We start from the raw sequence: 1,153,433 nt of genomic DNA, 5'->3' as shown, positions 1-1,153,433 counted from the left end.
TCATATCAGAAAATTTTGTCTATGAAGAGCACACATTCTTTTATAAATAAAGGGTGAGGAGAGTGGATAAGAGGTAAGCAGTTCATTATAACAAGGTCCATTTCTTCCTGAGTATACTTCCTACTATTAAAGACCAAATTAATTCAGGTCCACAACAGAGAAAATAATTTAAAAATTTGTAAATTGTGTTTCATCTTACACTTTAAACTCCAAATGTCTAATCAATGCTATTAAAAGTAGGTTTTTATGAAAAGTTAAGCAAAAAATTAATTTGAAATTTATATTGTTATTTTCCTTGATACAAATGTTTCCTGAATCATAGGAGACTGAGATTGTGTAAGCTTTTCTTCTTCCTCTATCTTTTCTCAGTGCGAACCTTCATTTTAAACAGAATACATGACATATAAGTAATCTAAGCTTTCATTCATAAAGTGGAAAGATGCTGCCACCTACCCTTTCCTATATCCCACTGCCTGCTGCCGCTGCCAAGTTGCTTCTGTCGTGTCTGACTCTGTGCGATCCAATGGACTGCAGCCTACCAGGCTCCCCCGTCCCTGGGATTCTCCAGGCAAGAACCCTGGAGTGGGTTGCCATTTACTTCTCCAATGCATGAAAGTGAAAAGTGAAAGTGAAGTCACTCAGTCGTGTCTGATTCTTAGCGACCCCATGGACTGCAGCCTACCAGGCTCCTCCGTCCATGGGATTTTCCGGGCAACAGTACTAGAGTGGGGTGCCATTGCCTTCTCCCATATCCCACTGCTATCCAGCAAATAAAAACACTGAGGAGCTGAGAATGACCACCACTGACCCAAGCACCTAGAATATGTATTTGTGCTCCAGATTCTACACTTTCTCTGACAACTTGGAATGACAAACTACTGAGATTTCTATGTTCCTGAAACGTAAGTTGCTGTAGTTCTGCTATTTCTTTCATAAACCAAGAGATGTTTAATAAATAGACCCAATTCACTTTATCTATGAGTAACCAAGTCATCAGATGTAGGACTCTGATCTGTGTAGGAGCAAGGGCATACCATGCCAACCTGTCTCCACATCCCTAAATTGGAGAGTTAAGCTATTTATCCATGATCACTTTGCCCTGAGGGTTGTTCACCGACTGCTTTCTTTGCAATGTCCTAAAAATCACCTAGTTACAACAGGATTCTGAGATCATTCGGCTTCCCTCATGGCTCAGATGATAAAGAATCCACCTGCAATTCGAGAGACCTGGGTTCAATCCAGGGTTGGGAAGATCCCCTGGAGAAGGGAATGGCAACCCACTCTGGTATTATTACCTGGAGAATCCCCAAGGACAGAGGAGCCTGGTGGGCTTACAGTCCATTGGGTTGCAAAGAGTCAGACACAACTGAAGTGACTAAGCACAGCACTGAGATCATTAACTTATATCACTAACTCCTAAACTCCCTCTAACAAGTTGTGACATACAGATCATGAAAAATCTCTCTGTGCAGGGGGACTGACGAGAAGCAACTTTGTGGGTCAACCACTGCTTCTAACCTGGATCAAAGCTAAGGTTAATTGGTAAAGTCAAAAACCCTAAAAACATAAGGATTACTATTAAATCTCTAATTTTGTATCATATCTTCAGAAAGGTCTGAATGTGGAAAAAATTATAGGATCAAAAACATTGATTTGAAGACCTGAAATAAGACAATTTCTGAGACAAAACAAATCCTAAGAAGCAGGAATTGAAGAGACATCAGTTTTGACCAAACCTCTATAGCAACGTAGAATTTTAAATGAGATCTGTACTATTAAAATGGCTAAAAAAGAGACCACTCTTACATAATTCGTTTTGTGCAATGATGTCTCTACTATTTGTTTCTCTGAAAATTTTACTTCTGACATTTCTCTACAGTTACCCGTATTCCCTCCATATTCACTTATCTAATCTAGTGCCAAATTTTCCCTTGCTAGTTTATGTCACTCCCAGGAGATGAAATGGAGAACTTGGAAATTTTTACCCCAATCTTCTACTGCAGATTTCAGCAGCAGTTGAGTAAGACCCAGGAAGAAGGAATAAAATATCACTCTTAGCCTGTAAGATACTGAGGGAGTGTCACATTATATCAGGACTGCCCTATCTTCATATCCCTGGAACCTGAAAACCCTCCTAGGCAGTTAACCTTAAAATGTTCTTCTGCATTTCCTTAACATCTTCCTAATTCTTTTCAAACTTCCTTTTATTCATTGCAAAGAAACCTCCCTTAAGCTTTCCTTATTGGAATGCAACATTGATTTAGGGAAAATAAAAGCATCAACTAATTTATAGCAAAGATTTTAGATTTGACTTTTCCCCCAAGAAGCTTTATTAGCCTGTATAACATAACCAAAAGCCTTAAAAGAATCTAAAACCACCTAATCATAAAAGATTTTTGTATTGGCACATTCTGGGAGTCTTGTTTATCCCACAAACAGAGCCATTCATTATGTGCTTTTGTTTCCCAGCATCTCATTAACTCATCTTGCACAGCATATCTAAAATAGTCTCTTCTGCTTTTTCTTTACAACTCAGAATTATCTTTGAAAATAGTTTTCAAATACATCAGGGCTCCACAACATTTCAAGATCAAAGAGAAATATTGAAAATGTAAACACAGTCCCAGGGAGTGCCAGGAGAATATTTTCTATCCTTCACAAGATAAAATATACAACATGCCCCCTGCCTTCAAGAAGCTTATACTACCACCTACCTGAAGAGAAAGGGCACACACAAAGCAAGAGTGAGCAATACAGATAGCATCTACTAAAGCCCAAAGGTTGACAAGGACAGTATACAATGTATATTATAGTGTCGTTGTTGTTATTCAGTCCCTAAGTCATGTCCGACTCTTTGCAACCCCATAAACAGCAGCATGGCGGGCTTCCCTGTCCACTGTCTCCCAGAGTTTGCCCAAACTCATGTCCATTGAATCAGTCATGCCATCCAAACATCTCATCTTCTGTTGACCCCTTCATCTCCAGCTGTCAATCTTTCCCAGCTTCAGGGTCTTTTCCAATGAGTCAGCTCTCAAATCAAGTGGCCAAAGTTATTAACATGTATAATACTATATATTATAGTGTACAATACAAAGTTATTATAGTGCATATTATATAGTATATACTGTATATTATAGTGCATAATATTGGTATTTGGAGATTAGGAAAAATTAAGTATTGAGGTCCAAAAAGCAGGTTTCCAGAAAATAGATGTGCCTCAAGATAGCTAATATGTAGACAGAGTGACTCAAGACACAGAGACCAATGTGTGTTTGTGGAACCCTGAGAGTTTTTTGTTCAGAACCAAGAGTACTCAGGAAAGTCCTGGAATACCTTGAAACAGATAAATGCAAAAATGGAAAGCACAGTGTACCCATTATATTACTGTATAACAAATTATCCTAAAATTTAATGGCTTAAAACAACCATTTTGTTATTCTCATGAATTTGGTGTGTCAAAAATTTAGAAAGAAAAAATTAGGAATGTTGATGTCAATATGTGCTCCATATTGACATTGGCCTCACCTGGGAAGACTTGAAGTCTACAAACTAGGGCCATAAAAAGGCTCATTCACTCTCATTCTTCTAGGCTCGGACGACTTAAAGATGAGGACTGCTGCCAAGGCGCCTGCATGTGGCCTCTCCATATGACTTTGCTTCCTCACAATATGGCAGCCCTGAAGTAGTCAGAGTTCTTACATGGCAGCAGCTCAGGGTTCCAAACAGTGGTATCACAGGAAAGAAGCTGCATAATCTATTGGCCCAATTCTGGAAATCACAGTGTCATTCCCATCATACTCTTTGTCAAAGCAGTCACAAGCCTATACAGATTCAAAGAGTGATATCATAGAACCCACCTCTCAAAAGGTAAAGTGTTAAAGAATTTTGAGGTCATGTTTCAATATCAACAAAAACAGGTTTCCTGAGTATCTTTTCTGACAGCATCTAAAATACTTCACAATTTCACAAATTCCCATTGATATACATGAAAGGAAAAAGAGTGGAAAATAAGTGTCCAAGGCTGGGATTACTGTATGTCTCAGTTCTCCCAGGAATAGTCCCCGTTTACACACATGCCAAAGTAATGATTAATTGCCCCCTTTCACTCTTAAAAGTGCTCAGTTTAATAAGTTACATGATCATCTTTTTTGATATTAAGATCCTATAATTCAAAGACCATGACTATACTTACAAAGTAAAACTCACATCCTTATTTCTCCAAAAAAACTCTTTAAAATATCCAGGTTATTTACATGAATATTCCAAATGCACTTGCTTTTTGAGCAACATGCAAGTTACTTTACCAGTATGTGAGGGTACCAACCAGAAGCTGATAATAAGAATGAGCTCATACCAGGACCATGTAACTCTAAGGCTCTCTGCTATTCCAGGTCCCACAGCAGAGAACAAGACAGAGTATAAACCCAGTTTTGTTTGTTCATGTAAGGAATCAGTACCTTCTATGCTAATACTTGTAAAATTCTAAATTTTGCAGAGTAGCAGCCTCTCCATGCTTCTATAAAGCTTTAAGTGACAAAAATACTAAAAAGATCCATATAACCAAACTGCACATTAATGATTTCAAAGGAAGGTTTTCCTACTTCACTTTAGAAAATGGGCAAGTCAAAGAACAGTTGAATACTTTTTAAGGTACTCTTTTAAAAGACTGAAACTTGTTTATTGTAATTTTAAGCAAGGGGGTTTATTTTCCTAAGTAGAAGACTTTTTTTCTCTTGGACACTATTGAACAAAACAGGCTACCTGCTGACATTAAATTGCAGGTATTTACAATTTCAGTTAGCACTTTCCCATGAATGTAAGGCCATTTTGTTATGGCTTCTAACAGAGTTTGCTATTAGTGAAATCACCATCTTTAACATAAAAACCAACAAAGAAGAAATGTGAAAGAACTTGGTTTACATTAAACTAAGAAAAATGTATTAACTATGGACGTTTAATGTCAGGCCATAAGATTCTTGGCCTTGCCAGCAATGGGGTCTTCTCCCCTGTTTGTGCCTACTCTGGTGTAACAGGAGTTTCCACCAAAATGTCCATTTAGAGATCTTCCACTAAAAGGTTGTCTGTTACTCCTCTAGATTGAATTAACCAGTTTCAGTTCTTCTTGAAAGTTGGAGAGGACTACACGGACCTAACCTGCCTTAATCTAATCTTACTATGCTTATGTGAAGGATCTCATTTTCAATCACTCAGTCACATCCGACTCTTTGCAACCCCACAGACTGTAGCCCACCAGGCCCCTCTGTCCATGGAATTCTCCAGACAAGAATACTGCAGTGTGTTGCCAGGGGATCTTCCCAACCCAGGGATCAAACCACATCTCCTGTGTCTCCTACATTGGCAGGCAAATTCTTTACCAAAAAACAAAACAAAGCCACAAGACTGCTAGCACGTCTCAATCCATAACAATCTCTAGACAAAGCTATTAAGAGTTCAATGCCAGTAAAAGAGCTATTCCAAACTCATCCCTGGTTTAAGTTCCAGGATTTAGTATACTCCAGAGTATAACTCTCACTTCATCTACAAACCTCTTCCAGTTAAGGCTCTGTGTTGCGGGTCTCCAAATCCACCCCCAGGTTCAGTGATTTGTTAGAACTCACAGGACTTACAGGTAAAATTTATTACAGTGAAGGGACACAAAGCAAAATCGGTAAAGGCAAATGGTACATGGGATGAAATCTGTAGGAAAAATCAGACGCAGTTCCCAGGAGGCTCCCTGCATAGTCAGATGGGATTAATTCCTCCAGCACCAAACTGTGTGATATGTGTGAAATGTTGTCTACCAGAGAATCTCATTAGAAACTCAGAGCCCAATGTTTTTACTGAGGGCTCCTGAACACATACCAAAACTCCAGATTCTCAGAATGAAAGCAGGTGTTAAACACAAGCCATATTGCTTGAATAAACATTTTAGGCACAGTAAACCATAAGTTAGGAAATGGTGAAAACATTCTCCAAATCTGAGAACCCAGATGCCAGACAAGGGCTAATTTGAAGCACATCCCTGATAGCTCAGTTGGTAAAGAATCTGCCTGCAATGCAGGAGACCCCGGTTCAATTCCTGGATCGGAAAGATCCCCTGGAGAAGGGATAGGCTACCCACTCCAGTATTCTTGGGTTCCCCTTGTGGCTCAGCTGGTAAAGAATCCACCTGCAATGTGGGAGACCTGGGTTTGAAATCTGGGTTGGGATGATCCCCTGGAGAAGGGAAAGGCTACCCACTCTAGTATTCTGATCTGGAGAATTCCATGGACTGTATAGCCCATAGGGTCTCAAAGAGTTAGAAGCGACTTAGCAGCAGCAGCAGCAAGCAATTTTCATTTTCTAAAGATAGCAGTCCCAGGCGAGTTGTGTTAACTTTTCTATACAGGTTCCCTGGCCACTAAAATCTAGGACCCCTTTCTTGATACCAGGCCCCCTGGAAGATTAAAGCCCCCCAAATTTTTGCAAACTGCCTGCAGCCTTTTCTTAAGACCTTCAGGTGGATTTTTCAGGTTTTGTTTTGCCCCAGCTGGCTGATTATTTGTACAACAGTCAAAACCAGGACAGTCTTGTGCTCCTTCTGATGCCAGTGTTCAATGTACAATGATAGTAGAGAGCCAGCCAAAAGACTCCACCCACATTTGTGACAGTCATGTTTATTACTCCTAGCTCTTCCCCTAGGAGAAGGCAATGGCAACCCACTCCAGTACTCTTGCCTGGAAAATCCCATGGACGGAGGGGCTTGGTAGGCTGCAGTCCATGGGATCGCAAAGAGTCGGAAACGACTGACCGACTTCACTTTCACCTTTCACTTTCACGCATTGGAGAAGGAAATGGCAACCCACTCCAGTGTTCTTGCCTGGAGAATCCCAGGGACAGGGGAGCCTGGTGGGCTGCTGTCTATGGGGGTTGCACAGAGTCAGACATGACTGAAGCGACTTAGCAGCAGCAGCAGCAGCTCTTCCCCAGAGCTGTCCCTCTCACCACTGCCGTCTCTCATTTCTAGTAGTGCTTTCCCTATTAAAATATATGGCAAACCAGACAGGAGGATTTTAAGAATTAAACCATGCCTGGACAGTTCCAATGAGGGAATATTCCAATATATTGGTTTACTTATGCAATTCTCCAATAACACATTTCTAAAACAAAGGGGCTGCTTTGGCACCTATTTCGTGTTACTTAGCAGGCCCTTATGTAATCTCTTCCCCTAGGAGTTCTGTTCAGCCACCTGGAAGGTGAGCAAAGATTGGAACATTTTAATATATTCTACATAGAATTATCCTTCAGGGAATTTCCTAGATGCTCCTAAATTTGAAAGCAAGAAATGAACCTTTTATAGAGCTCTGTGGCCGCAGGAAAGAAACCTTGGACAGAAACTTTTCTGCCCCTCTGGAGCATCATTTGACATTGCAATTTTGTACCAATCTAATATTCAGGCATATCTGCATCAGTGAGACTCAAAATTCCATTCTCCTAATATTAGCTCTTTGCAACACAACATCTCTTATTCCTCCCATTTCCATAAAGCCCAAGTTGCACTTTAGAAACTGTTTCTCCCAAAGATCATTTCTAATTCAATTTAAATTAAGCAAATGTTCACTTGAGCAGCTAAAGCTCTCTTAAGGACACTTAAATTAACGATAATTATTTAAACATTCACATACTAGTATGCAGTTCTCCTGATTTATCCTCCAATCAACATAATTCAAAATTATATCCATGGAGAGACAGCTAAGTTATGTTCTTTATAGGAATAAAAACTATTTATTTTGAGGGTTATTTTAAAGAAAACGAAATGATTGAAGTTCAGTTCAATTCAGTCGCTCAGTCGTGTCCAACTCTTTGCGACCCCATGAACCGCAGCAGGCCAGGCCTCCCTGTCCAACACCAACTTCTGGAGTCCACCCAAACCCATATCCATTGTGTCGGTGATAGCATCCAATCATCTAATCCTCTGTCATCCCCTTCTCCTCCTGCCCTAAATCTTCCCCAGCATCAGGGTCTTTTCAAATGAGTCAGCTCTCTGCATCAAGTGGCCAAAGTATTGTAGTTTCAGCTTCAGCATCAGTCCTTCCAATGAACACCCAGGACTGATCTCCTTCAGAATGGACTGGTTGGATCCCTTGGCAGTCCAAGCGACTCTCAAAAGTCTTCTTCAACACCACAGTTCAAAAGCATCAATTCTTCGGCGCTCAGCTTTCTTCACAGTCCAACTCTCACATCCATACATGACTACTGGAAAAACCATAAGCCTTGATTAGATGGACCTTTGTTGGCAAAGTAATGTCTCTGCTTTTGAATATGCTGTCTAGCTTGGCCATAACCTTCCTTCCAAGGAGTAAGCGTCTTTTAATTTCATGGCTGCAATCACCATCTGCAGTGATTTTGGAGCCCCCAAAAATAAAGTCACCATTTCCACTGTTTCCCCATCTATTTCCCATGAAGTGATGGGGCCAGATGCCATGATCTTAGTTTTCTGAATGTTGAGCTTTAAGCCAACTTTTTCACACTCCTCTTTCACTTTCATCAAGAGGCTTTTTAGTTCCTCTTCACTTTCTGCTGTAAGGGTGGTGTTATCTGCATATCTGAGGTTATTGATATTTCTCCCAGCAATCTTGATTCCAGCCTGTGCTTCTTCCAGCCCAGCGTTTCTCATGATGTACTCTGCATAGAAGTAAAATAAGCAGGGTGACAATATACAGCCTTGATGTACTCCTTTTCCTATTTGGAACCAGTCAGCTGTTCCATGTCCAGTTCTGACTGTTGCTTCCTGACCTGCATACAGTTTTCTCAAGAGGCAGGTGAGGTGGTCTGGTATTCCCATCTCTTTCAGAATTTTCCACAGTTTCTTGTGATCCACACAGTCAAAGGCTTTGGCATAGTCAATAAAGCAGAAATAGATGCTTTTCTGGAACTCTCTTGCTTTTTCAATGATCTAGCAGATGTTGGCAATTTGATCTCTGGTTCCTCTGCCTTTTCTAAAACCAGCTTGAACATCTGGAAGTTCGCAATTCACGTATTGCTGAAGCCTGGCAATACGTGAAATGATTGAAACTGTCTCATAAATTCTTCACCTTCACATCACAGTTACAATGCATTCCACACAGCCTCGGGTAGTTTTAAAACTTTAAATTCTTGAAATTTTGCCATTTGCAGCAACATGGATGGACTTGGAGAGTATTACACTAAGTGAAATAAGTCAAAGACTGTATGACATGATATATGTGGAATTTAAAAATTACAACAAACTAGTGAATAAAACAAAAAGAAGCAGATTCGCAGAAATAAATAACCAATTAATGGTTACCTGAGGGGAGAGCAAAGGTAGGAGGGGCAATACAGGAGTAAGAGAAGAAAAGAGATTATTATCGGCTTATATGAAATCATACGTGTGAAACTTCCAAAAATTGTAAAGCATTATATAATTTAAAGAATCTTTCATTTAATTTTAAAATAAAAAGAGATTTGCCTCAATTTTCCTGTCTCCTATTTTACAATAGCTTTGAAAGATGTTCCCATTGGGAAAATCAGAGGAAGGTATACACAGGATCTCTCTGCATTATTCCTTACAACAGTATATAAATCTACAATTCTCTTAAAGTAAAACATTTAATTTAAAAAATATTAACCTATGAACATAATTTTGGGTTAGAAATCAGCTTTTAACTGAAAGCACGGTCACAAAGCAAGTAAATCTAGAAAGACCATGTAGTCTAGAAAAATGGCTTCAGAATTAGAAAGCTTCCATTCAGTCCCAGAAATCTGGGACTATTACATGCTATTGAAACTCTGTAATCTCTTGGGTACTCAGTTTTCTCATCTTTACAACAGAGATAGTAATGCTTGTTTTGCAGGGTTGTTGTAAGGAATAAATTAGATAATCAGTGTCTGGCACCTTGGTTCACACTCAAGAAATGAGAGCTATTTTGTTAAGAGGTAAGCAATAAAGGAGTAAAACATTGGAGCTTCCCCCAAGAAGACAGAATCTGGGGATATACTGGGAGAGGTCTTGGAAGCTCAAGGCAGCTTGTAGCAAACAGATGCTGGAGAACTGTGGGGGCCAAATCTTTTACAACATCTACCTCTTCACCCCACCCCGGAATGCTCTCCCCAGATGTCTATTTGTCCAGCTTTTTCACTTTATCCAGGTCACTGCTAAAATCAGCCTATGGAGAGAATTAATCTGACTATCCCATATAAAGTAACTTCTTCATTGTTTACAACCTCACTTCATCACAATCTGAAGGTATGTGTTTGTTTGATATCCCTTCTCTTCTTTCTCCTCTTTCTTTTCTCTCCTGTGCTCCAAATAGAATGTAAGCTTCATAAGAGCATAAACATGGATTATTTATTATTATATTCCTAGGATCTAGAACAACACTGTGTATAAAATCCTTGCTTACTGAAGCCTAAATATTTCAGGTAGTTGTTTTTCCAAGTATATGGAAAGAATAAAGAGAGAAGAGAAAAAAATCACATTCATTGCTTTCTAAACAAAATAATTCCACGTTCATCTTCTCCTACTAGTCTCTTATTTCTACACATCATTTCATTCACACATCCAACTTAGCACCTGTTGCGTAAAAGGCACTCAGGACATGAAGTAACTTCATAAACATTGTCAATGTTTAAAGTTCTGTCTTCTAAAATTAGCTTTGGTCCTCAGTAGAATCAAGGAAGCTAATATCTATACCCTGGTTCTCAATAAGGGCAAATGGACAAGTCAAACACTGTAAAAAAACTACAAACAGACCCTACTTTATCTTTGGTATTACTCTATTCATCAAGATGCATTCCACCCTTTATAACTAGAACATAATCATCAAACTAGTCCTTGATTACCTAAACCAGGGCAACATCTCACCCAGGCCCAGGACTTTTCTAAATTCTATGATTCCATGAATTTTAGCATCCTCCAATCACACCAAAAAGGGGGTCATATAGTCATATATCTCCCCTTTTTATAAAATACTATGACTCTCACTGGATATTTTCCACCTAACCTTTTCCAAGGACAGCACAAGTATTCTGGCTGAAAGTAAGTCACCGTATACTCTAAGACAAGAATGCATGAAATTACAAAACCAACTTCAGATTTACTTCCATTCTGGTGATTTGCAACAAACAATCACTTCTCTACTACGAGATAGTAATTTTTAATACTTTTCACTATTACTTTTATACCATAGTCTGTGTTGCAAAAGTCCAAATTTCACATGAAACTTTCAACTCCAGTGAAATACTATACCATCATCTTTGGAAAATCATACATTATTTCATCTCAAATAGCAAAGTATTAGAGAAATAACGTCAAGTTGTAAATTGTCTATAGCCATAGAAACAATTCTCTATGCAATTAACCCTGCCAATACAAATTTTCAATGCTAACTAAAGCTCTTAATCAGACCAGGCAGCTTCCACTAAAACAAAACCCTAAGCTGGTTGAAATGGGAAACAAATATAGACATGTAACAGGGGGGAGATGACTGTGCCCAAACACTTATTTTTAAACATTTCTAAGAAAGCAAAAGCTCATACAAATTTACACAGAAAGGGTGTTTGGACAGTCAGTAAGTTCTTTAATATATACTGCAGATTGAAATTTCGCATGCTAAGGAAACAGGAAATATCAGGGTGGGTGATAGTAGGGGGGGAAGCTATTAGGCTATGCTTTGATTTTAAAATTCATTTCTTATACAACTGTATTCTTGAAAGCAGGAAAAATGGGTTAGTCAGAAGCCCAAAAGAGACAATTAGAGTTCCTGATATCTGAGTTGTTTTACAGAAATATTATATCCCAATAGATTAGACTAGAGATGTTCTACAAGGTACACATGTAGCATAAAGCATCACAAATTACCAAAAGAATGCAGAAGCAGAAGGAGAACCCCTCAGCTAGCTCACCTATAAACCAGAACATTCCATCTCCCTTTGATTGTTTTTTTTTTTAATTTTTTTTAATTTTATTTTATTTTTTAACTTTACAATATTGTATTGGTATTGCCATATATCAAAATGAATCCACCACAGGTATACATGTGCTCCCCATCCTGATTGTTTTCACAGTTAACTTTTAAGAGACTTAGAAGATGAAGAATGAATCTAAATCACTTTCTCCTCTAAGTGAATTAAGTGCCTGATTTATAAATGCTTCTGTGATGCTGCCTTTCTTTTTGTTTACTTAAACATGTCTATATTGTCAGCCTGCTGTATGAACAGGTTGTCTGATGGATATACTGGGAGTTCAGGAACAATCCATATGTTATGACTCCACTTATGAATAGTATTGAATATGCAAGTATAAGAAAAGTGTAAAAGATTACATTAAGTGATGGTATGACAGGCCAAATTGTTGGATTTTTTCCTATGATCTATATTTTTAAACAGTCCACAATAAATATTATTGCTCTTAAAATAAAAGGGTTATTTTAATATCCTAAGACCCTCTGAAAGTGAAGTCACTCGGTCGTGTCCGACTCTTTGCGACCCCATGAACTGTAGCTTACCAGGGTCCTCTGTCCATGGGATTTTCCAGGCAAGAGTACTGGAGTGGGTTGCCATTGCCTTCTCCAGGGGATCTTCCTGACCCAGAGACTGAACCTGGGTCTCCCACCTTGTAGGCAAATGCTTTACCATACGAGCCACCAGGGAAGTATGACTGTGGCTCAGATCATGAACTCCTTATTGCCAAATTCAGACTGAAATTGAAGAGTAGGGAAAACCACTAGACCATTCAGGTATGACCTAAATCAAATCCCTTATGATTATACAGTGGAAGTGAGAAATAGATTTAAGGGACTAGATCTGATAGATAGAGTACCTGATGAACTATGGACAGAGGTTCATGACATTGTATAGGAGACAGGGATCAAGACCATCCCCATGGAAAAGAAATGCAAAAAAGCAAAATGGCTGTCTAGGGAGGCCTTACAAATAGCTGTGAAAAGAAGAGAAGCGAAAAGCAAAGGAGAAAAGGAAAGCTATAAGCATCTGAATGCAGAGTTCCAAAGAATACCAAGGAAAGATAAGAAAGCCTTCTTCAGCGATCAATGCAAAGAAAGAGAGGAAAACAATAGAATGGAAAAGACTAGAGATCTCTTCAAGAAGGGTAGAGATACCAAGGGAACATTTCATGCAAAGATGGGCTTGATAAAGGACAGAAATGGTATGGACCTAACAGAAGCAGAAAATATTAAGAAGAGGTGGCAAGAATACACAGAAGAACTGTACAAAAAAGATCTTCATGACCAAGATTATCACAATGGTGTGATCACTCACATAGAGCCAGACATCCTGGAATGTGAAGTCAAGTGGGCCTTAGGAAGCATCACTACAAACAAAGCTAGTGGAGGTGATGGAATTCCTGTTCAGCTATTTCAAATCCTGAAAGATGATGCTGTGAAAGTGCTGCACTCAATATGCCAGCAAATTTGGAAAACTCAGCAGTGGCCACAGGACTGGAAAAGGTCAGTTTCAATCCAATCTCAAAGAAAGGCAATGCCAAAGAATGCTCAAACTACCACACAATTGCACTCCTGTCACACACTAGTAAAGTAATGCTCAAAATTTTCCAAGCCAGGCTTCAGCAATATGTGAACCGTGAACTTCCAGATGTTCAAGCTGGTTTTAGAAAAGGCAGAGGAACCGAGATCAAATTGCCAACATCTGCTGGATCATGGAAAAAGGAAAAGAGTTCCAGAAAAATATCTATTTCTGCTTTATTGACTATGCCAAAGCCTTTGACTGTGTGGATCACAACAAACTGTGGAAAATTCTGAAAGAGATGGGAATACCAGACCACCTCACCTGCCTCTTGAGAAACCTATACGCAGTTCAGGAAGCAACAGTTAGAACTGGACATGGAACAACAGACTGGTTCCAAATAGGAAAAGGACTACGTCAAGGCTGTAGATTGTCACCCTGCTTATTTAACTTCTATACAGAGTACATTATGAGAAATGCTGGGCTGGATGAAGCACAAGCTGGAATCAAGATTGCTGGGAGAAATATCAATAACCTCAGATATGCAGATGACACCATCCTTATGGCAGAAAATGAAGAGGAACTAAAAAGCCTCTTGATGAAAGTGAAAGAGGAGTGTGAAAAAGTTGGCTTAAAGCTCAACATTCAGAAAACTAAGATCATGGCATCATGGGAAATAGATGGGGAAACAGTGGAAACAGTGTCAGACTTTATTTTGGGGGGCTCCAAAATCACTGCAGATGGTGACTGCACCCATGAAATTAAAAGATGCTTACTCCTTGGAAGGAGAGTTATGACCAGCCTAGACAGCATATTCAAAAGCAGAGACATTACTTTGCCAACAAAGGTCTGTCTAGTCAAGGCTATGGTTTTTCTAGTAGTCATGTATGGATGTGAGAGTTGGACTGTGAAGAAAGCTGAACGCTGAAGAATTGATGCTTTTGAACTGTGGTGTTGGAGAAGTCCCTTGGACTGCAAGAAGATCCAACCAGTCCATTCTAAAGGAGATCAGTCCTGGGTGTTCTTCGGAAGGAATGACGCTAAAGCTGAAACTCCAGTACTTTGGCCACCTCATGCGAAGAGTTGACTCATTGGAAAAGACTCTGATGCTGGGAGGAATTGGGGGCAGGAGGAGAAGGGGATGACAGAGGATGAGATGGCTGGATGGCATCACCAACTCAATGGGTGTGAGTTTGAGTGAACTCCGGGAGTTGGTGATGGACAGGGAGGCCTGGCATGCTGCGATTTATGGGGTTGCAAAGAGTCGGACACAACTGAGCAACTGAACTGATATGAACTGAACTAAGACCCTCTACAAAGTAACTTTTTTAATTTATTATTTTAACTCTTTGACAAGCTATTTTCATTGACACCAAACCCAGTGAATTACTGAACAATATTCCTGGTTAATGTTTGTTGGAATGAGTTGGCTCTCAGTTTTGAGAATAGGGTCTTTTGTTAAGACAAAAGGGTTTGTTTCTATGGAATTCTGAAAATTAAATGACATTAAGATCTTCAGTCTCCCTCTCTTCCTTTAAAAATTGAAATTATTGATATCAACTAATGGTAGCAAGACAGTTTTACCCAAACTAATTGTACATAGAGACAAGCAAAATATAAGCAGTGCCCTTTGAGTTGTTAATTCACCAATGATTTACAGTCCTGTCCACTTAAATGATGACACAAAATAGTACATGGCCCCAATATAGCATCTGTCACATGCTCACAAGTTACCCTTTAAATTCAGATGCTCACTCCCAGTTTTGGGTTTGTTAGGGTTTGTGTTCTGTTCTGCTTGGAGCAGTTTTGGTTTTGGTTTTGGTTGTTTTTCAAGAACTACTTTGCACACACATCATTTATTAATATATTCAATTTTACTATATATATGTATTTTTTACTACTTTTAAGCAAGTTGATGAAATGTAACCTTTTTACAAAGAATTGCTTAACACAATTCATCAGTATTTATTCAGCTCACTAGGATATTTTTCTAAATTGACCCAATGAGGACATAGGAACTTTTGAGTTTCATATTGAGAGAGAGTTAAAGTAATAAGATCGAACTCTAAACTTGACAGGGAGTGGGGGGTGCATTCAATTCCATGTGAGACACATCCATCTACCTTTAATATATCCAAACCCCTTCAAAGACTTCCAGAACTTTGACTCTTCAGAATGGAGACAACCACAAATGCCCAAGCACATGAAAGAGCCTAGCATCAGGACTTCAAAGAAATCTGTCCACATGCCTTTTAGAGTTTTATTTACAATAAGAGAATTGACTCGGGTAATTAAGTTGCATATTTGGGCAAAAGGATATAGAGTTAGTGAGGTAAATGTTAAATTATTTAAATATAACCATACCCTAAAATATGATAAAAATTTCATTAAGTATTTACCAAAGAGCAAAATTGATCTTTATCCAATAAAACCAAAGTCTTGAGAACAATGCAAATATTACAAACTTCTCAATATTAATTACTTCTAACCAGTCATTTATTTTTAAGGGTTTTACATGAGGAAAACTATTTAAAATATTTTTAACATGTATTTACAGATTCAGTTCAGTTCAGTCGCTCAGTCATGTCCAACTCTTTGCAACCCCATGGACTGCAGCACGCCAGGCTTCCCTGTCCATCACCAACTCCTGGAACTTGCTCAAACTCATGTCCATCAAGTCGGTGATGCTATCCAACCATCTCATCCTCTATTGTCCCCTTCTCCTCCTGCCTTCAATCTGTCCCACCATCAGAGTCTTTTCCGGTGAGTCAGTTCTTCTCATCAGGTGGCCAAAGTATTGGAACTTCAGCTTCAGCATCAGTCCTTCCAATGAATATTCCGGACTGATTTCCTTTAGGATTGACTGGTTTGATCTCCTTGCAGTCCAAGGGACTCTCAAGAGTCTTCTCCAACACCACAGTTTAAAAGCATCAATTCTTTGGCACTCAGCTTTCTTTATGCTCCAACTCACATCCATACACGACTACTGGAAAAACCATAGCTTTGACTAGACAGACCTTTGTTGGCAAAGTAATGTCTCTGCTTTTTTAATATGCTGTGTAGGTTGGTGATAGCTTTTCTTTTCCAAGAAGCATGCGTCTTTTAATTTCATGGCTGTAGTCACCATCTGCAGTGATTTTGGAGTCCAAGAAAATAAAATCTCTCACTGCTTCCATTGTTTTCCCATCTATTTGCCATGAAGTAATGGGACTGGATGCCATGATATTAGATTTTTGAATGTGGAGTTGTAAGCCAGCTTTTTCACTCTCCTCTTTCACTTCCATCAATAGGCTCTTTAGTTCCTCTTTGCTCTCTGCCATAAGAGTGGTGTCATCTGCATATCTGAGCTTATTGATATTTCTCCTGGAATTCTTGATTCCTGCTTGTGCTTCATCCAGCCTGGCATTTCACATGAGGTATTCTGAAAATAAGTTAAATAAGCAGGGTGACAGTATACAGCCTTGACGTATTCCTTTCCCAATTTGGAACCAGTCGATTGTTCCATGTCCAGTTCTAATTGTTGCTTCCTGACCTGCATGCAGATTTCTCAGGAAGCAGTAAGGTGGTCTGGTATTCCCATCTCTTGAAGAATTTTCATAGTTTGTTGTGATCCACACAGTCAAAGGCTTTGGCGAAATCAATAAAGCAGAAATAGACGTTTTTCTGGAACCCTCTTGCTTTTTCTATGATCCAGTGGATGTTGGCAATTTGATCTCTGGTTCCTCTGCCTTTTCTAAATTCATCTTGAACATCTGGAAGTTCTCGGCTCACCTGTTGAAGCCTCACTTGGAGAATTTTGAGCATTACTTTGCTAGCGTGTGAGATGAGTGTTCAAACTACCACACAATTTACAGATTGTCTTTTTAAAATATGCAATTTTTAAGCTGAAAAGACACTTCAAAATATTAGCCAAGAGTGGCTATCTCTGAAGGGTGATTTTTTTTCTTAATGGTTTTCTCTAGTTTCCAAGTTCTTTTCATTGAGCATTTATCAAATTTTATAATCAGAATTTATAAGCTTGGGGTGAGGAGTACTCTAAAAAATAAAAGCATATATTCAAAGGTATGTACTTTAATTCTTCCCATTCTCTTACCTGCTTCTTCATCATTAGATCACATTAGCACTTTAATGTTGTTAAATTTAAGAGCATAAACAGAATCTCCAGATTTGTGATTCAAAGATTTATAAATCACAGATTTCCTGCTCACAGGAAAAAAAAGATGCAGAAGAAAAGAATTACATGCAGGTTCATATTATGCCAAAATGTAGAATACTTTCTCATAACTCACATTAAGCCATGCTGAATCTGTTCAGCCTTATGTATTTCAGGCTTGTATTTTTTAGTTACATAAGACATCTTTTACTCTTTAAGAAAAGCAAAAAAAAAAAAAAAATGCAATAAAGCTACTTTTAACAAGGCAATGCTCTGAACTCAATGAAAGCTTTATTATCACACTTAGTATATTATTCTGGAGATCAAAGTTCATTATTATCTCTAAGATGACACCTATCTGTCCCATACTCCTCTTGTTCAATAACTTCCATTTTAAAATTTCTCTGCTTCCAAATCAAAGGAAATATTAAGGTAGCTGATGTGTCTCTGAAGATCTAAGACTCCAAATGCTTTGGTCCTTTAGAAGTGCAACTCGAGAGAAACCACAAAGGACTACAAAGCAGTAAGAAATATTAGCCATGGCCCTTGTATAGAATACAGCCCAAGGAGAGTATTTGGCTTGGAGGACTCAATGATTTATTACTGTTCAACTAACCTTCAATGATAATACTGCAGTGTCTCTGTCTCAGATTTTAGAAACATCTCAGGATGTCAACCATGAGAAAGAGAAAATGAGAGAGAGGGGGGGACTGGCTTAGCATTACTGAGTCTGTCACTGTCAGTAATACTATAAAAGCATAATATAAAGTATTTCCAAGTCCCCTCTGGCTAGTAAGAGAGACCAGGATCTAAGCTCATAAGCTCATAGGTCCTGATTTACTGCCTCAGTTTTCAACACATTGGCTCACTTGCTCATAACAGAATTAAAATCATGATACCTCTTTTATATTTAGAAACAGTCCTTCTATTTCATACTTCCTCATTCAAGAATCAAAAAATAGCTGGAGAAACATGATGTCAGGTATATGACTGCGCAGTAGGAATATACATGTAAGGACTATGGCAGTGATAAATTGTTGATACACGAAACCTTGCTACTGATAGAATCGGAGCTGCCTTTACACCGTTTATTATCTAGGAATGAAAATTCCAACTACTCACTCATGAGAAAGAAGGAAATCCTGCCATTTGTGAAACATTGATGGACCGTGAGTGCACTATGCTAAGTGAAATAAGTCAGACAAATATAGATAAATGCTGCATGATATCACTTATCTGTGTGTGCAATATAAAAAAAAATCAAACTTATAGAAACAGTATAATGGTAGTTACCAGAGACTCAGGAATGAGGAAAAATGGGGAGATGAAAATGGGAAGAGTACAAACTTTCAGTTATATGATAAATAAGTTCTGGGAATCAAATGTATAGCACCATGATTGTATTTAATAATACTGTATCCATACATGACTATTTACCAGTGAGAGCTGGACCATAATGAAGGCTGAGCATTCAAGAATTGATGCTTTGAAACCGTGGTGTTGGAGAAGACGCTTGAGAGTCTCTTGTACTGCAAGGAAATCAAACCAGTCAATCCTAAAGGAAATCAGTCCTGAATATTCATCGGAAGGACTGATGCTGAAGCTGAAGCTCCAATACTTTGGCTTCTTGCTGCGAAGAGCCAGCACATTAGAAAAGACCCTGATGTTGGGAAAGATTAAAGAAAGGAGGAGAAGGGGATGACAGAGGACAAGAAGATTGGATGGCAGCACTGACTCAATGGACATGAGTTTGAGCAAACTCCAGGAGATGGTTAAGGATAGGGAAGCCCGATGTGCTGCAGTCAATGGGGTCACAAAGAGTCAGACATGACTGAGCAACACCACAACAACGAATACTGTATTATATGCTTGAAAGTTGCTAAGAAAGTAGATCTTAAATGTTCTCACCACATAAAAGAAATATAATTATGTGATATGATGGAGGTGTTAACTAACTCTATGGTGATAATCATTGTGCAATATGTAAGTGTATCAAATCAATATATTATATATCTTAAATTTATACAATGTTATATGTGAATTATATTTCAATAAAAACTTGAAATCTCAACCACTGGTGATTAAATCACAACAACTTCTTTAGTAACATATGGTTCATTGTTACTAATAAGACTTAACCATTACTTTCTACTTCTTCACGGGCACTTCGTGTTGTTTAGTTTTTGGACATTACACTAATAATTAAAATCTTCCAGACTCATTGGAGAGAAAGCTAATGAATAGGACATTAGGGATTGATTTTGACTTCTCTATGATAATTCTGTTTAAGTGTATATTACCAAGACAATTGTACTGTATCACTAAACAGTCCTCATTTAGCCACATCTATAACATATTTATAGAGCATATATTATCTGTTCTTGCTCTGGAAATGCAAGATTTAAGAGGATAAGAAGGGGGTTCTGGATTTGGATTCCAGCAGTAAGACAGAATTTGGGATAATACCTTAAAATCTTAAGATTATTATTATAATCTTTTAAACTATTGAGATTTTTTTAATAATCCTATTAAGTCAAGATTTTTTTAATTCTTAAACTGAAAAAAATTCACCCTCAATCAAAACTAAATAAAATTCATTGCCTCATGTCACTGCACATTAAATTCACAGAGAACTTTAAACACACACACACACACACACAAATCACTGCTCTGAATTTAAGATATAAAGTTTTCTCCTGCTAAGTAACCATAAAAATATCAGAAGCAATGTTATCATAAGCAAAAGCTTCCCCAAAAAAGTCATGATTTGTTACCACTTCATAAAAATATTCTCTACATAAACCATGGACCACAGAGGTAATTTATTCCCATCAACACCTTCACTTCTATTCCTCAGAATAGAAAACTACTGCTAAAACTATATGAATGAAAACAAACATTAATTTGCAAAAAGCTGTTTATTACATTCACAGCTGGAAAGCTAATAAATTTTGGAAAGATATTTTCTACTCTAGTCCATCTCAAATGATAGTGTCTGCATCTTCATTTAACAGAAAATATCTTAGAGAAAGAGATTAATCTCTAAATCTCTGCCATTCATCATCAAGGGCAAATTAGGTAACTGCTGGCTTCTTGTTTCACCATTTTAATAATTCATAAGATTCTTCTACAAAGACTGCATCAGTTAAATCTCTGAAAGTGTCTTTACAGCTGAATTTATGTGAGATGGTTTAAATAACTGGCTTTGACTTTTCATAAACTAAGTCATAGCAAATCCAAATGAGTTGAAACATCATTCAACTATTAAGTTCAGCCCTGGAGAAAACTGAGAAAAGAGAGACTTTTGCCTTTGAGGGGGGGTCTTCTTGTTCTTGTCTTTGCCCTTCACTCACTTCCCTACTTTCTTCACTCCAGCCCCCTGATGCCTGAGCCATCATCTGGATGTTCAGTGACTGTACTGTGCTGTGCTTAGTCACTCAGTCATGTCCAACTCTGAGACTCCATGGACTGTAGCCCTTCAGGCTCTTCTGTCCATAGGATTCTCCAGGCAAGAATACTGGAGTGGGTTGCCATGCCCTCCTCCAGGGGATCTTCCCAAACCAGGGATCGAACCCAGGTCTCCCGCGTTGCAGGTGGATTCTTTATCGTCTGAGCCAGGTTAAGTCCTGTTTCCTCTATTCTACTGAGGGTTCTTATTATTAGAAGAGAAACAATTTGAACTGATTCCCCCTGAAATATGACTAGTAGTTTGGTCTGTGTTTACTTTCTCAGGGATATTTGCCTTCTAAGAACAACTAAAATAAAAGAGAACAAATGGTTGTTAATGCTAATATTAATCAATCATTTATTGTGGTAATTCAGGAAATGTAATAAATCAAAATAAAGAATTTCAAGCAGTTCGTGTAACAAAGAAAATATTGTACTGGAAAACTTAAGCAACCCCTCACTCCAACAGGATTGGTCCTGTTCAAGGTTAATAAATAAGTACAGTTAATCACTGCCTCTATTTCTTTAGTATCTCATAAAATTACTCCTTGGAAGAAAAGTTATGACCAACCTAGATAGCATATTGAAAAGCAGAGACAATACTTTGCCAACAAAGGTCTGTCTAGTCAAGGCTATGGTTTTTCCAATGGTCATGTATGGATGTGAGAATTGGACTATAAAGAAAGCTGAGTGCCGAAGAATTGATGCTTTTAAACTGTGGTGTTGGAGAAGACTCTTGAGAGTCCCTTGGACCGCAAGGAGATCCAACCAGTCCATTCTGAAGATCAGCCTTGGGATTTCTTTGGAAGGAATGATGCTAAAGCTGAAACTCCAGTACTTTGGCCACCTCATGGGAAGAGTTGACTCATTAGAAAAGACTCTGATGCTGGGAGGGATTGGGGGCAGGAGGAGAAGGGGACGACAGAGGATGAGATGGCTGGATGGCATCACTGACTCGTCCATCACTGACACGTGATGGACGTGGGTCTGAGTGAACTCCAGGAGTTGGTGATGGACAGGGAGGCTTGGCGTGCTGTGATTCATAGGGTCGCAAAGAGTCGGACACAACTGAGCAATTGAACTGAACTGAACTGAACTGAAATATCTCTGATTATCTACTCACTGGTTGTAAACTATGTCATTCATACATTCAGTGCCCAATTGTCTGTCAAATGCATATTCTGTCCCAGGCACTTGAGTCTAAAGAGTAGTGATAAAAAAAGAAAAGTGGATCTTCCATCATGGATCTTACCTCATACTGGTAAAAAATCATTCAGTATAAAAGTAAACAAGTAAGTAAACAAGATAATTTCATCCTATGAAAGGTCTATGAGGAAATAAATAAGGTGCTCAGGTAGCATGGGCCTGGAAGAAGCTCCTTGAGGGAAAAAAAGTGACCAGCAAAGCTCTCTCTAAAAATCTGACTTTGACCTGAGACCTGAATCAGCCATCCAGGCAAACTGCTGGAGAAAGAGAATTCCAGGCAGAGCAAACAGAATGTGCCAAGGCCCTACCACAGGAAGAGACTTGGCATGTTCCAGCAAGAGAAGGGAAGCCAGCATGTTGGATCTTCACAAGAGGCTGAATGGTATAAGTGGTTGAAAAACAGGCAGAGGTCTGGATTTTCTTCCGGAAAGTCATGGAAATGAGTAACAAGACGGGAGAGCCAATACAATCTGATTTATATTTTAAAAGATCACTCTAGTGGCTCACCTTCCCAAAACTCAAGTGTCTTTCCTCATCTTAGTGGCTGAGACAGCAGGCTCTGGAACTGAATTGTCTGGGGTCAAATCTTGCCTCCACCACTTACATACCAGTGACTTCTGATGAGTTTCATGACCTCTCTGAACCACCACATCCTCATTTTTTAATGTAAAAAATGACAGTACTTATGTCATAAGATTTATACTCAACTAGTATAAAACAGAACTCACTAAAACTGTACCTCTCTCAGTCTTCCTGGTTTCAGTAAACATCTCTGTCACTTACGCAGTTTCTCTGACCAATTCCAGTTCATTACTTTACCCTGCACTCCACATCTAACTTATCAGTCATTTTTAGCTTCAAAAAAGTATAATCTAAATCTTATCACTTGCTATAGACTGAATGTTTATGTCCCTTAAAAATTAACCTGTTGAGTTATATCCCCAATGTGATTGTATTTGGAAACAGGTCCTTTAGAAAGTAATTAGATTATGAAGACAGAGTCCTCATAAATGGGCTTAAAACTTTTATAAAAGAGATTCCGGACAGCTCCCTTATCCTTTTTGTGATGTAAAGACACAGAAAGAAGACAGCCATGTATGAACTGAGAAGCAGGTATCACCAGACACCAAATCTGCTTACGCTGTGATCTTGGACTTCCCAGCCTCCAAAACTGTGAAAGATAAATTGTTGTTGTTTATAAGCCACCCAGTCAATGGTGTTCTGTTACAGCAATGTAAATGGGCCAAGACATTTTCTTACTATTGTCATCGCCAAAACACAGTGCACGCCCCCTTTCCCACTCTCCTAGGCTGCTGCAACTGTCTTCTAACTTAATTCTTTCCTCAACTCTCAACACATACAGTCTATTCTTCTTTTAAAGGAAAAACGTGGATGATGTCACAACCCTATTTATAACTCCCTAGTGGAATTCCATTATATATAAAATAATATTCAGTCTCCTTACCACAATCTATGAGACCCTAATAATCTGATCCCAACACATGTCTCTGACCTGATCTCATACTAGCTTGTTTCTCCTTGGAAACACCCAAAATTCTTCCCTGTCTTGGAGCTCTTTCATTGGCTGCTCCTCATCATCACTCTTTGCCTGGAATGTTCTTCTCCTAATTTTCACTTGGAAGCTTTCTTCTCATTATTCAGTTCTCAACTCAAATGTCATTTCTGCAGACAGTCCTTTCCTGATTATCCACCTAATTCTCATCTCTCTCAATCTCAGCTGTTCTCAAGCTGTTAGATCTTGAGGCCCTTTTGCAGTTTACTAACTATTAAGAACCCCAAAGAGTTTTTGTTTATGCAGATTATATCTAATAATATGTAATTTAAAAATTAAAACAGACATTTTAAGTTACATGCTTATTGGGTCATTTTTTAATAATAACTCATACAGGTCCAAATTAGTAGCACATTTTTTATTTAAAAAACTCAGTTTTCCAAAATAAAAAAAAAAAAATGAAAACAGTGGCATTGTTTTACATTTCATAAAATCTTTTTAATATTTGGCTTAATAAAAGAAGCTAAACTCTCATAATTGCTTCTGTATTCAGTCTGATATAAAATGTTCTTTAAGTTAAACTTTATTAATAAAATCCAGTCTCACATAAACAGTTAGAAAAAGAAGAAATATGCTAATAACTTTTTCAGATAATTATAGATATTTTTTGATACTACCTCAAACTCAAAAAGTGCGAGTTTCTTAAAGGTTAATTGCAGTAAGGAATCTGAAATCACATCAATAAACTTTTGTTACATTAATTTATTCGCCTATATTGCACTTTGAATTTGGTATTGTAACAGGTGTTGGTCATTTTGAAAACAATGGCTCACTTCTTGATTTCAAACTATACTGCAAATCTACAGGAATAAAAGCAGTGTGGTATTGGCATAAAAACAGACACACAGATCAAGAAAACAAAATAGAGATCCCAGAAATAAACCCATGCATATATGGCCAATTACTTTACAACAAAGGAGCCAAGAACATACAATTGGGAAAGGATCAGTTCAATTCAGTTCAGTCGCTCAGTCATGTCTGCCTCTCTGCAGCCCCATGGACTGCAACACACCAGGCTTCCCTACCCATCACCAACTTCCAGAGCTTGCTCAAACTCATGTCCATTGAGTCAATGATGCCATCCTACTATCTTATCCTCTGTCATCTCCTTCTCCTCCTCCTGCCTTCAATTTTTCCCAGCATCAGGGTCTTTTCTAAGGACTTTGCCCTTCAGGTCAGGTGGCCACAGCATTGGAGATTCAGCTTCAACATCAGTCCTTCCAATGAATGTTCAGGATTCATTTCCTTTAGGATTGACTGGTTGGATCTCCTTGCTGTCCAAGGGACTCTCAAGAGTCTTCTCCAAACCACAGTTCAAAAGCATCAATTCTTCAGCTCTCAGCTTTCTTTATAGTCCAACTCTCACATTTGTACCTGACTACTGGAAAAACCATAGCTTTGACTAGATGGACCTTTGCTGGCAAAGTAATGTCTATGCTTTTTAATATTCTGTCTAGGTTTGTCATAGCTTTTCTTCCAAGGTGCAAGTGTCTTTTAACTTCATGGCTGCAATCAGCATCTGCGGTGATTTTGGAGTCCAAGAAAATAAAGTCTGATAGTCTCTTCAATAAACAAAATTGGGAACACTGGACAGCCACATGAAAAATAATTAAACTGGACCCTTATCTTTTACCATAAATAAAAATCAACTCGAAATGAATTAAAGACTTGAACATAAAACCTGAAACCATAAAACTCATAGAAGAAAATATAGATGATAAGTTCTTTAACATTGGTCTTGATGATGATTTTTTGGATTTGACATCAAAAGCAAATATAAACAAATGGGGCTACATCAAACTAAAAAGCTGCTGCACAGCAAAAGAAACTGTCAACAAAATTAAAATGCAGACTACTGAATGGGAGAAAATATTTGCAAATTATATGACAAGGATTTAATATTCAAAATATATAAAAACTCATACAACTCAACATCAAAAAAAGAAAAAGAAAAAATCTAGTTAAAAATGGGCAAAGGATCTGAATAGACATTTTTCCAAAGATGACATACAGATGGCCAGTAGATGAAAGAAAAGACACTCAACATCACTAATCCTCAGGGAAATGTAAATCAAAACCACAGTGAGATATCATCTCACAACTGTTAGAATGGCTATTATCAAAAAGACAGGAAATAACAAGTGCTGATGAGGATGTAGAGAAAATGGAACCCTTGTGCGCTGTTGGTGGGAAATTGGTGTAACCACTTTGAAAACAGTATGGAGGTCACTCAAAAACTTAAAAAACAGAACTGCCATCTGATCCAGCAATTCCAATGTTGGGTATTTATCAGAAGAAAACAAAACACTAACTGAAAAAGATATCTGTGCCCCCATGCTCACTGCAGTATTATTTATAATAGCCAAGACATAGAATCAGTCTAAGTGTCCATCAACAGATAAATGGATAAGGAAAATGTGACATATAGACACAATGGAATATTATTCAGCCATTGAAAAGAAGGAAATCCTGCCATTTTCGACTACATGGACAGATCTTGTGGGCATTATGCTAAGTGAAAAAGGTCAGACAAAGAAAGACAAACACCACATGATCTCATTTATAGGTAGAATTTTTTTAAAACCTACTAGAAAAGTATGATTTGTGCTATAGTACAGCAGTTTCACCCACCACTATTCATGTACCTCCATCACTGAAATTTTCAACAGAATGAAAAATCAAAATTACATCTGAGTATAATAATAAAATAACTTCAGCCTCATAGACCTCCTAAAAGCTCTCAGAGAATCTCCAAGGGTCCACAGACTACACTTTTAGAATCACTATAGAAGACTATAAGAGACTGGAAGCAACCTAGATGTCCATCAGCAGATGAATGGATAAGCAAGCTGTGGTACATATACACAATGGAGTATTACTCAGCCATTAAAAAGAATACATTTGAATCAGTTCTAATGAGGTGGATGAAACTGGAGCCTATTATACAGAGTGAAGTAAGCCAGAAGGAAAAACACCAATACAGTATACTAACGCATATATATGGAATTTAGAAAGATGGTAACAATAACCCTGTGTACGAGACAGCAAAAGAGACACTGATGTATAGAACAGTCTTATGGACTCTGTGGGAGAGGGAGAGGGTGGGAAGATTTGGGAGAATGGCATTGAAACATGTAAAATATCATGTATGAAACGAGATGCCAGTCCAGGTTCGATGCAGGATACTGGATGTTTGGGGCTAGTGCACTGGGACGACCCAGAGGGATGGTATGGGGAGGGAGGAGGGAGGAGGGTTCAGGATGGGGAACACATGTATACCTGTGGTGGATTCATTTTGATATTTGGCAAAACTAATACAATTATGTAAAGTTTAAAAATAAAATAAAATTTAAAAAAAATTAAAATAAAAATAAAACTAATGGGTACATTTAAAAACTAAAAAAAAAAAAAAAGAAGAAGACTATAAGAGACTGGAGACACAATTTGGGGTAGGAGATATTTTATAAAATAAAATCTTGAGACTATTAAGGAAATTTTCAATATAGTCAGCATACAATATGCAGGGATATGGTATCATGATGTCCACAAGTTACTTTCTTGTGGTGTAGGAAAAAAATTTTCTGTATATGTCTGTTTATTTGTGTGTGTGTGTATGAAGAGAAAGAGGGAGAGAAAGAGAGGAAACAAGGAAGGAATGAAGTAAAGGAGTTTAGGACATGCTACCCCAAAATATGTGGCTTTGCCATACTGATTGTTTTGAGCCAAAGACACCTGAAAATGGCAGATGCAAAAGGGCATCTGATCTCCCTTTTATTCCTGAAAGCAACAGATGAAACTCTCATGCAAAGGACACCCTCTCACACCAGGGTGAAAGAAACATTCTTATCATTAGAGACAGGGAATTGAGACTAGGAGAAATGTATACAAATAGACTTTGCTAAAATAATTCTTATTTTCCTTAGTCTCCCATATATTTCAGTTAATACTCCAATATTGCCACTCTTTGTTCAAGTTAATAAATAAACACTTAGGTGTAACCATTTTTTTGATCTCCATTTTCCTGTGAGGATTCCCATGTATGCATAAAATGTTATTAAATAAAATCTGTATTATTTTTCTCCTGCTAACCTGTTTTATATCAGTTTAAATCCTTAAATCAGCCACAAAAATCTAGAAGCGTGAAAAAAAGTTTCTACCTCCCCTACAGGAGAAGAAAGGAAATGAGGGAGATAGGAAAGGAGGACAGATAGGAGAAAGGGAGGGAAGAAAATAATGTACAGGAAATGCTATGATTCACTGTACTATTCTTTCAACTTTTCTGCATCTTTGACATTTTTGTAATAAAAAATTGAGGAAAACAAATCAATTTCTTGGTTAGGTTTTTAGCATTCATTAAACACGGAAAGGTATTATGTTCCTAAAAAAAAATATTGCTCCATGTAGCCTCTATCTTCTATAGAAAAATATAATATCTGCTTGATCATCATAAGTAATTATCATTACTTTTAATACATTTCTACTCGATAAAATATGTGTGCTATGTATTTCAAATTTTAAATTTTTAAAATTTTAAGTAATATGTGTGGTTATATATAGGGATCACAAAGAGTGAATGAGTCCTTTAGGTTGAATTAAAATATCCAGCAACTGCTCTATACATTGATTTAAAAAGTGTTATAAATTAAACAACTTTGATCTTAAAAAAGTATCATAAGATGCATAGAGCTATGATCAATGACTCAAAACAGGCCTCCAGAAATAGTAATGACACTGATATCAAAGTTGCAAGAGAAGTTTGAATAAAATAGTTTTATAAAATTAGGAAAAGGAACATTTTTAATTATTTCAAATTTATGTGTAATTAAATCAATATTTTTAAAACAGAATTTTGAATATTTCACCTGTATCCCTAAAACTTTATATTCTCATATTCTTTCTGAGGTTGCCTATATATGTGTACATAAAGTAAGACTTTATTGGCGAACTCTTGGGATCCATCAATGTAACTGAGTTAGTGTGAGGCTCATGAAAAAGGGATAGTTTAATCAGAGTAAATACATATGATGGAATACTATGCACCCATTAGGAATTATGGATAAATTCATATTTATTGGTATAAACAGCCATACACTGATGAGTGGGGGAAAATGTAGTACCTCATACTTGTATGATAGGGTCTTATTTATGTAAATGTATTACATACATTAACATACAAATACAGAGATATTTGGGAGGATTCATAAATTTGTAACAGTAGTTACTTCCTTTATGATATCAGTAGATTTTTACATTTCTTGTACTTTTCTGTATTACAGTTTTTTCAACCCTCTATCGTTGTATAAAACTGACAAAGATTTTTTAAAAAGAAAATCACATACCTTCAGATATTATACATATCCCTGTGCAACCAAAACGTCTCAGTGACAGCAGAGCATGTCGCTGTTGTTCAGTCGCAAAGTCGTGTGCGATTCTCTGCAACCCATGGACTGCAACACCCCACACTTCCCTGTCCTTGACTATCTTCCCGAGTTTGCTCAAATTCATATCCACTGAGTCAGGGATGCTATTTCATCACCTGATCCTCTGCCACCCTCTTCTCCTTTTGCCTTCAATCTTTCCCAGCGTCAGGGTCTTTCCCAATGAGTCAGCTCTTTGCATCAGGTGGCCAAAGCATTGGAGCTTCAGCTTCAGTGTCAGTCCTTCCAATGAATATTCAGAGTTGATTTACTTTAGGATTGACTGGTTTGATCTCCTTGCAGCCCAAAAGACTCTCAGGAGTCTTCTCCAGCACCACAGTTCAAAGCATCAATTCTTCAGTGCTCAGCCTTCTTTATGGTCCAACTCTCACACCCAGACTACTGGAAAAACCATAGCTTTGATTGTACGAACCTTTGTCAACAAAATGATGTTTCTGCTTTTTAATACACTGTCTCGGTAGCATTGTCATGGCAAATGGTCTTGTGAAACTGAGCCATGCCATCCAGGGATACCCAAGACAGACAGGTCACAGTGCAGAGTTCTGACAAAACGTGGTCCACTGGAGAAGGGAATGGAAAACTACTCCAGTATTTTTGCAATAGGAACCCCATGAACATGAATAGTATGAGAAGGCAGAGCACGACATTATGACAATATAATATCACTCTCTAACCTTAATTTCAGCATCCTTTATATTTGTTTACAACATCAAGGAGAAGAGCTACTTCTGCTGCTGCTAAGTCGTTTAAGTCGTGTCCGACTCTGTGTGACCCCATAGACGGCAGCCCACCAGGCTCCCCCATCCCTGGGATTGTCCAGGCAAGAACACTGGAGTGGGTTGCCATTTCCTTCTCCAATGCATGAAAATGAAAAGTGAAAGTGAAGCAGCTCAGTCATGTCCGACTCTTAGTGACCCCATGGACTGCAGCCTACCAGGCTCCTCCGTCCATGGGATTTGCCAGGCAAGAGTACTGGAGTGGGGTGCCATTGCCTTCTCTGAAGGAGAAAGGAGAAAAAGTAAAATCTCCCAAGTCCTAACAATCGATTGAAGAATCTTTAAATGCATGAGATTTTGATCTAGTGGAGCTCCATGTGAATCTGCTTCTTTATTTCAAACTACTATTAATAAACCTATACTTCTGTGCTCACTCTCTGGTTTGTTTGGCAAAATATTTATTTCAAAGTAGGATAGGAAAGTATCTAATGAGGGAATTTACATGCTATAAAAGCTCCAAAGAGATCACTTCCAAACCCAGTGAGCAAAGGCATTGAAGTGGGTTGTGTTGAGATAGACTGGGAAAGATCAGGAGAATTCTAGGATATGGATACTCCTGATGGATACACACACAAAAACATCCTTCCCGACAGACGAAGAATGAAAAGCAGTCCACATATTCAAATGTATAAAATATTTTTATCTTCTACAATATTTTATTCCAAGTCCCTACACTACAGACTAACAGAAAACACTTAAAGTTAGTTTTACCATTTTCTAAAGTGAATTCCCAAGGCACTGAGGGTTGGTGAGTATACACGATGGTTAACACAGAGCGGTCCAGTCCACACAAGTGGGTTGCCACTGTAACATCCATTATCTCTGATGACATAACTCCTTCAGTTTTTATGGCTCTCTGCTATTTCCATTCCACAACTTCAAGAGAAAAATTTTATGTAATGCTGTAGGATTCTCATCAGCCTAAATGCAACAGGAAGCCACTTCTTAAAGTCTTGAGCCACTCTAATGACACTGGCAGCCAGCAGGCCCCAGGTCATCTTTTTCCTGGGTTCCATGGACCTCTTCCTATCTTAAGGAAAGTTCTCTCTAGTCTGGGGTAGGTTATTGGCCTTGTTCTCTTTCCAATTTCTGGTGAAGTACTTGTTCTATTCCCATAAGTCCTCTTCCAAAAAATATTAACGATTTTGAAACACAAAGTTCAAAGACATTAACAGCACATGACAATTTCTTGTACAGCTACATCCCTTGCCTCAGTAATCCAAGTAAGGAGAGAAGGGGGAAATATGGGAAATGTTTCAAATATTATGCAAGCTATCATATTTTAAAAGACTTTAAGCCAAGTAAAATTAAAGCTCAGCCATAGGTGGCTCAGATGGTAAAGAATCTGCCTGCAATGCAGGAGACCCAGGTTCAATCCCTTGGTCGGGAAGAGCCCCTGGAGAAAGGAATAGTCATTCCAGTATTCTTGCCTGGAGAATTCCATGGACAGAGGAGCCTGGCAGGCTATAGTCCATGAGATTGCAAAGAGTCAGACATGACTGAGCAACTAATACTTCACTTTCATATCAAGAAAACCTTCACCTAAGAGCCTTCTTCTGTGGAGATACTATAGGCAAAGAAAGGATTTTCACAATACTCATCTTTTATCTGAAAGTACACAAAAAGGCAACCTGTTCACATACCGGTCTTGATTGCTATTCTTAGTTATAGGAAAAGTGAGCTCAATAAATAATTGTCACATTCTCTAGGAAAACTCAATAAAGGTTATTTGCTCTAAGAATATTGGCTATATCAGTATTAAATCATTTACTTGTGGTACAGCCAGGAGGTCCTACAATTAGGATTCCCTTACTGAGGTCCCTGAGCAAATTCAGCAACAGGGAAAACACCTGTGTTGAAAGAAGTGTTTTATACAGTGAATGTATCATTAGTGCCACCTCGTGGTAGCACTGAATAAAATCTGAGGTTTGGGTTTCAGTCTATGAAATCTGATAGCAGTTTGGCGAAAAAAAAAAACAAAACTGCAGTTTGGCAACCTGGAAATAGTATTACGTCTATGAACCTATTTCACCATAAGTTTCCTCTGGCATCTTTTACTGCTAAGTCACTTCAGTCGTGTCCGACTCTGTGCGACCCCATAGATGGCAGCCCACCAGGTTCCACCGTCCCTGGGATTCTCCAGGCAAGAGTACTGGAGCGGGTTGCCATTGCCTTCTCCTCTGGCATCTTCTAACTTTGTATAACTTACATTCAATTTCATTACATTCCTGAATTACTAAAATCACTCTGTGTTTTCTTCACTGTTTAAACTTAGAATCTTCACCAACACTAACAATATTACAGATAAAGAAGGTAACAGATTGGGTACATATTCACAAGGCTAGACCCCCGCAGCAAAGTTTCCATGAGGTCTTATCTGTGCCCCCGTCCTTTACCACAAGAACTTGAGGAACTACAGACAATCATCGAAGAATTTTATGGCTGGAAGGACACATCACTTTACTCATGAGGAAACTGAAACCCAAAGAAGGTTTATATGCCCGCTTTGCCAGATTTAAAACTAGAAGCCAAGCTTTTAAATTTCCCCTCCACTTTCCTCTCCATGTCATACCACAGCTAACTTCCCTCAGGAACATTTTCAGCATAGAAAGCAGGCTGGCCTAGCAGAGCGAGAACCGGTTCAGAGAGAATTGTTGTGAGTCTTGGCCCAGGTCCCTAATTTTAGCTTGCAGAATGGGATGCCGTTTAATTTGTAATCAACAAAGCTCACCTCCTAATGAAGTTTTTATCATTAGGCAATGTTTCACACTGCTTTTCAGCCCTGCAGTTACTGGAGCACATACCATTGAAATCATATTTGTTACTGTTGTATTTGTTTTGCATAGAGCTCAGCACCCAGACATGTTCCCACACATATTCTTCTTCCTATCCTGCTCCCAGCAGCCCGGATATATATATTCTATTATGTTATTGTCAAGAGCTTATGATTGCCATCTTAGATGTATTTTTAATAATTATCCGAGCTTCTTGCTTTACAGAAAAAAATTATCCAAACATAATTATTGATTTTAAGCTTGTAGAGAACATAATTACAAATTCTAAGTGGAGAAAGCATCAAAAGAAGAACAAAATTTTGCTAATATCTTTATACTGTGCACACGAGCTCAGGCCAAATCTCAGAAATATCTTAACTATATCTATTTCCTGATGCTTATTGCTCATCCTACACTGACAATCCTCACAGCAAAGGAAAATAATATTTTCATATTTTTTAAACCAACTTCCTGTAAATGTAGGTGACTTTTTAATGTACGAGAACAAAATTGATTCTTGTCATTGTTTCAATTAAAAACCATAAATGAAATGTTTAAAATCCAGTTGTCACTCTGTTCTTTCTCTTAATTTATTTTCAATTTCTAATTCTCTTTTTCTAAAGAGAGGTAAAGTTCATCCAAATTTCTATTTATTTTCTGCATCTAGTCACACATTCAGAAGAATAGACAAAGTTCATAATAAAAATACTAAGTCTAACATTCCAGTCACCTAAACTTTCTGGAAAATAAATGCTTTTCTACGTTCTCTTTAACCGTGAGTACATGGTCTTTCACACCAGGATGAAGGGTGAAATTTTAAAAGTCACAATCTTGACAGCCCTAAAGCTAATGAGAGCAAGAGCATTCATGCTGATGTAAGCTAGTTAGCATGGAACTTTCCTATAGGAAAGAGCCAAGAGTCATTATTAAATCTCAAATGTTATAGCTTGAAACTTAATAGCCTCACCCCAAGCCATTTTTATTTCTTTGCCTAAATACAATTTGCTAGAATTCTCTCTACTGTGAAGAGAAATTGCTGATTATCCAAATGGGATTTAAACCTTCCTTCATTGGTCTAGTAAATATGGTTCCCAAGCTAAGTGCCACTCAACCCTTTAAATGTCTCTGGGTACAATTTCTTTTCACCCAAGGACCCTCAGCATCACCTCTCTAAAGCCTTCACAGCAAAAAATGACGATGATGATAGATTAAGCCATTAATTTGTAACTCTTCTACTACTGAGGTCACATTCAAGAAGGAGAAAATATTTGGCTAAGAAAAATAAAGCAGCTCTCTACATGCCTCTTTTTTGCAGTACATACCATCTGCTCCTAGATTAGGCTAAATAAATGCTATTTTCATGAAGCTCCTCCATGGCCTAAAGTAGTTTTAAAAGTTTCCTACTCTGTGTAACCGAGATGGGTGGAATTGGGGGGAGGTCAGAGAAAGAGAGGATATATGTATGTATACATATAGCTGATTCACTTTGTTGTACAGCAGAAACTAACACAGCATTGTAAAGCAACTATACCCTAATATTTTTAAAGTTACTTTGGCCTTCTTTGCCTCACCATCCCCCTGCTCCCACCACCAACAACAACCTTAAATTCTGAAAGATTCCAACTCGGGCCCTTATGAAAAATAATTTCACATGATGAAATTTACTAAATTTCAACTCCTCTCCAGTTTCCACATGGACAAAAATAACTGCTAGAAGAACCACAAATTTAAAAGTCAATGGTTAGAAATTTCTTAGAAACAAAGGTAAATCATGAAAGGAACTGAAAATGTTTCCATCATTTCCTATCTGTCTCCATAACAAAATGAATAGTTTCTGATTCAGCCGTGAATGGGGAGGAAACTGGGCATGAAATTTCCTGTGCATCTGATTCACCCATAGAGTCAAAACATTGAAAATAACAGAAAACAAGAAGCAAGAAAAAGGACACATATGGTGCCAAATTAAGAATGCTTTTTCCAGTTTCCGTAATAAGTTAACTACGAGGAATATTTTGACACAGAATCAGAACCCAGGTTGAATGCAAAGTAAAAATGTTCAAAAGAAAGATGCTCTAGGCTATATCTAGGACGCCTGTGCTTCACAGGTAGCATATGTTTGTAGTTAATGTAATCTATCCAAGCAGGAGAGCCCTGTTTCTTCAGACAAGTGTCTGTTCTGATGACCCAGGCACTGAGCTAGCAGAGAACATCTTTACTCAAGATAGAAGGAACAAGCTCAGAAAAGACATTCCCCTATGGATAGGAAGGGAAAGAACATGAGGCGGAGAAAAGTTATTACTGAGCCAGTTGCCTCCAACTTGCTGTCTTGGCAGAGGTTTCTCCCCTCTTTTCCTTTCTTTGTTTCTCACTTACCCTCTGGGTTTCCTCACTCTGCTGTCGCTTCAAACTTTTCATATGTCTCTGTAGTGATTTGGCTGTACAATGATTAAGAACAGGCTGAAGTACTGAATATAGCCTCTTCTGAAAAAGGACGCTGCTGGGTAGCAAGTCACACATGTCAGTATGGGACATTTTATCATGACAGCCAATGAGTAACACTGTAAGGTTAACCTACAGACAGACTCCAAGTACCTTGTCACAACTGAAGCATCGCCACTTTTTCAATGTATTCAGGAGATATAGCCAAGTAACAATTCTTCTAACTTTAGAGGCTCATTTGTTTATCAGCTAATCAGTTGCAGCTATAGATCAAATATTTATCAAGCTGGGCTTTGTACTAGGCTCAAGATAATAGAGAAGGCAATGGCACCCCACTCCAGTACTCTTGCCTGGAAAATCCCATGGACGGAGGTGCCTGTTAGGCTGCAGTCCATGGGGTCGTGAAGAGTCAGACATGACTGAGTGACTTTCCTTTCACTCTTCACTTTCATGCGTTGGAGAAGGAAACGGCAACCCACTCCAGTGTTGTTGCCTGGAGAATCCCAGGGACGGGGGAGCCTGGTGGGCTGCCGTCTATGGGGTCACACAGAGTCAGACATGACTGAAGTGACTTAGCAGCAAAATAAAACAGAGGAAAATGCAGGCGTGCATATTACACTTAGAACTTAAGAGTCTAGGGCAAGTACTTTCTGTAGCTACTATGAAGGACTCTCTTCACAGGTCTTCATTAAAGCACAGGCCACTCAGGTGGTCCCTGGGTGAGGAGACGAGTAAGGGCTGAAATCCAGCTTGTATTCTGCTCTCCAAAATTCTGCCCTTTCCAGAGGGAGATACCTTTTAAAAAGTCACACAAAGGCAGCATCAGAAAGCCACAGCCCTGCATTAAAGCAGTTTCCCCTTCCACGGGAGTTACTGTACTTTTCCTTGCCTTAGAGTTTCCCAACATTTTAGAGACTACATTCATTTGTTATACCTCTAGAGTCAAGGTGAATTAATGCAAACAGGACTATTCAACTTACAGAAGAACACAAAAATCTATACACGAGTGGCACAATAACAGTGTAGGTGGTCTAGATCTCTTAGAGGTTTTGATCTAGGCTATTGTTTCTTAGTCATCCCTTTATTTTAAAGTCTCAGTGCAGCTTTTCTCTGCTTTCCAGAGTTCTATACACAGAGTTCACCCAAGAGCTCTTCTTCAACTGACTCACTACATCCCCAGACCTGTAATTAGTAAATATGAAAAAAAAAAAAAAAGTCATGAAAGAAACCAAGTTTGAGTGAATGATTTGCACATAAAGAATTTCTTTCCTACAGCTAACCTGCTGTTAGCTCTGAAGATTATAGGAAATGAAAATCGCATTTTTGTCACTCATCTGCTGCTTCTGTTGCAAAGATAAACCCTTAATTGGCAAGCCTTTAATGTCCAATGGCATTTTAGGTTATGTTCTGATAGAAATAATCTGTCCAAGCTTATAACAAAGCTGTTTTGTAAATCCCAACTAATAATTGACAGAAAGACTTGACAGTGCATATGTTCTTATTTTGGTATTAAAACTTTACACTAGCTTTAGTCCAAACAAATTCTGATTCTGTCACTTGAAAATGTAGTTCTCAGCTTTCCCTTGATTGTAAAAGGTTAGGGGTAAATCTTCTAAAAGGTATCTTTATGCATAGCTCTCTTGTAGCTTACTTATAACGTGGTTCTTCCGTGAATTGTTTCAGATCTGTTTAGCCCATAAAAATATTCTATCCAAAAAAATCCAGAGTATTTTGTATTTTAACCCAAGTTCTGGATTACCTCACATTACCCTGTGATTGAAACACAACTAGGAATTGTGTCTGAACCCAGTTTTTATCTATGATTTAATACCAGTTTCATACAGACAAGCAAGCAGCAGCTAACACAGGATTAAATGATGCCTAATAAACATTAACTTTTCTTTTTTCTTATTGTTTCATCAAATAAATACCTCTGTCATTCTTTCAAATCAACTTTCCCTAACTGCCACAACAGACTTTAAATTATATCATATGGAAATTGCTCTGTCTTTTAAGAAGCACACCAAAAAATGAATCCAAATTATTAGTCTCCCTTTTACAAGGGAGAGATTAGGTCACACTAAATGTATTCCTATTAAGCAGATCACTCGAGGATGAGTTGATAAACCAAATAAACCAAATAAAAACTCTCCTTATAACTGTTCTTCTGCCCCTACCCAAGTTCCAAGCAGCCACAAAGTAGAAAAAAGCCTGGATTCAAATTCCTGGAATACCTGCTTCCTTTTTCTCAGCAGACTAGGTCTCACTGCTCCTTTAAGATTTGCCCTGACACATCTTCCCCAACTTTGTATCTGATCTCAACTCCTCCCCCAACCTGGGTTACCAATGGCTCCATCTTGGCACTTACCACAGATTCATATACATCTGAGTGCTTGTCTTTCTCTCCACTAGAATGTGAGTTCCTTAAGATCAAAGACTGTATTTGAGTTTCCATATTCCTAGTGCCAGCCATGCTGCCTGAAGCATAATACATGCTCAGCAAGTGTTTGTTGAATGTTTAAGAACCAAGAATATAAAAATAGAGCAGTACATTTCTTCCAATGAAAGATTAGCTCAGAACACTTGTTCTATCCACTAACTGCCTGAAAAACTAGATACATCACTACAAAATGTGGGCTTCCCTTCAAAATTTCAATCATTTCAACAACTTCCATAGCTTGGTTATCTCAGTTTCAAGGATGATTATACATGGTGAATTCCTTTAGTTCATTCAACAGTAATACTGATCACATGCCTGCCTGGTCAGTCCAGTTGAAAACAAGGTAGAATGCTACCTACAGTTTTTCTTATGGAAGGAGCAAGCAATAGGAATATTACCAATTTACCATTTATCTGTAAATTTCTCGAATCCTCTAAATCATTTTATTGTCATCTTGGCTTCTAAACTCTTAAAATCCTGAGAACTTTGTGTATGTAATATGCAGGCAAAATTATATCTGCTCCTTAGTCATTCCGTTAATTAAAAGAATATGTTTCACAGATATTGTTTCCTATTTCCTCACATTTAAACACATGTACCCTTCTTACTTCATTAAGCTCTTGAAGGAGTTTGCAATTCAACCTCTGAGCATGAATCTATGTTCATGAAAATAGACACTCGTTATGCCGATGAAAATTGCATTCTGCTACTTCTTTAAAGAAACAGGATAAGCATATTGTCTTTGAATAGGCTGCCTTTGTATAGATTTAAGAAAAACTGGCAACTCTAAGAAGTTGAATCTCAATGAGTCTGTCTTACAAACCCATGCAGTTCTTTGATCTCCAGTTTGAATCACTAAGGTAAGCTGCTCATGAGCTGAAACAGCAGGCATCATCTCTCCATCTGCTGCACAGCACCCCAGAGACACCACTGGCCCAGGAAAAGCAAAAGGCAGGAAGGAAAAGAACATTTTCTCTTTGTTTTTTAACTTAAATGCCTGGAGCAAATCAAGCCCGAGTCTAGCTGCTAAGGGAAAAGACAGAATCCATCAGCATTTCCAAGGGAAGAAGTGGGTCAGTTGCCCAGACACAGGAAGATGCTGTGTGAGAAAGAGAAGGAAAATAAAATGGAGCACAAAGCAATTCTAAATCAGTAGAGTGCTGAAAACTGAAAATAATTAGGAAATCATTAAGGAGACCTCTTTTTAAGGGCTCTCTCTCCCTTGCTTTGCTGTAAAATCATTTTTCCTGACAGTCTCTGTTAGTGGACCAAGAAAATATACCCCAAAACAATGAGAAAACATTATATTCAATTTTATGTGATAGGCACACACTGTTTAATATGTGGTTCTTCAACCAGGTCATCACAGCATGCAAAGTAAAAAGTGAAATCCTAGGTGTCATGTGTCCAAATTAAAAAGAAATCAGTCTGGTGACTCTCTAACAAAGGTTGACAAGCTCTGCAGACTGAAGGCTGTGACCATTAGAACTACATCTGTCCATTATTCCTTCTCTATGTTATTATTCTATTTCTAGCTGGTAGATTTACTCTATCAGCATGAAAGCATCAAACTTTGGATTGACCACAAGATCATTGATTAATACGGTCACAAGAGGAATTCTGTTAAAACTGCAGAATCTTCCTCAAAACGGCACAAGTACTCAGAGCCAAACTTGCTTCCGCGGTAACCAACATACATAGCTTGTTATTTTTAATTACATCGCCTCCATAGTTAGGTCTCTCCTCTGAAACAGTGGATTATTACTCAGCAAATTCTGAACAAGACGGCCATGCACACAGTCCAGCAGGGAGCCAAGAGAGTTCTTGGTGCCTCCCTTATTAGACTTGCTAATCAATTCTCTGTGTAAAATGAAAGCCAAGATATACAATGGGTATTAGGATCTTAATTTTAGGCAAACAGCATTACACCCAACACATCACATCACAAATCCAAATGCACAGGAGCTGAGAACTTTCATCTCAAACCCCATGGACTGTTAACACACTGTACAATTCAGAGTGAATTCTAAATGTTTTGACATGTTGTTGACTGACATCTGAAGGTGTCGATCAACACATCTAATCATTTGCTTGTTTGTTTTTAATTTTAGTTTTATGTAGACTCAGATCAGTGGCTCTCAACAAAGGGTCAGTTTTATCTCCCAGGGGACAGTTGACAATGTCCAGAGACTGTTCTGGTTGGGGTGAGGTGGAAAGTGTGTTACTGGCAACTGGCGGGTAGAGACCAGGGATGTTGCTAAACATCCTGCATGTATAAGACGGTCCCCACCGCAAAGAATTATCTGGTCCAAAGTGTTAATAGTGTCATGATTGAGAAAATCATGGAAAAGAGAAACAAGAGAGAGAAAGTATTTTTTTTATTTTTTAAATAAATTTACCATTTAATGCGTATTTATAGTTTTAGAAGCTAAATAGTACTAGTAAAACTTCTCACGAAATTTAGCAATCTTCTGCACAACTTCTTCCCCTTTTGAGTTTCCTACTCAAAAAAGGAAATTATTATTCATTATCCATCTGGCTACCTTATATTTTTAAAAAATATACTTAAACAAACAGTTATTATTTAAGCAAGATTAAATAGTTACTGACACTTTATTTTGCAATAGAAGGATTTAGCACTCTCTCAACCCTCACTTTTTCATACTTTATTCATCCTTCCCTAGTTTATTCTTTTTTTCTGTTTTCCATTTCTTTTGGAAGGTTTTCCTACCTTTATTTGTAACTTTTTTATTAAACTTCAGTTTCAGCTATTCTACTTTAATTTTCTTGGTCTCTTTTTAAATAGCAACCTGTTTTTGTTTCATAGATAAAATACCTTCTCATACTCCCCTAAGGTTATAACTATATATTTTTTTAATTTTCTTTTGCTCACTGCTTTGTTTCTGTTTCCTCTAAGATCAACTTTTTGCTTGTTATGGTCTTTATTTTTAATACAGGAACATTTACTTAAATATCTGGTGATCTTTTGCTGTTTATATATGTTTTGCAGTGAAACACTAAAAGACATACATGCATGGTAGGTCTTGTCCAGGCATGGAGCACAATCTCCTGACAGTTGGCCATATTGAGGATAGTTCCAGTAGCTGGTATCTGCATTAGTCAGGATTAGCTGTGTCTAAAAATACACCCCAAGTTTCCATGGCTCAACACACTGGAACCACGTGTCCACTGCAGGTCAGGTGGTCTCTAGGGCAGCTGTGTTCCTCATGATAACTCAGCCATCTAGGCTGTTTCCAGGTTGCTGAGCCTTAATGCCAATATACAGTTTCCATGGTCACCACTGAAGAGTAATCCATACCACTTCCCTTCATAGCCCATAGGCCAAAAACAGTCATCTGACTCGTTATAACTGCAAAGGGGTGGGAAACACATAATTATTTCATGAGGAGTCATTCAGCTTCTCCACTGATCTGACTTAGATGCGCAGAGTTTAAAAATTAGTAAAGCATACAGAAATGGGATTTTCAACATTACAAATGTTTAGAACATTCAAAAGGAATATGTCTGTCTTCACTCCCCTAATTCGACAATTCTTTGTTTCTTTAGGGTTGGAATTAGTCAGGAGAGGGGAGAAAGGATATATTCATTTCTGTATCTTTGTTTGTATCTCTATACATGGAATTGCCTTTAGAAATTCAAATCAATACAGAGATGTAATTAATGTGATTGTTACATCAAATGTATCATTAAGCAAAGGGAAAGAACATTTTTACATTTTAAAACATACATTTTTATGTTTCAATTACAATATTTATAAAATTCACTACATTTAGGATGGAAGAATAAACATCTACTACTGTTGTATATTTCTTAACAAATCATCCTAAATTAAGTGTCTGTGATGGCTAACTTAATGTGTGAACTTGAGAAGGCCATGAGGTGCCCAGATATTTGGTTAAACATTATTCTGAGTATGTCTGTGAGAGTGTTTCTCAGTGAGATTAACATTTGAATCTGTAGACTAGATACAGCTGATTGCCCTCCTTAATGTGGGTGGTTAGAATAGAGCAAAAAGGAAGAGTAAAGAAAAATTTGCTCTCTCTGCCTTTGAGTTTAGACATCTATCTTCTCTAGCCTTCAGAATCTGACTTAAGACTAGATTTCCTACCTGTGGCCTCTCTGTGTACCTGAACGCACTTCTTCACAGCCTGGTTCCAAGAGCAAAGATTCCAAGAGAAGGAGACAGAAGTGTGCTGTATTTTTATGACCTCATTTCACAGTCGTCTAGCCTCACATCTACCATACTTTATTGGTCAAAGCCACAAAGGCCAACCCAGCTCCAAAGACATAAGCAAAGGGAAGGACATAGAGGACATAAGCTCTATCTGTTGATAGGAGAGTGACAACATTCTAGGAAAGCATGTGTGATGAGAGATACCATTGCCTAAGATAGACAAACAAGGGTTTACCATTATAGTTCTGCCTAACAACTCATACAAGAACTTTACCAATGAACAGACTTTATTAACATTTACATAGTCTCACCATACCCTGCTGAGTGGAATATCTGAAGGCCTAACCCCCCAAGAATTAAAATTCAGCAATTTAGGGGAAATACAAAGCCAAAACTCAGCCCAAAAAGTGAGTTATAGCATGTAATACACAAAAGATGGTGATGTTATCCATCATCTCACTCTGGCAGTGTCCAAGAGAGGAAGGAAAGGAGGAGACAAATCTGTGTGTATGCCAAGTAGAGATAATGATCCATTTCACCAAAGGAAGATCTGCTTTTTCATTTCCTCCAGTATCTGAAGGTCACCAGGAGAATAAGATGAGGAACAGGATTTCACAAACAGATCTTTGAGTGGAATTTATTTTCCAAATTCATTCATTAACTTTTTAAAATCTGAGTTTCTACACCATAGCCAAAATTTAACAGAAATAAAAGACTTCTACTGTAGTAGTAAGTTAGCAATTCATTGTAGTAAGAACTATGCAGATAAGCATGGGGGATCCTCAGGACAGGTATTAATATTTAGCTGGCAGTTTATAATCCTTGTCTATTATGACTAGGCTGTTTTCTGTTTTGATTGCTTGGTGTCCATACCACAACAAGTAATAAATATTTCCAATAGCATCCCTGGTACTTTTATTACAGATGAAAGGGGCACCTAACTGAGTGACCAGCCTGTTCAAGGAAATGCAAGTAATATACTAGAGCTGTAGCCTAGAATGCAAAGTGGAGAATGCTGATAAGGAGGATGGGGAAATAAACAATGATCAGTTCCTAGGGGTCTTCTATATTATATGGGGGTAAATAAGGAGCTATTCCACAGCTTTTAATCATGAGAACACAAGCCAATCAGATTGGTCTTTTAGAAATACTCTTCTGCCTGCCTGTGAAAAATGGAAAGGCAAATGGCAAGCAGATACTAGCAGGCAATTTTCAGAATCAAGGGAAAAGCAAAGTTAAACATGATGAGGATGAAGGAAACTAGACAAATTTCAGATGTTAAGAAGTGGAATCTAAAGAATTTTGTGATTATTTGATGTGAAGGAGAGACGAATGTGGGGGAGACAGTTTCAAGGATGACCTTTAGATTTCTGATTTGGGGACTAGCATAGCTGCTGCCAGAGGCATAACCCTGATTGACCAATGGCCACCAGCCACTGTGAGGCAGAAAACCAGCAGTGGCAGCTCAGTTCCAGCTGAGACAGCAAAGGATGATGGGACATCAAGAGGATGGTGCTCGCATCCGGCTTGAATGGGAAACAGAAACCATGAAGCTTCGCAGATGGGCAGGATACTATTCCCTCTCCCCCTCCATCTCCTCTGCCACATACACTTCCCAGAACCTGAAGATTCTGTTGTAAGAGGGGCGTGTTGGGTAAAAGACATGGAGGTTTCTTTAGGGGACTTGTGTAGATGAGAACAAAATGTGGAGAGATTGAGCCCAGCTGGAAATAGCACCAAACTCACCAGGAAGAAGAGAATGTAGGTCTTGGGCACTATATCCTCCCCCAAGGAATTTTCTTTGCTAGCCAAGAAAATTGTACTCAGTGGAGCAAGATTTAAAGAGAGGCAATAGGCTAACATGTCCTGACCAGGAAATTACAATTTTTATAACTCCATTCCTTTCAGCAACTGAAATGCCCTCAAATTAAAAATTGTCAGGAATTTCAACCATAATAGTCTTCAGGAAAGAGCTTGCAGAAAAGTATCATTTCCAGTCTTAAGAGAAACATCAATATTGAGGCTCCTGCATGGCAGTTGTTTGTATAGGAATTGTTTGTTCTGGGTCATCTCTCAGTTTCTAGAGTCATCTAAAATGCACCAAGATCATCATGGAATAGCACCCGATATTCTCCCTAATTCTGAAAGTTTCCCTTAAAACTATCTGATTTGCAATTCTTTTTCTTAAATAAGTCTTTGTTATATTCCAGTTCCAAATATCATTATTAATTTCTAAATGATCTTCCCATGAATTCCACCATTTTTAGCAGAGGCCATTCTGAAGCATTGTTTCAGAGTCTCCCCAAAATTTCTGCATAGTTATTCACTGGATAGTTCCTTCCAGTATCACTTCAAATAACCTATAGAGATTGAGTTTAATGTCTTTTTCATAGCTTTTGGGCAAATACTATTACAACTGATCAAAATATCCCTCTTCAGAAACAACTTCAGAGTTTCACGTATCTTGATTAACTAAGATGTGTCTCAATTTTACACAAGAAAGTTTGATATTTCAAAAGCAAGCCACTCTATCTAAGGTATAAATATAAAGTATATCTATGAACATGTCGTTGTTTCATAGAATTGTAAAACCAGCAGTGTCTAGTACCCAACCATTTCTTCTCAACCTCTCCTCTGATTTCAGCTTTTTATGAGGGGTTTCCATGAGTAGCTTGGACTTCACACTGACGGTATGTACAGTACCTCAAACATGTGCTATACATTTTGGCTTTCTGTCCCTGGAAATTCAGTTCAGAAGTTCATGTGTACAGCTCAAAAGTGCAGGGGAGGGGAGCTCCCTGGTGATCCAACGGTTTGGACTCAGTGTTTTCAATGCTGTGGCCAGGTTCAATCCCTGGTTGGCACGCTGCACAGCATAGCCAAAAAACAAACAAACAAAAACTAAAAAACAAAAAAATCCCAAACTCCCAATCCACCCCTCCCCACTGCAAACTATTATATAGAGAATGGATAAACAACTAGATCCTAAGTTCTGCTGTATAGCACAGGGAACTATCTTCAATATCCTGCAATTAACCAAAATGGGAAAGAATATGAAAAAATTGTATATATATGTATAATTGAGTCCCTTTGCCATACAGCAGAAATTAACACAAAATTGTAAATCAAGTATACTTCAATATAATAGTTTTTAAAAAGGAAAGCAAAGGAGGAAGGGGAAACAAAGAAGTGCAGGAAAGGAAGTGCTCCCAAGAGCAACCCGGACCCAGTGGGAGATGAGACTGATGTATAAATGTTCCCACCTCCCTTCTTTTGGCAGACAATTCTTAAAGGTAATCCAAACTAAGACAGCTATCCTCTAGTGAAACCCATTCATTTTAATGCTGAGGAAACATCTTGTAAAAATTACCATATTTAGTTACAACAGAAACTAGATCTCAAATCTCATGGATCTCAGAATGAGGCATTTTATTTTACTGCCTATGGCCCCATTAAATGTTGAATAGTTTGAGACAGTGAATGCTACTTTTTGGTAGAACAGACCTTCAGGGCAGCTGGCATTGAGAAGGGACTGCCATCATTGAGCACTGGTGCAAGCAAGGAAGGCTTCATAGAACAGAGAAATTAAGTTGGGCCTTAAAAAATTGCACAGGCATGTGTGGGACAGTTCAAGAAGAGGAAAAGACGAATGATAAAGTTATAAAGTCATAATGTATGCATTCTGAGCGTATTTTGTAGCTTTAGCCTCACAAATCACATTGAGGTGTAGAGGAAATGTTGAATAGGTAAGATTGTGCCAGATTATAAAACTTTGCAAGGCAAGCAAGGGAATTTAAAGATCAGCTAATAGAATCTTTTAGTTTCACACATGAAATGTTAAGACATCTGCCCACTACACTTAACTAGGAATAGGCAAAGGCAGAGACTGATCCAGAACCCCTGTCTCTACACTTTGAATCCTGCAGCTCTTCCTTCACTCCATCAAAGTTAGCTTGACACATCCCAAAAGCTAAGGATACTTTTTGTTTCCTTTATAATGTGAACTCATGGGATAATCCAAACCCCTAAGCCTAGTTTATTAGATTCTTTGTCAACTGGACACTGTTTATCCTTCTTGCCTTAGCAAACTCACTCAGCCCAAACCCTATATTCCCAAAGTAGTCCTCATGGTCACTTAACACACTCAGAAAAAGTTCCTTCCTCCCTTGAGGTTGTGTCATTCTGTACTGTCATCCTCCTTGCTTGGATTTATTAAACAAACTTCAGCTTATTCACCCTCGTTGACTGAGAACTATGACCAGGGCTCCTAGATTCTTTTTGGTTTCAGGCTTATTGAGATCTTAAACAACCTTAATACCCATGGAGAAAACTTTATAATGCCATGACCTCAGATCTGCATGGCCTCCTGGATTTCAACTATCTTCTGCCCACTTCAACCCCAGCCTGGACCATGTCATCAACCAGAACTCCATAATTCTGAAATCTTAAATGACAAACTCCTATTCTTCCTTCTCTTTCAGTCTTCGTGTACTCATTCATTCATTCAACAACCTACATGTGCCAGGCGTTGAGTGGGACACTGCAGAAACAATATTGTAATAACAGGAAGCTTAGCTTGGTGTTCTATGATGATCTAGAGGGGTGGGATTGGGGGTGGGATGAGAGAGAGGCTCAAGAGAGATGGGATACACACATACACACACACACACACACACACACACACACACACACACACGGCTGATTTACAACACTGTACAGCAGAAACTAACACAACATTGTAAAGTAATCATATTCCTACAAAAAATCTAAATAAGAAAAAGAAGATTGCATTGTGGAATTTAGGTTAGTGAGGAAAGGAAGCAAAACCATGAAGTAGCTATCTACTTTAAACATGGTAGTGTATATATGTCATTGCTACTTTCTCAATTTGTCTCCCCCTCCTTCTCTCCCTGTGTCCACAAGTCCATTCTCTACATCTGCCCCTCTATTCCTGCTCTACAAGTAGGTTCATCAGTACCATCTTTCTAGATTCCATATATATGCATTAATAGACAATATTTTTCTCTTTCTGACTTACTTCACACAGTATGACAGGCTCTAGGTTCATCCACATCACTTCCTCTGACTCAATTTCATTCCTTTTTATGGCTGAACAATACAATCTTTTAACTACTCTCTTTCTGGAGCTTTCAACATACTAGTCCCCTAGTATATTTCTCCCATAGCCACTCTGCAAACTCTAGATTTCAGAAAAACTCAAATATCATCCTTCTCTGATCCTATGATCAGAGGATCCAGAGATCCTCTGATCTCTAGCCATCCTGGGAGGGCTAGAGAAAAGAAAGTGAAAGTGAAAGTCGCTTAGTCGTGTCTGACTCTTTGTGACCCCATAGACTAAACAGTCCATGGAATTCTCCAGGCCAGAACACTGGAGTGGGTAGCTGTTCCCTTCTCCAGGGGATATTCCCAACCCAGGGATCAAACCCAGGTCTCCCACATTGCAGGCAGATTCTTTACCAGCTGAGCCACCAGGGAAGCCCTCTAGAGAAAAACCACATAAATATGCAGAGTGATTGCACTGTACTCTGCCTCTGATCTCTGCTGTGTTCCCATTCATATGACCTTTAAGCTACTCAGATCCTCTCTGGTTCCAACAAGTATTTTGGTAATTCACAGTTTGACTAATGCTGCCATCACATACAGGCCAAATCCTAACAACTCATTGCAAACTTTGTCTTCTATGACCTCTTTGGAGCATTTAGACACTTGGGACTTCTTCCATCTTCTTTAAACTCTCTTTTAATTTTATTTCAATGATACCACTCTCTGGTGGTTCTTTGACTATGTACTTCACCATTCCACCTTAATATTCTCTTGAGTCTTTACTCTGCTGCTGCTGCTTCTGCTGCTAAGTCACTTCAGTCGTGTCTGACTCAGTGTAACCCCATAGATGGCAGCCCACCTGGCTCCTCTGTACCTGGGATTTCCAGGCAAGAATACTGGAGTGGGATGCCATGTCCTACTCTTCTAGCTATTCTTAAAATATTGGTATATTTCACAGTTACATCCTTGACCCTCTTTTCTTCTCCTCTGACATACCACCAGAAAGATTTCATCTACTATTATAACTGAATGACTACAAATCTAGATCTTCAACCAAAGCATTGTCCTGAACTCTATTTCAACAGCTACATTATCTCTGCCTGACTCAATATGTGTGAAACCAAACTTAACTATCCTTATTATTTCTCCTCAATCCAATATCAGCTATTTTCCCTCTCATACCCACTCTCTTTGGATCTGCAATCACCAGCTGCCTGACCAACAAAGACAAATACAAAAATCATTGTATATTTCTCTCTTTCCCTCACTCCCACTTTTAATGATAAACAAACCCTATTTATTTATTGGGGAAATTTAATAAATAGTCTTGTTTAGGCTTCAGAGACAAAGTAGAACAGGCCTCTGACCTTGCTTTTAACCTGCCTGGGCACTGTCCTGACTATGAGTGACTGTCAATGACTGCCTGCTGTGACTGCAAGACTAAGATGGGGGAGAAATCTTGAGATTGTTGGGGCTCCTGGAGGGGGTCTGGCCAACCAAGCCCCAGGCTTAACTACATTCCAAGTTTTACACAACAAAATAAACAACATTAACATGAAACCAGAGCTGTAATTTCATCACAGATTGATGATGACATCAATTTGCAACAATCCTGGGATTATAAATGGAACCAGAGGTGCAATCTTTGAAGTCTCACCCACAGAGCTGACGTGCTGCCTGGGACCCTTTCCCGATTGGGACTCCAGATGTGCTGTGACGCAGGACTTCCCAGGGCTAATTAATTCTGGATATTGGTCAAAACCTAATTTGGTGATGCATTCTCTGCTCTTTCTAGTTCTCTTTTCTTTTAATGTTAGTATGTTGAAAGTAAGCTAGATAATTCTCTAATAAATATCTGTATTATTTATTTATATATAATGAGTGGCTTATTTTGTTAAACCCTTTGAACCTGAGATGAAAGTTAAAACTTTTGGCAAAACATTATTCTACACCCAAAACATTTCTTCTTCTCCATTTCCTCAAAAATGATTATGCCACTCACGCCACATAGCACAACCAAATACACACACACACACACACACACACACACACACACACCCCACACACAAATACAAACCAGGTTTCACCACTTCCCTCCAGAGAAGTTTCCAGCACCTCCTTGATATTCCTAGCAGGGTAGGGACTAAACTCAGCCACCCCCAGTTCACCTCCCTTACCCCGGCTGTTCTTCCTCATGCTTTATGCCGTCAGCCAGGCATAGTAAAGTATCAGGTGCCGGACGTCCTGTACCCCACCACTCAGCCCTTTGTTAAAAGATAATTCCAGAACTGCTCTGCCCTGGCTCTTAATCACTTTCTCAGGGAAGATCCCCTCTGGTTCAACACCTCTCCTACCTATGTTCTCTCGATTGGCTGCGATCCAAAAGTCTACAAATAATAAATGCTGGAGAGGGTGTGGAGAAAAGGGAACCCTCTTACACTGTTGGTGGGAATGCAAACTAGTACAGCCACTATGGAGAACAGTGTGGAGATTCCTTAAAAAACTGGAAATAGAACTGCCTTATGATCCAGCAATCCCACTGCTGGGCATACACACTGAGGAAACCAGAAGGGAAAGAGACACGTGTACCCCAATGTTCATCGCAGCACTGTTTATAATAGCCAGGACATGGAAGCAACCTAGATGTCCATCAGCAGATGAATGGATAAGAAAGCTGTGCTACATATACACAATGGAGTATTACTCAGCCATTAAAAAGAATACATTTGAATCAGTTCTAATGAGGTGGATGAAACTGGAGCCTATTATACAGAGCGAAGTAAGCCAGAAGGAAAAACATAAATACAGTATACTAACGCATATATATGGAATTTAGAAAGATGGTAACAATAACCCGGTGTACGAGACAGCAAAAGAGACACTGATGTATAGAACAGTCTTATGGACTCTGTGGGAGAGGGAGAGGGTGGGAAGATTTGGGAGAATGGCATTGAAACATGTAAAATATCATGTAAGAAACGAGTTGCCAGTCCAGGTTCGATGCACGATACTGGATGCTTGGGGCTAGTGCGCTGGGACGACCCAGAGGGATGGTATGGGGAGGGAGGAGGGAGGAGAATTCGGGATGGGGAGCACATGTATACCTGTGGTGGATTCATTTTGATATTTGGCAAAACTAATACAACTATGTAAATTTTAAAAATAAAATAAAATTAGAAAAAAAAATAAATAAATAAATTTTTTTTAAAATAAAAACAAATAAAAACAAAAAGCCTCCCATACTAGTTATCTACACCAATTATCTATTTATACTATAAAGGCCAATACCTTTATCTTTGTTGGGCTTCCCAGGCAGCACTAGTGGTAAAGAACACGCCTGCCAACGCAGGAGATGTAAGACATGCTGGTTTGATCCCCGGGTTAGAAGATCCCCTGGAGGAGGACATGGAAACCCACTCCAATATTCTTGCCTGGAGAATCCTATGGACAGAAGAGATTGGCGAGCTACAGTCCATAGAGTCTCAAAGAGTCAGACACGACTGAAGCAACTTAGCAATACACCTTAGTCACACAGAATTATTGGATATTGCCTCCAAATTCAGGCTATTTTATATCTCCATAGCTTTTCTCAGTTTGTTTTATTATCTGGAATGTCTATTCCTTCTTTTTCCTACACCCATTTTTTCCCAGGACTCAAAGAGTATAATCTTCTCAGTTAATCTTCCCTGATAGCTTAGTTGGCAAAGAATCCACCTGCAATGCAGGAAACCCTGGTTGGATACCCGTGTCAGGAAGATCCCTGGAAAGGGGATCATCTACCCACACCAGTATTCTTGGGCTTCCCTCATGGCTTAGCTGGTAAAGAATTTGCCTTCAATGTGGGAGACCTGGGTTCCATCCCTGGATTGGGAAGATCCCCTAGAGAAGGGAAAGGCTACCCACTCCAGTATTCTGGCCTGGAGAATTCCATGGACTATATGGAGTCAGACATGACTGAGCAACTTTTACTTCACTTCAATCTTTCCTGAAGCATTCACTGACTACCCACACCACCAAAACTTTATCCTTCTACTGAGTCCAATATATACCCTTAACAAAACACTTACAATACTTATGCTACTGTTTACAATGCCATAGTAGACACTTCGCTTCAGTCGTGTCTGACTCTTGCAACCCCATGGACTGTAGCCTGCCAGGCTCCTCTATCCATGGGATTCCCCAGGCAAGAATACTGGAGTGGGTTGCCATTTCCTTCTCCAGGGGATCTTCCCCACCCAGGGATCAAACCTGGGTCTCCCCCATTGCAGGCAGACTCTTTACCAACTGATCCATCAGGGAAGCTTTTTTGGAATAGATTAAATCAATTCCAGATTAATTTAAATGATGCCACCTACTACAGAAAGAAATTTGATGGTCAGCTATATTTCATTTCAGTCTATAAGGGGAAGTCATATGTAACCCATGGTATCAAGACCTCTTATGAACAAGCTCGTGTTTGGATATATTTGCAGCTCTACCCCATGGTTAAGTTCAAAAAGTAACCAGAGAAGCCTAATTTAACATGAAGTAGAAAAAGCTTGATGGTAAACTCTTTCAATACCTAAAGCTAATTCTTTTTTTCTAGGCTTTTCAAAAATTTTTAATATTTATTGCTTTATTCTCTATTTTTCTCAATGCAAGTGAATTAAGACTATGAATGCTTGTCTTAATTTCCACACATGACTACAATGAAAACTGCAGAAAACAGCAAATTTTAGTTCATGTAATTTAAGGTCTGATTTCTATTTGATGAAGAATCCTTCCCTGAAAACAGCATGGAACCCTAAGATAATGGTTTAAAATATTTATTTATAATTGAGAAGGCAGACAGACTCTTAATCATGGCATGGCTTAATTATAGCAGCATAAGTATAATTAGCGCTGTTGTAATATATTACTAATTTGTAAGATGAATTACCTTCCTTCAGTTTTCAAAATAGAAGAAATTATACATATTATCATATGAATACTTAGTTTAAATTATTTTTCTTCTGTATCTTGTCTACTAAACATCAAAAACTTTACTTCTTTATATATTAATTTAATATCTCGAAGTTGAGAGTAGAAAAGCCAAAAATACCAATCTATTATCCATTTTAATTTGCACTATTCATTGGGCATCAACTTTCATTATCTATTCACCGATTTTTTTGTTTCATATAGTTATTAATATTTGTTATCCTTGTCATTTATATATGAGCAGAAATCAGCATTATGGATTTATGCCTAAGGTAAGGTGAGATGTAATGGGAGGGGCAGAGAAATGCCTTGGAGATTATATTGGGTTCACCAAAAAGTTAGTTCAAGTTTTTCCATAAGATGTTATGGAAAAACTCAATTGGATTTCTTGGCCATCCCAATACAAATTAATGACTGAAAAGGTACTTCAGAGTTACTAATTCTTCAGAAGAAAGTATCATTTGGTATTATTATAATAATGCCTTGCTTTTATTTTTAGGCTTAATGTTTAAAATTTATTTTCAGAGTGGCATAATTTTCTATGCTTTAGAAAAGAGACCATGAAAGCAAAATATCACTATTTTTAATGTCACTTACTGCCATAGTTTTTTCTCTTTATTACTTACTGCCGTAGTTTTTCCTCTTTATTACTTTGCCTTCACTGTAGATTGCATTCCAGTAATAAGCTCTAGGCCTGACATACATTGTTGGAGAAAGAGAGCTATTTTAAATTCCTTTTTTAATATGATATTTAGCCACAAATCTTAAGCATTCTTTTCCTTTTAAAAAAACAGAGCTTGGAGAAGATTTGCCAGTGTTGTACCAGAGAATGGAAAGTCTTTAAAAAATAAGGATTTATTTACAAATAAGGAATTAAAACAATTTTAGGATTATCTATATTCAAGTATATCCAAGCAAAGTGGATCTAAGGAGCTTGAATTTGCCTGAAAATTAACTCAATCTTCCAACTTACTTTCAAACTGTAGGGATGAATCTATAATGGAAGAGTTTATACATTTAAACATTGAGAAATTAAGAATATAAGTATGGGGCTATGAGTTTATTTTCTGAAAACAGAAATGTGATCACCTCATTCTGATGGAGTCTTCATTGCCAGTCTGCCTCACTTCAGAGCTCTGCTCATCAGCTTCAGATCAGCTCTGCAGATAAACCTGATGTACAGGCTCATCACAGATATCTCTCAGATCAGCATTAATGAGATATTTGCCTCTGCTATGAATTCAAGACTCCAATCTCCATGACTCAGTGCAGAAATAATTTACTACATGTAAGGCCCTGGAGAATCAAAGGTTAAAAAAATGATTAAGAATTACCACTTGAAATTAATTACAGAAATTATAAAATTAATAGAGATGAACCCAATTAGTTTCTTTGATTTTTTCCTAGAGTAATATACCATGATCTAGCCTAATTCTTCTGCATATTCTCATGATACAGTAATACCCATTATTAATTGTAAAAAAAAAAGTCATTGCATTTTGAGATACACATATCAATTAAATGTTTTCATTTGAAAATGAAATGTATATTACTATTGGTCTTTTACTTATTCTCCTCCGAGACAATCTCAGGGCTTCTTGACAGTACCACTCTGATCATCAGTTATAACAATGGAAGTTTAGCTTACAAGTGTGAGGGAGAACATCACTTAAAGCTGCCATAGTCATATCACTGACCTTGAGCTGCTCCTAAAAAAAATGAATTGGCTTACTGAGGCAGTCAAGAAGAAAGCAAAAATCATCATTTTCTAAAGGTTTTCTAGGTAGAAATCTTTAGGGACCATCTTTTGTCAGTGTCTAAGTCTTGAATAAATGTCTTAATTCACTATGATTAATGATTTTTAAAACTCTGGGGCACCAAGTTTCTTACACATTGTATTATATGAACCTTGTAAGTGGGGATGTTCTTTGAATGAACACCTTAATCTACACAGAAACCACATCAAAAACTGTAACAGATAATTATGCATTATGTCTCTCTGTTAGTATGAATGACATTTCCAGGTGAGGGCCCTCATTCATTTAAATAGAGACGTCAATTTCTCACCCAAAATATATACCACATTACAAAGAGAATTTTCTTTAACAACAAATGACACTCCATTCTTCCTGTTTCCACAAGTGAAATGACTATGTCCCTCAGAAAGCCTACTAATGATTCATTTTTGTCAAACTCAGATTCAAATCTTATCATTTAAAAACCTCTTTAATTCTTAACTGCTAGTGACTAGAAAATATGAGGTTGAAGAAATGAATATGAATGCATATGGAATGTCAAATTCTGCGTATTCTTAAAGGTAGTAAAGTTCAAGTTCCAACATCCAATGCAAATTATATACAATTTGATGGATTGCTATTATCCAAAGTGGATAGGACAAAGTCTTCTGTCTTTAATCAAAAGTAGGATTAATCACAAACTTTTGCCATGAAACTAGAAGAAAAGCTGTATTAAAATATCAGGATGCTTGGGGCTGGTGCACTGGGATGACCCAGAGGGAGGGTATGGGGAGGGAGGAGGGTTCAGGATGGGGAACACAGGTATATCTGTGGCAGATTCATTTCGATATTTGGCAAAACTAATACAATATTGTAAAGTTTAAAAATAAAATAAAATTAAAAAAAAAAATATCAGTCTTTCTCTGTGGGATGGAGAGAATGAGAACCTAAAACTTTCTTCAGACCTACAGTCTTCCAAGAGATGCCAACAGTGACCACACTATGGTGGATGATTTGGTCTGCGACTTTAGTGTCATTTACTCTCAAAGTCAACTTATTTTAGGTCCACAAGCACTGAGGAAAGCAGACATGCCTCATGCTTCCAGGTTCTCCTTAACTATGTCAGCAATATACAACTCGAACTCTAGGACTGACTGTCCTATGCTTTAAGATAAAGTCATATCAAGCAACCAAAACTAGTCAGGCACCAAAGCATTACCCCACTGACACTACTGCCTTAATAAAGGATTTGTGCCAAAAGCATACACTACCTTTATTTTTGTATTAAATTTTGTTGGAGTATAATTGCCTTACAATGTTATCTAAGTTTCTGCTGTACAGCGAAGTGAATCAATTATACATATACATACATTCATTCTTTTTCAGACTTCCTGCCCATTTAGATCACCAAAGAGCATTAAGTGGAGCTCCCTATGCTATACAGTAGATCCTCATTAGTTATCTATTTTCTATATAGTAAGGTGTATATGTCCAGAGAAGGCAATGGCAACCCACTCCAGTACTCTTGCCTGGAAAATCCCATGGAACAGAGGAGCCTGGTAGGCTGCAGTCCATGGGGTTGCTAAGAGTCAGACACAACTGAGCGACTTCACTTTCACTTTTTACTCTCATGCACTGGAGAAGGAAATGGCAACCCACTCCAGTGTTCTTGCCTGGAGAATCCCAGGGACAGGGAAGCCTGGTGGGCTGCTGTCTATGGGGTCGCACAGAGTCTCAGACACGACTGAAGTTAACTTAGCAGCAGCAGCAGCAGCAGTGTGTATATGTCAGTCCCAATCTCCCAGTTCATCCCACTCTTCCCATCCCTCCTTGGTAACCATAAGTTGTTTTCTACATCTGCAACTCTATTTCTGCTTTGCAAATACGTTCATCTGTACTATTTTTCTAGATTCCACATATAAGCAATATTATACAATATTTATCTTTTTCTTTGACTTACTTCACTCTGTATAACAATCTCTAAGTACATCCATGTCGTTATAAATAGCATAATTTCATTCCTTTTTATGGCTGAGTAATAGTCCATTGTATATATGTACCACATCTTCTTTATCCATTCCCCTGTTGATGGACATTTAGGTTGCTTCCATGTCCTGGCTATTATAAACAGTGCTGCAATGAAGATCGGGGTACATGCATCTTTTCAAGTTATGGTTTTCTCCGGATATATTCCCAGGAGTGAGATTGCTGTGTCATTTGGTAGCTCTACTTTTAGTTTTTTTAAGGAACCTCCATATTGTTCTCCATAGTGGCTGTACCAATTTATATTCCCACCAAGACTATAAGACAGTTTCCCTTTTTCTACATCCTTTCTAGCATTTATTGTTTATAGATTTTTTGATAATGACCATTCTAACAGGTGTGAGGTGATACTTTATTGTAGTTTTGATTAGCATTTCTCTAATAATTAGTGATGTTGAACATCGTTTCATATTTTTTTTTTGGTCAAATGTATGTCTCTTTGGATAAATGTTTATTTAGGTCCTCTGCCCAGTTTCTGATCTATTGTTGTTGTTGTTCAGTCACTAATATGTGTCCAACTCTTCATGACCCCACAGACTGTATCTCCCGGAGTTTGCTCAAACTCATGTCTATTGTTTCAGTGATGCCATCCAACCATCTCATCTTCTATTGCACCCTTCTCCTCAATCTTTCCCAGCATCAAGGTCTTTTCCAGTGAGTCAGCTCTTCACACCAGGTGGACAAAGGATTGGAACTTCAGCTTCAGCACCAGTCCTTCCAATGAATATGCAGGGTTGATTTCTTTTAGGATTGACTGGTTTTATCTCCTTGCTGTCCAAGGGACTCTCAAGAATCTTCTTCAGGACCACAGTTCAAAAGCATCAATTCTTCAGTGCTCAGCCTTCTTTATGGTCCAACTCTCATATCCATACATGACTACTGGAAAAACCATAGCTTTGGTTAGACAAACTTTTGTCAGCAAAGTGATATCTCTGCTTTTTAATACACTATCTGAGTTTGCCATAGCTTTTCTTCTAAGGAGCAAGCATCTTATAATTTCATGGCTACAATCACTGTCCACAGTGATTTTGGAGCCCAAGAAAATAAAATCTGCCACTGTTTCCATTTTTTCCCCATATAGTCACCATGAAGTGATGGGACCAGATGCCATGGTCTTAGTTTTCTGAATGTTGAGTTTTAGGCCAGCTATTTCATAGTCAACAAAAGAGTTCAAAATGCAGTACTTGGGTTCAATCTCAAAAACAACAGAATGGTCTCTATTTGTTTCTGAGGCAAATCATTCTACATCACAGTAACCCAAGTCTATGCCCCAACCACTAATGCCAAAGAAGCTGAAGTCAAATGGTTCTATGAAGACCTACAAGCCCTTCTAGAACTAACATGAAAAAAAGATGTCCTTTTCATCATAGGGCATTGGAATGCGAAAGTAGGAAGTCAAGAGATACCTGGAATAACAGGCAAGTTTGGAGTACAAAATGAAGAAGGGCAGAGGCTAACAGAGTTTTTCCAAGGGAATGCACTGGTCATAGCAAACACATTCTTCCAACAACACAAGTGATGACTCTACACATAGACATCACGAGGTGGTCAATACCAAAATCAAATTGATTATATTCCTTGCAGCTGAAGATGGAGAAGCTCTATACAGTCAGCAAAAACAAGATTGGGAGCTCACTGTGCCTCAGATCATGAGTTCCTTACTACAAAATTCAGACTTACATTGAAGAAAGTAAGGATAACCATTAGGCTATTCAGTTCCGTTCAGTTCAGTCACTCAGTCGTGTCCAACTCTTTGTGACCCCATGAATCAGAGCATGCCAGGCCTCCCTGTCCATCACCAACTCCTGGAACTCTTGTCCATTGAATCAGTAATGCCATCCAGCCATCGTATCCTCTGTTGTCTCCTTCTCCTCCTGCCCCCAATCCCTCCCAGCATCAGAGACTTTTCCAATGAGTCAACTCTTCATGTGAGGTGGCCAAAGTATTGGAGTTTCAGCTTCAGCATCAGTCCTTCCAATGAACACCCAGGACTGATGTCCTTCAGAATGGACTGGTTGGATCTCCTTGCAGTCCAAGGGACTCTCAAGAGTCTTCTCCAACACCACACTTCAAAAGCATCAATTCTTTGGTGCTCAGCTTTCTTTCTAGTCCAACTCTCACATCCATACATGACCACTGGAAAAACCATAGCCTTGACTAGATGGACCTTTGTTGGCAAAGTAATGTCTCTGCTTTCAGGTATGGCCTAAATCAAATCCCTATAATTATACAGTCGAAGTTGAGAATAGATTCAAGGGATTAGATCTGATAAGAATGCCAGGAGAACTATGGATGGAGGTTTGTAACACTGTACAGGAGTGACCAAAACCATCCCAAAGAAAAAGAAGTGCAAAAAGGCAAAATGGTTATCTGAAGAGGCTTTACAAATAGTTTTTGATTAGGTTGGTTTTTTTAATATATTGAGCTGCATGAGCTATTTGTGTATTTTGGAGATTAATTCTTTGGCAGTTGCTTCATATGCAAATACTTTCTCCCATTCTGAGGGCTGTCTTTTCATTTTGTTTATGGTTTCCTTTGCTTGCAAACCTTTTAAATTTAATTAGGTCCCATTTATTTATTTTTGTTTTTATTTTCATTATTCTCAGTGGAGGAATGAAAAATATCTTGCAGTGGTTTATGTCAGAGTGTTCTGCCTATGTTTTCCTCTTAGAGATTAATTATATCTGGTCTTACATTTAGGCATCTAATCTATCTTGAATTTATTTTTGTGTATGGTGTTAGGGAGTGTTCTAATTTCATTCTTTCACATGTAGCTGTTCAGTTTTCCCACCACCACTTGGTTGAAGAAACTGTCTCTTCTTCATTGCATATTCCTGCCTCCTTTGTCATAGTTTATGTGATCATGGGTGTGTGGGGTTTTTTTCTGAGCTTTCTATCCTGTTCCATTGATCTATATTTCTCTTTTTGTGCCAGTACCATACTCTTTTGATGATTGTAGCCTTGTAGTATAGTTTGAAGTCAAGGAGCCTGATTCCTCCAGCTCCATTTTTCTTTCTCAAGATTTTTAGGCTGTTTGGGGCCTTTTATGTTTTCATACAAATTTTTAAACTTTTTGTTTTAGCTCTGTGAAAAATGCCATTGGTAATTTGATCTAATGAATCTGTAGATTGTTTTGGTTAGTGTAGTCATTTTGACAACTCTGATTCTTCCTATCCAGGAACATGGTATATCTCTCCATCTGTTTGTTTCATCTGATTTCTTTCATCAATACCATATAGTTTTCTGAGTACAGGCAGGTCTTTTGCTTCCTTAGGTAGATTTATTCCCAGGTATTTTTTTCTTTTTGATGTGATGGTTAAATGGGATGGTTTCCTTAATCTCTCTTTCTGATCTTTTGTTGTTAGCAAAAGAATACACTAATTTTATTTTTTTAATATAAATTTATGTTTTATTATTATTTATTTATTTTAATTGGAGGCTAATTACTTTACAATATTGTATTGGTTTTGCCATACATCAACATGAATCCGCCATGGGTGTACATATGTTCCCCATTCTGAACCCTCCTCCCAACTCCCTCCCCATACACTAACTTTAGAGAGAAAGGGTTGTGTGCCACTTAGGTCAAAATTGGTATGATGTGTATATCAGATGATCCTGAAGCCTTCAGAAGTTACCAAAATTGAAAAATAGAAACAGGGGATGTTTTAAAGGGAATAAAACCCTCATTCTACCAATCTCCTTCGCTTAACAAACCTAAATAACTCTAGCTAGTGAAACAATTATAATGATAACACAATTTTGATGAGTTGAGTAATTTAAATAGAAATTACCTCTTCCCTGAAGTTTGTGTATTTCATTCTAGATACAGAATGCATCATTTCAATTATTTTTCTTCTTCAAGAGTGAAATAATGAATGTAATTTTATGTGTTTACATGTTTAAGATAGCTTTTAAAATGCCACAAGAGGACTTTATTCATGGAAAGTGAAGTTGTTTCACAGAATACATTGGATGGTCATTAGTTTCTTTTTCCTATATTTTTTTTCTGTGTCAAGCTTACCTGATAATGTAGTTCAGCTCTTGGTAATGCAAAATTTCTTTGATGTCAATATAAAAAAAAGACAGAAATTAATTCACTGGGAAAAGAAATGAATACATAGACATATGATCTTTAGGGTGTTGATGCGGCTGCTGCTGCTAAGTCATTCAGTTGTGTCCAACTCTGTGCGACCCCATGGATGGCAGCCCACAAGGCTTCCCCGTCCCTGGGATTCTCCAGACAAGAACACTGGAGTGGGTTTCCATTTCCTTCTCCAATGCATGAAACTGAAAAGTGAAAGTGACATCTCTCAGTCGTGTCCGACTCTTCGCGACCCCCTGGACTGCAACCTACCAGGCTCCTCCGTCCATGGGATTTTCAAGGCAAGAGTACTGGAGTAGGTTGCCATTGCCTTCTCTGTAAAACAGTACAACTTCCAGTAAAAAAAATCTGCAACATTTCCTTCAGCACAAGGTCTGTGACAGATGAAAAATTTATCCTATTCCTGCTGTTGTTAATGAAAGGAATGAACTATACCTTTGAAATCTTTATAGCTAAACTTCTAATAACAGATTTTCTGTACTGTACATAAAGAGAAAATGTATAGAAGTGGAGCCTTGGGAATAGACAACCTTGAGAAGTTTATTCATTGGATTATCTCTCTCTTTAAGAACATCATTTTGAAGAAAGTAAAGGTCCATGCTAAATAAATGTCTCTCCTTTTGTGTAAAAACCTGTATAGCAAAAATGCTCATGTTAATAAAATAATATAATCCACATACAATACAAGATGTAAAGGACAGTTACTTTAAATATTTTTCTAGCTGGTAAAAGATACAAATGGAGGATTATCGTTCTTGAATTTGTTCAAGAACTAGCTATTGCTGGGTTAAAAAAAAACTCAATGACTTATAACAGTAGTCATTTATTATTATTATAGTTCACATGTCTGTGAGTCTCCTAGAAGTCAGCTCAATTCAGCTAGGCTCACCTACACATCTGCTGTGCAACTGGAGGTTGTCTATGGATTCTGCTCTAGGTTGACATTGTTTGAGGCAAATTAATTAGGGCAACTCTGTTTCAACTCCTCCTCTTGTCTCTCCTCCTCCAAGAACCAGTAAGTGAGTCTGGGCATGTTCTTCTCATGGTGGTGGCAAAATTACTAGAGAACAACTGAAATTCTCAGGCACTTTTCCAATCCCTTGCTTATATCATGATTTCTAGTGTCCCACTGACCAAAGCAAGTAATATGACCAAACACAGATTCAATGGAAAGGGAAATATATTGATATCTGTTGCTTGATGGAAGAAATGATAAACTCAAATGGCAAAGGGTATGGCTAAAAAGGAAAGATAAAGAATGAGAGTCATTAAAGCAACCTACCACATAATTGATAAAAGCCATGAACAATAAATAGGATTAATATGAAATATACAAAGCAAACTAAGAAACATTTAGAAAATTGTGGAAATAACACAAATTTCTTTTTTGCCTGATTATAAAAGCTACACCAAGACTTACAACCTCCAGAGTGTATACTCCTCATTACACTACTTCAGAGAGTAACCAACAACCCCTGGAATGTAAATTCTGATTAAGGGCACCTCTGATGTTAACTAACAGCCCATTAGCTATAAAATAAAATTAACTTAAACATACCATGTACCTCATACTGTTCGTACAGAAATATTTTAAGGTCAATTACAGGCAACACAAGACATAAGGAACAATCTTTAAAATTCAGTCTGGTAAAATAATTATATAATATTCAATAAATCCCTCCTAATGCTGCTTTTTTTTTCCATCTTTCAACACTCATATTCTCGGTTCTTAAGACTAGCTCTTATGTTCTCTCTATGATTCTATTTATTTTGTTCATTTCACAAACCCTTTGAACTGCTGATTATAAGTGCCATTTTCATTTCTTCAGTACCCCCTTGTTTTCTTAAAATCTTGCTTCTACAGTCTGAAACTGATACCTAAGATCCATTTTTAATTCTCAAACAGAAATCTCTCTGCAGCAATTGATATTGCAGATTGCCATTTCTTTTCTATCATTATTTCCTAACCTGCTCTAATGGTTCTTAAACTAGCTCCTCTATTTTTACTTTCCATTCACCTGTTTGCCTATACATTTATACAGACCTTGGCATCTTTGGATCTCTTTGAGTGAGAATTTTTCTCCAAATTCACTTCCATGGAGAGTTCATCTTTCTCCTCAAGGCTTCAACTGTCACCACAATATTGATGACCACTAAATTTGTCTTTCCCACACTGACTGCAATTAAACTTCAATGCCATGTCTCCAAAACATCTTCTTTTCCCTTGAATTCTTACCACCAAATTGCCTACCATCCAATGCTTTGTTGTCCTTTTCAACTGTACCAATTCCCATTGCTCTTTACTGTTTTAAGAGTTTTTTTCCTTCTCTGCCAATGCAGCCATTTGACAAATACTCACTGCATGTCAAGTACGGCTCAAGAAGCTAGAGATACAGCAGTCACAATTAATAAGATCAATTAGATAGACAACTAACTTCTCAGGTTTGAGACTGTCCAATCTACATTTGTTTCAAAGTGCCTTCTCATATGCAGAAAGCTATCCTATTCTAATTCCACACCCCAGTAGCCTTTTAAACTCATTCCCATTTTTCTTTGTATATAATCTGTGCCTTTCATCTGGTCCTTGAGTTGCATGATTTTTATAGCTGATGCACACACATATAGTCCATTTGTATATGTATACATATTTAATGTATATATTATATAACATAAAATGTATAAAGGCATATGGAAAATTTCCCAACTATTTGGTAAGCTCCTTAAGAGGTGATATATTTCTAGCTGATGTTCCTAGCACACAATAAGAACATTAAAATATTTAAGGAATGATTATTGAGAGTATTATAAGAAAGGAAATATCCATTTGTGTATAAATGTAACAGAGGAAAAATGTCAACTTAATTCTCTGTGAAAATAATAATAATAGGCAATCCTTATTAAATACTTATATGTGCCAAGCATCACTGTAAGTGCTTTACATGCACTTAATCCTCAAAAAAATAATCCTATAAGAGAGATACTATTATTATCCCCATGCTTAATATGATAAAACTGAGAAGGAGAAAAGTTAAACAACTCTTCAAGACCAGTAAATGGTAAGGTCAGATTCAAATCCAAACGAATTTAATTCTGAATTCAGTACTTTCATCTACTCTGTTATACTTTCAAGATTTCTACCAAGAAGTCTAAGATTTCTTGGTACCAAGAAGTATCAAGATTTCAAGAAGTCTACCAATTTAGATTTTTGGCATTATCAAATGCTTCTGTCCTGATAACCTTTGTGTGTGTGTGTGTGTGTGTGTGTGTGTGTGTGTTCAGTCGCTTCAGTCATGTCCGACTTTTTGCAACCCTATGGACTGTAGCCTGCCAGGCTCCTCTGTCCACAGGGATTCTCCAGGCAAGAATACTGAGGTGGGTTGCCTTGCCCTCCTCCAGGGGAGCTTCCCAATCCAGGGACTGAACCTAAGTCTCTTATGTCTCCTGCATTGGCAGGCAGGTTCCTTACGTAACACTTGCGCCACCTGGGATAACCTTTGTGTCTGCATACTAATGTCAGGGTGTAAGCTCTGTCAACAGAAGAGAAAATCCCTAATAAGTTCATGAATTTGATGTCTGTTCACATATCAGATTTATATAAGGTGACTTTACAATTTTTCATCCAAACCAACTTTTGGGAGTAGAGGAGTGTTATATTTATTATATACTGATACATAACAAATTATCTACAAATTTAGCAGCTTAAAACAACAAATACTAGTTATCTCGCATACTTTCTCATGGTCATAAATCCAGGAGAGGCTTAGTTGGGTATTTGTGACTCAGGATCTCTCAAGCAATTGCAGTCAAGATATAGACCCAGAATATAGTCACCTACAGGCCTGTCTTTACCAACAACGATCCATCTAGTCAAAGCTTTGGTTTTTCCAGTAGTCAGGTATGGATGTGAGAGTTGGACTATAAAGAAAGCTGAGTACCAAAGAATTGATGCTTTTAAAGTGTGGTGTTGGAGAAGACTCTTGAGAGTCTCTTGGACTGCAAGGAGATCCAACCAGTTCATCCTAAAGGAAATTGGTCTTGAATATTCATTGGAAGGACTGATGTTGCAGCTGAAACTCCAATACTTTGGCCACCTCATGTGAAGAACTGACTCATTGGAAAAGACCTTGATGCTGGGAAAGACTGAAGGTGGGAGGAGAAGGGGGCGACACAGAATGAGATGTTTGAATGGCATCACCGACTCAATGGACATGAGTTTGAGTAAACTCCAGGAGTTGGTGATGGACAGGGAGGCCTGGCATGCTGCAGTCCATAGGGTCGCAAAGAGTTGGACACAACTGAGTGACTGAACTGAGCTGACTGACAGGCGTGTCTTGGGGGGAGGACAGGCTTCCAAAGCTCTAAAAGGCTGTTGGCAGGAAGCTCCAGCTCCTCACATGAGCCTTTCCCTGAAGACTGTTCCTGAGAAGGCACCAGGCTCCCCCAAGGATGAACGATTAGAGAAACGGAGAAGGGAAGCAAGAGAGAAGGAACATACAATCTCTTTCGTCTCAATTCTACTGGTCAGACAGACCAGCTCTAGTGCAATGTAATAGGAGATTACTGAAAGTGTGAATACTTGGAGACAGGGATCATTGGGTACCATCTTAGAGGATGCTAATAACTACAGGTGTTATTAGTAATTAAGCCAGGCCAACAAGCATAAATGAGGATGTGCATGCATGCTCAGTGCCGTCATACTCCTTGCAACCCTGTGGACTGTGGCCCACCAGGCTCCTCTGTCCATGGGATTCACCAGGCAAGGATATTGGAGTGGGTTGCAGGGCCCTCCTCCAGGGGATCTTTCCCAACCAGGGAACAAATCCAGGTCTCCTGTGTCTTCTGCATTGCAGACGGACTCTTTACTGCTGAGCCACTAAGGAAGCCCATAAATGGAAACAGTCCTTGACAAATCAAAGTTTATACTCACCTGAACTTTATGTCTTGATTTACATTAATCATATCAGGAAGCAATTTTCTATCTATAAAATTATTTAGTCATATTATTAAGTCCCTAAAAACCCATGATATAATAACTACCACAACACTGTTCCCACTCTCATCAGATATCTCTAATGATATTGCTGGAAGTCATCAGCAGTCAACAACCAATAGCTTCTCAACCAGCTCTCTTTTCTACTGAAATCTGGATTGTTGCTCCTCTGGGTCCCTCACAATTTCATCAGGCCCTGAAAGATCCATATATGTTCCTTCAACAATCTGATTGATTCATAAATAGTAAAACATTAAAAATAATGGCTCCCCTCCAGAGGCCTTGCAAAACATTAATAATATTGAAAATATTAATTTAGTTAATTAGTAAGAATTTATTAATTTAAATAGGTCTCAGTAAGACTAATCCTGAAATCACAACCATGATATTTTCTATGACAGATCAATCTACTGGGAGAGGAAAGCACTAAAATCAAAACAGAATTTGCTAATAATTATTGGTAATGCCTACCCTGAGCATTTTCGTTCAACAGTTATGTTGGTCATTGTGCTATCTCAATAACTTTCAGTGAACTTGGCCCTGGTGCTTAAGTCAATTCTAAGTCACCTTCTGAGTTTTTAAAACAAGAACTAAAGCAAAGGGAACATAAATATAATAGTAAGTGGCATTGTACTCTTATTCATTAGAACTAAGTTAAGTAAACCAATTTGATCAGAAAAACAATCTTTTCCTTCCAATAACCATTAGAATAAAGGCAACAAAAAATTAAATTTGTGTACCTTAGGATTATTTGGGAGAAGCCCAAATTATTCTTTTTTACCCTGTGCATATTACCTAAGACTATCTGTTCGGAAGTGAGCTCATTAAAGCTGGAGAATGTGGTGGCTATCTCAAATATAGCAATAAATACCATATCAGAGTCACAGCAATAATCTGGGAGTCAAGCTTAAAACCAGACATTTCCATTCATGATTCAGTGCTGCTGATACACTGAAAAGATTGAAAGAGAGAACAAGCAGAGGATGTATCTCCTTCCTCCTAACTGTTTGTTCAACCTCATGACCAGGCAAGTCAGGAAATAACTATGTGAAGAATGAAAACGACTATAAACTTCCCATGAAAGTCAAGCAAGAAACAATGAGCCAGGGGGAATGGAAATAAAGCATTTCAGGAATGTCTATCATGATTCATTACTTACTTTCAGCCGATTTCCAAACCATCTTGACAAGCCCTGTTAGTAAGGCTAGAGGAAAGTAACTGCTTGACCAGGGTACATTAAATTGCTCTCCTTCTTCCTCCTCAGATGTGTTGGGGAAACAAGTGAGTTGCTATTTTCTGACTTTTTTCCCCTGTTGATAATACATCTTCCCATCATTTATAAGCTTAGGTCCTTTTTCTCATTTCAGTTTTAAAACAAACCTCCTGCCAGCTAAAGCTTACTTCGCCTTGCTAGAGGCTGGGTAATTCCTTAGGCAGTAGAGTATCTCATTAGTTACTTGAATGCTGTTTTCCTTAGTGGAGTCCTGTCAACAAACTTTTTTCTTGCTCATCTATTCCCCTCCAGTTCAGGGACCACTATTGATTTACCCTAAGTTAAGTCAATTTACTCTGAAATTTTTCTAGCTGTGATTTGGGCATATTCATTCAGGTGCACAGAACACTCATCATGAATCACATCTACATGTCTTTAATCTTAAACCTTTAAGCATCTGCTAAGATTATTTCTGCTTCTCTCTTGTTTGCAATGCACACACATTATTTAATACAAAAATAAATTGCAAATCTTCTCTTTGTCTAGAAGTGGTCATAGATGAGACATTCCCATGCCAAGAAAATGTTTTGTTTGTTTATAAACTGCATAAAGGAAAAGAGTATTCAATCCTATTTGAAAGAAACTGGTAACTAACCTTGTTCCTTAGACTGTGTTTTCTAATTAAACTAAAAGTGTTACTTTTCTAGACTGTTCTAAATTGCCTAGTTTTTCTGTCAGATTTCCTGGACTTTATAATAATACAGCTTGTTCCTAGACTGAATTTCTGATTACAGGCACAAGTCTGATAAAATTAGCTGCTGCCCATCAAACATAGTCCACATTGCTCCTTACTCCTGGCTATTACCAGCTATATAGAATTGAAACCTGGGCATATAACACAGAAAGGGTGCCTTGTGCTTTTGCATTTCCTTCCCACTTGCACATTACAACTATTAGATTCGTATAATGAATACATAAGGAGTACCTGATATGTGCTATACAATTAAAAAAGAGAGAGAGTCCTTTCTCACTAGGCAAATAAAATTTCAGGAATTTTCAGTTTATTTTCTTTTCAATCTTTGTCCAGTGGTTTTCAAACATTTTTAGTTTGATTACCATTTTTTCATAACTAATATTACTTAATATATGTTGGTGCTTAGTTGCTAAGTCATGTCTGACTCTTTTGTAACCTTATGGTCTATAGCCTGCCAGGCTCCTCTGTCCATGGGATTTTCCAGGCAATAATACTGGAGTGGATAGTCATTTCTTATCCAGAGGATCTTCCCGACCTAGGAATTGAGCCACCAGCTCCTGCATTGGCAGGCAGATCCTTTACCACTAAGCCACCAGGGACGCCTACTTAATATATAACACAGATAAAAACTGAAAAGCTGGTTTAGCAGCTGGCTTAGTGGAGGGCAGCCACCCAAAACCCTAACACTCAGCCTCCAAAGCAGACACTGAAGCACCTTTGAGAATCCTGGAGCCTCATAGAGCACCTTTAAATCCAGGGACATAGCCAATCAATATTTTGGGGGTTACAAAACGTGACTCAAAGGCACTGAAAGACTTGCCCATCATCTGCCAACCAGAGGCACACCCAAAACTATCCATGTCTCCTGATATGCAGGTTCCAGGTTCTTTCCAGGGAACCATAACCACTTCTTGCTTTTAGTAATATAGACAATTTGTCAGAAATATTTCTTCTAAGGCTTGATGAATTCTTAAGATAGGTTTGATTACATTTTAGAAGCAAAAAAGATAAAGCCTTCAGAATTGCTCATCTCTGATATTAAACCTTAAAAGTTGATTTTTTAAAGTCTTATCTCTTCCATAAAGCAGATGGATGAGAAGATATTTCAACAGCCTCTCACAAAGTCAGAGCACTAACTATAGCTCAGAGGAAAGAAAAGATTTATTCACCTTTGAATCACCGCAAGAAATTCCTACTCCTAATACCTCTCCTAGCAAGTAGCAATCCTGTATATCTCCAGGAAAAAACATGAAATGGTAAACACTGTTGCAAGCCCAAGGCTGCCAGCCATCTCAGCTTATTTCTCTTCCATTGTTTTGCCCTTTTGTACCATTGCCCCCGATGCTTCCTCACATCTTCTTTCAATATTTAGAGTGAAGTTATGATGTCACAACCTTTGCCTCCATTTTCCCATGTCATGTGTCCCACTGCTAATAATACATACTCATTATTAAGAATACAGTGGCAGCTACAGCACAGTGATCAGAACAGGAAAAATGCCTCCTCCTACATCACTGCTCATTATTGAGCACTGCTCTGCATATATCTAAACTACTCTTAAAAACTAATTTGGGCTGGCTTCATCTCTAGCTCTTAATCACAATAAAACATTTTTTCTCACTTCATCAATTAGTATATATTCATAGCCAGGAGTCTAACATTAAAAAAAAAAAACAGTTAATTTCAATCCTTTATTTAAAATAAAAACATTAACTGTTCCCATGCTATGCTGGTAAAGCATTAAACCCAAGCTCCCAAGGTACATTGCTTTTATATTACAGGTATTGATATGTGACCCTTACCACTATAGACCAATTAAAAGTGAACTTTTATGGTATCCCAGCATGCAGTCTGCTTTTAAAGATTAAAAAAAAAATGAAGAGTGAAGAATAATGAATTACAAAGGCAGCTGAAACTATCAAAAAGTGCTTAATTTAAAAAGGCACTTCCCATGGTTGTGGTTCAGATGTTGATGCTCATAGCTAAATTAGTTTACAACTCAACTGCATTAAATCCCCTAATTATTCATTTATTACCATGTATACTGTTTAAAGAGGCCAAATACCCTAAAGACAATTGCTTTATTTTTGTTTTTAATATACACTAATTCCTTGAAACTGATGATCAAGTATATCGATAGATTTCTTCAGTAAAGAGCTTAGTTTTATGTTAGATAGCCAATATATTTTGGAAATTTTTCCAATATTCAGAAGTCATGTACCTGTAACACCCTATGATTTATTATCCTCGTTGCACAATTATCTGATGTAAGGAATAGCATGTTGGTTTATCATATTTGTATAAAATAAGTAAAAACATCATTTTATCACAAAAGTGTCTGCTATATTAATGACTTTGCTTTTTAACCACATATTTAATTTTTCATGATTTTGCTTCTCCGACTGGTTTAACCTCATATATGTACAAATTAGGTCTCTCTAAATGTTTTTGATATAGAAAAAGAAGATATGCAATGTCTCACATGAACAATATTAAAATAGACCCAACCTGTGTTATTATGCAAAGTAGCCTTACAATAAAATAAAAAGAACACAGAGGCATCCAAATTCTTTGAAAATACTGCAAGCCTTTTTCACACAAGGATATGTCCTGAGACCTTCATGAATCCCAAATTTGTGAATATACTAAAGCATATTATTCCCTTCATAAAATTCAATGAGGTACAACTGAAAAATTTAGGTGATTACTTCAGCCTCTTAATGATTCCATAAATAAAAGGCTGGACTCATTTGTAAAACTATTAAAATGAGTTCTGCCTCTAAAATAAACTTACCATTACATTACATCATGTCATTACTGTAATAATGTGACACAAAATTAACTGAGTCTCTATAGTCTTATAGCTTAAATTGGGCTTTGCCCAGGCGTGCATAGCCAAGTGCTTGTGTGGGAGCTGAAATCCACCTGCCAGGCTAAGAATCAGAGACACAGCTGCATCAGGCCTGCATCAGCTTAGTGGAAAGGGTTACTTTTTCAAGTTCTTGCAAAGGCTCTATAAATTTCATTGATGATTCTTCTTCTCCTAACTTTGGACAAGCCAAAGGTGAGTAATAAATCACACAGTTAGAGACTAGGTTTTTCTAGTCTACCTGTTAGCACTACTGCTTAAAAGGAAACACCAAGTATCTGGGATCCTAGCCTGAGGGAAGATGTCTGGCTTACTCCTGTACAAGGATTCAGAACACCTGAGGCAGAGAGATGCATGGATTGTTCATCCTTCATGCCCCAAACGAGGATGGGTAAATGAGTCACTCTATATGGTAGCAGGTAACACAACTCACTGCCCTGCGCTGAAGAGGATGACAGAACTAGAACAGTGCCTGGTATATTCTTAGACATGGAATTTCCCAAAAATATAATGTTCAATATAAGCCATTTTATATTTGATCTATTTGAGAAATCACCAGGAGGGAAGCAGTGGGGAGATAGGAGGTCTCAGGTCCCCGAGGGAACTTTGGGGGAGGTATTCAAATAATGAAACTAAAAGAGTTTTCCCCAGGATAGGAAAAGAAGAAAGACTCAGCATTCACGTGCCCAAAACACAAGGTTCTTCTGCAAGCTTTGCCCATGGTACTAGAAAAAAGATAAAGACATGGAAGGCAGAGAACCAGGAGTCCTTTGTCAAGGTTTGGTCATGGAAAGCGCCAGAAGAGCTAGAGAATAACAAGTGTAGAAAACCTGAAATGTAACAAAGCTAGGGACAGACAAACCCTGTGCACTCCTGGCCCAAACCATTTTGACAGCAGGAATGAAAAAGCAATGGCTAACCCCCCGAAGGCAGAACTGTGCCAAATCTCAAGGAGATCAGGGAGGACAAAACAAGAAGCTTCCCGCTTCCCCTCCTATTTCTGCTCGTGGGAGTGGGTGACTGTTATCTCTTTGGTTGTTAAATCACTATTCCAGGAAAAATGATGTCACTCATATCAGAAGGCTAGAGAGAAACTTGAAGCAGATTATTTGAGGACTGATTCCTAGGTTCTGGGTCCAGTCCTTGATGAAGGAGGCCAAGGAGGGAAAGGAAACTTTTCTCACTTTTTTCAAGTAACTGTGCCCTCATACAAATAGGAGAAATGTCTGTAAGCTGTCAGAGATGCAGAGGCCCAAAGAAGCACTGAATAAATGCCAAAAGTTTCAAATGAAAGGAATATAATTAAAGCTAAGAAAAGCTCTATTTTACTGATGCTTTCTTTCTAAGCATAAATAAAGTTTCTAGGTAAATGTTTTTGCATTAAAATGCAGGCACCAAATCTTTTTCCCTGAGTCTCTGAGATTGCACTGAAAACCAATTGGTTTACATGTGTCTACAGGTTCTAAAACTTGCTTCAGTAGGAATATATCTTTCCCTTACCCAAATCAAAAACAAGTTTTTTGAAATTTCTGCTTGGAATAGAGATATGTGGTATATATGGGGCTTGACCAGATGGACTGATTAGGTATTTGTTCTAGGTATATGGCACAGTGAAGATTTCTACATTCAATTATTTCTAGGATGGTTCACTTTCCCATATATACTGAACTACAATGGTCTTGAGCAAATTAAACTAAATTATTGGTAAAAATATGATTGTTTAAATTACTAGCATTTCTATTTAAGGGATAGAGTGTTTTAACTTAGGCCTGAATTACACACAAGAGAAAGAGATAAGAAAGGGTTTGACAGTAGTCTGCCCCAAACTAGGATTAGCAAAATGTTCTTCCGTAAACTAAGACACCTCCACAATCCTTCTTTAATAAAGAGTGATTTGTTAATCCCTCAGTATCCCTCAGTATCGACTGTGACAAAGCCTTTGACTGTGTGGATCACAATAAACTGTGGAAAATTCTGAAAGAGATGGGAATACCAGACCACCTGATCTGCCTCTTGAGAAATTTGTATGCAGGTCAGGAAGCAACAGTTAGAACTGGACATGGAACAACAGATTGGTTCCAAATAGGAAAAGGAGTTCGTCAAGGTTGTATATTGTCACCCTGTTTATTTAACTTGTATGCAGAGTACATCATGAGAAATGCTGGGCTGGAAGAAATACAAGCTGAAATCAAGATTGCAGGGAGAAATATCAATAACCTCAGATATGCAGATGACACCACCCTTATGGCAGAAAGTGAAGAGGAACTGAAAAGCCTCTTGATGAAAGTGAAAGTGGAGAGTGAAAAAGTTGGCTTAAAGCTCAACATTCAGAAAATGAAGATCATGGCATCTGGACCCATCACTTCATGGGAAATAGATGGGGAAACAGTGGAAACAGTGTCAGACTTTATTTTTCTGGGCTCCAAAATCACTACAGATGGTGACTGCAGCCATGAAATTAAAAGACGCTTGCTCCTTGGAAGCAAAGTTATGACCAACCTAGATAGCATATTCAAAAGCAGAGACATTACTTTGCCAACAAAGGTCCATCTAGTCAAGGCTATGGTTTTCCCTGTGGTCATGTATGGATGTGAGAGTTGGACTGTGAAGAAGGCTGAGTGCTGAAGAATTGATGCTTTTGAACTATGGTATTGGAGAAGACTCTTGAGAGTCCCTTGGACTGCAAGGAGATCCAACCAGTCCATTCTGAAGGAGATCAGCCCCGGGATTTCTTTGGAAGGAATGATGCTAAAGCTGAAACTCCAGTACTTTGGCCACCTCATGGGAAGAGTTGACTCATTGGAAAAGACTCTGATGCTGGGAGGGATTGGGGGCAAGAGGAGAAGGGAAAGACAGAGGATGAGATGGCTGGATGGCATCACTGATTCGATGGACGTGAGTCTGAGTGAACTCCGAGAGTTGGTGATGGACAAGGAGGCCTGGCGTGCTTTGATTCATGGGGTCGCAAAGAGTCGGACACGACTGAGTGACTGATCTGATCTGATCTGATTCCTCAGTATCAGTGAGGGATTGGTTTACAGGTCCCCCTTGTGGACACCAAAATCTCTGGACGCTCGAGTCTCTTATATAAAATGATGTAGTACTTGCATATAACCTTCCTACAATCTCCTGTACACTTTATATCATTTCTAGATTACTTATAATACCTAATACAATGTAAATTCTATGTAAATAGTTGTAAATGTAATGTAAATGCTATATAAATAGTTGTCTGCAAGCTGGGAGGGGGATTGCAAATTCAAGTTTGGCTTTTTGAAACTTTCTGAAATTCTTTTTCTTTCCTGAATGTTTTTGATCTGTGGTTGACTCAATCAAAGAGTCAACCAGGTTGGCAGAACTCAGAGATATAGAGAACCAACTGTACAACTGCATACAAAAAATGTTTTCTACTTGGAACTCTTTAGTATGAAAAAGTTTTAATATAAGTTAAGAGTAAAATATGTAATAAAAGTAAAAAAGCAAAACTTTTTACTGCTGAGACTTTTTTACCCTGTGCTCCAAACTTAAAATGGAATAAAACAATAAACACTATAAATACTGTTTGCTTGACTCTTTCATCCTCTAAATATTATTTCCTTTTTTTCACTGAGTCACTATGCAATTATCACAGAATATAATGATGAAGATATGACAGTTTTAGTTAAAATTACATGCATATATGTATACTTTATATTCTGTACCATATGTTTTATAAAGAAAATAAAATAAGTAATGGAGTACAAACAGAAAAAAGGCTGGAAAAGATATTAAAGCAAAACTTGAAGGCCAGTGTTTATCTTATTTTATCTCGTTATTATCTTTTATTCAGTGTTCAGGGACTCTGTGAAACTAGGTGGTGAAAGACAATTCTGCATGGTCTCCTGCTTCTCTTGGGAGCAGCGACACTGACAGCTTTTGCTCTGGACTACCTTTTCAAGGACGCTTATATAGCAAACATGCTGTCCAGTAAAACAGAGGTCTCTGTCTAGGACAAAGTCTGGGCATGTTTGCTTATAGCTCCTTACAAAAGACTGGGGTTTCTAAACTCACACTCCTCAGCTCTGATACAAACCACTGTCTATGCAGCATCCATCTACACCCATCTCCATGTAACCCCTGTGTGATCTGGGAGGTAAGAGAAACTAAGGCAAACATGAAGTTCATGATGACAGCTGTGCTGGGACAATGTCCTTTGTATCTGACTCAGGAAACCTGTGCCTTTTGCTAGCTTTGCTAAAACTGTACAGGCTAACTTGTTAGTTTGCAAACAAGGTAAAACCTTAAAGCCTTCACAGTTCTTGGACACACTGTACTGTGGAGGTTCTCTTGTGCTCTCATCTGGAAAGAAGTTGGCATTTTTTGGTTATTATCATTATTTCAGAAAGCTTAGATTTAAATGATGATGACAAAATGCCCTTGGAACCATTTCCAGGATGCTGGAGCCAAAAGTAAAAAAAAGAAAAGGAAATGGAGATTTCAGACCTTAAAGAGCAATACAGTAATTTAAACTTATGAGTTGAAGACCCAAGTAGTAAAATACTATATATTAAAATTAGCTGACAGAGGAAAAGGCAGTAGTTCATAAGAGGAAAGAAATAAATAATAAGCTCTTAAACTTAGTAAGAGCTGAGATAAATCGGACTCATTTATCTTCAGTTATATATGTGATCTTCTCTTTGAACCTCACCCTTTGTCTCACTGGGCACTAGTTTCTCTCTTTGTGATCTGACATTCTTTCTAAGCTCACAGCCTCACCTCATCTCAGGACTTGGATTGTCAGCAAGAAATTTTAAGATGCCACAGGGTCAACAGACTTTCTTTGCCTCTTTAGTTTATATGTATTTCATTTGTTTTGATATGACCTTGGTTTCTGAACTACCAAAGAAAACAACAGGATGTGATGGCTAAAAAGAGAGATACACAGAGAGAGACAGAGAAAGACAGAATTCATCAAGTCTACAACTCTCATTGTAAAGATAAGGAAAGCAAGAGCTAGAGAAATTATATTATCCAAGCTCATGTTGCTGTATTTGAAACTCATTATGACAATCCAGGAATTTATATCACAGGGCTCTCTGAAATCAGGGAAAGAAAGACATCACTTTGATGTCTTCATTTAACAATATCACTGAAATAGTTTTGCAAATTTTTTTTCTTCTAATATAGTCTTTGGAGTGAAGTTGCTTACATTTGAGCTATGGAAATTCTATTTAAGATCTTTGAGATTTCCAATGTTTTTGAAAGAGTTTTTGTTTATGAAATTATTTCTTTTAATGATGAACACTGCAAAATGGTAAATTTCAGATATCAATAGTTCTTAAACTGTGCTAATTTTAAAAGGTTGAGAAAATTGAGAAACTGTGAGAAATTTTTAAAGGTTGCCACAGAGTTAAGAAGGGACAGTCCTACAAAACAATGTTAGATTATTGTTTGAATCAGCCCCACAATTACTCTCCTATCCCAATTTCACTGAACCTTGACAATTTTAGGTGTTTTCTAGTTCTCTTCTGGTCTATAATTTTCAGTACATCGCAGCATCTCCTAATGATCTTCAAGGTCAATTTATTATCCCACTCACCATCCTACTTCCAAGATCACAAAATAAACCTGTCACACATGCAGTAGTTTGCAGGACCGATACCTTGCACCGATGACCATTAACACTACCGGTCAAATGTCTTCCCTAGCCTCTCTTCCTTCCTTTCTTTTCCTGTCAGTCTTTTGTTTGATGCTTCTGACTACATCTACTAACCATCCAACCTTAGCTCAAAATAAAACCTATCCGATTTTTATTCTGCAGTAATACCTCCACTTTAACTTGTCCAATCAGTCCTCCTGGCTCAAGAACTAGCGCTAGTGAACTAAAACATCCAGACACCAACAGTAATTTAGTTCTTAGTCCTCTTAAGGTCATTTTGGAGACTTGACTCACTTGAAAACAAGTAGGCATCCTCTTACAATATCTTAACTTTCTTAGGCCTTTAGATTCCTCCTTCAAATATTTGTTCTATCCTTACCAGTTATAACATTATTTTCCTCACAGAGAAGATAGAAGCAAAATTAGATTTGTTAATTCTGTCTCTTTTTCATCCATTGGCTTTTCAATCAATCCTTGGGAAAGACATGTCATTTCTTTGTCTTTCCTATACCTTAAGTTTTTAAAAAGCTTTTTTAGCTTCACAAATGTTTTTACAAGACTCAACTTATTTGAAGATACAGTCCTTCAAATTCTATTCTTGAAGGTCTGAGACAGTTTCACATTTATCCTCAGTCATCTGATCTTCTGTCTTTTGTTCCTGGCTTTTAAAATCTGAACTCATTAGAGAATCCTCAGTGTATCAATTCTGTTGATCTCTTTGGGTCCTTCTTCCTCATTTGTAATCATGTGGTAAAAATTGCCTTCTTGATAATATTCTAAACCTTTATTTCGTTTATTTTTCAGGGACTCATGCCATGAAATTTGCCAACTTTTTTCCTGTCAACTTTATAAAGCCTGACTTACTAAAATCTAGGCTGTTTATCATGCCCCAATCTACCTCTCACTGGTTATCATTAACTCTGCAGTCATGAGGTCACAAACAATTGGCTTAGAGAGAGAAAGATCTAGATTATAATCTCATGTTTTATTCATATCATAACTTGACCATGGAGATTGGTTCTATAACTTCTCTGAGCCACAATTTTGTCATCTGTAAAGTATTCAAATATCTACCTCATAAAATTACTGGAAAACTTAGCAAAAAAAAATATATATATATATATTGTGCATATGAAGTGACTACACAGTTGTTTGTTAAATATCCTCCCTTACTCCTCACCAGAAATTTTCTGTTGTTGATCAGAATTAAGTTCTCATTAGTAGATCAATTAATTAGCTAGGTAAGTTATCAGTAAAGGCAGTTTATGTCAGATATTCTTGGCTTATAAGAGGTTCAGAATATTTTTAAGAGCTGAGGATGCTCATCACTTCCATAGGTTGCCTTTATGGATGTTTTTTGTGATTTAATCATAGACACCATCTATCTGGCAATGTGATAGATCAATAGTAAAATTCTACTACAATACTATTTCTCTTCTCTTTTTTCCATGGATTTTGTCATGAGTGTATTTGTAATTGCTTGCAGTAATACTCTTCCCCGTCTTCCTAATATGCTTATTATTTTAACTACATCTTCTGTTACCTGACCAAATATAAGTCCTGAGCTTCAAATCACCAGTGTTTATAATTTATAGCAGGCCCTCCGTATACATTGCTCTTCTGTATCCCCACTTCTCTGTGGATTCAATCAACCACAGATTGTATAGTACTGCAGTATTTATTATTGAAAAAATCACCTTATAAATGCACACACATAGTTCAAACCCATGTTTTTCAAGAGTCAACTATACTTTAATCCATAGGGCATATATACAATTCCTAGTCATAATATGCATATGCAGCTCTTTACCTCCTTGGTCATCTTTTCTCTTCCTATATATTAAGAATAAATATATAAATTAACAGCTAAACTCCTAATTCCTTCTGCTTCTATATGGTTATATATTTTACAATGGCCATATTTTACTTTCATGATCAAGAAAATCTACAAATGTATTTACATTTTAACTCTAAGGACTTTAGAGAAGTAACACCCTTAGAAAAGCAAAAAAGCTTTGCTAGAAATCAAAAACAAAACCCTGTCCAGTTGAAAGTTCATGATTTATCTATGTGCAACTACTCAAAATTCAGTAAAATATCAATGCTGGCAGAAACAGTTGCTGATTCTCTTTTTACATTAATAGACAAAAGAATAAGAATGATCAGTGGTAATATATCTACTATGGATCTCATTATCTCCAATACTCTCTCAACCCCACACAGTAGATACCATTCCTCTCATTTTCAACTGAGGAAACTGAGACTGGGGGACATATAGTGTCTTATGTACTGTTGCTCAACTAGTTCTAGGCAGAGGCTGGATTTGAACCAAGTTTGTCTAATTTATACTCTCTCCAGAATCTCACCATGCCTCTCTGTATTTTGAAATGGAATATAAGATCCTCTCTGACTACTATATACCCATCTTTTATGAGGCTTCCAAGAGAAGAAGTTTCATATTAAAAAAAAAAAAAAAAATCAAACATCAGAATAGTCAAGCGTCTCAAATGCCACACTAGAAGCTAAAGATCAATGGCACAATGCAAAAAATTATTTCCAACAGTACATTTATTACCTCCTAAAATCATTTGATAGAACTACACAGTAGCCAAGCTTTCCCAAAAAAGTGATCTTCCAAGATGGTGGAGTAGAAGGATATGTGCTCATCTTCTCTTAAAAGAACTCCAAAATTACAACTCGCTGCTGAACAACTGTCAACAGGAGAATGTTGGATCCCACCAGAAGAAGATACCCACATTGAAGGGCAAAGGAGAAACCCCAGCAAGATGGTAGGAAGGGCAAAATCACATTTAGAATCAAACCCCATACCCACCAGAGACACTCAGAGGGCTCAAACAAACCATGTATGCACCAGGACCCAGGGATCCCACAGAGACTGAGCCAGAACTGTGTTTGAGTGTCTCCTATGGAGGCAGTGGCAGGGGCTCTGGGTGAAATAGACCTGGGTATGGCATAAGCCCTCTTGGAGGAGGTCACCATTAACCCCACCATAGAGCCGCCAGAACTTACACAGGGCTGGGGAATCAGACTCTTGGAGGACACAAACAAAACCTTGTGTCACCAGGATGCCAAAGAAAGGAGCAGTGACCCCACAAGAGACTGACCCAGACTTGCCCATGAGTGTCCAGGAGTCTCTGGCGGAGCCATGAGTCGGCAGTGGCCTGCTGCAGGGTTGGGGGCTCTGAGTGCAGCAGTGTGGGCAAGGGACCTTTTGAAGGAGATCACCATTATCTTCATTGCCTGGATGATAGTTTGGCCTCAGGTCAAACAACAGGCAGGGAACACAGCCCTGCCCATAAACAGAAAATTGGATTAAAGATTTACTGAGCATGGCCCCACCCATCAGAATAAGACCTAGTTGCCCACTCATTCAGTCTCAGTTTCCATAAGCCTCTCATCCTTCTCCATCAAAGGGCAGACAGAATGAAAACCACAATCACAGAAAACTAACCAATCTGATCATATTGACCACAGCCTTGTCTAACTCAATGAAACTATGAGCCATGCCATGTAGGGCCACCCAAGACCGACAGGTCATGGTGGAGAGTTCTGACAAAACATGGTCCACTGGAGAAGGGAATGGCAAACCCCTTTGGTATTCTTGCCTTGAAAACCCCATGAACAGTATGAAAAGGCAAAAAAATAGGACACTGAAAGATGGATTATCAGGGTGGTAGGTGCCCAATATGCTACTGGAGATCACTGGAGAAAAAACTCCAGAAAGAATGAAGTGACAGAGTCAAAGCAAAACAACACCTGGTTGTGGATGTGACTGATGATGGAAGGAAAGTCCGATGCTATAGAGAACAATATTGCATAGGAACCTGGAATGGTAGGTCCATGAATCAAGGCAAATTAGAAGTGGTCAAACAGGAGATGGCAAGTGTGTACATCGACATTTTAGGAATCAGTGAACTAAAATGTACTGGAATGGGCGAATTTAACTCAGATGACCATTATATCTACTACTGTGGGCAAGAATCCCTTAGAAGAAATGGAGTAGCCATCTTAGTCAACAAAAGAGTCCAAAATACAGTACTTGGATACATCTCAAAAATGACAGAATGATCTCTGTTCATTATCATTCATTATCACAGTAATCCAAGGCTATGCCCCGACCAGTAATGCTGAAGAAGCTGAGGTTGAATGATTCTATGAAGACCTACAAGACCTTCTAGAACTAACACCAAAAAAAAAAAAAATGTCCTTTTCATTATAGGGGACGGGAATGCATAAGTAGGAAGTCAAGAGATACCTGGAGTAACAGGCAAATTTGGCCTTAGAGTACAAAACAAAGCAAGTTAAAAGCTAACAGTCTTTTGCCAAGAGAACACACTGGTCATAGCAAAAAGCCTCTTCCAACAACACAAAAGAAGACTCTACACATGGACATCACCAGACGGTCAATACCAAAATCAGATTGATTATATTCTTTTCAGCCAAAGGTGGAGAAGCTCTATACAGTCAGCAAAAAAAGAGACTGGGAGCTGACTGTGGCTCAAATCATAAACTCCTTATTGCCAAATTCAGACTTAAATTGAAGAAAGTAGGGAAAACCACTAGACCATTCAGATATGACCTAAATCAAATCCCTTATAATTATACAGATGAAGTGACAAATAGATTCAAGGGATTGGATCTGATAGAGTGCCTGAAGAACTATGGATGGAGGTTTATGACACTGTACAGGAGGCCAGTGATTAAGACATCCCCAAGGGGAAAAAAAAACGCAAAAAGCAAAATGGTTGCCCGAGGAGGCCTTACAAATAGCTGAGAAAAGAAAAGACACAAAAGGCAAAGAAGAAAAGGAAAGATATACCCATTTGAATGCAGAGTTCCAAAGAACAGCAAAGAGACATAAGAAAGCCTTCCTCAGTGATCAATGCAAAAAAATAGAGGAAAACAATAGAAGGGGAAAGACTAGAGCTCTCTTCAAGAAAATTAGAGATAACAAGGGAACATTTCATGCAAAGATGGGCACATAAAAGGACGGAAATGGTATGGACCTAACAGAAGCAGAAGATATTAAGAAGAGGTGGCAAGAATACACAGAAGAACTATACAAAAAAGATCTTCATGACCCAGATAACCACGATAGTGTGATTACTCACCTAGAGCCAGACATCCCAGAATAGGAAGTCAAGTGGGCCTTAGGAAGCATCACTACAAACAAAGCTAGTGGAGGTGATGGAATTCCAGTTGAGCTATTTCAAATCCTAAAAGATGATGCTGTGAAAGTGCTGCACTCAATATGTCAGCAAATGTGGAAAACTCAGCAGTGGCCACAGGACTGAAAAGGTCAGTTTTCATTCCAATCCCAAAGAAAGGCAATGCCAAAGAATGCTCAAACTACTGCAAAATTGCACTCATCTCACACTCTAGCAAAGTAATGCTCAAAATTCTCCAAGCCAGGTTTCAACAGTATATGAATTGTGAACTTCCAGATGCTCAAGCTGGATTTAAAAAAGTAAGAGGAATCAGAGATCAAATTGCCAACATCTGTTGAATCATCAAAAAAGCAAAAGAGTTCCAGAAAAACATCTATTTCTCCTTTATTGACTACACCAAAGCCTTTGACTATGTGGATCACAACAAACTGTGGAAAATTCTGAAAGAGATGGGAATACCAGACCACCTGACCTACCTCTTGAGAAATCTGCATGCAGGTCAGAAAGCAACAGTTAGAACTGGACATGGAACAACAGACTGGTTCCAAGTAGGAAAAGGAGTACGTCAAGGCTGTATATTGTCACCCTGCTTATTTATTTAATTTATATGCAGAGTATATCATGAGAAATGCTAGATTGGATGAAGCACAAGCTGGAATCAAGATTGCTGAGAGAAATATCAATAACCTCAGATATGCAGATGAAAACACCCTTATGGCAGAAAGTGAAGAAGAATTAAAGAGCCTCTTGATAAAAGTAAAAGAGGAGAGTGAAAAAGTTGGCTTAAAGCTCAACATTCAGAAAACTAAGATCATGGCATCTGGTCCCATCACTTCATGGGAAATAGATGAGGAAACAGTGGAAACAGTGACAGACTTTATTTTGGGGGGGCTCCAAAATCACTGCAGATGGTGATTGCAGCCATGAAATTAAAAGACACTTGCTCCTTGGAAGAAAAGTTATGACCAACCTAGACAACATATTAAAAAACAGAGACATTACTTTGCCAACAAAGGTCCATCTAGTCAAAGATGTGATTTTTCCAGTAATCATGTATGGATGTGAGAGTTGGACTATAAAGAAAGCTGAGCACCAAAGAATTGATGCTTTTGAACCGTGGTGTTGGAGAAGACTCTTGAGAGTCCCTTAGACTACAAGGAGATCCAACCAGTCCATCCTAAAGGAAATCAGTCCTGAACATTCACTGGAAGGACTGATACTGAAGTTAAAACTCCAATACTTTGGCCACCTGATGCAAAGAACTGACTTATTTGAAAAGACCTTGATACTGGGAAAGAGTGAAGGCAGGAAGAGAAGGGGACAACAGAGGATGTGATGGTTGAATGTCATCACTGACTCCATGGATATGAGTTTGAGTAAGCTCTGGGAGTTGGTGATGGACAGGGAAGCCTGGCGTGCTACAGTCCATGGGGTCACAGTGAGTCAGACACAACAGAGCAACTGAACTGAATGGAACTGAAACTTTCAGATTTGAAGATGGGGTACATTGTTATCCCTTTGTGTGCATCTTCTTAAGAAGATGAAATAGCAGTGTGCTGGTTGGTCTTGTGGATCTCTCTCTTGCTTCAACAGTGTTTGGACAGAACAGACCCAAGGACAGCCCTTTGCTACAGCCTTAGACCACCCTCCAACTTTTTTTCCAGTTGCAACCTTCAGAATCAGCCACTTACATATCCTGGGTTAGGGGGACCAGCCAACACCATTTTTTGAATTTAATTCCTTATAACCAATCGACCATGAGCTCCCAGATTAATCAGAACTATTCCACCAAGATGGGGGCTGCTGTCAACATACATCTGCAGGCTTCCTACACCTACCTCTCTCCAGGCTTCTATTTCCACCTCGATGATAGGGCTCTAGAGTGAAGTGAAGTGAAAGTCATGGACTCAGTCATGTCCAACTCTTTGTGACCCCCATGGACTCCTCTGTCCATGGAATTCTCCAGGGCAGAATATTGGAATAGGTAGCTGTTCTCTTCTCCAGGGGATCTTCCCAACCCAGGGAATGGGTCATTTTTCCAGCAAACTGGCCAAGGAGAGGCCCAAAAGCAAGGAGTGTCTCTTAAAATGCAAAACCAGTGTGGAGGCTACACCCTGTTCTAGGATTTGCAGAAGCTATTTCAAGATGAGTGGATTAAAACTCATGTGCAAAAGCCACCCATCTCATGGAGAAGAACCTGCCCCCGGCCCTTTTGGATCTGGTGCCCTAGGTGCCCAGACTCCCAGCTCTGACTTCCTGGAGAGTGGCTTCCTAGAGCAGCAGGTAAAATTCATCAGGAAGCTACGTGACCACCTGACCAACCTCTACAGGCTAAGCTGGGTGAATATCTTCTCAAAAGTCTCACCCTCAAGCACAACTAGGAGCCTCTGAAGCCCAGTGGCCTTTGAGCAGCCCCTCTGGTGTCAAGGCTTCTGCCTGGAGGCTCTCTTTGCAGGCACTAGGGGGCTTCTCTTTAACCATGCTGGAGCCCTCTCCCAAGCCTTGGACCAAATGGAAACAATAAAGATTTCTGCCAGAAAAAAAAAAAAAAAGAAGAAGAAGAAGAAGAAATAGATGGAATACCTGAAATGTTTGAACATATTTAGAGGGAATAATTTTATAAGCACAAAGAAAACAAAACAAAAAAAGACAATTATTAACCTCAAGGAAAACAAAAGGTTGTGAAATCATGTCTACTGCATGGCTCATCTTTCAAAAGCATGTACAAAGTCATAACAATACCGAATTTTGAACTAATCATAATTACTATAGAGCTCTATGGAGATGATGAGGGAAAAAAGTGCATGAAAGTATATGTACAAACTAGTGAGTCTGTGCTAAGGGTAGGGTATATTTTATTTTTATTTTATTTATTTATTTATTTTTTTGCTGTATGATCATTTTGTTTTTTTAACCATTTATCATTTATTTTTACTTTACAATATTGTATTGGTTTTGCCATACATCAACATGAATCCACCACTGGTATACATGTGTTCCCCATCCTGAACCCCCCTCCCACCTCCCTGCCCGTACTATCCCTCTGGGTCATCCCAGTGCACCAGACCCAAGCATCCTGTATCCTGCATCAAACCTGGACTGGCAATTCGTTTCTTATATGATATTATACATGTTTCAATGCCATTCTCCCAAATTATCCCACCCTCTCCCTCTCCCACAAAGTTCAAAAGACTGTTCTATACATCTGTGTCTCTTTTGCTCTCTCACATACAGGGTTATCGTTACCATCTTTCTAAATTCCATATATATGCGTTAGTATACTGTATTGGTGTTTTTCTTTCTGGCTTACTTCACTCTGTATAACTGGCTTCAGTTTCATCCACCTCATTAGAACTGATTCAAATGCAGTCTTTTTAATGGCTGAGTAATACTCCATTGTGTATATGTAGCACAGCTTTCTTATCCATTCATCTGCTGATGGACATCTAGGTTGCTTCCATGTCCTGGCTATTATAAACAGTGCTGCGATGAACATTGGGGTACATGTGTCTCTTTCAATTCTGGTTTCCTCTGTGTGTATGCCCAGCAGTGGGATTGCTGGATCATAAGGCAGTTCTATTTCCAGTTTTTTAAGGAATCTCCACACTGTTCTCCATAGTGGCTGTACTAGTTTGCATTCCCACCAACATTGTAAGAGGGTTCCCTTTTCTCCACACCCTCTCCAGCATTTATTGCTTGTAGACTTTTGGATCGCAGCCATTCTGACTGGCGTGAAATGGTACCTCATAGTGGTTTTGATTTGCATTTCTCTGATAATGAGTGATGTTGAGCATCTTTTCATCTGTTTGTTAGCCATCTGTATGTCTTCCTTGAAGAAATGTCAATTTAGTTCTTTGGCCCATATTTTGATTGGGTCATTTAATTTTTTTTTATTGAGCTGCAGGAGTTGCTTGTAGGTTTTTTATATTAGTTGTTTGTCAGTTGCTTCATTTGCTATTATTTTCTCCCATTCTGAAGGCTGTCAACTCTCCAGAAAGCAGGAATAGAAGGAACATACCTCAACATAATAAAAGCTATATATGACAAACCCACAGCAAACATTATCCTCAGTGGTGAAAAATGGAAAGCATTTCCCCTAAAGTCAGGAACAAGACAAGGGTGTCCACTCTCACCACTACTATTCAACATAGTTTTGGAAGTTTTGGCCACAGCAATCAGAGCAGAAAAAGAAATAAAAGGAATACAAATTGGAAAAGAAGAAGTAAAACTCTCACTGTTTGCAAATGACATGATCGTCTACATAGAAAACCCTAAAGACTCCACCAGAAAATTACTAGAGCTAATCAGTGAATATAGTAAAGTTGCAGGATATAAAATCAACACACAGAGATCCCTTGCATTCCTATACACTAATAATGAGAAAATAGAAAGAGAAATTAAGGAAGCAATTCCATTCCCCATTGCAACAAAAAGAATAAAATACTTGGGAATATATCTACCTAAAGAAACTAAAGACCTATATATAGAAATTATAAAACACTGGTGAAAGAAATCAAAGAGGACACTAATAGATGGAGAAATATACCATGTTCATGGATCTGAAGAATCAATATAGTGAAAATGAGTATACTACCCAAACAATCTATAGATTCAATGCAATCCCTATCAAGCTACCAACGGTATTTTTCACAGAGCTAGAACAAATAATTTCACAATCTGTATGGAAATACAAAAAACCTCGAATAGCCAAAGCAATCTTGAGAAAGAAGAATGGAACTGGAGGAATCAACCTGCCTGACTTCAGGCTCTACTACAAAGCCACAGTCATCAAGACAGTATGGTACTGGCACAAAGACAGAAATATAGATCAATGGAACAAAATAGAAAGCCCAGAGATAAATCCAGCACCTGTGGACACCTTGTCTTTGACAAAAGAGGCAAGAATATACAATGGAGAAAAGACAATCTCTTTAACAAGTAGTGCTGAGAAAACTGGTCAACCACTTGTAAAAGAATGAAACTAGAACACTTTCTAACACCATACACAAAAATAAACTCAAAATGGATTAAAGATCTAAACATAAGACAAGAAACTATAAAACTCCTAGAGGAGAACACAGGCAAAACACTCTCCGACATAAATCACAGCAGGATCCTCTATGACCCACCTCCCAGAATACTGGAAATAAAAGCAAAAATAAACAAATGGGATCTAATTAAAATTAAAAGCTTCTGCACAACAAAGGAAACTATAAGGGCAAGGTATATTTTAAAGGGCTAAATCCTTCATTTAAATAGCTATCATCTTTCACAAGAGGGTGTAAATAGATGATGCCTAAAACTGAAAAATGAAGTAATAATGTAAGCTTATTCAGATAAAATGATCAAAATAAAATGGTTAAAGTATTTTTTGCCTATGAAAGCAGTTGGAAAATAAAAAGATAGGGGAGTGTGCTCTTTTTTGATGCAAACTTTGATTCACTATTTGACTTTTTTTTTAATACTAGAGGGCTTTTCTTCAATTAATTTACTTATTTTAATGGGAGAATAATTACTTTACAATACTGTGATGGTTTTTACCATACAACAACATGAGTTGGCCATGGGTATACATGTGTCCCCTCATCCTGAACCCACCTCCCTCCCCACACTATGCCTCTGGGTTGTCCCAGAGCACTTTGGTTCCCTGCTTCATGCATCGAACTTGCCCTGGTCATCTATGACCATATGGTGATACACATATTTCAATGCTATGTCTGACTTTTAAACTATGTGATTAAAGACAAAAAAGAAACTAATAGAAAGGGGAAAGAAAAAAAGGAAGAAGGAATAGAGGAAAAGGGAGAAAGAAAGAGAAAGAAAGAAAGAGGCAGTTGCTCTCAAGGTGTCCATGATTTAATGGAAGACATGAAATAGCTCTTGATGAAAGTGAAAGTGGAGAGTGAAAAGGTTGGCTTAAAGCTCAACATTCAGAAAACGAAGATCATGGCATCTGGTCCCATCACTTCATGGGAAATAGATGGAGAAACAGTGGAAACAGTGTCAGACTTTATTTTGGGGGCTCCAAAATCACTGCAGATGGTGACTGCAGCCATGAAATTAAAAGACACTTACTCCTTGGAAGGAAAGTTATGTCAACGTAGACAGCATATTGAAAAACAGAGACATTACTTTGCCAAAAAAAAGTCCGTCTAGTCAAGGCTATGGTTTTTCCAGTGGTCATATATGGATGTGAGAATTGGACTGTGAAGAAAGCTGAACGCCGAAGAATTGATGGTTTTGAACTGTGGTGTTGGAGAAGACTCTTGAGAGTCCCTTGGACTGCAAGGAGATCCAACCAGTCCATTCTAAAGGAGATCAGCCCTGGGTGTTCTTTGGAAGGAATGATGCTAAAGCTGAAACTCCAGTATTTTGGTCACTTTATGCGAAGAGTTGACTCATTGGAAAAGACTGTGATGCTGGGAGGGATTGGGGGCAGGAGGAAAAGGGGACAACAGAAGATGAGATGGCTGGATGGCATCACTGACTTGATGGATGTGAGTCTGAGTGAACTCCGGGAGTTGGTGACGGACAGGGAGGCCTGGCGTGCTGCAATTCATGGGGTCACAAAGAGTCGGACACAACTGAGCGACTGAACTAAACTGAACTAAGAGACTTGCACAAGATGTTTGGAGAGAATGTAAGAAGAGCTAATCATTCTTCTTGTGCAGAAAGAGGTGGTGAGAAACTGCACATTTTAGATCTGTTTTGGTTAGAACCTTAAATGTTTTAATTAGTCAGAGTAGGAGGGGAAAAGATATTCTAAACTAGCCAGGGAAAAATAGCATTAGCAAAGGCATTGAAACATGAAAGTATTTTCAATTCTCAGAAACTCTGTGTCATTACTATGACTAGCCTGTGCTGTAAACCAAAGTCTGTTTCTCTTCTTGAGTATAAGTTCAAAGTGCACAAGAATTATATCTACAAAAAATATTTATTTCATAAATTAATAAATAGCAGGCTTACTTAAATCTACCAGAATTTTATAAAGGCTTTAGAGAACAAAAGATAAACTTTTCCTACACAGCAACAATTTCAGGGGAACAAAAATAGCTTTCCAATGCCATGAATGCAAATTAAATGGACAAGTCGTTCTGAAATAATGTCAATATAAGAACACAAGAAACTACACAAATAAACATAAGATATAATTGAAAGTGAGCTCTGAAATGGTACACTAAAGGTTTTATGCCATCTAAGAAATGCAGCAGAGTTTTACCACACTTTAGGTGACCTACCCTTAATGCTCTCTGATTCTTGTTTTTGTTTTTTAAATATCAGCACCATGCTGAGAAGAGACGCTGAGGAGGTTGATAAAAATACAAAATTTATTCAATAAGTAGTTTCCTCTTCTATTTTCTTCTGAGTATAAAGAAGTGTCATCAACACAAAGCTGTCAGAAGGCCAGATAATCCATCTGTTTTTTTTTTTTTAATTAAACAGACTGCACATTGCTTCATTTGAATTGGACACTCTCTAATCTTTCTAAAGTTTTTCTATCCATAGAACAGCTTATCTATTAAAAGAAATTCATGAATGATAGATACCTCATTTTTCACTTTTTTACCGAAATTAGACATACTGACTTGCCAATATATTTACTTTCTTAACCCATATTCAATCAAGAAAAACAATGAATAATGTTTTAATTTAACTAACTATGGGTATTTAAGTGCTTTTTTTATTTGAGCAGCAAGAACAAAGTTACAAAGTTATTGCTAAATAGCAAAAAATTCCTTTATTTTATTAACAATAAATCAGTCCCACAACAGCTGCCATGCTCATAGAGGAATTAATTACCCTTGTTCATTCATTTGTTTGTTCAACAAAGGTATATATTAATGTCAGGCACTCTACTTAACAACCGAAAAAAGATGAAATAACTTCCCTGCCTTCAAGGAGCTCAAAGTCCAAGAAGAAAGAAAATTAACACAGCTTGACAGGTGCCAGGGCAGATTTCAGTCATGTCAGGTGGAAAAAAAAGAAAGAGCTGTCTTAACAGAGGAGGAAATGGTGGCAATTTAGACTGAGAAAGATGCATGAATCTTTGACAACTAAAAGGCAATAGAAACCAAAAGATGAAAGAAAAGGCTGGAAAACTAGATAAGATTTATGTAAAAAACCTTGTATGTCATGCTGGAATTTGGATTTTACCCTAAACTTGAAGGATCATAAGAAAACCTGTGACCTCAAATTTCTAATTTAGAAAAAAAATACCTTTGCAGTGATATGGAAGATAAAATTGACGGCAGAAGAACTTTCCATACAGTCTAAAAACAGTAGCTCCTAAAACAGTAGAGAGTTTAATATTATCATTAAATACAAAAAGGGGACTATTTCGCATAAGCTCACTATCTACAGAGGTTCAAAATAATCTTCCTTGAAATACAAATAATTTGCCATATAAACTTAATAACCCCAGCTCTCTAAAGATTGAAAACTTAGTCTGAAAATTATCAACAATTAAAATCTAACAAATTTTAATGTGACCAAAAAAACCCTAAAGTTCCCTTTAGCTTGACCCAAAACTTAGATTCCTTCCTGAACTTAGGCCCCTGGCCAAGTTAAATACTCTTAAGAGTACTATAAGATACTTGAATTTTTTTTTCCTCTGCCCCTTTGAGCTATCTTCTCCCAGCCTCTTGCCAGTTTTATAACCCAGGAATGTCTTTCTCAATGATCTGAGAACCACTTGAAATACAATCACTGAGAAAGATAGTACATCTATCTCCTAGACTCTAAGGGAAGGTAGCCTAATTTCAAAAAGTGCCAATTAGTAAACAAAAATGGCCTAATCATAGTGATCAACTTCTACTCAATTGTCCCCCAGGACTTTTCCACTAGTTCACCGTTAAAGCATAAAAAACTCTCCTGTTTTTTCTTTCAATTAAAATGACTCAGTATCTCTCCCAGATTGTTCTGCCGAGAACATTATTCATTTCTTTGTTTTGTTGTTCAGTCACTAAGTCATGTTTAACTCTGCAATCCCATGGACTATAGCAGGCCAGTCTCCTCCGTCCTCCACTATCTCCTGTGCATACATGCTTTGCATGTTAAGTCCCTTCCATCACATCTGACCCTTTGTAACCCCATGGACTATAGCCCTCCAGACTCCTCCATCCATGGAATTTATCAGGCAACAATATTCGAGTGGGTTGCCATTTCCTTCCCCAGGGGATCTTCCTGACCCAGGGATTGAACCCGCATCTCCTACATTGACAGGCAGGTTCTTTACCACTAGTGCCGCCTGGGAAGCCCACTATCTCCCGGAGTTTGCTCAAATTCATGTCCATTGAGTCAGTGATGCTATATAGCCATCTCATCCTCTGTTGCCCCCTTCTCCTTTTGACTTCGATCTTTAGTAGCATCAGGGTTTTTTCCAATGAGTCAGCTTTTCACATGAGATAGCCAAAGTATTGGAGCTTCAGCATCAGTCCTTCCAATGAATTATTCAGGGTTGATTTCCTTTAGGATTGGCTGGTTTGATCTCCTTGCAGTCCAAAGGACTCTCAAAAGCCTTCTTTAGCACTACAATTCAAAAGCATCAACTCTTCAGTACTCAGCCTTCTTTAGGGCCCAACTTTCAAATCTGTACATGACTACTGGAAAAACCATAGCTTTGATTATATGGACCTTGGTTGGCAGTGATGTTTCTGCTTTTTAATATGCTGCCTAGGTTTATCATAGTTTTTCTTTCAAGGAAAAAGTGTCTTTTAATCTCATGGCTGCAGTCACCATCCCCAGTAATTGTGGAGCTCCCCAAAATAAAATCTGTCACTGCTTCTACTTTTTCCCCTTCTATTTGCCATCAAGTGATGGGACTGGATGCTATGATTTTAGTTTTTTGAATATTGAGTTTTAAGCCAACTTTTTCACTTTGTTTACCCTCCCTAAGAACCGTTTAAGGTATCTGTCCTGAAACCTGCTAATTTATGGTCTATCAGCCTTACATTACATGCAGATAGTAATTAACTGGGAATAAAAGAATGAGAAGTGTGACACAAAGTAGCAAAATGAATGCTTCACTAATGGTAACCCAGAACCGTCCCCTTGACCTGCATATTGTAGGGAGGCAGAGAGTTTTTTGCTGTTGTGTTTTAAAAGCTGGAACTGAATCATGCCATATTTCCCATCGCTGCTGAAACCACCCATACAAGACCCACTGGCTATATGCATTGTCACATATCTTAATGTCAGTCCTTTGCTTTACATGACATAAAATAAGCTGGTGGTTTTGTTTTAGTGTGATAGAGATTTGGGGTTTTTTTAATTTATTTTTTTATTGAAGGATAATTGCTTTACAAAATTTTGCTGTTTTCTGTCCAGCCTCAACACGAACCAGCCATAGGTATACATATATCCCCACCTAATGGCAGAAAGTGAAAGGAAACTAAAGAGCCTCTTGATGAAGGTGAAAGATGAAAGTGAAAAAGCTGGCTTAAAACTCAATATTCAAAAAACTAAGATCATGGCATCCAGTCCCAACACTTAATGGCAAATAGAAGGGGGAAAAGTGGAAGCAGTGACAGAGTTTATTTTCTTGGACTCCAAAATCACTGTGGATGGTGACTGCAATCGTGAAATTAACAGATGCTTGCTCCTTGGAAGGAAAATTATAACAAACCTAGACAGTATATTAAAAATGAGAAACATCACTTTGCCAACAAAGGTCCATATAGTCAAAGCTATGGTTTTTTCAGTAGTCATGTATGAATGTGAGAGTTGGACCCTAAAGAAGGCTGAGTACCAAAGAACTGATGCTTTTGAATTGTGGTGCTGGAGAAGACTCTCGAGAGACCCATGGACTGCAAGGACATCAAACCAGTCAATTCTAAAGGAAATCAACCCTGAATATTCTTTGGAAGGACTGATGCTGAAGCTGAAGCTCCAATCCTTTGGCCACCTGATTGGAAGAGCTGATTCATGGAAAAGACCCTGATTCTGGGGAAAATCAAAGGCAAAAGTAGAAGGGGGCAACAATGAGATGGTTAGCATCACCGACTCAATGGACATGAATTTGAGCAAACTCAGGGAGATGGTAAAGGTCAGGGTATCCTGGCTTGCTGCAGTTCACAGAATTGGACACAACTTAGCAACTGAACTGGAGAAGGCAATGGCAACCCACTCCAGTACTCTTGCCTGGAAAATCCCATGGACGGAGGAGCCTGGTAGGCTGCATTTCATGTGGTTGCTAAGAGTCGGACATGACTGAGCAACTTCACTTTCACGTTTCACTTTTATGCATTGGAGAAGGAAATGGCAACCCACTCCAGTGTTCTTGCCTAGAGAATCCCAGGGATGGGGGAGCCTGGTGGGCTGCTGTCTATGGGGTTGCACAGAGTTGGACACGACTGAAGTGACTTAGTAGCAGCAGTAGAGACTAAACAACAAGCCCCTACTAAATTAACAACTCCTTGAGGATAAGGAGCATATACATTGTGCTCTTTATACCATATGTAATGTTAATGAGTAAATATGTGTTGAATGAAGTAATGAATAATTTTGAAAACAATCCGGCCTTCCTTTCAACCCAGGGCACTGATGAGACTCCTGAACTTCCAAAACAGAATGTTAACTATGTCTGTCACCTTCTTATCTGTTTTCATGCTGTGTGGTCCTGCCTTCAATCTTTAATAGAAAGCACATTCAAGACAAAAAGCCCTAGGAGCAAGCAATCTACCTTTTCCTTTACATGCCCTAAACTATAAAAAAAAAAAAATCTAAGAGGAAAACAGTTTCATATTACTATAAAACTGAAAAGAGGACTCAAGTTGAACCTTCAAAAATCTACATATGTGGACCATACTGCATTAGTCCTTCAAGGATTTGCCTGAGGCCACTCATATCTGAAAACTCCAGGAGCACTAGGCACTTAGAATTCCACCGTGTGAAAGGCACACTCCCTCTCTGCACTCTCCTCCCACACACTTTATAGTTTATTTGAATAGCAACCTGTGGAGTTATAGAAAGTGGTGTCCTAGAATCACTCCTATTGAGTTACTCTTTGTGTTAACCCTCTGGCTTTTATGAAAAAGCAGGAAACAAACACAAGAAATTCACTCTTGCATTTTCAGTAAACATATTGTTAAGACTACTGTCCTCTGCAATAAGCAGCATCCTCTACATGAAGTCCCACAAAGAAGTGTGTTTAATTTGGTGTATGCACAAATCCAAAGCTATCAATAATTCATTCAAAGAAAAGCAGTAAACAGAAAACTGTAAATTCTAAAGTACTAATGAGTGCCCACTCACTATGTACCAAAGGAGAAAGAATCTTGCTCTGAATTGAATTTATATCAATAATCCAAAGTAATCTTTGGGTTATAGTAAGTACAGGTGTCTTTGAGGAGTGTCTAACTTCCTTAATGCCAGGGACATGAAATAGATCCCAAATATTTAACTTACTTAGAAAGAAGTACTCTCCCCACCTATACCTCATTGCCTTCTTTCCACTTAGAAATCCAAGTTGGAACTGCAGTAAGCCTGAGGGAAAAAGAGCATACTCTGATCTGCATATTAGAGGAAAAAGAAGTCCTCCAGAACTAAACTAATTCATCAGCACTAGGGACACCATTAGATTTTTTTTTTAAGTTTTTATCTTTCTCCTTTTGTAATTTATTTATTTTTATTTTTGACTATGCTGAGTCCTCATTGCTGTGAGGGCTTTCTCTAGTTGTGGCAAGTGGGGGATATTCTTCGTTGCAGTGTACAGGCTTCTCGTTGCAGTGGCTTCTCATTGTGGAGCACAGGCTCTAGGGCACTGGGGCTACAGCAGTTGTGGTACATAGGCTCAGTGGTTGAAGCTCAAGGGCTCTGTAGTATGGGCTCAGTAGTTTTGGTGCATGGGCTTAGTTGCATGGCACAGCAAAAAAAAAAAAATTAGAATCATCATAATTTGCTAGTTGTAGAGATGATGGAGGTAAGAGAGAGGGAAAGGGGTGATAATGGTGCTGACCTTTCTAAATTCACCAACTGGTGGATAATGGTGCCATGCACAGAGATTAGAAAAATAATGGGCTAGATAGTTGGAAGGAAGATCTTGAACTGTATAGTGGGACATCCCTGGTGACTCAGTGGTAAAAAACCTGCCTGCCAATGCAGTAGATGTGAGTTCTATCCCTCTGTCAGGAAGCTCCCCGGGAGGAGGAAATGGTAACCAACTCCAATATTCTTGCCTGGAGAATCCCATGGACAGAGGAGCATGGCAGGCTACAGTTCATAGGGTCACAGAAGAATGGAACACAACTTAGTGACTAAACAACAACTATAGAATAAACAAATAGAGATAATGTTGTTGTTGGGTTTGAGTTAAAAGAGCACTGTAGCCTGGAAATAAAGGTTTGAGAGTCAGCAACATATAGGTAATTCTTAAAGCTATGACAATGCTGAATAGCAACCCAGAGAATGTGTAGAATGAGAAAAGATGTATCACAAATCTTTGAGGATTATCTAAAAAAAATGATAACAATTGGTTAAAGGAGACAGAGAAGGAGCAAGACAGAGAAACTGGATAAAAAATGAGAGAGTGATGTATCAGAGCAATGGGGAAGAGAGATTTTTCAGAAAGGAGTGAGTGTGACAATGGATCAACAATGTCAAATGTTACTGATAGGTCAAGTAAAAATAAAAAGAACTGAAAAGTGTCCATTGGATTCAGCAACAAGGAAGTCAGGACCTTGACAAGAGTAGTTTTATGAAATGAAAGTATGCTATCTGGCAAGAGACTGAGAAGTGAATGAAAGTATGAGAAGTGAATTCAAGTGAAGGAACAGCAGCAGGAAATGTAGACAAGAGTTTTTCAAGAGTTTCAAATATAAAGAGGAAAAACAGGAGAAAAAAGTCAAGATCAGAAGAAGTTGTACATTACAGAGAGATTTTGTTGGATATGATTGTTTGGGTAGTTTTTTGTTGTTTGTTTAAATTGGGAGAAAATTGAATGTGTTTGAATGCTTATGGAAAGGTATTGTGGCCAACCACCAAGATGATCCAAATAATCCCCGCCTCCTGATATTCATGTAATGTCTTACACATACACACTGAATAGTACAGAATGTGCAAAAAATGGCTTTCTGAAGAGTGTGGAAATAATGGTGTGCAACTCCTGTAACTAAATGAGAAAAAACATGGTGACTTTGCCTTGCTCTCTTGAATCTTTAGCTCTGGAGTAGGCCATATATCATGTTTTGAGGACTCTCAAGCAGCCGTATGCAGAGGTCCATGTGGCAAGGAACACTCATCCTTCTTACAACTAGCAAGGAACTGACACCTCCAGCCAATAGTCATGTATATAAGCCATCTTAGAATAGATTTTCCAGTCCACTAAACTTTCAGATGAGGCCAACATCTTTATTGCAATCACATGAGAGATTCTGAGCCAAAAGTCATAAAGTTTAGCCACTCCCAGATTCCTGACCCACAATAGCGATGTGATATTAACTGTACATAGTGGGATTTCCCTGGTAGTCCAGTGACTAAGACTTCACACTCCCAATGCTGGGGACCTGATCTCACAACTAAGGGACCTGATCCTGCAACTATGAGTTCACAAGCTGCAACTAAAAAGATCCCGCATGCTGCAGTGAAGACCAGGTACAACCAAATAAATAAATAAAAATAAATATTTTTTAAAAAGAAGCCATGTCCTGCTGTGTCGCTGCACATGGTAATGAGTTGCTCTAGGACCTTGCTTCAGACATAGATCAAGCCCTGAGCATTTGGAGAGGAGGCAACTGACTCCAAGACCCTGGACTACCAGAGAACTAACTCTCAGTTCAGTTGAGTCACTCAGTCGTGTCCGACTCTTTGCGACCCCATGAATCACAGCACGCCAGGCCTCCCTGTCCATCACCAACTCCCAGAGTTCACCCAGACTCACGTCCATCGAGTCAGTGATGCCATCCAGCCATCTCATCCTCTGCCGTCCCCTTCTCCTCCTGCCCCCAATCCCTCCCAGCATCAGAGTCTTTTCCAATGAGTCAACTCTTCACATGAGGTGGCCAAAGTGCTGGAGTTTCAGCTTTAGCATCATTCCTTCCAAAGAAATCCCAGGGAGAAGGAAATGGCAACCCACTCCAGTAATCTTGCCTGGAAAACACCATGGACAGAGGAGACTGGTAGGCTACAGTCCGTGGGATCACAAGAGTCAGACACGACTTAGCGACTAAACCATCCACCACTACAAAGTGAATATATGCCTAAAGATAATATGTGAAAAGGATATTTGCCATATACTAGCTAGTTTTTTGGTGGGAGGGTGGGAGTCAAGGAAGACTTGGGGTTATTTTTTCATCAATTTCCATTTTATACTTATTTATAATGGTCATTATTTTTACTAATACTGTAAAACTATGAAAATGAATAAAATACTAAAAGTTTCATATAAAAAAAAAAAAGAAAGAAATCCCAGGGCTGATCTCCTTCAGAATGGACTGGTTGGATCTCCTTGCAGTCCAAGGGACTCTCAAGAGTCTTCTCCAATACCACAGCTCAAAAGCATCAATTCTTCAGCACTCAGCCGTCTTCACAGTCCAACTCTCACATCCATACATGACCACAGGGAAAACCATAGCCTTGACTAGATGGACCTTTGTTGGCAAAGTAATGTCTCTGCTTTTGAATATGCTATCTAGGTTGGTCATAACTTTCCTTCCAAAGAGTAAGCGTCTTTTAATTTCATGGCTGCAGTCACCATCTGCAGTGATTTTGGAGCCCAAAAAAATAAAGTCTGACACTGTTTCCCCATCTATTTCCCATGAAGGGATGGGTCCAGATGCCATGATCTTCATTTTCTGAATGTTGAGCTTTAAGCCAATTTTTTCACTCTCCACTTTCACTTTCATCAAGAGGCTTTTGAGTTCCTCTTCACTTTCTGCCATAAGGGTGGTGTCATCTTCATATCTGAGGTTATTGATATTTCTCCCGTCAATCCTGATTCCAGCTTGTGCTTCTTCCAGTCCAGCATTTCTCATGATGTACTATGCATATAAGTTAAATAAGCAGGGTGACAATATACAGCCTTGACATACTCCTTTTCCTATTTGGAACCAGTCTGTTGTTCCATGTCCAGTTCTAACTGTTGCTTCCTGACCTGCACAAATTTCTCAAGATGCAGATCAGGTGGTCTGGTATTCCCATCTCTTTCAGAATTTTCCAGTTTACTGTAATCCACACAGTCAAAGGCTTTGGCATAGTCAATAAAGCAGAAATAGATGTTTTTCTGGAACTCTCTTGCTTTTTCGATGATCCAGCAAATGTTGGCAATTTGATCTCTGGTTCCTCTGCCTTTTCTAAAACCAGCTTGAACATCAGGAAGTTCACAGTTCACGTACACCCTCTTCCAACAACACAAGAGAAGACTCTATACATGGACATCACCAGATGGTCAACACCAAAATCAGATTGATTATATTCTTTGCAGCCAAAGATGGAGAAGCTCTATACAGCCAGCAAAAACAAGACCAGGAGCTGACTGTGGCTCAGACCATGAACTCCTTATTGCCAAATTCAGACTGAAATTGAAGAAAGTAGGGAAAACAACTAGACCATTCAGGTATGACCTAAATCAAATCCCTTATGATTATACAGTGGAAGTGAGAAATAGATTTAAGGGACTAGATCTGATAGATAGAGTGTCTGATGAACTATGGAATGAGGTTCGTGACATTGTACAGGAGACAGGGATCAAGACCATCCCCATGGAAAAGAAATGCAAAAAAGCAAAATGGCTGTCTGGGTAGGCCTTACAAATAGCTGTGAAAAGAAGAGAAATAGAAAGCAAAGGAGAAAAGGAAAGATATAAGCATCTGAATGCAGAGTTCCAAAGAATAGCAAGAAGAGATAAGAAAGCCTTCTTCAGCGATCAATACAAAGAAATAGAGGAAAACAACAGAATGGGAAAGACTAGAGATCTCTTCAAGAAGGGTAGAGATACCAAGGGAACATTTCATGCAAAGATGGGCATATAAAAGGACAGAAATGGTATGGACCTAACAGAAGCAGAAGATATTAAGAAGAGGTGGCAAGAATACACAGAAGAACTGTACAAAAAAGATCTTCACGACCCAGATAATCACGATGGTGTGATCACTGACCTAGAGCCAGACATCCTGGAATGTGAAGTCAAGTGGGCCTTAGAAAGCATCACTACGAACAAAGCTAATGGAGGTGATGAAATTCCAGTGGAGCTATTTCAAATCCTAAAAGATGATGCTGTGAAAGTGCTGCACTCAATATGCCAGGAAATTTGGAAAACTCAGCAGTGGCCACAGGACTGGAAAAGATCAGTTTTCATTCCAATCCCAAAGAACTAACCCTAGGGAGTATCAAATAGTGAGAAACTCACACAGAGGAAACCACTTGAATACAAGACCCGGCATCACCCAAACACTAGTAGCACCCTGTGCAAGACGCCTCATCTAAACAACAAACAAAACAAAAATACAAACCAAATCATTAGCAGACAGGATTACCACCTCACTCAGCCTTGACCATCAGAGGAAAAACAAACAAACAAAAACTCAGCACAAATCTCACTCTATAGGAAGCTTACACAAACCACTGGACCAACCTTAGAAAAGCAGAAACCATAAGGAAGAAATAATTCAACCTTCTTCAAGGAAAGAATTCAACCTTTTTCAAGGAAAGAATTCAACTTTCCTTGAAGGCTGAGAAAAGGAGACCTCAAACACAATAAGTTTAAAAAAAAAGTAATGAAAAGGCAGAGAAATACTGCACAAATGAAGGAACAAACTAGAAACACAAAAGTCAAAATAAATGAAGAGAAAATAGGCAAATTACCTGAAAAAGAATTCAGGATAATGATAGTAAAGATGATCAAAAACCTTGAAAACAAAATGGAGAAAATTCAAGAATCAATTAACAAAGACCTGGCATGCTGCGATTCATGGGGTCGCAAAGAGTCGGACACGACTGAGCAACTGACCTGAACTGAGAAGAATTAAAGAATAAATGTACATTACCAAAATTAAAAATACTCTAGAAGGAATCAATAGCAGAATATCCGAAGCAGAACGAGTCAATGAGCTGGAAGATAAAATGGTGGAAATAACTTCTGAAGAGCAGAATAAAGTAAAAAGAATGAAAAGAACTGAGGATAGTTTCAGAGACCTCTGGAACAATATCAAATGCACCAACATTCGAATTATAGCAGTCCCAGAAGAAGAAGAGAAAAAGAAAGGGAATGAGAAAATTTGTGAAGAGATTATAGTTGAAAGTTTCCCCAACATGGAAAGGAAATAGTCAATCAAGTCCAAGAGCCACAAAGAGTCCCATACAGGGTAAATCCAAGGAGAAACATGCCAAGACACATACTAATGAAACTAACAAAGACTAAATACAAAGAAAGAATATTAAAAGCAGCAAGGGAGAAGCAACAAGTAACATATGAGGGAAACCCCGTATACTTAACAGCTGATCTTTCAACAGAAACTCTGCAGGCCAGAAGGGAATGGCAGGATATATTTAAAGTACTGAAAGGGAAAAATCTACAACCAAGATTACTCTACCCAGCAAGGATCTCATTCAAAATTGATGGAGAAATAAAAAGCTTTTCAGACAAGCAAAAGTTAAGAGCATTCAGTACCACCAAACCAGCTTTACAACAAATGTTAAAGGGACTTATATAGTCAAGAAATACTAGAGAAGAAAAAAGATCTACAAAGTCAACCCCAAACAATTAAGAAAATGGCAATAGGAACATATATATCAATAATTACTTTAAATGTAAATGGATTAAATGCTCCAACCAAAAGACACAGAGTGGCTGAATGGATACAAAAAATAAATATTAAAAAAAAAAAAGAAAGTTCTAAAAAACTGTATGTTGTTTTAAGCTGGTAAACTGTTACAACAATAGAAAACTAATACAGAACCAATACAGAAGGTTATAGTATTAAACAGGAGCGGCTTAAAATATAAAAGAGGAGAGCATTGATATGCAAGATGTCTGAAGAGGCAGAAGTGTTTCCTAAGGAAATGATCAGCTTCATATAGGAGAAAGGATGCCTCTTTCATGTCACAGGAAGGAAATAAAAGGATGGCTATATAAGATCAAGCTCTTGGTCAGTGACAGGAAATGAGAAAGCATGCCTCTGGTGTTCTCAGTTTTCTCTGATAAGAAAATGAGGTTATCTGTTAAGAGTGATAAAGGCGGTAGAGAAGTTTAAAGTTTGAAAAGGATAAGGAAATTTTATGTAGCTTCTGTGGAGAATAGGAAAGAGGTGACTAGGGAAATATAGAAGGATTTCTCAATAGTACTGAGAGCCCAGTTGATGTCAAAGATCACAAATTATTTCATGTAACCAACCTGTGAATTTTCTCCAAAATAAGGTGAGCTACAGAAGTACCTGTTGGCAAAGTCTCACAAAGTAACTTTGGATCACACTTCAGATTAAGATAAAGTTGCCTGTATTATGGTCTAATCACAGCTTGATGATTAAAAATGGCAGGTGTGATTAAAGAGAAGCATGGTGCTTTACGTCTGAAAGAGATCGGAAAACTGTGTGGCTAAGGAAATTCAGATGAATCCTCCAACCATTACTGTACAGAGATATGGATATTTAAGTTGCTTTTTTAAAAGGTCAATCAATCTGAAGTAGAGAAATTATTAGAAATATCTTCTGAGCATTATTAATGATTTATTATTTCTCACTTTTCCATATAAATACCTTTTCCTTCTCTCCCAGTCTTCTCTATTCCTTTAATATGCAATTATTAATAGAGTCTAAGGGATCTATCTAAAATATAAGCCAAAATTACCTCTCTTTAAGCCTATATGTAATAAACTGTATTCTTCAGAATTGGCCCATCAGATACATTTTACTCCTTGAACACAATATATATATATATAAACTTTATGTAACAAATAATTTGAGAAGTAATAGCTATGTAAATATTTGCTAAATAATTGCTATAATTACAAAGTAAACTTTTTTCCCTAAAATAAATACCCATCATTGGAATTCAAATAGCAGAGTTGTAGTACACAAACCAACTACAATCTAACTAGTTTAGTTTGCCTCTTTATATACATTTTAAAATTCCAAGATAAACCAGGCTTAGAAAGATTTCTACAATCCCACCATGCATTAGCCAAACAATAAACAATGATACCCTAAATATGAATACAGCTCTGTGTTAATCATATTCATTAAAGGGTAAAATATTTCATACAATAAAAGTTTTTAGGCCCCAAAGTCTGAAATGCAATATTTTTCAGCAATGACTATTTTTAAAGAGGCATATTTCTGAAAATCCCTTGGGCTTTATTTCAATAAACAATAACACACACTAATGCAAACAGATACACTGCCAAGTCATTATTCCCATACTTATTAAGGCAAATAGGCAGCACCACAGACTAACCTGAAGCACTATAAATAATGAGACTGTTAAACTGAATCTAATGAATGATTCATGAAACCTAATTCTTCCAGTTTCTTTGGCAGTTCTCTCACAGCCAGCTGAAACAATGCAGAATGATTACAAAGATGTATCATCTGTACTGTTGGAGTATATGCCTTATCTATTAAGCCAGCTCATTTATTTAAAAAACCATCATCATCTCATGGCTATTTTGCATTCTAAGTGCTTGTTTTTGTAGGATAATGTGATGCAAATACAACTTCTGGAGTATAAAAATAAGATTATGTCCAGAGGATATCTGCTTCACATTTGAGACCTGATTTAGGGGTGAAGTGGAGCACCCAGAGTAAAAATGGCACAGACTATGACTCTCTGAGGCATCATATTACACTCCTGGTCCAGCATTTTACCAACATGAAGGAATATAGTATCATCAAAGGGATCCTGGAGTTAAGTGAGCTGAAACACTGGTTCTGTATCTGAATTTGCCATGACCTGACTTGACCTTAGTCATGTAACAAAACTTCAGATGTCTAGAGAGAGTTGGACTATAAGGAAAGCTAAGCCCAGAAGAATAGATGCTTTTGAACTGTGGTGTTGGAGAAGCCTCTTGAGAGTCTCTTAGACTGCAAGGAGATCCAAGCAGTCAATCCTAAAGGAAATCAGTCCTGAATATTCATTGGAAGGACTGATGCTGAAGCTGAACTCCAATACTTTGGCCACCTGATGCAAAAAGCTGACTCATTTGAAAAGACCCTGATGCTGGGAAAGATTGAAGGCAAGATGAGGAGAAGGGGATGACAGAGGACGATATAGTTGGATGGCATCACCAATTCAATGGACACGAGTTTGAGTAAGTTCTGGGACTTGGTGATGGACAGGGAAGTCTGGCGTGCTGCAGTCCATGGGGTCGCAAAGAGTCGGACATGACTGAGCGACTGAACTGAATGGAATCTGGCAAAATCTGAGATTTTATTGGCAACATAGCACACTTCATAACATGGAGATCAAATAGAGTCTAACACAGACACAGAGAGAAGCTTTCATGAAGATCTTCTAACTCCCTACATTAGAATAACTTTATAAAGTTTTTCCCTTATAAAAAGAAAATAACCCCTTCTTTCAATATACACCAACATCCATGTAACACGGAGAGGGGAGGAGGAGGAGAAGAGGGAGTTCTGTCAGGAAAGAAAGCTTATTGCCTTTTCTCCAAGAGGTTTATAAATCTATCTGGCTCAATTGCTTTATCTTATTCTTTTATCTTCAAATGGGCTACAATGAGACCAATGAGACTCCTTGATCCCACAAGAAGTCTCAGAAATCTTAAATGTATAGATAAAGAAGGAAATCAGTCTTTGCCATTCTGACCTTTGCCTTGTTTTCAGAGGAAAACATAACTGATGATAAGAAAATGAGCCCCAAGGTCTCAGCTCACCAGTTGTCAATTAATAAAGGTTTTTTTTTTTTTTTTCAATTTTATTTTATTTTTAAACTTTACATAATTGTATTAGTTTTGCCAAATATCAAAATGAATCCATCACAGGTATACATGTGCTCCCCATCCTGAACCCTCCTCCCTCCTCCCTCCCCACACCATCCCTCTGGGTCCTATTATACAGAGTGAAGTAAGCCAGAAGGAAAAACACCAATACAGTATACTAACGCATATATATGGAATTTAGAAAGATGAAAACAATAACCCTGTGTACGAGACAGCAAAAGTGACGCTGATGTATGGAACAGTATTATGGACTCTGTGGGAGAGGGAGAGGGTGGGAAGATTTGGGAGAATGGCATTGAAACATGTAAAATATCATGTATGAAACGAGATGCCAGTCCAGGTTCAATGCACAATAATAAAGGTTTTTAAAACTGCTTTGCAACTATTGAGTGGATCATGAAAATCATTTTTAAAATTATGTTATAGAACTTCCCCAGGGGTCCAGTGACTTAGAGTCTGCCTGCCAATGCAGGCTGGCTCCCTCCATTTCCTGATTTGGGGAAGATTCCACATGCCATGGGAGAAGGCAATGGCAACCCACGCCAATACTCTTGCCTGGAAAATCCCATGGATGGAGGAGCCTGGTAGGCTGCAGTCCGTGGGGTTGCCAAGAGTCGGACACGACTGAGTGACTTCACTTTCACTTTTCACTTTCATGCATTGGAGAAGGAAATGGCAACCCACTCCAGTGTTCTTGCCTGGAGAATCCCAGGGACAGGGGAGCCTGGTGGGCTGCCGTCTACGGGGTCGCACAGAGTCGGACACGACTGAAGCGACTTAGCAGCAGCAATAGCAGCCACATGTCATGGGGCAACTAAGTCCATGTGCCAGCTAACCTGGTATGCCAACTAAGCCTGTGTGCCTCAACTATGGAACCCCACACACCCTAAAGCCCATGCTCTGCAACAAGAGAAGCCACCACAAATGAGAAGCCTGCACACTACGACTAGAAAGTAGTCCTTGCTCAATGCAACTAGAGAAAACTCACGTGCAGCCAAAAATAAATAAATAAATAAATTTTTAAATAAATAAAATTACATTATGTATTTGTATTTAGGCTTACACATATTGGGTCATGATACAAAATTCTTTCTGTGAATCACAAGTCAAAATATTTGAAAAATACTCTCAGTTAGTAAAGAATACACTTGCAATGCAGGAGACCCTGGTTCAATACCTGGGTCAGGAAGATCCACTGGAGAAGGTATAGGATACCCACCCCAGTATTCTTGGGCTTCCCTTGTGACTCAGCTGGTAAAGAGTCCACCTACAATGCAGGAGACCTGGGTTTGATTCCTGGGTTGGGAAGATCCCCTGGAGAAGGGAAAGGCTACCCACTCCAGTATTCTGGCCTAGAAAACTCCATGGACTTTATAGTCCATGGGGTCACAAAGAGTCAGACACAACTGAGCGATTTTTACTTTCATTATCTAATCTACAACAGGGAATGGGATGAGCAAAGAAAATCCACCATTTGACACCTAGCCATGGTGATAAAAATTTCAGCAAACAAGTAGAGGAGATCATCTGATCTTCCACACCTCTTTATAATATCAGAACACTGTCAATTATTAATATGACAGTTCAAATTGCCTTGTCTCATAGAAGGGTCTGGAGAGAACTCCAGAATTATATGTTGGGTTCCCTCTCCCTCACCATTTCCTAATGTAATGGTTGTCGTTCTCCCAGGTCTGTAAATAAAGGTATGTGTCTATGAGTGTTGAAGACTTTATGAGTGTCTATGTACAAAATATGTAAACTTAGAAGTTATATATTTATGTACAGAACTTGTTGTTGTTTAGTCACTAACTCCTGTCTGACTCTTTGCAACCCCATGAACTGTAGCCCACCAGGCTCCTCTGTCTATGGGATTTCCCAGGTAAGAATACTGGAGTGGGTTGCCATTTCCTTCTCCACGGGCTTTTTCCAACACAGGGATCAAACCCATGTCTCCTACATTGGCAGGTGGATTGTTTACCACTGAGCCACCAGGGAAGCCCCTATGTACAGAATATGTAAGTATAAAATGGTATTTCTTGTTGATATGGGCAATTCTGGATCTGTCCACCATAAAGTTTGTTAAGGAGGTTTTATCTGGTGGAACACATGCAGCTTAGGGATGTGGGGGAAGATAACTTAAAGCAAAAAACTGCAAATTATGATAAGCTGTCTGCAAGCACTAGATAAAAGGCTGGCAGTCACGTGCCCAATAGGACAGCTGACAAGGAACACTGACCAATCAATGTATATGTGAAACAGCTTCCTCATTCATTCCTGTTCTGCTGTTTCTTGCTCACACACCCTAAAAAGGTCAACCCCACTGGTGCCAAACTGCCCTGAATATTAATCCAGGAACAGGTAGAGCAGTTGCCTTCACTGACGTTTCTGCTCATTACTTTACCTTTTGTCTTTTGCTCCTTTTTTAGATGATGTATATTATATACGTTATATGCATATTTGCTTAAATGACAAATTCATAAAATTGATCATTTGCTACATTTTCAGTCTGTATGTATAAAGTTATTCAAACAGCATCTTCATAAAAAAATTCATTTTCTCATCCACACATTTTTCATCTACACAAACTCTAAATCTGAAGGAAATGGAAACACTAAGGGAAGCATACAGAACTTCCCACAGAGAAGAATAAATCGATTTCATTTTAGTCTCACCTTTTTATCCCCAAATACGGTCATTACACTATCCAGAACTGACATAAATAGAAGAAAGAAATGCATGAGAGAGGAGAGGCTGGGTAGAAATACTATTAAATGTCATTTGCATAGATCTTAGCAATTTTGCCAAAGCACTCACATATACATCATAACATTTAATTCAGACTACATTTTGGTACTGTAGACAATATTATTCATCTTTATTTTTCAAATAAGAAATGGAGTCTCAGAAACGTGAAAACGAAGCCAAGACTCAATCACAGTCCATCTGATCTTTCCATCTACATCACTGCTTCTCTACTGCCTCATGATATTTAGAGCTTGTTCAAAACAGATGAAGTCCTTAAAAAATTAAAATTAAAAAATATACATCCTCCCGATCCCTTTTGACTTCACCTATAATTCTACATAATATTACAAAGGCCTCATTAATAGGTCACAGGTCTCTGCTAACCACTAGTTATCATCTTCCATAACCATCCAGATCAGTGGTAATAACTGTCCAGAACAGGGCCAATACTCTACTTTCGCCTGTTCTCCCGTTGCAAATCTGATTTCCATATCTGAACCTAACAATTAACTAGATAGAATACTCAAAATTCAGGATCAAAATCAGGAGACCTTTTCATGTTTACTCTATCTGTAAAATATAAATACAAGGTAACCAAAGAAACCAAATTAGAGTTGTGTTAAGACAATCCTCCTAGTTACATGAGTTTAGTTACTGGGAAAATCATTGTAGATGTGAAAAGAAACAGCTTCCCCAGCAACTCAATTTTGCCCAAACTCCTATACCCAAGAATATGATGGAAAGACATTAAGTTATTGAAAGATCACTTTGATGAACATTACATTTTACTTAAAAAGTTGTTGAACATCTCTAATGTGTGTGCAATCTGTGCCTGTCATACCACCACAAAAATATTGATAGTGGTAGAGCATCAGAGATTCTGTTATCTCGGCTCCTGGCAAATGGACAATAACTGTTCTTTGATATCTTGTCCTGATGCTCCCCCCTTTTTTTTTTTCTCTCACTTTCTTGCTTTCTTCCCTATAATAACAGACTGCATATCTGAAACAAAATAAAAGTTCCTATTTAGGACCACTCAGATCCACACAGTGTCACAAAAAAGAACAACTCTGAATCATCCCTTACCCTGATTTAATAGGTAACATCTCCAAAGGGTTTTTAAATTATGCTCAGTTATCCCATTTGAGGGGCATGGGAGGTTTGTTTGTGCCTTTGTTGTTGCTGTTACTGTTATTATTATTTGATTTGATTTTGTTTGATTGGTTTTATTTATTTTATAATTAGAATTCTATACAATAGAGTTTAGTAATAGAAACAAACTCCCAAGAATGATTTATGAGATTACTTATACACACACAAATATTGCAAATTCATCTTCAAAATAATCAAGATCCAAAAGCAAAAAATATAAAAGCAACATCATGGAGTAAAATGTATTTGTCATTACAGTTCACAAAGTCTTTATTTTTTCTTTCTTACTGTATTGATATTTTTTGCCATATAAGGGATTATTCATCCTGCAATGCTGTGTAGTCTTTAACAAACATAAATACTACTGTTTTAAAACAGTTTTTATTGTGTATTCCAAAAAATATCTTCTATTTTAATCATTTTAAATGAATTAGGAACACAATACTTAACATACCTTGTGGTAAATATTTTTGTCAAGTTAATATTTGAAGCAATACGTAAAGTTGAAATTTTATATATTGGATTTCCTGTTGATTGTGTTCATAACCGACCGGGGTCATTTTGAAGCTCCATATTCACAACCAATTGCTACACTACATTAGGGTTGACTGTGTGTCCACAAACATTTCATGGTAAAATGGCTGAAAATGCCACATAACTGTCTTGATCTATCTCATTATTGTTCATTCAAAATAGCCCAGTAATGTGAAGTAGCCCCAGTAATGCATTACAGAAGCAACAAGGACTTCAACAACTCAGTATCTGCTTCTTACCAATAGTATTCCTCACAAGAAAAACATACATAACTGAGCCACTTTGCTATACACCAGAAACTAACATGACATTGTAAATCAACTATACTTCAATTTAAAAATAGGATAAAAAAATAAAATCCTACAAACAACGTTAAAAAAAAAACAACCACACTGAAACATTACCTCACTGGGCAGAGTCCCCGCACCCTCATGCCCAGGCTGGGGAAACCAGCTTCAGTAGAATGAATGTGGGCCTGGTTTCACCATGGATTATTCTGGAATTATTCCTGGAAGCCAGTGCTGAAGCTTGGGCTGAATCATAGTTCAGCTACAGTTCATGCTTGGGGATCCAATCCGCCAGTCTCAAATCCAGGGCTTGAGGCTTAGAGGGCGGCATCCCAGCATGGGCCGCGCGAGTCGCACCTGGTCCCCTGTGCCCTTGATGCTTCTGGAAGGGCCACTCAGTTTTGAGGGCTGGGGTCCTCACCAGGGAGACTCACACATACTCTCATTCTCAGCCCTTTGACGGGGGCCCATCCTCTCAGTTAGGATTCCAGTTCTGGGCACGGCCAGGGTGGGTGGGGGACACTGCCTTGCCATGTCCAGGGCCTGAAGCAGACTGGGAGGCCTTGAGGTGCTGAGACAAGATGGCATTGAGACTGAGGTCTGGGTTCTGTCCTTGCAAGACTGGCCAGGCCAGCTGATGCCAGAGACCTTTGGTGGCAGGCCTGAGCACTACCGCCCCCCTTCCCGGTTCCACCTCAGATTTTAGAAGTTCAGCTGCCTCAAAGAACATGTTCTTTTTTCTGTATTAAAGTGCCCGCTGGGCTCCAGGCCTTCCCTGGGACGGCTTTCAGTGACACTAGGAGGTCTGCTGGAAACCCTGCCAGAATGCAAGGCCCACGTCAGCCGCGTGCTGGCCTGCTGGCTGGACTCCTGCAGCGTTGCTAGGACCCGGGCGTCGGACCATAGGAAATGACTTGTGGGGAAGCTGAGGGGAACAGGCCGGCTCAGTTCCAGCCCTCAACCTTCTGCGTCTGGATCCCCCGACAGGGGCATCTAGGGATCGACCTGGAGAGTCCCCACCATTTTCTAGTTGAAACTCCCTAGGCCTCAGGATCCTCTTCTGCAAAATGATGACATCACAGCACCCGCCTCCAGGACTGCTGACCACTCCCGACAGCACCCGCTCTGTCCTTCTCACAGGATCTGACCCCAGAAACTGCCTCTGAGAAAAGAGAAGGCCCACCGCCTGGAAATCAGGGAGGTGGGCTCCCTTCCATTTTTGCTTCTGTTAAAACGGATTCTTCCTCTCCTTCTGGTGAAAGTCTCCCCACCCCAACCCCTACCAACATGGCTGCCTTCAGACTGTCACACCCACACAGACCCACCAGCCCCTATTACTCCTCTGTCCCCATACCCAAGGCCCTCAGACCTAGGGTCAATTCAGGGTTGCAAACACGCTATATCTGGCCGTCCTTCTGTGCACATTTCAACTCTATGATGAGAAATTGACCAGTCAGCCACACGTGAAAGAAACCTTATGACAATAATGGCTTAAACTCAGGGCGGTGGGGAGGTAGGGACAGGGGGCCTGGAGGTGTCCACCTTGGCCCACCACCTGGTCAGCAAGAAGGAGGGTCTTGAGCCTCAGGGTCCCTGAGAGGCACCCAGCCATACCTGGGACCCTGATGCAGAGGAAAGCCCTGAAACAGCCAGAGGGGAACATGGGGCTGCCAGGATGGGGAGGGAATAAGCCTTTCTAGTTTTAATAAAATGGCTTATCCATGACTATCTGGGGATAGATATCTTTAACTTAGACGTTTTCTTTATCCCTCATCCTAAAAGAAAGCAGAGTGCAGTGTTCTGAGGCAACCCTACACATACAGGGATCACAAACCAGGAATCCTTTCCTGATGAGAGTGAACTTCTGTACGGTCAGAACCAGAAAAATAACAGTCCCATGGTTAAGACTCCAAGCTTCCACTGCAAGGGGCAAGGTTGGATCCATGGTTAGGGAACTAAGATCCCACATGACCCCTGGCTCAGCAAAAAAAAAAAAAAGGCAGAAGAAGAAAGAAAAGAGAAACTATTACCTCACACCTATTAGGATGGCTAGTCTGGAAAACAGAAAATAGTATTGATGAGAATGTGGAGAAGTTAGAACACATGCATTGTTGGAGGGATTGTAAAATGCAATCATTTCAGAAAACAGTCTGGTAGTCCACTAAAAAATTAAAATAGAACTACCATATGATCCAGCAATCCCACCTCTGGGTATATATCCAAAAGAATTAAAAGCAAGGTCTTGAAAGGATTTTTGCATACTTATATTCATAGCACTATTTACAATAGCCAAGAGGTGGAGTGGACCTACGTGTCTATACAGATGAATGAATAATCAGAATGTGGTACATACATACAACGGAATGCTATGCAGCCTTTAGAAAGGAAAGATTCTCTCACATACTATAACATGGATGAAACTTGAGGCCATTATGCTATGTGAAATAAGCCAGTCATAAAAGGATGGATATAACATAACTTCCCTTATGTGAAGATAAAATGTCTAAATTAGGCAAATTAATGATACAGAAAGTAGAATGATTGTCACCAGAGGCTGAGGGAAAGGAGCAAAGAGGAGTTGTGCTTAATGGGTGTAGAGTTTCAGTTTTGCAAGATGGAAATGTTCTGGGGAACTCTTTCACAACAATGTAAATATACTAAATACTACTGAACTGTACGTTTAAAAATGGTTAAGATGATAAATTTTATGGTACATGTTTTCTATCACAATAAAAATTCTTTAAACCAATCTATGCTGCTCCATCATTTAAAACTTTATTAGATAAATAATGATAATAACAGCACCTAATACAATGTCAGCAGAAATAAAAATTTTCTTTGAATGAGAGCCTAAAAACAATCAAAATCAGGCTTCAGTCTTTGTAAAGTCATTACCTTTACTCCTGGGGTACAGCTATTCAGGGTTCCCTACTGAAAACCTAGAGTTCACTGGGGTCCTTCATCCTTGATGGCCTTGGAACTCTAGTTTTTAATCCTTCAGCCCTGTAAGACTGCCAGAGAGCTTAACAGATCCTCAGGCCAATTGTGCATCAGCAAATGTCCCAGAAGGAAAAGTGGTATTCTGTCAGGCTTGCCTCTCTGTGCTTCTCTTCTCCCCAAGGTCCCTCAAATCTTTGCTGCCTTTAATACCTCACACAGAAATTTGAGATATTTTATTCAGATTTCTAGTTATTTTCAACAGGGACAATGGTGTCAAGCTATTCTGCTATATTTAGAAGTTGAAATCCTCAAAAGTTTTTTTTTTTTTTTTAAGATTGAATACAGGGACCCTCCTTCTCAGTGGTGGTTTGGATTGCAGACTAATATGAACTCAAATGTATAGGATCTGAGCTGGAAAACCCTAGTGAAATTCAATCTTCATCATAAACTATAAGACCTTGGGAAAGCCTCAGATCCTGGGAGGCTTAGAGATGAAGTTCTAGTGTGTGGACAGCACGTGTGCAGGTAGGTTTGATGTGCATTTTTAGCCTCATCTTTGTTTTGTCTCCATCTCTAACCATCTTTCATCTTTTGCACTGTTTTAATATGCTCTTCTGAAACACGGTGTTAGCCGTCAAATTCTTTCCGAAAAAGGCAAATGGTAATCTATTTATCCATTAATTCATTCATAAAAATAAATATGTTTACTCCCTGAACCTGTTTTCTCACCAATAAAATTGGAATAATGATCCCCCTTACTGAGTTTACAAGATTGATGTTCAGATCATGAGATGATATGTATGAAAGTGCTTTGTAAAGCAATGGGCCAGCATAATTTATTTGAACCTGGTTCATGTTGAATATCTTTTCTTCTTTGCCCTCCATATCCTGCACATTAGCATATCTTTCCAATTTAACCTCCTACATTTCTGTCAAATCTGTCCACCTCTATCCTCACCAACACTCCCCTGATCAGGCCACCATCACCTCTCCCTTGAATCATCACAGTTGTTCCTTATTGGTCCTCTCTCTTCCACTTTTGACCCCTCCCTCTAAATAATTTATTCTCTCTATTGAGCCAATGTGGAATTGTTAAAATGCAAATCTGATTGTTATGCCATTCAGTAGCTTTCCAGTGATCTGAGGATAAAATTAAAAATCCTTAACTCAATTCTGCAAGAGGAGCCCTTCCCTTACTTTTTCCCATTATAATCTGTGCTCCAGTTTCATGGCATTCCTTTAATTGCTCACTGCCTTAGGGCCTTTGCACATGCTGTTCTCCCTCCTCCCACTCCTCCCCTTGTTCCATTGCTTAGCTCATTCCTATTTATCCTTCCAGTTTCTGAACTTAAGTATCACTTTTTCAGGAAACTTTCCCTGACCTCCATATCCAGGTCCTAGAACTCAAAACTTCTCCTTTATAGCACTTGTCACAATAGCAAATAAATAAATAATCAGTGGTGTATTCACTTAATACTGTCTGTCTGCCCCTGCTGGAATATAAGCTCCCTGGTGGCAAGAACATGCCCGGCTAATTTATTACTGTATTACCAGTGCCTAAGACAGTTCTGGAATCACAATAGTGCTCAATAAATAAATGTGTCACACATGAATTAGTGAATCCTTCTTGGGTACACACCAGTTGAAGGTTTGTTTTTCTGCCAGAGGATGGGGCGTTGAAAGGTGTGGGTGCAGGAGGAAGCAGGATGGACCTTTATGATCCCTCCTCCCTCCCTCCATCCTCACATTTCCCACTCTCCTTTTCCCAGCTCCACCAAAATACAACAGTATCTGTCTTACCACAAGCTCCTCCAAAAGTGGCCCACCTCCACATGGTGGTCCAGTGGCTAAAACTCCGAGTTCCTAATGCCGGAGGCCTGGGTTTGATCCCTGGCCCGGGAACTAGATCCCACGTGCCATAACTTTAAGAAAAAAAAAAATCCCACATGCTGCAAGGAATATCAAAAATCCCACACGCCATGACTAAGACCCAGTGCAAATAAATTTTAAAAATATTTTTTAAGTGGCCCAACGGAAACACTGCCAGAGAGTGGTATTTGTGAAACTCCATGGGAACTGTATGATGAAGAGAAGATTCTTTTCGCTAGTGCCAGAAGTGGAATCCCAAAAATGGAGCCAGCCCAGGACTCGACTGTTACCCTCCCCAGTAGTGGGCTCACAGTGGTGAAAGGTCTTCCCATCTGCTTTTCTTACTGTTGGAAGTTTTTGTTATTTTTTTGAAATATTAACATATATTTCTGTGGTACAAAGATACTAAAGAGCATAAAGAAAAAAGCCTTCCTTACTCCCAAGCATTGAATTTTCCTATAAAATCAATAACTTTATAGTTATTAGAAGCAATAACTTTTCAGAAATATTCTATGTAAATACAAGCAAAGTCATACCTATTTGCCACACACACACACACACACCCCTTTCTATGAAGGTAGCCTACTGTTCACACTGTTCTATACCTTGCTAATTTCATTTAACAGTGTAGCTTGGAGATTGTTTCATATCAGTTTATGCAGAGCTGCTTCATTCTTTTGCATGCTTGTATAGTATTCTATTAAATTCGTGTCCCATAATCTATCTATCCAGTGCCTTATCTGTGGCCATTTAGGTAGTTTCCAAAATTTTGCTCTTGTAACTTCCAATGCAATGGATACTTCTCTAAATTTCATTTTATACATTTGGTTATTTGCATGATAAAATATCTAGAAGTGGAATGGCTAATTCAAAAGTATAAACATGTAAAGTTTTGGTAGATACTACTTAATTGCCCTCTATAAAGACGCACCAATTTACACTCCTTCCAGCACACTGAGAGAGCAACTGTTTCCCCAAACTGTCACTAACTCAGAGAGTTGTGAAACTATTTTATCTTTGCCAATTTGATAGGTGAAAAAAAATATATCCCAGGGCAGTTTTATTTTGTATTTATATATTTTTTTATTTTTTAACTTTACAATATTGTATTGGTTTTGCCATATATCAACATGAATCTGCCACAGGTATACATGTGTTCACCATCCTGAACCCTCCTCCCTCCTCCCTCCCTGTACCATCCCTCTGGGTACCCCATTGTTCATCGCAGCACTGTTTATAATAGCCAGGACATAGAAGCAACCTAGATGTCCATCAGCAGATGAATGGATAAGAAAGCTGTGGTACATATACACAATGGAGTATTACTCAGCCATTAAAAAGAATACATTTGAATCAGTTCTAATGAGGTGGATGAAAATGGAGCCTATTATACAGAGTGAAGTAAGCCAGAAAGAAAAACATCAATACTGTATTTATATTAAATGAGGCTGGGCATCTTTTCACGTACTTAAGAGACATTTGAACTTCCTTTTCTGTGAATTACCCATTATACCCTACATCTATTTTTCTATTGATTTGTTTTCCTTTTATTGTTTAATTTGCGAGAACCTTTTACATTAAGGAAAGTAACCCTTTGTGATATGAGTTTCAAAGATTTTCCCCAACTTGTTGTATATCTTTTAACTTTGTTTATAAGTTTTCCCATGTAAAAATTGTTATGGAATCAAATTTATCAATCTTTTCTTTTTGGTTTCTGGAGTTTGTGTAATATCTTTAAAGGCCTTCTCCATGCTGACTCAAATATAAGTTTCTTATCTTCTAGTACTTTTAAACCCACTCCAGTGTTCTTGCCTGGAGAACCCCAGGGACGGCGGAGCCTGGTGGTCTGCCGTCTATGGGGTCACACAGAGTCAGACAAGACTGAAGCAACTTAGCAGCAGCAGTACTTTTAGGATTTAATTTTTTACATTTAGACTTTTGATCCATCTGGAATTTTTTTTTCACATGTTACACATGCTTCTTTATTTGTGAGCTCTGCCAGAATGGGATAGTTTGAGCTATTATGAGATAGTTTCTTTAAATTTTTGTGTATAGCTAAGGTTCTCAAGTTCTGCAGAATTATGTGTGAGGAGGAATCTGCTGCCGGCTCTATTGGTTCTCAAAACACACTTGAGAGATGCCAGGCTCACTGAGCATTGCCCCTAAGTTCAGTCACTTTTCCTAATGATTTCTGCCATTAGGACTGAAAGGCAGATAGAAGGTAGTTTTTGTTTATTATTTTTTTAATGAATGGAGGAGAGGTTTGAAAAAAATATCTTTACTTGTCCTCAATTTTCATTTATCATCAAGTTCTAGCTTTCCAAAAAGTTACTGGACCTTGCTGGTTTCATCACCTTGGGAACAACAACAAAAAGCTGCCCCCCACTTTTCTTCTGGTTCACAGAGTGAGCTGCTGGTGGTTGGAGTTGGGGCCACCAGCACTGTGGCTTTCAAAGACTAACCAGATGGGTTCGTAAACAGATTCCCTGGGTGACGGGGGCAGAAGTGAGAGCAGACAATGAAGATGGGGTGTTAGAGCAAAGCTGGAGCATTTCTTGGCGACAGAAACGGAAAACAGGAAAGCAAAACATCTGACCTGGTGTTTAAGGAAGGCTAAAAAATGGGACTACTGGTATCAGACTGTTTGTCTCTCCAGAGGGCCTCAAGAGACACATGTCTAAAGTTCCCATAAGCTCAGATAGATACATCCTCTTGTCTGTCTTCTCCCAACTTTCAAAAACGGCCTGTATTACTCAAGAGAAACCACAAAACTTTGAGCTGGTACTGGGTAGCCCAACTTAAGGTGAGATTTTGCATACAAGATTCAGACACAGGAAATACACTGGTGTAAAAGCCATCAAGAGGGCACTGAAATAATACCATCATTTCCACAGTCTTCACCCTGAGATATGCTATGTCATCTGTGGGCATTCTTCTTCTGATGGTTGGTTTGCAAAATGACTACAGTGCCTTAGCACTGTCAGTGAGCCTCTGTCATGAAATCCCTCCAAATGAAAGAGAAGGGAATCTTGCTGTAAACCTGGAGTCTGTTCCCAGGAGGGAGGAGGAAGAAGAAGCTTCTGGTCCCACTTGTTTTCACGGTTAAACAAAACAGAATATTGGTCTCTTCTCTCATTAGAAGTGGTGTCAAAATTGTCCAAAAGAAAGCACCACTGTCTTACCAAGCACTTTAGTTAACAGATCTTTGGAGCAGCATCTTCACTGTGTATCTTTTAAAGCGTCATTCATCTCTGACAGTTCTGCCAGATTGCCCTGTTAAATTTTAAACTATTGAGTTTTCATAATCCTTTTTTTAAAATAAATTTATTTATTTTAATTGGAGGCTAATTACTTTACAATATTGTATTGGTTTTGCCATACATCAGCATGAATCCACCACGGGTATATACATGTTCCCCAGCCTGAACATCCTCCCACCTCCCTCCCCATCCCATCCCTCTGGCTCATCCCAGTGCACCAGCCCCAAGCATCCTGTATCATGCATCGAACCTGGACTGGCAATTAATTTCATATATGATATTATACATGTTTCAATGCCATACTCCCAAATCATCTCACCCTCACCCTCTCCCACAGAGTCCAAAAGACTGTTCTATACATCTGTGTCTCTTTTGCTGTCTTACATACAGGGTTATCGTTACCATCTTTCTAAATTCCATATATATGTGTTAGTATACTGTATTGGTGTTTTTCTTTCTGGCTTACTTCACTCTGTATAATAGGCTCCAGTTCCATCCACCTCATTAGAACTGATTCAAATGTATTCTTTTTAATGGCTGAGTAATAACTCCGTTGTGTATATGTACCACAGCTTTCTTATCCATGCACCTCCTGATAGAATTGAAGTGTATTGTGCAAAGTCACAAACAAACTTTATTTTGGGAAGCTAATTACCCCCAAACCATTTACTAATGAATTCTTATCTTTCCTACTTAATTGCCACATTTAGTACATATTTAATACATACATTTTGGTCTACCTACTTTTTTAATTACAGTACTGTCATAATATATTTTAATATCTAGGAAGCCTGGCCATACTACATTTCTAATGAGAGATTTTTTTTTTTAGATCATTAAACTTTAGATCTTTTCAGATCATATTTTAGATCTTTTAGAAATTTACTTTTGAACATTAGAATCAGCTTTTTCAGTTTCAGGGGGAAAACTTGCTGGTATTTTTACTGGGAATGCATTAAACTTAAGATAATCTCACTAAATCATCTTGTCTCCTATTATCATTTTTCAGTAGATTCACATTTTCCAGGTAAAAATTATATCTTCAAATAATAAGAAAAATTCCCTTTTCATTTCTCATGAAGAATCTTTTTTGGTAAGAGTGAGAAGCAATAGCTTCTTTTTTTGCATAACGAGATTTTTCATGGGTAATGGTTCAAAATTTGAAAAGTATAAACCAGTAAACAGCAGAAAAATCACATTCCTATATCCATTTCGAAGCTCCCCTCCCAATAGGCAAACAACGGTCCTTGTAGTTTCTTCTATATCCTTCTATAGACATGCCATACATGCTCAGGCCAGTCCAGCTGTGTCTGAGAGAGCTTCTAGTGACGACACAGTCTCAGAAGCCCAGATAAAACCTGGGGCCAAAGAGAACCAAGTAGGAGATCCTCCCCTGTGTCGACAAAACAAGTGGTAATAGGAAAAACAACAGAGTGCCCAACCTTCTCTGATCGAGGGGGCCAGACCCAGCACGCTTGGAAGAGCCACAGTTCTTGCTTCTGCTCTTTGGACATTTATTTTTCACCAACAAATTCTACCCCCTAATTTCTTTCACACAGATGAATCCCAGACACACATGCTCTCTCTCTATTATCAGAAAGGTCCGTGAACATCTAACAACTTAAAGCCCAAGATATGTTTAGGGCCTGAATCTGAAGTTGGATATGGACCTCCTTCCAGAGTCTTCCAGTGTCATCCAGGTAATAACTCTGAGGGTCTCTTGAGGCCCCAGAAGCTAGAGGCTTTTACATTTATCTGGGCTTCTTCAACTGGCAGATTCCCCCTGCAATTCACTTCCCATTCGAGCCTGCCAGATATAACCCTGTCTGGGCCTCCTGGTACAAGAGATAAACGAGAACGGGGAACTCCAGCAGCTGGTCCAGGAGATACCAGAGGGGAGGGAGCAGGAAAGACAAACATGTGGGGAACACAAGGTGGAGTAGAAGGAAATGCCACTCTTTACAGATTCTTAAGCCAACAAAAGCGCCCATCATCATTTCCTGTCTGGAAGACAGATTCAGAGAGGGAGCTCAGAGCAACAGTTTAAGACAGCATTTCCAGTAGCCAAGTGGATAAGAGCGGTCTGTAGCCATGGGACAAGGTGAGCCAAGCCAGCTCTCCACAGGGCTTACTGGGCTCTCAGTAGCTTCTCTATCATGCTTTCATTAAAATAAGCAGGAGGTGATGATGAGCAATGATGGTTGCAGGTGTTAGGGATGCTAATAGTGGTGGAGGTGGTGGTTGTAGGGCTATGTTGGGAGAATAGTAAACGGATAGTGCTGATGATGGAGGAGCAAAAGTGTGCAAGCTGGTCGCTGGTGCTGGTGGTAGGGGAGGTAGTGTTTGTGTGACTCTGGTGGGGAAGGTAGTATTTGGTGCTGGCAGCAGCGGAGATGATAGAGGTGGGTTATGGTGGGAAGTGGTGATGGGTGCAATGGTGGTGTGGTGTTGGGGGTGTGGCTATGGAGTGACAATTGACTGGGTTGTTGGTGATAAATTGGTCATAGTTGTGATGACGGTGGTAAGGTGGTGATGGTGGTTAAACAGATTTATACTCTTATCCCAGCATCATCCTAACATGACTATTTTCACTGGGTTGTGGTCCATCTGGTAGACAACCTGGGAAAGCATGAGGGTGTCATAGCCTCAAAGCTAAGGGGGAGAGAAGGGAGGCAGGAGTCAGGGAAACCAGGGTTTCCCTGGTAGCTCAGCTGAAAAAGAATCCAACTGCAATGCAGGAGACCCGGGTTCAATTCCTGGGTCAGGAAGTTCCCCTGGAGAAGGGATAGGCTACCCACTCCAGTATTAAGGGCTTCCCTGGTGGCTCAGATGGTAAAAGAATCCACCTAAATGCCAGAGACCTGGGTTCAGTCCCTGGGTTGGGAAGATCCCCTGGAGGAGAGCATACCAACCCACTATTTTATTCTTGCCTAGAGAATCCCCATGGACGCCAGTCCACAGGGTCACAAAGAGTCAGACATGACTGAGCGACTTAGTACAGCAGAGCACAGCACAGTCAGGGAATCCAACTAAAAGGGACAGAGGCAGACACCAAGCAGAGAAACAGGCAGAAGCAGAGCATGCAGAAAGCTTAACCTGTGTTAGCATATTTACAAATTCTTGTTATAAAGTGAGAATTGCCTGGGAGAACGTCTTAATACTCACAGGCCCCCTCCTTGTAGGGTTTTTCTGGGCTGCATGGTACTGTGGGTTTTACGAGCCTTTAGATGAAAGCCACACACAATCTCTAGTGAGCTGCTCTCTGCGCCTCACTCTTCTCACTTGTAAAACAAAAGAATTGGACTCAATTAGTGACTTCAAAATTAGCTCTAAAAATGATCATTGTGTTCTTAGACAAAAATGAGTACGGGTGAGCAAAATTCTGGATTTTATTCATTGCTTTTGAATTGGGACCAGAAAAGGAGGTCAACAATGAGAACAAGCATCATTCTTATTAATAGTAGTAACAGGGACTTACTATGTGTCTGACACAGGGCTAAGAATATTATGTACATTACCTCATTTGCTTTTCCCAGCCCTACAAGGAGGATGGTTATTCTGAGAAAGAGGAGACTGAGGATGAGTGGTTAAGCTACTCGCTTGAGACAGCACAGCTAGTAAGTTGAGCCAAGGATTTGAACCCTGCATCTCTGACTTCAGGGTCTCTGCTTTTACTGACATTGTCACATTTACCTAGTCTCCAGGATTTCTTTCTTTCCACAACAGGCCTGGGGATCAAGAGCTGCGACTTCCAGGCAGCGAGAAACAACGCAGAGCACCACACCAATGACATCAGCTCCCAGCGGCTCTTCGTGAGGCGGGGGCAGCCCTTCACCATCAGCTTGCACTTTCAGGCTCCAGTGCACACATTTCTGCGTGCCCTGAAGAAGGTAGCCCTCATTGCACAAACTGGTGAGTGGGACTGACTTCAACTCCATTGGCAGTAGGACTAGGGGGTTCTTTCTCCAGACCCACCTCAGGCAACCAAGGGGCAACTGGCTCGCACTGCACCTGGGCCTCAAGAAATTCTGTGAGGATGAGATAATAGCAAGCAAGTGAAAGTGAAAGTCGCTCATTCGTGTCTAACTCTTTGTGACCCTATGGACTGTAGCCCGCCAGGCTCCTCTGTCCATGGAATTCTCCAGGCCAGAATACTGGAGTGGGTAACCATTCCCTTCTCCAGGGTATCTTCCCAACTCAGGGATCGAAACCAGGTCTCCCATATTGCAAGTAGATTCTTTACCATCTGAGCCACCCAAGAATACTGGAGTGGCTAGCCTATCCCTTCTCCAGTGGATCTTCCCGACCCAGGAATCAAATCGGGGTATCCTGCATTGCAGGCAGATTCTTCACCAGCTGAGCTACCAGGGAAGCCCGATAATATGCATAATAAGTAGCATTTATCATGATTCAGAAGTTGCTTGGCTGCATTAACACTAAGGAGTTTTTCTGCTGCATAGATAATATCAGTTTTGTAGAAAAGCCTGAATGGGATTTAATCTAGGCTAAATATAACACTTAATTTCTACTACTTGCTGAATCTGTACTACATGTCAGATTTTGAGCCAAGGGCTTTACTTGCAATATCTCATTAAGACCTCACATCAGTCCAGTGAAGGAGATAAGACACCCATGTTATACACTATGAGCCTTTTCTAGGTGTTCATGGGTGCTAAAGACCTGTGCTCTCCCCTCACCCTTTTCTGACCCCCACTCCTTGATGGGTGGCTTTCATTCTCCTCCAAATCTAATTTTCACTTACTTCAGTTTTGTGATACTTCCTTTTGTTACTCTGAGTTGTGGCCAAGGGGTCCAAATGACCAACTCATCTCTGTGTGACTGCAGGAAAGCAGCCTTCCAAGGCCAATGGGACCCAAGCCACGTTCTCAGTTTCCAGTCTGGGGGACCGGAAGTGGTGGAGTGCAATGGTGGAGGAGAGAGATGACCAGTCCTGGACTATCTCTGTGACCACACCTGCAGATGCTATCATTGGCCACTACTCACTCCTGCTGCAGATCTCGGGCAGGAAACAATGCCTGGGCCAGTTCACACTGCTCTTTAACCCCTGGAATCGAGGTGAGTTGGACCTGGGTCAGCCTGGGCTGCACAAGATTCAGGGCCTTGGAGCTGGGGCCCCACGGGACAGCTCCCTCTAGAACAGCACAGGTACTTAGCCACTGTGGAAACTGCTCCCTGGATGAACAGCCTCTCAGACCCTGGGTCCTGACTTGGTGTCACCTGATGGAAGAAGCCCAGAGCTTCTCACTGAGAGCAGAGGCTAGTCTAGTCCTGGCTCAGGCTACTTAGTCACAGGAGCTGAGACTCACTGAGGTGACCCTAGAAGAACTCCCCTCTGTGATAGCAGGATAGGGGCCGAGAGCCGGAAAGGACTTCAGGATAAGAGGGGGCCTGCAGGACAGGTTTCTCTGATCCCTCCCTTGGCTTCCATAGTCTGTCTGCATGGTGAATCCAGGTTTTGCGGGACCTGAGTTTTTAATTAATTTGGGGGATCCTCTTTAAGAAAAAGAACATAGAATTTTGAATTGCTTAGGTCCCCCCTGACTTGAAGTGGGGTTCTGTGCTGGTGAGGGACCCAAAGCTTCAGTTTAACTTCACTGTAAATCTTCCTTCTTGCTTCTTTCTATTTGTTAGTTCTGTCCTTACTATAGACTCTCTCTCTCCATCATGACCCATCCAAATACCTGCCTAGAGCAGCAAATTAGCAACCAGTCTCCCTAGCTCAGCAGCCTCTGGATGGACTTTCCTGGGGTCAGGCAGCCTCCTGAGGCCCAGCCGGTGGCCACCTCTGGCAAAGCTCAGCCCTAGCTGTCAGGACTATTTAATCTAGAAAAGTCGTCAGACGTGGTTGACGTGCCCCAAATGAAAACCAAGAGAACATCTCCTCTTCTTTCCCATTCTGAAGACTGAGTCTTCCTTTTTGAATCCGCCACACCCCACCTTAATCCTTTGGGCTGCCTGAACAGTTATTGAGAGGAAAACAGTTTCTTCCTGTTTGCCCATCCTTGCTACCCCCAGACAAGCCTTTTCCTTTCACGAGTTCACTGCCAGCCCAAAGGGGGGCCTCCTTATGAGGCAGGGCTGGGAACAAGGGGAAGTAGAAGAAATCTCCCCTGAAGCGCCTGAATCCCAGGGCTTGATGGCCTTCCTATACAGCACCTGAGTCCCAGTAACTCCCTGTCTCCACTTCACTTGCCCAGCCTGGAGTCCTTGGGTGGCCCCCTCCTTCAGATAGCCCTGTCTGTCCTCAATCCAGGCCCTTCATTCCTGCTCCAAGGGGGTTGGCAGGTGGAACAATGGAGGAGAACTAGTGTCCACTGAGGTGCCTTGCCCCATGTGGGTGAGTGTGGATTCAAGGCCCCTTCAGCTGAGTGAGGGCCCATGGCTGTCCACATACTGCCAGAAAGACCCCCAAGCCATTTCCCTCCAAAACTGAGGCTTTACTGTACCTGCCTCATTGACTGAGCGCACACCCAGAGCTAGGCCCTGACAACCTGAGCATAGATGCAGAAATACAGTTCCAGAACAGGCCTTGGTTCAGAGGGAGCTCACAGTCTTGACTCTATGCCAGGATTCCTGTCTCCATACCTGGCTTGTTGGGACCGGTGAGGGAAGGCCTCTCTATGGGGTGAGGTGTCTGTCTGGCCAGGGGTGAAGTATTGGCACTGCCCATCTGGGAGGTGAGTTAGAGATTTTCAGAGATTTTCTGGGACTCAGTCTCATCTTACCATACTTGAAGATGGGGCCCTTCTGGATTCAAAAGGAAATTTTACGCCCTATAGTGAAAATCAAAGTCCTATTCATAAGCAGGAAGCTTTATAAAGAGGGGAGGGGATGCACCCAAGCTAAGAAGAAGGGTGATACCTATGCTCTGATAATGTACTTCCCAAAGCCTGCAGAGCCCGGGGCCAAACTCCTCGCTTTGAAGCAATTTCCAAAGAGATGATGTCCAGCTGACTTCACAGATAGTACTCAGGATGAAGGGGCAGGGGCCCAGGACTCCTTGGGCACATGATTCTGTGATTTTCTGTCCAAGGTTTTTCAGGGCTTCCTGATATCTAATATCCCAGTGTTCTGTTACCTTGAGTACCCTCATCCTAGTTGGATGGCTTGGAGGATGGTTTGGAAATCCTCTTCTCATTCTAGGCTCCAGGAACCAGTCCAACCAGCCCCTACTTCACCCCCAACAACAGGCAGAGAGAGACACCCGAAAAACAGAGTAGGTCTGCCAGCTGCTCCCAGCTTCCTAGAGTAGGCGATGGCCTCCTTAAAACCCCCACCCACTTCATGACTCCCAGGCAACCCTTCAATGAAGATACTAGGAGAGGCAGCAGGAAGAGCCCATAGGAGTTCTAGACCCCCTTGGACACGCTGGGTGGCTCCCACTGTTCCCTCACACACACAGCCCCATTCTCCCTCCAACCCTACTTGTCTTCCCTTCTGCTCACATCTGTCAACCTGTTTGGTTTTTCTGAAACACTTTTTTTTCTGGTTGAACTTGTGGGAGAGACATAGCAGCCCCCCTGGGAAGCCCCCTGGCCTGTTGCCAAATGCTCTTGGTTCAGGAGCAGGTTTCTTTGGGAACCAGTAGGCCTTTTAAGGTTGGCTTATTCCTGTCTGCTGGCTGGCCATGAAAGCCACTGTGGCTGACCCAGGGACTCTCATCCCCTTCCCCACTCTCACCAGAGAGGAGGCCTGGTCCCAGTATGGGATGAAAAGAGGGGCTTCCTTCACAGTCTCTACCAGGCCTGGAGCTGAAGGGAAGGCCTGCAGCAGAATCTCACCCAGGCAGGGAGGGCAAAGGCCTGGAGATGGACGGCACACCTAGCATCCTACAGTCCCTCATCCCTGCCTGCTTCTCTCCAGAGGATGCTGTGTTCCTGGGGAATGAAGCTCAGCGCAAGGAGTACTTGCTGAACCAAAATGGCCTCATCTTCCTGGGCACGGCTGACTGCATCCAGGCCGAGCCCTGGGACTTTGGCCAGGTACGGGGCCCTCCAGGGAAGGTGGGGAGACAGTGATCACCCCATAATTTTCAGTGCTCAAGTCAAACAGATTGGGCCAATCCAAAGCCTCTGGTCATGAGGCCATTTCTTCATGCAAGTTCAGCCACGTGGTACCTCAGTCCCCTCAGGGCCACACTAGACCATCCTCCTCAACCACCAGAGTTATCTTCCTAAAGACCATGCAGATGAAGCCTCTGTTAAATCCTCACCATCTACAGGATAGAAACCAGATCCCCTGGCTTGACACATAAGACTCTTCACAGCCAGGCCACTGCTTCCCTTTCCCCAAGAGCACCCGCCCCCCTCCAACTCCATGCTTCAGGTCCTGGTCATCCCTCGATTGTGCAGGCTGAATGTTCCCTCTGCCGGGAATACCTTCCCTCACTTACCACCTGGAAAATGCCTGCCCATCTTTTAAGGCCCTCTGAAAGTTTTCCCAGCCCCCAGGGGCAGAGTGACTCTCCACTGTGCTCCCTGGGTTGGCATCTCTTCTAGAGCCCCAGCCACATTGCTGAGATCTGTAGCCTAAGTGGCCGCATGTCTCCCTCACTCCTCACTTCTGCTCCTCCAGAGCAGAAGCTGCCATTTTATCCACCCCCACACAGGGACAGCCCTGTTAGGAGCTGTGGGAGCAAATTACGTGAAAAACTGTAGAAATGAAAGGACTCGACAGAGCCCTGGTGCTCAAAAGCCCACACTATCAGCAGTCAGACAACAGAAGAGACAAAAGGCTGAGGTGCCGGGCCCTGGGGCAGAGGGAAAAGCGAGAACTTCTTCAGGAACACAGCAGGAAGGAGTGGAGCCTGAGTCAAGGAGAAGGACAAGGGGATGGGGTTGACTTGGGGGAGGAGTGGCTGACTGCACACCCTCCATCATGCGTGGCCCTGTGTGGTCCTTACAGCTCGAGGAGGATGTCATCGACCTTGGCTTGAGCTTACTGACCGTGGACAATCAGGTGGAGAAGTGGGGCAACCCCGTGCATGTGGCCCGAGTCTTGGGCGCCTTGGTGAGTGAGGACGGGGTGGGGAGGGGGAGGAGATGAGACAGCAGTCCTCTGCCAGAGCTGCCCCCGTCTAGGGCCCCAGAAGTTTTTTACTCACGAATGGTCCCCTCTTCCCAGAGTGCAGGGGACAGTCCCTGGAGAAGGATCTGAGTGAGGAGGGGCAGACAGTAGCATCCAGCGGGGAGAGAAATGACAGGAAGGTGTCCTCCTTCAGGTCATAAGCCAGCGAGGACTAAAACTGACCTGGGTTTCCTTGAGACCTCCCTCTCCCTGCCTCCTCACCCTCAGCCCTGACAGGGAGCTTAGGTCCCTGGGAAGAAGGGGGTCAGTTCCATCTTACCCATGGGTTGGTGATAAGGCAGTCAAAGGAACTTGTTTTCATTTCTAAATTATTCCAATGAAGGTGGCTTGGTCCTTTCCTGCTACTGCTGCTGCTTAGTCACTTCAGTCGTGTCCGACTCTGTGTGACCCCATGACGGCAGCCCATCAGGCTCCACGGTCCCTGGGATTCTCTAGGCAAGAACACTGAAGTGGGTCGCCATTTCCTTCTCCAATGCATGAAAGTGAAAAGTGAAAGTGAAGTCGCTTAGTCGTGTCCGACTCTTAGCGACCCCATGGACTGCAGCCTACCAGGCTCTTCCATCCATGGGATTTTCCAGGCAAGAGTACTGGAGTGAGGTGCCATTCCTTAAAAAGTTCTCTCACAGGAGTAATGTGCTCTCTATTTCCTCATGTGGCTCAGTCCTTTCCTCTGAGGAGGTGGTGAGGGACAGGGCTAGCCTGCGAGGAGGAGGAAACGTGGGCCTCAAGGTCCCAGGTGCAAACACTCGAAGAATCAGGGCCAGGCAGACCAAGGAACAGTGAAAGCCTCCAGCGAGGGGGAGCCCTCCTGCTGCTCTCGTGTCCTGAGTTTCATTTGCCACTATGGGCTTCCCTGGTGGCTCACACGGACAGAATCCACCTGCAATGCGGGAGACCTGGGTTCAATCCAGGTTTCAACCCCTGGGTCAGGAAGATCCCCTGAAGAAGGGAATGACAACCCACTTCGGTATTCTTGCCTGGAGAATCCCATGGACAAAGGAGCCTAGTGGGCTACAGTCCAGGGGGTCACAAGAATCGGATACGACGGAGCAACTAACACTTTCATGGCTCATGAACCCCCGCTTCTGAAGGACTTGTTAAAAAGGAGAGTTCCCAGACACGATCCCAGTGGATGAGGGTGGGGCCCAGGAACATACAGGTTTAACAAGTTCCAGGTGATTTCCATACAAGTGATCTGTTCACCATGCCTGGAGAGCTGTAATGAGCCCTCGCTACGGGCATGCTAAGTCACTTCAGTCGTGTCCGGCTCTTTGTGACCCTATGGACTGTAGCCCACCAAGCTCCTCTGTCTGTGGGATTCCCCAGGCAAGAATACTGGAGTGGGTTTCCATGCCCTCCTCTAGGGGATCTTCCCCACCCAGGGATTGAACACATGTCTCTTTCATCTCCTGCATTGGCAGGCGGGATCTTTACCACTAGCGCCACCTGAGAAACCCGAGCCCTCCCTACCCACCCCCATAAACATCCACACGTTTCCCCCAAACAGCTGCACATTCTTAAGGAGAAGTCTGTCCTGCCCACTGCGAAGATCCAGACTACAGAGGAAAGGGCCTTGCTGAACAAGCGCCGGGGCAGTGCGCCCATCCTGCGACAGTGGGTCACTGGTCATGGGAGGCCTGTGTACGAGGGTCAGGCCTGGGTGTTGGCAGCTGTTGCTTGCACAGGTACAGAGCAGACTTGCCTGCCACACCCAGGCAAGTCACCTTGGCTACCACACAGAGTGTCTGCCTTGCTTCTTGGGTTGCCCAGTACCCGCTGCCCCATGACATCTCCAAAAGCAGCCACTGCCTCCAACTCCGCAGCATTCCCCCACCTCCACCACACCTGTGATTGCTTCCCATGCACCATCTGGCTAAGATGGCTTTTCCCCAGCCACTCCTCCCAACCAGCTTCTGCTCCTTTTCCCAGATTCAGCAAAGTTGGGCCCATCTGGTGAGCTCTGCTCCCAAACTCCCCAAAGCTCCTCCCTGCCTCTGCCCCAGAAAAGCCAGTCCCAGCGCTCTGTTGAAGCCTCCCGCTGCTGTGTACTCCACCCGCTGTGTAACTTGTCTGCTTCTCATTACTTGGCCTTCATATAGCGTAGGTCGGGCGGGTGTCAATTCCTGTGCCCCTTCTCTTTCCACAATGTCACCGGCATTTAAGACCATGAACGTGCCTAGTGTCCAGAGGAGACACAGAGAATGCTAGCCATAGGCCCCATCCCCGCATCCCAGCCCCCTCTGGTGCCCTGACCCTCTGCCCACTTCCATGCAGTGCTGCGAGGCCTGGGAATCCCTGCCCGAGTTGTTACCACGTTCACCTCAGCCCAGGGCACGGGCGGGGACCTGCTGGTAAACGAGTACTACAATGAGGAGGGGCTTCAGAATGGAGAAGACAACAGAGGCAGAGCCTGGTGAGAAGCCCAAAGAGGGTGGATGAAGTCCTAGACCTGACAGGGCTCCAAACCCGCAGGCTGTCATCCATGGGAACCTCCCAGCCCAAGTAGCCCTGCTTTGAATAGGCCTTCAGGACTCCAAAAGGCAGGATTCTGAAGGTCAGGGTGAATGTGAGATGCACGCCCCTTCCTGGGAGTGTTGGAACCACTCTTACACAGCATCCTCCCATCCACTTAGTCGCAGCTCTGTCATCTCTAGGACTGCTTCAGGACTTTTGCCCCCCACTTGTATTGTTCCCTTTGCTTCAGGATCTTCCAGACTTCCACCGAGTGCTGGATGGCCCGGCCTGATCTGCTTGAGGTTTATGATGGATGGCAGATTCTATACCCAAGTGCTCTTAAAGGAGGTGAAGGTAAAGCCTGGGGTGGGCCTAGGACCACCAGGTTCCCAGAGCTGCAAGAGTACAAGGAGTCCCTTGGAGAGGAAATGGGCAGCAGGTGGTCCATAGCAGGTCTGCAGCCCCTAAAACAGAAGTGGTGGCAGGACTGATAGTGAGCGGTGGGATGCTGGCCCAAGGCCCCCCAGGAACAGAACAGTCACAGAGCCCAGTACATAGGAAGTGTTCAACAAAGGTAACCTCCTCTTGTCATGTCTGTGGTCAAGCTGGCTTAGGAACTCCCATGTACTCTGTAACTCTGAGGTCTTGTCCAAGAGAGCACCTGCCATAGACCATGACCAAAAAGTTATGTCACTAAAAGTGAGCTTCCCCTCAGCTGTGCCCTCTCAGAAACCCTGCCTAGTGCCCACCTCTGACCTTGATTCCAGTGGAGGGGCAATAGGGCATTAGGATGGGAACAGAGGTTTTGCTGCTCTGACCAAAGCCAAGGTCTGGGTATGATTCCTCTCACTCATTGACATTTCTCTCCCTCAGTCCTGGAGGCCTGTGATCTGGTCCCAGTCAGAGCCGTCAAGGAGGGGATAGTGTGGCTGACCCCTGCAGCATCAGACATTTTTGCCTCAATAAATGCCTCATGTGTGGTCTGGAAGTGCGGTGAGGATGGGACACTGGAGTTGACTGACAGCAACACCAAGTATTTTGGCAATAATATCAGCACCAAGAATGTGGACTGTGACTGCCATGAGGACATCACACAGAACTACAAGTATCCTGAAGGTATCAGGCAGTGGGGGGCCTCCTGGGTGGCTCAGAGGTAAAGAATCTGCCCACCAATGCAGGAGATGCCAGTTCTATCCCTGGGTCAGGAAGATCCCTTGGAGTAGGAAATGGCAACACACTCATTTTCTTGCCCAGAAAAATCCCATGGATAGACTGAGTGGCTACAGTCTGTGGGGTTGCAAAGAATTTGATGCTACTGAAGCAATGTAGCATGCACGCACCGGGCAGAGGAGGGCCCCAAACAGCAACAGAGAGGAAGGAACGGGCCAGACACATGCAGGCCAGGGAGACATGCAGTCCGTTCTCCATGGCATGAAACAGGACTTCTCAACCCTCTTTGACTTTACTCACATTTTGGACCAGATATCTTTGCTATCTGGGAGGCTGTGCAACCTGGGACATTCAGAAGCCTTCCTGGTCTCTATCCTCTAGATGCCAGCCCCTCCTCAACCACCACCGCCAGTTGTGACAACCAGAAATGTCTCCTGACATTTCCAGATGTCCCCTGGGGGCAAAATTGTCCCCAGCTGAGAACCACTGCTGTAGAACAGAATACTTAATACCAAGCCCAGGTGATTTCCCTGGTGGTCCAGTGGTTAAGACTCTGCACTTCTACTGCAGGGGGTTAATCCCTGGTTGGGAAGCTAAGATCCCACATGTCACATGTGGCATGGCCAAAGACAAAACAAAAAACAAGCCCAGCTGCCAGGAAATACTCTCTCCTTCCTGCTGTCCTCCAACACTCCCCAACTTCCCTGTGTATTCCCCTCCATATTAGTTATTAGAGCACACTGCTGTGCTGTCCACCCATTTGTCCAAGCAAGAAAGCCTGCCCTGTTCTTGAGCCTCCCATGGTACCCTCACACCCATCTCCTCATCTCCTTCCCCAATGCCTGCAGGTCACCCAGGGCCTCATCATCTCTTTTCTACAGTATGATAGTAGCCTCCTAATTGGACCCCTGCCTCCAGTCTCCCCATCATTATTCCATCTCTAACTTACAGTTTCAAGAATGAGCTTCCCAGGACACAAATATATTTATGTTACAGAATATTCCTGCTCCAGAATATTCCATGGCCTCCATTTCCCTTAGAATAAGTCCAAACTCCTTCACTTAGGAAAATACAAGTTCCTGCAACTTGTACAAAAACTAGCTCTCCCACCATTCAAGGGGCAAAGTCATAGTACTTGAAGAACTTGACCCCTGAGTGACTTGGAAGAGACACACTGTATCTGTGGTGAGTTTGTCTAACACAAACCTTTTTTTTTTAGCTACATGTGGTGCAAGAGTTTTGCAAGGCTCTTGTGGCCTTGGCAAATTTGAGCAGTAGTGGGTCAATGAACCTTAATCCTGAGCTTTTATTAGAAGGGTCTATACCTGCTGGGTAAGAGGCCTGCTTTGTTTATTTCATTCTTCAGGATCTTCTCAAGAAAAAATGGTGCTGGAGAAAGTCCAGAAATACAGAATGAAACACAAGAATGATGGCATCTATCCTCCTTGTTGTGAGACTGATGATCCTCTACATCTCTTTTTGAAAGCACCGAGTTCCCTAGCCCTGGGAAAGAACGTAGAGATCTCTGTGAACTTGTTAAACCCCACTGACCAGGAGAAGGAAGTGCAGCTGGCAATTGGGCTGCAGGCAATGTACTACAATGGCGTCCTTGCTGCCAAGCTCTGGAGGAAGAATTTTGTCCTTATACTCAGTGCCAACTCAGGTAACTATCTGTGATTCCTTCCCAACACTCTACACGCCCAGCTTCCACTCTGAGCAGGCAGCAGCCATACAGCAACCCCTGCAGATTCGATGACATGGTTTCTAGTTCCTGATGTGCCCGCTCCTTCCCTCCCTCCCTCCCTCCCTCCCTCCCCCTCCCTCTCTCTCTCTCTCTCTATCTCTCTCTCTCTCTCATTCAATACATATTTACTGAGCTTCACACAGGAAAAACAAAACCCACAATTCTGATTGTAGTCATTTGAATAAACAGACTATGGAGCAGTGTAAGAAGTGTTTGACGAGGTAAATGCAGTACAATTGTGAATTAGAATCTCTCCCAGGCAGGAGCAGGCTGCCCCCAGGTAAATCAGGCTGCCCTGGGTCTTGAAGGATGAGTAAGGCAGTGTCAGAGAAGTGAGTCATGGGCTTTCCAGGCAGAAGAGACATAGGTCCAGGTTCTTCCTCCTCCTTAAGATTCTTATGTAATTGATCTGGAGCCGGATCCAGGCACTGGAATTTTTTCAGAGCTCCCTGTGTTATTCTAGAGTTGAAATTCCCTGGACTAGAGCAGCTGTTCAGAGAAGGCAGTGGCAACCCACTCCAGTACTCTTGCCCGGAAAATCCCATGGATGGAGGGGCCTGGTGGGCTGCAGTCCATGGGGTTGCTAGGAGTCGGACACGACTGAGCGACTTCACTTTCACTTTTCACTTTCATGCATTGGAGAAGGCAATGGCAACCCACTCCAGTGTTCTTGCCTGGAGAATCCCAGGGACGGGGGAGCCTGGTGAGCTGCTGTCTATGGGGTCGCACAGAGTCGGACACGACTGAAGTGACTTAGCAGCAGCAGCAGCAGAGCAGCTGTTCTCCAACTTTGCTGCACGTAAGAACCACCTGGGGGAAGTTTGATGATCAGCCTGCACCCCAGACCAATTAAGTCAGAAATTTGACCCAAACATCAAAAATATTGTTAAGTCCTTGGGTGACTCCAATGTGCAGGCAAGAGAATCAGTGGAATAGAGCTTGTTTACATGATTGCAGCAACCTCCTGACTGGTCCCCCTGTCTCCAGTCTTTCTACTCTGTTCCCTTTCCAAGAGTGGGAGGAGTGGAGTGGGGGAGTTGCGTGAGAGCCCGACTGGGCCAGATCTTGAAGTGGCTTGTAGATGCAGCTCAAGAGTCTGGGTTTTATTCTCTGGGCAATGGGGAGCTGGTAAAAGGTTTTAACCAGAGGAGTCAATGGGATTAGAAATTCATTTTTGAAAAAGAACTTTTGGTAGAATGGAATGGAAGGGGTCATATTAGAGTCATGTATCTCAACCTTGTCTGTATGTTGAATCACCTGGAGAACTTCAAATATACTGATTCCTAGGTCTCTCGGTCAGAGTCTGTTATAATTGACTTGGGGTGTGGCTTGGCATTGGGAATTTTTAAAGCTTCCCATATGATTCCAAGGTGTATCTAATGTGTATCCAACAACCACAGATTAGAAGTTGGAAGGTTTTGAAAAAATTGAAGGACAAAGTAAACTAGCAGAACTTTTCAAATAAAGTCATATTATAGAAGTGGGCTAGATTGGACTTGTGTATGTGGCTAGACGGTGCTTCCAGTTTGGGTGAGCCTCTAAAGTAGGGCCAATGGGAAAGAACAGGTTTGGGGAGAAAGATGATGCGTTCTGTTTGTTGCATGTTGGGTTTGAAATCCCAGAAGACATCTGAGCTGTGATGGGCAGTAGGCAGCTGGAAACCTAAACCTGGTATTCTAGATAAAGTCCTGGATGGGCGCAGGGGAGAGTGGAGAAGGACTGAGAGAAAATGAGAGGGCGAGGAGGAAACCCAGGCAGCACCAGCATGTAGACACCAGACAGGGAGACAGCAGAGTGAGAGACTAAGTCAAAGAGAAGAAGGGGGAGCCCAGCATGGCCAGCGGAGAGGCTGTGAGAGGTCAAGGCTGGAAAGCCTCTACTGACAGAGAGGTCTGATGGAGAAGCAATAGGTTCTTGGGGCTTAAACTGACTGAGAGCTGAGGAGGTGAGACAAGGTATGCAGTCCTTTCAGGAAGAATGGATGGAAAAAGAAAAGAGGCTGGGTGGCAGACAGGGAAACGTGGGACAGGGAGGTTCTGCTCCCTCTTCTGCTTATATGCTGAAGAAGAATTCATAGGGAGAAAAAGACGAAGCCTCAGGAGAGATGGGTTATAACCGATGGTGCAACCTTTGAGGAAATGAGACACAACTAGAATAATTATAGCTCACATTTATTGAGCACTTATTTTTGGCAAACATGATGCTAAGTGTTCTGTATGCATTATCTCACTTATCCTCATAATGACCTTATGAGGCAGGAACCATTATCATCCCCGCAAAAGATGAGGAGACCAAGACACAGAAAGTTAAATAAATTGCCCACAGTTACACAGCTAAGCAGCAATGAGGCTGGGATGGAACACTGATTTAAAAAGCAGAAGACAGGATCTGGGCACAGAGGGGGCCTCACCCTGGAGGCAGTGGTGAGGAACGAAGGGTGGCTTCATTTTCTCTGCAAACGGGAAAGAACAGAAGCAGGGAAGGGGAGGGGACCAAGCAAGCATATATTCAGCCATGATGGCGTGGCAGGTCTGAGGCCAGCACTTAACAACTGTCTCATGAACCAGAAGCCGTCCCACCTAGGTGGTATTACTAGACAAGGAGATTGAGGCTCCACTTGTAGTTCACAGGGCCCTTTCCAGAGCCCTGTGGAGGTAGTCTACCAAATGTGTTGTGCTCATGATGGTGATGTTGGTCTTGGGTGGGTTTTTTTTGTTTGTTTGTTTTTTGCTGCCCCTGGTCTTAGTTGCAGCATTCGGGCTCTTGGTTGTGGAATGGGGGAACTGTTTTCCTGACTGGGGGTTGAACCTGGACCCCTGCCTTGAGACCACGGAGTCCTAACCACTGGACCACCAGGGAAGTCCTTTTGGGTGGGTTCTTGAGTGAGTTCATTCTGAAATTGCTCTGAGGAATGAGGCATCTTTCTGGCTTCAGTGAGGCCCTGACTCTTGGGAGTCATGTGTGAAACCACTGCTTGTCTCTGGGGCACATGCACTCACTCCCGGGCACTGACTCCACCTGTTACGTGTTTCAGCTAAGAAAATCTCTACCTCCCTGTTCAACTCCAATTTTGAACAAAGCCTGCCAGAGAATAGCTTCCTCAGACTCACTGCCATGGCAACGCACTCCAGCCTTCCCTGCTTTGCCCAGCAAGACATCGCCATTCGCAGACCACACCTTGCCATAGAGGTAGGCACCGGTCCTTCCCCAAATCACTGTTTGCTGCTCTTCAGGTCACTGTTTCACAAAGAACAGAGCCCCTCAAGCTTCAGAGCAGGTGACTGTGCTGAAGAAACTATCAGGAAATGCTGGGTTGAGAGCTCCTTCTCTTGAAAGAGATGATTTCTTATATATGATACTAAGATTTAAATCTTTCCACTTTAAGTAAAGGTTTCTAAAATTGGGAGTCTTCTCAGTTGCTGCTTCCAAACTCACAAAGATAATAATAGCCTATGGTCATTTAGCACTTTATACAATACCAATGTATTTTCACATTTTACTTCTTTTAATAACAACAGCCCTGGGAAGTGAACTCTTCCCATTATTCAGATGAGGAAAGTATCCTGCCTACAAATCATAAAAATGGGCTGTCTTAAGAGGCTTGGGGCTCTTAGTCCAGTCCTCTTTCCACATGTGTACCCAGGCCAAAATGAATGTGACTTGGTCTCTGCCCTGGAAGGGGTTACAGTTGGGCAAGAGTGTCACAACGTGTGGTCTTCTATGTCAGAGCTTTCAGAGGAACAAAGTCACTCTGGCACAAGTGAAGTAAAGAGGCCTATTTCCGGCTGGGGGTTTGGGAAAGCTTCATGGAGGAGGTGGCATTTGTGTCAGGCTTTGAACAATAGGTAAGCTTTCAGTGCAGAGGAGGGAGAAGGCCATTGCAGATGGAAGACTGAGTAGAGAGGCCCAAAGGAAGGGAGCCTGAGGGCTGTGCTGGGGCTGGGAAATTGCCCACAGCAGTTAAGGTATAGTCAGGGGTAGAACAGATGAGCCTGGGATAGATTGGGGTTAGATTGTGAAGGGCTCTGAAGGCCAACCAAAGCTGAATTCTAAGACAATGGGAAACCTTCCAAGGTTTCCAAGTAAAGGAAAGGCAGCATCAGTGTCATCAGTGATGGATCAAGGGTGAGAGAAAATACAGAAGACCAAGTAGAGGGCTAGGGAAGTCAGCAGTTGAGTTTAGGTGAGGATGGTAGAGATGGGAGAATAACCAAGAAAGGGTTCAGGGAGGGTAGCCAGGAAGGGAAGGAGTGACTACAGCTCCATGCTCTTGGGATCCCCCACAGATGCCAGAGACAGCAGAGCAACATCAGACCCTGATAGCCTTGGTCAGCATCCATAACCCCCTCGATGTTCCCTTGGAAGACTGTGTGATCTCCATCTTCGGAAAGGGGCTCATTCATAGAGAGAAGAGCTACAGGTAAGAGACCACAAACTTCTCATCCCACAGAAGTATCTCAACCTGTCAGAAAGGCAGGAACCTGGCCTTCCCTGGTGGCTCAAATGGTAAAGAATGGCAGGAACCCAAGATGACACTCTGTTTGCTGTGTCCATGAAGACAGAGCAGATACCTGCCAGAGCTGAACTAAAAGATCAGAGCCTCTCTCTCCCTGGGGCCACCAACGTTTACAGGGGTACAGGACAGAGGGAGACTCTGTGCCCTTTGGGCACCTCACGCTGCTTGAGGCCCTGGTCATGCAGAGAGGGCCTGGGTATTACTGATGAACACAGGTGAGGGGGTTAGGGAACATCAAAGGGAAGAGCTGCATTCTACCAGTGACAACACAATACAGAATTTTATTTACACATTTCCTTTTACTCCTATTCCCACCACCACTCTTCATATCCTTGTCTTAGTATGTGTAAAATGTGTACTGTTGCTTCATGAGCCTGTATTTTTAAACTATATAAATGCTATGTCTAATTCATTTCACTCAGAACTGTTTTTCACTCATCCACATGTCAAGTCCCTTGTTTCTGCTACAAATTACTCCATCACATATGCCCCTGCTTCCTACCACACCACTCCACAGTGCCTCCAACTCTCAGACACCATAAATACACATATTCCCTTATATACCTGCTTGAAAATTCATGTGTGGGGGGTAAATACACAGGAATGGAGTTGCTGAGACATAGGATAAGACCTGGTTTGACCACATGCTATCAGATTGGTTTGTAGAATGGCTGCAGTTCCGTCCAGCAGTACTTGACAGCTTCTGTATTCCTACCATCCCTCCACTCTTGGCAATACCATTTTCTCTTTTAATCCAGTCTAACAGGAATAAAATAATATCTCATCGTTTTAATTTGCAACTCTTCATGTTTATCAGCCTTTTCCATTTCCTCCTCTGTATAGTTCCTTAACTTGGCCCACTTTTTTTTTTGCTGTTCCTTTTTTCCTTGTTGACCTGTGGGTATATATATACACACATATATTCATACACACAAACCCTGTATAATGTAGGTTATTAGCACCTTGTTGGCTTTAGATGTTGCAAGTATCTTAGTTAATCATTGCTCCTTCTCTCGTGAGGTCCACAGCATCCTCCACTAAACACACACATACAGTTTAGAGTTCACGATGCCTGTTCCAAGCCCGAGGTCCCTGACAGGTTGTGTGGTTGTTGAGCTACCACCTCAAGCCTCAAGAAACTCAGTCACTCTTGGTCATAAGTTGAGAGAAGGACTGCCAGCATTTAACCAGACTTCTGTGGTCGCCCAGATAAACTGTAAGGCAAAGCTTCTCAAAAGAAATCTGCACCATTTGCTCAGTCACCATAACGTCCACAGGTAGACAAGAAAGGTGCCGAGAGGGCTCCAAACACCACCTGCTGGCATCCTGACATCTCAGTACGCCCACTACACCCACTGCAGTTAGCAATGAGGCTTCTAAAACCATAGTTTCACAAGCCTACTATTACCAAGAATGAGACCAGACTGAAGTCACAGGTGATGAAACGACAGATGCAACCTGGAAGCCCTTAGAATAGGATGTTTCTCAACCATACAGCTGCTCACCATGGAGGCTCCTGCCTTCCACCCCCTTCAAACCTCCTCTGTTTTAACAGCTGGGTACTTACATGTTTATTTCTTCAGGGTCCACCTCTGTAAGCAGGTAAGGATCACAGTCACTGGGACCAGCAAAGGAATGCCCCTGAGACAGAACTAGGACTTTTCTTCTATTTCAGAGTGAATTCGGTGCAGCCCAGAAACACTTTGCGCACCCAACTCAAGTTCGTGCCAATGAAGGTGGGATGCCAAAGGCTCACTGTGGAAATGGACTGCAACATGTTCCAGAACCTAACCAACTTCAGAACTGTCATGGTGGTAGCCCCTAAATCTCCAGCTTAAACTTCCAGCTCCAGCATCACTTTCCCCAACCACCTCCTGAATCTACAATCTAAAACCAAGCATGATGGGAAGAGAAACTTTGCTTATCAGATAAACGATTCTCTGCTCAGGTTGAGCACAAGAGGACCAAGAACAAAACTAGATTCCCCACCTCAAAAAAACTTATATTCTCAGAAATCAACAGAAAAAGCACTCATTTCTGTCACCCCAGCTCAAAGCATCTATGAAGACTAGTTGTCTTAAAATACAAACTATTGGGCTCGAGGAATTTTTTTAAAAAGGCTTCATAAAGGTATTCAGATAAGTAAATTAAGTTTTTTTTTAGTTCAGGGATTTTCATAACCATTTACTATTCATTAATACATAATTAATTTATAGGTAAGGAAAATAAGCTAATTAAATCACTCTATACTTCTGATGAAATGGGACAATATTAACTAAAAATATGATTTTTAGACAATCCTAAGATTATATTGATCAATGCCATCCCTGACCATTATCCTTAAAGATCCAAAGATGACTAAAGAAAGTTATAAAATACACAGCATAAGACCTGAGTGGAGAATGATCTTCAATATTCAGCTATGGATAAGTCCTTATTAGAGTATTATGAAAGATTAAACAATTAAGTGTGATGTGTGATGTTAACAACATGAATTTGGTCCAGTAGAGAAACATACAATTATTAAGTATAAAGAAAATAGGACCTACAAAAAAAATTGGACTCCTTTTGTACAAAGTTAATTTTTTTTCATTGTTTCCATTTTGTTGCTTTGATACTCTCGGGTTTTAGTTCCTTTTCTTTGTAATACTTGTTAACAAGTACAGAATGGCACTTTATGAAAGTAAATTAAAACTCTTGACTCAAAGAATTTCAGCCTCAAGTACACAGTTCTCTCAAAAGAATGGATGCTGGACTTGCAGGCTACTATGCTAAGTGAAATAAGTCAGACAGAAAGATAAACACTGTATGATATCACTTACATGTGGAATCTAAAAAATGTAACAAATTAGTGAACATAAAAAAAAGAAGGGGTGGTGGGAATAAAAAAAAGGACAGCTACTGTTGCTGATTGCACCTAAAGAGACCATGGGGATGTCAGATGGGCAGATGTGATGAAGTACATCTATACAAGACAAAGGATGCCCAGTAGAAGTGTGGAGACCTACAGAACACGCATAAGGCCTAGTCAGGTATAGCACTGTATACCCTCCTTTCTAAGATGTTACTTTCCAGGTTGACCTTGCTTTCCAATACGTGATCTTCCAGACTGATGTAAAAATATAATTAACTGGTGATGGTTTTGCAGGATTAACTGAAGAGGCCCTTAATATTATATAAACTCTATAATCTTATACATTCAAGTTTTTTTGATTTATAAAAATTTTGTACTTACATTTGGGGACAGGCAATACACAACAGAAAACAATATAAATATGTATAAGGAAAATAAGTCTGTTCAATATGGTGAACAAACCTAACAACGGAGCTTGTTGACCTAAAAAATGAAACAGCCAGTTATTTTACCAGCAAAAGGGATTTATTTGGGAACAACAAACAACTGCAATTAGTGTCAAGCCAGCTATAGTAAAAGCCACAGCTAAGTCCCACAAACAGAGGGAAAGGGAGGAAGTTGGGAGCAGTTGTTTTGAACAAAATTTCATGGAGGAAAGCGAGAGTTCAGGGTGATGAGGGGTTCTCATTAGCTTAGTAGCTAGGGTCAATTTCCTGTAGGAGATAAAATGTACACCATTCCTATCTATAATTGACAATCCTTCCTGTTATTTACCTAGAGTAACACTGTGTGAGAGCTCCTCCTTCTGGCCTCTCGACTCCATTTTAAATAAGGTTTCACTTTATTAATTTTCCAGCTTCCCAGGTGGCACTAGCAGTAAAGAAACTGCCTGCCAATGCAGGAGATATAAGAGACTCAGGTTTGATCTCTGGGTTGGGAAGATCCCCTGGAAAAGGAAATGGCAAAGCACTCTAGTACTCTTGCCTAGAAAATCACTAAGACAGAGGAGCCTGGCAGACTACAGTCTATGGGGTCGCAGAGTCAGACGTGACTGAGCAACTAACACACTTAATAATTTTCACAAGCTCAGTACCAACAGAACTCTCTTTTGTGTGCTCAGTTGTGAGGCTCCTCTGTCCATGGAATTTTTCAGGCAAGAATACTGGAGTGGGTTGCCATTTCCTTCTCCAGTAGATCTTCCCAACCCAGGGAGTGAACCTCATCTCCTGCATTGCAGGCAGATTCTTTACCACTGAGCCATTGGGGAAGCCCTTCAATACCAATACAGTAATGGAACAAACTGGAATAACATTCAAAAGAACTTGCTGGTAAGAATAATTATATTCAGTAACATGCTAAAGTATATCTTTGACAATGACACATTTTATTGAATAGGGAATAAGGCAGCTTCCCCAGGGATCTCTGAGAGGCAACTCAATAACAAAAACTCATGTAATTGTCTTTTGTATCTAGCACAGAAAAATATATCATACTCATATGGTTTATAAATAATTGCCAGTTTGGCCTAATCACCAAACTTTGGTAATTGTGTCTCTTAGTAAGTATAGATAGGAACTCCCTTCCAATCCAGAAAGCATCCTAGCTCCATTCTAAAAGCAGACATCAGAGCTCGGCTGTGACAGTAAGAAAGAGAAGACAGTTCAAAGGAGCCTGAAAATTCATGATTCAACTTCATTCTGAGTGAGTTCTTTGATTCTGTTCATGCAATGATCAACAGCATTAATAAGTAAAGGAATCCAACTATCTTCTGGCTGTGGGGTCACATGACTTGCTCTGCAAATGCAATGGGAAAAAGAGAAGTTAAATTTATTATACTGTCAAGGAAAAGACCTATCCTCAAAAGGGAGCACAGGGAAAACTACAGTAAAAGACGGCAAGTTTCTCTGCAGCAACTCAGCTGCTCCATAAACAAAGCTGAAAAAAAACACTACAATCACTTTCTACTCTTTGAAATGGGGGTTTGGGAGTTGAGAATGGCTGTACAGGCTTATTCTCAAAAAGCTATTTGGGGATAAGTCTTCATACTCACTTTGTTATTTCGAGTGCCTTCTTTAAAACAGATGCAAGTTTTGCAGACTAGAAAAAAAAAGAAACAAGAGAAGTTACTCACCCTGAGCCCTACCACAAAAAGGGAAGGAGAGGAGACTTCCCTGGAGGTCCAGCGGCTGGGACTCTGAGCTCCCAGTGCAGGGGGCCTGGGTTCAATCCCTGGTCAGGAAGTAGACCCCACAGGCCACAACTAAAAGATCCTGCATGCCACAACAAAGATGGAAGATACTTCGGGGTGCAGCTAAAACTCAGCACAGCCAAACAAATAAAACAAATATTTAGGGGGTAAAAAAGGAAAGGAGGAAAAAAACGGAAAGGAGGAAAAAAGGGGAGGGGGGAGAAGAGCTAAAATATTTTACTTGAATATTAAAATATTTAATACTTTAGCTCTCTTCCCCCACTTTTTTTTCACATTCGCTTTTTAAAAACTGACTTAATAAACATCTTTAGCAATTCATCATGTCAGTTACCCTAGAAACAATTTTAAGGAATGCATGGTACATTGGTTGCTTTCATACATCCTCACGTTATTTTGTCACTGGTATTCTTAAAATTCGTAAGTTTAAAAAAAAAAAAAAAACAGTTGTTTCTGCTATACATATCCTGAACTATCAGCAGAGCTGGGACAAGAAGTCATTTTTTTAAAAGTGAAAGTGAGAAAAAAGGAAGGAGCAAAGTTAAAATATTACAGTATTTTAATACTCAAGTAATACGAAGTCATTAAAAAAAAAACCTTGGAGGAAACAATCAAAAACAAAAATGTTGATTAGGTGGCAGGATCATGGACTCTTTTCTATTTAGCAAAATCTTATTAATACTGCTGCCATAGCATCTTTATAAGCTTTTTTATATTTAAATTTTTTTTAAAGAAAACAAAAAAAGGAAAAATATAACCTAAAATTGTCCTAACTGCTGATAGTTTAGGATATATACAGCAGAAACAACTTGGTTTTTTTTAAAACTTAATATTTTAAGAATGCCAATAACAAGATAACATGAGGATGTATGTATCCTACCAATATACCATTCATTCCTTAAAACTGCTTTTAGGTAACTGACATGGCGTATTACTAAGGATGTCTATTTCTTCAGAAGTCAATTTTTTAAAAGTGAATGTGAAAAAAAAGTTAATGTCCAAAAAGATCCTAATTCTACTCCAAGGTGTTTCCACATTGTGAAGATACATTTGATGACTCTATTAATAATTTCCACAATCTAATTTACCAAATATTATTAGGATTGATACATCTGATGGTAAAATATAAGCTATCTGCAATTGTACTTCTCTTTCCAATAAAATGAGACATAATAACTTAAAGTTTATAAAAAACAAGAGAACAGAACTCTAGCACAGGACCTAGGACTTCAAAGAAAACAATAAAATCAGATTTTTATAAACAGCTTAACCCTTCATGACCACTTATGGTTAGATCACATAATATATCGATATTAGAATAGAGAATAGATATAGAATTAGAATAGATATTAAATATATTCTAATATTTTGTATTATAGAATTCTCTATTCAGTTCAGTTCAGTTCAGTCACTCAGTTGTGTCCAACTCTTTGCTGAGAATACTCTAATAGAGTATTCATCTATTTTGGCCTATACTGGAAATTAGAAACTTGTAATTTCACGTTGAAAGAATCCCAAAGCACTGTACTAATTAAGACTTTCTCTCAAGGCATGGTTTTCTAAGGTCTTTGGGTGCGTGCATGCTAAGTCACTTCAGCTGTGTCTGACTCTTTGCGACCCTACAGACTGTGGCCCACCAGGCTTCTCCATCCATGGGATTCTCCAAGCAACAATATTGGTGTGGGTTGCCATGCCCACCTCCAAAGGATCTTCCTGACCCAGGGATCAGACTATGTCTCAAGTCTCCCACACAGGCAGGTGCATTCTTTACCGCTAGCACCACCAAGGAAGCCCCTCTAAGGTCTTTGGGTTTTTCTTAACAATTACCCGAGTGGTTATGGAAGAGACAGTACTATCAGAGCTCATTGCTGTCAGAATTCAAATTCAATAAATATTTATCAAGCACAAACACATGGTGACTTTACTACCATACTTACATCCAAGTGTAACAGATAAACATATTCCCCACAGTTTAAGGAAATACCAGTGATTACTGAAATTCTACCAATCAGGTCTGCAGCTATTCCCTTAAAGCCAGTACTTACATTGATTCGCACAGTCAAAGAGCACACAGGTGGGTAAATGCTCAGAGCCAAATCATCCACACTAAAGGGAGAAAGAAAAAATAACCATTAACCAAGAAGGAACAAAGCTCAACTAGGTGGTCTCCAGGACACAACTAAGGATGCAACGAGTGAGGAAATAATTCCCAGAAATGCATCAGTTCCTTAAACTGGGCAACCAAGAAATAACCAATTCAACTGGTATTTATGGAACACATACATACCCTGTTTTACTAAGAAGTTGAGGGTGGGGGGAACTCCCTTGACCAGTAGGATGGGACATTATTAATTCATTTGAAAATGTTTGGATCTGAAACCATAAGTTTAATAACTGCTATTGCCAGGCTTCATCCCTGAATGCCATTAAAGTAGGTACCACTTTTAATCAAGCAATCAAGTTAGTGCTGTACCACCAAAAACAGGACAGACTAATACCATGTGCCTCTCCCGTATGATGCAATGAAAAGCATGAAACGCTCAACTTAGTGATATTCTTGCTAAAAACGTTTAACCTGAATATAATTACGAGAAAACAACCACATGAATCCAGATTGCTGGATATTTTACAACGCAACTGACTTGGATTCTTTAAAAATGTCAAGAAAATAAAAAAAAAATTTTTAATGTCAATGACAAAAAAAGCTAAAAAAGGACAGGGACTGTTTTAGTTGCAAGATACCAAAGAGAAGACAACCAAATGCAGTATGACCCCTTGACAGAATCCTGAATTAAAAAAACAAACAAACAAAAAAGCTATAGAAGACGTTTTAGACACAATTTGGGAAATCTGAATATTAGATACTATAATTATATTCAGTATAATCTTTATCATCAGGGAATGGCAAACCACTCCAGTATTCTTGCCTGGAGAATTCCATGGACAGAGGAACCTGGCAGGCTACTGTCCACAGGGTTGCAAGACACAAACACATATTCAATGTAAATTTCTTCAATGTAATACTAAGAGTAAAACTGTTCTTAGGAAATACATGCTGAAATATTCAGAGAAAAACATCACTGATGTCTGCAACTTACTCACGAATGGTTCAGGGATAAAAAGAGCACATCTATTTCAGTTTTTAAAAAGGCACATCTAATTACAGAGAAATAAACCAATACAGAAAAAAAAAGTGAACAACAGGTGAACCTAGACGGAAGCACAGGTACTCACTACAATACTTTTTAACCCTTCCGGCAGGTGTGAAAACTTTCAAAACAAAAAGATGGGGAAAAACCTTCAGGTGACAGCACAAGTTGAGATCAGAATGCTGCTGCTGGCATGTTTTGAGTGGAGGTCACGCTTACCTAGGGCTGATCTCATCAGAAATGTCCACAATGTCATCCAGCTGGGCCACCTGATCCTTCTTCCCGTTCTCTGCCACTGACAACCGGATTTTCTTCAGGCAGGCTTTAGATGCTCTTGCCAGGGCAAGGCATGGGATTATGAGCTCCTGGTCTTCCTCTGACCAATATGAGTCCCGATTGTTTGGACATCCCAATATATCCTCATCAACATGGTTATCAGAGCTGTCCTCCTCAATGTCATTCAAGAGGCCACAATAAGGGTCACATTCTTCCACAGCCTAAGATACAACAGGATATATGTGAATGCCAGGAAAAAAAAAAAAAAGTATTAATACTTTTAGCATCATATCTGAGTTGTCCCCAAACTTCAGCCAGCTATTTCCCTAAATGGCTACAGAGCTGAATCACCTCACACATGCTGTTCTAACTCTCCTAGTACAGCAATGGAACAGAGAGGAATGGTACAAATTAAACCCCCACATGGGGCGGGGGGAGATGGGAGATGGAGGATGGGAGTGAGGGGGGACCCACGTGGTCCACGCTTGACACATCTTCTCTCTTTAAAACCAATCCTCATCTACTAGACACAGAGTGGCCTTCCAATGACCATCAAAGAAAGAGGTCCTCTCACCTGCTCCATCTCCTCATGGGCATCCTTCACAAGATCCACACTCTTTGTCAGCACTGAAAGGGCTGCAGCTTTGTTATCTATGAGTGAAGAATGAGAAGCACTACAGTTAGTGGAGAATCCCAACAATTCTGGAGTCTGCAAAAAGCAACAGTGTTCTCATCTGAAGGGAGTGCCAAGGACAGTGAACAAGGGCAGCAGTTGAATGTAAAATTCTTCTCATATACATCCTCTGGGTGCCCAGACAGGGGGCTAAAAAGCTTTCTGTCATTCACCATAGGAAGAAATACAATAGTCACATGATGTTTCTCAGCATGGTACCCCTGGATGACCACTGCTCTTGGCCTAGCAGGCTCTACCCCATAACCGCTTCAGAGTCCCCAGAATACTGCCCCTGGGGCAGGACCAGAAGAGAAAACCACATCTGTTCAACAGGAGACAGAGCCACAGCCAAAGGGTGTTTGAGTTTAGAAATTACGTGAACTAAAAAGACTGGCAAAAAGAATTAATACCTATATTTTCATGTTGGTGATAAACTAGACCTATTTCACTAAGTTCTTTACGTAAGTAAAAATACATACTACTACAAAACTGGCAGCTAGATGTGAGGTCTGTCAGCTTTGGCCAGCAGAGTCAACATCTACTTTCCACTCTCACCCACCTTTTGGGATCTGAGGTACATGTTGGCAAGCATCCCAGACACTGTTGTAGGAAATCAGGTTCTCAGGGCTGCTGAAAGAAATCAATAAGGATATATCAATAACCTGGGTTCCTGTTTCCTTCAAAGGTCCTTCCTGCTGGGTCATTAATCTCAGTTATCAGTAACTTTGCTGTTAAAATGACTTTTTCCCCCCTCCCAGAAGCAAAGAACCCCATTACCCAATAACTCCAGCTGTGGCATCCCTACCTCTGAGCTGGATTGATGTAAAGTGCTTCCACAAGCTGAGCCATGTCATCCACGATGTCCAGAGTGGCGCTCCGCACCAGCTTTCGCAGGGTGATGCCTATAGCCAGACCCAAAGACTAAGCAGCCTGTCCATCTTTCCAGAAGTCTGGAAAGTCTTCCCAAGAATCTAAGCCCTACAGAATTTGAGGTAATGTGCACCCACATGCTTTAACCAGAGTGCCAACACAAAACCCAGGTCTTATGTGTATCCCCATGTCATTTGCTTGCTCCTCCCACCATTCCTTAGTGGTATTTTCCAAAAGAGATCTGGAACAAAATTGTTCCATGACGGCTTGTATTCATTCATTAAAAAGTAGTTTCTTGGGACTTTCCTGGTGGTCCAGTGGCTAAGACTCTACGCTGCCAATGCAGGGGCCAGGGTTCAGTCTCTGGTCAGGTAACTAGATCCTACATGCCACGACTTAGAGTTCACGTGCTGCAACTAAAGACCCTGCATGCCGTAACAAAGACTGAAGAGCACGCCTGCCGCAACTGAGACCTGGCACAGCCAAATAAATAAAATAATAAATATTTTTTAAAATAGTGATTTCTTGACATTTGTGGATAAAACACTTCAAGTTTAAACCACATGAGTAACCCTGAAGCTCCATGAGACAGGTATTCATTTGTAATTGTAACCTGATAATAATCAAGACACGAAGATACAGGCAGAGCTGGAGGCCACTTGGTAACCTATAAGGGAGCTCAGAAACAGCATGTGATGAGGAGGAGGAGCCTGGGGATGGCACTGATAACCAAGCAGTATCTGTGGTGATTATAATCCATTAGAGATGGATAAGCCAGTGAGAATTAAAAATGTTAAGAGTGGGTAAGGCAGGGGACATGAGAACACAGTATCTGAACTTTAGCACAAAGGCTTACTTATGGAGATCACTTATATAACTACCTTTGACTGCACTTAATGGGAGAAAGTTACATTACATGATCAAATCGAGGAAAAGGTAAAATTCTCAGGACATAAGCTGTCACATTAGTAAAGATCTACCCCATAAACTGAACACGTATGTGTATGGAGTGGCTTACCCTGATCCTTGGGAAACAAATAGTACACCCCAATAATTGCCTTGATGGCAGCATGCACTTGTTCACAGAACCTCTGGGTTTCCTATGAGATGACAAGCCAATTTCAGAAAGAAAAAAAGAAATAGATTAGATCAATGTGGTCAAGCCATCTACAGGGGAAAAGAGCAGACACCTGTACAGCATCATCAAACATTTTCTGAAGTCCTATTATGTATCAGGCCCTGTGCTGTTCTCATCACATACCAGGGAGGAGTTAGCTGGATACCAGATACTGAGCAGAAACTCAGTAAGACAAGAAAAAACTGTAGGAAAAACATCCCTGATACTCTATATCCCAAGATATCTGTGATCAGCTTTGAGATATTCACCATATCTTAGACCAGGAGTTGGCAAACTAGAGCTCAAGGGCGAAATCAGGCTCACTGCCAGTTTTTGCAAATAAAATGTTTCTGGGACACAGCCACACTCATGCATTTACATATTGTCTATAATAGTATTCGCACTACAGAGGCAGAGTGGAGTAGCTGGACTGCAAAGCCTAAAATGTTTACTATTTGTCCCTTTACGGAAAAGTTGTCAGCGCTATCTTAGACCATTAACCAGTTGTCTATCTCTCTGCCTCTGTCTGTCTCTAACAGAATCTCAGTATACCTAAATGAAATCAGCATGTACTCTACAATGCTCAATGTTGACTATTTTCCTTCTAGGTAGTCACTGGCTTTTTCTTATCTTCCTTGTCCTCACTGCTCTGCTAAATTTCAAGCCAGTGCTACGCAAAATGTGATCTACAGATTGGTGCCAGTCCATAAATGATCTGTTACCAGTCTGAGATGGATAGGTACAAAGATTGAGAGTACTTAGAAACTTTTATGCCAATTTGACATTGTTTCAACATCCAAACATATAATTTTTGTAAAAATACCACGAGGACTGGAATTAAAAAAAAAAAAAAAAAAAAAACCCATTCTTTGGCAGAATTAATGTGCTGAGATCCTAAGAAAGCAATTGTGATTCAAATATATATAATTCATATAAAGCTATATTCTAATTTTTCATCTATGAAAAAACCACTGTCCTGAGCATGTACAGAGTAATCAAACTGACCAAAATAAAAGACAAAGATAAAATATTAAAAGCAACAAGGGAAAAGTGACAAATAACATACAAGAGAACTCCCATAAGGTTACCAGCTGATTTCTCAACAGAAACACTTATTACTTGTGTAAAAAGAAGCCATATGCACTTAAGTGTGAATATGCATAGGATATATATGGAATAATACAAAAGGAACCAGAGACAGGAGATATAAACTTTTTAGCACATTTAACTTTGATACCTTTTGAACCTTATACTGTCTACATTATTAAAATTAAGTATAAAAATAATTCAGTACAAAAGAGTATTATGTAGTATAATAGAAAAGGTATCAGATGGAACCTAATTTAAGTCCTAGCTCCACTACTTATCTACCTTAAACTGAGCCTCTGAGCCTGTCTGTTCATCTGTCAGAAAGGGATCATGTATGTGAAAACACTTAGCAAATAGAAAGTACTTTTAAAAATGTCAGAAAGGAAGTAACCAGGATGAACCTCAGAATGAACCAATATTTAGAAGAGCCATCTACCCCATGACAACTACTGCATCTGACAATTTGATTTTCAGAACAATCCTGTGGTGTGAGAACCTTCATCTTACTCGACAGATGAGGAAATTAAATACCCAGATTTGAGTGTAAAAGGTGGAAAGAAAATGAGAGGTTTCCTAAGGAATACTGAGCAGCACAAGAATTCTAGAAAAGTGAAGCCCACCTGTGGAGATGGCAGTGGAAGTCGAGAGAAGGCTACGGTCAGAGTCGTGGCTTCCCTTGACACTGTCACAGCTGCCTCATCTGGTGGGGGGGGGGGGTGACAGAGCAGGTGGTAAGAGCCAATATGTTAGTGCCAAATGGACAAGGCTGCAACGGCTGCACGGACTTTGAAGATAATGCGTTCCCTCTCCACCCATGCCCACTGAGACGTCTCAAAAACACCTCCAAAAACCAGTGTTTTATATTTCAACCTCGAAGGTACCAAGGATAGGTAAGGAAGAGTATCCCCGCAGAGAGGCTGGGGGGGCGGGGGGGGGAGGGGAGGTACGGGGCGGGGGGGGAGCAGGAAGGAAAGGAGTAGGGAAGAGATGAGAGACAGCAGTCACCAATAGGAGAAGCACTCACTGAATCTTCTCCAAAAGGCCTCCCGATCAAACTCCTTGGTGGTTTCCTGGGCTTCGCCGACTAGTGGGTGCGGGGTGTGGGCCGGGCGGCGACAAACGAAAGAGCACAGGTAAGCAGAAAGACCTCCCGGCCCCACCTCCTCCGCTCGGACCCGGCGCCGCGGCCGCCAAGGCCTGGCCCCTTCCCACCCAAGTCCGCCCCTGCGGTCGCCCGTCCCCACTACGTCAGCTCACCCCGCACTCCAGGAAGCAGCTGCCGCAGCTCCCCGGCTAAGTGCCGAAGCTGTTCCAGAGGCGGATCCAGGGTGGCGTCTGGGGCTGCAGATACAGCTGCGCTCTCCATCCCAGTACCGCGTTAGGAGCCAGAGTACTAAGCACCCACTACAGCTTCCGGAGCCGCACTGCTGTCGCAGCTCCTCTTCCAGGCCAAGGTCTCGCTTCCGGCAACAACCTGTCCCGCCCCGGAAACCCAGTCACGCCCCTTCCGCTCTCAAAAGCTCCGCCTCACTCCCGCTCCTAGCGACACAGGCAAGACCCAGACGGAGTTGTTTCCTATTCATCATTCATTTATTGGTATTTGATTAGTTGAAAACACCCCCGACTGAGGAAGCAGAGAGCCCATAATCCTGTTGAAAAAAGGACTAGGAACTAATCAAGGGTAGTCAGGGTCAGGTCCAAGATTGCACGTTCCCTGTCCCTAAAGTGGCCTCCTTACAGGCTGCCAAGTTCCAAACACTGTGCTAGGTACTTTACATGAGGTATCTAAAAAACACTGAGTGGGCCTCAGATACTCCCATATCCGCCAGCCCCTGCTCTGTGGATCTCCTAGATAAAAGCTTTCTCTTCACAAAAGTAAATCAACCCTTTACCTTCTTGGGGAAGGAAGGAATCATGGCATTATATAGAGAATTTTCTGCAGTCCATTCTGCAAGAATCAGTAGTAGGTAATCCCCCCAACTCCCAGGTGTCCAAAGAACAGCAGCTCCCTGAAGTTTGCCCACCAATACTGGCCTTTCGCCTGCTGCTGAGGCAGAGGCCTGGGCTACAGAGGTGGATGAGGAAATACAGACTTCAGGAGCTCAAGTGGCTTTTTAACTGCACTATGAAGGTTCCAAGCTCAGCAGCGTTCAGTGTCCAAACACAACGAATGAGAACAGGTGTCACCAGTGTCAACCAGGTCCGTAAAGGGGAGAATAATAAAGCTAGAGTGCCATATGTCACATGAAGAAAGTAGCAGGAATAAATATGCCAGATGTACAGCAGTAACATAAGTAGGTGAACAGGTATAATTTTCAAGTATTTTCCTTGACGGAGATGAGACCTGAAGCTGTGACCAAAGCACCGCTGCAGCAAAATCCAACACACGTAAACCATCAAGGGGATGTTAAAAAACACCAGCTGGAAAGAACAGAACAGAACCATTAGCTTACTAAGCCCTGGTGGGGTCAGGTCTCACTAACACATTATTGGTGGCTACTAAAAATATGTTGCTTTCTCTCATTAACTGATACTTTATGCTTTAATCACACTTGTGTGGTTAGTTGTTTATTTGCCTGCATCCTTTTGTTCATCTTAAAGGCAAGTGTCATTTCATTTCTGTTGAAGCTCTCAAATGTTTAAGTTTAGAAATGAATATATATGTTTATGTACAAACACACACACACATATATACAGTACTCTTTTTTTTTTTTGGCAGAGAGGGGGGAACTTGGATATCAGTATTTTTTCTTTACTTTGCATTTGTAATTCAAGTAATATAATGAATACTAGAATACAAACTAGAAGATTTAAGATTATAATCCAACCATAACTACAATATGAGTTTTCATTCACCAAATAATTATTGAGCACTCATTATGTGGCAGGCACTGTGCAAGGCTCTAGGCAAGGGACACACTGATGAACAAGTCAGAAAAGATGATTCAGACAGCTTACATTCTAGTACAGAAAAGAGGAAACCCACCCCCCAAAAAAGAGGAGGGGGAAGATAATTACAGATGGTGATAAATTCAATGAAGAAAATAACTGGTTACAGGGCAATGGGAGATGGGCTCTCTGAGGTCTGAAGGACAGAAATGAGTCAGTGGAAGAGCATTCCAGGCAGAAGAACAAATGAAAAGCCCAGAAATGGGCCCATCTCCCGTTACCCTCCTGTTGGCCTGGAACATGATAAGGTAGGTGGAATTTGGGGCAGTCAGCAGGACCCAGATCATGTCACTGATCTGCTTTAAGAGTTTTAAGCTGACAACAGGGAGACAAGAGCAACAACGGGAAGCCAGTTAGGGGGTTACTGCAGTAGCCCAGGCAAGAAATAATTATTGGGGACTTCCCTGGGTCACTGCAAGAATCCACCATGCAGTGCAGGGGATGTGGGTTTGATCCCTGGCTGGGGAACTAAGATCCCATATGCCGTGGAGCAACTAAGCCCGTGCACTGCAACTACTGAGTGCATGTGCTCCAGAGCCCAAGCACCACAACTAGAGAGCCCACGTGCTGCAAGGAAAGACCCCTCAGGATGCAACGAAGATCCTGCGTGCTGCAGTTAAGACCTGACACAGCCAAATAATTTTTTTTTAATAAATATGATTAGGTAAGAATGATGGTAATAGTGACAGAGAAAAGACATGTATAGTGCTACTTGCTGATGAACTAGATAAAAAGTGTGAGGGAAGGGGAAGAACTTAAGATGCATCCTAGATAATTTATTGAAACTGCGAAGAACTTGGGAGAAACAGGTTTGGGGATACAAATGAAAAGTCCTGTTAGAGGTATATTAAGTTGAGATTCCTGTGAGATATCTAAGGAAGATGCGAAATGCCAGTTGTATACACAAGCACCTGAGGTGCAGAGAAGAAGTCTAGATCAGAGATATAATAGATTTATGAGCTATGGGCCTAGATGATACATAAAATCCATTCTTGGTATACTATTTATTAAAATATGACTGTAAACCCACCTTTTGGTAAAGCTCAGATCTTAGTTGGAATAAGGATGCTCCTGTCAAAGCTATAGTTTTTCCAGTAGTCATGTATATGTATGTTAGAGTTGGACCATAAAGAAAGCTGAGCACCAAAGAATTGATGCTTTTGAACTGTGGTGTTGGAGAAGACTCTTGAGAGTCCCTTGGACTGCAAGGAGGTCAAACCAGTCAATCCTAAAAAAATCAGTCCTGGATATTCATTGGAAGGACTGATGTGAAAGCTGAAGCTCCAACACTTTGGCCACCTGATGGCGAAAACTGACTCACTGGAAAAGACCCTGATGCTGGGAAACATTGAAGACAGGAGGAGAAGGGGATGATAGAGGATGAGGTGGTTGGATGGCATCACCGACTTGATGGACATGAGTTTGAGCAAGCTCCAGGGATTGGCGATAGACAGGGAAGCCTGGCGTGCTGCAGTCCATGGGGTTGCAAAGAGAAAGACATGACTGAGGGACTGAACTGAACTGAAGGATGCTCCTGAAAGACAGCCTCCATCTATATAATAGAAAACTTAACTAGACCTGGATCTCATCCCATATGAAATGCTGCTAAACAGAATATTCTGGCTTGTGGTTAGTGTTCACTAGGCAGATCTTCCCTACTTGTCTGTTTCTAACCCTGCAGATCATGCTTTACTGCCCTCTTATGAGGCTGTGAACTCATTTTGAACAATGTTTTTGGATCTCTTATAAAACTTCAGATCATCACCTCAGATTTTGATCCATTAGCCCCATTAGGTAAGAACAATAAATAAATAAATTGTTAGGTAAACAGTTTTCAAACCTGTTTACAGAGATTTGCTACAGGTCTGGGTTTTTTATTTGTGTTTGTTCTAAAGAAATCTCAATCCAAATGTAAACCTAATATATCAGTGTTTTCAGAAACAAATGAACTGCTAAGACAGCTAGAAAGCTTCCACTGGGTAACTCATCCACTTTTCTTGTGTGTCTATTTTTCCTTTCCTCCCTCTGAAATAGTTTCCTTCTTCATTATCATAACCAATTTTGGTTTACCCTGAAGTCTATCATTTATTCTACCATAAGTCTCTTCTTTCACTGTTTGTAGATGAAAAAGCACAGTGAAACAAACAAACAACAAAAACCTCTCTCACCTCTTATAAACCTTCCTGCCAAAAATTTATCTTAGATGCTTACAAGAGTGGTGGAAGAAAGAGCTTGGAAAGCACTATAAAAACAAATAAAATACCAAATACTAAAGACTGCCCTGCCGGTAGGTTAGGACACATGATCTGTGGTATTTAACTTGGGATTTTGGATATAATTCGTAATTGTTATGCAATTAGTCCAGCAAAACCAAGATGGTCTTAAATTGTATTTCTGAATTCTTACCTGGAGAATTCCAACTATAAACGTTAAACTGCCTTGTAGGAAATGTCCATCAACAAAGATTCCAAAGGAAAAGCAGCAGCCCAATTTGCCTTTAGTGATTTCACCAACAAACCATGGGCCTGAAAGAGGCAATGGATAGGAAAGGAATTTACATAACTATGATTCTGATTACACATATTCACAAGATACATTTTAGGACTAATGAAGAAATATGAGACTAGTCATCTATAAGCATTTGCTTGCAAAGCTTTTCTTCTCTGTTAATCTCTGTTGTACAATATCCCAGCTAACCAATTATTTGCTCTTTTGCTCCCTATTTCTCTAGATTATAAAATTGCCTAAGTGCTATATCTGGAATAGATTCCAGAAACAGACTGGAGTACATTCACAAATTTTAGAAGATTCTTAACTTTCCTTTAAGAAGCAAAAAGGTACTCCATAGACACTTAATTTTCCAGATAACTGAAATTTACTCCTTTAAGCAATAAGACTTCAAACACTTTAATCATTCTAAAATGTACTTCTTATCTTTCTTATTAATGAATGTATTTTTATCCTTTTCTTGCTGACCCACAATCCTTACTTTGTACATCAACTACATACTCAGGGTTAACATGTTCATAGCTTAACTCACTTCTTTATTTTTTCATCTGCAATGCCAGAATGACTTTTCTCTACTCCCTATTATTATTTACTGCTCCTTCTCAATGTGCAGGCTTCTGGAACTACTATATTGTCAAGAATGATTAAGGGACAGTCGGATTTCCCTTCTCAAAATATAATACTATCATTTGCTGGTAAGAGTAGAGTTCAACTTTAAAAAGTCATAGGCAATTTTCTCAGATATATATATATTATGTACTCCATTAGATACATCTTAGTTTAAGTGTCAACCTTTACAAATGGAACAGCTTCTCTTCTAATGTTTCCCTTTACAGTCAGGAAGCAAATCACTTGCTTTGGTCCTAGTGGAAAACAAGTGTCTGAAACAGCCTCAACCCATCTCCTAACAAGGAAACCAACCTCCAAAGGGGAATCTGCCATAGTTTGTTATACAAAATTGTAAAGAGTCATATTTTTATTTAACTACTTTCTGTTCTCTGGTGGGAGTAACTAATAACGAAATAAAAGTCCAAAGATGGACTGAAAGTATAAAATATAGACTAAGGATATATTAACTCCTAAATGACTCTTAGTAAGGAACATTCATAAATTCTGACAAAGTAATGAAAGAAATAAAGTGTGGTAAAATAGAGGACAAAGCTTTAACGTGATCAAAGGCTGCTCTGAGGAGATGACATTTAAGCTGAACTTCTATCTTCTATTAAGTTTCTACACAAATACTAATTGTCATGGTCCTCTCAGCACCCTTAAGTTAGCCTGATGTTGATTAAATGTCCTTTAAGTTAGGAAAGGACTGTATTCCCCAAGATCATGCCCCAGGAAATGAAGAAGCCATGTGCCAGTCACTGTGCTCCCCAGAACCTAAATGGCTAATGTTAAAATTCTCAATACATTCTTTGGCAGAATTCTCCACAATGTCAGGTTTCCTAATGACTTACCCAGCACTGTATACAAGGTCAGCAGCAACACAGAATAGTAGGAGATATTTAGTTTGCTCAAGACATGAAGGGAAAATGACGTCAAATTTATAAATCCTGGTGGTCCTAAACAGAATAAATTTGAAAACTCCAGTAAACACATTCAAAGTTCAGGTTCTTTAAAATATTTTCTAGAAGACTTCCAATGGCTATCTACTACATCTTCAGCAAATCATTTGTAATATGGATGACATTACTTTAAATCAGCAGTTGCCAGGAATTCTGGTAAGCCATTTCACTTAGAATTACAGAACGTAGGAAGTTCAAAGCAATGGTGTAGTTGCAAGACACACACACACACAAATATTCTATGCTCAAAAAACGATCAAGTCTTTGTTTTCCATGAGACTTAGTATCCGAACGTACAAACTTCCAAAAGTTATATCAAAGTATGTCAAAGGTCACCCAGTGTTTGGGTGCACTACGGCACTATTTACAATAGCTAAGACATGGAAGTAACCTAAATGTGCGCATGCGTGCATGCTCAGCCATGTCTGACTCTTGGCGACCCCACAGACTGTAGCCCACCAGGCTCTTCCACCCATGGAATTTTCAAGGCAAGAATACCAGACTGGGTTGCCATTTCCTATTCCAACACACTATGTATAAGACAAATAATCAATAAGGATTTACTGTATAGCAGTTTTGGTTTCAAATTTGGGAAAACAGTACATCAAGGCTGTCTACTGTCACCCTGCTTATCTAACTTCTGTGCAAAGTACATCATGCAAAATGCCAAGCTGGAAGAAGCACAAGTTAGAATCAAGATTGCAGGGAGAAATATCAATAATCTCAGATATGCAGATGACACCACATTTATGGCAGAAAGCGAAGAAGAACTAAAGAGCCTCTTAATGAAGGTTAAAGAAGAGAGTGAAAAAGTTAGCTTAAAACAACTAAGATCATGGTCCCTGATCCCATCACTTCATTGCAAATAGATGGGGAAACAATGGAAACAGTGACAAGACTTTATTTTCTTGGACTCCGAAATCACTGTGAATGGTGACCGCAGCCATGAAATTAAAAGACGCTTGCTCCTTGGAAGAAAAGCTATGACCAACCCAGACAGCATATTAAAAAACAGAGACATTACTTTGCCAACCAACGTCTGTAATCAAAGCTATAGTTTTTCCAGTAGTCATGTACGGATGTGAGAGCTGGACAATAAAAACACTGAGCCCCGAAGAACTGATGCCTTCAAACTGTGGTCCTGGAGAAGACTCTTGAGAGTCCCTTGGACAGCAAGCAGATCAAACTAGTCAATCCTGAAGAAAATCAGTCCTGAATATTCATCAGAAGGACTAATGCTGAAGATGAAGCCCCACTACTGGCCACTTGATGTGAAGAGCCGACTCACTGGAAAAGACCCTGATACTGGGAAAGATTGAAGGCAGGAGGAGAAGGGGACAACAGAGGATGAGATGGTTGGATGGCCTCACCGACTCAATGGACCTGAGTTTGAGCAAGCTCCAGGAGTTGGTGATGGAGAGGGAAGCCTGGCATGCTACAATCCATAGGGTCACAGAGTCGGACATGAGTGAGTGACTGAACAACAACAGCTGTATAGCACGAGGAAATCTACTCAATCTTCTGTGATAACCTACATGAGGAAAGAATCTAGAAAGAATGGATACATGCATATGTATAACTGAACCACTTTGCTGTATACCTGAAATACAACATTATCAATCAAATAAATTTTTTAAAAAACTATATATATATATCAAAGGCAAATGTCAAAATTTAATCTTAAGTATAAATATCTAAAGTTAACATGAGTATCTGTCCAAATATTCTCTTCCCATATGTGACGCAGCTCTTAACTCAGTTATCCTCTTACTTCAACTGAAAGGGATCTCTAAAAGATCTCTAAATTAACACCTCTTAAAATACAGTGCCAGAAAGCCAAAGCACCAGGTCTTTATTCTGCAGCCACAGACTAGAGCCTCACAGATGCTCAACCCCAGCCAGCCATTTCACTCATCTGTGGCTGATCATATATCAGTTATCAGAAGACTATGATGGGAAGCTCAGTACACACTGAGCAACACCTGAGGGGAAGCTACTTAAAGGGCCCCAGTGAAAGACAGCCTGATATAAGTAATGGCAGATCTTCCCTAGAAGACCAGCGTGTTCATTTTATACTCATAACACTGTTCAACCCAACAGATAATTACAGACAAAGCCTGACAATGCGTGACCTCTCTCACTTTGTGTGTTGCATACTTACTACTCATTCATCTCTCATTCTAGTCTGGTACTTCTCAAAGTATTGATCTACGTATCCATTCATTATCATTATTTATTTATTTTAAATATATCATTCTTTAGCCTTAGAGGCAGCTATGCTATAAATTTTAAGCAATGATTCTCTACTTTGGCTGTACGTTAGAATAACCTGGGGGAACTTTTAGAAAATACTCATGCCCAAGTCTCACCCTCCAGAGATTCTGATTTAGTTGACCTGGGAAAGAGGGGAGTTGAGGCAGCAACCCAGGGGATTCTACGCAGCAGGACTGAGAAATACTGCTTTGGACAGAGCCGTGCTTCTCAGCCCTACCACACACTAGAATCATCTGAGGAGCTTTAAAAAATACTGATGCTTAGGTCCTACCCACAGACATTCTGTGTAAGCACTGAAAGTACTGTGTAGACACTGTGATTTTAAAAGTTCCCCAGGACATTCTAAGGTGTAGTCAGATTGAGAAGTGTTGTTTACAGAAAAGAATTGACCTGGAGTCAGACTCTTATTAGCTATAAGACACTAGATAACCTACATTAACTCTGCAGTCCTCAGTTTTCTAGTCTTTAAATGGGAAACAATAATACCTACCTCACAGGATTGTTGTAAGATTAAGATAATGTAAGTAAAAATACGTTGTGAATTTTAAATAACTATACAAAAATACTGGTACTCCCACATGAGGCTGAGGCATCCCTCAAATATTTATTTATTTACATTTTGTGCACTAATGCTTTTTGAACTTTTTCACAGAATTTTTAAAAATATATATAAGCAGGAAAACATTCAGTAGGATATGTATACTAGTGAAAGTGGAGAGTGAAAAAGTTGGCTTAAAGCTCAACATTCAGAAAACGAAGATCATGGCATCCGCTCCCATCACTTCATGGGAAACAGATGGGGAACAGTGGAAACAGTGTCAGACTTTATTTTTCTGGGCTCCAAAATCACTGCAGATGGTGACTGCAGCCATGAAATTAAAAGACGCTTACTCCCTGGAAGGAAAGTTATGACCAACCTAGACAGCATATTCAAAAGCAGAGACATTACTTTGCCAACAAAGGTCTGTCTAGTCAAGGCTATGGTTTTCCCTGTGGTCATGTATGGATGTGAGAGTTGGACTGTGAAGAAAGCTGAGCGCTGAAGAATTGATGCTTTTGAACTGTGGTGTTGGAGAAGACTCTTGAGAGTCCCTTGGACTGCAAGGAGATCCAACCAGTCCATTCTGAAAGAGATCAGCCCTGGGATTTCTTTGGAAGGAATGATGCTAAAGCTGAAACTCCAGTACTTTGGCCACCTCATGCGAAGAGTTGACTCATTGGAAAAGACTCTGATGCTGGGAGGGATTGGGGGCAGGAGGAGAAGGGGACGACAGAGGATGAGATGGCTGGATGGCATCACTGATTCGATGGACGTGAGTCTGAGTGAACTCTGGGAGTTGGTGATGGACAGGGAGGCCTGGCGTGCTGCGATTCATGGGGTCGCAAAGAGTTGGACACGACTGAGCGACTGATCTGATCTGATCTGATCTGATGGTTTAATCTTTACCACAGTCCTCCCCTTCCCCACAATCAGTTCCTGGGATTTCATCCAAGCCAGGAAGGAATAAGGAACACTTACTTCAACAAGTGTCAATATTTATTGTCTGAAATACACAAACTCAGTGCTGGGTACTGTAGAAAACAGAAAAGAAGTACTGAACAAGAGCTCCTATATTGAGGAACTCGAGTCTGATTGAGTAGAAAATATACACATTTGAAGTTGTGATGTAAACAAGGTGATTGGCTGGTTAAGTACAGAATTAATCCTTAGGAAGGACTCTTGGGATTCAAAGACACAAAAGTTCATTATGACCTGGAAAGGTTGGAGAAAATGGTACAGAAAAGGGGGTTTGAAGTGAGCACGATAGTTTGAAGGATGCACCTCACAGAGTTCAGGCAAAGACAGTCTGCACTGACATTTAGTCAGGAGATTATGGGATGCATGAAAGTAAGGTCTTCTAAGAGTAAAAGGAACCCATGGTGACTAACCTTTATGCTCTGGATATGCTTGATACCGAAAAATAATGAGAATGATGAGCTGGATCAGCACAATCATCACAAATATGACCCGGGCCTGCAGACAAAGAGAAATTAACATGGAACAGACATATGGATACATCTTCAGTTTTTATAAACAGCCCCATTAACACAAACGGAAATGACATCATTAGGAGAAATGACTATATAAGAAAAATATACAGTCAAAGAGAATTGAAAATCTGATGCGGCAAAGAAGATAATTGTAAGTTGCCTCAGCATTTGTCTTTTAAGATTTGGATACCTGGACCAACATTGAAACTAAATAATTTCATACAGTTACATAAAATCAAATTAAAACAGTCCACTTTCAGTGTACTAGGTTAAGCATAATTTGTACTGTTTTATTTAAAATCTTATAAGAGTGTTACAAACTTACGGTTACAGGGGGAGGGCAGAAGCAGGGAAGGGATAGTTAGGTAGTTTGGGATGGACATGTACATACTGCTATATTTAAAGTGGATAACCAACAAAGACCTACTGTATAGCACAGGGAACTCTGCTCAATATTATGTAACAACCTAAATGGAAAAAGAATTTGAAAAAGAATAGATACATGTAAATGTATAACTGAATCACTTTGCTGTACACCTGAGACTATCACAACACTGTTAATCAACTATATTCCAATATAAAATAAAGTTTTTTTAAAAAGTATAAAAGTGAAAAAAACAAACAAACCCAGTATGCAATACACTACAAGCTGAATAAACAGAGACTGCATTTCTTTATGCTTTCTCCACCAAGAAATCACTCACTTGAAGATTAATTCACAGTAAAGAGACATGTAATCTAGGTTCTTGTTCTCCAAGTACGGGCCCCAGGTCATCTCTGGAATCACCTTGAGCCTCTTAGGAATACAGAATCTCAGGCCCCATTTCAGCTCTACTAATCAGAATCAGGCTCTTATTCACATTTCCAAGTGATTCATAAGTACACCAAAGTTTTCAAAGCCTGATCTAGGTGACTATTAAAAATCCCCAAAAGAAAAATAAATAATTTGTAAAAATGAGATGCAAATGCCCATTAGGCATATTTTTTTTAACATTCAATCACACAAGTAATAAGCGTAAATTAAAATAATAAGGAATGCACATTAAGTCTGTGCGGATATAAGAGGAGATTAAGCTATCTTTGGAAGGTGAAATGAAAGGGGTTTAAATTTTCTTCTCAACATTGTAGTGCATTTTATGTTAATACCCAGGAGAGGGAGATCTGAGGAAACTAGACTGTAAATTGCCAAAGATTCTCTGAAAGACAGTTTGACAGTGTATATTAAAAACTAAAAAATAAAAATATTTATTCATTCAAGAAATACTTATTTGAGGGTCTACTTGTGTTAGGCATACCAAAAAGACATTCTTGCACTCATGGGACTTATCTTTTCATGAGGGAGAACAGACCAAAAACAATGAATATAATAAATAATTTTAAAATCTGTGTAATTATATAAATTATATAATAAATGAAGCATGTAGAATAATGTGTCCATTCTTTGATCCAACAATTCATTTCCAGAAATTTCCAAAAAACTAATAAATGCAGAAACAAGCAATATTTTTGCAGTAGAGGGAAAAATTGGAAACAAATGCTCAACAATAGGGAAATGGTCAAATAAATTAAGGTATGTCTATGACAATATAATGCAGCCAATAAGCATCATGTATAAAACAAATGTGATGTAAGAAAACCATCAAAACAAATTCCTCAGTAGAAAAAATCAAATGGAAAGAGAATGAAAAGTATATTACCATTTTATAGTAAAAACTTATATCCAAATGTAAATAAGAGAAAAATAAACAAATAGTATTATAATGAGAAATACAATGGTTATAATGGTTAGTGTGATAAAGGAATGATGTGGGGTTCATTATACATTACTTCTAAATTTTCCAATTTTTCTATATTAAGCATATATTATTTATGTGGGAAGAAATATTATTTTTGAAATATCCTAATTTAGCACAGTTCCTATAATTCCCTTAGTAATCCTGTTTTATGTCATTACTTAGAACCAGGTTCAGAACAGGTAATACATGTCTGTGTCTCCTCTTCTTTTAATTCAAATCAATTTAAAGTCATTGTATTCTTCTAGACAAACAACTAAACTTTTAATTTGATAAGGTTCTGCTTTCTCATCACATGAGTATATTATTTATGACATCAGACCTACCAAATCTAGTAAAAACATATATAATAGTAAGTTGAATTTACTCACCACAGTACAATGGTCAGTAAGGAGAATAAATGATGCCAGGGGATCAAATCTGAGCTGAATATCCTCTCGAGCTGAAAATATGTGTTGAACACTCTTACTTCTTCCAGCAGAATCCTAGTAATAAGCACAGTAGGGAAGCAACCCTCATGTACAAATACGTACAATGTTCCAAGATTAAGTTTCCAATAATTTTCGTCAGTTATCTCAGAATAAGTGACACCTTTTTTCATTTATTTTTGAGTCTTCCTATGAAAACTTGATTTTTTTTTCAGAGTATCTTCGTACTTTATTTTTTTTTAACTTTAAACTTTTTCTTTTGTACTGGGGTATAGCTGATTAACAATGTTGTGGTAGTTTCAGGTGAACATATGAGCACTTTAAAACTTCTTTTAAACTTTGTAATTCTAGATTTGAATTGGAAATATCAGTGTGTATCACAAAGTAGTCTTTAAAAAAAAAAATCTGTATTTCCCTTTGTTTATTGAAAAGACCTAAAAACAGTAATGAGCTAGCTGGGCTAGTGCCCAGATTTTGGTCTCAAAATAAAATTCCCCACTACAAGAAACCAATGTTCTTTAGAGAAATAGCTGATTCCAATTCTTGAGTAAGAAATGCACAAGGGCTTGGAACATCTTTGTACCAGAAAGAAAGAAAACTTAACAAGGACTATTAGGATTGTATCAGAGGACTTAGTGGCCAACTTAGGCTCCCACTAGCCAAAGATGGGACAATTGAACATCAGAAAGAATAAATGCAATGGAGTGAAACATACCAACCACGTTTTTTTTAACTATGAATTCATAATAATACTGAAAGACTCATTTGGTTATGTTTGGCAGATGGTAGAGAATTCATTATTCTGAAAACAGATTTAGAAAAGGGAAGGTGGAGGATGAATGAAGACTTTATCCTGCCTTTCCTGTATGAACTCTGTATCTGGGTATCAAATAAGTGAGCCAAATTTCTTTTCTATGGGACTCTTCTAATTAATACTCATATAATTAAGAGTGGCAATTTGAATATCACCATTTTATAACTCCAATGAAATAATGTATCTAGTCTCAGACTATCAATAGGTACTAGAATTCCCACAGTGAATGGAGGATAAGCCAGCATTGTGCTGGCACTGGCTTGTCTGACAAGGGCCAATTGCTACATGTTCAGGAACTTTGCACTCCAGTGTTCCTGCCTGGAGAATCCCAGGGATGGGAGAGCCTGGTGGGCTGCCGTCTATGGGGTCGCACAGAGTCGGACACGACTGAAGCAACTTAGCAGCAGCAGCAGGAACTTTGCAGACCAGCTAATGTATCGGTAGCTTAAAACCAGCTACTGGAGGAATATTTATACTATGGAAATTGGTATACATCAACTTCTTCCCTTCAAACATGCCCCAAGTTAGTGGTTAAACATTTACCAGCACACAACTATGTAGGATCAACAATATCTACATACAGTGATCAATTTTAATATTCTTAAAAGAGAGACAACCAGATATTATAGGCTTCTGATAAAAGCATAAAACACCAAAGGAAGTATTCCTGCCAAAAAAACAGAGACTCAAATATGATCAAACCTTAAAATCTAACTACCAGTTATAGAAACTAGAGGGAGTGGAAAATCATACTACATGATACCACATGGATACAAACAGCAAAAATCCAGAATACAGAAACACTACAGGATAAAAGGTCCAGTTTCCAAAGCAAACAAATTGCAAGGGGGAAAAAAGGAGGATGGAAAGGGAACCTATAGATTAAGAAACTGAAAAGACAAATCAGCTAAATGCAGTATTTGAGCCTTGTCTGAATTCTGATTTGAACGAACCAAATGCAATATAAATGACAAAATGGGAAGACTGGAACATTAGCTGAATAGTTTGAAATTAAGGTATAAGTGTTAATTTTTCAGGTGTGATATGGTATTATCATTACTTTTTTTAAATAGTTATCTTTTAGTGATACATACTGTCATACGAATATTTACACAGATGAAATAACATTGTGGTACAGGGAGAAGTGGATAGGGTATAGATGAAACAAGACTGTTCATGAGTTGATAATCTTTAAAGTTGGGCGATTCGTTAAAGTTGGGAATTCATTATAGTATTATCTCTTTCATTTATTTTAAAAATTCCCTATCATGAAAAGCTTTAAAATAGCAAAAAGAATTTGCACTGGTGTTTATCAAACTTTTATTTCTCAAGTGTTCTTACTCTGAATTACGTATTCTTGGGGTTTTTTTAAAGTTCTTATTTTAATGCAGAGATTCTCTTTGAGAGATAGAGATTTCTAGAGTTTACTCTTTAAATTGGCAAAGCAGGCACAATAATCTTACATTCTGGTTCTCAAACTTTAGTGCACATCAGAATCACCTGGAGGGATTGTCAAAGCATAGGGTTAGCTTTCATCTCCAGAATTTCTGATTCATAGGTTTGGGATTGGACCTCTAATGAGTTTCCAGGTGATGTTGATGCTACTACTTCAGGAACCACACTGAGAACTGACTGAAAAGTCTAGTTGGTACTAGGTTGCCTGGAAATGTACAGATATTCAATAAATACATACATAGATAAAATAAATCAGTGTCTTCTCCCATGAAGTTTTCTCTCAGACTCATCTATATGTAAACTGTATTTAAAAGGACAGAATTTTCTCATTGATGAATAAGGCGACTAGGTTCCCTATTTTAGTATTCAGTAGACTAATTTCCTAGAATTATATTCATATAGACAGAAAACAGATCAGTGGTTACCTGAAATGGGGGTGGAAGGAAAGCAGTTGCAAAAGGGCATAAGAAGACTTTTGAGAGAGACAGATGGTATTGATTGTAGTAATGGTTTCAAGGATGTGTAAGAAAGTCAAAACTCACCAAACTGTACTCTTAAGTATATGGGTTTTAAATATAAATTACATCTCAAAAATGTTAGAAATATGAAACATATCAAAATATATGTTATTTCACATTTTTACTAAGGATTCAACTAAGCAGGCAGAAATGTTTTGAGGAATGTGAACTATGGTTTCTTCCTTATAAAACAAGCAATTCAAAGATATGGGAGTTCCACCTTCCTGCAAGGAGCAGGTCTGTGATTGCTCTCACTTCTTCCCCATGACTGTAAAGATAGGGAACAATTTATTCCACGTGTACTTATATCTTCAAGTCGTTTTAAAATAAGCCAACTTCTAATATGAAAGACATTAAGGAGAGCATCCCCTCCTTCCACATGCTATCTGTGAGTTTCTTCTTCCTTCTAAGCAGATGGGTGGCACTGCAGAGAGCCTTCTCCTGTTTCCTCATCTATGAACTGGAGATAAAACTTACATCATGGAAGATTGTTACATGGATTTAGTAAAAAAAAAAAAAAAATTCTAAGTGTCTTAGAAGAAGCTCAGTAAATTGCTCCTTCCTGCTCAAAATCTTTCTCTGTGACACACATATAAAAAAGATGAGAATAATTACATGTGTTTTCCGAAGGATTACTTGGCAATCTTCAAACTAAGACTTAACATTAAAAGATTAGCTTAAAACTGTCATCAAACCATACTGTGGTAAGATTGACGGGCTTTTTTTCCAGAAACTAATTTTTTAGCACAGTCTACCACCTAACATGTTTCACTGTATTGACAAAACTGCTCTATTTTGGTAATGATGATCACTTTCTACTCTGGCAGGTCTGCTGAATTAAATGCCCCACAAGCTGAATCAGAAAAGGGATAGGCAGGCAGTTCACTACATGCACTATCAATGACCACTCCCCAAACAAAAAATGTCTTTGATGCCTTGAAAATTTTCTATCTTAGGCTTTCAAAATAGTAAACACAATTTTCCAATACTTGGAGACAGCAATCAAAGGTGTGGACACATAAATACATGTGACTTATTCTATTATCTTTAGGTATATTGGGGAAATTCTGGCTCAAGTTGGAAGAAAGCAAAAGAATGATTCCCTGGGATTAAAAAAGAGGGGACTGCAGTCGGTAGTCACACACTCATGTTCTCTGCCCAGTTTTCAGTCTAACAGCAGAATTGCTCCTGAGTGTCTATGTTCAGGATATTTTAACCAGTGTATTCAAAATTTTTTACTTAGTTTCATCTTAATCAACTGACTAAAAAAAAAAAAAATCAAAGTTCAATGTGGTTACTAATCATTTACATACCAAGTTGAAAATTACTAACTTACCTGAACGATAACTTCTATGTTATGTGTCTTATTACTGTAGTTTCTTGGGTTCCACTTTAGTATGAAAATAGGACCAGACAAATGACTAGCTTGCCCTAAAGGAACTCCATCAATCTTAACTGCAACTGAAGTAATGGAGGATAAGGAAAAGGCCAAGACTCTAAAATGAAAGCATAAATGCATGGTTTTAGGTATTTGCCATTGTTTCTATAAAGAAGAATAACCCTGTTATAACCTGAAAAGATTTAAGTACAGTAAAGCTTCCATCGGTTGATCTTTAGGTTCCTGAGATGTGGAACCTGTGGATTCAACCAACCATAGATTGAAAATATTCAAAAAAGAAAAATTTCACAAAACTTGCATTTGCCTTGCACCAGCAACTATTTACACAGAAGTTAAATTGTATTAGGTATTATTAAGTAATCTGTTGTTGTTCAGTCACTAAGTTGTAGCCAACTCTTTTGCAACCCCATGGAATATAGCCCGCCAGATCCTCTGTCCATGGGATTTCCCAGGCAAGAATACTAGAGTGGGTTGCCATTTCCTTCTCTGGGGATCTTCCCAACCCAGGGATCGAACACACATCTCCAGCATTGCATGCAGATTCTTTACCACTGAGCCACCGGAAAAGCCTATAGGTAATCTAGGTAAGATTTGAAGTATAGGTTATAGGCAAATACTACACCACATCACATAAGGGACTTGAGCATCTGAAGACTCTGGTATTTGCAGGGGGTCCTAGAACCAATCTCCCAGAGATACCAAAGGGCAACTGTAAAATAGACCATTACACTCTGCAACTGTTCATACGACACGGCTTATATGATCTGAATTCTTTGTAAACGGTGGCTTCTGGAGTTGTATAACTCAGCAAACCTGAAAAGGTGAGAAATTAGAAACTATTCTAAATCTAAATCTGATATGCAGCTCCTATCAAGAAATGTAACCGAAGAGATATATATTCCACTTACCTAGTAATCAAAAGAAATAAAACAGCTTGGTACCCTTTTTTTTCCAGAATAATGAGTAAATATTTTTAAAAGTACAGTATCCAATAATGATAAGAGTTCTGTGAAATTTGCACTCCTATTTCTTGGTAACATTATAAATTAGTACCTGTTTTCAAAAATAATCAGGTTCCTTGTACACTGCTGATGAGAATGTGAAACGACACAGCCAATATGGAAAACAGTATGGCAGTTTCTCAAAAAATTAAACAGAATTACCATATGGTCCAGCAATTCCACTTCTAAATATATACCCAAAAGAACTGAAAGCAGTGACTGGAACACACATATTTATACACATGTTCATAGCATTATTCACAATAGTGAAAAGTTGGAAGCAAAAGTGTCTATCAACAGATGAATAGGCTGGTAGGTTTAGTCGCTCAGTCGTGTCCAACTCTTTTGCAACCCCATGGACTATAGCCCACCAGGCTCCTCTGTCCTTGGGACTCTCCAGGCAAGAATACAGGAGTGGGTTGCTATTTCCTTCTCCAGGGGATCTTCCCAAATCAGGGATCGAACCTGGGTTTCCTGCATTGCTGGCAGACTCTCTGCCAACTGAGCCACCTCAACAGATGAATGGATTAACAAAATATAGTATATACATGCAATGAAATAATATTCAGCCTTAAAAAGGAAGAAGATTCTGGCACATGCTTCAAAACTGGTGAAGACAGAATTCCTTGGTGGCACAGTGGATAAGAATCTGCCTCCCAGTGCAGGGGACATGGGTTCGATCCCTGGTCTGGGAACATTCCTCATGCCTCAGAGCAACTAAGCCTGTACACAACTACTAAGCCTGTGCTCTAGACCTTGCAAGCCATAACTACTGAAGCCTGTGCACCTAGAGCCTGTGCTCCGCAACAAGAGAAGCCACTGTAATGAGAAACCTGCACATCACCAGCTAAAGAGTAGCCCCAGCTCGCTGCAACTAGAGAAACCCTGGGAGCAAAAATACAACCAAAAATAAACAAATAAATCTTTTTTTAAAAATGGGTGAAGACATTACACTAAATGAAAGAAGCCAGTCACAAAGGACAGATATATGATTCTCCTACATGAGGTACCTAAAGTAGTCAAGTCCATAGAGACGAAAAGTAGAATAATGGTTGCTGGGGGCTGGGGGGAGGGATAATAGGGAGTTAATGTTGAATGGGTACAGAGTTACAGTTTTGGAAGTTAAAACAAATGGTGGTGATGGTTGTACAACAATATGAAAGTACTGTACACTAAAAATGGTTAACATGGTAAATTTTATGTATATTTTACCAAAAATTTTTTAAAAGAGTAATGATTTTAGTTGCAAAAAAAATAAAGTAGTTAGAAAACCTTTATCAACAGTCACAAAGGAATTCAAACTATTTCAGCTAGAATCCCATTTCTAGAACTCTATCTAAAGCAATTATTCAAATAAAGGAAGAGTCTATATGCATCAGATGTTCATCCTCAAATTAGAAGAAAATCTAAAAGATCACCAAGAAGATAGGAAAATAGTTATATATACTATGATCCATTCTCTCTGTTGACAGAAAAAAGGTAGGAATTAGAATACACTGTACCCTATGATTATGACTATGTAAATACATGCCTGAAAAAGAATGCCTGAGAAAGAAAACTCATGTTAACAATAGTTCTATTAGGGGGTGGGGGATGGGACAGGAATACACATATAATCCCATTACCTTATTTTCCAAAAGTTATGTCGTGCTATTTTTCAAAATAAAATTTTAAGAAAGTATATTAAAACAAGTGCCCTTATGTTTGCAAAAGGTTATAAGTCTCTTCCAAAAGGAATGGTAATGTTTCATTAAGATTCTATTTAATACTACTCAGCCATAGAAAAGAACAAAATAATGCCATTTTCAGGAACATGGATGCAACTAGAGATTATCATAGTAAGTGAAGCAAGTCAGAAAGAGAAAGACAAATACACTATGATATCACTTATATGTGGAATCTAAAACGTGACACAGATGAACCTACCTGTGAAATAGAATCAGGGACGCAGGGATAGAATGCCAAGCGGGAGGGGAGTGGGAGAGGGTTGGACTGGTATATATAGAAGAGAGAAACTACTGTATAGCACAGAAAACTATATTCAATATCTTGTGATAAACCATAATGGAATAGAAAATGAAAAAGAATGTATATAAATGTATAGCTGAATTACTTTGCTGTACAGGAGTAATTGACACAACATTGTAATTCAACAATACTTCAATAAAAAATAAGTTGAGATGTCGCTGGACGTCCAGTGGTTAAGACTCCATGCTTTCACTGCAAGGGACATAGGTTCAATCCCTGATTGGGGAACCACGATCCCCCATGCTGCACAGCAGAGCCAGAAAAAAATTAAAAAAGAAAAAAGATTCCATTGACATATACTGTCAAATTCATACACCAAATGAATTTTCAATTCCATAAGGTTTATATAGTTTTTGCTTTTTTGAAAGGCTATGTAGCAAAATTTTAAAATATATATATTTCTGATACATGATATAACTTTGTTAAAGCAGGATACAAATGAATAGATACATCATGATTATGGCAATGTAAAAACATGCATGTACAGAAGCTGAAATAAAAGAAACAATAATGGTAGGATTGTGGGTTTCTAAACTTTTTTTCTAATTTCAGCAGCTTAAAAACTATGTATTTTTTAACTGAATGGGAATGAAATAGTAGGCAATGTATATAATGTTTAGATTGTTGATAAAACTAAAGTGGGGCATCTCATAGCTTTCACATGAGAATGCAATCACAATGACTTATCCTCTATCAATAACAAACTAAAAGTAAATTCTGAAAAATTGCTACATACCTGATGTGTGTTGAGTGAAGGAGTCTTTCTAGTGGTTCATGTTTAGCAGAACTATAGAGAAGTGACTTAGGATTAGTGATAAGAACCACAGGCCACTCGCCAAAGATCAAATCTGCAAAGCTAAAGAGGTCATGATCAAAAGCAAAGATCCGGTACCTAGAGATCAGAGAACAATGAGGTAATTTAGTCATTTCATATTTTAAGAGGGACTGAAGGATAAAAAACAGAACAAAGTTAAAAATATAAAATTATACTTTCTGAGATTACTTATTGGAATGCAGAGTAAATAATATCGTTCCTCTTTCTTTCCTTGCGCCTTTCACTGTTACATTTTGTCATACGTGACATTTGTCACAATTGGAATCTGACTGAAACAATGAATTTTCACTGTGTCCTAAAATAATGCCCAGTATATAGCATGTATTCTTAATTTTTAAATAAATGTTTATTGAATTAAATCATTTGATTTCTATACTTTAAGGCTATTTTGAACCTAAAATATTCATCGTAAGCCTAACATCTAACATTCTTCATCCTATCAACAATGCTACATAAAATATTAAAATGAGCACAATTTGAAACCTTTAATTCTTCTTTAAAACATTTCTATAATTTCAAAGAAAATAGCAAAAGTTAAGTGGTTTTGATTTTCTAAATGCACATTGAGGTATAACTATTCATTAAAGAGTAAGCAAAGTTCTGTATTTTCTAACTTTTAAAACTGAGGAGAAAAATGATTAGCTATGGCAGAAACAATAGTGCTCACCAAATATTCCACGTGCTCCCCTGCATTTCCCAGTCTCCCTGGTATTAGGTTGGGACCATGTGACTAGTTCTGGCCAATGGGCTGTGAACAGAAGTGACATGTATCACACTTCTGGTCCAAAGTACTTAAGAGTGGGTATGAGTTCTCCACGCTCTCTTCCCTGCCCTGGAATTGAGGTGTTGAAATAGTCATGTTATAAGATGGAGGAAGTCTGAATTCCAGAGTTACCCTGCGGCTGCAAATTTCCCTGACTCATACTATGAGTCCTATTCCCAGTATGAGTTTACAAAAATGAAAAAAAAACTAAACATCTGTTGGGTTAAGCCACTGATATTTCTAGATTTTTTTGCATACCCAACAAAGTCTAGTCTAATATTACTAACATACTAACAGTTTTTAAAAACCCTTCTAGGGAATTTCCTAGCAGTCCAATGGCTAGGACTCTGCACTTTCTTTTGCTGAGGGCATAGGTTCAGTCCCTGGTTGGGAAACTAAGATCCCACAAGCAGCACAGTGAAGCTGGGGAAAAAAAAAAAACTCTTCTATTGTACTAAGACATAATATTAGGGCAAGACGGCTGGATGGCATCACTGACTCAATGGACATGAATTTGAGCAAGTTCCAGGAGATGGTGAAAGACAGGGAAGCCTGGCGTGCTGCAGTTTATGGGGTCACAAAGAGTCGGATACAACTGAGTGACTGAACAAAACATAATAAAATTTAAATATTTATAACGACAAAAAAGATAAAGGTTAGTTTCTTTCAGTAACATAAACTCTAGATAAAACCCTAGGGTGGAACACAGGAGAGCAGGTGGGAAGAGAAAGAAAGGAAATGGTTTCATTAATTAACATGACTTAACTTGTAACTGTTGCATATATAAGAAATCAAAAAAAAAAAAAAATCAAGAAGTTGAACAAGGTTTAGGAAGGCTACCTGGTAAAAAGTAATTCTAGTCCAGCCCACAGCCTCACCATCATGAACAGGCAGGTCTTAGTTCAAAGTAATTACAGTTGCCAAATAATTAGAGGCTTCAAGCTTAGCTCTTACACAGTTTCTAGAAAAGCCAACTGAAATGAATAAGTACTTTCCAAGATATAAACTTCTTTTTAATTAATGGAAGTATAGTTGACCCTTGAACAATGCAGGGGTTAGGGGCACCAACCCTCAAGCAGTCGAAAATCTGAGTATGACTTCCCAGTCAGACCTCCATAACCTCAGTTCTGCATCCATGGATTCAACTAACCATGGATTGTGAGGTACTGTAGTAAGTACTTTGTGAAAAAAATCTGAGTATACGTGGACCTGCACAGTTCAGACTGTGTTGTTCAAAGGTCAACTGTAGTTAAAAATAGCAAGATAACATTCAGCTTAACAAATATTTACTAAGTATCTAACATCTTCATAGCACTGGGTTTAACAAAGTTAAATAGCAATTGATATAAAACAATGAAATGGTAGTTATCTATACGTATACTTGCACTTAGATATTCTCAAATACATACTGCATTATTCTCAGTAAATATATATTCAACTATACTGTATGCTTGATAAGTTATGTTTTCTCTTCAAAACACTTTAACCCTAGAACTACCATATGATCCAGCACTTTGGATATATATCCTGGGTATATATACAATTTGAAAAGATACATGCACCCCAATGTTCATAGCAGAATTATTTACAACTGCCAAGATATGGAAGCAACCTAAGTGTCCATCAACATAAAAATGGATAAAGATATGGCATATATACAATGGAATAATACTCAGACATAAAAAAGAATGGAATTTTGCCATTTGTAACAATGGACTTGGAGGGTAGTATGCTAAGTGAATAAATTAGACAGAGAAAGACAAATACTATACAAGATCACTTATATGTGTAATCTAAAAACTACAACAAACTAGGGAATATAATGAAAAAGAAACAGACTTACAGATAAAGAGAATAAACTAGTGGTTACCACTGGGGAGAGGGAAGAAAGAAGGAGCAAGATAGAAGCAAGGGGTTAAGAGGTACAAACTATTACATATAAAGTAAGCTACTGGGATATTGTGCAACACAAGGAATATGGCCAATATTTCATAATAATAATTATGACTTTTAAAAACTGTGAATCACTATATTGTATACCTGTAACTTATACAATATTGTACATCAACTATACTACAATTTAAAAAATGCTTAATAATAATAATTTTTAAAAGTTTAACCTTAATAAAAACCAACTGTAATCTATTTGAAGAACTTAAATCACTAATATATTGCAGCAGTAACTAGAAAAGCAAATACAAAATTTAGGGAAAGATATGACATATTTCTAGCCCTAATGTTTCTCAAAGTGTAGTCTCTTGAGCACCTGGTAGACTTTTTTTTAAAAAGTAGTTTCTTGTGTCCTAACCCAGACCAACACAACCAAAATCCCTAGAGTGAGGGCCTGGTATTCTTTATTTTTCATAAGCTCCTCTAAGAGCTTGTGTACACTGCAGTTTGAAAACTGTTTCCTAGAGGATGCATTTGAAACTCCAGTGTAACATAGCAATGGCAAACATAACTGCTGCAACAAGATTTCTGCATAAGGATAAAGACTGCCAGATACATATTTCCCTTCAAAAACAGAGAGATGTCACAAGTTTTTCCTTAACTGGGATCACTCATGGTAGTGATCAGAAAACTATTATTGCTTTAGAAAAACTTACACGTATAAGTTGTATTTTGTGGGGGTAGTTCCCTTACCTTCTGTTATCCTTCCAGTCCCCTAGCTCAAGTTCCAAAGGGCCCTGGAAGTGACGAGTGTGCAAAACAGGCATGAGTCCACCAAGGGTATGAAGATGCCCACACAAATAAGCTGTAGCCGAACTAACCAATAAAAAGCAAATGAAATAAATGAACAAAGATAGCTTGTGATGCCAAGTTAATAAAAATATCTCTTTACAAAAGCAAAATAAGTAGAAAACAGAAAAGACCTAAAAACAATCTTGATTTTGGAAGCCTGTCTCACCTCATTATTGACCGAAGTCCTGGTGATGGAGAAAGGATAGTGGATGTTGTATAGTGTCCAAACCAAATACTGTGGTTGCTCCAACTACTTTCCTTGGCCAGTAACAAAAGCTCCTCCATCTGTTTCTGAAATCAGAGAAAAATAGGAGGAGCTTTAATTAGGGCTCAGGCTGAAATCTAATGTCAATGGATTATACAACTCCCTTGAGGTTTTATAATAAGTATATTATGTCTAAGGCTTAAACTTTACTAAGTTTCTGTATGGGCCGCTCTAAGTTTCAACTGTTTAAATATACATTATAATTCATTTGATCCTAAAAATAAGTCTGCACTAACTAGGACAGGGATTATTCCCACTTGACAAATAAGGAAACAGAAATAAAGAATAATCTTAAATTACATAAATTTCTTTCTTTACTTCTAAATTTAATCTTCTCAGCCCTGTATACCACAGTGTAATAAATAAAGAGGATATCAAAACTAAGCTTATAAAACAAGATGTACATATATCCAAAGGAAGCTTTGTACCAGAATGTTCACAATATTCTACTCATAATAGACAAAAACTAGAAACCATCAAAAAAATTGCAGTATATCCATGTGTGTACAACGGAATACTACTCCGCAGTAAAAAAAGCACACATACAGTAATACAGATGAATCTTAGAGATATATTAAGCAAAAGAAGCCAGACACAAGAGTTCATACTGTATGATTTCATTTACATAAAATTCTAGAACAGCACTAATCTATACTGACAGAAAACCAATCAGTGGTTCCCCAGAACTGCAGGTGAAGATCAACAACACAATAGAATTTTCTATAGTAATGGAATGTTCTCTCTTGATTGTAGTGAGTTACATCAGTACATACACTTGTCAAAATCCTTCAAATACTCAAAATGAGTGCATTTATTCTATATAAATCATCACTCAGAAAGATAGCCTCTGAAATAACTTGTACATATATAAATATACATTAATATTACCTGTGAAGTGCTTATAGCAATGAATTCCTGGGTCCTACCTTCAGGTTTTCTAATTTGGTAAGTCTTGGACAAAGTATGAGAATCTGCATTTTACAAAATAGCTGTTTCTCAGGCAGATTATCAAATTAAACCTTAAAAAACACTATTCTACAGGGTAGGCTTTAAAATAACAAGCTAATCAACTCTAGACTGTCTAAAGACACTCAGTAGTCAACAAAATACACTTTCATTTAATAAAATGGCTAATAAACACAATGCATTTAACAATATTTTGTTCAAGTTTCTTTAAACCCTCATACCACTTTGAATCTTTCGGCATTTAACAATTCACTTTTCATTATAGTTAATTCTACACAGGTCTTAAGCCCCAACAGTAGATTAAATATTCTAAGAGGCCAAGGACTTGATCTTATCACCCTTGCATATGGACACATATGTCTTACATACATGCACATAATCATTAATGAGCTGACATTTGCTGTACCAAGACATGGGCAACCATTGAAGTAAATATGTTTCTTTTAAAGTATCTTTTGTAAGCTTGGTGAAAATTGTTGCTGGGTTGAAACTATATGGAAAGTCATATCTGAGAACCTCTAAGACATAATCTGAGAACCTCTAAAACATAATTAGAGGTTCTCAGATGTGACTTTCCATATAGTTTCAACCCAGCAACAATTTTCACCAAGCTTACAAAAGATACTTTAAAAGAAACATATTTACTTCAATGGTTGCCCTTCTCTTACCAAAAAAAAAAAAAAAACACACAGACCATTAGCTAGAAATGGCAACTGTGGGGATATAGAAATATGCCAATATGCCATATTGTAAACAAAGCTGTATGTCCTGCACCTTGCAAATTGCATGCTCTACTTAGTACCTATTCAATAAATGTTTACTGTTGTTGTTCAGTCATTAAGTCATGTCCAACTCTTTGCAGCCCCATGGACTGCAGCTTGCCAGGCTCCTCTATCATCCACTGTCTTCCAGAGTTTGCTCAAATTCATGTCCATCAAGACACTGTTGCTATATAACCATCTTAACCTCTGCTGCCCCCTTCTCCTCTTGCCTTTAATCCTCTTGCCTTAAATCTTTCTCAGCATCAGCATCTTTTCCAATGAGTTGGCTGTTCATATCAGGTAGCCAAAATACTCAAGTTTCAACTTCTGCATCAGTCCTTCCAATGAATATTCAGGGTTGATTTCCTTCAGGATTGACTGGTTTTATGTCCTTACAATCCAAAGGACTCTCAAGAGTCATCTCCAGCACCACAATTCAAAAGCATCAATTCTTCTGTGCTCAGCCTTCTTTATGATCCAACTCCTACATTTGTACATGACATGACTACTGGAAAAACCATAGCTTTGACTAGATGGACCTTTGTTGGCAAAGAGATGTCTTTGCTTTTTAGTATGCTGTCTAGGTTTGTCATAGTTTTCCTTCCAAGAAACAAGCACCTTTTAATTTCATGATATAAAATGTGAGTTATTCCTTTCCCAGGTTTTGGGACAAGAATAGGGATAGCAATAATAGGGTTGAAGGAGTCAATAATTTCTTCTAGTCATACCCAAAACCACAGTAGAATTTTTCTCAAGCATTTCTAGATAAGAATTTGTTTACCTAGGATAACTTTTAAGTGAGCCACGTGTATCTGAAAAAAATAAAATAGGTTAGTGCAAAGGGCAGTGGGATTTTAACTGTACCTGGTTTAAAATTCCAAAGAAATTAAAAGGTCTCTTAGGCCCTGGATTAAGGCTGGCATCCAAAGAGATGAAAGAATAGTTGCCAAAGGGAGTACTGTGGACATAACGAAAAGAGCCATCCCTCCGTACGGCAGAATACTTCCTAAAAAATAACAAGACAAGAAAGCTTTAGTGCATCATAGGAAAACAAAATGAGTTTAAATTCCTGCCCTACTAGCACACTATATTTTGACTCCCTTTGTAAAGGAAATTTCCATGATCTGACAGAGAAATACACAAAACTAAATATCAGACCCACAATGGATAAATCAATTAAATTTTTTTTTCCTTTTGTCTCCAAAGATGCAAGCAAACATATTCATCAGTAACCAAGCACAAGGTCACCAAGCAAAGCATAAAAGTAGGTGGCTAATGTAAGCAGTCCACTAAACATTTTAAAAGAGATAAATCAGAATCCAAGGAAATGGTACTTATCAGTCATTAAAAATTGTAGTGCGTGTGTGCTAAGTGGCTTCAGTTGTTTCTAACTCTTTGAGACCCAATAGACTTGTAGCCTGCCAGGCTCCTCTCTCCATGGGATTCTCCAGGCAAAGATACTGGAGTGGGTTGCCATTCCCTTCTCCAGGGGATCTTCCCAACCCAGGGATCAAACCCTCATTTCTTACATCTCCTGCATTGGCAGGTGAGTTCTTTACCACTAGCACTACCTGGTAAGCCAAAAAATATTGTAGTGAGGGCCTCCTAAGTACCTAACAGAATTCTTGGTGTAGTGAGATACAAAAGTGTTGAGTTCTTAAAACAGGAGTGAAAAGGCTTAAGTCACAATAAAGCCTTGCAAAGAAGTTACTGAGCCAGGAGGAAAATGTTCAGTCAGAACCAGTAAATCTTTTTTTCAGTTTCTAAAAATATATTGAAAACATACACAGGGTCCACATCCAGTAATGAAAGTCCTCATCACCTTAAATATCAACAGTATTCAGGTGTCCAGTAAGTTGGAGAGTGAAGAGCAAGGAGAAAGGATGGGTAACAGAGTGTACAGGCTTGGCACTCACTGAGTATTTGTTGAATAAATGTGAAAGAAAGTAGAGATTATATTTGGAGCTGCTGCTGCTGCTGCTAAGTTGCTTCAGTCGTGCCCAACTCTGTGCAACCCCATAGACGGCAGCCCACCAGGCTCTTCTGTCTCTGGGATTCTCCAGGCAAGAATACTGGAGTGGGTTGCCATTTCCTTCTCAAATGCATGCATGCATGCTAAGTTGCTTCAGTCATGTCCGACTGTGTGTGACCCTGTGGACAGCAGCCCACCAGGTCCCACTGTCCACGGGATTCTCTAGGCAAGAATATTGGAGTGGGTTGCCATTTACTACTCCAATATTTGCAGCATACCTGTATTATTCAAATGTCAGAACACTATAAGAAAATATCTGAGTGTCTTATATGATATTTTACCTAACAGTACATGTGAAAGAAATACAAATAAACTTCTGAAATTTAATGTGCCATCAGGGAGCTATTTTTAAGGAACAACTATCAAATACATCATAAATATACTGTCATAGATATTACAATTAATAGTCAATTGGTTCTATTACCTCTCTTCCTGATATTTTTAAAATTTCTATTTAAGGGTTTTTTCCTCACTAAAATTTGTATTGATATTTTTCCTGCTTTTTTTTTTTCACATTTATTCTTCAAGATCTTATAATCTCATATGTATTGTTTCCTTTCCTACATTTTTGACATATTAAAATCCAACTATCTAAAATAAAATTCAGGTATTTGAAAGCAGAGGTTAAAATATACAATAGTCTTTGAATTCTGGATTTTGGCATCTCTGAGGCATTCTAGAGATCACAATTTAACCTCAAGATTTTTTTCCTTCCTTTTTTTCCCTTCCTTTCATATGATACTTCCATAAAGCCTGTATCTCTAACTAAATGTCATTTATTAAATCCAGATAAAGTGTAATGGTTAGAAACAAAAATATAAAGGTAAGAAACTTTAAAGTGATTAATAATTTGACTTTTCCCAATTACTAATCAGACCCTAAATCCTGTTAATTCTTTGAAAATGTCTCTTAAGCCCATTCCCATAATCACCATCAAAGATACAAACAGTTAATAAGAAGTGGGAGATTTTCATCTCTGTCCTTCTCTTTTCTCACTTTAACAAAAGAGGACAACCCCCTCTTCCATGTTATGATGACTCTATCTGTTAACCAGTTATCATCCTCAAATTCATGTCACCATCCCCATATCCATGATCCTCGTTCAGACAGGTCCTCTACTCATTTCCAACCTTTTCCTTTTGATGGTTAGATTACTGTAGGATTTTTCTACTTAGTCTATACAACTTCAATCTCTTCCTTTTTATCCCTATCTCTATTTTGTTATGTATCTGCCCTTTATAAAATACTATTTTCCTATGTTGCTAATCTCCTTAGGAACCTATACTGGATTATAAACTATTATTACTTATCACATCTAAATTTCTATGCTTGTCACTTGACACCACCATGAACTGGCTCTACACTCTCTATCCAATGTTGTATCAATCCTCAAAATGAACCTTTATTCTGATGATAACAATTTCTTTACTGCACTCAAAACCTCACTCTAGTTTTTAAAGCTGTTTATACTCATCCTTTTGCCTAAAATATACCCCTCAGAATTTCTTACTCCTCCAAAGGCTACCCATCTTTTAAGACCGGACACAATTTTCACTACTTTTACAAAGTCTTTTCTAACTTGCAACTAGTAGATAAATAGATCTAATGCACAGTGTAGTAATAATAATTTTAAAATACTGTATTATAAACTTCAAAGTTGTTAACAGACCAGATCTTAATTGTTTACGCCACAAAAAAGAAACAATAACAATGTGAAGTGATAGAGATATTAGCTAATCTTATGTGATAATCATATTGCAATATATAAATGAATCACACTAACACATGGCACACCTTAAGCTTACATAATGTTATATGTCAATTATATCTCAATAAAAAACAAAAATGAAAAATAAAGTCTACTATATGTCTACCCCATGCTGACGTCTGCCTTTTCTGATTTCTCATAGTGATAATTAAGTGTAACAAATAATCTAGCATTTCATCAGCCATTCCTTCATGTTCTTTTCTAACCATTTCCTAAACAATTTTCATCTACCTTAGCTAGACTCACTTAGAGAGTATATTTGTTTCTCTCATACTATCCAACTAATGATAGACTCTTAATACTTGCTACTTAACTAAGTAGAACAAAGCTACTGAAACAATGTAGAACAAAGCTACAGGAACAAAAAGTGAAATTACAGCCAAAAGAAGAATTCCAATACACTGAAACTAGAAAATTGGTTTTCTGATTCAAAGATCCTTTCATATTCGTTGCCTTTTTCATATTCATGCACATAAGTTAAAAAAAATATTTGTATGACATATTGGACAAAGCACCCAGAAGTGACCGACTGGGCTCTTCAGCCACCCCAGAGGCTAAGAGAATCAGTAGCTTAGTATTCTTAAAGTCCACAGTACTCTGATTGGCAAGCTCTGATCTAAATGACTTTTGCTGTATATCAACAGCAAAAAAAAAAAGTCTGTATAAAATATTAAAAGTACCATTAGCCAACAAAAAGCATTATACAAAATGAAAAGAATAAAGGGCTGTCTAAGCAAACAAAAATGAATCGCCAAAATAAAAATGATAAACAACTAAAAGGCTCCATTTTTTAATTACCAGAGGTTCGTTTCTCTGTTAAAAAATGTTATCACCCATTAAGTGAATTGACTGTACCCTCTTTGTAACACATACTCTACATTGTTGTCTATCTTCTGTTCATTACAGTACCTGTAATAATTCTCAACACTCTCCAGACTTGGAATGTTGAATGCATCTAATTAAAAAGAAAAGAGCAAACATCATCTATATTAAAAAGAAAAATGCAAACATGTTAATGACTGAAGAAAAATGACAATTCTTTCAATAATACTTTAGATGACAGATGCCAATTAATTAGACTGGCATTTAATTTTAATTTTTAAAACGATAACTTAATAGAATTCAGATTATCTGGAAACTTATTTAAGGCATCTAGTATATTGAAGAAGAATAAGTACTTTGAATTATGCATTACTCAGAATAAATAAATTTGATGTTGTAAGACTGGACCTCTGCTGCTACTATTTTAATCATGTGACTCTGGGAGTCAAGAAGGACTGGATTCATGGCTGATATACGGATCCATGTCAAGGACTTCTAAACAGTAGATGACTTTGATAATAGGGCCAAAGCCCCTCTCTTCTTAAATCTTAAAAAAGACTCAGTAATAAAAAGTTATATAATGGTAAGCAAAAAGGTTAAGGACATCATAGAATACTTATCTGGAAATAGAATTTCATAGAGCTTGATTGCTTGATTGCAATAGCTAAAATTGTTTATCAGTTTTGACTTCCAAGAATCCACTACATTTCTAATAAACTTAAGAGAATAAGCTGTAAATTCAATTTAGGCCAAAAGAAACATTATCACATATATAATCCTCTTGCTTAAGAGAACAACTCTGTTATAGTTAAATCTCTTTTTTCTGCCACATGGCATGGACTACAGGATCTGTTTCCAGACCAGGGATTGAACTAAGTCCACAGAAGTGAAAGCACTGAGTCATAACCATTAGACCACCAAGGAACTCCCTGTTACAGTTAAATCTTAATAAAGATTCATGTATGTATATATACATATGTGTGTGTATACATGCATACACACACATATATATACCATTAGCATTTATGCCTATACAAGTCAAATTAAATGATTATGAACTCTGAAAGACTATCCAAATTATTTAATCACAAAACTCCATTTGATACCTGTTACTTAAAATACGTCAGTAGTTTGGCTTGGAAAACTTTAATATACACAGATTTGCTTTTTATTGCAAAAGAATTTGACCAGTACCCCTAATTAAGATCAGGAAAATAAAGGGAATGTAAACATACCAGAGAAAGTTGTAAGCAAGAACCCTATCTTTAATTATAATTTCTAGCCGATTTGTAAGAACTATAGTTGACACTTGAACAACACAGGTTTGAACTATGTAAATCCACTTACATGAGAATTTTGTTCTATAAATACATATTACAGTACTACAGATCCTCCGTTGGTTGAATCTGCAGATGCAGAGGGCCAACTGCAAAATTATACCCAACTTTTCAACTGCCTTGTAGTTGGTCCCCCTAACTTCCACATTGTTCAAGGGTCAACTGTTCTGTTTTGGTTTTTTTTTGGTAATATTGATTTGTTCATTATTTTTGGCTGTACTGGGTCTTCTTTGTTGTGCACATGGCCTTTCTCTAGTTGCAGTGAGCAAAGGATCAACTGTTTTTATAGAGAGCATTTTCTAATCTAATAGCTGTGTATTTCACCAGATAGAATTTATAAATATACCTTTTGAAAAAATATATAAAGGTATTCATCAGCAATGAATAATAAAATGAAGCAGACAAATGAAATACTTAAATAACCAAAAAGAAAGTCAACCTTTATGAAACAAACAAATTTACCATCAGGACTCTTGGAAAATAGTTCATTTTCTTATTAACGTAAAAATCACAATATAAAAAATTGGGAAGGGGTTATCCATTTCTCTCTATGCATATGTGGATATACTTGTCACTCAAATTTTAAAATATATATAGCAAAATTTAATCTTTGTGACGTACAGTTCTAAAGATATTGACAAGCACATTGTCATGTATCTACCAGTACACTCAAGACACAGAACGGTATCTTCACCCCCCAAAATTATCTCACGATGGCTCTTCATAGTCAGCCTCTTTATCTCCAACCCTTGGCAACCACAATCTGTTCTCTGTCTATAGTTTTGCCTTTTCTTGAATGTCATATAAATGAAATTATATAGTATATAGACTTATGGATTTGGCTTCTTTCACTTAGCAAAATTATATCTTTTTAAGCATCCTCCTCCATAGATTTTGCTATATGCTTTTCTCCCATGTAAAGAAGAAAGAAATCATACCAATTTCCCCCTCAAGGCCTAATAGTGACATCTGAAGTTTTAATATCACATATTACAGTTGTATTTCTTAGTTGTGGTCTTCAGTGTATGTAAACTTATAATGTCCCATTTTATAATTTTATAATTTAAATTGGAGAATCTGGGCTCCTATAAAGATGTAGTCTTAATTATAAGTGGGACTTCACTCTTACCATGATTTCCTTTGATATCGAGCCACTTGGTTTTTTCCATGACTTTTGTCTTCTTTAGAATACTATGGTAAGTTTGCCATTCTACCTCTTGCTGCATGGATCCCAAATTGTCCTTTGTTTTGGCATCTGTCAGGTCTCCTGTAGGTGTACAAAAGAAGGTAATCACAAGGCAAAGTAAAGCTGGACTGGGGTTCAACTTTTTTTTTAATGCACACTGAAGAACAAAGATATTCAAAGTACTCAACATGTTTAAGGATAACCACTATGAATCCACCTGCATCCAAAGCAAGTCATCTAAATTAAGATTCTCAGAAAAAATAAGATTCTTGGGACTTCCCTGGCAGTTCAGTGGTTAAGACTCCGCACTCCCAACGGAGGGGGCACAGGTTCCATCCCTGGTTGGAGACCTAAGATCTCATATGCCACAAAGTGCAGCCTAAAAAAAATAAAACAAGATTCTCAGCATGGATTTTTTGTTTCTTATAGGTCAACAAGTGCCTATATAACCTCCTGTTACATTCGAAATGGGTTGTGAAAACTATACCTTTAAAGAAAGCCGTAAAAATGCATCTTGAAACTCTGATAAATTGAAAACTCTTTAATAATAAATTCCAACACTTTGGGCAGTTGCCTAATATCTATGGCAACCTAATTTTCCAAACCCCAAATCAGGAAATGTGATCTAACAAAGTATTAATTTTACAGCAAGAAAATCTGGAAGGTGTAGTTTGGAAAATGAATAGAAAATTTCTAGGAAATTAAGCAGTTGAAATTGAGATCATCCATAAAATGAGGACTTCATCATATCGTCAGAGATGTTTCTGTAAGGTGGGTAAGAGATGAATTTCCCAAGGGCCAGGATAGAAGCTCCTTTAGCTTCTTCTTCAACACAGTTGGGAGCAAAGGGTTTGGGGTTTGAACACTCCAGGGAACCAAGTCACAGAAGTAGGAAGGGGTGAAAAAAAAGGGCCCGTCAAACAACTGACGGTATAAGAACGATTAATACTGCAAAGAAAATGGAAAAGTTTAATTTAAAAAAGAACAAGAATATAAGGAGAAGGATGAGAACTTTTCATTACTGGTTAAAGGCCTTTCCTTAATTCTCTCTCAAATCTAGAAATACAACAAGACAGATACAGATACAGCAGACAGAACACTAACATGAGAATCACGTGCCTTGCTTCTACCGCTAGGACGAAACCTTGCTATGGCAAGTCATTTAGCCTGGATTTTGACTCAGTTATCCACAGGCAAAGGAAATTACAATATCCCATCTCCTCTGCAGGAGGAGGGCTCACCTGAGGCTGCAGCTAAAGTTTTCCTAACGTCCCTCAGTTAAAAGGTTGCAGTACTGGTTGCATTCTACCATTGGGACCACAGGACAACAGGACAGCACGGCAATCGTCCCTACCTGTTGCTAGGACGAGAGCTGGTTGAATGATGTCAACAGTTTCAGAACAGAACTTCTCTAAGTCTACAGCTCTGCCTGGATCGTGAAACCTGCTCAGGTGAATGTCGGATATCTGCCGAAAGCGGGTATTGAACAGAGATCTGAGTCAGGAAGAGGCGGCACAGACCGAGACGACCCAGGGGCTGTCTCCGGCGGAAGAAAAGGCAAAGACTCAGAGCATTCAAGATCCCCCAGGGGGGACCAAGCACCACCACCACCACCCCTACCACCACCCCTCCCCCAGCGCAGAGATTTGGGCCGGAACAGGTGCGGGTCGCGCCCCAGTGGAAACCGCTGGCGTCTCATACCGCTTGGTGCCCGCTCTGAAACCCCATGCACCCCACCACCACCTCCCCAGCCTGGGCGCCCGCTGCGTCACCTGCAGACCCCAGAAGATGTTGCTGGCTCCGGAACCCGGCGCAGGGTGCGGGCTCCGGGGAGTGCGGGGCTGGGGCAGTGATGAAGACCGGCCGGCCAGGCCGTAGTGTTCCAAGAACACTGCCGCCAAGGCCGCGGCCGCCAGTCCGGCGACCACCCTGACTGCCAGCCCTGAGGCCATTCAGCCCGCCGGAGCGCGGCCCTCGTGTGCGTGGCCGAGGCTGGGACCAAGCGGCGCCTGCAGGGAACTGCTGTGGCTGCACTTCCGGACTCTATGGTCGCGCGGCCTAGGGCGCCGGGATGGTCGGCCGCTACCTGCACCTGCGCCTGGCCGTGCACCTGCCGGCGGGCCGCGCTTTTAGGGTCGGTTTGCAAATGTGATACAGGGGAAGAAAAGGAATCCGAGTCCCTCAGCGCCACTCGCGGCTGCCTAGGCGCGGCAGGGAAGGATCCTAGGTCAGTGAGGCGGGGGCAGGCGTCCCGACTCCGCCTTAGTCAATCACGCTTGACCTAGGTGGTCGATTTCCTCGTAAACTGGAGTTAATAATACCTCCAGAGCGTACTTTGCAGGGTTGTTATGAAAATCAAAGTTGGTATGAGGACGCTTTTTAAATCGCTGTACAAATGTGGCAGGTGGCTTCCTCTGGTCCCTTCTGATTATCAACAACGTCGCTGTAAGTTTTCTATAGATTTCATCCATATACTTTGTGAGAAATTTTTTTTCTTAATCCTGATGTCATGTGCACTTGGTTACATAATGCTCTAAAACAGTGGTGTGCCATTCGTTTAATACATTTAAAAATACTTCTTATGGGCTAGGTATTGTTGCTTAGGCGCCAAGTAGTGTCTGACTCTTTTACAACCCCATGGACTATAGCCCACCAGGCTCCTCTGTCTGTGGGATTTCCTAGGCAGGAATACTGGAGTGGGTTGCCATTTCCTTTTCCAGGGGAACTTCCAAACCCTGGGACTGAACCATCTCCGACAGTGAAGGTGGATTCTTTACTACTGAACCACCAGGGAAATTCCACACGTGGGAGGACCCTGAGGTAAACCAAATATGGACTCAAACCCAGATAAAGCAAGATGATTGGCCAGAGTAAACTGGAAAGAAATGCCCCATGTAAGTGATTCAAACTACCAGGAGGGCATGACTCTCTCTTTGAGACCACTCGTGTGTGTCTATCCACATGTACTCTTTCCCCTCTAAACACGTTACTTGCTTCACAACTTTCCATCTCTTTGTGGAAATTCATTTCTACAAAGCCAACTGGCCAAGGCTTTGTTACTGTCCACTGGTTCTACTGGTCTAGAACCTTCTTCTAGTGGCGAAGATTCAGGGCTCTCACTGCCATACCCTGACTTCAATTCCTGGCTAAGGAACCAAAGTCCTGCTTCAAACCACTGTGGACTGTGGCCACCCAAGTTTAAGGACATAGCAAGAAGTCAGCAGTCTGCAACCTGGAAGACTGTCTTCACCAGAACATGACCAAACTGGCACCCTGATCTTAAATTTTCAGCCCACAAAACAGTGAGAAATAAATTTGTTAGTTAAAAACGACTCAGTCTGTGATACTGTTATAGCAGCCTGAATGGACAAAGACAACAGTGGGGGGTGTGTGTGTGTGTGTGTGTGTGTGTGTGTGTGCACAAAGTCACGTCCAGCTCTTTTTCAACTCCATGGACTGTAGATAGCCAGGCTCCTCCGTGCATTGGATTTTCCAGGCAAGAATACTGGAATGAGTTGCCATTTCCTCCTCCCTAAGATCTTCCCAACCCAGAGATGGAACCTGTGTCTCCTGTGTTTCCTGCATTGCAGGCAAATCCTTTACTGCTGAGTCACTGGAGAAGAGACCAAGACATCGAGGTAGTGCATAATTACAAAGCCCTGACGTAGAAAGAGTGGGACACTGAGATTAGAAAAGAAGGATTGTAAAAATAGAAACTACAGAATTTGACTGATTGTGAAACAAGAAGGAAGTGGGCAGGAACAACCTTTACAAGTACTGACATAGCCCCAAGACATGACATAAACTGATTAGAAACAACTAGGTCCAAGATGTTTTAGGAGATACTAAAATATGCTGTTAAAATGCTGCACTCGATATGCCAGCAAATGTGGAAAACTCAGCAGTGGCCACAGGACTGGAAAAGGTAATTTTCATTCCAATCCCAAAGAAAGGCAATGCCAAAGAATGCTCAAACTACTGCACAATTGCACTCATCTCACACGTCAGCAAAGTAATGCTCAAAATTCTCCAAGCCAAGCTTCAATAGTACTTGAACCATGAACTTCCAAATGCTCAAACTGGATTTACAAAAGGCAGAGGAACCAGAGATAAAATTGCCAACATCCATTGGATCATTGAAAAAGCAAGAGAGTTACAGAAAAACATCCATTTCTGCTTTATTGATTACGCCAAAGCCTTTGACTGTGTGGATCACAACAAACTGTGGGAAATTCTTAAAGAGATGGGAATACCAAACCACCTGACCTGCCTCCTGAGAAATCTGTATGCAGGACAAGAAGCAACTGTCACAACTGGACATGGAACAACAGGTTGGTTCCAAATTGGGAAAAGAGTACGTCAAAGCTGTATATTGTCACCCTGCTTATTTAATGCAGAGTACATCATGAGAAATGCTGGACTGGTTGAAGCACAAGGTGGACTCAAGATTTCCAGGAGAAATAACAATAACTTCAGATATGCAGATGACACCACCTTTATGGCAGAAAGTAAAGAACTAAAGAGCCTCTTGATGAAAGTGAAAGAGGAGAGTAAAAAAGTTGGCTTAAAGCTCAACATTCAGAAAACTAAGATCATGGCATCTGGTCCCATCAGTTCATGGCAAATAGATGGGGAAACAGTGGAAAGAGTGACAGACTTTATTTTTGGGGGCTCCAAAATCACTGCAGATGGTGACTGCAGCCATGAAATTAAAAGACACTTGCTCCTTAGAAGAAAAGCTATGACCAACCTAGACAGCATATTAAAAAACAGAGACATTACTTTGCCAACAAAGGTCCATCTAGTCAAAGCTATGGTTTTTCCAGTAGTCATGTATGCATGTGAGAGTTCAGTTCAGTTCAGTCCAGTTCAGTCACTTAGTCGTGTCCAGCTCTTTGCGACCCCATGGACCGCAGCATGCCAGGTCTCCCTGTCCATCACCAACTCCCAGAGTTTACTCAAACTCATGTCCATTGAGTCGGTGATGCCATCCAACCATCTCCTCCCATCTTCAATCTTTCCCAGCATCAGGGTCTTTTCATGAGAATTGAACTATAAATAAAGCTGAGCACTGAAGAATTGATGCTTTTGAACTGTGGTGTTAGAGAAGACTCTTGAGAATCCCTTGGACTGCAAGGAGATCCAACCAGTCTATCCTAAAGGAAATTAGTCCTGAATATTCATTGGAAGGACTGATGCTGAAGCTGAAACTCCAATACTTTGGCCACCTGATGTGAAGAACTGACTCAAGGAAAAGACGCTGATGCTGGGAAAGATTGAAGGCACGAGGAGAAGGGGACGATAGAGGATGAGATGATTGGATGGCATCACTGACTCAACGGACATGAGTTTGAGTAAACTCTGGGAGTTGGTGATGGAAAGGGAGGCCTGGCCTCCCATATTAATATCCTTACCAGTATTAATCTGTACATTTTTGGTTGGCTCTTTTTTGTGCTTAAAATAAATCATTTTTAACCAATCAGTTTAAAGGTCACAATGTTTAGCTTAACATCTTTATGGCTTCTCCTGATCCTCGTATTAAGTTGCCTCTCTTTTTCACGCCCCCTAGCCATTTTACGGGCTTCCCTGATAGCTCAGTTGGTAAAGAATCCGCCTGCAATGCAGGAGACCCTGGTTCGATTCCTGGGTCAGGAAGATCTGCTGGAGAAAGGATAGGCTGCCCACTCCAATATTCTTGGACTTCTCTTGTGACTCAGCTGGTAAAGAATCCACCTGCAATGCAGGAGACCTGGATTTGATCCCTGGGTTGGAAAGATCCCTTGGAGAAGGGAAAGGCTACCCACTCCAGTATTCTGGCCTGGAGAATTCCATGAACTGCATACTCGGTGCGGTCGCAAAGAGTCAGACATGACTGAGTGACTTTCACTTTCACTTTCACTTTTAGCCATTTTACAATGGACCAGATGTATGGGCTAAAGATTAATGATCACTAGTTGTTTTTCCCTCAGGTATATGGGAAGTTAATTACTGAAGTTAATTACTGCCCTTCCCTAGATCTGAGTACTGATAATTTATCAGACCAAGGACACATTCCAGGAATTTGGGACATAGGGTATAGCTTTAGGTTAATGGAGCAAGATGTTTATTGAAAACAAGAATGAGGTCTCAGAGTCCTACACTGACTACCTAGCAATTGCTACCTATTACTTTGTCTTTCACTGAATTATTTCTGCCATGAGCCATCAAGAAGCTGAGCTTCATTAAGTCCCAAGACCAGGTGTGTGATCTCAGTCATAAGAACGTGGGTTCAAGTCCCAATCTGAGTTGCACAGTTTCAGTTGGATATTTGAAGGAAAAACACAGTTAAAGAAGACAGTTAAAAGTTAGTGCTAAAATTTGGAACTTTAGTGATGAAAAAAAACTAGGGCTATACTGTATGTGTAGAGACATATATGAATAAAGTTTTTGTTTTGTCTAACACTGCACTCAGTGGTAAAGAATCAACCTGCAATGCAGGAGACACAGGAGATGCAGGTTCAATCCCTGTGTCAGGAAGATCCCCTGGAGAAGGAAACAGTAATCCACTCCATTATTATTGCCTGGAGAATCCCATGGACAAAGAAGCCTGGCAGGCTACAGTCCATGGGGTCTCAAAGAGTCAAACACAACTGAGCACAAACATACACAACGTGGACGTCTTAGTCCATTCAAGCTGCTGTAACAGAATATCATAGACTGTGTGACTTTTAACTAACAGAATTTAGGGGATTCCCAAGTGGCGCAGTGGTGAAAATCTGCCTGCCAATGCAGGAGACAGGAGACATGGGTTTGATCCCTAGGTGGGGAAGATCTCCTGGAGTAGGAAATGGCAACCCACTCCAATATTCTTTGCCTGGAAAACCTCATGCACAGGGGAGCCTGGTGGGCTACAGTTCATGGGGTTGCAAAGAGTCAGACATGACTGAGCATCCACAAACTCAACACTGCTCTACTGAAAAACACCTAGATGGGCATCTTTAAAGCAAATTTGGAAGACATGATTCAGATAATCTGATTTAAAATACAGGCAATGTAGCATATAAAAAAATGCATTTGGAGAGGTTTTACAGTCCATAGGGTTGCAAAGAGTCAGACACGACTGGTGATTGAACAACAACAAGAAGACCCCAAGGATATGAAAATCATTTTCGAGAAATGGAATACAACAAGAAGTTATATGATGGATAGGAACAGACATTTTGGACAGAGAAACATGGTTTAAAGTTACAAAGGCCAGCATTTTGAATTTCAGGTACTGAATTACACTGAGTGAAGCTGCTTCACTCAAGGTGTTTAAAGTTAAACAGAGCAGGACCTTATGGGGCTCTCTGGGATACAAAAGCGTTCTGTGTCTGTTTCTTGTTTTAGGAAACAGACTCCATTCGGCCTCCTTGACTTCCCCTAAGTTCCAAGGTCATGGTTCCTCGTGAAGAAATATATACATAACAATACTTTTGAGTTCCTCTTCAGGAACTAAGGCTCCCACCCAGGTGGAGGATGGTAAATTCAGATGGGAGCTCAAGATTCCTGGAATATTGCCCTGTTACTTCCTACAGCCCTCATCCCAAATTTTGCCTATAAGAACTCTTCCCCCCAAACCAACAGGGAGTTCAGGGGTTTTGAGCATGAGTCACCCATTCTCCTTGGTTGACCCTGCAATAATCCTTTCTCTGCTCCGAGTCCCAATATTTAGATTTACTTGGCCTCACTGTGCATCAGTGAATATGAAATGTGTTCAGTAACAAAAGTGAACAGAGTTAGGAGATGGTGGAGCAGAAGGATGTGCACTCATATCCTCCTGCAAGGGCATCAAAATCACAACTAACTGTTGAACTACTATCAACAGGAGGACACTGGAACCCACCAAAAAAAGCTACCCCATCTAGAAAGACAAAGAAGCTGCAACAAGATGTTAGGAGGGGCACAACAACAATAAAATCAAATCCCATACCCACCAAGTGGGTGACCTACAAACTGGATAACAATAATACAGAGAAGTTCTCCCACTGTTATGAAGGTTCTGAAACGAATGTCAGGCTTCCCAGCCTGGGGATCCAACAAAGGGACTAGGAATCCCCAGGGAATCTGACCTTGAAGGCCAGTGGGATTTGATTACAAGACTTCCACGGCACTAGGGGAAAGAGAGAATCCAATCTTGGAAAGCACAAACAAAACCTTGCACCCACCAAAACTCAGGAAAGGAGCAGTGACTCCACAGGAGACTGAACCAAAACTACCTGCTAGTGTTGGAGGGTCTCCTGTGGAGGTTCCAGTCAGCAGGAGTTCACCACAGGGACAAGGGCACTGGCAGCAGCATTCTGGGAAGGTCCCCCTTGGCATAAACCCTCTTGGAGGTCGCCATTAACTCAACCATGGCGACCATGGGGGCTGGGTCACCTCAGGCCAAAAAAACTACCAGGGAAGGAGTGCAGTGCAACCTTAAATAAATCCAGAGATAATTGGATTAAAGCTTTACTGAGCCAGGCCCTGCCCACCATAGCAAGACCCAGTTTTTTTCACCACCAGTCCCTCCCATCAGGAAGCTTACAAACCTCTTAGCCTCCTCCATCAGAGGGCAGACAGAAGAAGCAAAAAGAAACACAGTCCCACAGCAACTAAAACAGAAGCCATAGTACAGAAAGTTAATCAGCATGAAAAAGCAGAAAGTTATGTCCCAGATGAAGGGACAAGATAAAACCCCAGAAGAACAACTAAATGAGGTGGAATATATGCAACGTTCCAGAAAAAGAATTCATAATAAGGATAGTGAAGATGATTCAGGATCTTGGAAAAAGAATGGAGGCAAAGATTGAGAAGATGCAAGAAATGTTTCCCGAAGACCTAAAGAAGTAAAGAACAAACAAACAGAGATGAATAATACACTAGAAGGAATCAACAGCAGAATAACTGAGGCAGAAAAAAGGATAAATGACCTGGAGGACAGAATGGTGGAAATCACTGCTGCAGAACAGAATATGGAAAAAAAGAATGAAAAAAATGAAGACAGCCTAAGAGACCCCTGAGACAACATTAAACACACAAACATTCACATTATAGGGGCCCCAGAAGGAGAAGAGAGAAAGGACCCAAGAAAATATTTGAAGAGATAATAGCTGAAAACTTCCCTAACACGGGGAAGGAAATAGTTGACCAAGTCCAGGAAGCACAGAGAGTCCCAGGCAGGACAAACCCAAGGAGGGACACACTGAGACACATAGAAATCAAACTGATATAAATTAAAGACAGAGATAAAATATTAAAAGCAATAAGGGAAAAATGACAAAAAACATACAAGGAAACTCGCATCAGGCTACCAGCTGATTTCTCAGCAGAAACTCTACAAGCAAGAAGAGAATGGCATGATATATTTAAAGTGATGAAAGGGAAGAAACTACAACCAAGAATACTCTACCCAGCAAGATTCTCCTTCATATTTGATGGAGAAATCAAAAGCTTTCCAGACAAGCAAAAGTTAAGAGAACCCAGCACTACCAAACCAGCTTTACAACAAATGCTAAAGGAACGTCTCTATGCAGGAAACAAGAGAACGAAAAGACCAAACTACAGAAAATAAACCCAAAACAATTAAGAAAACAGTAATAAAATTGTTACCAGGGGGCTTCCCTGGTAGCTCAGATGGTACAGAATCTGCCTGCAATGGAGACCCAGGTTCAGTCACTGGCTGGGGAAGAGAGTCTGGAGAAGGGAATGGCAACCCACTCCAGTATGCTTGCCTAGAGAATTTCCATGGACAGACCATGGGGTCCCAAACAGTCAGACACGACTGAGTGATTACACTTTCACTAGGATCATACATATTGATATTACCTTAAATGTAAATAGATTAAATGCACCCACCAAAAGATATAGACTGACTTAGACTGAACATGTGCACATATGCACTGCCACTTACCACATCACTCTGCTTGACCCCCCCAAATTTTATGTGATTATTTTATATTGTTAGGTTAATTGTGTTCCCATTATGCTTGCAATTGTAATTATCTTTTATTTTTTGTCTATTGATTGTGAAAACTCATAAACATATTTTACTATTGTGATTATGTAACTATTACTCACTTAATACCATTGTATCATGATTGGTCAACAGAAAAATAATAGAATTCTATTATCACCAAAACTACCATTTAATACAAAAACCTGCAATCACTTTTTAAAATCCAGATGCATATCAAAATTATCTTGGAATTTTTTGAAAAATACTAATGCCCAGGTATTGCTTTTTTTTTTTTTCCAGAGCTCCAGATGTTTCTAATGAACAGCCATGTTTAAAAACAACTGGACTATATGAGAATCTTTTACTTTTATCTAGTTTGTCTCACTTTTTCTATTTCATATTCAGTGCTCCCATTTCACTTAGGTTATGTGTTCCAATTTCTCCATTTTGTTTTTCTTTTTGACGTTCTTTCTCAAGCCTTTATCAGTCATAGTAGAAAAGCTTTTGTATACACATATATAATATGTATAGTATATATATTTTAGAAAACTTAAGAATTTTTGCCTAGCTCAAAAATTTATGACATTTTTATTTTACTTGTTTGACTCAGTATGAACAGAATGCTAGATTTCCAATTTTAAAAAACTTGAAAAAAAAAAAAAAACTTGATATGCAACAAATAACAGAGGTTTACTGTATAACATAGGGAACTATAGTCAATATCTTGTAATAACCTATAATGGAAAATAATTTCAAATATATGTGTATATGTAACTGAATCACACACACAAAAAAGAATTCTGCTTTTCAAAATTTAGTAATGTTTATCTTTTTACCAGTTTTTCTAAATGTCCTAGGGACATCTAATAACAACGTATAAGATACAAAATTTTAAATATATTTGTGTTGAATATGATTAATGTAAGTAGAAATCTATTATATTTAAATTATTAATGATATCACTCAAGATGCTCCTATTCTTATTTTTTCTGTACTTGATAAAATATTCTCAGAGAAATGTTAATGTGTCTTACTATGATTTTATATTTTTTCTTTTCCCTTACATTTCTTCTGATTTTTGTCTTATGTAGCTTTGCTTCTTTGTTGTTAGGTGTCTAATGGCTTAGGATGTCTATCTTCTCTGTGAAGTGTACCTTTTATCATTAAAAGTATTCATCTTTGCTTCATTCTTTAAAAATTAATTAATTTTAACAAGTGAAGTTAATTTTAACAAGAAACAGGAATTTATTTATTTAATGATGATAAATGATTCTCCAGAGAGATACTGATTTGACCAGCTAATCGCTACAAATTAGTATAAAAGTTGGTTCTCAGTTCCTGATAGCCAAAGGAGAAAGCTAGATTTCTTGTAATCTCATAAAGTTAGCAAGCAGCAATTCACCATGAAAACAAAATTTCCTAGAACTAAAGTCAAAGGAAAATTTATCACTTGGATATTTCACAATACAATATACATTGTCAACAATACTCATGTTGAACTATATGACTCATAAACATGAGTTGTAAAAATTATCATCAGATCACTATTTCTTAAACTAACCTTATTTTAAAATCTGAAATTGTATTAAGTCATTGTTCTTTGAAGTCATCTTATTACTCAGTAAGATCCATTTGCTTGACACACAGTAAGCCAAACACTGAGACTCTGAGGTTTATGACTAAGAAAGAGTTTGTTCACAAGGCAGCCAGGTGAGGAAATGGAATGGGAGAACAAGTCTCAGATCTCTCTGAGGGGGTGGGGGGGTAGCGATATTATGGGATTAGCAGGGTGGTCTTAAGCATGGGAAAAGGTGGTTGGAGGCAGGGGAAAAGGTGAGGTAATATGTATTCTGTGCAGCTGCATCTGGGTTACATGTTTCTGCATATTGAAAATGGAACTGCTTTGCATGATTGGAAGGTGGAGTTTTCCAGCCCTCTGATATCAAGAGGCTATTTATCGGACACTTACCCACCCTGAGTTTTAAAAGCCAATGGACCTAACCAGTCCAGGGCTAGCTTGCGCCGGGCAAGAGCTAACTCCAAGTTCCTGTAAAACAACTGGGCTATGTGAAGCTAGGAGAGTGTGCAATTAACAAGAAAGAAAGTGACTTTAATCGATGAAGGCCATTTACAAGCAGAGCAGTTTTAACAAACTGTTACCCCATCTGCTGCTGTGTAAGACAAGCTCAACAATTTTTATTGGTTATCCACTTCTGTTAACTCTATTGAAACTGTGCATCTCTGACTGGGACTCAAACCCAGTCTAAACCCAGACTGGGACTTGAACCCATGGTCTTTTAATTAGAATCACTCACCTCGTGTCTGGACTTCCTGAGACTCAGGTTCTTTGATTCTCAGTGCGGAAGGACTTCAGCAAGAAGCAAAGTGATGGCAAGTAGATTTGTTAATATAGGAAGCTTGTAAGGGATTCAAGTGGGTAGGCAAGGGGCTCTATCCAGCGAAAGTGAAAGTGAACTCGCTCAGCCCTGTCCAACTCTTTGCAACCACATAAACTGTAGCCTACCAGGCTCTTCTGCCCATGGGATTTTCCAGGCAAGTGCTACAGTTTTACAACCAAAGGAAAGTAGGGTAGGGGGAAAGACTGCCTTCTTCCTCATTCTTCAGATAGACATCAGGTTTACATCACTAGCTCCTCCTTCATATTGGGCATGAGAGTGTCTGACCCTATGAGGTCAAACTAGGACTATCACCATGCAGATTCAAATCAGGAAAAGGGTGGTAACTTTTTTTCTTTCACCTAATGACCTGAGATCTCTCTCATGCTTTTATTTATGGATTTACAGTTAGTCAAGCCTGCTTCACTCCACAATGTTTCAATACCTTTCTTGAGCTATCATTAACTTACAGTGGTCTCCCAAAGTTCCCTAGGTTTTCTTCTCTACCTATAGACCCCTACTGGGACTTCTACAACTACCTGTATAACTACATTATTCTATTCCTGTCACTGTGGGGCATGGTTTCAATTTCCATAGAGAGTTAAAGTAGTATAATCAAGAGGTTTGTGTTTATAAAGATTTTTTAAATTGTTTTCAAAATTGTGATAAAATACATGTTAACTGCTCAGCCATGTCCAAGTCTTTGTGACCCCATGGACTATAGCCCACCAGGTTCCTCTGTCCATGGAACTTCCCAGGCAAGAATACTGGAGTGGGTAGCCATTCTCTTTTCTATGGGATCTTCCCCACCCTGTGATCGAACCTAGGACTCCTGAACACATTATATATCTGCTGACTGAAAAACTCAAAACAACCTAAGAGCAGTAAGTTTCAGTTTTATTCACAGACATTACTGAGAACCATAGCCCAGGAGACAGCATCTCAGATAGCTCTAAGAAACTGCTGTGAAGAAGCAAGGAAGTAGTCAGTATATATGTGAATGTTTTGCTGTGAAAACCGTGTAGTCAGGCATAAAAAGATCACTGCTAATCACAAAGAACAGATGTTTCAAGGGAGTGATTTTAGTGCTTTTCTACATGTGGGAAGATGCAAGAATCTGGGGTCATTGAAAGCTTTCCTTAGATATGCATCTTAACTATCTGGGTGTCCTTATATCCAAAGCACAGAATGCTTCCTATTTTTCTCCATTTTAAATTCCCTTCAGGGTTGGAAACTGCAGTGGGTTGCAACTTAATCCTTGTCAAACTGGAATGGTTGGTAACATTCCTTGTTTTACACACCTTAACAACATTTAAGGGCTTTCCAGGTGGTGCTAGTGATAAAGAATATGCCTGCCAATGCAGGAGACACAAGAGATACAGGTTCGATCCCTGGGTTGGGAAGATCCCCTGGAGGAAGATCCCCTGAAGTGGCACCCCACTCCAGTATTCCTGCCTAGAAAATTTCATGGGCAGAGGAGCCCGGTAGGCTACAGGCCATGGGACACAAAGAGTAGGACATGACTGAGTGACTGAGCTCACACCTGAACAATGTTTAAGTATACAAATCAGTGGCATTGAATACTTTCACTTTGTTGTACAACCATCACCTCCTTCCTTCTTCAGAACTCGTCAGCATTTCACACTGAAAATGTGTAGCCATTAAACATTAATTCCTCCTTCTTCCCTCCCTACCCCTGAGCCACTAATGGCCACTATCCTACTTTATGTCTTTATGAGTTTGTTAAGAGTTTATCTTCTCTATCTCCACTAATTTTCTTTCATCCCCCTTTTCCTTTCACTTGTCTGCTCACTTCACCTTCTTGTCTGCTCATTTTGCCCTCTTATTTTGTCTTGTGCCCGGAAGGTCATTAGACTCTTCTATAATCCAACTCCACTTGCCTTCAACGCAGGTTGCAAGTCCTTGCTTTCTTCATGCCTCATCTCCACTTCTTTCACTCAATTCTTCTTCTTTTTTCTCCCCCGCAAAGAAACACTATTGTGTTCTCATCTTTTTCATCCTCTATCTTCAGTTGTAGCCTTACTGAAACTATAAAGCAGTTTCGGAAAATTCTCAGTAAAGACAACACATTCATTTAAATCCTGTGCAGCCTTTTTTGAGTCTCCCTGGTTTTTTAAACCACATGATTCACCCCACCTACCAGGTCTTTTAAGTCACTGTCCTTTCTTTTATTACTTTATTCACAGAGTTATTTTCCACGATTGCCTTTCCTTTGTCACAATCTCTTCTCCAGGAGTACCTGTTGGTTTCAGGCTGAAGTCACACTTTTCAGGCAATATAGTCTTGTGGCTAAGAACCTCAGAGAAATCTGTGTTGAAGTAAGCTCTGTCACTTTTTATTGACTAGGCAAATCTAATAACCTCTTTGACCCATTGTTATCTCTAAAATGAGATATCTCAAAACTGTTTTAAAGAGTACTTGAGTCAATACATTTGGGGTTAATGGTTTTCTCATGGGTTAGCAGCCTAAGCCTTTTCAATCATCAGCAACTCAGGTTTGTCATTTCCCACATCTCTCAAAAGCTTAAGCTCCTCTGTATCTGTCCTCTGCCATTCTGCTCCTGAGTGCCTAAGCTGCCTTCTGTTCTGAGATCATCAGCTCCCATTTTTAGAGCTTCATATATGAAGGCCATAAATTATATCCCTGTAAGACATTAATACAGAAATAGCTCATATATAATTCAATTACAATTCCTCCAGCCCAAGATAATACTACCAAATTCATATGCATTCTTAGGGAAGGAATTTACTGCATCAAAATATAGTATTAAAAAAAAAAAAACCTTAAGGTAGATATCTTGGAAGCCTCTTGGATCAATGGAGCATACAGAGCAAGAGCTAAAGAGGAAATGATACAAGAGTTGTACTACCTCTCTGTTACCTGCTAGTTTTTAAACAGATAAACAGATACTTCAGTTCAGTCACTCAGTCGTGTCCGACTCTTTGCGACCCCATGAATTGCAGCACACCAGGCCTCCCTGTCCATCATCCACTCCGGGAGCTCACCCAAACTCACGTCCATCAAGTCGATGATGCCATCCAGCCATCTCATCCTCTGTCATCCCCTTCTCCTCCTGCACCCAATCACTCCCAGCATCAGAGTCTTTTCCAGTGAGTCAACTCTTCGCATCAGGTAGCCAAAGTATTCGAGTTTCAGCTTTAGCATCAGTCCTTCCAAAGAATACCCAGGACTGATCTCCTTTAGAATGGACTGGTTGGATCTCCTTGCAGTCCAAGGGACTCTCAAGAGTCTTTTCCAACACCACAGCTCAAAAGCATCAATTTTTTAGTGCTCAGCTTTCTTCACAGTCCAACTCTCACATCCATAGCCCTGACTAGATGGACCTTTGTTGGCAAAGTAATGTCTCTGCTTTTCAATATGCTATCTAGGTTGGTCATAACTTTCCTTCCAAGGAGTAAGCATCTTTTAATTTCGTAGCTGCAATCACCATCTGCAGTGATTTTGGAGCCCCAAAAAATAAAGTCTGACACTGTTTCCCCAACTATTTCCCATGAAGTGATGGGACCAGATGCCATAATCTTCGTTTTCTGAATGTTGAGCTTTAGGCCAACTTTTTCACTCTCCTCTTTCACTTTCATCAAGAGGCTTTTGAGTTCCTCTTCACTTTCTGCCATAAGGGTGGTGTCATCTGCATATCTGAGGTTATTGATATTTCTCCCGGAAGTCTTGATTCCAGCTTGTGCTTCTTCCAGCCCAGGGTTTCTCATGATATACTCTGCATGAAGTTAAATAAGCAGGGTGACAATATACAGCCTTGACGTACTGCTTTTCCTATTTGGAATCAGTCTGTTGTTCCATGTCCAGTTCTAACTGTTGCTTCCTGGCTTGCATACAGGTTTCTCAAGAGGCAGGTCAGGTGGTCTGGTATTTCCATCTCTTTCAGAATTTTCCACAGTTTATTGTGATCCACACAGTCAAAGGCTTTGGCATAGTCAATAAAGCATAGTCAATAAAGAAACAGATGTTTTTCTGGAACTCTCTTCCTTTTTCCATGATCCACTGCATGTTGGCAATTTGATCTCTGGTTCTTCTGCCTTTTCTAAATCCAGCTTGAACATCTGAAGTTCACGGTTCACATATTGCTGAAGCCTGGCTTGGAGAATTTTGAGCATTACTTTACTAGCTTGTGAGATGAGTGCAATTGTGCGGTAGTTTGAGCATTCTTTGGCACTGCCTTTCTTTGGGATTGGAATGAAAACTGACTTTTTCCAGTCCTGTGGCCACTGCTGAGTTTTCCAAATTTGCTGGCATATTGAGGGCGGCACTTTCACAGCATCATCTTTTAGGATTTGAAATAGCTCACTGGAATTCCATCACCTCCACTAGCTTTGTTCATAGTGATGCTTTCTAAGGCCCACTTGACTTCCCATTCCAGGATGACTGGCTCTAGGTGAATGATCACACCATCATGATTATCTTGGTCATGAAGATCTTTTTTGTACAGTTCTTCTGGGTATTCTTGCCACCTCTTCTTAATATCTTCTGCTTCTGTTAGGTCCATACCATTTCTGTCCTTTATCGAGCCCATCTTTGCATGAAATATTCCCTTATCTCTAATTTTCTTGAAGAGATCTCTAGTCTTTCCCATTCTGTTGTTTTCCTCTATTTCTTTGCATTGATCGCTGAGGAAGGCTTCCTTATTTCTCCTTGCTATTCTTTGGAACTCTGCATTCAGATGCTTAGTTTCTTAATTAATCAACAAATCAAACATTTGTAACAACACGATATATATGTATGGCACTTGATAGTGCCAAAGTCATATATGTTTTCTTATTTAATTCATGCAACTACCTAAACAGGGAAATTTTTTTCAACATAGTTATAGATTAGAAAATTGAGGCTCAGAGACTCCATTAGACTTGCCTAAATCTTTGTAGGTTGGAAGTGGTGAAAGTAAAAAGTGAAAGTGTTAGTCATTCAGTCGTGTCTGACTCGTGACCCTATGGACTATAGCCCACCAGGCTCCTCTGTCCATGGAATTCTCCAGGCAAGAATACTGGAGTGGGTTGCCATCTCCTTCTCCAGGGGATCTCTCTGACCCAGGGACTGAGCCCGGGTCTCCTGTATTGCAGGCAGATTCTTTGCCAACTGAGCCACCAGGGAAGTGGTGAATTCAGGATTCAAATCCCAGGCATTTGGAGTTCCCACAGTCTCCATGTGTCACAGTTTCCCAAGGCCATAGGCTAAACTGAAGAAGGTAAGATTTGTCTTTGGGCGTTTTTAGCTGTCTTTTATCAGTGCTTTCTCACCATTCCTGTGTTGGCAACCACAATGTGCCACCCAGATCCCCCTTCAAGAACAAAGGACTTACTTCCCTCACTGCTAGCAGTGCTGCTGGCTGCAATGCCTCAGCGGGAAGGGAATAATTGCCTCTGCTGAAGAGGCCTGCCTTACTCAAGGGCAACTCCTGTTGCCAGGGTTGCCCACATCTAATGACTGATCAGTGTGAAGATATAAAGGTCTACTCACCCTGGTCCTGACTCTGAAGAATGAGTTCAGCTTCAGAAATCACCAGAGAGTTGGCTGAGGCCTGCATTCAGATTGCATTGCAGGTCAGCTTCTCCCTCAGCCTAATCATGTTTCTTTCCCATTCTTTCTCCATCCTACAGGTGTTGATCTCCCTAATAAACCTGTATACTAATCTCTGCTTCAGAATCAGTGTCTTTTTGAAATCAAACCTCTAACACCATGTACAATTCATAGAACTTGAATTTCAGGCATCTGTTAAACTGAGCCCTACCAAAAGGTAAACTGATAGAAAGTCATCCTTCTCAAAGATAAGTTGCATTTTATGAAGGTCTCAGGCTGAAAACTCTAAGATTCCTAGAAAGAAGCCTTTAATGATGAAATAAATATAATAAGTGCTAGTTTCTAAGCTGGATTTGGAAATTATCGTGGACCACTGCATGTTTTATGAGTTGATTTTTTTTTAATAGAAGGATAATTGCTTTACAGACTTTTATTGTTTTCTGTCAAACCTCAACATGAATCAGCCATAGGTATACATATATCCCCTCCCTTTTGAACCTCCCTCCCACCCCTCTAGGTTGATACAGAGCCCCTGTTTGAGTTTCCTGAGACATAAAGCAAATTCCCATTGGGTATCTATCTTACATATGGTAATGTAAGCTTCCATGTCACCTTCTCCATACATCTCACCCTCTCCTCCCCTCTCCCCATGACTGTAAGTCTATTTTCTGTCTGTTTCTCCGCTGCTGCCCTGCAAATAAACCCTTCAGTACCATTTTTCTAAATTCCATATATATGCATTAGTAAACAATATTTATCTTTCTCTTTCTGACTTACTTCACTCTGTATAATAGGCTTTAGGTTCATCAACCTCATCAGAACTGACTCAAATGTGTTCCTTTTCATGGCTGAGTAATATCCCATTGTGTATATGTACCACAACTTCTTTATCCATTCATCTGTCAATGGATATGAGTTGATTTTTAAGACTGTATTTTAAGAACCATTTATAAATCATAGTAATTTGCATCATGTAGTATTTTCATCTTTTCTGAGATTTTTCTCTAAGTTTTGACCATCCACGATATGGCAGGCACCAATGTGTGCTAATGAATACAAAGCCGAGACAGAATTCCTGTTCTCAAGAATCTCACAGTCTAGCAGGGTCAACAGGTATCTAATAACTGTCACACGGTAAGTGCTGCCACAGAGCCATTTAAAGTGCAATGAAAACAGAGGGAGAATTATGCCTGCTGGAGAATGAATCAGAAAACATCTCAGATGGAGTCCAATATAACCTGATCCCTAAAGAATTAACCAAAATCTCTTTATAGCAAGAGTTGTGGTGATGGAGGTGGGCACTCTAGGACAAGGAACTAACCTATGCAAAACCACAGAAAGCATGAGACTGTATAGTATGTGGGAAACACAGTGCAGATAGTTTAAGATGAGTGGTGCCAGGGAAGCAAGACTAGCAAAACTCATTTCAAGCCAGTTTGAGAAGGGCTTTTAATGTCATGCTTAAGGGTTAGACTTTAGCTTACAGAGCAGTTGCCTAATACACTGAGGTAAGTCACATGATCAGATTTATATTTAAGAATATAAATTTGAGCAAAGAGGAAGTAAGGAGACCAACTAGGAAGGCTGCTCTTCCCTAATCTCAATGAGGAATAGTAAGGGTTTGTATCAGGCAGGAGGAATTATGCAGGTGCTACTATCATTCTATATAAGAAAATGTCCCAGAGAATGAGGTCATTAAAACAGAATCACCCTGCATTGCTGGAGGATTCTTCACCTCTGAGCTAGCAGGGAACAGAAGAAAGGGTAAAGATGATGTGGTACATATATACAATGCAATATTACTCAGCCATTAAAAAGAATAAAATAATGCCATTTGCAGCAACATGGATGGACCTAGAGAGTGTCACACTGAATGAAGTCAGTCATACAGAGGAGAAATATCATATGACATCCCTTGTAACTGGAATCTAAAAAATGATACAAATGAACTTACTCACAAAACAGACTCACAGACTCATAAAATGAACTTACGGGGGAAGGGATAGTTAGGGACTTTGGGAAGGTCATGTACACACTGCTATATTTAAAATGGATAACCAACAAAGACTTATTGTATAGCACATGGAACTCTGCTCAATGTTGTGCCAGCCTGGATGGGAGGGAGGGTTTGGGAGAGAATGGATACGTGTGTATGTATGGCTGAGTCCCTTTGCTATTCACCTGAAACAACTACCACAGCATTGTTAATTGACTATACCCCAATACAAAATGTTTAAAGCTTAAAAAATGCATACATATATAATGGAATCACCTAAAGGTTCCTGATTGCTCATTAAGATCACTTGGGAAAGGTTTAAAAAAATGAACACTCCAGTCTCACTCCTAATTAAATCAAAATCACTAGAATGAAGCCTGGCATTAGGAAGATCCTAATGTGTAACCAATTTTGACTCACTGGAAAAGACCCTGATGCTGGGCAAAATTGAAGGCAGGAGGACAAGGGGACGACAGAGGATGAGATGGTTGGATGGCATCACTGACTCAATGGACATGAGTTTGAGTACGCTCCAGGAGTCCATGGGGTTGCAAAGAGTAGGACAAGACTGAGTGACTGAACTGAACTGAATGTGTAACCAGGGTTGAAAACCTCTAGTACAACCCATAAATGAGAAGTCTAGGGAAAACCATTCTGAGCATGGCTGTCCCAACTATGTCATCCTGGAGAATTCAGAAAGTATCAGTTGTTGCTAACACTTCAAACAGTAAAATGGGACCTGAAAAATGATTGTGTAGCATATTTACTCACAAAAGTTACTGTGAACTGACATTAATTAAAAAAAGAAGTATGTCTCTGTATAAGAATCAAAGAAATTCATAATCCTAAACTAGGCCAAACCACACCTTTGTCTAAATCAGAAAAAGCAATGACAAATCTAAGTTTATATAACTTGTGATTTATTATGCCCTGTAAAATGTCTAATATAAATGCACTAGGATGTTAAATGTGTGCCAGATACCTAATGAAGACATTTCTAACATAGAAAGTGGTAAAAGAGATTGAAATTTCTTTCTTCTGCCCTCTTTCTTTCTTTCCTTCTTCTTGTCTCTTTCTTAAATAGGAGGTAGGAGACTGAAGTGCTCAAAGGCACAATTTTTGAAGCCAGTCAGATCTAGGTTTTTGGCTCTTTGTTTTCTTTTTTGGCTGTGCTGGATCTTCATTGCTTTGCGAGGGCGTTCTCTAGTTGTGGAGAGCAGGGCTACTCTTCATTGCACTATGCGGGCTTCTCTTTGCTGTGGCTTCTCGTTGTGGAGCACAGGCTCTAGGTGTACAGGCTTCAGTTGTGGCTCATGAGCATAGCTGCTTCTCAGTATGTGAAATCTTCCTGGACCAAGGATTGAACCTGTGTCCCCTGCATTGGCAGGCAGATTCTTACCCACTGCACCACCAGGGAAGTCCCCAGACCTAGGTTTTGAATCTACATTTTGTTACTTACTAATTTCAGGTTTGAACAAGTAACCTCCCTTGTTCAAGCTGTAATTTCTTTGATTGTACAATGGTGATAATAGGAACAACATCATAGGATTCTTTTGAGAGTTTGTATATAATTTTTAAATATTTATTTATGTATTTATTTGGCTACATTGGGTCTTAGTTGTAGCATACAGGATCTTTAGTTGCTGTATGCAAACTCTTATTTGTGGCATGTGGGATCTAGTTCCCTGACCAGGGACCGAACCCTGGCCCTTGGCATTGGGAGCACAGAGTCTTAGCCACTGGACCACCAAGGATGTCCCAAGAGTTAAAGTTTAACATGCATCAAAATCTTTAACATAGTAGTTGACATTTCTATGTATATGGCTTGGTTCCTGCACTTAAGGAACTAACAAATTAGAGCTGTAGAGCTGCTAGTTCCTCCAAGAGGAGGCAAAGACCCCACCACAATGGACTAGATCAGGAAAGACATTAGCAAGGGACATTTGTGATCTGGATAGATTGGGTGTCTATATCTACTATCTAGTTAACTAGCTGGGTATTCAGTAATTTTTCTAACTTAAAAAAAAGGTAATTTAAATTTTAAACAAATAATAAACACTTATTGTAAGAAAAATAAGCAAATACACAAAGTAGAAAAGTAAAATTTCCACAATTTTGCAACTCAGGGTAACTGAGATTAATATTTTGGTGATTAGTATTCATTAAATATCTAGGTGCATTTGTCTTACCAAGATAGAATCATACTGTTTTAGCAACTTGGTTTTTCCACACAACAATATGTTGGGCCAATATCATCCCAAGTCAGTAAGAATGCCTCTATGACAGTGGCTCTCAAATTGTGGACTCAAGATCTTTTTATACTCTTAAAATTTAGGTAACTCAAAATTTTTCTATTTATGTTGATCTGTTGACATCTACTGTATTAGAAACTAAAACTGAGTAAAATTTACAAATAACAATTTGTTTAAAATAAACCACCCATCTGTGTTAAAATAAATAACATTTGTAAATGAAAAACAGGTTTTCCAAAACAAACAAAAAGTGTGGCCATGTTTTACATTTTTGCAAATCTTTTTAATAGAAGATAACTGGGTTCTCATATCTGTTTCTTCATTCAATCTACTGTAATATGTTGTTTTTGTTCAAAGATATGAAGACACTCTGGCCTCAAACAGATACATAGTTGGAAAAGGGAGGAGTGTGTTTTCAAATAACTGTAGATATTACTCTTTGAAGCTACACCAGAACTGGTCCAACAGCAAAATCTTAAATATTAATTCAATGTGGAATCTGAAATTTTTGTACTCCATAACATTGAATTCTACTAGTCTCTTTAGCAATTTGAACAGATCTTTTACCCAAGCTGGGTTTCATAACATCCTGTATTTGTCATTTAGAAAATACTGGTTCATTGACTTATACGGATTTTCCAAATCTCAGTACTTTTCATTATACAGTACTATACAATATTATGTTTTAATATCCCACCAAATTCACTAAGACTTTGTCAAATTCACAGCAGCAGACACAAGTTCTCCACAAAATATTCACTTGAAAGCTAGAATTTTATTGCAGACAAAAGTATCTTCCTTTAAGAGAAAGGCTTATTTTTCATATCTGAGAAAATGCCTGCCAAATACCTAAGTCTGAATAACTGTAGATTATCTGTCAGCTGTTTTAAATAGTGTTCCATGATAAACGTGGCTGGTTCAGCTAGCAACTCTATCACAGAAGTGCTTCTCTTCAAGTCAACCATAACACTTTAGATGTAGCAGAAAAGCTTTACATATACTTCTCTGTTCATTATACAGAATATTAGAAGACTATCAGATTGAGATTTAATAAAATTAGTAATTTTTACTGTTGCATCAAGAACATTAAGGGAAACAGGCTCCTCACCCTCCCCACCCCCATCCTTTTTAAGCAAGCGAAAGAAAGGTGGTGAGAAATGACTAGTGACTCCAGTGACTAGTTGCTGTTGGTGTCACTGCCTTTATTTTGTGCTGTGGCCAACAGTTTCACCCACCATTGCTTCTGCAATAGTAATTACAAATATCAACATGTTTTTCTAAAAAAAGGCACATAACTTCTTCACCATTACCACAAAAAGTTTTTACTTCACAAACTTTCCCAATCTTAGGAACCCTCATGGGGTCTGTGGACCACACTTTAAGAACCAACATTCTACAGTATGTTTAAAGGCTGCAGTGTATTACATTGTATGTGTGACCATAGTTTAGCCAGTGTCCTTTATTGAGGGCATCTAAGTTATTTGTAATTTTTCTCCATTGCCAATGACCAGAGAAGGCACTGGCACCCCACTCCAGTACTCTTGCCTGGAAAATCCCATTGGTGGAGGAGCCTGGTAGGCTGCAGTCCATGGGGTCTCAAAGAGTCGGACACAACTGAGAGACTTCACTTTCACTTTTATGCACTGGAGAAGGAAATGGCAACCCACTCCAGTGTTCCTGCCTGGAGAATTCTAGGGATGGGGAGCCTGGTGGCCTGCCACCTATGGGGTCGCATAGAGTCGGACACGACTGAAGAAACTGAGCAGCAGCAGCAGCAGCCAATAATGATGTAGCTAAAACTTCACTTGCATCCTGAATTATTTCTGCAGGTCTAGTCTTAAAAACAGAACTGCCAAGCCAAGGAGTATACATCAAAAAAAAAAAAAAAGAATCCTGAATATTGCCACATTGTTTTCCTGCAGGTTTACCAATTTACACTTGCATTTTACATAACAATATGTAAGTTCTCTTCCACTTATCAACAACAGTGATTATCTTTAAGGAAAAAAAAGGTTACCAAATTTACAGGCAATAAGTGAATTCCATTTTTCTTTAATTTAAATTTATTTACTTACTAGTTAGGTTTTTTTCATATATTTATAAAAATTGATGAGCATTTATGTATGTTGTCCATTTCAAAATTGGAAGCCTTCTTGGGATTGTATCCTTTGGTCTGAGTGTGTAGGAATTTCTATCCAGGTTTTTTTTAACTTTAAAAATTTTTTTTATTTTTATGTGTAAATTTTTCATTTTAATGAAATTGCCTATCTTTTTTGAAAATAGCTACCCAGTCTTTTTGGAGAAGGAAATGGCATTCTTGCCTGGGAAATCCCATGGACAGAGGACCCTGGTGGGCTATGGTCCATGGAGTTCCAAAGAGTTAGACGTGACAGTGATTAAATCCGAGAGGTAAATGGCAACCCACTCCAGTATTCTTGCCTGGAGAATCCTGTGGACAGAGAAGCCTGGTGGGCTGCTGTCCATGGGGTCACACAGAGTAGGACATGACTGAAGCCACTTAGCATGCATGCATGCACACAGTCTTTTTATATTATTTGTCTCTATTTTCTGCCTTGTAGTATTTTCTATATTGTATATTTTCTGGCTTTTCTGTCATGCTTTAAACAGCCTTCTCCATCCCAATACTATAAAATGTATTTACTTCTTACTTTCTTAAAGCAGTTAACACCTCAATTCTTTACTTTTATATACTATTTGAGATAAAGATCTAATTTAATCTTTTCCCAAATAGTTAACTACTATTCATTCTTTCCAGAGCGTTCAGTTCAGTTCAGTCGCTCAGTCGTGTCTGACTCTTTGCGACCCCATGAATCGCAGCACGCCAGGCCTTCCTGTCCATCACCAACTCCCGGAGTTCACCCAGACTCACGTCCATCGAGTCAGTGATGCCATCCAGCCATCTCATCCTCTGTCATCCCCTTCTCCTCCTGCCCCCAATCACTCCCAGCATCAGAGTCTTTTCCAGTGAGTCAACTCTTCCCATGAGGTGGCCAAAGTACTGGAGTTTCAGCTTTAGCATCAGTCCTTCCAAAGAAATTCCAGCGCTGATCTCCTTCAGAATGGACTGGTTAGATCTCCTTGCAGTCCAAGGGACTCTCAAGAGTCTTCTCCAACACCACAGCTCAAAAGCATCAATTCTTCGGTGCTCAGCTTTCTTCACAGTCCAACTCTCCAACACAAATCCAGATCCATACATGATCACTGGAAAAACCACGGCCTTGACTAGACGGACCTTTGGTGACAAAGTAATGTCTCTGCTTTTCAATATGCTATCTAGGTTGGTCATAACTTTCCTTCCAAGGAGTAAGCATCTTTTAATTTCATGGCTGCAATCACCATCTGCAGTGATTTTGGAGCCCCCAAAAATAAAGTCTGACATTGTTTCCACTCTTTCCCCATCTATTTCCCATGAAGTGATGGGAGCGGATGCCATGATCTTCGTTTTCTGAATGTTGAGCTTAAAGCCAACTTTTTCACTCTCCTCTTTCACTTTCATCACGAGGCTTTTTAGTTCCTCTTCACTTTCTGCCATAAGGGTGGTGTCATGTGCATATCTGAGGTTATTGATATTTCTCCTGGCAATCTTGATTCCAGCTTGTGCTTCTTCCAGCCCAGAGTTTCTCATGATGTACTCTGCATGAAGTTAAATAAGCAGGGTGACAATATACAGCCTTGATGTACTCCTTTTCCTATTTGGAACCAGTCTGTTGTTCCATGTCCAGTTCTAACTGTTGCTTCCTGACCTGCATAGTTTTTCTTTTTGTTAAAAAATACATTTTAAAATTACTTAATTTGTCAACAATTTAGTACACTACAGAAGACTCTCCTGTTTCTCAGAATCGTTGATAGTTTGCTCTGTTCCCTTTCAACACTGTTTCTTTCGCATTTAAAATATAGCTACTTAGAAGGCAATGGCAACCCACTCCAGTACTCTTGCCTGGAAAATCCCATGGACTGAGGAGCCTGGTAGGCTGCAGTCCATGGGGTCGCTACGAGTCAGGACACGACTGAGTGACTTCACTTTCACTTTCATGTATTGGACAAGGAAATGGCAGCACATTCCAGTGTTCTTGCCTGGAGAATCCCAGGGACGGGGGAGCCTGGTGGGCTGCCGTCTATGGGGTCGCACAGAGTCGAACACGATTGAAGCGACTTAGCAGCAGCAGCAGCAAAATGTAGCTAAGCGCCAAAACATGGTTTGCCACAACTTCATTGCTTTCCCCTCCCATTTATCTTTACTGTATCACATAGAGCTACTCTGTTCTTTTTAAGAGCTACATGATGTTCCATAATGCGGACATACCACGTTTATTTCGTCTTTCCTCTACCGATGAATGACTACGTTTCCAATTTTTCGTTATTTCTTCCATCTCTCCCAAGAACTGCTGGGGTACAAGCTTTCTTGCGCGCATGTGCAAGTGCCCACAGGTTACATTCCTAAACAGAGCTTAACTTTTGAGTGTTTTGTTTGTTTGTTTGTTTTCATTTTTGAGGGCTCTGGAGAACCAGTGCACGTATTTCGGGAAGCAAAACACACCCACAACATCCCGATCAGGAAGAGACCCATGGCGGGTTCTCACTTAGCTTCTACAGTTTTTTTTTCTTCCTTTCATTACGTTGAGTTTGCTTTTTACCTCGTAGATGCAACAGTTTCCAGCATCGAAACCAGCAATACACCCATTCACTTAGCCACCAAGCCCAGTAACTAAGAAAATAGGGGAAGCCTCTAGCCGCACAAGCCGTGACGCCTGCTTCCGGGAAGCGGACCGGAAGTCGCTCTTTGATTCTGCGTCAAAACCAACTTCAGGGGCCGTCGTAAAAGTGTCGCCCCTTGTCTCTGGGACCGGCCACAGGTTTCCACTCGCCTTTGGCGAGGGGTCTGGAACTGCGGGCGTCAGTTTCCCTCAAGATGGCGGACGAGGAGGCTGGGGACACAGAGAGGATGGAAATCAGCACGGAGTTGCCGCAGACCCCTCAGCAACTGGCGTCTGTAAGTCCCTGAAGGCCAGTTCCTTTTGTAACCTCCCCGCCTCCGACACCCCCGCCCCAGTCCCTTCTTACCGCGCTAACGAGGATGTGGGGCTTCACCCTTTATGGTAGCTTACGGGAATGGGGAGTCGTATGGGTTGATCTGGATGGAAGCCACAGAATAAAAAGTTAGTCATCTCTCAACTTCCTGCCGGGCAGGTCTCTGGAATATAATGACTTTGTAATTTATTAGCGTTGACAAGTTCAAGCATGTCTCTCTCCTGACGTGGAAAGAAATAGTAATGTTATTAGATGATCTGGTATGGGGATTTTGGAGGACGAGCCATTTTCCGATAGACGCAGTGTTAACCGGTCCTGACAATAGGAGTCCAGGACGCAGCACCTAGTGTTGTATTGCATAGCTGCCTGGGTGGGGCCTGATAGTGGCAGGGAATGCTCCCACTGTCAACTCATGTCAAGATACGGTGGGTAGCACATCGTTGTATCTTTAGAACCCAGGCCCAGTCCTCAGTGGAGAAACCCGTCTTCTGCCTTTGTTTTTTAAGGTGAAAAAGAGATGTTCAGACATTTCAGGTCAGAGCGATGCCATTAATTAGTATCGGCATCTACACTTTTCCCTTATATTTTGTGAGGGTGCGGGGGTCGGGGGGGGGGCGGGGGACGAGAAGGCAGAGATAGTAAATTTGAGTCAATAGTCTGACTACAGGGAGAAAGCTGACTAAGGAGGATAAGAGGTAGGGGGCAACACTTGGGAATGCTCTGGATGTCCCCAGGCACCTAGTGGGTAGATAACATAGAAAATACTCAAATATTGGTCACTGCTTGATGTTGCGTTTTATTGATTGGCCTTTATTAGTACATGTAGAAAAGTGTGGGATATGCACTTCTTTCTGATGTGTCTTTGGTTTGCAGTTTTAATAAAAGCACTTTTTAAAGTATTTTACCCCTGCAGACACTTGAGTTTTGTTTTATGAGAGAACAGAGTGAGCTCCAGAAATAAGAGTCCACTTCAGGGACGGAAGAGACTGGCTGGAAGATAAAAATCAGGTGGGGGAGAAGTTGGAATAAGGGTTTGGCCATCAGCTAGGGCAGTGCTTGCAACCATCCTCTAACCCAAGTAGCAGTTCAACCTCATTTCACCCTGTTAAAGGAGGAAGCATATGTTTGGGATGATAAGAAATGAGAAGATACGGAAACTTTAGAAGCAGCTGAAACATCTGATCATAATGTAAACCTGTACATTTTACATCTTCAAAGGAGTGGAGAAACTGTGCTGTGGTCAGAAGTGTTACTGTAGTTTTGTGTTGCTAAAGATGACAAGCATTTATTTAAAGCTTTGATATGTTAATTCCTTGCAGGTGATGCAATAAAACCTCATCAGTCTAGACTGGATTTACTTAGAACAGTAGATAATGGTACAGAAGTCCAGCTGGAATTATATTGCAGACTCGTCAAGATACATTAGATTTCTTTGGGCAAGACTTTGAGTTTTGCAAGATAGTAGGTAGATGACCGGAGAAGGCAATGGCACCCCACTCCAGTACTCTTGCCTGGAAAATCCTGGTGAGCTGCAGTTCATGGGGTCGCTAAGAGTCGGACACGACTGAACAACTTCACCTTCACTTTTCACTTTCATGCATTGGAGAAGGAAATGGCAACCCACTCCAGTGTTCTTGCCTGGAGAATCCCAGGGACGGGGGAGCCTGGTGGGCTGCCGTCTAGGGGGTCGAACAGAGTCGGACACGACTGAAGCGACTTAGCAGCAGCAGCAGCAGCAGCAGGTAGATGACAAGAGAAATGTAGTAGCCTCAGGTTATTCACACTCTAGAGACACTGGTAAGTGTTCAAACTTTAGTACAAGAGAGGGTGAGTGAAGACCTGTGACTGGTAAGCCTCCGGATTACTTTTTTGGCTTGGATCTGTCTGCCTACTCTAGGACACCAGACATCTTCCTACTTTCCTGTTCTTTTTAAAAACACCATCTTCAATTTTATCCTGACTGTGGAGTAAGATACAAGCTTTCCAGTTTACTTATTCTTTTTCATTAAGCAAAACAGGCACAGAGATTCTTTAATATTTAAATAATTTGAATTTAAATCACCATTGGGAGGCAGGGGAAAACAAAAATAATAAATATGGGTTACAAAGGTTTAAGAAATCGTACCAATTCCATTAGAGTCTTGTCCCTGTGTATTATTATGTCCATTTTACTTATATCAAACTTCCTTCTTAGAAAGTTTGTTTTTTGTTATATTGCTATCAACAGGCATGAAGTTTCTCAAGTTTCTGATGTCATACAACATGCAATTAGAATGTTCAGTTCAGTTCAGTCACTCAGTCATGTCCAACTCTGCAACCCCATGGACTGTAGCCCGCCAGACCTCCCTGTCCATCACCAACTCCTGGAGTTTACCCAAACTCATGTCCATTGAGTTGGTGATGCCATACAACCATCTCATCCTCTGTCGTCCCCTTCTCCTCCTGTCCTCAGTCTTTCCCAGCATCAGGGTCTTTTCAAATGAGTCAGCTCTTCATATCAGGTGGCCAAAGTATTGGGAGATTCAACTTCAACATCAGTCCTTCCAGTGAACACCCAGGACTGATCTCCTTTAGGATGGACTGGTTGGATCTCCTTGCAATGTAAGGGACTCTCAAGAGTCTTCTCCAACACCACAGTTCAAAAGCATCAATTCTTCAGCACTCAGCTTTCTTTACAGCCCAATTCTAATATCCGTACATGACTACTGGAAAAACTATAGGCTTGACTAGATGGACCTTTGTTGGCAAAGTAATGTCTCTGTTTTTTAATATACTGTCTAGGTTGGTCATAACTTTCCTTCTAAGGAGCAAATGTCTTTTAGTTTCATGGCTGCAGTCACCATCTGCAGTGATTTTGGAGCCCCCCAAAAATAAAGTCTGACACTGTTTCCACTGTTTCCCCATCTATTTGCCATGAAGTGATAGGACCAGATGCCATGATCTTACTTATCTGAATGTTGAGCTTTAAGCCAACTTTTTCACTCTCTTTCACTTTCATCAAGAGGCTCTTTAGTTCCTCTTCACTTTCTGCCATAAGGGTGGTGTCATCTGCATCTCTGAGGCTGTTGATATTTCTCCCAGCAATCTTGATTCCAGCTTGTGCTTCCTCCAGCCTAGCGTTTCTCATGATGTATTCTGCATGTAAGTTAAATAAGCAGGGTGACAATATACAGCCTTGACGTACTCCTTTCCCAATTTGGAACCAGTCTGTTGTTCCATGTCCAGTTCTAACTGTTGCTTCTTGACCTGCATACAGGTTTCTCAAGATGCAGGTCAGGTGGTCTGGTATTCCCATATCTTTCAGAATTTTCCACGGTTTATTGTGATTCACACAGTCAAAGGCTTTGGCATAGTCAATAAAGCAGAAATAGATGTTTTTCTGGAACTCTCTTGCTTTTTCAGTGATCCAGTGGATGTTGGCAATTTGATCTCTGGTTCCTCTGCCTTTTCTAAAACCAGCTTGAACATCTGGAAGTTCACGGTTCATGTATTGCTGAAGCCTGGCTTGGAGAATTTTGAGCATTACTTTACTAGCTTGTGAGATGAGTGCAATTGTGTGGTAGTTTGAGCATTTTGGGGGATTACCTTTCTTTGGGATTGGAATGAAAACTGACATTTTCCAGTCCTGTGGCCACTGCTGAGTTTTCCAAATTTGCTGGCATATTGAGTGCAACACTTTCACAGCATCATCTTTTAGGATTTGAAATAGCTCACTGGAATTCCATCACCTCCACTAGCTTTGTTTGTAGTGATGCTTCCTGAGGCCTACTTGACTTCCCATTCCAGGATGTCTGGCTCTAAGTGAGTGATCACACCATCTTGATTATCTGGATCGTGAGGATCTTTTTTGTACAGTTCTTGTGTGTATTCTTGCCACCTCTTAATATCTTCTGCTTCTGTTAGGTCCATACCATTTCTGTCCTTTATTGAGCCCATCTTTGCATGAAATGTTCCCTTGGTATCTCTAGTTTTCTTGAAGAGATCTCTAGTGTTTCCCATTCTATTGTTTTCCTCTATTTCTTTGCATTGATCTCTGAGGAAGGCTTTCTTATCTCTCCTTGCTATTTTTTGGAACTCTGCATTCAGATGCTTATATCTTTCCTTTTCTCCTTTGCTTTTCACTTCTCTTCTTTTCACAGCTATTTGTAAGGCCTCCCCAGACAGCCATTTTGGTTTTTTGCATTTCTTTTCCATGGGAATGTTCTTGATCCCTGTCTCCTGAACAGTGTCACGAACCTCAGTCCATAGTTCATCAGGCAGTCTATCAGGTCTAGTCCCTTAAATCTATTTCTCACTTCCACTGTACAATTATAAGGGGTTTGATTTAGGTCATACCTGAATGGTCTAGTGGTTTTCCCTGCTTTCTTCAATTTAAGTCTGAATTTATCAATAAGGAGTTCATGATCTGAGCCACAGTCAGCTCCTGGTCTTGTTTGTGCTGGCTATATAGAGCTTCTCCATCTTTGGCTGCAAAGAATATAATCAGTCTGATTTTGGTGTTGACCATCTGGCGATGTCCATGTGTAGAGTCTTCTCTTGTGTTGTTGGAAGAGGCTGTTTGCTATGACCAGTGCATTCTCTTGGCAAAACTCTATTAGCCTTTGCCCTGCTTCATTTTGTATTCCAAGGCCAAATTTGCCTGTTACCCCAGGTGTTTCTTGATCCCCTACACACGTTCCCCTCGTGTGTAGGGGATCTTTAAAAGATAACATAGTCTTTTGTTGATAGTTGACGCTAAAATGTTGAGAGAGGAAGGAGTGAGAAGTTATATACCATTTTCAGTGTGGAGACATTTTTCCTTAGACATTTGTATCTATTGTTTTAGGCCAGAGCACAGCTTTCTGTAGTAAGAACACAGAGTAAGAAGACAAAGATGAGAACCAAAGTCTATGGAGTCCAGACTTAAGCCCTTTCCCACCAGATCATAGCAGGGCCTAGTGCCTGTTGCTTTTTTTCCATAAGCGTCTCCTAATTTCTGTTGTAGACAGCTAGGGAAAATTCTGATTTTCAGTACCAAATTCTGTAGAGTGATAAAGAAATTCTAAAACCACAAGTCAAGAGTGACAGCTTCAGTCCTTCTAGTAACTTACTATAGATGAGCTGGTGTTTGAGAGTGACTGCTTATGTTTAATAACAGACATTGTCCTGCAAATAAAGAGGTTTTTATTCTCAGCAGTGCATAGAGAGTCTGTCTGGCTAGATGTGTGTATAAATCAGTGACACAGGATAAACCAGTGTAGTATCTGCCCATCCTTTCTTTATGTGTACTGGCTTTGAGGGTTACCTTAGATTTCTTTGAAGGCATTAATCATATGTTGGGCTCTGTGAAACAGTTTTCTCTAAGCTTTTAACTCAGATGGCTTAAAACAGACTATTAAGGCCTCTTTAGTCCCAAATGATTCCTATGAACTCCTATGTGTTCTTCCAAGATAATGTGATTAACATACCTCCTATTGAAGAACCAATAGTTATTTGGTGAGTCTGTTATTTAAAACCATTTGGTATAGTCCTTTTTTTTTTTTTTTTTTAATGTTACACTCTGTAGTAAGCTCACTGCTTATGGAAATACAGTGTACTGAATAAACGTTACTGAAAGACCTCAGAAGAGTTATTGTGCTTCTCTAAGTGCCTACTTGCTATTCAGGAATGACATAGGCCCTAGGCCCTGTCCAGAATGGAGTTTGCTGTTCATCACTTAAATATAATTCTCCTTCAAATAATTTACTTAATGCTGTTCTTCAGAATGAAGTCTCTGACTTATTTGGAGGAGTAGGGCTATAACCACTTAATGTGTCTTTATGGACTGCCTTTTACAAATTCTTTGAACTTTTGGTATAGTTGGATAAGCTAGAAATGACTTTAGACACAGGAGGGAAAATCTGTTAATTTATCTATGTGTGTTTTTATATACACATACTCTGAGAAAGAATTTTAGTTTATTTGAAAATATTAATTCAACACAGTAGAAAGAGAATATGAGATATGTATCCCATAGTGTAGGAAACCAGATTTCATTCATCCAGAGACTTTAAGGAGAGCTTTGAAAATTGGAGCATGAACCTATGGTCAGAGAAAAAAGGGAAGAGAATGGCTTAGGAGGGATGGGATGCTTTCAAAGACTGAATTCTGACAGCATGCCTATATGTAAATTATTTCAACAGGGAAGAAGAGAGAGGGGCCTTATTTGTCACACTTACTGTACATTTGATTCTGGCTAATGGCTTAGTGGTAAAGAATCCTCCTGCAAATGCAGGAGACCTGGGTTTGATCCTTGGATCAGGAAGATCCTCTGGAAAAGGAAATGGGAATCCACTCCAGTATTCTTGTCTGGGAAATCCCATGGACAGAGGAGCCTGGTGGGCTACAGTCCATGGGCTCACAAAAGAATTGGACATGAGTTAGCAACTCAACAACAACAACAAAACAACAATTTTATCAATGCCTTGAAGACATAGTAGACATACCATATTTACAAACAATATAAGGCTTAACAGATATAATAATATTATAGGACACACACACATACAAAATCTCCTTAGGCTAGATTTTGCATTAAAACTAACAAGGTGAGATTTAATTGCCATGAAAATAAAGCCTTATGTCTAGGACTGCGTATTTGTGTGTAGGACTAAATCTCTTGTATGTGACTGGTTTGAGGGTTTTAGTTTTTTGCAAACTCACTAAGTCATAACATGATATGACTGCCAAAACAAAGAAAGCAAGCAAAAAAAAAGAAACCTCTTTAAGCAGCTGAGTGTCCAGGATAAGGGAAATACAGAAGCATATTTTACATGTTCTGTGAAAGAGTAATCAACATGGAGTGTGGTCTGGATACCATGTCTTTATGGATGGCTAAATTTCATTTCTAGGAATGAGCAAGTTTTCTTTGGTTTCTACATTCCTGTTTTTAGCCCTGGAATAAAGAGACTAATGGGAGTTAATATTTATTATCTTCGTTTCTTTGATAGGTTGTTGGGTGAAAGAGTAGAGTAATTTGTATTGGATTATTTCGGGCAGCATAACTTAAAAGTTACAGGAAGGTAGATTTTGGTTTAATTTGGGCTGTAAGAATGGAAGCTAGCTGAGAGGAAGTCTTCAGACAGGCTTCGGGAGCTGATTATCAGATATAGACAATTTCCCTATGGGATAAGTGAGTGAACTAGGGTTTTTGTTGTTTGCTTGTTTTTAAACTTCATAAATCTTTCAGATAGTATTGCAAAAAATTTTAGTGTAACCAAAAATTTCTTGGTTCCTAGAGGTATTCTAGTTACAAATCCAGTACTTGCTATGAACAATTCTGCAAGCTCCAGATTTTGTTATGCCTTTAAATCAGGGGGATTAGGAACAGAATTACAGGCCCTCTGAATACTGTTGATGTCCATCAGTTATCTCAGGAAGCGTAAGTTGTGATTTGAACAAGAGGGAACTAGTATACTTAAAGTAAGTTCCGTTTTCAGACTGATGTTCCCAAATAGGCATCCCAGTCCCTGGGTCAGAGTTGAAAGAATATCTTTAATCTCCATGGGGACAAGGAAAATATTTGGAATGTTTGAGAATTTAAGTGTGTGAGAACTTGTTTTCACAGAACAGTCAATTATGAAAGTCTTCCCTTATCTAAATATTGAAAAAAAATGTTTTTTCCCCTGAATATGAACATTTAAAATTCTTAATCATGTCTCAAATTGGAGAAACTACTAAAAGCAACCAACCAAAGAACAAAATCAAACCTACTCCAGTCACCGGTAATTCCTGAACATGTCACTCAGGAAAGTACATCCTGAATAGTTTTTCTTATCAAGGAAAAAAAGAAAGAAACCTTAGCTGAAAAAAGGTTTTCATAGTTGTGGCAGTCATCTAGGAGAGAATTTTTTGTGAAACAGTATAATTGTACTTTATCTTCTGTAAGAATTTTGTAAACAGTTTTGGAAGGTTTAATGTTACTTGCTTTGTTCTCTCTGGCAAGAAGTCCATAACTTTCAGCAATGACTGAGAACGTGTACTTGAGATAGGCTTGTGGGGATACAAGGATTTGGAAGGAAAGTACCTTCCCACAGAGAGCTAACAGTCTGGTTGAAGGGGCTTGATGTCTGCATTTAAAGATAACTAATGTTATCTAGCCGGAGAAGGCAATGGCACCTCACTCTAGTACTCTTGCCTGGAACATCCCATGGACGGAGGAGCCTGGTAGGCTGAAGTCCATAGGGTCACTGAGTCGGACACGACTGAGCGACTTCACTTTCACTTTTCACTTTCATGCATTGGAGAAGGAAATGGCAACCCACTCCAGTGTTCCTGCCTGGAGAGTCTCGGGGACAGGGGAGCTTGGTGAGCTACCGTCTATGGAGTTGCACAGAGTCCGACACGACTGACGTGACTTAATAAACAAAAACAAAAAAAATGTTATCTAGCAAAGATGTAGGTTCTGAATGTGTACCTCCTTTAGTTAGTGCTGTATTGGACTTATGGGAGAGAGAAATTTCCTTAGGTTGGTTAGTGAAGTATTCATGGAGGTGAGTTTAGAGCTAAATGGACTTTAAGGAAGAGGTGAGGTAGAAGGATAGAGAGCTAGTGGTAAAGTCAGTGGAGAAGGTGTTGAAGGCATCAACACCCAGAGATTCTATCCAAATCAGCCAATTCTATAAAAATAGCATTTTACAGTGTTAGTTCCTCAGACTGAGATGTGTAATGACAGAGATAAAATTTAAGAACATTTAGTGGTATCCATGAATGTTGGGCATTTGTTAGCTAAAGAGGCTTTATTTAGAGGGAAATTTTAAAAAGAAGGCAAAGCTTTATTTTGTTTTACTATTAAAATGAAATTGATCGAGTCTTATGGGTAAATTTAAATGAATTATGTGTTTATATTTGATTAAGTAGAATGAGCACTGAACTCTGAGAGTCAAGATACCTAAGTTCTGTTCCTGACCCTGATAATTAGTATTCAGTCTTGGACAAGCCAGTTTACTTTTTCCTTATAACTCAGTTTCAAACGAAGTAATTGAACCAGAATAGATCCCTGAGGTTTTTGGTGATTCTCAAGCTTCTCATGTTCTTAAAAACATTCTTGAAAACTAGATTAGAAACTAGTTCTGTGCCTTCCATAATTAGATAGGACAGAAAAAGGTTTTTGGTGTATAGTACTGAATATATAGAGAATTTTTAAAAAAATGCTCTTTGAAGAAAAGAATTTCAGGTACGACATAGAATGTTAAATCTTCTAGTTATAGTTATTGTCAGGTATGCAAACATGAGTTGTTTGTTTGTGAGTACCCTATAAAAATTGAAGTTAGAATATTGGAAGGTATAGTTGGTTTTTTTTAAAAAGGTTTTAGTAAAATATTTTTAATTTTATAATTAAAAAATTGCTCCTAAAATATGGAATCGCTGTAAAGATATTATTGTTATTAGGTAAGCAAACATACAAATAAATTCCATGAAAATATGCTAAAATCCCACTGCTCACTACTGTTAACATTTTGGTATATATTCCTACTAAATTTTCCCCATTTTAATATATATAGTATATAACCAAATGAGATTTTATACATGCTACTTTGTAACCTACTTTAATGTACTGTATATCTTTACTGCCTTTCCACTAGGTGGAAATAGACATCTTCAATATCATCTCTCTTTTTCAAACTTCTTATTTTGAACTCATTTTAGACTTTAAGAAAACTTACAAAAATAGCACAGGCAGTTCCATTATATCCCTAACCCCTGCATCCCCTAATGTTAGCATCTCACATAAAATATTACAGTTATTAGGGTTGCTGCTGCTGCGTCACTTCAGTCGTGTCCGACTGTGTGTGACCCCACCAGGCTCCCCTGTCCCTAGGATTCTCCAGGCAAGAACACTGGAGTGGGTTGCCATTTCCTTCTCCAGTTATTAGGGTTAGGAAGTTAATATTTCTACAAACTAAACAACAGTCCTTATTCAAATTTTACCAGTTTTCCTACTAATGTCCTTCTTCTGTTCCAGGATCCTATCAAGGTTCCCACCTTACCTCCCACCTGTTTCATCCAGTATGTAACAGTCTGTCCCAGTATGTAACAGTCCGTCCCAGTATGTAACAGTATGTAACAGTGTCCCAGTTTCTCCATAGTCTCCTTTCAGTTTTTAACAGTGTCTTGATTTTTCCTTATTTTTAATGACCTCAGCAGGAGCACAAGAATATTGAGCAGTTACTTTGTACAATGTTCCCTTTGGAAGGAGGGTATATGTTTTTGGCAAGAATAACATAAAAATGGTACCGCATCCTCAGTATATCATATTAAGGGATTCTTGATATCAGTATTTCTTACTACTGGTGATATTTATCTTAATCACTTTGTTAAGTTGGTATCTGCAAGGTTCCTCTATAGTTACTACCTTTTCCCTTTGTTCTTAATAAGCATCTTAAAGGGAGACACTTTGAGACTTTTTTGCATCATTTTAATGGATGTATCCGGAGAAGGCAATGGCACCCCACTCCAGTACTCCTGCCTGGAAAATCCCATGGACGGAGGAGTCTGGTAGGCTGCAGTCCATGGCGTTGCTGAGGGTCAGACACGACTGAGCAACTTCACTTTCACTTTTCACTTTCATACATTGGAGAAGAAAATGGCAACCCACTCGTCTTCTTGCCTGGAAGATCCCAGGGACCGGGGAGCCTGGTGGGCTGCCGGATATGGGGTCACAGAGTCGGACACGACTGAAGCGACTTAGCAGCAGCAATGGATGTATCTCCTATGGTTGTTTTAGAGTTTTTTTTCCTCCCCTCTTGATTGCATTATTGACACTTGTCAAACAAGGTCAAACAGTGTAACATTGTTTACAGTGAAAAGTGAAAATTCTGAGACCTTTCCTTCAGTTCTTTTCCCCTCAGTTCTCCATATAACCACTGTTAACAATTTGATGTTTCTCTTTCTAGAGACTTATTCTGTGTTTAGGAAACAATGATACATGTATCTATACAGATATATACATATATCTCTACATTGATGTACATGTTGAATTAGGAAACTCAAATGTATAGAAATGTATAAACATCATTTAGAGGTTTGTTTTTGCTTTTACAAAAATGAAATTATATTATTTTAAACTTGCTTTTTTCAGTCTACAGTATTTTATGACCTTCTGACTGCATATAGTACTATGGATGTACCCTTTAATGATAAACATTTAGGTGGCCTTGTTTTTTCACAATTACAAGTCAAATAGTGGACACAATGGAATATATATATATATATATTTTTTTTTACAGTTTTGCCTAGAAAATCCCATGGGCGGAGGAGCCTGGTAGGCTGCAGTCATGGGGTCGCTAGAGTTGGACACGACTGAGCGACTTCACTTTCACTTTTCACTTTCATGCATTGGAGAAGGAAATGGCAACCCACTCCAGTGTTCTTGCCTGGAGAATCCCAGGGACGGGAAGCCTGGTGGTCTGCCGTCTATGGGGTCGCACAGAGTCGGACACAACTGAAGTGACTTAGCAGCAGCAACAGCAGGTCTGATTAAATGATAGATTCCACCATTTCTTTAAACAATTCCCTTATTGATGGACATTCATATTTTTTTCCTGTTATGAATAACTTTGTACATGAAATGTATAGATAGAAAAAACTTTAAAATGATTTTTGATAGATAATACATATGTAAAAAAATTAAATAGTAAAAATGTTTATACAGTGAAAAATAAATAGAGGCCTGTTTTTGCTGTTAACAATGTATTTTGAACCCTTTCAAAGACTGTCTACTCTCATGTAAGCATATACTGATGTATCTCCTTCTCTTCACGTCTTTCTTTATAAATGGTAGCATACAATTTTCACTGTTTTGTACTGTTTGCTTTTTATTTAACCGTATAGCTTGAAGAATATTTTATATTAGTACATTTAAACCTGTGCCCCCTCTCTTTTTTATAATGGCTGCATTGAATTTATGTGCCATGATTTATTCAGCTTTTGTTATGGGACATTTAAGTTGTTTTTAGCCTTTTATTATCATAATAATCCTGCAAATAAAATACTTGTATATATTTCTTTTTACATATTTGAGATTATCTGAGGAACAGATTCCTCGAAGTGGGAATTCCTGAGTCAAAGTTTATATAAATTAAAAATTTTAATAATTATTAAAATTGTCCTTCTGAGAGGACAGGCTAATTTAATTTTTACAATAATACCTAATTTTAATATAGTATGTTTTATATAAAGTTTTATAGAGTTGAACTTATGGAGGCATATTGAGCTTCAGGAGAGCAAACTCAGCCTTATATATAATATATAAGGAACTTTCCTTAGTTCCTTTTATGTATATATATATTATATATAATACGTAAGGAACTTTCCTTAGTTACTTATGATGGAACTTTATGTAAATTCTTTTTTAAAAAAATTTTTTATTGGCGTATAGTTGATTTATAATGTGTTAGTTTCAGGTGTACACAAAGTGAATCAGTTTTATGTGTATATACACACACACACACACGCACATATATCCACTCTTTCTTTAGATTCTTTTCCCATATAGGCCATTACAGAGTATTGAGTAGAGTTCCCTGTGCTATACAGCAGGTTCTTATTTGTTACCTATTTTATGTATATAGTACTGTGCATGTGTCATTTGCAGTCTCTCAATTTATGCCTTTCCCCTGTTAATGATTAATTCTAATTGTATGTCAGCTTATAAAACTCCTTAGACAAGTTTTATGAGTTTATCATAGTTGGATAGATTTCTGATTCCTTTTCTTTGTCCTGAAAATTGTTTTTTACACTTCAAAGGGGTACCTGTTATTTAAGATATAGTGAACAAGTGTGTGTTCACCGTGTCAGAACTCATAATGATTTTATAATGTTATCTAGCCTTTGTTTTTAAAGACTGAAGAGTCCTAGTTTTCCATCCCTATTATTTTTTCTAGGATTTTTTCATTTCCCTTGATAGTTTTCACTTCAGTAACACTACCCAATGGCCTGAACAGTCAGTCATACTTCTTGGGATCAGGGTATTCCTGTGCTAAAAGGGCCAGGACTTTAGCTATGTAGATAGCTGTGGGTGGGTGCTCTATCCTCTGTTGGCAAGTTGGGTTAGTATATGATAAATATACTTCATAGTTGCCTCCTATCTCTGTGTAATTTCATAGAAGCGGTAGCTCAATTTAAGAAGTAGGGACGTGTTCATTTTAATATATATCTGTTCTAAAATTTATCTTTCACAGTTTGATTGTATGAAAATTTGAAAAAATGCACAGTAAGTAGCAGAACTGGATACCAGTTACTCATGTTTATTTTGAGGAACAGAAAGTTTTAATTTTGATTCTGTTTTATCCATTTTTTTTCATGGTTAGCGTTTTTTGTGCCCTGTCCAAGAAATCTTTGCCCTCCCAGACGATGTCAAAGAGTTTTCTTTTATGTTTTTGTCAAGAAATTTTACAGTTTTAGTTATTACCTTTAAATCTGTGATCCATTTCAAATTAATTTTTGTGTATGGTATGAAGTATGGGTTGAAGTTAATTTTTTTCCATTAGGATATCTAATTACTCCTGCACCAATTTTTGAAAATTGCTGTCTTTTTTGAACTATGTTGGTTCCTTTTTTAAAAAATGAATTGACACTCCACTCCAGTATTCTTGGGCTTCCCTTGTGGGTCAGCTGGTAAAGAATCCGCCTGCAGCGTGGGAGACCTGGGTTTGATCCCTGGGTTGGGAATATCCCCTGGAGAAGGGAAAGGCTACCCACTCCAGTATTCTGGCCTGGAGAATTCCATGGACTATGGGGTTGCAAAGAGTCAGACACGCTGAGCAGTTTTCACCTTCATTTTACATACATAATGGATTCATTTTTAAACTGTCTTAGTTCCATTGATAAAAAATATATATATATATATATATATATACACACCAGTGCTAATTCCATACTATTAGTATACCTTTATAGTAAGTCCTAAAATCAGATACTGTTAAGTCTCCTTCTAAGTCCTTTACATTTCCTTTTTCTTTTTTTTTTTTGGCTGCCATGCACAGCTTGTAGGATTTTAGTTCCTCAACAAGGGATTGAACCTGGATCATGACAGTGAAAGTGCCAAGGTCTAACCACTGGACTGTGAGGGGATTCCCTCCATATTCGTTTTAGAATCAATTTGTTAATTTCTACAAGAAAGCTTGCTGGGATTGTGTAGAATTTGTAGTTCAGTTAGGATGTATAAACCTTTTAAAAATATTGAATCTTGTAAACAATGAACATGATGCAACTCTTCATTTTTTAAGATACTTCATACATTTCTCTCAATAATGTTTTATAGTGTTCAATATAAACTAATTGCCAAGTATTTTTTTGATGCTACTGTAAATGCTATTTAAAAATTTCATTTTCCAATTATTTGTTGCTAATATATAGAAATACAGTTGATTTTTATGTATTGATCTTACATCTAATGAGCTTGCTTAGTTCACTTACTATTCTTACTTGTTTTTTTTTTTTTTGCTACACTGGGTATTTGTTGCTGGGCACAGGCTCTCTCTAGTTGCGGCAACGGGGGCTACTCTTCTTGCAGTCTGCGGGCTCCTCATTGTGGTGGCTTCTCTTGTTGTGGAGCATGGGCTCAGTATTCGGGTGCACAGGCTTAGTTGCCCCACAGCATGTGGAATCTTCCCTCGAACCTGTGTCCCCTCCATTGGCAGGTAGATTCTTAACCTCTGTACCACCACAGAAGTCTGTGTGTGTGTGTCTGTTTTAATAGTTGTATATGTTATTTTACTTTTGGCTGTGCTGGATACTTGTTGCCACACGGGCTTTTCTCTAGTTGTGGAGAGAGGGTGGTACCCTCTAGTTGTGATGTGCCAGCGTCTCATCGTGGTGGCTTCTTTTGTGGTTCCTCGGCTCTAGGGCATGGGCTCAGTTGCTCCGCAGCATGTGGGATCTTCCCAGATCGGGGATCAAACTCAGGTCTCCTGCACTGGCAGGCGGATTCTTTACCACTGAGCCACCAGGGAAACTTGTGTGTGTTTTTTAATTGATTTCTCAGAATTTTTTTGTGAAGAGTAATCATATTGTATGTGAATAGAGACAGTTTTATTTCTTCCTTTCCAATCACCATGCCTTTTATTTATTTTTCTTGTTTTATTTCACTAGCTATGACCTCTAGTACTATAGTGAATAGAAGAGAACAGATATCTTTGCCTCATCCTTGATCTTTGGGAGAGAAGTATCTAGTGTATTATTGCAGATATTTGTCTCAATCTGTGGTTCTTTTCATCTTTCAAACCATATTATTTTTTATTCACTATGAAAATTTCCATAAATAACTTTTTATTGTACAGTTCTGTGAGTTTTGAGAGTTGCTAACAGTTGTGTACCCATCACCATAATACAGATGCTACAGAACTGTTCCATTGCCCTCAAAATTTATGTTGCTGCTACTTTGTTGTCAGCCTCTTGCAACCACTGTGCTATCCTCTATCTCTAGTAGTTTTGCCTTTTCTGGAATGTTATATGAATGGAATTATATAGTACATAGCCTTAAAAAAATTTTTTTTAATTTAGAATATTGTTGTTTACCCTCTCTAAGTCATGTCCAGTTCTTTGCAACCCCTTTGACTGCAGCACTCCAGGCCTCCCTGTCCCTCACTATCTTCCAAAGTTTGTCCAAGGTCATATCCATTGAATCAGTGATGCTATCCAACCATATCATTCTTGGCCACCCTCTTCTCCTTTTGCCTTCAATCTTTCCCAGCATCAGTCTTTTCCAGTGAGTTGGCTCTTCACCAAAGTGTTGGCGCTTCACCATCAACATCAGTCCTTTCAATAACTATTCAGGGTTGATTTCCTTTAAGATTGACTGGTTTGATCTTGCTGTCTAAGGGACTCTTCAAGAGTCTTCTCTAACACCACAGTTTGAAAGCATCATTTCTTTGGTACCCATCCTTCCTTATGGTCCAGCTCTGACATTCATGCAAGACTACTGGAAAAATCACAGCTTTGACTGCTGCTGCTGCTGAGTCACTTCAGTCGTGTCCAACTCTGTGTGACCCCATAGACGGAAGCCCACCAGGCTCCCCGTCCCTGGGATTCTCCAGGCAAGAACACTGGAGTGGGTTGCCATTTCCTTCTCCAATGCGTGAAAGTGAAAAGTGAAAAGTGAAGTCGCTCAATCATGTCCGACTCTTAGCGACCCCATGGACTGCAGCCTACCAGGCTCCTCCGTCCATGGGATTTTCCAGGCAAAGAGTACTGGAGTATGCCTTTGGCGGATTCATTTTGATATTTGGCAAAACTAATACAATTATGTAAAGTTTAAAAATAAAATAAAATTTAAAAGTAAAAAAAAAAAAAAAAAAGTACTGGAGTGGGGTGCCATTGCCTTCTCCGCAGCTTTGACTATACAGACCTTTATCAGCAAATATGAAACTAGTATAAATGCCTTATATGGTTCTTATGTAAATATAAAACAAACATGAAATACTAATAAAACCAGAAAGCCAACCCATTTCAAATGAACAGAATTCATTTAATTCAGTTCAGTTCAGTCGCTCAGTCATGTCCGACTCTTTGCAACTCCATGGACTGCAGCACACCAGGGCTCCCTGTCCATCACCAACTCTCAGAGTCTGTTCAAACTCAGGTCCATTGAGTCAGTGATGCCATCCAACCATCTCATCCATCCTCTGTCGTTCCTTTCTCCTCCCGCCTTCAGTCTTTCCCAGCATCAGGATCTTATTCAGATGTGTCAGTTCTTCGAATCAGGTGGCCAAAATATTGGAGTTTCAGCTTCAGCATCAGTCCTTCCAATGAATATTCAGGACTGATTTCCTTTAGCATGGACTGGTTGGATCTTCTTGCTATTCAAGGGACTCTCAAGAGTCTTCTCCAACACCACAGTTCAAAAGCATCAATTCTTTGGTGCTCAGCTTTCTTTATAGTTCAACTCTCACATCCATACATGACTACTGGAAAAACCATAGCTTTGTCTAGACAGACCTTTGTTGGTAAAGTAATGTCTCTGCTTTTTAATATTCTGTCTAGGTTGGTCATAACTTTCCTTCCAAGGAGCAAGTATCTTTTAATTTCATGGCTGCAGTCACCATCTGCAGTGATTTTGGAGCCCCAAAAAATAGTCTGCCATTGTTTCCACTGTTAACCCATCTATTTGCCATGAAGTGATGGGACCGGATGCCATGATCTTAGTTTTCTGAATGTTGAACTTTAAGCCAACTTTTTCACTCTCCTCTTGACTTTCATCAAGAGGCTCTTTAGTTCCTTTTCACTTTCTGCCATAACGGTGGTGTCATCTGCATATCTGAGGCTATTGATATTTCTCCCTTTATTCCAGCTTGTGCTTCATCTAGTCTAGCATTTCTCATGATGTACTCTGCATATAAGTTAAATAAGCAGGGTGACAATATACAGCCTTGACGTACTCCATTCCCAATTTGGAACCAGTCTGTTGTTCCCTGTCCCATTCTAACTGTTGATTCTTGACCTGCATACAGATTTCTCAGGAGGCAGGTCAGGTGGTCTGGTATTCCCATCTCTTGAAGAATTTTCCACAGTTTATTGTGATCCACACAGTCAAAGGCTTTGGCATAGTCAGTAAAGCAGAAGTAGTTGTTTTTCTGGAACTCTTGCTTTTTCGATGAACCAGAGGATGTTGGCAAATTGATCTCTGGTTCGTCTGCCTTTTCTAAATCCATCTTGAACATCTGGAAGTTCACGGTTCATGTACTGTTGAAGCCTGGCTTGGAGAATTTTGAGCATTACTTTGCTGACATGTGTGATGAGTACAATTGTGCAGTAGTTTGAGCATTCTTTGGCATTGCCTTTCTTTGGGATTGGAATGAAAACTGACATTTTCCAGTCCTGTGGCCAGTGCTGAGTTTTCCAAATTTGCTGGCATATTAAGTTCAGCACTTTCACAGCGTCATCTTTTAGGATTTGAAATAGCTCAGCTGGAATTCCATCACCTCCACTTGCTTTGTTCATAGTGGCCCTCTTGACTTCACATTCCAGGATGTCTGTCTCTAGGTGAGTGATCACACATGATCTGGGTTGTGAAGATCTTTTTTGTACAGTTCTCCTGTGTATTCTTGCCACCTCTTCTTCTGCTTCTGTTAGGTCCGTATCATTTCTGTCCTTTATTGTGCCCATCTTTGCATGAAATGTTCCCTTGGTATCTCTAATTTTCTTGAGGAGATCTCTAGTCTTTCCCAGTCTACTGTTTTCCTCTATTTCTTTGCATTAATCACTGAGAAAGGCTTTCTTATCTCTCTTTGCTGTTCTTTGGAACTATGCATTCAAATGGGTTTGTCTTTCCTTTTCTCCTTTGCCTTTTGCTTCTCTTTTCATAGCTATTTGTAAGGCCTCATCAGACAACCATTTTGCTTTTTGCATTTCTTTTTCTTGGTGATGGATGGTCTTGATCACTGCCTCCTGTACAGTGTCACAACCTCCAGCCATAGTTCTTCAGGTACTCCTCTATCAGATCTAATCCCTCGAATCTGTTTGTCACTCCACTGTATAATCGTAAAGGATTTGATTTAGGTCATACCTGAATGGTCTAGTGGTTTTCCCTACTTTCTTCAATTTAAGTCTGAATTTGGCAATAAGGAGTTTATGATCTGAGCCACAGTCAGCTCCCAGTCTTGTTTTTGCTGACTTTATAGAGCTTCTCCATCTTTGGCTGCAAAGAATATAATCAGTATGATTTTGGTGTTGACCATCTGGTGATGTCCATTAACTGTGACTCAATTGCCAATGTTGGTTTGAGAGTAGAGAGTTCTATTTTTCCTGCCTCTATTTAAAATAAAGACTGCTGTTACTTAATAGCATTAAAAATGTTGGGCTGGCTGGGTGGTTTGAGATAATTGCCTCACATTTAAAACCAAATTGCCAATGAGTAATCCATGAATGTCTTTTAACAGGGCATTTCTGGGTACTTACAATGCTCTCTTGCTTGATCGAAGACAAAGGTGGCGTTATTGGAATCTACATATAGTATCTGTTAAAACCACTTATAATAGGAGTCAGGAATTTGGCCCAGAGATGGGCTTTGCTCAGTTCACATATATGCTGTCAATATGAACAAGATCCCAACTACTAAGAGGCAGTAGTACATAATCTTTTTGAATTTGACTTCTTTTGATTTTGCATGTGTTCATCATTCAGTCCTTTTATTGCTGAGCAATAAAGGAGTATGCTAAATATTCTGTGGTTTGGATGTACAAACTGTTTATAATTCGCCAGTTGAAGGACAACTGAGTCATTTCTAGTTTGGGGCAATTATGAATAAAGCTGGTATAACTTTCAAGTATAAGTGTTTTGTGAACATAAGTTTTTATTTCTTGGTTAGATAACTAGGAGTTTGATTGCTGGGTCATAAGGTAAGTATATATTTAACTTTGTGAGAAACTGCTGAACTCCTTTGTAAAGTATGTGTATAGCATTTCGAGTCCCTTTCCTTTCTAAGTTTTCTGCATTTGTGTTGATACTTGGTATTGCCAAATTTTTATTTTATTTTTTCATCTACACTCTGATAGGTTTGTTAGGGATATCTCACTGCCATTTTAATTTGCATTTCTCTAATGATTTAATGATGTTGAGCATGTTTTCCTGTGCAAATAAGCATGGCAAAAAGCCACCTATTACCAGTTTCTTTTGAAAAGCAGAAGGTTTTTTGTGTTTTTTTTTTTTTGCTGATGTTCATTTATCTTTTCTTTTTGTTTTATGGTGAGTGCTTTTTGTGTTCTAGAACTCTGGCACTCATTCATTTTGATCTCTCATTAAATGCTATGGTTCCTTTAAATAATTAAACTATTAGTAAATCCTAAGAGTTCTCATCACAAGGAAAAAATCATTTTTCCCCATTCATTTAATTTTATATCTTTGTGAGATGATGGATATTCACTGAAACTATTGTGGTAATCATTTCATGATGTATGTAAGTCAGATAATTATGTTGTACACCTTAAACTCATTAAGTGCTGTATGTCAATTACATCTCAATAAAACTGGAAGAGAAAAACAAAATAATTGAACTACTGGTATGAGGAATACTTTATCGCTCTAGCCTCTGAATCACCTTCACACACCAGGAGTTGGCCACTTCAGCAGGGAAGAGTAATTCTCATCTGCTATAGCTGCACTTCTTTTTTCTATATGTGGACAACCACTTATTTCCAAGTCCTTCTTTAAAAAAAAAAAATCACCCACTTTCCTTTTGTATTTGCTACTATTTAGTCACTCAGTCCTGTCCATCTCTTTGCGACCCCATGGACTGCAGCATGCCAGGCTTCCCTGTCCTTCACTGTCTTCTGGAGTTTGCTCAGTCTTATGTCCATTGAATCGATGATGTCATCCAACCATTTCATCCTCTGTAGCCCCCCTTCTTTTCCTGCCTCAGTCTTTCCCAGCATCAGGGTCTTTTCCAATGAGTCGGCTCTTCACATCAGGTGGCCAAAGTATCAGAGCCTCAGCATCAGTCTTTCTAATGAATATTCAGGGTTGATTTCCTTTAGGATTGACTAGTTTAATCTCCTTGCTGTCCAGGGGACTCTCAAGAGTCTTCTCCAGCACTACAGCTCCTTTTGTATTGGTGAAGAGTAAAATAGGAATATACTGTAAATCACTTTCTCTGAAACTACAGAATTATGCCATTATCTGTGCCATTACTTGTGCTCCTAGATCTTTAAGAAGGAACTTGTAAGAAAGTTTAATTTTTGTTTTGTTTTTCAGTGCTGGGATCAGCAGATTGATTTTTATACTATTTTCTTGAACTATTTGGCACAAGTGGTGCCTGACATTTATTTTGCTGAAATGGACCCAGATTTGGAAAAGCAGGAGGAGAGCATACAGAGGTCAATATTCACTCCCCTGGAATGGTACTTATTTGGAGAAGATCCAGATATTTGCTTAGAGAAACTGAAGCACAGTGGAGCATTTCAACTTTGTGGGAAGGTTTTCAAAAGTGGAGAGACAACATATTCTTGTAGGTAAGATTTAGAAATGTACAGGATTGGTTGTAATTACAGCTTAATATTCTGTGCCTATTTTATGATGTACCTTTCTTGGTGTATTGCTAGTTGTATTTAATTCTTCTTAATTAACTTCCTTTTATTATGCATTTATGTTTGTTTTTGCTAGTACAGCTTATTTTTGAATATATGACTTACACAATTCTCTCATTTTTCTTCTTGTTCTCTGAAAGTATATAAGTGATTGATTTTTGCCTTGTTTGTAATGTAGTCCATACACCCTTATCTGAAACTCTTGGTGCCACATGTATTTCAGAATTCTGAATACTTCCCCAGTAGAGTTGGGGCAGGATCCTATAATCAAACACAGCATTTCTATAAGAAATCTATGACTGTTCACAGCAAGTGGTATAAATAAAGTCTATAGTCCCTTGTCATTTCAGGTTGTTTTTTTTGCCACCAAGTAACATTTGGTATCAAAGAACCTGTTGGAGCATTTGTAACTTAATTGGATAGAAGAGGTCAGTGGTAGGGAAACTGGAAACGGCTTTAGGTTTTTCGCCTTTTGTGAAAGAACTTAAGCAGCATGGTAACACAGAGAACTTTTTTATTCTCTACTCTTGCCTGAAACTTTTTAACTTTTAGGTTTTAATCGGACTTTTAGGGTTTTTTTTTTTTCTTTTATTAGAAGTTGTTTAGGTTAGGAATGTGAATCTTCAGATTTTATAAATACAGAGAATTACTTTTTGCTTCACTGTAATTCTAGATTTGACTGATTTGTGTATAGTAGCTCAGCTGGTAAAGAATTGCCTGCAATGTGGGAGACCTGGGGTCGATCCCTGGGTTGGGAATATCCCCTGGAAGATGGCATGGCAACCCCCTCCAGTATTCTTGCCTGGAGAATCCCCATGGACAGGGGAGCCTAGCAGTCCATGGGGTCACAAAGAGTCAGACACGGCTGAGTGACTAAGCACACATAGCAGTTGTTTAGAACATACTACATTTCTTTATTCTCTTATTTTCTTAGGGAAAATTCAACTTTTGTATTTTGTATACCATTTTACTATATAGCAGTTTCATTTATCTTGTTAAGTACTTTTAGCTGAAGCCCGGTTGGTTTCAACTAAAGCATAGTAGAAGACATTTGTAGACCTCATTTCTCCAAAAGGGTCCCGGAGGCATTTTTAATTGTCACACTAGGGGGATGGTACTGACATCTAGTGGATAGAGGCCGGGTTGCTGCTTAACCATCCTATGGTACACAGGATAGTCTCCTGTATCACCAGCAAATAATTATTCAGTTTAAAGTGTCAGTACTGCTGAGATTTGGAAATCCTGCTGTGAATAGGTTAGTAGATCATATATATTTTAGAAACTGTTATTAGTCAGTCTTTACTTATTAGCATTTAAAAGTTCAGTTTTAACATTGCCCAATTCTATCGCTTCAACTGTTCTAAATAAATATTTTTAAAATTAATTTTGCACTTTGCACTTGTTTATATTATTGTCAATGTTTCCCTGAAAGTATTAAATAAAATTTTACATTTTAAAAGTTTTTATTAAGGAAAAAAATAAGAAAGATTGAATTTAATTTATTCAATAAATATTCATTGATATTTATCATGGCGTACTGCGATTTATGGGGTCGCAAAGAGTCGGACACAACTGAGTAATTGAACTGAACTGAACTGAGGTACTGCTCTACAAGCTTGGGAGATATTATACAAAGTAAATTAAAATCCTTTCCCTTATGTTGCTTACATTCTAAGGAATTTTTTCTTTAACCAAGCCTCATTTACCAGTGAACAATCAGTGCCTGTAAAATACATTTGTAACTGTAATAGGCTAAGATGATGCAGAGAGTGAAGAAAAACTGATCAATTTTTCAGAAAACTAATTTTGGCATATGTGCTGCCAAATCACGCACCAGAAACTAATTTTGAAGTGGAATTTAATAGTTTGAAACCAGGCGAAAGCTCAAAGTAATGAGGGTAACTTAGGAAACAAAACCAAACATCCCAACATATACATTAAAATATGGCCAGAAAGAGGCCAACATTATTTGGAATTCAATTTTTAAAGTATTTTCATAAACAGTTTGTGTATCATATAGGAAATTGATTCACATTATATCATTGTTATACTTTGAGCATCAATGGGAGTCATCTAAATTTTGGCACCTGATTTTTAATGTTTTTCAGGGACTGTGCAATTGATCCAACATGTGTACTCTGTATGGACTGCTTCCAGAATAGTGTTCATAAAAATCATCGTTACAAGGTATGGAAATAGATGCATAAAATCTCTTGATTGGCAGGAGACTGATGGCCAGCTAGTCCAAATTCCTGATGAGTACTTGAGTTCCTGCTATAACACATCTGATATGTGAACCTTTAGCTCTGATTAAACATATGTGGTGGAGCATCTGCTACCTCAAGAGACAGCCCCTTACAATTTTTTTTTTTTAAGTACATCTCTTTTATACAAAAGATTGTATAAAGCATATTAACAGCTTAAAGAATAACTATAAAGTGAACACCTTTCTAACCACTCCTTAGATCAAGAAATGAGACATTGCTAGTTCTCAGGGGCCTCCTTCTGGATCACCATCCTTCTCTCCCACTTTATGATATAACCTCTCTTCTGTGTTTTGTGATAACAGTTTCCTTCATTTTCCTTTTAGCTTCTCACCCAAATCATATTGAATAGTTGCATCTGGTTTTGAATTCTGTATAGATGGAGTCATTCTGTACATTTCTCTTGTTGAGTAGCTTTCACTCAGCATTGTGTGTATGTATATATGTGTGTGTGTGTGCATATTTATATATGTATATGTTTTGTCCATTTACCTTATAGTGTTTGATAACCCACATTGTTATTCATTGTACTGTATATGGATATGTAGATTGTTTCCAATTTTGGACTATTACTGTATAAAACAATTTTTCTGTGAACATTCTTATTTGTGTATTTTGGTACACATGTATAGGAGTTTGTCCAGGGTGTATATCTGGAATAGAATTGCTGAGTTCTAGAGTATATCTTAAGTCATAGTGGATAATGTCAGACTGTTTTCCAAAGTGGTTATACCAATTTGTAAGTTCTTCAGCAGTATATGGGAGTTCCCATGGCTCCACATTCTTGCAAGATTTGATGTTGCCAACTTTTTAAGTTTTAGCCAATCTGGTAGGTATCGAATAGTATTATATTGTGGTCTTAGTGAGGGTGCCAAGCTTTGGAATTCTGTGGGCCAGTACAATTTCAGAAGACTTTGGGTAAGACACAGGGTTTTCAAATTTTTATTTGGCTAAATAAGTTCAATTTTAACTTTAAAAAGAGCACATGAACAGCAACCAAAAAATCCTTACCATCTCCTATAGTTTTATGAAGAAAAGGAAAATTTAATTCCAAGGAAGTAGGATAATCTCAGGCTAAAAAGCAGGTCTTTAAATTGTATACATGTACCTCTGTGGAAGAGCTCATCACATTCCTTCCTTTTCTGATTTTTTCTGTTGACTGGTAAAGCGTGTCTATTAAATTTGGGAACCTCTTCACTAAGCTATCTTTCAGTATTGAAAGCTTACAGTCTACATTGCACCACAAAGCACTCTTTTGTGAAGCATCCTTAAGTTTATCATCTTTAGGTTTTTGCAAAGCTCTTCCTATAGAAGGTGCATGTACAGCTTACTCAGGAATCTTTGTGTTATTAGGAGGATGGACTATTGTGTAACTAATAAAAAATTATGTTTATAAGCTTTAAAAAATACTGCCCTTCAAAAGTGTGTGTAAAGAACAGAAGACTTTTGTTGGGGGAATAAGTGATAGAATCTCTCTGAAATACCTGTTAGATGTGGTGAAATTTTTAAAGAAAAGCAGGGGAATGACTAATAAATACAATTCAGGTAACAATAACCTCCGTGTCAAATGGAGGATCACACAGGGAACTTGGCAACAGTATTAATATTTTCCTGGGTTAGATGCTGAATCAGTGGTGTTCACTTCATTATTCTGCTTTGTAACTCACCTATATATTGTGTATATTCTTTTTAAATAAAACACAATAAAAGAAAAAAAATTAAACCATTAAAAAAAAAGATTAGAAGAAATAAGAAGGGATATGTTTTGCTGCAGAGAAGGGGAAGAAAAGGATAACGATTGGGATGCAGACCCAAGATCTGATACTGTTTTAAGAAAGCACCAAGAAAAACCTTTAGGCACAGAATAGCGCAGAACAACTTTTGCTGTCCCCAGCACTGTGGAGGGAGTGGAGCTGTTTCACAGAGATGGTGTGGGGTCTCTGTCCAGACCTGCTCTGCCATGTTGAAGATTCATTTCAAATCACGCTAATGGCTGCCTTACGGAGTACTCAGTGTTCCCCAAAGTACATCTTTCATAGCAATCTTAAAGTTCACAGCAGAAGAATTTAAAGTTCCTGTAGAGATCTATGCAGTATTACCTGTGATGGAGTAGGAATAAATCCTGCACTGCTGCAAGTTTTTTTTCTGAAGTATGATTCAGAACTGTGAATTAGGAAGTTCCCTGGTGGTCTACTGGTTAGGATTCAGCGCTTTCACTGCCATGGCCTGGGTTCAGTCCCTGGTTGGGGACCTGAGATCCTGCAAGCCATGAAGCGCACCTCACACCTCCCCCTGCCCCCACAAAAAAAGAACTGCAAATTATTCCTATAGAACGTGTTGGAAGTTCTGCTACTTGGAACATGTGATTACCTTTCAGAATAAATATTGGTATTGTTGTAAAATTGAAATCAGGCATTTAAAATACTGTGAAAACACCAGTAGTTGATGAAATAATGAAAGGTGACTCTCCATCCCTTATTCACACTCTTCACACACTGTGAGGAGGGAAGGCTTCTGCATTGAGGGTGTTATTACCATAGAAGATCATAGTCTTTCATTGCTACCTCACAACACACATAGGTAATTCATTTGGTATAAATAGATTATCCAACTGTGTTTTATAACTCTTTCTGAGAACATCTGGAAAGATAGAATTTACTGAATTTTCCTATTTGTCTTTGAGTTAAAAATTTAAAAGGATTGTGGATCAGACATGGCAGTTTGCTTGATAGTATCTGACTTGCAGACACAAAAATAGTTGGAAAAAAAAGAAAAAGTGAAGTTGGTCAGTCGTGACTCTTGGCGACCCCATGGACTGTAGCTTGCCAGGCTCTTCCATCCATGGGATTTTCCAGGCAAAAATACTGGAGTGGGTTGCCATTTCCTTCTTCAGGTCTCCTGCACTGCAGGCAGACTCTTTACCGTCTGAGCCACCAGGGAAGCCCCCCAAAAATGTGTTCATGTGTTCATATAAATTTTAATTTAATATCAAAGAACCCCATATTGAATTTTTGATCTATCTCTTTTGTGTAAAATTGCTATCCCACACCAAAGACTTTTTGCTATGATCTTGCAGAATCTAAGATGAGAATTGAAAATAAAGTAGAAGCATAAAAACAAACACAAAATTTTTGAGAACAGAGATAAAAATTTGAGCTTGATCTACTGTGTGTAATGTGCCCCTTCTTTGTGACATCCAGCTTTTCAGTAGTTTATCCCTTAAAAATAAAAACTACAGTAAAGGGACTTCCCTGGTGGTACAGTAGATAAGAATCTGGCTGCCAACACAGGTAATGTGGTTTTGATCCCTGGTCCAGGAAGATTCCACATGCTGTGGTGCAGCTGAGCCTACACACTGCAACTACTGAGCCCACATGCTGCAACTACTGAGCCCACATGCTGCAACTACTGAAGCCCGTGCACTTAGAGCCTGTGCTCTGCAGCCACAAGCAACTGCAATGAGAAAGCCCATGCCACACAACTGGAGAGTAGTCCCCGCTTATTACAACATAGAAAGCCTAAGTGCAGCAACAAAGACCCAGCATAACTAAAAATAAATTAATTTAAAAACTACAGTAAGATAAATAAGGTCTGAGAATCTAAGGTATTTAACATGATGACTGTAGCTGATAACACTGTATTTATTATTCTATAATTGAAATTTGTTGAGAGAGTAGACGTAAACATTCTTAGATACATACAAAAAGGTAAATATGAAAAACAGAATATACTGAAGCACATTCTTTAAAAAAAATTTTCAGTAAACTTTGCATTTTTATCCTCAAAATAGACAAAAACACCCAGTATTAAAATTATTACTATTTTTTTCTTTTTTGGCCACTCCATGCAGCATGTGGGATCTTAGCTCTCTGACCAGGGATCAAACCTGTACCCCCTGCACTAGAAGCTGAGTCTTAACCACTGGACCACCACGGAAGTCCTTCAACAGATGTTTGTTGAAATCAAGTGTTAGGATCAAAAGGGCAGATCATAGGAAGTATTAGGATCATAGGCAGGGCTGATATCTAAGATTTAATTATAGAAGTAACAATCAGGGTCTAATTAAGAACTAATTAAGATTAGTTCTATGTAATGAGAATTTATGTATTATCTTCAAAATGCAACAGCATTAAAAAATTATTTACTTAAGCAATGCAATAAAACTTACTTTTTCAAAATTCAAATAATACAGAAAAATACAAATAAAAATTATTGTTGCCTTTCTGTCCCATCATACTTTGTTAAACTAAACACGATTTAGTACACATCCCTACAGATCTTTATTATTTATAAACATATGTATTTATATGTTTAGGAGGTATGTTTGTGTGTGTATGTGTGTGTGTGTGTGTATAAATGGGATCCTACTATGTACTCTGTTTTGCAACTTTTTTTGGCCACACTGTGCAGCTTGCAGTATCTCAGTTCCCTGATCAAGGATTGAACCCAGGCCGTGGCAGTGAAAGCCCAGAATCCTAACCACTAGGCCAACAGGGAATTCCTTGCAACTTGTTTTTAATTTAATGTATCATGGAGATAGTTCTGTGTTGTTACATATAATAATTCTTTTTTTTTTTTTGAGAGATAATCCACATCTTTATTGACAGACAATTCACATTTAAAAAGTATAATTCACATAGTATATTCACAGAGTAGCACAGTCATCACTATAATAAATTTTGGAACATTTTTATCACCCTTAAAAGAAACCTCATAACCGTTTTTACCCCAACTCTTCCTGCAGCCTGAGACAACCATTAATCTATTTTCTGTCACTACAGATTTGCCTATTCTGGACAATTCATATAAATGGTGTCACACAACATGTGGTCCTGTGTAATTGGCTCCTTTCACTTAGCATGATGTTTCATTGATTATCCAGGCTGTAGCATGTATCTGTGTTTATTCCTTTTTATTATCAAATAATATGCCACTGTATGGCTATACCACATTTTATTTATGCGTGCATCAGCTGATGGACATTTGGGTTGTTTCTATTTTGGGGTGATTATGAATAGTGCTATGATGAACATTGTAGCCCCCGAGCAGTCACTGATCTGGTTCCTGTCACTGTAGTTTGGTATTCCCTTTTCTAGAATTTTATGTAATGAAATCATATAGTACATATGCTTTTGTGTCTGGCTTTTTTCACTGAGTGTATTGTTTTTATGATTCACTCATATTACTATACCTGTTATTTAGTCGCTAGTAGCTCACAAACTTTTTTGCTGAATAGCATTCAATTGTGTAGATACATTCCCCAAATTTTAAAGTCTCATGAAATATAATTTACCAATTTTTTACCAAGTTTATGCTTTTTTTTTTAAAACTGGAGCCTATTATACAGAGTGAAGTAAGCCAGAAAGAAAAACACCAATATAGTATACTAACGCATATATATGGAATTTAGAAAGATAGTAATGATAACCCTGTATAAGAGACAGCAAAAGAGACACAGATGTATAGAACAGTCTTTTGGACTCTGTGGGAGAGGGCGAGAGTGGGATGATTTGGGAGAATGGCATTGAAACATGTGTAATATCATATGTGAAACGAATTGCCAGTCCAGGTTCGATGCATGATATAGGATGCTCGGGGCTGGTGCACTGGGATGACCAGAGGGATGGATGGTGGGAGAGGGGTTCAGGATGGGGAACACATGTACACCCGTGGCAGATTCATGTTGATGTATGGCAAAACCAATACAGTATTGTAAAGTAATTAGCCTCCAATTAAAATAAATAAATTTATATTAAAAAAAAGAAAGCTTGACAATTTGATCATTATTTAGAATTGGGCATTCTAAGGCCTGGACAGAGACTGTCATGACCATGAGAACTTTTATTATCTGAGAGTCATGTGTATGCCCAAGATTTATTGGAACAGAGAGGAAAGATTCCCCAATGAATACAATTTAAATGTACATTGTGAATCAGATCCATATAATAACTCTTGCCTTGCTTAATTGCTACATGTATTCCTTTGTGGGAGTATGTTATTATATACTTAAATCATCCCTCTTTTCTAGGTAATTACATTGCTTCCAGTTTTACAGGAATTAACCAATAATGCAACATATACATATACCTTTTTTATACACTAATGTATATATTCAAGAGTGCTTGAGACTAGATTCTTAGAGGTATATTTTCTGGCTTGAAGGGTGTGTGCATAAACTTTGATGGATTTTTCCAGATTTTTTTCTGAATTGCTGTGTCAGTTTACAGTCATTTCGCTATATCTGTCCCGAAGTTTATTTAATCAGTCTTTTTACTTTTTGCCAATCTGTTAGTAGTCAAATTATCTGATTATTTTAATTTGCACTTCTATTACTAGTATTGTGAACATCTTTTCATTTTTTAATTGTATGTTTAATTTCTTCTGTGTAATGCCTATTTCTGTCCTTATTTTTCTGTTACTTTTTTCTTACTGCTGTGTTATATACTTCACAAATATTATCTTAATATGATTGTCTTTAATAATTTTTCATTTTTAAGTTAGATTTTTAAAGATATAATTGATACACAATAAAATCTACCTTTCTAAGTGTACAGTTCCATGAGTTTTCATAGACACATACAGTTTGGTAACCACCACAGTGTGAAAATGTTAGTTGCTCAGTCGTGTCCAACTCTTTGTGGCCCCGTGGATTGTAGCCTGCCAAGCTTCTCTGTCCATGGAATTCTCCAGGAAAGAATACTGGAGTGGGTAGCCATTTCCTTCTCCAGGGGATCTTCCCAGTCCAGGGATCAAAACCAGGTCTTCTGCATTGCAGGCAGATTCTTTACTATCTGAGCCACCAGGAAAGCCTACAATGCTGTTAAAGTATACAGCACTCAGTATGTCAGCAAATTGGAAAACTCAGCAGCAGCCACAGGACTAGAAAAGGTTGGTTTTCATCACAATCCCAAAGAAGGCCGATGCCAAAGAATGTTCAAACTACTGCACAATTGCACTCATTTCACATGCTATCAAGGTAATTCTCAAAATCCCTCAATCTAGGCTTCAACAGTACATGAACCTATAATTTACAGATGTACAATCTGGATTGAGAAAAGGCAATGGAACCAGACAGAGATCAAATTGCCAACATCTGTTGGATCATAGAAAAAGCAAGGGAATACCAGAAAAGCATCTGCTTTATTGACTACGCTAAAACTTTTGACTGCGTGAATCACAACAAACTGGAAAATTCTTAAAGAGATGGGATTACCAGACTACCTTACCTGCCTCCTGAGAAACCTGTATAGAGCTCAAGAAGCAACAGTTTGAACCAGACATGGAACAATTGATTGGTTCAGAATTGGGAAAGGAGTATGTCAAGGCTGTATATTGTCACCCTGCTTATTTAATATATGTAGAGTATGTCATGCAAAATGCCAGGCTGGATAAATCACAAACTGGAATCAAGATTGCAAGGAGAAATATCAGTAACCTCAGATGTGCAGATGATACCACTCTAAATGGCAGAAAGTGAAAAGGAACTAAAGAGCCTCTTGATGAGGGTGAAAGAGAAGAATGAAAAAACTGGCTTAAAGCTTAGCATTCAAAAAACTAAGCATCATGGCATCTGGTCCCATCACTTCATGGCAAATAGATGGGAGAAAAGTGGAAACAGTGTCAGATTTTATTTTCTCGGGCTCCAAAATCACTGTGGACTGTGACTGCAACCATGAAATTAAAAGACACTTGGCTCCTTGGAAGAAAAGCTATGACAAACTTAGACAGTGTATTAAAAAGCAGAGACATCACTTTGCTGACAAAGGTCCAGTCCGTATAGTGAAAGCTATGGTTTTTCCAGTAGTCATGTATGGATGTGAGAGTTGGACTGTAAAGAAGGCTGAGGGCTGAAGAATTGATACTTTTGAACTGTGGTGCTGGAGAAGACTCTTGAGAGTCCCTTGGACAGCAGAAAGGTCAAACCAGCCTATCCTAAAAGAATCCAACCCTGAATATTTGTTGGAAGGAGTGATGCTGAAACTCCAGTACTTTGGCCACCTGATGCAAAGAACCGACCCATTAGAAGAGACCCTGATGCTTGGAAGGACTGAGGGCAGAAGAGGAAGGGGGCAACAGAGGATGAGATGGTTGGAGGGCATCACTGATTCAATGGACATCAACTTGGGTGAACTCTGGGAGATAGTGAAGGATAGGGAAACCTGGCATGCTCACGCAGTCCATGGAGTCGCAGAGTTGGACACGACTTAGCGACTGAACAACAACAACAAACCCCCACAATAAGATATAAAACATTTATATCATTTCAAAACTTCTCTAGTGTCGTTTTGCAGGCAGTCCTCTTGCTCACATACCCCTAGCTCCTGGCGTTCACTGATCTGTTTTCTGTCCCTATAGTTTTGGCCTTTCAGAATGTCTTATAAGTGAAATCATACATAATGCCTTTGAGCGCCTCTCATGTATCAGCAATTTGTTCCTTTTTATTGCCTGGTAGTATGCCATTGTATGGAAATGCCACAATATAGTACCTGTTCATCACTTGATGAATACTGGACTGACTTCTAGCTTTTCAATAAAGCTATTCAAATACAAGTCTATGTATGGACATTTGTTTTCATTTCTCTTGGTAACCTCAGAATGATATTGCTGGATCATAAGTTAAGTGTATGAAATCTATTTTCTGTCTTTTAAACTTGATTTATGCTGTCATTTGCCTTAATGACATTTTAATTAATATGTAGTTATGTTTGCCAGAATTTTTTTTAATGCTTCTGTAGTTTATGTCTTGCTTCCATGGCATTCCCTATACTAAAGTTTATACTTTTACGTTGATTTGAAACTACATTTTTAGTAATTATGGATGAGTTTAGCATTCCTCAGTATATAAAATTGATTTGTATATTCTAATTTCTTTTGTTACCTTCATTCTAGTGGTAACATTTGTAGTAATAATTTTTATAGTGCTTTTAGTTCCTTTTTACTCCCTTACTTAACTTTTCATTGTCTAGTTTGTCAGTTTTAATGGTATCTTTGCTTTCTTCCTATTACTTACTTAGTAGTTGATAATCTAATGCTTTCTCTTTCCTTTCTCCCATTATTTTAGTTGTCTTTCTGATTGTGAGGTTGTATAAAGTTTACATTCTTCTATGCATGTATCTTTCAACACCTTTGATTTGTCCTTTTTTTAAAAAATTTCTTTAGTTTTAATTGAAAGATAATTGCTTAACAGTATTGTGTTGATTTCTCCCGAACATCAACATGATTGATTTGTTCTTAGTTGTTTTTCAGTCGCTAAGTCGTGTCCAACCCTTTTTAACCCCATGGACTGTAGCCTTCCAGGTTCCTCTGTCCATGGGATTTTCCAGGCAAGAATACTGGAGAAGGTTGCCATTCCCTTCTCCAGGGGATCTTCTTGACCCAGGGATTGAACCCATGTCTCATGCATTGCAGGAGGATTCTTTACCACTTAGCCAATGGGGAAGCCCTTTGATTTGTTCTTAGTATTACAATTACATACATAAAATATTTACCAACTATCCTTTCTCTGAAGTTTCTCCAGTCACTGCTTGGTCAGCTGAGGCTCATCCTCTAGGGTTCAGTAAATTATAGTTTGTGGGTCCGATACAGTTCACCATCTATTTTTATATATGGCCTGCAAGCTAAGTTTAGTTTTTATTCTTTTTTTTTTTTTTTTCTTTTGGCCATACCACAAGCCATGTGGGATCTCAGTTCCCCAACCAAGGATCGAATCCATGCCCCCTGAAGTGGAAGTGCAGAGTCTTAACCTCTGGACTGCCAGGGAAGCCCCTAAGGTAGTTTTTATATTGTGAAAAAGAATAAGAAGAATAATCAGTTCTCAGTTCAGTCGCTCAGTTGTGTCCGACTCTGCGACCCCATAGAACAGGCTTCCCTATGCATCACCAACTCCCGGAGCTTGCTTAAGCTCATGTCCATCAAGTTGATGATGCCATCCAACCATCTCATCCTCTGTCGTCCCCTTCTCCTCCTGCCCTTAATCTTTCCCAGCATCAGGGTCTTTTCCAATGAGTCAGTTCTTCACATCAGGTGGCCAGAGTATTGGAGTTTGAGCTTTAGCATCAGTCCTTCCAATGAGTATTCAGGACTGATTTCCTTTAGGATTGACTGGTTTGATCTCCTTGCAGTCCAAGGGACTCTCAATAATATTTCATGATAAATGAAAATTATATGAAATTTAAAATTTTAGTGCCTATGAATTCTTATTGGAACATAGCTATGTTTATTCATTTATTTATTATCTGTGGCTGCTGCTTCACTACAAAAGTAGAACTGAGTAATTCAAAAGAGATTCCATGGCTTGCAAAGCCTAAAATATTTACTGTTTGTTCCTTTATACAGAGAGTTTGTTGATCACTGCTCAGACAGATCCCTCTGGAAGGTCATGTGTATACAGTGTTCCTTTAGTTCTGACACATTCAAAATTGTATTTTTAACGCTTAGCTGTAGATAATATCCTTGGTTTACTGTTTCTTTTCTTGAAAATGCTGCTCTGCTGTTGTCTTGTTTCATGTATTGCTATTGAGAAGTCTGCTACTGCTAAGTTGCTGCTAAGTCGCGTCAGTCGTGTCCGACTCTGTGCAATCCCATAGACAGCAGCCCACCAGGCTCCTCCTTCCCTGGGATTCTCCAGGCAAGAACACTGAAGTGGGTTGCCATTTCCTTCTCCAGTGCATGAAAGTGAAAAGTGAAAGTGAAGTTGCTCAGTCGCATCCGACTCTTCGGGACCCCAGGGACTGTAGCCTACCAGGCACCTCCATCCATGGGATATTCCAGGCATGAGTACTGGAGTGGGTTGCCATTGCCTTCTCCCGTTGAGAAGTCGGGTGCCAGTCTTAATTTTCTTGTGATTATGTTATTTCTTCTTTTTGACCAAAACCTCAGGGCTTTTATCTTTAAAGTCTAATAGTTTTAGGAGTTGATCATACTGAGTTTTTTCTCAGTCACTGAGGGCCCTTTCACTGTGTAGATTAAGGCAGTTTGTTTTCAGAAGTTCTCTTAGATTGTCATCCCTGTTCCATTGTTTTGATTTTTCTTTGGTGACTCGTTAAGCTTATCTACCTTTCTTAGGCCTATCTTCTATTTCAACCATTTTTCCTCTGATTCTGTATTTCTTTGCTTCATCTTACTTTCATTCTCTTATTTCCCTGCTTTGTTTCAATGCTATTTACTTCTGATATATCATTTTCTTCTGTTTTTTTCTCCTGAGTTAATTCAGGTCTCATTTATTTCTTCTTTTTTGTCCATTTCTGTTTTTAATTTTTGTGTTTATGATTAAAGGTGTCTTAATCTGATTAAGGGTTTTTAATGCTTGTTTGAAGATGGGTAAGTTTAGAGCATTATATTTTCTTCCAGCTTCATAATTGAGTTTTGGCTCTTATTTATATTTTGCAGCTTTTTTTTTTTTTTGCAACAGTTTCACATGGATATGGTGTACTTTTTTCTATTTCATTTCATGAATAGTGTTCACAAGTGCTCTCTTCTGTCAATTTTACCCTCTTCTGTGTAATCTCTTTTATAGATGATACTGGTGATGGTGGTGAAGTGAGGGGAGGGTTTGGCATGTCTTGTTTCTCTCTTGTTTCTATAGGATTCTTAAGCTTTCTTTCTTCTTTCTTTCATTTACTGTCACATTCTATAAGGGGTTACCACCTTTTGAAAGGTATTTGATTTTCCTCCAAAAGTAATGCTTCTCAGAGGTGGCCACCTCTGGTCCTGCTCACCTTCAGTCTCTTTCCCTGTGAACCACCAAGTCCCAATCTGTGTTCAGTATTTGTTCCTTGACATTGAGCTTTCTCTTCTGGGATGTGATTTTGTCTGTGCTTGATTTAAGTCCTTTATACCCTTCTGTTCTCTTTAATGGAGTCTTTGCAGCTTCCCTCTCCTATTGTCTGTATCCACATGCTTGAAGTGATAGGCAACAGAAACTCAGAAGTCATTTGAAGGTTGTGGTATTTATTTTTTTGACTCCCAGTAATCCTGCAGACATGGGTCATGTTTGGCTTTACTTGTTCTCCTTGTTAGTTGTATAATTTGGAGGGGGGAGATTTGGGGAAGATTCAAATTCAGGTCATTGTCATCCTTCTCTATCTAAGCTACTATATTTTAGATAATTTTTTTTACAGGTACCCTCAAAGAAAAAAATGTTGTAATAAGTTTTAGTTGCTGTAGGATATTAATGTGGATGAAAATATGCATTTCTTAAGTACTTAAGCTAGTATCATTGTAATGATTTAAAAAGTCTGTTTAATAAAATCTACTCAAGCATTCTGGGTGTCGTATATTTTTCTTTTTCTTTTCTTTTTTTTTTGCACATGACACAATCTGTTTTAAAAACTATTAAACTATTTAAAAACTGAGTATGTTTCAAAAATGTATCAATTTTGAAGGTCCATTTTTGTTGTGATTAAGTATTGAGAATTTGTTTTGTTATCAAAATATTTTTTGATATTTATCTATAATATTAAAGGCAATCAAGGTTAAATAGCAGGAAACATGTATTATTTGAGTTCTCTTTATCATTCTTCTTTGCTTTGTAAAATGTTTTGAAATTAACACACACATTTTTCATTTGTCAGATGCATACTTCTACTGGAGGAGGATTTTGTGACTGTGGGGACACAGAAGCATGGAAAACTGGTCCTTTTTGTATAAGTCATGAACCTGGAAGAGCAGGTACCACAAAAGAGGTAAGAATATTACTATTTTTTAATTGCTATTTTAAGCTTGATGAAATTAAATAGAAATGTTATTTGTATGGGTTAAGCTGAATTCCTTCGAGAATCCTGATTTTATGTTCTAATATTTAAATGTAAGGAGTTGTATTTGATTCTAGAGGGTTTAAAGATTTGATAAATTGATAAAGGTTTGATTCCATATTTCTCTAAAGGAGTGAATTTACACTGAAAAGATGAACTCAGATTACTTGTTTGTTAATCAGTCAATTTGATAAGTAAGAATAAACAATATATTATCCTAAAAGAGTGAATGGAAGTAGTTATTATGAAACAGGAGGATATAATGAATTAGAAAACAATAGAACTAACACATAAATTCCGTAATTGCTATTCTTAAAGGAAAAAAAAAAAAATCAACGAACATATTATCCACTATACCTCCTAATCAAGAAAAAAAACTGTAAGCCCAGATAGCGACAATTAAAAAGGAGAATGGGAAAATGACCATTGAACCACAGATACAGGAGGATTATAAAAGGCTATTTATATGACTCTGTGCAAAGACATTTGAAAATAGATTCCTTTATCCAACAGTATAGTTATAATTTATTCAAAAACAGAAAAAACTTTAACAGTTAATAACCATTGAAGAAATTTAAAAAGTTGTCACAAGAAAGTACTTTCTAAAAAATGCCATGCTCAAATGGGTTCACAAAAGAATCCTTTTTAAAACTTAAGGAATAAATAGTTTTTGTATTCTTTAAACTGTTCCTGATAACTCTATAACACTGAATATCCCTAGGGTCTATATTTTGATCTCTTAAGTACCATTTTCTACTAAAAGAAACCAGGCCTTGTTGTAAAAATACCTGACTCAAGATATGAATTAGGGAATAGGTGAGGTAGGCTGGTGAGGATGGATTTGTGTCAAAAGAACCTAAAACTCAGTTTTAGGATACTTTTGGATACTTTCCTCCTAAGATGGGGAGTAAGGCATATTCTGCTTTGCCACAGTGAGTATCCATTCATTAGTATAATGGACATTCCAGCTGAGGCAGTTAGACAAGAAAAAAATATAAAAAGCACCCAAATTGGAAAGGAAGAAGTAAAGCTGCAGATGATGTGATTTTGTATATAGAAAATCCTAAGGAATCCATTAAAACATTGTTAGAACTAATAAACAAGTTCAGCATGATTGCAGGATATGAGATACAAAAATTACTTGTATTTTATACATTAGTAATGAACAATCCAAAGATAAAATTAAGAAGAAAGAAGTACAAAATTTATTTAATTTCAAAAGATACATGCACCCTTGTTTATGCAGCATTATTTACAGTAGTCAAGATATTGAATCAACCTAAGTGCTCATCAAGTTTACAAAACTAGCCTCTTTCTTCCTACCTCTTGGGGTTCCAGTCTATTTGTGGTTTTCCCGAGTCATATAGCCTCAGAACACTGAATTGAGTCCTGAACTAACCTGGTCTTCTTGGGTTTCTTTGGATTTATAATTAGATTCAAAAAGAAATAGATCATTCAGGCTTGTTATGTCCGCAAATCTGTATACTCAGGAACAGATTCATGATCTGAATGTGGGAACATACTTACAGCTAGCATATAACTAATCAGTTGCCCCCCAAGAGTCCTCTGTGCTTCACCTTTGTTTTGTCTCTGCTTTGGTGAGTGTGAAATCCATACTCTGCCAGGTGTGTGGCATTGTGCCAGCCATAATAGGGATTTACCAAGTGTAATTAGACCTGGTCAATACCGATCAGCCTATAGTCCAGCATTTGGCAATATCTCTAAAAGTATGTTTAAGGGAAATTTCTTTCTAGTTCTGTAGTACATTTCAGGTTTATTATTAAGGTTTTTTAAAAATTGATTTTGATCATCACTCTGTTGTTCCCTCTAATGGACCTTATAATATATATATATATATATATATATATAAAAGCTATACATGATTTATTTAAAAGTTTCTTCTCTACTTACCAGAACTCTTCTGAAGAATTTAGCTTCTGATATAGTATAGAAGTAATAAGTAGATTCTTGTAACTTTTCATTTCAGACTACTTCGATTAAAAATTGAAAGGAAATATTTCTAAAGCTAAAGAAGATAAGAAATAAGAACATAGTGGATTAATGTTGCTCTTAGTACCTTTGGCACTCTTTTTCTCTCTTTCTAGCCAAAGCTTCTGAGTAAAATCTCCAGAGAAAAGGTGACATATTGAAGAGATGGTAGAAAAGAAAATAATAAAGCGTTGGGGAGTAGGAAGAATAGGTGCAGAAGAGTAAATGTGTAGATTAATGTTTTGGTCACCACAGAATAAAATGCAGTTCATTAGTATGGTGTATAGCAGGTAGGTTAAAAAATTGAATATTAAAGCCTTCTACTGAATTTCTATTGGATTTTTATGTGTGTGTGTATGTGTGTGTGTCTTATTAAAGAGCTACTATATTTGTTTTCCTGCTTACTGCTTTGTTTAAACAACTTATTGAGTTATGATTTGCATACTATATTAAAAAACTCACCCATTTCAAGAGTATACTTTAGTACTTTTTTAGCATGTAGTTTATTTTTGTGGCCAAATAATATTCCATTGTATGGATTATGCATCATTTTATTTATCCATTCATCAGTCTATGGAAATCTAGGTTGTTTCCACTTTTTGGCTATTATGAGTAATGCTGCTATGAGCATTTGTGTGCAAATTTTTTGTGTAGATATATGTTTTCATTTTTCTTGGGTAGATATCTCAGGGTGGAACTGGTGGATTATAAGGTCACTATACTTAACATTTTGAGCATCTCTCAGACTTTTCCAAATTGTACCATCTTACATTTCCATCAGCAGTGTATAGGGTTCAGGTTTCTCCGCATTCTGTCCAACACTTGTTACCTGCCTTTTCGATAATAGTCACCTTAGCAGGTATGAAGAGGCATCTCACTATGGTTTTGACTTGCATTTCACTAATGGTTTATGATGCAGAGCAGTTAAATGCTTTTTTTTTTTTAGCTAATTGGTTTGAACAAACCTATTAAGGAAGTGGTATCCTTTAATGAAATGAACATTTTTTTTCCCATGAAAGTCAAAAGACTCGGATGTTAGTATTGCTTTTTATATCCATTTAGAGGCTCTTTGACCTTGAATGGGATCTTTTTAAAAAAAAAATTTTTTTTAATATTTATTTATTTATATTTGGCTGTGCTGGGTCTTTGTCGCTACAAGCAGGTGTTCTCTAGTTGTGGCAAGCAGGGACAACTCTCTAGTTGCAGTGCACGGGATTCTCATTGTGGTGGCTTCTCTTGTTGCTATGTGTGGGCTCTAGAGCACATGGGGTTCCATAGTTGGGCACATGGGTTTAGTTGCCCCAAGACATGTGGAATCTTCCTATACTAAGGATCAAACCCATGTCCCCTGTGTTGGCAGGCAGATCCTTAACCATTGGACTACCCCAGAAGTCCTTAGATGGAATCTTTATCTCTTAAATGCCATAAATTTTCTGCCTTAACAGAGTGGCTGTAAGGATTGGTTGAAATAAATTAAATGAGAAATGTTTTTGTAAACTGTAGGGAAAAACAAAACCCTATAACTCGTTGTTCTCTGATATGATTAGTTTACTCAGGCAGAGAAGAACATTCATAAGGAAGAGTGTCATAAGGGAGGCTTCCATGATTTTGCCTCCTTTCCTTTCTGTCATCAGTAGCACCAACTTGGCCACAAGGAATTCAGCTAAACAGTGTGAACAGCAACCTCTTGGGCTGAAGTTAAATTCATCCTGGAGGATGGTGTAAATGAACTTATTAATATTGTTCTTATAAATTAATAACATCATCATTCTCATCCACTTACTTGTATACAACATTGAGAATATGTTTTTCTATACTTTCTTGCAGAACTTACGCTGTCCATTGAATGAAGAGGTAATTGCCCAAGCCAGGAAAATATTCCCTTCGGTGATAAAATACATTGTAGAAATGACTATATGGGAAGAAGAAAAAGAACTGCCTCCTGAACTCCAGAAAAGGTAGGGGATTTTTTATAAAGGGGGAAGTTTTCATGATGGTTATTTATATTGCAAAATGAGTATTTGAAAAATGTCTTTTGTTTTTATCTAGTGCTTTAACTTAACTATCATTGTGAAAATTTTATATAGAGAATTTTTCCAAAATGTCCATTTATACGAGATGCTCTGCTAAGACGTTATACAGAAGTTAAGGCAAAAGAAGGGCTTAATCAGGAGCTTCTGATTTTTAAGAAAAAACATTTTGGGGGTGTTGTTCTCAGTGATTTACAAGTTCTTAGCAGCCATTCATCCCAGCAAGGAAGTAAATTTCCCAGTTTGATCCTGGCCTGGACCAACTTCCAGGTTCCCTGAGAGGTTCGTGAACTAAGGTGGGGACTTCAGAACAGTGTTTCCCTTGTAGTCCAGATCTTTAGCACTTTTCTTGATCAAAAATTTTGATGGTCAGAATAAGGAGATATATCCCTTTGTCCTATGCGTTGGGATCTAGGATTATTTCACGTGTAGGAATTTAAGAGGTTTTTTGTTTTTGTTTTTAGCTAAAACCCAGCAGTTTCTAACAACTATAAGTCTTTTAGTGACAGCAATATTGGCTGTTAATTTACAAAAGGCAAAAGAGAATTCAAGACCTGATATGAAATACAGTTTGGGCCTTGTGGGAATTTTTCTACCTGTGTAATATTAGGGGTTTCACAAATCTAAATACAGTTTTTTGAGTTTACTGGGTTTATGTGTATTCTTTTAGGAGAAAGACTTAAGAATTTCAATTTTTAAAGACATTGAATGTATCATTTTGACTTTTACGGGACCATAAACTGCTTGGAAAAATAAAGGTCATCAGAAATTATGTCCAAAAAAGTTTTAATTTCAAATACATTATTAGCATCAGTTAAATGCTTTAAGAAATTTTGTGTTGGTAAGCATAATTCTGGCAGTCTGCCTGTCTAAAAAGGGTGGGTTGCTTGAATGTGGTCATGTATGTAGACAGCACTGTACTTCAGATTCACAGATCTGATTTCTAATTCTCATTGTTTCTTGGCTTTGGGACGAAAGAGAAGTCTTTTTGAATCTGTTATTTCCTAAGGTACAAGAGGCTCAAGAAAAGCTGCCTCTTATAGTTATGAGGATCAATTGACTATTTAGTGGAAGATTATTATAATCTGTTTAAAACTGGTAGTGATTTCTGACATTTGTGTAGCTGTAGCCCACAACCATTTTCACATATTTTATAAGGTCCTCACACTCAAATGGAGATATTATACATCTCTTCTTAGAGATGTAAAAGATACCATCATCTCAGCAAGATTAAATGCTTAAGTGATTTGTCTGAGGTTTTGCAGTCAAATGGTAGTGCTGGCACTTAAAATATATACACCTTAAAAAAAAAACTTAAATGTACTATAAAACCAGTACTTCTTAAAATAAATAGAAGGTAGAAACAAAAATAAATGAAAACTAAATGTTAGTGAAATCTTGACTATTTATCATTCCCTGCTTGAAAGTTCTGAGCCTGAGGCTTGTCTCCCTTTGTCAGAGTGGGAGATTAGCAAGAGTTATGAATGGTATTAAAGATATACTGCCACTTAATGAGAATAACATTTTACTTCTGGAAGTAAGAAAAATTGGGGATAAACATGAAAAAATTGATACTTTTATCAGAGTTTTAAAATTTTATGGCACTGTACCACTTAAAATCATCTCCTATACTAGTATTAGAGTGGTACTTTGGAGAAGGAAATGGCAACCCACTCCAGTATTCTTGCCTGGAAAATTCCATGGACAGAGGAGCCTCTTAGGCTGCAATCCATGGGGTTGCAAAGAGTTGGACATGACTTCACTTTCACTTTTCTCATACACAGGAAACTACATGGTGCTACTCATCACAGGGCATTTTTTATTTTAGTCTGGTTTTCATGTTTTCCTTTGCTTATTTGTTGCAGTGTCTGAATATGTATCTTTTTGTTTTAAACAGGGAGAAAAATGATAGATACTACTGTGTCCTTTTCAATGACGAACACCATTCATATGACCATGTCATATACAGTCTACAAAGAGCTCTTGACTGTGAACTTGCAGAGGCCCAGATGCACACCACCGCCATAGACAAAGAGGTTCATGAGTTTCATTTGAATTATTATACTGTCTTCTTCAGCTTCCTGGAAATTGGGTGTTGCCAAGTAGCTCTGTAGCCCTTGCCAAGTGCTTTAGTAGTGTGTTAGGTACAACCATGCTCTTCATTTATTCCTTATAGCCTAAGTAAATTGGTTGAAACTTGGTTTTTCTGTGTGTGTATATTACAGTTTTAGATTTCTATTATTTTCCTTTTTTAGTCTAAATAGAAAGTTACTGAATATATTTGGCAAAGAGCAGTTAAGAATGTCAGCTCAACCTTAGTTCTGTTTCTGTAAATGATTGAATAAATGACTAAATACATGAATCCTGAAAAGTTGGTTAGCTTAACAGTATTTATTAAAACTATTTATAGAATAATGTTGATAACATGGCTCAGCTTTTATTTAACACCCATCCAAAGCAAAATGTGTTCTTCAGACAAGCAGAAGAAATATTAACCTAATCCCTACCCTCAAGAGGAGTGTAACACAGTGGAAGAAGCATCATGACACTAGTTACTGGTATTATGATTCTAGGACTTGAGAAGTCAGTATCCATTAGGCCACACCTCTAACCCACTAGTGGACTACATGTGTATTATGTAACACATGTTGAAGAATTTCAGTTTCACTCATGAAAAGTATCTAAGGCCTATATTAATAATAGTAGTTTATTAAAGCTAATTTATTGTTATCTAATAGAGTACAATAAGTAAATAATGACATTTTTGTGAAACAAGAAATCTGAGTCCCTAAAGTATAGAAATTCCCTACTAGTGGCATTGAAAGTTCTGAAGCTGCATCGGATCAGATCAGATCAGTCGCTCAGTCGTGTCCAAATCTTTGCGACCCCATAAATCGCAGCACTCCAGGCCTCCCTACCCATCACCAACGCCCGGAGTTCACTCAGACTCACGTCCATCAAGTCAGTGATGCCATCCAGCCATCTCATCCTCTGTCGTCCCCTTCTCCTCTTGCCCTCAATCCCTCCCAGCATCAGAGTCTTTTCCAATGAGTCAACTCCTCGCATGAGGTGGCCAGAGTACTGGAGTTTCAGCTTTAGCATCATTCCTTCCAAAGAAATCCCAGGGCTGATCTCCTTCAGAATGGACTGGTTGGATCTCCTTGCAGTCCAAGGGACTCTCAAGAGTCTGTTTATCTTATAGGTGTTATCAATCTTAGGATTTTTAGGTGGTCAAAAATGATTAATAATTAAGAGCTTGTTGGGTCTTTGGGTTTTATATTACTTGTTGATTGGGATTGTCAATCTACTACTTAATTCTCATGTTTGTCTAAAATTAGGGCCGTCGGGCTGTTAAAGCAGGTGCTTTTGCTGCTTGCCAGGAAGCAAAGGAAGATATAAAGGTAATTTTCTGAATTAGGGTCAAAACGAAAATGTTAAGAGGAATGTACAAGAGGAATGTACAAGAGCCCAAGTAAAACAGTTATATTGTTGAAATGGTTTGACATCCTAAGTAAACATAAGTTTGGAGCATTTAAACCCAGAGTTTTGAAAATGTAACAGTTATATGATTTGTTTTTTTTTTGAGGACTAGATAACTTTTAAAACAAAAATTTAAAAACTAGTTTGTTTCTAATATTCTTTTCATTTGTAGAGTCATTCAGAAAATGTCTCTCAACATCCACTTCATGTAGAAGTATTACACTCTGAGGTTATGGCGCATCAGAAATTTGCTTTGCGTCTGGGGTCCTGGATGAATAAAATTATGAGCTACTCAAGTAAGCATATAGCCTGTTTTTCTTATTTTTCATAAAATATTGTCTTTTTAAATAGCCACAGATTTTAAAATGTTGTTGAGTATAAAGTAAAATGTTTGTTTTTTATGCATTTTGATTATTTTCAGTATTGCATTTCAAATGCTATGAATAATGTTTTGTTGGCTCTTGATTCTTTGATGTTGACAGAATTATTCTTGACATCAAGTATGAGAGCATTTACTGTTAGTTTTTTCATATGTTCTTATAGGAAATGTATTTTTGGGAGAAATACTTTAAGAATAAAAACTATGTAACTTCTTTTGTTTGTAGGTGACTTCAGACAGATCTTTTGCCAAGCTTGCCTTAGAGAAGAACCTGGCTCAGAGAATCCCTGTCTCATAAGCAGGTTAATGCTTTGGGATGCAAAGCTTTATAAAGGTAGGTAGATCTTTACTTACACTTCTTGCTTTGAAGCAAAGGAATATTACAGCTGTAGTGGAGTTGTGATCTCTTTTGTTTATTAAATCAATTAACTTGATAAGATATTATATTTTCAGGGTGAGATTAAGCAGTCAATATGTATTCCTCTGTGTTGAAACCCAGGGAGATTGCCTTTTAATTGTAGTGCCTTTTCATTTAGTCAGAACCAGTAAAAAAGAGTATGTATGTATTCATGTAGCAATGCCATTATAAAAGCCATGTTAATTTTCATTTTTAAAATCTAAACGAAGACCCAAAAGTAAAAAGTTAGAGAAAGCCTAAAGGGGATGGAGAAGGGAAGGTACATAGGATAGTTTTTAGTGAGACAGAATGAAAAGAAATGGAGAAAGGTTGGACGAAGTAGGATGAAGTAAAAGGTACAGCAGTGAGACGGGTACAGAAAATAAGGGAAAAGGCATGACATGTATGTATCTTAAATTCTAGCTCTTAAATATTAACGTGATAAGTGCCACTAATATTTGAGTCCTTGAAGTCTATTAGCATGTGAAATATTTTTATAGTGTTCTGCCACTACTAATAGCTAAAATGTTTTCTTTGCTTTGGCAATGCTCCTCCCACTTCTCCCCAAAATGATTTATAGGTGCCCGTAAGATCCTTCACGAGTTGATCTTCAGCAGTTTTTTTATGGAGATGGAATACAAAAAATTCTTTGCTATGGAATTTGTGAAGGTAATTGCTCTTTATAAATAGATGTCAACAAATGAAAATAGAAAACCATTTTGTAAGTGAAATAATGGAAACAAAGGGGATAATTACAGAGCGGGAATTTAATTTTACAGCTTATTTGTTTTTCAAAAAGTTCATCATTTAACTTCACATTTGGTAGTATGAAAACAGTAGTCTAAGAGGAGATAGTTGAAAAATGACCTGTTATTTGCATAGACAAAGCAATAGGAAGTTGTCACAATTATGAGTACATTTATCTTTTCTAATCACTTGTCTGTTAGTTAAAATTGTAACAAGAGCAGTGACTAGTTGAAAGAAGAGCACGGAAAAGGAACAGATATATATACATGCTAAAAGGAGGCAGAAATTTGATGGGTAAGAGTTATACTTAACTATCTGAGGCTAGAATATACAAACATATCTTTTTTAAAAAATTTATTTTAATTGGAGGATTTGCTTTACAATATTGTAGTGGTTTTTGCCATACATTGACATGAATTGGTCACAGGTGTACATGTGTCCCCCATCCCGAAGCCCCCTCCCACCCTCCTCATCCCATCCCTCTGGGTTGTCCCAGTGCACCGGCTTTGAATGCCCTGTTTCATGCATCGAACTTAGACTGGTCATCTGTTTCATGTATGGTAATATACATGTTTCAATACTTTTCTCTCAAATCATCCCATGCTCGCCTTCTCCCACAGAGTCCGAAAGTCTGTGCTTTACATCTCTATCTCTTTTGTTGTCTTGTGTATAGGGTCGTCATTACTGTCTTTCTAAATTCCATATATATGTGTTAATATACTGCATTGGTCTTTTTCTTTCTGACTTCACTCTGTATAATAGACTCCAGTTTCATCCATCTCATTAGAACTGATTCAAATGTGTTCTTTTTAATAACTGAGTAATATTCCATTGTGTATATGTACCACAGCTTTCTTATCCATTCATCTGCCAATGGACATCTAGGTTGCTTCCATGTCCTGGCTATTGTTAACAGTGCTGCGATGAAAATTGGGGTACACATGTCTCTTTCCATTCTGGTTTCCTCAGTGTGTATGCCCAGCAGTGGGATTGCTGGGTCATATGGCAGTTCTATTTCCAGTTTTTTAAGGAATTTCCACACTGTCCTCCATAGTGGCTGTACTAGTTTGCATTCCCACCAACAGTGTAAGAGTGTTCCCTTTTCTCCACACCCTCTCCAGCATTTATTGCTTGTAGACTTTTGGATCACAGCTGTTCTGACCGGCAAGAGATGGTACCTCATTATGATTTTGATTTGCATTTCTCTGATCATGAGTGATGTTGAGCATCTTTTCATGTGTTTGTTAGCCATCTGTATGTCTTCTTTAGAGAAATGTCTGTTTAGTTCTTTGGCCCATTTTTTGATTGGGTCATATATTTTTCTGGAATTGAGCTGCAGGAGTTGCTTGTATATTATTGAGATTCTTTGTCAATTGCTTCATTTCTATTATTTTCTCCCATTCTGAAGGCTGTCTTTTCACCTTGCTTATAGTTTCCTTTGTTGTGCAAAAAAGCTTTTAATTTTAATTAGGTCCCATTTGTTTATTTTTGCTTTTATTTCCATTACTCTGGGAGGTGGGTCATAGAGGATTTTGCCGTGATTTATGTCAGATAGTGTTTTGCCTATGTTTTCCTTTAGGAGTTTTATAGTTTCTGATCTTACATTTAGATCTTTAATTCATTTTGAGTTTATTTTTGTGTATGGTGTTATAAAGTGTTCTAGTTTCATTCTTTTACAGGTGGTTGAGCAGTTTTTCCAGCACCGCTTGTTAAAGAGATTGTCTTTTCTCCATTGTATATTTTTGCCTCCTTTGTAAAAGATAAGGTGTCCACAGGTGCATGGATTTATCTCTGGGCTTTCTATTTTGTTCCGTTGATCTTTATTTCTGTCTTTGTGCCAATACCATACTGTCTTCTTGATGACTATAGCTTTGTAGTATAGTCTGAAGTCAGGCAGGTTGATTCCTCCACTTCTATTCTTCTTTCTCAAGATTGCTTTGGTATTCAAGGCTTTTTGTATTTCCATACAAATTGTGAAATTATTTGTTTTAGTTCTCTGAAAAATATCATTGGTAGCTTGATCGATATTGCATTGAATCTGTAGTTTGCTTTGGGTAGTATACTCATTTTCACTATATTGATTCTTCTGATCCATGAACATGGTATATTTCTCCATCTATTTGTGTCTTCTTTGATTTCTTTCATCAGTGTTTTATAGTTTTCTATATATAGGTATTTTGTTTCTTTAGGTAGATTTATTCCTAAGTATTTTATTCTTTTTTTTTGCTATGGTAAATGGGATTGTTTCCTTAATTTCTCTTTCTCTTTTCTCATTGTTAGTGTATAGGAATGAAAGGGATTTCTGTGTATTAATTTTATATGCTGCAACTATATTCATTGATTAGCTCTAGTAATTTTCTGGTGGTGTCTTCAGAGTTTTCTATGTAGAGAATCATGCCATCTACAAGCAGTGAGAGTTTTACTTCTTTTCCAATTTGGATTCCTTTTATTTCTTTGTCTTCTCTGATTGCTGTGGCTAAAACTTCCAAAACTATGTTGAATAGTAGTGGTGAGAGCGGGCACCCTTGTCTTGTTCCTGATTTTATGGGAAATGCTTGCAGTTTTTCACCATTAAGGATAATGTTTGCTGTGGGTTTATCATATATGGCTTTTATTATGTTGAGGTATATTCCTTCTATGCCTGCTTTCTGGAGAGTTTTTATCATAATGGGTATTGAATTTTGTCAAATGCTTTCTCTGCATCTGTTGAGATAATCATATGGTTTTTATCTTTCAATTTATTAATGTGTTATATAACATTGATTGATTTGCAATATTGAAGAATCCTTGCATCCTTGGCATAAAGCCCACTTGGTCATGATGTATGATCTTTTTAATAGATTGTTGGATTCTGTTTGCTAGAATTTTGTTGAGAATTTTTGCATCTGTGTTTATCATGAGATTGGCGTATAGTTTTCTTTTTTTGTCTCTTTTGTGATCTTTATTTCAAAGTCTATTTTATCTGATATTAGTATTGCTACTCCTGCTTTCTTTTGGTCTACATTCGCATGAAATATCTTTTGCCAGCTCTTCACTTTCAGTCTGTATGTGTCCCTTGGCTTGAGGTGGATCTCTTGTAGACAGCATATATAGGGGTCTTATTTTTGTATCCATCCAGCCAGTCTGTCTGTGGTTGGGGCATTCAACCTATTTACATTTAAGGTAATTATTGATAGGTATGATCCCATTGCCATTTACTTTGTTGTTTTGGGTTTGAGTTTATAAACCTTTTCTGTGTTTCCTTTCTAGAGAAGATCCTATAGCATTTGTTGATGAGCTGGTTTGGTAGTGCTGAATGCTCCCAGCTTTTGCTTGTCTGTAAAGCTTTTGATTTCTCCTTCATATTTGAATGAGATCCTTGCTGGGTATAGTAATCTTGGTTGTAGGTTTTTCTCTTTCAGCACCGTAAGTATGTCCTGCCTTTCCCTCCTGGCCTGAAGAGTTTCTATTGAAGGATCAGCTGTTATCCTTATGGGGATCCCTTTGTATGTTATTTGTTGCTTTTCCCTTGCTGCTTTTGATATTTGCTCTTCATTAGTTTGATTAATATGTGTCTTGGGGTGTTTTTCCTTGGGTTTATTCTGTTTGGGACTCTCTGGGTTTCTTGGACTTGGATGTCTATTTCCTTCCCCATTTTAGGGAAGTTTTCAACTATTATCTCCTCAGGTATTTTCTCATGCCCTGTCTTTTTGTCTTGTTCTTGTGGGACACCTATGATTTGAATGTTCGGGTATTTAACATTGTCCCAGAGGTCTCTGAGGTTGTCCCCATTTCTTTCTATTCTTTTTTCCTCTCTGCTTCATTTATCTCCACCATTCTGTCTTCCACCTCACTTATCCTATCTTCTGCCTCAGTTATTCTACTGTTGGTTTCCTCCAGAGTGTTTTTGATCTCATTTATTGCATTATTCATTTTTATTTTTGCATTATTCATTATTGATTGACTCTTCTTTATTTCTTCTAGGTCCTTGTTAAACATTTCTTGCATCTTCTCAATCCTTGTCTCTAGTCTATTTATCTATAACTCATTTTTGTTTTCAAGATTTTGGATCAGCTGTATTATCATTATTCTGAATCTTTTTCAGGTAGACTCCATATCTCCTCCTCTTTTGTTTGGTTTGGTGAGCATTTATCATGTTCCCTTACCTGCTGAATATTTCTCTGCCTTTTCATTTTGTTTTGATTGCTGTGTTTGGGGTGCTTTTCTGTAGGCTGGAAGTTTGTGTTTCCTCTTTATTGTGGAGCATGCTTCCTGTGGGTGGGTTTGGACTAGTGGCTTGTCAGGGTTTCCTGGTTAGGGGAGCTTGCATCTGTGTTCTGGTGGGTGGACCTGGATCTCTTCTCTCTAGAGCGCAATGAAGTGTCCAGTAGTGAGTTTTGGGGTGTCTGTGAGTTTGGCATGGCTTTGGACAGCTTGTCTTTTAATGTTCAGGGTTGTGTTCCTGCTTTGCTGGAGAATTAGCATGGTATGTCTTGCTCTGGAACTTGTCCCTTGGGTGGACCTTGGTTTCCGTGTAGGTATGGAGGCTTTGAGTGAGCTCTTGTCTATTAATGTTCCCTGGAATCAGGAATTCTCTGATGTTCTCAAGTTTTAGAGCTAAGCCACCTGCCTCTGGTTTTCTGTCCTTCTCTTATAGTAGCCTCAAGATTTCTCCATCCATACAGCACAGATGAGAAAACATCTAGGTTAATGGTGAAGCAATTCTCCACAGCAGGGGTCACCCAGAGAGATTCACAGAGTTACATAGAGAAGAGAGAGGAGGGAGATAGAGGTGACCAGGAGGAGAAGCTGCTGCTAAGTCGCTTCAGTCGTGTCTGACTCTGCGCGACCCCATAGACGGCAGCCCACCAGGCTCCCCCGTCCCTGGGATTCTCCAGGCAAGAACACTGGAGTGGGTTGCCATTTCCTTCTCCAATGCATGCAAGTGAAAAGTGAAAGTGAAGTCGCTCAGTCGTGTCCGACTCTGAGTGACCCCATGGACTGCAGCCCACCAGGCTCCTCCATCCATGGGATTTTCCAGGCAAGAGTACTGGAGTGGGATGCCATTGCCTTCTCTGAGGAGGAGAAGAAGGAGAGTCAAAAGTGGAAAGAGCAGTCTAGCCAGTAATCAGTTCCCTAAGTGCTCTCCATAATCTGGAACACCCAGAGAGATTCACAGAGTTACACAGAGAAGAGAAGAGGGAGGAAGGAGATAGAAGTGACCAGGAGAAGAGGGGCAGTCAAAGGGGAGAGACCAGTCTAGCCAGTAATCAGTTCCCTAGTGTTCTCCACAGCCCAGAATACCCCAAGAGATTCACAGAGTTAAGTCGAGAAAAGAAGGGGGAGGGAGGATTTAGAGATGACCTGGGGGAGGAAAGGGAGAGTCAAAAGGGGAGAGAGAAATCAAGCCAGTAATCACACCCCTGAGTGAAAATGGATCCTGAAGATTAGACTCTTAAAGGTACAAAATTGATAACAAATACCAAAAACGCAGAGATTAAAAGTCTAGAGGTTAGACTTTCAAAAAAACAATATTGAAAATACAAAACAAAATCAATCACAAAAAATTATAAAATATATATATATATATGAAACTTGCTTTAAAAATAGGGTCTTTTTTCCTGCAACATAATAGTAGGTTATAAAAATGAAAATTAAAGGAGTAATAAAGAGGTTAAAGTTTAAAAAAATGAAAAAGTGATAATAGTAAAAATATATCTATGAATTTCTCTCAAGCTGTTGTGGGCAGTGTGGGGTCAGTTCAGTTTCAGATAGTTCTTTGTTCCAGCTTGTACTTGTTCCCACGGTCTATAGGCCCCTCCAGTGCTTAGTCAATGTTAACTACAGGGTTTTAATCTGTTGCACCTGACACTTCCAGAGCTGTTCCCTCTTCTTTATTTTGGCTTCCTCTGTTTGCAAGTCTCTTCAGTGTCTAATTTCTGCCCTGACACAAGGGAGCAAAGGTGGTCACTTATTTAGGCTTACTTGTTCAGTTGTGTTGTGGGGAGCGAGGGACACTGCCAACAAATATTGCTGGCGTGTGTGGGGAGTGCTCGCAGTGTATGGACCACACTGGGTTTGCCCCAGCTCATGGCAGCATGTGCTTCCTGGGTCTACACTGCTCAAGCTCCAGGGTGCTCTGCAGGGGCATTGTCCAAAGCAGGCCCTGCAGTTTTTGCCCTTCCCAGGTCCAAGCAGCTCAGGCAACCAGGTGTTTGACAAATGCACTGTCCCAGGTGGAACATGCGTCTTAATCACCTCCCCAGTCCCAGCCACGTGGTTTCCCAGGTAGGCTGCATGTCTCTTCTGGTGAGCTGATCTCAGGCTGCGACACTCCTGGCAGATGTCAACTGTCCAGGATCCCAGGAAGACATGGTTAGCAACTGGAAGCCTGCTCATAGTTTAGTGGAGGATGCCCATCTCTGGGACCAAGATTGGAGCAGCCCCTTGCCTTCCAACTCTGGCTGTCACACACCTGCTTCTCTGCCTCCAGCAGAGGGGAGAGGCCTGTACACCCCCGGCTAGCTCTCCTTTGGTATTGGCTCAATCCTTTGTTCTGTGAGCAGCACAGGCTGTGCTTTAGAGCCTTTTGCGGTAAAGTTCTCTCTTTTTTTTTTCTTCTCCAACAATCCCACAGTTTGGGTTGCTATCTCACATTAGGTCCCTCAGATTGTCCTCAGGGCATTCAGGCCCAGTCCTTATCCTAAGCACCGATTATGCAGCCTTCACCTCCCTGTCCAGCTCCTGCTGGCTGGTGGCAAACACAAGCGTTTGGGATACTTTTCCACTGGCAGTTGTGTTTAGGTGAGTATTCTGTGGGTTTTTGTTTTTGTTTTTTTCTCCCGGTTATGCTGCCCTCTGAGATCTGAAACTCCCCACAGACCCACCTGTGAGAGGGTTTCCTACTGTTTGGGAAACTTTTCCTCCTTCACAACTCCCTCCCCAGGACCGGTCTCTGTCCCTAACTCTTTTGTCTCTCTTTTTGTCTTTTATGTTTTGTCCTACCTTCTTTCGAGGAGAATGGGCTGCCTTTCTGGGTACCTGGTGTCTTCCGCCAGTATTCAGAAATTGTTTTGTGGAAGTTGCTCAGCATTCAAATGATCTTTTGATGAATTTGTGGGAGGAAAAGTGTCCTATTCCTCCCATCCTATCCCTCCTTCTTAGAACTGCTTCTGTAGCTTTTTAATATTGTTTTGTTGATCTATTGTATATCCCTTACACTGTTATATTTTCTTATGTGTCTCTCAAGTTAAATTAGTTAGAACATGTACTTCTTTAAATCTTTTACTTTGTCTTATACAGAGGTATGCAAGAAATACTTGTTAGTTTATTCTGATTTTGAGTTGCACAAAATTTTTCAAAACTTAGGACAGAGGTAGAATCAGAATGGAATTGAAAGCAGAACATGAAATAATGGTTATCATAGGTAAATGATAATGTGGGATAAGATACTTGCACTTCCTTGATTTTATAATTAGATTGATGAAAGCAGCTAAGATATTTGGTTTCTTGAAAGGTGATGACAACTCAAATTATTAACTCTATTCTTCAAAAACTCTTTAGAGATAGAATAAAGGACCATGTATGTGATCTGAAATGAAGTTTTTTCTTTATACAACAGCAGTTCACCGTCCTTAGGATTACCTGTTAAACTTCGTGTGAATTCTAATGGAATTAAATATTTATGTCAAGGATCTAATACTGTGCTTATATATAATAGCTGCTTGAGGCATGACTGGATGTATTATTGTTTTTGTTCTTGCAAGATAGCAGGGTTGATTTTCATCTGGTATGCATTAGTATGGATAAGAAGTTATGCACAGCCAGCATCCATTCTGTTTAAGGCTGGATTGAATCTGATGATTGATTTTCTGGGTCATATCCGTTTTTAAATGCATTTAATATAGTCCCTTCTTTATTTCATTGGGAAGAAAATCTGCTAAAGATTGCCCCAGATTCTGTTTGGAGAAAGGATATATTGCACCTTTGCAGTCCTCTATGATTTTTACCTCTGTGTGTGTGTGTGTTTTGTTTTTTAAAAATCATTATTTCTTACTATACTAGATTGGATAGCTGAATTCCTATTCGATCTTTTGTTACTTGCTGTTTTACTAAATTTTTGTTGACTGTAGTATCTCCCTTTAATAAAAAGGTATTATAATACTTGCCATCTTATACATAGAAACAAATACAGGAGCTGTTAAAACTGGGATTTTAAAAGTTTTCAGTAGTCATTTATAATTGCTTCTCTACTTATTGTTGTATCTTTCAGTATTACAAGCAGCTCCAGAAAGACTATATCAGTGATGACCATGACAGAAGTATCTCTATAACTGCACTCTCAGTTCAGATGTTTACTGTTCCTACTTTGGTATGTATTAATTAGTCTTGACAATCTTTCTAAGTAATATTTGTTTTATTTTTAAAGAATTTTATTTAATGTTGAATTAAAACAATTTCTGAGTCACTATGTTCTATTCCACTTGGAAAGTTGAATAATTCTTCAGTGGTATCAGCATGTGAATACTTTAATGGTTCCCAAAGACTAGGTAACTCGTGGAGTGGGAGTGGTGGCTCTGAGTTGCTTTGAAAGTCCTCATTTCTGCAGGGGAACACCAGAACTGGTTTCTCGATGTCTAGAGTAACTTAGGAGCAGTGCCTTATTAATACCTTTACTCTTGTTGTTGAGGGTGAGAGGAGAGCCTAAGATACAGCAAAACTGGGGGAGAGTATGACTGTCAGGCATTTGCAGGAGGTGGTGCTGCAAGGCTTGGGAGGAGAGTGAAGGATTCTGCTTCCTTTTTGTACTACTACCATTGCTGTTTCTTATGGACAGTTTGGTTTCTACTTTCTCTTTTCAAAGCCCAGAGAAAAGGATATGAAAGAGAAATTGAATTGTGAGTGAGGGGGAAATGTCAGAATACATAATGTACATGATAGAAGCCTGAAGTATATCTATTTGTTCTACTTTGCTCACTGTATAATTAATAGTGGTAAACATTCATGTCAGTAACATGTGTAATGGGCTTTGGGTGTTCAGACAGGTGTTTTCTAGTTACTGAGAGGTAGGGAACTTTTAGAAAATAATTTCTCAGAAATTGCTATTCTGTGAGAATAAGGACTGTGTTTGATGCTCAGCAAACATTTATTCAAAATGACTTACCAACCAAATGAATAGATAAAATCCATACTATAATGAGTTAATACTAATGACAATATTCTTGACATATTCTACAGGCTCGACATCTTATTGAAGAGCAGAATGTTATCTCTGTCATTACTGAAACTCTCCTGGAAGTTTTGCCTGAGTATTTGGATAGGAACAATAAATTCAACTTCCAGGGTTATAGCCAAGACAAATTGGGAAGAGTATATGCAGTAATTTGTGATCTAAAGTAAGTTGTTCGAGTCAAAAGGTGAGGGTACCTATTAAACACAGTTGGATTTATTCTATCCTATAAATAAACATCTGATCTTTTTGGTTATCTAGTGATGATGAGTACAAAGAACTGTGACTATCATGTCAGTAAATCTCTTAAGTAAAGTCTTTTTATAAAGTTAAAATCAGGTCAATAAAGAAGATACTGAGGAAGGGCCTCTCATAGGAACTAGGGTCTTTTGGGATCATTAAATGAGTCTCCATTGTAGTCACCATGTCTTCCACTCACTTCCACTCATGCATTTTTCTTCTGCCCCTCTTGCGTAGTCTCTTTGTGGTTAGTTTCAAACGATCTTGTTGATGTGAATTTTTTTAATTCCCTTTTTCATACATATGATCAAGTTATAGATATTCATCCAAGGTTTCTTAAGATATTCTCGCTGAAGAGAATGGAGTTTCCTTTTAAACTAAAGTTGAAATCACATGATAGATCATATTTGGGATCATTGAACCTAAAAGGAAATAAATTTCTGTTTTTTTAAAAATAGATGGCGACTACTGTAAGGATTATGCTATATAAAGTATTCAATAAATCATAAACTTCAAAAAATTATTTTAAGAATATATTGACAAAATATGTTTCATTTACTTTGCTGTTTAAAAAAAGAGCTCTGAGATATATATCACACAAAACAAACAAAAAATATACAAAAACTCCAAATGGCAGTACTTAATGTTTAGTGTTAAATTATTCTATTTGTCATTCCTTTGGTCTGCTGTATAGGAAAAATCTCTTTACTGTAGTTCTCATTACTCTGAAGTATTCTTATAACAGAGTTCCTTTTCTATCCAGATAAGTAGTGCATAATCACATCATTATTTTACCATATTTTATTTTATTTTGTGGATCTCTGACTATAATTATTCTCTACAGTAAATAATTTAGAGTTACTTCAACTCTTTGCGACCCATAGACTATAGCCTGCCAGGCCTCTCTGTCCATGGAATTCTCCAGGCAGGAGTACTGGAGTGGGTTGCCGTTCCCTCCTCCAGGCTGCGTCTGCTTGTCTCCTGCATTGCAGGTGGGGCTCTTTTACCATTGTACCACCTGGGAGGCCTACCCCTATGGTAGAACTTTAGGGTCCTTGGTTGGGAAGGTAACTTTAAAGTTTTCCCACTCTTGCAATGCTCACAACTTCTCTTCTACGTCCTTATATAAGTAGACATACCTCTAAAGACAAGGAGAAGGGAAAATTAATGTCTTTTGAGGACTTATTTAATTCACTCTCACAAGGGTCCTGTGTTATTTATTAGTAACCATTGTGTGCTAAGGAACTTTGCTTATTCTACTTCATTTTATTCTTGCAGTGTTCTCATAAGGCAGATGGTATAAGCTTTATTTGTAGATTATAATTATTTGCCTAAGGTCATAAAGCTAGTAAGTGGCCGGATTTGAGCCTAGCACTATTTATCTGTAATACTCATGTTCCTTTCACTACGTCAAGTAGCCTCACAGACTACATAAACAGCAGTAAAGCCTTGTCTGAAACCTGGCCTAAAACACCAATCAGATATTCCCTTCATTTTACAAGTAATTATTGAGCCCCATTTCTCAGTCTCTCATTGTAGAAATTTTGTAGTAATTCTTATTATTTCCCCATAGCCTTATTCATTCACCACTTCTTCTTGAAACCCTTTTAAATCAGAAATAGCCACAAATACTTAATGCCTTTTAGTTGTTTCTTTTCTTCTTTACTCTTTCTTTTCTTCCTGTCTCTTGCATCTTCTTTACTTCCTAGGTCTCCTATAGGAGTCAGGCATAAACTATGTGAAGTCACAAGAAACTAGAAACATAAATTCTTTTCTCTAGATCAGTGCTTCTCAAGTGTTAATGACTGCAGATCATTGTGGGAGCTTGTTAAAAGGCAGACTGAGTAGATCTGACTAGAACCCAAGATTCTGCATTTCTAAAGATTTACTTGATGCTGATACTTCTGGTGTGTGAACCAACCTTTTGAGTAGCACTGTGCTCTAGAAAACAGCCAAACTTTGATGCCATTTATTCATTGTGGTAAAATTTAAACTTTAGCCTTTTTTACTTTTACTTTAAAGGAAAAGTTTAGAATATAATTAACATAAAGTTATTTCTTTGATAAAGTCCAGATGATTGTATTTTAACTTTGAACATATTAATAGATATTTAAAGGGAAAAATTAAACCATAATCCTTATTATCTTTACAAATAAAATTAATTTTTCCTCCATCTTTTTGCCTTGTCTTTTATGTTCTGCATTACTTCCTTTGTGCCCTTTTTTGGGGAGCTTAACTTTGGATTACAGTGTCCAGGATACATATCTGTTTTTTCCCTCTACACTGTGAACTTCAAGGGTTGGGTATCGTATCTGTGTTTCTGTTCCTGATACCTGTTGTGTAATAGGAATTGATTTGGGTTGACTGATTGCAAAATAATTTTTATCAATTATTAATTACTCCTTCCTGAGAAGTTATTTCATGGTAAACCTTCCCATTTCACATGAAACCAGTCATTTTCTTTGCAGCCTAAAGAAGTATTGTTCTTATAAATTGTAGGCCACATTGGGTCTGTTTATCTTTTGAAACAAATGTATTCTGATATGTAAGCCAGGATGACATAGGTGTTTATATCCTCCTTCTGGGATCAGGGCAAAGAATGCCTGGAGGTGGGAAGTCTTATAAATTTCCTGACCCACCAGCAGTAGTTTATCTATGGTACTGAAATCAGATAGCAGGACTGAATGGCTCTGGTAACCAGTACTGGAATATTCACACCAAGTTACAAATCTCTAGTCATACTGAGCAGCAACAATAAAGGTATTGAATCCTCAGGCCAAACTACTATATGTGTTGCAATTTTTCTGTAATTCTTATGACTGCATGCTTTAGGGGTAAAAGTATGTCATTTTAATGAATAAAATTAGTTTTTAACTTACAGAGTATACTGAAACAGTTTGCACAGACAGCAGACATCCTGCACAGGTAGTTTTGACATGTATTTTGAGACTGAGAGGATTTCATCTGGTCCTTCGGGTGAAGAGTATGAATGCTTCTAGAAAATTTGTATTGTGATTGTCCATCTGTGACCGGCTAGTTTCCTTCTAGATTCACTTAATCAGCCTAATTTTTGAGTGGAGAAGTCAGGCTTTAGCTTTGACATCTGCCTCTGGTAGAGCATTCACATTTTGCTGGCATAATTCTCGTGCTGCCTAGAATTGTAAGAAATTTGAATACATAATTTTGATGAATCAACATTGTCTATAGCCCTGAGAACCTTAAAATTATCTCAAAACAGGAAAGTAAAATGTTTCTTTGTCTCTTGAAATACTAGATATATCCTGATCAGCAAGCCCACAGTATGGACAGAAAGATTAAGAATGCAGTTCCTTGAAGGCTTTCGATCTTTTTTGAAGATTCTTACCTGTATGCAGGTATGATAGTTCTTCTGTACATCGGTAAGATAAATTTATTTTAAAAATTTAATCCCAGTTTTTCATGTTTTGTTTTGAGCAAATTACAGTTTTGAGAAAGAATAATTGTAGCAAAGTAAAAGTAAAATTTAAACACTGACTCACTGATCCTGCTTTCATAGACCTTAGTTAACTGCTGCTGTTACTATCAATGTTTATTACTGTATACTATGTGATAACTGTTGTAAATATTTTCACGCATTATTTCTTTTGAACCTCATAGCAATCTTATGAGATAGTTACTATTATTATTCCCATTTTACATACAAGGGAATTATAGCTTAGAAATAATTTGACCAGGATCATACAGCTAGAGAGTGACAGTGAGAGTTTGAATCCATGCATTCTGACTTAGATAACCATGTTTTAAAAAAATTATAAGCATACATGAGTATGAACCTTGATGATTTTATATTTTGCCAGTGGAGGAGCAAAGAAAGAGAGGGCATGTATGTGTGTTAATTACTCTTTTCTTGTAGGGAATGGAAGAAATCAGAAGGCAAGTTGGGCAACACATAGAAGTAGATCCTGACTGGGAGGCTGCCATTGCTATACAGATGCAGTTGAAGAATATTTTACTAATGTTCCAAGAATGGTGTGCTTGTGATGTAAGTAAAGTTTGTTAGGAGGATCAGTGCCTTTTTAAGTGTTCTAATGGTTAATAGCACAGTTTTATGTTGCAACTTCCTTGATGTAAAGTTTTATTACTTCTGATATTTTCTTATATATTTGAATCATCTTATTAAATTTGTAGTTTTTTACACTTAGTTAGAAAATGTGCTCCATGGTATTCCATTTACTGTTGGGAAGAGTGGAGTTGAAAAAATACAACACACACTAATTAATAAATTAAATAAATTTATTTCCTTGGACATGAATATTAATAATATGAAAATTAAGATTAGACTTTTAAATAGTTCAACAATGGAAGTGAGTGGCTATTTATTCAATCAAGAGTCTTGAGTGCATTAAACCATTAAAAATATTACTTTTAAAATATAGTACTAATGTTTTTCCTTAAGCAATAATTTTAGACCATAGCCCTCTTTAAACATAATCCTAATCAAATTACCTTTTGAGAAGATGACCTCATTTATTTCTGCTCTGAGAAAATTAACATTATCTCAGTCAAATTTTTTCATCTTCTCCAGTTTTTCTGTACCACTCACTACAGTCTATTCACTGAGTTTCTGCATATATCTTCACTATTGGTCTCTTTCTATTTACCTCTTTCTTTCTTAAAGTGTTGTCTCTACCTAGGCTCTTGGTCTCAATCTATATTACTTCTTCCTGGAGTTTCCTTCCTCTAGTATTTCCCACTGTTTGATTCATCTGTCTTAAACACCAGGACTGTGCTTAAAAGCAATGAGAATAAAAGACCCCTTGCCACTGCTACCTCATAAACTGTTTTCTGTCTTCCTTTTTTCCTTTTCTGTTGCACCACCAGCAGTTGGTCACAGGTTCAGAGTGGCAGCTACACTCACAGACACAATAGACTTCAATCTAACGCAGTAGCTGTATAGAACATTAAGGACAGGAAATATTGTCCAGTTATCTGTCATAGCACATGTTTTTTGGCTCTCTTCACCTTAGGGGAGGGCATGGTTAATCATTGGAGATGAGGTCAGTATGTGGTGTTCATCTTGACCCCTGCAGATGTCTATATTTACTGAATGTAAATCATCTGAAGTCATCTACATATGCTGTTGCCACTCTTTAGCTTCTAAAACTGCTTTAGAGCCAGGTTTCTGTCCTTACGAATTAATAGGAACTGTATCTTGAAAATATTTCAAAGGATCTATTTAGTAACCAAATTCAGGTCTTTTCCCTCTACCTTAAATACCTGTAGCATTGTGTTCTTTTGAGAACCTTAATCATTTGAAATTCTCTTTCCCTCTGATTTTCACAAGCCTTCTTATCCTAGTATTTCTATTATTGGTTACCCATTTCAATCAATGACTGCCTTTCCCCCCTCAATTCCTTCTGCCTAGTAAACGAGACATTCCCCAATATTTTCTTCTCTTTCTTACAGATCTTTTATTTCTCCCACCTCAATTAAAACTTCATAAAATAACTTTCCCAAGCTATAGTATCACTTGTGTTTGTGTGTTGCACATGACTGCTTAGATCCTACATTTCTATTTCAAACTCAACATATCGTATGATTTGTCATCATTTCATTCTATTTCCAGCTTGCATTTTCTCTTCTTGACTTTCTTGTTCTGTTCATGACACCATGATTCATGCATTCATCCATACAGGAAATCTGAGAGCTACTGTGTTCTGTGTGTTAGATGTTAACAGACCTTTGAGGGAAAAAAATGTTTTGTGTTCAGGTTAAGATTGAAAAATGTTACGTTGAACAAAATCAAACATTTTTTTAAACCACTGAACTTCTCAAACCTTTGATAAATCAATGGGTTAATCAATCATTTCTAAGAGGAATAGTCCCAAAATTTATTTAACTATAGAATTCTTTTTTAAAAATAAAATCCATGTGAGAAATGCTCTTAAAAAGTGACCTTTGACTCATCTCCCTCCCATATTCACCCAGATTTGAGTCTTCCTCCTCCTAATTTTGTTTTATAATCCTATTTCCTGTAAGTTTATTCTTTTTCGCCATGACTGGCCCCACCCTTGCTGAGTCCCTTAATACCTTACACTTAACTTAGTAATAAAATTTTCTGTTGGTTTCCTTGTCTCCTAACATTGCCCCCTCCAATCCATCATCTTCAGTGACACCCACTAATTCTTCTTGAAACAATACGTTGACTACATTATTACACATCAGATACTCTCAAGTCTATTAAATTCACATGGCTGTGCCAAGGCATGTTTCCAGTTTACTGGCTCATTAATTCTATCCATGAGCCCTCTGATTTATCCAAATTTTATTCTTTTCCACTCCCTGAACAGGAGTTGTACTTCCCCTTATTTCTGTTTGTTTATTCTGTATCTCTGCTTATATTGCTACCATCTCTCCAACTTCCCCCCATGCTTAAGCTGCATATTCTTTCAGACCCCACTCAAAAGCTATGTTTACAAATGTGTGTTCCCAATTGTCTGTGAATTTTTTCTTTTTTTGCCCTATTAAAGTTATTAGTTTATACCACTTACATGGCTTACAGTTTTTTACTTTGATTGTGTATGTGTGTCTGTCTGACTATCTTAATGTTTCCTACAGGTTTGCAGATCCTGTTGAGGTAGCTCTAATAACACATAGAACAATTTTGTGCTTGTATTTATTTAATAGTAAGTATTTATTGAATGATATATTAATAATAAAGTAGGTAACTTATCAGTTTATTTGCATTCTTATTTTCCTTTTAGGAAGAACTCTTACTAGTGGCTTATAAAGAATGTCACAAAGCTGTGATGAGGTGCAGTACAGGTTTCAAATCTAGTAGCAAAACAGTAATACAATTGTGTGGTCATACTTTGGAAACTAAGTCCTACAAAGTATCTGAAGATCTTGTAAGCATACATCTGCCACTGTCTAGGACTCTTGCTGGTGAGTGTTTATTTGGTTCTTGCGTGTTTCTATTAGCTTTGTTTTCTGTAGATAGTCATATTAGAATCAGTACTGCTTTTGTGAGCACATACTTAGATCAAATACTGCAGTTAAGAACTGTCACTGTCCTTCAAAGAGCTGTGACCAGACATGTCAGTGTGTTTGTTTACCTGGATCTTTTGTTATCTGGGTCAACTCATGGATCCTCATAGTATACACTTTAGGACCAACTTGGTAGCTTACTGCCTAACCAAGCGTATAGGAAAATCTTGTTGCAGTTTTTTCACCCTCTTCTCTATCTGATTGCACCAGTGATTCTGTCACTATTCCTTTCACCACTGAAAGAAAGAAATCATAGATTTCCTTCAATCATCCTTTGATTTGCTCTTCCATGTAAATTGGCCCTGTCAGTTTTTTTTCTTCTTTTAACAACTTTGTTGAAGTGTATGTATTTATATTTTTGTGGTGAAATATACATAAAATGTACCATTTTAATCATGCTTAATTATATGATTCAGTGGTGTTAAGTATATTCACATTGTTGTACAACCATCACCACCATCCATATCCAAAAATTTTTCATCTTCCCAATCTGAAATTTTGTACCCATTCAACATAGCTTCTCATTCCTTGTTCACTGTCATAGAAATTTTCTGTCTCTATGACTTGACTACTCTAGGTATCTCATATAAGTGAAATCATTCTTGTATCCTTTTATAACAGGCTTATTTCACTTAGCATAATGTTCTCAAAGTTCATCCATGTTGTGATGTGTATAAGATTTCCTTCACCTTTAATGTTGGATAATATTCCATAGTGGGCTTCCCTGGTAGCTTAACTGATAAAGAATCCACCTGCAGTGCAGGAGACCCCAGTTCCTGGGTCAGGAAGATCCCCTGGAGAAGGGATAAGCTACCCACTCCAGTATTCTTGGGCTTCCCTGTGGCTTAACTGGTAAAGAATCCACCTGCAGTGCAGGAGACCTGGGTTCAATCCCTGGGTCAGAAAGATCCCCTTGGAGGAGGGCATGTCAACCCACTCCAGTATTCTTGCCTGGAGAATCCCCATGGACAGAGGAGCCTGGTGGGCTATAGTCCATGGCATCGCAGAGTCGCACATGACTGAGCGACTAAGCACAGCACAATATTCTATAGTTTGCATACCACATTCTGTTTATCTATTCATCCTCCAGTAGATGTTTAGGTTGCTTACAACTTTTGACTATTGTTGAATAATGTTGCCATGAACACAAGTATCCAAATATCCTTTTGAATCCTTGTTTTCAGTTCTGGAATTATACACCCATAGAGTGGTATTGCTGGATCATAAGATAATTCTAGTTTTTAATTTTTTGAAGAGCTACCATACTGTTTTCCATGGCAGCTGCGCCAGTTTACATTCCCAACAACAGTGCACAAGGATTCCAATTTCTTTACATCCTCATCAACATTTGTTATTTTTTCTTTTAAATAACCATCCTAATGAGTGTGAACTGGTATCTCCTGTGGTTTTGATTTGCATTTTCTTAATGATTAGTGATACTGAGCATTGTTTCCTGTGCTTACTGGCCATATGTATTTCTTCTTTGGAGAAATGTCTGATCAAGTCCATTGTCTATTCTGTAATCAGATTTTATTGTTGAGTTATTGGAATTCCTTGTATATTCTGGATATTAACTGCTTATCAGATATATGATTTTCTGATATTTTCTTCCATTCTGTGGGTTGCCTTTTCACTCTGTTGTTCGTGTCCTTTGATGCACAAAAGTTTTTAATTTGGTATAGTCTTAATTTATTTTTCCTTTGATTACCTATGTTTTTGATGTCATAGCCAAGAAATTATTATCAAATCCAATGTTGCAAAGTCATTTCCCTATGTTATATTCTAAGAGTTTTATAGATTTAGCATCTGTATTCAGATTGCTGATATCAGTGTTAGGTAATTTTTGTATGTGGTATAATTGACATGTGATTTTATGTCACTTCTATTTTTACAAAAAGAAATACCTAGATTAGTTTTTATTTCTTTTTATTTTATTGAGATATAGTTGATTTACAATGCTGTGTTAAATTTCTGTTGGACAATAAAATAGTTAAGTTATATATACATATATATATATATATACACACACACACACACATTTGTATATTCTTTTTTCATAATGGTTTATCACAGGATATTTAATACAGTTCCCTGTGCTATACAGTTTTTATTTCTTTTGATACTTGGTTTGTGAGGAAAATAATTTCTTAGGAAGCAGCATAATATTTACATATATATAAATAATACAATGTAGGATCTTAAATATGTTAGTAATACTGTGTTTCAAAATTAGAAATCAAAACTTTGCATTCTGAGGCATCATATCTAAGCTCAATTAATGTATATTTAAATTTCACAAGTTTTCAAACTTGATGAATTAACTGGGAAACAAATCAACTGGGTTTATTGCTTTCTCATCTTTTTCATTTTTTAACTTTTAGGTCTTCATGTGCGTTTGAGCAGGCTGGGTGCTGTTTCAAGACTGCATGAATTTGTGCCTTTTGTAAGTGACTATTAAATTCTGACTTGCTTATATTCTGTTTCTAAATACCTCTTGGTTGAGTGGGAAGAAAAAGATATTTTGAAACCTGCCTGAATAATTCCCAGTTAATAATTTTATGTCTGTGTCCTAGAACATTGAAACCTGAATCATGGTGACTTGGAGTCCTCTAGTTCAAGCCCTTCCATTTTACAGATGAGAAAATGGAGCAATGTATATAGTGCCATAGCATCCAAACCTCTGAGAAATATTGACATTGATCTCACTCTGTTTCAGGAGGATTTTCAGGTAGAGGTACTGGTTGAATATCCTTTGCGTTGTCTGGTATTGGTTGCCCAGGTTGTTGCTGAGATGTGGCGAAGAAATGGGCTCTCTCTCATTAGCCAGGTATGGCAAGGCGTATTATTCATATTATGTGTTCATTTTCTGCTTGCTTTTTCCTTTATTAATTTATATTTTACTTTGTATCCCTGGATTCTGCTCAGTATTTTTGTTTTCCAGCTCTTGTGTAAACTCAAGGAAGTTCTAGTGACCATATGGACATTTTCTTTAATCCTCTTAAGTGGATAGGTCAGGTGAAAGCCGGTAGTACCAGCAGAAACTTTCCCACTAATAGATGTCTTTTCTGAAGATTACCTTACTTGGGAACTGTGAACTTCCTACCACCAGTCTTAATTGAACAGCATTTTACAATTTTTCCCTCTGTTTTAGAGCAAATAAGGAGAAGTGCTTTTCCTGAAAGATGGGGAAATGAATTGTAAAGATACTGCTTAGGAGAAAAATGGCATTGATTGATTGTAGGAATTTGGTTTACTTTTTTTGAAGTGGGTGTTTTAAACTTAGTATGTTTTTCTCTGCTCAGTCATGTCCAACTCTGTGACCCCGTGGACTATAGCCCGCCAGACTCCTCTGTCCATGGAATTTCCCAGGCAAGAATGCTGGAGTGGGTTGCTATTTCCTCCTCCAGGGGATTTTCCGGACCCAGGGACTGAACCTGGGTCTCCTGCATTGCAGGCAGATTCTTTACTGCTAAGCTACGGAGGAAATTCTTGCAATTGAACTTGGTGGGGGAGTCAGTTACTTTGTTACACATTTTGAGAATAATAACTAGTATAGAGCATTTTAAACTCTGAAGTATTTTCGTGCATATTTTCTCACATCATCCTCCCAAATCCCTTAAAATGATTCATAAATTTATAGCTTTTTTTTTTCTGCTACAAAGTAGTTCTTGGGGTTTCTAGTTTAGAAAAAATTTAAAGAATAGTTTTTGCTGAGAATTTTGTTTGAAATAAAATGATTCTCTTAGCTTCTCTTCTACCTTTTATTTTATAGGTGTTTTATTACCAAGATGTTAAATGCAGAGAAGAAATGTACGATAAAGATATCATTATGCTTCAGGTACCTATTTAAATTTGTTCTGATATGTGTCATAACCTTCCTTCCTATATTCTTTGTAATAGGAGAAGATATTATAACATAATAACTTTTTTATAACTTATTATTGTAGTATACTTTTATTTACTTAAGTTTTTCTCACTGTTGAGATGAATATAGAATCATAGAAGCAGAAAGGACTGCTACATTATCTTCTGCAGATTTACCTTATTCTCATAGCCCTATTACTAGAGACAAAATGTTTCTCCATTTAATACATAGAACTATGGGACTTGATTTCTTTCACAGATTGGTGCATCTCTAATGGATCCCAACAAGTTCTTATTACTGGTACTTCAGAGGTATGAACTTGCTGATGCTTTTAACAAGACCATATCCATAAAAGACCAGGTAAGTGATAGAAACTGATATGTAAGTTAATCCAAAGAAAATATTAATGTTAACTATTTTAATCATATATAAGATTATTTATTTACATATGTATATCTCCAAGCACCACACACATACATAAAACATACATGTACTTCTGAATGTACATACATATACTCTTTTTACTCTGTAAAAATTAGAATGTAGTTTGCCCTCCATATACATGGATGCAGAATCCTGACCTACTAGTCAGTATATATAAGGGACTTGAGCATCTGTGGATTTTGGTATCTGCAAGGGTCCTGGAGTAATCCCCTGAGGATACTGAGTGATGACTGTATACAGATTAACAAAAAGGAGAAGAAAATCAAATGAAACTCTGCCTCCTAGAAATGATCACTTTTAAAGTTTTGGTGGTGTTTGTTTTTAAAGGAAAAATTGAATCTTTCATATGTGCTATTTTGCAATTTGCTTCCTGTGCTTAATGAAATATTGTGATACTTTTTTTTCTTGGCATTAAAGAAGTATATAACTGCATCTTTTTTAACATAATTTTTAATGGCTGTGTAATATTGCACTTTATACTTTAGTCTCCTATTGCTGAAGGGGTTTTTTGATTTTTGTTGCTCTTATGAACATCTCTGCACCTCAAGGTTTAAATACTTGCCTACTTATTTTGTTAAAATAAATTCTTAGGGGTAGATTTGCTGGAGAATGCAGCATACCCTTTCTTATGTTTCTTGAATAGATATTGTCAAACTGACTCTCTCTAGCAGTATATACATCTGTAATGGCACTGGTACTTTGTTGATCTAATGTGTGAAAGATGGTGTTTAATTTTTGCAGTTTTTTAGTTATCAGTGAGGTTGACTTTGTTTTCATGATTATTGACTTTTTTTTTCTCCTTTTTGTTAGTGAATTATCTGTTCCTGTCCTTCACCTTTTTCCTGTTTCTATAAAAGTTCCTTATTTAGTAAGGATATTCTTTATTTGTATTTATTACCTTTTTTCAGTTTATAGTTTGTCTCTGGAGTTTTATCACCTCTTCATTGTTTTAATATTTCATACCAGTTTATAAAGTAGCCTTTGTAATTTATGAATTACATTATTTTATTCTTCAAATTAGAAGTCACTTACAAAGGCACAAAGAATAGGATACAAAATACAAAGCTAATTTTGTCATGTTTTTATACTCAGTGAAAATGAGTATCTAATTTACTATAGTATTTAAATAACAGGTGTTTTAGGGAGGTGTACACTCACCATAGCTGTTAGTTACATATTTGTAGCCACTGTCTCACCAACCCTGTTAAGAAGGAAGCCATAGTACAGGGAAGGTTAAAGGTTAAAGAATTCTTTTGCTGACTGAAGGCTTGGTGGATAATAAGGATAATAAAAACAATAATAATATTTAGCAATTGTTATTGAGTTCTTCGGAGAAGGCAGTGGCAACCCACTCCAGTACTCTTGCCTGGAAAATCCCATGGATGGAGGAGCCTGGTAGGCTGCAGTCCATAGGATCGCGAAGAGTCGGACACTACTGAATATCTTCACTTTGACTTTTCACTTTCATGCATTGGAGAAGGAAATGGCAACCCACTCCAGTATTCTCGCCTGGAGAATCCCAGGGAGGGCAGAGCCTGGTGGGCTTTGCCATCCATGGGTTCGCACAGAGTTGGACACGACTGAAGCAACTTAGCAGCAGCAGCAGCAGCATTGAGTTCTTAATTACATGCTAAGTATTGTGACCTTGTAGAGTTTGAAGCCAACAAAAGGGAATTATTCATCTCATAATTCTCTGTTGCTGTGGTCTGAAAGAAAATACTGGATTGGCTGGACTGTCAGTCTGATCCCCCCAAAAATGTGTGTTTTATGGTGGCTTTTGGTTCTTATGTAACTAATTTTTTCTTTTATAATTCTACAGGATTTGGTTAAGCAGTATAATACCTTAATAGAAGAAATGCTTCAAGTCCTCATCTATATAGTGGGTAAGAGTAAAAGATGTTTTGAAACAGAGCATGAGTTACTTTATAGAGAGAACATTAGTAAGAACTCTAAGTTACTTTGTTCTTCTCCCAAATATAGCAGAGAATATTAGAGATTGACATGACTAATGTGATTGATATGTTTAGAAACTCACCTTTAGAAAAACACAGCTATTACATCTTCATTTTTCAATACCTGATTTGTAATTGTTTGGACTTGTTTGTAGAGGTCTGGAAAATAAGTACCCTAGTTAGAAACATAGATGTAAAATAACTATATGCTAAGGGCTAAAAATTTTTTATATATATGTAAAATTTCAGTGTAACATACATCTAAGTAAGATGTATTTTCATCCAGTTCTATTAAATTATTTTGTGCCAATATTGGCCTTACTTCTGCTTTTATATATTCTATATTATAGTCTCTTGATTTTACCAGCTGTGTAAAAGTTCTTAACTTCTTATTCTGGCTCTTGTTTTTTACTTTACTGTTGGAGACACTGCTTTGTATTAATAGTTCCTGGTAAGGATTCTAGCCATTAGCCAAATCTGAAAACATGGGTATATTTTACTTGCTGTTTGTCAGGGGCTAGTTGCTGGACTAGCTGCTTGTCTCAGCAGAAAGTGTGGTAAACCTTCATTGCCACATGAGATGTAAATCTTTCAGGCACCAACTCTTCTGAAATAATTCCAGAGTATTCCGTAGGAAACTTCTGGAAAAAAATGGACAAGTTAAAAATGTGCAAAATATTTTTAAGTTGATGATATACATTACTAGATTACAAAACTTGAGGGGAATTTTTGTGTTTGTTCTTGGAATACTATGAAGAATTTCTGCTACTGCATATTAATACCATATATTAGAGTTGTCAATAGGTTTTGGTATTTTATATTTTCACTATTTTACTATTGCTATTATATTGCTGTTATTTTGTTTACCTAAATTCATTGGATATTTCCTTCGATGTCATTTTATTTTTAGTTAATACTTGCTACATTTCTAAGTTTATTACTTTTAAGAGCCATCATTTTTTAAAAAGTGTATGTATGTGTAAAATCTCTGGTAATATTACAGAGAAAACATCAATAAGTGTAAAAGATTTGGATTAAGAATCATAAGATCTAGTCTTGACCTTGCTATAAACTAACAAGAGCTAGTCTTGACCTTGCTATAAACTATCAAGAGCATGCCATTTACATTTTCAGGGGCTCAGATTCTTGATTTGTAAAATGTAAAAGTAATCTACATGATCTGTAAGATTCTTTCTAGCATGAAACCTACAGAGGGTACTGTTCTAGGGAAAAAATGAAAATTACAATGTATTTAAAGAGTAATGAGTCTGTTGAGAGTGAATTAAACTAACAAAATCTCATTGTTTTGCTGATTTGTAGAATTCAGATCTCTTAGACAAAAAAAAAAAAAAAAATCCTGTCTTTGTACTCTAATTACCCTCTTATAGATAATATCACAAGACTTTGTACACATTTAGTATTGAAATCATTAAGTACTATTGAATGCTGTGGCGTAAGATCAAATATATCAACTCTTCTTGAGGCATTGGGAATTAGATGCTGTTGACACCAGTGACATTCCCATAGTTAAAATTAGCTGTTTTCTGTCTCCATTTGGCAGTTTATTGAGATAAAAAATAGAAATCTGATCATGTGGTCATGCTGGCAATAGCATCCATTTCTGACACACATTACTGTTTTGTCATTTAGCCTATAGAGACATTTTTAAGTATTTTGTCTTTTAGTTTTCACTTTGTTCTTTCTTAAATAACAAGTAGAGACAAACTTGAGAAAGATCTTGAAAGAAAAGCTGTTGTTTCATGATCTTTTGTTGCTGCTGTTCAGTTGCTTAGTTGTGTCTGACTCTGTGACCCCATGGACTACAGCAAGCCAGACTTCCCTGTCCTTCACCATCTCTTGGAGCTTGCTCAAACTCATGTCCGTTGTGTTGGTGATAACATCCAACCATCTTGTCCTCTGTCATCCCCTTCTCCTCCTGCCTTCAATATTTCCCAGCATTAGAGTCTTTTCCAATGAGTGAGTTCTTTGCATCAGGTGGCCAAAGTATTGGAGCTTCAGCTTCAGCCTCAGTCCTTCCAATGAATATTCAAGGTTGGTTTCCTTTAGGATTGATTGGTTGGATCTTGTTGCTGTCCAAGGGACTCTCAAGATCTTCTCCAGCACCACAGTTAGAAAGCACCAATTCTTCAGCACTCAGCCTTCTTTATGGTCCATCTCTCACAGCCATACATGTTTACTAGAAAAACCATAGCTTTGACTATACAGATCTTTGTTGGCAAATTGATATCTTTGCTTTTTAATATGCTGTCTGGGTTTGTTATAGCTTTTCTTCCAAGGAGCAAGCATCTTTTAATTTCATGTTGTCCCATGATGGCCACTACCCTCTTTTCTGTTTTTTTGATTAGTAATACATGCTTATTTAATTGAGGGGCTTTGTTTATAATATTTGAGTGTGTGTGTCTAAGTTAAGACAAGCCCTGTGTTACTCAGATCTCTGTATTTTTCTTCCTCTTTCAGCATATAGACTGTTGTTTAGGTTTAGAAACATGTTCAAATAACTTTTGGTCACTCTCTCATAGATTTGATTTAATGTAGTGTTCTTTATTTACATGGAAAGCAATTAACTCTTACTTTTTCTTTTCATTTTTGTATTAGGAGAGCGTTACGTACCTGGAGTGGGAAATGTGACCAAAGAAGAGGTCACAATGAGAGAAATTACTCACTTGCTTTGTATTGAACCCATGCCACACAGTGCCATTGCCAAAAATTTACCTGAGAATGTAAGTCCAGTTTTATTTTTTTACTCCATTCGCATCAAGATGGGATAGTTTTTTCTTTTTCTCTAATTGGAAACTCTTGAAGTTTTAGGAAAATCTATTTTGATTTTCAGATATAAAACTCTCACCATTAATTTTTTAGTGGTATAAACCTTAATTCTGGGCTTTGGGGCATTAGGAAACATTTTAGGGATATTCTGGCTATTTAGAAAACACCTTAGAGCAATAAACTCTTTAATTTTTTTACTTTAACCTAAATTTTCTCCAGAGGAGGGGATAACTTTGTGAAATACTGAAACTATTTGGGTGGTGTGTTAGTCTGGGTCTTCTGAGAAGCAGATGTCAAGACAAAACATTTAAGTTTTTATTAGGAGTAATGACTGTGAGAGGATTGATGAGGGAGCTGGGAAAGTCTGGGGGAGCCATCAAACTGTAGTGCAAGTCTGATCCCAGATGAAGAAAGAGGGAAGGAAGATTAGGTAGGAATGTCCTGGACTGCTGGGTAGTCTAATCAAGATTTGGTGCCTTCCCACGCCTCCCTGAGTGAGCCTGCATTAGTGTCTCTGTTCCTCTAACTGGAGGTCTGCAGGGTGCATTCTCATAGCCGTCCCAGGTGATCTTTACATTCAGTGTTGTTGATTTTTAAGCAGTAATCCTACAGATTATAAGTCATATTTTAACACATATTTTTAAATTATGCATTAGAACAATGATTCTTATAAGAGGTTAAACTTACCTTTACTATCAAGGCTTTCCAGAGAAGTAGAATAAAAATAAGCCTTGACTCTTGGTCATTTTTCTTCCAAAATATCCATAGTGCTTTTCTAGTTTCACTGTTAACTGATTCTCAAACTTTAACCATATCACCTTCATAATTTCTGCACATCTGTCTACCAAATTACTAGTACATTTTAAAATTAACTTACATTTTCCCTTAGCATCTTTTTAAGCAACAATACAATGAAATAGTAGGTTTGACATTCTAGATTAATTTTTTCTTAATACATGTTAAGATAAATGAATAATTGTTCAAAAATTTAAGGATATATAACTGTGCCACCTAAAAACAATTTCACATACCATCAGTTCAGTTCAGTCACTCAGTCATGTCCAACTCTTTAGGACCCGATGGACTGCAGCATGCCAGGCCTCCCTGTCCATCACCAACTCCCGGAGTTTACCCAAACTCATGTCCATTGAGTCAGTGATGCCATCCAACCATCTCATCCTCTGTCATCCCCTTCTCCTCCCGCCTTCAATCTTTCCCAGCATCAGGGTCTTTTCCAATGAGTCAGTTCTTCGCATCAGGTGGCCAAAGTATTGGAGTTTCAACTTCAACATCAGTCCTTCCAATGAATATCCGGGACTGATTTCCTTTAGGATGGACTGGTTGGATCTCCTTGCAGTCCAAGAGATTCTCAAGAGTCTTTTCCAACACCACAGTTCAAAAGCATCAATTTTTCAGTGCTCAGCTTTCTTCACAGTCCAACTCTCACATCCATACATGACTACTGGAAAAACCATAGCTTTTACTAGATGGACCCTTGTTGGCAAAGTAATGTCTCTGCTTTTGAATATGCTATCTAGGTTGGTCATAAATTTTCTTCCAAGGAGTAAGCGTCTTTTAATTTCATGGCTGCAGTCACCATCTGCAGTGCTTTTGGAGCCAAAAAAAAAAAAATACATACCATATTTAAATAAAATACATACAAAAAATAAATAAATACATACCATAAACACCATAAATAAATACCAAAAAAATACATACCATATTTTGCAAAAAAATAGCAAGCTTTAATGTATACCCTTACTTTCCACCGCTTTCAAGTACTTTTTTAAAGGAAGCTAAATTTCTTAATTTTTTGCAGCACTGTAGGAGCCTATGAGCTTGCTTTAGTATATTGACTAAGTCCTTATCCTGATTTTAAATGACTTCATTTAAAAAAAAAAAAAAGATTCCTTGTTGGGACTTCCTGGTAGTCCAATGGTTAGGACTCTGCCTTTCCACTGGAGGGGTCATGGGTTCAATTCCTGGTTAAGGAACTAAGATCCCACATGTGATGTAGCCTGACCAAAAAGAAAAAGAAAAATTTTTTGTTAAAGTTCAAGCCAATTTAAAAAAAAAAATTACAATTGCAGAAGCCAGTATATATTTGGACATCTACTTGCCTGGAAAATCCCATGGACGGAGGAGCCTGGTAGGCTGCAGTCCATGAGGTCACTAAGAGTTGGACATGACTGAGCGACTTCACTTTCACTTTTCACTTTCATGCATTGGAGAAGGAAATGTCAACCCACTCCAGTGTTCTTGCCTGGAGAATCCCAGGGACAGAGGAGCCTGGTGGGAGGCCGTCCATGGGGTCGCACAGAGTCGGACGCGACTGAAGTGACTTAGCAGCATATATGTGTTTTACCATAGATCCTATTTATTTTGTTACCTTGGTTTTCGGATTAGTTCAGCATGGACATGTGCTTAAATGATTTGGGTGAATAACATACTAGATAAAGAAAATAACAGTTTCTTTGAATTACTGGTTGTATGTGTATACATATATGGTAAATTTAGATTAAATTTCTTCCTTAAGCAATTTACACAGGCATCTTACCTCTGTTAAGAAATCCATCCCTCAAAGCTAATAGGTTTTAGACCTAATTTTTAAATATTGGAAATTGATCTTATTTTGAATTATTTTTAAAATACTCAGAAATGTCTTGAAAGGGTATTTCAGTTCACAGTAAGAGAAAACAAAGTCATTATGTGAAGGTAAAAATAACAAAAATATCGTTTCAACAGGAAAATAATGAAACTGGCTTAGAGAATGTCATAAACAAAGTGGCCACATTTAAGTAAGTACTTAATATTTATGCTTATTCTGAAAGGTAGGTCAATCTTTGTCTTGTAATTTGAATTCTTGTAGAAGTTCTGAAGTTCTTTTCTGAACTCCTGAAAGCAAAATTCAAGTGTAGACAGAAAGGGTGAGGTCTAGGGGTGCACTGAAGGCACTTAGTACCTGTATGCTGAAGAAGGGAGTGTTTTTTGGCAAATCAATGAGAGATATCCACTTTTTATGTTAGGTGACTTAATAAGTAAGCAAACCTTTCTGATAATCTCTTTCCCATCAATTCTAAGCCATGACTTCATTTATTCTATTAAATTTTCATTTTGTATACTTATTTAAAATTTTTCTCTGCTAGGATTAAAATATTTTGCAATTGTTTGATTCTTTGAGATGTGTAAAATGGAAATAAGATTTTAAAAGGTTAATTCTTGAAATTAAAATAATTGATACTAGTAGTGAATTTCTACTTGTTATTGTCATGAACTCATAAATTGCTAGTGTCAAATACCTTTAAAAATAGAATATAGCTTTTTTATGCTCTAATAATATTCAGTAAGATATTTCACTTACTTTGATAGAGAGCAAAAGCTGTTTAATGTGCAGTAATACGCCTTTTAGCTTTAGTGTTTTTCCTTATAGTTCTCTATAGAGGATTCAGTATTTCATTTGAATTTACAATTTCCTAAGGACATGATATCTTAACTACTATTTTAGATTTCGCCTTTGACAATGCAAGCTTTAGTTGAATAGGCAGTCTTAGGCTTCAGAGGCTAAAAACAAAGCCTTAGCGATTAAGTAGAGCATGGGATCAGATCTACATGGTATAAAATAAACTTTTTCATATTTGTTTAAATTTCATAATTATGAGACACATCTGTTACCAGGACTTTGAGCTTACAGTGTTAAATTTTTTAGTTTATTTTCATGAAATGAAATTTGTCATTCAATTTAAGCAAGCTGAATGAGATATGATTGTTTTCTTTCTCTTGATTTTAAGATTAAATTTTAGGTTCTTACTTTGTGTTACTTTATACTTCAAGGGTAGTGCAGTTCACCTCTGTATTTTCTGTCTTTTTAGGAAACCAGGTGTATCAGGCCATGGAGTTTATGAATTGAAGGATGAATCACTGAAAGACTTTAATATGTACTTTTATCATTACTCCAAAACACAGCATAGCAAGGTATGAAAAGTTACCCTCTTCGATAAATAAACCGAAAATGCTTTAGGCTTTCCAGCTCCATAGACAATCCCCTGGTTTTTCTGTAGTTTCATACTGGTTTTCATTATTAGAGGGCATTATCTTACCCAAGAAATTAAAATTGAATCAATAATACTATCTAGTATGTAGTCACTATTCAAATTTTCCTGATTATACCAAAAATATTCTTTATAATTATGTTGGGGTAGGAGGATTCAATCAAAGATCATGTACTTCATTTGCTGTCATGTTTCTATAATCTCCTTTAATTGGGAATACTCTTTTTGCCTTTTTTTGTTTTTCATAACATTCACATTTCTGTCAATGTCAACTAGTATAGGCTAGTTGTCTTTTAGAATACCCAATATTCTGGATATGTCTAATTTTATTCCCATGAGTAGATTCAAGTTAAGCATTTTGGAGCAAGAATACTACATAGGTGACATATTGTATCTCATCAGTAGACGCATAATGTCTGTTTGTCCTATTAAGGATGATGTTAAGTTAGATCACTTTGTTAAGGTGATGAGTGAAGTTAAGTTAGATCATTCAGTTAAGTTTGATGTCTGGCTTTGTTGTTATAAAATGAATGAGTTCCAGTTTTTAGTACAATGCCCTGTATATAATAGACGCTAGGTAAATATTGTTGACTGAAAGAAATGGGGAGCTAAATTAATGATGAGGATTATTACCATCTATTTTGCAGTGACCTTCCCTAGGACGATGATTTTGTTTCTGGAATAAGGTAGCATTTGCATACATATTTCAGTATGTAAAGTATTTTGGTAGGTTTCCTGCCTACTTTAGATTACTCCATTTGTTTCATGCTTGTCAAGTGTTATATTTTAAGATAGGCCTTTTTTTTTTTTAATATATATAGGCTGAACACATGCAGAAGAAAAGGAGAAAACAGGAAAACAAAGATGAAGGTAAAAGTGAGATTCTAAATTGACTGACTTTGTATTCTGATTTTGTAGCAGCAAAGCATATAGTGTTTTGTTTTTGTTGTTTTTTTAAGTGAGCAACTAATGGAATGCAAAGAACCCTTTGTTTCTTGTTGACATATTAAGACATAGCGTACATCAATGGTGATAGAATTTTAAATTTTAACAAATGGAGTTCATTTTGGGCGACTTACATAGTGACTCATATTTCCCATAGTATTAATGTTTTCAGTGCTTTAAAGATAACAAAGATCCTATGTTGTTTTGCATATAGTATATGATTCTGATATTTGAAATTTAACATGTCTGATAACCCAAATAAAATAGTAACTGCTTATCTCTTCTGACATTGATCTCCTCCCCACCTTAGCATTACCACCACCACCACCTCCTGAATTCTGCCCTGCTTTCAGCAAAGCAGTTAACCTTCTCAATTGTGATATCATGATGTACATTCTCAGGACCATATTTGAGCGGGCAGTAGATCCAGATTCTAACTTGTGGACTGAAGGAATGCTCCAGATGGTATGTATACTGAAAATATTTTCTCTCTTTCAGATACTTTCTCTACTTCATAGAGGTCTTCAGGGCCTGGAGAAGTCTACCTTTCTGACCTTCAGTTAGAACCACAGCTAGAGCACCTGAGACCTAAAAGCCATTGAAAACAGCTCAGATGTGGCAGAGATTTCCTTGTGACACAGTCTCAAACTTTCAGGATCCTTACTCTTGGGAATAATTTACATTAAAAAAAATAAATAAAAACAGAGGAAAAATGGAAAAGGCCTATTCCTGCTAATAATAAATGGGCATGTCATTATCGTATCACAGTTTCCTATATTTTTTGTTTCACATGTACTGTTTCATAGAGTTGTTTGAGACTTAGCTCATTAAATGGAAGCAACTATTTTTTTCTCCATAGTGTTATAGATAAGTTACTTAATAATGTCACCTTTGGTAGCTATAATTGGTACTTATTTAGCACCTGCCTAACTGAATTTCCTTGACTGTTACTGATCTAGAGGCTGTAAATGATGTCATACTCTATGTGTGTCTCACATTTTTTCAGTAACAGTGATAAATAAATGCACTAAAACTTTCAACCCATAGAGACATATTTGAAGTCAAAAGTTAAAATTTTTCTTTCTGCCTCCTAGCACCCTGTCTAAAAGGTTTGTGTCTTTTGGAATTAATTCCGCATTAGTGCATATAGGCCTAACACATGCTCAGTAGCTGCATATTCCATTATGGACATCTATGATGCATTTAACTATCTCCTATTAATATGCTTTTAGGTTGTTTTTAGGTATTTGTATAACAAAGAACTGGAGAAGGAAATGGCAACCCACTCTAGTATTCTTGCCTGGAGGATCCCATGGATAAAGGTCCGTGGGGTCACAAGAGTCAGACATGATTAGTGACTAAACCACCACCAACCATAACAAAGAACACTTTCCAGGTGGCTCAGTGGTAAAGAATCTGCCTGCCAGTGCAGGAGATGTGGCTTCAATCCCTGAGGAGGAAATGGCAACCCACTCTAGTATTCTTGCTGAGAAGATTCCATGGACAGAGGAGCCTGGCAGGCTACAGTCCATGGGGTTTCCAAAGAGTTGGAGATGACTTAGCAACTAAACAACAGAATCCTACTCATGAGGGCACACACACACACACACACACATAATAAAGAACACTAAAATGAATGTTGTATTTGTATACTTAAGTAAGTGAATCTATCACACTGATTCCTAGTTCTGGGTCTATACGTTTATATTACTAATAGATATTGTCTACTTGGCTTCCAAAAACATCATACTGGTTTACTTTCCCATTACCAGCGTGATGAGAAATGCCTGCTTCCTAACACTTTTGTCACTCCTGTATTATAATAAGCTCTAAAATTTGCCATTTTAATAGGTGAAAAATAGATAATCTTGTTTGTTTCACTTACATTTCTTTAAGTGAGGTTGAACGTTCTTTTTTTTTTACTGTGCCATGCAGCTTGCCCTGAGCAAGGATCTAACCCAGGCCAAGGCATTGGAAGCCTAGAATCTTAACCACTAGGCCACCAGGGAACTCCCAAGGTTGAACATTTTTCATATGTGTATATATCATTTCTTTCTCTGTGAACTGTTTGTTCTTAAACTTTGCACATTTTTTTACCTGTTAGATTGCTTACTTTTATACCTCTATTTAAAATATACTTACCTGAAGAAGTGCAGTTCTAAAGATCTTGTCCTATTTTCCTCTTTCAGGCATTTCACATTCTAGCATTGGGCTTACTAGAAGAAAAGCAACAGCTTCAAAAATCTCCTGAAGAAGAAGTGACATTTGACTTTTACCATAAGGCCTCAAGTATGTTTTAGTATCATTTTCAGCAGTTTTAGCTAATTGCCAATTTGTAATGGAAAATTTAATTCTAATGGAGTTTTTTTTCCCCCTTATTTATTTTTTTAATCTATTTTTTAATTGGAGGAAAATTGCTTTACAATGTTGTGTTGGTTTCTGCCATACAGCAATGCAAATTAGCCATAATTATACATATATCACCTCCCTCTTTAGTTTCTCTCCCCTCCTCCCATCCCACCGCTCTAGATCATCACAGAGTGCTGGCTGGGCAACTTCTCACCAGCTATCTATTTTACACATGGTGGTGTACATATGTCTGTGCTACTTTCTTCATTTGCCTCACTCTCTCCTTTCCCCACTGTGTCCATGAGTCTGTTCTCTGTCTGCATCTCCTTTCCTTCCCTGAAAATAGACTTGTCAATACCATTTTTATAGATTCCATATATATATATTAATATATGATATTTGTTTTTCTCTTTCTGACTTACTTCATTCTATATAATAGGCTTTAGGTTCATGCACCTCACTAGAACTGACTCAGATGTGTTCTTTTTTTATGGCTGAGTAATATCCCATCTTGGGGCTTCCCTTGTACCTCACTTGGTAAAGAATCTGCCTGCAGTGCAGGAGACCCGGGTTTGATCCCTGGGTTGGGAAGATCCCCTGGAGAAGGAAATGGCAACCCACTCCAGTATCCTTGCCTGGAAAATCTCATGGACAGGGGAGCCTGGTGGGCTGCAGTCCATGGAGTCACAAAGAGTCGGGCACGACTGAGTGACTAACTCATAATATTCCATTTTATATATGTGCCATATCTTCCTTATCCATTCATCTGTCAATGAACATCTAGGTTGCTTATGTGTCCTACGTAAATAGTGCTACTGTGAACATTAGGATACATGTGTCTTTTTCAGTTATGGTTTTCTCAGGGTCTGTGCCCAGTGGTGGGGTTATTGGATCATATGATATTTTATTCCTAGTTTTCATACTGTTCTCCATAGTGGCTCTATCAATTTACATTCCCACCAACAGTGCAAGAGGGTTTCTGATAAAGTTTAGTTAGTCCTTAAGACAAAAAACTCTGAAATTGCTTTAAATCTTTTCCTAGCATCTTTAGTTTTTAAAATTTTCAATAGTGCAAATAATGTTTTTTAATCCTCACAACAATCCTTTTACTGCACAATCTCATCCCCCTTTTGTGGAGGCTGCATACACTGAAGGTTTCTTACTTTCATTCCTTGTCACAGTATTATCAAATATATGCTGCTATATCAACCATAATATTCAGAGTTCCCATCTATGAAAGTTTTGATGTTTCTGAATTTAAAATGATTGCAGAAGTCTGAGTGAATGATAATGTGTTTTGCATCGTTTTCAACCTGAAAGAGCAGGATAGGTTTAGATTGGATTTTTGTTAAATGCTACGTCATTAAGACAGTTTTTTCAGAGCACATTCCAGGAACATTTGATTTATAAAATCAATAAGAGAAAAGCATCTCATTTTCTATTTAAACACTTTTTTTTTTTAGATTCTTGCATACAGCCTAAACCTATTCAGTTTATAGGTATGACTGCTCTCACTTCCATATTTTGGGGCGCTTTGTGTCTCAGTAAGTATTTTTACTAGACAGCGAGCAAAGTAGAGGAAAGGCAAGAGACAGATCTCTAAGGGTACTTTTCACTTCACAGACCCAGTAGAAGATGTACAAGAGAGACCTAAAGTAATTCCAGTTTTTCAAGTTATTTAATTTAGTATTTGGTACTTCGTGTGATTGCAGAGTCTTCCATTGAAAAATTAATGTAGCTAAGGGATTGAGTCCAAACTTTATCAATGTGAATAACATTAACTGTAAATTAAAATTTATATGTAATTATGAAGTACATGTTTATGATGTAGAATTTTTGTGTTTTAAAAAAGGATTGGGAAGTTCAGCCATGAATGCTCAGAATATACAAATGCTTTTGGAAAAACTCAAGGGGATTCCACAGTTAGAAGGCCAAAAGGACATGATTACGTGGATACTCCAGGTAAACTTAAAAATAAACGAATCATATCTGGTTTAAATATTTAAGAATCCTCTGCATGCCTCTAAGATTAAATCATAGTATTTGCTAATTGTAAAATTATTTATTACTGATCTTCATGGTCACTTGTAATTTTTCATGTTAGTAATACTAATTTGCTGCTGCTGCTAAGTCGCTTCAGTCGTGTCCTACTCTGTGAGACCCCATAGACGGAAGCCCACCAGGCTCCCCCGTCCCTGGGATTCTCCAGGCAAGAATACTGGAGTGGGTTGCCATTTCCTTCTCCAAGACATGAAAGTGAAAAGTGAAAGTGAAGCCGCTCAGTCGTGTCCGACTCTTTGCAACCCCATGGACTGCAGCCCACCAGGCTCCTCCATCCATGGGATTTTTCAGGCAAGAGTACTGGAGTGGGTTGCCACTGCCTCCTAGAGTTACACTATTACAATCATTGATCATATATCAAACTATACATTTGATCAGCTGTTTCAAGTCTAGTCATCATTTCCGTTGAAGGTTCAGTCATATACTTGGTAATACAAAAAATAGTAATCTTGTGAAACAAGCAAAATACAAATGGTATAGTTAATAACATTAGTGGAATTAAAAGTAAATATTTTAGCTGTGAACCTCTCATACCAGTTTTTTTTTTAAAGATTGTCAAGACTAGGGAATGGGTCACTTAGAGCAGTAATCTGATTTTTCATGTGGTTCAAATGTGTTACATTAAAGGATTTATCAGGTACAAAAATACAGCGTTCAGTTTGAATTATAGCACAGATATCTCCCTGAGATGCTGTAAGGTGTCAAGGGTCTTGCAGTTGTGTAGCACTGCCTTTCTCATCATAGAGATCTCAGAATTCAATAGGCTAATAGCCCGGTTACTATCATTTAAAGCTTATGAAAGTTGTCAAGGCTTAGATGTGGTCAGTTACATCCTGCAACCCCATTGAAGGCACACACACACACACAAGTTGCTAAATGGTTATACCAGTAGAATACAGATCTTTGACCCATTGGGATCATACCAGTGGTAGATTGGTTGGGGTTACCTGTAATTTGTTAACATGTATGACCTTAAATTCATGGGAATCCCAGGCTACACCTTTGTATCATCCCTGTAGATGTCAAGGCCATAAATTAATGCCACAAATCCACTGAGTTCTATACCAATCACTCTCTCTAAGGGTAATAACAGGCATAGTTCATAAAGCACCCAGCCTTGTCTCATAATTACCAGGTTGATCATTTTTAGTATGATTTAACCGTTCCCGACATAGAGGAGCCTTTAAACTTAAGTGACCATAGCCTGGTGTTAACCATGTTGATCCTCCCCATAATTGTAGGAGTTTTCCTTTTAATAGATGAGAAGTTAATTTTTTTTGAGACTTAGCTCATCACTCCAATTGAGTTTAAATGACCCTAAGAGGAAACTTAAATCTATGGCCAGCTTCTGAGCAGGTATTTTTAATTGACCAGGTGAGAGGATCCCATCTAGAATTATTATGAATAGATAGAACAGGACATTTCCCTATGTTTTAGTGGAGGAGTCTTTTTAATAAATTAAAATTTGTTTTATTAGTAAATATGTATTGTAAAACTGCTATGTGCCATGCTCATTTCTAGGCTCTGAAAAAGACAGATAAGGTGGTTGTTATCATAAAGTATACACTGAGGTACAGACAATAAACAAAAAATACCAGGATAATTCAGTAGATAAGTAGGGGCAACTTTATATGGGTAATCAGAAAGGCTGGCTTTAGGTAGTAACTTGGAACTGAAAGACAGGGAGCCAGTCTTACAGTAATCTGGGAAGGTACTCCAGATTGAGGAGGCAGCAATGCAAAAGCTCTGAGGTGGCCAGGGAGAAGGCTAGTGTGACTGGAACATAATGGGGGAGGTAGAGAAAGGTAAAGTCAGGCAGCAAAGTCAGAGGCGTTGCCAGGGGCCAGGTCATATAGGATCTTAGAGGTCAAGGGTAAATGGATTATAAGGACAAGAATAAAAACAGGAACACCATTAAAAGGACTGCAGTAAACCTGGTGAGAAATGAGCCATGACGTAGGCTAGGGGGCAGATGGCAAGAAGCTGGACTGATTCAGGTATAATGTGGCAGTAGGAACTATAGAACTTGCTGATAGATTTGATGGAAGGAATGAGAGAAATCAAAGATGACTTAACTTGGAGCTTGAACTGTTAAGTGGATGGCAGTACCTTTGAGGAGAAGTTGATGAGGTGTAGAGAGGTCAGGAATGTTACTTTAATGGAAAACCCTCCAAATGGAAACATGAAACCAAGGTTATGAAGTTTCTTCTCACTGTATTTATTAAAATATTTTTATGTTATCAGCTAGATATTATTTTGATAATTAGAATATAGTGTTTTTTGCCACATTTATATCAATTGGAGATCTTTGTACTGCTTTGTAATTCAAGCAGTCTGTTCTTTTGATTACTTAATCAGAAATACTTCTTAAACAAGTGTGATATAATTTGATACGCAACTATAACATAATGTTATTACCAAGATTTTTCTTGAAGCAGATTTCATAATTTAGTATTTTTCTTAAACTTACCAATATGATCATTTTAAAATATAAAACAAAAACAAAAGAAGTGAAGTAGATAACTATTTTATAAATTTCATTCATATGTGGAATATTATGGGGAGGGAGGAGGGTTCAGGATGGGGAACACATGTATACCTGTGGTGGATTCATTTTGATATTTGGCAAAACTAATACAATTATGTAAAGTTTAAAAATAAAATAAAATTTAAAAAATTTTAAAAATAAATAAATAAACGAATAGATCAAAACCAATCACATATATACAGAGACCAGAGTAGTGATTACCAGAAGGAAGGGAGTAAGGGGAGAGTGAAATGGGCAAAGGAAGTCAAACTGTATCATAACGGATGGAAACTAAGCTTTTGATGTGAGCATGCTATAGTGTATGGAGATGTAGAAATACAACATTGTGTATGTGAAACTTGTAGAATGTTATAAGCCAATGATAACCTCAATTAACAAAAAGTGAACTGAACTGTCATTTAGTCCAACATTTATATCCTGTGTAAATGGTGTTATAAATTGGAGATCTGGCCCTGAAAGTTTATTTTTCTATTACATACCAAAGTTCATTGTCAAACTATATGAAAAGCACAAATGTCTGATCTTACAAACATTAGATGATAATCCAAATGATTAAAGTTTTAAGTTCTTTGTGGGAGGTTTCCCACATGAAACTGAGGCTCTTTCAAAATATAAATACTGTAAGTTTTATGGATGTGATATCTTATTTCTGGAATCTTAATATTTATTAATAAAAATGAGATAGCTCTTCCTGGGCACTGACTGTGGAGGTAGCCATCTCCTACTTGGCATTATGGCCACTCTCATAAAGCCCAAGATTGTCAAAAAGAGGACCTGAGGACCAAGAAGTTCATCTGGCACCAGTCAGGGCAATATGTCAAAATTAAATGTAACTGGAGAAAACCAGCATTGACAGTGGGATGCCAGAAGACTCAAGGGCCAGATAATGTTGGGAGCAACAGGAAAACAAAGCACATGCTACCCAGTGGCTTCCGAAAGTTCCTGGTCCATAACATTGAGGAGCTTGAGGTGCCGCTAGTATGCAACAAATCTTACTGTACACCAAATCTTATTGTACAAACAAATCTGTCTCCTCCAAGAAGTGCAAAGCAGTTGTGGAGAGAACAGCCCAGCTGGCCACCCGAGTCACCAGTTCCTGTGCCAGGCTGTGCAGTGAAGACGAGTACACAACACATGTGCATGTTGTGTCAATAAAACCGTAAAACTCAGACATGAAAAGAGCAAGATAGATCTGTATAAGCTACTTGCAAACACCTCTAAAGATAAATGATTCAGTGAAAATGGAAAGTAGGAAACGACATATACTAGTAGGATCAGTTTTTATGAGACTATATATAAAGAAATATATATTCTAATTTTTTTTCCTGCAAAGAAATGCTAATTATCTTTAAATTTAGTTGATTTGGGCGAGAGGGACTGGCATCAGGAAGAAAAGATTTCACTTTCCGTATCATATCTTTGTCTTTATGTCTTTGCACTAGCAATGTTATTTGAAATTAAAAAAAAAAAAAAAATTCCCCTAGAAAACAGAGGTATGCTTATCCTGCAGACTGATTCTGCTGATTTTTGCTATCTTCAAACTTCTTTTTAGCTGAATTGCTACTTATTACGTATTTATATGTATGTGTGTATGCATGTGTGTGGGTGTGAGTGTGTGTGTAAACAGCTTAAGTCAAAAACATTTGGAAACATGACAAAATCAGATGAGTTAATTTTTCTGTTCTGCTCAATTTAACCAAACTTTAACCAGACTTTTTTTTTTTTTTAACATTTCATCTGTTTTTCACAGATGTTTGACACCGTGAAGCGATTAAGAGAAAAATCTTGTTTAATTGTAGCAACTACATCAGGATCAGATTCTATTAAGAATGATGAGGTAATAACATTATAATGACAGAGATATTCATCTCTGTCTTTGAACTTCACTGGCATGAGGGACTGCTTCTGTTACGTTACAAGGAACCTATTTATTGTAAGGTATATAGGAAAAGCAGAGGAAATTGCTTTTCAATGGAGCTCTGTTGAAAAATACCATATTTTATTAATTTTTGAAGTATTTTAATATCAGAAGTTGGAAAGTCTTACAATCCATGCCTTCTTATTATTTAATCAGCAACATTCATAGTGGAACTCAGGATTATGGTGCATCTTAGGTTCAATAAAATGCAATAATATTTAGGTTATGAATTTTTCCATAGTATAATGAATCAGGTTTTGAGGATTCTAGTCTTAAAATTGTTGAAATATTTTTACTTGCGGTTATTAACTATCTTTTCTAAAAGAAAAACACTGGTCTTAAGTTAAAATAAGTAAAAAGACACCAATATATCTCAGTAATGTTAACATTCTCATTCTTAGCAATGGGTCTAGGAGTAACTGTTAGACATCACCAAGTTGATTTTAAATTGATTAAATGTCAGTCATTAAATGGTTGACAGGTGATTCAGAATTACTATTTAACTTTGTTTTTTAATATATCTGCATTGAATATGAAAGGCAGTTTGTTAGATATTTAAGGTACTTGGCCTTTTAATTTAAATTTTTTTTTAATGAGTTAAATTATTGATGTAAACAAAAGAGCAGTTGGTTGTATGATGTGATGAAGCCTGTATGTGGATTTTAAGACATCAGATTGAATCTGAGTTTACTATAGGAAATTTTTCCTAAGTAAACAGTATATGTAGATTTTAACAATGGATTTTACCTAATTTTTGTGGTCTCTCAATACTCAGATTACTCATGATAAAGAAAAAGCAGAACGAAAAAGAAAAGCTGAAGCTGCTAGGCTGCATCGCCAGAAGATCATGGCTCAGATGTCTGCCTTACAGAAAAACTTCATTGAAACTCACAAACTCATGTATGACAGTACGTCAGAAATGTCTGGGAAAGAAGACTCCATTATGGAAGAAGAGAGGTAAAATAAAAGCAAAACCAAAAATTAGCAGTTCAGTTTTTCTTGGAGGAAAAATTACATATTCACTTTTAAATAGTGTCTTTTCAAAATATATTTTAAAGTAAGCACAGTTACACTACTTTTAAGCTAGCAAAGGCACAGTGAAACCTCTTAGTGGATGTAATTTTATGTTGATGCACAGTTAAAGTATGCAGTAAAGTTTGTCAGGAACCTTTACACACAAAAAGATATGAAGATGGAAACAGCAAAGATCAGCTCCTGTTCTCTTGTATGTGAGGGCTTTTTTAGGTGCATTTTTTAGTTCATATATTCCACCTTATTTTATATGAGTTCCAATAAAAATGACTGCTGTTACTATAGAATGGGAAAAAACAAAAACAGCTCTTCACCATGTTAGTTTTTCTTTTTTTCTAAAACAGAAGACAGTACTTAGACTTATAGTCATGGAGAACACACTGGAATATGTGTACATGTGTGTGTGCTCAGTTGTGTCTGACTCTTTACAACCCCATGGACTGTAGCCTGCCAGGCTCCTCTGTCCATGGGATTCTCCAGGCAAGAATACTGGACTGGGTTGCCATTTCCTCCTCCAGGGGATCTTCCCGACCAAGGAATGGAACCCGTGTCTCTTGTATCTTCTGCATGGACAGGCGGATTCTTTACCACTGCACCACCTGGAAAGCACATTGGAATGAGAATCAGTAAACCTCGTTTTCCGACTATATGACAATGGTGTGCTCTTAGGGAAATGAGTTAACTTTCTGAGAGCAGTGCACTGTGGGCTGTTATTTAGATACAGTAAGTAAAGGGAGGAGGCAAAATAATGGTACTTTGAAAGCATTCCAATTTAAAATATTGAAACTACCTTCTATGCTTATTTTTAAAAACAAGCTTTCAATGCTCTTTAAAATGATGTGAGTTTTGGATACTTTTAGGAAATTGTGCTTTTACAATAACAGTAGGAACATTATGCTATACATAATACATCTGTTATCCTGAAGCTGAGCACCCTGGCAAAGAATCACAAAGATTATTGACTCAATATTGTAAAGATTAAAATACATATATATGATGGTAAACTATCCTGGGATGACAACAGTAGTAAAACTAAAAACTAATACAAAATTTAAAGCAAGTAAAAGTCCCAGCCCCCTCAATATTACATATTAACAATATATTATTTGTTAAGTAATGAACAAGGGACTATTGTGTATTTATTTAAATGAGAGGTTTAAGCAGAAATGTACTCAGAATTAATTAGTGGCCCTAATGCTTTCAGAATATTTTTATTGCCTGATTGATTGTACACATAATATATGTATTGTCATTGAGAACAATTCACAGTAACACAGTAAGTTCCCTTTAACCATCCTCTACATTCCTGGTCCATCACCTATAGCCATTGTTATAAATAACTGTTGTTCTAGGTGTCTTTCTACACATTAGTAAACATGTGTATGTGAGTAATAATGAATCTTGTTTTGTGTGTTTTAGTGGCTTTTTAAAATTTTATCATACTTTGTCTGCAGCTTGCTTTTTCACTCTGTCTTTTAAATCTTTTCATGTCAATATTGATAGATCTGGAGTGTAGATTCTGCATCATTCTTCACAACTGCTGCATAGTATTACATATTATAGATATCCAGTATTTATCAGATTTTGGACACAAGGTGTTTTTCCCCTTATTTCCCAATTTTCCCATATTACAATGTGTCAGAACATTTTTATTTGTCCCCTTTTGCAATTCTACAAGTTCCTCTCTAGGGTGGAATCTATTAAATGAAAGGACTGGGTTATAAGTATTTAAAATTTTAGTAGATACTACTGTGCTATGCTATGCTATGCTAAGCTAAGTCGCTTCAGTCATGTCCAACTCTGTGCGACCCCATAGACGGCAGCCCACCAGGCTCCCCCGTCCCTGGGATTCTCCAGGAAGAACACTGGAGTGGGTTGCCATTTCCCTCTCCAGTGCATATTGCCCTCCAAAGTAGTTTGCCCAGTTGTCTACTCCCAGCAGTGTATAAAGAGTTCCTATTTCTTTCATTCTCACCAATACGTAAAATTATCAGCACTTGAAAATATTTGATATAATCAAGATTATAAATTTGTGCTGTTCTGAAGTTCCCTGATTAGTTAGTACTAGGTTGAGCATCTTTTCTTATGATTATTCACTAGCCTGTTACAGTTTGTCTTCCAGTTATCCTTTGCCCATCCATTTTGGGTACTCTACTTTTGTCTTACTGATTTCTAGAAGTCCTTTAAAATTATAGATATTAAAGTTTGTTCCATGTTTCCCATATTTTTCCCTGTTTAAATTAATAATGAAATTTTAGCTATAGCAAATTTTCAGTGTTAATAAAGAGAGATTTGTCAGTTTTTTAGAGTTTTAACTGTTTATATCTTGTTTAAGCAGGCTTTTCCTATCCCAGGATAACAAATATATTTTCTTGAGTACTGAATGAAATCCTGCACTCTTTTCTGCCCTCCCTCAGAGATACTCTGGTTATCTTATAAGAATTTTCACTGTGTTGTTACATACAAATATATGTAGCCATGGAATGTGTCATTCAGCCTTTTGTTTTATTTGCATAAGTGGCGACAGTTTCCCATTTTCATTTACTATTATGTCTTGGGAATCTGTATATGTATGTTCTCACATATAAAACAAGCTCAGTGGCATTTGGGCAGCAGTTCTTTTTCATGATAAATTGCAGGACATTTAGCATCTCTGGCCCTTCATCCATTAAAGTCCAGTAGTGTCCCCTAGGCCTTCAGTAACCAAAAGGTTAACTTCACCCACATGTTGCCAGATGCCTCCTAGAATGTAGGACCACACCTAGCTGAGACCCACTTTTTAAACCTGCATAGTATTCTGTATTACGTAATTTCACTTACATTGATAATGACCATTTCATTTATTTTCAGTTTGTTCGATGACACGTAATATTTCAGGGAGCTTCTTGTGCAGATTGATAGGCATTATTTTGCAGCATGGCCTGTGAAGTCAGATCATATAGGTTAAATCCTAGCCGAATCACTTCCTAGATGAATCATTAAGTAAGTCTCATGCCATCTCTAGGCTTCAGTTTCTTCATCTGAAAAACAGAGATAATAATAGTACCTACCTTATAGAATTGTTGGAAGGAATGAATGAAGTAGCATAACTTTTAAAGTATTTGAAACAGTGCCTCATATTGTAATTTGTGCTTTGTAAATATTTGCTCTTATTTTATTATTATTATTGTACACACTGAGTGTATCTTATGAGTTGCTAAATCATTAAGATGTATGTTTTTAATTTTAATAGCTACCAAAGTAGAATAGAAACTTAAATGCCTAATAAGTGGAAAAGGATAAAACATAGGGCACATAGAGTGAGGGTGCTGTACGGCCATTTAAAAATAATGTTTCTGAAGCAATTTTTATGATACGAAAAAATAACTAAGATATAAGTAAATAAAACAGGACACAGACTCTATATATATAATGTAATCTTAATTATATAAAAAATGTTGTAACTGGAAAGCAGACTGGGAGGAAACACACAGTGGTTATTTCTAGGTTGTGAGAGTATAGTGCTTTTTGTTTTCTTCTTTATACTTTTCTAGACTTTCCAAAATTTCTTAATAAGCATGCATTACTTTTATAATATCAGTAAGTTAAGTATAATTGTAATATACATTCTACTGTGTGATCTGCATTTTTTTTTTCTTTGCAACACAGAATGTATTTTCTAGTAAGCAAATTAACTGATGAAAGTCAGAAAAATTGGGGGGAGGGGCAGATTTTAAGCTAATATTTCTAAGTATGATTTTTATTTTATTATTTTTGTTCTTAAAGTTCTTGCCCTACAGTTACTTAAAATCTACCGGAATCTAAAGACAGGTGACCAAAACATATGTCCTCATTTCTGGTCGTTTCTCTTGGTAGCACCCCAGCAGTCAGTGACTACTCTAGAATTGCTTTGGGTCCTAAACGGGGTCCATCAATTACTGAAAAGGAGGTGCTGACGTGCATCCTCTGCCAAGAAGAACAAGAGGTGAAAATAGAAAATAATGCCATGGTATTATCGGCCTGTGTCCAGAAATCCACCGCGTTAACCCAGCACAGGGGAAAACCCATAGAACTCTCAGGGGGTATGTATTGTTTAATAAATGTCTTTTTGATCGTTTCTTTTCTTTCTTGTATAATTAGAAAAATTACTATCTGAAAGAAGTTTGGGAGTGAGGTTGTATTTAGCCTTATTTGGTCAGATCACAATTTACCCATTTGTAAAATTCTTAAGTTTTTACATACCAAGTTGGCTCCTTTGTCTATTTTTTAAATTTTTGGTTAGCACAGGGCCACATTGCTCATTCTGTCTATCTAATCCTTCCATCTCCATTTCATTTTGCTGAACCATTTGAAAGTAGGAATTCATGGCATTTCATCCCTAAATGTTCGCACGTGCATTTTCTAAAACTAATCTATCCAGTATTCTTTGTCTACCATACTGGGTATAACATTTAAGAAAGTTAATAATTCAGGAATATCTTTTAATATAAAATCCATATTCAAATTTCCCCCAACTGTCCTCAGAAAGTCTTTTTTTTAGCTAGACTTTTTTTTTCATTTAGGATTCAGAATGTTTCATATGTTGTTTTTGTTATGTCTGTGTTAATCTAGAATAGTCACTTGCCTTTCCTTTTTTTTCATGATCATAAGTTTTTTGAAGAATGTAAACTAGTTAGTTGTCCTATACAGTGTTTTACATTGAGGATTTGTCTGATTGTTGCCATGTGACTAGGTTCTTGTTAAACATTTTTTTGGCTGGAGTACTAATTAGGTAATGTGCTGTATTAAATAATTCTTACATTACATTAGGAGTTATCTGCTTTATTTTTTAAATACCTTTGAAATAATAAAAATGATAGAAAAGGCTAATGTTTTTTTTTTTTTAATTAAAAGGATCTTTTGTTATTTCGAAGCCGTTGGAAAATACAAGGAAGCAATCATTTTAGTGTATTACCATATTTATACCACAGTTGTGAAAAAAGGCTAACATTATGAACACTCACTGTGTGCCACTGATTTATACTCACTCATTAAGTGCTTTATGTGTATTCACTCACTTATTCCTCACAACAGCACTATGATCTAGGTATCAATATTTGCTCCATTTACTGATGAAGAAATTGTGCTTGAATCATAGAATATCACTTCAACAACCAAGATAATGCAACTTGAAACCTAATGAAACCAAAATAAGGCAACTTGAAACTTAATGTTAAGATAAAAATGTACATTATGAATAGTGGTTGTCATTAATCCACACTAATCATACCTGAAGTCTAGCTTTATGTTTTCCTCTTTTTACTTAACTATTATGAATATATATCCTGCTACCCTGATATTCTTGAACATTCTTAAGAGAGTTTATGATTAGAATGTTAGAAGTGAAAACCTCTTTTTTGTTTGGTTTCTTTTTATCATTGTGGAACAGATGAATATATACCTTATATTTTGTCTTTTTGTATCAGAAACCATAGACCCACTTTTCATGGATGCAGACTTGGCATATGGAACTTACACAGGGAGCTGTGGTCACGTAATGCATGCAGTGTGCTGGCAGAAGTAAGTTGTCCTTCTGACATTTTCTTGAAAGAAGCTAGGAATATTGAAGTTCTCTAAAGGCCACAAAAAGGCATGTTTTCTCATGTCTTCTTTTCTTCTTAGTTGAATAATTGAAGCAGTTTTAATTATTAATTTTGTTTGCATGATACTCATTATAGTATCACCCTTTGAAATTGGTATGTAAAATTATCAACTTAAAATTTTCACTGTACTTTCTTTCCCAAAGGAATTAGTCTTTCTTGATCAGTATTTGTATAAAAAGTAGTTATCTTTATAAAAATCTGATTCCCCTCAAAACATACAGTGAAAAATACCTCTGAGATAGAATAGGACATGAAATTCTAGTTATATGTCTGGAAGAGATAAAAATGCAGAAGTATTTTTCTTGGGAAATATTTTATATCAGGTTTACCTTTTGGCATCAGATTAAAATACATAATTTTCGTATGATTGCACTTACTACTTCACTTGGTCATTGGAAACAGAGGGACATAGTGTCTGTATTGTATATCTCCATGCTGTTGAGGCATGAGACAGGTTTATCAATATAATTCAGTAAAACTATTTTAAATTTGTTTCTGCCCTGATGTGTCCTCCAGTTTACCCCCAAAAGAATAGGCATGCTATTTCTTCTGTAATTTGTGTATTTTTGCATGTAGATTCTAAAGATGTATGTTGGGGCAAAAATTCCAGATTTTTTCACTTGGATTAGAGCAAAGATACCTGTGTAGTTTCGAATGGACCTGTGTCTTGGAATTTTGCAGGTATTTTGAAGCTGTACAGCTGAGCTCTCAGCAGCGCATACATGTTGATCTTTTCGACTTAGAGAGTGGAGAGTATCTTTGCCCTCTATGCAAGTCTCTGTGCAATACTGTGATCCCCATTATTCCTTTGCAACATCAAAAGATAAGCAGGTATATTTAAATTAATGTTTTGGTTAATTTTCTTTTAAGTTGTCGTTAATGTTTTTCATTGTGACTGTTTTGATTAGATTATGAGTTTTTCTTTCTTTTTTCTTTTAAATTAAAGTAACATACTAATCGATTTTATTACTTGGATTCAACTTTAAAAATATGATAAAAGCCCTAATTTTTTATTTCTAAAAGAACTGGAATGTTTATTTACTTGTGTACATGTTTTGCATCTTTCTTCTAAAAACCATAAAAGCAATAGAACTTTGCTGTCTATCTTAGCGCTCACAGAAGGAAAAAAGTTGCAAAGAATATCTATTCCTTTCTTAGAGTACTTTGCCAGCATTAGAGTTGCTATTTGGAGTTTGGTTACTCTTCAGATCTTTGTATTATTATTTTTATTCTATTTTCTAAAGACCCAAATGCTGTAGTTGTAGAGATATGGACAAAATGTTAACTATAAATGTAAATGAAAACAATATGTTCATCTATGAATAGTTTTTTGGTATTCAGAATAAGTTTTTAAACTTTTATATTCTGACCATCTGTGAATGGAATTTAACAGCAAATAACTATTAGTTTTTTATGACAGCTAGAACATTTAATTGTTTATTTCAATATTCTCACGATTCTACGTGATGATAACAGTACTATTAATATTTATTATTGTTGCTATTAGTTTTTTTTTAACTCAATGAATTTGTAGTAGTGACAGATATTAGTTTTTCTCAAGAAAATTATTTTATTGATAAAACACTTAACGTGAAAGGAGTTAAAGGTGGTAGGCTTGGCAGTTAGGGCCAGTAAGTAGTTCAGTTCAGTTCAGTTCAGTCAGTTCAGTCGCTCAGTCATGTCCGACTCTTTGCGATCCCATGAATTGCAGCACGCCAGACCTCCCTGTCCATCACCAACTCCCGGAGTTCACTCAGACTCACGTCCATCGAGTCAGTAATGCCATCCAGCCATCTCATCCTCTGTCGTCCCCTTCTCCTCCTGCCCCCAATCCCTCCCAGCATCAGAGTCTTTTCCCATGAGTCAACTCTTTGCATGAGGTGGCCAAAGTACTGGAGTTTCAGCTTTAGCATCATTCCTTCAAAGAAATCCCAGGGCTGATCTCCTTCAGAATGGACTGGTTGGATCTCCTTGCAGTCCAAGGGACTTTCAAGAGTCTTCTCCAACACCACAGTTCAAAAGCATCAATTCTTCGGTGCTCAGCTTTTTTCATAGTCCAACTCTCACATCCATACATAACCACTGGAAAAACCATAGCCTTGACTAGATGGACCTTTGTTGGCAAAGTAATGTCTCTGCTTTTCAATATGCTATCTAGGTTGGTCATAACTTTTCTTCCAAGGAGTAAGCGTCTTTTAATTGCTTGGCTGTAATCACCATCTGCAGTGATTTTGGAGCCCCCAAAAATAGTCTGACACTGTTTCCACTGTTTCCTCATCTATTTCCCATGAAGTGATGGGACTGGATGCCATGATCTTCGTTTTCTGAATGTTGAGCTTTAAGCCAACTTTTTCACTCTCCTCTTTCACCTTCATCAAGAGGCTTTTTAGTTCCTCTTCACTTTCTGCCATAATGGTGGTGTCATCTGCATATCTGAGGTTACTGATATTTCTCCGGGCAATCTTGATTCCAGCTTGTGCTTCTTCCAGCCCAGCGTTTCTCATGATGTACTCTGCATAGAAGTTAAGTAAGCAGGGTGACAATATACAGCCTTGACAGTAGTTGCTCTGTCTCTACTATTCCATGTCATTGGAAAACATAATTTTGAATTGTCTTCTACTTAGTATACTAGGACATAGAATGTCATCTTTTATGAAGAAGGTGTCATCAGAAAGATTTATCTTTTATTTGTTGACTACCATGTTGTAAGCATTCTATGCTATATGTTTTTTTTTATTCTTAATATAGTCTAATGAAGTAGGTACTATTATTCCCATTTAAAGATGAGGAATTGGAGACTGTGAGTGGTTTTCACTTGTCCCAAGACAGACCAAGGATTTGAACCTAGACCTGACTCTAAAGCCTCACCTAACTATACACAGGTTGGCTAGTGGTAAAGAACTCACCTGTCAATGCAGGAGACCTGGGTCTGATCCCTAGGTCTGATCCCTGGGTCCGATCCCTGGGTCAGAAAGATCTCCTGGAGAAGGAAATGGCAACCCACTCCAGTATTCTTGTGTGGGAAGTCCCATGAACAAAGAAGTCTGGTGGGCTACAATCCATGGGGTCACAAAGAGTTGGACATGACTTAGTGACTAAACAGCAGCAATAACCACAACCATAAACAAAAATAAATCATAATAAAATAAAGGAACAACTTCTTGTTACTCTCTGCAAGCCTATTTTACACAGTGGTTTCCCAAGAATTATTAACATGTAAATTATTCTCTAAAGAATATTCAGCACTTTCTTTCCTTGATATCTTTAAGAATAGGATGTCTCAGGGCTGCTGCTGCTAAGTCGCTTCAGTCGTGCCCGACTCTGTGCGACCCCATAGATGGCAGCCCACCAGGCTCCCCCATCCCTGGGATTCTCCAGGCAAGAACACTGGAGTGGGCAGTCCTTTCTAACAATTTTAATCTGTAGTAACAGTTTTGTTACTTAGGATCTGAAAAATATAATTATATGTAACATTTTTATTAGGCATTTGAACTTACCTGTATAGTAGGAATGTATTTGCCTCTTTTGTTAGAAAGTCATTGTGAGTATAACCTGAATCCCATGGACAGAGGAGCCTGGCAGGCTATAGTCCATGGGATCACAAGAGTCGGACATGACTTAGCAACTAAACCACCACCAAGATACTAAAGTTAAGGGCATATAAAAACTTTATCAAAGCTAATAATAAGCTAGCATTTTTAAAGAAAATTGATTATAATAAATCAGAGTATACTTTCATTTCTGAAAACTGAAAAAATTCTTAGGTCAAATTTGTACCCAGAGATAAGAATTTTGGCACAGTTCATTGTATATTTTAACTTCACTTAAAACTATCCTTTAAGTAAACAAATTTCTCCTTTTTCTTCTTTTTAATAACACCGTTTCTGGTCTGCCTTTGTTGTTAGTTTGGATCAAGCTCCTGTGCAATGGAATTTGTATTACAGAGAAGAGAAACCAACGATAAACATATAAATATGGAGTATTGAGTACTGAGAAATAGTGTGAAAGACTAAATTAGAATCATAAAGAGCCAGAGGACAGACCAGTGCATGAGGTTCTTTATAGACCAAGTCAGCAGGGAGCTCCTCTCTGAGATAGTAACATTTGTTCTATGTCACCAGTTCTATTCTCTGAGAGAGACACCAGTTCTGTTCTCTGAAAGAAGAGAATTCTAAGCACAGGCAACACTGAGAGCAAAGACCCTGAAGTAGGAACATATCAGCATGATGGAGACATAGCAAGAAGGCAGCAAGTTCAAGGCACAGTAAGAAGGCAGTATGCTTGGGATGGAGCAAGCAAGGAACCAGATCCTAAAAGGTCTTATGAGCCAAGATTGGAAATTAGAACTGTGTTTTATGTGTTTTATGTGGAAAACCATTGGAATGTTTTGGATAGGGAAGTGATATGATATGATTTACATTTTTAAAATCTTCCTGGCTGTTGTTTGATGAATACATAGATAATAAAGAAACACCATCGTGGAAGCAGGAAGAACAGTCTACTGAAGCAGTCCAGGTGAGGAATAACGTAACTTGAATTAGGGTAATCATGAAGGAGATAGAAAGAAGTGACCAATTTGGGATATATTTAGCAAGTAAAACCTAAGACTAGCTGATAGATTAGAATGTGGGGTTTGAGGGACTCATATATATCAGTGATGACACCTAGTTTTTGACTTGAGCAGCTGAAAGGGTGATTTCACTTACTGACATTTATCTATTGCTTCCAGGAAATGGGAGTGAGGGTGTTATCTTATTCTTTGTACTTTAAAATTTCTCCTCCCTCCCAAAACTGCATTTTTAGACATGTGTGTTTCTATGACCTAGGAAGCTAATCTGGAGGAGTTTGACTTTTTCATACAATTATTTATCCACAGAAAGACCCTACAAATTGAGCTTTTCAGTTTGACCTGTGCCAATGGCTTTAATAACTTTCAAATATCAATTTTCAGCGAGAATACAGAACCTCTTGCTCAACTTTTGACCCTGGAACGATGGATACAGACTGTTCTGGCCAGAATAACAGGTTATAATATGAAACATGCTAAAGGTTTGCTTAAAATTATTTTATATTTAGCTGCGTGAGATTTAAGTGTCAGAATCTTTATTTTTTAAAGTACTTTTTGCTCTAAAATATGGTTTGCAAATACAGATTCATTAAATATTAGAAAATAGAGATTTCCTTAGGCCAAGGGGAGGAAGTACAAATCTGAGGAATGTTTAGTATAAGCAGTGAGTTTCCTGGGGGTTTTTGTCCCTTCTTTATTCCCCAGTTTTGACCCCGGCATAGCCTGAGACACAGAACTATGCGGTGGACATGAACAGTAAAAAACCCAGAAGAGATGCCATCTTTCTAGCCAGAGAACTTGAGAAAAAGCTCCTCAGAAGCTGGAGAGTGTAAAGGGAATTCCTGTTGCACGTGTTTTTGTTTTGTTTTTTTCTGTTTTGGCTCTTTCCCAAGGCCATCTCCAGTCATGGAACTGCACTGCCGTGGTGGCCACATAGACATCTAAATTCCCAAGAGAAAATCAGTCTTACTGGCCAAAAGAACTGGGAGAAATGGGACCACTGTGTTCCAAAAACTGCAGGGTGAATCCTCTTTTCTTTTTTTAATTCCCAGTTAGGTGTTTTTGTTTTGTTTTATTTTTTATTTTATTTATTTTTTTTATTTTAATTTATTTTTTTGGTCATACTACTAAGCATGTGGGATCCTAGTTACTTGACCAGAGATCAAACTTGTGCCCCCTGCATTGGAAGTGTGGAGTCTTAGCCATTTCTTTCCCTCACAGCTTCATCCCAAGATTAACTCCAGTCATGTGAATCTGCATGACAGCACAGGGGACTATAAAGCTGAAAGAAATTGATCATTTTGACTAGAGGAAAGGGGAAACAAGGGCCCCTTGCAGCTAGAGAGAATAGGGGTAAATCCCAGAGAGGAGAGTGCTATGAAAAGGAATCTCCTACTTTTGAGACCAACACAGGTCCAGAGCTCACCTCCAGCCTACACAGGTGCAGAACAGGCCCAAAGAAGGGTAAAAACAGCTTTGAGACTGAAACTACATTAAACCACCACTCAAGTCCCAGTCTAAGTTCTGAGTAGTACATGTACTAGCAGACTCAAACAGTTAAACAAAGGCTCTGAAAACTAACATTGGAACCACTCACAGAGTGAAACAAAACTTATGGAACCTAATTGGGTTGGTTGCCTACTAGAACAACAACAAAAAAGGTACATTTTTCCAGAGAATGTTAATGCAGGCCTTTTTTTTAATGGATATTCAAAATATCCAAGACCCTGATGCTGGGAAAGATTGAAGGCAGAAGAAGAGGACAGCAGAGGATGAGATGGTTGGATGGCATCACCAACTTGATGGACATGAGTTTGAGCAGGCTCCTGGTGCTGGTGATGGACAGGGAAGCCTGGCATGCTACATTCCGTGGGGTCGCAAAGAGTTGGACATGACTGAGTTACTGAAATGAACTGAACTGAATCCAAAATTACACAAGGTACAGAGAACCAGGAGGATCTGACCAACTCTCAAGGAAGAAACAATCAATCAAGTTCCAATCCTGAGATGTTTAAATGTTGAACTTTTCAGACAAAAAGTTTAAAGCAGGTTTGTAATCATGAAACATGAATTAAAGATGAAGACTCATGGAAGTGAATGGAAAGACAGAAGTTCTTAGCAGAGGGGAAAAAATATATATGTAGAAAAAGGACCAAATGGAGATAACAGAATTGAAAGAATACTATATGAAAAAAAAAAATTTAACTGCGCTCAGTAGTAGAATGGAGATGGTGAGATAAGAGTCAGTGAATTTGAAATTAGATAAGGGAAATTATGCAATGAAGAATTGACAGCAAAGTGATGGAGAAAAACATATAGCCTTAGGGACATATGGACTCTTCTTTTGTTCCCTTTAACCCAACGTTTTGTGTCATTGAAGTCCTGAAAAGAAAAATGATGGTACTGAAAAAATATTTGAAGAAATTATAACTGGAAACTTTACAAATTGGTAGAAAGACTTAGATTTATAAATTTAAGCTCAGTGAACCTCCAAAAGATAAACTTAAAAGCATACCTAGATAAGTCATACCCAAACTTCTGGAAACCAAAGATGAAGAATCTCAAGAACCACCGGAAGAAAACTAACTCATTGCACTTATGGGAATGACAGTCTTAATTTTGATGAGGTTTAGTATTCACCCAAGGTCTTAGTAATAGTCACTAGCAGAGCTAGGATTCAGACCCAGGCAGCTTGGCTCCAGATCCTGTGCTCTTATTCACTAAAGTACTATGCATTCACTAATTTCTAAATAGAAATATAGAGGGACAGTTACTGATGTGGAAGATATATATGATCTATTAATGAGAAATCAAGATATACAACAGTGCTAGAGTTATTATCCTCTTAAGAAAAAAAAATCTACATGTGTAACATTTATATGGAGAATAGAAAAATATCACCCTCATGCTATCTGATTATCTGGGTGGAAATATTTTGAATGGTTATTTATTGCTTATTAGCATTATCCAAATTTTCTAAAGTGATTGTATGTAATTTACAAAAGCTTTAAAAAGTATGTGTCACACTGAACTCCCATGATTGTTTTTTTCTTTTTCCTTTTAATTTGTAAGGAGAAAACCCAACAATTCCAGTCCTGTTTGATCAAGGAATGGGTGATTCTACTCTTGAGTTCCATTCTATTCTGAGTTATGGAGTTCAGTCTTCGTAAGTATCTAAACAAGAGAAGTTTGTAAATGGTTGTGAAAATAAGAGTGAAGAACAATTCTTCCTTCCTTCCTTCTTGCTTTATTTGTGAAAGTGTTTTGTTTATCCCATTTTTATCTTGTTGCCATCTCCCTAGAGTTTTATTTGTACTGATATTAAGTGATTTGAGATAGAATAATATGTATTTAATATGTGTTAAGACAAACCATGCCTATAATTATTTTTAACCAACAAAAATGCTATTTTTATATATTTCCACCTATAGGAAGAGCAGAATTTAAGAGACTTAAGTTAAAGTCACATCTGACTTGCTCTGTGACTTATGAAAAGTTTCAGGTCACTCCACCCCCACTGCAATTCATATTCTCGTTTGTAAGATTGAGACAGTGGTCTCCTAATTTACCTCATACAGTTATTGAAAAGATATTTATGTGAAGATGCTTTGAAAAATATAATGTATCCAAATCAGATACTATTATTTAATGAATAATATGAGGTTCATTTTTCTAGTTGTGATCCTTGTTTACATTGTATATCCCGTCACTAATGAAAACACTTGTTACAAAGCAAAAGAGACACTGATGTATAGATCAGTCTTATGGACTCTGTGGGAGAGGGAGAGGGTGGGGAGATTTGGGAGAATAGCAATGAAACATGTATAATATCAAGTATGAAACGAGTCGCCAGTCCAGGTACGATACACGATACTGGATGCTTGGGGCTGGTGCACTGGGATGACCCAGAGGGAGAGTATGGGGAGGGAGGAGGGAGGAGGGTTCAGGATGGGGAACACAGGTATACCTGTGGCGGATTCATTTCGATATTTGGCAAAACTAATACAATATTGTAAAGTTTAAAAATAAAATCAAAAAAAAAAACAAAGAAGTTCATGAAACCAGGAATTATCATTGCTAGTACATGGATTATTATATATACACACAGACACATATACACCCCTATCAGCACAAAAGTACTTCTTGGTCCCTTTTCATATACTGAAATATATATCAGATATGTTTCCTCTGATTTTTAATCCTGTCTCTAACCTGTTCTTAATTTGGACCTCGACCCTTTCTGCTGCGATCATTTACTGCATCTTTTACAAGAAATTATCTGGGTCATTACCATTTTGTCAGATACATTTTTCTACCCATAGGAGTTACAGTTCTGCTTTCACCATTTTTTTCTTAATGAATAAACCTTCAAAAGAAGTTAAATTCTTGCTTCAGTACCTAAGTGGACTTCTCAGTAGGTAGCCCCTTTTAATAAATCCTTATTTAAATTTTTATTGTTTTATTTTTAGGTTAAATTATTCTAATAGCATCAAGGAAATGGTCCTTCTCTTTGCCACAACAATTTATAGAATTGGATTGAAAGTGCCTCCTGATGAAACGGATCCTCGAATCCCCATGATGACCTGGAGCACATGTGCTTTTACTATCCAGGCAATTGGTAAAGCCTATAAGAAAACTGGTTTGGAGCTTTTATAGAAACAGAATTAACATTGACTGATCAAAAATTATTCCTTTTTTCCCACCCTAATGGCCTGGAATACTTTGACTCAAGGACTCTTGGTATATCGGTAGATTAGGTGGCATGATGCCATTTAGTTTGAGGATATTTTGTTTTGAACTCTTTTAACTACAAAAATGGGCATACATAACAGAAAACTAAATATACTTGAAATGAACAGCATGAAGCAAGCTGTATTTAAAAGGTGGCAATATAACAATGAAAGATATGAGAAAAAGCAAAGGAAGGGGAATCAACCCAGAAATATCCAGTAATTTTTATTTCTTTTACACTTTGAGAGAAAAAAGAAAAGTAAACCAAACCATCTAAAAAATTACCAGGAGAGAGAAAGGAAGACTGAGGTGGTCAGGAGAAAGAGATTAACAGCAAGAAACCTTCCAAATATGAAGGGAAGCCTACTGTTAGATTCTCTGCCGTGGTGAAAGCTTCTTAGAGAAAAGTGTATCAAATCAACATGTTATACACCTTGCATTTACATGGTCTTATCTCTCATTAAATCTAGGGGAAATGAAGCAGTGAAGAATCACTCAGATTTTTAAAATAATATATTTGCTTATGATAGTCACAAGATAAGAGTACTACATGAAAAACACTTAAGAGTTGTAATTCTTTCAGACTCATTTCCCAGTATTTTTTGGAAGTTGTTTTTAATGGTTCTCCCCCATTTTCCTCATTTAAATAAAGTTTTATAAAATGACACTATCTCATGATTTGAATTAAGTAGCACAAAGCTACTTCTTTCACAGACCCTTTCTGCATGCCAGCATTAGTCTCTGTGAACAGATTTTAGGAGTCATTTCCAAACCTGTCAGATTTCAATTGTGGGTAAAAAAATAAATACACAAGTTTATATTTACTGTCATTAAATAAAAGGAGAAAAGGGGAAAATGAGGTTTAAACAGAATCTGAACAATTTGATATGAAATGTTAAGCATTCTTTTGGAGTCATGATCTATTAAATACCTGCAGATTGCCAGTAAAGGTACCTTTACACTTAACTATTTGGGGAACACAAGCATTAGGAATTGGAGATTTTTATTTAGGTATTGAACATTTTCAGAAGTGACAGTTTTGTCATAGAATGGATGAGAAGTTCATTGGAGAATAGGATTGATTTTTCGTATGTGTTTCTGTAACATAGTCATTGGAAATTATTTGATTAATAGAGTGTTACATTGTTTTCACTACAGGGCTTTTTCCATCCAGTGGATATAAGGCTGTGCTTTATTCCTAGCACATAAACAGCTAACTTATCTCACTCCCCATGGGTGTGGAGAGACATATGCAGGATGTGTTGGCATAGTTATGAAAAACAGTTGAGGAATCAAAACAGAGGGTCTTTTATTGCTGTCCATTCAAAAATGGAAAAGGAAAATAGGAAATAAGCCACCCAGCTTCATAGATGTGTTTGCTGCCAAAGATCAGTGAAAATAAGTGATTAAGTAATAAATACCCTAGCCAACAAGGCAGAATATATTTCTGAGCTCATGGGTTTTTTTGTATTTTCAAAAAATGCGTTGTTCACCTTGTTCCATCCTATAAACCTAATTCTTTTTTAATAGTACTTAACAATAAAGCTATTTACATGTGTTTTATGTATTTTTTTAACAAAATAGGTTGCAACTATATTTTTAAAATTAGTGTTTTTTTTTACAGAGAACGACAAATACTGTATGTTTTCATTCATATGTGCTATCTAAAATATGAAACAAATGAACCAATATAGTGAAACAGACTCACAAAGGACAAACTAGTGGTTACCAGAGGGGAGAGTGGTAGGGTAGGAGCAAAATAGGTGAAGGAAATGAAGAGGTAAAGACTACTAGATGTAACATTATTATAAGGAAATAATATAATACTTACAAGGAAGTATATTTAAAGTTCAAGGAAGTAATATAAAGCACAGGAATATAGTCAGTATTTTATAATAACTTTGTATGGAGTATAATCTGTAAAAGCATCCAATTACTATAAACCTGAAACTAATATAATATTGTAAGTCAACTATACTTCAATTAAAATTGTTTTTTCTTTTTGCATAGAAGAGATGTTAAAAGGAGGATAAATGAAGCAGAATGCTTTGTTTTTCCCAAGTGTTCTTTATAGATTGCTCCAGGGGCTTTATTATTTATAAAAACAATTTGTCCATGGTCTACATTGCCTCTGTAGTGTCCTCTCACTCAAAAATGTGGAAATCTTGGCATAGACTTAAACATGAAATTTTGAAGGGGAAAAGTGCAAAGCACTTTTCTATTTGGTCAAAAATAGAATTAAAGAACATCTGATAGATAGAAACCAAGTATACAATTGTAGCAGTATTCAAAATTTATTGCTTTTCTTTTTTTTGCTCTTTGAGAAAACCTGTTGGGAGATGAAGGAAAACCTTTGTTTGGAGCACTTCAAAATAGACAGGTATGTATACACATGGTGTATTTTTTTAGGGAGTCCTCAGTACATTTACCATTTTAAAAAATCTTTATTCACTTCTTTTTCTGTAAAAGCAGAATTCTGTTTTGGTTTTTTTAAAGCTACTTCAAACTCATAGGAGATGGAAAGGCCAACATTATACACTTTGGAGAGTTTATTCAATCTTGGTGGTTAAATGTAATTCACAGAAACATTTCTGGTGATACTTGGTTACTTTTTATCCCCCTCTCCATTTATTTCCAGATCAGAACCCTAATGTCTCCTATATTTTCCTTCTCACTAATTTTGCATCATCATGTAACATTAAGTATTAATGCTGGCTTAACTCCAGATAAATCTTCATACTGAACTCCAGAATAAAACTAAGCCATAACTCCTTCATGGGCAGATTCTGATTCTATGTAACTGTACTCCTGCCTCAGGCCTAAGCCTTATAACGTTGGGGACCCTGCAAACAGTACTTAAGAAGTATGCTCAGTAGCCCTGTGAAAACAAACTGGGCAACTGAGGATTCCCTGGACCACTCACCTAGCCATTTTCCTCTTATTTTCTGACAGCTGGCCCAGGGGACTTGGAGTCTATGACGTGCTTCTGAGTTCCCATCCTTCCATCTTGGAAGCAGAAGATTTGTTCCCTGAATTCAGTGATTTTCTGCCATCATTTTAGAATTTCTACAAAGACATGTATTTGCACAGGCCTGAACAGAATGATGTAGGCCAGACATTTAAGAGAATGACTCTGAGGGAAATGAGTCCTTAAATGAGACGGAGATGATTGTATCTTTAATACTTCTTTGTCATGGGAAAATCTATTACAGAATTCAGTGAGGTCATAAAACTTTTTAGAAGTATTAAAAATATTGTAACTAAATTTGCAGTCATGTAAAGTATATAGTAAGTTTACACTAGTTCTTACAGAGTAGGATTGGTTTATACAGTGAATGACTTAGGTCTTTCATCTTCACTTATCTTTTTATCTTCCCTTCTCTTACAATCTAGCATAATGGTCTGAAAGCATTAATGCAGTTTGCCATTGCACAAAGGATTACCTGTTCTCAGGTCCTGATACAGAAACATCTGATTCGTCTTCTATCAGGTAGAGTCTTTTCTGAATTATTATGTTATTTGCATGTCTTTTCCAATTGCATTTCTGGCAGTGTATTAGGAAACAACACACTACACTAATGTAAGACACTCATTACCACAACCTTACAAAAGAAAAAAAAAGAAAACAAAATACATGGTTGCCCTCTAATACCTGCAATCTTATTTTTAAAACCAAGTGTTTTCCAAATATTGTCAACTTGTATCCCTTATACCCACCCAAGGGGTTTTTGCACCAACATCCACAATCACTGATATCCTTAGTATTAACTACTAGTCTCTTGAGAAACCTGTATGCAGGTCAGGAAGCAACAGTTAGAACTGGCCATGGAACAACAGACTGGTTCCAAATAGGAAAAGGAGTACGTCGAGGCTGTATATTGTCACCCTGCTTATTTAACTTCTGTGCAGAATACTTCATGAGAAACGCTGGGCTGGAAGAAGCACAAGCTGAAATCAAGATTGCCGGGAGAAATATCAATAACCTTAGATATGCACATGACACCACCCTTATGGCAGAAAGTGAAGAGGAACTAAAAAGCCTCTTGATGAAAGTGAAAGAGGAGAGTGAAAAAGTTGGCTTAAAGCTCAACATTCAGAAAACGAAGATCATGACATCTGGTCCGATCACTTCATGGGAAATAGATGGGGAAACAGTGGAAACAGTGTCAGACTTTATTTTTTGGGGCTCCAAAATCACTGCAGATGGTGATTGCAGCCATGAAATTAAAAGATGCTTACTCCTTGGAAGGAAAGTTATGTCCAACCTAGATAGCATATTCAAAAGCAGAGACATTACTTTGCCAACAAAGGTCCGTCTAGTCAAGGCTATGGTTTTTCCAGTGGTCATGTATGGATGTGAGAGTTGGACTGTGAAGAAAGCTGAGCACCGAAGAATTGATGCTTTTGAACTGTGGTGTTGGAGAAGACTCTTGAAAGTCCCTTGGACTGCAAGGAGATCCAACCAGTCCATCCTAAGGGAGATCAGTCCTGGGATGCTAAAGCTGAAACTCCAGTACTTTGGCCTCCTCATGGGAAGAGTTGACTCATTGGAAAGGACCCTGATGCTGGGAGGGATTGGAGGCAGGAGGAGAAGGGGACGACAGAGGATGAGATGGCTGGATGGCATCACCAACTCGATGGACATGAGTTTGAGTAAACTTCGGGAGTTGGTGATAGACAGGGAGGCCTGGCATGCTGCGATTCATGGGGTCCCAAAGAGTCAGACATGACTGAGCGACTGAACTAAACTGAACTGATCTCAGTATAGCTATAAAAGGGAGCAGTAATGTGGATAGATCATTTAAAAATGTCATTTTTCTGGTGTGTGTCAAAGTCATATAAAAATAATAGAAGTGTTAATTATGGTAATCTCAGACTGTGGGTCCGTGCATGCCTTTTTCTTTGAGAGACAGGCTATAACAGCTGAGTTGGGTTTTTTTTTTTTCTTTTTAGATTCTAATAAGCTAGAAATTAGCTAAGCTCATGTGATGGTCTCACTGTGATAATAAAAAGAAAAATTAGAGGTTATGCATAGTAGAATGATTTGACTTTCATTTTGATTATCTGCATTTCCATTTAGGTATTTGCACCACAGCAGCTCCTTTGCATCTAAAATAGGTCAAGCTTAAAAAACCCTCTTTATGTCTTTTGTTCATATATTAAATATGTCACAGGTAAAGAGGTTTAAGCTTACAGTTCCTCAGTGTGTTTCTACCAAATAAGAGAGCCATTCCCTCTTTTTAAAGTTTAAAAGAATGCATAGTGTTTCTACATAGAAAACAGGCTTTGTTTCCCCAAATGGACCAACTATTTCACCCTGAAAGTCTGTTGAAACAGGTCACCTTCCTCCGTGTTGAGTCTCACAAACTTCTTAGGGAACTTTTCCTGGGCAGCTTTCTGTCATTCTAATGACATGGGTGTTCCATGGCTCCGTTCAAAGCTGTCACCTAAGCTTCATTAGAACTTCCACTGTGCTAACCTTTTATATTTTCAAGTTAATTTCCAGCTATCTCCTGAATTAACCTCATGCTAGTAGTAATCTAACATTAATGCTGTTCTCTACACACTTAATTATTTTTTCCTTTTTTCATTTACTTTTTTTTCTTACTGATCAGTTGCACAGGCCCAGAATTTTGCACATATTACACATGCTTCTAGTTCTTAGGACCTTTTCCTGTTGTCAACAGTTTATCCTATTTGCATAGTAGTATTTTGGTTTTGCTTTTTTAAAATTTTTGTTATCTCTTTTCATTTCAGTTATAATTTGGATACCTTGTTTTACCAACACTTCCAAATAGTCTTCTTGCTTTTACATTCATCACAGATTAATTTGTAATATTAATTTGTAATATTAGGATTTGTAATATTTGTTGATTGTTGTTCAGTCACTAAATCATGTCCAACAATTTGCGACCCCATGGACTGCAATATGCCAGGTTTCCACATGCCTTCACTGTATCCCAGAGGTTGCTCAAATTCATGTCTGTTGAGTTGGGGAATGCTATCTAACCATCTCAATGTTTAAAATACCTCAAAATAAATACCAAGCAAGGAGACTAACATCATCACAGATGGCAGAAACTGAAATAATATTGCATAATGGCATCTGGTCCCATCACTTCATGGGAAATAGATGGGGAAACAGTGGAAACAGTGTCAGACTTTATTTTTGGGGGCTCCAAAATCACTGCAGATGGTGACTGCAGCCATGAAATTAAAAGACGCTTACTCCTTGGAAGGAAAGTTATGTCCAACCTAGATAGCATATTGAAAAGCAGAGACATTACTTTGCCAACAAAGGTCCGTCTAGTCAAGGCTATGGTTTTTCCAGTGGTCGTGTATGGATGCGAGAGTTGTACTGTGAAGAAAGCTGAACCCCGGAGAATTGATGCTTTTGAACTGTGTTTTGAACTGTGGTGTTGGAGAAGACTCTTGAGAGTCCCTTGGACTCCAAGGAGATCCAACCAGTCAATTCTGAAGGAGATCAGCCCTGGGATTTCTTTGGAAGGAATGATGCTAAAGCTGAAACTCCAGTACTTTGGCCTCCTCTTGCGAAGAGTTGACTCATTGGAAAAGACTCTGATACTGGGAGGGATTGGGGGCAAGAGGAGAAGGGGATGACAGAGGATGAGATGGCTGGATGGCATCACTGACTCGATGGATGTGAGTCTGAGTGAACTCCGGAAGTTGGTGATGGACAGGGAGGCCTGGTGTGCTGCAATTCAAGGGGTGGCAAAGAGTCGGACACGACTGAGAGACTGAACTGAACTGAACTGAATGTCTAATTGACAGTAACTGATAAACTTGATGTTCTTTTGCTCTGTAATGTATCTTTTCATGTAAAAGTTCGTCATGTGAAAATTTATTAGCGAGAACATCTTTACTTGCAAGGTGTTAGGGCTGTAAACTGTGTAGAGGTACAAGTGTGGACCCTGCCATTGTAATACTCATGATTGAATTAAAGAAGCAGAACCTCTGTGAAAACTCACACTATAAAATAGACAAATGCTAGATGTATTGTAAAAATATGTGCTTTACGAATTGAGACAGAAAGAGATCACTCTAGGGGCTCTGCTGTTTTTTGCTCTAACAAGGTATATAAAGATACATTGAGAGAAACAGATAGCATTCCTAGCCGGGAGGACAATTTTAACAGAGATTGAGGATGTAGGAAAGCATGTGGTATGTTCAAATAGACAGGTTTGATAGGAATAGTGGCACCTATAGATAGAGAAGCATGAAGTTGTTTTGATAAAAATAGAAGGTCTTAAATGCCCCAATGAGAAGTTTGAACTTTAGGTTATTGGGAATTTTTGAAACATTTTGAACAATATTATTCTAAGGCTAGATATTGTATAGATTGCGTTGGGAAAAGGAAAAATTAGAAGTAAAATATGTATCTGTATGTAGTAGCATACTGGAGGAGGGCATGGCAACCCACTCCAGTATTCTTCCCTTGAGAATCCCACGGACAGAGGAAACTGGCAGGCTACAGTCTAAAGGGTCGCAAAGAGTCAGGCACAACTGAAGCGACTTAACACACACACAAACCCACACACACAGTAGCATCAATTAGGGAGGGAATTGGGATGGGTAGAAACAAGGTTTTGAATTAAAAGAAATAACTAGACTATTGAAAGAAATAGAGAAGTCCACAATAGAGACTGTTTTATTTGAAAGATAATGAATATAGTTTTAACATGTTGATTCTCCAGTAGTAATAGGACATACAGTGTTCATTGCCATGTATGTGCCAGGCATCGTACAATGATCCCTGAACATTGTACAAGGATCTTTGTATATAATCATGTCTTCTAACCACCATTCTTCAACAAAATTATCATTTCCCCAATTTAGAGATGAAGAAGCTGAGGCACAGAGAACTTCTGTGACTTGACCAAGGTCATAAAACCAGTAAAAGGCAGAACTAGTGTTTGAACCCAAGCCTGACCATAAAACCTATGCTTTTCCTACTGTATCACTTAAGTTTCCCTGAGATATTTAATTTAGCGTAAATGAAAGATTTTACCAATGGAGGAAAATATGCATGCCAAAAATGAACTTGATTTCAGAGGATTTTAAAAATAGATATATGTAACATCTGGGAACAAAAAACTTTCACAACTGCCTGTAAGCAAAATTTGATGACACAGTATTCTACTGACTGAAAAGTTAATAAAATCAGGGCAAGGAATTAGGAGTTAAGGAGAAAAGGAAAGATAGAAGCATATGAATGCAGAGTTCCAAAGAATAGCAAGAAGAGATAAGAAAGCCTTCCTCAGCGATCAGTGCAAAGAAATAGAGGAAAACAACAGAATGGGAAAGACTAGAGATCTCTTCAAGAAAACTAGAGATACCAAGGGAACATTTCATGCAAAGATGGGCTCGATAAAGGACAGAAATGGTATGGACCTAACAGAAGCAGAAGACATTAAGAAGAGATGGCAAGAATACACAGAAGAACTGTACAAAAAAGATCTTCACGACCCACATAATCACGATGGTGTGATCACTCACCTAGAGCCAGACGTCCTGGAATGTGAAGTCAAGTGGGCCTTAGAAAGCATCACTACAAACAAAGCTAGTGGAGGTGATGGAATTCCAGTTGAGCTATTTCAAATCTTGAAAGATGATGCTGTGAAAGTGCTACACTCAATATGCCAGCAAATTTGGAAAACTCAGCAGTGACCACAGGACTGGAAAAGGTCAGTTTTCATTCCAATCTCAAAGAAAGGCAGTACCAAAGAATGCTCAAACTACCGCACAATTGCACTCATCTCACATGCTAGTAAAGTAATGCTCAAAATTCTCCAAGCCAGGCTTCAGCAATACGTGAACCATGAACTTCCAGATGTTCGAGCTGATTTTAGAAAAGTCAGAGAAACTAGAGACCAAATTGCCAACATCCGCTGGATCATGGAAAAGGGAAGGGAGTTCCAGAAAAACATCTACTTCTGCTTTATTGACTATGCCAAAGCCTTTGACTGTGTGGATCACAATAAACTGTGGAAAATTCTTCAAGAGATGGGAATACCAGACCACCTGGCCTGCCTCTTGAGAAATTTGTATGCAGATCAGGAAGCAACAGTTAGAACTGGACATGGAACAACAGACTGGTTCCAAATAGGAAAAAGGAGTACATCAAGGCTGTATGTTGTCACCCTGCTTATTTAACTTATATGCAGAGTACATCATGAGAAACACTGGTCTGGAAGAAGCACAAGCTGGAATCAAGATTGCCGGGAGAAATATCAATAACCTCAGATATGCAGATGACACCACCCTTATGGCAGAAAGTGAAGAGGAACTTAAAAAGCCTCTTGATGAAAGTGAAAGAGGAGAGTGAAAAAGTTGGCTTAAAGCTCAACATTCAGAGAACAAAGATCATGGCATCTGGTCCCATCACTTCATGGGAAATACATGGGGAAACAGTGGAAACAGTGTCACACTTTTTGGGCTCCAAAATCACTGCACATGGTGATTGGAGCCATGAAATTAAAAGATGCTTACTCCTTGGAAGAAAAGTTATGACCTACCTAAATAGCGTATTGAAAAGCAGAGACATTACTTTGCCAACAAAGGTCCGTCTAGTCAAGGCTATGGTTTTTCCAGTGGTCATGTATGGATGTGAGAGTTGGACTGTGAAGAAAGCTGAGCGCTGAAGAATTGATGCTTTTGAACTGTGGTGTTGGAGAAGACTCTTGAGAGTCCCTTGGACTGCAAGGAGATCCAACCAGTCCATTCTGAAGGAGATCAGCCCTGGGATTTCTTTGGAAGGAATGATGCTAAAGCTGAAACTAACTCCAGTACTTTGGCCTCCTCACGCGAAGAGTTGACGCACTGGAAAAGACTCTGATGCTGGGAGGGATTGGGGGCAGGAGGAGAAGGGGACGACAGAGGATGAGATGGCTGGATGGCATTACTGACTTGATGGATGTGAGTCTGAGTGAACTCCGGGAGTTGGTGATGGACAGGGAGGCCTGGCATGCTGTGATTCATGGGGTCGCAAAGAATCGGACACGACTGAGTAACTGAACTGAACTGAACTGAAAATATCCTGGGAGCAAAATACTTTAACACTGAGAAAATAAGGTAGGTAGTGTTGGTTGTGTCATGGACATGTTAACTAATGTATTGAAAATATTACTTAAAAAGGACACATAGCTAGTTAATGGCAGAGCCCTGTATTCACTTTAGTTTATTTTATAGAGCCGGTATTAATAGTGTTTATAGTGGTTACTGTAGGCCACACTCAGGTTAAGTACTTTGAATGCACAGGTTAACAAACCTCCCAACAATCCTGTATACACTGGAGGCTTAGAAAAGTCAAATACCTTGCCTGTGACAGATAGTCATAGGAAGTACTGGACCCCATTTCTGTCTGACTCCAAAGCCCATGCTCTTAACTTTTATGCTTTTTGTTTAGAATCTTGGATATGGGGTTAAGAAATTGACCTAGTCTGAAAAGAATCTTCTCTCCTTCATTTTAACCAAATGATAGCTTTATTTAAATATAATTAATTCTCATGGTTATGTATATATAAACACTTATTGTTTTGAATTCTTGATTTCACTTCCTTGTAACTCTTTGCCTGACTTCTGAATTTAGAGACTGATCAAAATCAGAAAGGCAAAATTTTCGAGCTGTCTGTATTTCCTTCCACTCATCAGTTGTCTAGTTTTGTTCAGGAGGATTGTCTCCATCCTCTTTTCACTTACACCAATTTGCATGCTCTCCCTGCTCCCCAACCCCAAATTTGTTCATGTATTTCATGTATCACAGAACATTTAGAAATGTGTAGTTGGAGGTAGGAAGTGGTAGAGAACATTGTTTAAAAGTAATCCTTTTTCATTCAGCGAGTGTAATACTTATCGAATAATTTCTTATTTCAGTTATCCTAACTTATTTACCCTTTCCTCCTATATCTTATTTTTCAACCATTAAATTGCATCCAGAGCTTTTTAGAGCCTTTTCTCAGTTTAGTTTATCTTTAGTTATGGTTCCTGTGTCTTAAAGGTGTGATGGACCAGTTTATCAGTTTCTGTATTATAACCCTTTTAAATTTTTGTTTTAGATGCTAGTATGTTGTATTACATTTAACTGCATTGCTGTATTACTGGCTGAATTACATTAAGGTTTTTTGTTTGTTTGTTTTTTAGTTGTTCTTCCTAACCTGCAATCAGAAGCTACACCTTGCCTTCTATCCATAGATCTATTTCATGTTTTGGTAAGTGTTCAGTAAATTTTCTTTTTAAGTCACTCAAGTTTATAAGTGTTTTCCTCATTCAAATTTATGTTCTTTGTTCAAGATTATAAATACTGATCTTGAAAGTTTAGTCTCTTTTTTCCATTCCCTTTATAAATAGATAAAGATTTGACTGAGACCATCAAAATCACTTTAAAAATAAAACCACATTTACCCTTTACATTGTAATAGATTGTAGTCTAGTTGATTATATTTAGTTAGTGTCTATACAGGCAGACTTTTTCTAATAATATGTTTTCCCCCTTCCCCTTTTTCTCAACTTGTTTACATTATAAGCAGTGAATAATGGTGTGAGCTGTCTTAAAATTGTTAATTATTCGTGATGTGGACCAGGCCATGGGCACATCTAGGTGTTTCCCAAAACACCTATGGTTAGTGACAACTGTTTTGTGAATTTCTTGTACAGTTTTTCCATCTCTCTGACCATTTCATTCCTTCAAGACAAGTTTTCTAGAGAGCCATGGTAAGGTTAGGACCATGGACTTTGTGGATGCAAGGTTAGCCAGTATCCTCTACCCTGTGGTTGTCACCAGTGTCTTTTGAAATTTCTCATGGAAATCTTGAAAGAAATGCTGGAAACTGGACCTTACCCCTGATATAATTATTTGATTGGACTAGGGTGGGGCCTATGTATCAATGTTATTTTAAGAGCTCTCCAAATGGTTGTAATGTTGAATCCCCTAAAACCACAAGGTTGAGACCATTACCTAGAACTAGAATAAGTGGACCCAGCAAAGGGATAAATCTGTTTGATGATGGCTTTTATCCTCTGTTTATGGTATATTATATTCTAAAATATCCTTTTGAATAATTAGGAAAAATATCGTGGTTATTTAAAAACACACATGGTGCAGGATCTTGTATTCTTTACATTTAGTTATGAGATAACTTGTGTTGGTCCTTTTGCTACCCATGTTGATGTCGATTTTCTCTCATAGGTGGGTACTGTGTTAGCATTCCCGTCCTTATACTGGGATGATGCTGTTGATCTGCAGCCTTCACCAGTTAGCTCTTCGTATAACCACCTTTATCTCTTCCATTTGATCACCATGGCACACATGCTTCAGATACTTCTTACCATAGACACAGGTAAAGCTCCCATCAGTTGTTAATTGTAAATAACATTTGCCTGTGATTTACTAGGAAAATTAATTATGCTTGTGGTTAACCATTCTGTATTATGTCTCTTACTGAGTGATCGTTCATTTGTTTCTTTACGGATGCTGTTTAAAAGGAAAGGTAGAACTGTGACAGGAATATTTAGCTAAACCACTTGATTCTCTCCCTTGCAGCTACTCCCTAGGTACACAGGGAAGCCATTTGGATCTGCTTTTTCTGCTTTCTTTTTTTTTTTGTCCAGATTCCTCAAGGTCAAGGTTGGAGATTAGTCTCTCCAATGCTTGTCCCTGCCTAAATACTCTGAGCCTTTTGATAAGCCTGTCTATAAAACATTGTCGATTCCTCCACCTAGAATGATAGTACTTGGTTCATTTTATAGCATTTATCACATGGTGTCTTATTTTATAGTTATATCTTACTGCTGTTCCACTCTTTTTCCTGCTTCTCCTTGCTCCTTCATCCCTACTGTAAGCTTCTCAAATAGGGAACATTCAAATTTCAGAATCTTTCTTCATAAGCTTCAAATGGTTAGCAACTTCTGTTACACCCAGTAAGAACTCAATGAATATTTTTTTGATAAAAATATATATATATCCTTGTTTGAAGATACATGGGTAATATTACCATCATGGAATTGTGATATAGTTGTCCTTTTAGATTCTGCTCTTAATAGAAAGCAAAATTGGGTTTTGAGTATCAGTGGTCAATAATGGCTACTGAAAGTTCAGATAATTTAGAGGACAAATAATTAAAGTGATCTTAGAATAGTATCTAGCAAAATTAAATACACATCTACCTTTTGACCCACGAGTCCCACTTCTAAGAATCTACCCCAAAGTTCTACTGGCAGAAATATGAAAGAATATAAGCACAAGATTATTCATTGTAGCATTATTTGGAATAACAAAAAACTAGGTGATTGGCTGAGTAACCTGTGGTGTACCCATATATTAGAATGATGTGTAGCTATAAAATGGAATAAAATCTACTGAAGAAGTGAGCTCTAGGATATTAAGTGAAAAAAAGTAGGGTACAGAGCAGAAGTTATAGTATAATACCTTTGCGTAAGATATTTTATGTGTATTTATGCATATATATGCTTACATATATTCATATTTGCTCTTTTTAAATAAATGAAATGACAGAAGTATAAATGGAAAACAGAAAAGTTACCTGTGGTACAAAGTAAAGAGTACAAGAATTTATGCAAAGATTCTTGTGAATGTTTTTTTAATGTAGTTGATCTTAGAACTCTAATTATACTTAACAAAAAAAAATCTGAATGGCAAAAATAATTTTTTGACAGTTGAAAACAACAAATGAATCTAAGAAATACATTGAGAAAATAATTGCTTAGTGACTTTAAAAAACAGTATTTCAACTGTACTTTCCTAGTAGGGTATATTCTGATAATGGAGGAACTAAAAAAAAAATCTTAATTTGAACTCAATTAGTAGTATCAGTGGTACTAATATTATTATTTTGAAATTATTTTAGGTAATTTTTAAATCAAGTAAGTGATTGTGTTAATGCCATTGGGAACTGAATTTTCAGTATGAGAAGGAAGACACGCAAAAGTAAATTCTGAAAAATTAAATATAAACCGAATAATCTCCCAGTCAGAGTCCCTACCAGTTGTTCTTTGATTATCAGCAAACTAATTGTAAGTTTATTTAGCGAGGCAGAAGACTCAGAATAGCCAAGTCAGTATTGAAGGAGAAGAACAAAGACAGAGGACTGATATTACCTGACTTTAAGATTTGCTAGAAAGCTGTAGGAATGAAGACAGTGTAGTATTAGTGAAAGAACAGATAAATGAATCAGTGGAACAAAACAGAGCCCAAAATACACCTACATAAATATAATCAACTGATTTTTGACAAAGGAGTGAAGACAAGTGGAGGAAAGACAGTCTTTTCAACAAATGGTGCTAGAACAACCGAATACCCACATGTAAGACACAGACACAGATCTTACACATTTCCCAAAAATTAACTAAAAATGAGTTTTAGACCTACATGTAAAATACAAAACTCTTAGGAGATAACATAGGAGAAAATCTAGGTGATTTTGAGGATACAGTGACTTTTTAGGTACAACACCAAAGGTACAATCCATGAAAGAAATAATTGATAAGCTGGACTTCTTACAATTTAGAACTTTTGCTTTGCAAAAGATTATTATCAAGAGAATTAGAAGATAATCCACAAACTGGTTAAACATATTTGCAAAAGATGCATCTGATAAAGAACTGTGATCCAGAATATACAAAGGACTAAGATTCAATGGTAAGAAAACAAACAGCCTCATTGAAAATGAACAAAAGACTTGAACAGACACCTTGCCAATGAAGATATCCCGATGGCAAATAAGCATATGAAAAGATGTTCAGTATCAGGTGTCATTAGAGAATTACAAATTAAAACAACAACGAGATACCAGTATACATTCATTAGAATGGGAAAAATCCAAAACACTAACAGCGTTTGCATATTGACAAGGATGTGGAACAACAGGACCTCTCATTCTTTGCTGGCAGGAATGAAATCAATGCCACTTTGATACCATTTGGCAGTTTTTTACAAAACTATCATACTCCTACCATGCAGTCCAGCAGTCACACTCCTTGATACCTACCCAAATGAACTGAAAACTTATGTCCACACTAAACCTGCACACAGGTGTGTATAGCAGCTTTATTCATAATTGCCAAAACTTGGAAGCAACCCATATATCCTTGTGAATGGATAAATAAACTGGTACATCCAAACAATGGAATATTCTTCAGTTCTAAAAAGAAATGAGCTATTAAGCGATGAAAGGACATGGAGGAATCTTAAGTGTATACAACTAAGTGAAAGAAGCATATTTGAAATGGCTACATATTGTATGATTCCAACTATATGACATTATGGAAAATGCAAAACTATGAGATGGTAAAATGATCAGTGGGTATTGGCAAGAGTTAGGGGAGACAACGTGAATAGGCAGTGTGCAGAAGGCTTTCAGGGTAATGAAACTATTCTGCTGGATACAATAATAGTGGGTACAACTTATTATACGTTTGTCAAAACCCATAGAATGTACAGGGATTCCCTTGTAGCTCAGTTGGTAAAGAATCTGCCTGCAATGCAGGAGACCAGGGTTCAATTCTTGGGTGGGAAAGATCCTCTGGAAAAGGAAATGGCAACCCACTCCAGTATACTTGCCTGGAGAATCCCTTGGACACAGGAGGCCTGGAGGGTTACAGTCCATGGGGTCACAAGAGTCAGACATGACTTTAAGACTAAACCACCACCATAGAATGTACAATAGCAAGAGTTATCTCTAATGTAAGCTATGGACTTTGAGTGATAATGATGTGTCACTGTAGGCTGTAACAAATGTGCCAGTGGTGCTAATAGTGGGGGAGACTGTAGGTGTTTGGGAACAGTAGGTATATGGGAAATCTGTGCTTTCCACTCAGTTTTGCTGTGAACCTAAAGCTGCTTTAAAAAAATAGTTTATTAATTTTAGAAAGTGTTCTAGTTTCATTCTTTTACATGTGGTTGACCAGTTTTCCCAGCACCACTTGTTAGAGATTGTCTTTAATCCATTGTATATTTTTGCCTCCTTTGTCAAAGATAAGGTGTCCATATGTGCGTGGATTTATCTCTGTGCTTTCTATTTTGTTCCATTGATCTATATTTCTGTCTTTGTGCCAGTACCATACTGTCTTGATGACTATGGCTTTGTAGTAGAGCCTGAAGTCAGGCAGGTTGATTCCTCCAGTTCCATTTTTCTTTCTCAAGATTGCTTTGGCTATTCGAGGTTTTTTGTATTTCCATACAAATTGTGAAATTATTTGTTCTAGCTCTGTGAAGAATACCGTTGGTAGCTTGATAGGGATTGCATTGAATCTATAAATTGCTTTGGGTAGTATACTCATTTTCACTATATTGATTCTTCCAATCCATGAACATGGTATATTTCTCCATCTATTAGTGTCCTCTTTGATTTCTTTCACCAGTGTTTTATAGTTTTCTATATATAGGTCTTTAGTTTCTTTAGGTAGATATATTCCTAAGTATTTTATTCTTTTTGTTGCAATGGTGAATGGAATTGTTTCCTTAATTTCTCTTTCTATTTTCTCATTATTAGTGTATAGGAATGCAAGGGATTTCTGTGTGTTGATTTTATATCCTGCAACTTTACTCTATTCATTGATTAGTGCTAGTAATTTTCAAGATATTGTTACATGAGTGTGTGCATTTGTCAAACTTCATCAAATGGTGCATTTAGTATTTATGTATTTTATTGCATTATAAAATTTACCTCAAATCAAAAAATCATATACAAACACTGAACTCTTTATTTATTAATTTTATTTTGGACTGCGCTGGGTCTTCATTGCTGTGCACAAACATTCTCTAATTGCAGCGAGTGGAGGGCTGCTCTCTAGTGGTGGTGCATGGGCTTCTCATTGCAGTGACTTCTCTTGCTGTGGAGCATGACCTCTAGGTGCTTGGGCTTCAGTAGTTGTGGTGCATGGGCCTAGTTGCCCCACAGCATGTGCGATCTTCCTGCACCAGGGATCGAACCCGTGTCCCCTGCATTGGTAGACAGTCTTAACCACTGGACCACCAGGGAATTCTGAAATTGAGATTTTCACTAATAAATTGAATAGTAAATTCATAGATTTATCTTTCAGAATTTCTTTTTCAGACCTCCCCCTTGCACAGATACAGGAAGAGAGTGAAGAGGCTCGTTCTGCATCTTCTTTCTTGGCAGAAGTTTCTCAGTATACAAGTGGGTGAGTAACAGCCCATTAGTCCAGTCTATTTCAGTATTGTTTTTATAATTACACATCTTTGTTCAGTTGTTTGACAGTATCTCTTGAACCATTTTAATTCCAGTTTTTAAAAATCAGTTAAAGGCTTTTGGAATAACAACAAATAAAAATTACCCATTCATTTGTTTCTGAGATTGAAAACAAGTTTTGACACATCTTTATTCTTATAAACTGTTACAGGAATATAGGCAAAAGATGATAGAATTTTAACAAGATGCAGCAGTTAAACTTTAAATAAATGTAAAAAGTTGAAAATAGGTTGTTCTTTTAAAGCAGTTCATACAGTTAATACACTTAACTACTGAGTTTTTTTTAAGGCTGTTGTGAGTAATATGTGAAATATATTGACAACACAGAGGTTAAAACCAAAAGTGCAATAGAGTGCTCTGCTGAGCGTCATCTGCTGCCAAGTTTCCCTCTTTGTTTTCGTCTTCTTCATCAGTCAACTTTTTTTCAGTTTAAGTACTGAATATATGTGTATTTATCGTTACGTTAATAGACTTTATTTTTTAGAGCTGTTTTAGGTTTATAGAATACAAAGTAACCAAGAGTTTCCATTTCCTCCCTCCCACCACCAGCTTCTCCATTACATCTTTCATTTGTGTGGTACATTTGTTAAGGTGATGAACCAGAATTGATACATTGTTATTAACTATATAGTCCATAGTCTACATTAAGGTTCACTTTATGTTATAAGATTATAGTATCATATAGATTATTAGTTTCACTGCCCTAAAAATCGCCAGTTTTAATACAGAAATCAGGAAAGTATTAAATTTTTTAAGCTAATTTAGCTGCTTTGGTTAGTTACTGATAAATGCATTTGCTCCACATTTCATTACAAGGGTTAGGAAAAAGAATAAAGTTGTTCTTTGCCTTAAGAATCTACCTCATAAAATATGCAAGATTTGTGGTTTGCTCTAAGAAGCTATTAGGAGATTTAAAGACTGAAGCTATAGCTAGTTAAATATTTTGTTTTAATGTTTATCGTTAATGCATAAAAAATTATTTAATGCTGAGGTGTGTTTTTGAAAGGGGATGTATTTACAATCTGGGTGTTCATCTGATTTGTATTCTGCTCTGTTCTGGAATTGTGGCCTCTCAGCTGCATTGGGTGTGGTATTCCTGGCTGGTATTTATGGGTCTCCTTGAAGAATGGCATCATCCCGTATCTTCGCTGTGCTGCATTGTTTTTCCACTATTTACTTGGAGTAACTCCACCTGAAGAACTGTTTACCAGTAAGTAGGAAAATGAAATCACAGAGTAGTAAATAAGAGACTTTTTTGTTACTTTCAACCTCAAGGGTGAGAGCAGGCAAAACCACTTCTTTATTCCTCACACTTTCATCAGTGTTCATTCCAAACATGTGTGCCCCTGCCCTGGTGTGGGTAAAAGGTGAGACCAGAAACCAGATTAGCCTCATAATCTACAAAACCTATTCATGGCTCCTATCTATGTACAACTTTTGTATTTGAGCTTACAAAATGCCTTCATGCAGTATAGGACAGATAAGAAATTACAAAGATTGATTGGCTTTAAAGAAAGAGAACTGTTTGGCTTTATAATATACTGTTTCTTGAAGTTTGAACATTTGATTGTAACTATTATGAAATAAATAAAATGCTGCTGTGAAAGGCCTGTTGTGTTAACCGAGGCCCTGGGTATTTGAGTAACAGAATAATTTCCTTTCTTCTTTACTTGCCTTAAATCTACATCAAGGTAGAGAAGGTTTCCTTGTGGCTTTGTTTGGGTAAAAATCAGAAGGTTTGTATGATTTTGGAAGAGTCATCAAATTTCCTCCGAGATGCTTTCTTTTGTTCTTTTCTCAGGTCAACCTTAACAGGGTTCTTTATCTTGAACTCTGTTCAGTAGGGCTCATTAGATGTAGGTTTGTTCTGATTCTGTACAAATAGGATAGTGCTTTCTTTCCAAGTGATTGTCAGCACAGATCTGTGTTTTCATTCTTTAAAAAGTTATTTATTATCTTGTTGGTGCTGTCGTATGGCAATGGATGAGATAAAGTCCTTTCTTTTGTTGAGAGGAGATGAAATATAAGCCAGTAGATAAATACATGTAGTATAATGTCAAATGGTGGTAAGTGCTACAAAAAAAAATACAGCAAGTCATGAGAATAGAGAATGCTGGGGCAGAGTCATGGAAGACTTCTTTGTGAGGAGACATTGAGCAGAGAGATCAGAAAAGGACATGGTGTTGAACTGGATGGAGAGTTGAAGGAAGAGTATTGTAAGCAGAAGGAACAATAAATGCAAAGCGTTCGCTTGATGTCATCAAAGAGTAGTAGAGATGAGTGACTGAAGCCTAATGAACAGGGGGAGGCAGGTAAGAGATGAAGTCAGATCAGGTAGGGCCTTTTGCCACGATAAGCACTTTTGTATTTTGTATTTTGGGGTGGTTTGATGTTGGAGAAGTCTGATCAGGACAATGACTCAAATCAGATTCAAAAGGATCACTGTGTCTTATTTATCACCCACAGTTTTACAAAGTATACTGTATAGGCAGAGTATAGAAACGAGCATAAACAATGAAGAAACTCTAGACACAGGATGACCAGGTAAGAATAATGTACTTATTAAATATATTTTTGTTTTCTTGTAGATGCTGCAGAAGGAGAATACAATGTACTCTGTAGCTATTTATCTTTACCCACAAATTTGTTCCTGCTTTTCCAGAAATACTGGGATACTGTGAGGCCCCTCCTCCAGAGGTACTGCGGGGATAAAATATCATTATTGGATTATTATACAGTTTGGAAATTTTAAATTTAAAATACTTGCTAAGCTTTTAGATTGATTACCATTGATTGAAGGTGGTGGCAAAAATACACAAGGTTCCTAATTCACACATCCACTCCAGTACCCTTGCCTGGAAAATCTCATGGACAAAGGAGGCTGGTAGGCTACAGTCCATAGGGTCACAAAGAGTCGGATACAACTGAGTGACTTCACTAATGGGCCACCAGGATTTCTGCTTGTTCCACCATGACTGCCAATCATTGTGCTCAAGTTCCCCACAGCTGCTGTCTCATCCCTGCTTTAAATGGGGTGGAGGTGGTGGTGAAGTGAGGATAAGTCATGTTGTCAGCAGCCATACAGTCACAGTTAAGCATCAGAAGAACCCAGAGTGGGGCAACAATAGTAGCGTATCTCATATGGTAGCACATATCTTAGAAAGGTGACTGAGGAGGAAATAAAAGTCACAATGTAATATTACTCAGCCGTAAAAAGGCTGAGTAAAAATAACTAACACCTTTGAGTTAATTCTAATGAAGTGGATGAACCTAGAACCTATTATACAGAGTGAAGTAAGTCAGAAAGAGAAAGATAAATATCATATTCTAACACATATATACAGAATCTAGAAAAATAGTACTGAAGAATCTATTCACAGGGCAGCAGTGGAGAAACAGCATAAAGAATAGACTTATGGACATGAGGAGAGGGGAGAGGGTGAGATGTATGCAAAGAGTAATGTGGAAACTTACATTACCATATGTAAAATAGGTAGCCAACGGGAATTTGCTGTAAGTCTCAGGAAACTTAAACAGGGACTCTATCAACCTAGAGGGGTGGGTTGGGGAGGGAGGTGGGGGGGAGGTTCAGAAGGGAGGGGATATATGTATACCTATGGCTGGTTCATGTTGAGGTTTGACAGAAAACAACAAAATTCTGTAAAGCAATTATCCTTCAATAAAAAAAATTTAATTAATTTTTTAAAGTCATTTGGTAACTCAAAAATATATCCATTTAAATTTCCCATGGGGAAGTGTGCTTTTCTTTTATTCAAGATTTCTTTGTACCCCCATACTTAATTGACCCTTCTGCTTGCTTACTCTCTACCCTTCAAATCTCTAGTCTCCTAACCCTATCTTTCTACCACCATTTTCCATCTTTTTTTTTTTTTTTTTTTTTGAGATATAATTGACATATACCACGGTTTCAATAGTCAGTTCTCATCATGTTACTCTGTTTCCCCCATTAAAGATCCTGACATACATTTCTGACACTTGGGGAGGGTGTTTTTCCCACACATCCAACAAGTAATTCTTCAGCATTAGCTGGGTGTCCTACAATTCAGCTCATTATCTACCTGGAGATAGTGTCAGATCCCACAGGCTGAGGGCTCAGTCCTGAAAACATGACAACATCACATACTTCAGAAAGAACCAGGCTGTCACAAATCCAGGCTGTCTCCTGTGCTGACCAAAAGGTTATATAGCGTGATTAATTTGTAGAGCAGCTCAGAGAACTCAGAGAAACGTTTTCCCTACTAGTGCATCAGTTTTTTATAAAAGGATATAACTCAGGGCCAGCCAGATAGAAGAGATACACAGGGCAAGGTATGGGGAAAAGGGAGCAGAACTTCCACACTCTCTGAGCACACCACTGTCCCCGAATTGACACGTGTTCACCAACCTGGAAACTCTCCAAACGTGGTGAGTTCTCCTAGCTACCAGCCCTCATACTTGTGTTCAGTCTTGGTTTGATAGACATAGGTTTAGCCCAAGTAATTCCATTTGTGGCTTCTCATCTCTGTTTTAACATTATCAGTCACAGTTAGTCTTTTCAGTTTTCTCCTCTTTTCTTTTCTCCTTTTTCTTTAATCTGTGTCTTGTTGCCTGCATGCTCAAGTCAGGATTTGTGTGAATGTCTGCCCATCTCTGGCCACCTTTCTATGTGTTCTCATCTCTTCTTTTGGGTGCTTTTCCGTGTTTCCTCATTTCTCATGAGGTATTCTGATTTCCAGTGTGATAAAAATGAATCAGATGGATCCAAAAAAATCATTACCATCCTTTGTGTTGAGTACAATCACAGTAGGTTATACTAATTTTATTGTTATATTGTTGGAGTTTTAGCCTGCCATTCTAGTTTAATGTTAAAAATTCAAAGTTTGAAATGCACAGTCTGTACCATTCCTGGCTCTGCTGGCCTCAAAGCCTTTCCTCATCGTCTGCTCTGAGAGATGATGAACTGACCTCACTAGGCCATATTACCCGGTCTCCTTTGTCAGTTGGCTTCAGCCTGTGGGAGGCACTGGCAGGATATTGGAAGCCAGGAGGAAGAGAGAAACCTGTGTTTAGGTCACCTCTCCTTGCCTTGTGGGGCATTCCTGACAGTGGCTATAGCTCTTCTCTGGCTCTAGTTCCTGCCAGACAAGTCTACTATAGTTCCAGCATCCACCTGCTGCAGGAGAGGGGGACCCCATCCAGGGCCCAAGAGTGGGCTCTTTTCTAATACTCAGAAGTGAATTGTCTGAGGAGACACACGTGCTGCCAAAGCAAGAGACTTTATTGGGAGGGGGTGCCCAGGTGGAGAACAGCAGGGTAAGAGAACTCAGAAGAACTGCTCTGCCATGTCTCAGGTTTTATGGTAATGGAGTTAGTTTACGGGGTGTCTCTGGCCTATCACTATGACTCAGGGTCCTTCCTGGTGACACCTACATCACTCAGCCAAGATGGATTCCAGCAAGAAGGATTCTGGGAGGTTGGTGGGATGTATGGACTGGCATTTCCTTTTGATTTTCCTGAATTCTTCCGTTTGGTGGTAGCTTGTTAGTTCTGCATTCCTTACCAGGACCTCCTATTATAAGATAACTCATACAGGTGGATAGTATAGTGCGTAGCCAGTGCAGGTGGTTTTGGTCCTGGTTCATCTGATTCACCAGTGACCCTTAGCTCCAACAATACCATTCCAAAAATACTGTTTTGTTCCTCCAGCCTGGCAAGGGTAGTAGCTTCCTGTTATTGGCTGATCTTCTTGTTGCCTTGCTTTTTTGTCTCCTGGTTGGCTTCTCAGCCTTTCTGTCACCTTTATTTCCAATTTCTGGTATTAAATTCCTTCTTCTTAAAATACTGAGCATAGTTTATGTTTTTCTAGTAATAGATAAACCCTTTAAAAAAGAAATTAATAGAAGATTTGACGGAGGATAAATAGGAAGACATTAAAAAAGGGGAGAAAAGAAAAGGAGAAGAAAGAAGAGGCAAGATGTAAGGTAAAAAGAAGTCTAGCAGACAGCACATGGAAAGAAGGGGCCAAGAGGTTTAGCGAGGATGGCTCGATGAATATTGCACTAAAGTTGTGATGACCCATTTGCTTTTCTCTCTGCTTCCCATACAGGTGGTGTACAGACCCTGCCTTACTAAACTGTTTGAAGCAAAAAAGCACTGTAGTCAGGTTGGTTTTACTTCTAAGTCCTTCCGTCAGCTGATGAGTATGCTTTCTAGTCTTTTCATTCTCACTCAGCATACTATTTCTTACATTTCTGTTATGTCTTGCTGAAAATTTGATTCTTCCTACAATTGATTTTTTTCTTGGAGTGACTGTCCTTTCCCTCTTAAATTGTTTGGCACCACCAACTCCTATTTCTTAAGCTAATGCATACCTATTAAAAGGCAAAGGAAGAGATGGTTTCTTGGAGCTACTACTTATTAAAATGAGAGGGTAGTGACAGTATTCATGTAAATTACTTTTTTTTTTCCTTTTGAGAATGAAAATGTAAGTAAAACTATTCCCTTTTCCCCATCTCCTCCTTTCTATATGCTTGGAGACTACTCAACAAAAGTTTTCTTCAGCCCCCCATCTCCTTTAAGTTTTGGCTTAATCAAAATCCATCTCTTCCTCAAGGACTGATTTAAATATTACCCTCTCCCTGAAACCTATGCTAACATATCCTCGCATATCTATAACCCAATTTTAGCGATTTAGAGATTATAGCTCCACCTCCTATGCTCAGAGGCAGTAGTATTCACATCACCAAGAAGGGTTTAAAAGATGAGTACATATTTTAGGACTGTTAGTCTCACACAAGTCATTTTGTGTCTGTTAGACATCTGCTGTTTCCCCAGCATGGTACCAAATTAACATTACTCTTGGAGAGTTAAAAGATATATAACACATACAGGTTTTGGTCATAGGTAGTTTATAGTCTAGTTATATTCATAAACTCAAGAGATAAGATACAGTATAATAATATATGGAATATACTGTTAATGCTAATAGAAAGTTAAAGAGTAAATATTCTTAATGATATAAGTTTAGCTTTAGAGGAGATAATTTTTGCTGCACACAGAAGGAATTACAAAATTTGAATTGATTGGGATTTAAGGAGAGAATTTCCTATTATTCATATTATTTCAGATGACATTTCCTGTTATTCAAATGACCTTTCCCAGGGCATACATGCAAGGCTTTTGTTGTATTAGTATGGTGAGAATGAAAAATAATACTTAAAAACATGTATTAGGTACTAAGTATATTATGTTTTGCTTCAATATCTAATTGAGTTCTCAGCAGCCATTTGAGGTTCCTTGATACTGTTATTCATATTTAACATTTTTTCAATCAGCATGAGTATTTAGTGTTTCTCTCCTCACCCCACCCCCTAACAAAATGTGTTACTAAATTGATAGTCTGCCTTATGACTGAGGGAGCATAATATATTTATTCTCAGTTTACAGACCGGCTAATACAGAATTAGGTTCAGTGGCTTGTCGAGTGTCAGAATCTAGGATTTGTAACTGGGCCAGTTTGATTGCAAAGATTGTGTTCTTAACTGCTACTTTATATTACTTCCTAGACAGTATAGAAATAATAGAACGATTTAGTCTTAGGAAATAGTAGGAGTTGGATTTGGAAAGGAAACATGGCTGCTGAAAGATCTGGAATTCTAGACTGAAAAGTTTGGATAAATCTAGTCAACGGTAGAAATTACTACAGATTGCAAAAATGAATCCCTAAGTTTTTTGTTTTGTTTTTAGCTGTGCCATGTGGCAGGCTCTTAGCACCCTAACCAGGGATTGAACCTGTGCCTCCTGCAGTGGAAGCAGGACCACCAGGGAATTTTTCTCTCATTATTTTTAAAACGTTCATCCTTCTATTACTTGGTCTGTTTTTGACCTAGGCTTATTTACTCACTGCCATTTAAATTATATTTCTAGGTACCCTAGAAAAAGAAATAGTTTGATAGAGCTTCCTGATGACTATAGCTGCCTCCTAAATCAAGCTTCTCATTTCAGGTAAGAAGAATTTTTTTTTTTTTTTTTTTGAGCTTGCATTTAGTACTACCACCACTAGCAAATTTTAATTGATGAAGAAGTCACATAACATACAATTTTGTATAATTCATTGGCATTTCAGTTCAGTTCAGTTCAGTCACTCAGTTATGTCCGACTCTTTGCGACCCCATGAATTGCAGCACGCCAGGCCTCCCTGTCCATCACCAACTCCCGGAGTTCACTCAGACTCAATGTCCATCAAGTCAGTGATGTCATCCAGCCATCTCATCCTCTGTAGTCCCCTTCTCCTCCTGCCCCCAATCCCTCCCAGCATCAGAGTCTTTTCCAATGAGTCAGCTCTTCGCATGAGGTGGCCAAACTACAGGAGTTTCAGCTTTAGCATCAGTCCTTCCAAAGAACACCCAGGACTGATCTCCTTTAGAATGGACTGGTTGGATCTCCTTGCAGTCCAAGGGACTCTCAAGAGTCTTCTCCAACACCACAGTTCAAAAGCATCATTTCTTCGGCACTCAGCTTTCTTCACAGTCCAACTCTCACATCCATACATGACCACTGGAAAAACCATAGCCTTGACTAGACGGACCTTTGTTGGCAACGTAATGTCTCTGCTTTTGAATATACTATCTAGGTTGGTCATAACTTTCCTTCCAAGGAGTAAGCGTCTTTTAATTTCATGGATGCAGTCACCATCTACAGTGATTTTGGAGCCCAAAAAAATAAGTCTGACACTGTTTCCACTGTTTCCCCATCTATCTGCCATGAAGTGATGGGACCAGATGCCATGATCTTTGTTTTCTGAATGTTGAGCTTTAAGCCAACTTTTTCCACTCTCCTCTTTCACTTTCATCAAGAGGCTTTTTAGTTCCTCTTCACTTTCTGCCATAAGGGTGGTGTCATCTGCATATCTGAGGTTATTGATATTTCTCCCGGCAATCTTGATTCCAGCTTGTGCTTCTTCCAGCCCATAATGTACTTTCTCATGATGTAGTCTGCATAGAAGTTAAATAAGCAGGGTGATAATATACAGCCTTGACGTACTCCTTTTCCTATTTGGAACCAGTCTGTTGTTCTACGGCCAGTTCTAGCTGTTGCTTCCTGACCTGCATATAGGTTTCTCAAGAGGCAGGTCAAGTGGTCTGGTATTCCCATCTGTTGAAGAATTTTCCACAGTTTATTGTGATCCACACAGTCAAAAGCTTTGGCATAGTCAATAAAGCAGAAGTAGATGTTTTTCTGAAACTCCCTTCCCTTTTCCATGATCCAGCGTATGTTGGCAATTTGATCTCTGGTTCCTCTGCCTTTTCTAAAATTAGCTTGAACATCTGGAAGTTCATGGTTCATGTATTGCTGAAGCCTGGCTTGGAAAATTTTGAGCATTACTAGCATGTGAGATGAGTGCAATTGTGTGGTAGTTTGAGCATTCTTTGGCATTGCCTTTCTTTGGGATTGGAATGAAAACTGACCTTTTCCAGTCCTGTGGCCGCTGCTGAGTTTTCCAAATTTTCTGGCATATTGAGTACAGCACTTTCACAGCATCATCTTTCAAGATTTGAAATAGCTCAACTGGAATTCCATCACCTCCACTAGCTTTGTTCATAGTGATGCTTTCTAAGGCCCACTTGACTTCCCATTCCAGGATGTCTGGCTCTAGGTGAGTGATCACACTATCGTGATTATCTTGGTCGTGAAGATCTTTTTTGTACAGATCTTCTGTGTATTCTTGCCAGCTCTTTTTAATATCTTCTGCTTCTGTTAGGTCCATACCATTTCTGTTCTTTATCGAGCCCATCTTTGCATGAAATGTTCCCTTGGTATCTCTAATTTTCTTGAAAAGATCTCTAGTCTTTCCCATTCTGTTGTTTTCCTCTATTTCTTTGCATTGATCGCTGAGGAAGGCTTTCTTATCTCTCCTTGCTATTCTTTGGAACTCTGCATTCAGATGCTTATATCTTTCCTTTTCTCCTTTGCTTTTCACGTCTCTTCTTTTCACAGCTATTTGTAAGGCCTACCCAGACAGCCATTTTGCTTTTTTGCATTTCACTTCCATGGGGATGGTCTTGATCCCTGTCTCCTGTACAGTGTCACGAACCTCCATACATAGTTCATCAGGCACTCTGTCTATCAGATCTAGTCCCTTAAATTTTTTCTCACTTCCACTGTATAATCATAAGGAATTTGATTTAGATCATACCTGAACAGTCTAGTGGTTTTCCCCACTTTCTTCAATTTAAGTCTGAATTTGGCAATAAGTTCATGATCTGAGCCACTGTCAGCTCCCAGTCTTGTTTTTGCTGACTGTATAGAGCTTCTCCATCTTTGGCTGCAAAGAATATAATCAGTCTGATTTCGGTGTTGACCATCTGGTGATGTCTCTTGTGTTGCTGGAAGAGGGTGTTTGCTATGACCATTGCGTTCTCTTGGCAAAACTCTATTAGCCTTTGCCCTGCTTCATTCCGTACTCCAAGGCCAAATTTGCCTGTTACCCCAGGTGTTTTTTGACTTCCTACTTTTGCATTCCAGTCCCCTATAATGAAAAGGACATCTTTTTTGGGTGTTAGTTCTAAAAGGTCTTGTAGGTCTTCATAGAACCATTCAACTTCAGCTTCTTCAGCGTTACTGGTTGGGGCATAGACTTGGATTACTGTGATATTGAATGGTTTGCCTTGGAAACGAACAGAGATCATTCTGTCACTTTTGAGATTGCATCTAAGTACTGCATTTTGGACTCTTTTGTTGACCATAATGGCTACTCCATTTCTTCTAAGGGATTCCTGCCCATAGTAGTAGATATAATGGTCATCTGAGTTAAATTCACCCATTCCGGTCCATTTCAGTTCACTGATTCCTAGAAGGTCGACGTTCACTCTTGCCATATCCTGTTTAACCACTTCTAATTTGCCTTGATTCATGGACCTAACATTCCAGGTTCTTATGCAATATTGCTCTTTACATCATTGGACCTTGCTTCTATCACCAGTCACATCTACAACTGGATATTGTTTTGCTTTGGCTCCATCCCTTCATTCTTTCTGGAGTTATTTCTCCACTGATCTCCAGTAGCATATTGGGCACCTACTGACCTGGGGAGTTCCTCTTTCAGTATCCTATCATTTTGCCTTTTCATACTGTTCATGGGGTTCTCAAGGCAAGAATACTGAAGTGGTTTGCCATTCCCTTCTCCAGTGGACCACATTCTGTCAGACCTCTCCACCATGACCTGCCCGTCTTGGGTGGCCCCACACAGCATGGCTTAGTTTCATTGAGTTAGACAAGGCTGTGATCCATGTGATTAGATTGACTAGTTTTCTGTGATTATGGTTTCAGTGTGTCTGCCCTCTGATGCCCTCTCGCAACACCTACCGTCTTACTTGGGTTTCTCTTACCTTGGGTGTGGGGTATCTCTTCAGGGCTGCTCCAGCCAAGCGCAGCCATTGCTCCTTACCTTGGATGAGGGGTATCTCCTCAGCGCTGCCCCTCCTGACCTTGATTGTGGAGTAGCTCCTCTTGGCCCTCCTGCACCCGTGCATTTAGTGCATTGCTAATATTGTACAGTAACTATTTCTCTCTAGTTTCCAAACATTTTTAGCACACCAGAGAAAAACTTTGCATCCACTATGTAATCATTCCCCATCCCGTTCTTTGCTAGTACCCTAGTAACTGATAATCTGCTTTCTATCTCCATGGATTTGCCTATTCCGGATACATTATATAAAAGGAATCATGTAATCTGTGACCTTTTGTGTCTGGATTTTTTCAATTAACATCCCTTTAAGGTTCATCCAAGTTGTAGGATGTATCAGTATTTCATTTCTTTCTTGGCTAAATAATCCATTGTATATATATGCCAAAATTTATTAATCTGTTCATCCATAGATGAGCATTTAGGTTGTTTCCCTCTTTAGACTGTTATGAACAATGCTACTATAAACATTCATGTGCAAGTTTCTGGTTGGACATATATTTTAATTTTTCTAGGGTATATATATATTCCTAGTAAGTGGTATGTTAGAACATTATGGTGATCCTATGTTTAATGTTTTAAGGAACCACTAAACTGTCTTCCACAATGACTGCACCATTTTACACTCCCACCAGAATGTATGAGGGCCCCTGTTTCTCCATATTCTCATCAACACTTGCTATTTTCTGTTTTCTTAACTAAAACCATCCTAGTGGGTGAAAAAAATGGTAGTTCACTGTGGTTTGATACATATTTCCTTAATGACCAGTGATGTGGAACATTTTTGTGTGTTCTTGTTATGTATCTGTATATGTTCTTTGAAGAAATGTGTGTTTAAGTTTTTTGCCTATTTTATAATTGTTTCTTTTGTTGTTGAGTTTTAAGAGTTCTTTTTATTTTCTGAGTATTAAACCCTTACCAGACTTTAATTTGTAGATATTTTCTCCTGTAAGTTGTTTTCATATTCTTTTTTACTTTTTAAAACCACTTTATTGAGATATGATTGATATACAAAAGGCTGTACATATTTAATGTATACAAACTTGGTAAGTTTGGAAATAAATATACACCTGTGAGATTATAATTAGAGCCATAAACTTATCCATCACCTATAAAAGTTTCCATTTGTTTTCATATTCTTCACAATGTCCTTTGATATATAAAAGTCCACTTTATATTTTTTTCTTTTGTTGCTTATACTGTTGATATAAGAATTTGTTGCCAAATCTGAAGTCATGAAGATATATGCCTATGTTTTTTCCAAATAATTTTATAGTTTTAGCTCTTCTATTTTGGCTGTAGATCCATTTTTAATTAATTTTTTTAATAAAGTAGGAGGTACAACTACATTCTTTTTTTCATCTGGTTTCCAGTTGTCCCAGCATCATTTTTTGAGACTGTTGTTGCCCTCTCATTAAATACTCTGGCACCTACTTTAAACATCAGTTGGTCATATTTGATTTTATTTCTGGATTCTCAGTTCTGTTCCATTGGTCTATATGTCTATCCTTACCCTAGTACCACATCATTGTAATTACTGTAGCTTTGAAGTAAGTTTTGAAATTGTAACATAAGAGCTTTCCAAATTTGTTTTTCTTTTTCGTTATTATTTTGACTACTTGGAGGTCATGTGCGATTACATTGGAATTTGAGAACTGACTTTTTCTTTTCTGCAAAAGAGGCAATTGGGATTTTAATTGAGGTTTTTTAATAGAGGTTGAATTAATCTGTAGATCACTTTCTGGAGTGTTCCCTTCTTAACAGTAAGTATTAAGTCTTCTAGTCCATGAGCATGGACGCCTTCCATGCTTATGCCTTCTTTACTTTTATTCAGTGATGTTTTGTAGTTTTCAGAGTACAAGACTTTCCATCCTTGGTTGCATTTATTCCAAGGTATTTTATTGTTTTGAATGTTATTACAAATGACATTATTTTCTTAATTTCCTTTTTGGATTGTTCATTGCTGATGTATTTAAGCACAACTGATATTTGTCTGTTGATCTTGTACCCTGCAACTTTGCTGGGTGTCCATAGGGATAACAACCCAAGTTTAGTTTCAATTAATACCAACTTAATTTCTATAGCATACATTAACTCTCTTTCTTTCTGATTCTTTCTCCCCTCTTTGTGTTGTTGAAATCACAGACTTAACATTTTTATACACTGTGTGCCTGTTAACATAGATTTCTAATGATTGTTTTATGTATTTGCCTTTTAAATCATACAGGAAACAAAAAGGATTTTGTATCAAAAATTACAATAATATTAGCTTTTATGATAGCTTTTTTTACCTTAACCAGTTATCTGTTTTTTACCTTCAAGTTACCTTTTGTGTTCTTTTGCTTTACCATGAAGAAATCTCTTTAGAATTTCTTGTAGGACAGACCTGCTAACAGTGAACTAGTGTGGAAATGTCTTAATTTCTTCCTTATTTTTATTTTTTAATATAAATTTATTTATTTTAATTGGAGGCTAATTACTTTACAATACTGTATTGGTTTTGCCATACATTGACATGAATCCGCCATGGGTGTACATGTGTTCCCCATCCTGAACCCCCTTCCCACCTCTCTCCCCATTCCATCCCTCTGGGTTATCCCAGCGCACCAGCCCCGAGTATCCTGTATCATGCATCGAACCTGGACTGGCGATTCGTTTCACATATGATAATATACGTTTCAATGCCATTCTCCCAAATCACCCACCCTCACCCTCTCCCACAGAGTCCAAAAGACTGTTCTATACATCTGTGTCTCTCTTGCTGTCTCGCATACAGGGTTATCATTACCATCTTTCTAAATTCCATATATATGTGTTAGTATACTGTATTGGTGTTTTTCTTTCTAGCTTATTCATTCTGTATAATAGGCTCCAGTTTCATCCACCTCATTAGAACTGATTCAAATATATTCTTTTTAACAGCTGAGTAATACTCCATTCCAGTCCATTGTAGTCTGCTGATTGCGAGAATGTCGATGTTCACTCTTGCTGTCTCCTGTTTGACCACTTTCAATTTGTCTTAATTCATGGACCTGACATTCCAGGTTCCTATGCAGTATTGCTCTTTACAGCATCAGACCTTGCTTCTGTCACCAGTCACATCTACAACTGGGTATTGTTTTTGTTTTGGCTCCATCCCTTCATTCTTTCTGGAGTTATTTCTCCACTGATCTCTAGCAGCATATTGGGCACCTACCAACCTGGGGAGTTCCTCTTTCGGTATCCTTTCATATGCAGAGTACATCATGAGACACACTGGGCTGGAAGAAGCACAAGCTGGAATCAAGATTGCCGGGAGAAATATCAATAACCTCAGATATGCAGATGACACCACCCTTACGGCAGAAAGTGAAGAGGAACTAAAAAGCCTCTTGATGAAAGTGAAAGAGGAGAGTGAAAAAGTTGGCTTAAAGCTCAACATTCAGAAAACTAAGATCATGGCATCTGGTCCGATCACTTCATGGGAAATAGATGGGGAAACAGTGGCTGACTTTATTTTTCTGGGCTCCAAAATCACTGCAGATGGTGACTGCAGCCAATACACTTACTGCTTGGAAGAAAAGTTATGACCAACCTAGATTGAAAAGCAGAGACATTACTTTGCCAACAAAGATCCGTCTAGTCAAGGCTATGGTTTTTCTAGTGGTCATGTATGGATGTGAGAGTTGGACTGTGAAGAAAGCTGAATGCTGAAGAATTGATGCTTTTGAACTGTGGTGTTGGAGAAGACTGTTGAGAGTCCCTTGGACTGCAAGGAGATCCAACCAGTCCATTCTGAAGGAGATCAGCCCCGGGATTTCTTTGAAAGGAATGATGCTAAAATTGAAATTCCAGTACTTTGAACACCTCATGCGAAGAGTTGCCTCATTGGAAAAGACCCTGATGCTGGGAGGGATTGGGGGCAGGAGGAAAAGGGGATGACAGAGGATGAGATGGCTGGGTGGCATCACTGACTCGATGGATGTGAGTCTGAGTGAACTCCGGGAGTTGGTGATAGACAGGGAGGCCTGGCGTGCTGCGATTCATGGGGTCGCAAAGAGTCGGACACGACTGAGTGACTGAACTGAATACTCCAATGTGTATGTGTACCACAGCTTTCTTATCCATTCATCTGCCAGTGGACATCTAGGTTGTTTCCATGTCCTGGCTGTTATAAACAGTGCAGCGATGAACTTTGGTGTACGTGTGTCTCTTTCAATTCTGGTTTCCTCAGTGTATATGCCCAGCAATGGGATTGCTGGGTCATATGGCAGTTCTATTTCCAGTTTTTTAAGGAATCTCCACCCTGTTCTCCATAGTGGCTGTACTAGTTTGCATTCCTACCAACAGTGTAAGAAGGTTTCCTTTCCTCCACACCCTCTCCAGCATTTATTGCTTGTAGACTTTTGGATAGCAGCCATTCTGACTGGCATGAAGTGGTACCTCATTGTGGTTTTGATTTGCATTTCTCTGATAATGAGTGATGTTGAGCATCTTTTCATGTGTTTGTTAGCCATCTGTATGTCTTCTTTGGAGAAATGTCTTTTTAGTTCTTTGGCCCATTTTTTGATTGGGTCGTTTTTTTCTGGAATTGAGCTGCAGGAATTGCTTGTATATTTTTGAGATTAATTCTTTGTCAGTTGTTTCATTTGCTATTATTTTCTCCCATTCTGAAGGCTGTCTTTTCACCTTGCTTTAGTTTCCTTTGTTGTGCAGGAGCTTTGAATTTTAATTAGGTCCTATTTGTTTATTTTTGCTTTTATTTCCAATATTCTGGGAGATGGGTCATAGAGGATCCTGCTGTGATTTATGTCAGAGAGTGTTTTGCCTATGTTCTCCCCTAGCAGTTTTATAGTTTCTGGTCTTACGTTTAGATCTTTAATCCATTTTGAGTTTATTTTTGTGTACGGTGTTAGAAAGTGTTCTAGTTTCATTCTTTTACAAGTGGTTGACCAGTTTTCCCAGCACCACTTGTTAAAGAGATTGTCTTTAATCCATTGTATATTCTTGCCTCCTTTGTCAAAGATAAGGTGTCCACAGGTGCATGGATTTATCTCTGGGCTTTCTATTTTGTTCCTTGATCTATATTTCTGTCTTTGTGCCAGTACCATACTGTCTTAATGACTGCGGCTTTGTAGTAGAGCCTGAGTCAGGCAGGTTGATTCCTCCAGCACCATTCTTCTTTCTCAAGATTGCTTTGGCTATTCGGGGTTTTTTGTGTTTCCATACAAATTGTGAAATTATTTCTTCTAGTTCTGTGAAAAATACTGTTGGAGCTTGATAGGGATTGCATTGAATCTATAGATTGCTTTGGGTAGTATACTCATTTTCACTATATTGATTCTTCTGATCCACAAACACTGTATATTTCTCCATATATTAGTGTCCTCTTTGATTTCTTTCACCAGTGTTTTATAGTTTTCTATATATAGGTCGTTTGTTTCTTTAAGTAGATATATTCCTAAGTATTTTATTCTTTTTGTTGCATTGGGGATGGAATTGTTTCCTTAATTTCTCTTTCTGTTTTCTCATTATTAGTGTATAGGAATGCAAGGGATTTCTGTGTGTTGATTTTATATCCTGCAACTTTACTATGTTCATTGATTAGCTCTAGTAATATTCTGGTGGAGTCTTTAGGGTTTTCTATGTAGAGCATCATGTCATCTGCAAACAGTGAGAGTTTTATTTCTTTTCCAATTTGGATTCCTTTTCTTTTTCTGCTTTGATTGCTGTGGCCAGAACTTCCAAAACTATGTTGAATAGTAGTGGTGAGAGTGGGCACCCTGTCTTTTTCCTGACTTTAGGGGAAATGCTTTCAATTTTTCACCATTGAGGATAATGTTTGTTGTGGGTTTGTCATATATAGCTTTTATTATGTTGAGGTATGTTCCTGCTATTCCTGCTTTCTGGAGGGTTTTTATCATAAATGGGTGTTTAATTTTGTCAGAGGCTTTCTCTGCGTCTATTGAGATAATCATATGGCTTTTATTTTTCAGTTCGTTAATGTGGTATATTACATTGATTGATTTGTGGATATTGAAGAATCCTTGCATCCCTGGGATAAAGCCCACTTGGTCATGATGTATGATCTTTTTAATGTGTTGTTGGATTCTGTTTGCTAGAATTTTGTTAAGGATTTTTGCATCTGTGTTCATTAGTGATATTGGCCTGTAGTTTTCTTTTTTTTTTTTTTTTTGTGGCATCTTTGTCAGGTTTTGGTATTTGGGTGATGGTGGCCTCATAGAATGAGTTTGGAAGTTTACCTTCCTCTGCAGTTTTCTGGAAGAGTTTGAGTAGGATAGGTGTTAGCTCTTCTCTAAATTTTTGGTAGAATTCAGCTGTGAAGCCATCTGGTCCTGGGCTTTTGTTTGCTGGAAGATGTCTGATTACAGTTTCAATTTCTATGCTTGTGATGGGTCTGTTAAGATTTTCCATTTCTTCCTGGTTCAGTTTTGGAAAGTTGTACTTTTCTAAGAATTTGTCCATTTCTTCCAAGTTGTCCATTTTATTGGCATATAATTGCTGATAGTAGTCCCTTATGATCCTTTGTATTTCTGTGTTGTCTGTTGTGATCTCTCCATTTTCATTTCTAATTTTATTGACTTGATTTTTCTCCCTTTGTTTCTTGATGAGTCTGGCTAATGGTTTGTCAATTTTATTTATCCTCTCAAAGAACCAGCTTTTGGCTTTGTCGATTTTTCCTATGGTCTCTTTTGTTTCTTTTGCATTTATTTCTGCCCTAATTTTTAAGATTTCTTTCCTTCTACTAACCCTGGGGTTCTTCATTTCTTCCTTTTCTAGTTGCTTTAGGTGTAGGGTTAGGTTATTTATTTGACTTTTTTCTTGTTTCTTGAAGTATGCCTGTATTGCTATGAACCTTCCCCTTAGCACTGCTGTTACAGTGTCCCACAGGTTTTGGGTTGTTGTGTTTTCATTTTCATTTGTTTCTATGCATATTTTGATTTCTTCTGTGATTTGTTGATTATTCAGCAGTGTGTTGTTCAGCCTCCATATGTTGGAATTTTTAATAGTTTTTCTCCTGTAATTGAGATCTAATCTTACTGCCTTGTGGTCAGAGAAGATGCTTGGAATTACTTCAATCTTTTTGATTTTACCAAGGCTAGATTTATGTCCCAGGATGTGATCTGTCCTGGAGAAGGTTCCGTGTGTACTTGAGAAAAAGGTGACATTCATTGTTTTGGGGTGAAATGTCCTATAGATATCAATTAGGTCTAAATAGTCTTTTGTATCACACCCCACTCCAGTACTCTTGCCTGGAAAACCCCGTGGACGGAGGAGCCTGGAAGGCTGCAGTCCATGGGGTCGCTGATGGTCGGACATGACTGAGAGACTTCACTTTCACTTTTCACTTTTATGCATTGGAGAAGGAAATGGCAACCCACTCCAGTGTTCTTGCCTGGAGAATCCCAGGGACAGGGGAGCCTGGTGGGCTGCCGTCTATGGGGTCACACAGTCAGACACGACTGAAGCGACTTAGCAGCAGCAGCAGCAGTCTATTGTATCATTTAAAGTTTGTGTTCCTTGTTAATTTTCTGTTTAGTTGATCTATCCATAGGTGTGAGTGGGGTATTAAAGTCTCCCACTATTATTGTGTTATTGTTAATTTCCCCTTTCATACTTGTTAGCATTTGTCTTACATATTGCGGTGCTCCTATGTTGGCGCATATATATTTATAACTGTTATATCTTCTTGGATTGATCCTTTGATCATTATGTAGTGTCCTTCTTTGTCTCTTTTCACAGTCTTTGTTTTAAAGTCTATTTTATCTGATATGAGTATTGCTACTCCTGCTTTCTTTTGGTCTCTCTTTGCATGGAATATCTTTTTCCAGCCCTTCACTTTCGGTCTGTATGTGTCCCTTGTTTGGAGGTGGGTCTCTTGTAGACAACATATATAGGAGCCTTGTTTTTGTATCCATTCAGCCAGTCTTTGTCTTTTGGTTGGCGCATTCAACCCATTTACATTTAAGGTAATTATTGATAAGTATGATCCTGTTGCCATTTACTTTATTGTTTTGGGTTCGAGTTTATACAACATTTTTGTGTCTCTTGTCTAGAGAAGATCCTTTAGCATTTGTTGGAGAGCTGGTTTGGTGGTGCTGAATTCTCTCAGCTTTTGCTTGTTTGTAAAGCTTTTGATTTCTCCTTCATATTTGAATGAGATCCTTGCTGGGTACAGTAATCTGGGCTGTAGGTTATTTTCTTTCATCACTTGAAGTATGTCCTAACATTCCCTCCTGGCCTAGAGTTTCTATTGAAAGATCAGCTGTTATCCTTATGGGAATCCCCTTGTGTGTTATTTGTTGTTTTTCCCTTGCTGCTTTTAATATTTGTTCTTTGTGTTTGATCTTTGTTAATTTGATTAATATGTGTCTTAGAGTGTTTCACCTTGGGTTTATCCTGTCCCACCTTGGGACTCTGGGTTTCTTGGACTTGGGTGATTATTTCCTTCCCCATTTTAGGGTACTTTTCAACTATTATCTCCTCAAGTATTTTCTAATGGTCTTTCTTTTTGTCTTCTTCTTCTGGGACTCCTATGATTCAAATGTTGGGGTGTTTAACATTGCCCCAGGGGTCTCTGAGATTGTCCTCATTTCTTTTAATTCGTTTTTCTTTTTTCCTCTCTGCTTCGTTTATTTCTGCCATTCTATTTTCTACCTTAATTATCCTATCTTCTGCCTCTGTTATTCTACTGTTGGTTCCCTCCAGAGTGTTTTTGATCTCATTTATTGCATTATTCATTATATATTGACTCTTTTTTATTTCTTCTAGGTCCTTGTTAAACCTTTCTTGCATCTTTTCAATCCTTGTCTCCAGGCTATTTATCTGTAACTCCATTTTGTTTTCAAGATTTTAGATCATTTTAACTATCATTATTTGGAATTCTTTATCAGGTAGATTCCCTATCTCTTTCTCTTTTGTTTGGTTTGGTGGGCATTTATCCTGTTCCTTTACCTGCTGGGTATTTCTCTGCCTCTTCATCTTGTTTATATTGCTGTGTTTAGGGTGGCCTTTCTGTATTCTGGCAGTTTGTAGAGTTCTCTTTATTGTGGAGTTTCCTTGCTGTGGGTGGGGTTGGACGGGTGGCTTGTCAAGGTTTCCTGGTTAGGGAAGCTTGTGTCAGTGTTCTGGTGGGTGGAGCTGGATTTCTTCCCTCTGGAGTGCAATGAAGTGTCCAGTAATGAGTTATGAGACGTCAGTGGGTTTGGTGTGACTTTGGGCAGCCTGTATATTGAAGCTCAGGGCTACATTCCTGTGTTGCTGGAGATTTTGCGTGGTATATCTTGCTGTGGAACTTGGCCCTTGGGTGGTGCTTGGTTTCAGTGTAGGTATGGAGGCATTTGATGAGCTCCTGTCAATTAATGTTCCCTGGAGTCAGGAATTCTCTGGTGTTCTCAGGATTTGGACTTAAGCCTCCTGCCTCTGGTTTTTAGTCTTATTCTTACAGTAGCCTCAAGACTTCTCCATCTATATAGCACCAATGATAAAACATCTAGGTTAAAGATGAAAAGTTTCTCCACAGTGAGGGACACCCAGAGAGGTTCACAGAGTTACATGGAGAAGAGAAGAGGGAGGAGGGAGATAGAGGTGACCGGGAGGAGAAGAGGGGGAATCAAAGAGGAGAGAGCAAGTTAGCCAGTAATCACTTCCTTATGTGCTCTCCAGAGTCTGGACCGCTCAGAGATGTTCATGGAGTTATACAGAGAAGAGGGAGGAAGGAGACAGAGGTGGCCAGGGGAAGGAAGGGGGGAATCCAAAAGAGAAAGACAGATCCAGCCATTAATCAGTTCGATAAGTGTTCTCCACCTTCCGAAACACACAAAGAGATTCACAGAGTTGAGTAGAGAAGAGAAGGGGGAGGGAGGAGATAGAGGCAACCTGGTGGAGAAAAAGGAGAGTCCAAAGGAGGAGAGAGCAGTCAAGCCAGTAATCTTGCTCCCAAGTAAAAATGGGTACTGAAGATTGGGTTCTTAAAGGTACAAAATTGATAACAAATACCAAAAAGCAAAGATTAAAAATCTAGAGTAGAGGTTGGAGTCTCAAAAATACAATATTAAAGAAAAAAACAAAGTCACAAAAATTATAAAATATATATATATATATATATGTAGTTTGCTTTAAAAAATAGAGTCTTTTTTTTTGCAAAGTAAAAGTAGGTTATAAAAATGAAAATTAAAGGAGTAATAGAGGACTTAAAATTTTTTTAAGGTTTTTTTTTTCTTTTTAATTTAAAGAACGATAATGGTAAAAATATATCTAGGACTTTCTCTGGTGTTGTTGTGGACAGTGTGGGGTCAGTTCATTTTCAAATAGTTCCTTGATCCGGCTTATACTTCTCAAGATCTATAGGCCCCTCCTATGTAGTTGGTGCTAACTACAGGGTTTTAATCTATTGTACCTGTCACTTCCAAGGAGGTTCCCTCTGTTTTAGCTTCTTCTGTTTGCTGGTCTCCTCAGTGTCTAATTTCCTCCCTGACACAAGGGGGCAGTGGTGGACACTTTTTTAGGCTCACTTGTGCTTGGGGAGTGAGGAACACTGAAAACAAATAACACTGGCATGTGCTCGCAGTGTCCCGGCCACACTGGGTTTGCCCCCGCTCACGGTGTGTGTGCTTTCCCTGTCTACACTGCTTAGGCTCTAGGTTGCTCTGCCAGGAACTGTCTGAGGCCAGCCCTGGGTTGTATGCACTTCCCAGGTCTAAGCCACTCAGGTTCAGGTACTCAGGTACTCCACAAAGGCGCAGAATCAGTTGGGCCTGCGTTTTGTGCCCTTCCCAGGTCCGAGCAGCTCAGGTGACCAGGTGTTCAGTATGCGCAGTCCCTGTGACTTATCACCTTCCCCGTCCCTGCCGCTCCATTTTCTGGGTGTACAACCAGCACATCTTCTCAGGTGTGCCGTGTGTCTCTTCTGGGGAGCTGATCTCTGGCTGCAACCCTCCCAGTGGATGTTTACCATCCAGAATCCCAAGAAGTCTTGGTTAGCAACAAAGCCTGCTTGCAGTTTGGTAGACGATGCCTCTCTGGGGCCACGATTGCCCTCTTCGAGCTCTGGCTGCCCTCGCCTACCTGTCTCTGGTTGGGGGGTGAGCCGGTCCACAGCCAGCTAGCTCTGCTCAGTCCTTTGTTCTGTGAGCAGGCCTGGTGGTGTCTTAGGTTAGGGCTTTTCATGGGATAGCAAACTCTGGTTTGCTATCTCAAGTTAGTTCCCTCAGATTGCCCTCAGGGCATTCATGCCCGGTCCTTACTCTAAGCAATGCAGCCCCGGCTTGCTAGTGGCGGATGAAGGCATCTGTGCTGCTTCTCTGCTGGGAGTTACCATTGGGCACGTAATCTGTGGATTTTAATTATTTATTTATTTTTCCTCCCAGTTATGTTGCCCTCTGAGGTCCCAAGGCTCGCCACAGACTCGCCAGTGAGAGTGTTTCCTGGTGTTTGGAAACTTCTCTCTTTTTTAAGACTGCCTTTCCCAGATGGATCTCCATCCCTGCCTCTTTTGTCTTTCTTTTTATCTTTTATATTTTTTCCTACCTCCTTTTGAAGACAATGGGCTGCTTTTCTGGGTACCTGATGTCCTCTGCCAGCATTCAGAAGTTGTTTTGTGGAATTGACTCATCGTTCAAATGTTCTTTTGATGAATTTGTGGGGGAGAAAGTGGTCTCCCCGTCCTATTCCTCCGCCATCTTAGGACCGCCTCTCTTCCTTATTTTTAAAAGATTGTTTTGCCAGATATCAGATTCTTGATTGATAGTTTTTTAGTTTGACCACATTAAATGTATCATCATACTATTTTCTAGCCTCCATGGTTTCTGATGAGAAACCAGCAGTTGATTTTATTGAGGATCTCTTGTATGGGATAAGTTGCTTCTCTTTGGCTGCTTTCAAACTTCTCTCTTTGTCCTGGCTTTTAACAGTTTGGTTATAATGTGCCTAAGTGTGGATCTCTGAAATTATCCTGCTTGTAATTCAGTTTGATTTTTGGATGTGTAGACTCATATATTTCAACAAATTTGGGAAGTTGTTAGCCATTATTAGTATTATTAGAACTATGCATGGAGGTTCGTGACATGTACAACAGGCAGGGATCAAGACCATCCCCAAGCAACAGAAATGCAAAAAGGCAAAATGGTTGTCTGAGGAGGCCTTACAAATAGCTGTGAAAAGAAGAGAAGCGAAAGGCAAAGGAGAAAAGGAAATACCTTCCCATTTGAATGCAGAGTTCCAAAGAAAAGCAAGGAGAGATAAGAAAGCCTTCCTCAGCGATCAATGCAAAAAAATAGAGGAAAACAATAGAATGGGAAAGACAAGAGATATCTTCAAGAAAATCAGAGATACAAAGGGAACATTTCATGCAAAGATGGGCACAATAAAGGCCAGAAATGGTATGGACCTAACAGAAGCAGAAAATATTAAGAAGAGGTGGCAAGAATACACAGAAGAACTGTACAAAAAAGATATTCACGACCCACATAATCACGATGGTGTGATCACCAACCTACAGCCAGACATCCTGGAATGGGAAGTCAAGTGGGCCTTAGAAAGCATCACTACAAACAAAGCTAGTGGAGGTGATGAAATTCCAGTTGAGCTATTTCAAATCCTAAAAGGTGAGGCTGTGAAAGTGCTACACTCAATATGCCAGCAAATTTGGAAAACTCAGCAGTGGCCACAGGACTGGAAAAGGTCAGTTTTCATTCCAATCCCAAAAAAAGGCAATGCCAAAGAATGCTCAAACTGCCACACAATTGCACTCATCTCACACGATAGTAAAGTAATGCTCAAAATTCTCCAAGCCAGGCTTCAGCAACACGTGAACCATGAACTTCCAGATGTTCAAGCTGGTTTTAGAAAAGCCAGAGAAACCAGAGATCAAATAGCCAACATCCGCTGGATCATGGAAAAAGGAAGAGAGTTCCAGAAAAACATGTATTTCTGCTTTATTGACTATACCAAAGCCTTTGTGTGGATCACAATAAACTGTGGAAAATTCTGAAAGAGATGGGAATACCAGACCACCTGACTTGCCTGTTGAGAAACCTGTATGCAGGTCAGGAAGCAACACTTAGAACTGGACATGGAACAATAGACTGGTACTAAATGGGAAAAGGACTTTATCAAAGCTGTATATTGTCACCCTGCTTATTTAACTTATATGCAGAGTACATCATGCAAAATGCTGGACTGGATGAAGCATAAGCTGGAATCAAGATTGCCAGGAGAAATACCAATAACCTCAGATATGCAGATGACACCATCCTTATGGCAGAAAGTGAAGAAGAAGTAAAGAGCCTCTTGATGAAAGTGAAAGAGGAGAGTGAAAAAGTTGGCTTAAAACTCAACATTCAGAAATCTAAGATCATGGCATCTGGTCCCATCACTTCATGGCAAATAGATGGGGAAACAATGGAAACTATAACAGACTTTATTTGGGGGGGCTTCAAAAACTGCAGGTGGTGACTGCAGCCGTGAAATTAAAAGACGCTTACTCCTTGGACGAAAAGTTATGACCAACCTAGACAGCATATTGAAAAGCAAAGATGTTACTTTGCCAACAAAGGTCCATCTAGTCGAAGCTATGGTTTTTCCAGTGGTCATGTATGGATGTGAGAGTTGGACTATAAAGAAAGCTGAGCACTGAAGAATTGATGCTTTTGTACTGTGGTGTTGGAGAAGACTCTTGAGAATCCCTTGGACTGCAAGGAGATCCAACCAGTCCATCCTAAAGGAAATCAGTTCTGAATATTCATTTGAAGGACTGATGTTGAAGCTGAAACTCCAGTACTTTGGCCACCTGATGCAAAGAACTGACTCATTAGAAAAGACCCTGATGCTGGGAAAGATTGAAGGTGGGAGGAGAAGGGGACAACAGAGGATGAGATGGTTGGATGCATCACTGACTCAGTAGACATGAGTTTGAGTAAATTCCGCGAGTTGGCGATGGACAGGGAGGCCTGGCATGTTGCACTTCATGGGGTCGCAAAGAGTTTGACATGACTGAGTGACCTAACTGAACTGAAAATTTACTAATTCTTCTGCATGCTTCTATATGCTAGTCAACACCTTTGTAAGCTTTTAATTTCTGCTATTGTACTTTTCCATTTGTTTCCTTTTTATAATTTCTTTTACTGATATTTCCTACTCTTTCATATATTTTCCTAATTTCCTTAGTTGTTTTTTTTTTTTAATCAATGGTTTCTTTCAAAGAGCATATTTAGGAGAGTTAAAGTCTTTGTTTTTAGTGTGTTGGGCTTCCTTAGGGATAATTTCTGTCAATCTCTTTTTTTTCCTATGAGTGGGCCATACTTTTCCATTTCTTTGTAAGTTTTGTTGAGAATGGGACATTTTGAGTATTGTGATGTAATAATTATGGAAATTAGAGACCCCTCCATCCTAGGAACTGCCATTGTTGCTTGGTAAAGGCTATAGTTATGTTTGTTTTAGTCTTTTCCAAGCCTTTTTTGCAAAGACTCTACTCATTGTTGTGTGTTCTGGAAGTGGAATCTCTGTTCCATTATCTCTGTGGTCAGCTAGTGACTGACAGAGATTTCCTTAAATGCCTGGATCCAATAAGAAAAAAAAAAAGAGAATGAAAAATATAGACTGTTTTGCCTCTTTAAATCCTCTCTACTATCATCATCACCAAGAAATCTGCTTCAGCCCATGGGAGTTGAAACAATGGCCAGTCCCTGTGCCAGCCCCTCAGTGAACTGCCAGGGAAAATTAAGCTTACAACCCTAATTTTTTGAGGACAAGGTTCTTCTTGTCCACCTTGGCAGCAACAGCAACACACTGCACCATGATTGCAGGCAGCCACCCCCATAGCTACCTGCTGTGGAGCTTGAGGATAAGAATGGTAATCTCTATATAAAATGCCAAAATTCACTGAAAGTTACCAGCCTCTTTTCTGTCAGGCATTCCTTTGGACACTGCAAATGTTTGTCCAGACTCAGTTCCCAAAATAATTGCTTCAGACAGTTCTGATTAGTAGTTGTTCTGGTAGAGGAACCACACTGTTCTCAGCTTCACAAGCAATAACCCTCTTGGAAATATCTTTTATACGTGTGTTTTTAGACACTGTTTTCCATGCATTACACTGTGGTGACCATATTCATCCACTGAAATAACACTGAAGAACTCTTTTTTTTTTTTTCCAAACACAATCTTATATGGAAGCCCAGTATTATATAACAGTAATTATAACCATAAAACAGATAACACTGTGATTCAGATTTAAGTCTGGGTACTGGGAAGAGGAGTACACTCCTTTCTTGGCACCATGTTCCTCCTACCTCAATCAGATTAAACACTATTCTAAAGCAGTGTTTCTCAAACTTCCTTTTATCTTCTTCCCTTTCACTGATCACTTCCAAATCAAAAAAATACTGTCTGATAAAGACTAGTGAGAAGCAGTATAAACAAGTTACATTATAGTCATTGCTAATACCATATGTGAATTACCTGTTACTTCTATAAGAGAAAATCATGAGCTTAAACCCGTATTTCTATATAATAAAATTATGTTCTATAAAGGTAACAGTAATTTTCATTTTGCAATTACCATCTTTAATATGATGCAAGTTATTTGACTAGCATAAGATGAAGAACAGCTGCTGCTGCTAAGTTGCTTCAGTCGTGTCCGACTCTGTGTGACCCCATAGACAGCAGCCCACCAGGCTCCCCTGTCCCTGGGATTCTCCAGGCAAGAACACGGGAGTGGGTTGCCATTTCCTTCTCCAATGCATGAAAGTGAAAAGTGAAAGTGAAGTCACTCAGTTGTGTCCAACTCTTAGTGACTCCATGGACTGCAGCCCACCAGGCTCCTCGTCCATGTGATTTTCCAGGCAAGAGTCCTGGAGTGGGTTTCCATTGCCTTCTCCAAAGAACAGCACACCACCAGTGAAATGTCACTGAATGGAGAAATCAAATTCATATCTACTTTAGCCATTGGTGTCTGAATATTTCATATTGGAATCATAGTGCATCATCTTGAAAATAATGAGCCAAAGTTACTATTGATGCCGTTATGTATCCTTGATGCTCCAGTGGCATTACACACAACACCCATAGCAAATCAGACATGAAACTAGTAGTAACTTACAATTAAAAGGCAAGAATCTCAGTAGCCTGAAAATCAAAGCCTGTTCAAGACTCAGTTGATAATGTACCATTAACAAAGCATCCTTTCCCCAAATTGCAGAAATTCCAAAGCTCAGTTGGGTGTTTTATAATATTCCCAAGCATTGTGCAACAACTAAACTTCTTTGTAAACCTAATCAGGTCTCTCACTAAACATAAATAATTCTCAAATTTAAGGATACCAATTAGTAATTCCAGGTAACTGCCTCTATCTGTAAGGTGACTTATTAGTAGTCTTTAGTTATATGTTAAATAACTTGCTGTCACTTGAAGGAACCAAAGGGAGAGATTGCATTTTAGGGTCATCTTAAGGGCTTGAAGAGCCCTTCTTTGGCCTGCTCTGAGAATCACAGCCCTACAGGATGACTAACGAAATTGTCTTACTTAGTTATACTATTGCTTTGAGTCACAAAGCCAGGGGATATAACTGGCCCAGAAGGAGCTTGGGCAGCCCATTGCTCAGCCTCTACTCCCAGTTAGAATTTACTTCAATATCAGCTTCCTTGCTGCTTGTCTCATGCAGACTAAGGTCAGCCAACTAAAGAAGTGGTTGTATCACTTACCTCTCAGCCCTTGAAAAATTAGCTGGATGATTTCAAAGATTGCATCCAGATCCAAATTCAGTGATTGTCCTAATCTTAGGGCTGCATTGGTACCACAGAGGTCCAGTGAATAGATGTTGGCTTCATTCAAGAGTGTCAGGCAGTTGTCTCTTAGGAAGATCTGAGAAGAATGTTAATCATTAATCCAAGTGAAGATTCTCTTGGGTGATATTAGATATTATTGGTTTCAAGTAAAAATGAAAATAAATATTATGCTGTCTTCCAGTTTTATTTTTACTGCCAGTTTTCATTAAAACTGAATCATTTCTAGGTAGAAGTGTGGCCACTCAGTGACTGTGTCTTAGGCATCATCCCCATTTTACTCTCTAGGATGGAGTTCAGCCATTCTGTGCTAAATGTGAAAGAAAATGCTGGCTTTATCCAAAAAGAGCAACATCCTGGAAGTGAAACTAATCCCCACATCTGTAGGAGACAGGAATGGAATACCTGTGCACAGAGTCCCTCTGCTCCTGTATAGACAATGGTGGTTTTCTTATCTTGCCTAAGACACTGGACTTCAGAGAATAAATTGTAAATACCCTAATGAAAATTTGTGTTGGTGCTCTTTATTCTAACCCAACTGTGGGCATCACTAGATCTCTCCTGGGGTTGCCTTTATTTTTTGCTGTGCAAATTGATGTTTGCTTTATATCCATTATATAGCAGATAAGAATATAAAACGCTCCCTTTCAGAGATAGCAATTATCACTTTAATATAGAGTGATACACCCCTTAGGGGTCATTTATAGCAAAGATCTGGCATACCACTGTGTTAAATGGCCAAATCTCATAGTACTACTTACTTAGTTCAAGCAAGTCAACTTTGTTACTTTTTCCTTCGGAAGACTTGACTGTGTTTCTGGGTCGGAAGGTGCCTCAACTCAAAGACTACAGTCTCCCCTTTTCAAGCCTAAAGATCTTAATACTCCAAAAAAGTGGGGGAAATGTGTTCAAATCCTTACTAAAAATTGTGGTTAAAACAACTGCCACAGTTATATACCTTCAAAGTCATATTGCACCAACATTATGGACACAAACTTGACTGAACCAATCCAGCAGGGGGAAATTGGCTATAAATCAGTCATGTCAAATGAAGACTCAATTCTCTAAATGCATCTCAATCTCAAGGCATATTTAATTGCCAGACTCTATGGGAAATCACCAGAACCCTGCATATTCAAAAATAAAGTTTCTTACTATGGATTAATCAGAAGACTTTTTGTTGTCTTAAGGAGAAATATTAAAAGAAGAATCATCTAATTAAATGTTTCCTTGTCTTTTAGAGCTTGCTTCACTGCAAAGCTGCAAGTGCTGAAAACACTAATACATCTAAAACACTGCTAAATATTATATATTCATTGCTAACTGATTATCTTGCTTTTATTGTTTCTCCATCATATTAAATGGTTTCTTCCCTTTTGAGGTGCCCACGGTCTGCAGATGACGAGCGAAAGCACCCTGTCCTCTGTCTTTTCTGCGGAGCCATACTATGTTCTCAGAACATTTGCTGCCAAGAAATGGTGAATGGGGAAGAGGTGGGAGCTTGCATTTTTCATGCACTTCACTGTGGTGCTGGAGTCTGCATTTTCCTAAAGTAAGTAGGATGCTTCATAATTAACTTAGGGAATTTGAGTCAAGTCTAGAGGCCATTATGGCAGGACAGTATGTTGATAGGATATGATCTGTCAGAAGTTTGAGCATAGACTTGTTATTCACATGCAGTTGAAATAGTTTTAAAAATTAGTAGTTAAAAAATAGGAATCTATTCACATTTTTATTATTTGTGGAAAACCTTAAATATGAAACTTTATATTGATTATTCTGCTATAGTGTAAAACTCAGGTAGAATGAAAGAGTTCAGAGTCTTAAAACTTACATTTTCAAAGGACATGTAATTGTTACTTTATATTGTTCTTTGAACGTTTTAATTTTCTTCACTTTCCTCTGTCAGTCAACCATTGTTTCCCCTGGTATGTTAGCAAATGACTGAGAACAGACGAGTAATCTCTCGTATCTATGAAAGAAGAGTGCAAGTTCCTGAGAGAGAGAGAATTCAAAGTCGATGGCGTGTGCTTTTTCTCTCCATTCTCTCCATGTAATATAGTTTCTGTTTACATAAACCCAAACATCTCGCACACTGGGGAATATGTAATCACTGCTTCTCAGCATCTGTTGGAACAAGGGGAATAAGGGCATGGAAGCCAAGTTCAAACATCTATTTTCTTTTAGGGAATCTACAGCAAGTCACCTACTACCTATTCCAACCGTTTATTTTAATCATTTCTCTGTAGAGAACTTACCCCTACACAAACATTATTTTTTATTTTTCCATTTCTCTGCTCTAAGAGTCCCAGGTATCTTCAAGATTGCAGTGGTTCTTTATAATGTGTACTCTTAGAGGCTGGCTCTAACCAGAAAAGGCATGACACTTCCATAGATGACCTTCTTTCTGGCCCAGGGTTATCAGACTAGGAGATGTGGTTCTGTTCTTTGGTTAAGTTCCCTCCCCCACCTCCAGGTCATAGGTCAGGAAAGAGGGCAGAAACAACCCTAGCCACTATTTTCCAGGGTACCTATGGTTCAAACAGGACCGCCTCCTTCCTCTCTTCAGTATATTTAGCCAGTACTACTGGCTGACCCCATTTCCCTAAATCCATGGATCCTTTCCCATAGCGTCAACAAAAATAGCAATGTTCATTTTCTTTTATTTAGACAAAACACAGTTTAGTCTACTTGTCTATGTTTATATTATCTTTATACTGAATTCCTAACAAGACACCCATGGCCATTTCTAGATTAGCTTGATGCAGTGCCTGTCATTTGCATACATGCACTTCCTAATATTCCTGTCATTTGTTTCGTCCTTCAGAATCAGAGAGTGTAGAGTGGTCCTGGTTGAAGGTAAAGCCAGAGGCTGTGCCTATCCAGCCCCTTATTTAGATGAATATGGAGAAACAGATCCTGGCCTGAAGTAAGTTTTTTTAAATTTTACTCAAATTATTGTACGTGGATGGTAGCAGGTCTTTAAACACAAAAGCTAGTGTTACGTATTGAGAGATATTTTAAATAGCTATAAGTTGAAAATGTTAAATATGATGCTATCCTAAATGTAACTAATAATTTTCAACAACTTTGTGCTTCTCCAAAATTTGAGGGTAGGGTCTTCCCTGGTGGTCCAGTGGCTAAGACTCCCCACTTCCACTACAGGGGACACAGGTTTGATCCCTGCTCGGGGAACTAAGATCCTGTATGCCACATGGAGGCCTCAAAAAAAACACAGAAAACAAATTGGGGGTAATAACTTCTCCAAAATATTTAGACCCAAGTCATCCTAAAATTTGAAACCTCTACTATTTTTAATCAGCCTTTCTTTAGAATTACTTAAAAGGTTTAAGTTGATAAATAAAAGGAAAAAAATCTGTGGTGTCCAGTGAGGGAGCTTGGTTTAAAATGGATATTCATAGTTTCCATTGCCATACTTGAAACTTTTTATTAGTCAGCTATGTCAGCCCCCTTTGCTCCCAAACATTAGCAAAAATACTTAGAATCCTGAAATTTTCTATATCCTTCACGGATGTTAACAACTGGAGTACCACCCATGGGTATGAGGAAAAAAAAGTACATCTAGATAAAGGTTAGATCCCCTTACCGTAAACTATCTCTCTTTGTTTAACTGAAAGTTTGTTCTTTTGAAGTGTATTACTCAATATGAATTGGCTTATTAAATGAGGTTTGGAATTTCTTTGTTCATACAGGAAATTGTTTTTATTGTAACAGCTTTTAACCTGTATAGAGAAGGTCTTTGGATTCAGGAAGAAAAACGCTGGGTGGTGAAAGTAGTTTATGATTGCAGATAGGTCTGAGTTGTTCCAGGAAGGTGTGAAGAAGCAGAATTTTTAAATTAGTTACGTGATATGAAAGAACTCAACCAGATGAGACATGTGAGTGCCTCAAGGCTGAGAATCTCACAGTTTTCCATCATTGGCAATAACCAAACTTCGGTCATTTTGGACTAGTTGTTATACAGTGTTACAAACTGTGTGACTTTAGAATTGGTGTGGAGTACTTTTATTTAAATACTTGCTAATCACCAGCAAGTTTGTTGTGTCAGAAAGACATAACAACCAAATATTTCTGAGGAACAGCATATAATTTGAGGGCTTAGTGTGACACCTCACACCTAATGTCAACCATTATAAGTTCAGAAATCAAAACTGAATAAACTGGATGAGGCCAAAAAGCCATTAAAGACCTACTTAGGCTAGCAACTCAAAATTGAATAGAACTGCGTCAAGTTATAAACCTTTCTGGTGACTTAAATGAGGTCCCATAATGCCCATGGTATGTGAAAGTGAAAGTGTTAGTCACTCAGTAGTGTACAATTCTTTGTGACCCAGTGAACTGTAGCCCGCCAGGCTCCTCTGTCCCTGGAATTTTCTAGGCAAGAATACTGGAGCGGGTAGCCATGCCTTTCTCCAGGGGATATCCTCAACCCAGGGACCAAACCCAGGTCTCCTGCATTGCAGGCAGATTCTTTACCATCTAAACCACCAGGGAAACCCAAATGTATTTGGTCTTTCCTAGCACAATGCATTGGAGAAGGCAGTGGCACCCCACTCCAGTACTCTTTATTGGAAAATCCCATGGATAGAGGAGCCTGGTGGGCTGCAGTCCATGGGGTTGCTAAGAGTTGGACACGACTGAGCAACTTCCCTTTCACTTTTCACTGTCATGCATTGGAGAAGGAAATGGCAACCCACTCCAGTGTTCTTGCCTGGAGAATCCCAGGGACAGGGGAGCCTGGTGGGCTGCGGTCTATGGGGTCACACAGAGTCAGACACGATTGAAGCGACTTAGCAGCAGCAGCAGCAGCACAATGCATACGTGCTCAGTCATATCCAACTCTTTGTGACCCCATGGACTGTAGCTCGCCAGGCTCCTCTGTCCATGGGATTCTCCAGGCAAGACTATTGGACTGGGTTTCCATTTTCTATTCCAGGGGATCTTCCTGACCCAGGGATCAAACCTGAATCTCCTGCATTGCAGGCAGATTCTTTACCACTAGTCACCTGGTATACTTGACCTATTTTTCTGAATCAAGGAGTAGGTGTCTGCTTCATTAGCCAAGTGACTGATCCAGGTCATAGTGATCAGTGTTGAATGGAAAATATACTTTTTAAAACCTTGTCCTGGTGATTCCACCAGTTCCAAGAGTATCTCACACGTTCAGTATAATTTAAACAATAAAGATATTACAATTACTTGATTCAAACTTACATGTTTTGTTATTTTCTCCTAAAGGAGGGGCAACCCCCTTCATTTATCTCGTGAGCGGTATCGGAAACTCCATTTGGTGTGGCAACAGCACTGCATCATAGAAGAGATTGCCAGGAGCCAGGAAACTAATCAGATGTTATTTGGATTCAACTGGCAGTTACTGTGAGCTCCACCTCCACCTGGGAACAATCACGAATAAAGACAGGAATGAAGACTGATTCAAAATTATGGAGACCTTGCTGAAAGCTGGAAGGGTTAGAGGGTCTTTTGCTCCATGTCCAGATTCACATACGTCAATAAAATATTCCTTAATGGAGTATTTCTTTCAATTAGCAAACATGTTTAAAAGGGAAAAAAAAAAAAACAACATAGATTAATCTGGTTTATGTTCCAGAACACTAAAGAATTGCTTCTTCACCCCAAGTGTCTGATTCTGCTAATAGTTCCAGAAAACTCATTTCCCTTCATCATCTGTCCCATTTCACTCCATCCATCTGAAAAGTGAAGTCACATCAAGCAGTTGGCGAGCATTCTTATATATTAACTCTTCTACAATTTGGTTTTTCCCCCAAAATTTGGTTTAGCTAATGGATCACAGACAAGATTTTAATGATATGTGATAGTCTCCCTTGCAGCTAAAGAGGAATTCAGAAACCATGTGGTATACTTCAGTTGAGAAAGTTTTCTAAAAAGTAAACCTTTTATTAATATGTCTCTCTTAAGGAAATGCCCCTCATGTTACACTTACTGTTTCAGCCAAAAATTAAATTTCTCTATGGAGTTTCCATTTCTACGGCAAATTTCTGCTGGTATGGAAATGCTTTCTTTCCTTGAGGTCAAGTTTCTGTAGACCTCAAGAAGAGTTAGGATAGTGTATTCATTATTTATCCCTGATGTGACAAAGCCTGCAATCCTCACCTCTGATGGTGAGGATTAGCTTTGTTGGGTTTTGAAATTATACTTTCATTTTACAAAGGCAAGTTTCTAAAATGAGTTCACTTATCTCTTGATTGTGGCACCACTGTATTTAATTCAGAAACCTATTGCAGTTCTGTTTAAACTATCTATAGAGGGTAAAAAAATTCCCCCAATGAGTGGAGCATTGGATATAAATTAGAACAATCAGATTTAAGCCTGTTCTGTAACCTTCTAATGTCTTTGTAAGACAGATCCTTCATTTGTTATCTGTGTGCAAACTTTTCATAAACTCTGGGTAGATGATGCATACAACCAACCAAAAAAGCCATGTGATCAGTGGTCTGTGTCCTGTTATATATAACATGCTGTGGTTGAGCCATCTTGTTTATAAATAACAGAGCTCTCCTGAATCTGTGCATAGACTTCTTGGCTTTAACTTTTTATATCAAGAACTTGGAATATAAAACAGAAGGCAGAAGAGAAATTGAGATCTTATATTTTAGCTTCTGTTGTCTCTGGGATAAAGTTAGAAGTTTGAAAGATGCATTCAAAGACTATCTTATTTTGCCTTTGGTGACCATGGTCATATGTATTTAGATGTTTTCCTACCTTCTTTTTGCTCAGCAAAAGCAAGCAAGTAAAAATGTATTTGCAAATTGATGATACACATTTGGGGTTAGGTTTTTTGGTATCTTTATGTAGCATAAGAAAGTCTGGATTTTTCAATAAGGGATTGGTATGAACAAGTATCAGAATCACAATCATGATTTTCTACTTGAATAATTATCATTCAGAAAATATCAGGAAATATTAATAGATATAACTCTAGTGAACAATTTATTAACTAGTGGTGGGTGAGGATTAGAAATTTCAATATTCAGTTTGTCAAATTTACCAGTATGATTAAATGATTACATTTCCCTTTATTTCTTATATAATTTGTTGGATGGATTGTCTGGAAAGGTTTGAGCCATTTGCTTGGGAAACAGAAGATGCTCACTTCTGCCCTAATCAGTTGGCCCCAGTTTAGCAAAGATAAATTGCTTTTTCATTTCTAGCCTTTTCCTATCCACTTCATAAATCCTAGAGTTAGGCTCTCAAGCTGCCAGAGGGACTATCCTACAGTGGCCAGTCAGATCTTTACTGCCAAAGAACCCATTTCCTGTTGAGTTCCATTTCCTGAGGTTGACTCAGATTTTTGCACTGTAGATGAACTTATGTTCTCAGTGCTGCCCCCAGCCCAAGGGATTTCTAATTATGTTCAAATATCCTCGTTGTCTGCCTTCATCATTGTAAACAATTTAAAAGCTTATGAACTTTAAAAATGAGCAAAAAGTCACTTTATTTTCTATAGTGTATTATGTGGAGGAACTGGTTCAACAGATTGGCTCCAAGACTGCGTTTTTCTAATGTTTGGTGAGGGGCTGGCAGGAATTTTAATGATGCAGTGAAGAAGAACATATATCTGTATAATTAATTTATTATGTTGGTGTATGGGCTGTGAGGTCACCCTTTAGTGGTCATTTGTCATTTCGTAACAACTATGAATTTTGGTTCACTGTGATGATCATCTATATTTAGTGACTGCAACTTGTTTATACCACTGATTCAAATTCCATCCATGATGAAGTTATACAAATAATGCATATATTGATATCTTTTATTGCAAAATGTAAATTTAAAACTTGTATAATGTTCTGTGCTTTTTGAAATAAAATATCTTATATGTGTATATTTAAAAAGAAAGAAAGGGACTTCTCATGTTTGGGGATTTGGGTTTGAAGTATAAAAAACTATACCTAGAATGGAGCTCTAGCTAAAAGTTATATTTGTCAGCCCCGACAAACTCTTTAAAACACATAGGCATTTTGTGTAATTGTCTCCAAACTTTTTGACCATATACTCTTTATCAGTAAATAATTTTACCTTCTTTGTTTAGGGGCTTTCTCAACACATACTGACAGACATCATCTTCTTTGGAGAGACTGAAAAGTTTGCAGATTCCACTAGCTTCTTTGGCCCCAGGCAGTGAGGCACAGTAACATCAGTGAGTCCAGGAATATCCTTGTCCCTTTTTTCACGATGACCAGATTGAGAACACTCAGATTGGCTTCCACAATGCAACTTCATACAGATTTGTGCTTTCTTTCTCTAGTCCTCCTTGGCCTATAATAGGAATGTCCCTAACTTAGTAGCAGGTGGACTCAGCCATGGGTCAAGACACCCTGCTTCATGGAGAAACCCTGTTTGTCATTCCCACCACTGATTTGGCCCATGTATAACCCTTCCATTCTTCACCCAGAGTGTGAGCAGCAACTTCTGTGGCAACATGCTTCTCATAAGAGGTACGAAGTTTTAATTCATCATCCATTTCAATGAGTTTCTGGCAGCCAGTGGCAGGGAAAGAGATGTTCAGCTTCATTCTGAAGCCGCTGACTACCTCCGAGTCACTAAGACAAAGCTCACCTATTTTTTAAAAAATTGGATGAGCTAACAGAGTCAGATGAACATTAAAGAGATGAACCTAATTTTAAAATGGGCAAAAGATTTGAATAGATTTTTCTCCCCAAAGAAGATGTACATGTAAATTGCCAATAAGTTCATGAAAAAAGGTGCATTAGTCATTCAGTTCAGTCGCTCAGTCATGTCCAACTCTTTGTGACCCAATGAACCGCAGCACGCCAGGCCTCCCTGTCCATCACCAAGTCATTAGGGAAACGCAAATCAAAATCACAATGAAGTATTGCTACATACCCACAAGAATGGCTGTCTTTTAAAGATAAAGACAGATAATGTGTTGGTGAGGATGTGGAGAATTGGGACCAAATACAGGCAGTCCTTACTTTGTACAGTAATGAATTACTGCATATATGGTCATGTAAGCTGGAACCATAGAAAGCAATCTTAGTAATCAATGGGAAAGGTACAGTTGTTCTATGGCCTTAAAATTTTTTGGTCAAAACAAACTCTTAACTGTCAATAGTAAAAGTATTGGGAAATGAAAATAGTAAAAATAATATTTATGTAGTGCAATGTAGTTTATAACATTAGAAACATTGAAAATTAAAGTGTTTTTTTCTAAAACTTACAAGAAAATAACAAGCATGCCTGCCTTCTCTTTGTATAACTTATGATGATACAAAGTGAGCATCTTTTCTAGGCATTGGCAAATTGTCACATTTCTAAGTTTGGATCAGCTTCCAGAGTTTTACCCTGTTGTGTTCCAAAGCCGTGAAATACTTCCAAGAGTTCCTTTAGTGTGAAGATTTTTGGTGTTCCTTCCAGAACATTCGTCATAACCACACATATATATATTAACCACATAACCACATAAAATATATATATTTTGAAGTTTGCCTTCACTAGCTTCTGACACACAATCTCTCAAGTAGCAGTAGTCTCTCAAATTCCATAGTTAACTACTACTTCTATAACTCCAGTATAACTTATAAAACATCTAGATTTGACTCGAATTTCACTTCCAGCATTATCACTTTCGTCTCTTTGCTGCATTTTTATCTTTGTTGGCCATTCCCTGTTTTGGTTGTCCATTTTCTTAAAATTTCAAATGGATTTATTACTGGGAGACAAGGAGACAACACAACTATATGCTTTGCCTTCCATCACTGAGCTGAACAACAGATTTGTAATGTCCAATCACCAGCAAACTCTGAAAGAAGTTACAGAATTGGTCACTGATCATTGACACACATCTGTTATTTAATGATTTGTGGATTGAATAGCCATGTAATTTGTACTTTATGAAATTACTCAGTTATATACCATCATAAGTGAAATTTGAACCGTTTTGTTGAGGACTAATTTTAATAAATTAAAACATGGTAACTGGAAAATCTTGCATGTGGGAACTGTGCAGGCTGAGGATATCTTGTAGTAGAACAGCAACTTTCCTAAAGCAAAACTACAGGATATAAAAGGATGAGTAGACACATTAATAAAGGAGACTTTAACAAACATCTCACGATCCTAGATAAAGTGGACAAAGAATTAAGAAGAATATAGCAGACCTAAACAACATAATCAGCGTGTTGGTTAGGTCCTACAGTAAGCAGATACCGAGATTTGGGAGCAAAAAAGGTTTAAGTTGTTGCACTAAGCCATTCATTCAGTCACAACTGGGCAAGGGAGTACCCAGAAGTGTCCAAGTAGATCATCTAAATTCCACACGTGTTCCTTCTCCTTAACCCAAGAGCTGCCCTACCTTCTGCTCATCCAGGTCAACTGCCCCTGCCAAAATGGCAACTCCTTTACGCACTTGCTAGTTGCATGCAGTCCAAAAGACCACAGCCATAGTTTATAGTTTAGAAGGACCCTTGCTGTGTCCCCTGGCAAGAGTGAAACACTGTTGGGGACCAAGACATCTACCTGTGAAGAGCCCAGAATTGCAAGGACAGAAAGCACAGAATTCTCTAGGGAGTCATTTAAGATGTGAGTTGGAGTGACTGCTTGATTCCCGAATTCTAAGTATTCGTCCTGTTAGAAACACAGCAACATATAAAGGTTTCTGATTCAGTGCGTTCCATGTGTTTTATAAATAATTTGTATCATTTTTAATATCATTAATTTTAATATTTTCCTTTAGATGTATTTGATATTTACTATGTAGGTAATAAACATTTTTTCTTTTCTCGTCCAGTATTTATACTTTATTTCTTCTTTTACTAAATGGATGGGAGAATAGAGTGTGGTTACTTAATAACAAGAGTGAAAATTGATCATAAAAAAGCTTTGTAAGTGATACTCAGGGCAATGAGGAAATCACTAATATTGTTTTCATAGATGAAAAATAATGTGATCAGATTTGCAGTTAGAAAGAGCTCTCTGGCTACCCTGTGGAAAAAACAAGACACTGCGAAGACTGGAAAGAAGACCGGCTAGGAGCCTCAGCTGAAATAATGTAGATATTTCTTCTTCTCCTAAGAAGGAGAGTGGCAGTCAAAATGGAGAATAATTGATTTTTAAAAGATAAAATATGTCTGTCTCCATTTAGTGCAATCAAATGTGATTTTAATAAGCCAATCAATTAAAAAATGCACATATTAAGTCATTTTGAGGATAGACATTTCCTTTAGGGGAAATTCATCTCCAGAACACACTAAAAAGAATTTTATAATAAATGTTATCAAACTGTTAACAAAAATGACTTGAAACAAATGAACCTATCAGGCTCAGTGTAAAATATAAAATGAAAATAATGCAATTCAATGAATGCAAAATCAGTTACTGGAATTTATTTTCCTACAAACAAGCCTCAGTCAGGGGCGGTCACAAGTTGTTTGTGGCAGCTGCTGGAACTAGTTAGCTAAATTGTAATAGTTGATGTGGTCCTCGATAAACAATATAGATGAACTGAAAAAAGTAAATTATCTCTTGTTGTCATTGTCCAGTCACTATGTTGTGTCTGACTCTTTGCAACCCCGTGGACTATAACATGCCAGGCTCCCCTGTCCTTCACTCATCTCCCAGAGTTTGCTCAAATTCATGTCTGTCTAGTTGGTGATGCTGTCTAGCAATCTCACCTTCTGCTGCCCCCTTCACCTTTTGCCTTCGATCTTTCCCAGCATCAGGGTCTTTTCCATCAGTCAGCTCTTCCCATCAGGTGGCTGAAGTATTGGAGTTTCAGCTTCAGCATCAATCCCTCCAATGAATATTCAGGACTGATTTCCTTAGGATTGACCCATTTGATCTTGGATTTCAACAGACTCTCAGTCTTCTTCACCACAATTCAAAAGCATCAATTCTTTGGTGCTCAGCCTTCTCTATGGTCCAACTCTCAAATCCATACATGACTACTGGAAAAATTATAGCTTTGACTAGGTGGACCTTTGTCAGCAAAGTGTTGACTCTGTTTTTTAATATGCTGTCTGAATCTGTCATAGCTTTGCTTCCAAGGAGCAAATGTGTTTTAATTTCATGGCTGCAGTCACCATCTGCAGTGATTTTGGCACCCAGGAAAATAAAATTTGCCTCTGCTTCCACTTTTTCCCCTTCTATTTGCCATGAAGTGATGGGACCAGATACCATGACCTTAGTTTTTTAATGTTGTGTTTTAAGTCAGCTTTTACCTTGATGTACTACCCACTAAATTTCTGGACGTTTCACTTGTCATCTGCAGATTTATTTTGTAGAACATTAAATATCCAAGTAAAACCACAAGAAATATATTTTTAAAGATCATATTTATCATCATCTGATTTCTAAAAATTATATAAATCCCTACCCACTGGATAGTCAGCTTTGATTAATAAGACAAAATAGAAGAGCCTGTTCTATTCCAATACAGCTGGCAGTGGAATACTATGGCCACTAGGGTGCGCTATTAGTATTGCCAGTCAGTTATTCTACTTTAAATCACAGAAAGCCTTTCAGCTTTTGGAGCTGCTAATCGCTGAACTAGATTGAAAATCACTCATTTTCCAGACTGTTGCAGACACAGATCAGGAATCACATCACCTCACCACTTTCTCATTTAAAAATTGTGAGTATCCAATAAAAATCCTCTTGATGAAAGTGAAAGAGGAGAGTGAAAAAGTTGGCTTAAAGCTCGACATTCAGAAAACGAAGATCATGGCATCTGGCCCCATCACTTCATGGGAAATAGATGGGGAAACAGTGGAAACAGTGGCTGACTTTATTTTGGGGGGCTCCAAAATCACTGCAGATGGCGATTGCAGTCATGAAATTAAAAGACGCTTACTCCTTGGAAGGAAAGTTATGACCAACCTAGACAGCATATTCAAAAGCAGAGACATTACTTTGCCAACAAAGGTCCATCTAATCAAGGCTATGGTTTTTCCAGTGGTCATGTATGGATGTGAGAGTTGGACTGTGAAGAAAGCTGAGTGCCAAAGAAATGATGCTTTTGAACTGTGGTGTTGGAGAAGACTCTTGAGAGTCCCTTGGACTGCAAGGAGATCCAACCAGTCCTGGGTGTTCATTGGAAGGACTGATGCTAAAACTGAAACTCCAATACTTTGGCCACCTCATGCGAAGAGTTGACTCATTGGAAAAGACTCTGATGCTGGGAGAGATTAGGGGCAGGGGGAGAAGAGGACAGAGGATGAGATGGCTGGACAGCATGACCAACTCGATGGACATGAGTCTGAGTGAACTCCGGGAGTTGGTGATGGACAGGGAGGCCTGGGGTGCTGCGATTCATGGGGTCGCAAAGAGTCGGACACGACTGAGCGACTGAACTGAACGATGCTTTGTTAATTGATGACTTTGAAACAAAGTGAAAACCTAAAAGACTGAGCAAAAATGTAGAGAATTTACTGTTCTAGTAGGACCCAATTTGTAAAAAGTTAGATTTTAACATTTAGTGGTTTGTTGTTTTGTATTCCATAAAAGTTAGGCATAAATAGGAAGTCGATCAAGAAATAACTATGATTAGAATTACTTTTGTAATTGCAAATTAACTTTTAGTTTCTTTTCTAACTTTACTAATTTCAATCAATGAGTGTCAGTCTTCCCTAATATTATGGTCTATTTTAATGATCACCAAACACCAAACACCAACAGGTTAAAAGACAGTAGACTAATATATCCAAAACTGAGATTACTTTGCCTACCTGTGTCCCCTCCCCTGCCATTTTTTTCTTACTGGTTCCTTTTTCTTTGAAATTTCTTTAATTAGAAATAACCCCTCACAGCAAAATAAAGGATGAAGTTTTCAAAAATGCAAACACTTGAAGAAGTGTATTTAATGTGAATGTATTTCTGTCAAAATGAGCATGCTGCTGAAATTGGCTTAAGGAGGTCAAGCTCTCAGAGGACCCTCCCAGATGTGGCCTGCTGCCTATAGTTTGCTGACTCCTGTTCCAGAGCACCTTTGTAGCCTACATAATATACCTCTAATAGTTATTACGGGGCATTGCAATAGGATTTGCATATTTGCTAATGCACTCTGAAACTCTTAAGGACAAAGACTGTTTATTCATATGTGTTTTTCCAGTGCATAGCAGAGCAGTTGGCATTGATTGGCTTTTAAAATTTTTTGTTTAGTGGATTAAGTAACATTCAAATAGTAACTGGTTAGATTGACGGCGAATTTAGAAAACAGGATTGTTTGCTGGTTTGTGGAAATGCTTGAGCACCAGTCCACTACTAGCTTCACATTTCAAAAGACCATGGAGAGTTTTTAAAAACAGCTTTATTGAGATCCACTGTCAGTGCCTTGGGCCTCTGTATCCTTGGGTGCTGCATATATGGATTCAACCAACCATGGGTTGAAAATTTCAGAAAGTTCCAAAAGCAAAATTGGAATTTTCTGCATGCCATACTACTGTTCAAAGAGTATTTATATTCTGTTAGGTATTATAACTAATCTAGAGATGATTTAAAGTATATGGGAGGGTTATATGCAAGTACTACGCTGTTTGCTTTTCTTCTTCCAGTTGTATTGAAATATAATTGACACACAGCACTATACAAGTTTAAGGTGCACAGCATAATGATTTGGCTTACTTACACCATGAAAGGATTATCACAAGTTTAATGAACACCCGTCATCTCATATAGATACAAAATAGAAAAAAAAAATTTCTTTGTGATGGGTACTCTTAGGATTTACCCCCTTAACAACTTTCATATATAATGCACAGCCTAAAAGACAAGAAAGCAAAAAACATTTTTAAAAAGCAGTGTTAATTATATTTATCATGTTGTACATTACATCTCTAGAACTTATTTATCTTATAAATGGAAGCTTGTATTTTTTGACTGCCTTCATTTTCCCCTCCCCACCATCTTGCTTCTGGTAACCACAAACTGATCTCTATGATTTTGTTTGAAATATAATTTATCTACAACACTGTTAGTTCCTACTATGCCATTTTATATAAAGGACTTGAGTATCCTTGGATTTGGGTATCTGCAAGGAGGACCTACAGGAGGGATCCCCTACAGGAGGAGTGGTGGTCTGGAACCAATTCTCCAGGAATACCAAGAGATGACTGTAATTCACATGCCATACAATCTACTCATTTAAAGTGTACAATTATGAGATTTAAAAAAATTGAAACATAATTCATATATTACTAGTTTCAGGTATACAACATGAGGAGCTTCCCTGATGGCTCAGACAGTAAAGAATCCGCTTGCAATGCAGGAGACCAGGGTTCGATCCTGGGTCAGGAAGATCCCTTGGAGAAGAGAATGGCAACCCACTTCAGTATTCTTGCCTGAAGAATCCCATGGACAGAGGAACCTAGTGTACCTCTGACCACAGGGTTGCAAAGAGTAGGACACAATTAAGCGACTAAGCATGCATACATGCATACAATATGAGATTTATTTTAGAAGAGAGTGGGAAAGCAAAAGGTATGTGGTCTCTTTTCCTTGAAGTGCACACTGGTTCACTGTGGTATTGTACAAACTGTAAATAACTAGACTTATTTCCTGTTCAGATTTAGAGGAAGCTTAACAAGTAGTAAATCAGTGGATATTTAAATATGGGTAGAGGAAGCCACAAATAAAGGTAAAGAATAAAGTATGTTATTTATTCTGTGCAGGAGAAAAGAAGCTGTGTTGAAAGAGGTTTTATGTTCTGTGGGGAACTCAGTATAAATCTGAACTTTGCTCATTATCCTAGAATACACTCTAAGGCTAATCCTAGAATCAGAGTCTCATTGTTTCAGGCTCAGATATCCAGAGCACACATCTCTAGATTTGAGTCGTTCTTCTCTGCCATATTTTTGTCAGTCTTACTATATTAGTTGGGCTTCCCAGGTAGCATTCGTGGTAAAGAACCCACCTGCATGGTGAATTGCCTCCAAAACTTAGTGCTTAAAACAACAGCAAACATTTATTGTATCACATCCTTTCTGTGGTTCTGGATTTTGGGTGTGGCTTAGTTGAGTGGTTCTGGCTGAAGTATCTCACAGTGGGGTAATCAAAAGGCCAGCTAAGCCTGCCGTCATCTGAAGGCTTGGCTGGGTCTGGAGTATCTGTTTCCAAGAACAGTTCACTAAGATGGTTGGCAAATTGGTGCTGATTATTGGTGTAATGCCTGAGTTCCTTGCCAGATAGCGAGCTGCTCCAAGTGGCTGCTTAAGAGTCCTCATATTATAGCACTGGCTTTCCTCTAAGTGAATGATCCAAGAGAGCATAAAGTGGAAGTTGCAAAGTAAGTCAGAAAGAGAAATATAAATACCATATACTGATGCATATATATAGAATCTAGAAAGATGGTACTGATGAATTTATCTTCAGGGCAGTAATGGGGAAACAGACATAGAGCACAGACCTATGGACTCCAGGGGAAAGGAGGGAAGGAGAGAGTGAGATCCATGGAGAGGGTAACAAGGAAACTTACAATTCCACATGTAAAATAGATAGCCAATGGGAACTTGCCATATGCCTCAGGGAACTCAAACAGGGGCTCTGTGACAATCTAGAAGAGTGGGATGGGGCAGGAGAGGGAAGGGAAGTTCAGGATAGAGGGGACATGGGTGTACTTATGGCTGATTCTTGTTGATGTATGACAGAAACCATAAAATTCTATAAAGCAAAATCCTTCAATTAAAAAAATAAAGTGGCAAAAAAAAAAAAAAAAAAAAAGTGGAAGTTGCAAAGTATTTTATGACCTAGACCTGGAATTTACACAATTTCTGAAAAACCCTATTGGTTAAATGAGGCAGCCCAATTCCGCATGGGAGAGACTATACAAAGGTAAAGATACCAGGAGGCATTGATCATTGGGGGCCATCTTAGAGGCTGGCTACCACATTTATTTATTTTGTAATATATATATGAGATACATGTATCTCAAAAGGAGATTCCTGAGTTCTTGTACCAGCTCTTGAATAATATATTACCTTGCCATTTATCCTAACTAAACAAATATCTCTTGGAACATACCAATCATTCTCAAATGGAAAAGACCAAGGAAAAAAAAAGAGGCCTGGGAAGCCATTTTCCTTGGGAATTCCTATACCTGTGGCATTAGCTCTCACTATAATATATACTCTCAGTATAATAATATTCATTGTTATACTTCCTAGTCTGCTACATAGTGCTGGTGCTCAGTCGAGTCTGGCTCCTTGCGACCCCTTGGACTGTAGCCTGCCAGGCTCCTCGGTCCATGGAATTCTCCAAGCAAGAACACTGGAGCAGGTTGCCATTTCCTACTCCAGGGGATCTTCCAGACCCAGAGATCGAACCCACATCTCTTGTGTCTCCTGCACTGGCAGGTTGATTCTTTACCACTGCACCACCTGGGAAGCTCCACTCTGAAATATACTGTTGTCTTATTCTCAAGAAATTTATCATACAGCACTTCCCTTTACACTGCACCTTTTTTTTCCTCTTCAACTCTTTAGATACAGCTGCTGGACTGCTTTCTCACAGACTTCTATTTTTCTTATCCTTCATGGATTTGCAAATGAGAGTTGGTCATAAGATATCAGAAGAATAATCATCGTTCCAACGTTTGGAGAACCCAGCTGTATCTACTAACTCATTCAAAATAAACAATAGTTCTATGAATAAATTCACTAAAACCCTTATCTATGATAGCAGAGATTATATCTGGGTAGCTTGAAGAGGACACACTATATTTGCAAAATGAGTGAAAAATATTCTCTTCAAATGGAGAATAGCTATTTGAAATCCTGCTATCCATAATTTCAATGAATCTGGACTTTGTTTTCCCCTATAAACATCTTTAAAATTAAAGAAAATTATTTACAGAAACACTGATCCTTTCCAATTCAAATTACTTGCCCTGACAATACCCTGAAGTGAACTATATTCTGTGAGACAAAGTAACGGAAAAAGCAACTTGTGGTTTCAATCAGTGGAAAGAAAACAATTTGGCAACTTCTTAAAGTTTGAATAGAACAAGAGAGCTGCATCATCAATTGCCTTTAATGTACATTTTGTCCTGCTTTTTATCCAAGGATCTAGACATGACAGAAGTGCCTGCTGTTTTTCAAAGAATGTCGAGAGGCTATGGCATTTCCTGAACAAGAAACGGATTCAATAATAGTTATGAGACTGAATATAGGATTCATATTTAACCATTTTATATTCTTAATCAACTTTAATCATAAGGTCACTTGAGGAAATAAAAAGATTTAAAGTAAAATGAAGCTAAGAATTCATCACAATCTTTTCAGTCCATGGGATTTCAGACTCCCAGGAATGACTGTGATTATTAAGTAAAAACAGCACTGGACACGGGAGTTTATGAGATTGGAGTTTGGTTCTTCCACTAATTAGTTTTACAGTTCTAGGAAAGCTGTTAACCTCTTTGAGCTTTTTCTTCTGTAGATTGGTGGGTAAGGATGGCAGAGGGGTTTTATCATAAGGTTTCCTCTTTACCAAAGAGCTTGATACACCAAAGACAAATTAGCCCACACAGCCTCCCTCTTCGCTCCGCCCTTCTCGCTTTTCTTTTAAAGTCTTAGTGGGACTCCCGCAGTGTCCCCAAGAAGCCCATACTGGACACCTCACGGGGGGTGCTCATTAAACCCTTCACTGGGGGTGTTTCCCAAAAAGGGAGTGAAATCTTATTCTTCATGAATGTGAAAACCGTAAGGATACGCCGGGCTCCAGGCTGACTCCTTTCTGGCGGTCTCGGTCTCCTTTCTTCCTTACACTTTTAGGCCTGTTCCCAGTACACACCGGTGAATAGCTTCATGTTAGGCTGTTCTGGGGACAGAGCCAATTTGCCAGATCCTGGCACCGAGGTTTCTGAGGAGGTGGCAAGGCAGGGCCTCAAGATTTGGGGCCCTTCGCGACCGAACTCCTCGGCGTGTGTAAATTCGTATCGTGACAAAGCATTTCCGATCTTCCTCCGAAAAAACCAACCCTGGCGTCATAACTCTGTGTCTATAACCAAGATAACTGCTGAGCTAGGACGACGCCACTATGCGCCAACCACCAGTCTCAGAAGCCCTACTTCGCTGCTCGGGACGAGCGGGCAGTTGCGGCTGCCGCTGGAACTACAAGTACCAGAATTCCCGCGCGCACGCGCGCTGCCATTGTGATGCTCCTTTCCCGGTAACTCGCCCTCTCAGGCAAACCTGAAGATAGCGGCAATTCTCCGGTGGGGGGCGGAGACGCTCCTTGCCTGACTCTCCGCCCCTTTCGTGATAGGCAATGGGACCAGCCAACCGACTTGGCGGGCTTGGGACGTGCTCTCCAATCAGCACCTGTGGCGGAGAGGTGGGCGTGCGCACTGGCAGGGCAGGTGGGCTAGGCTGTGCTGGGTTGCGAAGGGGGAGAATAACGTCGGGTCGGGTCAGCGGGCGCTGCAGTAGTCGCCGCAGCGGCGATGGGAGCGGTGGGGACCAGGCGGCGGCGGCGGCGGCAGGAGGAGGAGCAGAGGCTGGCACAAGCACAGCGGCTGGGGGCGGCCAGCAGCAGCAGTAACAGCAGCAGCCGCCGCCGCCGCCAGTAATCGCGGACGGTACCCGAGGGGACTACCCAGCCGGCCGGCCCTCGAAGCCGCGCTCCGGTCCCGCCGCAGTTGGCGGCGGGGGATGGGCAGGCGGCGGCCGTCCCGCCTGCTGAGGGTTGACCGCTGCAGGTCCCGGCTCTGAGCTGGACCCGAGCCCTCCTTCCGAAATCCCTGCGACCGCTGCGGCCCAGGTAGGACACACCCCCCGCGACCCCCCCAGGACGCCGCTGGGGGAGCCCCGCCCTCTCTCGGTCCTGACCCCCTCCTCCGGCCGCACCCCTTGCCCAGTGACGGACCGTGGTGTAGAGGGGAGGGAAACCGGAGACTCCTCGGTCGCTACCCACGCCCTGGGCTTGTGCCAGACTCAGTCACTCCAACTTGGAGACCGTCTGCTTCTCCCCGGTTTCTCCGGAGGGTTGTGTCCCGTATCCCCAGAGGCTTTTGGTGTCTTCACTGAACTTGGAGGGTCACAAAGCTTCGTTCTGTTTCTCTCTCTGTGCGTGACCCACATACCACTTGTATTCATGCTGCTTCGGGTACCAGGACTGAACACAGAGGATTCTCAGGATATACTAAACACTTCTTTCCCACCCCGCTTTCCCAGATCTAATAGAAGGGGGCACGGGACTATAGAATCTGTTTGTTGTGTAGTAACGACCGTGGAAGCCATGACTTTCTGATACTTAGGGTGCCAGGTAGACCTGAGGGATTTGCTCCTCATTTCCTTTGACTAAGATGGTGTTGACATCCTGGAATGTTGCAGGAAGGACAAAAGACTCCACACATACTTACTATCAAATCAGAAGTAAATAATCCAGTGGGATGCCAGGATACTTTATCCACAGTGAACTTAATTTTGTTTTAGTCGTGGCTGCCTTAGAGGTATAAATGACATTGAGTTGTGCTTTGCTTTGAATTAAAGTTGATAGGTGGCGGCAATCTGGTATTACTCTTCTCATCCTTCACTTTAGAAATTGTTCTTTTTTTGAACATTAAAGAGGGCAGTTTTATAATAACCTATGTATTATGTAAAGATGCTTTGGTATTAAGTAACAATTAAGTTTTTAACACATATGTGAGGATCATGATATTATGAATGTGCACCTGCAGACACACGGAGGATCCAACTCAGTGTATTTTGTTACAGTGTTTGGTTCTGATCCATTAATAACAGATTTCTAAATACTGATTTGCTAAGCTAGACCACAAAGATATATTTGCTGTTTTCTTTTGGCTGAATGGAATAGAGTAACGTTCATTTTTCAGGGAAAGGATGATGGGCGATTTATTTTAAAGCTGAATGCTTTTTTTTTTAATAAAGCAGTAATCATGACAGATCTTGAAGAATTCATCTCAACTCTAAAATTTTTTCAGATTAACAAGTGTATGGACTTGGATGATGTTTTGTGCTCTTTTGAAGTTGAAAACATACTGAGAGGAGTGTCTAATTTAGAAGCTTTTGTTTTCCAGGTGATACATTTTTGTCTAGGCACTAAAAGGGATGTTTGAAGCATGGTTATAAAAGAAAGTTTTTCTAGTAACTTTTCCTTTATGTTACAAAATGATTTTTCTTTTTTTAGTTTTAGACACATAAAAGAAATTGAAGTCCCTAGCATCATTAATTTGTAATATTAAGTTGAAATAAATTTGATATTCAGTAGGAGAAGGAAATGGCAACCCACTCCAGTGTTCTTGCCTGGAGAATCCCAGGCACGGGGAAGCCTGGTGGGCTGCCATCTATGGGGTCACACAGAATCAGACACGACTGAAGCGACTTAGCAGCAGCAGCAGGAGGCTAAGGATAGTGTATCTTATACTATAGCTGATACATAATATCGGAAATTCTTTATTGTACTATATATAACTTCAGGTTTTTGTGTCTTTTTTTGACTTCCTTTTAAATACTTATTTTAATGCCTCAGGAAATTTTCATGAGATTAAGGCTCATTTGCTTTAGTGAAGCGAATATAATACAAAAAACTTTTGAGGGTATTTTACGTTAAAAAAAAATGCACCAAAATGTGACAGTGCTAGTTTGTGGTTTTCTCATTGTAAATAAATATTACAGAGTTCAGTATGCTATGACATGGAATTTAACTTTGGTGGTGATGGGGGGAGCAGGCAATACTTTATAAGTTTTGTATCTTAAAGTAATGATGATTTGCTTCAATTCAGGACAGACTGTGAGCTGGAACCACCCAACTAAGATACTATAAGATTCCTAATCCTCATGATAAATGTTTGTTGTCTGAAAAAACAAAAAATAGTATAAAACAAGAGAAAATGTTTGAGCATTACTGAACTAGTGACAGATGAATTGATTAGCAAATGAAAAAGCATTTGAGAACTAATGGACAGTATAGCTTCCTTTCACATTTAAAAAAATCTCTAATAGAAAAATTCTTTTATAGATATGTGGAATTCTTTACAGTTTGAGTGCATGTTACTCAAAATTACTAGAGTCATGTGTTTCTTTCTTTGCTATTTTTGAGGTTTTTGAGAAACATTCAAAATATAGCTGGAACTATATCAGTTTATTTGGTAAGTATTTAATATGGTGGGACATTTTTAATATTTATAGGTTTTGAAATATGAAATTAAACGTTTATACTGTTTTACTTCGTTGTCATTTTGTTGTTGTTGTTATTCAGTATATTGTAAACAATAGTTGTGATGGGGTAGATTTTCCCCCCTCAGGCTTCAGTGAATAGAATCTTTCTATTTAAAAAAACTTTTTTTTTTTCTTTTATAGCTTTTGTGCTGTAAATACTCAGTGCTTTTAGGTTAAATATCATATTTCCATATTTGATAAAAGAGCTTTCAGGTCTATATGAAAAAAGTTTGGAATTTTAGAGCTGAATTTTGAGCATAATTCCAACACATATAACCACTCACAAGTTTCCTCAATATCTTGTGATCCTTGGTTGTAAGTTTAAAATACAGATTGAAATTATATTTTTTATATAACATCAACATCAATTTTGTCAGAAAATTTCTTTTAAACAAGTGATTTTTAAGCAGACTTCTTGGTATATTTTCATTTATGGTATATGACTAAGTTAAGCATAATGATTCTTGTCTGTGTGGTTAATATTTTAAGTGTTCTTAGTATTAATTGAGTCATAATACATGTCAAGTTTTGTTAGCATTTGGATTTTTTCTGTGATTTTTTTTTTTCTTTAACATTTGTATATAAGATCCTTGGTGTTTGGAATGTTGATAGCTGCTTTTTATTGTATTAAGCTATTGAATTTCACTTCAGTTAGAGTAGATCTTCCCAAGGTAAAAAATTAAGTGTTCTTTGAAAAGAACCTCAATATTCTGTAATGTCCTACATGGGAAAAGCTTGTAAAAAGTGGATATATGTATAATTGAGTCACTTGGCTGTACACCTGAAGCTAGGGCAACACTGCACATCAGCTGTGTTGTTTAGTCGCTCAATTATGTCCGACTCTTCGCAACTGCAAGGACTATAGCTTGCCAGGCTTCTTCGTTCATGGGATTTCCCAGGCAATAATACTGGCGTGGATTGCCATTTCCTTCTCCAGGGGCTCTTCCTGATCCCAGGATGGAATCTAACTATATGCCAGTAAAAATTAAAAAAGAAGAAAAAGCACTGGGTTGTTGTAGTGTCTTCTGACAAATGGGAGGTAATAGCTTTGTAGCTCCCTTTGTTAAGCTGTCAAGAAATAACCTAACCATGTTTAAGTATCATTATTATATATTATACATATATACATGTATATATTAGATATTTATTTTAGAGAATTTGCATCTATTGAAAATAAAAATCAGTATTTTTTAATGTTTGTGTTAGAAAACTTATTTGCCATTATGTCTGTTTTTACTGAAATGCTTTTATCATCATTTCTATACTTTAATTTCTTTTTTATCTTTCTGAAGTTCCATGTAATTGCCTTTTTAAAAAAAATGATTTTGCGTTGTTTCTCTGATCTTGTTTGAGCCATGTGATCATCTAAATACTGTATTTTGCTAATATTGGTCTAACGTTTAGTGTTCCATTTATGTTGTGTGTTATGGATTAATTTTGGAAAGCCTTGCCCTCAACTTTTTTCCTTGAATCTGCTAGGTGCCTCATTTTCTAAAATTTCTCAGAAAAAGTTTTATCAGTATTTTTCAGTGACTAATGCAGAGATGAGAGGAGGAAAATAGAGGGGGAAATGAATAACTAAAGAGAAAAATATGAGCCTTGCTTCTCGTGAAATTTGATTTGAAAACATCATCTGGAAGCTAAATTGTATGGTAAGTAGTAAGCTAGATTAGGACTTCATTTCTGCTGGACTTGTCTAGCACTTAAAATATTCAACCCGTCCAAGACCAAAGTCAACCCTGTTTTAACTTCTTTAATTATATAGATGAAGGTGGCACTATTTATTCAGTCACCCAGTTTGAAACATCTCATTAATTTTTTTCTTTTTTTCCCCCTGATTCTACCTGCACAAACCCTCTCCCTTTCATTTCTACTGCTACCACCTTAATTTAGCCTCTCTGATCTTCAGTATCTCTCCTTAGAACTATTGCAGTTCAGTTCAGTCACTCACTTGTGTCCAGCTCTTTGTGACCCATGGACTGCAGCACGCCAGGCTTTCCTGTCCATCACCAGCTCCAGGAGCTCACTCAAACTCATATCCATCGAGTCGGTGATGCCATCCAACCATCTCGTCCTCTGTTGTCCTCTTCTCCTCCCACCTTCAATCTTTCCCAGCATCAGGGTCTTTTCCAATGAGTCAGTTCTTTGCATCAGGTGGCCAAAGTATTGGAGTTTCAGCTTCAGTATCAGTCCTTCCAATGAATATTCAGGACTGATTTCCTTTAGAATGAACTGGTTGGATCTCCTTGCAGTCCAAGGGACTCTCAAGAGTCTTTTCCAACACCACAGTTCAAAAGCATCAATTCTTTGGTGCTCAGCTTTCTTTATGGTCCAACTCTCACATCCATACATGACTACTGGAAAAACCATAGCTTTGACTAGATGGACCTTTGTCAGCAAAGTCACGTCTCTGCTTTTTAATACGCTGTCTAGGTTTGTCATAGGTTTTCTTCCAAGAAGCAAGTGTCTTAATTTCATGGTTGCAGTCACTACCTGCAGTGATTTTGGAGCCCAAGAAAATTAAGTCTTTCACTGTTTCCATTGTTCCCTCATCTGTTTGCCATGAAATGATGGGACTGGATGCCATGATCTTAGATTTCTGAATGTTGAGTTTTAAGCCAGGTTTTTCACTCTCCACTTTCTCTTTCATCAAGAGGCTCTTTACTTCTTCACTTTCTGCCAAAAGGGTGGTCTCTTCTGCATATCTGAGGTTATTGATATTTCTCTCAGCAATATTTAAATATTTGTTAAATATCTCCTATGTTTCTGTGGTAGGGGTTAGAGATTCAGCACGGAACAAGACAGAAATTATCTCACTTTTAGAATTTGCAGTACAGTTGGAAGAGACAATCGTAGAACAAGGAATTACAAGTGTTCCAAGAATCGTGAAGGGAAAATGCAGACTGCCACATAAATGTATTAACTGACAAACCTACAGTCTGGGAAGTGATTCAGGAAAGTCTTCTATTTTATCAACCACAGTTTATTCTGCATAGTCTACCAGTTGCAGAGGTTAGTGGATATTTTATAGCTATGAGCAGTTAAATGATTTAAAATAAATTTTTTAAAATGAAGATATTTAATTCAAATTAAACGTTCATACAACTTCTGAAACAGCTTTGGACAAATCCTTTCCGGACACCAGGACACTTTGAAAACTTTTGCCCTGAAGAGGCCACCCCTTCCCTCCAGTGTGGGTTTCAACGTTGGGTTTTCCCAGGTCTCAATTGCTTAAGTACTGACAGAATTCCTATGTTATGTTTCACACTCTTTGAACATCAGAAGTTAGGAGTAGGCACTTTCAGTAGGAGGGTGTATATGGTTACAAGAAAGAGGTCTTACAGGTAGATTGAGTCTCTCTATAGCCAGAGTCCAGCAGCTTATAGGTAAGTTATTAAATGTACAAGTAACTAGGATATAGGTTGAATATCTTTGTAAGTTTTAAAATATATAAATTTATTTGTAAATCAGAAAAAATATCCCTTATCATATGCTGGCTCCTAATTTTTGGTTTATAAAATAAGGTTAGTATAGCCACAAACTTCAGTGCTTACTAAATGAATGAAACTGTTAATTTTGCATCAAGATGAGATCTGAATCCTTTCTCATCTCTGTGAGAACATGTCATAGGACCTTAGATTAATTAACCTCTCTGCCTCAGTACACACACACATACACACACATATATATATACATATATAGTTTTGCTATTTTTAAAAAGTTAATATACTTTAATTATAATGAAGATCACTACAGAAAAGGTTATTGATTTTTTTTTGCTATTTTTAAAAAGAAGTTAATATACTTTAATTATAATGAAGATCACTACAGAAAAGGTTCTTTATTGATTTTTTTTTTTCTTAGTGGGAGGATCATAGACAATGCATTGTTTGGTTGGTCTGGTTACAATAGATTTTATCCAAGGAATGGTCTTGTTGAGTGTTTTCCTTACAACCTGGTTATGTAAGTTACACTGTACTTTCTATAAGGGAAGAATTAGTTTATGTGTTGTTAGTATCAGTAGCCAGGGAGAGGAGAACTAGGTTGTTGACACTTTTATTCTGTTGTAGGTAATTGTAACCATAACTGACTTGTAAAGCTTCTCTTCACTTTAAATAGATATTTTGCTTTCTTGAATATATGCGCCCAGGGAGAGTCCATATTGCTGGAAGTATAATTTATCTCTTGTGAAAGTTTAGAAGGAACAGTTGAAGTGTGAGTGGTGACTAAATTTTTCTTCTCTTTTGCTATCAGCAAATAGGGTTATTCATCTTCATTTCTTTTTACCAACCCTTTAGAGAGGCTTTTACTAAAACCTACAGCATTAAAAAAAATATCATGGGGTTTATCCTATTCTTGATACTAACTACTGTTGTTTATGTTAGTATTATTAGATATTTTGAAAAGCTTAGCTCGTGTGTAGTCTTTGTATATTTGTGTCTACACTTTAGTTTTATCTTGAAAGCATCCATTTTTTAACTTTAATAATAAGATTTGTTTAGTGTGTTTGATAGTTTCCCTCAAATTTGGAAAAATTTCAGACATTTTTTTCTTCAGGTTTTGTTTTGTTTTGTTTTGTTTTAGCTTGTAATCTCTTTGGGCCAAATAAATGTATCCAGAAATTAAAATATTTACTGAAAGTGGAGAGAAACTTTATATACAATAACATGGTTGCAATAACTCACACCAAAATAAAAGTATAAACAACCTCACTATTCTCTCTTTCAGGGATTCCAGTTATATGTATGTTAGGCTTTTTGATGTTATCCTTTTGTGCATTGATGCCCTGTTTAGTTTCTGTCTTTTTCTATGTATATTTAATTTTGTGTGTTTCATTTTTCTTTACCTTCAGCTTCACTAATCCTTTCTTTCACAGTGGTTAAGCTGGTATTAATCCTATCCAGTGTATTTTATTTTATTTTATTTATCCAGTGTATTTAAAAAAAATCTCAGATGTATACTTTTCATGTCTAGAAGTTCATTTAAAAAAAACTCCCCATTTCTTTCCTCATGCTTAATGCTCTTCTCTATTTTCTTGAATATATTTGTATTAGCTCTTTTAAAGTTCTTGTCCTCCATTTTATCATCTGCACCATTTCTGAGTCTGTTTTTATTGATTGTTATTTCTCCTTGTTTGTATCCCTGGTAATTTCTCTTTGGATGCCAGACATTATGATTTTACACTGTTGTGTGCTGAATTTTTTTTTTTTAATTTTCATAAATGTTATGGGGATTTGTTCTGAGATAGTTATTTGAAAATAGTTAGATGCATTCATGGCCCTGGATGTTTTTAAAGATTTAAAAAAAATTTTTTTCACCCTGTGACTATACAGACTCTTCACAGACCTGTGTGATCATTAAGGATTGTTCTGCCTGCGCCTTTCTAGTTGTTCTTTGCTTTGTTATACACATGCATTCAAAAGTACTCAGCCAAAGTTTCAAGAGGAACCGCCTCTAGATATCAAGAGGCATATCTTTGGACAGCTCTCTTCAGTGTTCTCCCTTGCCTTGGCCTTCTCAAAACTCTTAATTCTGTCTCTTCAACTCAGTGAGACTGCTTAGTTCTGTTTGGGTTCCTCATTCCTATGCTGCAGTCTGAAAACTCTCTCAGACAATAAGCTGGGGGCAATCTTAAGGATGACCTCACTTATTTTCTTTTGTGGATCCTCATTCTGTGCTGCCTATTGTCTAGTGTCTAAAATCCTTCATTTCATATATTTTGTCTATTTTTCCCATTTAAGGTGGGAGGCTGAATCTGGTCTCTGTTAACTGTGGTGGTCAGAAGCTAAAGTGGTCTGGTGGGTATTTGAAATCTCAAACAAAGAGGAATCATATTTCAAAGTTATGCTGTCATTAGAAATCTGTATTATCATTGTGCCCAAACATAGTTTCAGAAATATTTTCCTTATTTCTTTAGACACGTCATAAGCTCTTCTGATGATTAATTCTAGGACTGTTCTCATTGAAATTAAAATTGTGGTAAAAATAATGTTCCTGTTTTTCTATTTAAGAACAGAATCTTACATAAGCTATATATGGCACGTATAGAACCATGCTGTTATCTGTTTAGCTTCCTGCAAATGTAGGAGAATTTTTTGCTTCAGCCTGTCTAGATAATAGTAGTTGTAACTGGACTTCCTTTGCTCTTGCGTTATATCCTCCCCTGCTCTGAAGTCCTCAATGGCTCTTCCTTCTGTGTTTAAGTTGAATGAAGTCCATTTTCTTCCTAGCCTGGTTTTTACAATCCAAACTCAATTTACTTTCAGGCTTATGTGTTCTCTCACTGTAATCAGAACTCTTTTTCATTTAGACTCATGTATGCATTCATTTTCTCCTGTACTTGTATGCTTTGCTCCTTTTCTTTTCTGCTTTTTTGCTTACACCTCAATTAGTTTTTGTCATTAAACAAATCACCCCAAAGCTCAGGGACCAAAATTATAATTCATAAATTATTCTGTGGGTTGGCAGTTTGACTGGGTTCAGCTGAATGGTTCTTTTGGTCTTGTCTGGGCTCATTTGCTCTCGTCTGTGTGAAGCAGTCACCTAGCTTGGGTTTCTTCATTATCTTGCTCCCAAAACCAGCCAAAGAGGGGAAGTCTTGAGCATAAGTGCTTTTTAACCTTCTGGAACATATTTGTTGATGTCCCACTGATCAAAGCAAGTCATAGGGCCAACCCCAGTTTCCAGAATGCTGAAGAAGCTCTACCTTTCAATGGCAGGCGGAGCAAGGTCACATTGTTAAGGCATGTGTATACAGTTATGGGAGAATTTGGGGCTATTTTGCAATCACCAGTGAGTCAGCTTCATTTTAGAAGTCAAAGGAGCACTCTATAGCCTCCCTGGATGACCCCAGTGGGAGGGGGAGCTTCCCTTGGCAGTGGTGCACCATACTGTATGAGGGAAAACACTTTGAAGCCCAGCATGTTTAAGGGATAATGAATGGTTTTTATAAAAGTTAATAGAGAAGGGTTTACTCATCCAGTCATATATTTTAAAGCTGGTTATGGGAGATAGGACTAGTGGAAAACCTGAGACCATTGAAATGCACTACGGCCAAGCACTGACTGGCCGGCAAGATGAGTAAGGGACCATCAGACCCAGGGCCTGGCAGGTCCAGTTAAAGGAGGAGAAAGGATTGATGGGATTGTGGGGAAAGAGGAAAGGTAATGAAGATGCACACAGGTTATATGAGGGTATGGCAAAGTGGAAAAACTGGTATTCAGTTGCTGCTTTCCTGTCCTTTTTTTTTAAATGCTACAACTTTGGTAATATCCTATTTGTAAAGGCCAAGGCTTAATTCTATCATGAATTCATTAATTAAACATTACTGTGCCAATTACTGGAATGGGACTTTTTGTTCAGGAATGCTGTCACTGATTGATATTCACAATTAACTTAAAACTACGGGAATGGATAAATTGGGAGATTGGGACTGACATATACACACTACAATATATAAAATAGGTAACTAACAATGTCCTACTGAATAGCACAGGGAACTCAGTACTCTGTAATGACCTGTATTGGAAAAGAATCTTAAAAAGAGCAGATGTATGTATATTATGGAGAAGGCAATGGCAACCCACTCCAGTACTTTTGCCTGGAAAATCCCATGGATAGAGGAGCCTGGCAGGCTGCAGTTTATGGGGTTGCTGCAAGTCAGATACAATTGAGCGACTTCACTTTCACTTTTCACTTTCATGCATTGGAGAAGGAAATGGCAACCCACTCCAGTGTTCTTGCCTGGAGAATCCCAGGGACGGGGGAGCTTGGTGGGCTGCCGTCTATGGGGTCGCACAGAGTCGGACACAACTGAAGCAACATGCCAGCAACCAGCAAACCACTATAAATTCTATCTAGCTCCTCTCAGAAACCTGGTGTGATTATCTTAGCCCATGTTAATCTCCCCAGTTCCGGCTTATCATATGTGTTGGCCCTTGCAGTTTGATGTTGATTGACTTATATATCAGGAAGCAACAGTTAGAACTGGACATGGAACAACAGACTGGTTCCAAACAGGAAAAGGAGTCCATCAAGGCTGTATATTGTCACCCTGCTTATTTTACTTCTATGCAGAGTACATCATGAGAAACGCTGGGCTGGAAGAAGCACAAGCTGGAATCAAGATTGCCGGGAGAAATATCAATAACCTCAGATATGCAGATGACACCACCCTTATGGCAGAAAGTGAAGAGGAACTCAAAATCCTCTTGATGAAAGTGAAAGAGGAGAGTGAAAAGTTGGCTTAAAACTCAACATTCAGAAAACTAAGATCATGGCATGTGGTCCCATCACTTCATGGGAAATAGATGGGGAAACAGTGAGAGACTTTATTTTGGGGGGCTCCAAAATCACTGCAGATGGTAATTGCAGCCATGAAATTAAAAGATGCTTACTCCTTGGAAGGAAAGTTATGACCAACCTAGATAGCATATTCAAAAGCAGAGACATTACTTTGCCAATAAAGGTCTGTCTAGTCAAGGCTATGGTTTTTCCAGTGGTCATGTATGGATGTAAGAGTTGGACTGTGAAGAAAGCTGAGCGCCCAAGAATTGATGCTTTTGAGCTGTGGTGTTGGAGAAGACTCTTGAGAGTCCCTTGGACTGCAAGGAGATCCAACCAGTCCATTCTGAAGGAGATCAGCCCTGGGATTTCTTTGGAGGGAATGATGCTGAAGCTGAAACTCCAGTACTTTGGCCACCTCATGTGAAGAGTTGACTCATTGGAAAAGACTCTGATGCAGGGAGGGATTGGGGGCAGGAGGAGAAGGGGATGACAGAGGATGAGATGGCTGGATGGCATCACTGACTCGATGGACATGAGTTTGAGTGAGCTCCGGAAGTTGGTGATGGACAGGGAGGCCTTGCGAGCTGCGATTCATGGGGTCGTAAAGAGTCGGACACGACTGAGTGACTGAACTGAACTTATATATTTTGCCTTTTTAATCCAGAAAATTATTAATACTATTAATTTCTGGTTTTATATTGTATTCTACTTCAAAAAATAATTTGGAAATGATTGTTTAACTTCTTCCTTTGATTGTAATCTCACTGAGGGCAAAACTATGCATTTATACTTCTTTGTACTCTTCTATGTGTTTGTAAGAATTATTGAATGACATTCTGTTAAATTGGGCTTCCCAGGTGATGCCGGTGATAAAGAATCCGCCTGCCAATGCAGGAGACATAAGAGATGCAGGTTCGACCCCTGGGTCAGGAAGATTCCTTGGAGGAGGGCATGGCAACCCCTGCCAGTGTTCTTGCCAGTATACCCATAAACAGAGGAGCCTGGCAGGTTACAGCCTATGGGGTCGCACAGAGTTGAACACGACTGAAGCAACTTGGCACATACGATAAATTTAAAAGTCAACTCTTACTTATTTACTTGAGGACTACTTCTTTTCATTCAACTGTCTGGGTGGTAAAAGACATTTCATTCATTCTTCCATTCATTATTTATTCAATAATTATTCTGTGGTAGGTATTATACTAGGTACTGAGATACAAAGATGAGAAGAATTCTGCTCTTGATCTCAAGAAATTTATAGTTTTGTAGGAAGACTTTGTAAAGTGTCTTAGAAGACATGTGATTTTGCAGTTGCTTGTAAGCCTGTTCTTTACTCTGAACCTAGATTTCTGCCTCATGCCCAACTCACAGGTTACCTGACTTTTGACCATTGTACAGATGGGACAGTCTCTTGCTGTCATACTGCTAGATGATTGTTGCCTAATCTACGTTGTGTCTGGCTCTTCCTTCTCTGGTTTATATTACTGTTATCTGTTACTGTTCTTTTTAAGAGTCATTAGTTACTCAGTCGTGTCCAACTCTGTGACCCCATGGACTGTAGCCCGCCAGGCTCCTCCGTCTATAGAACCCAGGCAAGAATACCAGAGTGGTTGCCATTTCCTTCTGCAGGGGATGTCCGGACCCAGGGATTGAACCCAGGTCTCCAGCATTGCAGGCAGACTCTTTACTGTTTGAGCCCCTGGGGAAGCCCTAATCATAGGGTATGTAAAAGTGTGTGTACAGTTTAAAGAGGAAAGCCAAGGGGACAAGAAATAGAACATTGCTAGTATCTCAGAAGCCCTTTCTTTATCTCATCCCTTTTTCTTTTGGTGGTTTAGTCACTATCATGTCCGACTCTCTTGATCTCATGGACTATAAGCCTGCAAGGCTCCTCTGTCCATGGGATTTTCCAGGCAAGAATACTGGAGTGGTTTGCTATTTCCTTCTCTAGTGAATCTTCCCGATCCAGGGATCGAACATGGGTCTCCTGCACTGCAGGCAGATTCTTTACCGACTGAGCTACCAGGGGAGCCCTTTTCTTACTCCAAAGCAATTCGTTCTTAGGCTTTTTATGAAAAATCATTTTCTTGTTTTATTCTTTATAGACTTAACTACCTATATTTGTACCCCTATTTATCATAGTTTAGTTTTGCTTATTTTTGAACTTTATATGGAAGGACTTACATTGTATGTATATTTTTGTATTGCTTGATTTTTTTCAATATCTGCTGTCTTACCTGGTGGCTCAGGGTAAAGAATCTGCCTACCAATGTAGAAGACGTTGGTTTGATCCCTGGGTCAGAAAGACCCCCTAGAGAAGAAAATGGCAACCCACTCCAGTGTTCTTGCCTGGAGAATCCCATGGACAGAGGATTCTGGTGGACTACAGTCCACAGGGTCGCAAAAGAGTCTGTTACACCTTAGCAACTAAACAACAAACAACACTTGAGTTTCTTCATGTAGTTCAGAGTAGCAGTAGTTTCTTCATTTTAGTATATTTTTCAAATAATGGTATTATTTGAAAGATATTCACTTCCTAATCCCTGAAACTTCTGAATATGATACCTTATAGGGGAATGAACTTTATAGGTGTCATTAAATTAAAGCTCTGAGATGGGAAGATTATTCTTCATTATCCACTTGGGCTTATTGTACTCACAAGGGGCCTTCAAAAAGGAGGCATATATATTTTGTCAGAGGGAAATAAAGAGATGTGATGATGGAGGCACAGGTCAGAGAGTTTTGAAGATGCTTGACTAAACCACTCTAGTTTTGAAGATGGTGGATGAGGCCATGAACCTAAGAATGAAGGCAACTTCTTGAGGTTGGAAAGGTCAAGGAAAAGGATTCTCCTCTAGAGACTCTAGAAGGAGCATAGCCTTGCTGACACCTTGAGTTTAGCCCCAGTGGAAGTCTGGACTTCTGATCTCCAGACCTGTAAGACTGTAACTTTATGTTGTTTTGCTGCTGAATTTATGGTGATTTGTTACGTCAGCAGTAGGAAGCTACTACATTTTTTTACTGTATGAGCATAATTTATCCATTCTTCTCTTGCTGGACATTTGGCTTGTTTCCAGGTTTTGGTATTTATGGACAATGTGATTGAAAATTCTTGTACACAGTTCCCGGTACAGGTGAGAAGAGTGTTTTTAGGATGTATACATATGAAAAGGGTTGCTGGGTCACAGTTGGTGCATATTTTCAGCTTTACTTTGTAATAAAGAACCATTTTCCAAAGTACTTTCCTACTAGCAGTATATGAGTCTTTACTTTTTATATTTAAATAAGTTCTTTTTTTATATTCACTATGACAATGCTTTCTTTTTTTAAGTAGGTGTGTACTCAAAATTTGCTTCAAGTCAAAACACATTTGGGAAAGAATATATACTTTTTCCATCCTAGAAATAGTTTTATTTCTTTTTTGGTCAACCAATTTTTGTTAACTCTAAGAGCAAAATGATAACAAATCAAATGCTATAATTTAATTTGAATCATAGTTGTAGAGTAACAATTTCTCTTGTTGACAAAAACATTTTCATATCAATTTGATAAGTAGTAGTTGCATACTAGGTTTAAATTCTAGTCTTCCGTGATTATTTCCTTTCATCAGCATTCAAGCAATTCAGGGACTGTTTTGGACAGCATTATGTTTGTGATTGTGATTATTTCTTCTTCTGTTGGTTAAGAAGCATGCAAACTGATGTATAATAATAAATAATGATTACCATTTATTGGGCATAGTCAGTGTAGCAGGCACTGGGATGAATAAGCACTTTTACATATACCATATATTATGACTTTTAATCCTTAAATAGCCACACTTATTATCCTCTTTTTATAACTGAGGCAATTGAAGAGGCATAGAGAAGTCATGGAGTTTTCATTCCAATACCAAAGAAGGGCAGTGCCAAAGGGTGTTCAAACTACTGCACAATTGCACTCATTTCACATGCTACTAAGGTCATGCTCAGAATCCTCCAAGCTAGGCTTCAACAGCATGTGAACCGAGAACTTCCAGATGTACAAGCTGGATTTAGAAAAGGCAGAGGAACCAGAGATCAAATTGCCAACATCCATTGGATCATAGAAAAAGCAAGAGAATTCCAGAAAAACATCTGCTTCATTGACTACATTAAAGCCTTTAACTGTTTGGATCACAACAAACTGTGGAAAATTCTTCAAGAGATGGGAATACCAGACCACCTTACCTGCCTCCTGTGAAACCTGTATGCAGGTCAAGAAACAGCGGTTAGAACTGAACATGGAACAGTAGACTGGTTCAAAATTGGGAAAGGAGTGTGTATTGTTAAGTTAAGGCTGTATATTGCCACCCTCTTTATTTAACTTATATACAGAGTACATCATGCAAAATGCTGGGCTGGATGAAGCACAAACTGGAATCAAGATTGCTGGGAGAAATATTAATAACCTCCAATATGCAGATGACACCACCCTAATGGCAGAAAGTGAAGAGAAACTAAAGAGCCTCTTGATGAAGGTGAAAGAGGGGAGTAAAAAAGCTGGTTTTAAACTCAACAATCAGAAAACTATAACCATAGCATCCAGTCCCATGGCAAATAAATGGGAAATACTTCATGGCAAGTAACTGGGAAAACAATGGAAACAGTGAAAGACTTTATTATCTTGGGCTCCAAAATCACTGCAGATGGTGACTGCAGCCATGAAATTAAAAGACGCTTGCTCCTTGGAAGAGAAGCTATGACAAACCGAGACAGCATATTAAAAATCAGAGACATTACTTTGTTGATAAAAGTCTGTCTAGTAAAAGCTATGGTTTTTCCCAGTAGTCATGTATGGATGTGAGAGTTGGACCATAAAGAAGGCTGAGTGCCAAAGAATTGATGCTTTGAAACTGTGGTGTTGGAGAGAAGACTCTTGAGAGTCCCTTGGACAACAAGGAAATCGGTCAGTCAGTCTTAAAGGAAATCAACTCTGAATATTTATTGGAAGAACTGATGCTGAAGCCTCAGTACTTTGGCCACCTGATACGAAGAGCCGACCCATTGAAAAAGACCCTGGTGCTGGGAAAAATAGAAGGCAGGAAGAGAAGGGGATGACAGAGGATGAGATGATTGGATGGCATCACCGACTCAATGGACATGAATTTGAGCAAGCTCTGGGATGAAGGGAGGCCTGGTGTGCTGCATCCATGGGGTTGCAAAGAGTCGGACACGACTGAGCGACTGAACAACGACAACAGAGAAGTCAAGTTATGGGTCGTAGGTCACATAGCCAGGATTTGAATCTAGGTAGTCTGGGCTTCCCTGATGGCTCAGTCCGTTAAGAATCTACCTGCAATGCAGGAGACATGGACTGGATCCCTGGGTCAGGAAGATCCACTGGAGGAGGAAATGGCAACCCACTCCAGTATTCTTGCCTGGAAAATTCCTTGGACAGGGGAGCCTGGCAGGCTGCAGTCCATAGGGTCACAAAGAGTTGGACAGGATTGAAGCGATTTAGCACTCACTGAAGCTAAAAGACAATAAAGACACTGCAGTGTTACGTTACTTTCTCAGATAATACTCTTGTAGGGACTTCTCGTCATTAAGTGTGGTTTGATCTGGTTTATGTTTTTGGAATTCTTGTACACTTTTTATCCATCTGCCTATGTGTCCTATCCTTCTGATTTCCATTCTCCTTTTAGTTCTCATTTTTCCTCTCATCTGTTATAACTCTATATGTGACCCTATGTGACTTTTAAATTACATGCAGTTTAATGTCTCTTTTTCAGCTGGCTAAATTACTTGACCAAATATCTATTGATTAACTGCAAACTTCATAATTTTTTATTATGGCAGAGGATTTAGTGACTATAATATGATCTTCATTGTCAAAGAATTTGTAATCTAGGAGATTGTCAATATTTACTTACTAATTTATTGGCTATTTTTCTTCTTAATCTTTTTCTACCAAGTAAATGTTTCAAATGATTTTTCACCACATGGTCTTTTACAAGTTGCATCTCCATTTAGTATGTTCTGTCCATATTTTGATCATCTTTGGGTCTGTTTTGGCAACACCTCCAGATTTAGCATCATTGTCTGAATTCATTAGCATGCTATTTACTTGTTATTTTAAGTCTTTGAGGGTATTGCCAAGAAGGAATTATTTCATTTCTCTCTTGCAGTATCTCATTTTCCCTCACCCAGATTATTTTAAGTCTATTAGTGTTACTTAAAAAATGAATCACAATTACTTGACAGCATCGATGCTGCAGCCAAATTAAATTAATTTTCTCAGATATAATTTGTGGTATGGAATCAGAAAGAACCTGTGGTTTGTGTACAACTTTGAGAAACTCTTGTCTTATAACATTGATATACATTGATATACATAGATAGCATTAATTATTTATGGCTGCATAACAAATTACCTCAAACTTAGTGTTTTAAAACAGCAACATTTATTATTTCAGAATGTCTATGGGTAAGGATTTTGTGTGTTACTCAGCTGGGTATTCTGTTTCAAGATCAACCACAGGCTACGATTAAGGTAGGCTGTAGTCATCTCAAGGCTCACCTGGGGAAGGTTCTATTTCCAGGCTTACTCCAGTAGTTGGCATGATTCCATTCCTTGTGGGTGGTTGGACTGAGGGCTTGCAGGTACCCTTTATAAGTGGAATCATATGTCAGCAGAGGTTGTCCTAGCATATGGGTCTTTCCTTGAGGCAACATGACAGCTTTCCTCATCAGAGTAAGTAGGAAGAGCTAAAGAGAGATAATAAGCGAGGTAGATGGCACTTGGTGACATGAAGATGGGAAGTGCATCCTGTCGCTTCTGCTGCATTCTGTTCATTAGAGGCAGGTTACTGGATTCACCTACACTCAAGAGGAAGGGGTCAATAGCATAAGATAGGGATTATTAGGAGTCATTTTAGAAGCAATATAGTATACCTTGGTAGCTTATAGGATTCTGGGCTTTTCCCTTAGGGCTCAATTTCTAGTTGGAGCAAGTGTATTTTTTAGCTTTATATCAGTGTCTTGAAGGACTCCACCCAGGATACTGGGGGCTTCCCAGGTGGCAGAGTGATGAATCTATCTGCCAATGCAGGAGACGTAAGAGATGAGGGTTCAATTCCTGGATTAGGAAGATCCCTTCAAGTAGGAAATGACAACCCTTTCCATTATTCTTGCCTTAAGAATTCCATGGACAGAGGAGCCTGGAGGGCTACAGTCCATAGGGTCACAACTCCCCATCCAGGCTGCCACATAGCATTGAGCAGAGTTCCATGTACTATACAGTAGGTCCTTGTTGGTTATGCATTTTAAATGTAGCAGTGTGTACATGTCCATCCCAAATGCCTTAGCTGTGCCTTCCCCCAACAACCATAAATTAATTCTCTAAGTTTGTGAGTCTGTTTCTGTTCTGTAAGTAACTTCATTTGTGTCATTTTTTAGATGGCCACGTATAAGGGATGTCATGATATTTATCCTTCCCTGTCTGACTTCACTCAGTATGACAGTCTCTAAGTCCATCCATGTTGCAGCAAATGACATTATTTCATTCTTTTTAATGGCTGAGTAATATTCCACTCATAACATCCCTTTATAATCATACCTTTATCCTACCTCTAACTCTTGGCAACCACTGATCTGTTCTTTGTCGCTCTAGTTTTATTGTTTTGAAAATGTCATATAAATATAATCATACAGTATGTAACTTCTGGAGACTGGCCAGTGATGTCAAACATCTTTTCATGTCCAGTCAATATAACCTCTTTGGTGAAGTGTCTATTTTTGCCTCATTTTAAATTGGGTCATTCGTTTACTTACAGTTGAATTTTAAGTGTTCTGTATGTATTTGGATACAAGCCCTTGGTTGGATATTATGATTTGCACACATTTTCTTCCAGTATATAGCTTGTCTTTTCATTTTCTTAACAATGTCTTTCACAGAGTATAAGTTTTCAATTTTAGTAAAGTTCAATTTATCAGGTTTTTTTCTTTTATGAAATGTGATTTAGGTATCATGTCCAAAACCTTTTGCACAAAGTTTTATTACAAGTTTATTTTTAAATGTTTTGTGTTTTACATTTAGATCTGTGATACATTTTGAGTTAAGTTTTTTATGTAAGGTTTGAGGTTTAAGATTTGAGGTTGTTTTTTCCATACAGCTTACAACTGTTCCAACACTTTGTTGGAAATTCTGTCTTATCTGTGTCGAGTGGCCTTTCCGTCTTTGTCAAATACCGCTTGGCTTAGAATAGGCAAAGCTATAGAGACAGAAAATAGACTAGTGGTTGCCAGGGACCAGGGAAAGGAACGAATAGAGTGACAGCTAATAAGTATGAAGTTTCTTTTTGGGTTGGTGAAAATGTTCTGGAATTGGATAGTGGTGGTGAATATACGACTTTGTGAATATACTACAAACCACTGAATTGTATACTTTAAAATACGGTATGTGGATTATACTTGCATTTTTAAAAAGCTGAAAATTTAATTAAACTATTTGTGTAGATCTGTTTATGCACTCTATTGTATTTCATTTATTTGTAATATGACTATCCCTTTGCCAATAGCACACTGGCTTGATTACTGTAACTATATAGTATTAAGTCTTAAAATCATGTACTGTGATTCCTCCAACTTTATTACTGTTTTTCAAAACTGTTTTAGATACTTTAGTTCCTTTCAGTTCAGTTCAGTCGCTCAGTCATGTCCGACTCTTTGCGACCCCATGAATCGCAGCACGCCAGGCCTCCCTGTCCATCACCAACTCCCAGAGCTCACTCAGACTCTTGTCCAATGAGTCGGTGATGCCATCCAGCCATCTCATCCTCTGTCGTCCTCCTCCTGCCCCTAATCCCTCCCAGCATCAGAGTCTTTTCCAATGAGTCAACTCTTCACATGAGGTGGCCAAAGTACTGGAGTTTCAGCTTTAGCATCATTCCTTCCAAAGAACACCCAGGACTGATCCACCTTTCCACATAAATTTTAGAATCAGCATGTCTATGTAATGGCTTTTCCTTGAATTTCAGTTGGAATATTGTTAAATATGTTGATCAGTTTGAGCAACTTTTTTTTTTTTTTACTGTCCTTTATCAGATTGAGAAAATTCCATTCTACTCCTAGTTTACTAACAGTTTATATCATGTATGACTTGAATTTTGTCAAATGCTTCTCCTGCATTAAATAATAATTATGTTGTTTTTTGTTTTAGACTGTTAATCTGATGAATTTTATAAATTGATTTTTGAATATTAAACAAGTCTTACTTCCCCAGAGTAAACCATGTGGCACTGAAGTATAATGCTTTTTATGTATTTCTGGATTTAATTTACTAATATTTTGTTGAGAATTTTTGTGTCTATGTATATGGACAGGGAGGCCTGGTGTGCTGCGGTTCATGGGGTTGCAAAGAGTCAAACACGACTGAGTAACTGAACTGAACTGATAGATGTTCATGGGGAAGATTGGTTTTTCTTGCATTGTCTTTTATTGTTTTTTTTTTTTTTTAATCATTTTTATAGTTTCTACACTGCTGCTGCTGCTAAGTCGCTTCAGTTGTGTCCGACTCTGTGAGACCCCATAGACAGCAGCCTACCAGGCTCCCCTGTCCCTGGGATTCTCCAGGCAAGAACACTGGAGTGGGTTGCCATTTCCTTCTCCAACGCATGAAAGTGAAAAGTGAAAGTGAAGTCGCTCAGTGGTGTCTGACTCCTAGCGACCCCATGGACTGCAGCCCACCAGGCACCTCTGTCCATGGGATTTTCCAGGCAAGAGTACTGGAGTGGGGTACCATTGCCTTCTCCAGTTTCCACACTAGGCATTACCATTTTCCCCTCCAGCTTTATGACTGTTTTCATATCAGGCTAATGCTGTCTTCATAAAATGAATTGGGGTGTATTTCCTACCCTTGTATTTCTGGAAGAGATTGTATAGATCTTTTTTTAACATTTGATAGAATTTGGCAGTGGAAAAATCTCTGTATTCTTTTGTGGGAAGGTTTTGAATTATGGGTTCAGTTTTTTAACAGGACAATTCAGACTTTTCCTTTCGTCTTGGGTGAATTGTTGGGTTTGCAGCTTTTGAGAAATTGGTCCATTGTTGTCCAGGTTATGTGTGCAGTATTGATCTTTTATACTTTTTCATGTTTGTAGAGTCTATAATGATAAGTCCTGTTACACAAGTTTTTAATGTTTTCATTTTCCCTCCAACCAAGGCTTTAGCTACATCCCACCAAATTTTGTTGTGTTTTAATTTTTATTCATATTTTCTAATTTACCTAAAGACTTTTTCTTTAATCTATAGATTATTTAGAATAGTCTTTGTCAAACTTTTTATTTTATTTTATTTTTTAACTTTACAATATTGTATTGGCTTTGCCATATATCAACATGAATCTGCCACAGGTATATACATGTTCCCCATCCTGAACCCTCCTCCTTCCTCCCTCCCCGTACCATCCCTCTGGGTCGTCCCAGTGCACCAGCCCCAAGCATCCAGTATCGTGCATTGAACCTGGACTGGCGACTCGTTTCATATATGATATTATACATTGTCAAACTTTTTTAAAAAGTCCAAGTAGTAAATATGATAAGACCTGAGTCTACACTCAGTTGTAGTTACTTAAATCTGCTCTAGTAGTACAAAAACAGCCATAGGCAACACATAAATGAATGGGCATGGCATTATTCCTATAAAATTTTACTTACCACAAACAATCACCCAGCTTTGGTATTTTTGTTTAATTTCCAAATGTTTGTAAGAGTTTTCTATTGTCTTGCTGCTATTGGTTTTTAGCTTAATTTCATTAATATTCTGTATGTGATTTTATTTAACTTTGTTAAGGTTTATTTTGTGACCTAGGATATGACACGTCTCTCTTGGTTCCATGTGCACTTGGAAAGAATGTGTATTCTGATTTTGTTGGAGTGTTATATAAATGTACAGTAGTTTCAGTTGGTTGATGGTTACTTTCTGATTTAGTTGTCTTTCATCAAATGAGTGTCTTACAATGCAATTCAATTCTGACACTAACTGCTTGGAGTTAATGACATCATACAGGCTAAGGGGCTCAGTTCCACAAGACTGCCCCTGCTTCAGACTCTAGCTTGAAGTATGTCTTCTAGTCCTGAGTATCCTCAAGGCACTCATACTTTGCCTGGCTGGCAATGAATGTGGTGTATCTTATAGGTTCAATAATTTGCTAGAACAAAACAGAACTCATAAAAGTTCTATACTCAGGATTGTGCCATGTGCTCAGTCATGTCCAACTCTTTGTGGCCCCATGGACTATAGCCCGCCAGGCAGAATATTGGAGTGAGGGTGTTGCTATCCTCCAGAGGATCTTCCCGACCCAGGGATCGAACCCAGTCCCCTGTGTCTCCTGCATTGCAGGCAGATTCTTTACCTGTTGAGCTGTCAGGGAAGCCCCTATACTTAGTATTACCATTTTATTTTTTATTTTTATTTTTTAACTTTACAATATTGTATTGGTTTTGCCATACATCAACATGAATCTGCCACGGGTATACACGTGTTCCCCATCCTGAACCCTCTTCCCTCCCCATACCATCCCTCTGGGTTGTCCCAGCGCACCAGCCCCAAGCATCCAGTATCGTGCATTGAACCTGGACTGGCGACTCGTTTCATATATGATATTATACATGTTTCAATGCCATTCTCCCAAATCATCCCACCTTCTCCCTCTCCCACAGAGTCCAAAAGAATGTTCTATACATCAGTGTCTCTTTTGCTGTCTCATATACAGGGTTATTGTTACCATCTTTCTAAATTCCATATATATGCGTTAGTATACTGTATTGGTGTTTTTCTTTCTGGCTTACTTCACTCTGTATAATAGGCTCCAGTTTCATCCACCTCATTAGAACTGATTCAAATGTATTCTTTTTTATGGCTGAGTAATACTCCATTGTGTATATGTACCACAGCTTTCTTAGCCATTCATCTGCTGATGGACATCTAGGTTGCTTCCATGTCCTGGCTATTATAAACAGTGCTGTGATGAACAGTGGGGTACACGTGTCTCTTTCAATTCTGGTTTCCTCAGTGTGTATGCCCAGCAGTTTTTATTATAAAGAATAAAACTGAACAACCAGATGAACAGGTATATAGGGCCAGTTTGTAAGGATTCTAAGCACAAGAACTTCTGTCCTTGTGGAATCAGGGTACACCACCCTCTCAGTACATCAATATGTTCACCAACCAGGAATCTCCCTGAGCCTTGTTACTCAGTGTTTTTAATATCAAGATTTCATTAGATAGACATGAGAAATGAAATCATTGTCCATGTAATTGAGTTCACATCTCCAGGCCCACTCTCCCTAGAGGTTGGAGATTAGAGATTGGGCCAAACGTTTAAACCCTCTAATCACATGTTTGGTCTATCTGATTCAGGAGTCCCCTCATTAGCATAACAGGCATTCTTGTCATTTAGTAAATGCCAAGCTCTGTGAAGGAGCTGGAGATAAAAGATTTATAGACCAAATATAAAGACCCAATATGTTTTTATTATACCATAGTACTATTGTTCAGTTCTGTTCAAATATCTTGCTGGTATTTTTGTCTATTTCTTTTGAGGCAGGAGTGATGAAGTCTCTAATTATGAGTTTGCCTGTTTCTTCTTTCACCTTGTTCATGTGATTCATGTATTTTGATGCTGTTTTTAGATGTGTGCACATTTATAGTTTCTTTGTAAATTGGCCTTCTGTGATTATGTGATGTCCCTCTTTATCTCTGGGGATTTTCTTTGCTCTGAAGTCTACATTGTCTGATAGTGATACAAACAGTTCTAACTTATGGTTCAATTTGCAATTTTTCAACTTTACGCTGGTGTGAAAGTGATATGGATTGAGTAGAAACCAATCATGATGAATACATTTACAGCCATTCTGTTCCTATAGAGCCATTCTGTTTTTCACTTCCAATAATGCATTCAGAAAATTATGTGAGATATTCAACATTTCATTACAAAATAGACTTGTTAGATTATTTTGCTCGATTATAGGCTAATTTAAGTGTTCTAAGTACGTTTCAGGTAGGTTCGGCCAAGCTTCAATGTTTGGTACATTAGTGTTTTGAATGCATTTTTGGCTTACAGTATTTTCAGCTTAATGATGGGATACCTCATCTGTCATAAATCAAGGAAGATTTATATAGGTTCTCCAGCTTTATGTGTGGTATATCTTTCCCCATTCTTTTGGCTTTTAAATTCATAAATAAGTTTATAATGATACTTATATAATAAAAGCAAAATTCATGAAACTCAAAAGTTCTCAAAGAAACTGAAATATAATAATAATTTAAAAACCAATATAGACTGACAGAGAAGAATTTTAAAGATGTAGCAAACAGTTGAATATCAAATAGACAGCCTTACTTCTAAATTCTATTTTGTTACATTAAATTATATTTGAACAGGAGGTCCCACACTGGAAATTCTGGAAACTGGTGCATTACATTTTTATAAGTGTTTAAAGTTAGTTATGTATTACCATGTTGTACCTACTGCTGCCTTAATATGAAGTCATACTCAATATATTTTGAAGTGAAATAGCCGTAAGTTAATCTATTCTGCCAGGCTACAAAAATGTCACCAAAATTTTGCTGATGCATGCTAATGTGTCAAGATTGAACTGTTTAGAGGGTAAAGAAAACTGGAGCAAAAATGAGCATACCTTAGTTTTTAGCCTAAGTTTTCTGTTATTTTTGAAGTGAGTTTCTTGTAGAAATCATACTCATCTTCATAATCTCTGTCTTTTCAGTTGTGTGTTTAGGCCATTTCTATTTAAGGTAATTACAGGTATATTTGAGTTTAGCTCTAAGCATTTTATTACTTTTGTCTTATGTTTGTGGTCTCTGCTTTTGTTCTCCTGTTTCTCCTTTCTTAGCTTTTTTTGAATTATCTTAACATGTTTTGGCTTTCCACTGTATATTTCATCTCTTTTACTTTTTATTATATCTTTTTTATATAGTTCTTTTTGAATGGTTCTTCTAGGGTTTACAATATACCTACTTAATTTCCACAATCTACTAGAATTATTATATCACCACATCAGGTAGAGTACAGAAGTCTAATCACTGTCATACAGGTCTCTTTACTGTTCTGTCTTTTCATTGTGATTGTCTTGTCCAGTTCAGTCCAGTCGCTCAGTTGTGTCCGACTCTTTGTGAGCCCATGGACCGCAGCACGCCAGGCCTCCCTGTCCATCACCAACTCCCGGAGTCTACCTAATCTCACATCCATTGAGTTGGTGATGCCATCCAACCATCTCATCCTCTGTCGTCCCCTTCTCCTGCATTCAATCTTTCCCAAGATCAGGGTCTTCTCAAATGAGTCAGCTCTTCGCATCAGGTGGCCAAAGTATTGGAGTTTCAGCTTCAACCTCAGTCCTTCCAATGAACACTCAGGATTGACCTCCTTTAGGATGGACTGGTTGGATCTCCTTGCAGTCCAAGGACTCTCAAGAGTCTTCTCCAACACCACAGTTCAAAAGCATCAATTCTTTGGCGCTCAGCTTTCTTTATAGTCCAACTGTCACATCCATACATGACTACTGGAAAAACCATAGCCTTGACTAGACGGACCTTTTTTGGCAAAGTAATGTTTCTGCTTTTTAATATGCTATCGAGGTTGGTCATAACTTTCCTTCCAAAGAGTAAGCGTCTTTTAAATTTCTTGGCTGCAGTCACCACCTGCAGTGATTTTGGAGCCCCCCAAAATAAAGTGAGCCACTGTTTCCACCTTTTCCCCATATATTTGTCATGAAATGATGGGACCAGATGCCATGATCTTAGTTTTCTGAATGTTGAGCTTCAAGCCAACTTTTCACTCTCCTCTTTCACTTTCATCATGAGGCTCTTTAGTTCTTACTCATTTTCTGCCACAAGGGCTGTGTCATCTGCATATCTGTTGCTACTGCTGCAGCTAAGTTGCTTCAGTCGTGTCCAACTCTGTGCAACCCCATAGATGGCAGCCCTCCAGGCTCCCCGTCCCTGGGATTCTCCAGGCAAGAACACTGGAGTGGGTTGCCATTTCCTTCTCCAATGATGCATGAAAGTGAAAAGTGAAAGTGAAAGTGAAGTCGTGTCTGACTCTTAGCGACCCCATGGAGTGCAGCCTACCAGGCTTCTCCATCCATGGGATTCTCCAGGCAAGAGTACTGGAGTGGGTGCCATTGCCTTCTCCTTGCATATCTGAGGTTATTGATATTTCTCCCAGCAATCTCCAGCTTGTGCTTCATCTAGCCCAAGCACATGATGTACTCTGCATATAAGTTAAATAAGCAGGGTGACAGTATACAGCCTTGACATACTCCTTTTCCTATTTGGAACCAGTCTGTTGTTCCATGTCTAGTTCCAGCTGTTGCTTCCTGACCTGCATACAGATTTCTCAAGAGGCAGGTCAAGTGGTCTGGTATTCCCATCTCTTCAAGAATTTTCCAGAGTTTATTGTGATCCACACAGTTAAAGGCTTTGGCATAGTCAATAAAGCAGAAATAGATGTTTTTCTGGAACTCTCTTACTTTTTTAATGATCTAGCAGATGTTGGCAATTTGATCTCTGGTTCCTCTGCCTTTTCTAAAACCAGCTTGAACATCTGAAAGTTCATGGTTCACGTATTGTTGAAGCCTGGCTTGAAGAATTTTGAGCATTACTTTACTAGTGTGTGAGGTGAGTACAATTGTGTGGTGGTTTGAGCATTTTTGGGGATTACCTTTCTTTGGGATTGGAGTGAAAACTGACCTTTTCCAGTCCTGTGGTCACTGCTGAGTTTTCCAAACTTGCTGGCATATTGAGTGCAGCACTTTCACAGCATCATCTTTTAGGATTTGAAATAGCTCCACTGGAATTCCATCACCTCCACTAGCATTGTCTTGTTATATCTGTATACATTGAAAATCGTTTTAGATAGTGTTAGAATTTTAGCTCTTAGTTTTCAAGCATGGTTTTTTTAAATTAAGAGATTAGTCTATTGTATTTACCTAGATTTCTGTTTTTCTTCATTCATTCCTATTAGTCCAGCTTCCCCTCTGTCATATTTTTTTTTTCTCTGAAGAAATTTCTTTGGTGAACCTTTCACAGCAGCTCTGCTGACAATACATAACCTTAATTTTCATTTATCTAAGAGTGTCCTTATCCCTGAAGGATATTTTCTCTGGGCATGAATTCTGGTTGACAGTGCTTTTTTACTTTAAGTAGTTTAAACATGTTTTTCTATTTCTTGTTGACCTCCATGTTTTATTATGAGAAAGTCACAGTCAATTGAATTAGTGTTCCCAGTAAGGAATATGTCATTTTTCTCTGGCTGTTTTTAAAAAACCATTTGTTTATTTATGGCCACGTGGAGGCTTACTTGCCAGTCGGAATCTTTTGCTGCAGCACATGGATTCTGTGGTTGTGGCACGTGGCCTCAGGAGTTGCAGTTGCATGGCCTTGGTTGAGTTGCACAGGCTCAGTAGTTGTGGTGTGCAGGCTTAGTTGCCCTGTGGCAGGTGGAGTATTAGTTCCCCACCCAGGGATCACATCCAGGTTCTCTGTACTGGAAGATGGATTCTTAACCACTGGATCACCAGGGAAATCAAGTTTTTCTTTGTGTTTAATTTTTAGCAGTTTGGTTTTGATGTGTTTGGAAATGGATTATTTTCTATCCTGTGTGCCTATCCTGTTTAATTAAGGTTCTTCAGTCTATTGTTTTATGTCTTTCACAAAACTTTTGAGAGGTCATTTTAGCCATTATTTTAGATTTTTTTTTTCTGCCTTGCAATATACCTATGAAAAGTGAAAGTTAGTCACACAGTTGCGTCTGACTCTGTGATCCCATGGACTGTGGCCTGCCAGGCTCCTCTGTCCATGGACTTCTCCAGGCAGGAGTATTTGAGTGGGCTGCCATTTCTTCCTCCAGGGGACCTTCCTGACCCAGGGATCAAAACTGGGTCTCCTGCGTTGCAGGCAGATTCTTTACCAACTAAGCTACTAGGGAAGCTCTATAATAGGTTTTAAATAACAGAATTGATATCATTTCTAATAGTAGAACTACAAAATGTAGTTTTAAGATTTCTTTGTAATTCTTTTTTTACTTAAGATATATCTGATTAGGAGTTATGCAATCAAAATAAAGCCCCTTGAGTTATTTTCTGTGTGATAATGCCGCATACTTGATATGCAGAGGGTTCTTGGTTTATTTTTAATTTTTAGAGATTGTAGTCCTTTCATTTTTAGTATTTTTTTCTCTTGATTTATCTTTTAATTGTCTTGAACAAAGAAGTCACCACTTAGTGTCTGAACAAAATGCTAAATTTATTGCTCTCATTCAGAGGAGAGCTGTGAAACTTAGAGTTCAGGGATTGGTGAAGTGGGACTGTTTAGGAAGTGGTTGAACTTTTGATAAACAAATGTGGTTATGAAATGTGGTTGTGTTGGTTGACCTTCTGAATTGTGGTTACTAGTTTGAAGCTGTCATTGATAAGACTGGGATGAGTTTAAAGCAGGTTCTGATGATTACTTTTTGCTATTATTGTTCAGTTGCTAAGTCGAGTCCGACTCTTTTACGACCCCATGGACTGCAGCACTCCAGGCTTCCCTGTCCTTCACTATCTCCTGGAATTTGCTCAAACTCATGTCCATTGGGTCAGTGATGCTAGCCAACCATTTCACCCTCTGATGCCCTCTTTTCCTCCTGCCCTCAATCTTTCCCAGCATCAGTGTCTTTTCACTGAGTTGGCTCTTCGCGTCAAGTGACCAGAGTACTTGTTGCTATGGTACTTTCTTGAATTTGGAGTATAGGAATTTTTTTCTCGTATGTAAAACAACAATTTTCATTCCAGAATCTAAACTCTATCACAAAGTACATTCTTTGAAGTCTTAACTTCTATCTGTATCCCCTCCATCATAGTTTCTCCTGGGAAAGGTTGGCAAACAATAACCTGCGGGCCACATTTGGCCACCTATCTCTTTTTGTAAATGAATTTTTGTTGGAACACATACTCTTTTGTTTATGTATTGTCTTTGTCTTCTTTTGTGCTAAAACGGCCAAGCTGAGTAGCTATGACAGGTTATATGGCTTGTAAAAACTGAAATATTTATTATTTGTCCCTTTACTGAAAAAAATTTACTGATCTCTGCTATCATTTTTATCACTTTTTGGATTTTCCTTCCTTTAAAAAAAAATGAAAGCAAATATGCTAATATACTTAACATTTACCCTTTTACATAAAAGGTAGTATACTGTAAACACATCACTGCATCTTATTTTTTTTTCACTTAACAATTTATCCTGAAAGTCACTCTGTGTCAATATATCTGTTATTCCTGGACTAGTTCTCCATTACCTTAGTGAAACATTGTATATTCAACCAATATGGACTGTTAGTTTTCCCCTGTTTTTTTGTAATTACAAATAATGTTATAGTGAAAAGGCTTATGAAGAATTCATTTCACATACTTTCACCATGGTACCTTGGAAATAGGTTCCCTGAAGTGGAATTGCTGGAGTGCATGCTAAATCGCTTCAGTCGTGTGCGATTCTTTGCTACTCTGTGGACTGTAGCCTGCTAGGCTCCCCTGTCCATGGAATTCTCCAGGCAAGAATACTGGAGTGGGTTGCCATGCTCTCCTCCAGTGGATCTTCCCGACCCAGGGATCAAACCTGCATCACTTATGTCCCCTGCATTGGTAGGTGGGTTCTTTACCACAAGCACCACCTGGGAAGCCCTGCTAGATTGGAGTTTAAATGTAAATTATCTTATTATGCTGAATATTACCAGATTCTCCTCTAGGGGGCCCATAGTTTTGTTTTTTTTTTTTTTACTGTGATAAGGAACACACAACAAAATTTACCATCCTCATCATTTTTAAGTATACCATTCAGTTGTGTTAAGTGTATTTATTACTGTTTCAAAATAGATTTCTAAAAGTTCTTTATCTTGCAAAGCTAAAATTCTGTACCTATTGAACAACAGTGCCCCTTTCCCCCCTCTCTCCACTTGCCCATAGTAACCACCATTCTTCTATTTTCATGAGTTTGACTACTCTGGATATCTCATATAAATGGAATTATAAAAGTATTTGTTGTTTGGTCACTAGCTTTATCACTCAGCCATGTTGCAGTATGTGATAGGATTTCTTTTTTAAGACTGAATAGTATTAAATTGTATGTATAGTCCACATTTTCTTTATCCATACATCTGTAGATGGATGTGTGGGCTGCTTCCACCTTATGGCTATTGTGAATAATGCTGCTATGGGCTGGAGTGCACAAATATATTTGTCTGAGTCCTTGCTTTCAATTTTTGGGGTATATACCCTGAAGTGGAATTGCTAAATCATATGGGAATTGACTACTTAATTTTTTAACAACTCCCAAACTATTTTTCATAGTGGCTGCATCATTTTATATCCTCACTCACAGTGTACAAGTGTTCCAATGTCTCCACATCCTTGTCACCACTTGATACTTTCTTTTAATGGTGGCCATTCTAATGGGTATGAGGCAATTTTTCATGTGCTTTTGATTTGTAGTTCTGTACTGACTTGATGGACGTGAGTCTGAGTGAACTCCGGGAGTTGGTGATGGACAGAGAGGCCTGGCATGCTGTGATTCATGGGGTCGCAAAGAGTCGGACACGACTGAGCGACTGAACTGACTGAATGACTAGAGATTTTGAGCATTCTTTTCATGTGCTTTTTAGCTATTTGTATATATTTTTGGAGAAATATTTATTCAGGCCTTTTGCCCGTTTTTAAATTGAATTATTGACTTTCGTTTTGTTGAATTATTCTTTATATATTCTGGGTACTAGCCACATATCAGATATATAGTTTGCAGTTATTTCCGACACTTTCATAGGTTGTCTTTTGGCATATAAAATTTTAAAAATTTTGATGGATTCCAATTTATATATTTTCTTTGCTTTGTTGTGCTTTAGGTGTCATATCTAAGAAATCATTGCTTAATCCAAGGCCAGTGAAAACTTCTGCCAGTGTTTTCTTCCAAGAGTTTTATATAGTTTTAGCTTCTATATTTAGGTCTTTGATCCATTTTGAGTTAACTTTTATGTATGATGTTAGGTAGGGGTACAAATTCATTCTTCTTGCATATGAGTATGTACTTGTCTTAGCTCCATTTGTTAGAACGAACTCTAGATCTTTTTAATCTATGTATCTTTTGTTTTTTACTTTTAATATATAATATGGCAGATATACTGAGAAATAGTATAATGGATTTACATGTACCCATCATACAAAATTTATGAAAATTCTGTTATTTTTATGTCATTTGATCCTCTGTCCCCAATACAACTCCTTTTCCCCTTAGAGTGTTTTAAGGCAAATCTAAGAGCTTTTATCACTTTGCTTCCCTGGTGGCTCAGATGGTAAAGAATCTGCATGCCATGCAGGATCCTGACTGGGGTTTGATCCCTGGGTTGAGAAGAGCCTCTGGAGAAGTGAAATGGGTACCCACTCAAGTATTCTTGCATGGAGAATTCCATGGACACAGAGGAGCCTGTTGGACTACAATCCATGGGGTCACAGAGAGACACTTTCACTTTCAAGACCTTTTATCACTTTTTGCATTGGTAATTTATGTATCTCTTACAGAGAAAGACTTTATAAACATAACTACACTACTGTTATTACACCCTACAAAATTACCAATTGTTGCTCACTCAGTACATGCTTCAGTCAGTTTAGTTCAGTCGCTCAGTCGTGTCCGACTCTTTGCAACCCCATGAATCGCAGCATGCCAGGCCTCCCTGTCCATCACCAACTCCCGGAGTTCACTCAGACTCATGTCCATTGAGTCGGTGATGCCATCTAGTTATCTCATCCTCTGTCGTCCCCTTCTCCTCCTGCCCCCAATCCCTCCCAGCATCAGGGTCTTTTCCAATGAGTCAGCTCTTCGCATGAGGTGGTCCAATTGCTAGTTGCTGCTTTAGGTTGATATATATATCTTATTTCTTATAATGTGCAGTGTAAAGCTTTTATTATTTTCCATGCCATTTGTTTTGGGTCATTTTGTCATTTATATGGGCCATTTTGTTCTTTAGGATCTCCGTCATCATGAATTTAGCTCATTATATCTTCATGTTGTCATTTATCATGTACCTCGATCACCCTTGTTTTTGTAAACTTATAATCAAATCTAAAAGCTTGACTAGATTTAAGGGTTTTTTGTTTGTTTGTTTGTTTCAAGGCAAGAGACTTCATAGGTGATGCATTTGTTGCATCAAGAAGCACTTCTTGTTTCATTGTCCTGGCTTTTAGTGATGTTAAGGATTACCAATGAGTTCAACTTGATCCTTCCATATTAAAGTTCTCCATCCGCTTGTTACATTATGGCTTTAGCAGCCATTGATGGTCATTGTCTAGATTCATTATGTAACCAGGGATTGGAAAATGTTGATTTTCTAAATCTATAAGTTCTCCTGCATTTATTAGCTGTGACTGTTCTCTAAGGAAAAGTAACCCTCCTCATCTTTTTTGTCTCCCCAAAATACTGTTTATACTAGAAAGGCAGGATAAATGTTTGATTCTTTCTGTTTATTTGCCAATTATTAGAATAACGAGTTGTGCCCACGCAATCTTGAAAATTGACCTCTAATATTCTTTTTTCTTATTTGAGTGTCATTGTGAACTCATGGGTGTGTGTGTGTATATATATATATATATATATATATATATGTATGTATTTATATTTTTGATGTTTTTCAATCATTGTATTCTTGTATATGCTCAAATTGTTTCATCTTTGACAAATGAGAATTCCTTCCCTTGTCTCTGATTTCCTTTTGATTTGTTAATACTAGTGTTGTTAACATTTTTGCTTTCTTACTTGATGAGATGCACCAGGTTGAATGTGCATAATTTCCTGTGCCAGACCTGGAATAAGAGATTTCTCCAAAGAGCCCTGATTTCTTTCAGTGGGATATGATGTTTAGAGTTTGCAGTCTGAAGGCAGGGGTTCTTATTGCTGCTGGGTTGTCATTGATTTTAGGTCTTCTCAGATCAATCCTCATGTTAAATCTTCTACTGTAATCTGTCTGATACTTGTTATGTAGTTGATTCCTAGCGGCATTTCTTAGGACCAATATTATTTGGGTTCTGTGTGTTCATAACTACTTCCCTTAGCCTACCTTGAAGGTTACTTTGGCAGGGTAGACCATGCTTGGCTCACATTTCCTTGGATACTTAAATATATTATAAGCTGTTTGTACTGATGTCTGTTCTCAGACTGATTTTTCCCCCTTATGTGTAATTTGGACTTTCTGCACCTGTGTCCAGTGTAATTTTTTTCCCATTTAAAATTCAGTAGTTTAACTAGACTGTATTTTGGCATTGGGTTTAATAAACAGCCATTTTCTGTGGCTCATGTTTATTTCCTGTGGCTCATGTTTATTTCCTATGCATTTCAAGTGCATTATGTAACATTAAAATTTTATTAGCTCTGGTGATGTTAAGCTCTATCTTGCAACTTATTAAACTGTAAGCTATTGTAAATTAGGTATTTTTTTTCTTAGTAAAAGGTTGGACTAAGGGTAGTAGTCTGAGTCAACTGCCATTGGCACCATGCTTGCCCTATAGTCTAGCAATCTCAGTTATTGTAAGTTATATTTGTGTAGTAGTATTCAGTTCAGTTCAGTTCAGTTGCTCAGTCATGTCTGACTCTTTGCAACCCCATGGACTGCAGCATGCCAGGCTTCCCTGTCCATTACCAACCCCTAGGGCTTACTCAAACTCATGTCTATCAAATCAGTGATGTCATCCAACCATCTCATCCTCTTTCGTCCCCTTCTTCTCCCACCCTCAGTCTTTCCCAGCATCAGGGTCTTTTCAGATGAGTCAGTTCTTCGTGTCAGGTGGCTGAAGTATTGGAGTTTCAGCTCCAGCATCAGTCCTTCCAATGAATATTCAGGACTGATTTCCTTTAGGATGGACTGGTTGGATCTCCTTGCAGTCCAAGGGACTCTCAAGAGTCTTCTCCAACACCACAGTTCAAAAGCATCAATTCTTTGAAGCTCAGCTTTCTTTATGGTCCAACTCTCATATCCATACATAACTACTGGAAAAACCATAGCTTTGACTAGACGGACCTTCATCAGCAAAGTAATGTTTCTGCTTTTTAATATGCTATCTAGGTTTATCATAGCTTCTCTTCCAAGGAGCAAACGTCTTTTAATTTAATGGCAGCAGTCACCATCTGCAGTGATTTTGGAGCCCAAGAAAATAAAGTCTTTCACTTTTTCCATTGTTTCCCCATTTATTTGCCATGAAGTGATGGGACCAGATGGCATGATGTTAGTTTTTTGAATGTTGAGTTTTAAGCCAGCTTTTTCACTTTCCTCTTTCACTTTCCTCAAGAGGCTTTTGAGTTCCTCTTCACTTTCTGCCATTAGGGTGATGTCATATGTATATCTGAGGTTACTGATATTTCTCCCTGCAGTCTTGATTCTAGCTTGTGCTTAATCCAGTTGTAATATTAGGTTGCTGCAAAGTATTGTTGTTGTTCAGTTGCTCAGTCATGTCTGACTCTTTGCTATCCCATGGATTGCAGCACCCCAGGCTTCCCTGTCCTTCATTGTCTCTTGGAGTTTGCTCAAATTCATGTCCATTGAGTGATGATGCCATCAAACTACCTTATCCTCTGTCACCCCATTCTCCTCCTGTGCTCAACCTTTCCCAGCATCAGGGTCTTTTCCAGTGAGTCAGCTCTTCACATCAGGTGGCCAGAGTATTGGAGCTTCAGCTTCAACATCAGTCCTTCCAATGAATATTCAGGATGGATTTCCTTTAGGATTGACTGATTGGAACTCCTTGCTGTCTAAGGGACTCTCAACAGTATTAGCATGGTGCAAAAGTAATTGCGGTTTTGCATTGTTGATCTTTGTTATTTGATTTTGAGATGCCTTCTTAAATGTAATTATGCTATACTTCACTTTAATGTGCATTTATTGCATTATGTTTTTTGCTAATAATTTATTCAGTTCAATTCAGTCACTCAGTCCTGTCTGACTCTTTGCAATGCCATGAGCTGCAGCGCGCCAGGCCTCCCTGTCCATCACCAAATCCTGGAGCCCACCCAAACTCATGTCCGTTGAGTCGGTGATACCATCCAACCATCTCAACCTCTGTCTTCCCCTTCTCCTCCTGCCCTCAATCTTTCCCAGCATCAGTGTCTTTTCAAATGAATCAGCTCTTCGCATCAGGTATTGGAGTTTCACCTTCAACGTCAGACCTTCCAATGAACACCCAGGACTGATCTCCTTTAGGATGGACTGGTTGGATCTCCTTGCAGTCCAAGGGACTCTCAAGAGTCTTCTCCAACACCACAGTACAAAAGCATCAATTCTTCGGTGCTCAGCTTTCTTTATAGTCCAACTGTCACATCCATACATGACTACTGGAAAAACCATAGCCTTGACTAGACGGACCTTTGTTGGCAAAGTAATGTTTCTGCTTTTTAATATGCTACCTAGGTTGGTCATAACTTTCCTTTCAAGGAGTAAGCGTCTTTTAATTTCATAGCTGCAATCACCATCTGCAGTGATTTTGGAGCCCCAAAAAATAAAGCCTCTCACTGTTTCCCCATCTATTTGCCATGAAGTGATGGGACCAGATGCCATGATCTTAGTTCTGAATATTGAGCTTTAAGCCAACTTTTTCACTCGCCTGTTTCACTTTCATCAAGAAGCTCTTTAGTTCCTCTTCACTTTCTGCCATAAGGGTGGTATCATCTGTGTATCTGAGCTTATTGATATTTCTCCCAGCAATCTTGATGCCAGCTTGTGCTTCATCCAGCCCAGCATTTCGCATGATGTACTCTGCATGTAAGTTAAATAAGCAGGGTGACAATATACAGCCTTGACGTACTGCTTTTCCTCTTTGGAACCAGTCTGTTGTTCCATGTCCAGTTCCAACTGTTGCTTCCTGACCTGCATACAGATTTCTCAAGAGGCAGGTCAAGTGGTCTGGTATTCCCATCTCTTTCAGGATTTTCCACAGTTTATTTTGATCCACACAGTCAAAGGCTTTGGCATAGTCAATAAAGCAGAAATCGATGTTTTTCTGGAACTCTCTTGCTTTTTCGATGATCCAGTGGATGTTGGCAATTTGATCTCTGGTTCCTCTGCCTTTTCTAAAACCAGCTTGAACATCTGGAAGTTCACGGTTCACGTATTGCTGAAGCCTGGCTTGGAGAATTTTAAGCATTACTTACTAGCGTGTGAGATGAGTGCAATTGTGCGGTAGTTTGAGCATTCTTTGGCATTGCCTTTCTTTGGGATTGGAATGAAAACTGACCTTTTCCAGTCCTGTGGCCACTGCTGAGTTTTCCAAATTTGCTGGCATATTGAGTGCAGCACTTTCACAGCTTCATCTTTCAGGATTTGAAATAGCTCCATTGGAATTCCATCACCTCCACTAGATTTGTTTGTAGTGATGCTTCCTAAGGCCCACTTGACTTCACTTTCCAGGATGTCTGGCTCTTGATGAGTGAGCAGACCATGGTGATTATCTGGGTCTTGGAGATCTTTTTTGTACAGTTCTTGTGTGTATTCTTGCCACCTCTTCTTAATATCTTCTGCTTCTGTTAGGGCCATACCATTTCTGTCCTTTATTGTGCCTATCTTTGCATGAAATATTCCCTTGGTATCTCTGATTTCCTTAGAGATCTCTAGTCTTTCCCATTCTATTGTTTTCCTCTGTTTCTTTGCATTGATGGCTGTGAAAGGCTTTCTTGTCTCTCCTTGCTATTCTTTGGAATTCTGCATTCATATGCTTATATCTTTGCTTTTCTCCTTTGCTTTTCACTTCTCTTCACAGCAATTTGTAAGGCCTCCTCAGACAGCCATTTTGCTTTTTTGCATTTCTTTTTCCTGGGGATGGTCTTGATCCCTGTCTCCTGTACAGTGTCACAAACCTCTGTCCATAGTTCATTCAGCACTCTGTGTTTCAGATCTAGTCCCTTAAATCTATTTCTCACTTCCATTGTATAATCATAAGGGATTTGATTTAGGTCATACCTGAATGGTTTAGTGGTTTTTCCCCACTTTCTTCATTTTAAGAGACTTTAATGATTTATTATTTGGTGTTTATTTTATATTTATTTTAGACTATAGAAATGATGTTAGACAAAATGTGAATTTGAGCTTTTTAAATTTGTGTTCAAAATGAGTCATAGAGCAGGGTAGACAGCTCACAACATCAACAACGAATTTGACCCAGCAACTGCTAATGAATGCACAGTGGTGGTTCAGGAAATTTTGCAAAGGAGACGAGAGCCTTGAAGATGAGGAGCATAGTGGCTGGCCATCGTAAGTTGATGCCAGTAAATTGAGAGCCATCATCAGAACTGATCCTCTTAAAATTATGCAAGAAGTTGCTGCATAACTCAGCATTGACCATTCCATGGTCTGCATTTGAAGCAAATTGGAATGGTGAAAAAGCTCAATGAGTGGGTGTCTCACGTTCGTGAGCTGACTGCAAATCAGAAAAATTGTCGTTTTGCAGTGTCCATGTTCTTTTATTCTACACAACAACATGAACTATTTTCCAATTGGATTGTGATGTGTGATGAATAGTGCATTTTATAGTACAACCAGGGATGACCAGCTTGGTGGTTGGTCCAGGAAACTCCAAAGCACTTCCCAAAGCCAAACTTGCACCAAAGAAAGGTCATGGTCATCGTTTGGTGTCTGCTGCTTGTTTCTGATCCACTACAGCTTTCTGAATTCTGGCGAAACCGTTACATCTGAGAAGTATGTTCAACAAACTGATGCTGCTGCTGCTACTGCTAAGTCACTTCAGTCGTGTCCGACCCTGTGCGACCCCATAGACGGCAGCCCACCAGGCTCCCCCGTCCCTGGGATTCTCCAGGCAAGAACACTGGAGTGGGTTGCCATTTCCTTCTCCAATGCATGAAGGTGATAAGTGAAGTCGCTCAGTCGTGTCCGACTCTGAGCGACCCCATGGACTGCAGTCTACCAGGCTCCTCCATCCATGGGATTTTCCAGGCAAGAGTACTGGAGTGGGGTGCCATCGCCTTCTCCGTCAACAAACTGATGAGACGCACCAAAAACTGCAACACCTACAGCCAGTATTGGTCAACAGAATGGCCCAGTTCTTCTCCACAACGATGCCTGACTGCACATTGCACAATCAACGCTTCAAAAGTTGAACAAATTGGGCTACGAAGGTTTGCCGTATCCACCATCTTCACCTGACCTCTCACCAGTGGCAACCGACTTCAACTTCTTCAAACTTCTAGACAACTTTTTACAGGGAAAATGCTTCCACAGCCACAGGAGGCAGAAAATGCTTTCCAAGAGTTTTGTCTATTCCTGAAGCACAGATTTTTATACTACAGGAATAAACTAACTTATTTCTCATTGACAAAAATGTGTTGATTGTTATGGATCCTATTTTGATTAAGAAAAATGTGTTTGAACCTAGATATAATGATTTAAAATTCATGGTATGAAACTAGAATTACTTTTGTACCAACAAAAAGAGTCTGACATGACTGAGCGACTTCACTTTCAATATAATGCCTCTTTAATGTTTGGTTATCTCACTGGGCTCTGTAATGGAAAGGTAAGTACTTTTTTATATGCACTAAACAGATTTTAGAACCGAGATTTGGCATTTCCCCCTTTCCAGCCAAGCAATCTAATTAATGTATAGGGTTAGTAGTACTTCTGGGTGCTGGAATGTTTGTGTTAATTATTTATTCCTGATATGCTGCTCCTGTTTCTTTTGTTTCAGGTTAAATGGAAACCACCCTTGGGAGCCAGATGCCTGTGTAGCCATTCTACCACATCAGTGAATTGCAATGAGTGGAGGAGGAGAGCAGCCGGATATCCTCAGTGTTGGAATCCTGGTCAAAGAAAGATGGAAAGTAGTAAGTAGACATCAGGAAGAGAGAGGGGTGGGGTAGGGGGAAGGAGGAGGTTTTGATATCTTGATAAAAGTAGCATTTCATTAGGAAATAATACATTTATTGCTTATATGCCTAAGCAGTTACTTTTGTTTCTTTTCCTATGATTAGTTTTTGTTTATACCCTAATTCTTGTTCTTGCGCCTTATAGTAGTAAATTTTCCTAACCTCTAATAGTTACTATTGAGTAAGGTAAATGAAAGTATACTTAGGGAAAGAACAATTGAAAAAACTACAGTGTAATGCCCTTTTTATTTTTTAACATTTTATTAAGGAAAATTGTAAGTATATGTTAAAATAGCATGACTGTTATAAAGAACCTTCAGGTACCCATGCCCCAGCTTAACCAGTTATAGATTGATAGTCAGTCTTGCTTCATCTCTTTAACCTCTTTCCTAAAATATTTTTAAGTTGTTCTTTCTTATTTTTTAAATTATGAAAATATGATAACACATTTACAGGAGACATGGAAAATACAGGACAAAGTTACATATATTCCCAGTATATATTACAGTCATTTGTTTTAAGTAGATAAATTAAGATTTTTAGTTGGAGTTTCAATATCAAACTCTCAGAAATTAATAGGATGACTGTACAGAGAAGTAGAATATAGTATACCTTAAAAGCACTATAAACCAATTTGACACAATAAAGATTTATACAGTTTTCACACAACAGTAGGATACAGATTCTGTTGAAGTTCCCATTGACTATAAACTAGGAAACACTGGAACATACCCAGAGACATAAGATCAGGTGCAGAAATTTCATGGTCTTAAAGGTGTAGAAATCATACAGAATCTGTTCTCTTATTTCTGTGGATTTAGGTTAGCGATCACTATCAAACGATAGTTGAAAATAACCCACATATTTTCAAGTACAGTGTGCATTTACCAAGAGAGCTCTTTAACTTAGCCTTTGAAAGCCTCAATAAAGTTAGAAGACTGAAAAACATAGAAGGTGATTGCAGAGAAGAAAGCATTTAAATGAGAAATTAATATCAAAGATACTTTTAAAAATCCCATGTATTTGGAAATTAAATATCTACTTTTAAATGAGGGGTATATCTAAGAACCCGTAACATGGGAAATTACATATTTGTAATACATATTTGTAATAGAATAAAAATGAAAAAACAATTTACCAGAATCTGTTGCATGCAGCTGAAGCTGCTAAATGCAATTAAATATAATGTGGAGTCTTAAATAAGGTGTCAAAACAAATAATGAACACTAACATAAAATTTTGTGAAGATTTGAACAAAATCTGTACTTTAGTTAATACTGTATCACTTGTTAACTTCCTGTTTTTTTTTAACAGCATAATATTTCTTAATATTCTCAGAATTAGATTAGAAGTTTCAAGCCTCATTCACATTTTTTTTAATCACTAAGATAATAAACTTTCTAGACTTCTAGCAGTAATACTAGATGCCAAAATATATGGAACTATATCTAAATTTTGAGTGAATATAAATTAGAAATCTAGCATTCTATCAGACTGAGTCAGACAAGTAGAATCAAAATGTCATGAATTTTTTAGCTAGGCAAAAATTCATAAGTCTTCTAAAATATGTGTATTATACATATTCTATATAGATATATATGTGTATACAAAAGCTTTTCTACTATACTTTGCTTGAGAAAGAACATCAAAAAAAAATAGAGAGTGATGGAGAAATGGGAAAACATACCAAATGAAATGGGAGCATTGAGTATGAAATAGAAAAAGTGAAACAAACTAGATAAAAATAAAAGATCATCATAGAGTCCAGTTTGTTTTTTTTTTTAATGTTTTTAATGACTGGGACAGATGTAAAACCAAAGCTTCTGGAAGAACCATTTGTTCTTGCCAGTGTTGTGTCTCTCCTCAAACTTGACCTTTGCCTCTCATGGAGCCCTGCGTTTGAGAGCGGATCTCTGAAGACATCCTTGTTGACAACAGTTTTGTCCAAGGGGATATTAGGAGAGTACCTTGTGGGCATGAGGTGACTATAATTATAAACTTTGACAAAAGACTTGATCTTTGACCTCTTGGTGATTTTCTTCTTGCCCATGGAAGCTGTCACTTTGCAGGGATAGTGATCGATTCCAGCCACCAGAGCATGGCTGTAGGGTCAGTCTGAGGTGCCATCATCAATATTCTTCACGATGACTGCTTTGCATCCAGAGTAGCAACAGGCCAGGACCAGCACCACCTTCCCGGGTCTCATGAACTTGCCCATTTAGGCAGCTACCACTTGGGACTACAGCAGAAAGCAAGAAAGGGCACTTCTGCTAACCTTTCACCGCGGGAAGCATGATCTCACTTCCCATTTGTTTTTAAACATTAAAAACAGATCGCTCCCAAAATATTTTGAAGGAAATTTTTTACCTTACTTTTCTCTATGTACATCAGTATATAATCTCTAAAAGATAGACTTCTTTTTAAAATGTAATCATAATATCACATTCAGGAAAGCAATGTCATTAATATCATTAGATATCCTTCCAGCTTTCACATTTTCCTAATTGTTTTGTAAAGTTTTTTTAACAGCTGAATCAAATCCAAGTGAAGTCTGGATATTTCAGTTGTTTGACATCACTTAAGTTTCCTTTAATTTCTAAGTTCCTTTTCATCTTTCTTTTTTTCTTGCAGTTTATTTTTTGAACAAACTAGGTTATTTGCCTGTAGAATTTTCCATAGTTTGGGTTTTTTCCTGTTGTTTCCACGTGGTGTTAACATGATTCTCTGTCTTGTGTATTTTATGTAAGCTGTTGGTTTGTTTCCACGTGGTGTTAACATGATTCTCTGTCTTGTGTATTTTATGTAAGCTGTTGGTTATGTAGAGAGGCTTGATTAGATCTGACTTCAGGTTTGTTTATTGAAGTAGTGGCTTTCCCCACCCCCCCCTTAAGGGTACTGTTAACTTTGGATGGGAGGCATATAATGTCTTATTGCCCATCATTTTGTTAACACTATTGATCATCATTGTCTAGGTCTGTTAATTCAAAGGGATGGCAGATTGGTGATATTCTGTCATTCCTTCATTTATTAGTTGAAGTACATCTATGAAGAGAAATTTTGCATCGTTAACTATTTGATTACCCTGAGATATAGTTTGACTAGGAATACAGGATAAATGCTTGATTCTTTTTTTAATTTACCAGCTTTCAAAGTAATAAATTGGTTCCCTAGCATCTTCTGATGCTAATGAGAATCAAACCCCATACCCACCGGAGATGCTTAGAGGGCGCAAACATACCTTGTGTGCACCAGGACCCAGAGACCCTATAGAGACTGAGGCAGAACTGTGTTAGGGTGTCTCCTGAGGAGGTACGGATCAGCAGTGGACTGCTGCGGGGGCAGAGGCTCTGGGTGCAGTAGACCTGGGTATGGCATTAGCCCTCTTGGAGGAGATCGCCATTAACCCACCATAGAACCACCAGAACTTACACAGGACCAGGGAAACAAACTCTGCGAGGGCACAAACAGAACCATGTGTGCACAAGGGCCCAGGAGAAAGGAGCAACGACCCCACAAGAGACTAACCCAGACTTGCCTGTGAGTGTCTAGAAGTCTCTGGCAGAGGTGTGGGTTGACAGTGGCCAGCTGCAGGGTTAGGGGCACTGAGTGTAGCAGTGCTTGCATTGGACCTTTTGAAGGAGGTCATCATTATCTTCATTAGCTCCACCTTGTTTGGCCTCAGGTCAAATAACAGGGAGAGAACACAGCCCACCCTTCAACAGAAAATTGGATTAAAGACTTACTGAGCATGGCCCCGCCCATCAGAACAAGACCTCAGTCTCTCCCATCAGGAAGCTTCCATAAGCCTCTTATCCTTCTCCATCAGAGGGAAGACAGACTGAAAACCACAGTCACAGAAAACTAACCAATCTGATCACATGGACCACAGCCTTGTCTAATTCAGTGAAACTATGAGCCATGCTGTGTAGGGCCACCCATATGGACGGGTCATGGTGGAGAGTTCTGACAAAATATGGTCCACTGGAGAAGAGAATGGCAAACCACTTCAATATTCTTGCCTTGAGAACCCCAAGAACAGTATGAAAAGGCAAAAAGATGGACACTGAAAGATGAACTCCCTAGGTTGGTAGGTGCCCAATATGCTACTGGACATCAGTGGAAAAATAAGTCCAGTAGAATGAAGAGACAGAGCCAAAGCAAAAACAACACCCAGTTGTGGTTGTGACTGGTGATGGAAGTAAAGTCCGATGCTGTAAAGAGTAATATTGTATAGGAACCTGGAATGTTAGGTCCATGTATCAAGGCAAATTGGAAGTGGTCAAACAGGAGATGGCAAGAGTGAACATCGACATTTTAGGAATCAGTGAACTAAAATGGACTGGAATGGGTGAATTTAACTCAGATGGCCATTATATCTACTACTGCAGGAAGAATGGAGTAGCCATCATAGTTAGCAAAAGAGTCTGATCTTTTGGATGCAGTCTCAAAAACGACAGAATGATCTCTGTTCATTTCCAAGGAAAACCATTCAGTGTCACAGTAATCCAAGTCTATGCCCTGACCAATAATGCTGAGGAAGCTGAAGTTGAACAGTTCTATGAAGACCTACAAGACCCCCTAGAACTAACACCCAAAAAAGATGTCCTTTTCATTATAGGGGACTGGAATGCAACAGTAGGAAGTCAAGAAATACCTGGAGTAATGGGCAAATTTGGCCTTGGAGTACAGAATGAAGCAGGGCAAAAGCTAACAGAGTTTTGCCAAGAGAATGCACTGGTCATAGTAAACACCCTCTTCCAACAACACAAGAGAAGACTCTACACATGGACATCACCAGATGGTCAACATTGAAAACAGATTGATTATATTTTCTGCAGCCAAAGAGAGAGAAGCTCTATACAGTCAGCAAAAACAAGACTGGGAGCTGACTGTGGCTCAGATCATGAACTCCTTATTGCCAAATTCAGACTTAAATTGAAGAAAATAAGGAAAACCACTAAACCATTTAGGTATGACCTAAATCAAATCCCTTACTACATTTGAAGTGACAAGTTGATTCAAGGAATTAGATCTGATAGATAGAGTGCCTGAAGAACTATGGATGGAGGTTGGTGACATTGTACAGGAGGCACTGATCAAGACCATCCCCAAGGAAAAGAAATGCAAAAAGGCAAAATGGTTGTCTGACGAGGCCTTGCAAACAGCTATGAAAAGAAGAAAAGTGAAAGGCATGGGAAAAAAGGAAAGATACACCCATTTGAATCCAGAGTTCCAAAGAATAGCAAGGAGAGATAAGAAAGCCTTCCTCAGTGATCAATGCAAAGAAATAGAGGAAAACAATAGAATGGGAAAGACTAGAGATCTCTTCAAGAAAATTAGAGATACCAAGGGAATATTTCATGCAAAGGTGGGCTCAATAAAGGACAGAAATAGTATAGACCTAACAGAAGCAGAAGATATTAAGAAGAGGTGGCAAGAATACACACAAGAACTATACAAAAAAGATCTTCATGACCCAGATAATCACGATGGTGTGATCACCAGCCTACAGCCAGACATCCTGGAATGGAAAGTCAAGTGGGCCTTAGGAACCATCACTAAGAACAAAGCTAGTGGAGGTGATGGAATTCCAGTTGAGCTATTTCAAATCCTAAAAGATGATGCTTTGAAAGTGCTGCATTCAATATGCCAGCAAATTTGGAAAACTCAGCAGTGGCCACAGGACTGGAAAAGGTCAGCTTTCATTCCAATCCCAAAGAAAGGCAATGCCAAAGAACTCTCAAACTACTTCAAAATTGCACTCAACTCACACGCTAGCTAAGTAATACTCTAAATTCTCCAAGCCAGGCTTCAACAATATGTGAACCATGAACTTCCAGATGTTCAAGCTGGATTTAGAAACGGCAGAGGAACCAGAGATCAAATTGCCAACATCCATTGGATATCCAAAAAACTAGAGAGTTTCAGAAAAACATCTACTGCTTTATTGACTATGCCAAAGCCTTTGACCCTGTGGATCACAACAAACTGTGGAAAATTCTGAAAGAGATGGGAATACCAGACCACCTGAACCTGCCTCTTGAGAAACCTATATGCAGGTCAGGAAGCAATACTTAGAACTGGACATGGAACAACAGACTGGTTCCAAATTGGGAAAGGAATATGTCAAGGCAGTATATTGTCACCCTGCTTATTTAACTTATATGCATAGTACATCATGAGAAATGCTGGGCTGAAAGAAGCAAAGCTTGAATCATGATTGCTGGGAGAAATATCAATAACCTCAGATATGCAGATGACACTACCCTTATGGCAGATAGCGAGGAGCCTCTTGATGAAAGTGAAAGAGGAAAGTGAAAAAGTTGGCTTAAAACTCAACATTCAGAAAACTAAGATCATGGCATCTGGTCCCATCACTTCATGGCAAATAGATGGGGAAACAATGGAAAAAGTGAAAGACTTTATTTTTCTGGGCTCCAAAATCACTGCAGATGGTGACTTCAGACATGAAATTAAAAGACGTTTGCTCCTTGGAAGAAAAGCTATGACAAAACTAGACAATGTATTAAAAAGCAGAGACATGACTTTGCTGACAAAGGTCCATCTAGTCAAAGCTATAGTTTTTCCAGTAGTCATGTATGGATGTGAGAGTTGGACTATAAAGAAAGCTGAGCGCCAAAGAATTGATGCTTTTGAACTGTGGTGTTGGAGAAGACTCTTGAGAGTCCCTTGGACTGCAAGGAGATCCAACCAGCCCATCCTAAAGGAAATCAGTCCTGAATATTCATTGGAAGGACTGGTGTTGAAGCTGAAACTCCAATACTTTGGCCACCTGATGTGAAGAACTGACTCATTTGTAAGACGCTGATGCTGGGAAGGATTGAGGGCTGGAGGAGAACGGGACGACAGAGGATGAGATGGTTGGATGGCATCACCGACTCAATGGACATGAGTTTGAGTAAACTCCGGGAGTTTGTGATGGACAGGGAGGCCTGGTGTGTTGTAGTCCATGGAGTCGCAAAGAGTCAGACACAACTGAGTGACTGAACTGAACTGAGCATCTTCTCAGAGTGACTAATGAAATTTTAAAAATTATGATTAAGAATTCATGGATTTAAGCATATTTCATGTGTTTCAGTCTGTTGTAGTTATCATTGTTATTGATGTTTAAATTGTCTCATTTGACTAAAGGGATTTCCTTCAAGTTGTCTCCTGAGTCTTTTTAACATGATCCTTATAGTCTTTTGATGGCTTCCTTGCCCTGGACTTGGAATCTGCTCTTTTTCTTCCAGTGAAGAAGCATTTTTCTTTTACATATATTTAAATATGTTTTATTGCTACCTGGTCTTTTGTTAACCAAAGTTTTGTTCCACTGGCAAGTTTAGCCAAGTTATTCAATTGTTTCCTTCATCTGTCAAAAGATTGCAAAAAGCAGATTATTCATCTAGAAATAAAAATTTTGTTTTTATGGTACAGTGTTTTACTTATTAGGCAAAGCAATAGACTTTGAAAATTTTCTTGAGTAAACATAGGAAAGAACCTTATCATCATGGCTGGTGCAGGGAGATTCCAGCAGTTGGTAATCTTTATATAAGTCAGGCACGTGTGTTGCTTTGGTGAGAGCTTTGTGTTAAGTGCTGTGGTAAAGGTTGGCAGTTCTCCATTAGACATATCTGCTAAGTCACTTCAGTCGTGTCCAACTCTGTGCGACCCCATAGACGGCAGCCCACCAGGCTCCCCCGTCCCTGGGATTCTCCAGGCAAGAACACTGGAGTGGGTCGCCATTTCCTTCTCCAATGCATGAAAGTGAAAAATGAAAGTGAAGTCGCTCAGTCTTGCCCGACTTAGCAACCCCGTGGACTACAGCCTACCAGGCTCCTCCGTCCATGGGATTTTCCAGGCAAGAGTACTGGAGTGGGGTCCATATCAAAAGGTGACAAATGCAGCTATGCCTGGCATAGTTGCTCTGTCTTGATAATGAGAGCCAATATACATGTGGAGCATGTCTGCCAAATTTGAGTGGCATAGTGGCCTCTTAGTAAAAAAAAAATTACAGGCTCATTGTTTAGGATGGTCTTTTGGTTATCTGTTCTTCATTGAGTTGGCCAAAAGATTCGTTTGGGTTTTTCTGTTACATCTTATGGAAAAACCCAAATAAAGTTTTTGACCAACCCAGTAACAAGCTACATCAAAATTTAGAGGCTTAAAACAATCATTTATTTTGATCACAGTCTTATGGATTAGGAGTTAAAAAGAGTTCTGCCTATATGGTTTGTATTTCTTACCCATGTGGCAACTAGCAAGCTTGAGCATTGGAGGGGCCACCTCCAAATGACTTCTTTGGTGCCTTGGGGTCCTCTAGTTCCCTTAACCCCAAGCTGCTGGCCCATTTTCTATGTTCTGTGTAGCTATTCAGTGCCTCCAAGAGGAGGGTAAATGGTGCTGAGAGAACTGGGCTCTGGTGGCCTGTCCCTCCAACCTCCACACAGACACATCTCAGTCTGGTTCCAGAGGAGATTTCAGTTGGTAAAAAAGATGCTAGGGATTTAAAACATCTTCAAATGATTGCCTTAGAATTAGAACAGATCTGGTGGTTGAGAGTTATATGTGGGAAGTGAAGCTTCAGATACTGTGTCTTTTATGATGTTTCTGATGCTGGCTGTAGACCTAATTTTAAAATTGTTTGTGGCTGAAATAAATTCAGTACTTCTTGTGGACAAATCTGTGGGAAAAAATTTTGACATTATTTCTAAGTATTCATTCTTGGCATATACTCAGTTAACAATATTGAGATCTTTTAGCATAAAATAGAGATAGTCAATTATATATTATTTTGTAAATATAAGAGATGAATCAACTTCTAATTAGAATCTATTAATTGTGTATGTGTTCTTATTTTATTTCCCATGCAGTTGAGGAAGATTGGGGGTGGGGGCTTTGGAGAAATTTACGATGCCTTGGACATGCTCACCAGGGAAAATGTTGCACTGAAGGTGGAATCAGCTCAACAACCAAAGCAAGTTCTGAAAATGGAGGTTGCTGTATTGAAAAAACTACAAGGTAAGCTGCTTTGTATGATATGCCAAACAATTTATTATTGTCTTTGAACCTCAAGTTACATCCTTTATCAGTTGAATATTCTGGTGTCAACTAAGTGTAACCATGCTGAACATTTTTATCTTGGACATTTTATTGCTAGCTAGTAATTGTAGAGATACTGATTGCTTAGAATATTTAGATTTGGGGAATTTCTTTTCATGGTGAGTAAGGATAAGAGGGAGTGAATTACCTGAAACATTCTGCATTAGTAAGTGTTTGCATAATGTTTGTTATGGTAAAATTTACCTTTTTTAAAAAATAACCAAGTATAAACACCTCTGAGTTGTTTCTTCTTGTGTTTTTGGATGTTAAACACGATTTAATCACATTAAGAAAGCTGCCTTCAAATCACACTGAAGGGTGGATAAAAAATAATATTTGTTACATGTTGATTTCATTACCTTCAATTTCATCAAATAACTCCTTTCTGGCCCTGGCCATCATTTTTGAGGTCCGTGTTACTACTTGAGTCCCTATTATTTTACTACAAGGATAAGTAACTTTTTTTCTGACATCATTCTACTGATGTAAAACCCTTAATACATGGCCAGTTTGATTCATCTTTGTATTTTCAGTTTATGACATAATCTGATATTACTGATATTTAAATATTTTTTCTGGATCATAGAGGTGTGATTAGCACACTGAATTATCTTATTAAACTCTAGAGGGTTGATATTGCTATGGGACATTCATTAGTGTCTAAAGGAATTTAGTATTAACATACAGAGCAAAGGAAGTTGCTGTAATTGGTGGAAATAACAAGGACAAAATGCTGTGTAGCTTAAGACCCCCAGATTCACAGCTGTATATTCTCTAGGGTGAATGTGCTATCTTTGTGAATCACTGTTGTTTGGAATTTCAGTAAATTAGTTTCTGTTAAGTTAATGAAATGTGTATTATGTATTCTGGCAGCATCTGTTGTTTTAATCACTGCCCTTTGCCTTAAGCTTTCTCATTGTCCCAAGTTTCTCTACTAAATGACTCATTTTTTTTAGAGTATGATGCTATTACAATTATAGATCTGTTTAATAGTTGTTTTTAGGCCAAACTTAGCTTTCCCAAAACATGGGAAATCAGGAAGACAGTGGATATGATAAGCACCCATTGTAACTACTCGAAAAAATAGAGAAGGAAGAATAGAGAAAAGAATGGTGCTTTCTTTTCCTCACCTTTTCTGCTCTTCCATGTTTATTTTGAGCTGTTTGCATCTCAGTGATACGAACAAACAGGTGCAGCTAGAGCTATCTTATCCTGGCTTGCACAGATCCCAAGTGATCTGTTTTACTCTCAGCCAAGTCCATATTATGTTAATATCAGAAAGTATGTTAATATCAGCTTGGCTTGGTCAGTGCTGCTTCACCTGTCTTTCTCCTACTTGATCCTAAGGAAATGCTTCCAGATGAGGCAGGATACAGCTTTACAGCCCTTTCAGTAAGTTCTCCTGCCTATTTTGGCCATGGTTTACTCAGGATTCTATGCGATAAAGCTTAAAGAACAGTTTAGTACCTTTTAATGGGTGAATTGGAGATCGTTGGATGCTGAGTCTCTCCTTTCCTTCTTATTTCATCTTTCATACTATTACCTAAAATGTTTTTTTTACCTGTTTTTAGTTCTTCAGAACTTTTCACTTTCCAAAATAAATGGGTTTTTTTAATCTTTCGGTCTGTATTTCAATGGGCAGTCCTTGACTTTCTTTTCTTGGCTTTCTAACCATGCCTTCTGGATACTTAAGCCTCATAACTTCTTTTTGTTGAAGGTGCTTTGGAATCTAGACCCTTTGAGAACCTTTTAATGGAGCTGAACTTCTTGTTCCTGCCTGTCTGTTGTCATAATGATTTTCTTACTCAGTGGCCCCAATAAAAAGGCTATATGCGTAAGGAAAAGGTATATAACCAGAGGTTAGCCCTTTATAGGACTGGTTGGTTTAAAATTGTTGTTCAGTTTATAGGATTTATTTCTTTTTAACATAAAATGATATTTTATGATGAATTTAGCCTGAACCCTAAGTTTTGTTCATTTTAATAAAATCAGTCCACCTTTTCAAAATTCTCATTATTTCTTTTCCTGAATTCCTTCCATTCTCCTTTTTCTCTGTCTCTTCCTGTACTTCACAATTCTAGATTTCCTCAGCTCATGCATAATGCTCATTACTAGAATATTCCTTTCTCATTGGCCCTAAAGTGTGAAGGCCTTAGCATTTTGCTGGAAATAATAAAAATATGCCAGACATTGCTTTGTAAGAACTTTCTTGATGATTAATGGTTTTGTGAGTGCACTAATTTATATTTATTGGAACATAGAAAGTCTTAGTCACGTATTCCCTACCAAAAAAAAAAAAAAAGAATGCTATGAGAATATATTAGAGGTAATTTATGTTAAACATTAGGAAAATTTGGGAGAATCTACATTATTGAAAAAGTGAAATAATAACACTGTGGAAACTCTGCAGGTGACCAGTTTTAAGAATGGATTGGAGAGAAAGCCCATGTTCCAGTTTTTCTTTTTTTTTAATTAGTAGACTTTACTTTTTTAGAACTGGTTCAGGTTTACAGGAAAAACTGAGTGGAAGTTCAGAGTCCCCATCCACAGTTTCCTCTGTTATTAACATCTTGCATTAGTGTAGTATATTTGTTACTGTTGGTGAAACAGTATTGATACATTATTGTTAACTAAAGTCCATAATTTACATTAGGGAATTCCTTTATTAATGACATAAACACTGTAGTCTTAAACACCTAAGAAAATTATTTCTCAATACCATATAAAATCTAACAGCCAGTATTTAATTTCTCCTACTGTCTTAAAAATACTCTTTTTACATTGAGTTATTCAAATAAAGATTCACGTGCACGGTAAGCACTTTGCATTTAGTTGACATCTCTCTTAAGTATCTCTTAATATACATCAATTCCCCCTCCTCTTTTTTTTTTTTTAAATTTTGGCGTTGCAGTTTGTTTGTTGAGAAATGAAGTTCTTAGTTTGCTAGAGCAGTCCACATCTGGATTTGGCTGATTGCATCCTTGTGGTGGTAACATGTTCCTCTATCCTCCACATTTCCTGTGAACTTGTACTTAGACCTAGTGGCTCGATGAAATCCATGTTGTTATTGTTGCTGATGGAGTACATTGTCTTCATCCATTGTTTCCATAGGGCTTGTAAAATATTTCTGATTCTTTTATTCCTTCCAAATTTCTGAATTGGAATTATTCTACAGAGTAGAATTTTATTTCATCAGCCGTTTGTTCTCCTGAAATGATAGTTACTACAAGAAGGACAGGATAAAGACCTGATTTTTTTTCCTGTTTATTTACCAATTTTCAAAATAACAAGTTATGCCCTTATGTGAATAGTGAGCTGTTTTTCTGTTTTGAGTATCACTATGAGATCATGGATTTTTCTGTTTTCTTTCAATCCATTGCCAGTTATTATTCTTTTTACGCTAAAATTTCCACTTCTTTTGACTGGTGGAAGCCCTTTTAAATTGGCTGCTTGTCCTCCTGATGTAACTTTAGTGTTCTTTTATGTGACTAGCTTACTGACATAGTACATGTTCCAGGCTTGCCTTGAACTTTCTTTCCCTGCACCAGAGTTGGAATCAGGAACCCTTTTCTCCAAGAAACCTTTATATTGGGAAAAAAATTGAGATCGTGGTGTGGGGACTAGGACACCAATTGCTATTGGACCAACACACTTCTTTCAGTGGGTTTTAACATGATTAGATATTACCTAGTTTATTCTTATATGCACTTTACAATTTGTTTACATTTATTTTAGGCCAAATGTATTTTGTACATTTAAACTTGACATATTATGCTTAGTAGCAGAGTGATAGTAGAAAGTGGCTTTGTATTTTGTGATACTGTACATTTGTAAATGGAGTTGTGGGAGAATAGGATAACATTAACTCTTCTATTTCTGGTTATCATTTTAATAAATTATTTTTTTGGTAAGAAAAAAAATTATTAAGATTCTGGAATAATTTGTTAAAGAGTGTTATAAATACTAGTTGGTAAAGTCATCTTTGAGTGACTAAGGTTTAGATTCTCAAAACCATGATATAGATGTTTAGTTCTTCATTGTTACAAGAGACAGTCAATTGGATCTTCCAGAAAATGGTTTATATTTGGTTTTGAAGTTGTTTTTTTTTTAATCTTTGCATATAGGTAGTGTGATGTGGAAATTCAGAATATTATAAAATGACTAAAATTTATCCTCATATCTTTTCATCAAAGGAAGTCTTCCTAGGATCTTGAGAAGTTTATATTTTGTTTACTTGCTTCCAGTTGAAACAAGTGGTGGTTTAGTTCTAAGTCGTCTCTGACTCTTGTGACCCCATGGACTATAGCCTGCCAGGCTTCTTTGTCCATGGGATTTCCCAGGCAAGAATATTGGAGTGGATTGCCATTTCCTTCTACACACACACACACACACACACACACACACACGCACCAGTAATCCTGTGTCTTCCCTCCATAATGTGTTTAATAAAGTTTGTTGTACTTCCATTTCCTTCTATACACACACACAGACACACACACACACACACACACACACCACTAATCCTTATGTGTCTTACCTCCATGATGTGTTCAATCTAATGAAGTTTGTTGTACTTCCATTTCCTTCTACATACACACACACACACACCACTAATCCTTATGTGTCTTACCTCCACGATGTGTTCAATCTAATGAAGTTTGTTGAACTTAAAACTAGAAAATTGCCCAGCCTTTCTATCCCATTTTAGCTCTTCATGCTGTAAATGATCAATATCATCTTATCTCTTCTGCCTTTTCAAAGCACTAAATTAAGTAAAACTGAGGTTTTTCTCTTTATATATTTACCTTGGATGAGAAAGTAATTAATTTAAAGCTTCTTTAAATATTTAAACATTTTTCTCCTATAGATCTTCTAAAAGCAAGTGAAGATCCTATTGATATCAAATAGAGTAAATACCACTGTTATAACCAAGTAATTTTTTCCTCAGTTGAACTAGGAATTTTTCTTTCCCCATATAAATGCAGGGGAAAACTGTGTTTTCCTTACAGCCCAAAAAGAGATTGTGATTTTTGTTTTGACTTGTGGGAACTTTTTTTTAAACCCTGGAATATTGGTCCTGAATTTTATTTTTGCTTTGGAGACTGCAGAGCACAAGCTGAAAGTTGAGATTAAAGGTTACTACTACAGAAGATCAGCTCTACCTCTTCTGCCTTCCCTGCTTGAAGTCTTTAGCTGCTGCTGTAAAATGTGACTCCTTTCTTCCCCTAGTCATAAGAATATAAGAAATACGTGATTTCTGGAGTAGACCCCCTGATCTGTTCAGTATAGAATGTCTGTGAAAGTTATTCCAAATTTACTTGCCCTCTCTGAGTTTCTGTTCCATCAATTCAGTTCAGTTCAATCGCTCAGTCATGTCCGCCTCTTTGCAACACCATGAACTGCAGCACGCCAGGCCTCCCTGTCGATCACCAACTCCCAGAGTCCACCCAAACCCATGTCCATTGAGTCGGTGATGCCATCTAGCCATCTCATCCTCTGTCCTCCCCTTCTCCTCCTGCCCTCAATCTTTCCCAGCATCAGGGTCTTTTCCAGTGAGTCAGCTCTTTGCATGGGGTGGCCAAAGTATTGGAGTTTCAGCTTCAGCATCAGTCCTTCCAATGAACACCCAGGACTGATCTCCTTTAGGATGGACTGGTTGGATCTCTTTGCAGTCCAAGGGACTCTCAAGAGTCTTCTCCAATACCATAGTTCAAAAGCATCAATTCTTCAGTGCTCAGCTTTCTTCACAGTCCAACTCTTACATCCATACATGACCACTGGAAAAACCATAGCCTTGACTAGACGGACCTTTGTTGGCAAAGTATTGTCTCTGCTTTTTAATATGCTGTTTAGGTTGGTCATAACTTTGCTTCCAAGGAGTAAGTGTCTTTTAATTTCATGGCTGCAGTCACCATCTACAGTGATTTTGAAGCCCAGAAAAATAAAGTCAGCCACCGTTTCCCCATCTGTTTCCCATGAAGTGATGGAACCGGATGCCATGATCTTAGTTTTCTGAATGTTGAGCTTTAAGCCAACTTTTTCACGCGCCTGTTTCACTTTCATCAAGAAGCTGTTTAGTTCCTCTTCACTTTCTGCCATAAGGGTGGTGTCATCTACATATCTGAGGTTATTGATATTTCTCCCGGCAATCTTGATTCCAGCTTGTGCTTCCTCCAGCCCAGTGTTTCTCATGATCTATTCTGCATATAAGTTAAATAAGCAGGGTGACAATATACAGCCTTGATGTACTCCTTTTCCTCTTTGGAACCAGTCTGTTGTTCTGTATCCAGTTCTATCTGTTGCTTCCTGACCTGCATACAGGTTTTCCAAGAGGTAGGTCAGGTGGTCTGGTATTCCCGTCTCTTTCAGAATTTTCCACAGTTTATTTTGATCCACACAGTCAAAGGCTTTGGCATAGTCAATAAAGCAAAAATAGATGTTTTTCTGGAACTCTCTTGCTTTTTCAATGATCCAGAAGATGTTGACAATTTGATCTCTGGTTCCTCTGCCTTTTCTAAAACCAGCTTGAACATTTGGAAGTTCACGGTTCACGTATTGCTGAAGCCTGGCTTGGAGAATTTTGAGCATTACTTTACTAGCGTGTGAGATTAGTGCAATTGTTGGTAGTTTGAGCATTCTTTGGCATTGCCTTTCTTTGGGATTGGGATGAAAACTGACCTTTTCCAGTCCTGTGGCCACTGCTGAGTTTTCCAAATTTGCTGGCATATTGAGTGCAGCACTTTCACAGCATCATCTTTTAGGATTTGAAATAGCTGAACTGGAATTCCATCCCCTCCACTAGTTTTGTTCATAGTGATGCTTCCTAAGACCCACTTGACTTCACATTCCAGGATGTCTGTCTCTAGGTGAGTGATCACACCATCGTGATTATCTGGGTCGTGAAGATTTTTTTTGTACGGTTCTTGTGCGTATTCTTGCCACCTCTTCTTAATATCTTCTGCTTCTGTTAGGTCCCTACCATTTCTGTCCTTTATTGTGCCTATCTTTGCATAAAATATTCCCTTGGTATCTCTAATTTTCTTGAAGAGATCTCTAGTCTTTCAGATTCTATTGTTTTCCTCTCTTTCTTTGCATTGATCGCTGAGGAAGGCTTTCTTATCTCTGCTTGCTATTCTTTGGAACTCTGCATTCAGATGGGTATATCTTTCCTTTTCCCCTTTGCTTTTTGCTTTCCTTCTTCTGTGCCATCAGATATGGGTATGTTGCTGCTGCTGCTGCTACTAAGTCGCTTCAGTCGTGTCTGACTCTGTGCAGCCCCATAGATGGCAGCCCACCAGGCTCCCCCTTCCCTGGGATTCTCCAGGCAAGAACACTGGAGTGGGTTGCCATTTCCTTCTCCAGTGCATGAAAGTGAAAAGTGCAAGTGAAGTCGCTCAGTCGTGTCCAACTCTAAGCGACCCCATGGACTGCAGCCTACCAGGCTCTTCCGTCCATGGGATTTTCCAGGCAAGAGTGCTAGAGTGGGGTGCCATTGCCTTCTCCGATGGGTATGTTAGAAGATCTCAAATAACTTCCTTTGTGAAAGAGCATAGTAGTCAGACTTTGGGACCTAAAGATTAGGGATAACACCTTACCCCTCATTACATCTTTTAATCTTTTAAAAACCTTTCATCTGCCATGTTGTTCATTTTACCTAGTAATTTTTTCCCCTTAAAGTAACTTTTGTTTGCCCTAGTTAAGCTTTATCTTTTCTATCAAGGGATGTTAGGAGATCATTGAGAACTTCAACTGTTCAACCTGTCCATTTAAGTATATCCGAACTTGGACGATTTAGCTTCATCTGGCAGTTTAAGGATTTGTTTATTCATTACTCTATTTGGGTTTAGAAAAATGACATTTAAGAAATAGAGTAGGTCTAGATTATTTAAAGGAGCAGAGATTAATTTCCTTGAAAGAGAATATAATATATATAAATATACATATTTGTATGTGCTTTATATGCACAAAGAAAGTCTGCAATTGTATAGAACTCAAGAAGCCATTGAGCCGTTGGGAATGGCTATGTTTGTGTATTGGAATTAGAGGGACCAGGAGAGGAGAGACTCTTTTCCCTTTATACCCTTCAGTGCTTAAGAAATTGAGAAAAATATGCAAACATTTCTTTTTATAGCAAAAGTATAATTAAATGATAATAATAAATATCTTTAAAATCCATTTTTACTCTTTATCTTTTCTCAAATTTCTAAATGCTTGAAAATACCTGGTAAATTTGTGCAGTATAGCGTAGTGTAATTAAAATCAGCTGTTTTTTGTTGTGACCCTTCTTTATAAATGATTAATAACATCTTATTTGTAGGAAGATCTGTAACTGTGTTTGAGTGCTTACTATATGCTAGGAACAGTGCTACTGAATGGTAGGCTCATACATATCTTAGTTTAATGTCTTATATCTATATCATATTTAACTTTTGCATATGTTCTCCTTCCTTTTTTTTTTAATAACCCTTTTTAAGAGTGTAAATGTTCATGGTAAAAGAATTTAAAATCAAACAGAAGAGTACTGTAAAAAGTAAAAGGTTTTTTCCCTTAGCCCTTTCACTCTCCTCTCTAACCACTTTTACTGGTTTCTTTTGTTTTTTCCTGAAACATTCAATACATATTTAATCTATCCATTTGTCTACATACATGAATATATACATATATATGTTATATAGAATCATAATAAGATATAAATTAATACAATCACATGATTTATGGATATATATGATATGTAATCATTCAATTATATATGATGTGTATCATAACATTTTATGTATGTGTGCATGTCTGTATGTGCATGTGTGTGTATAAAATCTCCCTCCCTACCCATAACCCCCAACCACATGTGGAGTCCTACTGTATATACTGTTCTCCAACTTGATGAGACCCCCCAGCTTAGAGTCAGACAATAAGATTCATTTTCTATACACTTTTATGTTCTGCAGAAGAGTAATCCTTCAAGAAAATCATGTCACTCCCTGTCCATTGCTAAAACACTTCAGGGCCTTCCTTTGCTTTCTTTATACCCACTTTAAATTAACATGGCATACAAAACCTTGAGTTGATATCTGCTTGTTTTTCTGTACTGTTTTCTTGAAACTGTTGGGCTTACACTTAGTGTTGGTCATCCTGAACTGTTTTTCAATTTCCTTAACACTTTATAGCTTCTCAAGTGCACTGGGCTTTCTCTGAGTCATACTTTCAATAAATCTTTTTTTTTTTTTTTTCCTTCTTTTAAAAATTTTATAACAGTCCTAGTATTCACAAAAATCCCTAGGTAAAATAAGATTTAGAGAAGTAAAGCAAAGTATAATTAAGAACTTCACTTTTTTCCTAATAATTGTATAGCCAAAAGTATATATGCTTAAAATAATGTGATCCTGTTAAGTTGCTTGTTCCCTTTTCCTCAGTAAGATTATTACAGGATATATTTACTTTAAAATTTTAATTTCTTATGATCAAATTTAACAAGTAGTTGAGTCAGTCAGTTCTACAAAGTTTGTTATGAGAAGCAGTAGTCCAGGTTCTGGTTCCAGATAAGATGGAGTAAGCACACTTCACCCTGTCTTTCCCACTGAATGCAGCTGTAAGACCTGGACAGAATGCTTGGAGTGGCTATTTGAGGACTCTGAAAAATAAATAGTAGGAGGCAGATTGGGGAAGAAGACCAGAATTCAAAGTACTACTGAACCGTCGGTGAGTTTACCATTTTTTTTCTTCCAGTATGCCCCAGCCTGAACTTAATGTATCCTGAAACTTGGACGTGAGCATTATTAACATGGACAGAAAAAGCACCAGGAGAATCCCATTAGTTCTGACCCAAGGAAGAAGAAAGATGTCTCCTAATACTCAGAATGTGGCAATCCCACATCCTTCTCTTTTTTCTTTTTTTCCCCCTTTTTCTTCATTCTCTTGCACCCCAGGCCTCAAGCAGTCCTGGGCAGTGGCGTCAGTGGGGCAGGCAGGAGCCTGAATCTCGGAAGGATAGGAACCTTCCTCTCAGATTGGAGGAGCTGTGGTCTCAAGAGAGTGGGGCAAGTCCCATTGCTTTTCGTTTCCCTTCTGCTCTTCTGTTGCTTGGCCCTGATGTGGGCATGGTTATGGGAAGTATATGGAAGAATAGGGCTAATGAAGCCCTAGCTTTCTGCAGGAAGCTGAAAAAAGGAAGCCCCAGGAATCCAGAGGATTGCAGGTGAATGAGAAGCTTGGGAAAGTGACCACTTAAAATTGCTCACAGACTCCTGAGCTGACTTCCAAGCTGTGCGTGCTTGAGTGTGATCCTGAATGGCACACTGAGGACCAAATTATGGGATAGACCACTCCCAAGCCCCAAACTGGACACTGCGTGGGACAGTTATGGAATACATTCAGTATGACTTCAAAGGCTTTGCACACTAAACTGAAATTGGAAATGCAGGCTACAGAAGGATGGTCAGAACTTGAAATGTGAACCCAGCTGGGTCAATTACTGGCTAAAATAAAAACACCAGCACTCTTGGTGGGACTTAAATAGGAGCCAGATTCTCAAAAGATTATATTCAAAATGTCCAGAATACAATCTTGGATTACTCAGCTTAAAAAGAACCTGTGAAATCTGCACTCACTTGGGAAAAGGCAGAAAAGAGATACCAGTGCCAGAATCACAGATGTTAAAATTATCTCAGAAAGACTTAAAATCAGATATTATGACCATATTCTAGGAATGAGTGGGAAGATAGAAAGTCTCAGCAAAGAAATAGAAGATGTAAAGAAGAACTAAATGGAAATTTTAGAATTGAGAAATACAGTAATGAAAATGAAAAGCTCACTGAACGGGCTTGATAGCAGAGAGGACATGACATAATAAGTCAGTGAAGTTAAGTAAATAGAAATGATCCAATTTGAAGAACAGAGAAAAAAATAAGTGCCTCAGAAATCCTGAAACTCTCATAAGGTCTAACATTTGTGTTGTCAGAGACCCAGAATGTGAAGATAATGGTTCTGGTATGGCAAAAATATTTGAAGAAATAATGACATACTGATTAGAAAGGAAGAAATAAAACTGTCTCTATTTATGCAGATAGTGTGATTATATATTTATAAAATCCCAAGGAATCCAGAAAAAATAACTGGAATACATGAGTTTAGTAAGTGGTTCAAGGTCAGCCTACACACAAAAAATCATATTTCTGTGTACTGGTAATAAATAATTGAAAATGGAATATTAAAAAATCCATTTATAGTAGCTCTCCCAAAATGAAATACTTAGGTATCAATGTAGCAAAATAACTATGAGAGCTTTATGGTGAAAATGTAAAATCCTTATTTTTAAAACTTCTTTAATTTTTATTTATTTAAAAAATTTATTTATTTTTAATTGAGGATAATTGCTTTATAGTATTGTGTTGGTTTCTGCCAGACATCAACATGAATCAGCTATAGGTATACATATGTCCCCTCCTAATTTATTTTTTAAAAAGAAAATTTAAATAAATAGAAAGACATGTTGTATTCATGAATTGTAAAATTCACTATACTTAAGACATCAATTTTCCTCAAGTTGATTTATAGATTTGAAGCAATAACAATAGCAACAATTGGTTTCTCATGATAGAGAAACCGATTTTAGAATTTTTATAGAAAGACAAAGGACCTAGAATATCTAAAACAATTTTAAAAAAGAAAAATGTTGGAAAAATCAAGCTACATGATTTTAAAACTTAGTTTTTTAAGTTTTAAGACTTAACAAGACTGTGATGAAGGAATAGACATATAGATCACCAAACTAGAATAGATTCCAGAAGTAGACTCATAGAAATATGGCCAATAATGTTTAACAAAGTTGCAAAGTGGAAAAATAATAGCACTTTTGATAAATGGTGTTGGAACAGTGGGACATCCAAATACCAAAATAGTAAACCTTGACCTAAACTACACACATTATACAAAAATGAACTTGAAAAGTACCACACATCCAAATGTGAAATATAAACCTATCCAGTGTTTAGAAGCAAACACAGAAAATCTTTGTGAGCTGGCTGTAAGCAAGAAGTTCTTTTACATGACACCAAAATCATGATTGAAAAGAAGAAGCTGATGAATTGGACTGAGTCAAATTAAGTATTTTGCTTGTGAAGACACTATTAAGAGAATGAAAAGACAGATTATAGACCAGGAGAAAATACTTGCAAATCACATATCTACAAAGGACTTATATTCAGAATATTTAAAAACTTCAAAACTCAACAATAAGAAAAGAATCCAATTAAAAATCTTTAGTGGGCTTTGGGAGAGGATATAGAATGGAAAATCAGCTCAGCAAAAGATGCTTAGAATCATTAGCCATTTTGTTTTTCTTCAGTTGCAAAGTCATGTCTGACTCTTTGTGACCCCATGGACTGCAGCATGCCAGGCTTCCCTGTCCACTATCTCCCTGAGTTTGCTTAAACTTATGTCCATTGAGTTGGTTATGCTATTTAAACATCTCATCCTCTGCCACCCTTGTCTCCTTTTGCCTTCAGTCTTTCCCAGCATCAGGATCTTTTCCCATGAGTGGGCTCTCCTCATGAGGTGACCAAAGTATTGGAGCTTCAGCATCATTCCTTCCAATGAATGTTCAATGTTGATTTCGTGTAGGATTAACTAGTTTGATCTCCTTGCTGTCCAAGGAACTCTTAAGATCTTCTCCAGCACCACAGTTCAAAAGCATGAAGTCTTCGATGATCAGCCTTCTTTATGGTCCAACTCTCACATCCATACATGACTACTGGAAAAACCATAGCTTTGACTATATAGACCTTAGTTGGCAAAGTGATGTCTCTGCTCTTTAATATGTTGTCAAGGTTTGTCATAGCTTTCCTTCCAAGGAGCAAGCATCTTTTGCTGATAGTTCAGTTGGTAAAGAATCTGCCTTCAATGCAGGAGACCCTGGTTCAGTTCCTGAGTCAGGAAGATCCGCTGGAGAAGGGATAGGCTACCCACTCCGGTATTCTTGGGCTTCCCTGTGGCTCAACTGGTAAAGAATCTGCCTGTAATGCAGGAGACCTGGGTTCAATCCCTGGGTTGGGAAGATCCCCTGGAGAAGGGAAAGGCTACCCACTCCAGTATTCTGGCCTAGAGAATTCCCATGAACCACTCCATGGGATGGCAAACAGTTGGACTGTTTGCTGAAACGACTGAGCGCCTTGCACTTTCACACTTTCCTTCCAAGGAGCAAGCGTCTCTTAATTTCCTGGCTGCAGTCACTGTCTGCAGGGATTTTGGAGCCCAAGAAAATGAAATCTGTCTGCTTCCACTTTTTCCCCATCTATTTGCCATTAAGTGATGGGACTGGATGCCATGATCTTAGTTTTCTGAATGTTGAGTTTTAAGCCAGCTTTTTCACTCTCCTCTTTAACCCTCAAGAGGCTCTTTAATTCCTGTTCACTTTCTGCAGTTAGAATGGTATCATCTGCATAACTGAGGTTGTTGATATTTCTCCCAGCAGTCTTGATTCCAGCTTTTGATTCATCCAGCCCAGCACTTTGCATGATGTATTCTGCATATAAGTTAAATAAACAGGGTGACAATATACAGCTTTGTCCTACTCCTTTCCAGTTTTGAAGCAGTCTGTTCCATGTTCGGTTCTAACTGTTGCCTCTTGACCTGCATACAGCTTTCTCAGGAGACAGGTATAGTGGTCTGGTATTCCCACCTTTTTAAGAATTTTCCACAATTTGTTGTATCCACACAGTAAAAGGCTTTCAAGTAGTCAATGAAGTAGATGTTTTTCTGGAATTCCCTTCCTTTCTCTATGATCCAGCAATTGTTGTCAATTTGATCTCTGGTTCTTCTGCCTTTCCTAAGCCCAGCTTGTACATCTGAAAGTTCTCAGTTCACATACTTTTGAAGCCTCGCTTGAAGGATTTTAAGCATAATCTCTTACTAGCATGAGAAATGAGTGCAATTATCCAGTAATTTGAACATTCTTTGGCACGACCCTTCTTTGGGATTGGAATGAAAACTGACCTTTTCCTATCCTGTGGCCACTGTTGAGTTTTTCAAACTTGCTGACGTATTGAGTGCAGCACTTTAACAGCATCATCTTTTAAGATTTGAAATAGCTCAACTGGAATTCTGTCACCTCCACTAGCTTTGTTTGTAGTAATGCTTCCTAAGGTCCATTTGACTTCACACTCCAGGATGTCTGACTCTAGGTGCCTGACCACATCATCGTGGTTATCCAAGTCATTAAGACCTTTTCTGTATAGTTCTTCTATGTATTCTTGCCATATCCTCTTAATCTCTTCTGCCTCTGTTAGGTCCTTACCATTTCTGTCCTTTATCATGTCCATCCTTGCATGAAATGTTCCCTTGATAACTCTAGTTTTCTTGATGAGATCTCTTGTCTTTCCCATTCTATTGTTTTCCTCTATTTCTTCACGCTATTCAGAAGTCCCTCTTATTTCTCCTTGCTCTTCTCTGAAACTCTTCGTTCAGTTGTATATATTCCTTGCTTTTTGCTTCTCTTCTTTCCTCAGCTATTTGAGAAGTCTCCTCTGACAACCCACTTTGCCATCTTGAATTTCTTTTTCTTTGAGATGGTTTTGGTCACTGCTTCCTGTATAGTGTTATGAACCTCTGTCCATAGTTCTTCAGACACTTTTTTTTAACAGATCTGATCCCTTGAATCTATTTGTCACCTCCACTGTATAATCATAAGGGACTTGAATCAGGTCATAGCTGAATGGCTTATTGGTTTTCCTACTTTCCTCAATTTAAGCCTGGATTTTGCAATAAGGAGTTCATGATCTGAGCCACAGTCAGCTCCAGGTCTTGTTTTTGTTGACTCTGTAGAGCTTCATTTTCAGCTGCAAAGAATACAATCAGTCTGATTTGGATATTGACCATCTGTGACGTCCATGTGTAGAGTCATCTCTTGTGCCGTTGGAAAAGATTGTTTGCTATGACCAATGTGTTCTCTTGACAAACCGTTAGCCTTTGCCCTGCATCATTTTGTCCTCCAAGGCCAACTGCTGTGTTTCAGACTCTGTTGGCTATGAGGCCTACTCCATTCCTTCTAAGGGATTCTACCCACAGTAGATATAATGGTCATCTGAATTAAATTCACCCATTCCTGTCCATCTTAGTTCAGTGATTCCCAAAATGTCGATGTTCACTCTTGCCATCTCCTGCTTGACTACATCCAGTTTTCCTTGATTCGTGGACCTAACATTAAAGGTTCCTATGCAGTGTTGCTCTTTACAGCATTGGACTTTACTTTCACCACCAGACATGTCCACAACTGAGTGTCATTTCTGCTTTGGCCCAGATACTTCATTCTTTTTGAAGCTGTTAGTAATTGCTCTCTGCAGTTCTCCAGTAGCATATTAGTCACCTTCCAAGCTGGGCGGCCCATCTTCTGGTGTCATATCTTTTTGCAGTTTCATACTGTTCATGGGGTTCTCGTGGCAAGAATACTGGAGTAAGTTGCTGTTTCCTTCTCCTAGGCATCTTTCCAACCCACGGGTCGAACCCACATCTCCTGCAGTGGCAGGTGGATTCTTTACCACTGAGCCACCTGAGGTAGTGGTCTCCTAATTCTTTATCTTTTCTCTCCTTTTTAAAACATATGTTTGTTTATACATTTTTGTTATACTTTAGTACATTTAAAAAATAAGATGAGGAAATCATGCTCATTTTTTTTTCATTTGAATCATAAAAGCCTGCTAGATTTAAGTTGGCCATTGTGGTAGGATAGTCTTGTTTAAATGATGAAATTCCCTGTGATGGCTATCTGGATTGAAGAGTCTAAAAACTTCTTTTGCCTTTGGCTCCTGATGAGCTACTGAGAACCTAAGGGTTATTAGATGGGCATCCTCATGAACACTGGTAGGAGCTTTATTCCTTAGACTTCTTGTCTCAGTTACTTTTATGTGGGACTTGGCTTAGAAGACACCCTCCTGTCTTTTTGTATCACTGTCAAGTTAACTCAGTCAAGCTGCACACTCTGTGATGCATTCTTATCTAATTTCTTGCTTTCTCTGTAATGCTTATTCTTTGTTTTTATAAGCTATAATTTGTTCTGTACTGCCCATATTGGTCTTATAATACATTTATTGCTTTCAATAAGATTGTAAATTCTTTGAGGATAGGACCTATACCATGTATTTTTCTATCTCCCATTGGTGTGGATATTTCATGAGTTATTATTAGGGTAGATTTGGTTTGGTTTTGGTGAGGAGTGGGTAAATATGAGGAGTAAATGATAGATGGATAAGGAAGCTAATTTTGTTGTATTCTTAGCAGTCTAATTGTCCAGCTTTGCAGAATCCCCTTATTTGCTAATTTGTAACTGACCTGGAGTTTGTTCTGTGAATTCTAGAGCATCCCCATTTAGTGGGTTAGGGATACTTTTAGCTCAGCTTTTCACTTTATTACTAAATGGCTTTTTTATTTAAAAAGAAAAATGATTGATGCCCTTTTTGATAGATTTACTTTCCTCTAGTAGCAAGTCGTGTAAAATTGCTTGCCTTTTGCGACATATTAATATTTAACACTAGGATTCACAGGGAGCCCAGCCTGGTACTCTGTGATGACCTAGAGGGGTGGGATTGGGGGAAGGAAGGGACGCTCAAGAGGGAGATGATATATGTATGATTATGACTGATTTGTGTTGTTGTACAGCAGAAACCAACACAGCATTGTAAAGCAATTTTCCTCCAATTAAAAAAATTTTTAAAAATTTTATTGAGAAGTGGAGAGAAAAGTACAATCTGATGTAGTGAACTGGATGCCATCTACCCTTGAAGATTTCAGATTATTTTTATTGTTAATCCACTGCACCATCTGTGATTTGTTCAGTTTTTGAATTTCCAAAATACATTAGGACTCCAAAGAAATCTAATAACTCAAAAAAAAAATTAACATTAAGATGTAGACCACCACACCACCCCCACCTGCCGAAGTTTTAAGCTCTTGAATTGAAACCAAAAGTAGTAGATGATCATCTGAAATCGTAAAAATAAAGATATTCTTTAGGTAATGTGCATTTCATTAAGCATATAGCATATCTCTTCCTTTAAGAACAAAAAGTATATAGTTACTTCTTCCCTTAGATAAATAGAAATCCTTTCTGTATCACAGTTAAAATCTGTGTTTAACTGGTGAGATCCTACTTTGCCTATAATATCTTTAGATATTACCTGTCTAAATTAAGTTTACTTATGGTCTTTTTTGGCTGGAGATATCACTCATTGTTTCTCTTTTGCACAGAGCTTGGTGACAGACCTCAAGCATTCCCTGTAGGGTTAGAGTAGTCAAAAGCTAGCAGATTAAGAAAAAACCTTAGTGGTGATATTTTCAGTGGCTAGTAAAGATCTGGCTTGTATGTTCAGACTTCCCTTTGTGTTTTAGCAGATTTCTAAGAGAAGACACATAAACAGAAAGTTAAAATTGGTTTGTTGATATATTTCCATCCTGTATTTTCTTGTGGTCAAAAACCTATGGTTCCTAGTGATCAGTGCTGACTTGCTGACTTCTCTTCTTTCTCTAGTTCCATCTGTGTACCAGACTCTATGTATTTATTTCTAGGGAACTCTTATTTTAATTTTCTTGTTTATTTTTTTACCCCTCAGTGCCTGGCTAGGTGACTAACTTGCTAAATATCTGAAAATCTGATCCTGAGTTAATAATTTGTTGATATTACCTCGTATAGGGATATTTAGATTTTAAGAGTTGCATTTGATTTGAGGAGATGAGGTTGAGAGAAATAATGTGAACAAAAAATAAGGTAGAACATTTGTGAGGGAGAATAAAAAAAGAAACAACTTCATCAGAGTGTATAATTTTTGTTAAAGTGAAGGAAATGAGGTTTGGTAAGTAATGTAGAATGAATCTTGAAATCCAGGCTCACCATTTTAATCTAATCTCTTCAGGCATTATTGTTTATGGTTTCTTGAGTAGGCAGATGATAAAAAGTTATTTTAGGGAGATTATCTAATGACTAGTGTGTGGGCAGTGACATTAGGGGACATGTTTGGCCTGGTCCACTGAAGGACAGTCAGATATGACAGAATAGATGGCCTCAGAGAGAGGCACATGCTAGGTGAGCCTGCTCAGTAGAGTCAAGATTTGAGTTTATATATGTTTCCTTCCAAAATTAGTGGTCAAAATTACTAAGCTTTAGTGATTGTAATAGGGAGCATATATTGAGTATTTATTCTGTACCAGGCAGTATATTAAGTATTAGAAATACCTTATTTAGCTGATTCCACTTGTGCAATAGCTCTTTGACATAAGTGCTGTTGTTATTCTTCATGTGGCTTGTTGAGATTAAATAACTAGCTGGCAGGTGAAAAAGCTAATATTTAACTCAAGCAGTCTTGAGCACATGCAGTTTTCTTCCATGCCAAGCTGAAAGATTCAGAGGTGATATATGATGTAGTTATATTTTAGTGGTTTCCTTTGCTGTGCAGAAACATTTTGATTTAATGTAATCTCACTTGTTTATTTTTGCATTTGCCATCTTTGCCCTTTGTTGTTAAGTCCAAAAAGTCATCTCCAAGGCTGATGTCAAGCAACTTACCCCTTGTGATCTGTTCTATGAGTTTTGTGGTTTCAAGTCTTACGGTCAAGTATTTAATCCATTTTGATGGATTGTTGATTTTTGATAGTTGATTTTTGTATATGGTATAAGATTGAGTCTGCTTTTCATTCCTTTGCATATGACTGTCCATCTGACACTCTTTTCCCCTGCAGTTATCTCTTCCATATTGTGAACTTTATCCTCATGTTGGTTTCTTTCACAGTTGAGAGACGATTGCCCATAGCAACTGGAAGGGGCCTATATTCAAATATAATATCTCTTGTAATTATATGAAGGTATTGAGTTTTGCTCTGATTATAACATCCCGGAAAAAGTTATACTTATTAGAGTAATATCATGCATTGATTGTCTCCAGTCTTGAATATCTAGTTTTCTTCCCATCATCAAGTGAAATGAAAGTGCGAGTTGCTCAGTCATGTCCGACTCTTTGTGACCCCATGGACTACACAGTGCATGGAATTCCTGAGGCCAGAATACTGGAATGGGAGCCATTTCCTTCTCCAGGGGATCTTCCCAACCCAGGGATCGAACCCAGGTCTCCCACATTGCAAGTGGATTCTTTACCAGCTGAGCTTGATCTCTATTTCTAGATTATTCTGTTTGGCTTAGAGCAATTAATGTCCCACCTTGCCTGAGTAAATCAAATCCATTGAGACAGGGGAAGATCATTTCCAAAGGGAAATTTGGGTACTGTTAGCAAGGAGGAATGAACACTGAATAGTTAATCAAGAAAATGCTTTATAAATATATTATCTCATTTAACTTTTTTAAGTAGTTCTGTTGAGGAAACCAAGATTTGATCAAAGTCCCATAATTATTAAGTGGCAGAGTTGAAATTTAACTTGAAGCTAATGCTTTTTTTCTTTCCAGCAGTATTGTGTCTCCTTCAAAGAAAAATAATAGGTTGTCCTGCATAATATATGGCATTAATGGCCCTACCTTCTAAGATTCAAAACTGGCTCTACCGATTGCTTAGTTAAAACTTCATCATCACGAGATACCTAAAGTTATGGGGTACATCTTGAACAGTACTTAGAAAGAAATTTATAGCAGTGAACACTTATATCATGAAACCGGAAAGATTTTCAGTAAATAGCCTAACCTTCTACCTTATGACACTAGAAAAAGAAGAGCAAATTAAACCTAAAGCAAGCAGAAGGAAGGAAATAAGAAAGATTACAGTGGAAATTAATAAAAGAGAGACTAGAAAAACAATGGGGAAAATTCTACAAAGTCAGAAATTGGTTCTTTTATTTAAAAAATGAACAAATTGACAAGCCTTTACTAGACAGACAAAGAGGGGGGGAAGCAAAAACACGGAAATTACTAAAATCAGGAGTGGAAGAGGGGACATTTCTACAGACCTTACAGGAATTTTAAAAGAATTATAAGGGAATACTATGAATTACAATGCAACAAATTAAATAATTTACATGAAATGGACAAATTCCTAGAAAAACCTGCACTGCTGAAACTGACTCATGAAGAAATGGAAAATCTGAATAGATTTCCTTCTCAGTCTCCTTCACTAGTTCCTTCTTCTTTCCCTGACGTGCTGGTGTCCTAACTGGTGTCCTTCTCTCAAACTGTCTTCTCTGGGCAGTCAACTCCTACCTCATTGACAATACATAGGTCTATTTGCATGGTTGTGTGTCTGTGCTCAGTTGTGTCTGACTCTGTGCAACCCTATGGACTGTAGTCCACCTGGTGCCTCTGTCCATGGGATTCTCCAGGCAAGAATACTGGAGTGGGTAGCCATTTCTTTCTCCAGGGAATCTTCCCAACCCAGAGATCAAACCTGTGTCTGCTTGTATTGGCAGGCAGATTCTTTACCACTGAGCCACTGGGAGGCCTTACATGGTTGACCTCTGTTAAACTCTACCCCTAAATTTCTAACACAACTTCCATGTTCCATAGATAAATCAGTGCAAAATCCCCAACCAGAAATCATTATCCTCTCTCATACTTTTGTCTTGGTGTATATTAATGCAGTTTACTTTGTCCACTTAACTTAAAAGGCTTCATTCACTTTCTTCTCTTACATAATGTCTATTCTGTCTCTCTCTCTTTTTTTAATTTAAATTTATTTACTTTAATTGGAGGCTAATTACTTTACAATATTGTATTGGTTTTGCCATACATCAACATGAATCCGCCATGGGTGTACACGTGCTCCCCATCCTGAACCCCCCTCCCACCTACCTCCCCGTACCATCCCTCTGGGTCATCCCAGTGCGCCAGCCCCAAGCTTCCTGTATCCTGCATTGAACCTGGACTGGCGACTCGTTTCATATATGATATTATACATGTTCAATGCCATTCTCCCAAATCATCCCCCCCCTCCCTCTCCCACAGAGTCCAGACTGTTTTATACATCTGTGTCTCTTTTACTGTCTGGCATACAGGGTTATTGTTACCATCTTTCTAAATTCCATATATATGCGTTAGTATACTGTATTGGTGTTTTTCTTTCTGGCTTACTTCACTCTGTATAATAGGCTCCAGTTTCATCCACCTCATTAGAACTGATTCAAATGTATTCTTTTTTATGGCTGAGTAATACTCCATTGTGTATATGTACCACAGCTTTCTTAGCCATTCATCTGCTGATGGACATCTAGGTTGCTTCCATGTCCTGGCTATTATAAACAGTGCTGTGATGAACAGTGGGGTACACGTGTCTCTTTCAATTCTGGTTTCCTCAGTGTGTATGCCCAGCAGTGGGATTGCTGGGTCATAAGGCAGTTCTATTTCCAGTTTTTTAAGGAATCTCCACACTGTTCTCCATAGTGGCTGTACTAGTTTGCATTCTCTATTCTGTCTCTTAAAGCTTAATTTGAAATCTTTCCTCTTCTTTAAATTCTCACTCTCAGTGCTTTAATTTGAACCTTCCTTATCTTTTACCTTATCTGATGTAACCTCCTAATATCTCTCTGCCTTCAGCTCTTCCATAAACCAGCATCTAATGGTGAATAGCATTACTTTTCCAAAATACAGGCCAAATTATGTTGCTCTCATGCTTGAAAACCTTTGAACTACCTCTCCCCACCCCCAACTGCCACCCATTATGTGTCAGATCTAAATTCCTTTATGTGGCATACAAGACTTTAGTGTACTTTTCTTATCTCAGCATCCCCCCCACCTCAGCCTCTTATCTAGCCCTCTAGTCTGTTAACTCTATTAATTATTTAAAATCTAATGATTTAGCTCTAGAAAAGCCTCATAAAATTTTTACATCTTCTGTGTATCCACAGTAATTTGTCTGTAATGCAGAGCTCATCATACTAACTAATACATATTGTAATTTTTTGTTTATATATCCAGGCTGTGAATTCCTTGATGGCATGATCTTATTTAATTTATCGTGTATTCCTAGTGCTTGCCTTAGTACTTGGCACATAGTGGATCTCCTTGTCTGTATTTTATCATGGTGGTGGTTTAGTTGCTAGGTCGGTCTGACTCGTGAGACCCCATGGACTGTAGCTCGCCAGGCTACTTTGTCCATGGGGTTTTCCAGGCAAGAATACTGGATTGGGTTGCCATTTCCTTCTCCAGGGGATCTTCCCAACACAGGAATCAAACCCGGGTCTCCTCCATTGCAGGCAGATTCTTTACCAGCTGAGCTATGAGGGAAGCCCATATTTTGTCACAGTCTTTATTTACTGCTTAGTTTTAATATTTATTTACAAGGTGTTACTTGACTTTAAAATCTGTTTCATTTATTCCTGGCATAATGGATAAGAACAAAAACTCTGGGATCAAACTGCTCCATCGTCTTCCAGCTGTGGGGTCTTAGACACAGTAGTTAACCTCACCAAGCCTCCATTTTCAAATTGGAAAAATAGAGACAATAATAATACTTATGCCATTTAAGTTGTGAGGATTCAGTTCAGTTCAGTTCAGTCGCTCAGTTGTGTCCGACTCTTTGCAGCCCCATGAATCGCAGTACACCAGGCCTCCCTGTCCATCACCAACTCCTGGAGTTCACTCAGACTCACGTCCATCAAGTCAGTGATGCCATCCAGCCATCTCATCCTCTGTCATCCCCTTCTCCTCCTGCCCCCAATCCCTCCCAGCATCAGAGTCTTTTCCAATGAGTCAACTCTTTGCATGAGGTGGCCAAAGTACTGGAGTTTCAGCTTCAGCATCATTCCCTCCAAAGAAATCCCAAGGCTGATCTCCTTCAGAATGGACTGGTTGGATCTCCTTGCAGTCCAAGGGACTCTCAAGAGTCTTCTCCAACACCACAGCTCAAAAGCATCAATTCTTCAGCACTCAGCTTTCTTCACAGTCCAACTCTCAAATCCATACATGACCACTGGAAAAACCATAGCCTTGACTAGACGGACCTTTGTTGGCAAAGTAACGTCTCTGCTTTTGAATATGCTATCTAGGTTGGTCATAACTTTCCTTCCAAGGAGTAGGCGTCTTTTAATTTCATGGCTGCAGTCACCATCTGCAGTGATTTTGTGAGGATTAAGTACATATAAAACACTTAATATAATGCCTAGCACAGTATGCTTCATATTGTGCATGCTTTATTATTATTAATATTATTTTTATTATAGTTATTATTTCCATTAGTTTGTTCATTCACAAATATCTTCGCCAGGTACTGTGGGGTAGTAACAGAACAACATAGATAGGACCCCTGTATTCATGGAATGATACTTCAGTTTGTACTAGTTATTATAAAGTTATTTTAAGAACTGCTATAAGTGGTGGTGAAGAGTTACTGTTTCAATTAAATTCTAGTTTCTCCATGCTTCCAAAAATTGGTACATATTTAATGAACTAACTTTAATAAGTAGTTTCATTAATTGCATATATCTAAAATATAAGAGCAGTGGGTACACTATGTTATAAAGTATGATAAGAATTCATTAAGCTCTTACCTAATGCAGTGAAGATGTACTGGGGAATCCTAGAAAATTTGCTGCTGACTTTGTATTTTGGTTACCCAGTAAAGGTCTAGTTTATTTGATTTTTATCTTTTTAAAAGTAGGGTGGTTTTAATATCAAGAGATAAATAGTATTTTGTATTACTTATAAAGATATTTTAGAAACAGCATTCCAAGAGGAGTTAAATTTAGTATGACCTTTTGTTATTAGATGACTTAAATACCTTTGTAATAGAGATACTGCATTTAATTGTTATCTTAATAAGAAGTTGGAGTTTTGAGGAATGGGTAGTAAGAAAATACTTTAAAACGATTGTTTGTTTCTTTGAAGCTGGAAAAGAGTAAGTTGCCAGTTGACAGTCATTTTATCCTTTCACTCTTACTACAGTTTATTAGATGACTTATTTTGCAAATGTATGTAAAGTGATATACATACATCGTACACATTGTGAATTATTGTTTCCATTGTACTTTTTCTTGCTAGTTATGACCCCTTTCAACAGAAGCACAGAGAATGAGAGAACAATGTGATAACCCAGATGCAAAAGAGAAGTGTGGACTCATTAACTAAATTAAACCTGGATTGTGTTTATATTTTAAATTAGTGGACTAATTCTTTTTGAATGTTGGGATATATTCCTCATCTGTCTATTAAAGTCTGTCCTTATGGCTCTTGGTTGTGACTTCCTCACTTTTTGGGAAGCTTCTTCAAAGATTGCCCTCATTGTCTCATGTTCCATTTATTCTTTAACCCATTATGGACTGGCTTCTGCCCCTTCCACTCACCAGTAACTTCCTAATTGTTTATATTACTGAGCACTCCTCAGCCCCTGGCCACTTCTACCTCTGAATTCTATGACCTTTATCTCTCATAGTTTTCTCCTGCCTTTCAGGCTATTACTCTGTTTCCTTCATGGGCTCTTTTATTTCTATTCATGCTTTTCAGATGGTTCATTTTCTAGAATTCCGTTCTTAAGTTTCTTGTCTTCTCATTCTTTATTCTTTCAACTTGGAAATCTTCCATTTATGTTTGTAGTTCCATTTGCCTTCTATGAACCAGTCATTCCCCAGTAAATTTCTGGAGCTCAGTGTTTTGTCTCAGGCTTGAAATTACAATTGTCTGCTGAATTCACCTGGTTGTCCTCAAACTCAACATTCTGATATCCCTTAAAATCTATACAACTTACTATATTCTCTTGTTTCGGTACAACTTTTTATTTAATTGTGCCCATTTCTAGTCAGTAACTACATCTTAGCATCTCTCCAATTTATCCTGTTTCTTTTTTCTATACCTACTGTAATACATTAGATTAAAAAGAGGTTCAAGCCCTGTTCTCTCTAGGGATATTGTAACTGTCCCTAGAATGACCATTCTGCCTCCATAATTGACCTCTCAATAGTCTGTCTTCCTCATTGCTACCATGGCGATGTTCTAAAATGGAATGTTTTAAGTGTTTTTCTTTTTGTTAAAATCTTTTAGATGCTTCTCACACTACTCAGCAGTAGTTTTCAAATACGTGGATGTTTCAAAAACATCCATGGCCTGTCTGCTTTTGGGTCAGAGAACTTTTGAAAGCTCAATCTTGTATCTTTCCCCCATAGATTCTGATTCAGTAAAAAAAGTTTAGGAGTTTTAAAAAAGTTCCCCAGATAATTGTAATAAGCAGCTAGGGTTAGAAAACACTGACCTATATATGTGGTTCACATTCCTTATTATGGAGTCCAGGATCCTCCGGGATCTGGTGCCTGCCTGTTTCTCCAGTATTATCTCATTCTGTTATCCCATCCCTCCTTTCATTCACTGTTCTCCAGCCAGATTCCCTCTTCTGGTCCTGGAAGCCACCAGACCTGATCCTCTTTTAGGACCCTTGTTTGCTGTTCTGAATCAGATGCCGAAGCCTAGTCTCTCTCTCTTCCACCTCTGCTTCGCTCTGGACCCCAGCCACTAGCACCTCCTTGGATTTCACATGTGAAACTCAGGTTGAAAACCACTGAGCAAATCCATATCAAGGGGCCCAGAAAGATGAAGTGATTCACTGAATCTATAATGGTGAATGGCAGGCCATATCTAAAATCCAGAATATATATTCCTAACATAGTTCTTGTTTATAGCTCTTCTTTCTTTTATATGTATCATGTCTGAGCAAGTTGATTTGAAATGACCTCTTAATTGTTTCCTTCCTAAATAAATTATCATTCATTAGTCCCCTCATTTGTTTATTCATTTAGTAAACACTTACTTTACTATATAAAGAGCAGTGTAGGATATGGAGAGAGGTGGGTAGGAATTTTGAATAATACTAGTTGCCTATCGTTAAGATTCTTAAGACAGGTTTTTATATTCAATCATTAAAATACTATACAGAAAAATAAATTATTAATTTCTAAGAAGAGAAACTATAGTATAACCTTTCTACTGTCTTGTATCTTTTTTTCTTTCTTTTTATCCAGGGAAAGACCATGTTTGTAGATTTATTGGTTGTGGGAGGAATGATCGATTCAACTACGTGGTCATGCAGTTGCAGGTAGGTTACTTTGAAAATGTTTCTTAAAATTGACGAGTATCAATTGCAGAATTGATATCATTGATATCATTCTTGGTATAATTCTTGGTATCATTGCAGAATCTTTTATACTATACGGATGGTATATATTTAAACAGACCTGGTGATAACAGATTTTTGCAAAGATGGAAGGGTTGTCTTTATCAACTGTTTTCTCTGATGCACATCTTTGTTGATTGTCATCATTGCCAAATTTTTGATTCCCACATGGATTACCAGATATAATGAGTTTTGCCCTGTTCCTGTCCCTTCCTTCTCCACCATTATGTTAAGAACTCTAGGTTCCCATTTTCACAAATATCAACCTTGACTGTTTGAAAATTTTAAAATGAGATGGAGAGAAATGCTGTTTTTTCTCTTTACTATTAACATAGCTCTGTTTTCCTGTCCTTGAGATGGGGAGTGGAGTTGGGTTGGGTAGCAGATGACAGAAATTCAGAAATGGAGCATTGAAGTAATGACTGCAGCAAAAAGAGGGAAATCAGCCCTTTCTCTCTGACACTGCCTCTGCCTCTGCCCCTGAATGAACACATGCACGTGCACATGCATACACACACGCATGCACACACAGCTCTGAACCTGTACTCACCATCAAAGTGGAAAAGCCATGGTTCACTTTGCTGCCTAACTTAAGAGAACTTAAGAGTTCTCAGGGTTTCCCTTCATCTTTAGCAAAGTTTGTTTTAGGCATTTGGTTCTTTTGTTTATTTTTTCAACCTAACTACTTAGTAGTGATTTCAGAGGCATAGATCCTCGCCTAAATTCTTCCTCTTCTTGTTAGGGCTTCTCTTGTTTCCCTCAGCTATCCTTCAGCATTTGATTTATATCTATAGACATTAATTTCCTACAGACTATTGTCTTGATGTCTCTGAGTCATGTGTTTCACTACTCTTGAGCCAGCATAGTTTTTTTACTTGAAGCAGAATCCCTGTATCTTTTTAGGTCATTAATATGGACCTTGCTGTCTCTCATTTTAGCCTGTAATAATAATATAACTTTTGTATGCTATCTTATAGTTTTTTTCTTCTGAATTTATTATGCATCTTACTTGATTATTATCATTTCCCCTGAAGAGGATAGGGCAGGTTTTACCCCCATTTTGCAAACGAAGAGACTTTAGCTCAAGGAGGCTTGAGGTTTTCCTGGGACTGACTGATTTGATGGGTGTTAGGACTTACTTGATGGACACCTTGGGCCAATATTCTTGGCACAATAAGAGAAAACTCTTTATTTTTGTGTATAGGCTACTACTGACTGGACGATGTGGAGATGCTTTTTAAGTCTGCAGAGTCTCTTTCAGTCCTAGCATATAGTCTTTTTTATTTTATTTACACTCACCTTAATCTCACTTCTGGAAATGAGAAAGCTGCAAGTATGGAAAACTAAGGAGGATGGTGTATATGAGGCAATGATGGCTCTCTGACCTTTGGCAAGCTCCTGTGGACTCATCTAAGAATGCTTTGTTTTGACTTGCATGCTGTTTTGTTTTGTTTTTCCCCATCATAAAAAAATTAACCCACCATTAACCTCTATATGTTTGACTTGATTTGAGATAAAACTAAAGCTGGTATAACTGTTTGAGGGTTCTTTCTCTTGTTTGACATATTAAAGTTGACTGCCAGGGGGTCCCCATATATTTTGATAAAATTTATATGCTCAGACCCAGTTTCTCACCAGCATTTCTAATTTCTTCTAAAAACCCTCCTTGTTCTTAAGCTAACTTTAGTCTTTTGCCTCCTGGTGATTCAGTTATATAATATCTGCCTTTAAATTTTTAAGGAATAATCCCATTTCTCCTGTAGAAATTCTAGCTATTTACCATGAAAATGGGTCTGAAATCTAATAGGGTTCAAGCAGTCACACACGTTTATTTTCTTATATCTACTAGGAAGACCGTGGTCAGGTCTCATTTGCTATCCTGTCACCACTGAGGCTTTATGTGATCATCCTTAGTATAGCCAAAGGATGGTATTTTGTGATAAGCATATCACCTAGGAAAGGGCAAAAAATGTTTTGAATCCTATAACCAGAACAGATATAGATCTAGATTGCCTAACATCAGGGCTGCCATGTATTTTTAAGCTTTTTATTATTGTGGAAAAAATTAAATGAAACTAGAGTTGTATTCTGCCTTTCTTCTCCTTCCTCAGATGATTTAAAAGCAAATTGAAGTCATATTTTATCATAAATATATCAATATATAGTCAAGGATTCTTTTTTTCCCACTAGTAACCATAATACACAATAATATCTTTTCAAGTCAGTCTTCCCATTTTCTTGGTTGTGTCTCTCACTTATTTTTATATTTGTTATACTTGAACCTGGTTCCAGACAAGGTTCACACATTGTATTTGGTGGATATGCATATCTTAAGCCTCTTTTTTTTTTTAAACAAAAATTTTAAAAGATTTATGTATGTATTAATTTATTTATTTTTGGCCGTGCTGGGTCTTTGCTACTGCAGGCAGGCTTTTTCTAATCGCAGCCAGCCAGGGCTACTCCTCCTTGCTGCGCACAGGCTTCTCCTGGCAGTGGCTTCTCTTGTTGCCGAGCACGGGCTCTAGGAGTGTGAGCGTCAGTACTTGCAGCATGTGGGCTCAGTAGTTGTGGCGCACTGGCTTAGTTGCTCTGCGGCATGTGGAATTTTCCCAGACCAGGGATCAAACCTGTGTCCCCTGCAATTGCAGGTGGATTCTTAACCACGAGACCACCAGGCAAGTCCCTATTTTTATTTTTTTTAAATATTTATTTATTTGGCTGTGCCAGGTCTTAGTTGTGGATGATTTGATCATCATTGTGTCGGAGAAGGCAGTGGCACCCCACTCCAGTTCTCTTGCCTGGAAAATCCCATGGACGGAGGAGCCTGGTGGGCTGCAGTCCATGGGGTCACAAAGAGTTGGACACGACTGAGCAGCTTCACTTTCACTTTTCACTTTCATGCATTGGAGAAGGAAATGGCAACCCACTCCAGTGTTCTTGCCTGGAGAATCCCAGGGACCGGGGAGCCTGGTGGGCTGCCATCTCTGGGGTCGCACAGACTTGGACACGACTGAAGTGACTTAGCAGCAGCAGCAGTGGCATGAGGAGTTTTTATGCAGGATCTTAGTTGTGGCACATGGAATCTAGTTCCCTAACCAGGGATACTAGGGATTGAACCTGTGCCCCCTGCATTGGGAGCTTGGAGTCTTAGCCACTGGACTACCAGGAAAGTCCCTCTTAAGCCTCTTTTTAAAAGTTCCCTCTCATTTTTTTTTCTTAAGTTTTTTTGTTGTTGTTGTTTGTATTGTCATTGATTAAAAAAATTATTTGTTATGCAGAAGTTTCCATGCTCTGGATTTTGCTAATTGTCTCCATGTGGTAATACTTAACATATTCTTCTGTCCCCTATATTTTCTATAAATTTGTGATTAGATCAGATTCCAGTTTTATTTTGCTAGAATACTTCAGAGATGGGTTGTGTGCTTCCTATTTATATTATATCAGCAGACAGTGTCTGCTTGTCTCTTTTAGTTGTGCTAAGATTGAATCAGTGAGGTTCTGAGGTCCATCCATTTTAAAGTTCCCATAATTTTTCTCTTGTGTGTGCTGAGTCACTCAGTCATGTCCAACTCTTTGTGACCCCATGAACTATCGCCCCCCAGGCTCCTCAGTCCATAGGGATTCTCCAGGCAAGAATACTGGAGTGGGTTGCCATGCTGGAGTAGGTTGTCATGCCCTCCTCCAGGGGATCGTTCCAACCCAGGGATCGAACCCAGGTCTCCCACATCGCAGGCAACTGATTTTTCTCTTAGGTTTTATCAACCTGTTAGTAATCACTGCCAAAATTCTTTACTTCAGTGGGGTTGCAAATGTATAGTTATAATTTTACAATTCCTCTTTATTACTGGAATTCTTTTAAAAGCATTCCATCAATTATTAGGTTATCCTTAGGTACATTTCACACAGAAAGGCAGGACTAATGTTTGATTCTTTTAATTTCAAGTTTTCAGAAAAATGAATTGGCTCCCAGTAGGGAGCTTTGACAGCATCCTTACTTTCTGACCCTGGAGGAGGAAACGGCAACCCACTCCACTATCATTGCCTGGAAAATGTCGTGGACAGAGGAGCTGGCAGGCTACAGTCCATGGGGTCGCACAGAGTCGGACACAACTGAGCGACTTTAGTTTACTTTCTGATTCCTCCTAATGAGAAATGGTGTTTAGAGACCAGAATCTAGATGCTGTGTGTCCCTCCAATTGGGTTGGTCATTGTTTTAAATTCTTTTCAAGTGGATAGGTTCAGGGTATATAAATTTTTTTACAAGAAAAAATATATCATGGCTCATATTGATATTTCCAGTTTCAAATTTTCTGTGATAGAACTTCTGGCATATAATTTCTTTGATTTTATTATATATTTTCATTTCTTTGCCTAATATATGTAGATGAAATTTAGGTTAAAATTTACATGAGAATTGTCCAGTATATGTGTGTAGGAAGGGAGACATTGTATGTTACATATGGGGAGAGGAGGGGTGGATAACAGATGAAAAAAGATTGGCCATTAATTGATAATTATTAATTCTGAGTGATGGATAGGTATATGAGGGTTCATTATATTACTTTCTTTCCTTTTGAGTATGTTTAAAATTTTTAATAATAAAATCCTCTTGCATAGTTATTGGATCATGTTAAATTTATAGCATTATTTAGGGAGAAATGAGTTTCCTTTTTTATTTAATAATATTCATTCCATATTACTATGAATATAAATTCTTCATATAAATGCTACAGGTGGAACTGCAGCATCATAGCCTGCTCTCAATCAGAATGCTGATTTGTTACCTACTCAATAAGGAGTCTTCTGGGTAGATCAGTACTGTAAAATGGAAAAAGAACACTTTCCAGTTAAACAGACTTAGATTTGAAGAACAACTTTATCTTAACAGGTTAACATTATTTAAACTCTCTGAGCCTTAGTATCCTCATCTGAAATATTGGTGTAGCAACTTTTGTTTAGGGTGCTAAGGACTAAATACAGTCATGAATGTAATACATCTGGCACAGACTAGATAAATTCTTTGCTTTTATCTACTGCTGTGATTGTTTCATACCTTTTTATTTATAATAGTAATTAGCACCTATTGAGTACCTACTGTGTGCCAGACACTACATGGATCTTGTTTAAGCCTTATAAAACAGTATAAGGTAAGTATTATTGGCCCCATTTTATAAGGAAGCTGTGACATAGAAAAGTTAAGTAGTTTGTATAGGAATATATGTTAGGCAATAATGAGGAATTACTGCCCTGTGTATGTGTATCTTTTTTATGTAATCAAGACTACATTTTGTTATGACATCAGTGACAAAGGGAAACATGACGACTCAGGAACATAATATGTTATAGACGTAGAAAAGATAAAGACAAATACTATAAGATATAACTTTTATGTGAAATCTAAAAATTATAACAAACTAGTGAGTAGAACAAAAAAGAAGCAGGTTCACAGTGGGGAGAGGGATAGGAGATTTTTGAAAAGTGTTTTTATGGCATTATATGAAATCATGTGTGTGAAACTTGCAAATTGTGAAATACTATAGATTTTAAAGAGTCCTTCATTTAAAAAAAAAGTTTAAAAAAAGGAAACAACTTTAAAAAAACTTTGGTTATTCTTAAATTTGTCTGTAATGTTTATACATTATCTTAAGAGAATTCTTCTCTTGAGTGAGAGGATCATGATTCAGATAAAATCCTTGCTATTTCAGTCAAAACATCTTTTAATGGTAAACGAATGATTCTTTGCTCTTCTCTCATGCTTTCAGTAGCGTACTTGAAAGCGTTTATTTGGTTTCCACAGGGCCGGAATCTGGCAGATCTACGCCGGAGCCAGTCCCGGGGCACATTCACCATTAGCACTACTCTTCGCTTGGGTAGACAGATTCTGGAGTCTATTGAGAGCATCCATTCTGTGGGATTCTTGCACCGAGACATCAAACCGGTAGGGGGCCTTTTCCTGCCAGAGCTCAGAATGAGTTTGCTTAGTACTCTTGGTCTTAGGATGTGTGTGTGTGTGCTCAGTCACTCAGGGTGTCAGACTCTTTGCAACTCTATGGATTGTAGCCTACCAGGCTCCTCTGTCCATGGAATTTTCCAGGAAAGAATATTGGAACAGGTTGCCATTTCCTATTCCAGAGGATCTTCCCAACCCAGGGATCAAACACACATCTCTTGTGTCTCCTGCACTGGCAGGCAGACTCTTTACCACTGCACCACCTGGGAAGCCCAGTCTTATGATGGGACACAGTAAATTACAAATGTAGGTTTCTATGTTAAATACAAGATAATATTTCAATTTCCGTGGCAGAGATGTAAACTAGAAGTGTATTATAACTTGCCTTTTAATTTTTTAAAAATTGTAATTATAGACTATAACTTATAATCAAGAGCTTTTCTCAAACAATGAAAGTGTTGCTCAGCAGCCAAATTAAAAATAACTAATGTTTGATTTATGTGTTAAAACTGATACTTAGCCTTACACCTAAATTGATAGTCATTTTTGGATTTCTTTTTTCTGATATTGGTTAAAAATACAGATGCATGTTGCTTTTAGATGTTGTGTTCTTTGAACTATTTCTCAAGTGACAAATTATACTTGAAAGAAACCATCAATTATAAAAGAGCTTGCTTTTTCTCCTGAGTGCTACAGTGCCAATATAGTATTTTTTTCTATTCTGTTTTCCTAGAAATTGCGATTTCTGTAACTGTTAAATATGCTTTTATTTTCTCCTTCTTGGTTTTTGTATTACTCACAGGGCAAATAACCCATTTCTGATATACTGTATTTACTATAAATTTATTGTGTTGCTTGTTGCAGTTGAAAATTTTACCCATCTGTTGCTACATGATTTCAAAAATTAAACAGTTTACATGAAAATGACAGCTAAAATTAACATAGTTGAGTCAGACTTAATGTAATATAGATTTTTCCTGCTTTTATTTCCATGTCAAGTTAAATGTCATTATTTGAGAACCATGGTAATTGAAGAGTTTCCAGTTTGATTAGAAAGCTCCCTAACTAGAACAGTATTTTAAAATAAAAGCTAACAGTTCTATAACAATTAGACTTTTGCTTTTATAAATTCCTTTACTTATTATACCCAGTTTTGCAAACTTGTGGTCATTTAATGTCACATTTATCTTTGTTAAGGGAAGAATGGAAAATACATTGTCCTTAAGTCTGTTATGTTTCCTTGAATTATATTTTTATTTTTGCACTTAGTGAAATTCAGCTTCATGATGCTTATAGGAAACTCATTTCAATTTCTGGACTATATATTCTATTTCGTTCACTCCTAGTTCTTCCCATTTTAAAAAGTAAGGGCTGGGTGTTTGTTTAAGTAGTGACTTAGACTAGAATTTCAAGAAACTTATTGGAGTACTGACTCCAATTAAATCAGTGTTGTATTTTATGTAACTTTATAATAGTCACATAAATTTTTTTTGCTCAAGTTCACCTGATCTTAGGCATTAATAGAACCTGCAGCAAAATTATGTGTTAATATCCAATAAACATTGACTAGAGCAGTATAAGTGGGATGTGTATTATATAGAGTTTAAATAGAAGAATTAAAATACAGGAAGGATAAGATATAAGGACTACGTGTAATAACAATAGGTATGTTTTCGTCCTTTATTTTCTAGTCAAACTTTGCCATGGGTCGCTTTCCTAGTACGTGTCGGAAATGTTATATGCTTGATTTTGGCTTGGCTCGACAGTTTACCAATTCCTGTGGTGACGTCAGACCAGTAAGATTTTTCATACTATTATGAAATATTTGAGGATTAACTTATTATAGTATCACTCTTTTTAAAGAAATGCCGATTGTGTATCAGAATGAGTATCATCCAAGAAGTATCATAGAGAGTTTATGATTACGTTACAGATGGTATTCATTAATTTTATTATTGAGTGTTACAGCTTTTAAAAACATGTACAGAGTTAGAGTGTATCTTGTAAGAACACACATTACCCCTTGAGGATCAAGCGTCTTTTTTGCAGTCTGAGCTTCTTTCTACATCATATACTACTTCTGTTTCAGTTACTGTATTTGTCATACGCAGAATTTACATTTAGTTCTGTTTTAAAATTTATCTTTAGTGATATTCCCTGTTTGATATGGCATTGCTGTTATACTTGCCTTTCTTTAATTTATCAAGCTTTCCTTTAGTTCTATTACATATTTATAATACCTACTTTGAAATCTTTTTTATATCCAGCATCTAGTCATTCTCATAAGCAGTTTTTGTTGCCTACTTTTTTTTTTTTACATATATGGGTCACATTTTCCTGTTTCTTTGCATGTCTTGTAATTTTTTGTTGTTGCTGGGAACTGGGCATTTTAGATAATGCTTGCATGCTGCTTCTGCTTAGTTGCTTCAGTTGTGTCTGACTCTTTGCGACCCTATGTACCATAGCCTGCCAGGCTCCTCTGTTCTTAACATTTAGTTCCTTAACATATTCTTTCTTGTGTACAATAAATACAAATGTGTACTCTTATTTTTTCCTTTTTGCTTCAAAAGGTAGCATGATGTACACTTCCCTTTTTTTTTTTTTTACTTTACAGTGTATCTAGGAGATCTTTCCATGTCAGAATATAGAGCAGCTGCAAAGTGTATATCTGTAAGACAAATCTCCAGAAGTGTAATTGCTGGGTCAAAGAGAACGTATGCATTTGCAACTTTAATGGTTAATAGTGAAAGTCACTCAGTCATGTCCCACTCTTTGTGATCTCATGGACGGTAGCCTGTCAGGCTCCTTCATCCATGGAATTCTCCAGGCAAGAATACTGGAGTGGGTTGCCATTTCCTTCTCCAGGGGATCTTCCTGACCCAGGCTTGAACCCAGGTCTCCTGCATTGCAGGCAGATCTTTACCGTCTGAAATAGCTATTGCCAAATTACCATCAATTGAGGAAGTTTCTGGAGATCACCTTTTTCAAGGCTCAGTTATGTGTTTCCTTATTCTTAAGACATCCTTCCTCCATAGGACTTCTCCTTTCTTCTCACCAAGTAGAACTAATTCTTACCACTCCTAGACTTTCATAGCCCATTGTACTTTGCTAATGGTGTTTATTATAATCTACTTTCAATTACAGTTACCTGCATTTATAGCTGCTTCCCCAGTTAGGTTGAATTGTTTTTTCTGCATTATTTAAGGTGGCTGAATTTCTTTGACCTGGTATTATTTCTTGGAGGGATCACATCAAAATCTCCCTAGACAGCTGATCTCTCTTTACCTCTGTCTCAACCTTTCCATGGCAAAAGTAAGGTCAGAGCCAGAACAAAGGACTTGTAAATGGTTTTCTTCTAGAAGGAGAAATCTTCAACCTTAGAGTTACATCAGCCAAATTGAGAATATTAGATATTCCTGTTAGTCATGATGTCTTAGGAAAATATTGAGATCTGTTGACTGTGATTGTCAGTGAATGGCAGCTAAGGAAAAAAAGGGAGCTTAAATAGATTGCAGAAATGTTTGATTCCTGAGACTTGTCACTAAATACAAAAAACATTTTAAAAATAGTTAAATCTTGAAACTAAAAAGGAATAACTGAAGGAGAAAAGATAATTTGATGAAATAAGAAATAAGTAGATAATTAATATGAATAGATTAAACACAGGTTGCAGAAATGAACAAATGGAGGAAGAACACATAGAATGTTTATCTGTGTATAGCACATGACTGAAATGACTCTGGTAACTGAAGATTTTTAAAATAACATTCATTGTAATCTCTTCAGACTACCACATTAGTACATGTTAATTGAGGATAATTTGAAATTACTGAAAAAGAGAGCAAAAAATTCTACTAATGAAAATTATTGGCCATGATCATTTTAAAGTATGTCAGTTTTCCTGTTGAGCTACAGCACCATCCATGAATCTTAAAAGCACTGACTTGATCTTTGTGAAGCAGTAAAGTAGAAACATGGAGAAGGAAATGGCAGCCCACTCTAGCATTCTTGCCTGGAGAATCCCATGGGCAGAGGAGCCTGGTGGGCTACAGTCCATGGAGTTGCACAGAATCGGACATGACTGAAGTGATTTAGCATGAAATAGACTATATGATTTCAAGTCAGAAGACCTTGGTTTATCACCTACTAATTCTGTGTCCTCAAACAAGTTTACTTTTTGGAACTTGTTTCTGTGTCTGTAAAGTGGGCACAAAAAAGACTTTGCCATCACAGGGTTTATATTCCATTGAAAGAAGCAGGGAAAAACCAAATAAGTAAAAATATGAATAAAATTAATTTTAGGTAGCAAAAGATGTTTTGTGAAAAAAAAAAAGCAGAGTAAAAGAACAGAGTGGCATTGCAAGGGCAGATATTATTTTAAATTACGATGATTAAAGAATATTTCTCTGAGGAGGTGACATTCAAGCAGAGGGCTGAATTTGGGATAGAAGAGCCAGCCATTGGAGGCATGTAGAGAGATGGTATTCCAGCTAGAGAGAATGACAAGTACAAAGTCTTGTGCTAGAAACAAACTTTATTGAAGGGGAAACCTCAAGTAAATCCATTTTGGCATGAGGCAAGTGCCAGAATCTTGGAACGTGTTGTAGGCCAAAGAAGTAGAATTTGGACTTTATTCCAAGTTGAGCTCTCTGGGACTTGGATTCACATATTATGTAGAGTTTATTCCCAGTACCTGGCACATAATAAGTGCACTATAACTTGAGTTGATGAATATGTGAATTACACGTACCCGGAGAGGTTCAAGTTGCCACCATCTCTGAATTGAGTTTGAGTGATATACCCAAGACAAAGAGGTTCGTATCTTAGTTTACTTAGACTTTATGTTTTTAATGTACTTATTTATAACCAGAGTCTGAATATTAACGTATATACTGTGATGCTTGGAATGATTCTGGGTACATGAAAGCATTTATTTTTTCTCATGGATAGAGTTTATTTATCATAAATCCTATTTTATTTTAAAATGTAGGTAGAAAAAATGAGATTCATTGATAATTAAAATATGACTCATTAATAGCTATTATATTTTAAATGTATGATTTAGAGATATTCTCCTCTAATTTTTATAATTTCACTTATTAAAAAAAGTTAGAAATTTAAGTCATGTTTTCTTGACTATAATACATCTTTCTCCCTTCTACTTCATGAGCTCAACTGTGCTGGATCTTATGCTATTTAAAGCTCATTTTTTATTCTTTGCTTGGTTTTGTAGCCTCGAGCTGTGGCAGGCTTTCGAGGGACAGTTCGTTATGCATCAATCAATGCTCATCGGAACAGGGTAGGTGTCTGAACTAGAGTCATAGCTGTATGCGCATGCTGATGCTTGAATCAGACTGACTTCTTTACATTAGAGTACAGAGGTGTTAGTAATACTAAGGCATGGTAAGGTGTATAGTGGATATATAATAGATGTGTGCAGCTGCAGAGAAAATAAAATTGAATCTGGCAGAAAATATAATAGCTAATTATATATACATCTATGGGGAATCTTGTGTCCTTAATTAGATATAAGTAAGTATTAATACATTTATTAAAGAATTTTGCATAAATAAGACATCTGTGTTCTATTTCAAGAAGTTATTTGGGAATTCATATTATCAATACATAATGAAATGTAGGTCATCATTTTATCTGTAATATACATCTAATCTGTTATATACTCTCCATCAAACATTTGTTTTTATGAATATCTAAAATATAGAAACTTAAATTTTTCTTTCATCTTGAGTGAGTTGTTCATCTCTTTTTGGGTTAAATTTTAAAAACCTCTCTTTTTTTCTTACTTTTATCCTTTTATTTTGCTCTAATATTTTTTTTCCTCACCCTGAACTTTAGTTATGAGTAGGAAAGGTGAGTACTTTATGGATTCTCAATCCTTGAACTTGTTTGGACAGAGTTGGGAAATTTAACATGTGATTCCTTGATAAAGAGAAATCTCTTGATTTTTGTTGCCTTATTCTTGTGCAGCCAAAACTGCTTTAATTAAAACTTGACTGATGCTAAATGTAATAGGACTAGAATCCTGTGGTTTTATATGCAATGCTTCAGTTACCTTGGTTTCTCAGGATGTAATTATAAATTGAAAATAGTTAAAGTATTTTTTTATCTGTGTGAAATACTCTACTAAGCATTTGTAACTCATTTGATTTGATTCAGTGTGTTTTATTTTTTGGTATTTAGTTAATTATTCTATCTTGAAAAGAAAGTATTCATTCTCCAGATAGATTCTTGCAAAATTTTAGAAGTACTATGCTTTCTAATTAATTCTGTTATATGTTCACATTGGAATCTTTGAAATATGAAATTCATTTTGAGATAAGCATAAACATGTTCAGGGATCATAATATAAGCATTTCCAAAATAACTACTAGAAATAGATTATGTGTGTGTTTTTTTTTAATTTAAAGAGTAGAGATTTCTTCTAAAAGCCTTTCCAGCGTAGAGTGATCTATCAGCTGTTCTGTTAACCTGCTTATTAATGTTGATAGGGAAATTTGATCACATACTGCACTGGTTCTTACCCTTCTTTTCTGGTCCCAACACATCTGAGGAGTAGTATGCTTTATATGGTAGCATAGCTTCACAATACTGATTGTCAGTGTATATGGTGACAGAGGAATACGACTAGTAGAACCTTGAGAGATTGTTGTCTAGTTTAAAAATAATTCCCAGGTAACTCTAATATACTTCTTTCTTCCATGCTCTGTGACCTTGATTTGATCATTTCTAAACTTAATGCACTGCATTTCTATTTTGGGGGTACCTAAATCTTAACTATTTTTGTTTGTTTTTTGTTTTCTTTTAAGTGAAAGCAGGTTTATTTAGAGAATTTGAAACTTAACATGAATAATTTCCAAACAATACAAGGACTTTTCAAAATACTTGAATACTGTTTACTTCATCTCATTGTTTTCCTGCATTTTAATCCTTTGTTAATATTTGTTTTATTGCAATGTGTATGTGCTCCGTCACTCAATCATGGCCGACTCTTTCCAACCACATGGATTGTAGCCCACTAGGCTCCTCTGTACATGAAATTTTCTAGGCAAGATTACTGAAGTGGGTTGTCATTTCTTACTCCAGGGGATCTTCCTGACACAGGGATCAAACCCATGTCTCCTGCTTTGGCAGGAGGATTCTTTACCACTGCACCACCTGGGAAGCCCATTTATCACAATACTTTGAAGAAATTATTTTACTTCTGGTTCTGTGGTTCTTACTGAGATCTTTGTCCATTTAATTCTTGTTGAAAGTGAAAAGTGAAAGTGAAATCACTCAGTTGTGTCCAACTCTTTGGGACCCCATGGACTGGAGCCTATGAGGCTTCTCCATCCATGGAATTTTCCAGGCAAGAATACTGGAGTGGGTTGCCATTTCCTTATCCAGGAGATCTTCCCCACCCGGGGATAGAACCCTGGTCTTCCACATTGTAAGTAGATGCTTTTACCATCTGAGCCACCAGGGAAATTTGCATTTAATCGTCTTTTTTTTTTTCTTGACTACTTTTGGTATCTTCTCTTTGTCTTTGGTGTCCTGTAGAAATGTTCAAATCTGCCTTGGTGTGGATTTCTTTATGTTCATTCTCTTTGAGATTTGTAATGCTTCCTAAGGGCTTCCCTGGTGGCTCAGTGGTAAAGAATTTGCCTACCAATGTAGGAGACGTGGGTTCGATCCCTGAGTCAGGAAGATCCTCTGGAGAAGAAAATGCAACCCACTCCAGTATTCTTGCTGGAGAATCCTGTGGACAGAGGAACCTGGGCTATTTCAAATAATGATCTGGTGGGGTTTTATCTATAAGATTTCAAAGAGACCTAAATTTAGGGGTGCTTTTTTACCTTGAGAGGATTTTCATCTGATATGTCATTACTGCAGAATAGGATCACCCAGAAAACACCATTTCTGGACTTGGTTTCCTGGACCACATAGACAATATAAATTTAAACCCCAAATCTGAGTGAGGGGCAGGCCCGTGGTAACAGATTCTCAGGATGTTGTTTTTTGTTGTTGTTTTTGTTTTAAAAAAACACTATCTCTTTGATAGTGGTCAAATTTTACCAAGAATAAAATTATTGTAGTAATAACATACATACCAAATACTGCATTAAAGATAGCCCCTTGAGGGTCCTAGGTACATGGTGTGGGGAGAGGTGGGGCAGTGTCTCAGTTGCAACTCCTGTCTTGTGTAGGCTTAATGTTTTTACACCTGTCCCCTTCATGACTGATAAAACCCTGGTTGATAAACCTATGACAGATGCCTCCAAACAGCCAAAACGAAAGCTTCAGTCTTAGGTTGCTTTTCATGTTTCCAGCTTTCTTTTCCTTTTGGTTCTGAAGATTTTCTTTGCTGCTGCTTCATCTTTTTTTTATATTGTAGTAAAGAACACATAACATTCAATTTGCCGCCTTAACCATTTTGATATATACAATTAAGTAGTGTTAAGTATATCCACACTATTTTGCACCAGATTTCTACAACTTTTTCATTTTGCAACATTGAAATTCTGTACCCACTTAGCACTGACTCCCCTTCCCCCACTTCTCTGAATTCCTTGGCAACCACCTTCCTTTACTAATTAATTAACTCATTTATTAATTAATGGGTTCTTAAATACATTATTTCCAGTATTTCTGGGTTTTTGGGTGTTCTTTATATCGAAAATTTTTCAGTAAATCTGTTCTACCATGTAGATTGTTTTATAGCTTTACGGATATGTAAATATACCTGCCAGATAGTTTTATGGAAAAATGAAAACACAATGGTTAGGCCTTAGACAATGTAATGAACTCACAGGAGCAGTAATGTAATGTGACTGAATTCTCTTTTGCTTATGAAGGAAATGGGAAGACATGATGACCTTTGGTCCTTGTTCTATATGTTGGTGGAATTTGTGGTTGGTCAGCTCCCTTGGAGAAAAATAAAGGACAAGGTAATTTTGAAAATGGAAGCATCAGTTTTGGTAGTGGAAGGAGTACAAATTTCTCCTGGGTAGGCATTTTTTGTTGAAATTATACTTATGTATAAGAATTAACATTTTCCAACCCTTTCACTATATCCTAATATGTATATTTTTCTTTCTATGAGCTGATATTATAATTTTTTCTATGAAAATGCTAATTTAAGTACAACTGTCATTTCTGATTAAATTTTGAGCTCTCTTAGCTTTATTTTCACTAGTTCTCTTTTTTCTTTTTTAAAGTCAATTAGGTCTTTTAAGTGAAGTAAGTCAGAAAAAGACACATAACCATATGATATCACTTATAGTGTGGAATCTAAAATATGACACAAATGAATATCTACAAAACAGAGAAAACACTGATGGTTGCCAAGAAAAGAAATGTCAGTAGGCTTTTAATTTTTAATTGTCACATTATATTGTTCAATTTTATATACCCTTGAGACTGTTACTGAGAGGCTCTTAATGTGTAGCTTCCAAGAGAAATTGACTTTGGTTCCTTTTCTCTTTATTTCCCAGGAACAAGTGGGCTCTATTAAGGAGAGGTATGACCACAGGCTTATGTTGAAACATCTCCCTCCAGAATTCAGCATCTTTCTGGAGCACATTTCCTCTTTGGATTATTTTACAAAACCAGACTACCAGGTAATCATCTTTGTGAGTTCTGTGGATTAATTCTTTTTTCTCTTTTAGTATTTATTCTTACCAAGCATTGTACCATTGAGGGTGTTGTAAATGAGTTAGGTGGTTCCTAGAATAATACTTTTTAAAAAATAGTACTGTTTTAATACATCATGAGAAATGTGGTTAAATTAACTGATGATGACATTATCCATGTCTGCACATGTGTGTGTTTTCTCCCTTCTGGATGAACATACGTCATTAAGAGTTTTAGATTTGTTTATCATGTAGCATTCTAACTGCTCCTGCTGTGATTCTTTTGGTAGTTTTGAATTGCTGATAGTTCAGATTATGTAAATCCTATATCTAATTTGTTGACCAGAAGGAAATGTCCAGATCAGGAATATATCTGTTGAGGGCTTGAGGGTTACATATCATGTGTTAACATGCTATGGGAGAGTAGTCAGTAAAGATTACTGGCTCCATTTTGTCTGTGGTCAGTGAAACATTTCCTAAGAGCATCAGTTAGTGAGGCCTATTAGGGGTGACTAGGCTTACCATAAATTGCATATCAAACCCCAACCAGCTAAATTTCAGAAGATTCTGTTGCTCTCAAGGGAAACTTGGTCAGAGCTTAATGCAAGATAATCACTACTACTGAAAACATAAATTCAAGGCACACATTGATTAATAATAATATCAGTGTATAAGTTTTATCTACAAAGGACAACACATGGGGTTTACTGCCTGTTAATTTAAGTTTTAAAAAATTACTTATTTTTGGCTGTGCTGAGTCTTTGTTGCTGCATGGGCTTTCTCTTATTGTAGTGAGCAGGGGCTGCTCTCTAGTTGCTGTGCGCAGGCTTCTCATTGCAGTGGTTTCTCTTGTTGCAGAGCGGTGGCTCTAGGGCTCACGAGCTTCAGTAGTTGCAGCACACGGGCTCAAAGGTTTCAGTTCACAGGCTCTAGATCACAGAGTGGTGATAATAGTGGTGGTGTATGGACTTTGTTGCACTGCAGCATGTGGTATCTTCCCTGACCAGGGATTGAACCCATGTCTCCTGCATCGGCACGTGGATTCTTTACTGCTGAGATACCAGAGAAGCCCTAGTGGAAGTTTCATATTCTAAAGTGTTGTCAGTGTCGAAGACTAAAAGACTGTCTACTGCACAGTGAACTTATTTGCATATAATAAATATTTCTTTGTGAAAAATGCAGTTTTTGTATAATATATAAATAGAATATAAAGCAGAGAGGCAACATACAGTCTTGAGTCCTTAGAGATCTTAAGTAGGTGAGCCTGTGTTGTTCTTTTCTATGTGGCTATTTGGGTTATAACATATAGGCTAACAAATGGCAAAACTACATTGTATATGAGTCACTTTGGAATATGTTCTCATATTTATATTTTATATATGGATTTTTTTAAATGTGTAGCGTTCACATTACTTGCAATGAAATAATGAAGTTTTACTTGTAAGACTAGAATCAGGAGGAGCCAGGAATTGTTCCAGCTTTCTCATCTTGGGTGGTAATAATTTTTTTATTGACAGTTTGATGTATTAGTTCCACAGCAAAAAAAGTTTTTAATTACATTCTCTGCTTAGTTATGCCTACATTCCAAAGAAGACTATAATGTTCACCAGCTAAAGTTTGAAACTTAGACCTACAATTTAAATTTACAAAATATTGTTCTCTGGTTTTTCATTTGGACATTCTTTTAGAGGCTTCTCTGTTATTCTGTCGCCTGATAACAATAGAAAATATAGTAATTTCCCTATTTTAGAAAAGAGAGAGCAGACATAACATTTTCATAACATTTTCTGATTCTTCTTTGCTCTTTGATCTTCCGTAAGCAGTGAGTAGGAGCAGAGGGCAGGTAGATGGGAGAAGGATAATTGGGGAAAAGGTGTTGGTGACTAAAAGATGTTCTGATGACTAGTATCAGTGTGATACCAGGTCCAGAAAGATCTGACCTTTGCACTTTCTGATTCCTGCTTTCCTCACAATACCCTGCTGCAGTCTTCATTTTCAGAAAAATTACTCTACTTTGAATGTTCTTGTGAATTAATGGTGTCTAATGGTTAATATTATAATTTGGACTTCATTCCTGAATTTGAGTTTAATTACTGTTCTTTCAAAATTTTAAATTCCTTACTGAACAACCAGTGTAGTTAAAAACAGCAACAAACCTTCTCCAGCAGCAATCCAAAACCATGCCAGTACTTAGTGTGACTGCTTCCCTAGCTATATCAGAGGTCAGATAAACAATATGTCTCCAACTTTGTATGTTCTGAGACAGGACCAAAGGGAATATATTTCATAATCAAGGTGTTAAATGATGTTGTTTTCCAAAGCCACTTTTACTGTGAATGTCTGTGGTTTGTGAATTCTTAAAAATCATACTTTCTTGCCAGAGAATATCATTATCTTAACAAGTTGCATGTTGTCAGCACCCTACCAGTAACCAGTGGTGCTCGCCCTTGTAGCACGTGCAGACCAAGAGAGTTGATGCTGTCTACTGGGAATCTTATGCACGTCTCGGTTTCAATAAAGGCTGACATTCGCTTTTGGAAAGCACTATGGTGTTTGGGGAAATTACATCCAAACTTTACTTAGTACGTCCCTACTGGCTTTTAAATCCTGGAGGTACAGCTATGTCTTACTTTGTTTTTATTATCCCATACTCTCCTGACACTGTGCCTGGCACCTAAATTTTCAACAAATGCTAAGAAAATTGAATCGTACTTTGCCTAATAATCTCCTGCTCAAGAAATGTAAGAAAAATCAGCTCTCATGAATACATAAATCCTGTTTTCTGTCTGTTAAACTGAAGGTGAAGATGTTAAAATTGTAGTTAAATTAGAGTAAATGTATCTTACTATGAGTACGGTCAACCCTTGATATCGGCAGGGGATAGGTTCCAGGCCCTCGGGGATTACTGGTCCTCAACTCCCTCATATAAAACAGCATAATACTTGTATATAACTTTCGCACATCCTGTCATATACTTTAACTCATCTCTAGATTGCTTGTAAAACCTCAGTTCAGTTCAGTTCAGTTGCTCAGTCATGTCCGACTCTTTGCGACCCCATGAATCGCAGCACACCAGGCCTCCCTGTCCATCACCAACTCCCAGAGTTCACTCAAACTCATGTCCATCAAGTTGGTGATGCCATCCAGCCATCTCATCCTCTTTCACCCCCTTCTCCTCCTGTCCCCAGTCCCTCCCAGCATCAAAGTCTTTTCCAATGAGTCAGCTCTTCGCATGAGGTAGCCAAAGTACTGGAGTTTCAGCTTCAGCATCAGTCCTTCCAGTGAACACCCAGGACTGATCTCCTCCAAAATGGACTGGTTGGATCTCCTTGCAGTCCAAGGGACTCTCAAGAGTCTTCTCCAACACCACAGTTCAAAAGCATCAATTCTTCGGCACTCAGCTTTCTTCACAGTCCAACTCTCAAATCCATACATGACCACTGGAAAAACCATAGCCTTGACTAGACGGACCTTTGTTGGCAAAGTAATATCTCTGCTGTTTAATGTTATCTAGGGTGGTCATAACTTTCCTTCCAAGGAGTAAGTGTCATTTAATTTCATGACTGCAATCACCATCTGCAGTAATCTTAGAGCCCCAAAAAATAAAGTCTTCCACTGTTGCCCCATCTATTTCCCATGAAGTGATGGGACCAGATGCCATGATCTTAGTTTTCTGAATGTTGAGCTTTAAGCCAACTTTTTCACTCTCCTCTTTCACTTTCATCAAGAGGCTTTTGAGTTCCTCTTCACTTTCTGCCATAAGGGTGGTGTCATCTGCATATCTGAGGTTATTGGTATTTCTCCCGGCAATCTTGATTCCAGCTTCTTCCAGCCCAGCGTTTCTCATGATGTACTCTGCATAGAAGTTAAATAAGCAGGGTGACAATATACAGACTTGACGTACTCCTTTTCCTATTTGGAACCAGTCTGTTGTTCCATGTCCAGTTCTAACAGTTGCTTCCTGACCTGCATATAGGTTTCTCAAGAGGCAGGTCAGGTGGTCTGGTATTCCCATCTCTTTCAGAATTTTCCACAGTTGATTGTGATCCACACAGTCAGAGGCTTTGGCATAGTCAATAAAGCAGAAATAGATGTTTTTCTGGAACTCTCTTGCTTTTTCGATGAGCCAGCAGATGTTGGCAATTTGATCTCTGGTTCCTCTGCCTTTTCTAAAACCAGCTTGAACATCTGGAAGTTCATGGTTCACATATTGCTGAAGCCTGGCTTGGAGAATTTTGAGCATTCCTTACTAGTGTGTGAGATGAGTGCAATTGTGCGGTAGTTTGAGCATTCTTTGGCATTGCCTTTCTTTGGGATTGGGATGAAAACTGACCTTTTCCAGTCCTGTGGCCACTGCTGAGTTTTCCAAATTTGCTGGCATATTGAGTGTAGCACTTTCACAGCATCATCTTTCAGGATTTGAAAGAGCTCAACTGGAATTCCATCACCTCCACTAGCTTTGTTCGTGTGATGCTAAGGCCCACTTGACTTCCGATTCCAGGATGTCTGGTTCTAGGTGAGTGATCACACCATCGTGATTATCTGCGTCGTGAAGATCTTTTTTGTACAGTTCTTCTGTGTATTCTTGCCACCACTTCTTAATATCTTCTACTTCTGTTAGGTCCATACCATTTCTGTCCTTTATCAAGCCCACCTTTTCATGAAATGTTCCCTTGGTATCTCTAATTTTCTTGAAGAGATCTCTAGTCTTTCCCATTCTGTTGTTTTCCTCTATTTCTTTGCACGCTGAGGAGGGCTTTCTTATCTCTCCTTGCTATTCTTTGGAACTCTGCATTCAGATGCTTATATCTTTCCTTTTCTCCTTTGCCTTTCGCTTCTCTTCTTTTCACAGCTATTTGTAAGGTCTCCCCAGACAGCCATTTTCCTTTTTTGCGTTTCTTTTCCATGGGGATGGTCTTGATCCCTATCTCCTGTACAATGTCACAAACCTCAGTCCATAGTTCATCAGGCACTCTATCTATCAGATCTAGGCCCTTAAATCTATTTCTTGCTTCCACTGTATAATCATAAGGGATTTGATTTAGGTCATACCTGAATGGTCTAGTGGTTTTCCCTACTTTCTTCAATTTTAGTCTGAATTTGGCAATGAGGAGTTCATGATCTGAGCCACAGTCAGTTCCCAGTCTTGTTTTTGCTGGCTGTATAGAGCTTCTCCATCTTTGGCTGCAAAGAATATAATCAGTCTGATTTTGGTGTTGACCATCTGGTGATGTCCATGTGTAGAGTCTTCTCTTGTGTTGTTGGAAGAGGGTGTTTGCTATGACCATTGTGTTCTCTTGGCAAAACTCTATTAGTCTTTGCCCTGCTTCATTCCGTATTCCAAGGCCAAATTTGCCTGTTAACCCCAGGTGTTTCTTGACTTCCTACTTTGGCATTCCAGTCCCCTATAATGAAAAGGACATCTTTTTGGGGTGTTAGTTCTAAAAGGTCTCGTAAGTCTTCATAGAACCGTTCAACTTCAGCTTCTTCAGCATTACTGGTTGGGGCATAGGCTTGGATTACTGTTATAATGAATGGTTTACCTTGGAAACGAACAGAGATAATTCTGTTGTTTTTGAGATTGCATCCAAGTACTGCATTTCGGACTCTCTTGTTGACCATGATGGCTAATCCATTTCTTCTAAGGGATTCTTGCCCACAGTAGTAGATATAATGGTCATCTGAGTTAAATTCACCCATTCCAGTGCAATATAAATGCTTGAAACTAGTTGCTGGTAAATTTAAGTTTTGCTTTTGGGAACTTTCTGGATTTTTTTTAATATATTTAATTTGGTTGGTTAAATCCTCAGATACAGAACTTGTGGATTGTTTTTATTAGCTTTCGAAAGTATAGCAACTATAAGAGACAAGTGCTAGGCCAAGAATCTCCTCTGGTGATAAAATTGTATAGAACCATAAAATCACACAGTTTAGTTCAGTTCAGTCGCTCAGTTGTGTCTGACTCTTTTCAACCCCATGAACCACAGCATGACGGGCCTCCCTGTCCATCACCAACTCCCGGCGTTCACCCAAACCCATGTCCATTGAGTGGGTGATGCCATTCAACCATCTCCTCCTCTGTTGTCCCCTTTTCCTCCTGCCCTCAATCTTTCCCAGCGTCAGGGTCTTTTCAAATGAGTCAGCTCTTCAGGTAAGTACAGCTAAAACTGGTGAAATTCGATAAACTCTCTGGATTGTAACAATGTTATTCTCCTGTTTTAGACATTGTACTCTAGTTATTTAAGATATTACCATTAAGGCAAACTAGGTAAAGGGAAATTCTTTGTACTGTTTTTATGATTTCCTATGAATTTATATTTCAAATTCTAAGTTTTTTTAAAAAGTGCTGGGTGAACTTTTTCAGAAATGTAGATAGTGATAAAAATATTCAGTCTTGCTGTTGCCATCTTATGATTTAAATAAATCCTTTTAAAGTGTTTTGAGAGAGCTATTTCTGAGAGTTGCCTGGGGCAGTTTTATCTATCTTGAATTCCTCCACATCAATGAGCAAATTGAGAAGACTAATGAAACCCATAAATATACACATCATTGGTAAGCCTGAAAGTAAAATGTATCGATGAGCCATTTCATACACTGCCAGAGGATTGCTAACATTAAAAGACATGAGCGAGGAAGCCATCCAGGTGTCCTTAATCTTGATATACTTTCCAGGTTTAGGAACAGGACTATTTATACAGTGCTTCCATCAAAATTCAGCAGGCTTGCCTCTTGCTTTGGGGGACTTAGAGGTGTTTTAGGCTCCCCTGACTCTAATAACAACAGAGTTAAATTTTTAGAAGGTACAGATGGGCTGCTTTTGAAACAAACAAGAGGCTGATCTAGAGAGTAACAAGGGGGAACGTCCCATAAAATAAGGTGTTGGAAGGTTTCTCACTCGTTCTCTCTTAGGCTGCCCACGTGAGCTGAGCCCTAAAAAATGGGACTATAATGGCCACATGGAGAGCAAAAACAGGAGGAAGAAGGTTATAAGCAAGAGGAAGAACATGTGCATATAGAGTGTGGTAAATGAGGGGAGAGAGTAGTTTGAGATGAGGTTGCAAAGGAGGGCAGAAGCCAGGTGATACAGGGCCTTGCCAGTCTTGTTGGGCATTTCAGTTTATTCTGGTGCAACAGGAAGCCCTGCAAGTCTAACAAACAGGAACATGGTGATCCAGTATGTGTTTGAAGAGGATTGCTTTTGTAGTTGTGTGTGTTCAAATGAGGCAGAGAGTTAGAGACTACTTAGGAAGGCATTGAGAGAGACTGAGCTGTACTTTGGAAAGAAATATTTTAAAAATCAGTGTTTTAACACCACAGGTTTTTTTTTGTCTTTGCTCACAAAACAGTGTAGTTAAGTTGGGCCTTTCTCTTGGGCAACTCTAGTGGTACCTTGAACAACCAGGCTCCACCCATATTTTAACTCTGCTATCTTTAATCCATGGCCTTTACAGTCATCAGGAAAGGGAAGAGCAAGTATAGATAATGGTTTGGGGGTTTAAGAACAGACCTGGAAGTGATCTGAGCACTTTGGCTGGTACCCTGTTACCAGAACTACATCACATTGGCTCAGTTCTAATTGCAAGAGAGGCTGGGAGGTGGCGCCTTCCTGGGCAGGAGGCAAGGGAACCATGATGGTCTTGACTTGGGTATAAGCAGTGGAGATAGAAGTGGATGAATTCCTGCTTTCCCTCTTCTAATTATCTCCTTCATTCTCGGTTGTACTTAATGTGTATCAGCTTTATTGGACCCCTCAGTGCAGTCAGATGGGACTCCTGGCCCTTCTTCCAGCTTGTCCTGCCTGGAATGCCTGTGTTTTATAATGCTGCTTGCTTGTCTTATGAAGTTGAAGGCCCGACTCAGATGCAACAGTCTCCTCTGATTGCTTTCAGACAGGAACGATTTCTTATGCTAAACTCTGAGAACAGTACTTTGTTGTGTCGCCTTTCTAGATAAACTCCATTAGAGCCAGGACCTTGCACATTTAGCTCAGTTTTCTCAAGAAATTAGCACAGTGACAGTCATTTAGTGAAAGTTTGCCAAATTGAACAAACTCTGCTTAATCTGATTATTGCTTCTGTTAAATGCAGACACTCTGGAGACAAGACTGCTTTGTTCATTCTTGCATTCCTAGCACCCAGCATCTTAGGCATTCAGCGTATGTCTGAGCCAATGAATGGGTATTTGATGTAACTATAGAATACAATAGAGTCACAGAATACCCATATTTACTAGACTCACTTAAATTCAGCTGCACATTCAGGAGATGGAGCAGTTTAATGGTGTCTGTGATTCTGCCTGTGCTTTGGCTCAGCCAGCCATGCCCTGTCCTGAGGGTGAGGGTGCAGAGCCCTTGTGAATCTGCTGTTGCCTCACGCTGTCACTCATCAACAGCAATCAGGCTGTACTGAGTGTGATTCTTATGTTTAAAAGAAAAGTAGTTTGGGGGTACAGTATAGCCCCTAAATGTAGGTAGCTTCATTCACATTCATCTGAAGAAATAGAAGTCTCTCCCAATGCTGAGGGAAAAACGAGCTATTTTGCATCTAGTACAACTACTGTCCTATACTTTGTGGGCATCTTAAGAAGCTTTCAAGGATAATTTCAATTTTATACTGTTTTTGCCTTGCCTGTTGTATGGTCACACCACTTAACATGGCTCTTCTCTTGCTCTCTGCACATCCCCTGTTCAACCAGTTCTTGCTTCCCACCTATACCCTTCTCACAGGAACATCCTTGCCCCCTGCCCCAGCTAGTGATTGTTCTAGTCCTTAGCCAAGAATGATTCTGCTTCCTTGTTTATTAAAGAGAGCCATCAGCCCTTGTGATGGTTGTAAATCTGAGGGCTCTGAGGGATTTGCCCCAGTTGCTGGTTTCCCTGGTAACTGCTGAACCAATCTGATGTCAGTTTCCCCTGCAAGTGGTAGCCTCCTTCACCCCCTAGGAGCGACGATTGCTGCCGTGGTCTGCCTGCTGTCTGCCAGGCACTGCGAGGTGTTGCTCCAGGACCATTTTGCTGCGGATGTGTAAGATATCCTATCCAGTAAACCACTGATATCTCTGTCACTGTCTCTTGGCTCTCTTCAGTCTTGAGGCATGGCAATTACAGGGTTTGCAGGTTTGCAGAGTACAGCCTGCTGACCGGCTGTAACTCTTACGTGGTAGAAATGACACTGAGTTTAAAAGATCTGTTTCAGCTGGAGCTTTGCTACACACCATTTGTATGGCTTTCCTAAGCCTGTTTTCTTTTTCGCCTGTGAAATGGTGAAAATACCTACCCCACAGTGTTGTTAGGATATAAATGAGATAATTGTGAGACTGTTTTATGAATTGTAAAGCATCATGTTAACCTGAAGAGGTTTTATATGTCCCCCAGGGACACTGCATTTGCTTACAATTATCTTACTTTTCATTCTTGTATTCTACTCAGCATTACTTCTATGTTATTAATATTAATAAGAGAATTTCTTATGCTGCTTTGTCCTGTTAAGGCAAAAAGGAAATGTTGCTTATCTTTTTCATTGGGCATTTTAGGAGACATCTTAAAGCTTAGACATTGCCAGTCTACCTCGTGGGCTGATGAGCACCTGAAAAATGACCTTGGTAACAGGCAGCACAGTGGCTGAGGCTGCCTCATGCTGTGTCAGCTGCCCTGGGGCAGCCAACCAGGGGGCACTCCTGAGTTGTTCTAGTATCTTATAAGTGATGAAAACAGCCTAAAACTCTGCAGCTTCTTCAACTCATTCTCTTTATTTGATCTCTCTTCTTTTTTCGGTTCTTTTCTCCAAAGGATGCAGTTTGTTTTGTTTTGTTTTGTTTTCCTCTACCAATGCTGCTAAAAAATTCCTGGAAGAGAGAAATGTAGAACCTTTCTTTTCCTCTATTGCATCTACTTATCACTGAAGTGAGGCACTTTCTTTTGCTGTAATCTATCTTTGAAACAGCCAAGACAGCATTGCCATTGTGCTCTACTGGTTAAGTGCTTTATTGATCCATTAATTTACCATTTATTAACTGATTATTCAGGAATCAGACTTCTCAGTCCCCAATATCACATTGTAAATAGTTCTTGTTTTTACAGTAATTGGACTTTATCTGCATTTTCTTTGAAAGGGCAAACTGGGGTTTCATGTGGAGGTAAATATGAAAAGCTGTCGATTCACTTGTGCTAAGGATAAGGAGAGGGGACATAATGCTCCCTCAGGTACTATGTCTTTGTCAGATGACTGATCACCATGAAGAATAAGGTATTCCATGTGGCAGGAGCTGCGCCATGCATTTTTGTGGACTACACCTGCTTATGTATACAATTAACTTATTTTAGATAATGCATTTCTGTTCAATTTTTTCTTGTTATTGAAAGCAATACATGTCATAAAAGAAGTTTGGAAATTACAGAAAAGTAGAAAATCAAAATTAATCAGAATCTAATTGCTCAGACGTAGTACTTGATTTTTATGTACTTTGTGTCTTGAATAATTTGCTTTAGAAAAAACATTGTATTGTATATCCCATTAGAATTAGGATTAAGAGAAACAACTACCTCTTATTTGTAAGTGCACCTGAATAGACAGTTGACACAAATAATCAACAATGGTAACCACATAAAAAATAACACTGCACTGTTGTCTATCTAGACCTTGCTCAGGCCCTCCCTCTTCTTTTCTCCACACCCCCCACCCCAGTCTCCTTCCCCCAACCTCCCTCCTGTCCCTACTTCCATTCAAGGAAGATTCAGCTTTCCAGTGATGTTAATGCTTCCAGAGTTTCTCACACTGTTTTACCGATTTCTCCTATTGCAGCAAAGTATAAGCATGTTCTCAAGAGGTCTGGGACCAGTCTTAAAATGTCAGCCATGAGTCCACAACTTCTCTGCATTCTGATTTATCCTAAAGGTTCCTATGAATTTTGCTTTCTAACTTCCTGTGTTCATTGTATTATAAAATATATTAAGTGTCTTACCTCTGAGTAAAATTCTCTAGGAAACTGTGCCACATTTATCAAATGACTTTTAAACTCTCTGGTATATGGGTGCATCCCCTGAGGGTACACATTACCCTAATTTGAGAAACCTGGACTCTGTAGATAAGTTTGTATTTTCTAAGAATATATTATTAAATAAAAGAAGTAAAGGAGTCAGATGTATACTTCTGCTGCTGCTGCTAAGTCGCTTCAGTCGTGTCCGACTCTGTGCGACCCCATAGACGGCAGCCCACTAGGATCCCCCATCCCTGGGATTCTCCAGGCAAGAACACTGGAGTGGGTTGCCATTTCCTTCTCCAATGCATGAAAGTGAAAAGTGAAAGTGAAGTCGCTCAGTCGTGTCCAACTCTTAGCGACCCCATGGACTGCAGCCCACCAGGCTCCTCCGCCCATGGGATTTTCCAGGCAAGAGTACTGGAGTGGGGTGCCATAGCCTTCTCCAGGCAGATGTATACTAGATTCAAGTACTGGAGTGGGGTGCCATTGCCTTCTCCAGGCAGATGTATACTAGATTCCAGTAATTCTCAATGGAGAGATACAGATCATACCTTCCTAGAGGGAAGTGTCAGAATCATCTGGAAGGTTTCTTCAGATTTTGTTCTGCTTCCTTTTCAGTTTGAGAAAAAGGAAACAGGAAAAAGAAACAGGAGCACAATGAGCTCCTGTTCTGATTGGAAAAGTCCTTGACCTGTCCTGTTTATCCCATCCCAATCTGTTGAAGTTTAGCATTTGGAACAACCATAGTCCTGAATTAGAAAATTATTCTGCTGCATTTGAAATGTTTTGCTCTTTAAGGTATCTGCAGAGCTCTAATCATCTGACCATTTGTTCTCAGTAGGGTGCCTTCAGTGCTTCAGCGCTTTTAGCTCTCCTCCTGTTTCCTTTGTTCTGTGCCCTGCATCCTTCCTGCAGGTTTCCAGTATCATCATCATAGTAACGAGCTATTTCTTACTTGAGGCCCAATGGCATAAATGCTACATTTCTAAAACATTCAATACTATAATAAATGTAAGGAATTCCATAATAAAAGGACATCTGGCAATAAAAACTGTTTAGAGCCGTCCCTGTCACCACCCAGTACCAGCACAACACTGAGCAGTAGCAGTCTGAGTACTCACGCAGCAAGGCAGATGCTGACCCCACGACCAGGGACTCCACTTTTCAGGAAAGAAGCGTCTCACTTTGTGGGACCTATGAGAACCTCAGGGTCCAGAGTCAGGAAAGGGGTCCAAAGTCTGCCTCTTTCATTCTTACATGTGTAGGGTTTCAGTCCATTTCCCTTTCATCCTTTGTTTTCTGAAGCCTCTACCTCTGACAATTTGGGAAAAGTCTGAGCTGTAACACAGATAGTTTATGCCAAGAAAAACAGGCCAAAATAAAAATTCCCAGGTTTTATAACTAGGCCTTTCCCAATTCATTTTAACTTTTAGTTTTCTTTTCTACATTTATTATTTTTTTCTTTGAGACTTAGACAAAAAGATCATGTGAATCTGATAGTAAATATTATTACAAATAAAAGTTTATTCTTTAACAGTTTTTAGATACTATTTAAGGGATCTTCACCCACAATTCCAACATGTTTTTTTTCCTCCATACCACCAAGCAATTCTCTGACACCAGCTGAGTTCCTAAAATTCAACTCAGTTCTGACACCATCTACCCAGAGATAAGTAGTATCAATTTCCACAGGTTAATGACTTATTTCCAGGAGACTGCCCTCCACTTCAGAGCAAGTCCTAGCTGTCATGTGTATTTCTGACTGAATGGCTGTAAGTTATGAGGGTCCCATGACTCCCTCCTTGAGTTTGATTAACTTGCTGGAGTGGCTCCCAGGTTGTGGGAAACCAGTTTTCCACTAGATTACCATTTCATTACAAAGGGTATAACTTAAGCAGCCAGATAGAAGAACTGCATATAACAAGGTATGAGGAGAGGGTGTGGAGCTTTCCTGCCCTCTCTAAGGCACCATTCTCTGAGCACCTCCACATACTAACCAACCCAGAAGGTCTCTGAACCCTATACTTTGGGTTTTTATGGAGGTTTCATTACATAGGTATGATTTATTAAATCATTGACCACTGGTCATTTAAAAATTTTTTTTGTTTTTGTTTTTTAACTTTTTAGTTTATTTTGGAGTATAGTTTGATCAACAGTGTGTTGTACAGCAGTGATTCAGTAATACATGTACATGTATCTATTCTTTTTGAAATTCTTTCTCCCTTTAGATTGTTATATACTGTTGAGCAGAGTTCCCTGACCCTTGGTAATTTATTCAACCTCCAGCTGCCTTCCTTCCCCTGGAGGACACAAGTATGGGACTGAAAGTTCCAACCCTCTCATCATATGGTTGATTCCTCTGATGAGCGGCCTCCATCCTTTGGTGCTTTCCGAAAGTCACCTTAGTAACATAAACCCAGTTATGGTAGAAAGGAGCTTGTTATGAATAAGAAGACACCCATTTCCCCTTTATGGCTCTGAAGTGATTTCAGGAACTGAGGACTAGAGATCCAATACTATTACAAAAAGTGCTCCCATTGCTCTTATCTCTCAGAAAATTTCAAGAGTTTGGGGAACTGTGAGTCAGGAACTGTGGACAAAGACCAAATATATATGAGAAATATATTTTGGGTCTTCTAAATGACCAGATATATATTTCATATAAATCACAATATGACACTCTTTGATAGAAGGCATTATGTTCGATACAGTGATGAACAAGATGAGCCATGTACCAGCCTCTTGGAGCCTACAATCTGGGTGAAATCAATTAAATAATCAGAAATAACTGTTAAGTTTATAATTGATAGCATTTGACTGTCTCCTTGTTGAGGTGGTTTCTTTACTTGGTCAACACCACATACCCATTTCTTGCCTCACTGGCCACTCCTTGGTTTCATTTGCTGAGTCCACCTCATCTTTCCATCTAAATGTTGCAATGCCCTTGGCCTTAGCCCTTGCAGCCTACTCTACTTAGATCATATCATCTAGTCTATGGTTTTAAATAATGCCTAGTAATATCAATACACTGATGACTCTCAAATTTGTATCTGTATTCCCTATTCCTCTCTAAACTCCATAAAACTTTAAACATCCCAATCCTCAGATTCACTACTTTCCATCTCATTAAATGGTACCACCATTTATCCGGGAGCTCAGGTCAGAAATACAAATTTTTCTTTATTCTTTCTTTACTTTTACAGCTTTCATCTACTCTGTCAGTAAGTTCTGTTGGCTCTACAAACTATGTCCTAATCCTACCACTTCTTATCACCTCCACTGTTCCCACTCAGGTTCAGTGACAGTGGCCTCCTAACTGGTCATCTGATCCTGGCACCCTCATCCCCCTCCTTATTTATGGCATCTGTTCTCCACTTCTTAGTCAGAGCAATATTTTTGAAGCCTGAAACAGACCCTTGTAAAAACCCTCCAGTGAAGAAGTACTGATTTCAGGTCTGGGGCCGGAAAAGTGCAAGGTGAATCTATGAGGGTAGGATACTAACAGTAAGAGAAGTGATGAGAGTTTAATCCAGTTTTAACTATAAAATTGAAAATGTTGCATACTGTCAAACAGTAAAGGAAGATCTTTATGAAATTTTTCTCAATATTACACCAGACTTTTGGAATTTAAAGACAAAAAGTCAAAGAATGTATAATATAAAGCAATAGCAGATTTTCTTTTTGATAGTTTGTGTGCACATACACATAATTTAAGAATTTTTCAAACCAGCGAAAACATTCTCAGAAAGCACAACAAAGTTTTATATACCTCTTAACCCAGATATACCAACTGTTAACCTTGGTCACTTAAGTTGAAGCATATAAAAATGTTCCAAAAAAAAATGGGTCATTTAGATGATTGAAACTCAATGCACACATACACATATAATACATATTTCCCTTTGCGAAATCATCACAAAGTAGTATGATGCTTCATTATCTTCCTACATAAAATACATTATCCTACATAACTAAAAATCTGTATCTCAGCTGAGAAAAATCAATGCTAATTGAACATCATCATCCTTATGTAGTCCTTATTCACACTCCCCTATTTGTATCATCAGGCTTTTTTAAAAAGTGATACTACCAAACTAATTTAAGAGTCTGGGGTGCTTTTCTTATAGAATAAAGTGACTATGTTTACTGTTGGCTTACTCCAGTTTTTTCCTTTTGTGATTTAGCTTCTTACATCCGTGTTTGACAACAGCATCAAGGCCTTTGGAGTAATTGAAAGTGATCCTTTTGACTGGGAGAAGACTGGAACTGATGGCTCCCTCACCACAACCACTACTTCCGCCACTCCTCAGCTGCACACCCGTTTGACCCCTGCGGCCATTGGGTATGTCCCGAACAGTGTTCAGCAGTGTCTTTTTCCTAGATGCATTCTCGTAGCAGAAATGTCTTTTATTTCATCCAGGTTGCCTTAGATAACCAAATGCAAAGACACAGGGATGCCTTTGGGTTTCCTGGAATTAACATTGCTGTTATACATGACTTTGTTCACCTTTACTTTTCTTAGAAAGTACTTACAGGTTATACCGTGAAATGGCCGCTTAGAGCTTGTGTTGCTTGTTAATGTCAGATGTACAGAAGGTTTTCTTCTAAATGCAAAGGGGCATTTGTTGCATTTACTACTAAAGAATATATGAGATCCTGGAAACAACAGCCACAGTTATTTCTAACTATCTTCTGCTTAAGTTTAGTGGGAACAAAACATGTAGCTATTCCTCTTATGAAACTCATTAATTTTCAGAATGTATTAGAAAGAGGTTAGTATTATTTTTGTTATTTAATGTTTTTTTCTCTACATATGCATTCATACATGTGCTTTTGTTATTTTTTATTTGGAGGAAGTTGTCTCTTTTTCTGACCTCCCCCCTTTTTTTTAAAACCTGTTCTCTAATTGCTTTAAACCGATTTAAAAGAAAGAGCAAATAGGGAAAAACCATACAGTGACCTAATTGGGATTCTCTATCACTAATCCATTGCTTTCCTTTTATATTGAGATGAGATACTAGAGCTTATTGACTCAGAAAAGCTTACATGGACCCATAGAACTGGAGATGATATCCCTAATTAGTCTGTGTGTTAGTTGCTCAATCGTGTCCAACTCTTTGTGACCCCTTGGACTGTAGCCGCCAGGCTCTTCTGTTCATGGAATTTCTCCAGGCAAGAATACTAGAGTGGATTGCCATGCCCTCCTCCAGGGGATCTTCCTGACCCAGGAATTGAACCCGGTCTCCTGCATTGCAGGCAAATTTTTTACCGTCTGAGCCACCAGGGAAGCCCAGTTAATTAGTCTAAGAGTTCTTAAATGTGAGACCCTGACTAGCTACAATAGAACCACCATAGATGTTTGTTTAAAAATACCTATTTGTAGGACTCAGAGCAGACCTACTAAATCAGAACATCTAGGTGTGTGGAACAGAAGTTCATACACATCAGATGTTTCTCATGCTTATCTGGTTTTGGAATCCATCACCCTGTTCCAGCCACTTTACTTTACAAGTAAGAAACTAAATAGCAAAAGATTAAATAAGAAAATGGGACTAAGAGCATTTAAAAGGCAAATGTCCAAAGGTGACCATTAAAACAAAAACGCAAACCTTCTAAAATATATATTTTTTAAAGTACAAAGAGTGCCTATCTTATAGAGAATATAGCAAAATACACATAATTATAAAATACTATAACAGGATTAAGACCAAACTTAGCAGTCATCGAGATAAATATGCATGGGCACATCTATTAAAAGAAAAAGATTTTTAGTTCCGTTTACGTTGCTACGTACAAGAGATACATTAAGAAAAACACATTTCAGAAAGGGATAGACAAAAATAAATCAGGAAAATGGAAATAGAAAATAGCAATCCTGATACCAAACAATGTAGCATTCAAGTAAAAAAAAAAAAACACACACAAAACATTAAACATTACAGAGATGGAGGGGTACTTTTAATGCTAAGTGTCACAATTCACAAATGGGACATAATATTTATTAATATTTAGTCGCCAGCATCATAGCAGAAATCTTTAGACAGCCACAAATACCAGAGATTCAAAGATACAAAGAAACACACTAGTAACTGGAGATTGTAATACTGTTCAATCTGTGTTCACAATTGAGTTCAAGATTGAATTCAGCTGAATGAAGAGTGAGAAACAGAAGACGACAACGCAGGTAGACCTTAGGCATATTTTTCAACTCCTATACCCTGATGATAGAGATAGCACCATCCACTCAAGTGCCCCTGGTATATTCATAAAAATTGATCAGTTATCAGGTCACCAAACAGAGGTAGTTACACAAAGCAGAAATGTTACCTTATCTGATCACACTGTGATAGAAACAGATATTCAGTTCAGTTCAGTCGCTCAGTCGTGTCCGACTCTTTGCGACCCCAGGAATTGCAGCATGCCAGACCCCCCTGTCCATCACCAACTCCCAGAGTTCACTCAGACTCACGTCCATCGAGTCAGTGATGCCATCCAGCCATCTCATCCTCTGCCGTCCCCTTCTCCTCCTGCCCCCAATCCCTCCCAGCATCAGAGTCTTTTCCAATGAGTCAACTCTTCACATGAGGTGGCCAAAGTACTGGAGTTTCAGCTTCAGCATCATTTCCTCCAAAGAAATCCCAGGGCTGATCTCCTTCAGAATGGACTGGTTGGATCTCCTTGCAGTCCAAGGGACTCTCAAGAGTCTTCTCCAACACCACAGTTCAAAAGCATCAATTCTTCAGCGCTCAGCCTTCTTTACAGTCCAACTCTCACATCCATACATGACCACAGGAAAAACCATAGCCTTGACTAGACGGACCTTTGTTGGCAAAGTAATGTCTCTCTGCTTTTGAATATGCTATCTAGGTTGGTCATAACTTTGCTTCCAAGGAGTAAGCGTCTTTTAATTTCATGGCTGCAGTCACCATCTGCAGTGATTTTGGAGCCCAGAAAAATAAAGTCTGACACTGTTTAGACTGTTTCCCCATCTATTTCCCATGAAGTGATGGGACTGGATGCCATGATCTTCGTTTTCTGAATGTTGAGCTTTAAGCCAACTTTTTCACTCTCCTCTTTCACTTTCATCAAGAGGCTTTTGAGTTCCTCTTCACTTTCTGCCATAAGGGTGGTGTCATCTGCATATCTGAGGTTATTGATATTTCTCCCGGCAATACCAGCTTTTGTTTCTTCTAGTCCAGCGTTTCTCATGATGTACTCTGCATAGAAGTTAAATAAGCAGGGTGACAATATACAGCCTTGACGTACTCCTTTTCCTATTTGGAACCAGTCTGTTGTTTCATGTCCAGTTCTAACTGTTGCTTCCTGACCTGCATACAGATTTCTCAAGAGGCAAGTCAGGTGGTCTGGTATTCCCATCTCTCAGAATTTTCCACAGTTTATTGTGATCCACACAGTCAAAGGCTTTGGCATAGTCAATAAAGCAGAAATAGATGTTTTTCTGGAACTCTTTTGCTTTTTCAATGAGCCAGCAGATGTTGGCAATTTGATCTCTGGTTCCTCTGCCTTTTCTAAAACCAGCTTGAACATCTGGAAGTTCATGGTTCACATATTGCTGAAGCCTGGCTTGGAGAATTTTGAGCATTACTTTACTAGCATGTGAGATGAGTGCAGTGAGATGTGCGGTAGTTTGAGCATTCTTTGGCATTGCCTTTCTTTGGGATTGGGATGAAAACTGACCTTTTCCAGTCCTGTGGCCACTGCTGAGTTTTCCAAATTTGCTGGCATATTGAGTGTAGCACTTTCACAGCATCATCTTTCAGGATTTGAAAGAGCTCAACTGGAATTCCATCTCCTCCACTAGCTTTGTTCATAGTGATGCTTTCTAAGTCCCACTTGACTTCACATTCCAGGATGTCTGGCTCTAGGTGAGTGATCACACCATCGTGATTATCTTGGTCGTGAAGATCTTTTTTGCAAGGTTATTCTGTGTATTCTTGCCACCTCTTCTTAATATCTTCTGCTTCTGTTAGGTCCATACCATTTCTGTCCTTTATCGAGCCCATCTATTATTTACTAACAAAGTGTCAAAGGCCCTTCCACCTGGAAAGGTAAAAACCTTCTATCAAACTACTCTAGGATAAAAGGGGAAATGGAAACTGAAATTGTATAAAAATATTGATAACTAAAACAGTACATATCAGAATCTGTGGGATACATTTAAAGCCAAAATAAGGGGAAACTTGATAGCATTGAATAAGGAGATACGTAATGTCAAGATGTCTTATTACTGATGATACTAATGTTGGTAATCTGGTTAAGGTGGTGTTAGGTTTTTTTACCATAAAGTTGCTGTTTTTCCCTTTGTGTTTTACTACTCAGTAATACTTTGTGTTTTACTACTCAGGATACTTTGAGGCTGTTTGAATATACTTATTTTTCATCATACATTTGTCTACTCATTTTAGTATCCATCTTGCCTGCAAAGTATTAGACCCATAAGCCTACTATTTACTATCTGGCTCTTTGAAAAAAACTTCACTGACCTCTGAGTTTTCTCTCTTTGCAAATGATATGGTTGAATACCTGGAAAACCCTAGAGAATCAGTGTTAAAGAGAAAAAACGATAATTTGTGTCCCACAACTCTTAGCTCTTTGTAGAGGGTGAAAGTGTAGACGGTAAGAGGATGCTTTAGATCAGGAGTCAGCAAGCCTTAGCTGGTAACTAAGGGCCAGATGAGTATTTGTGGGCTCTGCTGTCTGTCACCACCACCACTGCCTCTGTCGTGCTAAGGTAGTATAGCCAGTGTGTAAACAAATGAGCATGCCCATGTGCCACACATAGTATTACACAAGTAGATGAACAGATTTGGCTCATAGGCCCTAATTTGCCGACTCCTACCTTATATTATGGGAAAGGGCATGAAAAGGATGTTCAGTCTCATTACTTGTCTTGACATCTATCCAATTCTTCCGTATATCTTCTTAATGTTTACCCCTAATCTGCTTCTATAATTTATACCTTGCCTGCAAACACAGGCCGTGTGCTCCTGTCACATATATCTTTCTTATTCTCACAGCATGACATATTTATAACACTTGGGCCTTTAGAGTGGTTCACTGAGAAGACATCTGTTTTCCCACTCATAATTGTGTGCGTCAATATAATCTGCTGAAGGCATTTTTTTTCCTACTTTTAGACATTGCAGATCCCTCTTAAGAAAAGGTTTTGCTGTGTGCTAAATGTTATGTTCAGTCAGCAATATTAAAAAAACAAATAAACTATAGTCTATAAAGTAGAACATACTAGTTATAGAACATCAGACCCAGCAGGGGCCTGATCACTTACTGAGTTATTAACTAAGAACAAGAAAAGCCCTTCGTGGGCCAGAAGTCTTGGGGAGTGATGACCAACTATGTAAATTGGACATGAAATTACTTTGAAAGAACATATGGACAAATGCCAATTAATACTTTCTAGTTTGTTCCTGGTCAGTTCATACAGAACCATATGACCTGTATAGTCAGAAAATTTCTTGTTTCCCCTTGAAGGCAAGAATCATAACACAATATTTTTCTGTTTATAGTTTTTGTTATTCGCTAAGAAAAATAGGTTAAGAATAGAATATATTAAAATTCACAAAGAGTCAATAGAAAATAAATGTTTTTAAAGTGATTGCTAACTTAGAGAGTTATTGTATCAGAATTTGTGTTTTTAAATCAGCTTGAAAGTTCTGTTGATCAAAATGCTGTTTATTTTGTAGAATTGGCATGCCCTAAGTTTCTGAGGTTTTTGTTTTCTTCTATTTTCTTAATTATGTATAGACTTCATCATTTAAATCTAGAAACAAAATGTAGGATAGTCTCATAGTAATTTTTGATTCTGGTGTTTTTAAACTTTTGCGCTTTTTTCTTTCTTTTTTTCATTTATCACTTTCAGAATTGCCAACGCCACTCCCATCCCAGGAGACATGCTTCGAGAAAATACAGATGAGGTGTTTCCAGATGAACAGCTTAGTGATGGAGAAAATGGCATCCCTGTTGGTGTGTCACCAAATAAAGTACCCGGGTCCCTGGGACACCCTCATCCCCAGGAGAAGGATGTCTGGGAAGAGATGGATACCAACAGGAATAAGATAAAGCTTGGGATTTGTAAGGTGCATATTTCTTGCATAGGAAATGATATGTATCTCTGTCTCATTTTTCTCCTATTGGTTTAGCAGAGTATCATGATTCTCAATTTTGAATAAGTAGAACACTCTGTTGCTAGTTATTTGTATATTAATGATTGCAGTATTTTTTGGTTAGTTTTGCCCATAGCATTCAGGTGTGGACATTAAAAAATCTTCATCTTATATTTTGTGGAAAATGAAGGTAGTTTTAAAAAAATAACCAGAGGCGGAGTCTAAAAGAAGATACATCTGTAGAACAGAATTTAATGGTCTTTCCAAATAAAACGGCAAGACTCTGGCCCTCTTCCATAGTGGAGACTAATGGAGGTCTAAGTGTTCATTCTGAAAACGGTCTCAAATGGAGGAGAGGAAATGAGGATTGGAAGTGGAAAGCATCAAATTGGTCATGAACTGGCAAAGTGCATTTTGAATAAGTAACATGATTTTTTCTTCATTAGAACTGGAAGCAGGTGAACTTCCCTGGTAGCTCAGACAGTAAAGCGTCTGCCTACAATGCGGGAGACCCGGGTTCGATCCCTGGGTCAGGAAGATCCACTGGAGAAGGAAATGGCAACCCACTCCAGCATTCATGCCTGGAAAACCCCATGGACTGAGGAGCCCATGGTAGGCTACAGTCCATGGTGGGCTACAGTCCATGGGGTCACAAAGAGTCAGACATGACTGAGCGACTTCACTTTCACTTTTTCACTTTCCACTTGTAAGTATGGGGAGAGATATAGATTTCTGCATTAAATGATTTTTAGTATACTATCTTGGGGTAGATTGTCTTTAAATTTCTCTTCAGTTTTACTGTTTCTGGTCATTTCTATTTTCATGGACAATAAGATGAAGATAAATGGGATTGAGGGACAGTGAATTACAAATAAGTTAGTTTTTGGTACGTCCTCTTTTTATGATTTCGTTGGGAAGGAGGTTAACATTTATGGGTGTAAAATGAGACTCCTGGCTGATATCTGTTAACAAGATTGATAGAAAGTTGGCTAGTCATTCTTGGTGAATGGGAAATACAGCCTAAAAAGAATCTTAGTGATCACTTCTAAGGAGCTTGGCCTATCTTTGGACAATACATACAATATTTTCAAACTATATAATTTTTAAAAAGTAGCAGAATATGAGAGTTATTTGCAGAAACGTTCTCTGCGTTGATGTGACGTGCTCCCCTGTGTGTCTGGCTGTTGGTTAGAACTTTCTGGACTATTGAAAGTGAAAATTAAGTCACTCAGTCATGTCCAACTCTTTGCAACCCTGTGGACTGTATGTAGCCCATCAGGCTCCTCCATCCATGGGATTTTCCAGGCAAGAATACTGGAGTGGGTTGCCATTTCCTTCTCCATTCTGGACTAGTAGTAATCAGGAATAAGTAGTGAAAAGTAGTCAGGAAGTTGGTGTCAGATTTTTGTAGTGTCACCTCTGTCTGTCTTTATAGTACCAGAAGCAAACTCCTCTTTTCTTTTTGTCTGTTTGGCTTGTGGAAATTTTAGTTGCCCAGTCTTGGATTGAACCTGGACCCAAGGCAGTGAAAGCTCTGAGTCCTAGCCACAGGACCACCAGGGAATTCCTGGGAGCAAACTGTTCTTTTTTCTCTTTCTTTAACTCATGTTGTTTTTTTTGTTTTGTTTTGTTTTTTAAATTGAAGTATAATTGATTTATAATGTGTTAATTTCTGCGGTACAGCAAAGTGATTCAGTTCTGCATGTGTATATATATATATATTAGTTTTAAAATATCCTTCACCATTATGGTTTATGATAGGATACTGAATATAGTTCTCTGCGCTGTGCGGTAGGGCCTTGTTGTTTATCCATTCCGTACATAATAGTTTGCATCTACTAACCCCACTTTACCACTCCACCTCTTCCCCTACCCCCTCCCCCTGGCAACCATGAGTCTGTTCTCCATGTGAGTCTTTCTGTTTCATAGATAAGTTGATGTGCGTCATATTTCAGATTTCACATAAAAGTGATATCATACAGCATCTGTCTTCTCTATCTGACTTGCTTCACTTAGTATAATAATCTTTAGGTCCATCCATGTTGCTACAAATGACATTATTTCACCAAAATATAAAACACTAAAATACTGAATCTGAGAATAAATTTAGAAAACTTATTTAGTAAAGGGTTAATAGTCTAATAGTAATGAATTAAACTGGCCAAAATACCCTAATCTTCTGAAAAATACATCTCAAACACTTGTTTATATTGAAAGACTTCAATGATTCCTACCATGTATAGTGACTAGAATGTTTTTCATGGTTTTCTTTAATGTTTTGCCTAGGCTGCTACTGAAGAGGAAAACAGCCATGGTCAAGCAAATGGTATTCTGAATGCTCCAAGCCTTGGTTCCCCAATTCGTGTCCGCTCAGAGATTACTCAGCCAGACAGAGATGTTCCGTTGGTGCGAAAGTTACGTTCTATCCACAGCTTTGAGCTGGAGAAACGCCTGGCGTTGGAACCAAAGCCAGATACTGACAAGTTTCTTGAGACCTGGTATAAAATGATTTTTCTTTTTTCAAAGCAACTAAAATACTATTGTTATTATTAATTTCTATTATGTAAAATTTTTCAAATAAGGAGTTCTTGCATTTTTGTAATGCTGATTTGATAAAGGTGCCATCATCATCCATGTTTTTTAGTTAACATTCTCATTCTTAATGTGACTCTCTTTCTAATATTGTTCCCAGTCCTGTAACATAGAGCCTTTGGCCATGGGAGCTGGTAACTTCCTAAGACTAGGTAGGAATTAAATGAACATTTTGAAGTGACTTTGTTTGGAAGGTAATCTCTCTTATTGGAATGGAGGAGTGTAAGTTAGAGAGGGCCTAGGAAAGATGGCAATAGGCAAGAAGGTGGAAGAGTACATGAAGCAGGGGGAAAAGTAATATATATACAAGTGATAGGCAGTTCAATTCAATGAAAGCCTTCTATGAATAAATGCTATAGGAAAAAGAGAAAGAGATGTGATTGTTTATCGTTCTACCTAGACAAAAGGAAAGATGGAACTTTGGAGAGGTATATACATAGGTAACCACTGTTTGTAGTTCATGGTTATAAGGCCCATTATCTCCATTTGTGATTTAAAAAAAAACTGAAACAAAACTTGGAAAAGAACTTCAGATATATTTTTGAGTTATAGAAGGCTTTAATAATAGTAACATCCTTCAATATATCCCTGGTGACTACTATCAGTAATGAAACATGAGTTAGAAGTACCATGTATTTGACTAACATAGTACTTATGGTGTCTGAAGACAGTTCAGCCACTTCTGGACTAGTCTAGTCTGGCTTCCACCTAAGCAGTACTTCATAGCTGTGTATTCTTCACGTGGTACTCATTCATTCTCACAGCTAGGTGATGTAAGCTTGTGTCTACGGTGATGCGATCAAAAGGATGTGTTGAGGCAGTGTTTAACATTTTCAGTTGTTCATGAGATTGGGAATAAAAATAAAAGTGTAATAGGGATAAAAGCTTAGTTTGGGAAAGAATTAGTCTGACAAAAGAATGGAACTAAAAGAGGGTCCATGCTGAGGGAAGAGCTGAGAGACAAGACAGAGTTGAGAACAGAAGTACTCTGAGAAAATGAACTCAAGCCAAAACCTGGAATGAGTTGGGAACAGTGGAAGGAAGTGAAGCACCTAATTACAAAGGAGAGGAACAGGGTATTGCTTCAGCTGCTTCCCTGCAGGTAAGAGCAGTTCTCAGAAGCCAGTGCAGCCAAATACCACCCGTCTCATTGTTGCCTAGCCCTGTCTTTGGAGGAGTTTATATGGATGAATATATATTTATATACCTCTCTGAAGACAAAACAAGTTCAGAAGGTATTTGCCTGATGCATATTGGCGTCCTCATTTCCTTTTTTTAGGGCCTCTGCTGAGGCAAAAGCCCATGGTAAGTTTTCCCACAGTCCCTCAGAGCAGACAGAAGAGGGCAGTGTGATTGCCTTGGCAAAGCAAAGATGAAATGGATCACACAAGTCACCCTAGTTAACCTGGTTAAGATTCTCCTGTCTGGCAACAGGAGAGTCATCTTCCTCCCATGGGCTCTGTCTTCCAAAACAGGATTATGACAGGTGGGGAAGAGCATTATTAGCTTGTGAAATGTTCCTAATGCTTTATCCGTATTGTTTTCTTTCATCTATTGGTAAATATTAGTTCTGTATAGAGCATATAGGTTATATAGTAAGTATTTTCCCTAGGACAAGTAAGTAACTTGTACTCATTTTCTTAAGCTTGGAGAAAATGCAGAAAGATCCCAGTGCAGGAAAAGAATCTACTCTCCCTGCTCTGCTTCATAAGCCTTGTGTTCCAGCTGTGTCCCGTGCAGACCACATCTGGCACTATGATGAAGAATATCTTCCGGATGCTTCCAAGCCTGCCTCGGTCAACACTCCTGAGCAGGCAGACGGTGGTGGCAGCAATGGATTTGTAGCCGTTAACTTGAGCTCCTGCAAGCAGGAGGTTGATTCCAAAGAATGGGTGATTGTGGACAAGGAACAGGACCTTCAGGACTTTAGGACAAATGAGGCTTTAGGCCCTAAAACAACTGGAAGCCCTTCTGATGAGGAGCCCGAAGTCCTCCAAGTCTTAGAGGAGTCGCCTCAAGATGAAAAGCTCCAACTGGGTCCTTGGGCAGAAAATGATCATTTAAAGAAGGAAACCTCAGGTGTGGTCTTTGTGCTTTCTGGGGAATGCCCTGCCACGGCTGCTTCAGAGCAATATATAGATAGGCTAGAATTCCAGGCTGGAGCTGCTAGTCAGTTTATCACAGTGACACCCACAAGTCCAATGGAGGCACAAGCGGAAGGACCCCTTACAGCGGTAAGTTATTTGCTCCTGTCATTTTTCTGTCATCCACTCAAGGTGCTGTTAAAACAGGATATATCAACTAAGATTTCTCAGTGGAGGCCTAAGTTTGGCACATGGGTATAAGGGAATGGGGCTTCCCTGATAGCTCAGTTGGTAAAGAACTCGCCTGCAATGCAGGGAGACCCCAGTTCAATTCCTGAGTCAGGAAGATCCACTGGAGAAGGGATAGGCTACCCACTCCAGTATTATTGGGCTTCCAGCTTGTGGCTTCCATACTTGTGGCTCAGCTGGTAAAGAATCTGCCTGCATTGCGGGAGACCTGGATTCGATCCCTGGGTTGGGAAGACCCCCCTGGAGAAGGGAGAGGCTACCCATGCTAGTATTCTGGCCTGGAGAATTCCATGAACTGTATAGTCCATGGGGTGGCAAAGTGTGGGACACAGCTGAGCAACTTTCAGTTTCACTGTAAGGGAATGATGTCTGGGCTAAGTTCTGTAGTTAATCTCCCAATGTGAAATTTCTCAAGTGTTTTCTAGCAGGATAAACAACCTAATATGTGAAATGTCATTATAACCTAATTTCAGAATAACATAATTAGACCCTTAGAAGTATCTATGTGTGTATATATAATAATGATTTTTTAAAATTTGTAATTTTAGAAATTTTTATATTTTATATGAAAGATGGCATATATTTAACCATTCATGGTTTATACTTTATACTGTACACTGTTACTAGGTATCATTTTTTGTTTCTTCTACATAACATTCACCCAGAAATTCCTCATATTTTACATTCCTTTTAAACGTGGTTTTCCTACCTTTTTTCCACATTTAATTTTTATTTTGATAGTTCTCCACCTTTAATGTCCATTGTTCCCAAAATAGAGTCCCAGCCTCACTTCCATAGCTTCTGCTTCAGGAGGTCTGGGAGAGTGAGAACCCAGGAATCTGCATTTTAACAAGCAGTTGAAGATAATTCTGATACAGGCCTTCAAAGGAACATTTTGAGGAAACTCTACTCTTTGCACTAAGTCTGGGCATTTAGATGGGGATACCTGTTACCCTGTTCTTATCAGTAAGCATTGGTGCCCTCTGACTACGTGAGACCCACAAAAGCTAGATCCAGAGGCAGTAAGGAACTGTATGCAAATCTTAGGCCAGAGCAGGTATATCTGCTTCTGTCTTAATGGCAGACATATTAAATAGGGAATACTACCAGCTAGTCTCTCTAGATCTTTTGTAGCTTTGTTTATATGCTCTAGCTTAGATAGTATGATAAAACACACTTTACCATTCTATGTGAATATTTTAAATTATGACATATCCTGATGGGAAACAGTTTATATCTTTTTCATTCAAGCTTGCTTGTTTGTTATGATAATGTGAAAGGAAAATGTCATGGTATCTTACAATATGTAAGAGCTGTGAAAATAGGCAAGGCAGAGTTTATCTGTGTTACAAGTATAGCTAGAATATTAACTGATGAGAACTTCAGCTCTTTTTAATTCTGTTTCTTAGCACAGATTTATGAACTTTGTTTAGGGCTTTCCTTATCCATACACATGAAACCACTAGTTATCACATAGCATGTATAAAATTTTTAGATAATATATTTTGAAAGATGGATAAATTTGCTAGATTGAAAAGAAATTGGTTTGGGGTTGTTTTTGGAAATTAGGTTTTTTCCCCATCAGGGTAAATGATGATGAAGTTGAACACACTACTAATCATTTCTAAAAAGATGCTGAACAACATAGATTTACAGGGGGCAAAATAAGACTTAACCTTTGGTTTATAGGAGAGATATTACATTATGTTTTGATTAACAAATGGAGAGGCAAAATTAAGCTGGCATAAATGAACAAGTATAGAGAAGGAAACTAAAATAACTGCTCTGAAAAAGGTCTGACTACTGGACCAGAATGGCATTGATTGTAGGAAAGAAGGTGACCGGTTTCACGTGGTATTGGGTAATCACTGTTGGTAGGGAGAAGTTGCACTTGGGTCTTAATGTGGAAATGGAGGGGTTTTTCCTTACAGAATATTGTGGCAGATTGTACCACATGATCTCTTGGTTCTAGATAGTCCTTTAGAAAGACAATGCTTCATTTTACTTTGCAAACAGTATAAATGTGACTGGAGAATAATAATACCACCTGCTAAGTCACTTCAGTCGTGTCCGACTCAATGTGACCCCATAGCGGGCAGCCCACCCAGCTCCCCCGTCCCCGGGATTCTCCAGGCAAGAACACCAGAGTGGGTTGTCATTTCCTTCTCCAGTGCATGAAAGTGAAAAGTGAAAGTGAAGTCACTCAGTTGTGTCCAACTCTTAGCGACCCCATGGACTACAGCACACCAGGCTCCTCCGTCCATGGGATTTTCCAGGCAAGAGTATTGGAGTGGGGTGCCATTGCCTTCTCATAATACCACCTATATGTTACCTATTTCTATGTAACAAAGTACCCCAAATTTAGCTCAGTTGTGTCTGACCCTTTGCAACTCCATGGACTGTAGCACTCCAGGTTCTTCTGTCCATGGAATTTTCCAGGCGAGAATACTGTTTAAACAGTAGTTGTTATTTCACACTTTTTCTGAGGGTTGGGAGTACAGGTCTGTTACTCTGTTAGGTCTGGCTCAGGGTTTTTCATGAGGTTGCTACCAAGCTCTTAGACAGGAAAATCATCTATGGTTTGACTGGGCTGGGAAGATCCACTTCCGAGGCCATCCACGTAGCTGTTTGCAGGCCTCAGTTCCTCACTGAGTGTTGGCCAGAGGCTTCAGTTCTTCAGCACTCAGGCTTTCCATACTTAACATGGCAGCTGGCTTTTTCAGTGAGTGAGGAGAGAGAGACAGAGATGGGGGAGGCTTGGTGGTAGAGAGAACACCCTCCACCAAGGTAGAAGCCACACTGTCTTTTATAACCTAATCTCAGAAGGGGCAATCATCTTGCTGCCATATTCTATTAGTCACACAGACCAACCTTTCCTTATATCAGGGGACTGTAATATACTGAAGAACTTTACTCATTGACTTTTTTCTCAGACGTTGAGAAGAAGAAAGAAGGGGTTGGGGGTGTAAAATAATGCACAGGGAGGGAGCAGGACAAGAAGAGTCACATAATATTTTTGTAATCTGTCTGTCTGTCAGCATCTATTAAGAGGATTACTCTTGACTGTGTTACAGGAATTACTAATACCAGTACTAGGAGATTCAGGTCAGCAGTTGATTACATTGCCTTAATTCTGTTCTTTTCAGTCCTTCAATTTATTAAGTGTCTGCTAAGTTCCAGGTTTTATGCTATAGCTTAGGGATAAACAATTGGAGAAGGCAATGGCACCCCACTCCAGTACTCTTGCCTGGAGAACTCCATGGACGCAGGAGCCTGGTAGGCTGCAGTCCATGATTGTGGTGGAGCCGTGTACACAAATGACGATATAGATAAATCTGCCTAGGACAGGAGCGTGCAATGTTGGGTGTTTTAATTGTCTCTTATTTTCTGATTTTATTTACCATTGTTGTATGATCACTACGTTGCATCTGACTATTTGCGACCCTATGGACTGCAGCACACCAGGCTTCCCTGAGTGTCTCCCAGAGTTTGTTCAAACTTCTGTCCACTGAGTCAGTGATACCATCCAAGCATCTCATCCTCTGTTGCCCTGTTCTCCTCTTGCCCTCAGTCTTTCCCAGCATCAGGGTCTTTACCACGGTGAAGATACATTACTTTCAAAAACAAGAGAGCTTTGAAGGATACATTTGCTGGAAGGAGATGCAGGGGTATCAAGCAAAGATTGCAGAGTGTACAAAGGCACAGAGGCTTGAAACACCAAAATTCAGAGTATTTAAATAAGTAAGCCAGAATGGTAGGGCAAAGGAAGGAAGCTGAAGATGAGCTGCACAAGTAAGGTGATAAAGGATGTTGGCCTGCCCTGCTGAGGTATATGGGTTGCAGGACAGGAAACTGCCAGGTTTGAGTGAGGGGAGTAACATGGTCTTTGCGAGCCATGTAGAGAGAATGGCTGGGGCAGCAGCCAGTGAGGAGGCTTTGCAAATAGGAGGGCTTGCATTGTGAATTGTGAAAATCTCAATGAAGACGTGAGAGATGGTTCGGTCATGCAGCTTACCTGAAATAGTAGCTTCGTGTGACTTTTCCAGTGTCCACTGAATATTTGGAGCCCTTGTACACCTAGAGTGACTATATTAAAGCTCACAGAGTTACTCAGAGTTTCCACTGAAAAGTGAATGAGCCATGTAATATGTTGATAGATGTAGACTTTAATAGTATGGAAAGGTAAAAACTTTTTGGATTGATTGCCACCTGGTTGATTGCTTACCAGGTGGCTCTAGTGGTAAAGAACTGCCAATGCAGGAGACATAAGAGATACAGGTTCAGGCCCTCGGTCGGGAAGATCCCCTGGAGGAGGACATGGCAGCCAACTCCAGTATTCTTACCTGGAGAATCCCATGGACAGAGGAGCCTGGTGGGCTACAGTCCATGGGGTTGCAGAGTCAGACAGAGTTGAAATGGAGTTTGTGGGAGTTGAATGCATGTGCATTAACTAGGGAGTAACTAAGTGTCCTCTGACTATGGATTTCTATTTTTGATCTGGAAATTTGGATCATTATAAGTACAGAAAAATTTTGTTTCTATGAGTTTACATCTCTAGAACTATTTATATGTGTGTGTATATATATATATATACACACACACACATATATATACACATGATACATTATATGTATCATATGTATATAACTATATTATATATATATATATATATACACACACACATATATATGATAGTGTAATTTAATCTATGAACAGTCAGAAAAGACTAAAGACTGGTTGGACCAATTTGGGGAGTAAAAAAAGCCCATTTGTGAATTGTTCAAATGAAAGATTGGACTGTCACTTAGGAGACTTCATGGAAGGAGCCCAGGCATCCAGTGTTGATTTACTCATATGTTCAACCTTTACTGAGCATCTGCTGTGTGTCCGGTACAGTGCTAGGGGTCAAGAATTCAAAGCCCAGTGAGTCTCCTCACTATTTAAGTATGATAGATGAGGTGATAGAAACCTATAGGTTGTGGAAGTTGGGGAGGGTTGGACTCTATTTATCCTGAAAGTGTCTTCCAATGACACTTTCAGGGGCTTAAAAACTATTAAATCCTGTAGCCATGTGTGCGATACATAATTATAGGCCAGCCAAGAAATACTTATTTCAGTCTGTCTTTTCTGGGACTTCTAAAAAAACTTTTACTCATAGTTTTTGGCACTTGTGTAAAGTATTATATATAAAGATGCTTTAAAGAAAAGAAGTCTACAGTGAGATTTGAATAGCCCAAAGAAATTTGAATGGTTAAAATTTAATTTCTTTGATAGACCTGGAATTTGTTCCTATAACTCAGTTATTCTTCCTATAGTAGGAACCCATAAATTACTACCTCTGTCTCTTCTAAATTATTTGTTAGGAAAACAATAAAATATAGATATTTCGTATATACCACATTGCTTTCATTTGGAAGAGAGACTATTTGGTATGGATGTTGAATTTACCACAGTTTTTATTATCTTAATAGCATTACTATCCTTGAATGAGAGGAAAGGAAAAGGATAATTTGTAAGTTAAAGTGCAAAGAGTTGATTTGCAGTTTGTCTCTTGCTGTGTGGCCAGTTCTAAACATCAGATAACTGTAAAATAATGAGGCTACTTTATCTGAACTAAAAAGTAGTGAGACTGATACTAGTCACACTCAGGACTAGGCATTAATAAAAATAAGAAAATATGAAAGAAATGGAAAAGACTGAGGTCATTTTCTAGTTTTGTAGAAAGGTGTATTGATACAATTAAAGAACAGAAGAAAGGAAATGTTTGAATTCATGCCTTAATGAAATGTTTGTGAATTAGAGAAGTAAACCTTAAAAGAGACATATGGCTTACTGGCAGATCGTTAATTTAGCCTGTTTGTAGAATGTCCTGAGTATAGGAATTGCTTTTGTCTCTTTATAGTCTAATGTTAAGGAAGCTGTTTTCATCTATACTTAGAATTAGCTTTCTTTATTTCTGCCTGCGGCTATTGATCTTTGGTTTTGCTCATCTTAATGTTTTGTGGATTTTTTGGTTTTATTTTTCAGACTCAGTTTCCAAGACTTCATTTAAGAGTGTGTAGCACAAGTCAGTAGGCTTTCCCTTTGAAAGAAGGACTTTCAAAATCCTAGAATCCTGTCCCTGACGTTTTTTTTTTTTTTACTGTTTTTCTTCATTTGTGAAATTTGTGTTAGTAGAAGTACTCAATTAAAATACCAAGCAGGTATGAAATGGAATCAGTAAAAATGATTTTAGGAATATTTTATAAATTAAAGTGCTATATAAATATTATATGACAGTAATTTATGCAGTTTATCATAATTGCCCAGAATCTTTACAAGAAAATTAATTCTTCTGTCTGGTGGTTCATATATCTTTTCTGTGTACAAGATTATCACCTCTTTTGTCGCACCACACATATATATACATATGTCCTGAATTCAGATGAATTAAGCTCAGAAGTACATTGATTCCCTAACTTCAATCCAGAAGACCAATGGAATGTTACTTTTGTAAATAATGCTGATTTCATTTTGGCTAATGTACTTGAAATTACATATAATAATGAAAAGACTTGGTTTATTTTGAATGTAAATATAGTCATCTCCCTAGTTATTTGGTATTTAATACCATTTCATATCTGCTTTTCTTATCACCATCACTCTCGGGTCTTAAAAAGTAATTTTGAAGAGTAACTAACTATAAATTTTAGTTTCAAAATCATTTTTAAAAATATTAGCAATTTGCTATCTGCCTCTAGTGTAATGAAAGAGAGGTGCAGTGTAAGGTGACTTCTGAAGGGCGACAGCACCAACAGCGCTTGCTGCCTCTTTCCCAAGGTCATTGCAGGTGTGGGCTTATCATGAGAATTCATGTCTGAACTCAGCCTGTCTTGATTAATCAACCTGACAGAGCCTAGCAGGACACTGTTTCCATTTAGGAGCTATTCAGGCCATTAGTAAGGTGTTTTCTCCCTGGGCTGGGCTTAGGGCAAGCTTTGCACGTTCTTAAACCTAACGGTATTCCTGACACACAGAGAAACAGATCTAAACAACTCATCTGACTCCGGCCAAATGGATTTCTTAAGTGTCATTGGACTAGAGGTGGGGTCTAAGTGAAATCTCTCGTGACAGCTCCAAATTCATTTCACTTTGATTTCAGAGCAATTTCCTTCATTTTATTAGAGCTTAATGGGCTTCATTAAATGATCTGAATTACTTTCTCAAAAAGGTTTTTTTCTTACCAGTTTATGTAGTTGACATTCTCTGCCTCCTTACACATTTTAATAAATGTGAAGATGTAGGTGTCCTTAAGAAAGGACATTCTTACTAAATATTGAAACTTATTCATATAGAATTGAAATGATGAAGGATGGTAGAATTTCATTTATCATAAACTTGACCTTAAGAAAAATTAAATAAGATACAAAATATTAGTAACATCTTCATGTTTGCTTATAGGAAAATATCAGTAATATTGATTGGCAGAATTTATGGGTACAATAAATGCATGTATATTTGGAGTTTTTCAACTTAAAATAATTTTTCCCTGTGATCCTGTATCTGGATTCTGGCAGGAAATAGCTGGGACACTCAAAGGGACTTGGAGAAAATTTAATGAAAGGACCTTTTTACAGATGTGTGGGTAGAGTTTGAGAGAGCCAACGGAAACAGAAATAGAGGGAGCTATTCAGTTTTCTGAGTCCTGAAAGAGAAGGAAGAGGGCAGTTAGCAGAACCTAGAAAGAGTCATATCTATAGGAGAGGGGGCCCTATAAAAGAAGCAGTGGCCAGGAGTGTTAGAATGTACCACCAAAGCTGCAGTCCCTCAGGAGGAAGCCAGGAGAAGAAACATCCAGATCTTTCTCTCCTCCAGTTCTCTGATCCTCTGTTGGTGCTGCCCATTGGGCAAACACAACCAGAAATCAGAAGACAAGGGAGCCTGGGCAGTGCAGGCACTAGAAATCACTCTTCAGAGCACAGAGCAGGCTGAAGAAAAGGCAGAGATGAGCTTAGAGGAAGGCTGCTCTGCACAGTTTCCGAGCAGGGGAGCATGACTACCATGCATTTGTATTCAGAATTATTTACCTGAAGCATGAGTTGGGCAAATGCAGTTGGGATCTGTGTTCCTCTTAGAAAAATTAGAATTTGAGCTGTCAGATCTCAACTCATGGATCATTTATAATTCCACATGATTGCATTTAACTTTTGTTCTCCTCTATCTCCAGATTACAATTCCAAGACCTTCCGTGGCATCTACACAGTCAACTTCAGGAAGTTTTCATTATGGTCAGCAGCCAGAAAAGAAAGACCTTCATACCATTGAGCCCACTGTGGAACTTTACTCTCCAAGGGAGAACTTCTCTGGCTTGGTCGTGATAGAGGGCGAACCTCCTAGTGGAGGAAGCAGAACAGACTTGGGGCTTCAGATAGATCATATTGGTCATGACATGTTACCCAATATTAGAGAGTATGACAGATCCCAAGACGTGGGACCAAAAGACCTTCCTGACCATAACAGACTGGCTATGAGAGAATTTGAGGGCCTCCCTAGGGGATTGGAAGAGAAAAGCATTGCTTTAGGGTCAGATAATGAAGATGAGAAATTAAGTAAAGGGCAGCATTATATTGAGATCTCCCCTCTCCCAGGAGACTTGGTAACAATGGAAAGGGATCACTCAGCTACTACTGAACCTCTTGATGTGACAAAGATGCAGACTTTTAGTGTGGTGCCAAATCAAGACAAAAATCATGAGATAATGAAGCTTCTGGCAGTTGGATCTTCAGAAGTATCTCCACGAGTTATTGACCCATATGTTGAAGAGCAGATAGGCCAGGTGGCAGCAATGCAAAAAAGTAAGATATCTGAGGATGACATCAAGGGTGAAGACTTGCCCAATCATTCTGGAGACCTCTCTACTTTTTTGCACCAAGAGGGTAAGAGAGAGAAAATTGCCCCTAGAAAAGGAGAGCTATTTAATCCTGTTTCAGAGAGTGAACACTGTCCCCCATCCCGGAAGGATGTGGTTAGGTCATCCTTTGTAACTAGACACAGCCGAATCCCTGTTCTAGCACAAGAGATAGACTCAACTTTTGACTCATCCTCTCCAGTCTCTGCAAAAGAAAAGCTCCTCCAAAAGAAAGCTTGCCAGCCAGACCTCGTCAAGCTCCTGGTGGAGAAAAGGCAACTCAGGTCTCTCCTTGGGGACCTCTCAAGTGCCTCTGATAAACTGCTAGAGGAGAGATTAGCCACTGTTCCTGCTCCCTTTTCCGAGGAGGAAGTCTTCACCCCCTTTTCCAGACTGGCTGCAGACTCACACCTGAGCAGGTCAGCCGAAGACAACTTTCTGGCACCCATCATCTCCCAGTCCAGAAAGAGCAAAATTCCAAGACCAGTTTCATGGGTCAACACAGATCAAGTCAATAGCTCAACTCCATCTCAGTTCTTGCCTCGGCCACCACCCGGAAAACCACCCATGAGGCCTGGAGTAGAAGCCAGGTAATGCTGTGTCCTCTCCTTTGTTAAGTGTGCAGCATGATTTCTGTGTCTGCTTGATTATGTCAAAGGTTTCATTTCTTCATTGCCTGCTTCTGATCACCTACTTCCTTCCCTGTCTTTCCCAAGCCATACAGCACAGTGTAGTTGAAGTGTTCAGTTTGATTTCAGTTAATTCTTAGCTCTTCCACTTTCTAGTAGTACGAACCCAAATTTCCTTATCTGAAAGATGGGTAAAACATTTGCTTAATTGTTTTGGGAGGAGGAAATCTGGTAGCATATGTCAAGAACTTTTATTAGCATGTGACAAAGCTTCTCTTCCCCAGTCCATTTTAACAAGATAGTTGGTAATTTTCTAGTTTTGTCTAATCGGAATCCCGTTACAACAGATGTCATTATGATGTCAAGTTCTAGGGAAGAATACTTGTCTATAATTTGATGAATGGATCCTGGTAACAGTTATATTTACCTGATGATAATGAATTAAATAAAATCCTATAGGGAGTTTCCCTACATCTGATGATATATACAACCATACATAATAAAGATATTGCCTTAATATTTACTGTATGGTATGCTTGTTTATTGAAATATTCTTATTTGTAGTTGACCAGGGAGTGATTTTATTTTGAAGAGGGGAAAATAATTGGGAAGTAAGAAACCAATTAAGAGTACTTTCCTGGGAGCCATTACTCACTTTTCACAAAGTAGAATGGTCTAAACCCTTGGAGAAGAAAGTGAAAGGATAGTCTTTTAACAAAAGCAAAGTGAACATCAAAATAAATTTACATGAAAATTATAGCCTGTTTTAGATAACACAATAGGCCTCCATCTGTTACAAAGATTTCTGAAGTGTATTAAAGTGAGGTTCTATCTGTATCATTACTCAGCAGAAGTTGTTATCCTTTCCTAAAGTAAGTTCAGTTTTGACTTGCCTTAGGGTTTCTTTCGGGTTCGAAGGTAAACATTGGACTTGAAATGACCATGGAACTAAACTTGAACAGGAAAAACGCTGATGAATAAACAGCAGTCATTTAGCTGAGACATTTTAAAAAGATGATTCCATGAACAGTATTCACACATCCCCCGCTTCTCTTTTGCTCGGTGTCTATGCTTAATAGAGATAGTATATCTATGGCTTAAGCTGCTTTGGACTGCAGCTCAAGACCAAATCTTAATTATCATCTACTATTTAGAACTTTGCATCTCCCTTAGAAGTAAGAACTTCGTAACTTGATAACAAAGCCAAACATGTGGCATTGTGTCAGATACTACACAGCTGACCAGCCTGAAACTCAGGGAATTCGTGGGAACTCAGCTTTCCCACACAGGTCCTGGCACAGAGGCATTGTCTTACTCCATTCTTCTAGTTTTACTATAAGATCCATGAAGTTAGGCTTAACCAGAATGAATTCCCGTCATTTGTCAGTATAGGTAGATGATGGGGAAGAAAGAGGAGAGAAAATTTAGAGGGGAAAAAAAAAAAAAAAAACAGTAACTTGTTCTGACCCACGATGGTGATGTGGCTATACATGTCCCCTGCATCCTGAGGTGCCAGTACAAGTTGGAAGTTTTTCTTCTGGTTCCTTCTGTAAGGAGTGGCATGTCAGCAGTTTGAGGTTTAAATTCTTATACTGAATGGATTTTAGATAGGCCAAGACAGAAAGACATTTAGGGAAGAGGAGACACTGCTATTCATATGAATATTTTCTATATTTGGAATTCTGGGCCCAAGCTTGGTTGCCAGTAAGAGAGGCAGTCAGTCCCCAAACCCAGCTCTCCTGAATCACAGGCTATTGTGAGGGGCAGAAACTGAGGCCCAGAGAAACCAGTGACTACTCTTTTCTTTTGGAAATTATTAAAGAAGTTGAAATATATTTTTATCTGCAGTTCCTGCTGCTGGTGAGTACAGTTGGTGTTGAAGGCATATTGTAGAGTTTAATGTTTGCATAAGTGCATGTAGAATCCCTGTCCTAGAAGCCTAAATAAAATAGTGTACTCTCTCTCATGTGCTAACATGCTAGAGACATTTCATGAAGTGAATCCTGAAATGGGAAGAGCTAACGTGCTCTAAGAGGAAGGGGACCAACAGCATGTAGTGCTTCTGGATGGCCGACATCAGTTCAGTCCTTTACGGCGCTTGACTGCTCAGTAACCTTGTGAGATAGATGATATTCGCATTCAAAGCTGGGAGAGCTTAAGTAACTTGTCCAGGGTTATACAGCTGATACATGGAAGAGTAACTCTGCGTCCTCTGTTTCCTGATTTGGACTCACATGATACATATTACATATTGGAGAAGGAAATGGCAACCCACTCCAGTATTCTTGCCTGGAGAATCCCATGGACAAAGGAGCCTGGTGGGCTACCGTCCATGGGGTCACAAAGAGTCGGACACGACTGAGCGATTAACACACACACACATACATATTATGACTGGGGACATTGTGACTTTCTAGTCTCAACTGAAGTGAATTAAAATGAAACTAATTATTCTCTGTTCTTTTAAGGCTCCGCAGATATAAAGTCCTAGGGAGTAGCAATTCTGACTCAGACCTTTTCTCCCGCCTGGCCCAAATTCTTCAAAATGGATCTCAGAAGCCCCGGAGCACTACGCAGTGCAAGAGTCCAGGAACCCCTCACAATCCAAAAACACCACCCAAGAGTCCAGTTGTCCCTCGCAGGAGTCCCAGTGCCTCTCCTCGAAGCTCTTCCTTGCCTCGCACATCCAGTTCCTCACCATCTCGGGCTGGACGGCCCCACCATGACCAGAGGAGTTCATCCCCACATCTGGGGAGAAGCAAGTCACCTCCCAGCCACTCGGGATCTTCCTCCTCCAGGAGGTCCTGCCAACAGGAGCATTGCAAACCCAGCAAGAATGGCCTGAAAGGATCCGGCAGCTTCCACCACCACTCAGCCAGCACTAAAGCCCCCCCAGGGAAGAGTAAGTCAGCCAGTAAACTCAGCAGATAGGAGCTGGGCCGCAGCCCTCTGAAAGGTGTGCGATCTTCCTCCTAAATCTGATGCATGTGTGTCCCTGTACTGTCTATTTAAAAAAGAAAAAAATCAGTGTTGATCTTCTCTCACAAAAGAAAGTAACATGATAAATTATTTATAAGAAGATACAAATATAAGAAATTACCTAAGGCAGGCAGCAAGCAGATCAGGAATCAGTGTCTTTGCATAGGAAGGGGCCATCCAGCAAAATTGAAGGGGGTGAAACTGGTTAAATGAGCTCTCAGTTTTTAGATGCCTTCCAAACAGAAATGTTGAAGGTAGGTGGTAGATTGGAATTTTAAGGGGTATGGCCTGCTTTTTTTTAAGGCTCTACTCAAAGATCATATAGTAAAAGTGAAACTTCTAGTATTTGCTTTCCAAACTTCCCAACCTTGGAGAGTCAAATTTTAAGTCCAGTATGAAGAGTATGTGAGAAGTGTGTGCTGGGGAGCCAGTGCTTGGATACATTGGGCTGGTGAGTTTATCTAATGTATTGAGAGTTCACACCCTTACTTTGCGTCATTCCTAGTACCCTCCTTGGATTTCACATTTTTTAAAGTTAGTGTTTGCACCTGATCCAGTCTCTCTTATTTTAACACATTCTAATATGCTTTTAGCAGCACATGCTAAGAATTTAAAATCCAATTATTTTTAACCTCCTAATATTTATCTTTGGAGCAACAGTTCTTAGTATATTTTTATTGTGAAAAATAACTGTTGAAACTTAGGTAAAGGAAGGAAAAGTCTAAATAGAACTACTTTGCAGGCTTTAGTGCTTTAGGGAGAGGGACAGAGTATAGAGTAATACTCTTTGAGATAGAAGAACCCTCTCCCCTCTGTTAGTTTCCTCCTTGTGGAAGGAAAACTGACCAGAGTAGCAGACCTTGCTTCCTTAAATATTCTAGGTACCAGCTCTTTCTACTGTTAACCTCCAAGACAATACAGGAAAGTACATCGCTGTGGAATGTGACTTCGTGCTTTTAGAGCTTTAGAAAGAAACATAGGAAGAAATTAGGTACGATGAGGCTTAAAATTATCAAACTTTGTATTTTATATGTTTAGCCAATAAGGAATGAGTACCTGAGGAAATAAATTTAGGGTCAGTATTTATCTTTTAAGGTTTTATTACCTGCTTCTCCTGTGTTTTAGTTTGAATATTTGGGCTTCTTGACCTGATTTACACGTAATCTTAATTTATAAAGCTGTAAGGAGGATCATATTTGTTCTGATCTCACTCTTTGCTAAGAGGAATCAATCAAAGTTAAATTAGACTAGATTTTTTAAATGAGCTCTTTTATACTTTGTAGTTTTTGTGTTGTAAAGACCTCATTAAGGTCAGGTAAATTGGTCTGCTTGCTGTTGAAATCTGCCTTCTAGCAAACATCTGTGCTTTTGCTTTGACCTTGTGTTTGCTGCCAAACCTAATATGGTTGAATTGGAAAACAGAAAAAGAAAGATATTTCCTCACCAGGTGAACATACTCTAATGCTGCATCAAAGCTGCCCTGAAGCTGCACTGACTGAACTTTTCTTGTTCTCTTTATCTGTGTCGAGCTTTTTGAAAAAAACAAACAAAAAACTCAAAACACTATTGAGGCATATATGGTCTCCCATAAGAAATGTAGCATAATGTGGCATCTTAATTTCTCTCCAGTTTCAAGACTACAGAGGAATGCAGTAGATAAGACATATTTGCTGTTTAACTAAAGCAACTGTAATATCGGAAGACCAATCCTTCTGTATTATATTGTATAATAGTTGCTAAAACACTACTTGCATGTCTTCATGGTAAATTATATAAATATTTATAAATATATAGAGAAACATATGCTTATATAAACTCATTCTTTCTCATTCTCCATTTGTAATTTCAAGATCACAGATGGTGAGATTACTTTTTATTGTGTGCCTCGTGTACACTTGGGCCTTGCCTATCTTCATTTCTGAAAATCTGTTCTTGGCATGTGACACTTCAGATCCTTTTTGCCTTCCTTGTATATAGTGCAAAGGTTGGCAGTCTTTAACAGGCCAAGATAGGTTATTTAATTTTCATTTTAAAAAAATTTTAATAGGGGAAAAAGTACTAGAACAGCTTGTAATACTGATTCAGAGGTTTGTCATGTTAATCACATAATTCTCTCCTATGGTTAGAGTGGATAACCTGGGTTGATAATCATGGGTCTACTATAAATAGATTTTTTTTTTAATCTCTTAAAAAATTACCATTCTGCTTTCCTCTTTTCATCTCACTTTGTCAGGGGCAGGGTGGAGGTAAGAAGTAATCTGTAATTAAGAAATTATCTTGTTTTTCCTGTTGTATTAGCAAAATTGTGCTAAAAGTAGCCAGCTTTAAATCCTGACCCCTCTAATCAGAAATGTGCTTGTGGTAACTATTTGAAAAACTGATGAGGCTGCAAACAGTATGAAGTATGCTATTTCACTTCTTACGGGCACGTCTCTGCTAGTTAAACCTGATAGTGATGACAACATGGCAGCTGAATGTTTTCTCTCTCTCTTGAGTCCTTCCGTTTTTCTCCCAACTTTTCCACTGTGTTGCCCCTTTTTCTAAATGGCACTGACAAACTCAAGATCCAGAGAGAAAACTTTGCTGTGTAAGAATGTTTTATTTTGCACATAGAGAAAAAGAGTTAACCAAAGATATTTCTGCTTGGATACTTTCAAAAAAGATTAATTATATCTCATGTATCAATATATCCACTTAAAAGGACTGTCTTGTATAGAGATTTACTCTGCTTTTTAAAAAAAAAAAAAAAAAAAAACCTCTATGGTTTTAGATGTCTTGGGCCAAAAAGAGAAGTTGGCAGCCCTGAGCAAAGCACTTTTGGCACAAGGGTTTTTGTTTTTATTTCTGTATGATACAGAAAATGAATTGGGTTTTGTTGTTATTGTTCTTTTTAAATTTATTATTTTTTTTAGTGGTGGCATATTTCACACTTCAGTGACATAGGTCATCCAAGTAATTCTGAACCAGTTTGGTTATTCTAAAATGAGGGACTTGGCTATTCTTTAAAGTCAAGCCAAACTATATTAAGAGTAGTATGGGGAAAAAGTTAAAATTACCTTTTGAAAACCAAGTGCCTCCTAGATTCTCCTATCACAACAAAATGGTTAGTTACCTTGTCACACTTGCCCTTACCCTCCCTTGTCCAGTCTCTGGAATTACTTGGGTGGAGCAGAAGATGAAATTAGCCATAGCTCAGTCTCTTTAGGTAGCTTACTCCTAAATTATGCTGCCAAATCTCCAGGGTGTATAGATTGTTTGAAATATTAAAATTCCACACAGCAGTCTTTTGCACAGCTTAAAGGCATTTAACTCTAACGTATAGTGAACAAAGAATGAAAATTGGGTCATAGCAAATTTAACTGTAAAGCACAGATTATAAACACGCTTGAATGGTGAGTCTTAAATAGACACTGTTACTCTCAGCTGTGGTGTGCAAGCCCGCCTTGCTGACAGCAGCATAGTTACATTCTGGTTTTTAAGTTGCATGTTGTGAAGTGAAACTTATTTTTTAAGTTGCCAAGTTAATCAAGTCCTAAATAACTAGCAAAATGGTAATTGAGACCCACTGTTGCCATTATCCACTCTGTATTTGCTTTTGAAACACTAAACAAATCTCAGCTGCTTACGAATCCAGTGGACTAGGGTGCAGTGTCTCTCTGTGTCACTCTTAGCCACTACAGGAACTTGAGGTTCTTCTGTAATCATCAGAGATTCCTTCCAGGCCACAGATTTTTATGTGAATGTTTCTATGGTTATATTTAATTGACAAAGGAAAATGTTGGTGCATGTTTTATAAACCCAGACACAGATAGTTAAAACCATAACTAGTTTTTATATATCCAATAGCTTTGAATTAAAAACAGATGCTTCTTCCCTCAAGAGCAGAGGATTCTTTGTTCTAGGAACTACATTCTTAATCTAACATTAGAATTGGTGATAGGAGAAAAAGGATCTAGAATTCAGAATTTAGTGGCTTAAGGGAAAAATGCATCTTACTTTGGCTACTTGAAAACACATTTATTTGTAGATAAGTCTAGATTTAGCCTTGAAGGTCAGAATTTTCACATTTTAAAACTTTTTCATTCCTGATATTAAAGCGTGACATATGTCAGGGAACTATTTCTTTTGTCATGTTTATGTGTTTTGGAATGAAGTTGTATGCATTCATTGTTTTAAAATCTGCCCATTTCTGTTTATATGTATTTACCACACATGTGTTGGGACTTTGCCTAAAGGAGAGAGATTTCAGCACCTGTATCACTGAGGAGATAGAATGGTTGATGACAACTGTGTTTAATTTTCTTGAGTTTGGTACTATAGACAGTTGTTTGCAGAACATCATCTGTGTTCTAACAAAGTATTCAGGATTAAGGCATGTAACCACTGTGGTAGTCCTCACATGTCAATATTTACCCAAGTTCAGGAATCACAGGTGCATATTTAGACCTTAACTTAGAGATGGGAACAAGAGGCAGTTCTAATCCACAGACATACAGAAAGAGTAGTTCATGGGAAACCCCAGGTGGTTGTTAGGACGTCCCACTTCATCCAGTGGGATGAACTCTGGTATAGAATTCAAGGATGTGGGAGTAGTGTGGAAACATATCATTGGATATTCTCCAGAGTTTGGCTGTCTCTCTGGAATCATGAGAAATTTAAGCCAGTTAGACTCAGGATACTGCAGAATCTCTTGCCAGCACTGCTAGGGAGAACTGCAGGCAATAAATGGGGAATTCATATAGTTCTTAGGTAACTCCAGCAAATGGGACAAGGATCCCCCTATTGATTTAAAGGGAAATTTGGATGCTACACACCTCAAATTCTTGAAATTATATTCTTGACCCATCAGTATATTTTCTAGTTCAGTTGTGGTTATCTGTTCCAAATTTTAAAACTAACATAAGCTTGATGTTTAATTACTTCCCTTAAGCAGATCCAAGAATCAGAGTATGTGACAAGATCAAAGTCACCTTGACCTGATCCACAATCTTAAAACACTAAAGAGCCAAGTAAAAACCTTTACTCAGTAATGATTTGATGATTATTTCCATAGATTTTGCTGGATTCTTGGTCTTAAGGAGACATGTAAAGGAGGTGAAGCCTTTTTCTTCATTGCCCTGTGAAACTTTAACAGGATCTGCCTCTTTAATTGAAGTGACAGTATGGATGCTCTGGGTCAGGGATTCTGGGTTCCTTGACTGAGAGAATGGGATTCCATGAGGCAGACCTTTGAGCCCATGTGACTATAGAACTTGCTGACATAATTTTACACACTAATGATAGGAAATTTTCTCTTTCTTTTCAGTAGTTTAATATTGTTTCATGTTGTGTACATAAGTGTTCACTCACCAAGTTAAAAACACTGGGTAAATCTAATTTTTATATAGACTACCCCTGCCATATATTCCTCCCCCCCCACCCCTTAAAATATACAGTTCAAATCCTTAAAAATTCCTATATGGAACTTCAGCATCCCTGGGGTCTGTCTGGGTGTTCTTCTCATCCACAAGGGATAAACAGACCTACCAGAGTATATTTTAGGGATCAACACAGGGAAGGGAAAGCCCTTGGGATTTTTTTCTTTTTAAACTATTCATCAGTTAGATAAATTAGTTCACTAATTCAGAAATACAAATAGAGGAAGCTAAAGGAAATACAACGTGTACCACTGGGGCTCTGAAATTGGATTGTGTGAACTTGTGAACTGAGTAACGAAAAAAACAGATGACCCAGGCTCACGCTTCCTCACTGCTCATGCACAGTTCCTGGTTCCCCTCCTGACTCCTTTCCTAAAATAACCAAGTGCTGATGTCATTGGGTCATTTACTTACAAGTTTACAGCTTTTAGGAAAAAAGAGAGAGTTGAGAAGCACCTAATTTTGAATTAGATGTAAATCTTGAAAGTTTCTAACTACTGGCATTTTTTAAATCAGATGGAACCACAAACCAGAAGAATTCACTCATCGAGTAAGACAAGTTAGAGTAATTTAACAGTTCCATAGTTTTCTCCCTTTTTTCTCTTCATGAAATCACTGATGAGAAACTGCTCTTTGAAATACCTCCAAAGGTATTGTATTGTATCCCTTTCCCCTCCAAGCAGCCCTCTTTATGCATTTTTGCTCAGGCAACCAAGGACATAGAGTATTGGCAGAAACATGAGTGCTTTTGTATAGGCCATCTGTACATAAAAGTGTAATTATTTATTTAATTTTCCCATTTGTATCATATTAAAGCTTTGTACAGTGTTTTAAGTTCTGTTTTAAAATTATTTTGTATTTTATTTTTATAATCTAGTAATAAAATATTCATTCCGCATGCAAACTCTAGTTCTATTTGTGTGATGGTTTGGATTTCAGAGGTGAGAAATATTTTTCTAATTTAAAGGTTATTGAATGCACCGGAGGTCACAGGATCAACAGGGAGCAGAAAGTGTTCTATAAATGCAGTACCACATCCAGAAGTGACCTAGAAAAAGAAGCGCTGGAATAGAAACTAGGTATTCAATTTCCCCTGCAGACAACAACCAGGGTTCAGAGATGTGAGGAGAGGGTTCCCCATGTAATAAAACTGAAAGTGTTAAAAGCTCTGTTTCAACCCATCATTGTATCGCTGTTGGGAGGTATTTTTCCCTTCTCTGCAGGAAACGTCCCTGTATCACTGGAGTGATTTCTGCTTTCCAGCATCCCCTCTTTTTCCTTGTCCTTTGAACCAAGGGACCTCTCAGGAGGCTTTCATGCGGGCACTGCTTCACCCTTCCTGATTTGGTTTGGCCTGAAATATTAGTGCCATTTGTTTTTCTCAGCCCGGTTTCCCTTTCTTGAGTTCTCAGTGAGCAGCAACATCCAAAGAGGTGATTCTCGTATTTTTTGAAATAAAAAAAATTAAGAAATAACAAGCTACCAGAAACTAATCATATGTATGCCTATTAATAACTGCAAAGTAGCTGAACTATTAACCTTGTGTAACGTATAAGGGATAATAAAGACGGCGATTCTGTGTGCAGGGTGGCGGCACTTTTAAGGGTTGTGGGCTGAGGATCCTAAAAAGCCCCTCCGTCTTAAAGTCTTAAATGATCGATCAGTTGTTGGTGGGTGCTGGAAAACGAGTGGGCAGGGGATTGAAAACTCAGCTTTTGAGAAAGGCAAGGTCAAAATGAAGTTAAGCAAACTTTATCGTAATTTCTTTAGGGTAGTGACGATTGAATCTAGAAAACTTGAAAGAAAAGAATGCGCTTATCGTAGATGTAGGCATCTTCTCCGGAGAGTAGTTCACCTTTACGGTCCGGCCGCTCTCCCGGACCCTTGGTCTTCCCCGCCGCGTCCCCGAGTCCCGGCAGGTCACCCTCGGGCCAGGGCAGCCGGGGCCCGGCTTCACCGACAGCAGCACGCTGCACTTGACAGGCCACTGGGCCTCTTGTCAGGAGCCAAGGCCCAAGTCTAGCCTCAGTGCGGGGAAGCCCCGCCGTCGGCGGCGGCGGCCCCGGTCCCGCCCCTGGCCCTGCCCGCTCCGCCCCGCGGCCCAACGGTCGCCCCGCGGCGCCGGGCCCGCCCTTCCCAGGGCGCCCGTGGCGCGCCGGCGCCTGCGCAGTCGCCTCAGAGCGCCCTGACCGGGATGGCGGCCGTTTTGGAGTCGCTGCTGCGAGAGGAGCTGTCGGTCGCAGCCGCTGTGCGGTGGATCGCGCGCAGCGCCCAGAGTTCGGAGGTAACAGCGCCGACACGCCCCCAGCCTGGCCTGAAGCTGCTTCCCGCGGGACATACCGCTCCTCCCGTCCCATTCCTCTAGAGTGCCTGGCTGTCAGCCGGGGCCGAGTGCGCTCCAACTAGGGGCCGCTGCCCCGGCCGCCCGCCAGCCTCAGCGCGCCCCGCGGCCCCGGCTGCCCGCGGCCCTGCGCCGGCAGCTGACTGCAGCTGACTGACTGTCGCCCCTCGCCACTTCTCCCTCAGGATGACCCCAGGGAGGCGGCGGCGCTGAGCTCACTTCGGCCACTGCGGAAGGAATTCGTGCCATTCCTGCTGAACTTCCTGAGGGAACAGAGCAGCCGCGTCCTCCCGCAGGGCCCCCCAACCCCCGCCAAGGCCCCGGGCTCCTCGACAGGCTTGCCAGGGAGATCCGGGGGGCCGCCGCGGGGCGGCCGCGGAGCGCGCAACCAGCTCTTCCCTCCGATCGAGGCTTCGAGCGCCACCACCGCTGACGCCCCTTCGGCCCGCCGTGGGGGCAGGAGGCGGGGCCCGGGGCCGGCCCGCGAGCGAGGCCGCGGCCCCGGGGGCCCGGAGGAGGGGGTCAGCGGGGAGTGCCTGCCCTGGGCCGGGGGCCGGAGGCCCAGGAGCTCTGGCAGCCCCAGCAGCCCCAGCCTCGCGCGCTCTGATCCGCCAAACCTCAGCAACCTGGAGGAGTTCCCTCCCGTGGGCTCCGTTCCCCTCGGCTCTGCAGGGTGAGAATGAGCCCTCTAAAATATGGCTGTGCTAGGGGAGTTAAAAAATTAAGGCTGGGTGCTCTGTAGTAGAGCGTGGTAATGACAAGAAAGTAGGGGGTGAAATATCTACGGGGTGAGGGGCATTTTGCAAGGGTTGCTAGATGTTATGGTGGAGGGGGAGATGCTTGAAGATGGGAATTAGGAAAACCTATGGCTGCTCTTCAACAGGACCAAGCCTTCCCGCAGGATCAACCCAACTCCAGTGAGCGAAGAGCGATCATTGTCCAAGCCCAAGACTTGCTTCACCTCACCCCCAATCAGCTGTGTTCCCAGTTCCCAACCCTCAGTCCTAGACACTAGCCCTTGGGGCCATGGGCTTCCCTCAGGGTGCAGAAGTCTGCAAGAGGAGCGGGAGATGCTCAGGAAGGAGCGGTATGGCTTTGTTGCTCCCGGGGATGTCAGCTTCCTTTGGGGGGGATTTGCAGGGCTTCTCCCTGTGATTAATTTGTCTCCTGGGAACCCTGGGTCTGTTTCTTGGGCTGTGGACATGTCTCTAAGGAACCTGAGTGTGGCTGCGGAGGAGAAGCCATGCTGACTGCTCATGACATTTCTCTTTCTCTGGTAGCTCTAAGCAGCTGCAGCAGTCACCTACTCCTGCCTGTCCCACCCTAGAATCAGGATCTCCTCACCCCAGCCGGACAGGACACCTCACAGCTGAACCCGCTGACCCTGCCAGAGTATCTTCCCACCACCGTCTGGAGCTGGTTGCCCTTGTCTACTCTTCATGCATTTCAGGTGAGTGAGAACAGAGCCCTGGAATGAAGACACTTGTAGAACTACAGGGTAAAAGAATTGATAAGATGTGTAGAACTGAGCCTTTGTTTTGACTGGCGTTCAATACCCTGGAGTTTCCTTTTTAACCAGAGAACCTGGTACCAAACCTCTTCTTGGAGCTTTTCTTCGTCCTTCAGCTCCTTACTGCCCGGAGGATGGTGGCTGCCAAAGACGGTGACCTTGAAACAACTCCAGGAGCTGTAGGTTGGTGAACAAGCCTCTTTTTGAGAAATGATGTCTGGAAATGAAATTGTTTTTAACCAATAGCTTGGTACTGTCCTTCTAGATTCCCTGGAAAGCCCTCTGTTCCAGAGTGTCCATGATTGTGTCTTCTTTGCAGTGAAGGTTTTGGAACGTCAATTTCAGTAAGTTTCCCCAGCTGAGGCATTTGAACCTTATTCGCATTATTCACTTGATTCTCTGGCTACTTCGGAAGCATGCTTGTGCTTGACACAGGTGTAGTGACCTTAGACTTTTTCCTACGTGTAACCTTCAGTTTCGTGTCAAAGCTATGAATTAAGCCCTTGAAAGAATCAAACTGCCCCCAGTAGTCTTGGTAGCTGACCTTTGGGTTTGTCTACTGTTTCTGCTTTGCTGTCGTTAGCTGCTCTGTGGGGTCTCGTTTCCCTTCCCTTTGCCTTTATCATCTTTAATCCTTGGCCCATGACTTTTCTTTATGTGCCTGCTCTGTGCTCCAGGTAGCACACTGTGGTGTGCAGATGCCAGCTGCCTACTTGCAGTCTGTCCCATTCTCAGTCGTGTGTGCTCTTATCCCTGTAGCATTCTTTCCCACTTGGACAAAGGGACATTGAAGCTGTTGGCTGAGAACGAGCGGTTACTGTGTTTCTCACCAGCTCTGCAAGGCTGCCTCCGAGCTGCCTATGAGGGCAGTGTTGCCAAGGTAGTGACCCCATCTTACACCTCTTCTAGCCTGGATCTGACCCTTCCCAGTCTCATAATTCAGGCGGCCCAGCTCACACCACTGTAGTGTCATGTGGCCTAAAATTCTGGACTAGAATATGGGGATGAAGTTTTCTGAGCATGAACTCTGCTTTCAGTCCCTAATGTCACTGTTTTAGGTCTCTCTGGCGATGCCACCTTCTGCTCAAGCTGTCTCCTTTCAGCCAGAAACTGACAATCGTGCTAACTTCTCCAGTGACCGAGCCTTTCATACTTTCAAAAAACAGAGGTGATGAGAAAAGGGGACTTTGGGGGAGGGGATGAAGCAGCATTTTCTCCGGGACAGGCAGCCTATGTTGTTTTCATAGAAACTAGTTTGTTTGGTCCTAACGGGTGTAGTTTAGCACCACCAGGCCCTGCATAGCAAACATCTTAAGGGCCACTTAGCCTCATTCTGTTTCATGCCCATGGACTCACACCTCTGACAGTAGCAGCTTTCACGCAGGTGCAATGACTTTGGTCACAGGGTTCTCAGATGAGAGTGCCAGATCAGCCTTAACTGCCCACAGAAGCATGTGAAGCCTGTGGTGTGCTGCTGTCGGGTCTGTGGGATTATCACATAGAGAACCTTGGAGAGGATAAGGAATGGAGCTGTGAATGGTCCTGTCCTCAGTTCTGAGCTAGAGAAGGCACTCCTGAGAATGAGTTAAGCCAACTGTGCTTCAGTTGATCAGACATCTTATGTGTCTGCCAGGGATGTGTTTTACGAGGTACTTCGAGAGTGGGAAGATCGCCATGAGGAGCCTGGCTGGGATTTTGAGAAGGGCTTGGGCAGCAGGATCAGGTATGTGCTCATACACTGGTCACTTTTTCTTGCTTCCAGCAGTGAGCAACTTAGTGGTTTTTGGGGTAACTGATTAGAGAAAGGCTTCTCTCCCCACCCCGAACTCCTTCTAGCACAAAGCTGTTTTCTGTCTTCCTTAATCTCTTAGTTACTGCCACCTCTGCCTCTACTCAAAAGGGATTTGTTTCTCCAACTCCTTCTACTCAGAAATCGTTTATACTTGCTCTGTGATTGCAAATGATTGATAAAGTGGAACACTCTTATGCCAGGTTGTGTGAGTTTAGGCCCGTCACTGGCTTAGACCCTTTCCAACCTCTATTTTCTCCATCATCTAATCTGACAATACAGATAACTTTGCGTAGCTGGATAACTAGGATACAGAAAGAATGTCCTCTTGTCTGGTGATCTCCCATCCACGTTGGTCCTGAAGCTCACTGGCAGTCAGTGTAGACTGAAGATGAGAAGGGTGGTCTTATTCCATATTTGGTTAAGTGTAAGGTTAAGGGCTTCCTGGTTGCTCAGATGGTAAAGAACCTGCCTGCAATGCAGGAGACCCAGATTCTGTCTCGGGGTCAGGAAGATCCCCTGGAGAAGGAAATGGCAACCCATTCCAGTATTCTTGCCTGGGAAATCCCAATGGACAGAGGAGCCTGGCAGGCTACAGCTCATGGGGTCGCAAAGAGTCGGACATGACTGAGCGACTGACAGTTTCAGTAAGTGTATCTCTAGCCTTGAGGGATCTTGGTGCTAAGGAAAGTATCCTTTACCTTTCCCCATATCCTTGTGCCAGCCAGCTCTGGCAGAAGGCTGCTCAGGCCCCTGGTAGAGGGCTGAAAGTCTCAAGGATTGGCTTGTTCTCTCAGATCTTTCTCCCCTTCTTCCTCCCATCACACTCCATCCCTGCCTCTTATTCCTCAGAGCCATGATGGGTCAACTCTCTGCAGCCTGCAGCCACAGCCATTTTGTTCGACTTTTCCAAAAACAACTTCTCCAGGTAACTGCTCCAGCAGGAGATCTGTCTCCAGTGGACAGTATGTATTATAGGTGCCAAGGAATGGCTGGCACTTTGGGACAGGCCAGGAGAACAGGCAGGTCCTTGGCTGAAGAGTGAACGAGAGTTCTGCTCTTTGGGTGGTGGTGGAAGCTTGCGAGCCAGAGCGCTCTCATGCCTTACACCTCCTGCCTCCGTGGGCCCCCTCACACACCCGGCTCTCCTGGCCCTCCTTCAGTCCCTCCCTGCTTTCTTGCCCTTGCTTTGTGGTGTGGCAGAAAGAGCGCAGGGTTAGGTCTGGTTTCAAATCCTAGCTCTTGTGACCCTATGCAGATGTTGAATCTTAAAATTTCAGTTTCTTCACCTGTAAAAATAAGAATATAATGCAGACCTCAAAAAATATATCTGTGGCACACAATATAGGGTGGGCATCCCGTATTGTTCACTGCTTCCTCATTTTCTTCAGCCCTTCTTTTCCAGAAAAACTCACTGGTTTATCGATTTCTCTCCTCCTCCCCCTGCCCCAGATGTGTCAGAGTCCTGGTGGTGCTGGGGGCACTGTCTTGGGTGAGGCTCCGGATGTGTTAAATATGCTTGGAGCTGACAAGCTGGGGCGGTTGCGGCGCCTACAGGAACGGCTTGTGGCCCCTCAGAGCAGTGGGGGCCCCTGCCCACCCCCTACCTTCCCAGGCTGTCAGGGCTTCTTCAGGGACTTCATCTTGAGTGCCAGCAGGTAAAGGTCCCCTGTCTTGCCGAGAGTGGGGGCAGAGGCCTGAAGAGGTTTGTGTTCCCAGAAGGGCAAGAGTTTGCTCTCCTTGGCCTGGAATGTCAGCGGGTGGGACTGGGGGATGCCCGGCCTCCTTCTAACCCACACTTCCTGCTTCCATTTCCCTTCTCACTCTCTCACCTACGAAGGTAAACTCCTTGTTCCTTGACCTCCTATGTCTGCCCTGCTGAGCCTTTCTGTCTGGAACACCACCTCTATTATCCTTCCTGCACCTCTTCTAGTACCTTTTTCCCCCCTTCCCTTCATAGCTTCCAGTTTAATCAGCATCTCATGGATAGTCTGAGTTTGAAGATCCGAGAACTCAACAGCCTCGCCCTTCCTCAGCCTGAGCCTAGTGATGAGGACGGGGAGTCAGACGTGGACTGGCAGGTTAGAAAGCAGAAGGGAGGCTCTGCTCTAGAGGGGAAAGGGTATTTTCAAGAAGTCTGTAACAGTTGTGGTTTTGTTCTAGAAGCCTAATGCTTAGGACCTCTTACTTCTTGATGGCCTGCAGGGTGAACGGAGGCAGTTTGCTGTGGTGCTGCTCAGCCTAAGGCTTCTGGCCAAATTCTTGGGCTTTGTTGCTTTCCTGCCATACCGGGGGCCTGAACCACCCCTGACCCGTGAACTCCAGGACTCCATTCTGTCCCTGAGGAGCCAGGTGAATGGGGGTGCTGGTAAGGAGGGAGCTGGGAGGAGCCACACGGCAATGGTGTTAGAAGGCTTTCCCCAGCCCCTGACTGACCCTGGCCCTCCCAGGTGCCCCCAGTCCTGGATGTGCGAGCTCTGCTGCAGCAGGGGCTGCGGGCACGCCGAGCAGTGCTCACAGTGCCCTGGCTGGTGGAGTTCCTTTCTCTTGCTGACCACATTGTCCCCATGCTGGACTATTACCGCAGCGTCTTCACTCTCCTGCTGCACCTGCATCGGTGAGTCAAGAGAGGGCAAGGCTTGAGAAAAGGGTGCAGGGAGAATGTTGCTGAGGCTGCTGCTTTTTGAAGAGGGCCAAGCAGCTTGTGCTTCCTGTGTACTTCCATAGCTGTAGCTGACCCTCAGGGGAGAGGCCAGGCCTTGATCCACAAGGACAGACAGTGGGCAGTTATTTGCACTTTGGCCCTTTTCTATTCCTACTGTGGCCCAGCTAAGAGTGAGTACAGATCTGGGAGAGGTGATGAGACCTGGTTGCCTACACAACAGCAGTCCCTTTTAGGTCTCCTTTTGAGAATCACCTTCCCAGTGATAGCTTTTTTTTTTAAACTCCATTCCATTTCTTTCATTGCACAGATTCCACTCACACCCTCATTTACCTTTTAGGAGCTTGATCTTGTCAAAGGAAAGTGAAGGAGAGATGTGTTTCCTGAACAAGCTGTTGCTGCTTGCTGTCCTAGGCTGGCTTTTCCAGGTTGGTGGAATGAGGGTCCAGGTTGGGGAAAGGGGGCATGACTACTGTGGCTGGAAATGGGCAAAGGGGAAGTGTAGGACTCTGACAGAGAGCGGGGCCAGATGCTAAAGGCCCAGAGGAGGAAGGATGGGGTTGCCATAGAGGAAGGTGGCTTTGAACCTGGTTGTCTTAAACCCTGGGGCCATGAGGTCGGAGGTGTGATGAACCCCTAAAGTGCTGGCTGGCACTGCCCTAATCTCTTGCCAGATTCCCACAGTCCCAGAGGACCTATTCTTTCTGGAAGAGGGTCAGTTGGATGTCTTAGAGGTGGACACAGTAGCCTCAGAGCATGGCTTGGTAAGTGTTGGGGTCCAGCCAGAGCCATGGGGACCACAAGAGTAAGGGAGGTAGCCTGCCTGCCGGCAGGCCCAGCAACACAAGCCAGAATATAAGCTTAAGTCTCACGTAATTCCCTAACCTGACCGCCCCATTTCTGGGAGGAAGGGAAACTTGCCTTCCCCAGACTGACCTGTTCTCTCCCCCAGGACAGCATGCCTGTGGTGGACCAGCAGCTGCTCTACACTTGCTGCCCTTATATTGGTGAGCATACTCTTCCCCGAAGGTCCTTGGTCCTTGGCCTGCCCCTTCATGAGAACCCAAAAGGCACCCCATGGGCCCAGCACCCTCGTACTTTGTTCTATGCTTAGGCGGGCCCTGATGCCTCGTTCTGTCTATTCCACAAATGCTAGTCTGGATGCTTGGGTGGGTGGGACAGTTTTGGAACTAAGCACTTGGGCTTCTTTGATGCAGGAGAGCTCCGCAAACTGCTCGCTTCATGGGTGTCGGGCAGCAGTGGACGGAGTGGGGGCTTCGTCAGGAAAATCACCCCCACCACCACCACGGGCCTGGGAGCCCAGCCTCCCCAGACCACACAGGGGCTGCAGGTAAGGGGCAGGGTGGAAGCAGGGGCCACCCCATGGGTAAGGGAAAGGGAGCCCTTCCCTGCACTGCTCCCTCCTTCCCACAGGCACAGCTGGCCCAAGCCTTTTTCCACAACCATCCGCCCTCCCTGCGCAGGACCGTGGAGTTTGTGGCAGAGAGAATTGGTTCTAACTGTGTCAAGCATATCAAGTGAGTCTGAGTTGAGGGGGTTGGGAATGAAGGTGTTGCAGGTCCCAGGCTCATTTCCTTATTTTCCCCCTTTAACACCTTGTTGCCAAACTGAGGAAAGTCAGCTGAGGGGTGGGGACAGCGGGTAATAGAGGACAAGGGCCCAGTGGGATGGGGGAGGCTGAAATGGCTAACATTCTTTCAAGTTATTCTGACCTGGTTTGCTTGAATTTGCAGCCCCTTTCCAATTCAGCCTTCCCAACTACCTCTTGCTGTTCCTGCTGCAGGGCCACGCTGGTGGCAGAGCTGGTGCGCCAGGCAGAATCGCTTCTTCAAGAGCAGCTGGTGACACAGGGACAGGAAGGGGGCGATCCAGCCCAGCTGTTGGAGATCTTGTGTTCCCAGCTGTGCCCTCACGGGGCCCAGGCGTTGACCCAGGGGCGGGAGTAAGATGCCAGTCTATTTGGATCCTCTCATCTCCACTCTTCTCTTAGCCTTTACTTTCCTGTCCTTTTTTTTTCTTATATTGTTTATTCCATGTCCTCTCCCACCCTGCTTTTGTCATTCTATTTTTGCCTGCTTTGTAGGCTCTTATCTTGGTTTTTAGAGGTTTAAGGACCCAAGTTTAGAGTTGAATTGGAAGGGCATGTGGTTGGCTGTCCAGTCTCCTGGCATCTGGGCTGGGCCCACAGAGCTGAGCACGCCCTCCCCTGTGGCAGAGCTCTCCCAGCTCAGTGGATTGGTGCCCTCAGGGACCCAGCTGATGTCTCCAGACATCACTGACCTCTGTCTCCTTTCAGGTTCTGCCAAAAGAAGAGTCCAGGTGCCGTGAGGGCACTGCTTCCTGAGGAGACCCCGGCAGCCGTACGTAGGAAGTAGTCCTGGGGGTGGTGAGCTGGGGTGGTGGGGGAGGAGTGCTGTGGGGCTGTGTGTCTCAACATGCACATGAGGCGGCAGGCGGGCCAGTCCTGGACTTGGGCATTCACCACTGTCCTAACTTGCCCCCGACTCAAAACTACTTCTGTGTCACAGGTTCTAAGCAGTGCAGAGAACATTGCTGTGAGCCTTGCAACAGAGAAAGCCTGTGCATGGTTGTCAGCCAACATCACAGGTAAGGTCCAGGGAAGGGGAGTGACTGACCAGGTTTTTCAAGTGGACTGGCAGGAAGTTGGAGGCCACTTGGGGGAAGACAGGACTCAGGCCCAGTTGGTAACAGGGAAGGGCAGGGGTTGGCATGGTGAGCCTATGCAGGGCTGCTTTGGTGACCGCTTCTCTGTCCTCCCTCTGACTTGCAGCACTGATCAGAAGGGAGGTGAAAGCGGCCGTGAGTCGCACGCTTCGCGCCCAGGGTCCTGAGCCAGCTGCCCGGGGGGAGCGGAGGGGCTGCTCCCGTGCCTGTGAGCACCATGCTCCCCTCCCCTCCCACCTCATCTCCGAGATAAAAGTACACAGCTCCCTACTCCCTTCGGCTCCCCTCCTCCTGCTCCCTGCTCTTTTCCGTCGCCCTTCTTTCTTCCTCAGCTCCAGTATTTGTGTAGCAGCTTTCTGTGTTGTCCAGCTAGTTTCCATTTTGTTACTGAATAGAGTTAGGCAGGACCAAATTGAATAGTTTTAGTAATTGCTTTTCTCTGACTTTTATACTTGAATCACCCAAAAGGGTCAAAGGGAAGAGGGTAGATGTGAAAATGGTTGACTGAGTACATGGTACATAGATGGTATCGGGAGTGGAGTAGGGAATGGCTATCTAGTGCAGTAGGAAAGTTCTAAGGAACAGTCATCCCAGTATTGGGACAGTATTTCAGAAGCACTCTCCTTTGGGGGAGATGATGCTTGTTTGGTTACAGGCAGTAAGAATAATCAGTGCTCTTCATTTGATAAAAAGAATTTATACTGTCTAGAACAGGAATCAGTGAACAATTCGTGGGCCAAATCCAACCTGCTGCTTGTTTTTGTAAATAAAATTTTATTGGCACATAGCCACATTCATTCATTCACAAATTGGGGCTGTTTTCATGCTCAGCTGCAGAATTGGAATGACTGGGACAGGGACCTAAGCTAGTAACTGGCCCAGAGTTGGGGTAGTAGTGTTGTAACAAAGATTTAAAACTAGGGACAAAAAAGGACTGACTGAAGTTCGAGAGTATATAAGACGGAGAAGGAAACTCTCAGCAGCCATTAGCTACAGTTTTCAATACACAGATGATTTCTGTCCTGAGGCCTCGACTCTCCTGAGAAAATGAACGGAGAATCATGAGGGACAGAAAATACCACGTGTACGTGGTAGGACATAAATGCTTTCAGAACTGGCTTGGTACGGCATCTCGAGCTCTGGCAGCACACTGTCCCTTGGCTTATCTATTCCATCTGTTCCCTCTGTTGTCCACTTGGTTGCTTCTCCCAGCTGTGCTGTCCTGCCCTGCCCTGCCCAAGTCCCAAGTCTAAGGGCACCTTGGCCCATTACTTCACCCCAGAGCCCTGTCTTCCTTTTCTTTCTGCCTCTCTCCACTGGCTGATCCCCATCCCAAGCCACATTCTCTGTGGCCTCCTTGGCCCTGGCCTGGCCTGAAGCCTTATGTTGCATCCACCCTTCCTCTCTCCAGGACGTGCTCTCCTTGGCTGTGGGGCCCCGGGACCCTGAGGAGGGCGTTGCCCCTGAGTATCTGGAGCAGCTTCTAGGCCACCTGGGCCAGATGCTGCGGTGCCGCCAGGTGAGACATGGCATGATGCTCTTCTTTCGTATCCTCGTCTGGTGACTGGTAATCAGAGCTGCACTGGCCCAGGGCTGCTGCTTGAATTATGGTGCTAATGTCCAGGGACTCCTGTTTTTCCCCCACAGTTCCTGTGCCCACCGGCTGAGCAGCATCTGGCAAAGTGCTCTGTGGAGTTAGCGTCCCTCCTTGGTATGGCTCCTTTTTATCACAGCCCTCTGTTGCCAGATCCCCCAGTTCTCTGGGTTGGGTACAAGCAAGATTAGAAAACAGCTTTCTTCTGCTCTTCTTCCTCCCAGGGACACATGACCCTGCCTCCACTTCTAAAGCTTGGCTTTTCTCTCTTCCCACAGTTGCAGATCAGATTCCCATCCTGGGGCCTCCGGCACAGCACCAGCTGGAGAGGGGGCAGGCTCGGAGGCTCCTGCTCATGCTGCTCTCCCTGTGGAAGGATGACTTTCAGGTGCCAGTTCCCCTACAGCTGCTACTAAGGCCAAGAAACGTGGCGCTTCTGGCAGACACTCGGCCGAAGGAGGTGAGCCAGAGAAGGTGGACGGGGGCTGGCCGGCAGGCTTAGAAGCCTCTGTAATCATCTTTTACACCCACTGCCCCAAATGTTATTAGCTGGTTTAGTCCCCTTTTCTGGGGCTGTGCTTATTTTCTCCTGTACACTCAGAGAGACTCCTCAGTCTCATCTCCCCTCCTCCCTCAGCAGCTCTGTCCTCTGTATCAGGCTCGCTGTGCAGTCCTCTTAGCCCCCTGAGCTCTTTCTCCATGTGTATTGCAGTGGGACCTGCTGCTCTTCTTGCTCCGGGAGCTGGTAGAGAAAGATCTGATGAAACGGATGGAGATAAAGGCTTGCCTGGACAGCCTCTATGAGGCCCAGTGGCCAGGGGTAAGAAGCCTTCATGTTCTATCTGGAGAGAATAGGTGTCATGTCCCTTTTATCCTGAAAGAGGGGCAGGTGATAGGGCCTGGCATCCTGAGGATCTTCCAAAGCTCAGTGAATATTGTCAGATGTCTTGAAGCCCACCCTGAAATGAAATGGCTGCTCTAGGGCACCTCCTTCACATTTAAGTAGCTGTTATATGAAGGACTGTGTCCGTGGAGGAAGGGAAGATGGCAGATAGATAGAAAGCATGGCATACCTCTGGCAAACCCCTCTGATGGTGGGGTTGTTTCTGGCCACACTGCTTGTCTTGCAGGGTCAGGGACTGAACCTAGGCCCTGGCAGTGAAACTGCGGAGTCCTAACCACTGGATTGCTAGGGAGTTCCCAACTGTGGGTGTTTATAATCAGGATAATCTGGATTTTAATCTTAGTCAGTTCCTAATGTGATTTAGGGCAAAGTAGTTTCTTCATCCATAAAATGGGAATAACTTAGACCTTATGGGGTTTTTCAAGATGAAATAATGTGCATATGAAGTACTCATTAGTGGTTCTGAGCCTCCCAATACAGGCTCGCCCTGTTCAACTTGAGCATCCTAGAGTACTAACAGGACAAGTCCATTTCCATGTACAAGGCAGTTGGGGAAAAAAAATACCTAGGTTGTCTACTCACTGCTTAGCTAGGGCTTCACATTTGGGACTGATTTTTAGTAAAAAGGGTGTTAGAATCATGCGTCTGCTTTTTCAGTCACCTTTCTGCTTATTCCAGGATTTCTCTGAAGAATTAGCAACATTGTTCAACCTGTTTTCAGCTGAGCCCCATGTGCCAGAAACCCAGCTAAGAGCTTGTGAACTGGTACAACCAAACCGGGGAACTGTGCTGGCCCAGAGCTAGGGCTGGAAAGTGTCCCTACTTTAGGCATCTCACCAGAGCGCTGGAACCCCAGCCTGACTGTGCCTCAGGAGGAGGCCCCAGAGCCACCCCAAGTGCCCACTGTGACCCGTTCTGCTTTGAAAGTAGCTCGGTCTGTCATCAGGCTTCCTGCTCACATTTGAAGGAAGAGTGTGGCTGCCTGGCATCCCACGGATGGCTGACCATCCCAAGTCCGAGAGGAAGAAGGAGGGGGTCACTGGATTCAGGATTATGGTGGAAAAACCTAGAGATTCCAGTCCTGGAGAAGAAGAGTTGGCTTTATTACTTGGATACTAAGTGAAATGACCCATGGGGACTTGTTGACACAAGATTTGAGCCCCACTTGCTGCTACCCCAGTATCTCTTAAAGCTTTGTGGTTTGGAAAATCATGACAAAGGCAACTGACTTCTCCTTAACTTGTGAGTAAAGTTAACATGAATTTTGGGAGTCTACATTTTCTTACCACCAGGAGCTGGACTGCCATCTCCTTAAAAATGTACAACAGATGTGGGGCTCGCCCGACAGAAACCTGCCTTTTACCTTGCACCCTGCCTGCCTTCAGTCCCGTGCAGGTAGTAACTTTTGACTCTAGCTCCATCCAGGGGCCAAGCACGGGCAGAACACTAGAGCTTTTTTAAAATAAACTGTTTTCTTTACTGAGGGCTTCTTGTCATTTTCACCTTATTCGTCCCTATAGAAGGCTGCGAGGTCTCAGGTGGGCTTGGAGGTGGGTATTGACAGGGTAGAGCTGTCCTAGTGGCTTGGCCACTCAGCAGAGACTAAATGTTCCCGTATGTGAGACCTGCAAGCCAGAGAGCCTGGGGCCCTTATTAACTCACTGCCAACAGCATTAACTTCTGTGCAGCTCCCTTTAAAGGTTTAGAATGTGTGAAATTTCTACTCACCAGCCCTTGGGATGCTTGTTTTTGTGGGGCGGCGGGAGTTGGGGATGTTTTGAGTTAACTCAGAACAGAAGCATTCTACATCTATAAATGGTGCACTGATTCTAAGAAAGCACTACTTTGATAATGTGCATTAAATTCATTCCTGTAAAATTCATGGTTTTTCTACTTTGGCAGTGTGTGCAGAGAGATTCAGTCTCTGCCAGGGAAAGGAGAAGGGAACTCAGTGAACCCTCTTGAAGTGACACACAATCTGTCTGTGCATGTGTGTGTATTTCTTAGAGGAGAAGTTCTCAGCTGTCAAAGAGGTCTCCAACCCAAGGAAGCTACCTAGGTAAGAGGCTCTGGGCCTAAAGAGGTCTGCTGTGTGCCGTTACAGTAGGTCCTGTCAGCACAGAAGGGTAAAAATGGGATGTCTCCCATACCACATACCACTCCAGTCACACTGCTGCTGAGTCAGGCTGTGACCTGCCCTTCCCCTCAGCTCATCCAAGTCAATAAGTTTTTGCATCTGAACCTTTTTTCTTCATCTGTCCTTAGAATCTAACATACTATAGGAAATTCTGAAAGTTCTAAATACTTGGGAACCAAAAAAGTTTTAAGAAATGTCTTACCTTTCTGCACCCATCAGGTATGGCTCAACAAAAGCACTGCTACAGGAAGCTGAGTCCCAAGGTAAGCAGCTACTTCAGACACTCAGCTCCATGTGAGGTGAGATAGATAAGCAAGCAGGGAGGAAAGCCTGGAGCCCTGGAAGATGCTGAGTTAAAGGCTACTCAGCTAAACAGCAACAGGCCCAATTCAGGAAACAACGCTGGTCTGTGTGAACCTTAAAAGCTTACTTTAGGCAGGCAATAAGAAAGGAATTAGAGACAGGCAGCTAATGAATTAGTGAACTCATTAGTATTTAGATTCTTTTCCATATGCCTGCTTTCTACTAGTTATCTCAACAGTGGTTTTCAAAGTGGTCTCCAGACCAGCAGCCTCACAATCACCTGGGACTTCCCAGAAATACAAATATGTGGGCCCCTCCAGGCCTCTAAATCAGAAACTTGAGTGGGGGCCAGCCTGGGGTGTCACAAATCCTTTCCGTGATTCTAATGCACAATAAAGTCTGAGAACCAAATATCTTAACACCAGCATCAGCTGACTTACATGCCTGGCTTGTGGCTTCTCTAGTTCAGGGGATATGGTCTCCTCAGGGCTGCCTGCCCACATGTTCAGATTCCCACTGCTGGCTCTGCCTCAGAAGCTCCAGAGGTACATACCTGCTAAAGAGCTTCCTTCCAGGGCTCTGTGGTTACCGCTGGGTGTGCCAGTGACTGTTCTGGAATCATCTCTCCTGTTCGTACTTGGGCTACAGCTAGCAATAGCTGGGCAACTTATCTGGTTGCTCTTTATATGCAAAGCAGTACTGAGCTCATAGGAAACAGTATATATGTGTAAACTATATAGCTTGAAACTGCGCCATGAGCAGTTACTGCCATCGTAATCGAGGCTGAATTCTGAGCTCAAATGACACACTTAGGCTATCCCAGGGTAGTCTTCACTGAATAAAAGTACACACCGGACTTTTAATTTGCAAGTGTTCTGAACTTTTCAATCAGTGGTCTTAATCATATGAAAAGATATGGGAGTACATAAATAGGGTGTTAAATATATCAAGTGTTAACAAAATATTAACCAGAAAAATAAGTTTAAAAGCAATTTTTAAAAAAACCTTCAACAATATATAAATAACTTAATCTGAGGTAAGAGGGGAAAAAAATCCTGCAAATACTTTCAGAAAAATAAATCTCTGCTGGACTATGCAGAAATTTACCTTTTTACCACATCATCTCAATCCCCATATGGTTACCCTCTTCTACCAAAGTTTCTGGGCACCAGAACTGAAGCCAAGAATCTCTCCTACCCCTAGCACTTTCAAGTAACCATATAGAATAAAAGCTCAAGTTCAGTCAGAAAACTGAACCCAGTCTCCATCCCACCCTAGAACAGAAGGGGCTACAGCAGTGCGTGGAATGCTCAAGAGCCTGAAGGCTGGAAGCAAGCCTTCGAGTGAGGTAAGGAATGGAGCTGAGCTTCCTCCTAACAAATCACTTACCTCCTCTAGGAAGTCCACTATCATCCCTCCCATCTTCAAAAGACAGTTTTTCATCTCTGAGATGAGAGATGCCCAAGCCCCATCCCCAGTCTTCCTCAGGGATCTGGGGTCCCACCCTGACCCCAAATCTATCCAGCCAGCTTCTACAGTGGTTTTTCTCATTATACTGAGCTCTGGAGTGATGGCTCCATAACACAGCACTGGTCAGTACTCCTAACTGGGCCAAGACCCAAACGAATGTCCTCTCCTGTGAGGGAAAGGAAGGGGGTGGGGGCAAGGCAAAAATTAATAATAAAGCAATTTGTAAAGATTCAAAGAGGAGAAACAATTCTACATCATTGTTCTGGTTTGTGTAGATGTTTTTTTAAACCATTTTCTGTTTTGGTATTTCCTAACACTCCATCCCACAGTGGAGCTGAATGCTGGAGGCAGATTCACTCAGCTGGCCGATGGCAGCTTCTCTACCAGCCCAAGGGCTGCACCAAACTAAGTAAGCACCATGTCAGAGCACTGCCATTTCCCAGCTCTACTGGCTGTACCCAATCCTGATCCTAGCCTATATGCCATAGGGTCCCAGAGACAGGAAAAAGTGAGAAACCCAAAAAGGTGAGTTGAGCTTCATTCACACTGGACGGCCAGAGCCAGAAGCTCAAGCGCCCTTGCTCTGCGCAGGTGCCAGCTGTGACCAAGTGCCGACCAGGTTTCACTGGAACTTCGGGGCGGAATGCCATCTATTCAGTCGGCCACAGCAGGTAGCCTTGGCTCTTCTTGCATCAGGATACAGAGTAACAAGAACTGCCCCAGCAATTCTGGGGCATCCTGGAGTGCCATCTTGACTGTGAGATGCTAACTACCAAGGAAGGAAGCCAGTCTGGCTATAACCAGTGGCTGCTGTTTGATGAAGGAGCTTAGAAGTTGAGGGGGGAATCCTGGAGCACCAAGTTCTACCTGAAATAACCAGAGAGGGAAGAGTTAAAGGTGCGCACTGGGGCATACTTCAGCCATAAGTAGCTGTGGTGATGGGACAAACTCGGAACTGAGCTGTGCACAGTCCTGTACGCTGCTGTTCAGATCTAGACAAAAGCTTCCTTTCCCAATGCCAAGTCAGGGAACTGAGGCTGCTGCTCTTCCTCATAATGACTCATTTATGTCCTGAGAACCCTGGGAACAGCCAGAGGACGAAGGCCACCAGGCTCTGAAATAGCTTTGAAGAAGGTTGGTCAGCTCTGCCTCATTCCTTCCTCTGATTCACCACTGGTTTGTGACCCAAGAAGCCCTTAAACCTCCAGCCTCAGGCCACAGGTCCTGGGTCCTAAAGGATGTTGAACAGCTTTACAGTAAGCTCCCATGAGGCTGGGGTCAAATCAAGGCATGCTGTGAGACCAGCTGCAGGAGGTGGATCACCTGGGCTAAGTAGATGACTCTGGTGATCTCCTTCCCTTCCACAGTGAGGGGCTGCAGGATCCAGGCGCTGGGCAGGATCTCCCCTCGGACCATCTCCCTGTTGGGTCTCGGCATGGATGCATCATACACAGACTGAGCTGCCATGATAGACAGTTGCCCCTAGAAACAGCAGTGTGAGTTCAGCCTGTGTAATGTGGCTCCACCAGGGACAGGCTCCAGTGCAGGCAGTACCGTGGAAAGACCAGCCTTTGAGGCCCTCCCCACCGCCACACACCATGTCCAATTTGCCCTCCTCCCCACCCAGAGGACGGGATGCCCACAGAGATTGCTTTTCACAACACGCCAGCCCAAGTTCCTCCCACATCTTTACCACCAGCAAGGCAGGCACCTCTTTGGCTTCCACGCAGACACAACAGAAATCCCGTGGCTGCTTCAGTGCACACACGGTGGTATTGCACACCAGATACACTGGAGGGGCAGGGATGCAGAAAGTCAGAAGGTGCCCTGTGACACCCCATCATTGTACAGCCTGACACCCCACTAGACCAAGCCTGAGTACCCAGCCTCCCAAGAGCGCTGCCTCTGTTCCCGGGGCTCACCCAGGTTGATGCTGTTGGTCACCCGCTGGTGCAGCCTTGCTGTCTGGACGGGCTTATGGTACAGGGGCCACAAGGTGGGGTCACTCACAGCTGCCCACACATGAGACAATGGCTGGGACACCACGCCAGCCCCCAGGAAGCCATGCCGGGTAGAAGAGAACATCTTGTAGTACAGCTGCACCTCCTGCTCCTCACCCTGATGGCTGGCAGAGACACCAAGGGTGGGGAAGAAGAGGACGGGGTAAAAACTGAGTTCTAGGGTCACAAAAGAAGAGTTCAGGTGAGGCACTCAAGGAAGCCAGGGTGGAGAAGGCAAAGGAAGAGACAAGGCCACCAGGGCTGCAACAATAAGACACTGTGCAAAGCAACTTACTTCCAGCCGGCTGCTGCCCAGCAGCTGAAGAGGTTGTTCAGGTTATCTGAGCAAGCAGCCATTACCTGGGGACACAGTGACCACACCCAGATTAGTGGGCACAGTTGGTACAAAGCAAGCCCTTGGACGAGTCCCTCAGGCCAGTGTTCCCTGAATTGCCCCTTTTGTAAAGATAGCTGCTGAAGAAGCCCTCGTCTGCCCCGTTCCTCCTCTCTTCCTCCTCCCTCCCCACCGAGCAGAGTCTGCTGCAGGAAACCTCACATCAGCCATAGAGAGGTCCACAATGTGCTTGGCCAAATCCTTGTATGAGGAGGAGAAGGAGGTCCCCAGGCTGGACAGGCTGGACGGGGAACAGCAGCAACTGCCCAAGGCGGCTCTGCGGCCTACAATGAATAGGTGGAGGCTCCTGAGCATCAGGGCCTTGGCGCAGCACCGGCATCCTGAAGGACAGCAACCCCCCAGGATCTAGCAGACCTCAGCCCTGAAGTCCCCACACAAGGCAGGTACCTGCCCCACTACTCACTGTAGGCTAAGCTTTTCCAGGCAGAGCCAGCCAGATTCAGCTGATTGTTCCTCACTGAAGAGCGGCCCCGCACTTCCCCTATCCAGGAGTCTCTGGAATCAGGCAAGTTTGTGTCACCCTGCAGAAGAGAAGATGCTCAGGACCAGAGCCAAGGGAGCAAGAGAGCAGAACACCAGAAAGCCAGTGCGGAATCATCTCTGCCTCTGAACTGCACAGTCTTCAACATAAAGGCTCCAGTGTAAAGGTCATCCCCACTGGGATTACAGGAAGCTGGATGCCCCCAAGAAGGCAGGAGCAATAGAAACCAGTCCCTGGAGAGTTTCCTTGCCCTTCAAGTCACAAGTTCAAGGTTGCTTGTAAAAGAGTTCCAACAGGGATCAGTATAAACTGGGGCCTGAGAGGTACCAGGGGTCACTGGATGAGGGGACCCTCTGCCCACTGAAGCAACTGGAATGAGGCCATGGCTGGAGCTGTGTTTAGTGTGAGCAGCAAACAAAGCCCAACTGGGAGGTGGGATGGGGAGGGAAAGTGATGGGCTGTGAAAAGCTTGACTTTTGGCCCCAGCCCCATGTCCAATGGCTAAGCCCAAGGTTGTAATGTGGAACCAGTTCCAGTCCGGTTACTAAATTGTGTCTTACTCTTTGCAGCCCCATGGACTGCAGCACACCTTGCTTCCCTGCCCTTCACCATCTCCCGGAGTTTGCTCAAACTCATGTCCATTGAGCCAGTGATGCCATCCAACCATCTCATCCTCTGTTGTCTTCTGTCTCCTCCTGCCTTCAATCTTTCCCATCATCAGGAAATTGGGAGCCAGACCCCACCTTTACTGCAAGCAGCTCCTCAATGACACAACCCTTGATTTCCGCCGGATCTAACAGGCACTTACCATCCTACCTCTATCATAAGTTCCTAACTTTGTGCTGCTTTAAACACAAGAAGACGTAAACAGAGGTACTCTGTCTCCATCTTCACCTGCTTTCTTCTTCCTGCAACATCCAGTCTGCTTCAGACTGAGATACTTTGGCACCCTCTTAAGAACTTTTCACTACTGATCACCTTGTTCTTCACTTGTTGCCTCCACCTCTTCCTCTTCACTAGATTCTTCATATGAGCATTTAAGCATGCAAAGATTTCTCCCACCTTTAAAACCTTCCTTTATAGGCATCTTTGCTCTTCATAGACTTGAAAGGACTGTCGCCATTTGCCATCTACTGCCTCCATCCCCTCAGAACCCACTTGCCTGGGTCTAGCGAACAGGTCCCAGTCCACATCTTGCTGAGCACCTCCCTCTCACAGCAGCATTGTTCATAGTAGGCAAAAAGTGGAAACAAACTAAATGTCCATCAACTTATGAATGGACAAATAAATATGATAATCATCCTGTGTGATATTTTTGACCATAAAAAGGAATGAAATTCTGATACATGCTACAGTGTGGATGAACCGTGCGTGGGTTCAAAAAAAGATACACTGGAGTCCTAACTCCTGCTCTCTATAAGTGTAACTGTATTTGGAAATAGGGTCTTTGCAGATGTAATTGAGTTACAATGAGATCCTACTGGATTAGAGTGGGACCTACATCCAATGACAGGTGTCCTTATAAGAAGGCCACATGAAGACATAGGGACAGAGAGGCACAGGGGGAGAAGCCATGTGATGCCAGAGGCAGAGGCTGGAGTGATCCAGTTACAAGCCAGGGACTGCCAGCCACTACCAGAAGCTCAGAAAGAGGCATGGAACTTTAGATTCTTCCCCTAGATTTTCAAAAGCAGCATGGCCCTGTTGACACCATGATTTCACACTCCCAGGGTCAAGAACTCTGGAAGAAGTTTCAGTTGTTTTAAGCCACTCTGTTTATGGTAATTTGTTATATCAACTGTAGGACATCAAGAAACCCTGGAAACATTATGACTGAAAGAAGCCAGTCACAAAGGACCACATATTGTATAATTCCATTTATATGAAATGTCCAGAATACACACATCCATAGAGGCAGGACGTAAGTAGATTATAGGCTTACAAAGAGTTGGGGATCGTGTGTTTGGGAAGTAATAACTAAGAAGGGTAGAGGGTTCCTTTTTGGGGTAATGAAAATATCCCAAAACTGATTGTGTTGATGGATATTCCACTCTGTGAATGTACTAAAAGTCAACAAGTTATAACAACAGCAACAAAAGAATAAATGAACTAAAGGAAGTGCTAAGAAAGGATGGGCATGTTAAAAGGGCATAAGACTCAATCTGAAAGAAAAAGAACTCCAAAAAATAAAATCTGGAACAATCTGGGCAATTAATAATAATAACACTGGATTATAACTCATAGAATGAAATATTTATGAGTCCAAACTGAACAAAATAAATAATTGGATAAATCTAAATAGGGAGAGAAATGATAATACTACCTTAAAGAAATACCAGAAGAATCAATAAATGTAGAAGAAATTAGGGAAATACAAAATTGCCATTAAAACACCACATCAATATTTTTTTTAGGCATACACCAATGGGTGCTAAAATAAGTGGGCAAAAATTTGAGATAAAATAGTATATCTGCATGGTCTCTATCTTTCCCATGATGTTTATTAATTATAAAGAGAAAAATATTAACGTTCAGTGGAGAGATTCTAGCCATTACCATAACTTCAAGGTTAACATCACTAACAAGACATAATGACATCAAGTACCCTCTGAAATACTGAGGATAAGGCATTGCATGGAATATACACCACAGTGCTATTTGTTGTTTCTCTGAAATTCTAAAATAGCCAGTATCCTGCATTTTTCTTTGCTTTGTCTGGCAACCCCAACCGAGAGGACACAGTTTCTGTGGTATTCTTGCCAAAAATGCATAACCACAATCTAATCAAGAGAAAACAGCAGACAAACACATCCTACAAAATTGCTGACCTTGAGACAAGGAAAAACTACGAAATTATCAGTGGAAGAAGGAATTAATTATTTTAAAGGGCAGAAATTAACAAGTTCAAATCAAAACTAACCTGTTAAGATGCTCTGTTTTCATTAAATGTTAAGTTAAAGATTCTCTTGTCTCCATTAAGTTGAATATTTGAGACTGGGGGAAGCATTGATTACTATTCTTTTACAGAAAGGTAAGACTCTTAGGCTGGTATGAGAAAAATCAGGTAAAACTACTATGAAAAGGATGTACTGCTTTTTCATTTTCTATTATCTTCTTTTCATTTCCAGAGTAGATATTTTTAGAACACACTTAGGGAAAAAATAGATGAGTTGTAGATACGTTTGTAAAAGACAAATGGGAGAAAACTGAAAATTAAAAATTTTAAATATGCCATCCCTGAGCCTATTTGTAGTACTTGTAGTCTATTTCTAGGTCTTCTAGAACCTGAAGGAAAAAAAAGGTCTTGACATTAATCAAGGCCTGTGAGGTTTAAATTATTGCCCTATCCACTCTACCTCCATTGTACAAAAACTTTCACAACCAGCCTGGGCAAGATGCAACAGTGTAGTAGTTTTGTATCCAAGGTTACTTCCCCCACAACACTTCAAGCAAAAGAAATGCAGTGGCAATACAAAGTCTGTAGCCTTTCCAATAAAGGTTTGTAAAACAGTTAAAAAAAACAAAAAAACTGACTTCAGAAGAGATGGAAAATCTAAAACAGAGGTTGGCAAACTTTTCTGTAAAGGGTATAGTAAGTATCTAAGGCTTTGTGGACCATTTTAATAGATGCAACGACTTACCTCTATCACTATACCATAAAAGCAACCACAGAGAACACATAAAAAAATGAGAGATGCCATATTCTAGTAAAATGTTATTTACAAAAACAACTGGTGGACCAGATACAGCCAAAGGAGTTTGCTGAACTCTGATCTCAACAGAGCACTTTCCACAGAAGAAATTTTTCAAACAGCTTATCCTGCCAAACACCAGGCCTTGTCATTTTCACAGGATCATTATACTCCATTTTAAAAAATTAGGTAATTCTAAAAATATTTTAATCTCTCATCCCCAATTTCCCTCCCCCACCCACCTTAAATTATCCTGACTTCTTTACATCTTTTTGTTTGTATGTATTCTTACAAAAGGATTGTTTTACATGTATGTAGTTTTAATTTATACAAATTTTAGTTTTAATTTATACAAATAGTAATGTGTTTTACCTCACTGTTTCATAGTGCTTTTCATTCAGTACTTTGCCTAGGTGTTCATCCAATTTGTTAATTCTGACTCTTACACTGAATACAACAGTCCTGGCATAAGTCCTTTTGAAGGAGTTTACCATTACCACCATTACTCCTACCATAGTTTAGCCTCCGGCCAAGCTACATGGGGGAACATAGCCCCACCCATCAACAGAAAACTGGATTAAAGATTTACTGAGCATGGCCCCTCCCATCAGAGCAAGGACCAGATTCCCACACAGCCAGTCCCTCCTATCAGGAAGCTTCCACAAGCCTCTTATCCATCAGAGGGCAGACAGAATGGAAACCACAATTACAGAAAACTAACCAAACTGATGGCAAGAATACACAGAAGAACTGTACAAAAAAGATCTTCACGACCCAGATAATCACGATGGTGTGATCACTCACCTAGAGCCAGACATCCTGGAATGTGAAGTCAAGTGGGACTTAGAAAGCATCACTATGAACAAAGCTACTGGAGGTGATGGAATTCCAGTTGAGCTATTTCAAATCCTGAAAGATGATGCTGTGAAAGTGCTGCACTCAATATGCCAGCAAATTTGGAAAACTCAGCAGTGGCCACAGGACTGGAAAAGGTCAGTTTTCATTCCAATCCCAAAGAAAGGCAATGCCAAAGAATGCTCAAACTACCACACAATTGCACTAATCTCACACACTAGTAAAGTAATGCTCAAAATTCTCCAAGCCAGGCTTCAGCAATACGTGAACCGTGAACTTCCTGATGTTCAAGCTGGTTTTAGAAAAGGCAGAGGAACCAGAGATCAAATTGCCAACATCCGCTGGATCATCGAAAAAGCAAGAGAGTTCCAGAAAAACATCTATTTCTGCTTTATTGACTATGCCAAAGCCTTTGACTGTGTGGATCACAAGAAACTGTGGAAAATTCTGAAAGAGATGGGAATACCAGACCACCTGATCTGCCTCTTGAGAAATTTGTATGCAGGTCAGGAAGCAACAGTTAGAACTGGACATGGAACAACAGACTGGTTCCAAATAGGAAAAGGAGTACATCAAGGCTGTATATTGTCACCCTGCTTATTTAACTTATATGCAGAGTACATCATGAGAAACACTGGGCTGGAAGAAGCACAAGCTGGAATCAAGATTGCTGGGAGAAATGTCAATAACCTCATATATGCAGATGACACCACCCTTACGGCAGAAAGTGAAGAGGAACTAAAAAGCCTCTTGATGAAAGTGAAAGTGGAGAGTGAAAAAGTTAGCTTAAAGCTCAACATTCAGAAAACAAAGATCATGGCATCCGGTCCCATCACTTCATGGGAAATAGATGGGGAAACAGTGGAAACAGTGGCAGACTTTATTTTTTGGGGCTCCAAAATCACTAAAGATGGTGACTGCAGTCATGAAACTAAAAGACGCTTACTTAGTTTAAACATCTTTTAAGCATTTAAAAGACGCTTAGAAGTTATGACCAACCTAGATAGCATATTCAAAAGCAGAGACATTACTTTGCCAACAAAGGTTCGTCTAGTCAAGGCTATGGTTTTTCCTGTGGTCATGTATGGATGTGAGAGTTGTACGGTGAAGAAGGCTGAGCGCTGAAGAATTGATGCTTTTGAACTGTGGTGTTGGAGAAGACTCTTGAGAGTACCTTGGACTCCAAGGAGATCCAACCAGTCCATTCTGAAGGAGATCAGCCCTAGGATTTCTTTGGAAGGAATGATGCTAAAGCTGAAACTCCAGTACTTTGGCCACCTCATGCAAAGAGTTGTCTCATTGGAAAAGACTCTGATGCTGGGAGGGATTGGGGGCAGGAGGAGAAGGGGACGACAGAGGATGAGATGGCTGGATGACATCACTGACTCGATGGATATGAGTCGGGATGAACTCTGGGAGTTGGTGATGGACAGGGAGGCCTGGAGTGCTGTGATTCATGGGGTGGCAAAGAGTCAGTCACGACTGAGCGACTGATCTGAACTGAACCAAACTGATCACTTGGATCACAGCCTTGTCTAACTCAATGAAACTATGAGCCATGCCATGGAGGGTCACCCAAGACGGACAAGTCATGGTAGTGAGTTCTGACAAAACGTGGTCCACTGGAGAAGGGAAAGGCAAACCACTTTAGTATTCCTGCCTTGAGAACCCCAAGGAAAGTATGAAAAGGCAAAAAGATAGGACACTGAAAGACGAACTCCCCAGGTCAGTAGGTACCCAATATTCGACTGGAGAAAAGCAGAGAAGTAGTTCCAGAAAGAATGAAGAGGCTGAGCCAAAGTGAAAATAATGCCCAGTTGTGGATGTGACTGGTGATGGAAGTAAAGTCTGATGCTGTAAAGAACAATATTGCATAGGAACCTGGAATGTTAGGTCCATGAATCAAGGTAAATTTTAAGTGGTCATACGAGAGATGGCAAGAGTGAACATTGACATTTTAGGAATCAGTGAACTAAAATGGACCAGAATGGATGAATTTAACTCAGATGACCATTACATCTACTACTGTGTGCAAGAATCCCTTAGAAGAAATGGATCAGCCCTCATAGTCAACAAAAGAGTCCCAAATGCAGTACTTGGGTGCAATCTTAAAAATGACAGAATGATCTCTGTTCATTTCCAAGGAAAACCATTCAATATCACAGTAATCCAAGTCTATACTCCAACCACTAATGCCAAAGATGCTGAAGTTTAACAGTTCCATGAAGACCTACAAGACCTTCTAGAAACAACACTCAAAAAAGATGTCCTTTTCATCATAGGGGACTGGAATGCAAAAGTAGGAAGTCAAGAGATACCTGGAGTAACAGGCAAGCTTGGCCTTGGAGTACAGAATGAAGCAGGGCAAAGGCTAACAAATTTTGTCAAGAGAACACACTGGTCATAGCAAACACCCTTTTCCAACAACACAAGAGATGCCTGTACACATGGACATCACCAGATGGTCAGTACCAAAATCAGATTGATTATATTCTTTGCAGCCAAAAATGGAGCAGCCCTATAGAGTCAGCAAAAACAAGACCAGGAGCTGACTGTGGCTCAGATCGTGAACTCCTTATTGCAAAATTCAGACTTAATTTGAAGAAAGTAGGGAAAACCAATAAGCCATTGAGGTATGACCTAAATCAAATCCCTTATGATTATACAGTGGAAGTGACAAATAGACTAAAGGGATTAGATCTGATAGACAGAGTGCCTGAAGAACTATGGACAAGGGTTTGTAACACTGTATAGGAGGTGGTGATCAAAACCATTCCCAAGAAAAAGAAATGTAAAAGGCAAAATAGTTGTCTGAGAAGGCCTAACAAATAGCTGAGAAAAGAAGACAAGTGAAAAGCAAAAGAGAAAAGGAAAGATATATCCATTTGAATGCAGAGTTCCAAAGAATAGCAAAGAGAGATAAGAAAGCCTACTTAAGTGAACAGTGCAAAGAAATAGAGGAAAACAATATAATGGGAAAGACTAGAGATCTCTTCAAGAAAATTAGATGTACCAAGGGAACATTTCATGCAAAGATGGGCTCAATAAAGGACAGAAATGGTATGGACCTAACAGAAGCAGAAGAGATTAAGAAGAGGTGGCAAGAATACACAGAACTATACAAAAAAGATCTTAATGACCCAGATAACCATGATGGTGTGATTACTCACCTAGAGACATACATCCTGGAATGTGAAGTTAAGTGGATCTTAGGGGAGCATCACTAGGAATATAGCTAGTGGTGGTGATGGAATTCCAGCTGAGCTATTTCAAATCCTAACAGATGATACTGTGAAAGTGCCAGCAAATCTGGAAAACTCAGCAGTGGCTACAGGACTGGAAAAGGTCAGTTTTCATTCCAATCCCAAAGAAAGGCAATGCCAAAGAATGCTCAAACTACCGCACAATTATCCTCATCTCACATGCTAGCAAAGTAATGTTCAAAATTCTCCAAGCCAGGCTTCAACAGTACGTGAACCGAGAACCTTCAGATGTTCAAGATGCATTTAGAAAAGGCAGAGGAACGAGACATCAAATTGCCAACATCTGCTGGATCACAGAAAAAGCAAAAGAATTCCAGAAAAACATCTACTTCTGCTTCATTGACTATGCCAAAGCCTTTGACTGTGTGAATCACAACAAACTGTGGAAAATTCTTAAATAGATGGGAATACCAGACTACCTTACCTGCCTCCTGAGAAATCTGTATGCAGGTCAAAAATCAACAGTTAGAACTGGACATGGAACAACAGACTGGTTCCTCATTGGGAAAAGTAAGTCAAGGCTGTATATTGCCACCTTGCTTATTTAACTCATACACAGAGTATACCATGTGAAATGCCGGACTGGATGAAGCACAAGCTGAAATCAAGACTGCAGGGGGAAATATCAATAACCTCAAATATGCAGATAATTTGACCCTTATGGCAGAAAGAGAAGAGGAATTAAAGAGCCCCTTGATGAAAGTGAAAGATGAGAGTAAAAATCTGGCTTAAAACTCAGTACTCAAAAAGTAAGATTATGGCATCCAGTCCCATCACTGCATGGCAAATAGATGCAGAACAATGGAAACAGTGACAGAATTTATTTTCTTGGGCTCCAAAATCACTGCAGATGGTGACTGCAGCCATGAAATTAAAAGACGCTTGCTCCTTGGAAGAGAAGCTATGATAAACCTAGATAGCATATTAAAATGCACAGACATTACTTTGCCAACAAAGGTCTGTCTAGTCAAAGCTATGGTTTTTCCAGTGGTCATGTATGGATCTGAGAGTTGCACCATAAAGAAAACTGAACGCCAAAGAATTGATGCTTTTGAACTGTGGTGTTGGTGAAGACTCTTGAGAGTCCCTTGGACAGCAAGGAGATCAAACCAGTCAACCCTAAAGGAAATCAGTCCTGAATATTCATTGGAAGGACTGATGCTAAAGCTAAAGCTCCAATACTTTGGCTACCTGCTGCAAAGAACTGACTCATCTGAAAAGACTCTGATGCTGGGAAAGGTTGAAGGTGGGAGGAGAAGGGAACAACAGAGGATGAGATGGTTGGATGACATCACCGATTCAATGGACATGAGTTTGAGTAAGCTCTGGGAGTTGGTGATGGACAGGAAAGCCTGGCGTGCTGCAGTCCATGGGGTCAGCCAAGAGTTAAGACATGACTGAGCGACTGAACTGACTGACTTTTACATAGTATTACAAATGTGCATTGACCACATCTTATATATCCATGGCATTCTCTCAGTTCAGTTCAGTTCAGTTGCTCAGTCGTGTCCGATTCTTTGCAACTCCATGAATCGCAGCACGCCAGGCCTCCCTGTCCATCACCAACTCCCAGAGTTCACTCAAACTCATGTCCATCGCTACTGGGTTCCAATTCATTATCACTTCAAATAATGCTTTAGGAAATAATTTCATACATGTTCCCTCATAATCTTGGCAAGCACTGCTGGGTCATAAGACTTTATAAGGTTCCTACGTCCCCAAGACCTGGCATCATCTGACTTTAATCTGACAATTCAATAGGAGTAAACATTTCCATTATCTTTGTAACTATTCCTAAACATTGAAAAAGAAAATTTCAACCTTTTTTTTTCTATGAAAAGTATAACATTGATACAAAAATCTGAAATATACTGTAAAAACAAAAACTACAGGAAAAAAATTCATTAAATACTGACACAAAATTCTGAATACAATATTAGCAAACAGACTCTGAATGTACATTAAAAGAAGATATCCTACGTATAAGTATATAAAGTATTATAAGAATGTATGAATTAATTATTAGCCCCCAGATCTTTAAACACTCATCTCTAGAGACTCTGAAATAACCTTCTGGATAAGAATACTCTATAAAATAGTAATAGATAAATGCTTCCTTAGTATTGCAAAATACATCTGTTTCAGCTCAAATGTTAGCGTTCAGCTTAAATGAAGGAAATTCCTGAAGAATTCCCACTAAAGCCTGAAATAAGAGATGAGGATGTTTACTGTCATCACTATTATTTTATTTATGCTGGGACATAAGGTTCATTCGGAGAAGGCAATGGCACCCCACTCCAGTACTCTTGCTTGAAAAATCCCATGGACGGAGGACCCTGGTAGGCTACAGTCCATGGGGTCGCTAAGAGTCAGACATGACTGAGCGACTTCACTTTCACTTTTCACTTTCATGCATTGGAGAAGGAAATGGCAGCCCACTCCAGTGTTCTTGCCTGGGGAATCCCAGGGATGGGGGAGCCTGGTGGGCTTCCGTCTATGGGGTCACACAGAGTCGGACACAACTGCAGCAACTTAGCAGTAGCATTAGGTTCATTCAATTAGAAAAGAAGAAGAAAATAGTGGTTCAAAAATTAGAAAACAAATGGTCAAATGATCACTATTTGCAGAGGATGTGGTTGTATATCTTAAAAAAAAAAATCAAGGGCACAGCTTCACAATATGGTAAGCACTAACCACATATGTTTACTGACCATGTGAAATGTGGCTAGTGTGACTTAACTGAAATTTTAACATAATTAAATTAAGCTACCTGTGTTAGTGACTACTGTATAAATGTACACCTAGAGAATCAGTCAAAAAACAGTATGGGCACAAAATTAACACACAGCATTCAACTTAACTTTCATAAACACAAGAAAACAACCAGACAAGAAGACATAAAGGAAGAAGAAACCTATTTATAACAGAAATAAAAAAGATAAAGTAAGAAGAAATCTGATATGTAATTTTAGAGACACATGAAGGGAAACTTTTAAATCATAAAAAGGACTGAACCTTCTATATTCTTGGTTAGGAAATTACACAGGATAAGATGTGATTTTTCTATAAGTTGATTTATAAATCTAATATAGCCCCATTAAAAATACTAAGAAGTTTTTATAATTGAGCTAAACAAGCTAATCCTAACTTTCATGTAAAAGCAAACAAGAAGGAATATATTACAGAGCTTCAGAGTTGGTGAACATGTGATTTGGGGAGGGTGGTGTTTGTGATTTGAAATTACATAATAGAGTAGCACAGGAATAAGCTTGTGGTAGGAGGGAGAATTTAAATTTTACTCTATTCAACAATCATTATGGGGAGGAGACAAGATGGTGGAGTAGAAGGACTTAACCTTACCTCCTCTCTCAAAACACCAAAATCACACCTGCTGAACAATCATCAATAAAAGACTGACATATAAGACCAGATGAACTTAATTTATAGAACATTTCATCCAAAAGCAGCTGAATACACATTCTTCTCAAGTGTATACAGAACCTTCTCCAGGGCCACAAAGCAAACCTTTGCAAATTTAAGAAAACTGAAATCATATCAAGCATCTTTTCTGACCATAATACTGAGATTAGAAATCAACTACAAGGAAAAAAAACTGTAAAAAACACAAACACATGAAGGCTAAACAATATTATTCAGTGACCAATGGATTCCTGATGAAATTAAAGAGGAAATAAAAAAATACCTAGAGACAAATGAAAATGATCCAAAACCTTTGGGATGCAGAAAAAGCAGTTCTAAGAGGGAAATTTATAGCAATAAAATCTCACCTTAGGAAATGAAAAATCTCAACAACCTTATCTTACACCTAAAGCAACTAGAGGAAGAACAAACAAAACCTAAAGTTAGCAGAAGGAAAGAAATCACAAAGATCAGAGCAGAAATAAAACAATAGAAAAGATCAACGAAACTAAATGCTGGTTCTTTGAAAAAGAGAAACAAAAATGACAAACCTTTAGCCAGACTCAACCAGAAAAAAAGGGAAAGGACTCAAATCAATGAAGTTAGAAATGAAAAAGAAGTTATAATTACAAAAATAGAAAGGATCATAAGAGACTACTACAAGCAACTATATGCCAATAAAATGGACAAATTCTTAGAATGGTACAATCTTCCAAGACTGAACTAGGAAGAAACAGAAAATATGAGCCAGACCAATCACAAGTACTGACATTGAAACCGTGACTTAAAAACTCCCAACAAACCAAAGTCCAGGAGCAGATGGCTTCACAGGCAAATTCTATCAAACATCTAGATAAGACTTAACATCTATCATTCTGAAGCTATTTTTAAAAATTTCAGAGGAAGGAACACTCCCAAACATTCTATGAGGCCACCATCACCCTGATAACCAAAATCAAAGACATCACAAAAAAAGAAAATTACAAGCCAATAACACTGATAAACACAGATGCAAAAATCTTCAACAAATACTAGCAAAACTAATCTAACAATAGTATCATTAAAGGATCATATACCATGATCAAGTAGAATTTATCCCAGGGCTGCAAAGATTTTTCAATATCCAGAAATTGATCAGTGTGATACACCACATTAATCAGTTGAAGAATACAAACCATATGATCATCTCAACAGGTACAGAAAAAGCTTTTGACAAAATTCAACACCCATTTGTGATTAAAAAAAAACTCTCCAGAAAGTGGGCATAGAGGGAACCTATCATAACATAATAAGACCATATAGGATAAACCTACAGCTAACATCATAGTCAATGACAAAAAGTTGAAAGCATTTCCTCTAAGATCAGGAACAAGATAAGGATGTACATTCTTACCACTTTTATTTAACATAATTTTGGAAGCCCTAGCAATAGCAATCAGAGAAAAGAGACACCGATGTATAGATCAGTCTTATGGACTCTGTGGGAGAGGGAGAGGGTGGGGAGATTTGGGAGAATAGCATTGAAACATGTATAATATCATGTATGAAACGAGTCGCCAGTCCAGGTTCGATGCACGGTACTGGATGCTTGGGGCTGGTGCACTGGGACGACCCAGAGGGAGGGGAGGGGAGGGAGGAGGGTGGAGGGTTCAGGATGGGGAACGTGGGTATACCTGTGGTGGATTCATTTCGATATTTGGCAAAACTAATACAATATTGTAAAGTTTAAAAAAAAAAAAAAAGCTAAAAAAAAATAAATAAATAAAAAGAATCGTGATTCCGGAAAAAAAAAAAAAAAGAAGCTGGAAAAATTGAAAAAGTAAAAGAAAAATTGGGAAAGAAGTAAAACTGTCACTGTTTGAAGATGACATGATACTATACATAGAAAATACTAAAGTTGCTACCAGAAAGCTACTACAGCTAAATGAATTTGGTAAGGTTGCAGGATATAAAATTAAAATGCAGAAATCTCTTGCATTTCTACACACTAACAATGAAAAAACAGAAACAAAAGTTAAGGGAACAATTCCATTTACTATCACAGCAAAAAGAAAAAAATAGCTAGGAATATACCTACTTAAGGAGGCAAAAGACCTATACTCTGAAAACTATAAGGTGCTGATGAAGGAAACTGAAGATGATACAAACAGATGAAGAGATATACCATGTTATTAGATTGGAAGAATCAGTATTGTCAAAATGACCATACTAACCAAGGCAATCTACAGATTCAATGCAATCCCTATCAAATTATCAATGGCATTTTTCACAGAACTAGAACAAGAAATTTTAAGGTGTCCACAGTGTATTAGTGACATTCTTTCATTGACAGCTGACATAACTTCGTTTAGAGTGAAATATTTTAAACCAAAAAAGAAAAATCCCCTTTTTAAAAAAGGGGGTTTAAATATTGTTGGCATTCTTATGGTTCCTTTAAATACCCCTGGCTATTCCCAGAGGTTTTTCTTTCTACTTTTTCTTTCCTTTTTCTCATTTGAGTCTTAGCACCCATTTAAGTTATGATGCTTTCAACCTTGATGGTTTGCAAGCTTGCCCAGAAATAAGACCACTGTTGAACTACCACAAATGTATAAATGAATATTTTAATGCCACAATCTTTCCTGTTGCCTGTGGAGTCTCTGCTGAAATGAATCAGGATTCGAGCTCTAAGATGAGACAGAAAATGAAAGCATGTTGTTTGCCAGGACACTGTGGGTTTATATAGATGTGTAACAAGTTGATTTGGAACACTGGAATTTCATTCTTTTCTCTTTTTTTGTAAAGGCAATTAATTAGCCCCAGGAAGGACCCTTCAGTTACGTAAAATTTTGTTTTATGAAATGTCATGGCTGCATTCATAATTTTGTCTTGTTCCAGTCAGTATATACAACTTTCAGAGATCTTGTATTTGGAAAGCTGGAAGGGCCCAGACTTTGAAATAGTGTCTTGTTTTCACTGTTTTTGTTTTGTTTTTGTTTCTGGTTTTGTTTTTTTTTTAACTAAAGCTATATAAAGCTTGTGGATTAAACAGAATAAATTTCTAAATTAAAAAAAAAAAAAAAGAAATTTTAAAATTTGTATGGAAACACAAAAGACCCCGAATAGCCAAAACAATCCTGAAAAGGAAAAATGGAGCAGGAGGAATCAGACTCCCTGACTTCAAATTATACTAAAGCTACAGTAATCAAGCTGTATGGTACTAGCACAAAGATTTATAGATCCATGGGACTGGATAGAGAGCCCAGAAATAAACCCACACACTTGTGGTCAATGAATCTATGACAAAGGAGGCAAGAGTATAAACTGGAGAAAAAATAAACTCTTCAATAACTGGTGCTGGGAAAACTGGCAGCTACAGGTAAAAGAATGTAATTAGAACACTAACACCATACACAAAAATAAATAAAAATGGATTAAAGACCTAAATTTAAGGCTAGATACTATAAAACTCTTAGAGGAAAACATAGGCAGAATACTCTGACATAAACCACACAATATCTTTTTGGATACACCTCCTAGAGTAATGAAAATAAAAACAAAAATAAATAAGAACTAATTAAACTTAAAAATCTTTTGTACAGCAAAGGAAACCATAAACAAAATGAAAAGACAACCTACAGAATGGGAGAAAATATTTGTAAACAAAGTGACTGACCTGGGATTAATCTCCAAAATATACAAACAGCCCATGCAGCTCAATATATTAAAAAAAAAAATCAAAAAATGCTCACAAGACCTAAACAGACATTTCTCCAAAGAAGATAAACAGATGGTCAAAAAGCATATAGAAAGATGCTCAGCATCGCTAATTATCGAATCAATTGAAACTACAATGTGACATCACATCACATCAATCAGAATGGCCATCATCAAAAACTGTATAAACACTAAATGCTGGAGAGGGTGTGGAGAAAAGGGAACCCTCTCTGTTGATGGGAATATAAATTGGTACAATCACTATGGAAAACAGTTGGAGATTCTTTAAAAAGCTAAACATAGAATTATCATATGATCTAGCATTTCTACTCCTGGGCATATATCTGGAGAAAATCATAATTCAAAAACATACACACACCCCAATGTTCACTGCAGCACTGTTTACAATAATAACCAAGACACAAAAGCAACCTAAATGTCCAACAAGTCATGATGGATAAAGAAGACGTGGTTCATATATACAATGGAATATTACTCAGCCATAAAAAAAGAAGGAAATAGAGCCATTTGCAGCAACATGGATGGACCTAGAGATTATCATACTAAGTGAAGTAAGTCAGACAGAGAAGAGACAAATATTGTATGATATCACTTGTATGTGGAATCTAAAAAGATGATACAAATGAACTTATTTACAAAACAGAAACAAAACAACATGCAATAATAGAGAAAAGCACTATTCAGCTGTTTAAAAAAGCACAAGATTTACTGATATAAAACTAAAAAATATTTTTAAGGAAAAAGAGCAGAGAGAAAATGGATACAGTATGCTTCCATTCATGAACTTTACAAAAAGATACACATATTTTTTAAAGATATACATATCCTAACAGATGCACAGGATATCTCTGGAAATATACAGCAAACTGGGATGGATGAATGCTTCTGGGGAGGCAAAAAGGAGACTGAAAGATGCACTTGACGTTCTGTATCTTTGTTACTATTTGAGTACTATTTTTTTTTTACTATGTGAAGTTTTGCTTATAAAAGGCGTAAAAGTTTTGCTTTCAGATTTTATATCCCCAGCCAGATTTCACCTCTGAGCTCCAGATCTGGATCCCAGCTGCCTGATTTTCAACTACTCCCCTGCATTTCTCACAAGTATTTTCAACACAGTCAATACAAAACTAGATGGTGATCTTCCCCTCAAAACCTGTCCCTTCCAGGGCTCCTCGTCACATGGACATCACGAGCCCTTTGAGCCCAAAGTGTGTGTGGTTCTGACTCCTCCCACTCCCTGGCTCCAACTTCCAATCTACCCTGGTGCCTGTGGATTCTCTAGTCAACACATGCACGTCGGCTTCTCCACTTGGACAGTGCCCTGAACCAAGCAACTGTCATCTCTCAGCTTTGTCAGTCATGAGTGGGTCTACCAGGGCTGTTCTTGCCTCTTCTCTGGCACGTTTGTCATTCTCCCCATTAAAAAAATTCAGCAGCAGCTTCGGGAAATAGCATAATCATATGGATTAGAAAGCAGTCAGAATTTTCAATAGAGTCTACATGACCTTGCCTTTTCTAGTCTTCTCTTGTGTGATTCTTCCATCTCACTCTTTACATTCCAGCCACACTAACCTTCTTGTGGTTCCACATAAAATTCTTCCCTTAAAGACTCATTTGCTGAGTCTTCCACCTGGAAAGCTCTTCTGCCCCACAAGTATCTCCAGACACCAACTTCTACTGAGTTAACTACCTCTCACCTTTCCAGTCTCTGTTTAATCACAGTCTCTTCAGAGCATCTTTGCTGATCCTTCAGACTAAGTCAGGTTCCTGTTTCATATTGTCTTTGCACCCCTTCTTCATGGAACTTTCTACAACAATAATTAATCATAAAACAAGCTACTTCCCTCTAATAATCTGTTTAAGGACAAGAACAATTTTGCCCAATGACTAAAATAGTGCCCACAAAATAAATACCTGTTGAATAAATGAATGAATGAACAGGGAAGGGAGACAAAACCACAGGGAAGAACAAAGGCCATTGCTCATAAGGGTTCATGTCAGCAGTGAGTGGCCTCTAGGAGACACAACTTCCTAAGTATTACCAGGCCTGGCCCCTGGTTCATGCCTCGCATTTGCTACTCACCACACTGTCTGGGGACTGGAGCTGGCTTGGCAAGGCTGGGCTGCTATTATAGCCAGAGGTGACACCAGATGAGAGGCTTCCATCGGAGCTGGTGCACCGGGAGCCAGAGGTGGCCAAGGTGTGTAGTTTTTCCTTCTCCTGGGAAGGACAGATCAGAATCAGCCAGCTTTGGGTGCGTCATTACCACACTCCCATCGCCTCCCAGCGCCTCCTGCCTTAGCCTCATACCCTCAGGCTGCCCCCATCCCAATCCCAACTATATTTCCAAGCTGCCTCCTCCAGACTCTCGCCCGGGGACCAGAGCTGGTCTGATGAGGATGACATCTAAACAAAGAGCGAAGCAGCTCTGAACAGGCACCAGGACCCGACATCTTCCTCCAGATGCTACATTCCAAGACTCAGAGGCAGCATGGTGATGGCTGACCCAGTCTGAGGTCTGCCCCAGGCCCAAGCCCACCCTGAAATCAGAGGCTTGCCCCACTCCCCACCCGCAGCAGCTGGGAGATGATCTGCTGGCGAATTCTCAGCTTTTCCTGTTCAGTCCGCTCCCGCAGTCGGTCCCGGGCCCGGGCAATCTCCACTTTGGCCTCCTCACGGGCCCGCTGGTATTCTTGTAGCATCAGCTCTATGTCAGAGGGTGGGTGAGAAGACCTTGATGTTGACACTGAGCTCCTGGGGAAAACCAGAGGGGTGGAGAGATGCCTTCTAACGTGGTCAGTGGGCAATGGTCCAGGCCCGCAACACTGCCTTCTTGAAAGACCCATCCTCTCTTTGCCCACAGGGTCTTCAAGTTTGGTTTTATAAACATCCTGAGGCTCAGGCCTGCAGCCTTACATAGCACATCATGGCCCCTCTATCCACTCTACCCCCTCCACAGCTCCCTCCCACCCTCTTCTTCCCCTTTGCCTCTCTCTCCACAGCTGCCTACCACTGTCCACAGGCATGTAGGACCCACTCCTGGCATACAAAGCTGTGGCCTCTGGTGTCCAGGACACTAGAGTCCGGGCCCCGCTCCCCACATGCTCTCGCCCCACACCGAACCGGCTCCCCGCAGGGCACTCGGTCCACCTACCGGGTGGTCTCCACAACATCCTTCCTCAGCTGCTGCAGGTATTCTCGGCGCCGGCTGGGGAGGTCAAAGTCCCGGGCGAAGCTCAGTTGTTTCTCGGGGCTGAGGCTTCGCGTCCAACGGGAGTTCTGAAGTCCCTCAGCCCGCTTCCTCTGGAGGGTCTCTGCTGTGTGTTTTGGCCTGAGACAGAACGTGACTGAGTCACTGATGCTGACCCTGAAGCCCCTTCTCCATCTTAAGATCTATCTCTGACCCCTGGAAGATCCCAGAGCTGAGCCAGGGAGAGGGGAACAGCCAGCTGTTAGCCTTCTCTGGCGTCCCACCCAGGGCCGGGTCCTTACCGGGCGTTTAGCTCCTCCTCCTCGGCAGCGAGCGCCTCCCCCGTGCCGCTCTGCAGCACCTGCAGCAGGGCGTCTGCCTCCCCGAAGCCATGGTGCAGTTTTGCTTCTGTGAGTTCTGTGCTGAGGGAGAGGTTCTGGGCCCCAACTTTCAGGGGGATCTGTTCCCTCTGGGGCCACTCAGGTGCCCGAATCTGCTCCTGAGGGGCTTGTGGGAGCCTCTGGGACTGCTCTCCAGAGCTACAATCACATCTGGTCCCCAGAGAATCCACGGTACCTGGCCCTCCAGGAGAGCTATTCTGAGGCCCACACCAGTCGCTAAATTTGTTATGTACGGGGAGGTCCCTCAGACCATGATGTTGGGGCTCAGGAGCCATGTGCATCTGGGAACTGGGGGGCAGCAGTCCCCCAGGCTGGCAGGCCACAGGCGGGCCCAAGACACAACCCTGGAGCCCTGGGGTATCAGTCAACTCAGAGAAAGGGCAGGGGCTGTGGCGCTGGAGGACCCCCCGTGGACAGGGACCGTCCAGAGAGGGCTGCAGCTCCGCAGGAGATGCTGAGCGCTCACCCCTTTTCTCCACCCTGCTCTGCCATCCACCTGGCCCCCTTCTGCTCAGCGGGCCACACTCTAGTGAGGCCATGTCCTCAGGCAGAAAGCTGTCAGCCAGCCTCTGGCTCCTGTTCCCCAGTGGAGGGGGCGACAGTCTGCTCTGCACCCCGGCAGTGGTCCTGGGCAGACACTGCTGCAGGGGCTGCTGCACAAAACGGACTTGGAGCTTTGTGCTCTGCTGTGGGTTGCCTTGGGAGCTCACCCCAAAGAAGGGCCTGTGGTTGCCCCCTTCTAAGGAACTTCTACCTTCTCCACATGGAGCCCTTGCTCTCTGAGAGCCATCTGCCTCATCAGTGGTTTGAGAAAAATTACCCACTGGAGGCCGGGGGGCAGGAAGGGGAAGGCTTGGGCTGGACACGAGTTTCTGGAGGCTGTCAAGGGAAAGAGCTGAGGGAGATGAAAGAGACAAGGCACTTGGGGGGATCCCCGACCCTGGGGTGCTGGCACTAAGTGTGAGGATCGGGGAGGAGGCCCTGTCCACCAGCAAGGTGCTGGCGGACCCCTGCTCCTGCACCCTGAGCTCCCCAACAGACTCCACAGGGTGGGGGCAGGGCCCTGGGGAGGAAAACGCGCTGAGGCAGGGTCTGCCAACAGCCAGGCAGGAGGGCTCCTCTGCCTGGGAGCTGGGAGGCAGAAGGGCATCTGGAGAAGCCTGGGGGCTCAGAGAAGGCAGGTTCTGCCCAAAGGGGCCTTTCTGCAAGTTGAAGTGGAATGAGGGTACAGGGGCACTCTGGGGCCTGCAAAGATTGTCTTCTCCCTGAAGATCTAAGGGCCCTGCTGTTTTCCACACTGTCTCCTCTGCCTTTCTCTTCTGAAGTGCCCTGGGAACACGTCCCTCTCCTTGACACATACTAGTGAGATCTGAGCCCAGCCCTTCAAGGATCACATTGACCTTCTGAGGGTCGGCCTCTGGGGCCTGGAGGTGGAGAGGTGGTGAGGCCAGGTCAGTCTGGATGCCCTCATCCACGGTGGTCTGAGTAGAGCCGTCTGTCATCTGAGTCTGGGGCACCTCATGAGGGGTGTCCCTCTTGGCATTCCACTCCTTTTCGGCCACACTTGGCTGGGAGAGACTCCCCAACAGCTCCGAGGTGCTGTGCAGGAGTTGTGAGAGGTGGAGAGACAGGTTGTGCATGCTGGCCCAGGAGGCCAGATCTGACTGGGCAGATGAGAAGTCAGAATAGCTCCAGTGGGACCCACAGCCCAGGGTCTGCGTGCCTTGCTCCAAGGTGTCCATCCTGGACTGAGCTATGGGACCACCTACCTCGGATGGATACAGCAGCATAATCTCATCCACTGGACCTGCAGTGCTTTCCTCAGCCCAAGGAGGCTCCCTCCTCAGAGAACCCACTTCATCAGGGGTGCCCCGGAACTGGGCTCTCTTATCAGGACCCTTCGAGGGGGCTGCTCCTTCAGAGCTGATCAGGATGTCAGGGTTCCTCAGGGCAGGCAAGGATCCCCATACCTCCCAGGCCTTACGTGAACCTCGGGCATTTCCAACGCTGCTGCGTTTGTTCAACAGGCTCTGGGCGCTGGCCAAGGTGCTGAGGTGGGAGCGGAACAAGGAGCTCTGGTCCTCTACGTGGCTATCCATGCTGCTCTGGGCCACGTTTGGTGGTGTCAGGCCCTGCGATGTGGGGCGGCGGGAGACACTGACTGCACCGCCAAACACATGCCGCCTCCAGCCAGCGCGTGCAGGCCCCTTGGGATGCCAGGGAAGGATACAGGGGTTGACGTCACTGGGGCCCAAGAGCAGGGCTCCTCTGTCCACATCCGTGGAGTGCCACTCCTCTGGCCTGGCTTGGCCACCCAGTCTCTCTGGCTTTCCTGACTGGGCCTGTTCCAGAGCACCAGATGGATGGACAGACGTGAGATTGGGGGTCGGCATTCTCGAGAAACCTGAAGTCGCTGAGTAAGGCGGGGGTGCAGGTGGCAGGGGCCTGAGATCAGCAGCAATACTGTCCAAGTCAGAGGAGGCTTCCTGATCACAGCCCTCAGCGTTCAGAGATGTTCTCACCGCAGATTTTTCTGAGGAAGTGCCCCTGGGGTGTGAGGTCCACAATCGGTTGGGCTCCACGATATCCTCCTCTGTTGGGGAAGGAGGCTCCACACTCAAGTTCAGCTCCTGAAGAGACCGGGAAGAGCTGACCACAGAGAACTGCGGTCTGGAGTATCTGCGACCAGAGAAGACTGCAATTATAGGACGTGCACTCCGGTGGTGGGGCACCGGCTGCTCCCCACCAGAAGAGGGCTGCCTGGGGCCCTGCGCTGCCGGCCAGTGTGCTCTGCGTTGCCCTAAGGAGACAGCGGCTGAGTCACCAAAGCTGGGCGAGATCGTCTTGGACACGGACCTGGCCACCGTCCTGCCCTCTCTGTCTGCACTTCTAATCTGACAGCTGTCCGAGCCACCTTCATCAGCACATGGAGGACTCCTGACCCCCGCAGGGTCTTCACGGCCACCTGCAGCCTGGTCTCTCTGCTGCTCTTCCTCCTCCCATAGACTGTCAACCTGGGATCTGGAGATATACTTTAACTCTGTTATGAATTTTTCTTGGGGATTCAAGCCACCATGATCCCTGGACCCTGGGGCAAGTTGCGGCTCTTCTGGAAGGCATCTGATGTCATTTCCCAAACATCCCTGTTGTAGTCCCTCCAGCAGCTCACTCTCAACACATCGTTCACTTAAATTCAGGGTGTGTGGTCCCCCCAGTGCTGCTGGCTTGGGTTGAGAGCCCTTCGCACCCTGGCCCCCCACAGAGCTGTCCTGCAACCTCCCGGGTGTCTCGGAGCACTTGCCCTCAGGGAAAGGGAGAGCCTCAAGCTTGGCTCGGACTTTCTTCTCCGCAGCCTTCTTCTCAGGATCCCCTATTGATCTGGAGCGAGTGAGCGAGTGGCTGGGGGGGCTCGTCCTCATGTCGGGGGCAGCAGGGGAGCTGCAGCCCCCAGTCAGAGGCAGGACCGCAGTGGCGGAGGCCTCCAGGGTGCTGCCGTCTGCTGGCCCCAGCTCCACATTAATGCCTTTGGGCTCAAAGCCATGCGCCAACAGCACGCCAGGTTCCCCGCCATGGCCCTCTCTTCTCTCCATTCCCCAGGCCCTGGAGGGGACCCTGGCAGGGTGGTGAGGGTGTAGAGGGGCCGTGGAAGGCCCCCTGCCCAAGTCACCATCTCTGTAACATAGTGAGGTGGAGGGAGGGGAGGAACGGGCAGCCCAAACAACAGGTTGAGGGCTGCGCAGCTGCCAGCAAGGACCAGATCTACTCTCTTCCTGGCCCTGGGATAGGCCAAGGGTCTTGCTGCCACCAGGGCTCCATGAGGAGACACCAAAACCCGAGTCTTCCTGTGGGCATCTGCTCAGGGCTTCCTCTCTGACTCCCCCGGGGCTCTGATCCGGCAACAGAGCTGGCCTGGGACCTTCCATGCCAGCCCTGTAGGCTTCTGCTGGCCCAGAGCCAACACTCCCTTCCCGCTTCACACATGGCTGTGAGGGAGCTTCCAGTCCAACCCCCTTCAGGGCTCCAGGCAGGACAGTACCCCGTTTGGGGCTTGCCCTCTCTTCTTCTAAGCTGGTGGAAGCCTTGAGGCATTGGCCCTGGTCTTGGTTAGGCTCTGAGAGGCTGGTTGAATTCTGAACAACAGAGATCACAAGGTGACTTTCAAAACAGGTTGTTTTTCCTCCCTGTGCAATGGCTTGGAAGTTATCTGAACCTCCTCCCCATGTGCAGTCCAGAGTCCCAGGTTCTTGGTGGGCTGGGCTGCTCTCCTGATGGCCAGGGAGCATGCCCTCGGCCACAGCCAATAGCTCTCTCCCCTGTGCAATCTGTCCAGAATCCTCAAAAGGGGCCTGAGAAAGTGAGGCAGCCACTACTTCACCTGTCATCACCCTCCTGTCCTCCTCCCTGGAGGCTGCTGAAGAAGGAAGACTATCTGAACCCAGAGCATCAGCAGAGGGAGGCGCTCTGGTTGCTTCTTTGTTTTTCTCTGTGATTTCAGAAGAGCTTGTGTGACACATAGACTGTTCATCTGCTCCCAGGAAATGCTCCAGTTTTCCGGTGCAATGGCTCCCACCTGGAGTAGGCTCAGTGTGGGAGGGAGTCCGTGAGGGACACTGTGGCCCCATGTCAGTGTCAGTGCTGGGCAGAGAATGGAACCTGTCTGCAGAGGGGGGTATGGACTGAAGGACAGTTGTCCTCTTGTCAACTGATAGGTGTCCTGGTTCAATGGAGAGAGATGCCATGTGATCCCGTGCTTCAGGTTCATTTGTGGTCCCGTTGGCCACTGACTGGCCCATTTGAGGACACTGCAGCCTGCCGGGGGCACTTGAAGAACATTCAGGTTCTAATAAAGTCTTGCTGGAAAGCAGGACTGTGCCCCCAGCCACCACGTCATAAAGCGGCTTCCCCTGAGTCTTTGCCTGTCCCGTCTCCTCCAAAACAGCCAAGCTTGTTGGTGGCTGAGCAGAGGGCTCCAGCTGAGGCACCACTGGTGGGGACATAGGCGCTGAGAAAGCCCCACCAGCAGGACTGAGGTCCTCGGCCTCCTGCCTTACCTCTCTGCCTTGGTCGTCTCCTTCTTCCAAGGGGCTGCCAACCCTCCTCTCAAGCAGGCTAAAGGCCCCATTCAGGGCACCAGCTCTGTCTGGTCCTCTTGGTTCAGCTGCCTCGGCTCTGGAAGGAGAGCCTACCCTGCTACCCAGGCCCATCGAGCTGCTTCTAAGGTCCCCTCCCTGGTCCTGGAGACCAGTGCTTGCTGACCCCTTGCCCTCTGCCCCCAGGGGAATGCTCCCTGGTGCACTGGATTGACCACGAGGTCCCATGGCCATGGATGTCACAGATACAGGCCAAGCAGAGTACGCCACAGTGGAGCCCTGTCTGTTGTCTCCCTTCAGGCTATGGTGTCTGGACGCTCCACTCTGGTCCTGCTGCCCCGCTCCAGCTACCAAGGGACTGGTGGGCATTTTCAGCATGGTAGGATCCAACACATAGTCAACAGAAGAAATGCCTAGAGTATTAGGTGCATAAAGATAGCTTCTTGGCAGCTTTGTTGAATTCAAGAGCAAGGTATGACTCAGGTCTTGGCGAGGAGCCATACAGGAGTCTGGCTGGCTTGGTGACAGGCCGGTCTTGTGGCTGAACAGTGTGTGCACACAACAGTGGCACAGGCCAGGGAGTCTCTGAGTTGACAAGACTGTGTTTTTCTCCTCTAGGCTCCCTCTTTGAGCAGCCATCTCTTCCACTCTGCCTTGAACTGCTGGCTCCTCTTGCTTAGAATGATGGATGCACTTGGCAGGATGGCTTTCTTGAACACCCTCCACAGTCTCCAGCTCCTCCAGACTTCCCAAGCTGCGGGGTTGACGTCTGAGGTGCACTGCATTCACAACCTTGCCCTCCTGAGAAGTCCCCTCGGGCCTGGGCTGCAATGGCAGAGCTCTGGCTGATGCTTTCATCCTCAGGTAAGCAGAGGCATTGGTGCATTCTCTGCAAACAGTGCACACCCCTAAATAACCACCAGAGTCCCTGGCAGGTGTGTCAAGCACAGCTGGGTAGGTGTGCCCTCTCACAAATCTGCTGCCAGGTCCCCGGGGATCAGTGCTACCATTCACCTCCACTTCCCCAGCTTCATCATCCCTACAGATAACACTGTCTGTCCATTTGGGAGAAGTCGGCTGATCCTTGAAGGGCGGGTGGCTTCCAAAGCTGCCTGTCCTCAGCACGCCCTCAGCCGTCTCCTGGTCCTGTTGGTACTGGAAGATGAACTCCTTGCTGACTCCTGGTGGATGGGAAGCGTGCAGCTGCTTACCCTGTTTGGATTCAATTTCTGAGATGCCATTCTCCAGCTGCATCACACTCCTAATTAGCCTAGCCATCTCATCAGCATTATTAACTCTTTCATCCCATGTCTTTCCAGGAGGTGCTTCTTTGGGATTTGCTTTAAGCGCTTTTCCAGGGACTTTGCATTCGCTGAGGCTTCTTTCCTGAGAGCATGTAACTGATTGGAATTGTTCATATGTGGACTCAGTCTGTGAAAGCCTAAACTCTTCTGAGCCGTCTTTGGAATGGGGTGCTTTTCCAAGAAGCCCAGTTCCATTCCTCCATTCCTCCTTATGGGCTGGACTCTCACCCAGGGCCACTGTCTCTGGGCTGCTTACCTCATGACGTACTGATCTAGACTTCAAAGGAAGAGCAGCATCCTGTGGCTTGTCCTTGTCGGGGGCTAAACAGATGGTTTTACAGGTGAAATCAGACTTAACCCTGGAAGGAAAGTGTCTCTTCGCGTCAAAGGCCTGGGCCTGTGTGAGGACTGCATTCCGCCCCTGCTCTTCTTCCTTGCCCGTCTCAGATTCACACGCAAGCAGAGGCTTCCCCGACCCAGAACTGTTTGAGGAGACACTGCAGTGGGACTGCACAGGAGCCTTTGCTCCCTGCTCGAGCGTTGCAAGACTGTGTTTATTTAAAATTCCAACTTGATTTTCAAATTCACATACTTTTATGCTGGTAGATGGGAAAAAATGTCCATTCTGAGTGACAAAAAAATAAACCGAATTATGGCTTCTTTCTTTAACCTTTCCAAGGCATTTCCCTTTTTCTCTGCAAACTTCCTTGGTGTTCAAATCAACTGGCCTCTCGGCTGCGACCTGCTGAGATGATACAATCTTGGAATTCTGGTTTTGTAATTGTCCTGGCAACTTATTCTCCACATACACATTCTGGAGGACCTGGTGTTCATGTCCAAAGCCCCAGGCTTCCCTGAGGGGTGGGGAGGGCACCCTTGCTTCTCTGCAAGCTGGAATTTCCAAGGCAGTTTCTGTCAGGGCATCTCGGCTTTTGGTCACATAGAATGTTTCCAAGGGAGGTGGCTGCAGGGAAGACGGAAGTGGATTCCAGGGAGCAGAGTGAAGGTAGAGCTCTGGGCCAGACGGAAAGGGGCAGGAAGGCCTGCTGTGTCTTCCGTCCGCTTCCACGGAGCTCTCCTGGGAGTCTGTCTTCTCTTCCTGTGGGGGGCGGTGGCTGTTCTGACCTAATCGCCTCACTGGGCCTGCTCTCTTCTTCCTCAAAGGAGCCCAGCCTCGGGGCCAATGGGGGTCTTTGGTGGCTATGGTGACAATATGGTGACAAGGGTTCTTCAGGATGAAACACTCATCAGAGGACGTCATGAGTCCAGGTTTCTTGCTGCTCTGAGAGGACTCCTCCAAGCTGCTCTTTCTGACTCCCTGTGCTGCCGTCATGGGATATACCATCTTGTTCTCTGCTGCAGAGACCTGTGCGTTTGTAGGTCCAGAAGTCAACGATTCTACATCTGCTGAGTAACTTCCACTATGACTTACCTCTTTCTCATTAGTTGTAAAGAAATCTGAAGTACCTCCTACCTTGACATTCAGACTGTCCTGTTCTTTCTCTGCTCTCAAACGCCTAATTTTGGACAGATGGGTTGGAACATTGTTGAAATCTGGGCTGCTAGATGCCCCAGGACCAACTGGCAATATAGCATCTCCTCCCCTGCCGGAAGCTTGAATCGGAGAACCAGAGTCTTCCTTAAGGGAGGTGGAAACTGGCCTGGGGGCTCCCGTGGCCTCCAAAACAGGATGAGACAGTTCAAGGAGGTACTTTTGCTGGAGGGCAGCCCAGTCTCTCTCACAGGCGCTGCCAATATAAGTAAATGAGCTGGCAGAGGCAGCCAACAAGCTGGACACACTAGAATTGGATGTTTCAGAGACGCCTTGCTGGGCCGTCTCAGGGACCCCACTGGCTTGAAAGGTACCCTCAGCTCCTGGCTGAAGAAGGCTGCAAGGGTCCCAGAGGGACACAGACCCAGAAACAGGGTCTGTATACACACTTCTAATGCTGCAAGGCAGCTCAGTGCTGGCTGGGGGCAGTGTGGAGCTGAAAGGCAGGATGGTTTCTGTACCTGGTGACTTGAGTTCTTCTGTATTGAGCCAGTATCCAGGCCTTTCCCAACCACAGCACTGAACCTCCTGGGTGTCGGGACTTGGACATAAAGAATGTGGGGGGCTGCTGGGATTGATCTTGGAGTCACAGGAGAACCAGGAATCCATGGACACCAGAGGGCTCCCTCTGGAGGGCTGTATGTCTTGGAGAATGGTGGCCGGTTCGGTGGGGCTTCCCTCCACCGCCACCTCAGGCTGCTCACAGGGCGGCTGCGGCTGGGGTTTCAGGTAAAATGAACTGCTCACTGGCAAGATGGCATCTAGCCTGGGGGCTCTTCTGTGACTGATGGGACCAAGCCTGCACACTGCCTCCTGGCCCCCTGCAGGCAGAATGGGGCTCTGCAGGTGCCAGAAAGTCTCCGTGGGCATCTCATCAGTTGAACCAAAGAAAGGCTTTCCTTGCCAATGGTCCCCTGGTTCTTCTTCAGCATCGATCAGGCTGTCGAGGGAAACACTCCTGTGAGCCAAGGTGAATGGTCGACTGCCTGAGGATGTGGTGAAGCCCCTCTCAGAGGCTCGTGCTCTGGCCTGGCTGTGGCCACAGCCGCTGGTGAGGTAACTGTGTCCTGAGCTGTTCCGTGGGTTTCCGGGCCCCTTCTCGGCCAGCGAGTCCTCAGATATTTGGCTGTCGTCACTTTCAGAGTTGTCTGGCTCTGGGAGGTCCTGCTCCTTCCCCTGGGGCTCCTCCAGCTCCAGCGGCGCTGGCAGGGCTTTGGCACAGACACAGGAGAGAGAACCTACTGAGTAACCGCTATCTGCGTCAGATACATCACCACCTTTTTCTCTTGCAAGAGCCACTATGGGGCTGGAGTCTGAGTGAGGCCATGGTGTCTGGGTCCCCCACTCTGTGCTGCCTCTTCAAAAGGCTGCCATGAGACAAGCAAGAGGACTTTTCAACCCTAGCTGCCAGGACCCTCTGCTGTCTTTTTGATGCCCCGCTTGGAGACGGTGGTATGAATCCTGCCCAGAAAGTCTTGGCTGCCTTTCCATGCCCAAATGTCTATTTGGATCCATGAAGATGTGAGGAACTGCAACTGGCTCCCTCAACAGCCTCGTGGGCCCAAGGTTCCCTTCTGTTCACCACCCTGCTCGTACGTGTCCTTAGCCCTCCTGGTCTGAGTGGAAGGGGTAAGGACCTTCAGCTTATCCCACGGCTTTCACTTGTGAGCTGACTGGCCCAGAGATACTAAACTCTGGGCCACCATCTGATGGGGCTGCTTACCCATTCTCTCCACTTCCTGGACACTGGCTGACTCTGAGCTCTCGGTGAGACACATGCCCAGGGGTGAGGCTCCCTTCCAGGCCAGGGCCTTCCTGGCTGTGCCAAACTGCCCCTCGCCTGAGGAACAGAGGGCATGCTGGATGAGATGCCCTATCCTTGGGGGGTAAGAAGCAGCCAGGGGCAGATACTCTTCTGATAATTGCTCAGTAGGGTCAGGCATAGGTGGTAACGTGGTGGAGCGATCCCGATTCACGAAAACGCTGTGGAGACAAGGAAAGCCATCTCAGAGGTCAGAGGTCCCTACTTCCTGCTGACAGAGGGACTATAAAGCCCCGCTTAGTTTGCTCTGAAAGAGATTTAAATCTAGGCCAGGGCTTCCTTGGTGGTTCAGTGGTAAAGAACCTGCCTGCCAATGTAGGAGACACAGGTTCAATCCCTGGTCCTGGACAATCCCACATGGTGCGGAGCAACTAAGCCCCTGAGCCACAACTACTGAGGGTGTGCTCTAGAGCCTGAGAGCCACAACTACTGAGCCCACATGCCACATCTACTAAAGCCTGTATGCCCTAGAGCCTGTGCCCCACAACAAGAGACGCCACCACGATAAGAAGCCCATGCACTGCAACCAGAGAGTAGCCCCTGCTTGCTGCAACTAGAGAAAAGCACATGCAACAATGAAGACCCAGCACAGTCAAAAATAAATAAATAAAATTATTAAAACTAGGTCCCTAAGGCCTTTTGGGCTTCCCTGATAGCTCAGTTGGTAAAGAATCGCCTGCAATGCAGGAGATCCCGGTTGGATTCCTGAGTTGGGAAGATCCACCAGAGAAGGGAACAGCTACCCACTCCAGTATTCTGGCCTGGAGAATTCTATGGACTGTATAGTCCAGGATTGCAAAGAGTCGGATAAAACTGACCAACTGTCACTTCATTTCATGGCCTTTAGGGTCAGAAGAAAGCTCTACAGGTACATAAGGCAACTTCACACTAGAGCCCTGGCTCTTAAAGTAGCCCTGAGTACACTGTGTTCCTCATTTTCTTTACTTATAAAAAGGTTGAATGGAATCCGAATCGAATCACGTCTTTAGGGAAAACTTCCAACATGAGGAACTGAAGAATAACTTAAACAGCTTTACAAGGAGCCAAACAAACAAATCTATAAAGAAGCACATCGTATAGAACTGACCCACTTTAACAAATTAATGATATGAACAAATTATTAAAGCAAAAAAGGATGATTAAAAGAAACTTGAAGGATATAATAACCACTTGCAGTGTGTATATATCCTATTGGATCTTAATTTAACTATAAATATATATTTTGAGGCAACTAGAGAAATTTGAATATGGCCTAGGTTTTTTATTATACTGAGTAATTATTTTAATTTTGTTGGGTGTGATGACAATATGGTTACAAGGAAAGCCCTTATTTATCAGAACTGTATATATTTGCTGTAGGATTGAAATGACATGCTGTATAGGAGTTGTTCTAAAATACTTCATCAGCAAAATGAAGAAGGGGAGACAAAGCAAATCATGACACCTGCTGGGTGACAGGTGCATGATTCTTCCCACCTTGTGTGTTGGAAATGCTTCACACACTCTGAAGACTAAGACTGATCGGTGAGCAAACGTAACATTGACAGACATTAACTGCACCTAATATGTGCGAGGCCCCCTGCTAGGCCCAGAGCACATGAAGAGGTAGACACAGCCCTCTGTTCCAAGCAGTCTGGGAGACAGCATATCCTCGCTTGACTGAACATGAGGAGTGAAGGAGAAAAGAAAAAGGAGGATCCCAAACTGAACCAGGAGTCAGAGAGACAGTGCTCCGCGTGCTCAGTATGGTGGGGGTTAAGACACTGACTGGAGCTGCTGGTTGGGTGGGAGGGGAAGGGAGACTGTTGTGGGAACAGACTGCGGTTTGGGGCAGCATGAGATGGAGGGGCAGCACCTACACAAGGAGGCATATGTGGACAGCCACGGTCTGGAGCACGGGGAAGATGAGGCTGAGATTCTCCCTCAGGAGATGTCACCAAAGGAGCAAGAGCTGCCGCTCAAAGTGGGGCAGGAGCAGTCTTAGAAGAGTCCGACTATAGAGAAAGAAGAAGAGTGGTCGGAAGAAAGAGAAAGCGATGAGCAAGAGAAGAGTAAACACATCTTTCCGTTTCACAGCTGGAAGAAACTGAGGCCCTGGGAAGGGGCTGTAAACCTCAGCCGGTGCCTCCAGGTGGCCTCCCTGGGCTATACCTGCGCAGCTGGGCTGAGTGCCAGCCGCAGGGCCTTCGGAGGCGCGGAGAACTGCAGCTTGTCAACCTGCTTCTACGATGAGGCCCTGGGACCAGGGCACCGGGGCAGAGGGCTGGGAAGGTGGTCCTCCGGGGGCGGTCATCCTGGAGCCAGCACAGTGCCCTGAGCTGCTCCGGTCCCCTGTGGACCTCCAGCAGCCTCTGCTTCTTGATGATCCTCTCCAGCTTGAATGAGGCTCTTTTCCGCCGGACGTTCCGCTCGTGTCTCCACAGGAACTGTGGGTGCACCACCTTGCTCTGGCTTCGGACCTGGGGGTACGGCTGAGTCTTGGGGTCTGTCTGGCACCACGAATCAGAAGGCACTGCAGCCTCAAGTTCTTTCTCTGCTGCGTGGTCTTGCTGCAGCTGCTGCCACGAGCTGGCCAGCCGGGTCTCTCCTCTGAGCAGCCACTGCTGGTCTGCAAACCAAAAACACCCCAAGAGAAGGTCAGCCCTCCCTCCCTCCCTGGACTCAGGCACCTCTGGCCACAGCTGCACCTGCGCAGAGTGAAGAGCTGGCCAGGTTGACAGGGTGGGATGAGGGCCACAGGGCCATCTGGGGCAAGTGATGGCCCCCCCTGACCACACGGCAAGGGGATGTAGCCCCTGGCCTCAGCAGGGCAGTGGGCACACACACGGGCCAGTAGCAGAGCCTGGACAAATGTGTGCACACGAAGGAGCAGGCAGGAGAACCATCACCCCGATGAGGGGCCAAAAACAAGGCTGTTTCCTTATTCTTGCTTTCAGCCCCTTGTAAGAGCCTCTGGTCTCTAAAAGAGGGGAGAGAACCCCTAATACCATAGATTCCATCATATCACAAAGAAAACAAAGGAAAGAATACAGAAGGCGGGGGAGGGGGCACAGAGAGATGGGAATGGCAAGCAAGCTCCTACCGTCTTCAACCCGCAGGCCGGTGTGCAGCTGTTCCAGCTCCGCTTCCTGTTTGGCTCTAATCTGTCCCACTAGGATCTGCTGCCTCACATCCCCCACGAGGTGCTGCTGCTGCTGCGGGATCTGGGTCCCGTAGGGTGTCTCTCCAGCCCTCAGTGGCCAGTGGTCCTTGTCACTCTGCTCTCCCAGCGCACTCCTGTCACAGGGGCCGGGTCACCCGGGGGAAATGCAAACACAGCTCAGTACAAACCACAGTGGCCTCAGCCCTCTCCCTTGGACAGGGCACAGAGGGCTCCGGACTCCTGACAGCTTGGGACACACCGGCACGGTGTCACAGGCAGCTGGTGATGTCACAGTGTGGGAGGAGAGAGCAGTCCTGAGGCTAGCAGATTCCTAGGCTGTGGGCTCAGCAGAAACACAGGTTCATTTTGGTTAAGGAAAACAGCAAAGTAAAATGGTTGTTTTTTTAAAAAAAAATTTTAGCTAAATAAAGAAACCCTGTCATTCAAAAAAAAGAAGAGAATAAAAAGGTGTCCACTGAAAATGTGGTATAATGAGAGTAGAGCATAAGTTCTGGGAACATGGTGGGAATGGAACTTCTCATCCACGTTCAGAGCCCACGACTGCACCTCTCGATCTAGTAGTGGGAGGAGAGGGAACTCAGACGTACACTGACCTCCACGTGCCCCAGGATCCCCAGGGGAGGGCTGGTCTCAGGGAGCGAGCCCTGCAAGAGGGTTCAAGACCTTTAGGCTCAACCTCACCTCTCAGAGACACCTGCTGATGTGTTTACTGGTGAAACTGTCCAGGATGTGTTTAGATGTAGTGGGGAGGCATTGGGAACATGTTGGGGATGTGAATGAAACATGATTTAGCCATGAGTTGATCATTTGTAGTACAGCTGAATTTTCCAATAATACAAAATTTTAAAAGGTTCTATTGGCTTGTACAAGGACTCAGATTCATTTGCCAGCACCTCTACCAAAAGAAGAAAAAAAAAATTCTAGACTCAGTCATGCTTTACTCTGCCACCAGGTTCCTGCAGGACTGTGGACGGGTGCCCAGAGCCTTCCTCTGAAGACTGACAGCTTCTCCCCTCATGGTAACCTCTCCCTTGGTCTCACATGCCTTCTATGCATGCTGTTTCTTCAGGGCCTCTCCATTCCTGTCATTCAGGTTTCTAAAAGAGCCAAATGCATGGCGCTCTGCTCTGGGGTCAGAGGGGAAGCATCCAGGAAGGTTCAGTGTTTGCTGGAAGCTGACACATAAGCTGGATCTAGCCGTGCTTAGCCTACCCTCGGCCCTCATTCCAACCCCAGGAGCCCATGGCTCTCAGGCTTGGAAACTCACTCAGTGACTTGACACCAGAAGCAAATGGCAAACTGGCTGAGCAATGCACTCTGAGGAGTCCACTCCACTTAGGAGATTTACCACCTTGTAGAGAAGAATGAAAGGAGAGGTCCAAAAACTACAGCATGCGGGCCACATGGTCCACAGCCTGTTCTTGCAAATCCAGTTACTGGAACCCAGCCACACCTGAGGTCTATGTATTGTCTAGGGGGTTTCTGTGCCTTGTTGGCAGAGCTGAATAGCTGCAGCAAAGCGTAAAACACAATCCAGCCCTTCACAGAAAGTCTGCTGCTTTTGACTTAGAAGAAATTAAGATGTCTTAATGTAACCTGAGGAGGACAGTGAAGGATGGATGGGTGGGAGAGTGAATACAGGCACAGGGGCGTGGGTGGGAGCTGACACAGTGGCAGGATCCTCTGTAGAAAGGAGGCTGTGTGGGGCTCAAACTGCAGTGGGTCCAGGGACCTGCACCAGTGTGCTCTGGGGAAGACAGGTGCTGCTGCTGCGATCAAAAGGCCAAACACACACAGTGGAGTGTACAGAAAACATGTACGGCAGAGGCTAGCAAATGGAATAAAAAGCCAGCGAGCACCACACAAACAGAAAAAACAGTTGATGAAAAACATTTTACACATATAATTTGTATGTATCATACCTGCATCACAGCTCCAAACTGTGTCTGACCATGGACATGGATGAATTACAAACCTGAACCCATCACAAGGTCTTAAGACATACCCAACAAAGATCCAGACCATCAATTACAAGAGGCAGGGAGGAGACATTTATTCCGAATTCCCTGAGAATATTCAGTTTCCTTCCTGACTCTCAGATTTATTAGGTTGACCAAAAAGTTTATTTGGGCTTTTCGCAGGCTGTTATGGAAACCTGAACGAACTTTTTCTTCAACCCAGTACAATCAGCTTCTCCCTAGAAGACAGCTCCTTCACCTCCCCCGGGGAAAACTGCAGCTAGCCATCAGCTTCTGCAGACCCAACAGTGGCAGAAGGCATGCAAGGAGAGGCAGTCTGGAAGAATCCCCACAGATCCTGCACGTTCACCTGAAGAGTCACACACCATCAGACTAAAAACGGCTCCTGTGCTGAGCACGTTGTCAAGTTCCCAGAAAGCAAGTGAAAAAGAACATGCTGGCCTAATGCTCCACGCTGGGTAGATGACCAAGGGCCGGTCTTCAGTTACCTGCAGTTGAGGACCTCTGTCCCTCTCAGATGGTGCCCTTCACCCTGGGGGACCCCAGCACCTCCAGCTACTGCCAGGACTCTATCGGGCCTTCTGGCTGCTCAGCTCTGGAGGCTTCTGCAGCAGAAATGCAGAGGCACCCACTTGCAGAGGAGGCAGTAACAGTGGCAGCAGCAACAGTGTCCCTGGGTTCTAGGCACTTAAGGCTAAGTTCCCCAAATTCCAAATGGGACAATGCTAAGAACACGGATGACAAAGAGCCTTCAAGGACAAACTGCTCTCAGGTCCAGATAACTGCCAACAGGCCGATCTCCCTTGCTCTGGAGTCAGTGCTAGCTTTGCAGGCTCCCAGCAGAGAAGTGCCCCACCAGAGAGAGGGGACGGAAAGGAAACCTGGGACACGAGGAGGCGTCGGAGCCTACATCACCCAAGAGCAAATAAGAGACCCTCATGGAGACACACACCCAGATGGGGAGCCCCGCTGACAACGTGCTGGGCCCCTTATGCTCACGGTCTCTCCAGCCCGTCTAGCAGATCACAGGCTTGACCCCACCCCACCCACTGCTGCCAGGGGCTGGCGCATGCCTGCAGGTGATGGCAACTGGGTAGGACCACCCCAGCCCACAGGCTCCCAGGACTGGAGCTGAAGATCGGATGCAGCAAGGGGGAGAGGCCTGCTTCTCTAGTCACCCTCTGTCCTCTGAATGAAAGGGGTCATTCTTGGTGCTGCTGAAAGGTCACGTCCATGCCCATGGGGGTAGAGAGCTTGACAAGACTTCAAAAAGACAGAAGACCAGTGTTTTTCTGGGGTGAATGTGTCTGCTAGGGTGAGATACGAGGACAAGAAAACAAAAGAGAGGCCACCTTCCAGGGCAGCAGGGCTGTGGGGTGTCGGGCACTGGGCAAAGCATTCCATGTGCACCCACTTCTTCAGCCTGTCACAAGGACCCCTGAGAGACAGATGGTAGCACCCTTACTTAGAGGTGAGAAAATGGGCTCAGAGACTTAGTAGCTTGCCTAAGATCACACAGCTTCCTGTTGTAGAGCCAGGAGGTAAGGCTACTTTACCCAATGCCAGTATCTGTTCAAGTATCTGTGGCTCTTTAAGTTGCAAAGCCAGGGCTTCCCTGGTGGGTCCATGGTAAAGAAGTCAATGCAGGAGATTTCTATCACTGATCTGGAAGATCCCAAATGACGCAGAGCAACTCAGCTCATGCACCACAACTACTGAGCCTGTGCTTTACAGCCTGGGAGCTGCAACTTCTAAGCCTGCGTTCTGCAGCTACTGAAGCCCACGCACCCTACAGCCCGTGATCCCCAACAAGAGAAGCCACCGCAAGGAGAAGCCCAAGCACCTCAACTAGAGAGTAGCCCCCACTTACCACTAGAGAAAAGCCCATGTGGCAACGAAGACCCAGCACGGCCAAAATAAATAAATAAATAAATAAATATATAATTTTAATTAAAAAGTAAGTTGCAGAGCCATTTCCTGTAAACTTCTGGACTGGGGAGAAACACAGCCTCAGTGTATCTTCCCAACAGAACTTACCTATGATAAGGCCTCCTTTCATGACTTCACTACAAAAAGGGAGGTCATTCTGACAAAACAAGAGCCCTGGCTTCAGCCCTGAGCCCGCCTTGGTCTTGATGCGCTCTATTCTATGCCACTCCTCAGGGCCCCCAGTCGCCCTCCACTGGCCATCCTCCCTGAGGCCGGGATCTCTGTCCTCCAGGCCTCAGCAGCCCTCCCAGGAGCACCTGCCTGCTCTCGTGTTCCTGGGCTCAGAGCACTCCTGTCCTCACCCAACATCTGGCCATCAAGGTCCAACCCAAGACTCTCCTCAGCTTCCATCACCGCTCCTGGCCTGAGGAGAGAGCAGCAGGAGCCCGGGGGCTGTCAGAACCCTCCCAGGCACCCTGAGTTCATGGTGTGGGACAACTACCCTGCACCAGGGCCTCACAGACACCAGGTTCCCTGCTGACATTTGCTATAGGAAGTCCCCCAGGCGTGAGACACTGGTGGCTTTCAGAATGGAAGGATACCACTGTTCCCAGTATCCAACCCACAAGGCATCTCGATCTGGGAGGGAGCTCCTACGCAGAAGTGGACAAAGGACAACTTTGTGAAGAAGAAAAGCAGTTGCTACGAATCACATAGAAAACTGACTCCATACTCCACAGTCTCAAGGCAGGCAAAGCAGGTAGATTAGGGCAGGAGCCCAAGATATTTCATGTTGTTCCTAGAGTTCCTGAACCCTTGGTTACGAGGAAAAGAGGCTTCTCAATCCTACAATAACTTAAAAAACTCAGAGGAAGCTGGTCTTGGAAGTTAACTGACACACATGTGAGCTCACACACAGGCAGGCCAGAATTCAGTGGGATCCATGGGAGGCAGGTCTGAAAGCAGCAACAGACATCCATAGTCACATCACATGTAAATCTTGCGGACAGAGAAGGTGGCCACAGGAAACATCAAGTGATATTAGTACATACCTCTCTCAGTGATGAAGGAAGTGTGATATCCAAGGGGAAGTGAATGAGGACCATGAACACTTCCCTGCCACCCACTGGCTGAGCGGCTAGCTCACCATCCTCAGACCACCCACCCAAGGTGGTTCAGGCCAGGCTTCATTCCCAACTTGGCTGCTACACTCAATTCTTCCCTGCTCCATGTTGTAATGAATTAAAAGCGAAACCAATAGGCTCCACAGCAGAACGAGCAACTCTCTCTCACCTTTCCTTCCAAAGCAAAGGGCAGAGACGCATCTGGGAGGCGGTGACATCTCCACCCAAGTCCAGCCACTCCAGAGAGCCACTGCTGCCAACAGCCTCTCCGACCTGTGGACAAGGAAGGAAGCCTCATCGCCCCTGTCCCAACAGATACAGACACAGCTCAGCTCCCCCGCCAGACAGGCGAAGCAGGGAGGTCAACAGCTACGTGGAGAACACCATGTGCTCACCTGCCTCCTCTGCCGAAGGACGGCGGCCTCTGCGGGGTGGTTGAACCGGAACTTCTGTGCTTTCCCCAGGGTTATGACTGCTCCTGTGGCATAGACACCAAACTAAATTCAAGCCACAGCTCATGTTCTGAGTACAGTAATGTGCAGGGCACTGTTCTGGGGGACAAAGTCCTACCCTCAGTAAGGTGATCACTTAGCTGAGTCAATAAGATCTGCACTCCCTGGATATCGTACAGCATATGCATTGAACTAATGAGATAAACAGGAGAAGCTCTGGTATTCCAGGGGAAAGCAAGTGGAGCTTCAGGTGGAGCACTCAGGGAATGCTTCATGGAAGAAGGGGTACCCAAGTTCACCCACAAAGAACACAGAATCTAAATAGATTAATAGTAGTAGTAATAATGGCATTAATCATCATAATGAGTATTTTCTGAGTGAAAGAACACTGTTACACAGATTAGCTCATTCAATCCTCACAATGATTCTATTATTATCCCCATTTTCTAAATGAGGAAATTGAGGCTCAGAGACCTTCCCAAGGATGTACAGCTAACAAACACAGGTACTAATTTCAGAGAGTCATTCTCTACTCTGGGGCCCTGTACTTGGAATTTCTCTATTTACAGGAAAAGGAGCGTATTAGGAAATCTTCAGATCCCTGGGTGCAGAGGCTGGTGGTTCCATTCTTAAAGCCTGCTTCACTGAGCCCTCTGGATCTGGCTCCTGAGAACAGAGCTGGTCCACCACTCATGCCAGCATAAACTGGGCTGTGGGTAGTCCTACCTTGGGTGAGACGGCAGGAGGAGGTGACCTCTCGGCCGTTGACTGTGCAGCGGGCCCCGCGGGCAGGACGTAGGATGACGACCCCACAGGCGCTGGTGATAGTGCAGTGGTCTCTCTCGATCCACTGACCCTGCAGGACTACAGATGACGGAGGCGGTGGGGGTGGGGGGTCACTCAGGTGGAGGCATAGCCCAGGAAACATCTCCACCATTCTTTTGATGAGATCAGAATCCACTTCTGGAAGATCTCACACCATGACAGAAGAGGAAGAGCCACCACCTGAAATCACCCTGACCCAGATGGCCCCACAGTGTGCGTCTCCTCGTCTCATGTCCAAAACCCACAGCCTGGCAGCAAAAGAGGAGCAGCCCTTCAGGACTCCAAGATTCCTTCCTCTCAGAACCCTCAGCTTCCTCGGAAGAAACCTGTCGGGCATGAACACCTACACAGAGCATCAGACCCATATGCTGTCACTCACCAATGTCCTGTTCCTGCTCTGAGTCAATCCTTCCTATTTTTGTTGTCCCCTCCTAAATGGAAAAACAAAGCCATTTTAAGGAGAATAAAAAGGGATGCAGCCCTGCCCCAAAGGAGAGTCCACCTGTTTGAGCACCGTCACTGTCTCCCCATGCCCTCCCTAGCCTCCTTTCCACACCACTTCTCAGCTTTGGTCTAGGCTGCTCTGACTGCTCTGCCCACTCACTATGCAGCCCAGGATGCCCCTGGGAAGGTGTGGGCAAAACAATGCAGGACAGAGCAAAAAGCATTGAGCTTTTTGCAAAGTGAATCCCAGGGACAGGGGAGCCTGGTGGGCTGCCGTCTATGGGGTTGCACAGAGTCGGACATGACTAAAGCGACTTAGCAGCAGCTAGCACTGGCCAGCTCCTTTCTGTTCTGTAGCCTCGAGTTAGGCAGTCAGAGCTTCTCTAGTCTGAGGAAGTGGGCACATGAGTACGGCTTTCTCCCAGGTACTAAGGTTAGTGTGGCCCAAGTTTGGTCCAAGTCAGTCTCAAAGAGACATGCTTTCTATGACGATGTATGGAAGCACAGGATTTTTACCTTCTTGATCCGCAGATGAAGTTTAACAGACACCAGATTCTAAGAAGAATAAAGCACAAAAAGGAGGAAAACACATCTAGAATCAAAAAAGACTGAAAGAGAGTATAAGAGAGGAGGTGGAAACTGGAGTTAGTATCAATGAATCACTGGGTTAGTAGAAACTGTAACAAGGCAGTTTAAGAGCACACAGCTCTGTTTGAGGAAGGCAGTGACGTGGCAACAGAGATGCGAGTCTAGAGCTGAGTCTAGAGCTGTATTTATCATTTACTAACTATCCCCTATGTACAGGGCACCGTGCCGAGTGCTTTACAGACATCTCTCATTTAGTACTTTAACACCCAGAATGTAGTATTATGATCCTCTGCATAGAGGAGGAATCTGAAGCTGATAGGAAATAAGCTGCCCTGGGGGCCCACATACTACACAGGACAACTCTGGCTAGAATTCATTTCTCTCCTGGTCCTGTGCCCATGCTATTCCAACCTCACCAAACCACCTGCCTGGTGACTGATGCTTTTTAAGTGACTAGAAAGTTCCATGCTAGGCTTCACTGTCAGCAGCCAGAAGGGAGGGCCCTGCCGCTCTCCCAAAATCACTTGTGAAGAAAGACTCCTGGAAGTAATAAATGAGGATCTGGCTCTCTCCCAAAACCCAGAACCCAGGCTTTCCTGCTTAGCCACTGAGGATCACATGAGCCAATGGATGCCGGTCTCCAGACTCCACCAGCCAGAATGGAGGGAGAGGGTTCAAGACTGCTCTCGAGGGGTCAGGGTCAGCCCCAGTGATGAGGCACATTCCTCCCAAAGGGATCAAGGCCACAACACATCCCAGCCTCTGGATCTGCAGAGCAGAAACCACCCAAAACGTGCTGGCATCTCATTTAACGTGGGCTGAGCCAGCGCCTGCTGCTCCTCTGCTGCTTTATGCCTCTTACTTGGGAGGAACAACAACACAAAAGCAGTTATGAGGGTGAAGTCCAGGATATCAATAACCTGTGCTCCTCCCACCCTTTTGCTGCTCACTCCCCACCCAAGCTGCCTCCCGAGGTGACTCAGGCAAACAGCTCCCAGGCCATTGTTAGGGACTAGGTCTGGGTCTGGAACCAAGTTAGCAAATAAAAACAGAGAATCTAGAATGAATACTGTTATACTACTACCCAACCCAGGATGTAAACAAATGAAAAGGGGGAAATGGGTAAAAACCCATAGAAATGCCAGGATTAGAAGTAGACTGAGAGACTTCCCTGGTGATCCAGTGGTTATAAATCCACCTTCCAATGCAGGGGATGTGAGTTCGATCCATGGTCTTGGAACAAAGATCCCACATGCCTCAGGGCAACTAAGCCTGCATGTTGCAACTAGAGAAGCCCACGCACTGCAACCTAGATGAGCCTCCCCACCAAAAGTAGACTGGGACCTCATGCCTAGGTTCATTATCAGTGTGTGAGGGAGTGAGTGAGTCTCAGTGCACTGACTCCGCAAGGATGCCAGTAACCCAGGATCATCCATCTCCCGTCTCCAACTCAATCTGCCCTTCATCCTTCAACCCTCTGCTGCTACCCTAACTCTGTCACATGATGTCTACCTTCATCTGCTCACTCCACATCCAGTCAACATATCACATCAGTTCTACTCAAATACTAAGCGTTTTATTCCATCTGGTCTCTCCTGACCTCCAATCTTTCCCTATGGCTCTGACTAATGGAACGATCGATTGCCTTTGGTGTTTAGATTTGTTATTAAAGTCACAGCCGTTTCTGCCTGGAGCGTTTTCACTGAGATGATTTTTGCTGTGTCAAAAAACAAGCTACTTTAACTTTCTGTCTGGGAGGCTCAGTCTCCGACAACTTCCCTGAGGGCTCAACCTCAGAACACAGACTTGCTAATAAGTGCATGAATCTTATTGAGGTCTCCCCACCACAGACACTGCAGCAACAGCAACCTAATTTCTCCAGGGATGAAGGCAGCATCACATATCCCCATAAACTCTGCTCCTTTTAAATGTCGGTTTAACATGCTGGGGACAATTATGAAAATGCAGATTGGATTTCCAATGAGCATAGGGCTCCTGGCCACATACAATATGTTTCCCTGGTGGCTCAGATGGTAAAGAATCTGCCTGCAATGCAGGAGATGCAGGTTTGCTCCCTGGGTTGGGAAGATCCCCTGGAGAAGGGAATGGCTTCCTATTCCAGCATTCTTGCCTGGAGAATCCCATGGACAGAGAAGCCTGGTGGGCTACAGTCCATGGGGTTGCAAAGAGTCGGACACAACTGAGTGACTAACACTTTTACTTCAATGCATGTTTAGCCCATCCACGGGGACTGTCCTTCTACAATAGGACAAACAGTTTTGATGAGGACAGGATATAAGACTCTACCTACCATGTGTCACTAACTCTCAAAATGCTTCATTTAGAAGTAAGGTGGCCTCCAGGTGACAAAGAACGACGGGAGCCAGGTCTTTGCAGAAGGGCTTCACGTCACTCTATTTTCTCTGGGTGCTTGCATGTCGCACCCTGGTCACCCTTAGCCCACCAGCTCTCCAGAGTTCTGCATACTTTTAATAAACTTCCTAAATCAACTTCCTCTCTTCTTTCCCAGGCAAACCTAGTAATGGAGAAGGGGGGTTGACTGAAGTGGGTAAGTACTAGAAGGGAACCGTTTCTTATCCTTTGATCCCTTTAGCCCCTGAAAGCCGTCTGTGAGCTGCTTGTATCTGCAGGGAGCGCTCAAGAGTGCTGGTGGAATTATGAGGTTGGGATTTCACCTCCAGGAGTGCACTCCTGTGCTTTAGGAAGCCAGAAAAAGAATGTAAGCGCATCTTTCTTATTTTTAATGAGGAAACTGAGGCACAGAAAGCAAAAACAAGAGCGACAGTAGTAGCAGCTGAAAAACAAATTCTGATTTCTAGTTCTGATTTCTAGTCTTCTGCTCTATTCATACAAAAATGAAACAGGTCACAGTTGGTGGGCAGGCCTGGCTTCCTGAGGGCAGTTCCGCCGCCTCGGCTGCCACTGGCCTTTCCCTCCTGCACCTCTGGGGCCTGCAGCTCAGGGAGGGGGGGGTGCACCCGCCTGCTCACCTTGAGGTGATAGAGCACGACACCTGTGCTGAGCACGTCGTCCTCCAAGGCCATCAGGTGTGGCAGGCTGGAGTCAATGACCAGCCCAGCCTGCCTCTTGTTGATGTCCACTCTGTAATGTTCCACGAGAGCCTGCCACTCATTCCACTTCTGGGCCCAGTCTTTAGACAGCTGGTCTGTCTGTGGAGACAGAGGGGTGGTCTTGGACACTCAGCACGAGGAGCAGACAGTGCCAGTGCCATCCTGGCCCATTTCCAGGCATCACATCCTCACTTTCCTCCCCGGGGACTATTCAAGGCCCCACAGAGGCCCTTGCACCTCCTCTGTAAGCTCTCTGTGCTTTCTAAGTTTTACTCAATAGTTACTACTAATTTTATAAATAGAAATTCAATAAATGTTATTTTTAAAGTTTTCTGCAATGAGCATGTATTGTTTTTAGGGGGGAAAAAAGCACCATAAATGCTATTTTTGAAAATTAGTTGGGGGACTTCCCTGGTAGTCCAGTGGCTAAGACTCTGTGCTCCCAATGCAGAGGACCTGGGTTCGATCCCTGCTCAGGGAACTAGATCCTATATGCCACAACTAAAAAATCCATCATGCTGAAGATCAAAGATCCTACGTGCTGAGACTAAGACCCAATGCATCCAAATAAATAAATAAATATAAAAAAAAATTAGTTGGGATATGAGTCAAACATCGTTTAAATTCCCTTCTTTGCATGACCATCCTGTGTTATCTACACTGGGAGTCCTCTTGTGACCTAACACTTCCACTTGAGTTCTAATATAAGTTTGCGCACCCCTCAAAGACCCACAAAGCACCAATAGCAGTCTCCCCAGGGAGAATGAAGGCTATAAAACTGGTCCAAAAGACCATGCAATAGTAAAGTAACAGCAGCAGTAACAATAAAACACTGACGGCTTACTATGGATCAGGAACAGGATTTTCTTTTCTTTTTTTTTCTAGGAACAGAATTTAAAAAATAAATATACTAAGGCTTAGAGGCCTTAAGCAGGAGAAGGCAATGGCACCCCACTCCAGTACTCTTGCCTGGAGAATCCCATAGATGGAGGAGCCTGGTAGGCTGCAGTCCATGGGGTCGCAAAGAGTCGGACACGACTGAGCGACTTCACTTTGAATTTTCACTTTCATGCATTGGAGAAGGAAATCGCAACCCACTCCAGTGTTCTTGCCTGGAGAATCCCAGGGACGCGGGAGCCTGGTGGGCTGCGGTCTATGGGGTCGCAAAGAGTCGGACACGACTGAAGGGACTTAGCAGCAGCAGCAGAGGCCTTAAGCTAACCCCACTGGGGAAATGTGAAGGAACAATGTTGAATAAGGGGTCCTTTTTCCTTCTTGTGGTAGAAATTGATGTCAGGGCAAGAAACTTCCTTTGGGAGTGAAGAACTGAGGAAGACCAGAAAAGGAACTAGATTCAGCTAACTCTTAATCTTATAAAGAAGAAAATTTAATTTTTTAAAAAATTTATTTTTAATTAAGAAAAAAGAAATTATGCCAACTTTAGGTAGAAGTATTTTATGATCCTAGAAATATTCTTTTCTTTTTTTTGGTCATGCCACATGTTTTACAGGATCTTAGTTCCCCCACCAGGGACTGAATCCATGCCTCCTGGAGCAGAAGTACAGTTCTAACCACTGGACTGCCAGGGAATTCCTGAAACATTCTTTTTAATATTATAATCATTAAGTTGAAGTTCGAAAACTACAGGATACCTATGAAGGGCTGGCAGAGGTGAGTGGCAGGGCACACTCCCCTGAAGGTGCTGCAGAGGACACCTCCCCTCTGGAGACCTTTATCACCCACTCCTACCTGCCTAAAGTTGTAAGGCCAGGAAGTGGCAGGTTCAAGTCCAGTCTGCCAGCCTGTATAATGTAAAAATGCTAATAAGCCTGGAATGAAGCAAAAATCAGAACATATAGCTAAACACAATTTTTGAGAAACTTCTGAATATCTGAAATAGTCTTAAAGTTTCATTTGAGTAACAAAATACTGACATAGCCAGTTATGTTATACTGTACGTTATATTGTAATAACATACAAGGATGATGCAGTGGAACACTAGAAGTGGGGACATTCATTTATAAGACCTAAATCCAACCTGTCACCAAATAATGCCTACCACTTCTTCCTTTTAAATGTCTCCAGGAATTACCATTTGATTCAATCTCCCCAAATATACTCACCCTCACAGGGTCACAAAAACAGTCTCTTTCCTTGTTGGTCTCTCTGTTTCCAGGCCTCAATCCATCCTACATGCAACTGTCATATTAATTTCCCCCTATATACTCCTTTATCATGTCACCAACTTGGTTTAAGAAGCTATGAGTAACCTGCTTATGTCAAGTACACACCTCCTAAACCGGCCCTCTCCTCCCCTCAGTGCCTCTATCAGGAGCACGTATCCTGGCTGGCTCCAAGGTCCTCACACTGCATGTGTCTACATGGTCTCTCACAGCAGCTCTTCTCTCACTTCTGTGGCTTTGCCTCTGTCATCCCTCCCTTACACTGACACCTCAGCCCATCTCCTTATCTAACAGACCTTATCCATCCTCCTAGGTCTAGTTCAAATTCTCTGCCTTCCTACTCCAGCACTGAAGCTGTCAATGAAAGTTCCAAGCCACCATGATTTCTTCCTTCTGAAGCTCTTTCCATCTAACTCATGTAAGTTACTGCATTGAATCATTCTCTAAATGTGCTTCCAACTAGACTGCAAGCCACTTGAGGGCAGGGACTTCTCTGTGTCTGCTGCAGCATCAGGCTGAACACCTATTTGGTACTCAGTGACTACCTGTCATTTAGTTGATTTACTTATTTACTGGAAAATAATATTTTTCTACGCTACTGTACTGTCTGAAAGGAGTTATTATGATCCCCTGAGAGAACAAAGCAGAGTCAGAAAGCCAATCAGCAGCCCTAAGACAAACATCCCCAAACTCAAGGCTCAATGGAGACAAAAGTTTTCTCTATATAGAACCTCTCTGTCCTGATGAGGGAGCAGTCCTGGCCCACGAATGATGGAGGGAGGTCAGAACTGTTCCCAAGGTGAAGTGAAGCACAACAGAGTGCCCCCAACATACCCACCTTCAATTCATTTTGGAGAATCAGCTCCTTCAGGTTTTCATCCTTTCCCTCATTCAATGAATGGAAGTTTCTCTGTACAAAGAGAGAGATGTGCTTCATGGGCCCCACCCTTACTCTTAGGAAAGAAAGGTGCAGATAAAGGAAAGACCTTATTGTTAAAATCAGAAGCAAATCAGAAGGCTAAGTATTGGGCTCAGAGTGGTACAAAGAAGGAGAATTCGAGGTAATTTTTTCTGGTAAATTTTTCTGGTAATTTTTTCTCACACCCTGTATCTGCCCACATACAGAACAAGGGTCATGCAGGCCGATGCCCTTTGGACAGCAGAGATGATAGAGTAAAAGGGTGCCCATCCCTTCTGAAACTACACAGGTAATCATAGCTCCTGTCCTGTCTCTGCTCCCACTCTGTTCTTCAAGCATCACCTGACTGAGAACACAGAATGCAGCAGGGCTCAGATCCTCTGCAGAAGAGAAGGGTCTCCTGAGGACAGAAAACTCCTGATGCCCACATACCAGCTCAAAGCTCAGCAGCATGGCTTTCAGTCTCCCAATCTCTTCCCTGAGTTCTCTGATCAACTTCACATTTGCATCCTGAAACACAGGGAGAACTCGGTCACCACTGACTGATATGAAGGCCCAAATGGCTATGAGGTGCTACTCGCAATGAGCTTGGAAGAGGCAGATCATTCCTTTGGAGTAATTTCTAGGGCAGTCTTTTCAAAGTGTGGTCCCAGGACCAGCAGGAGCTTCACCTAAGAGCTAGTGAGAAATACGAAATCTGTGGACCCCCATTCCCTACAATGCCCCTGCTGCTGCTAAGTCGCTTCAGTTGTGTCCAACTCTGTGTGACCCCATAGACAGCCTCCTACCAGGCTCCTCTGTCTCTGGGATACTCCAGGCAAGAACAGTGGAGTGGGTTGCCATTTCCTTCTCCAATGCATGAAAGTGAAAAGTGAAAGTGAAGTCACTCAGTCATGTCCAACTCTTAGTGACCTCATGGACTGCAGCCTACCAGGCTCCCCCGTCCATGGGATTTTCCAAGCAAGACTACTGGAGTGGGGTGCCATTACAATGCCCTAACACCTACTAAATTATAAGGTCTTCAGGGCTGATTTAATAAACCATCCAAGTGATTTTGATACACATTGAAATTTCAGAATCACTGCCTTAGAGCAGGACATCAGGCAGGTAATACGAACACCAGAGTATGCTAATCTTCCAGTATTATGTGTGACTAAACTTAGTGCCTAATTATTGATACACTGCCCTTTAAAACAGTCCACAGATGAGCTATACGTGGGCCACCCATTTGTAATTCCTGCCCTGGAATTTTTTACCAAAACTGAAAAGCAAATGAGGAACTTTTAGAATATTCTCATCATTAATTCAGCTTTAAAGGCTAAAAAATTCTTCATATGCCACTTTTAGCCCAAAACAGAGATGTCACTGCAATTTGCATATGAAAAAAGGCACAAAGCAACATAAACTCAGAATAAAGGCAGTAAACACAGACACTCTTAAGTGATCTTTCCTCCAGTGGCAATAGTGTACCAGGGATATTAAGATCAATGGCCATAGGGAAACACCTAAAATAAATTATTTTAAAAGGCAACTGGATGAAGCCACTTGGGATATGAGAAAAGAAAGAATTTTGCTCTCTCATCACTTGGAGAACAAGTCTGGCCACTGGGGTGAGTACAAGGAGAAATCAATGGGAGGAAAACCGGAGAACTTGGTGTGAGCTGTAGGAAACCAGGACTTCAGAGGGAGGTCTCACCTCATTTACCCTCGGCTTGTTGATGATGTTTTTGGCATTGGATGCATATCTCAATGTACTCATGGTCTCACTGTAGCTAGTGTGTGCAGGAGAAATGGCTGGGGTAGAAGCAGAAAGTTAAAACACACGCCGAGCCCTTCCCACCCAGCCCATGACCACTGGCCTTGCTGCTATCACCCAGGCTGAATAAGACCCTTGATGAAATGGGCAGCCATGGTCCTTACTCTGAGGCAGAGCACCAGACCCAACACAGAACAAACTCCACAGCCCACTCACTGGCAACCATGATGGTTCTGGAGTTGCCTCCGAGGCTGTCCTTCAGCAGCCAGGTCAACACCGAGTCTCGGTAGGGGATGTATGACTGCCTCCGGGAGGGTCCCGCTCCACTGCTGGTCCCGGAAGGAGAGCTAGGGAGCCCGCTGTCACCACCATCGCTAGCTGCACTGTTGAGGCTCTGGCAGCTGTTGAATACCTGAGAGTTCTGGGCTTAAGAGACAATAATAAAAGTGGAAGAAAAAAAAAAGTAATTATGAAACAAATGCATTAAAACAAAGCAATGGCTGGAGAACACAAACATCATACTCCCTAATCCCTTTCTGTCTATGTCAGGAGGCTTTAAATGTGGGCCCTGAATTAGACCCTGGACTCAAGCAATGGAATATTGAAGACACATAATTTCTCAGTCTCTCTTCTTTTTGTAATGAGTGGTAGGATGATGGTAATGCTGTAATCAAAAACCATAAATATCCATTTTTCATGCCCCAAACCAGAAGGTAAACTTTATTAAAGAGAACCTTTTAAGTACCTACCCTATTCTGGCAAAATGAAAACATGTGAATTGTTTTCCAAAGTCTCCCTCCCACTCTGGTCCTCCAGGTTACTGGCAAAATACCTAAGGTGGAGATGACGATTCCCAGAGTCACAAGAGACTTGTTGATATTGGCTCCTTCAGTAATCCGGTCCTTACAGTAACTGGGATCTGCTCTTTCACTAAAACACAGTCGATGAAAACAGAAACAGAAGCAAACAAGAAGACACTATCCTTTTAACACTGTTGAAAAACACTATCCATTGTGTTGCCCTTCATGTAAAAGATCCATATAATAAATTCCCCTTAGAATTCAGTTCCAGAAATAATGTTACCGTCATGCCATGAACTGGCATCCTTCTACACCCCAGGCAATAAAAATCAAATAATTCATTACATTTGGCTGTCAAAGAACTTTGAGCTAAAAGTAATACTCATTTACTGTAATGATACCAATATAGCTTTCTGTTATATACCATTCCCCTTTTCTTTACTGTTTTAATTTCACATGTTAATGGCTTTATGGTATCTGGGTCATTAACAGTTTCAAATTCCTTATTCAAATAAATGGGAAATATTAAAAATTCACACTTCCAGTTGGCTGATACAGTTTCTTTCAGAAAGCACTTAAGCTTTTAAGGGAGTACTGTACCATATTAATTATTTAATAGTTTTAAAATAAGAAAATTTGCCTTATTTCATGTTACACTCTTTTCTGACTACATTATTCCTGAAAATTTCTTCTTTCTAGATATGTAAATGAGTAAAATTCATGCTTTCATCTAATACTTTTTAAAAAGGCAGTATTTTATCCCCAATACCACAATGTTTTTTAAAGCTTTTCTTTTTTCTGAAGAGATGTGTAGAGCTGCATAAAATCAATACTAGGTCAAAGGAAAAAAGTGTGTTCAGTCACCTGTACTTAAAGCACCAGTTTTCCATCTTGGCTGCACACAGCCTCACTCCCCTTGACTCCACTAATAGTCTCATTTATTTCATCTGAGGTGCAGCCTAGGCACTGGGACCTCTGAAAGGTCCAGGTGACTTCAGTGGGCAGCTAAGATTGAGAGCCCCTAACACAGAACTTCTCAGCCCTAGAAAACTATAATTTCTTAACCTAGCATTCAATTTGTTTCTTTTGTAATTTTTCTCAGGATGATTGAAATGTGTAAAAGGTGGGGAAAAGTTTATTCCCTGTAAAATGGGCAAGAACAGGGTCACTGTCAAGGAAATAATTCCACCTGGTTTTGAGATCCTAATTTACCTGCCTGCTAGGTCCACAAGGTTGATCTTGCTAGCGATTTCAGAGGGGAGGTTGTTCTCCAGGAATGCCTGAGGGATGAAATAGATTTAGAATGTCATTTGGAATGACGTGTTGTTGTTTTCCCCACAGACCCCCTCCTAACCAAGATGATATTCGGATTTTTAGCCAATTCACTCAAGAAATCTGTATTCTAATGTCCTCTGAACCAGATGAGCTCTCAATATCTGACAGGTACAATTAGTAAGCCCTGGGTTCTTCCTTCATTAAAAATATGAGCAAAACTTCCATAGAGTAGGTAGGCAACCTCCTCCCCATCCCCCACAAAGTTTCCTGAGCACAATTTACCAGGTAAATACTCAACTCTGCTCTGGGAGGCTCTGACTCATCAGTAGAGATCCACAGCAGGTGGCGGTGTGCTGGGCAGGGGGTTGCCTCTTGTTAACCTCTCACAGGCTTCCCTGGTGGCTCAGACAGTAAAGAGTCTGCCTGCAATGCAGGAGACCTGGGTTTGATCCCTGGGTCGGGAAGATCCCTTGGAGAAGGGAATGGCAACCCAAGGAAGATCCCTTGGAGAAGGGAATGGCAACCCACTCCAGTATTCTTCCCTGGAGAATTCCAGGGACAGAGGAGCCTGGTGGGCTGCCGTCTATGGGGTCACACTGAGTCAGACACAACTGAAGTGACTTAGCAGCAGCAGCAGCAGAACACAGCCTAAGTCACAGCATGTTATTAATCTGCTGGGCAGGACTCTCTCTGTGTTTTAAGCAGGGACATCCAGTCCTCAAGAGCAAAACTACGCTGGCTTTTTTTTTTAATTCAATATGGGATTTTTGTTGTTTTATTTTAATGTTGTGCATCCATGGCCAAAATCCAGTTTTAAAACATTTCCAATAACTTCCCAAATTCCCTCAAGTCTGTTTGCAATCAATCTCCATTGTCATCTCCAGCCCCAGACCAACACTGAATTTTTTATCTATAAATCTGTCTTCTCAGGATATTTCACACAAACAGAATCATACAATGTCTGGCTTCTTTCATTGTGCATAATTATTTATAGATTCATTCAGATTGAAGTACATGTCAAAAGCTCAATTTTATTGCTAAGTATTAATAGTATCAGCTATATGAATATATCATGGTTTGTTCATCCATTCACCTCTTAATGAACATTTGGGTTGTTTCCAGTTTTGAACAATTACTAACAAAGCTGCTGTGAATATTTGTGTGTAAGTCTTTCTATGGCCATATGATTTCTTTTCTCTTGAGAAAACACATAGGAGTGTAATGGCTGAATCATACGGTAGGTATGTGTTTAATTTTTTAAGAAACTAATTCTTTTTCAAAGTTGTACCATTTTACATTCCCACCAGTACAATAATGTATGAGAACTCCAATTCCTGCGCATCTTGCCAGTATTTAGTATAATCATTCTTTTTAATTTCAGCCATTTTAAAAGGTGGGCAGTGATAGCTATTTGATGTTAACTTGCATTCCTCTAATAATTAATGATGTCTGCATCTTCTCAAGTGTTTAATTGTCATCTGTATATTTTCTTAAGTATCAGTTCAAAATTTCTGCCCATCTTTTTGAGTTGTTTTACTGAGTTTAGAGAGTTTTGGATCTATTCTGAACACAAGCCTTTTATCTGACATACATTTTACAAAAAGCCTATCTGTGGCTTTTCTTTTTATTTACTTAATAGTATCTTTTGAAGATCAGAAGTTTTAAATTTTGACCCATTCCAAATTGCAATTTGTTCTTTTGTTCAATTTATATTTATAGTGCCATTTCTAAAAATACCTTTGCCTAGTCCAAGGTCACAAGGTTCACCCATGTTATTTTTCTATCATACAAGTTGAATGTTTTAGGTTTCACATGAGTGTCTATGATCCAGTTTGGTTAATTTTTTAATAAAATATACACTAATGATTTTCAACACGTTTGCTGACTGGTTTTGGCCACCATTATTTTTTTATTTTTCTTATGCCTATTTTCTCTTCTTTCTTTCTAGGATTCCCATTATACTTATGCTGACACACCTGATATCCGACAGGTCTGTGCAGCTCTGTTCATTTTTCTTCAATTACTCTTCTTCAAATTGAATGATTTCTATTGTTTTATCTTCAACTTCATTAATTCTTCTGACATCTAAAATTGACTCTTGAGTCCCATTAGTGAATTTTTCATTTCTGTGGTTATACATTTCCATTTCCAGAATTTCCCCCTTTAAAATAACTTCTATCATTTTATTGAAATTCCCTTGAGTCATAATCAGCATGTTTTCCTTTAATTCTTTACAACATGGTTTCCTTCAGCTCTTTGAACATATTCTATTAGCTGCCTGGAAGTCTTTGTATGCTAAATCCAACAAGTGGAGTACTTAACAGGCAGTTTCTAGTGACTGTTTTATTTTCCTAGGTGTGGGCTGCATTTTCTTATTTGTTTTTGCATGTCTTAATTTTTGGTTGAATACCAGACATTTTAGATAACACCATAACAACCCTGGATTCTGATCTTTTTCCTCTTGAAGGTGATAGTGATTGTTGCTTTGTCTGTCTGGTAACCTGCCTGTACTAAAGCTCTAAAATCTGACTCCTCTACAACATGCAGCCAAATTCAGCTTTTTTCCTTTAGTTGTTTTTAATTTTAGGCCTGGCTTCTAGGGGGCCACCAGTGTCTGCATACCTTAATGTTGAGCCAAAGATTGGTCAGAAATTGCAATTAAACACCTTGAGCCAATAGACTTTTACTCTCTGCTGATGGATCTATGTGTAAGCTGGGAAATTCACTAAAAATTCTGGCCACTTTAAGTTTACTCCAGCATTCAGTAGCCAACAGGGCCCTCTTGTGTCTTTTCTGCACATGCGTGCAGATTCTGTCAGTCAGGGCTATATGGGCACATAGTCTCTGATGCCTATGTGTACAGCTTCCATTCAACCCAGGATATGTGAAAATCTTATCAAGCTCCCTATGGCCATATCATCTCCCAGAATTCCCAGTTAAACCCCCAGATAATTTTCCAGTTCACTTCTTGCCTGAAGCAGATCTACAATCTCAGGTTAATGGAGCCACTGATCTCCTTGTTAGCTTGCCACCAAGATCACCCCCTTTAACTGACAATGCTCCCAATCAAGTGAACCCCTCGAGCAGTGGCAGCAACCGAGCTGCTGGCTTCCACCATCTGCCCTTCTCTGATTGAACTTCCTCACTGACAAAGATTGGGGTGTGGGTGGGGATGGGAGCAGCCCAAGGGAACATGCCATACATTTGTACTCTTGCCAGAAATTCAGTAGCTCTCTTGAATACATGCTTCTCAGTTTATATGGCTTTGATCTATTCTGAAATACTTATTTTGACAGTTTTGTCTAGGTTTACTGTTGCTTTGGGAGGATAGGATTTGTTAACCTCCTCACTCCATCATAATAAAAGCGAAGCTTCTACTTTTTAATTTTAATGTGTATTTTCATTTCAATCTTGCTTTATTTTAAATGCCCAGACTGATCATATGGATATGAAAGTGCTTTGAAATGTTAAAAGCAAAATGTTAGTCAAAGATACTTGATTAGTCTTTATGAAATGCCTCTAGCCATTCTGGGTGAGCAGCTTAGTAGATTGTGTGTAAGTCCTACTTATAATATTAGGTCATATCAGAGGACCTATAAAGGGATGGGTAGAAAGAAAGAAAAACAGGAAGATGGAAAATTAGTCAAAAGGAACAATGAAAGGAAGAAATCTGAGCAAACATTTAAGTGGTAACCAACCTGTGTATAGTAGATAGTGAAGATGGCGTGGGATCTGCTGCTGGCTTCATGAACATGGGTTGCTGCTGTGATTCTGCGTACACAAGGGAAGAAAATTAGGACAAGATTGCTTATGCACGGTGGATCCTTAAGGATCCATGGGGAACACAAGAAAAAATGTTAGTGCTGAGGTTCACAAGTGAGGATCACGAAACACCAGTATTTAGTCTTTTAAAGTTAGGAGAATGGTCCCAAGAGAGCAGAAGCAGTGTTCCAGGTACTGATATCTGAGAACAACAGTGAGTATAACTTCATAATAAACCACAATTAGAACTTTTTTTAAGCAATAGAAGTTAAAAATCAGAATGGAAAGGTGTGATACTAGAGAATCATCAACCTGGAAGAATTCCCTAAAACAAACCTATTTAAATTAGACAAGTAGATATGGAGAACTTGTTGGAGAAGAAGGCTCAAAGACAGCGAAAGTAAGTCATTATTAAGAATATTAATCTCATGGTGCCAGGAAGGGCTTTAAAACTGAGATCTTGAATTACATGAACATCATGCTTAAGCCAGGTGAAGAATGCACAGTCTCCCTGAGAGATTCATTTCAATGGTGACGTTTAAAGTCTGAAGAGTCCTCTCTTTATCTAAATCTAAGTCAGTCAATATGGCTTCAGTTTAAGACCAACTCATTGACTTCTGTTCTCAGAGAAGTTACAGAATTGAAGAGTTAAAATCTAGAGGCTGGTCAACTGAAGGATAAAAAGGACAAGGTGAAGCCTGACACTTAACAATCAAGGAACTCAGGGTACCCTGAAGACAGGAAGTAAGTGCTTCCAGGATAGTTCTATGAAAACCAAGGAACAGAAGTTTAAATTTAAATCTTTTCCTTTATGTTCAATTAACTCAGACACGTTATTAACAGGGGACATAGAAGACTCCAAATTCCTCAGTTTTGTTTTTTTTTTCAGGTGAAAAAGGCTATTTGGGGGGCATATATTAATAACATTGTGGGTATTCCACAGTAACTAAAAATATAGAGTATTATCATAATTTACAATAGCTTTTAGGAGAGTCTACAGCACCTAGTATTTCATAGCTGATTCTAAACAGTCTTTTTGAGTAAACTTTACATGCTTCCCAGATGGCGCAGTGGTAAAGAATCCACCTGCCAATGCAGGACATACAAGAGACATGGGTCGGGAAGATCCTCTGGAGAAGGAAATGGCAACCCACTCCAGTATTCTTGCCTGGGAAGTCCCATGGACAGAGGAGAGATGGGGCTGCAAAAAAGCTGGACACGACTTAGTGACTCAATAACAATTACAGTATGCAAAACTTTTCTGGAACAAAAAATGGTTTTCTGAAAAATTTTAAACTATATTGTACTATAGTATCTCTATCAAGGAAAGGACAATGCAGGCAAGAATCATTTCTTTGATGAAAACAGCAGAAATTGTGTATTATAAGACAAAACATAGGGTAATTTTCTGGGCTTACTACCTAGTATTACTATATCCAGGACAAACTCCAGCTTCACCACCAGTGAGAAGAGCATTAAATCTCAGCCATGTCCCCCTACCCTGGGTACATTTTTGTTCTGACAAAGGCCTCCTGATTGTGAATGTGGGGAGCTGCAGAGAGAATCTATACTGCAAAAAGGCAGTGAGAACACAGGAAAGGAGAATGAGACTGAAAGAATGACAGGGACAAACAAACCTGTTACCTGTTTGCTATTCCCTCCTCCAAGAGTTGAATTACTTGCTTATAGTTGGTAACTACGTGTTGAGATAAACCTATCAGATTTGTGAGGAGGAAAAAAGAGATTAAATAAAATTTTTTGGCAAAGTTTAACCTTTTCTTGTAGGTAATTAAATTTATTATCCTATTTCATATTAGCTGGCAGACAAAAATTGAGGAACAACTTAATTCATTCAGATAATGGATTAAATGAACAAATATTTACTGGGAGCCTACTGTCAGGCACTGTGACAGTCTCTCTGGAAACATCAGTCTCTACGCTCCCAGAGATTATAGTCTAGAATTCATATAGTGGTTATGCTAACAACAAAAATAATAATAATAATTCCTTACAAACAGACTCATGGACTTTGGGAACGAACCTATGGTTGCCAGAGGGAAGGATGAGGGAAAGGAAAGTTAGGGAGTTTGGGAGGGACATGTACTCATAGCCATACTTAAAATGGATAACCAACATGGACCTACTGTATAGCACATGGAACTCTGCTCAGCGTTATGTGGATGGGAGGGGAGTTTGGGGGAGAAAGGATACATGTATATGTATGGCTGAGTCTCTTCGCTGTTCACCTGAAACTGTCACAACATTGTGGGTTATCAGCTATACCCCAAGATGAAATTAAAAGTTTAAAAAAAATCCTTAGAATTGTACTATATTTAAGTTATAAGAAAAGTTCTCATGAATTACTTCATTTGGCCCTCATCAAATTTCTGAGGTAGATAGGGCCTAAATGCCCCACAAAATGGTGGACTCAATTTGACATACAAAACACAGTACACGTGTCCTTATCCTCCCACAGTTTACAGTCATGAGAAATCATACAAGATAATGTGGCCAAGTGCCACAGGAGTAGTAAGATAATAAATGCTGAGGAAATCAGAGGAAAAGTCAGGGCAAGCTCCATGGAGGAAGCGAGACTTGAATTTAGCCACTGGAGAATGGGTAGCTTTAGATAAAAGGTAAGGAGGCGCTTAAGGGCACAAAAGTAAATCTCTATGGCTGGTTACCCACCAAGTCAAAAAAGGCCTTCACAACTGTGCTAGAGAATCTCTTTATTAGAGATTCAGGAACCAAAGTATCTTCATGGGCTCATAGCTGAATACAATTACACTAAAAATTAACATAATTAACTTGAACACTGACTGGATTTTTTATCTTAAGGAATTATTATTATTATTTAGATGTGATAATAATTTTGTGAATGCCATTTTTAAAAAAAAAACAAAACATTCCTTATCTTTTAGGGCTACATATTAAAATATTTATACATGAATTGATATCTGGAACTTGCCTCAAAATAATATAGAATGTGGACAGGAATGTAGATAAGGCAGAATTTGCCAAGAAGGCAATGGCACCCCACTCCAGCACTCTTGCCTGGAAAATCCCATGGATGGAGGAGCCTGGAAGGCTGCAGTCCATGGGGTCGTGAAGAGTGGGACACGACTGAGCAACTTCACTTTCACTTTTCACTTTCATGCATTGGAGAAGGAAATGGCAACCCACTCCAGTGTTGTTGCCTGGAGAATCCCAGGGACGGGAGAGCCTGGTGGGCTGCCATCTATGGGGTCACACAGAGTCGGACACGACTGAAGCGACTTAGCAGCAGCAGCAGCAGCATTGGGTTATGGGTTTTGTGAACATGGGGTTCATTACACTAGTCTATTTTTGTTCAAAATGTTCAAAATTCTCTATAAGAAAAAGAATTTTAAAAATTTAACCAAAGATAGAGACCCTCCATTTTCAGTAATGGCAAATTAGATAATATAAACCAACACTTCTGCCAAAGACTGTTAGAAACAGTTGGACAGAATATAAAAGACATCAATGTGAGGGCACAGAGGGATGACCAGATAGTGAAATTTTTTCAGGCCATATATTGGGGAAGGATGGAAGCCCAAAAACATCAGGCCAGCATTTGCAGACATTATCCCTCTGAGAGCATTTCCCATATCTTGAGAAGTGGCTGACAGCAGTTCTCCTGACAACCTCACAGATACAGAGAGACACAGACTACACAGTCCAGGGCCCATGTGGGCCCTGTGGCACCCCACCTCTCTGAGTTGGAAACTTAAAGGGCTAAAACACAGGAATAAGTTTGAATTAGAAGTAAACATTTTCTGAAGGGACCTCAGCTCAACTTTGAACATTCTTAGTCCTTCACCTGGACTGAGTTGATTCTGGATTCCTAGCGTGTTTGTGCAGGAACCTGGCACAGGTAAACACGAGTCTTCTCCGCCAGGAGATATTATTGTTCTGCCTCTCAATTATTTCCACAAGCAATTTAGCAAATATTGTCTGGCACAAAACCGTAACACACCAGCACACAAGTAGATCTGACAACATAAGTGAAAATTAGCAAAAATTACACAGACTATCTAAAGAGACCTAAAACAGATCCAGATCCTGGAGTTATAGTAACTTTAAAGTAACTCTGCTTACTATTTTCAAGGGACTAAAAACAAGATTATAAAAGAGAAAACTGGAAACTATAACAAAAAGATCAAATGTAGATTTGGGAAGTGAAAAGTACTATAAGTGAAAATAAGAACTCAATGTGTAAGTTTAACAGCAGGTTAGATACAGGTGAAACATATGTCAAAATCATATAACCAAAATAAAGCCTAGAGAGCCAAAAGATACAAAATATAGAAGAAAGGGTAAGAATCAAAAAATATATAAGGAATACGTCTAATAAACCTGTAATTGGAATTCCACAAGGAGAGAGTGGGGTAAAAGCAATGTTAGAATAATGTTGGAAGTAATGCCTATCTGTATAGCAGAAATTAACACAATATTGCAAGTCAGCTATACTTCAAAAAAAAAAAAGAACCAGGGATCCTAGGAGAAATGGCTGGTTCAAAGATTGAGGCAGGGAAAGTAGATGAGCCTGGAACACCTCCTGTCAGAAAGCAAGGAAGTGCTCAAAGAATGATGGTGATATGTCAAAAAGTCATATGAACACACTTGAAGGGGATTCCATTGGCTAAATCCGGGATAATCGGAGCATCAAAATAAAGAATAATAGTAACATTTAATACAATAGGAAACATGAGTCTATGCCAACATAAATAAGTTAATAAATAAACTGAAAGTTAGATGAAGATAAGACACACACGATTTTACAGTTCCACAACCAATAAACACTTGTTGACTACAAAAGGAAAATAGCAATTTCAGAGTAAAGAGGCCTGGCAGGTATGACCTTAGCTAAGAAAATTAAAAATAATGAATATAGACATATCAAAATTATGCACCACTTAATGCTGTCAAGTTCATGAAGTCAAGTGAGACCAAGGAGCCTTTTCAGCTGGAGAACACTAGAGAGAGACACTAACCAAAGGCAACTCTGGACTTAAAGCAACAATCACTGGGACAATTTGTGAAACTTAAATGGGTGTTAAGGATCAGATGGTAGTAATGAATAAAAGTTAATTTCCTGATGTGGATTTCATGTTGTAACTACACAGGAGTACTTCTTGTTTGAAATAAAAATACCCTAAAATAATCAGGGTATATGGGTCATTAGGTTGGCAATTTACTCTCATATGGTTCAAGTAAAAAAGTTCTTTATACTAGCAACTTTTTCAAAAGTTTTCTTCAAGATTAAAAAAATAAAAACTTTTAGAAAACTAAGATAAAGAGAGAATTTCCTTAACCTGCTAAGGTAATGCTTCTGAAAGTGGCTGCACAGACTGGAGTCAGTTCTCAAACTGTTATTGATGTGTGATGAGATAGGTACAGAAATTGAAAGCGTTAGAAACCTTTACAACAATATGACAGACTATATATCTTTTAAATCGAATAAAGAAGAACTGGGCTTACAATTAATATGTCTTTTACTTTTTTTCTAGTAATTCATCTTCATTTTATCAAAGTATTGGTTTGCCATGGATAGGAATTTTAAAAAAACAAAACAAAAACTGGTCCTTCCCCCTAGACAGTCTGAGAAGTGTATGATACGATTATCTATTAACAACACATGGTATTGAAAATGGCCTTCCCAAGTGGCACAGTGGTAAAGAATCTGCCTGCCAATGCAGGAGATGCAAGAGAACGCAGGTTCAATCCCTGGGTCAGGAAGATCCTCTGGAGAAGGAAATGGCAAACCGCTACAATATTCTTGTCTGGGAAATCCCATGGACAGAGGAGCCTGGTGGCTACAGTCCATGGGGTTGCAAAGAGTTAGAAACGACTGAGGGCACATGCATGCTATTGCAACATCATAGTAAAATGTTGAAGTTTTTCCCTAGGGACAAAACTAAATATTGTTACCATTTTAATAGGGTTCTAGTTGGTGTAGAAAGACAAGGAATAAAAAGGTGTAAGAATTAAAAAAACAATAATACTCCTGTTATGTGCAGACTGAATACAAAGAAAACACAAACAATTTTTTTCAGAGTCCCAACTACTCATTTCCAACAACCTCCTGCTTTGTACCCATCCCTGTATATTAAGATAAAGGCCAAAGCAAAAATATAATACTGTCTTTGCCTCACTTATTATCCCTTTAGACCCGGTAACCACTGGGCTCTTATGTATGCTTTGGACAGGGTTCTGTACATTTCAGATTTCAACTTAACCTGTCATCTAATTAATGAACTTTTTAATGAAAAATAAGAGGCTACTCCTTATCTTTCCCTGGATTTAGGCAGCTATCAAGTTCCAGCTTATGGTTCTGAACTAGAACTACAAATTCTTTACATTAAAATTATAACTTCTTGTATTTTCATGTTTCCCATGGCACCCTGAATAGAATAGAAATCTAGCAGGTACTTAATAAATTCCTATAGATTGGTTTCAAAGCAGAAACCACTTTCGGCATTGGAATCATGTTCACAGAATGTATGAGCCCAAAGATAGCGAAATACAGACAGACAGGCAGACAATGAAAATAAATGAAGAAAGCAAGCAAACATTTAAAAAAAATAAAAACTGCCGGGAGCCAGCACGGGAGTCCCCACCCATTACAAGGTTATGTGGGAGAGTTCTGGTGGGCAAAGCGAGCCAGAACTCGAGGGGTGCCCCTCTGGGCCTGCCTGAGCATCTACCCCAAAACCAGAGTCTGCCTGCTTTACTGCTTTGTGCTCTCATCTACACCTCTGACTTTACGGGGGGCTGTCCCCCAACCACCATCTCTCTCTCTGAAAAAGAGTTAACTTACAGCTCCAGTTAATAAAGTTTCTGGGTGTGACAAGAGTGTTTTAGTTCACAAACCCCTCAGATGGCTCTCTAATTTGCCTGACAGGCTTACCCAGACTCCTACAGCTATGCATACGATTGTTTACAGTCTCCCAGCCTCGAGAGGCACGGGAAGCTTAAGATATTCAAATAGTATAGAGCCTCTCAGAGAGTTAGAAATTGTCAGAATAGAACTAGTAGAAGATTTCATTGTTGAGCCAATGCTTGCTGCCAAGTTTCCACATCCCCTGTATTGTATCCTTGGAAGTGTATTAATTAATACAGTTGGTATGTAGAAAAAATAAGTAGTGGCCTTGGTGTTAACAACTTTAGACCCTTAAGGTAATAAATTCTTTCCTTTGTTGTAAACCCATTGCACCTTTGCCCTATAGGAATGCAACTTTAACACCTTCGGAGGATGGCGCCAAACTTTAAAATAATTACTCTTAGAGAAAATAAGTCTTACGGTTGACAAACCTTTGTCAGAGTCATAAAATGTTAACAGGCCTTCTGGCCAAAAGATGATGTAAATCACCTAAACCATTTGTATACGATAAATTTACAGAAAAGAAAGCCTGGTCTCAATAAGGATCAAAGACTGCTGACTTTGCATGATTTCACACCCGCTATTATCCTCTATGTGCAACTTAGGGTATAAAAGTCCCTGTTGAAAATAAAGCTACGGGCCTTGCTCACCAAAGCTTGGTCTCCCCGTGTCGTTCTTTCTTGTTTCCTTTTCCTCCTTGTCTCTTCTGTTCTTTCTTCATGCCAAAATAATTTGGAGCGCAGGGGTCCTCTGCGACCACTTATTTGCCTGGGCTTCTAAGACCCACTTGAGAAGGTGCCTAAGGTGGGGCACCTTCCACTATTCGAGAGGGCGCCTGCGGCCTCCGTGGTCAGAGAAAGTTTGGTGTCACAAATTTTATTGATTTCCCGTGTAAACCAATTATTATTGAGCATCTAAAAAATCTCTCAGCCTTTGCTATCCCTTAATCGCCAATGCCGTCATCCTGAGGAAATCCCTGGATCCAACCGGGGCTGGACCCCAGTAAAAAACTTTGCTATAATGCCATCAGAGGGTAGTAATGGAAATAACATTGTTCAGTGTGACTATTCAGGGTCTTGTTTTCCACGGCTGGTTCTATACTATTTGAGCTCATGGCTCCTTCACTAAGAAATAAGAGAAATGTCCCCTATATTTGTAATGATCGAAAAAGTTCATACCGCCTTTAAGAAACATGTAATCCAAAGGACCTAAGAGACTTTTTGCTTGTTTAGAAATATTTCCTACCAAGCACCAAGCCTCCTCCCTCCCCACAAGGGTTCACTCCATGAACAAAGAACGGCGTTCACTTCATCCAAACAGCCATTAGATTTAAGTCTTAGATCCTGTCACCGACCTTGGGTGTATAATCCAAGTTGTACCACCTTGCATGAATTCTCAGGGTTTCAGGTACTACGCCAATCAGGAACCTATGTTCGTAGGTTTCCTATGATCCATGTACAGGATTCTGTCCCATTCTTCTCTTCCAGTCCTAGACAAGGTTCCTAGTTCCAACCCTGCCCCAAGTAGCTGTGGAACTTTGGGAACGTCCCTTAACTTCTTCCAGACTTCATATCATCTTCTGTGCAGTGAAGACATTAGAACTACATCTGAGGTCTCCTCTAGTTACTATCTACCCCCACATTTACATATAAAAACACGTTAAGATAAAAATAAACAAAAAGATGAGAAACTGTGGCACTACTACCACCACTCATGGCCTGCCTTCCAAGTACTGCTTTACACAGAAATGTGTATACACAGATTTTTACAGTGGAAACTCCAACTGGTTCCCGGCAAAGTAAGTGGTATTTTTTTAACCATTGTTTCCAGCTACCAATTAGGATGAAACATTTGGGGAAAGACTCAAGCAGCAGAATTTTTGACTGGCACACCTACTGAGTCATCCATTGGCCATGCTCTAATCAGAGAAGAGACCAGCTCTTGGTCTTTCCTGTCCCTCTGCCTGTGGGGATATTAATAGCATATTGTGGAGAAAAGAGGAACATAAAATTCATGTTATTTATTATGAGCGGCCCGAGAGAGTGAAAGCTTCCCCGACAAAAGCACCCAACAGCAAGGCCTAGTCTAATGGAAGAAGACAAATGGAAGCAAACATCAAATACCAATGTCTGATGAGAAAGCAGCATAGACCCTGCTCCATGTCTGGTGTCTCCCCACGACCCTGACTCTCACCATCTCTGGAACAGGAAGGTACCCCCAAAACAGACCCTGGCTGACGTGGGAATCCGTCCCAGGCCCATTGGACCTGGCACCACAGACCCAATGCTATTCCATGCCACTTACCTCTTGCTCACCATGCTCTAGACACACCAGCTCCTTGAAGTCACCAAGCAACCCCTTCATGCAGGGCTCTGGCCCATGCCGTTCCCTTCACCTGAAACACTCTTCCCCTTGCCATGCTATTCTTCACATGACTGGCTCCTGTGCCCCTCCGGGTCCAGCTTAAAATGTTACCACCCTCCTCAAGGAAGCTTTTCCTGACCACTCCAAAAAGATGCTCTTTTTCATCACTGTATCTATTTTTTTATTAGCCTTTATCACAACTGTGATTAGTGCTTGTTGACTAACATTATGCCCCACAACAGTGTCAGCTTGCCTGTCTTTTCTATTTATTGGTACCTACTGGGCTTCTCATACCAGTAGCTGGCACACAATAAGCATTCATTACAAGTTTGTTGAATGAATCAGTGACCATCAGGAGAGCTTCCCAGGTTTTGGTTTGGTCTCTGACTTCTAGGACCATAGTGGCTCACCTTGCACATAGGGCCCCATCTCTGGGTGCTCCCTGACCCGCAGATTATAGGTCTTTTTTTGATCAGACTGCTTTAGCAGATCCCGCACTCGTTCATTATAGATTTCCAGGAAGCTAGAAACACAGAGAAAAAGGCATAAAATTAGATTTTGAAAAGATGTGGGAAAAACACTAAGCCCAGAATCAGAAGGTCCTAGTTCTTGTTCTAGTTCTTGTTCAGAGTATCTCTGATACTCTTGAGACACTGGTCACTCCAGACTTCCCCCTTGAGCCTCTTTCTACATGTGTACACAGGGTTTTTAGCACTGGCTGGCACTACTCCAGTTTCAGGTTTACACTGTGAGTGCTGATTCAAGTTCAGCTTTCAAGAGGCTGTTTGAGGATGGGTTTAGGCTGCCATCAGCCTGTGCCTTTATCAGTTCCCTGTTGCGTACAGTCTTACAAGCATGTTTCTTGAAGCGGTTTTCAAATTTGATCTTTGAGCTCTATTATTCATGGAAGGCATCTCAAGGACCACTGCTGAGCAATAAGGGAAGCTAACTGAGAAGGGTTCTGCTTCCCACTTCTAATTTAAGTTGCACAACTCTCATTTTACCTATCTTATACACTGGGATTCTGTTTAAGACATGCTCTGTTTTATTGGTATCTACTGGCATTTCATACTTTTTAAAATAATAGAACAGCTACAATTCTTAATTAAAATCAGTAAATATTTTGTTAAATAAGAAAGCACACTTCTCACAGAAAGGTCTTCCTCACTGGACCATGGATACTTGCCTGTGGAGCCAGCAATCAGAAAAAAGGCTCCAGCTCAAAGCTGCTCTCTGCACACACTCCTTATAAATTTTCCCTTCTTAATCATTTCAAATTCAGACATAGGAACCCCCAGATAGCTCTTAGAATAGTGGTCCCCAGATTTCATGGACAATAAAACACTTAATATATACTGCAAATTTTTACTTTACAAATTTAAAAATGTAAAAATAATGTTCCCAACCATTTAATTTTTAAAAAGGACATTTATTCTTTCTACAGCAATGAAAATGTTATGGAATTAGATAGTGATGATGGTTGAACAGTCTCGTAAATACTAAAAAAAAAAAAAAAATCACTGAACTATATACTTTAAAGGTGTGAATTTTATGGTATGTGAATTATGTCTCATGTTTTTAAACAAGGACATTAAATACCAAAAAGAAAAAAAAAGAATACAGAAAATTAACGGCAATTGGTAACATCACACTGGAGGTAGCCAGCACTAGTCTGGGTTACTAGAGTTTCCAGATTTCTTGCCTGGACAATTCCATGGGCAGAGGAGCCTGATAGGCTATGGTCCATGGGGTCACAGAGTCAGATCTAACTATGCATGCACCCACATCCACCACACAAGAGTTTGGGAACTACTAACCTGGAGAACAATCCAGGAAGGGGCTGGAAGAGAAGTTCCAGAAGCTAGTATGAAACTGAACAGAAAATGAAGGAAGGGAAACCAGCCAGCCAACGGAAGCTGGTCCACAGGAGACACTAACTTGTTAAGCCTGAGGGTAGAAACCAAGTTTCCTACAACACATCCGCACATTCATGTGACAAGCGCTGCAAGATATTTCTGCTGTGACTTTTCCCCATTCCTCTGGGTAACTCTGGAAGCAGAGAGGACAGCTCTGGAGTAGACATAGAAACACTTTAGGCTGCAGAGCCCAACAGGTTCTTACCTTACTTTTATACTGCAGGAGGCAGGCAGTGGGGCACAATTTTCTTCCCTGATGAAGAGACCCTGCATAAACCAGAGGGTTGTAGTTTCACTGAAGGGGATGTACAAGGAAGACAGACCTACTTTGAGAGGATCCAGTCAAAAGAGAGTCTATACCTCACATATCCGCGGTGTCAGCCCAACAGAGGCCTGCAGAAGAGAAGAAAGCATTACTGTCCACTCACGCTAATGCTCTCCCCCAACACCCAGGACCCAAGCTCAGCAAGGATAGTGTTCTCGCTCTTGCCTCTTCACTTCAGGCAGTACCCCCAATGGTATGTGGAAGACCCTATTTGCCAGTGATCTCAGAAACAAACAGGTGGAAAGTATCAGATGAGGGGCATACCACCACCATAAGAAGGAAGAGAGGAAAAGCTAACAAACCCAGGTACCTGCTTTCATGCCAAGGAGGTGACATCCTTCTTGGATAAGCGCACTTTACCACAGTGGTGCCTCCCAGAACCCTATCTCCTATCCCCCCACACACAGGAGAACCAGAGTACATGCATGTTCAAAACACACATTTAGAGAGAAGTGACTTATTTCTTCATATTGGATTCAGTGCTAACTTGTATTCAGGTTAATGGCTTTATATCCCTGGATTACTGAGTCTTTTCTTCTTTTAAAATATATGAAATCACACCAAACATGAACCTTTAAGGTCTCAAGACATCCCACTGAAGATTAATTAAGCAATGATCTGGGCCCATGGCAGCAGGGACAATCTTTAAGGAGGAATAATATCCTAGAAAAATGTCCTTATATGGTGTTATTTATCACCTGCCCCACCAATTCATCTCACCAGGGGTCTTCTAAGCCTAAAACAAATAAGTATTCTGAAGGAACTCTACCCCCCTAATTTTCCATGATAAAAGAAGGCTCTCATAAGTCCTACACACTTTTGAAAGCTCCCATCCCAGTGGTTGGTTCTCCCACTTCTTTCTAACAATCAGATTTAACACACACACAGCCCCACATCCACATGGCCTTAGCCAGCACTTAAAGCAGTCTGGGACTTGTCTACACTAGAGGCGTTGAAAAGCTACAAGTGATGAACTTGAAATGGTAAGAGAAATATGAGAAATTCAGAAGGACTGACAAGGTCTGTTTCATCAAAGAGAGTTGGAAAATTCTAAGGTTCTTCAGGGTGTAATAAAAAGGAGCTAGTTATTCGAAGTTTACCTGTCAATTAAGGTGCTAAGAAATGTATTCTTAACAGAAAACAGAACCCTTTAAATCTGACTGAAGCCGACTGACTATGAAACTCACATCCTCTCTCAGTGGCAAGGACAATGCAACATTCAGGTTTGATGTGGCTTTAAGAAGACATCACATCCCAACACTCACTGGGGTGCCCAGCATGGTGTATGTCTTCCCAGAGCCTGTCTGCCCATAGGCGAAAAGGCATATGTTGTAGCCTTTGGCAGCTCCAGACAGTACTTCAGTCCCCAAGTCCTGGAACACCTGTAACAATAAAAACAGAGTGCATGTCACTCTGCTCCTACCTTCCAAAGCAGCCTTTTATATTATAAAATGTTTCAACATCCATGACTATAAATTCCCCACTGCTCTATGAGAATCAATTCAGTTTCAAAAAAAAAGACTGCTAAGGAAAATTCATTTGTTCAGTAAGTCAATTATTTTTTAAAGTGCTTATTGTATGCTGGGCACAAGGCTAGATATTTAAGATGCAAAATTGATATGGTTCCTAATCTTTAGGGGAAAAGAGTCCAGGAGAAGGGCAAAGACATGCAAGCAAATTAGTGAAGGAAAACCATGTACATGAATTCTTTTTCCTTCCCATTACAAAAAAAAAACTTTAATATGGTTAATCAGGTAAAAGTACAATGAAATTTTGCCCAGGAACATATCACACAAATTCAGGGTCTCAAGACACTACAATGAGGGTCAGTTAAGCCCAGAAATTAGGGAGGGTTTTCCCTGTGGGACCCTTTTCTACATTCTGCCTCTTCAGACTGATCCTAACAGCTGACTGCTTCTGCTCTCACTCATTTCTGTAGTTTTAGTGAATCAGAAACAACTAGAGGCCCTCCCAGGAAAACCCCTATACTTTATGTAGTGCCTGAAAGTCCTATTGGACTGCCAGGCAGACCCCAGGCTCAGGACAAAATAGCCTTGCTTATGGGGAAGCCATAACTTTCAGTTGAACCAGTCCTCAGCAGAATGCCACATGACATCTGCATACACAGCTGGTATGATGGGCATTTACTCTTTGCACTGCTGCTGCTCAGCATCCAAATACTCTTCTGATCTGGGAGGAAACTGTTTCAGTTTTCATGGGAAGCAGGGCCCAACCCTCCCAACAGAAGTCAAATAGGCCAGATAATTCTCTCCATCTCCTGGAGGATAGAATGTGAACATGTGAAATGAGGCTCGCAAAACTTGAAATTTCAAAGAATGACACAAAAGCAAAGAAAGAGTTAGTCAAGTCTCCTTGTTGGCATCGTGAGTCCAACAGTACTGCACCTGAAGTGTACAAGTAACAAGCACAGAACTCAAACTAGACTATTCCGTGATATGGCTTTACCTGGCCTCCCTGCGACTTAAGGCCTCTTGGTTTGCAGCCCATTTTCTACTTTCCCTTCAATTCTATGAATCTCCTGATACAGTTCCAAATAGGAACCTGGTTCTTATGGTTAATAGCTGTGTGATCTTGAACAATTTACTTAAACTTTAAACTTTTTTTTTTTTTTCCTGGTAAATTGGATATTTTGTGTCTATATCACAGGTTCGTTGTGAAGATTAAGTGAGATAATACATGTAACATGTAACTAGGGACCATGAGGATGAAGATAGGGGTTGCTGAGCTGAGATTACACTACACTATTCTGTTTCAGCAGCTGCAGACATGCTTCTTGATCAGTGAACTATTTGCATTTTGTTTTTTAGTGCTTCTAATATTCAGGCATAGGGCCATAATAACCCAAGTAGAGGTGAAAGATCTAGATGTTATACCATTCCATCGCCTTTCCCAATCTCCCTCCCAGCTCTGTACTCTCTATTCATTCGGTTCTATATTTGCAAAGCTGAAAATTGGGCAGAATTCTCTGTGCCTCCTGACATCTGTCTGGGTTAAATTCCTAGGGACTGAAGGAGGAATCATTTCTCTGAATTAGAACACTTGAGTTGGCAGCCATCCATTTACTAGTTGGAAACAAAACTCAACCTTTCTTTCCAGTGCTTCAGCAGAAAGTGGGAACAGAGGTGCAGACAGAGCAAGGCCACATCTAGTGTTATTTATTTCTCACCACTCACACAGCAGGCAGAATGAGCTCAGTGGATTGTGAAAGAAGACAGGAGAATGTTACTTTGCCCATGTCTTTATCCAAATTCAAATAATCACCTGGAGGTTTTATGAAAAACATTTTTGAAGATGCCATTTCCACTCAACAGTAAAAGGTGTGAACAAGCAAAACTGGTAGGCTCCAAACGTGGAATTGGGAGAAACTGTTAAGATTCCATTCTTTACGAACCGTGAGGCTTAGCTCATCATAAATTCTTAAACGGAGCACAACAGAACCAGATGACATTGTGGTTCACTCTCACCATGGTTATTATAATAAAGCATATGGGAACAGCTCAATATGAATACCAAAAACAGTTCGAAAGCTAAAATAAATTACCAAAGGGCAATCTAATATAGAGGATTAGAATCTAATAATCTAGAAGATCCAGTTCAAGAGGAGAGATGGGCAATGTAACTTTTTTTTCTGGAATATAAGTACAAGAACACATTTGATAGATAGATTAATTTCATGTGACATAGAACTTCCAGTCTTTTTAAGCATTCACTAGATTGGGGACAGCCCACTGGATGCTGCTGATTTGGGACTCACAATACCTGAAGCTCAAGCTCAAATATGAAACCTATTTCATAGGGGCGACTGAATCCAGGAACCAGAATTTTTCATGTTCAATATCATATCATTAGCATTGCAAATGAAAAACAAGGGGGCACCACCACACACCTACACAAATGGCCAAAATCCAACACACTGACAACACCAAATGCTTACAAGGAGATGAAGCAATAGGAACCTTCATTCATTGATGATGGGAATGCAGAATGGTACAGCCACTTTGGAAGACATTATGCCAGTTTTTTTTTTCTTAAACAAGACTAAACATATTACTCTTACCATACAGTGAGGCAATCACACTCCTTGGTATTTACCCAAAGAGGCTGAAAACTTACATACACACAAAAACCTGCACACAGATATTTATAGATGCTTTCTTCAAAACTGTCAAAACGTGGAAGTAACCAAGATGTCCTTCAATAGGTGAATGTCTAAACTGTGGTACGTCCAGAACATGGGATATTATTCAGTGCTAAAAACAAATGAACTATTAAGGCATGAAGAAACATGAAGGAACCTTAAATGCACCTTACTAAGTGAAAGAAGCCAATCTGAAAAGGCTACACACTGTATGAGTCCAACTACATGACATGCTGGAAAAGGTAAAACTATAGAGACAATTAAAGAAAAAATCAGTGGTTGCCAGGAGTCCGGGGAGGGACAGATGATAGGTGCGATGCAGAAGATTTTTAAGGCAGTGAAACGCCTCTATATGTGATACTATAATTATGTATGAAAAGTGAAAGTGTTAGTCAATTACTCGTGTCCGAGTCTTTGTGATCCCATGGACTGTAGCCCGCCAGACTCCTCTGTCCATGGAATTCTCCTGGCAGGAATACTGGAGTGGGTTGCCATGCGGCCTCCAGGGGATCATCCTGACGCAGGGATTGAACCTGTCTCTCGTGTGTTTCCTGCATTGGCAGGCAGGTGCTTTACCACTAGCGCCACCTGGTGGGAGGAAGGAGGTATATGGAATTTCTGTGCTCAATTTTTCTGTAAACTTAAAATTGCTCTAACAAATAAACTTTATTTTCAAAAAAGACCCACAAGATAAATCTCAAGGAATGGAATTCCCTGATAACAGCAACATTTATCAGACATACCCTTCCTAAAACCGGTTAGAATCAACTAAGTCTCTGGATTTATGTCTCTGATTTAAGGATGACTATTTAAGGTCCAAAACTAAAGGTTGCTCTGTATTTTCCTAAAGAAAATTTTCAGTTAGATTTTTGTTGTTGTTGTTTGCTTGTTTTTGGTAGTTCTGTAGTTCTTTATTATATACTATGTTCTCTGAGTCCCAAGGTGACTCCTAACAAAAAAAAAACCTGTGACTTCAATTTAGGATGAAAAAGGGTTCAAAATGATGAAATAAATAATGATTCCAAATACAGATAATAGAAACTGTTGATGAGTGAGACGAGGGTCATTTCAAGGAGGAGAAAAAAAATTAGTTAAAAGAATCGAAAAACTAATTCTGTTAGCAGGCATCTTTAAACTGGAAAATAATTCTAGACAACTCTGGAAACTATTCAAACACATGTTTTCACTAATGCTGTTACTTAGGAAAGCCTCAAATAACCCAGAGTTGTACTTCTACTTCTCATCACACAGAGACGGTGAGGTACAGCTGATACTCTTTGTGGATCTACTGATACATCCTCTCTCCAAGCTTGCGGGTTAGAAAAGTAACGTCAGGGCCTATTATTTGAAGAGAGAGCATTCACATAAAACATATAACTTAATGGGGCCTGCAGTTGGGGAAAGGACTTACAATGATTTGCTTTCCTCCAAACAGCTACACGTAAGGTTTAATGGTTAAGAAGACACGCTTTGCAACTTAATAGATGCATAAAGTTAGCAGATGTAAGCTTTTATATACAGAATGGATAAACAATAAGGTCCTACTATATAGCACAGAGAACTATATGCAGTATCCTATAATAAACCACAATGGAAAGAATATTATATATATATATATATATGTATATGTATGTATAACTGAATCACTTTGCTATACAGCAGTAATTAACACAACATTAAAAATCAACCATACTTCAGTTTTATGAAAAAAGTGTTTTATTCAAAACCAGAGCTTTAGATTTGTACACCTAGTAACACGAAACAATTGTGTTAGGCTCTCTTCTTCTTAGCACCTTAAATTATTAATCCATTTAATCCTCACAATACATCTATGATGATAGTTACTATTATCAAAATTCTCTATCACATGAGAAAATTGAAGTTCCATGGGTAGTAAGTACCTCTAAATAAAGCTGTTGCCTTTAACCACTGTGATATTCTGCCACTAGCAAAATAACTGTCACCAGAATTATCAGGAAACACAAATTTTATCTGTTGAACACTAAGCTATTATCCTTGCATATATATGGAATTTAGAAAGATGGTAACAATAACCCTGTGTACAAGACAGCAAAAGAGACACTGATGTATAGAACAGTCTTATGGACTCTATGGGAGAGGGAGAGGGTGGGAAGATTTGTGAGAATGGCATTGAAACATGTAAAATATCATGTATGAAATGAGATGCCAGTCCAGGTTTGATGCACGATACTGGATGCTTGGGGCTAGTGCACTGGGACGACCCAGAGGGATGGTATGGGAATGGAGGAGAGAGGAGGGTTCAGGATGGGGAACACATGTATACCTGTGGCGGATTCATTTTGATATTTGGCAAAACTAAAACAATTATGTAAAGTTTAAAAAAAAAAACAAAAAAACTGTTCTTCAAGGTTTCCTTATTTCCTGTTGTTTTGCTTCACATTGGGAGAAACTTTACCAAATCTCCCTTTCAGTATTTCTATTAAATAGAATTCTCAGTAAAATTTTGTTTTAACCTTTGGCCAAAAACAATCAAATCTGAATACTTCTGTCATTTGCTAATCACTTTTGCAGCCTTTTTGTCCCATTAACCTTTTAATTGGCACGTGAAGAGAATTATTTCATTCCCAAATTTCACCCACATTGCCATTATTAAATGACAAGAATTGGAAGCCTTAAAGAGAGACATATTTTTTTCTTTGCTGTCTTTCAAATTACAAAGTACACCAACTTTTTGTACCAAGAGAAAAAATACAATGCATGAAGAAAAAAGTAAACTTCCACCCCTAACCCTACTCATTTTAAGTACCCAACAAGTCCCTTTCAAGTACTGAGGAAAGAAAGGATATAAGCAACAGGTATGTCCTTCCATACCTTTATCAACATATCTTAGGATATACAGTTCTTCATTTTTTGTTTTCTTTGAAATAGACACAAATAATATATGTCAACCTGCAGCTTCCTTTTTATCACCTAACATAGCATGAACATATAGGTTATTTCCCATAGATATAACTTTTTTTTCATGCACATGCACAGCCACAGTTACACAAACACAATGTAAAATAACCGGGCTGTGTTTTATTTCCTTTTATTTTCCACCTGTCTTTCCCCTTCCTCTTTTCCTCTCTCATACATAGACCCCCCACCTGTGGGTAACATGCGAACAACTGGCATAATTGTTCATACTTCCCATGGTCATAATCATGAATGCACACGCACTTACACATTTATGGGTTTTTGTTACTTCTTTTTAAAAAATGGGATGTCATTATACACTGTTTTTCTCACTCAACACAATTTGCAATATATTCCATGGTGTAAATGTGCCAAAATTGAGTCAATCACTCTCCTATAAATGGGCAATCACTTGTTTTTATTATTTTATCCCTACTCATAATGGTTCAATAAATATCTTTGAACATACATGTTTATATATTGATGTTTTTTATAGACTGTTTCAGGAATGGGGCTGCTGGGTCAAAGATTAAAATATTTCTTATTTTCATAAATATTAAGGCTATTTTCCCAAAAGATTATAATAACTTACATTTCTATTGAGAAAATTAATAAGAGAATGCTTTTCTTCATATTCCCACCAGGAATCTTTTTAACTGCTCTTCATTTGAACAATAAAAATTCATATCTTAATGTTACTATAATAACAGTGAGTTTGAAGTCATCATTCTTTGGCGGGAGCATTTAAATTTGCTCTCTCCAAAAAGAGTCTATTCATATCCTTTGCCCACTTTTCTACTGGATTGTTTTTCTTTTTTGTCAATATGAAAGACTTCTTAGTATATTATAAACAGCAGTCCTTAATCTGCCATATGCATTGCAAATATTTTTCTCCCTAATCTATTCACCTTTTTCTAAGTTTAAAGGCAATTTTTTGAGTAGTTTTAGGTTAAGAGAAAAGTTGAGTGGAAATTACAAAGGTCTCATGCACCCCTTCAGCCCTCTTTCCTCTTGTTCCTCAGTCTCCCATATTATTAACATCTTGCATTACTATCATACATTTGTTGTAACTGATGAGCCAATGCTGATGTAGTACTATTAAATAAAGTCCAAAGTTCACATTAGGATTCACTTTTTGTTTTGTACAGTTCTATGAATTTTTATAAATACATAATGATATATAACCACCACTACAGTGTCTAGTCAAGGCTTTGGTTTTTCCAGTGGTCATGTATGGATGTGAGAGTTGGACTGTGAAGAAAGCTGAGCAACGAAGAACTGATGCTTTTGAACTGTGGGGTTGGAGAAGACTCTTGAGAGTCCCTTGGACTGCAAGGAGATCCAACCAGTCCATTCTGAAGGAGATCAGCCCTGGATGTTCTTTGGAAGGAATGATGCTAAAGCTGAAACTCCAGTACTTTGGCCACCTCATGTGAAGAGTTGACTCATTTGGAAAAGATTCTGATGCTGGGAGGGATTGCGGGCAGGAGGAAAAGGGGACGACAGAGGATGAGATGGTTGGATGGCATCACCGACTCAACGGATGTGAGTTTGAGTGAACTCCGGGAGTTGGTGATGGACAGGGAGGCCCGGCATGCTGCGATTCATGGGGTTGCAAAGAGTCGGACACGACTGAGCGACTGAAGGGAACTGAACTGAACAGTACCATATGGAGAAGGCAATGGCTCCCTACTCTAGTACTCTTGCCTGGAAAATCCCATGGATGGAGGAGCCTGGTAGGCTGCAGTCCATGCAGTCGCTAAGAGTTGGACACGACTGAGCGACTTCACTTTCACTTTTCACTTTCATGCATTGGAGAAGGACATGACAACCCACTCCAGTGTTCTTGCCTGGAGAATCCCAGGGACGGGGGAGCCTGGTGGGCTGCCATCTATGGGGTCGCACAGAGTCAGACACAACTGAAGTGACTTAGCAGCAGCAGCACAGTATCATAAAGAATAATTTCACTGCCCTAAAAAAAATCCCCTGTACTTTACCTATTCAACCCTCCTTCCCTCCCATGAACTCCTGGAAACTACTGATCTTTTCATTGTCTCCATAGTTTTCCAGAGTGTCATATAGTTGCAATCATATAATATACAGCCTTTTCAGATTGGCTTCTTTCACTTTGTTGTTGTTCAGTTGCTCAGTCATGTCTGACTCTGCGACACCATGGACTGCAGCACGCCTGGCTTCCTTGTCCTTCACCATCTCCCAGAGTTTGCTCAAATTCATATTCACTGAATTAGTGATGCCATCTAACCATCTCAACCTCTTTCACACCCTTCTCCTCCTGCCTTCAATCTTTCCCGGCATCAGGTCTTTTCCAGTGAGTCAGCTCTTTGCATCAGTGGTCAAAGTACTGAAGCTTCAGCTTCAGCATCAGTCCTTCCAATAAATATTCAGGGTTGATTTCCTTTCAGATTGACTGGTTTGATCTCCTGGCTGTCCAGGGGACTCTCAAGAGTCTTCTCCAGCACCACAGTTCGAATGCATCAATTCTTCAGTGCTCAGCTTTCTTTACAGTTCAACTCTCACATACATATATGACTACTGGGAAAACCACAGCTTTGATTATACACACCTTTGTCAGCAAAGTGATGTCTCTGCTTTTTGACATCCTGTCTAGGTTTGTCATAGCTTTTCTTCCAAGGAGCAAGTACATTTTAATTTCATGGCTGCAGTCACCATCAGCAGTGATTCTGGAGACCAAGAAAATAAATCTGTCACTGTTTCCATTTCTTCCCCATCTATTTGTCATAAAGTGATGGAACAGATGCCATGATCTTAGTTTTTTGAAAGCTGAGTTTTAGGCCAGCTTCTTCACTCTCCTCTTTCACCTTCATCAAGAGGCTCTTTAGTTCCTCTTCACTTTTTGCCATTAGGGTGGTGCCATCTGCATATCTGAGGTTATTTTACTTAGTAATATGCATTTAAGGTTCTTTCATGTCTTTTCATGACTTGATAACTCATTTCTTTTTTTATTTTTAAAAAATTTTATTTATTTATTTATTTATGGCTGTGCTAGATCTTCATTGCTGTGTGGATTTTTCTCTAGCTGTAGTGAGCAGGGGCGGCTCTGTAGTTGCAATGCACGGGCTTCTAATTGCATTGGTTTCTCTTGTTGTGGAGCACAGGGGATGTTCAGGCTTCAGCAGCTGGGGCACTTGGGCTCAGTAGTTGTGGCTCCTGGGCTGTAGAGCACAGGCTCAGTAATTGTGGCACACAAGCTTAGTTGCTTCATGGCACGTGGGATCTTCCCAGATCAGGGACTGAACCTGTGTCTCCTGCACTGGAGGGGGATTCTTTACCACTGAGCCACGAGGGAAGCCCTCTCATTTCTTTTTAAGGCTGACTATCCCATCATTTGGAGGTGCCACAGTTCACACATTCACCTATTGAAGGACACTTTGGCTGCTTGCAAATTTTGGCAACTATGAATAAAGGTGCTATAAACATTTCGAGCACAGATTTTTGTGTGGATGTATTTCTCAACTCCTTTGGGTAAATACAAGAACTGTGACTGACCAATGACAACTTTTCGCTCACCTTGCACCAAGATTCCCTGACAATCCATGCATTCCATCCCTTACATATAGGCACTACAAAATATAAAGTCCAACTTCTTCTATTAGAACTGCCGCAAAGCTTGAGGCCTCCCCTGAACCATGTAAGCCCTGACTGCCTGCTAACCCACAACAGCAGCTGCTGCTTTTTTTTTTAATAAAGGATGAAATCATCTTTATTTACAGGATACTGCAAAATATGAAATTCCACACAGAAATAAACCCACTGAGAGAAGCTTCACACAATATGTACAGTTTGGAACTGTTCAAGTATAGTCTCCTTGTAAAAAGTGCTACAATAGCAAACCACATTTAAAGAATTCTTAGTAGAGAAACAGAAAGACAAACTTATACCAAACATAGTACATGTTTGGTATAACAAACTTATGCTTCAGTTGTATAGTCTGAAAGATAATGGTCTCAGAATGCCATCCTGAACTATAGCCTCAGATGTAGTTTCTGGCCCAACATTTTGATATTCTTGTTCCTCCATACAGAAGTATTTCTCGATCAGGTTTAATAAAGCCTTGGGCACTGACTCATTTTCACGGTTTTATAGAGCTTCAGTTTTATCCAAACCTCTGCATTCTTCAATTACACTAAGTTTCTCAGTTTCACCTAATTTCTCAGCAACCCAAGATACTTGAAAGGGCATCCAGAATAACCAGGGTAATGTTGGTATGTTTCACAGTTAAGAGGTTCATCAACAGTTCTATTATGCCACAATGAATGATGTTACACAATCTGTTCAACTGTTCCACCACTTCTATGGTTGTTCACAGCCCACACAGCTTGTTTTTGCATCTTAAAGTCTGCCTTAGAACACCAATGAAGAATGGGACTAAACCATGATTCACAGCTCACTGGATCTGGTGCTGGTGGCCAGCTTTAATATCTGACATTGTGCATTTGCTAGTACTTTTGGACATCATGATACAGGAGATGAAGCAAAGTAGAATTTGCAGACTTCCCTGATAGTCCAGTGGATAAGAAACTGCCTGCCAATTCAGGGTACACAGGTTTGATCCTTGGTCTGGGAAGATCCCACATGCGTCAGGGCAATTAAGCTTGTGCACTACAACTACTGAGCCCATGCTCTAGAGCCCGCAAGCCACAACTACTGAACCTGTGTGCTGCAACTACCAAAGCCCAGGTACCTACAGCTCATGCTCTGCCACAGAAGAAGTCACTGCAATGAGAAGCTTGTGCACCGCAACTAGAGAGTATTCCCCACTTGCTGTAGAGAAAGTCCATGCACAGCAATGAAGACCCAGCACAGCAAAAAATTAATTACTTAAAAAAAAAATTTACTCAGTAGCATCTAGCAAGGATTCAACTAAGTGCTGCAAGTAACTGCATATTCAAGATGATACATTAGGAACTGCAAGAGGACCCAACAGCAGATTGATGGCACCACACTTGATAACCAAGTCTTGGAAAACAAAACCATCACCTGCAATGTTTCCAAGAGCCCGTGCAGCTTGTTCACTGATGTAATCATAGGGAGATGCCAGTAGAGAAATGAATGCTGGGGCAGCATGTCTACCTACCGCAGCCCCAGTCTGTTCTGACATTCTGGAAGCAATGCTGGTGAACACTCAAGTAGATTCAAACTGAACAGGACTACAATGAGTTCTGCCCAAGAAGGACACAAACTTTGGAATCAAACCAGCCCAGATTATGTTGCCTACTGGGGGTTGTTTTTCCTAGAAGGCAGCTTCCCAGCAGCTTGAGTAGCTTTGAGCTGGCTTTCCAAAGTGTTGCTACTGATGTCTTTGACAGTATCAACAACAGACCGATTTACAGCGCCCTGGTCATTTCAGTTTTCCGGCAGTGGAGAAGGAGCAGCATCAGGAAGCAACCTTACATTTCTCCTTTTCAGCACCTGGTTGTTCTTCTTAGCTTAGCTTTCCTTGGTTCCACGCTATCCAGTACTCAACACTGCATCCTTTCCTTACTATTGTGCCCTTGAATCTATTAGGGCAATCAGTGGTCAGTTAGCATTCTTGTTGCTGAACGTGGTTATGAGACACAGCAAGGAAGCTACAGAGCCAGCTCAGATTTCCACAGAAGGCTGTGCAGACCCTATGACTGCTTGACTTTAGAAAATTTGGGGCTAGAAATGGAAGGAAGATGAGACATATTCAATTTTCTACCTTTCTAGATACTCTCTAAGCACACGATGGTCCCCGATTCTTCAACCTCTTGTCACAATGTGCCCCTAAATGATTTTCCCCACCACCCTGTAGAATACTAGAAATTCTCTCCAGTATAGTAATTCATCTGAGTTAGCTGTAACTTCACAGTGCCTCTATTAAAATGCACATGCTACCAGAGAGGACAGAGGGACATATTATTGTGAATAGAAAAGGTATTGGAGAAATTATTGTATGCTGGATAAGACTGTGATCAGGTATCAAGAAGTTAATAATAATAATACTTATGTAGCATTTATTATCAGAGAAGGCAATGGCGCCCCACTCCAGTACTCTTGCCTGGAAAATCCCGTGGACAGAGGAGCCTGGCGGGCTACAGTCCACGGGGTCGCTAAGGGTCAGACCCGACTGAGCGACTTCACTTTCACTTTTCACTTTGATGCATTGGAGAAGGAAATGGCAACCCACTCCAGTGTTCTTGCCTGGAGAATCCCAGGGACGGGGGAGCCTGGTGGGCTGCCGTCCATGGGGTCGCACAGAGTCAGACACAACTGAAGAGACTTAGCAGCAGCAGCAGCATTTATTATCTGCTAAGCACTGTTCTGCTGCTGCTGCTGCTAAGTCGCTTCAGTCATGTCCAACTCTGTGCAATCCCATAGACGGCAGCCCACCAGGCTCCCCCGTCCCTGGGATTCTCCAGGCAAGAACACTGGAGTGGGTTGCCATTTCTTTCTCCAATGCATCAAAGTGAAAAATGAAAGTGAAGTCGCTCAGTCGTGTCCGACCCTTAGCGACCCCGTGGACTGTAGCCCGCCAGGCTCCTCTGTCCACGGGATTTTCCAGGCAAGAGTACTGGAGTGGGGTGCCATTGCCTTCTCCAAAGCACTGTTCTGGGTTTCCCTAATAGCTCAATGGTAAAGAATCCACCTGTCACTGCAGCAGACGTGGGTTCAGTCCCTGGGTTTGGAAGATCTCCTGGAGAAGGAAATGGAAACTACAGTATTCTTGCTTGGGAAATCCTACGGGCACAGGAGCTTGGTGGGCTGTAGTCCATGAGGTCGAAACAGAGTCGGGCATGACTTAGCAACTAAACAACAACAAAAGCACAGTTCTAAGTATTTTATATTTACTTACTCATTTAGTCCTCACAACAACTCTGAGGTAGGTATCATTACACCCTTTTACAGATAAGTAAAGCACAGAGAGATAAAGGGACTAGCCCAGGATCACAGCAAGTAATCTGTGAAACTGGAAAACAAACCATACTTTTAACCACATACTTCACCACCCTTCATCTAGAATGGAGATGAAAGTCTAGGGGCCCTCTAATATCAGACCCTAAAATATACCCTCTCTATTGAATGCAACTTTTATCAACTTATTCAAAAGATAAAAACAGGGCTTCCCTAGTGGGTCAGTGGTGAAGAACCTGCCTGCCGATGCAGGAAACATGGGTCAATCCCTGATCCAGGAAGATTCCACATGCCATGGAGCTACTAAACCCATGCACCACAATTATTAACCCTGTGCTCTAGAGCCTGGGAGTTGCAACTACTGAGCCCACGTGCTGCAACTACTGAAGCCCGCATGCCCTAGAGCCTGTGCTCCACAACAAGAGAAGCCACCGCAATGAGAAGCCTGAGCACTGCAACTAAAGAGTAACCCCCACTCATGGCAACTAGAGAAGACCCATGTGCAGCAATGAAGACCCAGCACAGCCAAAAATAAATACATAAAATTATGTTTTAAAAAGATGAAAACAGAAATCCCTGTCTACTTATCTAGGGCTTCTTTTTTATGCAAAGAGAAAAAAGTAAAGAAAAATAAAGTTGGGGACTTCGCTGGTGGTCCAGTGGCTAAGACCCTTTGCTCCCTATGCAAGAGGCCCAGGCTCGATCTCTGGTCAGGGAACTAGATCCCACATGCTGCAACAAAGATCAAAGCTCTCAAGTGCAGCAACTAAGACCCATCATAGCCAAACAAATAAATTAAAAAAAAAAAAAAATGCAATTGCACACAGCAGCAAATACTCAAACTGATATACACACAGAAACATAAATTCATATTTTTAGTTTAAGTCCCTAGTTCCTGAAGGAATCAAGAAAACTGAACTTTGAGATCACATATCTCAGACTAGTCTATTTCTAACAGTGTTTTTTGCTAAGGAATGTTCCCATAGACAACTGTCCAAGTGGCACGTGAGATCTGGTAGGTCCCATATGCGCCTTTTGTACTCTCTGGACATAAGCAAGGAATTCACAGGACAGATACATGGCCATCTAGCACTACCGCTTCCCTCCTCCCTGCAAAAAGAGATTCCTTAGACAAGTTTATGTGAGAAAAGAAGAAAGGTGGACTTACGGGAACAGAATCGAAGACTATTGCTATTCCCACAACCGCTTTTAAAAAGATGATCACAAGCGATTCCTTGATTGTAATCTACCACGTCTTTTGTCATTTAACCCTTTTTCTACGCCCCATCTGACTGAGCCCCAAGCAAAGTAAGTACAGGCAAAAGAGAGACTGTCAAGCATTGTCGTTTAGCTGCTAAGTCGTGTCTGACTCTTTGAGACTCCATGGACTGTAGCCCTCTGTCCATGGGATTTTCCAGGCAAGAATACTGGAGTGGGTTGCCACTTCCTCCTCCAAGGAGTCTTACTGACCCAGGGATTGAACCCGTGTCTCCTGCATTGGCAAGCAGATTCTTTACCACTGAGCCACCAGGGAAACCCTTGTCAACCTTTAGATGACCCCAAATAAGGATGCTGTTAATAATAAGGGGGACTTCCTGGGATCCAGTAGCTAAGACTCCACACTTTAAGTGCTTCCACTGCAGGGGGCTTGAGTTCAATCCCTGGTCAGGGAACTAAGATCCCACCATGCTGCACATCTCAGCCCAAAATAAAATAAACAGATAGCACCGTTAAAAAAAAAAAAAAAAGAATGTTAATAAGGGTATGCCAAATCGGTTAAAGAGGAACTCTCTTGGGGAGCTCTGAATGGTAGACAGAGAGCTGCTATTGGCCTCCTACAGTTACTGCTGGATTCTGAGCGGTGATGAATAATGCTCCATTGTTGTGTGGCCTGGCTGTGTGACGGTGGACACGGCAGACAGTTTCCAGTTTCCTGATTTCCTCACATAGCCTCACATTCATGACCCATCGTGTGAGACAACCTGATCACCTCTCTCCCAGGCAGCTTGAAAAAGCCCTATCACAATGGCAGCTTTAACTGTCATCACCAACAGGCACAAAGCAGGATCTCTGAGCAGCAGTCACATGGCAAGTGGACTTGTTAGCAGCTTGCCCAGCAGCTGGTCTGAACAAAGACAAAGAAGGTGGTTGGATTATTAGGTGTGAGGGCATCTTTGGATCTTCACAGGCAGAATCCAAATGGGATATGCTGTTTCATTGCCTTCAAGGTAGTGGATAAAATAAAGGGATGTTGCAGATCCATGGGGTTGCAAAGAGTCTGACACAACTTAATGATTAAACAACAACAGCAGACCCAGGAGAAGACCTTCATTCTATCAGACAGAACCTCCAAGAGCTAGGTATCTGCAACAATTCAGGCAAATCATCTGAGAATATTACTATTCCTAGTAATCAGGATTTGTGAGATAGGAGCTGGCAAAATTTTTCTATTATGAGCCACACAGCAAATATATTAGGCTTTATGGGCCATATGGTCTCTGTCACAACTGCTCAGCTCTGCCTTTGTAGTACAAAAGCATCCACAAATACTACACAAACAAATGGCATGGCTACGCTCCAAGAAAACTTTACTAAATCGGGTGGTGGTCAGATGGCGTCCACAGGACATATTAATAGTTTGTCATCCAGAGCTATAGGGCGAAAGTCCTTTTTAGAGCCAACTTCTTCAAAAATATAAGTGGGTTTGAGGGTTCCAAGAGGAAAAGGAGTCAAAGAAAAACTAAACAGGGTCCTGCATACATGAAAGGCCTTCTAACACTTTTAATACCAGGAGTAACAAACAAGTTTGGCCTTGGAGTACAAAATAAAGCAGGGCAAAGACTAACAGAGTTTTGCCAAGAGAAAGCACTGGTCACAGCAAACACCCTCCTCCAACAATGCAAGAGACGACTCTACACATGGACATCACCAAATGGTCAATACCAAAATCAGGTTGATTTTATTCTTTGCAGCTGAAGATGGAGAATCTCTGTACAGTCAGCAAAAACAAGACCGGGAGCTGACTATGGCTCAGATCATGAGTTTCTTATTGCAAAATCAGGCTAAACTGAAGAAAGCAGGGAAAGACACTAGGCTATTCAAATATGATCTAAATCAAATCCCTTATGATTATACAGTGGAAGTGACAAACAGATTCGAGGGATTGGATCTGATAGACAGAGTGCCTGAAGAACTATGGATGGAGGTTCATAACACTGTACAGGACGCAGTAATCAAAACCATCCCAAAGAAAAAGAAATGCAAAAAGGTAAAATAGTTGTTGGAGGAGGCCTTACAAAGAAATAGCTGAAAAGAGAAGTGAAAGGTAAAGAAGAAAAGGAAAGATATACCCATCTGAATGCAAAGTTCCAAAGAATAGCAAGAAGAGATAAGAAAGCCTTCTTTTTTTTTTAGGTTTTTTTAAAATTTAAACTTATTTACTTTACAATATTGTACTGGTTTTGCCATACATCAACATGAATCCACCATGGGTGTACACGTGTTCCCAATCCTGAACCCCCCTCCCACCGCCATCCCCGTACCATCCCTCTGGGTCATCCCAGTGCACCAGGCCCAAGCTTCCTGTATCCTGCATCAAACCTGGACTGGCGATTCGTTTCTTATATGATATTATACATGTTTCAATGCCATTCTCCCAAATCATCCCACCCTTGCCCTCACCCACAGAGTCCAAAAGACTGTTCCATACATCTGTGTCTCTTTTGCTGTCTCGCATATAGGGTTATCGTTACCATCTTTCTAAATTCCATATATATGCATTAGTATACTGTATTGGTGTTTTTCTTTCTGGCTTACTTCACTCTGTATAATAGGCTCCAGTTTCATCCACCTCATTAGAACTGATTCAAATGTATTCTTTTTAATGGCTGAGTAATACTCCATTGTGTATATGTACCACAGCATTTTTATCCATTCGTCTGCTGATGGACATCTAGGTTGCTTCCATGTCCTGGCTATTATAAACAGTGCTGCGATGAACATTGGGGTACACGTGACTCTTTCAATTCTGGTTTCCTCAGTGTGTATGCCCAGCAGTGGGATTGCTGGGTCGTATGGCAGTTCTATTTCCAGTTTTTTAAGGAATCTCCACACTGTTCTCCACAGTGGCTGTACTAGTTTGCATTCCCACCAACAGTGTAAGAGGGTTCCCTTTTCTTCACACCCTCTCCAGCATTTATTGCTTGTAGACTTTTGGATCGCAGCCATTCTGACTGGTGTGAAATGGTACCTCACTGTGGTTTTGATTTGCATTTCTCTGATAATGAGTGATGTTGAGCATCTTTTCATGTGTTTGTTAGCCATCTGTATGTCTTCTTTGGAGAAATGTCTGTTTAGTTCTTTGGCCCATTTTTTTGATTGGGTCGTTTTTTTCTGGAATTGAGCTGCAGGAGTTTCTTGTATATTTTTGAGATTAATTCTTTGTCTGTTGCTTCATTTGCTATTATTTTCTCCCATTCTGAAGGCTGTCTTTTCACCTTGCTTATAGGCTCCTTTGTTGTGCAGAAGCTTTGAATTTTAATTAGGTCAATCATAAAGGTAATCAGTCCTGGATATCCACTGTAAGAACTGATACTGAAGCTCCAATACTTTGGCCACCTTAGGCAAAGAGCCAACTCATTAGAAAAGACCCTGATGCTGGGAAAGATTGAAGGCAGGAGGAGAAAGGGAGACAGAGGACAAGATGGTTGGATGGCATCACCGACTCAATGGAAATGAATTTGAGCAAGCTCCAGGAGATGGTGAAGGACAAGGAAGCTGGTGTGCTGCAGTCCATGGGCATGCAAAGAGTCGGATATGACTGAGCCACTGAACAACACTTTGAAACACATTAAGATCATTTATCATTGAAAATAAATGAAAGTACATGAACAAATCACCTTGACCCATTTTCTTAAAATACCTGATACTCTACCAAAGTTGGGCTTCCCAGGTGGTGTTAGTGGTAAAGAACCTGCCTGCTAATGCATTTGAGACATCCTAGAGATCAGGTTTGATCCCTGGGTCAGCAAGATCCCCTAGAGGAGGAAACGGCAACCCACTCCAGTATTCTTGCCTGGAGAATCCCATGAACAGAGGAGCCTGGCGGGCTGCAGTCCATAGAGTCGCACAGAGTCGGACACAACTGAAGCATGCATGCATGCATGCACTACTAAAGTTAAAGTTACTCAACAAGCTCAACATTGAAGAGTTAGCAGTTAGGACAAAGTCAGGCTACTGTAGCAAATCCCTAAGGGAGAAGGCGATGGCACCCCACTCCAGTACTCTAGCCTGGAAAATCCCATGGACGGAGGGGCTTGGTGGGCTGCAGTCCATGGGGTCGCTAAGGGTCAGACACAACTGAGCAACAGACACCACTGAGCAACTTCACTTTCACTTTTCATTTTCATGCATTGGAGAAGGAAATGGCAACCCACTCCAGTGTTCTTGCCTGGAGAATCCCAGGGACAGGGGAGCCTGGTGGGCTGCCATCTATGGAGTTACACAGAGTCGGACACAACTGAAGCGACTTAGCAGCAGCAGCAAATCCCTAAAGCATAGTAGCTGAAAACAACAAAAGCTTATTTCTGGCTCTTGGTGGTTGTAGCTTCTCTGACAGAACTATCTATCTCCAATGTTACTGATCTTGATGCCAGAAGGAAAGAGGGCTTTGCAAGGTCATAGATCAGCAACTGAAGGCTTAGACATCATTTCTTCTTAAATATACTCACAGAGCTCATCATATGCAACACCCCTCCCCCCACACACAATGGGACCAGAAAGTGAAACTGTATCACACAATAGGAGATAAACAGCCATGAATATTCAGTGAACAGCATGAATGATCTTCACATAGCAATGGTTAAGCCACTTTTATTTATTCAATTTATTTATTTGGCTGTGCAGGGTCTTAGTTGTGGCATGTAAGATCTAGTTACCTTACCAGGGATTGAACCTGGGACCCCTGCATTAGGAGCATGGAGTCTGAGCCACTGGACCACCAAGGAAGTTCCAAGCCACTTTTGGCTAAATGATCACAAAATAAGATTTTCTTAATAAAAATATATTTCTGATATATTAGTTAACCAGAAATCACTGTCAACTTCATGTACATTAAAAATTTCAAATTATTCAGTATATTCTTTCTTAGTGTCTAAAGATTTGGCAATGGCAGGACTTGAAGTCATCTTTATGAATATCAATTCTTAATGCCCACACTGGTAGATGTAGAAGATACAGGAGACTGTTTATAGACCACAGACCTAACTAGAAGACACAATGGCGGGAGGCACAGGGCTCTCCCAGGAAGTCTTAGGGACAGGACACACAGAGTGGTTTTTCCATAGCCCACTCTGGTATCAGCATGTATTTCAGAATTCTTTAGTTTCCTACCACACTCTTCTGACCAGCTTTGATGGTATAGCAGGTGCTGTATGTTCTACATCTATATATAAAACATTTGGATTTCTTTATTATTTTCATGTGTACCAGCCAATGGGTGTGCTTTAACTTCCAAAAGTTAGTATCTGTATCTCTTTGTCTCTTTTTTTGGAGGACTGCCCTCAGGAACTCCTTTTAAGAGCCAGATGTTCTTCAAAAGGCAATTATTACCAGTGACTGATGGATGCAGGGAAACTCAGGACATTTTTGATTGCTGTTGCTGTTCAGTCAATCAGTCATGTCTGACTCTTTGCAACCCCATGGACTTCAACACACCAGGCCTCTCTGTCCCTCACCATCTCCCAAAGTTTGCCCAAGTTGATGTCCACTGCATCAGTGATGCCATCCACCTATCTCATCCTCTGACGCCCTCCTTTCCTTCTGCCTTCAATCTTTTCCAGCATCAGGGACTTTTCCAATGAGTCAGCTGTTCACATCAGATGACCAAACTACTGGCATTTCAACCTCAGCATCAGTCCTTCCAATGAGTATTCAAGGGTTGATTTCCCTTAAGATTGACAGGTTCGATTCTTGATTCAGAAAACTCTATACTCTGAATCCGCCTGCAATGCAGGAGACCCCAATTCAATTCCTGGGTTGGGAAGATCCACTGGAGAAGGGATAGGCTACCCACTCCAGTATTCTTGGAGTTCCCTTGTGGCTCATCTAGTAAAGAATCTGCCTGCAATACAGGAGACCTGGGTTCGATCCCTGGGGGGAAGAACCCCTGGAGAAGGGAACGGCTACCAACTCCAGTATTCTGGCCTGGAGAATTCCATGGGGTCGCAAAGAGTCAGACACGACTGAGTGACTTTCACTTCACTATACTCTGTCTTCAGAGCATGTCTATGGAGTTGCTTGGCCTCCTCCTTCCTGTCCTTGCTAGTCTCAGTTCCCCACCCTACCAACCACTTCCTTTTCCAGCAATACTTCCTAATAAATGACCTTCACAGCTCCTCATTTCTGGGTCTGTTACTGAGAAAGCCAGACAAAAACCAGCCCACTCACAGCTCAAGGACAGAAAGGCTATGCAGTGCTACAGAAAAATGTCAGGATTTGGACTCAGGAGACTTCAAATGACAAAGTTCCCAGTTCTGCAACTTATTAGGTGACAGCAGTCTTTATCCTCTTCTAAAATATAGAAACAGGGACTTCCCTGCTGGTTAGGAATCTGTGCTTCCACTGCAGGGGGCACAGGTCCAATTCCCGGGTGGGGAACTAAGATCCTACACCCAGTGCTGCCAAAAACATAAAAAATAAGATGTGGAAATAATGGTACCTACCACAACAAAATTTTGTGACAAATATATGTGACGATTACAATATATGTGAAAGCACTTTGTAAACTAAAGAATATCACACTGGGAAGAAGTTTGCTCATTAAGATAATGCATTTCCCAACTGATCCTTCCCCCAACCTATACTTATGACTATGTTTCCCCACTGTCTACATATAGTAGAAAATTTGTAAAGTGGTGGTTCTGGATTTTAGAATGTATCATATCACCTGGAGGGCTATTTAAAAAGCTTAATGGATGCCACCCCTAGAATTTGGATTCAGTAGGTCTGAGGTAGAGCCCAATAAGTTCCCAGGTAATATCAATCTTGCTGATGTGGAAACTTCACTTTCTTTGAGAAGGAAAACTTCAGCCACCTCTGCAAAGTGAAACTGATAAGAAGTTTACAATGGTTCTACGTTACTATAGAAAGAATTTATAGGAAAACGAAGACTAAGCCTTAAAAAATGTTATTGTTCTTTCCCATGCTGTGGATATATGTCCTCATCTTATGAAATAAACATGTGCAAATGAAGTTGGCTGTGAAGTAAACTTCCGTAGTGGAAACTATATTCTACTTCAATGCCACATTGACTGGCATTTAGATTTAAAAAAAAGAAGAGGTTCAGACAGTTGCCAATCTAGTGTTATGACAGATGTTAAAGTAACAAGAACAACATTTATTCACTACTGAAATATACTAGATGATATTCATAGCACTTTAGATACATTAATAATTTACTCCTCACAATAATCCATGAAGTTGATACTATTACCATCATTTTACAGATGAAACAACTAAATCAGAGAGCAGTCCAGAAAGTTGCCCTGTCACACAGCTAGCAATGTCAGAGATGGGATTCCAACCCAGACTCTGTGGCACTACAGCCCAGTCTTAACAAAAACCACAATTGCATGATGCATGACTTTTTAAAGTCATCTTAAAAAGTCATCATAAAGTCTGACCAGTTTACAAAATTCTAACTCTATGACCTTTCTTCTTATCAGTTCCCCTTTATGTATATACCTTCCATTTCTATGTGGGCCATGTGATCAAGCGTGAAGCTACCCTAAGCAAAGGCACAGCTTCCCAGAAAGCTTGCCAACTGCTCTGCTTGCATGTGGATAATAACTCATAATGCTGGGCTGTAATATAATCCTACATACAACAGTTAAATCTGGCATATACTCAGCCTGAAGAGTACCAAAACTGAGGAGGATACTAAAGCAGCACACATACTAAAACCTTGCTAATCTACTCTGTTTGGAAGATGTTCTCTGTAACATTATTTTTTATAAAGAAATGCACCTGTTCACTTTCAGTATATTTTATAAATGTAAAACACAAAGCAAAAACAAACTAAAATGGGGAATTCCCTGGAAGTTCAATGGTTAAGACCCTGAGCTTCCAATGCAGGGGGCATGGGTTTCATATCCCTGGTTGGGGAACTAGGATCCTACATGACTCATGGCATAGCCACAAAAAAAAAAAAAAAAGAGAGAGAGAGAGAACACACATCAAAATGAGAGAGTCAGTTCCTAGGCAGGTTGATAAGGAGTCTAGGGGTCCCCAAGGAGAGAGGGGTCTGGAATTCTCAAGGAGGAAGAAAGGACAAACTTTTTTTCTTTCTCCACATTCCTTAGGATTATATAACAATAATGTATCCTGCCTAAGGACAGTCTCTGGATTAAACCTTCTGTTATCTTAAAATGTAAATTATGGGAGGAGACCTGGTCTTTACAAGGATGTATCCTGCCTGAGGACAGTGTTATCTTAAAATGTAAATTATGGGGGTAGGTCTGATGAGGTCTTTACAACCTCCAGACATTCTTTGGATTATATAACTTCATTGTTAACACTAGCAAGCGGGTACTCTTTCCGCCCTCTTCTGATGCCTATGTCAGAAGCTTTCTCTATCTCCTTTATACTTTAATAAAACTTTATTACACAAAAGCTCTGAGCAATCAAGTCTCGTCTCTGGCCCCAGACTGAATTCTTCTCCTCCAGGGGCCAAGAATCCCGGTGTCTTCGTGTGATTCAACAACAAGCTTTCAAAAACGCATTTCTACAGCCAGAAATCAGGGGCTGAATGTAAGAGAAGGCTAATAGGATACTAAGAGCTGCAAGTCAGAAAGAGAAAGGAAGGGTGAGGAGAAAGCCAGGAAAGGCTGTGTTTGGCCTGCCTGTCCTCTTCAGAGATTAGCAGGCTAGGTAGGGACATTATTTCTCCTGTCAACATTGCAGAGCATACAGTGGAAAAAAGCCCCAGGAAAGAGCTTTACAGTATATTTTAACAGAGCACAAGTGGGACTTCTGAGGTGCTGGTAATGCTCTATTTCTTGATCTGCATGCAGGCTATGTAGGTATGCTCAGTTTGTAAAAGTTCAAGTGGATAGAAACTTTGAGCTTGCTAGGTAGGTAGAATAGGGAAAAGGAGTCCAAAATGGCGGTGGCTAAAAGACAAGGCAGGTCCAAGGACCAGAGTGAAGACTTCAAGCAGAACAAACAGAACAAACAGCACTCCTGGCTAAGCCCAATTTGCATAGGGCAGGCCCAGGTGGAGGAAAAAAACATATAAGAGGAGGAGCCAAAGCGCTTTCTCTTGGACTCTCTCTCACGCGTGCGTGCGCTCTTTTCTCTCTCTCTCTTTCTCTCTCACTCTCCTGCTATCTTCTAAATAAAATAGAGCTGTAACACTGATTTGCCTAAGAGCTGTAGCACGGTTTGTCCAAGACCTGAGAGCTGTGACAAGCCGAGGGCTTTAATGTCCGTTGCTCCAAATCTTTGTTGTGACGAGACAAAGAACCGAGGAACGTACACTCGCGTGACAAGCTGTTCACTTCTAATACGTGCACTTTTCTGTGCATATATTCCACTTTAAAGTTTTAAAAAGCAGTTCTGTTTTTCTTACCAGCAAAAAATAATGACATACATCTGTAAAGAATCTTTTCACCATACAGTTTCTTCTACTATAGAACCTTGTTTGTGACACATTGGTCAAGCATGGTGAACAGAGGCTAGGGTCACTCACGTTCACTGAGGCCTTTGGTCCACTCTCTCCCCGCTGGACTACTTAGAGTGACATCACAGTGGGAGAGGAAGAAAAGAACAGCATTTCCTCTCTAGCTTTTTAAAATATATATATATATAATTTATAAATTTATTTACTTTTGTCTATGCTGGGTCTTTGTTTACTGTGCGGGCCTTTTTCTGGCTGTAGGGCTGGGTGTGCACGTTTCAGTAACTCCTGCTCCCAGGCTCTAGAGGACAGGCTGAATAGTTGTGCTGCAGGGGCTGAGTCGCTCTATGGCATGATGGATCTTCCTGGAGCCACGATAGAACCTGAGTCTCCTGTGTTAGCAGGCAGATTCTGTACCACTGAGCCGAAAGGGAAGCCCTCCTCTCAAGGTTTTACTTTCCTCTTTGTCCTCACTCTCTTCTTCCAAAATGTCCCCCTGTCCACCCCCATCAATCTCAGCAGCCAATTATGCAGAAGAGCAGCAGTCCCAGGAGTTGAACCCTTTGATTCAGGGCTGCCCTAGGCTGACTGTCAGGAGCAAACCCAAGCTGGTCCCACAGTACAAAAGGGATAAAAAGCACATCACGTGTCTGAGGCACCCATGCACACCACACAGTACGTGCTCAGTTAACAATGACTGAATAAATGAATACATAACCCGTGGACCCAATCCAGAGTACACACCATAAATGGGTGCTGAATCCAATTAAACAATAGCTGTTCTCTAGGTCTCCCCTGAGTGCTTCAAGCATTAATTCTGCATACGTGATCTTAGGTGAAGACAAACATCACCAAGTCAGCATCCTCCACAGAGCACTGCCTTAATATTTTTTAATGTGTTCACAAGGGCTCTTTACCACCTTCTGTAATGAATCCCCTCAGGCAGTAGTCTGACAGGCAGTCAAGTAGGGCCAAGCTGCTTCAAGTCGTTGGGAGTTGCAAACATTACTTTTATATAAGAAGAAAACAAGCCTGGAGGATGGAGTTTCTGTTTTTAACTCTCATTCCTGCCTAAGTGGAAAAAAGTTTTCCTGCAACTATGCTGCTAGGAGCAAATTTCCTGTTTTTAATACTGTTTAGTCTGAATGGGTCTCTAGAGACCAATCTTAATGCTGGAGAAGCAAATGAGCTGAACCCCCCAACATGGTTCCAGTTTCACAGTCGGGCTCAGCAGCCCAGCTGAAGCCTATATCATTCTCAGCAATCCAAGGTCTGGTTAAAGAGATTAATTTCGTGTTGATCTGAACAGCATCTGCCTCCTGCATCCCACCGGCAGGCAGCTTCCCCCTCTCGAACCACACTTTCCTCCTCCAACCCTGAAGACTGCCCTACTTTGCAAAAGACAGAGCTGCATGTTAGAATCACGAGACTTCAAACCACACTTGTCTTGTGGCGCTTCTTGTACCTCAGATCTTTATCTCAAGTCACCTCAACCAAATAAAGTGTGACTCCAGCCTTAGCCAATAGCCCTGGAACAAAGGTGCTTCTTGATGTTGTCACAGGCACTTATTAAAGTGCATACAAAAGACAAAAAAAAAACCTAGGTGATCAAAAAGAGACCTGACAGTGTTGAGCACTTAGCTCAAAAGTCATCTGTTGGTGATGACCCAGAGATGCACTGACACAAACCTGGAGAGTCACTCAGAAACTTGGGGCTGATTTTCAAAGAAGCATAGTTGATAAACCTCTAAAAGCCCTAACAAGCTGACGAATGCATGAGAGACTCATTCTCTTTGGTGTATAAATGCTATGTGGAAGATACTGAGCAGATGAGGTTCATCTTCATTGAAAAATAAATATTTGGAAATTAAAGCAGGTGGAATTTAGGATAGAACTAGAAAACAATATAGGATTTCATCTCATTCAAAAACATATATTAAGATTCTTCTGGATTCAAACTGGAGGTCCTGCTTTCATCTTTCCCTCCCCAACATGAAACTGGACATCCCAGGGTATTTCACAGATGAGGAAGAACCTACTTAGAAAAAGAGGTACCACGGGCTTCCTTGGCTGCTCAGTGGTAAAGAATCCACCTGCCAATGCAGGTGACATGGGTTCAGTGCATGGTCCAGGAAGATCCCAAATGTCACGGAGAAACTAAGCCCATGCACCACAACTACTGAGCCTAGAGCCAGTGCAGCACAACTACTGAAGCCCCCAGACCCTAGAGCCCATGATCCACAACAAGAGAAGCCACTGTAATGAGAAGCCAGTGCACTGCAACAAAGAGTAGCCTCCACTCACCACAACTAGAGAAAAGCTTGTGCAGCAATGAAGACCTAGCATAGCCAAAAATAATTCAGTTCAGTTCAGTCGCTCAGTTGTCTTCGACTCTTTGTGATCCCATGGACTGCAGCACACCAGGCCTCCCTGTCCATCACCAACTCCCAGAGTTTACTCAAACTCATGTCCATTGAGTCAGTGATGCTATCCAACCATCTCATCCTCTGTCATCCCCTTCTCCTCCCACCTTTAATCTTTCCCAGCATCAGGGTCTTTTCCAATGAGTCAGCTCCTTGCGTCAGGTGGCCAAACTATTGGAATTTCAGCTTCAACATCAGTCTTTCCAATGAACACCCATGACTGGTCTCCTTTAGGATGGACTGGTTGGATCTCCTTGCAGTCCAAGGGACTCTCAAGAGTCTTCTCCAACACCACAGTTCAAAAGCATCAATTCTTCAGCACTCAGCTTTCTTTATAGTCCAACTCTCACATTCATAGGTGACTACTGGAAAAACCACAGCTTTGACTAGACGGACCTTTGTTGACAAAGTAATGTCTCTGCTTTTGAATATGCTGTCTAGGTTGGTCATAACTTTCCTTCCAAGGAGTAAGTGTCTTTTAATTTCACGGCTGCAGGCACCATCTGCAGTGTTTTTGGAGCCCCCAAAATAAAGTCTGACACTGTTTCCACTGTTTCCCCATCTATTTGCCATGAAGTGATGGGACTGGATGCCATGATCTTCGTTTTCTGAATGTTGAGCTTTAAGCCAACTTTTTCACTCTCCTCTTTCACTCTCATCAACACCCAGTTGTGGATGTGACTGGTGATGGAAGCAAGGTCTGATGCTGTCATTCTCCATCAGAGGACAGACAGAGTGAAAACCACAATCACAGAAAACTAACCAATCTAATCACATGGACCACAGCCTTGGCTAACTCAATGAAACTATGAGCCATGCCATGTAGGGCCACCCAAGACAGACAGGTCATGGTGAAGAGTTCTGACAAAATGTGGTCCACTGAAAACAGGAATGGAAAACCACTTCAGTATTCTTGCCTTGAGAACCCCATGAACAGTATGAAAAGGCAAAAATTTTTTTTTTTTTTTTTTTTAAAAAGAGGTAACAAAAAAAAAAGGCTGACTTCCCTGGTGATCCAGTAGTTAAGACTCCACACATCCATTGTGGGTGGCACGGGTTCAATCCCTGGTCAGCGACCTAAGATCCTGCATGCCACGTGGTACAGCCAAAAAAGAAAGAGGTACCAGGTCATACTGAGTTGTGCCAGGAAGGAAAGGAGCAACCGGCTGGCAGCGTTAATGCACAGATCCCAGGTTCCTTCATGGGCACATTTCACCACTTGTAAAGTCCACTTCAAAACCTGGCTACTGGGGAAGAGTGGAGAAGTAGCTCCAGAAGGAATGAAGAGGCTGAGCCAAAGTGGAAACAACACTCAACTGTGGATGTGTCTGGTGGTGAAAGTAAAGTCTGATGCTATAAAGAATAATATTGCATAGGAACCTGGAATGTTAGGTTCAGGAATCAAGGTAAATTAGACATGGTCAATCAGGAAATGGCAAGAGTGAACATTGACATTTTAGGAATCAGTTAACTAAAATGGACGGAAATGGGTGAATTTAATTCAGATGACTATTATATCTATTACTGTGGGCAAGAATCCCTTAGAAGAAATGGAGTAGCCTTCATAGTCAACAAAAGAGTCTAAAATGCAGTACTTGGGCGCTATCTCAAAAACAACAGAATGATCTCAGTTCATTTTCAAGGCAAACCATTCAACATCACAGTAATCTAAGTCTGTGCCCCAACCACTAATGCCAAAGAAGCTTAAATTCAATAGATACATAAAGATGTACAAGACCTTCTAGAACTAATACCAAAAAATGGTGTCCTTTTCATCATAGTGGACTGGAATGCAAAAGTAGGAAGTGAAGAGATACCTGGAGTAACAGGCAAGTTTGGCCTTGGAATACAAAATGAAGCAGGGCAAAGGCTAACAGAATTTTGTCAAGAGAAAACACTGATCATAGCAAATACCCTCTTTCAACAACACAAGAGACGACTCTACACATGTACATCACCAGATGGTCAATACCAAAATTAGATTGATTATATTCTTTCCAGCTGAAGATGGAAAACCTCTATACAGCCAGCAAAACTAAGACCAGGAGCTGACTGTGGCTCATGAGCTCCTTATTGCAAAAGTCAGGCAAAATTGAAGAAAGTAAGGAAAACCACTAGGCCATTCAGGTATAACCTAAATCAAACCCACTTATGATTACTACAGTGCAGGTGATGAATAAATTCAAGAGATTAGATCTGGAGACAGAGTGCCTAAAGAACTATGGATGGAGGTTCATAACATTGTACAGGAGGTGGTGACCAAAACCATCCCAAAGAAAAAGAAATGCAAAAAGGCAAAATGGTTGTCTGAGGAGGCCTTACAAATACCTGAGGAAAGAAGAGAAGCAAAAGGAAAAGGAAAAAGGGAAAGATATACCCATCTGAATGCAGAGTTCCAGAGAATAGCAAGGAGGAATAAGAAAGCCTTCTTAATTGAACACTGCAAAGAAACAGAGGAAAATAGAATGGGAAAGGCTAGAGACCTCATCAAGAAAATAGGAGATACCAAGGGAACATTTCATGCAGAGATGGGCACAATAAAGGACAGAAATGGCAAGAACCTAACAGAAGCAGAAGAGATTAAGAAGAGGTGGCAAGAATACACAGAAGAACTATACAGAAAAAGGTCTTAATGACCCGAACAACCACAAGAGTGTGGTCACTCACCTAGAGCCAAACATCCTGGAGTGTGAAGTCAAGTAGGCCTTAGGAAGCATCACTACAAACAAAACCAGTGGAGGTGATGGAATTCCAGCTGAGCTATTTCAAATCCTAAAAGATGATGCTGTGAAAGTGCTGCACTCAATATGTCAGCAAATTTAGAAAACTCATCAATGACCGCAGGACTAGAAAACATCATTTTCATTCCAATCCCAAAGAAGGGCAATGCCAAACAATGTTCAAGCTATCACACAATTGCACTCATTTCACATGCTAGCAAAGTAATACTCAAAATTCTCCAAGCTAAGCTTCAACAGTACATGAACTGAGAACTTTCAGATGTTCAAGCTGGGTTTAGAAAAGGCAGAGGAACCAAAGATCAAATTACCAGCATCTGTTGGATCATAGAAAAAGCAAGGGAATTCCAGGAAAACATCTACTTCATTGACTACACAGAAGCCTTTGACTGTGTGGATCATAACTGTGAAAAATTCTTCAAGAAATTGTAATACCAGACTACCTCACCTGTCTCCTGAGAAACCTGTATGCAGGTCAAGAAGCAACAGTTAGAACTGGACATGGAACAACAGACTGGTTCAAAATTGGGAAAGGAGTACATCAAGGCTGTATATTGTCACCATGCTTATTTAACCTATATGCAGAGTACATCATGCAAAATGTCAGGCTGGATGAATCATAAACTGGAATAAAAACTGCCAAGAGAAATGCCAACAACCTCAGATATGCAGATAATACCACTCTAATGGTAGAAGTGAATGGGAACTAAAGAGCCTCTTGCTGAAAGTGAAACAGAGTGAAAAAGTTGGCTTAAAACTCAGCACTCAAAAAAATAAGATCATGGCATCAAGTCCCATCACTTTATGGCAAATAGATGGGGAAAAAGTGGAAACTGACAGATTTTTTTTCTTGGGCTCCAAAATCACCACTGATGGTGACTGCAGTAATGAAATTAATGGACACATGCTCCTTAGAAAGTTAGACAAGTCTAGACAGTGTAATAAAAGCAGAGATTTCACTTTGCTGACAAAGGTCTGTATAGTCAAAGCTATGGTTATTGCAGTAGTCATGTATGGATATGAGAGTTGGACCATAAAGAAGGCTGAGTGCCAAAGAATTGATGCTTTCAAATTGTGATGCTGGAGAAGACTCTTCAGAATCCCTTGGACAGCAAGATCAAACCAGTCAATCTTTAGAAATCAACTCTGAATATTAATTGGAAGCTGAAGCTCCAAGACTTTGGCCACCTGATGCAGAGGGTCAACTCATTGGAAAAGACCGTTATGCTTGGAAAGAATGAGGGCAGGAGGAGAAGGGGGCGACAGGGGATGAGATGGTTGGATGACATCACCAATTCAATGGACATGAGTTTGAGCAAACTTCAGGAGATAGTGAAGGACAAGGAAGCCTGGTATGCTGCAGTCCATGGTGTCACAAAGAGTTGGACGTGACTTAATGACTAAACAATAACAACATCTTGGGTCAGAATAGGTAAAACGAAGCATCCATTTGCTATAAAGTAGGAGCTATTTCTTGCATCTCAGAAAGTGACTGGGTCAACTAGTTATTTGAGGGGTTCAGTAGAAAACACCCTGACTCCACCTGTAGACAGCACTTGCTTCAGACACAAAATTTAAAATAGATGGTGTTCTCCGTATCTCAGAGAAAAGCATCAACAGGAAGGATTGAAACCACATGTTCCTCATTATGGTTCCTGGATCCTTTCTTATGATAAATGCAAAGTTCAACAATTCAAATTCTTCTAATTGTCAGCTAATTCATATCATACTTCAAATATCAGAGGCAAGCACATAGTCAGGAGGAGTTAGGGCACACAACCGATGGCAGGGGTAGTGGAAAGAGCAAGGGCTTTGCAGACACCAGATCTGGGTTTCAATCCGGACTCCACCTCTTAGTGTGGACCTAAAGAACTTACCCTAACCTCTTTGAGCCCTGTTTCTCACATCTATAGAACAGAGATGGTAATAACCCACTTTATGGGGTTGCTGTTTAAGAGTGAATGAGAGGAATTAGGCACTCAGTTCAGTACCTGGAATACAGTAGGTTCTCAAAACGTGGTATTTTTTTCTTTCTTGCCACTTATAGGATTCGTTCATGAGAACATTCTCCAAAATTAAACATTATTTTTCCAAACCCTGAAATCGAGTCTCTAAACTCCATGCAAATGGTGCCAAATGCTTATTAAAGGAGGAAGCTGCTTCTATTTTCTCAAAAATCTTTAATGTGGGAAGGAAAGGAAAAGCAATACCAGCCAGAACCCACTACATGTTTGTGCTTTAAACCATAACACCACCACAAGCAAGATGGGGTTAGTTTAATAAGGAAGGAATAGTAAAGAGAAAAAGAAAAAGCAACTGAGGGTTTCCATTTCGGTCAGATCTCTTCTCATCTGAGCAGAACCACTACCTCTACCAACAGCATGGAAGCCACACTGGCTCTTACCCCACAGAGGAAAGAGTTGAGCAATGAAATGACTAACAAAGGAATAATCTCCCACTGCCAGGAAAAGAAGCAAGAAAAATGAGTTTGCGCACACACTTCTTTTACCCTTTTGCTCCTACGGACCAGACGCAAGGGACTGTTTGTATACAGATGATCATTTTATGAGTGAGTCCAACCAATTCTGCCCTGAAATCAACTTCCTAGCGGCTCTGCCTTTTCCAGCTTCTAAATACAGACTGGGAGATGCCTGGGCACATCTGGTCACCATTTGATTTCAGGCTTCTATTGTGTTCATCTGTGGGGGGAGGTGAATCTATAAATAGCTCATATTCCTCTGCCTCACACTTGAAAATTGAGAAACCATCCACTCTGCCTTTCCTGCAGAGAGAAAAGAAGTTTTTACTGAACCCAGCTCTCTCATAATGATCAGAAATCAAGTTAATATTCTGTACAGCCAGGCTCAATCAAATGATTCATAAACCTATTTTATAAGACTAAGTGGTATCTAGAATGAAACCAGAAGGGAGTGAAATCAAGTAAAGATGAGCGAATGACTCATGTGATGCTTTTGAGAAGTCACTGATCTTTTTGGAAACTCACCAAATTGTGTAGTTAAATCCATGCATGTGAACCACCACCTTCAAGTCTTAAGGCCCTTCTCACCTTTGGAAAAGAACTACATGTTTAAATCCTATTCAGTACTGAAAAGAGAAATCACCCTGTGGACTAGACTTGTTGACACCACCCCCACTCCCAATGAAAAAAGGCTAACCTCTCTCTTCAAGATTTTTCAAATGTTTAATAAAATATTTACTACAGTATTTACCACACTGTAAGATAATTAACTCTATGTACCTGTCTCCCTCAAGAACTAAGTTTTTCATGGGTAAGTACAATGTTTAACTCTTATGGATTATTTCCAGTGCCTTGCACAATTCTTGGCTTATTTTTCAGCAGATGTAGGTTGAATGAATGAAGAAGGTGAAATAATCACATATTATAGGATCTTAGTGAACTTTCACAAATAAGACATCAAACTTAATGTTGATTTAATGGAGAGGTAAGAGAAAAGGGTTAAAAGGTAAAAGCAAACAAAAAAAAAGATATAAACACATTCTTTCCCTTCATCCCCACACCTGTACAGGATTCTGCATGTGTCTATGCTAAGTTGCTTCAGTCCTGTCCAACTCTATGAGACTCTATCAGCTTTCACCTGCCAGGCTCCTCTGTCCATGGGATTCTCCAGGCAAGAATACTGGAGTGGGTTGCTATGACCTCCTCCAGGGGATCTTCCCGACTCAGGGATAGAACCTCACTTTCTTAAATCTCCTGCATTAGCAGGCAGATTCTGTACCATTAGCATCACCTGACCCACTCCAGTGTTCTTGCCTTGAGAATCCCAGGGACGGCGGAGCCTGGTGGGCTGCCGTCTATGGGGTCGCACAGAGTCGGACACGACTGAAGCAACTTAGCAGCACCACCACCACCACCACCTGGGAAGCCCCTGCTCAGGACTCTAAAAAGGATATTTTTGCTGGAAGCTGAGCTTATGCAAATATGTGTAAACCACAGACTAATTAGAGCCAAGACACAATAATGACCACCCCTAACTTCAGATCTTGGAAAAGAAACTTCTGAAACACTATATATAGTTCTGGCACAAAAGTACAAATAGATCAATGAAATAAAATAATTTTAAAAGAGACCCCAGGTATACCCAGGAATTAAGCAAATGATAAAAATGGCTTTTTCATATTGTTGCAGAAAGGGGGACCCCTTCCAGGGCCCAAAAGGGGTTTTTTCCCTAATACTCGAAAATGAATTGTCCAGGGAGACACACGTGCTGACAAAACAAGAGACTTTATTGGGAAGGGGTGCCTGGGCAGAGAGCAGGAGGGTGGGGGAACCCAGGAGGACCGCTCTGCCATGTGGCTTGCAGTCTCAGGTATTATGGTGATGGGATTAGTTTCCAGGTTGTTTCTGGCCAATCATTTTGACTCAGTGTCCTTCCTGGTTGCTCAGCCAAGACGGATGCCAGTGAGAAGGATTCTGGGAGGTGGTAAGACAGGTGGCATCTCCTTTTGACCTTTCCAGAACTATTCCTATTGGTGGTGGCTTATTAGTTCCATGTTCCTAGTAAGGAACCTCCTGTCATAAAATAACTCATCCAAATGGTTACTATGGTGCCTGGCCAGGATGGGAAGCTTCAGTCAGTGTGTTTCCCGTAACATTATTAGCGGAGAAAGGACGGATGTTCAAGCCCCACCTCATTTCCTTCACCAAAAAAATTCAAATGGATCAAATATTTAAATTAAGAAGATAAATTCATTAGTATACCAGAAAAAAAAAAAAGCAAATACTTTCATAACTTCAGAATGGCAGGCCCTTCTAAGCTTAATATACCAGAAAGCCACAGAGAAAGGTCAATAAATTTGACTACATTTAAACACACACACAGGGGAAAAATTACAAAATCAAAACAAAAGTAAACAGGGGAAACAATTGCAACATCTATGACATGGAACATTTTCCTTAATATTCTAACTGCTCTTAAAAATAAGAGAAAGATGAACAGTACAGTAGAAAAATGGGGAAAAATACATGAACACATAATTCACAGGGAAGAAAGTATACAAATGGCCCAGAAACATACAGAGATGCTCATAAAATATAACATAAAGAAAAGCTAAAAATAGGATACCATTTCTAATAAGACAGGCAAAGATTAAAGAGTTTGATAACACATAGTATTGACAAGGAATGTGGTAAAGTATTCTGATACACTACTGTTAAGCATGTAAATTGGTATAATCTTTTGGGAAGGAAATTAGACAAAAATATATTGAAATTTAAAATATACTACTTTCCAAACAAGCAGCTATACTACTAGAAATTAAAGACGCTCACTCTAGTATTACAGAGAACAGCAGACACATAATATAATACATATTTTATAATATCAGGAATCCATAATTATGGAATTATAATTATATATAATATATTCAAACCATACATCACTAGAAAAATAATTAAACTACAATACCTTTGTACGATGGAATTCTATATAGCATTAAAACAATAGGTATTGCCTATTGTTTTAATAGGTATTGCCTATTGCCTATAGGTATTGCCAATAAATTAGGGCCAAGATAAGGTGATAAAGTAAAGCCAGTAGAAAATAAAATATACAGTGTAAGCCTGTTAGTACTTTTTTTTTTTTTTAAAGATAAGTGGTTAATAAAAATAAAAAAAAATAAAGATAAGTGGTTACCTCTGAAGAATGAGACCAGTAGGGAAGTATGAAAGGGGAAGGGGTTTGGGGTTTTACATTATACCCTTCTGGACTGTTTGAACATTTTCCAGGTAGCTTGTATCATCTTTAGAGCAAAATATTTTAATTAATTAACCTACTAACACATTTTATGCAGCTGTCTGCTTTCTGCTGAGCAAAGAACTAGAGAGAGACCAGTCCCATTTCTTTCCCGACACTTTCTGAACCCTTTTTGGAACACTGCACTTAGCAGGGGCCTTTTGTTGGTCAGCTGGACTGGCTCCCCGAAAACAGGACCACTGAAAGTTGCTGAGAGGGGACCAGACACAGGCTCACTGTGCAAGTATGTGGAGAGAGTTCAGCGCCTGGACATGCAGACCAGGTGGCTCCTATTGGAGAAGCTTACTGTTATCAGTCTGCCTGTGAACACGTGTCCACTGTGGTGAACACACAGACCTTTTGTTCAAAGGGCTGTTCTTCATTTTACATCGTCTTGTTCGGGTGATTTTGCAAATCAGTTTTTCCAAAGATCCTCAAAGTGATCATCTCTCATCATGCCTCTCATCTTCAAGCAATCAACTGACAATCCTTTTAAATCCAGGACAAATTCAAGTGTAAAGGAAGTGGAGTATAGGGCAACTTCTCAGCACTGCAGGAACAGCAAGGACATGTCTCAGGATCTGTATCTGTATTTATGCTTAGGCTGCCCCAAGTTTCCAGCTGACTATCAAGCTTTGGGCATGCCACTCCTATACACAACCTCTCTCTCCAGGCTAAATCTCAAGGACTCCAGATAGTACCAGAAATTCCTTGTTACCCTTGGCTCACAGAGGAGAAAAAAAAAATCCAAACAAGCTTTTGCCTCTTATAAGATTTCTCTCATTTCTGCTGTTCATTTTTGTACAGACATCCAGCACCAACAGCAAGCATTAAGTGTCAAGGATCTCAGTTCTTCAAATTTTTTTCTAAGTCTAAAAGCTACCCTTTAAAGACTGACAATCAAGTTTCTAGAGAGGGGAAAAAATGAGTTTAGATGAAGCCAAAAGAATGACCTTATTCCTTTAAAATCCAGCCCATGGACACGCTTATGGAGCCAAGCAGCTGTGCTGTTGGCAGAGGGAATGTGCTGAAATGAAACACTCATGGTAATCTCCCTTCCCCCACTCAGGCCTGCAGAGCCCCATCCAATTATTGCACAAAAAGGCTTTTTCTTATAAAATTCTCTCCCTTCTACTTCTGTCTCCATCTTGGTTGGGAAGAACTAGCACTAGCGATGGAATGCACACAGCTCTGCAAATATTCATGAGAAAATCCTTTGACGCCCACACGCTCCCCAGCTGCCCTAGCACATATATGCATTAGGGAAAGGGATGCACAGAGAAATTCATAGATGTCTGTGGCTCTCTAGCTTAGGCAAACTGCAAGGCCTTCTCAAAATAGGCCACAAGATTCAGGAAGGCAGAGTCCTGCTTGTTTCTCATCCATTGAACCATAAATGAAATTATCAATCCGCTAACCACTGATTGATCATTTAAGACGTGCAGCACTGGAAATACAGAAACAAAGAGAACTATGTATAAATAGTGCAGCATTTGAGAGCTTGGAGTTCGGAATCACACAGTCAAAGGTTTGAATCCTGGCTCCATTACTTGATTGTGTGACCTTGAAGCAAGCTACTCAACCTATCCGAGCCTGTTCCTATACCCAAATTAGAAATGATTATCTACTATAAAAAATGATATAATCCTAACCCCTCTGTAAACTCTCAAATTCCTTCTCACCTTAGTTTCTTCTTCATGTTTTCCCATTCTCCTGCTCCTCCAGGGTCCCTCTTCAGTTTCAGTAACTCTTCCACCTTCTTTCCTCTTCTCCAAAGCCTTCATTCACATTCCAAGTACAGCAGAAACAACAAAAGTGAGGGTCATACTCCTCTCTGCCTCACCCTACTTGCTTTCTGAGGCAGGAGGTCATAGGTCAATTATCATCTTATAATGGGTTGCAGTCCCCAGACAGAAATGCTATTTCTGTGGAAGCAGTAAGTAGCCCCCAGCTTGGTCACAATGTTGTTGTCGTTGTTCAGTCGCTAAGTCGTGTCTGACTCTTTGCAACCCCATGAACTGCAGCACACAAGGCTTCCCTGTCCTTCACTATCTCTCTGAGTTTGCTCAAACTATGTCCATTGAGTCAGTGATGCCATCCAACCATCTCATCCTCTGTTGTCCCCTTCTCTTCTTGCCCTCAATATTTCCCAGCATGAGAGTCTTTTCCAATGAGTCAGCTCTTCCCATCAGGTGGCCACAACACTGGAGCTTCAGCTTCAGCATCAGCCCTTCCAATTAAAGGGTTGATTTCCTTTAGAATTGACTGTTTTGATCTCTTTGCTGTCCAAGGGACTTTCAAGAGTCTTCTCCAGCACCACCGTTTGAAAGCATCCATTCCTTGGTGCTCAGCCTTCTTTATGGCCCAACTCTCACATCCATACATGATCACTGGAAAAACCATAGCTTTGACTATACAGACCTTTGTGGCAAAGTGATGTCTCTGCTTTTTAATATGCTGTCTAGGTTTGTCATAGCTATTCTTCCAAGGAGCAAGTGTCTTAATTTTGTGGCTGCAGTTACCGTCTGCATTGATTTTGGAGCCCAAGAAAATGAAATCTGTCATTGTTTCCACATTTTCCCCATCTATTTGCCATGAAGTGATAGGACTGGATGCCATGATCTTAGTTTTTTGAATGCTGAATTTTAAGCCAGCTTTTTCACTCTCCTCTTTCACCTTCATCAACAGGCTCTTTAGTTCCTCTCTGCTTTCTGCCTTTAACATGGTATCATCTGCATATGTGAAGTTGTTAATATTTGTCCCAGGAATCTTGATTCCAGCCTGTGATTCATTCAGCCTGGCATTTCTCATGATATACTCTGCATATAAGTTAAATAAGCAGGGTGACAATTTACAGCTTTGAGGTACTCCTTTCCCAATTATGAACCAGTCCGTTGTTCCACATCCAGTTCTAACTGTTGCTTCTTGTTCTGCATACAGGTTTCTCAGGAGGCAAGTAATGTGGTCTGGTATTCCCATTTCATCAAGAATATTCCATAGTTTGTGGAACTGCTCAAATTGAAGAAAGTAGGGAAAATCACTAGGCCATTCAGGTATGACCTAAATTAAATCCTTTATGATTATACAGTGGAGGTGACAAATAGATTCAAGGGACTAGATCTGGTAGACAGAGTGCCCAAAAAACTATGAATGGAGGTTCATAACATTGTACAGGAGGTGGTGACCAAAACCATTCCCAAGAAAAAGAAATGTAAGAAGGCAAAGTGGTTGTCTGAGGAGGCCTTACAAATAGCTGAGAAAAGAAGTGAAAGGCAAAGGAGAAAGGGAAAGATATACTCAAGAGAATAGCAAGGAGCGATAAGAAAGCCTTCTTAAGTGAACAATGCAAAGAAATAGAGGAAAACAACAGAATGGGAAAGACTAGAGATCTCTTAAGAAAATTGGACATACCAAAGGAACATTTCATGCAAGGATAGGCACAATAAAGGACAAAACTGGCAAGGACCTAACAGAAGCAGAAGAAATTAAGAAAAGGTGGCAAGAATACACAGAAGAACTGTACAAAAAAGCATATGTCACATTAGAGAACCTATAATAGTAGGCGTTCAATGCCGCCAAATACTACTAGATGGCTACAATGCTATGTCCTCATCTTGATGGAGTACAGAGCCAGGGAGAGGCCCAGTCTCAAGAACAAGATCTTTCCTTGGGATTCTGTTAAGCAGCACACTTCCTGCCCTGCAGGAAACTCTGTGTTGCAGTTCACGACCCTGTCGCTAGAATAAGCAACAGACATTTCCATACAACATCAAGCATAATTCTGGACTAGCCAAAAAGAAAAAAACACCCTATAATTGCTATTTTTGTCTCTCTATGCCTTTATCCTTCAAATATGTGTCATGACGGTCTCTAGTATTTCTTCTAACACCAAAATTCTGGAATTCTAAAGTCAAAACTATTTAGCTGGATTCAAAAACTCTGCACAAGGTACTCTTCATGTCCTAATTACAAACAGTGTTTTGTAATTTAATCCAAAATTTCTCTATTTTTTCCTTTTCTTTTTTTTTTGGCTGTGCTGCACAGCTTGTGGAAACTCAGTTGCCTGACCAGGGATTCAACCTGTGCCCTCAGCAATGAAAGCGCAGAGTACAAACCACTGGATGGCCAGGGAATTCTCTTCTATTTTCTCCTAGTGGCAATGAAGACCAGCTTGTTCTAACGCTGCATAAACTTAAAATCATCATGCTCCATACTTGCAAAGCACTATTGTCACCTGTCTTTCCTGTCTCCGGAGCAATGTTCTTCATTAAATAATCACACACATGGCGTGCACTACACTGACAGTAGCTTTCCTCTTGGTTCCTGAAGCCGGCCCTTTAATCATTTTGGGATGTGTGGGGTTTTCCTCTGAAGCCTTTCCAGGTGCCTAACATCCTTAAACTGGAGTCCAGGACTGGAGAGTATGTTCACCAAAGAACCTGTAACACCAACATACATGCATGCATGCACGTCACACACACACACACACACTGCCTCCATCCTGGCCCCTGCCAGGGCTCTTTGAGGGTAAGCAAGGATGGTCTTTGTGTGTTGTGTGATGTTCAGCGTATTGTGGACATGTAAACAACAACAAACACAATCACAGTGCTACTAGAATTTCAGTTTTGAATTTGGTAGTTGTGGGGAGGAAATCCCTGCTCACTCACACAACTTTTCATGTAGAAAAGCTACAGGCATTTTAGGCATTGTGTTTTAGCCAAATAACAAAAGCACTTTAAAATAAAGATTCCCAGGAGTATAGAAGCAATTACGTCCCACAAGGACTGGGTGGTTTTTTGTTCCTGATTGGCTTTCTGTTGACTCAGTCTGCACTTGTTTTGACAGCCACTCACAGTCCTTGGTGGGTAAAGCTGAGCTAATGCTCTTCATGGAAATTTTTACAAACACGTAATCACCCAAACACCATATGCTTGAGCAGAGGACTCCCGCTCCAACAGATGTTCCTGACCGGGAGGAAGGGAGGGAAGTTAATTTTCCAAGTGGAGCATGCTGGTCCCAGAAGTGAGCACAACAGACTCAAAGAAAAGATTTTCAAAACTAGTTCAGCTCTTAGAAAGAAGCATGAGCCTTGCTTCTCTTGTACTGTGATAGTGATAATCACAGCCCAAGCCACAACACTCATGACCTCATTTACTCAACTTCTAGTTGCCAAGCCCTAGACTGAATACTTCACATCATTCTTTCTTTCCTCCTCACAGTAACTCCAGCTAAAAAAACTAAGAGAGGTTAAGTTATCTGTCTGAAGAAAGCCAGCTAATAAGTGGCTGTGCCTGAATTCAAATCCAGTTCTAACTTCAAGAGTGCTCAGTCACTTGTAGTGTCTAACTTTGTGACCCTGTGGACTGTAGCCCACCAGGTTACTCTGTCCATGGAATTCTCCAGGCAAGAATACTGGAGTGGATTTCCATGTCCTTCTCCAATACATTGAATGGGGGTACCCAAATCTGAAGTCTATAAATGAATTCATCTCTTAAGTAAGGTTATGGCAAAATCAACAAGAAGTGAATTGCCCTGATGGATAACACATTGATTGCACAATCTCTTGGGAAATATGGCATCATCTGTATGGAGGATATGATTCATGACGTCTATGTTAGAAAATGTTTCAAAGAAGCAAGCAGCTTCCTGTGACCCTTTAAATTGTCTTCTCCATGAGGAGGAATGAAGAAAAAGACCACCCATTTTGTAGAAGGTGGAGATGCTGGCAACTGGGAAGACTAGATCAACAGGCTTATTAGAAGGATGAACTAAGATATCTACCATAATTATTTTTGCAATCTAGTCAGTTAATAAACAACGATTGCTTTCAAATTGGAAAAAAAAAAATGGAATGCTGATGTCCATTACCCCACGATTCTGATGTCAAATCAGATAGTATAATCCCCTGCCAATCCCCATTCACCATAACCTTTTCTCTCTCTTTCCCATCATCCCTTCTCCTCAATTTTCCTTCTCTTCCTTTTACTATATACCTCTTTTTATATTTTTATAAAAGAATATGAACTTTGCATTCACATGATCCTGCGTTCAAATCCAAGACTCATTTTCTTGTTGTGTGACTTTGGGCAGATCATATAATCTCTTTAAGCCTAAATTTCCCCAACTACTGAAAGAGGATAAAATCTTCTCCATTTCAAGTTGAAACGGTGGAAACAGATAACACGTAGAAAGAGAGAACCAGGTCACTAGTAGACTAAACGAGAATTGTTTAATGTTGAGAGTCGGTGAGGCTTGGTGGACACGACACACAATTTAGAGCCGGGCTGTCTTGGGTTTGAATCCTTGCTTCACTACTTATTCACTGGCTAAGTGACTCAGGTAAGCCTTGTAACCTTTCATGCCTCAGTTTCCTTATCTATAAAACGGAGTAAAACATATGTTTGATAGATTTTGGGGAGAGAGTCAAATGAAATGATAAACATTTAGGATCTATAGATAATTAACGAGGAAGCTGCCTCTCAGAAGAACTTACAGTTGACTTGCTCTCTACAGACTCATTTGTTGACACCTGATCTATGTGTTTAAGTGTGTCACCATTAAGGACTGGGAAGTGCTAAAGCACTAAGGAATTTTAATCTTGAACTAATTTTTTGAGGCTGTAACATATGCATAAAGAGAGGAGGTAGAATGACACAACGCAATGCAAAGGCCACCAGAGCAAGCAAGGTTCTAGTCCTGCTTGGGCATTAACTGCCTATATAAGCCTATGTTAGTTATACTTTGTATCTGGAACATAAGAGGGTTGGCCTAGAAGATGGGCCTTGTCTGAAAACATTTTTGATTGTCATATTTAGGACTACTACCAGCATCTAGAGACTAGAGGCCAGCGACACTGCTAAAGATCCTACAGTGCCCAGAACAGATTCCTCACAACAAAGAATTACACAGCCAGAATATTAATAGTGCTGAGGCTGGGAAAACCTGGCCTGGATGACTGCTAGGTTCCCTTCAAGCTCTAACATTCTAAAAGACCATGAGGAGGAGACAGCACCAACACCAAATAGGTGGATTCTCATCAACTTCTATCATGCAATGGTTTATGATGTCGCTCAAAAGCCCCCTAAGACCAGTGGGGAATATTTCAACGCAGATATCTGGATATTTTGAAATCAGTGCTGTATTTCTGAGGGTGATGACAGTCCTTCCTTCATAAAAGGAGGTACAGTCCTCCAGGGACTTGGTCCCTCACTCTTTACAGTTAGAATCAATGTTTTCAAAGCCATAAGATTCCTTTGGGGCAAGAAAATTATTTACATGAGTCTGAATCAAGGTCAGATTACAAACCACAGCAGAGGTGAATCTCAAGTACTCAATACATCATGCTAAGTGAAGTAAGGCAGACTCAAGAGGCTACCTACTGTTATATTACACTTTTACAGCATTATGAAGCAGATAAAACTGTAGGGACGAAAACATTGCCAGGGGCTAGGTGGTTAAGGAGAACAGTCTGACTACAAAGAGGCATGGAAGATTTGGGGGATGATGCACAATATGATCAGAAAGACAGTAAAAAGCACTGCTGTATTTTGGGAGAGGAAGAACCAGATGACATATAAACTCTTTCCTATGTCAAGTCCTATTTTATAACAATCTGCCTCTCCTAACCCTGGTGACCTCAGAGCCATACTGATTAGGGTTAAAAGTCTGGACTCCAATTTCTGTCAGTGATGAATCCCTCCAAACAAATCAGGTGGATCTGAGTGTTGACAACATTCTGGAAACTCTGGCCCTTCTCCAGCCTGTGACAGAGATTCCTTTCCTTCCCCCTCATATACTACCCAATGAATGCCTCAGACTTTTAGTAAACAAACCAGAATAAATTTCAGGAGGCACTGGTTTTATCTCTCTGCACAGGCTTCCTGTCCAAATCCCATTTGATCTATCCACTGAATTTCAAATCAGGCAACAGAAGAGGAATCACATTTATGAATTCCCCTCCTCTATGGGCTTCTGGGTTTCCACTAGATAATTTTTACACACTTAAGCTACATAAATACAAAATATGAGCCTCAAAACAAAATTATACCTGTACAGTGTACACTAAATGGTGATTTTTGTTTTGTTTACATATACTTCCCAGATTATCTATCAAATGTTACACAAAATAGTTAATGTTTCTTATATGCAGAACAGTCCTAGGTATGCCATGGCCAAGAAGAATGGAAGGAGCCATTGGAATGCTCACACTTTCTTCTAGAGGCCACTGTCTTCAATGCCACAGATACAGTCACAACTGTGAACTGCTTTAGGAGTACCTTCCTCTTACTTAAGAGTCAGTTCCTTTCCTGGCCCTTCTTGGAGGATCTCAGTGGAACAATATGAACACCAGTAAACCAGTTACCTCATACATGCTTGAGTATTGGGATAAAAGTCCGGGGCCACAAGACAAGCCTGGATCTGCAAGAGCCCTCATCCTTCAAAGGACAGAGAAGGCTTTGTCGGGGCCAGGTAATACCCACACTGCACCTGCTAAGCAACTTCACTTTCACTTTTCACTTTTATGCATTGGAGAAGGAAATGGCAACGCACTCCAGTGTTCTTGCCGGAGAATCCCAGGGACGGGGGAGCCTGGTGGGCTGCCGTCTATGGGGTCGCACAGAGTAGGACACGACTGAAGCAACTTAGCAGCAGCAGCACCTGCTAAGCATTTATGGCAAATAAGTTGTGACTACAAAAGTGAGGTGCTCATATTATAACAGAAGGGACCAACAAAAATAACAAATCCCACAGTGGTCTAGGATCTTGTTTCCACGTGGTCCCCTCAAAAGGGAAGGATGGGGAATTATACTTCCATGATTTAGAACTATCCAATCATCTTCAGAAGTCTCCACTAGCAGAAAAATCAGTACTAGTAGACCTTGCAGATGTTACAGGTCTGGCTCCAGACCAACACAATAAAGTGAATAATTGCAACAAAGGCAGTCACGTGGATTTTTTGGTTTCCTAGTGCATACCAATGGAGAAGGCAATGACACCCCACTCCTGTACTCTTGCCTGGAAAATCCTATGGACAGAGGAGCCTGGTAGGCTGCAGTCCATGGGGTCGCAATGAGTCAGACACGACTGAGCGATTTCAATTTCACTTTTCATTTTCATGCATTGGAGAAGGAAATGGCATTCCACTCCAGTGTTCTTGCCTGGAGAACCCCAGGGACAGGGGAGCCTGGTGGGCTGCCATCTATGGGGTCACAGAGAGTCAGACACGACTGAAGCAACTTAGCAGTGCATACCAAAGACAATTTATACATATTGCTGTCTACTAAGTGCAATAGCAGTATGTTTATAAACAATGAACAAATCTTAATTAGAAAATTCTTTAAGACTAAAAAATACTAACCATTATCTGAGCCTTCAGTGAGTCATAGTGGTGACATGACCAGAGATAACCATAAAAATGGAATAATAATTTAAAAATTTTAAATATTATGAGAACTACCAAAATGTCACACAGAGACACAAAGTGAACAAATGCTATGAAAAATGGCACAGACAGACTTACTCGATACAGAGTTGCCACAAATAGTCAATTTGTAAATAATACAGTATCTATTAGGTGCAATAAAACCAAATGTCATAAAATGAGGTATGCCTATTCTGTCCTCTAAATCACTCAAACTTGATAAAATGGTATCTTTAGCATAATTTGGGAACGTTTCATAAAGGATTGAAATACTAAGCAGAAAAGACACTATGGCTTTTTATTCAAAGGCATATAGACTGATAGGCAATGGTTGTCTAGGGCTCTTCCCCGAATATATCCATTTTCAATACTTTTTCCTAAGGACATATTCCTCTAGTATTCTCTTTCTCATTTAAGAAAGAACATATGAAAAGCCAAAGATATTATTTTTCTAATTTTAGAAAGGACCCTGGCAACTGCTAGGATAAGAGCTACTGTCTGTGGTCACAGAAGTGAATCAGGCAAGGCTTGCTGGCCATCACAGGGACCAAATGCATGACCTCTGACAGTGCTCCAACCAGGACAATGCTGCTGCTTCACAGCAACAGAAGTCCTATGTAGACCTCCTTGACCAGACCTGCTGCCTTGGAAATTTGTGGGAAAGCTAAGCAGCAGGAAGGATGACCAATAGCGTTAGCCAGTAAAGGCTTGGCTCATCCTCTCAGTCCTCAGCAGATCTGCTGCAGACAACACTTCCCAGACCAAAACATCATTAGTTTCTGACCAACCTACATAAGTAAGAAATAGCCAGGGCCCAGATTCCACGTTAATTTCCCAATAATTATCCAGTTATAAAGACCTTGGGAAAGTGAAGGAAAATGACATTACCACATCCTGAGAGGCATACTGGGGATCCTCTGGGTTGACTGACCAGTAGCAGTAATCAAAGCCAAATGCCACAACCTTCTCCCGGGAGTCGCCAAAGCCATTAGGTCGACCATCCACCTAAAATTAAACACAGAATCTAGTATCTTCTCTACTGTAATATCAGAATCAAATCAGAGGCACTTGATTCCTCTGCTTGTAGATAGAGATACCTGGACTGATCATGAGAACCTTTATGATATCTACCTGAAAGGGGGGGAAAAAGTAACCTTTGTCTTCATCTTGTTAGGTACAATGAAGCAACAGAGAATTAAATGTCTATCATATTATCACATATCTATATATAAACCAGACCTGTGAGGCGTAAGACCGCTTGGGATAAAAAACCTCTCCTTCCCTGGGCCTCCTCTTCTTACTATCATTTCTTCTCTGAGTATTGCTATAGAATATACCAGTCGTGTATGAGTAATTCAGTCCCTGGGCCTGACAGGCTCTGTCAACCTAGAGCTTTCACAGAAGTCCCTGGGGTATCCACCTCCAGAAGGCATGTTGGACAGAAGAGCTGGGCCCAATCCAACTGCTCGGGGTAGAAGAGAGCAGCTTGGAAATTCTACCGACCTCCAGGTACTGGGGAGAGTGGCATTATTCACAGAAATGCCTATCTTACTACTTAATATTTAGATTCTGGACAGGGAGAAACAATCCCTCGAACTGGGTACTAAAACCCACAGTAGAATGAGGCTGACAGAATGACGAAGAGATTCTGAGTGGATAACTGGACTCAGAAGAGGATAGCTGGCCAGCGAGGTGAGCAGGGGGCAGATTAGAGTGTGATCTTGGCCAAGATTTATTCTTAAGAACCAAAAATATAAGCTCTCAGAACAAAGCAGCTGAAGTGATTAGGCAACAGAGATATAAATAAGAGACAGGAGAGAATGACAGGTCTTTTGTCCCTGGGGAGCTCCTGTTGAAAGTCTGGCAGGTTTCTCTCTCAGCAGTGAGCTACTGACAAAAGGAAATGGATCACATCACGGGAGGAACACAAGAGTGGATGTGGCTGGAGGGATTGGGGTCCAGAAAACCTTCCTCCTGCAAGTCAGCTTCCTCAGCTCTCAGGAACGTCAAATACCACCTGCAAGCTGACCACAGCCGCATTCACATGGCTGGCTTCCCTGTCCTCCACTACTCAAGGCTCAGAAAGAAAGAATCCCTTCCACTTCCCCTGGCCTGGGAAAAGAAAAGAATGGGATGGAGGAAATAAGCCAGAGGAAGTAGTAAGGGTAGGGAAGGAAGTTGCCAGTGTCTGTCTAGTTGTGACTCAAAGATCAGTCAGATCTATGGAGAGTATTTACAGCAAGACTTGGGCTAGTGCCCAACTCTCTTCTGGGATCTAAAGTCTTTACTTGGCCTCACTGTGGCTAAAAATGAGTTCTGTATTAGCAGATGCATACTAAAACCCCTGCTAATGCTTCTCAATGAAATGATATTCAATAAGAAGATTGAGCCAACGTCTAATAGAAGGTCAGGTAAGTTAAACATACGAACAAATTGTCCCCCAACATGATTTAAGCTGGCCATGTGTTTACTTTCAAAATATCTACTACTAACCAGTTTCCAAAATAGCTGTACCCCATTTGGTAGAACTTGGGTTCCAGTAACTACATCCCCGGAACTTCTTCCCTGTTGTATTTTTATATTTGCTTTGTGGTTGGTCAAAGCTCTTCTAACAATTCCCCTTATATGCCCTTTCCTCTTCCACGCCCCCTCTCTAAATGCATTCACATACACACCTTCACCCCAGAAGTCACTATAATTAATACTAGTTCTTCAGGGGAAAGAAAAAGGAAAACAATTTTAGGCTTACCTTTAAATTCCTGATTTTTGCCACTTTGCCATTAACTTCCACAATAATTTTTCCCCCTTCTTTGATCTCCCTAGAAGCAAGACACAAATTTTTTAAATTAATCAGGAAAAGAGCAGCTGAGACCAGCACTATTGGGACAAAATGTTTCCCTACTGCCATCTCCACAACTGGGGTGTCTGAAGCAGTCCCCGAGCTGGCATGCTTCTCTGGATTGTTAGAATTTGGCTTGGGAACAGTGAAGAGTCAATGTTATTGGGTACCCTCTATGTGCTAAGCATTGTATTAAGTACAGCATACGCTATACTTCATCCTATGCTATCCTCTTAACACACCGTCCTGACATAGCTTCCTGACAGATCTTTTTTTTTTAATAAATGAAAGACTAAGGGTGAGAAAAATTATGTAATTTGTCCAAGGTCACACAGCTAGCAGTGGCAGAGCCTGAATTTAAATCCAGATCTGTCTAAGCACAAAGCCATATGCCTCAGAAATCAGGCTTGGGAAACCCTGAGAATATCCTCGGCACAGCATGGCATCATTTCTCGTTTCCTCCGATATTTTCAGCATAAATAAATATAATGATATATTTTATTTCATTATAAAATAATGAAAAAAGTTTCAGAGTCCTTTCTGTTGAGACCTGAGAACATATTTCCTAAATCCTTTCCTTATATTATCTTCTTAAGTCAGAATAACAGCCAAGATCCTTAAGGATCTTCCTACATTGTAGTTATGTAGTAACACTTCTAACAACTAACCAAATTAACTTAAATTCACTTTAAGGGGCTTAATCCAAGTGATTCATAAAACTGAAGCCCAAAATGAATGGAATACACTCCATTCTAGATATGAAATCTTTTTTCACAACATAAAGAGCTTTAGCTAAAGTGCTTAAGGCCAGGGACTTCCTGGTTGTCCAGAGGTTAGGAATCTGCCTTCCAATGCAGAGGCATGTGGGTTCCATCCCTGGTCTGGGAAGATTCCACGTGCTGTGGGGAAACTACTGAGCCCACGTGCCTCACTTAAGACCTGACACAGCCAAATAAGTAAATAAATATTTTAAAATAAAGTGCTCAAGGCCAGAATATTAACAGATGGGAGTTAACTCACTGGCACTTTCTGCTACAGTGAAAACTATCAATTAAATTATTCCTGGCCTGGGACCTGAAAGTTGAGAAAATATGTCCAATGTCATTTTTATCTTCCCTCAGCGTTCCCAGGATGTGGCCTTGAGGACTTGGGGGGAGGGGATGGCAAGGGATACACAGTGAGACAGGGGTCTTTAGATTTAAGATTATTTTTGTACACTAGTCAGTGCATTTGGAATAAAGTACTGGAAAAAAATTTCCTTCTCCCAGGTGATGGCATTCCTGGTACTTAATTTCCTCAAGGCTCTGATGCTCTTTCTTTCATATTTCATACTAGACAGAACTTAAGGCAGTACGGATATACTCTGTCCCCCAGGATTATAAAACTGCATCCCCTGCCCCTAGCTCTCCTAAAGAAAATCTTTCAGTTTTGGTGTTAATTTTTTTTTTCCCTTCTGCATTTAAAAGTAGGTTTGATTCTCCCTTTACCCACTATAAAATACACAGGCTATAATAAAATTGAGCAACAAAGAAAGTAAGAGGAAAAACTTTTGCAAATCTATTTAATCTAACTTTTTTAAGTGAGCCCTTTCTTAAGGATTCACCTAGGACTCTGGCATAAAGCAGCCAAAATAAAAAAAGGTCTTGAACTTGACCTCTTGACAAAAGGATATGACACTATAGTTGGTGAGATGCCACCCCTTCCCTGCCTGGCCCACAGCCATTGGTAACCTAGTGGTTCCAAAATATTCTAAAACAAAATGAAGACAAATTAAAGTTGAGCAGAAGAGAAAGAAAGAACATCAACCTCAACAGGGCAGCTGACTGCACAGAGTTCAAAGAAGTCTGCTGTGGCTACCACCACTTGCCTCTGGGGCCTGAATTCTACCAATAGGCATTCATTCCTTACGATTAAAGGTTTTGCAAAGGAATAAATCCTCAGTTACACACTGACTCCTAGGACAGTTTCTCAAAGTGTGGTCCACAGGCTTCACTCATTAGAATTACAGGAGGTGGTGGAGCTGCTGCTGCTGCTGCTAAGTCACTTCAGTCGTGTCCGACTCTGTGCGACCCCATAGATGGCAGCCCACCAGGCTCCCCCGTCCCTGGGATTCGGAGCTAGTTAATTTGAATTCCTCTTAACAAGTTGTATTATAACAAGCTCCCCAGGTGAACTGTATGTATCCTATAATTTGAGGATCACTGTCTTAGAAAATGGCCAAGCCATTTCCACTTGTTATCTACTCATTTATACAATTTAAAAAAACAGCTAAGAACAAGGAGGAATAAAAATAGCTGTTAAAAATTATATAGCTAGCACTTTATCAGACACTTAAAAGCAGCCAGGCTCTGTTCTAAGTATTTTTAATGTATCCTTTCATTTAATCTTCACAAAAAACCATTGAAGTAGTTATACTATTTCACAGATTTAAAAAGAAGAGCACATAAAGGGAATATAGTTTATGATAATTACCTTTTTGAAAGGGCAGTGGAAAGTGTTCCGGAGCCTACAGTATTGGCCAATATGTTCTGTCAATGATGATTTGGGACAAACAAGCGGCAGCATCTTACAATGAGACACAGATTTTCTGATTATGAAAACAACTGTGTGGTAAAAGGGAGTGCACTAAAACCGTTTTCCATATTATCATTTTATTGATGGTCTCTACTAGTCCTACTGAGCAAACAGGCATTTGAGAAAGAAGTGCAATTTTTCTGTAACCTCAGGAAGGAGCAGCTTGGTTTGGTGAATGGAATCTTGGCTCTACCTACTTTTAGATCTTTAACAAGACCAATTTCTCATCTGGAAAAATAAAAAATGGAAGCTTGAGCTCTAAGATTTATATCCAAGTACCACATAAGATCCAATGACTTTGTTAACTGAATCTGTGCTGATTACTTTTTTGAAGGCTGGGACAAATCACATAATCAGTAAATAGCCTATGTTGAGATGAGCCTCAGCGAAGGTGGTGGAAGTTAACAAACCCTGGAATACAGTGTGGTGAGAAGAGGGGAATAGTTTGGACTTCTTAGCTGGGGTCACGCTGGGTTTATTCATCCCGGCTCCTGAATCTTCAGCAGGCTATAATCCTCTCATACCTGGGTAACTGCTGTCTTGCCCTTCTACCCCTTGCTGCTCAAGGCTCTTAACCTGAGCTAAAAGTTAATAAGCTTTTCAGACTTCCCTGGTGGTCAGTGGTTGAGAACCTGCCTGCCAATGCAGGCGATGCAGGTTCGATTCCTGGTTCAGGAAGATTCAACAGGCCACAGAGGAACTAAGCCTGTGCACCACAACTACTGAGCCTACGCTCTAGAGCCCATGCTCCAAAACATAATAAACCACCTCAACGAGAAACCCGCTGGCCGCAACTAGAGAAACCCCACACACAATAGTGAAGACCCAGGACAGCCAAAATAATAATAAATAAAATTTATTAAAGACTTAATAAGCTTTTGTGCCCTTCTTTTCCCTTCACTTTTGTTTGACATGTTATTCTCTACTGTGACTGCCAAACTCTTGCCAACTCTTCATTGTAGCATGTGGGATCTAGTTCCGGACCAGGGATCGAAATCAAACCCCTTGTGTTAGATTTGCAAGGTCTTAGCCACTGGACCACCAGTGAAGTTTCCATTGTACTACTTCTGTCTTTTCCTACTTTTTTGTCCCTTTCCCTTATCACACTGCTCTCATTATTCTGTCAACTGTATGACTTTTCAAGCCAGTCACCTCCAGTCAGTACAAACACAGACCCTGCTGTGCTGTGTGCTGTGCTTAGTCGCTCAGTGAACTCTGTCCAACTCTTCGTGACCCCATGGACCGTAGCCCACCAGGCTCCTCTGTCCATGGGATTCTCAAGGCAAGAATACTGGAGTGGGTTGCCATGCCCTCCTCAAGGGAATCTTCCCAACCCAAGGATCCAACCCCGGTCTCCCACACTGCAGGCAAATTCTTTACCAAATGAGCCACCAGGGAAGCCCTGCTCCTGCTAGAACCGAATTTTGTTCTGAGAGACAATGTCTTTTTCTGACTGCTTTGTCCAATTTTCAAGCCATCTTGTGTCCTGGAAATTTTTAAACCTCTCAAATAGTTCCAATATGTGCCTTCAGGTCCCAAACCACATTCTGCCAGGTTTATCTCCTACCACTCATCTCCCTCCACACAGCCTCTCCTCAAAAGCCTGAAACTTTTGTTTCCTAAGAGCCTAAGTCTCTCGCTCTGTATTTTCACAGAATGCTCTCTACACCTTCTCCTCTACCTGTCAGCAAAAGCGTTTGGGTTCAAACACCAAGCCTTCTGTGAAGCCTTCCCTGACTTTCCAAACATGTGAGTGGAAAAATCAGTATGAAGGGAAAGAAATTATGGACCCTGGATGCCTCAACAGCTGAGGAGTGTAGGATCAGATTCCTGCATGAAAAACAAACAAACAAACAAACAAACAGGAACTGGCTACGCTGAGGGAAGGGCTTAGAATGACTTCCCCCTACTTCACACTTCTGAAGTCGCCCACAGAACGAAACCACGATCTCTCTGAGCCTCAATTTCTCTCTTATGCCTTACAACCTGCTTTCCTCCACTTCTTCACAGAGAAACCCATGTGCACGCAGAAACTCACCATTCTCCCTCAGTCCTTACAGGTACTCCAGAGCCACCAAGAAGAGACAGTAGACCGCCGACCCTTCCCACTTAGAGATACTTCCCAGCCCTTCTCAGCGTATCCAAAGAGAAAGGCTCAACCTGGGCATCAAAACTTGAGCCGCGCGCGGTCCCTCAAAACTCCTGCCGGGACACAGGGACTCCGGGGACACGGACAGGACAGCCCACCCCGAGGCTTTCCACTAAGTGCTCCCCGCCAGGGCACTAATCGAAAATCCAACCCAAGCCAGGCCTTTACGGTTTCCGGACGCTGGCCCCTTGGGCCACTTTGTGTCTGATTTCTCCGCGCCAGACTCACTGAAGGGAGAGGCGGGGACCCCGCCTTCCCTTCAGCTCACTTGACGCCTCAGGCGCCCCCTCCCGCCCAGACTCACCTCTTACTGAGGGGCCGGACCCTCACCGCCACCCGCACGTTGGCCATCCGTCGGCCAAGGCTCAAACCCCGCAGGTCTGCCCCGCTGCAGCATCCCCGGACCCAGCCCCAAGTCAAGCCAGGACCCAGCCCCGGCCCGGGTGCGGCCCCGCTTGCCCCACGCGCCTCACAGGACGACCCCGCCCATATGCGGGCCGACGCCTAGCCGGGGTGGTGCCTGCCGAGCCTCGGCCAATCCTGAGCTGGGTGGGCGGGAGGACGCCCGGGCCGACCCGCCTCGCTCCGCCCACGCGCCTCACGGGACTGCCTCTCTCACAAGTGGGCCGGAAGCCCAGCCAGGCCTGAGGAGCCTGAACCAATCCTGAGCCTCGCGGTCGGGGTGGTGTAGATCCTGGCTGGGTAAGGCTGGCTCCCGCTTCAGAGAAACTAGCTTTTGTTTTTCCAGTGTCCGAAGCACTACAAAGTCTAGTAAATTCGTTAACACTAGACAGTTTACAGTCTCCGTTTAGTACGTTTAGTAATGTACTAAATCCTTTATTCTCTGCATTTGCCTGATCTGTCAATCCTGTGGTTAAATTTTAGGGGCAGAAATGAAGTGGGAAACACCGGTGTTTTTGCTGTTCCCTTCAAGGGGCATTGTCTTTCCTTTAAGAGGCACTGGATTAGGGGTTTAGAGTTCTCACTGGCGAGCTTCTCTTAGATTGTGCTGGAAGCTCAGCGCCACCCTGACAGAGTTTCTGATCTTGTAGGGAATAGTATCGGACAGAAATGGTTTATTAATTCATCCAAGAAGTAACTACTTAGTACCTGCTCAGAGTCAAGTGCTGTTCTAAGGCCCTGGGGATACAGTCCTAACATTGGTGGAAATTAGAATCCACAGGGAAGGGAAGAAGAGAGTAAATACGTGAATATATAATATGTCGAATGGTGCTAAATGAAACTTTTTGGAAAAAGCACGGTAAGGAAATTCAGTGATGGTCTCTGTGTGTATGTAGGGAGAAAGGTGCTGCTTTATATAGGATTTCAGAAACTGTATGCGTGTTGGAGGGAGGAGCACTTGCAGGTATTAGTTTATGTATTTAACAAGTATTTCCTAAGTAGTCATGTATTACGATCAAGGTCATAGCAGTGAAGAAAACAGGCAAACCTCTGACCTCATGCAGCTTGATGAGAGAAACTAATAAGTAAAACAATTTAAGTAAAATGTATATCAGATTAGCTAAGGAGTGAAAATAAAGCAGAAAGGAGGGTAGGAAGTGATTAAGGAGGGTGTTCAAACTGTAAATAATATGGCCAGGGAAGGCCTTGAGAATGTGACACTGGAGAAAAATCTGAAGGTTGTAAAAGAAGAGTGATGCTGTTCTGTGGAAGGGCAGTTTCAGACACAGGGAACAGCCCCTGCACTTGGTAAAAACCTGGAATGTTAGAGGAACAGTAGGAAAGCCAGTGGGGATAGCATGGAGTGACAGAGGGAGAGAATCATAGAGGTAGCATGAGGCCATGGTAAAGGCTTTGGATTTTATTCTAGGTGAGCTGGAAAGCTACTGGACAGTGTTAAGGACAAAAGTAAAATTATTCTCAACCGTAAAATAGAATGAAATAATGCCATTTTCTGCAACATGGATGGACCAAGAGATTGTCATACTGAGTGAAGTAAGTCAGACAAAGACAAATAACATATGATATTGCTTATATGTGGAATCTTAAAAAATGGTACAAATGAACTTAGTTATAAAACAGAATTAGAGTTACAGATGTAGAAAACCAATTTATGGTTATGGGGGCAGGGAGGGAGGGATAAATTAGATATTGGGATTGGCATATCCACACTACTATATATAAAATAGATAACTCATAAAGCCCCACTGTATAGCACAGGGAACTCTACTCAATATAATGACCTTTATGGGAAAGAATCTAAAAAAGATGTAGGTATATGTATAACTGATTCACTTTGCTATACAGCAGAAATTAACCCAACTTTGTAAATCAACTATACTCCAGTAAAAATTTTAAGAATTAAGTAAAATTATGTGATCTATGTTTTTAAAGGTTTACTCTGGCTACTGTTTTGAGACTATTTTCAGGAAAGGGAAAGGATTGAAGCCCAAGAGGGACCACGTGGAGGCTATTTTAGTACTGCAGTGGCAGTAATAGAGTCATGGTGATGTCTTTATATGTCAGGCATGTTCCAATAGTAGTTTACCTATCCAGCCGCCTCTCTCATCTGTTTAAATGGACTCATCCCTGGAGTATTGGGACAGCTGGTTTACAATTCAAATTCACCTGGAAACCTAGTCTTCTGAATGACTTCTCTACTCACTGTGCTTTGCAGTGGGAAAAATGGCTGTATTAGGGAAAATAGTATGACAGTTCCTCAAAAAAATAAAAATAGAGCTACCTATGATCCAGCAATCTTTCTCCTGGGTATATATTCAAAGGAAATGAAATCACTGTCTCAAAAATATATCTACATCTTCATGTTCATTGCAGCATTATTTATGATTCGCCAAGATGTGGCAACAACCTAATTGTCCACTGAAGGATGAATGGATACAGAACATCTGATATATATATATATATATATATAGTGGAATATTACTCATCCATTATCAAAAAAGAAAATTCTGCCATCTAAGACAACATAGGTGGGCATTATACTGAGTTAAATAATTCAGGCAGAAAAATCCTGTATGATCTCACTTGTATAGAGAATCTAAAAAATCAAACTCATAAAAACAGAGTAGATAGGGAGAATGAGGATATGTTGGTCAAAGGGTACAAACGCCCAGCTATAATAAGTTCTGGGGATCTAACGTATAGCAGGGTGATGTTATTTAATAATGTTGAAAATTGAATTTGCCAAGAGAATACATTTTTTTTAGCTCCTAGTTTGCTTTGTAGGTAGTATATCCATTGATCTTTTCCTTTGTTAATTGGAGCATAGTTGCTTTACAATGTTATCTTAGTTTCTGCTGTACAACAAAGTGAATTAGTAATTATTGTTGTTGTTCAGTCGCTCGGTTGTGTCAGACTCTTTGCAACCCAATGGACTACAACACGCCAGGCTTCCCTGTCCTTCACCATCTCCCAGAGCTTGCTCAAACTCATGTCCATTGAGTCAGTGATGCCATCCAACCACCTCATCCTCTGTCATCCCCTGCTCCTCCTGCCTTCAATCTTCTCCAGCATCAGGATCTTTTCCAATGAGTCAGCTCTTCCCATCAGGTGGCCAAAGTATTTTAGTTTCAGCATCAGTCCTTCTAAAGAATATTCAGGATTGATTTCCTTTAGGACTGACTGGTTTGATCCCCTTGCAGTCCAAGGGATTCTCAAGAGTCTTCTCCAACACCACAGTTGAAAAGCATCAATTCTTTGGTGCTCAGCTTTCTTTATTGTCCAATTCTCAAATCCATACGTGACTACTGGAAAAACCATAGCTCTGACTATATGGACCTTTGTCGGCAAAGTAATGTCTCTGCTCTTTAATATGCTGTCTAGGTTTGTCATAGCTTTTCTTCCAAGGAGCAAGCGTCTTTTAGTTTCATGGCTGCAGTCATATCTGCAGTGATTTTGGAGCCCAAGAAAGTAAAGTCTGCCACTCTTTCCATTGTTTCCCCATCTGTTTGCCATGAAGTGATCAATAACCTCAGATATGCAGATGATACCACCCTTATGGCAGAAAGTGAAGAGGAACTAAAAAGCCTTTTGATGAAAGTGAAAATGGAGAGTGAAAAAGTTGGCTTAAAGCTCAACATTCAGAAAACGAAGATCATGGCATCCAGTCCCATCACTTCATGGGAAATAGATGGGGAAACAGTGGAAACAGTGTCAGACTTTATTTTTCTGGGCTCCAAAATCACTACAGATGGTGACTGCAGCCATGAAATTAAAAGACACTTACTCCTTGGAAGGAAAGTTATGACCAACCTAGATAGCATATTCAAAAGCAGAGACATTACTTTGCCAACAAAGGTTTATCTAGTCAAGGCTATGGTTTTTCCTGTGGTCATGTATGGATGTGAGAGTTGGACTGTGAAGAAGGCTGAGCACCGAAGAACTGATGCTTTTGAACTGTGGTGTTGGAGAAGACTCTTGAGAGTCCCTTGGACTGCAAGGAGATCCAACCAGTCCATTCTGAAGGAGATCAGCCCTGGGATTTCTTTGGGAGGAATGATGCTCAAGCTGAAACTCCAGTACTTTGGCCACCTCATGCTAAGAGTTGACTCATTAGAAAAGACTGATGCTGGGAGGGATTGGGGGCAAGAGGAGAAGGGGACGACAGAGGATGAGATGGCTGGATGGCACCACTGACTCGATGGACGTGAGTCTGAGTGAACTCTGGGAGTTGGTGATGGACAGGGAGGCCTGGCGTGCTGCGATTCATGGGGTCGCAAAGAGTCGGACACGACTGAGCGACTGATCTGATCTGATCTGATCTGATGGGACCGGATGCCATGATTTTTTTAATGTTGAGTTTTAAGCCAGCTTTTACTCTCTCCTCTTTCACCTTCATCGAGAGGCTCTTTAGTTCCTCTTCGATTTCTGCCATAAGGGTGATGTCATCTGCATATCTTGGGTTATTGATATTTCTCCTGGCAATCTTGATTCCAGCTTGTGCTTCATTCAGTCTGGCATTTTGTGTGGTATACTCTGCATATAAGTTAAATAAGCAGGGTGACAATATACAGCCTTGATGTACTCCTTTCCCAATTCTGTATCAGTCCGTTGTTCCATGTCTGGTTCTAATTATTGCTTCTTGACCTGCATACATACAGGTTTCTCAGGAGGCAGGTAAGGTGGCCTGGTATTCCCATCTCCTTGTGATCCACAGAGTCAAGGCTTTAGCATAGTCAATGAAGCAGCAGTAGATGTTTTTATGGAATTCTCTTGCTTTTTCTCTGATCCAGAGGATGTTGGCAATTTGATCTCTGGTTCCTCTGCCTTTTCTAAAACCAGCTTGAACATCTGGAATTTCACGGTTCACATAATGCTGAAGCCTGGCTTGGAGAATTTTGAGCATTACTTTGCTAGCATGTGAAATGAGTGCCATGTGTGGTAGTTTGAACATTGTTTGGCATTGCCCTTCTTTGGGATTGGAATGAAAACTGACCTTTTCCAGTCCTGTGGCCAGTGCCACAGTTTTCCAGATTTGCTGGCATATTGAATGTAGCGCTTTCACAGCAGCATCTTTTAGGATTTAGGAAATATTTAGGAATATTTAGGAAATATTTAGGAAATATATTTAGGAAATAGCTCAGCTGGAATTCCATCACCTCCACTAGCTTTTTTCATAGTAGTGCTTCCTAAGGCCCACTTGACTTCGCCCTCCAAGATGTCTGGCTCTAGGTGAGTGATCACAACATCATGGTTATCTGGGTCATCAAGATCTTTTTTGTATACTTCTACTATGTTTTCTTGCCACCTCTTCTTAATATCTTCTGCTTCTGTTAGGTCCATACCATTTCTGTCCTTTATTGTGCCCATCTTTGCATGAAATGTTCCCTTGGTATCTCTAATATTCTTGAAGAGATCTCTAGTCTTTCCCATTCTATTGTTTTCCTCTATTTCTTTGCATTGTTCACTTAGAAAGGCTTTCTTATCTCTCCTTGCTATTCTTTGGAACTCTGGATTCACATGGGTATATCTTTCCTTTTCTCCTTTGCCTTTCACTTATTAGCTATATGTATACATATATCCTTTCCCCCATGGACGTCCCTCCCACCCTGGAATAAATCTTAAATATTCTCACCACCACTACCACACACACACACAAAAAAGGTAATTATGTGAGATGAAGGATATATTAACCAATATTAATGTTTCACAATGTATACATGTATGAAATAATCATGTTGTATGATTTAAACTTCCACAATGTTATATGTTAATTATTTCTCAGTAAAGCTGGGATGGGGGAAGTATTGCTATGTTAATATATTTCTATCTTGGCAATTCCCTGGCAGTTCAGTGGCTAGGATTCTGTGCTTTCACCCCGGTCAGGGAACTAAGATCCTGCAAGCCGAATGTTGGAGCCAAATACATATACACTTTATATATATACATATATATATATATATATATGTATTTATATAAACACACATTGTGTTCCCTGACCACGGTGAAAGCATGGAGTCCTAGCCAGGTGTGTGTGTGTGAGTGAATGTGTGTGTATGGAGTCCTAGCCAGGTGTGTGTGTATGTGTGTGTGCATATATATATATATATATATATATATATCTTATGTGCATGTATATTTCTATCTTCAGATTGGAGAAGTTGGCATAACAGTACTCTATATTTTTAGTTATATCGCTCATAAGTGTTTCAATATGTGCCTTTGAATGATGAAGTCTACCTTTTTAACATAGCCGTAATACAATTATCACAACCAAAGACACTAGTTTCCTAACACCATCAAATACATGAGTATAAGTTTTTTAACCATCTCTTTGTTTGAATGAGGATCCAAATATTGGTTGATATGTCTTTTAATCTTTTATTCAGTAGCTTCTTTGTCCCCCTCCTTTCCTGCTTTGGCATGTATTTGTTTAAGAAACCAGGCAGCTTTTTCTGTAAATTACCCACAGACTAATTTAACAGATTGATCACTAAGGTGATATTTAATTGTTTTTCTATCCTCTGTATTTTTTCTGGTTTAGTATTTCAATCTAGAGCCTTCATTAAATCAATTGGCACCTGTCTTTCTTTTTGTGCTATTTGCAGCCACTAATGAGCATCCTCTGAATTAATTAGATCATCATTTCATTAAGAGCTTAAAGGTTCTGGACCCAGTTTCTAACAGGTGGGGGCAGTCCCCACTGAAGTGACTTAGCAGCAGCAGCAGTGAATGGTTTTTATGCATTATCTTGTTTACTCTTCCCAAGAATCCATGAAGTAGGTACTGTTATCATCTCATTTGAGAGATGAGGAAAGTGAGACTGATACTAAATAAGTTAGAAAGAATACACAGCTAGTAAATGGTGGAACTTGGATTCAAAACCAGATCTAATTCGCCTTTGCTATTACTGTCCGTAATGTAATAGCTAAAGACAAGCCCTGTCTCTAAATCTCTGAATTTGGAGTGGGAGATGGAAAGAATATAAGATGTGCTTGGAGAGAAAAGGCAGCTCAGATTACTGATATACTGTTCAGTGAGTCCCACCTATCATCAGGTTTTCTGCAGAAAGCCTTCCATCCTGCAGTTTTTCAAGTAAATGTTTATTGACCAAGGTAAATTTTTATGCCCCACAAAAGCTAAGACTCAGAAAAGAAAATATAAGTTACAGAAAATATTATTAGTATCTACTGATCAAAAATAAGTATATATTGCCATCTTGAGGTAAATTAATTTTTGACAAGGAAGCATATTGAGTCTGTGTAGGGTCTCCTTGAAAATGTTATCTCACCACAGCCTTCAGGAAATGAATGACTTCCTTTTTACTAGCCTTCTACACTAAAGTGACTCTAAGTCTCAAGTAAGATATTTGACTCCTGTTTTGGTACCCTAAATTTGGGTAGTGCAACCTTGGATGTCCATCATCTCCTAGGAAAAGTTCATAAATTGCTAGACTCCTGCTCTTACTACATCCTAATGTACATCTTTTCCTACAAACATTTATGTGGTTTTTCCAAAAGAAGAGAAAATTAACTTGGAAATGGTGAGAAAGGAAAAAGAAAAGGCAAAATAAAAAGAACTCTAGAACATGATCTGCTTATCTTGAATTATACTAATTTCTAAGATAAAATTAATTACATGAGTAGATTCCCCAAATTGCAGAATAAATCTCATATAAATTCATGTTTTACAGGGATTACACCTTAGGAAATTCCATAATACATTGATTAATTTTATTAATATCTCAACCCTCTATTTTGCATGTCAGGAAACCCTTTGGGTTTTCCTGTTCCTCAGACTATTTGCCTAACTATATGGAACGTTGAGAGGATAACAGGGATCAGGTTGGCAGAATCACAAATCAGAGCAAGGGGTAAAATAAGAAAAGTGCTGGAAAAATCAGGCAATTCAAATTTCTTCAGAATGGTCTTCATAAAGTAGCATCATTCTTGTGTTGGAAGTGAATTCACAACTCTCACACATCTAGTGTAAGTAGAAAAACATTCAGAACTATTTTTGTTTGGATGGTTTTATTGATAGTATCTGGGGCTTCCCTTGGGCTTCCCCAGTGGCTTAACGCTAAAGAATCTGCTGCAATGCAGGAGACACAGAAGACTCAATTCAATCCCTGGGTTGGGAAGATCCCCTGGAGGGCATGGCAACCCACTCCAGTATGCTTGTCTGGAGAATCCCATAGACTGAGGAGCCTGGTGGATTACAGTTCACAGGGCCACAAAGAGTCAGACACTACTAAAGCAACTGAGCACTCACACATGGCGCTTCCCCTGGTAAAGACTCTGTCTGCCAATTCAGGAGATGCAAGAGCCATGGGTTGGGAAAATCCCCTGGAGAAGGAAATGGCAACCCACTCCAGTATTCTTGCCTGGGAAATCCCGTGGACAGAGGAGCCTGGTGGGCTACAGTCCAGACCCGACTTAGTGACTAAACAACATTGATAGTATCTACATGTCTAGAAGCTGGGGGAAAAGAACAACTGATCCACACTTATTGACTTCAGCATAGTACTAAGTTAGTTTTTCTCTTTGTAGTAGACCTCAGTCTCAACTTACCTGAAGCTTTTGTGAATCAGATAACCTGTATCCTTATACTTTTAACTGTGTATGCTAAATAAAGGATCTGTCCTTTCAATACAGAATTCAGACAAGGACCACAAAATTTTAGTTAGGAACTAAATGTTTATTTATTTTGAAAAAGACATAAAAGACAAAAAAAGGCAAAAATAATACTGAAAACAATCATATATATCAATAACTGTGACATAAAAAATATATATACTCATATATACATATATGAAATTACATGAAGAAAATGCTTAGTAAGATGTTTGAAACCAAGAATGGACTTGAATGGATTTCTAATGAAATACAACTAAAAGTTTTGCTTGGGGTGTCTAGGCAATGTTCAGCAATATTCAAGACATTATGACAACTCTTCTATACCCCAGTTGCAAAGGTCAGCAAAACAGGCTTCAAAACATGTTGTTTTAGCAGGATAGTTTTGGGTAATGATACTGTTTCCTTATGGATAACTACTTAACTCACCCACTATGTTGAGGTCTTCTTGTCTTTAAGAGTGTGCTGACTACAAGGATAAGTGAATTCCGGTGATAGAGAATGCAATAGCATAAAAATACTGAAGCATACATTTAAAGCAAAAGAGAACCTTACGTCTGAAAATAAGCCAAGAGTAGTTTTACTCCTGATACAAATAAATACATCCTAAGACTTAGTATACCCAGTCTCTTTTGTATGCATAATAAACTCTGATATGTAAAATATCTGAGCAACTTGTGAGGTAAAACCTCTCAAAGTTTTACCATAATGTGCCTTTTTCTTTTCTTTGCTCTACTTTGCTTTTTGGCCTGTTTCTAAGGCTGCCAGTGAATACCCTCTGGAACTGCTTCATATGTCGGGTCCCCATAAACCCCTTTCCCTGCCACCCTGGTTTGATGAGATGCTCGGAGGACTCATAGGACTCAGCATATCACTGTACTCATGGCTATGATGTGTGCTCCAGCAAAAGCATTCAAAGCAGAAGAGCAAAGCAAAAGGTGTACAGGGCAAAGTCGGGGGGGAAACCAGGCACAAACTTCCAGAGTCCTCTGCCAATAGAGTCCCACAGGATGTGCTTAATTCCTCCAGCAACTGAATTGTGACATGTGTGAAAGGTTGTCTCCCATAAAACCTCATTAAAGATGCAGTGCCACAAACAAACAAACAAAAACAAAAGATGCAGCGCCAGGGAATTCCCTGGCAGTTCAGTGGTCAGGACTCCATGCTTTCACTGCCAACAGCCCGGGTTCAATACCTGGCTGGAGAACTGAGATCTCACAAGCCACACAGCAGGGCCAAAACAATACAAAACAAAGAAACAAGCTGTGCCAGGGTTGTTATTGTGGGCTATTCACATAGGTACATCCTTCCTAGCATATATGCAAATTCTAGATTCCCAGGAAGAAGGCATGTGTTAGCACAAACCACACTGTACAAACACCTTAGTCACAGCAAGCAACTCTTAACTGACGAGAGTGGAGGGAACCCTCTTGGAATCTAAGTTTCCAGATGCCAGCCAAGGTCCAACTTTACAAGCAGGCCTTTGATCTGCTGTTATTCTTCTGCACACTTAGTGACAATCCCATAGGAATAATCAACATACTTTGAGATTCTAGACTCTTGTAATTCAAAAACATGCATTTTTAAAAAACATAATAAAGTCTGCTACCTAAGATATGATTAATGCACTCATGTTAATAAACTGCCATACTTATATTTGAGCTTTACTGAAAAGTGGAATAAAAATACATGGAAAACAAAAGAAAACTCAGTTTTGTCTTAATGAACTTGGAATCTTAGTATTTCAATATAAAGAGGGCTCTTTCAGTTTGGCTAGTGGCAAAGTCTATAAATACCTGTGTTATAATTGACTAGAAATGGGCTTCACACAATTACATATAATTAAATAAAAATAAACAGTTGATAATTACTTGGCATTAATAGTTTGAACATTAACTTTAGAAGTAAGAGGTAAAGGAGGCACTATAACATCATGTTTATGAAGAGAATTTTTTTCAGCTAATATTTTGGGGATATAAGAGGAAACTTCCTTTTGTTGTTCTCGCCACTTGAGTATATTCTCTGCCAGTTCTTCTGTCTCAGTCACCAATATATCCATCTTTGCTAAAGCTGTGCTCTGTAACATATGAAAGAAGGGGAAAACAGGAGAGAAACCATGTCTATCATTAATACATCATTACTGTATCATCATAATTATGACACCAAAAGTTAACAACTTATCTTTTCCAGCCTCTTAATACAAAGGCTCCTTAAATCTCCTACACATTTTTTTTCTTTGAGCTCAACTCTCCTTTGTCTTTACTGATCACCTTCATGTAGATGACAGTCTATACTGTCAAACTAACCTTCTTAAAGTTCAGTCCTACATTTCAGTTTTCTGGAAATCTCCATCTAGATGCATATTCAGTATCTCAAACTCAATTTAACTACAGTTCAACAAACCATGACTAAACATTTACTCTCTGTATAAGACATGTCAGAAAATAAAATTATTGGTTTCTTTAATCTCTTGATACTACTCATCCTCAAGTCCCCAAGGCTAGAAACTTCATTCCTTGGATGTGTCATTTGTCCAAATAGTAGCCATGTGATAGAAACTTGACCTCCAGAATCTAAAATAATCAGCACAATCCTTTGTATTCAGATGCTTTAAATCTTTCATTTGAAAAACTGTATTTATTATCCAAGTTTCTTGCCGTTGGTTCCTCTACCTAGTCCTCTAACCCACAGCTCAGCAAATTTTAATGTGTACAGAAATCACCTGAGGAACTTGTTAAACTATAGATTCAGATACTGAAGGTCTAAGGTGAAGAAGTTCTGCATTTCTAACAAAGTTCCAGGAGATACTGATGCTATGCTCATACTTGGGAGTGACAAGGCTCAGTCTACTCTACCCAGTTGTTTTCTCCATGATTAAACTACAGTTCTGATTAAGTAAATCAACCCTCTGTGCACTACTCTAAAAACAAATGAAAAAAACATCCAACAGTTCCCCAATACTCAAAGTCTAAACTTCTTAGTCTGATTTTCAAAATATTCCATGAACTAACCCTGAGCCAATCTCCCTCTCAATACCCTTAAAAAATCAACTGGAGTACCATTCTTCCCTCAAATACCTATGCTCTCTAATTTTCATGTCTTCTCTCAAACTGCTTTTGGCTTAACTACTCTTTTTCACTAATTCTTCAAGATGCAGCTTGTTTCTAACTCCTATTTAAAACTTTACTGAAGTATTCCTACTTCCTATTCTAGTCCCAATCTTCTTAAAAGTGAAAGTAATCACCTTTTTCTGTGCTTAATAGATAGCATCTTCTTTATCATTCTCTGCTGTACTCGGAGAAGTCAATGGCACCCCACTCCAGTACTCTTGCCTGGAAAATCCCAGGGACAGAGGAGCCTGGTGGGCTGCAGTCCATGGGGTCGCTAAGAGTCGGACACGACTGAGCAAGTTTACTTTCACTTTTCACTTTCATACTTTGGAGAAAGAAATGGCAACCCACTCCAGTGTTCTTGCCTGGAGAATCCCAGGGACGAGGGAGCCTGGTGGGCTGCCATCTATGGGGTCGCACAGAGTCGGACACGACTGAAGCGACTTAGCAGCAGCAGCAGCAACAACAGCAGCAGCTGTACTAACTGGCCAAATAATACTATAAAGTAGAAAGTATCTTATATACTTTGAGAATATATATATATTCTCAAGAATATGTACCTTGAGAATCTGAGGGAAGGGATTGATCACATCTGATTAAAAAAATAATTCACTGATAATATTAGCTTTGAGAATATATATATATTCTCAAGAATATATACCTTGAGAATCTGAGGGAAGGGATTGATCACATCTGATTAAAAAAATAATTCACTGATAATATTAGCCATCAAAAAGTTAAACAGAGAGATCACACATTTGAGATTCTAGTATAAAAGAATCAATGATAGTTAAGCAAGGTGAAAGGAGATGATGAAGTACCTAAATGCTATTGGTAATACTCACCATTTTCTTTAGATCTGCATCTAAATGAGGGATATTTCTAATTGTTTCAAGATGATCTTCTAATCGCTCAATGAAAGTTACTGCCAATTCCAGCAAATGCACCATGTATCTGAAAGAAGGAGAAAAAAAAAAGTCAACTATTTTTTTTTCCACTTCAGATATTTTGTGTTTTCTTTTTTCCCTTTAATTAGAACTTTTAATATGAAATAAGAGAATTACAATCTACCCAATGAGTCATTAATAACCTTTCTGCATTCATGGAAATATCAGTGATAAAAAAGGTCCTTCTCTTTCATTTTAAACAGGATTAGCTTGTCATCCAAACAGAAAAACAGAGAGAGACAACACTAATCGTGTCTACTGTTACCTAATATTAGACAAACATGAATGTTAATAATTTTCTCACATAAGTAAAAAAATTTCTCTAGGTAAAACCTCATTCCATTTCAATCCACTTCTTCTTGGTGAAGGGTGAAGACAACAAGGATAAATGTGCTTCACTGAAATAGCCTACACATGAAACTACTTTAAATCTTTGTATTTGCAAAATGCCTTCAAATTATTACTTAGTTCTTCTGATATTTATAATGTATAGTATATACATTAATGATGTTTTACTATACTGAATATATTCACAAGCATGGGATTTGTATATCTATTATTTGACTGTAAGGTAAAAGATTTGACATTTAAGAGGAAATACTGTTCCCTGGTGGTCCAGCAGTTAAGACTCTGCACTCCCCAATGCAAGGGGCCTGGGTTCCATCCCTGGTCAGGGAACTAGATCCTGCATGCCACAATTAAAGATCCTGTATGCTGTAACTAAGACCTGTCATAGCCAAATAAATAATTTTTTTTTTTTTTTTAAAAGGAAATACTGATCAGCTCAGGGTCAGTTAGTAAGACACTGGTTGGAGAAAGCAATCAGATCCCCAGATGCCTGCTTTTTAATTTTATTATTTATTATTAATAACCTACACTTTCAATTTGATACTTCCCATTCTCCTTTGAGAAAAAGAGAGCATGCCCCTTCTATGGAATGGGAAGCTAAGATAAAAACTTAAGTCACGGAGAAGGAAATGGCAACCCACTCCAGTACTCTTGCCTGGAGAATTCCATGGACAGAGGAGCCGGGCAGGCTACAGTCCATAGGATCACAAAGAGTCAGACACGACTGTGTAACTTTCAAGTAGACAACCTCTCTGTTAGGCAGATAGTTGGCAAGTTTCATTTGTTTTTTCCTCATATGTGTTTGGTATTGATTTTTGGGCTCCATAGACTCCAGGAGACACAGTCTGGGCTCTGTTAAGTTTAAATTGAAGGGGGAAGGAAACCCCCTCATCTCCCTGTGGCAGAATAAGGCAGACATAACATAACACTTTAGCAACTCTCCAAAGGAAATCTCCTTTGACCACAACCCTCTTGTAACACTGAGGTACAAAACCAATTTTGCAAATCCTTGCATGGAAAAAAACTAAATCACATTATCACTATCACATCCTTAAGAGAGACACAACATTATTTGTATATAATGTATGTTTGTTGGAGAGAAAGAGTAAGAGATTAATATTTCATGTGAAATCTTAAATTCTGACTTTGAGGGGATATGATCTTGCAGATCTGTCAGGGTGGAACTTGACATAAACTAATGAACTCTGATGTGAACTCCTGCTGTTATAATGGGATGAAAAAACACCCGTGGTCTGATAGTTGTTATAAATTTCAAAGTGTATGTAAAAACTCTGTGAGGATTAAAATATATCTTTGCACACCTGGAAAAACAAAAAAACTTAAGTCATTTGACCAAGGCTCTGAGGCATACAGTCAGCACAGGTGAGATCAGAATTGTAATTTTCCTCCTTTTAGTTGACCCTGTGTTCATCTGTCCCTGCTTAAACTCCCCCAACAGAATTTTTATATACAGATATTAACATAATAAATTTACATCACAGAAAACTGTCTATACACAATAAAAATGATTTCATCCACCTTGCTGCTGCTGCTGCTGCTAAGTCGCTTCAGTTGTGTCCGACTCTGTGTGACCCCATAGACGACAGCCCACCAGACTCCGCCATCCCTGGGATTCTCCAGGCAAGAAGACTGCAGTGGGTTGCCATTTCCTTCTCCAATGCATGAAAGTAAGAAGTGAAAGTGAAGTCGCTCAGTCGTGTCCGACTCTTAGCGACCTCACGGACTGCAGCCTACCAGGCTCCTCCGTCCATGGGATTTTCCAGGCAAGAGTACTGGAGTGCGGTGCCACTGCCTTACTATGGGGTGCCATCTACCTTACTATGTTATAAATCTAATTTCTTTCATTAAAGTCATTATAATTTCCAAGACACTGGGCAAAAGAAATGCCTTTCTCTTCACCATTGCTATAATTCTTTAAAAGTAAAGGGTTTTCTTTCTGGTTTAATGTATCAGCATTAATAACAGATACAATCACTCATATACTATTCAATGAATTATGCTATGAAATAATTACTAGTCTAAACAAAAACTACCCTCAGGAAACATGTAACTGTTAATGTCTACTTTGTAGTCTAACCTGTGATAAACAGCTTCAATAGGCAAGTTTCCTTGGCACATGGGTTTCAACAGTCTTTGCCTGAGGGACCGCTTTTCTTTTAGCACTGCTTCCAAATGATTATTCATGCTTTGCAGACTATGACACTTTTGAGCTACACAAACCAGAATCAGAATTTATAGTTAGCAACAGGACAAGTTTTGAAATCACTATCAACATCAAAAATCAATCCCACCATTTCTCTCCTAAATATCTCCCCTTTGCTATCTTTAATACCCAATACTAGTTTCATTTTCAACTATTAATATTTTCTCTTACTTTCCTACTGACTATCCAATCTAGTGCTAAATTCTTAGTGTTTTCCAATTCTACTCCTACTTTTTATAGCCAGAGCCATATTTTTCACATAAAGTCTTTGCCTCTGATATTCTATATGAACACTAAAAAGTAAACATTTGTCTTATCAGCTACTTTTATGTCAGTATTTTCCCCAGAATTCAGTTAATGGCTATCAACTGACTCTTAAATAATTATTTTAAAAAAATCTCAAACTTACAGAAGAGTTTCAAGAAAAGTTCACTGACTGAATTCCCATATACATTTCACCTAGACTCACGAACCAACATTTGGCTACATTTTTTCTCTTTCTTTACACTCACATACATATATTTTTCATAACCAATTTGAGAGTAAGCTGCAGATGTCCTGACCTTTTACTTCTAAAACTTAAGCATGTATCTTCCCAAACAGGAACATTCTCTAATGTAACAACAAGTGTAGTTATATAAGAGAATCAAATCACTACTATTAAATTCAGATAATTTAACATTGGTATAATACTACCAATATTTAATGCAGCCTATATTTAATCACCAAATATCATAATAATAATGTCATTTATACCAAAAAAAATTTTTTTCTAATCAAATATTCAATCCATGGCTACCCTTTGCTTTAGCTATCATGTCCCTTTAGGATCCTTTCATCTGTAAGATTCTTCAGCCTTTGTCTTTTAAGCTCTACTGACTGAGGAGCTCCTACCTCAGCCACTTTTTATGCTATTTGCAATAGCTAAGCCCACAGAAAAGCAGACTTTGTTAGCTTTGGCATAATATCTGGAAAACTTATCATAACCTTGTATCCTGGTGCTTATTTAAAGTAATCTTAAGAAAAAGTTGGCATTCTAATGATTACTCATTTAACTAAATCACTTACCCAAAAAGGAAGGATGGACAACATCTGCTGCATCTTTTTCTAGGCTTAGGAGTTCAATTTCCAGGTTTTTCTGCATTAGAGACAAAAATACCACTTAGCTTACCTGAAGTAAAAGCTTAAACTTTGATTTTTAAAAAAGGACAGTCTTTAACTCAGGAATATTTAAAGGGAGCAGGAAGATGATTTGTTATGGAAGCTTTTCATTTTGGTGTTTAAGCCCTGTTGCTGCTATTGCCACTACTCATTACTACTATGAATACTACTGTTATTAACTACTGCAAAGAAAAGCCTACACAGCTATGTGCTAGATACCATTGTACTTGCAAGAAAATTGTTGGAACCAAGTAAGATGCTTTCCTTTAGTAGAGGTGGAAAGTAGAAACTCCAGCAAAATTTACCTGGTAGATTTCAGCTTGAATATCTGTTATCTGCTGTAGTCTGGAGAAGTTCACAAAACAAGAAGTTGATTTCTTAGATATATTTAACATCTCCTATTGGTAAGTGAACAGACAAAGTAAGTAGTAGTACGTCAGAAAAAGTTTCTGTGTGCACTGGAATAGCATGCCCGCATTTCTAAAATATGAGGATATATCCAGCACTCCCCCTGAAAAATGAAGTACAGAGCAGAATAGTAGCAATGTGTATTTCCTGTTTTTAAAACCTCCACTATCACAAATCCTTTGCCCAAATATTTAAAAAATAAGAAAAACAAACAAAATCACTTTGTACTATTTCCTAAAGCATCATGCACACCAGATAGGCACTACTGATAGTTTACCAGAGAATTCTAAGGCTGAGTTTGCTAGAGAACCACTTCTACACAAATGACCAAGACCTAGTCTATTAGGCCTTGCTGATTAGAGGCTAAAATCAAACACTCTGGGCCACAGAATCATTCATCTGATTCATTAAATGACCTCTGTTGGCTACAAGTCATTCATACTGTCTCTTTCCATATCCTTCCTCTCTCAGATAAAGGAATAGTTTTGTCCAGGCATAATTATTCTTGTAAAAAGCCTACCCCCTTGCCCCACTTCCTTTGTATCCTTTCAGTCTGTTATATCACTTTTTTAAATTGCAGGTTATCATAGAATAAGAACATTATCTTTTTCATCTCTTGGCTTCATCCATAGTTTTTTCTATTTTCTTTTTCTTTTCTAGAATGTTGGCACAGGAAAGAACTTCAGATACCATATAGGCCAGGGGCTGGGAAGCTACCGCCTATGAATTAAATACAGCCCATTGCCTGTTTTTGTGTAGCTTAAGGGTTAAGAATGGTTTTTATGTTTCTTAATTGTTGGAGGAAAAAAATCAAAAGAAAAATATTTTGTGACACATGGAAATTAAATGAAATTCAAATTTTAGGGTCCAGAAATAAAGTTTCACTGAAACTCAACTTCGTTCATTTACTTATCTCATGTTGTTCTCATACTGAAATAGCTTAGTTTTGACCCTATGGACCTAAAAGCCTCAAATACTTATTCTACGGCCCTTCATAGCAAAAGTTGGCTGAATGATGATAATCAATTTTATAAACATTGAGTTAGACAATGGAAGATTCAAAGATGAATGAAACAAGCTCTCTGCCCTTAACAAGCTCATGATGGATGGTAAGGAAAAGGTATTCTAGACATTATAAATGCTCAGTAACTGTCAGTTAGTACTAACATATATGTGAGAAGGGGAAGATCAATCTGGAAACATAGTTTCCTACATAATCATGGGAGATCTTGATAGCTATAATAAGCAATCATAATTCAGAAAATGAGGGCAATTTAAAGTTTTCTGATGAAGTGACACAATCATATATAATACCTATTTTAGAAATGTAAATGGAGATAGTATGGAAAATAAAATTAATGGAGATGAGGGGAGGAAGGAGTGGGAAGTGTCTGCTTAATGAGTATGTGGATTCCATTGGGGATAATAAAGAAAAGTTTGAAAATAGTTTCACAACATTGTGGGGTTAAAAAACCCCAACCTACTCTAGTAATGCGCCAACAACATCAAACAGACAAAAAACTAGTGAAGCTGGACTGGAGGTTGGATATTTAGACAGGTGGCTGCCACAGCATACCCGGTGAGAAGATAAGACTGGATTAGGTCAGTAACAGTTAAAAAGGAAAGGGAGGGAGAGATATTAGTTCCTAAGAAGATGGCATTTGTAAGTCCTAGTTGATACAGGGAATGAGGAATGAAGTCAAGTCAGTAATGACTCCCAAGGATTCTGCTTCAGGTGACTGGACAGATAGTTATACCATTCACTGAGGTAGACAACACACGATATTTTACTGATGGCAAACCTGAGGACTGGGGAGGTTAAGTATTAGTTCAACTTTATACTGCCAATGTGTTAACAGGACTGAAATGCGAATACATTCAATTTGCATTTCCATTATATTGGCCTGACTCTTTCTGCTCTCTCTTAGAAGTAAATTAAAGGTAAGAAGGTAAATTAAAACATCTCCTATTTCTCACTGTAACTTCCTCCTTCTTTGGTACCTCTCCATCCTTCCATGTTTGTACACTAATCTTGGTTGCACGTTTGCAAACTAGTAAACTCTTGGGTTCAACAACAGGATAATGGAGCTTATCCAAAAACATGCAAGAGAAACCAGAGGGAAAACAAGAATTTTCAAGAAAAGGAGAGAGGAGAGAAAAAAACAGTCAAATTCCTCTAGTGAATGGAAATTCTGTTTTGAGGACTGTGACTTAGGGAACACCTTAAAAAAAAAAAGCAAGGATTGGAAAATTCGAAAGTCTTTACTATTGACAACTACCATTATATATTAGATGAACTTTACATGCCACTGGGCCATCTGTTTAGGGTATTTCTGTTTACTCTGCTGCTAGGTACAAGTTGAAATCCAGGACATTCGTGTCTAGACATTCACGTAAAAATCCTGATAACACTGTGTTATCTATATATCTGTTCATGCTTGTATCTGTGAGCATCCTTTCTTTTTTTCTCTGTCCTTTCTTCTTCATACAGAATTCTAGCTAGGGACATTAAAAGGGAGGCAGCATAACAGAGAGGCTCTAAAATGGTAGCGAGGTGCGGAAGAGAGCAGTACACAGAAAATAGACTATATGAGTATGTATGTGTAGTACTCTTCCTTTCTATTAGAAAATAGATTCTGAGGGGGGTTTTTTAGGTCCGGATTCTTATCACATGTATTGCCAGTAGAGGGAGCTCAGATCAAGGCACTGTGACTCAAAGTTTGCTGGAATATCTGGGATGTAAGGACTTCTGTGGTGGCTCAGATAGTAAAGAATCTGCCTGCAATGTGGGAGACTGGGTTTGATCCCTGAGTCAGGAAGATCCCCTGGAGAAGGGAAAGGCTACCCACTCCAGTGTTCTTGCCTGGAGATTTCCATGGACAGAGGAGCCTCGAGGGTTACAGTTGCAAAGAGTGGGACAAAGAGTGGTGTTGCAAAGAGTGGGACACGACTGAGTGATTAACACTTTCACAAAGCCACTAAGAGGATATTAACAACCTCAGATATGCAGATACCACTCTAATGGCAGAAAGTGAAGAGGAACCAAAGAGCCTCTTGATGAGGGTGAAAGAGGACACTGAGAAAGCTGGCTTAAAACTCAACACTCAAAAAACTAAGATCATGGCATCCAGTCCCATCACTTCATGGCAAATAGATGGGAGAAGGTTGGAAACAGTGACAGATTTTATTTTCTTGGGCTCCAAAATCAGTGTGGACGGTGACTGTAGCTATGAAGCTCCTTGGAAGGAAAGCTATGACAAACCTAGACAGAGTATGAAAAAGCAGAGACATCACTTTGCCAACAAAGGTCCGTACAGTCAAAGTTATGGTTTTTCCAGTAGTTGTGTATGGATGTAAGAGTTGGCTGAGCACCAAAGAATCCATGCTTTTGAATTACGGTGCTGGAGAAGACTCTTCAGAGTCCTTCGGACTGCAAGGAGATCAAACCAGTAATCCTAAAGGAAGTCAATCCTAAATATTCATTGCAAGGACTGATGCTGAGCTGAAGGTCCAATACTTTGGCCACCTGATGCAAAGAGCCGACTCACTGGAAAAGACCCTGATGCTGGGAAAGGCTGAAGGCAGAAGAAGAAGAGGATGGCAGAGGATGAGATGGTTAGATAGCATCACCAATTCAATGAACATGAATTTGAGCAAACTCTGGGAGATGGTGAAGAACAGGGAAGACTGGCAGGCTGCAGTCCCTGGGGTCACAGAGTAAGAACAACAACAACAACAACAGGGCATAAGCCAAAGCAGTATCCCGTATTATCCTATAGACAATTAACCCTACCTTTCTGTCACTAAACCATTCTCCAATGGACAGATCAAAATAGAACAAAGCTTCAATAAGCTATATTTTCTAGAAGCGTTGTATCATATCACATCACACAGTTTTAAGCATCACTCTTAATTTTTAACGCACGTTGGATGATGTGTACTGACTGTTTAAAGGGATTGTATAATACATCATTCTGAAAGAATGATAAATCCTTATAATAAAAATAGGTTTTCATATGTACAGTTTGCTTAAAGTAGAATCATGCTACAAATCTGAGAAGTTTCCTCACTGGATCTAGCTGTGTAGTAAGATTATAAGATGGTTTTAAGGAGCTATGGATTGGTAGATTTTACCTGTTGGCAAAACAAGTATGTCTAATTAGCCTTACTTGAAGGACACAAGGAAGATCCTTCCCAAAGCAATCAGCAGCCTAACTCACCAGAGACTTATTCCCTTGGTTTATCTTCTACCAATACATTCTAGACTGACAAATCCAAAATGTCTTATAGTATGAATTTATCAAATTACTTTGTTACAGAACTGGACTATACAAGTTGTCTGACTCTGTAACCCCAAGGACTGCAGCATGACAGGCTTCCCTGTCCTTCACTATCTCCCAGAGCCCTAGACAAGTTGGGAGGAAGAAAACACAGGAGAGAAGTGAGGAAGATGAGAATTGGGGAGTGCTGTGGTTATGTTTTGCCATTCATATCCAGGCCTTTCGGGTCTTTCTCGCCAATAACCCCCTCCCCACCCCCCAGCCCCCCGACTCCCTAGCCTGTAAAGATGCGTGCTTCCCTTGGCGCCCTCCCGGGCCCAGCGCTTCGTAAGGCTTCAATATTTTACACAGTGAGCATCGTTTGGGAACGTCCGTTTTAACTATCTACCCATTATTTCCCAACCCCGCCATCCATACAATCTAGAGGCGGCTATCACTGGATTGAAAAAAGGCGGGGAAACATTAGTTTTTATTATCGCCCACGAACTGACCTGAGATATCTCGCCTGCCAGACACCATCTACTCAGAGCCCCATTTTTGCATAACCCACCGCGGCCTAGTCACTTCTGCCAGCAAGCAGCCCTATCGGCCTCCAGCCAGCACCCTCACACCCACTCCGGCAGCCAGCACCACCACCTCACAGCCAGCTTCTGTCGCCACCGGGTACACCTCCTTAATGACGCCATCGTCGCCACGCACCTCAGTGACCAACTCCGATGTAATGAAATGGCCCAGCAGTAGCCCAGCAGCGTTTGGCGCGGTAGCCGGGTCCCAGGGGTTCGCCGCGGCCATGGCTGTGAGCCACCTTCCCGGGTGGCGCGCAGAGTGAGTGGAACGCACCGCGCGCCTCGATGACGTCACAGGGCGTTTCCGCCCGTGCGGAAGCCTGGGCAGCGCATCCCAGTGAGCGCGGATCCCGGGTCTTCCCCTGCCGAACCTGCCGTGAGCTGAGCTGTACGAGGCGAGTTCGGGGATCCCTGATCTTCCCTCAACTCCTAGCAGCGTCTCGCTTCGGATCAGCTGCAAAGTCGGCAGGGCCTGGTGTTCTTCTGTTTCTTTCTTGTCACTCTTGAGCTGGCCTCCAAGATCCCAGGATCGGCAGGAGGTGACAGCTGGGGATTGAGACGCAGCCGGGAGGCCGACGGGGTGGCTGGGTGCCGGCTAGAACCGAGTGGTGACAGCTGCGCTTCCTTCCCGCAGGGACCTGAGCCTTGGAGTTAGGATGGGAAACAGTGCCCTCCGCGCTCATGTGGAAACCGCGCAGAAAACTGGTGTCTTTCAACTTAAGGACCGTGGGCTGACCGAGGTGAGAACTGGGAGGGATCCAACCAAGGAGTGTAAAGGGAGAGGGACGGCGGGCGGTGAAGTTAATAGATAAGAGATTCTCTGCTCCGAGAACCCCTTTCTTCAGTTCCCCTCAGAGTTGCAGAAGCTGACAAGCAATCTCAGGACCATCGACTTGTCCAACAACAAGATTGAGAATCTACCGCCTATGATCATAGGGAAGTTCACTCTGCTGAAGAGCCTCTCCTTGAACAATAACAAATTAAGTATGGCTTTTGCTCCTGGGAATTTTGCTAGTAATTGGCTTTAAGAAGGGTGGGTTTTCTCTTGGAATAGAGTTTGGAGTATAATTATAATGTTATTAAACTGGAATTCAAGTAAATGTATCAGAATCTAACAACAACAAAAAAAGGTGGGGTTTTTTGTTTGTTTGTTTTTTGGGTTTTTCTTACAAGCTTCAGGGAACTACAGACGCTGGAGAATGGCAGAATCCTCCAGGCTTTCTGTCTCTTAGAATTACATCTATAAGCCTCCTCTGGTGGGTTAATGATTGATAGGAAGTTAATTTGGACTTGAAAGGGACTATCTTTGGAGTGTACTGTAAACAGTTAATTTTGCTGCTAATTTGGAAGGGCAGATGGTATGGGAAGGAGAGGGCCTTCCAATCCCACGAAACTGCTGTGGGATCGTGCAGTGGCTTCTTCACAAAAGGAGCCCATTATACACATAATGTTTTCCTGCATTTTGATGGCACCCTCACCTTTTGAAGACTATGTTGGTAAAGATGCAATACTTAAAAATGGGGCAACATGGGAAAAGCCTATGTATATTTAACATGAGGCGTAACAGACTACTTTTTTTTTAACTTCATCAAAGGTGTTTTTCAGCTGTATCAGATTCAGGTTTTTACATTTTTCTTTGCTAGCTGCTCTTCCCGATGAGTTATGCAATCTGAAGAAACTGGAGACACTAAGCCTAAACAACAATCAGTTGAGAGAGCTGCCATCTACTTTTGGGCAACTATCTGCCCTTAAGACCCTGAGCCTCTCTGGGAACCAGCTGAGAGCTCTGCCACCGCAGCTGTGTAGCCTACGGCACCTGGATGTAGTGGATCTCTCCAAGAACCAGATTCGGAGCATACTGGATACAGTCGGGGAGCTGCAGGTCATTGAACTCAACCTCAACCAGAACCAGGTCTAGAGCTTAACAATTTTTTTTCTACAGTGTGTTATGTTGATTTGTGGTCTCCTGAATAATCAATTGTTCTCTACACTATATTCATGGAGAGGGGTATCAGAGGTTAGAAGAGAGATATATTCTATGGACTGGACTAATTTCAAAGCCCAACATACCATGAAGTTAGTTGAGACACTGGATGTGTTTGTTGTGTAGGTGTTCTTTGGAGGGTGAGATAGATAATGGGAGGTAATATCCAAAATGAAACCTGTCTCAGGAACCTTGAGTTCTTCAGGTAGTCCTCAAATACCTCTGATTATCTAGCAACTATGTCAGGGAACTATCTAGGAACTATGTCAGGAAGATAGAGTGGAAAAGAGGCTTAAACTCGTAAGTTCTCAGAGTTGGACATCAGGGGTCATTCACTTGTCTTTTCTTTGGCATGTCAAGTGTATCGTGCTTTTGCTGAAAAACCATCAGTGATAGATTTCTGTAGATCGCTCATTTCTTTGTTGGATAGCTTTAATTGTAGTATTTGAAAGTTGTTTAACTTCAGAAGCTCTTTGGTTAACATGTAGGTGACTGGAGAAACAATATCTCATCTAGAAATAAAGCACAAATGATGAAATATTAATCACAGTGAGACCAGGTCGTCTTTAGTTTTCTAGTCTGTGCTTCTAAATCTGCATAGTCGATTACAATAGCCAGTAGCTACATGGCCATTAAAATTCATTTAAACTTGAAAAAAATTCATTTCTTCAGCTTCACTAGCCATATTTCAATAGCTCAGTAACCATATGTGGCTAATGGCTACCATATTGGACAGCATAGAGATGTAGGACATTCCAAAGATTGCAGTTAAGTTTTATTCATCAAAACTATTCTAGATTGTATTGACCTTACTTTAGGATGAAATTCAGTCTTTGAGGCTGAATTTCTTATCTTTTCCTTAAAGTAGTTATTTTATGTTCTTGAGCTTTTGGGGAAAACATTCTGAATATTTGGGGAAAAAATTGGCTAAGCAAGTTGAACACCTGCTCTACATTCCTATTCTCCATTAAATCAATGGTTCTCAGGTTTTAGTGTGCATTAGAATAACCTGGACAGCTGGTTAAGAGATCATGGGGCCCCCATACTCATTGTTTCTGATTTTGTAGGTCTGGGCTAGGGCCTGAGAACTTGAGTTTTAACTAGGTCCCAGTGAAGGTCTGAGATGATTACTAGGCTGAGTAAATATAACTAGGTGACTTGGCACATTTAAAGGGCTGAAGAGGTGAATAAGTCAAAGGTAACTGCTTCGTATTGCACTCAAGAGCTAAAAGAGTGGTGCTCTTGGGAATGGGCACGATGGTGAAGCATCCAAAGTATTGAAAATCAGAGACACTGGAGAGGAAATAGAGGTGAGCAGAAATGAATGCAGATACATAGTTTAACAGAAGGGATAGCTTGAATGAACAGGCTTTCCTAGGAGAAAGTTTAGAAAAATCAAATATTAAGTACTAGGGACTGCTGCTTGAAAAATGCCCATAGAAACAAGAAGGGAAGCCAAAAATCAGGAGTAATTCAAAAAATAGGAGGAAAAAAACAAACCACAACACTTAGTATGTATAAAAGGGAGTTTCAAGGAAAGGATTGACAGCACAGTCAAATGCAACAGGGAATGAGGTCAGTGAATCCTTGACTTTGGCAGAAAAGTGGTTGGCATTTACGTACACATAAAAGATTGGCAGTAAATTTACCAAAATGTTTACAGTGATGGGTTACGGGTAGCTGTTTTCTTTAAACTCGTGATTCTCGAATTTTCTATAATTAACAGTGCTTTTATTATCAGAGTTTTGTTTCCAAAAAGCCACTTGTGTGTTGTGTTAGTCACTCAGTCATGTCCAGCTCTTTGTGACCCCATGGACTGGGGCCCACCAGGCTTCTCTGTCTATGGGATTTTCCAGGCAAGAATACAGGAGTGGGTTGCCATTTCCTTCTCCAAAAAAAGCCACTGGTGACCTTCAAAAGTTTTTCCCCAAAAAAAACTGGAGGAGTAGTAACAGAAGCTTGGTAACACAAGAGGCTTCTGGAATGAGTGGGTAGTGAGAAAATGGGGGTGGTAAAAGAAAGAACTAGGACAAATAGTCAAGTAAAGATTTTTGTTTTAATTTAGTAAAAAATAATCACTATAGTGCTTGTACTTTTTCTTATTATCCTTTTTAAAAAACTGTTGTTCAATAGATATCTCAGATCTCAGTGAAGATATCTTCTTGTCCTCGTCTTAAAGTTCTTCGTCTGGAGGAGAACTGTCTTGAGCTCAGTATGCTTCCACAGAGCATCCTCAGTGATTCGCAGATCTGCCTGCTTGCTGTGGAAGGCAACCTTTTTGAAATTAAGAAACTTCGAGAACTGGAAGGCTATGATAAGGTATGTATTATTGTACTTCTGCATTTCTAGTTCCTGTTCCAGAGAAGAGAAAGGTGAAGTAACCCACATGAATGTTTACAGATACAGGATGTATGTACAGTATAATCCTGTTTATGTCAATAGGATTTGTTCCCAATATGGAGGTGGGTTCTGAGAATCAGCCAAATGGTATTGTGCCAAGATGATATTTTTCTTTTCTCTAAACAGCTTATTGTAAAGCATCTTTATCTTTTGATAGGTTTCCTACTAGGATATGAGGAGGAAAAAACTCCACAAAACCATGTGCTTTAAATCTCCATCTAGAATAAGTAGATTTTGTAGGAAATGAAGAACCATAAAAACCTAAAGGAAAAAGAATCATCAAGTCCTAAATAACCATTAAAAAAAAAATCCTAAATAACCAATAAGTTAATTACCTTCTCAGGCATAGTAACACCTAATTCTTTCATGATTTTTAGTACATGGAGAGGTTCACAGCCACCAAGAAGAAATTTGCATGATGTCCTCCAGGAGCATGGGAACTATAGAGTACACTGACTTGGAACCTGTTGCAATCTGGCTGACTGAAAGGCTCCTGTTGTTGTCAAGGGTGTCTGCTGTAAGAAGATGATACTCCAGGAGGTCACATTTCATGCAGTGATCGTTTTCCTTTCCAAGACTCATCTTAAATAAGCTAAAAGGAATCAAGAGACAGGAAGCGTCCTCCATTCTGAGTCATGGATAGGGCAAAGGACAATGTTGATTTTCAAAACCATCACTACTTTGGCTTTAAGAAACCCAGTAGCTAGTTGCTATGTATACAGGGAGGGGATGCTGCCTGGTACCAGAATAGCTCCACACAACAGCTTGAAATTTCATGTGTTTCAATGTGTGAGCTTTCATAAAATCAGTTGCCATTCCACCTCTGTGTTAACACTTCATGTTTTTATGAAATTCAGGTAATTTGTGAGAGGCCACTATGGTTAATCTGAGGATTTATGATTTTATTCCAGTCCCTCCAAGTATTTATTCTTAGAATTTAGGATGTATGTAAATATATGACTCTTTTGAATAACAGTGTACTTTGCCAGAGAAACAACACAACACTAAGAGGTGTTCTGCAAGGCTGCAGTAGCAATTTTTTTTTTTTAACTATTGCAGGTGCCTTATTGAGAAGAGCTAAAACTGTATATGCAAAATTTGTAAGATACAAGGGTTTTAATAATCAAGTTTTTCCTGAAGTTTTATTAGAAATAATGTCTTATTTCTGGTAATCTTTTTGTATTTATAACTATTAATAATCAAATTACCTATCAAAAAACTACTGCTACATTTTACAACTTATGTTTATCAACTTTATTCTCTGAATAAGAGAATATACTAAATAAAGATTTTTTTAATAACTATGGCTGGAAGAAAGGTTAATCCTTTAAAGGGAGAAGACAGGGGAACTTTAACCTGTAAATGGCCTTTTGAAAATAACTAATTAATGGGACTTTCCTGGGAGTCCAATGGTTAAAGACTCTGCTTCCACTGCAGGAAGCATGGGTTCGATACTGGTCAGGGAACTAGGAACCCACATGCCACACAGTGCAGCCAAAAAGTAAAAGCAAAAAAGTAAACTGATTAGGGGGGAATATTTCATCTTCTTGTTCAGGTTGCAAGAGTACTGAAATGCTTTCAGGTGACTGATAAATATTTTTGTGGTACTGGAACCATGCTTATTAAGAGAAACTAAAGGTATAAAAGTAAATAATTTCAGACTGCTACTGACATGAACATTTAGAAAGCTTCCACTGTTTTCGGAAGTTTTGTCCCAGCCAAGGGGCTGTTATTTCCATGTATTGGTAGTTCTCATTTTACAAACCTAGTTTAACCATTAAGTCAAGAGATCACAAGAATCTAGTGTTTATATGGGAAAGTCTCTGTGACCTTAAATCTGGTCTAGGGGTTCTCTTTTTCCCATGTCATTCTCTGTTTCTCAACTAGGGGAGGGATGGGGGTGCCAGTTTATCAACATTAATTTTTGTTTTTTATAAACTTTCATGCTTAATCTTACTGATCTACTTAACATTTCCCTAAATATTTTATCAGTACTTATCTAATAAATCAGAACTTATAAATTAAACAACTTAAATGTCTCCAGACATTTAATTATTAATGGGGTCCCCTTATGACTGCTTTCACAACCTGGACCCAGCCAGATAGTCTCTCTCCGCCCTCATTTGCCTGCCCAGTCTTACCAGGTTATTCTCATTAAACCCACAGTGCAGTGTCTCTCTCCTTTGTCTTTAGTTGTTTGCTCAGTCAGGAATGCCCTCTCTTATTAACATGTTCCTTCTCTATGTCTAAGCCCCCTCCTTAGAAGTCTAAGCTTGAATTAACTGCTCCATCTGTTATGGTAGCACTTCTCAGATTCTATACTCATCTGTCTCTTGCTAGATTGGGCTACTTCAGGGCAAGGACTAAATGTAGTATGCCTAAAGATATAGTACACAAGTATTTAGACTTAAATATAAGTTAATAAAGTAGGCTGACTTATGGTCTGGAGGCTGGGATTCTAGTGGCCACCAGTTCTAAGTCACTCAAGTTCTTTTAGAACTCAGTTAGAAGTTAGTGTAGTATACTGAGGAAGAACATGAGCCTGAGAGTCAGAAAGATTCTGCTTTGAATCCAAAGTCCATCATTTACATGCTTTATGAATTTGAGCAATTTACTCTTATTTGTAATATGGGAAATAACCTCCTACCTCTCAGGTGTGTTATAAGGTCTTGGTGAAAAGATACGTAAAAGCATTTAGCATAGTGTCTATTGACAGAGTAAGCACTTAATGAATGCTTTTTATTTCAAGTGTAAAACAGAAACAGAAAGCTTGGAGCAAACTACGTTAGAATGAAAAACAAATGAGTAGAGAATAAGGAACTTGATTATCAGTCTGAGAACTATAAATATGATTAGAAATGTAATTGAAATAACTTAGAATTTTACCGTCCCTGGTATTCTCCAGGCAAGAACACTGGAGTGGATTGCCATTTCCTTCTCCAATGCATGAAAGTGAAAAGTGAAAGTGAAGTTGCTCAGTTGTGTCCGACTCTGTGTGACCCCATGCTAAAGAACAGCATTTAATGAAACTAATTCTGAGTGCAATTGAGTATCAGATGTCTGGGAAGCAGAAGTTAAAATTATGGGGAGATTCATAATCCATACATGACATGAAAAGATCTAGAGTTGAAATGTGGTAACGAAGAATGAATTAAAAGTGTGAAGAAAGAAAAAAAACAGGCACAACTATAGGGGATAAAGATCACTGTCATTAGAAGACTAGAAACCTGAAGAGGGAGCTAACCATTAAACAAAAAATTAAGTTCACTGGAGGATACTGTTTAACTCCTTCATTATGGGTCAGTTTTATGCTCAAGGTCACAAAACTAGTAAAAACCAAAACTCGAGCCCAGATGGTCAGACTCCAGAGTTTGTGCTAACCATCTCAGTTACTGCCTTTCAAAAGTAATAGAAACAAGTTTCCAGACAATATTACAGGAGAAAACTTTAGGTCAACAGCTTCTATTCCTAGTGTATTATGAGCCTAATTTCTAGGTTCTCATTCCTTTCTTCTCAGTAGCAGAATCTTTGGAAAAGTATGTCATCTTGGATCCACGGATGGGCTTTCAAGACCCATTTATTCCTGATTCACATGTGTATGCTTGTGTGTCTATTTCTCTGGAGAGACAGGCTGTGTTATCTTTCATCAAATTTACAAAGAGGTCCTTGACCTAAAAAGAGCTCCACTCTAGATAGAACAGCAGCTATCAGCAGTCTAATGAAATAAGCTCTTATATTTGTTGGGCACTGCTCTAAGTGCTTTACATGCATTACACACTGAGTCTTCCCAGCAATGCTATGAGGTAGAAATCATTAATCCCTCCTTACACACAAGGAGACGGAGGCACAGAAATGGCTTTACAGTCACTCAGCCAGCAAGTGGCAGAGCTACAGCATAAATCCAGACAATCTGGAGCCTTAGCTTACACTTCTAACCAATTATATACTGTTGGAACAGCATATTGGTATCTTTAGAACAATTTCCTTTGGCCATAATAGCATTAAAAAAAATTTTTAATGCTTTTAGGAAGGGCATTTATGTAAAGAACAGCCTACAATGTTTTATACCTTACTTTACACATTTACTACCACTTGCCAAACTATTCCTTTCAGCATGTGGCATTTCTGAAGGCCTAATTAACATCTTGCTTTAAATATTTTCCTTTCAGCCTTTGAAAGTTTCCCATGTTAACTATCTCCTCCAAGAAGTAGGCTGTGGTATTCACCCACAAACACTTTCAGTCGCTTGTATATTTAAGATCAAATGAATAAAAGACTAGTAATGATTAAAATGAATCTCATGACAAATCACAGATGCGAAAGTCCTATATTTCCAGTAAGCATGGGAAGGGTGCTAAAGTCAGCTCTTTGTTGCAGTGCCATTTGATTTATGGACCTTTCCTTTATTCAGTTTGTGAAATTAAAGCTGACAAAATTACTGCTTCCCATCCCCCCAAAGCAGTCGCAGAAGCATATTACCTATTTGAAAAAACAATTCCATTAGTTACAAAATTTAACTGTAAGGATCAAACAGTAGTAGTTATTTGTCAAACCAATCGACATTAATAGTCTTGAAGTGTGCAGAAGCTAGTTTTTAAATAAAGGTGACAAACACCGGTAAGATTCTTATAACACTTATAAACAAATGTGATTCTGGAAGTTGAGTACAAAAGAATGATAGTGCAATCATCGATAAGTAAACCAAAGGCATAATCTTCCAAACCATTTAGTTAAACAATAAATTCTAGTTTAAAAAAAGTTTACAACTACATAAAACTCAAAGCAATCTAACTATTTTTCTACCTGAGATCAAAATAAGTTTTTTTTCCTATCTAAACATAATTTGTGGCATTGAGGTAAATCTGAATTCACGTGATACACTTTGTCAAACTTTTCAAAAAAATTTTAAGCCCTGCTGTAGAGAGAAATTCTCATGTTATACATTCATATTTACATATTTTTTCCTCAAAGACTAATGACAAATTTATGAGGTTAATAGGCCTGTAATGGGACTGTGATACTATTAATAATATGAAAATAAAGCTACTCATTTATACCATGTGTTCCTATATGTGCAATATGAAATGGATCATAGAATCTATGTACAAAGGTGAATCACCAAGAGTTCAGAAATTAAGCTTATTTTAAAAAAGCTCAGTCTGCTCTTTTTTGGAGCAGAGGTTGCAAAGTTGCGATGCATAACAAAAACATTGTGTACCCAGGCTCCGAAACCAAGCACTGGCCTAAACTGGCAATAACTGCAACTTAAAATAAAAATTAAACCCTACTAGATATTCACTGTGGTTACACCACTTTTGGCTTTAGGGTCTGTAGGTTTTACTGAGGTAACAACCTCTTATCTCTTGCCTCCCCTCCTGTGCTTGCCCCCACTGCCTCCAGCTTCCTTTCACGTGGCTGTCTTTGGCAATGCTTCCATATTTTGAAAGCAGAAGAACCTGCTAAAGTAAATGGAGAGGATGAAAAATAAAACTATAAAAAATGTATGAAAATCAACCTAATTGTATGGACTGAGAAAGAAAATGCTAGAAGGAAGACTAAGAATACCCTCAAGGGAAAACGAGAAAAATTAAAAAAAAAAATTGGGGGACTGTTACTCCTAGATCTTCTTCCACATCTCCTGATTAGAAGAGTGTGGAACCAAGATTTCAAACTCTGGAAAGGTGATGACTTTGAAGGAGGAGCTAGGAAAGTAAATAAATGATAAAGAAGTACAGCAGTAGCTTTAGCTGTCAATGAGTTTCTTTGCTCTGGCATTGGCATTGTCAATACGATCTTTGTTGGTGTCAGCCTGGAAAAAAAGAAAAAGATACCAGCATTACTTGACAAGGTTAAGATGTCCTAATAGGCATTAAATTTCATACACTGAGAGTAACTGACATACTGAGAAAATTCAGGAAGTAGTCAAAGTCACATTACAAAACTCATTTTGGGCAAGAAGTGACAGAATATCAAATGCATTTGAAAAAACGTGGGTGTATAAACATGACAAAGATATAACAGAAGAACGTGTTAATATTTCGTGAGTCCTGTAACATCTTTTTTCACAGTTTAACGTGTCTGGAGCTAGGATGCATCTTACAGTCAATTGCATTTAGATGCAATGAAAATATAAGAATGCTCTTCTCTGCTATAGGTCTGGATCCTGTGGTAGTCCCCTGAGCTGAACCATAGAAATCTCACCTGGAGTTACCCTAGATCTAAACCAGAGACTGAAATAATTTACCCCAAGATCTCTGGAACAGATGTCCTGCCATCCACATTAATCTGTAAATGAAAATGATGGGTAATATGTAGCCTACACCCACATAACAGCATGGAAAATATCTGATGAACCACTCTTTGCCCAAGTGAAATCCATCATAAATTATTCAATAGAGAAACCCCAATCTTTATACTGAGATTTTAATGAAGTAACAAGAACGGCTTTTAGTTGTGACACTACCAAACACTGAACATGGTTTAATTTCAGCATCTTTCAGATCATATGAAGTGAAAAATAGCAACCACACTTGTTTTGCTACTCACAGGTCTCTCTCTTGTTTTTATGTGTCCACCCTACAAGAACCATTCCGCAGAACTGATTGTTACCTACTGACTCATGAGATGAGGATTCAGGAGTTTACTTATTTGTTATTAGCTAACACAATAAAATTCCAAAAGCTAACCTGCTCATTCAGGGGAAAGACAGCAAACAAAAAACCCTGACAGCGCACAGGAAGGTTAGAAGAGATTTTGAGTTTCATGGGTGAAATTTTGTTATTATTTTTAAACCAGTTGATCCCAAGGTCTTGGTTTCAAAATGAACCAATAATAAAGTTATTTTAGCTGCTGTATATCAACAGAACTACTTAGCTCAGGCAAAATAAAAATTTTAACAGAAAATAAAATGAACCAAATAAGTAAGAGATAGGAGGACCTAACTGTTATTTTTCAACATGTTAGAAACTCATCAAAACTGTAAGGCCCGTGAGGACAGAATCTTATCCCTGTTGTTCTCCCTGAGAGTACACAGCACAGATGTCTATTACTGAACACTGTGCTGGATGTCATTCGGCACAAAGGCAGTGTACATTCTGCCATTTTCCTGTGGCAGTAAGAAGCTCTTACCTTTTCTGTGATCCGTTCTATTTGTCGGTTTTGAGCTTCAATCTCATTGCCCATGTCCAGAGCCATGTTTTTTAGGTTTCCTAGGATACTGCCCACTTGAGTCAGGTTGTCTTCCATTTCATCTTCCCTGGCATCATTTGTTATACTATTACAAAAAGACACTTAATTCAGTACTTTTGGGTGAATTATACACGGACTGAGTCTGGATTTAGTTTTTGTAAAAATAAGCAAATTGACATCAGCTGTTAGACCCAAACAGATGCAGGTTACCATTCTTGGGAAACATTCTACAGTGAAAATGGAAAGGCTGATTCAAGAGATAACAATGTCTTAAAGCCATTTAAGAGAAGATGAAGAAATGACTTTAGAATAGAGGTTTTTCATAGTGTAATTCCCAGCATAACCTGGGAACTTGTTAGACATGAAAATATGCCAATTCTTAGACTACTCCAGATCTCCTGAAGGGACTCCAGCAGTCTGTTTCACTAAACCTCCCAGGTGATTCTGATACACACTTAAGTCTAAAGAACCACTGCTCTAAAAATGGGGTTGAAAAATTCTGGCCCAAAGTCAAATGTGGCCCATTACCTGATTTTACCCTACAACAGAATTGAGTATTTATGACTCAGACTCTATGGCCTGGAAAACCTGAAATATTTACTATCTGACCCTTTACAGGGATATCCTTACCCTTACAGGGATATCCTTACAGGGATCCAGCCAACTCCTACTCTAAATGATACATTTTAAATCACATCTTATTTACAGAAATAAAACATGACTACTTGAATAATTTTTAAAGTACTTTATAAAGAAAAGTTAATCCATCACTTAAGGTCAATAATCCCAGTCACCATTTTGTCAGAAGGCAAATTTTTAAATGGAATAAGGGAATTCCCTGATGGTCCAGTGGTTAGAGCTCAGTGATTCCACTGCAGGGGGCCCAGGTTCAATCCCTGGTTGGGGAACTAAGATCCCACAGGCTTTGCAGCCAAAAAAAAAAAAAAAAAAGACCATGAAAAAACCAACTATCCCCCCCTCCCCCCCAAAAAAAGAATAAATGCTATTTCTAATTGATAAGTTACAGTTCATGGATAAATGCACCCAACCTCCAGAGAGAGACATTCCTTTAGGAAAAGGGTAAAAATATTGGGAAGAGCTGGCTTACCGTTTAATGTATCCCCCGCTGGCTGCTCCTGCAGTCGCTTGTTGAGGCTGACCATTTGTCACTCGGCCTGGCTGCTTAGATACTATATTGCTAGGAGAGTTGTCTCCACCATCACCCCATGTTGCCTTATAGGCTTTACTAGACTCGAAGTTCTTTGTCCTATGTCAGGAGTGTAGAGATACCAAGAAGGAAAGGGAGAAATGTCATCATAAGTGCTTGTTACCTTGGGGATGCCATAGCACCCTTAGCATAAAAGCTACATGCAGCTAGATCTAGATTATCTATACCATGCTCCATCACAATCTAGGGTAGAAAAAAGATGAACTGTGTAACCCCACCAACATTAAAAATAAATTTTTGAAGGTTAAACTACTTTTACCAACTCTTCACTGAGCAGTTATTAAGTAGCAAAATGTAATTATTTGATTCTTCAGGTTCCCCTAGCCTCTGAGACTCTCCAGAAAAAAGGTTAAAGGACACTAGAAAAAAATTAGGAAAGGTGTTCTGGGATGCCTTAAGGGTTTCTTAGAAGCATCTCAGAGGTTGATGAGGGATGAAAGAGAGAGAGAATGGGCAGTACTTACACCTCAGCTGCCCACTTACTTAGACTGTAGTAGTTCCACCTGACCCATTTTTTAAATTTAGAATTGTTAACTTTAATTGTTAACATTAAATTCTTAAAAAAAAAAAAGTTTTCTTAACAAACATCATGAAGAAAGGCACGAATTATTTCCAAATTGAACAGATAATGAATAACTTGGCCACACTGTTACCAATCACAATTGTCTCCTTTGGTTGAGGGCTTTTTCATTTAAGAGTTTACTTATCCACCTTAATAAAAAATGATCCTAGATCCAAACCTCTTAAAAGTATATGCTTTAGATTAACTGATATAACTAAAAATTAGCCACAGTCAGAATTTTACCATGGAATTTGCTACTTAAATCTGTATAAATGGCAAGAAAAGGAACCTGGTAAAATGACTTTTAAGTGGCTATTACAAAAAACACAAAACTTTTTTTTTACTGATTACTTGGCTAGGTAAAGTTTCCACTCACACAATTTTAGTTTCTTCTTTTCTATAAACAAAAAGTAGTATATGGATATGTTGGTTTCTGAATTATTCCATGATACATTAATGAGGAAGTTTTGAAATTGCAAAACAGAGAGATTTTAGCAAAGTAGTGGGTCTTTCCTTAATAGTATCATGTGAGGATTCATTTTTGGCAAACAAAGAACTGGATCTTAGACCTTAATCATCAGTGCTAAAGAAAGGGTACTATATGTTTAATTAACCAATTTATTTGGTTATTAATAAGCCATGTTAAATCCTTCCTGGAACAAGGGGGGATAAAAATTATTTAAATGAATATTTATATATAATTTCTGTTCAGTAGAAAACCCATTTACATGTATTCTTTGTTAACAAGATACATGTTATCTAAATTCTCAGGCAAAATTCTAAAGCAGCGTAATAGTAACTAAGCAAAATAAACAGGATATAAGTTTATCAGAAAGCTAACCAGAAACATTAATAGAAATAACATAAGTAGGACTCTTACTAGGATATCAGATTGTAAAACAGGTTAAATAATGAGGGCTGGAATTCAAACTGTCACTAAATAATAAGACACTGTGCTTCGGAGAGTCTTAGCACATAAGCACTGGACTGGGACAGGATTTGTGGGCTCTTGGTCTAACATGAGTTCCAACCTCCTCAACCTTAAAAAAAATGATATTTGAAATTCCTTCAACTTCTGAGAATTCTTCCTTCAATTAGATATAAGGGGCATAAAGTATAAACAGATTGTTTTAATATGATATTGTGAATGAGGTTCAATAAAAGCATAATTTAAAACAAAATCAGACTGGTTATCAAACTCTTCCTCCTTAAGAGGACTGGATCTTTAAAGACGTTCTTCAAATATCAAAGGGAAAAGGTGCAAAAAGCTGACTTCAATTGAATTTTCATATTTATTTTCAAATGGGTTGGGAAAAAATGCTATACTGTTTTCTTTAAGCATTTATGACATGTTCTGCACGTTTACAAAGCAGTGATCTTTATATGTTGTTGATGGCATACCATCATCCCTTTTCAGTACCTGTATTCCATGTAATAAGGCTTGCTTAAGATCCTGCCACATGCTGTTACCATGGAGTTTCTCCCACTGAGTTGTAAAACCTTAAAAGATACCTGTTTTTGAGGGCACTGTCAGGCAGCTGTGTATCTAATAAAAACAATAATGATTTAATTAATTTGCCTTCCTTCAAAGGGTCTTAAGTGCCTTAAAAGGTACTATTTCCCAAACTTGACTGAGCATCAAAGTGAACTGGATGATTTTGAAAACACAGGTAAATAGGCTACGCTCTGAAGATTCTATTTCAATTTGTATGGGGTGGAGCCTAGGACTATTCTATTGTCACTATGGTTTTATTTAAATTCAATAGGTCACTTAGCTGCCCAACCAGGGAAGAGAAACACTAAGAGACTTCCAATCTGTTGCAGAAGGAATATTTTAAATTATTCTGGTAGTCTACCTTAGTATTTCTACGTATGGGACACTGAGGAATTAATCTGGAGAAAGCAAATGTATAAACAAGGATTTTTCTAAGCCACAAGATTTATAGTAAATTGGAGGAACTAAAAAGCCTCTTGATGAAAGTGAAAGAGGAGAGTGAAAAAGTTGGCTTAAAGCTCAACATTCAGAAAACCAAGATCATGGCATCTTGTCCCATCACTTCATGGGAAATAGATGGGGTAAACAGGGGAAACAGTGTCAAACTTTATTTTGGGGGGCTCCAAAATCACCGCAGATGGTGATCGCAGCCATGAAATTAAAAGACGCTTGTTCCTTGGAAGAAAAGTTATGACCAACCTAGATAGCATATTCAAAGGCAGAGACATTACTTTGCCGACAAAGGTCCGTCTAGTCAAGGCTATGATTTTTCCAGTGGTCATGTATGGATGTCAGAGTTGGACTGTGAAGAAAGCTGAGTGCGGAAGAATTGATGCTTTTGAACTGTGGTGTTGGAGAAGACTCTTGAGAGTCCCTTGGACTGCAAGGAGATCCAACCAGTCCATCCTAAAGGAGATCAGCCCTGGGTGTTCTTTGGAAGGACTGATGCTAAAGCTGAAACTCCAGGACTTTGGCCACCTCATGCGAAGAGTTGACTCACTGGAAAAGACTCTGATGCTGGGAGGGAGTGGGGGCAGGAGGAGAAGGGGACGACAGAGGATGAGATGGCTGGATGGCATCACCGACTCGATGAACATGAGTTTGGGTGAACTCTGGGAGTTGGTGATGGACAGGGAGGCCTGGCGTGCTGCAATTCATGGGGTCATAAAGAGTCGGACACGACTGAGCGACTGAACTGAACTGACTTGAATTCTAATCCCAGACCTGTCATTCAGTAGGTATAGAGTCTCATGCAAATTTCCATCTCTGAGCATCTTTTTCTTATATATAAAACTAAGATAACAATATTTATTAATTCACAGAGCTGTTGATAATTGATGTAAAATTATTCTGTAAGTATTAGACAAATATATATATATATTTTTAGACATATTTTTGTTCTTTCATTTCAACCTCAATCTGATCCTTAGTTAAAAAGTTCATGGCTTTAAGTGCACAAATTACCAACTGGCATGTTTATTCTTCTCACCCATTACCATTCCTGAGCTTTGAGATCTACAACCAGCTGAAAATAACTGGAATATAGCTATATAAAAACACAATGGGGCCAGGGTTGTTTCTGGTCTACAGAAAGAAAGAAACCATTCTGATTTGCAACAAAACTCCTCTGCATAACAAAATTAACAGCCCCTCTGGGGAAAAAATTAGATTTCATAATAAAATGCTTAGGCAAATTTGTGGTAGATTTTAATGTAATTAAGAACTCCCATCTAGAAAGTTAGATTTACCTCGACTATCAGTTTTGAAGACTTTAATAATCTTTGTTGTGTTACTCACTCAATTATGTCTGACTCTTTGCAACCTCATGGACTGTAGCCTGCCAGGCTCCTCTGTCCATGGAATTCTCCAGGCAAGAATACTAGAGTGGGTTGCCATTCCCTTTTTCAGGGGATCTTCCTGACCCAGGGATCAAACCTAGGTCTCCTGCATTGCAGGCAGATTCTTTACTGTCTGAGCTACCAGGGAAGCCCAATTAATACTCTTTAAGTACCACATTTTTTCAGATAAATATCACATTCAAAAAGGGCATGATTAAAATAAGAATTTGAAATACTCCCTAATTTAGGAAGCTGCTATAAATCTGAACACAATAACCTAATAATTTCTCTTTTGAGCTTTGATTGTCAACATTAGTACTAACAAAAATAGCAAAAAGAAAGCCCAGTATTAGCTATAATTCTTTCATACCAAAGAGAAAAGGGATCAAACAAATATCAGTTGTGGGACTTCCCTGGTGGTCCAGTGGTTAAGAATCTGATTTGCAGTGCAGAGGACATGGAATCCCACATGCCTTGGAGCAACTAAGCCTGTTCGTAGCAACTACTGAAGCCCATGGAGCCTGCAAGACACAGGTAGAGACTCCATGTGCCACAATGAAAGATCTCACATGATTCAACAAAGACCCCATATGCTGCAACTAAGACCCAATACAGCCAAATAAATAAATTTTTTTTTAAATACCAGTTATAACGATTACAAGGGTGTGCATGTGTGGGGAGTGACCAGGTTACAAGAAAAAAGAAAAAGAAGAGCAAGAAACAGAGGGTAGAAATCAAACAATTTTCTAACATTTAACTATGGTCTTCAAAGTTCCCATAAAGATCCAAAATTAAGGAGTCAAATATTATAATAAGCAGTAGGCTAACTGGAGGGTTAACTTCCATAAAAAGTTAAGATTGGTTAGCTCTGCATTAATTCAATATGAAACCAGAGCAAGCTAGCATATGACATAAAAGGTATTATGAAACAGGTGATAACATATAAAGAAGGCATACCTTTATTTTTTAAAAGAAGATACTAGATATGGTAACATTTTAAATTTATACCCGCCTTGTTCCAAATGGCATTTAAGATGACTTACATTGGCAATTAATTCCTCAATTTGGTAGTGGCCTAAATCATGGGGAATCCAAAATCATTAGAAGCAATACTTTAACTGAGGAAATCTTGATTCTGGAGCCAGAAAAGAATAGAAAAACCTAACACAAGATAGGAAGCTGAAATCAAAGTCCATGTATTTAGACTGAATCCCCTTACCTTTAATCAGAACTAGAATGCAGCAATTCTCTATAAAGATCAACCTATTTAAAACTTCTTAGGAAATTTTAGGGGTGTTTTAAGTTTTATAATCTTAAATGTTTTTTAGCAAAAACTTAGTATCAAAACCATTAGTCAAAGGATGTTATTATAAATTAAGATCTTTTTGTCAATCCAATCTTCTGGCAAATAGCACTCATCAAGAACAAATTCACTTTACATTACACACCACAGCACAGCTTTTAGAGTCTCCACCATTCACAAAATCCATGCACATGCACAGAAAAGTCATCTGAAGCATCACCTTTAGACAGCAGGTTAACAGCCCAAACTGCGCCACAAGACCGCATCTTACAGTTCCCTTTGATCAGTTACTGAGCTCAGCTTCTGATGTTAAATCTTCATTTTTAGTAAGCAGATTAGAAAGGAAGAGATTAAGTGAGAGAATGAAATGCAGAAAGTAGTGAATGCCATTCAAACAGAACAAAAGCAGGTTTGGAGTTTTCAAAACACAATGCATTTAAATTCCTGCCTGATTTCATAGAAACAACCAACATCTGAGAATCTAGATAAAAAGAAAAACAAGAAAACTATTTAAACCAGTGTATACTTCATTTTTCCTAAGAATGTCTGAATAATGATATTCTGTCCTAAAATTATGAGAATTAACATGAAAAGAAGGCAAAATATTCAATACTTTGTATCTCCAGTGAGTAGAATGAAGGAATCACTCATACGTTGACTAAAATACAGTAATTCAATATTTATTTTAACAAATCAGAGCTGAATCTTTATACCATAATATGACTTAAGATTCAATAGTATAAAACCTGTAGTACCAACTTTCAACTTCTCTAGTAAGGTTGCCCAGAAATACCAACCTGTCTTGAAACTATGTGCCATTATGTTTGGCAATATAAGCATAGAATGCAAAGAGGCAAGTTAAGACAACAGACTACTTTGTCTGACAATGGTTAAACTGGGACATTAGGCAGTTTACAATTCTAAGACTTCCCATTTTAAACCTGCCTCTTTTTAAACTCTTGTTAATTAGAATTTTGACTTATCAGTTACTGACAAAGAGAATTTCCCAGTGGTCCAGGAGACTCAGCGCTTTCACTGCTAGAAACCAAAGTTCAATCCCTGCTCAGGGAACTAAGATTCTGCAAGCCACAAGGTGAAGCCAAAACAAAAAAACAAGTTATTGACAAACACATAACATTTTTAATAGGGAATCTGTGCTTTTTGCTTTTAGGATTCAAATAGTAGCAAGCTAAAAAAATGGCATTTATTCACAGTTTTAAAGTTTAATTCTGGTAGTTTGTTTTTAAATTCTAGTAGTCCTTTAAAAAGAATGAGCTGAAATTAAAATTTCCTTCTCTTATAATACAGGGTTCTGTTAAGTGAAGCTATTTCCACATTTTATTAGAAAAAGATCTGTTGACATGGCTTCAGTGAATACCAGTGAACAAAAGAAATCTCAAAGAACAAATCTACTGAAGACATTTTCTAGATAGCAATACCTCTAACAATAGTAGCAACAAAAAGCTTCATTCTTTTCTTGCCAGTCAAGCAATGTAGCATCACACAATTAAAAACTAGAGCTCCGTCTGGTTTTGAATCTCAGCTCTTCCACTTGCTAGCATAGCATTCTGGTGCCTCTGTTTCTCCATATGTAAAATGGTGATAGTAAGAGAAACTATCTCATATTAAGGTTACTGTAAGGATTACATTTCAAGTGTTCAGGACAGTAAGAACCTAAATTAATATATAGGCTCACAAATCTCATCCAAACCTTTGGATGAGGACATCTTGAGCAGTACCACATAATCACGTATATCAATATTTCTGCAGTGAAAGAGATTAACATTACACTAAGTGGGATAGATTATTAAACAGCTTCAGTTCAGGTTACATCTTGTAGCCTAATTTAAAACAAACCTTTGGCTTTCAGAAATTTTTAGATTTCTAAATGGCAGATAAGAGATTATGGACCTGAGCTGTTATTACTAGTACCATAATTAGTACTAGCTTTATAAAGAAAACTAAGATCCTGTCTCTGCCTTGAGAAGCTCATGTTATGGCTATTCATATGATAAATCTAACTGAAATACAGATTAGCAGATAAACTTAGAAAGATCACGCCCCTGGCAGGAGTGAAAGAGACACCATAGAGGGCAAGGTCTCAATGGTATAAAGGAGAAATGGGTGAAAGGAAGGCAATTAAAATCAGTCTTTAAATTGAAATACTACTCTCTTCTCTTCAAGGAACAACTGTTTTGTTATAGAAGCCTGTTCATTCCAGATGTTATGAAGAGCTTTCTTCTCCTGACCCATTAGGAAAGGGCTCTGCTGATGTTAGAGGCTGAGAATGGACTGCTTTAAGAACATACTCTACCTAATGTCCAAGAAAATCCTGCCCATGTTTGGCTGGGTACACAAAGAAAAAGAAAAATAATACTTCTATAGCTCCATTTTTCCCACCTTCTATGATATCAGACTATCTCAGGATTCATTCAGAGATAATTTGCTCTAGGTTCTAGAGAGAACTTCCTCTTCTTTGCTTTTCTCTTAATACCTATCTCAAGGAAGTTCACGTACTATTTTTTCCCCCTGAACTCTTCTAAGAGCGTACACAGAACATAGGAGAAAAGCACAAGTGAGTGTGAAAACCATAGTTAAGAGTTTAGATCAAAAAGTCTGTGTGTTTCTAACTTGTTTGCTTAATATGTTAAACCCTGATTTACAGGTGATTGCTACTAAAATATACACTTTTGGAGAGTCAACCAAGGTCTAAACAGGTCAACAGACTTGTCTTTCTTGGTTTCTTATGCCCAAACACTAAAGCTGACCAATAAATAATTTAACTATATTTTCTCAGGTAGAAATAGCACAGAGAATATTGTCACATGGAAACACTTAACTGAAAGTATGACAGAACAAAAGCTCCTCCATTCCTAACTCCTTTAGAGGAGTAAAAAATGCTGAGTCTGTAAACCTTTGTATCTTGGTCTTGCTTTATCACAGCGGCTGAGACAACTGGATAGTTACAAAGCTCTTTTAAAAGTGAATATGCTCAGCAGAACAGATAGTCATTTAATCTCCAGACAATGTCATTTTGGCCAAAGGTGAAGTTCAAAGTTGATGGATGACTTCTCATCTTTGTCTGAATACACATATTATTTGTCAACACATGGAGGTTGTTTTACTCAAGATTAAGAAGAGAATTGAAATATTAATAATAAAGTCACTAAAATGAATGAATTCTTTTTTTGTCAAGTATTATCTCATACACTATACACAAATATTTGAAGACTTCTCATTTCCTAGTTTACTAGAGGCTTCAAATCTTCAGTCTTCTTTGATGTTTCCTTCTTCACATTTGACACACAATCAGTTGGCTTCCCTGGTGGCTCAGCTGGTAAAGTGTCTGCCTGCAATGCAGGAGACCCGGGTTTGATCCCAGGTCAGGAAGATTCCCCTGGAGAAGGAAATGGCAACCCACTCCAGTACTCTTGCCTGAAAAATTCCATGGACAGAGGAACCTGGTAGGCTACAGTCCATGGGGCCACAAAGAGTTGGACATGACTGAGAGACTTCACTTTTCTTTCTTTCTTTCTTTCAGTTGATTTAAAGGGAATCCGACTTACACTTTTCTCTCTAATTAATGATAAGGTTATAGCTCACAGGCCTAGTTTACAAAACATTCCTAATTGGTCTCCTGGTGTGCAGTTATATCCTCCACTCCAATCAATCAACCCCTTAGGATGGCATTCAAGTTCCTTTACTGCCTGCTGCTGCTGCTGCTGCTGCTGCTGCGTTGCTTCAGTCATGTCCGACTCTGTGCGACCCCATGGACGGCAGCCCACCAGCCTCCCCCGTCCCTGGGACTCTCCAGGCAAGAACACTGGAGTGGGTTGCCATTGCCTTCTCCAATGCATGAAAGTGAAAAGTGAAGTCGCTCAGTTGTGTCCGACTCTTCCCCATGGATGTGAGAGTTGGACTGTGAAGAACGCTGAGCACCAAAAAATTGATGCTTTTGAACTGTGGTGTTGGAGAAGACTCTTGAGAGTCCCTTGGACTGCAAGGAGATCCAACCAGTCCATTCGAAGGAGATCAGCCCTGGGATTTCTTTGGAAGGAATGATGCTAAAGCTGAAACTCCAGTACTCTGGCCACTTCATGCGAAGAGTTGACTCATTGGAAAAGACTCTGATGCTGGGAGGGATTGGGGGCAGGAGGAGAAGGGGACGACAGAGGATGAGATGGCTGGATGGCATCACTGACTCGATGGACGTGAGTCTGGGTGAACTCCGGGAGTTGATGATGGACAGGGAGGCCTGGCGTGCTGCGATTCATGGGGTCGCAAAGAGTCGGACACAACTAAGCGACTGAACTGAACTGAACTGAACTTCCTGACCCCATGGACTGCAGCCTACCAGGCTCCTCCGCCCATGGGATTTGCCAGGCAAGAGTACTGGAGTGGGTTGCCATTGCCTTCTCCGCCTTTACTGCCTACTTATGTCTTATTTTCCACTTCTTCTCAATGTGAATCATGTAGTACAGTTGAGTCAAGCTCCTCTGTAGTCTTTATTTACATTAAATCTTCCACAGGAAATGTCTTCCCACTTCTGCCGGGCCCATCAAGATCTTTCTAATTATTCAGAGCCCAACTCAAGTCCACTCTCTCCTATAAGATGAACTCCAAACTAACTTTAGTAGTTCTGTACCCTTAGCCTCCATGGCACCCCACTCCAGTACTCTTGCCTGGAAAATCCCATGGATGGAGGAGCCTGGTAGGCTGTAGGCTGCAGTCCATGGGGTTGCGAAGAGTCGGACACAACTGGTGACTTCACTTTCACTTTCATGCATTGGAGAAGGAAATGGCAATCCACTCCAGTGTTCTTGCCTGGAGAATCCCAGGGACGGGGGAGCCTGGTGGGCTGCCGTCTATAGGGTCACACAGAGTCAGACACGACTGAAGTGATTTAGCAGCAGCAGCAGCAGCCTCCATTGATATCATAGATCTAGCACTAGATTTCTATAGCTTCTACTTTCTGCTATTCTGTCTCATTTATCCAACCACATGGTAAGTCCTTTGATGCCTTGGCCATCCCTCTTGTGCCCACCACAGAATATATGTTTTATTAATTCTCCTTATTTGAAAGGAAAACACACTAATTTCATCCTGCTATGTATTATCCAGATGGGTATTTCCCAAGCTTTTCATGTATTATTTAAAAATGTAATTGGGACTTGATTGAAAGATTGATCAAATTTAAGTGATGGTTTTCAGTGAATGTGCCTATTTACATAAAAAGTTTGATCTGCCTGAAGGAGAAAGAGATTAAGTTGATCTAATCAAGTTCCTTATTTAGGCCCTGCAACACTTACTGGGGGCTGAGAGGGGGGTTCTGAGGGTGATACTCTCACTTTAGATTTATTTGAAAAAGATTTTGATTTATCAACTCACCTACTACATGGGCATACACAAAGGCCACAGCACTTGTTGAGTTCTGTTAAAGTCTTCTCTGCTTCTCTCATATCTTCGTTTATTTGGTCCATGCCTTCTTCTATGCGTTTTAGTTGTTCTAAGAAAAGTTGTGGAAGTTAAATTTTATGTTACATTCATGCTGCCAATCAGAAAGTGCTATTATTAGTATAACGGAAGAGCAAACTTTAACCTCGAATCCACCAACAATTCATCACAGTGACTATATCAGGGCCAGATGGCATTATATGCTGTCCAGCATTTAAAAGTCTTTCACGTACCGATCCTAGGGTATCTGGCCTCTGTGGATAAATTTGTTCTAAAGAAATTTGTATAACAGGAGCATGTGAGGATTGGTTTAGGCCTCACTAGACTAGATTCCTAGCATTTCTATTACTGAATAGGCTCAAAACCTAAAGACTGTCCTAAGAGGAATAAAAACTAGACCAGCTTGCTCAGGACCAAATCAAATGCAAAGTTTCCAATTCCACAAGGATGTAACTTGATTTCTGAAAATGATGAAAGAATATCATAATGTCCAGGACACAAATGACCAGTGCACACAATAAGCCCTGCTACCTAATAAATAAATACTTGGTGGACAATGGGATAGTGTGACCTCCCACCCCAAATAGGCAACAAAACATGATATAAATTAAATCAGAAGAAAAGAAGCAAAATATCACTCTTATCTTACAAAGGAAAGGTACTCCCAAAGGCTTAATTAATTTTAACTGTGGCTGATTTGAAAAGGCTTTTTGGCATTCTAAATCAAATCAAGAGTTCCTGCCAATGACTGCAACTCACCCCCTTGTTCATCCAGCATAGTGATAGTCTTGATTCCTGCATCCTGTGACTAAAAGAAGGGAAAAAAAGCTGATAGCACAACCAAACCAACAGAAACAAAAGCTACAAGGTCTGAAAAACATCAAGGCAGAAGCATTAGAAACTTAAGTTCTCAGAGGATTAGAAGAAAACTAACCTCCCCAAACCAACACACCTTAACATATTAACCCACCCCCACCCCCCCACCCCCGCCAAATAATTAAGTCACAAACTCATGGTGAATTGTTTTCCCTGTTACATTCTAATACTATCACTTAGAAAAGCCAAAAAGGCCCATTAGTGCATGGTTTGACAATTTCAGCAATTGCCAATTTCAAATAATAAAGCTTATTGATACAATATCATTCTGATTCAACAGTAATTCCAGTCTGTGTTATCAGAATTCCTTCTATACAGTTTCTATACTTAACTTGATGATTAAACACTTTCTTACCTCAATGGCTAAACCCAGGATTCTCCTTGTACTTTCCAGAGACTAGGAAAAAAAAAAGAGTTTTAGCATTCTAAAATATGTAGCACAGCCCCACCCCCCAAATCTGATCACAGGCCATATTCATGATGATGCTACTTTATTTTTAAAGATTGCTAGCGCATCCACTCCTCCCTTCTTTAAAATAAAAAATAAAGCTTACTAATATAATTTTAGTTATTTTCTTTCTACCAGATGCTTAAGAGAAAATTTGAAAGAGTATAGTTAATGGGATTTATAAAAATGTAATGTAGCAGAAATCCAGGGATATTACACAGATATTAGAAAATTCTGTTAAAATTAAATGTCCAGAATTCTTCATCTATATCTTTGTTCTAAGTTACTATTCAGTAATGACTATTTAAAAAAAAAATCATACAGACTGTTTGCATTTATTTAGTTTTTTGATGAGTTGACAAAATAAGAAGCTAGTAGTAATGGCACTCAAGGGCAAATGCATTCTTTGATATAAACAGACTAGGGAGAGGCCAAAATGGTCTTCTAAGAAGGTCCTCTCATGCTTCCACTGTGAAAATTGAAAAGAGAATTAATGACCTATTCCAAGTAAAACTTTTACCTCATCAGTAACCTGGTTAGCCCTTATCTGAATTTCTTCTGCTGAGAGATTATCCATGGTGAATTAAAATTCTTGATAGGTGCAGAAACTGAAATGTGGATATTCTGTAAGAATAAGAACACAAAACTAAGCTTATTTGAGCAAAGAATGTGGAATTTAGGATACTTATCTGGAAACCATGATAAAATAAACCTATCTAATATCTATCTATCTACATCTTACAGGTGAAGAAATTAAGGCTGAGAGATGGTAAACAAATGCTAGTTAGTACTAGAGCTGAATGTAAAACTCAGGTTTCAGGACTTTCAGGAAAGCACTATTTCTAATAGGAAAGTGGTCCCTCTACTTTGAGAAGGAAGGCATTATTAAAAGACAAGCTTCAAGAAGCTATCAAAATGAATTCCTGGTTGTAGAATGTTCTTTGTACGCTGTTTGAATATAGAAAAGCAATAACGTGAAGAAGTCCAAGCCAGGTAGTATTCCTTTAGTAAAGTAATAATATTCAAAGTCATATGCCTACAGAACACAAGGACCATTCTAAAAATGTGCTGGTCTTCCAGGCTTCTCATCAGAGAAAATGAAATACTTTCATTATTAACAAGAAAATGATATTGCTGATACAAAGAGCTCAGAAAAGAACTAGTTTTTATTAATAGTAGACTCTCCCTTTCCAATTAGTATATGGTTTGTTATTTTAGTGAAGTCCCTAAGACTTAGTAACTAAGTACATAGTAACTTAGTAACTCATAGTAACTCAGGAAGTGACCTCATAGACATCCAAAGTGAAACATAAAACTTTTAATAGGTAAAGATTCCAAGAGTCCTGCCTTCTAATTATTAACAGTGATACACTGTGTATAGTATTCCTCTTTGAGCCCTCCCCTGTAATAGTAAGCACTGTGTGACTTATCTAGGTTGTGTTCTTTTTATTACATTTGCTAGCTTTGTAGTAAAATGTTGAAAACCAATTATATAAAAGCCTTTTGTCAACAACACATAAAAGTGTGGTTCACATTCTGGATTTATCATCAGGGGACATCTGGCAATATCTGGAGAATTTTTTGATTGTCAAGAGTTGGGGGGTAGGGAGAAGCAGTGTTACTGGAATCTAGTTGGTAGAAGTCAAGGATGCTTGCTAAACATCCTATAATGCTCCTTGGCACAAACCTCCTACAACAAAGAATTGTCTGGCCCCAAATGTCAAAGTGCTGAGGTTGAGAAATCCTGCCGCGAAGTACACTCATTGACAAGCAGAGAGGCTTGTTAACTGCGAATATACTAGACTGAACTCTTGGAGGGAAAGGATTTTGTTATGTCTTTGTACCTCTAACACCTAACAGGATCTGACAGTTGGTACTCCAGTAAATGTGTGCTGAATGAACAAATAAGTAGAAAAACAAGATGTACTCTCAAAAGTGTTTAAGTGGATCTTTAGAAACAAAGTGACATATAATAGTAGCACAAAGCCTTCAAATAAACAACAGAACCACAAATCAAAAACTGCCATAACATGTGTATGATCTAGAATAGCCTGCTGGTCACATACAGATCTTTTTAGTCACATCCATAGCTAACCAACACTTTTATTAGAACCATCTAAAAAAAAGTGATAGGAAGGCATTACATTTAGAGTTTTGTTTATAATTCTACTGTCCTTTCTAACCATTTCAAGATTTAATTTAGATTTTGAGCCTTGATTAAAGACATTAATGCTCATAAAATTATTGCTATTAAAATTATTAAACTGCCAAAGTTGCAAATTTAACCTCACATCTTATGTGCCATAGTATGACTTGTGGCTCTAGCAAAAGGTTCATATACTAAGATACATAATCAAGATATAGGGGCTTCCCAGATGGCTCAGTGGTAAACAATCTGCCTGCTAATGCAGGAGATATGGGTTAGATCCCTGATCCATGAAGATCCCACATGCTAAGGGGCAACTAAGCCTATGCGCCACAGCTTTTAAGCCTGTGCTCTAGAGCCCAGGAGCCGCAACTACTAAAGCCCATGCGTCCTGGAGTCTGTGTTCTGCAACAGGAGAAATTACTGCAATGAAAAGTCCACATACCGTGCATGGCAACCTAGAGAGCAGCCACCCACTGGTCACAACTAGAGAAAAGTCTGCAAGCAACAGTGACCCAGCACAGCCAAAAAACAAAAATAAATACAAAATTTAAAGAAAGATATAAAGGTGTTTCTTAAATTAAGAACTGATCATTCATTAGATACAAGTATAAACAGAACCACATGTTTTATTACTTTGCTCACTGTTCATGAAACTTTAGCTTTAATCACATATGTTCATGTTACACACAATTTCTCTTTTGTAAATCTTTCATAGCTGTAATTATGAAAAGAAAGGAAGCTGCTTTGTACCCCCTCATCTTTTTTGTACACTTTTCCTTTCTAGAATACCCTCCGGAGAAGGCAATGGCACCCCACTCCAGTACTCTTTGCCTCGAAAATCCCATGGATGGAGGAGCCCGATAGGCTGTAGTCCATGGGGTCGCTAAGAGTCGGACACGACTGAGCGACTTCACTTTCACTTTTCACTTTCATGCATTGGAGAAGGAAATGGCAACCCACTCCAGTGTTCTTGCCTGGAGAATTCCAGGGATGGGGGAGCCTGGTGGGCTGCCGTCTATGGGGTCGCACAGAGTCGGACACAACTGAAACGACTTAGTAGCAGTAGCAGTAGCAGAATACCCCTTTCTGCCTGCCCAGGCAGCCTTGTGCTTCCCCATTACTTCCTAGAGCCCCTACAAGGTACCTTTATAGCCAGTTCTTCCTAGGCAAGATGCTCCAAAGTTATCTGTCCCTGTCATATAAAACTCCTAAATGCTCCACAATGCAGAAAGTGATAAGAAAAACAATACACACTAATCAATTAGTACCTGGAAATGATATCCCTATTAGGTTTTCCCATGTAGTACCCTATGGGTAGAAAAATATTTGGCAAGTAAGGAAGCTCAGATCTCTCAAACTGGGTAATTTTTAATTCCACTCCTAGAGGTGACTCTTGCTAATTACAAGTCAGTATTTGTTACTCTCCTAGTAAATATGAGCAAAACTCCATGTAGGTTCAAACAGAGGCTTGAATGCAAAACTGACCTCTGTCAAACTTGAAGATTCCATTGTCTTGCCTTAATTATCAAAAAGGCAGATTTAAAAAAAAAAGGCAAATATAGCTGGGAAGCAGATGTGAAGAGTCACTCCTGGCACAGCAATGGTGTCATCTTGTAGGACACACCCTTTAACTGAACTCAAAGTGCTGCCTAGTACTCTTTGGTTCCTCGCTAAGCAGATGACACACAAGACAAGAAACAGACTTCTGTAAAGTTCTCACATGTTTGGCATGCTGGTATCAGGACAGAGCTGCCTAAGACTGCTCTACTCTGGAGTTTTGAGGGTGTTGAGCACATGATTTATAGTAAACGGGAGTGAGAGAGACAAAGCAGAATTGTTAAGGGGAAGGCCCAAGAGAGACAAAGAATAATACTCCCCAGGCTTTTTTAGCCTTTACTAAACTGCTCAGACGGAGAAGGCAATGGCACCCCACTCCAGTACTTTTGCCTGGAAAATCCCATGGACGGAGGAGCCTGGTGGGCTACAGTCCATGGGGTTGCTAGAGTCGGACACGACTGAGCGACTTCACTTTCACTTTTCACTTTCATGCATTGGAGAAGGAAATGGCAACCCACTCCAGTGTTCTTGCCTGAAGAATCCCAGGGACGGGGAAGCCTGGTGGGCTGCTGTCTCTGGGGTCGCACAGAGTCAGACACGACTGAAGCGACTTAGCAGCCGCATCAGCAGCAGCAAACTGCTCAGAAGTGTCAGGCACGGTGTATGCTAGAATGAGCTACACAGCTTTACTCATATTTATTATCTCCAGAACTTTTTCTCATGAAATCGGGAAAGGCTATCCAGAATGTTAAGGAGAATTAGAGAAGAGGGAGGGGAAGGAAAATGAAACATCACTTGACACAAAGATCCCATTAAACTTACTTTTCTTAGGCATAATCTAATAGATTAAATATCTGTGTCGTTTTCCCAGTGCTCCTGGGATCTTATGCTGTTTGTGTGCCTTTGATATGAAAATGTAAGATTCTACATGGTACTTTTATACCCTATTTTCCTTATTATGGTTCATTTGGGCTTCCTACACTCCTAATTTACCTTTCTTAACTTCTTTTCTATTATAAAACCTTGGGGGAGAGGGAAGGAAGAAATGCTCACAGATCATGTACTATGTGTCTGTACTCATCTAAGTTATTCATATATGTTCATATTCATATTATCTCTGTTATACTACTTTATAGGTGGGGAAACTAAGGCTGAGTTTACATAATTTGCCTAAGGTGACTGAGTCAATAAAGACCAGATTGATTATTCAAGGCTGAATTAACTCTGAAATCAAGGTTAGTTCATGGTCTAGTAAACAGTCTTACTGCTGAATGCACTGTCCCTTAATAAGATATGAGAACTGTTGAATATAAGAAAATAAGCTAAGCACTCTACCTGATGACTCATTTCAAAATTTCAGATACTTTCTATAGTAATACCATGAAATCTTCCACAGACTCAAAGATGGTTAAACTAAATGAAGAATTAGAAAGACCAGAGTAATCATGGTTTTCAGCTGTTTTATAATAATTTTGAACCTGAAAAATATCTATACTAATTTAGAAAAAGAAAATACTAGTACTGGAAAGAAGGAATACAAAGAACAAAGGACTTAGAACTTAACAGGAGATCTAGGTCTTCATTGATAAAAATGGAGAGACAGGAAGTAATGAAGAAATAGCACCTTAAATCGATTCCTGACAAGACCAATATAAGAATGATTTTATAAGGTATTAAGTCAGTTTATACCAGAAAGCAAGGAGTTTGCATTAAGATATTCTACTAAGTTAGTTTCCTACTTTATTCCTTCTCTTAAAGTTAATCACAATGTAAATTTCTCTATGAGTTACACAGTTATTACTGTACTCTTAAGAGTTTGATAAAATTTGCAATTCTCTTTGGCATATTTTGATTAGACTTTCATGGTAACCAATGTATTTACAAGTAGAAACTTCCATTCAGAGCAGGTTAGCATAGTGGTGAGTAGCAGGAGCTCCAGCAGCCAAATTCTGATCCCAAAATATATTTGCTGTGTGACCTTGGGCAAGCTACCTGTCCCCACTAAAGCTCAGTTTCAGCATTTATAAAATAGGTAACAGATCTTTCAGACCTATTGAACAGATGTAAGGCTTTTTTGGTAAAGACTAAAGAAAATGATCCGGGGACTTCCCTGTTGCTCCAGTGGTTAAGATTTCACCCTGCAATGTAGGAGACATGGGTTTGATCCCTGGTTGGGGAACTAAAATCCCACATGCCATGGAGCAACTACTGAGTCCAAGCACTCTGGAGCCCATCGGCCATAATTAGAGAAGTCTGGGTGCTGCAATTAAGACCTGACACAGCCAAATAAATTAAAAAAAGAAGCTATTTAAATAAAAGTCTGCAGGATTTTCCTTAAAATAATTCGAAAGTAAGGAGATGAGTGGGAGTTTATAGAAGATGTAAGAATGGCCATGATCACTGAAGCTGGGTGAATAATACATGGAGGGTCATTATGTTGCTTTCTTAACTTTTTATTAGGAAAAAATTTTTAAATATACAAAAAAACTTGTAAATGACAGCTTTATTCATCATTTTGAAAGTCTAGATAGTGGGTAGGGGATTGAGAGGACTCTAACTACAATGGTTGACAATTATAAAGCATTATACATACATTATTCTAGAAACAAAAAATATATATGAATACACATACACACATTCATTTAATCGTTACAACACTTAGTCCATTAAGGCTGCAATAACAAAATACCAGACTGGGTATTTTATAAGTTCTTGTGAGGACCCTCTTTATGGTTTAAAGCTGGAGCATCCTCACATGGTGGGAGGAGCTAGCAACTCGGGAGTCATTTTTACAAGACACGCATCCTACTAATGAGAGTTCCACCCTCATGGTTTAAGCACCAACCAAATGCCCTATCTACTAACACCATCACATCCTGCAATTTGGATTTTAAACATAAGAATTTTGGAGGGGAGGACACACAAATATTAAGACCACAGCAAACACTATTTAATCCCACATTTTACATATGTACAAACTAAGGAACAGTGAGGTTAAGCAACTTTTGCAAGGTCACACAGTAGAGCAAGGATGAAACCTAGGCAGACTGCTCCAGAGCATGTGTTTTCAATTACTATTAAGCATATTACATGGAGAATAGAGAGCCATATTATTAAGTCAATCAACTCTATAGCCAGAAAGAATCTCTGCCCCAAGAAAAGTACAGTTGACCCTTTAACAATGCAGGGGCTAGGTTAGTACTGTAGTAGGAATTCATTGGAGGAAAAAAAAAATCTAAGTATAACTGTACACACCCAGTTTAAACTCACCTTGTTCAAGGAGCAACCAGTATATACATGAAGTCCCTGTGAGACAGGAAAGGGCCAGGGCACAACCTTTAAAAGAATGATAGCCACTGAAGACATAAACTGGTTAGAACCAACTAGGTTCAAGATGGTGGATAACTGACTTCTAGGCCTTGAGCCTCAGTATACACTCCTTACAATATCAATATATCTGCAAGCTAAATGACACACCCATTGGCACCATAACAGTTCCAAGGCTGACCATAAATGGCCAAAAAGTGGATGGTGACCCAATTCCTGGAAATCCCCAACCGTTTTATAAAAGAGTTGGAATAATCCTCCCACTCAGCCTATAAAACTGCAAACCCCTATAAAAACTGACAACTCCCCTGTGCCCAGGGGCCTCTCATTCTGTATATGAATGGGCCACATTCTGTCTGTGGAGTGTGTATTTCCCTGAATAAAACTTTTTTCACTTTACCATGGCTTGCCCTTGAATTCTTTCCAGTGTGAAGTCAAGAACCCACAATAGGTGGCCATCCCAGGAACTTGCCTAAGACCTGGGATGTGAAAATCCTCTCATGCCCCACTTTCTTTCCTGCAATACCTGCCATCTGTTTTTCAAGTTGCAAAGCTTAACTTCAGTATTAGACTACATTTTAGAGCAATGTTTTCCAGCATTGGCTACACATTATAATCACCTGATGAGCCTTTATAAATTTGGAGGCCAAAGCTGCTGCTCACATGAATTAAATCAGAATCTCTGGGGGTGGGAACCAGGTATCAGTAGGTTTTAAAGTTCCCCAGGTGATTCCAAGGTGCAGCCAAGGTTGAAAACCACTGTTTAAGATAAAAGTTTTTGCTTTTTGATGTACAAATAAGTACTAATGGATGATATTCTACCCTGTTACAATTCTGGTACCTAATGGAGGAAAAACATTACTAGCTAGCACTTAACGACCCAAGACAAGAACGACTTAGGCTTCAAAAAGTTAAACACAGAATTACCGTACGATCCAGCAATTTTATTCCTACATGTTAGAAAGAAATGAAAATACTGTCCACAGAAAAACTGGTATAGCAATGTTCAAAGCAGCACCATTTGTAATAGCCAAAACGTAGGGAAAAAAAACGAGAGGGGGATAAAGATGGCAGAGTAGGAGGACACTGAGCTCACCTCCCCCCACCCCAAAATACATCTACATGTGCAACAATTCTCAAGGAAAATTGCTGGAAATCCCTATGCAACCAAAGCTACAAGAGAGATCTCCATTTAACAGGGAAGGATGGAAAAAGGCATCAGGTTGGAATCTACATCCTGGGAAGGATCCAGAAGAAAGAGAAGGTCTGCAGGGGCGTACTCTCACCATGGGAAATGGGCAGGTCAAGAAACAATGTGGGCATCTCAGACCTGTGCACAAAGGAGACAAGCTCTACTGGCTGCAGGGAGAACCAACATGACAGAATGAAGAGCTGGAGAAGCCTAGACTCTACTCAGAGGAGTGCACGTGTACTGGCTTGCCAACAATCAGGGTGAACAGAGTCTTGCATGGTATCATCTGCTGCTGCTGCTGCTAAGTCGCTTCAGATCCTGAGTTCAAAAGGCAGCAATAAAAATGCTAATGAATTAAGAAAGATTATCAGTAGAAATGCAGGGCTTAGGAGGCTCAAAGATCATCTGGAAGATCCCCTAGAGAAGGAAATGTCAACCCACTCCGGTATTCTTACCTGGGAAATTGCATAGACAGAGGAGCCTGGCAGGATACAGTCCATGGGGTTGCAAAAGAGTTGGACATGACTTGCAACTACACAACAACAACAATCAATCAACAGAAACACAGGTCACTGTTACAAAGATCTAGAAAATATAAAGATGAACCAGTCAAATAGATAATTCAACTGCTGAGATAAAAGCAATCTAGAAGCAATGAATAGCTGACTAAAGGACACAAAAACAAACAAGTGATCTAGAAGATAAAATAATGGAAATCACCCAGTCAGAACAACAAAAAGACAAATGACAAGAAAAAAAGAAAGCAACATACAAGATCTACGGAAAATAGAAAAATGTGCCAACCTATGAATAACAGAGGATTCAAAAGGAGGAGAGAAGTAGACCAAAAATGTTTAAAGAAGTTATGGCTAAAATCTTCCCAAACCTAAAGGAAACAGACATTCAGGAACAGAAGCACAGAGGGTTTCAAACAAGATGAATTGAAACAGACCCACACCAAGATATATCATAATTAAAATGGTAAAAGTAAAAGAGAATTTTAAAGGAAAAAGAAACATAAGGAAAGTCCCATAAGGGTATCAGCTGATTTCTCTGCAGAAACTCTGCAGGCCAAAAGGGAGTGGCATGATATATTTCAAAGTGCTGAAAGGGAAGAGCCTGCAACCTAGAATACTCTACCTAGTAAGATTATCATGTAGAACACAAGAGTTAAAGAATTTCTCAGACAAGCAAAAATTAAAAGGATTCAGCAATACCAAACTTACCCTCAAAGAAGGGAAAAGATAAAATTATCACTATTGGCAGATGATATGAGTGCCAAAGAATTGATGCTTTCAAACTGTGGGGCTGGAGAAGACTTGAGAGTCCCTTGGACTGCAAGGAGATCAAACCAGTCAGTCCTAAAGGAAATCAACCCTGAATATTCATTGGAAGGACTGATGTTATAGACTCAATAATTTGGCCACTTGATGCAAAGAGCTGACTCACTGGAAAAGACCCTGATGCTGGGAAAGATTGAGGGCAGGAGGAGATGGTGTGACAGAGGATGAGATGGTTGGATGGCATAACCAGTGGACATGAGTTTGAGCAAACTCTGGAAGATAGTGAAGGACAGAGAAGGCTGGTGTGCCGCAGTCCATGGGGTCACAAAGATTTGGACACGACTTAGCAACTGAACAACAGTGACGGATATCTATACAGAGAACCCTTACTCCTTGTGTGTGCTGTCATGGCCAACTCTTTGCAGCCCCGTGGGCTGTGATCTGCCAGCCTCCTCTGTCCATGGAATTTTCTAAGCAAGAATACTGGAGTGGGTTGCCACTTCCTTCTCCAAGACAAACCTTCAGATCAGATCAGTCGCTCAGTCGTGTCCGACCCTTTGCGACCCCATGAACCACAGCACGCCAGGCCCCCCAGTCCATCACCAACTCCCGGAGTTCACTCAGACTCACATCCATCGAGTCAGTGATGCCATCCAGCCATCTCATCCTCTGTCGTCCCCTTCTCCTCCTGCCCCCAATCCCTCCCAGCATCAGAGTCTTTTCCAATGAGTCAACTCTTCGCATGAGGTGGCCAAAGTACTGGAGTTTCAGCTTGAGCATCATTCCTTCCAAAGAAATCCCAAGGCTGATCTCCTTTAGAATGGACTGGTTGGATCTCCTTGCAGTCCAAGGGACTCTCAAGAGTCTTCTCCAACACCACAGTTCAAAAGCATCAATTCTTCGGTGCTCAGCCTTCTTCACAGTCCAACTCTCACATCCATACATGCACCAGAACTAATAAATGAATTCAGAAAGGCAGCAGGATACAAGATTAATAGAGAGATCTGTTGAATTTCTTTATACTAATAATGAAATATCAGAGAGAGAAAGAAATAAAAAAATTTCCATTTAAAATCATATCAAAAGGGAATTCCCCTGGTTGTCCAATGGTTAGGACTCTGTGCTCTCACTGCTGAGGCCCTGGGTTCAATCTCTGTTTGGGGAACCAAGATCCCACACACTGCAGGGTGTGGCCAAAACAATCAATATCCCTAATTATTAGAGAAATGTAAATCAAAATCACAATGAGGTGTCACCTCACACCATTCAGAATGGCCATCATCAAACAGTTTATAAATAATAAATGTGAGAGAAAGTGTGGAGAAAAGGGAACCCTCCTACACTGTTGCTGCAGCCACCATGGAAAATAGTATGGAGGGTCCTGAAAAAAATAATGCTACCATACGACCCAGCAATCCCAGTTCCTAGGTATGTATCTGGAAAAAATGAAAACTAATTCAAAAAGATACCTGCACCCCAATTTCACAGCAGCACTATTTACAATAGCCAAGACATGGAAACAACCCAAGTGTCCACTAACAGATGAGTACTTCAAGAAGATGTGGTATATACATATATCATGAAACATTACTCAGCTATAAAAAAGAATGAAATATTGCTATTTGCAGCAACATGGGTGGACCTAGAGATCATGCTTAATGAAATGACAAATGAGCAAGACAAATACTATATGATATCACTTATATGTGGAATCTAAAAAATAATACAAATGAATTTACATACAAAATAGAAACAGACTCACAGACACAGAAAACAAACTTATGGTTACCAAAGGGGAAGGAGGAGGGACGGACAGTTAGGAGTAAGGGATTAACAGGTACGAACTACTATACATGAACTAGATAAAACAACCAGGATTTACTGTATAGCATAGGGAATTATAATCTTGCAATAACCTATAGTGGAATATAATCTAAAAAAAGAAATAACTGAATCACTATGCTGTATACCCAAAACTAACACAGTATTATAAATCAACTATACTTCAATTCCTGGAGGAGGAAATGGCAACCCACTCCAGTATTCTCACTTGGAGAATCCCATGGATAGGGGAGCCTGGCAGGCAACAGTCCACGTGGTCGCAAAGAGTCGGACACGACTTAGCAACTACACACATACTTCAATTAAAAAAAGAAAAGGCAGGGAAAAACTCAAATGTCCACAATGGAGTATCATTCAGCCACAGAAAGGAATGTTACATGCTATAACATGTTGTTCTTGTTCAGTTGCCAAGTAGCGTATGACTCTGCAATCTTATGGACTACAGCACACCATGCTTCCTTGTTCCCCACCATCTTCTGGAGCTTGCCCAAGTTCATGTCCATTGAATCAGTGATGACACCCAACCATCTCATCCCTTGTCACCCTTTCTCCTTCTGTTTTCAATCTTTCCCAGCATCAGGGTCTTTTCCAATGAGTCAGCTCTTTGCATCAGGTGGCCAAAGTTATCTCCTTGCAGTCCATGGGACTCTGAAGAGTCTTCTCCAGCACCACAGTTCAAAAGCATCAATTCTTCAGCGTTCTGCCTTCTTTTATGGTCCAGCTCTCACATCCATACATGGCTCCTGGGAAGACCACAGCCTTGACTATAAGGACCTTTGTCGGCAAAAGTGATGTCTCTGCTTTTGTCACTGTCTAGGTTTGTTATGGCTTTCCTGCCAAGAAGCGACCGTCTTCTAATTTCATGACTGCACCCACCATCTGCAGTGATTTCAAAGCCCAACAAGAGGAAACCTGTCACTGCTTCCATCTTTTCCTCTTCCATCTGACATGAAGTGATGGGACTGGATGCTATGATCTTAGTTTTTTTAATACTGAGTTTTAACTGGCTTTTTCACTCTCTTCTTTCACCCTCATCAACAGGCTCTTTAGTTCCTCTTCACTTTCTGCCATTAAAGTGGTATCATCCACATATCTGAGGTTGTTGATATTTCTCCCAGCCATTTTGATTGATTCCAGTTTGTAATTCATCCAGTCCAGCATTTTGTATTACGTGTTCTAAGTATAAGTTAAATAAACAGGATGACAATAAACAGCCTTGTCATACTCCTTTCTCAATCTTGAACCAGTCAGTTGTTCCATACAAGGTTCTAACTGTTGTTCTAACTGTTGTTCTTGACTCACATACAGGTTTCTCAGGACACAGGTTAAGATGGTCTGGTATTCCCATCTCTTTAATCCCATCTCTTTAAGAGTTTCCACATCACTGCCTTGTCATGGCAAAGGAGCTCAAGGAAGCTAGGAGCTGTACTGTGCAGGGCCACTCAAGACAGATGGGTCATAGTGTAGGGTTCTGAGAAAATGTGATCCACTAGAGGAGGGAATGGCAAACCACTCTAGTATACTTGCCATGAGAACCCTGTGAACTGTATAAAAAGGCTATAACATGTATGAGCCTCAAAAGCCTAATTCTTACTGAACAAAGCCAGATACAAAAGGCCCCATATTGTATAATGCCATTTATATAAAATGTCCAAAATAGATAAATCCATAAAGGCAGAAAGTAGATTAGTTGTTGCCAGGGTAGGGGGAGGTGGGACTGACTATCAATAGGTATGGGGCTGTTTGCAGGTAATGGAAATGTTCTGGAATTAGTGGTGATGGTTCCAGTCATATGAATATGCTAAAAGCTCCTAAATGGTATACTTTAAAATGGTGAATTTTATATGAATAATATCTTAAATTACAAAAAAAAAACTGAAAAAGTCTTAAGAGTAGAGAAAGACTATGAGAAAGAATAGACTAATAAAAGAAAAAAGTTTGAGTAGGAATTAAAAGGAAGACAGGAAGGAAAACATTAATTTTGTAGCTTTTACTATGCGAAACAAACTATTCTCTGCCACAGTGTAAAATCTAAGTTAGAGATTTAGTTAAAATAATATATGATAGCAGCTAGAGAGTAGGCACCACTGAAATAAAAAGTATATTTTATATTAAATGGATCACCTTTCTTTTCAAGTAAGAAAAATGGTTGGAAAATGGCAGAACAACCATGTTAAGAAATACATCTTATAGCTTTCTTCATTAACTTCTTCCAATTTCTTGGAATTCTGAAAACATGTATTTCTGTATTTTTAAAAGAAAAAAAACTTCAAATTTTACTTCTTGTAATAAGAGAAAATTACTTTAAAACTGGTATTCCTGGCTATTATTAATAACTGTGTAATAGAAAGCGAAATTTAAATAAGACAACAACCAATGCATTATTTACATGCTAGTATATTTGAAAACGCTGATTTTCTGGAAAGACTTAAAATGGTCATTACAAAAGGTTAAACACTATTATTTCTATCAATAAGTCTTAATGCTACATTAAAAATATGTATAGTTTAATATCAACAACCTTAGATATGCAGATGAACCACTCTAATGGCAGAAAGTGAAGAGGAACTAAAGAGACTCTAAATGAAAGTGGAAAAGGAGAGTCAAAAAGCTGGCTTAAAACTCAACATTAAAAAAACCAAGATCGTGACATCTGCTCCCATCACTTCATGAAAAATAGAAGGCAGAAAAGTGGAAGCAGTGATGGATTTTGCATTCAGATGATCTGGCCATTTCAATTCTTACTCCTATACAATTAAAGTTTAACTTGAATACTATTTTAGAAGATAAAATGCTGATTAAAAAATCAAAATTCTCAAAGGATAATGAAATATATACAAGAAAAATTAAAATATCCCTCTTCTCTGGCCTTTTCTCATTTTTATCAATTTAGAAGAAAATCACAGATAAGACAAAAATACCTTAGTGTCAATATTATTTATAATGTTAAAAAATTCAAAGAGGTCTATATAACCAATGGTAAGAGATCTGATTGAAAAAGTACGGTATAACTACATGATGGAATGTCATTCAGCTATCAAAAATTATTTTTGAAGCTGTGATATTCTTCCATGTTTAATTTTAATAAAGTATATACACATGGTTTGAGATATCAAATAGCTCTACAGCAGTAATAAATAGCAGTTCACCTGCCCTCCCTCTTCCCCCAAACCAATTCCTGCTCCCAAGACCCCAGAGAAAAATTTTCAACAGTATTAGTCATTTTAGCATTTAACTCCCAATCTCTAAATCATGCTTATGGTGTTATTTCTTGATATTTGTCAATTTTGGGTATCATTCACTGACTTTCTACGATGATGATATTTAACTCTTCTATCTTCCCATCTCCTCCTACTGTTCATGTATATCTTCACATTATAGACTGGCTGGCTCATTAAATTCTTGACTGGAAATCAGAAGTCTTAAGCAGTGAAGAAATTTGTTCAACTTTGTCCCACTCACACATTCAGTTCAGTTCAGTTCAGTCACTCAGTTGTGTTCAACTCTTTGCGACCCCATGAACCACAGCATGCCAGCCCTCCCTGTCCATCACCAACTCCCGAAGTCCACCCAAACCCATGTCCACTGTGTTGGTGATGCCATCCAACAATCTCATTCTCTGTCGTCCCCTTCTCCTCCTGCCCTCAATCTTTCCCCGCATCAAGGTCTTTTCCAATGAGTCAGCTCTTCGCATGAGCTGGCCAAAGTATTGGAGTTTCAGCTTCAACATCAGTCCCTCCAATGAACACCCACGACTGATCTTCTTTAGGATGGACTGCTTGGATCTGCTTGCAGTCCAAGGGACTCTAAGGAGTCTTCTCCAACACCACAGTTCAAAAGCATCAATTCTTCGGCGCTCAGCTTTCTTCACAGTCCAATTCTCACATCCATATATGACTACTGGAAAAAACATAGCCTCGACCAGATGGACCTTTGTTGGCAAAGTAATGTCTCTGCTTTTGAATATGCTATCTAGGTTGGTCACAACTTTCCTTCCAAGGAGTAAGCATCTTTTAATTTCATGGCTGCAATCACCATCTGCAGTGATTTTTGTAGCCCAGAAAAAGTCAGCCACTGTTTCCACTGTTTCCCCATCTATTGGGACCGGATGCCATGATCTTAGTTTTCTGAATGTTGAGCTTTAAGCCAGCTTTTCGCTCTCCTTTTTCACTTTCATCAAGAGGCTCTTTAGTTCTTCTTCACTTTCTGCCATAAGGGTGGTGTCATCTGCATATCTGAAGTTATTGATATTTCTCCCGGCAATCTTCATTCCAGCTCGTGCTTCCTCCAGCCCAGCATTTCTCATGATGTACTCTGCATATAAGTTAAATAAGCAGGGTGACAATATACAGCCTCGACGTACTCCTTTTCCTATTTGGAACCAGTCTGTTGTTCCATGTCCAGTTCTAACTGTTGCTTCCTGACCTGTATACAGGTTTCTCAAGAGGCAGGTCAGGTGGTCTGGTATTCCCGTCTCTTTCAGAATTTTCCACAGTTTATTGTGATCCACACAGTCAAAGGCTTTGGCATAGTCAATAAAGCAGAAATAGATGTTTTTCTGGAACTCTCTTGCTTTTTCCATGATCCAGCGGATGTTGGCAATTTGATCTCTGGTTCCTCTGCCTTTTCTAAAACCAGCTTGAACATCAGGAAGTTCACGGTTCACGTATTGCTGAAGCCTGGCTTGGAGAATTTTGAGCATTACTTTACTAGTGTGTGAGATGAGTGCAATTGTGTGGTAGTTTGAGCATTCTTTGGCATTACCTTTCTTTGGGACTGGAATGAAAACTGACCTTTTCCAGTCCTGTGGCCACTGCTGAGTTTTCCAAATTTGCTGACATATTGAGTGCAGCACTTTCACAGCATCATTTTTTAGAGTTTGAAATAGCTCAACTGGAATTCCATCAGCTCCACTAGCTTTGTTTGTAGTGATGCTTGCTAAGGCTCACCTGACTTTGCATTCCAGGATGTCTGGCTCTAGGTGAGTGTGAGTGATCACACCTTCATGATTATCTGTGTTGTGAAGATCTTTTTTGTACAGCTCTTCTGTGTATTCTTGCCACTTCTTCTTAATATCTTCTGCTTCTGTTAGGTCCCTACCATTTCTGTCCTTTATTGAGCCCATCTTTGCATGAAATGTTGCCTTGGTATCTCTGATTTTCTTGAAGAGATCTGTAGTCTTTCCCATTCTATTGTTTTCCTCTATTTCTTTGCATTGATCGCTGAGGAAGGCTTTCTTATCTCTCCTTGCTATTCTTCGGAACTCTGCATTCAAATGGGTATATCTTTCCTTTTCTCCTTTGCTTTTTGCTTCTCTTCTTTTTACAGCTATTTGTAAGGCCTCCTCAGACAGCCATTTTGCTTTTTTGCATTTCTTTTTCTTGGGGATGGTCTTGATCCCTGTCTCCTGTACAATGTCATGAACCTCCGTCCATAGTTCATCAGGCACTCTGTCTATCAGATCTAGTCCCTTAAATCTATTTCTCACTTCCACTCACACATAGATGACCATAAAACCTTTCCTTCCAATAATGCTTTTTATTAATCCCAAAGAATCCACGGTTCCACAGAACACCAACTGGAAAATATAAGCCTACAGAAATTTTATGCTTAATTAACCAATTATATGTGAATAAAATTTCTTTTTAATTCTCATCTCAGAGAACTATCTCTAAAGGGAAATAAACCTCAGAGATCACCTAGTCTAACTTTTTTATGCTATGAGAATAAAGTATAATTCTTAGGCTCTCTCTATATTACACAATCTTTACTGGAGAAGTGGCGGGGGTGGGGGTATACTTTTTGGAACAGACTTGATGGCAGCTGGGAAAGAAAAGGCAGAGGAGTGTGGTCATAAGATGGCAAGAGGGAACAGAGTCCAGCTGAAAAGGGAAACTGTAGGCCAGGGCTGTCAGAAGGGAATAGGTAAAAAGTACCATGTAGCTATGGTGACCTCCCCAAGAGAACTGAAAACTCTTGCAGAGCAAGGAGGAGTCAGCAGCCTACCTAGTCCTTTCCTACCAGCAGAAAGGAACCGTGGTCCTAGAACACGTCTCTCTCAATACATACCACAAGCATTTTTCAAGCATCTGTTGTCAAGTAAAGGAACATATCTGATGTTAAGAAAATTACCTTTGTTTCTTTTGCAATGTGTATTTTATGCTACACTGTAGTTAGGATCGGAGAAGGCAATGGCACCCCAGTCCAGTACTCTTGCCTGGGAAATCCCATGGATGGAGGAGCCTGGTAGGCTGCAGACCTACCAGGTCTACTAAGAGTCAGATACGACTGAGCGACTTCACTTTCGCTTTTCACTTTCATGCATTGGAGAAGGAAATGGCAACCCACTCCAGTGTTCTTGCCTGGAGAATCCCAGGGACAGGGGAGCCTGGTGGGCTGCTGTCTATGGGGTCACACAGAGTCGGACATGACTGAAGTGACTCAGCAGCAGCAGCAGTTAGGATATGGAAAATAAAGCATTCTTCTCTATTGCCTCCAAATATACACAGTTTTCCATTTCACTTCAGTTTTCTAGTTGTTTTATGCACATAAATTCTACCTCTCAATAGGACTATAGTCTTCCTAGACTGAGGCGAAGACCATCTGAAATGCTGTCAAGGCCTAGTTGGGTTGAATATGATTTCAGCTATAATTCTCCAGTGACTAAACTTGCTACTCCCAGATAACGTGAGATACTTTAAATACTGTGTTGAATGAGCATAATGTAGTGGTTCATAACACAGACTCTGATGTCAGATAGACCCTGAATTCCTTCTAGCTCTGGTACCCAGGCAATTTACTTAACCTATTCAAGTCTCAGTTTCCTCATTCATCAGGATAACAGTTCTACCAAGAGGGTTGTTTCAGAAATAAAGTTATTAATAGTTAAGCTACATAACATGCTTAGCACAGAGTAAAGACTCATGAAATAACAATTACTAATGAATTTACCCATTTTCACTCATGATATTTGTTATATCCTCCATGGCATCTGACTCCTGGTATCAGAATTTTTGAGAAGCTAATCAGAAAGCTCCCAGGCAAACTTAGAATCAGAGCCATAATACTTGGATGGTTGTAGTGAATATTTCATTCAGGCTGTTGGAAGCCTTGCCAATCATCCCTACCTCACATGTGGTATCTCATGTCATGAATTATTAGGTGTCTAGGATGGCACCTAACAAAGTAAAAGTATATGCACAATACGGGCTTCCTAGGTGGCACAGTGATAAACAATCTTCCTGCCAATGCAGGAGATGCAGGAAACGTGGGTTCGATCCCTGGGTGGAGAAGATCCCTTGGAAGAGGAACTAGCAACCCACTCCAGCATTCTTGCTTGGAGAATTCCATGGACAGAGGAGTCTGGTGGGCTGCAGTCCATGGGGTTGCAAAAGAGTTGGACATGATGGAGCATGCGTGTGTGTGTGCACACGTACACACACACACACTACACTTAAGCAGCTCTTTTTTTTTAAAGACTCCTAAAGATGAAAAATAGAGGATAAATAGAATAGAAAAAAAAGGATTACAGAGAATGAAGCAGAAGTTCAGATATGAACCATCACTTACTGAATAAAAGAATTTGGTTTTTCTTTAGATTTCATTCTTAAATTCTCTTTTTAACAAGGAACATTAGAAGTGCTGACACACAAGGAAGGAAGAAAATAAGGAAAAATGTTCACATGTATACTCACATGGTATTCCGATGTACACACTGGAATACCATGTGAGTACAAGTACAGGCACATGGTATTCCAAAATACTAGAAACATCCTAGAGAGGCCAAAAAGAATCCATGCTCTGATTAGGAAATTTAATTCTTCCTGAAAGCACTTAGATGAGACGAGTTATTTAATGTTAGGTTCCTCCTTTCACTTCCTCTCTCAAGTCTCCTTTCTACTTCCTCCTACAGGAACAACTTTATTCTTATACCAAGCCCTCCCCGCTCCCCACTGCCAAAAGAAACACTATGCAAATATAAGAAGTACACCTCTGAATCATATCTATTAAATATCTTGGTTTCAAAGACCACTGAAGCACATGATTCAAGACAGAAATAATACTGCTGAAGGAGAAAGTACCACTAAAACGACTAATCAAAATGATCAAAATTACACTTCAGCTTTACAGAAACATCTATTATAACTTAATTGCTTGATGTACAACACCAAGTTTTCAAGTCCTGCTCAACCTTGGCATTTCCACAATTATACTCTAAGTAACCAGGATATAATCCTGGGAAGGAAGATCTAGATGTGATTGTAATCAAGTACTGTCTAAAAGAAAGGCTGTGAGAACAGAAATGGGATGATTTATAAGAAAGATAAGGAGGCTCAAGAATGTAGCACTCACTCGCTGGGGAACAGAAAGACACAATTTGGCAGACATACCTACGGTATCTACCAGGGAAATACCAAGTGTGAGGTGGGGATGATTGGCAAGGCTTTATCCTGCTTGAGTGAAACATTCACCTAAGCCATCCAAGTACTTTGGCCCTGGTTCCAAGTTCACTTAGATCCTTTTTGGTAAGCTTCTCAAATATTCTGATATGAGGAGTCAGATGCCACAGGTAGAAAACATAAGCATTCAAATCCCCAGAAAGGAATACTCCCCCACAGCAGACTGAATGGCATTCTTGTTTATACAAAAAGCAATACAGTATAGTGATTAAGTGCCCAGTATTTGGAGGCACAATGGTTTCAAATGGTGACTACGGCTTGCTCAACTTCTCTGTGCTTGTTTTCTCACTAATTACTTCAAGTGTGGTGGTAAGGACTAAGTTAACTTATACAAAGAATTTAAAACCTTGCTAGAATGTAGTGCTCAGTAAAAGTATAATTTTTCATAATAATTATGAAACGTCTCAGGATAAAGCACAATCAACTCTAAAACAAAAATTGTGATCTTAGACTATTGAAGAAGCGCCACAGGGAATTCCCTGGCAGTCCAGTAGTAAGGATTCGGTGCTTTCACTGCCAGGGCCTGGGTTCAGTCCCTGGTCAGGGAACTAAAATTCCACAAGCTGCACAGCATGGTCAAAAAAAAAAAAAGTGCCACAATACAGACATGCAGGAATAAAACATGTATGTATGTGTGTGCATGTGTACAGAGTGGCGAGGGTGGCTTTAACAGGCAGACAGGACATAGTTTGTGAAGGGCTTATCTACTATACCAAGAAATTTGGATTTTCTTTTTCTTTTTAAAACTATTTATTTGGCTGCTCTGGGTCTTCGTTGTGGCATGCAGGGTCTTTCAGTTGCAGCAATCAAACTCTTAGTTGCAGCATGTGGGATCTAGTTCCCTGATCAGGGATCAAACCTGGGCCCCCTGCATTGAAAATATGGAGTATTAGCCACTGGACCACCAGAGAAGTCCCTGAATTTTATTTTAAAAGCATCAAGTTCAGTTCAGTCACTCAGTCGTGTCCGACTCTTTGCGACCCCATGAACTGCAGCAACGCCAGGCCTCCCTGTCCATCACCAACTCCCGAAGTCCACCCAAACCCATGTCCATTGAGTCAGTGATGCCATCCAGCCATCTCATCCTCTGTCCCCTTCACCTCCTGCCCTCAATCTTTCCCAGCATCAGGGTGTTTTCAAATGAGTCAGGTCTTCACATCAGGTGGCCAAAGTATTGGGAGTTTCAGCTTCAACATCAGTCCCTCCAATGAACACCCAGGACTGGTCTCCTTTAGGATGGACTGCTTGGATCTCCTTGCAGTCCAAGGGACTCTAAGAGTCTTCTCCAACACCATAGTTCAAAAGCATCAATTCTTCGGCGCTCAGCTTTCTTTATAGTTCAACTCTCACATCCATACATAACCACTGGAAAAACCATAGCCTTGACTAGACAGACAAAGGTTGGCAAAGTAATGTCTCTGCTTTTTAATATGCTGTCTAGGTTGGTCATAACTTTCCTTCCAAGGAGTAAGCGTCTTTTAATTTCATGGCTGCAATCACCATCTGCTGTGATTTTGGAGCCCCCCAAAATAAAGTCAGCCACTGTTTTCACTGTTTCCCCATCTATTTGCCATGAAGTGATGGGACCGTCTAGAACTAACACTCCCAAAAGATGTCCTTTTCATAATACGGGACTGGAATGCAAAAGTAGGAAGTGAAGAAACACCTGGAGTAACAGGCAAATTTGGCCTTGGAGTATAGAATGAAGCAGGGCAAAGGCTAATAGGGTTCTGCCAAGAGAACGCACTAGTCATAGCAAACACCCTCTTCCAACAACACAAGAGAAGACCATACATGAACATCACCAGATGGTCGACACCGAAATCAGATTGATTACATCCTTTGCAGCCAAAAGCATCAAGAGGCAATCTAAAGGTAATCTCAACTGTGAAAACATTGTTAAAATAAATTTTAAACAAGTTTTATATCCAAGAACTCACAAAAATCAAGAAGATGAAGGAATTCCAGAAAAATATAGTGAATAGTGACTTAAATATTTTAGTAATAATTCAATCTAAACTGAAATCAAAACTAAAATGTCAGTGAACTTAAATGAGTAAAATGGAATCCCATCTCCACCCCCACCAATATTACAAAAGAACAGTAGATGCTGTTTCCTGGCTCCACAATCCACTTCCTCCAATTGTTAGAGGCACTGGATCCATCTGTTCCAAGCCCCTACCACCACCACCCCCAAGACAAAGAAAAGACCAGTCCCGTCATTTATTTTTCTGTCAATCTACAGACCTGAAAACAAAATACAGCACTGGAATAAAAAGTTCAGCACTCTTGGATGCAAGCAATGTCATATATTATAAATGCTAACATATACAGAATGCAAAGTACAAAGACAGTTAAAAAACAGATTTCAGAATGTTTAAGACATAGGAACCACAGGAGGAAAACAAAGTACCTTAATTCAGCTGATTTCACAAAAATGTCAAAGAGCAAAATCCTCTTTTTCCCTTTTGCTATTCTACTTTAATCTGGTTTCACCAGATAAGTTTGTTAGAATTGTGTCACAATAATGAATGCCATCACAAGGCTAAGAGAATTTTGGAGTCCATCAACATTAGAGTTTAGGTAGTTCAATTTTCATTTTATTTTAAAAATGAGTAGATTAGGCCCAAAGCAGCATTTTCCAAAGTGCAGAGCAAGAACAAGAAACAATTTTGCTGAGGGGGAGATGGGAGGTTTGGGAGGCAGGGGACATGGGTGTACCTATGGCTGATTCTTGTTAATGAATGACAGAAAAACACAAAATTTTGTAAAAAGCAATTATCCTTCAATTAAAAAATATTTAAAAAAATACACTAAAGCTGAAAAGAAATGATTTTGTTATATAAGCAATGCTTATGTACTTAATAGCTACATATTATAATGTGTACTAGAAAAGGTATAAAATATAGCTAAACCATGATTTCACAGATTATCACCTTGGAAGAGGGTAATGTTTTTTAAAAGTCTATTAAAATGTAAAGTAAAACTTCTAAAATGCAAAATTTATGATGGCGGTATAGTTCATGGGCTTCCCTGGTGGCTCAGTGGTAAACAATCTGCCTGCAAACAAAAGAGATGTGAGTTAGATCCCTAGCTCAAGAAGATCCCCTGGAGAAGAAAATGGCAACCCACTCTAGTATTTTTGCCTGGGAAATTCTTGGGCAGAGGAACCTGGCAGGTTACAATCTATGGGGTCGCAAAAGAGTTCAACATGACTTAGTGACCTAAACAACAAAAAACAAATGGTTCAAAGCAAGTGAAGCACCATAACTGTCCCATGAGCAACAGGGCCTGTTTGTTTGCTCAAGGTATTGTTCCCCATGATTAGAAAAGATGTGATCTGTAGTTCAGTGAGCTTGTTACTAAAGTTGATTTGGAGTAAAAGAAACAAACACTAAGATGCATACAGAAATTTTACTGTTTACAGGAAAGAGTGTAAATATTGTTAAAAAAAAATAATGGCACAAATAAATCATTCCTACTCTGGAACTAAGACAAAAGCAATTTTCTAGTGCATATTCACATACCATAAGCATCTAAAAAAAAGAACTCTAGCAACACTGATAAACATTTAAGTTGTAGGTTAAATTATATGATCATTTTATTTACTTTCACATAACCTGTCAAAGGAGCAGAGTAATAAAAGGGTTTTCGCCTAATTATTTACATGAATGTGTTTTTTCTCATTACCTCTCGCCAAAGGAATGAATGACAGGTGATCACTGCATGCCTTGGCATCAACTTTGCTGGCGGCAGAAACAGTAATATTTAAAATTTTTACTATGAAATGTTTCAAGATGAGATGTCAAAGTATTCTTGCTAATGATGTCTCAAGAATTTCCAGGCAAGACAAGAAAGTGGAAGAACCATTTCTATGCCATACTTGCAGTATCTCACTGGGACATCTGAAAACCGATCTTAAGGGCACCACGGCAGATGGAGTAATATCACTCCCGATTCTTAAAGTATCTGCTACTAACAGGCTACAGTATTTTCACAGTGCTGAGGGATCACTGTCAGAAGCTGCCAATTTCCATACTCTCCTCTCCCAATTGCCCCCACCCTTCCCCGAGAGATGTAAGTTAATACTCCTTTCTCATCTTCTTTTTCCAACTTTGACGAATTTCGGTTTCCTCTAACTCCCATCTGCCTTTCTTTGCATTGTGGTCACTAACGATGAGAAAAAGTCCCATGTGAAACACTTTCCAGGACTTTCCCCCGCCCCGCTTACCCTGTGGAATTCGATCTTTTACCGACCTTTTCCTTCGTGTATCTTCAGTAAAGCCGCAATGTAAAACTGGACTTCCCTGGACAGAATGGACTCTCCAATGCTATGAACCGCAGAACCCTCCTTCAAACAACTAGTTCAGAGTTTCTCTGATCACTGGAGCCACCATACAATCCCAACCGCAGCAACACCGTGAGGGTGGGAAGTTAGAGAGTGGGAGTTTACCTCTGCTAGGTTTCTAGGAAGAGTCTAGAGAACCATCATCCCTCCACCCTTCCTCCTCTGGCCGCTTGATAAGTCTCTCGGCGTCCAGCGTCCTCGATCAGGGCCGGACCTGCCCAGTCCCGGTCAGAGCGCCACCTCCTCCCCTTAAGCCCGACCTCACCAACTTTTCAACCGTCACGATACACTCTTTCTCCTTGGGATTATGATCCCAATCTTCTCCCCGGCCAGCTCACTCATCCCTACTCCTGGAGACTCACCAAGCAGAGGTCCAGCCACTCCTCTCCGGCCGCTACAGCTCGGACACCCGCAGGCCGAACTCCCAGCTGCGCCCTTCTTGCGCCTGCGCTCGCCAGACCTGCGCGCCTGCGCACTTCCCCGGCGCGGCGAGCCCGGACACACCCCTGAGGCTGGAGCCAATCACCGTGCGAGGGCTTTAAATCTCCCTGCCACGCAGGCGGAGAGCCCTGGGACTCACCGGTTTACCGGATAATTCGAGTATTACCCAAAGGTGGGCGGTGTTCAGACAACAAATTTTCACTGAGGGCAACCCATGTGCCTGGCCTTGTGCGGGATGAATGCTGAGGAAAAGGCTGCGAAAGGAATGCCTTCCCTGACCTCTCTCTATACTGGGAGATAGATATGAAAACATAGTGGACAGAATATAGTACTTGGCATACAGAACATCCGAGGCGCCGCTGGCGCACAATGAACTAAGAGCTTTATTCTCAGGGTATCAGAAAGGGTTCCCGGAGGAAGTGAGTTTTGAAGTCATGAAGGATAAGTAGGAGTTGCACCGGAGGTACGGGAGGGAGATAAAGGTTTCCAGACTGTGGTCATTGGAGAGTCCAAGAAGACCATAGCGCCTTCTGGAAGTTTCCTTGTAGTTCATCTATTTAGAGGCTTAAAGCTCCTCATATCTTCCGGTGAAGCGGGAAATGAGTTCTTAAAGTTGGCAATGGCCAAGTCTTGGAAAATCTTGTACTTTTGGAAGTTAGCCTACACTTTACCATGATCACTGAGAATATTGAAAGGTTTAAAAGCAGATCAGGAAACTGCTCCAGGCTCCCCTGAGAATACAGCACAGTGCTGGAAATAAAAGGAGTTTCAAAGGAGTTGTCTATTCCTAAGGAGTCAAGGAAGATGTAATCTGAGAAATACCACCACAGAGGTCATTGGTGATCTTAGTGAAAGCTATGTGATGAAATGACAAGTTAAAGATAGATTGCAGTAGTTTGGAGAGAGGAGATGCAGAAATGGGGACAAGTTGTAGAACGCTTTTGGAAAGTATGGTCTTGAGGGGAATGGGGGAAGAGGACAAGTGTTCAAGTTTTTTGTTTCTGCTTTTTTGGTTGCTATTAGAATTAAGACAGGAAAAATTTAAGCATGCTAGGTAAGATACAACTGAGAAAAAAAGTAGTTTTAAAGAGAAGCACTAGTCAGTAGATCCTGAGTGGGTAAGAGTAGAGGCAGTCCAAAGTACTGAGGGAAGGAAAGGTCTTGGAAACAAGAGGAGAAGATATCTCCTCAATTTGAATGACAGGAAGTATTTGTAAATCTGTATGTTTAGTAACAGGAAGTTAAAGAACTTCTTATCTGCTGGCCTCTTATTTTCTCTGTGAAGTAGGAGACAAAGTCATCTACTGATAGAGAGTTAGGAGTTTTAAAGAAAGTGAAGAAGATTTGAAATATTGTTGTAGAAACTGATGGAGCAAGTCGACCAGGGAACAGTAGTATGAGTGGTAACTGGTTTTGAGGGCCTGTATGGTTGTGCTTTAGTCCCTAAGCCATGTCCGATTCTTTTGTGATCCCATATACTGTAACCCACTGGGCTCCTCTGTCCATCAGATTTCACAGGCAAGAATACTGGAGTGGGCTGCCATTTCCTCCTCCATGGGATCTTCCCAACCCAGGGATGGAACCCATGTCTCTTGTGTCTCCTGCATTAGCTGGATGATTTTTTTTAAATTAATTAATTTGTGACTTGCTGGGTCTTTGATGCTGTGTGAACTTTTCTCTAGTTGCAGAGTGGGGGTTAGTTGTGGTGCATGGGCTTCTCATTGCCGTGGCTTCTTTTGCTGTGGAGCATGGGCCCTACGAATGCTGGCCTCAGTAGCTGTAGTACGTGGGCTCAGTAGTTGCAGCTCCTGGGCTCTAGAGCAGGACAGCACAAGAGTTTTCTCCAAAATGTCAACAGAGCCAAGGTTGAAAAACCCTTATCTGGGATTACCTTGATGCTCACCAACAGCTGACCTTGGTCTTCTACAAGCTTTCCCTTGGACCATGGCCCTGAGCTTATAAGGTAAAACAGTTCTTCCATTGCATGCCTTTAAAAGAAGAATGCGCTGCATACCCCACACCTTGGTGTTTCAAAGACTTGTGATGTCACAAGTACAGAATGGGAATAAATTCTTTAATCCTCCAGAAGCCAATCTGGATTTACATATAGATGGAGGGAGCTGATTACTTTCATTTGAGGCATTGAAGGTCTTGTTAAACAAGCAATATTAGAAGTTCAATAATTTATCAACTTTAATGTAACTTGGTTTATCTGAGTAGTTTTAGTCACTAAAAGATGATCTGAGGGAATGGTCATGGGCTAAATTTAATGAATATAAATAAATCAAGTACTAATAAGAATATAATTATTGGTATTAATGGATTATCTGCTTTATGATGCTAAGTTGCTTTAGTCATGTCCGACTTTGTGCGACCCCATGGACAGAAGCCCACCAGGCTCCCCCGGCCTTGGGATTCTCCAGGCAAGAACACGGGAGTGGGTTGCCATTTCCTTCTCCAATGCATGAAAGTGAAAAGTGAAAGGGAAGTTGCTCAGTCGTGTCTGACTCTTAGTGACCCCATGGACTGCAGCCTACCAGGCTCCTCCATCCACGGGATTTTCCAGGCAAGAGTACTGGAGTGGGGTGCCATTGCCTTCTCCACTGCTTTATGATAGACAGCACGAATTATGTGCTTTACCGACAGGCACTTGACCTACATTATGTCATTTAATCTCAGCAACACCCTGAGAGATTGCGGTATCTATCTGAATTTTAACTCTGAGGGAAGTAAGTTTCAATAAAACTTGTAATTTTCCCAACATCACAAATTACTAGTACTTAAGGCAATGGCGGCAGAAAGTGAAGAGGAACTCAAAAGCCTCTTGATGAAAGTAAAAGAGGAGAGCAAAGAAGTTGGCTTAAAGCTCAACATTCAGACAACTAAGATCATGGCATTTGGTCCCATCACTTCATGGGAAATAGATGGGGAAACAGTGGAAACAGTGTCAGACTTTATTTTGGGGGGCTCCAAAATCACTGCAGATGGTGACTGCAGCCATGAAATTAAAAGACGCTTACTCCTTGGAAGGAAAGTTATGACCAACCTAGATAGCATATTCAAAAGCAGAGACATTGCTTTGCCAACAAAGGTCCGTCTAGTCAAGGCTATGGTTTTTCCAGTGGTCATGTATGGATGTGAGAGTTGGACTGTGAAGAAAGCTGAGCACCAAAAAATTGATACTTTTGAACTGAGTGTTGGAGAAGACTCTTGAGAGTCCCTTGGACTGCAAGGAGATCCAACCAGTCCATTCTAAAGGAGATCAGTCCTGGGTGTTCTTTGGAAGGAATGATGCTAAAGCTGAAACTCCAGTACTCTGGCCACCTCACACGAAGAGTTGACTCATTGGAAAAGACTCTGATGCTGGGAGGAATTGGGGGCAGGAGAAGGGGACGACAGAGGATGAGATGGTTGGATGGCATCACCGACTCGATGGACATGAGTTTGAGTGAACTCCGGGAGTTGGTGATGGACAGGGAGGCCTTGGCATGCTGCAATTCATGGGGTCGCAAAGAGTCGGACACGACTGAGCGACTAAACTGAACTGAACCGAAGGCAATGGCACCCCACTCCAGTACTCTTGCCTGGAAAATCCCATGGACGCAGGAGCCTGGTGCGCTGCAGTCCATGGGGTCGCTAAAAGTCGGACACGACTGAGCGACTTCACTTTCACTTTTCATGCACTGGAGAAGGAAATGGCAACCCACTCCAGGGTTCTTGCCTGGAGAATCCCAGGGACGGGGGAGCCTGCTGGGCTGCCGTCTATGGGGTCGCACAGAGTCGGACACGACTAAAGCGACTTAGCAGCAGCAGCAGCAAGTCAAGATTTGAACTCGGGACTGTCTGTTCTGAAGCTCTTGCATCTTTCAATAAGCTTCAGTAAATTTTACAAGGAAAGAGTGATTGGAAATTTAGCCACAACAGTTGCCACTGCCTAGGAGAACGGTGAGAACTTAGGAAGAGAATAGGAGCAAGAGGGAAGCCTAAAAAAAGCAAAAAGAATGGAAAAGAAAGGAGGGAGGCTGGTTACAGCGTTACAGCAGAGTCCGGTGCAGCGGGATAATTCTTCTGCCGGCTGGTCTGCCTTGTGATCTTCCATTCTTTTGAAGTAAAGTCTCGTTCCTCTGTGTCCGTTGTTCACTCTCGTGTGTTCAAATAAAGCTAGGTTGTTGAGAAAGGCGGACCGCAGCGAGGCGGGGATAAAAGTGAGCGCGACGGAAGCTCTGTGCGCCTGCGCTCTGGCGGCGGCGGCGGCGGAGGTTCCCGGTGGGGAGCGGGTTCGGAGCGGGGCGCCGGACCCAAAGCTGAAGGGGGTGGCTGGGGCGTGAATGAGGTCCCTCGCCGGCGCCTCGGCGGCCTGATGGAGTAAGAGGGGTCGGCTGTGAGTGTGAGTATCAAAGGGCCGGGCGGCGCCGAGGCGTATCGGAACCCCAGGGACCTGGTGGTCTGCCACTGTAGGGAGGCTGTGGGGGTGCAGGAAGCGGCCGGTCTCTGCGCCTGAGGACTGCGGCGCGGGGGCTGCGGGTCGTTCTTGAAGGGGTCGCGCGGGATTACGGGCAGGCGGTGCTTCTGGCCTCGGGATACAGTGTCTCGCGGGGGCGTTCCGGCTCTGCTCCCAGCTCCGGCGGGAAACGTGGCTCCAGAGGCTTGACCTTTCGGGGAGGTCGCTGACTTTCGCCCCCGAGGGCAACAGGGAGCCCATACATAGACCCAGGTACCCCTTAAAGGCCTACGGGCCTCACGCCGCGGACACCTTTCGACCTCTTGTGACAGACAGCTTCTGTTCTTTTTCTTCCTTGGGACTTCTGTTGGGATGCGTCTTAATAGCTACTAATTAAGAAGAGCTTACTATATGTCAATTTAACGTTTAGTCCGAATCTCAGTGCATAATTATGAAGAGGAAATGCTTTGCACGCCACTCCCCCTTCAGTCTGCTCAATTTAATCATCTTTGAGAATCAGATTAAGCCGTCTTGTTGGAAGTTTATTCCCATGGCTTTTAACAATTTGGAACTCCATGGTAGTTAAGGAAAGTTCTCTTAATCTAGCAAATGTCTTTATCCACCATAATGTTTTATATCAGATTTACTCAAGGCAGAATATCTTTTGAACACTTACTAAGAGCCTAATACTATTCTAAGTCCCTTGGAAAATCTTAAAATTTGTTTTGAGCCCTGGTCTCAAGTTAGTGAAACAATAGAAGATAATAATTAGGTTCAGTTAGGTTTTATCTAGCACCTACTACACATGTGCCAGATACACTCAGGTCTGTCACAAAAAATTAATGACATATTATAATGGAAGTTGTGTTTTTTTTGGCGCACATTTCAGATAACGTCACGGAAAGTTTGATGATAATTTGCCTAACCTAGCTGGGGAAGTGGTGAAATTCAAATAGGATGGAAAGGTAATTTTCCCCATGTTACATCAAGTTAGATATTGTTAAGCACTTTTGTTGAGAAGCAGCTATACTACAGTTACAGTTTCTAGAGTTAACTATTTAGTCTAGAAAATGATAGCCTTAATTAAAGGTACTAGATGGTTTTAAAGTGGCTTGGAAGGAGTTAGGAGGTGTAGAGTCTGATCAGGTTAGTTCAAAAGCAATTGCTTTGATTTAAAGGAAGATATTTAAAAAGGGAGAACTGTGAATGGTGATTATTGTACGTATATATATGCATAGAATATCTCTGTTAGAATACATAAGAAACAGTGATAAAGTGGAGGTGGCTAGGAAAAAGGAGTGGGAGAGGAATAGTTTTCTCTATAAACTTTTTTTGTTTTATTTTTTTTTATTGTGAAAACTTTTAAGCATCCAGAAAAGTAGGGAAAATACTATTTTGAACTCCCTGTAAATTGATCACTCAGGTTTTAAAATTCCTTAATAGTTTGCTGTATTTGTTATTTTTATTCCTGATATTTCACCCTAAATACTTTAATATGTGTCTCTAATGAAAAGAAAATTTTTTCTGTGTAACCCTGTATAATAATCACACTGAACAACAGTTTATGTTATCTAATATTTGATCCTTTTTAAAAATTTCCCCAAATTATCCCGTTTTCTTGTTTTTGCAATTTTTGATCTGTCTATGCACTGAGTTTGACTGTTACATCTCTTGAAGTCTTTTTAAATCTAGAAGTTACTTTTTTTCTCTTCTTTTTTCTTCATGACTCAATGAGAGTAATACAGTTATCCAGATCTCTGATTGATCCTTCAGTTCAGTTCAGTCGCTCAGTCGTGTCCGACTCTTTGCAACCCCATGAATCACAGCACGCCAGGCTGCCCTGTCCATCACCATCTCCCAGAGTTTACTCAAACTCACATCCATGGAGTTGGTGATGCCATCCAGCCATCTCATCCTCTGTCGTCCCCTTCTCTTCTTGCCCCAATCCCTCCGAGCATCAGTCTTCCAATGAGTCAACTCTTCGAGTGAGGTGGCCAAAGTACTGGAGTTTCAGCTTGAGCATCATTCCTTCCAAAGAACACCCAGGACTGATCTCCTTTAGAATGGACTGGTTGGATCTCCTTGCAGTCCAAGGGACTCTCAAGAGTCTTCTCCAACACCACAGTTCAAAAGCATCAATTTTTTGGTGCTCAGCTTTCTTCACAGTCCAACTCTCACATCCATACATGACCACTGGAAAAACCATAGCCTTGACTAGACGGACCTTTGTTGGCAAAGCAATGTCTCTGCTTTTGAATATGCTATCGAGGTTGGTCATAACTTTCCTTCCAAGGAGTAAGCGTCTTTTAATTTCATGGCTGCAGCCACCGTCTGCTGTGATTTTGGAGCCCCCCAAAATAAAGTCAGCACTGTTTGCACTGTTTCCTCATCTATTTCCCATGCAGTGATGGGACTAGATGCCATGATCTTAGTCGTCTGAATGTTGAGCTTTAAGCCTACTTTTTCACTCTCTTTAACTTTCATCAAGAGGCTTTTTAGTTCCTCTTCACTTTCTTTCACTTCTTTCTTTTTTTCTCTTCACTTCACTTTCTTTTTCCTCTTTCACCCATAAGGGTGGTGTGTCTGAGATTATTGATATTTCTCCCGGCAATCTTGATTCCAGCTTGTGCTTCTTCTAGCCCAGCGTTTCTCATGATATATTCTGCATATAAGTTAAATAAGGTGGGTGACAATATACAGCTTTGACGTACTCCTTTTCCTATTTGGAACCAGTTAGACCACTTAGGAGGATATATTATACAGGTATTCTTTTTAGGCTGATACTTTTAAGCTAAGTTTGAGCCTGGAAAATTTTTCAAGCTCTTGGAATACTGTACTTTTGAACAGCAGCTAATTTTTGTCTAAACATATTTTTTACTACATTGCTGAGATTTTGGATATGTCATTGCCTCATTCCAGAATGCATGTGAACTTTTAGTAAACTAAATTTGCAGATACCACTACTTTGTGTGTTCCTGCTAAGTCGCTCCAGTGGTATCTGACTCTGTGCAATCCTTTGGACTAGTCAGGCTTCTCTGTCCCTGGGATTCTCTGGGCAAGAATACTAGAGTGGGTAGCCATTCCCTTCTCCAGGGGATCTTCCCAACCCAGGAATCAATCCTGCACCTCTTATTATCTCCTACATTGGCAGGTGGATTCTTCACAACTAGCTCCACTTGGGGAAACCCTTTAAACCACTGCTTTGAAAGTGAAGTCACTCAGTCGTGTCTGACCACTCTTTGCGACCCCATGGACTGTAGCCCACCAGGCTCCTCCGTCCATGGGATTCTCCAGGCAAGAATACTGGAGTGGGTTGCCATTTCCTTCTCCAGGGAATCTTCCCAACCCAGGGATCGAACCCAGGTCTCCCACATTGCAGGCAGACGCTTTAACCTCTGAGCCACCAGGGAAGCCTTCTTAAAATATACTAAAATATATGGTGACCTTTTCAGAGACTTAATCATTTTTTAAAATACAAGACAAAGGCATTTAGAAAGCTATTAACATCAATTAAAACTACAAAAGTGAATGCTTTACTGTATTACACATTACACCAATATTGTCGTATGATCACCCATTAACTTAAAAGATTTTGTAAGAAGAATTATGAAAACAATTGCTGTTATAATCATACTTGTATAAAGTGGATGAAAATTATTGAATGAACCGTTAGCAGTAAGATGCATGGAGAACAACAAAGCTTTTTGAGAAGAATGGTAAACAATTATCAAGGCTCCCTCAGCTTGCAGTGATTATAATTCATGTTATAGAACTTTAAATTGCTATGTGGATCTTTTGGGTTGCTTTGAGAGAGAGATATATATATATACATATATATAATATATGTATATATATTACATTATATTATTATATATATATTATATATATAATATATATTATATATATGTGTGTATATATATATAAATGATGAATACAGGAATGCAAACTTTTTAAATGTTAGTCCCTCAGTCATGTCCAACTCTTTGCAATCCCATGGACTGTAGCCCATCAGCCTCCTGTGTCCATAGAATTTTCCAGGCAAGAATACTGGAGTGGGTTGCCATTTCCTCCTCCAGGGGATCTTCCCCCACCTAGGGGTCAAACCCACATTGCCTCTGTTGGCAGGTGGATTCTTTACCAATGTGCTGCCTGGGAAGCCCAGGTGGGCTGAAAAGAAAACTTTTAAAACTATTAAATAAATGCAACAAGCCACCCAGTTAAACTTTTAAAACAGTGTTTGTATAAGTTATCTTATGACCTACTCTGTTACGTGATGGTAACTTTAGATAGCATTTTTATTACTTTGTTAGAGTTGACGTTTCCCCGTTTTCTTTCTCAGTTATTTTTCCCTCTAGGACATAATACTTCCAAGTTCCAGAACTGACAAGTATTGGAATCTGATCATAGTTCTGATTCTGAGATAAAGAATCAGATTGTGGTCTGTCCTGTCCATTTTCTTGCCCGGTGATAGGCAATCTGAACAGCTTCATTAATAGGATGCTTGACTTTGAATCACTTTTCCTGGGTAACAGCCTTAACTTCCTGTTTTTGTTTTAACCCTGTGTTTTCATAAAGAGTGGTTGAGATATATATATATCTTTTCCTGCTGTGTGTTGTGTTAGGGCAGATAATATAAGAATGCTAGTAAATTCTGTGTGTTGTGTTAGGGCAGATAATATAAGAATGCTAGTAAATTCTTATGAGCTTATGCTCCATCAAATATACTGGATTCAGGAAACCACTAGTCACTTAACCTTGGGAAACAAGAGCCAGCTAGAACTCAGACCTAGTAAATAGGACAGCCTTTGAAAGTTGTGGTTATAGGTTCCTGTGCCCCCAAATACTTCCTGACCTTTCTTGTCAGCTTACTAAAACCCTTCCTTAGCTAGGAGCCTTGAAACTTTCTGGGGAGTCCTACTCAACAAAGTGAGGACTTTTTGGAAGTGCCAGTCACGTCTTTGATCTGTAAACTGGCCAACCTAGGGGTAATGGCAGAAACTTGTTCTGTCACAGAACACTGTCTCTCTGTTATTCTGTCTTGATCACCAGAAGTCCGTTAGTTTTCTTTTGGGGTTAATGGGGAGATGCAGAAAGTTATCTGTGGAATTCAGAAAAGGGATTCTAACTTGAGCACCAGTCCCCCTATCCCAAGAGACCAATAATTACACTTTTGATCTTCAGCATTTTACAGTGTAGTATTGTCATTTGGCTTTATATCAAAGTTGAAATATCTTAAGTACTACTGTGCTTAATTGTAACCTATATTTATAGGTATATGAAAAGACAGATTCCTTCCTCATGGTAAGGTCAGGGAGATCAGACATACCCACCATCAAACAACCTGTTATTACTTACACAGCAGGTTTTTTTAACAGTTAAATGGAATAATGTGAAAATATTTCAGATAAAGTTCTTTGATACTAAATGATGTTTTCCAGCCTTGAGTTTCATAAATATATAGAGGAATAATCTGATACTGATGTTTGAGATGGACTACAGTGTTATGAGATAGTGATTACTTAAAGGCTGACTTGCTTACCAGTTTAAGTCACTTTTGAGTGACTAGTAGAAGGATGGGGAGAGCATGGGGAAGTGCAGAATGGAATGTCTGGAGACTCTAATGCAGTAATAGTTCTGCTCTGCCTTAACAGCTGTATTTCTTTTTATTGATAAGCTATGTAGGTGATTCTAATGAACTGCTTTGATTTAAAACTTGTTCATATATTGGGAGCAGGAGTTAGGGCAGGAAATGTTAGTGAGTATAGCAGTTGGGGGAAGGGAGAAGAATAGAAATAAGTTCACACAGGTTAATCACATTGAAGAGTATATAAAAAAAATTTAAAAATTGAAATCTGTCAGGATTTGTTGACTAAATATGAGAAACTGAAAGGAAAGAATCTAATATGTTTTTGCCTATGGGAATGATAATTGTATTAGGATAGTAATCAAGATGTTGAGAAAAGGTAACATAGATCAGATCAGATCAGTCACTCAGTCCTATCGGACTCTGCGACCCCTCGAATCACAGCACGCCAGGCCTCCCTGTCCATCACCAACTCCCGGAGTTCACTCAGACTCACGTCCATCGAGTCAGTGATGCCATCCAGCCATCTCACCCTCTGTCGTCTCCTCCTCCTCCTGCCCCCAATCCCTCCCAGCATCAGAGTCTTTTCCAATGAGTCAACTCTTCACATGAGGTGGCCAAAGTGGATTTTTTTAACTTTTAAACTTATGACTAAGAAATATTTCAGGTAATTCTCATAATTGGAGAAAATTTGAAAGATTACATAATATATTTAAGTGATATGGGGAAATATAAGGTGGTCCAAGTGAGGACAGCAGTTGTTTATTCACACTTACTTGACCTGTATAATGTAACTTCTCAAGCATTTTGAGATTGCAGAGTTGGATGGTTTCTATTTCCTTGGCTTCTAATCCTTGTTAAGCCCTTTAAAGAGAGCTGCTGCTGCTGCTAAGTCGCTTCAGTCTCGTCCGACTCTGTGAAACCCCATAGATGGCAGCCCACCAGGCTCCGCCATCCCTGGGATTCTCCAAGCAAGAACACTGGAGTGGGTTGCCATTTCCTTCTCCAGTGCATGAAAGTGAAAAGAGAAAGTGAAGTTGCTCAGTTGTGTCCGACTCTTTTTGATCCCATGGACTGCAGCCTACCAGGCTCCCCCGTCCCTGGGATTCTCCAGGCAAGAGTCCTGGAGTGGGGTGCCATTGCTTTCTCCACAGTGGTTCCCAAATGGAAGGCTGTGAGTTAATTTCAGTATTTTAGAAACTGTAATGGAAATTATATTTTTATCCAGGTCAGGGATGTGCAAATTAAAATGCTTTTGTCTTTTTAGCTGGAATCATATCAACCCTGGAGAAGACAATGGCAGCCCACTCTAGGACTCTTGGCCTGGAAAATCCCATGGACAGAGGAGCCTGGTAGGCTGCAGTCCATGGGGTCACAGAGTCGGACACGACTGAGTGACTTCACTTTCACTTTTCACTTTCATGCATTGGAGAAGGAAATGGCAACCCACTCCAGTGTTCTTGCCTGGAGAATCCCAGGGATGGCGGAGCCTGGTGGGCTGCCATCTATGGGGTCACACAGAGTCAGACACGACTGAACCGACTTAGCAGCAGCACATCAACTCCGTGTTTTTAAATACAAGGTCCTTCTTAGTAATTAAATACTTTGTTAGCAGTTTACACTTTTTTGCTTCTTTATGAAAGTTGCAATTTTTACAAAAATGAAACTTAATCTATGCAAGTTAGAAACGTGAAGCTCTTAAAAAGGAAAATGAACTGTTGCTTGTGCCAGAAAATCTTTTTCATGGATTTTATTGCTTCCAAGTTTCTGTTTTGCTTTAATGGGTAATAATTTGAAGCAGTATTAAAAACATTTCTGGCTAGATCATCTTTATCACTGTTTATGCAAATCCTAGAACAATGCTTGCTGAACGAAATAACAAAATAGTGCTTGTAAATACTAATTAAAGTAAATGTTAAGAATTAGAAGAATAACTATGATCTTGGGAAACCTATATGCAGGTCAGGAAGCAACAGTTAGAACTGGACATGGAACAACGGACTGGTTCCAAATAGGAAAAGGAGTACGTCAAGGCTGTATATTGTCACCCTGCTTATTTAACTTATATGCAGAGTACATCATGAGAAATGCTGGGCTGGAAGAAGCACAAGCTGGAATCAAGATTGCCGGGAGAAATATCAATAACCTCAGATATGCAGATGATACCACCGTTACGGCAGAAAGTGAAGAGGAACTAAAAAGCCTCTTGATGAAAGTGAAAGAGGAGAGTGAAAAACTGGGCTTAAAGCTCAACATTCAGACGACTAAGATCATGGCATCTGGTCCCATCACTTCACAGGAAATAAATGGGGAAACAGTGTCAGACTTTATTTTGGGGGGCTCCAAAATCACTGCAGGTGGTGATTGCAGCCATGAAATTAAAAGACACTTACTCCTTGGAAGAAAAGTTATGACCAACCTAGATAGCATATTGAAAAGCAGAGACATTACTTTGCCAACAAAGGTCCATCTAGTCAAGGCTGTGGTTTTTCCAGTGGTCATGTATGGATGTGAGAGTTGGACTGTGAAGAAAGCTGAACGCCAAAGAATTGATGCTTTTGAACTGTGGTGTTGGAGAAGACTCTTGAGAGTCCCTTGGACTGCAAGGAGATCCAACCAGTCCATTCTAAAGGAGATCAGTCCTGGGTGTTCTTTGGAAGGAATGATGCTCAAGCTGAACCTCCAGTACTTTGGCCACCTCATGCGAAGAGTTGACTCATTGGAAAAGACTCTGATGCTGGGGGGGATTGGAGGCAGGAGGAAAAGGGGATGACAGAGGATGAGATGGCTGAATGGCATCACCGACTCGATGGATGTGAGTTTGAGTAAACTCCGGGAGATGGTGATAGACAGGGCGGCCTGGCGTGCTGTGATTCATGGGGTTGTAAAGAGTCAGACACAACTGAGCTGCTGAACTGAATTATGCTTTGACACTTAGCACTAGAGTGGTTTGTGTTAATTTTGAGATTTAGGATAAATTAGTAATATTGAAGGCATAAATAGTACTATATCTATCCATGATGGTATATTTCTTTGTTTTAATAGCTAGTTGACATTCAGCTTTCTCAAATGTTCACAATTTTATCCTACGTTTTTGTTTTGATACTTTGTTATTGAGTATAATTATTTCAGACATTCAGTAGTGGTATGGAGTGGGTTGCAATAGAAGGAAACTACTGTGTGTCAAGAGAAGTAGAGGACCTTTAGGCTTCTTTTTCATTGGTTCTTTCACCATGTTGTCTAGGGCGTTACAGATTAAATTAGGGTAGTTTATAACTTCATTACCTCACAGTTTTAAGTCCCATAAGGAACTTAAAGCCCAGAGAGGATGCCAATAACTCTATTAAATAGAGTTTGGTATTGTATGTGTGGAGAGAAAAATAAGTTTGCTTGGGGAGTGGAATTAAATTCTCAGGTAGGGCATCCTTGCAGAGATGCAGGAAGAAAGTATGATAGTGCTGGAGGGTTGTAGAGACCCTTCTGGTCTTAATCCAAACCTCATTATTTATCCAGTTATCTCTGACTCATATTTAATAACCCAAGATAATCCTGTTTGGAACAATTCAGTAAATAATTACGGAATGCCAACAGTATGCCAGACACTGTTTTCAGTGTTAGACCTGTACTAGTGAATTAAGTATACAGTCTTTGTTCTTGTGGAACTTAATTTGTAATTGGGGATACAGAGAAAAAGATGCTTGTTTCAGGTATTTCTTGCTGTTTAACAAGCTATTGTGAAATTCCTGACTTGAAACAGTTATTTTATTGATTCTTACAATTCTTTGGGTTGAAAAGGGCTCATTTGCCTGGTTCTTTAACTGGTCTCACTTGGGATACCTCATTGGCAGCTGGACCTGGAGGGCCCAACATGACTGTCAAATGGCGCTGGTTGTTTGGGTGCTCAGCTGTGCCCTCAGTTTTTTTCCTTTTGGCCTCTCCATGTGTCTGGGTTCTAAGAGGAAGTGTTCCCATTGTGCAAAGGCCGAAGCTGCAGATTTTTTAAGGCCTGACCTCCAAAATTGCATTGTCACTTCCATTGTATTTTATTGGTCAAAACAGGTCACGGAGACGGACTCTACCTTTTGATGGGCAGTGGTGACAAAGTCACATCGCAAAAGAGAACGTGGGGTGGGGAATAATGTTGTGGCCATCTTTGGAAGCTGTCTACCATTGTACTACTACTGCTGCTGCTGCTGCTGCGTCATTTCAGTTGTGTCAGACTCTGTGCGACCCCATAGACGGCAGCCCACCAGGCTCCCCCATCCCTGGGATTCTCCAGGCAAGAACACTGGAGTGGGTTGCCATTTCCTTCTCCAATGCATGAAAATGAAAACTGAAAGGGAAGTCGCTCGGTCATGTCCAACTCTTTGCCTACCAGGCCTACCAGCCTACCAGGCTCCTCCGTCCATGGGATTTTCTAGGCAAGAGTCCTGGAGTGGGTTGCCATTGCCTTCTCCAATTGTACTACTAAAAAGTAAAAAATTAAGAAGGTTATTAGGGGGATAGAAGAAATGGGGGGCAGGAAGTACAATTCTATAGGAGGACAGGGAAGGCCTCCCCGATAAGGCAACTGTGAGGGAGTGATCCATGAGAACCATAAGTATATCTGAAGGAAGACTATTCCAGGCAGAGAAAACAGGACATATAGAAAGCCACAGGTGGGGAAATCCCTAGTATGATCAAGGAACAGAAGGAAGGAGGGCAGTGTAACTTGAATGGAGCACTGTAGGGAGAGTGATAGGACATGGAGTCAGAGCGTGAGAGAGAAACGGATTTTGCATCCCGTGACAAAGGACTCTGTATTTTCTATAAGTGAGACGGACATCTGTTGGAAGATTCTGAGCAGAGGAGTTAAATGACCTGACTTAAATTTTAAAAGAGTTCCACATAACTTCGTGGCAAATAGATGGGGAAACACTGGAAACAGTTCCTTTATAAATAACAGAGACTTTATTTTGGGGGGCTCCAAAATCACTGCAGATGGTGACTGCAGCCATGAAATTAATAGCTTGCTCCTTGGAAGAAAAGCTATGACCAACCTAGACAGTATATTAAAAAGCAGAGACATTACTTTGCCAGCAAAGGTCCATCTAGTCAAAGCTATGGTTTTTCCAGTAGTCATGTATGGATGTGAGAGTTGGACCATAAAGAAAGCTGAGTGCCGAACAACTGATGCTTTTGAACTGTGGTGTTGGAGAAGACTCCTCAGAGTCCCTTGGACTGCAAGGAGATCAAACCAATTAATCCTAAAGAAAATCAGTCCTGACTGTTCATTGGAAAGTCTGATGCTGAAGCTGAAACTCCAGTCCTTTGGCCATCTGATGCAAAGAACTGACTCATTGGAAAAGCCCCTGATGCTGGGAAGGATTGAAGGCAGGAGGCGAAGGGGACGAGAGAGGATGAGATGGTTGGATGGCATCACCGACTCAGTGAACATGAGTTTGAGCAACCTCCGAGAGTTGATGATGGACAGGGAAGCCTGGTGTGCTGCAGTCCATGGGGTCACAGAGAGTCAGACACGAGTGAGTGACTGAACTGAACTGAAAATCTTTGGTTGCTGATTTGAGAATAGATCATTGTGAGGATAGACAAAAGTGAAAATAGAGAGTCAGGTCATCCATGCTGTCCTCCAGGGAATCTTCCCAATCCAGGGATGAAACCCAGGTCTCCCACATTGCAGGCAGATACTTTACCATCTGAGCCACCAGGGAAGCCCAAGAATACTGGAGTGGGTAGCCTATCCCTTCTTCAGGGGAACTTCCCAACCCAGGAGCTGAACTGGGGTCTCCTGCATTGCAGGCAGTTTCTTTACCAGCTGAGCTACCAGGGAAGCCCTAAGTGATCTAACTTAAATTTTAAAATCCCATTCTGAGAATCTTTGATTCCTGCTTTGAGAATGGATCGTGAGAGTATAGACAAGAGTGGAAATAGGGAGTCAGGTCAGTGGACTGGTGCCATGGGAGGTGATGAATGTGCTGAGCTGTGAGGAGTGGCTAGATTTTGGATGTACTTCAAGATGGGACCGGCAGGATTGGGTGAATATGGGATGAGAAGGTGGGATCCAGGATGGCTCCCAAAGTTTTTGCCCTGGGGTCCTGTAGCATTGTAATTTTCATCTACCAAGATGGGTAGACTGGGGTAGGAGCAGGGTGGAGGTGAGGGAGATGCAGGACTTGTATATTGGGCTATGTTAAGATGAAACTCAAGACATCTGGGAAGAAAATGTTACTAAATGTTACTTCCTCATTGCAGGTGTGACGTTGAGTGCTTCAGATCTGGTCACTATGGTACGAGAACGAAAATGCATATTGTGCCACATTGTGTACAGCTCAAAAAAGGTAATCATAGAAGAGAGAGAATCTGAGGCTTTTATGACTGATCATTTTTTCAGAGACACCATGTGGAATTTATAGATGAGTAAATGCTTTTAACAACATCTCGTTTATGCTTCTTTCCTAAACCTTAGTCTTATTTCACTGGTTTCTTTCTCATTACTGCCTTATGAAGACAGTAACTATATTATTAAACCTCTACATGGAATTTGAAGATACTCAACAGTATGATAAAGAGAAATTCATCTAGTAACCAGTTACAGAGAAAATACATTAAAATTCATGCTGAGATTGTAACAGCTTTCTGATTAGCTAAGGGAATGGCATGGATTTGTAGCCTGTGAGTTCTCTGCCTGTGCTTGTGGGAAGCACAGCACAGCAGCAGTGGTTCTAACTATATCGTCAGACATCCACAAGGTGGGGATGTTGCTCAAAGAAAAACACTGTTTTAAAAACTAAAAGAATTTACCTGTGCTTTAAGGAAATTGTCTGCAATTTGTCTCATATTTTGCCGCCCCCCGCCACCCCCTGCCTCTTGTTTTGCTTTCCAAGAATTCATCTAGCTTAAATACTGAAGAACTTTCCCTCTATGCTTTTAAGATGTTCTTGATTGCCATTGGATATACAGAGAACTAGGAAAGTTATCATGAGTGAGGTTAGCCAGACAAGTCTGAGTGAAAGATGTTTGGGAGTGAAATGGCTTACAAGAAATGGAGAAGAGGCATTTTAGGTGGAAGAAAAATACAAAGATTCAGCGGTAGAATGGAGTATAACAGCTCTAGGAATAGGTAAAAAGGCTTATCTGACTAAAACAGTTTCATCCTGGAAATAATAGGACTACAATTTAATTTATAAATTAAGTGAAGATAGTTGATAAACAGTGTTGATTGCCCCACTGAGAAGTTTGATTGTGATCCATTTAGTAGGCTGGGTGAAGAATTTTTTTCTTTTTCCCTATTTAGGATTTCAATTAGTGTTGGGAAACTCAGCTGAGATTTTTAAATCATGTTTAGTAATATACTTGCTCCCTTTACAAATGTAAAAGAACTGCTTTTCTAATTTTAAAAATTTAGACCAGGTTTACTCAAATTTTCAATGAATAAAAATTTTTTATGCCTACTTCACTTCATGGCAAATAGATGGGGAAACAGTTGAAACAGTGGCTGACTTTATTTTTCTGGGTCCAAAATCACTGCAGATGGTGATTGCAGCCAGGAAATTAAAAGACACTTACTCCTTGAAAGGCAAGTTATGACCAACCTAGACAGCATATTAAAAAGGAGAGACATTACTTTGCCAACAAAGATCCATCTAGTCAAGGCTATGGTTTTTCCAGTAGTCATGTATGGATGTGAGAGTTGGACTACAGAGAAAGCTGAGTGCCGAAGAATTGATGCTTTTGAACTGTGGTGTTGGAGAAGACTCCTGAGAGTCCCCTGGACTACAAGGAGATCCAAGCAGTCCATCCTAAAGATCAGTCCTGAGTGTTCATTGGAAGGACTGATGTTGAAGCTGAAACTCCAATACTTTGGCCACCTGATGCAAAGAGCTGACTCATTTGAAAATACCCTGATGCTGGGAAAGATTGAGGGCAGGAGGAGAAGGGCACAACAGAGGATAAGATGGTTGGATGGCATCACCGACTCAATGAACATGGGTTTGGGTAGACTCTGGGAGTTGGTGATGGGAGGCCTGACATGCTGTGGTTCATGGGGTCACAAAAAGTTGGACACGACTGAGCAACTGAACTGACTGACTGATGCCTACTTTTAGATTAGAGGGAGAAGGGAAGATGAGAAGATGTGAGATGGATAGGCAGCTACTCAGAGGTGTGGTGTCAGGCTTGTGTGGAGTCTGTGGCCTATCGTGTTATATCTCACAACTTTTCTATTTTAAGTCTTTTTGGCATTTCTTCTACTCTGGATTAAAACATATTTTGTCTCTTCATATTTTTCCATGGGTCATAATAAATAAGAGCTGAGTAGTTAAATCTCCTGCCTTAGGGAAAGCCAACAGTAGTTTTTTTAAGCAAGGGAATGGCATGATTTAAATGTTAAGATATTTAAATGTTAAGAAGTTAATGGGTAAACTGAAAGGGATAAACTCAGAGAGATTAAGAACAACTTATGTTGATGTACTTTCCTCTAGTTTCCCAAACTATTATAGTATTACCATGGTTGCTCCAGGTGGCTCAGTGATAAGAATCAGCCTGCCAATGCAGGAGACACAGGTTCAATCCCTGGGTTGGGAAGATCCCCTGGAGGAAGAAATGGCAACCCACTCTAGTATTCTGAGCGGAAAATACCAGACAGAGAAGCCTGGCGGGCTACAGTCCATGGGGTTGCAAAAGAGTCAGACTTAGCACCCACACACACATGATTGCTCCAAATACACTCAGGAGGAGAAAAGAATCTAGGGTTACTGTATGTTACATCCCTGAGTATCCTGATGTTTCTTAGCTTATGAAAGTCTGAGAAGCCCCGGAATTTAAAAATATTTTTGTGTTACTCATGTTTTCCAAATTTGTTCAACCCAAAATCCCAGCCCCCGACTTCCTCCTCCTTTTAAAAACATACACTGATAAGAGGAACTAAATAGAAGCTTGGTACATCTGCAGGTATGCATTTGGAGCTGTGTCTGTAGGTATTTCCCAGTTATTTTGAAAACTCAAGTTGTCTCATTATTTGCATTCTTTGCTTGGAGCAGGATGGGCGAGGATTTCACATGTAAATTCAGAAACAGATTATTGAAGTATTCTAGACAATCAAAAGTTACGTTAAGGACCTCCCTGGCCTCCAGTGGTTGAGACTCTGTGGTTCCACTGCAGAGGGCAGGGGTTCCATCCCTGATCAGTGAACTAAGATCCCATAAGCCATGTGTCATAGCCAAAAAAAAAACGTCTCCTTAAAACTAGTTTTGAACGATAACATGTTTTATTACTGAAATAGAATATAGAATTGGTTTTTACATCAGTGAGAATAACCCATTTCAATTAATACTCTTTTGGTTAGGAATGGTTTCATTGCAAGAAACAGACCCACTTAAATATCGCTCAAGAAAAGGAGATTTGTCTTATGTTTAGTCTAAGGAAAAATTGAACAAGAGAAAACAGAAACTGAACAGCAAGAAGCATAGGGATTAGAGCAGATGTTGTATATTGTTCTTGGATTTGTTCATTCTCTATCCTGTCACTAAATCCACTCAGTTTGCAGCTCTTTAATTGTTCATTCTGGTTAATGGCAGTCAGTTGTAGCTAGCATGTAATGGCCAATCTTGTGTAAAAGTATCCCCTCTGGATAAAGCATTTGTAGCGATAGGAAGGGAATGGTGATCGTCTTCAATAAGATTGCCATTTAAAGGAAGTGTTTTGAATCACAACACTGTATATCACTGTATATAGATAACTTACAGAATAGTTGTACATTTTTCACAAATGAACTGTATATAATAAAAATACCTCAATGCACTAGGTGGCATGATCTTTGAAACATTGGCTTTGTTGTCAGATCTGCCAGAGTTTGACTCCTAGTTTCACCACTTGATAATCTGACTCTGCAAGGGCACGGCTGAATATTTTCACATTTATCCTTTTAATGCCTAGCTTTGTACTTAACACCTGAGAAGCACTTGATAAATATTTGGTGAATAAACAAGTTAGCTTCTCTGTATCCTTGTGTCGTTATGACGTTAATAATCCTACCTTAGCAGTGTTTTGTGGTTCAAGTGAAAAAATGTTTGAGACACTTAGCACAGGGCAGAGTTAATAGTAATATTCAACCTGTATGTGTGTATTAGTCACTCAGACATGTCCGGCTCTTTGGGACCCCATGGACTCAAGCCCACCAGCCTCCTCTGTCCGTGGAATTCTCTGGGCAGGAATACTGTGAAAAGTGAAGTAAAGTCACTCAGTCGTGTCTGACTCTTTGTGACCCCATGGATACTAGGCTCCTCCGTCCTGGAAGGAATACTATAGTGGGTTACAATTCCCTTCTCCAGGGGATCTTTGTGACCCAGGGATCAAACCCAGGTCTTGCACACTGCAGGAGGATTCTTTACCGTCTGAGCCAGTTTTATATTTGTAAACAGCCATTCTCTAATTATGACATACTGGCTATATATATATTTTGTGTGACAGAGAGACCGACATTTACAACTTTGAGTTTTTTGAGGTGTGTGTGTGTGTCACACTTGCACATTTAAATGGAAACTCTTGGCATAGATTTTGTTTCCCAGTGGGATGGGGATGGGGGGAGGAATCTAGTACATTCTCAAACTTTTCATTGGAACCAAACACATCAGTTGTTGTAGGCAAGGGAGTGGGTAGTGAAAATGAAGCCATGATAGAACTGCTGTGTTCAAGGCATTTTTAAAATCTTGATCTACCATAGGAAAATTCCCTTATGTCTGTAACTTCTGTCTAGAATTGATGTATCCATCTGTTCATTCAGCTGATATTAATAACTGTATGTCAGGCCCCGGCCAAGACATGGATAAGAATTATACCATACTCTTGTGAAACTGTCAGTTGAGTGGGGAAAGAGAGTATGAAGAAAAGTAGCCAAGTAGTTGAGAAGTTATGTGATTTCAGGCATTTTTGTTGTTGTTTTTTTAATAAACTTAAGTAAATACTTTGTAAGGGATAGAATTCTACCTATTTGTTTATTATTTAGTCTTTTGCCTCCTAAATACAATAAACTTTCTAACCTTTTTGGAAAGCCACTTAAATAGGTCTTTTAAAATTATTGCTTTATTTAAAAATAAAATATGTCAAAAACAGGCTAAAGAGTTACTTAATAAGGAACTGTTTTCAGTATTGAATTGTGAATAGAAACCACAAACAGCACTTTAACACAAGGAGCTTGAGCCCTGATTGTTGATTGAATAGGGCAGAGAAATTTTTTTCTCCAAAGCAGTCCCCCTTAGTTTAATCTGCTTTCTCTAATTTTGAAGGAGATGGATGAACACATGCGGAGCATGTTGCATCACAGGGAACTTGAGAACCTGAAGGGCAGGTATGGAACCTTTCTCTTCCATAAACTTGTGGATGTGGGGGAATCTGAGGGCCTGTTTATTTTATAGTAATGCTTCAAAAATGAATATTATCTTATGGCCTTGAACTGTCTTTTGGAATTAACAATAGGTACAATAGCTTTTTGTTTTGTTTTGTTTCATTCAAAAAGGATAAATTGTTGTACATCTCAAATGTGTAGAATTCATAGCAACTTTGGCAAATAGATTTGACAAAGGTGGGTGGGGATGAGCTACTTCTGTCATTAGTAAGCTTTCTCATTCCTGCACACCAGCTTTGCAGCTAGGGCATTTCATATTATTGCCTAAGCAGCTTGCAAATTATCACATGCCATAAACCTTTACTGGTTGTTGGAATAGTCTGAGAAGTCCAAAGTCTGCTAAATAGCACTGAATCTCATTAGTATAAATAAAATCCATGTATAAACCTGTATTTAAGAATGCTGTTTTGTGAATTAAAGCTTGAGATGTTTAAGGAAATTAAGATATTAAGGTAACATGTATGTATATTCCATGTCTTTTTTCCCAACTAAGTTTCCTTTTTTTGATGTTTTGAATGTATGTGAATTTTAAGTTTGGAGACAGTATAGAACAGAGAAACTTTGGAAAACAGAAATATGAATTATACCTTAGTCCATGAATAATGGTTACAGACTTTGATCAAGATGCCAACCTAGGTCATTTGGAATTATCTGTATTTTAAGTAATATAGTTTTAGGTTGTATGGGCAAATTAATATGTTATTGAACTTTCAGCATCTGTTTAGCATGTAAGAGGAATTTTTCTGTGGTCTCTGTCCCTTACTGTGAAGTTTAGGTCTTCACAGCAGTGTAAAAGAGGTGTTCAGGCTTCTTGCCCTCTGAGATGGCCACACTCTGTGGAGTATGTTTCTCTCTAACAAACCCACTTCTTACCTATCAAAAAAAAAAAAAGATATTCACTCAGATTTAGTGTGGAGAACCCTTATAATATCTTGAACATATATGATCTTTAATTCATTATCATCGGAACCTATGAAATACAGTCAACCTTTGATTACCTATCTGTGGGTTGTCTTAATTATTTGATCCCATTTCCCATAGACTTCCTTCAGGAATTCACCTTTTTCTAGGCTACTCAGTGACCTGTATTGTGTTATGAAATGAAATAAAACAAATGAGGCCAGTAAGTCTAATCATTAGGAGAGAAGCCCATTTTTTTCTAAGAGGAATGCCTTGTTTTATTAAAAAATCACCAATCAGCTAATTAAAACATTTAAAACTTTTTGATAGCTTAAAATTCATGTTCATAGTCAATACAGAATCATGAAGAGTAAAGAAGGTAGAGGCCCTTTCACTCCCTCCCCATCTTCCTACTCCAATCTTAGAGGAAAGTCAACAGTGTAGTATATACCCTATCCAAACCTCTCCTCTGCATGTAGACAGATTTATATCCATATGTTCACACTCGTGTACATATGTTTTGATTTTGTTTTGTCTTATTAATAGAACTGAACTACATGCCATATACGTATTGTTCTGTAACTTGTTCCACTCTCCTCCCACTTGTCAATTTAGTTGTGCCATGGAGATTTTGTCTACTGTTTACAGTTATTTGGAACATAGTCAAATAATAAAGAAATAAGCATTTGAAGCCTCTGAACTGACAATATTAATGTCAGCATTAGCACCCAAACTCATTTGGAGGAGGACACTTTGGTACTTAATTTACTCATATTTTAGATACGGTGCTATCAGGTTTGGAAGCAGGTTTGGTATGGGTTTCTGGCCAGTAACAAATTATAAGGGAGAAGGCAAGTAGGTAGCCAGGAAAAACAGCTGGCAAAGCTATAAAAAAACAACAGAATCTCAAACATCATTTACTGACTTGGGACATTTATTATCATAACGAATAGTCATCACTATTTTGTACAAAAGGGACAAATAGTTATCAGTCATCTTTTTTCTTCCTGTCCTCAGTTTGTGATTATTTCCTCGGGATTTCATGTTTAAGAATTGGCTTTCTGATGTTAAGTATCACTTAATTTTTGGTTGTGATCTGATTAAGAAATGTAAAGTGAAAGTTGCTCAGTTGTGTCTGACTCTTTGCGACCCCATGGACTATACAGTCCACAGAATTCTCCAGGCCAGAATACTAGAATGGGTAGTCTTTCTCTTCTCCAGGGGATCTTCCCAAACCAGGGATCGAACCCAGGTCTCCTGCATTGCGGGCGGATTCTTTACCAGCTGAGCCGTACACAGAAAGGTAAAGAGCATATTATTTACATTTTGAATGCTGGCTAGCTGAGAAGTGAGTACCTTATTTGGTTCACAATTGGAGACATCTGGAACATTTCCCTGTTTTTTCCTAATGTACTTGTTCAGTTATATGGCCTGTAAGTAGTTTTTACAGATAGATACTATTAAAATGGCACAAACCTTAATTTATCAACCAGCTGTTGTGGTATAGATAGAGCAAGCTTAATAAAGAGGCGCTTATGGATAGAATATCTGAAGGCTTTGCCTTTCACGTATGAGAGGAAATTGTGTGGTAACAGGATGTAGCTAATTTGGGCCCTCTGTTAAACACTCTGAGGAAAACTATTGCCTTTATTAGTCAGGAAGTACGGAGAAGGCAATGGCACCCCACTCCAGTACTCTTGCCTGGAGAATCCCAGGGACGGGGGAGCCTGGTGGGCTGCCGTCTCTGGGGTCGCACAGAGTCGGACACGACTGAAATGACTTAGCAGCAGCAGCAGTCAGGAAGTACATCAGTACTTTTTTCCCAACAATTACTTTATATATTATACGAAGTAGTATTTTAACTGTTTATTGATAAAGAATTGGAAAATAGCATTGTTAAAATGTTATTTGGTATTAACTTTAAAGAGCATGTGATTTTCCAGACACCCTATTTGGAAGCACGAATACATATTGTAATTAATATGCTTAACCTCAGACACATTGGAATTTTCACGAGATGTGGTCATTCTGTCCTATTCTTTCCCTGTATAAATGTAAATTCTTTCTTTTCTCTTTATAAAGTTTCTTGTAAAGTTTATCTTAAAAAAGGAAAAAATCCCCAGAAACTTGATTTCATTTGTAAGAAAAATGTTAGAGATTTCTGTGTTCTGATAAATTATTTTTAGTGTTAACTTTATGTTGCTCTTATTGCTATACAAATCTGGGTAGGATCTTGAGGTATTTTTCTCTCATGTAGCTTCAGAATTATGGTTAATACACTTTCTGGCAATGAAAGCAAAAATGTTTTAAATATCTGTGTTTGAGTATTTGATGCATATCTAACATATAATTGTGCTTTGGAAATTGTGAATTAGGTTTGTGGTTATGAATATTTATTTTTAAGAGTTAATTACTGTCTACATTCCTTAATAAGTTAAAAAGTCAGTGTGGTCTTCCAATTATGTCTTTTAAAGAAGGATATTGATGGTTTGGACATATGAAAAATTCTCTGCAGGAATTCCTTGGCAGTGTAGTGGTTAGGACTCAGGGCTTCCACTGCAGGGGGCATGGGTTCCATCCCTGGTCAGGGACCTAAGATCTTGCAAGCTATAAGGCACAGCTCCCCCCGTTGCGCCCCCCCCCCCAAAAAAAAACCCTCTGTATTTTAGAAGTAAGGAAAAAAATCAGGGTTTTTATTTAAGAATACCTTTTAGAAAGAAGTCCCTGGTACTGCAATATACAGTTTAGTGTTATATAAATTTTTAGGTGGAAAAGTGGACTAAAAACACATTCCAATTGTAGAGAGATTAAAGCCCAAAAGATTTTCTAACCAGAAAATTGAGTTGATCTGAGTTGTTATTATAGGGGAAATTATGTATTCTAAATTTGTTACAGTCTTCAGATTGTTCTGGGCTTCCCTGGTGGCTCAGAGGTTAAAACATCTGCCTGGAATGCAGGAGACCCGGGCTCGATCCCTGGGTGGGGAAGATCCCCTGGAGAAGGAACTGGCAACCCATTCCAGTACTCTTGCCTGGAGAATCCCATGGAGGGAGGAGCCTGGTAGGCTCCAGTCCATGGGGTCGCAAAGAGCCGGACACGACTGAGTGACTTCACTTCACTTCACTTCAGATTGTTCTGATACTGCCCTTTGGGGATAGATTTATATTTATATATTCATTTTAAAGTTCGTTCTTTGTTGCTGTGAGAAAAGGCTTGCTTTTTGTTACAAGTTAACATTCATGAACTACCGTAATCTTAGTTGCTTGAGAGATGAGTGTGGTAAACTGGAGAAAGTTGAGGTTTTTCTTTTTTTAAAGTATATAATTGTGTTAAGTACAGTGGAAAACTCTCTGAAAATAATATATTTAAGTTCCTGGAGAATTAGAAGGAATTAGTATATAGATATTCAGGGTAATTCGAGGAATCTGGTCAGAACTCATTAAAATGAATGTTAGCATCCTAGACTATTTTACATCCAGAGCATTTAAGTTACAAAGTCAAAAAAATAAAACAGAAGCTTACGAATTTTCTCCATTTTTCTGAGATGTTTTTCATGATAGGTACAGAGTGAAAAAACAGTGGGTTTTTTTTTTGTTTTAATTTATTTGGCATAGTTTATTTGTAATTTGTCACCATTAACCATATACTTAGTTTGTTGCCTGGAATTTAGTAGTTGCTCGATAAGTTGTTTTTTCTTTTTTTTTAAATGAATGTTCAGATGGTCTGTGACAGAAACCATCTTCTAGTAAATGAGGGGCTTTGAGGGTCTCTTCTGGTTAGCTGAATTCTGCCCATGTATGGATGGATCTTGAGGGGAAAGATGAAGCAGAGTTGTGTGTGTGTGTCTGTGTCTATCTTATTAAAGACAACACGTCTTTTTGTGTATATGTTTGTGTATTTTTATAGAATGGCATAGGAAGTGCAAAAATATCACTAGTATTAACCCAAGACAAATGATACAGAGATAAGCCAATTTGGATTATTGAGTGGACATTACTGTCTATTCATTACACATGTACCCATGGTGTTCTGATGTTTCTCATAGTGACTGCATGGATAGCTGAGCTGATTAAGGAACTCAGGAAGCTAAAAATGCAGTTAAATTATTCATCTACTGCAGCTCTGGTCATTGATTCAAGACTTTGGCTTCTTAAACTGGCCACATATGAGATACATTATTAAGTATGTAAAGTAAAAGAAGAAAAACCCTGCTCAATTATCTTTCTTAACTGAGAACCTGATTTTACATCTCTCTAAATGGTGTTCTTTTCTGAAACCTGAGAAAAACCATTTGCCTAGCACAGCTGTTAACTTCCTACAACTGAAATGCTTTCCATTCCCTTTAAAATAAACCCTTCTGAAGCAGAATGTGGATCACATGTATCATCGAGACCAAAAAAGTTTGCTGAGACTACTCCTATCATTTGTCCTGGAGTCCGGAATCTTCACATTCCAGGCAGAGCTCCAGCTGTTCCGATTTAGTTACTAGGCTGTGATTGGCTCTGCCTCCTACTCTTTTCCCCACCCCTTACTTTTCACTGGGAGAAAGCTTTTGAGCCAGAGATTAAATGTGAGCTCTGTCACCAGGATTTCTGAGTGCAGTTGGCATCATGGGTGTGCTCCAGAGCAACTTCTGTTTGCTCTGAGCCCCCTGCCCTGCCTCCCCTTTCACCACGTTTCCTCTGGCAAGGTTTTAAGTACAGCAATTCAAGAAGATTTCTCCTAAACTATATTATTCTGAAGTGTATTGCCTCTTGATTGCTGGAAAAGAATCTTTAATTCATTTCAAAAGTAACTTATGAACAAACTTATTAAAAGTGATGAAAGGAGCATTGAGATTGATTAGCACTAATTTTTCACTGTGCCAAAGTGTGCAGTGTCTTTCAGAGGAAACTATAACAGATCTGGTGAGTGTGCCATGCCAGTGGGGAGCATTGAATGTCCCTCATCTCCCTCTTTCCCTAGGGACAGTAGTCATGAGTGCCGAGTGTGCGGGGTTACAGAAGTAGGTCTTTCTGCATATGCAAAGCACATTTCTGGCCAGTTGCACAAAGATAATGTTGACGCCCAGGAAAGAGAAGATGATGGAAAGGAAGAAGAAGAGGAAGATTATTTTGACAAGGAACTCATTCAGTTAATAAAACAAAGGAAAGAACAAAGTCGGTGAGTAATAATTTGATATTTTTAAAAGCCTATGTGAAACTGTGTAGGAGAGAATACATTTTCCATTTCCATTCTTTTCAGCTGGTGGCATTCAGATTTATCTTTTTTTAAAATTTAATTTAATTTTTAATTGATTTGCAATGTTGTGTCACAGATTTACCTTAAAGTTTACCTTGAAGTTGCCATCTTAATCTTAAAATGCAATGGAATGCTTGCTTGAACTACTGTATTAACTCCTTAAAAAAAAACAAACCTCAGTATTGACCCTATCTAAAAACTAGCCATAGCTGTTACATATCTGAAATTTTTACCATGCTGATAACTATGTTTAGAATTGTTTGTATTAGTTCCAATTTGCGGAGGGGGTACCAATAAATTCATGTTCATGAATTTTCTAGTGGAAAGATATTAGTAAATAAGTTTCATTTGAATATATTATATAGCATTTCTTATTTCATTCCTTAGGAAAAAATTGTTTTACCTAATGTGAATTAACATGGTGCTTCTACTAAGTTTGATTTATCCTTTTATTATTAATTTCTTCAGTAAATATTTCTTGAATAAATTTATGCTGTATATTGGACAGTGTCAGAATCATTTCAACAATGTAAGTTTTATAGCTTGTACTAGATAGTTTCATACCTACAGCTATAATTTAGTTATTAGCCTTTTGTATTTTAACCTTACTGATTCGTGGTCTGAAAAGTTTAATGAAGCATAAAATTTCAGATATAAGTAAAAGATACAGAACCAGTTATGAAGTGGGGTGATTTTTTTAAGTTCTAGAACATGATAAAAAGCATTTCAGATTCCACAAATTTTAAAGATTCTTCTTGAATACTAGTTATACCTGATCTGTATCTCATTTTCAGTTAGAATGCAGTTTGAATATAAAAAAGTAGTAGTTGTTATTCTGTATGCTAAAACCTTTTTGAACAGGTCTTTGAAAGGGACTTTCTTCATTTTAAAATGTCCATAGCAGCATGATACTTAAATTGTTTAGTTGTTTATCCTTCAAATGACATTCTCACTACTTTTATATAGCTGCAGTTTACTCTTGTTTTAGGGCGTTGGAGCCTCTAGAAGACTAACTTCTATTTTTGTTCTAACATTCTTGTGCCATTATTAGCTTATCTGTGTAACTGATTAAACATTAAGTCAGAGAGTAAAAGCTTCTCAGTAAATTCGACATTCATATTACAGTCACTAGTCTTTGATTATTTTAATAAGCCTCTTTGGTGACATATTTATAAAATCATCTACTTATTTCTTCATGAGGTTTTTTTCTTTTTTCCTTCATGAGGTTTTTAATTTAGATTATTCTTTTTGCGCTGTGGGTTTAGCTGCATACTGTTGTCCCCCTGACCTAGCCAATTCATGATAATCTAGGAATTTTACTTTGTGACTGACTTATTGCCAAATTCTCATTTCTGGATGATATTAGTAGACCTAGTCAGTGATCTCCTTGGATGTCAGAAGTTGCATTCAGCTTAGAAACAAAAAAAGCAAATTGGTTAATGGTGATATAAAAATCTTCCAAGTGTCTGTAGGAACACTTGGGGACTTAGGATCTCCTGTTTAGCAGTAGTTGTAATTCATAATGTAAGTGGATGTTTGAACTTTAAGGTGAATTAGCTTTTATCCTAAAAGTGAAAAACAGAAGAATTCCAATTTGTGTCCAAATCTTAGAGACATTAGAAGCTATTCAAGTCAGTACTGAGTTTAAAATTTATGTCAGGTTCAGATTCAGAGGAGGGAACCCACTTGCAGAAACTTCGAGATTTTCATTCTATCAAACTTCAGTTTTTGAGATTTTCATTCTATCAAGGTCTAGTGGTCAAGAGTATGGGCTCAAAACAGACTTACAGTTGCCAGTGGGGAGGGGGATAGGGGAGAGATGGATTGGGAGTTTGGGATTAGCAGATACAAAGTATTGCATATAAAACAGATAAAAAACAAAGTCCTACTCTGTAGCATAGGAAACTATGCAGTCTCCTGTGTTAAACCATAATGGAAAAAATATGAAAAAGAATATATATATGTATGTATACAAATATAACTCAATCACTTTGCTTTATAGTAAAAAATAACATTACAAATCAACTATACTTCAGTTTGAATGTGGGCTCTAGAGTTAGACTGCCAAAGTTCAAACTTCTGCCATAACACTAACTAGGTATCTTACTCTAGGCAAGTTATTTAACCTCTCTAATCCTCAGTTTCCATATCTAAAAGTAGAAATAATAATGCTTGCTGCAGAGTTGTGAAAATTAAATGAGATAATCTTTGAAGTGTTTAGCAATAAATGCCTTATGATTAGTAGGTACTCAGTAATTTTAGTTAATATTATTCTGTTTTTTGAGCACCTTACCACCTGTGAAGTACTGAGTTAGGGAAAACATAGGTACTTTTTGAAGGAAAATGGTTTTATGCCGATTCCCATGATGTTTGCTTAAATTTATTCACATTTCTGTGGGCTTCTTGTCTAACATGAATAATTGAAACAGCTGTAGCTTCTTTTAAAAACCTCTGGCTCATGAAACTCCTTATGGGCATTTATTGTGGATCCTACTTGCTTGTTATGTGCTATTTTATTCCTGTTTGTGACCTTACTTATTTCCTTAGCTAGGTTATAAGCCCTTCAGAAACAGGATCTATGCATAAAAGTTTTCTTTCACTACTAATAGTCATTGAATGTGTACTTGATAAAGTGTTTATTAATGAAAGTTATTATGCAGAGTAAAATCTTACCATTTAAAATAGGTTAAGAAACTGGGTTTTCAGAAAGAACCAACTATTGAAGAAATCATGGTGTTAAGAACAGCTGGATATAAATTGTGTTAACTATGATAATTAACCATAGCTACAAAGTATACTTGCTCCTCTTTTCTAAAAGTTGTATAATATAGAAATAATTGGATGATAGGAAAACAATCCTCAAATATGCTAAGAAAAACAGGAGCAGGAGAGGAAAGATAGTATAAATGTGTCAAGTTTTTAATATTTTGAGGTTGATAAATATATTAATTTTAAATCAGTAAATTGTGAAATATAAGTTTATATCATGTAAAGATATGAAAACAATCACTATTTGAAATAAAAATAAGACTATTACATACTCTTAAGTTACATATTCTAACTGACAGAGGAAGAAGGCAGAGGGCACGTTTGGTGGGTTATGCCTTTAAAGGAATCATGAGAACTCCTTTAAATCACTAATAAAAGACTGTTTTTCTTCTAGAAAAGATGAACCTTCCAATAGCAGCCAAGAAATAAACTCTGATGACAGGCGACCCCAATGGAGACGAGAAGACCGAATCCCTTACCAAGACAGAGAGAGCTACAGCCAGCCAGCATGGCATCATCGTGGACCTCCTCAGTGGGACAGGAAGTGGGAGAAAGATGGCTATAGTAACACTAGGAAAAACAGCTTCACACATTCTTCAAGGAATAATGGTGGATCAAGAGGATGTTCTGGGTGGCATAATGGTGGTGCAGGAGGTCCCTCACCTTGGTTTCACAACCATAGTAATTCTGGAGGTGGTTGGCATTCAAACAGTGGGACAGTAGATTGGAATCATAATGGTACAGGAAGGAATTCCAGTTGGCATTCTGAAGGAGCAGGTGGCTTTTCCAGTTGGCATATGAACAGCAGTAACGGAAATTGGAAATCCAGTGCACGTGGTACAAATAGTTGGAATTACAGTGGCCCCGGAGACAAATTTCAACCGGGCAGAAACAGAAATTCTAACTGTCAAATGGAAGACATGAATATGCTATGGAATACGAAATCTAAGTCAAACAAATACAATCAAGACAGGTATAAGTGGCAGTGGCAAGAAAATGACAAAGTTGGTGCGGTTGCCACATACAGAGGTCCTTCTGAAGGATTTGCAAGTGGTAAGTTTCATTCAGAAGGCTTGCTTGACTTCAATTTTGAGCAGCTAGAAAGCCAAACCACTAAACAAACAGACACCTTCACTTCCAAAATTGGTGGGAAGAGTGGCAGTGTAGCAAGGGAAAAGCTCCATCGCTGGACTCCTTACCCTTCACAGAAGACTCTGGATTTACAATCAGGAATGAAAGAAGTCACTGGTAACAAGTCAGAAATGATAGATAAGCCTCTCTTTGATTTTAGCTTGATAACCACGGGAATAAAAGAGCCCCCAAATGATAAAACAAATAATTCTCAAAAACTGAAAACAAAAAAGGAAAAACATATTGAATCTCTTAAACACAAAGCCTCTTCTGACTGCACTGCTTCTTATGAGGTAGTGAGAGAATGCCCCATTACAGAAAAACCTGAACAAGAGCCTAATTTAAATAAGATGCCATCATTAAAATCCCCATTCCTTCCAACTCCAGGCAGCAAATCAGTTCCTCAAAAGCAAGATTCAAAGAATCCCTCAAAAAACACCAAAATTAATTCTTTTTTCTCTGGGGAACACTCAAATCCTTTGGCTAAACACACTGTGGAAGATAATCAGAGTTCTTGCATATCCAAAATGCGAAGTTCAGGTCCTCATGTTTTAAAAGGAAATAATAAAAGTTCACTTGGAACTCAAAGGGATTCTGATGAAAATTTAAGTGATACATTACAGAAAGCCAAAGATGTGCTGCAGTGTCATGAGACATTGCAAAATCCACTTAGCACTTCTAAAAGGACCAGGAATTATGCAAAAGCAAGTAGAAATGTAGAAGAGTCTGAAAAAGGATCTTTGAAGATTGAATTTCAAGTACAGACATTAGAAGATGAAAGTGATGGAGAGATATCTGACACAGAAAAGCATGAGACAAAAATCGAAACCCTGGGTTCGACAACTACAGAAGTTTTATCCTGCAGTACTCCTGCTGCTGATGAGAAAAGGGGGGATGACCAAAACCTGGAAACATCTAGAAAACCATCCACTTCCCCATGTAACTCAGCAGTTCACCAAAAAGAAACTGAGTTACAAATGACATCTGTAGCCAGCCCACAGTCTGGTTTACTGCTAGATTTGAAAACCTCTCTAGAAGATGCACAGGTTGATGACCCTGTTAAATCTCATGAATCTTACGAAACTGAAGGCTTTGAGAGTACTAGCTTGGATGCCGAGCTTCAAAAAAGTGATATAGGTCAACCCTCAGGCCCCCTCCTGCCTGAACTAAGCAAGCTTGGCTTTCCTGCCTCACTCCAGAGAGATCTAACCCGGCACATTAGCTTGAAGAGCAAAACTGGAGCACACCTTCCTGAGCCAAACCTCAATAGTGCTCGCCGCATCCGCAATATCAGTGGTCATCGAAAGAGTGAGACAGAGAAGGAATCTGGGCTCAAGCCAACCCTTCGACAGATTCTAAATGCATCTCGAAGAAATGTCAACTGGGAACAGGTCATTCAGCAAGTAACCAAGAAAAAGCAAGAGCTAGGCAAAGGCTTACCCAGGTGTGTGCCTCTTTTCAGTATCCATTTCCTTTTTTCTTTTAAACTTACCCTTTGGCTGTGGTCGAGAGAATTCTACTTGTTGAGTTTAATTAAATGTTTGCAAAAAAAATGTGTTGTAGATGTCTGGTTTAAATATCCAAGAGTGACTGCTACTCTATAACAAGTGGAATAAAGTGTTTCCTAGCAGGGAATTCAGGTTACAAAGAAACACACCTACTTCTGAGAAATGAAGTGGGGAAAATACCATTAGAAATCCATCACTTTGGTGATAGGAGCCATAAAGTGACAGCATGACAAAGATGTCTATCTGTAGCCCTGTATTTAACTATAGATCTTAATGAGTGATGCAACTTTTAGATACAACTTCTCATTACTTTTTACTTAGAACGGATAGATGGTTATCTCTCTGTATCTGCTGTGGACATTGTATTTGTGATCACAAAATACATTCTCCTGAGTACTTGCATAATAATAGTTTGGCTGTTCACCTTACTTTAAGGCACTAAGCTTTTCTGAATGGGAAAGCATTGTTCAACATAGGTTTGCTACTTGCAAATCATCCTGCTGTGTTTTAATTATATAGCCCTCCAGGCTTACATTTCCATCCTTTTGAAATAACATGTTTATTGTACCTTCTTTTCTTTTCCCATAACTTGTGAGTATCATTGAAATTATGACTTAGCATGGTGTCTGTTGCTTGTAAATGCTTGATGAACACTTTTGTTTGTTTGCTCTTAAAAATTACATACTTACTGTTGATTTAGAGCTCCATATTAAATAAAACCTTCAGTTTTTATTCCTTCCTTTTGTATATAGCTATATACAAATATCTAATTTACTGCTTGTTACATTACAATACTTAGAGTTAACTTACTTTATGTTTAGAATTACTAGACTATAAGCTCCTTGAGGGCAGAGGCCATCTATTAACATTTGCAATCTCAGTGCCTAGCAGAGTTTGGCACATTAAGTGGTTTCCCCTCTCCCAGCTGTGTCTGATTTATGAATTTTTTTCTTTCTTTCTTTCTTGAGGTTTGGCATAGAAATGGTGCCTCTGGTTCAAAATGAGCAAGAGGTCTTGGATCTGGATGGTGAACCTGATCTGTCTGATCTAGAAGGATTCCAGTGGGAAGGTGTTTCCATTTCTTCATCCCCTGGGTTGGCAAGGAAGCGAAGCCTTTCAGAGAGCAGTGTGATCATGGACAGGGCTCCGTCTGTATATAGCTTCTTCAGTGAGGAAGGCACAGGCAAAGAAAATGAGCCCCAGCAGATTTTTTCACCTAATAATTCATTCAGATCCGCACAGAGTCAAAAACCAACCATGAGCCTTAAGCAGGAAGTGACACCTCTGGCTGCCTCCCTAAGAACAGATGAAAGAACTGAAAATGTTGCTGCTCGAAGGCGACATAGCGCACAATTATCTCCTGACCGTACAATACCTTTGATGCATTTGACAAAAGAGCTGCACAGCCAGGAGAGCTCTACACTACTTTCAGAGAATCATAATGCCCAGGAAAGTAATGGAGAAGGAAACTCTTTATCATCAAATGCATCCTCAGCCCTTGCAAACTCCAGTTTGGCAGATGCAGCCACAGATAGTAGCTGTACCTCTGGTGCTGAACAGAATGATGGCCAGAATGTTAGAAAGAAACGAAGAGCCACTGGAGTGAGTATGATTCCTGTGTGTTTTGTAGAATATTTCATGTAGTGACTTGGCTATGATAAGAAAAATGTAATGTTTTTCTTGGGTACCTGGGCTTGTGTTTTGCCCTACTCAGGAATAGAAGATTTCTGAGGCTCTTACTTTCATATTTTTGTCCTACTGGTTTCTTTCACTGAGTAGCTCTACTAAGTTAGATGTAATTGAGTAGGAATGTACAGTACTGGGAAAATATGAAGTCATCTCTAAAACTAGTCTCTAAACCAATGATTCTTTGAATCACCTGACCAAGGAATGAGCCACATCTTCAGCTGTAACTTTATCTGTTTTCATGATGCATTCTGTACTGCTATTGAAGAATGGTACTCTAGTGTTGTATTTGCTTGTTGGACCCAGAGCTATTAGGCTTAATAAGGTAGTTTTAATACTATAAGAGTACATGTATATGAGCATAGTCTTAGTCTGTTACTTTGTCTTTTATACTTAAGTTGCCTAGCCTAGTCTTTTTATAATCCATTACTTCACTGACACTTCTCTTTTGGCACTTCTGATGGTTAATATTGCTTAAGCCTTTCAGGAACCCTTTCTGAAAAGAAAGAGTTGCTGATAGTAGTATAGACTGGAATCTGACACTCAGAAACTGGACTGTTTCCTTTAATATTGAGACAATATAACAAACTAGTTAAAGGCATGGGTTGTAGACCTGGGTTTAAATTCCATCTCTGCCCTGTTGAACTAGATGTTGTAGCAGATAGTGTTGGATGAGAGATTGATTGTCTTATGGCATAGCTGATGTCTTGGGTCTTATCTCACAGACTGTTAAGCTTTTTGTTGTAAAGATTTTCTTGATGAATTCTAAAGTAGAAACTATGAAATCAGATATGTTTTACTAGCTTTTACCAAGGTGAAGTGCTTTGCCCAAGCCCTTGGGCTTTACTACCTTTAGGATGCTAGGGAGGTACTTGACCTTGATTATATATATATATTTTTTTTTGTCAGATACATTCAGTCAACTAATATTTAAGCTCATATCGTGTATATGAAACTCCTAACTATCCTGATGGTAGCAATCATGAATAATAATGTATGACTGACTTAGAATTTATTCTTTTTCCCCCTCCTGGATAATGGCCTTTGCATATTTAATATTCTTTCTTTTTCTTTTTTGTCTCCTTAGGATGGATCTTCTCCTGAACTGCCAAGTCTTGAGAGAAAAAATAAAAGAAGGAAAATTAAAGGAAAGAAAGGTATAGTATAGAATATTCTGGCAAAAAGAAACTGTTCTTGCATCACTTCAGCCTTTTACAACTTGATATACAAGTGTAGCTTATCAAACAGAGAACACCCATTTATTAATTTATGATATTTTTGTTGCCTTGCTTAAGGACATAGAAAAAGTTTGATTTTCTACTATATCCAGTTGGAGCTATAAAAGAAATATGTGATACCACCTAAAGCAGAAAGCTGAAATTAATATATATCATGAACAAATTGAGTTCAGTATAAAACCAGAAAGTCTGACTGAGCCTTTTCAGTGGAATGAAGAGAAACAAGACATTTAGTAGAAATTTTTATCCCTCTTGGTCATTTATAGCCATTTTACTCACTTTCTGAGGAATCTTGGTTGCTTTTCTCATGTGAATTAAGGAGAGAAGTTATTTGTGGGGCTCCCTGACTGATAGGCTTCTATGACTCTTGCCTTTCACTGATTCTCATACCATTTCAGTATAAGATCTAGTGCAAGAAGTGACTGGATGAACTTTGGGTGGCTGGATGGGATAAGGTGGGAGTCAAAGACGATACCAGTTTCTAGCTGGAGCAGTTGATGGCTTTATTTATAGCACTAAAAAACTTTATGAGAGTTAGAGGTTGAGGGTAGAAGAAGATGGGAGTTCCCTTTTGGATCCCTTGAGTTAAAGGACTTTAGAGACACCTTAGTAGAAGTATCCGGTTGGTAGTTAGATATGTGGGTCTGGAATTTAGGGGAGTTTTCTTGGCATATTGCATGGGAAAGAGACAGATATAAAGATGACAAACACATGTAGTAGGACATTTTATTTCAAAGCTATATTTTATTCAGGAAAATATATATTATTTTATATTAAATATATTTTTATTAAAAATTTTTATATTAAAGAACCTTAATATATTAAGGTTTTAATTTTATATTAAAGAGAACTATTTTAAATTAACTAACAGACTAGAAAAATAGGAATCCAGAAGAGAGTGCAAGCAGTTTAGGTTTGGGGCCCAATGTAAGCCAAAGCCTTGATTGAAAAGGGTAGTAGATAAAGGAAGATGGAAAGTGAAACCGACAGGAGTTGATTTCCCCAGAGGTTTTGCTTGGAAGCATCACTGTGGAAGATGGTGATTTGGTAAGATGGTACCATGTGGTGGTACACTTGAAACCATGAGGCTTGGTCTCTAGCTCTGATAGCATGACTTGACTATGTGATTTGTAGAAAATTTGATGAGTCTCCTTCCAGTGACCTAGTGGGGAGAAAATAAAGGCCTGTCCTAGATAATTGATGCAGTTCCCTGGATTATTAAAGAGACGTCTCCAATATTAAACTAAGCCTTATGGTTTCTTTTGACAGAACGTTCTCAGGTTGACCAGCTGCTGAATATTTCTTTAAGAGAGGAAGAACTAAGCAAATCATTGCAGTGCATGGATAACAATCTTCTACAAGCTCGTGCAGCACTTCAGACAGCTTATGTTGAAGTTCAAAGGCTACTTATGCTTAAGCAGCAGGTAACAGCAGATGGAATATTTAATGAAAAAGGATCATCTTAAAGTTGAGTTTTAAAATGCTTAACAAAATTCTTTATTTTTAGATAACTATGGAAATGAGTGCCCTGAGGACTCATAGAATACAGATTCTACAGGGATTACAAGGTATTCAGAGATGGATTGGACTGTCTGTAACTTGTTACTTTTTTATTTTCTCTAGAGGGGAATTAAAGTAGTTATGAAAAAGTTAATATGATTATTCTTATGTCTCCTTGATGTTAGCCTTCTGTAGAAAGGCCTGTAAGACTGTATGTCCCCAAAATACTTAGCAATAGAAATAATGTTATAGAAAGAGTCTTGGGTTAGGCATCCCAAGACTGGGGTACAAATTTGATTCTTCTATTAGTACCAGTATCACTTTGGAGAAGTCAGTTAAAATCTGAAAAATTAGAATATTAAGCCTGCCTGTCTGTATCCTCAGTGGTTGTACATATAGCTTACATAATAATCTATTTTAAAGAATTATGAGCATCTTTAAAATTCTCTTGTAATCTTTAAAAATACAAGTTGGCTCAGTAATGAGTGGCTTTTCAGATAACATTTTTGCATTTGTATGTGTGTACGTTTCCCATTCTAGAAACATATGAACCTTCTGAACATCCAGACCAGGTTCCCTCTAGCCTTACACGAGAACAGAAGAATGTTAGATCTCAAACATCTACTGATGTCACACTTCTGCCTAGTCCTTTTTTCCCGAATTTCCTGGAACCTCCATCTTCCCACGTGTCTCCATCACCCGCTGGAACCCCTCTCCAAGCAATCACATCTTCTTTCCAAGCTCATGGCAGTGTTCCTGCTCCAGACTCATCTGTTCAGATTAAACAAGAACCCATGTCTCCTGAACAAGAAGAGACTGTCAATGCCATATCACAAGGCTCTGCTTGCAGTGTGTCCAAGGAATTACTGCAAGCTAATAGTATGTAAACTTTTCTCTGTGTTAAGGGCAACCCTATAGTGGGTCTAGGGCAACTTTATATTAGTGATGTGACATCATACTTGTCCATTAAAACTAAAGTTATAACAGGACTTCCCTGGCGATCCAGTGGCTAAGACTTCACACTCCCATACAGGGGGCCTCAGGAACTAGATCCCACGTGCTACAAGTAAAGATTCTGCATCCGCAACTAAAAAGAATCCTGCATGCCGCAGTCAAGATAGAAGATCCTGTGTGCCGCAACTAAGATCCCACACAGCCAAATAAATGAATAAATAAATATTTTTTTAAAAAGTTACTATAGTTTTTCTTTAAGTCTTCTTATTTAGGAGCATTATTTAAATATTGGTAACTGTTCCTAATTTTCTCTAATACAGGATTGCTAAATTGACTTTGGATTAGCATGTAACAGGTTCCATTTATTCGGATTGGTGCAGAATTATCTGTTTTTCATGAGATAAATGGCATTGAAGTTGTTGAGTCAGTTTTCTAGATAAGATTCCTCTTCTGGATTTCTCATTACTTAACTGTTTTTATCATTTCAAGTACAGACTAAGGTTAATACGGACATGAGGAACTGGTGGCCATGATGAAAAGCAGAGGGCTCTGGTGTTTGGAATCATCTAACAGGAACTTGGGGGTTTTGACAAATAGCCAGGGATTCTACTGTCTTTATAAAATAATCCTTATCTGGTTACCATTTGAGAACAACTTCTAAGTTGTTTCAAATCTTATCTGAAGTTTGTATAACCACAATGGTGCTATATTGAAAATTAAGAAACAAATTGATATTGTTTGGTATTCTTTTTTTTTTTTAACAAAAAGAAAGTCTGAAGAATCATCCTAAATTTTGCTATCTGTTGCAGCACTAATCATTGATATGTACATCAAATATATGTTATCTTCCATATTGAATTTTGTTACTTTTATATGGATAGTATTTAGTATATTTTTTTTTAATGTGGTGACACTTTTTTCAAAAATAGCTTTTATTAGATTTCCTTTTCTGACTGCAAAAGTAATTCATATTCATTGTTTCAAACAAGAAAGAGAAAAGATCAATAGAAACAATCTCTGCCCATAAAAGGAGCTTGTCTAGGATATAAGACATGCACATGATTTGAGATTAATACAAGGCAAAGTGTATAAATACTGTACTAGAAATGCATGTAGGTTATGGGATGCTGAGCAGTGAGATAACTAAACCATGACTGTTAAAGTTGTTAATGTATCATCAAAGTGTCATATTATTTGATAGAAATTCAATCAGTGATAATTGTAGTTTATCACTACACATAGCAGGCACAAAGACAATGGAATAATTTTTTTTTCCTTCTCAATTCAGGAGAGATCAGTGACAGTTGTCCAGTTTATCCAGTTACCACTGCAGCATTGTCCTTATCAGGACTAACAGAGAGATTCCATGAGCCTAGCCAAGAACTGAAGTTTTCTGTGGAGCAAGGAATTACCAGAAACAGAGGGAACAATCCCTCTTCCCAATCAGCTGGTCTTCCTAGCATAGATAAAGAAAGTGAAGAGCCAAACAAAGGCAACAGTGGGTCTGAAGCCTGTACCAGTTCTTTTCCAAGATTATCCTTTGCTTCAGAAACCCCTTTAGAGAAAGAGCCCCACTCTCCAGCTGACCAGCCAGAACAACAGGCAGAGTCCACTCTGACATCAGCTGAAGCTAGGGGGAACAAGAAAAAGAAGAAACTTAGGAAGAAGAAAACTCTGCGGGCTGCCCATGTTCCTGAGAACAGTGACACTGAACAGGATGTATTTACTGCTAAACCTGTAAGGAAAGTAAAAACTGGAAAGTCTGCTAAAGGGGGGAAAGTGACAACCTCCACCTGGGAAGATAGCAGAACTGGCCCAGAACAAGAAAGTGTCAGAGATGAACCAGATAGTGACTCGTCTCTTGAAGTCCTAGAACTTCCTAATCCTCAGTTAGAAGTGGTAGCCATTGATTCTTCTGAATCTGGAGAAGAGAAACCAGATAGCCCATCTAAAAAGGATATTTGGAACTCCACAGAGCAAAATTCATTAGAAACTTCTCGCTCTGGTTGTGACGAAGTTAGCTCTACCAGTGAGATTGGCACTCGCTATAAAGATGGCATCCCTGTAAGGTAAGGATACTGTGTTGGTCCAATCAGAGCAGCTTTCACCATTCTTTCATTAGAAAACAGAACTCTTTGTTCCAAATCAGAATTTTTTTAGAGTCACATTTATAGAAAATCAGTAGGGATGGATGACGGATATGGATATCTCCTTAGCAATGGAGCATTTCTGCTTTCTCACTTGTGTTGTATTTACTGTTTTTTCCTTTCATATAAAAATTTCACATGCAGAAACTGATCTTGTATTGTTGCTATTTTGTCCATTGTTTAGAATAATTTTTTGAGTCAGGAAAATACAAGTTTTCCTACCTGTCCTGTTCACACAGACGCTAAGAAGATTTTTGCTATTATTTTGTAGTGTGGCAGAAACTCAGACTGTGATCTCCTCCATAAAAGGATCAAAGAACTCTTCAGGTATTTGGTGGTTCCGTTTTATTTAAATGAATTACAGGAGGGACTTCCCTGGTGGTCCAGTGATTGAAAGTCAGCCTTCCAATACAGGGGATGCGGGTTGGATCTCTGGTCTGGGGACTTGGATCCCACACATCTTGGGCCAACTAAGCCCATGACCCACAGCTGTTAATCACTATAGAGTCCATGCACTCTGGAATACATAAGTAAATAAATAAATCTTAACTTTTTTTTTTAATGACTGAATTGATAAATTAATCACAGGAAAAAAGCTTTGTAAGTGTTAAAGCCAGGCTTTAAATCTACTTAAATATGCTTATAGAATAGGGGATGGGGACTGGGCTTATTACCAAGAGGATGGAATGCTTTGACCAGCAGTTACTGGTATCCCTGAATCCTCAAATCCTGGCATTTCAGTTTCTTACTCACATCTCTAATCTGGTTCTCTCGTGTATTCAGCTAATTAGAATAGTTGGCCTTCTGTGTCTTCAGTTCTGCATCTATGGATTCAACTAATCACAGATTGTGTAATGGGCATTTATTGAAAAAAAAAAAATTGTGTGTAAGTGGACCTGCACAATTCAAAGCATGTTGTTCAAGGGTCAGCTGTAAACGGGAGGATGTGTATAGGTTATATGTAAATAGTATGCCATTTTATATAAGGGACTTGAGCATCTGTGGATTTCGGTACATGCTGGGTGAAGGAATCCTGAAACCAATCCCCCTTGGTTACCAAGGGACAACTGTCTTAGGGTTTTGTTGGCTCTGGGGGGTGGGGGGTGGTGGGCTTTGCTCTGAGAAGGAATTACTTTAAAAATAATGCCTTAATAAAATAACTGGCAGCAGAAGAGACTGGATGTGGAAAGATATTTAGTGCCTTAAAGGGTATCATTCAGACTCACTATGTAAGTATTTTTTCCCTAAGAGAAAGGCCTTCCCTACCTTTTCTTAATATGAAATCTTCATAATGAAGATCACTAATGAGAATGTGGTGTTTTGCTAGGCAAACCAGGTTCTTAGGAGAATCCAGGCACCACTTTTTCATAATGTTTTAAATTTCTTAGTATCTTTTGAGATATAAGCTGACACATTTCTGAAACATTGTTTTCTAGAAATATCTTCAGAGCCAGGAGATGACGATGAGCCCACAGAAGGGAGCTTTGAGGGGCACCAAGCTGCAGTGAATGCAATTCAGATATTTGGGAATTTACTGTATACCTGTTCAGCAGATAAAACTGTCCGAGCTTATAATCTCGTGGTAAGTTAATACATCAGTTTGAATGCTTTTGCTTCTTTACAGGTTTTAGAAACTCCCAACTTGCTCTCTTTTAAACACGCGTCTGTTTGCTTTCCAGAGATGGAGTAGGCTTTAGACTAACTTCAGATACAGTTGATCTAGTGACTCAGTGGGGTCACCAGAGACTTAAATTCTTTCTTTCTCTCCTTTCTGTTTTCTCTGGTATCAGCTCTTCCTAAAGCAGGTTCTCCTGCTCACAGATGTCAATAGCTACAAGAGTTTCTTTTCCCTCCCACCGCCAAAAAAGGGTCCTGTGCTTTCCTCCCTAAACAGTCACTTGGCAAAAGGAGATGGAATTATAACAGTAGGCTAGGGACAGTCAGGTCCCAGCCCTGGAGTGGATGCTGAGGTGTGTCACCTAGTTGCTACATAATAGAGAAGGGATAGAATGAACATTGGGAAAGTGTCAGAGGAGGCATTTTCCCTGAGAGTTCATGAATTGTGCAAGTTATTAAGAAGAGCAGCAGTCTTTCATTATCCCACACTTAATCTGATGCTCCTAACTCTTAATTTTCTTATAGTGGACTTTTGAGTTTTGAGTCTGGTATTTGTGCTTCCCTGGTGGTTTGTGGTAAAGAATTCGCCTGCCAATGCAAGAGATACAAGAGACATAGGTTTGATCCCTGGGTCGGGAAGATCTGGAGTAGGAAATGACAACCCACTCCAATATTCTTGCCTGGAAAATTCTTTGGACAGAGGAGCCTGGCGGGCTACTGTCCATGGGGTTGCAAAAGAGTTGGACACGACTGAGCGCACACAGGACACGACTGAGCGCACACAGGATATCAGTTCAGTTCAGTCGCTCAGTTGTGTCCAGTTCTTTGCGACCCCATGGACTGCGGCACACCAGGCTTCCCTGTCCATCACCAATTCCTGGAGCTTGCTCAAACTCATGTCCATCTAGTTGGTGATGCCATCCAACCATCTCATCCTTTGTCGTCCCCTTCTCCTGTCTTCAATCTTTCCCAGCATCAGGGGCTTTTCAAATGAGTCAGTTCTTCGCTTCAGGCAGCCAAAGGATTGGAGTTTCAGCTTCAGCATCAGTCCTTCTAATGAATATTCAGGACTGATTTCCTTTAGGATGGATTGGTTGGATCTCCTTGCTGTCCAAGGGACTCTAAAGAGTTCTCCGACACCGCAGTTCAAAAGCATCAGTTCTTCAGTACTCATCTTTCTTTATGGTCCACCTCTCACATCCATACTTGAGTAGTAGAAAAACATATGTCAAACTAATTCTGTTTATCAATAATGATAGCCAAGAAACTTTAGGAACACTATGTTGTCTGAACAAATACAGTGAAAGTATATGAAATTGATGAAGTTTTTGAAAGTCAAAAGATTAGACGATGGACTGAGAAAATGTGTTTACTATAGGCAACAGGTATATAGGGTCCTTTAGCCTAATAATGTATGAAGGGCAACAGAGATGACTGAAGGAAGAAAGCAATGGTACTAGGAGGTATGAGTGTAAGATTTGGGGAATTGGCTCTAAATTGTAAGGTAGGTATAGGTATGTATGTACATTGTAAATATATATAACAGTATGTGCACAGAGATAACAGGGTGTTGCATTATGAAACCACACCTGGGACACTAGGACCTGTGATGGCATGTCTTTGAATATTGTGAAGCTTTCTCTACGTACTAATCAAATGCAGCAACTTATCTGGGTAATTAGCTATAGTTTGAATTTGCTTGCACTTTAGTCCATATGCTAGAGAGACTTGGCCTAGCATTAATTAAAATTCTGATCTATCTTATAGCAAATTGCCCTAAGCAATTTTTGGTATGGCTCAGTTAACATATAAGTTGCAGGTACCTCTGTTCACTGGGCATTCAGTGAATAGGTACTTACTGAACACCTTTTGATACCATATACTAGGTACTATTCTAGACTCTGGGGACACAAACATGAACTGTATGTTTTAGCTTTTTTTTTTTTTTAAGGAAATACATTATCTTATCCATCTATATCCACAAGTAATGATCTAAACTGTGCTTGACTTTAGAGTCGAAAGTGCATTGGTGTCTTTGAGGGCCATACCTCCAAAGTGAACTGCCTCCTGGTTACTCAGACCTCTGGGAAGAATGCTGCCCTTTACACTGGTTCCAGTGATCATACCATTCGCTGCTATAATGTTAAGGTAAGTGGGTCCAGAGAAATCAAAAGTGATGATACTGAAGCACTTTAACTATATTTACTGTGTAGAGTGGAGACAGTGAGACATGCTTCATTCTGTTAACCTTCTTGCTTTTAAATCTGTTTCAGTACACTTATAACCTTTGGTAGAAATGAGGCTTAGGTCTAAACCATGTTTTCTGTCTCTCTGCACATATCTTTTCACTTGCTACTGTTAATAATATACCTCTTTGGATCTTTCCAACAAATATTCCTCTTGATTTTTATTTTCATGTCATATGTCAAAATTAATATTAGGTAGAAAAAGAAATGTTAAGTTTTTAAACTTAAAGACTTAGAAGTAGATCTCTCCTCTTGAGAAAGAATTTTCTAAATGAATTATAAGAAATGAGAAAATTGTTTGCATTAAAATATACATATATATACACAATTGCATAATATTTAAAATATAAAAATAAGTGAGCAGGAAAAAAAATATATACATATATTCTTAACTTTAAAAGACTTAATTATTTAAGACAAAATTTATAATACCACATAATTAGGTTTTTAATGTATATAGATGGTATATGTGAGATTAACAGGAACACAGGAAAGGGAGAGGCTAGAACTATGCTGGTACAAGGTTCTTATATTTTGTTGAGGATAAGTCAATATTAACTTGAACTAGATTGTTACAGGTTAAAGAAGTAATCTCTAGAAGGCTGATTCAAAACTTCAGTGTGCATCAGATGGACCTAGAGAGCTTGTTAAAACACATGTTACTAGATCCCTCTCCCAGAGTTTCTGATTCAGTAGGGTTGGGATAGAGCCCAATAATTTATTTTTCAAACATGTGATACTGATTCTGCTGGCCTAGGGGTCACACTCTGAGAACAGCTGCCCTAAAGCAATCACTAAAAGAATAATGCAAAGAAAGATAGCTTAAAAATTTAATAGAGGAATTAAAATGGCATACTAAAAAAACTGTTTAATACAAAACAAGGCAGAAATAGGGAAAAAGTAATAAAAATGAGACAAATAGAAAGCAAATTGGAGTCTAAATCTAACCATATTTAATATCATATTAAATGTGAATTAACACCCAGATTGAAAAGGAGATTGACTAGATAAAGAACAAACATCAAAATCTATGCTGTCTACAAGACACTTTTAAATTCAAAGACACAGGTAGGCTGAAATAAAAGAATGGGGAAAAAATGTACTTTTTTTTTGCAAATAGTAACAAAAAGAGCTAGAGTAGTTATATTACTATCAGGCAAAAGACTACTACTGAGACAAGGTAGCTTTTTATAACGATAAAGGGTCAGTATAGAAGACATTCAAGATAGGAAGATAGAACAGTGATCTATCTTATCAGAGAATAACAGAGCATCAAAATATGTAAAGAAATATTGATGGGATTACAGGGAGAAATGGACAAATCCACATTAACAGTTCTTTTTTTTATTATTTTAGTCACTTAGTATCATTCAACAGCATTCAATCTTGAGTACTTAACTATGTAATTGGCCCTGTTCTAGGTAATTAGATTTTATCAATAAAACCCAGTTCTGGGAATTCATGGAAATCATTTTATGAACATCAGCTCAAACTGTGTTTGTATAACCTGTATATGCATCAGAATTATGAAGGAAATTTTTTAAAAAACATATTCTAGGGCCTACTGAGTTAGAATCTCAGGGTTTAGGGGTGAAACTTGGTGTTCTATATATTTTGAAAACTTTTTGGGTAATTATAGACTAGCTAACCTAAAACTGGTTTAAAGGAGGCATTTGGTAGCTGTTGAAATAGAGAATCAGTTGCAGGAAAGCACATAGTACTTGATTAATGCAATTATCAGATAATACAACTATAATCTTTATTTTCCTTTTTAGACAATGAGTGCAGCTTTTTCTTTGGCTACTTAATTTAAGAGGCTAAAACCCAGTTCATAGTGCCCTTTGAAGAATTTCTGCATTCCAAGTTAGAAACATAGGTGACATTAGAAGTTATATTTGTTTACTATGTTACCTATAGCTTGAGGTTCTTTGGCCACAAATTTCAAAGCAGAAAACAGTCTAAGATACTTTTCTACAAAATGGAGGATGCAACATTTTCTTCCTCATAAAAAATAATTTCACACTGTGGTTCACAGAGGATTGTTTTCATACCTTATTTGCTTTTAACCTCTACTGATCAAGTGTTGTGTGCTTTTATCAGACTCGACACTGTGTGGAGCAGTTACAGCTGGAAGACCGGGTTCTCTGCCTCCACAGTAGGTGGCGAATTCTCTATGCAGGACTGGCAAATGGCACTGTGGTCACCTTCAACATAAAGGTTAGTGGTAGGGGAGAGAAGGCTGAACTCCCATGCCACTTAGAAGTGGGGTGTGTGAGGGAAGAAGGCAAAGACAAGACCATTTCCCTATTTTTGTGTGTGTAAGAGAAAGCAGCAGAATTAGCCACTGCTCAAAAACTTACCTTCTGTTGTAAGTGAAACAAGATGCATTCTGTCTGCTCAGGCCCAAGTGTGCCAGGACCAAAGTGTAACTGTACTAAATTAAACCAAGCCTAATGATTTGGGGCCAAATAATGAGTCATGGGTTAAACTAGTTTGTCTCATTTTAAGAATGACACCATTAAAAGTGAGCTTAAATTCCTTTGAGTATGACAGTGATGTTGTTTAGAACTGATTTAGGGTGTCCTGAAAGTAGCCTGTTCTGTAAACTGAACTAAGTCAAGGATTGCCTTCATGCCCTTGGGCCTCATTCTTTCCTGACCCAAATATAAATCCATTTGTTGAGCAAACCTTTACTGAGCCACTGTTATGTGGTATGTCTCAGGATAAGGCTTAGGAAACAAATGCAGGCCAATTCTTGATGGCTCTATGTGCTTTGTTAATGTAGTTGAACTTGTAAGCTTTAAAGCATGAGAGACATGATCCAGTTGGTATTTTAGAAAAAGTCACTTTGGTGTTGAACACATTGGAAAATACTGATAGTAGAAGCTTGAAGACCATTTAGGAGGCTTTGTTACAGCAGCTGACATCTAGACTAAAGTGAAGAGAATGCATAAAAAATGTAATCAGAGGTAGAAGTGATAGGTTTGGTTATTAATTAGTTGTGGCATTCTATCCCAAGGCCATCTGATCACCTTTTAACAGTGTATGAGGAGTTTGCTGTATTGTGCCTAATTAGAATATCATATGTTTAATTAGTATTTACTGTCTCTCCTTCTACCAGCTATCTGGAACTATGTACAAGAAATGCAATAAAATATGCTCTGGTTTCTGCCTTTAAAAAGCTTAGAATCAAGTTAGAAGAAACTAGCCCATAAATAATCAAATATCAAGTTATTTGGTTCACTTGATAGGAATAGATCACAGAAGACAAAATAGATTTTAAATGTTTTAAAGGCTAAAACTTGAATTACCAGTTCTATTTTGTGAGGTTAATGTAATCAAAGGTAAATGAAGTTAGGAGCCAGATTTTGGGGGCAAAATGATGGCAAATTCAATTGGGAATTATCTTTATTTTTTGTTTTTTTTTAAATGGTCTTTAAATGGTTGAAAAGCCCCAGCAAAGATGGACTTTGAGACAGCGATTTGAGAGTTTTTACAGAGGTGTGAATTTTGAATCCTTGTTAGGGCTGGACCTTTTTTCTGTTTTGCCCACACTCCTGGAATGCAGTGCTTTGATGATGGGGCTCATCAAAAAGCCACGGCTGTTGACCTTGGCCTGTCTACCTTTGGGCCCTGAATGCCTTTCATCTATCTCCCCAGCATTTTAAGATGGTTGAGATTAAGGTTCCCAGCTGCTGCTCTTGCCGAGTCTCTGGGAGTTTTGTCTTTTACTTGCACCTAAAATACCTTTTTAGAATTTTGGGAAAGTAGGAAACTATGAACAAGATTGGTTTGGGTGTAAGGAAAGCAAGTCTAAAATCTGAAGTAAAGGAATGTTTATCCACATCCACATTCAGGATGTGACCATGCTGTGCTGACTGACATAAAGGTTCCTATAGTTTAACTTAATGTTATGAGAGAGAAACATAGAACCAGAGGTCAGAAAAAGGTCAGAATAACATAAAAGTTGGAGAATGAGAAACTGGTTGTCTAAGTAGTTCTCAAAGAAAATTTTGGAAGCAACCATGTCAAATAGACTACATACATTCTGGATGACAAAAATCAGACTTCTTGGGTCTTTGGCATGGAAAATGTATTCAAATATGGAAAAAAGATTTCTCTTTCATGTCATTGACTTAAGGGAGGTGAGAGAGGACATAAAAAGAGAACCAAATTCTAATTATGATCAGGATAGCATGGGTCAAAGATAGAAATGAGTTTATAACATAAGACTGTCCCCACTAGAATGGAGGAAGAAGGTGTCATGAGTACAGTGTTAGAATGGGAATGGCAGAGGTTGGGGAGTTAGGGATACAGAGTGGATATGAAAACTTACAGATGGGTGTTAGACTTTATAGAGTTTGTATCAAGGTAGTGATTTTGGATTAGTTGATGCTGAGGTTTTCCACCTAAGTGGTTTTTACTTCATATAATGGTGGCTTATTTTTCAGAACAACAAACGACTTGAAATCTTTGAATGCCATGGCCCTCGGGCTGTCAGCTGTCTTGCCACAGCTCAGGAAGGTGCCCGAAAGTTGCTGGTTGTGGGTTCTTATGACTGTACCATTAGCGTACGCGATGCACGGAATGGATTGCTCCTTAGAACTCTGGAGGGCCACAGCAAAACCATCCTCTGCATGAAGGCAAGTATAAAACAGGAGTTCATTGTCTGGTGCAAACAGAAGAGTTCAAATGAAGTTTCCCATGTTTTCTAATGCCTTATTTAGAATACAGGAGGTTACAGTCCTTTTCCTTAGGCCTGGAATCACCACAGGACGTACTGTTTTTTAGCATATTAATTGAGAGACAAATATCTTATAGAATGTAGATATACTCAAATGCTGTTCTAGGCTACTTCGTAATCATTCCAAAGAAGCAACAAACCCAATAATATGTTGTCAGTTCATCAGAGTACTTATTGGCAGCACATAAATTTCAGTTCAGAAAATTTGTCTGAGAAACTTATTTTATACCTCATTCATGCTCATCTCAAAATAGGGTGGAAACTAGAATTTGCCAATGTATATTACAAGTTAAAGGAAACCTCAGAACTTTATACTGAATCTCACTCACTGAATTTTTTTTCTTTAAGGTGGTGAATGACCTTGTGTTCAGTGGCTCCAGTGATCAGTCAGTCCATGCTCACAACATTCATGTAAGCCTTGTTGGTGTATCTTTAATAAAATGGTGGATAAAGCTTGAAGGGATTTCTCAGACCTCTTGCAATTTAAATTAAGCCTCCTTTCTAGTGAAAGACTTAATAATAATCCCTGTGCATAAGCTCTTGGATACTGTTAAGCACTATAGAAATCAAAATTCTTGGGGGCAGACTCAAAAGTCTACATCAGGTTTAGTTTGAATGTCTCATTTAAATGTGAGACATATTGAGCATCTGAGACTCTGAGAAAGTAGATATGATACATAGTTTAAAATAGCACAAATAGAAACGGCTGTGAGACTCTGCTTGGGTCATAGAGGCCACTTTTGAAGTTCAGTTCCTAGTCTGAACTTCTGAGGTTATTCAGCCTCAGGAACTTTTTGTCCAGATCCAGTGAAATGATAAAAGTGAATATACTTCGAACACTATAAAATACATACACACAGAGCTGTGACCCTTCTCTCTCTGTAACACTGGGTTCTCTCCATCAAGATACAGTGCATATATTTTATATAAGTAACAAATGCTTGTGAGAATACTTCACCTGTCTAAAATTAGTACAGCTACATGTGTGTACAAGTAGTCTCATCATTACCTCTTTTCGAATTACAGAATTATAAATCTCAAAAGTCAAGACTCTTAGAAATCAGTCTAGTAACTCTTGTCTCTCTTCTGATGCAGACTGGTGAGCTTGTCCGGATCTATAAAGGTCATAATCACGCAGTGACTGTGGTGAATATCCTAGGGAAAGTGATGGTGACTGCTTGCCTGGATAAATTTGTTCGTGTCTATGAGTTACAGGTAGAATTTAGATTCACTATTTTGTTTGAATGATTTGAAGAGATGGTCTGTTTGGATTTGGTGTGTATGTGTGTTTTTTTTTTTTAATATGGAAAGGCTGGGGTGGAACTCAGAAATCTGTGTTCTTCATAAGTGTTGTAGGTAATTATGAAGTAGTTTGGTCCTTGGACAGCACTTTCAGAAATACTGCCCTGAGATACCTGGTCAGGGTTTTCTGGAGGGCAGCTGTAGCCTGTCACATCTGTGTGGTTCTCTGTGTATAATTTCAGGTTTGAGACTTTGACACTACACAGAAATTGGTGGGGAATTTTCCCTCCCAATTACCAGCTCTTCCCTTGAGGAGGAGGACTTATTAAAAAGATTGCTGTTCGATTATGCTTCTGTTAACAAGTGACTGGTGCTTCAGCTTGATACCTGAGGTACAGTTTTAAACTTGCAAAAGCCTTCAGGGACTATGCTTATTAAACACAAGGTATAAATAACCTTGATTCTCTTTCTCCGCCCCCCCCACCCCGCCCTGCATCCACTTAAGTCACATGATCGATTGCAAGTTTATGGAGGACACAAAGACATGATTATGTGTATGACCATCCATAAAAGTATGGTGAGTTTAATTTGCTGTGCCACATAATTTGCTTTTGAATGTGTTTACTAAAAATTCTACAGACTCTTAGTAATGTTACTACTTGTCACTTCCAAAAATGATATCTATTTTTGATATGCCTCATTATTGAATGTTTTCTATCTCTTGGTATTATAATATTGAGAAGTAACCCAGTAGTGCTCTTGACTATTAGATTTTTATTAAGAACTAAAATAGTTACAATAAAAATGTATAATACCACCATTGGATAGAAGATAAATTTAAGGTGTTTCCAAAAAAACAGGTGAATGGTGTTTTCTTCAGAGACATTATGATCTGGAAAATACATTGGAATAGAGTCAGGAGATTTGGTCATTGTGGCATGGTTATAGCAGACCTAAAAGTAGAAGCTAACTCATGTAACCCTACTAATCTTTGATTTATTTTATTTTTAAATTTTGAGGTTGAACCAGAATGGATATTTTTCTAACTTTAAGCTGTAGAGCCTTTGTCCCAGTGAAATTCAGAAGCCTGATATGTAATGCCCAGCAGAAGCCAGAGCTACACCAGTTAAAGTATAAGCAGTGCCTCTGAGCCCTACCACTTCTGCTCTCAACGACAGTCCCAAGAATGGCTTTCTAAGGAGCATAGCTTCCAAGTATCCAGACTAGAAGATGTATAAGATACTTTCCTATTATGGTACTCTGGGGCTGGTTTGGGTTTAGGTTTAAAGTTTCCTGTTGTAGTGCTACCAGCTTTTGACTCTTATTTTGAGGATGTTCATAGTAGTTTTATTGTGTGTTGTTTTAGTCTGATAATGATAAACATTTTTCTCTAGATTTATACTGGCTGTTATGATGGCAGTATTCAGGCCGTGAGGCTAAATCTGATGCAGAATTACCGCTGCTGGGTAAGAATTAAAACTGTTCTTGTCACCAGACTTAGATGTTGCCCAACCCCAGGCCAGTTTATAGATCTTCATTATCATTGGTTTAACATTTTCATATTGAGTCTTCCACCATAGGACAAATAAGCTTATTTTTTAAAAAGTGTATAAAATGCTTCTGTAATTTTATAGTGAAAGTTCAATCTTAAGGTTAGATACAAACTATGTTTAAGTGTCCATTCAGAGGTTATTTCCTTTGTGTTTTTTATTTTGCTTTATTACTATATTAATACATGCCTACAAAAACATCAGTAATACAGAAGTGTGTGAAAGAAAAGTAGAAGTGCTTATTTTCATAACCTGCCTACAATATTTTACCCATTCCTCAGGCATTTACATGTATTAGTAGTTTGGTTTGTTCATTGGTTTTTGAGAAGTAGACAAATAAAAATTTGCCCTCTTGAAGTTTTAAACCTCAGTTCACTAGACTAAATTTCATGGTTTTTATTTTAGAGTGGAGGATGGTGATTAAACCTCAAAACTTTCACACTGTTTCTTATAAACCTTAATTTATTTCATCAGTTCTAATAGTACTGACCAGAGAAGAGTGGCTGGCACTGAATTTTTTCCCCTAAACCCTAATCCCCTTTTCAGCATTGATGAACTGTATGCTCACATTTTAAAATTTGAGTTTAAATTTGTCTATGGCCTAATTACTTTTCAGCTTTTTATACATCACTCTCTTTGACTTTTAGTATTCTCAGTGAAGACAGGCAAAATCTAGTAAAACAGTATCCAAAACATACTTAATCCAAACCAGTATCCAAAATAGACTTATCTAGAGAAATGAGGAAAATACCTTCTGGTTTTGAAGCTGGGGCTATAAAATAGTGTTTACAGAGGGAAAATTAAAAATTTCATTACTGTTTATAAATGAACTTGTTAGAATCATTTCTTAAAAGCCTGTAAGGAAAAAAAGCCAAAACAAGAGAGTCTTTATGCTTTCTGACTAACAATTGAAATATAGCCACATTTATAATACAGTAAAAAAAAAAAAAAAAGATCACAAGACTGTGATTCAAGTGATAAAAATTGTGAGTAAAGACAAGCTTCCTTGGCAGTTTTCTGCCAGTATTTCCACAAGTGTAGTTTTCTTTATCATACATTTGTGTTTTCAAGTTTACAAGCCAACAATTCTTAGAATTGTTAAAAATAACTCAAGTATTACAGGAAAGCTCTTTGTCTTTTTAAATAAATGAACTGAGAAGCTCTTTTTATGATGGCAAGATAAAGAATTATTATGGTTTAACACGCTCTATGACAACCTAGAGGGGTGGGATGGAGTGGGAGGTGGCAAGGAGGTTCAGGAGGAGTTCATACCATAGGCTCATACCATGAGCCATAGGTTCATACCTATGGCTGATTCATATTGATGTATGGCAGAAACCAACATAATATTGTAAAGCAATTATCCTTCAATTAAAAATAAATTTTTTAAAAAAGAATAAGTATAGTTTAAATTGAATTTTATTTAATTTGCCTGTCAGTATTTGCTAACAGCTTCATTATTTAAAGATGTAATGGCTACATTAGAGCTTTGCCTTCTCAAAATACTGAACTGTCAAAAGACTTCCTAGTCTTTTCAAAGTTTCTGAATAAATTCATGATTAATTTGGTTGCCTCTGGCTTTTTTGAATTTGCCAGCCAAGAATAAATTAAAGAATAGGGGCTTACTCACAGGCTACAATGAAGAATATTCTCATTGCATGTTTCCCGTCCTCTTTATAACTTAACTCTTTCAATTCTCTCTCTCTCCAGTGGCATGGCTGCTCTCTGATATTTGGTGTTGTAGATCATTTAAAACAACATTTGCTGACTGACCATACAAATCCAAACTTTCAAACTCTGAAATGTCGCTGGAAGAACTGTGATGCTTTTTTTACTGCTAAGAAAGGATCCAAACAGGTATATCAGTGGGATTTGAGGTCAACCCGGGGTCATTGGCTGCTCAGAGCAGGGTTCAGTAAACCTTTTTTGCCTTATTAGAATGTTCAGACTTGCAGTAAACAGGGAGAGTGTAAGGATTTCTCTTTTTATTATTAATATTATTCACAGATTTGAGAGATAGCTTAATGAGGTTTCAAGTGAAGAATTAGGTAGTTTTTGAGAAAGTGCCTAAAGAGAATGTTTTCACTTGTTCCAATCCAGTAACTGAACCTAGAGGTTTATTACAGCATTCTTTTGTTAAGAACTTAAGTGCACAGTTCCATGTGAATTAAGAGTGATGGGTCCTAACTGCCTTTCATGGATCACAGATTAGACCTGGGAAGCTCTCCGTGGCTTTGACTTTCTTTTGACCTACTACCAACCTCTTTCTCATGGGTCCTTTTCCCTTTATTTCTAGGATGCTGCAGGACACATTGAACACCACGCTGAGGATGACAGCAAAATTGATTCATGAAGTTTTTTGCCTCCCATGTTGGGAAGTCTTTAGTTGAACTAATCTCATATCAGCCCCTTGCACAGGCCAATGTCCTCCTTTCTCCAGTGAATCAGGGAAGGAGAAAGTGGTTACTAGCCAGGCTTACTACTAGCATAAGTCTGGGCAGCTCTATGGGATGACAGGTTACACTTCTAAATTTTTGCTGGAGGTTTGTCAGATTTAAACAGATTTTTAAGGAGCTATACTCTTCTGGGACAGCATGGCATATAGTAATTTATGCTACTGGTGTTCTCCAGATGTTTATTAAAGACACAGATCTTAATTGGTTACCCAGTTTGACCCTAATCACACATGTATTTTATTGATTTCAGTTTGTGATTTTTAGTTTCTGTTCTTATGATGATTTAAACCGATAGTCACGTGTTTAAGTTCAAATTTGTTCAAATGTTAGGTTTTTAGGATCAGACTTAATTTCTCCTTAATTATTGCAATCAGTTAATTCTAACCACTGGGTAATTTAATTGGAAGCAAATATTTTCTTTTCTTAACAATTATGTACAATGTTTCAATATTCTCTTCTTAGATGGACAGAGCAGCCTTTAAATGCTAAAGGGACACACAGTAGATTTTTAACAGCTGGAGTAGCTGCTCTGCTGATTATATTTTAGGAGCTCAGGCAGCAGATCACATAATGACAAATCCTTGCACACAATAATTCCTATTGAACCTCCGCAGACTTTGACAAAGTCCTCGGTTCAAGGCAATGCACAGACCTACCATCTACTTGGAGATCTCACTGTTAGACCTGGGTACTCCCTGCAGGTATTGGCAGGCTGTTCAAACTGGACGTGTGCCTTTGTCTTTCCAGGTTCTGACCCTCCAAACGGGCAGTGGGTTTGAAACCTTTTAGTTTGCTTCATTGCCAACCCCTCTCCCATTCTCTGATTGTGCCTAGACTGACAGCAGCCGTCATATAGTTCCTCTGGGCTCATGAGGTACTTTTTACCGACCCACAGTACACAAATGGGGGGAATCAGGATAAAGCATCTGAATATAGTTTTTAAGGCCTCAAGCAAACTTCTTAAAGACCAGTGTATTGCCTTCACCTCCCCCACTAAGCTGAGAAGGAAGGGTGGAGTGGGATGAAGGGAAAAGACCCTCCCTGTCCTTCAAGAGCAGCCAAATGAACAAAGCCTTGACACTGCTTTGTTTTTAAATTCTCTCTGGATTCTTAAGTGAAGCCATAGCGGTGTTACTTTCTAGCTTTTTGTTTCTGTGATCGTCAAAACTCTAAAAGATTCTACAGAGAGAGGGAGGAAAGGAGAGAGGAGCCGAGTGCCACATACCGAACTCCGGATGTGATGCCCACTCTTTCCTAGAGGAGAGCAGCCAGGTTTATCTCCACCCACCTTAGTGTACACAATTCTTCTCCCATGTCTTCACTCAGGCTTTAGGGCAGGGGAACTTCACCTGGGGTTCATGGATAGGTTTCATGAGGGTATCCAAAACCCCTGGAATTGAGTATAAGACTAAGTAGCTGTTCTTTTTTTCCAGGAAAGCCTCTGGTGGTTTTTATTAGATCCAAAAAAAAAAAAAAGAACTAAGCTGGGAGATACATCTAGATAATGAATGGCCCCATGAATTATTTACTTCTGTCCTTATGAACGCCAGGACTCTTGTGTTGACCACATTACTGAGATTTGCATGATATTTGAGAGAGCAGAGAAGATCTTGTTGCATAAAGTTTATGTGTGCTGTTTCTGTCTGAGAACAAGCATTCCCTTCTCTTACCCCATTTCCTGTACACGTGACCAGAGAAGCCAAGCTGTTCTGTGGGTTTGGGAATGGTGATTCCTAGCAAAGTACATTTGGATTTATTGCTAAACCTGGCGTTTTCCTTAGGACTGTAGTGAACCCACATTCCTACATTGGCTGAGCAGTGTGCTGAGAAAGTCTTGCATGCTCTGTCACATAGGTGCCCTTCTGTTCTGCCTGAGGACATGTCTGAAAAGATGGGAGTGGTGGAGCTTATGTACAGCAGGAAGGGGATATGTGAGGTGTTGGGCAGTTGTGGGGAACTGTTGTAGGTATGAACAGATTGATAGAATCAGTAAAAACTGATTTGAGCTTAACTTTGATAGAATCATGCACAGTCTATCTGCCTTTATGTATGCAGTTATGGATGTTTCTTGTACGTGTGTATGCGTGTGGGCACCTATACTTAATAATACTTCTCCCCATTTCACAGGAATTTTCTCTGAAGCCATAGCAATAATGTCTTTGTTTCAAGAATGTGTAAAACTCACTTAACACCAGGTTAGTGTACTGCCCTAAATGCACTGTTGTAGCCATCTGTTTAGAAATAAAGGCACCATAAGCATCTTGGCTGCTTATGGTTGTGTGTTATTACTTTTAAGTGTCTTCAAAGTTATGCAGAAGTCTTTTTTTTAAGTCTTCTATAATGTCTTGGCTGATTCTGGCCTTCTCTTCCCTCTCAGATTAGAGCAGTGGTTCAGGGCTTTGTGTTTGCTCTGATATTTCACACTTAGTAGAGGAAGGAAATTGTTACATGATGTGACAAAACACAACTCATTTCTTCTAAGGAATCGAATGTTATTTTTAATTACTTGTGTTTACTTCTGACAACAGAAGCCAAGAAAACCATAGCATAAATCCTTTTGTGTGTATATGCTAGTGTTTTAATGGCAGTTTGTTCTGATGAAATATCAGTGACTTCAAGTTTTATCATGAAGTTTTTAATCAGGTTCAAAATTTTGGCGTGCGACTCTACTCAATATAAAGCAGTTAAACACAATGCAAACAAAGGGTTATCTTGACCTGATGTTACTTGAATTTGAGAGAACGTCATTATTACTACACTCCTGCTTTCGTGGAGAATTTTTTTTTCTGCCTCAGAAGTTGAGTGTTTAGCTCCTGAACTACCTATAATTTGTAGGCAACATTATTGCTATTTAAGTGATTATTTGCCTAACGAAGGGTTTTTTGTTTTTCTCTTTTTGGTAGATTATACAGTGGTCAACTTTAGTGACTAGGAATGTGGATGATTTGGTGGGAGTAGGTGTACAATACTTAGCGGAATGGTAATGGTATATTTTATGGAAGAGTTCCATTTGAGGGGAAATCAAACTATATTGTGAAGTGGGATTTAAGTAGCACGCCCTCTCAGGTTTGCCGTTCATATACGCTGACTTATAAATTTTGTACCTGTTACCTAAAGGAGAGCGCCTAAAAACTGTTAAGGCCATGCCTGCCACATTGTTACAACAGTGATTTTTATCCCAGCCGCAAATCCTCAGGATCTTGAGGATTTCAGAGATGCTGTCTGAGGGTCAGAAACAAGCTGTGGTATAGGTGGTTTGGGTTATACTGAGTTCCATACATCAGTGGATGTGAAATCTTGATTAAACCAAACCTACTACTAATCAGACAGTAACCACTAACCTCACTTCCAACCCCCAACTATGTGGCCTTGCTGGGTCACCTGGTGACTAACATTTCCCAGATTTCTTCTGAATTCACAGTTGAATTAGCCCAGTTGAATTGGGGGAGAAGGAAGCAAGGAGGAAAGGCTGTTGAGGACCTTTTCTCCTGCTTCAGAGAAGTACATGCCCTCGAGCTGCGCCAGTGCCCTTGGTGTCTTGATTTTTTTTTTTAATTGAATATGGATTAGAAGACTGAAATCAGATGACATTTGACTGCAAAATGTTTATAAGCAAATAGTTTAGCCTTCTTACATTTTGGTATAAAGCTGTGAACTTCCTAACTTTGTAAAGCAACATATAAAGCAAATATAAGAGGAAAATAAAGTACTTTTACTAATTGTTTATTTTTGTTACCTTATCTACATATTCACGGCCAGCCCTTTTCCATGTTGATATAGAGATCAAGAAGGAAATTGGGTGGAAAATGCAAGATGGTTATAGATCATGGTCCAGATAAGCACGGCACACACCTTCATTTAAGGGTTTGTCCAAGGTCATACAGTAGGTCAGTGTTAGTAGAGGAGCTCTGCATCGTTACAGTCAGCTAACTTGCCCCTCCAGTTAATAGGTAACCCATTTTGTCTACACCCAACAGCTATTCCCCTTCCTTTCCTGTATCTTGGAAAGTATTTGAGTGATTCCTGTGCTCAAGAAATAGCAAAAAGGCATGATTAAAGTGGGGTTTGGGATTTGTGTGTGTGTGTGTGTGTGTGTGTGGGTGTGTGTGTGTATTTTCCATTGCTGTATTCTGAAACTATAGCTCTATACCCAATGGGTGAGATTGGAGCTACTCAGTCTTGCTGTAGCTCTCAATGTGAGAAAACAAAACACAATCAAACCAGCAAAACATATGCCTTTATTGAGATGAACATTTTTTCAGAATGCAACCTAACTTATGAGTTAGATAACCCAAAATGTCCAAACCTCTTTTCACTGAACTAGTTTACTCCAGAGCAGGCCCGTCCTGAAACAGTCAGGCAGAACCAAGTGCTCATTTTGTTGTTGTCCCATGGGTGGGAGAACACAGAGATAATGGGGGGGGGGAGGGACACGGGGTGGGGGGATCTAGCACCAGGAAGCACTGAGTGCCATTGGCAAATGCTTCTGCAAACAGCTGCAAGCATCTAAGGAGAGTACTTGTCTTCAGAGCTGAGGCCATCAGACTCCAAGCAAAGCTCTCACTGGCCTGTGGCTAGCGGAAGCAGACAGAGGCACTTGGCTCCATGTGGCACAGGGACAACACAGCTCTCCCTTCCCCATTCCTTAACTGAAGGGTCAGGCTGGGCCTGACAAATGGACAGATGCCCTAAGGCTGGGAGGGAAGTGAGTAGAGGAGGAACTAGACTGATGAGGTGCCTGGAGGCTTCCTGGGGGTGCAGCAACTGTGTCCTTTGAGGTAAGTGACTAGCTCTGTTGGGTGAAATTGAAATCCTGAGTGATCCTCCATGCCTTCGATGTGGCCAGCTTGGTTCAGGCATACATGGTGAGCTGCAGCCACTGCAAGAGGAAGTCCCAAGATCAGAATGCACATGAGACAAAAGAGCCAAGCCCTACATATCTAAAACGTAGAAGAAAAGGCCAGTCCCAGCATGCCAGACACGGAAGATTTCCTGAGAAGCATCCTTCCCACAGATCTCCCCTAGAAAGTACAGATTTTCCAGCATAAAGCCATAACTGAGGCTTCCTTAGAGCCTTCCCCCACTATGCGTTCCCCATGACCACATCCTGCTGAGCTCTGAGCTTCCCTTTATGTTCCTTTCCCATCCCATCCAATCCCATCCCTCCACCTCAAATTTTAAAGTGCGGGGGGAGTGTACTGTTAGGCTTTACCTCGAGAACATTGAGTTTGATGATACCGTCCCCATCCTTGTCAAATGCATTGAAAGCTCCTGCTCGGAAGAATGCATAGACCAGAGGCCAGTTACAGGTGCTCCCCCCCACCCCCGACCACTCCACCTTTTCTTAAGAGGACCATGTGCCCGGTGCTGCCCTTCAGCACCAAAATAGGCCAAAATATCACCAATAACTGCCCCTTGCCATCCCATTCTGAGCCTAAAGAGGGCCTCTTCACCTTTGTTCAGCCTGAACAGTAGATGGGTTTGTCCAGGGTCATATAGTAAGGTCAGTTAGTGGAGATTCCCTCCACCATAGGAGAGGGAGCAGGAAGGGCCTAAGAAAGCAGAAGGGTAGCTGTCCACTTACTGAACATGCCCTCCAGCCTGACAAAGCAGCAGATGAAACTGTCGAAGTCAATATTCATGTACTTGTCTGCATAGCGCATGGTAATGATATCGTAGAGCTGGTTGTTGAGGTGGAAGCCTGTTGGGGAGAGCACAGGAGAGGAGATGGGGGTGAGTCCTCAGGCCTGCTTGCTTTCTCCTTAGAACCTCCTTGTCACACTGTGGCCTAGGAGAGGAGAACAAGAAGCCCTTTCTCTGGTAGGGCCCCAGTGGCCCAGTCCTCCCCTCTCATCCCTGCTCCTTCCACCTCCCATCTGCATCCTGGCCACCCCATTTCTTCCCCATACCTGCATCTTTGACTGCATTGCGCATCTCGTAGCTGTTGATGGTGCCAGATTGGTCTGTGTCATAGTGTTTGAAAATTTTCTGGCAATAGAAAATTTGAGGACAGAGGTCATACACTCAACCTCTGAATTAGTCCCTTCCTTACTCCCACCCTTGTTCTCTCCTCCCACCTGCCACGTCTTAATCTTCTTCCAGAGGTGATGAAACTCTTGCAGGTTCAGTCTCCCAGAGCCATCTGTCTGGAGGAAGGAGGTCAGGGCTACAGGGCACATAGCAAAATCCTCCTGGCTTGGGAGCAGGCCTTCTGAGGGGCTGTGCAAGGGAGGTCCTCTGTAGAAGGGCTTCGCCCAGGATATCCACCCTTGTCCTGACCTAGTGTTTAACACACACACACACACACACCCCGCCCCATGCTTCCCTAGTCAGAATCAGTGCCTGCTCTAGAACCCAGGGAACCTTTCTCTTAAAGACCACTCTGAGGTAGGACCTCAGAATCCCAGGCCTGAGGTTGAGAGCAGGGGCCAGTGTTCTCCCAACTGTGCTTCCTCCAACAGCTCCTTAAAGAGCAGCAGCCAGGAAGTTCAGCACAGGGCCTCCTTAAATCTTTCCTTGAGCATGAATTTGGGCCCCTCTGCTTGACTGGGCCCCCCTCATTGTTGCCCTAGCCCCAGGAGACTACACAGGGGCTGCTGACAGGGCTGGGAAAGGGTGGCAGTAAGGATACGTCCATGAGAGCAATCATGCTACGGCAGGACTCCAGCGTGAAGCCTTGTGTCTTCAGGTCCTTATCTGAGAAGTATGGAGAAGAGTGAGGAGCTGCCTTCAGATAGCTGGACACACACTGCCCAACTGCCCACCTGCCCCTGCAGAATTAAGCTGCTCACGTTTGTTCACAACTCTGTTAAGGACGTTCTTGAGCTCATCTGCGCAGATCTCCATGTCCTGAGGAGGAAAGGGGAAGAGAATCATGGCTCAAGAGTGCAGCAGCTGGTGGAGCATAGGCTTTGCGAATCAAATCCCAGCCGTCCATGCTTGTATAGTCCATGACAGGGCTGTTCTGTCATGGGGAAGCTGGGGCTTTTTTGAGGAAGACCCTGTACCTTCAGCTGTCTAGAGAGCAGTGGGCCCACCCAGTGGGTGTGTCGGTCTAGAACTCAAAGGACTTCACTTGTGGATTCCTGTGCTACACTCATATACCCCGTTTCCATAAAAAACCAAAATGACCTCCACTGAACAATAATGAAATAACTGGCAAATTGAGCAGTTCATCAAGGAGAGGAGTGTCTGAGTGAGTCAGAGTTGGAGGTACTCACATCGCCTGCTATCTGCCTGAAAATATTCCGGAATTGCCGCTGTTCCTCACTTTCCTGGTCGGTGTTGCCAGGCTCTAGCTGTGGAGGCACAAAGGAAAACTGGTTGGCAGGGACCAGGGAGATGGACAAACCCGAGAGGAAAGTTCCTTCTGGACTGAAGGAGCCAGGGTGACTAAACCAGCCATAGGTGGCAGCAGGAGCTGGGTACAGAGTCAATGCTCTTCTTTCTTGGTTGAACCTACTGATCTGGAGTAAGAATCATCTGGGCCCCAAGGACCCTTCACTCTGTACCTCCCCAGCCTAGCCAGAGGAGGTATATCAGCTGTGCAGACATGTAGACAGCCCCCTTGGTCCTCTTTCCCCCATCTGCACCAGCTGGAGCCCTCTCCTCCTTTTACAGCCTGACCATCCCAACCAAACCAGCCCCAGCAGGATGAAGCAGACCAGACCAATCTGATACCTCCAGCCATTTCTGCCATCAAGGCCAAATCCTCAGAGGACCCTCCTCCCCTCCCCCGCCATTGCATGGGCACCACAGGACAGAGATGTCCCTGGGTTTATCTGGAATCTTGCCTGCTAGTCTCACCTCCTATATACTTTATATGACCTCCTGTCCTCACTCCAATCTAACACTGTCCCCTGAGCTCTGGAGGACTCCACCTCTGGTGTCACCCCCCTCCCACTACTGTTCTTTATCTTCCCTGTTAATGACACCAGGAAATGAGCTGTTCTGTCTCAGTGTCTGTCACAGGCTTTGCATCCCTCTTCTTTCATCATCCTGGCTGGATGGGCTCCAGCAGGGAAGCTCAGCCCATCCTTCCCAGGACCAGCTTGGTGTGGCAGCCAATCCCAAGACATTCATCCAAGCAGCACCCCAAATTTTAGGAGAATTTGATGAGGGAAAATGTCAGTGGGACAAACCTAAACCTCTGGATGTTAAAGGGACACCCCACCCCTATGGCTCCTCCAACCCCCATGCACTCCAAGAGCACAGGCCTCAGTTGTGTGCAGGCCACCCCACTCATGCACATGCTCAGAAACCTGTGGGGATTTTGCTTGCTTATCAGGGCTTGTGTTGTCTTTTCCCTCCTCTGTTTCCTGGTCCACACCCAGCTCCTTGTTGCTGTTTGCTCGGTCTGAAACAAAGATGATGGGCTGGAGAGAAGAGGGGAGTGGGGAGGGGGCAGGAAGGAAACAAGGATTACTGGCTGAGTGGGCACATGAAGCAACCTCTCTCCTGGAGCAGCTTTGTCCAGTGAGGAGGGAAAGAGCAGAGCTGGGACTTCCTGAACCTCTGTTCAAGCTCCATCTCTGCCACTAACAAGCTGTGTGACTTGAGGAAAGATGCTTGATCTCTCTGGACCTAAGTTTCTTATCTCCTTGTAGAGTTATGAGGATTAAACATGGTAGTTAGTACATGTGAAAATGCTAAGAATCCTAAAAGCAGCATGGTATAGTGCAGTGATTTTCAAGTATTTTGTAGATTTTTTTTTTTCAAATGGAAACCTTGTTCAAATTAAATTCCCCCAGATGCTCTAAAAACTGAGCTTCTCTGCTTAATGAAGAGGGCAGAGCTCTTTTCCCTTGACACCCCCACATCACCATGGCAGCTACTAAGGCTTCTCCAAGGAACCTCTAGGACTTGGCAGAGGACACATTGAGGAAAGAACTGATTATCTACATGGTCACTGAGTTGGGTCAGAATACTTGACTGGAGTCGCAGCCATGCCCCTCACATATGAAAAATATCCTCTGGCCTGAGTTTACTCGTCCATTAATGGGGATGATAAAAACTGCTTTGCCCTTTTCATGGGGCTCTTGTGGGGATCACACAGTTACTGAATGTATAATTGTACTGGAAAAACATTTAAGATGATGCCCAAATATAAGGGGTATTTGTCAGACATGCTCATGCAAGTGAGGAGAATGTGAAAGGGTGGAAAGCGGCTGCCATGCTGTGGTGGCACTGGTTGGGGTATACATCCCATTGAGAAAGCCGGAGGAGGAAGGCAAGGCTCCTGTTAGCGGTGCAGAGAACAAGGGGACAAGCAAAATCTCTCAGTGCATAAGAGTTCCTGAGCACTCTTGAGTTCCCATTTGCTTTTCCATACTGTTCCTCTAGGGCAGCACGAATGGACAGACCATGGAGAGAGCTTCCCCAGCTTTGGCTCCCAGCAGGCCCCAAATACCTTGGCTTGCTCTTCTTTCCAAGAAAGGGGTCTTGTTCAAGTAACTGATACCTGTAGGGAATCTCAGAGCAAGTGTGGCTAGCAGTCTGAGGGGGGAAGTGTGACCATGGGGCATCCCTACCAGGCACACAACTTGGGGCCCAAGCATGGGTCTGGGCCACACAGGCCATGGAGTGTAAAGGTCCGGTACCAGAGAGCTGAGGGCAAGAAACATGGGTTCAGAACAAATATGGTTTCCAGTTCAAGTTTCCCCACTCATTAGTGGTGTGTCCTCAGACAAGGACTTCTGAATCTTTATCGTCTATAAAAGAGGGATCCCGACAGCACCTACCTTGTAGACACTGTTGTAACTGAACACAATGTATATTTTACCCCCAGCACAGGGCCTGAATATGCAGTTGGTGCTTGGTGAATGTCAGCTCTGGTCTGCACTAGCTTGGAGGACCCCTATGATGGATCTTTCCAGATGCTGTCATGAACACTAACACCAAACCTTGTCTGATGGCCTTTGGCTATTCCTCCATTGGTGTGAGGATGCCCAAAGGTCAGTCATTTCTGGATGGCACTCTGGGTGGTCAAACCAAAGTTGTAAAAGGGGTAACATTATTGTAGGCATTACTGCCCTGGAGACCACGGGGGAAGTTATCAGGTGAAAGGAGCAAGGATGGGGTTGATTGTAATCTCGAGTTCCAAAATTACACATAAAAGCTTTCCTCTGAGGCCCCTGAGATGCTCTTAGCATGCATGGTTAGCTTTAGTGATGATGTCCCTGCAGCACAGTGGTCTTAACCAGGACACCCAGGAGGGCAAGCTCCCCAGGTAGCTCTCCTTATCTTTCCCCCTGAAACCAGTCAAGTTGAGCAGCTCCTCTGGGGCCACGCATGTGAAGCTTCGCTTCCCCTCTCCCCTTCCCCATCTGGACATGCACAGCAAGCAGAGTCCATCAGGGCCCATGACTTTGAGGGGCTTAGTTCAGAGAGAGAGGTCACTATCTAGGAGGGAGTTGGCAACCTGCTTCACCTGGAATGAGAGCCCTAGCAGTGACAGCCACTCTGGGTGTCCTCTGCCACCCCCTTCCCCAGAAGGCTAAGGAAAAAGGAGTAGGGAGCAGGCAGGGAAAACAGGAGGAAGGAGTTGTCCTGTCTGCAGAGCAGGCACTGGTGTCAGAAGACAAGGCCCTCCCCCGCACTGACATGGAAATCCTCACACAACTCTGTCACTGCTCCCTGAGGACCAAGGCCCGTTGCCATTCCTGCAAGAATCAAGTCTGAGCTTAGCTTAGTCACACCCACTTCTGAGAAAGAAGAGGTTCTCCTGTGGGTTTTTGCAGGACCCCCATGTCAGGCCCATTTTCACTGGTTGGCCGTCCTCCCTTTCTCTTCTAAGCAGGCAGTAAAGTGTGGTGGTTCAGAGCACAGACTGCGGAGCCAGACCTCCTGGTTCCAGGGTGACTCTGCCACTGGCTGTGTGGTCTTGGGCATGTTGGTCAATCTGTCTGTACCTTTCCTTCCTCTGAAAATGAAGGTAATCATAGTACAGGCATCCCTTGCTTTATCATGCTTCGCAGATACTGCATTTTTTACAAACTGAAAGTTTGTGGCAATTCCATCTTGAGTAAGTCTAACCAGTGCCATTTTCTGAACAGCATTGTGTGCTTTGTGTCTGTGTCACATTTTGGTAATTCTTACGATATTTCAAACTTTCTCATTACTATCTTATGGTGATATGCAGTCAGTATTCTTTGATGTTATTACTACAACTTGCTGAAGGCTCAGATGATGATCAGCATTTTTTAGCAATAAAGTATTTTTAATTAAGGCACATACTTTTTTTCTTTAGTATTAATGCTATTTCACACTTAATAGACTATAGTATAGTGCAGACAAAACTTTCATATGCACTGGAAAACCAAAAACTTCCTGTGACTTGGTTTATTCTGATACTCGCTTTTTTGCAGTGTTCTGGAACTGAACCCACAATCTCTCTGAGTTCTGCGTGTACCAATCTCATAGAGTTGTTGTGAGGATGGAGAGAATCCACGGAAAGCACCTACAAGAGTGGCTGGCTCATAGCCTCCACTCGGCAAGTATAAGCTATCAGTGCTCTGTACCCATAGCTGCCAGAGGAGCTCAGGGAAGGAGGTGGAGGGCTGGGGAGAGGAGGCAGGTCCAGTGCACACATGCTCACTCTTACACACACTGTGTGCCCACTCACCCTGTTACACCCACCTTGTTTTTTTTCTTTTTCTGTACAAGAAAAGAAAATAATAAATGCAAGATAAGTGAAAAGCAAGTTCCCAGAAAGCCCAGTGGCCTTTGGCTTCCCTGTGAACCTGGTCCTCAGTGTCAGGTGAGGTTCATAAATCTGGGTCATGTGGAGCCAAACGGGCCTGGAAGGTATAGGGAGAAGAGAATTCTCCAGGCCCAGGCACAGGGCTGATACGGCTTTGCTTTTATAGTCCATTCTGCCATTGGTCGTGGCCAAGGAAGGGGAGCTTCTGGCAGATGTTTTGTATTTTTTCATGAAGTTGGTTACTAAAACACCCCAAAAGTAGGCTCACCTAAACTGGCCTGAAAATGAATTTTATTTGATTTATAGTTTTTGGTTTTTCATTAAAATTAGAAGGTCAGGGCTTTCCTGGTGGCTCAGACAATAGAGTCCACCTGCAATGCAGGATACCCAGGTCTGATCCCTGGATCGGGAAGATCCCCTGGGGAAGGAAATGGTGACTCACTCCAGTATTCTTGCCTAGAGAATTCCATGGACAAAGAAGCCTGGCAGGCTACAGTCTGTGGAGTTGCACACAGTCAGACACGACTGAGTGACTAACACTTTCACTTTTACTGGCAGCCTGCACGGATCTGTGACCCCCTGTGACAGCAATCTGAGGAGCTGAGAGCAGCTGCTCTGCATCCCCAGATTGCCACAGTCACCATCACTCCAGTTGTCTGAAGCCAAGTGGACCACAAGCAACTGTACCCGCACAGGGACACCAAAAGCCTCACACGTGCCTGCTCTGCTCCGTTAGGTGACATATGAATTCAGGTAAGCTTTTGAGTTTGCTGCACCTAATAAATACGCTACACTGATTACCGACATCCAAAAGATAAGAATAGCACCAAATGCACTTAATACTAAAACCAACGTCTGTGCTAATTCAAAAGGCCCTTGGGGATCTGCCAGTAGCACAGGGTTGGGATTAGAACCATGAGTGTCACTACCCAGAAGACAATTCAGTGGGGGTATTTATGCTGTCCTCTTATTGGCCCAGGACACACCCGCAGAGCACAAGGGACTATTTATTCACCAAAACCCAAAGTCCAAGGCAGTCATAAAACTCCTCTACATGGAGACTCCAGCAGACACCGGCCCTTTGCTTCTAACCCCGGGCCTCCCATCCCCAGGGACAGGCCTTGGCATGGGGTGGGGGAGAGAGCCTGACTCCACTCAGAGAATCTGGTTGTGAGTTCCAGCCTTGCCACTTACAAGCTTTGTGAACTCAAAGAAACCACTTAACCTCTGCTTAATCCACTTAACCCACTGAGCCTCTGCTTCCTTACTTGAAAACCACGGATAATAACCTTATTACATGTCATAAATCTTTCAAGGATCAGAGAGATGACACATGTGAGAAGTACCCTGAAGATGTAAAACATATGAACAATAGCCATTTAAGGGCCTGTGCTATTCCAGACCCTTCATGTACATGATCTCATCGATTCAAACCTCACCAAAGCCCTGTGAGGCATGTATTATTAATATCACCCCTATTTTACAGAGTAGGAAACTGAGTCAGAAGGGGTTACATAACTTGTCTAGGTCACCAGGCTGGCAGGTGGAGGACCTGGGTTTTGACACTGACTCCAGAGCTGGTGTGGTGCTGCTTTTTCTGTGTGAGATTCTAACTCATAAATCCAGTGCAGGCTGCAGCTGTTGTCACCCCTTCCTGTGGCCTTGGTCCCTCCCTCTAATTGCTCAAACTGCTTTTCCTTCTAGGACTCTCCTCTGTCCTTCCAGCCCCTAGACTGACTAAATGGCCCCAGGACACAAGTCCCATGACTTCAGGCCATGCCATGCAGAAGTTGCAGTAACACAGGGTAATGGCTCTGCACACCCCAGACTCCCGTGTCCCACTGCTACCCCTCCATCACCCGCCTGTTCCCTGGCCCTTTTCACATGTGAGAGCCAAACCACTCACCACTGGCCGATCCACAGAGATTGTATTCTCAACTTCCCTGTGAGGAACACAAACAAGAGGGGGTCTCAGTGTCACCAAGAACAAGTAGGAAGCAGAGGGCTTTTGCTCAGGCCACCTGGCTTCTCGGAGCCAAGTCTGGACTGACCTCAAGAGAACCCCAGGGACTAATACCCCCTACCACAGGTGCCATTCCCTGAAGCCAAGTGCAGACACAGGGCTTCTTTTTGGCTTTGTCTAGGTTTCCCAGATGCATGACCCAGACACCTATTCATGGACCTTATGTTTCGTTTAGGGACAGAGGTCAAAGTGGCAAGGGCCTATGAACTTATCTCCAGTGACAAAGAGGGCAGGATGTGGCCTTGCTGGCTTCCCTGGTCACCGTACCTAAAAGTTCAGTCACCCCCCAACTGCTCCTATCCTTCTTCCCACTTTATTTTTTCTCCTTATCACTTATGTAAATCTAATAATCTCTATATACTTTTTTCTATTACATTGTCATCTCATGCTAAAATGTTAAATTCCACGAAGGCAGGGATTTCTGTTTAATTCATTGCTCTGTTCTTAGTGCCTAGAAGAGTGCCTGGGACAAAGCAGGTGCTCAGTAGCTATCTGTGGGATGAATGGGTGGGCGGATGGATGTAGGGGAGATGTTCCCAGTGGCTCAGGAACAGGGGAAGAGGTCCTGGTCAACAGGACTCCTGGAGAGACCTGTCCGGTTATCTCACACCTCTAGTCTCTGGTATGGGTCATGTGGGCTCTTAGGGACAGGTGGGGAAAGCCAGGCTGGGACTCACTCAGAGAGGTTCCTCTTTTCCGAGAAGACCCGGAGGATGAACTCGCCCTCCTGGTGGGGCTCGTAAGTGGAGGGCACAATGACGTACTCGCTGGGAGGCAGGCGGAAGCGCTCAGACACCTCCCGCATGTTGATGTAGGTTCTGCTCCTAGCCTTGGAGGCATTGTACAGGAAGAAGTCCTTCTGCAGGTGCTGCTTGTTGCCGTGCATCTAAGGGAGAGAAGAGCCCAAGGTACCTCAGCCCCTTGGGAGGGACACCCTGTCCTGCTCACAGTCCTCCTCCAGAGGGGTCCTCCTTCCCAACTCCCTGGTCACTCATTTCATAGTCACAACCTACCAGCTTCCAATTCCCAAGGCCTCGAATAGCTCAACATCCCTGGAGCTCCCTACCCCATATCCTCTTCCTTTTCTGCTGTGATCCAGAAGTGAAGGTCAAGTCTGGCATCCCCCACTCAGGGTCACTTACCAGAATTGCTGCTGCTCAGCTCCAGAACACCTCTGGACTGGGGAAAGACCCCAGGGAGGCAGGGGTGGGGGTTGTGGACTGGGTCTGAGGGAGGTGATTCCTCCACCCCCAAAGAAGGCGATCAGCCTCACAATGTGTCTGTGTGATTCTGTGTGTGAGTGTGAGCAAGCATGTGAGCGTGTAATGGTCTCTGGTGGGCAAGGGGAAGGGCATGTTGTGGGGTGGGGGTCAGGAGGCCATGCAATGGCCCGAGGACCTGCTCTGGAGTTAGGTAAGGTGGGCCAGGCCCTCTCCTATCACAGTCCTGCCCCCAAACCCCACAGGAGGTGCCCTGATGTGCCCCAGGTGGACCCAGGACCCTGGTAACGCTGCACACACTGCTGGCTGCTCCACTTCTATACCTCTTTGGGAACCTTGGGGAGAAACAGAAAAGGAAGGTGCTCAGATTTTTGTGGATTTCAGGTCTTAATCGGGATGGAAACTTGCCAAAGGGCATGCTAGCAATCGTAGAGCGAATGAGGGGCTCTAATGCCCCATGTACCTACCTGGACAGCCCCAGCCCCACCCCCACCTCCCCTAGGTGGGTTCTTCCCCCACTGGTTACAAACTTCTAAGAGGTTCTGACTCAAGTGGGCCTGATATCAGTAGTTTTGGGGGGCACTGGATGTTGGGGAAACTGGGGAACCCCTCAGGAAGCCCCCTGAAAGCCTCTTCCCTAAAGAGGCGGTCTGAAGCTCGTCAGGGACGGCACACCTCGTAGATGGCGAAACCGATGGTGAAGAGGTTAGCCCCCAGCTTCCGGTCCTTCCTCCGGTTCTTCTGCATCAGAGCCACCAGGAAACTACAGATCACCTCGGAATCATCGGGGTCGTCGTCCTCCTCTAGGAGCTTCAGACGGTACTGTGGGTTGGTCCAGAAAGTGTCTGTGCCCCCCCAAAAGGAATTGCACTTTCAGATCTGCCTCTCAGAGAAAGGAAAGGACAGGAGATGAGACGGAGGGAACCTATTCATCTCTAGCCTCCTCATCTACATGCTCAAATATGTATGAAAAATAAAAAATATCCAGGCATTTATTTAATTTGGTGTGTGTGTTGGTGGGGGCGGGTAGCCTTTTTACCTTTATACAGATGGACCTGCACTGATTGGCTATGTGGCTCCTCCTTCCTCTGTGAATTTTCATTCTCTGTCTTTGCTGATGGCTTCACTTTTCTCACCTACTCCTTCAGTGTTACTAGTCTCTGGGATTTGGTCCTGGGCCTCTTCTCTCACGTCCCTAGGCTGTCTTATCCACTCCTACTTTCTAACTGCTCCCTACATGCTCTTGACTCCTAAGCTGTAGATCCCAGCTTCAATCTCTCTTTTGACTCCTTCCCGTCATCCCTTCTTTCTTCCTTCCCTCCTTTCCTTCCTCTCGTCTTTCCATCCTTCTTTCCTTCCACAAATACATACTGAGTCCCTGTCATAGAGCCAAGTGCCATTTTTATCTGTGCATCGAGTTCTCTTTCATGCATCTTCACCTGGATATTCTACACATGCCTCAGACTTCCCATGTCCCAAAGTAAACTCCTCTGCAGAAGCCCACAACCAACTCTGTCAAAAACAAAAAACCTTCTTTTTTTTTTCTCCTGTGCATTTCATGTTATGTCATTGACATCATCTACTCAGGCTCCCAATGAGAGAATTTTGAAGTCATTCTTCCTTCTCCAGATCAACCAATATTTCCTTCCCTCAACCTGCCCCTTCTCCCCATCTCTGCTGCTCCTGACTTGGTCTTCGCTTTCATCATCTCTGGCTTAAACTCTTGTAGCTGCTGCTAACTCAGTTCTCCAGTTCAATCCTCAGCATAATGAACACAGTCCTGTTCTGACATAATAACCTGCCTAAAAGTTGTTACCAGCTCCTTAATGTAAGCTACTCAGAATGGAGATTTCCTTCTCAGTAATGTTGTTATTGTTGTTTGGTCACTGTTGTGTCTCTTTGTGACGTCACGGACTATAGCCCACCAGTCTCCTCTGTCCATAGAATTTTCCCAAGTAAGAATACTGGAGTGGGTTGCCATTTCCTTCTCAAGGGGATCTTCCTGACCCAGGGATCAAACCTGCAACTCCTGCACTGGCAGGCAGATTCTTTACCATAGAGCCACCAGGGAAGTCACCTCTCAGTAAAATGGGGACAGTTTAATAAGACATTGCATGTCTGGAAGTTAGTAAAGACTCAGCAGATGCTAGTTAATATTATTCTGCCTGGAACTTGTTCTGCTTGGACCCTTTCCCCATCCAGAGCATCTCTCACCTGGGAAGTTGCGGCAGCCTCCGGCAGAGCAGCCCCTCACCCAGCGGCCCTCATTCACGGACACTGTCCAAGTCTGAAGCTTGTCGGACTCCAGGGCATCAGCTGTGAGGTTGCAGATCTCCAGCTTTGTGAAATGGTAGATAAAATCATCGTAGGACATCCTGAGAGGTTAGAAGAAGAGAGAGAACTATTTGGGAGGCTGGGAAAGGTAAGAATGCAGGGCTAACACAGTACAATGAAATAGTCCAGAGCAGCTTAGTCATGGTCCTAGAGAGGACCCTGTCCTTCCTTTCTTAGGGTCAACACTGTGTCAGTTCTTTTTTTACATTTTTATTTATTTTTTTTTTTAAATTTGGCCTTGCCATGTGGCTTTCAGATAGTTCCTGACCAGGGATTGAACCTATGTCCTCTGCAGCAGAAGTACAGAGTCCTAAGCACTAGACTGCCAGGGAAGTCCCAACACTGTCAGTTCTGATGTATCTCTTGCATTAAACAACTCAAACTCATGCATTCTTGCTGGAAGAGCTTGGCAGCAATTCAGTTCTCCACAGTGGTCCTGTGTGCCCCTCCACTGGGCCTAAGCACTGTACCAGGCACAGGGGAGGGGTAGTTGGGGAAGCACAGACAATTAAGCAAGCAATTTTAAAGGTGATGAGTGATGTTGAGCATCTTTTCATGTGTTTGTTAGCCATCTGTATGTCTTCTTTGGAGAAATGTCTGTTTACTTCTTTGGACCACTTTTTGATTGGGTCTTTTATTTTTATGGAATTGAGCTGCAGGAGTTGCTTGTATATTTTTGAGATTAATTCTTTGTCCATTGCTTCATTTGCTATTATTTTCTCCCATTCTGAAGGCTGTCTTTTCACCTTGCCTATAGTTTCCTTTGTTGTGCAGAAGCTTTTAATTTTAATTAGGTCCCATTTGTTTATTTTTGCTTTTATTTCCAATATTCTGGGAGGTGGGTCATAGAGGATCCTGCTGTGGTTTATGTCAGAGAGTGTTTTGCCTGTGTTTTCCTCTAGGAGTTTTATAGTTTCTGGTCTTATGTTTAGATCTTTAATCTATTTTGAGTTTATTTTTGTGTATGGTGTTAGAAAGTGTTCTAGTTTCATTCTTTTACAAGTGGTTGACCAGTTTTCCCAGCACCACTTGTTAAAGAGATTGTCTTTTCTCCATTTTATATACTTGCCTCCTTTGTCAAAGATAAGGTGTCCACAGGTGCATGGATTTATCTCTGGGTTTTCTATTTTGTTCCATTGATCTATATTTCTGTCTTTGTGCCAGTACCATTCTGTCTTGATGACTGGGGCTTTGTAGTAGAGACTTAAGTCAGGCAGGTCGATTCCTCCAGTTCCATTCTTCTTTCTCAAGATTGCTTTGGCTATTTGAGGTTTTTTTGTATTTCCATACAAATTGTGAAGTTATTTGTTCTAGTTCTCTGAAAAATACTGTTGATAGCTTGATAGGGATTGCATTGAATCTATAGATTGCTTTGGGTAGTATACTCATTTTCACTATATTGATTCTTCTGGTCCATGAACACAGTATTTTTCTCCATCTATTTGTGCCCTCTTTGATTTCTTTCACCAGTGTTTTATAGTTTTCTATAGAAGACATACCGATGGCTAACAAACACATGAAAAGATGCACAACATCACTCATTATCAGAGAAATGCAAATCAAAACCACAATGAGGCACCATTTCACGCCAGTCAGAATGGCTGCTATCCAAAAATCTACATGCAATAAATGCTGGAGAGGGTGTGGAGAAAAGGGAACCCTCTTACACTATTGGTGGGAATGCAAACTAGTACAGCCACTATAGAGAACAGTGTGGAGATTACTTAAAAAACTGGAAACAGACCTTCCATATAACCCAGCAATCCCACTGCTGGGCATACATACTGAGGAAACCAGAATTGAAAGAGATACATGTACCCCAATGTTCATTGCAGCACTGTTTATAATTGCCAGGACATGGAAACAACCTAGATGTCCATCAGCAGATGAATGGATAAGAAAGCTGTGGTGCATATACACAATGGAATATTACTCAGCCATTAAAAAGAATACATTTGAATCGGTTCTAATGAGGTGGATGAAACTGGAGCCTATTATACAGAGTGAAGTAAGCTAGAAAGAAAAACACCAATACGCTATACTAATGCATATATATGGAATTTGGAAAGATGGTAACAATAACCCTGTATGTGAGACAGCAAAAGAGACACAGATGTATTGAACAGTCTTTTGGACTCTGTGGGAGAGGGTGAGGGTGGGATGATATGGGAGAATGTCATTGAAACATGTAAATTATCATAACTGAAACAAATCGCCAGTCCAGGTTCGATGCATAATACAGGGTGCTCGGGGCTGGTGCACTGGGATGACCCAGAGGGATGGGATGGGGAAGGGAGGTGGGAGGGGGGTTCAGGATGGGGAACACATGTAGACCCATGGTGGATTCAAGTCAATGTATGGCAAAACCAATACAATATTGTAAAGTAAAATAAATAAATTAATTAAAAAAATAAAGATGATGAGTATCACAAATTAATCCCAATCCTGAGGAAAACAAGTGAATCCAGAAGAAAGTTCCCTTTAATCTGAGACTTGAAGGCTCAGTAGAAATGATCAGAGTGAGGGTGAGAGTGGCATTGAGTGAGCTGAGTAACTAGGGCTTCCTCCACTCAGAAAACAGCTCCACCAAGGCCAGAGCAAGTGGCCGGAGCAGTGCGTGTGGTGGAGTGTCACAAAACCACAGGAGCCATAGTGCAGTGGCTTGGTCCGGGCCTGGTCATCACCATAACTCTCAGGCTGCTCTCAAAACCCTCAATCTTGCCGGGTCTCTGGCTGGATTTGGAGAATAGGGCTCAGATGTCCCAAGGGCTGGAATCTGACAGCCACTTTCTGGGGTTGGAGGTTTGAGATTTCAGTGCCCACCCCATCCCTTCAGAGTCCTTCAGAGTCCTCTTGGGTCCTGGACTCACCAGAACTCTCCATCCTCAGTGACCTGGTGCTGCAAACGGGCCTTCTCGTCCTTGTCCACATAGCTCCAGTCCTTCCAGCTGGAGGGATGATGGAGGTGTGATGAAAGGGAAAAGAAAGGGAAGGCCTGATATGAGCTGGGCCAGGAGGTGTCAGAGAAATATGAACAAAATAGCTCCTCTCCCAACTGCAGCCAGTGTGAACCACCAAAATGCAAATCTGACCTGATACCCCATAATCGCTTCCCACCATCCTCAGGATTAAGACCAAGCTTTTAAAATGGTTTATGAGGGCCTGACTTTTCTCTGATTAAAACTTTAACCATTCCTCACCCTTTCAAGTTAGGGGCTGGGCCTGGAAATAGGTAACTTGTGATTTCAATTTAATTATACCAGTACTAGCTGTAACCCTGGGCAAGTCACTTCACCTGTCACAGTTTCTGTTTTCTCAACTGCAAAAGGGAAATGATTATGTCACCTACTCACAGTGCTGTGATGAGCAAGAGATGAAATATTGCATGTAAAACTTTTAGAACAGGCCCATCATCTAATAAGTAACTGTCTGAGTTACTGAGAAAAAGACTAAACAGGTAAACTTCTCCTTCCTCCTGCCACCCCACAAAACATCCCAGTTTTGTATTTTTTAAGGGCTGGGCAGTTTTACACACTCTCTCCCAAAGGAGGAGGAACTAAAGCACCTTTGTGAGGAGAATGAAGCTAAACTAGATTGTCTCTGGAGAGGTTAGGGATTGAAGAAGTGCTTGGAATCAGGGAATACCGGAGGGGAGATGGAGATTCCTGAGACCAGCAGGAGGGACACAGTGGGTGGGGGAGGGAACTCTCCTTGAGTGACCGAGGCTGAGTCCCACTTGTCACCAGTCCCTGAAGTGGAGGAGTTGGCAGAAAGTGGACCCCAAGATCTGAGACTGGAGAATATAGCGAGGGTCCCTGTGGGTGACTGGGACCAGTGGGCTGGTAGACTTATGCGGTACCAGGGACCCTTCCAGAGAAGAGAACCCAGTTCAAATGCCATCCCTCCAGGCAACCTTTTGCTACCATCCTGTCCCCTCAAACTATGAGAAGGGCTCCTGCTTTGTGACCCTAACTATAGCATTTATCTCAATGATTAGTGTTTTTCTGTCCTTCCCACTAGACCTTAAGGCCTATAGGGCAGGGTCTGAATCTCTGTGTTCATTTCTAAGTCCCCAGACAGAAGCATGGGGCCTGACACATACTGCACAATGAGGTGTCTGGGATTTGTCACACGGATAAGAGAAGGGAACAGTAAGGAGACCAGGATCAGCACCTTATTGGTCTACCCAGCAAAGTTGCCTATTCACAGAATGCCCCCAGTGCTTAGGATTGTGCCTGGGATTCAGTAAGTGCTCAACACATACTTGCTAAGTGAATGAATGGCCGAACAAGCCAGTAATTACGGTGCCCTGAGATGAGAGGTATGTTAAAATTAGCACAGGGGCTGAGGGTACCCACAGCCTGGTTGTGGTCCTTCTCAGCTAAGGGGTCCTGCTCTGCCCCCTTGGGAATAAAGGAGCTCTAGGGCCCACTCTCCCTGCAGAGAGGCAGTCAGGAGCCAGCGATTGGGGTGGAACAATAAAGGCTTTGTGAAGGTTCTGGAGCCTTCACAATAGCTTCCTCCCTCTGTGTGCTGTTTTAGCTGCTTCCAGTCACTTGCTCCCAGTAATAAGTAGTACAATTCTTTCAAAGGACTTATGCATCTCTTCCTGGGGCCAGTGAGGGAGAGGAAATCTTAGTACTGGCTAAGCTTTCTGCAACACCATCACATTTTCTCCTCGTAACAGCCCACCAGGTAGGTGCTAACATTTTCCCCATTTTATAGATAATTATGAGAAAGGAAGTTACTTGTCTAGTCAGACCACTGCATCCTGACTCCCCTCCTGCCTGGACATGGCCCATGCTCTCTAGGATCTTTCCTTTCCCCTCAATGGCCATCAGCAAGCTCTTGGGGTCCCAGGTTTCCAAGGCTCTGCTCCCAGCCCTACCCTGGAGCTACACCCCTTCTGTTCCTTAGCACGAGCCCTTCTCTGGAGCCATCCCCTCTTCTATTCCCAGTCCTTCCCTAGAGCCACACCCCCTTTTCTCCTCTGTGGATCATTGGTTTTAAGGGTGATTTTAGACCAAGCGTTTGTAGTACTCTTATGGCTTGGTCCCCAACCCAACCTTGTCCCAGGTCCTGTTGTCCCCTATTCATGGGGTCCCCTCACCCACCTGTCACTCCAGGAGCCATTCCACTCCACCTGGCCCCAGGGGTTCCGCAGCCGCACCAGCTTCACTTTCTCACCCTTGTACAGGGCCTTGGGCAAAGAGGAAAAGCTCTCTTGCTCTGGACCCTTTCTGAAGCCGGGGTGGGGGACGGGGGGTGGGGGTTGGGGGAGTCTTCTGTCTTACACTGAGGGTTGGGGTGGGAGTGGGAGTTGGGAGAGGGATCCCATACAGGGAGCTGTCCTGATTGGTCAAGGAGACTAATTACAAGTTTGTTGTGAAAAGGCAGAACCTTAGCACGAGCTTACAGGAGTCAGGCTTGGCCACCACCTTGCCATCTTCTAAGAAGTGATTTTCACAGTGAATATCTGGCTATTTAGAAATTTGGGTGGAGTGGGTGGAGGAGGCAGGGCATATAATGTAGGGCTCTGCTGGCAGTTAGGTGTCTCTGCGTGAATTATTAATAGAAAAAAATGCCCCTGCTGGCTGAAGAGTGACAGAAAATGTCACCTCTAAGTAGATTTATCAGAAAAAGGGGCCCCTTCCTCCTGTCTGCAGCATGGGCTGCTGTGGACAACTGCCTCTCTCTGCCCATCCCTATGACCAGCGCACAACTGCCCAACTGTGCACAAGGGGCCTGACAAACTCCCTGTCTCTGTCATGACCCAGTTAAGGCCAGATGTGCCAGTGGGAGCAAAACATCATTACTGACCATGAAAAACAAGAAACACAAGAGCCCATGAAATTAATTTCATAAAACCAAAGTGATTTCTATTTGTTCTTTGGAAATGTTGGGGCAATTGCTATCTTTATCACTAAAAATAAACATAAACTGAGCACTGTCTTGTGGCAAGATCCACCTACAAGTCCCAGTAGTCTCCTCCAACCCCAGGCACTCAGCCTGAGTACCTGATTGGAGGCAAATTCTGCAGATGCAAAAGGGCACAGAAAGCCAAGTCCTGACTTCAGGAGGTTCCCCCAAGTAGCCCCTCAAGTCCTAACCCTTCATACCCCGCCAGGCTTACCTCCTCCAGCCCAGTGACTGAGTAGGCATGGCCTTTGACCAGCCCACAGGCCATTCTTGTCTCAAACTGAACTGGAACAATCATCTGTGGAGTGAAAACCGGACAGCCTGTCAGGGCTTGTTTCCTGAGACAAAGTTCACACTAGTTCACATCCTGGGTTCAGTGAGGACAAGGACTCCTCCATGCTCTGGAAGCGTGCCTCCTAGCCATGAGAAGACCCACACTAGCCCTTTAAGAGAGCCAAGAATATGCAGCCCAGACAAGGTGTTTCCGTCAAGCTGGTCCCTTAACCATTGGAGAACAATGTGGAGGCTGGGGCCACGAGGTGAGTGAGAGCGTGCCTGGCCCTCCTTTCTGGATCCCTTGGGTCTTTCAAAGGAAGAAGTGGGGGTGGATGGAGGCTGCCTTGGGTCAGGCTCCCCTTCCCTGAGCCCACCCAGGGTTGACTATTCCTGGAAGAGAAAGGGATTGAGAAAGGGGGTTAGATGAAACATGGAGGTCTAACCTTTTATCTTTATATCCCCTCACCTTCTCCACCCACCCTAGAACATATTCAAGAAATTAAAAGTAGACTTCCTTAGTGGTCCAGTGGTTAGGACTCCATACCTGCAGTGCAGGGGGTGCGGGTTTGATCCTTGATTGGGGGAACGAAGATCCCACGTGCCATGTCATGTGGCAAAAAATTAAAAAAAAAGAAAGAAATTAAAAGTTCCTGTACCCAGGCAGAGAATTCCAAGGCAGCTAGAGGAGAGTCCTGCTCAGACATGACTGTGCCTCAGGGAGCAGGGAAGTCTCTTCCATCTGAGATTTGCAGCCACAGGAGATCCTTGGGAGAAGGGTAGAATGGCCAAAACCCACTGAGCCCTAGATGGATCTCTGTGGCTTCACTCTGCCTGGTGATATGACAGCTTTAAGAGGTAGCCTGGAGCCCTTTTCAAAGTGAGGGGTATATGAGGAGCCAAGGCTTTTGACATCTCAAACTCTTCCAGATTTTAGTCTTTAGAGGACCCAGACCATGTGAACAGAAAGGGAGGGGGGCAGGAGGTTCATAAACCTCTCAGTTTTGGACCAGGGAAACCACTTGAAATGACTCTTGTGGCATTACATTATGCATTCCCAGCTATTCCACTACTGGCCATCTGTCCAAAGGAAAGTGTCCTGGATGGACACAAAGATGTATCTAATAGGATGTTAGCTGTAACATTTAAAAACTACAGCCAAAACAGAAAAAGAAAATATTTAAATTCCCAATAATAAGTTATGGGGTAAAAAAACTACAATTTATCTGCATGTTGGACTATTGTACAGCCACGAAAAATGTTATAGAAGACACACTAAGAATGTGATTCTTGTTGACACATTAGGTATATAAAGCTAACTGAAAAAGAAGCATGCTGCAAAGAGGTACATACAGTATGACTGCATTTTTAAAATAAAGATTTAGATTAGGTGTATGCATAGAAAAACCCTAGTAGGACATATGCCAAATGTTATTATCCTCAGATAGGGAAAAAATAGGTTCATTTTTTCTCTGCTTTACTGTATAGCATGTATTACTTCCAAAACTACTAGAATACAAGCTCGGGGGGTGGGGCCGGGGGAGTGTGTGGAAACTGCTTGTTCCTTAGAATCCGACACAAATGGGAGAGAATTTTCTTTGTTTGTTAGAAGAGTGCCTAGTAGGAGCTCAGTAAATAAGTGTCAAATACATAAATGAACAAACTAGAAGGAGAGAAATACTTTACAAATAAATGAAATCTCTCTCATAAATATTTATGCCAGTTAATTCATTATCAGAGAAACTGCCTGGACCATGGAGTATGAAGGAACCCCTTCCCCTCCCCCGCCAGAGATTCCCTCCAAAAGCTGTCTCCCCCCCTTGCCTCAGGAGCCTTCGAGCGAGCAAGAGATTCCAACCCAGACCCCTGGAAGGCCCCAGGAGGAGCCCACGTGGGCGGTGCCGGCTGCTGAGGAAGGTCTGACACCACGCAACACACCCGGGCCATGCAGGTGGGAGGAGTACACACCCGAGTTGGTCTGTCATCTGAGCATCCCTCAGGGATGAGGTCTGAGTCCCTGAGCCGCGAGTTATCCATATTCCTCACCATCCGCTCAATCAACTCCCCCATTTTCAGCCCAGAAGGAGAGGTTCCATAGGTCATGTTTGTGCCATCCTGAGGCCCAACAGGGAGGGCAGGGGACAGTCCAGGAGAGGGAGAGAGAGTAACAAAGGAGGGTGATAGAAAGGGAAGGAGAGAGAAAGAAGGGAGGGGACAGACAAAGAAACAGAGGAGAGATAAGTAGAGCATGAATGGAGAAAAGATGGATAACAGTGATGCAGAAAGAAAACGTTTGTCCATGGGTGCTTCATCTTCCCAAGCTTTCCCATCTACTGGGTATACTAGGAGAGGAAGGAACAGGAATTCAGCTTGGGCCCCTTCCTCACCAACAGAGATAACCAAGACTGTTAGAATACATTGACTACTCCCCAGGGAGGGTGTATCTCCTGGCCAGTCTGCCATCCCCTTGCCCTTGGCTCTGGTCTCAGTTCACACCACTTCGCTGAGAGGTGGACTGCAGGCTGAGCTTCTCCCAGAGTACAACACAAAGCCTGGGTCCCACATGTGAGATCTGATCAAAGCTCAATGACTGGGAGGCTTTCTTAGGGAACTGGTAGGTTCAGGTCCATAGCCCAGTGTGTGGCCAGCTTATTAGGGGCATGCTGGAACTGAGAAACACCAGCCCCGGAGGCCTATTTCCACCTAAATTTTTGCATCTTTATTGAAAACCTCCAGAAACTTCTCCCTTGAGAAATTCCCAGTTTTCAAAGTTGAGAGCTACTTTTCTGCTTCCTAAAACAGAACGTTCACCCTGCCCCAGAGGAAAGCCCTGTGCTCCTGTTCACTGGGTAAGTCTTCCCAGTAACAGGCAGCTCCCTGTCCTGCACCCCATACTGCAGACTTACATCAATGGAGCAGCCCATGAGGGAACCCCTCTCGATGGCTTTCTTCATGATCTTGTACATGTCTCTGGGAGCATCCTTGATTTCAAAAAACTCTGTCACTCCTCCCGTGAAGTCCTCCATGGCCTCTGTAGTGTTCCCACCTTTCAGGGCTTCATACGAACCATGGAGCCTTAGAGATAGGATGAAGACTAGTCTGGGGTCACAGGGTTCCAGGAAACATGATCCAGGTACCCCTGGCTCCAGGACTTTACTCTTGGGTCCTGTGATGCTGTCTTGTCCAAATTCTCCAACAACTCTGTAAGCTTTTAAACAGATATTATGATTCCCTTTCTTCACAATAGAGAAACTGAGCCCCAGAGGCTGTGTGACCAGCTAAGGCCACAGAGAGGAGAAACACTGGGGCTGGAACCTTCTATTCCCACTTCCTGATAGTTCTGTTTCCACTATACTCAAAATCTGAAGTAGGGCTCCATTAAAGCCATTAGTAGCTGGAGTGGAGCTTCTGAGAGGCAACATAGCTTTTCTTCACTTATTCTGAGCTCCAGTGTTATATGGCAGCCTGGATGGGAGGGGAGTTTGGGGGAAAATGGATACATGTATACATATGGCCAAGTCCCTTCACTGTTCACCTGAAACTATCACAACATGGTTAATCAGCTGTACCCCAATACAAAATAAAAAGTTTTATATATATATATATACGTACATACATACATACATATGTGTATATATAGTGAGCTCAGGAGGTTGAGCCTACCAAGGCTCTGGGATTTGAGTTCCAGAGAAATAATGCTGGGATCCAGGATCTGTAGTGCCACCAAGAAGGGAGGATTAAAGAGCTCACTATGGAAACTAAAGATTTCCTATCCCCGTCTTACTTAGCATAAGCCTTCTCCAGCAGAGCACTCCAGAACTCATTGCGATGGTTGGATTTGGTGAAAACCAGTTGATTGTTGTAGGTTGGCAGGCAGTCATCAATAACCACGTCCACCCAGTCTCCATAGCGCCAGAACTGCACAGAAGCATCAAGCACAGTGCCATCCTCAGATTACCAGTGGGAAATGTGTCCCTACCCCACATTCCTTTTGTTCACACTATTCTGGGTTCAGAGAAGGTGAATCTGTCTTTAAGTGGACTGTGAGCTCTTTGAGGGCAGCAAGTATGTTACAAACCATTATGTCTCTCCCACACAGTCCAGCTCAGTACAGGGGATGGTAAGTACTCCGTGTGTATCTGAGGGCTTGAGATTTTCCTTCTGCTCTGTAGGTCTGGGAGGGCCTAGGTATCAGTATCATTTGTTATCTCAGCTGATCCTCATATGCAGTCAGGGCTGAGAAGCACTGGTCTAGGAGAAGGTGACATATAATTTATGTACTTCTTGATGACAAATAAGGTAGGAATGGTTGTTGAAGAAGAAGGATTGACATGGAAATGGAAGGTGACCCAGAATATACTCTGGTTAAACCAGGAACACTGTCCAGTAATCCCAATTCTAGATGATCTTTCTTGAACAAATCGGTTTTAACCCAAGAAAGCCAAAAGTAGTTTAATTTCCTTCTAATGACATTTACTCTCCTATGAACAAGAAGGCAAAAATCCGTGTGGTCTTTGTGTTTATGATCCTTTTGGTTTCAGATCTTTTAAATACCCAAGGGGAGTGAGCAGCTCAATGGCATAGGGGAAAAACAAAACTTGGGACCCTGCTGCCCTGTCTGCATTGGAATGGCAGCAGGAGTCTGATCCTAAACCTTCAGAGAAGACACTTTCTGAGGCCTTCCATCCTGGGATACAAGATCAACTGATGATCTGGGTCAGTCCAGGACACTGGGAGCCTTCAGGGCTGTTCAGAAGCCTCAGAACACCCGTAGATACAAGTGCCCACATACAAAGCTCATTTCAGTTCTGGGACAGCATGGGGTTTGGCTCTTTGCTAGGACAATTTGGATCCAGAAAGTTTCCAGTGTCTGAACTTATTCTGAAACCAAAAGACTCATTGCTGGGCCAAGCCAGAAGCCTGGTCCCCAGATTAACCAGACTTTTCTTCCAGAGCCCGGAAGGGGTAAATGATAGTGTGGGTATAGACCTGTGTTGGCATTTCTTTTGCAGCCTAAAGGGCCCTCTGGATTCCCAGTGCTAGTGTCTTAGGGATTTACTTGAGAAGGACTTCTGGTTATCACACAGAAGCCTGACAGCTGGAAAGGTAAAAATAGACCAACAGGCCAGCAAACAGGATATCTTCTAACCTTTCTGGGGCCTAACGGAAGGTGTAGGGGTTTGAGGGTAGGAAGAAATAAACAACTACTTCCTCACAGGCTTGAGGCCTGAAGAGGGTCACTGCCCACAGCCATAGCTGGCTGGGTGGGTGGGAATCTTTCCTGGAGCCACGGGGAAGTCAAGCCTGGGAGACCAGCGGTAGGTGGACAGCCCGCTGGTCCTCTTAACTACAGTCCCTTGACCTCACCTGGAAGTGAAAAATCCCCGCGTAGTTTTCGGTGAAACTCTGATCATGGGGTATGACCCGGAAAAGCAGACGCTTGTTCAAGGTCAGGCAAGCGATGGCTGCAAGAAACCAGCAGTCCCCTGCAGGCAAATACGTGGCACAGGTCACAGGAGGGCCCACACCTCCAGGGAGGAAGGAGACCCCATCCCCATTAGCTGCTCTGCTTTCTGGAGAAGGGCGTACACTGGGCTCTCACTGTCCTGCTTCCAGATCTGACCTTACGGACATGTCAGCCAAGGAAAGGAGTGTGACTGCAGTCCCTGGACCATGCGATTAACAAGGTAACTTGCTCCCTCGTGACTGCTTTCCTGAAGGCTATAGGCAGTTCTTCTGTCTGCAGTATAAGCTCAGACCTCCATCTGGACCTCAGTGGAAACTGAGCAGTGGGAGTCATAATTGGGTCATTCTTTCTAACACCTGTAGGAAAGCTGCCTGCCCTGCACCTTTGCAATGTGACTGCAGAATCTGAGCATCTGAGATCCATCAGACCAGCCCATTAGTACTGTAAGGGAAAGCTGGTTAGTATTTGGAGGTGGCACTTTGCCCTGTTTGTGTGTGCGTGTATGTGTGTGAATGCCCAAGTGGCAGGCCAGGAACACTAACAGAACACAGGCTAGGTTATGCAAGGCCTTTGCTGTGCCGTGTGGGATGTCACGGCATCTTTGAGACTGCAGAGGGGAGGCTGAGAGCCTCCACAGGCCTCCTCCCACCACCACTACCACCTCCCCACTCCCCACCTCCCAAGCAGCCAGCCTTTCCTCTGAAACAGTGTGTCGGTTGGAAGGCCCAGGTTATTAGCTGGCCAGGGCTCTGCAGGCAGCCTTCCTTCAAGTGCAGGAAGTCAGATATTCAAAACCTCTTCAGCCTTTCCTTCCAGGACCAAATTAGCTAAATTCCTTTCATTTGGCCTTGAGTGCCCCTTTTCCCTCAAGTTCTAAATTGTGTCTGTTGATGTTTGTTTCCTCCAACTTTACTTCACAGAACTTTTCTCCAGTTTGCAGTAAAGACAATACCTTCCAAATAAGAGGCTGAGACAGAGGAAGCAGCCAAGCTAATTAACCAGACAGAAAATTGGATGCTTATCCACATGGCACGTGTTGTCTTTGTTGAAAAGCTTCTTTAATACGGAGCTATTCTAGGGCAGTTTAAACAAGAGTTCGAGTTATGAAAGCAGTTTTTGTGAGCATATCGATTCTGCATGCCAAAGGGACATGCATGGCACACAATTTCAGAGCTGCCTTCTAAGGAAGGTTGTTGTTTAGTCTCTAAGTCATGTCTGACTCCTCGTGACCCCATGGACTTAGCCTGCCAGGCTCCTCTGTCCATGGGATTTTACCAGGCAAGAACGCTGGAGTGGGTAGCCATTTCCTTCTCCAGGGACTCTTCCTGACCCAGGGATCAAACTCCCATCTCCTGCACTGGCAGGCAAACTCTTAACCACTGAGTCACAAGGGAAGCCCTTTAAGGAAGGTGGGTCCTGCTAGAAACAGGGCTTTTGTCTTGCTGAGTGGGGTGTGTGAGTGTCCTGGAGACTCTGGAGAGGAGGCGACCTCCTGTTGTGACACAAGGCAAACAACTGATGAGAAAGGTGGGAGGGACAGAAATTAAATGAAGCAATCACCAACACAGAGCTGAATGAGTTTAAATAATGTTATCAAAACTACTTCCCCCAAATTCATTACAAGTAAAACCAGATTCGTGTCCCTTTACTTACTATAAAAGGATCATACCCCTTATCACCCCTTTGATTGTTTGGCTAAATAGGACCAGAGAAACTTTCCTACCTAGATCTCCTTGGCAGATGTCAGTTCTATTGGCTCCACCAACGATAAATCGGGGATTCTCACAAATTTCCTGTGAAGCAAAAAGGAAATAATAATAGTAGTAGTAGCTATTATTTACTGAGGTTCATATGCAGTACTGGCATCACATATCAGGAGTTTTACACACACCACTCATTTAAACCTCAGAAACGCCCATGAATTGGATACTACCGTTCTTATTTTTCAGATGAGAACACCAAGACTCAGAGAGGTTAAGAATTTGCCCAAGGACACACAGCTAGCAGGGAGGAGAAGCCAGATGCATGACTCCTTTTCTCATTGTTCCACACTGATCCCTCACAGTGATACATTGTCTGAGTAAGGAAGCACCTTGAGAGTTAGGGCAGTGTCATTACTTCCACAGCTTTGACCAAGGGACGGTAGAAAACACGGCTCTTGTTTTTTTTCTAAGCCAGGAAAAGAGGTGCTGGAGGGAAAGTAAGGATCTTTTTCCCTTGGATGTGGTAACATAGATATTTCCTATCAGCATGTGTCCCAAGGGCCACAGGACTTGAAAGCTGGGGAGAGCCAAGAATAAATTTGACATGGGCCTCGAAGGCCTCCCAGTCTGTTGGCAGGTGTATTTCTTTAATAACGCTAACCCAACATGACACCCTGGTCTCAGCAGTTTTCAAATCCAGGCACTGCCGGTTCTATGCATCCCAACAGAGGCCAACAGAGGGTGCTCTTGTGTTTGTTCGGATGTGTCATGCTTTGTATTTTAACTTCAGAAATAATTATAGATTCTGGGTTTTGGTTTTAACTTTGTCCTTCACGGCTTCAAGAAGCCTTGCTATCTTGGTGATATAGCCCTCTCTGTTTTTCTGTCTTCCCCAATACAACAACCCGGGTGAGTGAGCTCAGTGAGTGAATCTCCCTGAGCTCAAGGATCTGTCTCACCTACTAGATGGAAAGTCGTGCATAGATCACACCACACACACCACCCCCTTGAAGCTCTTATCAATGGAAGGATAAACCCCAAATAATAATTTTTTAAAAGGTTATCTATAGGGGAGGAAAGGATTAAGTGGTGAATATAGGGATGGAAGTAAAATTCTGAATATATCTGTTTTAAAAGAATTTTGACTTAGGAACTATGTACATTTTATAGAATTAAAAACAAAATTGAAGAAAATGCAATTTTAAAAAGCAATCTGTAACTGTGAAAGAATAAAATTCTTATTTTAAGCTACCAAGTTTATGGTAATATATTATAGCAGCCATAGGAGCCTCATACAAATGGCAAAAAGTGCATGGGAAAATGCTCAACATCACTAATCATAAGGGAAGTTCAAATTAACACTACAATGTGATACTACTACACACCAGACAAAATGGTTAATACTGAAAAGAGTAATAAACTGGTATACTAATTTTAGTGGGGAAAAAAGCAATCTGTAAAAGCTGAAAGCAGATTGAAGAAAAGGAACCTAACTGCTTATCAAATTGATGGCATGATCACATACATAAAATGAATTCTTACAAGTCACTTGCAATGTAAAATGTTGGCTGTTTATTCCTTTTGGGACATATCCTAAGTTCAGTTCAGTTTAGTCGCTCAGTTGTGTCCAACTCTTTGCGACCCTGTCTCTTTAATAATTTTCCACAGTTTTTTGTGATCCACACAGTCAAAGGCTTTGGCATAGTCAATAATGCAGAAGTAGATGTTTTTCTGGAATTCTCTTGCTTTTTCGATGATCCGACAGATGTTGACAATTTGATCTCTGGTTCCTCTGCCTTTTCTAAATCCAGCTTGAACATTTGGAAGTTCACGGTTCAGGTACTGTTTAAGCCCAGCTTGGAGAATTTTGAGCATTACTTTACTAGCGTGTGCTGCTGCTGCTGCTGCTGCTAAGTCGCTTCAGTCATGTCCGACTCTGTGCGACCCCATAGACGGCAGCCCACCAGGCTTCCCCGTCCCTGGGATTCTCCAGGCAAGAACACTGGAGTGGGTTGCCATTTCCTTCTCCAATGCATGAAAGTAAAAAGTGAAAGTGAAGTCGTTCAGTCGTGTCCGACTCTTAGCGACCCCATGAACTGCAGCGTACCAGGCTCCTCCATCCATGGATTTTCCAGGCAAGCGTGTGAGATGAGTGCAATTGTGCAGTAGTTTAAGCATTCTTTGGCATTACCTTTCTTTGGGATTGGAATGAAAATTGACCTTTTCCAGTCCTGTGGCCATTGCTGAGTTTTCCAAATTTGCTGGCATATTGAGTACAGCACTTTCACAGCATCATCTTTTAGGATTTGAAATAGCTCAACTGGAATTCCATCACCTCCACTAGCTTTGTTCATAGTGATGCTTCCTAAGGCCCACTTGACTTCACATTCCAGGATGTCTGGCTCTAGGTGAGTGATCGTACCATCGTGATTATCTGGGTCGTGATGATCTTTTTTGTATCTTCTGTGTATTCTTGCCACCTCTTCTTAGTATCTTCTGCTTCTGTTAGGTCCATACCATTTTTGTCCTTTATTGTGCCGATATTTGCATGAAATGTTTCCTTGGTATCTCTAATTTTCTTGAACAGATGTCTAGTCTTTCCCATTCTATTGTTTTCCTCTATTCCTTTGCATTGATCACTGAGGAAGGCTTTTTCTCTCTCGATATTCTTTGAACTCTGCATTCAAATGGGCATATCTTTCCTTTTCTCGTTTGCCTTTTGCTTCTCTTCTTTTTGCAGCTGTTGTAAGGCCTCCTCAGACAACCATTGTGCCTTTTTGCATTTCTTTTTCTTGGGGATGGTCTTGATCCCTGCCTCCTGTACAATGTCACAAACCTCCATCCATAGTTCTTCAGGCACTCTGTCTATCAGATCTAATCTCTTGAATCTGTTTCTCATTTCTACTGTATAATCATAAGGGATTTGATTTAGGTCATGCCTAAATGGTATAGTGGTTTTCCCTACTTTTTTCAATTCAAGTCTGAATTTGGCAATAAGGAGTTCCAAATTGGGAAAGGAGTACATCAAGGCTGTATATTGTCACCATGTTTATTTAACTTATATGCAGGGTACATCATGAGAAATGCTAGGTTGGATGAAGCACAAGCTGGAATCAAGATTGCTGGGAGAAATATCAATAACCTCAGATATGCAGATGACACCACCCTTGTGGCAGAATGCAAAGAACTAAAGAGCCTCTTGGTGAAAGTGAAAGAGGAGAGTGAAAAAGTTGGCTTAAAACTCAACATTCAGAAAACTAAGATCACGGCATCTGGTCCCATCATTTCATAGCAAATAGATGGGGAAACAATGGAAACAGTGGCAGACTTTCTTTTTTTTGGCTCCAAAATCACTGCAGATGGTGACTGCAGCCATGAAATTAAAGATACTTGCTCCTTGGAAGAAAAGCTATGACCAACCTAGACAGCAAATTAAAAAGCAGAGAAATTACTTTGCTGACAAAGTCTGTCTAGTCAAAGCTATGTTTTTTCCACTAGTCATGTATGGATGTGAGAGTTGGACTATAAAGAAAGCTGAGGGCTGAAGAACTGATGCTTTTGAATGGTGGTTTTGGAGAAGACTCTTGAGAATTCCTTACATTGCAAGGAGATCCAACCAGTCCATCCTAAAGGAGATCAGTCTTGGGTGTTCACTGAAAGGACTGATGTTGAAGCTGAAACTCCAATACTCTGGCCACCTGATGCAAAGCGCTGACTCATGTGAAAAGACCCTGATGCTGGGAAAGATTGAGGGCAGGAGGAGAAGGGGACGACAGAGGATGAGATGGTTGGATGGCATCACTGACTCAATGGACATGAGTTTGAGTAAACTCCGGGAGCCGGTGATGGACAGGGAGGCCTGGCATGCTGCAGTCCATGGGGTCGCCAAGAGTTGGACACAACTGAGAGATTGAACTGAACTGAACTTTGCTATCCCATGGACTGCAGCACACCAGGCTTCCCTGTCTATCACCAACTCCCAGAGCTTGCTGAAACTCATGTCCATTGAGTCCATGATGCCATCCAACCATCTCATCCTCTGTCATCCCCTCCTCCTGCCTTCAATCTTTCCCAGCATCAGGGTGTCTTCAGTGAGTCAGTTCTTCGCATCAGGTGGCCAAAGTATTGGAGTTTCAGCTTCAACATCAGTCCTTCCAATGGATATTCAGGACTGATTTCCTTTAGGATGGACTGGTTGGATCTCCTTGCAGTCCAAGGGACTCTCAAGAGTCTTCTCCAACACCACAGTTCAAAAGCATCAATTCTTTGGCACTCAGCTTTCTTTATAGTCCAACTCTCACATCCATACATGACTACTGGAAAAACTATAGCTTTGACTAGATGGACCTTTGCTGGCAAGGTAATATCTCTGCTTTTTAATATGCTGTCTAGGTTGGTCATAGCTTTTCTTCCAAGAAGCAAGCATCTCTTAATTGTATGGCTGCAGTCACCATCTGCAGTGATTCTGGAGCCCAAGAAAATAAAGTTGTCACTGTTTCCATTGTTTCCCCATCTATTTGCCATAAAGTGATGGGACCAGATGCTATGATCTTAGGTTTTTGAATCCTGAGTTTTAAGCCAGCTTTTTCACTCTTCTCCTTCACCTTCATCAAATTGCTCTTTAGTTCCCTTTTGCCTTCTGCCATAATGGTGTTGTCATCTGTATATCTGAGGTTATTGATATTTCTGCCAGCAATCTTGATTCCAGCTTGTGTTTCATATAGCCTGGCATTTCGCATGATAAACTTTGTATATAAGTTAAATAAGCAGGGTGAAAATATATGGCCTTGACGTACTCCTTTTTCAATTTGGAAACAGTCCATTGTTCCATGTCCAGTTCTAACGGTTGCTTTTTGACCTACACACAGATTTCTCGGGAGGCAGGTAAGGTGTTCTGGTATTCTCATGTCTTTAAGAATGTTCCACAGTTTTTTGGGATCCATACAGTCAAAGGCTAAACCTTACATCCTAAGGTCAACCCCCAAACCATAATGAAATGTGAACCATAATAAATAAAAATAATATTGTTACTACTTCAAAACTTTCACATGTAGGATAAAGTAAATAATGTACATTAATGTCATTAGGAATTAGGATATTTTTAGTGTAAAAGAGAATATGTAGGGGGCCTCCCTACTGACTCAGTGGTAAAGAATACACTTGCCAATGCAGGAGATAGGGGTTTGAACCCTGGTCTGGGAAGATCCCACATGCTCTCAGAGTAACTAAGTCCTTGAAACACAACTATTGAACCCTCGCTCTGGATCCAGTGTTCCACCACAAGAGAAGCCGCTGCAGTGAGAAGCCCGCGCACTACGAGAGAGTGGCCCCTGCTTGCCTCAACTAGAGAAAAGCCCACATAGCAACAAAGACCCAGCACGGCCAAAAAGAAGTAAACTTCAAAAAGAGATTTCATTAAAAAAGAAAATATGTAAAATTATAAAAGTGAATAACTTAAGTAAAAACCCAGCAATGTTAAAGTTGAGTTGGATATTTAAGTATAACTCATGATTCATTTTTGTCTAACAAAATTTTCTATCTCCCTGCACTAAAACAAAACATAAAAACTAGAAGCAGGAAAAATTTAGTAAAGAGAATATCAACTACCAGAATACGGTCTTTAAAAACCGTTTTCCCCTAATAAAATATAAAACTCTCATTATTTCAAATAAGACTCTTAAAAAGCAAAGCAATTAAGGTATAGTTAACATGTTATTTTTGTCTCCCCAGTATTTTGCATCCTTGCAATACATTCCCCCTCTCCTGAAATTATACCTCAGTTTTCAGCTGGAGAGCAACCCTACTGTCAGCACTCGTTCCAGTGGGCTTCCCCCTTCACCCAGCTCCACACGGCTGTTGGGGCAACTAGAGTGAAGGCGATTAGTTCAGGAATGGGCAGATGACCAAATCTAGGCCAAGAGATATGGGCCAAGTCTTTTGTTGTAACTATTGAGAAAGAAATACATTCTCCTCCAGGAGTTACTAAGCTGGAGAATGTCAGCCTGAAGCTGCTTGTGGCCATTTCTGCCCCTTTGTGAAGGTAACCTACTTGAGAGTAAAGACAGCTCAGAAGAAGCAGATGGAGGAGTGGGTGGAGAGGGCAGAGGTGATAAATAGACAGACAGATAATATTAGGAAGTGTGCTTGACGTGGTTTGAGGCCTGGATTCCTCTAAACCCAATCATCACCTTTGAAAATTCAGTTATAGAACGTTTTTTGGTTTAAGTTAGTTTGAGTTGGGCCTCTGTTACTTGCCAACTGAGATGCTTGACTACTGAGTGTCCTGCCCCTCTTATAAGAGAACATATTATAGACTGACTCAAATAATGGAATTTTGGCTACATTTTTTAGCTGTCACAGGGGTAGCTTTCTCTCCTTGGGTCTACAGGTTCAGAAGCCTCGTCCCCCCATCTGCCACCAATTCCAGGGCTGACAACTTGGAAAGGCAGCAGCAGCTGCACTGCTTTCTCTCCCGTCTGCTTACAAGTCCAGGTATTTGAATGGAGTTACATTTTTTGCAATGGTAGAGATTCCCCAATATGCTACATTTACCTTCAATACTACCTCAGCTAAACTCAACAGACACTAATTGGACTTCTGAGTATGTACAGGGCTGGGGGATTGAAGGATATGATAAAAAGAGGAAATCATCCCTGCCTGCCCTCTGGGAAACCCCCAGCCTAGAGACCCTCAATTGTGTGTCCTCATGAGAGATGTCTGTTTGGTGAGGGTCAGTTAGCAAGCTTGTTGAGGATTAATTCATAGAATAGCTAGATTTGCCTAGATACCCTCCTCACTGCCCACTTTTCTGGAGTGTCTGAGACCTGTTTTTGTGGGTTAATATAAACAAAGGGTAAATCATGCTGGCTCTGTCACTTTAGCTTGGGGACCTAAGGCTTCTGGTCACTCCTTTGGCTATAATTTGGCATGAGACTGGATCTGTTAGTGATGGAGCCACAGCAATTAGCATCAGGTAACCATTTCCTCCATTTTTGAGTGCTGTGGTTTGCACAGTGTCTCCAAACATTTTTTTTATTGTATACCTCCATCATAAGAGCATTTTCCTGGTGGCTCGGATGGTAAAGAATCTGCTTGCAATGCAGGAGACCCAGGTTGGATCCCTGGGTAGGGAAGATCCCCTCGAGAAGGGCATGGCTACTCACTCCAGTATTCTTGCCTGGAGAATCCTATGGACAAAAGAGCCTGGCGGGCTACAGTCCATGGGGTTGCAAAGAGTCAGACACAACTGAGCAACTAACACTTTCACCTTCTTTCCATCATTGAAATGTTCTGAACACACAACTCTACAAAAGCATTTTTATTAGTTTTAAATTATCTGTGTGTATTATCCTAACATATAATGTGCATTATAAGATAAATAAAAACACGCATTTAAAAGGGTGGGCTAATATAGATGTAGGTAGGGGACTTCTGGTTTCAGCTCCAACATGCAAAGGGCTTGGAAGTCATCACTCCCTTCCTTACCACAAGAAAAAGCCAAACGCCTGAAAACCAGTGACTTTGCTTGGACCCATCAGAGAATTGAGGTTAGAGGTCAACCCACTACACTGAAATAAAGATGCAAGTGAAACCAGAGAGTTATAGCCAAGATCTGTTTATCTGGGGCAGAAGCTGCCTAAGCCACCAACTGGGAGAAACACTGAAATAGTAACCTTGATGAATTTCTGGAAGCTGAGTGAGGACTAGCACAGAGTGAGAAACTTCTGGAGGCCACAGTCTTTAGAAGAACCCACCTCCCCCATACTTTCATGGTTTCTACCTCCAAAAATTCCACTAAGTTCTTGTGGTGAAAATTCAAGAAAGATCCTCCTACAGGGGAAAAGGCTTTTCCCGTCTTACCTATGTTGTTCAGTTCAGTTCAGTTCAGTCGCTCAGTCATGTCTGACTCTTTGCCACCAGACCATTCAGGTATGACCTAAATCAAATCCCTTGATTATACAGTGGAAGTGAGAAATAGATTTAAGGGACTAGATCTGATACACAGAGTGCCTGATGAACTATGGACAGAGGTTCGTGACATTGTACAGGAGACAGGGATCAAGACCATTCCCATGGAAAAGAAATGCAAAAAAGCAAAATGGCTGTCTGGGGAGGCCTTACAAATAGCTGTGAAAAGAAGAGACGTGAAAAGCAAAGGAGAAAAGGAAAGATATAAGCATGTGAATGTAGCTGCTGCTGCTGCTGCTAAGTTGCTTCAGTCATGTCCAACTCTGTGGGACCCCATAGACGGCAGCCCACCAGGCTCCTCCGTCCCTGGGATTCTCCAGGCAAGAACACTGGAATGGGTTGCCATTTCCTTCTCCAATGCAGGAAAGTGAAAAGTGAAAGTGAAGTCGCTCAGTCGTGTCCAACTCTTAGCGACCCCATGGACTGCAGCCTACCAGGCTCCTCCGTCCCTGGGATTCTCCAGGCAAGAACACTGAAGTGGGTTGCCATTTCCTTCTCCAATGCATGAAAGTGAAAAGTGAAAGTGAAGTCGTTCAGTCGTGTCTGGCTCTTAGCCACCCCATGGACTGCAGCCTACCAGGCTCCTCCGTCCATGGGATTTTCCAGGCAAGAGTACTGGAGTGGGGTGCCATTGCCTTCTCCAAAGAATAGCAAAAAGAGATAAGAAAGCCTTCCTCAGCGATCAATGCAAAGAAATAGAGGAAAACAACAGAATGAGAAAGACTAGAGATCTCTTCAAGAAAATTAGAGATACCAAGGGAACATTTCATGCAAAGATGGGCTCGATAAAGGATAGAAATGGTATGGACCTAACAGAAGCAGAAGATATTAAGAAGAGGTGGCAAGAATACACAGAAGAACTGTACAAAAAAGATCTTCATGACCAAGATAATCACGATGGTGTGATCACTCACCTAGAGCCAGACATCCTGGAATGTGAAGTTAAGTGGGCCTTAGAAAGCATCACTACCTATGTTGGGGGAAGTATATTACTCCCACTCTAGCTCCCTCTAGTCTTTCTCACCAAAGAAGGGCAAAAAGCTATACCAGTGGAAAAACATGTGAAGGCCACAGCCCAGAGAGACAGGCCCATTAAAAGACAGAGCTTTAATCATTAGATTATAGAACACTTCCCCTCCCCCACTGTACTACCACATCAACAGGGCTCCAGTGAAATAACAGTGACTTACAGCTGAAAGAGCTGCAAGATGTAAGCTCGGATAAGTACTTAGGAAAGCCCAAAGTCAGGAGAGGAAACAAACCAAGGATATTAAAGGAATTTGAAGCTTCTGACATCTGCAGCTATAAGAAACAACCATAGCACAACCAGCCTCTAGCTGGCCTAACATAAATCCTCATGCCAGGGCTTTTCTAGTGGTCCAGTGATTAAGACTGCATTCCCAATGCTGGAGGGGCGGATGGGTTTGATCCCTGGCCAGGGAATTTCTGCACACCACTATGGTGTGACCAAAAAAAAATTCACCTCATGCCAAAGGATTATTTATCTCAGTTCTTATTACCCAAAACAATGTCTACTTTCAGCCAAAAACTACAAGAGATGTCAAAAGCCAGGTAAAAGCAGTCTGAAAAGGTAAAGTGCCAGGGACCAGCCCCGGCTGATCCAGGGAATTCGAAGCGGGGACGGCGTTGGCGAGGATCAGGAAACAACTGCTTAATTAAACATTTATTAAGGATATAAAGAGTGGTGAAATAAGGACAGCTCAGTGAAGAAATTCAGTGAAGAAAAGAGGCTGAATAAAATTCCAAAGCAGGGAATTTACGTCACCTACGAAGGCCACAGGCGTCCTCCCGTTCTCCCGAAGGAGAGGAGACACTAAGGCCTCCCCGGTCAGATCTTAGAAGCCCAGGCAAAATTAGTAGGCTTGACGAGCTTCCCTGCCTCAGAGGAAAAGTTCAGCTAGAAGGTGAAAGAAAGAATGACATGGGGAGACCAAATTCCGGTGAACAAGGCCCGCACTTTATTTTCCAAAGTAGTTTTTATACCTTAAGTTATGCATAGAGGATAATGGGGGAAGGGGTAGAGTCATGCAGTAAGCCAGGCTTTCTTCCTGCAAACATATCATATGCAAAAGTTTAGGTGATTTGCATCATCTTCTGCCCCAGAGGCCTTTTTCTCTAAAGGTGATTATTCTAAAGTCAGGCGCCAGCCTCCAAAAAGCATTAGATAAAGTTGCATTCCTACAGAGCAAAGGTGTGCTGGGCTATAACAAGAAAAAGAATTAACTCAAGGGTCCCAGGTTACAAACATTAAAGCTACTACTTACACCAATTATATTAATCAATACACTGCCAGGGACACAGCAGGTAAGGGATATGGAGACTTAGCAGCAAATATTGGCCCAACAAGTGAAAATCCCTTCACCAATACAATTTCTAATCAATCTTTTGACTGCTCAAAGGAATCTGTATTTAGACAGTTTAGAACATCTCATGCCTCTCACAGTTTGGAGGCTCTGAGCAATCACATGTGGCCGGAAAAACCTATTCAGGCAGGCTAGAGGACTTCCAAGGGAGTTTGTAGGTTGAAACACTGTCACACCCAGGAATTATTAACTGGAGCTGTAAGCTAACTCTTTTTTCAGAGAGGTAGTGGGGGACAGCCCCCCGTAAAGTCAGAGGTGTAGGTGAAAGCACAAAGCAGAAAGTAGGCAGACTCTGGTTTTGGGGGTATATGCTCGAGAATTTCCAGGGGGACTCCTGAAGCTCGAACCCGCCTTTGCATATGCCGAGCCTCCTTCCTCATGACCTTTGTCATGGGCGGAGTTCCTCACGCTGTGATAGAATTCCAGTTGAGCTATTCCAGATCCTGAAAGATGATGTTGTGGAAAGTGCTGCACTCAATATGCAATATGCACTCAATATGCAATATGCCGGCTCCCGGCAGTAAAGCAAACATCAGAACTAGATTCAGATATGACATAGATGTTGGAATTACCAAGTAGGGGATTTAAAATAATTATGACCAGTGTGTCAAAAGGTGCTAATGGAAGAAATAGACAGCATTCAAGAAAAGGTTGGTAATATAAGCAGAGCGATGGAAATCAAGAAAGAATCAAAAGGAAACGATAGAAATAAAAAATATTACAACATATATTTGATGGATCCATCAGTAGATTAGACAAAGACAAAGACAAAAAATCAGCGAGATTGAAGATAAGACAATAGGAATTTCCTAAAGTGACATGCAAAGAGAAGAATATAACAACAACAAACAGAGCAGAACATCCAAGAATGGTGGGACACTCAAAATGTGCAACACATGCATTATTGGAATACTGGAGGGAAAAAAAACAGAGCAGAAGAAATATTAGAAGTAATAATGCCCAAGAACTTTCCAAAATTAATGACAGATAACCAAATCACAGATTCAGGAAGCTCAAGGAACATCAAGCAACATAAATGCTGGCAAGATAAAACATAACTACACTTAGGCATATCATATTCAAACTGCAGATAACCAAAGATAAAGAAAAGATCTTGAAAGAAGCCAAGAGGGGGGAAATGCTCTACAGGAAAAGAGACAAGAATTATAGCAGACTTTTCTTCAGAAACCATGCAAGCAAGAAAGATCGGATTGAAATATTTAAACTGATACAAAAACCCATCAACCTAGCATTCTATATGCAGAACATTAATCTTTCAAAACTGAAGGACAGGGACTTCCCTGGTGGTCCAGTGGTTAAAAATGTGCCTTACAGTGGAGCGGATGTGGGTTTGATCTCTGGCTGTGAAACTAAGATCCCACATTCCACCGGGAAACTAAACCTGTGTTCTATAGCTAGAGAGAAACCTGTGCACCACAACAAAGATTCCATCTGCCACAATTAACGCCTGATGCAGCCAAAAATAAATGAATTTTTTAAAAACTGAAGGAGAAATAAAGGCTTTTCAGACAAATAAAACCACAGGGAATTCATTTCCAGAAGACTTGCCTTTCAAGGAAAGTTAAAAGAAGCTCCTCCAGCAGAAGGAAAATTATTTAGAACAGAAACCTGGACCTATATAAAAAAAGGAAAAGCATCAGAGAAGGTATAAATGAAGGTAAAATAAAGCTTTTATTTTTCTTATTCTTAATCTAAAGATAACTTTATTTAAAGTAATAAAAACAAAAACATGTTGAGTACTTATAGCATATGGTAAGTGAAATGTGTGTTAGTAATGTCTCGAGGGAAGGAAGGGAGAAATTGGGTACTTTCTATTATAAGGTACTGGCAGAAAGTGAAGAGGAACTAAAAAGCCTCTTGATGAAAGTGAAAGAGGAGAGTGAAAAAGTTGGCTTAAAGCTCAACATTCAGAAAACAAAGACCATGGCATCTGGTCCCATCATTTCATGGGAAATAGATGGGGAAACAGTGGAAACAGTGTCAGATTTTATTTTGGGGGGCTCCAAAATCACTGCAGATGGTGACTGCAGCCATAAAATTAAAAGACCCTTACTCCTTGGAAGAAAAGTTATGACCAACCTAGATAGCATATTCAAAAGCAAAGACATTACTTTGCCAACAAATGTTCATCTAGTCAAGGCTATGGTTTTTCCAGTGGTCATGTATGGATGTGAGAGTTGGACTGTGAAGAAAGCTGAGTGCCAAAGAATTGATGCTTTTGAACTGTGGTGTTGGAGAAGACTCCTGAGAGTCCTTTGGACTGCAAGGAGACCCAACCAGTCCATTCTGAAGGAGATCAGCCCTGGGTGTTCTTTGGAGGGAATGATGCTGAAGCTGAAGCTCCAGTACTTTGGCCACCTCATGCAAAGAGTTTACTCATTGGAAAAGACTCTGATGCTGGGAGGGATTCGGGGCAGGAGAAGGGGATGACAGAGGATGAGATGGCTGGATGGCATCACCAACTCGATGGACGTGAGTTTGAGTGAGCTCCGGGAGTTGGTGATGGACAGGGAGGCCTGGCATGCTGCGATTCATGGGGTCGCAAAGAGCTGGACACGACTGAGCGACTGAACTGAACTGAGACTGCATATATCGGAGAAGGCAATGGCAACCCACTCCAGTACTCTTGCCTGGAGAATCCCAGGGATGGGGGAGCCTGGTGGGCTGCTGTCTATGGGGTCGCACAGAGTTGGACATGACTGAAGTGACTTAGCAGCAGCAGCAGCAGCAGCAGCAGACTGCATATATGGACTTCCCAGTGGCTCAGATGGTAAAGAGCCAGCCTGCCATACAGGAGACCCAGGCTCAATCCTGTGTCAGGAAGATATCCTAGAGAAGAGAATAGCTACCCACTCCAGTATTCCTGCTGGAGAATTCCATGGATAGGGGAGCCTGGAGGGCTACAGTCTATGGGGTCGCAAGGAGAATACACATTTCTGCTCTCAATATCACATGGAAGAGTCACTAAGACCACACTCTGGGCTATAAAACACACTTTGACAAATTTCAAAGAATATAAAACATACAAAGTATGTTTTCAGATGACAGTGGAATGAAAATAGAAAGCAATAATGAAATAACTGAAAAACCCCAAATTATTTGGAAATTAAATGACACAATTCTAAATAACACACAAGTTAAAGAAGAAGTTCCAGGAGAAGTTACAAATTATTTTGAACTAAATAAAAATATAACATCAAAATTTGTGGAATGCAGTGAAACCAGGGCTCAGAGGGAAATCTACAATATTAAATGTATATATTAAAAAAGAAAAAAGATCTGATATCAATACCAATATTCTACCTTAGGACACTAGAGAAAGAAAAAAATTTAAGTGCAAAGCAAATAGAAAAAAAGAATAGGAGCAGAATCAATGAAACGGAAAATAGCAAAACAATAGAAAGAATAAAGCCAAAAACTGGTTCTTGAAAAAGTCAATAATATTAATAAACCTCTAGCCGTGCTAACCAAGGGAAAAAAAGGGAAGACACAAATTACCAATATCAAAAATGAACAGATCACTACTACTAATCCCATGGACATTAAAAGGATAATAAAGGAATACTACAGATAACTCTATGACCACAGGAACTGGTAACTTAGATAAAACATACTAATTTCATGGAAGACACAAACTATCAAAACATGTGCAAGGACAAATAGATTATCTGAATATGGCTATACCTGTTAAAAAGTTTTGTTCAATGATTAATGACCCTCCAAAAAAGAAAGCACCAGATCCAGATAATTTTCTTGGTGAATTCTATCAAACATTCAAGGAAGAAATGATACCAATTCTCTACAATACCCCGCAGAAAAATAGAAGCAGAGAGAACACTTCATAACTCATTCTATGAGGCCAATATTACCCTAATACTCAAATCAGAAAATGACGTTGCAAAGTAAAACTACAGACCAATATCTCTTATGAAAATAAAATCAAATCCTCAAAAAAATTAGTAACTCAAAAACAACAAATTATAAATGAAATTATACACTACAGACAAGTGGGATTTATTCCACGTATGCAAGACTGGTTCAACATTTGAAAATCAATCATCACAATAGGCTAAGAAGAAAAATCAATGATCATATCAATTGATACACAAAAACCATTTGACAAAATTCAATACCCATTCATGACAAAAACTCTTAGGACCAGAGGGGAATGTCCTCAAGTTGGTAAAGAAAATGTACCTTTTTTTAGAGACCTACAATTATCATCATATTTAATGTTGAGAAATGAGATGCTTTCTCCTTCAGATTAGGGACAAGTCAAAATGTCTCCTATTACCACTCTTTTTTTTTCTTTTTTAAAAAATTTATTTTTTTGATTCAAGGATAATTGCATTACAGAATTTTGTGTTTTGCCAAATATGAATCAGCCATAGTCCTCTTACCACTCTTACTCAACATCATATTGAAAGTCCTGGCTAATGCAATAAAACAAGAAAAGGAAATTTATAAAGATTGGAAAGGAAGAAATAAACTCCTCATTCACAGATGATGTAACTGTCTATGGAGAAAATCCTAAACAAATAACAAAAAGAAAAACACATTTCTGGAACTAATAAGAAAATATAGCACAGTTGATGGATAAAAAGTATATAAAAGTCATACACACACAAAGAGAAATATTTTGGTATGAGTCACCATGAACTCATGTTTCACTTATTATGAATACAGTCAGTTAAATACAGAAATATAGATACGTCTGGGATGAGCCCTGGGACTCTGCATTTTAAACTGGCATCCCAGGTGATTCTGACACAGGTAGTCCAAAGACCACAGTTTGAGAAGCACAGAGTAGCGGAATACAGTTGAAACAAATGGGCTCTTCAGTTGCCGGGCTATAAGGCATCCTTGAGCAAACTGCGGAGAAGGCAGTGGCGCCCCACTCCAGTACTCTTGACTGGAAAATCCCATGGACGGAGGAGCCTGGTAGGCTGCAGTTCATGGGGTCGCTAAGAGTCGGACACGACTGAGCGACTTCACTTTCACTTTTCACTTTCCTGCGTTGGAGAAGGAAATGGCAACCCACTCCAGTGTTCTTGCCTGGAGAACCCCAGGGATGGGGGAGCCTGGTGGGCTGCCACCTATGGGGTCGCACAGAGTCGAACACGACTGAAGTGACTTAGCAGCACCAGCAGCAGAGCAAACTGCTTTTCCCAGTAAGGAGTGTGGCAGGTCAGCATGGACCTTTTTATTTAAACAGAAGTGACATATCACTAATGAACCAGCCTTAGGCAAACAGTTAAGAAGACAAGTCTCCAGCCTCCTGCAGCCTCCTATTCCACAACTTTTCACCACCTTCCATGGAACTCCTTTTGTAACTATGAGCCCTAATTCTGTTCACCACTCCACTTTCCCACCCCAGAATACCTGCTCTAGAGAAGAGATGTGATAATGATTCCTTACTGTTTTACTATGACTTTAAGTCAGTGCATTAGTTCTCTCAAAAATATTTACAGTCTCAGGCATTTATAAAGTATTAAATAGTCTTTAGTTCAGGAATAGAAAATAACAGCTCCAGTTTCAGGAGGAAGCAGGAAAGTATTTGGGAGCAGGAGTATGTTAATAAGCCACTTGGTCAGATCCAGGATCTTTGGTGTCAGGCTCTGGACCACTTGATCTCCTGTCCCCAGGAGCTGTCCCTCCTATCCCTACCTTTGGCCTTTTCCACGCGATGGCCTTCATCTTGGTTTTCTGGCTCAGCTCATGGGAGCCCAGGGATTGGATGCCTGCTGGGAACACACGGTCTTCAAAGAGGCACTTCTGAGCCAGGCACCGTTGTCTGAGAACAACAAAATCCTGCCCCTCATACTTGATGGGCTGTGTGGCAGTGCCCTCTCCGTTTCTCCTGTCCCTCTCACGGATCACACGGTCACAGAAGAATCCTGGCAGCAGGTAGGGCATGATGACCGTCAGGGAGTGGAGCTGGGCCTTTGCTGTGGCCTCTTTCCTGCTGCGCCCTCGGTCCAGGCCTAATCCTCCCATGAATGGGCCGGAGCCTATATAGCTCCTCCACCCTCAGCAGCGCAATGCAAATGAACACAGCCCAGAGAAAGGCCGTGGTCAGAGTCAGCAGCTTTGGCTGGAGGCCCCTAAGCCCATGGTCAAGGGGCAACGCCATGCCAGTCAGACAGGGAGCCGGCAAGGGGAGCAAGAGAGCCAGGGACGGCCCCAGGACAGGCCACAAGGCCTACAGACCTTCAGGCCACCTCCATCAGTCTTGCTGGGATTCTTTCTTTAAAAAGAGAAAATATAGTTACAGAGAGGCTTACCCTGCCTCAGCAAAAGGCATTCAGGCCTTTAACACTGGCGGCCAATGGGATATAGCATGGGGCCTTCGAAACATGCTGTATACACTAATCCTATACAGGCTGCTGAATGCATAGGAGGAATCTGCTCCAGGCCATTGTCTGAGGTTAATGAAGCCTTCATTCTCCTGATGTCCCTGCCCCATCCCCCCAAAGACCTTGACTGACCATTTCAGGACTCGAATCTGTGAGAGGAGCCTAGAGGGTAGGTAGCTTGACCTCGAATGAAAGTCCCTGTGAAAGTGGGTTCCAGTGGCTGTGAACTGACACACACTGTTCCGAGTTCAAGACCTTTGAGGCAGAGAACGTGGTGGACCAGGAAGGAGGATAAATGTGTGTCAGAATTATATTCACAAGAAATCTCGGCTTTTTCCACATTTCACCATGCTCAAATGGGCAGTTCGAGTGTGTGTACAAGGAGCTGGCCCGGGGAGAAACTCCATTCTGGCAGCCTGTCCATCAGGAGGACGCGTCTCCCTGTCCGTTTGTGCGGGCTCATCAGTCTTCATCTACTACGTGTTTCTCAGTGTGTGGTCTTTGGACTACCTACATCAGAATCACCTGGGATGCCAGTTAAGAGTGCAGATTCCCAGGGCTTACCCCAGACCTAAGGATTCAGATCCTCTTGGAAGGGGTCAGGGAGATTCTATGTTCACTAGTGTTTGAAACTATACTATTAGTTTTACAGGATATTATAATAGCTCGAAATAATTTTTTAAACTTATTATTTTTAAGTTTATTGTTATTACTTTTTATTTTTGTCCATGCTCAGCAGCATGTGGGATCTTAATTCCCTGACCACAGATCAAAACTGTGCCCCCTGCAGTGTGGAAGCCTGAAGACCTAATCCTGAACTGCCTGGGAATCTCCTCAAAATACTTTTTGAGGTCAGTATTTTTTTTTAAGAAATAATTTTATTTTTATTTGGTTTATACATGAATAAAGTTTTTAAAAAATCAAACAAAAGTTATCTAGAGGAAGAGCAATCTCTTGCCCCACAAATCCCTCACCTCAGAGGCAGCCACTTTTAATTCTTTTAACTACTTTTTCCTGGTATTTACCTCTATATTTTTAAATAATATGCTTGTACTATTACTTTTTAATTTACTATCTTTAGAAAGTATCAATAGAGTTCCTACTTGGGGGAATGAAGTTTAAGTTTCTCACATTATGCTCTGCCCATTGTCTTCCCAAAATAACATCATAAATTTTAGAGAAATTAAAAATCAGTATTTACTTTAGTATAATTGGGTAAATATTTTCCTCTTAGCTAATTTCAAAATTCAGACTTAAATTGAAGAAAGTAGGGAAAACCACTAAACCATTCAGGTATGATCTAAGTCAAATCCCTTACGATTATACAGTGGAAGTGACAAATAGATGCACAGGATTAGATCTGATAGAGTGCCTGAAGAACTAAGGACGGAGGTTCATAACATTGTACAGAAGGTGGTGATCAAAACCATCCCAAAGAAAAAGAAATGCAAAAGGCAAAATGGTTTTCTGAGAAGAGACAACAAATAGCTGAGAAGAAAAGAGACGTGAAAGGCAAAGGAGAAAAGGAAAGATATACCCATCTGAATGCAAAGTTTCAAAGAATAGCAAGGAGAGAGAAAAAAAGCCTTCTTCAGTAAACAATACAAAGAAATAGAGGAAAACGATAGGATGGGAAAGACTAGAGATCTCTTCAAGAAAATTAGAGATACCAAGGGAACATTTCATGCAAAGATGGGCACAATAAAGGACAGAAATGGTATGGACCTAACAGAAGAAGATATTAAGAAGTGGTGGCAAGAATACACAGAAGAACTATACAAAAAAAGATCTTCATGACTCAGATAACCACAATGGTGTGATCACTCATCTAGAGCCAGACATCCTGGAATGCAAAGTCATGTGGGCCTTAGAAGCATCACTACAAAGGTGTCCATAGTGGATGCAGCCTCAAATTAAAATATGCTTGCTCCTTGGAAGAAAAGCTATGACCAACCTAGACAGCATATTAAAAAGCAGACACTACTTTGCTAACAAAGGTTTGTCTATTCAAAGCTATGGTTTTTCCAGTAGTCATGTGTGGATGTGAGACTTGGACCATAAAGAAAGCTGAGCACCAAAGAACTGATGCTTCTGAAATGTAGTGTTGGAGAAGACTCTTGAGAGTCCCTTGGACTGCAAGGAGGTCAAACCAGTTAATCCTAAAGGAAATCAGCCCTGAATATTCATTGAAAGGACTGATGCTGAAGTTGGCTACCTGATGTGAAGAACTGACTCCTTAGAAAAGACCCTAATGCTGGGAAAGACTGAAGGCAGGAGGAGAAGGGGACAACAGAGAATCAGATGGTTAGATGGCATCACTGACTCAATGGACATGAGTCTGAGCAAGCTCCAGGAATTGGTGATGGACAGGGAAACCTGGTGTGCTGCCGTCCATACTGTCCAAAAAAATTGGACATGACTGAGCAACCAAACAACAACAAAAACAATAAAGACAACAAATGCTCAAGAACTACATGAGTTATGAACAATTCTCTTCCTTGTTCATAATCAACAAAATGCGTCTTCTCATACATTTCTTGGCTATTTCTGTCTCTGTCCCTCCCATTTGCAGCATAATACTGCTGAGTTATTTCAGCTTATTCCTCCTATGATGTCTAGAGTCCTGTCCGTATTATGACTTCTGGGAAAAGCTGCTGTCTTATGGGATATAATGGGAAGCAGTCCTGAAAGTTATTTATAGGATTGTCACTTTCAATGAAACTCACGGCCCCCATCTGCACTCCAGGATGGCACTGTGATGACTGATTTTCTGCTTATAGAGAGGGCTGACTCTCAATTGGGTATCTCATTTTGACTTTCAATTACCGTCATCAGTACTTCTTGATTCATTATGCTAAGCAAGTCATATACAGTATCTCATTTAATTCTTACAACAACTCTAAGAAAGTAGGAACTTTGATTTTCTTTTCACAGGTGAGGAAATCAAGTCCTGGGAAAGGACTTACTTGCCTGAGGTCACACTGGTAAGAGGTGGAGCTGGGATATGAATGAAGTTTCTTTGACTCGAAAGCATGTGCACTCCCTTTGCTGCCTATCCCGATAGTAATTGCTGGCTTACCTTGAGCACCTACTTGGACTTTATGGATACTGGCTCAGAACAGCCATTTGATTAGAGTATCACTATCTGCATTATAGAAAAGAAACTAAAAGCTTGGAAACTTTATGTGACTTGCTAGGGACAGAGTCAGGGTTCCGACCAGGTCCGTTTGCTTCTAAATCCATCTGACTTAACCATTCTGCACCATGTCCCCAGCGCTTCCTCTTTGTGGCTAGTCCAGTGATGCAACTTCTCTCCAAACTGTCTGACAGGTGATGACACTAAAACAGATTACAAGAAGACCTCCTCCCAGCCAGGTTCACTGGAAAGATACTAATCCTGAGAGAAGCAGCTACACAGGGACAGAGCGCTCACTGCACACAGCCTCAGCGTCCCTATGACTCTGCATCTTCCCTCTCTTCTCACACTGGAATGGAGTAAATTTATTTCGTGCCAAACTAGGATTTCTTCCTTTCAGAATTGAGTAACTCAGGTCATGTGACTCCCCCCACCCCCCACTCCCCAACTCCTCAGTAAGGAAGTCACACAGGGTACAGTGTTAATTTTAGCAGTGATGGGCAGTGGCAGCAGTCATTAGAGCAAGAGACCTACAGTGTCCCCACAGGTTGTCAGAAAGCTTCCAAATCCGGGGTGCTGATGTAAAGGGCAAGCCCTGGGTCCTAGGAAGTCAACGGTCAGCTGTGTTCTACATTTCACTCCTTTTTTTCAACTCCAGTTCAGACTAAAAGGAACCAGGCTCCTTAAAGAAATGATTCATTCCAGGTTCTAGAGCAAGAATGTACAAGACGGGCCTGGGACTTTTTGTTGCGGCCAGAAAACAAGGAAGCAGTTGAAGATGAATGGTGTCATGTCAAGTGATAACAGGCAACACTGTCTGAAGATGGGACAATTTGAACATCAAAAAGAATAACGACTGCAATGGATTAAAATATGTTGCAGTGTTTCCTATTGATCACACTGTTCATAGGGTATTATTTCAAGCTGTGATCCTCAGGAATAGGGAGAACATAGGAAGAGAGTTGATTCTCATTATTATTCATGGTAGTTAGGTTCTATAAACTCACTGTGAATGTTCAGTTAATGAATATGGATAGAAGATGGAAATACAGTATTAGATTCCTGGGAGTCTCTGATCACAAGATTTTCATCAACCCATCAATATACAACCTTATTTTATGTGTATTTCTGTTTAAAGACACCTTATTTAATATGTGTTATTAATTCATTAACATTGAACTGACAGCACCATAGCTCATGCCTGAATGAAGCTTATCTAATACACGTATTTTCTCCTTAAGGCACATCACAGCCTTCTTGCACTTTAGAACACTAAATAGTACTTTGGCACAGCACGTTGGGGGGCATTTTAAAAGAGAAATCAGCAATAAAAAGTACTGAAATGTGACCAAATGTAACACCAAACAAACTATGAGAAGGACTCTTGTTTACAGTCTGAGAGCTGAAACTAGCAGGCAGAGGGTCACCTTGTCTGACTTCAGTTAGGAACGTGTATGGAGGGAGACAAATTTTTCACTGCCCTACACATGTCAGCAAATGACTGAAGGAGCCTTATGGATATTGACTTCGGGGTTACAAATAAATTTCAATGAGTAGGTGAATTCACAAATAAAGAAGTCCTAAGGGTCAACTAATCCTGGATCACAGCATTGACATCTCCAGGGAGGGAAAAACCACTTCCTTTAGAGTCAGAGGAATGGCGATTTGATCTGAAGCAACTAAAGGAAGGATGGCATTATTCACAAATAGGGAGAATTACAATATAGAGGAAACCAGATGACTCTGTTTCACTGTCTGCTGGGTCAGAGCTGGATATAATGTGCTAAAATTGTGGCCGGAAAAGTTCTGGCTGGAAATAAGCATGAACTTTCAGACTGTGAAAGGTTAATGCAGGAAGGAGATGGGGACTTCGTTTTGCCTTCAAAACCTTAACATCAGGAAAGGAGCCCCTCTATCTGGAGTGGTGGAAAGCAGTAGTTTCCAAACATTTTCAATTCTATGATTTATAATGAGTTTTTTATAGCAGCTTTTATACTCCTGTATAATATATACTATATATTCCTGGTGCTCTGGGGGTATACAGTACACTTCTAAAAGTTCTATCGTGATTATTTAAATCTGAAGTTTGGATGAAAATGGTAAAGAAGTGTCAGCTTTTTTAAAAAAGTAGAATGCTTCCCAGGTGTGAGCTGAGGCCTCGTGGTTCCTTGGAGATCTTGAACCCCCATTCACAGCCTCTGAGAGGTCAGGCCCTCCTTGCCCCCACTTGCTTCTTCATGCTTCTCTCCTTTCCCCATTCCTGTGCTTTCCACATTCTGATTTGCGGGTGTGCTGGCCCAATCCAGCCTGTGAAAATCTAAACACTAACTTCCATCCTTTACTGAGGAAAGTCACATACTTGCCTCTAGCATTTCACAAGCTCATCAATAAAGGGATCTTTGAGGTTCAGGTCAAGGGGGGTCTGACCCTGGCAGGTGAAGCCTCCTACCTTGTTGCTTCCCCCACCCCATTTTGGTTTCTGTTCTAGCTCTCCTTTCTCTTGTAAGTAAATCAGCATTTTTTTTTCTTTTTCTCCCCCAGAAAACAACCATGTCCAGCTATCTTCCTGTGATTACAAGAATCTTCCTACATTTTCCTTGGGTGTTTTCCTCTTGAAGAGAGAAGCTGAAGATTCCACCATGCTGAGGACTGACATATAAAAGCACATTTGGATAAACATGTATAAAATATCAAAGATAATTTTGTGGTAATAAGACCTAACCTGGAGAATGTAATGATTTATTTTAGTTTCGTTTTTGACTGTTCCATGCAGCATGTGGGATTTTAGTTCCCCAACCAGGGATTGAACCCTTGCCCCCCTGCATTGGAAGCGTGGATCCCTAACTAGTGGACCACAGTTCATAGCATTCTCCAGGCCAGACTACTGGAGTGGGTAGCCTTTCTCTTCTCCAGGGGATCTTCCCAGCCCAGGGATCAAACCCAGGTCTCCCGCATTGCCGGAGGATTCTTTACCAGCTGAACTACCAGGGAAGCCCACTAGACCACCAGGGAAGTCCTATTTTATTTTAAAATTTTGTCTGGTGTAACAACTTGGGACAGGGAGAAGTTAGTTCTGCCTGGATAGTGGGGACTTGGGAAGGGGCAGGGGACCAGGTCAGACAGACAGCAGCAAAGTCCAGCTTCAGGGGTTGGATTCAGGCAGATAGGAGCCCAGGAGAAAGAAATGGTTTGGGAAGAGGAGTATGAAGGGGATGGCAGAACTCTGAGTTTAGGAGAAAAGGGGTCTTATTTGTCTTATTTCTCCATTCTAAAGGCACTTTTTCCCCCCTCATATTTTAATATTCCTGAAATTGTTACACATCTTACATTAGAAACTTCCTTCAATTGCATTCAGCTGGGTGGTGATTGTGACCTTCCAGGGATACCCTCTGATAAGATCAAGAAAGTACCAGCATCAGAATCTTCTAGACTTGGTGAAAGACAGTTCATGATAAATTACAGCATGGAAAACTTATCTAAACTCTATCCTTAAAAAGAGTGTAATTCAAGAAATTTCCAGGTTTGGAACTATAAAGAGACAAAGTTGCCTGTTCAGAGTACAAAGGGACTTCTGTCTGTCTGGGAAAGAAGTTTCCTCAGGTCTAGGCAGAGGGAACTAGCTGACCCAAGGAAGCAGAAGAGCAAGGCTGACAGCCAGGTTAGAATAACAGGGCAAAGCACAACTAGATATGGGCTGTAATAATAATAACAGGTTAGAGGGAAGGCATACACTAGAGACAGGTGGGTGAAGCTGAGACCCAGCTCTGAACTGGCAAAGGGTCGGGCCCTGAATGGATGGCATGGGAACAGGACGTGAGAGGAAAAGGTAATTGGACAGCCTATGGCTAGAGGCCCAGCTACTGCCAGCAAATTATAGAACACTAGATCTGGAGATCAGGAAAAGGTGGTTAATTTCCCCAACTCCCAAGAGCCAGTGAAAACAAAGAAAGCTGAGCAGAAAGTGGCTCAGGGAAAATGCAGAGTCCCAGCTGTCAGCCCTAGGAGCTTAGAGGGCAGAGGAGGAAGGGAAAACAGATTTCCTAGGGGAAGAGCTGAAGGGATGAATTAGAGGTGGCTGTATATCAACAAGGGGTTCCCTGGTGGCTCAGACGGTAAAGAATCTGCCTGCCAAGCAGGAGACACAGATTTGATCCCTGGGTTGGGGAGATCCCCTGGAAAAGGAAATGGCAACCCACTCAATATTCTTGCCTGGGAAGTCCCATGGATAGAGGAGCCTGGTGGGCTTCAGTCCATGGGATCTCAAAAAGTCAGACTTGAAGAGTAACTAAAGAGTAATAGCAGTATGTCAATGATGCAGTTTTGACCTCAGCTGTGAATGGGAGGCCCAAATACACTATAACCTCTCTTAGCAGAGCCAAGAGACACTGAGACTGAATCCATCAAGTGCAGTTTAACCTGAAGTCTGACTTAACCTGGCTCCCAAATAGAGTTGACCCCTCCTTCTCTGGGATCCAGGTTAGGGTGGGGCTGGAATGAGACAGAATTTACTGAAAGGAAACTCTGTCTAGGGTCAGAGACAAGGGAGGCTCAGGAACATGTTGCCAGTCCCTGTTGCTGGAGGCCTTAGTGAGCTGAGCTGACTTGGAGGGTCTGCACCACACGGAACCCCTGTGCCCTAAGCCACAAGAGGATGTGAGTCAACTTGCCTATGGAGGGAAGGGCAGAGGCACCAGGAAGGGCAGAGGCACCAGGAAGGGAGATGCTGCTTCCCAAGGGAGAATTCCCTCATAGGCCTCTGGGTCACTGTGGAGTGATTTGGGGATCCCACATTCCCAAGGGTAAGGAGGACACCAAATGCACAGGTCTTGCAGCTGGCCCCTCACGCCTCTCCCCTCCAAAAGCAAAAGGGATTTAAGTTGTCCCTGATTTTAACAGTGATTGCAGGAGAGTGTGGAGAAATAACGTGGAATGCACAAGGCAAAAGCAGATGGGGAAATGGGAACATTTGCTCGCCTCCTTAGTCCCGAGGTTGTTAGAGCCAGTCGCTGAGTGAGCAGTCATGTTCCCCAGGGCATTGTGATCCCCCATTATGTGGTCACCTTCACACTCCCATGATGCACTCACATTTCACAATCAAACGCACTTTTGTATTTGATGGGGGATGATTGGAATTGCCCAAAAGGACAAGCAGTTACCTGCCCACAGGAGATGGTTCACACATAAATCCTCACAGTAGTCAGACCACTTCATTCAGATCAGGGACAAAGTACTCAAATACATTACCGTGACTAGTATCTTGTTGCTCGAGACACAGATGAAGCTGGAAAGATGTTTCTGGCATTGCCCTTTTTAGAGGCTGCACATCTAGTCATATTGGGAGCATTTTAAGTCCATGGGCACTCCCCCACGTGCCAGGCACCTGTAAGTCTTTGGTATGGATTAATGCAATCTTCACAACAATGTTGTGAGATGGGTCCTTTTATTAGGATTATTCCTCATTTTCTGATGGGGGAACTTGTGACAGGCAAAGAGAAGAGTACGTGGTCAAGATTACCCAAGTGTTATGTATCAGAATCTGACCTCAGGTCAGGACTGGGCTCTTAGCCACTCTGCCATTCTACCTCTAGCTCACAGGGGCTGCTGCTTCCAGGGCCCCAAACCCCTTAGACACTGCCCAATTCCTTTTGTGGCTTGTGGAGAACCCAGTAAATGACACCCCACTTCTGTGCCTGAGTTTTGAACCAATGGATAAATGAGACAAATGTGTAAGGCAGGTGGGAGTCGAAAATGCTACATATATTGTTCATAAGTCTGATCTTGGCTTCTAAAGCCCACTTAGATAGATTTTGTTGCTAAGAGTTGAGTTTCTATAGCCAGAATGCCTGGGAACAATAATAGTACTCACCTCTCCGGGTTGTTGTGAAGATAAAATCAGTTAACATGTGGAAGCACTTAGAATAGTTATCGTTGTGTTGAGTTCTTAGGGTTAATTGTGATCATACTATTTGCCAGTATGTATGAGTCTCAGGGAGTCTGAGGACTCCCCTCAGGGACCTGCCTTTGGGAAACTTGCCACAAGGAACAGCAGGTAGCTTGTTCCCAGGAGGAAAAAGAAAGGAAAATGTTGGGCTTCACAGGTTGTGTTCTCTTTACGAACCCACCCTCCCCGCTTGCCCCACCCGAGGGGAGGAGAGAGGCCAGGAATGTTGTATGACCGCAGCCCCCACAGCGTGGAATGGAACACGGGTTTCACCCCACACCTGTCCCCAGTGATGCTGGGCAAGAGTCATCAGTCTCCCAGAAGCCCTTTCTAGAACCACTCTTCTCTGCCCGGGGGTTTGTCATCAAGAAAATTTGGCTTAACAATTGGGAAGTGGTGTAAGGTTTGGTTGCTTTCTGATCGTAGAAATAGATGCTGTAAGTAAAGTGTGAAGGAATCAGATTGTTTGGTTTGGAGACTCAATGTGTGATGCTCTCTATTAGAGGGGGAAAGGCAGTGAGGCTGTGCCTGGTGCGGGTGAGGAGAGATCGCAGGAGGGTGCGTGGCCTGTGTCTCTCTTCCTTTAAGTGGAAAAGGTTGATGTTCAGCCGTTTATCTTAACTAGAATCATAGTTTGTCATGAGGAATTCTCCCTTTATCATCATCATCACCACCTGATTGTAATAAGCAATACTTGATTGTGAATAAAAATTCAGATTGGTGTTGACTGACTCTGTGCTTTTGATAGTAAAAGCAAGAAGGGCCTCTCATAGGATATAGTCCTCTTTTCAGACTGTATGAGCCTGACAAAGGTCACTACATCTATGAGATGCACGGAAAACTATGTCTCCAAGAAGTGCTTTACATTTCAGAAAGTTCGAGTCAACGCAGTAGTTCAGTCTCAATCTCGTTGCTGTGTGACTGTAGATAAGTCATATGCCCTTTCTGGACCTTAATCACATCACCTGTAGGTGAAGGGGCTGGATGGACCACATCTCCAAGATATTCCAAGGCTTACCATCTCTAATTCTGTATTCTAGCTTATACCAATGAACCCAAGAGGCAGCGTTCCCCAAAACTTAACCTCAGAGGAAATAGGGACATTTTAACAGAGAGTGGGCTTTGCTATCTGGACCTTTAGAGACAATACAAAGTTCTGGACTTGGAGGGGTGGTGGTGGTGGGAGCACAATTTAGGACAAGGCTTCTCATGGCCTTCCTTTCACACTGACAATGACAGTTTGTTTCGGGACCCATCTAGGGCCTAGAGCATAACAGACCCATTTAAAGCATGTTTATTAATGTGTAGGTCTAAGTTTTAAGGCTAAAATCCACCAACAATTTCACTAAAAGCAGTATTTGTAAGTTTTTTTAGGTTTTGTCTCTGTAGTCCTGTTAGAAAAGGCTTTTAGGAATGATTAGGTTAGAACACAGGACTGTCCCCTCTCAGAGGTCAGTGCTCTGTGATGTGGGCTTTCATTGACCACCAGCAGCTGAGTGCCTACTGCGGGCCAGGTGCTTTGCTGGGTGAGGGGCTCCGAAGAGGAATGAGAATGCTCCCCCTGTCAGCTGATGGGAAAGGCCGTGAGAAAGCTGGAAGTGATACCTGAGCGAGGTATAAGGTATATACCCTTTCACAGGTATATACCCTTTCACAGCGAGGGTAAGGAAGAACAAAGCAGATAAAAACAAGAAGGGCATGGCAGGCAGACAGCAGGAGCAAAGGCTGAGAGGTATGAGAAGACTTGGGACAACAGAGCAGCTATGTGTGTCAGGGTCCAGGGGAGAGGGTGAAGGAGAGATGGACAGGGAGGCCGGGCTGGCTGGAGGAGAGGCAATCCCCCAGGTAGGGAGTTTGATCTCAAGGCCTGTGGGCGGGGGTAGGGAGAGCGATGTGGTTGAAGGTATTTCAGCAGGGATGTGATGTGTCCCTGTGCCCTGGCAGCAGGGCAGTGACTGGGTTGGGGAATGAAGTCCTTTCCAATTCTCTCTTCTAAACCGAGGGCCCTCAAGACAGTCATGGACCTGACCACAGAACCGGTAGGTGGGGAGTGGGGCCCTTGTGGAACACACAGCATGAAGGCAGGGTTGCTGGCTATTTCATCTCAGGTTAAAATGAAACACATGGCTCATGAATAGCACCGGGCCCCAGTGCTTCTTTTTAGTTTGCCAGTGGCCATGTGGTTCCGAAATACAGAGCCCTGGAAAGAGGAGAGTGGCAGCGAAGATTACTTTTTCAAGCACAAAATGTTAGGATTAGAAGGAGAAGCCCCAGCCATCATTTGTCCTCACCTTCTGTATGAGGAAATAAAGACACACTACAGCGAGGTTTATCCAGTTTAACCTGATGAAGCTAAAAAACAGCACTCAGATAACATGAGTTCCTCAGGAGGGGCTCTCTCTCTCTCTGGCCTAGGTTAACTCTCCTTGCCTTCTGATCCCATGGCACCCTGAACGTTGTCTCCTGAAATTCATCTGTCTTGTTCAAAGCATGTCTTGCCCTCAGGACTCTTGGCTGCAGGTGGGCAGGAATTTTTGTTTTTCTTATTTACACTGACTCCTCAGTTGCTTGCCTGGCTTCTGGCTCTAGAAGACATTCAAAAATATTTATTGAATTAAAGAAAGGGTCATGCCAGAGGTGTGATCAGAGAAGGAAGCCTGGGAAATGTGACTTGCCTTCTGGTAGATCGCTATACATGGAAGCCAGAGGCTGGAACAGCCGTTAAGAAAAGGTTTTCATCCAGGCTGTCATGCGTGTCCTGAATAGGCTTTGCTGTGGTGTGTCTTTATTTCCTCATTCAGGAGGTGAGGACAAATGATGGCTAGGTCTTCTTCTAATCCTAACATTTTGTGCTCGAAAAAGTAGTCTTCGCTGCCACTTTCCTCTTTTCAGGACTGTATTTCAGAAAAACATGGCCACTGGCAAACTAAAATGAACATCACAATTTTCACCCTCCCATGAGAGAGTGAAAAAAATCTTAATAAGATGCAGCCACTCAACAGAGAGTAGATCTGGACTCCTCTCCAGGTCAGAATTTTGGAAGTTGTTTGGATATTCTAGTTTGGAATTTGTTCTGGGAAAGGAATATTTCCTTTTTATAGGGTGAATTAAATTGAGTTCCAATTGCTTTTGTAAAAAAACAAAGATTTTTTTCAGAAAGAGAGCAAGGAGTGAGAATGAGCCCTCCTCCCCTGAGGACAGAGCCCCATGGAGCTGCTCCAGGATCCTCCACCCAGTGCCCTGTGCCTCCCTGAGCTGTGCTGTGGGGAGGTGCTGAGTAGGAGGTTTTCTCTGAGGGAAAAAAACCCAAGCAGCAAGCAGTCAGCTACTCACCGGAGGTCTCTTCCAGACGAACTGGATGGGGAACTTCTGGCTGTAAAACAGGGAGGTCTCGTCCGGTGGGAACTCAGGATCCACAAAAAGAACCTTCTTTTCCAGACATTTCTTGTGAAGCTGCTCGAATGTCTTCTCTTTCACCCCAATAATGGGAAAATTGCGGCTGATGATGGCTGAGTAGATGCCACTTGGGTTTCCACCCCCTGCCTCGGTGCCCTTGTCCTGGGCTGCCTGGGCGATGGGCCCTGGGGACATGGGCTCAGCCCCTGTCCGTGGGGCCACAGAGGCGCTAATGACGGTCGGCATGGCAGGCAAATTTGGAAAGAAAAGGTTTTTAAAGACAGCAAGATTCAGCTACCTTTAAGGAAAGGAAGCAACTGCAAAGGGGAAGTTCCAGTGATTCTGTCATCAGAAAGAAAAATGTCCACATCCAATTCGAAGTTTAAAACCCATCAGAAGGTTGTCCAGCTTAAAAACTGAGCTGTGGTCCGGAAGCCATCAGTTTTCCTGAGGAAGGAGCACTAAAGGATTTCTGCAGCAGTTTTTACCTGGGGGGCTCCAACCAGCAGCATACATACCAGAGGGAGAGAAAGAGAGTGAGGGTTATGTTTCAGTGGCCCAAAGAAGCTTGAGCCAGGAAGACCAAAAATAGACATGAAGAAAGATCATGAGTATGAGAGCAATAGAGAGGGTAGTGGTGCAGCTAGCCTGCGTGATAGAGAGAGAAGGACCTGGTCAGGGATGTCCCTGTGTTGCCATGAAGTGCTGATGTTATCAGGAAATGAAAGGGGAATATTTGAGTACGTTGAAACTGAAAATTAGCAAAGAATGGCAGATGCAGTATTGAATCAGCGGACTACCAAACTATTGGCCACCAGATTAATGGAGAACAAGATTGAGAAAAGCTAGCGAGTGTGGATGTGAAATACTGAATTCTAGGAGAATATTCTAAGCATTTTTAAGAACACGGTTTTTACTTTTGAAAATTCTAGGATATCAGAACATTATTCGACTTGATTTGGTATCTCTTCTAGAATGTTCTGATGTCAGCGTTCAGTGAAACCGTCTGGGTGGAAAAGGCCACTCAGCAGAGTTCTCAGCTGAGAAAATCCCTGTCTCTTCTTGACCTAGGCATCACTTGTCTCTCCCCACCTCTCCAAATCAACACTGGAACCAGATCCTTTACAAAAAGTGCACCTGAGCACAGCATATTCAGGCATGCCACATTAGGCATCTGAGTCAGAAGTCGGAATTGGATACTGAGCCAGGCTGGCTGTCAAGTCCTGGCATGTGATACCTAAAGAGGTGGCTTCAGGCACAAGTGGCTCTGGGGAAGGGAACTGCCTGCCTGGCCTCCACCTTGTCTTCTGCTCATGGTAGCTGCTACCCAGGTTGTAAGGAGATGGCCACATTCCAAGTGTGGCTGAGTGGAATCTAGTCCCAGACTGCAGTCCCACCTGTCCCCATGTGACCACGTTATCAGCCCAAGGCTAGAGGCTATGAGAGAAGTGGGGAAGTGATAGCTGGAATAGGGAGAATTACCAGGCTCATGATCACCAGGGTTGCAGTTTTGAGGAGCCCTAGGTCTGGAGTTACAGCTTGTAGGAACCATAAGCTCATTCTCCCATCCCTCCAAGGAAAAGCCCAAGGGTCTTTACTGCTACTCTTGAAGAGTAGAGCAGAGGAGGGAGCATGTGAAGCTGATGTCTGGGTTCACAGTTTAGGCTTTCTGCTCTCTTGCTATGCCTGTGCAGCTGTAGGTGGAGTGTGTGTGTTAGTCGCTCAGTCATGTCCGTCTCTGTGACCCTATGGACTGTAGCACGCCAGCCTCCTCTGTCTGTGGGATTTTCCAGGGAAGAATACTGGGGTTGGTTGTCATTCCCTTCTCCATGATTAAGTAGGTTACTTCTTCCTTTCATCTGATGTCTCAGTCTTCTTGCCTATAAAATGGGTATAATGGTAGTCATTCTGTTATTGACTTGTTGTAAAAATTAAGCAAATTGTGTAAAACATTTAAAATAGTGCCAGGATTGTCTTAAGCACATAATAAATGTTGTTATTGTGTCAACTTAAAAAAAATGCACAATGTGAGAGTTGCAAGTTAAGTTTTTATTTGGGCAAAATGAGGCCTAAAGCTGGAGAGACATCACTTCAGATAGCTCTGAGACACTGCTCCAAAGAGGCAGGGAGGGTCAGTATATATGTGATTTTGGAAGGGAGAATACATGCAATCAAGCGCATATTTTTCTAGAAGGTTTATGCTAGTCTCATAAAGCTTTTGCTAGTCATGAGGAACAGTCGTTACCATGAAGGGTTTTAGTGCTTTTCTAGATATGAAGAGATATGAGAATTGGGCTCATAAAATTGGCTCCTGAACATATCTAGCTATCTGAAGACCTGTCCTGCTAGTTTCCCTCCTCCCCCAATGGAGCACAGTGCTTTATTTCTGCTCTCCACCCTGAACTCCTTTCATGGCGTGTTGAACGTCAGCAGCTGCAATAGCGCATGGTTTAAACCTTGTAGATGGCAAGTGTCCGTGGCAAGTGCCAGTTTGTAGTTGACAATTGTTAGAGATGAACCAAAGTTAATACTATTTTGGGGTTAAACCAGGTTGAATGACATTGGTACAAATCAGCTTTCACTTTATGAGCATCTACTGAACATCTTCCATGTGTACAGTGAGTGTGTCTGCCCAGGACTGTGTGGTCACAGTCTCCAATCAGAGGTGTGGTGTGCCTACCTGCCTGCACTAAAAGAGCCTCCAAAAAGACTGACTTCACCCTCAGATGAAGGTGAAGTCTCAGATGAAGACTTCACCTAAGCCTATAGAAGGCTCTTAATAAACACATGTTGCATATCTGTTGAATGAAACTTCTCTGTGTGAGAAGAAATTTCTTCTGCTTCTTATTGCTTTGCCAATGCAATTAAAGTATCTTGGCTGATTTGCCCCTGGGGGAGGAGCGTCTCCAGGCCACACACAGTTGATCTTTCTTTCCTCAACTGTCTAAGCCAGGTCCATCTGTGGGTAATGAAGACAGGTGTGTGATGGAGATCAGCCTCTTGTCATAGCAGGATGGGAATATCAAACGCACAGAGTGCAAGGTGGAATTCAGTTTGCTTTACCAATGGTTGTGGATAAAACCCCTATCAGATCAGCAGGTCCAGACTCAAGGTTTATTCATCTACACAGCTGTAGAAACTCAGGCTCTCAGTAAAAAATCCAATCTGAGCCCACAAACAAAAGCAGACAATGAGCATGTAAACAGCTGCAAATTTCAATTCCTAGAAGCCTCTTCAAGAATGAAGAAAAAAAAAAGAATGAAGGACTAGTTTTTATAACACATTTCAGCCTAAGTTATGCAGTATCTGTGGCTGGAATGACTCCTGTTACACCAACAAGGCAGTTAATGATTGTGTATCCCTGTCTCCCACCAACATTTAACTCAACACTGTCGGAATTAATGAATTCATTTATAATTAGAACACCTACCACTCATTACATGCCTACTGTGAGCTAGCTACTTCATATAGTTTTTAAAACTTTTAAATTAATTTTAGACATACAAAAGGATTGCAAAGACAGCACAGAGTTCCTTCAATAGCCTCCCTTAATGTTTATACCTTATATAACCACAGTACAATGATCAAAACTCAGAAATGAATGTTGGTAAGGTACTATTAATTGAACTACAAGATATGTTTAGATTTTTTTCAGTGTTCCCACTATGCAGTTTTTTTTTTTTTTTCCCCTTCTTTTGCAGAATCTGATCTGCACTGCATTTAATTGTTGCGTCTCCTTGGTGTCCTCCAATCCCCGACAGTTCCAATCTCTCCTGAACTTGGCACTTTTGAAGTGTACTTGTCAGGTATGTTGCAGAACGTCCCTGACTTGAATTTGTCTGATTTTCATGTGATTAGACTGAGGTTATGGTTTGGGGGGAAGAATATCACAGAGGTTATATGCCCTTCTCATCAGCAGCAGCATCAAATCAGACGTGGGAATACTTAATATTGATGCATTTTATTACTGGTGATATCAACCTTGATTACTTGGCAAAGGTGGTATCTACCAGGTTTCTCCAAAGTTACTATTTTTTTCCTTTCATACACATGGAATACTTTGAGTCTGTACACAACCTTGCAGGTTTGATAAATCCCAATTTAGAGGTGAGAAAACTTGTGCTATCTACTGTATTTTTAGTTAAGTCATGGGAAAGTCACAGAATTTTAGAGATTATTTCTTTTCTTGAAAAAAGAGGAAATCCAGGCCTAGAGAGATTAAATGACATGGCCAAGATCACCCTGCCAGTTCGCTACAGAACCAAGCTAGATCCTGGGTCTCCTGATAATCAGTGAAAGAGTAAATGCAAAACTAAGACTCCAATAACTGCATTAGGCATAAGATCGCTGGATTCCTGTATATAAATAGGGCTTCCCTTCTCCTACCTCTGATGGGAGTGGAATCTAACACCATCGGCCGTGCTGAAAACAACTGTTGAGAAGCAGCTGTCTGACTCTGGCTTGGCCTTGCTGCGACACTGCAGTCTTTAGCAAGTCTGGTCATAAGACAGGCAGATCTGATATCAAATGCCAATGTCTCCTTTATTTCTGCTAGAATGCCAGTTATACGGCCTCCATTGTCTATGGTTAAGACTGTAATGTTTCCAGGAGAGTTGCTGATGGCTTTCTATCCCCTAGGCTGAGAAGTTATTTTAGTCTAGAGTGCCACCTCCCTCCCACCCCTGGAATTATGCTGGGCATTCAGAGGATGTGATAGATGGAAATCTTAAAAGCAGAGTGGAAAGTTTGATGTTGCCATAGCAGTTTCATCACTGAGAAGGCTTTTAGGTAAGATGGTCAATTATGAGCTAAAAGCCATTAAACTCCAAATATTTAAGTGTTTTGACTGTGTTTCTGCTATCATTATGATACACTGATACTAAAAGGGATGTGAAAAAGTGAAGGAATTCTGCACACAGACCAAACTCCAGAATTCCCTATGGCTATTCCCTATATATCTGATAGGCCAATCTCAGTTAACCAGGATGTAAGGTTCCTTGGTCAGCCCTTGCAGTCAGACAAGACCTCTGTGGGGAGACACATATAAAAGCTCAGAGAGTGCTGCCACAGCATTGGCAGGGGGGCAGGGTGGGGGCAGTCAGGGTCTCCTGGCCTGGTGCTCTGAGTGTGGTATTTGTGTTCCCTGAAGTAGAGGACTTGGCCTGGCTGGCATTTCTCAAGTGAGGAACAGCTCATCTGATGATCTGAAGAGGTCTGCTGCATCAGAAATAAACGTATTTTCTTGTACTAGAGTTCATTCTTTTTAATTTTTTATTTATTTTTTTTTCTTTTTAATTTTTTAAATTGAAGTAAATAGTTGATTACAGTGTTGTGTTAGTTTCAGGTATACACAAAGTGATTCAGACATGTATGTGTGTGTATGTGTGTGTGTGTGTATATTCTTTCTCAGATTCTTTCCTGTTACAGGTTTTTAACAAGATATATAATATGGTTCTCTGTGCTATACAGTAGGTGCTTGTTGTTTATTATATATATAGTAATGGGCATCTGTTAATTTCAAACTCCTAATTTACCCCTCACCCCCCTTTTCCCTTTGGTAACCATAAGTTTGTTTTCTAAGTCTACGGGCCTACTTCTGTTTTGTAAATAAACTAATTTCTTTCATTTTTTAAAATTCCACATATAAATGATATCATATGATATCTGTCTTTCTTGAGTTACTTGCCTTAGAGTTTGATAATCTCCAGGTCTGTCCATGTTGTTGCAAATGGCATTATTTACTTCTTTTTTTATGGCTGAGTAATATCCCATTGTATAAATGTACTATATCTTCTTTATCCATTCCTCTGTTGATGGACATTTAGGTTATTTCCATGTCTTGGCTATTGTAAACAGTGCTGCTATGAGCATTGGGGTGCACGTATGTTTTCTAATTATGTTTTCATCCTTTATGGATACATGGATACATGCTCAGAAGCTGGATTACCATATCCATTTTTAATTTGCATACTTTAACCCAACAATTCCACTTCAGATAAATCAGATAAATTGCTTAGAGCTACTAATTGCAATGTGGTTTATACTGTTGAAAACCAGAAAAATGGATACGGTAATTCCATTTTTAGTGTTTTAAAGAACTTCCATACTGTTCTCCATAGTGGTCTGGAATTCATTCTTCTTTTTTTTATTTTTGGCTGTGCTGGGTCTTCATTGACGTGCACAGGCTTTCTCCAGTTGCAGTGAGCAGGGGTTACTCGCTAGCTGCAGTGCGAGGGCTTCTCGTTGTGGTGGCTTCTCTCATTGAGGAGCACAGATCTAGGCTCAGTGGTTGTGGTGCGTGGGCTTAGTTGCCCTGTGGCATGTGGAATCTTCCCAGACCAAGGATAGAACCTGTGTCCCCCACATTGGCTGGCAGATTCTTTACCACTGAACCACCAGGGAAATCCCTGGAGTTCATTCTTAACCCCATTTTTCATCCTATTTTACATGCCACACCTTATAACCCTTTACAATAATAGAAACCAAACTTTTTACAGCTACTGGATACTATGGAGATATGGCTCAGCACCTTTGTTTTTAAAACTTTGCTTTGAAATAGTTTAAAACTTACAGGCATGTTGAAAATATAGTATAAGAAGTTCCTGTACATGGTTCATCCAGATTCTTCGTTGTAACATTTTTAACACATTTTGCTGATTTTCTCTCTGTTTTTCTCATACATACATAAATTATATTCTGAGCCATTTTAGAGTAAGTTAGAGCTATGAGGGCCCATTACCCTTTAATATTCAATACTTCCATGTGTTTCCTAAAACAAGGAAATTCTTCTATATAATCATGGTGCAATTCTCAAAATTAGGAAAATTACCATGTAATCAAAATATCCCATTCAAATTTTTCCAACTGTCCTAGTAATTTCCTTTTTAGTTCCAGGAGAGAACACATTTAGTGTCATGTCTCTCTATTTCCTCCTTCAATCTGAAACAGTTCTGAGAGAGCTGTTTTTTATGTCCTTCTCACTCTGCACAGTATAGGATGGTACCTCAAATTTTGGTTTATTATTTACTTAAATGAAGTCACTCAGTAGACATTTTATCCAGAACATACTTCTATGTTGATATATATAGGTTGTTATTTTAATGGTTGCATAACACTCCACTGTATGAAAGGGTTATATTTAACCAATCTCCTGTTAAAGGACATTCAGTTTATTTCTGGTTTTCAACAGTATAAAACACATTGCAATTAGTAGCTCTGAGCAATTTATCTGAAGTGGAATTGTTGGGTTAAAGTATGCAAATTAAAAATTTTGATGCTATTGCCAGATTGCCATCCTGAAAGATTATACTTATTCTAATTCTTCTAATGATGCATGAGAATGCCTAGCTCCTATGCCAATGTCAGTTTCATCTTAATCTTGGCCAATCAGGCAGCCCTTATTGAATTTCTTTAAATATTAATAGGGCTGAGCATCAGTCAGTTCATTTCAGTTGCTCAGTCGTGTCCGACTCTTCTCGACCCCATGAATCGCAGCACGCCAGGCCTCCCTGTCCATCACCAACTCCTGGAGTTCACTCAGACTCACGTCCATCGAGTCAGTGATGCCATCCAGCCATCTCATCCTCTGTCGTCCCCTTCTCCTCCTGCCCCCGATCCCTCCCAGCATCAGAGTTTTTTCCAATGAGTCAATATTTCATACTTATTTTGCCTGTTTCAATTTCTTCTGTGAATTACCTTTGCCCATATTGCTTTTGAGCAGTTCCTGTTTTTAAACTGATTTGTCAGCTCATTTCAGGGCATTTAAGTCTTAAAGGAAAGACATATTACACACTCATTTTAGAGTTTTGTTTGAATCACTCCTGAAATGATTCTACTTTATTACATTAAATCCAGTTTCCTGAGAAAGCATATCCAGAATCAGCCACAACAAGGTAACTGAACACTGTAGATCAACCTGGCCCCAAGTTGGTCAAAGCTCTCTGGACCTTAGCATCAGAAAAAGGATATGGGGAAAACGTGACAAGCGATTAAGAGCAGAGAACATTCGAGAACACCCAGGCTGTATTTTTCTCCATTCAATGTGTCTAGTTAAACCTTTCAGTATAGTTCTGGGTCAAGACAGAGAAGTTCCTCACTAACTTACTCTACAGTTCTTGTTACATTCCTTGTTTCCAAAATATTTTAAATGAATAGACATGCAATATATATTGATCTGAAGATAGGTCTTGATTATTCAGCTTTCAGTTCAGTTCAGTCGCTCATTCATGTCCAACTCTTTGCGACCCCATGAATTGCAGCATGCCAGGCCTCCCTGTCCATCACCAACTCCCGGAGTTCACCCAAACTCATGTCCATCGAGTCAGTGCTGCCATCCAGCCATCTCATCCTCTGTCGTCCCTTTCTCCTCCTGCCCCCAATCCCTCCCAGCATCAGAGTCTTTTCCAATGAGTCAACTCTTCGCATGAGGTGGCCAAAGTATTGGAGTTTCAGCTTTAGCATCAGTCTTTCCAATGAATACCCAGGACTGATCTCCTTTAGAATGGACTGGTTGGATCTCCTTGCAGTCCAAGGGACTCTCAAGAGTCTTCTCCAATACCACACTTCAAAAGCATCAATTCTTTGGCACTCAGCTTTTTCTTCATAGTCCAATTCTCACATCCATACATGACCACTGGAAAAACCATAGCCTTGACAAGCGGACCTTTGTTGGCAAAGTAATGTCTCTGCTTTTGAATATGCTATCTAGGTTGGTCATAACTTTCCTTCCAAGGAGTAAGTATCTTTTAATTTCATGGCTGCAGTCACCATCTGCAGTGATTTTGGAGCCCAAAAAAATAAAGTCTGACACTGTTTCCACTGTTTCCCTATCTATTTCCCATTAAATGCTATTAAAAACCATCATTTATATTAGATAAGAACATTCAGCTTTCAGGTTCATTTCAGTTCAGTCGCTCAGTCGTGTCTAACTCTTTATGACCCCATGGACTGCAGCACACCAGGCTTCCTTGTCCATCACCAACTCCTGGAACTTGCTCAAATTCATGTCCATAGAGTCAGTGATGCCATCCAACCATCTCATCCTCTGTCGTCTCCTTCTCCTTCTGTCTTCAATTTTGTCCAGAATCAGGGTCTTTTCCAATTAGGTTGGCAGGGAAATCTGAAGTTGGGAAATAAAACTTCAGCCGATGGAGATTTCTTCCTTTCTCCTTAATTGTAAAACTTGCAGAAATAGGAACAAAGAATCTGCATATGTCTATGTTACTTACATATAGTGCAAAGTTCAACTGATACAATGAAATGTGTCTACCAGGAAATGCACAACATTTACTATATCTGGAGGGAAGAGTCCTATGTCTTAAAAGTCAAGCAGAAACAAGTATATTCAATTCTCAATTTTTAATCAATCCATCAGTCAGCCAATCATTACTAAAAGTCAAGTATAAGGGTGCTCTGGCAGATATAAGAGAAATATAACATGATCTTGGAGAACATGCCATCTAATAGGGAAACAAGACAGACGAACCTGAAACACTGAGGGGCCATCCAAGAGAATGTTCATCCGACTGCACGTTATGTAGAAGTGGGGCTGCCTGTCAGGAGGGCAAAATCACTGCTTGTGGTAAAGGGGAGTTGTGGGTGTTAGGGAGTTAGAAAGGCTCTATGGGGAAGTGGGATTTGAGTTGTGCCTGGACAGATGGTAGGATCTGCATACATAGAGGGCAGGCAGTAGATATTGGGTCCAGGGAACAGAAGGCACTGGGGTGGCAGTTGGCAAGTTACTAAGTGGAGGATGCCTGATAAGCAAGTGTGTATGTTGAGGAGGGCTAGGATACGAGGCTGCCCCAGCAGATGCTGTAGCCGCAGGGAGTCCCTGGGGACCTCCCAAGGGGCTGTGTGGTGTAGTGCTCCAGCCCATGCCGAGCTGCGCTGGGATCTGAGTCAAATGCAAAATGTGGTATATTGATCCTATCCTTATTTAAAATTGTGATATTTGTTCATCATGGATTTTTTTCTTTTAGTGTTGATTTTTAAAATATTGCATTAAAGTATTATTTATTTTGATTACTGTGAATTTGGGCATCCCCGTATATTTTCTGTCCCAGGCAAGTGTCTCACTTACCTCACCCTCAGTCTAGTCCCATGTTCTTATTCTGAAGTTTGATGGTGGGTATTTATGTTATTAATTTAAATTACAGTTTACTCATGTTACAAATAATCTTTGGGTAGTAGACAGTATTTAATAAAACCGATATTAAGAGATTAGAATTTTAAGAAGATTAATTTGGAACTTTGGAGACCCAAAAAACATGACAAGTAAAAGACTCCCTTTGTGTTTTTGATTCAGTCTCTTACTTTAGTTCACTCAGTCATGACCGACTCTTTGCGACCCCATAGACTACAGCATGCCAGGCTTCCCTGTCCATCGCCAACTCCTAGAGCTTGCTCAAACTCATGTCCATCAAGTCGGTGATGCCATCCAACCATCTCATCCTCTGATGTCCCCTTCTCCTGCCTTCAATCTTTCCGAGCATCAGAGTCTTTTTCAGTGAATCAGTTCTTCGCATTAGGCGGCCAAAGTATTGGAGCTTCAGCATTAGTCCTTCCAATGGATATTCAGGACTGATTTCCTTTAGGATTGACTGGTTTGATCTTCTTGCAGTCCAAGGGACTCTCAAGAGCCTTCTTCAACAGCGTAGTTCAGAAGCATCAATTCTTCAGCGCTCAGCTTTCTTTGTGGTCCAACTCTCCCCACTTGTGATCCAAGTCATCCATACATGACTATTGGAAAAACCATAGCTTTGACCAGACAGACCTTTGTTGGCAAAGTAATGTCTCTGCTTTTTAATATGCTGTCTAGGTTGGTCATAACTTTTTTTTCAAGAAACAAGCATCTTTTAATTGCATGGCTGCAGTCACCATCTGCAGTGATTTTGGAGCCCAAGAAAATAAAGTCTATGACTGTTTCCATTGTTTTCCCATCTATTTGCCATGAAATGATGGGACCAGATGCCATGATCTTAGTTTTCTGAATATTGAGTTTTAAGCCAGCTTTTCAGTCTGTAAGGTAGAGTAACTCCCTGTTGCTGCAGTACATACAGTGCAAGTAGAAAAGGGCTGCCTTGCCCATGTCTAAGTGGGTAAAAGAGATCTGTGGGGGGAGGTGGTTACCAGAGGCCACTGTCCACTTCGAGAGAGACCTTGAGCAGCTCAGCTGCTGGAGCTGGAGTGGCTTGGCCACATGGACTGAGACGAGCTTTCACAAATGGGCCACAAGGCGGCCTTGGCCCACCTGTCACTTAAAACAAACTCACCCAGCTGTGCTCAAAGAGAAGCTCCCCACTGGGCCACAGCACATACCCCAGGCCATGGCCCAGGGAGCAACGCGAGGTCTGTGAATGCTATAAATGTCTCTGGGCCACTTGCATGTCGAAGTGGTGTGTGACACCAAGAGTATGATTCCCAGCACGTCTAAGAATGTAACATCTGAAAAATCTGAAATCTACTGTTCACTAATAAACTGTGACTAATGAAAGCTGACTTTAAGCCAGAGAAGTCAATTAGCACGTGGCACAAATCGCATAAAAGGCCCCAGGGAAGGCGGAGAGGCGCCGCTGCTCCTGGCTCTGCCACCAGGTGCACTGCTCCGTCACTGGACGCGCACCTTCCAGTCCGCACCAATGTTCAGCGAGAGCGTCTCCAGCTTTAGGGTGGATGTTGTGGCATGGTACGTAAAAGCCACAGGCTGAGCGCTGCCATCTAGAGATCCAAACAGTAAAAGGGAAAGTCTGTTGACTATCCAGGAAAGAAATGTCTTTTCTTTGAATTTAAAAAGTTTCTGTCTCTGTCATAAAATCTTATATTCCATATAGGAGAATCCAAATTAATACCACTTATACTCCTGGACTTCCATGAATTTTTAAAACATGAAGCACTCCAGTGTTTTGAGTAAAAGACTGAATGAAAAGAAACTGTAAGGAGCAAAGTGATTTGTCCAGCAAATTCAGTAGGTTGAAAAAAGATATATCCTGTCCCAGGTCCTTTAAGAAAGTCAATAAATATCAGTAGGATTCCCTACGACTTTAGATACCTACAGTTTAAACCAAATATTCAGAAAAGCTACAATATTATTTCAAGCCTCACATGATTTCCCTCAGGAAAATATTAACAGCTTACAATGAGCAGAAAGACAGTTGATGAAGAAAGAAGCAGGATGGCTTCGTTCCCTCTAGATACTAATATATTTGACTCTTGCCAGAAAGAGCAGAGTCCACTTGGCTAAGCACATTACATCAGTTTTAGACTAACCATCTCTTCATGTCAAATACTTCTATGCTTATAGAACCAAGTGGCCTGTTTCCTTACCAGCTGAGTGGGCAGTCACAGAAGATGGCTGCTTCTTGAGGCCTAGGACCAAGATCTGCTCCACCACACACTTGCTGGGATAATGACCCCTCTCGTCAGCACAACTGGAATAGATACAACAAATGACATTAGGAAAAGGAGAGGAACAGGGGTTTGGACTGGCTACCAGATCACCATCCCCTCCCATCCTTCATGCCTATGGAGGCATGAAACATATAGCTGTCACATTTACTAGGATGAAGAGATGGAAAAAGACGACTCTATATGCAAAGACAAGCCAACCAATGCACACGTGCTCAGTCATGTCTGACTCTCTGCAACTCCATGAACCGTAGACCACCAGGCTCCTCTGTCCATGGAATTTTCCAGGCAAGAATAGTGAAACAGGTTGCCATTTCCTACTCCAGGAGATCTTCCTGACCCAGGGATCAAACCCACATCTCCTGTGTCATGGCAGGAGGATTGTTTACCACTGAGTCATCTGGGAAGCCCAAGCTAACCAGCAGTCTTCCTTTAACAAACCATTTGGAAGGACATCACTTAAGGACACTGAAGTCCCAAATGTGACTTGGATGCTGCAATCAAATTGCAAGAAATCAGATCCTTAATGAATGTTTGAACAGATAAATAAATGGGATTAATAGGAATTTATACTGAATTCTTTTTCATTTTTCAGAGAAGGAAGGAAAGGAAGATGAAGACAATAAGGAAGGGATGTTCATAAGAGTGATTGAAAAGTACTCCCGGGGGCTCCAGAGCAAAGTGCCAACATGAGTGGCTCCTGAATTTCTCTTTTCCAACAGATGCACTGAAAATAAAGCTACACATGGAACAATTCTCTATGAGAGAAACCAGAAAACTAGCTGAGTGACTCCTGCACATTGGGTGACTGAGAAAATACCCACATTAAAACAAGCAGGAAAGGCTGAAACACACTTCCCATATAACCCCTACCCCTGGCATGTTTGCGTGCTAAGTCACTTCAGTTGTATCTGACTCTTTGTGACCCTATGGACTGTAGGCTCCAGGCTCCTCTGTCCATGGGGATTCTCCAGGCAAGAAAACTGGAGTGAGTTGCCATGCCCTCCTCCAGGGAATCTTTTCAACCCAGGGAATGAACCTGCATCTCCTGTGACTCCAGCACTACAGGTGGATTCTTTACCGCTGAGCTACCAGGGAAGCCCACCCCTGGCATAGTCCCGTACAATTGGGAAGGAATTTGCAACTCCTAGCTTCTCCAGGAAAAGTAAAAGGTTTGGATCACACTTCCAGTGTCCATCCTTTCAAGGCTCCCACCTGGAGAGATAGGCCCTCAAATCACCTCCCTCTGAGAGCCAACGAAGTTAATTACAGCAAATAAAGAAGCAGTTGTTAATAGGCAGTGTGGCTATCCCCCCAGGGCTCAGTGCAGAGGGAGCAGGCAAAAATATCCATCTCCCAGGTTCTTCCCGGAAAGGATCTAACTGCATACTTTCCCAGCTACTGCCTGAAGGTTCTAATCAGCCTGTATATAGGTGATGACTAAAATATGCCCCTTGGGATACGGATGGGTCTCAGCATATCCTTAACTACTGGCAGTCACTAAAACAAACATGGCAGTGTGGATAATCACAAAGGTCTGGAAGCTATAAGGAGCTCAGGACAGGCTGATCAATGAGGATCATCTCCTACATGAGGCCAGTCTGTAAAGACTGGAAGACATGGCTGTCTTATCTAATGTGAGAAACACCACCAGGAGTCAAGGCAGATGAAACAGGAGAATATGTTCCTAACAAAAGAACATGATTAATCTATAGAAACTGACCTTATTGAAATAGAGATAAATTGTTTACCTGATAGATAGTTCAAACCAATGGTCATAAGGATGCTCACCAAGTTCAAAGAGCAGTGCATGAACAAAATGAGAATTTCAATACATATGGAAAATATTAAAAAGTATCTAACAAAACACAGACCTGAACAGTACAAGAAGTGGACTGAAATATTCAACAAAGTGATGAATGGCATCACTTATATGAGGAATGCAAAAAAAAAGAAAAAAAGGAAAAAAGAGTTGAACTCATAGAAACAGAGTAAAATGGTGGTTTCTAGGGGGTGAGGGGTGGGAGAAGTAGGGAGAGGCTGGTAGAAGAGTACAGACTTTCAGTTATAAGATGAAGAAGGTTTGAGAATCAAATATCCAACATGGCAAATACAGTTGATAATCCTGTATTGCATAACTGAAATTTGCTAAGAGAGTAGAACTTGTGTTCTCATCAAAAGCTGGAAAAAAAAAGGTTAAACATGTGAGGTGATGGACGTGTTAATTAACTTGATGAGGGGAATACTTCCACAATGTATACATTTATCAAGTCATCACACCGTATACTTTAAATATACTACAACTGTATTTGTATACTATACTTGTATATTTATATTAAAATTTTATTTCTATATCATACATTAATCAATCTCGAAGAAAAGAAGATGAAAAATACAAATGGCCTTCATTATTAATTTTTAAAAATAGTACCTTAAAACATTAGCTGTGCATTTAAGGATAGCAAATGGATAGCATAATTTATTTATGAAAGCACATGGCTCTTTCAGCTGCCATTACCTGTTGGTCAAAACACCTGAGGAAAATGAAAACTTCCTGTGCAAGAATTGCTTCTGGTGGAGGTATTGGAAAGAATGCCCATCATCGAGATAGAATTCACCCATGGCAGAACCCTGGAGAGTGGAATCACAGAGAGTATGCTCATGTAATAGTTTTCTTGGAAAAGACTGTCCCTCCCTAAAGGAAATAACTGATTACAAAATCTGTGAAAAATTATGTTGAACAACTGCTTAATATTAAAGCTGTACAAAGTCATCATAAACTATATAAACACTTAGTACCCATTTGTGAAATAATATGAATAAGGAAGTCACACAAGAGGAGGCAAAGAGAGTTAGGCTTTGTTGAAAGAGATTTAAACTGTGAAGTATGGTCAGTGGCATAGGTGATTTCAAAAATACTGCCCTAAAATGTGACAACAGGTCAAGAAATGTTCACCCAGTGAAACTGAAGTTAAAAGGAAAAAGAATATAATAGATGAGATTAGCTATCTTTAGAAGAACCTCCATTTGGAGAATGGTGCCTACTTCCTACTGTCTTTTGGTAGGAGGATCCCTTTTGCATGTCAGACAATGTCACAGCACTCCATACGGCAGTTCCCTGTTACTGACAATGCTTCATGAGCTATGGACCTCAAGTCTCTTGCAATTTATTCCATGGCCTCCCATGGGCCCAAGGCCCATAGTTTGACCCAAGAATACATGCTTAAAAGAAATGGATGGAAGAGAAAAATGTAAGAAAAAGAAAGTGAATTATAACATTTGCTTAAGAGTGAGGATTTGTGTCTGGCACTGTATTTTGGCAAACGGTTAGGAGAGGAATCTGCCATAGGCCTCATTCAGCTCAAAAGATATCCTCAAAAGAACAGATCAATTCTGGATCCTTCCAGACCTTACTCTAGGAGATTGTAGTTGTTTGAGCCATCCAATGAGAATGAAAGTTGTTGTGTGTGGGACTGCGTCCCTGGAATGTTGCATAGACACAGGACCCTTTTACCGGAGACTGAGAGTCAGGGCTAATCCACATGGCAGGCTGCTATGGCCCAATGAGCTTTCAGCCCAGTGGTGATCAATGCCAAGCTGCAGAGCACAAAGGGTCACAGTACCCTAGAGGAAATTTCTATCATTTCTAGTTCTCAGAGTTCCCTGAAGAACAATTCCAGGAAAGTTAGATAAGTTGGACAATGATGCAGAAATGATTCAAATTTTTGATTTCTAGACAAACATCAGAACCACCTATCCCATAGATGGGCTTCACCACTTTTATACACTCAAAGCTACCACTGTAAAGAGACAGAGTCATAACAAACAAGAGGTGTAAAAGTAATATTTTTCAAGTACCTTAGTGCTTAGAGCGACTCGGAGTCCATATGGGGAATTAGTCATGAAGCCTGTGGATCTTCCTATAGTGGTCTTTATTGGTACCACACTTCCACCACGTTGAAACACTGGTATCTACAATAGGAGAATACTCTCAGAGGAGGATTCATATAAGGCAATTTCAAAGTAGGCTTTTAAAATATTTCATTATACATTCTTTTTTCAAAAATGTTATTTAGTTAGTTTTGGCTGTGCTGGGTCTTTGTTGCTGCGCTTCGGCTCTCTCTAGTTGCACTGAACACAGACCACTCTCTAGCTGTGGTGCACACGCTTCTCATTGCGCTGGCTTCTCTTGTTGAGGAGCACAGGCTCCAGAGTGCATGGGTTCAGTAGCTGTGGTGCATAGGCTTAGTCGCCCTGTGACATGTGGAATCTTCCCAGAGCAGGGATGGAACCCATGTCTTCTGAACTGGCAGGTGGATTCTTAACCACTGGACTGCCAGGAAAGTCCCATTATACATTCTTTATAATGCAGACTCTAAAGCAAAATAAATTTGTGAACACAAATTCATTAGTATAGGGGAAAATATCTTTATATAGGGTTCTGTACTCTCCTTGGCTTCAGGCATCCATTTGGGGTCTTGGAACATATCCCTCATGGGGAAGGGGGTATTCTTTTCTCCCAGCTTGTAGCTTACCACAGGCCCTGGCATTAAAAGGAAAAGAGTTCAAATATTAAAAATGGTTCATTTAAAAAATTATTAGGGAAAACTTCTCACCCTCCATCCACTTATTATCTATTCTGACTATCCTATAGGTAGCCTTTCCTGCTTTGTATTTTTAATTTTCCTGTCAATATAACAAACAAGTTTATTTTTAGGACCCTGCTAAAGAGGGGATTTTTATGTCTATGCAAGCAGGCCCAGATATACATGTGTATACGTTCATAAAAGATGGTGGTTTCTTGGTTTGGGATATACAACTGTTGTCCCTACTTTAGCCTATACACTTCTTGGTCCCTGCTTCCCTGCATCACTAGGATGACTGGCTCAATTCTGAGGGTGAATCTGTGAAATCTCTGTTATAGAACCTGCCAAGGGCACTTGGTGTGACTCTGACGACAGAGCTGTAGGCATGGGTCTTCTGGAATAGCACTCCTGGCAAGGACAATCCAGTAGGTTCCGTGCCTCCCAGTGTAGTCCTCTCTTAGGAAGCTCCCTGGATCACATGAGGGCTTATACTTTGCTTTGAGTAAGCTGCCAGTGGGGAGAAGAGCTAGAATACAGTAGGCACCCCCTTCCTCCACCTGGGATATGTTCCCAGATCCCCAGTGGATGCCTGAGACCGAGGAGAGTTCTGAACCCTATATAATGATACCTTCCCCTATACTAATGGGTGGGTAGCATACACAGCTTGGATCTGCTGGACCGAGGGATGAGTCATGTCCTGGGCAGGATGAAGCAGGATGGCACAAGATTTCATCATGCTCCTCAGGGTAGCATGCAGTTTAAAACTTATGAATTATTTCTGGAATTTTCCATTTAGAATTTCTGGACCACAGTTAATACTTTGGGGCCGCAGTTGACTGAAGGTAACTGAAACTGAGGAACATGAAGCCTCAGATAAGGGGGACTGCTGTATACAGAAAGTTGTCAGTGAGGGTGGAGTAGGCAAGATGTCCACCGTCTGCTTGACTCGCAGCAAGAAGTAAAAGCACATTTACTTCCCCACCTGCATCAGTCAATTTCTTCTTCTTTTATTTTCCTTCAAAGAATGATGCAGTAAGTTAATACGGATAGGCCCTGGAGTGGAAGTCCAATTGACCTGGGGTCTTATCTCAGTTCTTATCTCAGTTCACAATTTAGCTGAAACCCTGGACAAGTAATTTAACTTCTCTGAACCTCCCTGTCTTCACCTGTAAGCATGAGGGATTCAAGAAGATGAATGTTAAGGTCTATTCTAGATCTGAAAGTTGGCATCTGAAATCATTTTCTCTATGTGAACGTGAACATGTTAGTCGCTCAGTCATGTCTGGCTCTTTTTGACTCCATGGACTATAGCCTGCCAAGCTGCTTTGTTCATGGGATTTTCCAGGCAAGAATACTGGAGTGGGTTGCCATTCCCTTCTCCAAGGGACCTTCCTGACCCAGGAATTGAATCCAGGTCTCCTGGGTGGATTCTATACCATGTGAGCTACCAGGGAAGCCCTATTTTCTCTATAATGGAGTTCATATTGCTGCTGAGAATTTAAAAAAATAACATACATCTATTTAAAAATTTTCACACTACTTCAAGTCTCTGGTAGTGGCTGTGATTCAGTTGCAGGAACAAACTTCCCTTCAGAAATGCACCCTGGGGGACTTCCCTGGTGGTCCAGTGGTTAAAAGTCCACCTTGCAATACAGGGGACTCAGGTTCCATCCCTGGTCGGGGAACTAAGATCCCACATCACGCAGGACAAGTAAGTCTGCACACTACAACTAGACAGTCTGTGCACCGCAACTAAAGATCCCACATGACACAGTGAAGACCCTGCGTGCTGCAGCCAAGACCTGATACACCCAAATAAATAACAAATGAGTTAATTTTAAAAAAAGGAAATGCAGCCTGCATGGGCCGCTCTGGGTCTAACATCATAACTCATAGCCTCCCCTTGCCTAGAGGTCCAACTAGAAACTCATGTGTCCTGACTTGGTGCTGTAGAGGCCATTCTGTATGGTACATGTGCTATCACCGTGTTTACTCCCTGTTGTCAGTGTGATTCTTTTTCTTAGACACACAAAGGTAAATAAATGTGGAAGAACTGTGTCTTCAGTGTTCCAAACTGTGAACTCAGAGTACATGTTATTTTTATACTCTTTTTTTCCCTTCCCATTTTGGCAGTTTTATTGATAAAAATTCACATGTCATACAATTCATCCATTTACAGTGTACAATTGAATGGTTTTTAGTATATTCAGAGTCATGCAACCATCAGCATAATCAATTAAAAATCACCCCCCAAAAGAAACCCTGTACCCTTTAATGGTCACTCGCCATTGCTCCCCAAACCTCTCCCTGCCTTCAGTTCTGTGCTGTATGCTGTGCTTAGTTGCTCAGTTGGGCCCAACTTTTTGTGACCATATGGACTGTAGCTCTCCAGGCTCCTCTGTCCTTGGGGATTCTCCAGGCAAGAACACTAGAGTGGGTTGCCATGCCCTCCTCCAGGGGATCTTCCCAATCCAGGGAATCTTCCCAACCCAGGAATTGACCCAGGTCTCCCAAATTGCAGGCGGATTCTTCACCATCTGAACCACCAGGGAACCCCTCTACTAATCTACATTCAGTCTCCATGTGTATATGTTACTATACACTGACGTCCTTGGCTCTTGCTATGAAGGCACATGTTATGAACTGAATGTGTCCCCACAAAATTCACAGAGTGAAGCCCCAAGCCCCTGTGTGACTGTATTTGGAGACCTTTACAGAGGTAATTAAGATTAAATGAAGTCATAGGAGTGGGGCCCTGATCCAAACGAGTAGTGTCATAAGAGACAAGACGAGCACACACTCCCTCTACCATAAGAGGATGCATCAAGAAAGTGTCTGTCTCCATGCCAGGAAGAAATCCTCCCCAGGACCTGAACTGGTTGGCCCCTTGATCTGGGGCTTCCAGCCTCCAGACTGTGAGAAATTAACTTTCTATTGTTGAAGCCAGTCAGTCTATGGTATTTTGTCATGGCAGCCTGAGTAAACTAATCAGCACAATAGGTTAAAAATAACAGTCTGAAAATAGCTTACAGCGTCCAAGGTTACTGGGATCTTTACTGTACACGCTCCTTTCCAGTGAGCAAATGTCTTAGAGTCATACCAAATCTGAAAAGAAATAGACCTTAGTGAAAAAATGTGTATAAGCACGTTTTTCTCATGATTTCATCATGTAATAAAACATCCATTTAGTTGGATTTCAAATAACCAGAAAGCTAAAATAAGTATAATTAAAAAAAATTTAAGTATAATTTAAAAAATCTTGAATAGAAGTTCGAGAGAACATATGCTTTTAAGAAAATCCCAAAGGACTAACTAACCTAGTACTGAGATGGATTAAGCTGAGTTAAAAGGCCATTCATTTTTCCATCCATCCATCCAAAAGTTATTTACTGAACAACTTACCATGTGCCCAGCATTGCTGGGTACACACAAGTGAACAGAAAGACCTAGAACCTGCCCTCATGGATTTTATAGTTCAACTGGCTTATAAAAATGTAATGATCTTATAGTGAAAAAGATGATGGAAGAGAGAAAACAAAACAGAAAAGCACACAGCAAGCAAATAAATTACAAATGAGGCAGGAGAAAAGGAAGTATCTGACAGGGAAACAGACCTTAGAGAAAAACAAATGGAAATTTGGATTACTAATACAGCGTCATTTTTTAAAAACAGAGTACAATTCAGGGACGAGGTTCAAACTCTTATCTGAGATGCCCATCGAGGGGGTTTACTTGCTAAAGTGCCAAAAAGCTCCTGCCAAAGTAATTTGATGGGATAAATCCTTAAGATACTATCTTAAGGATGAAAAGAAAACCTTTTTCTCTCTTCTAGTCCAATATAATTTCTGGCAGCCACAGTTCACCTCCTGGGATTATCAGAGGCTGTATAAAGCTGGGATGTTGAATCTGTCACTGTCCTGCCATCACTGGGAGAGGGCTGTGCCCTGACAATTGTCAGCTGCAGTGAACTCTCAATTCAACTGCATCAGTCCTACCTTGTCATGAAGTATTATCTTTGGCTGGATTCAGTTGCCTAATGTATTGTCAAGGATTTCTGTGTCTATGTTTACAAGGGATAATCCCTTAGCTATCTTTCCTTGTAATGTCTTCCTTTGGTGAATTCTAGTAGCTCAAGATAAAAAGTTGGTGGGAGTGAAAGGTTAAAAAAAAAAAAAGGATTCAAACAAGATTTGGGCATTACCCATCAACCATTTCCAGTCTGACTGAAATGAGAGGCATAGGGTGTGTGGTAACATAATCAAAGATTCCCAGCCTAAGAAGGGTACAACTGGTACAAAACACCATGTAGATGAGACCCAGAGCTTAGTTACTGAGCTCCTCACCCAGCAAGTACTTATAGATGGCCTACTATGTGCCACATGCCTGTCTAGATGCGAGGGAAACATTAACAGATAGGCCATTAATGCGAGGCCATTAACAGATAAAAATCATGGCCTTCAAAAAGCTAACATTTTAATGGGAGAGAGAAATAATAAAACATAAAAGTAAATTTTAGGATGTTTAAAATGGCATGTTCTACAGAGACAAATAAAGGATGCAGGAGAACTGGATAGTACCAGGGGTAGTGGGAGTGGTTTGTAATCTTAAAGAGGGTGTCAGAGAAGGCCTCCCCAAGAAAGAGACTTGCAAGAGAGGGATGTGCTGTACAGAACACGGGAAGGTGACAGCCAGGCTGTGAGATAGCTCTCTGCCCGTTGTGGTACTTTACTAGCTAATCAGCAAGAAGCAGCGGCTCTCCTACCCAGGCTTTGGGAAGATGTAGCGAGAGAAACAATTACAGAACATTCCTGGAAACAGGAGTGTTGAAAGAATAGGCTACATAGTCATAACAGTGTGATTGAAATGATAATAGGTCATTAATAGAAACTGTGGCAAAGTCAGACAGGGAGCTAGCTCCTCTTAATGCGAGCCTGCACTTAGAATTAATTTAAGAAACTCTTAGCAGAAATGCTTGGCAAGCCATTTCATTTAGCTGTTGTAATATTTAACCTTTTTCTCAGGTTTCTGCTTTGCAGGGGAACCTTTGTAAAGAGCCCCCACCTTCAGAACTACAAATTCCTAGAGAAACCAAGCAGAAAGAACGTCATTCATGGGCTTTGTGTAGAAAAGCCTGGTTATTGTCATATCAGTGATGACAGGTGTAGTGGGCTGGATGGTGGCCCTTCAAAAAGATGTATTTGCTTCCTAATCCCTTATCTTTATGGGAACAGATTTGACTAAATTGAGGATCTTAAGGTAAGGAGATTATCTGGATTTATTTAGATAGGCTCTAAATATCATCACAAGTGTCTTGTAAGAGACAGATGGTTAGAGGAGACACAGACACACACAGTGAAAATGGAGGCATAGACTGAAGCGAGGTGGGTACAAGCCAAGAAATGCCAAGAGCGCAGGCAGCCCCCGGAAGCGGAGAGCGTGGAGAGTGGCATGGCACAGCCTCTCCCTCAGAACCTCCAGGAAGAACCAACTCTGCCCACACCAAGATTTTGGACTTCAAGCCTCCAGTACTGTGAGAGCATAAGGTTTTGTCGTTTTAAGCCACCAAGTTCGAAAGGAAGACATACACACGTAAGGTATGCAGATGTTTGTTGTTTACTGTTACCTCACTTGACCCTGGCAGAAACACATCAACAACAGTAGCTTTTGGTTCTGTGACTGGATGAACCAATAAAGCACCTCCTGAAAAGTGGAGAAGAAATAAAGTTGAATATCATTATGAGAGGTCTGAAAACATCCCTTCTCCTTAAATTTTTTTTTTAATTTAAATTTATTTATTTGTAATTGGAGGATAATTGCTTTATGTTATTATGTTGGTCTCTGCCACATATCAACATGCATGAGCCTTAGGTATACATATGTCCCTTCCCTTCTGAACCTGTCTCCCACCTCCTACCTTCCACCCCATCCCACCCCTCTAGGTTGTCACAGAGCACCGGATTTGAGCTTCCTGTGTCATACAGCAAATTTCCACTGGCTATGTAATTTTACATATGGTAATGTATACGTTTCAATGCTGCTCTCTTAATTGAGTGCTTTTGTGGTTTCAAAGACCACTCAACTGAACTTCTTAAAGGCAGAGATCCTGGTGAGTTGAGCCAATGATTCCTCAGGGAGATGTATTGTGAGTTAGAAAGAGGACAGGTGATCAGAGGTGACTGTATCATTGCCTATCATTAATGCACTTATGGTGTATTAGGATTACAGGAGGGACCCTGACATAGGCCAGCACAGTCTCACTTTGTGCACAGCTGTAGTATGAAAGCACCATTTCACTTCTCCCAGTGCTTCACTGTTTGCTATATGTGACTTTAAATGTAGTGAGTCTACAACTGTGACCCAGAGGTGTGGTCTGCATAGATATTCAGGCCCTCTTTCTTGGGCAGGTATCATCAGGAAAACTATAATTCCCTTAAAGGAAATCTGGATTATTAATTTTGTTTTAATCTTGGCACTAGCATATGTAAAATTCATCCAATTACAAATTCACTATTTAATTCAACAAATATTCATTGAATTCTGCTGAGGACCAGGCACTGTGCTAGGCTCGAGGAATGTAGCTTCAAATTAGACAGACATGGTCCCTGCCCTCATCAAGTTTACAGTCAAAACCAGATATTAAACAAGTAATTACAAATTAATTAGAGCTAAGACAAATAGTAAACTGGTAAAAGTACAAAATGGAATGAAAATTATGTATTAAGAGGGACTGATTTTGACTAAGGCAGGTGGAATTAGGTACTAGGAAGCAATTTTGATGAGGAAAATTTTCTCTAAGGAAGTAGTAGCTTTTTAACTTGAGACCCAAGGATGAGTGGAGACCTAAAGAGATAGGTTTTTTTACATTTTGGAGGTTCTACTCTTTAGAAACAGAATTCACCTTTTGGGCAACTCTCTGCCAAGTCTGGCCTCTTGAACACATTACCCAAATGATAAATTTTCCTGTTCCAAATATGATTAACCCAACCAAAAACAAACAAACAACCCCAGTCCTGTTTTGCATATGAAATAAGCTCTCTGTCTGGTTTACTTTTTTCGACTTCCCTTCCCTGTGGTGGTATCTTAAGGCTTAGAGGTGGTCCCTGAACAAGAATTCCAAACGGCATTCACAAACGCAATGGGTTTATATGACGTTAACATGCTATGAGAAGCACTACATGACGAAAGAATAGAGTTGGGATCCCACCAATACACGAAAAATCTTGGTGATGAAATTTCTTTTCTTTTTGGCTTTCTTGAGACTAGGGACTTTTTAGTGTTCCTATACTAGAAAATATAATAAAAACATAATTATAGTATTTCTCAGAAGTAAAATTAATCCAGAAATGCTCACCCAGCATGTATTCATCTTCCACACTAAAAGTCTCTAATTCATTAGGGAACTCTACCCACAGAGGCCTGGGGAAAAGAAAAAAGAAATTTCTTACTTCAACATCATTAGATTTTTTTTTATAATTCAATCATTCATATTTTCAGTTTTATAACTATTCAAAGGAAATTGGGAAAAGTCAAGACTCTTTTCATATAAGTCAAGATTTTATGAGCACTGGTTATGATTATTGTTGTTTTTTAGTTGCTAAGTCTTGTTCAACTCTTTGCAGCTCCACGGGCTATAGCCCATCAGGCTCCTCTGTCCATGGGACTTCTCAGGCAAGAATACTGGATGGGTTGCATTCCCTTCTTCAGGGGATCTTCTAGACCCAGGGATCGAACCCAGTCTCTTACATCCCCTGCACTGGCAGGTGGGTTCTTTATCATTAGCACCAACTGGGATCCCCTTGTTATGATTACTATATACTTTTCTTGTGTGAAAGAGCTGTCTGTTAGCTTAAATGGTCCCAATTAAAGCTTGAGAATTCTAGTACCCGAAACTTCTTGTTCTCATTGTTGAGCACTAAGTTACTCTGACAGGCATAATCAGAACTTTGCCCAAGTCCAAATGCCTAATATGTTTGGTGTAAAACAAACTAAATGTTTTTTTAATTAATTTATTTTTAATTGAAGGATAACTGCTTAACTGTATTGTGTTCAGTTCAGTTCAGTTCAGTCGCTCAGTCATGTCTGAGTCTTCACGACCCCATGGACCACAGCATGCCAGGCCTCCCTGTCCATCACCAACTCCTGGAGTTTATTCAAACTCATCTCCATTGAGTCGGCGATGCCATCCAATCATCTCATCCTCTGTCGTCCCCTTCTCCTCCTGCCTTCAATCTTTCCCAGCATCAGGGTCTTTTCAAATGAGTCAGCTCTTCGCATCAGGTGGCCAAAGTATTGGAGTTTCAACATCAACATCAGTCCTTCCAATGAACACCCAGGACTGATCTCCTTTAGAATGGACTGGGTGGATGTCCCTGCAGTCCAAGGGACTCTCAAGAGTCTTCTCCAACACCACAGTTCAAAAGCATCAATTCTTCAGTGCTCAGCTTTCTTTACAGTCCAATTCTCACATCCATACATGACTACTGGAAAAACCATAGCCTTGACTAGATGGACCTTTGTTGGCAAAGTAATGTCTCTGCTTTTGAATATGCTATCTAAGTTGGTCATAACTTTCCTTCCAAGGAGTAAGCGTCTTTTAATTTCATGGCTGCAGCCACCATCTGCAGTGACTTTGGAGCCCAAAAAAATAAAGTCAGCCACTGTTTCCACTGTTTCCCCATCTATTTGCCATGAAGTGATGGGACCAGACGCCATGATCTTAGTTTTCTGAATGTTGAGCTTTAAGCCAACTTTTTCACTCTCCTCTTTCACTTTCATCAAGAGGCTCTTTAGTTCTTCTTCACTTTCTGTATTGTGTTGGTCTCTACCAAACTTAAATGTTGGTAAAACTGAATTTTATAATGTAGAATCTGTGCCATTTTTTAATTGTTACTGCTTTTCATGCATCCTTAATCATTATGTAAGTGAAAAGAATTGGTTTTTCTTATTTTCAAGTTGGCAACATTTTTGGAGGTTTCAGAAACTTGTGTGGTGTTTGGGTTTTGTTTTATTGTTACTGTTGTACACAGCTAAGTAGGAGGCATTTGGGCTTATTAAAATCACAAAACTTTCAATATCTCTGGATATTAACTTCATGGTTCTAACGTTGCTTTCAATTTCATGAGGGAAAGATACTTTTTAATAAGAGAAACATTTTCATTTTATTCACTAGCCTTTGTAATAATCTACTTCTTTGTTATTAAATAGTAATGAAGCATCTAAACTTGGCTGGTGTCTAAAATCACCAGGAAAACTTCCAACAAACATAGATCTCTGGAACTTAACCAAGGGACTCATAATAGGTTTGGAGGTCTAGCCTGGGAATCTGTATTTTTAAAAAAGCTCCCCAGGTGATTCTGATCTGAGTCAGGCTGAGGAACTGCTGATCTATAGGTCTTGATGTACTACATGTGTCTGTGTGTACTGGTCTCTAACCCGGAAAGATGGCATTCACATCTTGCTTTCAAAATAGAATCAGAATATAATTTATACACCAGGAAAAGCCCTAAGGGTAAGAGAGAGCTAAGACTGGCAGAATAAGTTGTTCTTCATGAGAGAAGGCTTGTGGGTGTGGGGGATGAAAAAGCTACTTTCCTCTATCCTTCTAGGTTTTTCTGACTGGTCTAAGAATTAAGTTGACAAGACAGAGTTTAACAGGAGAAAATCAAATTTAATGATGTATAAACAGGACCTCCATAAAAATATACTGCCTAAAGACAAGATAGGCAATTGAGGCTGATATAACACCTGAGAGAAGGAGGAGTGAGTGAGGTTTGGGACTTCAAAGGGGAGGAAGGAAACTTCCCCTGGCAGTCCAGTGGTTAAGACTCTGTGCTTCCCCTGCAGGGGGCACGGGTTCTGTCCCTGGTCTGGGAACTAAGATCCCATATGCCTCATGGTGCAGCCAAAAAAAAAAAAAGATAAAAAACCAAAAGTGAGGCAAGATATTCACTTGGAGATGGAAAAAGAAATGTTTGATAAACATTTGTGGGGCCATGCAAAGACAATGGGACACAGAGAAGACTTTAGTTCCCAGCGTCCTCTTACTATGCTTAGCTCATATTCCTTATAGGTATCTCTGGTGATAATGTACTTCCTGGACCAAGCTCTTTATCTAAATTCTTATAGGCATTTAAGGAGGAGGTTAAAAAGAAAGACTTCATGAGCCTTTTGTATGTTTAAAAACAATCAGCTCCTAAGAATCCTCAAGCCGAAAAGACAGTTTGGGGTGGCATGTTTTGTTTCCCTACAGAGGTTAAAAACTAGATGAACTGAAGTACAAAGTCACTTTATCTTTTCTTTCTCTTCCTTCCTTCTTTCTTTCTTCCTTCTATTTCTGCTGCTGCTGCTGCTAAGTCGCTTCAGTCGTGTTTGACTCTGTGCGACCCCATAGACTGCAGCCCACCAGGCTCCCACGTCCCTGGGATTCTCCAGGCAAGAACACTGGAGTGGGTTGCCATTTCCTTCTCCAGTGTGTGAAAGTGAAAAGTGAAAGTGAAGTCGCCCAGTCGTGTCCGACTCCTAGCGACCCCATGGACTTCAGCCCACCAGGCTCCTCCATCCTTGGGATTTTCCAGGCAAGAGCACTGGAGTGGGGTGCCATTGCCTTCTCCCCTTCTATTTCTATCTCCTACTAAATATTATGGGTTTCCCTGGTGGCTTGGATGGTAAAGAATCTGCCTGGAGTGCAGGATACCCAGGTTCAATCCCTGGGTCGGGAAGATCCCCTGGCGAATGGAATGGCTACCCCACTCCAGTATTCTTGCCTGGAAAATTCCATGGACAGAAGCTACTATTCAAAGGTTACAAAGAGTTGGACACGACTGAGCGACTAACACTAACCAAATATTAATGCTTCAATCACCAAATAGCAGGAGATCTAGTTTTTGTCTTCTGTGACCTCTACTGCCTGACCCTGCTCACAGTTGGTGCTCAATAACCTGACTGACACTTGGTTAAACACCTGGCTTTTCTTTTGCAATCACTGTAATAACTCCATTGCCAGTGGCTGAGGGGGTCTTCTGGTAGAGACTGGTTACTGGGGTGGTGGTGAAGCCTGTTTACCTCATGACAGGTTGAGAAGCCACGTGTGCAGAGTAGAACAGAGAATACCAGTAGGGCAGGAGGGTGTAGCGCTCTCTGATGGCTTCTCGGATGAGCCGGGTGTGCTCCTCCCCAAAGAGCCAGGGCTCCCGTCGCTTGGTGTTCATGGTGGCATGGCCACGGAAGAAGGGCTGGTAGGCTCCTGCCTGGTACCACCGCACTAGCAGCTCTGCCTCTGGATCCCCGATGAAGCCACCTACATCCGCTGATTAGTCAGTAAAGAAAGGCTGAGTGAGATACCCGGGCGTCACAGATGATGCCCACAGGTAAGATAAGGCCTTGCAGACCAAAAGGGCAAAGGTATGTGTGTGCACTCAAAACGACAGCATCAAACTATGGCCTCAGATTAGGAAGCACACACTACAAACCTCAGGCTGTTTGGGGATCTGACAATATGCTCTTTGAATATGTTCTTCTCCTGTCAAAAGGCTTTATTGCAAGATCAACATTTCTGTTTGTCCTGGACCTTGGTAACTCAGAAACTGCATAATATCTGCCTGACTCAATAAGCCTGTATTTAGTGATGGCAGGAGGAGGTGGTGGTTGGCAATTGATTTTGTTTGAAAGCAAGATAAAAACTATAGAAAGAACTAAAGAGAGAGACATAATCAGAATTAGAAATTTAGGGAGAAAATTTCAGGCTTAGCCCTTAAGCAGGATATAAATTCTTTGTGTCGAATGTGAATTAGTGCTATTAAAAAACACATCTATCAAAATGTGATATTAAGTGCTTCCAGTCCCACAGAAAACAAGGAGCAGCTGGACCTGTAGCCAGGTTGAGCATCTCTATACTGAGATTTCTCATCTGCAGAGAATTACTAGGATTAGGAGAAAGCAACCCATCAGAGAATCTTATTTTAACTAAATTTTATCTTTTCCAAGTGTGTGTGTGTATATATAAAATGCCACAGGATTTCTGTATAGCTGATTTCTGATTTGTTAAATTCTTTGTCGTTCTCTCCATTTTTCTCACTTTCAGATAGAACAGGAGTATTTCAAGAAGAGAAACTCAGTTATCAAGAGTGTCTAAGGAACAGAGCAGTAAGAGAATGAGGAAAAGAACACTGTGGCTCGCTTTCCGATAACTTTACTTCATGTCCTCAGTTCAGATGAGACGCTCACAGTGCTGAAGCATCTCCTTCATTCTCCTCTCTAGTCTGTTCTCCATTCTCCTCATTTTCTCTTTCCCACGTTTATTCTGTTGAAAACAACTCACAAGAAGGGATTTCTGACCAGCTTTAATGAAAACATCCCCCTGCCCTGACTGATTCTTCTCTCACTTCAGACCTGAGGCTATCATCTTACCTCCACAAAAAGAGATCCCAGTCACGCTGAGGGTAAGTAACATAGGGATAGAAATTTTCAGGTGACTCCACTCTGCCGTGTTATCACCTGTCCACACAGCACCTTTGGTCATCAGTAAGAAGGTATTAAAAGAAAAAAAAAAGAAATCAGCCCATGTGTACTCAATTTCATATTTAGATTCCATATTTGTAATAGACAAACTAATATAAAGGAAAACATTTCTTTCTTTTAATTAGTTAATTGTGAAAGTTCTTTATATAGTCTGGATACAAGTTCTTTGATAAATATATATGTATATTGTAAATGTCTTTTCTCAGTCTGTGACTTGACTTTCATTTTTGTAACAATGGGCTTCCCTGGTAGCTCAGCTGGTAAAGAATCTGCCTGCAATGCAGGAGACCTGGATTTAATTCCTGGATTGGAAAGTTCCCCTGGAGAAGGGAAAGGCTACCCACTCCAGTATTCTGGCCTGGAGAATTCCATGGACTGTATAGTCCATGGGGTCACAAAGAATTGGATATGACTGAGAGACTTTCATTTTCTTAACAATATCTTTTAAAATTTTTGGTGAAGTCCAATTTATCATTTTTTATGTTTTGTGCTTTTTGTGTTATAAGAAATTTTGCCATCTCAAAGTCACGAAGGTTTTCTACATTTTTTGTCTAGAAGCCTTTTGTTTGTTTTAACTTTTATAATGTAAGTATATTCCATTCTGAGTTATTTTGTGTGTGTGGTGTGAGGTAAGGGTTAAGATTTTTCCCCGCCCCACCAGGATACCCCATGTTTCAATACTATTTATTGAAAAAACTCCTTTCTCCACTGAATTGCCTTGGCAACTTTGCTGCTAAATATTTGATCATATATCTGTCGGACTTTTTCTGGATTCTCTATTCTGTTTCATTGATCTATATGCCTATGTGCTAGCCTGCTTTCTGCAAAATCCTCCGTAAGAGGTTTTAAGACCACATGAGGGAGACAAAATAAAGTAGCAATAACAATAGTTAACATTTATAGAGCCCTCACTGAGCCAGGAGGTATGCTACTTTGCTTGTATTGTTCCATTTAATCATCACAACAACTCTATCAGGTAAACACTAACTTTATTTTACAGCAGATGGAAATATGGCAAAAGTGGATATGGTAGGATTTGAGCTCAGACAGTCTGACTCTAAAGCCAGTGCTCTTGAGCACTGAATAGTTGGTAAGAACTTGTAAAGATATATAACACTAAACAGAGTCATAAAAGAAAATAACCTTATTTTATTAAGTCTATATTACTCCTGAAACATTTTGCCTCTCTTTTACTAAAATACTTTTGGTGGCTATTTTTGTTTTAATATTTTGTAGAAATTTTAGGCTGTCCTATGGCCCTCAAAGGAAAATATTTTCAAGGGATTTTTCTTTTAAAACAGTACCTTCATAATTCCTCCTGGACTTCAAATGAGGTATGCATATATCTACATAACGACTTTGAAACTCACAACATTCTTATAAAGTAACAAAGTTCATGTAAATATGCAGATGTTTTCAGGTCTCAAATGGCTGTTTAGTTGGGAAATTCTCTCTGGCTGTTGGTCTCAGCACAGGACTTGATACGACAGTATTCTTTGTAATACCTCACTTAATACACTTTGGGGGTAAGTCAATAGCGTCACACAGAGTATTGAAGACTAGCCAATGGGCCAATATATTTAAGAGATAAAAAATTACTTATATGCATATCTTCTGTTATTTTTTTAAATATAGCTGATTTACAATTTTGTGCTAATTTCTGCTACACAGCAGTGATCCAGTTATACATATATACATTTTTCATATTCTTTTCCATTATGGTTTATCTCAGGATATTGAATATAGTTCCCTGTGCTACACAGCAGGATCATGTTGTTTATCCACTCTATATGTAATAGTTTGCATCTGCTAACCCAAAACCCCCAGCCTACCCCTCTACTACCTCCAGTTATATCTTTTTTAAACTTCTCCTTATAAATGTTTTCATTCAAAGACCTTACTTGTTTTAGTGATTAAAAAGGATACTTATAGAGAATTTGGAAAACAGATAAAAAAGAAGAAAATTAAAATAACTCATAATCACCATGGTACTATATTCATTTAGATTACTGCATGTGTGCTTGCTAAACCGCCTCTTTCGTGTCTGACTCTTTGAGACCCCATGGACTTGAGCTGGCCAGGCTTTTCTGTCCATGGGATTCTACAGGCAAGAATACTGGAGTGTGTTGCCATGCCCTCCTCCAGGCCATCTTCCCAACTCAGGGATCGAACCCAAGTCTCCTAGGTCTCCTGAACTAAGAGGTGGGTTCTTTACCACTAGTGCCATCTAGGAAGCCCCATTTAGATTACTACCTACATATACCTCTCTCTCTCTCTCTCTCTCTCTCTCTATATATATATATATATATATATATATATTTTAAACAAAATCAGGATAATATATAAACATTTAGGTATCCTGCTTTTTCCCCCCTCATCTACCCTGCAATTAGGCATATATTAAATATCCTTATGATAGTCTATCATATGAATACACCATAACCTAATAACTATTCCCTTACTGTTAGATATCTGGATTTTCTTTATTTCTTTTTATTTTCAGGAATAATGCTGTGTTGAGCATCTCTGTATATCTTTGCCTAGTGATAATATTTTGGCCTTTTACAGAGTACCATTGGGGCTGGTTTTCAGGGGTGGAGTAGGAGGCCTAATGTCTCTGGTAAAATAAAGGCTGGATCCCTCAAACTAGGACCTAAGCTTCAGGTTATTTATGCAAGGCCAGGGGACTTAAAATAGCCTTCCTGCCATGGGGTGGTTAGGTTGAACTAGATCTGCATTAGCTAGTAAACTGGATCCAGCTATAGATGACACTGACCACAAGCAAAAAAGCTAGGTCTATTTTAAACCACATTGCTTAGTGGAACAGGTGGTTGAAGGAATGTTAGAAGTATATTTTCTCTGGTCTTGATAAATCAAAGAGACAGGGTCAGAAATGGCCATCCCAGAAAATAGATTCTCTAAAGACATTCTCCCAACTAAGTGGCCAATTCTTCCATGGAAAGTGAAAGTGAAAGTTGCTCAGTCGTGTTTGACTCTTTGCGACCCCATGGACTATACAGTCCATGGAATTCTCCAGGCCAGAATACTGGAGTGGGTAGTCTTTCCCTTCTCCAGAGGATCTTCCCAACCCAGGGATCAAACCCAGGTCTCCCTGATTGCAGGCGGATTCTTTACCAGCTGAGCCACAAGGGAAGTTCTTCCATGGGAAACAAGTAACTAAACTTTATTAAAATTGGTTTACTCTGTCTCAGGACAAAATAAATATTTCAGGGTGCATCACTCTCCACAATCTAAGGGCTGATCTACTGAAAAGGAAAGTATCAACAGAGTTGCACCATATACCATATATGGTCAAAGGGACAGGCTGCTGGCTTGTGTTTTTAAGTATGATCATATGAGCCAGTCCTTACCATATTTTTGTGATCCAGCAAAGAATGAACGTGTAAGAACAAAGGGTCTCTCCTTTCCTTTAGATCGCTGGATCAGTCCTTCTGTAGTGGCCATTTGCTGTGATGTCAAAGAAGAAAAATTTCAAGTAGATGACTGAATTATGGCATTGTGCAGACATCCCCAATAAGCTATTTCATGTGCAAAGAGTAAATAATAGGTGGGAACATGAAATGGAAAATATTTTAAAAATCTTCCAAATAATTTTCATGATATAATGAAACTGCTCTATATTTCCCTATTAAAAGAGTGAAACAATTTCTTTGATTAAAATAGCAATGAAACAGGGGCTTCCCTGGTGGCTCAGAGGTAAAGACTCTGCCTGCCGATGCAGGAGACACAGGTTTGATCTCTGGTCTGGGAAGATCCCACATGCTGCGGAGCAACTCAGCCTGTGCACCACAACTACTGAGCCGATACTCTAGAGCCTGGGAGCCACAGCTACTGAGCTTACGTGTCCTAGAGCCCATGTTCCACAACAAGAGAAGCAACTTCAGCGAGAAGCCTGCACACTGCACCTAGAGAGTAGCTCCTGCTTGCCGCAACTAGAGAAAAGCCTGAGCAGCAATTAAGACTCAGCACAGTCAAAAAAGTAAATCAATAAAAATTGAAAAATAGCAATGAAATAATGGTAAATAATAAAAGAGAATTAATTTGGTGCTTATTATTGTAGGCATTTTTATAAGATTTTTTTCTTATAACTTACACAACAACCTCTGAGATAGTTTTCATTAATGGAAAAAACTGAGCTTCAGAGAGGTTAAGTGACTGGCTCTGGCCTACATAAGAAAATTCTTCAACTATAAAGTAGTTGACAGTTATAGCAAGAGGCTGCATAGAGAAGTAAACCGATACTATCTGGAAACCATGCCATATGTAGCCAGCAGCTCCCACTGGAAAATAGCAATTGGTGGTAGGGTCACAAGAACACTGTTAAATTCTGAAGATAACAAAGAACCACAAATATATAAGGGCAAGTGACTGCAAAGATTTTTGAATGTGACTGGCAAATGGAAGACAATTCTACCACCTTCCATTGAGAAGGCTAAGTACTTAAGGAAGGCCTTCTACATTTAGAAAGTATACATACTGAAATTGTGTCTCTGTGTTCTAAATCTTACTTCCCTGGTATGAACATAAGACTTGCTGTATTTAAACAGCAAATTTAAAAATTTAAATTGTTTAAATTTAAAAATTTTCACAATTTAAAACCTGTGAAATTTTTTAAAATTTGTTTTGTCGTTGATGTATTTATGCACAGCCTACTTCAGTAAAAGGTTTGAGGGATTATCTAACGCTCCTTACTAATGGTTCCTGTCAAGGAAGATGTTTCTATGTTATCATTAATCTCACAATATCTATGAGTTAATCAATCGATCAGGTTCCTTATAGAAGGAAAAGACGCAAAGGGAGAAATAATGTTTTATATTGGCTACAACCTGATAAGACCTATGACAGTTGACAGAAAAGACACACAAAGAGAAATGAACAGTATAGTATGGTTGTTACAAAGCAAATGACTTTCAGCCCCAAAGGTAGGGCCTGTGGATCCAGGCGGCTGCTTTTTAGATGTCTTACCTGATAAAAGCCATAGATGTTGTGAAGTTCCCGGTGCTCCCAGTTGCCGTGATGAATGGCATTCTTCTGCATGGTTTGCTCTGGGCCTTTAAAGACAGAGGGCTCATTCATGTCGTTCCATATGTGGAGGATGTCAGTAGATCCCTAGGAAGTCAATCTTGATCATGATAAAACTCCTACAGTGATAAGATTAATATGACAGCCGGACCTAATCCTCTTTCCTACTCCATTTACCTTATTATTTATTCTGTTTATTATCTATGCTCTGTCATCTGCTAGAATAAAAGTTCCACAGGGCAAGGAATTTCGTCTGTTTTATTCACTGATAAATCCCAAATACCCAGAACAACCTGAATAGCAGAGGGTTCTCAGTAAGTACTTGCTGATGAATGAAAGAGCGCTGTGCTGTATTCCCATATCACCCACAAGTCCATTCTGAGACCTCCTGGAGAACCCCTACAGGACAGGTTGTGAACGTTCACAATCAGGTTCTCCCTCATCTGCTCCGACTGTTACTAGGGGCAGTTAGAGCTGTCCATGAAGAGATTCTGCCTTCCCTCTAGTACTGTGAAGGGTTTGACAGCTAAGATACCATTTGTCAGCAGGATCTAGAGTTTGTATCCTACAGAGAATTGTTTGACTTAGAGTGAAGGGGCTGTTGAGTCATCCAGTTAACACGGTGCTGGAGTCCCTTTATAAAAATCCCTGGTCTCTCAGCATTTGATTGAATAGTTACAATGACCAGGAGTCTCTCAGGCAGCTCATTCCAAGTTTTCTGAAAGTCTTGCTCCTTGTAATATTCTCTCACAGGGACCAGGCTGTCTTCTGGGATACCAGAAAATACATCTGCTGCCTTCCCCACGTGGTAGTCTTTCAAATGCCTGGAGGAGGCTTACATGTTTTTTTCTGACTCTTTACTTCAAATTCTTTCTAATCACGTATACTTCAATGAACAAGGCTGTATAGGTTCCAAGTATTTAGCTGCTTTGACTGTTCTTTAACCCCCTCTAATGCAGCGGCTGGCAAACTTTTTCTGGAAGGGCCAGATTGTAAATATTTTCAACTTTGCAGGCCATACGGGCTCTTTTTTCAGTAACCCAGTCCAGGTATAGTTATGTGCCAGCAGCCATAGACAATAGGGGAACAAGTGTGTATGACTGGATTGGCCCAATTATTATTTAACCCTGCTCTAAGTTCTCTTCTTTTTTTAAAAAAACAAACATTTATTTATTTAGTTGGCTGCATCAGGTCTTAGTCGTGGCACATGGATCTGCAGTGCCTCACGTGAGATCTTTTGCTGTGGCGTGACGGTTTACAACATGTGGGTCTTAGCTTCCCAACCAGGGATGGAACCCACATCTCCTGCATTGCAAGGCAGATTCTTAACCTCAGGGAAGCTCCTATTTCTATATCCTAATACAGGATGCTCAGAAACTAGAGTCTAGTGGTTAAGAGCCAGGCTTGGGAGACAGTTGACCTAAGTTAAAAATCTTGGATTTACCACTTATTAGATGGGTGAATTTAGCAGATTTTTATACTTGTCCATGCCTTGATTTTCTTGTCTGTGGGATTAGAGTTAATTACAATTCCAACTTCAAGGAGTTATTGTGAAGATGAAATGGTATAATGCACGCAAAGTGATTAGCACAGTGCTTGGCACATAGCCGTACTCAATTTATATTAATCATCATTCTTGTCACTACCACCATTGGTTGAAAACAGTTGTCTAGATGTGGCCTCTCCAGTTTTCTCTGTGATTTTTATAAGATTTTAAGAATTATTATTATACCTTACTTTTAATGTCATGTTATATTCTGAAAGATACTTTCACATATATCATTATCATTTTTAATAATACCATACGAAGTAAAAATTTCTCCAATTTGAAAATATAATAAATCTCTATTATTAAGCAATTTGGTATATCATACAGTCTATCATAATGAAAGTCAAAATCACAGCTTTTGTGCATTTGGTAGTTCATATGGTGCCTCTCCTGATATGCCATTCATATGGCACCACCAAAATCTGATATGTGGTTGGCATCCCTGCCTCTTCATATAAGTATTATTTATCAAGAGCTACTCAGTGAAGCAGAGTAATTCTATTTAGTCACTTCTTTCCTTCATCCTTCCAGGTAACTAGGAAAGGGCAAAGGAATAAAAACAAACCTGATAAACAGAGAAAGCGAAAAGACTAGAATACCACTTTCTGACTTTGGGGTTGGTGAAATCCAGGTAAGAGGAGAGACCTGCAGAGGCAGAAGAGTAGACAGCCTGTTAGGAACAGTGATCCTCATGGTAATAGGTAAGATGAGAAAGCTGGGTAATGAATGAGTGTCTTACAGCAAACGTAAAAGATAGCCAATACAGAAGCATAGTCTGGTGAGAAGCTAATGAAGAAGTCAATGCTGAACTCCAGTGACAATCACTAGTCCTCTCAGACCCAGAGGGCAGGGGAATGCCAATGAACCAGCATCAGGATGGAGCCTATCGTTCACTGATGGCCTCAGACAGCCCCGTAAGGATTATGGCAGATATCCGGGAGTGAACCCTTTGTTCTGAATGAGGGCAGAGACATGTTTATAAGTGGTACAGGGAAAAGAGGAATGCATGGGGTTTCTCCATTGTGTGTGAATTTGTGATAGAGTGCTATCAGATGATAGACTGGTAATTCCCTTTTGTCTGTGAGGAGTTTGTACCAAGGCTTTAAATTAATGATTTCTAAAATGAAGGCTTCAGAGTTGTCAGGGGCAGCTGAGATCACTCATGAAAGGCTGTAAAGTCAAACCTATGGGCTGTTGAGGCAAAAAAGAAGCACAGGGAGAGACATGCAGGACTCTTCTTTCTTCCTCTTCTTCTGTTCCAATTCTCTGGCTTTTAATTTTTATTTGCTAAGGGAAACAGCATGTCACTGAGGTTTGCTTATTTTTCAATCATTCACTGACTTATAAATGTATACAAAGAACATCAGACCAGGTGTTAGATGAAAGATATAAAAGATGATAATACCTTTAAGGAAAGGCACCTAAAATATAGCATGTGACATCTATAAGAAATTAATGCAGCCTTCATTAATTGGGGCTAAACAGTGGGTATCAGGTGAAAAAATGACATCTTACCAGGCCAGCATACACCTTCAAAGTCTCCTCCTTCATGATTCCTCACAAAGAAGCCCTGTTCTTTGGCCTTAGCATACACTGAGTAGTTGGGATCAACCTTGACGTGGGGGTCACTAATGACCACAAGCTGTCAGGACATAAAAGTTTAAAGATCTCATCAGTTTCACATAAGTCATATGTTCATTTATATGTTTTCATCATAGTTTTGGAGTTTACATTTTACTCAAAACAATTGTGTTGTGCTTAGTCACTCGGTCATGTCTGACTCTTTGCAACCCATTAGACTGTAGCCCATCAGGCTCCTCTGTCCACGCGATTTTTCAGGCAAGAATACTGGAGTGGTTGCTATTCCCTTCTCCAGGGAATCATCCCGACCTGGGGATTGAACCTGTGTCTCCTGCATTCAGGCGGATTCTTTATCTGCTGAGCCATCGGGGAAGCCCATAACAACTACTATTACTGAGATATTTCAGACACCAGTAAAATCCTGTCACCTTTCATGTGCTCATGGGAATATAAACTGATATCAAAACCAGGTCTATTCTTTTTCACAGTGATTGCTGTCCCTCCAATACATGTTCTAAAGATCACATTTATTAAGATTCTCTCTCTCTGTGGTGCTGAGTGCTTTACATAAGGATTAAGTAGGCAAGGTCTCTGCTCCCTGGATACCTAAGAGGCTAAGATAACACAAAAGCAAACATTAGAGAAAACAGAATTATTAAAAACAAACAAACAAAAAAAACCCCAAATCCAACGGTACAGCCATATTTAGGAAGGAGTGAAGTGTTAATTGCTCAGTCACGTTCAACTCTTTGCAGCCCCATGGACTGTAGCCTACCAGGCTCCTCTGTCCACAGGATTTTTCAGACAAGAATACCAGAATGGTTGTCATTCCCTTCTCCAGGGCATCTTCCTGACCCAGGGATCAAACCCAGGTTTCCTGCATTGCAGGCAGATTCTTTACCATCTGAGCCACCAGGGAAGCATTTAGGAAGGAGGTTTGAAAAGAGCTATGATCAGAGCCCCATGTCTTTAGCATCTTTATCATCTCTCCTTGCCCTTCTAATACCATCACTTTCACCTACTTGAGGGCATCAAAACCATCTATTTGGCTAAAATAATCTTCTAAAAATCATCCTTCATGTCTGTTAAAATCTACTCTACACACTGAAGTTTAATTCTCCATTGCTAAAAAACTTTTAAAATATTAAAATGTGGTAAGATATATATAACATAAAATTCACTATCTTGACCAGTTTTAAGTGTGCAGATAAAGAATCTGCCTGAAATGCAGAAGACATAGGAGACCTTGCAGTTCAACAGTGCATTCACAATGTTGTACAGTCAATGTGTACAACTCTTTTCATCTTGTAAAACTGAGACTCTATACCCATTAAAAACAACTTCCCATTGCCTCCTCCTCTCTAGCCCTTGGCAACCACCCTTCTCCTTTCTGTCTCTATGATTTTGACTGCTTTAGATATTACAGATTAGTGAAATCATATAGTATTTGTCTTTTTGTGATGGGCTTATTTCATTCAGCATAATGTCCTCAAGGTTCATTCATGTTGTAGTAGCATGTATACAAACAGCCTCCCTTTTAATGACTGAGTAATTTTGTATCATTTGTATATACCACATTTCCTTTATCCATTCATCTGTCAGTTAGCTTTTGGGCTGCTGCTGCTGCTGCTGCTAAGTCACTTCAGTCGTGTCCGACTCTATGCGACCCCATAGACGGCAGCCCACCCGGCTCCGCTGTCCCTGGGATTCTCCAGGCAAGAACACTGGAGTAGGTTGCCATTTTCTTCTCCAATGCATGAAAGTGAAAAGTGAAAGTGAAGTCACTCAGCTGTGTCCGACTCTTCGTGACCCCATGGACTGCAGCCTACGAGGCTCCTCTGTCCATGGGATTTTCCAGGCAAGAGTACTGGAGTGCTATTGCCTTCTCCAAGCTTTTGGGCTGCTTCAATAATAAACACCAATAAATGTTTATTAATTGGAAGATTAAGAGTTAATAGCGTTGGCTCTGAACATTTGTAAAAGGCCTGGGGATCAACAGAATGGGTTGAAAAGGCAACTTGAATCTCACAGATAGGGACTGAGGGATCTGTTCACGAGATATATATACGGGATTCTTCCCTTTTTCCTCTGTTTTTTTTTTTCTCCTTCACTCTTTTCATTATTGCCATGACCACCACCACCATCACACCTGCATTATATACTTCCCAGTGCCATCTCCCTGTCCTCATTTTCTATTTTAGTTCTTTCCTTGGCCATATGGACAGGTTGAGTCCATCAGGGAAGCATGCAGGAAAAACAGTGTACTAAAGAATCTGACTTCATTTCTGACCAACTGTTAAGAGCTTCAAGCCCCACCACATCTTCAGGCCCTTTACCCTTCTGCCCAGATCTGTGCATGCTGACAAAGCCCTGATGCTTCCTTCTTTGGGGCCAACAAGAAGTTCAAACCACACAAGCCCTAGTGCACGCACAGGAACCCTCACCCCAGTTCAACACTGTAACCACTTAAAACCTGAGCCTGTCTCCTTTCCCAGCTCTCTTAGGCCATTTTCAGAGGAGCTTGGGAGCAGCTCTGCACCCCTAAAATGCCTCACCATGGGACTAATTAACCTGTTCATACCCTTTTGGTGCCAGTATGATATCATCAATCTTGACATCAAATCAAATTTTGTGTGAGGTGCACCCATCACATTAGTACACGCTGGTCACAATGAATGGAACCGAATGGTAGGCCCCTTCATCCTTGTGGGGACCTAGACCCACTAAGGGAGGGGTGGATAGCGTTATCACCTTTTCACGAAAGCTTTTCTATGATCACGATTACAGTTACACTTGAAAGTACTATTTTACGGCCATTTTTTTTACAAGATGGTTCTCATTTACTAATGTGCCAAGGCAACTTGAACATTTTTAAATGCTCTGCAATGAAAAGATTCAGAATGCTGTCCTGTGCGTATATGCATGCTAAGTCACATCAGTTGTGTGCAGTTTTTTGCGACCCCATGGACTGTCACCTGCTAGGCTCCTCTGTCCATGGGATTCACCAGGCAAGAATACTGGAGTGGATTGCCATGCCTTCCTCCAGGGGATCTTCCTAACCCAGGGATCAAACCTGTGTCTCTTACATCTCCTACACTGGCAGGCAGGTTCTTTACCACTTGTGCCACCTGTAAGCCCACTGGCTTATTTTACCTTACGTTTTTTGCTCCTGAGCAGATCTTGCATCCTTTTGGGGTTTGGGAATCTTTTCTTGTCCCAGGTGAAGTACCTCTTGCCCTCTGTGTGCTCTATGTCCAGCCACATGACATCATAAGGAATGTCATGTTCATCAAATCCGGCATCCACTGCCTTTACATCCTGCTCATCTTCATAGTTCCAGCGGCACTGATGGTACCCCAGAGAAAAGAGAGGGGGCATGGCTTGTGTGCCTAAAAGGGGGAGATGACAACTGAGCCAGGAACCACCACAATGATAACTGTACATTCCTGAATATCTACAAGGTCTAAGCACTGAGTCTCACACTTAGGGCATCAAGAAGAAAGCATTTTGTTGATCCATTCATCTTTTTTAAAAAGAATTAGCTTATTTTTGGTTGTGCTGCCTCTTTGTTGCTACACAAGGACTTTCTCTAGTGGTGAGTGGAGGACACTCTTCGTTGCACTGCACGGGCTTCTCATGGCAGTGGCTTCTCTTGTTGCAGAGCACAGACTCTAGATGCATAGGTTTCAGTAGTTGTGGCACGAAGGCTTTAGTTGCTCTGCAGCATGTGGAGTCTTCCTGGACCAGAGATCGAATCCATGTCTGTTGCATTGGGAGGTGAATTCTTATCCACTGTACTACCAGGGAAGACCATGTTTATCCATGCACTTCTGATGAGCACTTAGCATGTTTGCACTTTTGGGCTCTCGTAAATAATGCTGTAGTGATCTTTGGCATACAAGTACCTGTTCAGCCTCCATTCAGTTCAAGTATATATCTAGGAGTGGAACTGCTGGATGAATTAGTTAGGGTTCTGTAGAGAAACAGAATCAAAAGGATATGTATATATGTATATATGTATTTATACATATACAGAGAAAGAAAATGATCAATTGATCTTAAGGAACTGGTTCATGTGATTGTAGGGGCTTATAGCTTTGGATTCTCCAGGTAGGCCAGCCTGGAGAACCAGGGAAGGGTTGAAGTTGCAGCTTGAATACAAAGACAGTCTCAAGACAGATTCCTTTTACTTTAGGGGATGTGTGTGCTCAGTCTTTGTGACCCTATGGACTATAGCCTGCAAGGCTCTTCTATCCATGAGATTCTCCAGGCAAGAATATTGGGGTGCTTTGCTATTTTCTCCTACAGGGTAGCTTCCCAACCCAGGGATCGAACCTGTGTCTCCTGTGTTTCTTGCACTGCAGACAAATTCTTTTACTTCTGAGTCACCGGAGAAGCCCCTCTTTAGGGGGACACCTCAGTCCTTTTTTCTCAAGGTTTTCAAATGATTGGATGAAACCCAGTCACATTACAGAGTGTTAGTCTGCTTTACTCATAGTCTACTGATTTAATTATTAATCTCATCTAAAAAATACCTTCATAGTGACATCTACACTAGTGTTTAACCAAATATCTGGGCACCATGACTTGACACACAAAATTAATCATCATGCTGGGTCATATGGTAATTCTATGTTTAGCTTTTTGAGGAACTGCCAAACTGTTTCCACAGCAGCTGACCATATTATGTTCCAATCAGTAATGTATGAGTTTCTAATTTCTCCACATCCTCACCAACATTTACTATTTTTTTTCTCTCTCTTATTTTCTGATTTAGCCATCCCAGTGGGTTTGAAGCAGTATCTCATTGTGGTTTTAATTTACCTAATGCTGTTGAGCTTCTTTTCCGGTGCTCGTTAATCCATTTGTACATCTTCTTTTGAGAAATCTCTATTTAAGCCCTTGGTTCATCTTAGAATTAGACTGTTCCTTTTTGCTGTTGACTTATAAGAGTTCTTTATATATTCAGGATACTAGACCCTTATCATATATATGATTTGCAAATATTTTCTCACATTCTATAGGCTGGCTTTTCACTTTCTCGATAACGTTCTTTGACTCACAAAAGTTTTTAAAGAAGTCCAACTTGCAACTTCCCCGGTGGTCTGGTAGTTGAGACTCCCTACTTTCACTACAGAGGGTGTGGGTTAGATCCCTGGTTGGGAAGACCCCACATGTCAAGTGGCACAGCTGGAAAAAAAAAAGGTCCAACTTATCTGTTTTTTTCTTCTGTTGCTCATGATTCTGGTGTCATAGCTAAGAATCTGTTGCCAAATCCAAGGTCATGATTTACCTGTTTTCTTATAAGAGTTCTATGACTTTAGTTCTTATATTTATTCCATTGATTGATTTTGAGTTAATTTTTTGTATATGGTGTGAGATAAGGGTCCACCTTCATTCTTTGCATGTGGATATCCAGTTGTCCCAGTACCATGTGGTTAAGACATAATTATTTCTCCATTGAAAGGTCTTGAACATTTATTGAAAATCAATAGGCCAAAGATCTATGGGTTTATTTTTAGACTCTCAATTTTATTCCACTAGCTTATACGTCTATCCTTATGCCAGTACTACACTGTTTGGATTACTTTAACATTGTAATAATTTTGAAATTAGAAAAGTGTGAGTCCTTCAACATTTTATTTCAGGATTTTTTGGCTACTCAGGCTCTTTGAAATTCCATATGAATTTGAAGATCATTTTTTCTATTACTTAAAAATGATATTGGATTTTGGCAGGGATTGTAGTAAACCTATAGATTGCTTTTAGTAGGACTGCCATCTTAATAATATTAAATCTTCCAATCCATGAACATGGGATTTCTTCTTATGTATCTTGGCCTTTGGTTCAGGGTTTTTTTTGTTGTTTTTTTTTTTTTTTTTGTAGTTTTTGGCATACAAGTTTTTCACCTCCTTGGTTAAGTTCCACTTCCTGGGTACTTTTTTTTTTTTTTTGTAGTTTTTGGCATACAAGTTTTTCACCTCCTTGGTTAAGTTCCACTTCCTGGGTATTTTTTTTTTTTTTTTTTTTAGTTTTTGGCGTACAAGTTTTTCACCTCCTTGGTTAAGTTCCACTTCCTGGGTATTTTTTTTTTTTTTTTTTTGTAGTTTTTGGCATACAAGTTTTTCACCTCCTTGGTTAAGTTCCACTTCCTGGGTATTTTATTCTTTTGGATGTTACTGTAAATGGAATTGTCTTCTCAATTTCATTTTTAGGTTGTTCATTTCTGGTGTATAGAAACACAACAAATTCTGTGTGTTGATCATGTACCATACAACTTAGGTTAACTGTGTGTGTGTATATGTATTCTTTGGGATTTTATATCATATAGAATCACATTGTCTGTGAATAGAGATAATCTTACATTTTCCTTTCAAAGTTGGACGGTTTTTATTTCTTTTTTTGCCTAATTTCTCTGGCTGGAACTTCAACTACAATGTTCAGTAGCAGTGATGAAAGTGGGAAACCTCATTTGTTTCCGATCTTAGGGGAAACCTTGCAATCTTTCAGAATTGAGTATGAGGATAGCTGTGAATTTTTCATAAATGCCTTTTATCATGTGGAGGAAGCTTCTTGTTATTCCTAGTCTTCTGAATGTTTTTATCATTAAATAGTGTTAGATTTTGTCAAATGCTTTTTCTGCGTTAATCAAAATGATCTCATATACCTTTTAAAGATAAAAATGCTTTAGTGCTAATCCCAGCGGTATGTTTTAATGGAGAAAAGAACATATAGAAGTTCAGATTGGGATACTGGTTACCTGAGATAAAGATAGAGAAAGCCCAGGGATTAAAGGGGTTAAAGGTAAAGAAAGCCCAGGAGCCTTTAAGGCTCCAAGGAAGGCAGATGGGTGAACATTAGTGACTAGAGAATGGAGATTACCAGCCCCAGTGGAATGTTTAACCATTCCGCTGGTTAAAGGGAATGGGATGAGACGCTGAATGGGATGAGAGTGGGAGGATAAATGCTTGCTTCTTAAAAAGCTTGGGTAAGTTGTTTACAAATGCTATATCATGTGCAAAAAATGTTAATTTACAGTGATTCTACACGGTTTAGAGGAAATACCATGGAACAAAAAACTGACATGTCCACATGAAAGTACCTGTAAGGTATGAATACTGCTTGAAGACATCAGAAGGAGTAGGTCCTGTCAACAGAAAAACATCAATGATTCCACTCTCTGACATCCAGTGCACATCAGTTCGAGACCCGACCTTTTGTTTAGCAGCAACTGGGCCCGTCTGGGTCAGTGTGTACTGAAAAAGGAATGAATGAAAGTCTGAAAAATGTCCCTCTAACCCTCAAGACCCACCCTTATGTGTATAATAGTCTGTTCCTTTGTACATACCAACAGCCTTCCCTAGTTATACTGTAAAGACTCTAGTGGCAGAAGACTGCCACTAGAAATCCCTGAACTATGATTACATTTCACTAGTTTTGTCTCTCCTGTAAGTATGGTATGCAGTCATGATCCATAGCTCACCTTTACAGCAGGTTCTGTTTTGATCTCCACTAGTGTTTCTGAGGCATTTAGCCAAAAAATGCCTAGAGTTCTGCCCAGTTTGTGGGCCAGGAGATAAGGCACTGAACCATAAATGCCCATTTTGTCATGTATTTTATATCCATAGACATCTAGGTTATAAAGACGGTAAGCATCACTATCACTGAAACATACAAAGAAGGATTACAAATGACCATCATGTATATATTATTAGTGAATATTATAGCTCCATTCTCCCCTGCAAAGCTTCCCTTATAGCTCAGTCGGTAAAGAATCTACCTGCAGTGCAGGAGACACAGGTTTGATCCCTGGGTTGGGAAGATCCCTGGAGAAGGAAATGGTGACCCACTCCAGTATCCTTGCCTGGAAAATCTCATGGACAGAGGAGCCTGGTGGGCTGAAGTTCATGGGGTTGCAAAGAATCAGGCACAACTGAGCGACTAACACTTACTTACTTACTTACTTCCCCTGCAAAGACTTGGGTCCTATACATCTTTCAAAGCTCAACTCTTTACCACTTCTCTAAAGGTTTCCTGACTCAATCTGGCTAACTATGATCCTCCTCCTTTGATTCTTTTGGCATTTCTTCATGCTACTATTGGCATGCGTATCTCATGTCTTAGATATCTTTTCTGAATATCTCTTATAAGGTGAGGACCATTTCCTATGAATCTTCCACAGTAGCATGCAAAAACTAAATTGACAGATTTGGTGAGTATTTCTCTGTCACTAAAACAAAACAATAGTATCCTAACATGCCTCCACAGCACTGAGTAAGGAAAGATTAGGAACTGAATTGAGGTAGGAAGCATGGAGCTCAGACTGGTGTGAGAGCAACACAGTTTCTGATTCACCTGTCACTATGTCTACCTATCATCTAAACAGCATCTGAACCAGGCAAATTTGACCAGATCTTTCAGTTCTGCTGCTTCTTTGTCTGATACCTCTGGCATTTTTCAGTCAATGGTGTTAGTTGGAAATAATCTCCCCAAGGGAATCCAAGGCAATATGAGATGCCACACTTTTCCACTCCAGCTCACTGTCCTTTTTTTAGTAAAAGCCTTTTCTAGGTCACTGATCTTCACAGTATATTTCCCAGGGTTCCCCAGAAAGGACTTGAGAGACAAAAGCAGAACCCAGGAAGGTGATGTAACGAAGATCTTCCTGCTACTTCAACCATGAGTGTGTGCATGCTCAGTTGCTCAGTTCCGTGTTTTTATGTCTTCTATACTTTTAAGTTCAGCATTACAATTACATTGTCTAATTTTTGCTGAAAAACAAAATAAAAATTGAAAACCATCGTTCTGAGTGATCATTAAAGGGAAATTCTTAAAGCTCTACAAGCAATATCAAAGAGGGAAAGGCCAGGCACATATTAGCACTGACTCAGATATCGCACATATTTTCTTTTCAAACTTTTCCAGTCCAGAAACCAGAGCCTCCTGTATGAATTCTTTTCACTTTACCTTGTGTTTTTAAGTTGGTGTGATTCAGCATGTTGCGGGATTCCATAGAGATGCTCAAAACCATGCAAAGAGAAATCCAAACCAATGGAGGCAGGACCTACAGGGACCAGGAGAGTGACTGAGTTTTGCTTCTCAATAGGACAATCAATTAATGAGATTCAGTTAACTATAGGAATAGCAAGATGACTAGACTACGGATCAAGAGACCCGAGCCTGCCCTGACCAACCACATATGCTGACTCTTTGTACTTTGTTGTATTCAGGTGTTGTGGGGATACAAAAAATGCACAAGGCAAAGTTCTGGTCACTTATTAGTTACGTTTTCTTAGCTGTGTGCTACAGTTCTCTGTGTTCCCACATTTACAGTATATTTCTTTTCTATCTGTAAAATATGATTACAAAGTTTTAGATTTTTTCCCTAAATTTTCCTGAACTATACTGCATATTTGTTTGCTTTAGGAAGAAAAGGGTAGTGATCACTTTTAATGCTTGCCAGATGAAAGGCTGGGTGTCTTCTGCCTGCCTGTTCATTCTTACTGCACACAAGAACTGTGAGGTCAAGGGTACCTCTCCTAGCTCCTCAATATACACCCCCTTCCCTGTGACTGTAGATGTAAAAATTTCCTTTAACTGAAGACAAAGTCCTTTATTTAACAATTATTTTAGAGATATGGGGAAAATGAAAGTAACTAGGAGAAAGAACATTGATTTAAATTTACTCTTGGGTAAAAGTATTTGACATCAAACGGTCCTTGTTTGGAGGAGTTTATGGAAAGTGGTTGCTATAGATAAGACACAGAAAGGATTATAATGTTACATACAGGAGAGCCTTGCTGCTGCTGCTGCTAAGTCGCTTCAGTCGCGTCCGACTCTGTGCAACCCCACAGATGGCAGCCCACCAGGCTCCCCCGTCCCTGGGATTCTCCAGGTAAGAACACTGGAGTGGATTGCCATTTCCTTCTCCAATGCATGAAAGTGAAAAGTGAAAGTGAAGTCGCTCAGTCATGTCCGACTCTTAGCGACCCCATGGACTGCAGCCTATCAGGCTCCTCCATCCATGGGATTTTCCAAGCAAGAGTACTGGAGTGGGGTGCCATTGCCTTCTCTGACAGGAGAGCCTTAGGGCTCCCCTATTTATAACTTTGGGCTACACTGTCAGTCCTGACCAGGACTATATATCAGTATATCAGTATACTAGGCTATAGAAATAGATGCTAGATCAGAGATTCTCAAGGAGTTAAGAGAAGGTCTGTTATTCTACAGGGTAGGGAGGAAGGAGGGTAAAAGTCAGTATTTTTTCCAACTAAACAAGCCCCAAGTATTTGAAAAGTTATCTCCTAAAGAGACAAATTCCCTCCCTGCCACCTACATTCCCTAAGTCTCCCCTCATCACTTAGTGAGAAATGTCATAGATGGTCACTCAACACTCACATGAATAGTGAGGAGGCTTGGAAAAGGTTGAGAACCACTGGCTTGAAATGTTGGGGCTAATGAGCTGGGTTTCTCATCACTTGACTCTCATAAAAACAGAATGTAGAATTTGCAATTGATTCACTGAAGAGTGCAAGCAGTATGCCGACCTAGGTCCCTCTATGAGACCAGAAGCTTCATGAGGCCTATATTTCTCTTACACTCCCCACAAGTCATACGCTCACTATTTCTCTATTGCAATGCATTACTGAAGAATCGTGGTCCTAAATATGAGATTTCTGTTCACCTTACAAAAGTCACGTATTTAGGTGCCAAAGCTCAAGGGACTTTTAGATAGAAACTTTTGGCTATTTTGGAAAGAACTGTTTGGAAAGAACACTACACCAATTTCAATTGTACCGTTAACTTTGACATCCACAAAATTTTCAAATTTCTCCTCCCAGAGGCCCAGTTCCTCTTGATTTTCCTGTTGGTACAAAAAAGAAAAAAGGTAGTAAACTAAGGCTATATATTGCAACACATGTGGTTACCGCAATAGCACATTTATCTGATTAGAATACTAGACTGAGGAAATGAGTTCATCTTTTAAAAGACCAATTTGTGATATCAATATACAAAATTAGATCTGTGTTCTATATAAATGCCATTAATCATCCTTATGATCTACAGCTAACATGAATATATTTTTTATTGTGGTAAAATATATATAACTTATATATATATATAAAACTTACTATTTTAACCATTTTTAAGTGGCATTAAGTACATTCACATCATTGTGCAACCAACATCACAATCCGACTCCAGAACTTTTACATCCTTCCAAACTGAACCACTACAACCATTAACAGTAATGCCCCATCTCCCCTCCCCCCAGCTCCTGACAACCACTTTTCTAGCTCCTGTCTTTATAAATTTGACAACTCTAGATAACTCGTATAAATAGAATCATACTGTATTTGTCCTTTTGTGACTGGCTTATTTCACTCAGTATAACGTCTTCAAGATTCATCCATTTTGTAGCATGTGTCAGAACTGCCTTCCTTTTTAAGGCTGAATAATATTGCACTGTGTGTACATACCTCATTTTGTGTGTGCATTCATCAGTCAATGACTCTTGGATTGCTGGATTGCTTCTACCTTTGGGCTACTATGAATACTATTCTGCTATGAACATAGGTACACAAACATCTGTTTGAGTCCCGCTTTTACTTTTGGATATGTATCCACAAATGTAATTGCTGGATCATATTGTAATTCGATGTTTAATTGTTTAGGAACTGCCACACCATTTGACATGAATATCTTTACAAGAGCCAAAATGATGGGAAAGCACTTTGAAAAATGTAGTTTTTATATAGGTAAAGCAAAACATTTAGAGTCAAATAACCTGGGTCTCTTTTGAGAGACTCTAAGCAAAGATTTGGCTGAGATGAGCACTTTCTCTCACCAGCTTCAATTAGCCAGACTACAGGTTGTGTTACTATGCTGGGTGGAGAGGTCAACTGGGATGGTGACTGCTCAGGTTCGCAATCTTCTGACCTAGAGCTATGAATGTCCTACCTTTACAGAAGTCTCTTTTTCTCTGGTAAAATGAAAAGTTATAAAAGAATTGTGTGTGTATATAAAAAGCACATTTCTTTTTTAAAAGTGAGCTATTTTCCTGTTTGTAGGTTATTTCTTTATAATGAAAGCTCTGTAAAATGAGTCTGTGTGTTTGGTTCTTTAAAATCACGCCTGGATTCTTGATGCAGGGATTATCATCCTGAGGTCTAGATAGGTTTTAAAGTTTGTGAACGCCCTGAAATAGTATGAAAAAAAATTTTTTTTTCCTACAGAGATGGTTCATAGCTTTCATCAGATTCTTGTAAGGGGGTGTTTGACTCAAAACCACTACCTAGGCTATCTGACTAGAGGTCTCCCCAAAGCTGGTCTAATGTATTAGTGCAAACATGTGTAAGGCACAATAACCATGTTAGTTGTTCTGAAGGGTCAGTTTCAGTCAGTTCTCAAGAGGAAGAAGCATTTGTATTATTAAACTGGAAATATTTTTCACCTTCCTGATGACCATAGCTACTGTCAGAGACTCTTTGAAGATGCATGTGGCTTTGGATGAAGAGGTTTCTGGAACATCCATTCTCCAGAATTCAGCCAAAATAATCTTTTAGACACAGAAATCAGACCATGCATCTCTGCTGAAGACCTTTGCAGTTCTTCTTTGTTCTTAAAGTCCAAAAAGGTTAATGTGGCTTGGAAGAATGTAAGCTCCATGATAATGAGGGAATTAGATTAGTTCGATGATATACCACCAACTCCTTGAACAGTGCCTGGCCTACAGGAGGTCCCATTTATATATAGTAGAGCATTGACCAACTACCCATCTGTATAAGGGAAGAACAGACCCACTATATTTGTATAATGATGATAATAGTGGAAAAGATTTTTAAAAGATAAATTGCTCTATGTAGATTACCTGAGTGGTGTCAATTGATGCATCCTCCTCATTTTTCTTGGTAGCTCTGTTGTAATGCAAAAAAGTTGTTTCACTCATGGCAGGACCGACAATTTGCTCAATGATAAAAGATTTTCATTTCCAACTTTTGAGACCCCATACTTTATATCCTTTAACTTACTAAAAATAACATCATTATAAAAATAAGTTTACAAAATTAAACATTTATGGTGAACATTACCAAGAGCTTGATATCTTATAAAAATGTAGACAGATTTGAATTTTCTTGTTAACTCTTTTAAAAATGCATTAATCAGTTTTTTATTGTAATACATGCTCATAATACTAACTGCTGCTGCTGCTGCTAAGTTGCTTCAGTCGCGTCCGACTCTGTGCGACCCCATAGACGGCAGCCCACCAGGCTCCCCCGTCCCTGGGATTCTCCAGGCAAGAACACTGGAGTGGGTTGCCATTTCCTTCTCCAATGCATGAAAGTGAAAATGAAGTCGCTCAGTCGTGTCTGACCCTTAGCGACCCCATGGACTGCAGCCTACCAGGCTCCTCCGTTCATGGGAATTTCCAGGCAAGAGTACCGGAGTGGGGTGCCATTGCAGGTCTCTAATTATAATAGTGAGTGAAAGTCATTCAGTCATGTCCAGCTGTTTGCAACCACATGGACTATACAGTCCACGGAATTCTCCAGGCCAGAATACTGGAATGGGTAGCCATTCACTTCTCCAGGAGATCTTCCCAACCCAGGGATCAAATCCAGGTCTCCCTCATTACAGGCGGATTCTTTACCAGCTGAGCCACCAGGAAAGCCCAATTATAATAGTGGATTCATCTATTTCTCTTTGCAGTTCTATATTCTTGCCTTAAGTATTTTGATACTCTGTCATTAGGCACATACACATTAAGGATTGTTGTTTTCTCAGGGAATTGACCCCTTTATCATTATGTAATGGCATACTTTATCCCTAATAACTTCCTCTGTTTTGAAGTAAGCTCTTTCTGAAATTAATAAAACTACTTCTATTTTCTTTTTCCTTTTTTTTTTTTTAAAGATCACAATGCTCTCATTTATTTGAGGAAAAAAGAATTGTTTTGTGATATTTAGAAGAAAAAACAGCTTACTTACAAGTAAAATTCTTTCTCTTTGAAATGAGTTAGTTAAAAAGAAAACAATCTTTATTATATTAAAGAGTATCTTAATGTAACACACAAGAATATATTTTTGGATATAAAAACATAGTTATGCCATCAGCAGCATTCAAAATTAGCTGAGTATCTATACAATTACAAAAACTGATTCTTGTTCTAAGAAAAGTGTTTTAAAAGCTCATCATATTAGAATAGGCACAATATTCTGAAGACATATAAATTTCCCATGGGCTTTTGAACCATTCTTACCCTCAACTTCACAATCGGAATGTACAAAAGCAATGGAAGATCAGAGTTCAGAGGTTGTTTATTTTTCCTTTCCTTGTTCAAAGTGTCTAAGACAGGCAAACACATTGAAAAAGGCAAAATAAACACTTTTCACAGCAGAAGATCACCAAATTGCATGTAAACTATGGTTCCCCTTTAGGACATTACACAAGGACAATGTTTGTCTGTACTTCGAACAAGGCTCTTACCTCTTCTTGCAGCATGAAAGTTCAATAGACAGGGGACAACATTCTGCCACAGACCAATCTCAATCTGGTCTCCAAGAATGACTCCCAAAGATGAACAAGGATATTAAGTCTAGGTTACCATTTATATCAGGGAACTTTTGTCCATCTATGTCTATTTTTTGGTGCTGTTCATTAAATGTAGTGACATTATTTTGTTGTGAATATACAGATCAGTAGTAATTGTTTATTATGATGCTGCGGATTGATTTTTTACTTCAAATAGCCATGTTCCTCCTGTCTAGTGCACTCACTGTTCCCTGGTTTCAGCTCATCCTGTCTATAGAAAAAAAAAAATTTTTTTTTAACATATCCAAACCCAATATCAGTTTATCAGCTCCTGCCTATGAAGGACATACTTTTATTTGGTCAATTTACATTAACAATATAGTACAGTGTTAGTCGCTCAGTTGTGTCTGACTCTTTGTAACCCCATGGACTGTAGCCTGCCAGGCTCCTCTGTCCATGGGATTCTCCAGGCAAGAATACTGGAGCGGATTGCCATTTCCTTGTCCAGGGGAACTTCCTAACCTTGGGACTGAACCCAGGTCTTCTGCATTATAGGCAGATTCTTTACCATCTGAGCCACCAGGAAGAAGCAATATAAATAATTAAATGGCAGGAAATCCCTTCTGCAGGGTTCCACTAAGTAACAGAGTACAAAATAAATAACTCTGCTCAAGAGTCAATGTCTATCAAAGCCCCTCGCTCTCCAGTCATGTTTCTAACAATATGGTTGGCCTGTTAAACTTTAGCCATTTTAATATGTGTGGTAGTATGTCACTGTTGTTTAGTTTGCAATTCTCTAATAACTAATGGCATTGGACATATTTTTCAAGTGCTTATTTGTCACTTGTACATCTTTGGTGAAATATCTGTTTAAATATATTATTTTCTTGTTAAATTTTGAGAGTTCTTTCTATATTATACATACAACTTCTTGATCATATATATGTTTACAAATATTTTTTCTTAGTCTATGACTTATCTTTGCATATCTCTTCATATGGTCTTTGAATGTGCAGGCATTTTTACTTTTGTTTATGTTCATTTAACCATATTTCTTCTTTTGTGGATCATGCTTTTGGTGTAATATCTAAGACCTCTGCCTAATCCAAGGTCATCAAGATTTTCTGATGTTGTCTAGAAGTTTTATGGTCTTAGATTTTACATTTAGGACTATATTATATTTTGAGTAATTTTATTTTTTGATTTTTCATTCTTGTTTGTGGCAACTTCTGAGCTCCTCATATGCCAAACTGGAATTTATAGATTCTTGCCTTTTCATTTTGTTCAAGTTTTTTTTGTTGTTGTTGTTGTATTTTGTTTTTGTAGCTATAATAAAGTTTAAAATTTCTAGGTAATCAAATCCATCTTTTTCCTTACAGCTCTTCAGTTTCTATCACATTAATACAATTAAAAATATTCTATATTTTCTCTTATTTTTATTGTGTGTGTGTGTGTTTAATTTTTATTTACCTGGAATTAATTTTTTAAATTATTTATTTTTAACTTTTGGCTGCAATTGATCTTCATTGCTGTGCATGGGCTTTCTCTAGCTGCAGCAAGCCGGGGCTGCTCTTTGTTGTGGTGTGTGAGCTTCTCACTGTGGTGGCTTCTCTTCTTGTGGAGCACAGGCTCTAGGGGCTTGGGTTTCTGTTGTTATGGCTCACCGGCTTAGTAGTTGTGGCTCATGAGTTCTAGAGCATGGGTTCAGTAGTTGTGGTGTATGGGTTGAGTTGCTCCACGGCATGTGGAATCTTCCTGGACCAGGGATCAAACCTGTGTCCCCTGCATTGGCAGGTGGACTCTTATTCACTGTACCACCAGGAAAGTCCTAGAATTCATTTTTGCTAAATGGTTTGAGGTTAAGATCTAACTTATATTTTTCCCCCTAGGTGGATAATCTAATTTTCCTAACACAAATATAAATAAAAATGATAGAAATATAAACTAGTACACAACCTCTATGGAAGGCAATTTGGAAACATCTATCAAAATAACAGATGTACAAACCATTTGATCAGAAATTATACTTCTATGACTCTGGTCTATGGATATATTTGCATGTATGCAAAATGACACATATACAAGGTTATTCATGAAGTAGTTGTAAAACAACATCAGAAATGATTTTAAAGTCCACTAATAGGTATTTCAGAGAAGGCGATGGCACCCCACTCCAGTACTCTTGCCTGGAAAATCCCATGGGCAGAGGAGCCTGGAGGGCTGCAGTCCATGGGGTCGCTGAGGGTCAGACACAACTGAGCGACTTCACTTTCACACACTGGGGAAGGAAATGGCAACCCACTCCAGTGTTCTTGCCTGGAGAATCCCAGGGACGGGGGAGCCTGGTGGGCTGCCGTCCATGGGGTCGCACAGAGTTGGACATGACTGACGTGACTTAGCAGCAGCAGCAGTAGGGATTTCGGAGAAGGCAATGGCACCCCACTCCAGTACTATTGCTTTCATCCCATGGACGGAGGAGCCTGGAGGGCTGCAGTCCATGGGGTCGTGAAGAGTGGGACACAACTGAGCGACTTCACTTTCACTTTTCACTTTCACGCATTGGAGAAGGAAATGGCAACCCACTCCAGTGTTCTTGCCTGGAGAATCCCAGGGACGGGGGAGCCTGGTGGGCTGCCGTCCATGGGGTCGCACAGTGTCGGACACGACTGAAGTGACTTAGCAGTAGCAGCAGGGATTTACTAAATGAATCATAGTGTAACCATATAATAGAAATGATGTAGCAGCTTTAAAGAAATTAGAAACTACCACACTGCTAAAGAAAAAAAAGGGAGGTACAGAATAATGTGTATCATTTGCGTCAGGAAAGGGAAAAAACAAAGAATACATTAGTTTTACTGAATAGGCATAAATTATCTCTAGAAGGATACATAGAAAACTGGAAACATTGATTATTTTCAAACATGGAACTAGGTAGCTCAAAGGACAAATGGTGAGGCAGACTTTACTGGGCTTTATTAAAAAGCCCAACTTAGCAATCACCCCTAAAACAAAATAATAGGAGTTTATTAAAAGGAAAACTGCTTTAAAATTAATGTATTTAATATAAATAAACAACAAAATATAAGTAACAGACACACAGGGACTTGTTATGCTGTTAGTATTTTCAGTCAAAAAAAGTAAACTGAACTAAATTCATAAGGTACTAACAGTAGGGGTGGCAGGATTATGGGTATTTTAATTTTTTCTTCTTCTCAATATTTTCTATTTAGCCTATAGTGAACACATTTCTGTGATAAAATAAAAAATTTAACAATAAACTTTAAAAATAGAAATTAGCTGAGACTCAGGAAAAAATCACTATGTTAAATGCTTTCTGAAGCTCATGTTAGATGTTCATTATTTGAATAAAAAGAGAACTACAGACTGGAGGATTTAAAAACAATATTGGTAAAAATGGATGAAAAATCTCCTTCTGCAACTATCTTCCAATTCATGTGATCCACACACAAACAGCTTTGATCAAGTGGTTGGTTCCAGAAAATTCCTAGACAACTATTCAAGTCTAAGGTAACTCATGTTATTGTAAAGGGGATAAAGTGAAATTTTGTTAGTTCACATTAACATCTATCAAGTTAACAGGGTCTTTTTTTAGAAGGTGTAGGGTAGAGAATGTAATCAGTCAAAAATATAGGATGTGTTAAGAGTATCATCTTTGCAAATGTCTGGGAATAACTTTTGTCATCAAGTCTGCATTAGTCTGTACAGGTGAAAAAGATGAAATTTCTCAGAATATTCCAACAAATAAAGCAAATCAATTTTCTATGGAGACATAGTCACAATCAGATTTTAAGTTCTGTATGTATTAAGTAATGTGCAAAAATACCTTTGCTTGGGAGGAATCTGCAGCTGCTCAAAGTACAATTGGCCCAGGGAGTTTATGCTCATTACAACCTCTTCTTCAGATACCAAGTCAACCTTGAATGGGTTTGCCGTGATGTGACACTTCAGATCTCCTTTTCCACTTGCCAACACCAGACTGCCTGTATCCCCTGGGCAAGAAGTCAGCCTGGAAAACAAGGCAGGGAGAGAAAAATAAATTATTCTAAGTTTATGTGGCTCAGCGAAAGTCTCAGTTCAACTTAGTAAATCAATAAAGCTGTAATTCAGAGTGTGAGCTTTGGTGTCAGAAAGCCTGGATTGAACATAGCTCTAACATGCCCTAGGTGTGTAACTTTGGACAGGTTTATCTCTTCCAGTTCTTGGTTTCCTCATCTGTGAAGTGGAAATGATAAAAGCGAGAACAAACATAGCTTTTTGAGGATTCAATGAGACCACACATGTAAACGAGATCACACAGTGCCTGGCACATAGTAAATGCTCAGTAAATGTTGGCTGTCATCACCATTATTATACCTTGGTCTGGACAGTCTAGGAAAACTGTTTGGTGCACAGACTAAACATTTTTGTTTTCCTTCTCTCATTCTAACCATACATACAGAAACTGAGGAAATAACACAGATTGGGTTATTATCCACTCAGTCCACAGTGAGATGGAAAGGTCAAACTTTCATCTGTTTATTACCTGACTTCCATCAGCCCCCAATTGACAGGTAGACTTTGGGGATGTTTTAGATCCCCCAGGAGTTATGTAAGCTCAGAGGCAGCACTTAAAACCCTAGGTCTAGATATTTCTTTTTCTAGTGCATAGTTACCCTGCTAAATGGTCACAGGCCTCTTTAGGGAGGATTTTTTTTTCCCCCCACAATTTTTTATTTTTATTTTATTTTTAAACTTTACAATATTGTATTGGTTTTGCCAAATATCGAAATGAATCCACCACAGGTATACACGTGTTCTCCATCCCGAACCCTCCTCCCTCCTCTCCCCATACCATCCCTCTGGGTCGTCCCAGTGCACCAGTCCCAAGCATCCAGTATCGTGCATCAAACCTGGACTGGTGACTCGTTTCATACATGATATTCTACATGTTTCAATGCCATTCTCCCAAATCTTCCCACCCTCTCCCTCTCCCACAGAGTCCATAAGGCTGTTCTATACATCAGTGTCTCTTTTGCTGTCTCGTATACAGGGTTATTGTTATCATCTTTCTAAATTCCATATATACGCGTTAGTATACTGTATTGGTGTTTTTCTTTCTGGCTTACTTCACTGTGTATAATAGGCTCCAGTTTCATCCACCTCATTAGAACTGATTCAAATGTATTCTTTTTAATGGCTGAGTAATACTCCATTGTGTATATATACCACAGCTTTCTTATCCATTCATCTGCTGATGGACATCTAGGTTGCTTCCATGTCCTGGCTATTATAAACAGTGCTGCGATGAACATTGGGGCACCTCCCAGAATATTGGAAATAAAAGCAAAAATAAACAAATGGGACCTAATTAAACTTAAAAGCTTCTGCACAACAAAGGAAACTATAAGCAAGGTGAAAAGACAGCCTTCAGAATGGGAGAAAATAATAGCAAATGAAGCAACTGACAAACAACTAATCTCAAAAATATACAAGCAACTCCTACAGCTCAATTCCAGAAAAATAAATGACCCAATCAAAAAATGGGCCAAAGAACTAAATAGACATTTCTCCAAAGAAGACATACAGATGGCTAACAAACACATGAAAAGATGCTCAACATCACTCATTATCAGAGAAATGCAAATCAAAACCACTATGAGGTACCATTTCACACCAGTCAGAATGGCTGCGATCCAAAAGTCTACAAGCAATAAATGCTGGAGAGCGTGTGGAGAAAAGGGAACCCTATTACACTGTTGGTGGGAATGCAAACTAGTACAGCCACTGTGGAGAACAGTGTGGAGATTCCTTAAAAAACTGGAAATAGAACTGCCTTATGACCCAGCAATCCCACTGCTGGGCATACACACTGAGGAAACCAGAATTGAAAGAGTCACGTGTACCCCAATGTTCATCGCAGCACAGTTTAGTGGGGATTAGAAGGGACAGGTTATAATCTTATTACATCCTTGCAGAATCTTCCTCCATGGATTCTAGGCCTTCTCCTCAAGTAAGATGCTTGGGTTCTGGAAACTAATTCCATTGATTGAGAGATTGTCTCTCACTGTTTATCAAATCTAAATAGAATTCCTTTGATTAGTCTATCAAGTAGGACTTTAGCCCATCTATTTCAGTCTAATGGACTCTTTGATATATTGTTCACTGCCCTGAGGGTTGAGCCATTCTGAGTACCACACAGGCCCTGCTGCACATTAAGGAAATGTGTCCACCTTGTCTCCAACAACTAAATGCTGCTACTTTGACTTTGCTACTTAGAGTCTCATCATCTCCACTGAAACCAGGAAGTCTGTCTTAATGGTACCATTTCCACCATTGTCTCTAGCTCAGAAAAGACATTCACTCACTATAATGTTTTCCGAGTGTTCCCTCACCAATATATTTCTCAGTGAAGGTAGTTTCTTTTGGGTTCTTTGGAGAACAGAGTTAGGGGCTAGATGAGGTGGCTGTATATGACATACCCACTTCAACATTTCTATTTCCCTAAGTCTATGAATCATTTCTTCTACACTGTGCCAAGGAATTTCTGGTATCTCAGCTTCATTCAGCAGAGTCCATAGCTGACTCTACAGATTACACTTAGCCAATAAAGCAAATAATTAGAACCTCTTTCAGCTGTCCTAGATAGCATATCAAATCTGAATTCTCTAATTTATGTCAGTAAATTTAGCATGATCCTAAAATTATGTTGCTTCTTTCCAGTCTAGGAGTCCTTCAGAAACCATTACCATGCCTATCTCAGAGGTTTTTGCCAATATAACATCTTCTAATTCTTTAGGTGCCTCTAATTCTTTAGGTGCCTCCTAGGTTTGACTGTAATTGGCTCCCTGGGAATGTTGGGGTCTGACTCTGACAGTGGATCTGGAGGCAGTGAAAGGGAGTAAGAGAGAAGCACAGGGAGCACTGGAATCCCCTGACATAGTATATTTCAGGCGAGGTCAACATGGAGTGTCCCAGCAAGGTAATGCCAGCCTCATCAGAGGAGACGGCGAGTCCTCAGCTGAACTGGGAGGCTTGGTGAAATTCGGAGGTTTAGGTACTCAGAGTTATCCAAATCTTCCCAGATGTTGCTATTCAATTTTGAGGAGTCCTATCTTTTCACAGTTGATGCCCTAAATTCATAGACTTGATAAAGCTCTGAATCCAACTTACACTTCAATTCAGCAAACCATAGAATCTAACCCTGTATTTGACTCTCAGCTACAAGGACTCTGTAGTTACAAGGACTCTATAGATATAAGAGATGTGTAAGATGGTCATAAAACCTAAGGTTTCTGACAATATCTTGAGCTAAAAATTTAAAAGCCTGAAACTACTGTTTTCTTTAAGTTCTTCAGTGAAATTAGTAACAGCCAGGCCACCTCAGCATTTTGCATTTTGTATGACAATCAGGCTATGCTGATGGCCCCACCACTTGGTCTGCCAGAGCCACACTTTCAATAGGCACTCGATTTCAGGTGACCACAAGTAGTAAGTTAAGTGACTTTGCCAGAGAATGCTGTGGTTTATTGCTAGTTATACTAGTTTGCTAGAGCTGCTACCGCAGACTGGGTGGCTTAAACACAAGAAATTTATTTTCTCACAATTCTGGAGGCTGGAAGTCCTAGATCAAAGTGTCAGCAGGTTTGGTTTCTTCTGAGGCCTTTCTTCTTGGCTTGCAGATGCCCATCCTCTTGCTGTGTCTTCACAAGGCCATCCTTCTGTGTTATCTGTATCCTAATCGTCTCCTTTTATAGAACATCAGTCACATTGGATCAGAGCCCACCCTAACGACCCTGTTGTTACTTAACTACATGTTCAAAGGCCCTATCTCTGAACAGTCACATTCGAGGTATAAAGACTTAGGGTTTCAACATATCAACATATGGGGGGAGGGTAGTGTTCAGCCCCAAACACTAATATCACATTGTCTAATGAAAACCTCACTACCTTCAGAAAATCTCACTACCTTCAGATCCAACCAGATCAGCTAATTAAGCTCATGTTTCAATCCCTGAGGATCTGTTACTTATATTCATTTCTGATACCAACAATTATGTCAATTAAGATTCAACTGTAGATAACGGAAACAATTCTGGCCATTTTAAGCAGAAAGGAAATGACTTAATATGGGGGAATTATGAGCTTACAATATCATGGAAGTTTTGAAGTAGCTGGTTCCTGGCTGAGTGCCCAGTAATAACCCCTAGGACAATACCACATAACTGTAGACCAACAGAACTTCTCTCTCAGCTGGAAGCAGGAAGTTGGGTAAACAGAAGTCAATGTGGCAATGGCTGGACTCCAGGATCATGCCATCTTAGATGCAATCCAGAGAACAAGAAACCACTACCCTAAGTAGTGGCTCTAGAGTCATTCCAGAGCTGCCAATGCATACCAGCATAATGGGAAACCCAGTTCTCAAATCAAGATACCTTGATGGAACCTAAAATACACCAGAAACTAGCTACCTGTGAGTCTAGGAAATGGAGAAATGCAGTTTTTAGCTTTCTAGTTACTGCAGTAGCCAAAAGCCCTCTAGAAAGAGGTTGAAATAGAAGCAAAACTAAAACTAATATAACATATTTACTACACAAAGCTAATATCACCCTGACTCCAAAACCTGGGCAAAGATACCACAGAAAAAGAAAACTACAGACTGATTTTACTTATGAACACAGATGTAAAAATGTTAAAGATCTACTAGTAAAATGAATCATCCAGGAGAGTAAAAACTAATGTGACCAAGAAGAAACATACACATACATACACACTCTCATTTGCCAAACTGCAAAGCCTTGAGAACAGTTTCTTTCTTTGAAATTTGCTTATTTTAATTGGAGGATAATTACTTTATGATATTATGGTGGTTTTTACCATTCATCTACATGAATCAGCCATGGGTGTGCATCTGTCTCCTAAGTTCTTGGCATATAGTAGTGGCTCAGTGATATATTTTAAGTTTATGATAGTTTACCATAGCTAGATTAATTTACCCTTATAATTTATTAACTATTTATTAGATTTTTCATGGAAAAATAATCCACATAAAACTATGATAATGATGTAGTGAAAATTAAAGCATCTGGCATAATGTCATATTCCCTTAGTACAATGATACAAAGAAAATAACAAACCCACAGACAGAACCAAGTAAAAATATCACAGGAAAATGTGTTGAGAACTGAGGCAGATTCTGCAGGTACATGAAAAATCCTTTAATCCCCAAAGACTTTTTTTCCACCTAGAAACTTATTATTAATTTAACTCTGACTCTAAGTCAAATTACATGTTAGACTTCTGAGACTGCCATTAATTAAAAGTGAGCCAGTCTAACTGTATAAATGACTGTAAGCATTGGGAGTTCAGCTAGTACCTTCAATCCCTGGAGCCCTGCTGCTCATCTGAGTGAGTCAATTAAATAGCTTTTCTGCTTTGCTGTTGACAAATTTTTTACTTTGTGGGGAGGAGAGAAGAGATCAGAAGCTCTGCTTCTCTTCATTAATAAGTACTGATGAGTCAAATGGCAGAGGAAGAGAATACAGAATGGATAACGTTAAAATGGATAAATTTATTCCAAAATAACTAAAAACTAACTTTGCAAATGGGCGGATCTTTGAAACACAAAATATGAGACTCATACAAAAGCTGCTACTCAAGGTATGATAGAAGAACATATTGAGGGTGTATTCCAGGAAGCATGTTTCTTGGCTTACCTTACAGTGGTTAGCTTGCTTGTGAGGACATCAGGAACTTCATACCTGGGTTTCAAGGGTATTTCTTCATTGATTTTAAGTCTGAAAATATTTCCCTCTATGCCACAAACTTCAGCCAGGAGTGGAACCTGGGAACACATACATGAGATTGGTTTCAACAGCTTACCTAGGTCAGCTCTACAAATTACAATAATTAGAAAACTATGTTTAGATTATTACAGGGCAAGCTAATTGGTGAACAATGGCAATCATGAAGGAAAAGGCTTTCTAGTCTATAAATGTACTTGCCTGGCTCTACCTATAGTAGAAACAAACACCTCCTATGTGTTCCAGGGCTGTGTGCGTGCAAGCCTGTTCAGTCATGTCCAACTATTTGCCACCTCATGGACTGTAGTCCACCAGACTCTTCTGTCCATGGGATTTCCCAGGCAAGAATACTGGAATGGGTTGCCATGCCCTCCTGCAGGGGATTTTCCTGACCCAGGGAGCAAACTCTCATCTCCTGCATTGGCAGGTGGATCCTTCAACACTGAGCCACCTGGGAAGCCCCATGTATTGTTACTATAATGTCTGTTAAATGAAAAGCTAAGAAGGGTAGGCTGGGTGAGGTAATACAGAACACGTATGATGTGGTGCAAGTAAGATATAGGAAGCTGGGAGAATATTAAATCAGCATCAAAAACCAAAAACAAAGCAAAATAAAATCCCCCGAATGATGTTACTGGAACCTTGCTTCTTCAGAGTACAGGAAATAGGGCCCTTAAGCAGTGACAGGACACTGAGGAGTGACCAGGTATAAGTGGTAAATAGGCTGTGAGTTCTTTTACAGACATTCTTATTATAAAATAGGGTTATGATGCAGTAGTTATCAGTAATTATTTTCCCCAGCTTTATTGAGAAACAATTGACATGTATAAGTTTGTTGCTCAACTCCTTGATTTGTTACTTACAAATTGCAAAACTGATCACCACCATAGCATTAGCTAACATCTGCACCAAGTCACATAATTACCATTTCCTTTTTGTGGTGAAAACATTTAAGACCTACTCTCTTAGCAACTTTTAAGTATATAGCAGAGTACTATTAGCTACAATCACTAGCCTGTACATTAAATCTCCAGAAGTTGTTCATCATATTATAGTTGGAAGTTTGTACACTTTGACCAATACCTCCCCCTTTCTTCCACCCCCGATCATATGTAATACTGCTTATATGCTTAATGTTCTTTTGTATATCTTTACTCGAAGTGTGCCATCAGGATTCTAAGATTTGAAAATTTGTTCAAATGTAAGACTGAAATCCTATTAGAGTATGTATTCTTTCCCAAATTAGACGTATATTTCCACTAGTCTCTCAAATTTAATTCAGCTAACATTTATTTGGAATCTAATAATGTAATGTGCTGATGGCTGTGAAAAGGATGGCTAAACTCTTAGGGAGAGTGCAATTTAAAGGAGATGGAACACATATGTAGTAACTATAAAGTATTTTATGATAAGTGCTGAGACAGGACAAGAACGGTGCTGTGCCAGGACAAGGAAGGGCAATATTGTTGTCTGTAAGGAGAGGGGTCTGGGGCATCTCTCTGGAGGAAGAAGGACTTGACCAGGGCCTTCAGGAATTAGCAGGACTCTGGGTAGGCAAAAACGGGGCAAGAACATCCTAAGCAGAGGGCACACAGGTTGTCTGCCTATGTGTGATTAACAAATATTGAATCCAGTTTATGCACTCAGAGATCCTCCAATTTTTAGTAAAGTAACTTTCTTTTAAAAATTTACGTTTTAAACCAGAGACTTTGGTATGTTCTGTTCTTGAGGCTACAGCCTAGGAAAGAATCCTAATTATACGAGAAAAAGTAGCAATAACCCTGCTTTTCCCATATGATCTTATGCAAGCAAACACATGTATCAGTGTCAAAGCCCCATTTTGTTTTCATTTTAACTTAAGCAAACCAATTTTGCTAATAGGTAACCCTTTTCAAAGTCAATATCCAAGTTCATTCTTATCTCTTATTACCAACACATTCCTTATTATCATCAACATAGCTTCATTTCCTTAGACCTTAAATCTGTTTTTACTGGCTTAAAAAAATTAACAGTAGTGTACTCTCAGAAGTCCAATAAGTAAAGCTACTTGGGTTGAAGACAGCAGAAAGAAGCTCAGAGCCTCAACCTTTGAGCCCCCTCCCCTCCCTGCACTGAGTCCTGAGACACCTCCACGGAAACCTCAGGGCTCTGTGGATGACAGTTTATAAAGCACTTTCCTGGGCTTCTTAACTGCCAGTTATTGCCCAATTCTTCCACCAAAACTTGGCCATCAAAAAGTCTGGACATAAATGTTATATCCTTCTGTCTAAAACATTGAGAATTTCTAAATATTCCTGCTCTCTAGAGACTTGTTTGGACATTTATTTTAAAATAATTTCCAAATAAATTATTAAATCTCTATTAATGATTTAAAATGATGAAAAATACATTGTTACAGAAGTTAGATTGCTTAAACTCAGAATTATTTAGTGTTGATACACAGATTACAGCAATAAAAATTACAGCAAGATGGATTTATGGAAAATAAGAAACATAAAACTTTTAAACATTTTAAATAAGGTGAGACAGCATGGGTTTTGCTCCCTTAGAAACATTTAAGATATGTAAATCTCTCCTACCAGAGAAAGTGAAATAAATTATCAGAGAAAGGAATACATTTTGGAAGTTCATTTTAGTACTACAAGTCTCTACTTGGTTTTTCACTGAGGCTTACCTCTGTAGTCTGGAGAGTATAAATTCCCATTTCCTATCTTATTTCTCCCATACTCAATAAAAATAAAACCTGGTATTTTGCAATCCATAAGTCTAGTTTTTATTTCTTTGGTTATAAGAAAAAAAAAATAGACAAATTATAAAAAAATCACTGGTAAAAACATCCTTGTTTATATATTCAAGCAGCAGAGTTATCACAATTATATTACATTTAAAAAATAAAATTTCACCCAGAACCAGTAGAGACTGTGACTGAGTTAACAGAAGAGCCCTACAACACATATTTAAATGGTGGTGGGTATTAACAAAGGAAATTATGACCTCATCAACTATTCCTTGATGGGTGGATCTTGCTTTTCCTCTGGCACTAGGTCTCTCTACTACACTGTAAGGAAAGCTAATGTAAAAGGCATGGAAGAGTGAGCAAGGACCTTTCCCAGCTATTGGTCAAGATCTCCCAGGATTCAGAGAATGGTTTAAGAGTTCATTAAAATAGCTGTAGGGGACTTATTGCTCCTTCCTCAGTTGCAGCCGATTGGTTTATTGTAAGCACTGATCTTCTACAGAGAACACTGGCAAGTTAAACTGGATATTAGCCTGTCTTCAAGGACAATTAGCCTGTCCAGGTGTGTTTCTGATTGCTTAGATAGATTCCAAACTATTTTGCCTGTTCCTGGCCATTTCTGTAGAAATAATCCTGGATAACAAGTGGCAGTTGTTCCTCATCAGCTGAGGAGGTGGCTTGTTGGGCAAAGTCTCATTTTTATGAGGCTTAGATGAAGAGGCAAGGGGTAATTTCATGGAGGTGCTCAGAGATTTCCTTGCATTCTTGGAAAAGCTGCTAGAAGTGTTGTCTCTGGTGAAAATTTGCAAACAGACTGCAAAGCAAACATTTTGCCAAATGGTCATTTATGTCATAAAAGAGCAAAAATTAGCAACATAATAGGTCAAAGACATAGGTCGGTTCCAAATAGCCTCACTAGCAGTGCTTTTTAGGTATACTCACCACCACCATGTGAATATACAGTTGACCTTGCAACAGAGATTTGAACTGTGTGAGTCTGCTTTATACATGGATTTTTTTCAATAATAATTTTTTTTTCAATAATAAATACTACAGGGACTTCCCTGGCAGTCCAGTGGTTAAACTTCATGCTACCATTGCAAGGGGTGCAGGTTCAATCCCTGGTCAGGTAACTAAGACCCCATAGCCCACATGCTGAGTGGGGTGGCCAACAACAACAATAAACCTATAGTACCACATGGTCATTGGTTGGTTGAATCTGCAGATGCAAAACTATGTATACTAAGGGCCAACTGTGAAATTATACTTGGATTTTCCACTGCATGGGGATGTCGGCACCACTAAGCCCTATATGTTCAAGGGTCAACTGTACAGAAAGGAGGTGGCACCCAGGAGTGGAACCTTGATCTTGGGCTTCCCAGACTCCAGAACTGTGAGAAAGAAATGTCTGTTGAGACACCCAGTGTTATGACAGTGTGAGCTGAAAAAGGTTGAATGAACCTTGGTTCTGTCTCCTGGTTGATTATAAAGGGACAGGTTGGGGGAAGGGAATTGGGAAGAAAAATTTCAAACATTAACAACAGACATCGACAACAAAGTCATTGCTTTAAGAGTTTTAATGGGGTGGGGTAGGCAGGCACGAAGAGGGCTGGGTTTGCCTCATCAGTGAAATCTGAGAACTGCAGCTGTGAGCTGAATATGATCCTCCTAGACTTGGGGCTCTGTCTCTCTGAACCTGAAATAAAAAGCTATCATTTTGAGCAAGTGGATGTATGCAGCTTTTTAAAAAACCTCCAGACTACACCCATACCATATCCTAATTGAAATCTCCCGTGAAACACCCATCTCGTCCCAGAAACCACCACTAGTGGTGGCTCCCTGACTATGCAGTGAGCAGGATACAAGGTTCAGACAACTTTAGAAATTACTATCTGAATCTCTGTTGTCCCTAACAAGCAGAGAGGGTACAAAAACCTTAAGTTCCTATTCAGTTCAGTTCAGTTCAGTCGCTCAGTCGTGTCCGACTCTGTGCGACCCCATGAATCGCAGCACACCAGGCCTCCCTGTCCATCACCAACTCCTGAAGTTCACTCAGACTCACGTCCATCGAGTCGGTGATGCCATCCAGCCATCTCATCCTCTGTCCTATTAGTCATCTCAATTCTAAGTGACAAGGAGGACATTAAAAATACATTAAAATGAAGTTCAGCTCAGAATTTGAGGGTGATCTCCCCAAACATACACTTGCATGCATTTGTCTGAGATCAGAGTGTGTGGATTTCCTGCACAGCCCTGTTAATTCCAATAACTGAACGTGGAGTCTGTTTCACGAGGTCCTCAAAGTTCTTAGTCTTGGGAGCCGTGCTGCTGACATCCCAGATCACTTGCCCTTGCTTGTCTGACTCCTCAGCTCCCTTCTGAGTCCCGTGCTGTCTTGTGCTAAGCTCCCGTGCGTCTTCCTGGACTACAGCTTCTTTTTCTTTGAAAGCATACAGATCTGGTGGGCTCTGGTTCTAGCACCTGACCTGAACGGCACTGTCCCTCATGTTCAGGATCCAAAGAGAGGTGTGTACAAAAAAACTCACCAAGAGTCTTCTAATAAGCCGTGTGAGAGGGTCCACCACTCACTTCATTGGTATGGAGCTGCACTGAGAAGCTGCACTTTGGCCCACATTGGTATTCTGAGTGCCTTAATATACTCTGCCTCAGCATGTGTCATCTAGACAGTGGATTGTTAAGGTGCTCAGCAGACTGAACCTCCCCAAGAATGGAAAGGGATTCCTGCCCTGACCACAGCACAGCTGCAGCTCTCTGGGGCCAGACACATTGGAGACAAGTAGGGAAAAGAGCAAGTGACAGGAAAAATGCGAAAGGAAGTGACCTGGCTGCTGGTATTAGGGCTACTGACTCCGGGAAGGTCTCTTGTGGACTCCTTGCATTTCCTGGATCCAGCTGCTTCTGCTGATGCTGCATACAGGGTCCTGGCTGGGTACTGGCTATTAAACCATGTGCAAATGGTGGTTGGTTCGCTAGGAAATAAATTAATGCTATCCCATGTTTTCCCATGAAAAGCTTTCAAACTCGGCTACAAAAGGATGCCAAGTTTGGGAGACTTGGATCAGCAGTCAAGGAACTGTGACTTTGAGGGTACCATTAGCTGTGAACTCAAAGGTCTCACAGATGCCAAGAGATGAGTGGTATAAGAAGCAGCACTAGGTTTTGAAGAAAGGCTAACCATCCCATCAGTGTAGATAGGAGAAATGGACAAAGTGTGCTGCTACCACAAATGCATCCTTGCATAACCAGAAGTTGGGAACAGGGGGTGGTGACAGAGAACACAGAACTGCCGACATGACTCTAGCCCCTGTTTCGAATTCAGGCAAGAAAGTTATGTCAGCAGATTCTACATCTTTGAAATGACTAAAATCTCTATAACTTCATACGGAAAGTAGTCTTCCTCACTGTGCCACTGCTCCTCCTGCCCCTGGTGGCTCAGACAGTAAAGAATCTGCCTGCAATGCAGGAGACCTGGGTTCAATTCCTGGGTCAGGAAAATGCCCTGGAGAAGGGAATGGCAACCCACTCCAGTATTCTTGCCTGGAGAATCCCATGCACAGAGGAGTCTGGCAGGCTATATAGTCCATGGCGTCACAAAGAGTTGGGCATGACTGAGTGACTAACACTTCCACTTCACTTCACTGGCTAAGTTAACTGTAAGTAAATATTAGTCACTCAGTTGTGCCTGACTCTTTGCGACCCCATGGACTGCAGCCCACCAGGCCCCTGTGTCCATGAGATTTTCCAGGCAAGGATACTGGTGTGGGTTGCATTTCCTTCTCCAGGGGATCTTTCCGATCCAGGGATCAAACCCGGGTCTCCTGTACTGAAGGCAGATTACTTACCAACTGAGCTACAAGGGAAGGGTAAGTTAAAGGCCTTACAAATGTTACAGAGAATGCCCTAATGTTGTGGGGCAGTTTTGGTTCTGTCTTCTCTGAGGGGATTCCTTGGTGTAATGCTGCACAGCACGTGACACAGCACCACAGGGAGCTTGCTCACAACGCTGCAGTGAAAGTGGGGATGTCTTCTCAGTCTGCTCCGCAGAACTGGGCTTTGTTAGGGAGCTGATGGAGTTACTATCTAAGCTGGCATGGCACCGAGACTGCATGTCTTTACCTATGTTCTTCAGTGAATTACCAATTAAACCAGATTGGTCTGGGAGGCCTTAGAAGCTTAGGACACCTTTAGAAGATGGGAAAAGATCTGAAGCGAGGGTCAAGTTGGAAGCATCAGCTACTTGTGAGCTCAGCCACACTTCTGAGCTCAGCCCACAGCACTTCCTCTGTGACTGGCCCATGGGAAGTAGTGTGAAAACCCGACATGAGAAAAAGCACTTAGGACACTGTTCTAATGTTTCAGTATGTAAGAACTGTGGTGATCTGTGAGTGAAGCAGCTTTGCTAAGGGAACATTTGAGACTTATTCAACAGCAGAGACCATCGTTCCTCTTGTTCACTCACATGTTGAGGTTTGGACAGTCACTGAATCTGGGCCTTGCTTAAGTATAAATTGTGTTAACAGTGATAGAAAGAGCACAGGTACTTGACAGAGTCTACAGTCACAGGTGAAAATTCTGGTTACTAGCTATGACTCTGGGCGGGTGGTCTTTTAGACTTCAATTTCCTTATCTAAAAATTGGGGACAATACAATGTACTTCTTGGATATTTTCTAAAGTTTAATTAAAAGGAAATAATATTTGTAAAACATCTAAGAAAGCATCTGCTACAAGGCAATCTATATGTTGACAGTCATATGACTTTTAAAGTAACATTGTGAAGATAGTAAAGAGATAGCATGACTTCTCTCACAAAGTTTATTTTTGAAGCAAACATAGTTTAACTAGGCTTTGTAGAAATTCACTTCATTCAACCCAAATACATATAGAAACAAAGAATTGTCTGTAGAAAATATTTTTTCTTACCTTTGCTGGTTCGTTGATGATTTGGAACCTGGCACTGTCTTCGCCTGGTGTGACTGAGTCCAGTAATGCCCGGTAGGTAGACTTCTTGGAGAGCAGCTGTTTCTGACGCCTGCAGATAGGAAATACACAGATGCCCGAGAATGATTTGTGACTCAGCCTCCAAAAGACTATATTACCATGTGGAAGTTATTAAGATTTCACTTCAATAATAAGTGAACTGGGCACAGGCAGTATATTAGTACTTCAATAAAGCACTAACAGAAGTACTTTAGAGAGCTAATAAAATTAACGAGTGCTAATACAATTAACAAAATAAGAGTCTAGTAAAATTGTTCACCATAACACTGCTCAAGGATGGTATTTTGTCCCCTTTATTGAGAAGGTGGGGCAGGTTTTTTTTGGTGGGATCTTAGTTCCCCAACCAGGGATTGAATCAGTGTTCCCTGCTTTGGGAACATTAAGTCTTAACCACTGGCCTACCAGGGAAATCCCAAGGGGCAGTTTGCATAGGTGACATTTGTTAGCTTGTTGATTTCTCTCCCTCTTTCCATGAAACATACACTTTAATAGAAACTTATTAATAAATTCTAGTGGAAATCCAATATAATCTAGTGGTCTGACAAGGTGACCAGGAGTTCACTATAGAATTCCTTCTAAGGTGCCTGTTCAGAATTAAAATGATATGATCTTTCTACCTCTAGAGTAGTGTGAATAAATTGGAGAGTTGTATGATATAATGTTTGTTGACTTCAGTTTTAGGACCACATAGGGGTAGACACTCAAAAAAAAAAAAGATTTTAAAGAAATATTTGTTGAGGCTCTGGGAAAACAGGCAATCATAAACTGGTGACGGGAGTATAAAATGACACAATCTCTATGGAGGGATACCTAGTAATAGTGAAAATTTCAAATTTATTCTTTGACTTAGTAATCCCACTTCTGGAAATTCATCGTATAAATAGACCTGCATGTGTAGGAAATGACATATGCATAGCTTTCTTTTGTTTTTGGCCACACCATACCATGTGGCATGTGGGATCACCTGAGCAGGGATTGAATCCATGCCCCCTGCATTGGGAGCATAGAGTCTTAACCGTTGGACCACCAGGGAAGTCCTGATATATGTATAGCTTTTTCCTGTGGCAGTGACATTATAGCAAAAGACTGAAAACAACCCAAAGTCTAGCAAGAGGAAAGAGACTGAATAAATTATAATATAATTTACCCAATGGACTGTGAAAAGGACAGCCTCCATGTATTCTTGCAGAGCCCTTCAGAATAAATTATTAAGCAGGGGGAAAAAAAGAGGTAGGAGACACGGGTTTGATCCCTGGGTCAGGAAGATCCCCTCGAGTATGAAATGGCAACCCATTCTAGTATTCTTGCCTGGAAAATTCCATAGACAGAAAAGCCTGGTGAGCTACAGTTCATGGGGGTCTCAAAGAGTCAGACACAACTAAGTGACTGATCATACATGCATAGATAGAAAGCTACATGGTGTAAGAATAGTTGTGATATAAGAATATATGCATTCACTAAAAGAAATACTGGAAGGAGAAATAAGAAATGAATAAACCTGGTTACTTACGGGGAAGGTGTGCAGTGGTGTGAAAGGGGACAGGAATGAGAGTAACTCTTCAATGTGTTTCTTTTCATAGTATTTGATTTTTGAACCATGTAGAAGTATTATTTCTTCAAAGATTCAAAAATTTAATATTAGTTTAAAAACACTGATTTTAAAAATAGTGGATTTATTAACATAGTAATGTTAATTATAATATATAACTATACAATATAATTAATTATAATTAATAGTAACATATTAATTATAAAATAATATAACAGTAAGTTAAAGTAGTAAAAGTCAATGTCTCCTGTCAATAAACTCTTTGATCACTGAATTTTCTAATTGACTCTTTCCTCAGAAAGTCTATCAGTTCTCAAAAATTTAATAAACATCAATTTTGAAATCTTTTTAGAACTGTTTTGCCTAGGTCATACACTTCCTCTCCTTACCTGTAGAAAGCAATCTTGCTGCAGTCTTTGAAAACGTTTTTATCCACAGCTTCATCTTCAACACTAAATAAAAAGACATTTTAAGAAATTTGTTTTACACTGGGTGTGTGAATCCAATTTTTGTACCTTCTCTAACTATAATATAAACATGGGACATAAATCACTGTGATACCAAATTGTGTCAAGGCCATAACATAATACGATAATATGTTTATAATATTGTTTAGTAAACCACCCAAGGTAGACAACAAAACATGAAGTTCTGGGATTTCTCTGAAAGCAAAAGAAAAAGAGCACTGTCACTTATGAGAAAGGGTTCTTTAAAAATAATGACTGAAGGCTATGATTAAAACAATAAAATCTGAAGAAGTAAAAACAAAAAAACCTCAAACCAAAGCAATAAAAACAACCCACCCACCTGTTTATTCAACAAAGTACTTTCAGAATATTCTGTCTTAGTGTTGGGCTGTGAGGAACATATGAAGGACGGTATTCAAGCTTTCTTTGAGATCCTAACCAACATCATAAATCAATCTGACAAACACTATAACAGAGGCATGCGTAAGGTGCTAGAATAAGCATACAAACAGATGAAGAAGGAAAATCCTTTGCTTTTTAAGATGATGCTGACAATTTAGGGGCCAATGTTTTTTAAAACTGAGTTTCCAAAAGAGCTGTTTCTGGAAGAGAACATGATCAAGATGTACATATACTTCAGGACATGTATTTAACATACACCAATTAAAACAACTACTGGCTCTAAGTAAAGAAATAAAACCACAGTGATTTTCATGGAGACACATAATGAACATATCTGTAATAAGCATGTCCATGATTGTGTAGAAAGCTATGACTGAACACTAATTTCAAAATATTATGAAAATGAGCCCAGACAATACCCTTGGCCATGGTTTATCACAGAAGTAATCAAATCCTTCATTGACTCAATCTTTGTCACCGTTTCTTTTAATCAAGTGTGTAAAGATTAGAGAAATTTGCAATCTCTTTTCAGTTTTGAAGAATGAACTCTGCAATGATATAGGAAGAGGTGTATTTAGCTGAACTTGGAAAGCAGCATGTTTGAAATTCATGTATTAAGAGTTCTGATCACAGTTTCGTTAACCATCCTGCAAGTATTTCATAAGGGGCTATTTATATCAATTAATTCCCTGGGGATTGAGAAAGATAGAAATTAAGTACACAAACATAAAACACGCAAATAAGATGTGCAATCAATCACTCAATAAAATCTTCAAATCCAGAATGCTGTTTTCAGGTACTATCTATCCCCTGCCTCCGCAGACCCTGGAGTCATTTCCTGCTGGACCACTGTACCTTTACCTGATTTCCTCTTTCTCAGCTGATTCCATGGCTTCCCAGTCACTTCACAGGGTCTCAGGTTTCAGGCGGTCTTCTAGACTGTCAGTCTTTCTAAATAACCAGCGCTTCACCACCAAGTTTCTGGGACTTGCAGCTCCTTAAGGAGTGACAAATCGACACTTTCTCCTGGGATTTCTAGACTCCAGCTAGCGTTTCTACATAGATTTATTTGGCAATTTTTTTCTTGGTTATGAGTGGTTGGTGACGAGCTCCGTCCCTTAGGAATCGAAAAAGGTTTTTGCAGCGGAGGAGGCGTGTACTCAAAGAGCCCTAGAGGATGAAAATCAAGAGCGTGAGAACCTGGAAATGGAGATGGCCTGCGGGACTGTAGCGAGGCTTCTGCACATCTACCTCACTGAGGGTCACGCCACAGATACTGAAAACGGACCTGCCCTCTCCTGACTTTCAGTTTTGAGTAGAAGTGCCTGACGGTTGATGCTGGAGGTTGATGTTTTCCTGCCAAACGCTACATCATATTCTTCTGGACTAGAAGGGGCTTTTAAAAGGGGTTATCGATTACACCATCTATTTTAGGAATCGATTATACTCCACTACTGCCAAACTCCAGTGCTTGCTTAAATACTTCTAGAAATCTAAGAACTCGCTGCTGCTGCTGCTGCTGCTACGTCGCTTCAGTCGTGTCCGACTCTGTGCGACCCCATAGACGGCAGCCCACCAGGCTCCCCCGTCCCTGGGATTCTCCAGGCAAGAACACTGGAGTGGGTTGCCATTTCCTTCTCCAATGCATGAAAGTGAAAAGTGAAAGTGAAGTCGCTCAGTCGTGTCCGACTCTTAGCGACCCCATGAACTGCAGCCTACCAGGCTCCTCCATCCATGGGATTTTCCAGGCAAGAGTACTGGAGTGGGGTGCCATTGCCTTCTCCGAAGAACTCACTGCTACACGATAAATAAGCAGCCAGACTTACGGCTTTCCCAGACTTCTGGCCCCAGCGTCTGATTTTGACTCAGAAGGGACGAGGACTGGGGCGAACGGAAGGAGGAGAAAGCCAAACGCCACACTGGGTTCTTCCCTGGTCCCCAAACCCTTTTAAGGGTTAGGAGAGAGAAGGGCCGACAGTCTCAGTGGTAGCTTTTGGCGATCATCCTGACAATCCAAGGTGACTAGCATGACAGAACGACACATGCGCAGTAGGTCTAAAGCCTCTAAGCCGTGACGACTGCCTGAGGGCGGGGCCTCTGAGTCGCAAAACAAACAAGCCCCCAGAGGTTGTGAGGACCCGGATGATCCCGCCCCCAGAGCGGAGCCGGAAGAGGGCGGGACGAACCGGAAGAAGGTGAAATGCTTTCGGTAGGCACTCCACGGGTGTGAAGATGGCGGTGGCTGCGTGGCTGCAGGTGGTGCCTGTCATTCTTCTTCTCCTAGGTGCTCGAACGTCCCCATTGTCGCTTTTCAGTGTAGGGCCGGCACCTGTCGCTGCTGCCGAGCGATCCAAGTGGCACATTCCGATACCGTCGGTGAGTGTTCACTTCAGGAACAACTGAGACTGGAGGAACGAGGGGTGGGGCTACGGCGGCCCAAGGAGTCCATGAAGGTTCCACAAAAGTCCGCTTCCAAAGGGGTGGGATTGCCGGTAACGTCGGTGTAGCTGCCTAACGGGGACTCACCTCCCTGGAGCTGGAAGCCGTGCGCTTCTGTGGGTAGATTAGCAGGAATGTCAGGGTCATTTCTGGAGCTCAGAGTGGCTGTGGATCGGTTTCTTATTAGCAGAGTCAGAGAACTTTTCATTGACAGACTGGAGACCTGTAAACTTGATGTATAGGTGGGGAATGGTTTCTCTTTCAGCTGAAGTTTTGCAGAATCTTGTGACCTCGGGTTGGATGAGAGGTATATGTAAATAGACATCTTTCTGGGGTTTTCCTCTGCACTTTTTTGTTAATGGATAGTTCTACTTACGAAGTTGGTTGATTTCGTTTGGACTTTGAAATGGTTAATCTAAGCTCTGCCATGTAATTGGGAAGCCTAGGCATTTAAAATGATGTATTCTAACATGAGAATGTTCAAAACGGAGTAAACAGTATGCTAAAATTTCTTATGGTAAGTTAGTCTTTCTTAAGGACAGTTGACTAGATTGGTTGATCCTTTCTGCCTTTTATCACCCTTTCGAAACCCCATTTGAGTAAGAACTGTAGTCCTGTGAGCCGACAGATCAGGTGCTGGCTGGAAATGCCCAAAAGCATTAGTCTTATTAAAACCACAGTGGCCTTTTTGTTCTGCTCTGCTAACTGGTCATATTGTCTAAATCTTTTCTGAGCTTCTGATAGGGCAAGAATTACATCTTTTGGTCATTTTGTGAAGATCTTCAGGCTCTCGGTTTTAGGTATTTACATGTTATTTGTAAAATGGTTGATAGTTAAACCTGGCTGTCTGCTCATAGAATAGTTTATTTGAAGCACTGAAGGGTTATTCTGGACGGTGATTAGTGAGTAAAGGGAATTAACTGATTAAGAAATACCTTCCAGAAAGATTGAAGTTAGATTAGGATTTTTAGTAGCCTTCCTTCTAGCAAGCCTTCCTTGCTTCATGGCCTGAGGGGAAAAAAATCATGTCTCTGCACCAAGCAGCAAAATCCTGCAGTTTTGTTATGACTGGATTTTACTAAACGGAAGGATATTGATGTCTTGTGTGTGTGTTAAGAAAACTAACTTCAACATTTTATAAATTTATGTTTTTGTATCAGTTATATTCTGCCTTCTGAATTAAGGTGATACTTATGCTAATTATCTCTCCTTTATCTTTGCAGGCGAAAAATTATTTTAGTTTTGGAAAGATCCTCTTCAAAAATACCACTATCTTCCTGAAATGTGAGTTTTTGCATTTCATGAAGTTTTTATTCGAGTTTTTGAGTGATCTTTAAACTTTTAAATTACCTATTTTCTACCTCTGATAATTGACACTCAACATAAATTCTGAAATTTAATAGTTCAGCACTATCTAGGTATACACTTGTATAGTGTGACTAAGGTCCTTCACTGAATAATCTTCAGAATACTTACTTCTGTGAACTTTATTTTCTTCTCTTGTTTTTCTGGTGTTTGCAGTATATAGTAGATAAGTTGTTTTGGTCGACTGCATGGGTTTTAATCTGTTCTGAGTCATAGAGGTAACTGCTGAGTTTGTTTTTGTGTGCTTGTTAGAAGTTTATTGGACATATGACCTAGGTTTGTCAGACCATTGGCTCTGCACAAATATGTTCAGTAAAGCTCTTGTTTGCAGAAGGAGTATTTTACCACTTGGATCTTTGAAAGAGGAAGCTCAACAATAATTACCAGGAAATAGGGATTATGTAGAACAAAACCAGTCTGTCCAGTGGGAAAGCCACTGTATGTGAATCGAGAATACCCCATTGTTTATTATAGAAAAGCTTCCTTTTATTTCTGAAACTGGCTTTATTTTTAGAGAATGCATGATCATGGGCAGCTCCATTTCAAGATCAGGACTAAAAATCCAGAACGTCCATGTGTGTTCCTATGCATATTTCTCCTTGTGAAAGTGCAAAGTTATGTCATAGTTGGATGATTTTATTCTTTTAATCATTTAGTAAGTAGTTATTGAACACATATTAATGTGCTAGGCACTGTTTTAGAAAAGAAGTGATAGAAAAGACTTTTTCTTTTAGTGAGTTTACAGTCTAGTGGGACGGGGGGGTCAGGTAGAATTTCTGTGAAGAATATACTGTTTTCATGAAAATATGATCTCTTTGCTAATGACTTAAGTTTGATTTAAATCAAATCTACTATGGCACACTGGTCTTTCTTGTGAGGTTTTCTTACTAGAAAAGAAGAGCTTTTAGGGATAGCAGTATTTTGTCTTTTGGAATAGCCTGACAGCCTGTGTGCTAGTCTGTCCTTTTTATTATGTACGGTTTCTTTTTACCTGTGTTCTGTTCTAATGGTTTTTGTAGTGGTTTTTAGCCAAGCTGCGTATTTTGAAATGTTGATGTTTCTTTGTTTTTAGAGGAGTTGAGGCTTAAAATTGTCTTTCACTTTATTACTTCTGTGTTTTCTTATACTTAATCTTGTCTCTGATTTTGTGCTTTTATGGGTATGGTACACTATAGATTTCCTTGAAATTGGCAGGACCATTTTCATTGTCCCTTAAAGCCATTCATTTAAAGTTCTATGTCTTGGGAATTCCCTGGTGGTCCAATGTTTAGGACTCTGAGCTTTCACTGCCAAGGGCCAGGGTTGAATCCCTTGTTGGGAAACTAAGATCCCACAAGCCTTGAGGCGTGGTCCCCCTAAAATTCTATGTCTTTTAACATAAATAGTAGTATTTTTGCAGGCACGTTTCCCTGAAAATCTCCTTTTTAGGGGATTTTTCTTACTGGTTTTTAATTAATTCCTTCTCTTGATTCTTCTGTGTAGTTCATAAAGAGATTGCAGTATCCTTTTTAGCATTTCCATAAATTCTATTCAACACATCAGATTTTCTGTGTATTTTAGTTAAGCCTTATAAAATTGTGCCACTTAAAAATTAGTTTGAGAAAACCACTTCAAACAGAGAAAAGGAAAAGGTTGTAATTTTAGGTGTGCTTCTTAAGAACCAAAAGTAGGTTCCTAGATATAGTTGTGTTTACCTTTGTAACATTTGCACAAAGTAGGTATGGTTAGTATGTTTTTTCATTTTCTGCTGGAACAAAGATAAAAGGGAATACTGACTTCCCCCAGGATGACAATCTAATAGACTCCCAAGTCTTCAGACTTATGCTTTGGTTCATTAGGATATTGTTCTCCAAATTATGTTTAATAAGTTATGTGAGACTTATGTGATTTCATGAGGTTCCTTGAGGCTTCTCTTAAGGTGGATTTTAAAAAGGATCTAATATTCTTTTATCTTTGCTTTTGCTATTCTTGCCTTCCTCAGCCAGGTTTGCTTTTTGTTGATAGTTCTTCTGTATCCATTTAAGGTCTCTGAAGGGTTAAACTTTGAAGTTTTCCCTCAGTGAAATTATTTCCATTATTGTCTTGTGACATTTCCAATGTTGTTATTCCTTGAGTCTTCAGCTAGAATCTTTTTTAAGACTTTTTTTAAGAGTCTTCAGTAATTTGTTCCCTTCTGTTCCCCTCTTTGGCCTAACACAATGCCATGTGTCTTTGTGTACTTAAGTGCTTTGCTTAGTAAAAATTTATATGATAATAGACAACTGAAATTTATTACTTCATTACCTTCTGTTTGGAGAAAGGATGGTCTTATAAGTATCCTGGTTTAGCAGGAAATGGGATATGGGGTAATAATTTAGGAAACATACTTTGGCAATCAAATCATCTTTTATTCACAGAGATTTCTTTTATAGTTGATGGAGAGCCTTGTGATGCATCTTTGAATATAACGTGGTATCTGAAAAGTGCTGACTGTTACAATGAAATCTACAACTTCAAGGTATGGAACATAAAATTACAGACTTTTCTTTGAGTTTATTTAGAGATCTTGGGTCCCCACCTGGTAGTGGAGTGTCATGTAGCTATGGAGGAGAACTGGAACTGGAATTATACTTTCCAATTTTAGGCATACTTGTACTATCAGTTCTCAAAACTTTTGGTCTCAGAACTTTGCTACATTCCTAAAAATTGCTGTAGATACCCAAAAAGCCTTTATTCATGTGGGTTACTATATTAGAAATTAAAACAAAAATACATAAATATGTATTAATTTATTTAAAAATAGCAATGATAGACTCATTGCATGTTAATATAAAAAGCACCTTTTTTAATGAAAAATAATTAATTTTCAAAAAACTGGGTACAGTGGTGTTATATTTTTGCAATTCTCTTTATTTACTGTCTGAACTTCTCTGGTGGCTCAGACGGTTAAGTGTCTGCCTACAATGCGGGAGACCTGGGTTCAATCCCGGGGTTGGGAAGATCTGGAGAAGGAAATGGCAACCCACTCCAGTATTCTTGCCTGGAAAATCCCATGGACGGAGGATCCTGGTAGGCTATGGTCCATGGGATTGCAAAGAGTCGGACACGACTGAGTGACTTCACTTCTTATTTAATGTCTAGGAGAAGGAGATGGCCACCCACTCCGGTGTTCTTGCCTGGAGAATCCCAAGGATGGCGGAGCCTGGTGGGCTGCCGTCTGTGGGGTCGCACAGAGTCGGACACGACTGAAGTGACGTAGCAGCAGCAGCAGCAGTGTAGTAGAAGATAGCTAGATTCTTATATCTTCTTCACTCAGTCTGTTGTGATGTGTTATTTTGGTTGAAGTGTATGCACAAAATGTGGCCTCACACAGATATGTAGTTGGAAAAGGAATGGTATTTTAATAGTATTTTCAGGTAATTGGATGATTACTTTTGCACTATCAGCACAAGGCAAATAACAGATGACGACAATGAAGATAGTTTTGCCCTCTTAGATGCATGGAAGTGTCCATGGACCACACTTTCAGAATTGCTGTAGTACAATGTACTTGAGCATTGAAGATACACAGCTCCTGGATAGATTTTTTATTCTGTTTTCATCCAGCTGTTTGTATTATTTCATTTTTTACATTTCGCCTACATTCTTGAGGTTTCTTTTGAAAAATAAAGTACTAGTCTTTAAAAAATATCTACCATCCAGTTGGTTTTTTAAACCTTAAGCATTTTTAATTTCTACCCAGTATTAGGGTTTTGGTGGTGACTGTTTTGTTTTTGTTATAGAACACTGGGTAAGGTTGGTATGATGAGGACTGTGTGTGTTAGTCGTTCAGTCATGTCTGACTCTTTGCGACCCCATGAATTTAGCCAGCCACGTTCCTCTGTCCTTGGAATTCCCCAGGCAAGAATACTGGAGTGGTTTGCCATTCCCTTCTCCAGGGGATCTTCCCACCCAGGGATCGAAGCTGGGTCTTCTGCGTCTCCTGCATTGGCAGGCATGTTCTTTACTACTAGCACTGCCTGGGAAGCCCCGTGATGAGGACCAAAAGGATTGGAAAATTTAGAGAGAAGTATTTCTAGAGTATGGTTTGAAATATCATTGATCCTTTTCTCCTAATCAGTCAATCACTAGTTACATTTATAGTTAAAAAGTTCATACAGTTGAAGCTTGTGATAAAAACTGGTCAAGAGCTTAGCAGATTCAGTCCTCATGAGTAGTAGAGTTAAGAATGTAAAAATTATTTTGAATTGCCATAGGACAGAATTATGGAAATAATAAGCAGATAGTTGGAAGTGTGAAATTGCAGCTTAGGAAAAAAGAGGGTGAGATTAGAGATCTTGGTATGGGAGAAGAATCACAGAACTGATGAAGCCACAGAAATGATGAACTTTTTCAGAGTATTAATAGTGGGCTGTGAATGGCTGCAGCAGTTTTGTACTCTGGCTTATCTAGCTTATAAGCACAAGTTTTGTTGTTGTTGGTATTGTTGATTGAGTCAAGGAACTCTTGTAAATATATTTTCTTATAACAAAACCCTCTGGACTCTGACAGTTTCCCACATCTTCCTGGAATTTTTAGAGGACCTCCCCTTCTAGAGTCATAGACTGGAATTCTGTACTTGAGTACTGTTAGATTCTTCAATACTAAAATACAGTCTTTATCTGATATTAATTTTAAAAATAGCAAATCCTAAACTATATACGTACCTAAGACAATCTATTTGTTATCTTTTAAATATTTCATGTAAAAACTAAGTTAAATACTTGGTATTTTCTCTATTTTCCAGTTGGAAGAAGTGGACACATACTTGGAAAACCTTAAGGAAAAAAAAGGGTTGTCTGGGAAATATGAAACATCATCAAAATTGTTCCAGAACTGCAGTGAACTCTTTAAAGCACAGGTAATATTTGATAGTTGTTCAAGGGAAATAGAAGAGGTGAAAAATATGATACCTGTATTTTTGGTGATGTCCATTTCTCCTCAGTTCTTTCTTCTGACAGAAATAGGTTAGAAGTACGTTCTGATTGGTACATAGTCAGCTACTTAAATATTCTCATCAAAGAGAGGATGTGCTTTCCTTTGTGTGTGAAAAGCAATGCCCCACTTTTTAAAAAATGCAGTAAAATATACATAACAAAATTTACCAGTTTAACCATTTTTAAGTGTGCCTTTCAGTTACATAAATACATTCACATTATTGTACAACTGTCACCACTAGCCAATTCCAGAACTTTTTCATCATCTTAAGTGGTTACTTTTTAACAATTAATAATAACACCAGCCCCCTACTCCCACTTCCCTGGTAATAGCTATTCTGCTTTCTTTTGCCATGAATCTGACTGTTCTAGATATCTCAGAGAAGTAAAATCATACACTGTTTTTTGGCTTTTTTAACTTAAAATGTTTTCAGGGTTCATCCATATAGCATGTATCAGAATTTCATTTCTTTTTAAAGGCTGAATAATATTGCATTGTACATTTATACTACATTATCCATTCACCCATTGATGGACTTTTGAAACTTTCATTTTTTTAAATTCTCTTGTTATCTCATCTAGTTGATATGTCCTCAGAAAAATCAACATTTTTAGATTTTACTACTATAGACCTGAAATCAAAGGATTGAATTTTACACCTTTTTTATATAAAGGGGAAGAGGTGAATTATACTGTATATTTTATTCTATTTATTATTCTATTTTTTCAACTTGATTGTGGGATCTTAGTTCCTTGAGCAGGTATTGAACCTGACCCCTGCTTTTGAAACCACTTAGTCCTAATCATTGAAGCACCAGGGAATTGCCAATGTCATTTATTTTAATGCTTACATGTATGTAATCATATAAATGGAGTTTATTATAAAATTCTTTTTTCTTAGAAGTAGGATCTGACCCAAGTTTTTTGGTAGGATAAAATTATACATTATATAGGTTTGAAAATAGTTATTTTAGCTATAGCCTTTGCTTTGTTCTTATTGCATTTAAATGTTGCTTCAAATTATTTAGCAGCTTGCCTTGAAGAGGCAAGGAGCTCATGGAAAGTTAGGCTTTTCTCTTTAGCTACTGCAAATAAAGATTATTGATAAAAACTCTTTTACTTAATAATTGATGAGCAAATGAAGTAATTGATAATTTGAACTGTCAATACATCGGTTGCGTTCTTGTCATAGTATAGATTTTACAGTCTTGAAGGAAAAAGAAAATAGCTTTAGAATAGTGGAAGTAAGGTAGAAAAAGAAAACTAGTCACTGTATGATGTTGACTAGGGGATTTTCTTTTGGTTTTCCAAATTTATCCTTTAGCCTAGGAGGATTGGTTGGCCTTTCTTGGATTTGATTGTGAAAAGTTACCTATTATATACTGTTTCCCAAGGTTCACTACTTTGTATCTGCTATAAGCTTTCCAGGATTTTGGCATAAATCCCTGTTGATAAGGTTTCTTCCTCCAGTCTAATGTAACATGACCTAATTACTCAGGAAGGATAATGCTTCCTCTGCTGATAACTGGAAAGAAAGATAATTAGTGGAGGTTTTGTAACAGGCATGGCGTGTGTTGTGATGGAACAAGCAGTGGATCCTAGGGTTGAGAGTCAGGCTCAGATCCCATTTCTGTATCTAAAGCTTTATAGCTTTGAGTCACAGTTTCCCCACCCTTGGAAATAGAGGGGAACTTGATATCCATTTATCCTATTTATGTATCTTCCATCTAAGGTTTTGTTAAGAATGACATTATCTATAATCTTACAGAAAAATTGAGTGGCCAGTTTGGTTTGCTGTTATTTTTTAGTTCCCAGCAAGGTTTTATTCACTTGTTTGTGGTTAAATGGAAATATTTTGTCTGTTAATGTCATACTATTTTGTTTACTTTTATACTATGTTTTGCTTTAACTTTCTGTGGATTTTGAGCTGTGTTTTTGTTTTGCTATTATACCTGTTTAATTTTAGTTTTATTTATCTTTCATAGAGCTTTTCTGGAGATTTTGTGCATCGATTGCCTCTGTTAGGAGAAAGACAGGAGGTAATTGTTTTTTTGTTACATATTTCTGAGAGTAAAGTAGAAATTCTGAATTAATTTACTAATTTTCTTTTTTCCTGTTTCAGGCTAAGGAAAATGGAACAAATCTTACCTTTACTGGAGACAAAACTGTAAGTGTGGTAGGGAATTTAGGGCATCAAACATATTTTAGTGTTCTTATGTTTGTTTACTTTAAATTCTTATCTTGTGCTTACATTTAAAAAGAAACTTAAGAATGGAAGCTATATACCAAAACGTTAATAATGGTTATCTCTGGATGATATTGTGAGTGATTTTTATTTTCTTTGTGTTTTCTATATTTTCCATGTTTGCTACAGTCAGTCTATATTGCTTTGTAATTACCACCCTATAAATATTATTTGTAAATAGTAAGAAACTTTTAAGAAAGATTCTTAAACTCCAGAACTCCGTCTAAAATTATCTTGTGATAGACTATAATTGGAAGAGTATATCTCAAAATTTACCCTTTAAAAATGCACAGTTAAGAGGTTTTTAGTTCTGTGACCACCAATCACTATTTAATTCTAAACATCATCACCCCAGAAAGTAACCATGTAGTCTTTAGCCGTCACTCCTCATTCCTCTTTTCCTCCAGCTCTAGGCAACCACTGTTCTCTCTCTCACAATTTGTGACCTATGTCTGGCTTCTTTCACAATTTCGAACTCTGTCTTAACTTTTACTTGCTTCTTGTATAGAGCCTCAAGATCAGTGGGGGTGAGTAATTAGGGCCTACTCAGGTCTTGATTGGGCACATGTGCACCATTTGGCACATATGTGCCCAGCCCTGAGTGTACTTGGAGCCTTCTAGATTTCCAGGAATATCTCGAAGCTTTTCAAAACCCCTATGGACATGTTATTTCCAAATTTTCCTTTTAAGTTTTTAGTCAGCCTCTTGATAGCCTCACCTGGTAATGTCACTTCAGGCAGCTGTGATCTTTCACAGTTGCTGCTGAGTATTTCAAAAACTCCCTCAGTACAGGGTCCTTCCCACTGAATGAGCTCTGAAATCAGATCATGTAAAAGATACACCTGAGATTGGAGCTTTTCATCACCTACCAGACAGCTCTAGTGAATGGGCTTTAGGGGACCACCAGACTTTTCCACTGGCTGCCAAACTTCTGTTTTTCACAGCTGTTAAAATTGTGAGAACTTTGGTTTTAAGGAGCTTAGAAAAAGGTCAAGAAGTTACAGTGAACAAAACCACTACAGGCTTGCTTTTCTTGCTGAAATTCAGGTTCTTTTCTTGAGGAAACAGATCTCAGATGGGTTGCAAGTCTTCAGTTGATTTTGATAATTTTTACCCATATTCTTGTTGCTTTTACTGGTGAGTGTATTTTCAGGGATCTTTATTCTGCCATTCTGGATTTGTCCCCACTCTCCCTACCCTGATTATAGTTGTACAAAATTTTAACCTAAAAAGTTAGGCATGGTAAGCTTCATTAAATTGTTTTTTTTTTTTAAAACAGCATCCATTGGGCTTTTTCTTGTTCACTGTCAGCTATTTAGAAAATATACATCAGTGAAAAGAAGAAAATAATCTTCTGTAATACTACCACACACTGATAGATTATAAACATTTATCTTCTAGTATTTTGTCTGTTTGCATATTTATATTGAATTAAAAATGAGAATGTTATGTACTATATTGAAGCTTTTTAAAAATTTTAGCAATATAAGATGGACAGCTTTCCAGTTCAGTAAATATTGTATGGCATTGTTATTTCAATGACTGCAGAGTTTTATTATATGAATATGTTGCAATTTATTGGATTATCTGTTTTTGGACATTTTTATGTTTCATTATCCTGCAGTTGGAAACAGTGCTGTGGTGAATATTCTTGTAGATGTATTTGTTTTTAGATCTTTTTTTCTGGTTTCAGAAGAATTCTGTGTTGGTGAACATTTGCTTCAATAACTTAAAAGTAAAAATTTTCCTTTTAAGACCAGAAAATAAAAAATTGAAAGTCTAAGTAGTGGTGCCTCCTTTCAGACATGAGGAAGAAGCAGCCAAGCATTTTCTGTGTTTATCTTGTCTTTCTGTTATAGTCTTGCTTTTCTGAAGGTCCATAGTCTCTCTGGTATGTAAGGCAACAAATCCTTTGGTGGCTTTTTGCTAAGGCTGTGCACAGACTAACTGGCCTTGGAATAGATAACCAGTTCCACAAGCATGGTGGCTATTAATTCTACTTCCTTGACTTTGGGGGACAGTGACTCTTGGCTTTTCATATAGCCTAGCTAAGATCAAATATTTTATATAAATATAAGACCTTGTTAGCAGAAACTGTGGTGGTCCTGAGAAGGGCATTGAACGAAGGGAATTAGATTCAGGAATTGGTGTTTATAAGTTACTGATGTCATTATTGGTGGTTTTTTCCAGGTGATTTAAACTAAATTTCTTTGGTTTGTTTGGGATATCTCTGTAAAATACAACCTGGCATCCTTTCATGACTTGGTTAAAAGTGAAGTGAAGTGAAAGTTGCCCAGTTGTGTCCGACTGTTTGTGACCCCAAGAACTACACAGTCCATGGAATTCTCCAGGCCAGAATACTCGTCTGGGTAGCCTTTTCCTTCCCCAGGGCATCTTCACAACCCAGGAATCAAACCCAGGTTTCCCGCATTGCAGGCAGATTCTTTACCAGCTGAGCTACAACAGAGACTCAATTTAGTGATTTAAGCTGAGGTTTCCCTCATTAAAAGTTATATGTGAGTAATTTATTATCTAATCTACTTTATCACACTGTAAGCCTGTTTGTTTTGCCTACTGTGTTAATCAGTAAAAGTGAAGGAATTGACCATGTTTCTAGGCACACTCTGGAATGAAATTTTATATTTTGTAATTAACCTGTGTTCTCAATTCTTAAGATTGGAAGATTTGATGTCTTCTTTCCACTGTAGGTAATGCATGATCCATTGAAAACTTGGCAAGATGCACCATACATTTTTATTGTACATGTTGGCATATCATCCTCCAAGGAATCATCAAAAGAAAATTCACGAAGTACTCTTTTTACCAGTAAGTACATTTTGTTTCTTTTTATCACTTGTATTACTACTGTCTGGTTGTGTCGTATGGTGGCTAGTGTCAAATTGCTTTAAAGAGGGAATAAACGAAGAATGTTGTCAAGTAGAAAAATTGAGGGAGAGAAATTAACATTTTTCTGCATCCAGTGTGAACAAGATACAGTCTTAGGTACTCCACTTATATTTTATTACTGTGTATTATAGATATTAGATTTCATTTCCCTTCATTTGATACTCCTGCTTTTAACTTTTTCAGTTAATATCATGTTCTCAATAGACTAGTTAAAATTTAGTTACTAAGTCAAGACTTGGACATTTTTAAATTAATGGACTTGTATAATTTTTTAATGTCTCAGTTTTTCTTACTATTCTCCTTTCTATTTTTGCCACCCAGTTCAGGGAATCATCACCTGGAATTTTACAGTAACTTATTAATTAGTCTTGTTTTCTGTAGTTTCTTTTTTTTTATTTCTTCCTTTTTTGCAGTTTTCTTCCCTTCCCTGCCTTTTCAAGTAGAATATTGAATAGAAGCAATGATGGTGGACATCCTTATCTTGCTCCTGACTTTATTGGCAGTATTGGCACATTTCACCATTGAGTATGATATTTACTATAGAGTTTTCAAAATATTCTGTTTCAAGATTTTTTTTTTTAAGAATGAATACTCAGTTTTATGGAATCTTTTAATCGAGTTTATTAAATTGATCATATAGATTCCTCATTTAATCTGTTGTTGTGATGCATTATATTAACTGATTTTTTAGTGCTAAACTGTTCTCAAATTTCTGAGATGCCATTTTTGGCCTTGATACACACACACACACACACACACACACACACACACACGTAGCTGGATTCTATTTTCCAGAATTTTATTTAGAGTTTTCTGTCTATGTTCAAAGTAAAATTGGCCTAATATTTTAATTTCTTGTGTATCTTCTATGGGTTCTAATGTTCAAGTTATTGCTAATCTCATGCAATGAATCAAAGAATGCCCCCTGTTTTTATATTCTGTTGAACAGTTTTGGTAAGGATGGAATTATCCATTCCTTAAATGTTTGATAGAACTCACTTATGATAGTGTTTTGGCCTGATGTTCTTCTTTTTCCCCCATGAAGATTTTAATCAAGTGATTTTTTTTCTTTAATAGTAATAAATATTTTAGTTTTTCTATTTTTCCTTGAATTGGGATTTTTCTTTTTTTCTTCCCCCTGAGAAATTTTCCATTTCATTCAAGGTTTTAAATTTGTTGGCATAAAGTTAGTAATGATATTTCTTTTACCAAAGAAAAAATTTTTTTTAATTCTTAGTATTGCTTTTATGCCTTCTCTTTTTAACTTGCAAAATCTTTCTAGGATTCTGTTTTACTATATTTTTATTGCAATTAACCACTCTTTTACTTTGTTAATTTTCCTGTTTCATTGTCTTTCATTAATTTTTATTCTTATTTTTATTTCATTTGACTTAATTTTAAACTTTTGTTTTATGGATTCTTGTCTGGAATGTTTAATTCCCAAGACCAGAGATGGGTCTTATTCTCCATAATAATATGGAATATAGCAGATCTAGGCAAACCAGAGGTGACCTGGCAGTATATCCTCCAGACCCATGGCTTTCTAATGGGCAGTAGCCTCATTGAACAGTTGCTAGTGTTTATTTTGAACCTTCTTTCTTTGAAAAGGATGGAGAAGAAACCCTGCTCCCTCCACTTCAGCCTCTTCATTCATCAGATGGTTCTGTTCCCCCTTTATCTTGAACACCTGCTATTTTCAGTGATCTAGTAGAAGCTGCATGCTCAACTACTTTGGGACCCAGAGTCCACCTTGACCATGGGTTCAGTCTCAGTCACTGTTCTGCGTTTTTATTCTGTTTTGATATGTGGAGCTGTTTATCTTTTCAAGCTTATGTCCTTTTTGTTTCCTCTCTCTTTTTTTGTTTTTGCTTTATCCATCAGTCATTTGGAACTAAGAAGGTGATACTCAAAACTTAAGTACCCCTTGGTGGGAGCCCTGAAATTCTCTTAAGACAATTTTATCTTCTTTCTTCCCTTCATTAAAATCTTTGGTATTTTCTTTTACCTATAAAATATCCAATTCTGCAGCAAGACTTAGAAAACTTCACAGATTATTCCAGTTTACCTTCTGCTGTGTGTCAGAATGCTACTGTATAGTACCATGTGCAGCCTCAGAACTACATGTCCTTTAAATGTATCCTGCATTTTCACAACCATGATCATTTTCTTTCGTCATGTAATGTCCTCTGCCTGGATGGCTTTTTACTTTGTCATAGAAAATATACATCCTTCTGGGGCTGGCTCAGGGGGGACAGTTCTCTGTTGCTTTCCAACTCCCTCTCACCTGGGGATGGTAATCCACTTGGTGGCAGAAAACGTGCGTCTTTCCATCTCCTATATTTTCCATAATGTGTGTCACATGGTAAGTGCTCAGAAAATGTGTGTTATATTTTAGTATAGGACAGGGATTAGCTTTAGAGTGCCAGATAGTAAATGTTCTCTCTGCTGCAACTACCCAGCTCTGCCCTGTGGTGTAGATATAGCCATTGACAGTACGTAAGTGGATGTGATTGTTTTCCAATAAAACTTTGGAATGGTTGGCCAAATTTGGCCCATGCACTGTATTTTGCTGACTTCTGCTGTAGAGTAAATAGAGAATGTGACAGATATTTACGAAGTATTTATATTTACTCTTCCATTAAATTAAGAAGGTTTAGATTACTAACCAGTTTGGCTATGAAATTTTTGTGATTGCTAATATGGGATGCTCCTTTTCTTCATATAAGAATTGGGTCTTACTTTTAATAGTGGTATGTCCCTTTTGCTTGATAAAAATTGGTAAGAAATATTTGTTGCATTGTCTGTATCTGGAGATAGATGTCACTTCTCAGATAAAGCAGTTTATTTATTAATCATACCTAAAATTTATCCAAGTAGTTTTTATCAGTTACAGTTTAAAAGTAGTTATAGGTTTACTTCAGTAAGGCAGCTCTGTCACATTCTTGTTGGTACTGTTATTTGTTTTGCTTCATTAAACACTGTTATTATTAAGCACTTTCTGAAAATGATATGTTAATAGTAGGAAAGTTAAGTAAAATTGAAGTAGGTAAAAAAGAAATAAAGCAATAGGAAAACATAGGCCAGGAGAGAGAAGAGGCAAAGAGGGTGACAGAATGAAGAAATGAAGCCCTGTACTTTGCAAAGCATGTTAGTGATGTAAGAAAAAGCATATGTGAAGTATGTTTGGAGTTTAGAGGAGATGAGGAATAGTTCCAGTTGGGCAGCTCACCAGGCCTTATGGATGAAATACATTCATCTTGGTCTTTAAAGGACATGAGTATGAGAACAGAGGACTTTTCTACTAAAAATGGTGATGGAGCCAGAGACCTGTGCAGGACACAGCATGAACCATCAGAGTACTTCATGATTGAAATGGTTAAAAGTAAATTACCCAATGGAATTTTCATTAATTTCATCAAACAAATATCAGATGATGTTTCTGTTTAATTTTTTCATCCTTTACATTAATTCTGAGGACTGTGTTTTGGCAGTGACTGTTGAAGTGAAAGGTCCCTATGAATACCTCACGCTTGAAGAATACCCACTGATGATTGTAAGTGAACTTAAATTCTTTAACCTCAACATTAAATGTGTTTAATTTGTTTTGAGGCAGTATTAAAGACTTGTTCCTGAACAGTTCAGAAAATACTGCTTGTAGTTCTGTACTTCTTACTAGAATGTGATCTTGGGAGTGTCAGTGAACCCCTCCATGGCTCGTTTTCTCATTTATAAACGGAAGAAGTCAATGACTTGGAGAATGTTAGAGTTGGAGAGTACCTGATTCACTTTTGACATCTCTTAGATCCAAAATGGAGTACTTAAAAAACTCTGTAGTTTCTGATCCCACTTAGTATGACTAAATGATGATGCTTTCTCCTTTTCAGTTGTGTCTGTCTGAAAACATCCTTAATCTGTTTTCAGGTTTCTTTTTGTTCATGATTGTTGTTTTTCCCTTGTACTTTTATAGTTTTCCCACTTTGGTGTTTCATAGCCTTCAGCAGTATCCTAACCCTGCCTTGCCTTTTTTCCTCTCTGTGTTGTCTTCATTTAAATCATTTTTGATTGTGAGCTGAAAAAAACCTTTTGATACAGAAGAGTGGTCACTCTTGATGACAAGTCCTGAGGCAGTCTCCCTCTGCCCAAGAGGAGACAATTTTTTCATCTTAGTATTGAACTTCACAGAAATAAATAAAAATTTTTTAAATAGAAGGTGTAATATGTATATTTTTTATAATATGTTAGGACTATGTGTAGATTCTAAATTGGCTCTTGGCCCTAATCTTTCTTTTTTTCTTTTACCCACTTGGATGACAGTTTTTCATGGTGATGTGTATTGTATATGTCCTGTTTGGTGTTCTGTGGCTGGCATGGTCTGCTTGCTATTGGAGAGATCTCCTGAGAATCCAGTTTTGGATCGGTGCTGTCATCTTTCTGGGAATGCTTGAGAAAGCCGTCTTCTATGCAGAATTTCAAAACATCCGATACAAAGGAGAATCTGGTATGTACCGAAAAATGTTTGACAGTTTGTGAGTGATTGGTAGGTGAGACTAAAGAACAATTTTCCCAAGGTCAGCACTCATTAAGTAGATGTAGCTTTTTAGTTACTTGATTATGATAACAACTTAAGCAGAATCACTGTGATTGTGACATTGTTTTTAATCTCTTAACTTGTGGTGTCAGTAATTTAAGAGTAAGGTATGGTAAGTCGCTCAGTCATATCCAACTCTTTGCGACCCCATGGACTGTAGCCTACCAGGCTCCTCCGTCTGTGGGATTTTCCAGGCAAGAGTACTGGAGTGGGTTATTATTTCCTTCTCCAGAGGATCTTCCTGACCTAAGGATTGAACCCAGGTCTCCCGTATTGTAGGCAGACACTTTACCGTCTGAGCCACCAGGGAAGATTTAAGAATAATTTTGTTGAAATATACTAAAAAATGTTGAAACGGTAGTGGCCATTTTGGGAATTCAACCATCATTGAATCTTAGTTGCTGTTGATTTTTAAGGTACCATTATTACATGCATCTAAGAAATAAGAAAGAAAGTAAATACTACTAATTTAATTGTAAGATGCCATTGATTGTAAGACACACCTTGATTTCAAAGCTACCTTAGGGGTGTGGGGGTGGTATCTATTTGGTAAAATATAATAATACCGTGAAAATAGAAGAGTATTTGTGGTTTAATAAGGTGAACAGATAATGATAGAAATTGTTTTGTGCTGAAGTGTTTTTTGATAGCTTCAGTTCTCTCATCAGACCATACATATAATTATTTTTTCATTTAATTATTAGTAACCGTTATTGTAAGATATACTAATTAGATCTTTCCCTAGTCTTTGAAATGGCTTGAAAATAATAGATGTAAAAAAGAGTTGAAAATTCTGTGTTTGTGTTTTCTGTGCTGTATTTCACACTTTTTTTTTTTTAATGGGAGGAATTCTCCTTAGATGCTATAAATTATTCAAATAGGGTAAGGTATTCTGAGGTTTTAGTGATGTGGGAGGTGGAGAGGGAAAGTAAATTGACACACCCAGATTACTATCCACATGAGGAAGATCCTAAATAATATCAGCTTCTACTGGTAAACATTGGCAGAATCGGTATTCTTTTCAAGTAGGACTGATGTCAGTGTTTGTTCTGAAGAATGTTAGAAATCTACATTTTGGGTCTACAATTGCACCTTTTCCCAAACTTGGATTACATGCTGCAGTGTTTCTCTGTTTTTTTCTTTCTCACAGTCCAGGGTGCCCTAATCCTTGCAGAGCTGCTTTCTGCAGTTAAACGCTCACTGGCTCGAACCCTGGTCATCATAGTCAGTCTGGGATATGGCATAGTCAAGTAAGTATTGCCTTTAAGTGTTGTCTTCCTATACGGAAGAGCAAATTAAAATGCTGATTAAATTGAAACAGTGTTTCAGGTTCTCAGTGTAGTTCTGAAAGAGTTTATATAAGAGATAGGTATGAAGTCAAAAACATCTGAAATTTTGTAGATTCGCAGAAGTTGGAAAAACCTTAGTGTTTGATTTCACTGGTTAGAATTCAAGGAGCATCTACAGGAAACCTGCAATTTAGCAAATGACATTGAAACATCAAATTTTTAGAGTAAACTTATTGTCTTTACTCTTCCAAAATATTCTTGAAAATCAGATTTTTTGAATAGGAAGAGTGTTCTTGGGTGCCTTCTATATATTAGACTTTGTTCTAGGTCCTAGGGATACAGCAAGAAAACAAAAGACTTGGAGCTTACATTTATGGGGGGGCTGGTGCACAGACAAAGGTATTTGAGTGAAAAATCTAATGTGTCAGTGAGCAGATAAAGCAGGGAAAGGGTATAGAAAGTTCTAACCAGGAGGGGGAACTTGAAATTATAATTATGGTGGTCAAGGAAGGCTTCACTTAGTGACATTTAAGAAAAGATCCAGGTTAGTGAAAGAACTATATATACACCCAGGGGAAGAGATGCTAAGATGTGGTCAGATTCTTTTATATTTTGAAGATGGAGAAAATGGACTTTGCTGATAGAGCAGATATATGAAAAAAACGAATCAGGGATGATGCCAACGATTAATGTTTTGCCCTAAGCAAGTAGAAGGATGGAAGTGACATTAACTGAGTTCAGGAAGATTTTAGGTGGAATAATTTGGAGTAGAGCCAGGATTAAGAGTTCAGATATCCAAACGAGGGAAGTCGGAGGAAAAAATTAGGGCAGAGAGATAAATTTGGCAGTCAGGGCATCAGTTCAGTTCACTTCAGTAGCTCAGCCGTGTCTGACTCTTTGCAACCCCATGAATCACAGCACGCCAGGCCTCCCTGTCCATCACCAACTCCCGGAGTTCACTCAAACTCATGTCCATAGAGTCGGTGATGCCATCCAGCCATCTCATTCTCTGTCGTCCCCTTCTCCTCCTGCCCCCAATCCTTCCCAGCATTAGGGTCTTTTCCAATGAGTGGCCAAAGTATTGGAGTTTCAGCTTTAGCATCAGTCCTTCCAAAGAACACCCAGGACTGATCTCCTTTAGGATGGACTGGTTGCATCTTCTTGCAGTCCAAGGGACTCTCAAGAGTCTTCTCCAGTACCACAGTTCAAAAGCATCAATTCTTCGGCGCTCAGTTTTCTTCACAGTCCAACTCTCACATCCATACATGACCACTGGAAAAACCATAGCCTTGACTAGACAGACGTTTGTCGGCAAAGTAATGTCTCTGCTTTTTAATATGCTATCTAGGTTGGTCATAACTTTCCTTCCAAGGAATAAGTGTCTTTTAATTTCATGGCTGTGGTCACCATCTGCAGTGATTTTGGAGCCCCAAAAAATAGTCTGACACTGTTTCCACTGTTTCCCCATCCATTTCCCATGAAGTGATGGGACCAGATGCCATGATCTTAATTTTCTGAATGTTGAGCTTTAAGCCAACTTTTTCACTCTCCTCCTCCATTTTCATCAAGAGGCTTTTTAGTTCCTCTTCACTTTCTGCCATAAGTGTGGTGTGGTCTGCATATCTGAGGTTACTGATACTTCTCCCGGCAATCTTGATTCCAGCTTGTGCTTCTTCCAGCCAAGCGTTTCTCATGATGTACTCTGCATATAAGTTAAATAAGCAGGGTGACAATATACAGCCTTGACGTACTCCTTTTCCTATTTGGAACCAGTCTGTTGTTCCATGTCCAGTTCTAACTGTTGCTTCCTGACCTGCATACTGGTTTCTCAAGAGACAGGTCAGATGATGTTATTTAAAGCCTTGAGATAGGATGTGACCATCAAGGAAGTGAGTGTATATAAAGAGGTCAAAGGATTGATCCCTTGAACTATTATTATTTAGAAGTCAACGAAGTGAAGTAGAATTGTTGTAGTTCAGTTACTCAGTCATGTCCAACTTCTTGCAACTCCATGGACTGCAGCACAGCAGGCTTCTCTGTCCTTCACCGTCTCTCAGAGTTTGCTCAGACTCAACGTCCGTTGAGTCGATGGTGCCATCCAGCCATCTCATCCTCTTTCATCTCCTCCTCCTGCTTTCAATCTTCCCCAGCTTCGGGGTTTTTTCAGGGCAGAGGAAATATAGAAGTGACCAGTGAAGTGGGAGACGAAGCTAAAGACTGTTTCGAGAAGGGAGTGATTAATTGTGTCAAGTAAGAGGATTGAGATGTGAACATGGGCTTTAACTACATGAATGATATTAGTGACCTTAAATAAGAATGGTTTTGGTGAGGAGCAGAACAGAAAGCTCGATTGGAGTGAGTTTAAGAGAAAATAGGAGGAATTCTTTTAAATAGGGGAGAGGAATTAGGTATCAGTTCAGTTCAGTTCAGTTGCCCAGTCGTGTCTAACTCTTTGCAACCTTATGAATCGCAGCACGCCAGGCCTCCCTGTCCATCACCAACTCCCTGGCAACCCACTCCAGTGTTCTTGCCTGGAGAATCCCAGAGACAGAGGAGCCTGGTAGGAGGCCGTCTATGGGGTCGCACAGAGTTGGACACGACTGAAGCGACTTAGCAGCAGCAGCAGCAGCATGTCCATTGAGTCGGTGATGCCATCCAGCCATCTCATCCTCTGTCGTCCCCTTCTCCTCCTGCCCCTGATTCCTCCCAGCATCAGGGTCTTTCCAATGAGTCAACTCTTCGCATGAGGTGGCCAAAGTATTGGAGTTTCAGCTTTACCATCAGTCCTTCCAAAGAACACCCAGGGCTGATCTCCTTTAGGATGGACTGGTTGCATCTTCTTGCAGTCCCAGGGACTCTCAAGAGTCTTCTCCAGCACCACAGTTCAAAAGCATCAATTCTTCGGCACTCAGCTTTCTTCCCAGTCCAACTTTCACATCCATACATGACCACTGGAAAAACCATAGCCTTGACTAGACAGACGTTTGTCGGCAAAGTAATGTCTCTGCTTTTTAATATGCTATCTAGGTTGGTCATAACTTTCCTTTATAGGTAGTTATTTTCAAGGAGTTTTGCTTTAAGTGGAATTAAAGAAATGGGGGACCTTAATTTTTAAAATTTATTCGTTTATTTAAGAGAGTTTTGCTTTAAATGGGATTGGGGTTCTCACTTTTGCAATTTATTTATTTGTTTAATGCATGTGGTTGCTTCCTGTAGGCCAGGAAACATTCTGGATTTCTAAGATAATACCAGTGGGGAGATAAATTCCTGTCCATTTGCAGTTTTTCTAGCATGTAACAAAATGTAAGAATAGGCATTGGTAAGGCTTAGGTAGACATGATTTAAGGTAGTGCATCTCACACTATAATGCTCTAATGAATCATCTTGGGGTCTTGTTAAAATGTATATTTCGATTAAAAGGTATTTTGAATTTCAAGAGTCTAAGATTTTTCCTCGGATGACACTGAAGCTACTCAGACTTTTCATATTTTGTTGAATTTTGAGCATAATAACAGGCTATTTAATGAGTTTTAATAAGATTTTGGCTATATTAAAGAACTGTTAAAAATTTTAGATTTGATAATGATATTGTGGTTATGTTTTCTCAAAGTCCATATCTGTTTAAAATATACAGAAATACATATATATAAAAGGTAAGATTTCTAGGATTTGTATCAGGATAATATGGGGGATGGAAAGTGGATGAGATGTTCATGAGGCAGGATTAGTTGTAGGTTGATGGCTTTTGGAGGTGGATAATGGGTTTATAGGGGTTCATTATACTATTGAATATATTTCAGGATTCTCTATAATAAAAAGGTTTTGAAAAATTTAGTAATAAGGGACTGGATCTCAAGTTCTAGTGTTTACTGTCTTGATTTAAAACCATACATCTATTTGAGGTTTTTTTTCGGGTAGATCAGGTATGTCTGGCTTATCTCTGTTAAGTTGTTAGCCTGTGTTAATCAACATGAGTTTCTATTACTTAGCTTGTCTTGGGGTTTGTTGCATTTGTACTCAGCTATCTCTTTTCTTCCTCTTTAGGCCTCGCCTTGGAGTCACTCTTCACAAGGTTGTGGTAGCAGGGGCCCTTTATCTTTTGTTCTCTGGCATGGAAGGGGTCCTCAGAGTTACTGGGGTCAGTATTGCTCAATCTGATTTTTTGTGATCATTCTCCATTTTGTGATCATTTTGTTTTTGCCTTGAAGTTAATTAGAAGTGTCTGTGGGCTTCTTTACTGTTTTCCTCTAAGTCACCTTTGGGCTCTGGTTTCCAAAACGTATGTATAATTTATTTTTCTTTTTAATCTCTTAGAGCTTTATAAATTTAATGTATGATGAGGAGTGAATGCTTTCCCACCTGCCCCCAAATTACTGCTTATTTACTAGTTCCTCAATGGGAAGCAGCAATGGAGCGGTGGGCTCCATTCTTGCATAAGTGACAAGCATTGTAATCATGCGTTTTCTGGTTAATCTAATTTTTGTTTTAAAGTGACAGTGCTCTTTGCTTAACCAAGACGTGCATTTCAGAGGTTTCTTAAAATTGAACTGATTATGTTTTATATAATTATTGAGAATTCCATAATTATGCCTTTATCAGGGATGAAAACCAAAGCGCGGAGATATATGATAAAGAAATTTATGTTAGAGCTGGTTTAATTTGAAGAAGTGGGCCTCCCTAGGTCATTACTCTCTGTTATAAATTGTCAGATTAAAGATGGTAAATGCTGTAAACTTTTCTCTCAATTAAACTGAGCTTAGTAAGTTTTGCAACAAATGAAACACTGTGGATGCACGTTTGGTTTTCAAGTTGCACTGTCCTCTGTATGTAATTTTCTTAGACTTTCAGCAACTTTAACCCTCTGTCAATTTCATTTTCTTTCTCCTACTACTGTAGTATTTTTCTTATCCCTTGACTTTGGTAATAAACCTGGCCCTCTCAGCAATTGATGCCTGTATTATTTTATGGATATCCTTTCAATAATGCCCTGGTGATTTGAGTAATTAGGATTGAATAAGTAAATAGTATCTTAAATTTAGGAAAACAAGCAGCATAATTTTGGGGACAGATACTTACTTGCCTTACATCTTATTTTGAGATGAGCTTTTTTCGTAAAATACATTGTATACAATTCTAGAAACCAGTAATTCTTAGTATATAAATGATGCAGAAAGTTTTGAATGTGAAAAGGGTCTTTGATTTACAGCCAAAATCAAAATGATGGGAAATGATAGGTTGGGATGGGAGCATATACTGCCATAACATTTTTGGTATAGTCACTTCTTAACGTGGATCTTAATATGCTAAGAACTCTATGCTGGTTGTCCCTTATTAGTTAGCAACATATTTCACTGTGTTGAGATTGTAGTCAACAGGCTGTGTGAAGTGCTAACAGCTGTATGTTCTGCATGATGGTTTATCAGAAGGGAAGAATGGTGTAGGTGCCACGTGTTACTCCACTTTGTTTTCTTTCAGTTCAAATGCAAAAATCACTCCAGCTGATTATATAAATGCAGAATCACGTGCTGATTTCTTCTCTATGACTCTCTGGACATCTGTTTTTTCACCATCTCTTTTTCTTTGTCTGCAGGCCCAGACTGATCTTGCTTCCTTGGCCTTTATCCCCTTGGCTTTCCTAGACACTGCCCTTTGCTGGTGGATATCCTTCTCATTGGCTATTTTGATGGCCATCCATTTTCTCCTTTTGGAGAACATGATCTTTCTGTAAAGGATTTTTTTTTTTTTAACCAGTTTTGTTGATTACTCCTTAGTCTGGGATTAGGGAATTTTCAGTCTAACAACCTGAGGCCTGAGGTAAGCAGTTTTCTTGTTTTGTTCTTAATTTTTCAAATTGCATCCGAAATCAGTGACTGTATCTGAGCACAAAATACAAACTTCTGGCTTTCCTTTTATTTATTTACTTTTTACACCTACCTCTCCTCCTTTTTTAAAAAATGAACTTTGATTTTGGACTAATTTGTGCATCCCACTTAGTGTTAGAGTAACTGGCTGCTCTGCCATTTCTTTCAGCCTCTAGGAATATTAAATGCTTTGAAAACTATGAAAAAATTTTGATTCTTAAAATATGGTTTTGAAACTCCATAAGGTTATTTGACTCTTAAAATTCTGTATGAGTTTAGCAGATTTAAGTCCTTACAGGTCAAATGTTTTGAACCCCTGTTCTGAAGGTGACTTGGAATTGTCTGAAGGCTTCCACTCTTTGAAGTAAATATTGATTCATTTACAGGTGAAGTCAACCAGCACACAACAGACAAATTTCTTTTTCTCCTGCTTCTTAAAAATAAATACTATTTATTAGAGATTTGGCCTATTGAATGAAGGACTTGAGTTTTGGGATTTCTGTCTTTTTTTTTTTTTTTTGGTTTTTATTTATATGCTCCTAGGTATAATTGTGCAATATTATTGTCTTAATAAACTAATGTCATAAAAGGCTGAATATAAAAAAATAATTTTATGAATTTAAGTAGATTGTCATTTATCAAAGATCTTTGAAATTAAAGTGTTTTGGTTCAAATGATCAAGCTTTCCTACATCAGTATCTTTCAAGTGTGCTTTGTGAACCTCTATAAATATTGGGAGGAATGAAGAGGAAAGTGGGACAAGACCAAACAGTGAGACAACGCAGTGTTTAGGTAGCAGCTAGATATTTGTCAAAGCACAGACCAAGCTCCAGCTCACTCATTTTTGTGTCTGTTCATTCTGAAAGTTAGACATGAGGGCAGCTATCCTCTTTAGTAGTCATCAGTTCCCCTTCTGTCTTCTGTGGCAACTCCTCCTTGGGAATAATGTTCTGAAAATGGAAAGTCATTACTTTTAGAGGCCAATTGCCTGGAATACTCAGCCAATTGTAATTGTACCATCCTTTTAATTCAGGATCAATCTAGCAGCGGATGGTAGTTTTCTTAATATTACACAAGGAATCTAAGTGTAGAACTGTAGAAGGTTGTAGTCATAAGTATTTATGACCCTAGGCTGGATTAGCTGGGACAGTGAGAACAGAGATACTTAACCTTAGAGGAAGAGAGAAAATAATGCTGACTCCTATTCCCTTGCCTGAGACTCATTTTCATTTTCTTCCATTTGTCTTCATTTTCGTTTTCATTTTTTTTTCTCTAGAAAGCTGCTTCCTATCTTAATTTCTCAATTTTTAATAATTTTTCTCTTCTTTTTTTTTCTTTTTCCATTCTCCTTTTATCCTGGTTTTATCTTCTCTTCAGTATCTCATTGAAAATGAAGACTTTCCTATTAATCATGGTGAGGCCTGGGAGTGTTTGTGAGATTGAGAATAAGCAAGCTGTAAGGCCTCTTATCATTAAGATAAGATCCTCAGAGAAACTTGAGAATTAATTTACTAGCTTATTGTTTTTTTCTGAATGTTGATTTCCTTGACCTTCAAACACATATTTATTAGCCTGACTCAAACAATGAAGCTATTAAAACTTAGGAGGAACATCGTAAAACTCTCTTTGTATCGACATTTCACCAACACACTTATCTTGGCAGTGGCAGGTAAGTCTTCCTGATGTTTAAATGGGATCCTTTTAGAGTAGAGATTCTTAACCTGAGAGGTCATAGGTGGGCTTTTTAAAATTACATAGAAGAGTTTTGTGCATTTTATTTAGGAAAGGGGTCTTTAGCTTTTGTTATTCTCCAAGGGGTCTGTGGTTCAGAAGAGATTGAGAATCACTTAGTTTAAGTATAATAGATGAAGAATAATTGCATTTACTTTCTTATATAGTTCTTAGTATATCTCTATCCTGTATTCATTCTTTTTTCTTGAGGCAAGTTAGTTTCAGTGCCATATAGCATTCATATTTATTTTAGAAGACATTAATTAATACTTCCTTGTTATAGAATTTTAGGTCAGGATATGCTGCCTTTATATTCCTTCCATGTCTGTTACTAAGCATGCGTAAAATATAGGCATTAGGTAGACCATAGCCAAAGTAGGCTTATTTTTTGCCTTTTGGCTCTTGTAACCAGTATAGTGAGGTCTGGCCTATGACTGGAACCAACAGTTGTGTTTGTTTTACAGTCATTTTATCAACCCTTTCCCCCCATTTGACTGGCTAACAAAAAAATTAACATTTACAATATTAAGGATAAAGGAAGGGGAAAAAATTATTGATGTTGCTGGGAAAAGCCATATTTTCACTACTGTCTTTTCCAGTTCTCAGGGTTACTGAAGTAGTTAGATACTAAACAATACTACTCTTTAAGTACAGAAATTTTTGACAAGAGTGCATATCGTGGGCCTTATATCGAGTAGTTAAGTAGTTTTGTATTGAATAAGTATGTTAAAATAACAAAGTGTGGTGATCATGTTTGGGGGTTCAGGATGTGTGAGATTCCACTTAACCAGAATTGAAGGATGTAATGGGGGATATAAACCAGCATTCACACTGACCAGGTTTGTTTTTTCTATTTCCTTTTAGCATCTATTGTGTTTATCATCTGGACAACCATGAAGTTCAGGATAGTGACTTGTCAGTCGGTGAGTTAACAAACAACATACATTTAGGAACAGTGTACCGTTTGTTGTACACAGACAGTTATGTTGATGACAGTGGTAAGGTTTGCATTTTATAAAAAATTAGGGTTAGGTCTTCATTCTGGGAGTTAGAATGTTTCTTTCCTCCTGAGTATTTTATATATACCATATATGATATATACCAGTAGTTCAAGAGAATTTTATAAATGATAACCAGAGACTCTCATAACCCAATCTTGCCTTAACTGAAGATTCTCAAACAAGAAATCCAGAGTCTTAAGCATTAAGTTTGTGTGAATAATGCTGATCTGAGTAAAAACCATGTCCTTAAGATCTGGGCACAAAGAATATGGCCAGTAACATTTCTTTGGAGGGAGCTAAAGCTCTATTTTGGTAAAATTAAATAAATAGAAGTGAAAATTATTAAAAAATAACAATCTGATATTATTTTCTCTTACCTTGTTTAAAAACCCTTCCCTAAAGATTCTCAGCTATAATGAAGCATTGACAGGTACTCTGTCTGCTTAGTGCCTTTTCTTTAGTAAACACTACAAGGAAAGAAATTAGGTTCATTTACTTTGTATCCTAAGCACGTGGCACAGTGCTTATTAGCACATAACCGGCCCTTTTAGTAAATATAAGCTGAATGAATAAATAAGTGGTTCTTGTTCTTTGCAAAGGGCTTTGCGAACAGCTGGTTAAGATGATATATTAATATATAAATTTTTTCTCCCCTTTTGGTAGGATTGGCGGGAGCTGTGGGTGGATGATGCCATTTGGCGGTTGCTATTCTCCATGATCCTTTTTGTCATCATGGTTCTCTGGCGACCATCAGCGAATAACCAAAGGTTTGGGGACACTTCTTATTCAAGCTGATAACCACTAAATGAATGTGTTATCAATTAGGCATGGTTCAGTGAGTGACACTGTTAGGGCTGTGTCATATAATGGAAATGATACTTTGTGGGTCCATATTTAGGAAATTGGGCTCATGTCTTAGCTCTCCTGTTAATTTGAGCTGTGATTTTTGACATGCTGCCTCTCTTCATCTCTCTGAGCCTTTAGTTTTCTCTTCATATAATGAGGGAGGAAATTGATACCTATTGATAGGAGGTCCTTGTCAGTTCTGACATCTTCTGTTAATATTTGTATGGGTAAATAAAAGGGAAGTAGATTGTGACAGTTTTAATGGGAGTATCACCTATCTACTTTCCAGGAGAAAACAATTTCTATAGTTTGTTAGCTCAGCTTACTGTAACAACAGAAAGGGTAAAATGAGAACTTAAGTGACTGTGGAATAAAAATTGATATGTGAATTTGCTTTATTTAACTGTAGGCTAATCTCAATTATTTAGGAATTAGCTGTCTTTATTTTGTTATTAGCTATACCTTTGTTTTCCTTGTTTTTCTCCTCTCTTCTTGTGCTTTAGACAGTTATGAGTTTATATCATACAACTGTACCACCAAAGAGGGAAAAGGTTGAGATGGTATAACCAAGGGTCTGGTGACCCTGCTTTACATTAATTTTTTTTTTAATAGATGTCTCATAGATTTATTTCTCTGTCATGTTATGTATTGATATATGTATATATACTCTTTTTATTGTCAGTATAGAAATTTATTTGAATTCAAAATAACATGGTTATATTTGGATAATGAGGTCCTGGTGCCTGGATATCATCAGCCTCTAGCCTCTGGTTGTGCTGGAAGGCGAAGCATGTTCACATTCAGAGCCTTCCAGATGCCACACGTTCTGCAGGATGCAGGCCTCCACAGTATTGCATGTAGAATATACTCGCCTTTGGCAGCCAGGCTGATGATTGATAGGTGTCAAAACTTATCCTTCTGAGCCTCAGTGAGTAGGGGAAGATTCTGAGCGTCAGCTCAGTGCTCAGCATATGTCCCGCAAGGAAACGCCATCAGCAGCTGCAATGTGGAAGCAGAGTTCCCCTTAACCAGCTCTCTAACGTTAGGCATACCCAGCAATTCCCCAAATATATAGACATCAGCACCTGGTGGATGAGGGTGGCTGGTGCTGCCCCCTTGACTGACTTGGCCAGGAGCAGAAATTGCTCTTCGTTCTCCCTTGGCACGTTTATCTCAGCATTCGTGGCTGCACTGAGCTGAAGGGACCTGGGCTCAGGAAGTGTTAAGCTTCCATGTGGCTCTGCCGCCTTTCTTAATGAGGCTGCGCAGAGACCAGGGCCTCCTGCTGACTGCCTCCTCGTACTCTGGGTCAGACTCTGCAGGCCACCGCCTTGGAAGCTTTGTCTTCTAGTGTGCTACGCAGGCCACTGCTCTATCATTTCTGGCAGCTTCTCAGTCTTTGCTGCCACCTCCCTCTACAAATTGATCTGTTGATCTTCTGCTCATTTGCTGGCTATATCTATACACAAGAATTTTCCCTTCAGTCTTTTAAAAAAAAATGTTTGCTTTACCTCTCTGCCTTTCTCCTTTTTTAAAAGTACATTGTGCACAGTCCCTGTAACTGCAGTGTTAATAGCCTAATGTGATGTATTCTTCCACATTATATTCCTTGTTCACATGTGGAATCTTCTTTTACTCACTCAAAGTGCACTATGGAGTGCACAAGACAACTGGTTTAAATTAAACCATCTATTTTCATGGATGGCATTATCTATATTACATGGTACAGATGTACTACAATTAATTAACTTGTTTCATATTGATAGAATACAGTACATACAATACATTTGGCCTATTTCCACTTTGGGTGTTTCAGGGTTCCCAAGGCCACATATGTTTAAAAGGACTCATGAGACTCAGTATACAGTTGTACTTTTTTAAAAAAAATTGATTAATTGTTCTTTATTTTTGGCTGCACTGGGTCTTCACTGCTGCACAAGGGCTTTCTCTAGTCATGCGTGGACTTCTCGTTGCTGTGGCTTCTTTTGTGAAGAGCACAGGTTCTAGAGTGTGCAGGCCCAGCAGTTGCGTCTTGTGGGCTCTAGAGTGTGAGTTCAGTAGTTGTGGAGCACAGGCTTAGTTGCCTTGCAGCATGTGGAATCTTCCCAGAACAGTGTTCGGAACCCATGTTCCCTGCATTTGCAGGGGTATTCTTAACAACTGGACCACCAGGGAAATCCCAGAGCAAAGTTTATTACAGCAAAATGGTGAGATCAGCAAGAGAAAAAGACACAGGTAGAGTATAGAAGAATCCTTGTTTGCTGATGTTCTTCTCCTCCTCTAAGGAAGTATTTATACATCGTGCGTGCTTCTTTTCCCAACACAAAAAATACAGTAATGTTTCTGCCCATGGAATACCATTAGAGACTCAGCACTCAGGTTATTATTGGGGCCTGGCCACGTAAGCACCTTGTACCTTCCTGCCTGCCAAGTTTCTTCAGTCATACCTGACTTTGTGCAACCTGTCAGGCTCCTCTGTCCATGAGATTCTCCAGGCAAGAATACTGGAGTGGGTTGTTATGCTTTCCTCCAGGGGCTCTTCCCAACCCATGGGTCGAACCTGTGTCTCTTACGTCTCCTGCCTTGACAGGTGGGTTCTTTACCACTAGTGCCACCTGGGAAGCCCCACTTTGTACCTAATATGTACCAAAATTCCGAAAGCCCAGAAGCAAAGCACATTTTATTATAGACTGCATTGTACAGACAGCCTAGGTACAGTGTCCACCCTTAACCTGCTAGGCAACAGTTCAAGTACCAACTTACTGAACATCAGCCATGGAGCATCATTATAAGTAGATCCTTCTAAAGACCTGCTGTGGATGCAAACTGTTATATATAGAATGGATAAGCAAGGTCCTACTGTATAGCACAGGGTACTGTATTCTATATTCTATAGTAAACTATAGTGGAAAAGGATATAAAAAAGAGCGTATACATATGTATAACTGTATCACTTTTCTTTACAGAAGAAATTAACACAACATTGTAATCTATACTTGATAAAAGAAAAATAAAAATTATGGATACTTTTAAAAAAACCCAGCTTCAATCTAAATAATGGCCTGTAAATAAACAGTAAATATTACTGTATTACTATAATAGTAAATATTACTGTAAATAAATACCTTGTATGCACAGGAACATTAAAAATAGGAATAAGCTATAAGAATGTTTTAAATACCCTTGTACATTTTACCAACCCAAACTTGGGCTTGCTTGCCTGTGCACAATAAGGCCCATCTGCTGACCCTGGGTTGTGGTGAAGCAAAGTACAGTGTTTATTGCAGAACACAAGCAACGAGTCTGGGCAGCCAGGCTTAAAAGACCCAAACTCCCCTGTGGTTTTCAGAGAAAGGTTTTGTTTTTTTTGTTTGTTTGTTTTGTTTTTTTAGCTCGCCAGGCTCCTCTGTCTATTTTCTAGCTAAGAATACTGCAGTGGGTTGCCATTTCCTACTCCAGAGCAGAGAAAGGTTTTTAAAGATAGGGAGTAGGGGTATGGGTGCATGATCAGCTCATGGACATTTTTCTGATTGGTTAGAGGTGAGGTAATTGGGAGTTGGTACCCATCAACCTTCTGGTTCCAACCAGTCTGGGATCTATACTTTTGGCAGCACATAGTTCCACCTGGTGGGGATTTCAGTATCTGAAAAACAGCTCAAAGGATATGGCTTAGACTATTATATGTAGCCCGTAAGGAGGAACTTAAGTGTCTTTGACTTTGTTAAATGGCTGAAATATTATTGTTTTGTCTTGCTTGACTGTTTTCCTTTGCTTCCGCGTTTTCTCATTTCTCTGATTAAATTTTTTCTTTGGAATTCGGGGAAGGCCCAGGAAGCTAAAGTTTTTCTACAAACAAAAGGCCAGCAGAGGATTTGGAGCCAGGGAGGAGGGGGCCAGTGGGGGGAGGAATTATCCCAGGAAGATGGTAGAGGGTCCTGCTCAGTTACATACATTTATTTTTATATCCTCCAATACTCCTCTGCCCCATTTTTTCTCTCAGTGCATTTATTATCTTCTAAAATGTATATACTTTATTTATTGTGAACTATCTACCTTCTCTTTCCATACCCCACCCCTCAAACCAGAAGTACATTCCACAAAGACCAAGAAAAGTTCCTGGCTACATGGAGTTAGCCAAGCTGCAAAAATCTGAGGGAATGGTCCCTATAAGACTGTCTTCACTTTTGACACACAGTTGTAAGTTCAGGGGTTTGCAGAACCAGTTCAGATTTGATAATTCACTAAAAGGACTCAGAACTCACTGAAAGCTGTTGCGTTCATGGCTATAGTTTATTACAGAAAAGGGGTAAACATTAAAATCAGCTTGGAGGAGAGACTTACGATACAGAGTCCAGGAGGGGTCCAAATGCATCTCTCCCAATTGTCTGCTCCCCATGGAGTCACAGAGGGTGTTCCTTCCTCCTGGTTGCACTGTATATATGACAGCGACAGTACATACTGAGTATTGCCAGCTGAGGGAAACTCACCCGAGCCTGTGGGCCACTACTGGGGTTTGATTACCTGCTGCCTGTATGGCTAACCTTCAGTCTCCAAGGAGGGCCTGGAGGTCAGCCTGTGATCTTTAGTTGCTAATTCCTCTGGAGACTGGAAGTGATATTGTGTGCCCCAGAGTATGTGCTGTGTTTAGTCACCCAGTTGTGTCCGCCTCTTTGCGACCCCATGGACTGTAGCCCGCCAAGCTCCTCTGTTTGTGCGGATTCTCCAGGCAAGAATACTGGAGTGGGTTGCCATGCCCTCTTCTAGGGGATCATCCCAACCCAGGGATTGAACCCACGTCTTCCACATTGCAGGTGGATTCTTGACCATCAGAGAGCTTAACACAAATCACATTGTTAGACTGTCCTGTGGCCAGAGCCAGAGTGGGTAACCAGTGACACTCGTATCAGGCAGGACATGCCAGGGACATAGAGATCACCTCCCATCAGTCAGGGGCAAAGGCTAGATCTCTGTGTGTATACAAGGTGAGCTTTTAAGAACATACTGGCACACAGCATATACTCGGTACTAGTGAGTGCCTTGGGATTGCTGGGATTGTGAATTTTTGTTAGTTACCCTTGAACAGGTTTTAGGTGTTCCCTGTTATTCCTAGCTTATAGGAATGTAAGAGACTTTAAAACAAGAAAATAAAAATAATAAGCAACAGTAAAATTAAAAGTGCAGAATGAGTGCACAGCTAAGCATTCTGAGAATTACCTATCCAGTAGCAGCTTTGCTGAATCTCTTGCAAGTTGCGAAGGAAGATAAATTACTTGGAACACAACACGATCAGACTTTCCAAATCATAACTACCAGTTTGAAGGCTGAAATTTTGAATTACATGCTTACCCTTGTGTGGTACATATGCTTATAAATGAACATTTAATTGATTGCTTACCGTGAAGTATTGTTCTAAGCCCTTTATTTGAAATAACTTATCTCCTTTATGACAGTAATGTTCTATTATTATCCCCATCTACAGATGAGGAACCTGGGGCACAGAGAAGAATAGGGAACTTGTCTAAGGTCACAAGTAGCCTGTGGCTGAGCCTGCAGTCATGAATATGATACCATCCTGCTTCTCTCTTGTTCAGAGCAGCAGTTGAGAGCTTTCTGAAGGGAGGGAACTGTTGTGTTATTCATGAAACTGACATTATGAATGACTGTGATTGAGGTTTCCATAATTAGTCCTGTAAAATCCAGATAATGGAATAGTGTGTTTCCTTTTCTGATTTTTTCCTTCTGTTCTACCTTTGTTCTGTCAGGTTTGCCTTTTCACCATTGTCTGAGGAAGAGGAGGAGGATGAACAAAAGGAACCTATGCTGAAAGAAAGCTTTGGTAGTGATAAAATTCACCTTTTATTTGTGCTTTTAATATTCTTTTCTGGTTTTTAGAAATACAGTAAATGAAGTATAACATTGTGAGTATCAAAATCAAGAGACTTTGATATAAGTACGTTTACTCTTTTACAACATGTTATTCTTCCGTTGGGTATGTGGTAAAGTTAGAGGAAAGCAAAAGTAAGGGTATCAGTCTTTAGATGAAACTTCATCTAAAGATGTTCAGTGATTAATGGCTCATTAAATGTCCAGTGCTATAGATGAGCTGAAAATTTTACTTTGAACTTTCCAGCACAAATGTAAAGATGAAGAAACTTACCTGTAGTATAATTTAGTATCAGTAAGCTTAAAATGAAGGTCTTGATATATTTTTGCTGTCAGTGTGGTCACTGACATAGTTAACCATATTTATTTTTTTTTCTTCTACAGAAGGGATGAAAATGAGAAGTACCAAACAAGAACCAAATGGAAATAGTAAAGTAAATAAAGCAGTAAGTATGATATCTTTTCTTTTTGCCCTCTCCTCTAACTCTTGGTGGAGCTTAGCAGTTATGTACAGGTCTTAGTGATTTTTTTTTAACCTATTGTATAATTAACATTTTTAAAAACAGAGATAGCAAGAGATTCTGCTATGTCCTAAAAAAGTTCCAGACCATACTGATGTTTTTGTGTAATGGTTTTCATCAGTGTAATCATAGCCTCATTAATAACCTAAGGTGGTCTTTTTTTGTAGTAAAGATCAAGATTTTTTCAGAACTATAATGAGATATTACCTCATTCTGGTCAGAATGGCCACCATAAAAAAGTCTGCAAATAACAAATGCTGGAAAGGGTATGGAGAAAAGTGAACCCTCCTACATTGTTGTTGAGAATGTAAATTGGTACAGCCACTATGGAGAACAGTATGGAGGCTCCTGAAGGGGTTACTGTATGACCCAGGGATCTTACCCTTGGGCATGTTTCCAGACAAAACATAATTCAAAAAGATACAGGCACTCCCCCTCCCATGTCCATAGCAGCACTATTCACAATAGCCAAGACATGGAAACAACCTAAATACTCATCAACGGATGAATGACTAAAGATGATGTAGTACATACACACAATCGAATACTACTCAGCCAAAAAAAGAATGAAATAACGGCCTTTGCAGCAACATGGATGAACAGATTACCATACTAAGTCAGTCAGAAAGGGAAGGACAGATACCGTATTATGTCACTTAAATGTGGAATCTAAAATATGATACAAGCAAACCTATCTATGAAACAGAAAAAGACTCATAGAGAACAGACTTATGGTTGGAAGTGGGGAGGGGTGGGGGAGGGAAGGATTGGGAGTTGGGGATTAGCAAATGCAAGCTGTTATATATAGGATGGATAAACAGCAAGGACCTACTATATAGCACAGGGAACTCTACTGACTAGTCTTCAATGGCCTATAAGGGAAAAGAATCTAAAAGCAAGTGGATATATGTATCACTGCTTCACATTGCTGTACATCTGAAACTAACACAACATTGAAATTCAACTATACTCCAGTATAACATTTTTTAAAATCCTCTAATAAACCATAATGGAGAGAATATAACTGAACACTTTGCCATATAGCAGAAATTAACACAGCATTGTAAATCAACTATACTTTGATTTTTTTTAAAGAAAAAAGATCAAGATTTCTTCAATCAGCTTTTTTTTTTCTTCAGAACTGTGCATTCACTCAACATTTAAAAGGACTTTACAATTTATTTGATTTTTAAGGCTCAAAGCTTACATGAAGTAAGAACTCTAGGTATTACACTATTGAAAAGAAAGCATTTAGGGATATAAGATACCATTTTATATTTCATATATATAGTTTACTTTTTCAAATTAAATTATTTGACTTCTATGTTTTCAGTCCTGTTATGTGAATATACTAATTCAGAGTGACAGAAGATTAAATTGAGACCTCTTTAGATCCTTACTTGAGATGTATATTTTGGTGCATTTTAGTAACATCTGGCATTTATGTGTTCTCAGCAGGAAGATGATTTAAAGTGGGTAGAAGAAAATGTTCCTTCTTCTGTGACAGATGTGTAAGTTTTTGAATCATTACCACAAGAATACTTTCTCAAAGTAGTATTTTATTATTTTAAATGAATTGAGCTGAAGAACATAGTAATGAGAATGCTTGTAGTTAACTCTGAAAGTAAAAGATTAAATTATTGGAAATAATTTAAAGTATTAAAAACATTAAAAGATGTTAGAAACTAAAAACTAGGATTGATGTATTAATACAAATGAAAGTAATCCAGATTGTTCATTCAGATGACATTTCTGCTCAGAAAGATTTAGCTATAGGTCTTCCTAAAATCAGTGGGGTAATCCTTTTGGAATTTTTGAGTTCCTTTCGATGTCTATAATGTTAATTAAACATTGGTCCTATTAAAGTCCATACAATTTTAGTAACTGATTCTTGTGGGGTTTTTTGTCTTTTCCTGAAATGTCATTAAATTGTACTCATTATTCCACTATTCTTTATGAACCATTTATGGCTTTATTTTACATTTATCAGTTTGTTTTTCTCTCTGTAGAGCACTTCCAGCCCTTCTGGATTCAGATGAGGTTAGTAATCAAATAATATACACATAAACTTTGTGTCATTCATCAGTCTTTTGTTCAAGAACACTGATTTATTTGACTCAGTAATGGCCTGGTTTTGTTACCTACTATCAGTACTCTGTGTCACTATTTACAGATAATGAGGATAATTAGTATACTTCTGATGTTTATGTTGTTGCAGTCCATGGGGTCACAAAGAGTTAGACACAACTTCAAGACTGAACAACAACAAAATGTTTATGTTGATTTTTAGTCTTCTAATATGGTTCCATACACTTCGTCTAGAAGGTTTCTCATGAAGTCTTATATAAGACTTGCAGTCTGAGTTCATGGAAACCTCTTCTAGACATGTTCTGAATGTTTAGGTTATCTTGATTTCAGAAAGCCTTTTAAAAGCCTTTGCCCATTGTGACTTACTGTATTGGATTGACTGTTAAAAAATGGTTTCTTCACTTCCCACTGACCTGCTGTGTGGTGCAGCACAGTGTCAGATGCCTTAGCTGTTCTATGCATTCAATTAACTGAGAACTCTACCATTCAGACAAGCCTGCTTACAGAACATTTGGCTTTTTGTGGTGTATTCTCAGTTCTTTCTCTTGGGCGCCACCTTCTGCTTATAATGGGTTGGCCTTCAGGACTTCCCTTTTGGCTTCAACTTTCTGGATGTCCATATTTCAACCAGAGAGGGCTGAGGATGTGAAACCCAGCTGTGCTGTTCAGGGAATATGTGTTTATTGTAGTACTTTTGGTGGCAGACTTCATGGTTTTATATTTTCCTGTATAAAAAAATGGTTCAAGAACTTAAATGAATTACAAGAGAAACAGGTAAAGGACTAGAGTTGAAGAATCTGACTCTTCAACAACATCAGACTCTTCAGCAACATTGGAAGCTAGAAGATAATAGAACAATGTTATTTGAATTCTGAGAAAAATTATTTTCAAACTAGAATTCTATACTCAATTATCAATTGGGGATAAAATAAAGATGTTTTCAGTCATGCAAAAAATAAAATAATTGACATCCTACGTGTGCTTTCCCAGGAAATGTATTCTAAAATAAAATCAGAAAGTATTCTAAAGTAAAATTAATATGTAGATGTTTATTCATAAAATATATGAATATGAGGGAGCTATAAAGAGAAAGACTTTGGATCCAGGAAATCAAGGATCTGACACAGAGGCAGGGATAAATTCCTAGGATGATGATGTAAGAAATTCTCAGTGACAGCTGAGCAACAGGTTTGGAGAGCAGTTAGTCCAGAATGGAACAGGAGAACAGAGCTTCAGGGAGGGGTATTTCTAAGAAAAAAATGTGAAAAGGATAGATTTTCTGATGTAATTGATAATATTGCAAAGGGATTTACAGTTCTGTCAGAGTTTGGGAAAAATGAAGACTATTCTAAAGTAAAATTCCTGTGTAGTTACTGTGAAATTTAATAGTATTACATTAATCCTTTCAATTGAAACAGCATATTATAAATAGTTTTATAATCAAATGTAATTCTTTACATGATTTTAAAAAATTATAATGGAAAACACATAAAATCTACCATTCTAACCTTTCTCAAGTGCAAAGTGTTAATTTATATGTGCATTGTTGTGCAACAGATGTCTAGAACTTCTTCATCAAATGTAATTTTAATCAGGATATACTGTAGTTTGTCTATACAGTCTTATATTTTTGGACACAATTCTTTCTAACATTGTTACAATAGCAGAGATGGTAGAAGCTAAATCTTTGCCCATATCCTTGACTCTTTCGTTAAGTTAAATTCCTGAATCACAGGAGGTACACATTTTTATTAAGGCTTAAGTGATTCTAAAATACACAGTTCCTTTTGATTTGTGGCTTGTTGTCCAGAAGCCTAGAGATTTTGCTTCAGTTAATCTTTGGACTTGGACATCTGTATGTTTCAAAATCTTCATAGATGATTAGGAAGCATTGCTCTAAATAGCTAATGAACATAAGCAAGTACTTAAGAAAACCTGGGATCATTTTTGTAAAAGATATTTGGAATGTAGACCATTTAAAATTAATATACTTAAAATAACTTTTTCCTCCCTAGGAACGAATGATCACGCACTTCGAAAGATCCAAAATGGAGTAAAGAATGGGAAGATTTGCAACTGAGGATCGCTAGGACCTGAAAAGAGATCAGCTTCTATGTTAGTCACTGCACTGCTCCATGGGATTAAAGGAGGCAATGAGATCTTGATCTGTTCCTTGATCTTTGTGCACTGGAGCTGGTGAGAGGTGTTGGAACAAGGAGAATATTCTCTTGAAAACAAGTTCATAGGATGAAAACAATCTACAAGTTCTTTATTTGCAGCATTGATGCCCCTTTCCCTCCCACACCCTGACATGGATGTTTATGCAACTTGTGTATGTTGTTCCTAAACCTTCTATAATGTTTAAATTGTTTAATCTGTCAAACTAAAAAATTTAACATCCTCTGAAGAACTGTGACATCAACGCCATAATATGTAATATCCAGGAGCAACTGCCTGTAATTTTTATTTATTTAGGGAATTACATAGGTGATGGGTGAAATTGTTAATTATCTTTGCGTTTCCTGGGAAGCCAAGGTTAAATCTTGCAGAGGTAGTTTAGAGGGGGGGGGGAAAGAAAAGTCCTGCGTTAAGGAGCCACAGTTCTATCAGTGATTAAAAGAGCAACAACAGACAACAAAGGGAGAGAGAGAGAGACTGTTACAGTGTGATTTAGATCATTTGAAGAAGCAAAATCAAGTGCAATTTTGTTTACAAATGGTGTATATTAAAGATTTTTCTATTTCAGATGTACTTTAGAGAGAAATATTAGCTTAACTCTTTTGACATCTGCTATTGTGACACATCCCATTGCTGGCAATGTGGTGCACACTCCAGAACTTTTAACTACTGTTTTGTAAGCCTTCAGGGGCAGCGTTGTGGAGTCCTGGGCAGTGCTCTGTTTGCCTTCATGCCTTTCCCTGGGTGTTGCACTAGACGCAGAAAGGCACTCCATCATAAGTGCATGTGAGCGAGCACCCTGCTAAAGGGGTCATAATGCTTCAGAAGCAGGAGCTAATATAAAGGAACAGGTCCTTCTTTTCTTAAACAGTTTTTTCTGCATGAAATAATGTGGAGGCCCTGGACTGCTGCTCATTTTTTAGGATTGTACTTGTATCTGGTGTTGGCTTAGGGATGGTTTATAAGAAACATCACAAGGTGATGGGATTCATTTGAAGCACTATTATTTGTTCGAATGATTTTGTCCAATTTTGCCTTCCCAAGATTTTTTGTTCTACATAGAAAGTTCATGCCACTTTTTAATATTAAAAAGTTTTAACAAAATTCATGTTTTTGTCACTTTTTTTCCAAGACTTTCTCTGAAGACCCTTCTTTCTCCACACTCTCACTGAATTTTCCTTCCTTGGTTTTTATTCTATATTGTCTTATTTTCTGTTAAAATCAGTGACCATGTGACTACAATCTTCACTAAAGTGTTTATATAACATTTCTCTAGCTGTTTGGTATGGTGATTAACAACAACAACAACAAAAATCACCTAGATAGTATCTCTTAAGAAACAATACAAACTGCCTATTCTCGGGTTAACCTATTTGCAAACAGCTGGTATTAACTTTGTGTGCTTCTGTTCTTCCACACCAAAACTCAGCAAGTGAATAGTGGTCATAATGCAGCAGGATAATTGGTCATATATTTTTGAAACTGGTTAGATATCAATTTGAAACAAGGCAAAAACCCCCATTTTTTGTTTTTTTTTTGAAACACCACATGGCTTGCAGGATCTTAGTTCCCCCACCAACAGTGAAAGTGCTAAGTCCTAAGCACCAGACTGCCTGGAAATTTCCAGAAACCTACTGTTACAAGCAGGGGTGTATAGCACAAATTCTATAGCCTGGTAATTCCATTTTCTCATGACGTGTTAATGTGATTGGCTGTAGTGTATCAGTTCTTAGACTAGGTTCAGAAGGAATTTATATTATCACATTGGCCTGTAACCAACTTAAGAGTCTACATTGTTTGTTTTGGTCTTGAACTGGAACTACAAGGAGCAGGCCTTCTAGCAGAACAGCTGGTAATTCTACATTTTCAAGGTGTTCAGTTCTATGGGGAAAATTAGCCCCAAGATTTCTTCAGCAATTTTTGTGTTTCTTACTACTTGAAAATACTTCATTTGATTATCAGAAACAGTATTTGATAAAGATGGGACAGTATTCCTCATTTACAGATGAAGAAACTAAAAGTGACCAGGGCTGTAGGGTTTTTGTTTTTTAATATGGTTGTATCACAGACTCACTCCTTTTTTCTTTTACACTTTACTTTAAACCAAATGCTTCACTTCACAGCATACTAGCTGTTTTCTTGGGGGTAAACGGCCAGATACAGATCATTCTTGCATTCATTCTCAAACTTTAAATAAAAGTTCATGGATTCACCTTGGGGACTTAATAAAACACAGTTGGATCACCACCCACCCCTCCCGCTTTCAGTGTTTGAGTCAGTAGGGCTGGATGAGGTCTGGGACTGCCTTTCTAACAAGTTCCCAGGTGATGCTGACCTAGGGACCATACTTTGAGAACCACTGGCCTCGATAAGCCCCTAAAATAAAATATAAGGGAAAGTTACTGCGAATTAGTTGGGTTTATAATGGTAATACTAAAAGTACCATTGATTGAGTGCTTAGAATGTCAGCTGTTGCTAAGAGCTCACAAGGTTAGGTACACAACACTACCGTCACTTTCCAGATACAGAACTAAGGCTTCTAGAGATTGTTTCTTAAACGCCACAGCTCCTGAGCTCATTTCCTAAGTAACAGGTCTCCATCCCAAGTCTAACTAACGCCAAAGCCTGAATTCTTCATCATGCTCTGATGCCCAAAACAGTTCAAAGATTAAGATCCCTTTTCCACCTTGTTAAACCCATGACCACTCGGGCTCCACGATGGTCCAGCGAAAAACGCGAACCCAGGTACCAGATCACTCCTGGAGATTGCGCTAGGAACCGGGGCGGAAGGGGCGGAACTTCAGCTGCGGAAGGGGCGGGCTTAACTCTGCAGGAAGTCCGGTGTTGTTGATGGCTCTATTGCCCAAGGGCCAGTAGCCGAGGTCCCCACTCTTCCCTGGTCCTGATTCCGGCCCCACACCCGACCCGGCACAATCCGGTTGAGGCTGTGGCGGCGACTGCGCCTGCCGCCATGCACGACGCCTTCGAGCCGGTGCCGATTCTAGAAAAGCTGCCTCTGCAGATCGACTGTCTGGCTGCCTGGGGTGAGACGAGGGGCCAGGTGGGGTCAGCGCGGGAGCGGCTGAGACCTTTCACGAGGCTAAGGAAGTGGACGGCCTCTGGCTGTGTGGACTCTGGTCGGGTGTCCTCCAAGAGGGGCCTAGGATGAGGGGAGGCAGAGCACTGTTGACAGCGAGGGCGGTGGAGCTGTTTGGGCGATCTCCGGGGATCCAGGCATTTTAGGGATGTTCACCTGCCCTTGCTCTCGGTAGGGAGTTGGGGGTGGAACTTTCCTTATTAACTACTCAGTTTTGGCTCATTTCTGTTCCCAATAAGTCTTTAGTTTGGGTAACAAAGTTCCACAGAAGTTTTCAGACTGCTAGGGGCTTGAACTCGTCCAGACTGTGTTGTTTTCCAGATGAAAGACAACACTGTTTTGCTTTTTGTTTGCTTGTTTTGCATTGAGCAAGTTAGCAGCTATGTCTTTTTCCCCTTAATGGCCACTCATCACTTACTTCTAACTACTGTAGCTAACTTGTTACTCTCCACTTTTAATCTAGCCAAGTGGTTGATTGTCTCATAATCAAAATGCCCAAGTTACCTAACTCCTATAAGTAGAAGAGGGTCATTTCAGGCTGTCAGGAAACCTAACCCATAAAACGTTGCATGATCCACTTGGGATTGGCCAGTACAGAAAGCAAGATCAGGTGTCTCTGTTCTAGAATACAAATGGTTTCTGAAATAAACCTTGACTCCTGTGAACATTATGCTCCTATCCACAAGTGTTTGTGTGTCTGATAACCAAAGACCAAACAGAAGTAATTTCAGTCTTTCCTGTTAATGTCCAGGTCCTAGAAATCAAGGTGGCTCAGAACCTTAATCAGATCTTACACTGAGCTGAGTATCATGATGGGCTTGGTGGAATCTTGGTGGTAGCTGGCATCTATTCATTGTCATGGACAGTGCCACTCAGTCAGAATTCTTCACATCCTTTTCAGTAAGGTACCTTCACTACATATCTTATTAATGTGTGCACCCCCGCCCCCACTCTCCCCCAGCTGCCATGGACCTCTTTTTTCAATTTTATTTTGTGAAATATAGTTGATTTACACTGTTGTGTTAATTTCTACTGTATAGCAAATGATTCAGTTTTACATATATTATACATTATTTTTCATCTTCTTTTCTGTTATGGTTTTCACATGATACTGAATATAGGCCCCTGTGCTATACAGTAACAGTGTGGTTGTTTAGCTCTGGGACTTTTTAAAGTCACCACCTCCATAGCAATCTGCCCTAGGGTTAAGGAGAGAATCCTACTTCCTCCAGGTATCTCAAGAAAACTTCCACTTTTCTGTCATTAAATGCTCTCAGTAAAAATTTAAAATAAGTAGAGGAGGAAAAAAAAAAAGAAATTGAAAAAATGAAAGATCTGACACTCAGCACAAAGGGGATCACTCCCCTGTTTCTTTGTCAAGTGTGTATTAAGTGCCTGCATGGGCCAGTCTCTCTGCTAGAAAGAGGAACCCAAAGATGAGTAAGAAACAGTGCCTGTGCTCCTGGGACACACAGTGGCAGACAAAGAAATGTGAACAGATTACAATACAAGATAAATGATAACAGAGACTTATGCTGCCTAATATGTGATCATGGAGGGAAGGCTAATCCACTCAGCCTCGGACATATGTTTCTGAAAAGGATGGATACAGCCGCTTGCCACACTCCACTTAGCTTGTCAGAATCCTTGACCCTGATACCCTGTGGGACTAGTAGTCCACATATTTCAGGCTCTTTTACCAACTGCAGTTTGTTACCATAAAGATTTTCTGTACCTGTGCTTTCCAGAAACAGCTTTTGAAATGGTAGGTAGCTTTTGGCCTGTCTAAACTCCAGCAAAACAGGAGAAACACCTGTTGCCTACGAGATTGATGCCCTAGGTATTGGGCTGTGAGAGGCCATTTACTGCCTTGTGCCTCAAAACTACTTTATTTTCAGGCTTTAGCCGCAGTAAATAGTGCTGTTTCTAGTTTTTACCCCTTCTGTCTACATTGTGACCTTAGGTGGAAAGTTCATCCAGGAACCTCCAGGCTTCTGGAGGGCCAGACAGTATTTGAGCTGGATGATGTCATAGAGCCACCATAATCCCATCTTCTGGGACATGGAAGTGAGGAAGATACTGATGGTGATGAGGAGGAGGAGGAAGACTTCTCCTGAGTTGTAGAATCCGTACAAACTCCAGAGTTGTAGAATCCAGCTGCCTCTTCAGCATCTTCATTTGGATATCTGGTTGCATGGCCAAAACAGTTCCTGACTTCAAAACGTGCCCGTCCCCCTGTATCCCATTATCTCTCCAAACAGAAATGGCATTTCTGTTTACCCATTTGGCTAAACCCCAAAGCCTTGGAATTATCCTTGACTTCTCTTAATCTCTTATACACCACATCCAATCCATCAGCAAATCTTATCTGTTCCACCTCCTGAGAAATTCTACAATCCAGTTGCTTCTCTCCATCTCTACTGTTCACTGCTGTTGATGAAGGCACCAGTCTTTCCCATCTGAATGACTATAATAGTCTTCTGACTCATCACCCTGGGTTTGCCATTGTGCTGTTTGCAGTCTTCTATCCACATAGAGGTAGAGAGATCCTTTGAAAACGTCATCTATTTGCATCTCTCCTCTGCTCAAAACCCTCCAGTAGCTTCACATCACAATTGGAATAAGTTCCAAAGTCCTTAACATGACTGGCAACACCTGTCATGATCAGGCCTCTAGTTATGTTCCTGGTTTTTCCCTGTGGTCTTATCCCTTGCTCCTCTCTGCTACTAGTTACATGGTCGTTCTTGTTCCATGAACACAAAAAGCATGTAACTATCTCAGGGCCTTTGCACTTGCTGCTTCCTCTGCCTGACAGTCTCTTGTCCTAGATATATGGCTCATCCCTCATTTTGTTTGCTGAGATATCACATAAATCAGCAAGACCTTCCCGAGCTATTGTGTATAAAAGAAAATGCCACATCCATCAATGTGCTACTCTTTTGCTCAGCCTTATCTTCTTATCATAGAAGCCTCTTACTGCTATTTTATGTTATTATTGTCTCTGTCATTCCATATTAGAGTATAAGTTCCTTCAGAGCAACAACTTCATTTTGTACATAGGTTTATTTACTGTGCCTAGAAGAGTTCCTGACTCATAATGGATACTTATTAAATATTTGTTTAATTGACTAATAGTAAGGGCTTTCATTGTTGAGTACTAATAACAACTCCATTTTCCAGAGGAAGAACCTGAAAATTTAAGTAGTTTTTCCAAGGTAAATTCAGTAAATCATATCTGATTCTAGAGCTTGGTTCTCAAACTTTAATGTATATTAAGAGCCTATAAAAAAAATGTAGGTATGTGTGTGTGTATCTGTATGTGTGTATACCAAATCATTTGTATTTGTTTTCCAAAGAAACAATGGAAAAATAAGTCAAGGTTGATTAAAATGGTTACTTACAGCAGAAGGAAGAGAACAAGGTGAAGTGGACAGGATGGACTTTTCATAGTTTTAGCTTTGGAATTAGGTAAATTTCTCATATAATGAAAAAATTTAAAAATGCAAATTTCAGGGCACCACTGCAGAATCACTGCATCAGAATCTCTGGGAGCTTGGCTCAGGACTGGGCATTTTTAATAAGTCCAAGTGATTCTGACACTGCGAATTAGGGGCTGCTGCTTTGAGAAACACTGTTCTTTGCCCTGTGACTCAAAGAAGGGAAGTGAGCACTACCCTGTTCATCTCTGTACTCCCTGCCATGTTCAGCAGTGGGGGTTTATCACATGCATTTGGACTGAGCGGCACTGTTGGATCAGAGAAGGCAATGGCACCCCACTCCAGTACTCTTGCCTGGAAAATCCCATGGATGGAGGAGCCTGGTGGGCTGCAGTCCATGGGGTCTCAAAGAGCCAGACACGACTGAGCGACTTCACTTTCACTTTTCATTGTCATGCATTGGAGAAGGAAATGGCAACCCACTCCAGTGTTCTTGCCTGGAGAATCTCAGGGACGGGGGAGCCTGGTGGGCTGCCATCTATGGGGTTGCACAGAGTCGGACACAACTGAAGCAACTTAGCAGCAGCAGCAGCAGCACTATTGAATGGGGAGCTTTGCTAGGGTAATTGTGAGCTATAGGGCTCCACCTTCCCTCCCAGGAGGAATGGTGTCTGTGATCCTGTGGCTCAGGATTAGGCCATTGGGAGTTTTCTAGGGCTGACTCTCCTTTGTTTTTGCCTGTGTTGCCCGTTTGTGTAGTGTGTTCCACTTTCTGACGTGCAGTGTTGAGTCCCAGAAGAGACTGTCCACCTACCCCATGCTCTGCCTGCCCTGCAGGCTTTTCACGTTCAGTGTTTTGCACGCACGGCTATGTTGTCTGGTGACATAGAGCATGCGTGGGTTGGTCCTCTGGTCACCTGAGCCTGGGTTGGTCCTCTGGCCTTGAGTTGGTTCTCTGGCCACCAGAACCCCTGTTGACTTCTGTAACCAAATCAGGCCTCGTCAGAGCTCTATGCCATTGTTATGTCTGGATGATGCACTCGTTTTCCTTGACTTTGAATATTAGAAATGAATATGTGTGTGGTGCTTTTACTAGTTAAAAGAAAGTGTTTCAATACGTTGCATGTATGATCAATGCATTTTCGTCAGCATCTCCAGAGGAATAATTGAGAAGGGTCAAATAAAATTTCAATTAAAAATTTTTTTAAGAAGTTTTTTCTCTTAATATTTATTTTATTTGGCTGCATTGGGTCTTAGTTGCTGCATGTGGGATTCCCGTTGCAGCTCTCAGGCTCCAAGGCATGTGGGGTCCTAGTTCCTCATCCAGGGATCAAAGCCTTGTCCTCTACCTTGCAAAGCAGATTCTTAACCACTGGACCACCAAGGAAGTCCCTCAATTAAAATTTTTTTTAATTTTTCAATAAATGCATTTGATTCCGTTTAATCACCAGTAGAGTAGACATTTGATAGAAATGTCTATTGGCAAATAAACATTTCAGTACAAATGGAAAACACACCCTTGGAAACCATGCTTAGGAGTTTGGCTTCATATTTTGGCAGTCCAACTTCATGAGGATTTTTTAAACCCCGATCTGACAGCATTGGAGATGTGCTTTAAGGTCCGAGACAGCAAACACGGAAGGACACACAGCATGAGACCGGCCGAGGGGTCCCCGGGGACTCTGGGAGACGGCTGCTGCCAGGTACCTTGTAGAGGTAGAGTTGATAGGCCTTGCAGACCTGGGTAGTTGATGCACCTGTTGAAAGAGGTAAAGAAAAACGGACACTGGCAGGTGTTTGGGGGTCACAGTGGAGAGGATGGGGAAGATGGTGAACGTTATGTTGCCCTGTTTGCTGTAGGTTTTTGTGTGTAAGTGAATTTTTAAAAAATTTTGTTTTATTTGTATTTGAAATATTAGTGGGTGTCCTGAAAATCAACTTTAATATTATCAACTGCTCGGTACAGTGATATCTATTAATGTAAGTAAAGTTCTAAACGTAATGCATTTTTCAAAGCAGGCCTTGTGAACTGCACTCGTTTTTGCCCCATGTTCTGCTCTGACATACATCACCAGTGTTCCACTGGAGCTAGTGTTATTTCTCGTTTCCACTTACGTCATTGAGAGCACACTATCTTACTTTCTGTGTCCTGCCTTTACTTTAAAACCTAAAAGAGGACAGAGTCATTATCTTTTTCTGGAAGACTAAGGACATCAACCTGGAGTGGCTCCAGACCTGTTTTATAAACATAACCGTACTTTTCAGATAGCCTGTGGCTAACACCCATTGTTTTGAGATGAGATGCCTTAATAAGTGCATCATAACATGTGCTTCATATCAGGGCTTCCCTGATAGCTCAGTTGGTGAAGAATCTGCCTGCAAATCTCCCTGGTTTGATTCCTGGGTCGGGAAGATCCCCTGGAGAAGGGATAGGCCACCCACTCCAGTGTTCTTGGACTTTTCTTGTGGCTCAGCTGGTAAAGAGTCTGCCTGCAATGTGGGAGACCTGGGTTTGATTCCTGGGTTGGGAAGATCCCCTGGAGAAGGGAAAGGCTACCCACTCCAGTATTCTGGCCTGGAAAATCCCATGGAAAGTCCATGGGGTCGCAAAGAGCTGGACACGACTGAGCAACTTTCAGCATATGGCTAAGGGTAAGACAAATTGGGGTTGGGATCCTGTCTCTGCTACACATGTCTTACTAAATGTGTGACTCTGGACAAGTTACTTATTCCCTAGGCCTCAACTTCCTCATCTATAAAATAGAGATTTAAGTTAAGGACATACTGAAACTTCCCTGGCGGTCCAGTGGTTAAGACTCCATGCTTCTACTGCAAGGGGAACCAGTTCCCTGGTTGGGGAACTAAGATCCCACATGTAGTATGGCCAAAAGTTCTTTTAAAAAAGAAAAAGGCATACTTCAAAGGATAGTTGTTATAGCATGTGATAAGTGCTTAGCATTTCCCGGAATACAATGCATCCTCAGTAAAATTTGTCTATGCCATTATCCAATATTTTCTTTTACAAAGGATCTAGAAGTTTATGAAGGGAATGAGTGACCTTTATGTTACAACATCAAAAAGCCAAGGAAATATCTGCACATACTTAATTTAGCTTAATTATTTAATATAAATCTATCAGGGTAATTATTTAAGTCCTTTTAGAACCTTTTGACTTTTAGCCAAGACCAGTGTCTCCCAAAATGCTATCTCTAGACAAACATTATAAGCATTGCCTGGGGACTTATTAGAAATGCAGATCCCCAGGCCCACTTCCAGACCTACTGAATCAGAAACTGAGGGCAAGGGCTACTAATCTATTTTAATAAATCCTCAAATAATTCTGATGCACATCAAAATTTAAGAACCAGTAACCAAGCCCATCTTTTCTTTCTTTTTTTTTTTTTCAGTAAGAGCTTTATTGAATATAATTCATATACCATACACCTCACCCATTTAAAGTGTACAATTTGGTGGTTGTCAGTACATTCACAGAGTTGTGCAAATATCACCACAGTCAGTTTCAAAACGTTTTTGTAACCCTGAAAAGAAATCCCATTTCTTTTTCCCCAAGCCCACTAGCCCCATTCTTCTTAAGCCCACCAGCTCTAGGCAACCACTAATCTTACTGTCTCTCGATTTGCCTATCCTGGACATTTCATGTAATATAATAGAAGCATGCAACATGTAGCCTTTTTTGTCTAGCTTCTTTCATTTAGTATAATATTGTCAGATCCTTCCGCATTGTAGCATATGTCACCACTTCATTTCTTTTAATGACTGGAATATTCCATTGATTGGATATGCCACATTTTGTTTATCCACCCATCTGTTGGTGGATACTTAGGCTGTTTCCACCTTTTGGCTATTGTGAATAACACTGCTATAAACACTTATGTACAATTTTTTGTGGGAACATATGTTTTCGTTTCTATGATGTGTATACCCATGGGTTTTGGAATTGCTGGGTCATACAGTAACTCTGTGTTTAGTCTTTTATGAAACTGTGAGATTGTTTTCCATAGGGCTGCAATTTTATTTTCCTGTGAACAATGTATGAACATTCTAGTTTCTTCACATCTTTGTCACACTTGATACTATCTGTTAGACCATCTTTTGAGATAGTCCTGTAAGCTTCATGTGCTATGGCACAGGGAAACATACCTCGTCTTATGTTTATGCTACCCATTTGATGATTTTATAAACTTCTATCATATTTTTAGTCAGTTTCATTTTGAAACAATGAAGCTGGCGGCATTTTTCATTCTCTGATATGTCTCACCTACTTCAATAAATATTGTTTTCAATTATTTGATTCTCAAACATTTCTTGAATATAAACATTTCTTAGTTTTGCAAAACACATATTATCAAAGCCAACTCATTTTCTCAGCCCTTTGATTTCTGATTATAAGCCCCAACTAAGGAAACAGGGTCTTACTAAAGCTGATGGTCCTTTTCTTTTTCAGAGGAATGGCTGCTTGTTGGAACAAAACAAGGTCATCTTCTTCTCTATAGGATTCGGAAAGACGTTGGTAAGTGGCAACTTTTCAGAACCAAGTAGGAAGTGGCTTACTACTCAAGTTAAAAAAAAAAAAAAGGTAGTCAACTGGTATACAGCTGTGAAATCAATGATTACTGGACCATTGAAAAGGTGAGTGGGGGTTGGTGGTAGCACAGTGGAAGAGCGGGGAGTGGGGAGAAACTTGTGAGACTCTCAAGGGTTTTCTCTTTTTTTCAGACTATGTTCCCATATCACCTTCTGGGAGGTGGGGCTGGATGTGTTTTCCCTTCTCACTTGTTGGAGACTCAGGCCAGAAATAAGAAATATTACAGGAATAGAATTCTTGTGTAAATGGTGTGATAGAAGGGGAAGAAAAGTTAGGAGCTGTTGATTTTAAAGATCGTATTAAACTTCTTCGGGGCAGGCTAGGGCAGAGAGGACCTGGGTTTAGTCAGGCTTTACTTCTCTGACATGTGACTCTGAGTAGGTCCTTTCCGCGGTCAGTTTCCTCTTCTATAAAGTATCTCACAAAATTCCTGGGGTCGGATGCAAGGACTTGGAAATCTAAAACTTTAATTGAGTATTTCTGTCAGTAAAAATGTAGAAAGTGAAAGTCGCTCAGTTGTGTCCAACTCTTTGCGACCCCATGGACTATACAGTCCACGGAATTCTCCAGGCCAGAATACTGGGATGGGTAGCCTTTCCCTTCTCCAGGGGATCTTCCCAACCCAGAAATTGAATCAGGGTCTCCTGAATTGCAGGCAGAATCTTTTACCAACTGAGCTATCAGGGAAGCCTCTAAAAGTATTTGAAGTTTATTCTGTTAGAGTGCCCTCTAGTGGGGAAGAAGCATCTCACTCCCTTTTCCTAATTTTATTTCTGTTCTGTTTGTAGAAAATTTATGTTTGTATATTATACCCTGGAGATACATACTATAGGAATAAGCTGTTAAAGCCAGAGTAGGTTGAACCATATAAAATTGTCATTATTTGGCTATATTCGAAGAAACAGAATTTCATGGCTTTCAACCTGGTATATAACTTTCCATAGTAAATAGCTTACTGTAAGAGTGGAAATAGAGCATTCTCTTTGGAGCTTGTAACAAGGGTAACATATTGGAGAAAAAGAGCATCTTACCGGGTGTAAGGGAGGAAAGAATTCTTTTTTACTCTTACCCATCTTAGGTTGACTGGATGAGGAGCTGTAAATCAGAGAAGCACCAAGATAAAGGAAGAGGACTTTGAGTTTCTAGAGTGGCAAATTATGGGAAGGCAAATATATGGGGAAACTAGCTGGAGATAAAGTTGTTGGTAGATTGCTCTGGTGTAGTCTCTAGGCTGATAAGGGTCTAGAGTTGTCTCTAAATTAAATGTTGCCCTTGGTAGAGAGGGGAGAGAAGGGACCTTTGTAAATTTATGTCTTGCTCTTTGGCAGATGGGGGAGGGTAGAGAGCTTTTCTTGTATCTGCTGCACCTCAGTTACCTTCAGCTCAAAATAATCTTTGTGTCCGAGAAGCATATGTCAGGGTGGTATATTCTGCTTCCCTTCACTGGTATAATAGGGAAGGAGGATGGTAGTCAAGTTCAGTGGTGGGGTAGGAAAGGAAACCAGAAGATCAAAATAGGCCCCTACACATGAACGAGTTCTATTCCAAGAGCACGTTCGTAAGTCCTGTTTGTTTGTAAGACCAACAAAGTTGGCCTGGGTACCCAACTAACACAATTGGAGGGCACAGGCTGCAATTTCAGCACAACCTGACGCTGATGGAACGCACGTTTGCATCTTTGAAAGTTCACAACTTGAATGTTCGTATGTAGGAGACATCCTATATTTCATTTCAAGTTTTTTAACTTTAAATCAATAGTCTGCCAACTTGTTCCCAAAAAAGGACTAAATGTTACCCCAAAACTGGGTTCGCCTCTTGGTGGGTGTTGAGCAAAAAGACACAAGCAAGAAAGAGAGTGGAAGAAGGAAGGATTTATTACTTGTTGCAACTAAGGAGAACACAGGAGATCTTTCCCAAAGCAGCATATCCCCAAGCAGCAAAATTGGGAAAGTTTTTTTAAGTTAAGGGACTTGGGTAGCTGAGAGTTGAAGCTTTAGTTGAGTGAAGTCAAGAGGGTCTGAGAAGATCAATATCATTATCCTTTTGTGGGGGGGTAGTGGGGACAGGTGTTAAATTCTGCAAAATCTCAAGAAAGTAGGCTAATCTTTACCATTGAAACAGAACTGGGAGTCTTGATACCTGCTTGTTGTTTTTGCTGTTGTGACTTTTCTTGCCTGATAAAGGTTTGTTCTTTTGTTCCCTTAAGACCATTATTACTGAGACCTGGCAGGGACAAGCACTGTGGTCAGGTTTACATTACACAATGGCTTAGGGGAAGAAAAATGGCTTCTTTTATGTCAAGAAAACCATGACTGATTCTCTTTCTCTGGGAGCCCCTATCTTATCTACTTACATAAATAGTAAATATTTGGGGCTTTTCAGGTCATAAGGTCTCTGTCATTGTTATTCTGCTACTGTAGCAAAAGAGCATGGATGTGGCTGTGTGCCAGCAAAGCTTTATTTATAGAAGCATATGGAGGACTAGGTTTGACCCCCAGACAGTACTTTGTTGGCCCTTGCTTTACATTTTTCAAAGCCAGAATATTTGTATTCTGTGATACCAACCCAGTCTATAATTTAAACATTAAACCTGCCTTTGATTTTATTCAACATTAAGCAACTCTGTTTTGACCCTTTACTGTGGGCTCAGATGATGTACAAGGCAGGGAGATAAGAGAATCTAATATTCTTATCCCAAAAGATAATCACTTCTTTGTGCCATCATTCTGATAAAGTAACTTGTTTAATATATCATTTCTGTATAAGTGATGAGGAATTGAAAACTGGACTCTAAAAGTAAACTTTTCAACATAGTATAGGCTCAAACTGGTAATGTTAATGTTAATCTGACTTGGAACCCTGGTGGTGATTGTTCCTTCCCCAATTCATCATGTAACCCTTGACAGGTTAGTTACTTTTCCTCAGTTTCCCCACAGGTCACTGGGATAGCAATATTAACTTACCTTAGTTAGGAAATCAAACTCTAATTAGAAGCCTCACTTCTCCGTATACCCTTAGAGAACAGCTCAGTTCTAAGCCACTTCTGTTCTGTTTATCAGCCAGAAATAGACCTGGGCCTCTATGAATCAGCCATGGAACTAGCTGCATTTCTACATTTGAGATATTCCAAACTAAAACCACTAGTTGGCATTTTTTGGGAGTTCCAGTCCTTTATATCTCAGCACAGAAGGAATTCAGCGAGAAGCACAGTAAAAAATAGGGAGTGATTTATTAGAATAGGACACCTGTGAGACTTACAGTCGGGTGGGCAAGAGGGTGCTGTACCTTAAGAACTTAGTGGGCTACAGTTCTCTAATCAAAGGAAAAGTGGGGAGAGGGGAAAAAGCCACCTTCTTTCTCATTCTTGAGCAGATCTCACACTTCCGTCATCTGCTCTTCCTCCACGCCAGGTCGGGGAGTTTTCTTGTCCTTTGTGGTCAAACTGGGACTATCATGGAGCGATAGAAGGGAACAAAATAGGCAATAACATATGCTAAAAATGGCAACATATCTGAGGTTTCAATATAATGTCACTTTTTCCTCATATTTTTGTTTTTAGTATTTGCAGAGGAGTGTGACCTAGGAATCATTAATTCATTGAGCTCACTGGGCAAGATGTGTGTCTCATGCACCATTGTTTTATTGTTTGGAGGCATGTTTCCTGTTTCTCTTGGGTGATTTTGTGGTTCCCAGGTGGTGCTAGTGGTAAAAAACCCGCCTGCAGATGCAGGAGACATAAGAGACCATGGTTTGATCTCTGGGTCAGAAAGATCCCCTGGAGTAGGACATTGCAACCCATTCCAATATTCTTGCCTGGAAAATCCCTTGGACAGAGGAGCCTGGCAGGCTACAGTCATGGGGTTGCAAACAGTTGGACATGACTGAGGGGGCTTAACACACATGTGCTTAAACAAACCTGCTTTCTTGCATGGTCTTTAGTTTACACGGGGGTCTCCCATACTTTTTTCTTTACTCACAGTCCCCTACTGGGATTAACTATTGAATTACCTAGTTTGTCCCTTTACTCTCTCCCTATCAAAACCTTGATAAGTTTTCAACTAGACTATCTTTCTGAGGAAAGGGACAGAGTGGGTAATAAGATTTCCTGGAAAGACTGGGATGAACGGGACTTGGACTCCAATCTGATCTGAGCCCTCCCCATCCTGTGAGTTCACAAACATCTCTCGGCTTCAGTCGACTCAGAAACTTCAGTCTACTGGTATCTTAAACAGAGGCTTTAGATTACTTCTCATCTAAGGTCTTAACAATTTTATGTTTACTTCAGTGATGCTTCACCCTAGAGCAGTAGTTTGCACAGTTTGGTCTTGTGAAGGAAAAATGTTACGTGCCATAACAGTGGACAAAGGATGTGTGACCCTCAAGCCATCAGCCACTGCAGCCTCAAACTGTGCACCCTGAGGGGATTCAGAAGGGAGGAAAACAGTATATGTGTTTGCGTGCTCAGTCGCTTCAGTTGTGTCATTTCTGACTCTTTGCAACCCCTTGGACTGTAGCCTGCCAGGCTCCTCTGTCTATGGGATTCTCCATGCAAGAATACTGGAGTGGGTTGCCATGCCCTCCTCCAGGGTATCTTCCAAACCCAGGGATCGACCCACGTCTCTTATGTCCCCTGCATCGGCAGGTGAGTTCTTTACCACTAGCACCACTTGGGAAGCCTGAAAAACAGTATACTGGCCCTAAATGGTTAAGGTGCATATCAGAGGAATGATTTCAGTGAGTCCAGACACTTGGAGAAGGCGATGGCTCCCCGCTCCAGTACTCTTGCCTGAAAAATCCCATGGATGGAGGAGCCTGGTAGGCTGCAGTCCTTGGGGTTGCTAAGAGTTGGACATGACTGAGCGACTTCACTTTCACTTTTCACTTTCATGCATCATTGGAGAAGGAAATGGCAACCCACTCCAGTGTTCTTGCCTGGAGAATCCCAGGGACGGGGGAGCCTGGCGGGCTGCCGTCTGTGGGGTCTCACAGAGTCGGACATGACTGTAGCGACTTAGCAGCAGACTCTTGTATCTTCCCATACATAGAAAAGCACTAAATTTGAGAAGTCTGGTTTTCTTAAATAGCAGTTCTTTTGATGTTTGACCACCTGGTTTTGTTTTGTTTTCGGTCTGAACGCCTATATATCCTGGCTCTTCCTGAGGTCCTGAGCAAGTGTACAGAATAAAATATAATTCTCAACTTTTAGGTTGTGCATTTTTTTTCAGTCGACAGTTTCCAGACCCCAGGAGGTTTCCCACAATCCTTTCAGAGGATCCACAATGTCAAAACTTAAGTTCACACCGTAACACTAAAGCATTATCATTTTTTCATTGACGTTTATTGACATTTGCACTGATGGTCTAAAAGTAGCGGCAGCTAAAACTGCTGCCCCTTAAAACAAGTTCATGACAGTGTGTCAAAAAAACTGGGGCACCACACTGACCTAGCAGTTGTATTTCTCCCCCGTGTATGCTCACAGTGGTTTTTTTCTTTTGCCAGTTTCACCCCTGGTGACTCAGACGGTTAAGAATCTGCCTGCAATGTGGGAGACCTGGGTTTGATCCCTGGGTTGGGAAGATCCCCTGCAGGAGGGCATGGCAACCCACTCCAGTACTGAGGAGGGCATGGCAACCCACTCCAGTATTCTTGCCTGGAGAATCCCCATGGACAGAGGAGCCTGGTGGGTTGCAGTCCATGGGGTTGCAAAGAGTTGAACATGACTGAGCGACTAAGCATACATGTTCTGTGAGGGGCAGTAAAAAGTATTAGTTTTATTATATCTTGCCGTTGAGAACACCTCTTCAATAATCTCTGTGGTGTAATGGGAAGTACAAGTAAGCACTTCTGCTGCATGCAAGGTATGCAGCCCAGTGACCATCTCATGGAAGAGTTCTCATGTGATTGTTGGGAGAAATGAGCTGAGCTGACCGTCTATTTAATGGAGCATCAGAATGACTAACAGATAGATTGTGGTTTTTCAGAGCATTTGGGTGTTTGGTAGATGTTTTCTCAAAAATGGAACAGTCTCTCACTTCAAAGAAAACAACTGGCAGTAGTGTTACTGATGATAAAGTTAGAGCTTTCAAGAGAAAATCAGAATTGTGGAAAAATTGTATCCAACCCCATGAACTTGACAGCTTCTCAGTACTGAAAGCTTTTTCCGATGAGACTGGGGCACTGAGCGTGATTTTTTTTTTTTCTCAATCTTGTAACAAAATGTGTCAACATTTGGAAAATCTGCATAACTATGTGAACCAATATTTTCTAAACAAAGCATGAATAAAAGAGCCATTCAAAATGTAAAATACACCAATGGACTGTAACAGAAAAGTTCATTAATAGGTTTCAGATTCCAGATTGCAAGAATCTCCATTTGTCAAGTTTTGGTCTAGCATCAAAGATCCACAATTATCTGAAAAAGCTATTAAAAAGCTATTCCTCCCTTTTTCAACTACATGTCCACATGAGGACAGATATTTGTCATATACCTTAACCATACAGTGTAGCAAAACAGATTAAATGCAGAAACAAATGTGAGAGCCAGCTATCTTATGTTAGTGGAGTGAAAGTCACTCAGTCGTGTCCAACTCTTTGTGACTCCATGGACTATACAGTCGATGGAATTCTCGAGGCCAGAATACTAGAGTGGGTAGCCTTTCCCTTCTCCAGGGGATCCTCCCAACCCAGGATCGAACCCAGGTCTCCCACATTGCAGGTGGATTCTTTACCAGCTGAGCCACCGGGAAGCCCAAGAATACTGGAGTGGGTAGCCTACCCCTACTCCAGCAGATCTTCCCAACCCAGGAATTGAACCAGGGTCTCCTGCCAGACCTTAAAGAGATTTACAAAAGTGTAAAACAATACTTTTCTTTTAAATTTGGAAAAATAGTTGTTATTCATAAAAATATGTTATTTATGCTAATATGTAATGAACTTATTACTGTTATAAGTCAGTTAATGCATGTTTTTGAGGGGCTTCCCTCAGTGTTTCAGTGGTAAAGAATCCGCCTGCCAGTGCAGGAGACAGATTCAGTCCCTGACCTGGGAAGATCCCACATGCTGGGGAGCAACTAAGCCCTTGCAACACAACTATTGAGCCTGTGCTCTAGAGCCTGGAAATTGCGACTACAAAGCCCACCTACCTAGAGCCTGTGCTCAGCAAGAAGAGAAGCCACCACAATGAGAAGCTGGCACAGCACAACTAGAGATTAGCCCCTACCCACCGCAACTAGAGAAAAACCTGTGCAGCTACAAAGACGCAGGATAGCACCCCTCCCCACCAAAATACATGTTCTTAGAATTTCTCAGTTTTAATTTCTGATGTAGTGAACACTGATAGCTGTAATCTATGTAGAAGTTTGATCCTCAGTAATTTTTAAGATGAATGGGTCCTGAGATCAAAAAGTGTGAGATTCTCTGTCCTAGATAATTCTGCCTAGAAAGAGAATTGTTAGAGGTAATAATGTCCTTTTCAAATACAGAACTCTTTATCAAGCAGTAATGGCTGATTTTTTTTCCCTTGTGAAATGTAATGACGTAATACAGAGTAGGTTTCTGAATCGCCCACAACTTCAGGGCCCCGTCTTCATCTCCTCTTCTTAGGGACATGTGGAGGAAGTAAGAGCGGCTTTGGTGGCGTGGGCCTTTGTGGCTGCTCAGAGAATCTCCACTGACTTGACTTGCACGGTCAGCAATGTACATAATCTCTCCTCTAGCTGGGAGGCAGGTGACAGGGTGCAGGCTTTACTCAGGCTCCACGGAAAGTCAGCCCTGAGTTTGCCTCTGGGCGGTCTCTCACCAGCTGCTCTCTAACTGCTTGACCTGTCAGGTCTCTCAGAGATGAAATTGGAATAATCCTCCTTCTTGGGGTGGTCATGAGGTCACAGAGAATACACATAAATTTTAAAATCTAGAGTTGTTGCTTAGTTAATCATAGCTGCTATTATCGCTGTGATAGTTATTCCTTTTGACCCTTTGGTGGTTTTTGACGCTAAGTGTTTTGGTCACCCCAGCAAGATGGGCTTCACGTGTTTTTAAGGCCTATAACTTTCCCCCGCTTTTTTTGTAACAGTGTCAGCAGGTGTAGCATCACCCGAGAGTGGCAGTAAGTGTAGAAGCATTAAATTGTTTTAGCTCCGGGGGTGGTATTTGCTCTGTCCTTTGATGCAGGACATATGGTAGCTGCTGGGAGTTAGTTAGATCTAAGAACACTTTGGGCTGGGATTCATTGCTTGGGCTCCCATATTTGACTGTTACTTTTTACACTCTTTTGATGAAATACTTTGCCAAGGTACTATTATGTGGGATAAAATCCTCATAAGTACCTTGCAGCTTCAGTAAACTGTGGTGTGGTCCTTTCTGCTAATGCCAGGAAGAGGTGCATGAAACCTTTTGTTCTAAAATTGGAGCTAAAAGCAACTTACTATCCTCAGTAAAGACAACTGTCTCTTTTAGATCTCCAACTTCTGTTCTTTCAGGATTTTTTTTTTTTTTTTTTTTTTTATGATTCATGTAGGAGAGCAGCATGGAGCAGCATTTTTTTGTCATGGTTCTTTTTATAGGTATTCCTGTGTTTGTTTCTTTTCCATAGGTTGCAACAGGTTTGAAGTGACATTAGAGAAATCCAATAAGAACTTCTCCAAAAAGATTCAGCAGGTAAGTCATGATATTGACGTCTAAGAGGCCTGATCAAAGCTAGAACTTGGGTAAAATTATTTACTCGTCTTTGAATCCTCTGCTGTCTGTCCTCCTATTTCTGCAGGGATATCTGTCCATCCATCACATACCTGAAATCCTCTTTCATGAGCAGAAATTGTGATTGCATATAAGTCAGATCCTTGCCATTGATGTTGGCTTTTTAGTCCCTTTTTAGTTTTAGTTAAAATGAACATTCGCTGAACCTTGTCAGAAATGTTTAACTGAATCTAACGATTTGCTCTTTTCCAGATCCATGTGGTCTCCCAGTTTAAGATTCTGGTCAGCTTGTTAGGTAAGAAAAGGGGTTGCATTTGTATTTCATATAGCAAGAAACAGAAACTGTGCTGATTAACCTTTTCATGGTTAATTTGATAGTTGTTATTTAACAGTGAAACTGACACATTCCTCACCAGATACAGCAGGGTACACAGGTGGTAAAGTACATCCTCCATATCTTGAGCTCTGTTCTCCAAGAAGTGTCATTTCATTCATTCAGTATATATTGTGCCTTACTCTAGACATGGGAGATAAATTTAATGAGACACGGTTTCCATCTTTAAAACTTAGGTTCTGATTCTGAGACCAAAATGACAGAAAGTACTCATATTACAGTGTGATAAGTTACAGTCGAGCTTCCCCAGTGACTTAACAGAGGATTCTACCTGCAATGCAGGAGATCCAGGTTTGATTCCTGGGTTGGGAAGATCCCCTGGAGGAGGGCATGGCAACTCACTCAAGTATCTTGCCTGGAGAATCCCATGGACAGAGGAGTCTGGCATGCTACAGTCCATAGGGTTGCAGAGAGTCGGACATGACTAAGCAACTGAGCATGCAGGCACACAAGCCCCAGTGAAAATTTATAAAAAGTACAGGGTCTTAATAACAGGAGGGGCAGCAGTGTCTAGTGGGTGATTAGAATTTTTAGCAGGAAGACAGAGGTCAGCAGAGCATTAAAGGCAGAGGAGACAGCTTCAGCAAAGGCCCTGAGATGTGGCCAAACTTCAGGTATATGGTGGAGAGTGGCTAGAGACAGGTGAGAGATCAGGGCCAGACTATTAAAGGCCTTGTTTGAAAAGCCACAGTTTCATGGGAGGTGGCCAGAAAGGCCTTTTCTTGACAAGCAGAAGAAACTTGCCTCATGCTGTTTGTTCAGCCCAGGGCCTGAATAGTAGAATCCTTTTAAACTTAGTTTCTAGTCAAGAGAGAAACATTTAAAGTACCTAAAACTAGCTAGAAGGCCCAAGTGAAATTATTGTGCTTGCTTTGCTAGGAAAAAAAATTCTCGCCATGTATTTTTACAGAATCCATAGGGTGTTTCCTTTCTCTTATTGGAGCCTCCTAACGTGAGTAGTTTTAAAAGGAATTTTTTGTACAAATATTACATCCGGAGTTTCCAGATTTGAGAAAGACCAAGTGTAAGAGTGCTGTTTGGAAATTAAAGAGCTCTTTTACTCAAGCTAGCCCAAATTGAAAGAAACAAAATATCCAAGTTTAGAAGACTAAGTGACCTCTTACCTGTTTTTTTGACCTGTTCATGGACCAGAATAAGTCATGTTAGTGAAACTGAAGATAATGTCTTGAACCAACATTTGCCATTTAGTTCTTTTTTTTTTTGTCTTGAAGTTGGCTATCCTAGAGAATTGTGATAATTTATAGTGGTGTTTTTATCTCCTACCAAACAGAAAATAATATTTACGTCCATGACCTGTTGACATTTCAACAAATCACTACGGTTTCCAAGGCAAAGGGAGCATCATTGTTCACATGTGACCTTCAGGTAAGTGCAAGGAAGATAAAATTTGACTTTGTGCTTTGATCAATACAGTCTTTCCTCACCATCCCTCCCAGCAGATGGGAAGAATGTAATATTGATATCCAAACTCAGCAGAGGCTCCAAAGAGACTATTTGATTTTGGATCATATTAGAGAAACCTCCCCCTTAGTATGTGACCTGATGCTAGAATATTCGTATTCCCTGGCTGTGTGCTAATTAGCAACGGACCGCTGTATTTCAGGAGGCAGCTAGCCAAAGCCGAAAACACTTGCCATGGACAAACCATTAGTGAGGAATCAGGACTGTGACAGTACATGAACATAGCTCTGTGGCATTAATTGACTCATGTTTTAAATGTATCATTGTAGTCTTCGTCATTAGGGAGTTTTCGCTGTTTAGAAAAGACATTTCTCCCGATTTTTGCCAGCTCATCATTCTTAGCTTCTTCACAATCTGCCTCACCCCTCTAACTCAGCTTTGATCACTTATTAACACTTATGGTCTACACTGACACTGCACGGTTTGCTTTATGTAGGCATTTTCTATCCCCCCCACCCCAGCTCCTTTAAAGGATTGAAAACGGGCCTGCCGTCACTGCCACAGGCTGATCCCTGCCCCTGCGGGTATTGACAGCCATGAGCAAGAAACATTTAAGGAAAAAAGGAGGAAGCAGTTGTGTAGATTTTCTTCTCTAAACCACTTCTGTCTGTGAGGTTTGCTGGGGCCGGTGTCTCTCACTAGCAGCCCATGGGGAGGACACGCTCCTCAGCACGCTGGGTGTGAGTCCATCTTGAGAGAATGGTGTGCGCCGTGCTCAGCTTCTCTGGCAGCGTGAGTTTGTATGACAGGAATGTTCAGATGAGTAGCCATTTCAAGGTAGAAAATCTCTGAATCAGTCGCCCCCGCGTTCTGGAGTCATCAGTGTACGCATCCTCATTTGCTCTGGGTATCTCTTCCCAGCACGCAGAGACTGGGGACGAGGTGTTGCGGATGTGTGTTGCCGTGAAAAAGAAGCTGCAGCTCTATTTCTGGAAAGACAGGGAATTTCATGAGTTGCAGGTAAAGTCCACGGTTACCTGGTCTGTGGGTTGGGTTGGAGCTGCTGCTAAGTTGACCCACAGCTTGAAAGATTGGCTGTTCAGTTCCTTTGAAGCCCAGGAACCCAGTGTTCTCCCCAGATGAATGCTCCGCTCTGAATACCTAAGAGTTACTCGTGCACATTTGTCAGTCTCCTGGTCTTCAGAGGCAAGGGAAGCACAGCCCTACATCTCTACAGATTGATTTATATCAAAATGGGTTTTCACCTTTTTTTATTTTAATTAGAGGCTAATTACAATATTGTATGGGTTTTGCCATACATCAACATGAATCTGCCACAGGTGTACACGTGTTCCCCATCCTGAACCCCCCTCCCACCTCCCTCCCCATACCATCCTCTGGGTCATCCCAGTGCACCAGCCTTCTTAAATGCACCTTGTCCATTTCATCATATTTTATTATGGGTGCTTTCCTGGTCTTGTGCTAACAGAATTGTATTCAGAGGAGGGTGAGGGTGATTTTGCAGAATGGGAGTAGAATAACAGGAAGGTCACCTGTTTTTTTTTCCCCTTTAACATCTTTCCAGTTGAACACTTGCTCTTCTTCTCCAGGGGGACTTTAGTGTACCGGATGTGCCCAAGTCCATGGCATGGTGCGAAAATTCTATCTGTGTGGGCTTCAAGAGAGACTACTACCTAATAAGGGTAAACCTTACCATTTTGCAAATATCGTCAGTTTACTTTGGGGAAGTTGACTGTGAATTTACCTGGGGGAGATGATTATATGCTTCTGAACTGCAGGTAGAGAGACTGTGTTAGGTAGAGTTTTGCTGTAACAGGGTTTATGTTTGTATGTTTGATTCTTTTCCATGCTCTAAATGTCTTTTGCAAATAAGATGTCTATGTATCTTAAGCCAGACAGCATCAACTCTCAGTTCTCTACATAGTGAATTATCCACATGCTGTATCTAGATAATTAGGACTGCTTGGCTCTGTCCAGTAGCATTAGCATGGGCTGCTGTCTTGAGGCTTCCGTGTTAGGAATTATATACTAATTTTAGTTTTTTAAAAATTTTGGCTGCATTGCCTGGTTTGCAGGATCTCAGTTCCCCAACCAGTGATTGAACCCAAACCACAGCAGAGAAAGCACTGAATCCTAACAACTAGACCACCAGGAAACGCCCTGATTTTAATAGTAACTTAAGTATTTTTGAGACTTTGAGTTTCTTGCCTTCCCAAATCTTATAGTATATTTGTTGTAAAAATTGTTTTCATTTTTTTTTTTTTTTAATTTCGGAAGCCTTTTGTTTTTATTATAGAAAATAAGAAAATAGATAAGGACAGTAAAGGAAGTGTAAGTCATCTATAATTCTCCCACTCACTGTTAACCTTTTAGTAATGGGCATCTTCCATGTTTACAAAAAATATCATTTTATACACATTGTTTTGTAACCTGCTTTTTCTCTTAACCTATGTGGTAAATATCCACAACACTGGTTTTTTTCCCTCCAGTGTGCATATGTATGTAGACCAGGTTGGTATACTGTTCATTTTATAGAATAATATAAATTCCTTATCTTCATACCCCTCTCGTAATCTAGACTTGGCAATCAATCCTAGATTCTCCCCACCTCCTACTTCCCTACTTCGGCTGTGTTCGCTCTTCATTGTTTATCTAGTGAATGTATTCATTCCATATTTATGTTCTTGGGCTGGCCTCATTTTATCAGCATCAGAACTGCAAGCTCCTAGGTAGTTACTGGGCTTCTCTGGTGGCTCAGATGGTAAAGAATCTGCCTGCAATACAGGATATGTGGATTCTATCCCTTGGTTGGGAAGATCCCCTGGAGAAGGGAATGACCACCTACTCCAGTATTCTTGCCTGGGAAATCCCATGGACAGAGGAGCCTGTCAGGCTATAGTCCACGGGGTTGCAAGAGTCAGATATGACTTAGTGACTAAACCGCCACCACCAGGTGAGTTAGTGCTTTGTAACTCAGTATATAGCACCTGGGCAGACAGGCTCCGGAGAGGAGTCTGTGCGGGCTGGGGGACCGGAGCCGAAGTTGGAGGAGGGCTCTCATTCCTCTGACTGCCTTAGGTGTGCTGTCTCCTTCTTGAGAGTGGAGTGTTTTGAGGGTGAGGAATCTTGCTTTAGGACCAGTTTATTCAAAACTACTTCCTTTATTTACATACAGTAACATTCTTTTGGATATGTGGTTCTGAGTTTTGGCAGATGCCTAGTGTTGTGTAACTACCACCACAATCAAGGTTCAGAACTGGGGACTTCCCTGGTGGCCCAGTGGTTAGGGCTTCACGCTTCCACTGCAGGGGGTTCAGGTTCAATCCCTGATCGAGGGAGTGACTAAGATCCTGCATACCTTGAAGCCAAAAAAAATATTCAGAACAGTTCCATCACCTCAAGAAATTTCCTCATGCTCTCCCTCTGACATCAGCCTTCCTCCCACACCCCCACCTCTAGTCACCACTGATCTATTCTTCTCTTATAGTTTGCCTTTTCCAGAATGTCTTATAAATAGTATCATACAGTATGTAGCCTTTTGAGCCTGGCTTCTTTCACTTAGCATAATGCGGTTGACATCCATCTGTGTTGTGTGTGGGTCAGTATATTCTTATGACTTCCATTGCATGGAAGGACAAAGTTGTTTACAATTTTTAGCCATTATAAACAAAGCCACTATAAACATTTGCACACAGATTTTTATGTAAACATGGGTTTTTCAATTCTCCTGAGCAAATGCCTAGGAATGGGATTGTCGGGTCCCACGGTAAGTGTATATTTAATTTTATAAGAAGCCAACAGCCGAAGCTACTATACCATTTTGTGTTCTCACCAGCATCGTATGAGAGTTCCAGTTACTTTAGCACTTGACACTGTTAGCTGCCGAGCTAGATGCTTGTCTCCATGTTAGAGAAAAAAAGAACTGGTTCAAAAATTGTCATAACAGACTATAATATTTCTTTATGCCAAATAAGGACTATTATTGGCCTCTGTAGGTTTGGGGTTTTAACTTGATTTTTCTAGGCCGTCCCTCCTTGTTCATACCTCTGGCTGGAGAATGCTGGGTGACTCACTTGTGTCTTCCTGTAGGTGGATGGAAAGGGGGCCAACAAAGAGCTCTTCCCAACAGGAAAACAGCTGGAACCCTTAGTTGCACCTCTGGCGGATGGAAAAGTAGCTGTGGGTCAGGATGATCTCACTGTGGTGCTCAATGAGGAGGGGATCTGCACGCAGAAGTGTGCCCTGAACTGGACAGACATCCCAGTGGCCATGGGTAAGACCTGCATGGCTGCTGTTTCCCACTTTGGGCTGGGGCCATGCCACTTTCGCAGATTGGGGCTCCACTCAGAGTTTTAGCAGACTGGTTTCCAGCGTCACTTGCTCTCAGTTCCCCTTCTTGTAAGTAGAAAAGGGTTTCTGGGTTATTAAAAATGGGATATTCTGGGGACTTCCATGCTTCTGCTGCAGGGGACACAGGTTTGATCTCCAGTCGGAGAGCTAAGGCCCCACATGCTACACGGTGTGGCCCCCCCACAAAAAAAGGAGACTGTTGTGGCTTTTGTAGGAAGCTGGGTTTTGCCAACTTCTGACTAAAGGGGGGAAAATGTAGACAGAATTGCACATTTTAGGAAGTGATTGTCCACTGCTATTTTTATCTTTTACTTCCTTTTCTTTTACATTCATTAAAAAAATTTTTTATTTATTTTTTATTTTTGGTCGTGCTGGGGCTTCTCTGCTATGCAGGCTTTTTTTTCTTTCTCTAGTTGCAGCAAGCAGGAGCTATTCTCTAGTTGTGCGTGGACTTCTCATTTCCATGGCTTCTCTTGTTGCAGAGCAGGGTCTCTAGGTCCAGAGGCTTCAGTAGTTGTGGTTCCCAGGCTCTAGAGCACAGGGTCAGTAGCTGTAACATACAGGTGTATTTGCTTCACAGCATGTCGGATCTTCCTGGACCAGGGATTGAACCCGTGTCTCTTGCATTGGCAAGCAGATTCTTTACCACTGAGCCCCCAGGGAACCCTGCCTTCTTTTTTAATGGTTTTATTTTGTCTGCTGCCAAATAGACTAAGCTTGTAAACTATTGGAAATTATTTAGTCCTATGGTATGTATAACAGCATTAAAAGGTTTTTGATGTGGTGGTTATTGCTGCTTTTGTTTTTGTAGCTTAGAGGCTACAGATTGTATTCAAAGTATGTCTGCCCCACACATCAGGTGTTTCTGCTCCTGTGCCTGCCTCAGGCTCCCAGCACTATGCAGTGATACTGCCTAGAAGCCCATGACCGCGCTCGCAGCAATTCATTTTTAGTTGGGAGAGTGAATATTAAATATTTTAGTTACTTCTGTGGAGGGGCATACCAGCCTGCTGTCTTTAAGGGCCCTCGCTCGTGAGGCCAGGATTACATCTTGGGAAAAGAGACAAAATGAGACGCTGCTTCGGGTATGAAATCGGATGAGTTGAGGTTTGGTAGTTGAGAAAGGGGAAGTTCACTGTTCAATTAGTCAGTAAGAATTTTTGTTAAAATTGGACTAGACTAGGCAGGGAGTTTAAGATCTAGCTTGAAGGAAAATTTCTTTCATTTTAAGCAGGAAAAAATGAGCATAAATGCAGAAGACATGCTGGTTTGTGAGCAGGCATCCAGAAACTGACCTGATGGAACAGGTGGGGTAGATTATGGAGGGATGAGGAGGGGGCCAGTTGTTAGGGGTCCACGCGCAGGTCCAAGAGGCCAGTAGATTTCTAAATGGTAGAATTCATAAAAGCGTCAGCCGTTATTCTGGTGCTGACTAGAGATGAACAGACCAGAAGGAAGATAAAGCAAAAGGTCAGTATTTTATGGGACTCACTGAAAGGACTGATGCTGAAGCTTCAACACTTTGGCCACCTGATGCAAGGAGCCAACTCATTTGAAAAGACCCTGATGCTAGTAAAGATCAAGGGCGAGAAGAGAAGGGGAAGACAGAGGATGAGATGGTTGGAGAGCGTCACTGACGCAATGGACATAAGTTAGAGCAAACTCTGGGATAGGCGACAGACAAGAAAGCCTGGCACGCTGTAGTTCATGGAATCACAAAGAGTCAGACACGACTGTGACTGAACAACAAAAAGGTTATGTATATTCACAAGTTTAGGGGCTTAACATGAGCAGGGAGGACACATTCTTCCTAGGTAGGGTGAGAGAATACCCTTCAACAGGAAGAAGACTTAGCTTTCTGAATAGAGTACATATTTTTTTGTTTCTTTTTAATTTTTGTATTGATTTGTGCCATAACAAGGCAAATCAGCCTTAATTATACATATATTCCCTCCCTCTCTTCCCCCCATCCCTTCCCTCCAGGTCATCACAGAGTGCCAGACTGGGTTCCCTGTGCTTCACAGCAGCTTCTCACCGGCTATCATCCATCTTATACCTGATAGTATATATATGTTGATGTACATATTTCTCCGTTCATCCTGAATGGAGTCCATTTTAACTTGGATTGTATTTCTGCTCTCCTCTTCACTGCTGTACCTTGGCTCCAGTCATTCTTTTTTATTGTACTATCTTATTAATTAATTTTAATTTTTATTGGCATGTAGTTGCTGTACAGTGTTGTGTTAGTTTCTGTTGTACAGTAAAGGGAATCAGCCATGGTGGTGGTTTAGTCGCTGTCGTGTCTGACTCTTGTAACCCCCTGGACTGTAGCCTGCCAGGTTCCTCTGTTCATGAGATTCTCCAGGCAAGAAGCAAGAGTACTGGAGTGGGTTGCCGTTTCCTTCTCCAGAGGATCTTCCCAACCCTGGAATCGAACCCAGGTCTCCTGCATTGCAGGCAGATTCTTTCCCAACTCAAATCGCATATGTAGACATACATCCCCTGCTTTTTGGATTTCCTTCCTAATTGCTCCAGTCATTTGGAAAAGACTCCCCATTCCTGTGCTTTCGTCTGGTTGTTGCCTCTTCCTTTCTTTGCCCAGCAGCATCCTGCTCTTATGACAAGTCCCCTGCTCAGTGACACTTCCTCTCAGAGGTCCTCTCCGACCCGCAGGCGGAATTAGTCACTTCCCCCTGGGCGCTCCTACCATCCCTTCGGGTTTCTCTGTCATGCGAGCTGCATGTCCCACTGGATGCAATGAGTTGTCTGTCTCCTCTGTTCCTGTGGGAGCTCTGTGAGCTCTGTGCTCATGTCTTGGTTCCCTATGAGCAGTGCCTGAAACATCCTAGCCTCTTAGTAAGTGGTTGCTGTCAGAAGAGTCACTGTTGTTGTCCGCCCTTCATCATGTGCCTTCTGGATGCCAACCAGTCTGCCCTGTTTGACGACTCAGATTCAAACCATCTCTGAATGAATGACATAATGTGACAACCAAAAGGGTTTCTATAATAGATTGCTTCTTTTGTTAAATTAGACCCCATTAAAGTAGGCCAGATTTTACAAGGACAGAAGTTTTACATAGTTACATAAATTAACATGAAAAAAAATTATAATAGCTTTTTAAAATTTTTTATTTATTTTTTATTTGAAGGATAATTGCTGAAAATTGTAATAGCTTTTTAAGATGAGGCCAGCATTAAAAAAGGAAAATATGTTATTTACTTCTGTTTTTTGGTGAGATGAAAGATATCAACATAATAACTAGCATTTCAACTGATGAAGGAATTACTAAGGCCTCAGTTTCCTCATTTCTGAGTTCCTTTCTGGTTTTGAACTTTTATTGTACTATTCATTTAGAGTATGAATAGCATGTATAATATGAAAGGCCTTTTATCTGAAAGTAAATGACAAGAAAGTAAATTTATAGCAAGTTAATCACACCAAGAAGCTATTCTTATAGATATATTCTTTGAAGTTAAATTTTTATATAATAATTATGCCATCTAGTTCAGTTCAGTTGCTCAGTCGTGACCGACTCTTTGTGACCCCATGAATCGAAGCACGCCAGGCCTCCCTATCCATCACCAACTCCCGGAGTTCACTCAGACTCATGTCCATCGAGTCAGTGATGCCATCCAGCCATCTCATCCTCTGTCATCCCCTTCTTCTCCTGCCCCCAATCCCTCCCAGCATCAGAGTCTTTTCCAATGAGTCAACTCTTCGCATGAGGTGGCCAAAGTACTGGAGTTTCAGCTTTAGCATCATTCCTTCTAAAGAAATCCCAGGGCTGATCTCCTTCAGAATGGACTGGTTGGATCTCCTTGCAGTCCAAGGGATTCTCAAGAGTCTTCTCCAACACCACAGTTCAAAAGTATCAATTCTTCAGCGCTCAGCCTTCTTCACAGTCCAACTCTCACATCTATATGACCACAGAAAAAACCATAGCCTTGACTAAACGAACCTTTGTTGGCAAAGTAATGTCTCTGCTTTTGAATATGCTATCTAGGTTGGTCATAACTTTCCTTCCAAGGACTAAGCATCTTTTAATTTCATGGCTGCAGTCACCATCTGCAGTGATTTTGGAGCCCAACTAGAGGTTCATTTTTTTTTTTTTACTAATTTAAAATTAATTGTAGCTAGAAAAAGCACATAGCATAAAATCTGTCACTATAACCATTTTTAAGTGCACAGTTCAGTAGAATTATGTATATTTATATTGTCGTGCTGAGCTTCCCTGATGACTCAGAGGGTAAAGCATCTGCTTGCAATGTGGAAGACCTGGGTTCAAGCCCTGGGTCAGGAAGATCCCCTGGAGAAGGAAATGGCAACCCACTCCAGTACTCTTGCCTGGAAAATGGACAGAGAAGCCTGGTAGGCTACAGTCCATGGGGTCACAAAGAGTTGGACACGACTGAGCGACTTCACTTTACTTTACTTTACATTGTCGTGCAGATTTCAAAGCCTTTCCTCTTGTGAAACTAAAACTATACCTATTAAACATCAACCCATTTCCTCTCCCCCTGCCCTGGCACCATACTACTTTCTGTTCCTATGAATTTGACACACTCATTACCTCCTGTAAGAAAATGGTTATACTGAGAATGCCATCCAGCTGCCTTCTCTGTGATCCATTGAGCATCACGTGGAGTTTTGCATCTTTTCAATGTGATGATCTCAAGCAGAGATAGCATAGACCAGAAATGTGGATTTTTCTCTTTAGAATAATTTTCAGGAAAAAATTAAAAGAAGTTGCCCTCCTCTTGCCTTTCCTAAGAGGATGAAAAGAAGTTATGTCACCTTGTTCTCCAACTGACTCGTTAGGGGAGCTGCCACTGGCCTTGGTTTGGCCTGGCTTCGTGACTGATGAGAAAGGAGCCGCTGACTTTCACCCAGTCCTCTCAGGGAAACGGTAGAAATGGAGTCCGGTCACTCTGAGCAAAGCTAAGATGCATCCTTTTTGTGCAGGAGATTTCTCTTAGCGTCACTGAGACAAGCAGTTTTTTTTTTTTTTTTTTTTTTGTATATCACAGTACAGGATCCTGGCTTGGTATTTGACTAGTGGACCACTTGGAGATCCAAGTGCAGCTTAGAAATGAGAAGCTGAAACATCTATAATCTAAAGCCTTAGAGAGAACCTCAACTCAACATGTTCTCTCTCGCGCAGAGCACCAGCCTCCCTACATCATTGCAGTGTTGCCTCGATATGTGGAAATCCGGACATTTGAGCCGAGGCTTCTGGTCCAGAGCATTGAACTGCAAAGACCCCGTTTCATTACTTCGGGCGGGTAAGGAATTCCTTTCTTTACTGTAGCTGCCATCTTGTTCCAAAATTTTAAAGTCATCTGGGTCATCATAAAACTGGCCCTCTCTTGCTAATCCTCTTACCCCTGTCTCCAGATCAAACATTATCTATGTGGCCAGTAATCACTTTGTCTGGAGACTCATTCCAGTCCCCATGGCGACCCAAATCCAACAGCTTCTCCAGGACAAGCAGTTTGAATTGGCTCTGCAGCTCGCAGTAAGTCTTGTTTCTGAGATTTGGGTGTGAGTTTGCCTTCCTCATCACTCTTCAAGGCACGTGATTTTGGTTTAGATGTTCATGTTTTGCTTGGACTGGTGGAATAAGCACAGAACTGAAAGTCAGAGGGCTTGGATTCAGGATCAGACCCTGCCATAAAAGTATCTATGTTATGTAACTCTAAGTAATCTCACTGTCTCTATCAAATGTAGAATGAATGCCAATTATACTAATAGTATTTCATAGAATTAATAGGACAGTGCAATAATTGAATAGATGTGGTATGGCCTTGAAAAATTAAAGACAGACAGCAAAATAACAATCGTAACTGTCGAGGTTACAGTTTGGTTGAATGCAACAGCTCCAAAGCCTCCCCGAGTCCCTTTCACAAGTAGGCTCCTGGGCTTGGATAAGCAGGCCTTCCTGAGGGACTCTGAACCCGCCTCAGGTTGCTGCCTGCGGCAGGGCCCCAGTCCTCAGGCTGTCACTCCGCTTGAATGTTCACATGGGATGCTACTCGCGCTCTTGGCTGAGTAGTGACCGTGCTCTTGTTTCAGTGGTGCTCTTATTGCCAACATGCTTCTTGAAGATTGACTTTCAAGTCTTGCCTTATTCTTTAAAACATCCCTAGTGGTGATTATTGTCATCTCGAAAGAGTAGGTTTGAATTTATTGAAACAACTGAAAGTCATCTTGAGCCTCACTTAGGCATTAATACCAGACAGTGCTAATTTACTAAGAGAAGCAATTGTTATGAAGGTAATAGTAGGAAAACTCAGTTTTTAGAGTATCTTATAAATTATTTCTGAAAGGGAAACAGTGATCATAAATTTTGGAATACAATGATTATAATCATATGTGGTGGATACTTTTGAAGAGGAACTTTTATTTTGGGTGTATAAGTTCTAGACTGAAAACAAAAATCCAGTCTTAATTACTTAGACACATTTACTATCCCATAGATTGTTTCTTTCTTGCGCCATTTAATTTTAGCATCTTACTGTTTTTTTCCCCACTCATTTATTGCCCTAAATTATTTTTCATTTTTAAAATAATGAATACCCATAAACCCACCACCTAACCCCCCCCAAAATAACTTCTGTAACCGGTACATCCCTCCCCATCCCATCCCTCTGGCTATGCTCCAGACACAGCCATTATCCTAACTTTTGTGTTTTTTTGTTGTTCTATCGCTAAGTCATGTCCAACTCTTTGAGACCTCATGAACTGCAGCACGCCAGGCTTCCCTGTCCTTCACCATCTCCCTGAGTTGGCTCAGATTCATGTCCATTGAGTCAATGATGCCATCCAACCATCTCATCCTGTCGTCCCCTTCTCCTCCTGCCCTCAGTCTTTCCCAACATCAGGGTCTTTTCCAATGAGTTGGCTCTTCGCATCAGGTCACCAGAGTATTGGAGCTTCAGCTTCAACACCAGTCCTTCCAATGAATATTCAGGGTTGGTTTCCTTTAGGATTGACTGATCTCCTTGCTGTCCAAGGAACCTTCAAGAATCTTCTCCAGCACCATAGTTCGAAAGCATCAATTCTTGGGTGCTCAACCTTCTTTATGGTCCAACTCTTACACCCATACATGACTAATGGAGAAAGGAATAGCAAACTGCTTCAGTATTCTTGCCTTGAAAACCCCATGAACAGTATGAAAAGGCAAAAAGATATGACACTGAAAGATGAACCCCCCAGGTCAGTAGATGTCCAGTATACTACTGAGGAAGAGCAGAGAAATTGCTCCAGAAAGAATGAAGAGGCTGAGCCAAATCGGAAATGATGCCCAGTTGTGGTTATATCTCTTGGTGAAAGTTAAGTCCAGTCCTGTAAAGAACAGTATTGCATAGGAACCTGGAATGTTAGGTCCATAAATCAAAGTAAATTAGATGTGGTCAAACAGGAAATGGCAATAGTGAACATCAACATTTTAGGAATCAGTGAACTAAAATGGACAGGAATGTTAGTCGCTCAGTTGTGTCCAACAACGGGAATGGGTGAATTTAATTCAGATGACCACTATACTACTGTGGGCAAGAATCCCTTAGAAGGAATGGAGTAGCCCTCATTGTCAACAAAAGAATCTGAAATACAGTACTTGATTGCAGTCCCAAAAATGACAGAATGATCTCGGTTCGTTTCCAAAGCAAACCATTCAGCATCACAGTAATCCAAGTCTGTGCCCCAACCACTAATGCCAAAGAAGATGAAATTGAACGGTTCTGTGAAGACCTATAAGACCTCTTAGAATTAATATCAAAAAAGATGTCCTTTTCATCATAGGGGACTGGAATGCAAAGGTAGGAAGTCAAGAGATACCTGGAGTAACAGACCAGTTTGGCCTTGGAGTATAAAGTGAAGCAGGGCAAAGGCTAACAGAGTTTTGCCAAGAGAATGCAAAATGGTCATATGAAACATCCTCTTTCAACAACACAAGCGACAGCTCTACACATGGACATCACCAGATGGTCCATACCAAAATCAGATTGATTATATTCTTTGCAGCCAAAGATGGAGAAGCTCCATACAGTCAGCAAAAACAAGACCTGGGGCTGACTGTGGCTCAGATCATCAGCTCCTTATTGCAAAATTCAGGCTCAAATTGAAGAAAGTAGGGAAAACCACTAGGCCATTTAGGTATGACCTAAATCAAATCCCTTATGATTATACAGTGGAGGTGATGACTAGAGTTAAGGGACTAGATCTGGTAGATAAGAGTGCCTGAAGAACTATGGACGGGGATTCATAACATTGCACAGGAGGTGGTAACCAAAACCATTCCCAAGAAAAAGAAATGCAGGAAGGCAAAGTGGTTGTCTCAGGAAGCCTTACGAGTAGCTGAGAAGAGAAGAGAAGCAAAGGCAAAGGAGAAAGGGAAAGGTATACCCAACAGAATGCAGAGATCCAGAGAATAGCAAGGAGAGAGAAGAAAGTCTTCTTAAGTGAACCTTTGTGTTTATCATGCCCTTAAATTTTTTTTGATAGTATTTTACAAATATTTGTGTGCTTGAGTATGTGTCTAGTTTTTGAGCTTTATGAAAAGGGTATTATGTAGCACATGGCTTTTTTAGCATCCGTTTTTCTTAACAGGAATGTCTTCTCAGTGTTCTTTCTGCTGCTGGTTGTCTGTTTCATCTTCGGATGAAACAGAGAAGAAAGTGGGTTTCCTTTTTTCCCTTCTCTTCTCTAGGCCTGTACTTACTAGGTGTTCTGCTCTATGACAAAAGAAGGTTGCTTGATGTCATCTTGGCTCTTGAGGAACCTTTCATTTAAATTAATCAGAGGACATACACGAAACTTTCAGAGGGCAGTTACATACTGAACTTTGCTATTAGGCCAGAAAAAGAATCCTAAGGTTGGACTCTTTAAAGATAGGTCAGACCAGGAGCTTGAAACAGGGAGAGTTACAGAGCCTGGGGAAGTTAGAAGTGAAAACAAGTGTGGAAACGAGTATTTCTAGGACACTTGGAGCCCATTCTGACTGGCACGGGAATAACCTAGGTAAGGAGACTGTGCCAGGCTTTGAGAGCCTTTAAAGCACCAAACAGAAGAGCTTAGCCCAAGCACAGCCACGTGCCGATGATGGCCTGGATTAGGATGACAGCAACAGAAGAGGAAAAGAAAGGAAGGGAAAACGTGGAGAGACATTTTGAAGGAAGAAGTTAAATGTGGTAAAGATTGGCTAAGAAGGATAGAAGAGGCTAAGAAGGATAGAAGAGGGGGAAGGTTAAAGGAAGAAACAGAGATATTTGGCTTATACTGTGAACAGGACTGTGAACATCATGCCAGCTATGGTCAACATCTTCTGTCCTGTGAGCACGCCATGCTCTCTGTCATTTTAGGGTCTTGCACATGTGCTGTCCTCTTGGCCTCAGATGCCCTCCCCTCCCCATCTGTCACCTGCCACCCTCACCTGGCCAGCTCCAGCTCGTCCTTTGTGTCTCAGCTTACATTCCTCCTGGGAACCTTCCTGAACCCACTGTTCACACTGGGCTGACCTGAACACCCCGCCCACGTGGTTCTATCGTCACTCACTCTGCTTTGTTTCAGTTTTTCTTCTCTAAACCCTAAACTTCATTCAGATTTCACTAAGTTTTCCCATTAATTGTCCCCTTTTCTGTTCCAGGTTCAAATCCAGAAATCACAGGGATTTAGGTGTCACACATTCTTAGTGTCCTCTGACCTGTGGAAATTTCTTAGTTTTCCCTTGTTTTTCATGATCCTGACAGTTTTCAGGAGTACTGGTCAGGTATTTTGTAGAAGTCCTAATGTGTTTTCATTGCATAGTTACTTATGATTAGACTGTAAGGGCAATCTGTGGGTCAGAGCCACGTGACTGCTTTGTACCCTCTGGCATATACATGTTCCAGCATATCGTCTGATACCTGGTAGATACTAAAAAAATGTTGGTTGAGTGAGTGAGCGCCTCCCTATTCTACTCTCTTTTTAGGAAATGAAAGATGATTCCGACAGTGAAAAGCAGCAACAGATCCATCACATCAAGAACTTGTATGCCTTCAACCTCTTCTGCCAGAAGCGTTTTGATGAGTCCATGCAGGTCTTTGCTAAACTTGGCACAGGTAACAAGCGGGTATGGCCTCGGGATGAGGAACTACACTCAGGGAGGGGAAACTGGAAAGAATGGGGAGAAATGATATCAGACTTCTGAGAATGCGGAAAGTTAACCTCATCTAGATTGGTCTTTGTACTTAACAGGATCCTGTGGGTGGCCATGTGACTATATATTTACAGCCCTGATCTTATGACTCTGGTTTCATTCACATACACAGACTTCCAGTTTTCCAGGATGCTTTGCCCTTGCCATTAGAGGAAGGTAACAGAAAGTCACTGGAGACAACAGACGTGTATTTTGTCATCTAGTAATCAGATTATTGACTGCAGTTCTAGACAAAAGTCACTGACCTGAGCTTAGTAGGATACAACAGTAGGTTTTTTTTTTTTTTTTTGGCTACGCTGGGTCTTTGTTGTGGTGTGCAGGCTTCTTCTAGTTGCAGCACACAGGCTTCTCTAGGGCTGCTTGAATGTCCTTATGCAGAGTGACTGGCTTTTCCTGGAGTTGGTGATCCAAGAGACCTAGCCAGAAGTCTTAGTGCCTTTTAGGGTGATCACTTCTCCCCATGTTCCGTTGATGTACAAGGGCTTTCCAAGTTAGGGCAAGGGAACACACAAGGGAACCTCATGGTGGAGGAGTATCAACATTACGTAAAAGAAGCGTGTCAGATTGAGTATATGTTGGTGTGTGCCATACTGCTTGTCATCCTTAAATCTGTTTCTCAAGATCAAAGGAATCTGATTGGCCAGGATTAGATTTTTCCCCTTTATTTATATTATTCTCTTGTCATCATGTCTGTTGCCCATTAATCAAATGAAATCCTATGTTTTTTTAAACCAATCTGTGTGAATTAATTTTATATAATCAACCTATTATCTTCTGCCATATATGCTACCAGTGTATTCCATAGCCTATTGCCTGGTGTTTTTGTTTTACTAATATTCCTTTATACACACACACACACACACACACACACACACTTCTTATTTTTTAAGTCTAGTGATCTTTTCAGCTTCACTGTCTTATCAGGTTTTCCTTTTACTTCTTTACTTTTAGTGAGTTAATGAATTTTCATTTTTAATTCTATATATGTCTTAGAATAGCGTCGTGCAATCATTATAATGTTTAGTGTTCAAAATATATGTGTATAGCTTGAGTTTTTGTAAACTTAAGAGTCATTTAAAAAAAAAGTCAATCTGGAACTTATTTTGCTGTAGTGATAGTCTTGTTTTAGTTTCTCTCTAAATTGCTGTGCTTCTATCTGGGGAATCATGTTCACCTTCCATGTAGATCCTACCCATGTGATGGGCCTGTACCCAGACCTGCTGCCCACAGACTACAGGAAGCAGCTGCAGTATCCTAACCCACTGCCTGTGCTGTCTGGGGCTGAGCTGGAGAAGGCTCACTTAGCTCTAATTGACTACCTGACACAGGTAGGTGTGATCCCAAAGCATATGGAAGAGTTCACCTGGGAGTTTCAGTACCTGCTTCTCTATGGCAGGGAAGGGGGAGGCTTCTTTAACGCCACAGATGTTCCAGAAGTGAACACTGTAGAAGTCTGAGGGGGGTGCATTTTTTCTGTTTCACCTCCTTGCTTAACTGTAGAATGCACATTTTGCTAAGTCACTTAAGTCTTTGCAGCCCCAAGGACTGTAGCCTGCCAGGCTCCTCTGTCCATGGAATTCTCCAGGCAAGAATACTGGACTGGGTTGCCATTTCTTCCTCCACAGATCTTTCCAGCCCAGGGATTGAACCCGTGTCTCTTAGGTCTCCTGTATTGGCTGTTGGGTTATAACAATAGATTAGAGCTCTTTTTTGCCAAATCCTAGTACCAGGAAGCATACTCAGTTCCTGGTAGATTCACACTAAGCTCTTATAGGAACTAAAAAGAGAAAAGTTTAATTGATTGAAAAGAATAAGCGTTTTAAAGAAACTTTGGGGGAAAAGTTATATTTTAGGGAAAAAAATACCTGCTCTATGCAGAAAACTTGGGAAACACAGAAAAGTATAAAATAAAAATAAAAAATCGCTTATTGCTCTACCACCCAGAGAAAAGTAATTAACATTTTAGTGTTGTCCTTCTAGAGTTTAATATGTACTTGTGAATAATTTTTGTTTATTTATTTATCCGATTTTTTAAATTGCAAATGGATATCAAGATATATACTGTTTTATAGCTTACTTTTAAAGCATTTAGCCATATATTAGGAAAGTCCTTCCATGTCATTAAGTATTCTTCTATAACATGTTTTTTTAGAGGGAGTACTTAGACTTAAATTATTTTCACTTTACTGTTACAGGCAGATAAGTGAAATTTTCAGATCAGCACTAAAACTAATATCTCCATTGAAGTCTCTGAACCCTAAATTTCTGTGCTTAAGGCTGTTATTTCTTTCCTATGCACCCATTCAGAGTCAGTTGTTATTCAGTCTCTAAGTCATGTCCTACTCTTTGCAACCGTGTGGACTGCAGCATGCCAGGCTTCCTTGTCCTTCACTATCTCCTGGAGTTTGCTCAAATTCATGTCCACTGAGTTGGTGATGCTATCTAACCATGTCATCCTTTCTGACTCAGAGTCAGAGAACTTATTAAAATTTTTTCCCATAAGTGTTCTGCAGACTTGTAAGGGGTGTCCTGGAGGGGCATAAGTATTGCTAGGAAAACTGTAAGCCAGCTACCCACTACCTGCTTCTGGGTCAGTGGGTGTCCCACAGGTCCACTCAGGCATCTGTCATCTTGGCACTTGCTTGACATTGGGCTCCATGGTTGGCTGGCAGCCTGCAAAGAGCACACCAGCTTGCCTCTCTCTGCACACTGCACAGTCCATGAGCCAAGTGAAAAAGGTTCCTGGGGCAGAAAGTGTCCCAAGCATGTAGCATCACAGAAGACCCTCTATTTCCAATATCTTAGCTTTAGGACCCCAAGCACAGTCTTCCCCGACCTTCTCCACTGAGTTTGGAATGTGTGGAGGTAATTGACATCAGCCTTGTGCCAGAGAGATGGTAGAATAAATAAGACCATTGGCATTCCAGACACAAAATAGTACAAATTGAATGATTCCATTATATGCAGTTCTAGAAAGCATGCATTCTCAGTCGCTAAGTCAGTCTGACTCTTTGCCATCCCATGGACTGTAGCTCACCAGGTTCCTCTGCTCATGGGATTTTCCAGGCAAGAATACTGGAGTGAGCCCTCCTCCAAGGGATCTTCCCAACTCAGGGATCAAACCTGTGTCTCCTGCATTGGCAGGTGGATTCTCTACCACTGAGCCACCTGGAAAGCCCATTTGAAGTTCTAAAATAGAGAAAGAGTAATCATTAGTGATAGAAATCAGATCAGTTATATAGGGAGTGGGTGAGATTCTTTGGGAGGAGCACAAGGGAACTTTAAAGGGTAGTAGAAATGTTTTGTTCCTTGATTGGGGTGGTGGCTACATGCATGTATATATCTGTCAAAGTGCATCTGATAGTATACTTTTCAGGGGTACATTTTATTGTATATAACTCATACCTCAATAAAGTTGATTAAAAAAAAATAAAAACAAGCCCTTTGGAATCCGACCCTAATTTGAAGTCAGCCTCTGTTACTAATGAGGTAGCTAACATCTGTGCCTTGGGTTCTTCGCTTATAAAATGGGGCTAATAATACCTGTATTTGTTTTAGATTTAAAATACACTCACTACACACAGTGCCTGGTGTGTAGTAAATAGTAGATCATTGTTACTGTATCTGGTGATTTGGTAGGCATCTTATTTTTGATCCCTGATAAATGCCAATGTGGGATCAGGGTGGATAGGTGTGAGCTGATTTGAAGGTATTTTGAAGTGCCTGATAGCTCAGATGATAAAGGAAGTTTTAAGCCTGGCCTTGACCCTGCGTTTTTGCCCTTGGCAGAAACGCAGCCAATTGGTAAAGAAGCTGAATGACTCTGATCACCAGTCTAGCACCTCCCCTCTCATGGAAGGGACTCCTACCATCAAATCCAAGAAAAAGCTGCTGCAGATCATTGACACCACCCTGCTCAAGTGCTACCTTCATGTGAGTTTTCCCAGCACTCGGCTCCCTGCCATCCTCTCTCTTCCCTAGCCCGGGGTCCCTGCCACTAGTAAGAGTGAAGTATTTGCTCTTAGGAACCACCTACTCTTGACCTGAGCTTCTTAGAATTGAGGGCTTAAGACGAGATGTTGACCCAGAGTCTTAGAGTGGGCTGGTCTTCTCTGCCAAGACTGGGGTTGGTGCTACAAGGTGAATAGGGACAGTGCCCCAAAGAAAATCTCCCCTTTCTTTCCCCTCTTCCCCCTCCCCCACCCCACACTCTTACAGAATGTTGTGTGAAAGAGCATAAAGGCTATGAAAGCTCCTACCTGTAGTCCTGGAAAGGTTGTGTGCTCTCTCTCGCTTGTGTAGCATGCCTGGTGTTTCAGCCTGAAGCAGGCCTGGGCTGAGGGAGGAAGGGCCTCCCCAGGAAGTAGTTCCTGCTGAAGTCCTGCCTCTCCTGCAGACGAACGTGGCCCTGGTGGCCCCCTTGCTGCGTCTGGAGAACAATCACTGCCACATCGAAGAGAGCGAGCACGTGCTGAAGAAGGCTCACAAGTACAGCGAGCTGATCATCCTGTACGAGAAGAAGGGGCTCCACGAGAAAGGTGACTGGGGCAGGGGTCATCCGTGATTAGAGGGTCTCTTGTATTTTGTCTGGGGGAAGCCTACTGAGGTGTTTGTTGTGGAATCACGTCTGGCTGCTCACCGCTTGAAAAATCAATACACGAGAGAGAGGCAAATGTTACAAAGGAAAGTTGCTTTTAATGAGAATGCTGGCAATCTGGGGAGATGGTGGAGTGCCCCAAAAACCACATGTGAAGATTTTCAAAGCTCAGCCATGAAAGCTTTTTAAAGGAAAAAGGGATGTAATCGGTTACTCGTTGGGATAGGGAGTCAGAGTCCCCCCTATCCCCTACTGTGTGTGGGCTTGTCGACTTCTTGTGATTTTTCTTTAGCTACCATCTTGTTCACAGGGTTACTGAAGGGGAAGCTAGGGAGGAGATCTGGTCATCTGTTTTTACTTAGTCTTCATTTCTACTTCTTTGAAAGAAACAAGTTAGGCAAAGTACTTTGTGATCACAAGATTTGAAAGGTGGGCGAGGGCTGGAGATAAGTAAGCGTATAGGTGCCTGGTTTAACATTAGTGACAAGACAAAGGGGCCTGCTGCAAAGACCTCTTTCCCGCTGAAAACTGTGTACAGTGTGATGGCTCTCCAAGGAGATATACCTTCTGGAAGGGGCTCATGACCTTATTCTTGGGCTTCATGGCCAGCTCTGCAGGTGCTGGTGGACCAGTCCAAAAAAGCAAATTCCCCTCTGAAAGGCCATGAGCGGACAGTGCAGTACCTGCAACATCTGGGTGAGTCCAGCTCGAGGAAGGGGCAAGGGGAGGGGATTGTGTTCAAGTGAACCTGACCTCTCTCCCTTCCTGATTCTGGCTGGTCAGTCCCCTCCCTTCCTTGTGTTCACCCAGCTGGGTTCCTCCTGGGGTGAAAGTACCCCCAGTGGTGGAACCACAACAGCCCCTTGGTGTGTAGCCAGTCTGGTAGGTCCAAGCATCTCTGAGTGACTGGACAGAGCTAACTTCACTGGATGATAAATCCTGGGCAACCTGGGTACCTGCCTTCCTGGTCCTGTGGGCAGAGTGGGTGGACTTCACCTGCTGACAAGTCTTCCTTTTCCCTCTAGGCACAGAAAATCTGCATTTAATTTTTTCCTACTCGGTGTGGGTGCTGAGAGACTTTCCAGAGGATGGTCTGAAGGTAGATCACGGAGCCCCTTGGATTTATTGGGTACCACGGTTGGTTCTGACTTTATTTTAGACAGTTGTGGGTGGAGGGCTAGGAAGGGTTTGTGCACTTCTCTGGTGTTTCCAAGACTGGAACACATGGGACAGCAGTGGAGTGCAGTAGAAAGAGCCTGGTGCGGACGCCAGGAGACCTAGTCTGCCCCACACCGACTGGCCACAGGTGCTCTTCCCGCCTCGTTGTCTGTCCATGTGACCCTACGCTTGTGTGCATGTATGTTTGGAAGGATTGCCATCAGGTGGTTCTGCTGCTGGAACTCAGGTTTTATTCCAACAGATATTTACTGAGGACCTCCCAGAGGTGGAGTCTCTGCCACGAGACCGAGTGCTGGGCTTCTTAGTGGAGAATTTTAAGGGTCTGGCTATTCCATATCTGGTAAGATATTTTTTGATCTGAACTAATAAGTTTCGATCAAACCCAGGATCTATGACTATAAGAGACAGTGATTAGCCAGTTCAGATTAGGGTTTGTGTCCCTTGGGGATTGGAAGGACTGTAAAGAAGAGGGTTCTTTTAGTCTCCTCTGAAGACAGCCCAGTAGACCAAGCTGGAGATGGCACTTTTTGATGCTACCTTCTAAACCTAGGTGACGTACAGAGAGATAAAAGAGGAGAGAACATGTTGGAGAAAAACATACCAGAGCCACATTTGTACAGCCAGACTTGACTGTGACCACAGGATGACCAAATCAGTCCTAAGTACCAAAATGTAAATATTTAACCTTAATTACATGGGCTGATTTGGATGATTATGAGACAGAATTAATAAAGGAGCTTAGATTGGAAATTGAGATGCTAATTCGTGATATTGCTGGGTTGTAGAACTGTCCCATGGTAATCTTAATTAGGGGACAGTCTGGATGGGACCTTTTGGGCCTTAAAGATGTGAGGGTGCCTGGGCGAATGGGCTGGGCCGCGCCATGCCACAGCATGGAGGGCACCAGGCAGACCATTCTCGCCCCAGGAACATGTCATCCACGTTTGGGAGGAGACTGGCTCTCGGTTCCACAACTGCCTGATCCAGTTGTACTGCGAGAAGGTGCAAGGTCTGATGAAGGAGTATCTCCTGTCCTTCCCTGCAGGTACCAGTTTTCAGCATGCGGGGTGGCCCCAGGCCTTAGAGGTGAGCTGGGACCCGAGGGGGCCATGGGTGGGGTAGAGAAGCAGACTTTCTCTGCAGGCCCAGGTGGGCAGGAAGAGCCTCAGAGGCACCAAGGCAGCTAAGTGACCCCACAGGTGAGATTTGGGGGCTGGTGTCTGGATCTGGGCATCTCTGAGCCTCCCTGGGCATCACCTATGGAGGAGGGGGAGTAGATCTGTATGCAGAGTGACAGCTGTGCTGGTAAGGAACAGATTTGTCTATCAGAATGCTTCTCTAAGCAGCTTGGTGGGTTTTTTTTTCTCAAGCTGATGTTTTGGGGCCATACAGAGACCATAAACTAAGAGAAGGCCAACTGGAAAGCATCACGGAGGCTCTTTCTAATCATGGTGGTGACATCATTGAACCCCATCCCCTTCGTTTTTTCTTGATGACACCACACATTGCTGCCCAACAGCATCCTTTCATGTTGAGCATGGTTTCTTTTAAAGGCAAAGCTCCAGTCCCTGCTGGTGAGGAGGAAGGAGAACTGGGAGAATACCGACGGAAGCTCCTTATGTTCCTGGAAATTTCCAGCTACTATGACCCAGGCCGGCTCATCTGTGATTTTCCTTTTGATGGTGGGTATCTTTAGCCACTTTAGCAAAAGATAATGCAAAATGGATCCTTCCCTTATACCAGTTCCCCAAGCCTCCCAAAAGTTGGGCCTGGGAAAAACCATGTGTTTCAGGCCTGTGCTCCTATTCTGTCCTCTCTGAAGACTCACTTTTGAACCATGATTATGAGAAGTCTCTTTTGGGTGTGAACCACATGCTAATTGTTAGCCAGGTTGAAACCTATTCGTTGCTTCAGTACATGTTCTTGGCCAAGTTCCTTGTTTAGCAATTTCTGTAATCTGGAATAATTTGTCTGAAAAAGACACATCTGCCTGATGTATAAGCTCCATGAGAGCAGAGACCAGGTGTCTGCTTCCCTTAGCTGAAGCGCCTGGCACATTGTAGGTGCTTATTATGCATTTAGCTGATCATCAAGTATTGTTCTCCCATTTATAAATGATCACAGGAAAAGATGAGATAAAGTACCACCTAAAATAGTCCTATTCCTCCTCACTTTTAAAAATTTTAGTAATTTCCTCCTTGAAAAGAATCCCTGTCATTCCTCTAATAGCTTAGCCCCTGGCCTTGGGCTTGCCTGGTCATGATGATGGTTTCTTCCACTCTTTTCCCCCCACAGGCCTCTTGGAAGAACGTGCCCTCCTGCTGGGACGCATGGGGAAACATGAACAAGCTCTCTTCATTTACGTCCACGTCCTGAAAGACACGAGGATGGCTGAAGAGTACGTTGACCCTGCCGTCCCACCTCCCAGGGGTGTAAAAGAGGCGCTGCAGAGAGATGAGAGGCTGAGAAAGCCGCCCCTACACTTGCAGCTGAAGCGAGGTCACCTCGTGTGCTGGCCCCCGATTGTGCTGTCATTAGGCTGCTCACTCAGGCAGCATCCATGCCCTCTACATGTGAGCTTGTCTGATCACTCTCTCCCTTACAGGTACTGCCACAAGCATTATGACCAAAACAAAGATGGCAACAAAGATGTAAGTAGTCGGCCCCAGGGCGCACACGGGCATTGCACTGCCCCTCTTAGCATAGCCAGCGCCTCTGGTTTGGGCCACAGGTGCACTGGCAGGAATTGCTGACATAAGACAGGGCATGGGTTAGGGCCCTGATGGATTTTGCGCACACGTGCTGAGAGAGCGGCAAGGTGACCGCAGTCTTGGTTTGCTCGGGGTGGTTCTGGCTTGGTCTGTTGTCATCCGTGTGATTATTTGTAGTGCCCCTGCCACTTTATTCTTAAAACAGTCTCAACTTGTACAATAAATTTCCTGGCCAGCCTGTTGAGAAGGAACATCTGATGGTTCTTACAGTGTGCCCATGTGTGCTCTGCATAAATTCCGTGTGGATCTGTCAATGTGTAGAGAGATTTTTGATGGCCATTGTTTGGCAGTGGTTGGGGGGGTGGGGTTTGCTACCCGAATCTAGGAGGTAGAGGCCAGAGTTGCTGCTTATCGATGTACAGCACAGCCCAGAATGTTGAGAAACACTAGTGTGGGTCCAGTAGGAGATGCAGCATCTCATCTCGGGCTCATCTGCATCGGCTTATACATGGCAAGGTCTCAGCCTTCAAAGCCAAAGGAAATGAGGAGTCTCTTGGAGTCATTTTGTTAGCAGTATAATGCTAAACAATACAAGGCATTTGATTTTTTTTTCCTCTCAGAAAGAACACGATCCTTAACTTTTAAAATATTTTATTTCTCTTTATCTGACTGCACCGGGTCTTAGTTGTTGCACTTGGGATCTTTGATCTTCACTGCAGCATGCAGGATCTTTTGTTGTGGCTTATGAACTCTTAGTTGCAGCATGTGTGACCTAGTTCCCTGACCAGGGATCAAACTTGGGCCCTCTGCATTGGGAGTTTGGCGTCTTAGCCACTGGACCACCCAGGAGGTCCCACACAATCTTTAATTTTTGACATCTTCAGTCAACGGACTTTACAAAATTTATTAAAAGGTGAAAAATGCTGCGTTTTAAAGTTCCTCCAGACCAGCCCTCTTGCCTTTAGGTGTGGTCACGCTGAGGGTTTGGGGAGGGTTGCTGCCGGCCTGATGCGTGCATGGCTTGTTGTGTATGAGACAGGTGTATCTGTCCCTGCTCCGGATGTACCTGTCACCCCCCAGCGTGCACTGCCTGGGGCCGATCAAGCTGGAACTGCTGGAGCCACAAGCCAACCTCCAGGCCGCCCTGCAGGTCCTAGAGCTGCACCACAGCAAGCTGGACACCACCAAGGTCAGCAGCTCTCCTCGCAGAGATGGAGGGCGCATGTGGGGAGCGTGGAACCACAGGAGGGGCTGGCAGGAGGGACGGGGGTTTGAGGGCTCCGCGACGTCAGGCGTTTTCTGTCTCACTCCTGTCCCACCTCTCCCTGTTCCCGTCTCTCTTCCCGTCCCCAGGCCATCAACCTGTTGCCCGCGAACACTCAGATTAACGACATACGCATCTTTCTGGAAAAGGTCTTAGAAGAGAATGCACAGAAGAAACGGTTCAACCAAGTGCTCAAGAACCTTCTCCATGCAGAGTTCCTGAGGGTATGAGCCTTCCAGATGCGAGTGAAGGCTTGTACTTTTCAGTGTGAGGCCATTACCATGTCCCCTGAGACAGAGGCAGAGCTTGGTGCTTTTTAACTCTGTGGCTCAAACTGATCGGTAACCAGCTGGGCACGTAGCTATGGGTGTTTCAGTTAGGGAGCCCCTGTGGGCTGGGAGGTGAGGCAGTGCCGGCCCCTCCTCCTGTCCTGCCTGCCAGACAGTGGGACCTCCCCCCCAATCTCTCTGCTCCCAGGTCCAGGAAGAGCGCATCCTGCACCAGCAGGTGAAGTGCATCATCACAGAGGAGAAGGTGTGCATGGTGTGTAAGAAGAAGATTGGGAACAGGTGAGCCTCACCCATAGCTTGCTCAGGGTAGATTTCAGCCCCTTAACCCCAGAGGAGAGAGCAGCTGAGGGCTATCTGGGCCGCTTTTAGTACTTGAGCCTCCAGAGGGCAGGCCATGTTTTCTGGTGTATCTGTGGGGTGGGGTGCTTTGAGAATTTAAAGGCCTGAAATGTGTAGCATGGGGCTCTTGACTTCTTGCTCATAAAGCCCTTTCCCTCTGGCTGCTTAACAGTGACATGTACCACGGGGTGTGTGAGAGCTGTATGTGGCCAGGAGGTTCTTATCTTTTAAGGATACACCTCTGAAAGAAGAAAAAGGTCTTTCAACCTGCTGCCTCATGATCTGAGTAAAATCCTAAAGCAGCATCATTCTGTTTTAAGGCATATACTCTAGTTAGTGCCCCTTCCTCCAAGGAAGAGTGATTTGTCCTTTTACTTCTATGGCTGGAAGAATGCTTCCCTTCAGAAAGACCCACTGCCCATTGTTAGAGTTAGCCCAAAATTTGTTCTGAAGGGCAGTTGGCGCTCAGTAAACTGCTGCTGAGCCAGGCTGGTGCGTTGCCCTGTCTGGCTGTGTATTACACACTGATGGCAGTAGGAAATATCCCCTGCTACTAGAGTGTCATGCCAAGTGGAGGAAGTCAGAAAGAGAAAGCCAAGTGCCACTTAAACGTGGAATCGAAAATCTGACACAAATGAACTTACCTACAAGACAGAAATAGACCCACAGACACAGAGATCAGGCTTGTGGCCACCAGAGGGCGGTGGGGGGGAGTGAGATGGACTGGAGTTTAGGGTTGGTAAATGCAAACTATTATATTCAGGATGGATAAACAAGGTCCTCGCGTATGGCACAGTGAGCTATATCCAGTTTCCTGGCATAAACCATAATGGAAAAGAATATAAAAGAAGAAGGTGTATATGTGCATAGCTTAGTCACTTTGCTATACAGCAGAGATGGGTACATTATAAATTAACTATATTTCAGTAAATTATTTTTTAATTTAATAAATTAAAAAAAAAATCCCCATGCAATTGAACGGCGTGGACCTCATCCTCTGTTTGGATATGTGACCGAGATGGTGGCCACACTGCTCTTTATGGTTAGAGTAGGTAGCTTCTGGGGTGGCTCCTGGTAAGGTGCCTTTTCCAGTAAGAACTTGTATTCTCTTAGAGGCAGCCCTCACTCCCAGGTCATTTTCCTTCCCTGCAGCGCATTTGCAAGATACCCCAATGGGGTGGTCGTGCATTACTTCTGCTCCAAAGAGGTCAACCCGGCTGACACCTGAGCCCAGCAGGCCGAGGACTGAGCAGCGGACAGCTCGGCTACCCCAGAGGGGAGAGCCCCGGCCTTGGGAATCGGGACTGCTGCCACCGCTGGGAGTCTCCCTGTTTGGACGCTGGCTACCTTGAGCCCTGGAACATTTCTGAATTATTCAGACTTGTGTTCTGATGTTGCCAGATTTTTGATAGAAAAAGAAATTAGTTACACCTTTTATACCATTATGTTGCAGGCAATTTCAGAGAATTGGATACCTGCTTGGACAGGAAGAGATGGGAAAGGCACCATCCTGCGTTTGCATTCCAGTCACCCAAATATGGAAACTGTCAAGTGTCTGTAACCCTCCTGGGGGTTGTTTATTCAGTTTTCTGTTAGGATGTGCATAGGACTTCACAGGAGCCTTCAGCTTGGCTGCCTGGAGTCCCTTGAGCAGAGAAGCCCCAGAGCCCCTCTGACTGCAGAGGCCGGATGGGTCCGCCCTCTAGGTAACGCTGGTCACTTTGTAGTTGCTGACCCTGCATCCCCTCACCAGTGTCCTCCATCAGCTCTTGATTTTTCAGTCTCCTTCTCTTTCTATTTATTTTCTTCCTTTATCTCTCCCCTCACTGCTCCACCCAGGCTTTCTCTCCCATTCTCCTGATACCAGGAATTTTGAACAAGGTAAAATGAGAAGCAAGAGGAATTCCTGATTTCTAGGAATACATTGATAACTGACTGTCACATGTGTTGTAAATAGAACCTCCTTGGACTGTACACTCCATGCCCAGAAGCTTAGAAGAGCATCGCTCTCAGGGCAGAGTATGACAGTAGCTTTCAGGGTGGGCTGCCCTGGGTATCTGCCTCTTGGCAGATGTCTGCAGAGGCTCCTGCTCCAGGTTCATCCTCCAGCCCCCCCAGGGCAGGTTGGTTTAGGCTTGCTGAGCAGAGTGCTTCGTGCTTTGGGCGCCTTTCTCTTTCCAGCCCATGTCATCCACCCACTTTGGCCTGACCATTGTTCTTCAGCTTTGTTTTGCAAGGGTTGGAGGATTGCGCTGGGACATGGATGGTAGGGGGATCCCTGCTGCACACAGGAAACGATCAGATCAGAAACTGACAATGATAACGTTGGGTGTGCTTGTAGGGGGCTTGGGGAGAGCCGAGAATGCTGCTGGAGTGCAGGAGCTCCTGACAAAACTCACCGCCAAACTTGGGGGAGCCCTTGTTCAGGGGAGACCCCGCCTCCCGTAGGGCCCCAGAGCCCACGGGCGGAGTCCCCAGCACTGCAGGCTGAAGACGCACAGGGAGCGCACCCTGTCCTGTCCTCGCTGGGGGCCTAGACACTCACCATGACCCCAGAGTCCAACAGTTTTGAGGGTAGGTGACAGTGCCCGATACTGACACTGCTCTGGTGGCCTGTCCTTGATACGCTGAGATCCTTTTTAAACCACAGCATCGTGCTGTTTGGGGCCTGTGTTGTAGCCTGACTTGCTGGTGGTGTAGACGAGGCTCCTTACAGGCCCACCCTCCATGGAGGGTCTGAAGGGACAAGAGTAAGAGCCATCAACGTTGTTCACAGAGATGGGGGACCCTGCTCAGGTTTGGGAGGCCAAACAGCACATCACAAGATCCACATCCCACTGGCCATGCCCCTGCTAAGAAGCAGGGCCGCCCTGGGCCCTATTTGCACCAGTTCTGAGCACCAGGCTGAGTTTCCTCTGGAGCAGCAGCTGAAACTGGCCCCAGCCCACACGCCCTGCCTTCCTGGCCTCCGTGTGCACCTTCCATTCCCACCACCTGTGCAGCACACGTGTTTGAAGCAATAGAATAAAAAACGTGTTTCCTTCCCTGCTGGAGTATATAAACAACCCAGTTTTCCCGAACTCCATTCTCCTGCCCTAGACACTCTGCCCTCCACGGAGGTGTGGCGAAGGCTGGAGATAAACGCACTACAGTGAGGACTGGCAGAGCTCTCATAATAAACATCATTAAGTAAGAAACCAAGCCTGTCTGGGTCTCTTCTCCCCCAACCCCTTTCCTGTGGGATTTGATGAAAATAACAATGAAATGCCAACTTAACAATCAAAATCTTGGTGGTCCATTAGTTTAAAACCCGCCTGACAATGCAGGGAACACAGGTTTGATCTTTGGTCCAGGAAGATCCCACATGCTGTGGAGTATGAAATAGCCCATGTGCTGAAACTGCTGAGCTCACGCGCTGCAACTACTGAAGCCTGAGCGTCGCAAGAGAAGCCCACACACCACAACTAGAGTAGCAGTGAAGACCCAGTGCAGCCGTGAATAAATAATTTTTTTAATTAAGAAACTATAGCTTAAAAAATTATTTTAAAAAGAATTGGAAAGACTAATCCGATTAGTGACTAAGGAAAAAAAATCAGTGTAACACTGTCTTGATCTGTGTTGTCCAGTTCAGCTAGTGTGTAGCTGCTGCGTTGACAGCATGCATGGAGAACTGCTGCTGCTGCTGAGTCGCTTCAGTTGTGTCCGACTCTGCGACCCCATTAGCAGCCCATCAGGTTCTCCAGGCAAGAGCACTGGAGTGGCTTGCCGTTCTATGCATGGAGAACATCTCATCACAAAGTGTCAGACACAGCGCAGCTGTAGCTGATCCAAACTGTTTCCCCTTCACTTCACATGTTACGGCCTCATGCCTCTTCCTGCAGCTGAGAATGACTGGGAAGTGCATGGTGGGTGTGGAGTTGGTGGGAGTAAGGGACTGAGGGATGTTTGAGAAGTGAAGTGTGGGTCCCCTTTGACCAGCTTCAAAACAAAGCAGTCTGTTCTTTCTGTGTCCTTGAGAGCCATCTCTGGCCACCCTGAGTTCTGTCGAAAAACATCTGGGACTAAGAGGTTTGACTTTCTTGAGGCATGGGGCCAATGGCTTCCAGGAGAAGGTGTGGTAACAGCCTAGAAAATCTGTCAGGAGCCCTGGCTGCCAGGCCTGGCTGACTCTGCCCCCAGCTAGCTCCATCCCCCCTGCCCTCTTCAGTCTCCCCTGCTGTGTACAGATCACCAAGAGGGTGGGACACCATTTCTGAGATCCCAGCATAGGTTCTTGACCTCATGCTCCAATTGAGCAGAAACAGGCACTCCGCTTTGGGACCTGGCCAATAGCCGTTCTGGGAGTTTCTGGTCAGCACTTGCCTGTGGGTTTCATTTTGGAGTTGAATCACTTCATTTGGAATGTCATTTTTTCAGTCTCCAACTTGTGCCACGGGAAAGAGAGAGGAGATGATCTTGGTTGAGGAAGAGAAATGTATCTCCCAACAACTCACTGCCCTAGAGATCCTTTCTTCCAGAAAAGGTGCCTATCTTGGACACCTCGGTGGTTGTGGTCCACGGAAAGGGGGACATCACACACCATCTGCAGCCTCAGGCTCACGATGGTCAGAGGGGACTCTGAAGCCTCTTTATCTCCAGTAGCTTAAGGACAAGCGGACCGGTTTTGGCCTGCCCTTATCCATACCACCTGGCTATGTGCCTGCTTCTGTCCCTGGACCATCCAGGCATTTCCACTGATTCAGGAAGGGCACCTGGGCAGAAGCCACAGGGAGTCAGGAGTCTGAGTTTGTCCAGGATGACGTCGGGCCCTCTTCACCTTTGGACCAGGGCCTAGTGCAGTGCCCCCTCAGGGTCTGAAGAACAAGTGAGGGGGACCTTGAGAGATTAGAAATACTTTGAGTTCAGATGAAACACGACACCAGAGATTTCCAAGTTTCTGCTTAAGTGCTGCGTGGAAGGTGGGACTTGAAAGGTGTTGGTTTTAGGATTTTCTGGTGGCTTGGTGGAGACTGGGCCCCTAATGCAGCACTTTCTGGCTGCTCTTCCCTGGACCACCTGTGTTGGCATCATCTCAAAGGCTTGTTGGAAATGCAAACACCTGGGTTCTATCCATACCCACTAAATCAAGTCATCTGGGGCTAGGGCTCAGGCATCTATTTTCCATAAGCAGCCCCCTGATAACCAGGGGCTGCTGGGACTGGGAACCAGATTGCCCGTTCTGCATCCTCTTGGAAAGGGTCCGAAGTCCCTTCTGACAGGAAACTGGGCTCCAGGCACTTCCTGGAGCATGTCAAACCCCACCTCCAGCCCCAGTTAAGAGTGCTCAGTGGAGCAGCCAGCTCCACCCTCCCCACCCCAGCTACCTGTCAGACTTAAGCCAGCAGCCAGTGTGGCCAGAGTGCAGGCAGCGTTTCCTGCCAGGAATTGGGCTGCCTGGCCATGCCCTGGGTGCTCTGGCCCAGGTGGCTGACAAGCAAGGGGCTGCCCCTCCTGGGTGCGGTGCAGCTACAGAAGCGAGAGAAGAGGGGACCTCAGTGCGAGCAGTGGCGGGTAAAGTACCTGATCTTCCCTGGGGGTGTGGACAGAAGTTCTGGGAGCCCAGTCCGCTGTGGAGACTGGGGCCAACCCTGGGAATGCATTTGGATCTGGGCCAGGACCAATTCGCTCCATATTACCTGGTAGAGCTTAGAGAACCTGGCCAAACAATAATCTGAAAATAGTCCCATCTGCTTAGGAAGAGGAGGGCGAGGTGATGTGACACTCGCAGCTGGTTGGGTTAGCCTGGCTGTAGAGTTGCGGGGTTGGTGGTTGAGGGGGTGGTGAGAGTGAGGGGCTCACTGGGGTCTGGAGGAGATTCTCACTCCTGGGAGGCTGCAGTCTGCTTTCCTGAGCCCAAGCTGCCCAAGTCTCCTTAGTGACTTGTCAGACCAGTACCAGTTGCATGACTCTAGGTTTCCCTTCACCTCCCACCCCTTCTTGGGCCATCGTTTAGCCTTTGTCAGGAGCTGGCGGGTGCAGCTCATCACAGTTTTCTCTTTTGATAATCTCCTAAACACTTCACTCGAGGTTTCACTTCAGCTGTTCAGCTATAGCAGCGGTACTATAGTCAGGGGAGCTGCACGCTTGTGATGCACAATAAACATAATTAGTTAATGTATTAAGCACGTATGCTGGGCACTTTGTATGACTTCTCATTTAAAACTCACTATAACCCTATGAGATTATCATCTTTTTTTTTTTTTTTTAACTTTACAATATTGTATTAGTTTTGCCAAATATCGAAATGAATCCGCCACAGGTATACCTGTGTTCCCCATCCTGAACCCTCCTCCCTCCTCCCTCCCCATACCCTCCCTCTGGATCGTCCCAGTGCACCAGCCCCAAGCATCCAGTATCATGCATCAAACCTGGACTGGCGACTCGTTTCATACATGATATTATACATGTTTCAATGCCATTCTCCCAAATCTCCCCACCTTCTCCCTCTCCCACAGAGTCCATAAGACTGATCTATACATCAGTGTCTCTTTTGCTGTCTTGTACACAGGGTTATTGTTACCATCTTTCTAAATTCCATATATATGCGTTAGTATACTGTATTGGTGTTTTTCTTTCTGGCTTACTTCACTCTGTATAATAGGTTCCAGTTTCATCCATCTCATTAGAACTGATTCAAATGTATTCTTTTTAATGGCTGAGTAATACTCCATTGTGTATATGTACCACAGCTTTCTTATCCATTCATCTGCTGATGGGCATCTAGGTTGCTTCTATGTCCTGGCTATTATAAACAGTACTGCGATGAACATTGGGGTACACGTGTCTCTTTCCCTTCTGGTTTCCTCAGTGTGTATGCCCAGCAGTGGGATTGCTGGATCATAAGGCAGTTCTATTTCCAGTTTTTTAAGGAATCTCCACACTGTTCTCCATAGTGGCTGTACTAGTTTGCATTCCCACCAACAGTGTAAGAGAGTTCCCTTTTCTCCACACCCTCTCCAGCATTTATTGCTTGTAGACTTTTGGATCGCAGCCATTCTGATAACACTCACTTTAGAGACAGGGAAACTAAAGAGCAGGGAAATGAAGTTACTTGCCCAAGGTCATTTAGCTAGTCCGTAGTGCAGCTTCATTTTGATCCTGGCCCGACTGATTTCAAGGTCACATTCATCACCAATGTGCTCAGCTCCCAGTGCTTCACCTGCCAAGGCCTCCTGGGTTCCTGGCGCAGGGACATCAGTGACCCTGGGCCAGGCTGCCTGACGCTCTGTGATGGGATGAGGGAAACCTGAGGTGGGCCCCATAGCTGGCTTCCTGGAACTGAGTCTTTCTGTCCTTTCAGCGGGAGACCCACCCCTTCTATGACCTCCAGGTGAAGGTGCTGAGGGCCAAAAATATCCAGGGCACAGACCTTCGTGAGTGACCCCTAATGCCACGCTTTCTCCCTTCCTCTCCCTGGGGCCTCCCCAGAGCTCAACAGGGGCTGGTCAGAAGTGCACATGTGTATTTAGAGTCTAGTGGATGGAGGTCTGTCTGGTGAGGGAGCCCAAGGGTCAGGCAGCCAGGAGCTGGAGGGGAGGGGAATATGCAGACCACTGACTCCTCCCTGAGTCTAGCACATGGAGCAATGCCAGCCTGGGTGAGCATGTGAGGCCCGCTGCTGCCAGAAGTCACTGTCTGCTCTCTAGGGGTTTCCATTCCAAGGCTCACACTGGGCGGGAGCTTGGAGCTCGTTCTCTGGATCAGGCCCTTTCTGGGAATTACCCCATGGGCTGTGCTGTCACATAATCTCTTCAACTGGTCTCCACAGAATCTCCATCCTGTTTAATGGGAGGAGTCTCCCTGGTGGAGATGGACTCAAAGTCAAAGACACGGGCTCTCCCCATCTCCCCACCCCAGCCTGCTCCATGGGCAGCCTCCCCTCCCCTCTCTGCCCTTCCTACCCAGCCCCAGCTTCCTCCAGGAAACCTTTCCTGCCGTAAGCTAGAGGCTGAGGACCCCTGTCCATCCTACCAACAGTGTCCAAAGCTGACTGCTATGTGCAACTGTGGCTGCCCTCGGCATCCCCCAGCCCCTCCCGGACCAGAGTGGTGGCCAACTGCAGCGACCCTGAGTGGAATGAGACCTTTCACTACCGGATCCATGGTGCCGTGAAGGTGAGGGCTGGGCTGCGGAGGGGGAGGTCTCCTCCCAGATGCTTGCCCTCTGCCCCGTCTCAGGTCCCCCCTTTTGACACTGTCCCCAGAACGTCCTGGAGCTCACCCTCTATGACAAGGACATCCTGGACAATGACCAGCTCTCCCTGCTGCTGTTTGATCTGAGGAGCCTCAAGCCAGGCCAACCACACTCACACACCTTCCCCCTCAGCCAGCAGGTGAGCCACCCCACCTGGGCAGTGGGCTCAGCCCGAGGAGATGAGGAGCTGGGCATAGGGATCTCCAGGTCAGCATGGGCCAGGCCTCCAGGACAAACCTCCTCCATCCTGCAGCCCTGGTCCCACAAAGCTTTCCTGCAAACACTCCTTCCCTGAGTGAAGCTGATACGTGGGCTCCTCGAGGGGATGGACTCTGTGTGTCTCTGTCAGTCATGAATCCTCAGTGTCTAGAACATACCTGCCCACAGCCTTGAATGGATGGAGCTCCTGGTGGTGATGCCACTACCCCAGGGCCCATGAGCAGCCACGACAGCAGTCTCCCTTCTAGTCCCTGGAGCTGAGTAGGACTGGGGGTAGCGGGAAGGTCCTGAAGCTCTGGGAGTACTTCGAAAACTGGTGCTCCCTTGCTCCCTCCATGTAGGAGTCACACGAGCTGCAGGTGGAATTTGTTTTGGAGAAGAGGTGAGTTCCAGTGGAGCCCATACCCTCCCATATAGGCTGAGACCCTCCCAGCTCCCGATTACCAGGTCCTGCACTGACCTGGCTTTAGAGGGGAGGTCCTGATCCTGACACCCACCCCTACCCCAGACCTGCCCTGCTCCCTAAGTTCTTCAACTGCTTTGGTTACATTATTATAATAACAGCCATCTTGAGGGATTCATGTGTTCCTTGCAGCCAGGTGCCCGCACCTGAAGTCATCACTAATGGGGTCCTGGTGGTGAGTAGGGGAGACCAGTTGGGGGATCTTCAGGGCTTGGGGGCGCTTTGAGGAGTCCATGACTGAGCCCATCATGCCCACTTGCCTGAAGGGCACTCAAGGGGAGACATGTGGGGGAGGCATCTCCAGGGACAAGGGGGCACCTTGCCTCCACCTGAGGGAATAGCCCAGAAGCCAGCCTTCCCTCCTGGGCACAGCACTCTGCTCACTCAGGCCCCTGGCTTCTGAGACTGCCAAGGAGCCACTGGCCGGGGTCCCTCCTCTCCTCCTGCTTTCCTTCCAGGGGCCACTGCCTCTGAGTCCTGGGAGGGGGTTGTGACAGAAGACCCCTGCTCATAAGGCACAGGCCCTGGGAAGGATGTCAGCTCAACCTTTCCCCAGAGAGCCCTCCATCCCTCTCTCCTGGTTGAGGCCCTGTTCAGGGCCCCATAGATGCTCTGGCTCCCACAGCCCTCTGCTTTCCTCAGGCTCAGCCGTGTTTGAGAATCCAGGGCACCCTCAGGGGCGATGGGACAGCCCCACATCTAGGGCACGGTGAGTCTGCCCAGGGGCCTGGGGGTCTTGCCTTCTCTCCTGGGGGATTGGAGGCTGCTGGTTTCAAGAAAATGGGTCTTAGGCAGAAAATCCTTAATCTTTCATTGCTTAAAGCTGACCAAGGATGAAATGGATTGCCTCTGAAAGTAGTGAATCTCTGGGAATATTCAAGTATTGTGGCTGTATCTGTTCAACTACTGATGTACAAAAAATACCCATAAAATCTCAGTGGCAGACACATCTGGAGGTCAGCTGGGGCAGGGCTGATCTAGGCTGGACTTGGTGGGGTGACCTGGCTCGGCTCCCATGTCCCTCGTCTGCCTTCTGTGACCAGTGGACAAGCCTGGGCATGTCCTGAAGACATCTGCAGAGGTGCAAGAGAGCAAGTCCAGATGAGCAAGAGCTTTTCGAGTCTTTGGTTACATCACAGCCACTCACTAACATTTTGTTAGCCAAAACAAGCACAAGGCTGATTCTAAGTTGGAGGGCAAAGAATACAGTGGCTTCTTTAGTGGGAGGAATTGAGGTCACATGGCAAAGAGTGAGACCTCTAGAAGTGAAGAACTGGGGCCATTGCAGTCGGTCACAGAAGGCAGGCACTCAGGAGGGGGCCCAGGTGTGGGAAGGGAGCGGAGCCTGTGTGGCAGTAAGGTCACTCCGACGCTGGGAGTCTGGGCCTCCGGGCCAAGTGCTGCCCAGGTAACATCGGGCACTTTCTATGAGTCAGGCACTGGGCTAAGCATTTTATAGTGTTTTATTTTTGAATCCTCAGAGCAACCTTGCAAAATAGGTACAGTCATTACTCTCTTTTAATTCATGAGACGGAGGCTCAAAGAAGCTTGCTTAAAGTCACACAGTCAATAAGTGATGGAGCAGACCCGGGCCCAGGACCTGTATGCTCCCCCCACCACAGCTTTTATTGTTTCTTTCTGTGAATAGTCCATGTTAGTCTCAGCCTGAAAACTGTGGTGTGAATAGAAGTATCGCTTATTCTTTAATTTCCTTCCACCCCTGCTCATGTCAAGTCTCAGGTCTCATTTGGTGCCAAAGAAGGCAAATAGGGAAAGGGATTCCATTTGGACCTCTGCTCCTGAGTGTTTGGGATCTGGGGCTCTTTTGTGGGTCTGTCTGGTCCCTTCTTCATGGTTGTCATTTGTAGCTCTTTCTGTCTGGGGTCTCGCTTGCTCTCCAGAAAGCTGCAGAGTCGAGGGCAGGCCCTGCTGCTCCTGGGCCTCCAGGCCTCTCCCTGCCTCCTCCCGGGCTGGCCTCACCCAGGCAGGGCCAGCTCTCCTCTGCTTCCCCAATCCTGTCCTCTCTGTGCCATGAACCCACGTCCTCCTACTACCTCCCCTGCAAACCCTCTCTGTTCTCACAAGGTCTTATGCTTCAGAAACAATATGAAGCTTTATTTGCTTTCTCTCTGGCCACAAACCTGCCCCAAAACAGTCAACAGGGCTTGAATAGGGCAACAGAGGGGAAAGTACCTGTTGAAAACTGGTAATTAATGTAATAATTAATATAGGATCATTATGAGGAGAAGGCAATGGCAACCCACTCCAGTACTCTTGCCTGGAGAATCCCAGGAGGAGCCTGGTGGGCTGTTGCACAGAGTTGGACATGACTGAAGCGACTTAGCAGCAGCAGCATTATAATATGATCCCATATATATATTTTAAAAATATGTGTTTTATACCAGGCTTCCGAGGTGGCGGTGGTAAAGAACTCACCTGCCAATGCAGGACACATAAGAGACTTGGGTTCAATCCCTGGGTCAGGAAGATTCCTCGGAGGAGGAATTGGCAACCCACTCCAGTATTCTTTCCTGGAGAATTCTGTGGAGAGAGGAGTCAGCTGGGCTATAGTCTATGAGGTTGCAAAAGAGTCGGACACAACTGAAGTAACTTAGCATGCACTCATGTTATATCGGAGAAGGCGATGGCACCCCACTCCAGTACTCTTGCCTGGAAAATCCCGTGGACTGAGGAGCCTGGTAGGCTGCAGTCCATGGGGTCGCTGAGAGTTGGACACGACTGAGCGACTTACCTTTCACTTTTCACGTTCATCCATTGGAGAAGGAAATGGCAACCCACTCCAGTTTTCTTGCCTGGAGAATCCCAGGGACGGGGGAGCCTGGTGGGCTGCCGTCTATGGGGTCACACAGAGTCGGCCACGACTGAAGTGACTTAGCAGCAGCAGCAGCATGTTATGTACTTAATACGATAATCTCAAAATCATCAGCCCCATAAGCCCTGAGCAGGAGCTCTGCACTCAATGACAGCTCCCAGTTCTGACTAGGACAGGTTATAGGACCCTGAGTGTCTTTTGTGATACCTTGTCTGTGGGACACCGTGTCAGAGAGTGAGCAGGGTGACGAGCTGACATTTCCAAGGGGAAGAAAAGGGGAGTTGCTGCTGGGGTGCCGCCATCATGAGCCACACACACCCCACCCTCACCCCCTCGCCTGGCACTCACCTGGGCCCTCTGCTCTCAGGCCCTAGGCAGATTCAGCTGGCAGTGCCTGGAGCCTACGAGAAGCCCCAGCTCTTGCCCTTGCAGCCTCCCACGGAGATGGGCGTCCCAGCCATGTTCACCTTCCACGTGAATCCAGTACTCAGCTCCAAGCTGGAGGTGGGCCTAGGAGAGAAGCTCATGGTCCAGGTGAGTGACGTGGCCTGGGAAGGAGCGAATGACAAAATCAGTCTAGTCTGGACGAGGCCCCTTTCCCTCCACTCTGAGTGTTTTCTTCTCTGCAGGGCGACCCGAGGGCCAAGGAGGAGTCCCAGACCAGCAAGCCTGGCATCCTGCTCTCATCTCTGGCCCTAGGCCAGGAGCAGCAGTGTGTCGTGGCCCTGGGGGAGGTAAGGCCCTGTCCAGGTGCCTGAGGGATCCCTGCCTGCTCTGTCACCACCAAAAAGGGTCAGGGGGAGGAGGTCAAGATAAGGCCAGCCTGGGGCTCAGTCATAGTGTCCACATCCGGGCCACAGTTACCAGAGCAACCAGTGTTGTGAGTCCCACTCAGTGCTCTGGTGATGGGCCGTTGTCTCTTCCAGGGCCAGGAGGTGGCCATGAGTGTGAAGGCAGAGATGAGGTGAGGCAGTGGGGGCTATTCTGCTGACTCAGCTCAGCTGGGGGTTGGGGGTGTCTGGTTCCTGTGGGGTCTTCCTGAGAGGTTCCCTGGAGTGTGCATCTGTCTGCTCCTGTGAAAATGGGTTTGGCTGGAAGCTCTCCTCCACTGAACCGTCACCCAATACCCCACCCCCGACTTCATCTGAGGCAGCTCTGGAGACCTTGACCTGCGTCTTGGCTTCGACCTCTGTGATGGGGAGAAGGAGTTTCTGGAGAAGAGGAAGCGGCTCGTGTCCAAGGCCCTTCAGCAGGCTTTGGGGTTGAGCCACGCTCCCGATAGTAGCCAGGTATGGAATGGAGGCGCTGGGCCCCAGAGTGGCTGGGACCAATTCCAACTTCTTCCTTGAGAGGACTGACTGTGTGGCTAGGAGGTGACAGGAAGCATTGAGGAAGCGTGGGGACCAGCGGAGGAAGGCAGCCGGCCTGTTTGCCTGAGCTGACGGGCATGCTCGGGGGAGTCAGGACCCCGTACATAATGGGAGCTGAGGGGGCTCTATTAGTCTGCTCCGGCTGCTATAACAAAACACCCCAGACTGGTGGCTCAAAAAATGGACATTTATTATCTAGCCTGGAGGCTGGAAGTTCAGATCAAGGAGCCATCAGGGTTGGCATCTGATGAGGCTGCTCTTGCTGACTGCAGACCTTCTGGCTGGGCCCTCACATGGCCTCTCCCCTGTGTATGTGCAAGGGTTTGGGGGAGTCTCTCTCTCTCCCTCTTACAAGGACACCAGTCCTATGCGATGAAGGTCCCACCCTTATCACCTCACATAATCTATATTACCTCCCTGTTGGGCCTCCCCCTCATCTCCGCGGGAGGCTGTGGGGGCAAGGACACAATGCAGTCTGTAAGAGTAGACAAAGAGATTTGGAAGCGGAGGCTCCGTGGGAGCCTGTGTCTGGGAGGCAGGGGAAAGGCAGTGCTGAGGGGGAGACCTGGGGTAGATTAGGAATGAGCAGTGGCTTCCTCCTGTGCCTGGCGCTGACAAGCTGAGCAAGCCTAGACTTCTGGTTTGGTAATGCCTGCCCTGCACCTGGTCTCCATTCTGTGGGCAGAGGGTAGAAAGGGCACAGGCCTGCCAACAGGCCTTCTGCCTCCTCCAGCCCTCTGAAGGCACAGTGACCTTGTTGGAATGCAGTCACAGAGCATTTCTTTCAAGACAGGAGAAGAAAGGAAAAACAGTGAAAGGAACCAGAAGCCTGGGATGGAATGAACCAGACCTTCCTGGAAAATTTGAGGAGCCAAAAAGTTTCTAGTCTGATCCCACCAGGCCCCTCTGATCCTAAAAAGACATCTGGGCACCTCTTGTGTCTGGTCCAGGTCCAAGCCGCATGCTTGCCTTTGTCACTTCAGTTCTTATTCTCAGCTGGGGGTAACTTCATGTCCCACCCATCTAGGGGACATTTGTCACCACCACTGGGGGAGGGGAGGGGGATGCTACTGGCATCTGCTGGGTAACGGCCAGAAATGTTGCTCAACATCCTATAACACACAGGATAAGTTCCTTACAACAAAGAATGATCTGGCCCAAAATCACTAACAGTACCAAAGTTGAGAAACCTTGATCTTGCTGTTTTGAGCAAATCCAATATCCCTCTCAGGTACATACTTTCCTGGTATAATGTTAAGAGCCATCTCTGAGGCTCTACTGCATCAGTTTGATAGCCTAGTACTTACTATTGGTATGATTGTGGACACAGTATCTAAACATCCTGAGCCTCAGTTTCCTCATCTGTAAAGTGGGGACGCCATTGGGTTGCTTTGAAGATTCGGTGAGATAACACAAGACTTTTAGACCAGTGTCTGATACGCTAAAGCAATAACAGACGAGCAATAGTGGGAGTAGACGGTATCATGACTATCATTGTGCCCAGGTGCCGGTGGTGGCCGTGCTGGGTTCAGGAGGTGGAACCCGAGCCATGTCGTCTTTGTATGGCAGCCTGGCTGGGCTACAGGAGCTCGGCCTCTTGGACACTGTGACCTACCTGAGCGGGGTCTCTGGGTCCACCTGGTAAGTGAGGTAGGGGCAGGGCAAAATAAAGGAGAGCTCTGAAGGGGCAGGGGCATGACCTGGTGATCTGGTGAGGAGGAGCAGAAAGGGACAGAGTCCACAGGGCCCTCTGAGTGGGTGGTGCAGGTCAGTGCAAGGGATGGGGGAGGGGGTGACTCACAGACACCTGCATCTCTCTAACCCCTTGCTGTGCCTCCCTGTCCCTAATTCCCTCCATACCCAGGTGCATCTCCACACTCTACCAGGACCCCGCCTGGTCCCAGGTGGCCTTGCAGGGCCCTATTGAGCGTGCCCAGGCTCGGGTGTGCAGCAGTAAGATGGGGGCAATGTCCACAGAGCGCCTGCAGTACTACGCCCAGGAACTGGGTATCCGGGAAAGCCGCGGCCACAGCACTTCCCTCGTTGACCTCTGGGGCCTTCTCATTGAATATTTCCTGTACCAGGAGGTAAGAGATGAGTAGGTAATAAATGAATGTGGCTCCTGTCCACCTTACCCCATCAGCACTTAGTTCCACTAAAGCTTTCCAAAAACTTAGTGCCTAAGCCTCACTTCCAGAGACAGTGGTTTTGGTTGGTGAGTTGTCAAGCCCTAGTTCAGATCTGCTTTGAAAGTGTCCCAAATGATTCCAACCTGCTGTTGAGGAAGAATGCCACTCCAGCCCACTGGCCAAACAGGCATGATGCACATCACCTGGGGATTTCTCCTGGAACTGCAGGCCCAGCAGACACTAGGAAGTGAGATGAGAGCTGAGTGAAGTTCTTAGGACCCTGGGGACCTATGGGTCCTGGCCCAGTGCTGTGTGGCTGTTAGTTGTGAAAGTGATATCTTATTTTTAAGAAAGGAATACATGTTTTCTAGTGATTTACTTTTTAAAAGAAAGTAAAGTGGATTTTCAGTTGTTCCTTTAAAAATGTCACTTGACTCCCTTGGGTTCTGATGTGCTTTCTTGAATGGGAAGAAAGGGGGAGGATGTTCCCACAGGCCCTGGAACCACACAAAGTCCACAGTGGCCTCTGCTCTGCTGCACCCCAAAGCTTGTCCTTTCCAGAGTTGTCCCTAGATTACAGCCCTTAGCAAGCGAAGTCTTGGGGTCACACCATACTGTGCAGGGTGGCACGGGGTGTGGGAAGGGAACTCCAAAAAGGCCAAGCGGTCTCCCTTCTTTCCCGACCAGGAAAATCCTGCCAAGCTGTCTGACCAGAAGGAGGCAGTCAGCCGGGGCCAGAACCCTTACCCCATCTACGCCAGCATCAACGTCCGCAGCAACATCAGTGGGGAGGACTTTGCAGGTGCCAGGGTGTGGGGACCTAGGGAGCAGGTAGAGGCAATGGTGGGGTCGGGTGTAAGAGGCCAGGGTTCTTGGTGTACAGGTGGGTGCCTTGGAGCAGCACAGTGGGCCTCCTGCACCCTGCTCTGGACAAGGCAAAGATTCCTGCTCTGGCACAAGGGAGGTGGGGAACCATGGGCTCCTAGTCAGAAGCCCCTAGTGACATTCCCTTCACTTTGGCTCCCAGAGTGGTGCGAGTTCACCCCCTATGAGGTCGGCTTCCCCAAGTACGGCACGTATGTTCCCACCGAGCTCTTTGGCTCAGATTTCTTCATGGGGCACCTGCTGCAGCTCCGGCCCGAGTCCCGGATCTGCTACCTGCAGGGTACGTCTAGGTGGGAGGGCTGGGGACAGGGCAGGCTCTGTGAAGTGGGTGGAGGTGTTGTAAGGGCCTGGGGCCTTGCCTTTATCCCTAGGTATGTGGGGCAGCGCCTTTGCAGCCAGCCTGGATGAGATCTTCCTAAAGACCTCTGGCCGGGGCCTCAGCTTCCTAGACTGGCTCAAAGACAGTGTGAACATCACAGGTGAGGACAGAGATCCCCCAACCAAGCCCACCCCCAGCCCCCAATACCTCTTTCCAGCAAAGGACCCTGGCAGAGGCCTAAGGAATGAGGGAGAAGGACTTGGATGTCCCATTCAGTTCAGAGAAGTACTGAGAAGATATCTTCTAGCTTAGGGTCTCTGGATGCCCAGAGGTCTATAAAGAGGCTGGAGGATGGGGGGCCCATGTCAGAAAATGGAGTGGGAGCTGTGAGTGCTCTGTGATAAGCCTATGCCTTTAAAATTCTCCATTTGAGCTTCAATTAGATCAATCTGGGGCTACTAGGCAGCTGGCTGATCCTCTGCTCACCCACCTCAGGGTTCCCCTTCAGCCCACTCCTTAAATGACCCATGAGCTTCCTGCTATGTAGAATACCTTCCCCACCTTTCTTTCCTGGGTAACTTTTGCCCTGTTCTAAAAGTTCGGCTCAGACATTATTTTGTCAGGAGGCATCTCTGTTCCCCTGCATCCCCCCAGGTTGATAAAGGGTCTGACTGCCAGAGTCCCGTAGAATTGTACGCACATCCCATGTGGTCCTGATCTCAGGGCACTGTCACCATTATGACCTCTTTATGTGACTCTCCCTTGGTACGCTGTGAGCCCTGGAGGGCCAGGGCCGGGCCTGTCCACCTCTGCAAACCCGTGCCTGGCACAGTGGCCAGCATGACATGTGATAATTGCTCAGCAGGGTGAAATTCTAACCGGAAGTTGCATATGCAGCTTCAAGGGTAGGTGGTATTTAATACATGCTGTGTCATAGGCAACTTTCAAAATGTGGAGACCATGAAAGAAAAAGTCATTTAAGTTTGGGAAGCCGTGGTCAGAGGCCTGGGAGTTGGGGTTGGGGAAGAGGAAGGGTATGGGGAGATGAAGCGGGCTTCTATGAAGCACAAGGACCACTGGGCAAAGGAGGGCACCACTTCTCACTGTATTTCACCCTCCCACCTCCACCTAGATGGCTCCCAAGAGCTCCAGCTTCACGATCCAGGGCGGCTGAGAACCAGGCTCTTTACCCCTCAGGGACCCTTCTATCAGGCTGTGCTGGACATGTGCACCTCCCGGTTGACCTCAGCCGAGAACTCCAACTTCACCCGGGGCCTCTACCTGCACGAGGACTATGTGTCTGGCAGGGAGTTTGTGGCCTGGAAAGGTGGGTGCTGCTCTGGGCAGGGTCCCACCTACTGCCTGTGCCTGTGGCTCTCTGAGGCCAGTTCTGCCTTTTGACCATGATGAGGGTTGGGGTGGAGCTCTGGCTGCCCCGAGGGGCTGGCAGGGGAAGGACTGTGATGACTGTGCTGGGGAGGCAGGGCTGGGAGCTGAGATGGGAGACCCCGTGGCTGTCAGAGAGGAGAGCTCTCGACAGAGAGGGGCGAAGAGAAGAGGGGTGCTGCAAACGCAAGCATTCGTCTTTGTGCAGATTTGCATCCAGACGCCTTCCCCAACCAGCTCACTCCCATGAGAGACTGTCTATACCTGGTGGACGGAGGCTTTGCCATCAACTCCCCATTCCCGCTGAGCCTGCAGCCACAAAGAGCTGTGGACCTCATTCTGTCCTTCGACTATTCCTTGGATGCCCCTTTTGAGGTAAAGTGCAGGGCGGGTGGGGGATGGGTCTTTGCTACAGCAGCCTGGCTGGGCGTTGAGCGATCGCCCTTTAAGGAGGGCCTGGGTTCTGAGCTGTGGGTGAGCACCTTTGTGAACACTGTTAGCAGTTCTGGTCTCCCCATCTGGAAGGTGATGGGGAAGAGTGAGAATCAGGAGAGGCGGCCAAAAAGAGTCCTCGGGAGCCTTTATCCGGGTAAAGAGGAGACTGCTGCTCTGGCCCATGCTGTTTCTGATGGATTCCCTGCTCCTGTCTGGGCCTGGGTCTTGGTGTGCTGTCCCTTGGTTACAATGGTAACCACAGAGCCAGCAGGGCCCCCCCCAGGGAGTCTCGGTCAGCGGCTCCCTCCAGCCGTGTGGGGTTTTGGAGGTAGGATCTGTTTGTGTTGCCTGAAGTCACTTGGCTGGTGGGAGGCAGAGCTGGCGTCGAAGCCTGGGCCTGTGTGAGTCCAGGGGGCCTCAGGGAGGGTCAGAAGTGCACAAGTCAGCATCCCTACTCAGGTCTTACAGATGACAGAGAAGTACTGCCTGGACCGAGGCATCTCCTTCCCCAGGATTGAGGTGTCCCCGGAGGACATGAAGGAACCCCACGAGTGCTACCTGTTTGCCAAGGCTGAGGACCCAAGCTCACCCATCATACTGCACTTCCCCCTGGTCAACCGTACCTTCCGCACACACCTGGCCCCAGGTGAGGGGAGCCTGGGGTCTGGGTCTGGTCCACAGAGCCCTGGGCTGGTGAGGGGGATGCTGTCCCCAGGACAACGTATGAAAACCTTTCTCTTGGAGGCCCCGATCTGGCCTCTGCTTCCTGGACTCAGCATGCACATTGGCCCGGCTCCTCCTGGTGGGTGAGAGAGCTGAGATGGGGGCCCAAGCAGAACCTATGGAACCAGCTGGATGTCCTGGGGAGGTGGGCTTTTGGATTGGCAACTCCTAGCCACAGAGTACCCTAGCCCAGCCTCTCTCCATGTCCCATCACAGGTGTGGAGCGAAAAACGGCTGAGGAGAAGGCTGGTGGGGACTTTGTCATCAATGGGCCAGACACTCCCTATGGCATGATGAACTTCACCTTTGAGCCCCAAGAGTTTGAGCAGCTGGTGGCCCTGAGTCGATACAATGTCCTGAACAATGTGGAGACAGTGCGGAAGGCCCTCCAGCTGGCTCTAGACCGGCGACAGACTGGGGACAGGACTGGAGGCTGACCCAGGCTGGAGCTGGCGGACTGGGACAGAGGAGGGACCCTGGGCTCCAGACCAGGGCTTGGTAGGGGGAGGGGCAGCGGACCCTGCGGGGCTTCTGCTTCTCATCTCTTTGGAACCTGCACTGAGGTCCCCAGGACCTCGGGATGTTCCTCCAGGTGCAACCTGGACTTTTGGGGGTCCCTTCTCCCCTGTGTTTCTGGGAGGAGGTAGTGTGTCGGGGAGGGGATGTATGGCAGACATGAACAGTTCTCATCTGACATTGGAGTGTGTGGAGGGACTCGGGCAACCATCGTGGCCCAGAACGCACACCAAACACAGGACTTCACAGGGACCAGGTCTTTAGACCCTCAACAGAAGGGGCACTGTGAGAGCTGAGTGCAGGTTACTGCCCTGAACTGACACCAGAAGCAAAGATGTGTCCATCCAATCCACACTTCCTGCAAACAGCCCCAGCCCTAACCATCCCTCCATGCCCCACTGCATCTGGATGCTAACGGCATCCAGAATAAAGGGGGACCACATTGGTTGCCCATCTGGGTCACTCACCCCAGGGTCCTGTCTGTTAATCCCTCTTCACCTCTAGCCTCCTCTGCCTGCCCCATGGCTCCCCACCCTTCTGTGCTCAGCCTCCTGAAGGTTGTGGGATGATCTCCGCTCCTGGCTGGGCTCCAGCTGGAGGTTCCCCATGCTAATTCCCCATCTTTGCTCTTTAAACTTGGGTCACATCCTCTTATCAGGTGTACAGCTGCTACCTTGAGCAAATTGTCTCACCATTCCCAGAAGTTAAATGAGTATGTCTAGAGGGCATACCCACTTATCGGGGCAGAGCAAACATGAACTTGCCTGTGGCTCTGGCCTGTGAGCGCCTGTCAGCTGCCAGGGATGGGCAGGGGCAGAGAGAGCCTAGCTGAGAACTCAGAGCCTGAGTTCCCACCTTTTCCACAGGTGTGTCCTGCCATCTGGGCCATCTACTTCCCTCTCCCTCTGCTTATCATTTCTTCTGACCCACAAGGGACCCTCCAAACACCCGAAGCCTCTCTAGCACTGGCAGATTTCTGGTCTGTGGAGAGGAGATCCACAATGACTGGGCTTGGTGTGGGGGTCTTCAGGCCCTCTCCCTCTGGCCAGGGCCTCTGTGGCCTCTTTCTCCTCCTGCTGTCCCACCCAGTGCTGAGCCGCCTGGGGCCCTTCCATGGCCCAGCTGCCATACAGTAAGTCCCCGACACACGAACTTTCCAGTTGTGAACTTTCAAAGATACGAATGTGCGTTCCATCAGCATCAGGCCCTAGTGAAACTGCAGCTTGCCTTCCATCTCCTAGTGCTGACCATCCTTCTGCTCCACTGTCTCTCACCTCCTTTTCCTCATCCAGTCAGTAACTCATTTTGCCTGTTCACTCAATGCCCACCCCTGTATGCCAGCTTTTGTCATGTACTTTTTAAGGTACTGTACTGTAAGATTAAAAAGGTTTTCTTTATTTGTTATGTTTGTTTATTATGTATTATTTGTATGAAAAGTATTATAAACCTATTAGAGTACAGTGTTATATAGCCAATTGTGTTAGGTGGGTATCTTAGGCTAACTCTGTTGGATTTAACGTTCAAATTGGACTTACAAACATGCTCTCGGAATGGAACTTGTTTGTACGTTGGGGATTTACTGTACTCACTGCTCATTCAACAATCCCCTGCTGCCAGGACTGCTCACTTTGGCTATTGCCTCTGCCTAGATCTGTCTCTCTCTCTCCCCTTCTCTCTCTCCCTCAATCACACATGCACAGATAGGCATGCTGTCCAGGGCCCAAGTCACTATTCCTCTTTTAATCAGGGAACCTATGTGACAAAGCCTCACCTGTCCTGACTCTGGGAAGAAAACCCTAGTTCTGGTTTCCAACTAGGAGGAAGCTGTCTAGATCCCAGTGTGTGGCCCTAGCCTGGCCTTGGATCCGAGCCTCTAGCTGGATGGGAACCAGGAGGGCTGAGGGAGTTGGGCCTCAAAAGGGCCAGTGCTTTTTGCTGGTGTAGGGTGGGGCAGCTTGGGTCTTTCCTGCCTCCTCCCCAGGGACCATTGCTCCTCAGATAGGCCATCTGATTAGCTGGTGTTTGCACATCTTTTATGACTTTCTCCTTTGACCTCCTGTCTTCCTTTTGGTTTTATCTTTCTTTTTGTTGAAGTGCAAAATTGAATAGTTCTATAGTGGAGGAGTTCATCTTTCAGTGTCCTATCTTTTTGCCTTTTCATACTGTTAGTGGGGTTCTCAAGGAAAGAATACTGAAGTGGTTTGCCATTCCCTTCTCCAGTGGACCATGTTTTGTCAGATCTCTCCATCATGACCCATCTGTCCTGGGTGGCCCTACACAGCATGGCACATAGTTTCACTGAGTTAGACAAGGCTGTGGTCCATGTGATCAGATTGGTTAGTTTTCTGTGATTGTGGTTTTCAGTCTGTCTGCCCTTTGATGGAGAAGGATAAAAGGCTTATGGAAGCTTCTGGATGGGAGAGATTGACTAAGGGGTAAACTGGGTCTTGTTCTGACTGGTTCCAAATCGGGAAAGGAGTACATCAAGGCTGTATATTGTCACCCTGCTTATTTAACTTATATGCAGAGTACGTCATGAGAAATGCTGGACTGGATGAAGCACAAGCTAGAATCAAGATTGCAGGGAGATATATCAGTAACCTCAGATACGCAGATGACAACACCCTTATGGCAGAAAGCAAAGAACTAAAGAGCCTCTTGATGAAAGTGAAAGAAGAGAGTGAAAAAGTTGGCTTAAAGCTCAACATTCAGAAAACTAAGATCATGGCATCTGGTCCCATCACTTCATGGCGAATGGATGGGGAAACAGTGGAAACAGTGACAGACTTTATTTTTTGGGCTCCAAAATCACTGCAGATCGTGACTGCAGACATGAAATTAAAAGACGCTTGCTCCTTGGAAGAAAAGCTATGACCAACCTAGACAGCTTATTAAAAAGCAGAGACATTACTTTGCCAACAAAGGTCCATCTAGTCAAAGCTATGGTTTTTCCAGTGGTCATATGTGGATGTGAGAGTTGGACTATAAAGAAAGCTGAGTGCCAAAGAATTGATGCTTTTGAACTGTGGTGTTGGAGAAGACTCTTGAGGGTCCCTTGGACTGCAAGGAGATCCAACCAGTCCATCCTAAAGGAAATCAGTCCTGAATATTCATTGGAAGGACTGATGCTGAAGCTGAAACTCCAATACTTTGGCCACCTGATGCAAAGAACTGACTCATTTGAAAAGACTCTGATGTTGGGAAAGATTGAAGGTGGGAAGAGAAGGGGATGGCAGAGGATGAGATAGTTGGATGGCATCACCGACTCAATGGACATGAGTTTGAGGAAACTCCGGGAGTTGGACAGGGAGGCCTGGCATGCTGCAGTCCATGGAGTCTCAAAGAGTTGGACTCAACTGAGTGACTGAACTGAACTGAACTGATAGTGGAGGATCTGTGGAATATAAATCTTCTGAGTCCTGATATGTCTAGACTTGGCTTTTCTTGCCCTGACTTATAACAGTCGAGAGGAGGGAAGAATTCTTGGTTCAGACTTACATTTACTCAGATTTTTATTTTCCTTGTGTTGGATATTGCTGCTGGGCACCCTGATGTCAGATGCATTCTCATCCCATTGTAGGTAATTTATCTTTACCTAATTTTTAGGCTTTTCTCTTTGTCTTTGATTTTCAAAGTTTAACTATGATTTTTCTAAAGTTACAACTTGAAAAAATGAGTAAGCTCTTTTGATTTTGAGATTCATGTCTTTTTGAAGCTCTAAGAAATTATATACCAATTTTATCAAAACACTACTCCTCTTTATTCTCTCTTTCTGGGTTCCTATTAAATGGATACTGAAATGTATGAATGGATCCTCTGTATCCCTAAACTTCCTTTTACATATTCAATTTTTTTCATTTGTGTGGTATTCTGGAACTTTTCTTTGCATGATTTTTTGGTTCATAAATACATTCTCCACCTGTGGGCAGTCTGCTCCTCTATCCATCTTCTGGGGGATGGGTTTAACTTTTGACTGTCACATTTCCCTGCTTAAATTCCCAAATAGATCTTATGAAACTACCTGTTTTCATTGCATGGAAATGCTTGACCACTTACCTCAGATGGCGTTAATATGTACATTTGATGGAAATTTACTGATTATTAAGTGAAAAGTTTCCTTGGGGCAGATTCTCTGTTGCCTACCCTTCTTTATATATTTGGTAATTCTTGGTTGTCATTTCATCGCTAAGAGGGTTATGTACAAGCTCCCAGCTGTGATGGCTCTTGGTCAGGTCACTGGCCGTGCAATGGCAACGGTGGCCTTCAGGGGCAGTGTGGGACTCAGGGAGGAGGCGCAGAGCCTTGAAGAGACGTTATGAATTTAACCTATGTTTGTATCTGATGGGTTTGGTGTTGCAAGGAGCATGTACAATATTACAAAGGAGAATTCCAATTTCAAGATGAAAGACAGAGGACAGGCTGAGATCACTTCCCAGCATTTTTTTTTAAAAATTAACAATTTTCAGTTACCCAGTAAATTTTCGGAATTTGTTTTTTAAGAAAAAATTTAGGTTAAATCATAAATTGTACATCCTAAATAATAAAAAGTTAGATGTTCTATTTGCAGGGAAGCAATGGTGATGTTGACATAGAGAACAGACTTGTGGGCACAGTGTGGGAAGAAAAGAGTGAGACGAATCGAGAGAGCAGCACTGAAACACATGTGTACATTGCCACATGTAAAACAGACAGTGGGAATTTGCTACATGGTGCAGGGGGTGTGAACCTGTGCTCTGTTACAACCTAGAGGGGTGGGATGGGGTGGAGATAGGAGGGAGGTTCAAGAGGGGGACATGTGTATACTTAAAGCTGCTTCATGTTGCTATATGGCAGAAACCAGCACATTGTAAAGCAATTATGCTCCAATTAAAGATAAATAAAAATTTTAAAGTTAAGTATTATTGTTGCATAAAGTTCTATTCTATGAATAATACCCGAGTTTCTTTTTTGATCTCCAGGGTACTTTTTAGTCCCCCAATGCACCATCAATCTGAGGTGACATCCCTTCACTTCCATAAGGTCAGTCAACTCTGACACACAAAAGGGTAAGGAACCTCTTGGTCTGAGAGCTGCCAGCCTCACGAAGGTTCTCAAGGGCCACTTACAAGGAGCCATGAGGGTGAAATGAGACAAGGTGGGTGATACACTGAGCACAGCAGCTGGCAGGCTGTCTGCTCTCAGCACTGGCTGGTTGCTCTTTTCTAAGAGGTGCTAAGAAAAAACAAGACCAGGAGCTGACTGTGGCTCAGATCATGAACTCCTTACTGACAAATTCAGACTTAAATTGAAGAAAGTGGGGAAAACCACTAGACCATTCAGGTATGACCTAAATCAAATCCCTTATGACTACACAGTGGAAGTGAGAAATAGATTTAAGGGACTAGATATGATAGCGTGCCGGATGAACAATGGATGGAGGTTCATGACATTGTACAGGAGACAGGGATCAAGACCATCCTCAAGGAAAAGAAATGCAAAAAAGCAAAATGGCTGTCTGAGGAGGCCTTATAAATAGCTGTGAAAAGAAGAGAAGCGAAAAGCAAAGGAGAAAAGGAAAGATATAAGCATCTGAATGCAGAGTTCCAAAGAATAGCAAGGAGAGATAAGAAAGCCTTCTTCAGCGATCAATGCAGAGAAATAGAGGAAAACTACAGAGTGGGAAAGACTAGAGATCTCTTCAAGAAAATTAGAGATACCAAGGGAACATTTCATGCAAAGATGGGGTTGATAAAAGACAGAAATGGTATGGACCTAACAGAAGCAGTAGATATTAAGAAGAGGTGGCAGGAATACACAGAAGAACTTTACAAAAAAGATCTTCACGACCAAGATAATCATGATGGTGTGATCACTCACCTAGAGCCAGACATCCTGGAATGTGAAGTCAAGTGGGTCTTAGAAAGCATCACTATGAAAAAAGCTAGGGGAGATGATGGAATTCCAGTTGAGCTATTTCAAATCCTGAAAGATGATGCTTTGAAAGTGCTGCACTCAATATGTCAGCAAATCTGGAAAACTCAGCAGTGGCCACAGCATTGGAAGAGGTCAATTTTCATTCCAATCCCAAAGAAAGGCAATGCCAAAGAATGCTCAAACCACCGCACAATTGCACTCATCTCACATGCTAGTAAAGTAATGCTCAAAATTCTCCAAGCCAGGCTTCAGCAGTACGTGAACTTCCTGATGTTCAAGCTGGTTTTAGAAAAGGCAGAGGAACCAGAGATCAAATTGCCAACATCTGCTGGATCATTGAAAAAGCAAGAGAGTTCCAGAAACACATCTATTTCTGCTTTATTGACTATGCCAAAGCCTTTGACTGTGTGGATCACAATAAACTGTGGAAAATTCTGAAAGAGATGGGCATACCAGACCACCTGACCTGCCTCTTGAGAAACCTGTATACAGGTCAGGAAGCAACAGTTAGAACTGGACATGGAACAATAGACTGGTTCCAAATAGGAAAAGGAGTACGTCAAGGCTGTGTAGTGTCACCCTGCTTATTTAACCTATATGCAGAGTACATCATGAGAAATGGTGGGCTGGAAGAAGCACAAGCTGGAATCAAGATTGCCAGGAGAAATATCAATAACTTCATATATGCAGATGACACCACCCTTATGGCAGAAAGTGAAGAGGAACTAAAGAGCCTCTTGATGAAAGTGAAAGAAGAGAGTGAAGAAGTTGGCTTAAAGCTCAACATTCAGAAAACTAAGATCATGGCATCCAGTCCCATCACTTCATGGCAAATTCATAGCGAAACAGTGGAAACAGTGTCAGACTTTATTTTTGGGGACTCCAAAATCACTACAGATGGTGACTGCAGCCATGAAATCAAAAGACGCTTACTCCTTGGAAGGAAAGTTATGACCAACCTAGATAGCATATTAAAAAGCAGAGACATTACTTTGCCAACAAAGGTTTGTCTAGTCAAGGCTTTGGTTTTTCCTGTGGTCATGTATGGATGTGAGAGTTGGACTATAAAGAAAGCTGAGCGTCAAAGAATTGATGCTTTTGAACTGTGGTGTTAGAGAAGACTCCTGAGAGTCCCTTGGACAGCAAGGAGTTCCAACTAGTCCATCCTAAAGGAGATCAGTCCTCGGTGGTCATTGGAAGGACTGATGTTGAAACTGAAACTCCAATACTTTGGCCACCTGATGCAAAGAGCTGACTCTTGAAAAGACCCTGATGCTGGGAAAGATTGAGGGCAGGAGGAGAAGGGGACAACAGAGGATGAGATGGTTGGATGGCATTACCGACTCAATGGACATGGGTTTGTGTGGACTCCAGGAGTTGGTGATGGACAGGGAGGCCTGGCGTGCTGCAGTGTATGGGTCGCAAAGAGTCAGACACAACTGAGTGACTGAACTGAACTGCATCACTCTGAGCTGCAGACCAGTGGTCTTTTGGTTGGTCCTAAATGACTTGGTCCTCATCGCTCCCCATACCCTGCCAGGTACATTCAGAGCAACCTAGCTCAGACTTGGACTTGCTGTTGCCACATGGCTGGGGGTAAGGCTGGTGATGCTGACCAGAGTGACCTGTCCCCAGCCCCAACCCTCCCCTAGGCTGGGGGGAGGATCTAGCCATCTAGGGACATTTGACAGGACTCATCCCTTGTCTTTGCTCTATGAATCTTCCTCTTCTCCTTCTTCCTTCCTGGCCTGGGAGAAGGTGGTCCTTCTTTTCCCAGGTACATGTGTTCCTATGTGCACACATGCGTGTGCTCTCTCTTTGTTTTATCAGCTGTACCAGAAGTTCCTGGTGGTGCTGGCTGACATCCAAGAGGTGAAGAAAAAGCCCTCAGCGTGGAAGCCACCCAAGGGTGGAGCCCTGATGTCCTCACAGATCCTTGCCTTGCTGAGCTGGGCAGATTCAAGGCCCCATACCTGTGGGGTTGCTGCTGCCACCACCAAGGAGCAAGTCTCTCTGTCTAGAGCTGGGCTTGGAGTGGAGCCAGAGCCGGGGTGGAGGGGTTGGAGCGGGAGAGCAGAGGCAGCCAGTAGCCAAGGGCAGGGCGTCCCAGCCAGTGGCTGCTGTTCTCTGAGACTCCTGAAAGAGACATCGAGTTCCTCAGTCCTCAGGGTGGCTGTCAGTGCCTGGGGGTTTGTAGCCCTCTTAGCCACCTCCTTCAGCTCCCTGAAGACCAGTCCATTTACCCTTCTGTGCCAGGCAATTGACATCACTGCAGAGGAGTATTGTAACATGAGGGGTGGGAAGTACAGGCTTAAGGGGACACCTGGCCTTCCTCAGCCATGACAGTCTTGCGTTACCTGCTGGAACAAAGCCTTCACACAAGCCTCTTTCCTTGCTTTTGCAAGACTGGCATGTGGCTCCCAGGTGTACCTGCAGTTTCATGCCCAGAGGAAGCCCCTGATGGGCATTAGCCTAGATGCCTCTCTCATCACCCCCCCTTTCTTCACCTGTGCCTTCTTCTGAGCAAGACATTACATGCAGTCTGCTTTCTCAGGTCCTTCCTGATGTCCCATGTGCCAGCTACCAAGGGGACTGCATGTGACGGGGTCCCTATCTGGACACAGACAGGGGTCTCTCATTCCCAGATTAGGCCCAGCTTCAGGAATCTAGTCCTGAGCTGTGTCTGGACAAACAGCTTCCCATCAGAGAAGGCTTGCTGTGGGTCAGGCTGACCCCAGGAAATCCAGGAATGAGAGGCAGCGTGGGGGTCCAAGACCTAAGATCCCCTTTCACTAGGGACAGTGTGGCCAGGGACCTGCTGCCAAGCCTGTACCAGCACAAAGTCCTGGTGTTTCCAGCTGCCACAGAGAACATCACCCATTAGCAGCTAAAAGTACCCTACTGTAGGCTGGGAGAGCCCAAGACTGCAGGAATGGGGTAGGTGGGGAGAAACAGCAGCTGGAGAGCAGGCTGGGTGTCCAGGGCTCTTCTGGAACCTGTTGGCTGTGTGAACTGATGCAGGTTTTGAGAGGTCAGGAAGGTGAAAAGAAGCAGCAAGGGTGATTGAGAGGGAGCAGGCTGGTGTGGTAGGAGAAATACCAGGTTAGTGTGGTGTCCAGGAAGCCAGGGAGAAAAGCATTTCAAGAAGAGCTCCATCACCTGTGTCATATGCTGTTGAGAGGTCAAGTGAGGTAAAGACTGAGAACTCATCACCGGACTAGCCATGGGTGCTGACTGGGGGCCTAGACAAGAGCAGTTTGGTAGAGCAATGGGAGAGAAACCCAACTGGTTCAAGGAAATTGGAGGAGAAAAGTTGGAGACAGTGTAGGTAAAGTTCTTGAAGGTCTAAGCAATGTAGAAGAACAGAGAAGTAGGTAAGTAGCTGAAGGAATGTGATATGGGGGGAACAAAAGAGTTTTTCCTTGGAGAGTGAAGAATTATTGCATGTGTAGTCATTCATGGGTATGATCCAAGTCAGGAAGAGTAGAGGATGCAGGAGGGAGAAAGAAAAATTTCTAGACCAATGTCCTTGAGTAGGGGAAAGAGGATGGGACCTAGTGGACGAGTCAGTGGTTTGGCCTCAGATCAGAGATGGACAACTGGCTTCTAGCTGCAGAAGGGAAGGCTGGGGACATGGCGTGGTTGTAGGCTGCTGGTAGAACTTGGTGAATTTATTTCTAATTACTTCTATTTCTCAGTGAAATAGGAACTGAGGTTATCAGCTGAGAGTCTGGAGGAGGTTTTAGAGGTTTATAGACAGTGGAGAAAGGATGACTGAGTTATTGGAGTGGCAGAGGAAATGGACTAGAGACATAGACTAGGCCTGCTGGGCAACACAAGGACCCACCTGAGGTTCCTGGTCACAGAGTTAAAGTGAGTGCAGGTGCCAAGTGGTCCAAGTGTTGGATTCCACTAGTACTGAGTGTTACCCAGGGAGTGTAATGAAGCAAGAGATGGGCAAATGTGTTAAGAATGGATGTCAGTGCATGATTATATGATGAAGCATAGAACTGGTGACTTTCTTCTCATTCCTGGGAAAGGAAGATAAACAGCATTGAACCCCTTGGATTCTCACGTGGAGACTAGCCTCTGGGTATTTCCAGTTCCAAACATGAAGGCCAGACTCTGCCCAACCTGGAGGCCTCATGGGGGTTTCTGTGACCTACTCCTAACCTCCTTTCCTTTCCCCCCACCCGCCTCCCACCCCAAGGCTGGTGTCCAGGGCAGTAAAGACTTGGAGCACTTGTACCATGAGGTCGCAGCGCCATGCTGCAGACTGCACGTTCTCCCTGATACAGTGGGGGTGAGGGGTGAAGGAGACCATCCAAGAGTTTGGGTGCCATACTCTGTCCCCCCAAGGGCTGGAGACTAAACCCAATCTGTGCTGGGCACAGCCACACCACTCCCTGGGCTACACTCCCAGGCCTGGGAGCTTCTATTTGGAGGCACAATAAAACTATGGCTACTGCTTTGTCACTTTGGGCTCCTTATGCTGGTAGACCAGCAGGCAAAGGAAGGGATTACTTACCATCCTGATCATTCTGATCATCAGGAGCTAGAGCAGCTGCTCTAGAACGAGAGCCAGGAGGAATATATTTGGCATCAGATGATCCTTGATTTTCTCACACAAAGTTTTAAACTGTAAGATGGGAAAATATAGCAACCATGGTCTGTTAACAGTATGGTAACCTGAACTCCAGATCTCTCAGAAATGAGGGTCTGGGACACCCCACCATGGGAGCCACTTGGACCAGTGGAAGTGCTGATTCAGGGGGAGGAGAGCCTAAGATTGGGGCTGGGGTGGTGGTGTAGGGGGAGGTGACAGTATCAGTTACAGGTTTGGGGCTAGTGGTAGCAGCACAAGCTGTAGTTCATTCTGTTATTTCTTCTCTTGTATGTGTCCCCAGAAACTGTGTCCAACCAGAATCCTGGAAAAGATGTTCCTGAATAGAGTGAGTTGAATATGGGAAGCAAGTGGATCTGAGTGGTACAGAATGTGGACTGTGGTGAATGCTATTGGTGCCCTACCCTTCATAATGTGGATGGGCCTCATCCAATCGGTTGAAGGTCTGACTAGAACAAAAAAGACTGGCTTCCACAAGTGAGAGGGAATTCTCCAGATGGCTGCCTCAGACTTCACGAGCATCACTGGCTTTCTTGGGTCTCCACTCTGCAAATGTGGACTTGCCAGCCTCCATAATTGCATGAGCCAATTCCTTATAATATTCTCTTTATATATATACAACCTATTAGCTCTGTTTTTTTTTCCCCCTGGGGAACCCTAATACAGATACAAACTGTTACAGAAAGTGGATCTCAAGGCTAAGGAGAGGCCTGGGTCTCTAGTACTCCAGCAGGAACCATCTTTATGTCTTAGGAAGGGTGTATGAATGCCATTCTTCAGCCAAGCTCATGTGTTGGAATACTCAGCTTCATGTTCAAAGGGCTTGTCTTTGGGATATTAATCAGCACTACCTCCTATATTTCTCGTAACGAAACCAATTTCCGGGAAGTTTCTGCCACAAGCCCATGCACGCCATTCCTTATTTTGGCTTTGCAATTCAGGGTGTGTTTCACACACTGTTATGTACACTCTGAACTGTTTCTGAGCTGAGGCATCACCTGCATCCTTGCTCCTCTTCCTGCCTCTATGGCTTGATCTTTGCTGCTTTTGGCAGTCCTTCCACATATTTTGTGGGTTGGGATTCAAATATCTTTTAGTTTCATCAAAGGTGGAGTTTGTGTTTCTACTATTATTTTCCAGTGTTGCTTTTGGAGAACCAAGAGAAGGAAAAATGCTTAATTTGCTTCATCATTTATTTGATGTGCATTAAGTCATATCTTACTGTGACTTTAATTTGCATTTCCCTGAATACTAGTAAGGTTGAACATATTATTTGTGTGTTTCTTGCTATCCTGGTTTGCCTGATTATAAATTTGAACATTTTTTTCTATTCAGTTCTTTGTTTTTTTGTGACTGATTTGTAAATGCATGAAGATATTTTGATTCTAATAGTTTTTTTGGATAAATGTGTTGCAAATACCTTCCCTCAGTGTGTGGCTTGGTTTTTCAACTTTAGAAAGTGTTTTTTATTTTAAAGTTTTGTATTTTAATTTCATTTTAATATAATTGAGTATGGGCTTCCCAGGTGGCGTGAGTAGCAAAGAACCCACCTGCCAATGCAGGAGACATAAAACACATGGATTCAATCCCTGGGTTGGGAAGATCTGCTGGAGGAGAGCATGGCAACCCACTCCGATATTCTTGCCTGGAGAATCCTATGGACAGAGGAGCCTGGGGGGCTATAGTCCTCAGGGACCCAAAAAGTCTGACACAACTGAAGCAACTTAGCACACACGCATAATTGAGTATATGATCGTTTTCCTTTATGGTTTGTGTCTTTTGTTCTTGTTTAAGAAATGTTCTTTATTCTGATATTGTAAATATCAAACTCTTTAATTTTAAATAGAAGGTCTAAATTATGTTTTCCCCAGGACAATTTAGGGAACAGTTCTCTCTCCTCTGATCTACATTGCCACTTTTCTCACCTAATAATTTTCCAAATATTATCCAAAGCAGTATAGATCTGCTTCTGGGCTCCATATTCTGTTGCATTTATCTACTCCTGCACTAACACTTGGCTAGAATTAATTTATGGTATAGCAAACCTCATTCCTGATCTTCTTTAGAATTATTTTGACTATTATTGTTTTTTCACCTTCTCTATGTATTTCAGATTCAGCTTGTCAAATTTCATTGAAACCTTTTCTGGGATTTCATTTGGAATGGGATTAAATGTATAGATTAGTTTTGGAAAGAATTGACATCTCTATGTCTATTATTTTGTGCTATGCTGTTCTTAGTTGCTCAGTCATGTCCAACTCTTCACAATGCCATGGATTGCAGCCTACCAGGCTCCTCTGTTCATGGGGATTCTCCAGACAAGAATACTAGAGTGGGTTGCCTACTCTTCTCCAGGGATCTTCCCAAGCCAGGGGATCAAACTCAGGTCTCCCACATTGCAGATGGATTCTTTACCATCTGAGCCAAGAATTCTTTTTGTAGGTACCCCCAAATTACAACCTGCTTACTTAAATTCACAAAGTTTAAAGTAAATTTCTTTATTCTCCTCCAGAACAGTACCAAGTTCCTCAGAATGTTTTACTTCCAATCACATCTTCCTATTTCACTTGTCAGTATGCTGTGGTTTACTTTTTTTTATTCCTTACGTTAGTCATCATCATTATTATTATTTGTATAGTCAATATTTTGGTTTATCATATGTTTACTAACTTATTTTCTCATCAATGCTTCTTGCATTTCATCCTTTTTCTGTTTCCTTCTTCCTGGAGTAAATATTTAGAAGGGCTTTGTTGCTGGTGGTTCAGTTGTTTTTGATCTGATAAGTTCTTCATTTAATACTGAGTCTCAAATAATAGTTTGGCAGAGTTCAAATTCTCATTTGGCAGTTTTTTTCTCTCAGCAGTTTGAAGATATTTTACTTCCCTCTGACTTCTATTACTGCTATTGAAAAGCCCATTCCAGCCTAATTGCCAATTTTTAAAAAAAATTTATTTATTTATTTATTTCATTTTTGGCTGTGCTGGGTCTTTGTTGCTGCTTGGACTTTTCTCCAGTTATGGTGACTGGCGGCCACTCTCTAGTTGCTGTGCAAGGGCTTCTCATTGTGGTGGCTTCCCTTGTTGCAGAGCGCAGGCTCTGGGGCCTGCGAGCTTCAGCAGCTGTGGTGAGCGGGCTCAGTAGTCGCGGGTCCCAGGCTCTAGAGCACAGGCTCACTAAGTCGTGGCGCACAGGCTTAGTTGCTCTGCAGCATGTGGGATCATCCCAGATCAGGGATCTCCTGCACTGGCTGTCAGAGAAAGCCCCTAATTGCCAGTCCTTTGTAGACAACTGATCTCTCTTCCCTGAGGGCTTTTATTTTTTATTCTTTATTTTTGGTGTTCTGCAATTACATGACAATATGTCCAGGATGAATATTTTTATTTGTCCCCCAGATTTGTTGTGATTCCTGCATAATAGCTTAAAATAGTCATAGTGAATATCTACTGAGCCTTAGGTGTGCACCAGGTTCTATCCAAAGTACTCAAAATGTTAACCCATTTCATATTCAAAACAGTACTATTATCACCCCCATTTTATAAGTGATTTAAGTATCTTGTCCAAGTTGCACAATGATGAATGTTGAAGGCCAAACTGGAAATCAGGGTTTTCCCAGGGCTTCCTATGGGCTTCCTGGGACTCCATGAATTACTCTTCTGCTTAAATGAGTTTAAGTTTGTTTTCTCATATTAGCAACTGAAAACAAGTCCTGATTAATCCATTGGACAACTCAGTGGACATTGTGGCTACTTACTGAAATAAGAAATCCAAGAGGTAAAAGTTTCTTTTTGGGGAAAAGTGGGCCCAGCGAAGTGTTGTTTTATTGAGAAACCTGTTGGGCATACTCCTGGATGACAGGAAGTTTCAAAACCACATATTATTGTACCTACAAAAACCTCCTGCCCATGTGGCCTCTCCTGGAACTGAGCATCTAAAAGGAATGACGGCTTCTGAGCTATGGTTCGAAGCAGTGGGTCCTGAAGCACTGGGGAGCGGCAGTAAGTTGTGATGCTTATTTTAAATGGTTTATTATTAGTGACAAAGTGTCCATGTTTTCAAATAACTTTTTTATTTTGGTCAAAGTCATCAATGTACCTAGTTTTAAAAAACAACAGTTTTAAAGAACTTATAATGAAAAAGTATTAATTCCCTACCCGACTCCTACCTTCTCAGCAGGCAACTACTTTGAACTCTTTTAGTTGTTTCTTTAGGTATTCACCTCCATATTCCTGAGCAACATGCTTATACTATTATTTCTTGACTTTTTTATGACTTCTTGGGTAATCAGAAAGACCAGAAAGATCCCCTGGAGAAGGAAATGCAACCCACTCCAGTATTCTTGCCTGGAAAATTCCATGGATAGAGGAGCCTAGTGGACTACAGTCCATGGGGTCACAAAGAGTGGGGCACGACTGAGCACCCACAAATAAATGGTAGATGAGGGCCCAGTTCTTTTATCCTACCTTCGCTCAATTTCCCAATATTGTTACAATTTTTAGTCAATATTTATTATTTACATTATTGTGATTATGTAGTATATGATTACATTTCTTTTTTTCTCAAGTTCTAGTTTTCTTTAGAGTTAATAGTTGCCATTTTCATTTGCTTAGTTTTGCATCTAAGGGGATTTCTTCCATTTTATTGACTCATTGTTAATTTCAGTTATTTCTGCCATCAAGTTTTTAACTTGCAGGAATTCTTTATATTTTCTGAGTGTTCTGTTTTTTGGCATCCCATTTTTTTCTTATATAGATGCATCATCTTTATTAATAATAGTTTTTTTTTTAAATTTTATTCCTGCTATCTGTATTATCTGTTTCCTCTGAATCTCTTTCTTTGGTTTGTAGTTGGTGATTTTTAGTTACAAGTTGGAGAATTTCTTCAAATATTGGTGATTCCCAGCTGTTTGTTCACATTTAAGAGTGAAGCAATAAAGAAATAATCTGGAAGCCTTATGTGTATAGTCTGACCTAGGTGAGTGGTGGCTTCACTACAGGTTGATCAGATGGACTGTATAGTGCAAACCTTACCTGTAGCATTTGTAGTTTTTTCTTTTATTGGATCATTTCCCTGTTCGTCTAGTCAAGGCTATGGTTTTTCCTGTGGTCATGTATGGATGTGAGAGTTGGACTGTGAAGAAGGCTGAGCACCGAAGAATTGATGCTTTTGAACTGTGGTGTTGGAGAAGACTCTTGAGAGTCCCTTGGACTGCAAGGAGATCCAACCAGTCCATTCTGAAGGAGATCAGCCCTGGGATTTCTTTGGAAGGAATGATGCTAAAGCTGAAACTCCAGTACTTTGGCCACATCATGCGAAGAGCTGACTCATTGGAAAAGACTCTGATGCTGGGAGGCATTGGGGGCAAGAGGAGAAGGGGACGACAGAGGATGAGATGGCTGGATGGCATCACTGACTCGATGGACGTGAGTCTGAGTGAACTCTGGGAGTTGGTGATGGACAGGGGGGCCTGGTGTGCTGCGATTCATGGGGTCACAAAGAGTCAGACACGACTGAGTGACTGATCTGATCTGATCCCTGGAATGGAATCTTTGTTCTCTTGCCTGGCAGTGGTGGCAATGGTGCTGACAGGGAGTGCTGTAAGGCTGGCTGCCAGCATTCTTAGGGCTGAGTGGGGAAAGAAGTCTAGGACTGGTGACTCGCATTTCAGTACATGGACTCCTACTCAATCTACCTGTCCCCAGATGTGCCTGTTGTCCTTAAATCTTTCTCATCTCTAGAGAGTAAATCTGTAATCTTTTGCTGGAATTGAGCAGATTATCTGTGGAACTAGGATTCTTCTGCCAGCTTCAAACCAATCACTTTTATCCTTAGAGGTAACACAGCTTTTCTAGGGGTTTGAACTATCAATCAATTTACTTTTTAGCTCTCTGCCCTCACCCCCAGTTGTCAAGTCCTAGCTGTTTTTTAAACCTTTTAATTGAGTATAACTTATATAGTACGTTGCATGATCATAGATGTACCACTGGGTGAATATCTACATAAGTGTACATCTGGAGTAACTACTACCTGGATCTAGATACAGAACATTTTCATCACTTCTGAAGAGTCTGTTATGCTTCCCTCCCAGAAAATAACCAAGCCAAAGGTAACCACACGTTATCTTTCATCACCATAAACCAGCTTTTTCTTTTCCAGATCCTGGCATACACACAGGAATCACGCAGAGAACTCTTCTGTGTCTGGCTTATTTCATCCAACATTATGTCTGTAGCAGTACTTTCTGATTCATCATCCTTTTGTCTCCTCTTCCTCCTCACTCTTCAGCCTCTTCTGTCCCTCCCCACAGCTCAGCTCCTTTCTCTGCTCAGCCTCCTGAAGGCTGCAGGGTGATGGATCCATGCTGGTGAGGCTGCCTGCTGGTGGGTGTGCACAGTTTGCTCCCTAATATCCACAGTTGGCTCTCTGAACTTGGGCCAGTGTACAACTGCCAGCCCATGCAAACATGGACTCCTTGTTCTGGAAGATATTAACAAATGGTGTATGTGAAAGAGTGTGTCTGTGTATGTATGTGAGAGAGCCTGGTCTGAATTCTCAGCTCTTTCATAGGTGCTTCCTTTGATCTGAGTGAGCCTCCTAAAGAGGACTCAGGAGGGACTGTGGTGAGAGGGTCTTGGAGGAGGTAGGCATGGAAATGGGGAGGGGTTGCAGACAGCCCAAAATGCTGAGCACAGCTGCTGGATGACCTCCGAAATAACATCTTTACCAATAAATATGTTTTTGTGCCATTTTTAAATAGCTCAAAATACTGTAAATTGGTGTTGCAATAATCATAAATACCAACCCATGTTCCAAGTTTCCAAGTAAGGAATGTCTTCTCTGTGAATCTTTCCCCAGGAGTGCCTTTTAGGTTTCTTTTCATCTTATAGCTCATATCTTATTTTCCAGTCTTCAAGCCTCTGGAGTGTTGTGTAAGGGGAAGGTTGCCAAGGGCTAGAGGAACTGAAAATCACCAGTTACTGTAAACTAACTCTAGGTTCAGTTTTGGGTAAACTCAAGTTCCTTTGGGAAATGCTTAAAAAAAATTTTTTTTTAATTTTATATTGGAGTACCATTGATTTATAATTTTGTGTAAGTTTCAGGTATATAGCAAAGTGATTCAGATTTACATATACATGTATCTATTATTTTTCAGATTCTTTTCCCCTATAGGTTATTACCAAGTATTGAGAAGAGTTCCTTGTGCTATACAGTAGCTCCTTCTTGGTTATCTATTTTATATACAGAAGTGTATATATGTTAATCCCAACTTCCTGATTTATCCCTCCCTCCTACCATTCCCCTTTGGTAACCTTGAGTTTTTTCCTAAGTCTGTGAGTCTGCTTCTATTTTGTAAATAAATTCCTTTGTATCACTTTCTTAGATTTCTCATATAAGTAAAACCTTGAGTTTTTTCCTAAGTCTGTGAGTCTGCTTCTATTTTGTAAATAAATTCCTTTGTATCATTTTCTTAGATTCCTCATATAAGTAATATTGAATTATATTTGTCTTTCTTTGTCTGACTTCAGTTACTCCAATAACCTCTAGTTACACCCATGTTACTGCAAATGGCATTATTTAACTCTCTTTTATGCCTGAGTAGTATTTCATTGCGTATATATATCATACCTTCTTTCTCCATTCATCTCTCAATGGACACTTAGGTTGCTTCCATGTCTTGGCTATTGTAAATTAACATTGGAACCATGAATCTTTTCAATTTAGAGTTTTGATCTAAGTTTCATAAAACATTCTTAAGGGCTGCAAGATTGCAGGAATGAGAATAAGCCAAGAGTAACTGTCATTATGGCCGAGTAATATTCCATTATATATATGTACCAAATCTTCTTTATCCATTCATCTGTCAGTGGACATTTAGGTTGCTTCCATGTCTTAGCTATCACAAATAGAGCTACAGGGAACACTGGGGTGCATTATCTTTTCAAATTAGGCTTTTCTCTGGATATATGCCAGGAGTAGGATTGCTGGATCTATGGTAACTCTGTTTCTAGTTTTTTAGCCTCCATATTGTTCTCCAAAGTGGCTACACCAATCTAGATTCCCACCAAGAGAGTAGGAGAGTTCCCTTTTGCCCACACTTTCTCCAGCCTTTATTATCAAAACAGTAGAAGCACATTTATGCATGTATTTTAATCCCTGTTTCCTGAGATAAGAAATCTACCCCAGCTGTTGCTGAGGAGTGTGATGAGGGCCTGGCCTGGCTGCCCAGCACCCATCTCCAGCTCAAGTCACTCGTGTAGCCGTTCTGTGGAGCCCAGAAGAAGGGAAGTCCCCTTGGCTCTTCGGGGGGAGCCTTGGGTGCTGCTTTCTCAGCTACAGAAAGGGGCAGTTTGACAAAGGTATAACCCATACCCCTCCTAACCCCAGAAGGCAGATCATTGCCTCCTGGTCCTTTCCTGGGGAGGGGGGGTGTGAGTTGTTGGGTGTTTATAGGAAACATAAACATATTTTTATAGGAAACATAAATGTGAGTTTATAGGAAACTCACATTTCAGATGAGTCAATGCTGTGTGAAAAGAAAAGTGTATATTTTACACGGACTCCTGGTAACAGAGCAGGATCCCTGAAACTCTGGACACAGGGTCCCAATGGGGTTCTCCTGTGAAATCTGGTGGTGAAGGAGGACGTCACCACCGGAGTTTACAGAAAGATTTTTTTTGAGATAAGTTAACCCACAGAAATAAAAATCATTAAAAAGTCTTATTCATGCTTAACACTGTTTAGTTGGGGTTTCTGTTTTGAAATTGTATAAAAGGCTTAATTTTTTTTAAATGATGAGATAGAGTGTAAAAGTTATAAACATAATAAATTTTAAATGTTCATACACATCTTCAATGTGTAGAAGTTTTATGAATAAAAGGAATCAGAGAGAAAAGGACCAAGAGGGCAGAGTGGGGGCCAGGGAGAGCCCTAGAGTTGGAGGAAGCTAGGTTGGGGGAGGCAAAGGTGTCCTTCAGGGAGGTTGGTCCACGTGCATAAACAGGTCTTGAGACACGCTCCTATTTCTTAACTTACCTGAAACTCATGTACCTGTTACCACTGCCCCCAGACAAAATTCATTAGCCAGATAATACGTGTTTATAATGATATTGTTGGCTCTTTATCTTGAAATTCCAGAGGCCCTTTTCTGGGTTAGATACCTGCTCTAGCACTCCAGGACTTCTGGGTAACATCCGGGGTCCTAAGTCAGTGATGTGCTCTATTGTCTGAGAGACAGGGAGAGGAAGGCAGATTGTATCAGACAGAGCTTCTGCAGATGGGAATTAAGCCTGTTTTACTCACCTGGCCCTCTGAGACATGAAGACACTCAGTAAATATCTGTTGGATGAATGAATGGACCACTTGGGTGGAGAGAGGCTCAGCCTTTCCAATAATCCTGCAATGAAAACAGGGGCCAGATCTCCCCTCCTGCCTGGTCTTCAGCAGTCATAGACAGGAAATGGTCCTTTCTCTCTTGCCAGCGGAGTGAATAAGCAGTTGTTAAGCAAGAGCACAGACCTGCCTGTGTCTTGATCTTGGTATGGTAATCAGTGCTGAACCGTGAAGTCTGTGTCATCCCCAGCCCACTCAACACCTCGCTGCCTATCCCACCACCTGCTTCCGGGCTTTTCCCGGACTGAGAGTCAGCAGGGCATCAATTCCATCTCCTCCTCCACCCTGTCAGGTACTTGCTTTCTTCTGCGACATTGTCATTGAGTACTATTCTGGGAAAAGGTAAAGGAGGGGGGAGGGACCGAACCCTTCCTTCCTGGGGTTGAGGTAGATGGGGACGGGATGAGACCCAGTGAGAAGCCCAGAGCTACATTCACTCCTTCAGGCAAGGTTGGACCCAGGGGTTCTCTGGTCCTCCCTCTTGCCTACATTTTTGCTGCAGAGGGACCATTTTGCAGGTGGTGGTTAACAGCACTATTTCTGGGCTAGATACTTGGGTTGACCTGGGGCAGTTCCTCAACTAATTCCTGCCACAGTTTTCCCATTTGTAATGTGAGGATAATAATAATACCTGCCTCATAGGGTTTGAGGAATCAATAAATACGATATATAAATGAAGTGCTTTGAACAATGTGACACAGAGATTAGATTCATGTTTTATGGAGCCTAAAGTTTATACAAGTTGATACAAAATTAGATGAAGTAACAGCACACAAAATACAAATTGTAGGGCTTCCCTGTGGCTCAGTGGTAAAGAATTTAACCTGCCAATGCAGGAGACATGGGTTCAATCCCTGATCTGGGAAGACACCACATGCCATGGAGCAACATATGCTGTGGGCCACAACCATTGAGCCTGTCCTCTGTAGCCTCAGAGCTGCAACAACTGAGTCCATGTGTCGCAACTACTGAAGCCCGTGGACCCCAGGGCTTGTGCTTTGCAATAAGAGAAGCCACTGGCATGAGAAGCTCACGTACTCCAGCTAGAGAGCGGCTCCCACTCGCCACAACTAGCGAAAAGCCTGCACAGCAACAAAGACCCAGTGCAGCCAAAAATAAATAAACAAATAAGTAAAGTTATTTTAAAAAATACAAACTGTAAGGTTGACAAATGCCAAAACATCACAAAAATTTGGAAGCCAACATAATATTTTTATGAATTAACCTCTATACCTTTTCCTTCATCGTTTCGTTTCATACTCCTTGGTAGCCTCTTTATTCAACCACAATTTTGTAAAATCATTTTCTTTAGAGCAAAAAGAAAGCAATCTTCCCCCAGCCTGGTAGAACAAAATTCTGTTTTTAAATTATTGTTAGCAATAGTTAATTATTCACTTTCTTTCTGGTTCACAGCTCATTGACAATGCCATGTAAACTTGAGGATTTTTAGCAAATTTGAGAAAAGCTCTGATTTAGTTACTACGGCTAAGGAACAGACCATCCCAAACTTAGTGGCATAACACAGCAACCACTTAATTAGGTTCATAGATTTCATGAGTCAAAAATTTAGAAAGAGCACAGGCTGGGGATGACTCAATAGCTGAGCTGGAATCATCTGAAGGCTCATGCATCACCATTCCTGGGCTGGGAGGACCTGGGGACAAGAACACTTGGCTTCTCCATGTGCCCTGTCTTCCTCACAGCACGGAAGCTCAGGGACTCAGACATCTGTCATGGTGGATTTCAGCGGGAGCGTGCCAGCTGTCAAGGAGAAGCTGCATGGTCTTTTATGATCTAACCACGGAATTAAGCAGGGTCAAGTTCCTCAAAATGTATTAGTTAGTGCCTCCAGCCCAAAAGATTCAAGAGAAGGCGAATCTGCCTCCACCTCTTTTTTTTTTTTTCTTTGTGCTTGGTCTTCCTTGCTGCTCGCAGGCTTTCTCTAGTTGTGGTGCGAGGATGTCTCATTGTGGTGGCTTCTCGCTGCAGAGCATGGGCAGGCGGGCTCAGCAGTTGCCCCGCAGCATGTGGAATCTTCCCAGACCAGGGACTGAACCTGTGTCCCCTGCTTTATGAAGGCAGATTCTTAACCACTGGACCACCAGAGAAGTCCTGCCTTCACCTCTTGATAAGGGAGAGGTAAGGTTCCAGAAGACAATGAGGACAGGAGACGTTGCTGCAGCCATCTTTAGAAAAATAAAATCTGCTACAGCCTCTGTCAAATTTCTCCCATATCTGAACTATTGTAGATGTGCTAGCTACTTATGGTACAGGAGTAGGATAATGCCTGTTTCTTGAAACCCCCATCAAATAAAGGGGAAAAAAATGCATTTAATACATGAATGAAAACATCTCTTTCGGGAGAGAACTTCTGTTTTGACCATGTTTCAACAAAACCTATATCTTCCATTTAGGGCTTCCTATTTCTGAGTGGGTGAATTCTCCACAGACTAGTTTTGGTCTGCATGTTTTAGACCTTGTTTCTTTCCCTCCATCCTATTCTTGTGCTGCGGGACAACCTCTGCCTTTCACCTGTGTCATAATGCCAGACAAGCTGGTACAGTGCGTGGTAGGAGTATTTTGGAAACTATTTCTTAACCAGAATGGCTGACAGTAACGTCACTATACATGAAACCACATAGCTATGTCCCACTGAACTGAAACGTATGTACGTGTCTCTAACCTAAATTCTCCTTAGTCAGATCCTAAAAATACCACTGTTGCATCAATGCTGACAGAGGAGACAAAAGAGTGGGAAGACAGTGTTCTTCACAGTTGTAGTTAATGTCTTTTACTTTTGTAGATTTTACTAACACGTATGAATGGTCACAAGAACCTATTGCCTCTGAAATGCCCACAAGTGGTTCCAGATGAGGCCTGCATCAGTTCTGCTGCTGCTGCTAAGTCGCTTCAGTCATGTCCGACTCTGTGCGACCCCAGAGATGGCAGCCCACCAGGCTCGCCCATCCCTGGGATTCTCCAGGCAAGAACACTGGAGTGGGTTGCCATTTCCTTCTCCAATGCATGAAAGTGAAATGTGAAAGAGAAGTTGCTCAGTTGTGTCCGACTCTTAGTGACCCCATGGGCTGCAGCCCACCAGGCTTCTCCATCCATGGGATTTTCCAGGCAAGAGTACTGGAGTGGGTTGCCATTGCCTTCTCTGTGCATCGGTTCAGGTAGATGTAAATTCACTCTCCAGAGGGCTGTATTTCCTCAGGACTCCTGTGGTCTCGGGATTGCTGTGGGACTGGCCCTGCCCATGGAGGGTACCAATGACCCTCGAGGGTGGTCTGAGCCCAGTCTGGGGTGGAGGCAGGGCTTTCAGTCTAGAGAGTATAATCTTAAACTCTGCCATTCACCAACTGGTGACTTTGTGCGTTGCTTCATCTGTCACCAAATTTGAATAAATAAGTTGTTCTTTGTAGTTTTCAACATTTTACCTTTACTTTTTCATTAGAGTTTATACCTGGTTCATGCAAATTTAGAATTATTTCTCATTCAAATGTTTTGCTTTTTCATGGAACCATTATTAATTTTCTTTTCTGGCTGATTCTGTAATAATACATTTTCAATCTACTTTCAATAGGTTAACATTAATTCAGTTTCATTGCCTCGAAAAAACAAATCATTATTGCTCAGTTATATGATGAATTGACAGTAAAATGACTCAGTCAGTTCAGTTCAGTCGCTCAGTCATGTCCGACTCTTTGCGACCCCATGGACTGCAGCGCACCAGGCCTCCCTGTCCATCACCAACTCCCGGAGTTCACTCAGACTCACGTCCATCGAGTCAGTGATGCCATCCAGCCATCTCATCCTCTGTCATCCCCTTCTCCTCCTGCCCTCAATCTTTCCCAGCATCAGGGTCTTTTCAAATGACTCAGCTCTTCGCATCAGGTGGCCAAAGTATTGGAGTCTCAGCTTCAACATCAGTCCTTCCAATGAACACCCAGGACTGATCTCCTTTAGGATGGACTAAGTTCATGATATTTCAGGAGAACACATCATGTCATGTGACAAATGCAATATTTCCTGCCATATCATTAAAAAAAGGATGTCACAGTCATTAAGGATTGCAACCACCAGGGATGGTGAGCTGGTGAGTCCTGAAGGAACTTAGGAAGAAAAGAAAATCTGCCACCTAGCAGTCATAAGACTGCAGCCTCTCTGTATTGTGAACCCTGAGGAAACTCAGGATGTGAAAAAACAGGATACTGGCCCCAGATAGCTGAGGTCCATATCAATAAAAATGATTTGGTGAGCCCAGGCTCTTCCCATACATAGAAAAGCACTACATTTCTTAACTTGATAAATCTGGTTTCTTTAATTAACAGTAATCATTTGGTGTTCCTAGCATTTTGTTGCAAAACTCCCATATGTCGCAGCTCCCCCTTTGCCTCCTCAGAGCAATTTCTCAGAGCTGTCTGGAATGCTGTCTCCTGGGCTCTAGTTCTCATTTTGCTCCCAATAAAACTGAACTCAAAACTCCCATGTTGTGCCTATTCTTTAAGTCAGCATGTGCATAATGAATAGTTTAACAGGTACTTCACAAAGCTTTTTTCTGTAATATTCGTAATCTAAGAGTTTTCTGATTGGTCTCTTACCTTTACTACAAAGCTTACCATTGAATTTTAACAGAAATTCCTCTAAACTCCTAGTGAAACCATTGGGTGCCCTTTAGGGGGCTCCCAAGAACTCTAGTACCACAGTCCTTTATGTCTCAGAGTAGAGAAAAATTCAGCGAGAGACAAAATGATAGATAAGAACAATTTATTAGAAGAGGGGCTTCCCAGGTGGCTCAGTGGTTAAAGAATCTGCTTGCCAATGCAGGAGACATAAGATCCCTGGGTCGGGAACAATCTCCTGGAGAAGGAAATGGTGACCCACTCCAGGATTCTTGCCTGGGAAATCCCATGGACAGAGGAGCCTGGTGGGCTATAGTCCATGGGGTCACAGAGAGTCAGACACGACTGAGCATGCATGCCCATGTTAGAATAGGACCCTTACAAGGCTTACAGGCAAGCAGATGAGAGATGACGCCCTGGTGAACTGAGTGGGCTACAGTTTCACATTCAAAGGAAAAGTGGGGAGGGAGAGAACACCATTTTATTCCTCATTCTTAAATAGACGTCATACTTTAATCATCTGCTGCTCCTCCAGGTTGAGCAGGGGAGTTTTCTTGTCCCTCCCTTTCCTGTTCCTAGCTAGGTCCACAAGTTATTGTTTTTTAAGTGTGCAGAACAGAAAGCATGTCCTAGGGGTCATTAACTTACTGAGCTCTCTGGGCAGGATGTAGGTCTCATTCCACCATTGTTTTATTGTTTGGGGGCCTGCCTTGTGCTTCTGCCTCCTGGTTTTGTTCCTAAGCAAGCCTGCTTGCTTTTGTGGTTAAGCAAAGCTGCTTTCTTGAGTAATCTTTAACTTACAGGGGTCTCCCATATTTTTTCTAATTACAATCCCCTAGAGGAGTGAACTGTCGCTAAAACCAGTTGCATGGAAGGGGCAAGAGGTCTAGGACCAGAGTCCAGAGCCCCCTGCAGCTAGGTTGCCAGAGTCTGCTCAGCACCTGCCTCTGGGGCTGCCCTCTTGTTACTCCTAGGCTCCTGGCTACTTGCCTGCCCCCTCTCTGGTATCCTGACACTCCAGGTCTGGAAGGGATGCTTCACCTGCAGGTTCTGGAGCCCTGCCAGAAGTTTCTGGAGAAGAGAGTTGACTCAGCCTCGGGAGGAACAGAAGATGCTGGGCTGAGGGAGTGACCTGGAGGTGGGGCCCGGGCTCCCTATAGAATTATTGCTCCTTGAGGCTGGCAGGTTCACAGTCAGTCCCATCCTATTGGAGCAGTCGCTGCCAGCCAGCCAGGGAGCTGGCATCTTGGCTGGGCCTGGAGTGGAGCCAAAGTGTCGGCATGGAGAGATTGACACCTAGGGGACCACCTGGCCATCCTCACCAGGTAATAACGCCTCCGAGCCTATTGGCATCACTCAGGGCAGGACTTGGAGCCAGGGTGCCTCTAAAGAGCCTGACACAGCTGAAACCAAGGTGATTCTGGTCTCTGGGGAGGGGCTGGGTCCCAGACCTGGCATCTCTGCCTAGGCAGAGGATGAAGGAGGAAGGCAGAAGGTGAGGGAATCTGTGTTTAGGGATAATGAGTGGGTGGGATGGGTGATTAACAGCCATAGAAGTAAGCCCAAGGAGACCAGAGTCCACCGTGATCGACCAGGCAGCAGCCCCTTAGAGCCCCACCCCTTCCTTCCTCCGAAGGCTCACACACCACATCAGAGAACACACTGGCTGTGTGTCACAGAAGGAGACCCCACCAGGTCCGCAGCCTACTACTGCAGGCAGCGGGCTTCCTGGATCCGGCCAGAACCCAGAACCACCTGTGCATCTCAGGAGATATGCTAAATCCCCACCCTCAAATTATTTGCCAGGCCCAAGAGCTATGAGGCTGCAACCAGGCCAAAGAGGCCTACAGACTGCTTGCTCTCACCCTGCTAGGTGCTTTCCCTCAATCTTTGCCACAGACCCAGGTCAGAAGGACTGGCTCCTCAGGTCTCCCTTGCTGCCCCAGAAAGTGGCCATGAAGGATGCCAAGATCAGTGTCCAGGGGCATTTATTTCATTCAAGAGCTGGCCAGGCTTCTGGAGCTTGGCCCTGAGATCCAGGCCTGAGTTGCAGCTAGGTAAGCAGCTCTAACCTGATGCTCCTGAAGATTTGTTTGGAGCAGGCCAGGTACCAGGGACTCCTGGAGAAGACGGAGGGGGGACCCTTCCATTGCAGGACACCTGCCGTCCCAGCCCATGTCAGCCTGAGATCTGGAGGACCCTTCCCAAGCCAGACATTAGTGGAAATGCCCTGATGTGGGCTAAGGGGGACTCATGGCTGCAGGAGGAGGAAGGTGGAGGGGCTGGGCTCCAATAGGAGCCTGAGCCCCAGGACCCAGCAGTGGAAGTGTCTGAAGCATCCCCTTTCCTCCTCATCTCCCTGGAGAAGGCTGGACATCCTTTTCTTCCACCCTTGCCTTCTCTGGGCCCAGCCCAGTGGGCAAAACTGGCTCATAGGCCCTGGGAGCCTACCAACACACCTGGGAAATGTCTTATTTGACAGTCCTGGGATTGGCCGAATCCCCAAGGCCTTCAAGTTGGCTCCAGGGGCAGGCAAGCCTCAGCGGCTGCCCCACCCCACCTCTTAACCTGGTGGAAGGGGAAACTGGAGCCTGCCTTGGCAGCAGAAGTGTGGCTGGTGGGGCAGGCCGGGGCATCCAGGACTTGCTCTGGGATGGGCCAATTGTGTGGTTCTGGAGCAACATCTCAGCCTGATTCAGAAGGTTCAGGGCTGGAAGCTGTGGCTGCAGCTCCCACTCCCGGTCTCTCCAGCCTCCCATAGGCAGGTTACTGGGTGCCAGCAGGGAGAAAAGGCAGCCTGCTCATTTGTCTCTCCCAGCTGAAGACCTCATTGTCATAGGTCCTCTGGACCCCGGTCTGGGGACTCCAGCGCCCCTCAGTCTCCCTTGAGCAGGGCCAGCACTGAGCCATGGAGGAGGCCCTGGGGTCACCGTGCAGGGGGAGAGAGGGTGTCTAGGACTCTCAAAAAGGAGGCACTCCCAGGATGCTACAGGAAGCTGAGCTGGGGGACCCTACAGGAGACCCTCCACGAATGTCCATTGTCAGTCTTTAGTGGACAAAGTAGTCCAGGAGGGAGGGTCTTTAAACAAGGAAGGTGAAGCCCCAGAACCCTTGGGAGAAAAGACTTCTATTAGTTAACATGTTAGTTGGCTCAATAACCCTATTTGTCTAAAACAAATCTATGAAATTCTAACGTTTAGATATCCACAGGGTAGAGGGAGAAATCTGGATGGTTTTACAAAGATGCAAAGTCCTAAGAACCTTCTTACGGATTGTGAGCTCTGGCCCTGAAGGCCTGGGTTTGAATCCAAACTACATCACTTGCTTACCAGGGGCTTCCCCTGTAGCTTGGTCGGTAAAGAAACTGCCTGCAGAGCAGGAGACCCAGGTTCAATCCCTGGGTCATGAAGATCCCCTGGAGAAGGAACTGGCACTGGAACCCACTCCAGTATTCTTGCCTAAAGAACCCCATGGACAGAGGAGCCTGGTGAGCTACCTACAGTCCATGGGGTCGCAAGAGTCAGACACGACTTAGTGACAAAATCACCATGTCACTTACTATCTCTGTGACCTAGGGCAAGTCTACCTTGCTGAGTCTCAATCCTCTCATCTGTGAAATGAGAGAACTATCTTACAAACTGTTGGGACAATAAACTGAGTTTGAATATGTAGTATGCTTAGTATAGCACCTAGAAACATAAACATAACAAGTACTTAATAAATATTAATAGTAATAAGAACAATTGTCTAGAAACTGCTTACTTTTTTGCTAAGCATTCTACAGGCATTAACACATTGAGCCTGAAAACACTGTGTCAGGTTGATACTGTTATTAGTCTCACTACAATGGGGAAACAGAGGCACTGGGGAGTTTAGTGACTTGTCCTGGGTCACACAGCAATCAAGCAGTTTAGATCCAGACAATCTAGCTGGACACCTGCCTTGACCAATCTGTTCTCCTACCCCAGCAATGACCAGTCATTGTAGTGACTGTCACAGCCCATCCTCCAGATGCTATATTAGTGACAGTCTTAGAGGTGAAGAGAATGGAGTTTCACCCTAGGAAAGAGATCCTCTGGGGAATGGTGGGCTTTCTGAGGTTGAGAGCTTCTCAGTGACCAGAGAGGAAAATGGGCAGCAACATCCAAATTGGGCAGGGTGGCTGTCTGGAAAGCAAGAAATTGGGATGCTTCTTAGTAGCCCCAAGTGGCTTTAGAGCAGCCCACAGGCTGTGGCCCTGAGAACTGGGGGGCCTGGGGCTGCCTCTGCCTCTCCCCAGCATGGAGTGGGCATTGGAGCACAACTCCTCACAGGAACCAAGGTTCCAGCCTGCACCTTCTCTGTGGTGGATTGTGATGGAATTGGTGTGGGGAGGAAATGGAGCCAGGTGTCTAAAAAGTCACTAAATCACTGTCAATTACAACCTCTGGCTTATGGCCTGTGGATGTCACTGCTGCCACTAATCCCCAAGAAGGGAGAAACCAGTCTATCTTGCTGGGAGGGTCACGTGTGCTCTGCCAGAGAGCTGACTAGGCTGACAAAGACATTCAGCCAGAAGCCACAGGACAGGGAGAATTGAGGACCAAGGGGCACAAGCCTGATTGACTTTGCTGTGGCCCATTGTCCTTTAAGCCTCTCTGTGGGGCATGGAGAGCCTGTCCTGTGGACGCTGAGCCAGCCTTGGGCAGGGAGCACCCACGCAGGGCAGAGACGATCCTGTCAGGAGCCAAGACTGTCGATCACATGCACAGAAGCGGGACTGGCGGTGGGAGGATGCAGCACAGGAAAGAGCTTTGGTTTCATCACAGCGCTGTCTCCTGACCCTGCAGGCACAGTGTCACTTCTGCCGCAGATGGCAGGGTCTTATCATAAGAAACGTGTGCAGGGTGCCCAGGATAAACTACCCAGAGGGGCCTCAGGAAGAACACAAACCCGGTGGCCCCCTAAATGCCAGCAGTGCCAAGGACCTCAGCGGGAGGGGTTTGAGGATACGCGCCCCCCACCCCCACCCACCCTGTTCCTGGGCAGGACTCAGCCACACCCCACCTGCCCTCTGCTTTTCTTCCTGCCACCTACTTCTGCTCATCTTCTTGGTCCCTCAGAGCTTCTGCCCTTTCAGTTTCTTTTCCCATCTCATTGGGCTTGTCTGTGGGCTAATATGGCCTCACCATCATCTTAATTGGAACAGGAACTGGCAACCCACTCCAGCATTCGTGTCTGGAGAATTTCATGAACAGAAGAGCCTGGCGGGCTAAGGTCCATGGGGTCCAAAACAGTCAGACACAACTGAGTGACTAACACACGTCGTCTTAATACATTTTGCCCCCTGCACACAGTTAACAGCCTGATGCTCTTGGAATTTCCCAATTCACATCCAAGAAAGGGTTTGTACCTGAGGCCATGAGGGAGCACTGGGCCCCTGGGGCTCAGCCTCCTGGAGTCACATGCCCACTTCCTTTCCAGAGGGCTGGGGGGACAGTGGGCAGCCGGGTCACATGCTTCACCAAGGGGCTGCCCTCCTGGGAGCTCTGGGGGTGGCTGACCCCAAACTGACATGTCCAGTAAGGTGGGCATCCCCTGGCCCTTCGTTTCCTGCACTCTTCCCTATACTGTGCAATCCTGCCCCTGAAGGGAAGGGTTCCCACAAATTCTACCCCCTTTGAGGTCTGCCATTCTCTGACAGCCACAGCCCCAAGGGCGGCTAAGTCACTTCAGTCGTGTCTGACTCTGTGCGAATCCATAGACGGCAGCCCACCAGGCTCCCCCGTCCCTGGGATTCTCCAGGCAAGGATACTGGAGTGGGTTGCCATTTCCTTCTCCAATGCATGAAAGTGAAAAGTGAAAGTGAAGTCACGGGCAGTGGTAGGCAAAGGCTGTTTGGCCCCGCAATGCCTGGCAGCATCAGTAAGCATCTCAGGTACTGATCAGTGGGGCTCGTGCCTGAGCAGGAGGGACTCAGTGGTCTGTTTCTCTCCAGAGGGAGGCCTCTACCTGCTGGCGGCTCACCGTGAAGGTCCTGGAGGCACGGGGCCTGGGCTGGGCTGACCTGTGTGAGTAACTGTGAACAGGGCTCTAGGGAGGTGGGGTTGACTGGGTCCTAAGGGAAAGACCCAGGCAAGTGCCTAGGAGCTGGGCTGGGCTGGGCTGCCCAGAGTGGCTGCAGGGATCTTGGGAGGAACCTGGTGAGGCGTCTGGAGAGTGATGTGAGGAATTCTCTCTCACAACGGCTCCCTTGATGTTGGCAGTGAGCAAGGCAGACCCCTATGTGGTCCTACAGATGCCAACCGCACCTGGAACGAAGTTTAAGACCAAAACAGTTACCAACTCCAGTCATCCTGTGTGGAACGAGACCTTCACTTTCCTGATCCAGGGTCAGGTCAAGGTAAAGGTCAGAGTATCCCTGGCCACCCACCTGAGGACAGGTGGTACCACACACACGAACGTTTTGGGGTGGAGCACACCTTTTTGTGGGGCTCAGGCAGAGACCCTGGGGAATGGGGTGTCTGTGTGCTCCAGCCTGGATGTGCTGTATGCGAGAGGATATGCGAACGGCAAGGTGATGGTCCTCCCGAAGCCAGTCTGTGGAGTGGAGGCATAAGAGCCCTCCTGACTGGGTTGTTTGAGGTTAAATGAAATCACACATGGAAGACTCCCAGTAAGTGCCTGGGACCTACCGTGCCTTAGGGAACCAGCAAAGCAGGCATGGAACTGGGATGGGGGAAACTCTTTGAAAGAATTTAATTTCTTATAAAAACAAAAATTAACAGGGGTAAGTTAAGAACTTTGCTGATTTCCTTTAACCACTTTCAGGCTTTACCTATATTTTTATTTTGAAGTAAAAAGCGTGGAGGCATAATCATCTTTTCTTGCCCTCAGCATCAAGTGAGGGCTCAACAGTTGTGAGCCACACTATGAGTTAATAATGTGCTAAGTTGCTGTTCTCGGGTCCCTAGAATGTTCTGGAGCTGACCCTCTATGATGAGGACACAGTCACGCAGGATGACGCCTGGTTCAAGGTTCTCTATGATGTCTCTGAAGTCCTCCCTGGCAGGCTGCTCCGAAAGACCTTCTCCCTGCGCACCCAGGTGGGTGGGGGTACCTACCGGCCCCACCTCTCAGCTCCAGGCTGAGGAGGTTGCGTAGTTTCTCCTGTCTATTGGGATGCTGCCAGGCCCTTCCCGGAGATTTTTGCATTTTAATAGGAAAGGAGAGGCTTAACTTGACTACTATCAGCTGAATCATTTAATGAAAGATTCTAGTCTTCTACAGGGAAGGAAGGATTCTAGTCTTCTACAGGGAAGGAAGGTTTGGGATGATGTGAAAACTTCCTCATGTGCCACAAACACAGCTGGGTGTGCCCAGCCCGTCAGGAGGTGCAGGCTCATCACTCCTGCTCACTGCTCTGACCCTCCCAAGGCCTGCGTGATGGTCTGTGCTCCTTCTGCAGCAGGCAAAGCCTGGAGGCATGGAAAGCAGAGTTCTGGGGTTGGTCCCCCTTGAGAGGAAGATGAAAAGGACCCTTGGCATCTTCAAGCCTCTTTAGGCTTGTGTCCCTCGTCTTCCCCTTCAGCCCTGCCAGCTGTGGAACCTGAGCAGGTAGCCCATTTTTCCCTAAGACTCAATTTCCTCATCTGTAAAATGGGAGCTGTTGTAACACCATGCCTCCCTTGGAGGCAGCTTGAGATGATGACATGACACACATAAAGGAGCTGTGCCAACTCCAAAGACACGTGGGCATGTTGGCAACTGGTTCATCTTTAATTCCAGGGACCGGAGGAGCTGGACGTGGAGTTCCTAATTGAGAAAATGTGAGTGCTACCACCCAGCCCAGGGAGTGTCTCAGGACAAGGCTCTCCTGAGGAAAATATCCTCGATTCAGATCTTCCCATTGGTCTTTCCAGTCTAGATGTGTTGTTCCTCATCTCCCACCCCTGCCAGTCAGGGTGGGGGGACCCTATTAGAGAAATGAAATGAGGAAGGCGGTATTTTCTCTGCCCCACTCTCCTCCTCCCTCCCCGCCTTTAGCGCTTCAGAAGCATTTCCCCACACCCTGAAGAATCATATCCAGGACTCAGAGAACCCTCCTTGTCACTCAAGGAGGCCCCATCTGGGTGTAGCCTGAGATGGGAGGGGGATGTCAGTGCAGGAAGCATTGGCCTTTGCAAGGCCGCACTCTGAATGGTTTGATTTTTCCAGGTCAGACCGCCCGGAAAACCTCATCACCAACAACGTGCTTGTGGTAACCACCTTCCCCACAGCTGTGTGGGAACAGGAAGCAAGGAGGCTGAGGGAGGGACCCCAGAACAGACACCAGGGTAGAGGTGGAGGGTAGGGGTTGGGGGTGGGCCAGAAGGGGTGAGGCGAGGACAGGACTTTGCAGTAAGACTGCCTGGCCTTCCTGCTGGGTGGTCACCTGGGGCTGCAGGGCTTGGAGGGGCCTAAAGGGCACTTGGAGAGAGGGGAGGCCGAGGCTCTGCTGAGAGGAGTTCTGAGGGAGCTTTCAGGGAATTTTAGGCCAATGGTGTTTAGTCATGTGTAATGAGTTCATAGTTATTAGCCCTGTAGGTGGCAAGGAGGACTGACAGGCCAGGCCAGGCTCAGGCTGTGAAAATTCAGGTAACGAGCCTCAGAGAGCCTTTCCAGTGTGGCGTGCTTCCAAGCTGGGAGCCCTGAGATAGAGTCAGGGGTCAACCAGCTCCTCCCCGGAACAGTGGAGGGTCCTAGTCAGCTCTCCTAAAACACAGCAAGCTCACAGAGCTGCAGTGGACAGGAATGGGTGGTGAGCGATGTTTAGAAACTTTCTATTCAAAGCAAAGCTCCCAACAGGCAATACAGCCCTGACCTGGGAGCCAAGCCAGGCCCTGCCTGTGGTGAGTCAGGCCACTGGAGTTCAGAATTGAAGTGGGCACCCACCCTCGGGGTCCTACGAGTATCTGTTTGATGGGCTAGCATTACTTTTTCAAATACCCTGTAAAGAGCCACACCTGAGGCAGCTGTCTTTCATCTGAGGTGATGGAGCCCAGTGACATGCTGTCAATGTAGCAGCTGGGCTGTGGGCTCCAGCTGGCAGGCATTACAGAGAGAACGCAGCAGACTCCCTTGGCAAGGAAGTCAACTGGAGGACAGTCAGGAGATGTTTCAGTGGCTAAAATGTTAAGGTTTTGTTTCTCTGACCCAGTCCATCATCCTGTGGACTGGCAGGTTGCATAATACTATTTGGGAGCAGTTATAATAGAATGCCTCCTCCAGGTTGAGTCTGCAGAGAAAGAGAAGAAAGAACTGGGCCTGAGGGCTGGGGACGCTTTCAGAGATGTCAGAAGTTTGGCAATTGTAGGAGGCTGGGTGGAGATGGGGTTTTCCTGGCTTCTCCGGGACCAGAGGTAGGATGAGAGGTCTCAGCATCCGGTTCCACTTCTGGTTCTGGATGCAGTGGATTTGGGATAGTGGGGCTCAGGGGGTGAGGTTGAGGGGACCTCAGCTTCCCCTGCAGAGTCCCCTGTCCACAATGTGGTCTGCCCCAGGCACGAGAGCTGTCACGCCTGGATGTCCATGTCGTCAGCATGGCTGTGGCTGCAGGTGAGACAAGGTCTGGCCTCCGCCTGGAATGTGGGGGGTGGATGGGGGTGGCTGGGGAACCTGCAGAGCAGGAGGTTTCCCTCACAGCACAAGGGCAACGGGGCTCCTCTGGGCATTAGAGTCCCCCCCCTGAACTGGGGGAAGGCACTCCCACAGAACGTGGGAGTCCCATGGGGGTTGTGGGCAGGGCTCTTTCCAGAATACTGTTTGCCCTGGTCAAGCCACTCAGCCTCCCCATGTCTGGGGCAGTACTGCTGGTTTCCTGGATCCTAGTTGGGGTTCTGGGTTTTTGTTTCCTTGTGCTAGTCTGTCCTCTCTCTCCCTAGATCAGGATGAGCTGGAGCTGGTGCTGAAGGGCTCGTATGAGGACACGCAGACATCTACCCTGGGCACAGCCTCTGCCTTCTGCTTCCACTACATGGCAGCCCAAGAGGCTGAGCTGAGTGGGTGCCTGAGGGTAGGTCTTGGCTCTGGGGCTACCTGCCAACCCCAGCCTTGGGCCAGCTCCAGCTGCTGCAGGCCTCTTTCTGGCCATCCCCCTGCCAAGGTCAGGCCCCTGTGGCCTTATCAGCCTCCCCCAGTTAGGCACTATGCCCTTGCCACACAAGGAGGATGGCCAATGACCTAGGTTGGGCATGGGGGCTGTGCCATGTCAGTCTTTGTTTCAAGTCTTTAATGGCTCCTCCAACAATGCTCTTAGAATAAAATCCCATGTCTGTGTCCACAGGCCCTGATAACCTGGTCCCTACACACCTCTGCGGACTCGTTTTCTTCCATGTGTCTCTCATTCATGATGCTCCAGCCATGTTTGTCTCTTCTTGCTTTTCCAGCACCCCAAGTGCTTTCCCTGTCCCCCTGTGTCTCTTTCCAAGGCTGTCTACTCCTCTTCTTCCTCGTCTCCTTCCTCCTCCTCCTGCTCGTTTAGATCTCAGCTCAAACAGCACCTCTCCAGAGGCCCTCCTTGATCCTCCCATCTTAAGTAGACTTCACATAGCTCTTTGGTTACTCTGTCACGTCACACTGCTTATTTCCTTTACGATACTTAGTAACATAAGTTTGTTACTTGTTCCTTTGTAGATTCACACATATGATTCAGTTAGAATAATAAATAACACTTAGCCATTGATATACTAAAAAATATAAGCTATTATAATTATTATTGATTGAATAATAATTGAAGTATGGTTGGTTTACAATATTGTGCTAGTTTCAGGTATATAGCAAAATAATTCAGTTAGCTGTTATTTGTGCAATTATTATAATTAAAATAATTATAAATATTGTAATTATTTTTTTATTATTGGAGTGGGGCTTATATCTGTCTGGATCACTGTCTAGATACACAGTAAGGATTTGTTGAATAAATGAATGAATGAACAAAGTTTTCTTCCAGAGCTCTATAAGCAGTGGCTGGAACTCAGGCCACTTAGCTGGGCACCTCACTGTGCCTCTGAGGTCCTTGGCCATGGAGAAAGAGGTGACCATTGACGTGCCTGCTACAAACGTAAGTGGCCTCGGCTAGATGGGAAGTGTCAGTGAGAACAAAGACGGGGGAGCCAAAGCCTCCAGGGGATACCCACTCTCCCCTCAGGGTCTAGAACAATCTGAGTAGGGTCTCTTGCTCTGATTTCAGGCCCCAGGAGTGAAGCTGCAGCTCAAGGCTGAGAGCTGGTAAGGGCCATTCACATACGTGGAAGACCGGGGTAGTCACAGGAGTTGGGGAGAGTGGTATAAAGAATAGCCTTGGGAGTTGGGAGCAGGGAGTTTATTCGGCAGTCACTATGGGCTTCACCAACCAGTGGCTGAGCTATGCAGGTGCCCCCTGACCCTTGACTCCTATACCGCCCCAGCCCTGAGGAGCTGGCTGTACATCTGGGCTTCGATCTGAGTGTGGAGGAAAGAGCCTTCCTGAGCAGGAGGAAGCAGGTGGTGGCCAAGGCCCTGAAGCAGGTCTTGCAGCTGGATGGAGACCTGCAGGAAGATGAGGTTTGTGGGGGTAGAGGGACGTGGGTGCAGATAACTTGTACTGGCCCTAATGGACTTCCTGACTGCTATGCCCTCTCCAGATACTTGAGTCACAGAGACTGGGGGATGGGCATGTGGGGGAGAGATATTGGGCGTGGGGAAGCTCTCTTTGGGGACACTCTCTTTGGGGACCTGTCCAGGGCTGAGAGCTATTACTTGTTGGGGAGAAGCAGGTGCTGGCTCTAATCCTGAACACTTTAGGCCCTGCCCACTAGGTCCCATCCCTGGGGGCAGGGGGCCACTCCACCCCTGTCCTTGTTAACCCAACCTGTGTCTGTGTGCAACCCAGGTCCCTGTAATAGGCATCATGGCCACAGGAGGAGGCGCCCGGGCCATGACCTCTCTCTATGGCCAACTGTTGGCCTTGCAGAAGCTAGGCCTTCTGGACTGTGTGACCTACTTCAGTGGCATCTCAGGCTCTACATGGTGAGGGCCCTGGGGACTTGGAAGAGCAGAGATGATCAGGCTCCAGAGGGATATGGAGAGGACATCAATGGGACCCTTTTTGTGGGGAAGCCAAGCGGTATGGGCTGATAGGTGCCAAATGGCTTTCTCAAAAGGGAGGAAATAGACAATCAGAGGTCCTGCCATGAGTGAGCAATGGCAGGACATCCATTCCATGCTACTGAATAGGCGTAGGTTGGCTGATCTGGAAAGAGCTGGCTTTGAGTTTCTGCAACACCACTTACTGACTAAGTGACTCTGAGCAACTTATTTCCTCTGATTCTCAGTTGACTCATATCCAAAATGGGGGTAATAATAGCACAAACACCATAGGATTAGAGTGGGACAGCCCAAGTTGAAGCACTTAACATATCTGACACATATCAGGAACTCCAAATTGGTAGCTCTTTTTCCTTTAATGGTTGTTACCTCATTTTATCCTCACAACACTCTATGCGGTAGTCTTCCTTATTGTCCCTATTGTTGTTCAGTAGGTCAGTCATGTCCAACTATTTGGACTCCATGAACTGCAGCATGCCAGGCTCCCTGTCCTTCACTATATCCCAGAGTTTGCTCAAACTCATGTCCATTGAGTCCGTGATGCCATCCAACCACCCCATCCTCTGTGGTCTCCTCCTCCTCCTGCCTTCAACCTTTCCCAGCATCAGGGTCTTTTCTAATGAGTCGGCTCTTCGAATCAGGTGGCCAAAGTATTGAAACTTCATCTTCAGCATCAGTCCTTCCAATGAGTATTCAGGGTTGATTTCCTTTAGGACTGACTGGTTTGATCTCCTTGCTGTCCAAGGGACTCTCAAGAGTCTTCTCCAGCACCACATTTTGAAGGCATCAATTCTTCAGCGCTCAGCCTTTTTATCATCCAGCTCTCACAACCCTATAGTATAGATGATAAAATGTAGGTCACAAGATGTTATTTTACCTAAAGGTAGTATTGCCTCCTGATACCCCACTCTGAGAAGTGAGACTTCTCACTGTTGGAAAGTCATTCCTTTGAGTCTTACTGAAATGTGACTTTAAGGAGTAAAAGATGAGTAAACTCCTCAGAGGAGTTTAGGTGACAGCTGTTGACAAGCAGTGTCTTAAACGGCTTCAGGACAGACATATAAAGAAAGGAGTAGGGCCTATAGCTGTGCTAGACAATACAGCAGCCACCAGCTACATGTGGTTACTGATCACATGAAATGTGGCTAGTCCAAATTGGGATGTGTTATAAAATGTGCAGCGAGTTTTGAAAAACAGTTTGAAAAAATATAAATTTATCTTAATTTAAATATTGATTACATGCTGTAATGATAATGTTTAGATACTGAATTAAATGAAATATACTGTTAAAATTAATTTTTTCAGGTCTCTTTTTACTTTTTAAAAATGTGGTCACTAGGAAAATGTAAATTACATATGTGGCTCACACTCTATATTGGACAGTGCCAACCAAGGAGAGAAAACCCTGAGACAGCTCCCAGACAGGCAAGGTTTGGTGGCAGGAATCACATGTTGGGAGAAGTCAGAGAATGGAAATTGGAGTTGCAGCAACCATGCTGAGCCTTGGTCTCCTACCGTAATGATCCTTTGTTTTCTCAGGACAATGGCCCATCTGTATGGGGACCCTGAGTGGTCGCAGAAGGACCTCAAAGGACCCATCAGTCATGTCCGGGAGCACCTGGCCAAGAGTAAGCTGGAGGTCTTCTCTCCCAAGTGCCTGGCGAGCTACCATCGGGAGCTGCAGCAGCGGGCTGAGCAGGGCCGCACCACGACTTTTGTGGACCTGTGGGGTCTGGTGCTGGAGCTCATGCTGCACGGTCAGGTAGGGCACCTGTGCACGTGAGGGGGAGGGTGTGTGCACTGGTGGGGCAGGGGCAGCCCTGCAGCTAGCTGAGGCCCATGTGCCTTTCCTGTTGGGAAAGAAAGGCCAGTACATTGTTGAAGGATATGGGAACAGCCATACCTCTCTACCTCAGTGTCTGCCAACTCTGGAATGCTGACTTTTTGAGTCAGGTTAGTCTTCAATTAATTACCGTGAAACAGAAATTTCTGGATCTCTCAAGAGCTAGGGACCAGTTAGTGCCAAAGTCAGTTAAGCATTGTGTTTGAGTCAGTGAGATTTTTGGAACAGCTTTTTATTTATACTGTAATATGAAATGTATTCTTCTTCACTTCATGGTAGTGTTAAAAGCATACACTGTGGGGCCAGATTTCCTAGATTCTAATTCTAGGGCCTCTTACTAGCTATGTTTCCTTAGGCAAGTTACTTGACCTCTCGGTGCCTCAGTTTTCTCATATGTACAATGAGAATGAGAATAGTACTTATCTTACAGGGTGGTTCTGAGCACTATTGTTGCCTTGGCATAGGGTAAGCATTCAGTTCAGCTCAGTTCAGTCACTCAGTTGTGTCCAACTCCTTGCGACCCCATGAATTGCAGCACGCCAGGCTGTAAGCACGGAGAAGGCAATGGCACCCCACTCAGTACTCTTGCCTGGAAAATCCCATGGATGGAGGAGCCTGGTAGGATGCAGTCCATGGGGTCGCTAAGAGTTGGACATGACTGAGCAACTTCACTTTCACTTTTCACTTTCATGCATTGGAGAAGGAAATGGCAACCCACTCCAGTGTTCTTGCCTGGAGAATCCCAGGGACATGGGAGCTGGGTGGGCTGCCGTCTATGGGGTCGCTCAGAGTTGGACACGACTGAAGCGACTTAGCAGCAGCAGCAGGCTGTAAGCATTGCTGCTGCGAAGTTGCTTCAGTCGTATCCGACTCTGTGCGACCCCATAGACGGCAGCCCACCAGGCTCTGCCATCCCTGGGATTCTCCAGGCAAGAACACTGGAGTGGGTTGCCATTTCCTTCTCCAATGCATAAAAGTGAAAAGTGAAAGTGAAGTCGCTCAGTCATGTCCAACTCTTAGTGACCCCATGGACTGAAACCCACCAGGCTCCTCCATCCATGGGATTTTCCAGGCAAGAGTACTGGAGTGGGGTGCCATTGCCTTCTCTGGTAAGCATTAAGTGTCAGCAAATCTATTTCTTTACTGTGATCCTAACACCATTAAGACAAAACTGAGCATATAAAAATTTTTTATACCTTGCTTCTTTAAAAAAAGAAAAAGAAAAGCTTAGTAAGTCAACTTCTGGATCTTATATTAACTGATACAATGATTAAAATCAGGATTCTTTTTTTTTTCCAAAAAAAAATTGTGAAATTGTGAAATTGTTTTTTTGTTGTTTTACCCCTTATAGTTTCTTTTAAAGCTTTTGAAGTGACTAAAACACAAAAAGTATTTTAATATTTGTAACAAAAAAGTACTATCAAATACATTAGCAGAGGAAAGATTCTTACCGTTCTTATCTTTGGATATCAAGCATTTGACCAAAAATGATTATTATGGTCCAAAGGACCATAAAAGGACCAAAAAGTGAATTTGTTTTCAATTTTTTCTTTAAATTTTTGTTCTTGTTGGCAAGCAAAATGCTATTTGGAAATTACCAACCATTCTTATTTTTTATTAGTTAAAATATTTATTATAAAATCCTAATAAGTGTTTTTTACAATAATTTTCAGACCTAAGAAAATACGTAAAGCATAAAGAATAATATAAGGAATATGCAGGATCTCACTAATCAGCCTAAGACATGAAATGTTACAGAAAAAGCCAAAGCTCCCTGTGGACCCCCCCTCCAGCCCCATTTCCCTCCCACCCCCAGAGTGAACCACCATCCTGAATTTATTATCACATACATATCTGTAACCTGTATACTTTATATTATACGTAATATATATCTTACAAACGTTTATACTTTCTTAGATCCACCTTTATTACATATACTTATATTAAAATATATATATCCTTAAGGAAAATGTAATATTAATTGCACAATGGTTTTATACAAGTCTTGTACCCATGTGTTCAAGATTCTCTAAGCCTTGAAAATACATACCCAGTAGTGGAAGTGTTAGGCCATTGAGTGGTGTATCTTCAACTTTTCTAAGCTATTGCCAAATTGTTCTCCAAAAGGGTGGTGTTAATTCACACTCTCACTACCAGTGTATTATAGTTTCTTTTTCTCTACATGATCTTCACACTTTTAAATGTTTGTCCATTTTATGGGCATGAAAGGAAATTTTATTGTAGCTTTCCATTTCTTTGACTTTTAATAAGGCAACATTTTCAAGTATATTTGTCATTGGAGCTTGCTCTTGCATTGATTATCTACTCAAATCCTTTTCTATTTAATGCACCTTTTAAATATTATTTTATAGGAATTCCTTATAAATTCAGGATATTAATCATTATCAGTCCTAATAGACTTTGATGCGTAGTTTCAATATAGTCCAATGTGTCATTCTTTTCCTTTATGGTTTGTACTTTTAGAGCTTCCTTGAGAAATCTTTTCCTCCCCTAAAGTTATGAAATATCTTTCTGTATATTCTTATATGAGTTTTATATCTTTCTTTTTCACAGTTAGGGCTTTAATCTACCCAGAATTTATCTTCAGGTATTATGTGAGTAGGAATTAAATGTTGTTTTTTCCCACATGGATAGCAGACTTCCCCAGTATCACTTATTATCCCCACTGATCTACATTGCTGCATCTGTCATGTGTCAGTATGAAGCTACAGTAACTCACACATTCATGGGACTTTTCCTGAGCACTTTATTCCATTCTGAAATGAAGTGAAGTCACTCAGTTGTGTCCGACTCTTTGCGACCCCATGGACTGTAACCTACCAGACTCCATCCATGGGATTTTCCAGGCAAGAATACTGGAGTGGGTTGCCATTTCCTTCTCCAGAGGATCTTCCCGACCCAGGGATCGAACCTGGGTCTCCCGCATTGCAGGCAGACGCTTTACCATCTGAGCCACCAGGGAAGCCCCTTATTCCATTCTAATGGGACTCAGTCTTGATCCTGGTGCCAATCCTGCACTGGTTTAGTAACTACCTTTGTGATAAATGTCAGTTTCTGATTGGGCAAATGTATCCCCACCTTGGATCTCAGAATTATCTTGGCTATTTTTGGTGCTTTGCCTTTCTATATACATAATAGCCAGCTCAGTCTCGTGATATATATTGTTGGGATTTTTGTTGAAATGGCATGGAACTTATAAAATCAACATAATTACTTGAAACATTTTTATTTTATTACCATATCCTATGTACTCTTTGGCTCTACTATTTAAGCTCATGTTTGGTTTTGAGGGTGCAGTGTTTTATTAACTGACTTTTCTGTCTGGTGTCAACAATTAATTACTATAGGTAGGGAAAGCTTGTTTTAACAGCTCGCTTTTTGAGGTACTAGAAAGTGAAGTTTGATCCTAGGCTATAAAGAAGACATATTTAATTACCATTTGATCCTCCAGAAATTACTTAATGCATGGTTTTATGTAGTTTGTAGTCATTTTTAAAAAGACAAACTTAATTAGTCTTTTTATTATTGCTCACAAGAATAAAAATCCTTGTGGTGTTATTGAATGACAGTGCATCCCTTAGAATGAGCACCCATGCAGTTTTGAAAATTTTGTCCCAATATGAATGCTTTTTGAATATTTTCTTCTTTTCCTTAGTCATCATGCTTTATCTCTTAAAGCTCACCTTGATTGTGTGCTTTTTAAAATAATTCTTTTTTAATTATTTTATTTGTACTTACTTATTTTTATCTGTGACTGCGCTGGGTCTTCATTGCTTTGTGCAGGCTTTCTCTAGGTGTGGCGAGGGGGGTTACTCTTTGTTGCAGGGCACGGGCTTCTCATTGCAGTGGCTTCACATGCTCTAGATGTGCGGGCTTCAGTAGTTGTGGCCCTAGAGCTCATGGGCTTCAGTCAGAGGGCTGTGGGGATAGGGAAGCACATGGCGTGTGCTGAGGCTTTGTCATCAGTGCAAGAGCAGGACTCCTCGTTGATTGGGCTAGGTTAGATACACACCTGGCTGATCATCAGAATCACCTGGGAAGATTTACAAAAGCCAAATTCCTAAGTGGCTTCTGCTGATTCTCAGAAGAGACCCAGTAATCTGTATTTCTCACACATTCTGAGTAAATCTGATGATAGAAGTAGATACAGCAGGGTGGGAACCTCTTAGGTGTAGCTGCTGAGGACAACCTTCAGCCTTACAGCTCTGAGAGCCTGAGAGATGGTGTGTTCATGGTACATGTACCAATCCACAAGAAACAGCCCAGGGCTTGTGGTGGCAGGATCCTTCCCCAGGTGGGGCTCCAGGCAGCCACCATCAACACCCTTGCTGAGGCCTGAGATGAGTCATATTTGCATCTCGGTCTGGGATAGAAGGAGACCCTTCTGTACTGCTAGAATTCAGTGAGTCTCATTGGAGGTCTCCCCAGTAGGCAAGCCACAATCCTTGCCAGAGTTCTGTTGGAGGGAAAAGTAGAAGCAGAAGGCAAGGATAAAGAGTGGGGTACAACTTATACTGTGCAAAACAGGGACAGAGGAGATGAGGGGAGGTGAGGATGTCAGGAGTGTGTTTGGGAGGGGCTAAAAGTTGAACTGTGTCCAGGTTTACCTAGAAGGGCCAGCCCCTGGCAAAGCTAACAATGCACACTGAAGGAGGATTCCTGAGTCCTCTGCAGAAAGCTCTGTGTTTGTGTGAGTGGGTGTGTGTGTGAGAGAGAGAGACAGAGGATCCATGGCCCCTCCACCCTCTGACTCATAAAGATGGGCCACTGGCACCATAGGATGCAGGGATGGCTGTCACTGTTGACACTGTGGTCCTTGTGATTGGCACTCTGCAGATATGCAGCTCTCAACCTGCAAGGCCCTACATGGCAACCCTGCATGTGGGGCTGGTCACACAGGGGCAGGAGTGGGAATTGCATCATGTGCCCACCCATGTCACCCAGACCCCCAGGCGCTTCCCCCCAGCCTGTTACCCACACCCTGTCTCCAGGGTGCTCCCAACCTCACTTTGGCCCTCATGCCTGCATCCCAGGTGGTGGATCAGAAGCTGTCAGGACAGAGAGCTGCGCTGGAGCGGGGCCAGAACCCTCTGCCCCTCTACTTGAGCCTCAGTGTCAAAGAGAACAGTCTGCAGACCCTGGACTTCAAGGGTACCATTCTCAGTCCCATCCGTTGCGTCCTCCAATACACACACACACGCTCATGATGCACAGATGGCCCACGTCCTGGAAGGACGGTGGTGCGGATGGGCTGATGGGTCAGGTGGCAGGGCTCTCCATCTAGGGCAAGGGCTGTGGTGGCTAAGGATGTAGACAAAAGGCTGAGTGGGGGCGGAGGGGTCAGCTCAAGAGTCAGTCAGGCCGGCAGGAGGCTGAGGCCTGCTGGAGGGCTGTGTCTTTGGCCCTTGTCAGATCTGCCCCTCCTCCCAAGCCCATTGTCCTCTCTTTCCTGCCTCTCGCTCCTGCCCCCTCAGAGTGGGTCGAGTTCTCCCCCTACGAGGTCGGGTTCCTGAAGTATGGAGCCTTTGTCCCTCCTGAGCTCTTCGGCTCTGAGTTCTTCATGGGGCGGCTGATGAAGAGGCTCCCAGAGTCCCGGATCTGCTTTCTGGAAGGTGAGGGGTTGTCACTCTGAAGGCCCCGGATGTCCCTTTACCAGGCCTCTCTGATCGTAACCCCTGTACCCAGTTATGGGCAGAGCCCCTAGTGAGGGCGGATATTGGGTTGTGGGGAAGGGCCTTGTGGGGGCAGCCTGTTCCCCTCTCCTTCTCCATCCATACCCAAGGGTGGGGACTATTGGGAGGCAGAGTGCTGAGGCTGACTCTCTTGGGGATTTGGCCTGCAGGTATCTGGAGCAACATTTTCTCCCTGAACTTGCTGGACGCCTGGTATGACCTCACTAGCTCTGATGACACCTGGAAGCAGCACATCCGGGACAAGATCAGGGACCTGGGTAAGGAGCCTGGAGTGAGGCTGCTTCCCCTTCTGATGCTGCAGGGTCGGGATGGGAGCACAGTCAGGATCAGGCAGGGCCAGGCATTTCCAAGCCCGTCACTGGACCAACATCTATTTCTCTGGGCTCAGAGGTGTCCCCTGCCTCCTCGGGGACCTCCTCATGGCCAGAGACCTTGTGGATGCAGCCCGGAACAGCACTGGCCCAGATGTTTAAAGGCCTCTTGACAAGCCGACCACTCTACCAGCACAGCTCCAACTTCCTCCAGGGCCTCCAGATGCATAAGGACTACTGTGCCCAGAAAGACTTTACCACCTGGGCAGGTAAGGGCCAATGCCATGTGTCTCCCGGTAACAAGGTTTGGCTCCCAGGTGGTGATAGACCATGGCTGGGGCTACCAGGGGTCTTGGGTCCCAGCATCCACTTCTGGGGCGTGGCTTGGAGAAGGTCTTGCCAAAGGCTCAGATGACATGCATTCAGGGACTGACACAGAGGTAAGAAGGGGATGTGGAGGCAAATGCAGGATGAAGCAGGAGAGTGGTTGGTCTGTGTTGGAGTGGCTGCCCCTGACTATTGCTGCCTCCTCCATCAGACTGCAGGCCAGACTCCTCTCCCAACCAGCTGACCCCGCAGGAGCCCCAGCTCTGCCTGGTGGATGCTGGCTACTTCATCAACACCAGCTGTCCCGTCATGTTCCGGCCAGGCCGCAGGCTGGACCTCATAATCTCCTTCGACTACTCTCTATCCTCGCCCTTTGAGGTACTGCTGGTTGTCCCATGGGAACCCCAGACCCTCTAACCAGCCAGGCCACACTCTCAGGGGAGAGCAGAGGGCCACTGACCCAGACTTTCCATGTTGCCAAGGAGAGGGAGAGGTGACAGGCTTTGACTCACAGGCTCCTGCCAGGGTGGGAAAGGGCTGTGGAAGAGCTGGGGCCCTGGGCTCCCAGGAATGGTAGACAGAGGGTCGGGGTGGGAGGAAGCTCATCATGCCCGCCCCCAAGAGGAAGCGCTGGACAGAGGTGAGAGGAAAGCCTGGCCTGTCCACATCCATCCCCCTGGGTCTCCCCCGGGGACTCTGTGGAAGGGGGTGAGTAGGGCTGAGAGACAGAAGCCTTACAGAGGCTTACCTGAGGCTCTGAGAGTGAATAAGCCGGAATAGCAATCCCAAATAGGGATGGGGGTGCTAGGACTGTACCCCACCTAAATATTCTAGCCAAACAATACTGCAAACCGCCTGGATCCTTGGCCTCCCTCTGAGGCACCACTTAGCTTGACTGGGCCATGAGGAAGACAAAACCAGGTTGCTCTGAGCAGTCTGTTTGGGCTGGAGCTATACTAGCATTTTCTAGAGTGCTGACATAGGATGACCCGGAAGTAGTCGGTGCTCTCTCTGGGTCCCCCTGCCCCACCAGGTGCTGCAGCAGACGGAGCTGGACTTCCGGGCCCGGGGGCTGCCGTTCCCCCGCGTGGAGCCCAGCCCCAAGGACCGACGCCAGCCCCAGGAGTGCCATCTCTTCTCAGACCCCGCCTGCCCCGACGCCCCTGTCGTGCTGCACTTCCCACTGGTCAACGCCTCCTTCAAGGACCACTCGGCCCCCGGTGAGGCAGCCCCACCCCTGCTTACTGACAGCCTGGCAGTCTGCTCCTCACAGGCACTGACCTGGGCTCTCCTGTGTCCCTGTGGCCAGCAGAGGGAGAGAGTCTTAAGCTTGTCCAACCCAGTGTGGGACATGGCAGAACCCTGGCCTGTGGTGCGTGCCCAGATCCCTGTAAAGTCACTGGGCTGCCCTTCTCTTTGTCAAGACCCCAGGCTCAGTTGGCCTCCCCTACCCTGATGCCGCTCACTACACCTGGGCTCTGCTCTCTATTCTGTGGCCCAGGTGGGAGGGGCGGGAGCAGAATGTAGGAATCCCCACACTGTCACCTCCACAACTGCTACCAGTTGCAAGATTTTCTAATGGCCCCCCAGGTTGGACAGCTAGGAAAGAGAGACCCCGGTCCCCTCTCTCTTAGATTCCCCTAAGCCTGCCTAGGGTCACAGTTGGCCTCTCTACCTTTCTACTGCAGCCCTTTCTGGGGTCCTTTCTGAGGGAACTCAGCCTCTACTCCAGGGTGCCTGAAATCTGAACTCTAATCACAGTCCCTCCAACCCTTGCCTCCCACCAAATGGTCAGAGTTTTATGACCTTTTGATGGGAAAGTCAAATTCTGCATTTGTACATGTTTTTGGCTTTCTATTAACAGTTCCTGCCATAATTCTGAAACTTCCAGCTTTACTCTTTTTTAAAAACATTTTTTATTTATTTGGCTGTGCCAGGTCTTAGCTGCAGCTTGTGGAATCTAGTTCTCTGACCAGGGATCAAACCCATGCCCCCAGCATTAGGAGCAAGGAATCTTAGCCACTGGAAGCCAAGGAAGTCCCCCAGATTTACTCTTTTCATTTTATTTTTTATAATTTTGATTTATTTGTGACTGTGCTGGGTCTTCGTTGCTGCACAGGCTTTTCTCTAGTTGTGGCCAACAGGAGCTGCTACGCTCTAGCTGCTGTGCTCGGGCCTCTCATTGCAGTGGTTTCTTTTGTTCTGAAGCATGGGCCTTTCAGTTGTTGTGGTGCATGGGCTTAGTTACTCAAAAGCATGTGGAATCTTCCCCGACTGGGAATCGAACCCATGTCCACTACATTAGCAGGCAGATTCTTTACCACTGAGCCAGGAGGGAAGCCCCAGCTTTACTCTTAATGTGCTCAGTCTGTATCTTGGAATTCTCTTTCTTTCTCAGCAAAGACTGTTTCTTGCAAAGCAAAAACCCTTTGGTTTTCAGATGTTTGTTTCCACCATGAATTCTAAGAAACCATTCACTAACCTAATGGACTTTGTTTTTCTGCTGCTTTCAACTTATCCCTGAGGCTGAGGTGGGTATCAGGGGGTGGAAGACACGCAATGCTGTGAGGAAGTGTGGGGAGCAGCGCACGCTTCATATCTCAAAATAGCATCCTGCCACTCACAGAGTCCTGGGCAGAGGACACAGGGCTGGGAGGAAAGCATGGAGCCCCTTCAGTGGGGAGCAGCTCAGCCCTGTGCCCAGCCTCCAGGAACAGTCCTGCCAGCTGTGGAGGCCCCGGTCCCTGTCCTTAACTCCCTCCCGCCCCCGGGCAGGTGTCCAGCGTGGGCCTGCAGAACTCTCGGCTGGCCAGATAGATCTCACTGGGGTCACCTCGCCCTATTCCACGTTCAACATGACCTACAAGGAGGAAGACTTCGACCGCCTGGTGCAGCTCAGTGACTACAATGTACGGAGCAGCCAGGACACCATCCTGCAGGCCTTGAGGACCGTTCTGAAGCACCGGGCCCCAGAGGCCAGGCCTCCAAGGGTACAGACTTGAGACTTCTCAGGGACCCCGGGTTTTGAGGGCCTCACTGACCCCTCCAGTGGCCAGGGGCTCAGCCCACCTACAGTGGGCACAGCCCTTGTGGGGCTGAAGTTCATGGGTTCTCTCAGGCCTGCGTCCTACCCAGAGTTCTCCCTTACCTTCAGAGCTGGTTTGAGAGGAGCTGAAAGCAAACTCCTCACCAGGCCACTGAGAGGAACAACTGGTCCAACCAGACATTCACAGGCAGTGCTTCTCATGCCTGAACAGCATGGATTTGAAGTGCAAGCTGGAGGTGCCAGACCAGGGTGGGATGGCAGGGTATGGGCCCGCCTGAGGGGTGGATCTGGGTATCAGGAATCACAGTCCATCCTAACAGGCTTCTGTTACTGCCTTCGTTCCTCCTTCTCCTCAGTGTAAACTATTTCAAAGCACCATTACTGAGATATGATCCACATGCCATATAATTCATCTGTCTAAAGTATGCATCCAGTGGCTTTTACTATATACTGGGTTGGTCAAAAAGTTCATTCAAATTTTTCTATAACATCTTATGGGAAACCCCAAACATTTTAGCCACCCCAATATTAAGAAACTGCAATCAATTTGAGAACATTTTCATTAACCCCAAAGAAACCCGTTACCTCTTAACTGTCAACCTCAAACCACCCCCACTCCAGCCCTAAGCAACCTCTAATCTGTTTCCTGTTTCTTTTAGATTTGCTTAAACACTTCATATAAATGAAATCATATAATATAAATGGAATCTTACAATATAAATGGAATCAAACAGTATGAATGGAATCATACAATATGAATCATACAGTCATACATATGTGGCCTCTCGTGTCTGTTTTCTTTCAGCAAAATATTTTCAAGATTTGTCCATGTTGTAGCAGATGTCAGAACTTCATCCCTTTTATGGTTGTATAATACTCCATTGTGTAGAAATACCACACTTTATTCATGAGTTGATGGACATTTGGATTGTTTCTGCTTTTCTGGTTATTATAAATAATGCTACTGTGAACATTCATATACAGTTTTTTTGTGTGGACAATGTTTTTCATTCTCCTGCATATATACCTAGGAGTGAAGTTGGGTCTTATGGTAATTTCCTGTTTAATCTTTTGAGGAACTGCCAGACCATTTTCCAAAGTAGCTGCACCATTTTGCATTCCTGTCAGCATTGTATGAGGATTCTGCTTTCTCCACACCTACGCCAACTCTTGTCATTGTCTGTCTTTTATTTATTATTATAACTATCCTAGTGAATGTGAAGTAGTATCTTGTATGCATTTTTGTAGTGTCAACATTAAGAATTTTTTCACATACTTTTTGGCCTTTTGTATATCTTCTTTAGAGAAATATCTATTTGGATCTTTTCCCCATTTTAATTGGATTATTTGTCTCTGTTGGATTGGAAAAATTCTTTATGTGTTCTCTCATTTGATGTAGGATTTGCAAAGTTTTTCTCCCAGTCCATGGGTTGTCTTTTCACTTTCTTGAAGATACCCTCTGAAGCACAGAAGTTTTGAATTTGGGTCATTTCTAGTTTATCTTTATTTTCTTTTACTGCTTGTGCTTTTGCTGTCATATTTAAAAAGCTATTGCCTAATCCAAGGTCATGAAGATTTACACCTATGTTTTCATCTAATGGTTTTATAGGTTTTGCTCTTACATTTAGGTCACTGATCTATTTTGAGTTAACATTTGTATGTGTGAAGTTCAATTCCCATTCCTTTGCATATCCAGTGGATATCCGATTCTTCCAAAACCATTTGTTGAAAAGGCTGTTCTTTTCCCATTGTATTGTCTTGACACCTTTGTTGAAAATAAATTAGCTACAAATGTGAGGGTTTATTTCTGGATTCTGATTTCATTTTATGGATCTGTTTGTCTATGCTGATATCATACTGCGTTAATTACTGTAGCTTTGTAGCAAGTCTTTTGTGAGTCCTATGACTTTGTTCTTCCTTTTCAAGATTGTACTGGTTATTCAGGGTCCCTTGAATTTCCATATGAATATTAGGATTAGCCTGTCAATTTGCATAAAGCAAATAGCTGAGATTTTAATGGAATGGAAGGAGACTGCTTTTACAAGAGGAAAAGGAAGTTGGGAGGGCTTGAGTAAACAGAGTCCATGACTTTTCATTGACTAAGTCTTTTCCAGGAAAGAAAGAGTCTTTCTTCTTCCTCTTGGGCTGTCCTATTACTGGAGAGCAAGCCTGAGAGCTCCCTTGTCTGGCCTCCTGACTCTGAGGTTTCTGTTTATCAATATTTTACACTGTAAATCACCTCACACAAGCCCAAATCCTACAGTAAAGCCCTCCTACTTCCCACTTACCGAGACACTCCATGGTTCCCCATAGAGTATGATCTCATTGGTTGCAACAAGTACCAATAAACTCAAATGGGTTCAATTACAGTGATGTTCCTGGGGGTGTTTGGTTGGTGGGCATCAACCAGAATTAAGCAACTTGCTCAGATCACTAAACTCAGAAGTGGCAAAGCCAGAGCTGAAACTGTGGGCTTTAAAATCAATGCCAGGCTCCTAACAGCCACACCACCCTGCATCTTTAGGCACTTACTTTGGAACTTGCTCTATTGTATTGTGAAGATTTAACTTGTCCTAAATGGATGTGAAAGTTGGGCCATAAAGAAGGCTGAGCACCAAAGGATTAATGCTTTCAAACTGTGGTGCTAGAGAAGACTTTTGAGAGTCCCTTGGACTGCAAGGAAATCAAACAAATCAATACTAAAGGAAATTAACCCTGAATATTCATTGGAAGGACTGATGCTGAAGCTGAAGCCCCAATACTTTGGCTACCTGCTGAGAAGAGCCGACTCCTTGGAAAAGACCCTGATGCTGGGAAAGGTTGAAGACAGGAGGAGAAGGGGGCAACAGAGAATGAGATGGTTGGATGGCATCACCAGCTCCAATGGACCTGAGTTTGAGCAAACTCTGGGAGATGGTGAAGGACAGGAAGGCCTGGCATGCTGCCGTCCATGGGGTCTCAAAGAGTCGGATACGACTGAGTGACTGAACAGCAAAAGAAGGGTTTGGCCCCTGGAATGGCCTGCCTGATGGGAGGCTTTGTTTGTCTGGGCACTTCAACCACTTCAGACAAAGCTGGACAACCTTTAAGTGTGATTTGTGATGAGGTCTCTGGAACAGGCTGATATGAGTTCCCACCTCCAGAGGAAGTGAAGCTAAAGCTCCCGGAGGGCTTGGAGACTAAAGGTCAGCCATGTGGTCAGTAAGTGGTGGAGCCTCAGGAAACACTGGACACCAAAGCCTCAAGCGCCCTGGCTGGGAGTACTCTAGGCATATTGTCACACGCTGCCCAGGAGGAGCTAATGCTATTTGTGTCTCCATGGAGAGGGGACAGTTGGAAGTTCCCGTTTAGCCCCTCCCAGTCTCTGCCCTGTGGTCTCTCTCTCTGGCTGGTTTCAATTTGTATCCTTTCACTGTAAAAAATAAACATACAAAGTGTAGAGCTTTCCTGGCTTATGTGAGTTATTTTAGCAAATGATCAAACCTGAGGGTGGTCCTGGGCACCCCCAAATTTGTAGCTAGCTGGTCTAAAGTGAGGGTGGCTCTGGGGACCCCTGAATTTGCCACTGGTGTCTAAAGTGAGGCAGTCTTGTGGGGGCTGCTCCCTGAGACTACATAGTGGGGTAAGCTCCTCTCCAAGTAGGGTCAGAAGGCCTGGCTGTCTGGAGGACTGTGTCCCCAACCTTATGGTCTGGCTGATTCAGGACCTATGCTCTGGAGAGTAAGAAGGGGCACAAAGAAAGAAAAAATGTTGACACTCTACTACAAATTGGCACTTGCCAAGGATATTGGCAGGTTTCCCAGGTGTCGCTAGTGGTAAAGAATCCACCTAGGTGATGTGGGTTCAATCCCTTGGTTGGGAAGATGCCCTGGAGGAGGGCACAGTAATCCACTCCAGTCTTCACTTGGAGAAGCCCAAGGACAAAGGAGCTGGCAGGCTACAGTCCATAGGGTCGCAGAGAGTCAGACACAACTGAAGCAACTTGGCACATATGCATGCAAGGGCATTTATGCTCATTTCACATGCTAGCAAGGTAATGCTCAAAATCCTTCAAGCTAGGCTTCAACAGTACGTGAACCAAGAACTTCCAGATGTACAAACTGGATTAGAAAAGGCAGAGGTACTAGAGATTGAATTGATATCTGTTGGATTATAGAAAAAGCAAGAGAATTCCAGAAAAACATCTACTGCTTTATTGACTGTGCTAAAGTCTTTGTGTGGGTCACAACAAACTGTGGAAAATTCTGAAAGAGATGGGAGTACCTGACCACCTTACTTCCCTCCTGTGAAACCTGTATGCAGGTCAAGAAGCAACAATTAGAACCAGACATGGAACAACAGACTGGTTCAAAATTGGGAAAGGAGAACGTCAAGGCTGTATATTGTCACCTAGCTTGTTTAACTTCTACAAAGAATACACTATGCAAAATTCTGGGCTGGGTGAATCAAAAGCTGGAATCAAGATTGCTGGGAGAAATATCAACAACCTCAGATATGCAGATGATGGCGGGAAGCAAAGAGGAACTAAAGAGCTTCTTGATGAGGGTGAAAGAGAGTGAAAAAGCTGGCTTAAAACTCAACATTCAAAATCTAAAATCATGGCATCCAGTGCCATCACTTCATGGCAAATGGACTGGGAAAAAGTGGAAACAGTGGCAGATTTTATTTTCTTGGGCTCCAAAATCACTTCAGACTGTGACTGCAGCCACTAAATTAAAAGATGCTGGCTTCTTAAAAGGAAAGCTACAATAAACCTAGATAGAGTTTATGTAGAGTTTAAAAAACAGAGACATTACTTTGCCAACAAAGGTCCCTATAGTCAAAGTTGTGCTTTTTCCAATAGTCATGTACGAATGTGAGAGTTGGACCATAAAGAAGACTAAGTATTGAAGAAGTGATGGTTTCAAATTGTGGTGCTGGAAAAGACTCTTGAAACTCCCGTGGACAGCAAGGAGATCAAACCAGTCCATCCTAAAGGAAATCAACCCTGAATATTCATTGGAAGGACTGATGCTAAAGCTGAAGCTCCAATACTTTGGCCACCTGATGCGAAGAGCTGACTCATTGGAAAAGACCTTGATGCTGGGAAAGATTGAGGGCAGGAGGAGAAAGGGGTGACAGAGGATGGTTGGATGGCATCGCTGACTCAATGTACATCAGTTTGAGCAAACTCCAGGAGATAGTGAAGGACAGGGAAGCCTGGCATGCTGCAGTTCATGGAGTCGCAAAAGAGTCAGACATGACTTAGCGACTGAACAACGACGACAAAGGGCATTTGCCATCCGCCCCTGTGAAGACTGAATCCCGTGCCGCTGCAGTTATTGACCTTCAACATGCCCTGACGGGAGTCCAGGGTGGAGAATGAGGCACTCTGTACTCCAGGGAAACTGGTGGAACAGGTCTTTAGATGGTTAGATATTTTCAGGAATGGATTTCCTGATGCCAATCCTTATATTTCTTCATACCTAGGAAAGTACTAAATCCCTTCATGGTGACATCAGCTGCTCATGACTAGCAGAAAGCCTTTTGTAAGATACATGCTTGCTTTCATAAACTACCCCTTCAGGTGGTTCTAGTGGTAAAGAACCCACCTGCCCGTGTAAGAGACACAGGTTCGATCCCTGGGTTGGGAAGACCCCCCGGAGTATGAAATGGGACTTCAACCATTTCTATTGGTTGAAGTCCACTTCAGTATTCTTGTCTGGAGAAACCCAAGGACAGAGGAACCTGGTGGGCTACAGTCCATAGTGTCTTGAAGAGTTTGACTCGATTGAAGTGACTTAGCACAGCACAGCACACACTCCTTCACCAAAATCATTCATAGTGACCTTCCCGCATAACTTCTTTGAAGCAGTCTCTCAGAGCTATCTGCGGTGCTGTCTCCCTGGCTACCGTACTCATTTTGCCCCAAATAAAACTTAATTCACAACTCTCACATTGTGCATCTTTTTTAAGTTGCTTTCAATAAACACAGAGAAAACCAAGAAGTACCACAGTCCTTAGAATGGACTGGACTGAGGCTCAAGGCCTTACCTGGTGCAGGAGAGTGTACCTGTGAGTATATTTGTCTGTTTCACCTCCCCCAGCAGCTAGTCAAGGGGGGGAGAGGTGAAACTATAACTCCAGACCCCTTGACTACCCAGACACCCCATCAGCCGCACTCTATCTGGGTAAGGACTATGACTTGGGCAGCTGTCAGATCCCACCTGTAGACTCTGTGTGGATTGTGCAAGGCTCTTCCTGCAGCCTGTGGGGCCCTCCAGGGCTAGGCCCAGAAGTGGCCCAGTGGGAGTGGGTGACAGGAAGGCCCTGCACCAGGTCTCATTGCCAGTCTCAGCCATGAAATGGCACTCTGCTTTCTGGCTAGCACAGGGGTGATGGTGGGAATGGTGAGCAAAGGGTGAACTGAGAAACATTTCTTTTTCCCAATCAAATAGGATTTATCTCAATACTGCAAGAAGAGTTTTAGAAAACATATACAATTTATTTAACAATATACAGATCAATTTAGAATAATAATATAAAAGTAATTTCTTGATAAAATTCAACACAAACTCAGGATTTATGAAAATCCCTTAATAAATTAGGAACAGAAGGGCATTTATTTAACTGAAGTAGGGTAATTGAAATGATTAATTTTATGTCAACTTGTCTGGGCCACAAGGCCCAGAAATTTGGTCAAACAGTATTCTGGATATATTCCATGAAGTGTTTTGAGAGTGAGATTAACATTGAAATCAGGTGGACTTGGAGTAAAGAAGATTACCCTCCATAATCATTCCATCCAATCAGCTGAAGGCCTTCAGTTCAGGTCAGTCCCTCAGCTGTGTCTGATTCTCTCTGACCCCATGGACTGCAGCATGCCAGGCTTCCCTGTCCTTCACCATCTCCCAGAGCTTGCTCAAACTCATGTCCTCTGAGTCGGTGATGCCATCCAACCATCTCATCCTCTGTCGTCCCCTTCTCCTCCTGCCTTCAGTCTTTCCCAGCATCAGGGTCTTTTCCAATGAGTCAGCTCTTCGCATCAGGTGGCCAAAGTATTGGAGCTTCAGCTTTAGCATCAGTCCTTCCAATGAATATTCAGGGTCAATTTCCTTTAGGAATGAAGACCTGAAGGCCTTAGTAGAGCAAAGAACTGCCCTCCTCCCCAAGCAACAGGGAATTCTGTGGGCAGAGGGCCTTTGGACTCAGGCCGCAGCTCTTCTCTGAGTCTCTGGCTTCTTAGCCTTCCCTGAAGATTTTGGACTCACTGTCTCTCTCGTTTCTCGAAAGAACCCTGAGGAACACAGTGTCCATTAGAAGAAAGAAACATCCCTGTCACCCCTGAAGGTGAAATCTTAGATTCATTTCCTTGAAGTTCAGGCACAAGATCACACTCTCTGCTGCCTCCATGTCCTGACAGCAACTGCCTGCATCTCTTTTGGTTTCTGTGGGCCAGGAATCCAGGCATGACATAGCCGGTTCTCTGCAGTCAGAGTTGGGGCTAGGACTGTGATCAGCTCCCCTGGGGAAGGATCACCTCCAAGCTGACGCAAGTGGCTGCAGGCAGGACTCGGGTCCCCATAGGCTGCTGGCCTGAGGCTGTCCCCAGGTCCCCATCACCAGGCTGGTCCACAGGGCAAGTCACAGCATGGCAGTGGCCTTCATCAAAGTGAGCAAAGCAAGGGACTTTCCTGGCAGTCCAGTGGTGAAGACTCCACATGTCCAATGCAGGGGGTGTAAGTTCAAACCCCGGTCAGGGAGCTAAGGCCCCGCATGCTGCATGACACAGCCAAAAAATTACAACAACAACAACAACCAAAAAAAGTGAGCAAAGCAAGAAGCAGAGAGGTGGCCTGAGGGACATGATAAAGGAAATGACAAAACTGTGTGGCAGCTCAGACTCAGTGGTGTAGGAGACGAAGATCCATGAAAGACCATGCAGCTCGAAAGAACAGTGGTGGCGAGAAAGGTAAGGTGCTAGAAAGACTTCCGGCCTTTGTGGCGGATCAGTTTGAGAAGTTGTCCTGTGGTTGGCGAGCTGTCTCCGAGAAGTCACATCATGCAGTCAGAGGAATGTGCCGGTGGAGGTGAGCTCAGAAATGATGTTTGACATTTCTGAGAGTTTACATAGGGAATGCTCTGGAAGACTGGAGAAGGACCACTCAGCGCCACAGAGTTCAGTCCCAGCTATGATTTTAAGACACAAGGAGAAGAATGACGAGGCAACCAGAGCCCACAGTCAGAGTTCAGAGCTAGACAAGATCGCTAGGACCTTTAGCACATCATTCTCACCCACATATAAAGAAACAGACACCAAGGATGGAACATACCTTGTCCAGGAAAGGAATTCCCTTCTTTACTCTCAGCCCACAAGCTTAGGGCTCTAACACAACATCCTCCTTCCAGGGCTGGGCTTGTAGCTCATCCTCACCGATCAGAATAGAACACTGAATCCACTGGCCTCAGAGACTGGCTCAGCAATGAGGGACATTGAGACATTTTTAGGGCTGCAGAAGTGATGCAAATTTAAATCAGCCCCCCAATCAGAGCACTCAATCATTCATCATTCCAACACATTTCTCCTGCCCCCTGCCCCCTGCACCTATTTTTTTGCTTAATCTCACTTGACTTCTCTGGTGGCTCAGATGGTAGAGAATCTGCTTGCAATGTGGGAGACCCAGGTTTGATCCCTGGGACAGGAAGATCCGTTGGAGAAGGGAACGGCAACTCACTCCAGTATTCTTGCCTGGAGAATTCCATGGACAGGGGAGCCTGGCAGGCTACAGTCCATGGGGTTGCAAAGAGTTGGACATTCCTGAACAACTAACACTCTCACACTTTTCACTTGACTTCAGGTTTTTGTTACTTGAAAATCCTAACTAATACACAGGGAAAGAGGCCTTAGTGGAGAGTGTTGAACTCAGAACTCTGAGGTAGAAAGAGAATCAGACCAGAGAACAGCACTTTGCCACTGGGCCATCAGTAAAGACTTTCAGGATCAAGTGTATACCTGAGAGTAACTTGTACACAGGCACACCAGGAATCATATATGAGACTGTTTGTGGCAGCAGTGTGTGTGTTATCAAAAACCTCAGTCTAAATGTCCATCAGTAGGAGAATGGGTAAACTGGTTATAGAATATTCAAACCGTGAAATACTACACAGCAAGGAAAACGATAAACTGCCGGGTTTTTTTGCAGATTGATGTCATTGTTCAGTCCCTAAGTTGTGTCAGACTCTTTTGCAACCCCGTGGACTGTAGCCCGCCAGGCTCCTCTGTCCTTGTGATTTCCCAGCAAGAAAACTGGAGTGGGTTGCCATTTCCTTCTCCAGGTGATCTTTCCAACTTGGGAATCAAAGCCTGCATCTCCTGCATTGCATGTGGATTTGTTACCACTGAGCCACCTGGGAAGTCCCTAATGGTGGTTACTGATTGCTGATTAGCTCCTGTGTCACCAAGCAGGAAGCCTAAAGAATGTCTCATTCTCTTAGTGAAACTAGAACAGCTCTGTCCGTGGTGCAGCTTGGGCCCAATCTGCCCACGATTGAGAAGGGAAGTCAACTTGCTTGGGGACTGACACAGTTCCTGTGACTCAGGAATTTCAGTGTGAAAAGGCAGAGTCCCTAGCAAAGCAGGAAAGGCTTGTCATCTTCCCTAACACCTCATCTGCAGCATTAGCAAGGACAGAAGCGAGGCTGACCTGATGCTACACAGGTGCAGAAAGATGGGGTAACACCCTCATGAACCCTTAACCTTTAGGTGTATTAAGCCATCTCAAGTTCAGCATGACCCAGTCAACATCTCAGGCTTCTGCCGATCAAAAAAACAACAGGTCCCCTTACGGGAACAGGGGTGGGCGTGGGGGGAAGCAGGAGTGCATGTCCCTTCCTCTTGGGCAGAGAGAGAGATGTGAGAAGAGGAGCTAGGAGCACTTGCCTTCCAGCAGAGAGCCCCAGGAGGGGCCCAAGCTCTTCTCCAGCCCCAGTCCTCCTCAGGGAGGGGTCTGGTGGAGTGAACCTTGAGTGGAGTACTGAACAGCGAGGCTCACACCGCAGGCATACTTTGAGATGATTATTGAACTTGCTTAAGTCTGGTCTCTCACGGCAGAAAGGAGACAATAACCACTTCACAGCCTTGCTATAAGGATTACAGAGAATACTGTATGTGTTGAGGTTGACATATTATCTGACACATAGAAGGTACTTGAGAGATGGTAGTTGATACTTTAAATTTTCATTATTATTTTGAATATTGACCTGTATCTTGATTGTGATATGGAAATGTAACACTTTTATTTACGCAAATGATCATTGGTTACTGCATGTAATGCTTTGAAAAGCCTGTTCAGTATGTGAGCCACGGTTGCAGTTCAGAAAGCCGCCACCAGAGGACGGTGTTGCCAAATGATTGTTGGCAGGACATACAGAGGCGAGGAAAGGTGCACTAACCCCAAGTGCACAGGGCATCCTTATCTTTGTATAAACCCTTCCACAAAATGTGCTTTTAAGCTCAACCTTGAATATTAATTAGTAACCAGCGTTTACACATATATTCAAAGAAAGACAATTCATGGAAAAATTCAAAGATACAAATGCCTATGTGAAGCCTCTAAGGTGGATAAACAAATTTTGGTATATTCATGCAATAGAATGCTACACAGCTATGAAATGAACGCTTTGTGTCTACATGCAACAATGTGGATCGATTTCATAAACATAATACTGAGTATAAGAAACTAGGCATAAAGGAACAATAATGAATGACAGCATTTATGTTGAGTTCCCAAACTGATCAAATGAATTGTATTAGAAATCAAGACAGTTTTACCTTTTCGGGGTCAGGGTGGTCAGGAGAGTGGTGATTGGAAGGAAGCATAAGGTAGATTTCTAGGGCACTGGCAGTGTTCTGTCTCCTGATCAAGGCATTCGTTCTATGGGTGTGTTCAATAGTGAAAATTCGTTGAACTGCACACTTAAAATTCATGCACTTTCTGAGTGTATGTTAAGGTCCAATTGGGAGTTTATTTTAAAATGCTGGGGACACCAGCATCTGCAGGGTGGAGCGTAAGAGTCTTCAATTTGTTCCCAGCAAGTGAAATTTCCCATCATTCTTCTCTGTCGGGTGGACTCGGGTGAAAGGGTGTGACCAATACTGGTTTATTACAATATGTCGTCTCCTTGGCACTTGGGGTGGCCCAGGGGTGGAAACTGACTTCAAACAGGCCCGTCAGAGCCCTTCCCTAGGATAAAGATGCCTGGTAAAGGGACGTCCCTGGCTGTCCAATGCACTTCCACTACAGGGGGAGAGGGTTTGAGCCCTGGTTGGAGAACTAAGACCCTACTTGCCACTTGGCCAGAAAAAAAATTAAAAAGTGCCTGGTGAGAAAACACTCTTGATGGGCTGGCGAAGCTTGGGCTGCTAATGACTATATCCCCTGCAGGCGGAGATGGACTGTCTACATTAGGAGAGATGAAGGTCCCGGGCAAAGAAGCAGAGCAAGAGGGGATGGGAGCAGGACCGAGAAAGAGTCCTGCTGCTTCAAAGCCCAGGTTCTCTTCTTTCTCAGCTTCCCAGGATCTTCATCTTTCCCAGCAAGATGAGGCAACAGATTGCTGATGATGTTTAAGCTTGCTCCTGAAACCTACAGCTGAGAGTCTTGAGTAATTTGCTGAGCAACTGAGTGGTTGGAGGGCCACCTACTGATGTAAGCAACAGGAAGAGGAAGGGAATCCTCTTCTGGAGGAAGTGTGAGCACTGTGAGTCCACCTCATCCTGGAAGGGGGTAAGGACCTCCCGGACGTCTGGAAGTTTCACAAGCTGATCATGGTGTTTTACGTCATCTTTGTCTACTCCAGGTGTGATGATTAGCCCCCAAGATAACAATGTATAATCACACCTCTAGCTGGGGGTTCCGATTGAGATTATTTTCTTTTAAATTGTCAATCTAATTGACTTCGAGCCTCCAACTAGTTGAGCTTAGAAATATGTTTTTCCTTTCTGGATTTCTCCTGTCAGTGATAGCCACAAAACACCCAGGGGTTGCTTACTAGTCCAGAGGGGTGGTCCAGGCCATTAAAATCCTGAGAGGAAACTGGGAAGCCTTCCTTCAGCCAAGATTTTCAGCTATTTCTTTTTTTATTGAAGTATGGTTGAGTCATAATATTGTGTTTCAGGTGTTCAGCACAGTGACTCAGTTATACGTACAGTTTTTCAAATTCTTTCCCCTTATAGGTTTTTACAAAATATTAAGTAGATTTCACTATGCTATACAGTAGGTCCCTGTTGGTTATCTGTTTTTACGCATAGAAGTGTATATGTGTTCATCCCAACCTCCTAATTTCTCTCTCCTCACAGATTCTTTTCCATTAGGGTTGTTACAAGGTATTGAATATAGTTTCCTGTGTTCTACAGTAGGTCCTTGTTCTTTATTTTATATGTAGTCAGTGCCACCTGGGGTGGCTGCTGAAGCACAGGCTGTGCTGGCACCTGCCCTGCCCTGCTCTTGTCATGAAGCACTGATGATGAAAGACAGGAGCCCCAGTCACTCTGCACCTGGTTTGCCCCTGCGCTTCTCTCGGAGAGTGAAGGCGAGATGGCTTTGCAGGGCACACACCCACCCCGGGGCAAGCAGGTTTGGCTTATCTGCCATTTTCCTAGCTCAGCCCCACCTTGGGCTCCTCAGCTCGCGAGGCCTGCACCATCTCACAGCCACTTTCCCCAGGGCCTGAGGTGCCAGGGTGGCAGGTTCCGAAAGGGTTTCTACGCTGCAGCTTCAGTCCCTCACTGGCTCTCAACTACCATCCCTTCCCTATTTCTGCATTCTGGCCCCTGGAATGAGGGAGATTTTAACTCCAGCGAGCCCTGTCCCATTTCCTGTTCTGTGATGAAGAATTCCTGAGGGGAGGGGGTGGAGAGGATAGAGATAGGGGTGGGGATACTATTGTGCACCCTTCTTTAAAAGTATTTATTTATCTGGCTGTGCCATGCAGCATGTTGGTCATAGTTCCCTGACCATGGATTGAACCTGCACCCCCTGCATTGGAAGCACGGAGTCTTAACTGGCAAAACTGCCAGGGCACGCCCCCAGCCCCTTAAAGCTAGTATTTGAAGGAAAAATTAGGAAAATGTTCATCCCCACTTCATGGAATAAGACCAGGGAAAAAAAGACTTTTTTTTTCTGTAAAAAAAAAAAATCATTGTTATTGTTGTTGTATTGTGATCATTTTAGGAGTCCCAACAGATCTATGCTTAAATCAGTTCTGATATTAAGCTGGGTATTTGAAGCCACACTTTCTGTTATGGGGATTGAGCAGGAAAGGAGCTAACATTGACTGCAGCCCACTGTTTGCTGCGTGTTAAATCTCACACTTATTCGGGGTCAGCATCATCATCATTATCCCTATTTTACAAATGAAGAAACCAAGGCTTAGAAAGGTTGAGTAACTTGCCACTAATTTGCTCTGGAGCTAGGGGAACCCCTTCCCACCTCACAAGCTCAAGCTGGGTCCTTGGTGGGCTTGCTGCATCCAGAGTGGGGTCCAGGCTGTAGGAGAGCCCCTGGCCTTTGTGTGTCTCCCTATGTCACCTGATACTTTCTCCCCAGACCTGTAAGGAGATATTCTAATTGATTATTACCTCCCTGTATTCAGCTCCTTTTGATAAAGCCCACCTCCCTTTCCTTGGAGCAAAATGAAGTGGGTTTTTGTTACCTGAAACCAAAGTGACTTCAGAAGAGCCTGCCCACAGCTGGCGGGTGATGACCACTGTGCCCCGGGGGCTTGCCAGGCAGGACTGGACCCAGTTCCTGAGATAAATATGGAACAATGTTATTTTTTCCAGTAAATAACTCTCCCCAGCTCTACTCTGTCAAATCTTCCTTTCCTGTAGATACAGATATTTGAGAAAAGATAGTGTTCCTAACAATGAGACCAGAACCACCACTCATTTAAACACACATTTGGACTCGTGTTTATGTTTGTAAATTTTTTCTTTTTCATTTCGTAAAATTGAAGGCTTGTAGGTACATGGAATACTTACTAAGCCCTTAGCTTCTAAAACCTCAAGACACAATGTTTCCCTACACAATTAATTAGTTCACTGTGCTGCTATGTCACTTCAGTCGTGTCTGACTCTGTGCGACCCCATAGACGGCAGCCCACCAGGCTCCCCCGTCCCTGGGATTCTCCAGGCAGGAACACGGGAGTGGGTTGCCATTTCCTTCTCCAATGCATGAAAGTGAAAAGTGAAAAGGAAGTCTCTCAGTCGTGTCGACCCTCAGCGACCCCATGGACTGCAGCCTTCCAGGCTCCTCCGTCCATGGGATTTTCCAGGCAAGAGTACTGGAGTTGGGTGCCATTGCCTTCTCCTAGTTCACTTTGCCAGGAGCCAGTTCTAGAATGTAATGTACTTTAGTTTTTAATGTTTGTTTATTCATTCATTTATTTGGCTGCTCCAGGTTTTTGCTGCTGTATGTGAACTTGGTTGTAGCATGTGCGGCCTAGTTCCCTGACCAGGGATCAAACCTGGGTCCTCGGCATTGGAAGTGTGGTGTCTTAGCCACTGGACCACCAGGGAAGTCCTTGAAATGTAATTTACTGTTAACACCTATGGGACAATTAGTGTGGAATGGCTTGGTATTGCTGGCCTATTTGACAGCCCCTTTCTCCGCATGATTTTCTTCCTCTATTTCTCAGTAAGGGGGGGGGGGGGGGTGGGTTTCTTGTTGGAAAACTTCCTTAAAGAACCTGCCCCTGGAAATTGCAGGTGACTTTTTTTTTTTTAACCTGTAGGACTTAACCACATTCTACACAATTTAAAAAATACATATATTTAAATTTATTCTTGGCTGTGCTGGGTTTTCCTTGCTGCGTGGGCTTTTCTCTGGTTGCGGTGAGGGGGAGTTACCCTCTAATTGTGGTGCACGGGCTTCTCACTGTGGTGGCTTCTTTTGTGCGGAGCACAGGCTCTAGGGTGAGCAGGCTTCAGTGGTTGCTGCTCAGGGGCTCTAGAGCACAGGCTCAATAGTTGTGGCACAACTACATGATTATTTAACCTAACAAGGCACCTTGACATTTTAGCCATACCATGGAAGTGCCTTTTATTGATGATTTTTACAATAAAAAAGAAAAGCAGTGCACCTTAAAACGTATACCCTGCTGTTTGTCAATTCTATCTCAGTAAAGCTGGGCAGAAAAAAAAATATAATTAGATATTTAAAAATAAGTCTTTCATCCATCCAAGTGAACATTACTTTTAGGCCTAATCAGTGAGAAATAAAACCAGGAATAGCTAAATTTTCAATAGTAAGCTTTTAAAGAATTATGTCTTTGGGGATTACAAAAAATGACCTGGGAAAAGTTAGACTTGTCAAGAAATACTGGCCACAAAAGAAGAATTCACAAAAGTGAAGTTATTGAAGGAAAACAGATTTGCCCTCAAATATGGTGCTCTGTATATTGATAATTTTGAGCTAATGGCACTTAAATAGTAGTGGATACTCTGACCTTTGTTTTTCTTCCTAAAAGCTGGACATAAAACTCCCATGTGGAAGCTATACCAGGAGGAAAGAAACATTCTTATCACTAAAGATGAGGAATTGAGGCACACACAGACTGGGTTAATCTAACTCGTAGCTTCCTATGGCTGTTGTTCAGTTGCTAAGTCGTGTGCTGTTACTTTTCCATGCCTGAGAGACCTAGCTCTGGTGCTTCTCAGGGCTCGTAAAGGCCTGGAACTGTCTTTGCTGATTCTGTTCTGTTCTTCGTGGTGAAGAGGGGAGAAAACGTATGTCCTGCTTTTAGGCAAATAGTGGGAGAGCAGAAAGGTTTCCTTGTAGCTGCATTGCTTTGGGCTGAAAATAATCCTTACTGCTAAGCACCATAATTGGGAGTAGAGGTTGCAAGTTCTGCTGTCTCTTGGCACAAACAGAAAAATGACACTTTGAAATGAAGCAGGACCCTGTGGTCCTTGCCCACCACCGCGTCCCCCACGTGCCTTTTGTTTGTGAAAAAACTTTAGCCAAAGAAGAAGTTTAACCAGAGAAGTGAGAAAATGCAGAAACAAAGCAACACAGTCAACGAAGACCAAATAATAAAGTCATCAAGCATCTGCTGGAGGAAGGCATGGCAACCCATTCCAGTGTTCTTGCTGGGAAAATCCCACAGACAGAGGAGCCTTGCAGGCTATGGCACACGGAGTCACAAAGAGCTGGACACAACTGAAGTGACTGAGCGTCAAACATAGTCAAGGACATTTAGTTCCCTCTCAAGGGCTATAGATAATATTCTGTGCCATGTCCCATGAGCTCTTAGACTGAAACCACCACCAGGTGTAAGAAGTTAACTACATGATGACTGGACTGTAGCCATGACAGAAGCTGCCATAGTTCTGAGATCTGGGCTCAAGAAATGGGGACAAACCGATCCTGGAACTGAAGATTAACTCTACTTAAAACAACCAAGATGAAGATGGTCAGATGACCAATTTCAAGATGACTGTCAGAGCTGACTGTGCTGTTTCTACATGAAGCCTCCTCCATCTGGCTATAAAAGCTCTTGCCCACTGATTGTCATGGATGGGGGGAGAGACGGCTTCTGGACAGGTGTCCACCCTCCCCCTACCCTGGGTTGCTGGCATCCAAAATAAAGCAAGCTTTCCTTTCCACCAATTCAGCCTCTTTACTGGCTTTTGAGTGGCAAGCAGCTGGACCCCAGTTTCGGTTACAACTTTATACATGTATTCCCCCCTCCATCTCTGTCCCAAATACATGACTCTGGTCAGTCAGACTGGAAGTCTGGCTGCTGCTTGGTTTCTGTTGAGGCCAGAGGCAGTGCCCACTAGAAAACCACAGCCTCAGAAAAGAGTCTTGAAAGGGGGGCAGGGGGATTATGGGGTGTCCCCAACTAGAGAGGATGCGGGATCACTCAGAGCTGAGGAACAGAAAGATGCACATTTTGAATGTCTATTTTAAAATGCTTATAAATAAACATGAAGAGGGTTTGCTTTTTGTTTTTACCGTGGAGCTATGACACGTTGTCTTGAAGCTGCCAGACACAGTATCTGTCGCATCAAAGAAAGGACTGCGAATGAGACACAGAGTAAATGACTAATCTCCCTTCTGGCCTGTGGCCCCTCCGTCAGTGCTGAACAGCAGGTTGGGGATTTATTTTCAGGGCTCAAAAGAGAGAGATGGGGGTGTCAGCCAAGAGCCAGGGAGTCTACCTGACCCTCAGCACCTCCACCCACCCCGGTTCCTTCTCTCCTCCCCACGGACATATTGAGTGTCACACTTCTAAAAATATCCCCGAGCAGTGAGGCACTATCTCCAAGCCTGGATTCCAGCTCTGCAATGCAGGCCTCCCCTAGGGAGAGCTGCTCCAGGTGAAAGTAATTGTAGCTTCCTGTAGACTTTCTACGCAGCACAAGAACATTCCACCAGACTGTGTGAAGTGTTCACAGAAATGTGGGACTCTTTTAGCTAAGCCCTGACTGCCTTCACCTCCTTAATTATTCATCAGGCTCATATATCTTCAGGAGAAATCTGATGGCATTGCTTTGGCTTTTTTTTGCAAAACTCCCTTGAAATTTCCCGAGGATATTCGCCGTTTGCCTCGCCATTAAGGACTAGCTCCAGCACCACTCAGCCTGTTTGGAGCCCCAGAGAGGTGGACGTGGCTGGAATGACTCTCCAGACGTCGGAAGGCCATCCTGGCTTGGGAACGGATGTGTTTGTCCCTCAGAGCCTTCAGTGGGATGAAGAAGGCAGCATGGCAGGAAGGAGTGTCTGTGAGTCAGAGCAGATACAGGTCCTGGAAACTCCCCATCTCACATCTCTACTTCCCGTGGCCCCTGATGGCTCTCAGGTATGTCTGTATTCTTGGGGAGAGGGTCCTTGACCCCTTAAATTTTACCCTCATTGTCCTGACTCTGAATAAGATCACCTGCATTGCTGCAGAGTTAAGAGGTTGTGTTTTTATTCATTTTGCTTTCCGGGATGAGTCCCTTCCGCCCCACCCCATCACCTACCTGTCCTTACCTGTTTCTGTGCCTCAAAAGTGACACAGTGCTCAGCTGTGTCCGGCTCTTTGCGACCCTGTGGACTATACAGTCCATGGGATTCACCAGACTAGAATACTGGAGTGGGTAGTCTTTCCCTTCTCCAGGGGATCTTCGCAACCCAGGGATCGAACACAGGTCTCCCGCACTGCGGGCAGATTCTTTACCAGCTGAGCCACAAGGGAAGCCCAAGAATATTGGAGTGGGTAGCCTATCCCTTCTCCAGCGGATCTTCCGACCCAGGAATCAAACTGGGGTCTCCTGCATTGCAGGTGTATTCTTTACCAACTGAGCTATCAGGGAAACCCCTAAGAGGTGTTACCCGGACAGTACTGTCCTTTTACTGCGTTCAGTCTGTGTGCTTGGGAGGGATTAACTGATGAAGAAACTGAAGCTCAGAGGAGTTGTTGGTGGTGGTGTTCAGTCGCTAAGTTGTGTCCAACTCTTTGTGACCCCATGGACTGCAGCATGCCAGGCCTTCCTGTCCCTCACCATCTCCTGGAATTCACCCAAGTTCATGTCCATTGAATCAGTGATGGTATCCAACCCCTCACAGAGGGGTTAAAGTCACACAGCTAGTGGATGGGAGAGTGGACATGGAGGGTGTTTCTATTGATATAATACTGAGAAGAGGGTTTGGACTCCTGTAGGTGAAGGGTCTGCAGACCTCCTGGCACATAATAGATTCTAACCCTGTGCCATCTGGCCTGGTGGCAGGGCAGGGTCATAGCTGTAACCACAAGCACTTCTGGGGGTCTGGGACTGATTTGACCTTCCTTACAGATCCCACCTGTGGGCCAGTGAAGAGAAAATCATGACTCAGTCCCACCTGGTAAACTGAGTGGGCTGCAAAAGCTGAACAGTGGCTTTGGATAATGATCCATGATCTAGATCTGCCTCCCCAGCTTCTCCTCCGGGCTTCCTGCAGGCTCCCAACAACAGGGAGGGGGCAGTGCTCTTGTGCCCCTCTGGCTGCTCTGGTCTCAGCAGCAGTACCAGGGGCAGCTTGGCTGAGGGGCAGCTTTATTTCACTATGTGGGCCTTGCTCCCAAGAAGCACTGGGCCATGGCCCCTTTACCTCCTGTGGACCCCTCTGCTTCCCCCGCACTCTCTGTCTGGACCCTGGCTCTGTGAGTCCATCTGGGCCTCCACTGTGGGGTCACCTTGTCCAGCCCCAGTAGGTCCTACTTCATAGCTGCAACTGTCAACCCAGCGTCCATCTCCCTCAACATACCTGAGGGCAGTTGGATGGATGACCAGTCCCCCAAGATCATCCCCTTGACCAGGCTGACTGACCCAAGGAAGTGCCAGGGTCCTGCCAGTGACACTTCTCAGAGTCGCAGGTGAAGAGTGTCTGTTCCCCTCCCCCTGTCTGCCCCACCCCTTCCCACTCTTCCTGCTATGCCCTTCACCCCAGGGGCAGGCTTTCCTCCCCTTCCTTTCCTGCTCTGCCTCCTTCCAGAAGTCCCTGTGGTCCACTAGGCCAGGCCTGCTGCTAATGTGCTGCAGGGGGAAAGGCACTAGCGGCAGCCCTGCTGGGAGGTCAGGGGACTGGCCTCTGGCCCCTGACCCCTCCCCTGCCCTGGCATCAGGAGCCTCCTGACTCAGAGGTGACCCCCCCAAAGGCTGCAAGAGCCCTTGAAACACAAGTGCTCAGTATGTGGAAGAGCACCGTCCTTGTTAGAGTGGTTGAGAGCAGGGCCTGTGAGATCAGACCAGCTTCTCTAACTTTCTCGGCCAGCTCCCAGCCCTGGAACCTCAGACCAGCTCCTTCACCTCCCAGTTTTTTCACCTCTGGGGAAAGATCCTGTCAGGAGTAGATAGCAGAGTCTCTGGAGCACACGGAGCTGGAACCACGTTGACCGCTGTTGTAGTTGTTGTGACTTTACGATGACCTCTCCCCTTCCACCCATCGTCCCCTCTCCGGACATGATTCAGGAATGAGGCTGTGTCCCTTGTCTTGTTTCAGCTGTTTGGGGAAACAGCAGAAGTGACACGGGTCTGAGACAGAGGCAACCACATGGAGATTTTTACTTTTGGCCACCCTGGGTCTTCACTGCTATGTGCAGGCTTTCTCTAGTTGCTGTGAGCGGGGGCTTCTCTTCCATATGGTGCCTGGCTTTCACGTTGAGGTGGCTTCTCTTGTTGCGGAGCACAGGCTCTCGGTGCAGGGGCTTCAGCAGTTGCACCTTGCTGGCTTAGTAGTGGCTCGCAGGCTCAGTTGCCTTGCAGCACGTGGAATCTTCCTGAACAAAGAATCAAACCTGTTTCCCCCATGTTGGCCGGCTAACTTCCAACCACTGAACCACCAGGGAAGTCCCTGGTGGAGGACTTAACCACTGTGCTTAATCTTAATATTTTCATTTTATGTATATAAAAGTAATTTCAAAAAATGTCTGGAAACATAAAGGAAAAACCTGCTGTAAATCCCATTAACTCAATACAATAGCTATTCCCTTTCAGTTTTTTTCTCCTTAGATAATGTTGATATAGTTGTGCTTATAATACTTATACCAGATCTAAGCCCAGTTTGTTTGTTTGTTTTGGTCTTAGCCTAAAATTACAGCCAAAAATGTTTTCTTGGTTGGTACTTAAACTTTATAATTGTCACCTTAGTGGCAGAATAATATTCCATTGTGTGTCTGTACTATAGTTTGTTAAGATTTAAGGTGAAATGTCAGATGTAAGAGGTGCTTTATTTTTTGCAAATTTCCATGGGATTTCTCAGAAACTTGTCAGTTGGTTCTTCCCTAAGATCTGTATGAAATATTGGAACAAGACAAGAAGAACCAGAGTCAGCTTTGAAAAGGAGGAATAATGTTACAGAGGGGAATGTGGGTGGGGGGACGTGTATGATTGGGGAGAATGTGTGTACATTTGGTGACAGAGGAATCCTCAAGATGGAAAATTTTAAGGGAACCACAAGAACCCATCAATCTTCAAATAGTTCCTCATCTGCTCTCCATTTTGGTTTTTGAATGGTTTCCTTCCAGGGCCACCCTGTAGATGATGTCTTTGTCTTTCTAGAACCCCTTAGAGGCGGGCATTACTGGATAGCATATTGTCATCCAGCAATACTTTAGTGAAAATTAGTTTTCAGATTTGTTTTCAGGGTTACCATTTCCTGTATTCTTAGGCAACCCTTCCTGTGGCTTGTTACACATCTTCCATCTTGAGAAGACCAGGAACCACATCTGAAGCATGGATTCATTCACTGAACAAATATTTACCAAGTTCCCACTGTTCCCCCAGTGTTGTTCTAGGAGTGGGAGACCGAGCACAGAGCAGGTCAGACAGGATCCAGTTCTCTCAAAACTTACAGTCTAATGAGGGAGACCGACAACAGATACATACATGACTCTTTCTATGTCAAAGATTTTGGAACAAAACATGCTAGAGGATGACTGTCAGCAAGGAGGGGATGTGAGGTAGATGGTGACATTTGAACCAAGAACAATGAGAAGTCTCATGGGAAAATGTTACACAGAGAGCAAATTCTAAGTGCAAAGGCCCGCAGGTACGTAAAGGTTGGTCTCTTCCAACGTTTACCCGCAGAGAGACAGACCAGTGTGTCTGGAAACAGAGAGACAGACCAGTGTGTCTGGAAACAGAGAGAAGACCAGTGTGTCTGGAGAGCAAAGAGCAGGTGGAGGGAGGAAAGAGTCAGAGACTTAGGCTGGCCCAGTGCTGCATGTGGCAGTGCTGGGGTGGTTCTGAAGCATCAGAGGGAGCCACTAGAAGGTTCTAATATGAGGATAGACTTTGTTTATGTTTCACACCCATCACTGTGGCTGGTCTGGGGAATGGACTGCCTGAGAGGAAACAGGGAGATAAGTGAGGAGGTTCTTGCTATAGTCCAGGAGGAAACAGCCACGGCTTAAATACAAGTGGACAGATTCTGGATTTTTCTGGAGGTAGAACTTCCAGGACTTGCTGATAGATCAGATCTGGAATGTGAACTCAAAGATGCTTCCTAGGTTTTTGCCTTAACAGGGAAGTACCGGGAGCCCCAGGGTAGGGTTTCCCAAACCCAAATGTGTTGTGATGGAGGAGACCGGGGGTTTCTGTGCTGGCAATTTTATTATTTTTTTTAATTTTTCTGCTGCACTTGGTCTTTGTTGTGGTGCAAAGTCTCTTCATTGTGTGGCATGCGAGTTTTCTCTAGCTGGGACTCACGGGCTAAGTTACCCTATGTCATATTGGAATTTTAATTCCCTGACCAGGAATCAAATCCTATTTCCTGCATTAGAAGGCAGATTCTCAACCACTGGACCACCAGGAAAATCCCCTGTATCGGACATTTTATATTTGAGATGGTTTATATACGTTTATCCAAGCAGAGATGTACTGTGTACAGTTGCAAATACAAGTCTGAAATTAGGGCGATAGGTCGGGGAGGTAATTGGGTTGACTACATAAAGCAGAATATAGACAGATTTTCAAGCCATGAAGCTGGATGAGTCTCCCAAAAATGGGAGGAGGAGACAAAAGGAAAGAGGCAGGAGACTGTGCCTTCTGCTCCTCACTTCCTAGCTGCCTGGTGGAGACAGAAGAGCCGTCAAGGAGACTGAGACAGAATAGCCAATGAGGTTGGAAGAAACCAAGGAAGCCAAGAGACTTTGTCTTTAAACATCCCATAGTTTTATCAGAGTAGGTTGTCAGTAAACATAAGGAAACATAAACCTTGTGACTGCTTGTTAGTGTCTTTGCAGCCACTGGTACAGACCTGGAACATTGAGTGATGAGTGTCTGGCTGTGGGCTCCAGGGCCCATTAAGCTTCCCATTATCTCTGGCATCAAGGCTGATACCTCTGCCTGGCTCCAGAGACCTGGTGAAATCAGACTCCACCCCCAGCTCTTTCTTGACTCCTGCCACACACCCTGTGGACTGGGGCCCCACTTGCCTCCTGGCAGGACTCACCCTATGCTGTGTCGCCTACATGGTGTGAGGTAAGCTCATTCCTACCTCCAAAAGTGACGGACACCCAGAACCACAACCTTGTGCCTGGCGCTTAGTAGGTGCTCAAAGGTTGTTGTCACCAGTGAATGGAGCTTTCCCTCACTTCTCCAGCCCATACTGGCCTTTAGATTCTTTGCTGGCCACTTAGTCCTTCTCAACTTATTTGTCCTATAGCAAATATAACAAAAACAGAAATAGCTACAATTTATTAAGGTTTATTATATGCCAGATTCTATGTGCCAGTGACATATACACATATGTATTTATTTATATGCTGCTGCTGCTCAATCACTTCAGTCATGTCCGACTCTTTGTGACCCTATGGACTGTAGCCTTCCAGGCTCCAGGCTCCTCTGTCCATGGAATTCTCCAGACAAGAATACTGGAGTGGGTAGCTATGCCCATCTCCAGGGGATCTTCCCAACCCAGGGATCGAACTCAGGTCTCCTGCATTGCAGACAGATTCTTTTTTAAAAATGTATTTATTTATTTTAATTGGAGCCTAATTATTTTACAATATTGTGGTGGTTTTTGCCATACATAGACGTGAATCAGCCACAGGTGTACTTGTGTCCCCCGTCCCAAACCCGCTCCCACCTCCCTCCCCATCCCATCCCTCTGGGTTGTCCCAGTGCACCGGCTTTGAGTGCCCTGTTTCATGCGTCGGACTTGGACTGGTCATCTGTTTCACATACGGTAATATACATGTTTCAATGCTATTCTCTCAAATCATCCCACCCTTGCCTTCTCCCAGTGGGTCCAAAAGTCTGTTCTTTATATCTGTGTCTCTTTTGCATTCTCACGTATAGGGTTGTCATTACCATCTTTCTAAATTCCATATATATGCATTAATATACTGTATTGGTGTTTTTCTTTCTGACTTACTTCACTCTGTATGATAGGCTCCAGTTTCAAACACCTCATTAGAACTGATTCAAATGCATTCTTTTAAATAGATGAGTAATATTCCATTGTGTGTATGTACCACAGCTTTCTTATCCATTCGTGCACACAGATTCTTTACCATCTGAGCCACCAGCAAAGCCCACATTCTCTATTATATATTCTCTTATATATTTTTTCTTTAATCTTTATACTAATCTTGTGAAATAGATACCATTAACCCAATTTTACATATTAGGAAAATAAGTCTCAGAGATAAAGTAAGAGATACAGTAATTGCTTAATGCTGCCTAGCTAGTCAGTGCCTCAGCCAAGTTAGGAATGCAGGCCTCTCTGACTCCAAAGCTCTTATTTCTTTCTCTATATTTTTCTATATGGGTGTTGTCTCAACTGGCTTGTGACATTTTGTTGTTGTTTGTAAGCACTGTGTTGATGGCTTCTTTGGTTTGGGGTGGGAAGTTGTTTGATCGTCTGTATACAGCAGGTGCTCCCTAATCGCCTACCCTTTGTGAGTTGTGTCAGCATGCAGATGAGAGCCATGAGGAACAAAACATTCCATGTATCTGTCAAAGCTGCCCTGCAAGGTCCCAGGCTGAATATAAGAAGGTAGAGTGGATGCATTCCAGGGGCCCAAAAATCTCCCTCAGGCCAGGTTAACCCTGCCCTGTCCTCTCCTCCCTGCCCAGTGGATTTTCTACCATTGGTGTCACTTACATATTAAGCAACAGAGGCCTGCATAAAGCCTATCCCACAGGTGCTTCAAGCAGCTGTCGGTATTAGCAAACTGTCCTCGGGATCAGGGGCATGACCAGATGGAGAATAACAGAATCTTGAAACTGAAACAGATCATCTGGATTCTAGAGCAGCCTCCTGCTCAGGAGAGGAATCTGCCAGGCAGGAACTGGGGCATAACTCCAGCAATAGAAGCTTGTGTGTGTGCATGCTAAGTCACTTCAGTCATGTCCAACTGTTTAGGACTCTATGGACTGTAGCTCACCAGGCTCCTCTGTCCATGGGATTCTCCAGGCAAGAATACTGGAGTAGCTTTCCATGCCCTCCTCCAGGGGATCTTCCCATCCCAGAGACTGAACCCTTGTCTCTTATGTCTCCCCCACTGACAATTGGGCTCTTTACTGCTAACATACCTGAGAAACCCCAATAGAAGCTTATTACCCATCAAATGGCCAAGTTCTTTCTTAACTGAAGTCAAGACTACCCACCCACAAAGGCCCCATTTCTACCAACAGGTGTGACACAACATGGGTCTAATCTTTCACTATGCTTGATAGCACTTCTTGTTCCCAAAGCCAGCAGTTTCAAGGCTCTGGTGTCCTGGCCTCCACAATCACTTCAGTCACACATTAGATGACCTATTACTTTGCCCCCTTCCAGGCCCCTCTTGTGGATGTTTCAGATGGGCAAAGAGGAGGATCCGAATGGTGAGCACTGGGCCAGCTGCTCGTGGGAGGAGGAAAGGGCCTCCCAGCACCTAAGAAAGATTTTCTCCCCTGGGTGGACTGCCTGACCCTGTCCTCGCTCAAGGCTTTCTGCTCCCCTAGAGCATGGGCAAGAGAGAATATGCCCATGTACTTTTTACAGAATTAATGTAGTAAATATCAATATCTGGCAAGATGGCCTGGCACATGGGGGCACAAAAGACATGTTAGTTTTCTTTCCCTCTTTATTTATTTATCATATAATATTCTATTTATTTAACATTTAACAATAATACTCCATTTACTAAACATGTAATAATCTGCTATTTTAATAGTTCCAACTAAAAACATGTAGTATATGTTCAGTATAGACATGAGAAAATTTGAAAAGTTTACTCAAGAAAATAAACATTCCCAACCAATATCATCATCCAGAGATAAGCTCTCAAACCCTTAATATATTTCCTTTCAGTCTTCTTTCTAGACATAAATATACACAGAAATCAGTTTTACTTATGTAGACATATATTTGTACATGCAGAATTGAGCTCATATTTAAAACTGTGTCCTTTCCACCTAACAGCAATTAGTGATTATTTTCCTCTGCCATTAAAAAAAATATTTTAAAAAATGGCTATAATATACCATCATATCATCTAGGTTGTTTCCAATTTTTTTTTAATTTATTTATTTTTTGTTGAAGGATAATTGCTTTACAGAATTTTGCTGTTTTCTGTCAAACCTCAACATGAATCAGCCATAGGTATATATAAATCCCCTCCCTTTTGAAGCTCCCTCCCATCTCCCTCCCCATCCCACCCCTCTAGGTTGATACAGAGTCCCTATTTGAGTTTCCTGAGCCATATGGCAAATTCCCGTTGGCTATCTATTTTACATATGATAAGTTTCCATGTTACTCTTTCCATACATCTCACCCTCTCCTCCCCTCTCCCCATGTCCATAAGTCTATTCTCTATGTCTGTTTCTCCACTGTTGCTCTGTAAGTAAATTCTTCAGTACCATTTTTCTAGATTCTGTATATATGTGTTACAATACAGTATTTATCTTTCTCTTTCTGACTCACTTCACTCTGTATAACAGGTTCTAGGTTCATCACCTCATTAGAACTGACTCAAATGTGTTCCTTTTTATGGCTGAGTAATAGTCCATTGTGTATATATACCACAACTTTTTTATCCATTCATCTGTCAGTGGACATCTAGGTTGCTTCCATGTTCTAGCTATTATAAATGGTGCTGAAATGAACAATGGGATACATGTGTCTCCTTCAATTTCGGTTTCCTTAGGGTGTATGACTAGAAGTGGATTGCTGGGTCATATGGAGGTGTTATTCCTAGTCTTTTAAGGAATCTCCATACCGTCTTCCATAGTGGCTGCATCAATTTACATTCCCACCAACAGTGCAAGTGTTCCCGTTTCTCCACACCCTCTCCAGCACTTATTGTTTGTAGACTTTTTGATGAGGGCCATTCTGACCAGTGTGAGGTGATATCTCACTGTAGTTTTGATTTGCATTTCTCGAATAATGACCGATGTTGAGCATCTTTTCATGTGTTTGTTAGCCACCTGTATGTCTTCTTTGGAGAAATGTCTGTTTAGGTCTTTACCCCACTTTTTCAGTAGGTTGTTTGTTTTTCTGGTATTGAGTTGTATGAGCTGGTTGTATATTTTGGAAATTAATCCTTTGTCAGTTGTTTCATTTGCTATTTCATTTGTTATTCACTTAATATTCACATAATATTGAAAAAAATTTCAATATTTTCTCCCATTCTTAGGGTTGTCTTTTCACCTTGCTTATAGTTTCCTTTGCTGTGCAAAAGCTTTTAAGTTTAATTGGGTCCCACTTGTTTACTTTTGTTTTTATTTCCGTTACTCTAGGAGATGGGTCATAGAGGATCTTGCTTTGATTTATGTCATCAAGTGTTCTGCCTATGTTTTCCTCTAAGAGTTTTATAGTTTCTGGTCTTACATTTAGGTCTTCAATCCATTTTGAGTTTATCTTTGTGTATGGTGTTAGGAAGTGTTCTAATTTCGTTCTTTTACTTGTAGCTGACCAGTTTTCCCAGCACCATTTATTGAAGAGGCTGTCTTTGTCCCATTTATATTCTTGCCTCCTTTGTCAAAAATAAGGTACCCATAGGTACATGGGTTTATTTCTGGGCTTTCTATCTTGTTTCTATCCCATTGGTCTATATTTCTGTTTTTCTGCCAGTACCATACTGTCTTGATGACTGTAGCTTTGTAGTATAATCTGAAGTCAGGAAGGTTGATTCCTCCATCTCCATTCTTCTTTCTCAAGACTGCTTTGGCTATTTGGGGTCTTTTGTGTTTCCATATGAATTGTGAAATTTTTTGTTCTAATTTTGTGAAAAATGCCATTGGTAATTTGATAGGGATTGCATTAAATCTGTAAATTGCATTTGGTAGTATAGTCATTTTCACAATATTGATTCTTCCTACCCAGGAACATGGAATATCTCTCCATCTGCTTATGTCATCTTTGATTTCTTCCGTTAGTGTCTTATAATTTTCTGTGTACAGTTCTTTTGTCTACTTAGGTAAGTTTATTCCTAGATATTTAATTCTTTTTATTGTAATGGTGAATGGGATTGATTCCTTAATTTCTCTTTCTGATTTTTCATTGTTAGTATATAGAAATGCAAGTGATTTCTGTGTATTGATTTGTATCCTGCAACTTTGCTAAATTCACTGATTAGCTCTAGTAATTTTCTGATTCTATCTTTAGGGTTTTCTACGTACAGTATTATGTCATCTCGAACAGTGAGAGCTTTACTTCTTTTCCAATCTGGATTCCTTTTATTTCTTTTTCTTCTCTGCTGTTGCTAATACTTCCAGAACTATGTTGAATAATAGTGGTGAAAGTGGACACCCTCATCTTGTTCCTCTTCTTAGGGGGAATGCTTTCAGTTTTTCACCATTGTTTGCTGTAGGCTTATCATATATGGCCTTTACTATGCTGAGGTAGGTTCTTTCTATGCCAATTTTTTGAAGAGTTTTAATCATAAATAGGTGCTGAATTTTTTCAAAGGCTTTTTATGCATCTATTGAGATAAGCATATGGTTTTTATCTTTCAGTTTGTTAATATGGTATATCACATTGATTGATTTCCATATATGAAAGAATCCTTACATCCCTGGAATAAACCCAACTTGATCATGGTCTGAAAAAGCAGAGACATTACTTTGTCAACAAAGGTCCATTTAGTCAAGGCTGTGGTTTTTCCAGTAGTCATGTATGGATGTGAGAGTTGGACTATAAAGAAAGCTGAGTGCCAAAAAATTGATGCTTTTGAACTATGGTATTGGAGAAGACTCTCGAGAGTCCCTTGGACTGCCAGGAGATCCAACCAGTCCATCCTAAAGGAGATCAATCCTGAGTGTTCATTGGAAGGAATGATGTTGAAGCTGAAATTCCAATACTTTGGCCATCTGATGCGAAGAGTTGACTCATTTGAAAAGACCCTGATGCTAGGAAAGATTGAGAGCAGAAGGAGAAGAAGACGGCAGAGGATGAGATGGTTGGATGGCATCACTGACTCAATGGACATGGGTTTGGGTGAACTCTGGGAGTTGGTGATAGACAGGGAGGCCTGGCATGCCTCCCTGCCTCCTTTGTGGGGTTGCAAAGAGTCGGACATGACTGAGTGACTGAATTGAACTGAGATTTTTGACATGTTGCTGAATTCTGTTCGCTAAAATTCTCTTGAGGATTTTTGCATCTATGTTCATCAGTGGTATTGGCCTGTGGTTTTATTTTTTGTGTGTTGTCTTTGTCTGGTTTTGGTATCAGGGTGATGGTGGCCTTGTAGAATGAGTTTGGAAGTGTTCCTTCCTCTGCAATTTTTTGAAAGAGTTTTAGGAGAATAAGCATTAGCTCTTCCCTAAATGTTTGATAGAATTCTCCTGGGAAGCCATCTGGTCGTAAGCTTTTGTTTTGGGGGGAAATATTTGATCACAGCTTCAACTTCAGTGCTTGTAATTGGGTTGTTCATAATTTCTGTTTCATCCTGGTTCAGTCTTGGAAGATTGAACTTTTCTAAGAATCTGTCCATTTCTTTCAGGTTATCTATTTTATTGCCATATAGTTGTTTATAATAGTCTCTTATAATCCTTTGTATTTCTGCATTATCTGTTGTAACTTCTCCTTTTTCATTTCTAATTTTGTTGATTTGATGCTTCTCTCTTTTTTTTTTTATTGATGAGTCAGGGGCTAAGGGTTTGTCAATTTTGTTTATCCTCTCAAAGAACCAGCTTTTAGATTTATTCATCTTTTTTTTTTTCTTTTTTTTTTCTAGTTTGTTCCCACCTGGAGTTATATCTATTTGTCTACATCTTTTTTTTTTTTAATTTTTTAATTTTTTTTTTTTTAATTTCAGGTATACACATGCTCCCCATCTTTACTATTGTTTCTTTTATTTCTTTTTCATTTATTTCTGTTGGATGTTTATGATTTCTTTCCTTATACTAATTTTGGGGGTTTTTTTCTTCTTTTTTTTTTCCAGTTGCTTTAGGTATAAAGTTAGGTTGTCTAATCGATGTTTTTCTTGTTTATTGAGGTAGGATTGCATTGCTATAAACTTCCCTCTTAGAACTGCTTTTGTTGCGTTCTATAGGTTTTGAGTTGTCGTGTTTTCATTGCCATTTGTTTCTAGAAATTTTTTTATTTCCCTTTTGATTTCTTCAGTAACCTGTTGGTTATTTAGAAATGTGTTGTTTAATCTCCATGTGTTTGAGTTTCTTACAGTTTTTTTCCTTGTAATTGACACCTAGTCTCATAGCATTGTGGTTGGAGAAGATGCTTGATACAGTTTCAATTTTCTTAAACTTACTGAGGTTTGATTTGTGACCGAAGATATGGTCTATCCTGGTTCCATGTGCACTTGAGAAGAAGGTGTATTCTTCTGCATTTGGATGGAATGTCCTGAAGATATCAATGAGATCCATCTCATCTAATGTATCATTTAAGGCTTGTGTTTCCTTATTAATTTTCTGTTTTGATGATCTGTTCATTGGTGAGAGTGGAGTGTTAAAGTCTCCTGCTATTATTGTGTTACTGTCAGTTTCCTTTTATGTCTGTTAGTGTTTGTCTTATGTATTGAGGTGCTTCTATGTTGGGTGCATAGATATTTACAATTGTTTTGTCTTCCTCTTGGTTGATCCCTTGATCATTATGTAGTGTCCTTCCTTATTTCTTGTAATCTTCTTTATTTTAAGGTCTATTTTGTCTGATACGAGGATTACTACTCCAGCTTTCTTTGGCTTCCCATTTGCATGGAAAGTATTTTTCCATCCTCCCTCTTTCAATCTATATGTGTCTTTAGGTCTGAAGTGGGTTTCTTGTGGACAACATATATATGGGTCTTGTTTTTGTATCCATTCAGCCAGTCTGTGTCTTTTAGTTGGAGCATTTAATCCATTTACATTTAAAGTAATTATTGATATATATGTTCCTATTTCCATTTTCTAATTGGGGTTGATTTTGTAGATCTTTTTTCTTATGTTGTATTTCTTGACTATATAAGTCTGTTTAACATTTGTTGTAAAGCAGGTTTGGTGGTATTGAATTCCCTTAACATTTGCTTGTCTGAAAGCTTTTTATTTCTCTATCAATTTTGAATGAGATCCTTGCTGGGTACAGTAATCTTGGTTGTAGATTTTTCCCTTTCAGTACTTTAAATATATCCTGCCATTCCCTTCTGGCCTGCAGAGTTTCTGCTGAAAGATCAGCTGTTAAACATATGGGGTTTTCCTTGTATGTTACTTATTGCTTCTCCCTTGCTGCTTTTTAATATTCTTTCTTTGTGTTTAGTCTTTGTTAGTTTGATAAGTATATGTCTTGGCATCTTTCTCCTTGGGTTTATCCTTTTTGGGACTCTTTGTGCCTCTTTGACTTGATTGGCTATTTCCTTTTGCATGTTCGGGAAATTTTCAACTATCAGATCAGATCAGATCAGATCAGTCGCTCAGTCGTGTCTGACTCTTGGTGACCCCATAAATCGCAGCACACCAGGCCTCCCTGTCCATCACCAACTCCCAGAGTTCATTCAGACTCACGTCCATCGAGTCAGTGATGCCATCCAGCCATCTCATCCTCTGTCGTTTCCTTCTCCTCCTGCCCCCAATCCCTCCCAGCATCAGAGTCTTTTCCAATGAGTCAACTTCGCATGATGTGGCCAAAGTACTGGAGTTTCAGCTTCAGCATCATTCCCTCCAAAGAAATCCCAGGGCTGATCTCCTTCAGAACGGACTGGTTGGATCTCCTTGCAGTCCAAGGGACTCTCAAGAGTCTTCTCCAACACCACAGTTCAAAAGCATCAATTCTTCTGCACTCAGCCTTCTTCACAGTCCAACTCTCACATCCGTACATGATCACTGGAAAAACCATAGCCTTGACTAGATGGACCTTTGTTGGCAAAATAATGTCTCTGCTTTTGAATATGCTATCTAGGTTGGTCATAACTTTCCTTCCAAGGAGTAAGCGTCTTAATTTCATGGCTGCAGTCACCATCTGCAGTGATTTTGGAGCCCAGAAAAATAAAGTCTGACACTGTTTCCACTGTTTCCCCATCTATTTCCCATGAAGTGGTGGGACCGGATGCCATGATCTTAGTTTTCTGAATGTTGAGCTTTAAGCCAACTTTTTCACTCTCCACTTTCACTTTCACCAAGAGGCTTTTGAGTTCCTCTTCACTTTCTGCCATGAGGGTGGTGTCATCTGCATATCTGAGGTTATTGATATTCTCCCAGCAATCTTGATTCCAGCTTGTGTTTCTTCCAGTCCAGCGTTTCTCATGATGTACTCTGCATATAAGTTAAATAAGCAGGGTGATAATATACAGCCTTGACGTACTCCTTTTCCTATTATTAACATACAAATTACAATGGTTCCATTTTCCTCCTTGCCAAGTGGGCAGAGAATTCAGTATTTCCCCAAGATTTCGCTCCAAATAGTCCAGAGAACTCCCAGACTATTATCTTTGTCCATAAAGCATTTCCCCCATCATTCATCTGTTGGAACTAGACTTCTCTACAAAAGCAGCTCTGCTGATGTGCCCAGTTTAAGGGATGCACCTACCCTGTCAGGATCAATGAGGAGAGTTCCCCTAGCAAAATTCCTTGATTACCAAGTATAATTTGGTGCGATAAGGCTCAGTCCACACAGGAAGCCAGTTCCCTGCAAATAGACCCATGGTAGCAAGGTGAATAAGTACAAAGGAGTTTCAGCATTATCCCTGTGCCTTAGTTTCCAATAAGCTAATTCCTCATAGCGAGCCCAAGATACTGGTCCAACTTTCCCTCATCCTTCTTGTGCCTTGCTCCTGTCCCATTGTCCTTCCTGGCCATCTGACCTCAAAGGATCCTTCAGTTCATCATAAATATTTCACAACACAGAGTACAACCACCATACTGTCTCTGGGAACTATTGGGGACCCATCATTGTATACATTTTGATAACTTGAATCCTCATTAGGAAGAGGTCAAGGTCCCAACCTCTTTTTCTCCCCCAAGAGGCTTCTCTACTCCTACATAAATCTACGGAGAGTGCTATCTAGCACCAGTCAGCAACATCCCAGACCCAAATGCCATGATATGTGAGGGAGAGGGGATGATTTCTACCCCAGTCCATCAGTGATTCCTAATGAAATGGAGCAGGACCCCACAGTCCTCGCCCCTCTGCCCCCAACATGTCCTCTGCCTGCCTTTTGTCTGTGAAATACTTTGGTCAAAGAATACATTTACTCAGAGAAATGAGAAATGCAGAAACAAAGGAAAACAGTCGAAGGAGACCAATAATAATAATGCAGTCATTAAATGTAGTCAAGGACCTTTAGTTCTGTCTCGAGGGCTATAGATAATGTTCTGAGCCACATCCTGTGATCTGTCTTATAGATACTAAAACACCAGGGTGAAGAAGTTAACTATATGATGGCCAGACTGTACCCACAACGTAAGTTGCCACAATTCCAAGAACTGGCTTCAAAGAAATGGGAACAAATGGACTCTAGAACTGAAGATTAAGTGTATCTAAAACAACCAAGATGATGCTGGTCAGAGCACCGATGACCAGTTTGAAGATGACTGTCAGAACTGACTGCTGTTTCTGCATGTAGCCCCTTCTCTCTGTCTATAAAAGCGCTTGCCCCACTGGTTGCCAGTGGCGGGGGGAAGGAGGGGGAGTTGGCCTTTGGACAGATGTCCTCCCTCCCCTCCCAGCTGCCAGCATCTGAAATAAAGCAAACTTTCCACCAACCTGGCCTATTGGATTTTGAGGAGCAAGCAGCTGGACCCCTCCTCTTTCAGTAACACTAAGGCATAGCCCTCGTTAAGCCAAACAAACAAGCAGCAACAGCAACAAAAAGCAGTTACAGGAACAATGTGAAATCGAACATCTTTGGGTATTTGTGCAAGAGTTTATGCACAATAAATTTCTAAAAACGCAATCCCTGGCCAAATAGCCTTTAAGTTTTACATGTTCACAGGTGTTACCAAATTACCCTCCAAAAAGTTTGTGCCAGTTTACTTCTTCACAACAAAACCTTGTTGACTCTTTCCCATACCCTGCGCAACATTGAGTCTTGCCAGCTTTTCATCCTTGCCAATCTGATAGATGAAAAATGGCATTTCATTGTTTAATTTATATTCTTACTATTAGCGATAATCTTTTATAGGCTTATTGCACATTCCAATGATTTCCAAACTTTGTTGAATGCTCAAATCATCAGAGGAGCTTCTAAAAATACCAGTACCCAAGTTACATACCATATGAATTACATCAGAATATCTGAGAGCCAGGCATCAATATTTGTTGAAGGATCTCCAGGTGTTTCCAATGTTCAGCAAAATTGGGGAACCACTAACATAAACAATCCTACCATGAATTACCTCATTGTAGCTTTTGTCACAGAGAAGGCAATGGCACCCGCTCCAGTACCCTTGCCTGGAAAATCCCATGGACGGAGGAGCCTGGTGGGCTGCAGTCCATGGGGTCAAAAAGAGTCAGACACGACTGAGTGACTTCACTTTCACTTTTCAGTTTCATGCTTTGGAGAAGGAAATGGCAACCCGCTCCAGTGTTCTTGCCTGGAGAATCCCAGGGACTTGGGAGCCTGGTAGGCTGCCCTCTCTGGGGTTGTACAGAGTCAGACACCCCTGAAGCGACTTAGCAGCAGCAGCAGCTTTTGTCAATTTTTCTATTGACTTGTTTATACTTTAGTAGCTATTGGAAAGAGTTTTGTTTTATCAGGAATTTAGCCCTTCCTAAATTTGGCAAATATTATTACAAATTTGTCTTTTATTATTATCTGAACTGAAATGGACTGGAATGGGTGAATTTAACTCAGATGACCATTATATCTACTACTGCGGGCAGGAATCCCTCAGAAGAAATGGAGTGGCCATCATGGTCAACAAAAGAGTCCGAAATGCAGTACTTGGATGCAATCTCAAAAAGGACAGAATGATCTCTGTTCATTTCCAAGGCAAACCATTCAATATCACAGTAATCCAAGTCTATGCCCCAACCAGTAACACTGAAGAAGCTGAAGTTGAACGGTTCTATGAAGACCTACAAGACCTTTTAGAACTAACACCCAAAAAAGATGTCCTTTTCATTATAGGGGACTGGAATGCAAAAGTAGGAAGTCAAGAAACACCTGAAGTAACAGGCAAATTTGGCCTTGGAATACGGAATGAAGCAGGGCAAAGACTAATAGAGTTTTGCTAGGAAAATGCACTGGTCATAACAAACACCCTCTTCCAACAACACAAGAGAAGACTCTATACATGGGCATCACCAGATGGTCAACAACGAAATCAGATTGATTATATTCTTTGCAGCCAAAGATGGAGAAGCTCTATACAGTCAGCAAAAACAAGACCAAGAGCTGACTGTGGCTCAGACCGTGAACTCCTTATTGCCAAATTCAGACTTAAATTAAAGAAAGTAGGGAAAACCACTAGACCATTCAGGTATGACCTAAATCAAATCCCTTATGATTATACAGTGGAAGTGAGAAATAGATTTAAGGGCCTAGATCTGATAGATAGAGTGCCTGATGAACTATGGAATGAGGTTTGTGACATTGTACAAGGGACAGAGATCAAGACCATTCCCATAGAAAAGAAATGCAAAAAAGCAAAATGGCTGTCTAGGGAGGCCTTACAAATAGCTGTGAAAAGAAGAGAAGCAAAAAGCAAAGGAGAAAAGGAAAGATATAGGCATCTGATTGCAGAGTTCCAAAGAACAGCAAGAGGCGATAAGAAAGCCTTCTTCAGCGATCAATGCAAAGAAATAGAGGAAAACAACAGAATGGGAAAGACTAGGGATCTATTCAAGAAAATCAGAGATACCAAAGGAACATTTCATGCAAAGATGAGCTCGATAAAGGACAGAAATGGTATGGACACAACAGAAGCAGTAGATATTAAGAAGAAGTGGCAAGAATACACAGAAGAACTGTACAAAAAAGAGCTTCACGACCCAGATAATCACAATGGTGTGATCACTGACCTAGAGCCAGACATTCTGGAATGTGATGTCAAGTGGGCCTTAGAAAGCATCACTATGAACAAAGCAAGTGGAGGTGATGGAATTCCAGTTGAGCTATTCCAAATCCTGAAAGATGATGCTGTGAAAGTGCTGCACTCAATATGCCAGCAAATTTGGAAAACTCAGCAGTGACCACAGGACTGGAAAAGGTCAGTTTTCATTCCAATCCCAAAGAAAGGCAATGCCAAAGAATGCTCAAACTACTGCACAATTGCACTCATCTCACACGCTAGTAAAGTAATGCTCAAAATTCTCCAAGCCAGGCTTCAGCAATACGTGAACCGTGAACTTCCTGATGTTCAAGCTGGTTTTAGAAAAGGCAGAGGAACCAGAGATCAAATTGCCAACATCCACTGGATCATAGAAAAAGCAAGAGAGCTCCAGAAAAACATGTATTTCTGCTTTATTGACTATGCCAAAGCCTTTGACTGGGTGGATCACAATAAACTGTGGAAAATTCTGAAAGAGATGGGCATACCAGACCACCTGACCTGCCTCTTGAGAAACCTGTATACAGGTCAGGAAGCAACAGTTAGAACTGGACATGGAACAACAGACTGGTTCCAAATAGGAAAAGGAGTTCATCAAGGCTGTATATTGTCACCCTGCTTATTTAACTTATATGCAGAGTACATCATGAGAAACACTGGACTGGAAGAAACACAAGCTGGAATCAAGATTGCTGGGAGAAATATCAATAACCTCATATATGCAGATGACACCACCCTTATGGCAGAAAGTGAAGAGGAACTCAAAAGCCTCTTGATGAAAGTGAAAGTGGAGAGTGAAAAAGTTGGCTTAAAGCTCAACATTCAGAAAACAAAGATCATGGCATGGTCCCACCACTTCATGGGAAATAGATGGGGAAACAGTGGAAACAGTGTCAGACTTTATTTTTCTGGGCTCCAAAATCACTACAGATGGTGACTGCAGCCATGAAATTAAAAGACGCTTACTCCTTGGAAGGAAAGTTATGACCAACCTAGATAGCATATTCAAAAGCAGAGACATTACTTTGCCAACAAAGGTCCATCTAGTCAAGGCTATGGTTTTTCCGGTGGTCATGTATGGATGTGAGAGTTGGAGTTGGACTGTGAAGAAGGCTGAGTGCAGAAGAATTGATGCTTTTGAACTGTGGTGTTGGAGAAGACTCTTGAGAGTCCCTTGGACTGCAAGGAGATCCAACCAGTCCATTCTGAAGGAGATCAGCCCTGGGATTTCTTTGGAAGGAATGATGTTAAAGCTGAAACTCCAGTACTTTGGCCACCTCATTCGAAGAGTTGACTCATTGGAAAAGACTCTGATGCTGGGAGGGATTGGGGGCAGGAGGAGAAGGGAACGACAGAGGATGAGATGGCTGAATGGCATCACCTACTCAATGGACGTGGGTTTGGGTGAACTCCGGGAGTTGGTAATGGACAGGGAGGCCTGGCGTGCTGCGATTCATGGGGTGGCAAAGAATCGGACACGACTGAGCGGCTGGATTGAACTGAACTGAAATTCAAATATACATATATATTTTTATACTGATACATTCTCTTTATAGTTCTCCTTTTAATGCCTGCATAGAATTCAGTCATAGGAATATCCCATAATTTAATGTTATATCTACTAGTATTGGGGCTTTCTGGTCGCTCAGCAATAAAGAGTCTGGCTGCAGTGCAGGAGCCGCAGGAGACTCAGTTTCCATCCCTAGGTCGGGAAGACCCCCTGGAGGAGGGCACAGCAACCCACTCCAGTATTCTTGCCTGGAGAATCGCATGGACAGAGGAGGCTGGTGGGCTACAGTCCATAGGGTTGCAAAGAGTTAGACATGACTGAAGTGACTTTGCATGCACATATGCACTACTAGTATTGAGCATTTGGGTGATTTTCAATTCTTTAGCATAAAAATTTAGATGCAATTAATGTTTTTATGGCGCGCTGTGATTCATAGGGTCGCAAAGAGTCGGACACGACTGAGCGACTGAATTGAACTGAACTAAACTGAATGTTTTTTAGCATGTAGCATTTTTTCCTTCAGGATAAGTTCCCAAGCATGGAAATTACTTGGCCATAAATAGTTTTATAGCTTTTTTTTGTAACTACTGCTATACATTGATAAGTACTGAAGGCAGTTGGATTTGACTGTGGTAAAGGAAGTTCCAGAGGCTTGACAGTGGGGAGTTGATGAACAGTCTCAAGTATATGGATTAGAGAAAGGAACAATCTTGAAAAGATACCCAAAACTATTAATAATCAGGGAAATGCATATTAAAACTACAATGAGAGGGACTTCCTTGGTGGTCCAGTAGTTAAGAATCCACCTTCCGATGCAGGGCACACAGGTTTGATCCCTGGTCTGGGAAGATCCCACATGCCGCAGGGCAACTAAGCCTGTGTGCCACAACTGCTGAAGCCTGCAGGCCCTAGAGCCTGTACTCTACAACCAGAGAAGCCACCGCAACGGGAAGCCTGTGCCCCACAACTAGAGAGTGCCCCCACTTGCCGCAACTAGAGGAAGCCCGTGCTCAGCAGTAAAGAACCAGCACAGTCATAAATAAATACATTTTTAAGAACGCAGAATAAGAGACCATTTATACATGTTGGGTTGGAAAAAGTCAAAAAGTTAGATGATGCCCCCTTGGTATTCTCCCAATGGGAGTTTTCTTACATAGCAGTGGAAGAGATATTAGTAAAAATCACTTTAGAAAACAATTTGGCAATATCTAGCCAATTTAAGCCAGCAGTTTTTACTCTTGGGGTATATACATTAAAGAAACACAACACATACAAGAAAACTCACAGTAGGATTGTTTAATACCATTCTTCATTGAATCTAAGACACATCATTCACTAAAGGAAAATACCATCCAGTATTACATATCATCATTTTTAATAAGTATCCATAACTCAAATATTTCCAAATGGAAAAAAAACACTGATAAAATATAGTAAGAGCAAAAACTTAAAGGCAACTTAAGTGTCCATGGCACAAAAGATGGATAAATAAATTGTGGTATAGTTTACAGCTATGAAAATTAATGAGCCAGATCTATACCTATTAATGTAGGCAAATCTTATAAATATAATACCAAATGAAAGAAAAATGTTTACTGCAGAATACATATCCTTTATATGACATTACATATAAAGTTTAAAACATTCCCCTTCCCAATAAAATCTCTTGCTTTGTCAGCACATGTGTCTCCTTGGACAATTCATTTCCAAGTTTTAGACAAGAGCCCACTTCCTGCAACAGATCCCCTAGAGAACGGAATGGCAACCTACTCTAGTATTCTTGCCTGGAGAATCCCAGGGAGAGAGGAGCCTGACAGGCTATAGTCCATGGGGTTACAAAGAGTCGAACATGACTGAGCAACTAACACTTTCATTTTTACAAAGGCATAAGGAACTTGGTTCAGGACATGGAAGAGGATATCAGTTCAGTTCAGTTCAGTCGCTCAGTCGTGGCCAACTCTTTGCGACCCCATGAATTGCAGCACGCCAGGCCTCCCTGTCCATCACCAACTCCCAGAGTTCACTCAAACTCACGTCCATCAAGTCAGTGATGCCATCCAGCCATCTCATCCTCTGTCGTCCCCTTCTCCTCCTGCCCTCAATCCCTCCCAGCATCAGAGTCTTCTCCAATGAGTCAACTCTTTGCATGAGGTGGCTAAAGTACTGGAGTTTCAGCTTTAGCATCATTCCTTCCAAAGAAATCCCAGGGCTGATCTCCTTCAGAATGGACTGGTTGGATCTCCTCGCAGTCCAAGGGACTCTCAAGAGTCTTCTCCAACACCACAGTTCAAAAGCATCAATTCTTCGGCGCTCAGCTTTCTTCATAGTCCAACTCTCACCCCAACAAATCCTCCCCTCTTCCTGTTGGAGACACCGAATTGAGACCTGCCAGATATAGTGGCCGGGCATCTTAGAGCTCTTTCAGTCAAAAGTGGCAGAGTAACTAAAGTGAGTTCAAAGACACTTGAGGGGGGAAAATCCCTTTATCGTCTCCTGTAACTAGAAAGTCATGGCTCATGGGCTTTGCAGCAAGTAGGCTTCAGGCACAGCTGAATCTAGTGGTCCAGACTCTGTCCTCAGAACTTTATCTCCCCGTCTCAGCTTTGCTTTTTTCCATGTCAGCTTCATCTCTAAGGCTGAGTCCCTCTATACGGTGGCAAAGATAACCAAAAGTACCTCAAAGTTTACATCTTCCTTGGAGTTCATAATCCAGAGAAAAGAAGTTCCCTCTCCCTCTCCCCTCACTCTCTTACTCTCACGCTGTCTCCACCCCCATATAATCCTAAAAAGAAAAATAAGAATGAGGAGGAGGTCTAATAGTTCCTTAACAAATCACCAAGTCTAAGGGATGGGAATGCCAACTGGCCACACTGGTTAGGGGCCCACATTTGAAAGGGTAGGTAGATTCCCCACAAATGACAGTTCCATAAAATCCCGAAGGAACAGGATTTTCTCTTTTGGATGGAAGTGGAAAGGGATGCTGAGGGTCATTATGTGCATGGTATCGGAGTCCCACAGACAGACTCAATCATGCCTTAACCTCAGAATTAGCCTGAAAACTTGGAATTGTCCCATATAGATCTTGTTCATATACTCCATAATAAAGTCAGAAAATAATCAAATTATTTTGCCTCAGTTATAAAGCCTACGCTATGCTATGCTACGCTAAGTCACTTCAGTCATGTCTGACTCTGTGCGACCCCATAGATGGTAGCCTACCAGGCTCCCCCGTCCCTGGGATTCTCCAGGCAAGAACACTGGAGTGGGTTGCCATTTCCTTCTCCAATGCATGAAAGTGAAAAGTGAAAGTGAAGTCGCTCAGTCGTGTCCGACTCTTAGTGACCCCATAGACTGCAGCCTACCAGGCTTCTCCGTCCATGGGATTTTCCAGGCAAGATTACTGGAGTGGGGTGCCATTGCCTTCTCCGTATAAAGCCTAGGAATAATTATAAATATAAGTAATTATAAACGCCATGTCTGGCATACCACGTATGACTCAGCTTCAGAAAATACTTCCAAGGGAAGTTAGAAATAAAGCAGTCGGTCATGCTAGTTTGTCCAGGACTTTGGTTTCAGCACTGAGAGTGCCTTACCTCAGAAAACCTACAGTCTTGGGCCAACAACTTTGGTTGATCACTCTCAAATGAGCTTTCAGTTTCAGTTATTGTTTGAAGCAAACAAGAGCTCACAGCTCCAGGCCAGGGGCAACAGGGGCCAGCTCTGCACTTTTGGAATCCGGAGTCCTCCCCCATGGTGTAGTGATGAAGCTCTGCAACACCAGAAAGCGGACAGGTTCCACATTCTCACCCCACCACACCCTTAAGATGCATGCACAGTGGGAGGAGGGCGGTGTCGTTTCTACTTCCCAGGAGATAGCTGCAATGCTCCTACACACGTGACACAGGGCCTGAGCCCAGTTTCCCCCCCAACCCCCCCGGGTCCTCTCAGGAAGAAGCTGGAGAATCCAGTTTTCCTGAATTGCTTGAGGCTCCTGCCCCTCTCTGCTCCTGCCCCCCGTCTGCCAGCTGTGCTTGGCTCACCTGCATCCTAAGCCTCACCCAGGCTGTCTGGATTGCAGCAGTAGGCCTGCAGAGTCAACCCAAGGGTGGCCCCACCCACCCTGTCACCATGGGTGCCCTCTGCCCCAGTGCCTCCTTCCCGCTGCTCAGCTTTCCCAGGCCCTGGAGCCCATCTGCTGCCAACCAGACGCAGCCAGTAGGAGGGGGGCAGACAACCAGGCAGGAGTGAGCCTCCCAGAGGTCACGCTGTGTCCAACAGCCGGCCCATCACTCTCTGCTTCCTGGGTGCACATTCTCTAACTCTAATCCTCATCACTACCTTAAGATCAACCAAATATCACTAAAAAATAAAAAAATAGTAGGACAAGCAGGGCTGAAGCTTGTGGGGACAGTTGGAAATGATTCTTTAGGGTCCTGTTGTAGGAGCCCCAGGGGCTCATGACGCTAAACCAGTTTGGTACAAAGCGAATTCCTTCTCCAGTGAGGGATCATGGTCCTTCTTCCCCTGACAAGAAAGAGCACATGTGCATCCCGCTCCCAAGTACATACACACACACACACACACACACACACACACACACACACACACAGACGCTCTCACACATGTGGTGTGGGGGTGGGGAGAGGGGCTGGCAGCCCTGGATCCTGCTGAGGACAGGCTACGGGCTCTGTTTTCACCCCCAACCCCCAGTGCCCTCCTCATGGGGTCTCCCATCCCCCTCACCAAATATAAGCCTGCTTTAGTCATTTTTGCTCTTTCCTGACCATTAACTTGGCTGTACCTCCTTTCTAGCACTCAACACGCTGCTTCGACAGTTTGGTGTCCATCATATTGTATTCAGAAGGACCCTGTGAATCTCCTATTTATTCTTATACTGAGCTGATGCCTGAGCAAGGCGTGGCCTCAGTGGGCAGCAAAAGTCGGAAACAGGAAAGGGCCCTGAGGCTGCCTGGTTCTGTGGTCTTACCATTGTCGTGTCTCAGACTCACCTGAGATGATGGAAGTATACGGATGCCAGGCCCCACTCCTGGGGTTCTGGACTGACTTAGTCCAACCTCCCATTTTACAGAAGAGGAAAGTGGGGCCCAGAGAGGGGGAGCCATTTGTTTTGTATCACACGGCAGAGCTGTAACTGGAGCCCACGACTCCTGGCTTCCAGGGCAGTGCTCTGCCCACCACACCATGGTGCCTTCCCAAACACGAATGGACCCTAACCTTGAAACCAAGGGAGCCAAAACATTCCTTGGCTCTGCTGGTCCCTGTCAAACCCATGACCTGATGTGAAGGCCTCTCCTGCCAATTGCCCAGGCCCCATCTCCCCTGTCCTGAGAGATTTTGGGGAAGAGCTCTCAGGAAATGACTGCAGAACCTTGGCTCAGGGCCTTGAACCAGATGGAATCAGTGGGGAATTCTGTTCCTCTGCTAGAACCTGGCTGGAACCAAATTCGGTCTAAAGACACAACACCAGTGAATGGGGTAGACAAGAACCATCAGATACAGTTCTTAAAACAACAGTGCCAGGAAAACCTGGCCCTGTCCAGTCAGCCCCAAGCTGAAAATGCTGGAAGACCCCCTTAACCGTCTCCCTGTGGAATCTGGGAGCTCCCCACACTGCCCCCCACCACGTTCCCTGACTGAGGAGCTGACATCAGGAGACGTGCAGGGTGGTGGGCATGTTTGGTCAGCTGGCTTTGGACCAAGAAAAGTGGGGGATGCTTGTTACAACTACTCCTCTGTGGGAGGAGCCAGGAGCTCGGCTCCCTGCTCCCATCTGGCCAGTGGGCTCCCTCAATCTTAGTTGGATGGGGAACAAAAAGGAAGCCAACTGAATAAAGAAGAGAAGAAGAAGGTAAGAGGAGAGGAAGAGAAGAAATTGAGAGAAAGGAGGGAAAGTGGAGAAGTGCCAGGACAGGAGGCTAGGATTGTCAAATGAGCCCAGATGTGACATCACACTCCCTCCAGGTCACTAGGTAAAAATCAATCAGGCCTAGTCATTCCAGTCATAGTTATTTTCTCAAGAGAAATGAAGACTCATATATACACAAACACCTGTGCATGTGTTTAGAGCAGCTTCATTCATAATTGCTGAAAATGGGAAACACCTTTGTCCTTCAACTGATAAATGAATAAACAAATTGTCGTTTTTACAACGGAATACTACATAGAAATGAGAAAGGAAGAACTCATACAATGGCATGGATAAATCTCAAACTTTGGCCTAACAAAAGACAATACTATGATTCCACTTATATTAAGCTCCAGAAGTGATGCATCTAGTCAATAGCAGCAAAGAGCCCATCAGTGGTTCCCTGAGGCCCAGAGGGAAGGGGAGTCATTGACCAAAAAAGACTGTGAGGCAACTTCGGGGACAAATGAAAGTGATCGATGATTTGAGTGTGGTGGTGGTTATACATTTGTATGTGTTTGTCAAAATCTATCAAATGAATATACTTTATTGTGTTAAATTATACCTCAATAAAGTTTATTTCTAAAGTAAAAAAAAAAAAAGTCAATTCACCAAATGGTGAGTTTACCAAAAGTATAATCTTTCTACTAGGTCATCCGCAAAGGCCCCCCTAACATGGTGTTCACCGAGCTGGGTGCTCAGGATCCAGCAACCCCAGCCAAGCAGTTCTCACTGTTGGGGCCCACAGCTCTCATAACTTCCAGGCCCCCTCAGGCAGCCTTGCAGAGTTTCCATGAACCTTCTCCAGCCTCTTCCTTCTATTCTCCAGGTGGAAAGGACACGTCTGTGAGGCTGCATCTCCCAGAGATCAGACGTGCTCTCAGTTCAGCTCCCGAGACTCTCTCATGACTATACCAGCTGTCAGGCAGTGGAGGTGGGGGCACACAATACCATAAATGACCGCCTATGTATTTCTCCATGTCTCTTATCTATCGGAGAAGGCGATGGCACCCCACTCCAGTACTCTTGCCTGGAAAATCCCATGGATGGAGGAGCCTGGTAGGCTGCAGTCCATGGGGTCACTAAGAGTCGGACACGACTAGCGACTTCACTTTCACTTTTCACTTTCATGCATTGGAGAAGGAAATGGCAACCCACTCCAGTGTTCTTGCCTGGAGAATCCCAGGGACGGGGAAGCCTGGTGGGCTGCCATCTATGGGGTCGCATAGAGTTGGACACGACTGAAGTGACTTAGCAGTAGCAGCAGCAGCAGAGAAATTCAGAAACCAGGATTTAACTTCTGATTCTTTGTATTTTGAAGACGGTCTCCTACCTCAGGACAGCAGAGGCCAGAGGCCAGTTTGAGGGAAGAAAGGACCATAGGGATCACAAAGACAAAAACAAAAAACAAAACCACGCAGGTTAAAATATTCACTTTCATTCTTTTTTAAAAACTCTTTGGTAAAACTCTGGTTCCCAGGAGGGGCTCAACAATGAGTTCCTTACTTACAGGAAGCCTGTGTTTGGAATTGGTTTCTCCAGAATTAGGGCCACCTCCTGCCTGCCCAGCAAATGTTCTCCACTGATGTCACAGCAGCTGAGTCCTCTATTTAGCAATGTCTATTTAGCACTGTGCCTGCTTTTGACACCTGGCACCGTGTGGGCTCCAAAGTCAGGTGACTCCTGCCCTACTTGGCCTCTGCCGACATCTGGCCTCATGGCCAGCAGAAAGCCCTTCCATCTCTGTAAATTGACTCGACAGGAAGGAAGTGTCTGCCTATGTAGACCTAGCCTGACCTAAATGGAGATAGACAAGAATCTGCTCTGGCCAGGCCAAGTGACCAGAGACAGTGAAGAATGAATGGAGCCTGTAACCTCACCTCCCATCACCTTTCTCTGACACTCACAGGCCCTGCTCTGGATTTCTCTTCCTTCCGTGACCTGCAGGTTTACCCTTCCTGGGCACTGTCTTTTCAGGCCCAGAGTGACAGCTTGAGAAGCTGAGACAGAGTCTGCCTGGAACTGGGGGCACTGGGAGCCTGCAGGGCATTTGGATAGGATGAGACCCATCGCCACTCCTGCCTGGTGAAGAGGGAGTGGCATTTATTTATCAGGGGCCTTTTACAGGCCACAGCTTGCCCCAAGCAGCCACCTTGGGCTGATGAAGGAGGCACGCCTGCCTTCTGGCTCACCCAAACACAGTGCTGATGGCCACCTGTTCTGCCTGTAGGAGTGGGCTTTTCTCTCTTTTTTAAACATTCTCTGCTCATGAGTCACCACTGCCAACAAAAGAATCATCGTGATTCTTCTACTTGGCATCTGGGATCTTATTTAATTTCCTTTCTGAGTCTTCCTTCCTTTCTTCATGCTGTTTCACCTGACCAAAAAATGCTCTTTCCTGGATCCTTCTCTTTCTTTCAAAGTACAGGTTTTTCCTGTTCCAGGCAGCCTCTGCTGACTTTCCCAGTCCCGGGTGGCTCTGATCCCCGAGCAGCATATCTTTCCTCATATGTGACCCAATCATCCTGAGACCGTTTGTGTGACCTTCCTGTCTCATCCAGCATAGGCTGTGAGCTCCTTGGGCAGATGACATATTAGTGTCTGAGGTTGTTGTCCGGTGGATCACAGCACTTGTATTGAATCCATTGCTAAGTAAGGGCAAGCCATGTGCTAAGATTTGGTTCATCTAGTCTTCACAGCCACCCTAGAGGTAGGAATTATTATGCTTCCCATTTTACATGTGGAGAAACTCAGGTGTAGAGGAATAAATTTATCCAAGTTTATGCAGCTAACATGTGACAGAACCAGTGGTTCAAATCCAAGTCTATGAAACTTCAGTGTCTAGACCATGAACTAATTGAACAATGTTCAGTCAAGTCTGAGACAATGACAGTGTCATCCTCACAGAGGTGACAGTTGACAAAGAGCAAATTCAGTGTACAGAAGGCTCTAGACAGTCCGTATTACTATCTGTGAGAGAGAGTCAGGAACGGGAAGATAAAACCTATCATCCGGTTGAAACCAGAGACACAAGTTTTAGTAGCAGGAATGTCACAAGGTTGACAAATGTTGAGCTATGGATACAGGTGCTTTGAGAATGCATAGCACTAAGTTGGACCTCAACATCTTCTTATTAGAATAAAGAAGGGCAGGATCTGTTGACAACACTAGGAACATAATTACTACCCATGTTAGAATGAAGATATTTTCTTGTCATATTTATCCTTATTTTATATCTTGTCATCATGAAATAGTCATGTCTTATCTGTTGGCCAGAAGTTCTGAGATATCTTAATGTATTAATTTCAATGGCTGATTATTTTTTTACCTCCCGTTACTTGAAGGATATAATATTTGCTTTACTTTATGTTGCCCAAGATTTACTTACTCATTGTATGTTGTGGTAGCTTCTGCTGAACAGCCCAGTGATTCAGTTATATATATATATAGATATAGATATATATATATATATGTATTCTTTTTCATATTCTTTTCCATCATGTTCTATTATAGTATATTGAATATAGTGCCCTGTGCTATACAATAGGACCTTGTTGTTTATCTGTTTTTTATACAATAGTCTGTATCTGCTAATCCCAAACTCTTAATTTATCCCTTCTCCACCCCCTTTCCCTGTTTGGTAACCTGTTTGTTTTAGGAAACTGAGCTTTCTCAATGAACACAGGAACATCAAGAGGCCTTTTACAAACATAAGGGGGAATCTCAATTTTCAAGGCCAGTAGCATCTCCTGAAAGGCTGAGTGTATGATGGTTAAAGCCAGAAGTTCTGGGACAGACTGATTTGCATCATAGCCTCATCACTGGTGACTCAGGCTGAAAAGAATCTGCCTGCATTGTGGGATACCAGAGTTCAATCCCTCTGTCAGGAAGATCCCTTGGATAAGGGAATGGCTACCCACTCCAATAGTCTTGCCTGGTGAATTCCATGGACAGAGGAGCCTGCTGGGCTACAGTCTATGGGGTCCAAAGACTCAGACACAACTGAGCAACTAACACCTGTCTTATACCATGGTGGCTCTGAACAAGTGGCTTATCCTCTCCATATCTCAATTCGTCTTTAAAATGAAATAATAATAGTGTCTACATCTCAGGTAATACAAGATATGAAAAGTAGTCCCTGTCACTTTGTAAGCATTCAATAGATGGTAACCACTTTGTTCCTGTTGACACCTGTGTGATGGTCCAGCAGTTAACATAACATAACTAGCCACCAGTAAGAAACCGATGGGCATTAGGTGTTTCCAGTTGATGAACAAGATAAGCAATGTTCCTGCCCTGAAAAGGTTAATGGTCTGGTGGAATGAGGCAAAAAGAATAGATGAACAAGATAATCAAGATATGCTTTATTGAATTTGATTTAATTTAACTTAATTAATAGCCAGAGCAACACAGAAGCAAGTAGATAAGTGAAAGGCACACAAGTTATGAAGGGTGGATAGGGCAGGGCTCCTGGAGAAAATGACATTTGAGCAGGGCCATGAGAGAGGAGAAAGAGCCAGCTATGCACAGTGTGGAAGTCAAGGATTTCAGGCAAGGGAATGGCAAGTGCAAAGTCCCTGAGGTGGGAAAGAATTTAACGTGTTCAGGGCATAGAGGGCCATGAGACAGACCCTGATATTTAAAGAAGCTTAATATATGATAAAAACTAAGATCATGGTATCTGGTCTCATCACTTCATGGCAAATAGAAGGGGAAAAAGTGGAAGCAGTGACAGATTTTATTTTCTTGAGGTCCAAAATCACTGTGGACAGTGATGACAGCTGTGAAATTAAAAGACAGTTGCTCCTTGGAAGGAAAGTTATGACAAATCTAGACAGCATATTAAAAAGCAGAGACATCAATTTGCCAACAAAGGTCTGTATAGTCAAAGCTATAATTTTTCCAGTAGTCACCTACTTATGTAAGAGTTGAACCACAAAGAAGTCCTTGCCATCCCAAGGACTATAGCCCACCAGGTTCCTCTGTCCATGGAATTCTCCAGGCAAGAATACTGGAGTGGGTAGTCATTCCCTTCTCCAGGGGATCTTCCTGACACAGGCATCCAACCCAGGTCTCCTACATTTCTGGCAGATTCTTTACTCTCTGAGCCACAGGGAAGCCCAAAGAAGGCTGAGCACTGAAGAACTGATGCTTTCAAATTGTGGTGCTGGAGAAGACTCTTGAGAGTCCCTTGGACTGCAAGACAGAACCAGTTAATCCTGAAGGACATCAACCTTGAATATTCATTGGAAAGACTGGTACTGAAGCTAAAGCTCCAACACTTTGACCACCTGATGCAAAGAGCTGACTCATTGGAAAAACTCTGATGCTGGGAAAGATTGAAGGCAAAAGGGGATGACAGAGGATGAGATGGTTGAATAACATAATTGACTCAATGGACATGAATCTGAGCAAACTCTAGGAGATAGTGAAGGAAAGAAGAGCCTGGCCTGACACAGTAGATGGGGTTGCAAAGAGACAGACACGATTTAGTGACTGAACAACAACAACAATATATGTAATAAAATTGGAACCACACATCAATAGAAAAAGAACACAGTAATAGATGACATGGTCACACGTGGCTCCCTATGTAGTGTGAAAGAAAGCAACAACTCCACTTCACAAGCTAAACTGTGTTCAAAGGAAGGAGCAGAAGGTGAGGAGCCATGGCAGGAAGTAAAAGCCACCAGAAGCTATGGGAGGGTTCTAATCAGGGCTGTCAAATAATCTAGTTTATGTTTTGGGTAGGTTCTGTAGAGAACGGCTTATAGCAAGGCAAAAGTGCAAGCGGGAAGACCAGTTAGACTGAAGCTGCAGTTGAGATGAGGGAGATAATGAGTCAGGCTAGAGCAGTGATAGTGACTCTGGGGAAAAGCTGGAGGGAAAAAAGTTTTAGCTGAGTGCAGGGGCTGAGGACATGGCCTGCTATCACCTCTGGTGGCTGTGAGCCCCGAGTTTGTCTTTTTTAAAAAATGTTTATTTACTTGGCTATACCAAGTCTTAGCTGGGATATAGTTCCTCCACCAGGGATTGAACCCAGGCCCCCTGCATTGGGAGCACAGGGTCTTAGCCACTGAGCCACCAGGGAAGTCCCCCAAGTTTGTATTTTTGATTGTTACATCCCTGAGCCCACAAATCCTTTCCCATCCTCTCTCTCCAAAGAAAGGCAATCTTTATTCAGTGTTCTCAGTGTTGAATAATTGCTACAGTGAAATTTCATTGTTGTTTTAATTTCTCTGGTTACCAGTGATTTTGAACTTCTCCTCAAATGCTTGTTAATTTTCTGGATTTTCCCCTCCTATAAATTGCAGGTTCAAATCTGGTTCACTTTTTAAAAATATATTTATTTATTTAGTTGGCTGTGCTGGGGCCTAGTTGGGCATGTGGGATCTAGTTCCTTGACCAGGGATTCGACCTAGCCCCATGCACTGGGAGCATGGAGTCTTAGTTACTGGACCATCAGGAACGTTTCTGACTCCCTTTTTGTGTTGGCATGGCCATTTTTCTTGTGGAGTATATGAGAATTCTTTGTATATACTAGACACGAATCCTTTAGTGATTTGCAACTGCATTGAAAATATCTTCTGTTATTCCATCAGCTGTCTATTAACTATTTCTCTGTGTCCTTAGTTGAGAGGAAACCCTTACTTCTTATGTAATCCAATTTAGAAATGTGGTTCGTGGATTCGAAATGATGTTTAAGAAATCTTCATCCTAGGACCACAGATAGATTCTCCTATGTTGTCTTCTGTAACTTCATAGTTTTCCATTTCTCATGTTTTAAGAACATACCCATTCACAGCCCATCTTTTTATATGGGGGTGGGTGGGGATGCTGTTTTATTTTATATTACACACTTAGCCATTCATGACCATGTCATCTCTTAAACTGTTCTTTTTCTACTGACTCATGGTGCCAATTCTCCTTCATTAAGCTCCCTTAAACATCAGGGTCTACCTCTGACTCCTCTATTTCGTTTCACTGGTTCTGTTCTGACACCAGCAACATGCTGCTTGTGTTCGTGTGACTTCCTAGTTTGTTTTAGTGCCAGGCAGGGTGAGACTCTCCTCTTGACTACTAGTTTTTAGAAGTGAGTTTGTTACCCACAGATATTTCCTAAGAGGAAGAAATTTGGGATTCATTTTGGAGGTAGAACTGTGCTTATGGCATCTTTTGCTTTACCCCAGTTTTACATCTCTCTTTATTTAAATTTGACCACATTTCCCTATTGGTTTCTAGTTTTCATACCTTGCTTAGAAAAATCCTCTTCATCTTCCTCATTCTCTAATATTAATATTTTATTTTAAATCTTCTATAGTGTTGTTTTAATGTGTGCCTATTTAATCTGTCTGGAATTATTTTTGTGTGGTTATAAAGTTTATAACTAACTTTATTTTATTCCAAATGGTCAGCTAACTTTTCTAATAATGAATACTCCGTCCCTTTCTCACTGATTTAAAATACTTCCTCCATCATATAATGAAATTTCATACATACATAGGGTTGTTTCTGGGCTCTATGTGGCTTATGGAAAGTGCTGGAATCCAGAATTTTTGACAAGAATGCAAGAGCATTAGATGAGTTAAGCAGTAAGTTAACCTGTTAAAATGACAGGTTGAAGGGGGTGGTTATAAAGGTCACTGGTCAGCCAGCTGTGTGGGGGAGGAACTCATGAGAGCCTGGAGGCTGAGAATCAGATGCTGCAGATGGGGTGGGAAGGAAGGGACAGGCTTCCAGGTATCTTGAAAGAGGGTAGGTGAAGAATTCATCCTTGCCTGTTCTCCTGAGAGAGAGGTTAGTTGAGCCACTGAAGAGGAATGTACTTTTCAATGCTGGGTTACCTGAAGCTAAGAGGCTGCTGGTGAAAACAAATCCTGGTTACCCCAATCAATGAGAGTCAATTAACAAGAACCCCAGATATAGACAGAGGTAGGGGTTCAGAGGAGCAGCTTGGGGGGCTCTGAGGAGATCTCAGGCTCTCTGCTCATCAGGGAAGAAAGGGCAGTGGGTAGAAAGAAACTGAGTCCCCTCCACTTTGTGCAGAGATGGCTTCAGACTTTCCACAAGAAGTAACTCTGGGCACAGGGGCATTGATCTGGAGCATCGGTGGTGTACCAAGAACACTGTCATAGCTTAAATTTTATATTCAGAGACAGCCTGGATTGGAGAAGGCAGTTAGGCACCCTTCACCGGTAGAATGGACGTTGCCTTGTGCCTGGCACTGTGCCTTTCCAGCCCACTCCCACCATTCCCATCCAGTCCTCTGTCCCCTCCTGCTCTACGGAGAGTCCACATGGTCGATTTACTGCTTAACTGAGCCCTCTCTTGTCCCCTTAGTAGATCACAGATCCTTCTCTGTTTCCTTCCCGACCACACCCCATCAGCACAGAGCCGGACAGCACAGGCTGAAGGGTGGGTCTGCTCTGTTTGCTGTTATAACAGGTCCACCTGGGTCAGAAACTGTGTAGAGAGTGCAGAGGAAGAAACTTCCCCCCTCCCTCCTGTTTGCCTACTATTCAATTTTATCTCATTCAACCTAAGTGAGGCCCTGGTCTTGAGGAGTTAATGGACAAATGAAGAAATACAAGGATTGGAGAGCCAGATTTTGCATATACTGCCTAGGCTGGATGGAGTAGGGGGAGGGCAAGGGAGGTTATGGCTAGGCTCCTTCAAGTTCTGGACATTGAGGAGTGCTTAGGAGTCTGGGGCTTGCCCTGGGCCTGTTTGATGGTGAAGGAGGGGGTGGAGGGAATGGGCAGCACATGGGCTGGCTCCTCAAGAGGAAGGTCGCCCTTCCCTCACAACCCTCATCTTATCAAGTTCATGACACTGCAGTGCTGTGGGCTGGCTAGTCCACAATATCAATCAGCATTGCTTTCCCAAAGTTCAGCTCTGATCGTGTCACTCTCCTGCTCAAAAACCATTGATGGCTCCCCATTGCCTAGAGGATAAGTCCAAATTTAAAGCACAGATTTTAAAGGTCACGGCTCTGGGACCCTAATGTATCTTTCCAGATTGTTCCGTCACAGAGCCTCCCTTGTCCCTGCCCAACTCCCCCCACCCTCCATATCCCACTCACCCCCTATACCTCCTCCCACACAGCTCACTACTCTGATACCAGACCACTTACATTCTTGAGCATACCCTGCTTTCTGGCCTCCCTACTCCTACTCATGCTATTCCTCCTCCCAGCATGCCTTTCTCGCCTATCATTAGCTTTTGCAACCCTGTCCATCCTCCAAGACTCAACAGGTGCCACCTCCTCCATGAAGCTGTCTCATACCCAGTCCTTCCCTTTCCAGCTGACACTCATTTTCCAACTTCTGTGTTCTCTAAACCACAGTTTATTAGCTCTGTAAACCACAGATGTTTACAAATGGAAAGGGCTTATACTGCTCCTTCTAGGATACCCGCTGTTAGCATAGCAGACTCAGTGCTCTGAGCTTCTGAGGGGTTGAAAGCACTGGGCTCCCTGGCTGGACTGTCAGCAGCTTCAAGCCTGGGATTTCCTCTCTTAGTAGCGTGTATGCAGTAGGTGCTCAATAAGTGTTGTGAACTAAATTCAATATAGTAGAATCCACCAAGGACTTGTCTGATGGCTCGGTGGTAAAGGATCCACCTGCCAATGCAGGAGCTGCAGGTTCGATCTCTGGGTAGGGAAGATATCCCTGGAAAAGGGCATGGCAACCCACTCCAGTATTCTTGCCTGGAGAATCCCTTGGGCAGAGGAACCTGATAGGGAACGGTCCATAGGGTCACAAAAGAGTTGGACATGACTTAACGACTAAAAACAAGAGTTCACCAAGGGGTGTGGATGCTGAGTTTGTGTTCTTGGCAGAGGGGGATGGCAAGAACAAAGAAGGATGCAAGCTGGGAGGGGTCCAAGCTAAAGCCCCATCCCCCCTCTGGAGGGTCTGGCAGGCAGAGAGGAGCAGGGTGGGGACGTCCTCCTCCTGCACAGGAGGAGGCTCCACAGATACCACCAACCAGTTTCCATCTCTGCATTCGAGTCAGCCCTGCATTCAGATTCACCCTGAGTTTCATACAATCACTTTAATCCATGAGCCAGAAAAGCCGGTTGTGGGGCCCCAGGCGATAGCTCAGGCAGGAAACTCCCAGTGCACCCAGCTGGGTAGCTGAGCAAGCGAAGCCACCTCACAGGTCCCCCAAGTAAGCCAACCACCAGGACAGAGATAAGAATCAGCGGAGTGGGGTGGGGGTGGGTTGGGAGCATCCTCGAAGCTGCCCTGAGCCCAGACAGGGGCTGGGCCCACCCTCCGTTGGCCTTCCGTGAACTAGGGCAGGGAGCACTTGCCCTTGACTCACCAAGGATTCGAGCAGTTACTTTCTTTTCCTCATCCTCTAACTTTGGAGTCCTGGTCACGGTCCCTGCCTCTCCTGAGGTCCCTGCCCACAGCTTGTGGAGTGTTGAGCCACGGGACTAAGTAGAGTTCGGAGGGAGGACACATCCCCCACAGGGGCAATTCTGAGCCAGGACCCTGACAAGTTGCAGAGACAGGGCATCCCCCAATCACGGCTGGGTTAATCCTAGAGTCAGGAGGGTCCGTCAGCCTCTTCCTGCCACTCCCTGGTCCAGTGGACAGCCTGATTGTTCTCCTGGGGGCAGCAGACTGCTGACCCTACCCGTCCCTGCATTTTCAGGATCTGAAGTCCTGAGGGTCCCTTGATATGAAGAGGCCTGTGTCCAGGACTCTACCTGGCTACCCACTTGAGCCCCTCCCAGAGCAATCCAGCCACTGCCGAGAATCCTCTGGAGGGTGGAGCTCTGAGTCAGAGTATAAGTTCCCCATCTCACCAGCCAGCTACAGAGCCACATGATGCTTCAGAAGCAGATGCCCGTCTGGGTCTCCCACTACCCGCCAGACTCATGCCAAGAGGACGGGGACAGGCCTGCAGCCACCTGTGCATTGGAGGTGAGGGAACAGGGCTGGGTGGGTGGGACAGGAGCCGAGGGCAGGAGACCTGCTCAGGGAGGGCTGGGGTCACGGCAGACTCCAGAGACATGGAGTGCCTTGGCTAGGGCAGCCCCTGCTTGGCACTGGGAGACACAGTCTGGCCCAGTTGGTACCAGGCCTCTGGGTGGATGGCCCAGCTTCAGACACCCGCAAGCTTGACAAGATGCATGGGAGTGGCTCAGGGCCATCCTGGGGCCAGCAGCACCCAGGAAGTGCTTAGCACTGCCGGGGATGGGTCACATTTGGCCACTCCTAGCAGCAAGCAGGCTTTCACCCTGTGGACCTGCCGAACTGCCTGCTGTGAGACTGTGTGGTGTGGTGTCAGGTGAAGACCAGTGCTACTGCCGACCTGTCCCCACTGGCCGTGAAGCGCCCCTCCTAGTTTTGTGGTCGAGACCCCTGGGTCCATATAACAGCTCCCAGGGAGACCCCAGGTTCATGGGTCAAACCTCCAGGGCGCTGGACCAGTTCTGTCTGGGCTTTCCCACCTCATCTCAGTCTTCCAGTTTGCTGCCGGCATGCCATGGAAGCACTGTCAGCAGTGACGTTTTCCTGTTGACCTTCCCCGGCCCACACTAGATCATGGAATGAGATGAATGATGCTCCGGAAGTGTTTTGTCTTGGAGTGGGAGGTGGAGACCCTGCTCAGTCTCCAAGGATCCCAAGAGGGAAGTTCCAGGCTGTGTGGTGCCTGATGCCCCGCTGACCGGTCCAGGATAGATGTCACCTTCTGGGCTGTTTCTATACAGCCCCCGGGGTGCTGAAAGAGCTTCTGGTCCACATGTGCTCCTGTCTCCCTTGTCTCATTGAGCCTCCAGGAGCTTGAGTGAGGAGAAACCTCCACAGAAAGGACAGAGCTTACCTTAAAGTGAGGAATGAAGCAACTGAGAGCTGCACTCTTCCCTCTCAGGTCCTGGGGGGTCCATAACTCAGAGCTGGGACTTCTTGCCCAAACCCCTCACCTAGTCTGAGTGATAAAAAGGAACATGGTCTGGGGAGCTGCTCAGACTAGCAGGGAAGCATTCTAGGGGCCCATAGAGTCCTCATCTGCATGCTCTCCTTTTAGGGAGGGTCCTTGTCTCTTGGAAGCTACTGCCAGGCTGTCCTGAGCTCTGACATAAGTATCACAGGAAATTGATGGATACCCCCTGCTCTCCAGCAAGGAGGTGGCATCACCAGCCGGCCCTGCCCTGAGAAGCCCTGCAGAGGGGAGTTCCCACAGGCTTCCAGGGAGCTGTCTTCCCTCATCAGCACCCAGACCTCATGGGCTGGTTTGGTTAGGGTAGCCTTGACCCTTACTACTTCTGAAATATGGTTGTCATACCCTCCTCCCAACTCCCACCTGCACCAGGAGCCAGACCCTGGGAACCCACCTGTAACTAAATAGTCTTCTAATGTGTGGTGACGGCTAGTTTTCTGGGGTGTTAGGATAGCCTCCAAACGGGAGCTGAGGGTTTAACTCCTGCCTCTGCTGTTGACTACTCTAGTGCATGACCCAGAGCAAGCTATTAACTGAGTTGGTTAATTCCTGGTGAGGGCCAGCCTCCAAGTGGATGGAATGGGCAATGCCCTGCAGCCAAGTACATCTACATCTGCAGCCCCGCCCCTTCTGGGCTGTGTGACCCTGTTTGAGATGCGAGCTCTTTAACCTTGGTCTTCTTCTCTGCAAAGAGGAATAGTAGTGCCTTCCCCAGAGTCTCGTTGGGGCAGGGGGCCTAGTTGAAAACAGATACAGTGCCCGCAGGTAGAGCAGAGCCTGGCATATGAGAGGAGGGTAATGAATTGTGTTCCCAACCTCCCCACCAAAGCCCTGTCTATAAAGTAAGGGGCTGGAAAGGGGTAATATTGGATTGCAAAATAATCAATCCTGAGAGTCAAGCTTTTTTCCACATGAGCTGGCAAGATGCCCCTGTTCTAAGGAGGTTTAAGGGGAAAAAGAGTCCTGGCGAAACCAACCCCAAGGACCAAGGCCAGGAGGAGGCTGGAGCCAGGTGTGCCTACAGCCTGAGCCATGGCTTCCCAGAAACCTGCCATCCAGCCCCCTGTCCCTACACAGCGGTCCTGGTTGTTAAAGTATCTAAATACACTTCTCCACTGGTTGCCAAATAGTCCCTGCCTTGAGCTCCAACCTCCTGAGTGCTCTCTGGTCCTTGTCCCTGGACCCTCCAGAGCCCTCATGAACCGGAGGATTACCACCCACCCCTGATCCAGGGCTGCAGACTAGCTGGTGCCTGGCCATATCTGCTGGTAAACTTTCACTCTGATACCCAGCTAGCAATCCTGTCAGAGGGACGAGCTTGTCCAAGCCCCTGAAGTTCTTACCCAGATCCCATAAGCCACCCCATACACTTGGGTTCCATAAACCCACCAGTTTCTAGTTCCCATAGTCATAAACACTATCCTTTGATCTATTACATCTTTCTATTGTGTTCATTAGCTCTGAGACCATGCAGTTTTGCATATGCCTAGCATCACTCCAAGAAGGCAATGGCACCCCACTCCAGTACTCTTGCCTGGAGAATCCCAGGGACGGGGGAGCCTGGGGGGCTGCCACCTATGGGGTCGCACAGAGTCGGACACGACTGAAGTGACTTAGCAGCAGCAGCAGCATCACTCCAATTGAGCTAATTATATCAGGAGCAAAATACATACATTCACTTTAATCCCAGAAGGTCATTTTTCATAGACTTAATTCCTGGAATCATCTGGCCCCAAGACCTGAGTCCCGTGTTCCTGCTGCCTTCCTCCCAGCACGGCCCCTCTGGGCTCTCTCTCACACCCTCGAGGCTCTGTCTCCCTGCTGGCAGATGGATGAGTGCTTTGCGGAGTACTTCGCAACTGGGTGTCTCCTGAAAATTCCTGGGCTAAAGGTGTAAGCTGAGGCTCCAAACCACAAAGCAGCCCTCTGTGGCTGCTAGAAAGTGGGAACTTCTCTTAAAAGCTCTTACAGTCCTGACATGCTCTGGTTGTTTGATAAGGGGAGAGATGATGGAATGTGTCAGAAGAGTACTGAAAGTAGAAGGGCTGCTGGAGTGTGTGGGTTATTTGGGGGCTTTGGGATAATTCAAGGTGAAACAAAAAATCTGCCAGGAAAATAGACTTTCAGAGAAGATTGGGGCAAGCAGCATCTGTCTTCATGTTTGTCGAGGGTCACTTTCAAGTTTAAGGTGACAATATAATTGTAGTTATGAACACAGGGTTAAGAATTATAGCTTGGGGACTTCCCTGGTGGTCCAGTGGTTAAGACTTCACCTTCCAATGCACGGGGCGTGGGTTCAGTCTCTGGTTGGGAAGCTCAGATCCCACATGCCTCATAGCCAAAAAGCCAAAATATAAAACAGCAGTGGTCTACATCATATACCCACAAAAATCAGAACTGGATGCAGACTCAATTTCCTTTGATTCAAGCTGAGTGCCTGAGGTCAAAGGACTTAGGCTCAGAGTCTCCATCTGTAAAGCGAGGCTAATAATAACTGCTTTTGGGGTGCTGTAAGGATTAGTGTTGCTGAGTTAGAGTAGAAGAAATGGTCAACTTCGTCGGAAGGTACAGAGTTAGATGAAAGCAAAGAGCTTTTCCTGGAAGGCAGGGAGACCCCAAGTGAGGTCCTACAGGAAGCTGTGGGTGCTCATTCCCTCCCAGGGAAGACACAAGGGAGCTGGGCAGGGCCAAGGACAGCCCCTCCTGGAGGCAGGAAAAGGGCTGTGGTGGCTGAGAGGACCGGACCCCTGGGTTCAGAGACGTGGGGAATGATCCCTGCCTGGGCCAAGGCCTTGGCTGGCTCCCCACTTGGAGTCCTCTAGCTGCCCTCTGAGGAAGTGGGTCAGGGGAACAGGCTTTGCCAGAGCCACTCTCCTGGATGAAAGATGACTCCTGCCTCCTCCCCAGATCAGATCAGAACACGTGCTCTGCCCACATAAGGACCCATGTGCCTGGAGGGGTCTGCCCAAAGGCACAGCTGTATTTCCAGAACCAGAAGAGAAGTGCTATGTACAGCCTTTGGTCCAAGTGAAAAGGCTCAAAAGGCAATCCCATTAGAGCAAGTGATTGACTATGAAAATATTCAGTGTTTCAGAGTTAATCTCACAAAAAGAATCCTCAGACCTGTATGTGACAGTCAGTATGGCTTTGTTCCAACTTTGAGGCAGCTGTTGGGGAAAGAGGAGGAAAAGGCCCTAAAGATGACTTATATATGGATCTCAGGGACCAAGCAACAGCCTTCCCAGCCATTGTCCTATTGTTCTTGGTTAGAATTAAGCCCTAGGAAATTCCCTGGTGGTCCAGTGGTTAAGGTTTTTGCCTTCCAGTGCAAGGGGTGCAGGTTCGATCCTTGGTCAGGGAGCTAAAATCCCCCATGCCTCGTGGTCAAAAATCCAAAACATAAAACAGAAACAATATTGTAACAAATTCAATAAAAGTCTTTAAAAATGGTCCACATCAAAAAAAGAGAGAGAGAGAGAGAGAAAGAGAGGGCAGGGACATATGTATGTCTGTGGCTGATTCATGTTGATGTTTGGCAGAAACCAACACAATTCTGTAAAGCAATTATCCTTCAATTAAAAAATAAAAAGAAACAAAAAAACAAATTAAGCCCCAGTAGAGCCTGGAAGGACAGACATCAAAATAACAATTCTCATGACAAGAAAAAATTTTTAATTACATGCGGTGATGGATAACTAAACTTCTTATGGTAACCATATGACAATACTAAATATATCATCAAATCATTATGTTGTATACCTCAAACTCATGCAGTGTTATATGTCAATTATTTAATTTTTAAAATGAGCAATACTTTTATTATAAAGGTTTTATGAAATTAGAAACTATAAGAGAAGGGTCTGGAAAATAGTAAAGTTACCAAATGCAAATCTGTATCCTGATGCACTAATGTGCACCTGATGTGAGGCCAAACAAAACCAAAATGCTGGAGTTTGGAACAGAGAAAGGTTCGTTGCAGGGCCATGCAAGGAGATGGGTCACGCCTTAAAAACTCCTGAACTCCCTAAAGCTTTCAGCAAAGCCCTTTTCTAGGAAAGACGAGGAAGGAGAGTGGTTAGTTGTTGCAAACTTTTTAGTGTCAGACCCTTTTTTTAAAATTGGGGTTTACTTGTGTTTCAATGTTGTGTTAGTTTCTGCTGTGCAGAAAAGTGATTCAGCTATTCGTATATATCCCCTCTTTTTTGGATTTCCTTCTCATTTAGGTCACCACAGAACACTGAGTAGAGTTCCCTGTGCTATACAATGGGTTCTCATTAGTTATCTATTTTAAACATAGTAGGGTATATATCGGAGAAGGCAATGGCTCCCCACTCCAGTACTCTTGCCTGGAAAATCCCATGGACGCAGGAGCCTGGTGGGCTGCAGTCCATGGGGTCACTAAGAGTCAGACACGACTGAGCGACTTCACTTTCACTTTCCACTTTCATGCATTGGAGGGGGAAATGGCAACCCACTCCAGTGTTCTTGCCTGGAGAATCCCAGGGATGGGGGAGCCTGGTAGGCTGCCGTCCACGGGGTGGCACAGAGTCGGACACGACTGAAGCGACTTAGCAGCAGCAGGGTATATACGTCAACCCCAATTTCCAAATTCATCCCACCCGCTCTGCCCTCCTTGGTGTCCATACATTTGTTCTCTACATTGTGTCTCTACTTCTTCTTTGCAAATATCTGTACCATTTTTCTAGATTCTATATACATGCATAAATATATATTTGTTTTTTCTTTCTGACTTAACTTCACTCTGTGTGACAGTTTCTAGGTCCATCCACATCTCTGCCAATGGCACAGTTTCATTCTTTTTTATGGCCTAGTAATATTCCACTGTATATACGTGCCTTTGTTCTTGAGGTCAGGTCATGGTCAGGTCACAGTGTTCCTGTAAATCTCCACCAAACCAAATATTATCCTATTGGCTATACCTCAGTACAAAATGTTTTTGGTGTTAAAAACAAATATTATCCTCCATTCTGACAAGAAAGGGCAAGGTCTCAAGGCTCATCTCTTCCCCTCTGAGGTCTGGGCTCTGCTAAGAGGTGGAAGCTCCCTATGCAGGCCAGTTACCCTGCTCGGGAGCATTTGTCCAGCATCCAGTCTAGGTCCTCCCACAGTGCTGAGGCTCAACTGAGGAGGCAGATCTCAGCTGGTAGCACCCTCAGGGCCAGGTCCTCAGACACTGTCCAGGTGACATCACTCAGGGAGCCAGGCACCCAAGACCCAGTTGGGCCTCTGGCTCCTCAGTACACCCAAATGAGGGCAGGTCCCCTGGACTGTGACCCATGGAGAGAGCTACCACCATTAGGGTTTGGAGGTGGGGATCAGGGAGAGGTTCGCTGCTGCTTCAAGGACTGAGCCCAACCAATGGACAAGCTGTGGTGAGGGCTCTGGAGCTCTGTGGGACACAGCCCTCTGTCTGTCCCTGGTCCCCAGATCACCCACCGGCCTGAGGCTGGAGGGCCCTAGGGATAAGGCCATGATCAGCCTGCACTGCACTCTCTGCCCCAGGACCCCTGCAAGGCCAACTGAGTGGGTCCTCTCACCGGCCAAGATCAAGGTCTCCTGCTGTGCCCACCCTTCCCCTATTAGAGTAAATGTTCAGTAGATTATATTACAAATATTATCTGACAATAGCCAAGGCAGATGAACTATCTGTGGACAGTCTGAGTTGAAAATAAAAGTATTTATACATAGTGATCTTCTCTGAGTATTGGCATTTTGGGGACTCTTTTTCCTCGCACTCTCATGGTTTCCCCTAAACCCTAATACTACTTTAAATAGAGAAGAATTGAATTTGCTCAAAAGGGTAGAAGGTGACTCTTGTAACATGGAGTGGATGACTCAGAGTGTAAAGGGTTCCAGTTCAGAGGCCTCTATAAACATCATTGGGTGGGTTGGAGGAGTCTGATGGTGTCTGCCTTGGGCATGGGCTGGAAGTGGACAGTAAAAAGACTCATGTAACGCAGACATAAAGGACAGACTTTTGGACACAGTGAGGGAAGGAGAGAGTGGGATGATTTGAGAGAGTAGCATTGAAATATATACATTATTGTATATAAAAATAGATAGCCGGTAGGAATTTGCTGTATGACACAGGGAACCCAAAGACAGTACTTCGTGACAACCCAGAGGGATGGGATGGGGAAGGAGGTTTAAGAGGGAGGGGACCTATGTATACCTAGATGTGGTTCATGTTGATATATGGCAAAAATCATCTCAAAATTGTAATTATCCTCAAATTAAAAAAAAAAAAAGACTCCTCTAAGCCTGGGTAAAATGCTCAGGAAAAGGGCTTCCAACTCCAAGATCCAAATAGGAAAGACATGGACAGAAGAGGCACGAAACTGTCCTTCCTCTGGGGTGTGTTGGCTCAGAGAGGATAGAGGACAAAGCCCCTCACCTGCACAGCCTTGGACCCCCTGGGGACCAGAAGCATTCTCCAGACCGCAGATGGTCCCAGGGGAGAGGTCACCGGAGTCTGGGCAGTGGGAGCCTGTCCAGGTTGAGCTGCTATCTCCGCCAAGGCCACCTGCCACCACTGCATGAAGAGTGAGTCCAGTGTCCTCTCCACCCACAGGAGGGGCTGTCTCCATGCCACCTGCTGACAGTGAGGGTCATCCGCATGAAGAACGTCCGACAGGCCGACGTGGGTGAGTCTCCCCCTCCTTCTTCCCTCCGTCCTCTCCACTTCTGGGGCCAGGATGGAGACAGGCCTAGAGGGGAAATGGTCAGGGGTCGCTCTGTGTGTCTGTGTGCATATGTGTGTCTGTGTGTGTTCTGTATTCAAGTTGTATTTCAGACTTTGAGGTTTGTATCATTTTCCAGGCCCCTCCCTGTAGCTGCAACCTTGGTACAAGCAGCCCCTGCAGTCCTCACCCGGCTGTCCACCTCACTCTCTCCTCCCTGCTCTCCTCTCCCTGGGATCCCTTCCAGGAGTCAGCTTCCCCAACCCTGGGCATGAGTTTAGGGGCTGTTGAAATGGAAGGGGAGGCCCTTGGGGACCATGAAGCCAGTCAGCTCCAGTGCTCTTCTCAGGACCTGGATCCCAGACGGGCCCTACAGTGCATGCCAGGGCCCCAGTTCTGCATTCAGCCCATGGATATGGTTGACTCACCAGGGCTCTTTGTTCAGGGTCTTCTTGCTGCTTTAATTTCCCTTTCATCCCGGCCTCTGCTGCATTCCCAGGCCACAGGGGCCCAGGGAAGTCTCTGGTTTCAGGAAGAAATGAAGATATCTGGGTGGGTAGAACAAAAGCCCCTCCCTATGCTGCTCTCACCTCCCCACCATCCAGGGAGGAAGCCTGGTCCTCAAGGAGGACAAAGCTCTGTGTCAGGGCCCATGACTGAGGGGGTTCCCACTTACTGGCAACCACACAGGAATGGCCCAAGGGCTCCAGGTTCCCCAAAGCTCCTTTATATTGCCCTCACCCTGGGACTTAACTATGCTGGGAGAGCCTGACGCAAGGGGAGGCGTCTATCTGCAAAGCAATCATGGAGTGGTAATAGACAATGGCGGGCTTCCCTGGTGGCTCAGATGGTAAAGAATCTGCCTGCAGTGCAAAAGACCTAGGTTTGATCCCTGGGTCAGGAAGATCTTGAGAAGGGAATGGCTACCCATTCCAGTGTTCTTGACTGGAGAATTCCACGGACAGAGGAGCCTGGCAGGCTACCAGTCCATGGGGTTGCAAAAGTGGAACATGACTGAGCAACTAACACTCTCACTTTCTTTAATAGAGGATGACATTCTGATCTTGTCACCACAGGATTTAAAGGACACTGAAAACTGGGAGTAGCTAAGGAAGGCTGCTTTGAGAGCCTGAGGTCTGAGGGGACAAGATGTGAGCATCCAGAGGTCTGGGAACCCAATCTGGGGGAGGACTCCTCCTGCATTCCACCCCCAGCACCTGCTGGGGGCCTGCCCGAGGCAGACACCACACATCCTCCTCAACCTGAGGGCAGTGCTGTGGGACCCATTTGCACATGAGGATTAAATGCCTCAAGCAGAATCAGTGTTTGATCCCAGGTCTGGCCTGCTGAGGGGTAGGAAGGACAAGCCAGGAGAAGGAGCCCGGGCTATTCAGAGGATGGATGGGAATCGAGGTGGCACCCTAGTCCTTGAGGCAGGGACTGCATGACCTCGAGGGCTTCTGTGCGGATGGAGCAGGAGCCCTGGGGAAGAGGCTGACAGCCTACTGCAAAGCTATCTCCGTAACACCGCAGCGCAAGGATGAGTGTGGAGGTGGGGAAGGGAGGGCCCTACATCCCAGGAGAGAACAAAGGGACCAGGTAGGATTCAGACCCCGTCCACGGGACGGTGAGTGTCCAGAGCCCATGCCATCAGTTGCAGCCAGCATGGCTCTGTTCCCAGGTCGGCCAGGGGGCCATGGACTTCTTGGGCTTCTCAGGGCCTCCCAGGCCAACAGTAATTGATGTGAGGAGCCTGGAAGTGTCCCCTGGATCTGGAGCCTGGTTGCCTCTTTTGCCTTCATTTCCACACCAGGGTGGGTTGTCAGACACCTCACCCCACTCCCATCGGGGACAGGTCACAGCTTTCACATGCCTGCAGTGGCCTCGCCCGTCTTGGCTCCTCTAGAGGTGGCTCTGTCCCCGCCCTGCGTGTCATGCGGGCCTCACACTCTCAGGCAGGCCTGCACTTGTGCTCTCAGACCCTCCCACCAGCGGGCCCCAGAGGTGGAGGTGAGGTGAGGAGCAGGCAGCCAGAGAAACGGGCTAAGGTCTGGCCTACCTCCTCTCTCTCTTCCCCACATGTGCCTCTGGCACACAGGCTGCCCTTCAAGGGTACCTGGTCCCCTTTGGAACATGTCTGTGTTTTCCTCATTTCCCTGAGGAACGGAGCTGGGGGCAGTCACGGTGTCTGGGGTATCAGCCCAGGTCACGTTGTATCTGGTTCCACAGTTGTCACGGGCTGGGCTCGTTTCTGCCTCGCCTGGGTGGAGACTATCTTGACATCTTGCCGGTCCTGGGTCACCTTCGCCCTAAATCGTTCCTCCTGGCTTAGATCAAAAATGATCTCCCCTCTGGTTCAGTCCTGTAAGGGGTGCCTGAGTTTCTAAGATTTCCAGGAGCCCCAAAGGGATGAGATTCAGGGGTGGCTCCCTCATCAAGGAGCTAGGTCAGGGCTGCGAGAGAACTGGCCTGGAAATCTTGCAGCTGTCCAGAGTTTTTATTCCCCTTGGGACAATAAATTAAAATTCAAACCAGCACCCCAAGAGCTGTGAGGTGGGTGTCTCTAAGGAAGATAATGTTCTTGATATCAGTAGAGATGGTTAAGTCATCTTCGCCACCCACATTCTGGAAAAAGAGATATGTCATTCCTATGACCAAGCCCTTTTTCACTTCATGAGGAACAAGGATGAGAACCAATCTGTGCTTAGGAAATTCCCCAAAGTTCTTAGAATTGGATCATCCTTTCTTAAGCGCTCTTAATTGCCAACGCAACAACAGTCACTACCTTAGAGTCAGCTCATGATGCTGCAGCTTGTTATCTGAGCTTGGCGGCCTCCCTCCACCATCATCCCTCCCCAGGATTATCCTCTCTTGGGCTGCACTCTCCTTCCCAACCTTAGGGGGACAGGCAGAATGGATCTCTGCAAAAGAACTGGAAAAAAAAATTTATGCTTGATGTGTAGGTGTCTGACCAATGCTGGCTCTTCCAGGAGTTTTGTTTTGTTTTTAATCTTAACTGGAGATTTAAGCCTTAGGTCAAAAATTCTGAGACTTCAGTGGATTTGTGTATGTTAGTCATTCAGTCGAATCCAACTCTGCAACCCCATGGACTATAAGCTACCAGGCTCCTCTGTCCAAGGGATTCTCTAGGCAAGAGTACTAGAGTGGGTTGCCATTTCCTTCTCCAGGGCATTTTCCCAACCCAGGGATCAAAGCTGGGTTTCCTGCATTGCAGGCAGATTTTTTTTTACCATCTGAGCCACCAGGAAAAGCCCAGTGGATTTAATGAGACAATTTTAGGCATTGACTGATGATAGAAAAGGAATCTTAGAGGAAAAGGGGCCTTTCCAGGGTCTGTGAAATCGTGCTAAGCAAGTGGGTGTAGGGTTGTGGGGTCCCTGCCTTCAGGCTCCCCCTGCACAGGAGGCAGGCCAAGAGGAGGGGACTTGGAGCCCAGGAAAAGCCAAAGGAGGGCCCAGGAGGACTGAGCAGGTCCCCAGGGAGTCTCCCTCTGAACAGAGCCATTAGACACGCCAACTTACCTATCTATATCTATGGTGACTCAGCCCAGAATTTCTGGGGTGCTGATATATCCCAACAGCAGGAAGCTGGAGTTTTCTACCATTCATTTAGTCACAAATATCCAGCGGTGCCAATACTGGGTCTCCTGGGCTTCCCAGGGCACAGGGGGTGGTGGAGACACATGCACCAACCTGTCAGCAGTGCTCCATCAGGAGAAGAGCGGGAGGCATCGGGCTACGAGGGGCTCCTGGCCCAGACTTAGGGGCTTAGGCAAGGCTTCTGGAGGGAGGTCCCTTCTGCAACCTGAAAGGGTGGAAGAAGGGTAGTGTGAAAGAGGAAGAGGAGGGTGTTCATGGCAAGGCGACATGGCCTTCTGAGACCTACAGGGCGCTGGGTTTGGCTGGAGTTTGGAGTGAGTGTGAGCACATGCATGCAACAGTGTATGTGTGCATGCATGTGTGAATGCCTGTGTGTGTGTGTGTGTGTGTTTGGGGACAGGGCGGGGCTGGGATGATAGGGAGAAGGAATGATGTGAGGCTGGCAAAGTGGGAGGGGTAGCCATGCTGAGTGGGTGGGACTCAGCCTGAGTGGGCAGGGAGCCACTGAAGGATCTTTAACTGGGGAGTGACCGATAGGAAAAGAGCCCTTTGGTTTCTCTAGAGAGAAAAGATGAGGGTGGGGCAGGACAGAAGACAGGGTTCCCAGTGGGGTAGTGATGAAGAGATGGCACAGATGAAGATGGCATGCACCAAGGCAGTGGCCATGCAAGTAGGGAGAAGTGGACAGGCTGGAGAGCACCAAGGAGTTAAATCAACTCAATGTGAGAGCCTGAGTTCATAGTGAGGAGGAACAAGCTGGACATGGAAGGAATGGTAGGATGATGTCATCATTTTCTTTTGATTCTGTTGTGTTTGGATTAATGATGATTATGACATTTAAAGACAGTGTTATCTCACCTCTGTTTGATGGGTGGAAGGCCATGAATTCCAGTTCATTGAATGGTGAAAGACTAGCCTGAAAGATTAACCAGACAGAGGGGATGAAATCAGAAACCAGGGATGCTCATGATGCAAGCCATGGTTATTAAGTCTGATGAAGTTCTCAGTGTAGTAACAAAATAGTCTGCGGGGAGGGGTCACCTCTGGTTCCATTCTTAGAGGACATTATTAATTATAATTAGGAACTAGTTCGGATCAGTCCTATCAGTACAGAACTCCCATCCCTTCCCTGCTTTATCATCTAGAAGAAGCTTCTCTAACACTGGAAACTGTATTGACTTTTCCCCTTCTCTATGTATCTTGTGGGTGTCCTGGGAATTACACCCAGCAGATTGCCAGAAGAGTGACAAGGGCCATCGGGGCACCTCTTCCTCCCTCCTCCCAGGTGGAATGGTGTCAGGACATTGGGTTTTCACCCTATTCCTATCCCTGTGCCTGCCACTGCTCCAAAAAGAAAACCCAGGAGGCCTTCTTTAACTTTAGGAGAACGTGTTGGGGTCACAGCTTTGTCCTTCGAGCACACACAGCATCATCACATTCATGTTGTTCTTTTGAATGAAAAATAAAGTATGTGGTCTTAGATACGAGGGTTTCTTGGGCCACACAGTCCATGTGGGGAGACCAGTATAGATACAAAGAGCCCAGATGGGTGCATCTGAGACGTTCGGTCACATGGTTTGCATTTCCTGTCCCTAGATCCTGCTGAATAGCCTGTTCTGCTCCAGGCTGTCCCCACTGGGCCTTGGGGCTGACTCCCTCCTCCCTAACGGTGTCCCTTCTAATCCTTGCTTCTCCGCAGCCCAGAGCTGAGCCTTACTTTGGCTTCCCTGGTGCTCTGGGCTAAAGCAAGAGATAAACTTGATCTCTGAGTGGCTAGTCCTTCAGATCGTCCCCTGGCAGAGAGAAAACTGCCCAGCCATGTGTGTGTGTATGTTATTTGCTCAGTCATGTCTGACTCTTTGTGACCCCATCAACTATAGCCCACCAGGCTCCTCTGTCCATAGGATTCTCTAGGTAAAATACTGGAGTGTGTAGCTATTTCTTTCTCCAGGGGATCCTCCTGACCCAGAGACTGAACCCAGGTCTCCTGCATTACAAGCAGATTTTTTACTGTTTAAGCCACCACGGAAGCCAAAAAAACTGCAGAGTCACAGCCATACCTTGTCCCAAACCAACAAGAGCCAGGGTGCTTCTGAGCAGAGCCAGAGGCCATCTCCAGTCTTCAGAACAGGCAGGGGGTCCTGCGTCCCCGCTGAAACCTCCAGCCTGCAGTCCATGACCTTCTCAGGGTTCTGGGACAAAGGTCTCTGGAGAGCCAGGGCCGTGAGTCAAGAGGGGACCTGAAGCTGAGACGAGGCTTCACTCTGGCTTCTGCCTCCACACTCTCTCCTCTTCAGACCTGGATTGGCTCCTCACCCCCTCACCCTTGTCTTCCTCGGACAGTGAGCCTGACAGACTGCTTCGTGAGCCTGTGGCTGCCCACTGCCAGTGAAAAGAGGCTGAGGACTAGGACCATCTCCAACTGCCGAAACCCAGAATGGAATGAGACCTTCAGCTTCCAGATCCAGAGCCAAGTGAAGGTGAGACACGGGGACAGCACCTGCCTGCCCTGCCTGCAGGTCCGCTCCCTCCTGGCCTGCTTGTCCTTCTCTTTGTTCACGTGGCCTTCTCATGCCTATTTGTCTTTCTTTCTACCCACTTCTTGTCCCATGTCTCCCCACTCACCCACTCCTTTCTTCTGCCTGTCTCGTATTTGTCCCTCTGGGCATAGTTATCCTTCTACCATCTTTCCTGCTTCTCTGTCCTTTCCCTAAATTGTCCCTAGAACTGTCTCCTGCCCCCAAATTGAGTGTGTTTCCAGAACATACACCAAGCAGAAGGATACAGAGAGAAGAGCCAATCTTCTCAATAGGTCCGAGGCCAGTCTAATCCCAAACTTTTCACTGTTGTAAATCCTTTTTGGATGGCTAATTTACTTCTAATTCCTTGGGTGTGTGCTCTTTCATTTGTTGAGTTGCTGATTCATGGCATAGGCCTTCTTCAGATATATGTGACTACATGGAGTTCATATCTCCTGTGGGAGAATCCTGTCCTGAACATCCTGAGTTTTGACAGCTGCCCCAGGGTCCCCTTCAGATAAATTTACCCTCATCATGAAGGCATCAGAGCCAGTCCTGAGGCATCTGAGGCTTGACAGCTCCATCCAGCTTACCACTTTCATATTTTAGGAATGCATCTCCTTTTTTAGTTCATGACATATCCGTTTGTTTTCAAGTAGAGTTTTATATTTATTGTTTTAAAAATGTCTTTTCTATCATATATAAGATTTTTGTTGAGAAAGGGGGAGTTTCAGTATGAGCTATGCCATCTTGAAACCAGAATGTGTGTTTCTTTTTTCTGTAGATCTCTGGGGCTGCTGGGTTGGTTCTAGGACACACCTGGTTTCTTTTTTGGCCACACCGTGTGGCATGTAGCATCTTAGCTCCCTCACCACAAATTGAACTCATGCCCCCTGCATTGGGAACGCCAAGTCTTAACCACCAGACCACTGGTGAAGTCCCACTCCTGGTATCTAGCAATTACAAAGTCAACAGATCCCACTCACTAGGAAGCCCCAGAACCATCTCAGGTCCACTAGATAGGGACAAAAGAGGCAAATCCAGACCCAACCTACATCTCCCAGGATCCTTGGAACAAGAGGCCTCAGAGGCTAATCCAGAGGCTAATCTTAGTCACCTAAGTCATCTCAGAGTTCGGCCAGATGACAGGGTAGCTGCTCCACCCTTGACCTTCTGCTTTGGGACCACCCACGAGACATCACTTAGGGGCTGATGAGCCAAAAGATAGAGCTCCAACACTTCACCCCAACCCAATCAAAGCCTCTGTAATCTTTGCCACACCTCTCTACCTGGAGTATGAAATGTAATGGTGTCCCTGAATTGTGTTTTCTGTACCAAAGGAACTGTCTTCAGCTCCTGGGTCCCAGCACTGGATACATGCTATATCTTGGCAAATGTCTTGTTTGCTGTGTCCTTCCATCCTTCCCCTATGTGAAATGAAATCCCTCACACTTCACAGGCCCTGGCCAAGCTTATAAAAGAGCAAAATTCCCCAGTAGGAGAACCAGAGAAGAAGGGCAGGAAGGCCTCAGAGAGTTGCAAAGGAGGGAATGGACACTTTTCTCCCTTAATCCAGGGCTTCCTTGGTGGCTCAGACAGTAAAGAATCTGTTTGCAATGTGGGAGACCTGGGTTCGGTCCCTGGGTCGGGAAAATCCCCTAGAGAAGGGAGTGGAAACCTACTCCAGTATTCTTGTCTGGGAAATCACATGGATAGAAGAACCTGGTGAGCTACAGTCCATGGGGTAGCAGAGTCAGACACAACTAACACTTTCACTTTTCCCTTTATTCATGTCCCCACGAATGTCCCTCACACCTGAGCTGTGCTCACCCCCATCCCTAAGACCCACCTACTCACGAGGACTGAGGTCAGGCCCCTCATCCTGGGAATGGGTGGATGCAGCCTCAGTGACCAGACTCACACCCCACCCCTTCTCCCCTAGAATGTTCTAGAGCTGAGCGTCTGTGATGAAGACACGGTGACACCTGATGACCATCTCTTGACAGTTCTCTATGACCTCACCAAGCTCTGCTTCCGAAAGAAAACCCACGTGAAGTTCCCGCTCAACACAGAGGTGGGTGTGGGTGCCCCCGCCCTCAGCCTCCTGCCTCGGGAGGGGAAGCTGGTTATTCCTAAGATGCTGTTTTATGGGATCCTCTCTCTGTAGCCAAGTGGAGAGAAGATAGTGCTGCTGTGCAAATCCCAGCGTTTTGGCTTGCTAGCTGTGCAACCTATAGATTTAATTCCTCTGAGTTCTATTTCCTTGTCTCTTGTGATAATAATATCTACCATACAGGGTCACTGTGAGCTTAAACGGGAATACATAATTAAGGCACCTAGCACTGTTCCGGAGAAGGCAATGGCAAGCCACTCCAGTACTCTTGCCTGGAAAATCCCATGGATGGAGGAGCCTGGTGGGCCACAGTCCATGGGGTCGCTAGAGTAGGACACAACTGAGCGACTTCACTTTCACTTTTCACTTTCCACTTTCATGCAATGGAGAAGGAAATGGCAACCCACTCCAGTGTTCTTGCCTGGAGAATCCCAGGGACGGGGGAGCCTGGTGGGCTGTGGTCTATGGGGTCGCACAGAGTTGGACACGACTGAAGCGACTTAGCAGCAGCAGCACTGTTTCAGTGGCTAGGTGGCTCAGAATCCACCTGTCAATGCAGGAAATACAGGTTCAATCCCTGGGTTGGGAAGATCCCCTGGAGAAGGAAATGGCAACCCACTCCAGTATTCTTGCCTGAAAAATCCTATGGACAGAAGAGTCTGGTAGGCTACAGTCCATGGGGTTGTATCGCAAAGGGTCAGACATGACTGAGCAAATAAAAGAACAAGCCCAGTTCAGAGTACTAAACGGAGATGGAGTAAATGTTGGTTCCCTTTCTTCACTCAGAGTCCTGCTGCTGGGATGGCCCCAGGGGACAGAGGACAGACAAGGCAAAGGAGGGCAAATCTGCTGAAAGGCCCAGGATGTTGTTGATTCACCCAACAAGCATTTGAGTGCTCTATGGGAGAGGGGAGCCTGGTGGGCTGCAGTCCATGGGGTCACAAATAGTCAGACATGACTAAGTGACTAACACACACACAAACACACACACAGGGAAGGCACTGTTCCAGGCACCTGGACATCTCAGGGGACGAGCATCCCTGTGCTCACCTGGCTCATGCTCCATGGAGGAAATTAAGGACCCACGAGGTCATGACTTCCTGAAGTTACACAGCAAGAGATGCAAAGCAGAAAATGAAAGCACGGGCCCCTAGCCTTCAGAGTTGGGCTTGCCAGGGGCAGCATCTCAGCTCTCCTTTGCTCCAAACAGTGAGCTTGTTGGGAAAGCAGGAGAACGATGGAAGCTGGAGGGAGAAGATGAACAGCACATGTTCTGGGGCAAAGGGATTTACCTGCTGGGGCTGAGGGTCAGCTTCATACCCTGACCTCCTCTGGGTGGTCAATGATGTTCCTGATAAAAAGACTTGGAGACGGAGAGAGACAAGGAGGACAAAAAGAGCCAAGAGCAGCTGCCCCCACTCTAAGACAGCAGGACCACCAAGTGGGACGGACACGGACATGTCAGCAGGGTCTCCTAGGGTGGCAAGAATCCTGGTCTGGAGAGAAGTGGAGACACAGATCACAACTGCAGTCTCTTCCTCCCCCTGCAGGGCATGGAGGAGCTGGAAGTGGAGTTCCTGCTGGAGGAGAGGTGAGTAGGACCCAGCCCCCCAGGCTTCCACCAAGGTCCGGATTCCAAAGCGGCTTCTGCTCACAGGCATTGCACCTTCTTCCTGCAGTACCCCCTCTTCCACTCCCACCCCTGACACCCATCAAATGCATGGGGATCACTTGGGAGTTCCTAAATAGTGTAGGTGCCTGGGCTCCACCCCTTCTCATCCAGGTCTGCTGATGTCAGTGCTATAAAGATCTAGTACTCTGGCCAATTCATCTGCCTCAGATCCCCAGCATTTCTGATAGTGGCTCCTGGGAAGACTTCCTGCCACCATGGGGATGGGACTTTCCCGAGGTCAGGCTAAGAAAGACATCAGGACTAAGGTGTCTCCTCCTGGACCCAGAACTGTTAGAACAAACTCCCCCCAAACCCGGGGCTGAAGCAGCCCCTCTGCTGCTGCTGCTAAGTAGCTTCAGTCGTGTCCGACTCTGTGCGACCCCATAGATGGCAGCCCAGCAGGTCCCACGTCCCTGAGATTCTCCAGGCAAGAGCACTGGAGTGGGCTGCTGTGCCCCTCTGCAGCCAGCTCCAACTCTGGAACCAAGTCAAGGGGAAGCTCGGGGCCAAGGTATGGGATTATTTCTCATCATTTCCAACTAAGAAAAAGATCCAGGTTCCTAGGGGTATGACTATGCTGTGGACTCACATGGACCTGGGTCACAGAGTTGGGAGTGTGGGAAGAAGGGTACGAAGGGAGAGGAAGGAAAGGAAGGGGCAGTGAGGGGGGGCCCCTTCCTGGAGGGGACAAGCCTGCCCTGGGACAGCAGGGTGCCTTGTGATTGATTGGGCAGCTGGCTTCTTAGCCCTGGAAGGACTGAATCCCCTGGACTTACAATCAGCCCACGAACAGGGGGACAATGAGAGGCAGGAATTAGAACAGAGGGCTTGTCAAGATCCAACCAGAGAATCCTATGTGTAGGGGGTCTTGGGACTGAAGGTCCTCATTAAAATCAACTTAAAATTAAAATTTAATTTGGCAAGTTAAAATCAAGTTCATTTGTTTCACAGTAAAGAAAATCTGAGCTCTCTCCTTTGGTTCTTGGTTTAACAGGACTTTTAAGGGGAAAAGTGTTCCTTGGGTGAATCAGAAAGTGGAGGAACTACGTCAGAATAAGGGTTGACCTGGAGACACAGTCCTCTTGGGCTTAGGTTGAAGAGGGAGGCTCTGGACTTCCCTAGACTAACTGTAACCAGAGAGGCTCTCTCGGGTTTGTAACACAGACATTTCACACTCCCAAGGCCCCTCTCTGGCTGGGTCAGAACTATTTGTTAATGCACACATTAAAGCACAGAACGGAGGAGGGATCCGTTTTTCTATCAGAACTGTTCACATCTGTGCTAGGCGGTGGGCTCCAGCCTTTTCTTGCAACCTGTTTATCCTTATAACTCCATGCAGTTGCATCTGGTTGGACATAAAGAACAGTTATCCTTTAAGTGAGAAAAAAAGGAAACTCTTCTACTCCCTCTATCCTATAAATCTTTATTTCTGGATATTTTATTTTAAATGTATGCCAGTTTTCTCCTTGCCAATTCCTAAGGCTTCTTAAGCCAGTATTTTTCACAAGCACTAAGAAGGTTCTGCTATCTCTTTATTGACTCTATATAGGCTCTTTGTCCCCTTTGTGAGAAATCAGTCAAGAAGGATATGATTTAGAAAACAGACTTGTGGTTGCCAAGGGTGGGTGGGAGAGTGGGGGAGGGTTGGATTGGAAATTTGGGATTTGTTGATGTAAACCAGTATGTATAGAATGGGTAAACAACAAAGTCCTACTGTATAGCTTAGGGAATTAAATATCCCATGATAAATCATAATGGAAAAGTATATGAAAAAGAATAGCATATACTTCAGTATTCTTGCCTTGAGAACCTCATGAACAGTATGAAAAGGTAAAAAGATATGACACTGAAAGATGAACTCCCCAGGTCAGTAGGTGCCCAATATGCTACTGGAGATCAGTGGATAAATAACTCCAGAAAGAATGAAGGGATGGAGCCAAAGTGAAAATAACACCCAGTTGTGGATGTAACTGGTGATAGAAGTCAAGTCTGATGCTGTAAAGAACAATATTGCATAGGAATCTGGAATGATAGGTCCATGAATCAAGGTAAATTGGAAGTGGTCAAACAGGAGATGGTAAGACTGAACATCGACATTTTAGGAATCAGTGAGCTAAAGTGGACTGGAATGGGAGAATTTAATTCAGATGACCATTATATCTACTATTGTGGGCAAGAATCGCTTAAAAGAAATGGAGTAGCCCTCATAGTCAACAAAAGAGTCTGAAATGCAGTACTTGGGTGCAATCTCAAAAACAATAGAATGATCTCTGTTCGTTTCCAAGGCAAGCCATTCAATATCACAGTAATCCAAGTCTATGCCCCAACCAGTAATGCTGAAGAAGCTGAAATTAAACAGTTCTATGAAGACCTACAAGACTTTCTAGAACTAACACCCAAAAAAGATGTCGTTTTCATCATGGGGGACTAAAATGCAAAAGTAGGAAGTCAAGAGATAACTGGAGTAACAGGCAAGTTTGGTGTTGGAGTACAAAATGAAGCAGGGCAAAGTCTAACAGAGTTTTGCCAAGAGAACACACTGGTCATAGCAAACACCCTCTTCCAACAACACAGCAAATGACTGTACACAGGGACCTCACCAGATGGTCAACACCGAAATCAGACTGATTATATTCTTTGCAGCCAAAGATGGAGAAGCTCTATACAGTCAGCAAAAACAAGACCAGGAGCTGACTGTGGCTCAGACCATGAACTCCTTATTGCCAAATTCAGACTTAAATAGAAGAAAGTAGGGAAAACCCCTAGGCCATTCAGGTATGACCTAAATCAAATCCCTTATGACTATACAGTGGAAGTGAGAAATAGATTTAAGGGACTAGATCTGATAGGCAGAGTGCCGGATGAACTATGGACGGAGGTTCATTACATTGTACAGGAGACAGCAATCAAGACCATCCTCAAGAAAAATTAATGCAAAAAAGCAAAATGGTTGTCTGAGGAGGCTTACAAATAGCTGAGAAAAGAAGAGAAGCAAAAGGCAAAGGAGAAAAGGAAAGATATACCCATCTGAATGCAGAGTTTCAAAGAATAGCTGCTGCTGCTGCTGCTGCTAAGTCACTTCAGTCGTGTCCAACTCTGTGCGACCCCATAGACGGCAGCCCACCAGGCTCCCCCGTCCCTGGGATTCTCCAGGCAAGAACACTGAAGTGGGTTGCCATTTCCTTCTCCAATGCATGAAAGTGAAAAGTGAAAGTGAAGTCGTTCAGTCGTGTCTGGCTCTTAGCCACCCCATGGACTGCAGCCTACCAGGCTCCTCCATCCATGGGATTTTCCAGGCAAGAGAACTGGAGTGGGTTGCCATTGCCTTCTCCTTCAAAGAATAGCAAGGAGAGATAAGAAAGCCTTCCTCAGTGATCAGTGCAAAGAAATAGAGGAAAACAATAGAATGGGAAAGACTAGAGATCTCTTCAAGAAAATTAGAGATACCAAGGGAAAATTTCCTGCAAAGATGGGCACAATAAAGGACAGAAATTATATGGACATAACAGAAGCAGAAGATATTAAGAAAAGGTGGCAAGAATACACAGAAGAACTGTACAAAAAAAGATCTTCATGACCCAGATAACCATGATCGTGTGATCACTCACCTAGAGCCAGACATCCTGGAATATGAAGTCCAGTGGGCCTTAGGAGGCATCACTACGAACAAAGCTACTGGAGGTGATGGAATTCCAGCTGAACTTTTTTAAATCCTAAAAGGTGATGCTGTGAAAGTGCTGCACTCAATATGTCAGCAAATTTGGAAAATTCAGCAGTGACCACAGGACTGGAAAAGGTCAGTTTTCATTTCCCATCCCAAAGAAAGGCAATGCCAAAGAATGTTCAAACTACCACACAATTGCAGTCATTTCACTCACTAGCAAAGTACTGCTCAAAATCTCGAAGCCAGGCTTCAACAGTACATAAACCAAGAACTTCCAGACATTCAAGCTGGATTTAGAAAAAGCAGAGGAACCAGAGATCAAATTGCCAACATCTGTTGGATCATCAAAAACACAAGAGAGTTCCAGAAAAACATCTATTTCTGTTTTATTGACTATGCCAAAGCCTTTGACTGTGTGGATCACAACAAATTGTGGAAAATTCTTAAAGAGATGGGAACAACAGACCGCCTTACCTGCCTCCTGAGAAATCCGATGTAGGTCAAGAAGCAACAGTTAGAACCGTACATGGAACAAGGGACTGGTACCAAATTGGGAAAGGAGTACATCAAGGTGGTATACTGTCACTCTGCTTATTTAACTTATATGCAGAGTACATCATGAGAAATGTTGAGCTGGAGGAAGCACAAGCTGGAATCAAGATTGCTGGGAGAAATATCAATAACCTCAGATATGCAGATAACACCACCCTTATGGCAGAAAGTGAAGAAGAACTAAAGAGCCTCTTGATGAAAGTGAAAGAGGAGAGTGAAAAAGTTGGCTTAAAACTCAACATTCAAAAAACTAACATCCTGGCATCCAGTCCCATCACTTCATGGCAGATAGATGGGGAAACAGTGGAAACAGTGACAGACTTTATTTTGGGGGGCAGATGGTGACTGCAGCCATGAAATTAAAAGACACTTGCTCCTTGGAAGAAAAGCTATGACCAACCTAGACAGCATATTAAAAAGCAGCGACATTACTTTGCCAACAAAGGTCCGTCTAGTCAGAGCTATGGTTTTTCCAGTGGTCGTGTATGGATGTGAGAGTTGGACTGTGAAGAAAGCTGAGCACCGAAGAACTGATGCTTTTGAACTGTGGTGTTGGAGAAGACTCTTGAGAGTCCCTTGGACTGCAAGGAGATCCAACCAGTCAATCTTAAAGGAAATCAACCCTGAATATTCATTGGAAGGACTGACTGATGCTGAAGCTGAAACTCCAATCCTTTGGCCACCTGATGTGAAAAACTGACTTATTGGAAAAGACCCTGATCCTATGAAAGATTGAAGGTGGGAGGAGAAGGGGATGACAGAGGATGAGATGGTTGGATGGCATCACCGACTCAATGGACATGAGTTTGAGCAAGCTCTGGGAGTTGGTGATGGACAGGGAAGCCTGGCATGCTGCAGTCCATGGGGTTGCAAAGAATTGGACACGACTGAACTGAATTGATATGAAAACGAATATATACATATGTGTGTATAACTAAACCACTTTGCTATACAGTGGAAATTAACACAATGTTGTAACTCAGGTATACTTCAATAAAATAAGTTAAAAAAAAAAAAAAAAAAGAATGACAAGACTGACCAGGAGTTCTCATTTTGTTTTTCAGCCCCTCTCCACCTGAGAGCCTCATCACGAACGGCGTGCTGGTGGTAACTGTCCTTCCAGAGTCTCCTGTGGCTCTAGGGCCACCTGTGGCTGCTCCTCTCAGAGAACAGAACTGTGGGAAGGAAAACCAGGCCCAACTTGGACCCTTGCCCCAGAGCCCGCTAGGAGGCAGGCTAACTGAAGCCAGACAAAGGGAGCCAGGGCATGGTGGGGGCAGCAGCTGGGCTCCTGCTCCTGGGGGGAAAATATCTGGGCCATCCCCCCATCTCCCACAACCGTGTCCTAGGAACCCCCTAATAAAAGCACCCACTAGTCTGCAGTCTCCTCCCAGAATCAGTCTCATCCCAGTTTTCCCTAACTCCAATCCCTAAAAGCATTAAATTCAGAAGTTAAAAGTTTCCCATAATTAGGCTGTTAGTATAGCCATTTTAATTCGATGCAGCTAAAGCCTCAGGATTCAAGGAACTCTCTCCCTGCAAGATCAGTCTCTGGGAATGTGTGGCCTGGTAGAGCATCCCAGGCAGCATGGGCTCAAAATGACCCCCCTTCCTTTGTTTCAGTCTCGACAAATGTCCTGCCTGGAGGTTTGTGCAGAATCCAGGAGGCCAAAGAAGAGGAAAAGTGAGCCCTTCAACCGCTTCTGCCTGCCGGCGGGTGGGAGGCAGGAATGGTGCTGTTTTCTGACTCTATCAACATCAGGGTGGCCACTCCATGGCCGCCCTCGGCTCGATGGGGAACCCAAAGCTTGGCTGAGTCCTCGGGATCTTCTTACCCTCACGAACCCCTGTCCTTCTCACTGCCCTAAAAGGAGGCTGCTCTTCCAGGCCCCCAGGTGACCCTCAGAGCTTCCCAGCCTGGCCAGCGCCCTGGGCCAGGGATCAAGGGCACAGCACTGCCTATTTGTCCATACTGATCTGCGCTGCAGCCTGTCAGACCAGGGATTCCCTGGGTCTAGCGCGGTGGTCAGCACCCAAGGCAGGTAGGGCCCTCTAGATGCACCGCTTCCTCTAATCAGACTCCAGTTCATAGAGTTCTAGCATCTTATAGCTGACAGGGACCTAACAGATCCACAACTACGAGACCCTCCAGTTCAGCGCTACATCCCATCCCCCCACTCAAGCCCTGCCTGGAAAGAGGACAGCCTCAGAGCCCCACAGGTGGAGGGAGGGGAAGGAAGAGGTTCTACCCTCAAACTGGCAGAAAGGGGGGCTGCTTCCAGTGCAGTGGGAGGGTGATTTGGGGGCACATTGCAGAGAAGGAGGAGGATTAGTCCAGAGAACTCAGCATCTCAGATCTCATGCACAAGCCTGTTGAAGTGCAGGTTCCAGGGCCCTGCCCTGCCCTTCAGAACAAGGCTTTGGGGCATTTTATCCAGTGCCTTGGTCATTCTAAACCCCTATCCTGGGTGCCTCCAGCTAGGCCTTTTAGTGGGCCATGTGAGTGTGGGAAGCAAGAGGCTTCCTGGGGGTCTCAGCCCTCTCGTCCTCTCTTCCAGAGAAGGACCTCCTGGTGACAGTGACGGAGTCCTTCGAGCACACCCAGCACATCTCACCCTGCCTGGAGTCCTGCTGCTCAAACCTTGCCTGCTTCCAATACCCCAAATACTTCCAGCCTGAGGTGCACGTGGAGTTGCCCAAAAGCCCGTGGATCTGTGAGGTAGGGGCTGCAGAAGTATGTTGGGGGTAGGGGCCTGGTAGAGGTGCAGAGGGTAGGGGCCTGGGAGAGGTGTGAGGGGTAGGGGACTGGGAGAAGTGGTGTTGGGGGGTATAGGGGACTGGGAGAGGTGTGGGGGGTAGGGGCCTGGGAGAGGTGGTGATGGGGGGTATAAGGGACTGGGAGAGGTGTGGGGGGTAGGGGCCTGGGAGAGGTGTGGGGGGTAGGGGACTGGAAGAGGTGGTGGTGGGGGGTATAGGGGACTGGGAGAGGTGTGGGGGTTAGGGGACTGGGAGTGGTGGGCAGCGGGAGGGGCCCTCCCCCTCACACACCTGCCCTCCTTCCAGCTTTGCTGCTGTGCGCGCCAGAAGGGCCCTGTGTGCCAGTCCCTCCACTGCCTCCCCGACGGCCAGGCAGTGACCTTGCCTTTGGTGAGGGCCTGGGGTCTGGGAAGGGGCCCCTGAGCAGCTTAGCCTGGAGCTCCTGTGACAAGGAGATGGGGAGAGCCTGGGGGGCCGTGAAGGAGGATGATTTCTGGTAGGGTAGAGGAGTCTTGTGGGGTAGGAGACTGCTGGGCTGCAGTGTGGAGCCAAAGACAGTGTGTGGAGGCTGAGTCCAGGATGGTGGGGAGGGTCATGTCCAGAAGAGAACATGAGTGTGTGCCCACGCGTATGTCTGGAGTCAGGTCGGGGTGGACAGTGTGGTGAGTCTCCACTTCTTTGGTTGGGAACTCTTGGCTCTAAACTTGTCATCCCTGACAAACTTTTCATCTTTCACTTCCCAGAATGAGAACTGTGAATTACACATGAAGTCTACACCCTGGTAAAGTACCCTCTTTCTGTCTGTCCCTCTGACTCATTTCTCTTTAAGGATGTGGTATCTTGTGGTTTTGATTTGCATTTCAGTGATGGCCAGTGATGTTGGGCATCTTTTCATAGGCTTACAGGCCATTTGTGTATCTTCTTCAGAGAAATATTTATTCAAATCTTTTGCCCATTTTAAAGTGGGTGATTTGCCTTTTATTGTTGACTTGTAAAATTTCTTTGTATATTTTGATACAAGCCCCTTGTCAGATATATGACTTCTAAATATTTTTTCCTATTCTGAAGATTGTCTTTCACGTTCTTAATAGTGTTCTTTGAAGCACAGAAATTTTCAGTTTTGGTGAATTTCAGCGTATGTATATTTTTCCTTTGTCACTTGGGCTCTTGGTGTCATATTTAAAACACCATTGCCTAATCCAAGGTCAAGAAGATTTACTCCCATGTTTTCTTTTAAGAGTGTTATAGTCCTAGCTCTCACATGTGAGTCTATGATTGATTTTGAGTTAATTTATATATATGTGAATACATATGTACATATTGTGAAATAGGGGTCCAACTTCACTCTTGGACTCTTGGCATGTGGATATCCATTGTCTCAGCATCATTTGGTGAAAAGATGATTCTTTCCCTTTTGAATTGTCTTGACACCCTTGTTGAAGATCAAGTGACTGTTGCTTCCATTTACAGTGACAGCTATTTTGTCCTCGATCAAGTTATTAAGCCCCTCTAAGTCTCATTTTTTTTTTCATCTGCAAATTACAGCAATACTAAAGGCATGGTCCATGGTTGGGTTGCTTTGAGGATCCAGTGAGATAACACATGTGAGGAAATCAGTGATCTGAGAAGTGGGACAGTCTGAAAATATCAACTAATGTTATTATTATTGCTGTTTGATTATTCATTCCTTCTTGAGACCAAGGGAAAATTTCCTGACAGCTGTGTCTGCAGGCCTGTACTAGACACAGAGGGAACAGATGGGACAGTCCCCAGATTCTGCCTTCAAGGAGATATGACCTTGTTAATTACACAGGTCACTAAGACTCAGGTCAGAAATTCTCAAAGGTTCATTTGCCTGGGGAGCAGGACCTTGGAGGATACAAGGGATGTTGGTGGGCAGAGGAAGGAGGCTCAGGACCCACACTGCTCCTGGGCTCTGGGAGCCAACGGACCCTCCTAGAAAGTAGCAGGAGGTGAGGCTGGACAGACCAGGTGGGGCTTGAATGCCAGGCCATAAGCCTGGACTTGCTCAGATCAGGGATATGATAAAAAGAGGACAAGTGTTGGACATGTTTCTTCTGCCCCACCCGCCTTGTAGACCTGTAGGGATGACAGGATTACAGCGAGAGTGTGAAGGAGGAGTCTTACTCTGGGAGCAGAAAGGAATATGAGTACCGTGAGAACAAGGCCTCGTTTATCCAGCTCTCGAGAGCCCTTATGGTACAGTCTTATTCAGAAGTGTGTGTGTGAGTATGTGTGTGTTTGTGCTTAGTCATGTCTGACTCCTTGAAACCCCGAGGACTGCAGTCCTCCAAGCTCCTCTGTCCGTGGGATTTTCCAGGCAAGAATACTGGCGTGGGTTGCCATTTCCTCCTCCAGGGGATCTTCCCGATCCAGGGATTGAACCCATATCTCTTGGATTTTCTGCATTGGCAGGTTCTCTACCACTGACTACCTGGGAAGCCCTTGCTTTATTCAGAGGGATTGGCTAAAAGGGTCTCAGGGACCCTTGTCACCATGTCTGGCCTCAGGCTCTAGCAGGTGCCTGGGGGACGCCTTCCAGCACTTTCCAGAACTTATTGAGAAAGCATAGGGTTCAATGAATACCTAATAGTGTTAAGTACCTGCTCACAGTGCACCAGCTAAGGCTTTGGGGGCTTTACATTTGGTGGCTCATTGTCAGGAGTAAAGCACGATTAGTCCCATTTTACAGATGAGAAAGCAGAGGCCCAAGGTCACAGAGGTGACACCTGGCAGAACCAGGCCTCAAGCCTAGGTCCAACTGACCCTAAAACCATGTCTTCTCCATGAAGATGGAATCTACAGGCCTGCTCAGCCAAGGTCCTCTGTCCCCATAGTTCCCAGGCGCTGGACGTGCGGCTGGGCTTCAGCCTGTGCCAGGCAGAACTGGAGTTCCTGCAGAAACGGAGGGTGGTGGCAGCCCAGGCGCTGAAGGAGGTGCTGCAGCTGGAGGAGGACCTGCGGGCAGATGAGGTGGGTGAACGGAGGTCCACTCCAAGTCAAACTTGTCCTTCCAAACCGTGCCTGCCGGCTTAGCCCTGCAGTCCCTCCCATGCCCCAGGGCGGCACTGCCTTTCCTGTGGTCCTTAGTGCCAAGGTTCCAGGCGCCCAGGTGAGGGCTGTGCTTCATCACTGTAGGATGTGATTCAGCTGTGTAGTCACAGGGGCAGGGAGGGTAGAGTAGAAGGAAAGGAAGGAGCCCAGCAGCTCCTCTCCTGCACTGACATCCTGAGACAATGAGTGATGTCCTAGCTACACGGGACCACGTGGCCCCCTTTTCCCAGCCAGGGAAACCTTGAGAGCTCCCCTAGCTCACACATGCCACACATTGCCTCTGTAAGCCGTAGGCCCTTCATTCTTTAATTCTCCCTTCCCCCAAATAGGCGTGAACACACACACACACACACACACACACACACACACACACACACACACACACACACAGAATGAACTGCAGTCGGGGACTGAAGACAAGCAGCTTCCGCCTGCAGGGCCAGCTTCTGTGCACAGGGCAGACGACAGAGCCTCTGTGCCCTCTGTCATCTCCCTGGTGTGGGCTGGGGCCCACACTCCCGTGAGCAGCAGTCAGCCCGCCGAGAGTTCCCCTTCTAAGGCTAACCACAGTGTGGACAGAGACCTCGCCACTTAGGATGGCTGTGACAGGGCTTCGGCTGACAATAGTCCTCACAGTCCCCATTCAAACGAAAACAAAGTGAGTCTTGGTAAAGACCCCACACCTCCCTCTCCCATCTGTAGGGAAACACACCAAGGGCATCTTAAACCTATGTAAGCCCACAGATGACAACCTTGCTCCTTCCCATATCAAAAATCCATCTGTTCCTGCTCCTAAACATACGGTTTATTCTGAGCACATATCACGAGCCGAGCCTGGCCTTGATGCTCTAACATCAGATCCCCTTATAGCAGATACTGATTCACAGCCATTAAAGAATCACACTGGTTGGATTTTTGAGCAAGTCACCCACCCCTCTGGCCCCAGTTCATCCTCTTTTAACTGAGGGCTAGATTCACAGTGCTAAGAGCTCCTATGTGACTTTCTGATTTACCAAGCCTGACACCAACCATTGGGTTGAGAGATAAGGTCCAGCTCTAAACCTACCAAGTGGCCTGACACTGTGTGAAAAGCAGTTTTCAGGTTGCTCAATTCCCCCCGCCCCTGCTCTCTGTAGCTCTCTTCTCCTCCTCCACTGTTCTTTCTAAGCTCCTGTCATTCCAAATCTTCTGCTGTCCAGCCTCATCCCGACAGCCCGCTCCATGTGCCCCCAGGTCCCGCTGATAGCCATCATGGCCACTGGGGGTGGAACAAGATCTATGACCGCCATGTACGGCCACTTGCTGGCGCTGCAGAAGCTGAACATCCTGAACTGTGCCAGCTATATCACCGGCCTGTCTGGGGCCACCTGGTAAGGAGCCGGGGACGTGTCTGGTGAAGCCCAGAGCAAGCAGGCAACAGGTTGGCCAGGAGGGGGGTTTCTGGTGAAGCTCCTCTGCCCCAAGATAGAGTGACTCGTGACACCTGTCACCACTCACAGCTGTGTGACCTTGGGCATACAGCTTAACTTCTCCGAGTCTCATTTTCTGTAGCTGTAAAGTGGGGATAGTAACAGCACTGACCTCATGGGGTTGTTGCGAGATGCTCTCCCAGGACTGGGTACACAAAGGACGTGTGTTGGCCGTGACTTCCGTTTACTACGGCAGGGGCCCAGCAGTGTGGTGGCCAACCAGGAGTGAGCCACTGCTTCCACCGACCCCATCCTGCCGGGGAGAGGCAGCTGTCCTCTCTCAGACCGACCGTGCCAAGTCTCCTGGGGTGGGAGGAGCTGGCCCCGCTGCCCTGGCTGCCCACATAACAGCCCAGCCCGCCCCGTGCGCTCCCTCTGCCCTGTGGGCCGCCTCGGGCTCCCGGCTCCTCACTCTTGCTGGTGAACGGGGAGTGTGAGCCCTCAGCTCTGCCACAGGAGAGGCCAGTGTGAGGACGGCTTCTCCACAGATGCTGGGGCGGGGGTGGGGGGGCACAAAAATGTTTGAATTTCTTTTAAGATCAGGAAAAATGGAAAGAACTTCTAGGTTGAAGAAAATGTTTTAATAAATAATATTACTATATTTGTCTTTACACAACAGTCATAAAAGATAATTTTTTTTTTTTTTACTATTTTTTATGGTGGAAGGGGCCCACCAAAGTCATGATGCAGCCCTGGTCTAGGATGACCCAGGCCTCGTGACAGCCCAGAGCCTCTCGGCCAGGGCTGAGTCTTATTCTGTGGGAACTAGTAAGCCCCAGAACCTTCCAGGCCCCAACCTGTGCTCCTCATCCTGGAGGACTCTGGGTAGCTTTCATTTGAGTGGACAGATGTGAGGAAAGCCAAGGGTTCCTGGCACACCAGAGGCCCTGAGGCTTCAGCCCAGAGGGGACAGAGGATAGCTGACAATTACTGGCGTTGCCTCTGTACCGAGTCCCGGGGAGACTGTTTCCCATGGACCCTCTCATTTCTTCCTAACAAGACTATGAGGAAGATGTTGTCATTATGCTCATTTTACAGCTGGAGAAAAGAAGGGATTGGTCCAAGGTCACTCAGCTAATGAGTGGTGGAGCTGGGATTTCAACCCAGGTTGAGTCCAGGGCCTACATTCTCAATCCTCACTGATAAACTGCTGCCCATGGGAAGTGGGCTAAGGAGACAGACCTGCTTGCATCGGGGTAGAGGGGTGTCTACCTCCTCCTGGCCTATCTCTGGATCAGGCAGGAAACCGGAAGGAACCCAGGCTGTGCTAGGGTGGGGGTGGGGTGTCTCCTGGCCTGGGAAAGCGCTGGGAAGGAGTTTTTAAAAATCAAAATCAATCCTTTGTAACATCTTTGAAAGCTTTTTAAAAGTATAAAAGTAACCACGTGAAACTAATGGAGAGCAGAGTGCTTTTTTGTTGAAGAACTCTCCTGAAGCCAGAGGCCGCGGCTCAGACAGTTGGGCAGCTGAAGGCCAGATCCCCGTGGGGAGGGCGATCCCTGGCGATCCTGACCTAGACTGAAGAAACTGTGTCCAGGTTAAGCAAAGGCAGACAGAGGCAAAGACCCAGGGCTGGGGATCTCCATCTTTGTTCTACTCCTCCCGACTGCCCACAGAGAAGTTAAGAAGAAAAAGGGGAAATGAATCTTTCAGTTCAGTTCAGTCGCTCAGTCGTGTCCAACTCTTTGTGACCCCATGAATCGCAGCACACCAGGCCTCCCTGTCCATCACCAACTCCCGGAGTTCACTCAAACTCATGTCCATTGAGTCAGTGATGCCATCCAGCCATCTCATCCTCTGTCGTCCCCTTCTCCTCCTGCTCCCAATCCCTCCCAGCATCAGAGTCTTTTTCAATGAGTCAACTCTTCGCATGAGGTGGCCAAAGTACTGGTGTTTCAGCTTTAGCATCATTCCTTCCAAAGAAATCCCAGGGCTGATCTCCTTCAGAATGGACTGGTTGGATCTCCTTGCAGTCCAAGGGACTCTCAAGAGTCTTCTCCAACACCACAGTTCAAAAGCATCAATTCTTTGGCGCTCAGCTTCCTTCACAGTCCAACTCTCACATCCATACATGGCCACTGGAAAAACCATAGCCTTGACTAGATGGACCTTTGTTGGCAAAGTAATGAATCTTTAGCTGGCATCATAATTGTAAAAATTAATGTGACAGAGTAGAAAGAGTCTAGAACTTGGAATCTGCCAAGCCTGGGGTCAGTTGTGCTAGTGGTAAAGAACTGGTCTGTCAATGCAGGAGATGTAAGAGACACGGGTTTGACCCCTGGGTTGGGAAGATCCCCTGGAGGAAGGCATGGCAACCTATTCCAGTATTCTTGCCTGGAGAATCCCATGGACAGAGGAGCCTGGTGGGCTATAGTTCACAGGGCCGCAGAGTCAGACACAACTGAAGCGACTTAGCACACACAAACCCAGGGCCAAATGTTGGCCCCACCACTCTATGGCCCACCACTAACTTTAGGCCAGGTACTGTCCTCACCATTTTATATTAATTCATGTCATCATCACAGTAATGCCGTGAGGTAGGTACAGTTACCATCATTCTCCCCAGTCCACAGATGGGGAAACTAAGGTGAGGAGCAAGTAGGTGACTTGCCCAGATCACGCAGCTGGTGAGTGGCAGAGTCTAGTTTTGAACCCAGGCAGACCTGGGCCCAGAATCCTCACTGTTAAATAATGTTCTTCACCTGGCACATGACAGGCAGTCAAGAAATAGCAGCAGTTGTGACACAGAGTGAGACTCTTCTCCCCTTCACTGCCAGGCCTCATCCCCTTTCCTTCAGGCTCCTCTCCTGGCAGGTGAGGGCTTCCCATGACCTGCCCACCTTCTTTCCTGCCAGAGCCCAGGGTCCATCAGACCAGGCCTGGCTCAGCTCTATCAGCCATGCCTGTCTCTCTCTCCAGGACCATGGCTACCTTGTACCGTGACCCTGACTGGTCCTCCAAAAACCTGGAGCGTGCCATCCTCGAGGCACGGAGGCACGTGGTCAAGGATAAGATGCCTGCCCTGTTCCCAGACCAGCTCCTCAAATTCGAGGAGGAGCTCCAGCAGCGCAGGCAGGAAGGCTACAAGGTCACCTTCACAGACTTCTGGGGCCTGCTGATTGAGGCCTGTCTGGGGGATGAGGTAGGTGCTCAGTTTCCCTTGGGGCCCAACCTGCTCGGGGCTGATGCCCAGCCTTCTGCCTTCATGAGGGCATCGGGAGATACGTCGCACCGTGAGGGAGTTAGACTTGCGTGCAGATGCATCCTTGGACTGTAAGAAGCTTGAGACATCAGAACGCACGATGGAGCCAGACGGTGGGATTGTCTTCCCACATCCTTTTAAATATGACTGAGGCCCTCCACTGGGGGTGGCTTTGGTGCAACCCTGCAGAGAGGCAGCTTTTCCTCTGAGAACCTATGAGAGAAAATGGGGAGGGAGCTGTCAGACTGTGATACAAGCCTGACCCCAAGTGGAAGAGAGAGGGAAGAAAGGCTGGGTGGAAGCATCCTAGTCCACTATGTGGACCCTCGGACAGTCCTCCAGCCAAGCTGGCTGTCAGAGGAGTCTGGCAACCCGCCCCCCACAGAATGGGCGTGACTCAAGATCCCTCTGTCATGGCCTGGGCCCCTTCTCATGGCCACCACACAGAGGATGAGCTCAGGGAGGTTCCTTCCAGCTCTGCTATCCAATGATCTGAGCAGTATGTGCTCATGAAGAGAACCTACTTGGACTGGGACCCAGTTGCTGTGAGAGCCATGTCCGCCATGGTGGGGCAGTGGGATGCCCATGGGATGCTGTGGACCCAGACATTGCAGTGAGCTCAGCTAACACCTGGACACTTCTGACGGCATGGGCCCCAGGAAGGATCTAACTTTGGCTGTTGCTTGACACCAAAATAGGGCTTCCCACCTAATTTCTATCCAGGCCTAGGACTGACTGTCTGCCCCATTCCCGAAGGTGTCTGAAGAGTTCTGAATTCAATAAGAACTTGCCAGAAGGAAGAGGGACAGCAAATTATTTTCTAGTAGACCCCTTCTTCCATAAAACACAAAATTTGAGCAACCAAGGACGGCCCAAAGCTCATCTTCAACATTCATTCACTCCCTCATTCATTCTTTCAACAAAATTAAGAACCTCCTGCATGCCAGGAACTGTGCTAGGCAGTGGGATTCAGACTGGGGCCCTCACAGCTTTCAGTGGATCCCTGCCACTTTTGATAACCCACCATCTACTCTATCCCCATGATGGAAAAGGGCAGGCAGAGGCTGAGGGTGTTGGCTTTTGGTTTCCAGCAGGACAGGGTTTGAATTCTGGCTCTGCTCTGTGCTATTCCTTGAATGGGGATTTCGTCAATAAGTGGTAGTTAGTATTTCTAACAGTGGTTACTGTCCCATGTGATGAGGAGGAATGTGCCAAGGCCTTTAACATTAGAAGTCTGAGCATCGTCCATCATCCATGTCCGGTTTGGTGTGGGAAGGAGCCGAGGTTTCCGGGAAAGCAAGTCTAGGGCTGAAGGAAGGAGGCCTCTGCTCTTCCACTCTGGCCAAGGCAGGGGCCTCTTTCCCTCAGGACCCCTTGATAGTGAATGTGGACTGGGCTCTTCCCTGAGTCCGCAATGTCTTCTCCTTCCAGGATGGTCAGCTCCATGGTACCTGCATCTCTGGGCCCAGTTGTGATAGGCATCCTGTTGGCCTTTCAAAGGAGGCTTTCATCAGTCCCTCCAATCAACTCTGAATATTCATTGGAAGGACTGAGGCTGAAGCTGAAGTTCCAATACTTTGGCCACCTGATGCAAAGAGCTGACTCATTGGAAAAGACCCTGATGCTAGGAAAAATTGAAGGCAGGAGTAGAAGGGGGTGACAGAGGATGAGATGGTTGGATGGCATTACCGACTCAATGGACATGAGTTTGAACAAACTCTGGGAGATAGTGAAGGACAGGGAAGCCTTGCATGCTGCAGTCCATGGGATCTGAATGATTGAACAACAGTTGTTTGACCCACACGTGTGTTTACCATCCCATAAAGGTTCCGTGGTCTTCACACACTTGGACAACCATGGATGTCAGCCAACAGGCAGCTGCTTGGTCTGGGGTTAGAGCCTGGCCTTGTCTACACAGGCTGATTCACTGTGGGAGGTGGCCTATGGTCTAGGAGGATCTGCAGGACACCCACTGTGATTAGACTGCACTGTGCTTTGGGGACTTGGAACTTGACTGCCATCTGGTGCCCAGTTTCCAAGCCTTTTGTTTTTTAAAAAAGAAAAGTCTTTATTCTTCTCAAACAAATTTGAGATCCCAACATGCAAAGCAGATTTCTTATTTTTAATACAGCTGGTCTAGTTTGAGTGGGGTGGAAGATGATGAGGATGAAGGGGGGCAGTGGTGGCCCCTTCTACCCCTACCTTCTCATTCTGTGGCCCCTGAGACATGAGGAGAACCCTGGGACTCTGAGGGTCAGACCTAAACTGCAGACCCAGTACCACCGGGTCTGTGTGTCTGAGGTGGTGACCAGCCCAAGGACAAGTGAGCATTCTCCGGATGCATTTTCAGAGCAGGTTTGGCTGGTATCAGCTGAGACCTCCGCAGAAGCCTGGTGGGCTCAGGAGCCGGAAATGGGCTGCCAGAGGTCCAGACTGTTCTCTATTTTGCACTGCTTTCAGGCAGCTTGTCTGCTTCTTCCCCTTAACCATTATTTTTCCCCACAGAGAAATGAATGCAAACTGTCAGATCAGCGTGCTGCTTTGTGCCATGGCCAGAACCCCCTGCCCATCTACCTCACCATCAATGTCAAGGATGATGTAAGCAACCAGGATTTCAGAGGTAACACTGGTGACTAGCAATTTTACGAAGGGGTCCCTTCTCAGCAGGCAAAGGCACTCAGTACCCACAGCACACACCTCTCCACCACACCTTTGCCAACCTCCGCACCAAAATACTGTGCTGACAGCTGAAGAAGTCCACTTTGCTCCCTGCTTCTGCTCAGATGCATGTAGGGGATGGGTGGCAGAGTACTGGGGTTTCCCTGAGCAGAGATTTGATGAGACAGAGGAAATAAAAGTCGTCAAGAGAAAGAATCCTAGATATTTCTTAAGCTGCCGGATGGAAGGACTCTAGAGACCTGCCCAGCTTCCGGGTCCGTTTTTGGTCCTGGTTTATCCCATTTTGAAGAGCAAATGAGCCTGTGCAGGTGGCAAAACTGTCTTGCGGGCCCTCAGAAGCTGGCCACGGGCTCCCCCTTGTGTCCTGCAGGAGGACTGCGGCCTCCCGGTCCCAGGCTCCTTGAGGCACGGTGGGCGAGGCCGTCCGGGCAGGAGGCTGACATCTGCCCTTCTTCGTGTGCAGAGTGGTTCGAGTTCTCCCCCTACGAGGTGGGCATGCAGAAGTATGGAGCCTTCATCCCCACAGAGCTCTTCGGCTCCGAGTTCTTCATGGGGCGGCTGATGAAGAGAATCCCAGAGTCGCGGATGTGCTACATGCTAGGTGACTCTTGGCTGGGGGAGGCCCCTGGGAACCCAGCTCCATGCTGAACAGGCTCCGCCTTGATTAGAGGACTGACAAATAAACACTCTCTGTTCCCCCCAGGATCTTGTCCCAGGTGCGGGGGCTAGTGTGGGTTATTCCTTGGGCATGTGACCCTCCTGGCATCTGTCAGCATCCCCTCATCCCAAGAGAGGCTCCTGACCTAACCTGAGACTAGCCTCCCAGACTGTTCTGATCTGCCTGTGACCCTTTGGGTCCAGAAGGACCTAACAGGGTCCCCGGGTCACTGGGGACCAAAGGGGACTCTCCCAATGTCTTTGTCTCCGTTGTCTCCCTGGTGTCTGTTCAGAACCAGACTGGGAGTGGCAGGCTGAGATGGAAGTTTCTGGAACTTCTGCCCCTTTCCTCAGTCTCCATCTCCAGGCAGCAACATGCCTGTTTCCAGGGGTTGACTCTGCCCCTGGGCTCTAAGAGGCCAGAGGGGACCTTAGGGTGAAGACAGAGTCTCTGGGGAAGCCTGGCCCAGTTTCACTATGCTCCCAGGTCCTCCAGAAGGCTGGCCCGTTGAGTGCAGGGGCCTGACTGTGACGTCCACTCATAGAGTCATCCCCTTCAGAGCCCGAACTATACCCATCAAAGGGAGACTGCAAAAAATAGACCCCTCTCAACAGCTTCAACAATCAGTTACACCCTTACTTAGGCTGGTTGTCTGCCTTCCTCTCCCTTCCGTCTACCCCAAATCCAGCCCTCTTGGAAAGTCCCACTTAAGCCCTGTTTTTTAAGGGAAGTCCGCCCTGAGGCCCACAGCCCCCAGCAGCCTCTCCTTTCTCTGAACACCTTTGCTATCTGGTATGTGGCTCAGAGGTCTGTAGGTAAGACACTGGGGCATGGACTCTGGTTTCTCATTTGTTAGCTGCTCAAAGTTGGTCAATTTACCTAACCTTCCTGAGCTTCAGTTTTCTCATCTGTAACTTGAGCTTAAGAGTAAAAACAACCTTATCAGTTCGGTTCAGTTGTTCAGTCATGGCTGACTCTTTGCGACCCCATGGACTATAGCCCGCCAGGCTCCTCTGTCCATGGGGATTCTCCAGGCAAGAATACTGGAGTGGGTTGCTATGCCCTCTTCCGGGGGATCTTTCCAACCCAAGGACCTAGTCCACATCTCCTGAGTTGGCAGGTGGATTCTTTACCCACTGGACCACCTGGGAAGCCCCAACTGCCCTCTCCCAGTTCCAAGAGGAGAGTAGAAAAGAGCTGAGTCACTTATGTCGAGCTACTCCACAAGGAGAGGGAAGTCAAAGCCTGTCCCTCTCCCTGAGCATCCTGACTTAGAGGGTCATCAAGGCCAATATTGGGGTGGGCCTGGAGGTTCTTGGACAGAGCTGCTCATGGTTGGTCCTGCCTCTAGGTTTGTGGAGTAGCATCTTCTCCCTGAACCTGCTTGACGCCTGGAACCTATCCCATACCTCGGAGGAGTTTTTTCACAAGTGGACAAGGGATAGAGTGCATGATATTGGTGGGTGACCTACTGGCCTCTTCTCTTGATTGGGAGACATAGGGGTGGGGAGGTAGGTCACAAACTGAGCACAGACCACCTGCCTCATGTTTCATCATCAGGCAGCTAGGGCTAGAGAGGCTACCCTGCCTGGAGAGGCAGGTGACTCTAGGTGGACACACTTGTGCTAGCTCTGGCCTGGCTGGGGCAGGGGGTAGGGGGACGCGCCATGCAGTAGGCTTGGCAGAGCTACACGACACCCGGGAAAGCTGAAGAGGGTGGGGATATATGAATGCTGCTAAAGGCTGCCCTTCTGGACTCTGTCCTCTTGGGAACGCCTCCTTGCCAATCACCCTGGCTCCCTCTCCACTACCTTACTCCTGTTGCATGTCTCTCCCCTGGGTCCTCCTAGCTCTAATGCGAAAGCCTTGAGAACTAGGCAAGAAAGGTGTGCACTGCACTTACAGATGGACCTCTGGGTGCGGGGCACTCGGGCAATGCTTCACCTGGGCAGCCTGGGGACCCCAGCCCTGTGACCTCCATCTCCCCCTACCACCCTGCAGAAGATGAGCCACTCCTGCCTGAAATCCCCAAATGTGATGCCAATGTCCTGGACACCACGGTGGTGACGCCAGCATCCTGGCTGTCCAACACTTTCCGCGACATCCTCACCCACAGGGCCTTTGTCTCCAAGTTCCACAATTTCCTGCTGGGGCTGCAGCTGCACACCGATTACCTCCAGAACAGCCAGTTCTCCATGTGGAAAGGTATCCCTACCTGCTGCCTCTGTTTGGAGGAAGGAGAAGTGGGTGTAGAGGCTGCCAGGGAGAAAGGATGAGAAAACGTCTGCCCATGTTCATCCGGCCAAGTGGCAGGCTCTCCCCATGGTGTATTCTGAATTTGGTGAAGCTTTGACCAGTGAGTGGAGTAGTGGCCTATTTAATTAATTGAATCTATGCTATATCTCTAGATAGCATCTGTATAAGAACCCCAGCAGGTAGAAATTGGCCCCGTTTTACAGGTGGGGAGTGTGTGGGTTCTGACTTTCTACAGCTGTGTTCTGGGGGCCCCTTTTGTGGGTGTGGCCCCCAGAGTTGGGCGGGGATGGCCCAGTGCAAGATCCTCCTAATGGTGAGTGCAGAGCTAGCTGGATCTTAAACTGTGGTCTGGCAGCTTCCACTCCAGGCCCCATCCCACCCTGCCAAGGCTCTAAGGTTGATATTCCACCATCTTTGGTATTTTACTTGGCCATGGTCTGCATATGGCTGCTTGAGCCTGCCCTAATAATCTTTGTCCTATCTGGGGCAAGAAGGGCAGCTGGCTCCTGGTCCACAGTCTGTACTCATTTATAGGCTCCTCTTAAGCCCCTGCTCCCCACAAGCTCTGTGGCTGAGGCTTTGTGGGCTTTCTGTGCATATTCCGTAAAAGACTTGCTAAACCGTTTCAGTTCAGTTCAGTCACTCAGTTGTGTCCAACTCTTTGCAATCCCATGGATTGCAGCACGCCAGGCTTCCCTGTCTGTCACCAACTCCCAGAGCCTGCTCAAACTCATGTCCATTGAGTTGTTGATGCCATCTAACCATCTCATCCTCTGTCATCTCCTTCTCCTCCTGCCTTCAATCTTTCCCAGCATCAGGGTCTTTTCCAGTGAGTCAGTTCTTTGCATTAGGTGGCCAAAGTATTGGAGCTTCAGCTTCAGCATCAGTCCTTCTGAGGAATATTCAGGGTTGATTTTCTTTAGGATGGACTGGTTTGATATCTTTGCAGTCCAAGGGCCTCTCAAGAGTTTTCTCCATCACCACAGTTCAAAAGCATCAATTCTTCGGCACTCAGCTTTCTTTATGGTCCAACTCTCACATCCATACATGACTACTGGAAAAACCATAGCTTTTTTTTTTTTTGCTAAAACTCCATAGATTAGGCTGTTCTTCCTCACGCCACCCAGCAGGAGCACTGGGACTCACCGGGCACCCTAGTGGAGGGGAGGGTGGGAGGCCAGGCTGAAGTAGAGGAGCTCCGGGCAGGGCACCAGGTGCCTTTGACCACCGGCTGAGATCAGGAGGTGAGGAGTGAGGATAACTGGAAGCCTGACTTTCAGACACGGTGCTGGACGGCTTCCCAAACCAGCTGACAGGATCTGTGAAACACCTGTGCCTGCTGGACACCGCATTCTTTGTCAACTCCAGCTACGCGCCCCTCCTCAGGCCTGAGAGAAAAGTTGACCTCATTATCCACCTTAATTACTGTGCTGGGTCCCAGACAAAGGTGAGTGCAGCAGAGAAAGGCTCCCACCCCACTCCCCACAGGCTCCTACACTTAGCATCAGAGTCACTCAAGCCCCTATGCGGGGGGTTAGGTGGAGGTTATGATGCAGGCTAGACAACCAAACCTCAGGGGGCAGCCCACGGGCCCTCATGTGATGGGACCCAGGTTTACTAGATTCCCCGAGCTAATTCCAATTTTATTCTTACATTAAAGCATTTCCCATATTTGGAAATTCTTCCAGCTGCAAAGAGAAAAAAGAGTTTAAAAAAATAACCTTAATACAGCCCAGTCAATTCTAAAGTATTGTACCATCCTAGGAGTTTGTAATGTTCTAGTTTCAAAAGGATCACACAATTCCTCCAACTCCAGAGTATGAGCCTCCATGTACTTACACCAAAGGGTTAGGACCAGAGACTTTTTTAAAATTTATTTCCTTTTGAAAATGTCTGGATTTTCAAGGGAAAGACACTGGGTTTTGGTCTGTCGTAATACAGTCCTATCCTGAGGCCAAGGAAAGGGGCATGAAGACAGACGACAAGGATGACACCAGTGATAATAACTGAAGTTTGTAAACAAAGCTTACTTGATCCTTGTGCCAGCTCTTGGAGGTAGATGGTAACTGCTGTTCTTCCCATGTTATAGGAGACGGAGGTGACACAGAGAGGGTCAGTGGCTTGCTTAAGATCGTGCAGCTGGTGAACACAGAACAGGGAGTAGAATGAAAGGGATACTGCTCTGAGTTAAAGTCTGCCGTTCTTGTTACATCATGTTTACAAAGATGCCCTTTAAGAGTTCTCTCTGGCCCTGTGGCACTTCGTCAGTTTCAAATCCCATGCATGTCCCACAGGAGCCTGGCCAGCCATGGCTGTCACCCTCTCTGGGGGCACCCACAGTTCCAGGTCTGTGTTGGGTGAAGCATCATCAAAAGGCTTCTGTCCATTTTACTTGGGGCAGGAGCTTATGGCTGGACACACACCAACCTACTGCCTCAGGCTCTTCATCCTGCCTCAGGCTCTTCATCCTGACCCAGCTTTGTCCTAAAAATAGCACAGATAGGCAAAGCAGTGGGAGACCTGAGTTGTTAGCTGGGGAAATCAGGAAGCTGGAGCTAAGAACTCTGTGTTTCTGGTCCACCCTCACCCCTCCTGAAACTCACACAATGTCCTCCTGTGATGTTCTAGCCCATGAAGCAAACCTGTGAGTACTGTGCCGTGCAGAACATCCCCTTCCTCAAATACGAGCTGCAGAAGGAGGAGGATAGCCTCAAGGAGTGCTACCTGCTGGAGAACTCCCAGGAGCCCGACACCCCCATCGTGACCTTTTTCCCACTCATCTGCGACACCTTCCAAAATTACAAGGCCCCAGGTAAGCTGCGGTGAGCTCAGGTCCCACCCGCCCCTGACCTTGGACAGCGAGCTCTTTGATGTGTGTGGTCTTCCAAGAGCACTAACAGGGGGAGCCTGGCTTAGCTCCAGTCTGAACCAACCTTGGCTTTGGTGAGAAACAACAAGCCCCCAGGCCCCAGGCCCCAGGCCCCAGGCCCCAGCGATATCCAATTCCACTCTTTCAGTCATTCACAGGCTGGATCTGTGCTAGTACCATGGCGATCCTGAGATAGCCAAGCTGTGTCCCTGCCCCGGGGGACTGGGAGATGCATGTGCGCATGTGCGTGTGAGTGTGCAACATGTGCCTGTTTTCCTGTGAATGTGCTGGGGTGGGCCTCACAGGGAGAGCCAGAAACAAGCCATTACAAGTTCACACATAAAGGGCTACAGTGAGTCCTTCTGCTCCTCCAGGTGTGGAACGAAGCCCCGAGGAGTTGGAGCAGGGCCAGGTTGACATCTACGGTCCCAAAACTCCCTACGCCACCAAGGAGCTGACATACACTGAGGCTGCCTTCGACAAGCTGGTGAAGCTTTCTGAGTATAACATCCTGAATAACAAGGACAAGCTCCTTCAGGCCTTGCGACTGGCAGTAGAGAGGAAACGCCAGAAGAGCCAGTGTCCTCCCTAAGGTCCCAGGGCACCTCACCGATCCTGTGTCTGCTTCTAGCATCAGAGGTATAGAACCCACCAGGGCTGACCAGCCGCACAGCCAGCTCTGCTCTCTAGCGTGGCTGGCCTGGGCTTTCTATCAAAAAAAATTAACATTAAAAAGGAGAATTGAGAGAGACAGAGATAAAGGAACATAATAAAGGGATGTATGGGGGCCTTATATCCACTGGAATTTTTTAAAACCTTCCTTGCAGGGAAGGGGTTCCAAAAGCCACAGGCGCCCACATACGCCTAAAGAATGGATAATAACAGCATGACCTGACTTTATATAAGAGGCTGGTTCCCCAGTAATCTCGAACTCACAGGAGGAACTCAAAACCCTCCCCTCACTACTCCACTCTGCTTGGGGAATGCACCAGAGGACTTGAGAAGCATTCTGGGTTCTCTGGAAAAAATGTTTTTTTTTAAGTTAAGGCAATTGTATTCTTGTGATTTTCATAGACAATTGTATTTTGTGACTTATTTTTATGAAGCCTCATATTAATAGGAAGTGTAATGCTTGAAGATCTAGGTGGTGCACTAGAGGCATTCTGGTCTGTTCAGCAACAAACACGAAAAACTGATGGGGTTTCGACAGCCCCTCTGCAGCTACTCAGAGCCCCAGGACTGATGATTCACCCTGTGATCTGGCCTGGGCAGCCTTGCTGAGCAACCAGCTCCAGTGTTATGGCAGGCAAAGTCCACGTCTGTAGCTCAAGTCCACCGAACAAGGATCTGGGATACAGCTCAGCAAGGTCTGGGCAGGTACATCAGGCATCAGGTGAGTGTGGTGGCCACTCGCTGACCAGCCTGCTCCCTGAGCATATCCCTATCCTCTTACCACCTCCTGTCTGGTTCCCAGATGGGATTATTTATTTCTGAGTTGCATTCCTCTTATTTATTATGTAAGCACCATGGCCAGTGTATCCCAGCTCTTGAAGAGACACTCAGATAACAAAACTGGAAAGGATCAACCCAGAAAGGACCAGGTTAACCCTAAGGAAAACACTCATCCGTCGAGTTGGTTTCCAGATGAATCACTGTCAAAGCCCTGGGACACAAAATCTCAAAGTATCCGGTCTCCAATCAGGCCAGGAACTTAACTGAAGAAATGTGTAACCTGAGCCATTGAGAAGCCAGGGCGATGGGACATGTGACCAGAAAGGCATGTGGCCCTCACGAAGCCCAGCACATCTGGAAGACACGGCCACTGTGCTCCCTAAGCAGTCCTTTGGATGTTAGGAGATGCGTGGTGACAGGTGCCAAAAGTTTACCAAAATCATCCTCTGATTTATATCCTTGAAACTCAAGGGAAACTGATTAGAAATGCAGAGACTCAGGCCACACCCCAGCCATACTGACTCAGAATCTACATTTAAGAAGATTCTTCACCTCCTCTCCCCTGCCTCTAGGTGATACTTAGATGCATATTGAAGTCTGAGAGGAATGAATTTAGCTGTACTCTCTCATAAGCCAGAAAGCATGAGTCCATCACCTCCCCTGAGCCCTTGATAAACTGGACCTGGTCCCCTCCAGAAAATGCTGACTGAGGACCCCACTGTCTCCTCCATCAGAGCAGCCAGCTGCCTCCACTCTGCCATCTTTTCTTTCTATCTCCCAAGACAGATTCTCTTCAAATTATCAGAGTGAGCCAGAAGACCTGTGTTTATCAAAATACCTGTGTGTGTATTGTAAGGTGAAGGCAGCCCTGCCTTGGATTCATCAATGTAAAACAAGGTTTATAAAGTCATTGTATTATTTGAACCTGGAATAAACTGGCCATGTGGGTGAATGCTGTCAACTCATTGGCTTTCATTTATGATGCTGCAATCTATGCATAACTCCTGCCCTCATCCCTGTCTGGGCTTCCCACATGTGCTGCCAGAGGCGTGAGAAAGCCATGCCAGCCTTCCCGCCTTCAGGGGTCCCTCCTTTCTCATGATGGGGTGTCCCTCTGCTGTTATGAAGTGTGTCAGTGGCCAGCGGAGAACCAGCCCTTGCTGATACGTGCTGTTTGAAGCTCAGATGGTTTTCATGAAGCACTGATGGAGAGGAAAGAAGGGCAGCC

General features: G+C 41.2%; 18 protein-coding genes, 2 long non-coding RNA genes and 3 pseudogenes across 76 annotated transcripts; 12 read left to right on the top strand and 11 right to left on the bottom strand.

Annotated features, from left to right (window-relative positions):
• Positions 1–117,101: 117,101 nt before the first annotated feature.
• On the top strand, positions 117,102–136,237 carry EPB42 (erythrocyte membrane protein band 4.2). The gene is given in 13 exon segments (NM_174312.2): positions 117,102–117,257; positions 118,883–119,068; positions 120,002–120,232; positions 123,041–123,159; positions 124,082–124,186; positions 125,772–125,949; positions 126,539–126,677; positions 126,969–127,072; positions 127,592–127,834; positions 129,255–129,551; positions 132,667–132,821; positions 133,919–134,052; positions 135,824–136,237. Coding segments are annotated over 13 exon segments (2,064 nt in total). The 5' UTR covers positions 117,102–117,247; the 3' UTR covers positions 135,987–136,237.
• Positions 136,238–137,505: 1,268 nt separating this feature from the next.
• Positions 137,506–147,850, bottom strand: CCNDBP1 (cyclin D1 binding protein 1). Of its 2 annotated transcripts, none has more exons than XM_005211612.3 (11): positions 147,640–147,850; positions 147,407–147,466; positions 147,003–147,082; positions 145,195–145,276; positions 144,112–144,208; positions 143,866–143,933; positions 143,208–143,284; positions 142,577–142,854; positions 141,254–141,314; positions 139,053–139,099; positions 137,506–138,796 (listed from the first exon to the last, which is right to left on the bottom strand). In XM_005211612.3, exons 1-11 carry the CDS (start codon positions 147,746–147,748, stop codon positions 138,682–138,684), a joined length of 1,074 nt encoding a protein of 357 aa, XP_005211669.1. In that variant the 5' UTR covers positions 147,749–147,850; the 3' UTR covers positions 137,506–138,681.
• A 100-nt stretch (positions 147,851–147,950) lies between these two features.
• Positions 147,951–182,577, bottom strand: TMEM62 (transmembrane protein 62). 4 transcript variants are annotated; one of them, NM_001205497.1, is made up of 14 exons: positions 182,398–182,577; positions 181,980–182,091; positions 180,569–180,706; positions 178,190–178,235; positions 174,345–174,486; positions 171,655–171,779; positions 171,390–171,512; positions 167,885–168,040; positions 164,057–164,216; positions 159,877–159,990; positions 157,611–157,695; positions 153,300–153,404; positions 151,738–151,856; positions 148,219–148,803 (listed from the first exon to the last, which is right to left on the bottom strand). In NM_001205497.1, exons 1-14 carry the CDS (start codon positions 182,575–182,577, stop codon positions 148,477–148,479), a joined length of 1,932 nt encoding a protein of 643 aa, NP_001192426.1. In that variant the 3' UTR covers positions 148,219–148,476. The 4 variants fall into 4 exon arrangements, with proteins under 4 accessions (XP_024853268.1, XP_059746348.1, XP_059746349.1 ...); XM_024997500.2 differs by lacking the exon at positions 181,980–182,091 and having other exon boundaries at positions 147,951–148,803; positions 182,398–182,475; XM_059890365.1 differs by lacking the exon at positions 182,398–182,577 and having other exon boundaries at positions 147,951–148,803; positions 180,569–181,004; positions 181,980–182,068.
• Positions 182,578–207,618: 25,041 nt separating this feature from the next.
• On the top strand, positions 207,619–359,883 carry UBR1 (ubiquitin protein ligase E3 component n-recognin 1). 3 transcript variants are annotated; one of them, NM_001205897.1, is made up of 47 exons: positions 207,728–207,809; positions 228,554–228,810; positions 230,994–231,072; positions 243,722–243,832; positions 247,718–247,848; positions 249,818–249,956; positions 251,259–251,321; positions 251,573–251,696; positions 252,006–252,113; positions 252,757–252,845; positions 261,175–261,273; positions 262,140–262,297; positions 265,646–265,745; positions 266,264–266,392; positions 269,115–269,295; positions 271,779–271,840; positions 272,114–272,224; positions 273,170–273,235; positions 273,521–273,622; positions 275,526–275,589; positions 278,275–278,399; positions 281,191–281,243; positions 282,315–282,417; positions 283,316–283,364; positions 283,750–283,904; positions 285,629–285,728; positions 287,641–287,750; positions 292,148–292,234; positions 293,091–293,272; positions 297,203–297,408; positions 298,792–298,885; positions 299,650–299,799; positions 303,920–304,017; positions 306,608–306,701; positions 308,005–308,153; positions 310,591–310,646; positions 311,660–311,756; positions 319,427–319,494; positions 320,472–320,622; positions 325,357–325,444; positions 326,589–326,722; positions 328,101–328,209; positions 331,619–331,675; positions 333,439–333,516; positions 355,136–355,306; positions 356,582–356,683; positions 359,014–359,883. In NM_001205897.1, the coding sequence occupies exons 1-47, from the start codon at positions 207,729–207,731 to the stop codon at positions 359,153–359,155; spliced, it is 5,262 nt and encodes a 1,753-aa protein (NP_001192826.1). In that variant the 5' UTR covers position 207,728; the 3' UTR covers positions 359,156–359,883. The 3 variants fall into 3 exon arrangements, with proteins under 3 accessions (XP_059746412.1, XP_059746413.1, NP_001192826.1); XM_059890429.1 differs by lacking the exon at positions 228,554–228,810 and having other exon boundaries at positions 207,619–207,809; positions 359,014–359,356; XM_059890430.1 differs by lacking the exons at positions 328,101–328,209; positions 331,619–331,675; positions 333,439–333,516; ... (1 more) ...; positions 356,582–356,683; positions 359,014–359,883 and having other exon boundaries at positions 207,619–207,809; positions 325,343–325,444.
• LOC112448444 (large ribosomal subunit protein eL32-like) lies at positions 287,772–292,139 on the top strand (annotated as a pseudogene).
• On the bottom strand, positions 325,002–359,075 carry LOC132346298 (uncharacterized). Its single transcript, XR_009496086.1, has 4 exons — positions 358,990–359,075; positions 355,589–355,881; positions 353,674–353,833; positions 325,002–325,284 (listed from the first exon to the last, which is right to left on the bottom strand). It is a non-coding gene; the product is annotated as an uncharacterized lncRNA (long non-coding RNA).
• Positions 359,884–361,412: 1,529 nt separating the features above from the next.
• LOC132346296 (small ribosomal subunit protein eS6-like) lies at positions 361,413–367,882 on the bottom strand (annotated as a pseudogene). Its single transcript, XR_009496085.1, has one exon. The product of XR_009496085.1 is annotated as a small ribosomal subunit protein eS6-like (transcript).
• Positions 367,883–372,999: 5,117 nt separating this feature from the next.
• On the top strand, positions 373,000–508,025 carry TTBK2 (tau tubulin kinase 2). Of its 11 annotated transcripts, none has more exons than XM_024997793.2 (16): positions 373,131–373,524; positions 377,475–377,596; positions 411,974–412,109; positions 421,025–421,172; positions 447,171–447,244; positions 453,120–453,260; positions 454,964–455,068; positions 458,506–458,571; positions 462,128–462,220; positions 462,767–462,892; positions 478,066–478,223; positions 483,780–483,996; positions 486,310–486,521; positions 488,261–488,849; positions 497,155–498,425; positions 500,933–507,764. In XM_024997793.2, exons 3-16 carry the CDS (start codon positions 412,041–412,043, stop codon positions 501,393–501,395), a joined length of 3,732 nt encoding a protein of 1,243 aa, XP_024853561.1. In that variant the 5' UTR covers positions 373,131–373,524; positions 377,475–377,596; positions 411,974–412,040; the 3' UTR covers positions 501,396–507,764. The 11 variants fall into 11 exon arrangements, with proteins under 11 accessions (XP_059746597.1, XP_024853561.1, XP_010807501.1 ...); XM_010809199.4 differs by having other exon boundaries at positions 377,465–377,596; XM_059890611.1 differs by having other exon boundaries at positions 375,826–377,596.
• On the bottom strand, positions 413,848–414,394 carry LOC132346297 (large ribosomal subunit protein eL27-like; annotated as a pseudogene).
• Positions 504,173–644,375, bottom strand: STARD9 (StAR related lipid transfer domain containing 9). 8 transcript variants are annotated; one of them, XM_024998192.2, is made up of 34 exons: positions 644,188–644,375; positions 639,071–639,140; positions 637,210–637,326; positions 592,545–592,661; positions 591,315–591,347; positions 591,160–591,221; positions 589,449–589,561; positions 581,415–581,484; positions 579,707–579,779; positions 575,946–576,013; positions 574,766–574,863; positions 574,150–574,359; positions 573,874–573,971; positions 572,610–572,687; positions 572,097–572,168; positions 568,995–569,174; positions 565,331–565,382; positions 564,853–564,990; positions 564,070–564,152; positions 563,844–563,947; positions 558,562–558,755; positions 557,631–558,087; positions 555,381–555,640; positions 545,613–554,868; positions 545,275–545,451; positions 544,691–544,874; positions 544,203–544,340; positions 527,095–527,212; positions 526,833–526,954; positions 526,572–526,636; positions 526,199–526,401; positions 525,970–526,067; positions 525,600–525,758; positions 504,173–525,143 (listed from the first exon to the last, which is right to left on the bottom strand). In XM_024998192.2, exons 1-34 carry the CDS (start codon positions 644,232–644,234, stop codon positions 525,042–525,044), a joined length of 13,416 nt encoding a protein of 4,471 aa, XP_024853960.1. In that variant the 5' UTR covers positions 644,235–644,375; the 3' UTR covers positions 504,173–525,041. The 8 variants fall into 8 exon arrangements, with proteins under 8 accessions (XP_024853960.1, XP_024853969.1, XP_024853961.1 ...); XM_024998201.2 differs by having other exon boundaries at positions 525,988–526,067; XM_024998193.2 differs by lacking the exon at positions 592,545–592,661.
• CDAN1 (codanin 1) lies at positions 509,029–521,845 on the top strand. 3 transcript variants are annotated; one of them, XM_002690811.7, is made up of 28 exons: positions 509,029–509,144; positions 509,387–509,874; positions 510,085–510,288; positions 510,482–510,651; positions 510,781–510,894; positions 510,977–511,055; positions 511,471–511,591; positions 511,770–511,879; positions 512,345–512,434; positions 513,353–513,428; positions 513,953–514,158; positions 514,461–514,581; positions 514,706–514,852; positions 514,951–515,117; positions 515,503–515,590; positions 515,837–515,926; positions 516,115–516,169; positions 516,380–516,513; positions 516,597–516,700; positions 516,967–517,125; positions 517,480–517,543; positions 517,712–517,790; positions 517,975–518,123; positions 519,280–519,387; positions 519,516–519,579; positions 519,741–519,922; positions 520,175–520,282; positions 521,045–521,845. In XM_002690811.7, exons 1-28 carry the CDS (start codon positions 509,055–509,057, stop codon positions 521,168–521,170), a joined length of 3,693 nt encoding a protein of 1,230 aa, XP_002690857.1. In that variant the 5' UTR covers positions 509,029–509,054; the 3' UTR covers positions 521,171–521,845. The 3 variants fall into 3 exon arrangements, with proteins under 3 accessions (XP_002690857.1, XP_010807534.1, XP_005211699.1); XM_010809232.4 differs by having other exon boundaries at positions 520,175–521,845; XM_005211642.5 differs by lacking the exons at positions 519,516–519,579; positions 519,741–519,922; positions 520,175–520,282; positions 521,045–521,845 and having other exon boundaries at positions 517,975–518,076; positions 519,280–519,370.
• Positions 644,376–652,979: 8,604 nt separating the features above from the next.
• HAUS2 (HAUS augmin like complex subunit 2) lies at positions 652,980–666,241 on the bottom strand. Of its 3 annotated transcripts, none has more exons than XM_024997379.2 (6): positions 666,114–666,241; positions 661,032–661,071; positions 660,634–660,703; positions 659,440–659,572; positions 656,892–657,000; positions 652,980–655,013 (listed from the first exon to the last, which is right to left on the bottom strand). In XM_024997379.2, exons 4-6 carry the CDS (start codon positions 659,544–659,546, stop codon positions 654,804–654,806), a joined length of 426 nt encoding a protein of 141 aa, XP_024853147.1. In that variant the 5' UTR covers positions 659,547–659,572; positions 660,634–660,703; positions 661,032–661,071; positions 666,114–666,241; the 3' UTR covers positions 652,980–654,803. The 3 variants fall into 3 exon arrangements, with proteins under 3 accessions (XP_024853147.1, NP_001070287.1, XP_059746278.1); NM_001076819.2 differs by having other exon boundaries at positions 661,032–661,124; positions 666,114–666,223; XM_059890295.1 differs by lacking the exon at positions 666,114–666,241 and adding an exon at positions 665,906–666,052 and having other exon boundaries at positions 661,032–661,124.
• Positions 666,242–666,273: 32 nt separating this feature from the next.
• Positions 666,274–671,668, top strand: LRRC57 (leucine rich repeat containing 57). 3 transcript variants are annotated; one of them, XM_059890296.1, is made up of 6 exons: positions 666,274–666,368; positions 666,615–666,720; positions 666,826–666,964; positions 667,624–667,892; positions 670,098–670,283; positions 670,742–671,665. In XM_059890296.1, exons 2-6 carry the CDS (start codon positions 666,637–666,639, stop codon positions 670,781–670,783), a joined length of 720 nt encoding a protein of 239 aa, XP_059746279.1. In that variant the 5' UTR covers positions 666,274–666,368; positions 666,615–666,636; the 3' UTR covers positions 670,784–671,665. The 3 variants fall into 3 exon arrangements, with proteins under 3 accessions (XP_059746279.1, XP_005211617.1, NP_001026924.2); XM_005211560.5 differs by having other exon boundaries at positions 666,274–666,519; NM_001031754.3 differs by having other exon boundaries at positions 666,281–666,375; positions 670,742–671,668.
• A 3,004-nt stretch (positions 671,669–674,672) lies between these two features.
• On the bottom strand, positions 674,673–715,366 carry SNAP23 (synaptosome associated protein 23). Of its 6 annotated transcripts, none has more exons than XM_059890427.1 (10): positions 715,276–715,366; positions 697,733–697,798; positions 691,277–691,380; positions 690,664–690,705; positions 690,192–690,240; positions 689,367–689,484; positions 684,427–684,459; positions 678,661–678,819; positions 677,493–677,637; positions 674,673–676,173 (listed from the first exon to the last, which is right to left on the bottom strand). In XM_059890427.1, exons 3-10 carry the CDS (start codon positions 691,331–691,333, stop codon positions 676,108–676,110), a joined length of 669 nt encoding a protein of 222 aa, XP_059746410.1. In that variant the 5' UTR covers positions 691,334–691,380; positions 697,733–697,798; positions 715,276–715,366; the 3' UTR covers positions 674,673–676,107.
• A 4,286-nt stretch (positions 715,367–719,652) lies between these two features.
• On the top strand, positions 719,653–773,433 carry ZNF106 (zinc finger protein 106). 3 transcript variants are annotated; one of them, XM_002690810.7, is made up of 22 exons: positions 719,653–719,741; positions 731,632–731,717; positions 736,662–736,723; positions 742,646–742,843; positions 746,085–748,265; positions 749,298–749,931; positions 751,103–751,172; positions 752,523–752,677; positions 752,761–752,821; positions 753,294–753,632; positions 754,996–755,776; positions 756,126–756,181; positions 757,291–757,436; positions 759,485–759,619; positions 761,818–761,934; positions 764,169–764,360; positions 764,810–764,872; positions 765,557–765,676; positions 766,209–766,280; positions 767,098–767,169; positions 768,964–769,110; positions 769,550–773,433. In XM_002690810.7, the coding sequence occupies exons 2-22, from the start codon at positions 731,664–731,666 to the stop codon at positions 769,604–769,606; spliced, it is 5,712 nt and encodes a 1,903-aa protein (XP_002690856.2). In that variant the 5' UTR covers positions 719,653–719,741; positions 731,632–731,663; the 3' UTR covers positions 769,607–773,433. The 3 variants fall into 3 exon arrangements, with proteins under 3 accessions (XP_002690856.2, XP_010807533.1, XP_059746804.1); XM_010809231.4 differs by lacking the exons at positions 742,646–742,843; positions 746,085–748,265; XM_059890821.1 differs by lacking the exons at positions 719,653–719,741; positions 736,662–736,723.
• A 494-nt stretch (positions 773,434–773,927) lies between these two features.
• CAPN3 (calpain 3) lies at positions 773,928–830,014 on the bottom strand. Of its 4 annotated transcripts, NM_174260.2 has the most exon segments (24): positions 774,144–774,588; positions 774,922–774,980; positions 775,294–775,410; positions 775,619–775,697; positions 775,787–775,855; positions 776,341–776,405; positions 776,501–776,558; positions 776,930–777,007; positions 777,971–778,084; positions 781,347–781,364; positions 783,317–783,353; positions 784,111–784,319; positions 784,977–784,988; positions 785,329–785,498; positions 786,868–787,028; positions 789,858–789,935; positions 792,102–792,187; positions 793,121–793,204; positions 795,148–795,294; positions 796,086–796,254; positions 796,964–797,097; positions 798,547–798,665; positions 800,370–800,439; positions 829,489–829,866. In NM_174260.2, coding segments are annotated over 24 exon segments (2,469 nt in total). In that variant the 5' UTR covers positions 829,798–829,866; the 3' UTR covers positions 774,144–774,561.
• Positions 830,015–830,112: 98 nt separating this feature from the next.
• Positions 830,113–903,767, bottom strand: GANC (glucosidase alpha, neutral C). 12 transcript variants are annotated; one of them, XM_005211639.5, is made up of 25 exons: positions 903,565–903,767; positions 902,600–902,908; positions 901,259–901,321; positions 899,243–899,351; positions 891,477–891,604; positions 885,608–885,790; positions 880,103–880,148; positions 878,029–878,095; positions 876,199–876,295; positions 874,715–874,895; positions 874,334–874,487; positions 870,385–870,620; positions 867,166–867,292; positions 866,216–866,295; positions 864,045–864,188; positions 862,430–862,526; positions 858,948–859,049; positions 857,604–857,847; positions 853,894–853,958; positions 852,166–852,242; positions 849,573–849,647; positions 845,815–845,928; positions 844,475–844,587; positions 841,876–841,979; positions 830,113–831,431 (listed from the first exon to the last, which is right to left on the bottom strand). In XM_005211639.5, the coding sequence occupies exons 2-25, from the start codon at positions 902,626–902,628 to the stop codon at positions 831,394–831,396; spliced, it is 2,673 nt and encodes an 890-aa protein (XP_005211696.1). In that variant the 5' UTR covers positions 902,629–902,908; positions 903,565–903,767; the 3' UTR covers positions 830,113–831,393. The 12 variants fall into 12 exon arrangements, 10 of the variants coding, with proteins under 10 accessions (XP_005211696.1, XP_002690873.1, XP_059746805.1 ...); XM_002690827.6 differs by lacking the exon at positions 830,113–831,431 and adding an exon at positions 832,652–841,269; XM_059890822.1 differs by lacking the exon at positions 830,113–831,431 and adding an exon at positions 832,652–841,269 and having other exon boundaries at positions 902,600–903,767.
• Positions 903,768–903,940: 173 nt separating this feature from the next.
• On the top strand, positions 903,941–942,739 carry TMEM87A (transmembrane protein 87A). Of its 4 annotated transcripts, none has more exons than XM_059890639.1 (20): positions 903,941–904,114; positions 905,401–905,461; positions 907,954–908,039; positions 910,308–910,421; positions 912,483–912,536; positions 912,620–912,664; positions 915,451–915,568; positions 919,141–919,202; positions 919,964–920,147; positions 921,388–921,487; positions 925,571–925,664; positions 927,117–927,189; positions 928,952–929,056; positions 929,983–930,041; positions 930,783–930,886; positions 936,728–936,801; positions 937,233–937,294; positions 938,825–938,880; positions 939,379–939,409; positions 941,473–942,739. In XM_059890639.1, the coding sequence occupies exons 1-20, from the start codon at positions 903,971–903,973 to the stop codon at positions 941,512–941,514; spliced, it is 1,668 nt and encodes a 555-aa protein (XP_059746622.1). In that variant the 5' UTR covers positions 903,941–903,970; the 3' UTR covers positions 941,515–942,739. The 4 variants fall into 4 exon arrangements, with proteins under 4 accessions (XP_059746622.1, XP_059746621.1, XP_059746623.1 ...); XM_059890638.1 differs by lacking the exon at positions 927,117–927,189 and adding an exon at positions 926,423–926,498; NM_001083515.1 differs by having other exon boundaries at positions 903,952–904,114; positions 927,117–927,185; positions 928,948–929,056.
• Positions 942,740–944,606: 1,867 nt separating this feature from the next.
• VPS39 (VPS39 subunit of HOPS complex) lies at positions 944,607–990,182 on the top strand. The gene is made up of 25 exons (NM_001206244.1): positions 944,607–944,679; positions 952,635–952,700; positions 961,366–961,430; positions 961,722–961,764; positions 963,155–963,249; positions 964,207–964,305; positions 964,896–964,988; positions 967,396–967,579; positions 972,818–972,938; positions 973,051–973,171; positions 977,624–977,753; positions 979,037–979,179; positions 981,641–981,784; positions 982,248–982,389; positions 983,058–983,144; positions 983,474–983,547; positions 983,869–983,967; positions 984,555–984,672; positions 985,181–985,309; positions 985,923–986,025; positions 986,233–986,278; positions 987,378–987,527; positions 987,692–987,826; positions 988,080–988,171; positions 989,384–990,182. The coding sequence occupies exons 1-25, from the start codon at positions 944,607–944,609 to the stop codon at positions 989,457–989,459; spliced, it is 2,628 nt and encodes an 875-aa protein (NP_001193173.1). The 3' UTR covers positions 989,460–990,182.
• Positions 990,183–993,670: 3,488 nt separating this feature from the next.
• Positions 993,671–1,008,093, top strand: PLA2G4F (phospholipase A2 group IVF). Its single transcript, NM_001192569.1, has 20 exons — positions 993,671–993,781; positions 995,571–995,643; positions 996,248–996,384; positions 996,474–996,602; positions 997,024–997,064; positions 997,278–997,320; positions 997,788–997,854; positions 1,000,346–1,000,512; positions 1,000,608–1,000,712; positions 1,000,905–1,000,942; positions 1,001,132–1,001,267; positions 1,002,853–1,002,989; positions 1,003,213–1,003,435; positions 1,004,165–1,004,279; positions 1,004,505–1,004,642; positions 1,004,734–1,004,841; positions 1,005,814–1,006,008; positions 1,006,276–1,006,442; positions 1,006,962–1,007,148; positions 1,007,442–1,008,093. Exons 1-20 carry the CDS (start codon positions 993,671–993,673, stop codon positions 1,007,660–1,007,662), a joined length of 2,538 nt encoding a protein of 845 aa, NP_001179498.1. The 3' UTR covers positions 1,007,663–1,008,093.
• A 25,319-nt stretch (positions 1,008,094–1,033,412) lies between these two features.
• On the top strand, positions 1,033,413–1,057,433 carry PLA2G4D (phospholipase A2 group IVD). 2 transcript variants are annotated; one of them, XM_010809180.4, is made up of 20 exons: positions 1,033,413–1,033,615; positions 1,038,268–1,038,340; positions 1,038,536–1,038,672; positions 1,039,244–1,039,375; positions 1,040,058–1,040,098; positions 1,040,487–1,040,529; positions 1,041,812–1,041,866; positions 1,042,193–1,042,323; positions 1,043,260–1,043,370; positions 1,043,500–1,043,537; positions 1,043,717–1,043,852; positions 1,044,181–1,044,317; positions 1,045,935–1,046,157; positions 1,051,293–1,051,410; positions 1,051,734–1,051,871; positions 1,052,102–1,052,209; positions 1,052,341–1,052,532; positions 1,052,802–1,052,968; positions 1,053,624–1,053,810; positions 1,055,366–1,057,433. In XM_010809180.4, exons 1-20 carry the CDS (start codon positions 1,033,571–1,033,573, stop codon positions 1,055,590–1,055,592), a joined length of 2,439 nt encoding a protein of 812 aa, XP_010807482.1. In that variant the 5' UTR covers positions 1,033,413–1,033,570; the 3' UTR covers positions 1,055,593–1,057,433. The 2 variants fall into 2 exon arrangements, with proteins under 2 accessions (XP_010807482.1, NP_001179633.1); NM_001192704.1 differs by having other exon boundaries at positions 1,033,571–1,033,615; positions 1,052,102–1,052,223; positions 1,052,343–1,052,532; positions 1,055,366–1,056,058.
• A 14,985-nt stretch (positions 1,057,434–1,072,418) lies between these two features.
• Positions 1,072,419–1,153,166, top strand: PLA2G4E (phospholipase A2 group IVE). 2 transcript variants are annotated; one of them, XM_024998182.2, is made up of 20 exons: positions 1,072,419–1,073,480; positions 1,117,540–1,117,612; positions 1,123,612–1,123,748; positions 1,125,730–1,125,861; positions 1,127,451–1,127,491; positions 1,132,853–1,132,895; positions 1,133,412–1,133,472; positions 1,134,347–1,134,507; positions 1,134,852–1,134,935; positions 1,135,289–1,135,326; positions 1,137,404–1,137,539; positions 1,138,854–1,138,990; positions 1,142,009–1,142,231; positions 1,144,797–1,144,911; positions 1,145,434–1,145,571; positions 1,146,980–1,147,087; positions 1,147,630–1,147,833; positions 1,149,165–1,149,331; positions 1,150,513–1,150,696; positions 1,151,128–1,153,166. In XM_024998182.2, the coding sequence occupies exons 1-20, from the start codon at positions 1,073,298–1,073,300 to the stop codon at positions 1,151,343–1,151,345; spliced, it is 2,583 nt and encodes an 860-aa protein (XP_024853950.1). In that variant the 5' UTR covers positions 1,072,419–1,073,297; the 3' UTR covers positions 1,151,346–1,153,166. The 2 variants fall into 2 exon arrangements, with proteins under 2 accessions (XP_024853950.1, XP_059746692.1); XM_059890709.1 differs by lacking the exon at positions 1,072,419–1,073,480 and adding an exon at positions 1,109,795–1,109,926.
• On the bottom strand, positions 1,114,578–1,125,762 carry LOC112448545 (uncharacterized). Its single transcript, XR_003036940.2, has 5 exons — positions 1,125,637–1,125,762; positions 1,122,127–1,122,184; positions 1,121,362–1,121,473; positions 1,118,077–1,118,170; positions 1,114,578–1,117,675 (listed from the first exon to the last, which is right to left on the bottom strand). It is a non-coding gene; the product is annotated as an uncharacterized lncRNA (long non-coding RNA).
• Positions 1,153,167–1,153,433: the final 267 nt, after the last annotated feature.

Source organism: Bos taurus, chromosome 10, assembly GCF_002263795.3.
Source record: "Bos taurus isolate L1 Dominette 01449 registration number 42190680 breed Hereford chromosome 10, ARS-UCD2.0, whole genome shotgun sequence".
Classification (NCBI taxonomy): domain Eukaryota; kingdom Metazoa; phylum Chordata; class Mammalia; order Artiodactyla; family Bovidae; genus Bos; species Bos taurus.
The sequence above is the reverse complement of the archived record's forward strand: the minus strand, read 5'-3'. Positions and strand labels throughout refer to the sequence as shown.

What these genes read in the sequence shown, in the direction of transcription:
- PLA2G4D (NM_001192704.1), top strand. Translation starts at nt 1,033,571, where the DNA reads ATGGAGAGATTGACACCTAGGGGACCACCTGGCCATCCTCACCAG. An exon ending in TCACCAACAACGTGCTTGTG is followed by an intron (nt 1,040,530 to 1,041,811) that starts GTAACCACCTTC and finishes GGTCTGCCCCAG; the next exon opens with GCACGAGAGCTGTCACGCCT. An exon ending in AGCTCATGCTGCACGGTCAG is followed by an intron (nt 1,046,158 to 1,051,292) that starts GTAGGGCACCTG and finishes CCTGCATCCCAG; the next exon opens with GTGGTGGATCAGAAGCTGTC.
- CAPN3 (XM_024997263.2), bottom strand. Translation starts at nt 829,797, where the DNA reads ATGCCGACCGTCATTAGCGCCTCTGTGGCCCCACGGACAGGGGCTGAG. An exon ending in CATCTGCCAAGGAGATCTAG is followed by an intron (nt 798,666 to 800,369) that starts GTAGGAAAGTTT and finishes ATTTGCCTGCAG; the next exon opens with GGGACTGCTGGTTTCTTGCA. An exon ending in AGGCTGCCGCAACTTCCCAG is followed by an intron (nt 785,499 to 786,867) that starts GTGAGAGATGCT and finishes GGGGGGGCACAG; the next exon opens with ACACTTTCTGGACCAACCCA.
- ZNF106 (XM_002690810.7), top strand. Translation starts at nt 731,664, where the DNA reads ATGGTACGAGAACGAAAATGCATATTGTGCCACATTGTGTACAGCTCA. An exon ending in TGGTCACCTTCAACATAAAG is followed by an intron (nt 761,935 to 764,168) that starts GTTAGTGGTAGG and finishes CTTATTTTTCAG; the next exon opens with AACAACAAACGACTTGAAAT. An exon ending in CTAAGAAAGGATCCAAACAG is followed by an intron (nt 769,111 to 769,549) that starts GTATATCAGTGG and finishes CTTTATTTCTAG; the next exon opens with GATGCTGCAGGACACATTGA.
- HAUS2 (NM_001076819.2), bottom strand. Translation starts at nt 666,206, where the DNA reads ATGGCCGCGGCGAACCCCTGGGACCCGGCTACCGCGCCAAACGCTGCT. An exon ending in CATCGGAGTTGGTCACTGAG is followed by an intron (nt 661,125 to 666,113) that starts GTGCGTGGCGAC and finishes ACTTACCAATAG; the next exon opens with GAGATGTTAAATATATCTAA. An exon ending in TGTCCATCCTTCCTTTTTGG is followed by an intron (nt 659,573 to 660,633) that starts GTAAGTGATTTA and finishes TGGTTTGTGTAG; the next exon opens with CTCAAAAGTGTCATAGTCTG.
- TMEM87A (XM_059890638.1), top strand. Translation starts at nt 903,971, where the DNA reads ATGGCGGTGGCTGCGTGGCTGCAGGTGGTGCCTGTCATTCTTCTTCTC. An exon ending in ATGAAATCTACAACTTCAAG is followed by an intron (nt 908,040 to 910,307) that starts GTATGGAACATA and finishes TCTATTTTCCAG; the next exon opens with TTGGAAGAAGTGGACACATA. An exon ending in TATGCTGAAAGAAAGCTTTG is followed by an intron (nt 936,802 to 937,232) that starts GTAGTGATAAAA and finishes TTTCTTCTACAG; the next exon opens with AAGGGATGAAAATGAGAAGT.
- CDAN1 (XM_010809232.4), top strand. Translation starts at nt 509,055, where the DNA reads ATGGCGGCCGTTTTGGAGTCGCTGCTGCGAGAGGAGCTGTCGGTCGCA. An exon ending in GAGATGCTCAGGAAGGAGCG is followed by an intron (nt 510,289 to 510,481) that starts GTATGGCTTTGT and finishes TTTCTCTGGTAG; the next exon opens with CTCTAAGCAGCTGCAGCAGT. An exon ending in GGAGTTAGCGTCCCTCCTTG is followed by an intron (nt 519,580 to 519,740) that starts GTATGGCTCCTT and finishes CTCTTCCCACAG; the next exon opens with TTGCAGATCAGATTCCCATC.
- SNAP23 (XM_059890427.1), bottom strand. Translation starts at nt 691,333, where the DNA reads ATGGATAATCTCTCAGCAGAAGAAATTCAGATAAGGGCTAACCAGGTT. An exon ending in TGTGTATGCCCATGTAGTAG is followed by an intron (nt 684,460 to 689,366) that starts GTGAGTTGATAA and finishes CTTTTTATCTAG; the next exon opens with ATTCTCAGATGTTGGTTGTT. An exon ending in AGCGGGGGATACATTAAACG is followed by an intron (nt 677,638 to 678,660) that starts GTAAGCCAGCTC and finishes TTTTTGTAATAG; the next exon opens with TATAACAAATGATGCCAGGG.
- UBR1 (NM_001205897.1), top strand. Translation starts at nt 207,729, where the DNA reads ATGGCGGACGAGGAGGCTGGGGACACAGAGAGGATGGAAATCAGCACG. An exon ending in AGTCCTCATCTATATAGTGG is followed by an intron (nt 275,590 to 278,274) that starts GTAAGAGTAAAA and finishes TTTTTGTATTAG; the next exon opens with GAGAGCGTTACGTACCTGGA. An exon ending in ACCCATAGAACTCTCAGGGG is followed by an intron (nt 297,409 to 298,791) that starts GTATGTATTGTT and finishes TTTTTGTATCAG; the next exon opens with AAACCATAGACCCACTTTTC.
- TTBK2 (XM_059890612.1), top strand. Translation starts at nt 412,041, where the DNA reads ATGAGTGGAGGAGGAGAGCAGCCGGATATCCTCAGTGTTGGAATCCTG. An exon ending in TTACAAAACCAGACTACCAG is followed by an intron (nt 462,893 to 478,065) that starts GTAATCATCTTT and finishes TTTGTGATTTAG; the next exon opens with CTTCTTACATCCGTGTTTGA. An exon ending in GACAAGTTTCTTGAGACCTG is followed by an intron (nt 486,522 to 488,260) that starts GTATAAAATGAT and finishes CATTTTCTTAAG; the next exon opens with CTTGGAGAAAATGCAGAAAG.
- PLA2G4F (NM_001192569.1), top strand. Translation starts at nt 993,671, where the DNA reads ATGCCCTGGGTGCTCTGGCCCAGGTGGCTGACAAGCAAGGGGCTGCCC. An exon ending in GAGAGAAGCTCATGGTCCAG is followed by an intron (nt 1,000,513 to 1,000,607) that starts GTGAGTGACGTG and finishes TCTTCTCTGCAG; the next exon opens with GGCGACCCGAGGGCCAAGGA. An exon ending in ACGCTCCCGATAGTAGCCAG is followed by an intron (nt 1,001,268 to 1,002,852) that starts GTATGGAATGGA and finishes CATTGTGCCCAG; the next exon opens with GTGCCGGTGGTGGCCGTGCT.
- STARD9 (XM_024998192.2), bottom strand. Translation starts at nt 644,234, where the DNA reads ATGGCCAACGTGCGGGTGGCGGTGAGGGTCCGGCCCCTCAGTAAGAG. An exon ending in CTTGTGGACCTAGCAGGCAG is followed by an intron (nt 574,864 to 575,945) that starts GTAAATTAGGAT and finishes ACTGTGTTTTAG; the next exon opens with TGAAAGAGCAGATCCCAGTT. An exon ending in TGGGCAGCAGCCGGCTGGAA is followed by an intron (nt 526,402 to 526,571) that starts GTAAGTTGCTTT and finishes TGTCTCTGCCAG; the next exon opens with CCATCAGGGTGAGGAGCAGG.
- GANC (XM_059890822.1), bottom strand. Translation starts at nt 902,628, where the DNA reads ATGGAATCAGCTGAGAAAGAGGAAATCAG. An exon ending in TCATCAACGAACCAGCAAAG is followed by an intron (nt 891,605 to 899,242) that starts GTAAGAAAAAAT and finishes ATGTGTTCCCAG; the next exon opens with GTTCCACTCCTGGCTGAAGT. An exon ending in TCCCAGTAACCTTGGACGCT is followed by an intron (nt 845,929 to 849,572) that starts GTAAGCTATTTT and finishes CTCCTATTGTAG; the next exon opens with ATACCAGTGTTTCAACGTGG.
- LRRC57 (NM_001031754.3), top strand. Translation starts at nt 666,637, where the DNA reads ATGGGAAACAGTGCCCTCCGCGCTCATGTGGAAACCGCGCAGAAAACT. An exon ending in AGGACCGTGGGCTGACCGAG is followed by an intron (nt 666,721 to 666,825) that starts GTGAGAACTGGG and finishes CCCTTTCTTCAG; the next exon opens with TTCCCCTCAGAGTTGCAGAA. An exon ending in TCAACCTCAACCAGAACCAG is followed by an intron (nt 667,893 to 670,097) that starts GTCTAGAGCTTA and finishes GTTGTTCAATAG; the next exon opens with ATATCTCAGATCTCAGTGAA.
- PLA2G4E (XM_024998182.2), top strand. Translation starts at nt 1,073,298, where the DNA reads ATGACTCTCCAGACGTCGGAAGGCCATCCTGGCTTGGGAACGGATGTG. An exon ending in AAGCAACCAGGATTTCAGAG is followed by an intron (nt 1,144,912 to 1,145,433) that starts GTAACACTGGTG and finishes CTTCGTGTGCAG; the next exon opens with AGTGGTTCGAGTTCTCCCCC. An exon ending in GGATAGAGTGCATGATATTG is followed by an intron (nt 1,147,088 to 1,147,629) that starts GTGGGTGACCTA and finishes ACCACCCTGCAG; the next exon opens with AAGATGAGCCACTCCTGCCT.
- CCNDBP1 (XM_005211612.3), bottom strand. Translation starts at nt 147,748, where the DNA reads ATGGAGAGCGCAGCTGTATCTGCAGCCCCAGACGCCACCCTGGATCCG. An exon ending in GCTGCTTCCTGGAGTGCGGG is followed by an intron (nt 147,467 to 147,639) that starts GTGAGCTGACGT and finishes CGCACCCACTAG; the next exon opens with TCGGCGAAGCCCAGGAAACC. An exon ending in TTCCACTGCCATCTCCACAG is followed by an intron (nt 145,277 to 147,002) that starts GTGGGCTTCACT and finishes GTCATCTCATAG; the next exon opens with GAAACCCAGAGGTTCTGTGA.
- VPS39 (NM_001206244.1), top strand. Translation starts at nt 944,607, where the DNA reads ATGCACGACGCCTTCGAGCCGGTGCCGATTCTAGAAAAGCTGCCTCTG. An exon ending in TGCTCAAGTGCTACCTTCAT is followed by an intron (nt 981,785 to 982,247) that starts GTGAGTTTTCCC and finishes CCTCTCCTGCAG; the next exon opens with ACGAACGTGGCCCTGGTGGC. An exon ending in GCAGTACCTGCAACATCTGG is followed by an intron (nt 983,145 to 983,473) that starts GTGAGTCCAGCT and finishes TTTTCCCTCTAG; the next exon opens with GCACAGAAAATCTGCATTTA.
- TMEM62 (NM_001205497.1), bottom strand. Translation starts at nt 182,577, where the DNA reads ATGGCCTCAGGGCTGGCAGTCAGGGTGGTCGCCGGACTGGCGGCCGCG. An exon ending in AGCATATCCAGAGCATAAAG is followed by an intron (nt 153,405 to 157,610) that starts GTTAGTCACCAT and finishes TATTCTGTTTAG; the next exon opens with GACCACCAGGATTTATAAAT. An exon ending in GACCTTGTATACAGTGCTGG is followed by an intron (nt 151,857 to 153,299) that starts GTAAGTCATTAG and finishes TGCCTCTTTCAG; the next exon opens with GCCCATGGTTTGTTGGTGAA.